The sequence below is a fragment of the Narcine bancroftii genome, chromosome 1, assembly GCF_036971445.1.
Source record: "Narcine bancroftii isolate sNarBan1 chromosome 1, sNarBan1.hap1, whole genome shotgun sequence".
NCBI lineage: Eukaryota > Metazoa > Chordata > Chondrichthyes > Torpediniformes > Narcinidae > Narcine > Narcine bancroftii.
Window position 1 is genome coordinate 96,239,763 of NC_091469.1, and position 1,153,433 is coordinate 97,393,195.

Genomic DNA, 1,153,433 nt, shown 5'->3' on the forward strand with positions numbered 1-1,153,433 from the left:
TTCCAATAGGAAACTATTTCAATTCCGTGCTCCACTCCCACACAGGTATGTCTGTCCATTGCCTCATACACTGCCAAACCAAGGCCACCCGCAAATTGGAGGAATATCACCTAATATTCTGTCTGGGCTCTCTCCAACCAGATGGCATTAACATTGACTTCTCCAGTTTCCATTAAGCATCTCTTCTCTCTCTCTCTCTCTCTCTCTCTCTCTCTCTCTCTCTCTCTGGTTTTTGAAGAAGGGCTCAGGCCTAAAATATCAGATATATATCTTTTCCATAAAAAACACTGCGTGACCTACTGAGTTTCTCCAACACTTATGTGTATTAAGCATAACTGGAGTACATTATGTCTCCATCTTTCATCCACAGCCATTTGGATTAAAAGGCTGAATGCTTGTGAGCTGGATAGCACATGGCTGGATAGCACATTGAAGGATCAGAGGTGGAAAGGGTAAGCAAATTTAAGTTCTTGGGAGTCACTATCTCAGAGGATCTTTCCTGGACCAAACACAATGGCAAAATGAAGAAAGCACGTCAGTGCCTCCTCTACTTCCTCAGGAGTCTGAGGATGTTTGGTATGACATCAGAAATCCTGGCAAATTTCTACAGAGGTGTGGTGGAAAATGTGCTGACCAACTGCATCACAGTGTGGTATGGAAACACCAATACCCCTGAATGTAAAGCCCTCCAAAAAGTAATGGACACAGCCCAGGACATCACAGGCAAATCTTCCCCACTATTAAGTATATCTACAGGGAACACTGCTGTCGGACAGCAGCGCCAATCATCAAAGACCCACACCACCCAGCACATGCTCTATTCTTGCTGCTACCATCTGGAAAGAGGTATAAGTGCCACCAAATTCAGACCACCAGGTTCAGGAACAGCTTCTACCCCTCCACCATCAGACTCCTGAATGACAAACTCAATCAGAGACACATTTAAGGATGCTTACTTGTGCACTTTATTGATTTTCTTTTTATTCTTTCTGCATTTCACAGTCAGTTTGTTTACATTTGTTATCTGTTTACAGTTTTTTTATTTGTTTACATGCTTTATGCTGTTTATTTTTTGCACTACTGCCCTGCCCACAAGTAAAAGGAATCTCAGGGTTGTATGTGATGTCATGTATGTACTCTGACAATAAATCTAAATCTGAAATCTGGTGACTAGAAATGTTGGAGGGAGGGGACAGGTTGGCATGGGTGAAGGAGGAAACCCCTGGCCTCTGCTGTGTCAATCAGAGACTTCTATCCAGGGCAGTAGAGTGAGATAATTTGTTTATTGTGGTATAATGAAAAGGACAATTTTGCATGCTGTCCAGCAACTCAACTTATACTGAAGTACAACATGCAAAGCACGAACAAGTGCAGAGTTACAGAGAAAAATCAGTTAGAATGGAGCTAGGGAAACATTATTTAACTCATGTGAGCTCTGTTCAGGAGTCTAGTAACAATGGGAAAGAAACTGGTGTCAGTACTAATGGCTTAGGTAGAGGGAGATCAGTGGCTGAGGCCACAAGGATGGTTAATGTCAGGTTGGATTGCGATCTGCTCAGGAAGAAGCTTTGGAGGCCATACAAACTGGCCAGGATAATCAGCCACAATGGGGGAGCAGCCCAACAGGCCAAATGCCCTATCCCTGCTCCTACTAATTGTGGTCTGGAGGTGAGGAAATCCATGATCCAAATACACAGCGGGGTGTTAACTCCCTGATCTTGGAGTTTGCTGATCAGTTTTGAGGGGATGATGGTGTTAAATGCCGAACTATAGTCAATAAAGAGCATCCTGATGTAGGCATCCTTGCTGTCCAGGTGTTCTAGGGCTTTGTGTAGAGCCAATGAGATGGGATCTGGAAAGGATCCATGTCACCACTCAGACATGAGCTGATACGCTTCATTACCAGCCTTTCATCACTGTTGGTTGTCAGCACTACTGGTCAATTGTAATTAAAGCAGGTTACCACACTCTTCTTGGGCACCAATATGACTGACACCTGTTTGAAATAGGTGGGTACCATGGCCTGCTGTCGTGAGATATTGAAGATAACTGTGAATATCTTGGTAAGCTGGTCAGAACAGATCTGTAATACTCACCCAGGTATTCCATCCAGGCCGGATGCTTTCCTCGGGTTCACTATCCTGAAGACAGCACGCCTCAGATACGGACAGGACAGAATCATCAGTGGACATGGGGGTATGGAGGGGTGGTTTTACCTAGGTCTTCATGCTCCTGTACATCTACCTGAAGGTAGCAGTGAGAAGTGGTTTAGACTATGGTCACTGGAGTCTGTTTGATGTTAGCTAACCAGTACTAGGAACTAAACCTCCCCAAAGTCTTGCAGCCAGGTCAAAGGAGGAAACCTTGCCTTCTGGCTGATAGCATTTACTGCTGCTTTCTGGCCCATCTCTTATAGGAAATGGATGGAAGAGCTCTTTCTGTCTGTCTGTCTGTCTTCCTATTATAACCAAGGTAAAAACGTATCGAGGGTGTACAGCCACAGACTCTTGGGCTGAAATGGCCTGTCACCATGCTATATGTCTAAATAAAAAAAATTAAATATCCAGAGCTCCCTAATTTTTTTAGAACGGGTCCAGGCTTTGAGCATGCACCTTTTCAGGTGTGGTCATGGAATCATGCACAAGAAAAGGTTATTTTTTTTTAATCTGGGGAAACCTCTGTCCCATAAGCTGCTGAACAATACAATAAGATCCATTGTAAATAAAGCAAGTACATGGTTCACTCTACAGCAGTGATTTTCAAACTTTTTCTTTCCACCCACAAAACACCTTAAAGTAATCCTTATGCCATAGTTGCTCTGTGATTAGTTAGGTGGTATGTGAGTGGAAAGAAAAAGTTGAAAACCACTGTTTTAATTATAGTTAATTGACTCGTTATGTGCACGATTTCATAACTCCAAAGGAAATGGGCCAATGACAATTTTTCTCAGGGCCGTATGACAACTAAATTGCAGAGTGTAAGATTGTAACCTCCTCCATTATAGATATAATACTGCATCCAAGTACCATTACAATCCAGACTCTATCAGGATTTCTGAGAGGGAAAACTGTCAATCCCAAATTTTCCACATTTCCCCTGTGAGGAAGTTGATGGGAATTTGGGGAGAATAAAATGGTCTAGGATCAGGATAAGAGTAAATGGATGCTTGATGGCTGATGTGAATGCAGTGAATACCTCAGTCTAACTAATCTACAAGGATGGAGTGGCCTATTTATTGTCATCTGATTGCACAAGAACAACCCAATGAAACAGTGTTCTGTAGTCTTCGGTGCAAAACACGCAGACACACAACCAGACATAAACACACATAGACGAACAATACATATGTACAAGTATTCAGATATACAAATAAATAAATAAATAGATAGATAGTGCTTCACGAAGCTGAGCATCTTAGATAATTAGTGTGAGCAGTTTCTTTAATCATTCACCATTCTCACAGTCCATGGGAGGAAGCTGTTTCTCAGCCTTGTGATGCTGGTCTGATACTCCTCTATCTCTTCTCTGACGGGAGCAGCTGAAAGATGCTGTGTGCAGGGTGGAAGGGGTTCTCAATGATTTTGTGTGCCCTCTTCAAGCAATGAACCCAAAAGATCATGTTGATAGGGGGTGGGAGGAGGATGGAGGCTCCAGTGATCCTCTCTGCCACTCTATAAGGCTGTGGATTGACCTCCGATTCACTTCTCTGCAGCAACCATACAACATTGTGATGCAGCCAATCAGGAAACTCTCAATAGAGTTCCTGCAGATTGTTGACATAATGGTGGCTGGTAGCCTTGCTCCCTTCATTCTTCTCAGAAAGTGCAGTCACTCTTGCACCTTCCTGACAAGTGAGGAGATTGTGTCCACGATAGGTCACTTGTAAGTGAACTCCAAGGAACTTGCAGCTCTTCACTCTCTCTACTATCCAGTTGATGGCGTTTAATGGAGGGTGGTTATTCCTGGTGCTCCTGAATTTCATGATCATCTTCTATGTCTTGTCCACATTGAGACGCAGGTTGATACTCTTACACCATACACAGGATTTTCCACCTCTTCTCAGCAGTGCGACTCATCATTGTTGCTGATGAGGCCAATTACATTATGTTATCTGCAAACTTGATGACACTATTGGAGCTAGATCTGGATGAGTTTTGGGTCAGTCGTGTGAACAGGAATGGCTGAGCACACAGACCTGAGGTGTGTTGGTGCTCAACATGACGGTGCTCGACATTCTGCTAGTGACTCAATCAAACTGTGGTCTTTCCATAAGGAAGTCCAGAATGTAGTTATAAAGAGGGGTGTTCAGTCCCAACGAGGATACTTCTCCACCACCCTCTGGGAATTATTTTATTAAATGCCGAACTGAAGTTGATTAACAGCAGCCTGGCATAAGAGGTGTTGTTCTCCAGGTTGGTCAGGGCAGAGTGAAGGGACAAAGCATTCTCGTGGCTTGTAGTTTAGTATATAGAACGCTATTTTTTTAAAAGTCACCCAAGTGATGTAATCTAATTTTTCACGTGTTGATGGTCAGGCAGCTTGATCTCACACACACTTCCTGGCGTTTGCTTTATTCCAAGGGTAGCAGCTCCCCCTACAGCTACAAGATCTGTAGAGAACAATATTTACTTCAGCATGAGAGCTAAGAATTGTGCAGTAAGAATCATTTGTAATTCGGGATGAGACTAATGTCAAGTACATAAAGACATAAATCTTTTACCTTTTTTTAATATTATCGGGGTTTTTTTTCTTCCTAATGACCTGTTATATGTTGTGTTTCATTTGCCTTGGAATCTGCAGCAAATAAGGCTTTCATTGCATCTCTACATTGTAATTTTCATGAAAACATTGAGACCATTTTCCGCATATCTACTTACCCTTTATATATGATTCAATTTAATTTTAATTTGGTTGAAGGCCCATGTTATCACTGACTCAATCAAAATGACCATGATCAATAATTTCTAAAGAGCACTGGCAGCTTCGTTGGGGCAGAGGAAGTTGAAATAAAATCAGGTAGTGGTATATACAATTGAAGCCCCTTCTTCAGTTGTATATATCTTTCCCTCCTATGTGCGCTGTGAGACCAGCTGAGTTCCTCTAGCATTTCCGTGTTTTCATTCATGTATACAATTATGAAAGGCGTTCAGTGTGATGGTAGAACACATCGATCCATTGTGTCAAAGACATTTCAAAACTCATTGCCCAGTGAACTCTGTAAATTTAATCAGTTTCTCTCTCCAAAGATGTGGCCTGAAAATTTCCGACATGTGTTTCTCCATTTTTTTAGCTACAGCCGATGGATCACTCGGTCGGTAAGATGCATCTCTAAGTAAAAGTCTTTGATCTGAAACATTAATCTGTTTATCTTTCCACAGTTGCCTCACTTGTTGAGAATTCCTGACATTTTCACTTTGTGGGTCTACCCAGACACAGATGTTGGTTGTAATTTGCTGGAATGACTAGCATGTTTCTAAATACTATTGTAGTGCATCCATCAAATCTGTGTATCGCCTTTTTCATCCAATTCAGTTTTAGAATTGTCGTAAATGTCAGACAGAGCCACTGTGGTGGAGGGTACACCTAAGACCCTAGCCATATCTGTACATGAGTAACAATTGAGCAGCATCTCCAGCATCTGAAGGTAATATTGGGGTTTCTGCACTAGTGCGGAGAAAGGGTAATGGTGAACTGTGATTTTGAATGACTGCTGTCTTTGTGGTAGTACTCACACAGTTTCAGCCATATCCCAAGGCTCAACTATTCTTTCATTCCTTGATATAAAACAGAAGATGTTGTAACTTGGAGCAGTCTGATTAAATAATTTTAAATTTAGACATATAGCACAGTAACAAGCTCTTCTATCTCATGACCCCACAATGCCCAAAAACCCCAATTTACCTAAAACCCCCTAACGTTTTTAACCATGAGAGTACCCAGAGATTTGGAGATCAAACACACTCTGGATTTGAACGCAGGGTCCCTGGTGCTGTAATAGTGTTTCGCTAACCACTACACTAACTGTGCCACTCGAATTATGGCCACTATTAATTGATGCACACTGCAGCGCTGGTGTGTTAACTAGCCCTCCCAGTGGTGTGCAGAATGGCAGCGAGAGATGCTAAAGACATTCAAAAGTTTCTCACATGTTATTGATTTCATCATCAAACCCAAAGTTCCAACATACACAACACCCAAAAACAAGTCCACTCTTGCCCACTGCCATCCTGATGTCTCCTCACCCTTTGCCAAACATAATCAATATCTAGACCACAAATTTGAATTTCCATCATTCTCCTGCTAGTTCCCTTACAAACGCAAGGAGCATCCATTAGGCATTGTACACATGCAAGGAAGCAGCATGTGTGGTGCACTGGAAGTCCAGAGATAGAAAAGAACAGCTCAGCTTTTTAGCCAGTAATGGGGAAGAGGAGGGGCCAGGCTCAATTGATCCTATTTCCTGATCCCCTCCTCACCAGAGGACAACAGCTATTGCCAAGTGGTGGAACATCTTCACACATCCTGCCCATTCAGATAACCAAGAAGTTCCTTGGAGCTTCCAGTTTCTATTGTTTTAAGACACTGACAGTAAATTATAGAAGTGAAGCATGTTGTATTACATTGTAATACGTATTGATTTCAGATTTATTATCAAACTACATACATAACATCAGATACAATCCTGAGATTCTTAAATCTTGAGCAGTTAAAATTGAAGAACATTGTCAACAAATTATTTAAAACAAATAAATAAACTAGTTGCAGGAGAAGGCAATTAAGCCTTTCAAGCCTGCAACATCATTCAATACGATTATGGCTGATCATACGACTTCAGTCCCTTAATCCTGGCTTCTCTCTATATCCCTCGATCCCCCCAACTCACAACCTTCAATAAACTTTAGGCAATTAAACAGAGAAGTCTGCAGACACTCTAGTTTTAGTGCAATATACAAAAGTGCTGTTGAAACTCAGCAGTTCATCTTTGGCTTGGCTTCACGGACGAAGATTTAAGGAGGGGGTAAAATGTCCATGTCAGCTGCAGGCTCGTTGGTGGCTGACAAGTCTGATGTGGGACAGGCAGACACGGTTGCAGCGGTTGCAGGGGAAAATTGGTTGGTTGAGGTTGGGTGTTGGGTTTTTCCTCCTTTGCCTTTTGTCAGTGAGGTGGGCTCTGCGGTCTTCTTCAAAGGAGGTTGCTGCCCGCCAAACTGTGAGGCGCCAAGATGCACGGTTTGAGGCAATATCAGCCCACTGGCGGTGGTCAATGTGGCAGGCACCAAGAGATTTCTTTAGGCAGTCCTTGTACCTTTTCTTTGGTGCACCTCTGTCACGGTGGCCAGTGCAGAGCACGCCATATAACACGATCTTGGGAAGGCGATGGTCCTCCATTCTGGAGACGTGACCCACCCAGCGCAGCTGGATCTTCAGCAGCATGGACTCGATGCTGTCGACCTCTGCCATCTCGAGTACTTCGACGTTAGGGATGAAAGCGCTCCAATGAATGTTGAGGATGGAGCGGAGACAACGCTGGTGGAAGCGTTCTAGGAGCCGTAGGTGATGCCGGTAGAGGACCCATGATTCGGAGCCGAACAGGAGTGTGGGTATGACAACGGCTCAGTATACGCTTATCTTTGTGAGGTTTTTCAGTTGGTTGTTTTTCCAGACTCTTTTGTGTAGTCTTCCAAAGGCGCTATTTGCCTTGGCGAGTCTGTTGTCTATCTCGTTGTCGATCCTTGCATCTGATGAAATGGTGCAGCCGAGATAGGTAAACTGGTTGACCGTTTTGAGTTTTGTGTGCCCGATGGAGATGTGGGGGGGCTGGTAGTCATGGTGGGGAGCTGGCTGATAGAGGACCTCAGTTTTCTTCAGGCTGACTTCCAGGCCAAACATTTTGGCAGTTTCCGCAAAACAGGACGTCAAGCGCTGAAGAGCTGGCTCTGAATGGGCAACTAAAGCGGCATCGTCTGCAAAGAGTAGTTCACGGACAAGTTTCTCTTGTGTCTTGGTGTGAGCTTGCAGGCGCCTCAGATTGAAGAGACTGCCATCCGTGCGGTACCGGATGTAAACAGTGTCTTCATTGTTGAGGTCTTTCATGGCTTGGTTCAGCATCATGCTGAAGAAGATTGAAAAGAGGGTTGGTGCGAGAACACAGTCTTGCTTCACGCCATTGTTAATGGAGAAGGGTTCAGAGAGCTCATTGCTGTATCTGACCCGACCTTGTTGGTTTTCGTGCAGTTGGATAATCATGTTGAGGAACTTTGGGGGACATCCGATGCGTTCTAGTATTTGCCAAAGCCCTTTCCTGCTCACGGTGTCAAAGGCTTTGGTGAGGTCAACAAAGGTGATGTAGAGTCCTTTGTTTTGTTCTCTGCACTTTTCTTGGAGCTGTCTGAGGGCAAAGATCATGTCAGTAGTTCCTCTGTTTGCACAAAAGCCGCACTGTAATTCTCGGAGAATATTCTCGGCGACACTAGGTATTATTCTATTTGGGAGAATCCTAGCGAAGATTTTGCCTGCAATGGAGAGCAGCGTGATTCCCCTGTAGTTTGAGCAGTCTGATTTCTCGCCTTTGTTTTTGTACAGGGTGATGATGGTGGCATCACGAAGGTCCTGAGGCAGTTTTCCTTGGTCCCAACAAAGCTTGAAAAACTCATGCAGTTTGACATGCAGAGTTTTGCCGCCAGCCTTCCAGACCTCTGGGGGGATTCCATCCATACCTGCTGCTTTGCCACTTTTCAGTTGTTCGATTGCCTTATATGTATCATCCTGGGTGAGGACCTCATCCAGCTCTAGCCTTAGGGGCTGTTGAGGGAGCTGGAGCAGGGCAGAATCTTGGACTGAGCGGTTGGCACTGAAAAGAGATTGGAAGTGTTCTGACCATCGGTTGAGGATGGAGATCTTGTCGCTGAGGAGGACTTTGCCGTCTGAGCTACGCAGCGGGCTTTGGACTTGGGGTGAGGGGCCGTACACAGCCTTTAGAGCCTCGTAGAAACCCCTGAAGTCGCCAATGTCCGCGCTGAGCTGGATTCACTTGGCGAGGCTAGTCCACCACTCATTTTGGATCTCCTGGAGTTTGCGCTAAAGATGGCTGCATGCGCGACGGAAGGCTTGTTTCTTCTCTGGACAGGACGGCTTTGTAAGGTGAGCCTAGTGGGCAGCTCGCTTCTTTGCCAGCAGCTCCTGGATTTCCTGGCTATTTTCGTCAAACCAGTCCTTGTTTTTCCTGGAGGAGAAGCCCAGCACCTCTTCAGTGGATTGCAGTATGGTAGTCTTCAACTGATCCCAGAGGGTTTCAGGGGACGGGTCCTTGAGGCGGATTGCATCGTCGAGCTTTGCTTTGAAGTTTGCCTGGAAGTTTCCTCTCGCTTCGTCTGACTGCAGGTTTCCAACATTGAACCTCTTTCTGGGGGCTTTACTGTTCCTGGGTTTTGGCTTGAAGTGAAGGTTGAGCTTGCAGCGAAACAGCCGGTGGTCAGTGTGGCATTCCGCGCTGGGCATGACCCTGGTGTGGAGCACATCTCGTTTGTCACTTTCTCGCACCAGGATGTAGTCCAGGAGGTGCCAGTGTCTGGATCGGGGATGCATCCAGGTAGTCTTAAGGCTGTCCCTCTGCTGAAAAAGGGTGTTTGTAATGACAAGCCGCTGTTCTGCGCAGAGCTCCAACAGGAGGCGCCCATTGTCGTTGCACTTGCCGACGCCATGCTTGCCCAGGATTCCTGGCCAGGTTTCTGAGTCTTTGCCGACGCGAGCGTTGAAGTCGCCAAGGATGACAACCTTTTCAGCTGTAGGGGTGCGTTGGATGAGGTTGCGCAGGTCAGTGTAGAACTTGTCCTTTTCTGCTGTTCCACCTGGAGGGTTGGAGCATAGACACTGATGAGGGTGATGCAACACTTGTTTTGAAGGGGGAGTTGCATGGACATGATTCGGTCCGAGTGGCCTGTCGGGAGGTTTTCGAGTTTGGAGGCAATGGAGTTCTTGACAATGAAGCCTACACCAGATAGGCGTCATTCATCCGAAGGCTTGCCAGACCAGTAGAGTGTGTAGCCCGCGCCGCGTTCTTGGAGGCTGCCTACATCTGTCAGGCGGACTTCACTGAGAACGGCTATGTCGATCTCAAGTCTGAGGAGTTCATGTGCAATGAGGGCAGACCGACATTCAGGTCGGTGGCTGTCAGCCTTGTCTAGCATGGTTCTGATGTTCCAGCATACTAGCTTGAGTTTGTGAGCATCTTTTGAGGGGGAGGACATGGAGGGGGAGGACGTGGAGGTGGAGGACGTGGACCTGTCCTCGGGCCTGCGCAAAGGAGCTTTTAGGTGGAGTGCAGTGCGCGCAGTACTGGCCCCACCCTTTACACCCATGGTTCGTGTGCAGTTCATACTTAGGAAGCAAAAGTATATAACCAATGTTTCAGGCCTGAGCTCTTCATCAAAGGTAAAAAAGGGCTTGACAAAGGGCTCAGGTCTGAAACGTTAGTTATTTAACTTTGCTTCCTATGAATGCTGCATGACCTGCTGAATTTCTCTAGCACCTTTGTGTACTGCACATTAGCTTTGTCCCGATTCCTGAATTAAACATTTAATACTCAACTCCCATCTTAAACATTGGAGCACTGCACTGAAGAAATCTTTGGAAATTTAAGGCATCCCATTTCATCATAAGTGAATGTTATCTTAACAAACTAGCTTCATTAGTCCTACGTCTAAAGCAAAGTAATTCATCAAAGTATATATTTTTTTGCATTGTTATATGCTACAATTAAGAATAAAGGACAAAATTAGAACACGAACAGGAGTTGGAGAATTGCCATTTCTAGCTTGCTCTTCCATTCAATAAGATCATTATTGATCTGGCCATGAACTCAGCTCCTCCTACCTATTTTATCCACATAACCCTTTATTCCCAATTTTGCAAAATTTTGCGTAACTGCCTTAAATATATTTATTGAGGCAGCCTTCTGCTGCTTCATTGAGCAGAGAATCCCATAGACTCACTGCTCTCTGGGTAAAGTATTCCTTATCATCTCCGTCCTAAAAGCGATGACAAGTCGCCAAGGATGACAACCTTGTCGGCTGTAGGGGTGCGTTGGATGAGGTTGCGCAGGTCAGTGTAGAACTTGTCCTTTTCTGCTGGTTCTGCCTGGAGGGTTGGAGCATAGACACTGATGAGGGTGATGCAACGCTTGTTTTGAAGGGGGAGTCGCATGGATTTTAGTGAGGCTTTTAACAACGTTCTACGTGATAGGACTAGAAAATTGTAAGCTATGGGGATACAAATAACCATGGATGCTTGGAGGTCAATGACTCGTGGCATTCCACAGGGATCTGTTCTGCAATCCCTGCTCTTTCTTAGTTTTACGAATGACTTGGATGAAGAGGTGGAGGGGTGGGTCAGCAAGTTGAATTACAGTTTGGGTGATGTAGGGCAGAAGGTTGTTGTCGGTTACCACAGGATGCAGAGTTGTACAGAGAAGTGGCAGAAGAAGTTCAAACCGTATAAACGTGGCAATGCACTTCAGAAGACCAACTTGAAGGTGGTGTGTGGTTAATGGCAGGATTCTTAATGGTGTGAAGAAACAGAGAGGTCTTGGGATCCAGATCATTCAACGTCGCCTGGCAAGTTAATGGAGGGGTTAAGAAGACATATGGTATATTCACTGGTGATTGACTTCAAGAGCTCTATAAAACTCTGGATAGATCACCCTTGCATTCAGTTCTTGTCACCTTAATTTAGGAAGGATGCAGATGTTTTGAGAGGTGCAGAGATTTAGCAGAATGTTACTTGGATCAGAGAACATGTAAAGTAACACTGACAGAGCTAGACCTTTTCTCTTTAAACTGACAGAGACTTAACAAGATTAAGAAGGGCTCAGATAGAATGGACAGAAGGCATCTTTTTCCTGGGATGACAATAGCAAATACCAGAGGATATCTGATTAAGTGAGTGGAGGAAAGTTTAGGGAACATGTCAGTGGTTTTTTTTCCCAGAGAGTGATAGGTGCCGGAAGTACATTGCTGGGGATGATACAATAGGGACTTCAAAAGACTCTTAGCTAGGCTTATGGATAAAAGAAAAATAGAGGATTATGGGTGCAAGGTAGGGAAAAATCAGATTGTGGTGGTGTAGATTTGCATAGGTTAGCACAACATGGTGGGTTACTATATACTGTACAACATATTTGTGTATATGTATCATTTATCAGTATGTGTATTATGCCTGAATGTATGGTTGTATTGGTTCTGCACTGTGGACAGGAGAATGCTTTTTCATCCAGTTGTACTGTTACAATTGGATGATAAATAAACAAACTTGAATGTGAACTGAACTGTGCTGTAATATTCTACGTTCCATTTAATCTTGAGATAACGTCCCTAAGTTCCAGTCCAAGTCTTGGAAAAATAATTTGGTCTCTTTACATTTTAGAAGTCCTTTAATAAAAATGTTAGCCTTGGTTCAGAGCAAGCATTCGTTTCTGACTCACTCGTGTTGTCAATTCAAGTGCTCCCTCCAAAGACTCGAGCATGCCATTTATGCTGGATTGCAAGAATATTATATAATTGGTGAGGTTTTAATCCAAGCCTGCAACTTCAGAAATCTTCACTGAACCAAAATCACTGAAGTAGATTGGCATGGTAAAAATGTATTAGCAATCTTTGAATTTCATTGGGATAAATTTGGATTTTTCTTCAATTTTTAAAATGTAATTTTTAAAACATCATGGGAACAAGCCATTTTGGATCATGAGTCCATGCCAATTAAACTACATCCCTGGTATTCTTTGAACGGTGGGAGGAAACCGGAGCCCCCAGGAAAAACCCAGCAGACTCGGGGTGGACATACAAACTCCTTACAGACCGCGCAGGATTTGAACCCAAGTTCCAACTGCTATGCCAACCGTGCTGCCCCATAATTCATTGTTAATGCCAGTGAACCTACAATAGGGAGCTGTTCACATCTGGATGCCTATGTTAAATACATGTGGGAATATCAAATGCTGGATTTGCTTAAAAAAAGGTTTCTTCAAAGGTCCTTGTAATGGAAGATTCTAACCTGTTTTTTTAAACTTGCAGCTCTGGGTATCTGCAAGGCTGCGAACCTGCTTGTGTTTTAGAATCAGCAGACATAAGCTAAATTCCACCAAGGGGCCAGAGATGCTGTTATCTGATGAAAGGACATCTGTGTACCAAGAACATTTAATCTTCCTTCTTGTTTTGGTCACAGACTGTCAGAGGCCTAGCCTTGATGCAAAATAAACCATTGTATTCAAAGTGATAAGCTGAAAATTATGTTATTCGTTAGAAGCCTAGCATGCTAGCTTGCTTGCTTATCTTTCTTGCTGTGCTGGGAATAGGTGCTTGGGTAAGCAGTTTTTGGGTAATATAAGCCATGGTCCCGCTGCTGAAGTTTCAGACTCTCCGAGAGGTGGCAACATCTCTCAGCAAGAAGAAGAACTGGAGTCCAGCCAACGTCCCGGTCAGGGGAGGTGGAGAAGCTGCTACCGGCGCCCTGACAACCTACTACAAGTGTGCAGTCATTGCCTCTTTTCGGCAGTTGGGACCAGTCCAAGCGTTGATAAGTATAGTTGGGAAGGGCTTGCATAATGTAGTGTGAAATCAGCTTTTGAATTTGTAATAAACATTTGTATAATCTGAACTGCTCTCGGTGTGTGTGTCTATTTTCTTTCGGTAGCTCAAACACTGACCAATCTAAAACGAACAAAATGAGAGGTATAAGTTTACCCAAGACAGTCCTTGTAATATTCACTTAAAATATTTTGTGTGACTGATCACATGACATCCAAACTCTATTCCTGTTTTCCCGACATAGCCCTTGATCCCTTTAGCTATAAGCATCACATCCAACTCTGTTTTGAATATATCTAATGAACTAGCCTCAGCAATTTTCTATGGTTGGGAGTTCCACAAGTTCACAACTCTGAATGAAGAAGTTTCTCCCATCTCAGTCATAACTGGCTTACTCCTTATCCTTAGATTGTGAGCCTTGTTCTGGACTTCCCAATTTTGGAGCATTCTTCCTTCATCAAACCTACCTCATCCTGTCAGTCTCATTGAGATCCCCTCTCATTCTTCTAAATTCTAGAGTATAACCCTAGTCTCTCCAGTCTTTCTTCGTTCGTCAGTCCTGCCATCCCAGGAATCAGTCTGGTAAACATTTTGCCGCACTCTCTCAGTACCAAGAATGTCCTTGCTCAGATTAGGAGACCAAAACTGTACACAATAGACAGGGTGTGGCCTCACCAAGGCCTTGTATAATCACAGCAAGATAACAAATTTTCAAGCATTAATTTCTGTACTTTTAAATTAAATGAGCATTTTTGCTGCTAATATTTCAGACAATATATTCCAGGTTCCCTTCTATATTTGGGTGAATATTTCTCCTTCCAATCCCTGCTAATCTATTGCTTTTACATTTTATAGACAATCACAAATATATGATTAATCCATTTTCTCCTGTTCCTCAGAGGTAAAGGTTGGTCATAGCCAATTTTACCAAGGCTGGACAATAGGGGACTTGGATGTGAATGAGGGCTGGCCATTCAGCCCATCCATAAGACCATAAGATATAGGAGCAGAAATAGGCTATTCAGCCTATTGAGTCTGCCTCCCCCCTCATTTAATCATGAGCTGATCCATTATCCCACTCAGCCCCATTGCCTGGCCTTATCCCCATAACCTTTGATGCCTTGGCTAATAAAGAAGCTATCAATCTCGGCCGTAAATACACCCAATAATTTTTAAAAATTTAACATACAGCACTGTAAAAGGCCTTTTCAACCCATGTGTTGGTGCTGCCAATATTGCACCCCTAGTACATATCGAACGTTGGGAGCAAACTGGACCTCCCGGGGAAAACCCAAGCAGACACGGGAAGAATGTTCGTACTCCTTACAGACAGCACAGGATTCGAACCCTGGTCCCGTTTGCTGGTGCTGTAAGGATGTTGTGTTAACCACAACATCAACCATGTGCCTGATTTGGCCTCCACTATCACTTATGGCACAAATTCCATTAATTTACATATGAGCCTGTCCAGCCTTTGAGTAAAATCATGGTGGATCTGATTGTAAACCTAACATCTTGATAGCCTTTCAACCTTTTGTTATCTAGTACCTCTGTTCAAAGATTCTGTTTTCATCACCCTTTGATAAAGAGAGTTCCAAAGGCATGATGGAAGAAGTAATTTCACATCATCTCTATCTTAAGAGAACGACCCCTTTTCTATTACACAGTGATCGCATGTTTTCTGTTCTTCTCTGAGTAGAAGGGATATGGTTCGGGAGCTTGGGTTGAGATTTTATATACTAGACTAATGACCCACCAACAACTACAGTTGCATTGGGCAGTTAAGTGATCTGAAGCAGGTCATCTTATTGAAAGCAGAGAGTGCCCACTGGAGTGATATAATCTTTTAAATCAGAAGCGGAAGATCTAACAGGAGAGTGTATTTCTCTGCAGAAACCCATCTGTCCATCTAGGTTTGAGACTGTTTGCCACAATTGAGCTCATTATTTAAAGTTCAAAGTTCCTTTTATTGTCATGTAATAAATACAAAAAATCTAATATACATAATGTATGTCAACTTTTTGTTTGCCGTTAAGGCTTTCTCAGCTGGAGGACTCTTCCATTGTATCTGTACATAGACAAAAAACTCAAGCTGCAAAGGGCACAGAGCTCAAAACCCTATGCATCTGCTATCGTTTCCTCCTATAACTACCCAATTGTTGTACAAAATCAATCTGGACACGTTTCACATTTCAGAATTACTTCTGGTCACGCCGAGGCTTGTGCCCTGTGATGGTTCTGGTTATCGGTACAGTTTCGTCCTGCTTATGAGTTCCTTTCACACTCCCTTTGCTGGAGACGTGATGCGCTTTTGGTTTTTTCCCTGGGATCTGTTCCTTACGAGTTTCTAGTTGGGTTCCAGACTTCTGGATCCGCTCTGAGAAGTTGGATACTTCTCTGGCTAAAGACGAAGAAACTGATTGGCTTCTGCGGGCTGGGGAGTAAAGACATCTGTAAACAGAGCAACACAAAGAAAGAAATGGAAGTGAAAATGCAGCTAAGTGCACAAAAACTTTGACATTTTCAGATGATGTTCCATGTTCCATCAGCATGTGTTCATTCAATCATAAATCTTGAAAGAGCATTGCAAGGCACCAAAGATATTGTGAGGCACCAGACCTTGTTTGCACACGATTGCGATCAGGGATTACCATATAACCATAACCATATAACCACTTACAGCACAGAACAGGCCAGTTCGGCCCTACTAGTCCATGCCGTAGCAAATCCCCACCCTCCTAGTCCCACTGACCAGCACCCGGTCCATACCCCTCTAGTCCCCTCCTATCCATGTAACGATCCAGTCTTTCCTTAAATGTAACCAATGATCCCGCCTCGATCATGTCTGCCGGAAGCTCATTCCACATCCCTACGACCCTCTGCATAAAGAAATTTCCCCTCATGTTCCCCTTATAATTTTCCCCCTTCAATCTTAAACCATGTCCTCTAGTTTGAATCTCCCCCTTTCTTAATTGAAAAAGCCTATCTACATTTACTCTGTCTGTCCCTTTTAAAGTCTTAAACACCTCTATCAAGTCCCCTCTCAATCTTCTACGCTCCAGAGAAAAAAGCCCCAGTCTGCACAACCTTTCCCTGTAACTCAGACCCTGAAATCCTGTCAACATTCTTGTGAACCTTCTCTGGACTCTCTCTATTTTGTTTATATCTTTCCACAATTACAAAGCTTCATTATACCTTAAGTTGAGTAACCACTCCATCCACAATACACACACTTGCATATAGTGCACAGAGATGTTGTTAGTCTCAGTGGGATACTGAATTCATACCACTGTGGGCTATTTCATACAGTGAGAGTCATACTTGGGAGACTGGCCTGAATAGCAGACATCATGAAGTTAAAAAGCTCACCAGTTCCTGTAGATTTGACATGGGTGAAATTGGGAGGGATGCTGGGATGACATTGACTGCAATTTCACCATTATTGCTGAGATTGGGTGCCGAGTTTGTAACCAAAGGAAGCACTTTAATAGAAGGCCCCGCTGGTCAGAGGAAAAGGCTGCAATGACGATAGAAACCCTGATGAAATAGACTCATAGCACCTCCTCATTCGTCCAGATACTTCCTGAGGAGGCTAATGAGGGCAAGGCTACTGGCCTCCATCCTGACAAACCTTTTATAGGAGCACAAGTGAGAGGGTCCTATCTGGTTCCATCATTGTGTGGTTTGGAAGCTGCAAAGCATCAGATTAGAAGTCGACACAGAGGATTATTAAAATATCTGAGAGGATCACCGAGGTCTCCCTTTCCTCTATAAATAACATTTCATGGGAGTGCACTCAAGAAATCATAGAAGACCCTTTCCATTCAGCACACAGTATCTTCAACCCACTACCATCAAGAAGGTACAGAAGCATCAAAATCAGGACTGCCAGGCTGGGGAATAGCTTCTTACCACAGTCTGTGAGATGCATGAACAGTATTCTGTAACTGGGTAAATAATCCAAAATATTTATTTATATATGTTGATCAATTATGTGATCATTATATACTGTGTATTGTGTGTGATTTATGCATGCACCATGGTCTTAAGAGATGCTGTTCCATCAGGTTGTAAATGTACAATCAGATGATAATAAATTTCAGTAAAACATGTTAGTCTGCAAGCACTGGGACTGAAGTAAAAACATGACGCTAGAGAAATTCACCAGGTGAAACAGTGCATTTTGTATAGCAAAGTTGAACTTGCACTTGATATTGTGTTCATCTTCCTGTGTCCGAACAGCAATGCCTCCAGAGGCAATGTTTTTCAAGACCAGTGGTCACTGTGATTGGTCAGTTGGACAGGTATAGACTCAGTCTAACTCAGTGGTTCTCAACCTTTTCCTTCCTACTCACATACCACTTTAAGCATTCCCTATGCCATCCATCGGTGCTCTGTGATTAGTAAGGGATTGCTTAAGGTGGGATGTGAGTGGGAAGGGAAGGTTGAGAACCACTGCTCTAGACCCAATTGTTACTGAAATATTTTTCTTGAGAAAATTTGTCATTGCCCCATTTCCTTTGGAGTTATGAAACGGTGCACATAACGAGTCAATTAGGTATGATTAAAACAGTGATTTTCAAACTTTTTCTTTCCACCCACATCCCACCTTAAGCAATCCCTTACTAATCACAGGGCACCTATGGCACAAGAGTGGAAAGCAAAGGTTGAGCACCACTGGGTTAGAGGGATGTGACCAAATGCAAGCAAATTGTTCAGCACACACAAGTTGGGCTGAAGGGCCTATTTCCATGCTGATGCATTCCATGATTTTTCCCCTAAACTTTCCTCCCTTCACATCTCTACAAAATGAAGGGAGCAAAGTTTAGGGGAGACATCAAGAATAAGTTTACTCAGAAAGTTGTGGGAGCCTGGAGTGCCTTGTCAGGGAAGGTGGTGGAGGTTGAAATATTGGGGGAATTTAAGAGACTTTTAGACATGGATGAAAGAAAAATAGAGGGTTGCGGGGTTGGAAGGGTTTAGATTTTTTTTTGGTAGACATAACATCAAGTACAATATCAAGGGCTGAAGTGCCTGTACTGGCATATAATGTTTTATGTATGTTCTATGATTCTCTAACATTGTTTTGCAACAGGGTTCCACATAACTGCTCATCAACAAGAACAAAAAATTGACAAGGCTCCTTCACCATCCAAAGAGTGTTTGGCATTTGTAGGACGAGACTGAATGTTAATGTCAATGCCATTCATTCACTCTAAACCAAAGTTCTTCAGATGTTAATGGTGGAAAAGGAACCTGAATCCTCTGGTTATCGATTCCCCTACTCCATTAGAACACAAGACATAAGAGCAGAAATAAGCCTATTCAGCCCATCAAATCTCCCCACCATTTAATCATGATCCATTTTCTCTCTCAGCGCCACTGCCCGGCCTTATCCCCATAATACATGCATTGTACATGAACTCTCTCCTTAATGAGTGGCCTGGCGAAGTGGTAACTGTCAGGGGAGAGAAGAAAAATGCCTGGAAAATGGAGAGAACACCTGTGACTAGCCCTCTCAGCAACAGGTATATTGTGTTGGATGCTGTTAAGGGAGATGACCCGACAGAAGCTGACCACAGTGACCAGATCGCTGGCACGGTGGTACAAAAGGTAAGGAGGAATGCAGTGGTCATTGGGGACTCCATTGTCAGAGGTACAGACAAGAGATTCTGTGAGCCAGATAGGTATACCCGCATGGTGTGCTGCCTCCCTGCTGCAAGGGAACGGGATATCTCAAATCGGGTCCAGAGTATTCTGAAAGGAGAGGGCGAGCAGCCTGATGTCCTGATACATGTGGGTCCCAATGACATAGATAGAAAGAGGGAGGAGGTATTGAAAAAGGATTACAGCGAGCAAGGACAGAAGCTAAGAAACAGGACCGCCAGGGTGGTGATCTCTGGATTGCTACCTGTGCCAAGTGCAACTGAGGACAAAAATGGAAGGTGAAGACAAATGAATGTGTGGCTGAGGGGCTGGTGTAAAAGACAGGGTTTTGGCTTCTTGGACCATTGGGATCTCTTTTGGGGAAGGCATGACCTTTACAAGAAGGATGGGTTACACCTAAACCCAAAAGGGGTCAATATATTGGCAGCTAGGTTTGGTACAGCCGTCAGATGCAGTTTAAACTAATTTGGCAGGGTGATGGGAACCTGTATGATGGGGCAAAGGACAGGAAAGATAAAATAGGAAAAGTTGGGTTAGGCAGTGAAAGTAAAAAATCAGAAAGAGCAAGGAGGGTGAAAAATGCAAATCTGAAGGTTTTATATCTTAATGCAAGAAGCATTCGGAACAAGGTAGATGAATTGGCTGTGGAAAATGAAACAAACAAATACGATTTGATTGGGATTACAGAAACATGGCTGCAAGGTGGGCAAGCCTGGGAACTTAACGTCCCAGGGTATACAATATTTAGGAGGGATCGGCAAGAAAGAAAAGGAGGTGGGGTAGCATTGATGGTGAGAGAAGGGACCGACACAATTGACAGGAAGGATATTAACTCAGAAGATGCGGAATCTATATGGGTAGAAATGAGGAATAGCAAGGGAAGGAAAACGTTAGTGGGGGTGGTATATAGGCCTCCAAATAGTAACGTAGAGATGAGGGAAGGCATAAAAAGAGAAATTAGAGAAGCGTGCAATAAGGGAACAGCTGTCATCATTGGAGTCTTTAATTTACATATAGATTGGACTAGCCAAATTAGTAAAATTACTGAGGAGGAGGAATTCCTTGAATGTTTACGGAACAGTTATCTAGATCAATATGTCGAGGAACCAACTCGGGAGCAGGCCATTTTAGACTGGGTATTATGCAATGAAAAGGGGCTAATCAGCAATCTTGTTGTACGAGGCCCTTTGGGTAGGAGCGATCACAATATGATCGAATTCTCACTCGACATGGAGAATGAAGAAATTAAAACCGAGTCTAAGATCCTGAATTTAAATAAAGGGAATTATGATGCTATGAGATGGGAGTTGAGTAAGATTGATTGGGTGGTGTTTATGGGGGGGGGGGGGGGTGGTTGACGGTAGATAGACAATGGAAAGCATTCAAAGATCTAAAGGAAGAATTGCAGAAATTGTTTATACTGGTTTGGCATAAAAATAAACCAAAAAAGGTGACTCAACGTGGATAACAAGGGAAATTAGAGACAGCATTAGCTCCAAAGAGAGAGCATATCAATTGGCAAAAAAAAGTACCAAGTCCGAAGACTGGGAACAGTTCAAGATACAGCAAAGGAGGAGAAAGGGATTAATCAAGAGAGCAAAAATAAATTATGAAAGTAAGCTTGCGGCAAACATAAAAACCAACTGCAAAAGCTTTTATAGATATGTCAAGAGGAAAAGATTGGTGAAATCCAGAGTAGGTCCTTTGCAGTCGGAATCAGGGGAATATATAATGGGGAATAAGGAAATGGCAGACCAATTAAATTCTTACTTTAGTTCTGTTTTCACAAGAGAGGATACAAATAACCTCCCAAGGATGTTGGGAAACATAGAGACTAATGCAAGGGAGGAGCTGAAAGAAATCAGTATCTCCAAGGACATGGTATTGGGGAAATTGAAGGGATTGAAGGCCAATAAATCCCAAGGGCCTGATAATCTACATCCTAGGGTACTTAAAGAAGTGGACATTCAGATAGTAGATGCTTTAAGAATTATTTTCCAGAACTCGTTAGACTCAGGATCAGTACCCATGGATTGGAGGGTAGCTAATGTTACCCCACTATTTTAAAAGGGGGTAGAGAAAAAGCGGGGAATTATAAGCCAGTGAGCCTTACATCAGTAGTGGGCAAAATGATGAAATCCATTATTAAGGATGTAATAGTGGAGCATATGACTGGCAGAGAAGGGATCGGACAGAGTCAACATGGATTTACAAAAGGTAAATCGTGCTTGACAAATCTATTGGAATTCTTTGAGATAGTAACAGGTTAAATAGATGGGGGAGAGCCAGTGGATGTGGTGTACCTGGATTTCCAAAAGGCCTTCGATAAGGTCCCACATAAATGACTGGCATGCAAAATCAAGGCTCATGGGATTGGGGGCAAGGTATTGATGTGGATTGAGAAATGGCTGGCAGATAGATGACAGAGAGTTGGGATAAATGGCTCATTTTCTGAGTGGCAGGCGGTGACCAGAGAGGTGCCACAGGGATCTGTACTGGGACCCCAGCTGTTCACAATTTACATTAATGATCTAGATGAGGGCATTGGATGTAATATCTCCAAATTTGCAGACGACACTAAACTATGAGGGGTTGTGTGCACTGAAGAGGAGGTCAGGAAGCTCCAGTGTGATTTGGATAAATTGGGGGACTGAGCAGATACATGGCAAATGCACTACAATGTGGATAAAGGTGAGGTTATCCACTTTGGTAATACAAATCGAAGGGCAGATTACTATTTGAATGGCAATAGATTGGGAGATGGGGAAGTGCAAAGAGACCTAGGGGTTCTTATGCACCAGTCACTGAAGGCGAGCATGCAGGTACAGCAGGCGGTTAAAAAGGCAAATGGTATGTTGGCCTTCATATCAAGAGGGTTTGAGTATAGGAATAAGGATACCTTACTGCAGCTGTACAGAGCCTTGGTGAGACCACACCTGGAGTATTGTGTGCAGTTTTGGTCACCTTATCTAAGGAAGGATGTTCTTGCAATGGAGGGAGGGCAAAGGTGATTCACCAGGCTGATACCTGGAATGGCAAGAATGACTTATGAGGAAAGATTGCGCAAATTGGGATTGTACTCACTGGAGTTTAGAAGATTGAGAGGGGATCTCATAGAGATATATAAAATGCTGGCAGGACTGGACAGAATGGATGCGGAAGGGATGTTTCCAATGGGGGAGTCCAGAACCCGGTGCCATGGTTTGAGGATAATAGACAAACCATTTAGAACAGAGATGAGGAGGAATTTCTTTACCCAGAGGGAGGTGAATCTGTGGAATTCATTGCCACAGAGAGCAGTAGAGGCAGGTTCATTGAATATATTTAAGAGGGAATTAGATATATTTCTTCAGTATAAAGGAATTAGGGGTTACGGAGAGAAGGCGGGGATGGGGTACTGAACTTTAAGATCAGCCATGATCTCATTGAATGGCGGAGCAGGCTTGAAGGGCCAAATGACCTACTCCTGCTCCTATCTTCCATGTTTCTATGTTTCTATGTAATATCTGATGCCCTGGCTAATCAAGAGCCTATCAATCTCTGCCTTAAATGAACCCAATGACTTGGCCTCCACAACCACCTGTGGCAATAAAATCCACAGATTTACCATCCTCTTGATCAATTCTTGAAATGCAATAAACATTGGGATACCTTGTTGTATTGATGTATTCATCCTTTGCTGTCTTCTTTATTACTGGCTTACTCTCACACTTTCCCTCACTGGTGATGGCACTAACAGTGCAGATGTATTCAGTGTTTGCTGTCAGGCGCCTCGCAGTGAAGCAGCGGTCGGCTCCCAGGTACACCACCTTTCCGTTCATGCAGAGTTCAAAGTTGAACAAGCGCCCCAGTGGCACCTCCGGCATTACCCAGGTGATAAACATCTCATTGCGCCCTAGAACACTGACGGTCAGTCGCCCGGGAGCGTGGTCACCAGGCTTGGCAGTGCTTGCGGTCAGAGTCGACCTCTTGCCCTTTCTTTTGCTCGTGCAGGCACATAAGTGGAACTTGTAGGACCTGGAGGGCATGAGTCCACTCACTATGCAGCTCTGTTCTGAAGTTGATTTAATGACTGTGTCACCTCTGTACACCATGTAACACTTAATGGCACCATTGGGCTCTGCAGGGGGAGACCAGGCCAGCTTCAGCTGTGTAGGAGTGCAGACAATCACCCGAAAGTCCCGCGGACAACTTGGCACAGACTCTTCAACAGTAACCATGGTAACATCACTGTACAGCCCATCATCGCCCTCGGTGGAAATATGAAGCTTGAAAGCATGGTCCTTTCTCACTTTTATGTCTGTGAGGATGTAGCTGCAATCTGGACCTTTATACAGTAACCCATCTCCATCGTACAAGCTGAAATTAGATCAAAATGGAATCAAAGTCAACTAGATTTTCAGCAAAGTCAATCTTACATTCAGTCAGCCACATTGTAGAACAATTCTAGAGGAATTACTCTCATTAGGATTTATGCTCAGAATAATATCCATTCTGTATGGACACCCTCACTGGTGTTGGGTTATTTCGTCTCTGCTGAGGAAGTAGCCATCAGTGGTACTGCAAATAACCTCAGCCTCTCTTGGTCAAATGGATTACCAGGAAGCATGTCAGCTATGTTCTGACTGTTTATTTTCTTATCTCTGAATTGGACTTCCATGGTGGAAGACCAACACATCACACAGAAGTAAACCCAACTCTCGAGGAGCAAATGACCAGAGCCACTTAAATGCACATCAGCCAGGAGATTTTAAAGTAAAATCACATACGGGATTGGTATGCCAGATAAGTGAATTTCCTGGTTGCTTGAGACTGCGTGTTGCGTGATTGGAGAATTAATGGAGAGGCATGCCAATTTTAAACGTCTGTATTTTTTACTCATTTATTTTCACGATTTTTTTTTGCCAGTTGCTTGAGGCTGACTGTTGCTTGAATTCTGGATAACAGGGGTTATACTATATTTGGATTTTGAGATTTTTTTTTAAACACTTACAGCTACCGTGTAATAATCAATACAATGTAAAAGTCGATCCCCTTATTTTTGGCCCAAAAATCTGGTATTTTTCATACATTAAAAGTCAATACCTCTATTTTTGGCCTCAGCTGCCCACTCATGCAAGCTCCGACCGCAGACTCCCGTCTAGGCCCTGGCAGACCTCCCATCTGAGCTCCTGAGAGTGAACCCTCACCTCGGCTGCCCGCCAATTCCAAACTCCCAACACACGACCGTGGACCCTCGCATCTGCTGCCTGCCCATCCAAGCTCCCGACAACCCGACTCTTGCCTAAGCCCTGGCCACCCATCCATTCAAGCTCTCCAAAAGATGAAGGTACTTACCATGGTCAAAAGTCGTATGTGTGTAATAATAAATTTTACCCTAAAAATTGGTCCACAAAATTTGACTATTACACAGTACTTCAAAGGAAGGCAAAACAAAATGAATTACTCATGTTGATTCACGAAAAATTGCCCAGATTGATGAACTTTCAAAACATATGTGAAACATCAAAGTCTGCAGATGCCGTGATTGTAGTAAAAACACAGAAATGCTGGAGGAGCTCAGCAAGACTTGCAGCGTCCATAAGAGGTAACGATATATAACCAACATTTTGGGGCTGAGCCCTTCTACCTTGAAGAAGGATTCAGGCCAGAAACATTGGTTATATATATTTACCTCCTATGGAAGCTGCAAGTCCTGCTGAGCTCCTCCAGCATTTCTGTGTTTTTGTACTGGAACATCTGACTGTCCTCAAAACTAATTGGTTCAACACCTTCACTAGCCCTGAGGCAGAAACTCTTGAGTACAGAAGATACTGAGGTCTTTAGATAAGAAATTTTTCTTAATTTCATTGGTGATATCCAATTATATTTTACTATAATTTATAACATGTAAGAAGCTGATTCTGACCATTGAAACACTTGCTGCCCAATTTCACCCAATTAACCTACCGTATGTTTTGAAAGGTGGGAGGAAACCAGAGCACCCGAAGAAACCCCACACAGGGCACAAGGAGAACGTACAAGCTCCTTACAGACTGTGCCGTATTCAAACTGTGGCTGCCGGCGCTGTACTAGCAGTGTGCTAACCACTACGCTAACCGTGTGGCCAAGCCAAAAAAAAATTGTTCACAGTCAGACTTATTTTTGAATAAAGGTGACTCTTTTCAGACAGATGGGGCAGCACGGTTGGTGTAACGGTTAGCGCAACGCCTTTTACAGCGTCAGCGATTGGGACCAGGGTTCGAATCCCAGCTATAAGTAGTTTGTACATTCTCCCCATATCTTCATGGGCTTTCTCCGGAGACTCCAGTTTCCTCCCACCATTCGAAACATACCGGAGATGTAGGTTAATTGGGTGTAGATTGGGCAGCATGGACTCATGAGCCAAAATGGCCTGTTACCGTATTGTATGTCTAAGTTATTTTTTTTTTAAACAGTTTTTAAACATAATAGATCTGTGCAGTTTCATTAGTGAATACAGAAAACTCAGACAGATGATACTTTGCAAATTGTATCATGACTAACTGTTAACACTTTTGTGTTCCCAGGAAGGAAGACAGTTGCATGAAGATCTCCATTAAGAAAAATGGTGTTTTGTCATTGGGAAGAGATAACTGTTAAAACATGCTGTACTGGAATTACTCACCATGGTTACCATTTTTTGGACTGTGGTGAAAAAGCTGAATCTTCCATTTAATTCATTAGACCTTGTGGAAGAGCTTCCCAAACAAGCTTAACAATCCCCATAACAACATTTCCAATGATACCACAAATCTTGCAACATCTTCCCTCAGGCAGTGTGGGTTTCAGCTGTCTGGGCTGTGTCCTCAGCAAATTCCCACAGAACTTGCTTTTTTAGTTTCTTAAGGGATCTCAAAGCTTTCATTTCAACTGTACAATTTTCCTCAACTTTTACAGCTGTTAAGGTGATATTATATTTCTTATATCATAACATTGGATCAAATTGAAGGTACTGCACTGACTGAGAAGCACTTTCAGGAAGTTCTAAAATCACATTAGTTAACAAATGCAAGTTTCTGTTTTTTTACAAAAAAATGATACAGCATGTTAGGACCCCTCCTGGCCCATGGAATTCGTGCCACCCATTTTCTCTTTCAACCCCAAGGGTAGAAGGAAACCCAAGCACTCTGGCGGAAAACCCACGTAGATCACATACAAACTCCATACAGCCAGCATAAGATTCAAACCTGGGTGGTGGTGCTGCAATAGTGTGGCACTAACCATTATCATACTATTATTAATTTGACTGGTGATGCGATTTCAAGATTCCAGCTGAGGAACACAGAAAAATGCAAAAGGTGCAAATGTTGGAATCTTAAGAAGATTAAAGAATTGTTGGAGGAACTCAGCAGGTCAGATAGCACCCGTGGATTGAAATGGTCAGCTGACACTTCAGCTCTGAACTTTTTACCAAGACTGAGATAAAACGGGTAAAATTACATGCATAAAGGGTGAAAGAAGCAGGGGGGAAGGACTCAGAGGTGTGTGTGTGTGTGAGAGAGAGAGAGAGAGAGAGAGAGAGAGAGAAGAAAAATTAAGTGCAGGAATAGGCAGGGATGGAAACAGTAGATTCGGATAATTTTAAAATAACCTAATAACCTAAAATTAGAAAAATCAATATTCATACCATTGTTTCAGGTTGTCGAGGAGGAAAATGATGTGTTGTTCCTCAAGTTTATTTGGGGAAGTTTATATTTTTTAGGGAAAATTACAACAGAATTGTAGTGCACATTGATTAGTCACTGTCAATGAGCAGGTCAGAACTAAATTTAATCCATCAAGTACAATTAAAAAGATATATCTTCTTTCTTCTTCTTTGGCTTGGCTTCGCGGACGAAGATTTATGGAGGGGGTAAATGTCCACGTCAGCTGCAGGCTCGTTTGTCCGATGCGGGACAGGCAGACACGGTTGCAGCGGTTGCAGGGGAAAATTGGTTGGTTGGGGTTGGGTGTTGGGTTTTTCCTACTTTGCCTTTTGTCAGTGAGGTGGGCTCTGCGGTCTTCTTCAAAGGAGGTTGCTGCTGGCCAAACTGTGAGGCGCCAAGATGCACGGTTTGAGGCGATATCAGCCCACTGGCGGTGGTCAATGTGGCAGGCACCAAGAGATTTCTTTAGGCAGTCCTTGTACCTTTTCTTTGGTGCACCTCTGTCACGGTGGCCAGTGGAGAGCTCGCCATATAACACGATCTTGGGAAGGCCAGTGGAGAGCTCGCCATATAACACGATCTTGGGAAGGCGATGGTCCTCCATTCTGGAGACGTGACCCACCCAGCGTAGCTGGATCTTCAGCAGCATGGACTCGATGCTGTCGACCTCTGCCATCTCGAGTACTTCGATGTTAGGGATGAAAGCGCTCCAATGAATGTTGAGGATGGAGCGGCGACATCGCTGGTGGAAGCGTTCTAGGAGCCGTAGGTGATGCCGGTAGAGGACTTATGATTCGGAGCCGAACAGGAGTGTGGGTATGACAACGGCTCTGTATACACTTATCTTATATATCACATTACAAAAGTACATGAACTTTTCTTTTGTTCTTCACCCATATAATCATAGAGCTGCAAATACATGTATCACAATTTTATATTGATTCACTAATTAAGTATTCATTGAGCCTCAGCACCTAGGACTATGAAAATTGGTTTAAACCAGTGGTTCTCAATCTTTTTCTTTGCACTTCCATACTACTTTAAGTAATCCCTATGCCATCGGTGCTCTGTGATTAGTAGGGGATTGCTTCAGGTGGGATGTGAGTGGGAAGGGAAGGTTGAGAACCACTGCTCTCGACCCAATTGTTACTGAAATATTTTGCTTGAGGAAAATTGTCATTGGTCCATTTCCTTTGGAGTTATGAAATGGTGCACATAACAAGTCAATTAGGTACAATTAAAACAGTTGTCAAACTTTCCTTCCTACTCACATACCACCTTAAACAATCCCTTACTAATCACAGACCATCGATGACCTAGGGAATACTTAAAATGGTATGGGAGTGGAAAGAAAAAGGTTGAGAACCACTGATTCAAACTCATTCAGTCACACAACACAGAAACAACCCTTCAACCCATTGTCCAAAATGACCACTTAAAATCCAAATGGATTAATCCTATACTAATCCCAGTTTATTTTCCCTACATTCCTATCAACTGCCCACACTCACTGACACAACTAAAGCTACTTATTCTGGCCAATTAAGCTACCGACCCAAACATCACTGGGATTGTTAGAATTACAAATACAAATAAGACATTAGTCATTTCTCTTTCATGTGCACGAATTGTTTGGGAACAAATTCTGGAGCTACAGGTAACCTAATTGTAAATTGGTCAGCTGCGAGGTGCGTACTCACCTGTACATCACCTCCAGTCCACTGTCAGGGACGTGTTCGTTCCAGCTGATTCGCATTGAACTGGTGTTCAGGGCATCTACACGAGGAGGAGAAGGCTTGGAGAGAGGCCGCAGTTTTTTCAAGGTGAAGTCCACTTCCTCCAGCAGATCCTTGCCAGCGGTAGGAGAACAAGCCATTGTCTGTACAAGTTGGGTAGAATGAAAAGTAGGATTCAGAATTCTGGCAGGGTTACTTTACTCGCTGCAAACTGATGAATACAAATTTGGAATCAACCAAACATTAATGCAAACTATATTACTGGCAACGCATTTTGATAATTTCTTACTATGACAGCAATGTTTACCCCTGCCTCTCTTTACCACATCCAATAAAACATAACTTTACAATCATTGAACCCTGTTTGCACAGTATGCTGCCCTTCAGAATACTGGCATTTAATGTTTGATCATTCTTACCCATGTACACCATCTCCCCCCCTCCAATTCTACTTCACCTCCTTTGCACATCTCTCAGGGCCTAACCCTAGCCCACACATGGCCATTCTGAGGAATCACTGAGTGCAGTTAATATACAAAAGTGCTGGAGAAACTCAGCAGGTCCCGAAGCATCTAAAAGAAGTAAATATATATTGTCGCGTACTTACCTGTGTCAGGAGTGGTGCCGGTTACCGCTGATAACGTATCCAGCATGAGTAGCAGTGAGCATGCGTGACTCAGTTCAGAAGGCTGTATACATTGTGATGGATCTCGGATGCAAGAGGAGGAGATTGCGAGTGTTGAGATCACCCATGTGGCGGAGAGCCAAAGGAAAGGTCAGAGGGATTTGGCTGAGTGATGTTTTGTGAGAAGAAGAATTCATTGTTGTGTCTGAGGAAGAGAGTCAACTCCATTTTGTACTGAAGAACAAGTGAGTAAATTACAGTAACTACAGTGGTAACCCCATGGGACCCTCTAGATAAAAATGAAAAGAGATGAGGATAAACCCTTTACAGGAGTAGTTGGAGAGCTCAAGCTGGATGTCCCCCTTTTTTTCTATTAATAATGCACCAGGGTGGTTCACAATCGTCAAGGCACATTTCTCCGCCCTCAGTGTGACAAGTCAGAAGATGAGATACAGTTTACTTGTGGCTCATATTCCAAAGTAGATTGCCTGTGAGAGGAGGATGTTCTAGTTAATCCAGATGATAACCTCCCATATGAGATCTTTAAGGCTGCTATTCTACAGCATACTCAGCAGTCTCAGGAGGCCGGTATTGCCGAGTTGCTAGCTGATGACAGCCTAAGGGATAGGAAGCTGTTTGAGGGTAGCTGTGGCTATTATGAAAGCAGATATTTCTCTAATGTTTACCTCGTGGCGATCAAGGACACTTGGTGAGTGTCTTTTGCGCGTCCGTCCTTAACAAGTTGGCAGATCGTGCCGATCTTGTTATGTCCATGACCTCTGCAGTAGAGAGAGAAGCATTAGCTACTCCCCCCAGTTAGCTGGAACAACTGCTTACTGCACCTTATCAATCGAAGATAATGGAATTGGAGCAGCAAATAGTAGCACTGACTATGCAGGTCCAGGCTTTGAACAAACAACAGATTTGCTCCCGTCATCCTGGTTGGAATCATTCTGGTCATGGACCTGGTAGAGGTGACGAATGGCGTATTTGTTGAAGCACCAGAAATTTGGTCCTGCAACCACCCTGTGACTTCTACACAGGGTAGCCGGGAAATGATCAGGCCCAGCCATAGAGGCAATTGCTTCCCATGGGCAGGCTCTTCAGCCGCCATCTCTTCCTCAAAGATCATTTCTCGGGTGTTCAATTGCTTGTCAATTCTGGTGCAGAAATTTCTGTGGTCCCTCCAAACCCTGAAGAGCATGCAGACATCCAAAATATGTCATGTGTTCAGTCAGCCGTGAATGATTCTCATATTCAAACATTTCGTCAGAGGTCACTCTCGCTGGATTTCAGTCTCAATGAACCATTTCGGTGAGGTTTCACGATTGCAAATGTGGCAAATTTCATTTTGGGTGCAGATTTTCTGTCACATTTTCACTGCTGGTAGATTTAAAGAATTGTTGCATTGTGGACTGTAGCACTTGTATGCAAGTGAGCTGCATTTGTCGTCCCTCCAATGTCATCACCCACCTGACGAGCCTCCAACCTGGTTCAAGCCCTTTCCGGGCATTGCTCAAGCATTTCCCTCTCCTAGTGACCCCATCATATCACCATACAGACATTAAACATGCAGTAATCCACCACATAGAGATTTGGGTCCTCTGGCTGCAGCGTGGGCTTGTAGAATCATCTTAAAATTGTGAAAGTAGAATTCATCCACATGCAGGAGCTGGGGATAGTCTGTAGATCTGACAGCTGCTGGGCATTGTTATTGCATATGATTCCAAAGAAGTCTCCTGGGGATTGGTCGCCTTCTGGTGATTTCCGTGCACTAAACAATTGCACCGTACCTGACCATTACAATATTCCCAATTGACAAGATTTCTCTGCGAACCTGCATGGCCAATTGATTATGGAATGCATTACCTGGTCTCATGTTAAATGAGATGTTAGATTATAGGCAAATCCTGCTTTCCGTGTCAATGGTCTAAAGTCTCCAGATACATGAAATCCAGACTGGAGGATTTTGCTATTTTGGTTCCTGGTCATCAAGTGCACCTTGAGTTGGTTGGCCCACTGTCTCCATTTGCTCATGTGTTAGGACTGGGCTGCCACCTTGGCATTCGGGTCCACAGGCCAGCAGCCCACTATTGCGTTCGATTAGCAAACCCACCATAGCCGCAGTCTTCCAGGAGTACCTGAAGTGCTACTTTTGAAGCCAACCAAAGCATCCCAAACCAAAACTCTGCTCGGCGAAAGATGTTACATGCTCGAAGTGCAGAAAGAAGGGGAACTACACGAAGATATGTCAATCGCAGCCACCTGCCAATCCCAGCACCGCCATGTGCGCAGCATGGGAGCCACCATCCTGGAAGCCATTAGCTTCCAGAGACAACCATGCCACGAGCTGCCATCTTGGGCACCACCAACTTCTGGGAATAACCACATTGCTGTTTGGGCATGCCCATTATGCTCCCTGACCATAAATCAACACGGGCCATACTACAAACCGACACTAGCCTCTGTGATACTGGACCAGAACAGCCCACATCCACTCTCCTGGTCTATGTTGGAATCTCAATCAATGATCAGGTGACAAGATGCCTGAGAGTTTAATCCACCCCGCTATGGTGCAGCACTACTCCCTTAAAGAAAAGCCAGTAAACTATTAAGTCACCCTGGCCTCAAAAACCACTCAACCAAAATCCACAGCCTTACAGGAACTTTAAACTCTTTATCATGCCACAGGCCTGTGCACCAGTGCTGCTGGGGTTGGATTTCTAGTGCCACCTCAAGAGTGTTACAATGGAATACACGATCCCCTCCTCCCTCATAGTCAGCAACCTGCAGTTTGTTAGCATGCAGCCCCCTCCACCACTCCCTTCCCCTGCCAGCCCAACCGATACGCAGTCTCTCCACTACCAACCTCATCCCCAACTGTCAGCCAGTCGCTACAAAAAGCAAGCGATACAGGACATTTATTAAAACAGAGGCCTGGAGACTCCTGGATGAGGGGATCATTGAGCCCATGGAGAGCCCAGGTGGGGGTGGTCAAGGTTGGGAGTAAACACAGGATGGTGATCAATTATAGCCAGGCTATTAACCGCTATACACAGCTGGATGCATATCCCCTGCCTCGTATTGCGGAGGTCAATCAAATTGCCCAATATCATATCTTTTCAACGACAGACCTGAAATCTGCCTATCACCAGCTCCCCAAAGGCAAAAGTAAACACAAATGCTGGAAAGCTAAACAAAATGTTGGGACTATTCAGTGGATTTGCTGGAATCTATATATGATTTTACATGATTGGACATTACCCCTCCATAAATCTTCGTCTGCGAAGCCAAGCCAAAGAAAAGAATATGATTTTACATCTTGAATTATTTTGCTTTCTCAATTGCTCACAGTTCCACTATTGCAATCTCACTGGCTCTTCATTCAGCCCTGGATCAACTGGACAACAGCAATATCTACAGTGGTGCTTTTTCATTAATCATAGCTCATCTTTCATCCTCTCAATACTGATCAACAAGTTTCAAAACTTGGGCCTCTGCACCTCTCTCTGCAACTGGATCGTTGACTTCCTCAACGGAAGACCACAGTCAGTGAGATTTGGTAACAATGTCTCCTCCTCACTGACAATCAACGCAGGCATACCTCAAGGAGGTGTGCCTAGCCCACCGTGCTACTCGCTCGATACCCATGATTGTGTGGCAAGGCACAATTCAAATGCCATCCACAAATTTGCTGATGACACCATGGTTGTTGGCAAAGTGACAGAAGGCAATAAGGAAGTGAACAGGAGTGAGATAGATCAGCTAGTTAAATGGTGTAATAACAATAACCTTGCAATGTCATCAAAATTTAGGAACTGATTGTGAACTTCAGGAAGGGGAATACAGGAGAATACAAACCTATCCTTATCGAGAGGTCAACATTGGAGAGTACAAGAAGCTTCAGATTCTGGGGGTCAACATCTGAAGACCAATCCTGGGACCATCCTGTCAATGCAATTATGAAGAAGGCAAAGCAGCAGCTATACTTTGTTAAGAGTTTGAGGAGATTTGGTATGTCACCAAAGACATTTTGGAAATTTCTACTGGTGTATGATAGAGAGCATGTTGACTGGTTGCATGGAGTATACCCTATGTCTAGTATGGAGGTGCCAATGCACAGGACAGGAACAGATTGCAGTTGAATATAAACTTGGCCAGCACCATCATAGACATTAGTCTTCCCTTCATTAATGGCATCTTTAAGAGGCAATGTCTCAAGGAAGCAGCATCTTTCATTAAGGATCCTCATCCCCCAGCCAATGCCCTATTCTCACTGCTACCATCAGGAAGGAGGTTCAGGAGCCTAAAAACAGACACTCAACATCACAAAAACAGTTTCTTCCCTCAGCCATCAGATTTCTGAACAGACAATGAACCTATGGACAGTACTTCACCTTTTTTTGATACTTATTTTTTGCCATTAACTTCAAAGTAATTATGGAAAAGGCTAGGTCTGGGCCCAGAGATGAGGTTTTTGAGTGGGGAAAATCTAGATTTGAGGAGATGCGAAAGGATTTACAAGGGGTGGATTGGGACAATTTGTTTTCTGGGAAGGACGTAATAGAGAAATGGAGGGTCTTTTAAAGGAGGGATTTTAAGGGCTCAAAATCTTTATATACCTGTTAGGTTGAAAGGTAAGGTCAAAAGTTTGAGAGAGCCATGGTTCTCAAGGGATATTGGAAACATGGTTTGAAAAAAGAGGGATTACTACAATAAATATAAGAAACAGGGAAAAAAGGAGATGTTTGGGTACTATATTGAATGTAAAAAGAATCTTACGAAATAAATTAGAAAAGCTAAAAGAAGGTATGAAGTGGCTATAGCAAGCAGGGTGAAAATAAATCCAAAGGATTTCTTCAAATATGTAAATAGCAAAAGGAAAGTGAGAAATAAAATTGGTCAAATAGAGAATCAGAAAGGACAAAAGTGTGTGGACCCAAAAGAGATTTGGTATGTCACCAAAAGGAAGGTCTTGAACAATTTCTTTTCCTCACTATTTACTGAGGAGAAAGATATTGAACTGTGCAGGGTAAAGGAAGCGAAGGGGGTATATAGAGAGACTATAGTGATTAAGAAAGAGGTAATACTGGAGCTTTTGAAACATATAAATGTGGTTAAATCTCCAGGTCCTGACAGGATTTTCCCAAGGTCCTTGAGAGAAGGTAGTGAGGAAATAGCAGAGGCTCTGGCACTGATTTTTCAAAAGTCATTAGAGACGGGAATAGTGCCGAAGGATTGGCGTGTTGCGCATGTGGTTCCTTTGTTTAAAAAAGGTTCGAGGAGCAAGCCTAGCAATTATCGGCCTGTAAGTTTGATGCCTGTGGTAGGTAAACAGATGGAAAGTGTTCTTATATATAGGGTCTGATCAGGGACACTCAACACGGATTTGTGCATGGAAAGTCATGTTTGACCACTCTTTTTGAATTTTTTGAAGAGGTGACTAGAAATGTTGATGAGGGTAGAGCAGTGGATGTTGTCTATATGGACTTCAGTAAGGCCTTTGATAAGGTTCCACATGGGAGGTTAGTTAGGAAGGCTGAGTCCCTGGGTATTAATTTGGAGATAGTCAAATGGATTCAATAGTGGCTGGAAGGAAGGTGCCAGAGAATAGTAGTAAATAATTGTTTGTCAGGATGGAGGCCGGTGACAAGTGGTGTACCTTAGGGTTCGGTATTGGGACTGTTGCTGTTTGTCAAATATATTAATGATCTGGAAGATGGGGTGGTAAATTGGATTAGTAAATATGCAGATGATACTAAAATAGGAGGAATTGTGGATTATGAAGAGGGTTTTCAAAGATTGCAAGGGATTTAAACTGCTTAGAGGAGTGGGCAGAAAGATGGCAGATGGAGTTTAATGCTGATAAGTGTAAGGTGCTTCATTTTGGAAAGAATAATCAAAGCAAGACATATGTGGTAAATGGGAGGGCATTGATGAATGCAGTGGAGCAGAACGATCTAGGAATAACAGTACATTGTTCCCTGAAGGTAGGAGCGCATGTGGATAGGGTGGTGAAGAAGTATGCTTGCCTATATAAATCAATGCATAGAATATAGGGGTTGGGAAGTAATGATGAAACTGTACATGGCATTGGTGAGGCCAAATTGGGAGTACTGTGTGCATTTCTGGTCACCGATTTATAGGAATGATATTAACAAGATAGAGACAGTGCAGAGAAGATATACAAAAATGTTGCCTGGGTTCCAGCATCTGGAATACAAGGAAAGATTGAGCAAATTAGGTCTTTATGCCTTGGAATGTAGAAGGCTGATAGAGGTGTTTAAGATAATGAGAGGGATGCATAGAGTTGATGTGGAAAGGCTTTTCCCATTGAGAGTAGGAGAGATGGATACAAGATGTCATGGGTTGAGACTTGACGGGCAAAGGTTTAGAAGTAACATGAGGGGGAACTTCTTTACTCAGAGAGTGATTACTGTGTGGAATGGGCTTCCGGGAAAGGTGGTGGAGGGAGGGTCAATTTTGTCATTTAAGAAAGAGTTGGATAACTATATGGATGGGAGGGGGATGAAGGGATATGGGCAGAATTTTGCTAAGTGGGATTAGAGGAGGGTACTTGGATCAGTGAGGACGAGAAGGGCCAAATTGGCCTATTTCCATGCTGTAATTGTTATATGGTTATTTACAAAATTGTGATTTACAGTAATTTTTCCACACTGCTACTGCAAAACATTAAATTTCGTGACATGCTCATGACAATAAACCTGATTCTGATTTTGATTTTTTTGGCTAAATTTGCCTCCTTGTCTGTTCACATTCATCTCTATTTACATCTCATACAGTCAGATCAGCTCTGATAAACAACCCTCTGTCACTCTCTCACAGCCAGCACCACCTGAACTTGTGTCAGTCTCTCCTGATCTTCATCCTATGAGTTAGTTCATTTGCTCTCTCCACCCTTCTCTGCAATCAAATATGTCTGATTTCTGGCTTTGTTCGGTTCCGATGTAAGATATTCAATTTGAAACATTAGCTCGCTCTCTCCTTCTCTCTGAGGGTGCAGCCTTACCTACTGTGTGTCTCCAGCATGTTCTGGCTTATTTCCAAGGCTTACACATCTTCACAGCTATAAAGGCATAAACTGCAGGAAACTCAGCAAGACGAGCAGTGCTTGTGGAATGACAAACAAATGTTAGAGATTCATTTCAAAGTCCATATTTTGATTTTCATGATCTCGCCACTTCTGAGTGAGCTGAACATTCCTCCAAATCATTGTGCAGCAGAATTTTTAAATGGCCTTTGACGTTTGACTGTCTCTAGAAGCTTTCACTTTCTCACACTTGATTACTGTGAAATCTGTGTCATCACCTACCTTTAACAGGGTTGAAATTTTGGGGTGTTCTCTCAGCTTGATAACTCCTTTTGGATGACTTCCTAACATTCTTAATGTCCTGTGAATGTAGAAGCAGAAACATTCCTCACAAAGTGGCTACTGGCAAATACAAAACACATGCTGGCTTTATGGGTAACAGTACATTCTCCATTGAGTAGAAGTCATGGGGCCCGAAGGTTTATGAGTATGGTCTTCATTTTGTGGAGGATAAATTTAATCTGCAAACAATGTCAAAGAGACTCCAGCCAGAAGATAACAATTCCAGCACAAAATGCAAAGAAGGGCTGAAGCGTTGGGTTTCCCCAATTCAAGCCCCAGATTGTACTCACATCCCACTCAGGAGATTGCTGAGTTTACTTTCATGAGTTTACTTTCATATACATTGTTCGATATACAAATGCACCGAAATTCCTACTTGCAACAGTCAAACAGGTACTTTAATCAAAATAAAATAGTATCATATTTAATTTAATTAAGAAGTGAGAATAAATGTGAAAGATAGATATAATTATTCAGTTATCCTTGTGCAAAAAAAAAATGTTACAGCAATGCAGATAATACTTTTGTGCTATTGGAGCTTTCCATCATTAGTATAACAAGTGGAGGTTCAAGACCCTGATAGCTGTTGCAAAGAAACTGTTCTCAAACTTTGAAATGCTAGTCTTAAGGCTTCCATACCTTCTGCCCAAAGGAAGTAACATCTACTTTCCATTCTAATTTATTGAAAGGTAACAGATATGTTGAACAAAAATTTCAAATCAATTTTTAAAAAAATTACAACATGGTAGAAGCCAACTCTGGCTATTAAAACCGGTGACACCCATTTGCACCCAATTAATCTGCAACCCCGTACATTTTGGAGGGTGGGAAGAACAAGAGCACCTGGAGAAAACCCATGCAAGTTACTGGGTGAACATACAAACTCCTTACAAACAACACTAGATTTAAACTCAGGCTGCTGGCACTGTAATAGCTAACTGCTGTGCTAAATGTGCCGCTAATACCCATTTGGATGGCTACATTGAAGTGATGTTTACATTATTCTTTCTGGGCACAAGAATTACTCAAGATCCCATGTATTTGCTTTTCCTGATTACAGAAATCTATTAGGGCACTGGCTATTCTTTAGTGTCCACTAAACTTGTAGACTATGTTAAAATACAAAATATACTGATAAAGGCTGAGGTTTACAATTCCTTCTGCATCACAAAATGTGTGACAGGCCAACATCATATAAGGTGCCCTCATACATGGAGTAAGCAGATTGCAGTCAAAGAGCTCACACCATTCTGTGGACTGCTGGAGTCTAGTACAAGACTGGCTGAATGGATACCAGGTATTGGAACTGGAGTGCGAGAGGAAGCTAAGGGAACTAAAGGCTTCCTGATTGTGTTGAAGGTTTGGATCTGGAGCTCGGGTTGCTAATGGTTTGGACTGAAGTCTGTGTGGCTGTGGGAGTGCTGGAGGTGAATCCATGGACACTCAGTGACTCTGAGGGTCCCCCTTTGCTTTTCTTTCTCTGGCTGTAAGGGGAAGTGGGCAATTTCTGCTGATGGCGAATATTTGTCTGCCTTATGGCAAACCAAATGCAATTTTCCCCCAATAGTACATGTTTTATTGCATGACAAAGGAGTCTTGAATCACCATCTGTACTCCAGTTATCTTGTCCCCAGTCAGTAGAAGAGTCATAGATCCTAGCCCTCTACTGTGGCAAGGGTAGCCCATTTCATTAGTGAACCACACAGTCAAAGGAAATGGGAAGAGTAGGCCATTTAGACCCTTGAGCCTATGATTCTGGCTGATCAACTTTGCCCTCAATTCCCCCTCTAGGGCAGTTCCTCATGAACCACAATTCCTTGATCTTTCAAATGTTTATTGAACTCCACCTTAAATACCTCAAACGATCTTGTCGCCATGACTCTCTGGAATTCCAGAGGTTCACAGAGAAAAAAAAATTCTCTGCTCCTGTTGTAAATGGCCAGCCCCTTATTTTGAAATTATGGCGTCTTCTTTGTGACTCCCAACTATTGGAAACATCTCGACATCTATCCTGTTGAGCCCAATAAAATCTCACAGATTTAAATACAGTCATCCCTCATTCTTCTAAATATCAAGGACTAAAAAGGGTGGAAGTGATTTTAAAAGATGCTTGATGTTACATTCTGGGTATGTAGCCTCCAAAGTAGCCTCCACGTGTATGACCTTCATTGGAAAAGGACCCTAGTTTGAGCTACATATTTGAGATCATGGTTAGAACATGTAAACTTGAGGAACAACACACCATATTCTTCCTGAACAGCCTTAAACCTAATGGCATGAACATCGATTTTAGATAATCCTCTCCCCAATCTGATTTACTGTTCCCATCTCTTCTTTCAGGTCTCGTGTACTTTTTTTTCTCTCTCTCTCCATCCCCTTCTCTCCCTCTAATCTTTCTCTCCACACACCTCTTCCAAATGGCTTCTCCCTCTGTCCCTTCACCTCTCACATCTTCTGATCTATTACTTCTGAGCCCCTCTCCTAGTTTATTTCCTCATTTACATTTGTAATTTCACCTATGCTATATTAGTCTTGACAGAAGGTTCAGACTCGAAACATTGATTGGCCATTTCTACTGACATATGCCATCTGACCTGCTGAGTTCCTCCAGCAATTCTTTTCTATGGAAAAGGAGCAAAATGCCTGAACACTTGCTTTCACTGAGGCAAAGGAGGGGCACAGCTGGCAGAGCAACAGCCTCTATTCCAGCCACACAAATTTGACCTTAAACTTGGGTGTTGTCTGTGTGGAGTTTGCACATTCATTCTGCCATGATCACCACATTCTCCATAGCTGCTACCTGAAGACATGATGATTGCTGGGTAGTGTGTGTGTGTGTGTGTGTGTGTGTGTGTGTGTGTGTGTGTGTGTGTGTGTGTGTGTGTGTGTGATGATTGCTGGGTAGTGTGTGTGTGTGTGTGTGTGTGTGTGTTTATGTGTGTGTGGGGGGAGTGGGAGAATTGATAGGAGAATATAACAGGATTATTTTAAGGTCATGTATGATGGTTCACTCGATGGGCTGCGTGCTGAATGACTCTACAATTATCTTCCAGTGAACAATTATCTTCAATTATCTACAATTATCTACAATTATCTTCCAGTGAACAATTTACTCCTACGTCATTTGCATATCCTTACATGGCAGCAAACCAGGCTGACTCCTGCTCCTGGGATTCCAGTAAAATGCACAAGGTGTTTAATATTTCAGGAAAGATGGGGTTCAGCAGAATATGGGAGTGGCCGTCCTTGTCAGCCGCCAGACAGCTTAGTGCAAAGCAGGCATTCTTGCTTTCTCCGGTGTCTCCGTGTAACATCATTTTCTCCAGTGCCACAACCTAAACAAGAAGAGCACAGCTGATCAGAAACAGCTTACAATGAGGGTGAATATCAGAGCAACTTCCCCTAGTCCAAAGCTTATCCTGCCTCACTCTATTCGCAAACTTAACACCAGCAGCGTGAGCTTCAAAGCCAAAGCCAGATTCTGATAGGATTAAATAGATGCAGAAGTATGATGAAAATACCCAGTAAGTCAGTAAGTATCTGTGGCAAGTTATCCAGAAGATTAGCCAAACAGGTCAGTCTGGATACTGCTCTCAGCAAAGGAATTCCCATATGTTTGCTCCTGGAGGGTCATCGGACCAGTCAGGTCAAAAGTCATTTCTTCACGTCAATCAAGGTTAGATCCACCCACAAGTGAGGCTACCACGCAATTAGTTCTCCTCAATCACATCTGGACTGACTCTTCCAGACACTTTTGGTCCTCACAGGTCACATGGGTGCACTTGGGCTGGCCCCTCCAGTCGGCTGCAGCATAAAGCCATCAATTCTAAAGGGGTCTGGTCCAGGTTGTGAGCTGTGAGTGATGCTGGAGAACCAGTTGTGAGGTGTATGCTAGTACAGGGTGGAGGCTATTCGTGGCATCCACTTGGGGGAGACTGTAGTGTTTTAGATTGTAAGCAAACTTGCATTTTTTACTCAGTGTGCCTTCCTGTTAGTTGGGGGCGGGGGGGGGGGGGGGGGGGGGGAACACGTACTGTTTGTTTAACCCTCGTGTTATAATTAGGAGTTGCGATTTGCAGTGATTTATCAGGAGGTGCGATTATTAGTGATTAACCAGTGTCCAATATGTATGATTCGTGTGTAGTTGCCTTGTATATGTGAGTATGTTCCCTGTTGTGAATTACCTTGCGTGTAAATAAAGACCACTGTTTGTTGATAAACCGTGTCCAGGGTTTGTTACTCTTTTAACCCATCGAACCTATTCTCCCCATCAAATAGAGAGAGAAGCATAGACTCAAAGAAAAATGCGTGCTCTAATGACAAGTTATTGAGTTGAAATGATGGTCTCTAGACATCCAATTGCTCCCAATTAAGTAGTAAATTGGGCTCAAGGGATTATACAAGACAATTTCAATCAAGCACACAATATCTTCAACCCACTACCATCAAGAAGGAGGTACTGAAGCATCAAAGGATTGCCAAGGTTGGGAATAGCTTCTTCCCACAGCCTGTGAGACGGATGAACGTATCCTTTAACCATGAAAATCACCCCAAATATTTATACTGTATACATTTATTTTAATTATTTATGAGATCATTATGTACAGTGTTTTGTTTGTTTTTGTGTTGTGCACCTTGGTCTGGAGAGATGCTGTTTTGTCAGGTTGTACATGTCCAGTCAGATGATAATTAACTTGTAAGCTTAAAAGTACTCAAAGTTAGGTAGGCTCACTGTGCGTCAGGATGAACTGAGTGATAGCAACCATTTCATCTGTCACCGCCACCGCATTGCATCACTGGATTTCACAATGTCTGGTGTGCAATGAATCACAGAGACAAACTCCCCACCATTAAGAACCCATTCTTAGTGGGAGTCCCCAGGATGACAGAGAATTTACCACAGTTATCCTAAACAAGAACAGAATTCCCATTCATTTAGATTGAAAAGAGAAAGACAAGTTCAGCTATCCTTTACTTTTTTTCAAGTTTGTATTGTTTATTAGAGATTTGAGATATTTTCTTTTACTTCCCCCAAAAATTTTATATTTAAGATGATTAAAATCACTTTGATATTGCTCTGAATAGGAGGCCTTTTAAAACTGTATCAAAGCGAAGATATCTTTGCCAGCAGGTGAAAATCCATCTCCTTCAGCTTTGCCTCCTGGGGATGCAGAGGTAGGCCTGCATTCCCAGGGACTACCAGGGGTTTTCAGTTGGGGATGGGCCTCAGCCACAAGATACCCAAGGCCTTGCTCCTCCTCTCTACTCAACACCTGGGAATGCAGCGACTGCTTATCAGTCCACTGCCTCCGGACTAGGATGCAGAGAAGATGTACAAATCAGTCCCTTCAGGTTCTACTCTCCCTCCGCAGATGCTGCCTGACCTGATGAGTAATCCCACGATCTTCAACTTTTATCTCACCTTCTCAGAATTCGAACAAAACGTCCCTTAATTTTTGTAATTTCAGTTTTTAGGTTTTTAATTGTAAATGTGGGTGAATAAGAGAGTAAGGCATTACAATAGAATATAAGTGATAATCCTTTAAAAGAAAGAAGTACAATAACACTTCTATGAATACACATCTGGTCAGAACTTACCACTGTAAATTGCCTCAGGTTTGAAGCTGATTGGGCAGAATATGGGGTTTGAATGGGATGATGGGTCTGGAGCAAAAGAAAATCTGCCTTAAGGAACTCAGCGGGTCGAACAGTACCTGAGGACGATAAAGAATGGTTGCTGTTTCAGGTTGGACCCCTTCATCAGGAGTTTTTTTTTAAATGGTTGGTGATAGAAATTATTTAGGTGTTATGTGTTAAATTATATGGATATATGAGGCATTAATATGAGAACCAGTCTTATTCCAATGCATATTAAAGCAATAATTAGTTTTGAAATTAAAAGGACAGATTTGTAACAAATAATCATGTCCAGACACATAGAGGGGAGGCCATTTTAACATGAGACAATGGAGTGTCAATTGGCTTATATCATACCAAGCTTCGGACACATTCAGACAAGGTACCTTGTTCCATTGTAACTGAGAACATCAAGATTCAGACCTGTGACAGTATATAGATATGCTTTTTGGAGATAAATTGGGGCAGGTTTGTTACTGTAGGTCACATAGAAACACTTTAAAACAGATCTTATTTGAAATACTAGAGCTCTGCTAATGCTAGACATGTCAGCGCCTCAGAGTCTTTGTTGGAGCTTTGAAGCATGCTCAAGAGACTTCACTAGTGGATTGTTGTTTACAAAAAGGCAACAGATGAAAGAACTTGTCGGAGCCACAGATTGTCTGGAGGGGAACGTGCTGTTCTAGGAGGGTCATGTGGTTTTGCAAGCAGAGGGAGTCAAACAGGCTTTCTCTCAGAGAGAGAGAGATACAGAGATCAGTTCTACAGTGATAGTCAGCAGCAGCAGCTGGGACTGAAACAGGACAAGCTGGAAAGCTTATGGAAAACCCCATTTGAAAGACGGTTTATAAGTGCTTAGTTCAGCCTAGTCAGAGCCCTTGTGTTTCATGCAAGAGGAGAGGACTGGCTGTCTAATGTTTCACTTGAAATAAGAGAAACGAAAAGGAACTCTGTGGTGACCTGAAAGAAAGAGGTTATCATCTGGAGAACCCGGAGGTGGTAAGTTTTATCAGCAAGACACTGAAGTCGCTGATTTTAAAAGGAATCAGTTGTGGGCATCCAGCATACAATAAATCTCTCTCTGAAAACCGACAAGAACCTTCCTGAGCAGTAACCATTTACCTTTCAAGCATCAAAGTCTGGTGAACTTTATAAATGTTAAATTCTGTGCACAGTACAAGAATTGCCTACAACCAGTGAACTTCAAGGAATGAGAGGTGAGATTGGATTGTGAATCAAATAACTTTTCTGAACTTACACAAACATTACATACATGTGTGGTTAGAATTAGAAGGGGGTTAAGTTAGATTAATTAAGTCAATAATAAGTTAAACTGTGAATCTGTTTTCATGTTTAAAAATAATTAAAAACACCTTTTGTTTAAGTAACCATTTGTCTTGGTGAATATCTATTGCTGCTGGGTTTTGGGTCCTCTGGGCTCATAACAGACCAGAGAAACACAAAAGCTGCAGATCCTGGGATCTGGAGAAAACAAGGAACTACTGGTGGAGCATGGAATATTACTCCACAGTACTGGCCTTTCAACCCATAATGACCTATCCACAACAATCTATTTTTTTTTCTCCCCTGTCACACTCATTATCCATTATTTTTCTTACTCAGCAGATCAGACAGCATTTTGGTGTTGAAATAGTCAGTCAATATTTTTGAGTTGGGACCTTTTATTAAGACAAAGATGAAAAGGTAAAATTATATATATAAAGGGGAAAAGAAGGTGGGAGAAGGGCCAGTGGTGTTGGGGTACAGGACAGCAGGTGTGGGAGGTGGAGAGAATGATAGAGAGCATGAGGAAGGTGGGAGGAGAAAAAAATAAGAGAAAAAGAAAAAAAGTAGAGACAAGAGAGGGTAAAGACGAGCGTGGGTTTCCTCCGGGTGCTCTGGCTTCCTCCCTCCTTCCAAAGACATCCGGGATTAGTTGGTTAATTGGTCACAGGGATGTAACTTGGCAGCGCGGGCTCATGGACCAAAAGGGCCTGTTACCATGCTCTTACTCTAAAAATATAAAACTCTGTACATTGGCAATTTTGCTCTATCAATATTTGGGATGCTTGTGTACCCAGATACACACACAACACTTGGGTGTCTGGATTCTCTGCTTTTAGAAACTTTTAGACCAACCAGGTGAATTGTTCTGTCCCAACAAAGGTGTTTGAACATTCAGAGGTATTTTGTTCACAGAGTGTGCTGCCATTGTAAAGGTATAATTGAAAGGAAACATTTTTCAGGCTAAAATATTGAGGTAAACAGTGACATTGTAGTTATGGAAACTGCATAGAATCACCTGCTGTTATCTTTGTTCCTGAAAGTATAAAAACTTAATATATTCTTAGTTTGAGGACTCCACTGAGAGTCTCAAAACTGCATGCTTGAATGTCATGCACAACAATGACCTTTTACCAGCTTCAGTCTCCACATCAGATGGCCTGGACTGAGTCAGCCAAAGGCCTTGTCCCTGTAACTAAAAACACTTGCATTCTTCACTGAATAACCAGTTTACTCCCAAGTGTCACGAGTTTGGGGACAGGTGAATGGGAGAAATCCCAAATCTGGAGACACATAGAATGCAGAAGATGGAATTTGAACCTTAACACAATCTGCTTGAGAACCTCAGCAGATCGAGCAGCATGAAGCAGACTTGATAAGGGGTTCCAACCTAAAACATTGACCTCCTCCCAATACTGCTCATTCAGCTGGGATCTTCCAGCAGGATCTATTTACTTTAAAATCCCAAATCTGTATCTCAGCCTTGCTGTCAACTTCCAAGCCGAGCTCCTACAATGGGCTGCACCTAATGTCCAAAGATAGACAACAATGTCAATTTCTCCTCCAGTTAAACTTGGAAATGTGCCCACTGAGCCTGCACCAGATTAAACCTCACAGAGCAAGAAGTCCTTCTTATGAATGGAAAGAACCGCTGTAAGGAAGAAGGATAAAGCATTTGTTTTGGTGTTGTGAAAATTTTGCATGAGTGTTTTCAGTCTCAGACACAGAGAGGGTTGCCATGTGGTAACAGGCCCTTCAGCCCAACAAACCAGAGCCAGTCATCAAGCTCCAATTCACTTTAATCCTAAATTAATCCCAGTTTGGCACGGTTGGTGTAGCGGTTAGCGCAGAGCCTTTACAGCACCAGCATTGGGACTGGACCCGAGTTCAAACACTGCGCTGTCTGTACATTCTCCCCGTATCTGCGTGCATTTTCTCTGGGGGGCTCTGGTTTCCTTCCACCATTCAAAATGTACTGGGGATGTAAGGTTAATGGGATGTAAATTGGGTGGCACAAAATGGCCTGTTACTCTGCTATATGTCTAAATTAAAATAATTAAATTTAAATGTACTGTCCCATCATTCCCCTCAATTCTCCCAGTCCCTATGACTCATCCACACACTATTGATTATTGACTATGGCCAATCAACTTTTTATTTAAAACTTGTAATTATTTGTATTCTTTAATATTTATTACAGTAAAACCCCTGCAATCTGGTACCCATGGGGATTGGTAAATGCCAGATAATTGTATTTTCTGGTTGCTTGAGGCTTACTCTTACAATGTCTAACTAATACACCTGCATTAAGAATAAACAGTTTAAAAGACAAAAATACTATTCTGCACTTACACTGAACAAACTTTATTTGCATGAATATATAAACCTTAAAGAATATTACTTCAATTTTAATCACATTCTTTGAAAACAGTTAACCGTCGCTGTATCTGCAGGTTCCTCCCCATCCACGGAGCAACCCAAAAGACATTAATAAATAACTGACACCCCTCCCCACTCTCCACCATTTACAAATAAAGCCTCTGACTGGGGCAACTCTTACTAAGCAGGGATAAGGAGACATTTCAAAAGAGTCTCCTCCAACGGCGAGCGGCATCAACCAGTTCTTCAACCTGGACGACGCCATTATCATTTCATACAATTTTCATTAAACAGCTGCTATGAGCAAAGCATGACCAAGGCTCTCTGCTGGCTGAATATTTGCTCCCATCTTCACTAAAGTTTATGTGTAACTTCAGAGAACATTTACTGTTACAATTTTGAACACATATTTTTACCTATTATTTCATTCTTAATTTTTTTTTTAATTTATTATCCTCGATTTTTTTGCCAGTTCCACTTCAGACTCCTATGCCTCCTTCCCAATGTTAGTAGAGTGAAGAGGGCATGGCCTCATGGTAAGGGCCCTTAAGCTTAGAGGCTGCTTTCTTAAGACACCACCTCTTGTTAATGTACTCGATGGAGAGGAGACTGATGCTAGTGATAGCGCAGGCTGAGTTCATGACTCTCTGTAGTGTTTTTTCCAATCCTGTGCATTGGCATCTCCATACCGGACAGTGATGCAACCCATCAGAATACTCTCCATGGTACACTTGTACAAATTTGTAAGAGTCTTTGATGACATACCAAATCTCCTCAAATTCCTCACAAAGCATAGCCGCTAGTGAGCCTTCGTGATTGAATTGACTTGGAGGCCACAGGATGGATCCTTAGAGATGATGAACTTCAAGCACTTAATCCAAGGGTCCCCAAACATTTTAGACCATCGACTCTTTCATGGAACCCTTGATCCCTCATAGACTCCCAGACATGTGCAATAAATAGATAAATAATAATTACATAGATGTGCATTTTCCATATGCATTAGTGAGGGAAATTGCATATCATACGAATGCTGTCCGAACCTCCTAGCAAAAACCCAAACATTGTTACAACACACCCCAATTGCAAAGTAACAAATCTGTAAATTAAGCAAACAATTGATTACAATAACTGCAAAAAAAACCTTTGTTTCTGGCCAGGAAGATGCCAAACATAGCTGGCTCCAAGACTTCAGTATCGGCAATGGTGACTCCATTCTTAATATAGGGTGCGGTGCCATCCACATTGAAGAAGTTGTCTTGGGCTTCCAGGCAGGAGTGGGGACATAGGGCACTCGCCAGGAGCGGGAATGTCAGGCTTCCAGGCAGCAGAGGGAACCTTGGCCTCAACAATTCTTTCAGCCACAAAGGTTCAATTGACCCCCTCTCCCCCCCTCCACCACCGGCATTTATTGACCCCCTGGCATTTTTCAATCCCTTGGTTAGTCCCATTGACCCCCAGGGGTAGATATCCACCACTTTGGAGACCCCTATCTTAACCCTTTCCACTGCTGACCCTCGATGAGGACTGGTTCGTGTTCTCCTATATCCTCTTCCTGATGTCCATAATCAACTTCTTAGTTCTGTTGACATTGAGTGCAAGGTTGTTGCTGTGACACCACTCAACTAGCTGATCCATCTCCCTCCTGTATGCTTCTTCATTGCCATCTGTGATTCTATTGAATCATGAGTAAAAATCAATTCAAGATTGCAAATAAAAGCAAAAGTCTTTGCATTGTCCCATTAACTCGTTTCATCCCTCTTGCTCCATTGAAAAACTTCTCCCTTCTGTTCCCATTCTCTTTACTTGCCTCTATATGTGCTTGAAGGTGGTCACTCAAGTCCTGTTAAATGCCCTTTCAGCTGAAACGGCTGAATCTTTCCTCACTGAGCACTGCCAGTTTTTTCTGAAACTACTTTAGCTGGTAAGCTGCAGCCAGCAACTGACTCACCATAGCTGGAGCTTCCTCCATATCCAGGATCCACTTGCGACCAATATCCAAATGACAGAGACGTCCAAGAGCAAAAGCTGCGCTCATTCCACAGCCTGCAATGGCAAATGAGAGAGAGTTATACATATCCAATGGGGCAAATCAGAAATCACACCAGAGAAACTGCAGCATACTGTTGCAGGGCACCCTATTGTCATTGAATGTAGCATCAGTGATCAGGGATGGTACAATGGTTACGGCTACTGACTACAACTCCAAACAGCGCAGGTTCCGTCCTGATCCATGGCACTGACGTGGAATTTTTACATTCTCTCTGTAGCACCATGGATTTTCCTGGAGTATTCCAGTTCCACATCCAAAAGACATGCTGGTAGATTAATTATCTGCTGTTTGTCCAGATCAATGGTAAAAAGATGGAAAAGGGAAGTTAATGTGTATACGCAGGAGAGAATAACTCGCAATGCAGACAAAATCAGGAGAAGGAAAAGGATTACTCTCCATCAGACATTGGAGCAGAAGTAGGCCATTTGGCCCATCAAGTCTGCTCTGCAATTCCATCATGACTTGATCCATTCTCCCACTCTCCCGCCTTTTCCCCATAACCTTTGATACCCTGACTATTCAGACACCTCTCAACCTCTGCCTTTAACATATCCCAATGACCTGGCCTCCACAGCCACCCATAGCAGCAAGTTCCATAGGTTCACCACTCACTGGGTGAAAACATTCCTCCGTATCTCTGTTTTAAATGCACATCCTTCAATCCTGAAGTTGTTCCCTCTTGTTCTTGATTCCCCTCCCATGGGAAACAACTTCCTTTCAACATTCAGAATGCTTCCAATGGGGACTCTTTTTTTCCTTCTGAACCCCAAGCGCCATTAAACATTCCTCATATACTAATCCCTTCATTCCAGGAATCATTGTTGTAAATCTTCTCTGAACCCTCTCTGATGTCAGCACATCGTTTCCTAATAAGAAGCCCACAACTGTACCCTGTATCCAAAGCCAGAATGGATCTGATGATTTAAATGGCTTCCTTCTGTGATTTTGGCTGTGATCCTTCTGCAGTAAGTACAAGGAGTGAATCAAGTGCAGTGCTACAGAATGTGTGCTTTATGTGTTCTTCAGCATATTGAGGAAAATCAGTTGCCTGGGCTCAGAGCCAGTTCTAGGGGTGTCAGGGTGTGGGGGCAGGGGAGGGAAAGAGAGGGTCTGAGCTGCAAGTATTAAAGAGGGCTTACCCATCACTATCCAGGGCCCAGTCCAGCTATAGATAGAGGCCGTTCACGTCTCTGAGAATGATGACCTGGTGGGTGGAATACCTATCAGTGCATCGGGACGTGGGGTGGGGGGTGGGGTGGTATTCTTTTGGTCATCATTGGATTGATTCCTGATAGTTGGGGAATTCACTACTGAAGGAATGGGGTGAGGTTGGGACTATTGAGTGAGGTCAGTCACAAATCAGTGAGGAGGGAGGATGGGTGAACATTAAGGGTTCAGGAATCAGGGGCCAGGGGTATTTGGAAACCCAGTGCCAAGGGCAGGAGAAGGAAAGTTTTTAAAACCAAAACTCCATCTCTTGAGCTCAGGACATTCTGATTTATCGATCTACCCTCTTACTTCTCAACGGTGTTGTAGTTTTGAACAATGTCACTTCAGTTTATACGTGTCTGTCAACACCTGTCTCACAAAAGGCACAAATGCTCGAACAAATTAAGAAATATTTGCTGAGTCATTTGAACTCTGAATGCACTGGACAAATCCAACCAACTTTCACAGATAATCTTCAGACGCATCCATCCCAAGACCTTCAATCTCACTGTGACGTCACAGCAGAATGATCTGACAAGTTGACCATGTTGTTTGTTACACTGACTGACCTTGTTGTTACACAATGTAAAGCACAGCTCTGAAAGAGCAAAATAAATACACCGGATAATGAAGATTTTGGCACTCCTGAACACTTTTGGGTGTAGTTTATGGATTTGGGGCAGCTGATCGCAACAACTGTGATACATTGTTACATTTGTGGCGAGTATATGTTTAAGGCTCAAAGACACAGCACAATTGCTCTTACTAAGAAAGCCTGTGAGCTCTACTTCAGTTGTAAAATTGGTGACCAAGACAAACCCTGGGCTCATCACATTTGTTGTACAACTTGTCCAGTCAACTTGAGAACTTGGCTCAGTTGAACTAACTTAATGTTAGCATCATTATGTGATTAAACATGCTCAATTCAATAAAAGTTCATTTAATGTTTCTACAACTCCCTATATGATACAACAAATCTGAAAGTATTTTTGTGTTCAGTTTGAAGTTGTCTATCATAATTCCTTTTTTCAGAAAGCAAACTTTGGAAAACATTTGTTGTCCAGTGATATATCATATATTTTGGTGGATAAGATTACCTTCAGATAAGACAGGACCTCAATTTCAGACTGAATTTCATGTTTTTAGCTCATATCGGTTGTATAACACAACCTGCCAATTTTCTGCTCAATGCCTCAGAGCAGCTGCAAGGAATGTGCCGGAGACTGGTGTCCGGGCCTCCCAGCAACAACCCAAACTTTTTTACAACACCCCAATCGTCAAGTAACAAATCTGTAAATTAAGCAAGCAAGTGATTAAAATAACAGCAAAAAACATCTTTGCTTCTGGCTGGGAAGATGCCAAATGGAGCTGCAGTATCGTCCACATCGAAGAAGTTGCCTCAGGCTCCCAGGCAGGAGTGGGGACCTCGGTTCTACAATTTTTTTTACAATTGTAAATTGTAAAATATCTGGGTTGGTTATGGTGGGGAGGTGGTCAGGGAGGTGGGGAGGTGTCGGGGACCGGTGGTGGGGAGGTGTCGGACCAGCGATGGGGAGGTGTCATGGACTAGTGGCAATGGTGGGGAGGTGTTGTGAACTGGTGGTGGGTAGGTGTCGGTGACCGGAGGCATCATTGAAGAGGTTGTCAGGGACCGCCGGTGGGGAGATGTCGGGGACCGGCAGCAGTGGGACGGTATCATTGACCAGCAGCGGTAGTGGAGAGGTGGTCAGGACCGGTCTGCTTTTCCGGTCAGAATTGTATCTAGCCTATAAGACGATCCCTTTTTGGGGGGTGATTTTTTGGATGCTTCAAGGGTCTCTTATCCGCCGAAATATACGGTAATTTGATTGATTTCACACCTAAATGGTAAGAAAGGGGATTTGGAGAAAAAAACCCTGATTCCTTCACTTTCAATTTAACATCAATACCTATTGTGAATTATCCTTTGAATTACCCTGAATCACACAAACTCCTCCCTCCTCTCCATGGATTCCATTTACACTTCCCACTGTCTTGGAAAAGCAGCTAACATATTCAAAGGCTCATCCCTCCCAGATCACACTCTTTTCATCCTCTTCCTGAAGAGAAGAAGATTCACAACTGTGTGATCAAACACCACTAAATTCAAGGTCAGTTTCTCTCCTGCTGTTATCAGACTCGTGAATGAACCTCAAATGAGTAAAATAAAGTTGACTCTGCTCTGTACTAATGAATCTCTCTTTGTACCTCTAACTGCACTCAATACTGTTTATCCTGTTGCAACTATATATGTGTTGACTAGCTGGACTGCTCGTCAAACAAATATTCTCACTGTACCACAGTACACATGACACGAAACAAAATTGAAACTCCTAAAAAAATATTGATCTTGAAAAGAGCAAGTGATTACAAGTTCATTTCACTTAAAGGAAAAGATGATCTGGTGACCAGAATATAAAAACTTAACATTGACTCACAAAACAATCGACCTCAAAAGGTTTACCGAGTATCATTAAATCCTTCAGTCCATTCCTCTCTCTCTCACTCTCTCTCTCTCTCTTTCTTAGCCACTCTGAAGTGACCACATCTACCTCAGACAAGGTAAAATGACACAAGGGATCTGTCAGTTCAGCTAGGACCACTTAGAGCATCAATGGAATCCACTTTATTTCAACAAAACTGCTTGTTATTCCGGGGATGTAAAAGGACAACAGCCGTTTTTTTAATTCTGTTGAAGAGTGTCCTCTTAATCCCCTTTCCCTCCAGCTAAACTTGCTCTATAAAATCCCAAGAGATCACAAGCTTTCCTGGTGGGGAGTCTGAAACCGTTTGGTCAGCAGTCTTCAATGGCGACTTTTGCATCTCTCGCCAATCCCAGCCTGGCTGTAGCGATCACCACGTCCTACGCTGACACTGATTTCCCCTGCTTCACAACATCATCTTGCCCAGTGAAATATGTCACCAGCTCCTGCAACTTTATTTCAATCAAAGTATTGACTCTCAACCCCTCTCACTATATTTCCTGGGAGCGCATGTACCAGATGCCTTCACCACCTACCATTTGACAAAACATCAAGACTGACCAAACTATAGGACCAAGAGAATGTTGCATTGTCAGAGCTTTTGGACAAGTCATTGAACCACAATCCTTGTCTACATGCTCAAATAGACCTCAAGGAATTGATGGCGTTGTTTTGAACAAGATGTTCAATGAGGTGTCCCCAGTGTCCTGTCCAAAATTTAATCATTAATCCAGATCACCAATCCAGTTACTTGCCCATTGCTGTGCATGGGAGCTTGCTCTAATTAAACATTATTTAAACACTGGCAATACATCATCATTGATAGTAGATTAGCGTAGAGGCTAGTGCCATGCTGTAACAGTGCCAGCAACCTGGGTTCAAATCCAGCACAGTCCGTAAGGAGTTTGTACTTTCTCCCCATGTCTACATGGGTTTCATCCAGGTGCTCCAGTTTCCTCGCACAGTTGAAAAAACATGCAGGGGTTGTAGGTGCATTTGGGGGGCATGGGCTCGTGGGCTAGAAGGGCCTGTTATCATGCTGTCTGTCTAAATTTAAAAAAAATTAGATTGCTTTTGGACATACTGGTACACAATTAAAGATTGTCAATGCAATTTTCTTCTTCCTAATATTGTGGTTGTCTTTTATTTAAAACTGCCACCAATTCTTCACATCCAAAGGTCTAAAATGTGCCGTCACCTTCCAATATCCCAAACCTCGATGTGAATCCTCCCACCTTTGCCCCTGGACCACGTACTTCGGATCTTGCCAAAGTCATTGATAACACTAATATTCCTAGCCCTCTTCACCCACGCTGCAAATGGCCACCCAGCCTCCTGCAAATCCAGCTGGATGGGATTCCATTGATGCAGTTCCAACCTCATCTATCCTGTCATAACCAGGGAACTACCTTTTCTTCCCATTGCTATATTTTAGCTTTGCCTCCTTTCCTGGCTCCACCTTCATCCTGGTGTTATCGTATTTCAACATGGAAACTCTGCCACATTTCCCATAAACATAGTTTCCAGCATTACGCTAACTACCCCAGTTCCATCTCTCCACCACCTCTCACCTCTCCTAATCCTTTGAAGCTTGAATCTTATTATCTGCAAATCTATTTATTGTCTCTTTTTAATTTGATTAAATTTACTAAAGTAGTTTTAAAAAAAAACAAAATATCTGGTCAGCTGCAGCAAGTACAAACAGCGGGGCATAAGTACGTTTGTAGAGTGGATTGTGGAGGGTCATGTAACCCCTCCATCTGGAATCTGGTGGGAATGCAGAGGGGCATGTAGCTTCTCTGTCTGGTACCTGGGGGTGTTGGGGGGGGGGTGGGAAACAAGTGTCCTCTCCATCTGGAATCTGAACGGAAGTCACATCACCTGCCAATCAAGGTCATGCCTTGCCCACATGGCAGCGAACATCAGGTCATTGGCCTCTTTCATTGGCTTATCGATACCTTGTCCAGACCCTTCAGCTGTTAATACTATGAAGACCACCACACATGAGCCATCTTCCTTTTTCTCTTCTGGGATGAACCTTTGCTCCACTCTAGGTTGGGAATAGTGGGCAACGTTGGAGGATCATTGGTAAGGTGTGCGCAAGCAAAAGGTTGGGAGCTGTAGTATTGTGTGCTAAGTGTCCCTAGTTTAGTTAGATAAGAGTCATACCTCCCAGGGATATCAAAGGGTGGCAGGTATCAAATGAGATAACTATTGATTGTAAAACCTTCTACCCATGAATGGTTGCGAATGTATTGTTTAATCTGGCGAGAGTGTGTATGGATGTATTTTTTACCTGTGTTGCAAATCCCCTCATGTAAATAAAGCACGACTGTTTAATCAGCTGCGTTCAGACTCGTTACCCATCAAACCAGTTTCACACACACATTGTAATATCATGATCCTCCTTTTGCAACGAGATATTTATGTTCTTTTTAATTAATTTAATGACTAAGGTTCCAATGAACTAGGATAGAGCATCTCAAAGACTGTTCTGATTGAAGAAATTTATCCTCATTTCAATCTGATGTGGAAAAGACAGCTGCTCACCTGCATTGTCCACGCGCAGGGATGCGACCAGCTTGTTGATGGTGTGTCGGCATTGAGGATGTTCCAGGAGCTTCCTGCAGCCAGATTCGCAGATCGTGAACCTGGCCAGCACCAGAGCTGCATTGCTGGCTATCCAGTCATTCACACTGTCCAACAGTGCTGTGACGTGTTCCACCATCTCCTCAATATGCGAACCATTCAGTATCCATTGTCGGCCTTCAACAGTCTCAGCCTGAGACAAAGGAAAGCCGTGGATATCATTAACATTTCAACGGCACAGTTTTTTTTTTCATTTGCAGCATTTAACTGTCATTTGACTACCTCATTGCTGAATTTTCCAAATTTGGAATCCACCACACCATTCCGAACTTCCGACAGACAGAACCAGAGTTCAGCTTTGCTATCTGCATCTCAGGAAGGAGATAGATTGCTGATTACACAGTTGGAGAAGGGGTTTGAAGGCAAAAGAGACTGCCGACAGTGTAATCTGGAGCAAAAAAAAATTAGATGGAGGAACTTAGTGGGTCAGCCAACATCTGTAGTGAGAGGGATGGTCCTGATGCAGAGTCTTGAGCTGAAACATCAGCTCTCTCTTTCCCTTCGCAGATGCTGCCTAATCCATTGAGTTCCTCCAGCAGTTTACTTTGTGCTAGAGAAGATGTTTGTTGGTACAATTATGATTTGCTTAGCCCACTGCACTAAATCCATAATTGTGTGGTCAGACACAATTCCAGTTCTGTCTACAAATATGCTGATGACACCACCGTTGTCAGCTGAATGAGGAAGCAGACAGGAGGGAGGTGGATCAGCTAATTGAGTTATGTCACAACATAAAACTTGCACTCTGTGTTAGCAAAACCAAGGAGATGATTGTGGGCCACGGGAGAAAATCAGGAGAACACGAACCAGTCCTCACAGAGGGGTCAGGAGTGGAGAGAGTGAAGAACTCCAAAATCCTGGGTCTCAACATCTCTGAGGATCTGTCCTGTCGCATCCATGTTGATGCAATCGTGCAGAAAGTTTGCCAGTGGCTATACTTTGTGAGGAGTTTGAGGAGATTCAGTACGTCACTGAAGACTCTCAAAAACTCCTACAAGTGTACCATGGGGAGCATTCTGGCTGGTGGCATCACACCCAGATATGGAGGTGCCAACACTCAGGACAAAAGAAAACTCCAGAGGCTTATTAACTCGACCTGTGACATCATGGGCTCTAGTCTTCACTCGAAGAGGAAGTGTCTTTAAAAAAGCAGCCTCGATCCTCAAGGAACCCCACCACCCTGGCCATACCCTCCTCACTCCACCATCAGGAAAAATGTACGGGAGTCTGAAGATGAGCCCTCAGCAGCATAAGGACAGTTTCTTTCCCTCTGCTATCAAATTCCTGAATGAACGATGAGCCACAAACACTGCCTTATTTGAGTTTTTCTTACACTATTTCTTATTTATTTTGTACGGTGTTATTAAATGTTTGCACTGTGTTGCTGCAACAACTAATTTCGTGACATGTTCCTGACAAAGATTTCAAGCAATTAAAAAAAATTTGGACACAAGGGCAGGTTACGTAGACTTCATTTGTATTCCACTGAGTAATGAACTTGATTCTTGGGCATCAAACAAGAAAGTCTGCAGATGTTGGGGTCACGTGCAATGCACAAATGTGCTGGAAAAACTCAGCAGGTCACTCAGCATCCACAGTAAATAAAAGGCAATCAACGTTTCGGTTTTCTTGGGTAATTTCACTGAGCGGCACACAGTGATCAGTGGATTTCAGAGAATTTTTTGAAAGTAACAATTTCCTCTGGTGGGCAAGTAACACAAATTAATATCCTGCACAAGCTCAAACGGGGGGGGGGGGTCTAATATAAGGATTGCATGGCTTGATGTTGCTATCAAAATGATTCTTTATTGAAAGATCAGGCCAAGAAGGCTGTGTATATACATTTATTAGCAAAGGTAATTATGTGCTTTGAGTGAGAAACAGACTATCAGATCTTCTGATGGTGGCTCACCACCATTCCATTATTTTATCATATGCTGATTCCAATGGTCATTAAGTATTACATGATGCTTTCTCACTTTTGTTTCAATGTAGCAGATAGCATAATGCTAATACAGCCTTGTAAGCTTCAAATCAAGCGCAGTCTGTAAGGCGTTTGTATGTTCACCCCATGTCTGCGTGGATTTCCTCTGGGTGCTCCGGTTTCCTCCCAACCTTCAAAGTGTAGGTTAATTGCGGGGCACAAGCTCATAGGTCAGAAGGGCCTGTTACCATGCTGCATGTCCAAAAGAAAAATAATTAAATTATAAGGCTTTGAATCACACCTGAAGAAGTGCCTGGGCCCAAAATGTTGGTTACCCTTTCTTTACCCATAGATGCTGTGCGACCTACTAAGTTTCTCCAGCACTTTTGTATGTTGCTTTGAATTGGTGAAAATCTTAACAGTGATCTTTAGGCGGCAGAATCTCCAGTGCCTCAATTTGAGGAGCATTCTCAAGCAAAGAAACAATTTAATTAATATCGGGCTTTTCACATCCCCTTTGGGATATCAGTAACAACATGCTTTCAAAGTGTTGTTACCGGTGTAATAAGATGGATGGCTGCCAATCTATGTGCAGCAAAGTCCTACAAATGTCAATGTGATAAAAGTCAGATAATGAGAACCCGGAGAGACTCAATGGGTCAGGCGGCATCCTCCGATTAAAAAATGAAAAACAATAGTCTGCAGACATTCTAATTGTAGTAACAGAAATACTGCAGCAACTCAGCACGTCTCGTAGCATCCTTGGAAGTAAAAGATATATCCATAGAGAGAAATGTTTTGGGTCAGGACCCTTTATCAAGACATATGTTCTTCCCACTTTGAATTCATTTGCCCAATCTCCCAACCTACGACTAACTGGTTGCAGAACTCTGATACCCTCATCACGACGTGCAATTTGTTTTGTTCGCCTCACTTGGATTTTAGAGAACATTATGGCCATGCTTCTTCTCTTCCTCTTACCACTGCGCCGAGGACGCCGGCAGCATTCATCACTGCTTCGTCATCCGTCCACGTTAACATGGCATTCAGGTTGCCAAGCAGATTGCCACACTCCAACAGCTGGGTCTGTGCCATTGTCAGCAAGTGTTGTGCGCCCATCTCATGTCCTGCAACCGTGCCCAGTACGTACGCCACATTACTGCACAAGCTGCAAATAAAGAGTTCGAGTGAATAACACATCAAAAGCTAATTAACCGATAGCACAGAGCGCCTTGGTTAGTGTTGCAGTCGGCAGAATACTATTACAGCGCCAGCTATCCAAATTAGAATTCATTGCTGACTGTAAGAAGTTCATACATTCTCCCCATGACCTGCATAGGTATCCTCCAGGTGCTCTGGTATCCTCCCATATTCAAAAGATATTCGGGGAGAGTTTAGAAGGTTGAATGGTCTCTTGGTTGTATTTAGCTAGTGCTGATTGGAAGGGCCTGTTATAGTGCTGTATCTCTCAATTAAAAGTACAAGGACAGCACAGTTGGCTTAGTGGTTAGCACAACACCTTTACAGCTCCAGTGATTGGCACCGGGGTTCGAATCCTGCATTGTCTGTAAGGAATTGATACGTTCTCTCCATGTCTGCGTGCGTTTATCCCCCAGGAACTCCGGTTTCCTCCCATCATTCAAAACACACTAGGGGTATAGGTTAATTGGGTGTAAATTAGGTGGCATGGGCTCGTGGGTTGAAGTGGCCTGTTACTGAGTTGTCTGTCGATATGTTAAAAAAAATAAAGAGCGTTATTTGAAGCAAAAATCAATTCTAAAAAAACATATAACAGCAATACTAGGTATTAAATCACTAATAAATATCATTTTTATTTAAAAAATTTTGAATTTTAAATTTAGACAGACAGCACAGTAGCAGGTCCTTCTGGGCCACCAGTGAAACAAGAAAGTCTACAGACTCAGTGATTGCGGTTAATAATACAAAAGTGCTGGAGAAACTCAGTAGGTCCCACAGCATCCACAGGAGGCAAAAATATATCACCAATAATTCTGGCCTTGAAGAAGGGATCAAGCCTGTGGACCTGCAGGACCTGCCAAATCCCTCCAGTACTTTGGTGGGTCAAGCTTTCGTTCAAGCCTTCGAAGCACTGTGCCACTTTCACTTGGTCTGGTCTCACTTGTGCGAAGTTCCATGCACTTTCCCCATGGCTGCCATATCAAACTCTGATATCAACCAAATCCAGAAAAGCTGGGAACTCTCTCAAAGAGGTTATGTGCAATTTTGTGGTTGCAAATATTATTTTATGAATACTGAAATTGAATGTGGAGAAAGTCATTATAACTCCTGTCCTGAGGGAATGGTTTTAATAATAAAATAAAGACTCAAATTATGTACTTGCCAGTAACTTTGATGAAGGGAAAGAGCAGCTCCTTGTCTTTGAAATGTGTAGGGTTCAAGCAGTTCATACACACAGAGGAATGTGAAATAAATAACAATAATTAGCCTTTGAGAGGCTGGAAGTACTTGAATCACCAGCTTTGAGATTTATATATATTTTTAGAAGGAGTTAATGGAAAGAAAATGCTCAGATTAAATATCAGAATATAAATCTCTTGGCTCTTACTTACACTTCACCATGTGATCAATATAAACGAGTATACTCAGTGTCAATGAAGTCCGTGAAATGATGGAAAAGTGAATCAGGTGTTTTTGTATCTGTCCATGTTGATTCCATTAATATTCCGGAAAAAGAAATGTGTTGAAAGAAAAAAAACTCGACAAAAAATTAGCTTAAGTAATGGCCTACAGCCAAGTCTGGTGCTTCACATTGACAGAGTAAATATAAATATGCTTGTCATATTATATTTCAAGATATTTACTTGAATTTTGGAATGACATTTAGTAACTGATTGGTTTGGTGAAAAGTGAAGTTGAAAAGCCTCAAATCTTACATAAAAATAAGTTTCCAGAAGCTCAGTGAGACATGAACTTGACTTCAGCTATGACCATATTCCATCTTAGATATCGGAGGAAAAATGAAGGGTGTAAATGAAGGCCAATAACAATCTTCCCTCCCACTTATATCCACCTATGACCTGTATCCTGTGGTCCTGAACTCTTCCCACTGCCCTTCTCCCCATCATTTATTCAGGCGCCTGCCTATCTTGATGAAAGGCTCAAGCCCAAAACATTGGTTATGCATCTTTGCCCTAAAGAACTTTGTGTGACCTGCTGAGCTTTTCCAGCACTTTTGTGTATTAAACTACAATCACAGCATCTGCAGACTTGTTAGAATAGATGAGAGGGCATGCTATGATGGGGATATTGGGATTTTGCAACATAATATAGACAGGCTGAGTTGATCGGGTAAGAACTTGGCAAATGGAGTTTAAGTTAAAGGATAAACAATAAAATCTGCATATGCTGGAATCGAGTGCAAAACACTTGGGGCAATATCCTACGGATGTTGTATGACCTGTTGAGAACCTCCAGCATGTTTGTGCATTGCAAACAAGAGTTTAATGTGGGGAAAGAGGAGGTCAGTACATTGCTGAAGCATGCAAGCTATTAATGGAGAAAAAATACAGAGGGATCAGAAATACTTCAAAGATAGAAGCAGCGTGGTTAGGATGCAGGCAGCATCTTGGCCTTTCTTACATGAAGGTTGGGGTTTTGAAACGGGTAAGTATTGTTGCAACTACCATTGGAGGCAGTCTAAAAGACTAACTGATGCGCCATCAATGAAGTTATGTAAAACTGATAGGCTTTTATTCACAATAGAATGAAGGCACGTCCATGCTGGTCGACTGTCCTGAACTGGGGAGGGGCTGTAGAACAGTCATTCAGAAGTCTGAGAAAGGAGCTTCAGGTACATTTGGCCAATGGGTCCAGACAGATAAATAGACAAGCAGTGGTTTACCTCATTCACTTCTTGTTTTTAAAAAGAGTCCAGCGAGCGGTCTGATTTGCCGCTGCGATCATCAAAGCACCGGCTGGGACTGCGACACAGTGATGGGGTCCTAGACAATCCGGGACACACTGCATGCAGTCGTTAGCATTGGTTTGGTGGATGCGTGGCAATGAGTCAGGCATGCCATCCACTGGGGCAACATGTCATGGCCCTGGTGCATCATGGGTGGTGAAAGGAGAAGGGGTTGCGGGGTGATCAGTATTCGTCTCCAGAGTCCCGGAGGTATCCTCGTGCCCATCATAGGCGTATTGGGGTTGGTGTGGAAGAGGTGGACCCTTTCAATCAGGGAGTCAAACTTATGGCTCCTCACATGCTTCCCAGAGTAGGACCAGCCCTGGGGATGTCAGCAGGTTGGCAGCATGGTCCCTGTTGCAGATTTCCTGGGGAAGGAAAACATTCTTTCATGTGGAGTGGCACTGGTTTCAGTGTATAGGAGTGATCTGATCGAGTGGAGTGCCTCAGTGAGGACCTCTTGCCAGTGGGAGACTGGAAAGCCTCTAGACCATAGGGCTAGAAGAATGGCCTTTCAGATGTAGTGTTCTCTCTTTCCACCTGCCTTTTCCTACATGGGTTGTAGCTGGAGTTCTGCTTGTGACGATGCCTCTGGTCAGCAGGTACTGGCACAGTTTGTCACTCATAAAGGAAGGTCCCGGTAGCTATGGATATAGCAGGGAAACCAAATCTGGGTGAAGAGACTGTGTAGGGCCTTGATGACTGTGGCAGTAGTCATGTCCGGGCAGGGGATGGTGAACAGAAAATGCAAGTTCGTTTCAATTATGTTGAGGAAGTACACGTTGTGGTCTGAGGAGGGGAGGGGTCCTTTGAAATCAATACTCAGGTGTTCAAAGGGGTGGGTGGCCTTTATCAGCTGCGCTCTATCTAGTCAATAGAATGTGATTTACACTCTGCGCAGACTTGGCAGATTTTGGACATCGTCCTGATCTCCTCAATGGAGTAAGGCAGATTGTGGGCTTTGATGAAGTGGAATTATCTGGAGATCATTGTGGAGGGCTTGCAAGTGGTCTATCTGTGCGCGGGCTCAAGTTTCTATAGGATAGAGCATCTGAGGGCTGGTAAAAGATATCATAATTGTAGGTGGAAATTTCAATTCTCCACCTTATTATCTTGTTGGTTTTGATTTTATCTCACTGCTGGTTGTTGAACATGAAAGCAACTGCACATTGGTCAGTCAGCAAAGTAAATTGTTTGTCGGCCAGATAGTGTCTCCAGTGCCACCCCGCCTTAACAATGGCTTGAGCCTCCTCGACAGAGGAGTGCCGAATTTCGGGGTCCTGAATGTGCGGGAAAAGAAGATGACGGGTCTGCCTGCCTGATTAAATGTGGCAGCCAGAGTGAAGTCAGATGCTTTACTCTTCAACTGGAATGGGGCGGATTCAACCACGGCTGCATTATAGCCTTGGCAACATCTGCCTTAATGTGGCTGAAAGCTGGATGGGGCCTCACTGATTTTAACAAAAGAGATGGATTTAACGAGGGGACAGGCCTTGTCCACATAGTTGGGGACCCACTGGGCATAGTCCAGACACCTTTTCAGGGCTTTGAAGCTGTGGGGAAGGTGGAATTCCAAAAGCAAATGCATACGGTCGGGGTTGGGGCCAATGACTCCGTTCTCCATGACACAACCAAGGATGGCAAGTCGGGTTGTGCAAAACATGCATTTAACCTTATTGTACATGAGGTTAAGGAGTCTAGCAATCTGGAGAAATTTAAGAAGGTTAGCATCATGGTCCTGCAGGTCATGGGCATAGATGGTGACACTGTCCAGATACGGGAACGTGGCTTGAAGCTCATATTGGTCCACCATGCGGTCCATCTCCTGCTGGAAGACTGAGATACCATTGGTGAAGGGGATTATCAGGGAGTGGTAGAGGTGGCCATCTGCCTCAAAACCAGTACATTGGTAATCCTCCAGGGAGGATGGGGAGCTGGTGGTATGCTCACGTTAGGTCGATAGTGGAAAATACCCGATATTGCACAAATTGATTCACCATATTGGATATGCGGGGGAGAAGGTATGTGTCCAGCTGTATATATCTATTAATGGTTTGACGGTAGTCAATGACCATTCTGCTTTTCTCCTCATTCACCACCACCACTTGTGCTTTCTAAGGGCCGTTGCTGACTTCAATGACCCCCCTTCGTTGGGTAACCATTGCATCTCCACACTAATGAAGGCCCTGTCCCCTGCACAGTCCTGCCTACCTTTGGTGGTGATGAATTGACAGACGGGATGAGATTAGCAAACAGCAGTGAAGGTGTGATCTTGAGGTTGGAGAGTCCACAGGTCATACACAGTGGGCAATGATCAGGTTCAGATTGTTGGTTGGGAGCAGATGGGAAGGGGGGCATAGGGGTAACTGCCAGTGAAGCACAGTGGGTGGTTTAAAAACTGCTGAGGGGACGATGGGGCCTGTTGTACTCCATCATCACACTTTTAAGGTGGCAGTGAAAGTCCAGCTCGAGAGCTGTGACGTCACTAGGAGTTGGAAGTCTTTGTAGTCCATGGCCCGCACAGTCAGGGTCACTACGCAGTAGCCATGGACAATGGCTATATGGGACTTTGAGGCCAAGGAGACTTTGTGGCTTCCTGGCTTTATCACGAGGGAGTAGCACTGCACCATGTTGGGGTGGATGAAGTTCTCCATGCTCCTACAATCGAACAGCAACTCATCACATGGCCATTTACCTGAATGTCCATCATCACTCTGATGAGCTGGTGGAGACTACCTTGTTCCAGTGTGATGGAGGCCAGTGTTGGGCCGCTATTTATCAATGCAGCAGAGAGTTTGTGCATTTGGTTGCAAGATGGTGACGTCCAAGATGGTGGACCCCACGGTTCACACATGGCACTGCTGGATCCTGAAGATGGTGTTCAGGATGGCAGCCCCCATGGCTCTCACATGGCGCTGCTGGGTCTGAAAGATGGTATCTATGATGGAGGCCCCCACACCCTGCACGTGGTGCTAATGGGTAGAGGTGGTTTGGATTTACACACCTTCGCGTCGTGTCCTTTCTTCCCGCAGCTCGAGCAAATCGCATCTTTTGTTGGGAACATTTCCTCGGATGCTTGCCCAGGCCGCAGAAATAGCACTTCGGGTGCTCTCGGAGTACAGCGGCCATAGTCGGGTCGCTGGCAGGACATGGTGTTAGTAGTGTTAGGTGCTCGTGGAATATTGCTGCCATGGTTGGATCACTGGCGGGATGTGATGGTGACAGCACATCCCAAGATGGCGGCGCCCAGGGCATCCACAAGGCAGCTGTGTTGTCAGCCAAGTAGGCCTCCATGTTCTGGAGGGGCACTTCCAGCGAGCCTGCCGGAATGATCCCACCCCCCAACAAGTTGAGCTCACCCTGCTCTAATAGTCTCTGATGGATTTAATTGGACCTGATGCCTGAGACATAGGCTTCTCTCATCAGGTCCTCAATGTTCTCCGCAGCCATCATGGCCTGACATTCTCAGACCTGTCCGAGGGTTTGCAGGGCCCAGTGGTACTGAGCTCTTGATTCTCCTAGTCGCAGTTTTCGGGTAGCCAGGAGGTGTCTTGTGTAGACCTCGTTTACCTTCCTAAGGTACAAGATATCCATAACCTCCAGATACGATGAGGCATTCCTGATCATTGAGTACACCAGGGGTCCAACCCTGGAGTGCAGTACCTGGAGCTTATCCTTCCTTGATTGAATTATGACAGATGATGCCTGCAGGAACGCTTCGAAGCAACGCAGCCAGAGTTCAGGTGATTGAGGGTCATGTTCCAACTTCTCCGGCTTCAGGACCTGCTCCTTTATAAAAAATTATTGTGAATAAAATTGATGCACCATCAATAACTCCAAAAGACTGGAAGTTATGTAAAACTGACAGGCTTTTATTCACAATAGAACGGAGGTACTTCCATGCTGGTCAACTGTACTAAACTGGGGACAGGGCTGTGGAACAATCACCTTTATTCCAGAGTCTGTGGAAGGGGCCACTGGTACAGTCAGCCAATGGGTGTGCCCAGACAGTTAAATATACACACAGTGGTTTACCACACTAACTCTTGGGATAAGAAGGTTGCCCTCTAACCAGCTATTCACAAAGCTAGATCTGCAGTATATGCTTTGGAGTTTATAACAATGAGGAGGCGATCTTTACAAAATCCTGAGAGAGCACGATTCCACGAATGGGCGAATCTCAAGCAGAGTCAAAGTCGCGAAGGGAGCATTTTACGGGATCCATGGAGTGAGTGTTCAAAGAGAGACTATTATTTGGAGAGGACCTCTTCCTGATGGATAGCACCAGTACAATGGACCAAAGAGGACCTTGGTACTGCTTTATTCTGCCATACTGGGGAAAATAAAACAAGCAATGTACATTTAGTAAGAATAAACAAGGATAGAGGGAATCAGGAGGCTTTGAATGAGTACACCTCACCTATTCTGTGGTCAAGGCTAGTCAGTGAATAATTGAAAAGGCAACCTACATACCTCATGCCCTTAAGTAAAAGAGCAGAATATGGATAAACACAAGTCACAGGCAGCAGACCTCAGCCATGTAGAACTATACAGCTGTTATATCTCATGAGAAGAAAACAGAAAAACAAAGCAAAACAAATGTGAAAGGTTAGATGTTAGAAAAGGTGTGAACTGGTGAGGTGTTACATTCTTGTGAGAGGTAAATAAAAGGTTAGCTCAGGTTATGATGAATTCAGTCAAGCAGATCACGCAGACAAAATATTATTTTAGCTAATTAGGCCATTACAACAAGGGACAAGGTTTAAATAAATAGAGAATATAGAAACAATTTTTAATTAGCCCCTTCAATTCTTCGACTATACTTGGTTATTAATATTATGTAAATTAGTGTAGGTTTCCCATACACATTTTGTAGTAGATACAATAGCTCCAAGCAAATCATTATTAGATTCAAAACCAAACCCTTCACTGTGTTTGCCAGTCTAATGCTGACTGTGACCGACACTTGTATTTAAGGCAGAATATGAATTTGGTCTTGAAACCCATCACACTTCTGATTAGCAATGAACACACAAAGGATTCTGAACCGAGGACCTGGTTTCTATTTGCACCATTTTGCAAACACGTTTGGACCTGGCTTGCACAAACAAATTGACCAGCTCCTGTTCAGACAAAAGAACCTGTGTTTCCACAGTTACCAAAGTCAACAAACTCCAATGTATCTGTCCAACAGAGAGAAGACTGTGTGAGTACAATTGACCTCAGCTTGTTTGTCATTGTGACAAGGAAAGCACACAAATGCTGTGTCAGAAAGAAGATTGGGAGTATGTGGGTTGCGCAAACATAACCCTTTCATGTCTCAGACTGTCAGAGCTGGCTTTGCCTTGCTTTGCCAATGATGTTCCATAGATGCACCGGTACACAAGGAATGTAGGGTGGCAAGATTTGCATAGCGGTTAGCGCAATGCTATTACAGCACCGGTGACACAGGTTCGAATCCAAAGCTGTCTATAAGGAGTTTGTACATTCCTCCCGTATTTGCATGGGTTTTTCCTGGGTGCTCTGGTTTCCTCCCACCATCCAAAATTTAAGGGGTTGCAGGTAATTTGGATGGCACGGGTTTAAATGGTCGGAATCGACTTCTACCGTGCTGTGAATAAAATGTAAACAATTTAATTTAAAATATTTATTTTTGAGAGGAATAGTAAAGCTCCAAATTAAAATTAGTGTTGGACAAATAGACTTGCAAGTTGGCAAGTTTGAAGTCAACGCACTTTCTGTAGCCAACTCCTGTCTGCAGGTCAGCTTGTCCCCTTCTTTGATGACTGAAGGAAGAAACACACAGGTCAGAGACAAGACGGAGGACAGATGCTGCCACGTCTGGCATCCCACAACATTAGATTCCCCACTCAGGCCAACGGCACTGCACTGGTGGGCTGAGAGCAGCCAGATGTCCTGCACATCTGGGCCATCAGCTTTGCAGCAGGGAGGATTGGTGTATCCTGTCCAAGATGTATGAAGGCATTATTTTTCTGCTTTTAGTATTTTGCTATTGTCACAAGACAATTATTAATTAAATTTGATATTTTCTTAAAATTATTGGATCAGACAACCAATGGGAAGGGCATTATTTTCTTAAAATTATTGGAACACTTTTTAAATGGCCTCTAATCATGAAAGAGACTCTCAGGGTCTTAAGAGTGTGGAAAAAGGCCCTTCAGCCCATCAAGTCAGCACCAACCTTCAAGCCTCCATTTACAGAAAACCCATTTCATTATTCCGACATTCACATCAATGGTCTACAGTGTTTGGGGGCGGGGGGTGGGGGGGAGAAGGATCCCAACACTTAACGACACATCAGAGGCAATTTAAGTATCGTACAGAGACCAAAAAAGCACACACTTTTCCATGTTCAGAATGATGCATATTTCTGCTTAACCTTTGGGAGGAAGTAGATTCTCTTGGCAAAAACCTACCCAGTCACAGGGAGAACAGGCAAACTCCCACACAGACAGCACCCGAGGTCAGCATTGAACCCAGATCACTGGACCTGAGGCAACAGTTCTACCACTTTTCCACCACGAGTGTGAGGTGGAAACACCTAAAGCCAGCTCAAACACTGAAGTGCATTCCATTGCATAAGGCAGGTCTCGGTTTGAAGGGTCAGCTATTGTGCCCCTGCCTGTGCGGGTCTGGTCAGTGCAAGCAGGCACCTCAAGCAGCCAGTGGAATGCAGGACGATCTGGCCCATTAAATCACAATCAGCCTGAAGAGAGTATGGAGAAGTTACAATGTCAGGTCTCTCTGACCCCTGCTGCTGATTTACTTCTTCAAACAATTCCCATCACTAACCTCAGTTCCCCTTGCATCAAATGTTTGGTGTCATTTATCCTTCGTCTATTTATCTATCTCACCTTTATTGCACATACATTAGCGAAAACATCTGAGCACCTTCATAAAAATTAAAGAATTCCATTTAAGTCAGCCTTAGAACCTTCTTGCTTTTTTTGACACAGGAGGTCCTTCAGCCCACTTGACCCATGCCAGTTCTCAGCAAACCAACCCCATTTCCTCTCCTCATAAATCGGCAGTTCATTCTCTCCCACATCATCAACATCCCTTTGGTTTTTGTTGCGGACTTACCCCCAGGGGCAATTTACAGTTACTAATTAACCTACCAGCACTCTCTTGGAGTGTGGGAGGAAACACAGGGGAAACCTACACAGTAATAGGGAGAACATGAAAATTCCACAAAAAGAGTATCAGGTTAGTGGCACAGATAGCGTAGCAGTTCGAATCCTGCAAAGGAGTTTGTGAGTTCTCCCTGTGTCTGCGTGGGTTTCCTCAGGGTGCTCCAGTTTCCTCCCACTCTTCAAAATATATCAGCATTGTAGATCATTTGGCATGTCAGACAACCAATGGGAAGGGCATTGAGGTGGGGTGATTGGTAGGCTGAAGCTCAAGTGATGAAACTTCCCAAAAGATGTTCCAATGCTGCTGGTATCCGAGAAAGGAAAATCTCTGATGAAAGACTCAAAATCACTTGGCCAACTTTGGGAAGCTTTAAGTATTACCCTTTTGCGAAACCCAGATCAAAACATTCAATTTTAAGCAGATAAGATCAGTAATAAATCTTTAGGTATGGCACATGCTATTCCTTTTGCATCTCTTTATGTGATCATTTTGAACAGTGGCTTTGTGTGGTGTGCTTGCTTCTAAACAATAGCCCTTTATCCACTGGCATCCCGGGAGAGGAAGCCATTTGTGCTGTTTCCACTGGACCACTTCTAACTGGAACACTGTCTGCTTTTCTACTGAACACATTCATCCCCAGGTATCAGAGAATCTATCTTCGAATGGAATGGGTGGAAGTTGTCCTTTTTCAACTGGTTAAATCAACACATTGATGTCAGCTGAAGCTGGGGATATGAGAATCTCCAGCGTGATTTAATGTCATTTGACACCAGCACGCTGATATTTTTTCTTTTCCACTGGACCCTGTCCCAGTTAATTCCCCGTTAATTCTTGGGACAAGGTGCCACTGGAAAGGGGCTCATGTGAGCTTCAAAATAGAGATAAATGTAAGCTGCTTTTTCCAATGAGGTTATGAGGTAAAAACTAGAGGACAGTGGTTAAGAGTGAAAGGGGAAAGTTTAAAGGGAATATTAGGAAGAACTTCATGCTGAGAGTAGTGTGGAACAAGCTCCCAGCTGAATTGGTAAATGCAGGCTCAATTTTGACATTTAAGAAAAATTTGGACAGGTACATGGATGGGAGGGGAATGGAGGGATATGGGCTGGGTGCAAGTCAGTGGGACTAAGCAAAATAATAGTTCATCACAGACTAGAGGGGCCAAAGGGTCCATTTCTGTGCTGTAGTGTTCTATGGTTCTAAACCTCTATTGTATACAGATGTATTCATGAAGGCATTATGTAACTTTGTGTGGATTCTTTCACAAGGCTAGCAGATCTTGCTGTGAAACGAGGGTTACAGCCCAAGAAGCAATTGGAAATGAATTCAAAACAATAAAGAAATATGCATCATTCTGAACGTGGAAAAGTGTGTGCTTTTTTGGTCTCTGTACGATACTGGAACCTCAGAGATTCATAAACCACAAAAAATGATTTGTTTATTTCCACAGCTTCTCAATTGGTTTTGAAACAGTACTTTAAAAATATCAGTGTAGAGTTTGGAACCAGCATAGTGTATTAGATGAATACCCAGGTTGAAATATTTCATGGTGGAGTTTTATCCCAGGTTGTTATGGCAAACAACGAAAGAGCCTGCTGAGGCTCTGGATTAGACTTTTAAATCTTCACAGGTCACGTGCAAAGTGCCGGGTAAATATAGTCCATGTTTTCAAGAAGAATGACAGGTAAATGACAAATTCATGAGCCCTACATCAGGAGTAGGGTTCACTTGAAAAAGGAGAGACTAAATAGCTTTCCTAGCTACAGGAAAAATATCAGTTCGATTGAAAGAGTGCAGAGAAAATTTACTGGTATATGAATATTGCCGGGACTTGAAGAGTTGAGTTGAATAGGTTAGGAGTTTATTACCTGGAATGTCAGAGAATAAGAGGAGATTTGATAGAGGTTTGTAAATTTATAAGGGGTATTGATTGCTAGGCTAAATACAAGCAGACTTTTTTCACTGAGGTTGAGTGAGACAAGAACTAGCAGACATGGGTTGAGTATAAAAGGTGAAAGGTTTAAAGGGAATATTAGGGGGGAATTTCTTCACTCAGAGGATGGTGAGAGTGCGGAATGAGCTAGCAGTAGAAGTGATGGATGCAGATTCGATTTTGACATTTAGAAGAACACACTGGTATACTATTCAATGCTTGCTCTAAACACACTGGGAACCCATTCCCTGCTCCCTCTAAATGCACGGGGATCCCATTCCCTACTCCCTCTAAATGCACGGGGATCCTATTTCCTACTCCCTCTAATGTACCGGAACCCCCTTCCAATGCTCCATGTAAACACCCCCGGATCCCAAGCCCTGCTCCCTCTGAACGCACGGGGATCTCATTCCCATGTTCCCTCTAAACACACTGTGATCCCATTCCCTGTTCCCTCCAAACACCCCAGGACCCCATTCTCTGCTCCTTCTAATGCAATGATTTGTACCTTTTTTCTTTCCACTCACATACCACTTTAAGTATTCCCTATGCCATAGGTGCTCTGTGATTAGTAAGGGATTGCTTAAGCTGATATGTGGGGGGGAAAGAAAAAGTTTCAAAACCACTGTTTTAATCGTACCTATTTGTCTCGTTATGTGCACGGTTTCATAACTCCAAAGGAAATGGGCCAATGACAATTTTTCTCATGCAAAATATTTCAGTAACAATTGAATCTAGAGCAGTGATTCTCAACCATCCCTTCTCACTCACATACCACTTTAAGTAATCCCTTACTAATCACAGAGCATTGATGGGATCAGGATTACTTAAAGTGGTAAGTGAGTGGAAAGAAAAAGGTTGAGAACCACTGCTCTAAACACATCAGGATCCCATTCCCTGTTCCCTCTAAACACACCATGACCCCATTCCTACTCCCTCTATACTTTCCCTACTCCTTCTAAACACATCAGGACCCCATTCCCTGCTCCCCAAACACTCCGGGACCCCATTCCATACTCCCTCTAAACATATCATGACTCCATTCCCAATCTCCCTCCAAACACGTCAGGACCCTATTCCAATGCTCCCTCTAGACGCACCAGGATCCCATCCCCTGCTCCCTCTAAACACACGGGATCCCTTTCCAACACTCCCTCTAACACCCCAGAATCCCATGCCTTGCTCCTTCTACATACACTAGGATCCCATTCCCTGCTCCCTCTATACACACTGGGACCCCATTCCCTACTCCCTCTAAGTACACCGTGACATCATTCCCTACTCCCTCTAGACATATCATGACTCCATTCCCAACTTGGAGGAATGAGAAGTGAGATTGGACTGTGAATCAAAGAACTTTTCTAAACTTAAACACACATTACATACACGTGCGCTTAGAATTAGAAGGCAGTTAAGTTAGGTTAGTTAAGTTAATAGTGATAAGATAAAGTTTGATTCTGTTTTCATGTTGAAAGATAATTAAAAGCAACTTTTGTTTAAGTAACCATTTGTCTTGGTGAATATCTATTGCTGCTGGGTTTTGGGGTCCTCTGGGGTCATAACAACTGCAACATGATCTCTTTACTTTTATATTTGTATTGATTTACCCTTTCTCATTGAACAAAAGAACACTTCTAAATATCCATTTTTATGCACTCCATGACTTTTCATTTGTATTATTTCTAATAACTTGGTTTTCCCAGTCTTTATGCACATTGAAGTCCTTGTGATTATTGCATAATGCTGGCTCATTGTCCTTTGTGATTTGTTTAAAATTTACATTGGGCCCATCATTATCACTTCGGATTGGGGCAGATTCATTCTGTGACTTAGAGGCAAGTCAGGCAACACAAGAGACAGTAGATGTTTGAGTATGGAGCAACAATCTACTAGTAGAAGAGTGTAGGAACTCATTAATGGGAGAAAAAGAATCGCCATGTGAAGGGCTCCGACCTGAAACATCGACCATCCTCTTTCTGCCACTGAGTTCCTCCAGCAGTTTGCTTTATATACTGTGAGATCATATATTTAGATGCTCTTTAGCTCTATTCTCTTTAAAGGTTTAGAAGAATGTTAGCTGACCGAAGTGAAAGAATCAGGTAGACAACTTGATTGCCACTGGTGAGCCTTTATAAATGCTGTTAAACTCCATGACCCCCAAGGCTCATTTTCCATCATGACATGCTGTGGTACTGAGGGCCATGTCTCCTCCATTTTAATTCAGAAATGCATCCTATCCCAATGAAGGAACTCGTTTTTAATATCCACCTCACTCCTGTGCTCATGTTCACCAAAATTCTAGACCCTCTTTAGTATTATTTTAACTCACTTCCCTCAAATTTCAACTCCTTTCCACCAACTAGTGGTTGGTGCATTGTGTCATTTGTGTGAAGGATCTGGAGTGCATATAACCTTTTGACTTTATCCACAAACAGGCCTTCTCTGAGAAAAAGAGAGAACTAGTTTCTGTAGTCATGGTAAGCTGACCGCTTGTTGAACCCCCATTTTGAAGACGGATTGTGAGTTCTGAGTTCAGCCTGATAAAAACCCTTGTGGTCCCTACAAGAGGAAATGAAAAACAAAAGGAACTCTGTGGTGACCTGAAGAAGAAGAGGTTATCATTTGGAAAACCCTGATGGGGAAAGCTTCTTCAGCAAGACACTGAAGTGGCTGATCAGAGGGAATCAGTTCGTATGTGTCTAATGAGCAACACATCTCTCTCTGAAACTGACAAGAACCTTCCTGAGCGGTAACCATTTAAGCATCAGAGCTTGGTGAAAATGCATAAATGTTAAATTCTGTGCACAGTATAAGAATTGCCTGATACCAGTGAACTTGGAGGAGTGAGAAGTGAGAATCAAAGAACTTTTCTGAACATTACAAACATATGCACTTAGAAATGGAAAGGGGTTAAGTTAATAGTAATAAGTTAAAGCTTGATCCTGTTTTATGTTTAAAGAAAATTAAAGGTAACTTTTGTTTCAGTAACCATTTGTCTTGGTGAATTTCTATTGCTTCTGGGTTTTGGGGTCCTCTGGGCCCGTAACAGATGAAACATGCTAAATTCAATAAAAGTTAATTTAATGTTTCTCCAACTTCCTAGTGATACAGCAAATCTGAAATGATCTTTGTGTTCATCTGAAGTTGTTTTTCAACATCCCTTTTTTTTCCAGGAAGCCAATCTTTTGAAGAAAAAGGGTCCAATGCAGTGCACCGTCTGGTTCCAGCTCTTTATTTGACAGCGTGCAACAAGCAGCACGACCAGTGTACGTCTACATTAATAGACGTGCGTTTATTAACCATCTCTTAACTGCTCCGCCGCTTAATCGCCTGCTTTGTGTGCATTTCAGATAGTTTCCCTGCACGTTTCTTAGCCGCCCCGGTGCAAGAAGTTTCAACCGGGACGCTCCGTTCAATGAATGGCGAGGTCAGGGGACGGTTGAGAATGTCCTGTCCCCCTTGCGGGAGGTGAAGAGGTGTGAAGGGCACAGAGTCGCTGACTGGCCAACTCACTCACCGCGTCTCTCCCGAGTCCAGGAAATCACAGAGGGTCAGCAGGAGCTGCTGGCTGCTGGGATCCCCCAGCAGGGATCGTACCGCTTTCTCCCGGCGCCGCTGCAGATCCAGCACCAGGTTCGCCACCGTCTGCCGCACCCGCTTACGGTCCGCACACAGCAACTGGGAAAGGTGGTCGCTCCCGTCCCACATCCCGGCGCCCTGGTCTGGGGAGACCAGCGTCAAGGTGCACGGGCCACTCCGTCTCAACCTCCACGGCTTTCGGCCGGCTATCAGAACACGCCCCTGGCCGTCCCAGCCAGCGGGGGAGCTACCCTTCCCACCCTCAACTCTGAACCACGCTGAATAAACTCCACCAACCCTGCACTCTCCAACAAAGTGATGCATTGTTTGCATTGCAGTAAATATCGACCTTACTTGGCTCCTATTCCGTAAGACATGGGAAGCTATTCGGCCCATCAAATCCGCCCGTCCTATAATCATGAGCTGAACCGTTCTCCCATTCAGCCCACTCTCTCCCCCGCCCGCCTCCTTCCAGTATTGCCAGATGTCCAAAAATCTTATAGCACAGCCAGTCACAAAATCTAGCCCAAAATTGAAATTTCAATGTTCCATTAATTATGGAATATTCTCTACAAAGTCTTGCATTATATGTAGACAAATTGACAAAAAAAATAGTGTCTAATAAAAATGGGATATTTAAAAAATCTTAAACAAGGCAATAAAAATCTAGAAAACTAAGTTGTCCTGTTCATTATTGTCCTAACATTTAATGGTGTTGGCTGAAAACTGTTACAGCAGAAATTGTTTTTGGATACTGGTGATCAATAATCAGGAAAGTCTGATATTGTAAAACGATCAGGCTTTTATTAACTAAAGACAGGAACAATCACCAACTGGTCAAAGCAAAGAGAAAGGGGAACATGTAAGGGACTATGGGTAGGATCGTTCTCGGGAGGCGTGTCCAGCCAGCAGCAGCCAATCATGGCATAACAGTGGTTTACCACATTCACCCTTCCTTTTTAAGAAGAGTCCTGTGGGGTGAGAAAAAAGAAGGTAGAACAATGATACATCTATACATTTTACAGATTAAATCTATCAGGGAGTCTCCTCTGCCACAGCGAATGATGTGGCAATGGCTGGGATGTTGCCGTAGCGTCTTGAGCAGCTTGTGGTGTGGATCTCTTAACCGTTTGTCGCGGGGTGGGGTGGTGGGGGAGTGTGGAGCTAGTACATCGTTGGCAACAACAGTGGCCTGGGGTAGGGGGTGCTCCCCTAAAGTTGAAGTTGCAGGGCGGAGGGGTTGTCTGTTAAAAGTCAATGGTGGTAGAGGAGGCCCCTGATGGAGCAAGGTCTCGGATCGAGAGTTATATGTGGGCAGATGGGGACGGAGTCGGAAGGTGAGCCCACCCTTCAGCACAACACCCCACCAATGAATCCCAGTTCACTCCATTCACCCTTATGGTCTGTGAATGAGAATGAGCTCTGTGGCTCGCAGGGCACCTGAGGCAACAGTCTGTATGGATTCATTATCTGAGTCTGATGGGTACTCCTGTGCCCGAGATGGTTGCCCTTGGCGCCAAGATGGGTGGTCTCGACCCCTTGAAGAATCGTAATCCTGGAAAGATGTGCAAGGACTGCCAGCACTGCATGCAGAAGATAGCATTTGGTGTGCAGACTAAAATGGCAGCCCACAGGAATCGTACATGGTCTCTCTGAAGATCAGGGAATGGCGAATGTCCACACCCGGTGCTGCTAGACATCACAGATGGTTTGGACCAGCAAATTTTGGTGTAATTCCCCTTTATATGGCACCTGGAGCACATTGCATCCTTGGCAGGGCAGCATTTCCCTGGATGCTGACCCTGCCCACAAAAGTAGCACCATGAAGATATCCCCTGCAATGGCAGCCGAGATCAGATCGCTAGAGTAGTGGGACGATACAGGGAACCAGTCACTCACAGGGTGGAACGATGCCACATCCCAGGATAGCAGTGCCTGCAGCACCCAAGCAGTCAAATAGTCATCTGAGATCTGGAGGGCCACCCCCAATATCTCTGTAAGTTCAACCGCCATTGGCAGATTGAGAACTTTTTGCTCCAATAACTATTGCTGTGTGTACCCGGAGCGGACACCAACCACATACATGTATCTGATGAGGTCGTCTGTATTCTGAGCGGCCAAAACAGCTTTACAGTCACACGCCCTACACAGGATCCGGAGGGCACGCAGGTACTCAGTGCTCGACTCACAAAGTCACTGTTTTCTGGTGGCCTGAAGATGCCTGGCATAGACCTCATTAACCTTCCTGCGATACTGGGCCTTGACGGTCTCCATAGCTGGTTGGTACGAGCTGGCGACACTGATCAATGGGAACACTTGGGGCCAGACACGTGAGAGGAGTAGTCTCAGTTGGTCAGCGTCCATGGTTATGGCATACACGGCCTCTGCCAAGACATTTTTGAAGCAGCGTAGCCACACTTCAAATATGTTCGGGCCGTCCAGCAACTGGGGTCGATGTTAAGTTTCTCAGGTTTCTTGTACTGTTCCATGGTTTTTTTTGAAAATTTTAGTTAATAAAATTGATGTTCATCAATAATCATAAAAACTGATATTGTGAAGCTATCAACCTTTTATTAACTAAAGACAGGAACAACCATGAACATCATCGACTGATCGAAGATGATTGGCTTGATTGTTGATACTGAACATGTATTAACAATAGCTGGTCCAGGGTCGGTGCTAAGGGGAGCATTCAAGGCCATTGCCACCCATAAACGAGGTATTACAACTCCCCCTCTCCACCCAATCCTGTGTATTTGTAGCTGTTATCTTTTTTATTCAAGGGAAGGTGCTGATCTTCCCGTTTATCTCTGGCTGGGAATGTAATTTGATGGTGCTTATAAGGTGTCTATATGAGTGCATGTCTGCCACTGATGCCTTCACATACATGGTCACTTTGCGGAACTAACATTGCGCTTGATCCAAATTGCTGGTGCCTCGGCCTTGAGCTGCGCTCTCCAGCTTGACACATCTCTGACTCTGAGATCCCACGCCATGCTCACATGCAGGTGGACATTCTCAGGGTTATCCCCCATCACCATCTGTGGATAATTCCCTGGATTCCACCCCCCCCCCCACCCCACTCCCCACTGGAGCTGCCTCCATCCAACCGCTCCAGGTGCTTGCCAATGCTCCTTAATAATTTCCTGATCTGGTCACCTCGGAACAAAGCCTGGATCTTCACCACAGCCAGCACTAGGCCAGTGATTTCTCACCAAACTTGGTGACCTCTCCAAGCCACTTGGACGATGGTGGTGGCTCTGGTTCTCTCCCAATGCTGCCACCTGGTTCATAGGCAGTCATCAATGTGATTCAAAAGACCATCCCTGAAGCCAGCGGTTCTGATTCTAGGCCTGCAGAGCAGTGCAAGGACAAGTGCTTCCTGTTCATATACTCCTGTGGCAGGGGAACCTGGTTGATGTTGTCTGTTTCAGCATTGTGACAGCCTCAGACCTGGGCAGAGAGATGCAAAGCTTGTCCAGCACAGAGGTATTGTAACCTCCTACCCTGCAACCCCACCCACTGAGTGTCATGTTATGCCCATCCCCCCCACCCCCTCGGTTTCCCTAATGTCCCCACCAAGATTTGTTCTGGCACTGGCCCTGAGCAGGTCTTATCACCTGTTCTATAAGTTCTTCAAGCAATTTAATTGAACTACATTTTTCAAGCTCGAACAGTTTATTCATTCTGGCCAGTTGCTTTAGTAAAGGCCCTAGAAATACAAGATACATCTTGTTTTCCAGTGCACAGTACATCTGAAACAGTAGCTCTGCATTGTAATTCCTTTTCTGTATCGTTTACCAGTTGAAAGTAAAACTTTAGTTCTTCATACTGGTCCAAAATGCATTGTTCCAGCCTCTACCAAAATCATACCCAGAAGAATTGTCACAACTTTACACATCTGAGAACTGTAGAAACGAACCATGATGCAGAGTTGTTTCTCTGTTGTTATATCGGTACTTTTATCAATGATAAGCGAGTATGGTGCGTCGTTTAAATCCTGTGATAAATCTTCCTGAATCGATGGACTGAGAACATGTTTAATCAAAGAAGTGCATTTTGTTCGATGGACTGCCAAGTCTTTCCCAGATATACTTCAAACTAATTCCCCCAGATGATCCACTAAATTACTTTATGGATGACCCCACAATGTTTTCAAACATAACTTTAAAACAGAGTATAAACTTTGCACTATAGTACAAATCAATATTCAAGATCGCCAAATTTTGTTTGATTGTTAACATTTCATAAAATTTGCAATTGCACTGCTCTCTTTTATTGACTTGTATGAATTGTCAGCATCTAATTGTCATCATGGACGACCGCACCAAAATCTGCAAACGCCCTTAAAAGCATCCCAAAATCATTGGGCGTGGAAAAACTGGCAACCTTGCCACCTTCTTTCCATAACCTTTGATGCCCTGGGTAATCAAGAACATTTCAATCTCTTCCTTAAATATACCCAATGACTTGACCTTCACAACTGCCTTTGCAACAAATTCCACAGGTTTACCACTCTGGATGAAGAAATTCCTCCGCATCTCTGTTCTAAGTGGACGCCCTTATCCTGAAGATGTGCCCTCTTTTCCTAGACTCTCCCACCATGGGAAACAACCTTTCTACATCTATTCTCTCCAGTCAAAAATTAAAGGTTTAGCACTTTAAATTAAAGAACCCACTACTGATTGAAAGCTGGTGTTTCACAGAGATTTGTTCAGAGCTATTGAATCAATAGAACAGAAAAATGCTGCTCTGGCCATGCTATAATAATCATGTACCCTCAATTACCACATCCTTCTAGAGTCTAGACCTTGGCAATTTGAGTGCTTGTCAAGATGTTTCTTACATGTTGTGAGAGTCTCTGCCTCTGTCAACCCCTTGGGCAGAAGGTTCCATATTCCAGTTTCCCTTCTGTGTGCAAAACGTTGCCTGTCAGATCTCTTCTGAACCTACTTCTTATTTTATCATCTTGTTTTAAACACCCCTACTCAGGGAACAGATTTCTATTACAGTAGAACTGGTATCCGGCACCTATGAGGATGGGTAGATGCCAGATAAGTGATTTTCCCAGTTGCTTGTAATTGCGTGTTGCATGATTGGAGAGCTAACGGGAAATTGCGCCAATTTTAAACCTGTTTTTTTCGACAATTTATTTTTGCTAGTTACTTGAGGCCATTGGTTGCTTGAATTCCAGATGACAGGTATCTACCTTGTCCAATCCCATCACAGTTTTGTACATCTCTATCCACTCCTGGGCAAACAAATCCAAATTTCTCCCTATAATTGACATGCTCAAATCATGAAAACATCCTGGCGAATCTCCTATGCCTTCTCTCCAGTGCGATCTCACGTGCAATGCCCAGAACTGCAGACAACTGCAACCAAACCAATCATTTCCCCATGGCAGATGAGACTACATTGTAAACTCCAAATATAGTGCACTAGATTGATAGAGGTGCAAGTGAACCATTGCTTCACTTGAAAATTTTGGGTACTTGGATGGTGGGAAGGGGTAAAAAAGAGGCATGGAAAAGTACAGTGAGAAAGGGTGATGTGGTGGAGATGGGTGAGTGGACCGGAGGCTATAGAGAGAAATCCCTCGGAAATTACTCCTGCATGGGTGACTACCATTCAGTTCGCAGAAATGACGCTGAGCTCCCAGTTTTGCCTTTTCTTTTCATTCTCTACCCCAATCCCACTCTGACCTTTAATCTATTTTGTTGCAAGCATGCCCAACGTTATTTCAAGGGACACACAGGAGACTGGAGAAACACAACTGATTGAGCAGCATCAGTGGGAGAAAAATATTTCAAGATTCTTTTATTCTAATGTAATAAAACAGAAAATGTAATATGTAATGTAATAAATCTATTCTAGTCTGCTGTAAGACAAAGAGTCGCCATTAGAATTAGAATTAGAAAGAGAAGCAAAAGAAAGTCCTGCCAGAGTCACTGGGCATCCGTGGATTCACCTCCAGTGCTCCAGCAGTGTCTGCAGCCACACAGACCCCTGTTCCTTCCATTGGCAACCCGAGTTCCAGATCCAAATCTATGATACAATCAGGAACCCTTCAAGTGTCGAAGACCCTTCAGGAGCCCTTCTTGCCCTCAGCACCCTCTCGAATGCCATTTCCGATAACTGGTTCTGACAAGGGAATTTAGAGCCAGCGTGGGTCCTTTGACCGCAAGCCACCTGCAACCTGTGTGATTTTTTTTCAGCCGCTGAGCCCATTCGCTGGTCCTCTGCCATGTTCACCCGTCCTGAAGGGTTGTCTCCTTGGCTTTTCCTTCTCAGTGGGGGTGTTCCTTCTCGGTGGGGGTGCTCCTCCCCATTTCTAGTGCCCTGTGCCAGAATTCCTGATGTATCAGTTTAGAAAATTTTATCAAGACACAGTTTCAATGGACACAATCTCCTATCCAGGATACCTTACAGCATTTGGAATTCAACACTAATTTCAACAATATCAGGCAAATGGCACATATTCTCTCTCCAGTTGGTCGCTGGATATTTTGACTTAATTATGTTCCTTTGTTTCCTTTCTCTCTCCAGCTGTCTGAGTAACTATTACATCTGCTTTTATAGATGACCATAAGTCAATTTTCAAATTAAGAGTCTAACAGGAAAGGTCCCTGTTGTGGAAATTAACTTAAAGACAGAGACTTCAAGATTCGCCCAAAGAGTTTATTATCATGTTATGATGGAGAATCTGCTGTAGCCTTTTCCACCATCAGAACTGTAAATTTCAGGAGTTTCAGAATTTATATTCATACAGGGAAACAGGCAAGCTGGTGTGACTCTCTCTTACAGTCCCCCATTCAGTGACCAATAAATCTTTCAATAGATGTATCAATTAATCTTTGAGCACAGCTTAATAATTCTCTGTATTCTGCACTGTTGGATCCAGGAGTTACTCCAGACATCTTCTCCTTCTTGTTTCCAGAGACCTGATACCTTGTTTTATTTGAACTTTTGGCACTCTGCATATCACTTGAGGTTGCATTCAACTAGCACCAGCGATTTTAAACTCAGCCTGCTTCTAAAAGGAACAGCTCACACCATCCGATACTCTAATATTTACTAAACAATATTTATTTATTTTATACATGTCTATATTTGTTCTGCCTATGTTTTCTTTGTCTGTATGTGTGATATGTCTGGTAGTATGCCTGAATGTTTTGCACCGAGGACTGGAGAACACTATTTCATCAGCTTGCATTTGTGCAATCGGATGATAATAAACAAACGTCAAATGGTCAAGTATCCCATCATATGCTAATTTTAACCATTTCTACCACAATCTCTTCAACCTATAAGGTCTATGCCAAGCATGATATCAAATTAAACCATATCTTTTCTGCCTGAACATAATCCCTGTCCCTCTATTACCTGTACAGTTATGCGTCTATCTAGTCCAGGTGTTAAAGCCGCGCTTCCTGTCAAGGTACAAGATGTACAGCAGAAACACAAACTACAAAACACAGATTTTATTGAGTCACACCAGCAGGAATGAGCAGCATTAGAGGTAGGTAGATAAGGTCACCTCACTAATACTGTTGAACCTCATTCAAAGAGTCCAGTCGAGGGTACAATATTTATGGGCCATTCTCACATACAAATTAGAGAGTTATCTCTTTGAAAGTATTGTTACCAGTTAGGGCACTGCAGTCAGTATTTGCACATTTCTAAAGACAGGAAAATGGATTTTTAATTAAAAGATGTGAATTTGTAACATATACAATGGAAGCAGTCTGGAAGCTGCCTTAGTTTCGGTCATTCATTAACACTTGCAAATGCCAGCCTGTTTGACAAGTTGGCAAGGCAGTTAGCGTGTTTGTGTTAAAGATATTATGTATTCTAGAGTTTGAGGGTACTGTGTTTACTTTGAGATGATCAGGGAAGAAGAGATTATCACTTCTAATTTCCTGTCTGGAATATTCCTTGGCTTAAAATTTGTCACTTCCTTTCAGCCTGTTCTCTGGAAGCCTGTGACTTTATTTCTGTAACAGAAGAAAGTCTGTGCTGGTTTTCTCATTGATATTTCTATTGCTATAAACACAAACTTCTATGGTACCTCCTTTTTATCACAATTATAATAACAAAAAAAGGTCGATGGAGAAAACTTGGACAGCATGGTAGCTAGGAGCATTTTTTTTAATCCATTGCCAAAGCCTTGTACAAATGAATAGATGTAGCAGTCAGACATTTCGCACCAATTTTATATAAGTGTTGGCCACTACCAATTGCTCCAATAATTACAAAGACAAAGACTGAGGGGAACGATAGGCTTTATTGTACATAAGACTTGTGCTGGCCTGGATCCAATTTAGGGAAGTGCAGTGAAAGGAGAGGTGGTTCCACCTTTATGGCTTAGGCCCCAGGGGAGGAGTCCAGGGGAGAGTGTCATCAGGGGGCCGGCCAGCCCGTGCCTTTACCGGCCAATGACTATATACAATCCATACAACTACAGTAAGTCCTGTATCTCTCTTTTTGCATATGGTTTACCCATTTGGTGATGTTGTCAGAGCTCTACGTACAGCAGCCTTGACCTATAATTTTACAGGACTCTCCATGACCAGACAGAATAAAATCAGGGTCTATTGTCAAAAAAAGTCTTAGATTACTCAAATATTTTCTCATGTTATCGCTTAATAATAATATATCCATCCCCACTGGCGGTGTGGGCTTTGCTCCCCAATGTGTCTGAATTGGCTGTCCAGATAGCCCCGACTTAGCCTGCAGTGTCACTTGCATTTTAAATAATGCTAGGGGTGGCACCTTTAGCCAATTTTAGCTCTGTTTCATCAGTCAATATTGCCAGTTTAATTTTTTTAATGTTCTATTTGCATATTCCACTATTCCTTCTGTTTGATGGAAATAGTGGAAATGTTGCAGGATCACCAATTTCTGATACAATTATTTATCTTAATTACAAAGTGAGGACCATTATCTGAGTTCAGTAGCTCAGGGAATTATTTCTCTTAACAAATTTTAAACTAATTGTCAAAGCAGGATCGGGGCGGTCCCGATCTGGGCAGGAGCAAGAGGGAGGCGGCGGCCCCGGCCTCGGTCGAGTGAGGCAGGCGGAGGCCCCGGTCCAGGCAGAAAGTTGGAGGCGGCGGCCCCGGTCCGGGCACAGGGAGAGCAGCGGCGGCCCCGGTCCGGGCTGAGGGTAGGCGGCGGCGGCCCCGATCTGGGCAGGAGCAAGGGGGAGACGGCGGCCCCGGCCTCGGTCGAGTGAGGCAGGCGGAGGCCCCGGTCCGGGCAGAGAGTTGGAGGCGGTGGCCCCAGTCAGGGCACAGGGAGAGCAGCGGGGGCCTCGGCCCTGGTCCGGGCAGTATGGACCGACCTAGGAGGGGAGACAGACCCCTCCAGCCCGGGTAAGAAACCTGCATAGGAGAAGGCCACTCTGATATAAAACCTACGACCCAAGGACCTCGCTGCCACGTCCCAGCTTGCTTGGCCACAGCACACGAACCATGGGTGTAAAGGGTGGGGCCAGTACTGCGCGCACTGCACTCCACCTAAAAGCTCCTTTGCGCAGGCCCGAGGACAGGTCCACGTCCTCCCCCTCAAAAGATGCTCACAAACTCAAGCTAGCATGCTGGAACATCAGAACCATGCCAGACAAGGCTGACAGCCACCGACCTGAACGTCGGTCTGCCCTCATTGCACATGAACTCCTCAGACTTGGCATCGACATAGCCGCTCTCAGTGAAGTCCGCCTGGCAGATGTAGGCAGCCTCCAAGAACGCTGCGCGGGCTACACACTCTACTGGTCAGGCAAGCCTTCGGATGAATGACGCCTATCTGGTGTAGGCTTCATGGTCAAGAACTTCATTGCCTCCAAACTCGAAAACCTTCCGACAGGCCACTCGGACCGAATCATGTCCATGCGACTCCCCCTTCAAAACAAGCGTCGCATCACCCTCATCAGTGTCTATGCTCGAACCTTCCAGGCGGAACCAGCAGAAAAGGACAAGTTCTACACTGATCTGCGCAACCTCATCCAATGCACCCCTACAGCCGACAAGGTTGTCATCCTTGGCAACTTCAATGCTCGCGTTGGCAAAGACTCATAAACCTGGCCAGGAATCCTGGGCAAGCACGGCGTCGGCAAGTGCAACGACAATGGGCGCCTCCTGTTGGAGCTCTGCGCAGAACAGCGGCTTGTCATTACAAACACCCTTTTTCAGCAGAGGGACAGCCTGAAGACTACCTGGATGCATCCCCGATCCAAACACTGGCACCTCCTGGACTACATCCTGGTGCGAGAAAGTGACAAACGAGATGTGCTCCACACCAGGGTCATGCCCAGCGTGGAATGCCACACTGACCACCGGCTGGTTCGCTGCAAGCTCAACCTTCACTTCAAGCCAAAGCACAGGAACAGTAAAGCCCCCAGAAAGAGGTTCAATGTTGGAAACCTGCAGTCAGACGAAGCGAGAGGAAACTTCCAGGCAAACCTCAAAGCAAAGCTCGACGATGCAATCCGCCTCACGGACCCGTCCCCTGAAACCCTCTGGGATCAGTTGAAGACTACCATACTGCAATCCACTGAAGAGGTACTGGGATTCTCCTCCAGGAAAAACAAGGACTGGTTCGACGAAAACAGCCAGGAAATCCAGGAGCTGCTGGCAAAGAAGCGAGCTGCCCACCAGGCTCACCTTACAAAGCCGTCCTGTCCAGAGAAGAAACAAGCCTTCCGTCGCGCATGCAGCCATCTTCAGCGCAAACTCCGGGAGATCCAAAATGAGTGGTGGACTAGCCTCGCCATGCGAACCCAGCTCAGTGCAGACATTGGCGACTTCAGGGGTTTCTACGAGGCTCTAAAGGCTGTGTACGGCCCCTCACCCCAAGTCCAAAGCCCGCTGCGCAGCTCAGATGGCAAAGTCCTCCTCAGCGACAAGATCTCCATCCTCAACCGATGGTCAGAACACTTCCAATCTCTTTTCAGTGCCAACCGCTCAGTCCAAGATTCCGCCCTGCTCCAGCTCCCTCAACAGCCCCTAAGGCTAGAGCTGGATGAGGTCCTCACCCAGGATGAGACATATAAGGCAATCGAACAACTGAAAAGTGGCAAAGCAGCAGGTATGGATGGAATCCCCCCCAGAGGTCTGGAAAGCTGGCGGCAAAACTCTGCATGTCAAACTGCATGAGTTTTTCAAGCTTTGTTGGGACCAAGGAAAACTGCCTCAGGATCTTCGTGATGCCACCATCATCACCCTGTACAAAAACAAAGGCAAGAAATCAGACTGCTCAAACTACAGGGGAATCACGCTGCTCTCCATTGCAGGCAAAATCTTCGCTAGGATTCCCCTAAATAGAATAATACCTAGTGTCGCCGAAAATATTCTCCCAGAATCACAGTGCGGCTTTCGCGCAAACAGAGGAACTACTGACATGGTCTTTGCCCTCAGACAGCTCCAAGAAAAATGCAGAGAACAAAACAAAGGACTCTACATCACCTTTGTTGACCTCACCAAAGCCTTTGACACCGTGAGCAGGAAAGGGCTCTGGCAAATACTAGAGCGCATCGGATGCCCCCCAAAGTTCCTCAACATGATTATCCAACTGCACGAAAACCAACAAGGTCGGGTCAGATACAGCAATGAGCTCTCTGAACCCTTCTCCATTAAAAATGGCATGAAGCAAGGCTGTGTTCTCGCACCAACCCTCTTTTCAATCTTCTTCAGCATGATGCTGAACCAAGCCATGAAAGACCCCAACAATGAAGACGCTGTTTACATCCGGTACCGCACGGATGGCAGTCTCTTCAATCTGAGGCGCCTGCAAGCTCACACCAAGACACAAGAGAAACTTGTCCGTGAACTACTCTTTGCAGACGATGCCGCTTTAGTTGCCCATTCAGAGCCAGCTCTTCAGCACTTGACGTCCTGTTTTGCAGAAACTGCCAAAATGTTTGGCCTGGAGGTCAGCCTGAAGAAAACTGAGGTCCTCCATCAGCCAGCTCCCCACCATGACTACCAGCCCCCCCACATCTCCATCGGGCACACAAAACTCAAAACGGTCAACCAGTTTACCTATCTCGGCTGCACCATTTCATCAGATGCAAGGATCGACAATGAGATAGACAACAGACTCGCCAAGACAAATAGCGCCTTTGGATGACTACACAAAAGAGTCTGGAAAAACAACCAACTGAAAAACCTCACAAAGATAAGCGTATACAGAGCCGTTGTCATACCCACACTCCTGTTCGGCTCCGAATCATGGGTCCTCTACCGGCATCACCTACGGCTCCTAGAACGCTTCCACCAGCGTTGTCTCCGCTCCATCCTCAACATTCATTGGAGCGCTTTCATCCCTAACGTCGAAGTACTCGAGATGGCAGAGGTCGACAGCATCAACTCCACGCTGCTGAAGATCCAGCTGCGCTGGGTGGGTCACATCTCCAGAATGGAGGACCATCGCCTTCCCAAGATCGTGTTATATGGCGAGCTCTCCACTGGCCACCATGACAGAGGTGCACCAAAGAAAAGGTACAAGGACTGCCTAAAGAAATCTCTTGGTGCCTGCCACATTGACCACCGCCAGTGGGCTGATATCGCCTCAAACCGTGCATCTTGGCGCCTCACAGTTTGGCGGGCAGCAACCTCCTTTGAAGAAGACCGCAGAGCCCACCTCACTGACAAAAGGCAAAGGAGGAAAAACCCAACACCCAACCCCAACCAACCAATTTTCCCCTGCATCCGCTGCAACCGTGTCTGCCTGTCCCGCATCAGACTTGTCAGCCACCAACGAGCCTGCAGCTGACGTGGACATTTTACCCCCTCCATAAATCTTCGTCCGCGAAGCCAAGCCAAAGAAAGAAGATTATCTTAAAAATCAAAGCAGCATCATTTTAACAATCAAAGCCACAATATTTACAGCAATGCACTTGGGATAATTTAGTAAACTCAGATTATAAACACAAAATATGGGTAATTATAAAGACAAAAAAATGGCCTCACGGCAAGAAGAACTTGTCTGATGGCATGGTGTCCCTTTACTGACATTGCTTTATTGGCATGAAGCATTTCTTTGTTTTTTCCATCTGCTTCATTAAAATTTTAGATCACACCATGTCTGTAGCGAGGTATTTACAGTAATGTTTATCATCTCTCCTTGCCAATGTGGGTGTAATTGTTCACATAATCAATTAACAAACCCCTTTCACACTTGCAAGTGATCTCAGGAATTAACAGCTAATCGGCCTTTATAGTGTCAAGTGTGAAAGCAAATCAGATCAACGCCGGCGTCAGATGATGTTATCTCACGTCAGGGATTAACGACCTCGACCCTAAGTACAATCCCTAGCGCCTGCAGACACTGGCATTGCAACCAGCTAGGTGTAGAATTGGAAATTCGATTGTGGGATTGAAATTACCCAAGTTTTTGTGTGAGTGCAGGAACGTGAAAGAAGAAAAGATTAAAATGAAGGAATAAACTTTGCCATGGGAAAGTCGCAGCGGGAGTGTGTGTGTGAGAGAGAGAGAGAGAGAGAGAGAGAGAGAGAGAGAGAGAAAGGAAATAAATAGCAAAAGCAGACAATTTTTTAACAGTGTGGGAAAGTTGGTAGTGCTATAGTGCACAAATTATACATCATGGGAGAGTTGGTAGCTTTTTCCCATGATCTTTATAAATTGTGCGCAATAGCACTACCAACTTTCTCACACTGTTTAAAAATTATCCGCTATTGCTATTTATTGCTGGCACTTTTCCACAGTTCCTTATAAAGGTTTATATAGGTCAGCACAACAACAGGAGCTGAAGAGCTCATACTGTGCTGTACATAAAGCTTAATTATGTTATAATTCAGGATAATCAATTTTGTTCAAATTTAAAATCATAATACATTGATCATGGTTTAGGGCACATCATTGATGTCACCAATAGAAGGTAGAACAGTCCTAACCCCCAGGATTGGCTCCTTGCAACTGTGAAAGCATTCAGTGTCCCAGTTAGAAGTGGACAGCGTGAAAAACCAAATCCCCATTCCTATCCCAGGACACTGAATGGCCAATTTAACGTAAAAGAGGCTAAAGATATCAGGTACTGTATACATGTTTGGCCAGCTAGCATAATTCATAACTGAGTATCGGGGGCACAACTCCTCTATTCCCATTGATGTTTCTCAATGGCAAAGACAACCCTCTACTGTAAGAACGCAGCTTTCAGTTTTGTTCAAAAACTTGCTGTCTGCCTGTTTACTTGACCCTGTTGGTGAGCAGCTGCATTTCAATGGAATAGAAATATTCAGGCTTTCCTTGTTCTCTTTTAATTTAACCATTTATTGATTGAATTATTGTCATGGTTTGCAGGAACACTAGTTTAACTCATAATTGAGTTTAAAGAGTCCTCAAGAAAATTGGAGTGTTTTTGCCAAAAACAAAGGTAGTTTGAAAGAGAATATTTTGAGTTGAAAAGGTAGCAGTAAAAATGTACACTGCAGTAAGCATTTTGAAACAGTTTTCTCAACAAATGTCATGTCACAAACATATGGCTCAATCCTAACCCTTTCTTAATGTCCCTTTTTTGGGTATAATTTGCCTTTAAATCTGAAATTTTTAAAAAAGAACCAAATTTAAGTTGTCCTCAATGGTGGCCAGTCAGAAGACGGGTTGTTGTTCCTTCGATTTACAGGTGTCCTTTTTCACTTCTAAAAATCATTTAACGTGAGAGCATTTAAGACCACAGAGTTGTTATTTACTCCATGCTGGTATTTTTAGTCCATTAGAGCAGCTTCCAACCATGCATCTTTTCACATTACACATCCTTCTATAGTTATCATTCTTGCGGTTTAGCTCACTTTCTCATAAAGGTATTCATAGAATAGCACAGCACAGGAATAGTCTTTTCAACTCCATGTCTGTGCCAGACCCAGTGTGCAAATCAAACTAAAGCTCTGTTGTTTAAACGTCCCTCTTCATATGCATTTGGCTCTCTAGAAGCCTCTTAAATGTTGTTATTGTATCTGTTCCCACCATTGCTGATAGCGGACCGTTCTAGGCACCTCCTATTCTCCGCATGAAAGTTAATATCCTTCACATCCACTTTAAACTTTTTGTCCTGTATATTTTCTTACTATGAGCCTGGCAATTCACCTCAACTTCTTCATATTTTAAAACTATTTATCCAGAAAATGGTTCTATTGAATTTCTTACTCAATTTATTTGTGATCGCTTGTTTCTTATCAACTTAAAATACCTTTAATTTTACTTGTTTTCCATACACCATCCTGACTTTATTAACCACTAGACCATTTCAGATCGGGGCTCCCCTTGGAGTCCGGCTAAGAGGCAGATCCAAAATCTTGAACTTACCATTCAGACAGCAGCCCAAAAAAGGCTGCTCCAGCATCCCATTTAAAGGAGATGCACCTCGTAGCGCCCTCCGGATCCCCGTGGAGGTGGGCCAAATGGTGCCGTAGCGCCACCCGTCATCAATACGCGGCAGAGCAATGGCCATCTTCCCTACCCATAACCCTCCACGCAGCTGAAACCGCTCTATGGTTCCCAGAACAGTTCCAGCTGCATGGGGGATTATGGGTTGGGAAGATAACCATTACTCTGCTCCGTTTTGAGCTACAGAGAGTGGCCCCGAAGGCCGAAGCAGCCCGGTGTTGCTGTCCCAGCCCGCACCGGCTGCCCCCTGATGGTCCCCGCTGCCACAACTGCCCTGAGGACTCCCCACCGCCCCTGACTTGGAAGGAGAGTGGTAAATGGGGAGATGGATCGTGGGGCTGATCAGCCCGGCCCGAAACAGCTGCCTAGCACAGCTGCCAATTCAGATTAATCGGCAGAGGGCTGCGCTGCGGAGATGATCCCTTTCGGAGGGGTGTTGGATTATGTGGCTCGGAGACCACCTCTGCACATTGAGAGAGGTAGGTCATTATGCGTTTTGGCAGAGTTTCTCCGTCTTTACATCCTGACTTTTGGGCTATCTGAAATGGCCTACTGACAAGTAGTTCCTTAGTTAATCTCCCGAGGTAAAAGCTCCATAGCCTGACTAAACGTTAAGCAGTAAATCTTCCCACTGTCATGATTTTAAGTAATTAGCCAAGATCGTCTGCACCTATTCAAGAAGGAGTTCATTTGAAAAAGAGTTTTAAGGTGGTTAATCTTCTGAAAGCAATATATGACTTTTATTTAAATGGGAAATGGTGCTTCCCTTCTCACATGATGAAGTAATGTGTGAAAAATGTGCGCTGATAAATTACTTCTTTTCTTTTTAATGCCTATATTTTTTCAAGTATTTTAAGAACTGCTCATTGCTAGCCGGCTTTTGTCAATAATATGTTTTGTTTTTGAATAGTGTCAGTAGAAATTTATGGTGAGCTCAGTGAGAATGAAACAGCACTTAAAATGCTCTTAGAACGACAAAGGAGTAAGTCAGTTGGGGAGGGATATCTTTCTCAAAGATAGGGGTCTGAGTTTGAGAAATATTCAGAACTTTATATATTTTAACCCAGTTGCAATCTGTTCCCGTTGATTTTTAAAAAAATCATTCACAGCTGTATTTTACCATGTTATAAATTGGAAATGATAACTTATGGTTTCATATTCTGTACTTGGTGCTGGTCTTTTCCTTATTTACATTTTCACTATTTGTGGCCTTTAAATATCCCATTTAATGCAATGCCTTCTACAGGGCTTGTCTTTTGACACTTGGAAGCCTCCACTTAGCACCTTCTATCTTGAGAAAAATTTAATGTGTATCTTTTTTGGACGAGCTTTTACTGTTTCTGCTGTGGCCCGGACCCTACATCATCCCCCTCTTTTTCCTCATTGGTATTGGAGCTGTGGGAGTTAGGATCTGTCTTTGAATTGATAGTTTGGGGTAAGAGGTTGAGGTGGTGCCTATTGGGAATCTAATAATTCCTCCTCCTCATTGTCATAAATAAATAGATTTACTATGCCTGACAGAGTTGGCCCTTTCAAACTGCCATGAAAAATGCGGTTAACGGCCCTGTTATGCAGCAGTTAGAAAGGGTCTGACCCAGTCAACCTCAGAGGTAGTCAGGGAACCCAGTTAAACTTATCTAGGTCACGTCCACAGGCAATTTGAAAATGAAACCTGCTTATTCTGGTGATGCCAGCGCTTGCATGCGTGCATCACCAGGCAGCCAGCATCCAAACATCCGGCGGTACTTCCGGTGAGTACGTGATGCATCTTTACCCCACCTTTGCCCCAGTAATCTACCCAGGTGCTGCAGTTTAAAAGAGGTTAATGTTATCTAATATATCATTTTGATTTTTTCCATTACTTTATTAATTATTAAGCACATTTGTCTCTTTTCCTTATCCCTTTTCTGTTGCTATTTATCATGTCAGTTGCACTCTGATTCTAAAACCTGCCAGGTTTTTCATGCCCATTTTGACTGCTGTGTCTCTGCTGTTAGCCTCATTTCTCCAATTTTTTTTTCTCATCCCACTCTTTGTTAGCCTCCTCTTTCCAATCTTAAATTCTTTTTTCCATTTTTTTCCATTTATTAGAGATATCTTTTTCCCATGTTATTTTTTCTGCCCTTGGCAATAGTACCAGTATTCCATATCCATCCTGTTGGCCATGCTTAATTTCCTAGTGTCTTAGTTAAAACTGCTGACAGGACGTGGTATTGATTACCATGATTAGGATTGATGTAGGGTCACTATAGACACTTTTATCAATAATCTGTCCCATTTCCCAGCCTTATTTCTAAATTATCCCAGACAATATTTCCTTGTGGCAAGGTGTACCAAATCTGACTGTGTCATCTGCCAACTGACTTGGGGACTGAGCAGGAGTAATTTTGACCATGCTACCGAAGTATCCTGAATCAAGTATCGTAATTTAATATTGTGAAACACCTTTTGTCCAACTAGTTTAAACCTGTGGTTCTCAACCTTTTTCTTTCCACTCACATACCATTTTAAGTAATCCCAAACCATTGGTGCTCTGTGATTAGTAAAGGATTGCTTAAGGTGGTTTGTGAGTGGGAAGGAAGGTTGAGAACTTCTGCTCTAGACCAAATTGATACTGAAACATTTTGCTTGAGAAAAATTGTCATTTGCGCATTTCCTTTGCAGTTATGAAACCATGCACATAATGAGTCAATTAGGTATGATTAAAACAGTGATTTTCAAACTTTTTCTTCCCACCCACAATGCCTTATGGTTTGCTCACAGAGATGTGCACCGCTACACTTTGATTAGAACTGTTATTTGAATTTTGCGTGCGCCCCTTTAAGGCCAACAGGAGTTCCACATTAATCAGAGTGTGGCGGTGCACATCTCTGTGAGCGAACCGGCCCTGTTTGGACCGCCGTGCTGGCGGCGCAGCTGCAGAAGATGGCGCCATCAGGGCTTTCTCACTGCCGCATGGCTTAGGCCAATCCTTGCACCGCAGGCCACGTGATGATGTCACCGCTACATGGGACAGAACTCCTGTTGGCCTTAAAGGGACGCACGTGAAATTCAAATAACAGTTCTACTGGAAACCCCACCAAGTTCAGTGGTGTGTTTTCTGCATTGTAGCAGCTGCTACATTGGTGACCCCGATGAGCCCAGACATTATCTGGTCTCCAATCATGGACTCATTGGTGATCAGCGCCGTCTCAGTGAAGCTCCCTCCCTTCTGGACCCACCCACCAGCCCCACTTGTGGTTTGGGCAGGTGGAGGCACAGTTTCGACTCCGGTAGATCACCACGGACTCCACCATGTTCTACCACGTGGTGAGTGTCCTTGATGAAGAAATGGCAGCCAGAGTGGACAACCTGATCCATGATCCTCCCGAGGAGGGCAAGTACATCACCCTCAAAACCCTCCTCCTCAGCTCTCCTTCGGGCTCTCCTGTTGGCAGCGCGTGGCCAGGCTGATGCATCTTGATGGCCTGGGGGACAGCGCCCCGTCCGCGTTGATGCATGAGATGCTCGCACTGGCAGAAGGTCACAAATACTGCCTGATTTTTGAGCAAGCCTTCCTCGAACAAATGCTGGAGGACCTCCAGCTCCTGCTAGCAGATGAGGACTTCTAAGACCCCAGGAATGTTGCAGCCTGCGCCGACGTGCTGTGGCGGATGAAGAGAAAGAATGAAGCCACTATGAACCAAGTCGCCCACCCTGCACCCAGCTGACCACAGCCTGCCCTTAGACAAAAGACCAAAGAGCACCAGTCGACCTGGCGCTTCTATCACCAATGTTGGGGAGAACAAGCTTGCAAATGCCACACATCCTGCTCATACCAAGGAAACAACCGGGCCAGCCATCACTGATGGCTGCAATGGCTGGCCACATGAACACCCTCCTACACGTGGTGGACAAGACCAATGGTCAGCATTTCCTGGTAGACACCGGAGCAGAGTTGAGCGTGCTGTCCCCAACCGCCCTTGAGACCCACACGAGAGCATGAGGCCCAATCCTGCTTGGCACTTGAACAGCTCAAAAGGAAAACCTCCAAGTCTTGTCTGCAGAGCTCGTCTATGGTGCACCGCTGTCGCTGCCAGGGGAGTTTCTCTGAGCAGACGCCGAGCCGGGAGGTGAGACCACGATGCACCTCGCAGACCTCCACGGCAAGCTCCCCTTGTTAACACCCACACCGCCAACCCACCACAGCAGACACCGTGCAAACATCCCTGAAGAGCTGGACTCAGCGGAGTTCGTGTTTGTCCGGTGAGGTCCATACCCAGCCCCCCTGTAGTGCCGGTACGAGGGCCCGTACAAAGTCCTCCAGTGATCTGGAAAAGCCTTTACTCTGGACACATTGGGGTCAGGGAGGAACTTTTCACTGTCAACCAGCTAAAGCTGACATACGTGGACTTGAGCCAGCCTGTGCAGATGGCACATCCCAAACAGAGGGGCTTACCGCCCAAGTGGGGGAGACACGTAAGCCGGTTTTGGGGGACTTGTGTGGCGGCACACATCTCTGTGAGTGAACTGGCCCCATTTGTACCGCCGCACTGGTGGGGCAGCTACAGAAGATGGCACCATCAGAGCTTTCTCACTGCCTCGTGGCTTAGGCCACTGCTCGCGCCGCAGGCCATGTGATGATGTAATCACTGTGCAGGGCAGAACTCCCGTTGGACTTGAAGGGGCGCATGCAAAATTCAAATAAACAGTTCTACTGGAAACCCCAGAAAGTCTAGTGATGATTTTTGTGTGTAGCAGCCGCCACAAGAGCACCTATGATGTAGGGAATATTTAAAGTGGTGAGTGGAAAGAACTACTGGTTTAAATAGACCAGGTTAATGCCTCAACCGACTGCTCAATACGATACTCAAGTGTCAGAACGTAGCCTCCCACTTACCAGCCTTTGAGATATTTGTGTGATCCAAACCTTCGCCTGTGGTATTTCTCGTGAAGACATATCTTTGTTTTCTGTGCATTGACTTAGTGCAGTTGGCAGGACAGGCTACATACTGACTTATTGTTTGCGTATTGACTTTGTCGTCTAAGTACTGCGGGCAGGCTGTCGGCGAACTGACTTTGTTCGGCTGGCAGGACTGGGCCAATGGTTAGGTTTCATCATTTTGCAAGGCCAAATTGTTTTAAAATTAACCACAACCTGCTGTCCAATTAATACCCAAGTATAAGTGACACCCTTCCTATCCCTGCAACTGGCAGAACTGTCTCCTCAATTTGCTGGCTACAGGATATGCAATATAAAGCACGTATATGATTTTACAAGTTCTCTCACAACTCAACCATTACTATTGTGTGAGGCAAACTTTCTGCAGCAGTATTGTGAAGGCATATCTTTTTCATCTGCGTACTGACATTGTGCAGTTGGCAGGACAGGCTTATGGAAGCACCCTGTGGTCAATGGTTAGATATCATAATCAACCTAATTGTTTTTAAATTGATGAGGTAGATGCTGCAACCTGCTGTCCACTTGATACCTAAGTATAAGAGACAACCTTCAGCATATACTCACAGATGGCACAACAGTTTCCTCCTTCTCTCAAAACTCTACCATTAACATCACAATTCTTCTTAGCAGTCTGTCTTGGGGTTTGAGTGTGATTCTTGTGTTTCAGCAGGGAACCAGATCAACCTCGTATGAGGGATCACAATGCTCCCCTAGATCAGTGAGGTTTGGGGTCAAGGGTCCCGAAGCTGCACTTTGACTCCGTCCAATGCTCCAGTGTCCTTGTGGCTGCTTACAGCATATGTGGTGATCTTCCCAGCAAGAAATTGCTGACTACACCAATGTTAAAGCCGCACTTCCTGTCAAGGTATAAAATGTACAGCAGAACCACGAAGTACAAAACACAGATTTTATTGGGTCACGCCAGCAGGAATGAGCATTATTAGAGGCAGATAGACAAGGACACCTCACTAATACTGTGGAACCTCATTCAAAGAATCCAGTTGAGGGGTACAATATTTAAAGACCATTCTTGCATGCAAATTAGAGAGTTATCTCTTTGAAAGTATTGTTCCAAGTTAAGGCATTAGAGTCAGTATTTGTACATTTCTAAACACAAGAAAATGGTTGCCATAGATTGGCTTTTTACATGTACATGTTACAATTAAAAGATGTGAATTTGTAGCACATACAATGGAAGCTGCTTGCAATATACAGTGCCTTAGTCTCAGTCATTCATTAACTCTGTGCAACTTGTCCGTGAACTACTCTTTGCATACGATGCCGCTTTAGTTGCCCATTTAGAGCCAGCTCTCCAGCGCATGACGTCCTGTGTTGCGGTAACTGCCAAAATGTTTGGCCTGGAAGTCAGCCTGAAGAAAACTGAGGTCTCCATCAGCCAGCTCCCCACCATGACTACCAGCCCCCCCACATCTCCATCGGGCACACAGAACTCAAAACGGTCAACCAGTTTACCTACCTCGGGTGCACCATTTCATCTGATGCAAGGATCGACAAAGAGATAGACAACAGACTCACCAAGGCAAATAGCGCCTTTGGAAGACTACACAAAAGAGTCTGGAAAAACAATCACCTGAAGAAACACACAAAGATCAGCGTGTACAGAGCCGTTGTCATACCCACGCTCCTGTTCGGCTCCGAATCATGGGTCCTCTACCGGCATCACCTACGGCTCCTAGAACGCTTCCATCAGCGCTGTCTCCGCTCCATCCTCAACATTCATTGGAATGACTTCATCACCAACATCGAAGTACTTGAGCTGGCAGAGTCCGCAAGCATCGAATCCACACTGCTGAAGACCCAACTGTGCTGGGTGGGTCACGTTTCCAGAATGGAGGACCATCACCTTCCCAAGATCGTGTTATATGGCGAGCTCTCCACTGGCCACCGAGACAGAGGTGCACCAAAGAAGAGGTACAAGGACTGCTTAAAGAAATCTCTTGATGCCTGCCACATTGACCACCGCTAGTGGGCTGATATCGCCTCCAACCGTGCGTCTTGGCGCCTCACAGTTTAGCGGGCTGCAACCTCCTTTGAAGAGGACTGCAGAGCCCACCTCACTGACAAAAGACAAAGGAGGAAAAACCCAACACCCAACCCCAACCAACCAATTTTCCCTTGCAACCTCTGCAATCGTGTCTGCCTGTCCCGCATCGGACTTGTCAGTCACCAACAAGCCTGCAGCAGATGTGGACATACCCCTCCATAAATCTTAGTCCGCGAAGCCAAGCCAAAGAAAGTCTCAGTCATTCATTAACACTTGCAAATACTAGCCTGTTTGACAAGTAGGAGTTAGTTGGCAAGGCATTTAGTGTCTTTGTGTTACAGACATTATATATTCTAGAGCCTGGCGGTACTGCGATTTCTTTGAGATGATCTGGGCAGAAGAGATCATTGATCCTAATTTCCTGTCTGGAATGTTGCTTGGCTTTAAATTTGTCACTTCCTTCCAGACTGTACTCTGGAAGCCTGTAACTTTATTTCTGTTATAGAGGAAAATCAATGCTGGTTTTCTCATAATTGATATTTCTAGAAAGGCTATAAACACAAACTTCTACGCAGGGGTCGCCAAACTTGCTTAGCGTAAGAGCCACATACAATAAATTTCAGATCTTTGAGAGTTGCAAGACATGAAAAAAATATTATATGAACATTTTTTACTCTTACATGCACATTTTATTACAAAAGTTTTATATAAATATTAAGAAATACATATACATAATAATATTTATTCATGTACATAGTTTTTAAGCTACTAATTTGAATTATGTTCAATGATCATAAAGTACATATATACATTCCAAATATTTTGTTTATATTGGAAAGTCCGCATTCGAGGTGTTGGGAGGCCGGATGGGTGGGCAGCCGGCTTGGACCTGGTGTTAAGTCCGCTTTCAAGGCGTCAGGTGCTCTGGAGGGTGGGGGGGGCTGGATAATACTAACCCTCCACTAATTTTACTGCCCTCAACATAGCCACACATGCCAAAATCATGCGATCGCAAGCCATGCCCACCAACACTACCTTTGCAAGCACCGGCTCATACAATTCCTATCTCAGCCAACATACTTCCACGAGCCACACATTATAGGCCAAAGAGCTGCATATGGCTCACTGTCCGCGATTTGGCCTTCCCTAATCTATTCAATCTAAAAGCATCTTAAATGTTCCTATTGTACCTGCTTCCACCACTACTCTTGGCAGCATACTTCCAGGCACTTGTCAGTCTCTGTGTAAGATGAGTTTCCTGCCCATAAACTTTAAACTTTTCCAAATATGGATTTTGTCCACAAGTCAGAACTTACACAAAAATCACTCAATATACAAACCATAACAGCATTAAAAGCATGAGATATATTTGAAAGAGCAATTACTAAAAGTGGAGAGAGAATGGAAAGCTGGTTCTGAAGTTCATAGAAACAAATGTACATCATTCTTCTGAATTTTAAATTTAAATTTATTTATTACCTAATACAAAGTGCAGTGAGAAGGGTTCCTCTGTGGGTTAGCTCCAACATTAAAATTCAAATTTATTGTCAGAGTAAATGCCAGGCATCACATACAATCCTGAGATTTTTTTCCTGTGCGCCAGGCAGAATTTCAAATTACCATTAACTGTAAACTGTATTCAAGAAGAAAGAAATGTAAACAAATTGAATATACAAATACAGAAATATTAAATAATAAATAATGAGCAAAGTAAGAATCCATAAATGAATCTCCGAGTGTTGTTCAGGTTCATGTGGGCCCCTAATGCAAATATCCCCTCTGGAAGATCATTCCATTCTGCCACCACTCTCTGAGTGAAGAAGCATCCTCTAACTTTTCTCCTAAAGTTTTGCCCCCTTACCCTTAACTTATGCCCTCTTGTTCCAACCTCCCCTGCCCTCAGGGGAAAGAGTCTACTCATGTCTAGTCTATCTATTCCCTTCATAATTTTAAATACCTCTATCAAATCCCCTCTCAACTGTTTACATTCCAATGAATAAAGGCCCAATCTCCTTAATCTTTCTTTGTACTCTAGATGTTGTAAGCCAGACAACATCCTTGTAAATCTTCTCTGCACCCTCTCCACCTTATTTATATCCTTCCTATAATTTGGAGACCAGAACTGAACACAATACTCCAAACCTGACCTCACCATTGCCTTACTCAGTTGCAGCATCACTTCCCAGCTCCTATACTCTACACTATGATTTATGAAGGCCAGCATACCATATGCCTTCTTAACTACCCTGTCTACATGGGAATTACCACCTTCAAGGAACTCTGTACCATAACCCCAAGATCCCTCTGTTCCTCTGCATACCTCAATGCCCTCCCCTTATCTGCATATGTCCTATTCTGGTTAATTTTTCCGAAATGCAGCACCTCGCACTTGTCTACATTAAATTCCATCTGCCATCTTTCAGCCCACATTTCCAAACAAACCAAATCCTTCTGTAATCCAAGAAAACCTACCTCACTATCCACCACTGCCCTTATTTTCATATTGTCTGCATATTTGCTTACCCAGTTAACCACCCACTCCTTCAAATCATTACTATAAATGATAAACAACAGGGGACCCAGTACTGATCCCTGAGGCACACCACTCGTCACAGGCTTCCATCGTGACAGACAGTTGTCCACCATGACTCTCTGCTATCTATCTTCCAGTGACCTCTGAACCCATCTCACTATCTCTCTATTAATCCCTAGTGACTGAATCTTCCTTACTAACCTTACATGTGGAACCTTAACAAAAGCCTTACTAAAATCCAAATAGATCACATCATCCGCCCTATCTCCATCCACTTTTCTTGTCACCTCTTCAAAAAACTCAACAAGATTTGTATATTTCCTTCACAAACCCATGCTGGGTGCCCCTGATCAATCCCTGCCTATCCAGATATTTGTACATACTATCTCTAAGAATACCCTCCATTACTTTCCCCACCACTGAAGTCAAACTTACTGGCCGATAATTACTTGGCCTGCACCTTGTGCCTTTTTTAAACAACGGAACCATGTTTGCAACTCACCAATCCTGCGGCACCACACACTCCTCCAATGATCGTTGAAAAATCACTGTCAGAGCCCCCACTATTTGCTCCCTGACCTCCCTTAACGTCCTGGGGAAAATCCCATCAGGACCAGGAGACTCATCCATCTTTATTGACCCTAGAAGCTCCAAAACCCTCTCTTTACTAATCCCTATCCTTTCCATAACTAAGCCATTTGCCTCACTAATCTCACATAGTCCAATGCCCCTTTCTCTCGTGAATACAGATGAGAATAAATTGTTCAATATCTCCCCTATCTCATACGGTTCCTTACATAGACCACCGTTTCCATTTTCCAGTGGAACACTCTATCCTTAACCCTCCTTTTACTATTTACGAATCTGTAAATACCCTTAGGATTCACTTTCACCTTATTAGCTATGGATACCTCATACCTTCTTTTGGCCTTTCTAATTTCCCTCTTAAGGTTCTTTCTGCAATCTAAGTAACGATCATACATCTCATCAATCTTTTGTTTCTTCTACTTAGTATAGGCCTCCCTCTTATCCCGAACTAAATTCCGAATTTTCCTAGAAAACCATGGCTCCCTTGAATTTTTCGGCTAGACTGGAACGTGAAGATCCTGTACTTTAAATTCCCTCCAATTTTCCTCTACATCCTTTCTGGCAAAAAGATCAGCTCACACAACTCTCTGCAAATCCCTTCTCATTTCTTCAAATCTGGCCTTCCCCCACTCGAAGACCTTCGACTTGGGACCCAACCTATCCCTTTCCTGAATTAAGCTAAAGCTAATGGACCCATGATCACTGGATCCAAATTTCTCCCCAATGCTCACCTCCGTCAACTGCCCTATTTCATTCCCTAACAACAGATCTAACACTGCTCCCCCTCTAGTGGACATCTCTAGATACTGCTGCAGAAAACAGTCCTGAACACATTGTATAAACTCTAAGCCATCCTGCCCTCTTACTGACAGTGTTTCCCAATCTATGTTAGGAAAATTGAAATCCCCAACCAACACCACCCTATTCCTACTGCACATTGCAGCTACCTCCTTGCATATTTGCTCTTCTCGTTCCCTCTCCCCATTTGGCGGCCTATAATATACCCTATAATAGTAACCTCACCCTTCTTATTTTTTAGTTCTACCCACCCTGCCTCCCTCGATGAGCCCTTCCCTGTAATATCTTCCCTGACAATTAATACCACACCTCCCCCTCTTATTCCACCAATTCTGTCACAGCTAAAGCAGCAAAATCCTGGAATATTTAACTCCCAGTCACAACCCTCCTTGAACCATGTCTCACTAATGGCCGCAACATCATAACACCACGTGTCAATCCACACCTTTAGCTCAACGACCTTCCTTACAGCACTCCTTGCATTGAAATAAATACATCTCAGAGATCTCCTGCATCCTACCTTCTGCCTATCACCCTCTCTACCATTCTCACAATTGTCATTATAGCATCTATTCATTACTTCCTGCCATTCCACCCCCAAATTATGTGAATATGCCATTTTTCCTTTGCCTACAAACTCTCTCTCTGCTGTCCTCCCTTATTTGAACCCCTGTCCCCAACCACACTAATTTAAAACTCCCCTGGCAGCCCTAGAAAATGCCCCTGCCAGGAGAATGGGCCCTTTGGGATTCAGATGTAACCCACTGTTACGGTATAGGTCCCATCTCCCCCAAAAAAAGGTCCCAGTGGTCCAAGAACTTGAATCCCTGTCTCTTAGTCAGCCCCTTTAGCCACGTATTTAACCTCCACCTGATTCTATTCCTGCCCTCACTGTCATGTGGCACAGGAAGCAATCCAGAGATTAGACCCTTAGTGGTCCTTCTTCTAAGCTCCCTACCTAACTCCCTATATTCATTCTGCAGGACCACTTCCTCCTTCCTTCCAACATCATTGGTACCAACATGTACCATGACCTCAAGCTCTTTACCCTCCCCTTTTAGGATGTTCTGGACATGCTTTGTTACATCCTGGACCCTGGCACCAGGGAGGCAAACCACCATCCCGTTTTCTTTATCGTGTCCACAAAAACATCTATCAGTCCCCCTGACCATCAAATCCCCTATAACTATTTCCCTTTTCCTCCTATCCCTACCTTTCTGGGCTACAGAGGTTGACTCAAAACCTCTGCCTTCCTTAGTCTGACTATCCCCCTCCCCAGTACTCAATGTAGAGTACCGATTGCTGAGGATTTCAGACTCAGGTGCTTTCTCTTGAACCAGACCCCTCCCTTTCCTCCTCCTAGCGGTAACCCACTGTTCCTCCTCCCGTGGCCCTGGTGTGACCACCTGATTGTGACTCTTGTCTATAATGGTCTCAGTCTCCCTCACCAGAGAGAGGTCATCGAGCTGCAGCTCAAGTTCCCGACTCAACCCCTTAGACTCTGCAGCTCAGCACATTTTGTACACACGTGGATGTCCAGGAGATGAGAAGATTCCATGACTTCCCACATGTGACCCTGAGAGCAGAAAACTGCCCTCACACTCATCCTGCCTACTTCTCCTCTCACCTTACAAAAGTAATAAATAAACAGATGTATAGTGTATTAAATTAAATATAACCATCTTACCTTTAGTCCAGACACACTCATCCTCAACCTCTGCTCGCCTAAGCCTCTCGAGCCAAAGTCTCAAAGACCCACTCCTTCACTATGCCATTCACTCACTGGGCTGCTCCTCACTTGCCGCTGTCCTATACTTACCCTCCTTTTATTGGCCCTTGACCAATTAACCCCCTCACTCTCTCCAAGCTCCTCATCCTCCTCCTCCAGATAATCGCCCGAACTTCAGTCGCCGCCTCCTCTGACTCTCAGCTCGAACCAAGTAGGCCCAAGCCCCAGTAAGCCCTGGAATTTAACAGCTTACCTGCCCATCACTCTCTCCAAGCTCCTCCTCCAGATAATTGCCCAAACTCCAGTTGGCGCCTCCTCCGACTCTCAGCTCAGCTGTGGGTACTGTGTTGTGTGGGGAATGAACACTACAACTTTTCCCTGTTGGTCATGCCCCAGCTCTGCGTGCCGATCTCCTGGGCCTCGACTTCCAAAGTCAGTTCAGGAGTGTGATGATAGTGTTCGGGGGCCCACAACAGCCACCCCCCCCTCACAGCCCCCCAGCACCAGTCTGTAGCCTCACCACCCTTTGGTGTCCCTTCATCATCATGCTAACCTAATGCCGGACTGCAGACCCATAGCCACCAAAAGTAGGCACCACAGCACCAAGGATATGGCGTTCATCCAGGTTGAGGTCCAACGACTCCTGTCAGAGGGGATCATTGCCCCTAGCTCCATTTCCTGGAGACCCCAAGTCTTGGTGGTCGGGGGTGGGAGCAAGCCCTGGATGGTCATAGATTACAGTCAACCATCAACTGCTTCACCCAGTTGGATGCATACCACACCTGGATATCCTCCCTGGATAGCCGACACAGACAATAAGGTCGCCCAATACCAGATCTTTTCGACCATTGACCTCAAGTTGGCATATCATCAGCTCCCCCTCTGCCTGGGAGACCATATGGCAAGCTCTTCCACTTCCTCGGGGTCCCCTTCGGCGTCGCAAACGGTGTCTCCGCATTCCAAAGGGTGATGGATCGATGGTAGACGAGCACAACCTGGCAGCAACGTTCCTTATTTAGTCAATGTCACCATCTGCGGTCATAACCAGCAGGGCCACAATGCAATCTTCACAAAATTCTTGTGTATGGCAAAGTCCCTTAATCTGACCTATAAAAAGGACAAATGTGTCTTTAACACAATTCGCCCTGCCATACTTGGATGCTTCATGGCACCTAGTGTCATTGGCCCAGACCCCGACTGCAGTTGACCCCTGATGGAGCTCCCTGTCCCAAACACCCTGAAGGTGCTGAAGAGGTGCCTGGGGCTATTTTTGTATTATGCACAATGGGTGCCCAACTATGCCGATAAAGTCCATCCCCTGATAAAGTCCACAACATTTCTGTTATCAGTGGAAGCTCAAGCTGCTTTCCACCGGATCAGAGGTAGCATCACAAAACCCAAGCTGCTTCCAGCGTGAATCCATCCCTTTTCAGGTGGAGAGTGATGCCTCTGTCTCCGCACTGGCCTCCACACCCAACCAGGCAGGCAGGCCGGTAGCATTTTTTCCCTGCACCCTTCACGGCCCCGAGATGTGGCACTCCTTTGTCGAGAAGGAGGCGCAGGCGATCACTGAGGCAGTGCACCATTGGCGCAACTACCTAGCTGGTAAAAGGTTTACCCTGTTGACAGACCAACCTTCATGTTCAACACAACACTGAGGGGTAAAATAAAAAATGACAAGATCCTTAGGTGGAGGTTTGAGCTTTCCACCTACAACTACGGCATCTTGTACCGGCCAGGTAAGCTCAATGACCCTCCAGATGCCTTTTTCCCAGGGTCATGCGCCAGTGTGGATCTCAACCGCCTCCATGCCCTCCATAATGACCTCTGTCACCCCGGAGTTACAAAATTGTTCCATTTCATTAAGACTCAGAACCTTCCATACTCCATTGAGGATGTCGGGTCCATGACTAGATGTTGCCGGGTCTGAGCCGAATGCAAGCCACAATTCTTCCAACTTGGTGAGGCATTCCACATAAAGGCCACACGCCCTTTTGAACAACAGTGTCGATTTCAAGGGCTCCCTACCCTCGTCTGATAAGAATATCTATTTTCTTATCATTATAGATGAGTACTCCAGGTTCCCTTTTGCCATCCCCTGGTTGGATATGACCTTGGGGATGGTAGTTCATGAGTGAGGATCTGTGGCAGTACTTCCTGGTCAGAGGCATAGCCACCAGCAGGACCACCAGCTACAATTCCAGAGGTAATGGCCAGGTACACAGAGAGAGAACACCACAATTTGGAAAACCGTGCTCTTAGCCCTCAGATCCAGAAACTTGCCATAATCCCACTGGCAAAACGTGTTGCCAGAAGCTCTGCATGCCATCCGATCACCCCATGCACCGCCACGAATACTATCCCGCATGAACGTATGTTTGCCTTCCCTAGGAAGTCGGTGAATGGGTCCTTGATGCCCCCCTGGTTGGCGACCCCAGGACCAGTCCTGCTACGGAAACATGTGAGGGACCATAGAACAGATCCGCTGGTTGAAGAGGTGCACCTCATACATGCTAACCCTCAGTACGCTTTCGTGTGGTACCCTGATGGCCATGAGGACACAGTATCCGTCTGGGACCTGGTGTGTGCCGAAACTACCTCATCAGCCCTGGACCTCCCTATTTTTCACATCTCACCCCGTTGGGATTCATTGCTGGGGACCGAGTTGGCCGGTACACCCCACCTAGAACACACTCCGACAGTGCCAACCCCTGTCAAGGCACTGAATCCTTCCCCTTCTCATACTTTTTTCAGTCAGCTCCCCGGCACAGACAGTCTCTTCCCCACACATGCAGACGGCCACTCCTCCTCCGGACAGCCGACCGGCAGCACAGCAGACTATCTCGCCGGTCCCACAGGCGAAGGAGGACGCCGGCGTGGCTGGACCTCTAGCATTGAGTGTTTGTCGGGGGTGGGGGGGGGGGGTGGATTCTGTTTGAAAAGGAGAGGTGAATGCACTGATATGTTTTCCTCCATTGTATGGACCCTATCAGTTACTGTATATATGAGGGTGGCCCTACTAATGACTCACCCCTTAAGTCTCTTCCCCTTTTGCCCTGGCCATAAAGGTCGCATCATCTCCTCGTTTCTGGCAGTCCTGGATCTGGGCCAGCCAAAGTTTTTTGAGCATTAAAGCCTATTTTTCCTGTAGCCTGTGACTCTGTGGTTATTGATAGAGCCTATCATCCCCCATGTCTCCTCCCCTTTTGTCCTGGCCATAAAGGTCGAGCTACCTCCCCCTTTCCAGCATTCCTGGACCTGGATCCGGGCCAGTCTAAGTCTTGTGTATCTTAAAGCCTATCATTCCCTCAGTTCTTGACTCTGTGGGTTATGGATAGAGCCTATCACGGCCATTGCTCTGCCCTGTATTTATGACGGGTGGTGCTACAGCTCCGGAGAGCGCTAAGAGGAGTTGCTCAACATGCTCCTCCAGGTGAAGGCCTGGCATGAAAGGCCCTTTAGACTGCAGGCTTCCACCGAAAAGTAGTAGGGGTCTGTGGTGATATGTTTCCTCCATTGAGTTTTCATTGTCGGTTGTATAGATGGAGCTGGCCCGCCCACAGAGGACACGTACTCTATGACTCCTGCCCTGTAGTCCTGGGCCATAAAGGTCGAGCCACCTTTCCCTTGCCACCATTCCTATCCTGGGATCCGGGCCAGCAAGGTTCTTCTGTGTATTAAAGCCTATCGTTTCCTCAGCTTGTCTCTGGTTACTGGTACAGTGTCCTGCAGGAATTGGCCATGTCAAGGCAAATTTCCTTGATTGTGCCTTTACATGTCTAAAAAACCCTATTTGTCTCCTGCAGATGCTGACAAGACCCGCATTTCGATGTGTTTCCTACAATCTCAGCTTCTGTTTCACTCTTAATAGAAACCGTTCCCGTCTGCAGTACTCCAAATACACCAGATGGAGCTGTGAAGAAAAACACTGCACGGTGAAATCCTCCCTCAGTTTGCTTCCTCCTTGGCGTTTGAGGACCATTTTGACAGATCGCTGAAGCTGAACCCACTGCTTGCGAGCCATTCGGCCGCCCGGCGCGGTGACAGGGACGCAGAGCCGCTGGTGCAGCGCAGGGACTCCGCAGCGTCAGGGACCCGCAGTCGCCGGTTTGCTGGGACGGTGAGTAACAGAGGGGCAGTCAATTCCCGCTGGAGAACAAAAATCGGTGCTGTGGAATTTAATTGCACCGTGTTTACAGTGAGACCCCGTCATTTGTAATCATCTGTCCGCTTATGTTATCCTTGTGCCTGCAACCTGCTCTCAACTACAGTTCCATTATGCATTACTTTCCGCGTGGCAGAAGTTTGCATCCCCAAGCCTGATCATTCGTGATACTCACTTCCAGCGTTATAAACGCAATGGCACTGTTTCCAACAAGAGGGGACCCCCGCCCCATCTCCTCCCACCAGTCACTACAAACTCACCCAATATTGGCAACATTCAGATAATCCTCCACCATTCTTCAATCAGCCCGGCACTTTTTTTTTAAATCTGATCGCCCTTGAAAGCCCGAATTGACTCTCCTTCTGCATGCAACCTGTCCGGACAGTCACCTTTCTGTTACCTTGCCCCCGTTTCCCTTTCCCAACCCCACCTCTTTGACCCAGGTTTTTCTGGCTTACTGTGAAACTTTAGATTTATGATGCTTCCAGGAAGTGTATTAGGATGTTATACTCATCGTTAAAGTGCCGTTTAAATGTTTGTTATTGGATTTAATGAAATTGTCAACCACTCGCAATATGTACCACGTCAACGCTCTTTCACCATTTACCAATAATCTACTGACATCTGCAATGACCTTCTATATTTTGCATCATCTCTAAGCTTGAACGTTATCCTCTGGAGCCTGGGGTGAACAGCACAGTACAAGTCCTTCAGCCCATGATGTGCCAACTTATGTAAACCTCTTCTGCAATATAGTTTTCCTACCTCACACTCTTAACGCTGTTTATCTTACATCCATGTGCCTATCTAAGAGCCTCCTAAATGTCTCCGTGATATTTGCTATTCTGAGGAAAAGGTGCTGGCTGCCCACCCTATCTAAGCTACTGATAATAGTATCTACCTCTATTAAGTCACTTTGTAAAAACTGAATAAAACAGTCTGCTCTACAGGTACTTTATCCCTTTCTACAGGCCTACATCCAGTCAGGAAGATATTTGATCTCCTCCAGTCTCTGCCTCAGCTAAATTTGGCCCCAAATTATCACCATTTTTCTGAGTAAATCTGTTTTACAGCACTTCATCAAACTTCATTTATTACAGAGTTTACTGTATTCATTACCTAGTGCCACTGCATTTATTATTCTAGCATTACATTATTGTAACAGCATATTCTTTTGTTTGGAATCATGTGTTATTTTTGGAGGAATAGAACTTAACCAGGTCTTTTGGCCCATTGTAGAATCATTCAGCCCGAAAGAATTATTACAGAACAGAACCAGGCCTTTTGGCCCATCATATCCATGCTAACCATCAAGCACCCATCAATACCAATCTAATTTGTCTGCATTTAATCCATAGCCTCTCTGCCCTGCAATTCACTTTGAGTGAATACCTGCCTCCACCTCCTTCACTGGTAGTGAATTCCAGATTGAATCCTCAGATTCCCTCTTCCCGCTCACCTTAAACTGAATTCTCCAGTTATAAACATCCTTCACTGTAGAGATGTGTCTATTAGCAAACCTCATAATTGTGTCATTCGCAGAATCACAGACAGCAATGAGGAAGCGTACAGGACTGAGATAGATCAGGTAGTTAGTGGCGTCACAACATTGCACTCAACATTAGCAAAACTAAGAACTGATTGTGGATTCTTGAGGGTAAAATCAGGAGAAGGGTGAACAGTGGAAAAGGTAAGGAACTTTAAGCTTCTGACTGTCAACATCTCAGAAGATCTCTCCTGGGTCAATTTAATCAAAAAGAAGACTCACTAACAGTTATACTTTGAGGAGATTGAGAAGATTTGGTATGTCACCAAAAAGTCTTGCAAATTTCCACAGATGTACTGTGGAGAGCATTCTGATTGGTTGCATCACTGTCTGGTATGGAGGTGCCAATGCACAGGACAGGAAAAAAAACTACACAGCCAGCACCATCATGGGCATAGTCTTTAGTCCATCAATGGCATCTACAAGTGGTGATGTCTTAAGAATGCAGCCTCTATCCTCAATAACCTCCACCACCCAGGCCATGTCTTCTTCATACTGCTACCATAAGGAAGGGGTACAGGAGCCTGAAGACCAGCACCCAGTGACACAAGGACATCGTCTTCCACTTTATCAGCTTCTAAATGGACAATAACCACAGACTCTACCTCACTTTCTCTTATTTTTGCACTAATTTATTTATTTTTAAATGTAATCTATAGCAATGTTTGCGCTTTCTTTCTTTGGCTTGGCTTCGCGGACGAAGATTTATGGAGGGGGTAAATGTCCATGTCAGCTGCAGGCTCGTTTGTGGCTGACAAGTCCGATGCGGGACAGGCAGACAGGGTTGCAGCGGTTGCAGGGGAAAATTGGTTGGTTGGGGTTGGGTGTTGGGTTTTTCCTCCTTTGCCTTTTGTCAGTGAGGTTCATGAGAATAAATTCTGATTCTATGTCAATCACTATCAGGACCCCTCAGCCTCTTCCATTCAAAGGAAAACAAATCCAGAGTGACAATTCTCTTCTTGTTCCTTAAATGCTCCACCTCAGGCAACGTTCAGGTAAATTTCCTCTGCACCCTCCCCTACATCATCATATTCTTCCTCTAGTATGGTGAGCAGAACTGTGTACAGTTTTCCAGTTACAGCCTAAAAAATGTTTTGTAAAGTTGTACCATAGTCCTCATGCCCTTATATTCCCCAGCTAATGGAACCAAGTATCCCATATGTCCTCTACATCGCTTCATCTATTTGTGCTAGTACTTTTAACAGTCTATGGGTTTGAACACCATTCCACTGTTACTCTCTGCTCACTGGGGCCCCACCATTCATGGTGTATGTCCTATCTGACCTTGCAAAATGCATCACATTAACTGGAATTAAATTCCATCTGCAATTGCTCTGCCCCAATTTACCAGCTGATCAAAATCATTCTGTAACCTCCTCACTATCAAAAACAAGGCCAATTTTAATGCGATCTGCAACCTTACTCATCATCTATCCTACATTTACATCTAAGTAGTAAGATATATAATGAAATTGTGAGTGTTTTGGGCAGAGTTCCAATCACCAAACCAATCCAGCACCTTTACCCTCAGAAACCTGTTATCATTGCTAATGGTCTATTTCTATCGGTCCTTTCCTTTACAACATTCCATGAGTGCTCAGTGATGTTATTTTATCAGTACTTATTCCATCATTTCCTTGTTGTTGCTACTGCAGTAGCATCTCTTCTGTATCGCAGGATGCACTGTGCCTTAATGTCTCAGTGTGGCTGTCTTGTTCTTTGACATGTCTACAAAGTCTTTTCTCTGTGTACTCAGCTGCTGGAAGATGGATAATCAGGAGTGCCTTCCTTCTGTTGGATCGTTCCATATCCACAGACTCCCTCAGAGCCAACAGGGATACCTTTGTTATACCTGCCCTGGCCCACAAAGTTTCAATCTCTGGTAAGACCACAAAACAAGGTTATGAGAGTCAAAGGAATTGTCATGTTACATATTCTGTACCTAGTCATCATTTGCATGTTCTACAATGCAGTGTAACTCTGGAATCTGTTTCTCTTCTGCTACCACTAACAACTTAGAACCATAGAACATTACAGCACAGAAAACAGACTCTCTGGCCTTTCTAGTCTGCACTGAACTATTATTCTGCCAGTCCCCCTGACCTGCACCCATTCCACATCCATCCATAGCCCTCCCAACTTTGTACCTGTCCATTTTTTTTTCTTAAATGTTAAAATTGAGCCTGCATTCACCACTTCAGCTGGCAACACATTCCACATACCCACTACTCCTGAAGAAGAAAATCTCCCAAGTGTTCCCTATAAACGTCTACCCAAGCTCCGAGACTCAATCTCAGTGATTCCAAGGTGCAGAAAGCTGATAGTGCTGGAGAGCACAGAAGAGGGAAGGTTGCATGGGTTAGTTATCGATAAATTAAAGTCCATCAGGGCATCTAATAAGATGAGGCTGAGGCAGGCATTATTACAGCATTTCAAACATTTAGACAGGTACCTGAATAGGAGAGACTTAGAGGGACATGGACCAAATTCAGGCAAATGGTGATAGCTTTGATAGACAGTTTGGTCGGCAAGGACAAATTGGACAAAGTGCCCATTTCCTTTCTTTATGGCTCTATGACAGATCTGATTGTAAGCTCATCATCACATTCCTGTTAACCCACAGTTACCTTTCATGCCCTTACTCATCTTGTTAATGATGATTTCGACCTCTATTTAATAATATTCAGATCAAATCAGATACTAATAATTGTCAAGTTATAAAACAAATATAAATTATACGAAATTGCCTTTCATCTGCTATAAGCCAAACAAAGATTTGCCATTACCATTGCCCAGCGCCCTTACGTTTAGAGAAAAAGTAGCAAAAGTCACCGAGTGTCCATGAATTCACCTCCAGTGCTCCCACAGCCTCTGCAGCCACACAAGACCCCTGTTCAGTTCAAACCATCAGCAACCTGAGCCCAGATCCAAATTCCAACATGATGAGGAAGCCTTCAGCACCCAGGGCCCTTCAAGATTCCTCTTGCCCTCAGCACCTCTCGAATCCAGGTTTTCGTGAGCCAGTCTCCAGCAGCCCACAGCCTGTGTTAGTTCCTTGCCCTCAAGGACCCTATTTCCACAGCCCATAGAAGTTCCCAAAAACATCACCTTTATAGAGAAAATATGTTGCTTCTCTGACATAAACACTGACACTCTAGTTCTGGATTCTACCCTGTCAAGACCCCTCAGCATTTTATGTTTCAATTGTCCGCTCTCATCCTCTAAACTCCAGCAGATCCTACCTTGAACTGGCCACCCATTCCTCACAACACTCTTCCCATTTTAGGTATTAATCAAGCAAACCTTCTCTGAGCTATTTATGAGACATGAACAAATCTCTTCAATTGAGGTCACAGTACTGTATACAGTACTCCAGACCTGGTCTCACCAAAGTACTATATATACAGAAGTATAACCATTGACAAACAAGTCAATGCAGTAGTAAAAGCTCTTTCCAGCTCCACACGATTGCCAAAATCAAATCATTGCTGTCACTGAAAGACCTCGAGAAAGTTATCCATGCTCTCATTTCCTCCCGTTTAGACTACTCCAATTCTCTATATACGGAAATAAGTCAGTCGTCATTATCCTGTTTGCATCATGTGCAGAATGTTGCAGCAAGGTTCCAAGAAGAGGAACTGTATAACTCCTATTTCCACTGGCTGCCAGTATGGCTTAGAATTGATTTTAAAGTTCTCCAATCCTTAATGGACTAGCCCCCTCTTAACTCACCATCTCCTAACTCCCTACTCCACTTCAAGATCCCTCAGTTCGGCGAATTCAGCACGCTTGGTTGTTCTGCGCTCAAATCGCAAATTCATGAGATTGCACCTTCACTGTTGCAGCCCCCAAACCGTGGAACAGCATTCCTCCCTCCATCAAGTCAGCCCCTTCCTTTAATTCACTTAAATCCAGGTTGAAGTTGTATTTTTATTCGCCAGCGTTTTGAGGTGACTGTGATTGTTACCATGTTGTATGTACAATTTTGAACCTCAGGTTCTTCTTTTATACCACACTTTAAATAGCTTCTTAAGTTAAGATGTAAATTATGATCTGTACAACACTTTGGTCAATGTGAGTTGTTTTAAATAAACAAAACTAAACTAAACTAACCTCCCTACTTTTATATTCAATTCATGCCCCAATAATCAATAACATTGTGTAAATTTTCCAATGACCTATTACAGGCCAGTGATTCAAGTTCATATTCGGCACCGACTGTAAGGAGATTGCACATTCGCTCATGGATTTCCTCCAGATGCTCTAGTTTCCTCTCACCTTTCAAAAGTTAACTGGTATATTTGAGTGGCATGGGCTCGTGAGCTAGAAGGGCTTGTGGCTGTGCTGTATGTCTAATTTTTAAAAATTAATTCTACATACCAACCTTTTACAAATCATGCACCAGGACAGTCAGATTCCTCTGTCTCAGAGCTCCACATCTCTCAACAATTAGGTTATATGCTTTTTTTTTAATTTTTCTGAACAAAGTGGACAATTTCCATCTGCCAAATCTTTTGCATTCTCTTAAATTATCTGCAGTTGTTAAATCTTCTTTGCAATTTACTTTCCTACCTATTTTATGTTATCAGCGAACAACAACTATGCTTTTACTACCTTATCCAAGTCATTTGTACATTTCAGTATTTAAAAAGTTGAAGACCCAACACACATCTCTGCAGCACATTTCTGCCAACCTCAAAAGGGTCTATTTATGCCAACTCCTTGCTTCCTGTTCCCTGTCAATGTTACCTTCCACACCATGAACTTGTGATATCCTCAATAATCTTTAACATCATACCTGATTTATCATGTTCCTTTTGGGCATCTTAGACATCCACCATTTCTCTTCACAAAAAAACTCCATTAATTGGTATCCTTTACCGAGACTATTGACTGCCTGATTAAATTGAATTTTTCCAATTGATTTATTTAATGTGTTTGATACTATGATGGGTGATTGGCTAACTGGCATGTGGTTTTAGTTTCCCTCCCTTTGTGAATAGACACACAGAAAATAGGTGCAGCAGAATGCCATTTAGCCCTTTGAGTCTGCTCCACCATTCTATACAATCATGGCTGATAATGCATCCTCAGTACTTTATTCCTGTTTTCTCTCCACATCTCTTGCTCCCTTTAGCTGTAAGGACCACATCCAATTACCTGATGAATTGGCTTCAACAACTTTCTGTGGCAGGTTCACAATTGTCAGAATGAAGAAGTTTCTCAGTCCTAAATGGCTTGTCCCTCATCCTTAGACTGTGGTCTCTTATTCTGGATTTCCCCAACATCAGGAACATTCTTCCAGCATCCAACCTGTCTATTCTTGTCAGAATGTTATATGACTCCATGAGATCCTTCCTTATTCAAAGTTCCAATGAATATGACCCAAGTCTATCCATACATCATATATCAGTCCTGCCATCCCAGGAGTCAGTCTGGTGAACCTTTGCTGCACCCCTCTATAACAAGAATGTCCTTCCTCAGATTAGGAGACCAAAGCCAAACACAGTACTCAAGGTATGGCCTCACCAAGGCCTTTTACGTGTTAAGTCCTCCCTACATCTATATTCAAAACCTCTCACAGTAAAAGCAGCACGCCATTTGCTTTCCACTTCACCAGCTGTTCCTGCATTTCAAAGACTGATGCAGCATTACACCCAGGGCTTGTTGGATCTCCCTTTTTCCCCAATTTGTCACTATTTCTTGGCCAACACAATTAGCACAATACTGATTCAGCATCTACAACCTGGACTCAAATCTGCGGTCTAAAAAGTTTGTACATTCTCGCCGTGTCTGCAAGAGTTTATCCAGGGGATTTGGTTTCCTCCCATGTTTTAACGACGTACAGGGTTGGTAGGCTAATTGGGTGTATTTTGACAGCACAGACTTGTGGGCCAGAAGGGCCTGTTGCTGTGCTGTGTCTCTAGATTAAATTAAAATGTAAAAAAATATATAATATTCCTGTTATTGCCACCACAAAGAGGATAACCTCACATTTATCTCCATTATGTTGTGTCTGCCATGTATTTGACTACTTTGTCCAAGTGACCTTTCACCCACTTGAAATATTCCTCACATCTCCATATATAAGGGAGTTACAATCACTGGTTTCCAATCTCATAGAACTTTCTGTTCTATGAGAAAATTGAAACCAACAAGCCCATATTAAAACGAATGTCCCTCTACTACGTTTTTCCATTGGTCCCAATTCTACTGTTACCAATGTAAATTATTAACAGGTTTTCTGCAAGTATTGACTGCTCACATGTTTGTAAAGGTCAGTAGCTATCCCACTTTGCTTTCTAAGCTCTTGTTTGCTTCTAATACTTCCTCCCCTCCCAATTTACTCTCTTTTCAATCTCTCCTTCATTCACTTCTTTATCAATAGGGTTGTGCAGGAAATTAGAGTTGGCGAAATCCAAAAAGTAGCTAGGAGAGAGCTGCTCCTGTCATCATAGAATTGTCAGGGTACAATTGAGACTCATTCAGCCAATAAATCCACTTCAGCTCTTGAAGAATCACCTTTCTCTCACCCATCTGCTGGAACGTCTGTGACAGTTTCCTATCTCCAGTTGTGTCCAGCCACTGATAATTGTATTTGGTGAATTTTAAATTATACTTTTAAGGTATTTGAAGGAGATTCTGTACAACTAAAAAATGGTACTTTAAGATAGGCCCTAAATGAGGACTTTGTTTTGAAGGGATTCCATGGCCTTCCACTCTACCTCCAAATCTGTTGCTTCATTTCACTTTTACACACAAGACTCTGGAAGATTAACTGCTGATTACAACTATGCATCTTTCTTTTTCAGTGTTACTAATGTTGTGGAGGTTTGGAGCACAGATTTCAGCCAGCAAAAACTGGAGGCGCATGTAAGTGGCAAAGGCTAATTGTCCTAATGTCAGAGGGCTATGAAGGAAGCCTTAAGTAAGTGCTAATCTGCTACTCACTGCTGGCCTTGTATTTGACAATGGTGCTCTTTTAACATAACCTCGCAATAACCGCAATTCCTGTTGTCAAATTTCGCGGTTTTACTCTTGTCTTAAGATTGCCTTGCAATTCTGTACACATTAGCACTCTGTATATCAAACAAATACTCAAAAGTGCTGGAGAAACTCAACAGGTCCTGCAGCATCCAAAGGAGGCAAAGATGCATATACAACGTTTCAGGCCTGAGCTCTTTGTCAAGGTGTGAGCAAAACCCAGACAGGCGCCTAAATAAAATAGGTTGGGGAAGGGGAAGGAGCATTGCCCAACAAGCCTGAGGCCATATGTCAGTGGTTCACAACCTTTTTCTTTCCACTTACATACCACCGACATACACTATAAACCACTATGTTCGCCTCCGCAGACAGAGCACAGCAGTCTTCATCAGTTAGACCAATGCTTCTCAGCCTTTTTCTTTCCACTCACACATCACTTTAAGTATTCCCTATGCCTTAAGTGTTCTGTGATTAATAATGGATTGCTTAAGGAGGTATCTGAGTGGAAATAAAAGTTTGAAAACCACTGTTTTAATCATACTTAATTGACTTGTTATGTGCACAGTTTCATAGCTCCAAAGTTAATGGGCTAATGACAATTTTTCTCATCCAAAATATTTCAGTAACAATTGGGTCTGAAGCAGTGATTCTCAATCTTCCCACCTCACATACCACCTTAAGCAATGGTAATTGATTGGGGGAGAGGGTGGTAGCTCTGAATGCAGAACTAGAGGCAGTAGGATAGGGAAAGAGAGTGAAACAGGGGATGGAGATCTGGAAGAAAAGAGACATAGGGATGGTGAACAAGAAGATTGGGGTGGGGGGGGGGTGGAGGGGGCAAACAGAAACCAGAGAAGTTGATGTTAATACCATCCAGTTGGAGGTGTTGTTTTTGGGTGGGTTCAGTTGGGCAGTTCATAAGACAATGGGCATGGGAATGGGGCAGGGAATTGAAATGGGTGGCCACTGGGAGATGTAAAAACACAAAATTCTGGAGAAACTCAGCTGGTCAAACGGTGTCCTTTATATAGCAAAGGTTAAAAATACATAACCGACATTTCAGGCTTCAGCCTTTCATGTAAGAATGTCGGCAGGCATCTGAACAAAAGTATGGGGGGGGTGGCAAAGGCAGAAGATGATTGGTGGAGAAGGGAAGGAGGGGACAGCAGTGATCAGGGGAAGGAGGGATGGCTGGGTAGGTTGGGGGGGACTTGAAAAACTGAAAATGGGGAGGGGAAAGAAAAGGCGAGCAGGTTAGCAGAAAGCAGAGAAGTCAATGTTAATGCCATCTGGCTGGAAAGTGCCCAAACAGAAAATAAGGTGTTGTTCCTACAATCTGTGGGTGGTAGGTCATAAGTCCATGAGCAGAGATATGAGTATGGGAGTGTGACTCAGAATTGATATGATTGGCTATTGGGAGGTCACTGTTGTAGCAGAGGGAGTGGAGGTACTCCCATTCTGCGACCAGTCTCTCCAATGTAGAGAAGGCTACAAAGGAAGCACCCGATGCAGTAAATCAGCCATATGGATGTACAAGTGAAGTGTTGCTTCACTTGAAAAGCCTGTAAGGAGCCCTGGACTGTGGTGAGGGAGGAGGTGAGGGTGCAGGTTTGGCACCTCCTGCGGCCACAGGGGAAGGTGATAGGTTGGTGGGAAGAGATAAGTGCATGAGAAAATCACAGAAGGAAAGGTCCCTGTGGAAGGCAGAGAGGGGAGGTGAAGGAAAAATGTGTCTGGTGGTGGGATCCTGCAGTAAGTGTCAGAAACTCTGGAGGATAATGTGTTGGATCCAAATACTGGTGGCATGGTAGGTCAGGATGAAGGGGATTCCATGTTTGTTGTGTCTGAGAGCAGAGGTGGCTAGGGAAGATGAGTGGGAAATGGAGGAGATGCAGGTGAGGGATGAGTTGATAATGGTGGAGAGGAAGCCACGTTTGTGGAAGAAGGCAGAGATTTTGGAAGATCTGAACTGGAAGACGAAGATGGAGAAATTGATGGAAGGGGATGGAATCCTTGCAGGGGGCAGGGTGTGAGGAATTGTAGTCCAGGTAGTTGTGGGAGTTGGATGGTTTGTAGTATATGTCGGTGGAAAGCTTGTCTCCCGAGATGGAGACAGAGAATCCAGGAAGGGGAGAGTGTTGTTGGAGGTCAGGTGAGCTTGAGATTGGGGTGGAAATTGGCCAATTTGGATGAAGATGACAAGCTCATCATAGGTGCATGAGGCAGCCCCGATGTAGTCATCGATTTACCGGAGGAAGATTTGAGGCTTGCAGCATGGATTATTCTACAAAGCCCACAAATGGGCAGGCTTAGCTGAGACCCATGTGGGTACCCATGGCTACTCCCTTAAATTGGAGGAAGTGAGATGAGTTAAAGGAGAAGTTATTTGATGTTCTGCCAGGCAGAGGAGGGTGGTGGTAGAGGGTGACTAATCGGATCTTTGGCCCAGGAAGAATCAGTGCTTTCAGGCATTCTGTGTGAGGGATGAAGGTATAAAGGGATTGAATATCCATCGTGAAGATGTGGTCTGGTTCAGGGAATAGGGGAAGAGGTAGAGGGCATGTGATATATTGTAGATGTAGGAGAGAGATTGGACCGAGGAGAAAAAATAGAGTCAGGTAGGATGAAACTAGTTTGGTGGGGCAGGAGCAGGAAGAAACAATGCATCTACCTAGATGATTGGGTATCTTGGGTAGAAGGTCGAAATGTGCAATGTAGGGATGGGAGACAATAAGGTTAGTGGCCATGGGAGGGGGGTGACCAGAGGTGATGAGGTTGGAGATGGTGTTAGAGACAGTGGCTTCTTGAGCTGTGGTGGGGTCCTGTGGGAGGGGTAGATAGGAGGAGGTGTCTGAGAGCTATCAACTGGCCTCGACAAGGTTGAGGTCAGTGCGCCAGGCCAAAACAGCACCACTCTTATCTGAGGGTTTGATGGTGAGGTTGTGATTGTCGTGGAGAAAGTGGAGGGTAGAGCTTTCAGATGAGGTGAGGTTGGAATATGAGAAAGGGATGGTAAAGTTGAGACAGTTGATATTTCGGCGGCAGTTGGAAATAAAATGTCCAGAGTGGGCAGCTGGCCAGTGCAAAGTATCCAGGAGGATGAAGAAGGCTTGAAGTGGGAGAAAAGGTTGGGTGGGGGGAGGGTGGAGAGACACGGTCATGGAAGTGAGCACGGAAGTGGAGGCGACGGAAGAGCTCAGCATCTTTTAGGTGTGCATGGAGGGGACGAAGATGAAGCCTCTACTGAGGACTGAGTGCACCATCTCAGAGAGAGGTAGAGCGGGAATTGGTGATGGGGGGAGGTGGGGGGGTGGGTCGGGGAAGTCCGAGGGTGGAGATGGAAGGTGGGGGAGATTGGGAGATCCCAACCATCGCAGCAGCAGAGCGAAGATGCTCAACAAAGTAATTTCCCAGTCTGCTCAATGCAAATGAGGAAACAACAGGAGCACAGGATGCAGTACATGACCTGCAGATTCACATGTGAGGAGTTGCTTCTCTTGGAAGGGTTGTTTGGGGCCCCAAATAGTGGTGAGGGAGGAGGTGTGGCCATATGTGTAGCATTTTCTGTGGTTACAGGGGTAGGTACCAAGGGGGAAACCGGTGGAAAGGGATGAGTGGTCTATGCTCCTCGCCTACCTTTTCTTCCCTCCTCCCCCTACCTTTTTATTCAGGTGCCTGCCTGCTTTTTGCTCAAACCTTGGCAAAGGAATTAGGCCTAAAACATTAGTTATACATCTTTGCCTCCTTTGGTCACTGCAGGACCTGCTAAGTTTCTCCAGGACTTTTGTGTATTAACTACAATCACAGCATATGCAGACTTTCTTGTTTCACTCTGTAAATCAAGGCCACATCCATGACACGGCCTAAAAGGGTAGCTTTCCATAAAGCAACTAACTGCAGTTAACATGGGCATAAATGCAGATAGATCAAAAGTCATGCCTCTCTTACAGTCACGAGGTACAGAAGTACTGCTACTGGACTCAAAATGACAAAGAGAAACATGCAAGCTGCAAATGCTGGAATCTTGAGTGAGTCTTGTGAAAAAGAGGTCTTGACAAAGAATTTAAACCTGAATCATTGACGGACCACTTCTACCCATGCGTGCTGTCTGAGTTCCTCCAACAATTCTTTGTCTGCTGGTAACCCAAAAGGCTTGCTCCAGAACCCTGATGATTTGCCAAAGAAACAACTTACTTACTACAACATGAAATAGTGCACAGCTAACAGCAAAGCAACTCCGTCATCCCACTGCCCCTATGTCCCTGTACACCTCCTCATTTTATCTTACAAGCCTATCAATACAGCTTTTATTTGTTTTACTCTAAATCTTACTGCAATGGAGCCAGTCTCAATGGCTAATCAACCTACCAGTGTGTGGTTGGGAACTAGGAGTACCTGGAGTAGAACATGCAAACTCCAGAGAGGCAGCACCGAAGGTCAAGATCAAACCCAGATGCAGCAGCGCTACCCGCTGCTACCAACATGCTACCCATCTGGGGAATTTGAATTAAATTAATTCACTACAGCTAGAATAAAATGGTTGTAAAAATAGCATGGTTTCGGGCACACTCTGTGGTCTCAACTATTCTGCCATTGGGGCAGGGTTCAAAAGAAAGCAGAATAGGAGGCCTGTGTAGGGTTGGTATAGTGTGTTCTGCATCTCACCCTCCCATCAGCCTACCTCGTGATCTCCCTTTAGTGACATGGCAGGGAGAAGCAAACCACAATTCTAAACTCTTGGAAAATCCATTTGTTTCACTAAATGTCCTTTTAGGATAAAACAGGCAATCTGACCTGTGTGTGACTCTGAACACAAAATAACATAGTTGACATCTATCCATCCAGTGAGTCACTTGGCCCATGAATTTAGAGATGAGGTCAGATCCAGTGACAATCACGCATACAGAATTAATCCTCTGTAAATGATGCCTATTTCCAAATCACTTCTTCTGACTTGCCTACCTCCAATACCAATTCTAATTATCAATGCACCACAAGAAATAGTGAGCACAGATAGTGGAAAATGATGTAGTGCCATTCTCCGATAACTGGCCCCTGCTGTGACTCAGGTGATCTTGGCATGGGCACACCCTGTGGTCTCAACGATTCTGCCAATGGGGCTTGCCTCAAAAGAAAGCAGAATGAGGTGGGCCAGTGGGGTACATACGTGTGGGCTTGGTACAATGTGACCTTCATCTCACCTTCCCACAAGCTGTCTCATGATCCATTTCTCTCTCTAGTGACCTGATAGGGTACGGCAACCTGCAAGTCAGTGTGGGGTGGTGGGGACAGAGCACAATCTGTATTCAAGTTAATGCAATGGACAGTTGAGATTCTCACTTTTGACTAAAAGTATATTATTCTCTTAGCTCGGTATGCTTTACTCACCCTTGGAGTTTCTATCACTCAACATATTTCTTCGGGGCTTGGCTGATGTTGCAACCTGCAACTTTTAAAGTGCTTCTCTTGGATGATGCCATGCTTAATTATTTTGCCTCAACAACATACAAGCTCAATGGTCAATTCACCTTCACTGTGGTGTAATTATTGAGCCTTCTGTGGTTAAGGTCCAAAAAAAAAGTTTTATCTTTCTTTTACAGATGTCTGCGCATGGGCTGACAACATCTAAAGAATATCACACTCGAATAAGGTGCATACTCATTGCTCCAAAGGGAAAAGGAAGATAGCTAGCAATCAGGAAAGGATGCAGTCCACTCATCTCCATGAATTTGTCTTGTAAATTAGTTAAATCCAAGCTGGGTGGATGTGAGTTTGTTATTAGTGATACAGTGATGCAACAGAAACAAATTTCACTGATATAATAGTCAAGTCAAATTTAAAGCAAGGTTCTAACTTTGATGACAGAGTTTAATGGATCATTTGATCTGTATTTCTTGACTCTACATTCCTGATACCCATCAAAGATTCATCAAGCTCAAAAGCTCTTGTTCTCCCAGTTCCCACAGCTTTCTAGGGGAGAGGGCTGCAGATTTTCAAAACCGAGAGAGGAATGTTGGTAGGTTTAGAGTCAGGGATCAGGATTCTCAAGGGTTTGTATATTTCAGCATGGTTTGACTGGCTAAAAATTCTAAGTGACACATCAACATTATTGTATCCACGAAGGGTCCCTTTCTAGCCTTTGTTTCATTGCCAGAAGTATTTGCATGTTTCTGTCATTCATGGGAAATGCACATCCTGAAATGGGCATTTATGCCCATGTTAACTGCAGTCAGTTGCTTTACGGAAAGCTACCCTTTTAGGCCATGTCGTGGATATGGCCTTGATTTACAGAGTGAAACAAGAAAGTCTGCATACACTGTGATTGTAGTTAATACACAAAAGTCCTGGAGAAACTTAGCAGGTCCTGCAGTGTCCAAAGGAAGCAAAGATGTATAACCAATGTTTTAGGCCTAAAGATCATGCAGAATTTGGCATTTTTGAGACATCCTGTAATTTTGGGAGAAAAATCATTGGGGAACTGAAGGGCATTTCCATGAGAGTCACATCAGTGAGAAAAATCAAGCATGCCATTGCAAATCATTAAACTGCATCGTTCTTCAGATCTGTGAAGGTGAGTGTTGGGCACTACAAATCCCGTTGCACTAACTCTTCCTGCCATTCTCACAGAGAAGCTTTCAGGAAGGCTGCAGTCAGCCTCACCATTCTGGACCACACAATTATCCTCAAACTTAGCCAGGATAACTTGGGCCTAACATTTGACCTCTACAAGTTGCCCATTTCTGAGGCGAAAAGGGAGCTCCAGTCCGTGATGTTTCAATTGGTGGATCAAGTTCATGATCTTCAAAAGCAGATAAAAGGTACCTGGATGTGGTGTGGGTGGGAAATGGGAGGTTTCCTCATTGTGGAGAAGGGGATAGAAAAAAAGAAAGCTCTAAACACTCTTGTATTTGGGGAAGTGGAGTGGAGGTGGAAGAGATTCTTTTGGTCAGTATATTAGCCCCTTGGCATTATAAACATGAAAGAAAATGCACATATATTTTTCAGCTATGTAGTAAAATCCCTGTTAAGTGGAATTCAAGCAAGCGGCAAAAAAATTGCAGAAAATAAATAGGTAAAAAATACAGAAGTTTAAAATTGGTGCACCAAGCAACTGGTAAATTCACTTATCTGGTGACGAATAGCAAGGGTTTTGGTGTATTTTTCCTAATAAGCATATGATGATCAGGAATGAGGTTTCTCCACTGAATTTCTCATGTTTACTGTAGTTACCTAAGCTGTAGATTTTAATTCCCGTTCATGTCTTTTTTCACATTGAAAAGATGTTAGGGGACAGCTTTTCTTGGATTTGTCCCTCACTTGTAACATGACAGGTCTAAAGAACTCGACCCTACATTTTTTACTTTCACAAATTCTGCTGTCCAACAGGATGAAAGGAAGGATTTACATTTCTTAAGCATTTTCAAAATCATGTGGTATTCCAATCAGCTAAAGGACCAGAGCCACTGCTGGGTTAAGTCATTATTGCTCACTGGTGACTTACTGGTTTTCCTAGAACTATCAATATGAATATGGCTCAGAGCCCATAGAATGATAGAACATTACAGCACAGAACGTTCCAATGAATAAAGTCCCAGTCTCCTTAATCTCTCCCTGTAAGCCAGACAACATCCTTGTAAACCTTCTCTGCACCCTCTCCACCTTATCTATATCCTTTCTATAATTTGGAGACCAGAACTGAGCACAGTACTCCAAATCTGGCCTCACCAAAGCCTTAAACAGCCGCAGCATCGCTTCCCAGCTCCTATACTCTATACTATGATTTATGAAGGCCAGCATACCATATGCCTTCTTAACTACCCTTGTCTACATGGGAATCCACCTTCAATGAACTCTGTACCTTAACCCTCAGGTCCCTTTTTTCTTCAGTATTCACTAAGGAAAAGAATTTTGAGTCAGATGAAATGAAGAAATATAAGAATTAATAAGGAGGTAGTGTTGGCTATATTAAAAAAAGATCAAGCTGAATAAATATCCAGATCCTGGCAAAATATTCCCTAGGACCCTGAGGGAGGTTAGTGAACAAATAGTGGGGGCATTGACAGAAATATTTAAAATGTCACTGGATGCAGGGGAAGTGCCAGAGGACTGGAGGGTGGCTCATGTTGTTCCGCTGTTCTAAAAAGGATCCAAAAGTAAACCTGATAATTATAGGCCTGTAAGTCTGACATCAGTGGTGGGTAAATTAATAGAAAGTGTTCTTAGAGATTATATATACAACTATTTTGAAAAACAAAGATTGATTTGGAGTAGTCAGCATGGTTTTGTACACATGGTAGGTCATGTCTAACAAATCTTACAGTTTTTCGAGGACGTTACTAAAAAGGTTGATGAGGGGAAGTCAGTGGATGTTGTCTATTTGGACTTTAGTAAGGCTTTTGATTAGGTTCTCCATAAAATGTTAGTAAGGAAGGTGGGAGCATTAGGTATTAATGATGAAGTAATGAAATGGATTCAGCAACGGTTGGATGGGAGATGCCAGAGTGTAGTGGTGGAAAATTGTTTGTTGAATTGGAGGTCAGTATCGAGTGCTTCAGGGATCATTACAGGGTCCACTGCTGTTGTCATATGCATTAATGATCTAGATGATAGGATGGCAAATTGGATTAGTAAATTTGCAGATGATATAAAAGTTGGTGGTATTGTGGACAGTGAAGAAGATTATCAAAGCTTACAGGGTAATATAGGACAGTTAGAAAAGTGGGCTGAAAGATGGCAGATGGAGTTTAATACTGATAAATGTGAGGTGCTACATTTTGGCAGGATTAATCAAAATAGGACATACACATTAAATGGTAGACAATTGAAGAGTGCAATGGAACAAAGGGATTTAGGAGTCATGGAACATAATTCTCTGAAAGTTGAATCGCATGTGGTTAGGGTGGTGAAGAAGGCATTTAGTATGTTGGCTTTCATAAATCAGAATATAGAACACAGGATGTTATGTTGAAATTGTATAAGGCATTGGTGAGGCCAAATTTGGAATATTGTGTGCAGTTTTGGTCACCAAATTACAGGAAGGATATAAACAGTATAGAGAGAGTGCAGAGGAGATTTACAAGAATGTTGCCAGTGTTTCAGGGTTTGAGTTACAATGTTATGTGCCCAGAGGACCCCAAAACCCAGCAGCAATAGAAATTCACCAAGACAGATGATTACTTTAACAAAAGTTGTTTTTAATTATCTTTAAACATGAAAACAGGATTAAACTTTAACTTATCACCATTAACTTAACCTAACTTAACTGCCTTCTAATTCTAAGCACACGTGTATGTAATGTGCATATGAGTTCAAAAAAAAGTTCTGATTCACAGTCCAATCTCACTTCTTATTCCTCCAAGTTCACTGGTATCAGGAAATTCTTATATTGTGCACAGAATTTAACATTTATGAATCTTAACCAGGCTTTGGTGCTTGAAAAGTAAATGGTTACCATTTAGGAAGGTTCTTGTCAATTTTCAGGGAGAGATTCATTGCTCATTGGACACCCACAACTGATTCCTTCAGATCAGCCATTCCTGTGTCTTGCTGAAGAATCTTGCCCTATCAGGGATTTCCAGATGGTAATCTCTTTCTTTAAGATCATCACAGGGTTCATTTTTGTTTCCCTTATTTCAAGTGAAACATTTTGCAGCCAGTCCTTTCCTCTTGTATGGACTACAAGGGTTTTGGCCAGGTTGAGCTAAGAACTCACAACCTGGCTTCATAATGGGGTTTTTCCACAAGCTTGCCAGCTTGACCTGTTCCAGTCCCATCTGCTGCTGCTGAACTATAGATCTGAATTCTCTCTCCCTCTCTCACACACAGTGAAAACCACATGACTCTCTTAGAACAGGCAACTACACTCAGACAGACTGTGGCTTGGGACCTAATCTTCTGAGATCATTCATCTGTTGCTTTCCAAAACAATAATCCATTACTCCACAGCATGTCCAATTAACATGTACCTACTTGTGAAGTCCATATAGGTATTCTTCAATGTTTGTGTAAAGGCACTCGGAGCCTGAACTGTCTGGCTTGAGCAGAGCTACAGCATTTTGAATAAGATCTGTTTTGAAGTGTTTGTATCTGTATGTCATGAAAACTAAAAACCCCGCCACTGATAATCTCATTTAAAACATATCTATATACAATATGGATTGAGCAGGCTGGGTCTTTATTCCCTGGAGCGTAGAAGGTTGAAGGGTGATTTAATAGAGGTATTCAAAATTATAAGGGGGATGGATAGAGTCAATGTGGATAGGCTTTTTCCATTGAGAGTGGGGGAGATTCAAACAAGAGGGCATGGATTGAGTGTAAGAGGGGAAAAGTTTAAGGGAAGCATAAGGGGAAATTTCTTCATTCAGAGGGTGGTGGGGTATGGAATGAACCTCCGACAGTGGTGGTAGAAGCGAGATCATTGTGAATATTCAAGGAAAGGTAAGATAGGTATATGAACGGGAGAGGTGTGGAGGATTATGGGCCAAATGTGGGTCAGTGGTACTAGGTGGGAGAAGATATTTGTCATGGACTAGTAGGGCCAAACTGGCCTGTTTCTTTGCTTAAAATGGTTATATATTGTCAAGTTTCATGGTACCCTCCTCGAAAAACTCTATAAGATTGGTTAAACACAACCTACCACACACAAAGCCATGTTGACTATCCATAATCTGTCAATGGCTCTCCAAATATCCAATCTCTTAGAGCACCTTCCAATAATTTACCTACTACTGGTGTCAAGCTCAGCGGCCTATAATTTCCAGGGTTACTTTTGGAGCCTTTTTTAAACAACAGAACAACATGACCTACCCTCCAATAAACCAGCACCACACCCGTGGCTGAGGACATTTTAAACATTTCTGCCAGAGCCCATGCAATTTCTACACTAGTCTCTCTCAAGTTCTGAGGGAATATCTTGTCAGGCCCTAGGGATTTAGCCACCCTTATTTGCTTTAAGACAGCAAGCACTTCCTCTTCTTTAATCTGTATAAGGTTCCGTGATGTCACTGTTTGTTTTCCTTACTTTTCATGACTCTGTGCCCCTTTCCTGAGTGAACCCTGATGAAAAAAAAATTTAAGACCTCTCCCATCTCTTTTGGCTCCATACAAAGCCAACCACTCTGATCTTCATGGGGTCCAATTTTGTCACTTATTATCCTTTTGTTCTTAATATACCTGTCGAAACCCTTAAGGTTTTCCTTCACATTGCCTGGCAAAGCAACCTTGTCTTTTTTTTTTAACCCTTCCTGAGTTCTTTCTTTAAGTTTTTCTTGCATTTTTTAATGCTCCTTAATTCCCTCATTTGCTCCATGTCGCCTACACCTATAATACGCCTCTTTCTTCTTCCGAGCCAGATCCCCAATATCTCTCAAAAACCAAGGTTCCCTATGCCTTCTAACCTTGCCTTTTATCCCGACAGGAATATACAAAGTCAACTCTCAAAATTTCACCTTTGAAGGCCCTCCACTTACTTCGCACATCCTTGCCTGAAAACAATTTATTCCAATCCACGCTTTCTAGATCTTTTCTCATTTCCTCAAAATTAGTCATTCTCCAATGTAGAATCTCAACCCAAGGCCCAGACTTAACTTTCTGCATAATTAACTTGAAACTAATAGCATTATGATGACTGGATCCAAAATGTTTCCCTACACATACTTCTGTCACCTGCCCTGTCTCGTTCACTGATAGGAGATCCAGTATTGCACTCCTTCCTATTGGTTCTCCTATATATTGATTTAGAAAACTTTCCTGAACATATTTGACAAACTCCAAGCCACCCTGCCCTTTTACAGTATGGAAATTCCAGTCAATTATATGGAAAATTAAAATCTCCTACTAGGTTTCCTTCACCTGTCTGCTATCTCTCTACAAATTTGCTCCTCCAATTCTTGTTCAGTATTGGGCAGTCTATAACACAACCCCATGAGTGTGGTCATACTTTTCCCATTGCTCAGCTCCACCCATATAGCCTCAGTAGATGAGCCCTTTGATCTCTCCTGCCTGAGCACAGCTGTGATATTTTCCCTGACAAGCAATGGCACTCCTCCCCCTTTCATCCTCCCCATCCCCTGCCCACCCCATTCTATCGTGTCTAAAGCAATGGAAGCCTGGAACTTTGTGCTGCCAATACTGCCCCTCCTACAACCAAGTTTTACTAATGTCGTAATTCCATATTCCAATCCATGCTCTAAGCTCATCTGCCTTTCCTACAATACTCCTTGCATTGAAATAGATGAACCTGAGAACATTTCCACCACATTCAACCCGTTGACTTAACGGTGCATGCAATTTTAACATCGCCTTTTCCCTCCTCCACTGCTTTATCTGTTGTGGCATTCTGATTCCCTCCTCCTGCAAATCTAGTTTAAACCCACAAGGGCACACTTGCAAACTTTCCCTCAAGGATATTAGTCCGCTTCCAGTTCAGATGCAAACCATCCCATTGGAACAGGTCTGCCTTCCTTGGAAGAGAGCCCAATGATCCAGAAACCTGAAGCCTGAAGCCCTCCCTCCTGCATCATGTCTTTAGCCATGTGTTAAGCTGCATTATCCACCTATTTCTAACCTTACTAGTATGTAGTAGGGGTAGCAATCCTGAAATCATTCCCTATCCTTCAACCTAGCATCTAACTCCATTAACTCTCCTTGCAGGACCTCCTCACCCTTCCTACCCACTTAATTGGTCCCTACATGGATCACGACATCATTCTGCTCACCCTCCCTCCTGAGAATGCCATGAACTCATTCTGAGATATCTCAGTCCCTGGCACCAGGGAGGCAACATACCATTCAGGATACTAGATCTCTTCCCCAGAACCTATCTGTCCAGCTAACTATGGAATCCCCTATCACTGTCTATTCTCCTCCCTTCCTTTCTTAGCCAAAGGACTAGAGTCCATCCCAGAGATCTGATCTCCGAAGCTTGTCCCTGGCAGGTCCTCCCCTTCAACAGATTCCAAAATGCTATACTTGTTATTGAGGGGATCGGCCACAGGAGTGCCCTGCACTGCCTGCCTGATCCCTTTCCCTCTCCTGACTGTCACCCATCTACCCTCCTCCTGCCTCGTAGGTGTGATAGCATTCCTGTAACTCCTGCCTATCACCCCTTCTGTCTCCCAAATGATCCCTAGTTAATCTAACTCCAGCTCCAATTCGTTGTCTTGTCAGGAGCTGCAGCTGGATGCACTTCTCACAGATGAAGTCACGGATTCAGCTGCCTTCCCTGATGACCAGCATTTTTCAAGAGGAGCATTCCCCCAATCAAAAATGGTGTGGCCCTACAAGGGAACAGGGCCTCGTGCTATGTAATCCCAGAACAATCCCTATCCATGAAGCAGCAGTAAACGACATTAGCATTTAGTTCAGCCATGCTGCTCCAACTGAACCCACTGTCAAACATCCTTTGAATGTTTCTGAAAAAATATTATTGAAAATAATTATTAAAATATTAAAGAATAGAAATTATGATAATATGTAAACTCTAAAAAACACTTTAAAACAAAACATTTATTTAAGAATTTATTGTCATACACATTGTACAAAGTACATATGGGCCAAATATTTTACTTGCTGCAGCCAAACAGATACTTCATAAGAAAAAAACAGCTGCAATAATATACCTCAAATTACATTGAAAATTTAAGCAAAGTCAATTCATCAAAAATATCTAAATTTCCTTGATCCTCTTAATTAAATTCATGGATTTTGAAGCTATACCAGATCTAACCCAGTGAAAGAATTCATACCATCATCATGTTCTTCCAACCAACTCCATGAAGCAGGACACCCCTCAAGGAAAAGCAATAACCGATTGATGTTCCCTAGAAATCCCAAACCTGAACATATTTGTGAATAGGAAAGGCTTGTAAGGATAAAGATCAAATGCTCACAAACAGGACTATTGCAGAATGCCGACTTGGTTGGCAAGAAGGAGTTGGATCTATGACTCCATGAATAGGTGAAACTTATTGTAAGGAATTTCAGGAGGCTCATTGTGAAACTACCTGATATATCCTGTCAGGTTCCAGTTCAATACTCTGAATACTCTGTCATTATAAGACATGTCGTAACTCCTTTCTGGGTGGTTGCTCCCATCTGATAGGCTTCTCTCCATTTGTGCAACACTCTCTCAGTGTGGCAAAGAACATGAGTGGGAGTTGGACAGTCAGCTTTTGAAGCCTACATTACAAGTCATGGCTGATCCAGTCTTGACCTCCAGACCACTTTCCTGCTCTATCCCAATCCCCTCTATTCCATAACCATAGAACGGTACAGCACTGAAAATAGGCCAATCGGCCATTCTAGTGTGTGCCATCCACCACTCCGCTAGTCCCATTGACCTGCTCCTATTCCATAACCCTCCAGACTTCTCCCATCCATGTAGCTATCCAATCTATTCTTAAAACTCAAGATCGAGCCTGCATTCACCGAATAAGATGGCAGCCCATTCTACTCTCCCACCATGCTCCGAGTGCCCATTCCCCTGTGGTTTTGGTTTCTTCCAAACTTCAGCTGAATATGTTCAATGATTCTTACTCCACAAACCCCTAGATGTATATTTCCAAAGACACACACCCCCACCTCTACCCCTGCACCAAGAGACTTAAATGGGCAATTCCTCATTCTGAAATTATACCCAGTACATTATTCCCTGGATACTCCCACTAGAGGAAACATCCTTGCAGCATCCACTACATGAATTCCCCTCAGGATCTTACAATTCAATAACATCACCTCTCTTTCTTCCAAAGTCCTATCAGTTTATTCCCATCCTGCTAAGTCTTTCTTTGTATGATAACCCCTTCATTCCTGAAATCAACCAAACACCTTTGATGTTGCCACTAACGTAACTATATCATTCCTCAAATATGGAAAGTAAAATATACAGAATATTCCCAAGTGTGGTCTCACCAGCTCCCTGTAGGGCATAAAATGTTCCTTTTATTATATTCTATATCCAGTGTTCAATTAGCTTTAAATAGTCTCATACAAATTTTGTTTGTCAGGTACTGGGAATCATCTAGGTTTGGATATAACTTTCTAACCATCACCATCAATTTGCTTTATCATTCTTCCCTCAAAAGAGATTAATACCAGACTTTGCCTTACTGTCCTCCATTTCCCAACTTCTTGACCCACTCGCTAAACCTGTCAATAACCCTTCAAAAACTTTTCATGACTTCCTCTGAACTTGCTAAGCCACCTCCCTTTATGTCAAAAGGCAAACTGCTGGAGGTACTCAGCATGGAGGGAAATGAAGGGTCAACATTTTGGGTCAAAAAGCAGTCGTGAAGCAGGATTTTCACCCGAAGAATCTACTGCCCATTACCGTTGGTAGATGCAGCCCGACTTGCACAGTTCCCCCAGCAATTTGCATTTTGCTCTAGATTCCAGCATCCACAGTCTCTTGTACCTCTATATCGTCAGAGAATATGGTGAGATTCGGTCCCTTCATCCAAGTCATTAAATAGGTTGTGAATATTTGTGGACCCAGTGGACCTAGAAATGATGCCTGTCACATTCCATTGTTGATCAATCTGAGTATGACCATTAGTCCTAATTTTACATTTTCTACTAGTTCACCTCTCCCCATTCATGTGGATAGATACAGAAAAATTCCTTTAATCCAGCATTGCTCTGGAGATTGGCTTTGGTGGGCAAATGGATTTTCCCCAAACCATGTGATGTATTATTAATGCCACTTCATGTTTAATTCAGTTTTTATTTAAATGTTGCAGTAGGATAAATTATGGAGTGAGCTGTAGCTTTAAAAGGAGCGCAGGAATCGAGTCCATGTTGAGGCTAATCAAAGCACTCAACCCCAGCATTTGCAGATGCTCTTGTCTGAATTTACTTTTTCCCTGCAGCCTTTGAAGAAAGCAGTAGCTTAAACCTGGGGACGATGATGCAGAAAACACAAAGGATGCACCTAACAAGTGAGATAAGTCAAGGTGGAAGTCGCTTCACTGATCTTGATCAAGCCTACTCACTTCCAGACTGTTTTTCTATTCTCTTCACAACATAGGCCATTTGCCCATCAGTCTTGATCTGGCTCCCAGAGTAATGCCAACAAATCTCTTTCCCCTTTTTGTTTTAATTTTAAATTTAAATTAAATTTAGGCATACAGCATGGTAATAGGCTGTTCGGACACACGAGCCTGTGCTGTCAAGATACACAAATTACCTACAAACCCCGGTACTTTTTGAATGGTAGGAGAAATCTGGAGCACCCAGAGGAACATATAAACTTTTTGCAGGCAGCACTGGATTTGAACCTGGGTTGCGGTGTTATAGTAACGTTGCACTAACTGAGCTGCAGAAGGTTTTTATATGACCTATTTACACTTTTGTGTGTATTAACACTCCCTTATTCTTCTAAAAAAAGTCCAATATTAAGGGGATTTACTGTGGCCAATTACCCTACCAGCAAGAAAATCCTTGGGAGATGGGAGGAAACCCATTCCAAGATTAAGACAGAATGCAAGCTCCATACCGCCTCCACATCAGGATTGAACATGAGTCTTTGGAGTCATGAGACAGAGCACTACGTGATGAGCCACCCACCCGTGGTCTTCCCATTTAACGTTGCCTGTGAAAATGCAGCATTCCCTCAATCATGTGGTCAACCCAAAGCACTCCTAACACACACCTACACCGATACAAAATGATCAAGTTGCACCTGAACGAGAACAGGTCCAGTATCCTGACCGACATGTTTGAAAATGCTGTTAGGTAGAACATAGAACACTACAGCACAGTACAGCCCTTTGGCCCTTGATGTGCTGAGGTAGCATTTAAAATAATTTGGTAAAGGACCAAGCTGCAATTTCAGTTGAGAAAATTTAGTCAAATATAGGGCAGCACTGGTAACGTAACGGTTAGCGACCTGAGTTCAAATCCGCCGCTCTCTGTAAGGAATTCTCCCTGTGTCTGTGAGGATTTCCTCTGGGTGCTCTGGTTTCCTCCTACATTCCAAAGGCATTCAGGGTTGGTGGGGTCATTAGGTTTATTTGGGTGGCATGGGCTTGTGGACTGGAAGACCCTGTTATCGTGCCGTATCTCTAAAATTTAAAAAAATAAAACAATTAAATATAGAAGCCAAACTAATTGCAGTCCATTTGGCAGAGTAGACACAGCTGTAATAAAATACCTGGGAGGAATGCAAGGCTAAATTTATTTATGGGTTTATTTAAAGCAAATAACCTAACTGACATAAGGCACATAAAGTCAGAATGTTGATCAGCATGTGATTGCCTTCACAGAAGCATAGTTTAAAGAAATCCTGAATTGGTAACTCAACAGTCCAAGGTACAATGTAAAAGAGAAGGTGGCATTGTAATATTGATTAAGGAATCCATAAACACAGTAAAGAGAGTAATTATCTAGAAGGCTCATCAAATTAGGTGTTTGGGTTGAGCTAGGGAACATAAAGGAGCAGCTATTCTGCTGGTACTATCTGACAAGTCTCCAAACAGTTAGCAGGAGGCATTAGATGAGATATGTAGATAAGTCATCTAGATGCCTCTAGATCCTAGACCTATAGTTGTAGAGAACTTCATCCCTTCCCTATGCTCTGGCAGCCAGAACTATACTCGATACTCCCAATTGCATCCTAACCAATGTTTTATGCAGCTGTAACTAGATCTCCCAAATCTTGCGTACAATGCCTTGCCTACGAAGGCAAGCACATTGAATGTCCTATCCACCAACATAGCCATAATGAGTGAACCATAGATTCCCCCCCCCCCCCTCAGGTCTCTTGTATATCTGCACTCCCCTGTCACTTACTGTACATCTCCTGCTTGCATTGAATCCTCCCAAATGCATCACCTTACACTTGTCTGATCTCATCTGTATTCACTAAGGAGAAGGATATTATAGTTTGACAATTTAGGGAAGAGGAACAGTGAAATTCGAGAGCATGTTACAGTTAAAAAGGAGATATTTGACGATAAGCAGACTTAAGAGAGAAGATTGCTAGGACACAGTTTGTTACAATTGACTGGAGGACTTTATTCAAGAAGAGCAAGAGAGATAAGGATAATTGCAGGCCTGTGAGTCTAATGTCAGTGGTAGGGAACTTATTGCAAAATAGTCTAGGAGACAGGATTACTCTCCACTTGGAAAGGGAGGATTAATCAAAAATGATCAGCAAGGCTTTGTCAGATCCTGTCTGAACAGTGTGATTGAGTAAAGGTACTGGTGAGGGCTGTGCTGTTTATCCACGTGGATTCCAGTAAGCCCTTGACAAGGTCCTGCAGGGAAAAGTGGCCCAAAAGGTCCAAGACAAGTTGGCAAATTGGATCTGAAATTGGCTTGGTTACATGAGATAGAATGCAGTGGTGGGAGATTTCTATTGTGATTGGAAGCTTCCAACTGCTATTGTGCCAGAGGGATTGGCTGTTTCTTAAATACATTAGGAATTTGGATATGAATGTTGAAGCTGTGATCAGTAGGATGGCAGGTGATGGAAAAGTTGATGGTGTTTTTGACAGGAAGATAGTCAGGCTACAGGATTGATTGGTTGATAAGGTGGGCAAAGCAATGACCCACGGAATTTAACTCTGAGAAGTGCAAAGTGATGAACTTTGGAGGATTAATAAAGATAGAGCACACACAATGAATGGTAGGTCCCCTGGGAGTAGAGGAACAGAGAACCCTTGCTGTTTAAGTATCTCTGAAGGTGCAGCACAGGTCAATAGAAGGCATGCAGGATTCTTGCCTTCAGTAAATGGGACAGGCAAGGAACATACAATTGGAAGGATTATTGAAACACTTTTTAATGATGGATGGCCAAAACTAGATTGTTGAGTGAAGTTCTGGTCACCATCCTATAGGAAGGATATGATTGTGCTGGAGACAGTGCAAAGTAGAATCACAAGGACACTTCTGGGGGTGGGGAAAGAGGGGTAGTGGATCATCTGTGAAAGGGAGACTGGATAGCCTGAGTTGGCTTTCTCTTAGAGTGGAGAGGCTGAGGGTGAACCCTCAGAAATACAAATAGGTAGGAAGGAACAATTACTCATAGCATGGTGAGCTAAAGCTAGAGGATGGAAGTAAAACAGGGAGATCCAAGAAAGAGCTTTCTAGCTCAGAATAGTGGGTATCTGGAACAGATTGCCTTGTTGGGGGGTGGAGCAGGTACTTTAATGGTATTGAACAGGTATATGATGTGCACTTGATATTATGGACCAACTGCTTGAATGCCTCCTCTGGTACACAAACAGAAGACTGCAGTGCAGGAATAGGCCATCTGGTCCCTCCAACCTGCCCCACTATTCTGTATAATGATGGGTCATTTTTCTCAATCCTCTTCTGTACCACTTTCCCATCTCCTCTTTAAATACTCCCGGTGATCTAACCTGTCCAGAGCAGTTCAGAGATTCATCAGGTACAGAATCACACTCTCACTAGCACACATGCAACTGCACACGCAACCTCATACCTGCGCAATCACACACACAACCACACACACACACACACAACCACATGCACAATTACACACGCAAACACACATACATACAATTACACATACAATCAGACACACGCGACTACTCACGCGCAGATTTCCCACTTTAATTGTCTTCTCTGCCTCTGAACAGACTATGACTACAAGATGAAGAACAGTGAGTCTGGATTTTTGCCAGTGACAAAGAAGAGATTTGCAGGAGAATCTCTGATAAATCCAGGCAGAAAGAGGTATCCAATTAGCTTTTTTTAATCGCAGGTTTTACCATCATTCAGATCAAAGTAGTATGAGGACAACAGATTCCTCAGTAGATTAACACAGGGTAATGAGGTGGACTGGAGTGTCTTGAGGTGAGAATTCCAGACATGAGAGTGGGCAGCAGATGGAACACTTGCTGATGGTACAATGAGGGAAGGGAAGCAAGATCAAAACTGAGGGAGGCCAGCAGAAAGTTGCAGAGGAGGCAGATGGGAAAACCATGTATCCTTTTGGTCCAAAAATGCAGCTACAAATGTTCTGCTCCTAAAAGAGCACGGGCTTAGAATGTCTTTCCTTTAGATCCTATAAACACTTACAGCACAGAACAGGCCAGTTCGGCCCTACTAGTCCATGCCTTAACAAAGCCCCACCCTCCTAGTCCCACTGACCAGCACCCGGCCCATACCCCTCTAGTCCCCTCCTATCCATGTAACGATCCAGTCTTTCCTTAAATGTCACCAATGATCCCGCCTCGACCACGTCTGCCAGAAGCTCATTCCACATCCCTACCATCCTTTGCGTAAAGAAATTTCCCCTCATGTTCCCCTTATAATTTTCCCCCTTCAATCTTAAACCATGCCCTCTAGTTTGAATCTCCCCCACTCTTAATTGAAAAACCCTATCCACGTTTACTCTGTCTGTCCCTTTTAAAATCTTAAACACCTCTATCAAGTCCCCTCTCAATCTTCTACGCTCCAAAGAAAAAAGTCCTAGTCTGCACAACCTTTCTCTGGATCTCAAACCTTGAAATTCTGTCAACATTCTCGTGAACCTTCTCTGCACTCTCTCTATTTTGTTTATATCTTTCCTATAATTTGGTGACCAAAACTGTACACAGTACTCCAAATTTGGCCTCACCAATGCCTTGTACAATTTCATCATACCCTCCCTACTCTTGAATTCAATACTCCGATTTATGAAGGCCAACATTCCAAATGCCTTCTTCACCACACCATCTACCTGAGTATCAGCCTTGAGGGTACTATTTACCATAACTCCAAAACCCTTTGTTGCTCTGCACATCTCAATAGCCTACCATTTAATGCATATGACCTATTTTGATTTGCCTTTCCAAAATGTAACACCCACACTTATCTGTATTAAATTCCATCAGCCATTTCTCAGCCCACAGCTCCAGCCTTCCTAAATCACCTTTTAATCTACAGTAATCTTCCTCACTGTCCACAACACCACCAATCTTTGTATCATCCGCAAACTTGCTTATCCAATTCTCCACCCCTACTTCCAGATTGTTAATATATATAACAAACAATAGTGGACCCAGGACCGATCCCTGAGGAACTCCACTGGTCACCGGCCTCCCATTGGACAAACAATTTTCTACCACTACTCTCTGACACCTCCCATCCAACCATTGCTGAATCCATTTCACTACCTCCTTATTTATACCTAATGCCTCTACCTTTTTTCCTAACCTCCTGTGGGGAACTTTGTCAAAAGCTTTACTAAAGTCTAAATAGACAACATCCATAACTTTCCCTTCATCAACCTTTTTTGTAACCCCCTTGAAAAACTCAATCAGGTTTGTCAAGCATGATCTACCCCTGACAAAACCATGCTGATTACTCCCTATCAATCCCTGTACCTCCAAATATTTGTAAATACCATCCCTCAGAACACTTTCCATCAACTTGCCCACCACAGACGTCAGACTCACGGGCCTATAATTCCCAGGTTTACATTTGGACCCCTTCTTAAACAGCAGAACCACATGCGCCACCCTCCAATCCTTTGGCACTACCCCCATGGCCAATGACATCCTAAATATCTCTGTTAATGGCCCCACTATCTGTCCACAAGCCTCCCTGAGTGTCCTTGGGAATATTTTGTCCGGTCCTGGATATTTATCCACCTTTATCTTTTTCAACACAGCCATCACTACCTCCTCGGTTATCCTTATATGCTTCATGACCTCCCCACTATTTTTCTTTACTTCAACTGGTTCAATATTATTTTCCCTAGTGAATACCGAGGCAAAGAAATCATTCAAAATTTCCCCCATTTCCTCTGACTTCTCACTCAGCCTACCCTCGCTATCTACAAGGGGTCCAATTTTATCCCTCAGTAATCTTTTACTTTTAATGTACCTATAATGTATCCTGTGCTGATATAGAGGAGAATGGACATCAGTTCAGGGCTGCATCGTATTCTAAGTTTGCAGCAAAGAATGACAGGAGTAGGTTGTCAATAAACGGGCTATGGCATAATCATTCCCCTCACTGGGGTTCTGTGTCACTCTAAACTACCACTTTGGGCTGGCCCATGTTTTCATTACATTTTGCCTGTTTCTGGCTCCTGTTGGGCCTTGTTTCTTCTCCTCTGGTGGGTTTCTGCATTGTCCAATGTCTGGCTGGGTCTGCTGAGGGGTTTAGGGCTTGTGTGTGGTTCTCGATTGGTTATTTGGGGGGGGTTTAGGATAAGGTTGGGTCTGGGTTAGGGTGTCCCTGTGATCCCTTATGTGTGTGTGTCCTGGTCTGGGGAGTCTGCATTCCCCAGTGTCTGGATGGGTCTGTTGTGGGGTTTTCGGGCTTTGGTGTTTGCTTGTGGGTTGTCATTTGAGAATGAGAGCAAGAGTTTACTGTCAGTGGCTGGCATTTGGGGATGCAAGCTTTCCATTTTCATTCATGGTACTTTTTTTGCAGAAACTGGATTATTAATGTATAAACAAATGATTCTCTGTTATCAGATTTCTTATACATGTCCTTTAGAACTGTCCCTTTATGTGTTGTTCCTGCCCCAAACATCTTCTAGTTCTTTGTAGCTTGCATTTGCAAGGACGTAAATCCATTGATGCTTGGTGCAAATACAGATACATTGTACTCTCTGAAGAATAAATGCAAACTATCACTTTTTTCCTTCAGAACCAAGACTCCCACTGGGGTGAGCTTTGAAGACAACAGTCTTGATGAAAACAGCAAATGACGCTTCCCTTTGCTTTCAACATGAACCGGATTCAGAATGAATAGGATGGCGATATTTGCTATGATGCGTACTCTCCCATAACTTAATCTTGTTATTGAATACAATTATCTTAATTTTAAAAGAAATGCTGTCTGGGGTTGTTTTATAATACATAAATTATTAAAGTATTTTAAATTAAAGATTGAAAGAAAGGTAGAATTATTGTATCCAAGTGTGTAGTTAATCTGTTCATATCTGTATATGGTCTCATGCACTGCCAGACTAGACTGAGACCACCTGCAAATTGGAGGAACAACATCTCATCATCGGTCTGGGCACTCTCCAACCAGATGGCATTAACACTAACTTCTCTGGTTTCTGTTAAACCATCCCCCTTCCTCTTCTTCCCCCCTGTCACCTTTACCCCATTGTGCTCTCTCTCTCTCTCTCTCTTTCTCTCTCTCCCCCTTTCCCTCTCCCTCTCCTTCTCTGTCTCTCTCACACATTCACACCTCTTTACTTCTGTCTCCTTTCACAGAGCCAAAATCAATCTCACTTTTCCTCTTATCCAATTAACATATTTTGTTGGTCTGAGCTCCTTCCCCTGCCAGTCTTCTGTCTTTATTCTGATACCTTCTTGTTATTTGCTTATACCTTGAAGAAGGGCTCAGGTCTGAAACATCGGTAATATATCTTTACATCCTCTGGGCACTGCATTTCTGTGTGTTTGTGCTACAATCACAGATGACTGCAGACTTTCACATTTCACTGAGATTCACACAGGAGTTTAAGGTAAAGTTTCTCAATAGTGACAAATGGGAGGTATCAAATAATGGGTGACAGAGCAGGAATGGATGGGGTAAGAGGGAGTGGTAGGAGTCAAGTTATGGAGTGAGGATTGGAGGACAGCAAGGGATGGGACAAGTTATGGAGTGAAGATTGAAAAAGTACAGGGAATAGTACAGGTACAGGTTATGGAGTGAGGATTGGAAGAGAGCAAGGGATGGGACAAGTTATGGAGTGAAGATTGAAGAAGCACAGGGAATAGTACAGGTACAGGTTATGGAGTGAGGATTGGAGGAGAGCAGGGAATGGGCCAAGTTATGGAGTGAGGATTAGAGAGCATAGAATGAGGAAAGTTATGGAGTGAAGATTGGAGGAAAGGTAGGAATGGGACAAGTTATGGAGTGAGAATTGGAGTAGAGCAGGGAATGGGGCAAGTTATGGAGTGAGGATTGGAGAGCATGGAATGAGGAAAGTTATGGAGTGAGGATTGGAGAGCATGGAATGAGGAAAGATGGAGTGAGGATTGGAGGAGCGCAGAAAGTGTGATGAGAATGATGAGGGTTTAACTCAGAAATTCAGCTGGAATAACACAAGTAAAACCCAGAGGGAATTCTAAAGCAATGCAGGATGATGGCAACATTCTCATCTTCATTTTAGAAATGTAGCTATAATGTAGTGAGTCTTTAGGCATTAGCATTGGACACCATGATCATATCAGCTATTCAAACTTTTGAAATGGCTTTTTGTAGGCTGCAGGTTTGGACTCCTGCAATTTCTCTCTGAAATTTGAAAGAATTCTTTTCTCTTTATCTCTGCAATGGGCTTCTGATTCTGACAGCCTCAGTTTATCCTTTGGGTATGAGCTTGTGAAGTAATTGGGTATTAATTAGGCAGATTCATAAAATCCTTCCATGGTATAAAACCCACAGTTTTGAGGCTCAAACTGTCGTGACACTCTCTTGAACTGTCTAAAACCGCGAAAAATAACCAAGAATGATGAATGCCAACTGTTGAAGTTTGCTTCTACTGATGACATTCTTCCATTGATGATCTAATAGGATATTTGATTATCTGAAAGTTATAAATACAAGGTTTTCATGTGCCAAGATGGTGGTCTGACTTTATAAAAATCACCAATTTACTTTTCAATGGATTAAATCATTTATTATAATGATTGATGCCTCAAAGAGGAACAAAGGAAACCAAAATAAGGCATTTCTTATTGCAATTCTGGAAAGAAAATGGACAAGTTCATGGATAGGATGGGTTTAGAGGGATATGGAAGCAACACAAGCAGGTGGGACTAGTGTGTGTGGGACAATTTGGATGGCATGGGCTGTTTTCATGCTGTGCGGCTCTATGACTCTTCCATTACGTTACTGTAGAACGAAGGAAGCCCAGCATTGTCCTGTCCTGTTCCCAAATACCTGGCGTCATATTCTACATTCTCCACAATGGTGTGCAACATGTGATGCTCAGCAAGCAGATTTTGGAAAATACCAGGCTGTGTTGATGCACCAATCCTCTTCAGAATCTTCCTCACTCTCACTTCCAACAACAAGCTTCCTATTGGAGTGAACCTAATCTTCAGGGCAAATAGGAAATGGCTGAATTTTCAATAGGTTTCACCCCAGAATGAAGGTCAGACAAAGCTCATTCATTGCACAAGGTGACATTTCAAAACAATCTATGGATGGCGGTCTGCTTAGGAAGATGTTGATTCCCATCAACATCTATATGTAGCCCCTCCACAAACTGCTGCCTCCCCCACACTCTCCAAACTACACATTCCAGCGTGCATGGTCTCACAATGCCACACATTCAAGTGCACAGTCTCACAACCTCACACCATCCAGCACGTAGTCTCCTAATGCCTCACATTCCAGTACACAGACTCAGAGCACTACACCCTCCAGCGCAGTCTCCCAACGCCACACCCTCCGGTGTATACAGACCCCCAACACCACACCCACCAGTGCACACAGCCTCCCAACGCCACACTCTCCAGTACATAATCGCGTAACCCCACTCCCTCCACTGCACGCAGTCTCCCAATGCCACAACCTCTAGCTTGCACAGTATCAAACACCACACCATCCAGAGCATGCAGTCTTCCAGCACCACACCTTAAAGTGCAGGGACTCCCAATGCCATTTCCTCTAGTGCTCTTTCCTGATGCTACACTCTCCAGCATACTCAGACTCCCATCACACGATCTAGCCCGCTGCCTCCCAATGCCACACCCTCGAATACGCAATCTTACAACTCCACTCCCTTCAGTGCACGCAGTCTCCCAGCGCTACACCCACCAGTGCACACAGACTCCCAACTCCACATCCTCCAGTGCGCAGTCTCGCAATGCCACCCCATCCAGCATGCAGTCTCCCTACACCACATCCTCCATGATGCAGAGCCTCCCAATGCCACACTCTCCAAAATTCAACACCTGACCAGCCAATGTAAACTCTCCTGACACTACGCCTTCTGATATACAGCCAACCCCAACCTCTCTGATGTGCAGCTAGTTTTCCAACCCCTCCAAATAATAACTGACCTCTTGAACACACTCCTGTTGTTATGTACAGTGGTTTCCTGCCCCTATCCCATCAAGGTCATCTGTTCTCCAAGTTGTAGAGCGCGTCGAAAGAACCAAAGGCTTGATGATCCAAACCAAGGCTTTTATTAACTAAAGGACTGGAGCATATCATAAGTAGGTTGACCAGTCCAGAATGACCTGGTCTGGCTAGGAGCAATCCTTTAAGACCTGCCAGTAGGTGTGGCTACACTCTCAGCCAATCACAGTCATCCTACACTGCCATCTGTACATATACACATTGGTGATAGAATCTGTACTATCACACAGGCCACAGCCCCTCTAGTGTGCAGAGGTTTCCTGATGTATCGTCCTGTCCCCCAACTGCACCCCTCCTGCTCCATCACCTGCTCCATCTGTACATCATCCCTTTCCATCCAGCTATCACATACTGACCTCCCAACCCTCTTTTATACAGCCTGCTACCCACCCCACCACCACTCCCACCTCTTCTTTTTCAGCCCTGGAGCAGGTTTTCCACAAAATGTCATCTGTCCATTTCCCTCCATAGAAACTGCCTGATTAGCTGAATTCCTCTATAGTTTGCTTTCAATCCTGACAAACCCTTTTGTTGTACGGTTGATTCCCAATCTATCTGCATCCCTTCCCCAAACAGGATAAGCCTCTCGGCTCCCCCTCCTCATGTGAAGTCCAGCTCACCAATCTCTCTCCTCCTGACCCAAGTACCACTCATTGTCCATGGCAGTTGCCAATGGTTTGGTCATGCTCAAGAGAATGAATGTATGCAACATACATTTTAATTGGAAGAACAATATTTGTGTCTGTGCAGAATTTCACAATTGGCATTTGCAATACAGTGCAATTTCTTGGCATACAGCAGCACAAATTGTTAAAGACAAGTTTTATGCAATAAAACTCCATAATTCAGTACGCACAGGACTTGAGTAGTGTGGGACAGGCAGATTTCAGCTGACAAGGTTACAGACAAATTCAGTGAAAAAGCACATCGAGTTTACACTGACCATCAACCAAATGTGAACAATATCTCAACATTATTCCCATTTTCAGACTCCTCACTTTCTCCCCATTCCTTCTACACCCTGTCACTCACCAATATGTTGGTGAGAATTTAAAGTAGCCATTTAACCTCCATACCCACATGTCCTCGGGATGGGGAAGAAACCAGAGCACCCACGTAAAAACTCCACACCAACAGCACATGCGATGAGGACTGAACCCAGAACCTGCGCCAAATGGACATGGTTACAATTAATGTTCCAACACAGGTTGATGTCTATAAAATACATGGCGTGTATCACACTATAGTGTGATACAATTTCCATTGAAACCCACCAAGTTTCAAGGAGGCATGGTGAATTGAATGAGAAGGTGGGTACTGGGATCCTGGTGAATTTAAACGGTGTGCAGAAACCAGAAGTTTCAAAGTGCAATTACCATCCACCATCCTGTTGATTTCCTACAGGAGCTCTATTGAGAGCATCTTGCCTGGCTGCATAAGGTTGCAGTAGAGTTTTGGATCTAAGGTCAATCCACAGGACCATGAGAGTGGGAGAGAGGATTACTAGGGTCTCCCTTTCCATCCCAACTTCCCATTGACGTGATCTACTGGGATCATTGTCTGAAGAGGGCTGGCAAAATCATTAGGATCTCTACCACCTCACACAAAGCATCTTCCAGCTATCTCTGTGCTTGCACGCTTTTACACTGAGGACCAAAGAACATCATTTAGTCCAGTTGTACTTTACAACAGTTTGATAACAATGAACTTGAACTTGAACTAGAGACTCTGTATGTCGGAGGGAGTGCAGGAACTGTGTCCCAATTTGTTAAGGCGAGTACCTGGTGAGTTAGAATGGAATCATAGGGATATGTTCTTGACAATAACTTTCTGAGGAAATCAGAACAATCAGACAGCGGATCTTCAGACCTTTACTCTCTTTACAAGTTCTTTTAAAAGTTGGGTACAAAATTTCAACCTCTTTATATTTAAATCATCTTCTGAATTAAAGCACACAAATTCACTGAGAGAGTCCCAATAGGTGCAAATGCAATAGCAATGATTGGAACTGTACATCATGCCATTCAGTGGTGGATTAACCATTAGGCTGAGTAGGCTGAAGCTTAGGGGACCCGAGCCTCTAGGCTTCAGCCTACTCAGTAAAGGGTATCCTGCTCTCGGTTAATCGTTTCACATTTACTTACAAGACTATGCGGGTGGCGGGTGATGTGGGCCAGAGTCAGAGTCGCGCCGTTGCCGGGGTGATGTGCACGGTGGTTTCTGGGAGCTGGCAGTAGCGGCATGAAGATTTGTGGCATGTGCGATCCTCCATCATCCCAAAAAATCTATTAGATTTTTAACATCCAATTCGGTCGGAGAGATGTCAAAAATCTAATCGTTTGGTGGGAACGTGGAGGATGATTGGAGAGTGGGAGTTGAATTAAAGCAGCTTTCCCAGAGCACCCGGAGGCAGTGTCCTCACCGCCGTTGAGTCCCAGAGTCTCTTCCAGTGGCTCGCACTCTGCTGACATGTAGGGGCTGAACTTACTCCGGCACTTGACTTGCTTTGATCTTAATCCAGAGCACGTTCGGAGTATTAGTCACACCCCCTACCCCCACCGTGTCAGCAAAGTGCGAGCTGCTGGAATAGATCCCGGGGCTCAGTGGCAATGTGCCGCTCGGTGTCGCAGTCCAGGCTCCAGGAGCTGTAGCAGATCCAGAATTGGCCGCTTGATTTTGGGGATGAGTTCCTGCTCAAGTTTCTTAGAGCCCATGACTTTGATGTCAACCTGGCACTGATGGAAGGATTGTTGAAACGGATAAACCAAGGGGGGCGGGGGTGGGAACAACCATCCACATGATGGAAGAAAACTCGGAAAAATGTATGTATGGCTCGCAGTCCAACCTTTCCATGGTTCACTGGCTCCGTGGGCCTGGAAGTGGGGTAAAAGCAAAGTATGAATGGAAAACATTTCAGGAAGCAGTGAAGGCAGGGTGGCTGGCTGGTACAAGCCATGGGGTGAGGGTGGGGTGGGTTGTGCAGCAGAGTTAAACAGGGACTAGACATACTGGCCCAAATGCAGCCCTGTGTTAGAGCCCGGCGATGAGGTCCCCACCAGTGGACGGCACCAAGACACCCCACAACCACCCTAACTCCTTTCCGTCTCCTCTTCATGAACCCCTCTCCACCGGGTTATTGCCACCCGGCCCATCAATTCTATCCTGCCATCACTGAGCACAGCACATGCACATACCCAGTGGATAAATGAGGGGAGAGCATCACATGGTGGGGGGGTGGGGGCAAGGTCAGGGAACCTTTCTAAAACTCAGCCTAAGGTCCCGGATGGTAGTTAATCTGCTATTGATGCTATGTAGTATAAATGTATAATAAATTACAATTTGTTACAGTGGAAACAAGTGGTTCATATATTTCTGCCATGGCAAAGCAGTTAAAAAATAATCAGAAGATTCACACAGGTGCAGAAACCAATACCAATTCATCTGAACCCACTTTATGCTTTTTAACAGGAAGCAAAATATTCAGTGTGTTATCCGTGAATAATACAGATGTACATTGGTTCCTGGGGTTAATGCTGAACAACTGCCAAGATGTGTTATTGTTCACATGTGCTGGGCAGCTGCAGGCAGGTTTTTAACCTCTATTACACTAACAGCAATGGCCCTTTCAACCGTCCGTTGGAGAAGAAAACAGACTGTTGTTCTCAACGACACGGGCAGCACGCCAACCCTCTGAGGTCAACCATGAAGCCTGCTTGTTGTGCGCACAGACCAGATAAACAAAAGGTACCTCTTTTCACCTCTGAGTGGTGAGACAAATGGATGGACAGACACGTTGGATTGGGGCGATGAGTGGGAGATGGGAGTCCAAAACCAAGATCATTCCAGCTCAATTATCGATTCCTCGTTCGTTTGGTATGTGTGCATTTGGAATCTGAGCTTCAAGTTCAAGTTTATGATATACAACCAGACAAAACAGCTTTTCTCAGAATCACAGTGAACACACTTAATACACAGCACATAATAATCAGATATATACATCAAAATAGAATACAAAATAAATACATATAAATGTTTTGGAATATTTTGTAGTAAGTGACTATATTGTTAGTTTGTAAAGATGTCTAGTTTGAAATTTGCAACTTTTAATGTTCAGGGGTTGAATAATCTGATTAAGCAAAAGCGAATTTGGGCTTATATCAAGAAAATGAAAATTGATACTGCTTTTTTACAAGAAACACATTTGACAGAAAAAGAACATTTGAAATTGAAGAGAGATTGGGTTGGGCATATGTTTTTTTCTTCATTTAATTCTAAGGCAAGGAGTGTAGCAACTTTAATTCATAAGAATTTGCCTTTTGAATTACAGACTATGGAAGGGAATGCTGGAAGAGTTTTAAAGGTGAATTGTAAAGTTTTTACTGAATTTTGGACTTTGCTTAATATTTATGCACCTAATGTGGATGATGAGTGTTTTATTTTGAATGTTTTTTGTTATTAAATCAAGCTAATGAAAATATTTTAGTTGGGGGAGATTTTAATTGTGTCTTGCATCCTTTGTTGGACAGATCCCCAAAAAGTATAAAGAAATCAAAGATGGTGATACAAATTGGGGCCTTGATGAAGGATTTAAATTTAGTGGATATTTGGAGAAGGGTTAATCCTACAGAGAAGGATTTTTCTTTATATTCATCTCGACATGATTCATTTTCTAGAATAGATTTTTTTTTAGTATCGGCACACTTACAAGGAAGGGTATCACAGGCAGAATATAAAAGTAGGGTTATATCAGATCATTCTTTATTATTTTTTTCTTATTTAAGTTCAGAAGTGGTACGTTCATCTTATAGATGGAGATTTAATACAATGTTGTTGAAAAAAACAGTTTGTTATTTCTGTTAAAGAACAGATTACTTTTTTCTTTTCTGAAAATGCTAATTCAGTAAAAAGTAATTTTGTGTTATGGGATGTGTTAAAAGCTTATTTAAGAGGACAGATTATTAGTTATACCACTAAATTTAAAAAAAGTATATGGTTGAAAGCTTTGAATTAGAAAAGCAAATTGATGAATTGGAGAAGGAATTTCAGAAGGAAGTGACAGAAGATTTAAAAAAAGTGGCTTTGACTAAATTGAAATTACATTATAATACGTTGCAGACTTATCAATTTGAATGTTTAATTAATCAATCTAAGCAGCGATATTATGAGTTGGATGAGAGGTTACATAAAGTACTTGCATAGCAATTAAAGAAGGAACAGGTTTCACAGGTTATTAATGCTGTAAAAAAGAATTCAACAGTCACCTATAAACCTCAGGAAATTAATGACCAGTTCTCTTCATTTTATAAAAAATTATATACTTCTGAGGGGAAACAGAATAATGGTTTTATTGATTCTTTTTTATCTAAGTTAACGTTATCAGCATTAGAAAAGGAGGATGTTACAGATTTAGAAGCTCCATTTACAGAATTAGAGATTAAGGTGGCTATGTTGGAAATGCCCAATGGAAAGTCACCAGGTGATGAAGGGTTTTCGGTGGAATTTTATAAAACATTTTATGAAGATTTATCTTCAGTGTTTGGGGAGGTATTACAACAAGTGACTGAACATTATGAGTTGCCAGAATCTTGTTCTAGTGCTTTAATTACTGTAATCCTGAAAAAAGATAGAGATCCATTGAAAGTGTCTTCATATAGACCTATTTCTTTATTGAATGTTGATTATAAAATAATAGCAAAAATGCTAGCAAATCGACCTGTTAAGTATTTATCTAATTTGATACATGTTGATCAAACAGGTTTTATTAAAAATATAAATGCTTCAGATAATATTCTTTGATTGATTAGTTTAGTCAATGCAGCAGCCCAACCAAAAAAAAGCCTTTGATAGGGTCAAATGGGATTTTTTTATTTAAAATACTGGAGAAGTTTAAATTTGGTCCTTTTTTTATTGGTTGGGTTAAAGCTTTATATATGAACAAATGGTCAAGTTTCATTATTGTTTAAATTGACACGTTCAACTCGACAACATTGACCATTGTCACCAGCCCTGTTTGCATTGGCTATTGAACCGTTAGCTCAAACAATAAGGCAGAATGAACAGATAAGGGGGATGAGAGTTATAGATGAAGAGTATAAGATTAATTTTTCTGCAGATGATGTTTTGATATATTTAACAAAACCAGAACAATCATTGCCATGTTTATTACATTATGGAACATTATCTGGATATAAAGTTAATTGGGCTAAAAGTAAAATTTTACCAGTTGGAGAAGGAGATTATTCAGTGTATAAAAATATTATAAAATTGAAATGGTCTGATAAAATTAAATATTTAGGAATAATTGTAAATACTGAGTATCAATCTTTATATAAGTTAAATTACATTCCATTATTAAAAAAAGATAAAGCAGATCTAATTAAGTGGAAAGATCTTCTGTTAACTTTAATTGGTCGAGTTAATTGTATTAAGATGAATATTTTTCCTCGTATTCAATATTTATTTCAATCAATACTGTGTTCTCTTTCAAATAGTTTTTTTTCAGGATTTAAATAAAGTTACGAGAGAATTTTTATGGGGAGGTAAACTACCACGGGTACCATTAAATAAACTCACTTGGGAAAAAAAATGCTTTGGAATAATTTATTTGTTCCTTTACAAGAGATCCAGGATGCAGTTATAATTTAATCATATACTGCATTTATAATCATATATTATGGTATACTGTGTCTTATCATTGAGGGGTGCAGCAAGAATTAGGCCATGTGGCCCATGAAGTCCATGTCAACCATTAACCACCCATTTACACTATTCTGTATTAATACTATTTTTTACTCTCCCCACATACTCATCGACTCCATTAAATAGATGTAACCTCTTGAAAATGAAAAGAGAAAATTAATACAATATCGATATCTATATTATATTTTTTAAAAATTCTCCTCATATCCTCGCAAACAAACTGATATTCTACCCCTCACCTACTCACTGGGGTCAATTAAGTAACCAACACTTCTTTATAATGTGGGAGGGAACCCGAACACCTGGAGAAAACCCACATAGTCACAGGAAACATGCAAGGTCCATACAGGCAGCTTCTCTGGTCAGGGTTGAGCCAGGGTTTCAGGTACTGTAGCTCTAATAGTAAGAATGAGTTTATTGTCAATTTCAGTACACAATGTACACATGCACTAAAGTTCTTATTTTGTGTAGCCAAACAAGTAGTTTGCAAAGAAAGACAGGAGCGAGCAGTCAGCATTGGAGTGGTAAGGCTTTGGCGAGAACAGGTAAGAGGCAAGGGATAGTAGGAGTTCATGTAAGAAAGGGCCACACTTTTCAAGGACCATAAAAGGATTCAGCAGGTAGGCACAGGTTTTATACTCAAATATTTTGTTCCTCTAGTCATAAACAGTGAGAATGGCAGCCAAGGCAGGGTCATCAAGGAAGCCAGCAGTATCCCTGACAACTTCATCAGTGAGAAGTGCATCCATATTCAGCTCCTGACAAGCTGAGTTAAGGAATTGGAGTTGGAATTGGCTGAACTCTGGATCATTCGGGAGGTAGAGGGGGAGCTAGACAGGAGTTACAGGGACACTATTACACCTAGGAAGCAGGAGAAGGGTAGATGGGTGACAGTCAGGAGAGGGAAAGAGAATTGGCAGGGAGTGCAGGGCACCCATGTGACCATTCCCCTCAATAAAAAGTATACCATTTTAAATAATGTTGGGGAGAACATCCTATCAGGCACAAGCCACAGTGATCAGGTCTCTGGGTTGGAATCTGTCTTGTGGTGAAGAAGGGAATGGAGGAGGAGGCAAGCTCTAGTGATAGCGGATTCCATAGTTAGGGGGACAGATAAGAGGTTCTGTGGAAGAGATCGAGTATCCTGTTGTCTCCCTGGTGCCAGGGTCCAAGATATCTCAGATCGAATTCATGGCATTCTGAGGAGGGAGGGTGAGCAACCAACTGTAATGGTCCATGTAGGGTCCAATGATATGGGTAGGGAAAATAAGGAGGTCCTGCAAGGAGAGTTTAGGGAGTTACACACTAGGTTGAAGGACAGGATCTCCAGGGTGATGATTTCAGGATTGCTACCTGTGTCACATGTTAGTGAGGTTAGAAATAGGACAATAATGCAGTTTAACACGAGGCTGAAGACATGGTGCAGATGGTAGGGGATCATGTTTCTGGACCATTGGGCTCTCTTCATGGGAAGGTGGGACCTATTTTGATGGGACAGTTTGCATCTGAACTGGAGTGGGACTACTATCCCTTCCTTACAGGAAGGTTTACTAGTATTTCTCCAGTGAGTTTAAACAAGATTTTCAGGGGGTTGGAACCAATGTGCCAGAGAAGATGGAGGAGTGGACAACGAAAAGGCAATATGAAAATTGCATACACCATTAGAAGTTAATGGATTGTATGTGGTAGAAATTTTCTAAAGTGCATCTATATCAATACAAGGAGTATTGTAGGGAAGGCAGATGAACTTAGAGCAAGGATTAGCACATGGAATTATGACATCGTGGCCATTTATGAAATTTGGTTGCAAGAGGGGCAGGACTGGCAGCTCAATGTTTCAGGCTTCCATTGCTTTAGACATGATAGAATGTGGGGGACGAAAGGGGGAAGAATGGCATTGCTTGTCAGGGAAAATATTGTATCTGTGTTCAGGAAGGACAGACCAGAGGGCCCCTCTACATAGGTTATATGGGTGGAGCTGAGGAATGGGAACAGTTGACCACTCTCATGGGGTAGTGTTATAGACTGCCCAATAATAAATGAGAATTGGAACAGCAAATCTGTAGAGAGATAGCAGTTAGCAGACCACTATAGGAAATACAAGCTTGTGATAGTAGGAGATTTTAATTTTCCAAATATTGACTGGGACTCCCATACTGTAAAAGGGCTGGATCGTTTGGAGTTTGCCAAATGTGTTCAGCAAAGTTTTCTAAAGTTTTCTAAATCAATATGGATTTAGAAACCCATTACGTGAAAGGGCTGGATGGGTTGGAGTTTGTACAATGTGTGCAGGATAGCTTTTTACATCAATGCGTGGAGGTACCAACTAGAGAGGGAGCTGTGTTGGATTTACTGTTGGGGAATGAGATGGGTCAGGTGACAGAGGTATGTGTGGGGGAGCACTTCAGGTCCAGTGATCATGGTGCCATTAGCTTCAAGGTAATTTTGGAAAAGGATAGGTCTGGGCCCAGAGTTGAGGTTTTTGAGTGGGGAAAAGCTAGATTTGAGGAAATCCAAAAGGAGAAGGGATGGATTGGGACAATTTGTTTTCTGGGAAGGATGTAATAGTGAAATTGAGGTCTTTTAAAGGAGAGGTTTTAAGAGTTCAAAATCTTTATAAACCTGTTAGGTTGAAAGGTCAGGTTAAAAGTTTGAGTGAGCCATGGTTCTCAAGGGATATTGGAAACTTGGTTCGAAAAAAGAGGGAGTACTACAATAAATATAAGAAACAGGGAAAAAAGGAGATGTTTGGGTACTATATTGAATGTAAAAAGAATCTTAAGAAAGAAATTAGAAAAGCTGAAAGAAGGTATGAAGTGGCTATAGCAAACAGAGTGAAAATAAATCCAAAGGGTTTCTACAAATATGTAAATAGCAAAAGAAAAGTGAGAGATAAAATTGGTCCAATAGAAAATCAGAAAGGACAAATGTGTGTGGAGCCAAAAGAGATGGGGGAGATCTTGCACAATTTCTTCTCCTCAGCATTTACTGAGGAGAAGGATATTGAACTGTGAAGTGTAAAGGAAGAAAAGGGGATATATATGGAGACTATAATGATTAAGAAAGAGGTAGTACTGGAGCTTTTGAAACATATAAATGTGGATAAGTCTCCAGGTCCTGACAGGATTTTCCCCAGGACCTTGAGAGAAGTTAGTGAGGAAATAGTGGAGGCTCTGGCAGTGATTTTTCAAATGTCATTAGAGACAGGTATAGTGCAGGAGGATTGGCGTGTTGCGTATGTGGTTCCTTTGTTTAAAAAGGGTTTGTGTAGCAAGCCTAGCAATTATCGACCTGTAAGTTTGATCTCTGTGGTAGGTAAATTGATGGAAAGCATTCTTAGAGATAGTATATATAAGTATATGGAGGGACAGGGTCTTATCAGTGACACTCAACATGGATTTGTGCATGGAAAGTCGTGTTTAACCAATCTTGTTGAATTTTTTGAAGAGGTGACTAGGAATGTTGATGAGGAATGGATGTTGTCTATATGGACTTCAGTAAGGCCTTCGATAAGGTTCCACATGGGAGGTTAGTTAGGAAGGCTAAGTCCTTGGGTATTAATTTGAAGATTATCAAATGGATTCAACAGTAGCTGGATGAAAGGTGCCAGAGAGTAGTAGTAGATCATTATTTGTCAGGATGGAGGCTGGTGACAAGTGGTGTACCTCAGGATTTGGTATTGGGACCTTTGCTGTTTGTCATTTATATTGATGATCTGGAGGATGGGGCGGTAAATTGGATTAGTAAATATGCAAATGATACTAAAATAGGGGGAATTGTGGATGATGAAGAGGGGTTTCAAAGAGGGATTTAAACTGCTTAGAGGAGTGGGCAGAAAGATGGGAGATGGAGCTTAATGCAGATAAGTGTGAGGTGCTTTATTTTGGAAAGAATAATCAAAGCAAGACATATGTGGTAAATGGGAGGGCATTGAAGAACGCAGTGGAGCAGAAAGATTTAGGAATAACGGTGCATTGTTCCCTGAAGGTAGGAGTGCATGTGGATAGGGTGGTGAAGAAGGCCTTTAGCATACTTGCCTATATAAATCAGTGCATAGAATATAGGAGTTGGGAAGTAATGATGAAACTGTACAAGGCAGTGGTGAGGTCAAATTTAGAGTACTGTGTGCAGTTCTAGTCACTGATTTATAGGAAGGATATTAACAAGATATAGAGTGCAGAGAAGATTTACAAAATGTTGCCTGGGTTTCAGCATCTGAAATACAAGGAAAGATTGAGTAAATTAGGTCTTTATTCCTTGAAACGTAGAAGGCTGAGAGGGGATTTGATAGAGGTGTTTAAGATAATGAGAGGGATAGATAGAGTTGATGTGGAAAGGCTTTTCACGTTGAGAGTAGGAGAGATGGATACAAAAGTCATGGGTTGAGAGTTGACAAGCAAAGGTTTAGGAGTAACATGAGGGGGAACTTCTTTACTCAGAGAGTGGTTACTGTGTGAAATGGACTTCCGTGAAAGGTGGTGGAGTCAAGGTCAATTTTGTCATTTAGGAAAGAGTTGGATAAGTATATGGATGGGAGGGGGATGGAGGGATATGGGCAGATTGCTGGTAAGCGGGATTAGAGGAGGGTACTTGGATCAGCGCGGACTAGAAGGGCCAAATTGGCCTGTTTCTGTGCTGTAATTGTTATATGGTTATATGGTTATACTATATAGAGGTACCAACTAGAGAGAGTGCAATACTGGATCGCCTTTTAGAGAACGAGACAGGACAGGTTTCAAGAGTATGTGTAGGGTAATATTTTAAATCCAGTGATCATAATATCATTAATTTTATTAATTATGAAGAAGTGTAGGTCTGGACCTCGAGTTGAGATTCTAAATTGGAGAAAGGCTAGTTTTGAGGAATTTAGAAAGGATCAGTTGTTTTCAGGCAAGGATATGCGAGGTAAGTGGAGGATCTTCAAAGATGAAATTTTGAGAGTACAGAGTTTGTATGTTCCTGTCAGGATTAAAGACAAGGTTAGCAGGCATAGGAACCTTGGGATTGAGGGAGATTGGGGATCTGGTTTGGAAGAAGAGAGGTGTACAGCAGGTACAGGGAATGGGGAGCAAATGAAGTACTTGTGGCATATAAAATTGCAAGAAAAACCTCAAGGAAGAAATCAGGAAGGCTAAAAAAAAAAGACATGAGATTGCTTTGGGAAACAATGTGAAATAGAATCCTTCGTTTCTATAGGTATATTAAGAGCAAAAGGATTGTAAGGGTCAAAAAATTAGTTGCTTGAAGCTCTGAGTAGTCAGCCAAAAGAGATAGGGCAGATCTTAAATATGTTTTTCCCCATCAGTATTCACTCAGGAAACAGACACAGAGTGGTGAGAAGTAAGGAAACCAAGCAGTGAGGCCACGGAACTTTATACAGATTAAAGAGGAGGAAGTGCTTGCTGTCTTAAAGCAAATAATGGTGGATAAATCCCCAGGGCCTGACATTTCCTCAGACATTGAAGGGAGGCTAATGTGGAAATTGTAGGGGCTCTGGCAGAAATATTTAAAAAGTTTTTAGCCACATATATATATATATATATATATATATAAAAGGCTTTAAAAGTAACCATGGAAATTATGGGTCACTGAGTCTGACATTACTGCGGCCGGATGTCCAGTTTTAGGCTGGCCAGTTTGGCTTTTGACTACTTTATCCTCTGTCTGGTGCCACCTCGAGCTGGATGCTAATTTGTCCTCCATTTGGAAGTGTTGAGCCAATACACAATAAGGGGAAGAAACCACAGAAAGGGCAAGGATGGGGGCACTTACCTGTTAAATGCAGCACCCTGGGGTTTCTTCTGGTTGGTGCATGTGCAATGGGATTGGAATATTGGTGCTAGGTGCTGGGTAAGTTTACTGAGCCAGTTGGCACGTGTGCGGTGGGCCAAAAAACAGGGGATCTAGTACGGTCGGCTTCAATGTCGAGTGGTGTCGTGGCAGGCTTTGAAGGAGGGTGAGTGAGGCTCCATATTCATTTCTTTCAGTTCTTTATTCATTCTGTATGAATGCATGTATTGTATGAAATATGCAGAATTATAAATTATTGAAAAGGCCTCTTGCAGAAAATCGTTGATTTATTTTGAAATAGGTTTTTGCTGGATTTATATAGGCAAAAAAAATGTTCACGTTAGAATTTTTATTTAATAAAATAACTAAGGTGATCATCTGTTTTCATTTGTTGTTTTTGTAATACGGTTTTGTAGCAGCCCGCATCTTGGGCCAACACAGGAAATGGCCTTCAAATGCAGCGATCGGCAAAGCATAATGAGGGCTTAAATGACCATATCCATAGGCTGCTGGCAGAATGATGAAACTGGCCAATCACTGCTGGTAGGTCTCAGGGGGCCCAATTGGGGCCCAGGCATCCATGGTAACAAATCAGCAGAAGGCCCGCTCAAGCCACGCTCCAGTGGTGACGTGACTGAGCTGGCTATAAAAGGCAGACCTGCCACTGAATAAACTCAGTGACAAATACACTCTACTGGTGGGTGTGTCTTTCTTCTGCGGATTAGAGCTACAGCCTTAGGCCTATTATCAAGAGCAATAACCTAGCTGTAGCAGTAGCAACCTTGCTACAGTGGTGACCCCGACTGGTCCAAATGGCACTTTGGACCCAAAGATGGAAGAGCAACTTGTGATCAATGCTGTAGTGTTGGAGGGGGCGTAGAAAGATGGCGTAAGGTAAAGACGTAGGAGTTATCTCTCCTCAGCTGTAAAGTTTAAAACCCAAAAAACCCAAATTTAAAGTCTTGATAAATGTTTAAAAACTTTATGGAAATAGTGTTTGTGATATGAGAAGAAAAGTGGTGAAAAGAGGAAAAGTCCAGCAATCAAAAAAACTGTATTTTTAAAGAGTTGGAAGATTCTGAAAATTTTAGGCCTACCAAAAATTTGGAGCCTCGACATCAATTGCAGATGGACCCGAAGACTCAATGACCTTCTTCATTAAGACTGAATATGGCAGCGGCGTCCTCTATGTGTGGACTTGAACAAGATGGTGCTGTTGTGACGTCCCTGACGTCACTCCAGGATGTTTATGTTTTAGATGTAGAGAGCAAAAGGGTACTTTGAGGTTTTTGAGAGATTTGTTCAAAATAGATATCCAATTGGATCCAATGATGTGTTTATTAGGTTATATTAATGTACCATTTGTAGAGTTACGAATGTTTAAACTTTTTAATATTAGGGTTAGCAATAGTGAGAAAATGTTTAGCTGTTACATGGAAAAATTATGTACAATTGAATTTGCGAAGATGGCATAATGAATTACAGTCATGTTTATATTTAGAAAAAATAACATATAATCTAAGAAATATTATTTTTTTGTTGATATGTGGGGTTTATATTTGAAATATGTCTATAGAAATTAAGTAAATGTTGTAAAGTTGGCACACCAATTGGGGAATATTTAATACCTTTTTTAAGGCTCTGGGGGAGGAGGTTGGGTTTTTTCTGGTTTTGTTTTTTTGTGTTTATTAAGGGGGAGGGGGTGTAGCTTATAGTTATTTTTTATATATATATAATTGATTTTTTTCTGTAATTTGAAATTATTAAATAAAATTTTCAAAACAAAATGCTGTATTGTTGAAGCTGCCTGGATTCTGGACACCGCAACCATGGCAGTTCGCCATTCAACCATTCTCCACTGACGGCACGCGCTACTATCACGTGGTCACTGCCCTTGATTAGGACACCACAGCCTACATCATTGACTTCCTCCTGCAGCATCCGGAACAAGGAAGGTGTGTGGCCATTGTAATTGATAAATATTGGGAGGAATTTGGTAAGATTAGTAGATTATATACATACACACATTTTAAAACAGATATTATTTGAAAGAATTAAGAAGTCATATTCAAGAACATGGCAAAAATTATGGAGAATTTTAAGAACATTTCACAAGTAGGTGCTAATTGAAATGATGGCATGAAATGAATAGACCATTGTTTGGAGGAGACAAACTGGCTGTTTAAAAGTAGCTACAGTGTGCTCACAGAAAGGTCACTCCTGGGTTTTGTTTATCTAAGACAACTGCTTGACCAAGAGAGGAGAACTCCTGTGGTTTGCTGAAGAAGGTAGGGTTTTTTGCAAGTGAGAGAGTCACATGGGCTTTCTGGCAGTTGGAGAGAAAGAAAGAGAGAGAAGACCAAGTTCAACAAGCTCTTTCAGCCAGTGTGTGTGTGACACTGAAAGCAGCTGAACAGTGCAAGCCAGGAAAAACTGGTTGGAAAGATAAAGTTCCCGATCAGTGGATGGATAGAAGTGCTATCTGTCTGATGTTTCTCTTGGAATAAGAGGAACATAAAGGAACTCTGTGGTAGTCTGAAAGAGGTTACCATCTGAAGAACCCTGATGGGGCAAGTTTCATCAACGAGATATTGAGGTGATTAATGGTGGTACCTCATCCTGGAATAACAAATCTCTCTCTGCAAACCCTACAAGAACTTTCCTGAGCAGCAAACATTTACCTTTCAAGCACCAAAGTCTGGTGAACTTTATACATGTTAAATTCTGTGCACAGTATAAGAAATGCCTGCATCCAGAGAACTTGGAAGAATGAGAAATGAGATTGAACTGTGAACCAAAGAACTTTCTTAAATTTACACACACATTACATACACATGTACTTAGAATTAAAAGGGGTTAATATGGGTTAGTTAAATATAGAGATAAGTTAAAGTTTGATTCTATTTTCATGTTTCAAGTTAATTAAAAACAACTTTTTTTAAAATAACTACTTGTCTTGGTGAATGTCTATTGCTGCTGGGTTTTGGGGTCCTTTGAGCTTGTAACACCATCAAAAAGCTGCTAACCTGCACTTTCATGCTCTCAAAGCGCAAGCGCGCTGCATGACTGTTGCATGTCAACTGTTTGGGGGATGGGGCCCCTTCCGCCCTCATGAGTGACATGCTGGCTCTCAACAATGGCCACACATCCTGCCTGCTGTTCCAGCAGATCTTCCTGGAGAGGCTGCCCAAGGACATCTGGCTGCACATCGTGGAGGAGGACTTTGATGACCCCAGGAATGTGGCTCCCTGACTGCACCTCCTATGGGCAGCAATGAGGGATGTCTGCACTTCACTTGAGCAAGTGACAGCACCGCATCAACATCACCCAGCCAGGAAGACCACTGACCGAATGTCCAACCGACCACCCAAATGCCATGCCCCACTGGTGAGCAGTACTATTTCTATCACTGACAGTAGGTTCCTAGGCCCGTCGATGCTGCTCCCCCTGCGCATTTCAGGGAAATGCTTAGGCCGGTTGTAGTTAATGGCTGCAACCGGCCAACTGCATAACCTTCTACATATTCAAGACTCCCTGTCGGGCTGACATTTCTTGGTGGACACTGGGGCACAAAAGAGCGTCATTCCCCCAACCAGCCTGGAAGCCCACTCTGGCAAAGTGGGCTGGGAGTTCTGAGCAGCAAACAGCTCTAACATCTAAGCATTCAACACATGCACCATTCCCCTATGCTTCAGGGATAGACAATTCACTTGGTGGCGGCTGTGAAACAACCATTACTTGGTGCAGATTTCCTGCGGGACAACTAACTCCTGATTGATTGTACTGTATGCACATGGCCAGTTGGTAACCATCCAGACATTGCCCCCCCCACCACAAGTGAGTTATTGTGCCCCCACCCGAGCACCAGCATCTCTCGCATGATCATGTGATATAAGTAAGCCCCCAATGAAAGAGTTTTTGAACACCAGTTTGTGCCTTACCCCCCCCCCCACATTTACCCTAATTTCACCCCCCCCCCATTAGACTTGTTTTGTCACTGACCCCACAAATCCTCCTTTTTGGAAATTTGAAAATGGCCACCCTAGATGTCAGTAGTAGGAAAATTGGAAGGTTATCTAAGAGATCAGATATACAATTATTTGGATAGTCAGAAACTGATTAGGGATAGTCAACAAGGCTTTGTCTGTGGTAGGTCATGTTTAGCCAATATTGTATTTTTGAGGAGGTTGATGATGGAAAGGTTATGATAGTTGTCTCTTTGGCCTTTGACAAGGTCCCACATAGGAGGTTAGTCAGGAATGTTCAGACACTAGATATTCATGGTGAGGTAGTGAACTGGACTTGACAATGGCTGGACAAGAGAAGCCAAAGACTAGTGGTGGTTGATTGCTACTCAGACTGGATGCCAGTGACCAGTGGTGTGCCTCAGGGATGTTGCATTTTGGAAGGACAAACCTAGAAAAGACCTACATGGTGACTGGTAGGGGAGTTAGGAGTGTGAAGGAACAGAGGAACTTGGGAAGACAGATGAATAATTCCCTGAAAATTTTGTCACAGGTGGATAGGGTTGTAAAGAGTTTTTGGCATATCGGCTTTAATAAGCATTGAGTATAGGAGTTGAGATGTTGTGTTAAAGTTGTATAAGACATTGGTGAAGTCAAATTTGGGGTATTGTTTGAGGTTTTGGTCACCTAACTACAGGAAAGATATCAATAAGTTCGAAAGAGTGCAGAGAAGATTTACTAGGATGTTGCCTGGACTTTAGGAACTGAGTTACAGGGTATGGTTAAACAACTTCAATACTATTCCTCATTTAAAAAATAGGTAATAAATACAAACATAGACAATTAATAAACATTCACAGTTACCACAGTGCAAACAAAAAGTGGGGTTAAAATAATGCAGACTGTTCTTTCTGTGGAGTCTGAGCAATCCATAATTAGTGTAGCAAGAGGAAGATCAAGCTTGATAGCCTTTGCTTTTTGTTTAAAAAAAGAAATCCCTCTTGTAGTCAGTGGCAGTGAAGAGCATGACCACACTTCTGGCCACATCCAACAACATGAACGCCTCATTCACCAGCAATTTTTAGCACTCTAAATGCTGGGCAATACTTTCCAGTCATATTAAGGTGGCTAGAATCTCACATAATGTTAGTGTGGTACAACTGAACATTAAGATGATCCTCATCCATTGAAGACTGCCTCAGAAAGGCAGCCAACATCATAAATGACCCTTATCACCCTGGACAACCTCTTCTCACTGCTACCATCAAGAAGCTACAGAGGACTGTAGTCCAGCATCAGTGTTCCCTCTAATTTTAATAATCAGTGTGCAAAAATCTTTTGTGCAATTTTTTTTCTCTGCGACAAAGTATGCATGTGCAAATGTAAAACTGAAATTGTTTCAAGATCATTTTGGCAAACCTATCTCTCAAGGCTAATAAAACGATGTTTTAAAATCATACAAGTATGATTACATTCTGCAAAGTAACATATTTAGTTAACATCTTATGCTATACTTTGAACTACTTTATTTTTGTGTGCTGGATGCAAAATGTGTGTGCACATGTACACGTGCACAGCTTAGAGGGAACAGGGCCCAGCACCTCTAGATTTAGAAACAGTGTTTTTCCAAGGGATAACAGCCCACTGAATCTCTCCTAAATACGCTTATCAACTACTCTTACACTACAAAAAGGACCATAGTAGGTCCAAAAATCCAGATGCCAGAAATCTGGACCACACAGGAATTCAAACTTTTCAAAATCTCAAACCTTTTAAATTTAGCAGGCCTTTGTGTGTGTGCATGCGTAAGCACCACAGATGCACAGTTACTTTATCATTCCTTAAAATGACTCATTTTGATAAATGGAGCATGCAGTATTTGCTAATGAATAAACTATCAAAATTTACCTATTCATCTCTTCTTTATTCCTTGTTAAATTTGAATTTTTAAAGTAATGCCAAGAATCACGCCAGGTCACGCCAGGGCCACGGGAGGATGAAAGGTGGGTAACTGTTAGGAGAGGGACAAAAGAACGTAAGGTGCCAGAGACGAGCCCTGTGAATGTAACCCTCAGCAATAAGTACGCCTCTTTGAGCACTGTTGAGGGGGACATCAAGGTTGGGGGGAGTGACAGTGGCTGTGCCTCCGGCACGAGGTCGGCCCCTGTAGCTCAGAAAGAGAGGGAAAGGAAGAGGAGGGCAATTGTGGGACGGATAGGGGATTCTGCGGACGCAGCAAGGAGAACCGGATGGTGGTTTGCCTCCCTGGTGCCAGGGTCCGAGATGTTGCTGCTCGTGTCCCAGATATCCTAAAGTGGGAGGGACAGGAGCCAGAGGTCGTGGTACATGTAGGGAGAATTAGAGAAGAGGTCCTAAAAAGTGAGTACAGGCAGTTAGGTAGGGAGTTAAAAAGAAGGACCGCAAAGGGGGTAATCTCTGGATTACTCCCTGTGCCACGTGACAGTGTGAATAGAAATAGAATGAGGTGGAGGATTAACACATGGCTGAAGGGGTGGAGTAAGGGGCAGGGTTTTAAGTTTCTGGATAACTGGGACCTTTTTTGGGGGAGATGTGACCTGTACAGTAAGGACGGGTTACACTTAAATCCCAGGGGGACCAGAATCCTGGCAGAGGTATTTGCTAGGGCTACTCAGGATCCTTTAAACTAGAATGGTTGGGGGGAGGGAACAAAATAGTACAGAGCAGTAAGGAGAAGGTTAGAATGCAAACAATGAAAGTTTGTAGTAAGTATTTGAATATGGATGGGCAGGTGATAGAGAAGGGAAATGCTCTGGAAGAAGATGAAGGGCAATTGTCAGGAAAAGTAAATAATGTTGTTCTTAAAGATGAGGGAAAACAGGGATTAAAAAATGGGAAATCCCTGAAATTCATATATTTTAATGCCAGGCGTATTGTAAAAAAGGTGGATGAGCTGAAGGTGTGGATTGATACTTGGAAGTATGATGTGGTAGCGATTAGTGAGACACGGTTGCAGGAGGGATGTGATTGGCAACTGAATATCCCTGGGTTTCGTTGTTTTAGGTGTGATAGAGTCGGAGGGGCAAGAGGAGGTGGGGTTGCATTGCTTGTCAGGGAAAATATTACAGCGGTGCCTAGGAAGGATAGATTAGAGGGCACATCCACGGAGGCTATTTGGGTGGAACTGAGGAGTAGGAAAGGAGAGGTTACACTTGTAGGGGTATATTATAGACCACCCGGAGGGGACTGAGACCTAGAGGAGCAAATCTGTAGGGAGATAGTAGATATTTGTGATAAGCACAGGGTTGTAATTATGGGAGATTTTAATTTTCCACATATAGATTGGGAAACACATTCTGTGAAAGGAATGGATGGGTTAGAGTTTGTGAAATGTGTGCAAGATAGTTTTTTACAACAATATGTAGAGGTGCCGACCAGAGAAGGAGCAGTGTTAGATCTACTGTTGGCAAATGGGATGGGTCAAGTGATGGAGGTTAGTGTTGGCGAGCACTTCGGGTCCAGTGATCATAATGCCATCAGCTTCAATGTCATTATGGAAAGAGAGAAATCAGGGCCAAGGATTGAGGTTTTTGATTGGGGAAAAGCTAGATTTGAGGAGATGCGAAAGGACTTGCAGGGTGTGCATTGGGACAATTTGTTTTATGGGCAGGATGTAGTAGAGAGATGGAAGTCTTTTAAAGATCAGATTTTGAGAGTGCAAAAGCTTTATGTTCCTGTTAGGTTAAAAGGAGGGGCAAAAGGTTTGAGAGAGCCGTGGTTTTCAAGGAATATTGGAAACTTGGTTCGAAGAAAAAGGGAGGCGTACATTAGATATAAGAAGCATGGAGTTAAGGAGATGTTTGAAAGATACATTGAATGTAAGAGGAATCTTAAGAGAGGAATTAGGAAAGCTAAAAGAAGGTACGAGAAAACTATGGCAAGCAGGGTGAAAACTAATCCAAAAGAGTTCTACAAATATGTTAATGGTAAGAGGAAAGCTAGAGACAAAATTGGTCCCTTAGAAAATCAGAGTGGAAAACTGTGTGTGGAACCTAGAGAAATGGGGGAGATATTGAACAGTTTCTTTTCTTCGGTATTCACTAAGGAGAAGGATATTGGGAGATGTGGGATAAAAAAAGCAAATTGGGTAAATATGGGGAATATAGAGATTACAAAAGGTGTAGTTTTAAGGCTTTTGAAGAATATAAAGGTGGATAAGTCTCCGGGACCAGACGGGATCTTCCCCAGGACATTGAGAGAAGTGAAGGAGGAAATAGCAGAGGCTCTGGCGGTAATTTTTCAAATGTCATTAGATATGGGGATAGTGCCGGAGGATTGGCGCATTGCGCATGTGGTTCCGTTATTTAAAAAGGGTTCAAGGAGGAAGCCTGGCAACTATCGGCCTGTAAGTTTGACGTCTGTGGTAGGTAAATTAATGGAGAAAATTCTTAGAGATAGTACTTATAAACATCTGGATAGACAGGGTCTGATCAGGAGCACTCAACATGGATTTGTGGGAGGAAGGTCATGTTTGACCAATCTGATTGAATTTTTTGAAGAGGTGACTAGGAATGTGGATGAGGGTAGCGCAGTGGATGTTGTCTATATGGACTTCAGTAAGGCCTTCGATAAGGTACCACATGGAAGGTTAGTTAGGAAGGTGCAGTCTTTAGGTATAAATTTTGAGATAGTCAAATGGATTGAACATTGGCTGAAAGGGAGAGGCCAGAGAGTGGTAGTGGATAATTGTCTGTCAGGTTGGAGGCCGGTGACCAGTGGTGTGCCTCAAGGATCTGTATTGGGCCCATTGTTGTTCGTTATATACATTAATGATCTAGACGATGGGGTGGTGAATTGGATTAGTAAATATGCAGACGATACTAAGATAGGTGGAATAGTGGATAATGAAGAAGGTTTTCAAGGATTGCAGAGGGATTTGGGCTGCTTAGAAAAGTGGGCTGAAAAATGGCAGATGGAATTTAATGCTGATAAGTGTGAGGTGCTTCATTTTGGTAAGAAGAATCAGAATAGGACATATGTGGTAAATGGGAGAGCATTGAGGAATACAGAAGAGCAGAAAGATTTAGGAGTGACGGTACATCGTTCCCTGAAGGTAGAAACTCACATGAATAGGGTGGTGAAGAAGGCTTTTAGTATGCTGGCCTTTATCAATCATTGCATGGAATATAGGAGTTGGGAGGTGATGTTGAGATTGTATAAGACGTTGGTGCGGCCTAATTTGGAGTTCTGTGTGCAGTTCTGGTCACCTAATTATAGGAAGGATATAAACAGAGTGGAGAGAGTGCAGAGAAGGTTTACCAGAATGTTGCCTGGGTTTAAGCATCTGGAGTATGGGGAGAGATTGGACAGATTGGGTCTTTATTCTTTGGAGCGTAGAAGGTTGAGAGGGGATTTGATAGAAGTATTTAAGATTATGAAAGGGATAGACAGAATGGATGTGGATAGACTATTTCCGTTAAGAGGAGGAAAGTTTAAAACAAGAGGACATGAGTTAAGAATTAAGGGGCAGAGGTTTAGAGGTAACATGAGGGGGAACTTCTTTACTCAGAGAGTGGTAGCTGTGTGGAATGATCTTCCGGGAGAAATAGTGGCGGCGGAGTCAATTGTATTATTTAAGAAAAGGTTGGACAGGTATATGGATGAGAGGAAGATGGAGGGTTATGGGCATTGTGCAGGGAGGTGGGATTAGAAAGGGGTGTTTGGTTCGGTGCGGACTAGAAGGGCCTAATGGCCTGTTTCCGTGCTGTAATTGTTATGTTATGTTATGTTATGTTAATCCGAAAATCCAGACCGACACAAACCCTGAGCAGTCCGGACTTTGGGACTCCAACTTTCCTGCACATTTTTATTTTAAAAAGATTTGTTTGGCTGCAGCAAGTAAGAATTTCAATGCAAATGTACATTGTGTATGACAATAAACTCATCAGTCACTCAAATCCTATAGGTTCGATGAAATATTGAGTGAAAGGTTGCCTGCTATCAGCAAACTGGCACTTAATGAACAGTAAAACAAATGCAACAGAAAAACATGGAATTTATTGAGGATGTTTGTATATATGGACCAGCAATTCCACAGCAATAATCCAGATCAGTACAGCAGGAGCAGGTATGACCTGTGTAAAATGATCTCCCAGGCGAAGTTGAGATTCCAGATGAAAATGGAAACAACAAGGGGCCGAAATTCCATAATCTGCCACAAAACCAAATCTAGTGAAGTAGCAGACAGCAAAGCTTCTCTCCCAGAGGAACTCAATGCTTTCTACACCCACTTTGATGACAGTAACAGTGAAGAACCACCCCTTTGCACCCCCAAGTCCCCTGATGTTCCCATCCTGTCCGTATTGGAGGATGATGTGCATGCAGCCTTAATGAGAGTGAATCCAAGGAAACCATTCAGGCTAGATGGAGTACCTGACCGAGTAATAAAAATATGTGCTGACCAACTTATATCTCATTCCAGCAGGGTGTGGTACCACCTGTTTCAAACAGGCGTCAATCATACCCGTTCTCAAGAAGAGAGTAGTGACCTGCCTTAATGACTGTTGACCACTAGGCAGTAAAGGTGCATTCATCAAGATTCTCTTTATTGACTACATTTCAGTACTTAACACCATCTTCTCCTTGAAATCGATCAGCTAACTCCAAGATCTGGGACTCAACACTCCACTGTGTAATTGGATCATAGATTTCCTCGCCTCTAGACCACAATCACTGAAGATTAGTAAGAACCTCTCCTCCACAATTTCCACCATAGGACTGTGTTCATAGCCCCCTGCTCGACTGACTTTACACCTACGACTGTGTGGTTTGGTACGGCAATAATGCCATCGACAAATTTGCTGACAATACCACAAGAGTGGGTTGTATAAAGGAAGGGGATGAGTCAGCACGCAGGAGAGAGATTGAAAACGAGGCTGAATGGTGCACCAACAACAACCTTGCACTCAATGTCACCAAAACTAAGGAGCTGATTGTTGACTTCAGTAAAGGAAAGTCAGAGTTATACAATCCAATGATCATTGGGAAATCAGAGGTGGAGAGGGTGAGCAAATTTAAGTTCCTGGGAGTCATTACCTCAGAGGATCTTTCCTGGACCCATCACATTAATGGCATCATGAAGAAAACACATCAGCACCTCTACTTCCTCAGAATTTTGTGGAAGTACGACACCAGAAATCCTGACAAATTTCTACAGATATGTGGTGGAAAGTGTGCTAACCAGCAACATCATGGTCCAATGTGGAGACACCGTTACCCCTGAGTGTAAAATCCTCAAAAGGGTAGTGAACACAGCCCAGGATATAATAGGGTAAAATCCATGATCGAGAACATCTACAGGGAACGTTGCCGTTGGAGAGCAGAAGCAATCATCAAACCACCCAGCACATGCTCTGTTTTCACTGCTGCAATCAGAAAAGCGGTGTCACAAGACTCGCACCACCAGGTTCATGATCAGCAGCTACCCCTCCACAACAAACTCAATCAGGGTCCCATTTAAGGACTCTCCTTGTGCACTTTATTGATTTTTTAAATTCTCTCTGTATTGCACAGTCAGTTGGTTTACATTCATTATCTGTTTACAGTTCTTTATTTGTTTACATGTATATGCTGGGTATAGTTTTGTTGCACTACCAATTGGTGGTGCCTCAGCCACAGGAAAAAGAAATCTCAGGGTTGTATGTGATGTCATGTATGTACTCGGACAATAAATGTGAAATCGGAATAAATCTGCAATCTGAATTTCACAAATCAATAGTCCATAAAATACAGTGCAAAGCTACTTAAATACAAGATATTCCAGGCAATCAAAATAATATCATTAGATCCAAAGCAATTTGAGCATAATTTATGATTCACAAAGAGGGGGATCCACGCATTGATTATGGCCCAATTTTAACTGCCGTGGTGTTGATGGGAGAGGTTCTTTCATTGTTCCAGTCTTTGTAGTGAAGGTAATCCCACAATACTGTCAAGTAGTGTAGTCCAGAATTAGTACCAAAGAGGAGGAAATATGACAGGAAGTGGAACTTGGAGCTGGTAATGTTCCAATATGACTGCTGCCAATGTTCATTCACGTAGCAATTGGAGGTTTGAGAAATGCAGTCAAGGAGTTTAAGGAAATGTCCCATTCAACCAGCACGTGGTCATACACCCAAGTTTGTCTTGCACTTACAGCTTCTCAAAGACAACAGTACAGACTATGCATTCTCCCCTGGATCTGCATCACCGACATCAATCAGTGCATCTCCACACCATTGTTGAAATCAGCTTCCGTTAAATAGGCTGGGGATTGTGACTGGAGCCTTTATCGTTCTTACAGCTTGGGAAAATAACTCGCAAGCAGAAATCAAGAGAACCAATGTGGCGTCTTAATATTAATGAGCATTTCCCATAGAATGCACTTGCAGGAAAAGAAACTAAATGAATATGCCCCAGTGTTACTAATAGAAGCCCTGCTTGTAAATTGATCAATGGGAATTAATTCAATTGTGTAAATAGCTTATTTTTGGCAAACCTGCTTATATTAAATATATCAACTCAGAGACCAAATAGAGGAAACACTATGCAAGAGATTTAATCTCAAAGGGTAGCAAATTTCAAATATTAAATGACCTAATTAGCAGCATATATTCTGGGTACGACCAAATGCTGGCAAATAAGACAAGTACAGATAGATATTGGAAGGGATATCTGTACAGAAAGACCATGACTCTATTCATGTGCAACTTGGAGTTTAGTTTAATGGTGCTGGTTTATACTTTGCTGGTTACCAATATGCATGTTCCAATGCTTCAAATGAGTACTGTTTAACCAAGTAGTACAATGGAATTATCCTCTTTTAACCAATTTTGGATCAGGAAAAAGTTTTTAAAAACTTTAAGTTTAAAAGGTAGAACTCATAAAGAATGCAGCTCTATTTGAGAGTTTACAAAGAAACAGTATATTGTTGGAGTAATGTTTAATAATGACCAATGTTCATTTATCAACCTTTTTGATTTTCATAACTACCATCTAATGGAATACCCTCCCTCCCAATTGTTAAGGGAGAGAACAAGTCAGGAGGCAAGAAATGACAGGACTCTCCTTCCATAAGAAAGACACCATCTTGTAAGATGGTACCATAAAAGTAGCATTGATGTCAGTGACAAGGATCCTGGGATTGTGAAAAGGTGTATAAACCTTTATTACCTTTTATTAATAAATGGCCTTTTTGTTCCCCCAAGAGACCTTAATGATTCTGATTGGATGGTGGCATTTTTCCATCAACTATTATTAGAATTGTCCCCATTTTCAATCATTGTAAATGTACCATTTAGTCCATTAGATCCATTCTAGCCATCTGAATCAGACATTCCAGTGCTTGCTCTGTTGCACTGCAGGCAAGGGCTTTTCAAATTCTCAAATGTTCTCTTTGGAAATGTAATGAATGTTTCTCCCTCCATCACTCTTACGGGCAGGGAATTCCAGATGCTAGAACTATGGAACATTACAGCACAGAAAGTAACCCCTTCAAGTCTGTATTAAGCTTTTATTCTGCCCAATCCCACTGACCTACACCAATTTCATATCCCTCCATACCCCTCCGATTCTTGTACATGGCTTGAGCTCAAGCCGCCCAATTACACCCAATTAACCTATACCCCCAGTATGTTTTGAATGGTGGGAGGAAACTGGAGCCCCTGGAGGAAACCCACACAGACACAGGGAAAATTTACAGATAGTACAGGATTCAAACTCCGGTCCTAGTCGCTAGTGCTAGCCCTGTTACAGCATTGTGCTAACTGCGATACCAACTGTACTGCCCATTTGTTACACCTCTACAAATCCATCACCTCACATTTCTCTGGATTATTCTTCATTTGACACTTTTCTGCCATTCACATCCTCCTGTGGGCTCAAGTTTTCTCCTCCTTCGTTAACTGTACAGCTGACCTTTGGCTTTAATGCTTATGAAGAGAATGAGTAAAACAACTTTGACATCCTTCATAGAATTGGTTATTGAGAATATATTGTTCTCCCAGCAGAAGAGGATTAAGCAGCAGGACCCAAGTCTCAAACTGTAATAGAAAAGGTTAAGAATTTTACTTCTGATGTTAATTTCTTGTAATTATGTTTCACCAGAACCCAATTTAAATAATATAGTAAAATCCCTGGTATCTGGTATGTATGGCGACTGGTACATGACAGATAAGTGAATTTTCCGGTTGCTTAAGATTGCACATTGCATAGATTGGCTAACTAAAGGTGAGGGACACCAATTTTAAACATTTTTTAAACCTATTTATTTTCCTCGATGTTTTGCTTAACAGGGGTTTTACTGTGCATTAATGAGACAGAGGTGCACCAAAGAAGAGGTACAAGGACTGCCTAAAGAAAGCTCTTGATGCCTGCCACATTGACCACCGCCAGTGGGCTGATATCGCCTCAAACCGTGCATCTTGGCGCCTCACAGTTTGGCGGGCAGCAACCTGCTTTGAAGAAGACTGCAGAGCCCACCTCACTGTCAAAAGACAAAGGAGGAAAAACCCAACACCCAACCCCAACCAACCAATTTTCCCTTGCAACCCTGCAACCGTGTCTGCCTGTCCTGCATCGGACTTGTCAGCCACAAACGAGCCTGCAGCTGACGTGGACATTACCCCTCCATAAATCTTCGTCCGCGAAGCCAAGCCAAAGAAAGAAAGAATATTTAAACATACAGAACACTAAAAAAAAGTATAAAGCTGATTATGGAGTTAATTATTCAGCATATTGTAGAATGTGTCCTTGATCTTTTTTGGAGGGTCTTTATAGTGTAATCAACTTCCAGTTTGTCCCCATCATTGCAATTCAATGAGTATAATTAGGATTTCACCAACAAAAGCAAAATGCAAATTATTCAAATTTGAACTCAGATTAAACTTCTTTTATATCATTTTACAGCAGGCAGAAGTCAATTTTGTGCAATATTAAATGTTCTGTAGTATTACATAACAATAAAGAAATTTTGAATCTTGCATTCTGTGAATCTAATTCACCCAAGTTTGTTTCACTTCCATTAATCTGCCTCTGTATTGGAACATTAATAATTTTTTTTTTAAATGTTTTGTTGATTCTTTATGAATGCACAGCTTTCTTTATCCTTAAAAGATGACTTTCTGATCTTAATTAGCATCTCCACTTTTCTCAGTCACATCAATCACATCTGCATTTCTTCCATCAAATATAGGTTTATATTTTTTTTTAAGTCACATCTTTGGAAGGTACAGGTATTAATTAGAGAGAATTAACTTGCATTTTGCAAAGATGTCTGCCTATAGTTAATTTTAGATCTTTCAAAGTGTCACCTTAAAAGCACACCAAATAACAAGAGATAATTTTGCTTAAGATTCCATGAAATAATTATTGCTTGTAGTTGAGATAAATAGCAGAGTTTACAATACCTATACTCAACCAACCCACTCATTCATGAGATTGCATCATTACAGACCTACAGGTACTGGCCATTCAAACAAGGCATTGCTTCATTTTGGGGATCTGGATTTTCAACAAGCCAGAGTGCCCCTTTAAGAATGGAAGCTTAAAAAAACACAATATCCAGGGAGAACAGTGAGATGTGTGAGTGAGAATGCTGCATTGCTCAAAAGTTCGATAGTTCTACTCATCAGGATAATTAAAAGAGACTCATGGCAGGAGATTACCTCTGATCCACCTCTAGAAACCTATGTTGTTTTAACAACATTTTTGTATGCCAGTTTAATTTCCTCTTCATTGGGGCAAGTATTCACAAACTCTTCACACTTTTCTGCATTTTTCAGATAGTTCCACAGGCCTGTGAGTTCCCTCGGGATGGTGAAGTTTCGGTAGTGCTTACATACGACCTGTTGAGAAATCAAGAAAATTGTGGTTCCATCAGCAAAACTGCACATGTGAACACTATGACCATATGTCAGGTAGTCTTGCCTTCCAATAGCATACAGCCCAAAAGTAACATCACACTCAAACAACTCTAAGTAAATGGATCAACAGATAGTACATAATGCAAACAAGCCTGAAGATGGTTTTATAGAGTCATCAGACTAAACCTGCTTCTCTCCACATGCCATCAGTCCCAGGCAGAGTTACTTTAAATCACTTTCCCCAATGACTCTTTTCAGCTATTACATCAAATCCTTTGGCATCTGAAGAAAATCACCCTTTAATAACACTGGAAAAAAATTTTGTTCCCCCTAAAAATTTGCTTCCTGAACAATAAAAATGGGGATTATGATAGACAACTTTAACCTGAATACAAAGATCATTTCAGATTTGCTGTATCATACAGGAATTTGGAGAAACATTACATTAACTTTAATAAGATTTACTTCAGAGTACCTCTGAGCCAAGCTCTCAAGCTAACTGCACATGTTGCATAACAAACATGAGTAGCCCAGTGTTTGTCTTGGTTACCAATTTAACAATGAAGTAGAGCTCACAGGCTTTCTTAATAAGTGGAGTCGTGCTGCGTCTTTGAGGCTGAGACATATTGTGGTGGTACACCACTGGCTTACTGCAGGGGGCAATCTCTGTACCTGCAGAAGAGCATGGGGACAAGGCAACATCTGGCCGGCTGTCAATCAGCCGAACTGAATGGACCAAGCCCCGGTCGAGTGTCAATCACCCTCCGGGATACAAGTCTGAGCTGGACCTTCGAAGACACTCTCAGAGTTTACAGTAGCTCTATCACAGCTGGCTCTGTGGAAGTTTATGTTGAATAAAACCTGCTGTTCAGTCTTTTGGTTTTGTGTGTTTGCCTCTGTCCAACAGCACTCCACAATTTATTCAACATAAATTCTTAAAACTGCTATGGAAAAGCTCCTGAGTGCCAAGAGCCTCAAAATCGACCCACGCCACCCAAAAGCACAAACATGCTTCCAGATCTGGAAGCACACGGTCAAAGCGATCATCGAGGCTCACGCCAACGACATCCTGGACTCCGATCGAAAGAGGCTAGTCTTACTCCGATCAAACCTTGGTCCCCGAGCTTTCCAGGCACTGGGTACTTGACACCCTCAAGACCATGTATAAGCCTCCCTCGAATGTGGTCTTTGCAAAGTATCTCCTGAGTATCCGAGCCCAACAACCCGGGGAGACGGCCGAGTCTTACCTGGGAGCCATGTGTGAGTTGGCTGACCTTGTCTGGCTGAACCCGGGGTAAGTGAAAGGAAGGTTGAGAGGCTGATCAGAGACGCCTACATCCAAGGGCCACCAGGCAGAAGCTGCTGGAAGAAAATATCTACTCTCTGGCCAAAACAGTGGAGGTAGTTTGAACCCTGGAGACAGTAGCCCTGCACACCGAAGCCTTCAATTCCAGGCTTCCTCAGGCCTCCTTGTGGTCAGCACATTCAGCTACTGTGGCCCTGGATCAAGCTGGGGAAGAAAACTTCATTGTTCCAGGCACGCAGTGGCGCTATAAGTACTGTGGGTTTCGGTGTGGGTCTGATCATCAATCGCACCAAACTGCCCGGCCAAAAACCAGTATTGCTGAAGATGCGGCAAGAAAGGCCATTTCGCGAAGGTATGCCTCTCAAAGCCAGCTGGCAGCTCAGCAGCCCTCTACAATCTTCCCCCCTCCCTCACAGCCCATGCCATGTGCAATTGACAGGCCACGCCATTGCTCCCGCAGCCACTTCCGGCCTCCCCAGCCCCGGCGACACAACTTCCGGTCTCGCAAGCAATGATCGCAGTGTGCACACCATGCAGCCGGCCCCGCCCTCGCTCTGGCCAATGCCACACACACTGAAGACTACAACGACGGCACTTCCGGTCTACAGAATGACATCACTTCTGCTGGCCGTGGTGACGTCACCCTCCCCGACAGCCAGCAACATGATGTGACCTCCCCAGCACAGCAGGGGAAGAAGGCCGGCCATGCCTCACCCCCCCACACAGCACCGCCATCTTGGGCCAGACATGTGCGGACGCCGCCGTCATTGAGGTCCCCCCTGGCCTCCAGTGATGATGACGTGGTCAATACGGGCACTGACCAGGCCGCCCTACTAATGCACCCCACGCCTCTGGACACCACTAACCACCACACGCCGCACCCCATGACTACAGAGAGCACCACCGGCCGACACTCACCTCTCACAATGTCTGCAGTGGACTCTGATGACCACAACTCGCCTCCACAATCGGGAAACAACTACTCGGATCCAGAGATGTTCCTAGCAGCCACCACATTGACCAGCGGCATTCCCCTCAACCACGGGTGCTCCATGAAGGACGTTAAAATCAATGGACAGGTAACAAAGTGCTTAATCGAGAGTGGCAGCACTGAGAGTTTCATTCATCCAAGTGTGGCCCACTCACTAAAGCTAAAAATTCACCCCACCACCTTCTCTATCGCCTTCGCCGCCAAGGACTAGACTATCAATACCCTTGGGTACTGCTCAGCCGATCTGACTGTGGGGGTGGGGAGATATACACTGGGTTCAGGCTCCTGGTCATGCCCAAACTCTGTGCCCCAGTCCTCCTGGGCTTAGAATTCCAATGCCACCTGCAGACCATCACCCTCACCTTCAGGGGGCCACTACCTCCACTCACGCTCCACATCGCACCGTCCAACCAGCACCAGCCCACCTGCAGCCTCTCGACACTGCGCATCATTCTTCCCACACTCTTCTCATACCTTACGCCAGACTGCAAGCTGATAGCCACCAGAAGTAGGTGCTATTGTGCCGCAGGCAGAGACTTCATCAGGGCGGAGGTGCTGCGGCTTCAGGTGGAAGGTGTCATAGAGCCCAGCAACAGCCCTTGGAGAGCCCAAGTCCTAGTGGTCAAAGGTGGAATCAAGCTGTGGATGGTCATGGACTACAGCCAGACCATCAACCGGTACATCTAGACACCTACCCCCTACCAAGGATAGCTGACATGGTCAAAGAGATAGCCCGTTACTGGGTCTTCTCCACAACTGACCTGAAGTCGGCCTATCACCAACTCCCCATCCACCCATGGGACAAGCCCTATACCGCCTTCAAGGCAGACGGGCACCTGTACCAGTTCTGCCAAGTTCCGTTTGGGGTTTCTGTCTTCCAGCAGGAGATGGATCGAATGGTAGACTGGCACAAGCTAAAGGTGATTTTCATGTACCTGGATAATGTCACCATGTGCGGCCACGACCAGTGGGATAACGATGCCAACCTGGAGAAAATTCTCCAAACTGCCGAGGAGATGAACCTCACGTACAACAAAGAGAAGTGCATGTTCAGCACCACCTGCCTCGCCATCCTGGGGTACATCATTGCACATGGTGTCATCTGCCCAGATACAGAATGGATGCACCCATTAATGGAGCTGCCCTACCCCCCCCCCCCCCCCCCATGCTCAAAGCCTCTGCAGGTGCCTTGGCTTATTCTATTCCCAGTGGGTTCCCCGCTTCTTGGATAAGGTCCGCCCACTGGCCCAGGCCACAACATTTCCTCTCCCACCTAAGGAGCAGGCAGCATTCATGCACATCAGGCAGGACGTCACACACGCCACAATGCAGGCCGTGGATGAGGACTCCCTCTTTCAGGTGGAGAGCGATGCCTTTGTTGTAGCCCTCGCCGCAACCCTCAACCAAGGGGTGTGCCCAGTCATCTTCTCCAGGACCCTCCACGACTCCGAGCTAGGGCACTCCACCATTGAAAAGGAGCCCCAGGCGATTGTGGAAGTGGTACGCCACTGGTACCACTACCTGGCCGGCAGGAGGTTCACCCTCCTTCGTGACCAGTGGCGTTCATGTTCAACACCACACACAGGGGCAAGATTAAGAACGACAAGATATTGTGCTGGAGATTAAAGCTGGTAACATATAGCTACAACATCCAGTATCGTCCTGGGAAGTTTAACGACTTCCCTGGCGCCCTCTCCTGGACCTGCGCATCACTCCACGACAACCAGCTGCAGGCACTGCATGAGTCCCTCTGCCACCCAGGCAGCACCCATTTATACCATTTTATCATGTCCAAGAACCTCCCATACATTATCAGGGACGTCAAGACCATGACTGAGGCATGCCGGGTCTGCGAGGAATGCAAACCTCGCTTTTTTTGCCCACTCCAGGCTCATGTTGTGAAGGCCACTCGGCCCTTCGATTGCCTTGGCATGGATTTCAAGGGGCCCCTGCCTTCCACGAATTGCAACATCTATTTCCTCACGGTCATAGACGAGTACTCCCGCTTCCTTTTTGCCTTCCTTGCCCTGACACCTCCATCATCAGGGCACTGACACAGATCTTCACCATGTTTGGCTACCCCGCATTTATCCACAGCAATGGGGTGGGGGGGGTCTAACTTCATGAGTGAGGAACTACGCCAGTACCTGTCATCAAGGGTCATCGCAACTCGTCGCACCACTAGTTTCATCCCAAGAGGTAATGGGCAAGTGGAATGCAAAAACAGGGTGATCTGAAAGGCAGTTCTTCTGGCCCTTAAGTCAAAAGGGTGGGCCGTAGAATACTGGCAGGATGCTCTTCCTGAGGCACTCCATGCCATTCGGTCACTTCTGTGCACGGCTACCAACAAGAACCCCCACGAACATCTTTTTTCATTCCCCAGATCATTGGCGATGGGAACGTCCCTCCTGGCAAGGTTCGCATCCCTGAGACCTGTGTTCCTGCTGTGGACGCACAAGGCCGAACCCCTGGTCGAGCAGGTATTCCTCCTACACGCGAACCACAACTATGCCTACGTTAGGTTCGGCAGCGGCAGGGAGGACACCGACTCAACCAGGGACCTGGCACTGGCATCAGCACCCACCACAACACCGCATCCTCCAGCCCAGGACCCCGCTGGCCTGACACTCTCCTGACAGCATTCAAGACCTCCTTGGTGCCCAAGGATATTCTACAACCGTGGGGGACGAAACCTCCCCCCACCGCCCCCCCTGCCCATCTGATGCGATACATACAACTTAACCCTGGCTCCCCCCCCGGCTACCTCTCTGCGCTGCACCACGCCAGCCACTCCGGCCCCTGCCTTCAGCCCCCCACACCCCGACCGACCAGTGACCAGGAGCCAGTCCTGCAACAGTCGCTGAGACTCCGCTGACTGCCAGACTGTCTTAATCTGTAAATATTGTGAATATGTTTGGGGCTTTACTGCAACCACCCCCCCCCACTCCCACTCTGGTCAATTTTAAAGAAGGGGATGAATCCCTTCTGCAGGGGGCAACCTCTGTACCTGCAGAAGAGCATGGAGCAGCTGGCTCTGTGGAAATTTACGTCAAAGAAAGCCTGTTGTACAGTCTTTCGGTTTTGTGTGTTTGCTTCTGACCGACAGCACACCACACATATACTTGCCAGAGTTGTAACAAAATATATCACAGTTGTTGTGATATCACCGAGATATTTCTACACTTTTGAATCTTCCTGAAGATAATAAATGCCTTTGCCTGATGAAAATGTTCATCAACATGCATTCAATCTATATCAATGTAATGCATAGCATATGTGAGCTGCTTTTATAAAGGCTGTACCCTCTCTTATCTGGTGCTCTGTGGTACAGAAACTCCTATGGCCTGGCACGTTTGAATCTGCTGCCGTTAATACAAATTCCTTACAGACAGCGCAGGACTCAAACCCCGGTCCCAATCACTGGCACTGTAAAGGCATTGCGCTAACCACTGCACAAACCATGCTGCCCCACGGTATTATTTCCTGTTTTATGCTTTGTTCTGCCATTGATATGTTTATATAGGTGGTTCCCTTAGCAGTCATTTTCGGTTTTCCAAGTTCAAGTCCAAGTTCCAACATCGCCAAATTAAACAGGTACAACTTGTAGTCTGATTGCATCTAACCTGAATAAGCATGCCCAGGCCCAAGACATTATTTGCATAGCCCTGGCACTGAGTGCGTGTCCAGGCATGCTTGAACTGGCCAAAACAGCTTTATTTGTGGGCAATATACCAGTTTATTTAAAATATGACAGGAAATCACAAAATGGGTTAAATCTAAACAATGGTGCATGATAGGAAAATTAAGGTGATTTTTGTGATCAGCAGTCCAAAAATCTATAAAATACACCCAAAACACCCACAATCCAGTGTAATCTAGAGTCAATATGCAAGCCCATTTTGTGGAAACCCACGCAATATTAACTCAGGTTTTGCAGGGAAACACCAGCACCATCAGGATTTCTACAAGTGCATGTGCGAGTGTTAACTTTCTAAACTTGCTAATTGGTGATCCACTCAGATGTTGGACTCCCCAGATTCTGCAGGGGCATGAGGGGTGGGGGTGGGGTGGTGAGGGGAAGTTCCATTCAGACTGATGAAGTACAGGTTCTTCTCCAGTGATCGTGCTGAAGAGAGGGAAGAGGAGACTTGCCTGGATTGGAAATCTTTTAGTTAGGCTGAGATAATTTTAGTTAGGCTGAGACCCTAATTTTCCCTGGAGCGAAGGAAGATGTGTATAACATCATGAATGATATTGATAGGTAGATGGTCAAGGTCTTTCTGGTATGCTAGCGGCATCGAAAGCAAAAAGAGCATTGGGGTCATAAATGGAGAAGGGAAGGGGTTTGAAAGGGGATTTGAAGGGAAAGTGTTGGTCCCTAATCTTTGCACTTGTCTTTTGTTGTTGATTTCCCCTAGTTCAAACTTGTTGCCAGAAGCTAGCTGCAACAGTTAAGGGGTAACTCTGCAGGGTGATAGGATAAGCTGTGATGAAATTTTGGCAAAGGGAAGAGAGACAGGATGAGCTCCATCCACAAGCTATTGCACTGTGCAGCCAACGAACAGGCCCTTTGGCCCATTGTATCCCTGTCATCTACATTTTATTCTTCCCACATTCCACCATTCTACTACATACCAGGGTGAATTTGCAGTGGCCAAGTAACCTGCCAATTTCTTGTTTTGTGGGAGGAAACCAGAGTTCCCAGGGAAAATGGAGTCACATGGAAAAATATGTAAACTCTACATGACATTACCAGAGGTCAGGGTTGAAACCTGGTCACTGGAGATGTGAGGCATTAACTTTCTGACATGCCACTGTGCTCCCTTCATATCAGCTGGCTGAACCCATCTCTGCATTTGTCAGCTATTAATAGCTCATGTTTCTAAAGATTATAGTCAAGGTAATGACTGCAAATTCCATGTCAATAAAATAGACAGTGCTCTCCATTGTCTCAGTCTGGAACATCAGCCTCTAATCCAACCCAAGGAATGGTTGGATGATAAGCGTTTATCCCAGAGAAGATATACTCAATGTTAAGGTCCAAGTCTTAACTCTCACTCACCTGAACAATGTAGAGTTTAGGTAGGAGGTTGCAGTCTGCCAGCGTCAGCTCATTTCCATCCAAGAATAACCTCTTTGAAGGGTGGGTGCTATCCTCATCCGGCAGAGGCGTGTTCAGATATTGATCCAGCTCCAAGAGTGCTTTCAGGAACATCCTCTCAAAATCTGAGCACAGAAATTCATCAGTTCAGAGCCCCCAGCTGATTGCCACTGCTCTTATCAACAGTGAGGGCAGATAAAGAGAGGAGCTAGCCAGGATTCTGACCAGATACTAGCTCAACAAAATGGCAATGGGGTGTTACCCGCCCTTCCCCCCACCCTCCCCACCAGGAAATAGGGAGAATACTCTGAAAGAGTAATCTGCAATTTGGAAACAGAACCTAAATGAATTGATTGGATACTTAATCAGCAGATTGAGAAAATATATAGTTAGCAGCAGAAAGAGAAAGGCGAGGCCGGTTTCTTGAGAAGGACAAAATGTCAACAAACCAACAAAGGGCAGGTCAGAGGATCTGATGGATGGGTCCAATTATTCTATTACCAACTGTTAATGATTTTGATGGAGAAAAGTGGAACCACTGGGGTGAATTGATGAATTTTACCATCCATGGCATCAGCAAAGTAGCTTGTGTAACTTTCAAGGTGAAAGAAAACTGTATTGTGGTCCTCCGTTGAGAAGTCTATGGGTGTAGGAGGTTGTAGAGGTGGACCTCTGATAGCTGCTTCCAAAGGTGGCAAGCACACTGGTATGGCCAAAATTGTGTACTGGTAAGAACGAAGTCAGAAGCAATGCTTCAAATTTTAAACATGCCATCATACAGTTCACAAAATTAGACTAGAAAGAAATTAGAGTTACTTGTACTAACTACCGTTTTACCTTCATCTACTTCAAGAGTTCGAAATGAAAATGCCAACCTCGGTGTGTGGCCTGAATGGGTTGATTCTACACCTGTGCTTGAGGTGCAGTTAATTGCAAATAAGTTTGCACTGAAGTCTTCAAAATTTGCTCACTCATAGCCCTTGCTCTCAAATCCTTTATTATACCAAAATTGGGTAAATTAGGGTGGTACAGTTGGCGAAGCAATACCTTTACAGCACCAGCGATAGGGACTAGACCAGGGTTCGTATCCCGCGCTGGCTGTAAGGAGTTTGTATGTTCTCCCCATGTCTGCATGGGTTTTCTCCAGGGGCTCTGGTTTCCTCCCACCATTCAAAATGTACAGGGGTATGGGTTAATGGGGTGTAAATTGGACGGCAAGGACTCGTGGGCCAAAATAGCCTGTAACTGTTCTGTATTCTAAATGTAAAATGTATTTAAAAAAAAATAATGCTGATTTCTATCCATACAGCTACTCTCCTATAGGAACTGTTATTTTTCTTTTGGGTCAAATGCCTTCCTTCTGTGTTGTTATCAGGAGATACAGTCCAAACAACCTAGCGTTAATTAGCATCCCAATGTCACAGCTGAGTGACCAGATAATAAACTCACTTCCATTTTTCTGAAGTGGATTTTTAATGTAAGCTGAAAATTTTTGGAAGACATTATTGCCTGCAGTCCTGGACTCCTTGTATCTCACATCCAGTTTAGGGTACCTGATGTGAATAAAGACATAAACATAAATTAAATGCCGCACTCAGTATTTCTGAATGACAGGACCAAGAGCTAGAGGTCACATAAGTCCATTCCACCTTCATTGACCATGCCTGATCTGCTCTTTGATTTCAACTCCACTATTTTTCCTCCCATTTTCCATAACCCTGATTCATCTACATTGGTCTTTTTTGAACATACTCAAACATTTAATATTTGTACTTCTCCAATGATATAGGATTTTCAAGATTCTGGGCTCCAGGGAGAAGGAATTCTTTATCATCATGGTCCCAAGAGATTCATCTAACACTGTGTCTCATTAAATTAATGCGTCCCCATTAATATCACATCACCTTCATGTCCAGTCGGACACTTATGTATTTCAATGAGATTGCTTATCTCTATATTACAAGATTACATTTCATTCTGCTATATTGCAGAGAGCACAAGGCCAATTGGCAGAATATTTCTTCAAAATATAACCCTCTCTCGTCCTAAAAAGCAATCCACTGAATCTTTATTGTAGGAGACCATAGAAAAATATTGCAAGAGCATTCTCCAAATGTTATCTTATCAATTCCCTGTATACTATACCAAGTCTTTCCTATCCCTGCATTTCATCCTTCCTTGCAGGGTCAAAGTTCCACTTGCCTTCCTAATTTGTCGCTGTAACAGCAATTCTTGTACGAGCTTACCGAGAGGTTTAAAGCAGCATCTCACACCCGTTAAGTAACATTCTGCTCTTCAGTTCTTCCTACAAGTGCAAATGACCTCCTATTCCATTTTTATATCCCATTTGCTATCTTCTTGTCACTCATTTCAGTTGTCTGCATCTCATTGGAGTTTCTCTGATCTTTGTTTAATGAGTAAATTTGGACCTGATTAATGATCATTGATATGTTGGGCCCTCTATTTGTTACAGCATGCCAGTCACAAAAAGCTCGGTTTATTCCCATTCTATTCCTTCTGTCAGTTAGCCAAATTTCTTTCTTTGCTAATATACTGTCCCCAACACAAGCCCTGACCTTATGCAGTGATCTTTTTCTGGCAAATTACTAAAAGCCATTTCAAATCTCAAATCATTACTTACTTCCCCTTTTATCCACTCTGCTCTTCCCTGAAAGAATTCTGCAAATTTTAAGACAAACTCCCTTTTGTTAAGGCACATCAACTCTGCCTATTAATGTATTCATTCCAAAAATGATAATCTCCTTAACAATACACTCCAGTATTTTCATGACCAGTGTTAAACTAACTGGCCTTGTTTTTTTTTTGTTTCCTCTCCCATCCACAACAGTGGAGATTCATTTGCTTCAGTATCAAAGATAAGTAACAAAACCTGCATAACCTGAGCATCATAAAAATGCACCTGTGAGGTCTGGTTTCTGGTGCCTGTTGAGAACCTGAAATTGAGCATCAGAACATTGAATAGTATTTCACGTATCAGCATCCATATTTCAACGAGTGCTCCCACTGTCAGTTATAGAGAACCATTCTAAAGCAGAGAATGATTAAACAATAAAAGTATTTATTGGAATGTAACACTTTTGCCTCAGGCTGTGCAACTTGAACAACAAGTTGAGACATAATGGAACGTTTTTTTAATACAACTAAATGTCAGAAGACAGGTGTTCACTGTCAAATCAAAGGAATTTGAGGATAGATTAAAGAGAAACAAACATTATTTTGAGATGTTGAAAACTAATTGGGGATGAGACAGAGTGGACAGAGAGAAGCTGTTTGTACCCAGGAGGGTCAGAGCATGTCCCAAGAAAAGTGAGAAAATATGATCAATTTCTTTAAAAGGGTGTGATACGTGATGTTGTTTATGAATTTTATTTAAGCAAAGAGATTAGAAGAAGTCAGCAGGTCAGGAAGCCTCCATGGAGAGAAGTGTCCAGACAATGTTTTGGGTCAGATCCCCCTTGTTCACTCAACATTCCAGCATTTGCAATTGTGTATTTGTTACTTTGAGGCCAATAGGATTGTATCATGTAACTGACGACACTCTGGGTGCAAAAATGTTCACACAGTGTGCGAGGAACAGTCGGCCATAAGCACAATTACACTATTTCAGCTTAAAGGGCCTTGCACATCAATCTGTGTGCTCTATAATCGGCCTCAATGGTGGTGAAGAACTAAGAGAGGTCACTATGGAATTTCCTGCCAATGGAAGCAGTCAAGGCTACCTCAGTAAACATATTAATGATTGGATAAAATTTTGCTAGTAGGGGAATTAAAAGATATGGGGGGAAAACAGGTAGGTGGAGATGAGCCTATCATCAGATTAGCCATGCTCTTATTGAATAGCAGAGCAGACTCAATGGGCTGGATGGCCTCCCTTTGCTTCTATTTCTTATGTTCTTATGACACAAGCTTTACACTCAGTAAGTAGTTCAGATGTGTATTATCCTCCCAAAAGTGGAATCTGATTCAAAAACAATTCCCAAATTTAAAAACCAAGACACACCTGCAAAGGAATGACAGAAAGAACAGAGGGGTAAATGAATAAGTGGATCCAAGTCTGCATGGGCCTCTGTAATAACCAAATGTGGAGAGATGGTGTCATCAATTGTATAAGAGACTACAGACAAGGGTGGGAAAGAGTACCAGCAGAGAATATTTGGGAGGCACATTGGTGCAGCTAGAAGAGATGCTGTTTCGTGGCTCCAGTGACCCAGGCTTCTGACTGCGTGGAGTTTTCACGTTCTGTGACAGTGCAGGGTTTTTCTTCCTGCACACCCCTTCCCCCCACCCCCCACCACTCCCCCCGCAGATGTTCTGGTTTCTCCCCACATCTCAAAAAGCACGTGGATTGATAGCTTTGTGAATTTCCCCGAGTATGTGGGTGAGAGACAAACTCTGGGGGTGGGGGGGGGGGGGGTGGGGGAAGGTATTGAAATAGTACATTAGATTAGGCTTGCAGCAAATGGGAAAGTACAGGCTAAGTGACTACCTGACTCTGATAGGAGCTATGTTGGTGCTGTGCTGGGGTAGTAACCAGTAAACAGTATCAAACAAAGAGTTCCGAGTATAATATGTTCAAATTAAGAATCATACAATGTGTTAAAGAACTTGAAAGGAAGGTTAGAAATGGAGGGTGTCTTGAAACATGGAAGGGTCAAGGGTACAAGCTTTGCGGAGATGGATGATGGGCAGAAAGAGTAGAACAAAGCACATGAAGAGACAGCTATTAATAAGTTCATTTTAATACTTAAATCAAATATCATTGTACATCACAAATGACAAATATGATTGCTGGTCAAACAGATCAAATGTAATCGTACTTACTTGGGTGGAGCGAGTATCTCCTCTAGAAATTCCTCAATTTTGTTGTTATCTGTCTTGACCTCACCGTTGTAGATAAGAAGGGGAAGTTGACTTCCTGGAGCAATCTCTTTCATCACCTCCGGGTTCCTTCAAGAAAGATAATTCAATGGCAGCAAACAAAAGGAATGGGGCGATGGCCAAAGTTCAGCTAGGACGGCACGGTTGGCGTAGTGTCTAGCGCAACACCTTCACATCACCAGCGATAACGACCGGGGTTCGAATCCCACGCTGTCTGCAAGGAGTTTGTACATGTTTCCCTGTGTCTGCGTAGGTTTTCCCCGGGGGTTCTGGTTTCCTCCTAGTGTTCGAAATGTGCTGGGGCTGTACATCAATTGGGTGTAAATTGGACGGCATGGACATGGGCTGAAATGGCTTGTTACTGTGCTGTATGTCTAAATTTAAAAAATTATTGTTGGAGTTCATACATGATATCACATACAACCCAGAGATTCATTTCCCTGCAGGCGTGGGAGAATTACCACTTATTGATAGTCCAAAAAAACTCAAGAGGATCTGTATACATGAAAATAAATGTAAACAAACTGACTGTGCAATATCCAGAGAAAATAAAAGTGCAAAAGTAAGGGTCCTTATGTGAGTCTCTGATTGAGTTTGTTGTTGAGGAGTCTGATGGTGGAGGGGTAGCAGCTGTTCCTGAACCTGGTGGTATGAGTCTTGTGGCACCTATACCTCTCTCATGATGGTAGCAGAGCTCGTGCTGGGTGGTTTGGATCCTTGATGATTACTGCTGCTCTCCAGTGGTAGTGTTCCATGTAGGATGGGTTTTGCCTGTAATGTCTTGGGCTATACCCATCAATCCCATCCTGCCCTGTATGTGTACAAGATCCCACAATATGAGGCAGGATGGAGTCACACTTAGGCCTGCATTCCAAGGCTGACTCCTGCTACTATTTTGCAGGATTTTATGTATCCATTGTTCTGATGAAACCTATCATAGGACTTCAGTGCCTAGCTCAATCCCGTTGTCAGCCATTGTCATCTATCCTCATCAACGCAGCCTGCTGTTTCTTTCCTCCTTCTGCACTTGATGTGTTCCCCCTTCAATGTACCTTCACAAATTCCCTCATCCTCTTGCTTCAAAGACAACTACAACTCTTCCTACCAACAGCTATCGGACTCATTAACCTTCCCATCTACCCTAAACTACTCCAACACCAACAAAAGATCTGTCTGCATTATTGAAACATCATTTTGTTTTTACACTAAATAAATATTTTTGTCTCATGATGCATTATGGTAATTTAATTTAGACCATTGTTGGCAACATATCTTCAAGGTTACAGAACATAATATTACACAACATTTCCTTTAGTTTGCCATAAGGCAGACTAAGAGTCACCATTAGTATTGCCCGACACTTCTTACAGTAAGAGAAAAAGAAGCAAAAGATCACTGAGTGCCTGTGGATTCACCTCTATCGCTCCCGCAGCCTCTGCAGTTGCACAGACCCCTGTTCGATCTAGTCGCTACCCAAAGTCCAAATCCAAACCTCCAGTGTGATCAGGGAGGGAGCCGTTGCCCTCAGTGCCCTCTCAAATCCTAGTACTGATACCTGGTTTACAGGAGCCAGTCTCCAGCAACCTGCAGCCTGTGTGGATCCTTCAGCCAATGAGTCCCTTACTGGCCTGCGACAGTGGTCACAGTCCTTTTGGGTCATCTTCCAGGCTTCTCTTTTTCAACAGGGGAGTTTCTCCATTTCTGGTGCTCCCACAGAGCCTGCAAACCCTTGTGGTTCACTGTCGAGGATAGGTGCCCCTATCTTGGGCACAGCCCCTGCAGTTTCAGGATTTAAGAGTTCAGTGTTGTATTTACTTCCTCCGGGGCAACATTTTTTTTTTCACATAATTGGTGACCATTTTATATTTACAACCACTAGTTTTGCTCTGTCCACAATTATTCCATCACAATCTCAAACATGAAGAACAGAAAATGCTGGAACTATGAGCAGATCAGGGAGAAGAGAAAAGAGTTAATGTTTCTGGTTGGACCCTTCATCAAAGACAACCTGAATATTGGGGAACATAAAACCAGAGTGCACAAGTTCAGAGTTGGAAACAAGAAGCTTAGAGGAACTGGAGAGCAATCTTTCTCGCCCCCCCCCCCCACACCTCAGAGGATGGTTGGAATCTGCACTGCACTGGTGTTGGGATTATGGAGGCAAGTATTCTTCAAACATTTAAGTGCTATTAAATTGCTGAAGCAGAGAAGATACTGGTAAATGTAGTGCAGGCGAGTATGATGGGATGAAGAATCTGCTTCCAAACTGCAGGACTCTTGGATTCTATCCATGCCAGGCAGTCTCAATCAGAATGAACTGCTCTACCCTTAACCATTCATTTCAATTTCAGAGAGCCACTCCTCCAATATCGGTGCGACAGGTGCATTCTCACACTTGCTGTCGTTGTCTCGTGAATTAGCTCCACATTTTATTCGAGATGCTTTGAAATTATGAGTTGACTGCTGCCTTCTACCATGCCTCCTTGCAGTCACGAGGCCCTCCACACTTTCCATCTCATGCAGTAGAGAGATTCAGAGTTCAGATTTATTGTCAGGGATACATACATGACATCACATACAACCCTGAGATTCTTTTTCACGAGGGTGAGCCAGAATTACCATTTACTGGTGGTGGAAAAAACTGTACACAACGTACACATATATATAAATAAAGAACTGTAAACAGATAATGAAATGTAAACAAACTGCGCAAGATAGAAAGAATAAAAATAATTATATAAAGTGCACAAGTAAGAGTCTTAAATGAGTCCCTGATTGAGTCTGTTGTTGAGGAGTCTAATGATGCAGGTGTAGATGCCATTCCTGAACCTGGTGGTGCAAGTCTTGTGGCTCCTATATCTGTAGAGGAGGATGGGACTGAAGCAGAAATGAAAAGGACAAAAAAAATTTGATTTTTGAAAAACTTTCCAAAGAGGTTCTGATTCATTTTCTTGTCTCATGCAGAGTCATTTGGTGGGAGAGTGGCAATTTCCAACTACTGAGGAAAAACATCAATACAGAATAAACAAAAAATTGCTGGAGGAACTCAAGAGGTCAGGCAGTGTCCGTGGGTAGAAATGATCAGTCAACGATTTGGGAATTGGTCAATAATGACTAATACAGTAAAACCCCTGGTGTCTGCAATTCAAGCAACCAGCAGCATCAAACAATTGGCTAAGAAAAAGAGGAAAATAAATTTTAAACATTAAAATATGTAAAAATAAAATAATTGGTTAAAAAACTACTTAAGTTTAAAATTGTAAAAGTAAGTGCTCTCTCAAGTAGCACATAAACCTTTGATGAAGATGGGAGCAAATATTCAGCCAGCGGAGGGAGTGCCTTGGTCGCGCTTTGCTCATAGCAGCTGTTAGAATCTTCTTTCTTTGGCTTGGCTTCGCAGATGAAGATTTATGGAGGGGTAATGTCCACGTCAGCAGCAGGCTCGTTTGTGGCTGACAAGTCCGAGGCAGGACAGGCAGACACGGTTGCAGCAGTTGCAAGGGAAAATTGGTTGGTTGGGGTTGGGTGTTGGGTTTTTCCTCCTTTGTCTTTTGTCAGTGAGGTGGGCTCTGTGGTCTTCTTCAAAGGAGGTTGCTGACCGCCAAACTGTGAGGCGCCAAGATGCATGGTTTGAGGCAATATCAGCCCACTGGCGGTGGTCAATGTGGCAGGCACCAAGAGATTTCTTTATGCAGTCCTTGTACCTCTTCTTTGGTGCACCTCTGTCACGGTGGCCAGTAGAGAGCTCGCCATAGAACACGATCTTGGGAAGGCGATGGTCCTCCATTCTGGAGACATGACCCACCCAGCGCAGTTGGATCTTCAGCAGCGTGTAAAGTTGTGTGAAACAGCAATGGCGTAGCTCAGGATGAAGAGCTGGTTGGGGTGACTCTCTTGAAGTGTCCCTTTATCCTTGCTTAGTAAGAGTCGCCCCGGTCAGACGCTTTATCTGTAAATGGTGGTTGTGGGTGGGGGGTGGGGGGGCACTTTTAGTTATTTATAATGTTAGTGTTTGCCTTTCAGGGAGCTCCATGGATGGGGAGCAACCTGCAAACACAGTGACAGTTAAGTGTTTTCAAAGAATGTGACTAAAACTAAAGTTAAATGTTTTAAGGTTTATATATTCATGCAAATGAAGTTTGTTCAGTGCAAGTATTTTTGTCTTTTAAATTTTTTATTCTTAATGCAGGTTAGGCCTTGTAAGAGCAAGTCTCAAGCAACCAGAAAATATCCTTATCCAGCATTGAACAATCCCCGAAGGTGCCATTCCAGGGATTTTACTGTATACATCTTCTAATGATGTCACAGAAGAAAAACATAAAAAAACCTTAAAAATGCATCTAACTGTCCTATATTTATATTTAACTGTCCTATATTTATATTTAACTGCTCTTTATTGAATATTTCAAAATTTTAGCTCTAATCGTCTTTGTTATTTCAGTCCTCGTTTTTTCTATCTGCAGATCAGTTTACTCAAAGTCAGCCAGAGTCCCCAGCTCAATTTGTTCCCTCCTCCTGAGGATCTATAGATAACACCCTTGTAACTAGCTCCTCTGGTGCTATTTTGAAGGCTCAAACTGTGTAAATGATGCTTCCTCTCTCTTCGAACTACCATGCAACGCAATAGGCAGCCACTTTATGCAAGTAGTCTGGAAACCGATTGTGGCATTTATATAATGTACTACAAAGAGGTGCAAAATATGGTGCCACTTAGATAAACAACAGGCCACACATTAATACCCTTGGCCATTATGGAGATAAAGTCATAGGCATCACAGACTGATTGAATAAAGGCTTGATATTTATAGAGCACCAGACTCTTCAACCGCCACAACATTGAAGCACTTTAATGTTTTCTTTTATTGATTTTCTAAATGCTCTTAAAACTTTTTTTTAAATTCAGGGGTGTTTTGGATATATAGAAGAGGGCTGAGTGGTTTCAATGTTCCCCCCCCCCCCAGGTAAGTGCCAATCCTTCATGATCAAAATGGATTTACACAAGTAGGAAAGAAGAATAGGAGCAGGATTCATCCACCTGGCCCTTCAAGCCCATCCTACCATTCAGTGCAATCATCTATGTTGGCCCCACCTCTTCTTCTGTGCCAATGCTCCCCATGACCCAACCCTCTGTTCCTTGGTCCATCTCCAAACCCACATTAAAAAAATTCCATTGACCTAGCTCACTCCACCCTCCAGGGCACAGAGTCCCAGAAATTAGTTTGCAATCAATGAAATTATTCTTTGAATATTTTTCTATGTCAAATTGGATTGGTATGGTCAGATGGCAAAATACAGGTGGGTCAAAATTTCACACCTACCCCTTAGGATATTGAATGTTAAAATATCTGCTCATTTCATTCATTGACATTGCAATGGGTGGCTAAATGAGAGAGCTGCTGTGATGTTTGTTACATATGTGGCGAGAGAGATGGCAAAGCCCAGGACCAGAATTGGGAATGGCAAGAGGGAAAATCTTTAAAGGAAGTATGTGAAGCAGAGTTTTTAAAAAAAAACAAAGAGTAGTAGGTGCCTAGAATGTACTGCCTGGGGAGGATGTAGAAACAGATGGCATTTAAACAGAGGCACAGGTAGAAAGGTAATGAAAGGGATTCTGATCACATGTGGAGGAAAGGATTTGTTTAATTTGGCAACGTGGTTGCCGCTGATGTGGAAGACCACAGCATCTGTTCTTGTGCTGCACTTTTCTAATGATGTATAACACAGTGTCGAAATGTGTCAGGAGCAATGACATTGATGAGGGCAAGTTGGACAAGCAGATGCAAGTGTGGCATGTGGCAAAAAACAGGATCAAGGCCAGGATGGGAGTGCAGAGCACAATTGCTGACTGGTCACGTCGGAAGAGGCAGATGCAGGAGGTGGCCAAGGGAAGCATTCTGGTCTGAGAATGCCATGATCATTTTTGAGACTTGGGATCTGGTTCCCTGATGTTGTGCAAGCAATGTGATTCATCAATTCAAGGAGCTATACAATGCAGAAACATGAACTCATCCATGTTAATCATGATGCCTATCCAAATGAATCCAATTTGCCAGTGATTGTCCCATATCCCTCTAACCCAGAGGTGGCCAAACTACATCACAGGCAAACTGCAGCCCATTGCCTATTTATAATGGACTGGAGTGAATTTTAAAAATAAAATGGAATACGGCCCATTAAAACATAGACTCTAACAATAAATTGCACTGTATGTTCATTGCACTTCTTAATTTCAACAATAGATGTCACTGTCCTTTTGAACAACTACGAGACCAATTGGTTCAATGTAACTAATCAATGAAAAAGTTTTCCTCATGTAAAAAAGAAGTTTAACTCAGTTCATTAAACGTGGTGGACCAAAAAATACAGAAAATAGCAAGGGAGTGCCAAAAATTTCAGATGCTATGTGAAAATTAATACTTTTTTCACAGAAGTCAAAGGGAAGTGTTTTTGTTTGATTAGCAAGGAATCTGTTACAACATCCCAGCTCTGAAAACCTGAGCTCCAGGACTGCCTGCCCCATGAGACAATTTGTCCGGCTATGGATACTCTGCCAGCATCCACCTGGCAATGTGGAGTATTGCACAAATAGGCCTGGTTTGCAAAAGAAAAATCAGATCAATTCCAATCAAGGCTAATTACTGTAAAAACACTGAAAGGCTGGAGGAGGTAAATTTATGTAACCAACATTTTTGGTGTGAGCTCTCCTTCAAGGTATGTTTGAGGAAGGGCTTGGGCCCGAAATGTTGGTTATATATCTTTACCTCCTATGGACGCTACCGAAGCTACTGAGTTTCTCCGGCATTTCTGTGTTTTTATCTACAATTGCAGCATCTGCAGATTTTTGTATTTCACTTCAGGCTAATTACTGCCCAATCAATCAAATTTTAATTAACAACTAAACAAAAAGAAAGTTTTGTCCATAGTCCAATTCTGATGCAATTCTGAGCCAGCAGTCTGAACTCCAGTGGTGAGGTGAGGCAAGGATAGAGTACTCCCCATCTAGCAGTACTTGTACTCTGCAAGAGGCAACATCAAGAACTCCTGGTAAAACTGAAGTAAATGGCGTCATGGGGGGGAAAAAAATACATGCCCAAGGCAAAGGAAGATGGTTGTGGTTTTTGGAGTATAATTATCCTACAAGACATAGTAACAAAATTATGCCATTCAGCTCATCAGGTCTTCTCTGCCATTCTCATTATGGCTGATTTTTTTTTCCCTCCTTCAACTTCATTCTCCTTTGAAGCCCTAACTGATCAACCTCTGCTTTAAATCTACCCAATAATTTGGCCTCCACAGCTAATTCACCACTCTCTGGCTGAGGAAATTCCTTGTCATCTCTGATCTAAAGGACATCCTTTAATTCTGAGACTGTGGCTTCTGGTCCTAGATTCTCCCATTGCTAGAGACATACTTCATTTCCACTCAATCCAGGCCTTTCAATTATCAATTATCACAGTCTAGAACACTCCTGTTGGGAGTTCTTCAAGGCAGTTTCCTTGCTTCCACGGTCTTTAGCTGCTTCAATTAGTTATTTTACCAGAAAGTCAGAAGTTCCATAATGACTGCATGATGTGGGGGAGAGGCAAGATGGCATAGAGGCTAGACGTGTAATCTCAACCTCTCTGGCCAGACTTTTAAGAACCCGTTTTTAATTCTTTGTTTTCAAGTTTAAACTTTTTAAAAACTTAGTTTAAAGTATTAAGGAACTGTTATGGCCACTAATGGTAAAAAAATTAAACCTCAAGTGCAGAAGAAACTACATTTTCGGAGTGTTGAAAATTTAGGGTCTGAACAGCCTGCTACAGCTTCAGGTTTAATTTCTTCCATGCCTAGATTGCCTGTGAGAGCTGGAAAAAAAATGACTACTACTCACCAGGAGAAGGATATCGCTGGAATTACTCATTCTCAGGAGGAAGGTGTGTGTTCCCAAGAAGTGGATCCTGATTCTGGCAGCCTGCCAACTCTAACAGAGGGAGCACGCAGGAAAATGATTCTATTGTTTGAAACCACTCAGGCAGTTCTCCAACCTGAAGAGCTCGGTCTTATCCATGAGTTCTTGAAACAACAGCGAGTTGTGGGGGGAGACCAGCATCAATCTCCTGAGGAGTTCAGGGTGCCGTTGCTGGGAGTTCAGACTCGCAGTAAGACTGTTAAAATACCTGCTGTTAAGCTGCAGCAGGAGCTGCAGTTACCTGGTTCTGTCACTATGTTAAAGAAAGCAGGGTTGAGTCTTACTGAATTACAATTTAATCTGTTAAATACTGTCACTCAGCCGATAATGCAAGAGTTGTCTCATATGAAATATGAGGTCAGAATTCACTACAGTTAATGCATGTGTGGAAGCATTTTCTGAAGATTTTTAAAAAATTCAGTCTGCTTTTTTGGAATGTAAACAGCAAGTGGCCTCTAATACAGAAAAAGTGATGGAGGTAGAAAAATCTGTTAAAGAATTGCAAGAACGTGAGAAGGAGTTAGAGAGGAAAGTAAACTATTTGGAGAATCAAAACAGAAGGAATAATGTGAAGATTGTTGGTTTGCCGGAAGGTATGAAAGAACAAGATCCTCTTCATTTTTTTACAGAATGGATCCCACAAATATTGGGGCAAGAATTTTTCTTTGGAGGCTTGGTATTGGAAAGAGCTCATAGAGCCTTAAGAAGAAGACCTCTGCCTGGTCAATCACCGAGATTATTTGGACAGAGAAACAATACTTCGTCTAGCAGTGCAAAATGCGAGACAACGACAAGCTCCGTTAATGATTCAGAATAGTAGAGTTTTTTTCTATCCCGATTTGAGTCAAGAGGTTATTCAGCGTTGGCGTCGCTTTAATCCAGTTAAAGAAGTTTTGTGGCGTAAAGGCTATAAGTCTACTTTTCGCTATCCGGCAGTGTTGAAGGTGTTTTGTGGAGACTTTCAATCTCGGTTTTTTGAAAATGAGCGTGAAGCAATGATTTTTGCTGATTCGTTGCCAGATGTAAGAGGACAAAGACATAGTCCACCATTGTCTCCTAAAGAAAAATCTGGTTGTTCTGGAAATGGAAGAAATGGGAGAAATGGGAGAAATGGGAATGGAAAGAGTCTAACTTCTCTTGAAATGGGGTCGCCGAGTTGGAATCTCTTGGATGAATAGAAGAACTTTCTTATTCTTACTTTATTTTTATGTCATTACGATATCTTGTTGTTATTCTTTGTTTGGCTGGGGAGGGAGAGATTTGCTCTATGTTCTATTAGTCATCAGCCACTGGTGGGTGATCCACACCCAAGTTTGGTTTAGGGATTATTACCTTTTGGTAGTTTTTTTTTAACTTTATCTTTTTTTCTATTTTTTTTCATTTTCATTTTATTTAGTCTTTAATTTGTGGTTTCTTTTTCTCCTATTGGAGGGCCTATTTACGTTGATTTGAGTTTTTATATATCCATATTATTAGTTCTTAGTAATATTAGTAGATATGTCAAAGTTGAGGTTTGCTACTTTTAATGTTCGAGGTTTAAACAGCACGATTAAGCGTAAATGCATTTTGGCGTATATTAATAAAATGAAAATTGATGTCGCTTTTTTACAAGAAACACATCTGAATGTCAAGGAAAGTATGAAATTAAAGAGGGATTGGGTAGGGCATGTATACTTTACTTAATATTTATGCCACAAATGAAGATGATGAAACATTTATTTCTGATGCATTTTTATATCTGGGTCAGGCTAATGAGAATGTTTTAGTAAAGGTCTGGGATTAGATAAATTTCAACTTGCTTTTGTATATTTAGCATTATATGTAGTGAAAAAATGTATTGCTAGTACGTGGAAAGATACGAATATGATTGATATTAATAGATGGCATAATGAGATGAAATATTGTTTAATAATGGAAAAAATCACATATGTTTTGCATGATGACTATAGTTCTTTTATTAATAAGTGGTTGTTATATTCAGAATATTTACATTTTGATTTACATTGATTAGATCTTAATATGTATGTTTAATTTTTCTTTATTTTTTTTCTCTTTATGGCTCTTCTTAGGAGAGTTGGCTGAAGGGGGGGGTTTCTTTGTTTTTCTCTTTCACTTTTTCTTTTTTCTTTCTTTTTTTATATATATATAAAATATATCATTCATGCTTAGTTTATTGTTATATATGTTACTTATTATCTGTATTTTGAATGAATAAATAAAGTTTTTTTAAAAATGACAGCATGACATTCACATCTCCCTGCTTATATGCTCAACTTGCTGCGACTGGAATGGGCTATTTATTTAAAGTTTGGAGAAAATTTGGACTAGGAGAGGTAATTATTAATTGAGTTAAAGCTCCATATTATGAGCATAAAGTGAAAGTAATCACTAATAGTCAAATCTGACCGGTGTTCCAACTGTCCAGATCTAGTCGATAAGGTTGTCCATTATCTCCAGCCATTTTCGTCCTGGCTATTGAACTATTAGCAGAATCTATCCACCAAGATCCAGACATAAAAGGTTTCAGGGTTAACCAGGTATCTGTTTAGGAAAAGGGGAAATGCAGAGAGACTTGGGTGTTGCTGTGCATCAGTCGTTGAAAGTGGGGGTGCAGGTGCAACAGGTGGTGAGGAAGGTGAATGGTATGTTGGCGTTGATAGCAAGAGGATTTGAGTACAGGAGTACAGAGATCCTGCTGCAGCTGTACAGAGCCTTGGAGAGACCACACCTGGAGTACTGCATGCAGTTTTGGTCTCCTAATTTGAGGAAGGACAACTCACCATGGAGGAGTTGCAGAGAAGATTCACTAGACTGATACTAGAGATGGAAGGACTTGCATATGAAGAAAGGTTGGATAGACTAGGCTTCTATTCTCTGGAAGTTAGAAGATTGAGGGGGGATCTTATAGAAACATATAAAATTCTTAAGGGATTAGACAGACTAGACACAGGTAGATTGTTTCCAATGCTGGGAAAAACCAGAACCAGGGGTCACAGTTTAAGGATAAGGGAGAAGTTTTTTAGGACTGAGATGAGGAAAAATTTATTCTCTCAGAGGGTGGTCGATCTGTGGAATTCTTTGTCACAGTAAGTAGTTGAGGCCAGTTTCTTGTCAATATTTAAGAGTAGGTTAGATTTGGCCCTTGTGGCTAAGGGGATCAAGGGGTATGGGGAGAAGACAGGAACCGGGTACTGATCAGCCATGGTCATATTGAATCGTGTAGGTTTGAAGAGCCAAATGGCCTACTCCTGCACCTATTTTCTATGTTTCTATTTGCTGACAATGCTCTAATATATCTGACAGATGCAGCGAGTTCATTACAAAAATTGTAGTCTATTGGAATTTTTTGGGCTATAAATTTAATTGAGATAAAAGCGAAGTATGCCACTTAAGGTTGGGAACTATGGTCATGTTAAAAGAGACTCTCAATTTAAGTGGCTGCTTAATGGGATGAAATATTCAGTTATTAAGATAGATAATAACTTACAGAATATATATAAATTGAATTATATTGCCTTGCTTCAGAAAATGTTGAAGTTCTCAAGACTTTTCTTTCCACTCACATAACTCTAAGTAATCCCTATACCATCATTGCTCCATGATTAGTAAGGGATTTCTTAAGGTGGACTGTGAGTGGGAAGGGAAGGTTGAGGATCACTGCTCTAGACCCAATTGTTACAGAAATATTTTGCTTGACAAAAATTGTCATTGGCCCATTTCCTCTTGGAATTCTGAAAATGTGCACATAATGAGTCAATTAGGTTCAATTAAAAGTGGTTTTCTAATCTAATTCTTTCCACCCACATCCCACCTTAAGCAATCCCTTACTAATCATAGAGCACCTATGGCATTGGGAATAGTTAAAGTGTTATGTGAGTGGAAAGAAAACGGTTGAGAACCACTGATTTAAATAAATGGATAACACTTCCAATTACTTTGATTGAAAGGGTCAAATGTATAAAAATGAATACATTGCCTAAATTACAAAATCATTTCCAAAACTTACCTGTTTTAGTACCACAACAATTCTATCAGAACTTAAATAAATATACTAGGAAGTTTCTGTGGAAGGGTAAGTTTCCCAGAGTCTCTATTGATAAATTAGCCTGGTATTATGAACTGGGAGGATTAAAGCTCCCAGACTTTTAAAAAAATATTATTGGGCAACCCAAATGAAGTTTGTCACCTCCCTCTTTGACAGAAGCGACAAGACATCCTGGGTAAATTTGGAACTGCAGATGATTTGTAAGAAGATAGCATAAAATTTTATATATAAATGGAATTCTAAATTGCTATTTGGTCCTAAGGAAGCTCCCTTACTGAAACATTACAATTTGGAATAAACACAATGGACAAATTGGTGTTGGGGGAGGCCTCTCACCTGAAACACCCTGAGCTCAAAATAAATTAATTCTATTAGCAATTGATAATAAAATTCTAGAAACTTGGTCTCAGAGTGGGATCAAATATAATCGAAGATTGTTTTGAGCAGAGAAAATTTATGACATTTGAACAAATCAGGAATAAATGGAGTTTTAAATATATCCTTTTTTCTGCTGTCTTCAGTTAAGATCCTATTTAAAGGATAAATTAAGTCCAGCACTGACCTTACGTCAATGTACTGAAATAGAGACTTTAGTTTGAAAGGGAATCACAAAGAAATTTACCTCAAAAATGTATTTCTTACTTCAGGCAAAAGCCCCTAATCAATGGCTAGATAAATCCAGAGGGAGATGGAAATCAGATTTGGGTGTAGAAATTGATCTATTTTACTGGTCTGACTTGGGTCAGGTCATCACGAACAATACAATTATTGTAATGTATAGGCTGGCGCAATATAATTTTTTTGCATCAGCTGTACCTTACTCAGCAAAAATTAAATAAATTGAAATAGGAATTAACCAATTTATGCTTTCAATGTGGTCAAGGATATAGGACCTTTTTGCATTCAACTTGATCATGCCCTAAGGTGAGAGCCTTCTGGGAAGAAATCTCCTGAAACAAATGACCAGAATTCAATATCCTCAGGTGCCACAATTATTTTTATTGGGGCAATTACCAGATATAAGACCTAAAAAAAATGTCAGTTGAAATTTGTTAAACCCGCTTTAGTGGTGGCCAGGAAATGCATAGCCATTACTTGGAAATCTGATTCCCAACTGAGTCTGACCCACTGAAAGTCAGAAATGCATCATTGTGTTCCACTGGAGAATATTACTTACAACCTCAGAAATTGTTACAACATATCTTTAAGAATATGGAACCTGTATTTAAGATTTGCAGGGATTAACCTTTGATGATTCCCCCCACCGCCAGTCTCCAGTACCACTATCTTTCGTATCCCTAGTGATGTCTATGTCAAGACATTTATCCCTTAAGGGAGGAAGTAAGATCTGGATGAATCATGTAACATTTCATCTGTATGTAATTAATACTTGTGGAAAATAGATGATTTTGTCACATTATATGGGAGAATTACCTTCTTGTCTTCTTTTCCTTTTCTTTTGTGGAGGAGGGTCTCTCTTTTTTTCTGTTTCCTACTTTTCTTTTAAGGGTCGGCATGGTGTGTAATTTTGTATTTAGAAACAATAGGGGAGAATTTGGTAATTGTGATAATGTGTTGATCCTTCCTTCTTTGTACATCAACATGTAGTTCGGTTTCGGTACGTTATTGCATATATCTATAATGTTTCTTTGATTTGTTTGTTTTGTAACTTCATGTTGATTGAAAATTAAATAAACAAAGGGGAAAATTGGTCGTAACTTTCCAGTCTCCACCACCATCCCTGGCAAGTCATTCCAGGCACCCACAACTCTATTATAAAAAACTTACCCCTGATGTCTCCCCTAAGCTTTCTTTCCTTCACTTTAGACAGATGTCCTCTAGTGTTCGCTACTCCTGGCCTGGGGAAAAAGCGTTGGGTATCTACCTTATCTCTACCTTATCTTGTAGCCTTCTATTAAGTCACCACTCAACCTGCCACACTCCAAAGAAAAAAGTCCAACTCTGCTAACCTTTCCTCATAAGACTTATTTTCCAATTCAGACAACATCCTGGTAAATTTCCTCTGCACCCTCTTCAGAGCTTCCACATCCTTCTAACTGTATAATGAGGTGATCAAAACTGCATTTTGCTAATTTAGCTTTTACTTGTTTGTCAGTATGTTTATTTACCTGTGTAGCTGCAGAAACCAGTTCTTTTGCTTCTGAATATTGTATTTGTATACATGAAAATAAAACCCTCATCATCAATTCCTCAGTAAATGAAGCAGTGCACTTGGCAAAGCTTCAAGTGTAAGGAACAATCACAAAATTGTTGGGAAATGACCATTCACTAAGCACAGACCAGCCACAAATACTGCAGCCAGAGTCTGGGTATCCTGCAGCAAATTACTTCCATGTTCTACAAGGCATGCTAAGAACTTCCTGGAAGATTGGTGGCCAAAGGACTCAAATCAAGCTGCAGGAGGCTGATGGCTGAAGGATTCACTCCAGGCTTCAGGCTGCTCCAGACTGGCTATTGGGAACCAGTAATGGGACCAGGATACCAAAGGGTGCTCAGTTCAAGAAGGGCTCTCAGAGGACCACCGATGCTTGAAAGCTTCCTGATCTTACTGGAGGTTCAGAACTGGGAGCTCACATACATTGATGGATTGAACAGCGGGTCATGCAGCTGCAGAGATTGAGGAGGGCTAGAGGCAAATCCACGGGCACTCAATGTCTCTGAAAGGATTTGCTTTTGTTTTTCATTCTCTCATTGATGGGAGCATTAGGCAAAGCTAATAGCAACTTCTTTGCCTTCACTGCAAGCAAAAGTTAATAAATTTTGTAGATTATCACGTCCATAAAGGAATCTCTCAATTACTAACCATGCACCTGACAAAGTGCAAGACCAATGGAAACTTGGCATCATTCAGGACAAAACAGCCCACTTTAGTAGCACCCCATTAATTTCTCTACATATTCATTCCCTAGACATTGCAGTGTGCACTATTTACAAAATGCATTGCAGTTACTCACCTGGACTAACTGATCACATTTCCCAAATATGTAACCTTTACCACTGGAAAAATAAGGACATCAGGCACACTTGAAAACCATCAAATTGCTCACCCTCCTTACTATCACATGCCCCTTGTTCCCACTGGGTCTAAATTCTGGAAGTCCCTGTCCAATGCCACCAGTTGTGAAGGACTGTAGCTCTTCGAGAAAGTGGAGGGAGATGGGGTGGGGGGAGGTGAAAAATACAAGTTTGGTCCATAACACCCAGAAAATGGAAAGAAAAAGGTGAGCGGTTTCCATGAAGGGCTCACGGCAATTATACTGTGAGCACATCCTTTTCTCTCAGACCAATACCCAATTCCCTGAAGCAACACTTACCTCTTCATATCAACTGTGTTGATGGTGAAATTCACTTTCTTTAACCAGAGGATCATGAACAGGCGCTGGGAGAACGGACAGTTCCCTATGCTCTCACCATCATCACTGGCCTGCACACAAAGAACAGATTCAAAGTCGAAGGGAATGAATGCCAGAGTTTTCATCACTCTATTAGTACCCAGCAAAATGCGATCACTTCAACAATTAAAAAAAAAAGCAGCTTTGATTTGATGATTTGGTCACTCTCTCCTATGTCAGATACACAAGCCCTTTAAGTAGGTGTTGAATCATGAAGCTACAATCCAAATCACCAGAAATGCCAAGAGGATTTGACATTTAAATAAAATATCAGACATGTTTTCTGTGAGGCAATTGTTCAACAAAATAAATCGCTTGTGTTGAAATCAGAATCAGAATTTATTGTTATGAAATCCGGTGTTTTGTGGCATCCTCACAGTGCAAAGATACATATTATAATCATCTTACAACATTACTATAAAAAATAAAATCATTGCAACACTTACAGTGCATGAAAAGTAAGGCCGTGTCTTTGGTTCGTTGATCGTTCAGGAATCTGATGACAGCGGGGATGAAGCTGCCCTTATGTTGCTGAGTGCTCAGTTTTAGGCTATCTTTTTCCTGATGGTAGCAGAGTGAAGAGGGCCTGGGTGGTGGGGGTCTTGGAGGATAAAGGATGCTTTTTTAAGACACCGTCTCATGGAGATGTCCTTGATGGAGTGACATCTGGTGCCTGTAATAGTCGCAGGCCAAGTTAACAATCCTTTGGAGTTTATTCTTGTCCTGAGAGTTGGAGATACCAGGCAGTGATGCAGCCAGACAGAATGCTCTCCATAGTAGAAGTTTACGAGAGTCGTCGGTGACATACCGGATCTCCTCAGACGCCTCACAAACTATAGCCGCTGGTGAGCCTTCTTTGTGATTGCATCAACGTGGAGGCTCCAGGACGGATCCTCGGAGATGTTGACACATGGTTATTGTCGTGACACCATTCAATGAGCTGATCTATCTCCCTCCTGTACACTTCCTCATTGCCATTTGAGATTCTGCTGACAACTGTGGTGTCATCGGCAAACCTGTATATGGCATTGGATTTGTGCCTGCCCACACAGTCGTGGGTATATAACAAGTAGAGCAGTGGGCTAAGCACGGATCATTGGGGTGCACCTGTGTTGATGGTCAGTGAGGAGGAGACGTTGTTTCCAATCCATACGGACTGAGGTTGTCCGAAGAGAAAGTTAAGGATCCAGTTGCAGAGGTGGGTACAGAGGTCTAGGGTTTGAAACTTCTTGAACAGCACTGAGGGCATAATGGTATTGAAGGCCGAACTGTAGTCTATGAAGAGAAGCTGCATGTATAAATTGTTGTTTTTGAGGTGATCCAGAGCTGAGTGGAGAGCCAGTGATATTGATCTGCCATGGAGTGATTATGACGATAGGAGAATTGCAGTGGGTCATGATCTTTACTTACATAAATGTTAATTCTGGCCATGATCAGCCTCTCAAAGCATTTCATCACAGTAGAAGTTAGTGCAACTGGTCAGAAGTCGTTGAGGGAGTCCATGCTATTCTTCTTGGGTACTGAGATAATTGATGCCCTTTTGAAGCTGGTGGGAACCTCTGACTGCAGCAATGAGAGGTTAAAAATGTCTGTGAACACTCAGGCTAGTTGGTTGCCGCAGATTTTCAATACTCAGCCAGGTACACCGTCAGCGCCTGACACCTTGCAAGGGTTCACTCTCTTGAATATCACAGGGTCCTCAGCCTTCTCAGGGATTCTAGTAGGCACTGTTTAGTTCTTCTTCTCAAAATGGGCATAGAAGGTGTTCAGCTCATCGGGTAGTGAAACATCGCAGCCATCTATAGTGTTTGTCTTCACTTTGTAGGCTGTAGTAGCCTGCACTCCCTGCCATAGTTGGCGTGTATCTGTCTCCGTCTCCAGCTTCCTCCGGAATTGCCACTTTGCCTCAGAGATGGCCTCCCCCAGGTCGTAACTGCACTTCTTGCAAATATCTCGATCCCTGGCCTTGTTCTCACCCTCAGCAGGTGGCGGAATCTCTGATTCATCCAGGGCTTCTGGTTGTGGAAGACCCGGTATTTGCTATCATCTATGCAGGTCTTCATGAAGACGGTGACACCTGTGGCTTATTCATTCAAATCTATGGTTGAGTTCTTGAATGTGTTCCAGTCCCGCTGACACTCCTCAGGATCAGCAGGAGATGTGAGAACAAGACAAACCAAATGGTGCATCGAGCAGAATTTTAAAAATGCCACGGCAAACGTCTTGCTTTGAAGTGAGAATAACCCTTTGACAAAAGTATTTGTATATTGCCTAACACATTTTTAAAATAACACATTTTCAAAATATCTCACATTGTTGTAGTGCCAGTGAATTACTTATGAAATGTCTTTTCACATTGAACAAGGGAATGCAATAACAATGATGTCTCAATTAAAATGTGTGTTTTATAGTCCATCTGATTCAATTTTTATCATTAAAACTTTACAAATGTGTCTTTCTTCTTCTAAACTGCATTGTTGGAAGAAAGCTTCTGATTTACAGATGGTCTTACTTTAATTCTGGGTTTTTTTTAAAAATAGATTCCAAAATTAACAGATTTCAGTCCACAAACAGATGCTGCTCTTTTTGATGGCAATGAAACCTTTTCCTCAACAAACTTAGATTCCTCAGACAAATTGACAAACACCGTTGGAAAGTTGGAGAGAGTAGACTGGGAAAGTTGCAGTGGGCTGAATAATAAATATACATATTATTTAGGGACCTGGATTCAAGTACTGTATATCTAAAAGACATCCTAAACGGTAAAGATTCTGATCCAAATTCTCCTACCCTTTTTAAACCTTGGAAGATCCTGCTCCATACCCTTCTTCCTTTGTGCCCCTCTTTAAAGACTCATCATTATCATCTTACTATCTTTGCTGGACTAATCTCGGTAAGTGGTCTAAATGTGGATATTCTCCATACACTGTGCTCTGGCTGGAGAACTGGAGACTCTGCCTCTCATACTCCCCCTAACCTTCCATATCACTGCCATACTTTTCTGATGAAATAAATGCACTGAATTCAGAGTGCAGCACTAACAGCCAGTGATCCAAGAGAAGTTTTCAATGAAAAATAAAGTCCTGATACACCGGACTTTAAATCAAGGAGGAAGGGAAGTGCATCCAGAAAGAGGAATACCAGTCAATTTTATGCAAGTACTCTGGGTTTGTTTTTATTGATTACAAGATGGCAGGACATCCCACGACATCTTGACAGATGATGTCTAGGCCAATGGAGATGATGGTGGTGGAGATGTCGCACTGAGCACAGATGGTGAAGGTGTAGGGGTGTCAACTTCGGGAGTCACTGGGAAGGTACAGAGTCTCTGCTCAGACTGGGCCAAGACATCAGGATTTAACATTTTAGTTTATAGTTCCTTTACAGAAATAGGTCACAATACCTGGGGAATGGGATATTAATTAACTGTGCACTCAAGTCCAAAGTTCCGGCACAGGGCGGCATGGGTGGCTTAGTGGTTACTGCAATGCCATTAAAGTGCCAGCGATCAGGACTGGGGTTCAAATCCCATGCAGTCTGGTCTGCGTGGGTTTTCCCCAGGGGCTCCAGTTTCCCTCAACATATGAAATGCACTGAGGTCACAGGTTAATTGGATATAATTGGGCGACACAGGCTCGCTGGCCAAAATAGTGTGTAACCATGCTTTATGTCTGAATTTAAATTTTAAAAATATTAAAATTAATAAAATTAAAAATCAAGAATTTGTAAGGAACAAGTTGTACAGATAAACAGAGACTCTAATCTGAACTGAAGCAATCTAGAAACAATTTTGGTTCACAGTTTTCTGGCCCTGATGAAACATTTCCAAAACTTGGCACACCCATGTTCATGCACAAATTAACATGCCTGACACACATTAGAGCGCATTTGCCGGATTGATGAGAAACCTTGGGGAATTACCATGACCGTGTGTTCGTGGCATAGCTAATCAGATTCACCCTCCAATGCAGGCAGATATACGAGTTTCTGGGGAAATAACTACAACCCTTGTTGCTCATTCACACACAAAAACAGGTGCATATTGTACAGCTTTGGGCATGTGATGGGGTTTGTATTATGTCATGTTTGTATGTCCTGCACTCACTAGCATCACATTTCAGTGCCAATTATTATGTTATGTAACTCTCAACACTGCTTTGAAAAGCCAGAAACCACAAAAAATCTCCATCTTAGACAATAGGTAGGGTACCCAAATGAACCAGTGAGAATAAATAATAGAAGAGTAGGAAGTGGCGTGCTGTCGGTCAGAAGCAAACACACAAAACCAAAAGACTGTACAATAAACTTTATTTGACATAAACTTCCACAGAGCCAGCTGTGAAGAGAGCTGCTGTAAACTCTAAGAGTGTCTTTGAAGGGACAGCTCAGGCTTATATCCCGGAGGGTGATTGAAACTTGACAGGGTGAGGCTTGGTCTATTCAGGTTGGCTGATTGACAGCCGGCCAGGTGTTGTCTTGTCCCCAAGCTCTTCTGCAGGTACAGAGGTTGCCCCCTGCAGTAAGCCAGTGGTGTACCACCACATTCACCCCCTTCTTTAAAATTGTCCTGGGAGCAGGGTGGGGGGGGGGGAAAGAGGTTGCAGTAAATAGCCCCAAAACATATATACACAGTATTTACAGATTGAGACGGTGCAGCAGCCGTCAGAGTCTCTGCGATCGTTGCAGGACTGGCTCCTGGTCACTGGGTCAGTGAGTGTGTGCGGGGGCTGGGGGCAGTGGCTGGCGTGGCGCAGTGCGGAAGAGTGGCTGGGGGGCTGGGGTTAAGGCGTGTGTGTCGCATCGGATGGGCGGGGGGGAAGCGGGTTCGTCCACCATGGTTGTAGTAAGTCCTTAGTGCCCAAGGAGGTCTTGAGTGCTGCATAGCTATCCAGGGCGGGGGTGTGTGTCAGACTGGTGTGGCTCTGGGGTGGAGGATGCTGTCCTGTGATGGGTGCTCCTGCTGATGCCAGGTCCCTGGTTGAGACGGTGTCCTCCCTGCCACTGCCGAACCTAACGTAGGCGTAATTGTGGTTCGTATTAGGAGAAACATCTGCTCGACTAAGGGTTCAGCCTTGTCTGCCCGCATGTATCTACACAGGAGCACCAGTCTTGGGGACACAAGCCATGCTGGGAGAGATGTTCCTGTCACCGATCTCCTGGGGAATGAAAACAGGCATTCATGACGGGTCTCTTTGGTAGCCGTGTACAGGAGTAACCGAATGGCATGGAGCACCTCGGGAAGAGTGTCCTGCCAGTATTTTACAGTTCACCCCTTTGACTTAAGGGCCAGGTGAACTGCCTTCCAGATCACCTCGTTTTTGCGTTCCACTTACCCATTACTTCTTGGGTTGTAACTAGTCGTGCAACTAGTCGTGATGCCCCTTGTTGTCAGGTACTGCCGTAGTTCCTCAATCATGAAGCTAGAACCCCGGTCACTGTGGATAAATGCGGGGTAGCCAAACATGGTGAAGATCTCTGTCAGTGCCCTGTTGACGGTGGCCACAAAGGTGTCTGGGCAAAGGATAGCAAAAGGGAAGCGGGAGTACTCATCTATAATTGTGAGGTAATAGGCGTTCCTATTTGTGGAAAGCAGGTGTCCCTTGAGTGGCCTTCATGACATGAGCCTAGGGTGGGCGGAAAAAGTGAGGTTTGCATTCTGTGCAGACCCGGCACACCTCGGTAATGATCCTGACATCCCTGATGATGTATGGGAGGTTCTGGGACTTGATAAAATGGTATAAATGGGTGATGCCTGGGTGGCAGAGGGACTCGTGCAGTGCCTACAAGCTGGTTGTTGTGGAGCGACATTGGGGGAGTCATTAAACTTCCCAGAACAATACTGAATGTTGTAGCTATATGTTGCCAGCTCAACTCTCCAGCGCAAGATCTTGTCATTCTTTATCTTGCCCTTGTGTGTGCTGTTGAACATAAACACCACTGCCCACTAGTCGGTGAGGAGGGTGAACCTCCTGCCAGCCAGGTAGTGGCGCCAGTGGTGTATCGCTTCCACCATCCTTTTCAATGGTGGAGTGCCCTAGTTCGGAGTCATGGAGGGTCCTGGAGAAGAAAGCGACTGGGCGCACCCCTTGGTTGAGGGTAGCGGTGAGGGCTACAACGGAAGCATCGCTCTCCACCTGGAAGGGGTGTCCTCGTCCAAAGCATTCATTGTGACGTGTGTGATGTCCTGCTTGATGAGCATGAATGCCGCCTGCGCCTTGGGTGGGAGCAGAAATGTTGTGGCCTGGGCCAGTAGGCGGACCTTGTCCGAGAAGCAGGGCACCCACTATGAATAGTAAGAGTATAAGCCAAGGCATCTGCAGAGGCTTTGAGCATTGGGGGGAAGGGGCATCTTCATTAATGGGTGCATCCGTTCTGGATCTGGGCCGATGACACCATGTGCCACGAAGTACCCCAGGATGGCGAGGCGGGTGGTGCTGAACATGCACTTCTCTTTGTTGTACGTAAGGTTCAGCTCCTCAGCCGTCTGGAGAAATTTCTCCAGGTTGGCATCGTGGACCCGCTGGTCATGGCCGCACAAGGTGACATTATCCAGGTACGTGAAAATCGCATTTAGCTTGTGCCGGTCTACCATTTGATCCATCTCCTGCTGGAAGACAGGGACCCCATTCATGACTCCAAACGGAACTCAGCAGAACTGGTACAGGCGCCCGTCCACCTTGAAGGTCGCATAGGGCTTGTCCTGTGGGTGGATGGGGAGTTGGTGATAGGCTGGCTTCAGGTAAATTGAGGAGAAGACCCAGTAATGGGCTATCTTTGTGACCATGTCGTCTATCCTCGGTAGGGGGTAGGCGTTCCAGCTGGGTTTACCGGTTGATGGTCTGGCTGTAGTCTATGACCATCCTCGGCTTGCTTCCCCCTTTGACCAGTAGGGCTCTCCAAGAGCTGTTGCTGGACTCTATGACACCTTTCACCAGAAGCAGCCGCACCTCCGTCCTGATTAAGTCTCTGTCTGCAGCGCAATAGCGCCTACTTCTGGTGGCCATTGGCTTGCAGTCTGGTGTAAGGTATGAGAAGAGCACGGGTGGGATAATGCACGGCGTTGAGGGGCTACAGGTTGGCCGGTGCTGGTTGGACAGTGCACTGTGGAGTGTGAGTGGAGATAGTGGCCCCCTGAAGGTGAGGGTGACACTCTGCAGATGGCATTGGAATTCTAAGCCCAGAAGGACTGGGGCACAGAGTTTGAGCATGACCTGGTGTATGTCTCCACCCACCCCCCACTTCCACCCCCCCACAGTCAGATCGGCCGAGCAGTGCCCGAGGGTATTGATAGTCCAGTCTTTGGCAGCGAAGGCGATAGAGAAGGTGGTGGGGTGGATTTTTAGCTTTAGTGAGAGGGCTGTCAGTGAGGGCGATGTTATCATGGCCGGCGGAAGTGACTACATTCCGTAGACCGGACGTCGTGTCATTGTAGTCTCCGAGAGGCAGCACTGGTGAGAGCAAGGGCTGCTCCGGGCACAAGGCACGTACGCGGCAATAATTGCTGGCGAGGCCAGAAGTTGGGCCACTGGGGCTGGGGAGTCTGGAAGTGGCTGTGGGGGCGATGGTGTCGCCCGATAATCACATGTGGCGGGGACTGTGAGGTGGGGGTGGGGTGGGAGGTCGAAGAGGACCGCTGAGCTCCTGGCTGGCTTTGAGACACATACTTTGGTGAAGTGGCCTTTCTTGCCACATCTCAAGCAATACTCTTGCAGTGCTTCCAGGTAAGACTCAGCCGTCTCCCCAGGTAGTTGGGCTCGGATACTCAGGAGGTACCTTGCAAAGACCACGTTCATTGGAGGTTTATACATGGTCTCGAGGGTGTTCATCTCTTTCAAGTATCCTGTGCAGTCTTTGAGTGCCTGGAAGGCTCAGGGACCCAGCTTTGATTGGAGTAAGATTAGCCTCTTTCGATTGGAGTCCAGGATGTCATTGGCGTGAGCCTTGATGATCGCTTCGACCGTGTGCTTCCAGATCTCGAAGCATGTTTGTGCTTCCAGGTGGAATGGGTCAATTTTGAGGCTCCGGCACTCAGGAGCTTTTCCATAGCAGTTTTAAGAATTTATGTCGAATAAATTGTGGTGCGCTCTCAGCTCTCTTTAGGAGAGCCAAAGAAAAAAAAAACTAAAATATAAACTGAAATATATTTACTAAAATCTATTCAAAGTAATTTTAAATGTAAATATTCTGAATACAAAGACCACTTATTAAGAAAAAAAGAATAATTATCATGTAAAACATACATGATTTTTTCAATTTCCAAACAAGTTTTCATCTCATTATGCCATCTATTAATATCAATCACATTAGCATTTTTCCATGTACTTGCTATACATTTTTTTGCTACAGATAAAGCTAAATATACAAAAGCAATCTGAAATTTATCTAATTCCAAATCTTTCAAAGGCTTCAACTTACCCAACAAAAATATTGTCAGGTCTAAAAGTATTTTAATCTTATACAAATGTTCCAAAAACAATTGAATTGCTTTCCAAAAAGATTGTATATGTACACATAACCAAACAGCATGAAAAAAAGTTCCAACCGAATTACCACATCTAAAACAAGAGTCTGATTCACTAAAACCATTTTTTTTTTTCACTTTTCAGGTGTTAAATACAATTGATGTAAAAAATTGTAATTAACCATTGCATAATGAACATTTATCAATCTAGTAACACTATTATGACAAATATCTAACCAGTCATCCTCAGAAAAAATAAAATTAATATCCTTTTCCCATTTAATCTTGGATCTATCCCATCCCTTTTTTCCACACTGTCCTGTAATATTTGGTACATCAATGAAATATATCCCTTCTTTGGTAAAATCACAAGAAAAGATTAAAATTTAGTCAATTTAGGTAAAGTCATATCTCTACCAAATATTTGTTTTACTAAGGATCGAAGTTGATAATAAACAAATAAAGAATTCGCATTAACACCAAAATCTTCCCTCATTTGATTAAAGGATAAAAATTTACCTTCTTTGAAACAATCCCCCAAATTTTTTATACCTTTAGATTTCCAATGTAATAAACATTGATTATGCATTGAAAAAGGAATAAATTGATTATTATATAATGGTGTTAAAGTCAATAATTTACCCTTAGAACCTTTCATTCTATTTTTCCTCATCCATAACTTCATTAAATGCTTTAGTATAGGCACATTATATTGTTGTAATAAATTTAAATTCCACCAAAACAAAAATTGATATATTTCAAAATCAAAAATATTCGCCATCTCAATTTTAGCCCAACTAGGGGGCCATTCCAAATCCATTAAAGAACTAATAAATTTAAGTTGAGCTGCCTCATAATAATTTTGAAAATGTGGTAAATGTAATCCCTCTAATGCATATTTCCAAGTTAACTTATTCAAAGCTACTCTCAGAAATTTACCCTTCCATAAAAATTCCCTAACCATTTTATTTAAATCTTGGAAGAAATTCTTATTAAGTAAACATGGAATTGACTGAAACAAATATTGTATACATGGAAAAATATTCATTTCAATTGTATTTATATTTCCAATTAAATTTATAGGAAGATCCTTCCACTTAATCAAATCAGCTTTGATCTTTTTTATTAATGGTACATAATTTAATTTATATAAAGATTGATAATCAACATTCACATTTATACCCAAATATTTAATTCGATCAGTCCACTTCAAATTATTAATATTCTTATAATCTGAATAATCTCCTTAACCTATCTGTAAAATTTCACTTTTTTCCCAGTTAACTTTATATCCAGACAAAGATCCATATTGCATTAAACACTCCTTCAAGTGTAAAAGTGACTGAGCTGGGTTTGTCAAATACACCAGTACATCGTCAGCAAATAGATTAATTTTATACTCCTCATCTAAAACTCTCATACTTTGTATCTGTGTATTTTGTTGTATCAGCAAAAGGTTCAATTACTAACGCAAACAAAGCTGGAGACAAAGGACAACCTTGTCAAGTTGAACAAGTCAATTTAAAAGGTTCTGAGATCTGACCATTTGTCAATACCCTGACTATTGGTTTATTATATAAAGCTTTAATTCAACCAATAAAAGAAGGACCAAACTTAAATTTCTTTAAAACTTTAAATAAAAGTTCCATTCAACTCTATCAAAAGCCTTTTCTGCATCAAGAGATATCACCAGCGGATGGTCAGGGCACTATCGATATTTATTGATCAAAGTAATCACGCCAAGAATATTATCAGAAGCATATCTATTCTTTATGAAACCTGTTTGATCAACATGTATCAACTTAGGTAAAAATTTAGCCATTCAATTTGCTAATACTTTAGCTATTATTTTATAGTCTACATTTAACAAAGTATATTGCTAAATGTAGACTATATGAAGACACCTTCAACAGATCTCTATCCTTCTTAGGAATTACAATAATTAAGGCACTAGAGCATGATTCAGGTAAATCATAATGTTCATTAATCTGTTGTACCACATCTCCAGACACTGTAGATAAATCATCATAAAATACCTCATAAAATTCAACCGAAAACCCATCATCACCAGGTGATTTTCCATTCGGCATTTCCAACACAGCCAATTTAATTTCTAAATGAGTAAAAGGAGCCTCCAGCTCCAATATATCTTCTTCTTCTAATACCGGTAATTTCAATATCGATAAAAATGAGTCAATCGATCCACTCTCTTGTTTTTCCTCAGAAGTATATAATTTCTTATAAAATGAATAAAACTCATCATTAATCTCACGAGGTTTGTAAGTAACAGTCGAATTTTGTCTGACTGCATTAATAACCCTTGATACCTGTTCTTTCTTTAACTGCCATGCATATGTACCTTATGCGCTTTCTCACCCCATTCATAATACCATTGTTTAGATCTATTAATCAAGCATTCAAATTGATAAGATTGCAATGTATTGTATTTCAATTTCAATCAAGACAACTCTATCTTCTGATTTTCTGTCACATCTCTCTGAAATTCCTTTTCTAATTCATCAATCTGTTTCTCTAATTCGAGGCACTCGGTCAAGTAATTCTTTTTAACCTTAGAGGTATAACTAATTATTTCACCTCTCAAGTAAGCTTTCATAGCATCCCACACTATAAATTTACTCTGAACGGAATTAACATTCCCTTCCAAGAAGAAATTGATTTGTTTTTTAAAAAAGTCAATAAATTCCACTTTTTTTAACAACATCATATTAAATCTCCAACAAGAAGCTGCACTAACTTTTTCAGAACTTTCGTAAGTAAAATACAACAAAGAATGATCCGAAATTACCCGACTTTTATATTCTGCTTGTAATAGTTTCCCCTGTAAATGTGCCGATACTAAAAAAAAAAATTCTAGAAAAAGATTCATGTCTAAATGAATAAAAAGAGAAATCCTTCTCTTTTGGGTTGAGGCATCGCCAAATGTCCACTAAATTAAAATTTTTTATCAAAGCTCGAATTTGAATTGCCATTTTGGATTTTTTTAACGTTTTTTGGAGATTTATCTAATAAAGGTTCCAAAACACAGTTAAAATCTCCTCCAACCAGAACATTTTTATCAGCTTGTCTGTCCCAGAATCAAAAATGTATCTGAAATAAATGCTTCATCATCCACATTCGGTGCATAAATGTTGAGTAAAGTCCAAAATTCATTAAAAATCTTACAATTCAATTTATGAATATGTCCTGCATTCATTCCCATTGATTGTAGTTCAAAAGATAAATTTTTATGTATCAAAATTGCTACTCCCTTAGCTTTAGAGTTAAATGAAGAAAAAAAACATGTCCAACCCAGTCCCTCTTCAATTTCATACTTTCTTTTTCATTCGAATGTGTCTCCTGTAAAAAAGCAATATCAATTTTCATCTTTTTGATATATGTCAAAACTCTCTTACACTTGATCGGGTTGTTTAATCCCTGAATATTAAAAGTAGCAAATTTCAAATTTGACATATCTAATACAATTACTAAATACCAAAAATAATCACAAAATTAATAATAACAAAGAAAGAAAAAAAAGAAAATTTTTATATATAGGACCCCCAAATTAAAATAATATTCGTTAATAAGAAAAATTAAAAAAAAACAATAAAAAACAAAAAAATATCTACCAAAAGGTAGTAACTCCCTAAAAAAACTGGGTGTGGATTACCCACTAGTGACTGATGACTGCCAAAGAAATTAGTGCAATCCCCTCCTCCCCAGCCAGCCAATCAAAAATATTAACATATTACAAAAAAAATCAGCCTTGAGATTCCAGTCCAGATGGTGAACTCATTTCAAGAGTAGATGAACTCTTTCCATTCCTGTTCTTTCCACTTCTGCCATTTTTCCCCATTTCCAAGACCGTTAGAATTTTTTTTACGAGATAATGGTGGACTTCTTCTTTGTCCTCTGACATCTGGTAACGAATTAGCAAAAACCATTGCTTCATGCTCAGTCTCAAAGAATTGAGACTGATAGTTTCCATAAAATACTTTCATCACAGCAGGGTAACGAAAAGCAAATTTGTAACCTTTAAGCCATAAAATATCTTTAACTGGATTAAATTCACGTTGGCGTCTGATGACATCTTGACTCAAATCTGGGTAGAAGAAAACTCTACTATTCTGAACCATCATTGGAGCTTGACTTTGTCTTGTATTTTGAACTGCAAGTTGAAGAATTGTCTCTCTATCCAAACAGTTCAAACAACAAACTATCACAGATCTTGGGGGCTGACCAGGTAAGGGTGTTCTTCTTAAAGCTCTATGTGCTCTTTCCAAAACCAATCCATCAGGAAAAAACTCTTCCCTTAACATCTGGGGAATCCAATTTTTAAAAATTTGACAGGATCTTGATCTTCTATACCTTCTGGCAAACCCACAATTTTCACATTATTTCTTCTGCTTTGATTTTCCAAATAGTCTATTTTTTTGTGAATTCTCTTTCCCGGGCTCCTAAATCTTTAACTGATTTTTCCACCTTTATTATTGTTTCTGTATTGGATTGTACCTGTTGTTTACATTCAGAAAAGGAAGTTTCACATTTTTTTTAAGTTTTCCCAATTTTCTTTAGCTTCTGCCTTAACCACAGTTAGGTCTGAACTCATCTCAGTATTCATTTGAACCAGCTGGTTCAATTGACCAGTAATGACATCCAAATAAGAAGCAATACCTTCAAACATCATATAAACAGGCTGAGATGCAATTTGAAATGCAGGATCCGGTTCCGTAATTTATAACTCACTTTCTTCCAGCTCTTCTTCCATTTCTGTGCAGTGGTAGAGTAAGGTAAGTCCTCTTCTAGTTATACTTCAAAAGGCAGGATTCTAGTTGTTTTGCTGCGAGTTTGGACACCCATCGATGACCCCCTAACTTCCTCAGGGGGTCGTTGCTGCACTCCCCCCACAGATAATTTTTTTAATAAAATTACGGAATCCTCCGTAATTAGCAGTGCTACTCAAGCCCACAGTCACTATAGACTGCATGTCTACTGTCACAGTCCTCTTCCTCCAGACTCCATCTCTTCCAACGGGGTTATTCTTTGTAACAAGCTTTCAGGCTTGAGCCCAACTTCTCGGGGGCATGCGTCTTCCTCCGCAAAACGGGTCAAACCAGCGCCATCTTGAGACTGGTGAGTAGCTGTTACCTTAACTTTTGTCCCCACCTTACAAACCTCATGAGATTAATGATGAGTTTTATTCATTTTATAAAAGAATGAAGTCGAATCCGAGGTTGTTTCAAGTTGTTTAGGCCCCAATTCTTCTGCACTTCGAAACTGTATTTTCTTTTGTAACTGAGACTTAGTTTTTTTTTTACATTAGCAGCCATAATGGCTCACCAAAATATCAAACTAAAAATTAAAATTTTAAAATTAAAAATAAAGGGTTAAAAAACGGGTACTTAAAAGTCTGACCAGAAAGGACAGGGATTACACGTCTAGTCTCTACACCATCTCGCCACGCCCCCCTAGCTGTTGTAAACTCTGAAAGTGTCTTCGAAGGGCCGGCTCAGCCTTATATCCTGGAGGGTGATTGACAGCCGACCGGGTAGGGGTTGGTCCATTCAGCTTGGTCCAGTTGGCTTATGTTGTCTTTTCCCCATGTTCTTCTGCAGGTACAGAGGTTGACCCCTGCAGTAGGCCAGTGGTGTACCACCACATAGGAAAGTCTGAAAATGCAGAAGGTCCATTTGCCAAGTTAACACAAGATATAAGAATCAACCATCTTGCCTGTCGAGCCTGATCTGCCATTCAATAAAATCATGGCTGATCTGCTATGGACTTAGCTCAGCCTTTTCATTTTATCCTCCAGAAAACTCAATTCCCCAATTATGCAAAAGTCTGTTTAAGTGCGTCTTGATTACATGGTACTTGGTAAATGGGTAGCACAGTTGGCATAGTGGATAGCGCAAAGCCTTTGCAGTGCCAGCGATTGAGACCAGAGTTCAAATCTCGCGGTGTCTGAAAGGAGTTTGTAGATTCTCCCCACGTCTGCGTGGGTTTTCCCCGGGGGTTCCAGTTTCCTCCCACCATTCAAAATGTACAAGGGTTGTAGGTTAATTGGGTGCAAATTGGGCAGCACAGACACGTGGGCCGAAATGGCTAAAAATGTCATTTAATAAGGCAGCCTCTGCATCTTCGTTGGACAGAATGCCACAGATTCACTACTCTGGGAAAAGCAGCCCCTTCTCATCTCTGTCCTAAGTCTACACCCCTGAATCTTGAAGCTGAGTCCCCTACTTCTAGTCTCACCTACCACTGTAAACAATTGTCCTGCCTCTATCTTATCGACCTCTTTTCTAATTTCATACATTTCCACAAGATTTCCCCCCTCCCCTCATCCTTCCCAATTCCAGCAGGTATAACTGCAGGCAACTTAAATATGTGCTCAAGTCTTGTATTTTATCCAATGCCACAGCAGGAAGTTAAAACCAAAAATAGATACAGTAAGACAGACACTTTGATGGGATGAAGTTAGAATCAATTACTTTTCCCCCTATTTTCATTGGAACATACCCAACAATAAAAATGTCATAAATCTTGTGCTGGTGTCAGAGCTCAGAAAATGTATTCAATAGCTAATAAGATGATGATTGCCCATACACACATGTACAATGTATAGATGCACTAGAACAACAGCCAAACGGGCATGCAAGATACACTAACTACAATAATATAAATTCAATTACTACAAAATGCCTAGAGAAAAAAATAATTAAGTATAAAAGAATAAATAAACCTTCACAGTTAGTTAGTGCAAGAAAAGGGCAATATCTCAGCAGTGCACAGTACTACTCATTAAGAATATCACAGTTCTTTAATGAAGCCCTACTCAACTACTGTTGTTAGAGAGCAACAGGAATCAAGGATCCACACCACCCAGCACACTCTCTATTCTCACTGCTGCTGTATCAGAAAAGAGGTCTTGGTGCCACAAGATTTGTACCACCAGGTTCAAGAACATTGACGCAAAATCAACTAATCCCTTTCACAATAGATAACCTTTCCTTTAGAAAATGGGAGAGAAAAGTGATTAAAAGAATAGAAAATTGTTTTTTGGGGAAATAATTTATTATCATTTGAACAAATGAAGTACAAATATGGAATAACTAATGGTAGATGTTTGCATACCACCAACTGAAAACCTACTTAAAGGACAAATTGGGAAGCTGACTAAGATTATCAGAAGGAAGCAGCTTTGAATATGTGATTACAGACACAATGATATTTAAAAGATTTATAACAAACATGTACATCAAGCTGCAAGAGAAAGAAAATTATGAAATAAGCTAAATGTGGGAACAAGATCGAAACATAAAGGTAAAAAATGAAATATGGGAAAAGCTATGATATGAAACTATGAGAAATATAATAAATACGAGGTTACGCATGACACAATATAATTGGTTACACAGGCTATACACCACGCACCAAAAGTTAAATAAATGAGACCCAACAGTATCAGACAGATGTTTTCGCTGTAAGAAGGAAATGGGAACAACAGTACATGCAATTTGGGCGTGAGAAAGTGAAAAAGTTTGGGGAAGATCTAAATCAGGTACTAAATAAAATCACAAAAAGCAACATACCAAAAAATCCACAGATCTTTCTTCTAAGTAATATAAGAAGTAAGGAATTAGGCCTCAAACTGGATGAAGCGCAAAAAAAATTTATTATGATAGTCTTAACTGCAGCAAAAAAATGTATAATGTCAACTTGGAAATCAGAAGAGAGCCTGAGAGTACAGCAATGGTGCATGGAAATAAATAAATGTATTCCATTGGAAAAAAATAACATGTAATTTAAAAAATAAAGTCACATTATTTGAACAAATTTGGGACCCGTACGTGGAACACAACAGAGAGGGCCTTCCGCGGACCTCCACGCCCTAAAATGATAGAATGAGATTTACTGTGTGTAACAGTAGTGACACAATTTTCTTGTTTATTTTCATTGTGTGATGACATTGTTTAATGGGTTTATTGTATTGTATATGTTGAACATTTAATGGGTTTGGAGGGGGGTGGGAAGGAGGGAGGGAAGGGTAGGGGAAAAGGGGGAGAAAATGACATTGTGTATATTCAAGAGGGAAATGTTTGTGTGTATTTTGATTAATATGGTTCATAGTGTGAAAAATTTAAAAAAATTTAAAAAGAACAGCTGCTACCCCTCCATCATCAGACTCCTCAACAACAGGCTCAGAAACTCATTTAAGGACTCTTACTTGTGCAATTTATTGATTCTCTCTTTTAATCTCTATGTATTGTACAGTTCGTTTACATTTATCTGTTTTCAGTTCTTTGTTTACCAGTTTACACTGTGTACATTTTTTTTTGCACTACCAATTCTTGCGTGCCCTTAGGAAAAATTATCTCAGAGTTTTATGTGTTATCATGTATGTACTCTGACAATAAATCTGAAATATGCAAAAAAATAATCAACTTTTTTTTTTGACTATGGTTCCCTTGGGTCTCAGCTTAAAATTTATGGGCCCCCTTCCCTGTCTCAAGTTTAGTTGGTTACTTCTGTACTTCTCTCCTACCGACTACATAAAAACCATAATAAATATTTTATGATTTCAGTCCATAGCCCCCATAAATGTGCTGTGGCCACCTAGGGAAGCCATAGAGCCCCTGTTGAGAAAAGCTGCTTTAATGCAAACAGTTGATATCTACATACTTCTTTAACAGGGAAGCTTCTTATCATTGGCAACCTATGCCCAAAAAAATCCATTCAATTAATGGCGATTATACCCAGTGTCCGAGAGATGCACAGATTTAATTCATCAAAGGAAGGTATTAAATATTTAGGAATACATACAGATATCAATTTAAAGAATTTATATAAATTGAATTATTTATCTTTACTTAAAAAGATGGAAGAAGATTTTTAAAAATGGATAAATTTACCTAAAAATTTAGTTGGTAGGGTGAATTGTATAAAGATGAATGTATTTTTAAGGATGCAATATCTTTTTCAGTTGTTACCAATATTAATACCTCAAAACTTTTTTCAGGAATTAAATAAACAAATGAGGACATTTCTTCAGAAAGGTAAAATGGCAAGAGTTTCTATAGAGAAGTTAACTTGGAAATATGAATTAGGAGGACTTTCATTATTATCGAGCAGCATAGATATTTCTTTATTTGAAAATGTAGAACTGGCATAGGCTAATACAGAATTGAATAAAATAGGAGAAAATAAATCAGAGGAATTTATATGGAAGTGAGAATCAAAATTGTAGGTTGCTGAAAAAGACACACCACTATTGAAGCATTCTCTCGATGTTTGGAATAAAATGAATCAGGCATTGATTCATCCTCTTTTAGTCTTCTCAAGAGATAAATCAGTTCTTAAATAGATGGTATCATAAAGAAATTGCTAACGTAGAAGACAGCTATGAGGGAGGACAATTAATGTTGTTTGAACAATTGAGGAACAAATAGGATATACCAAGTACTACTCTTTTTATGTTATTTTCAATTAAGGACATATTTGAGAGATAAAATAGGCCCAGCAATGTTTTTGTCTAATTGTGCTGAGGTAGAACTTCTTATTAGAAGTGAGAATGTCAAAAAAAATTATTTCTTTGATATATTCATTATTGCAAGAATAAACTCCTAAATTAGGATTGTATAGATCTAGGAAGAGATGGGAAACAGACTTAAATATTATGACCCATCAACAAATTTGGGAAAATTTATGTAGAGCATGACTAATTCTATTAATGTAGGGTATAGATTAGTTCAATATAATTTTTTACATTTCACACCACAGAAGTTGAATAAATTGAAATCAGATTAATCAGATCAATGTTTTATATGTGGTGAGGATATATTCAACACGGTCTTGTCCAAATGTGAGACCCTTGTGGGTGTCTATAAGTAATTGTCTACAAGTTACAGGGGTTGTTTTTCTGTTAAATTCTGATCTGTTTTTATTAGGAAATATTGAAGGTGCAAATCCGAAATTTAAATTGTAAATTTATCAAATGAAATTTGTTAAATTAGCATGAGCGGTTGCAAGAAAATGTATTGAAATCATTTAGAAATCAGATATATCCTTAACATTGCCAAGGTGGCATGCTGGAAAAAAAAATACTTAAAATTTAAGAAATATTCTATGTTTTTACAAATTTGGTGCCCATTTACTCAAATATTAGGATTAAATTTTTAGTGATATCCTTTTTATCCATCTGATCCTGCAGAATCCTCCTCTATAATTTTTGTTAGAACTGATGAGTTAAGCTGCAGAACATCTCTCTCTCTGAATCCAAGATTCTTTGTTAAATGTTTATTTGTTTTCATAAACTTTATACTTCAATTTTTTTTTTTCTTTGGGTGGGAGGTTGGGTGGGAGGGAGGGATTTTGAGATGGATTGAAAACCATTGTGTATGTAATCAATTTGTTCTTTATGATATCTGTACATTATAATAATTGTAGTTACTGCATGTATGGTGTATTAAATAAAATATATTTTTTAAAGTTTACAGAGCATCCATAGCAGTAATTACAGGATGGGAGGGCTTGTTTTGGTTTCAGGTGCACCCCGTGATGTTATAGGATGTCCCTAAAGCAAGGCTGGTTAACCACCCACCCTCATCTCTTTTGGGCCAGCATAGTTGAAGGATGTGTTTGAGGGCCACAAATGACCAAGCATGCAAGCGGAAAATTATTCTGACTTAGAATCTGATCATTGGATGGCATCTGGGCCCCAAAGAACAAGAAACTCCAAACCCACATCAACACCACATGACAGACTGGTCCTGAAGGTTCAATTGCAAGGTGAGTGAGCCAACTGGATACAAAATCTTTTCATTAGGAGAAGGTAGTTTTCCCCACTCTGGAGGCCTGTGACAAGCAATGTGCCACATGGATCAGTGCTGGTTGTTGATTATTTATGGTAACTATCTTTTTTTTTATTTTTTTATTTTTCACACTGTGAACCATATCAACCAAAATACATACAAACATCTCCCTCTTAAATATATACAGTGGCATTTTCTCCCCTTTTTTCCCCCCTACCTTCCCTCCCCCCCCCTTCCCACCCTCTCCAAAATCAATAAACATTCAACATATACAGTACAATAAAACCATTAAACAATGTCATCACACAATGAAAATCAACATGAAAATTGTGTCATCTACTTTTACACACTGGGTCAGTTCATTTCGTCTTCTTCTCATTCTATCATTTTAGGGCGTGGAGGTCCGTAGTAGGCCCTCTCTGTTGTGTTCCACGTACGGGTCCCAAATTTGTTCAAATAATGTGACTTTATTTTTTAAATTACATGTTATTTTTTTCCACTGGAATACATTTATTCATTTCTATGTACCATTGCTGTACTCTCAGGCTCTCTTCTGATTTCCAAGTTGACATTATACATTTTTTTGCTGCATCTAAGGCTATCATAATAAATCTTTTTTGCGCTTCATCCAGTTTGAGGCCTAATTCTTTACTTCTTATATTACTTAGAAGAAAGATCTGTGGATTTTTTGGTATGTTGCTTTTTGTGATTTTATTCAATATCTGATTTAGATCTTCCCAAAATTATTAATAAAAGAATTACATAAGAAATTGAAGGAATTTGGAGAAATGTCGGGGTACAAGATCAACGCAAATAAAAGTGAAGCGATGCCAATGAATAATGCGGATTACACAAAGTTTAAAAAATAATCACCATTTAAATGACAAACACAAGCAATCCAATACCTGGGTATTAGTCTAGATAATAATCTAGGCCATCTAAACAAATTAAATTATCAGCCATTAATGAAGAAATTACAAGATGACTTAGAACATTGGAAAGATTTATGGTAACAATCTTGATGTGAACACAGACAGCATGATTAGCAAGCTGCACATCACATTAAAGTTTGTGGTATGGTGGACGATGAGGAAGATCATCCAAGATTACAATGGGACCTTGATCAACAGTCATTGGGCAAGGAGTGGCTGTTTAATTCAGATACATGCACAGAGTTACATTTTGACAAGTCAAACCAGGGCAAGACTTGCACAATGAATTGCATGGCTCTGGAGAACATTGTAAAATAAAGAGACATAGTTTCCTGAAAGTGTTAACACGCATAGACAGGGTAGTGAAGAAGTCATTTGGCACACTTACCTTCATTGGTCAGAGGTTGGTTGGGACCTCACCTGACAGCTGTACAAGTCATAAGAAGCGGAGGAGTTGACTGCACAATGATATACAAATCCATGAGGGGTACAGAGGACGTGAATGGTGACAGACTTCCCCCCCACCCCCCCCCCCCCCGGTAAGAAGTTTAAAACTAGAAGGAAAAGTTTACAATGAGGGAGTAAAATTTAATTAGAGCCAAATGGATAACTTCATCAGCACAAAGGGTGGTGCTCAGATGGAATGAGATGCCAGAGGAAGTGGTAGAATTAAAAGACATTTGGAAAGGTGCTTGGATAGGAAAGGGTTTAAGGATTATAGGCTAAGCATAGGCAAATGGGACCAGCTCAGATAGACAGCATGTATTGCTCTAGGACTTTATTGATCAAAACAATGTTGTCTGGTTAGAACATGTGCAAGTTATCTTATGACACAGTTGAGGCAAAGATGCATCAAAAGGTACTTCAACATGCACAATGAGAAACAAGTTATAATGACAAATAGACAAGCAGCCTTAACACAGGCACAGTGCACTTGTGCTGAATGCCTCTCTGTACTCTTCTAGGCATCAAACCACTCTCAGAACCACATTGGAAATGTAATCATTCATAGGGCTTTTTTTTGTTTCAAATGGAGAAGTACAGCCCAAATTCAAATATTCAGCCAAAGCACACTGACAGGGACGATTGTACCTAGGTCTGCTTTACATTCGTTTCTTGGAATCTAAAGAATGACTCCAAGTAACAATGTTATCGCAATCCAACCACAGAAAGCTGTTCTGATGCTGAGAAATGGTGTCACTCAGCACTGTGAGGGGCACTGAACAAAGTGGCGACTCTCTGTCTGGCATTACAGTAGACAAAAGTTAAAGAATTTTATGTATGTTACATTCTAAATGTTGTATTACGTGACAATAATGGAATCTTTACCTTTAATTATTGTCACATGCAGCATGACCTATTCTTTCTAGTATTTTGGGTTCACTGGAGAAGTCTTCACTCTGCAATTGCGCAAAATCATACAGAACATTAGGAAACTAACTCCCCAGGCTGGTTCACTGTCAGATGTGCCCTCAGTATTATGTGCTACTTCTCATCTACATAGTGAAATCCTTAAAAACACTCTGCTGTTTTCAAAAGTTGTAGATTCCTTCCAATTCAGGAGACCAGGAAGAGAGTAGAGGGTGCAGAGCAAAAAAAAACAATAAACGGCTTCCATGGTCACTGCAATATGTATTTTTTCATTCAACTAAAACCTCAAAAAAAGGAACATCTGGACTTCAAGTTTAAGTTTACTTATCACTAAATACTCCACTAAAAAGGGTTCTTCTGTGAGCAGATGAAGAGGTGATCTCTAACATTCATACAGCCATGTAAAGAGCACAACTGCAGAGTATAGTACAGCAATGAAGGACAAAGATTTATTAGCACTGAATAAGGGCAACAAGGTAGCCCAGTTATGGCACTCATTTAGCAGCCTGATGGTAGCAGGAGAAAACTTTAAATCAAGTGGTGTGTTTTGTTGCAAATCTCTCTAAAGCTCTCCAGTTCCACTGAGTCTTCTCGACATGCTGTTTTTTGGTTCCAGATTTCAGCATCTGCAATCTTTTATTTTGCCAAATATTCACAATAGTAATCCATAAACTATTTACAAAGAACACTGTTCAAAGTCTTCTCACATCCTTTCAATCATGTCTGTCCATTTCCATCAATGCACATTATTACGTTCATTCTCTATTTAGCACCATTGCCACCACTGTGGTTTCTTATAGTTTCTTCCCCTTCTGTTATTTGAGAGAGTCAACTTCTCAATGCCCATTCTGCATCAATCTTTTTGTTCACTTTTGGACATCTCCACACACCAGAAGTCTGGCAAGTTCACAGTCTGACCTAACCCCCAGTAGATGATCTACCAACAGCAGTTGATGTTCAACTCAATAAGACAAACATCAGAACTCATCTTCTCTGTTTATGCTCCCTGGCTCTATTTCATATTTTCCTCATTACATCTGTTGAAGGTAGAATTGTTCTCTTTGGTCTTATTGGCCTTTTCAATTGCAAGGGACACACAGGAGTAAAAATGAACTTTGTTCCATTTCAGTGGCGATGAGATATGTTGAGAAGAGGAATTGTTCACCTGATGGCCTGAATAATTTGTCATGTATCACTAGATGGTTCTCAATAAACTTTAAATAAATAAAAATTATACAGGGTGTCGTGCTAACAGAGGGCTCAGAGAATCTTTAAGGACACTTACTATCTAGCCCGCAGCATCTTTAAGACACTAACTTCAAGGAAGAGGTGCAAGAGCATAAAAACTCAGACTGCCAGGCTGGGAAACAGCTTCTTCCCACAGGCAGTGATACTGTTGAACAACCCTAGAGCCCCGTAAATAATTCTTATATATTTTTGATCATAGACATAGAAGATAGGAGCAGGAGTAGGTCATTCGACCCTTCGAGGCTGCTCTGCCATTCAATGAGATCATGGCTGATCTTAAAGTTCAGTACCCCGTCCCCACACAATACCCCAAATTTGGCCTCACCAATGTCTTAACATAACATAGAATGTATGTATATACCTTGTTTGTGTGTGAAGAGAGAGTGTATGTGTGTGTAGACTGTGATCCAGAGTTACGCTGTTTCATTGAGTTGTACACGTACACGTCGGCAGAGGTCGACAGCATCGAGTCCACGCTGCTGAAGATCCAGCTGCGCTGGATGGGTCACGTCTCCAGAATGGAGGACCATCGCCTTCCCAAGATCGTGTTATATGGCGAGCTCTCCACTGGCCACCGTGACAGAGGTGCACCAAAGAAAAGGTACAAGGACTGCCTAAAGAAATCTCTTGGTGCCTGCCACATTGACCACCGCCAGTGGGCTGATAACGCCTCAAACCGTGCATCTTGGCGCCTCACAGTTTGGCGGGCAGCAACCTCCTTTGAAGAAGACCGCAGAGCCCACCTCACTGACAAAAGGCAAAGGAGGAAAAACCCAACACCCAACCCCAACCAACCAATTTTCCCTTGCAACCGCTGCAATCGTGTCTGCCTGTCCCGCATCGGACTTGTCAGCCACAAACGAGCCTGCAGCTGACATGGACTTTTTACCCCCTCCATAAATCTTCGTCCGCGAAGCCATGCCAAAGAAAGAACACGTACAATCAGATGACAATAAACTTGAACAACATGAAGTTTTTGGAGCAAATAACAGCAAGAGCAGGGGTCATACTGATAACCACAAGCCAAACACATGGTGCTCATTCTAAATATCATTCTAAAGTCAATGGGCCATGAAATCAAGATCTCATGAAAACCACTTGAATATAATAAGCTTCTTTTTCAGTATAAACATTTTACCAAACATGTTTATTATTCCGGACTCCATACCCAACCATATTCACATTATTCATTCCTTAGCTAGAATAGTAAGTTCTAAAATAAAAGACTGACACTGCAGATTGAAACAGAAAATGCTCGTCTTATCTGGCAGCGTCTGTGATGGGAGTTGACAATTAAGGTCAATGATCATGAAATATATTAACCGATGGTCTCCTCAGAGGAGATTGAATCTCAATCTACAGATCTCTTATTTACAAACACAACCCACCTGAAACAAACTTCTCACTATGTCTTGCTTATCTTTACCCCTATAGATATCAAAACCAGGCAGAATCTCAATAGATGGGGGGGGCGGGGGTGGGGGGGGGGCGGGGGTGGGGGGGGGGGGAACAAAGGGAAAGGGCTGGTATTAGCCTGATGAGGGGACAGAAATTCATCCAATTAAATACTACAAACTGTAAATATACAGAACAAATAAAGGCAGATTTGAAATCACCTTGAGACCAGTTCTAAATTGATCAATTTCAATATTATTTTATATGACACACTACTTTAAAATCTGGGCGACGTCTATTGGTGCTGAGATAAAATCTGGACAATAAAGAGAGAGAAAGCCGAAAAGGCTGTGCTCTTTTAAGAACAACATTACCCCACGGGGAACACTTTGACAAGAATGTTTTACAAAAAGTTAGGGCTGACAATTTAACTAGGACACTTGAAACAAAATATTGTTTTCCAGGGCGGGTCGGAAAACACACCTGCGAGAGAAAACGAGAAAGGTTTGGATGAGAAGAGAGTGTCTCTAAATCTTTGGCTCCTCTGCCCCAACTCGGAGTTTCAATTCCAAAGTGAACAGAATTGCTCTTCCAGGGCTCAAAATGAAATCCAAGACCAATAATGGTTGAGAGTTACTCGCTGCTATTTTATCCCCCAGACCATAGGCTCAAATCCTGTCCGAACAGGGGTGATCGGGGCGCCTCAGCAGGTAGCACAGATGCAGCCACCTTACCTTGATGAAGAGCTCGATCTTGGGTTCCTCGGCCATCCTCCCCCTTGTGCAAGCCGGACACCTCTGCTGCTTCAAACGTTTCCCCAACACCACTCGCGGCTTTCAGAGAAGAGAGAGAGAGAAAATAAATGAAGGACTGCAGCTGAGAAAGGCTCCCTGCAGTTCACCTGTTGTGTCAGTAAAATTGTACCCGCTCCTCTCTGCTGGATACAGTCTGGAGAAGCAGCTGGAACCTCCCTCCGGTGTCAACTCACCAATGCCTTTTTGACTGTGCTGTGTGTCGAACGATGCCACCCAGAAATAGAGTGGGAGTGACGGGCGATAATTGGATACATCTCCTCCTCCCAAGTTGCGGTGATCGTTCGTGCTAGACTTCACGCTAAATGACTTCTGCTTTCATTTCAGTGCAGCGCAAAGAAGGGTTTGTGCACGGGATAAGATCCCAGATTCATGAAGAGACAAGAGTCTGCAAGCTCCAACCTGTAGGGATGGATTTTGGGCCAAACACATGAAAGTGGGTCGAGCTTGATTAGAATGGACATCATATTTGTATATAAAGAAAATATGAAGTTTCTGCTGCAACACTAGAAAGCCCAGAGACTAGCCCAGAATGCCAATTTAGTCATCATGGATGAGTTGGGCCGAAGGGCCTGTTCCATGCAGTAAGGGTCTGTTCCATGAGTCCAGAACTGAAAAGTTCTAAGTTGTAGAGTGGAGAGAACAAGGGGAAAGACTGTGAGAGGGTGGGGAATCAAGAGCAGTGGATGACTTCGACTGGTGTCAACTGAAAGAAGGCTTGTTAATGGGATTGTTGTGGGTGATGAATCTCAGATGCAGGAGGAGGAGAGTGAAAGTGTCAGGATCGCCCATGTGGCAGTGAACCTTCAGAGGAGCTTAGCTGGGTGGTGTTTGGGGAGTTGAAGAATGCAGGGAATAATAAAGAAAAGTCGACTTCATGGTGGGCTGAAAGAAACGAGTGAGTGTATTCTTTATTTGTTTATATGCTGTGGTAAATCTGTTCCATTACAAGCGGTGATTCCGTGAGTTCACAGCACCTTCTAATTTAAAATGGATAGTGATGAGAATAAACCCCCTGCAGGAGCAGTTGGGGAGGTCAAACTAAATATTCCCCCCCCATTTTTATTAATAATGCACCAGCATGGTTCATGACCTTGAAGAACATTTCTCTGCCCTCAGTATGACGAGTCGGAAGGCAAAGTATGGTTTACTTGTGGAGCATCTTTCAGAGCAGATTTCCTATGAGGTGGAGGATGTCTTAGTGGATCCGGATTGTTATCTCCCATACTACATGCTTCAGGCGGCTATTCTGTGGCGTACTCAGCTATCTGGGGAGACTCGTATTGCCCAATTACTAGCTTATTTCAGCCAAGGTGATAAGCAATCATCACAGGTGTTGAGGAGGTGACACAGGCTAGCTGGAACAGACACTGTTGAAGGCGGTTTTTGGAAACAGAGACTTGTTTGATGTTTACCTCATCATTTTCAAGAATATTTGGAGAGTGTCTTTTGAATGTCTACCCTCAATCAGTTGGTGGATCATGCCAACCTCATTATGTCCATGACCTTACATTGAAGATAGAAGGATTGGCTTCTTTCCCTAGTCAACAGAAAAAAATGGAACTGGAACAACTGCACTTTGCAAAGCATCAGCACCATATTAATCGAGTTGGAGCAGCAAATGGCAGCACTGACTACGCTGGTCCAGGCTTTGGGCACATAACAGAGTTCCTTCCATCGATCTGGTTGGAATCGTGGTAGTAGAGGAGACAAACGCTGTTGAAAGCATTGAAGATTTGGTGTTGCTGCCTGGTCCTGTCAGGCACTTTGAAACTTCTACAAATGTCAGCTGGGAAATGACCAGGTCCGGCAGTAGAGGTAACTACTGCTCAGGGGCATGTCAGCCACCATCTTTTCCTCAAAGACCATCTCTCAGGTGTTCAATTTCTTGTCAATTCCAGTGCAGAGATTTCAGTTGTCCCTCTAACCACAGAGGAATGCAGGCACACAGACATGTGTCCTTTCAACCGCAAATGACTCTCAAATTCAAACATATGGTCAGAGGTCACTCACTTTGGATTTTGGTCTCAAAAAATCTTTTTGGTGGGTTTTCACTGTTGCAAATGTAGCAAATTCCATTTTGAGAGCAGCTTTATTTTCAGATTTTTCTTTGTTGGTGGATTTGATAGGAGGCCATTCCTATCACTGGACCTTTCATGGATCATTGGATTCCATCTTTCAGTGTTCTGGTCACCACCAATGGATCAACCATTCTAGACAACATTGTTCTGAGTTCTCACTGATCTTCTCGGCAATAACCATATTTGTTCTATGGCTTACCTTATGCAGGCCAATGTCCTCAATGTGCGTTTCCACCAACAATTAAAGGTAGCATTGACAGCAGGTGGTGATGGTGATGCATCTACATGAAGCAAACATTTGTCCATGGTTCTCCTTGAAGCGTGTACTGCTGTTAAGGCAGATCTTGGATGTTTAATGTAGTATATGACACTACATTAACCTTGCCAGGCGAGTTTGTGAATCCGAGTCCAGGCACAACACTCTATGATCCAGCTAGTCATGTTGATTGTCTTCGGGAAAACATGAGATTATGCCAATCTACTCCTACACATGCAGTCTATGTGCCGAATGATTTACTTGAGTTCCTCCGGCATGAGGCTGTTTGCAAACCACTTCAACTTATTTATGATGGTCCTTTTCAGGTCTTACAATGCCATTTGAAGACATGGTTTCCATCGACAGGTTGAAGCCAGCATATATTGTCGGCCAATGTTCTGCGTCAGGACCAGAGTCAGAGGATCAGTCGCACCCTTGCCAGTCAGACCATGCATCGGCTGTCTTGCATGGCTTTCCAGACTGTTACGTAGTGGGACAACTCCAATCAGTCACTTCCTTGCATGGCTCAGAAGCTGAGGGTGGTAGGGGGGGGGGGGGGTGGGTGGGGGGCAGGGCTGTTGTGGTCACGTACATGTGATGTATCTCAGATGCAGGAAGAGGAGAGTGAGTGTCAAGATCACTCAAGTGGCAGTGACTCAATGAGAACATCAGAGGAGTTTAGCTGGGTGGGGTTTGGTGAGTTGAAGAATGCAATGTTGTGCCTAGTGAATTAAAAAAATGCAAGTCAACTACATGCTGTGCTGAAAGAAACAAGTGAATGTGTTCTTTATTTGTAAGCTGTGGTAAATCTGTGCTGTTACAGTCTCTGATCTGAGTAGAAAGAGGAGCAAAAGAAAAAAATGCTGGAAATGTGAGGTGCAGAAACACAGAGGTTGCTGGAAATCTGAAGTATAGAGGAAAGCAAGAAAGAACAATAGGTGAGGCAGCATCTGTGGAGAGAAAAAATTCATGGTCATTATCATCCGACTGCACATATACAACCAGACAAAACAGTGTTTCTCTGGGCCACGATGCACACACAAACAGCCAGCATTTAATAATCACAGATATACAGGAAGGTATAATATACAATAAATATGTACAAATATTTCAGAATAACTTCTCATTTTCATGCAAGAGACCCAAGGTTTCAGGATACCATTTGTCAATTGCGGGTAGAAGTAATTTTCCAGACTGCCAATCCTGATTTTGATGCTCCTGTACCTTGTCCCCAATGGCAGGACATCATAAATATCATGTGATGGATGGTAGGGATCCCCAATAATTCTTTGAGCCCTGTTTAAGCCAAAGTCCTGGTGAATGTCATCAATAGAGGAAAGGGAGATCCCAGTGATCCTCTCAGCCGTTTTCAAGATTCACTCTATTGGCTTCAAGCCAGATGCTTTGCAGCTACCATAGCACACAATGGTGCAGCCTGACAGGGCATCAATTGTGTTCTAGTAAAATGTTAAGAACATTTGCACCACAGTACAGACCTTTCGGCCCACAATGATGTGGCGACCCATATTTACCTATCAAAAAGAGCTAAACCCTCCCTTCCTTTCATCCATGTCCCTCTCTAAGGGTCTCTTAAATGCTCCTATTGTTCCAGCCTTGACCACCATCCCTGGCAATGCATTCCAAACATCCACAACTCTCTGTGTAAAAAAAAATACTTACCCCTGATGTCTCCCCTAAATTTCCTCCTTCACTTTGTACAGAAATCCTCTGGTTGTTGCTACTCCCACCCTGGGAAAAGGTGATGACTGTCTACTCATAGTCTTGTAGACCTCCATAAGGTTGCCTCTCATCCTTCTTCACTTAAGGAGAAAGGCCATAACTCTGCTAACTTTGCCTCATGGACAGATACTCCAATCCAGGCAACATCCTGGTAAATTTCCCCTGCTCCCTCTCCATGTGTTCCATATCTTCTCTGTAATGAGGTAAACTGGACTGAAATAATAATCTAAATGTGGTCTCAACAGAGATTTATAAAGTTGCAACAATACCTCATGAGTCCTGAACTCAATCCCCTGATTAATGGCCCAGTATCCCATAGGCCTTCTTAACTATCCTATCAAACTGTGTGGTGCTCTTGAGAGATCCATGGATTTTGATCTCAAAGTCCCTCTGTTCCTCCACACTACCTTTAAGTTTGACCTTCCAAAATGCATCACTTACCTCTTATGTTGTCAAGATAACTGGATTACCTCAAAAATTGCCAAAAATGGAAAAGGATCCACAACTTAGAAATTAAGCCAATTAGTAAAACCAAGCCAATTTGGAAGTTTTGAATGAGATCCCCTTTTGTTATCTACTTGCCTTTCTCTTTCCCCCAAGAGTTACGTCTGCCAGAAAGAACTGGTGCAGCCTCAGCCTTTGGCCATTGATTTGAATTGCGGTGTGAAGGACAGACACGTGTTTGAGGAAGGACAGGGTTTGGAAATCATTCAAGATTTGAAGTTCAAGATTCCTTTATTGCCATGCAATAATGCAGCTGTAATATTGCATGAAATTTGCTTTAGTCTGTCATAAGGCAGACAGATTCACCATCAGCAGGAACTGTCTGGCACTTCTTACAGTCAGAGAAAGAGAAGCAAAGGAAATTCCCCCCATAGTCATTGACTGTCTTTGGATTCATTTCCAGCACTCCTGCAACCTTTGCAGACAAACAGACTCCAGTCCAAACCATTGGCAACCTGAGCTCCAAGATCTGAACCTCTGACACAATCAGGAAACCTTCAGCATCCTTGGCACTCTCTTATATCCCTGTTTTGATACCTGGTACCTCTTCAGCCAGTCTCCAGCAATGTGCAGCCCGGTATGAGTCCTTTGACCATAGTTATCAGCAGCCTGCATGGGTACCTCACCTCGAGTCACCAACAGCTCCTCACTGGTCCCCCACCATGGTGACCGTCCTGTCGGTAGTCTCCTCTGCTTCTCCTTTGCATAAGGCGGGTTAGTTCTCCCTGTTTTATGGTGCCCTGCAACAGCCTGCTGATTCCCTGGAGCCTGCAACTACTCGAGGCCTCTGCCAGCACAGGCGCCGCCATCTTGGGCCCAGACCCTGTGGTCACAGGATTTTAAAATAAACTACCATCAGTTCCTTTAACAGGCCATTTAAAGCCTGAACAGAGCTGTCAGTAGTTGGACTGAGCAGTAGAACCCTGCAGAGGAGTGTTGTGTCTCTACTCCCTGCTCTCCGCACCAGTGGTAGCACTGTCATTTTTTTCACTGGCTTGTCCCTGCAACCAGAATTTGCCACAGAAAATGTTAACCCCAGCAACATCAGAGGACTAATCCAGTTGGTGCACCACATCTGTGTTTTACCTGTCATGTGGATTTTTCATCTTTTATAAATGAACGCACGAGATATTTTCAGCCTTGAAGCTCTTGGCTGAATGGCACATTCTCTGCACTGAAGGAAACACTAAGCAAGGTGCCACTGATGGAGATGGCCAATGGGAAGAAACTATTGACCTGCAATTCTCCAGGTGTCACGGACAATGAGCCAGATGTTCAGCTGACCAGTAGTGAGGGTTGGTCTGCTGATCTAGTACAGCCCAATTGGGTGCACTCCTCTAAGGGAAGTCCTGGATCACAGCAGACTTGCAAGGCTCAAGGGAGGACTGGCCTTTGCTGAATCCTTGACTCTATCCTTGGAGGCCATGAAGAGACTGGAGAAAGTGAGGACGATGAGGATGGAGCCGAGAAGGGCTGGAGAAAGTCAGGAATGGGGAAGGATAGGGGACGATGCAGATGGGGAGGGATGCAGAGAGGAGAGATAGGGAATGGCAAGGTAAATGGAGATGGAAGGGGCTGGGTGAGGCTGGAATGAGGGGATGGGGCAGGTATCTGGGAGGGATGGGATAATGGAGATAGAGATTGATATGGAGGCTGGTGATGGGATGAGGTGGGGAAGATGGAAGGGGATGGGGAGCTGAAGATGGGAAGGAGTAGGCAAGGCTTAAGGATTGGAAGCAAATTGAGATTGGGAATAGTTTTAGATTGGGAGGGCTGAGGGAGGTGAGATTGAGATGGCTGAAGAGTGATTGATCTGTCTAAAGCCTGTGGAGCAATATAGAATAACCCCCTCTTGGACCCTTTTCAGAGTATCTCTGTTGTGGTCTCATGTCCCACTAGTCTGCAGTTACTACCCTCTGTTGGGAACAGTGCAAAAGGTCCTCAGTGTTCAATTCTGCTAACTAATGCCTTGGACATCTGAGATTCTCCCAGCAGATAAATCATTTCCTGTTTGATGCTCTATATCAGGATTTTTGTTGTTATTTAGCATGGGAGGACAACCATTTGAGGTAAGATCTGCTGAGGTTGACAACCCCACAGTGCTGGTACCGTGCCACAGCTAGTAGAACCCACAGCACCTGAGACCTGGGTTCAATCCTAACCTCAACTGTTGTCTACGTGGAATTTGCACCTTCTCGCCGTAACAACTTGTGATACCTCCCACATCCCTACGACTTGTCAGTTAATTGGCCATTGCAAATTGTCTCAATGGTATTGGTGAAAGGTAGAACCCAGGGGAAGGGGTGTTGATGGAAATGTGGGGAGAATAAATAACGATGGGCAACACATTTTGCCAAAAGGTTTGCTGTTGAGGAGTCATTCTTCATCTACTCAAAAGTAACCAGAGTGAGAGAAACATTACCCAGAGATCCAAACAATCCTTTGAGGTGAAGCAGCATCTTGCTTGCACCTCCTTTTCACAGAATCCTCTCCTTTGTATCAGAGAAATCAAAAGTGGAGTTAGTGAGTGCTTATCAGAACGCATTTGTTTTGTCTGCAAGAGTGACCCAGAGCTTCCCATCACTTTTCACTTTAAGATCTCTGTCACACTCCCGATCTGGGCTCCTTGATTGTCCCAAAGTAACCCAATGGACAGTGCCCTTACCTGCTGTCTGGACCAACTGCAGTCACTGCAAAGTAATACTGAACTTATCAGTAAAAACACAGCAGGTCAAACAAGGTACTTTATAAAGCAAAGATAAAGATACATTACCACTGTTTCAAGCTTGAGCCCTTCATCAAGGTATGATTAAAATATAGGCGCCCGAACGAAATGGTGGGGGTGGGGTGGCAGGGGGAGGAGCACAGTCCCACAGGCAGGAGGATAAGAGAAGGAGGGCACAACGGAAAACAGAGGGAGGAGGGAAGGACATGGAGAGGTGGAGGAAAGGAGACAGAAGCATAAGGAGAGAGAGGGAGTGGTCTCGCAGAAATCAGAGAGGCCAGTGGGCCAGAGTACAACAGCACCACCCTTGTCTGCAAGCTTGGCAGTGAGGTTGGGATTTGTGCAGATAGAGTGGAGGGCATAGTGCTGAGGGGAGTAATGAAGTTGAGATGGTTGATGTCTCGGCAGGTATTGGAAATATAAAGGCCCAGAGCAGGCAGCTGGCTGGGACGAGCTGTCCTAGAGGAGGAAGAACACCAAAACGTAGGTTATTTGTCTTTCTTTGCTATTTAAAGTATGCTATGTGACCTGTTGAGTTTCTCCAGCACTGTGCTTTTATTTCAATCGTTGCATCTGCAGACTTTCATGCTTTACTCCTCTCTTGAACTTATCAGTTTCAGTTAACCAGCCTTTCCTCTTTGTGCTAGAATTGGTAAGTTCCAATCATCCATTGGTAAAATTAACTAATTGTTTCATCCTCAAATGATGTGCGCTGATATCTGCTGAGTATTTCCAACATTCTCTTTTATTCCAGAAACTGCTCGTCCTGCATCTTGGCTGCATTATTTTCCCTTATCTAACTGCTCTCATTCATCTTGTTCTGTTTATGCTGCTCAGATATAATTAACCATGAATGTCTCTCTAAAACTGAGATTTCCTCTGTCCTTTCCAGCCCTTCCTCTTTCTGTAACATCAAAATCCATTTTTCTCTTTCAATTATCTTCTATTCCAATGAAGGGTCATTAATCTGGAACATGAAGATTGTTTTTCTCTCGTTACAGATGCCTGAGCTATGAGGTGCCTCTGGAATTGTGTTCTAAATTTCTGCCAAGAATATTCAGTGTTTGTGCTCTCTGATAGACACAGAAACTTCCAGAAACTGGCAGCACCTTCCACAGATGTGAAGCCACACCTATAGCCAAAAGATATAGGGTGGGAGAGAACTCCATCCCAACCTAGTGCTATGTGGTGAAACCAGTTGTTCCAGCAGGAAGTTCAAATGTAGTAGTCACAAACTGAATAATATTTTAATTTCAGGGCAGATGATAAAAACATTTGGCTAAAATTTTGTTTCATTTTTCACAGTTCCATGTAGATTGTGATGAGCAGTAACAATCTTTTTTAGGAACATTCATTAAAATGCATGTAACATGGAAAGATACTTAGTAAGGCAATACGGTTAGCATAGTGGTTAGAACCAGTGACCAGGGTTAAAATCTGGCAGTCTCTGTAAGGAGTTTGTACATTCTCCCCATGACTGTATGAGTATCCTCAGGGTGCTCTGGTTTCCTCCCACCCTTCAAAATCGAATGGGGTTTGTAAGTTAATTGCTGTATTTGGGTGGTATGGAAACAAGATGAAGGCAAACAGTAAAGTTTACTTCCTGCTGGCTGCCACCTTAATTTTCCATCGCTCTCCTCTCTCCTGTCGGTCCGTGGCCCATGTTCTTTTCTAACGAGGCCCAATGCAAATTTAAAGAAGTCTTCTTCCTCCTGAGCACATTGCACTCTTCTGGACAGAGTACCATATTCACAGATACTGCTTGATCCACAGGTCCAGCAGTTTTCCCTTTTGCTCCAAATTTCAGCGTCTGCAGTCTTTTGTGCCCTAATTCATTGTTCTCATTTAGTTCCAAGAGTCACAGTTAGTTGGAGGGGGTGTTAGTCTTGTTGAGTGCTAAAGACTACCCAGCAGATTGGAAATCACACAGCTAGTTTGCTATTACCTTGCCAAAGACCAAATTTATGCTCACCCAAAGCAAAATTGCTGAAACACTTGGATACAAAATATATACACAGCAGTTCAGGATGCTTCTGTGGAGAGAGGAACAGAGCTACAGTTTTGGGTTGATGGCCTTTCATTAAAACCAGGGGAAAAAATAGAAACCAAAAAAAATTTAAAGTTGCAGATAATGTTCAGGGAAGTTCGGTGGGGGGGGGGGGGGGGGTGGAGAGAGCAAGAGGGATGGTTGTGGTAGGGCAGAAGAGATGGTGTGACACAAGGGGTGGTGCAAACTAAATGTGGGTTGTTGAGCTGAGTGAAAAGAAAAGGAACTTCCAGTTATCAGATTGTTTTTCCCTTGTGTCTTCTCTTGTCTCTTGCTGTTTTAATCTTCCCATGTCATGACTTGTGTGGTGATACAACCGCTACACTGGCTGCATTCCTACCAGCCTACTGCAGGGGCGAATCACTGTACCTGCAGGTAGGCAACCTGGCAGGCTGGCCCCACCTGCTAGCTGTCAATCACTGGCCCATATGAAGACTGGAGATGGCCCCTTTGGGAGCAGTTAGACACATGGAGCCAGGAGTGTAGTGAGACCTGGTGTGTACAAGTTTAAGCTAATTAAAGCCTGTTTTACAATCTGTGGACTTTGCATCTGTAGTGCACTATCAGTAACCACCAAGACTGGGCTGAGGGAACGATATGCTTTAATATACAGAAGAACCGTGCTGGCCTAGGTTTGGGAATGGCGGGAAGGGGGAGGTGGTTTAACCTTTAAGGCCCAAGACCACGGGGGAGGAGTCATAGGGTATGAGTCATCAGTGGGCAGGCCAGCTCCATATATACAGTAGTATACTGTGGGTCCTGGTGTGAGTCAGACAGGTGGTCCTGAAAGAACTGCCCCACGAGGAACTCGAATTGCTCCTGTTGTGGCAAGAAAGGCTACTTCACTAATGTGTGCCTCTCCAAACCCATCGACAGTGCTGCAGTCCTCTGCGACCAACTGAGAGCCCATCTCAACCCTTTGGGCATCTCCACAAGCAAATGATGGGCAGTGCCATTACTCTGCCCGCCACTTCCACCCACACCGATGACATCACTTCCGGCCCGGTCGTCCAACCACACCGACGCTGCTATACAGGCACCACTATCTCTCATCGTCAAACTTCATCCCGCACCGATGATGTCACTTCCGTCCAGGACCACGCTGATGCCATGTGTGTCTCCTGGGCACCGCCATTATGGGCCAGCCAACCCCTATCCATCCCACCCAACTCGCTCAGCTCGCCAACCAGACCATGTGGTCAACACATGCGCATACAAAACCGTGCACTCATCGCACCCCACAATCCTAAAGACACACTCTGGCAGCTACTCGCTACAGCTGTCAGGGAGCAGTGGCTCAGACCCCCGAGGTGGTCCTAGTGTCCACCATGCTAATAAGGGACATTCCCTATGGACTCGGGTGCTCGACGATGGACATCGCTGTCAACGGGAAGGTAATAAAATGCCTGTTTGATAGACGTAGTATTCAGAGCTTTGTGCACCTGAAGGTATGCTGAAACTCAAAGTCCACCCAGCGAACTTTGCTATCGCTTTCGCATCCCAGGACCACTCCATCACGGTACTGGGGTGCTGCACAGTGAACTTGATAGTGGGGGAGGAATATCAAGGGTTCAGGCTCCTGGTCATTCCCAAGCTCTGTGCCCCGGTTATCCTGGGACTAGACTTCCATTGTCACCTCCGCAGCCTCACCCTTGCCTTCGGTGGCCAAATCCCCCAACTCACCATCCACAGCACAAAGTCCAGTGACCACCCCAGTCCACCTGTGGGCTCTCCACCCTACGGGTACCCTCTCCATCACTCTTCAACTACCTGACTTTGGACTGCAAGCCTATAGCGGCCAAGAGCAGGCACCTCTGTGCAGCCGACAGGGCCTTTATCAAGGCTGAGGTGAGACGAATTCTGGTGGAAGGAGTTATAGAGCCCAGGTCCTTCAGTCCCAACCCAGAATGCATGCGCCCCGTTCCCCACATGCTTAAGGCCCTCCTCAGGTGCCTAGGATTCTTCTCTTACTACTCCTAGTGGGTCCCCCACCTCTAGGACAAGGTCCACCCACTGGCCCAAGCCACCACTTTTCCCTTCCCCGCTGAGGCTCAAACCACCTACTCCTGCATCATATAGGACATCACCAATGTCATGATGCATGCCGTGGACAAGACCACCCCATTCCAGGTGGAGTGCAATGCCTCTGACTTTGCCCTCACTGCCATCCTCAACCAAGGGGGCAGACATGTGGCCTTTTTCTCCAGTACCCTCCATGGTTCAGAGCTTGGGTACTCCACCATCATAAAGGAAGCCCAAGCGATCATGGAAGCAGTCCGCCACTGGTGCCACTACCTGGCAGGGAGGAGGTTTACTCTTCTTACCGTCCAGTGCACAGTGTCATTCATGTTCAGCACCACCCACAGAGGCAAGATCAAAAACGACAAGATCTTGTGCTGGAGAGTCGAGCTGGCCACATTCAGCTATGACATCCATTATAGGCTGGGGAAGCTCAACGACTCCCCCAGTGCCCTGTCCCTGACCTGTGCCAGTGTGTAGTCTGAACAGCTTCAGGCCCTGCACGACACCCGGGCATCACATGCCTGTACCACTTCATTAAGTCCTGGAACTTCCCCTTCACTGTCCAAGAAGTCCGGACCATGACTAAGTCCTGCAGGATCTGTGCAGAGTGCAAATTGTGCTTCTTCCGCCCACCACAGGCCCATTTAGTAAAGGCCACTTTGCCCTTTGAGCGACTCAGCATCGATTTCAAGGGACCACTGCCTTCCACGAATAAGAACATCTATTTCCTCTCGGTCATAGACGAATATTCCCGTTTTCCCTTCACCTTCCCTTGACACAGGCTCCGTTGTCAAGGCACTGGCACAGATCTTAATTGTGTTCAAATACCCGGCATTCATCCACAGTTACTGGGGGTCCAGCTTCATGAGTGAGGAGCTGCACCTGTACCTGGTGATGCAAGGCATCGCATCTAGATGCATGACTAGCTACAAGCCAGGGGCAACAGGAATGTTGAAAGTAAGAACGGGATGATCTGGAAAGCAGTCCTCCTAATCCTGAGGTTGAAAGGATGGTCCATCAACTATTGGTAAGAGGCCCTACCCAAGGCACTCTACGATATACGGTCACGCTTGTGCACAACTACCAATCAGACTCCTCACAAACGCCTTTTCTCCTTTCCTAGAAAATTGGCAACTGGCGTCTCCCTGCCAGCATGGCTGATGTCTCCAGGACCAGTGCTCCTCCGCAAACACAGGAAGACCCACAAATCTGACCCCACTGGTTGAGCAGGTGCACATCCTCCATGCAAACCAAAATTATGCCTACGTCAGGTACCCCAATAGATGTGAGGACACCATCTTGATCAGAGATATGGCACCAGCAGGGGCCCAGCCTCCCAATCCTGAGCACCCCTGGCTATCCAGGATCCCCCAAGACCTCACACCCTCTCTCCACCTCTCCAGGAGGCCCCATTCCCCGTGAGCCCACTCCACACCTACACCTCCACACAGGTAGACACCTGCACTCTGCCAGACCAGACCCAGCTGACCATCTGGCATCCATGCCCCTACCGACCATTGAGATGTCCTGTGATGGTTCCAGAGGCATAGATGACTGCAGGACCACCTGAATTTCCAGATACTACTTGGTACCAGGAACACCACACCCTCTCCTCCCCTCCCACCCCACCAAGGACTCATTTTAAGAAGGGGGTGAACGTGGTGATACAACCATTACACTGGCTGCACTCCTACCAGCCTACTGTACCTGCAGGTAGGCAACCTGGGAGGCTGGCCCCAACTGCCTGCTGACAATCGCAGGCCCGTATAAAGACTCGAGTCGGCCCCTTTTGGAGCAGTCAGACACGTGGACCCAGGAATGTACTGAGACCTGGTATGTACAAGTTTAAGTTTGAACAGTCTGTGGACTGTGCATCAGAATTAATCATGCAACCTTGCCTAAGGTTAAGTGAAGGGACATGTGACGTGCCATCTCAAGTCTTGGTGCCTGCTCTGATGCAGATTTCACTGTTCCTCCCAATCCCTCTGGCCAGATTGGAGTCAAACAGGAAAATTTACAGATACTGGAGCCGAGTGCATCATACAGAAGCGTTGCAGAAACTCAGCAAGTCACAACATTTATCTCCTAATGTCCATCAAAAAGATTGTCTCATTTAATTGTGTGAGAGAATGAGAATTGTGTTTTCACACATTGGCTAGTACATTACCCCTACTGCAATATTGATGATGTTCAGCCCTTATCTCCACAGATTCGTGATGCAGGCTTTGCATCCATCTCAATTGTTTTTGAACCAGTCTCTGAATTCTGAGGCCTTGCCCCCAGAACACTTGAGTGGAACCAAATCCATGAGGATTTATAAAGAGCTCTTGATAGATGTCATTGTGTAAATTTTTTTTTTAAAAAGACATGAAAGTATGAACAACACACTGAGATATTACTAATAATAAAAACATCAAAATAAAATGAACAATTCAAACAAAATCTGAGTTTATCTCATTTTTTCCGAATCTTCAAGTTAGAACTCCCCCCTCAAATGAATAAATACCAATCTTAAATTTAAATTTAGACATACAGGATCTTTTGGGCCACGATCCCGTTCTGCATAATTACACCCAATTAACCTACAAACCCCATACATTTTGAAGGGTGGGATGAAACCAGAGCACCCAGAGGAACCCCACTCTGACCTGGGGAGAATCCACACACACAACTTACAGACAGCGCTGGATTCAAACCCCAGTTGCTGGGCTGTAACAGCATTCTGCTAACTGCTACGCTAACCGTGCTGATCTGACGGCAAATTTGGCTGTAGAGGTAAATCTCAAGGGAAATGATGGGGACCTCCAGATGGATAAAACTGCTCTCTGGCTCCCCATGAAAGCTAGGTCCATCTTTAAGGAGCAAAGTGTTTTCTTTAATTTTCAGGCTTATTGATACCATGGTTAATATTTGGAGCCAACTTAACAAGTGACCTACTTTGGACACATAACACCTCCTCAGTTGTCAGGAAGGCGTAACAGAGCCTGCACTTCATGAGAAGACAGAAGCAGTCAAGGCTGCCAGCCATCATGTCACTTTCTAAAGGAGGCCCATAGAGAGCATATTGGCCATCTACATCACAGTGTGGTACTGTTGCTGCAGAGAAATGGATTGGAGTTCAATCCAGACCATAAGAGCGGCAGAGAGGACTACTGGATCCTCCCCCCCCCACCCCATCCACATGATCTACTGTGATCCTTGTCTGAAGAGGGCACGTAAAGTCATTGAGGATCCCTTCCATCTTGCACACAGCATTTTTCAGCTCCCCCCATTGGGAAAGAGATACAGGAGAGCCAGCTCCACCAGCTTCCACCCATGGACAGTCAGAATGCTGGACGACCAAAGGAACTGCTCTGAAATTCTCAAATTTTTGAAGCAATATTAATTTGTATATATGAATACTGCATATGTCTGTATGCGGGTTATGTCTGGTTGTGTGACTGCGTGTTTTGCAACGAAGACCAGAGAACGCTGTTTTGTTGCAATGAGATGACAATAAATTTGACTCAATTAAGTTCGAGTCTTCATCATTGGATCAAGGAGGTGCAGAGCCAGGTTAGTCTGGAATTTGACTGATCATCAGTGACCAGTGAATGGATTTTTTTAATATATCATACACTGTAAATAAATCTAAGTATTTCATGTCACTGAACAATCACATCAAATGTGATGAAAACTTGTTACTTTTATAAAACAGTGGCTTGATTGAAGCTTTCTATGGCAAGATTGAAATAGAAGTTTGCAATTACACTGGAGAGAGTGCAGAGTAGATCAGTATAGAAGAACATAAGAATGGGGGCAGAAGTACATCATCTGTTCCATCAATCAATAAGAATGCGGGTATTAATTGGTGTCTAAGCCAGGCAGAGTGAGCTGCCCCAATTACTATTGCCCAGTAGCACTCACATCTACTGTGAAGAAATTCTTTGTGAGGTTGGTCATGGCCAGAATTAACACGACCATTGCAATTCACCTACCAGTAAAATCATTCCACCACAGACACAATATCACTGGCTCTCCTCTCAGCTCTGGATCACCTTGAAAACAGCAACTTGTATATATGTGTATAAAATGGTTGTTCTTCATCTATTACAGCTCAGCTTTCAACACCATTATTCCCTCAGTGCTGGACAAAGTTCCAAACCCTGAGCCTTTGCACCCACCTCTGTAAATGGATCCTTGACTTCATCAGAAGACCACAGTCAATAAGAATTGTAAATAACATCTCAACACAGGTACACCTCAAGGATGTGTGCTTAGTTCACTGCTCTACTCACTCTACACCCAAGTCTGTGTGGCTTGGCAGAATTCAAATACAATCTACAAATTTGTTATGACAGTTGTTGGCAGCGTCATAGATGGTAATGAAGAAGTGTACAGGAGGGAGATTGATCATCTTATTGAGTGGTGTCACAAGCTTCTACTCAATATTAGCAAAACCAAAGGGATGATTGTGGACTTCAGGAGAAATATCAAGAGAACATGAACCAATCCTCATCAAGGGGTCAGTAGTGGAGAATATCAAGAACTTCAAATTCCTGGGTGTCAATATCTCAGAGGGTCTGTCCTGGAGCTTCCATGTCGATGCAATCATGAAGAAGGTGCGCCAGTAGCTGTACTTTGTGAGGTGTTTGAGCAGATTTGGTACATCACCGAAAACTCTCCTAAGCTTCTACAGGTGTACCGCACAGAGCAATTTGGCTGGTTGCTTCAATGTCTGGTACAGAGGTGTCAACGTTTAGCACAAGAAAACATCACTGGAGCGTTGGGAACTTGGCCTGCGACATTGCAGGCACCAGACTTCACTCCATCGAGGAATCTACAAGAGGGCGTGTCTTAAGAAAGTAGCCTCAATCCTCAAGGAGCCCCCCACCACCCAGGCCATACCCTCTTCACTCTGTTACCATCAAGAAAAAGCTACAGGAGCCTTTAGATGAGAATTCAGTGGCACAGGCCCAGCTTATTCCCTTCTGCCATCAGATTTCTGAACGAACAATGAACGAACAGCCTTTCTTGCACTATTTTTATTTATTTTTGTAAGGGGATTTTTAAAAATGTTTACACTGTGATGCTGCCGCAAAATGAATTTGATGATATATTCATGACAATAAATTATGCTTCTAAAATCCTGATTCTGATTTGGCTGTGGACTCAGCCCCACTTATCTACCCGTTCCCTGTAACCATTTATTTCCCTATATTCAGAAATCTATGTCTGAAATACCTTCAATGAAGAGCGCCTCTACTATTTAATAAAGCAAAGGATTCCATAGGTTCACTACACTCTAAGAAGCAGTCCTTCCTCATCTCAGTCTTAAATCCACTCCCCTGAATCTTGAGGCTATGCACCCTAGTTCTAATCTCAACCACCAGTGGAAACAACCTCCACCTTATCTATTCCTTTCATAATTTTCATGTTTCTCAACGTCAATGAGTATGGTCCCAGCTACTTAATCTCTCCTCATGAACTAACCCCCTAATTTCTGGAATCAACCTGGTGAACCTCCTCTGCACTGCTTCCAAAGCCACAATATCCTTTGTCAATTAAGGTAGGTAAGTCTCCTGGTCCTGATGGGATTTTCCAAGAACCTTAAGGGAGGTCAGGGAGGAAATAGCAGAGGCTCTGAAGGTAATTTTTCAATGGTCACTGGAGGAGGGTGCAGTGCCGTGGGATTGGCGGGTTGCAAATGTGGTTCCATTGTTTAAAAGGGGCGCAAGGTGTAGGCCAAGCAATTATTGACCAGTAATTTTGACATGGGTGGTGGGGAAACTAATGGAAGGAATTCTTAGGGATAATATGTATAAATATCTGGAAAGGCAGGGATTGATCAGGGACACCCAACATGTGTTTGTGAGGGGAAAGTCGTGTTTGATGAATAACCATATAACCATATAACCACTTACAGCACAGAACAGGCCAGTTCGGCCCTACTACTCCATGCCATAACAAATCCCCACCCTCCTAGTCCCATTGACCAGCACCCGGTCCATACCCCTCCAGTCCTCTCCTCTCCATGTAACTATCCAGTCTATCCTTAAATGTAACCAATGATCCTGCCTCAACTACATCAGCCGGAAGCTCATTCCACATCCCTACCACCCTTTGCGTAAAGAAATTTCCCCTCATGATCCCCTTATAATTCTCCCCCTTCAACCTTAAACCATGTCCTCTAGTTTGAATCTCCCCCACTCTTAATTGAAAAAGCCTATCCACATTTACTCTGTCTGTCCCTTTTAAAATCTTAAACACCTCTATCAAGTCTCCCCTCAATCATCTACGCTCCAGAGAAAAAAGCCCTAGTCTGCACAACCTTTCCCTGTAACTTAAACCTTGAAATTCTGTCAACATTCTCGTGAACCTTCTCTGCACTCTCTCTATTTTGTTTATATCTTTCCTATAATTTGGTGACCAAAACTGTACACAGTACTCCAAATTTGGCCTCACCAATGCCTTGTACAATTTCATCATAACCTCCCTACTCTTGAATTCAATACTCCGATTTATGAAGGCCAACATTCCAAATGCCTTCTTCACCACACCATCTACCTGAGTATCAGCCTTGAGGGTACTATTTACCATCACTCCTAAATCCCTTTGTTGCTCTGCACATCTCAATAGCCTACCATTTAATGCATATGAGCTATTTAGATTTGCCTTTCCAAAATGAAAAACCTCACACTTATCTGTATTAAATTCCATCAGTCATTTCTCAGCCCACACCTCCAGCCTTCCTAAATCACCTTTTAATCTACGGCAATCTTCCTCACTGTCCACAACACCACCAATCTTTGTATCATCCACAAACTTGGTTACCCAACTCTCCACCCCTACTTCCAGATCGTTAATATATATAACAAAAAATAGTGGACCCAGGACCGATCCCTGAGGAACTCCACTAGTCACCGGCCTCCAATTGGACAAACAATTTTCTACCACTACTCTCTGACACCTCTCATCCAACCATTTCTGAATCCATTTCACTACCTCCTTATTTATACCTAATGCCTCCACCTTTTTTCCTAACCTCTTGTGGGGAACTTTGTCAAAAGCTTTACTAAAGTCTAAATAGACAACATCCACAGCTTTCCCTTCATCAACCTTTCTTGTAACCCCCTCGAAAAACTCAATCAGATTTGTCAAGCATGATCTACCCCTGACAAAACCATGCTGATTACTCTCTATCAATCCCTGTACCTCCAAATATTTGTAAATACCTTCCCTCAGAACACTTTCCATCAACCTGCCCACCACAGACGTCAGACTCACGGGCCTATAATTCCCAGGTTTACATTTGGACCTTTTCTTAAACAGTGGAACCACATGCACCACCTTCCAATCCTTTGGCACTACCCCCGTGGCCAGTGACATCCTAAATATCTCTGTTAATGGCCCCACTATCTGTCCACAAGCCTCCCTGAGTGTCCTTGGGAATATTTTGTCTGGTCCCGGAGATTTATCCACCTTTATCTTTTTCAACACAGCCATCACTACCTCCTCGGTTATCCTTATATGCTTCATGACCTCCCCACTATTTTTCTTTACTTCAACTGGTTCAATATTTTTTTCCCTAGTGAATACCGAGGCAAAGAAATCATTCAAAATTTCCCTCTAAAACTAACCGAAAACTAACAGTTATGATCACTAGACCCAAGTTGTTCTCCAACATTAATGTCCCATACCTGACCTAGCTCGTTCCCTAACAGGAGATCCAGTATTACACCGTCCTCGTCTTGTTGAGTGTTTTGAAGAGGTAACCAGAAAGGTTGATGAAAGTAGAACAGTTGATGTGGTCTATTTGGATTTTAGTAAGGCTTTTGATAAGGTTCCACATGAAAGGTTAGTGAGAAAGGTTCAGTCTCTAGGGATAGAGATAGTCAGATGGGTTCAACGGTGGCTGAAAGATAGGCATCAGAGAGTCATGGTGGATAACCGTCTGTCAGGATGGAGGCCAGTGACAAACGGTGTACCTCAGGGATCAGTGTTGGGTCCTTTGTTGTTCGTCATTTATATTAACGATTTGGATGATGGGGTGGAACAATACCAAAATAGGGGGAGTTTTGAATAGTGATGTGGGTTTTCATGGACTACAGAAGGATTTGGACAGTCTGGAACGGTGGGCTGAAATGTGGCAGATGGAGTTTAATGTAGATAAGTGTGAGGTACTTCATTTTGGGAGGAATAACCAAAATAGATTGTATGCAGTGAAGGGGAGGGCATTGAGGAATGCAGAGGAACAGAAGGATCTTGAAATAACGGTTCAGAATTCCTTGAAAGTGGATTCCCATGTAGATAGGGTAGTGAAGAAGGCTTTTGTATCCTGGCCTTTATAAATCATAGCATAGAGTATAGGAGCTGGGTGGGTGGTGATGTTGAGACTGCTTAAGGCATTGGTGAAGCCAGGTTTGGAGTATTGTGTGCAGTTTTGGTCTCCAAATGAAATAAGGTTGAGAGGGTGCAAAGACGGTTTATGAAAATGTTGCCTGGATTGCAGTATTTTGAATACGGAGAAAGACTGAGTAGACTGGGACTTTATTCCTTGGAGTGTAGAAGGTTGAGAAGGGATTTGATAGATGTATTTAAAATTATGAAGGGAATAGATAGATGTGAATAGGCTCTTTCCTGAGGATAGGGTAGATTGGTACAAGGGGTCATAAGTTAAGGGTTGGGGGAAAAACTTTAGGAGTAATATAAGAGGATGCTTCTTCACTCAGAGAGTGGTGGCTGAGAGGAATGATCTACCGAAAGAGGTAGTTGCAGCAGGGTCAATTCTGTCATTTAAGAGGAGGCTAGATGAGTACATGAATGTGAGGGGGTTAGAGGGTTATGGACAAGGGAGTGGATAGTTGGAACTAGTGGAGTTCCACATAGATCAGGGTGGACTAGAAGGGCCGATATGGCCTGTTTCCATACTGTAAATTGTTATATGGTTATAAGGAGACCAGAACTGTAACCAATACTCCAGGAAATTCTTCAGGAGTTTAGAGCAGATGGATAACATTGGCACAATATACAATTTCTCCAATTTAATTAGCACCCTTGTGCTTAGGAAGATCTAGGATAGTGAATCCCAAAGTGGGCACCTTTGCTTTGATCCAAGGGGGTGGTGAGAAAAAAGATGCTCTGAATCTTCAGTCTTGTTATTATTCACTTTGCTGCAAAGTTTAATGAAGAAGCCAGTGCAGTAATTTTCTGGCCAGAATTGGGGTGGCAGTAGTGAGCAAAATAAATGGCGACAAGGCATTCTCACAAGAGCTCGTCTCGGTGGCCATCATGTTATATTAGTGTTACTAACCCCTATCTCAGCACTGCCACCCCCCCTCTCAATGCCGCTACCACCCCCCGCGCCGCCACTAAACCCCCCGCCTCAGCACCACCACTAAACCCCCTCTCAGCACAGCCACCACTCCACTCAGCGCCACCACCAGCCCCTCTCAGTGCTGCAAATAACCCCCTTTCAGCGCCGCCACCACCCCCTCTCAGCGCCACCACCACCCCCTCTCAACTATGCTTCCACAGCCCCCCCACAGTGCTGCCACTAACCCGATGAGCTCTTCCACCACCCTCCTTCAGCGCCACCACTAACCTCCTCTAGTGCCACCACTACCCCCCTCAGTGCCACCACTAACCTCCCACCCTGCATTGTGCCGCCACTATCCCCCCACCCCGGTCAACACCACCACTAACCCTCCCACGTTGCTCAGTGATGCCACTATCCCCCTCAATGCCTCCAGTAAACCCCCCTCCCATGCTCTGTTGTATGGGGGGAGGGTGCTCGGTGTGTGGCCTGGAGGCCAATTAGGATTGGCAGCATGAAAATGTTTGGGAACCACTGATCTAGGATATTCGTCAAAATTATATTATTCTTAGAGCATAGGAAGTGGCTGTGCACTCAATCAAGTCGATGCCAGTTCTCAGATCAATGCTATCCCCCTTTTTTACTGTCATCCATTCCTTGTCAAATGTCCATCAATGCTTCCCAAATCTCCTACCACCCAACTGTATCATCAAACACCCAATTGTTACTTATGGTGGTCAATTAGCCTGCCAACCTGCATATCTTTGGAGTGTGGGGTGAAACAGAAGGATTACACAGTCACAGGGAAAACGTGAGCACGCCACATAGGCTGCATTGAAGGTTTGCAACAAACCCTGGTGTCTGTAATTGGAAGGCCGAAGGACGATCTGCTTCGTCGCTGTGGTTTGGAGCTTTGGTGACTCGAGTATTACATTTAACTTTTGTGGTAGACACATTGCAAGGCATCCTTAGTATAGGTCTGATAAACTTTCCTACAATTTGCAAGAGACTGGCGATGATCTGGTGTGACATCAACTGATAGGTGAGAAATATGTTGGGCAGGAGATTACAGAATGTGGCAGTAGACTCTCCTACTTTCACTGCAGGTTCATAGGTGGGAATACCATCTGCCACTGTCTATCTCACTTTGCTTGTGGAAAGATATGCTATTCCTTGATATTTTGTATGGAATTGGGGGAAAAGTTAATCAATAAAGCTCTTGGAGATATTGGATAGGATTAATAGGGTGAGCAGCTACTTCTGAATAATAAAATATATTCTTTGTCCATGTAGATCTATCAAATTGAAAAGCCAAAAGCTCTACAGAAGAGTTTTATACAACAAAACAAATATTTATTTAGCCAGCAGGATGTTCTGTCATAGGCCTGAATGAAAACTCTTACAACAATGTTGGGTGCTTCTAACCCATAAACAAGACACTCAGAAATGTGCAGATATGACACCATTTAACATGCCCACTTCTCTCGCAAACAAGCACCTCAAATATTCCATTGACACACAAATTAACCTCTGCTGAAAGCTGAGCTCAACACAGGCCAGATGCAACTTTTTTGCAAAAATATACATGAATGTTGCAAACTCAATGTCTTGGAAAGGTGCCAAGACTTGGGGGGGGGAAAAAAAATCAATGGAAGCCTTTTAAAAATAAGGTCTTGAAAAGTGGTGATCTTTAGGTCAGGAGATTTTTCTGGGGATTTTGTAATTGGTGTTGAAGGGTTAAGAGGGAGGCCAAAGTTTTGAATGGGCGTTTGTTCAGACTAGCAATGAAGCTCCAGACCATTAAGATGACTATTAATACCATTGAATTGCTTATGTACTAATCCTATTTTACAGTATCTTATGATAGCCACTGCAACAGACTTGTATCATTTATACCTCCTGCTACATTGGAATGGAGTGGGACAAACCAGCCCTCTTTAAAAACCTACTGAAACTAACTGTTACGTAGCTAGTTAGTGTGGTAAGTTCACCATTTTGGGTGTGTCAGACATTAAGAAAATAATCGGGAACAAATGAGCGAGAATTTTTGATTTCATTTTTTTTTTCTTGGCAAGTGTGAAACCCACTGCAGGAAAGTGACCTTGAAGGCTTTCTGTTATTTGGAGTGTTGACTTTGAACATTCCCCTGCTTTTCCCAGCTCTACTTAATGACATTACTGTGTGAATATCCCGGTTGACAATACCACTAAATAATGTAATTGTCCAACACAATTGTTGGAAATGCAGCAGCCAACTTTGCCGCAGTAAGCTGCAAATTAAGAGCAGCATCACATTCATGGTCTGTCCCTCAGGATAACCCGGTCCAAGATTCATCAATACCTGCGGAAAATACATATGCTGAATTAAATGATTATGCTTCTCTCGATTTTTCAAAAGGAATCTCAATCTCTGTTCTCCTCACCGTGCAGTTTTTAGTTTTGCACAATCCATACAACCCATTGTGTCTCATACCTTGTTTGAGCTAAGCTTCTTAGGATAATTTCTCGGAAAAAAGTGCAGCGTTCTAAAAATTGTGATCACCAGTATTTAAGTGTGTTGGGTCAAAGATGGGATTAAAATGTTTCAAGGCACAATGCATGGACATAATTCAAGCAGTTTACATTTAACAGTGTTCACATCAATTGATGAATTCTTCAATGAAGTGAAAATTAAAATTCAGAACAAATCCAAAATGAAGACAAATATGACATATTTAAATCTTGTTATTTTCATTCTCCATTTAAATACAAGGTCAGAATTAACAAGGCTGATTAAAAAAAAATTCTAACAATCTTCAAATTACTTCCCTTACCTTTCATTTTTATTGCCCTGATTAATATGAAGATGTGCCAAAAGACATAAAAAATATCAACAAAGCTGCCACCATGGCCCAAAACCTTCATCATAATTCCAAAGCTCTAACTGAGCAGAAGAAATGACTTTGAAAACAAATGAATAAACTGTTCTGTGGAAATACGAAGATTAATTACCCTTCCTTCTCTGTTCACTTTACTGAGTAGGTACACAGCTTGAGTTTAATGTCCAGTTGGATACTCAACCAGGTCAACAGGCAAACACCTCAGCTCACTTTATCTCAGCCTTCAATTCAGTTGAAGTGCCAACTACAATGTTACTTTGACATTATGGACACTATTGGAAATACATTTCAATTGCAAGGTGAAAAATATACAGAGATGAGACATTCCATTTCAGATGTGAGTTATATCTCAATGCTTCCTATTTAGAATCTTTATAATAATCTGCTGCTTCAACACCACCCATTCACCTCTAATTACATCAGGGTCAAGGTTGCATTGGGTTGCTCATACTTACTTTAAATAGAGCACCTTCAAGAGAAGCTGTGACAATAAGCTTAAGTTTGGATGTTGTGAGTGCTGCAGCTTAGCGTAAACACTCAAGAGTGCAAACATCAGGCACATTTCAGATTGAATAGAATGCATTTGTTCAAAGGAAAAACTATCAACTCGTCAAATGGTTCCTTACATTTAAGTCTTGGCTCAGAATGTGCTTTGGCATTGCCCACCAGTATTCGGCTGCAGTGCTTCTTGATTCCACCTTGCTTCCAATTCAGCTGCCAAGGGTGGGTTTAAATTCAGATGTAATAAATAGGTGAAAGATTTTAAGAAAGTTAGATGAATTTTGCATGTTATTTACTTTGTGCTTAAATCTGGCAAGTACTTGTATGGGATGCAATAAACAACTCTATGCTAGTTCAGATACAAAGTCAAGAATAAATAACCAAAATTAAAAATAAAGGGGTTGAAGTTTGACCTTGGTCATAAACCCAATAGCTTTGAACATCAGAATCAAAGCCCAATGCTTGCAATCTATTCCAGCCTGTTTAACACATGTTCAAGGATGAATTTATCCCTTATAAGTGTTTTTACAGCCCATACTAGAGACAGTAAGCCAAAACCATCCTGGGAACATGGTACCTGACCCTGTGTAGTTCTCTGTATTCTACAGAACTGAACAGGGCAGTTGGAATTGAATTTTTTCATCCCACATTCAAATAAGCCAAATGGTCATTATAATATTGAATAGATCACTCAAGTCCAAATAAGGCAATTTGTCTTTAAAGTGATGCTAACATATGAATGTCCACCCCTTACCCTGTGAATGTCCACCTCTTACAATGGGGTAATGACCTGGAGGAGTGACCGTGCTTCCTAAAGAGGATAGGTCAATGCAGTGCACGGATACAGTCTTGACCATAACAATGAGTTTGCCTTGGTTTCATCAATGAAGATGTGGGTGGGCCTTAAAAGCAACAATGAATAATCATAATGGATTTAGTCAGAAGACAAGAATATGTTGCTGTAAGAATATAGTTTTTAAAAATAGAATCTCATTTTCATTCTTAGGATTCTGCCCAAGCAATAATAATCCAAAAAATCCTGATGTGTCCAATTCTGGAGTTGAACGTCCTAATCAGCTTGTCTAACATGAGCTAACCACCCGCTGCACTCTGTCCGAAAAGCAATGGTGGTGGTTACTTTAAATTAAAGTGTTTATGTTAAACAGGGTAGCATTAAAAACCTTTCAGTTAGTTGGTGGGGTAGGGGGCAGTCAGGAGAAGGAGTGTAGTGGAATCCCAACCCCCCCCCTCTCATTTTTAATCTCTGCAGTTCAGAAGCCAAGGATGCACTGACTAAATTCATGCACGTGTTGCTTTGGCAAGGGTCATATATCTGAGTGTTTACCATACTTTTGTATTTGAAAATAAAGATTCTAAATGCTTTGCTCATCATTTCTGCATTGCTCTTTAAATTTTTGAAAATATTCAAGTGCACAACAGACAGGTATTATACACCATATTAACAGTACATTAAAATAAAACAACTCTGCATTAAATAAAATCTAACAGACTCATGTTTATTGGAGAAAGACTTCGCCAACACTTTCTTAGGAAAAAAGGCATGGGTAACAAAAGCACACATGCCAACTGATCTGCATTCCCTGCTGATCGGTGGATTTAATGTCTTCATCTGAAGTGGTTTAGCTCAAAGGAATAATCGTTCATAGATTCAGTCACCTCCATTCCTTATTCCCAGCACTGCCTTTGATAGTGCTGGGATGATGCACAGTTCTTAGATCGCCGTGTACAAGGTCTTCAGAGATGGACTTCTTTGGGGAGGGTGGGGGAAGGAACATCACCCTCTCAGCACAAAGTGTCCGTGTTGAATGAAAGCTGAGCCTAACAAAGAGAAAAGCAGAGGACAGAAATCAAGAACCAGGCATTAAAACTACACTTCCTAGCAAAATGAATCAATGGGAGGAAAGGTTCAGGTGATCCATCAAATCTACCCCACACTATGTTCTCATGGTACACACAAGAGGCATGCATTCATCCTACATCATCCATGCCTGATCCAAGCAGAAATCTCAGCCCTCCTTTCCATATTTCCTTGTTCCCACACAATGTATTCTCTTTCACCTGTCCATCAAATCCAGCTTAAATATTTTGGTGCCTACCAAGACTAAGAGGTCATTTATAGAAGCCAATTCACCCATCCCCATGTAGGAAACAAGAATATCCAAAGGAAATGAAAGATCCTGTCTTGGATCAATGTTTCTACAAGCTTTCCTATCAGAGGTTAAACTGACTGATCTGGCGTTACTGGGTTTATCATTGCTCCCATTTTGTTTGAACAAAGAAATAACAAGTGTTACTTTCTGGAACCAAAGAGCATTGAAGGATTATGGCCAGTAACCCCTGCAATTCTCTTCACTCAGAAGGCAAAGCAACAGGACCTGCTGTGAACAACAGAATCTTCTGATAGCAACGTGATCCGCTGTTAGCAGTGGGATCGGCTGTGACCAAAGGGACCTTCTGTTAGTAGTGGGACCTGCTGTTTGCAACCAAACCATAAGACACATAGGAGCAGAAACAGGCTACTCAGCCAATCAAGTCTGCCTGTCATTCAATCATGAGCTGAACTATTTTCCTACTGAGTCCCACTGCCCAACCTTCTCCCTATAACCTTTGATGACATGACTAAACAAGAGCCTGTCAATTTCTCAATCAATCTCAGCAGGGACCTTCTGTTAGCAGTGGGATCTGGTGTTAACAGTGGGACCTGCTATTAGCAATGGTACCTGCTGTTACCAGTGGGATCTGGTGTTAACAGTGGGACCTGGTGTTAGCAGTGGGACCTGCTGTTAAAGTGATATCATTGCTGGATCAGAGGTAGAGAGGGTGAGCAAATTTAAGTTCTTGAGAGTCACTATCTTGGAGGATCTTTACTGGACCAAACACATTAATAACGTCATGAAGAAAGTACGTCAGCGCCTCCACTTCCTCAGGAGTTTGCAGAGGTCTGGTATGACATCAGAAACCCTGGCAAATTTCTACAGAGGTTTGATGGAAAGTATGGTTTGGTATGGGGACAGCAATACCCCTGAGCGTAAAGCCCTCCAAAAGGTGGTGGACACAGCCAGGAGATAACAGGCAAAATCCTCCCCACCATCGAGAACATCTACAGGGAATGCTGCTGTCGGAGAGCAGCAACAAATGTCAAGGTTCCAAATCACCAAGCACACACTTTGTTCTCATTACTACCATCAGGAAAGAGGTATAGTTGCCTTAAGACTCGCGCCATCAGGTTCAGGGACAACGGCTACCCCTCCACCATCAGACTCCTCAACTGCAAACTCAATCAGGAGTCAGTCTTATGTGCATTTTATTGATTTTTTTTTTCTCTCTGTATTCCACAGTTTATTTACATTTTTTAAACTTATTTACATGTGCATGTTGAATCACTTTGTTTTTGCACTTCCAATAAGTAGTATTTCTGCCTCACCCACAGGAAAAATAATTTCAGGGTTGCATGTGACGTCAAGTATGTACTCTTGACAATAATTCTGAAAATCCGAAGCAAATTTTTAACATCTGTTCATTTATAGGAAGTGAAAATTGCAGGCTCTATCAGTATTTATTGTCCAACTCTAATTGATCCTGATCTGTGATGAGAGGAGGAGTCATTGGGTGGGTTTGAATTCACATATAAACTAGACAAATGGGCAGGCTTGCTCTCGAGAATGTCATTTGTGTCCAAGAAAGGTTTGTGAAACAATGCTGTAGTTTCATAACTAGCCAACCTAGCATTTTCCTTTACCAGAATTCAAATTAACCCAATAGCTTGAATTGAAATTCTCTAGCTGCTGAGGCAGGATTCCAAGATATATTTCTGTATTGAAGGTCCAAATCACTAGCTGGTCATTCACAAATTATAAATTAACTGCGACTTCATCCCAGAAAGGAAAGAATGTGGATCCATGGCACTGCTTTACCAGTGCTCTGGGGATATTATTTTTCCCAGAATAGATCACATTCACAATCACTTCCAGGTTTCAATGCACCAAGTGAGGAATTCCAACTGCACATCCTTTGTCAGCCATCCTCATGACCTTAACCCTATTTTCATTGATATAGAACCATATCACATTACAGCACAGGAACAGGCCTCTTCGGCCCTTCTAGACTGTGCCAAACCATTTTTTTTTGCCTAGTCTCACTGACCTGCACCCAATCCATAGTCCTCCATACCTCTCCCATCCATGTATCTATCCAAATTCTTATTAAATGTTAAAATTTAGCCCACATTCACCACTTCAGCTATCAACTCATTCCACCCTCCCACTATTGTCTGTAAGAAAGATATCCCTCACGTTCCACCTAACCTTTCCCCTTTCACTCTTGACCCATGTCCTCTGGTTTGTATCTCACCTACCCTGAGTGGAAAAATACCTATCTACATTTACTCCATCTATCCCCCTCATAATTTTAAATACTTCTATCAAATCTCCCCTCATTCTTCTATGCTCAAGGAAATAAAGTCCTAACCTGTTTAACCTTTTCCTGTAACTCAGTTCCTGAAGTCCGGGCAACACCCTAGTAAATCTTCTCTGCACTCTTTCTATCTTATTGATATCTTTCCTGTAGGTAGGTGACCGAAACTGCACAATAGTTCAAATTTGGTCTCACCATTGTTTTAAATAACTTTAACATAATACCCCAACTCCTGTACTCAGTGCTTTGATTTATGAAGGCCAATATGCCAAAAGATCTCTTTACAACCCTATCCACCTGTGATGTCACTTACAGTGAATTATGTATCTGTATTCCCAGATCCCTCTGTTCTATCAAACTCCTCAGTGCCCTACCATTTATTGTGTATGTCCTTTCTTTGTTTGTCCTTCCAAAATGCAGCACCTCACACTTGTCTGCATTAAATTCCATCTGCTAGTTTTCAGCCCATTTTTCCATCTGGTCCAGATGCCTCTGCAAGCTTTGAAAAACCTTCATCGCTGTGCACAACACCTCCTGTCTTAGTGTCATGTGCAAACTTGCTTATCCAATTTACACATTATCATCCAGATCATTGATATAAATGACAAACAATAATGGTCTCAGCACTGATCCCTGAGGCACACCACTAGTCACAGACCTCCAATCTGAGAAGCAATCATCCACACTACTATTTGGCTTCTCTCATCCAGCCATTGTTGAATCCAGTTCATTATTTCACCATGAATGCCCAGCATCTGAACCTTCTTGACTAATCTCCTATGTGGGACCTTGTCAAAGGCCTTACTAAAGACCATGTAGACAACATCCACAGCCTTCATCAACTCTCCTGGTAATCTCCTTGAAAAACTCTATAAGATTGGTTGAACATGACCTACCATGTACAAATTGCATGTTGACTATCCCTAATCGATCCATGGCTATTGAAAAATAATTGTACATCCGATCTCTTAGAACACCTTCCAATAATTTAACTACTACTAATGACAGGCTCACGGGCCTATAATTTCCAGGGTTACTTTTGACATAATGTTATTTCATTCGTTACATGCTGGAATAATACGTCTGGGATTATACTCACTAGAATTCAGAAGAATGAGAGGAGATCTGATATAAAAATATAAAATTATGAAAGGGATGGATAAGATAGAGGGATGAAAATTGTTTTCACTTGTAGGTGAGACCAGAACTAGGGGACACAGACTCAAGATTCAGAGGAGTAGATTTAAGATGGAGATGAGGAAAAACTGTTTTTCCCAGAGAGTAGTAAATCTGTGGAATTCTCTGTCCAGGAAAATAATTGAGGCGACTTCATTAAACATATTTAAAGTTCAGTTAGATATATTTTTAAATAAAAAAGGAATGAAGGAATATGGGGAAAAGGTGGAGTTGAGTCAATGATCAGATCAGCCATGATCTTATTGAATGGTGGAGCAGGCTCGATGGGACGGATGGCCGACTCCTGCTCCTATTCCTTGTGATAACATGGTCTTAGCCTGCACTGTTGTTAAATGGGAAATCTGTTCAAGAAGGAAACTTTCTACCAACATCCTCAGCACACCCTCCCTTCTACATTACTTGACCTTCTGACCCCCTCCCTCTACAGATGATGTATCGAGAGGATCCTATGCAACTGCAACACCACCTGGTTTGGAAGCTGTACCACCTCAGAACTCAAGATCCTGAAGAGGATAGTGAAGTCAGCGGAAAAGATCAATGGAGCTCTTCCTACCACAAAGGACATTCACAACACACGATGCAGGCGAAGGATTCCACACACCCCTCAAGTAAACTGCTCTTCCCTCTGCCATCTGGTAGAAGGTACTGCAGCACTCAGGCCCATACATCCAGATTTGGCATCAGTGGACAACTAATGTATAAGTCTTAATATTTTAATGTGTTTAACTTCTATTCTAACTTATATTTATGTAAATATGCTCCGTTGTTCTGGAGAAATGCTATCTCATCTTTACCGTGCGAGCAAGGAATGAACGATAAATAAAGGTGACTTGATGCTGTGTTCTTGCTGCTACCATCAGAAAAGAGGTACAGGTTCAGGAACAGCATCTACCTCTCAACCATTAGACTCCTCAACAACCATCTCAATCAGAGACTCTTGCATTTTATTGATTTTTCTCTGCAGTCAGTTTGTTTACATTTATTTATTTGTTTACAACAATAAGTGGTGATTCTGTCTCGCCTGCAGGGGAAAAAAATCTCAGTGTTGTTTATGATGTATGTATATACTCTGACAATAATCTGAACTTGTAATCTTAGTTCCATTGCTACAGTGCCAGTCCTTTGAGAGCCCCTTCACCATGGATAGAGAGGGTGCTCTCCATGTTCCTTTCCCCTTCATCACAATGCCTGAATACTCCATCCACTCTGATTTCCACTGATTTTTCCAACACGTTCTTAGGGAAATGGGCTATGAGAACATTCAGTATTGGTCTATGGTTCCTATGGAAGGAAACCCTGATGGACATCTTTGCCTGACTATGGATGCTTGAGAGAACTTTACTGGAGTACTTACACGCTCCTCCTCAAAGCTGATTAGCCCTTCGTCGTCACTCTCTAATTCTTCGGGTTCATCAATGGTCAGAGCTTGTAGTTCTGTTGGGGTGCCCCTTGGCCGCAGAAGGCTAAGAATGCGCTTGACGGGTGAGTGCATGCTCCCAGTGCTGACTGTTTCCTGCTGCTCCAGGTTGTCACTCTGCTTCTTTGCAAAGTTTACAAATACCTGCAACAATGAGAAGAGACAGAGGGGCCCTCAACAACATCAACAAACATTCCCAGAGGTGCATCTTGCAGATGCCATCTGCTGCAGAAACTGTAGCTTACAGGGAATAGAGTCATGGAATTATACAGGATGAAAACAAGTCCACAGAGATAGTCAGGGCCCCTGGACCAAAGAGATAGTCCAATGGGTAAGGATAAAGGAATGGAAGAGTGATCATGTTGCTGGAGGTTCCAAAGAGTCAGCTGGAATTGGCAGATCAGATGCAGGAGTATCAGGGTTCTAGTAGTGGTGGATTGCAACTCTTCCAATGTTGACTGAGATTTCCTTACTACAATCGGGTGAAATTTGTTGAGTGTGTCCAAGAAAGATTTTTTTCGAGACATTATGCAACAAGCGCTACTGAGGACAGGGTCGTTCTCTGGGTGCGGAAAGATTGATTTGATTAACATGCAACAGGACCTGGTGAAAGTATTTTGGGACCAGATGCTTGAGGGTTAAACAGCAGCTGAGAAGTGGGTGAGTTTAGAACATAAATGTATCGAGGGCACTGAAAAACTGCTTGAGTCGCTTTTTTGTTACCTAAATTAATCAGAATTATTTATTGCCTGCTGTCAACTAATTTTTAAATATTATTTTAAAATGGTTAATTTATGACAATTATTAAAGCTTACATGCATAGTTGAACAAAACATCAAAGAATTTCTAGGTACAGATGGGAACTTACTACATTATTTTGAATGGTAAATTTTAAAGAATGCCATTTTACTTATTTAATATACAGCTCGCCAGAAGGCCCTTCCAGCCCATGAAGCATTTGCTGCCCAATTAACCTATGAACCTTTTACATTTTACATGTAAAAAACATTTTACATTTTTGGAGGATGGGAAGACACCCAGAGAAAACACACAGGGAGAACGTACATACACTTTAGACAGCAACGGATTCGAACTGACATCGCTGGTGCTGTAACAGTGTTGGAGTAACCATTACACTACTCTGCTGCCCATTTGCTATTGCTTAAAGCATGTGCCAACAATGCCCACAAAAGAGTTGGTGCCAGGGTTTTTTTGTGTTCTTTTTGCGGTCTAATTTCTTCATTCTTGTACCATGAATATTGCGGACTTATTTCGGAGAATGTTAAATGCGCGACTGGTTATGGTGAAATTATCATTGCCCTTCTTATGCTTCACGGGTTACTCACATTGTCCAGTGTCGTTTGACTGACAGAATAATCTTCTATTCCCAGCACATCAACGACTTGTTCCATCTTACTGAAAACATGAGCCAGTGAGATGTTTTCTGACTTCAGCTGGTATTGAACTTTTGTATGGTGTTTCTCCTAGAATGAAATAGAATTGAATTGTTTATTGTCATGTACTGAAATGCATTAACAATCTTTCTGTTTCTTGCTATCCAGGCAAGTCAACCTATCCTTCAATATGACAGGTAGGGAAAAATAAAACAGAAGTGCAGAGTATAGATTTAGAGCAGTAGTTCTCAACCTTTTTCTTTCCACTCATACCCCTTTAAGTATGCCCCATGGAATAGGTGCTCAGTGATTAGTAAGGGATTGCTTAAGGTGGTATGTGGGTGGGAAGAAAAAGTTTGAAAACCACTGTTTTAATTTCACTCAATTGACTCATTATGTGCACAGTTTCATAACTCTAAAGGAAATTGGCCAATGACAATTTTCTTCTCAAGCAAAATATTTCAGTAATAATTGGGTCTAGAGCAGGGATTCCCAACCTTCCCTTCCTACTCACATCCCACCTTAAGCAATCCCTTACTAATCACAGAGCACCGATGGCATAGGGATTACTTAAAGTGTTATGTGAGTGGAAAGAAAAAGGTTGAGAACCACTGGTTTAAAGAGAAAAAAAATCAATTAAAACAGTGTAAGGGCAGAATCATTTCATTAAAGTAAAAAATACAGGAGTACTGGAGGAAATCAGCTGGTCTCGCAGCATCCAAAGGGGGTAAAAAATATATTACTGGCGTACTTCAACGTAGAAGCAAAGAACAGGAAGGCATCAGAAAAAAACTGAAGAATGGCAAGGGAAGGTGTTATTTGGAGATGGTAAGAGGAAAGGGAAGAAATTATTTTGGCTCTGTGAAAGGAGACAGAGGGAAAAGAGAAGAGAGAGAGAGCACACTAGGGAAAAGGCAGCAGAGGGAAAAAAGATGGGGGGAGTGAGCATCATTTCATTAACAAGGCCCTTCAACTCTCTGATAATGGCAGGAAAGATACAGTCCTTGAATCTGATGGGCCATGTTTTCAAACTTGTGGATCTTCTGCCCGATAGAATGAGGGAGGAGATAGTGTAACCAGGGAGGGGTGGGACTTTTATTGTGCTGGCTGCTTTCCCAGGGTGGTGGGAAGTGCAGAAGGAGTTGTTGGAGGGGAGGTTGGTCCACATGATAGTCTGAGAAACTCTCTGTAATTCCTTGTGACCTTGGGCAGAGCAGTTCCTGTACCAAGCTGTGACACATCTAAAAAACCGGCACATTCCAGAATTGCAATACTCTGATAGGAACTTTACCAAATTGTCTTGACTGTAGCAGTGCAATAAATGGGAACAATTCACCACAAATAAATGTGGTTTTGTTCCTCCCTGGGACACATTCATCTTTCATTCCCTTGACTTCCTATTTTACATTCCAGTGATAATTGTGCTTCCATTCTACATTGTAATGATAACAATTTCTAGTCTATATTATTAGTGAATATTAAGGAACTCATGGCACTCGCGTGAACCAGCATCCTGGCTAATTCTGATCCTTAACCAACATCAATGACAGCGGCACGGTTAGCGAGTCGGTTAGCGCAATGCTGTTACAGTGCCAGAGACTGGTATTCAAATCAGGTGCTATCATTAAGGAGTTTGTACATTCCCCCAAGTCTGCATGGGTTTCCTCTGGGTGCTCTGGTTTCCTCCCATCGTTCAAATCATACAGGGGTTGTAGGTCAATTGAGTGTAATTAGGCAACTCGGGCTTGTGGGCAAAAGAGCCTATTATCATGCTGTATGTCTAACTTTAAATGTGGCTGCTCATTTTTCTACTAAAGTATTTTGTTGGCCAGGAAGTTTGAATCTTGTGGAAGGTGCTATGTTAAATGCAAATTTTTCTCAACTGCACACACAGTGGAGATGGAAGGTGACCACTTTTCCTGATTACAAAATAAGGCATCTGTATCATAAATGACCATTGAGCAATGCAAAATTGATCAATGATCCTAAAGAAAGATTCCTCCATCATTTCTGCTAGCTGCAGCTAGACCCCATCACCAGGCATGTCAACCCCACCCCATCACTTCACCAAGAGAATGCTTCCTCAATGTCACCCTTGCTGATTCCTCGTCCTCCCCTGCCTCTCCATGACCCCTGATACATTCCCCTGCAGCTCTTGCTCTCACACCTCCTCCCTCACCTTCATCCAGAGACTCAAGTAGCCCTCCCAGGTGAGGGAAAGATTCACGTGCCCCTCCTCCCACCTCATCAACTACATTCTGTGCTCGTGGTGTGACCTCCTCTACATTGGTGAGACCAAGTGTAGACTTGGGGGCCGTTTTGCACTCTATCCTCAATAATCATCCTGAACTTCCTGTTTCATGCCATTCCAACACCCCCTCCCTTCCCACTCCCTGTTCCATTCCCACTCTAATCTGTCCTTCATTGCCAGAATGAGACCCACTGCAAACTAACTGAACAGCACCTTATATATTGCCTGGGCAATCTACTGTCTAATGAGTCAAAGTTTAAAGATTCCTTTATTGTCATGTAATAAAACAGGAGTAAAATAGTTTTAGTCTGCTGTAGGGGAGACAGATTTGCATCAGCTGAATGTCTGAGGATTCGCCTCCAGAGCTCCCGCAGTCATACAGACTCCATTCTAAACCATCAGCAACCCTAGCTCCAGATCCAAACTTATGACATGATCAAAACGCCTTTGGTGTTCTCGGCATGGTCTTGACTCCTGGTCTTGTTAACTGGTACCTCCTTCAGCCAATCTCGAGCCAGAAGTGCGAGTCCAGTGACTGCAGTCGCCAGCAACCTTGAGTCACCAACAGGCCACCGCCTGTGTGTACTGCAGCCTCAGAGCCTTTTGTTGGCCTGCTGCTGTGGTCACTGTCTCATAGGGTTGTCTCCTCTGCTTCTCCTTTTCACCCTGAGGAGGCACACTGTGTCTCCACTCCCTGCAGACCCGCATTAGTGGCAGGGCTACTGTTGCAGCAGTTCCATACAGACTTTAAACAACCTGTTAAAGCTCCTTTTCATCTCCCTATTCTCATCTCTCTCATTTTATCCTGCCTACATTTCTCTGGATTCTACCCACTCCTCCACTTTTCTTAGTGTTTACCCTTTCCTTACAGCTGATCTCCAACAGGTCTCTTTATACCATGACTACCACCTTCACATCAGATTCTAATACTGGCAGCCTCAATCTCTACCTATCATCCTGATCAAACCCTGTGCAATTTATCTTCCATCTTGCCACTCTCCCCCACCTGCCCATCAATCAGCTCTGACCATTATTATTCATCCATCCCTAGTTCACCAATCCCCACAGTCCCCTGCCTAAGTATCCCATCCTGTCCATATTACACCAGCTATCCCCTTTCAGTACTCTCGGATTGATTAAGGGTTCTGGCCTGAAATATGGACAATTATTTTTCCTTCACTGACGTAGCTTGACCTGCTGGGTTTCTCCAGCAGATGGTTTGTTGATGCAGAGTTCGGCATTTGCAGGTCCTCCTGGTCTTAATGATAGCTGTTAAAAACGTTGAAAGGCATGCTTCTAATTGTTATGACCAAGATGATATAGAGGCCAACTACAACCGTGAATATGTCAACAACCCAACTGACTTGGCATCTCAAATCAGTTCACAGGAGAGATATCATTCAAAATATGTCAAGTCAGAGGAGCACAGTCTTGATCAAAGATAAAGGTTTTAAGGACTGTCTGTAGAGACAGAGAGATCAGTCATGTTGCAGCTGTGTAAAACTTTGGAAAGGCTGCGCTTGGAGTGGTGTGTGCAATTCTGGTTGCTCCATTACAGAGAGAATGTGGAGGCTTTGGAAAGGATTGAGAGGTGATTTTCCAGGATGCTGCAAGAATTAGAGGGTATGAGATATTGGCAGCTCAGAGGAGATCTGGTAGAAGATAATGAGATTATGAGAGGCATAGATAATCACAATCTTTTCCCCAGAGTAATAATGTCAAGAGACCATGTACTTCAAGTGTAGAAACTGTGTCACAGAGCGAAATGAAGAATGAGAAAATGATCAGATATAGTTGAGTCGAAGTTTAGTAAAAGTCGTTTACTCAAACAGTCACACGCAGCTTTTAAAATACCCGCATGATCCAAATGACATAATCGCATTGCAATGTCATGATGTCACTTAGAACCTCCCAAGCTGGTTTGATTAAGCCTCCAGTGAGCCGCTAATTGCACCCCCCCCCCAACCCCACTCCTAGAACAGGCGATAGGAGGCTAAACCTCTGGTGCCATTACTGTCCACTGTCGTCTGCGGCTTCACATTGGGGGTTGTGGCAAGGGCCAATCAAGGTCAAGATGAATGGGCTTTCGTCAGTCGATCATAAATGTCTCTGGATGCCCCCTAATTTCCAGTACAAAGAAGGGGCCCTCCTAAGGCCTCTATGCACAAACACAAACTCACAATCCCGGAGTTCCTTTGGGATGAAGGGTGTCATTATTCCATGCCTTGACGTGGGAACTGGGGCAATCTCGGTGACACCTCCTGTCCATGTGCTGTGGGCACAAACTCCCCAGGTACAATGAGCAAGGCTCCATAAACTAACTCGGCCGATGAGGAATAAGATGCCGTTCTTATTCCCAGAAGGATCCAGGACAGCTCATCTGCCCAATCAGGTCCCAGCAGTCGCAACAAAACATCCCAGAATGTGGAGGTAAACTGTGGGCCTCTGTCGGAGGTGATGTGTGTGGGTAGGCCAAAGCAAGATACCCAGACAGAAATAAAAGCTCTGGCACATGAATCAGTCGATGAGTCTGTCATTGGAACACCTCTAGCCACCAAGTGAATCTGCTGATGACCGTTCACAAGTACCTAGACCCTTGTGACACCGGAAGCAGGCCGACAGAGTCGACGTTCACATGGTCGAATCTGTGCTGTGGTGGCTGGAAAGGCTGAAGCGGCTCCTTCATGTGTCTTTGCACTTTTGCAGATTGGCAGTCTGTTCACGTCTTCGCCCAGTATGTGACCTGCATTTTGAGTTCATGCCATACAAGCTTGTCAGGTATCAGGCAGACTATCACTCGACTGGAGAGGTGGGACAGTCCATGAATGGCAACGAAAATACAACATCTCCACGCATCAGGGATGATAGAGCGAGGCTGATCTGTGGAAATGTTGCACAGGAGAGTGGTACCTTGCGCCCCAAAGGCTACATCCTCGAGTTGCAGGCTCGTGACAGCAGTTCTATAGGCCGGGAGTTTGTCATCCTGGTGTTGACCTTTGGCGAGCGCCATGTAGTCTACACCCGGAAAGAGGGCACATACTGCTTGAACAGAGGAACAGGACAGGGCATCAGGCATCACACTACTATTACCGGAGATATGTTTAATCCTGGTTGAAAACTCGGATACATAAGGTTGGTGGTGTTACTGGCGGGCTGATCAGGGATCTGATGCCTTCGCGAAGGTGAGCATTAGTGGTTTGTGGTCAGTAAGAACCGTGAAGTCCCTGCCTTCCAAAAAATAGTGGAAATGTCTGACTGCTAGGTACAGTGCCAGCAGTTCCCTATTGAATGCGCTGTATTTCGTTTCCGGAGCATGGGAGTGCCTACTAAAAAACACAAGAGGCTTCCATTGTCCATTGGGTGTACTGTTCCAAGTCCCCGCCTACTGCTGCATCAGACATGTCTATTGTCAAGGTGGTTGGTGCATCCATTTGTGGATGGATCAGCAATGTGCCTTTGCTAAAGTGTCTTTGGTCGGCTGGAATGCTACCATCGTCTCCTTTGTCCACTCGAGTTCTTTGGCACTGCTGGACATGAGGTCAAAGAGGGATTTCATAACATGAGCTGCAGAGGGTAGAAAGTGACGATAGAAATTGACTATCCCTACAAATTCTTGGAGTTGTTTGATGGCATCGGGCCTCGTGAATTTGAAGATGGGTTCCACCTTGTTAGGCAATGGAACAACATCCCTGGCTGCTGATCTGATGTCCCAAGAACTTGAGAGAAGACTGCCTGAATTTGGACTTGGAAGGGTTCACAGTTAGCCCAAACTCCTGTAGGAGGCTGCAGAGTAAACACAGATGCTGCAGGTGCTCTTTGTTGGAGTGCTGGTGATGAGTATGTCATCAAAGTATATGATAAGGAAATCCATGCCATGCCCACTGTGTCCATTAGTCACTGGAATTTTTGTGCAGCATTTTTGAGCCCAGAAGGCATTCTCAAAAATTCAAAGAGGCTGAATGGTTTTATGATGGAGGTCTTGGGCACATACTCCGGGTTTACAGGTATTTGAAAGGGCACCAAGTCAACTTTAGAAAATATCCTGGCCCCATGAAGATTAGCTGTAAAGTCCTGTATATGGGGAACAAGGTGGCAGTCTGCAGTGGTAGAGATGTTGAGACGCCTGTAATCCCTGCATGGTCTCCTGCCTCCCATGATTTTGGGCACCATATGTAGCGGGGAAGCCCACAGGCTGTCAGACCTGAGAATGAATCCAAGTTCCTCCATTTTGTGGAACTCTTGTTTTGCAAGCCGCAACCTCAGGTGGCAGGCGTCGGGCTCAGGTGTGTAGCGGAGGTCTTTGGGTGAGGATGTAGTGTGCGATGCCATGTTTGGGTGTGACAGTGGAGAACTGGGGAGTGACAATGTCCCAAAACCCCACAAGTTTGGCGAATTCATTGTTCGAGTACTCCACCACATTATTATTGCGGGGCAAGTAGTCCCAAACTACTGCTTTCTTATTGTGAAATACATGTTTAATTCCCTTATCAAAATGTTACATTTAAATCTTGCATTTGTGGTAGAACTGTGAGAGAATGGGAAGGAGGCAAGATATTCCAGACGCCTTCTCATCACAACTTATGATGGTTACGTTGTTGAACTCTCATCCAAAGGTCAATATTATTGATCTGCACAAACAAGTTGGAAACTTCTCATTGGAAATTTAACTTCAAAATCATTCAATCAACTTGGAATGTAATACAGCTAGCAATGATCATAAAATTATGAGATTACTGTAAAAACCTGTTATTCGCCAGTGCTTTTCAAGCACAGAAACTTGGTGTCCTCATCCAGTTTTGTCTATATATGAATCAAGACCAATCAATATGATTGACTGTTGACAGCCTCCTAAGTTCAGGTACAATCAGGGATGGACAAGGTCTTGCCAGTGTTGACAATGTCTCATGAAGGAATAAAGTTAAGAATATCATAGAACATGGAACACTACAGGTCCTTTGCCCCACAATGCTGTGCTGACCAATATAAATGTACTCCAATACAATCTAACTCTTTTCTACTTATACACCCCTCTATTTTTCTTACATCCACATGCCTATCTAACAGACTTTTAAATGTCCCCATTGCATCTGCTTCCATCACCATCTCCAGCAATGCATTGCAGGCTCCCACCACTCACTGTGTATATAAAAAAAAGCTTTGCACCTCTGACATCTCCCTGAAACTTACCTCCACTCACCTGAAACAGATGTCCACTGATGTATGAACTTATACAGGTACAATAAAATCCAAGCTCTGATGGTGAATTTTCATTGCTTTCAAGCTCTAGAACAGGCTTATACTTTCTGTTTAAATCTGCCAAATGTATTGTGTTCAAAACATTTATGAACACAAAATGATTCACTCCAAATGTACACCTTGAAGTCAGCAAGTCATTGCTTCAGGGTCCTCACTTTAAACTTGAGCACTGGTTCTAAGCTACCATTTCACAGAAGCTAGTGTATTGTTGGAAATGCAGTGAGGCTATAACCTGACATATCAATTGAAAATAAAATATCCTACAGTATTATTTAAAGAGAATGCCTGGGCAAAAATGTATCCAATAACATCAATTCAATATAAATGTTTGGACGGGCATTATTCACTTTGGGGTAAATGTAAAGACACTGCTCTTAGAAATGACCAGAACATTTTTGGTAAGAAAGCAAGAGAACCCCAACCTTTGACCTCAAAAGCTCAAACTGAAGAACAGTTTTATTCAGTGTAGAGCCATCAACATTCAGGGATAATGCAGTACAACTCCGATTATCCAAAATGGGTGGGATCGGCCTATGTTTTGAAAACAGCCCAGTAGCAACGGCAAATCACTTTTAACAGTGTTTATAAAACAACAAACAACAAGGGAAGGCTTTTTAAGCATTAAAATGTTTAATTTTCAGAAAAAAAATGCTGGCCACCGTTGATCACTGACAGCTCCCCACCGAGGCCCCGCTCATGCCGGGAGCCCAAGGTCCAGTGCTGCTACCGCCAGGAGCCTGAAGTCCCCGGTCAGTACAGCTCTGAAAAAAAATTGCATAAATGAGGATTTTGAATATCCTCGTTTATCCAAAATTTAAAAAGAATTAATTGAGGATTTTGGAGAATCCAATTTCAGATAATCAGACTTGTGCTATATTTGATGTTCAATTATTGCAAAAGGATTTAATGAGGTGGCAAGCCACTTATTTGGTGTAGCAGATCAAAGAGTTGAGGTTTTCCTTCCAAAGGATAGGAAGGTCACCTCGACGCATGTGCCACCTGTACTTTGACAGGATAATGCCAGAATGCCTTGCTCTTTGATTGACCCACGTGGACCTCAGGCACAATGACTGGACAAACCAGACTGTGGACCTCTGCTTAACTTTTACCTTTAAAACTGCTTCAGGAAAATTTCTATTGAAGAAACGGACAACTTCTTTCACATACAGGCTGGACTTTGTGCGGACAGTAATCATGTAGCCATCGCCAAACCTCGGAAAGAAACAGACACACACAAAAAAATATTATTCCACTTTGTTGAAAATGGCACAGAATTTGTTTTAGCAGCAGATAATGATCCCTTTAAGTTTGCAGCATTGTCTGCCATGTTTTACAAAACAATTGAGAGAATGTGGTATTGGCCTTAAACAGGGTTGCAGGGTCAGAACCTTGAATAATGACAAACTTTGCCAGTGGGTATAGAGTAAAACCTCTGGTATCCTGCACCTATGGGGATTGGTAGATGCTGGATAGTGAATTTTTGGTTTGAGATTGCATGTTGCATGACTGGCAAACTAACAGCGAGGGGTGGCAATTTTAAACATTCGTATTTTTTACCTATTTATTTTCCACTTTTTTTAACTGGTCGCATAAATTCCTGGTAACAGGGATTTAACTGTATCTTGAACCTATTCAAAGCTGAAATTGATACAGACATATTTGTAGCATACACGGGTCTGAAGAGAAAACATTTATTTAGATCCAGAGCCACATAGTTGTGTGGGAAGTTGTAACCAGTCTTCTCTTCCCAATAGCTCCCTCTGCTGCCCGGCTAGTATTTCTTCATGTTTTGCTTTTAACATTGCAATCATTTGCCAAACCAGTGTCTTACAATTTTTTAAACATTATTTACAACACGGTAGGAGCTAATTCCAGCCATTGAGACTCATGCTGCCCAGTTACAACCAATGAACCTTCAACCCCATACATTTTGGAGGATGAGAAAAAACTGGAGCATCTGAGGAAACCAGTCCTCATTTAGGGGTCAGCAGAGGAGGGGAGGGTTTAAGAACTTCAAATTTCTAGGTGTCAACTCCTCTGAAGATTTGTCCTGGGGCCTCCATGTTGATGCAATCATGAAGAAGGCTCACCAGTGGCTATACTTTGTGAGGGATTTGAGAAGAGTTGTCACCAAAGACTCTTGTATGTTTCTACAGATGTAATGTGGTGAGCATTCTGACTGGTTGCATCATTGTCTGGATGGAGGTGCCAATGCATAGGACAGGAAATGGCTACAGAGAGATTGCGAACTCAGCCAGCGCCATCATGGGCATTTGCCTTCACTCCGTTAAAGACATCTATTATCAAGGACCCTCACTGCCCTGGCCATGCTCTCTTCAAACTGCTACAATCAGGAAGGAGCCTGAAGACAAATACCCAATGACACAAAAACAGCTTCTTCCTCGCTGCCATTAGATTTCTGAAAGGACAATGAATCCCAGGCACTACCTTATCTTGTTCTCTTCTTTTGCACTAATTTATTTTTTTTTTAAATAGTGTAATTATGTAAATACAATTTATAGCAATTATTGCACCTGTAATGCACAATAACGCTACCTCAAAACAACGAATTACATGATAATACACCTGATTCTGAAATTCATGCAGGTCATGGGAGAACGTACAAACTCTTGACAGACAGCACCAGTTTCAAACCCGTGTTGCTGGTGGTTGTCCTAACCATGCCTCCCAACCTGGCTTCCATCTCTCACTAACTTCTCATTCTCTTGAAGCTGGCAGTTTCCACGAGGCTTTCCCCCCTCCACCCCACTACCCCCCCTCCAACTTTTCCTTTGACCTTCCTGCCTCTTCTCTATCATTTGTGCTTTTTCCCCCAAAATGACTATAACCCCTATCCCTCCCAAATGTTACCCTGCGACCCACTCACCATCTTTGACACCTTCTAAGTCATTCACCCATTGTGAGTGCTACTCCATCACTAACATCCCTCATTTCTCAAAGGAAATTTTGTTTTCAATACCCCAGTAACATCCTGTTTAAACTCTAATTGGTTGAAAACAATTGTGTAACAAGTTCGTTCTGTTGCCAGTTAATGAATCCAGTCACTGGGTCTAACCTCGAACTACCTAGCAGTTTATTCTCCACCACCCTCTAAATCATCTTTTCAGGAAGGAAGCCAACATCATAAAGGGCCCCCATCAACAAACTCCTGATGAAGGGCTCAGGCCTGAAACACTGGTCAACCTTTGCTTCCTGTGGATGCTGTGTGATCAGCTGAGTTTCCCCAGCACTTGTTCATTGCCTTTTTATTGCATCCTCATTTCCAAAATTCTAACCTCAATAAATGTGTTCAAAAGTTGATGCTGGGACTAGCACCCTGAACTAATCTTGACTCCCTCCTTTTCATTGATATTCAAGGATCTGCCACACACCTACCTTGGGATTAACCAATGAATTTAAAATCCAAGGTTGCACATGCTTGATCCCTTTTAGTCCATGTTCAACTGTAAATGTACTTGGTCACCACATTCCTATGACCCTTCCTTGAATACTAATTTTCTGCATTGCCCCTACCGTTCTCTGCCTCACTGTTGACAGAGTATTTGGCCCAAATTTCAGCATCTCTAACCCAACTCTGTTTTTTAAGAAATTCTGCAAAAATTCAAACCAATCTTCCTGAAACCTCTCCCAACTCTCCCACTTTCTTTCAGCACCGGTTAGGGTGGCACAGTTAGCATAATGGTTTGTGCAATGCAACTATTTGTGCCAGTGATCAAGGTTTGAATCCACACTGTCTGCAAGGAGTTTGTATGATCTTCCTGTGTTTGTGTGGGTTTCCTCCAGCCCTTCAAAAACATACAGGGGGTTCAGATTAATTGGTATGTTTGGGGGGGCATGGACTCATGGACAGCTTGTCTAAATTTAAATTTTAAATAAACAAATTTAAATCAGCAACTTTATACTGATCCTCAAAACACCTTAGTCTGTTTTCACCATTTGTGAAGTGTGTCTGCTATGCAGTTGGCTAAATCACAATGGAACCTTTTCCATAATCAGCTGTTCAGAAATACTCAGTTAAACAGGGCATGTCTTTCCACTGCCCTAAGAAAGACCGGGCACTTTTAAGTTGCCTTCTGCCTTGCTTCAGGAATGCAGCAAATATAAAAACTTCACCAATCCATCAACCATAGTTCTGCAAAAAATTGCTTGGATTACAGCCTGTGTGTGACTCTTCAGTGAGAGGCTAGGTAGGAGACACAGTGGAGCTGGTACTTTGTAGAATGGAGTTACCAGGGCCTGTCACAAAAGTGAACCATTAATCTACATGCTTTTGATTTGAAATCTCTTTTATCTGAGAAAAAAAAAACAACAAAAAAAAAATCAGGAAAGGAAAACAAAACTGCACGAATCAGCCTGCTTAGTGATGAGCGTGTGTGATCCGGGTTGGCGAGAACTGGAATGTGAAGTTACCGGTTTTTCAGGTGTTGAATGCTGCCGAGACACCTGAAACGCCCGTTCACCATGATTGCCAGCCTTGTGCACAGTGCCTCACACTCCTCCATGCTGCAGAGATAAAAGGAAGCAAATTAGCCACAGCAATCTCCTTTCAACTGCATGTTATAACATCGTCAATAAAGGAGGAGAAAATGTCATTATTTGGCTCATTTTACTTCCTCTTTTTATTGGCAGGAGAACAAAATAAGTGCTAAGTTTACATCTAATGCCTTTGCTCTGTTTGTATAATCTGCTGAGTTGGGGAGGGGTGGGGACAATGGGTGGGGCTTTAAACTCATGACAGTTCTCAAGAAGAATTTAATTCTACTTTTAATCACTTAACATCATTGACACTTTGAACACATTGGAGAATAGTTTCCACCCAGTCTACAAAAGGCCTCTATCGACGTACACTTCATTACCCTCCACACAGCTCTGCTCCTTTATATCACATATAGATGATGATATTTTCTTACAGCTCTACAGTTGAATTATTTAAAAAAAAACAATTAATTTTGAGTGTGGATGCTAAAATACTTTTCCATATATCACTTTCTTTCTGAATTTTAATTTGCTTTCAAAACATTACCACAAAATCTAAAATATAATTCACAATAAGCCTATTCATTTTTGTTTCAGAAAAGCTAGACATTGTACCTGCAAACATATTCCATTGCAAAATGTTTATACAAATTCCACCAGTGAGAAATAGAAGTGAAACATCTATTCAACTGTTCATACAAGTGGGAAGCAGGTCACTTGCCCACATCTAATTTTCTCAACATTCTCATATTTAATTTGCAGGGAAGGCCCAAAATCCTTTTCCCCTCAAGATGCCCCTTAAAATCTGCCTCCTTGTCCAAACTTTAGGACATCAGTCCTGATATCTTCTGAATGGCTCAGCTCTGAATTTGGTTAATAATTATCTTGTGAGGTGACTCAGATGTTAAGATTTTATATTGTTGAGTGAGCAATGTTGCTTTTTTAAAAAAACCCAGGGTGTTTATAGTCAACAGCACAGACTGCAAGCACAATTTAAATTTCAATTACACTCTGCACCTCTAGCAGTGAAGCCTTTTCTTTGAACGCAGCTAGACTGGTGTAAGCATTTTTTTTACATTGCGTCCCAAAAGTTAAGTAAATGGGACCCAACAGTATCAGACAGATTTTTCGCTGTAAGAAGGAAACAGGAACAACGGTACATGCAATTTGGGCATGTGAGAAAGTGGAAAAGTTTTGGGAAGATCTAAACCAGGTATTAAATAAAATCACAAAAAGCAACGTACCAAAAAAATCCAGAGATCTTTCTTCTAAGTAATATAAGAAGTAAAGAACTTGGACTCGATTTGGATGGAGCACAAAATAGATTTATTATGATAGCCTTAGCTGTAGCAAAAAAAATGTATTATGTCAACCTGGAAATAAGAAGATAGCCTGAGAATACATCAATGGTTCATAGAAATGAATAAATGTATTCCATTGGAAAAAATAACATATAATTTAAGAAATAACATCTCAGTATTCGAACTAATTTGGGAACCGTATATAGAACACAACAGAGAAGTCCTACCGCAGACCTCCACCGCCTAAAATGACAGAAGGAGAAGACGACGAAATGAACTGACCCAGTATGTTAAAGTAGAAGACACAATTTTCTTGTTTATTTTCATTGTGTGATGACATTGTTTAATGGGTTTGACGTATTGTATATGTTGAACGTTGAGTGAGTGGGGAGGGGGGGGGTGAAGGAGGGAGGGAAGGGAGGGGGAAAAAGGGGAGAAAATGACACTGTGTATATTCAAGAGGGAAAGTTTGTGTGTATTTTGGTCAATATGGTTCATAGTGTGAAAAATAAAAAAAAGGAAAAAAAAAAGAAATGGATGATACCTGAAAACCATGATCAGAGAAATGGCAGAATCATACACAACCACTATGTTTAAGAGGCATTTAGACAGACACAGCCGTGAACAGTGCTTTGAAAACAATGAATTTTGTAACTTGTTCATGAGAATAAATTCTGATTCTGATGAAGGATTCAGACCCCAAATATTGAGTATCCTTTTTCTCTCCACATTAGCTGCCTGGCTTATTAGGTATTTCTAGCATCTGAGGATTTTTTAATAAATTTTCACCGACTGGTAAATTTAAGATTAATTTAGACATGACACCCAGTCCTGCCCACCCTCCAAATATCATGAAAATCTGTGACATGCTGATATTAGCAGATCCTACTCTCCCTGTCATAATTAAAAGCTTTTAACCATTGTCCTAGTGTCTTCCACTAAGATTACTGAGTGTGTTCTAACCCATCAGGAGTATTGGCACATGGTATAGCATGGGATAGAAAGCATTCTTGGAATCCAACATTGTTTCTGGGATCCTAGGAACTTTTCTGAACTCAGTCCAACTACAATCAAGGACAGCTCTTGTTGAGTAACACACAATATGGTCTCTCAGCTAATAAATAAATTACAGAATCATCTCAAAAATCACACCAGACATCGGTTGGTAGTACTACCATTGACAGGGTAAGACAGTGTGGATTACCAAAGTCTGCTAATCTTTTCCTTCATTATCATTTCTACAACTTTCCCCACCACAAATGGTCCAAATGATTGATCTGGAATTACGTTAATCACTATACACTTTTGGTTTATTCAAACAGTATAGCATTTTACAGTCTGCAGGCACCATCCTTGAATCAATAGGTGTTTGAAAGATTATAATCAAGGCCTCTGCAATTTCTTCCTTTACTTCCTTCAATAACCTGGGATGGATCCCATCTGAACCATTTGACCAATCCATCCTACCACCACTGACTGTTATCAATATTTAGTCCATCCAGTTTCCAAACCACATCTGAACAGGAGCATAATCATGTCTGGCCAAGGTTTACCATTTAAATAACAAAACAAAACTGAACCATTTTCCCATCATTGTGTCGGGGAGCTGCCTCCTGCACAATATGACTACAGTGTGTTCTCTGTTTCAAAATAATTATCAGGACAAAATTGATTTATTTGTTGTCGAGAAATTTCCACCATGTTTAAGTTGTATATTAGTCAATAAATAATAGCAACTTTGTTTACAGTGATTGAAAACAATGGTTTTCCTTGAAAGAAGACATTGAAGGTAGAAGTGTCACCTGTGTGATGTCAGCACTACCGAGCGCCCCGTCTTGATGATGTCAAGAATCAGATTCCACAAAAATCTTCGTGCTTTGGGGTCCATTCCTGTTGTTGGTTCATCCTGCAAAGCCAACGTAATAATTAGGAGAGCACATGGTTTACACGTCAAGCTTCTCAACTATGTAAGGAATAGCAGCAGACTCAGCCTCCTGGTCCCATCGAACCTGCTCTGCTATTTAATAAGATCATGGCTGATCTGGCCATGGACTCAGCTCCACCTACCTGTCTCTTCCCCATGACGCTTAATTCCCTGACTATGTAAAAATATATCTATCTGTGCCTTAAATATATTTAACAAGACAGCCTCCTCTGCTTCCTTGGACAGAGAACTCCACAGATTAATTGAGGTAATGAGAGAAACTACAGATGCTGGAAAACTGGAACAAAAGAAATGTTGACCGTTGCCTTTCATGGATGTTGACCCACTAAGTTCCTCCAACATTTTGTGTGTGGCTTCACAAAGTCAGCACTCTCTGAGAAAAGCAGTTCTTCCTCATCTCAATTCTAAATCTACTCCCTCGAACCTTGAGGCAGTGTCCCCTTGTTCTAGTTTCACTCACCAATGGAAACAACTTTCCTGCCTCTAACACATTGAATGTGCCTTGCCATTACCAAAAATAAATAATTTTATACCCTGGCAAACAACAAAAAAGCCAGCAATGCAGACGATTCTTGACTATTCTGTAATCCAAACATAATTCATTGAAGTTGAGACAGTCCAAATCATTTGTAATTCTTACCAAGAAGATTAAAGAAGGATAGCCAATCAATGCAATGGCTGTGGAAAGCTTCCTTTTGTTACCACCACTATATGTTCCTGCAGGCTTGTCTGCATATTTGGTGAGCTCCAGTTTGTCCAGAGCCCAATTTATAACCTACATAGTAAATGGAAACAAGATTGTTGAATGAAAAAAAAAATTCTGATCAAGCAATGTCAATGACAAGCTATCCCTGTTCAGAAATGCATATTAAATAAACTTTTCAATTTCACTGGATTAAAGCCTCTCATTGTGCACCTGGCTAACATTTTCATTCCATGTACAAATGCTTGAGATATAGGTGGGTACAATATATTGGGAAACTGCCCGGAAAAGAAGGACAATAAATAAGCAACGGCAACAGTTAAATGATTATTTCATAGCTAAAACAACTAGCTATCCTTTCAATGCATAAAAATTCAACAGGGAGAATGGTCGACACATGACCAGTCACAGAGAATCAATGGGATCTCCTTCCCACCACCCCCACATTAGCATGATCTACTGGGATCTGTTGTCTGAAGGGGGGGAGGGGGGTGCGCAAATTCTTTGAGGGCACCTACTATCCTGCACACAGCATCTTTCAGCTACTGCCATCAGGAGACAGATGCAGGAGTATCAGGGCGAGCGTTACCAGGCTGCGAAAAACCTTCCTCCCATGTGCAGTGAGACTGCCGAATGACCAAAGGAACTGCTCACACTCACCATCCGAGACTCTCGTATTTACTGAACAATATTTATTTATTTTTATATATGTACTGCACATGTATCGCTTGTCTCTATCTGCTTTTATGACTGGTTGTGAGCTTGTATGCTTCTGCACTGAGGACAGGAAAATGCTGTTTGGTCAGATTACATTTGTGCAATCAGATGATAATAAACTTGATCAAGAACTGGGAATACTTGAGAATTCATCAAGTAACCCTAAGACACTGACAAAGGAAAATAAATAAGAAAACAAAAGGCCAAAGGAAGGGAATTAGGCCATTCATCTCATTGAGTCTGCCCTGCCATTTTAAATAAAAGTTTCAATGAATATATAAAAAGGAAATGAATAGCAAAGTTAATGTTGCTTCTGTGCTGAGTGCGAGTGGAGATATTATAATAAGGAATGAGGGCATTGCAGAGAATATAAAACAGATATTTTGTGTATGATTCCTCTGGAGCAGAGAACTCCTAGGATTCACCATCCCTAGGTCCAAATTTCATCCTCGAGACTGCAATCCCTGGTCCGAGACCACCCCTCCCCCCACCAAATCAACTGAAATGTCCTCAAACAATTCTTGAACAAGACAGTTGCAGAGATATTTTCATGGATCAGAATGAATAAAAACACGCATCACAGTCTCAAAATAGGACTTAGATGAGAAAGCATTCTGTCACTCAGACGGTGGTGAATCTTGGTATTCTCATCGTAAGAGGGGTGTGCAGGTTCAGTCACCAAGTGTATTCAAGGCAGAGATCAATAGGTGATTGGATACAAAAGGAATGAAGAGCATGGATTAATCAGGAAAGTGGTGCTGGGCCAAACAATCAGGCATAGTCTTATTGAAGAGTGCATCAGGCATAGGGGTTGAATGATAGATCGCTGTGTTCATTTTGTTTGTTCCTACATTTCACAACCCTCTCTGGCTGCAACTACATATCAGCACAAAATTCAAGGGCCATAATTCTTAGAAATGGGTGAGAGTAGGTTCATGCAGAGTAAAACCACAAATACAAACCTACTAGGTTGGCTGATTTTACTGCGATTATCATTATGAGCTATTCCACTGAGGTTGAGTAGGACATAAATAAAGGACATGGGTTAACAGTGAAAGGAGAAATGTTTAAAGGGAACATTGGTGGTACTTCTTCCCACAAAAAGAGGCGAGTGTGTGGGATGAGCTGCCAGCTGAAGTGGTGAATGCAGGCTCAATTTTCACATTGAAGAACAATTTGCACTGAATCGTGGATGGGAGGTGTATGGAAGGATATGGTCCAGGTGCCGTTCAAAGGGACTAGGCAGAATAATAAAAACACAAAGCTAGAGACACTCAGCGGGTCAAGCAGTGTCCTTTATATAGCAAAGGTAAAAATACATAACCAACATTTTGGGCTTCATCAAGGTATGGGAAAATGTCAGTAAGCGCCCAAACAAAAGAGTAGGTGGATGAGAAGGTGTGGTTGCAAGGTAGGAGAGGAGGGATGGCCAGTTGAAGAGAAGGAGAAGAACTGGAAAAGGGAAGGGGGAAGAGGAGGGCAGATTAGCAGAAACTGGAAAAGTCAATGTTATGCTATCTTGCTGGAGAGTGTCCAGATGGAAAATAAGCTGTTCCTCCAATTTGCGGGTGATCTTGGTGGGACAGTGCATAAGGCCATCGATAGACACGTGAGATTGGGAGTGTGACACAGAACTGAAATGGTTGGCTTCTGGGAGGTCTCTATTACTGTTGCAGTAGAGTGAAGATACTCAGCCAAGCGATCTCCCAATTTGCACCCAGTCTCTCTGATGTAGAGAAGACTACAAAAGGAGCACTGGATGCGCTAAATCAGTCCTGCAGATACACAAGAGAAGGGTTGCTTCACTTGAAAGGCCTGTTTGGGGCCCCGGACCGAGGTGAGGGAGGAGGTATGGGTGCAAGTGTTGCTCCTCGTAGCCACAGGAAAAGATGCCGGGAGGGTAGATTGGTGGGGATGGATGAGTGACTAAGGGTGTCATGGAGAGAGCTGTCCCTATGGAGGGGAGGAGAGGGGAAGATGTGTCTGGTGGTGGGATCCTGTTGTAAGTGTCGGAAATTCCAGAGGATAATGCATTGGATGCAGAGGCTGGTGGGTTGGTAGATGAGGATGGGGGTCGGGGTGGGGGGGTTCTATCTTTGTTGCGTCTCGGGGCAGAGGAGGCCAGGGCAGATGAGCGGAAAGTGGAGAAGATGAAAGTGAGGGCTGCATTGATGGTTGTGGAGGGGAAACCACATTTGTGGAAGAAGGCAGACATTTTGGAAGCTTTGGATTGGAAGACCTCACCTTGGGAATAGATACGGCGGAGATTTAAAAATTGCAAGAAGGGGATGGAATCCTTGCAGGGGACAGGGTGTGAGGAAATGCAGTCAAGATGGTTGTGGGAGAGAGGGAGTCACGTGATGGAGTAGTGGCCAGTCAGGGAACTCCAGCCCTCTCCGGAAAAGTTTAAAAAAATACACAAAACACAAAGGCACAAGCATAAAAATTAAAACAAAGTGAAAGTAAAGGTGGGAAGAAAATTGCAGCGAAGAAAGAAAAGTCGAAAGCAACGGGAAAAAGAGAAGAACGTCAGAAGAAGAGGATGAAGGCCTTACCTGTCCGAGGAGGCCCGCCGCGGAGAGAGAAGCCCGCTTCCTCAGGTCAGTGGAATTCCCGAGCTCAGGACTACAAAAATAGCTCACGGAGCCAAGTAAAAGTGCGCAACCGCGCATGAAAAAAAAAACACTGACGGGAGGGGGGACCAGCTGAGGAGTCGATCTCCACAGCTGAGAATGACAGCTGCAACACAACAAGAGGAAGAGAACATAGAAAAAAACGAGAACAAGAAAGAAGAGAGTAAAAAGAAAACAAGGAATCAACAGATGACCAACCCAGAGGAAGAAGAAGAAGAAGAAGATAGAGAAATGGAAGAAGGGAAAGGCAAGACAATGGATATATTTTTTTAAAGAATATATGGAATCAGTAAAAGAATGGCAATTGCAAGAATTTAGTGAAATAAAAAGAAGAATTAAAAGTGCAGAAGAAAAAATGAATAGATTAGAGATGGTCATGTCAGATATAAGAAAAAGAGTGGACAAGGTGGAAGAACGAGAAACAGCCGTAGAAATGGAAGTAGAGGACTTAAAAAAGAAATTAGAAGAATCTAATAAAAAAGTTAAAGAGACACAGGAGCTGTTAGCTCAGAAGATAGATATAACGGAAAATTATAATAGAAGAAATAATATAAAGATAGTGGGCCTTAAGGAAGATGAAGAAGGCAAGAATATGAGAGAATTTATAAAAGATTGGATCCCCAGGGTCCTAGGAAGACCAGAATTACAGGAAGAAATGGAAATAGATAGGGTGAATACTAGCCCTTAAACCACAGCCACAACAAAAACCAAGATCCATTTTAGTAAAATTCCTAAGATATACAACGAGAGAAAATATATTGGAGAAAGCAATGAAGAAAATAAGAGAAGACAAAAAGCCACTGGAATACAAAGGTCAAAATTTTTTTTTCTATCCAGACATAAGTTTTGAACTCCTGAAGAAGATAAAGGAGTTTAATACAGCAAAAGCGATCCTATGGAAAAAAGAATATAAATTTATGCTAAAGTACCCAGAGGTACTTAAAATAGTTATTCCAGGGCAGCAAAACAGACTATTCTCGGATCCGGAGGAAGCACGAAAATTTGCAGAACAACTACAAGACAGACAGAGAGATGAAGACATGTAACGAGAGCAAAAATGACCACGAACTATATGTATGTGTGTATATGGGTATATATATATATATATATATATATGTGTGTGTGTGTATGTATATATGTGTGTACATGAGTGTATCCGTATTTAAAGGAAAATATATAGAGTATAGATAAGAATTAATAAGGGAATGAAAGGGAAGAGAGGAAGTAAGGAGGGAATTAAGAGAGTGACCTTTGTTATATATGAAAATTGAAATCTTTTCTGGGGGGGCTGGGTGGGGAGGAGTTACGGTCACTGCTAAATCAGTTGACGCTTGCGAGTGAATTCGCAAATCCAAATGGAGAGGGGAGATGTGGTTGCCTGACAAGGGATAAAGGGCAACTCAGGAAGGGGAGGGGATAGTGGGGTTAAAGAAATTTTAGATAGGAGAATAAGGGAAATGTTTGATGTTTTTGAAATGTTGTCTTATAAAGTGTTCAAAACAAGAAAGCAGAAATGGATAAGAAGGAAAGGTGATGATGAGGAAACGGAAAGGAAAGATAAACAAAGTATGAAATGGCTACGTTGAACTATATGACTTTAAATATTAACGGAATACATAACCAAATCAAAAGGCAGAAACTGCTAAATTTACTGAAAAAAGAAAAAATTGATATAGCATTCGTGCAAGAAACACATTTAACTGAAATGGAGCACAAGAAATTAAAGAGAGATTGGGTAGGACATGTAACAGCAGCGTCATATAATTCAAAAGCTAGAGGAGTAGCTATATTAATCAGTAAAAATGTACCAATTAAAATAGAAGAGGAAATAATAGATCCAGCAGGGAGATATGTAATGATAAAATGTCAGATATATTCGGAGTTTTGGAATTTACTCAATGTATATTCACCTAACGAAGAAGATCAAAAATTTATGCAAGATATTTTTTTGAAGATAGCAGACACCCAAGGGAACATACTAATAGGAGGGGATTTCAACCTGAATTTGGATTCAAACATGGATAAAACTGGGAAAAAAATTAACAGAAAGAACAAAGTAACCAAATTTATAATTAAATCGATGCAAGAAATGCAACTTTTGGATATATGGAGGAAACAACACCCAAAGGAAAAGGAATATTCATATTATTCGGGTAGACATAAAACATACTCAAGAATAGACCTATTCCTGTTATCAGCTCGTATGCATGACAGAGTAAGAAAAACAGAATATAAAGCTAGAATATTATCGGACCACTCACCCCTGATATTGACAATAGAGTTAGAGGACATCCCTCCAAAAATGTATAGATGGAGATTAAACTCCATGCTACTTAAAAGGCAGGATTTCAGAGAATTCATCGAAAGAAAAATTAATATGTACTTTGAAATAAATACGGAATCAGTGAAAGATAAGTTTATACTATGGGACGCAATGAAAGCGTTCATCAGAGAGCAAATAATAAGTTATGTAACCAAGATGAAGAAGGACTACAATCAGGAAACAGAGCAGTTGGAAAGGGAAATAGTAAATATAGAAAAAGAATTAGCAATGAAGGAAGACACAACTAAAAGAAGAGAATTGGCAATATGAAACACTACAAACATATAAGGTGGAGAAGAACATAATGAAGACAAAACAGAAATATTATGAACTAGGAGAAAAAACGCACAAAATTCTAGCATGGCAGCTTAAGACAGAACAAACTAAGAGAATGGTATTGGCATCAAGGAAAAAAGACAAACAAATCACATATAATCCAACGGAGATTAATGAAAACTTCAGAGAATTCTACGAACAATTATACCAAACTGAAAATGAAGGGAAAAAAGACAAAATAGGTGAATTTTTAACTAAAATTGAACTACCAAAATTACAAATAGAGGAACAAAATAAATTAACGGAACCATTTGAAATAGTAGAAATACAAGAGATAATAAAAAAAACTACCAAATAATAAAACACCAGGAGAGGATGGATTCCCAATAGAATTCTATAAAACATTTAAAGATTTATTAATTCCTCCCCTCCTGGAAGTAATCAACCAGATTGATAAAACACAAAGCTTACCAGATTCATGCAAAACAGCAATAATTACAGTAATACCAAAGACAGGGAAAGATCCACTCGTACCAGCGTCATATAGACCAATATCTTTACTTAACACGGACTATAAGATAATAGCTAAACTATTAGCAAACAGATTAGCCGACTATGTACCAAAAATAGTAAATCTAGACCAAACTGGATTTATTAAAAAAAGACGAACAACAGACAATATTTGTAAATTTATTAACTTAATTCATGCAGTAGAAGGGAATAAAGCTCCAACAGTAGCAGTTGCTTTAGACGCAGAGAAGGCCTTTGACAGAGTAGAATGGAATTATTTATTCAAAGTATTACAAAAATTCAGTTTACCAGAGAAGTATATTAATTGGATTAAAGCATTATATAAGGGGCCATTGGCGAAAGTGACAGTAAATGGATATATATCAAAGCAATTTAACTTAAGCAGATCAACAAGGCAGGGATGCCCACTATCACCCTTATTGTTCGCGTTAGCTATAGAACCACTAGCAGAATTGATAAGAACAGAAAATAAAATAAAAGGGATAAAAATAAAAGACAAGGAATATAAAATCAGTTTATTTGCAGATGACGTTATAGTATACTTAACAGAACCAGAAATATCAATAAAAGAATTACATAAGAAATTGATGGAATATGGAGAAGTGTTGGGTTACAAGATTAATGCAAATAAAAGTGAAGCAATGCCAATGAATAATGCGGATTTCTCAAAATTTAAGAAAGAATCACCATTCAGATGGCAAATGCTAGCAATACGATACCTAGGTATACAAATAAATAAAAACCTCGGCCATCTATATAAACTCAATTATTATCCACTAATGAAAAAATTACAGGACGACTTAGAGCATTGGAAAGACTTACTACTAACACTAATAGGAAGGATAAACTGTATTAAAATGAACATTTTCCCAAGGATACAATACCTATTTCAGGCATTGCCAATACACTTGACGGAGAAATTCTTCCAGGAGTTAAAGAAAATAATAAGGAAATTTTTATGGAAAGGGGGGAAACCGAGGATAGCACTAGATAAATTAACAGAATGGTATTAACAAGGAGGCTTACAACTGCCAAATTTTAAAAATTATTATAGAGCCGCACAATTAAGATACCTATCAGATTTTTATCAAACAAGGGAAAAGCCAGATTGGACTAGATTAGAACTAGATAAAATAGGGGAGAAGATACTGGAACATATATTATATAAATGGGATGAAAAATTGGTACAACGTAGGAATTCTCCAGTATTATATCATCTGCTCAATATTTGGAAGAAGATTCATGTAGAAAGGAATAAAACAAATTACCAATTACCAAAACTAATACTGACGCAAATTCAGCTAATCCCTTTTACAATAGATAACCTTTCCTTTAGAGAATGGGAGAAAAAAGGGATCAAAAGAATAGAAAATTGCTTTTCAGGAAATAAATTACTATCCTTTGAACAAATGAAGGATAAATATAATATAACTCAAGATAGATTGTTTGCATACTACCAACTGAAATCCTACTTGAAGGACAAATTGGGAAGCAGTCTGAGGTTACCAGAGGGAAGTAATTTTGAATATGTGATTACAGACACAATGATAATCAAAAAATTTATAACAAATATGTATATTAAACTGCAAGAAAAGGAGAATGAGGAAACAAATGGTAAAACTAAACAAAAATGGGAACAAGACTTAAACATAAAGATAAAGAAGGAAACATGGGAGAAGTTATGCTCTGGAACTATGAGAAATACAATAAACACGAGGTTACGTATGATACAATATAACTGGATACACAGGCTATACATTACACCTCAAAAGTTAAATAAATGGGACCCAACAGTATCTGACAGATGTTTTCATTGTAAAAAGGAAATGGGAACAACAATTCATGCAATCTGGACGTGTGAGAAAGTGAAAAAATTTTGGGAAGATCTAAACCAGATATTAAATAAAATCACAGAAAGCAATATACCAAAAAAACCAGAGATCTTCCTCCTAAGTAACATAAAAAACAAAGAATTTGGACTTGATTTGGATGGTGCACAAAAAAGATTTGTTAGGATAGCCCTAGCTGTAGCAAAAAAATGTATTATGTCAGCCTGGAAATTAGAAGATAACTTGAGAATACAAATGAATAAATGTATTCCATTAGAAAAAATAACATATAACTTAAGAAATAATATTACAATATTTGAACAAATATGGGAGCCATACATGAAACACAATAGAGAAAACCTACCAGGGACATCTACCACCTAAAATGACAGAAGGAGAAAGAAATGAAAAGAATTGACTCAGTGGAATTTCTTGTTTATTTTTATTGAGTGACAACATTGTTTGATGGGTTTAATGTATCTTAGATTCTGTACTTTAAATGAATGGGAGGGGAGGTAGGGAGGGTGGGATGGGAAGGGGGGGGGGAGAAAACGACACTGTATATATTTGAAAAGAAAAATGTATGTATCTTGATCAATGTGGTTTATAGTGTGAAAAATAAAAAAATTTTTTAAAAAATATGGTTGTGGGAGTTAGAGGGTTTGTAATATATGTCAGTGGAAAGCTTGCCTCCTGAGATGGAAACAGAGAGATCCAGAAAAGGGAGAGTGTTGTCAGAGATGGATCAGGTGAGTTTGAGATCGGGCTGCAAATTGGCCACGAAGTGGATGAAGTTGACGAGCTTATCACGGGTACATGAGGCAGCCCCGATGTACAGTATTGCAGGAAGAATTGAGGGGTCTTACCTGTGTAGGCTTGCAGCATGGATTGCTCCACAAAGCCCACAAACAAGCAGGCATAGCTGGGTATCCATGGCTATACCTTTAATATGGAGTAAGCAAGAAGAGTTGAAGAAGAAGTTGTTTAAGGTGAGGACAAGTTTTTCCAGGTGGAGGAGGGTGGTGGTAGAAGGTCAGGTAGACTAGTTGGGTGTCTTGCCCAGAAAGAAGCAAAGTGCTTTAAGACCTTCTGTATGGGGGATGGAGGTATAAAGGGATTGGACATCCATCGTGAAGATGTGGCAGTTCGGTTCGGGGAAAGAGAAGTCATTGAAGAGATGGAGGGCATGTGAGATATCGCAGATTGGACTAGGGAGAAAAGATAAACTCAAAGTTGGATGAAACTAGTTCGGTGGGGCAAGGGCAGGCAGAAACAATGGGTGGTTGGGTTGGTGTATCTTAGGTAGGAGGTAGAAACTAGCAGTGTGGGGATGGGGGATAATGAGATTGGAAGCCCTGGTGGAGAGATGACCAGAGGTGATGAGGTTGGAGACAGTGGCTTGATGTGTCATGCTGGGGTTGTGTGGGAGGGGTAGATAGAAGGAAGGGTCTGAGAGCTGTCATCTGACCTCAGCAAAGTAGAGGTCAGTGCGCCAGGCCACAACAGCACCACTCTTATCGGCGAATTAGATGGTGAGTTTGGGATTGTTGCAGAGAGAGTGGAGGGCAGAGGATTCGGAAGGGGGAGGTGAAGTTGAAACAGTTGATGTCTTGGAGGCAATTGGAAATAAAAAGGTCCAAAGCTGGGCAGCTGGTCAGGATGTGGTGTCCCAATCTAGGCAGAATAATGGTTCGACGCAGACTAGAAGAGCCAAAGGGCCTGTTTCTGTGCTGTCGTCTTCTATGGTTCTAATTTACAAGCATGCAGGCATCTATTTTTACCATCCCAAAGGCACCAATTCTCACCAAGGCACATTGCCTTCTGCCCAACTCTCTGATGTGTCTGCTGGGTGGCAGTAATAAAACCCATAGGATTTAGAAGACCAGCATACTTCACATAAGGTGAAAGTCAATTCTAAATGCATCAAAATCAACTCCTAAAGGATATGAAAAGTCAAAGGAGGCAGTTTTCTTCCAATTACAATTTATTGTCAAAACATTGCTGTATTTAATGTAGAGGGACATTGATTTTGGATTTCCTTGATTGAGTATCTTTATAAAAAATATAAGCTTTAGGGAAACACTTGCACTGGAAGAACCTCACTGAAATCCTAAACAATTTGATGTAGAAAGAATTGTAGATAGGTACATGGATGAGAAAGGATTAAAGGGATATAGCCAAGTGCAGGCAAATAAGACTACCTTGGATTGGCATCTAGTTCGGCGTGGAGTAATGGGGCTGAAGAACCTGCATCCATGCTCTATGACTGCAAGTATGTTGGACCCAACATATTGAACAGGTCTTTCATTGGAATACATTTAAAGCAACACATTCTTGTGTGGAAAGTTGAAGTTAACTCGATTTGGTGGTGCAAATTCTATCAGCAACATTTTACATGAAATTCAGGTGCGTACCGGATCCTCCTCCCCATCCTTACCCTCTCTTCATCTTTCCAGGAGACTCCACGTAACCTGGTGTAGAGCTGCATGTGTTCCCGTGCAGTAAGCTCATCGAAGAGCGCATCAAATTGTGGGCAATAGCCAATACTCTGCTGGACCTTCAGCAGATCCTTGAGGATGCTGTGAAACAGATAATAGACAAGGAGATGAGTATCATACATTGTATGGCAGTAGACGAAATGAACTTAATATAGATTAAGGTCTGAATCAATGACAGAAAGCTTGGGGGACAATTTCCTTTCCATCCCATAACAAGCACCTGCCACCATGTACCTGTTTCCATTAACAAAGGCCTCCCCACCAGTCGTACTCTCGTCTCCAGTCAGCATCTTGAACGTCGTGGTCTTCCCAGCTCCATTCACTCCTAGTAAACCAAAGCATTCTCCTGGACGCACACCGGTACACAAGCGATCCACAGCCAAGATCCGGCCCATCCTCCGAGACTTGTACACCTGTAGGTTTATCAATTGTCACACTGAAATAGAACTATATGCACCTTGCCGAGACCTTACATTTCAGTGGGAAACAAACACATGCCACTGAGCTTTAACTGGGTATTTCTACACTGCAGAGGAATACTCAACACTTATATTTTCATTACCTGTTGTACTCAAGGATAGGTTGACTTACCTAAAAAGCACGCAAAACAAAATGGGGTCTGCAGGGTTGGTGCAAGGCCGTGGAGGAAAGATCTCTTGAAGAAACTGAGGTTAGTAACTAGTCTGGAGACAATGGCCTGATGATGGGGTCATGGCCTGGTGGTGGGGTCATGGGCCAGGGTGAGTAAGAGTGCTGGCATTGGATTTGTAAGGTGGAGCTCAATTTGGCCTTCAACAACAGCATCATTTTCTTTAAGGGTTTGACAATCCATTACGTATCTTTGAAATATCTATTCCAAGACAAAACTTCAGAATATGTATTTGGTTTCCAGAGGAAGACAGCATTGTTGTGGAGACCGGCTCATGAGTGACTGGAACAGTGCAAATTTTGACAGGAGAATATTGGAATTGGATTGGAAATCATAGTAGGCTTGTATCCACAAAACAGGCCCAAATAACCTTCCTCTGCACTTCAGAGCTGTATAATTAATTAGCATTTGCATGTAATAAAAGGCGCTATGAAAATGCAAAACTCTCTCTTTTATTTTAAGTGTTGCCAATTTTTTCTACCTTTGTCAGGTTCTGAATTTTAAGAACATCCGTGTCTGCATCTCCTCGCAGTACACGCCTCCTCTCATTCCCCACATCAATATCATCATCCTCTATTGGCTTGTTAGAAACTGGCAGGCGTCTGCAATGCAAAAGGAAGGGGGTTACACACGACCACATGGATTGGCATCAGATTTCAGATTTATGGTCAGAGAACATGCATGACATCAGATACCTTTTCTTGCGGGCAAGGCAGAATTACCACTTATTGGTAGAACAAAAAACCTGTTTTCAACATACATATGTACAAATGTAAACAAACTGACTGCAATACAGAGAGAAAAAAAATCAATGAAGTGCAAAAGTAAGAGTCCTTAAATGATTCCCTGACTGAGTTTGTTGTTGAGGAGTCTGAGGGTAGAGGGGTAAGCAGGCCATCGAGACTATTTCACTGGAGGCATCAAAACAAGTACAATTACAGTTCATCATCAAAGCACAGAATCAATCAAATCGAAGAGAAAGGATGAGATCACACTAACCCTAACCCTGTAAAAACACCTTTGAAGTCCATTTTTTTGCAATATCAGCCATCATCCCTCTGTGGGAACTGCCATGCCAATAAGTAGAATTTCCCTTCCTTGTACACAGTTTAAAGGAAATGTTGGGGCTGACTTTGCATCAACAACTTTGACCTGAACATGCCCTTTTATCCTGGATCTTTGGTGTATTTAAAAATTGATTCAAATTTACTAAGGTAAGATAATGTTAATTCCTTAGTTCAACAGATTCTGCAGGAAAAGGGAGACTTGAATATATAGGTGCATAAATCTCTGAAAATTCGTGGACACTTTGAGAGCAGAGTTTGAGCAAAGCGTGTGGGATTCTTAACTTGATGAAGCAAGGAGATTCTGCTGGATCTGTACAAAACAACATGTGTTGGGTTATTAGAGTATTGCATTCATCTCTGGTTATCACTCTGGGTAGGATGTCAACAAAGTTTCTGGGGTTGGGAGATATCAGATCAAGGTTAGATGAGTGAAGCTGGGGATTTTGGAGAAAAGGTGATCAAGATGAGGAATGAATGAGTCAGCAATCAAGATCAGATTCAGTTTCATTGTCATGAACATGCATCACAAAATTTGTTGTTGTGTGGCAGCAGTATTGTGCCAAACAGGTGTAAAACTGCAATAAATTACATTTCTGTATATACAATATTTAAAAATAAATTCTTAGTGCAAAAAGAGAGGAGAGGAAAAAAGGGAAGTCATATCTATAGGCTCATTGTCTGTTCAGAAATCTGATAGTGGAGGGAAAGAAGCTGCTTTCGTAACATTGCTTGTATGCACCTTCAGACTCGTACTTCCTTCCTGATGGGAGCAGTGAGGAAAGGGCATGGCTTGGAGGGTGAGGATCAGTGATGATAGAGGCTGCTTTCCTAAGACTTTCATTGTATCTGTACATTGTACTGATGTGTATGGCAATAAACTCATTTATTCATTGAAAAGCAAAGGGGAAAGAGATTTAATATAACTAGTAAAAGATGGAAAGAGGCCCTTTTAATCATAGAGAATGGTGATGACTGGCATGCAAGGGTGCTAGAAACAAAGTAAATCACATCTTTCAAAGAGAAATTGGATAGACTTTTGAGGAAAATAATCTGCAGAGGTACAGGGAAATGGCGAGTGAATGGGAATGAATGGATTGTTTTACAAGGAATCAGAATAGATTTAATGACCCAACTGGCTTCGACCTGTGTTGTAACAATTCTACAATTCTAATTCAGGATGTATCTGGTAAGATGACTAAGATTTCCTTATAAATATCCATTCCAGGAAAGAATTTCAGAATCCACATAATTGTGCCAAACAAGACCAGTGAGAAATATCAATGCTTCTGTTTTGTTTCTGTTTTGTATCAGGAGGCTGCATGATCTCTTCTGGTGAATTTAGTGAAATTTGTTTTCGTGATAACATAATGGAAGTCTTGCAACTTTCATGTGTACGATGATGGGAGAATAATGTTGTGTTTGTTCCATTTTAACTGATCACCCTGAAACAGTTGTAACAGTTTAATTGCTCTACTATGTATAGGTTGATCAGCTGGACTACTTGCAAAACAAACTCCCTCGCTGTACCTTGGCACATGTGACAATAGACTTGAACTTGATAGTTCCTATTTTTTCATTTCAATACCATAAAGCTTGAGAGTAATTCAACAACAGATACTATGATAGCTCTCTGATTTTCCCGAGTTTGAAAACTTAGATGGCTTTAGAAGATTGTTGGTGGAATGATATACAACACACTTACTGTGGCTTTCTGAAGAAATTGTACTGGCACATAATAGTGATGAAGAAGCCCACGAACCCTTCTATTGCCATTGCAACAAGCCCTCGTGTCACTATGTCCCATTCAAAGGGAGACTTCATCTTTCCAAATTGGCCTGGAGGGAAAATTGAGAGCTTTAGAGATAAACAACTTTGCATAATAAATAGTCTTCATAAAACCCAGCTGTGATTGCAAAGCAACAGGTGTGTGGAGACACAGTTCAAAACTACCAAGGTAACGACAGACCTACTGAGAAACAAATGATGAGGAGCTGGACAGACTCAACAAGGCAGGCAACATCATGGTGGGAAATAGACAGTATTACACTTATTGGGCAAGCGTGACTTTGATTGGACAAATAGTACCCTGATTGGTCAAGTATTACATTGATTGGTCAAAATCTTTCCATGTATTGATGAGATTGATTAACAGGCCAATACAGTAAAACACTTGGTATCCAGCACCTTTGTGGATTGGTAGATGCCAGATAAGTGTATTTTCTGGTTGCTTGAGACTTACTCTTACAATTCCTAACTAATACACCTGCATTAAGAATACATGGTTTAAAAGACAAAAATACTATACTGTATTTGCACTGAACAAACTTCACTTGCATACATACATAAACTTTAAAGCATTTTACTTTATTTTCAGTCATAGTCTTTGAAAACATTTAACTGTTGCTGCGTCTGCAGGTACCTCCTCCTCAATGGAGCAACCCGAAAGACAAACAATAACATCATAGATAATTAAATCTCCCCCCATCACTCCATCACATTTACTGATAAAGCCTCTGACAGGGGTGACTCTTACTAAGCAGGGATAAGGAGACACTTTAAGAGTCAAATCGATAGCGAGCAGCATCAACCAGTATGGCCAAGACACTCCGCTGGCTGAATATTTGCTCCCATCTTCACCAAATGTTTGTGTGTTACTTCAAAAAACATTTGCATTCACAATTTTATACTTAAGTATTTTTTACCTATTATTTTATTCTCATTGATTTAATTTTTTAAATTTTATTTTCCTCTTTCCTGCACAAAGAACTACCATTCGGGGTCAGTGTGGGAGAAATGAATTGCCATCAAGGCCAATGACCCAAGAGTTAAATGGAATCTGCTTTACACCATATTAATATTGGAATCTGACAAGTCTAAACAGATGGCTCTAAAAATGAGGTTTTCATGTACCTATAGGGAGAACCAAGATCTTGGGAGCACCAGGGTCTCCCTTTATCTATAAACAATATTTCACCACGAGCATTGCGGAAATAGATTTCAGATTTATTGTCAGAGTACACACATGACATCACAAGCAACCCTGAGATTCCTTTTCCTTGGGGTGAGGCAGAATTAGGAACGAAGATTTATTCAGAACCATTTAAATCAGCATCCATGACCCACTGGCATCAAAAAAGAGGTTCAGAAGTATCAAAATCAGAACTAAACTCTGGGAAATAGCTGCTTCCCATAGGCAGTGAGATTAAGTATCCTTCAACCGAGTAAATTATCCAAAAAATATTTACAATAGCTCTCAATTATGTCTTTATACATATATGTGAATATTATGTGCTGTCTGTTGTGTGTAGATGTCTGCAATGTGATCTGGAGAAACACAGTTTTGACTGTAATATGTACAGTCAAATGATAATTAACTTGAATTTACGGTTCAGTACTGTTGAGGATACATCTGATGATATGCCCTGTTTTACAATCAAGCATTGTTGTAACTTAAGAGATGCAAACTGTCACAGGTACACTTTACTGACATGTATTGTTGCAGGTACCCTTTATTGACATGTACTGTTGCAGGTATACTTTACTGACACATATTGCCGTGGATAAACTTTATTCACACGTACTGTCGTGTGTAAACTTTACTGATGCATGCTGCCGTGGGGACCCTTTACTGACACACACTGTCCAGGGTATACTTCACTGCTGTGTACTGTCAAGGGTACACTTTATAATCCAGACTGTCGTCGATACACTTGGCATGGCAATCTATGTTTGCTACACTTCATGAACTAGTACTATTTTTCCCCAGTCACTCTTTGCAATTGTCAGCAGTTTTTTTCTGGGCAAAAGTTGGATTTACCTATTTTTTCATAGTATTCATTGATGTATTCATTATAGGCCATTTCCATCAGTCCATGGCCCAGATTGTAGTTTGGGAAGATGAGGAAGCAGGATTTCAGGTAGCCATTTACAGCTTTCAGATCCTGTGATATGGAAAACAATGTTAAATTGCAAGGTTAACATAATTGCAAGGAAATTGCAAAGATTTTGTTTTAAATCACATCATAACTTTCAAGCAATAATAGCTCTCTGAATGTGATGGCATTTAAATAATTACAAACAAGTCCCAAAGTTAATGAAAGGCTCCTGTTCTGCGCTCACCAAAGGCACAGAATGGCCTTGTTGTCCAACCAACTCAGTTTAAGCTGACATGTCCCATGCAAAAGATCAGGAGGAGGGAATATAAGAAATTATCCTGCTGGAGTACTCACCTTATCATGTTCAAATAATTGAAGGAGGAATGTGGCCACTGTGGCTGTGATACCAATGAACAGGTTGATGACGATTAAGAACACGTATGCTGTGCTGGGAACCTCAAACCAGAAGGACGCCGGATACATGATTGGAGTGATTGACCAACTGTGGATCAAGAAGCAATAGATCAGACAGCAAGCCTATGCTCAGAAATATTAGAACTGCAGATGCGGTCAATAATGAGAAGCTGGAGGAGAGAGGGATTGCAGTCAGTACCTTGGAGCTGGCCAGGGAGCATTCATGGAGGCAAGTCTCCCAATGTAAGGGCAGAGAATCTCAGCCTTTACACTCAGGCTTTTTGACTGTATGAATGGGCTAAGTGGTAACAAAAGCTTCCAGAGCTGGAATCTGCTGTGAAGGTGACAGCAAGAGAGGTAAAGCAGGTACAATAACTACAATGAGTGTATTTTTTACACATGCAGGTGAATGTAGAATCAAGGAACAAAAATTCCAACTAGTGGGCAATATCTCACAGCAAAACCAGTCAAGTACAACTTTGTTTCTCAGCATATCAAGTGGAACCAATGCCTTCAAATTTAGTTTTATACTGTCAGTAATTTTAAACCTACATAAGTGCTTTTATTTTGCTGTTTCATAATTTGTCTCATAATATTGACTGTGGTTTTATGCCACTTATTAGTTTGATGTGGGAGGAATGTTAAAGACTTTTGACACATACAGGAAAAAGGCAAGGGATTTTGAAGCGACATAAGAATGCAAACTCAGGAGCAGGTTTAGATGTGGTTCCATTACATTAACATCTTTCCAGCGCACAACGCAGAGCACCCTGTAATTTCTAAGCATTTGTTTTTTTAATAGGAATAAAATCCCTGCCCTTTTTTTAAAAACACACATTTGAGGGACAAATTCTTCCACAAGCAATGAGCTGTCAAAGTGGTAGAGTTGTGCATAATTCCAATTTTTCCCTGCTCTATAAATAGGAATAAAACACAAAAGTCCACAGACACCGTGATTGAAGATAAAAATACAATACTGGAGAAACTCGGCAGGTCAAACAGTGCCTGCCTACATTTTCTCATACCTTGAGGAAAGGCTCAAGCCCAAGACATTGGTTATGAATCTTTATATTTGCTGTATACTGTTTGACCTGCTGGGTTTCTCCAGCATTGCGTTTTTAAATCGAGGAAAGAGTCTGCTTCCCGATCAATAAATCTACAAATCTATTAATGAATGCATTTTATTCTATTGTTGTTTTAATTGAATGAACCCAATGCATACAAAATAATATTAGTTTGCAGATGACACAACAGCAACAATGATGAACCACCCTACAGAGGAGCAAAATCTTGTGATATGGTGCGAGTAACAACCTTGCTCCAGTGAGACTGTTGAGTGACTGTTTAACTGCTAAAAACAAACTCTCCTAGACTCTACCAATTATTCAACAATATTTATTTATTTTTATGAAAGTGCTGTATATAAATTGCTTGTAGATATGTCTGCTATGGTTGTGTGTGCATATTTTTGCACTGAGGACAGAAACGTTGTTTTGTCTAGTTGTACAATCAGATGATACCTTGATGCTGCACTCAAGCCCGAAACATTGATTATGTATCTTTATCTTTGCTACATAAAGGACACTATTTGACCTGCTAAGTATCTCCAGCACTGTGTTTTTGCTTCAATCACGGTGTTTGCAGACTTTTGTGTTTTGTCACTTGAACTTGAACCACTGCTGGTCATTCTCAGGCAAAACAATGGTCACAGAATGCCTCAGGTCAGGGAGCAATAGTTTGACACCAACATCAATTATTTTCTTCTTCATGTTTGAGTTTGTGTACTGATGTACCACTGGCTGCTGTCAATTGCTAGAGGACTTATAGGGTTTGATCCCCAAATTCTGGACTGCATTGAAATCAGTGTCTCGGCAGTGACGATATTTAAAAATGTGCTAGATCGTGGATCACTGTTCTGGTATAATCAATAGCATATGTGTCAAAGGCTTTTTAACATCCTCCCCCCCCACATCTCACTTACAAGTCTCCATTGTATAAAACCACAGTAACTATTATGAGGCAAATTATGAAGCAGGACTGAAAGCATTAATTTAAGTTTAAAAATACTGACAATATAAAACTAAATTTTGGTTTGACTTTATTTGGTGAGAAACAAAGTTTTCCTTGACTGGTTTTTGCAGAACATATAAATAGTACACCATTGTGTCCATCTTTCTTCCCTTTTTCAAGGGGAGTTTTTCAACACATAAATATTCTTGTGACAGCAAGTGAAGTCAACCCCACTGCTTGCAAGAATTCCCAAGTGTTGATTGATTCCTACATTTCTCAACTTGGACATGTGCCAAGGCCATTTATAGGAAATTACTGTCTTCACAGATTGAAAATACTGTAAATACTGTCAATGCCTGGTGATATGTTCATACATCTTCCAATTGGGAGGTAATAATGGTCTCAGCTCCAGACAGTGATCTTAAGGAAGAATGGCAGAGGCAATTTAGTTCAGTTCGCGGTGAAGAAATCAAGCAACCTCCTTTACTCTCATCACACAGAGGGCCCGTTTTGGCCTATCAAGTTGATACCAGTGCTCAGAGCAATCCCATCGTAAAAGTTCCTTTGTAACCTGTTGTCTGCTACATGGCCATCAACTTCCCTTTGATTTATCTGCCACCCCTTCTACTCAGGGTAATTTTACAGTGGTCAATCAATCAGCATGACTTGGGGATGTAAGGGGTGGGAGAAACCAAAGCACTAGGAGGCAAGTGGGGCTAAACAGTTTAATGTTCCCTAACATCTCAGGAAGTCAGTTCAACAACAACCTAAATTAAATGCAGAACTCTAAATGAAACCTTCTGGTGAGAACACAAGAAAATGGGAATACTTGGCTCTTCCAAATGGCCCTGCCATTCAATGCTATCAAATCCCATCTGCTCCAATCCTCAACTCCTCCTCCGATGATATGACCACCACAAGGATGTTACCAGGATGAGAAGGCTTTAATTAGAGGCTGGATAGGCTAAGATACTAGTCCCTGCAGCAGAGGAGGATGAAGGATGCCCTTATCGAGAGATACAAAATCATGGGTGACATGGATAATGGTCACAGACTTTTCCCAAGGATAGGAGAATCTAGGAACAGGGGGGCAGAAGTTTAAAGTGGGAGGGGGGAAAGAGTTAAAAGAGACCTGAGGGGAGATATTTTTGCACAAGAGTGTGGTGCTGATATGGAAGGAATTTCTCAGCACAGCTGGTGCATAACAGTTAGCGCAACGCCATTTCAGCTTCAATGACTGGGACCAGGGTTCGAATCCCATGCAGTCTGTAAGGAGTTTGTACATTCTCCCCATGGTTGTGTGGGCTCCGGTTTCCTCCCTGGGAAATATACCAGGGATTGTAGGTTAATTGAGTGTAATTGGGTGGCACAGGCTCGAGGGTTGAAATGGTCTGCTACTGAGCTGTGTATCTAAATTTTTAAAAAATGAAGTGGTAGAGGATGGGAACAATTATCAGAATCATTAAAAAATGAAAGTCTGCAGATACTGTGATTATTGTTAAAACACAGAAATGCTGGAGGAACTCAGCCAGTCTTGCATAGTGGTAAGATATATATTACTGCTGTTTCGAGCCAAAACCTTTCCTCAAGGTGTGTGAGAAAAAAAAATTCTGGTGTCTGAATTAAAAGCTGGACGAAGAATGGAAGGGGGAGGAGTCCTCACCAGCAGACAAAAGGTGCTAATTGGATATGATAAGAGGAAAGGTGAGAATTGACTGGCTCTGTGCAAAAATCAGAGTCAGGTGTTACAGGTTATATATTATATTATATATAAATATACACACTGATCTTTGTGTGTTTCTTCAGGTGATTGTTTTTCCAGACTCTTTTGTGTAGTCTTCCAAAGGCACTATTTGCCTTGGTGAGTCTGTTGTCTATCTTTTTGTCGATCCTTGCATCAGATGAAATCCTTGCAGCCGAGGTAGGTAAACTGGTTGACTGTTTTGAGCTGTGTGAGCCCGATGGAGATGGGGGGGGGGGGCTGGTAGTCATAGTGGGGAGCTGGCTGATGGAGGACCTCAGTTTTCTTCAGGCTGACTTCCAGGCCAAACATTTTGGCAGTTTCCTCAAAACAGGACGTCATGGGCTGGAGAGCTGGCTCTGAATGGGCAACTAAAGCAGCATCGTCTGCAAAGAGTAGTTCACGGACAAGTTGCTTTTGTGTCTTGGTGTGAGCTTGCAGGTGCTTCAGATTGAAGAGACTGCCATCCGTGCGGTACCGGATGTAAACAGCATCTTCATTGTTGAGGTCTTTCATGGCTTGTTTCAGCATCATGCTGAAGAAGATAGTAAAGAGGGTTGGTGCGAGGACGTAGCCTTGCTTCACGCCGTTGTCAATAGAGAAGGGTTCGGAGAGCACATTTCTGTATCTGACCCGACCTTGTTGGTTTTCGTGCAGTTGCATAACCATGTTGAGGAACTTGGGGGGGGGCATCCGAGGCATTCTAGTATTTGCCAAAGCCCTTTCCTGCTCACGGTGTCAAAGGCTTTGGTGAGGTCAACAAAGGTAATGTAGAGTCCTTTGTTTTGTTCTCTGCTCTTTTCTTGGAGCTGTCTGAGGGCAAAGACCATGTCAGTAGATCCTCTGTTTGCGCGAAAGTCACACTGATTCTGGCAGGACATTTTTGGCGACACTAGGCATCACCTACGGCTCCTAGAATGCTTCCATCAGTGCTGTCTCCGCTACATCCTCAACATTCATTGGAATTACTTTATCACCAACATCAAAGTACTCAAGCTGGCAGAGTCCGCAAGCATCGAATCCATGCTGCTAAAGACCCAACTGCGCTGGGTGGGTCTCGTCTTCAGAATGGAGGACCATCGCCTTCCCAAGATCATGTAATATGGCGAGTTCTCCACTGGCCACCGAGACAGAGGTGCACCAAAGAACAGGTACAAGGACTGCTTAAAGAAATCTCTTGGTGCCTGCCACATTGACCACTGCCAGTGGGCTGATATCGCCTCCAACCATGCATCTTGGTGCCTCACAGTTCAGCGGGCTTCAACCACCTTTGAAGAAGACCACAGAGCCCACCTCACTGACAAAAGACAAAGGAGGAAAAACCCAACACCCAACCCAACCAACCAATTTTCCCTTGCAACCGCTGCAACCATGCCTGCCTGTCTCACATCGGACTTGTCAGTCACCAACAAGCCTGCAGCAGATGTGGACATACCCCTCCATAAATCTTCATCCACGAAGCCAAGCCAAAGAAAGAATATAAATATGTTTTTAAAAGAGATAGATTGTGGGGGGTTTAGTGTAGGTCACTTCACAGAGTAACACTTCACAAAAACCATCTCATTTAAAATGGAAGAACATTGCTGGAGCTAGACGTTGAGGTTCTGGGTGATTTTGCAGAGGCAATGGAACTGCTTTGGAAAGAACTTCAAAAGAAGGTGCAAATGGATAATGTCCACACTCAGAGGCTGATAAGATCTTTCAAAGATTGGGTTTGGAGCCCTGTAGGGTTTTGAGAAGCAGAGAGGGGGAAAAAAAAACAAACAGGATTCTTCTCAGAAATAGAGAGAAGTCAGTTCTACAATAGCCATTGAGGCAGCAAAATGGCAAGCTGGCAGGCTTGTTAAAACCCAATTTTGAAGATGGATTGTGAGTTCTGAATTCAGCCTGTTGAAAAACCCTTGTAGTCCTTACAAGAGGAAATGGCTGGCTAAAGTGTTTCTCCTGAAATAAGGGAAACAAGAGGAACACTGTAGTGAATTTATGGAATTCAGAGGGTGGTGAATTTATGGAATTCTCTGTCACAGGAAGTGATTGAGGCCAGTTCCAAAGCTATTTTTAAGAGAGGTAGATTTAGTACTTGTGACTAGGGGGATCAGGGGGTATGGAGAGAGAACTGGAACAGGATACTGAGTGGATGATCAGCCATGATCAAAATGAATGGTGGTGTAGGCTTGAAGGGCCAAATGGCCTACTCCTACACCTATTTTCTATGTTTTCTATGGCCTGGAAGAAGAGGTTATCATTTGAAAAACCCATGATGGGGCAAGTTTCTTTGGCAAGACTCTGAAGTGACTGATAGGAAGAAATCAGTTTGTGTGTGTCCAACGAGCAACAAATATCTCTCTGAAACCACAAGAACATTCCTGAGCAGTAACTATTTAACTTTAAGCACCAGAACCTGGTGAACATTCATAAATGTTAAATTCTGTGCACAGTATAAGAATTACCTGATACCGGTGAACTTGAAGAAATGAGAAATGAATGATTGGACTATTAAAGCAAAGAACTTTCCTGAACATATTCACATTACATACACGTGCACTTAGAATTAGAAGGGGGTTAAGTTAAGTTAATAGTAATAAAGTTTGATTCTGTTTTTATGTTTAAAGAAAATTAAAAGCAACTTTTGTTTAAGTAACCATTTGTCTTGGAGAATTTCTATTGCTGCTGGGTTTTGGGGTCCTCTGGGCTCATAACAAAGGTTTATTGTCATGGAATTCGTTATTCAGTAACAACAGGATTGTGCATAATAAGGTATAAAATTACTATAAATTACAATTTACAAAATTTTAAAAAATAACTAGTGTTAAGAGAGAGAGAAAAAATGAGGTGTTATCCATAGGTTCATTGTTTATTCAAAAAGTTCATAGCCAAGGGGAAGATGCTGTTTTTGTAAGGTTGAGACATTTGGACAGGTTTATAAGAACATAAGAAAGTAAGAAATAGGAGCAGGATAGGCCATTCGGCTCATTGAGCCTTTTCCACCATTCAATTAGATCAAGGCTGATCTGATGATACATCCCCACCTACCTGCTTTTTCTCCATATCCTTTAAATCCCCTACTATGTAAAAAAATCTATTCAACCCATTTATTGAGGTAGCCTCCACTGCTTCAATGGGCAGCAAACTCTGAAAATTCACCACCTGTGAATCTCTCGCTGGAGATGAAAATGTCCCCTGTTTCTTGTTTTGTGTAAAACTGCTTCAAACTGGGTTGTTCGGACAAACATTTAGGATAGTTAAAAAAAGTTGACAAAAAGAGATGTAGTTATGCGTTTAATTATTATCATTTCGAATATTTGAAGTTTTAAGAATAATGCAAAGAAGCATTTTGAAAAGGGAATTGGATATAACTGGAAAAAGAGGGAATTTGCAGTCTGATTGGAAAGAGCAGGAAAACAACAGTGTATCGAGGGGTCAGGGGAAACAAAATGGTCTAAATGACATTTTTTGTTTGTCTGGATACCATTAAGACTTTAGAGCTCTCTTAGGGAGTAGATGAGCACCAATAATTTACATGAATTTAAAAAAGATGCTAGATGAGCAAGAAATCTAATAGATTTAGATGATGATAGAAAATAGCTGAAATGGTGCATGGGTAGCAGCAGAGATTCCTCAGCCCAATGTCCCACTTCGGTGAGATTGAGAGATTTTTCTGGTTCAGAACTAATCAGCTGATCTCACCACACAGAATTCCGACAAATGGTCTGGGACTAAAAGTCAAAAAAGTCCAAATGTCGCTTAAAGATCTGAATGAATAATAGATTTTGTAATTTTCATTGTCTAACTTGTATCTCCCTTTTATTATTCACCAAGAGAAACGCTCTTGAAACTGGGTCTTTGATAATTGCTCTGGTGGCAGCAAATTTTTGTAGATCTTTACATAAAGCAGTCAAAATATGAAATCAAACATTCAAATTTTATAAGTTCTCTCAAGCAGTGAATATAACAGTAAAACCCATTATCAGAATTCAAGCAACTGGCAGCCTCAAGGAAACGGTGAAAATAATTCCAGTAAGTAAATAGGTAAAAAATACGAAAGTTTAAAATTGGCACGCCTCGCTGATGGTTCACTGATCATGGAACATGCAATTTCAGGGAGCTGGAAAATTCACTTATCCTGCATCTTCCAATCCTGATAGATGCCGGTTACCAGGAGCTTTACTGTAACTACAACAATTTTTTTTAAACTATCATTCTCTTCAGATCAGAAATTTGGAATAACTCTTAAAGAAGAAAAAAAACTTGCAAGCACTTAATCTTTCAGTGTCTTTTCAGTCAGTTTCTCTTTGACAATTGGAATTCATCAATACTGTTCGGGATTCATGAGTTATCACAGATAGTTTCTCTCTGCATCTCCTGAATTGATGTTGCATTTTCATCTGTGCAACAAGTCATGCAATCCCTCTCCAAAATTTAACCCTGCAATGGCCAGCTGACTATTTATGATGGAAGGCATTGCAAATGAGCAGAACCCTGCTCTTGTCAAATACTGGCATTGCACGCGTGCCAGGAGCAGTCACCACTGATCAACAGGAGAAGAAGCCTCCCATCTGCCGTGCACTTTACTGAAATTAGACAATGCAGCAAAATGCTGCATTTAGTCCTCACTAGCCATAAATTTGGCAATAAAATCAAATATGACAATATGATTCATAAGGTGATGGGCACTGCACTTTGAGTAGTTTTGTTGGTGTTTTGGGGTGTTGGGGGTGTGGCTTAGTTTCTTCATTAGATTGAAACTATTATCATCTGACTTACCCGTACAATAAAAAGAGAGAGAGGACTGCTGGAAAATTGGTGGGTGAGGTGTAGGCCGGCAGATCAAACACAAAGAGAATGATGATGCAACAGGTTGCTGGTACCAAGTAATTCAACTGGAGGGGGAGGAGGAGGAGACAAAATACAAATTAACAAATAACCCAACCTGTCCATGTTGTCCACCAGTAGAAAACAACAACCGCCTGAATTTAAAGTAAGGATGACTCATAATTTGATCGGCTTTTCTGAAAAATTGTACATTTACATTAATTTCTGTTTTTTTGTTGCATAATTCTTTTTGGAAACTTATTTCACTACTGTTACAGGCCTTCAAAAATGTGGATCATCTTAGAAACTCAACTACTGTGAATTGGATTTACTTCCAACATCCCATCTTCAAAGTATACACTGAATGCAAAAGTCTCAGAATTAAATCAACTCGCTCACTCGGTTGTCAAAGTCACCATATAAATAGCAAGTGTATTAATTGGAGGTAGATAATCACTGATTCGCCAAATAGCAGTAAGATTAACATTAATTCCTTATAAACTTAAATTTATTTAAATTTGACATACAGTACAGGCCCTGCCAGCCCAAGCTATACAATTACACCCAATTAAACTGCAACCCTTCTATGTTTTGAATGGTGGGAGGAAACCGGAGCACCTGGAAGAAACTCACGCAGACGCGGGGAGCACATACAAACTCCTCATAGACAGCGCCAGATTCGAACCCAGGATGCTCTCGCTGTAACAGTTTTGCCCTAATTGTGGTGCCCTTGCTAACCATGCCACCCTAATTGTTTTGTTGTTCATTTAAATAATAAGGATATCCCTGATCAGATCAGCTTGTGGAGAGTCATAAAAATCTTGCTGGCAAGTCAATGTCTGCACAGCTTGCTAAAGGACAATAAGATGGTTGGAAGGTGAATTGGGCGGGATGGGACTCATGGGTTGGAAGGCCCTTCTACTATGTCGTATCATTAAAATAAAATAATGTTACAATGTCATGGGGATCATGTGAGAGATTAGTACAGGAAAGAGTGGGTTTTGAATTGGATTGTTACAGTTTTACAGTTGCTTCAAATGGCTGAGGAGGCCAAGTAATTTGGCTATACTTAAAGCAGAGGTTACTCTGTATCAAAGGTTATGGGGAAAAGGTAGATAAATGGGGCTGATAGGAAAACGATGTCAGCCATGATTCGAATGGCAGAGAAGACTTGATGGGCTGAAGGGTCTACTTTTGCTCATACATCTTATGATCTGAAGTACAAGCACTGGAGCATTTGAGGCATTCAGGAGAAGATGGCCGTGGTGCATCCACAAAACAGAGTGTCACAGTTAGTGCAGCAGTTAGCACAGTGCTGTTGCAGTGCCAGCGACTGGGGTTCAAATCTGATGTTGTCTGAAAGGAATCTATGCGCTCTCCCCCATGTCTACGTAGGTTTCCTCTAGGTTCCTCCCACCATTCAAAATGCACTAGGTTGTAGGTTAATTGGGTGGCACAGCCTCATGGGGTGGAAGGGCCAGTTACCATGCTGTGTCTAAATTTAAAATCAATATTAATGGACAAGCAAAACTTTGTGTAGTTCAGAAACATGGGAATATTTTGAACAAGAAAGATGGTTCAAAGCAGGATGAACAGTCAAAGAATAATTTGTGGTTGAAGGTGATGAAACCAAGAGTAAATCAGTTCATTTTTCTGATAAGCCGCATATGAGGTCTTGCTGCTGTCTCTGCCAGAGTGCAGCAGCAGATGGAACTGCTGCCTCACAGTGACTTGTGCTTGTTTCTGATCCCTAGTGCACACGAGGTTGCCCAATCTCCCCATGACTGCTCTCCAAGTGTTCCAGTTTCCTCTCACATCCCAAAGGGGTGCTATGTAGTTGGACAAGTAGCTCCTGCAAATTTGCCGTCCGCGTCAGATGGAGAACTGGGAATGGAGTCAATGGGCATGTGATGGGGAAAGAGGTCAGGGAGGGGAACATGTAGAAGGAGAACGGGAGCTTGCATGAAATGAATTGCGATGAGAATCGCAAACACCGGCAGCGTGGTTAGCGTAGCAATTCGCTCAATGGTATTATGGCACCAGTGTCTAGAGTTCAAAACAAACGCCGCCTGTAAAGGGTTTGTATGTTCTCCACAGGATCATGTTCAAGGCAGGTTCCTAAAGTGGAATCCCTGCTGTTCGAAGTTGGTAATCCCAGCTAAGAATGAAATTTTGAGTCTGATATCAGCACACTGACCGACAATGTGCAATAAAACATTTGTTGCAACTTTCATGTCTTTGACACACCGGATAACGAATGATGAGACCTTAAGCTTAGTGTAAAAATGACTCCCCCAGCTGTGAAAGAACAGAGCCATTCTCACCATGTCCCAAACGTAGTTGGCCAGCCAGTAGATAACCGGGTCACATCCACTGACAAACTGCAGGTGTTTTGCTTTGGTTGATTTCTCTGCCACTAGAAACACCACAAAGCTGGCTGGGACAAAGGACATTGCTACAATGATGAAGATGGCAATGACCACGTCTGTGCCCTGGAGACTGAGAACAATTCAACAAACGGACAGAAATTAATTGTATATCTCAAGATTTGCAGCTCTATAAGATTCTGGTTAGGCCACACTTGTGAGAATTGCATTGAGTTCTGGCTGCCTCATTATAGGAAAGATGCAGATGTTTTAAAGAGGGTGGAGAGGAGATTTACCAGGATGTTGCCTGGATTGGAGAACATGACATATGAAGCAAGGGCTTTTCTCTTTGGAGTAAAGAAGAATGAGAGGTGATATTATCGAGGTATACAAGATTATGAGGGGCTTAGATAGGGTGGTCAGCCAACACGTTTTACCCTGGGGAGCAATATCAAATACCAGGGGGAATCTGTTTAAAATGAATGGAGGAAAGTTTCAGGGAGAAATCAGAGGTGGATGCCTGGAAAGCATTTCCAGGGATGGTGGAGGAGGGGGACATACAAAAGACCTTTAGAAGGGTATATGGATACAAGAAAAATAGAGGGATATGCATACACGTTTAATTGGGTCCATACAACATCGAAGGCTGAACAGCCCGTGGTATAATGTTCTATTATCACAGTTTAACAATCATTAGGAATATTGCTTTGAGCCCCTTCATGGTTGATAAGAGTCATCATACTTTTCCATGTTTATTTCTTTGGCAGTACTAATGTGAGCAAAAGTGCATTCCATAAATTAGATCAGTTTCCCCGTGAACTTAGGCTGCAGAAGAGAAAAATGGTCAGTTCTAAAACCAGAGGAAATGTCCTTTCCTCCTTCTATTAACAATGGCTCAAGTAAAATTATTTTTCACTGCCTTTGCCAACGTGAAGCTTAAACTACTTGGAAATTGCATTTCCCATCAATCCATGCAGCACACTGTCTAGAGTTAATCATTCAGTCTGAAGATTCAACATCTATGTGCGTCAGAAGATTTTCCAATACTTGGAAACTCAATACAGGTTGTCCCCGACTTATAACCATCCGCAAAAATGACCAAATTATTTTAAAAATAGATAAAAATACAAAATTTATGTGGTTTATAATAACATAACATAACATAATTACAGCACGGAAACAGGCCATTAGGCCCTTCTAGTTCGCACCGAACCAAACACCCCTTTCTAGTCCCACCTCCCTGCACAATGCCCATAACCCTCCATCTTCTTCTCATCCATATACCTGTCCAACCTTTTCTTAAATAATACAATTGACTCCGCCGCCACTATTTCTCCCGGAAGATCATTCCACACAGCTACCACTCTCTGAGTAAAGAAGTTTCCCCTCATGTTACCTCTAAACCTCTGCCCCTTAATTCTTAACTCATGTCCTCTTGTTTTAATCTTTCCTCCTCTTAACGGAAATAGTCTATCCACATCCATTCTGTCTATCCCTTTCATAATCTTAAATACTTCTATCAAATCCCCTCTCAACCTTCTACGCTCCAAAGAATAAAGACCCAATCTGTCCAATCTCTCCCCATACTCCAGATGCTTAAACCCAGGCAACATTCTGGTAAACCTTCTCTGCACTCTCTCCACTCTGTTTATATCCTTCCTATAAATAGGGATACAGGACATGTAAGAGCCAAAATGTGCGTACTTAACTTGATAGTTGGCGTTCCGTGGTCCTGTGGCTGGGCACGGCCATCTTGATTCCTGTGTGAATGTGCAAGTTTTCGGTAGGTGCATGTGAGGTGGGTTCATGTATTGAAGTTTGGTTGGCGCATGTGCGAGAGTTAAGGGAACAAATTCAATATCGTCAAGGTGCTCAACTCTCACGCATATGCCAACCAATCTCCAATATATGAACCCACCAAAGTCTGGCGCACTGTGCCAACTGAAGACTTGAGCATACACACAGAAATCAAGATGGCCATGGCATTCCCCAGGACCCCAGAATGCTGACTAATAAGGTAAGCATGGATCAGAATGTGTAAAGATTCGCTAAGGTTGATCAACAGTCATCGTCAAATCTATAAAGAAAACAAGATTTAATTTAAAAGTTTGCTTTAAGACTTCAGTACTCCACTCACACGGGCACAATTCTGACTCATGTCTATTCTGAGATATGACCGATTCTTCAGTCCCTATTACGGTCGTAAGTCGGGGACTACCTGTACTAACACATGCTTCTGGGAACTCCAGTGTCCTAATCTGCAAAATGATATAAGCTGGAAGGATGAAATTAGAACGTTCATGAATAAAATGTTTCCTCTGATGAGATCCCTCTCTCCCCATCATCTTGCAACTGAATACTGTGGAAAAAGAATTGACAAAAGTTGCTAAACTGGGGATGTCAAAACACTTAAGTGTTGCTTAATATTGGAATGTCGTAAGAATACTTTGCAGCCTTTTGATCTCTGAAAGTAGCAGTCCAGTCACTGTTGCCTTGCATCTGTCTCATATTGTATCACCTGGTCAATCTTGTAGTAATAAATACATAATTGCCTCATCGTCACCTCTGCCCGGCCATCAGATCAGCTTACTGGATGGGAGTTGGTGGAATAAAAAGAGCCATTTTACACTGGTACTCTCAGTTACCTTACAACATTTATTATTGCTTTGGCCATTGAGCAGAAAAGACTGGTCTTTTATTTTAACCTTTGTATCCATGGATCTGTCTCTCAATGATGAAAAAAAACCCAATCGAGATACCCCAACAATAAGGACATACAGCTCAAGAATTAAATATCAATTGATTCTTATTCTTACAGGTAATCGAGGGACAAACTGGCACTGGTCTTGTTCATTGGGTGGTTTGTCACTGTGATGCCTACAAGAGAAAACAAGTGTAGTGATTAAAAATAGTGCCATGAAATTTTTTGAAACATTAGTTGCACGTCATGTGATTAAAATAATTGCTAGCCCCACCTCAGAGTTAGTACAGTTCCTTGTCTTTGAGGACAAGTTCTGTTCCCAACACAGAAGCAGTGGGTGAGGCTGTAGCAGAGCAGGTTTGGTTCGTTTAGGTAGTTGTTACAAGTGACAAGAAACATCAACAAGTCAAACCTCTATAATCTAATGATAGACTGCTTTGCTAAAGATGACCTTTATACCTTTGGTGAAAACAATGTTGATCACAACCTCCAGCACCCCAAAGAACTTTACTGCTGTGGTACATCTAACCTGCACTGACGATCGTACAGGAATTTTCCGCACCTCTCCCATATAGACATTGATCACGTTCCCTAAATAGATTATCTGACCCTAAGTACTGACCAAAACTAAATCATGTCTGGTATGGAACAATTCTCCTCAAGACAATGCAAAATTTGCGATATAAAACAGGCTGCTCAATTTCATGGGTAGAGGTTCTTAACGAGCAACTATTGATCAAGATGCACTATCTTGTTACATTTAATTTGTTTATTGAATTTAGACAGACAACATGGTAACAGGCCCTTCTAGCCCATGAGCCCGTGCTGCCCAATTGCACACAATTCACCTACAACCCCAGCTTGCTTTTGGAAGGTGGGAGGAAATCAGAGTGCTCGGCGAAAACCCATGCAGAAACCAGGAGAACGTACAAACTCCTTTCAAACCCCGGTCACTGCATCAGCATTGCCCTAACCGCTATGCCTTTCACGTGCTAACCATTCCGTCTGTGTTGAAGGATATAATGTTGAGATCTTGAGAAACATTAAGTCTAACTGCAAGGTTTTACTCAAGAACCACACAGATTCACATTACATGAGACAGATGGCGTTTTGATCTTGCTGTGAATAATATTGTTTGCTGCATGAGTTTTTTCCTTCGGCCTTTTCTTCTCTCTCTATCCCCAACCCTGCATCAATACCTCCCTGTGGTCAGTCAATGATCCATAACACCAACTTGCTTATTCCTTCAACAGAGGCTGCTTGAACTTGGGGACACTGGAACGGAAGAGGGGTGGGGATGGGGGGTTGGGAGTCTAAGGCTGGGGGTAGAAGGGTAGATAGGCTGAAAAACTGTGGGAGAGGGCGATAGACTACCAGCAGTTATTGGGGAAGGCAAGAGTGCAGCATGGGGAGACAACAGGATCAGGAGTACAGAATGGAATAGGGATACCAGTGCCATTCAGTGTTAAAGAGAGGGAAATGTACACTGGTAATGACAGGTAGGAGGAGGGAAAATTGGAGATTAACGGATCAAGAAATGGGATTCTGAGGGAAATTAAGGAATAGAATTGAGAAGAGATATCACAAAGAGACTGTTACTGAGGAGAGTGAAGTGGAACTGGTGGCCAACTGGTGTCAATCCTCAGCCCACATTGAACAATGATGAAGGGAGATTCAGTGAGAGCAACATTGAGCATAAACAGCAAAACTTTCTTATTGGAGGAGTTCATAGCCTGGCACTTTTTTGGTGTGAATATTCCTTGCTATATATCAGTGTGTACCTGAACGTGCTCTACATAAACTCACTGATGGTTTCATTTGCTGATGAGTTGTAACCTAAAGCAAAACTTGTCCAAGTATTTGCAAACATTGGTATTTCCATCATTGATGTGGAAGGGACGTCACTGATAAAGAAGGTGCAGGCCTTGGGGACTGCCTTGAGGTGCTCTGACAATGAGGATCTGGGTCAGGGAGGTTGGGCATTGCAGTACATTCTGTAGCTTTGTCAGAGAGACATGATGCCATACTCAATCAAATGCTAAGCAAAAAAAAAAGAGAAGCTGGAGGGAAGTCAGCGTCCATGGTGAAAAACCATCAGGAAACATTCTGGGACTGAGCATTTGTCTCTCCAGGGATGCTGGCTGGCCCACTGAGTCATTTCAGCTTCTCGTCGTTTGCTCAAGGTTCCCATCTCTGCAGTTCTTGTCCTTTCTGATCCTTATCACCAAGGGTGCGTGATCTCGCCTCTGGGATCCGGTTCTTAGTCCACTTCATATCACTTTCATATCAGGTGTCAGGTCACTCATCTGAGTGCTACTGGTACCATGTAACCCTGTACTACCTGATGCATGGTTGGCGACTAAACCAAGTCCCCTACCAGGCTTGCCTGGTGTGGAGGGTGGCTAGACATTCTGCAGGATGAAAAACAAGGGCTGCCAAAGGGTGGACGAACCCTCTGGGAGGCTCAATGGCCATCTACCAAACAGGTGCCATCGATCAAACACGTGTCATAAAGCACGGAAAGGGCATCCCTTGCATCAAAGCTTGGTTTGGCCATTCACTGCCACAGAAATACCCCCCAGCCATCTTGGACCTCACTATGCCACTGGATCTGGGAGGGGATGTTAAGAGGGTGGGTCTGGACCTGTGCAACCGCTACTCACCTAAATGCATTCACTCACATACTGTTCCTTTCTGAGAAGTGGGGTATCCTCATATCAAACCCCACAAAATGACTGAAAGGAACCACAATCATCCTATCGGACGGATAGCTGGAAGATATCAGGTGGAGATCAGGAGTCAGGTGGTCTTGTCAAGCCTCAAATTAGATATCGATAAGTACATTGCTTATGAGTAACTGGTGCATGACCAGCACTGTCAGTGATACCCTCTCCCTCTCTACTCCCTGATGATTGAGAGGAGGGGGAAAATTAACTGGATTGATTTGATACTGTCTTAGGTGCGAAAATGATACACTTGGCCAATTTTCCACATTTTGAGGTAGACGCCAGTATAATATCTGTACTGAGCAAGCTTGAATGAATCTATAACTAGACCTGAAGCACAGGTCTTCAGTACTAGAAGCTGTGATGTTGTCCATTCCCATCACTTCTGGCAGAAATGACACTCTGTGACCTTCCTTGACACTAGGCAGAATGAGTCCAAAGGGCTGGAGACTGGCTTGTGTGATGAAGGAAAAGGCTTGTGGGGTTGGGATCTTAGGAGAAAGCAGAGATGACTCATCCATTCCACAGTTCTGGCTGAGGATGGCTACAATTGATGGCTACAAGTGCTCCCATGCTGGGCCTTGCTGCAGACAAGGACAAAGTTCTTCCCTGTTTCGTTGTTGTGAACTGACGGAGGACACATTGCTGTCTGCTGAGAGCTGAACAGTAGAGAACAGCATTGTGCAAGGCACATTGGTGCTTTGCCATATTGATTATGTGTGCCTCCAGCTCCCTCTCTCCCCCTTTGCACTCCTTAGTTTGACCTTCTGGATTGATGATAAAGACGAGACATATAACGGACTGTGAGGTGACTGATTGTGAAGGCATTCATTACTGCTGCAGATCATGATCTCGATCAAGAATGTCCAGTTTCCAGCTGTCAAACCTGTGCTGAGCCACCCCTGTTGCTCAATAATCTTGCAAACACCACATTATGGAGGTGTGAGCAGACAAATAAATTTTGGAGGAACTCAGCAGGTCAGGCAGCCTCCCTGGATTGAACTGGTCAGTCAACAGTTCGGATCTAGACCCTTATTGAGGATGGAGAACTTGATTCTTTATTTCACTTGGTTGAGTGTGAAATATTGAAGTCTCAATCTCAGGAGGACCAGGAACCGCCACCCTCCTCTACATGCTAATAACTCAGGATTAGAGAAAGTAGAAAGTACCAAGTTCTTTGGAGTCCACTTAAGAAGTGACCTATCCTGGACACATCACCTCACTTGTCAGGAGTTGCAACAGCGACTGCACTTGCTGAGGAGAATGAAGCGGGCAAGGCTACCAACCATCATCGTGTCACCTTCTACAGGAGCTCTATCAAGAGAGTCTGGCCATCTGCAGTGTGGTTTGGTACGGTTGCTGTTGAGCATTAGATTGGAGGACAATACATAGTACCATAAGAACAACACAGAGGATCACTGGGGTCTCCGTCACCACCCCCTGCATCGATGTGATCTATCAGGATCATTGCTTGAAGAGGGCAAGCAAAATCACCCCAGACACAGTATCTTTCAGCTACTCCATTTGGGAAAGAGCTACACCAGAACCACCAGGCTGTGAAACAGTTTCTTCCCACAGTTAGTGAGACTGGTGAATGATTGATGAACTGCTCACATTAACATTTTTTCCTGAACATTTTATTTATACTTTTTAAAAACTCAAACAGTGTCAACAATTGAGCCCGCAATCACCAATTCAGCTGTAAAAAAACACACTTACATTCTCTAATTATATGCAAGTTTCACCATCGAGTCCAATTTCCCCCTCCCATCCCCCCATTTCACAAATTACATACAAAGACAAAATTAAATAGACAATCACCTCAGAGAAAGAAAAAGCAGCAATAATTTAGCCCTTGTCCTTTATTCCTGTGACATTTATCAGTGACCCTTCATCTTTGTGACAAGTTAGGGACATAAGGACAGAATGTAAAACAGAACAATTACACTTAAAGAATTACTTTAAAAAATAAAAACAAATCCAAAGGAAAAACAGTAATCGTAGGATTTGTCAGGACCTCACTGTCGGTCTTCAGGTTTTTAAATTTTCTATCCAAAATTCTACTATTTATTTGCCAAGATTTATTTTTATTTTTATATATTAATATATATATATATATATATATATATATATATATATACTGCATATGTAGTGTTTGTCTGTAAGTGTGTTATGTCTGGTTATGTGCCTGCATGCTTTGCACCAAGGACAGAGAATGCTGCTTCGTCAGGATGTACTTGTGCAATCGGATGATAAGGATGATAAACTTGAACTTCAATGAAGTCATGCATTACATTTCATTGCCAGTTGATGGCAGTGTTTCACGATATTCTCTCTCTCCAACCACCCACCCCCACCCCCCCCCCCCACCCCCACCTCACCCCACAGTAGGGGAAGGCAATACAACTGAACATTTGATCAAGGAGTTCTGGACAAGGTCTGACTGAAACAAAGCTGATGGGTCGAAGGAAAAAATGGTGGATCACAAAGAAGCCGAACAGATGCACCTTTCTTATGGAATTCTTATTTTTTAACAGTTTACAAACCAGGAGGACAGAGTCTGCCCTTGGCCTCATCCAATTGAAAACTTGAGGAAGAACATCATATTCCTGCTGGACAGCCTTCAACCTAATGGCATGGAAACTGATTTTTCCAGTACCTCACCCCTATCTGGTTCCACCTCTCCTTTACTCACTCATGTACTTACTGTATTTCCTCCTCTCTCTAAACTTTCTTCCCACACCCTCTTCGTAGTGGCCTCTCCTTCTTTCTGACTCTCCAACTCTCACACCTATCTCATACTCCAGCACTTCTTGGCCATGCCCCAGCCTCCTTCCTATTCACTCTAAGTTATATCAACCCCTCTCACTTTGGTCTTGATAAAGGGTCCAGGCTCAAAACTAACTGATCAATTCTAGCCTGGATGCTGTCTGACCTGTTGAATTCCTCAAACAATTCTTTGATAGCTCAAGACATTTTAGACGTCAGTATATTGATATTTTACAGAAAGGCGAGAGGAAACAAAGCGTGAGCAAAGCACAAAGTGCTGGAGATGCTTTTGCGTGTTGCTCTAGTTTATCAGTATAGATCACTACAGCACAAAAAAAGGAACTTTGGCCTATCTAGTCTCTGCTGGACTATTATTCAGACTCTTCCAAATGGCTTGCACGCAGACCATAGCCCTCCCTACCCATTCCATGTCCAAATTATTCTTAAATGTCAAAATTGAGCCCACAATCACCAATTCAGCTGGCAGCTTTTTCCAACTCTCATCACTCTATGCGTGAAGAAGTTCCTCCTAATATTCACCTTTCATCCTAACCCATTTCCTCTTGTTCTTTCTCATGTGACCTGAGTGGAAAAAAACTTGCTTGCATTTTCTTTAACTATGGAATGAAACACGAAAGCCCGCAGATGCTGTAAATGTAGTAAAAACACACAAAGTGCTGGAGGAGCTCAGATGGTCTTGCAGCATCCATCAGAGGTAAAGACATATTACGAACAGTTCGGACCAAAATGTTGGTAATATTCCTTTACCTCCTATGGATTCTGTGTGACCGACTGAGTTTCTCCATCATTTTGGTGTGTGTTTTACTCTATCCATACTGCTCATAATTTTGTATACCTCTATCAAATCTCTCCTCATTCCTCTAGCCTCCAGGGAAAAAAAACCTAACCTGTTTAACATTTCCCTGTAACTCAGTTCTTCAAGTCCCTGCAACATCCTTGTAAATCTTCCCTGCACTCTTTCAATCTTATTGATATCTTTTCTGCAGTTTTTCTCATTTGACAAAAGAGCAAGGCTGTGCACTGGTAAACTGCTTCTCCTTGGAAAATGCCCAGAGTGCTCTGTCCATCTCATAGCATCTTACTATTTTTCTTTTAAATCTATGACAAAAATAGCAAATGGTACTTATACTCAGCAAAGTGGGGCTGCAACAGTGGGAAGAGAAACCCTGTTAACTTTTCAAGTCAAAGATGCTTGATCAGAACTGGAAAGGATAAAAGGCAAGTGACCTATCGTGGACACACAACTTCTCCTCACTTGTCTGGAAGCTGCACTTCCTGAGAAGGATGTAACAGGCAAGGCTACCAGCCACCATCATGTCAACTGTCTATAGGAGCTCTATCGAGAGACTCCTGGCCAGTTGCATCACAGTGTGGTCCAGTTGCTGCAGAGAAATGGAAAGGAGGTCAATCCACAGGTCCACAAGAGTGGCAGAGAGGATCGCTGGAGTCTCCCTCCCATCCATAGATGTGATCGACTGGGATCGTTCTCTGAAGAAGGTACACAAAATTATTGAAAACCCCTTCCACTCGGCACATAGCATCCTTCAGTTGCTCCCGTCAGAAAAGAGATACAAGAGTATCAGAGCCAGCACCATCAATCTGAGAAACAGCTTTATTTAATTGTGTGGTGCGCTGTAGGTCAGAAGCAAACACACAAAACCAAAAGACTGTACAACAGGCTTTATTTGACATAAACTTCCACAGAGCCAGATGTGAGGAGAACTGCTATAAACTCTGAGTGTCTTCGAAGGGCTGGCTCAGGCTTGTATCCCGGAGAGTGATTGACACCGGACCAGGTGGGGCTTGGTCTATTCAGGTCAGCTGATTGACAGCCAGCCAGGTGTTGCCTTGTCCCCATGCTCTTCTGCAGGTACAGGTTTCCCCCTGCAGTAGGCCAGTGGTGTACCACTACAAGTTGTATATATGAATACTTATTCGGCATATGTATTGTTTGCATGTGTGTTTTGTCAGGCTGTGTGTCTGCATGTTTTGCACCGAGGACTATAGAACACAAATTTGTTGGGTGGTACTTGTGCAATCAGATGATAATAGAATTAGCTTGATAAAGTTTGGAAAACTATAAGAAAATTTGGGGGGGCACTGTCTCTGTTAGGGTAAAACCTGGGGGATAAGCTGTAAACAAGGTTATATGGTCAGTAAAGGATGCACAAATAGCCAATAGATTCTAGATACAGCAAGCCCTCTATTTAGATTTAATTCAAACTCAGATCCCTGGAGCTAGTAAACAAATTCTACATTTTATTAGATCTGTTAATTTTGAATTATTCACACAACAAAGTGTGAGATTGTTAGGTCTGAGAAATTGCAATTCTACCACATCTTGTCCTGCAATATTTGATTACTGAACACATTATATTTAACTTAATTTGTTCATCACTAATATCAAATAGCATGAGAACATGAGACATGGACAAATGGGCCAGCCTGACCATTCCATCAGGACTTGGCTGAACTTTTACTTCACTTTCTTCGATTTCCTTAACATGCACGCATCAATTGATCCCTATCTCCAATACACTTGATGGCTGAACATCTGCAGCCCTCTTGGGGAGAGGATTTCAAAGGATCACTAGATTCTCCTCGAGCCAGGAAATATAGTGTGAAATTGGGCCCTTTGGCCCATTGAGTCTATACTGAACATCAAGTTCAGTGTATTATCATCTGATTGTACATAGTGACTTGTGGAGTTCTGCAGACATCTGTTCAGGGGCCCCTGTTCTTTGTGATTTCTATAAATGACCTGAATGAAGAAGTGGAGGGATGGGTTTGTAGCTTTGTGGATGATACGATACGAAGGCTGGAGGAGTTGAAGGTTATTGTAGGTTACAATAGATTTTGGACAGGATGCGGAGCTGGGCAGAAAAGTGGCAGATGGAGTTCAACTATGAGGTGATGCATTTTGGAAGATCAAATTTTAAGGCAGAGAACATGGCTAATGGTAGAATACATAACAGTACGGAAGAACAGAGGGACCTCGGGTCCAAATCTTAGATCTCTCAAGAATGCCTTGCAGATTGGTAGAATAATTAATGAGTGAATTTTTCAAATCTCCAAATTCACAGGACTTACTCTGTTTGTGAAGCTCAGCTAAATATTTGTCAAAACTCGTACAATGTTTCTGGTCACAGGAGAAAAACTTTAATCTCTCCAATGTGACATTTTTACTTGGGAAAAATTACTCAAATCTTGTCATTGGAGTGTCCAACGTGAAAGCTGCCTCATCAATTTGAAAACTGTTATAGATGTCCAAGGCATCTTCACCCATTACATGCAAAAATATAGACACTTTCTGTTTCCCAACAGTCTCTCCCACTCCACTAACCACTAAATAAATGTTGAAATACTGTTTGAAGTGTTTCCAATTATTGACTAGATTGCTGGTAAACTGCATCAGTGCTGGTTGACTTAACTTATCCATGACGGGAACTATTGTCCTTTCTTACTCTCTCAGACACTCTGACACCATGTTATGCTTGTTCTTTCAAGAAGAACGACTTTATGTGGGTTTAACACTTAACCAACTTTATTTTCAACCATCTGTTTCAACTATTCAACCGATTTCCCCCAACAATGCACACGACTTCTGTTGTATTCTAATTCTGGATTCTGCCAACTGTGCACATTGTGTGCTGGGAAATGTAGTTCTTATTTACACAATTCCCAGGGTGGGTGCTGCTGCCCTACAGTGGGTGGTGGAAAGATCCAAGGGGGTGGTGAGGAAAAGGGTGGGGGGGGGGGGGGTTGATCCGAACCTTTAGTCTAGTTATTATTGTCTGCTGCAAAGTTTAATGAGAAAACCAGTGCAGTAATTTTCTGGTCAGACTCAGGATGGCAGTAGTGAGCAAAATAAATAGCAACAAGGCATTCTCACGAGAGCTGGTCTCAGTGGCTGCTATGTCACCACCCCCCTCTCAGCGCCGCCACCACCACCCTCTCAGCGCTGCCACTACCCCCCTCTCAGCGCCACCGCCCCTCCCCCCACCCCGCTCAGCACTGCCACTGCCCTCCACCCTGCTCAGTGCCATCATTAACCATACCACTAGTTCAGCATCACCACTAACCCCCACCCCACCCCCGCGACATTATATGGGGAGGCATTTGGGATGTGACCTGGAGGCCAAGGGGTGGCAGCTGAGAAAGTTTGGGAACCACTTCTTCTCACAGCTTGTGGGAAGAAGTTATTCCCCAACCTGGCAACCTGATTTTGATGCTCCTCTGTCTTCTTTTTGATGGTAGCGTGTTTAAGATACTGTGTGCTGGATGGAAAGGGTCTTCTATAATTTCTTAAGCCCTATTTAGACCACTCTCCCTGTAAATGCTGTTGTCATTGGACAAAAGGGAAACCCCAGTGATCTGATCGGCTGCTTAATGATCTTCTGTATAGACTTCCAGTCTGATACTTTGCAGCTACCATACCACACAAAGATGCAGCCAGGCAAGATATTCTCAGTTGTGCCTCTATGAAAGGTTATCAAGATGGGGGTCAGAGGCCTTGCCCTTCTAAGCTTTCTGAGGACGTGTAGGCGCTGCTGCACCTTCCTGACTGATTAGGTGGTATTGTGAATCCAGGATAGGTTGCCCCATATATGTTCACCAAGGGACTTTGTGCTCTCCACTCTTTCCATTGAAGTGTAGTGGAGAACGATTGACCTTAATCCTCCTGAATTCCACAATCACCTCCTTTGAACTCAAGTTGTTCCTGCACGATTTTCAAAATCCTCTCTGTAACACAACACATCATTGTTGGTGATGAGGCCCAACTAATGTTGAATCATCCACAAATTTGATGAATCTGCTGGAATTGAATCTGCAGTGCAGTTGTGAGCAGCGTGAACAGAAGCAGGAGAAGCATACAGCACTGGCGACTGTGATCTTTCAGGCATGAGAGGGGCATTGAGTCCCAGCAAAGACAGTTTATCCACCAGCCTCTGAGGTAGGATTGTGCTGAACACCAAGATGAAGTAAATGTACAACAGCCAGGCACATGGAGGCATCATTCACTAAGTGCGTCAGGTTAGAGAGGAAGCTATTGCATCAAGAACCTGTCTTTACACAAATCCTACCTTAACCCACTCATTCCCACACTTTTCCATTAAATTCTCCTAGATTCTACCATTTGCTTACATGCAAGGGACAATTTACAGGGGCCTAGTAACTTATTTTGGGATGTGGGTGGATATCAGAGCACCTGGGAGGCTTCCCACGAATTTCTTCTCAACTCGGTCCCGAATCTTCGATCCCTCATCTCGAGATAGTGACTCCAGGTTCTTATTGCTCTGGCTAGGAGATGAAAGTGTCTTGCTATGATTTCAGCAAGACTTTATTTATAAGCAGCACCCTTAGTGTGTTGGTTAGGGAATACAGTGCTAGTGACCATCGCTGTCAGTAAGAAGTTTGTACGCTTTCTCCATGACCTGCATGGGTTTCCTCTGGGTGCTCCGGTTTCCTCCCATCTTTGAAAATGTATGGGGTTTGTAGATTAATTGGTCACATGGGTATACTTGGGTGGTGCAAGTAGGGCCTGCTACTGACTGTCTCTAAATCAAAAAACCTTACCATATCCTGCAGGGTTTCCCTTGCTCTTGGGTAGGTTAGCTCGCAAGATGGCATTGTTCAGCGTATTCAGATAGGTTGGCATGCTGTGATAACCTTTGTTGTTGTAAAAAGCCTGCAGAAATTAAAATGAAACATTGTCAGCATTGATCAAATGCTCACCTTTGTGCTATTTTAAAGCCAAATGGTAATTGGTTTCATGTTCCTTTTGAAAACCTAAGTATTGGCCTCTTGACAGCAGATAATGAGTTCTCAGAGAGGATGAACCAGTTCCAATAATCAGACATTTCCCAGATATGCAAGTGAATCAAAGTTCTTTCAGGCATCAAGAAAATAAATACTCAAGGATTACATTATTTTGTTACTTCAGGCCTGCAGTTCTCTACACCAAATGACAATTTTGTCAAGTACACTTGCAACATTTCAACTACATCATGACAAGATCATTTTTAGTTGATAAGTTGTTTTTAATTAAGTCTAAGAATGAAGGTACAGTTTCTCAAACCAATTTTATGTTCAGAGACAGAACTAATATTAGCTGAGCGCATCAAGCCCAAAATCAGACTCTACCAAGGCACAATGGTCACACAACAAAAAGGCAGAACAGGCTACGCACCATGAGCTGGTAACTGAGATTAATATTGATGGCCACTTGATGGTTTGCATGCACATGGTGGGCCAAAGGGTCTGCTTCTGTGCTGCTTGGCTTCATAACATTGAAAGAATGGAAAAAAAAAATCACACCAGCGTGGCTTCATCATTTTCACCTGAATGACAACAGGCTCCAGAAACCTACCCTTGAGCTATCCAATTCCATCCGCTGGGGCTAACCCAAGCATTCAACTGGTGTGTGAAATTTGGGTTCGTCTTGGACAGGTGCATGGACTGAGCAGGATACAGCTCAGTTCTCATTGGTTGATGATGCCCATTTGTGCACACAGAACATAGAGCAGTAGAGCCAGGAACAAGCCCTTCGGCCCACATGTCTGTGATGAGGATGACGTCCAAATCAAACTAAAACTCTGTTGCTTGCACTTGATAGTGTCATCCCTGTGGTTTTTGTAACTTTCCATGATTGATCGACACATCTGCTCCTTCATCTCCCAGTGGCTATTGGGAGGTTGGTAGTATAGCCCTACCAAAGAGATTCCACATTTTGAATCTCTACCCACATTGCGTCAGTCATTGAGCCCACCATTAGATACTCTCAGAGTACAGATGTCACTGTGTAGGAAGGCTAAGTTTCACCAACTGTCCTATGTTCTGCATATGCTAGACAAACCACATTTCCAATGTGTTACAAGTCCAGAGGACCCCAAACCCAGCAGCAATAGAAATTCACCAAGGCAAATGGTTACTTAAATAAAAGTTGCTTTTAATTTTCTTTAAACATGAAAACAGGATCAAACTTTAACTTATTACTTAACCCCCTTCTAATTCTAAGTGCACATATCTGAATGTGTGTATGTTCAGGAAAGTTCTTTAATTCACAATCCAATCTCACTTCTCACTCCTCCAAGTTCACCAGTGTCAGGCAATTCTTATACTGTGCTTGTTGGTTTCACAGAGATATTTGTTGCTTGTGGGACACACACAAACTGATTACCTCCAATCAGTCACTTCAGTGTCTTGCCAAAGAAGTTGCCCCATCATGGGTTTTCCAAATGATAACCTCTTCTTCCAGGTCATCACAGAGTTCCTCTTGTTTCCCTTATTTCAGGTGAAACACTTGGAGTAAGGACAAGGGTTTTCAACAGGCTGAACTCAGAACTCACATCCCGTCTTCAAAATGGGGTTTTAACAAGCCTGCCAGTTTGTCATTTTGCAGCCTCCAAAAGCTACTGTAGAACTCTCTCTCTCTCCCCTTGCTTGCAAAACCACATGACCCCTCTTAGAACAGCAAACTGCAACCAGACAGATTGATGGCATTGGAATCAGTTTGTGAACCTGGATATCTCTTGCTTTAAAGACAATAGTCCATTTACACCACAGCATCAGTCCAATTAACACCAGTCCCATAGGCATTCTTCAAAGTTTCTGTAAAGTCACTGTGGACGTGAAGCCTCTCTTTCAGCAAAGTTCTTGCATTTTAAATGAGATGTGTTTTGTTACTCTGTTTGTGAAGTGACCTACACTGAACCCCCAGAATCTCTTTTAAGGACATATTAAATATATAATATAAAATATAATATACCCTGTAACAAATGTGATTTCCACACCTGTCAAGCAAATCAAGGAATGGCATGAATTGTAATTGAATGTGCTACCTTTTTTCCTTGTAATCACAAGAGCTTGCCTCTCCCCAGTAAATGTCTCCTGAAACACTTTGCAGAGATCTACCCCAACCAACCAATTTTCCCCTGCAACCGCTGCAACCGTGTCTGCCTGTCCCGCATCGGACTTGTCAGCCACAAACGAGCCTGCAGCTGACGTGGACATTTACCCCCTCCATAAATCTTCGTCCGCGAAGCCAAGCAAAGACATCCACTAGTTTTAAGTCAAAGTTAAGAGTACAAAAATTCAATCTAGATTTTGCCATTTTGGGAACCCAGGCCTAAACTACAAAATAATTCAGGTTTATATCTGAAAACACACAAAATGCTGGTGTGCGTTGCTCCACTTTTCCAGTATTTGCAGTCCTTTTTGTGTGTCTTTATAATAGAATGGTTGCCTTGCTAAAATGATGGACAACCAACCAGGTGATGGGTATAAAATTATCATTCTTTCCTCCTACTCCCCATCCCCTTCACTCTCCAGAGAGCTACACATCCCCCATCACTTCAGCATTCCTCTCTTCTGCCCTCCCACCCATATCTGCTTATGACCTCTTGCCTGTTGGATAGTGCTCTTCCCCCTGCCCTTCCTCCCTCCTCTCCATTCCTGGCTCCTCCCCCACCCCTACCATTTTATTCAGACACTTGCCTGTTTTCACTCAGACATTAGCCCCTTTTTACTGGCACGGTGTCCCAGGAATTAACTGGGAATTTACTGGGACAGGATCCAGTGTAAAAGGAACACTGCGAATGGCAGTGTCAAATAATGCCATTTCATGCCAGGGATTAACCGCCCCTACCCCTACTTATATCCCAGGCATTTGCTAACTCCGGCGTGCTGAAAAGGGACAGCAGTGGGAAAGGGTCAGCAGAAAGTCACCTGTTTCCAATTGAAGGTAGAACACACCAATCCCCTGAGAGGAATTGTGTTCAGTGGAAAAGCAATTAGTGTCCCAGTTAAGGGAGGCCCAGTGGAAATGGGCTTTCTATTCCAATTCTGCACAGCCAATTAACTGGGATGCCAGAGGTAAAGGGGCTATTAATGAAGGGCTCAGGCCCAAAAATTTGGTTCCCTTTGCCTCCTACACATGCTGTATGACCAGCTGAGTTTCTCCAAGCATACAGTGTATTGCACTAAATGATCATTCTGGTCCTTTTCCCACTTAACTTCTAATGTTGCTGACAATTCTCCTGCAGTGCTTGCCATTACCAGTGTAAATGGGATCTGACAGATCCATGGTACAATTTTCTCAGTTATCCATTCGGCTCATCTGCTGAAGACTGATGCTGGAGTTCTGGGAAGCTTCTCTTAATTCCAATGAAAGGTGACAGCTGGTTTGTTAACATTTGATTTTGGTCATTTAGAAGCTTCATGATCATTCTAATTTTGTTCAGCCTCCTTAACAGCAACACTACAAAGCAATTTATGTGGTGAAATTGTGCATCAGATGACAGAACCTATTTAGAAGTGTCCTACAATTTGGAGCAAGTCGAGTGCAATGCGGTAAGATGGAACTCCGTCCTCAGAACACAGTGTTGGAGAACCAGCTACCACATGTAACAGGAGACTGTTTAGAGCCTAGTTCTGGTGAAATTTCAGCAAACTTGTACACAGTAGCCTTCTTGGGATTAATAGCATTTTGTGGGAGCATTTTCCATTTAAAAACAGCAAGCAGCAGGCCTTGAGGTTACGAAAAAGGGATTGGGCCTGAAATGGGCCTGAAATGTCGGCAATATTATTTCAGATTTAGATTTCAAGTTTGTTACCAGAGTACATGCATGACATCACATACAACCCTGAGATTATTTTTTTTTCCTGCGGGTGAGCTAGAATTACCATGTAGTGCAAAAAAAACTAAACCAATTATGTATACAAACTGACTGTGCAATATAGAGAGAAATGAAATCAATAAAGTGCAAAAAGTATGTCCCTAATTGAGTTTGTTGAGGAGTTTAATGGTGGAGGGGTAGCAGCTGTTCCTGAACCTGGCAGTGTGAGTCTTGTTGGACCTGTACCTCAGAGATAACAGATAGTGTGCTGGGTGGTGTGGGTCCTTGATGATTGCTGCTGCGTTCCCTGATGATGTTCCCTGTGGAAGAGGTATATCTTTACCTCCTATGGATGCTGCATTTTCTCCAGCATTTCTGTGTTTTGATAGGTTATGATCTGGTCTCTGTAGCATAGCATCATTCCTCATGGCACGGGTGAATATATTGTTCTCTTGGTGAAAAACTTTAGAATAATTTATCTTTCGCTAATATTTCTTAATGATCCTAGCTTCCATTTCTTATGACTTCAGATATGTCATGCATTATTGTGTTCTCTTCATCACAGCATAATTTCTGTATGTACCTCCTTCTTTCAATAAATATTTCTAGTTTCTCCAGCATAGATATGAATCTAGTTAACAGTCCTCTCCACTTCACTTCCTTAAAAATGTCCTTTGTTTCAAACTCCAGAGCTGAGACCTTGACTGTTGATAAGTGAGGCATTATAAGTATTCCTTATCCAACAGTAGCACAGTCAGGAGCAGAACGGTTAGTGTAGCAGAGGCTGCACGGTTAGTGCAATGCTCTTACAGTGCCAGCAACTCAGGTTCGAACCGGCACTGTCTGTAAGGAGTTTGTATGATCTCCCTGTGTCTGCCTGGATTTCCTCCAGGTGCTCCAGTTTCCTCCCACTCTTCAAAATGTACCGAGGTTGTAAGTCAATTGGGTGGCACGAGCTTATGGGTTGTAAGGGCCTGTTAATGTGCTGTATCTCTGGAAAAAAAAAGGCTAGCTGATACTTTCTCTCTTCATCGCAATTGCAATGATTCTTTGTGGCTCTGGGACTGGAGAACTTGAGGAAGGATGGGTTGGGACTTTTCAAATTGGAAACCAAGAGGCTAAAAGGCTGCCTTATGGAGTTATAGAAAGCCATGAGGGGCACTAACAAGGTGAATGGTCACAAGCATTTTCCCAGGATAAGGGAGACTAAGGCTGGAGGGAAAAAAACCTAAGGTGAGAGGGGGGAAATATTTAAATGGAACTTAATGGGCAGGTAGTGGGGATGTGGAACAACCTGCCATAGCAAGTGGTAGAGATAGGTGCAATCACAACATTTTGAAGATATGAGGACAGGAACCTACCTAGGATCAGAGGCAAATGCAGACAAATTGAGTAGGTCTGGTTGGCAACTTGTTCAGCATGGATGAGTTGGGCCAAAGGGCTTGTTTCTGTGCTAAGAATCTATGAATTCATCCACTAACTGGTGCAAACTATTGGAGAGGATTCTTAAGGATAGGATCTATGAGCATTTGGAAAAGTGCAGTCTACTCAAGGATAGTCAGCATGGCTCTATGAAGAGAAGGTCATGACTCACAAGCCCAATTGAGTTTTTTGAGGAGGTAACAAAATAGATTGATGAGGATAGGGTGGTAGATGTGGTCTACATGGATTTTAGTAAGGTATTTGACAAGGTACCCCTCGAGAGACTCGTTCTGAAAGTCATGAGGCATAGGATCCATGGAACCTTAGCTGTGTGGATAAAAAAATTATCTTGCTGGTAGAAAGCAGAGAGTAGCAGTGGGAGGAAGGTATTCTGCCTGGAGGTCAGTGACTAGTGGAGTCCCGTAAGGATCTGTTCTGGGACCCCTGATCTTTGTGATTTTTATAAATGGCCTGAATGAAGAGGTGGAAGGATGGGTCAGTAAGTTTGGGGATGACACGAAGGTTGGAGGAGATGTGGATGGAGCTGAAGGTTATCAAAGTTCCAAGAGGATATAGACAGGATGTAGAGTTGGGCAGAGAAATGGCAGACAAAGTTCAATCCAGATAAGTGTGAGGTAATGCATTTTACGAGGACAAACCAGAAGGCTGAGTACAGGGTTAATGGTTGGTTACTTAGAGTGTGAATGAATAGAGGGACCTTGGGGTCAAAATCCATGCATCCTTCAAGGTCGCTGCACAGGTTAATTGGATAGTTAAGATGCTGGGCATCATTAATAGGTGGAATGAGGTCAAGAGTAGAGAGGTCTACTCTACAAATCTCTGGTGAGTTCACAATTGGAGTATTGTGTTCAGTTCTGGCCACCTCATTATTGGAAGGATGAGGAAGCTATGGAGAGGGTGCAGAATTGATTTACCAAGATGTTACCTGAATTGGAAAATAAGTCTTAAGAGGTTAGTAGAGTTGGGCTTTTACTCTTTGGAGTGTAGAAGGATGAGGGGAGACTTAATAGAGGTCTACAAGATTATGAGAGGCATAGATAGGGTGGACAGCCAGTGCCTGTTTCCCAGGTCAGGAATAGTAAACACCGGTCGAGATATGTACAAAATGAAGGGAAGGAAGTTTAGGGGGGAGATAATCAGTGATAATTTTTTTTACTCAGAGTTGTGGGTGCCTGGAATGCCTTGCCATGGAGAGTGAAGGAGGTTGAAACATTAGGGGCATTTAAAAGACTTTTAGACAGGCACATGGATGGAAGAAAATTAGAGGGTTACAGGGTTGGGTAAGTTTAATACCCTTTTTTTAAGGAATATATGGGTTGACACAACATTGAGGGCTGAAGGGCCTGTTCTGTGCTGCAGTGATCTGTTTTTCTTTGAATTTTTTATTTAAATAAATTTTCAATCAACATGAAGTTACAAAACAAACAAAATCAAAGACATTACAGATATATACAATCAAATACTAAAACTAAACCACATGTTGGCAAACAAATTCTGCACTATTGTTTATAAATACAAAATTTATACACCATGCCGATCTGTAAAAGAAAAGTAGAAAACAGAAAAAAAGAGAAAAAATAATGAGAGAGACCCTTCTCCCCAAAGGAAAAAGACAAAGAAGAGGTCATTCTCCCAAATAATGTGACAAAATCATCCGTTTCCAAAAGTTTTAATTACATACAGATGAAACATTACATGATTCATCCAGATCTTACTTCCTCCCTTAAGGGATAAATGTCTTGACATAGACATCACTAGGGATACTGGAGATAATGGTATTGGAGATCAGAGGAGGGAATCATCAAGGGTTAACCATGGTATACCTTAAATATGGATTCCATATTCTTAAAAACATGTAACAATTTCTGAAGTTGTAAATAGTCTTCTCCAGTGGAACATATATGTGCATTTCTGACTTCCAGCAGGTCAGACTCAGTTGGGAATCAGATTTCCAAGTAATGGCTATGCATTTCCTGGCTACCACTGAAACAAGTTTAACAAATTTTAATTGATATTTCGACAGCCTCATTTTACGTCTTCTGTCTACTAATTTCCACAATAAAAACAATTCTGACACCTGAGGCTATTGAATTCTGGTCATTTGTTCCTGGAAATGTCTTGGCCCAAAATTTACAAATCCTGGTGTGTTTCCTCCATAGTGAAAATTTTTAACAGAGAACTGCAATGGTGAAGGTGCCCACGTATACTGACACCTGTGCTAGAGTTAACGAGGATCTGCAAGTGCTGATTTGTGTGTTGGCTCTGCCTGTGAAAATCAGTGTCATTAATGATAGGGCCTGGGCTTTTGATGACATCATCAGTGAGTTTTGGTGAGTATCTACCAGTTCCTACTGCCACATTGGTACTACCCTTGTGGCTTCAAACAGAAAAAAAAAGTGGCACGGTTAGCATTGAAATTAGTGCAATGCCTTTGCAGCGCCAGCAATAGGGACTGGGGTTCGAATCCTGTGCTGTCTGTAAATAGTGTAGGTTAATTGGGTGGTGTGGGCTTGTGGGCCAAAATGGCCTGTTACCGTGCATAAAGAAATAAAGTATAATATGGCAAACTACACAGCATAGTTTTTGGATTTCTAAACAGATTGAATGAGAGGAGCAAAGTGCAGAGGCTGAAGATTTGAAATTATAGCAGAAAATGCTGCATATGCTCAGAAGGTCAGGTGGCATCTGTGAAAAGTGAAACAGAGTTAACATTCCAGCTCAATGACCACTCATCAGAATGAGTGAAGCACAAAAGCCTGCAGACACTGTGATCAAAGTGAAAAACCCAGAAATGCTGAAGGACTCAGCCGGTCTCTCAGCATCCATAGGAGGTAAAGATGTATGACTGACGTTTTGGGCCTCAGTCCTTCTTTAAAATATCTTGAAGGCCTTCCTTCGAGGCTAAGGCCCAAAACACCGGTTATATATCTCTACCTCAGGGATGCTGAGAGATCTGCTGAGTTCCTGCAGTTTTGTGTTTTTACATTGATCAGAAGGATCGCATTTTATTCCCATCATTCTTTGGAAGGGACTCCAATGTGAAACAGCTTCTCCTTCCAGAGATGCTGCCTGGCCTGCTGAGTACAATTAAACCCTGGTATCCGGCACCTTTGGGGATTGGTAGATGCTGGATAAGTGTATTTTACGGTTGCTTGAGACCTACTCTTGCAATGCCTAACTAAAACTTATCCGCTGCCTTATAATCCACTGCTTTCTGCTCACCAGACAAGTTTATTGTACGGATACCATGACAAATCTTGAATCTGCTTAACCAGCCACTTTCCTCCATATTCATCTTCTTGTGGAACTCCTTATTTTAATTTTCCTTTATTTTATTGATTTTTTTTCCCAGTTGCTTGAATTCCAGATAACAGGGGCTTTAATATATTCATTTTCTGTGGTAGTTGAGGCATGTCAACTTCAACACAGATTGTGCGCAACAGTGGTGTGGCAAGTGGAACTGCTGCAGACAGATCCAAGCCTCTGAGGAAGAAAGGTGCTGGTGTATATTCTTGGCCAACGTGTCAACATGAATGGACCAGGACTCCTGGGGACTTAATGCAGTCTACTATCTCCACCTCAGTGCTGGTGATTTTCATGTTTAACACAGAAGAGCCTTCTGATGAATGATGGGAATAAAATGGTATTACTTCAGGATGAGTGGCAATGGGTACACAATAGTCGGTGTGGATTCAATGAGCTGAAAACCTGTTTCTCTGCTCTGTGGCTGTCTGACAGTCATCAATGTTGTAACATCTGACAATAATCAGAGAAAAGCAATTCTTTCCCTACCTGTGCAGTTCTTCTCACAGCGATCTTCCGCACCATTGGAGCTGCCTTCTTACTGAACGATGCTGGTATAGATTTGAGTACATTCCCAAATGTCAGTGCTCCATACCTGAGATTATGTAGAAGTAAAAAGTTTGTCATTCACTGAATGTGCAAGGGATTATTCTTATCTGTGGTAACTGTCAGTGAATATCGTTGATCTGCAGGAGCATAGTCCTCATTGTAAGTGAAGATTTAGCAGTGAAAATTATTGATTTATTTATAATTTAGACAACTTCATTGGTAGTGCTTTTTAACCACACTCTCATTCCTCTATCATTAAGTCACAGCGGTAGCTACTCTCCCAGATCAGCTGATCCTCAAGTAAAACTGCTCCAAATCAGTTGAAACACTGGCATCCAACCAACAATATGCAAAACTATCCAGATATGTCCTCGTCACACAAGTTCGGACAAACTCAGCAATTGTTACTTTCAAGGCAAGATGGTTCCTAGCAGAAAAATGTAATGAGTCCTTTGTAGCCTCACAATTTCTCTCTCTGATATGTCCATCAACTTCAATTTGAAGTTACAAGTTAATTAACTGATCACACATGGGAGGCAACTGGAAACCCAGAGGAGACCCATCCTGTTAACTGAACCTTTCCTCTGTAACATTAAACTCCTCACTTTGAATTTGTTTTTGTACTTCTGGTCATACTTAAATATGGGTTAGCAGGCCGGGATAGCACAAAAAAACTCCGTTTATCAGTCTGTTTTGGTAACCGTGGTATTAAACGAAAACCAATAACTTGCGAATGGATTCGCATTTTGTGTTTCACCAGAACCATTTGCCCTTAGTCCAAACTTTGACTGAAGAGCTGAATCGTGGGAGTAATCTGAATGAGTAGGGCATCAAAGAGCCCTGGTATTGAGGTCAATGGCAACATGGGGCATACACTCTATGGGCTGGTGCTTTGCCTCATCTTGGAAGTTAATCATCCCTTTAACTCAAAATTTGAGTTCCTCAGAACAGTATCCTTGACTTATCTCTGCACATCTGCTTCCTCAATGCCTTGCATCATTGGTCAGAATGAACCTCACACCAGTAAAAGTTGCTGATGCTTTTCAATGGTCAATTCCGTCCACAACTCATCAACGAATGATGCGCGCTCCAGGTGTGCATACAGCAAGATGCAGACAATATTCAAGCACAGGCTGGTAAGTGGCAAGTAACATGCATGCCACAAGGGTTCCAGGCAAATATTATTGCCAACACGGCAGTTCACTAGGTATTCAATGGCATTTTGATGGCAGAGCCTCTCACAGTGAAAAGTGTGGAAATCTATAGGTGCAGGTTGGAGACTGGGGATACCCCTCTTAACTCGCATCCTAAGCCTTCCCATCCAGGAAGGTCTTGAAATTAAACAAGATAATCTGCAGATGCTGGGGTTGAGCGCAATACACAAAAGTGCTGGAGAAACTCAGCAAGTCACGCAGCCTCTAGAGGAAGTAATACGATTCTTCAGGCATGGCATTCATTCTACAAACCTATGAAGTCTGAAGCGATCTGAAGTATGCAGAATGTATTCCGACACGTTGCGGCCTGTAATATCCACCAGAATGTCGCCCGTCACCACTTTCTTCTGCGGTGGGTGACCTCCAACTCCACTTGGGCAAGAGAAACCTGTCCCCTGCATTGAACAGCTGCATCTCACTGGCTCATGGATTGAGTGTCGAACGGAAGGAGATGACGTGAATGCATCTGGAAAATAAATCATTGAACAAAGTAACTGTCTGACTGAGTTGTGAGTACAAAGTTTCAGGACTTTGACATTTTCATAATAGGAATGCAGACTCCCTGATACCAGGGTGCCCCTTAGTTATCACATGGGTGGGAGGGAAAGTGGGGAGAGAGGGGAGAATGGTGGAGGGAGAGGGGAAGAGAGGGGAATGTGAGAGGGGGAGAGTGTGTGTGTGTGTGTGTGTGTGTGTGTGTGTGTGTGTGTGTGTGTGTGTGTGTGTGTGTGTGTGTGTGTGTGTGTGTGTGTGTGTGTGTGTGTGTGTGTGTGTGTGTGTGTGTGTGTGTGTGTGTGTGTGTGTGTGAGTAAAATCTTAAACACACATCCTGCAGATGCAGTCACTGTGGTTTTTGATCTGCATTTCACAATAAGTAAAGCAATGCATATTTGAGTAGGAAAAGTTTGCAAGGCTGCAGAAAAAATAGCTTGAGGGTAGACAAGTTGACCTTGGACATGTGGAGTTGATGGGCCAAGTGGCCTCTAATTGCACTTTAACCATTTTCTCTTAGGGGTTGCAGAAATAGAGAAGGGTTACGAGTCAGAATGGCTGATGCCACAGTTGAACACAAGCATAATTCATGGGACAAGCAGCATCAGCAGGCTCTGTGAATGGAAATGAGGCAAGTGCTTTGGATGTACTTGTTCCTGGAGGGTGAAAGACAGGAAGACAATTGGGAGATGCTGGATCATGCAAGACTATTGGTTTTCAGTACTTACAATAGCAGAGAATAGAAACACAAAAGATATACCTGACACAATAACTTTTAACATCAGTCCAAACAGATTCATGCCAAAAATGCTAATAGGGCGGCACAGTTAATGTGGTGATTAGTGCAACGCTATTACAGTGGCAGTGACCTGGGCTCAAATCTGTCTGCGAGGAGTTTCTATGTTCTCCTCATGATCATGTGGGTTTCCTCTGGTGCTCCAGTTTTCTACCACATTTGAAAAACATATGGTGTTTGTAGGTTAATTGTTGTATGGGTCGGACGGGCCTGACACTCTGCTGTACCTCTTGAAAAAACGGTTTGTGGATGACCATGAAAAATATAGTCATTTTTGTTACCCAATGCCATTTAACTTTTAAATATATTTAAACCATATATTTATAGTAACAATACTTGGGACATTATGCCATCTAGCCTAATTACCTTACAATTAAAATGCATGTAATTTTTGAATATTAAAATCCACACCACATTATTGAAAAGGTACAAAGAGGTACAAGGACTGCCTAAAGAAATCTCTTGGTGCCTGCCACATTGACCACTGCCAGTGGGCTGATATCGCCTCAAACCGTGCATCTTGGCGCCTCACAGTTCGGCGGGCAGCAACCTCCTTTGAAGAAGACCGCGGAGCCCACCTCATTGACAAAAGACAAAGGAGGAAAAACTCAACACCCAACCCCAACCAACTAATTTTCCCCTGCAACCGCTGCAACCGTGTCTGCCTGTCCCGCATCGGACTTGTCAGCCACAAACGAGCCTGCAGCTGACGTGGACATTTACCCCTCCATAAATCTTCGTCCGCGAAGCCAAGCCAAATAGAGAAGAGACTTACATAATAAATTAGATCTATTTGCATGATAGCTTGCTTTTTACATCAGTCTATTGACCTTCTAAACTTCCCATATAAAATTAATTATGTTGAAGACCTCATTCAACTCCTCGTCAAAAGTGCCAAAAGACAGCAACCAAAGGAATAGAATCGAAGACATTTTAGTTCCCTCAACAAGGTTAATGAACCCAAGATACACCCTGTTTAGATTAAGGTTTCTCGTAACTTCATCAACCTCTAAATGGATGCAGAAAATATTGCATGTGCTTGAAATCTGAAATAAAAGTAGGAAATATTCAGATCAGTCTTTTATTATTAAACTTTTGGTCTTGGTCAATATTTAGCCTTTATAAAAATCACTAATAGAAATTCAGTCGGTTTCACATTGCAATTTACTGAATCTCATTGAGGCAAATTGGCTGCCATGTTTTCAGCAGTACAGGACAACCCCAACCATAATAACTCATTATGACATGGACGAGGGCCATTCATCCCATTGGATCCATGCCAGTTCACAAGAGAGCAATTCCATCAGCCCTGTTCTCATCCCCGCACCCCCCACCTTCTTTCCCAGCAGTTTTGCAATTCTGTCACATTCTCCGTTGATCGTTCCATAATTTTTCCACACCAAGGGCAATTTACAGTAGCCATTTGATCTTCAAGCATGGATTTGAGATGTGGAAGAGTTCCAAATGGGAGAACATGCAAACTTCAGGCACGTAGTATTCGAGGTCAGGATCAAACCTGAATGTCTGGAGCTAAAAGGTGGGAATATTTCGTATCTCTACTGTTAACCTCTTTGGGTACCGATGTGAAAATTTAAAATATTTGCCCTAACGTGCCCGCACCCTGTTGCAGCTCAATTGTCAAGATGAACAGGAGGGGTCTGATCACCTTGGGTTTAACCTACAAGGATAGTTGTTGGGCTTATAAGTTTGATTTATTTTGCAGAATTGATCTATACATTCCTCATATATTACAAGCATACTTTGTGGGTCCAAAGTCATCCATTATCCTAATCTTTGTCCCTGCTGCTAGAGCACTGTCAAATGCAGTTATGTATTTCAATAAATCAATATCATGTTTCCACGAGCAGCTCAGATCAGGGGAAAACAGGAAAATGAATTTTGTTTTTGGATTAAAAAAACATAAATTTTAGGACCAAAATGCATGTACAAACTCCTGTGTGTCTCCAAAGATATCAAAGTTTCATTAAGATTATTACAAATAATGTTGGAAAGCATGAATTTTTGGTCATTTATTTGAAGATGTTTGATGGAAAGTCAGCAGACAGCAGTGGATACTAGTGAAGACAAACAGTTTGAATCTACACTAATGAGTTGTCAGTCAAGAACAGTACCTATCCTGTCTTAAAACATTTTCTGGATGTTAAATTACAACCATATTAAAGATAGATCTTCCTTCTTTAACCTTAAATCCAGAATGGTCTGCAAAACATCTCAAAAGGCACTACATGAGATTCAATGTCAATTTGAAATCAGTGCCTGATATTTGATGGGATGGAGTGAATTGAAGGAGAGTCAGAGTATTAGTGGTCTTACATGCAAGTACAAGGTAGCCTCGGGCAAGCTGTGAGCTTTTATTTTAACATTCCATCCTTTTTTAGCTCAGTAGTTTGATTTTTCACAATTAATGTCAATCCAGTCTTTACTCACAGCCCTGGAAACAATGCATGACACATTATTTCATTCCTCAACATCACAAGATCTGGAAGCTTACAATGGACCAGAAACACTATGTGTGTTCTCACATTTGGATCATATGCTGAGTGCAGGACAGATGCCAACTCAGGGCTCAGCCCTGCAATTGGACAGCTAAAGTCCCTGAAGGTCAGTTGTTAGAGAACAGGACAGTGGAGATCAAAAGGCAGCTTTGGGTAGTGAAGTGTGGATGGGAAATAGTGGAAGATGATCAGGGAGTGTTGAGGAAAAAATGGTGCTGGGGAGATAATGGTGGGAGAGAAATGGATAGGAGCCATAAAGATAATTGTGGGATCTGGGAAGTTGCTCAGTGGTGAGGTGGAGAGCATGAGATAAGCAACCTGTTTCTGTGCTGTTGTGTTCTAAGGTAAGAATGAACCAAAAGATGGGCCATTTCTCATGATAAAGGCAAAGAAAATGGCAGCACTGCTGGAGCTGATGTAATAGCAGCACATCTGCTAGTGTGGACCCAGAGGCACTGGGCAATACTAATGGTGACTCTTTGTCTGCCTTACAGTAGGCAGATGGCAATTTCATGTAATATTATATGTTCTATACTATATAATGACAAAAAAGGAAATTTGAATCTTGATAATAGGAGCTCTATGTGTTTTAAGGAATGGGGCCAATTCTAAATCAATCCAAAAATCAAAGATCCTTGAACTGAAAACACTTCAGGTCTACATAGTGTAAAACGGTTTTCAGTTTGATTTACCATGCAGGCCAGATTGGTGTTCTCTCCCTTACCCCAATGTTTCTCTCAGGCCCTAGAACAGAGCATGGCTGTGAGGAGTGTTGGGGTTACAATGTCCTCTCAGGCCACCATGAGTGTTGTGATAGTTGATGGACCAGCAGATCTCTCCTTTCTTCAGTTCCATATATTTAGAGGGTTATCCTTCCCAGGAATTACTTACACCTCAGCTTTAGCATGTAGTCTCTTGTGGATAAGAGCAAATGTCCCACTTTGTCAATCCTGTAGCTATGATGATCAAGTAAAACGTTATGCTCCAGATTTACACTTTCACCAGTGACTTAAAGCCGCATCATCTTATATTCTTCGGTACCTTTATATGGTCAATGTAGGCTTTGAATGTGTTGAGAAATGAAGAATATCTTGAGAAGCACTAGTGAAATGTGCTTTGCAATCTATTTTGATTGTTCCTCTGAAGATAACCCATCCTGACAACATCAAGAGAAGTGACCAGCCTTCCAGGACAACATACCTTTCATTGTAACGGGCGATGTCAAATTCCACATGCGTGTTCCTTCATCCGCTCCCATGTCAGGAAAATCTGATGGTGCCGGGGACGGGGGCAAAGGAACAAAATTGGAGAGTGGAAGTCCTTGTGTGAATGAGTCCAGGCACATCGAGTCAAAGTACTTGGATGCCAGCATCTTGGTCTCGCTGGTTGATAGATTCAGCGTCTGTACCAGCTGGTCTAACGTGCTGTTGTATGGGGTCTTCAGGACGCAGGTTGCTCCAATCCCCGAGGGTAGGTAGAAAGTGTTTGTCAGTTGTAGGGGGCTAGCATCAGGTGACAACTTTATCCTGCATTAGAATGAAGACAAGGTAACATTTAAGGTGACCTGCTTTATTCTAGATTTACTCTGCATTTGACAAAATTATAAATTTTCCCAAGCATGACTAGTGAGTGGCAGGGACCAATGAAGTACTGTATTTGGTTTGGGTTGTTTAAAATGACATGACATACTGAAATTTTATTTGGAAACTGGAGAAAATTCTGCAGGCTATTTTTTGGTGCTCAATAGACAAGAAGAATTCACGCAAGGGCTGATTGCCAGCTTTTCCGATATCTCGTTTCATGCTACGCCTCCGTGTACTGTATATGCCATTGTACAGGATGACTCTGTATTGGACAACCCCCAGAATTTTCATCTAAAAAAGTTTCGAGTAATACCCTTTGAATAAGACAAACCCCCACCCCACCCCCCACCAAATCTGTCCCTTACAGCTGACCAGTGGATGCTATTAAAAGCAAATCACAATATTTTAATAACAAATTACCATACAAATGTAATTTTTATTTGGATATTTTCAGCTAAACTACTGCCGGCTCCAGTAACAGGTCATTTAAAACCTGTATCAAGTGGACAGCAGTCAGACTGGGCAGATAGACCCCACAGGAGAGCGCTGAGACTTCGCAGGTAATTAATGGGGCATACGCAGGATTGCATTGGATACGGCGGGAAGATGGTGAAGGTGTTGCGACTTCGTCAAGGGAAAAATTTTAGATACTTTGTATAGATCGACACTGATTTTAAGGTGGAAATTTTAAGTTTCGTATCGTCCTATAAAACGGCATATACAGTATTTCTCATGACATAATAAAGATTGCTCTGGTGAGTAGAATTCAAAATACCTGTACTCATTTTGCTCTTCATTTGCATATGGTATAAAGTTTCCACGAGGCTGCGTGTAGTTGTGGTACTGGGATGGGGAAAGTATCAGTGGAGGCAGGTCACCTGAAAAGATGAAGCACATGACATAAAAGCTCCAGAGCTAACCACATTGTGATGGCTGGACTAAAAGCATCTTAACCAAGTGACCCTGTCAACACAAGGAGCCGTAATTCATATGACAATGTCAAGTACCTATTTCGGGCACCGAGAGAGCCACTGTCATTGCCACGCATACAAAGAATGCTGGGAGCAGGATCTGCGAGAAGATACTCTTGGTGTTGCGTTTGGCACAGTGGTAGCGCTTCACTATCAGTCCGTAGAACTGACACAGCTTCAGCCAGGAACCTTCCAGCTTGGTACTTCCTTGACCTTCCAAAACAAAGTTCTTCAGGTCTGGGTCTGATTCCGCTGTAAACAACAGATGGAAAACAAGAAACAAGAATCATTATCGATCATTCAGAAACCAAAGTTCAAGGGTTCTTTTCATAAAGAGAAGGAGCAAGCTCTCTTTCTCTACCCCTCCTCCCGCTCCCACCCCCTCTTTCTCCCTTTTATCAGACAGCTTCCCTCCTTACCCCTCTCCCCCGTCACTTCTCAGAGTCTTTCTATTCTACTCTCCCATTTATATTCACCTAAGACCTCTTACTTGTCAGACTGTCCTCCTCCCCTTCCCCTCCCTCTGTCTCTCTCCTCCATCCCTCTGTCTTCCTTCCTTCTCCTTTCAGAGAGCTACCTTACCAAACCTCCCTTCCCTCTCCCCATCACTTCTCAGCTTCCTTCTCTTCTACCCTCGTATCTGTATCCACCTATCGTCTCTTACCTGTTAGCCTGTGGTCCTCCCCCTTGTCCTTTCCTCCTTTATCCCCACCTCATTCAGGCTTCTACCTGTTTTTCCATATTCCAGATGTAGGGCTCAGGCCTGAAACATTCATTGCCCTTTACTTCCTATGGATGCTGCTGAGTTTCTTTGGCACCTTTGTGTCATCCTTCCCATTTGGCATTCATAATGTCTAAATGTGGGGAACCTCAATGATTTTAGCTTCACCCTACCATAGATGCCCTCTCAGTTCTTTCCATCTCTCTGCAACTTAAAGCATACTCGTCTTCTCACTTTTTCCAATTCCCAACATTGCCTGAAACGCTAACTCTCGTTCTCTAACCACAGATGTTGCCTGACCTCCTAAGTCTTATCTTGCTGAATATTGGCTGAAAAATATACAAGTTTTCTATTATTTTCTATCGAAGTGATTACCTGGCAATTTCCCACATCACACCAAATTAATCCATTCCCTTACCATCTGTATCCTTCTGCAGACCTCACACAATACACTTCCCCATGCAACATTTCATCAACGGTCCTTTAATAATGCGACTATTTAAAGGTTGCAAAGCTTCCAAACTATATCGAAGTGGTCAATATTCTGAACTAATTCCCACCCTAATCCAGCCTTCAATATAGCATTTCTACAGGAAGGAGGTATACTTTTTATACATGTTCTGCTCCTCAACGTGAGGCCTGTTATCAGGGGTCAATGGAAGTATACCAAGAGGGGATCCTACCACAGGGAGGGGGGGGGGGCATTACAATTATTTCCTTCCTAGCGAAGGAGACATGCTAACTGCTACTCCATTGTGAATGTCCCAGTGCGTTACCTGGTTTCAGAGCATTAATGTTCCAAGTGGAATCACAGAAGCACAGAAGCAGGCCAAACAAATACTGCTCTAGGTGTTCCTATTATTTCCTCACTGCTGGGTGATGATGCAAGGTGAACTGCAGGAAATGCTGCAGACCTTCACACAAACCCAACCTCTCCTCCATCAACTGTCTCTGAACCCCGCCACTGTCTCGAGAAAACGACCCAAGTTCAAAGTTCAGATTTATTGCCATAGTACAGACATAACATCACATACAAATCTGAGATTATTTTCCCCCTGCGGGCCAGGAAGAATTTCTACTTATCATTAATGCAAAACATTGTACCAAGAAAAGATGCACAAACAAAAGAGAGAAATTAAAACAAAGAAAGAAATGCAAAATCAAACTGTGCAATACAGAAAAAAAATTCCGTAAGAAATAATGTGAAGAGTAAGACTCCTTAAGTGAGTCTCTGATTGAGTTTGTTGCTTAGGAGTCTGATGGTGGGGTTCTGGAGCCTGTGGTAGAGGTCTTGTAGCAACTGTACCTCGTTCCTGATGGTAGCACCAAGATCAGAATATTTCCAGGGTTGGGTGGATAATTGCTGCTGCTCTCCGACAGCAACGTTCCATGTAGATTTTACAACATGTGAGAGGGCCTGTCCTACCCCAGACCATACTCTTTTCACCACCCTGCCATATGGCAGAAGATAAATGACTTTCAAATTAAGATGACATGAATAAAAATTGACAGCGCTGACGGATCTGCTGTATTGGATAGATGGAGAGTTGGGAGTGAAATCTCAGCACTCCCTTACAGGGTCCAACCATGTAGTCCAACGGCCATCAGCTCTGTACAGGCTTTAAATGGCCTGTTAAAGGAACTAATGGTGGATTATTTTAAAATTGTGCGACTAAGATGGCGGCGCCTATGAAGGGCAATAGTCATGAGGTGTTGCAGAGTCTGGGGAAGCGGAGGACTAGTGCAGGGCACCAGAAAACAGGGAGACCACCCCTAATTTGAGAAGGAGAATCAGAGGAGATGACCTGTAGGATGGTGACCTTGGCAAAGGACTGGTAAGGGGCTCTGAGACTGAAGAACACACAGGAGATGGCTGTTGATGACTTGAGGCGAGGATACGCACATAGGATGTGGGCTATAGGACTCACATCAGGCTGTGGACTACTGGAGAATGGCTCGAGACTGGCTGAAGTTGGACCAGGTATCAGAACCAGGACGTGAGAGTGTGCCGAGGGCTTTGAGTGCTTCTGATCATGCCAGAGGTGCAATTCTGGGGCTAGGGATGCTGATGGTCCGGATTGAAGGCTGTGTGGCTACCGAGGCTGTGGGAGCGCTTGAGGCAAATCCACTGACACTCATTGACCTGGGGAGGAGGACTCTCTTTTGCTTCTCTTTTTCTGTCTGTGAGGGGTGCTGGACAATTTTTGCTGATAGTGAATCTTTGTCTTACGGTAGAATAAAGGAAATTTCATGTAATATTACATTTTCTGTTTTATTATATGACAATAAAATAATCTTGAATCTTGACTTATTATCCTGACCTACACAAACCTCCAGGTTCCAGGACAGGTTCTTTCCTGTTGTTATCAGACTCACACTGGTAAAAGACAATGTCCTTGTATGTTTTTTCGACTATACACTTCTCTATATCCTCCATTGTTACTCCACATTTCTCTATGTTCTGCAGTATTCCATTTATTATTGCACTATTCGCTCCACTACATTTGTTTATTTGTTGTTATTGCATGACCTAGTGCATAAGTTAACTTGTCTGGATAGTACACAAGGACAGCTATTTGCTGTCGCTCAGTACATGTGACAATAAAACAATTTAACTCAATTCAGTTCTATTTTTGAAAACCTATAACATTTTTCTCCAATGCATAGCAGCCTGAGGTCATGCATCATTTTCATTCATGTCTAATTCATCTACTTGCAGAGTTGCAAAATTCACATCAAAGGCACTTTATCCAACATTAATATTCCCTTCACAGTGGCCTGGCCTGTTTCATCGCAATTACTCCATTGCACCTTCCCTCCTTCAAAATAGCCAGACTACAGTGTCAACTTTGTCAGGTCATGTCTCTCTTTCTCTCTTTGGCTTGGCTTCGCAGATGAAGATTTATGGAGAGGTAAATGTCCACGTCAGCTGCAGGCTCGTTTGTGGCTGACAAGTCCGATGCGGGACAGGCAGACACGGTTGCAGTGGTTGCAGGGGAAAATTGGTTGGTTGGGGTTGGGTGTTGGGTTTTTCCTCCTTTGTCTTTTGTCAGTGAGGTGGGCTCTGCAGTCTTCTTCAAAGGAGGTTGCTGCCCGCCGAACTGTGAGGCGCCAAGATGTACGGTTTGAGGCGATATCAGCCCATTGGCGGTGGTCAATGTGGCAGGCACCAAGAGATTTCTTTAGGCAGTCCTTGTACCTCTTCTTTGGTGCACCTCTGTCACGGGGGCCAGTGGAGAGCTTGCCATATAACACGATCTTGGGAAGGCGATGGTCCTCCATTCTGGAGACGTGACCTACCCAGCGCAGTTGGATCTTCAGCAGCGTGGATTCGATGCTGTCGGCCTCTGCCATCTCGAGTACTTCGATGTTAAGGATGAAGTCGCTCCAATGAATGTTGAGAATGGAGCAGAGACAACACTGGTGGAAGCGTTCTAGGAGCCGTAGGTGATGCCGGTAGAGGACCCAATCATGGGTCAGGTCATGTAACAGTAGGTAAAAGAACAGAATATTTGAAGAGAATGTAGTCCCTTGTTTAAAAAAAGGTAATAGGTAGAATCCTGGGAATTATGGACTGGCAAGTTGTTGGTGGGGTGATCAGACTATTACAGAGGATTCTTAAGGATAGGATCTATGAGCATTTGGAGAAGTACAGTCTACTCAGGGATAGTCAGGATGGCTTTGTGAAGGGAAGGTCATCCCTCATGAGCCTAATTGAATTTTTTGATGAAGTAACAAAAGAAATTGATGAGGGTCAGACAGTAGATACGGCCTACATGGCTTTTAGCAAGGCACTTGTGTTACAGAGTATATAGAAATGTTTTTGGGAGATAAATTGGGAAAGGTTTGTTAGAGTAGGTCACATGCAAACACTTTAAAACAGATCTTATTTGAAATACTGGAGCTATGCTAGACATAGTGGCTTCTCACACCTTTTTGCAAGAGCTTTGAAGAGTGTTCAAGAGAGTCACTAAGGGATTCTTGTTTACCCAAAAGCAACAGATGAAAGAGAATGCTGCCTCCACTATTGTCTGTAGGGGACTTGCTGTTGTAAGAGGGTCATGTGGTTTTGCAAACAGAGAGAGTCAAACAGGCTAACTCTCAGTCTCAGTGTGTGTATGAGAGAGACAGAGAGACAGAGAGAGAGAGAGAGAGAGAGATCACTTGTACAGTGTTGAACAGGACAAGCTGGCAAGAAGCCCAGTGCAAAAGATGGCCTAGTCACAGCTCTTGTGGTTCATGTAAGAGGAGAAGACTGCCTGTCTAATGTTTCACTTGGAATAAGAGAAACAAAAAGGAACTCTGTGGTGATCTAAAAGAAAGAGGTCATCATATGGAGAACCCTGATGGGGCAAGTTTTGTCAGCAAGACACTGAGGTGACTGATGGAAGTACATCAGTGGTGGAGATCCTGGAGTAATAAATCTCTTCTCTGAAAACCAACAAGAACTTTCCTGAGTGGTAACTATTTACCTTTCAAGCACCAAAGCCTGGTGAACTTTATACAAGTTAAATTCTGTGCACAGTATAAGAATTGCCAGAAATCAGTGAACTTGGAGGAATGAGAAGTGAGATTGGACTGTGAACCAAAGAATTTACACACACATTAAACACGTGTGCACTTAGAATTAGAAGGGGGCTAAGTTAGGTTAAGTGGGTAAATAGAGTTAAGTTAAAGTTTGATTCTATTTTCATGTTTAAAGATAAGTAAAAGCAACTTTGGTTGAAGAAACCATTTGTCTTGGTGAATATCTATTGCTGCCTGGTTTTGGGGGTCCTCTGGGCTTGTAACACTTCATAAGGTCCCCATGAGAGACTCGGTCAGAAAATCATGAGGCATGGGATCACTGGAACCTTGGTGGTTTGGATAAAAAATATTGGTTTTCAGGAAGAAGTAGTGGAAGGAAAGTATTCTGCCTGGAGGTCAGTAACTCGTGCAGTGCCACAACGATCTGTTCTGGGACCCCTGCTCTTTGTTATTTTTATAAATGACCTAGATGAAGAGGCAAAAGGATGGGTCAGTAGTTTGCAGATGACAGTAGGAGAAGAAACCCAGGCACCTTTTCAGAGTCTTGAGGCAGTGGGGAAGGGGGAGTTCCAAGAGAGGGTGGATGCAGTCAGGATTGGGGCCAATGACTCCATTCTCTAAGATGCAGCCAAGAATGCCAAGGTGAATTATGCGATACAGACATTGATCCTTATTGTATGTAATGTTAAGGAGTTTGGCGGCCTGGAGAAATTTTGGAGATTGGTGTCGTGATCCTGCATGTTGTGGCCACAAATGGTGACGGTGTCCAGATACAGGAATGTGCCATGCACCCTGTACTGGTCTACTATGTGGTCCATCTCCCGCTGGAGACCAAGACCCCATTGGTGACTCCAAAGGGAATCCTCAGGGAAGGCTATCTGCCTCAAAGAGAGTGTACTAGTGGTCCTCTGGGCGGATAGGAAGCTGGTAATATGCCGACTTTAAGTCGTTAGTGGAGATTACCCAATATTAAGCGATTTGATTTACCATGTTGGATATGCAGGGGAGAGGGTTCGCGTACGTGTCCAACTGTGAATACCTATTAATAATCTGACTGTAGTCGATGACCATTCTGTGTTTTGCCCCATTCTTTACTTGGGCTCTCCAGGGACTGGTTCTGGCTTCAATGATCCACTCATTCAGAATTCGCTGTACCTCTGACCTAATAAAGGCCCCGTCCCCGGAACTGTATGGCCTACATTTGGTGGCAATGGGTTTACAGTGGGGTGAGGTTAGCGAAGAGCGGTGAAGGGGTGATTCTGAGGGTTGAAAGGCTGCAGGTCATACGCGGTGGACAATCTGCGGGTTGCTGGCTGGAAACAATGAGAGGAGAGGCCGGGGGTTTTTCGTGAGTTGAGTGCAGTAGGCAATTTAAAAACTGCTGGTTGTAGACAGAGGAGGAGATGGGGGTGGGGGTTGGGCCCATCATACTCCTTCGTGACACTCTTAAAGTAGCATTGAAAGTCCAGCCCCAGCAGCATGGCTGCACAGAGCTGTGGCATCATGGGGAGTTTAAGGTCTTTGTAGTCTGTGCCCCATACAGTCAAAGTCACTATGCAGTCGCCGTGGACATCTGCCATTTGGAACTTTGAGGACAACAAGGCCTTTTGGTTTACTGGCCTTACTGTGAGGGGTGAATGAAGCTCTCTGTGCTCCTATTATCGAATAGACAGCTCATCACATGACTGTCTACCCTGGTCCAACATCCATCTGGTGAGATGGGGAGGGCTCCCCTGGTCTAGTGTGATGGAGGCCAGTGTTAAGTTTCTGTCATGCTCCGTAGATACAGTGGACTGTTTGGCAGTTTGGTTCCAAGATGGCAGCCCCCATGGACCACATGCAGCGCTACTGGGTTGGGAAGATGGCAGCATCCAAGATGGCAGACCCAGTGACCAAATATGATATTGCTGGGTTGAGGAGATGGCAGTGTCCAAAATGGTGGCCCCCATGGCCCACAGGCAGCGCTACTGGGTTGGGAAGATGGCAGCATCCAAGATGGCAGGCCCAATGACCAAATATGATATTGCCGGGTTGAGGAGATGGCAGTGTCCAAGATAGTGGCCCCACCGCCCACATGTGGTGCTGCTGGGTTTACAGGGTGACCCAGATTTACACACATCATCGTAGTGTCCTTTATTCCCACAGTTAGCGCAAACCACATCTTTAACCTGGCAGCATTTTCTCACGTGTCTTAGCAGGCCGCAAAAGTAGCACTTCAGGTGCTCATGGAGTGCAGCGGCTGTGGTCGGGTCACTGGTGGGAGGTGGCAGTGTGCTGCAGGTTTGCAGCCCTCCCACTTCCCAAGATGGTGGTGCCCGCATTAACCACAAGGCATGTCTGCTAGCTCGACCGCCTTCTGCAGATTAAGCTCACCTTGCTCTAACAGGCTTTAGGCTTCTTCAGGTGCATTCTCCACCATGAATGCACCTGCGGAAGCGGATTCAAACCTGTGGAATGGTCGTTCAGGTGGGAGCGCTGAAAGTGCAGCGCTGGCCATCTGAAAGGGACAGCTTCACAGGAGGTGTCTCAGAGGACACTCCGGCTCCTGTCCCTTTGGGCTGTCAGGGTTTGGATGGCTGGCTGCCAGAGGTTGGACAGCTGGTGCGGGATGTCCCCACACTGATCCCACTGCCCTGCTCTCTCCCCACAGCCCTATATCAGTCCTCACACTGTGGGGCGGCCGACATGGGCTGTCAGTGTGGGGATGACCCACGCGGGATGTCCCCACACTGATCCCACTGCCCCGCTCTCTCCCCACAGCCCTATTTTTTTAATATATTAACAGAATCAAGAGATCTGTGGCCAGAAAAGGAATTGACAGTGAGACAGATCGGATAAGAGGCAGAGAGTTCCCTCACTCTTCTTGTCTCTTCTAACATTCTCCCTGCTGTATCTATGGATGGAATGATTTTACTTGTATATCAACTATTGAACCTGCTCCTACTGCCCTTTCAGAGAAACCATGACATATTGCAGCTCTCTACATTAAATACTTCTCTCCACATGGCCTCAGATGTGCCTGACCAGAGGGAGGATATGGCAGGTGTGGGGAGGGCAACCTGAGCTTCTGCATTACAGTTGTCACGAGCAACTGACCAGAATGAGGTTCTTTTTTTTGGAATGCTCTGACAGCCTGCGCCAGCCACCCACCAGTGTGGGGACTGATATACTGCTGTGTGGAGAGAGCAGGGCAGCGGGATCAGTATGGGGACAGCCCACACCGGCTGCCCCAGTGCTGACAGCCCGCGCCAGCTGCCCATGCCTTATGTCCCACGCCAGGGGGCAGGGGCAGCTGGGAAGGGGTCTATCAGGCTCTCGCTAGCTGATTGTCATCCCTTAACAGCCGGGGAGACCTCAGTGCTCCGGCGATTATCCCTCCAGGAGGAGGGTTACAAAGTTCACCTCGCATGTGCTCCTCCTGCGTTTTCAAGTGGCCTCCTGACAGCCACATATGGGCATAATATGCGACTTTACATCGGGGCATTTTGGCCACCTGAAAGTGCCTTTTGGTGGATGTAGCTAGATGCCCCCAACATAGGCATCTCTGATCAGGTCCTCCATGTTCACCGCAGCCATCACTGCCTTGCAGTCGCAGGCCAGTCGAAGAGCTTGCTGAGCCCAAAGGCAGTCGGCACTCGACTCACCAGGTCACTGCTTACAGGTAGCCAACAGGTGCCTACAGTAGACCTCATTTACCTTCTTCCAGTACTGGCTTTTCAGTATATCCATAGCTGTTGGGAATGACTGGGTGTCCCTGATCATCGAGTATACCGGGGCCCGACCCGAGAATACAGTACTTGCAGCCTATCGACCTCTGATCAGACAAACAGCAGAGGAGGCCTACAGGAACACTTCAAAGCAACATAGCCAGTGTTCGAAGCTGTTGAACGTGTCTGTCGATTGTAGGTCGAGGTGCAGCTTCTCTGGCTTCAGGATCTGCTCCATTATCAAAAAATTGTTGTGAATAAAACTGATGCACCATCAATAACTTCAAAGGCTAGAAGTTGCAGAGAAACTGATAGGATTTTATTCATAACACAATGGAGGTATGTCCATGCTGGTCGAATGCCCGACTGAGGAAGGGGGCTGTGGCACAGGCGCCTTTATTCAGGGGTCAGTGAGAGGAGTCCCAGGCACAGACAGCAAGGGGTGTGTCCAAACGTAGATACAGTGGTGTATGGCACTGCCATAAACCAAGTAAGTTTTGCCCTGGTTCAATTCACCCAAATGTGAAACCTCGCACTTCCCCAAGTTAAACTGCAGCTCCCTTTCCTTAGACACATTCCCCATCTGATCCAGATCCTGTTGCAAACCCATGTCATCTTCTTCACTCTTCAAATTTTTGCTTCATCTTGTCACAAACATATCTTTTGTCCATATCATTTATGTACATTACTAAAAGCAAGGATCCAAATATTGAAACCTGAGGCACTCTCCTGGTCACAGTCCTATATGAAGAAACTGCCCTCCAAAAATACCCTCTGACTCTTACCAGCAAAGCAATTTTGCATCCATTTGGCTAGTTGACCTCCTATCCCTGGTGCCCGAACCTCCCATACCAACCTTCCATGTGGGACCTTATCAAACGCTTTATTCAAATTCATATAAATGATATCAGATGCCTTGCCCTTGTTTCCTTTGTCATGACATTACTTCCCACACAAAAATTTAAAATGCAGATAGATTCTACGTTTCAGAATTCTCATCAGTAGTTTCCCTACTATTGATATCAGACTAACAGTCTGTTGTTAGCCGGATTATCCTTACAACGGTTTACAATGTGACGGCACCACATTTGGCATCCTCCAGAAATTCTCTTGTCCTCAGCAAAGAGTTTAAAATGTCTGTCAAGGACTCTACAGTTTACATCCATCCTTCCGACAACCTCTCCTAACAGATATGCTCCAAACATCATTTACAACTTCCGACGTCAGTCTTTGACACAAGCCAGAATGGAAATGCCATCTCAAGTTTAAACAAAATGATGAGGTTGGAATTAGAAAAATGTGTTCCATTCGCGGTGAAATTTATAAAGTGAAACTCCACAGAAATGGTTTTTATAAATATAATGAGACATTTATAACACTGAGTATATTATACAAATGCCACCTCTGCAAATAAAGCCGCAGAGATAGATGTCAGCAGGCCAACTTTATACAATACATCACTGAACTGAAGAGTATTCTCCAAAGTGGACTATAAAAATGTATCAATACGTTTGGAGCCCATTTGTATTGTGACTGCTTAATTTGTATCTCAGCAGAGTCATTTATTTGCTTCATTTATGAAGTTGGAAGCTGCAGAACAGAGGTCTTGCAATTGAATAGGTTTCATTGGGAGCACTCCCAGAAAGGTCCCTTTACGCTACCGCTTTCTGAATTCTCTCCCCATGTATTTCTTTCTTTATTCCTTCTGCCAAAGTGCATACCATGCACTTCCCTGCATTCCATTTGCCCGTTCTCCCAACCTATCCAAGTTCCTCTGAAGACTCCCTGCTTGCTTAATGCTATCTGCTCCTCCACCCTTCCTCATTTGACCCACAAACTTGCCCACAAAGCCATCAATCCGTCATTGAAATCATTTATATGCAGTGTGTGAAGGAGCAGATCTAATATTGACCCCTTGCAGATCACCACAAGTCACCGCAGCCAGCCAGAAAAAGAAAACATTTATTCCACCTCTTTGCCTTCGTCCAGTCAGCTAATCTTCTGTTCATGCTAGCACCTTTCTCATAATACCATGGGCTCCTGTCTTGATTAGCAACTTCTCATGCAGCACCTTGTCCAAGGTCCTTATGAAAACCCAAGTGTATAACATCCATTGACTCACCTTTGCTTGCCTTGATTTTTACTTCTTTAAAGAACTCCAGCAGATCTATCAGGCAAAATCTCCCCTGACTTCAGCCTCTTTTTATCGTGTGCTTTCAAGTACTTTGAAACCTTGTCCTTAATAATGAATTTGAGAATATTGCTAACCACTGAAATTAGGGTAACCTCCCTACAATTTCTTGTCTTCTGCTTCTCTCCCTTGGAGTGGAGTGACATTTGCAATTTTCCAGTCCTCTGGAATAATTTCTGACTCCAACGATTCCTGAAAGATCATTATGAGTGCATTCATAATCTCTTCAGCTACTTCTTTCAGAAACCTAGGGTTTAGACCATCTGGTCCAGGTGGCATTCGATTTCTGCCCCTTTAGATTCCCAACTATCTTCTCCTTAGTAATGGCCCCCTGACTCTCTTGATTTTCTGGCACATCATTGATGAGTTCCACAATGAAGATTGATGTGAAATACCTATTCAGTTAATCTTCCATTACTACTTTTCCAGAATCATTTCCCAATGGTCTGATATCCACTCTTGTCTATCTTTCATTCTTTATAAATCTGAAAAAAAGTTTTAGTTTCCTCTTTTATATTATTGGTTAGCTTACTTTTATATTTCCTCTTTTCTCCTCCTTATTGCTTTTTTTTAATACCAGTTTCCTCCCATTTTCCAAAGACATAAGTGGTTGGTAGGTTAATTGGTCACAAGGGTATATTTGGGCAGTGCGGGCTTGTGGGCCAGAAGGACCTGTTACTGTACAGTCTTGGTAGCAAAACTAAGTTTAAAATTAAATTTAATAAATATTTAAAAACCTGGAAATAATCTGCAACAGGTACAGAGAAAGAAAAACGGACAAGACTTCAGGTTGATAACTTTTCATTCGTTGCTGACCTGAAATGTTTCTCCATTTATACTGCTTGACCTGTGCTTCCTACTTGTTTCTCAGAAATCCGATGACAGTGGGATAGATGAAAAAGCTAGATCATCCTCAATTCTCTGCTCATTAAATTGGGAAATGATCTTTGCATTCAACACTGTACCTAAAAGAACTTCATGATTCACAAACAAGCTCAACATGACTAAGATAAAATGTGTGCAAGGCTAGAGTAGCAAACTCAGCTTGCGCCATCATGGGCATTATTTTTCACTCCATTCAGGACATACAACAAGAGGCAGTGTCTCAATGGACTTTAGTAAGGGCTTTGTCAAGGTCTCACACAGGAGATTAGTCAGGAAGTTTCAGATGCTCGGTATTCACGATAAGGTAGTAAAATGGATCGATATTGGCTGGACAGGAGAAGCAAAAGAGTCGTGGTGGATGATTGTTTCTCAGACTAGAGGCCTGTGACTAGTGGTGTGTCTCAGGGATCGGAGCTGGGACCATTGTTTTTGTCATCTAGATCAATGATTTCGATGATAATGTGGTAAATTGGATAAGCAAATTTGCAGATTGGAGGTGTTATGGTTAGTGAAGAAGGTTTTCAAAGTTTGCAGAGAGGTCTGGACTAGCTAGAAAAATGGGCTGAAAAATAGCAGATGGAATTTAAAGCAGAGTAGTGCCAGATTTTGCATTTTGGAAGGGCAAACCAAGAAAGGACATACATGGTAAATTGTAGGGCACTGAGGAGTGCGGTAGAACAGGGGGATCTGGGAATACAGATACCAAATTCTCTGAAAATGGTGTCACAGGTAAATAGGGTTGTAAAGAGAACTTTTGCTATATTTGCATTCATAAATCAAAGTATCGAGTATAGGAGTTGGGATATTATGGTAAACTTGTATAAAACATTGGTGAGGCCAAATTTGGAATATTGTGTGCAGTTTTTGTTACCTAACTAGAGGAAAGATATCAATAAAATTGAAAGAATGCAGAGAAGATTTACTAGGAATGTTGTCCAGACTTCAGGAACTGAGTTGCAGGGCAAGGTTAAATAGGTTAGGACTATATTCCCTGTATTGTAGAAGAGTGAAGGAAGATTTAATAGAGATATTTAAAATTATGAGGTGGATAGACAGAGTAAATATAGGAAGGCTTTTTCCACTGAAGGTAGGTGAGATACAAACCAGAGGACATGGGTTAAGGGTGAAAAGGGAAAAGCTTAAAGGGAATATAAGGGGGAATTTCTTAGCACATAGAGTGTGAGAGTGTGGAATGAGCTGCCAGCTGAAGTGGTGAATGCAGGCTCAATTTTAACATTTAAGAAGAATTTAGACAAATACATGGATGGGAGAGGTATGGAGGGCTATCAACTTGGGGCAGGTGAGGGGGACTAAACAGAAAAATGGTTCAGCACAGTCTGGAATGGCCGAAGAGTCCTGCTTTTGTGCTGAAATTTTCTACGTTTCTATGGTTCTAAAGTGGCCTCTATCCTCAAGAACCATCACCTCCAAGGCCATGCCCACTTCTCACTGCTACCATCAGGAAGGAGGTACAGGAGCCTGAATACTCTCACCTAAGTGCAAATGCAGCTTCTTCCCCTCCGCCATCAGATTTCTGAATGGACTGTGAACCACAGGCACTAACTCACTTCCTCTTCTTTTTGCACTAATTTATTTATTTTTTAAAAATATAGTAATATTTACACCTATGAAGTTGCAGCAAAAAAAATGAACTCTGTGACATGCTTATGACAATAAATTCTGATTGTAATTTTTTTGCCTGCATCAAATTTGCTCACCTCCACTGTTAGCATTAATGTTTGTCCTTCATGGAGAAAGTGAGGGCATCGAGTAAGAGTTACCACCTTGCATTATACCTACTCTGAATGACACTCCTGCAAAAAGCGTGGGTGCAGTTTATCTTTATATCTAGGAGAAGTGATTTAAAGGAAACAAAAATGGATTAAGCTTACTCCTTCGTCTGTGAATATGGGTTACTGGAATCCTTTAAGCAGAACTCAAAGAGAGAATAATTTTCACTTTGTCATTTACCAGCTCCAGGAACACAACATACAGTCGATAGTTCCAGTTTTGAATATGGTTTTTCACATACCTTGAAAACTGAGGTTATCCTGGTCGGTCAGGTTATCGAAGAGAGGTGTGTAGTCTCCATAGAATTCAGAATAACCACCCATCTCATCCCCTCGGATAGAACCGACTGAAGAGGAGGAATGAACAGATGACTGGGACTGGCTGAGCGTGGCACAGGTGACCAAATTGCTCACATTCACTTTCACCTTGCGTGAACCCTCGTTTGGAGGGGTGTCTTTGTGGCGGCCATTTCTGCGGTCAGTCTGGGGAGTCTGCATTGCCTCCTTCCCTGAATCTTTGTCGTCTTTAAAAATAAAATGAAAAATAAATGCTGTGCATTTTGTGATAAGTCAAATACTTGCAACCTAACTTGAAGCTTTGTTGAGACTCTGAATGCATTTGCAACTTACCTTGCATCTGTGGAGGGAGGCATAAGTTAGATGGGGAGTGGTAAGAGTTGATAAGTTAATAGATGAACTACTAGTATTCTGAATAATTGATCCAGAGAAACAGGCTTAAATCCCACCATCATTTCTGGATGATTTAAAGTCAAATAATTAAATAAAAAAGAAATGGCATTTTTAAGTGGGAACTGACACCAAATATTTGGACTCAGGGGATCAGCTCATTGAATGGCATAATAACAACAACCTTGTGCTCAAAACCAAGGAGATTATTGTGGAATTCAGGAGGAAGTAAGGGGAATATGACCCAGTCCTCATCAAGGGCTTAGTAGCAGAGAGGGTCAAGAACTTCAAATTCCTAGGTGTCTACATCTCCAAGGATCTGTTCTGGAGCCTCCACGTTGATGCGATCACAAAGAAGGCTCATCAGTGGCTATACTTTATGAGGTATCCGATGAGGTTTGGTACGTCACCAAAGACTCTTGTAAACTTCTACAGGGGTACTGTGGAGAGCATTCTGGCTGAATAAATCGCTGCCTGGTATGGAGGTACCAACTGTCAAGACAAGAAAAACCTCCAGAGGGTTGTTAACTCAACCTGTGACATCACAGGCACCAGACTTCACTCCATCGAGGACATCTTCATAAGGCAGGTGTCTTAAAGAAGCAGCCTCTATCCTCAAAGACTCCCCACCACCCAGGCCACGCCTTCTTCAGTCTGTTACTATCGGGGAAGAGTTACAGGAGCCTAAAGACGAGCACTCAGCGGCACAAGGACAGCTTCTTCCCCGCTGCCATCAGATTCCTGAATAATCAATGATTCAAAGACACGGCCTTACTTTTCACACACCATTATTTTTATTATTTTATTTTATTTTCTATGGTGATGTCATAAGATGGTTAAAATATGTACGCTTGCACTATGATATGCAGCTGTAAAACACCAAATTTAGTGACTTGTTCATGACAATAAATCCTGATTCTGATTCAAGGAGAGCAGAAAAACACTTGGAATGGCAGGGATTAATTACCCATTGAATAGAACAGCAGACTCAATGGAAAGTCTAGCCTGATCCTGTATTTTATATGATTTGGTCAATTCCACTTCTGAATGATGGCACTGCTAACATTGTAGCATTCTCTCTGCATTGTACTTGCGTTAATGCATTAAGGATTGAACTCAAGTTTTCTGTCTCAGAGATGTGTGCATTGGTGGCACACAATGGATTTAGTGTGTGGCTTCACAATGTTCCTTGGAGGCCTCTCATAAGGAGGTAAAAACTGAGTCAATGATGAAGATCGGGCAGAGGCTTGCATGGGACAAGAAAGTCTGCCTTTCTTGCCACCCGCACTGAAGTTGCTGAATGCAGCCAGAAACGCGTGCCTCGCAACCACCAGACTTTGGCGGAGGAATAAGCCACAGTTTGCAGTCGATTTGCAATTCTTGTAACCCTGTAGATGCCCAGGAAATGATGGTTTTGAATTCTGCTGGAGAGCACCACACAATTCAAAGTCCCCAAGACCATGACTAGAATGCTGGTCATAATCATATGGCTGTGCTCACCTGACCACAGTGTGATTGAATCCCCTCATAAGAGCAATAACAGTGAGCAAGAATCACAGTTGGGACCATTCATTAGACCAGGAGCTGCATTGTTTCAGTCTCAGGTATCTTTGGAAAGCACCTTGTTAAAATTTCTCTCTTAATACAATCGATTATTGTGAAGTGCATTTGAAGCAGAGTTTGTTTCTTTACTTCTTCAACACAACAACACAATGAGAACGTCATGAGTCAGCAGAGATAAAAGTTAAGAACTAATGGTTAGCATTAGTTCTTCGATATCTACCTATGTCGCTGTTCTCCAAGGACTGATCTTCTTCAGAAACTTTCAGGAATACCTCCTCTAGTGTAGTGTCCATCAGACCAAAACTTGTCAAATTTAGGTCTTCCAGGTTCAAATCCAGGGCCTGCAATATGAAAATATAATTTAAATCCACCTGGTCTCACAATTCCTCCATTCTTTTGCCTAGGTTCTCACTCTCTAACTGCTGCCATTGACCAGATAGCCTTGTGTACCAATGGTCTCCTTGATTTTACCCTATCAGAGACATTTCTCTCTTCAGCTTAACAAGCATCTTTTTGCCTGCTGGAGGAATTCAGTGGGTCAAGCAGCTTCTGTGAAGGGGATAGTTTCTTTTTAAGGCTGGAATAGAGGGAAAGTGAGCATCAATATTTCAGGTTAAAAATCCTTCAACAAGATTGATGATGGAGAGGGAATTTAAATAGGATGAAAGTGAGGCAGGGGCAGGAGGGATTCATCTCCTTTCAAGTTCTGAAATGTTACCTCTGTTTTCCTTCTCACGGATGTGATCTGACCTGCTGAGTATTTCCTGCATTTTATGTTTGTATTTCATTCAACCTTGTCTCACATTTACCTTCTTTAATCCTTCAATCATGATCTAAAAGCCCATCAACTATTATTTACAAATATTATTTAATTGTAATTATAGGGAGTGGACAATATAACAGGCCATTACCTGGAAAAGTCTCTCAAAGGATCCCTTTTTCACAGCTTCCGATGGTAGAATGTAAGATATCTCTGTGTTTGTATCAGAGACCAGTATGGTAGACACCACGTACGTTTTGATAAACTGGGTGACCTTAGATTCCAAGCAGGCAGAACGAAGAGAAGGACTGAGCTCCTGTTCTGAATCTAAAAGATATAGAGTGCACAAACAAAATTCAAGACATTGCAAGCCTTCTATATAATCCTGACATAACAAGCCTTGTGCACAGTGGGAGTTACCTGACACTTTGACTTCTTTTTACACTTTCTCTTTCCAACTTTGTTAGTCATAACCACATTCCAATCAAAAAGGTGGAAAGTTATCAATTGCAGTAATTCTAAAAATGTTGTAACAGCACATTTTAAAAAGCCCTTGATTAAATTTTCAGCAGAGAATGTTTGTGGAAGGATTGAAGCAAAGGTCTTTGGTCTCTATTTGTTTTGTTGGACCAAATAATCAGGCTGTTCTTTCTCTGTTGATATACTGAGTGAATGGGGTGCAGAATTCTCCCAGACAGGCAGTGTAATCATCTTCCAAGGTTAGCGTAGCGGTTAGTGCAACACTATTACAGCACAAATGACCTGGGTTCAAATTTGGCCCCATCTGTAAGGAGTTTGTACATTCTCCTTGTGTCTGCGTGAGTTTCTTCCAAGTGCTCCAGTTTCCTCCCATCCTTCAAAATGTACAAGAGTTATAGGTTAATTGGGGTATTTGGGTGGGACAGGCTCATGAGCTGGAAGGGCCTGTTGCCATGCTATATATCTAAAAAAAAGTTGCATCTTATCTGTAAAGTAGTGCACCGGAGGGGAAAGATGCCTCGTGATTGGGACCTCTTCACTGATTGATGCCCCATGTGCAGGTATTTCTGCAGGGTCTGAATGTGAAGGGTCACAGCTTGGACATGGATATACATCAATAACGAACACCCTATCTCAATTACAAGTGTGGAATTGAGGCACAGGTGGTTCCTCTTGCTCATAATGGAAGTTATTCGAGAAGTCCAATTACTGCAGATGCTGGAAATCTAAAATAAAAATGAAAACTGCTGGAACGCTCAGCACATCAAGCGAATCTGCTGAAAGGAAAACAAAATTAATGGCTTGATAACAAATCTCGAAGATCCTTCTTCACAAATGGAAATAGGGAAGACAAGTTAATTTTAAGATACAGATAGGGTGGGTTGGGATTGGCAGTAGAAAGAGAAGGTCTTAAATAGGTTTGTCATTGGGATAGGGTGCTGATGGAATCAACTATCTGATAGGTTAGCAAGGGAAGTTAAAGACAGCAAAAGAGAAAGAATAGTGAGGGGGAGGAGAGGGAGGAGAAAGGAAGGAGGGTGAGGGGAAAGAGAGGGAGGGGAAGTGAGAGGAAGGGAATATGAGGGTGGGGAAAGGGAGGGAGAGGAATGTGAGGGAGGGGAAGGGAAGGAGAGGGAGGAGAAGAACAGGGAAGGGAAAGGAAGGAGGAAGTGAGGGAGTGAGAAAAGGCAGAGGGAGGGGAAAGCGAGAGAGAAAAAGGGAAAACAAGGGAGAGGAAAAGCAGAGGGGAGAAAAGTGTGGGAAAGGAAGAGGAAAGCAAGGAGAGGGAGGGGGAAAGCGAGGGAGGGGGAAAGCGAGGGAGGGGAAATCGAGGGAGGGGGAAAGCGAGGGAGGGGAAAGCGAAGGAGGGGGAAAGCGAGGGAGGGGGAAAGTGAGGGAGGGGGAAAGCGAGGAAGGGGGAAAGCGAGGGAGAATGAGGGGAAAGCAAGGGAGAAGGAGGGGAAAGCAAGGGAGAAACACACAAAGGAATGCACAAACTGAGATCAAAGAAATGCCCAGCATTAGAATTGATGGTAGAGAGAAATGAACAACCCACCATAGATGAATGACCTGCAGCAAAAATGGCCAGTTGTGAGAAGACCACAGAAACATGCCCTGTAACCCTCTAGGTCCCTGACAAGCAACAATTATCCATCCACACACATCCCATTTCCAGCAGTTCTGTGCCTTGGCAATATTGTGTAGCAAGAAAATTATGCTAAGGTGGTTGGCAAAGTGACAGTAACCACCAGTGTAGAATCATAGTTTAGCACGAGAAGAATTCAGCTACGAACCTAAATTTCGTGTGTCAAGTTGCTTCTTCACCACAGTCAACTTGTAGCCGTCCCCATAGGTGCTTTTGAGGAACAGGGGTGAACCGCAGCACTTCAACTTTCCATGCGAGATTATCGCAATCCGGTCACCAAGAAGATCCGCCTCATCCATGTAATGTGTAGATAGAAGGATCGTCCGCCCTGAAGTTATTGAGGAAAAAAGATAATCGATATTTACTAATGTATGCCATGAAACAAATAAGCAAGTTTCTCAACTCTTGAAAATCAAGATGTATTCAGAAAGATGAGTCGTCTACTGCATCCGGTGCTCCCGTTGTGCCATTCTCTACATTGGAGACTGGGAGATTGTTTCACTGAGCACCTTTGCTCTGATGACATCAATGACAGGGATCTTCAAAGGACCAACTATTTTAATTCTATGGCCCACTCCCATGCCAACATGTTCGTCAATGGCCTCATGCAATGCCAAACCAAGACCACCCGTAAATTGAAGGAGCAACATCCAATATTTCAACTGGGTGCTCTCCAACCAGATAGCAGTAACATCAACCTCTCTGATTTCTGCTGGACCATTCCATGTTCTTCCTCTGTCTTCTTTCCTCTAGGTCTCCACCCCCTTCCCTCTTCATTCACAGACTCATTCCCCACCCCCTGTTTAATGGTGTGCCCTCTTTCCCTTATCCACCTATTATCTCCTGCCTGTGGGTTTGTGCTCTTTATCCCCCACCCCCAGACCATTTTATTTAGATACCTGTCTACATTTAGCTCATACCTTGATGAAGGGCTCCAACCCGAAACATTGATTATGTATCTTTATCTAGGCTATAGAAAGTAAATTGTTTGACCTGCTTAGCTTCTCCATCATTGTATTAAGAAAGATTATGGGCCAACTAAAATTCTAATATTCTGAAGTTATCATAAGACTTCAGTTAAATTAATCTTGTGTCTCGAAGTACTACTCAGTGAGCTATGAAAGAAAGCGATGTACATTGTAGAGCTGAGTTCAAAACTGATTTATTCAGGCCTTTAACCTGTGCTTTTATACACTTCTGTTCCTGTTACTTGATCTGGATGTGATGTCATTGGATAGGAGAAAAACCCGTCCCATGTGCAGGCTTTTCCCTGCGCTTGTAGCAGTGTGTTTGCCTTTTTGGGAGCCAGTTTGCTTGCTGGTAAGTGGGTTGCCACACTTGCTGCCTTCTCGAAATGTACTTGATTTCAAATAAAACCAAGAAAAGTAGTAACATTTTTGAACGAAAGATATTCATACCAGTACCAGATCTGTTGAAAGCTACTTTCTGGGTAGGTTTGATGTCTTGTTGGGGTTGGTCCTTCAGTGAGCACTATTTTGATGAAAGATCTTTTCCACAGACGCTGCCTGATTTGCTGAGTGTTTCTGAATTTTATTTTAACAATACAGCACAGTAGAAGTTCCTTCCAGTCCATGAAACCCATGCCATCAAATCACACCCAATTAATATCCAACCCTGTATACTTTGAAGGGGGGGAACCAGAGCACCCAGAGAAAACCTAAGCAGGTCAAGGGGAGAATGTACAAATTCCTTAGAGATAGCACCAGATTTGAAACAAGGTCATGGGTGCTGTAAGAGCGTTGCACTATGCTAACTGTCCCACCCAGGCCTACCTCCATGTTCATCCATGATCTATATAGCTTCACAATCTAGCAAATATTTGCTTTTAAAATTCTTAGTCCAAAGCATCCAATGGGTTCACTTCTCCTTCATCTATCCTCCACAGTACCAATGCCAATTATATTTACGATTCTCCAATTCTAGCCCTGAGCGTCTCTCTAGTTTTCAATGTACACCAATGGTAACTCAGCCCCAGGTCCATAATGTACTGATTTAATTTTTATTTCTACCACTTTCATTTAAAATGATCCTGACAATTCAGCTCATTGATCAGGCATCCTAATGTCTAGCTCAGTATCATCCCAGTTAATAATACTCCAGTTGATTTTCTCCAAAAAAAAAGGCACAATACTCAATAATGCTGGCCTGCCAGGGGTCATCAATGTACTTTGTGGACAATGGAATTGTGTTGTACCATTGAAAACTACATACAGATCAACACTTTGCCTTCCACTGCTTGATAACTAGTCTACTTGGGTAGTTCTCTGGGGTTGAAGCATGGTTTGCATAGTGAGGGCCATGGTTAGCATAATAGCTTGTATGTTCTCCTCATGTCTGTATGTTTTGCCTCTGGGTGCTCCGGGTTCTTCCCACCCTTCAAAACATACAGGAGTTGTAGGTTAATTGGTGTATTTTGGGGACACAGACCGTGGGCTGGAAGGGTCTGTAACCATGGTACGTTGAAATTAAAAATTTAAAAAATGTTTCCACTTTGCTTCTGTAGATTCTGGGTTGACTGATGAGGCCAATGTACAAACAAGGGAGGTGGGATTGGCTGACGAGGCAGGTGGCCAGGTCAATAATGGCCAGAAGTGCTCTTTACACCATTTTTACAGTCTGGTTCTAATCCAAGAATTTAAACATTCTCTTAAACGCTTCTCCTCCAAGAATGCTGACTTTGGTAACAGCCAGGCAACTATTCTGAGCTCTGCCAGGGTAAGAGATTATCCCCAGTAACAAATCTTACTGTCCATCAATAACTGAGCACAGTCATAAGCTAAATCATTGAAATACCTTGCTTGTATTTCAGAATTAGGTCCCAGATAGCTCGACGAGCATACGGATCGACTCCTGCTGTAGGTTCATCCAAGATAACAGCTTTGGATCCTCCAACAAATGCAATGGCAACAGACAATTTGCGTTTCATTCCCCCAGATAATGTCTGTACCAGAGAGTGCCGCTTGTTAGACAACTCCAAGTCTTGGATCATCCTAAACAGAAACAATTAAGGATGAATGCCAAAAAAAGGATGTTTTAAGTCTAGAAAAGCACATGCCCATTTTACTTTTCATTTTAAAACAGATTTAAACAGAAGAAAGTTATGTTCTGCTTTTCTTTTTGGTAGATCTGTTTCCTTTCCACAGAAACTTGTTGAGGCCAGTTTGTTGGATGTACAGTAAGATCCATGTAATCCAGAATTCAAGCAACTTCAGGTAATCAGCAAAAGAAATATATGTATCAAACTGTATTTGTAACAGTTGCTTTAGCAGTTTCTAGGAAATATACAGCAATATCACGGAAGTCAGAAATAGATTTAGGTTTGGAAAGATGGCACGCAGAACTTCATAGTTGTGTACCATTAGAGAAAATTACTTATAATCTGTGAGATAAAAACCATGTCTTTTGGAAAGTGTGGTGCCCAGATTTACAAAATTTGGGTTTGTAAGTTTAGGCTCTCTGAAGACCTCACTTTTTGGTGTAAATGTTTTATTCTCTTGGCATTCTCCCGTTTTTCTTTGTTTTTCTTCTTCCTTTTTTTTTCTTAGGGGTTGGGCTGAGAGAGGAGGGTGGGGTGGGATTATATATACCATATGTATGATTTTTTGAAATAATTTTTGAAGTTGAATATAATGCAACTATTACTGTGGTTTAAAGATTTATAAATGAAATAATTTTTAAAAAGCCACAAAAGAAATTACACAAAATAAATGGGTAAAAATACGAAAATTTGAAATTGACGCACCTCACCATTAGTTCTTCAATCACACAACCTGTAATCTCAAGCAACTGGGACATTCATTTATTCTGACATCTATCAATTCCTGTAGGTGCCAGATACCATGGATTTTAGTGTATTTGAAAGGGTCTCTACTAGTTGAAAGAATAAATGGGGTGGACAGAAAGCGGGAATAGGGGACTGAAATAGTGATTATGTTGAATGGTGGAGCAGAATTGAAGGGCTGAATGGCCTTCTACTGCTCCCATTTCCTATTTTCCATGTTCCCATGTAAAACACTGCCCCACAGATATAAATGTTGACTATTGAAGATACAGAAAGTATGAAATAAAAATGGAATATGATATTAACAGTCAGTAATTGAGGGTGGATGGAAAAGAGAGTTACAATTAGACAATCAAACTCCTCTTTCCCTAAAAATGTTGTTATGAGTGATGATCCCATAGTAATTCAACTGGACTAGGGATAGAATCAAATGGCACCTCAAGGCCTAGCTGTCCAATGATATCTCAGCAGGACATGGAGTTGCAGGTTTGCATATTGTTGTTAAATGCGTCCAGCGCTGCAACGCATCCAATGTATAAACATTGAATAAAGGAAGTCTGATTCAAATGAGAAAACACAGTTAAATAGAGGGGAAAAAATAGCATGGTCTATCTCAGAATTTTCATTAATTCATAGCTGCAGACCTCTACTAGAAAGAAAGGACAGCAGGGGAATGAGAGCAACTGGATAGCCCACTTACTGTATACTGGCACAGAATCAATAGGTTGTATGTGCTTCTGTTCTATGAGGAAGTCATTGAATTGGGTACAGTTCAGAAAATAACACTTTTAAATAATCCATGGATGAGCAGACTCCGTGTTTTTTTCCCCAATTCCGCCTTTCCCCGCATTACATTTCCATTCAGGCAACTTCTCTTCCTCCCCACCCACCCCCCCCCCCCCCCCATCTTTTCCCTTGTTAGAAACATAATCTAATTTCAATGGACATATTAAGTTCGTCTCTTCCTTTTGGGGATATTCCCTATTCCTCTCCCACTTGCTCTGCTCATCAAAACCAACTGTTTTCCATCTTTCCCAGTCTGATGAAAGATGTTTAAACTGCAACATCGCCTCTCTTTCCACAGATACTGCCCGATCCAGTATTTTATGCTATTCTTATTTCCAGTATCTAGCATATATTTCATTTTCTCTTGCCCCTCTCAGCACAAATAGTTCCTGTCTGATGAATAACAGGTTTATGTGCAGTAAATGCCTAGATTCAAGCAGCATCCCATGAGTTAACTCTAGATTTAACTGTATCGAAGAAGCTTACTTGTCCATCTCTTTACGGATCTCATCTTCAGCCATTCCCTTTAAGCGAGAGTAAAACCAGAGGTGCTCCTCCACCGTCAGTTTGTCAAACAGCACATTGTGCTGTGGGCACATGCCCAAGTTTTTTCGGATTTCGTCCATTTCTGTTCGAATGTCATGCCCGTAAATGGTAGCTGAGCCCGCAGTGGGTGGAAACAGCCCTGTCAGAATGGACCTGAAAAAATGGAACACAAGGTAAGTTGCTCAATGTGAAAACCTTCAGAGGTCCAAATCCATACATCCCGTGCCAATTAATAGGATTTTTAAGAACACCTATGGAATGTTGGGCTCCATTAGTCGGGGAACTGAGTTCAAGAGTCGAGATGTCATGTTGCAACTCTACAAATCTCTGGTGAGTCCACACTTAGAATACTGTGTTCATTTCTGTTCACCTCATTACAGGAATGGTGTGGAAGCAGAGGAGAAATACTAAGATGTTGCCTGGATTGGAAAATAAGTCTTATGAGATGAGGTTAGCAGAGCTAGGGTTTTTCTCTTTGGAGCGAAGGATGGGAAGTGACTTAATAGATGTCTACAAGATTCTGAGAGGCATAGTTAAGGAAAGAAAGCCAGTGCCTTTTTCCAAAGGCAGGAGTAGCAAACACCAGAGGATATCTGTACAAAGTGAAAGGAGAAAAGTTAGAAGAGACATCAAGGGTAAGGTTTTTATGCAGAGAGTTGTGGGACACATTGGCAGGGGTGGTAGTAGAGGCTGAAATATTTGGAGCATTTAAAAGGCTCTTAGACAGGCAAATGAATGAAAGAAAAATAGAAGGTTGTGTAGGGAGGGTTTTGTTTTTTTATATTAGGAATATATAGGTTGGCACATTGAGGGCTGAAGGGCATGTACTGTGCTGCAGTGTTCTATGTATATTCTATGTTGTTCTATTCTCTGTCAGTGTTTGTCATATATGTTTTGCTTTAAACATCTGACTTAGTTCATCATCTCCTAGCCTTGCGGCATGGGAATAAGAAACCAAACCCAAACACCAGCCACACACAAACATGCAAGATAAGCTAAGCAGGTCACGCAGTATTCGCAGGAGGTAATCAACGTTTCAGGCCAAGGCCCTTCTTTACTCTGCCAGTGTTTGGAGGCTGTGTGATATTTTGAGCTTCTGGTCCAGCATATTCCTCTGTTGCATTTGACCTCAGCATCTGCATACCTTCTTGTTTAACGGGCCTCAGCACCCATTGAGACATCCACTGCAAAGTTTCTCAAAGTAAAGAAGTCCTGAAATCATCCTAACTACAATGCCTTTTCCAACTTAATTTGGAATGTTTATTTGCTGATTGTGGAGTAAGTTTGGATGCAAACTTTTACAGCTGTAATATTTTGCTGCAATTTTAGGAAATAAACAGGCAACATTCCATTGAGCGTGGAACTTACATTGTGGTGGTTTTCCCAGCACCATTGTGCCCCAGGAATGACACCACCTGGTTCTCATGCAAATTCAGGCTGAGTTTGTTCAAAGCTAACTTCTTTCCCGTCTTGTAGACTTTGGTCAGTTTATCGATGCACACAACCAAAGGTAAGTGGCTTGGTTCCTCTTCAATCCCTCGAGTCTCTTCTGTGAGGAGATTGGACAATAAATTACCAATCTGCATGTACAACTTGCAATAGCATCTGTTCTGATAAGTCAGACAATAAATTTCATAATTAGATTCTAATCAACAGTCTCTTATGAATGGCCATCTGCCAACCAATGTCATTTTCCCAAAGCAACTATTACCAGAGAAAATTAACAAAATATCAAGTAATTAAAATAATTGAACAGCAAAACCATTAAAACACAAGCAAATTATAAATTTGTACTGAGCTTCAGAGTCAAAGATGTGGCACAGAAACAGACCTTTTGACCAGTGATGACCATTGGCCATCCAACTTGCTATAATACTAAATTAATCCATCTATATACTCCCCATATTCTCATCAATAACCATCCCCCCTCCTAAAATGAGGTCACAAAGAGAACATGCAAACACGATGCAGATGACACCTGAGGACAAGATCAAAACTGCGTCTCTTGTGCTGTGATGCAGCTACCTTGAGTGTGTTTAGACCTATGGTGAGGTAATTATCTTGTATGTTCCTCTATTCTGTACCTCCTCCCAAACTTTACATTTCTACATCCCACTTTCACTACATGAGCTTCATAAACTTTGGGTACTCATATTCTCTCTCTTCCTTCTCTCCAGATTATCTCTCCTACTCAGATCCACTCTCCATCTCCTCCTCTCTTCCCAATTCTTCCCCTCCTCCACCAATGATTCTTGCTCTAACTCTCCCCCTCCTCTCATCTATTCTTACCCCTCCCTGGCCCAATAATCATCTCCCTGCAACCACCCCTCTATCCTTTCCATCTCTTCTCCCTCAGGTCCTTTCTCTGCCACCCTAGCACCTCAAACCCCAAGAGTTTCCCTTTTTCCCTCAGAACCCCATGCCACTGACCATGCCTTTCCAAGCTCCCCATTTTGAGCTCCCCATCTCTTTTCTTTATCTGTGTGCCCTGCTCCTGTCCAAGTTGGATTTATTTCCATTTATATTTAAGGCACCTATTTTATCATCATCTGACTGTATATACACCACCAGATGAAACAGTGTCTATAAGGACCACATTTCCTACACATCACATAATAAAACATACATACATAAAAATGTAAATTAAATATGCTTAAATATTGGGTAATAATTTACACAACATTAATAAAAGACCCAAGGTTACAAAATACCATTCATCAATTTCACAGCTGGCAGGAAGAAGCTATTTCCCAGCCTGGCAGTACTGATTTTGAGGTTGCTGTACCTCCTTACTGGATCCTTCAGCATCATCAACTCAGCTCTTACCCACATCTCCTCCATTTCCTGCTCATCTGCCTGGGCCCCCTCTGCCCCCAGATGTAACAAACACAGGATTCCCCTTGAACTTACTTATCACCCCACTAGCCTCTGCATCCAACACATTATCCTCTGTAGGTTCCGCCACCTACATCATGATCTCACTACTAGACACATCTTCCCCTCTCCACCTTCCATAGGGACCTTCCCCTCTGTGACACCCTCGTCCAGTCATCCCTCCCCATCAATCGCCTCTTGGTACCTTCCCCTGCAGGAAATGCCACACTTGCACCCAAACTTCCTCCCTCACCATTGTTCAGGGTACCAAACAGTCCCGCCAAATGAAATAACACTTCATTTGTGCATCCGGTGCTCCCTTTGTGGCTTTCCCTACATCGGAGAAACTGGACGCAGACTGGGAGTTTTCACTGAGCACCTTCTCTCTGTCCACATCAATGATAGAGATTTCCCAGTAGCCAACCACTTCAATACCCAGCCCACTTCCATGCTCACCTGTCTGTCCATGGCCTCATGTACGATCCCACCAAGACCACCCGTAAATTGGAGAAACAACACTTGATTTTCCTTCTGGGCACTCTCCAGCTGGATGGCATCAACATTTACTTCTCCGGTTTCTGCTAGCCTACTCTCCATTCTCCCTCCTTTCCCTTTCCCTTCTTCCCTCCTGTTTTACACCCCCTTCCCTCTCTATTCATGAGCCATTCCTTCTCCCCCTGCTTGCTGGTATTCCCTTCCACCCTTATCCACCTGTTACTTCTTGCCTTTGAGGACTGTGCTCCTCCCACTACCCTTTCAACCACACCCCCCCCCCCCGCTCCCCACCATTCTGTTCAAGGGCCTAGCTACATTTTGTTTATTCCTTGTTGAAGGGCTCAACACTGAAATGTTGGTTATATATCTTTATCTTTGGTACATAAAATACACTGATAGCCGAGTTTCTCCATCATTGTGTTTTTACTTTGAGCTCAATCATCTCCTTTGTCTTGTCCATGCTGAGATATTTTAAAAATTAGATATATAGGTACATCAAGGTAACTAGCCCCTCTGGCGCACAAGCATGTGTCACCCAATTACACCCAATTGATCTACAACCCCTGTACTTCTGAAGGATGGGAAGAAACCAGAGCACCCAGAGGAAACCACCCAAATGCCCAGGGAGAATGTACAAATAGACAGTGCCAGATTCGAACCTAGTGACACTGGCGCTGTAAAAGCCTTGTGCTAACTGCTACACTAACCATGCCGCACATTTTCCTTGTATAATCCATTCAGAATTCCAAAGATCTCGACCTCATCAACTCTATTTTCTTCCCTTTCGCTTACAATAATATTCCAATCTGCCATCCTTATTTGCACCTTCATATTTTCTATGCAACAATATCCATGGTACACTTGTGTTTAATTTATTGTGGATTTCCTTCCCAGTAAATCCCTGTTGAAACTTGGTTTTGTGGATTCTCCAAGCTCCAGAGTGAACTACCAATCTCTCCCATTACAATAAGGGCACAAGTATCAGCAGCTCATGTTACAGCAGTGAAGCACTTTAGCACATAGAGATAGAAGTGTTACCCAGTCTTCTGCTTTCCATTGCACAGGCCTGGTCATCCTCCATAATACTGAGCCTGCTATTTCGGGCCCACGGCCAGGACCATTCCCATGTCTCAATCCGCCCGTATCCCAACCAATAGGATTTCTGAAATGGAAAGTACCACGGTCTGGGGAGTCCGTACATTCCTGGGTACACAGGAGGGAAAAAAGTGATAAGTGACATGCCATATTCGCATGGTACGCTTAGAATCTCACAGACGGAGAACTGCTATTTCTTAGGAGCCTATTTGTGAACAAAGGGAATTTACAGTAAATTTTGCTCCTTGTTCTGCACAACCTTCTTTTCTTTTCTTCTTTCTTTCTTTGGCTTGGCTTCGCGGACGAATATTTATGGAGGGGTATGTCCACGTCAGCTGCAGGCTCGTTTGTGGCTGACAAGTCCGATGCGGGACAGGCAGACATGGTTGCAGCGGTTGTAAGGGAAAATTGGTTGGTGGGGTTTGGGTGTTGGGTTTTTCCTCCTTTGTCTTTTGTCAGTGAGGTGGGCTCTGCGGTCTTCTTCAAAGGAGGTTGCTGCCCGCCGAACTGTGAGGCGCCAAGATGCACGGTTGGAGGCGATATCAGTCCACTGGCGGTGGTCAATGTGGCAGGCACCAAGAGATTTCATTAAGCAGTCCTTGTACCTCTTCTTTGGTGCACCTCTGTCTCGGTGGCCAGTGGAGAGCTCGCCATAGAACACGATCTTGGGAAGGCGATGGTCCTCCATTCTGGAGACGTGACCCACCCAGCGCAGTTGGGTCTTCAGCAGCGTGGATTCGATGGTTGCGGACTCTGCCAGTTCGAGTACTTCGATGTTGGTGATGAAGTCATTCCAATGAATGTTGAGGATGGAGCGGAGACAGCGCTGATGGAAGCGTTCTACGAGCCGTAGGTGATGCCGGTAGAGGACCCATGATTCGGAGCTGAACAGGAGCGTGGGTGTGACAACGGCTCTGTACACGCTGATCTTTGTGTGTGTCTTCAGCTGATTGTTTTTCCAGACTCTTTTGTGCAGTCTTCCAAAGGCACTATTTGCCTTGGCGAGTCTGTTGTCTATCTCTTTGTCGATCCTTGCATCAGATGAAATGGTGCAGCCGAGGTAGGTAAACTGGTTGACTGTTTTGAGTTCAGTGTGCCCGATGGAGATGTGGAGGGGCTGGTGATCATGGTGGGGATCTGGCTGATGGAGGACCTCAGTTTTCTTCAGGCTGACTTCCAGGCCAAACATTTTGGCAGTTTCCGCAAAACAGGACGTCATGCGCTGGAGAGCTGGCTCTGAATGGACAACTAAGGCGGCATCGTCTGCAAAGAGTAGTTGACGGACAAGTTGCTCTTGTGTCTTGGTGTGAGCTTGCAGGCGCCTCAGATTGAAGAGACTGCCATCCGTGCGGTACCGGATGTAAACAGCGTCTTCATTGTTGAGGTCTTTATTGGCTTGTTTCAGAATAATGCTGAAAAAGATAGTAAAGAGGGTTGGTGCGAGGACGCAGCCTTGCTTCATGCCGTTGTCAATGGAGAAGGGTTTGGAGAGGTCATTGCTGTATCTGACCCGACCTTGTTGGTTTTCGTGCAGTTGGATGACCATGTTGAGGAACTTGGGTGGGTATCCGAAGAGCTCTAGTATTTTCCAAAGCCTTTTCCTGCTCACGATGTCAAATGCTTTGGTGAGGTCAACAAAGGTGACGTAGAGACCTTTGTTTTGTTCTCTGCTCTTTTCTTGGAGCTGTCTGAGGGCACAATACTACCACCACAAATCAATAAATTTTATGACACATATTCCTAACTATTAAGCTAATTTTGATTCTTCCGAAACACTTAAGATTCAATGTTGGATCACCAATGATCAATTATTTTGGAGGAAAAGTATATGCAAACGCAGAAATCAATGATTAAAAAAAATATTTTCCCACATGATAAAACCAACATTTTATTGACTTGATTTATATTCTACAAATCCAATCCAGAATAGTGGGGAAAACGCTCAGAATTCTGTGTGATAAAAAGACATCAAGTCAACCCAGCCATTCTAAATCAGTGAACCTCCGAACACAGTTAAAATAGTTTCTATTAGTGTGTCTGAAGTTGTTGAACTGATTGTCACCTGGTGATCATTCAGAGATGTCTGTTGTTATTTACCACAATGTATACTACAGGTACTGAAACGTTTCATTATTTTCAGCTTCTTGGATGAATATATTAATGATTAAACATGAATGTTAGCTGTAATGAATAAAATCATGAATTCCAGTGGGATTCTCCTGAGCATCCTTTTACAGCCTTATGAGCAGACAGAGGGATCTCAGTTCCATACAGAAGGCAGTGCGCTAAAGTTTAAGCATGGAATAGATGGTGGAGCCAGCACCTCTAACCACCTGACTCAAGGCAGGTGTGGTCCAACAGAGACAAAAGGATGTGGATCATTTCCTTCACAACTTTCAAAGATTAATATTTAGATTGGATTCATCCAAGCATTCTGCAACAGCAAACTGCAAGTTATTGTACAGTAAATTCCAAGGCACAAAGTGCATTGGTTATTTGATATCACAATTTACAAGCTCAAAGTAATGTATACCTGCAGTATACATTGTGATAAATAACAACAGACATCTCTGAATCTTTGAGGTGGTGTTAGGTAGTGAAAGGTGATCCTTGGTCAGAGTTGATGGGATTGGGCAGAGCATAGGTTAAAGGGAAAACAATTAATGGGGGAATGAGAAAGCATTGCTAACATAATAGGCTAAATGAGCACTCTGCATGTCAATATGAAATATGGGATGTGTGGCATTAGATTGAATTAATGAATCACATTCTGTATTAGATCCTCTTTGGATGAAAATATTTGGGAATCAAAAACAGGAGTGCCACCCCCCCCCCCCCCCCCACCCCCCCAGCTCACTGTTGAGAAGAAGAAGAAAAAGAGTCTACCCTACAGGACCGTGACCACTGCAGTGGACCAGCGAGGGACCCACACAGGCTGCGGGTGGATAATGGTTAGGGACCCCCATGGGTTGTGGGCTGCTGGAGACCAGCTCATGGGAACCAGGTTTTGAGGTTTGGATCTGGAGCTCAGGTTGCCAATGTTTTGAAATGGAGTCGGTTGTGGCAGTAGAGGCGACGGGAGCACTGGTCAGAAGTAAAGTGCATGGAAGAACCATTGCTTCACAGCACCAGAGACTCACCTCTGTTTAACTTTTTCTTATTGTAAGGGACACAGGTTATTGTCTGTTTCATTACATAACAATTAAAAAATCTTGAATCGAGAATATGCAGGAACAAAATTACCAATAGACCATATTTGGGGATGGATACCACTGTACAGGTTGGTTTGGCAGAAATGCCTTCATCCCAACAAAGCAAGCAATAAATACATAACAATCTTGAGAATGGAGCACTAGGCTGATATTCTGGTACACCACTGATGTCTGGCACTCTGAGAAGGATGTGATCTTGCTCAAGTGTTTTTATGCAGTAGGCTCACTTGATAGTGCAGCAGGAGTCAATCTACTGCTTTGGCTGAGAATTGTCACACATTCATCAAAGGTCATCTGGACCCAGCCAGCTGCATCGACTCCCCCAATCATTGGACATGATATATTACTTGTGGGTACTATGCCAGATGAAATGGCCTACTGCAATCAGAAGGTGAGCAGAAAGCTGGAGAAGGCACCAGGCAGCAATGGACTCTATCCCACACAACTACCTGATGGCTTGCCTATTGTCAGAGGCACTTGAATAGACTTTTATCAAATTTACCAAGAAATTAACCCTGATGGAAGACTATGGCCTAGATACATGCAGAATAAACCAGGATTGACTGAATGGAAGCAAATATTTGTGATGAAAAGAGTTAAATTCAGTAACGGATTTATCATTGTTGAAATGGGAGGACATTTGCAGATTTTAAGGAGAACGGAAAGCATGTCGTAGTGGATACATCGAAACAGTAGGGATTGGTAACCATTGAATGGTTAAGTAACAGAGGCAGTCCCACCTGGATGCACAGCCTCGATGTACCATGTGAGCACTCCATAGACAGTGGCATCAACAATCAACATGACCATAGAGAGAAGCAAGTTGAAGTCATCTCCTTCCACTGGCGACTGGCTGAATGTGCGCCATTGAATCCCAACTCCAGCCACCTCATAGAGAGCAAAATACTTTGAACCAAGGCCAAATGCAGTTGTAGACATGAGCGACTGTAAGTACAAAAGTTAACTTTAATGCTGAATACTTTACTGAGATCATTTGCAAGTTCAATTATACATTTGTGGATATCAAATGTAAAATATTTAAATACACATACACAACCAATTATAATTGATCTACAAAAAAAAACTCCCTTAAATCTTGGAGAAAGATTTACAGGGAATCTATTGAACACTTTTGTTATGGTTTTGAAAATGGATTGTTTTACCCTATGAGATGTGTAAGTTGGATTTCTGTGCATTACTGTGTGCTTTGACAGTCAGTCTGCATTCGAGTCTAAACCTTGTTTGTATCCAGATCCAAATTAAAATAAATTTCTAGCCCTGCATTGTGTTTAACTTTGCAATAGTCAGAGTAAAATTTGTACTCATTTTCACATATCCTTGATTTTTCATATATTCTTGAAGCAATGCTATTTTTGATTGGACAAAAGCCTTCATATTCACTGCCAGGATTTGGGAATCTAGTTGTACAAATAAAATTGATGTTGTATGTCACAAGGTTGATCATAATAAGAAACTCCTTGCTGAATTCCTTTCTTAGACTCAGTTTACAGTCCTTCCCTTTCTCAAGACAGATCAAAATAATGGATTTGAATATCTCACTGTGAAAGAAGGTTTCCAGTACATTAAGGAACAAGACAAATTTGCTGCAGTTCATGCATCTGAGTTGCAAGAAGTTAATATGCAGTTAATGAAAAAATGTGTCATTAAATCTGAAATCAGCTTGGATCACACCTCGACATAAAAAGTTGCCAGATTAATAGATGCATATTTTAAATAATTATTTTTGGGATTATATAAACAGACTTGCCTTAGGTGATGAGTTGGAAGTTGATGTCAAATCAGGGTTTAAATACTGTTAACAACAGTGTATATTTTTTCCACTTCGCCCCCCCCCCCCCCCACCCCCACCTGAATCTTGTAATTTCAAAACTTCCTTTGGAAAATGCTGTTTGATTCCCCTATTGGCAGTATATAGACAAAAGAAGCTTCTAACTGGCACACATAAACCCATTGGATCCTCCTAACGTATTAGTGAGGTTAGAAATGGGATGATAATGCAACTTAACATGTGGCTGAAGACATGGCATAGGAGGGAGGGCTTCAGGTTTCTGGATCACTAGGCTCCCTTCCAGGTAAGGTGGGACTTGTTCTGCCAGAATAGCTTGCACCTGAACTGGAAGGGGACTAATATCCTTGCAGAAAGGTTTGCTAGTGTTGCTCTGGGGGGGTTTAAGCTTGATTTGCAGGGGGATGGGAACCAGAGGGCCAGAGCAGAAAGTGAAGTCAATGTGGCTTTGTGTGTGGTAGGACATATGTAACTAATCTGATAGAGGTTTTCAAGGAGGTTACAAGGATCATTGATGAAAGAAAAGCTGTGCATGTTGTCTGGATGGACTTTAGTAAGGTCTTTGCAAGGTTCCACATGGGAGGTTAGTCAGGAAGGTTCAGATGCTTGGTATGTGAGGTCTCACCAGTGCCTTATAAATCCTCAACATCACATAGCCTTTATTGGGCTTTACTGTTATCCTTGTAAAGTCAATTCAGTATAACATTAGAAAAATAATTGACTTGTTTAATATCATACCGCAATACACTTCTCAAATGCTGTTATCCGATCATGAGCAACTTCTTCACGGATGGCCACATACATATAGGGCACGTAGCTGAGGAAATATATGATCCCACCACAAGCTGAAGCCAGCTTTGCCTTGGAGTAGACCACAGAGATCAGGAAACTGCAAAAGTTCAAAGAGGAAGTTAGGGCCATGGAAATGATGAGTTTACTTTTCTGGTGTTCCCCCCACCCCGGAGAGAATCAGCTCAATTTAATCCTGGCACCATTCAGAGAATGTTCAACATGTTGCCTGGCTTGATACTGATAAGTTCTATTCACTGGCACTTCATATATTTTTATTTGTGTGTGTGTGTGTGTTGAGCTAGATAGGAGAAAGAGACTGAGGAACAGTATATAAGGCTCCTATTACTTTATGCTAGCATGCTGTGTTTCAATCAATTTGTCCAACTACTTTTGCAGGACAAGTAATTATCAACATAATTTTAATGGCAGGAAAATGAACAAAAGTCACATTGAATTGAGGCTGAACCTCTCTTATTCAGCAATACCATGAGGAACTTGCAGACACAAGGGGCTGCAGTCAAATTGCCAAACTCTGGACTTGGATGGGATTACCGGTAAGCTTCCAATCACATCTTAATGAACTGTAAAGAAATGATTGAACAGCTGGGTCTGCTGAATGCTATAAGAATGAGCTTTGAAGGCCGCATCTTTGTGGGTGATAAATGGTCAAAATCAAATGTCATTGTGAATAGCTACCCACCACAAGGGTAGGAGGAAGTGCCCAGATCTGTGGCACAATCTGTGTCGTTGAGTGCGGGGGAGTGGGGTATGAGGGATATCAGAACAGATTTTTCTCTTCACGTCATTTGAATACTCCTATTAAAAAATGCACATGTAAGGGGATCATGTAAGGACAGGACTGTGGTAAAACATTATCCCGATCCAGAGCGAAATCCAGCTGATAGTTGCGGCATGTGCGTCGTTCTGGTAGCTGACATCTGAAATTACTTATCTCAAACTCTGCAGAATATGGAGGGGTTGAGAGGACATTTCTACCACAGTTTCAAAATAGTGAATGGATTTTACAGGATGCTCTCTCTCATTAGGCATCAAGACTAAATAAATCATATTTTATAAGTCATCAAAGGGCAGAGGCATGGGGATGTAAAAAATGGAGTTTGGATTTGGTTCAGCCTTGATGTAATTGAAAGTAGTGCAGACTTGTAAGTTAAACATCATGTTGTTGCTGTGAATGGCATATGGAAATGATGAATAATTCAGTTAATACCATTAGCTGAAGAAACCATGTATTGCTAACACTGAGCTGAATGCTGTGTCCCAGGAAATCAAATACCAATTTGTGAATTTAAAAAATTCTGTGCAACATTAGGCATTTAGAATGGATTATCATCAGCTTGGGAGACTGTGGAAGTATGACACGCTATGATGGAGATGCAATCCTTGAATCTGTAGAGTCTTTACTTCAAATTAACATACAGAAATTTAACTCACCAGAACATGATGGTTGCAATGGCATAGATAGTAAGGAAGAGCCATATTATGAAGGGATCGCTGTGCATTAGGACTTTGCCATACTTCAGGATAGCTGTCAGTGCAGTTACAGAAATAGAGAGCTGTACAAAGCCTGTGATGAACCAGGCCACCCAATGAACTGCATTGTTCAAACCCATCATCTTCATGACCTACAAGAGGCAGAATGCAATTGGGAGAGTCACCTTGGCTCATCTATAGACAATTCAACTTCTGGTATGCCAACTCCTTCCTGCCGATCAAAAAAAGAGCTCCTTCATCAAGATATTGACCAGCTGCATTGCATAATAGAGGACAGAGGTTAAGGGTGAAAGATGAAATGTTTAAAAGGAACATTTGTGGAGAACTTCTTCACGCAGGGAGTGGTGAGAGTGTGGAACAATTTGTCATCTTAAGTGAAGAATGTGTGCTTGATTTTGACATTTCAGAAATAATTGGACAGGTATGGGAGGGTATGGATTGGGTGCAGGTCAAGGTATGAGGCAGAATAACAATTTGGCATGTTTCTGCTTCGAATTCTTTCATTTTCATGTTTAAAGTTTGTGATTCTTTTTATTTGTCTGTTAATGATTGTAATACCCAGATAGTTTGTGGAGTATGTTGGTTGAGACGCAAGTACTGATCAGGTCTAGGGGGAAGAATTAAAGAGAGTTACAAAGTGTGTGACTCTTGTGCCCACATCTCCTCCCTCACCACTATTCAGGTCCCAACAGTCCTTCCAAGTGAAGCAACACTTCACCTGTGAATGAAGCTGCAGGGGTCATTTACTGCATCCAGTGCTCCCGCTGTGGCGTCCTCTACATCAGGGAGACTGGACGCAAATTGGGAGATCATTTCATTGAGCACCTTCTCTCTGTCTGCTGCAACAACAAGGATCTCCCATTGGCTAACTATTTAAATTCCAGACACCACTGCCATGCTAACATATCTATCATGTACTGCAAAATTGTGGCCACCTGCAAATTGGAGGAACACCTTATATTCCATCTTAAGCAATTTCTAACCAGATGGCATTAGTATCAACTTTTTCAATTTCTGTTAACCCTTCCCCCAGTCTCTATCTTTCTCAACCACTCTATCTCCTTTCCTCCTCTCCTATTAGAGAGCCATCTTTTCCTATCATTTCTTGGCTTCTTTCTCTCCTACCTTCCCACCTGTATCCATGTTACCTGTTAGTCTGCGCACCTCCCCTTTCCTCCCTCCTCCCACCATTTTATTCAGTTGTCCATCTGTTTTTTCCATATTGCCGAGGAAGGGACAATGCCTTTTACTTCCTATGGATGCCATATGACCTGCTGACTTTCTCCAGCACTTTTGTGTATTGCAGATTTTCTAGTTCAAGAATTAAAATGATCACTTGCATCCTTCAGAGAGAAGGTGGGATCTCAGTTTCATATTTGATTTAGAGATTACCTTTATGGTCAGGCACCTCTCTGTTTGCAATCTATTGGAGGTGTGGCAGGATGCACCAAAGGAAAACCCAGGCACAATACTGTTTGGGGCAACACAGCTTTATTCCACTCATATAAATATCTAGTTGGCTGCTAGCTGTGTTTACAGTGATCCCGGGGTAGGGGTGGGGGGGAGGGGCGAGAGAGAGAGAGAGAGAACATGGTTGGGACCTCAGCTTTATTCCATTGGCCCTTTGGGCCTGCCTGGTGGTCGGATGTCATTAGGCCGGGTGCCGCGTCTCTAGGCCACCTGTTGGCTGAGTGATGTACTGCAGCGAATTGTCACAGGATGGTCTATGCAAATTTCTAGAGTAGCATTTGAATTTTTTTGTATTTAGTATTGCAGCCAACAGTGCTGAAATTGAGACACAATATTCTGCAGATACTGTTAACAATGTGTTGGAGGGAAATCAGCAGGTCAGGCAGCATCTATGGAAGCAGAGAGATGGCTGACGACTGATGCTCGAATCCCGATGCTCGGTCACAACCCAAAACGTCGACCATCCCTCTGCATCCACAGATGCTACCTAACCCTCAGCAGTTCATTACATGCTTTAATGCTGCCTCTGAGCCACACTTGACTCAAATGCCATCAAAGGAAGTATTAGAGCAGAACTGTGGACAGGACAATCAGGTTGAGAATTTGCCTTTTCTATGAGCATCCCACTGGGTATTGAAAGAAATAAGCTAATCTTGCTGGTTGATCAGAGGTCATTACATCTCTTAAGTGATAGGTGGAATGGATTGCAAATGGAATACAGAATCTGAATACAGTTAAAACATTTTTTTTAAAATAACGTACACACTTGGTTAAGTCAAGTGAGAAGGCCTGCGACAGGGTGAACTTGAATCATAAGTAGGCAAAAGTGTAGCCATTACTTTGAAATAAAGTGAGGGCAAATCTATTAGAAAACATATTATAAGAATGTGAATGTTTGGCCAGCCATGATCTCATGATATGGAAGAGCAGGCTCGAAGTGCCAAGCAAAATTCCTGCTGATAATGTTCATATGACTAGAAACAATGTAGGATAGAACTGAAAACCAATTTAAAATGTTCTTTCTGACATATGAACACTTGAATTAAGATACGGTGGAGCATAAGCAAAAGCTTCAGGAATGAAGGATTTTTCATTTATGATTGGTAAGCTTGCAAGTGTGCACAGATTTAAACAGTAAGGTGTTAGGGAGGAGTTGCTGCAGAAGTGATAAAGAATGCAAAAACTTTTTGTGGTTTCTGACGTAGCTGTTGAATTGGGAAATGTACACTCTTCCACAAATGATCTCTTCTCGTCGTTACCATTGGGCAGAAGCAAAAGAAGCCTGAAGATCCGCCCTCAAGATTCAATAACAGTTCCTTTACAACAGTTATCAGGCTTTTGAAGCTCCCCTTGTTACCCTGTGAAGGGACTGCTCTCACACCACATAAAGGCTGTCTGCATTGCTAAGTCACTTTTTTTCCCTCAGATAACTGTAAATATTTATCATCTATCTGTTTTGTGTAATTATCCTTTTTAATTAAATTAAGCAATTTGGGTTTTTTTAGTTTTTTTTTGATAAAGTACCTCTTCAGCTGCAGCAAGTAAGAATTTCAGTGCGTATGTACATTGTACAAAGTATATGGTAATAAACACAATTTCAAATTAGATAATAAGGCAAAGGGAATTTGTGAGGTGGTACGTTCTTTCCATCAGTTATTTTGGGCTTCTCTGCAGTCTGGAAATGTGGAGTCAAAGTTCTTAAGCCACCCTAATACCTCCAGTCTGAGCTGCCAAGGCCTGGGATCCCCAAGAGTCAATGGGAATTCAGTATTACTTCAAGGACACTTCCGGCACATTCTTGAAATGTTTTCTTTGTTTGCTTGGCAATCCTATTCCATGGCAGAGATTGAGATGGGGCAGGTTGTATGATAGAGGGGTAATGTAATGGGTGGGGGATGCATTTTTAACATGGGAAGAAATAATACTGTTTTGAAGTGATATTTTGGGGAGATTGTCTCATTAAGCTCTATAGATGGAACTTAGAAACAAGAAGGGCATGACTACTTTAATGGGATTGTAAGAAAGGCCCTCAAATAGTCAACAGAATCTGGAAGAGACTTGTGGGGGTGTACCTGTAGAGAGTATTAGATAGTTTAAGTGAGTGGGCAAGGGATGATGGCAGATGGAGTAAAATGTTATTGAACATGCAGTCATTCACTTTGAAAGGAAGAAAAGTAGATCCAGTTATTACTTAAATGGTAAAAGTCTACAGCTTTGTGTCGTGTGGAGGGACTTGGGAGTGCTTGTGCATGAACTACAAAAGGCTGGGTCATAGGTGCAACAGGTAATCAAGAAATCAAATGGGATGTTGGCCTTCAGTGCTAAAAGGATTGAATTTAAGAGCAGGGTGGTTCTGACACAACTGTACAGGGAACTGGTGAGGCTGCATCTATGGGCAGTTCTGGTATATTTAATGGAGAAAGGATATACAGTAAAACCCATGTTATCCAGAATTCAAGCAACAAGCAACCTCAAGCAACAGTAAAAGATAAATAAATATTTTTAAAATAAGAATGAATAAATAAAAATTTAAAATTGTAAAAGTAAATGTTCTCTGAAGTAACATGTAAACCTTTGGTGAAGATGAGGGCAGATATTCAGCCAGCAGAGAGCCTTGGGAATGTTTTGATCATAGCAGCAGTTTGAATAAAGTTGTATTTGAATAAAATGTGTCACCCAGGATGAAGAGCTGGTTGATGCAGCTCACTGTTGGAGTGACTCTCTTAAAGTGTCTCCTTATCCCTCCATAGTAAGAGTGTTTATCTTTATTAGTATAATATTAAGTATATTAGTAAGGATTTGTATGCAAACTTTGTGGGGGGGGGGGGAGGTATTTAAAATTTTATTAACCATATAACCACTTACAGCACAGAACAGTCCAGTTCGGCCCTACTAGTCCATGCCGTAACAAATCCCCACCCTCCTAGTCCCACTGACCAGCACCTGGTCCATACCCCTCCAGTCCTCTCCTCTCCTCGTAACTATCCAGTCTTTCCTTAAATGTAACCAATGATCCTGCCTCAACCACGTCTGCCAGAAGCTCATTCCACATCCCTACCACCCTTTTCGTAAAGAAATTTCCCCTCATGTTCCCCTTATAATTTTCCCCCTTCAATCTTAAACCATGCCCTCTAGTTGGAATCTCCCCCACTCTTAATTGAAAAAGCCTATCCACATTTACTCTGTCTGTCCCTTTTAAAATCTTAAACACCTCTATCAAGTCCCCCCTCAATCTTCTACACTCCAGAGAAAAAAGCCCTAGTCTGCACAACCTTTCCCTGTAACTCAAACCTTGAAATCCTGTCAACATTCTCATGAATTTATTGTTCATCTTTCGGGCAGCTCTTTAGAGGGGAAGTAACCTGCAGATGCAGTGACAGTTAAATGTTTTTAGAGGAGGTGACTGAAAATAAAGTAAAATGCTTTAAGGTTTATATATTCATGCAAGTGAAGTTTGTTCAGTGTAAGTACAGTACAGATTTTTTTCTTTTAAACTGTTTATTCTTTATGGAGGTGTATTAGGCATTGTAAGAGTGTGCCTCAAGCAACCAGAAAACTCACTTCTCTGGCATCAACTAATCCCCGTAGGTGCCGTATACCAAGGGTTTTACTGTCCTGTCTTTGGAGGCAGTGCAGAGAAAGTTCACCAGCCTGTTTCCAGAGATGAGGGGGTTAGCCTTTGAGAATATATTGAGTCACCTGGAATTCAAAAGAATGTTTCTTACAGAAACATAAAATTAGAAAATGGATAGGTATAACAACTTAAACTATTTTTAAGTCAACTTCAACTTTTTTTTGCCTGCATCATTGTTGACAGAACATCTAGTGTTGTGTTCCATTGAATAAACGCATAAAAACTCACAAGGATGTTCCTGGAAATGGAGGGCTTGAGTGGAGGAATATAAAACTGCAGGTCATCGTTTTAAGGTGAGAGAGGGAAAGTTCATATGGATCTGAGGGGAAATACCTCTCACAGAGGGTGGTGGGTGGATGGAAAGGGTGGAGGCAGGGACAATTACAACTAAGTCATTTGGACAGAGAGGAGCAGTTCAGAGGGATATGGGCCAATCCCAAGCAAATGGAACTAGCTCAGGTAGATGACAAAGGTGGCATGGATGAGTTGGGCTGAAGGTCCTGTTTCTGTGTTGTATAACCCAATCACTCAAAGGCAAAAAGGACTTGTAGGTCCTAAAAGCGAACCAGAAAAGATCTTCACCCAACTTTTGTAAAACCTCACCTCTTTTAGCCGGTGTTCTTTCTCAGCGACAATGTGCTGAATCATCATGGCCACTGAGTACACCCATGATATAACCATGCAGAGAGGCATCATGTGCTCAATCACAAACAGAAAGCTAGACAAAAAAAGAGGAAAGAATATTTTTCATTGAAGCAACTATTTCTCAGACCAAAAGTAGTGACAGCTTTTAAATGAGTACAGTTAAATTAAATTGCACTTCCTTGGGCAAGGAACTGCTCACATGAGCCAATTCTGAGACTCTCACATTCATGAAACATTATTTACTTGTATATTTGAATACTTGTCCAGCATATGCAATGTTTGTCTGTATGTGTGTTATGTCTGGTTTTGTATTTGTGTGTTTTGCACCAAGGACTGGAAAACTCATTCGTCAGGTTGTACTTGTGCAATGAGATGACAATAAACTTGACTTGAAAAAAAAATTGCCAACAAACATTTTTACACAAAAAGTTCGGAGCAGATAGGAGTCATTTAGCCCCTCCACCACTTACGAAGTTGATTGCTGATATTCTGCCTCAATATCATTTTCCAGTATTTCCTGATTCCTTCATTCCCTAATGCCAACAATCTATCAATCTCTTAAATAAGCCCAATGACTGAGCCTCCACACAAATCCAGTGTAGAGCATTCTAAAGGTTCATTGCCCCGCGACTCTAAACGTCTCCTTCTCGCATACTTAAATAACTCAATGGTCATTCTGAAACTCCACTCCTGGTAAGAGATAACCCTGCTTGGAGAATTACTTTCCTGCATCTAGCCTTCCATGACTTGCAAGAATCTTGTAAGCTTCAATGATATCTCTCATTTTTATAAATTCCACTGGCTTCATCCCCAGCCTACTAAATCCTTCCTCAGAAAGCAAATCTGTCAGCCCAGGAAACGAACTTTGATTCATCGACTTCCTCCATGGTAATTTCACCGATTCTTAAAGAAAACCAAAACTATCTTCTACTCTCACTCTGTCATTTTTCCCAATTGTGGCTGCCAACATGCAGAAAGAAAACTGGATTTTCAAGCATTTTCAGGAAAATAACCGATTATATCAATTAATTAAATGCAAATTGATGCCTACTGTTGTCAGCCAATGGGTTGGAGGTTGGGTGGGACATTGTTTTTCTTAAACAAGACCTACAGCTGCCCATCTGCTGTGATGGCAGCACTATCACTGGTGCAGACCCGGGAGAGCAGAAAGTGGAGAATTAGTGCTGCTTCTCAGGGTTCAACTGCCCAGTTCAAATGCCGGTTGCCCCGTACAGCCTTTAAACACCCTGTTAAAGGACTCAATAGTGTTTGTAAGTAAAATCCTGCAACTCCGGAGGTCTGTGCCCGAGATGGTAGTGACCACAAGGGCTGCAGACTCCAGGGAACAGCGGACTGGTGCAAGGCACCAGAAATGGGGAGAAACACCCTGTTGAGAAGAAGAAGCAGAGGAGACTACCCTACGGATGGTGTCAAGAGTGCCAGACCAGCAAGGGGCTCAGCGGCTGAAGGACCCACACAGGCTGCAGGCAACTTGAGGTTGGAGGATGCGCACGGGCTGCAGGAGACTGACTTATTGGAACTAGGTATTGAAGGGTGATGATGGCAAAGGGCCTCAGTTGCTGAAGGCATCCTGATCATGTCGAAGGTTTGTATCTTGAGTTCGGGCTGACGGTGGATAGAACAGGGCTCTGTGCAGCGGCAGAAGCTGTACATTCAGGAGGAGAATCTATGGACTCTCTGTGACTCTGAAAGGGCTCTCTTTTGTTTCTCTTTCTCTCTTAATGCAAAGGGTGCCAAACAACACTCATACTGACTCTGCCTGCCTGCCTTACAGCAGGAAGAAGACAAATCTTGAATCACGTTAACATAACATCAGTATGCAAAAAAATCAACCTTGCATACTTCCATAACAGACATGGACCTTCAATCAGATAAGAGAGCAGTCCAGTGTTTCCATTGTCAATGGGTATTCTTAAATCCACACCCTTTGATTTTACAAACAGTTGTATATTCCTGACAGGGCTATATTTCCAACTCAGGAAGGGTGTAAGCAACACTGTCTGAATGAAGACAGAGCTGTAGTTATGATTAGCAATTGGTTTCACTGCACGTTGATACGGCTGCAAATTGTTCCTTGGGGTTGCATAAACTGTGTCATTTATTTAAATTGTACTGTTGGGAAGTTTCTATGATGAGTTGAAATTGGTTTCAAGAATTATTCAGCAGAAAAGCCAGCTGGTAATAAGCAAGAAGAATGTCTTCCTTCAATCCTTCTATGAGAACAAATCCCATCTTAGGAGACTTCTGTAAAAGCAGCTGATCTGTCAGATTTAATTTATTGTGCACACTCCAAAATCCAATGACACAAATTGTCTTTTTGCTTCCGATCTCTGCAAAGTCTAATCCTAGCATGAGAAACAATTCCATCCATGCAGCCAAGTGCAATGAGGGAGAAATGCACAGCACTGTATAACATCGTGAGCGACCGCGTACGTGCCACTCACATTTAATTTTTTTAAAAACTTGGTAACAGACCTTTTTGGCCCACAAGTCCGTGCCGCCCAATTACAAATAATTGACCTACTACCCCAGGTATGTTTTGAACAGTGGGAGCACCCAGAGGAAACCCACGCGGACATGGGGGAAAAGTACAAACTTCTTACAGACAGCGTGGGATTTGAACCCTGGATCCGATCACTGGCGCTATAACAGCATTGCACTAACTTCTATGTTAACTGGTCATGCAAAATCATCATCATCCCCCCAGAATTTGGCTTATATCTGCTGTGACTAATACTCAACAACTATGGTGTCAGCGCCTTATTAATGAGAGCCTTATATCCTGAGATAGCACTTCATCTTGGATGTTCAGTAAAGGAGGTAGTCATGCCATTTCTGCAGGTGTTAAATGGTTCCTAGAGTTCATCTAAATAATAAAGTAAGAAAAATATTTTTTTAATTAACTTTCTCTATCACTTCACCTACTTTTTCATTACTTATCTTTATTTCTCTGTTTTAATTGCCTCCTTTTTTCATCCTTAATTCTCTTGGGTTGGGGAGATGAACCATTGGTCCAGTTGGTCGTGTCGACTATTTCTCTGCCTCCACAGATGATACCTGACCCACTGAGTTCCTCCAGCAGTATGTTTTATGCTCCATTCTTTTTCCCCTTGACCTTTTATTAACCTGCATTTCCAGAAAATTGCAACAAGTTGCAACTGGAAGACGAGAAAAAAATCCAACTGGCGACACAGATGCTCAACAGTAACAAATTACTGGCCTCAGACTTAGAAAGAGTTAGCTGGGGTGTCAGCATCTCTGAGGATCAGTCCTAGAGCGTCCATGTTGATGCAATCACGAGGAAGGCTTGCCAGTGGTTATACTTTGTGGGGAGTTTAAGGGAATACGATATGTTATCAAAAACTCTCAAAAAACTTCGACAGATTGAAATGTACCGGGGATTGTAGGTTAAGTGGGTGTAAATTGGGTGGCTCGGACTCGTGGTACAAAATAGCCTGTTACCGTGCTGTATGTCTAAGTTTCAAATTTAAAAATGTACCGTGGAGAGCATTCTGGCTGGTTGCATCACTATCTGGTCCAGAGATGCCAACACTCAAGGCAAGAAAAAATTCCAGAGGGCTGTTGGTATCAGGAAGAAGGTACAGGAGCCTAAAGACAAGCACACAGTGGCACATGGACAGCTTTTTTCCCTCTGCCATCAGATTTCTGGGTGGGCCATGAACCATTGACACTGCCTTAATCTTTACCTTGCACTATTTTGTTTATTATGTAATGTGGTTTAAAAAGATGTTTACATTGTGATGCGGCCGCAAAACAACAAATTTTGTGACATGTTCATGACAATAAATTCTGATGCTGATTATTGACAGAAAAATAAGCTCCATAGTAAAAGGGAAAACATTCCCTTCAAAAAAAATAAGTTTGTTCTCAGCAAGATTAAAAATATATATTAAATACACTAATGAAAATGAACAAAAAGACATGCATTAGCAACAGATCAAGTTATTCACCCTCTCCAATATATCCCCAATTGTACCCTTACTTACTCATCCCTTGTGTAGCAGGGGTAGGGGAACATCTGGACATAGTTTCCAGGCTCCACCACATCATGACCCACAAATGTATTGATAATTGCCCGTTCCATCATATCTACAATGAGAGACAATCAGAGTACAACAACTTTAAAATAACATCATTCCACATTATCAGACAATTCAATGAAAGGCTTGGTGTCAATAGTAGTGGTCATTGGAATATTTCCTGGGATAATTACAGTAATGATGGAAAATGTATAAATGTTTCAATAAATCAAAATGTTAAATAAAATACAATTTGCTTTTATACAAAAATGTTGGCTCATATGTAATCATGCAATTTTTTTTGATGCACAGGGATCGGAAACTTGAAAATTTCATAAATACATTATGATATTTCAAAGGGTTAAGAAATCATAGCTACAACTTAAACCTTCTAAACAAGAGAGATCCCAACTATTCACCGTGTCAGGCGGGAAAAGTCTCTGGGGAAAACAAAATGGTTGTTAATCGTATAGGTGAGGTGTACATTAATGGAGAAAGTGAGTCAAGTTCCCAATTCCTCCTATAAAAATGCCAGTGTTTTGTCATTGTGCAGAGAAAGGATTGCAGTTTCAAGATCAAATAGCCAACTGTTGGGAGTGAGGATGTGAAACATTAGGGGATAAGAAGAAACTGAATGAATCTTGGAGAACGCGAGATGCCACAGGCTCAAAGGCAGAAAACTGGTCTAAGTGTTGGGAAATAGCATTCTCAGGAATTAGGAATGTTATTCCCAAGGAATTAATGTCACCACTTAACCCTGGAGTAGTTCACAAGTTTCACCAAGCAGCAAACTTGGGTTAAAAAAAAAACCCACCCACATTCATTCTCTATAGGTGCTGATAAAGTCATAATCTCAGAGTTACATAACAGACAAACAGGTCTGTTGGCCCACCACATTGATACTAATTCCACTTGTCCATGGTCTTCTCTTCAAGTGCCAGTTTCAATGCTTCCTAAACGTTGGCACAAGACCTGGATTCCAGAATCCATTAAACAGGGCATTCTGGACTCCCACTGCCCTCTGGATGAGAAACTTCATCTCCAGATCCCCTCTAAACTTCTTACCCCTATTGCTTTTCCCTCTAATTTCAGATACCTCATTTCTGATTATCTAAGTAACATGATCGAAGATGCAACAACAGCAGAAATCTTTTCGCGTTCAGGGTTAAAAATTCTCAATTACAAATAAACTTGGACCAAATCTCCACAACTTTGGGTCCAGCACCACAAGTCCCACAGGTTACAATGTTTTGTGAAGTCCAATAAGCATTATACACACAAGTACAAGGATCGTTTCTCTGTGAGGAGAGTGAAGTTGGCAGAGAAGCTGCCTCAGTGAGTGTACTGAGGTGACAGGAGATGACTTGTGAGAGAGACCAGGAGAGGAGTGGCAGATGGTGCTGAGATGATCAGGTGAGCTTGGTCAAGGTGATGACCCTCGAGGATATAAGAAGAAAGAGTAGAGGGGGGTAATCACGAACAATGCAGTGCCTCAGGACAGAAATGAAGTCAACCTGTTGTTTGATGACACTGTGCAGGCCCAATGATCTTTATTGGTATCTTGAGTTAAACAGATCCCAGTCTGTAGATGCTGGGTTTGTAATGCAATGCACAGAAATGCTGGAGAAACTTAGCAGATCACGCATGACCTGCTGAGTTTCTTCAGCAGTTCTGCGCATTACTCTATTGGTAGCTCATTGGACTCAGATTGAAAGACAGGTAGAGTGTATGCTTCACTATGAGTGATCAGGAATTTGATAATGTTCTTTTCCACAATGTACAAAAACAATGCATGCACAACATTCTCTCCTTGGATTTCGCAACGGTAACTACAACATATAACTGAAAATCTACACTGCATTTGAGAATGAGCAACTGCTTCAATTAAAGTGTTGATGTCCTCCGACCAAAACATGCCAAACTCATTAGTTACCCCATGAACAGCACTCTGGATAACTGATGCTGGCACATTTGCTTGGACCTACATGAACTTAGTAGGTCAAACAGAGTACTTTATTTAGCAAAGATAAAGATACAACACCAGCAAGGTATGAGCAAGGTAGCATACGTATTGCACCCTGCCCCTCTAGCACACTCCTCTATTTAATCACATTATATATTATGCAATGGAGGATATGACAACATCCTCAATTTTACATCCCCATCTTTGGCCAGTAATGCATCACTCTCTTGGTTATCATGTATCTATCACCAGCAAGGTATGAGCAAAATGTATGCAGATGCCTGAATAAAATGGTGGGGGGACGAGCACAGGCATGAGGTAATAGGTGGATAAGGAAGGGAGGGCACAACAGTAAATAGAGGGAGGGCACAACAGTAAATAGAGGGAGGGGGATGCTCTGTGAATGGAGAAGAAAGGGGATGGAAAGCCAGAGGAAAGGAGTCAGAGGGATGGGCAATCCACATATTACTCCCGCCTGTGGGCCTGTGCTCATCCCCTTAACCCTCCCTCCACTCCCACCATTTTGTTTGGGCGCCTGACTACATTTTGCTCATACCTTCATGATGGCCTCAACACTGAAATGTTGGTTATGTATCTTTACCTTTGCTAAATAAAATACATTCTTCGAGGTGCTGAATTTCCCCAACATTGTGTTTCTACATGAAACTGTGCGGTTCGAAGAGGATTCAGGAGCATTTGGACATTGATGGGAGGAGGGTTTCATTCCCTTTCCCGTGTCAGAAATTGAACAGGTGACACTTCATTGAAAAGCCGCACCCACATCTCAGCAGACCCACCTTGAATCCAGACAAACCCATAGAGGAAATAGAATCTGCCCCCAGTGTTGGGGCCTGGCCTCCAGTAGGCCCTGCGGATTTCGTTGGTCTTCTCTGTAAAGCTGGAGTTTTGGCGGATTTTCAACATGACATGAGGCGGGAGAGTGCCATCCTCCTTGGTCTGAAATATCACACCTGGAAGATGAAGCACAAGTGTCTTAACTTATTTTAAGCACTCTTTTATCTCAAAATTATGTTGCTTTTGCTCTGTACCACAGATTTCTCTGGAATTGTGCACTCTACACAATATTTTAACTGTGTTAACTAGTCAGACTGCTTGCAAAATTAACTTTATCACTCAATAATAAGAATAAGAATTTATTGTCATGAACATATCACTAAATAAATCAATAAACTTGAAGCCACTAACTCTCAAAATTGGAACAGACTGTCCTTACTTTAATATGAGGATACAATTAAAATAAATAGATCACATTATCTTGCAGGAAAAATGTATTTTAAAATTATTTTCCATGAATTTTCTGGATGGTTTTGTTGAATGATTTCAGCTATTGCTGTGATTATAAAATTCAGATCCAAATTCTCCTCAGTGCTCTGATATGTGGAGATGGTTGAAGCCAATGGACTTTTGAGAAATACTTTTACCGTCTAAGGCTAATAAAGGAGGAAACAGTGGTTTTTATTTTAATCACTCTTAGATGTTAAATAGCAATCATGTGTGCAACTGCTTAGGTATGCAATTATTTGGCACTAATGATCTCCATTCTTTTATAAAATTATTTTTGCTCGCCAGGCATTGTAAGTTGCACTGAAATCAAGAGCACCAAATGCATTTAAATTCTGCAAAAGAACATTACTGAGGAGGAAGATTGTTCCAAGCCATCTGTCAATTATTTCACACACACTCCATCCCAATGGCAGGGAAAATGAGGAGAATGCAAACCTGTCCTGATTGAGGGGTCAGCAGCGGAAAGGGATAAGAACTTGATAGTTCCTCTGTGTCAAGTTCTCTGAATACCTATCCTGGGGTCATGAAGAAGGCTTGCTAGTAGCAATATTTTTTGAGGAGTTGGGGGAGATTTTGTATGTCACCAAAGACTCTTGCAAATTTCTACAGATGTACCATGGAGAGCATTTTGACTGTATCACAGTCTGGTATTGGAGGTGCCAATGCACAGGACAGGAAAAGGCTACAAAAGTGTTGTTAACTTGGCTAGTGTGATCATGGGCATCAGCCTCACTCCATCTACAAGAGGTCGTGTCTGAAGAAAGCAGCCACCATCCTCAAGATCATTACCACACAGGCCATGCCCTCTTCACCCTGCCACCATAAGGAAGAAGATACTAGAGCCTGAAGAAGAACATTCAGTGGTGTAGAAACAGCTTCTACCTCTCTGCTGCCAGATTTCAGAATGGACAATGAACCACAGAGACTTCTTTCTCTTCTTTTGCTCTAATTTTTTTTTTTAATAGAATTTTACAGAAATATTTGCCCCTATAATGTTTCTGCAAAACAACAAATGTCATGACCTGTTCATGACAATAAATTCTGATTCTAACAGGTTCTAATCGATGAACCATCTTGATAATTCCCACTTCCATTACAATGTTCACATGGAGAGCTGATGGAAATAAATTTGAGAACCACATTTTAATGATTATATTATCTACTGGTATATGGAATTTATGTCATTTTCCCAAAGAGTCATCTTGATTTACCCCAGTTAAAATACTTAAAACCAACATCAGAGCATGTGTATTTCACCCTGCCCCTCTAGCACGCTCCTCTGTTTAATCACATTATATATTATGCAATAGAGGATATGACAACATCCTCAATTTTACATCCCCATCTTTGGCCAGTAATGCATCACTCTCTTGGTTATCATGTATCTATCAAACTCTCCTTTGAAATTATCCCAATGACGGGCTTCCATTGTCCTCTGGGGAAAAGTTTCACCACTCTCAGAAAGAAAGAAATAATTTAATCAGCATCTTAAATGGGTGACTCCTAATTATAAAAACTGACTTCCTCCTTGCTTATTCTTCTGCATGTCCATTTGGCCAAGCCCTTCTCAGGATTTTGCATGCATCTTAATTTTTTAATTTTTATTTACAAGATGGTTAAAGCTAATTCCACCCCTTGAGACCCATGCCATCCAATTACACCTATCATCCCATACAGTTTGGAGGGTGGGAGGAAACCAGAGCACTCAGGCAGGTCACGGAGAATGTGTGCAAAACTCCTTACAGACAGCACTGAATTCCAACCTGGGTTGCTTGGGCTGTAATAGTATTGCATTAACTGTGATGCTAACTGTGCCACCCTTTCAATCGTCTTACTTACTCTTTTAGATACCAGTGGATAAAGGCCTAGTCCAACCTTTCCTCAGAAGATAACCCACCTATTCCACGTCTGAGAATGGTTAACCCTTTTGAAACTTTTGTGAACTGATTCCAATACACTAACATCCTTTCTGAAACAACGAGACCGTCAATGCATAAACTAGGAAAAATAGAAGATCATGGGAATGAGAGAGGGAAGGATTCATTTGTTGTGGAGTATCCCGAAGGGTCTGCACCCTGCTGCAATGTTCTACGTTCTGTATTATCCCAGATATTGTCTCACTGATACCCAATGTAACTGAAGCATGATTCATCCTTTTGTATTCAATCCCCCTAGCAATAAACGATTACATTCTATCAGCTTTCCTAATTAATGGTTCTATTAACAAATTAGACTTTTGCCTTCGAACAGCAAGATCCTTCTCAGTTACACTCTGCTGGGCACAGGTCAACTATTGCATTCTCAATGCAATTTTTTTTTATATTTAAGACTAAGCCATAAGATTCCACAAGACTCACACTGTAAAATAAAAGCCTTGAAAACCATGAGATGCAAATTCAATCTTAAATCATCCTATTATCAAAACCCCTACAATATATATTGGACAGCTACCAAGTACGTGCTTCAAGTTGAATTCAACGGTACACTGGGATCAATTCCATCACTATCACTGTGTGAGATTGCAGTGATGAAGGTGGCAGATGGCATCTACACTCTGTTCACAATGGCCATCCAGTTGCTGCCATTCCATCTCCACTTCTCATCGAGACCTGGGCTTTCTCCACTGCCAGTCTGCAGCCAAATGGGGTGGACACAGAATTTTTCAATTTCAAGTCATGAGTCCCTTCTCTTCCTCCATACTACTTCCACACTTCCCCATCTACCTCTTTTTCTATCCCATTTCCCACTTACCCATACTCATTCTCATCCTTCTACCTCTTTGGATCCATCCTCTTCTACCCCCATTTCCTCACTAGTTTCTTCTGGTCTCTTTCCCCACCCCACTCCACCCTCAGTTCCATCTGGTTTCTCATTATACTACCATTGTCACCTTCTCTTCTAATCAGATTCCAGCATTCTCAGCCTAGGTCTAAAATCAGGGTGCCATGGTTAGTGTAGCAGTTAGCACAACACTGTAGCAGTGCCAGCAACACGGCACTGCCTGTAAGGAGTTTGTACCTTCTCCTCATGTCAGCATGTCTCCCCATTTAGACTGACTGCATTACAACATAAACATTGCAACATTAATAAAATACTTACTTGCAAATACTGTGACATTTTCCTGATATGCTTGGTTTAAGGTGTAGTTCACTATACTTTCCTCATTGGGGAAGCCCTTAAAAATGTCTACACTCACCTGCAGAAACAATGAACAGAATCATTAACGTATGGATAACGAGCTAATATCATGGTTACAACAGTCTTGTCCTCCTCTGGCTTAGACAAGTAGCAAATATCACTTGTCCTCAACCCATCCATCTCTTGACAAACATAGTACCATTCATCCACCCTCAGAGAAAGTGAAGATTGCACTGCCTTCTGAAGAGACACAGAGAAGTGGGCTAAGAAACGACCACACAGGGTAAGACAAGGGAAAAATACTGGAGGCGGGTGAAGAACCCACACAGGCTGTGGGCTGCTGTTGACTTGAGGTCAAAGGACTCACACCAGGCTGCGGGCTCCTGAGAACCTGGTATCAGAACTGGGATTCAAGAGGGTGCTGAGGGCAAGGAGGGCTCATGAAGGGCCCTGGGCACTGAAGGCTTCCTCATCGTGTCAGAAGTTTGGATCTGGAGCTCAGATTGCCGATGGCTTGAACTGAACTGCAGAGGCCTGAAGGACAATCCTCGGACACCCGGTGACTCTGGGGGACTCACTTTTGCTTCTCTTTCTCTGACTGCAAGGGGCAGTGGTGAATCTTTGTCTTATGGAGACTAAAGGCAATTTTGTGTAATACTGCATTACATTTCTGTAACATTACATGACAATAAATAGTATCTGATCTGTTTAATCTGTTAATTACAAGTGTCATTGCTGCCTGAAACAGGTTGCAATGCTGTTATTGGAATATGTGACCATGATATTCCACAAAACTTACCATTTAAAGATATACACAGTGAAGAACACCATCTCCAGCAAATTATTTGCCTTTTGGAGTCCCAGCTATAAACTGAACAACTTAAAACTTGTTCTTTATTTGTGACTTATGACAAACATCAATACCTTGCAAAATACACAAAAGTGCTGGAGAAACTCAGTAGGTCCCATGGCTTCCATAGGAGGCAAATATAGCCAACATTTCAGGCCAAGGTATGAGGAAAAAGCAGGCAGGTGCCTGAATAAAGATCTGGGTATGTAGAAGTGGAGGAAAGGAGAGAGATAGGGAAACAAGGGATGGGGAGCTGGTGAAAAAGAAATAACATATAGGAATCAAGAGAGATAGGGCCCAACAGAAACGGGAGAAGTCAATGTTCATGCCTTCTGGTTGGAGGCTGCAGACTTTCTTTCATGCTATACTTTGCATTTTCCCCAATGCCACTGAATAAACTTTATCACTCCTTTATCTATTCTGGTTCTAGACTTTTGCTGCAATTATTGCAATAATTAGATTAATCTTTTTGATTGTTTAGCAGACTCATCAATAGATAATGCTGTGAAATTCTCAGCATGTCAGGCAGCATCTGTGGATAGAAAAACATGGTTAACATTTCAGGTCAAAGGTCCATGATCAGAATTATAAGCCAAAATTAATATTAAGCTGCTGACAAGGTCAGGGAGGAATAAATAAATCAGGCAGAATATTCCTGTAACCATCTTGACAGATAAGTCTGGGAATCAAATGTTATTTTAATAGTTCTCTGTGCCACGAGTTCACCAGTGTAACCTACTGCTTGTCTACTGACCTTGGACATGAACTGAATCCAGCCACAAGCTGCATTGTCAATGGTATCCAGTTGCTGGAGCAGAGTGCTGGAATTTGGCATGGAAAAATTGCTGTTGATGAAATTCCTGATGATGTCACTGTCAGAGGCATTCAGCACTTCTGGACGGCGTTTCAAATCGGAGGTAAACTGTAACACAAAGAAAAATGATTGGTCGTTAGTGCATTTTATGCACCTGTGAAGCTGCAGCAAATAATACTTTTATTGCACCTGTGCATTGTACTGATGTATATGAAAATAAACTCATAAATTGAAGCAAAAGCAGTGATGTAACCATGTTCTATCAAATTTTAGAACCTACATTGGTTCCTCAATGAACAAGGAAGAAGTACAGGAGCATAAAATCTCAGACTACCATGAAGGGAAACAGCTTCTTCCTGCAGGTAATGCGACTGTTAAACATCCCTAGAAACCTGCAAAATGTTTTAATTTAATTTATAAATTAGTTTTGGCAGACAGCATAGTAACAGGCTCTTTCAGCGCATGAGCCCGTGCCGCCCAATTACACCCAATTGACCCACAACCCCAGTATGTTTTGAACAGTGGAACCCAGAGGAAAATCCATGCAGGGATAATGTACAAACGCCTTACTGTCAGTGCTGGATTCAAACCCTGGTCGGTGGCACTGTAACAGCATTGCGCTAACCACTACAATAAATGTGCTGCTGCTATATGTATAGATGTGTGTTTGTGTGTATATTTGTGTGTATTGTATCTGTACATATTATGTATGTATGTTTATTGTGCGCACACGTGTGTATATATCACACACACGCATACTATACACACACACACAAAGACAAACATATACTGTACACTCATATATATATACAACACACATTTTATATATATGTGTGTGCATGTTTTTATGTTGGATCACTATGTATTTAAGTTGTTAGTGTGTCGGTATACTGTGTACTATGGGCCACTGTTTCATTGGGTTGTATATGTACAGTACAGGTACAATCAAATGATAATAAACTGGAACTTGAACTCATTGTGGAGAATGCTAAAAAACTGGAACAAGCTTCCACAAACAGCAATTGATGCAAGTCTTCCCCACCACCTCAGCTGTTTTCTCTTCTACCCTCTACCCGGGTCTCTTACCTTTTTGCCTGTGCTCCTCCCTTTTTGCCATCCCCCACCCACCCTCTCCTCCTTCCTCCACCTTTTTATTCATATCTGCTTTTTTTCTTGCACCTCGATGAAGGGCCTAGGCCTGAAACATTGGTTAACCCCTACTTTCTATGGATGATGGGTGACCTTCTGCTAAGTTTCTCCAGCACATGTGTGTAAGAAGTCAACCATCATGCTGGGTCAAACACAATCTGCTAGATAAGATCAGTTGATGTTTCAGGTTGAAACTTTTTTTTTGCCTGTTCCTGATGCAGAGTTTGGAATTAAAAGCAAGACCATTCTTTGTCTCTCATGAATTGCTCCAGCAAATTGTGTTTGGCTTCAGATTCTAGAATCTGCCATCTGCTGTGTATCTCCAGTTCTGTGCAGTCTCAGTCTCACCAAGGCTGCAGCTTTAAAACTATGACATATACTGGCTGTGTTCCACTGTCCGACTTTCACCCGGTCACAAATAATATTTAGCATGGAGAAGCAAATTAGTGAATGCTACCAAACCAAAATAAAAACTATTTATCTTTCAATGGATTTGGAGTTCTCTGGCAAGGTCGTCGCTCACTGCCCATCCCAAAGTGCCATTGACAAGATGGTATCTAACCTCCCCAAACCACTGTGGACATTGTGCTAAACCTACCCTTCCATGGTTTTGTTAGATATAAATTCTAGAATCTCTAGAATGCTCTGGAGGAATGAATAATCAATGAACCAAAGACACTGCCTTACATTTTGAGAATTAAAAAAATTATTTATATGAACGTTTTCCCCCCTAAATGATGCTGCTGCAAACATTGAATTTCGTGACTTATTCATGACAACAAATTCCGATAAGCAATGCATTTCCCAATCAGGGAAGTGTACAACTTGGAGCAGATGGCGTTGCCATCTACCACCACCACTACAATTTTTCGAACGTACTGTTTTTTGATTTGGAGAGTGCTGTTGGAGTATCCTTGGCCAATAAATGTAGCACACCTTGTTGATGGCGCATTCTGCAGCCTTGCAGTGATGTCCTTTGAATAAGATCTGAAGCCTCCAACAACAACCATCATCTTCCACAATACCAAACATGACCAGCCAATGCAGAACAGCTTCAGTTTCATCATGGCTCCTTTATACCACACTTAAAATGCTTCAATGTCAAGGGAATGCATAATTAGAATGGAAATGAAAGTCACGGAGTCATACAGCACAGAAACAGGTCCTTTGGCCCAACTCATCCATGTTGACCAGGTTTTCAAACTGTTCTAGCCCCAGTTGCCTGCATTTTTCCCAAAAGCTTCTAAACCATTCCTTGCTATGCTCTTGTCTATACATCTTTTAAACAGTGTCATCATACTCTTCTCAACAGCTTCCTCTGGCAGCTCATCTGTGTGGATAAAAACTAAATCTTTCCTCTTTCTCTTTAACTTCTGCACTCCAGTTCTGGACACCTCTATCCTGAGAAAATGGTAATGAATTTCATCACATATATGCCCCTATCATTTTATAGACCTCTGTCAAGTCACAGCTCAGCCTCCCATACTCCATGGAAAATGGCCCCAGACTTCCCTCAAGCCCTTCAGTCTTGATAACATCCTGATGAATCTTCTCTGCACTCTTTCCAGTCAGGTGTCTAACAGGTCAACAAACTTTTCTCCCCTGTTGAATTTTATCCCCTCCCTAACCACCTCCAATTGAAACACAAAATATGCATTATTACCTACTAAATTACTTTTTACAAAAAGTTAAAGTTAGTCTCATTGGGATACAAATAATTGGCACTTTTAATAAGCAGAGATTTCTTGTATTCAGAAAGCCCAGTGGGGTTGAAAAGCTGCACAATTAAATGGTGAATATAGTGTTACGCATCATCCAGGAATTATGCGGCATCTGAAATCAAACATAATTGTGCAACATTGACAAACAGGAAGTAGCTGTTCAGTGAGACATTTTCTGGCACACAGATGAATCCCAAAAGACATCTTGAAGCAGAATTTTGATTCCAATTTCAATTCTCTGCTTCTGAACTTAATGAGGTCAATGATTAGTCTTGAGAAGAAGGGAAACATCCAACAGGGTATTAAATAGACTATTCAACCAGATCCACAGATGGTTTGAGTCTCGAGGATTTGCAGAATGTAGAACATTCCACTCATTCCTTTATGATACTTTAATGTAAAATGCAAAGATTTCATTAAGGCAGTTTACAAATTACTTTCCACAAAGCTTCTTTTAACAGCTTTTCCACTGACAGCTGCCACCCACCAAAAGGAAAGGAACTCCAAATCCCATTAGTAACTTGGAATGGACACATCTTGGTCTGCGCCATTATAAGCATGATTGCGTCAGACCAGATGCAGGTGACGGTATCAACTTGAGAGATGGAGGCACAGATTTTAGACCATATTTAGTAAGTAACCATTTATTATCTGAAATTCATTGGGGTGGTTAAGTGAAAGAAAGGTACAGTATTGTGGCGTGAATAAAAGCTCTCACGACTGGAAGGAGAACGTATGCTTTTATTAGGGTAGAGTCTTACAGTGGTCTTCAGAAGGGCTTGATGTTTAGGCGGGAAACCAGGGTTACATATGGGTAGATGGGAATGGAGCCAGCTATCAGTATAACACACCACCAGTGAATCTCAGTTCACTGCATTCACCCCTTCCTGCAGAATTTAGGGTCTGTGACTGAAGACAGAGAACATGGGCTCATAAAAAAAAGTTGAAAATATAGTTATTTACAAATTTAAGCTGTCTGGAGGTCTGGAGATCCTGGTGGAACACCTAAGCATGGGAGGGCCTTTGGTCTCCTGGTCCCCTTGTGGGGGAGTGGAGGGCAGGGTCTACAGGATCTACGGTGGAGGGGGATGCACTTTCCTCCTGAACCGATCCCCTGACTGGGAATGGTGAGAATGAGCTCCATAGCTCGTAGGGCATGAAGCATATAAGGATAACTGAGAAGGTATGTTGAAAAAGATAAAGGTGGATAAATCTCCGGGACCGGACAAAATATTCCCAAGGACACTCTGGGAGGCTTGTGGACAGATAGTGGGGCCATTAACAGAGATATTTAGGATGTCACTGGTCACGGGGGAAGTGCCAAAGGATTGGAGGGTGGCACATGTGGTTCCGCTGTTTAAGAAGGGTCCAAATGTAAACCTGGGAATTATAGGCCTGTGAGTCTGACGTCTGTGGTGGGTAAGTTAATGGAAAGTGTTCTGAGGGATGGTATTTACAAATATTTGGAGGTACAGGGATTGATAGGGAGTAATCAGCATTGTTTTGTCAGGGGTAGATCATGCTTGACAAACCTGATTGAGTTTTTCGATGGGGTTACAAAAACGGTTGATGAAGGGAAAGCTGTGGATGTTGTCTATTTAGACTTTAGTAAAGCTTTTGACAAAGTTCCCCACAGTAGGTTAGGAAAAAAGGTGGAGGCATTAGGTATAAATAAGGAGGTAGTGAAATGGATTCAGCAGTGGTTGGATGGGAGGTTTCAGAGAGTAGTGGTAGAAATTTGTTTGTCCAATTGGAGGCCAGTGACTAGTGGAGTTCCTCAGGGATCGGTCCTGGGTCCACTATTGTTTGTTATATATATTAACGATCTGGAAGTAGGGGTGGAGAATTGGATAAGCAAGTTTGCGGATGATACAAAGATTGGTGGTGTTGTGGACAGTGAGGAAGATTACCGTAGATTAAAAGGTGATTTAGGAAGGCTGGGATGTGGGCTGAGAAATGGCTGATGGAATTTAATACAGATAAATGTGAGGTGTTACATTTTGGAAAGGCAAATTTAAATAGGTCATATGCATTAAATGGTAGGCTATTGAGATGTGCAGAGCACAAAGGGATTTAGGAGTGATGGTAAATAGTACCCTCAAGGCTGATACTCAGGTAGATGGTGTGGTGAAGAAGGCATTTGGAATGTTGGCCTTCATAAATCGGAGTATTGAATTCAAGAGTAGGGAGGTTATGATGAAATTGTACAAGGCATTGGTGAGGCCAAATTTGGAGTACTGTGTACAGTTTTGGTCACCAAATTATTGGAAAGATATAAACAAAATAGAGAGAGTACAGAGAAGGTTCACGAGAATGTTGACAGGATTTCAAGGTTTGAGTTACAGGGAAAGGTTGTGCGGACTGGGGCTTTTTTCTCTGGAGTGTAGAAGATTGAGGGGGGGCTTGATAGAGGTGTTTAAGATTTTAAAAGGAACAAAAAGAGTAAATGTGGATAGGCATTTTCAATTAAGAGTGGGGGAGATTCAAACTAGAGGGCATGGTTTAAGATTGAAGGGGGAAAATTATAAGGGGAAAATGAGAGGAAATTTCTTTACGCAAAGGGTGGTAGGGATGTGGAATGAGCTTCCGGCAGACGTGGTTGAGGCGGGATCATTGGTTACATTTAAGGATAGACTGGATAGTTAGATGGAGAGGAGAGGACTGGAGGGGTATGGACCGGGTGCTGGTCAGTGGGACTAGGAGGGTGGGAATTTGTTACGGCATGGACTAGTAGGGCCGAACTGGCCTGTTCTGTGCTGTAAGTGGTTATATGGTTATATGGTAATATCCTCTGTTACAGTGGGTGTCAGGTCCCTGATGGAGATGGAGTCCTCCTTACCATCCGGATACTCTACATAGATGTACGTGGGATTGGCATAGAGCAGTTTCACCTTTTCCACCAGAGGGTCAGTCTTGCTTCTCCTCATGTGCTTCTTGAGAAGGTCTGGACCAGGAGTAGAGAGCCAGGTTGGGAGTGTAGTTCCCATTGCCAAACTTCTCTCAAAATTGAATAGGAGCTCGTGAGGAATACATTGGTCACTGTACATAGTAGTGACCAGATGGAATGGAACACCAAAAGAAAAACATCCTGCCACCGTGAGTCTAGAGACCTCTTGATTTGAGGACTAGTTTGACAGCCTTCCAGATCATGGTATTTTCCTTTTCAACCTGCCAGTTCCCCTAGGGGTTGTAGCTAGTAGTCCTGCTAGATGCGATTGTCCTTGACAACAGGTACAGCCATAGCTCTTTGCTCATAAAAGATGAGACCCGGTCACTATGTATATAGCCGGGATACCCAAACAGGGCGAAAATGGAATCTAGGATCTTTATGACTGACAAAGTGGATATGTCTGGACATGGGATGGTGAACAGGAAGCAGGGGTACTCATCAGTGACAGAAAGGAAGAAAGTGTTCCTGTTCATGGAGGGGAGAGATCCCTTAAAATAGACACTGAGCAGTTCAAAGGGCCTAGATGGCTTGATCAGGTGTGCCTTTGCGGGGCGGTAGAAGTGCAGCTTGCACTCCACGCAGACCTGGCAAGACCTGACGTCTTCCATGGAGTAGGGTAGATTGTGCCCCTTGACAAAATGAACCATACCGGTAACCCCTGGATGGCAGAGCTCATTATGTGGAGACTGCAACTGGTGGTGTGTGCAGAGGCACAGCTTCCTCTGGATAAGGCATCTGGAGGGTCATTAAGGGCTCCTAGCTGATAGGCAATGTCATAATTATAGGTGAAGAGCTTAATCCTCCACCTAGCAATCTTGTCATTTTTGATTTTGCCCCTTTTAACATTATTAAATATGAATGCGGCCAAGTGCTGGTCAGTGAGGAGCATAAATTTCCTACCAGCCAGGTTTCTACAATGGCTTGAGCCTCCTTTTCCACAGAGGGGTTTCAGAGCACATGGCCTTGCAATGTCTGAGAAAAAAAATGCAACCAGCCTGGTTGAGGGTAGTGGCCAGGGCCACGTTCAAAGCGCCTCTTTACACCTGAAAAGGTACTTTCTTGTCCACCGTGTGCATGGCAGCTTTTGCAATGTGTTCTCAAAGGTAGTTAAATGCTATTTGGGCTTCAGCCGAGAGGGGAAAAGAAGTGGCTTTTAAGAGACATCGAACCTTTATCAGCGAAATGAGGGATCCACTGGGTGTAATATGAGAAAAACTCCAGGCGTCTCCTCAAAGCCTTTGTGGTCCTAGGAATGTGGAACTCTAACAGGGGGTGCATCCTTTCAGAACCAATGATGCCATTGTCCACCACATAGCCAAAGATAGCCAGATGTTTAGTCCTGAACACATACTTGCTGCAGTTATAAGTGAGGTCAGGGCTTTCGCTGCATGGAGAAAGCTCTGAAAGTTAGTGTCATGGTCCTCCAAGGTATGGCCACAAATGGTGACATTATCAAGGTAGGGGAAGATAGCCTTCAACCCATATTCATCAACCATTCTGTCCATCTGCCTCTGGAAGATAGAAGCCCCGTTGGAAATGTCAAAAGAAACCCTCCGAATTGATAGAGAGGAACGTTAATCTCTATGGACAGTCCTTGGATTGGATTGGAAGCTGGTGATAAACAGCTTTCAGGTCAGTCGTCGAATAGACTTGATACTGCGCAATATCATTCACCATGTCCGCAATTCGAGGGAGGGGGGGGTAAGTGTCCAGGAGTGCGTACCGATTAACGGTTTGGCAATAGTCAATTACTAGCCTGGACTTGTTTTCCCTTTTTACCACCATGACTGGCCCTCTCCATGGGCTAGTGTTAGGTTTGATGATACCTTCAATGAGTAGACGTTGTGTCTCAGACTTTATGAAATCTCGGTCTGCTGTTCTGTACCTCCTGCTCTTGGTAGCAATTGGTTTGCAATCTGGGGACATATTTGGGAAGAGAGGTTGGGGGGGGGGGGGGTCAATATTCAGTGTGGAGAGGCTGCATATGGGTTCTGATTTTAGAAGCCCTCCATTCCGAACCATTACAAGGGGAGGGAATCAGAATACATCAAGGTCACACTTTTAAGGGGACACAGGAAGTCCAGACCCAACAGCACCGGAGCACACAATTCATCAAGTACATTCAGGCGAACTTTGAATAAATGGGAAGGGGGGGTGAGGGAGGGAGGGAAGGGAGGGGGGAAAAGGGGAGAAAATGACTCTGTATATATTCAAGAGAAAAATGTCTGTATGTATTTTGGTCAGTAAGCTTTATAGTGTGAAAAATTTTGAAATTTTTTTTTAAAAAGTACATACAGGCGTATCTTACTAAATTCCCCCTCCCCAATTGACAAATGTAATCTACAATGTTCTCGCATAAGAGTGGAGTGAGAATGAGACACAAGGAATATATGATAATTGGAAGGATACATCTTTAGGTTGTATTCTTGTAGTCTGTGAGTCTGTCGTCTGTAAAGCTTTTGGTAGTCTGTGTTGATTAGGCATTTAGTGGAATGTCCATTTATTTTAACAGTCACTATGGAGTTGCTAAGCTGGTGAGTTCTGTCCTGATCTAGAACCATTGAGGCTACGCCTCCAAAGACTCCGCACTCCTCACTCGAGTGGTCCCGACCATACTGGTTTTCCTGCTAGCAAGATGGCGTTGACCTTGTAGTGCGGCAAGATGGCTGCCCTCCTTCATCCTCTGATGATGATGGTGCCAAGTTTTTGTGGCAAGATGACCTCTGAGCCTTTTCATGCCGTTTTCTCTCAGCCACCCTCCTTCGGCACGTAGCACAGCAAGTGGGTTCAGGCGAATTAGGGGCTGATGGTTTTGGGCTGGAATTGAATCTGGGAGTGGTGCAGGCTGTGGGCTTCCCCTCACGCAGCAATCCCACACCCATTGTCCTTTCTTGCCACAGCTGAAGCAAACTGCGACATAAGCCAAGCAACGAGATCAGGGGTGCTGGCTCCTGCCGCAGAAAAAGCACTCCCTAGCACAGGAGCGCTCCCTAGCACTGGAAGCGGCAGCCGTTAGGGCAGGGGTTGCACAAGCAGCTGGTCCCTTAAAGGAGTCACCTGGGTGACCGAGTTCACTAGCTTTGAGGTCGTTGTTCTCAAGCTTGACCTGTTCCAGTGACTTGACCAGTTTAATGTGGCTAGCTAGGTCCTTCTTACCCGACTCAAGCAGTCGCTGCCTCATGTACCTCAAGCAGATCCCCACAACTGAAGTGCCCTAGATCTGTTCTTCCTCACGAACATAGCCCCTAGCTGCTTCGTACATGCCAGCATCCACAGATACAGCAGGTATCATCGATGGCCTCTCCTGGCCTTTGAGAACGTAGAGCGAGTCGGTGCCTCGATAGGATCTCATTTTGCGACTTCAGGTACCGAGCCTTGAAATCCTCTATAGCAGTGTCATATGTAGTGCAGTCCCTAATGACTGTGTTGTGGCAGCCCGCCATTGTGGAGATTAGGCCAGCACATTGCATAGCAGCAGACCTGAACAGAAATTGCTAAAGTGACTCCCAGGACAACGAACCAGTGGGGGTAGAAGCTGGGGCAGCATCAGACCAACAGCCCTAAAAAGGTGTTGGTCAAGCTGCCCAGCTAACTCAGCAGAAACAGGCTGGGGAAGAAGGGCATTCATATGCATGGATGTTCCTGCCCTCTACTGTTATCCATATGGGTGACTCAGTCAATCAACAAAAAAAAACGGTGGGAACTTGAACAGTATAAAAGCAGCCTTTCCACCCCTAATAAAGGAGTGAGCTTAACCTGCCACACTGTATATCTGTGTTTCTTTGAAGCGGCCGGCTACAGTGCATCCTTTCTTTCCTTCCCTCCAAACAAGTGGTGACCTCCTGAGTTCATCATTATGGAAGATGTCTCTGGTCACTTTCAGATAGACCTGGAAGTAGTCTAGTGAATTCTTCAGCTACGTCAGGGGACAGAGGGTCTAACAGCAGCATACCTGGCTTGAGTACCGCTTCCATTGTTAGGGAAGAAGCTAATAAAATTGTAGTGTGAATAAAAGCTCTCACGACTGGAGGGAGAACATACAGTTTTATTAGCTTATAACTGAAGGTAGGGTCTTACAGTGGTCTTCAGAGTTTAGGGACTTTAGGCTGTTGGTCTTTAGGGTTTAGGCAGGAAACCAGGGTTATATATGGGTAGATGGAGTAGGAGCTAGCCATCAGTATAACAAACCACCAGTGAATCTCAGTTCACTGCAAGTTTATTTGTGTAAAGAAGACCAATTAATTTCATACCAATACATGGAAATTCGTTAACATTAAAATCATATACTAGAATTGAACGAGACAAAATCCATTTGCATTCACAAAAGTGCATGGATTGTTGGCACCCGTTCCGGTTTGTCAGCACAAAGGTAGAGTCCTGGTGAGTCAAAGGGAGTGTGGGGACCAGGGTCATAGTGAATTAAAGAGAGTGTGTGGACTGTAGTCATGGTGAGTTAAAGGGAGTGTGGAGACTGGGGTCATGGTGAATTAAAGGGAGTGTTAGGGACGGGTCACGGTGAGTGAAAATGAGTGTTGGGCACTGGGGCCACGGTGAGTGAAAGGGAGTGTTGGGGACTGGGGTCACAATGAGTGAAAAGGAGTGTTGGGGACTGGGGTCACAGTGAGTGAAAGGAAGAGTGGGGTCATGGTGGGTTAAAGGGAGTGTGGGGACTGGGGTTACAGTGAGTTAAAGAGAGTATGGGGATATCACTACCTGATGAGCCAAATACTGAAACATTCGGATTTCCAAACAATTGGATAGCAATCCATCTTAGTTTTTCAGCACCACCTCTGTAAGTAATATTCTGAAGTTAAACCAAGAAAACAATGTAACAAACAAGTTCGAAGGCTGATAAAATGCAGTTAGAATGACACAATTTATGGTATTAGTAGCAGTCATGTGTGATTGATTTTGTTGCTTTGCATTCTGGATTAAAGTTTGAGAACTCTTGACTTGATTCTACATTGCTGTTCAACTACATACCAGCTTAAACTTGAGTAGGATAGTAAGAATCACCCCTAGGAACCAAGGGCTGCCTCACAGGGTTTATTCAGAATGGATCTTCGAAGCATTTCAAATTACAAGCAACATGAAGTTCTATGGAGGGGCTAGCTATGAAATTATCATCCCAATCCACAAATGGTTAAAAAGAAAGCCTTGGAGATCAAAAATATCATTGTGACATGATATTGGGGTACATGTTCAAATAAATTATCCATCGTAATAGAAGGCTTGATTATTGAATGTTGAGGTAAAGTACTGAAGGATGCTGGGACCTTCTAGCTTGTTCCCCACAAAGATCTTGTTGCAGATCCAAGAGTGAAACAATTGAAGTAGTGAAGTTGGATGCAAATTTCACAAGGTTTTAGCTCCCAGGTTAATTATTTAATGCAGTATAAAATATTATTTTATTTTTAAAATCTTCCTGGAGCTTTGTACATTGAACTGTTTCAACTTAAAATATTCTAGTTTAAAATGTCTCTTTGGTGTGTGTTTATGAATGCAAACTTGGATCCTTTTAACTATTTTCACTTTTCTGTTGTTTTTATATAAAGATAGATCCATATTATGCAACTCTTTGTGACATGTGAATGGCGAACAGAGAATCATTCATTCTGCACAGATTATTGTTGGTGAACAAATTAATTTAATCCCCGAATACTGGGGATGAGTTTCAAATGGAATTTCCAGTAACAGAAGTGACTTGTCCTAATAGGTAATACAAATGTTTTTCTCGACAGCATAAAATTGCTGTCAACTCCAAGTCATTTTGATTAATGAAAGGATTACACTGGTCTATAGTCACGAGTTGGCAGAATTGTGGCAAGAAGGCAGTGAACCTTGTCTGCTATCCCCTCCTTATACAGCTGTTATAGAACACAGAACATTACAGCACAGTACAGGAGGCCTTTCCACCCATGATGCTGTGCTCACTGATATAAACCTAAAAAAAACTAAAGCCTCCCTTCCTCAAAACCCTTGAGTTTTTTTCATCCAGGTGCCTGTTGAAGAGTCTCTTAAATGCCCCTATTGTTTCAGCCTCCACTCCCACCCCTGGCAATGCATTCCAGGCCTCCACAATTCTCAGTGTAAAACATTTAACCATATAACCATATAACCGTTTACAGCGCGGAAACAGGCCATATCGGCCCTTCAAGTCCACACTGGTTCACTTGAACAACTCCACTAGTTCCCCCCCTCCCACTCACTGCCCATAACCCTCCAACCCCCTCATATCCATGTACACATCCAACCTTCCCCCTGACATCTCTCCTAATCTTTCCTCCCTTCACTTTGTACAGATGTCTTCTGCTGTTTGCTACTCTCACCCTGGGAAAAGGACTGTCTATCTTATCTATGCCTCTCATAACCTTGTAGACCTCTTTTACATCACCTCTCATCCTTCTACACTCCAAAGAGAAAAGCCCCAGCTCTGCTTACCTTGCTTCATAAAACAGATTAGCATCCTGGTAAATCTTCTCTGCACCCTCTCCATTACTTTCACATCATTCCTGTAATGAGGTGACCAGAACTGAATACAATATTATAGGTTTGGTCTCACCAGATTTATAGAGCTGCAGCATCATCTCACACTCCTGAACTTAATCCTTTGACTAATGAAGCCCAGCATACCATTGGACTTCTTAACTATCCTATCAACCTGTGCCACAACCTTAAGAGATCTATGGATTTGGACCCCAAGGTTCCTCTGTTCTTCCACATTATTAAGTATCCTACCATTAACAATGCACGCTGCCTTCAAGATTGACCTTCCAAAATACATTACCTCACACTTATCCGGATTGAACTCCATCTGCCACTTTTATGTCAAACTCTGCATCCTGTCTATACCCTGTTGTAACCTACACCAACCTTCAACACTATCCACAACTCCTCTAATCTTCATATCATCCATAAACTTACTGATCCATCTCTCTACACCTTTGTCCAGGTCATTTATAAAAATCACAAAAAGCAGGGGTCCCAGGACAGATCCTTGCAGAACTCCACTAGTCACTGACCTCCAGGCAGAATACTTACGGTCCACTACCGTTCTCAGCTATCTATAGGCAACCCAGTTATGAATCCACACAGCCAGAGTTCCATGTAAAGCACAACCTTCCCCTCACAAAGCCATGCTAACTGTCCCTGAGAAGACAGTACTTCTCTAAATGATCGTAAATCCTGTACTTAAGAATCCTTTCCAAATGTTTTCCCCCCACTGATGTAACACTCACCAGCCTATGATTCCATGGATTCTCCCTATTATCTTTTATTTAATTAGGGGACTACATCTGCCATTCTCAAATCCTCCAGCACCTAACCTCTGGCCAAGGAGGACATGTAGAACATTGTCAGAAATGATCAAGCTTACGATTGATCAAGTTATGAATAGATCAAATTTACGATTGGACATACTTGCTGTAGCCAGCTGATGCGATTTTGCAGCTTGCCTTCTTCCAGGAAAGTGCGGATTTCTGAGGAAATGTTCAACCACACTCTGGCATAATGCGTGACATTCCCAACAAAAGCAAACGTTTCATTAGCCTGGAGAGAAAAGTTGGACAAAAGCATTCAGATTAGTCACATTTTGAAGACCAAGTGGAACACTCGCTGACTTACAATTCTCAATTGCTGACATCCAAAATAATGATGAGCTCAAGGGCACCAAAAGGGTAGATTTGACAACACTACACTTGAAGACCAAGCACTTGCTCTGTTGGAGGGGAAGGACAGACAAGGACAGGAATTACACAGGGGTGTTCTGGCAGAATTTGATGATCAACTGTAAGTCTATCCATTCACCCAGATGGTGAAGAAATATAAAATAGATATGGTCACAAATATGTTACTGATAATAAAGCAACAGAATTATTGTGCTGTGACAATCCAAGATAAATGGCACAATTTCCATCAAATAACAGGTCCTCCGCTGTTCCCACTGTTCACTGTCAAAGGCATTATTACAAGTGCAAAAGTTCTTCATTTATCTGACCAAGATCGTCACAGCAACCCATTCATCTTTGAATTACTGTGGATTCTACTCGTCACAATGGTTTAGAAATGGAGAGCTTATAAGTAAAGGAGGCATGCATCTATACGAATTAGAAATTTAAATGTAAGACAACGGTGAGCAGTTAGCGCAAAGTTATTATAGCACCATCGACTCTCATTCAAATCTTCTGCTGTCTTCCCATATCTGCATGTGTTTCCTTCAGGTGCTCCAGTTTCATCCCACAATTCAGTAGGTCAGTAGTTTAATTGGTCACATAGGTGTAGTTATGCAGGCTCGTGGGCCATGTAACTGTGCGCTAAAATTACATTTTAAAAAATCTTTGCTTTGGCAGAGAAGTCTGAACACCGGAATAAAACATTTTATATACATGACATATGTTGTGTAGTTAAACCACTCTTTTGATTTTCTGGTCAAAATTTTTCTTCCTCTCATCAACATTGCTCTTTTCTGTTGATACTGGTTAAGTCAATGGAAAACATAACTTGGCACCGACACTTGCCTGTCAGAAGTGCCACCCGGCCTCTTGGTTTTTTGTGCTACTGTAGTTTTTGTGCGTGTTTAATGTGAAAGTTTTTAAATGCACCGTGTTCCTGCTTGCAAAATATCCCCCCCTTGGAAATTTATCAGTATGGATTGCATTATATTAAGACAAAGCATATGCGACTCCAAAATGATGACCACATTAATATGACATTTTACTTGTTCCAATTTATCTCCAACTCTTGTATGTACATTACTCTGAAGACAAGCCTGATCTCTAAACATACTGAAAACCTTCAGTGGAGTCCAGCTCACACTTGATCATCATGGCAAAACCAGTGAATGTGAGCTGACTATAATTGCCCCAGATTTCTAAAGTTTCCCTGCCCCTCCTCGGCACCATTTCCAGTTGTTGTGCAAAATTTAGGTAACGTTTGACTATTGCTGTGTGTAACAATTACAGCATTCCTGTTTCAAATTACTATCATATGGTGGCAACAAAAGAGGAAGAGATTGTACAGTGTCACTCAACACACAAGTTCTCATATCTTCCTGTCTGTGTTATTTGATTCTGTGTTGCAACTGAATACAATGTTGGAGGAGAAAGATAAAAAATGACACTGTGCAAATTTAGTGAGCTGGAGGGAAGATGCATTTCCACTGAAGAAAATTGTCCCTTATTTCAGAATTGATGTCCTTTGCTTTTCCTGAAAAACATTTAAGATAAGCACTTATTCATTGCTGGTAACCGAACTCGATATTCTATTCAGATTTTAACTTTTAAAGTTCCATGATCAGGGATTTTATCGTGCTGTCATCCAGTTTTAACAATGTCCCATGGAATGCCTTTTGCTGTATCCAACAATTAGTTTACAGCTTGCTGTTCCATACTTTTAACTGCAAATTTTTCCCTCTCCCCCTCCCCCACCAGAACCAAATGAGAATGGGGAGAAGTTGTGTGGGTGTTTGCAACTCAAGAATGAACTTTTGATCTCTTGATTCAGAGTAGATGTAGAAAAGTTGTTTCCCATGGTGGGAGAGTCTGGATTGAAGGGTGTCCACTGCAAATAGAGATGCAGAGGAATTTCTTCCATCAGAGAATGGTATATCTATGCAATTTTTTGCCATAGGCGATTGTGGAGGCCAGGTCATTGATTTGTTTTTAAGGCAGTCATTGATAGGTTCTTGATTAGCCATGGCCATCAAAGTTTATAGGGACAAGGCTGGGCAGTGGGGCTGAGTGGAAAAATGGATCAGCTCATGATTAAATGATGGGGCAGACTATGTGGGCTAAACAGTCTATTTCTGTTCATATTTTTTATGGTCTTAAAACAAAGGGACTATCAATGGATCAAAGATCTAATCTATTACTAAAATGTTTAAAGAGCTATTTCCACATTCCTTTGTGCATGGGCAATAACTGATATTCATCAACTTACTGATTAGAAAATTTGTTCTACAGGAACTGTGGACTGATTTTAATATGTTTTGTATATTTATTTCTAATTATTTATAATTCGCTTTCAGAGTTTCACAAGATCCATTTGTTGCTTTTCACAGACAACAGCCATGTTCTGTGGGTCTTTTGTTGACAGAATCCATCTGAATGGTATCCTAAATGGAAGAGAGGGATTGGGGTGAGGGAGAGGGTATCAAGAACAGAGCGCAATCAAACAAAACTAACATTTATAAAGCACCAGAGACATGTGTGGCTGCAGACACTGCAATTAGAGCAAAAGAAAAACAAAATAGATGTGGAACTCAGCAGGTTAGGCAGCATGAAGGGAAATGGAGTGTCGAGACCTTTTGTCAAAACTGAATTGGCTGAGAGAGGATGGTCAGTATTAAAAAAGGAGAAGGGAAGGGGTGCAGCATGGGCCAGGTAGGGGGGGGGTGTGATTAGGGTGGAGTTAGAAGACCCAGGCAAGTGAATGATGGTTGTAAGTGGACACAGAGACAAAAGGGGAAGATGGAGCAAGAGGGGGAGGACGAAGTTGCAGAGAGCTGCCATAGGGTAAGAAGTGGGAACACAAAAGCTGCAGGTTCTGGAACCTGAAAAGCAAGAAGCATAAGAACATATTAAATAGGAGAAGAAGCAGGCCATTCAGCCCATCAAGCCTGCTCCACCATTCAATATCTTGGCTGATCTGATGATAGGCTCATCTCCATCTACATGCCATTTCCCCCATTTCCCTTAATTCCCCTACGATGCAAAAATTTATCCAATCTTGTGTAAAGTATATTTACTGAAGTACCCTCCATGGCTAGAGAAATTCCATAGATTCACCACCCTCTGGGAAAAGCAGTTCCTCCTCATCTCTGTCCTAAATATACTACCCTAGATCTTGAGGTTATTCCCCCCCTCCCCTAGTTCTTGTCTCACCTACCAGTGGAAAAAATTTACTGACCTCTATCGTGTCTATTCCTTTAATAATTTTTTACATTTCTATAACATCCCCTCTCATTCTTCTGAATGCCAGCGAGTACAGCCCAAGATGATTCAATCTCTCCTCATGGGCTAACCCCTTCATCTCTGGAATCAACCTAGTAAACCTCCTCTGCACTGCCTCCAAGGCTAGTACATCCTTCCTCAAGGAAGGAGACCAGAACTGCACGTAGTACACCAAATGCAGCCTCACCCCATATCAAGTAAGGTGATATTGAGAATCATTTGGGGAGTGGTGAAAAGCTGATGCATACAGAGAGGGGAGTGTTTAATAACTGGATGGAACCAGGAGGGGGATGAAAATGGATGAATGGGGGCTTGGAAAATTGTCCAAAATGGGAGGATTGGAACACATCCCAATTCAATAAAGGCTGGTGTTTTTTTTTAAAGCCTCATGCTTTTGCATTGCCCAAAGTGTTTTATTGTTGAAAAGCAATGGACAACAGAAATTTGAAATAACACAGAAAATTTTGGTCGTGCAGCATCTATGGAGATAAAATCAGAATTAACCCTTCAGGCTGAAGGTTTCAACACCTCTGAAAAATGCTGCAGTTAACTGAAGGGAAATCAGCGACCAACAATTCACTAGCAAAGTCCTACATAGATTCAAAGAATAAATAAATCATTTTGAGGTGTTATTTGAGAGATATTTGAATTATTTGGGGCAGCACAGTTGTCGTTATGGTTAGTGCAACACGTTTACATCACCAGCAATCGGGACACAGGGTTCGAATACCCCGCTGTCTGTAAGGAGTTTGTACGTTCTCCCCTTGTCTGCGTGGGTTTTCCCCGGGGCTCCGATTTCCTCCCCCCATTCGAAATGTGCCAGGAGTGTAGACTAATTGGGTGTAAATTGAGTGGCAAGGACTCATGGGGCGAAATGGCTTAAGTACTTATGTATGATTGACTTGCTGGATAACACACAAAACAAAGCTCTTCCTTGTACTCTGTACGTGCAACAATAAATGTAATTTTGAAGTGAAGCAGACGCTAGGACTGTAGTGCAATACACAAAAGTGATAGAGAATTCAGCAGGTCAAGCAACATCTTACTTTCTCTGGATGATACATGACCTGCTGAGTTTCTCCAGCCCTTTTGTGTATTGCAGTGTAAAATTGAACGACTTTACAGCCAGTTCCTCTTAAGTTATCAAATCACTAAGCTATATTACAAAGATACTTCTGCAGTATTCTAGCTTGCAAAATGGTGCCAAAACTATATTGAACAGCAGCAAATGGTGTTGATGGCTTCACCACCTTTTGTGAAGCCTTGTCAGAAAGACAGCACATTGACAGTTGCTACACTGGACAGGCCACGTTACTTGTATGCCCAACTCCAAACACCTGAAACAAAAAGCCCATTCCAAGCTTTGTGGTGGAGCAGTTGGAGAAAATTCTTCAAGAATATTCTCAAACCCTCCTTTCATAAGAGCATCACTCCCACCGAGTCCAGATGATCTCTGGTATATGACCAAGTGAAGAAAGAGTGTTCAAAACAGTGCTGAAAAATTGTGAGGCCTTGTGCATTTACACATAAATATTAATTAGGATAGAATGTATGACTTTAAAATCTTAACTTCACAGTATCAGCATGTCCTCTTCCAGTGATGCACCCAGTTTCACCTGCAGAATGGACTTGAGTTCTACTCTGCATACAAAAGACTTAAGGCCATATTACAACATTAAAATCCTTAAAACATTTGAATTGCCAAAGTGCTTTCTTAGTTTTTACTTTTCTTCATTTCTTAATTTATGAACTCTGGTGCCTATCGAACAAAAATGCAAAGAATTAACCTGCACTGTATACTTTATTCAATATACTGCCTAACGAGTCTCAGTTAACTTGCTATTATTTGAATGCAACTGCTATAATTTATTCTAATCATATGAATAGGATTTTACAACAGGCATTAATCAAAACAGATGATATGTGATCCTTGAAATCAATGGAAATGCGATAATTACTTTTAACAGATCAGGATAACTATGAGTGACATAAAGAAACTCTGGTTTTAAAAACAAAATAAAAACCTTTAAAGGTACTGTGAAGATTCTGTTCTGAGGCACTGAAAGTGGAGATTTCCCCCACAAGGATGAGAGCAATGAGGGAGCTCACAAATGAGGGAGATTGAATTATCTGTTAACTCATAGGGAGACCAGCAAAATGTTAAAAGATAGGATCACTGACTTTGGCTCTTTGGCTCCACATTGTTGTTCATTGATCACGGTTAGCATAGACGTTAGGAATGGCATGGTTAGTGCAACACTCTTATGGCGCCAGCAACCTGGGTTTGAATGCAGCGCCGTCTGTAAGGATTTTATGTTCTCTCCATGACCGTGTGGGTTTCCTCTGGGAGCCCCAGATTCCTCCCATCCTTCAAAGACGTATGGGGTTTGTTGGTTAATTGGCATATTTGGGTGGCGCAGACTCGAGGACCGGAAGGGCCTGATACCATGTTGTATGTAAATTAATTAAAAAAACATATTTGAACATGATTTGGACAAGGGTAAGGGCACAATGATCCTGTCAATGCTAGCTGCCTAAATGTTCACTGCTGGACAGCCAGAGGTTGAGCAAGCAGAGAGCTGGATGGGATCAGTTCTTCAGGAGGAAACAACATAGAGGAAAAAAGAATAATGTTATTAAAATTAACTGAGTTTACCAGTTTTTGAGTTGTAAATTCCTGTGCAGATGATCTCCAATCCGATGCTGATAAATGCCTTGTAAAGAATAACTGCAACACTTGTGCCAACATCTCCTCACTCACCACTATTTAGGGTGGTACGGTTAATGTAGCAGTTAGTGCAGCGCTGTAACAGCACCAGCGCTCTCTGTAAAGAGTTTGTACTTTCTCCTCACGTCTGCAGGGGTTTCCTACTGGTGCTCAAGGTTTCCTCCCACCGTTCAAAAGCCTACTACATGTAGGTCAATTGGGTGCCATTGGCATGGTCTCGTGGTTGGAAAGGACCTGTTACAAGGCTGTATGTCTAAACTTAAATGCCATTGAGTAAATCATCTAGTTTCAACATGATTTTAAGTATGTCCACAGCAAAAGTATTGATGGTACCAAGCTTTTTCCATTGCACATTATGCCTTGAATATCCATGAATTTTTCACTGAAAGTGCTGTTGAAATTTTGAGTCCATTACATGTCTGTAAGATGCAAATCTGGATTTGTGGACTCAAAGGGTGATTTCAGGAAGTTTCCCAGCTGAACTGGGGAAACAAAGAGCAAGTTGCCTTCTGTTGAACAACTGTACTTGTGACATTAATGCCATCAGAAAATATAAATTTCCTTCAACCACATCTAACTGGAATAGCAATAGTGCAAAGGTAATAAACCAACAAGATAAAACATAGAATTCTAATGCAAAAAGAAAAGGAGGGGAAGGAAATGAGAAAATGAAAGATGCAACAAAAAAAAAGATAGGGAATAAAAGGGAATAAAAGGGAATAGGAAGGAATGAGCCAACTTATTCAGATCACAGCATCTCAGACATTCATGATGAATGGTCACAAATGAAATGAGCAAACCGAGTGAAGGCTAACGATATTTAACATACAGGAGTGCTGGAGAAACTCAGCAGGTAAAGCAGCATTCATAAGAAGCAAAGATGCATAACCAATGTTTCGAACCTGAGCCCTTTATCAAGGTACAGTGCAATTCCGATTCTCCAAAATCCTTTATTATCCAAATTTTTGAAAAAATTTTGGAAAAATGAGGATATCCGAAACAAATTAGAAATCCAAAATTTTTTTTTGGAGCTGAACTGACCTCACAAGTTGAAAAAAAAAACCACTCGATATGAAATTAGAATGATGGTTGTCCTTGTTTCAGGTAACTCCCTCCCCTCTTTACCTTCCCCTATTGACTTTATTCTTCAACTCTCCCTCTCAAACTGCGTGCCACTGTCTCCCAGCCACAAGCGGTCAGAGGAATCCCTTGACCCGGCATCATCAAGGAGAGCAACCTCCTGGCTGGAGCAGTGGCGTTGGACTCCCAGACAGCAGCGTGGATGTCAGGCTCCCGGGCAGGAGTGGGGACTACAGGCTCCCGGGCAGAAATGGGACTTCAGTGGGGAATTGTTGGTGATCGGCGGTGGTCATCAACTTTTTGGTGAGAATTAAACATTATTTTAATGGTTAAAAAGCCTTCCCTTGTTGTTTGTTGTTGTATAAACACTTTTACAAGTGATTTACTGTTGCTACTGGGCTGTTTTTAAAAAATGATCAGTTCTTTGAAAAAAGCATTTATCCGACATAGGCCCGGTCCCAACCATTTTGGATAATCATTGTTACTGTATTAGGAAAAAGCAGGTAGGGGCACCTGAATAAAGAAAGATAGGGGGAGGGGTAGGGGGACATGGGTTGTAGGGCAGAAGTGAAAAAAAGCCAGAGTGATGGGGGTGGGATAGCTCTCTGAATGGAGAGGGAAAGTGGTGAGGAGCTGAGGAAAGGAGATAGAGGGATAGGGAAAGAAAAAGGGACGGGGAGGGCATAACTTAAACCGAAGTCTATATTAATGCCACCTGGTTGGAGAGGGCCCAAGAGGAATATTACATGTTGTTAGCTCAATTTGTGAGTGGCCTCTGTTTGGCAGTGCATGAGGCAACTCATGGACAGACATATCAGTGTGGGAATAGGTCATGGAATTGGAGTGGAGTGTGGAATTGAAATGGTTGGCCACTGGGAAGACCCTATTATTGCAGACGACTGAGCATGTGCTCAACAAAACAATCTCCCAGTCTGCAGCTGGACTCTCAATGTGGATAAGGACACGAACAAAGCACCAGATGCAGCAGAATGATCCCTGAGTAGATGATCCCTGCAGATTCACGTGAAGGACTATTTGGGGCCCTGAATAGGTGTGAGGGAGGAGCTGTGGGCACAAATGTCGTATTTCCTGTGGTCACAGAGGTAGGTACCAAGGGGACAATTAATGGGAAGGGATGAGTAGACGAGGGTTCTGGGAGGGACTGGTCCCTGCGGAAGGTGGAGAGGGAAAGATATGTCTGGTGGTGGGATCACATTGTAGGTGGCGGAAATTGCTGAGGGTAATATTTTGGATGTGGAAGCTGGTGGGGAGGTAGTTGAGGACAAGATAAACTGTCCTTGTTGCATCTCGGGATAGAGGGGGCCTGGGCATATGTGTGGGAAATAGAGGAGATGCAGGTAAGGGCTGAGTTGATGGCAGTAGAGGGGAAGTTGCATTTTTTTGAAATTTTGGATGACCTGGAATTAAAGAACTTATCCTAGGAGCAGATATGACAGCGACAGAGGAAATGGGATGTTAAAGGAGGCTATTGAGGGTGAGAACAATTTCTGCCAGGTAGAGGAGGAGGGTGGTGGTGGAGGGAGATTGGTTGGGTCTGTTGTAGAGAAAGAAAAGGGCTTTGAGACCTTCAGTACGGGAGATGGAGGTGTATAGAGATTGGATGGCCATGGTGAAAATGAGGCTGTCAGGTTCAGGGAACTAGAAAGTTGTTGAAGTGATGCAGGGCATGTGAGGTTTTCCAGATGTAGATAGGGACAGACTGGACCAGGTGGGACAAAGTAGAGTGGAGGCAAGATAATACCAGTTTGGTTGGGCAGGAACGCACAGAAATAATGGGTCTACCAGAACAATTGGGTTGTGGATCTTGGGTAAGAGGTAGAACCAGGCAATGTGGGTTTGGAGACAATCTGGTTAGAGGCCATAGGAGAGAGATGAGTGGAAGTGATGAGGTCAGAGATGGTTCCTGAGACAGTGGCTTGATGTTTTTTGGTCAGGTCCTGCTCAAGGGGTGATGCCAAAGAGCTGACCTCAGCAAGTTTGAGGTTGGTATGTCAGACCACAACAGCACCACCCATCATTGTTTGCAGGTTTGATAATGATGTTCGGATTGATGTGGAGAGAGTGGAGGGCAGTGCATTCTGAGTGAGATTAAACAAAGTGAGGGGAGTAGTGAAGTTGAGACAATTGACGTCTCGGCAGCAGTTGGAAATATAAAGATCCAAAGTGGGCCAAAGGCTTAAAGCAGAAGAAGGGAACTTCAGAGGGGTTGGAGAATCCAGGTGGAAGAAATGGACACAAATACTCAGGATGACAGAGTTTGCCACTGTGACATGCACGGAACCTTTTGAGGTGTGGACGAAGGGGAGACGGTGAGGCCTCTACTGAGGAAAAAGTGCTCCATCTCCAAGAGGGGAAGGTTGGAAGTGAGAATAAAGAACTGACAGGGATTAGAGTGGGGGGGGGGGGGGGGTGCAGTAGAGAGGAGGATGTCAGGAGAAGAAAGGTGCAGGGGATCGGGGGGGAGGAGGTGAAGGTTTACGGAAGACAAAGGTGGGAGGTGGAGGGTTGGGGAGGTCAGAAGGCAGTAGAACAACACCTTCAGAGACAACCCCAAATGGAGGAATAACACCATAATTGGAAGCATCATTATTGACTTGTCTGGTTTCCATTAGTCCCCATTTTTGCCCCCCTCTTTCCTTATCCCTCTGTCTCATTTCCTGCAGCTCCCCACCTTCTTCCCTCTCCATTCAGAGAGCTATCCATTCTTCCCATCACCTCCCAGCTGTGCTCCTTCCCCTGCCCCTTGTTTCCTCCTCCCCACCATCTTGTTTTATTCAGGCGCCTGCTTGCTTTTGGCTCACACCTTGACAAAGGGCCCAGACTGTTAGGTCTGCTTTGTTCATGAATGAGTGAGTCAAACACCAGACTGAGTCGAAATCAAGGTTCTTTGTTCTTTATTGCCGGATTGTAACACTTGCAACTAACAGTGTTAGTTGGAGAAGGCGCATTCTGCCGTTATCAGCAAGTGGTGTTTTTTATATACCTTAGGATACGTACTTAGTAAATTATCATACCATGACATTGTCCAATGAATAAACTGTTGCTGTCCCTCTCTGCTAGCCTCCTGCACATCAATTTTTCATCCCCACTCTTATCTTGAGAGTACAAGGTCACAACTGCATCTTGTTATGGCCCAGCACTGGGTGACTCCCTCTACATTCCCAGCTCATGATGTTTTTACCTAACAAGACCCAAAACATTGGTGAAATCCCTTTGCTTCCTTTGGATGCTGTGTGACCTGCTGAGGTTCTCCACCACTTCCCTGCATCAAACTACAATCTCAGCATCCGCAGACTTTTTTGTTTAATTGAAGAGGCTACTTGTGCATTTCCATCTGGTATCATATTTATTGCTTGCCTTGAAAACTGCTGAGAAATTGAAAATAAGCATCTATGACAATGAGAACAAAATACTGAGGCAGGTTGAACCACAAAGAAAACAAAACATCCAGCATTCATTTATCTGACAGAAAGCAACTGATGCATACACTCTATTTACATACAGTAAATGGCAAGAAGGCTCCTACGCACTGTAAAATGCAACATTCACAGACAACAAACTATTTTATTTGTTTAAATTTAGTCACAGAGAGCATGGTAACAGACTCCTTTTGCCCATAAACCTGTGCTGCCCCATTACACCCAATTAACCTACAACCCCCGTTCGTTTGAAGGGTGGGAGGAAACCAGAGACCCCAGGGAAATATCCATGCAGACACGGGGAGAACATAGGATTCAAATCCCGGTCCCGATTGCTAATGCTTTAATCTATCCTGCTTCATATTGTGGGATCTTGTACACATATAGGGCAGGATAGGAATGATGGACATTACAGGCAAAATGTTCCCATCATCGAGAACATCTATAGGGAACAATGCCGTTGGAGAACCATCAAGGTTCCACACCACCCAACACGAGCTCTGTTCTTGCTACAACCATGAGGAAAGAGGTATAGGTGCCACCAGGTTCAGGAACAGCTGCTACCCCTCCATCATCAGACTCCTCAACAACATAATCAAGGACTAATTTAAGGACTCTTACTTTCGCACATTTTCATTTTTTTCTCTGTGCATTGCACAGTTTGTTTACATTTATTTGTTTGCATGTATATAGTCATCTTGAGTACAGTTTTTTGCACTACTTACCAGTAAGTAGCAATTCTTCCTCACCCACAGAAAAAAGAATCTCAGGGATGTATGTGATGTCACGCATATACTCCGACAATAAATTTTAAAATTTAGACATACAGCACAGTAACAGGCCATTTTGTCTGTGCCAGCCAATATATACCCAATTACCCTACACCCCGGCACGTTTTGAATGGTGGGAGAAAACCAGATCCCCTGGGGAAAATCCACACAGACATGTACAAACTTCTTACAGATGGTGCTGTAACAGTGTTGCACTAACCGCTACGTTAATTTATGTAACAATTATTCATTCTAACCTAGAAGTGTTTTATTTCTAAGGAAGTGTATGTGGATAGAAATTTACACACATAATTAGTTATTGCTGTTCAAAGTTCTGAACAGAAAGAAAGCAGCTACTTGAACCTGAGGCTAAATACAATTAGGAAAAGCCATTCAATACTATCCCAGTATCAAGACCCACTATCAAGATCCAACCTTCTCTCATTCAGCATCATTTCTAAGTGAGAGTTCCAAATTCTTTCCAGACTCATTCTGAATTGTCTGCAGTCAGTGAGCTGGTGTACAGAACTTGGCTGTGTCTCAGCCTGAGGTACATTCTCTCAGAGTCCTTTGCCCCAAGACGGGTGAGCCTTGAAGGGACAAGGGCACAACCTCTTGTAACTGATTACTGTGCAGATATGGTGAGACCCAAACAAGTATTGGGCCTTTGACCGCATGAGAATAAAAAATGGCACTGTAGGGGGAAGGGCATGAAGGCACAGGTTTTCAAATTCAGCCACACCCCAGGCACAGTATGTGATAGTACAGATCTATCACCAATGTACATAGTGTATATAGTTACTGTATCTAGACTGTGCTTACAGCGATTGGCTGAGAGCTAAGCCACGCCTATTGTCTGGGCCTTAAAGGGTTGTGTCCCTAGCCAGGTCGGATCATTCCGGACTGGTCGGCCACCTGTGAAGAGCTCCTGTCTTTTGCTAATAAAAGCCTTGGTTTGGATCAACAAGTCTTTGGTTCTTTCGACGAGCTCTACAATTTTATTAGCAAAAAGAATGTTTTTTGAAAGGGATGGAGCGTTTAACTTGGCCAGAAAAACTTGATATCGACCCACAGTCAGCTACAGCCTTCAAAGCCTTTAACTCCTGGCTGCTGAACTTTGAAAACTTCCTGAGACTCATTGAGGTGGAGGAGGATAACCAGCGTCTAACAGCATTGCTGTCTATGGTGTCCTTGAGAGTCTACGAGAACATCCAGGATGAGACCACTTACACCGCAGCCATAAAGGTACTGAAAGAACTGTATAATCAACCGGTGAACAGAGTTCATGCCCGGCTCGTGCTTGCTTCGAGGAAGCAACAGCCCGGCGAGTCCAGCAGGGCATATTTACAAGTAGTCAAGGCGTTGGGCAAGGACTGTAACTGTGTGGACAAAACTGCTGCCGAGATCACAAATGATCTCGTCCGGGATGCCTATGTGGCTGGGCTCTGATCGAACGAAGTGAGGCTGCGCTTGCTCGAGCAAGGGGTAGAAAAACTAGAGGTCATGGCCCGGATTGCAATCACAATGGAGGATGCAGCCTTAAAGTCCACCGAGCTCTCTAGGGACTGGACCCCTCGTTCTGATGTGAGTAGAGTGCCCTTCTACCCTACCACTGACGGCCTGTCGGCTGCTGCTACCCTGCCCCCTGCGAACACAAAATGTTATTTCTGCGGGAGGGACAAACACAGGTCCCAGTGACCAGCAAGAAAAGCCAGGTGCCAGAAGTGCCTTAAAAAGGGCCACTTTGCTGCAGTCTGTAGGTCCTCCCGGAAGTGGTGTTGTGGCGGCGTCGGCGGGTGAATGGTAAGTAGTGGGGTTTGTAGTTGCTCGCGATTGGCAGTGGGTAGGTCGTTGGTCGCGGCGGTCGGCCTGTAGCCTTCTTCTCCAGAACCCTCCAGCGTCCAGAGAGTAGACACTCCTCGGTCGAGAAGGAGGCCCAGGCCATAGTTGAAGCGGTGCGTCGTTGGAGACATTACCTCGCTGGGAGGCGCTTTACACTGTTGACTGATCAACGCGCGGTCTCCTTCATGTTCAGCACACCCAGCGTGGTAAGATAAAAAACGACAAAATCGCCAGATGGAGAATCGAACTCTCCACCTTTAACTATGACATCCTGTACCGGCCTGGTAAGCTCAACAACCCGCCTGACGCGCTCTCCAAGGGGACGTGCGCCAGCATACAGATGGACAGACTACAGAAACTCCATGAGGCGCTCTGTCATCCAGGGGTCACTAGGTTTGCCCACTTTGTCAAGGCGCGCAACCTACCCTACACAGTCAAGGAGATCCGCTCCATGACCCGAGCCTGTTCGGTGTGCGCTGAATGCAAGCCCCACTTCTTCCGTCCGGATAACTCCCATGTTATCAAATCCACCTGCCCCTTCGAGCATCTTAGCGTAGACTTTAAGGGGCCCCTACCGTCGACCAACCGTAATACCTACATCCTTATGGCCATCGACGAGTACTCCCGCTTCCCGTTCGCTGTGCCCTGCCCAGACACCACTGCCACCTCAGTGATACAGGCCCTTCACAGTATTTTCGCCATTTTCGGATACCCCAATTCCATCCACAGTGACAGGGGGTCCTCATTCATGAGCGCGGAGCTGCAACAGTACCTTCTGGAGTGTGGTATCGCTTTAAGCAGGACCACGAGCTATAACCCACGCGGTAACGGCCAGGTCGAGAGGGAGAATGCCACCATATGGAGAGCGGTTACACTGGCTCTCCGGTCTAAAGGTCTCCCCACCTCTCACTGGCAGGAGGTTCTCACTAGTGCCTTACACTCCATCCCCTCCCTCCTATGTACTGCAACAAATGCCACCCCCCACGAAAGGATGTTCCTTTTCCCGAGGAAATCCAAATCAGGAACCACTCTACCGGCATGGCTCACCGTCCCTGGCCCCATCCTTTTGTGACGCCACGTCCGGCACTCAAAGAATGACCCCTTGGTCGACCGAGTGACTCTACTCCACGTGAACCCACATTACACCTACGTTGAGTTCCCAGACGGGCGGGAGGACACTATTTCGGTGCGGGACCTAGCTCAGCACGCGGTAGTCCCAGCAAACCCCCCAACCCAACCTTCCCCAACTCTTTATTCCCCAGGCCCCGTGCCGCAACAGAAGGACCAACAGCACCCCAATGACCCGGGCCACCCTGCCAACAACACGACTGGGGAATTGAGCGACGGAGCAGTCGCACCTGACGAGCCCGCTGGCGACACCATCCCAGCGACCCCAATCCCGGCACCATGGCGGTCATGCCGGATGGTCAGACCCCCTGACCGCTACAGTCCTTGGCTTACCCCTTCCTTTCATTCTCTCCCTCGTTTTTTTTTGGTTTTTTTTTCCCAGGGTCCGTTCTCCAAGAAGGGGTGAATGTGATAGTACAGATCTATCACCAATGTACATAGTGTATATAGTTACTGTATCTAGACTGTGCTTACAGTGATTGGCTGAGAGCTAAGCCACGCCTATTGTCTGGGCCTTAAAGGGTTGTGTCCCTAGCCAGGTTGGATCATTCCGGACTGGTCGGCCACATGTGAAGAGCTCCTGTCTTTTGCTAATAAAAGCCTTGGTTTGGATCAACAAGTCTTTGGTTCTTTCGACGAGCCCTACACAGTACTTATATCAGGGTAGAAAAATATCTTGGTTCCATGAAACTCCAGTTCACTTTGTACTTCTTTAGCTCCTTGTGCTGCTTGGGCCAATATTTTCTCTCTCAGTTGATAACAAAAGCATTTTATCAATATAGACCTTGGTTTCTAATCTGGTAGAGGCCAAAGTATCAAAGCTCTATATGCCCTTCTAATTTCAATAATATCTTCAAATTTATTTGCTCCCAGGACCTCTGAAATTCATCAGTGAAAAATTCTTATCGGATCGTCACCTTCTTTGCTTTCTTTAAGAACAACAACTTTAATGTTATTTCTTCTCCTAAAGTTTTCTAATAAATCAACTTTTCCCCAAAGTAGTTTATTTTCAATAGCCCATGCATCAATCTCATTTTCCATTTTCACCATTCTATCCTGTACCTCCTCCATACCAGCCTCCACAGTTTTAACTCTTTCATCCACATTGTCCAATTTATTTTGCAGTTTATGTAGAATAGCAAAGTACTTATTCCTTGGTTTATCTGAAATTTTCACGTCTGCTCTCATCTCTCACAGTTCTTTTAATAGCTCAGCATTTGTGCAGTCTTCTTCCTGTAACATTTTAAGTTTCCTACCTTTATCTTTGGAAACTTTTATTTGCTTTGTTTCATCCTCTTCTTGATTGTCTTCCTCCTCTTCATCGCTGGCCTGTGATTCAGATAAATAAATTTCTTCTTGTTCTTGTTCTAAAAGTCGATATCTATTGGAGCCAGCAAAAACACTGCTGGCTCCTCCGACATCTTGGAATTCTTCTGGTTTGTGCGTGCGCATCTTCCTGCGCATGTGTAGTTCAGCGTTTTCTTCTTTGACGCCATCTTCCCAAAGAAGTGATTGTGATGGCATTGTGGAGCATCAGACAGCCCCCATAGGTTCCCAAGTCGTCTGGGTATAAGCTTTTACCCTAACTCCCGAATCCATTGAGACGGTAGGCCTTATTCTTGATCTTGTCGATGTTCTGTTCGTGATACCAACGGGCCAGCAACATTCTTTACTCTTTTAGGTTACATTCTTAGATCTTAAGCAGTTTTTTTTAAACAATTTTTGTTAAAGTACTTTGCTTATTTAGTACATTTTTTTGAAATATTTTATTTAAATTTCCATACATGCATTAATGTCCAAATACAGAAAAATATCCATCATACATCTCAAATCAATAATACGTTATTATATACCCTCCAAATCCCTCCTGCCCATTTCCCCAAATAATAACCCCAAAGATCAGAAAAACAAAAAGACTGATAAATTAAAAAAGGAGAAGGTTACTAAAATTTCAGTACATTCAGTCAACTTTTGCCTTTAAATTATTAATCATATGGTAATTCCAGGGAGTTGATAAGGTTCTCTGAGGTTCAGGGGATACCCTTCATAAAATAATACCTATAACATGCAAACATGGGCACCAGATTTTTTTTTTTAAATCATATTTATTTCTTAAATTATACGTAATCTTCTCAATAGGTATACAACTGTGTATTTTGTCCATTCCCATATGTGAATTTGATTTCCATGTCTCTGCTATACATTTTCTTGCAACTGCTAATGCAATTTTCACAAATTCCTTTTAAAACAAATTAAGTTTCACTTTTGGTCTTATCCCTGAAATAATTACCTAAAAAAATTTGTTCTTGAGGAGGTTTGACTCCTGTAAGCCATTCTAAAAATTCTCCTAATTCCATCCAAAATTGCCTCAATTTGGGACATGATCATGTGAAGTGTAAAAAGGTACATATCTCTTGATTATACCTGGAACATTAATCTGATAAATCTGATTTCAATCTATTTAGTTTCTGAGGGGTAAGATATAATTGATGTAAAAAATTATATGGAACCAATCTAACTGAGTCCATTGGTGTTTTCTGTGTGTAGCAGCCACTATGTTGGTGACCCCAATGAGCCCAGATGATATCTGGTCTCCAAAGATGGACTCTTCGGCAATCAGCGTCATCTCAGTGAAGCTCCCTCCCTTCTGGACCCACCAACCTCGTACGTGGTTCGGGAAGGCGGAGGCACAGTTTAGACTCTGGCAGATCACCTCAGACTCCACCATGTTCTACCACGTGGTGAATGACCACGATGAAGAAACTGCGGCCAGAGTGGATGACCTGATCCACGATCCCCCCCAAGGAGGGCAAATACATCACCCTCAAAACCCTTCTCCTCAGCACCTTTGGGTTCTCTGACATTTATTGTATTTGTTATACAACAATGATGCAATTCCAACCATTTTTTCTCGCCAATACTAATATTTAAATCTGTTTCCCATCTCTGTCTAGATCTATGAATTCCTTGTTTTCATATTCCCTTTTACAATAATGTGTACATAGCTGAAATAAACTTCTTAATAAATCTATTAGTAATCAAAATTTCTATTTCATTCCTTTCAAGTAATAATATTGTTGGTCCCAATTTATCTTATAAATATGCCTTTATTTGATAATAACAAAATATTGTATTATTTTGTATCCCATAATTATTTTTCAAATGATCAAAAAACATTAAATTTCTCCCTTCAAAACAGTCCACTGTTCTCCTAATTCCTCTGGAAAACCAAAGATTGAAAAGTCTATTATTCATTGTAAATGGAATAAGTCTATTTTGGATCAATGGCATTTTTTGGTATTGTGGTGGTGCACATCTCTGTGAGCGAACCGGCTCTGTTTGTACAGTCGCGCTGGTGGGGCAGCTGCAGAAGATGGCGCCGTCAGGGCTTTCTCACTGCCTTGTGGCTTAGGTCGCTGCTCACACCCCGGGCCACGTGATGACATCACCGCAAATAAACAGTTCTATTGGAAACCCCACTGCGTCCATTAGTGTTTTCTGTGTGTAGCAGCCACTCCGTTGGTGACCCTAATGAGCTCAGTTGATATCTGGTCTCCAAAGATGGACTCTTCGGCAATCAGCGTCATTTCAGTGAAGCTCCCTCCTTTCTGGACCCACCAACCTCGCACGTAGTTCGGGCAGGCAGAGGCACAGTTTAGACTCCAGCAGATCACCTCAGACTCCACCATGTTCTACCACGTGGTGAATGACCTCGATGAAGAAACTGTGGCCAGAGTGGACAACCTGATCCACGATCCCCCCAAGGAGGGTAAATACATCACCCTCAAAACCCTCCTCCTCAGCACCTTTGGGTTCTACTGTCGACAGCACACGGCCAGGCTGATGCACCTCGATGACCTGGGGGACAGAGCCCCGTCCGCATTGATGGATAAGATGCTCACACTGGCAGAGAGTCACAAGCCCTGTCTGATGTTTGAGCAAGCCTTCCTTGAACAAATGCCGGAGGATATCCAGCTCTTGCTAGCAGATGAGGACTTCTCAGACCCCAGGAAGGTCGTAGCCTGTGCCGACATTCCGTGGTGAACGAAGAGAGAGAATGAAGCCACTATGAACCAGGTCGCCTGTCCTGCACCCAGCCGACTACAGCCTGCCCCCAGACAGAAGATCTGGACACTGGAGCAGAGTTGAGCGTGCTACCTCCAACCGCCGTTGAGACCTGCAAGAGAGCACAGGGCCTGACCCTGCGGGCAGTGAATGGCACATATATTAAGACCTTCGGCACACAGACTGTTCAGGTAAACCTCGGGCAGGAGAAAAACCGTTGGAAATTCCTACTGGCCACCATGAGAACTGCATTGTTAGGGGCCAACTTCCTTCAGGCGTTCAGCCTGCTAGTCAACTTGAAGATCAAGAGGTTCGTGCATGCCCATACCTTTCAGACCCTTGGTCTCGAGCCATCTAACGCGCACAGGCCAGGGATAGCAACCGTCTGAATGCCCAAGGACGAGGACTCCCGTATCCTTGACGAGTTCCCCGCCATCTCTCAGCCACAGTTCACTGCCTCCATGCTGCAACATGGCATCCACCACTATATCGCTACACAGGGCCCCCTGCTCCATATCAAGGCCAGACGACTACCGCCCGAGAAGCTGTAGTTGGTGAAAGAGGAGTTCTCCTGCCTCCAGGAGCTTGGCATCATCTGCAGGTCAGACAACCCCTGGGCATCTCCCCTGCACATGGTCCCCAAGGCCTCTGGGGGTTGGCACCTGTGTGGGGACTAACGCCAGCTCAAAGATGCAACTACACCCGATCGCTACCCCATCCCGCCCATTCAAGACTTCATGGCCAACTTGCATGGCGCCAAGGTATTTTCCATGGTCAACTTAGTCAGGGGCTACCACCAGATTCCCGTACACCCCGATGACATTGGCAAGTCCGCCATCATCACTCTGATCGGCCTGTTTGAATTCCTTCGGATGCCATTTGTCCTGAAGAATGTGACCCAAACCTTCAAATGGCTCATGGACGTGGTGGGCAGAGACTTGGACTTTGTGTTCGTCAATCTTTTTTTTCTTTTTTTAATTTTTTCTTATTTTTCACACTATGAACCATATTAACAAAAATACACACAAACATTTCCCTCTTGAATATACACAGTGTCATTTTCTCCCCTATTTCCCCCCTCCCTTCCCTCCCTCCTTCCCACCCCCCATGTTCATCAATCTTGACAACATCCTCATCGCCAGTCAAGATCACGATGAGCATGACCCACCTCCACACACTGTTCACCCGCATGGCGGAATTAGGCCTCGCCGTCAACGTGGCCAAATGCCAATTCAAGAAAGAGTCACTACAGTTTTTGGGCCATATCATCACCGCAGATGGGGCAGCACCATCACAGGACAAGATCAGAACCATACAACAGTTCCCCAGGCCGGACACTCTCGAGGACCTGCAGGAGTTCACTGGGATGATCAACTGGTACCACTGCTTCATCCTGGGGGCTGCACGTTTAATGCACCCATTGTTCGCTTTGATTGCCTCTAACCAAAAGACATTCAAGTGGTCGAGAGAGGCCGAGACAGCCTTCACCTAGATCAAGGCCGCCCTCACGAGCACCACCCTGCTGGCCCACCTCCAACCTGACGCCCATACAGCACTCTCCGTGGATATATCCGCCATGGCCATCGGAGGTCAACGGGTAGTGGCGCACCCTGGTATTCTTCAGCCAGCACCTCTGACCACCTGAGTTGAAGTACAGTGCGTTCAACTGAGAACTCCTGGCCTTGTATGTCGCGATCAGGCACTTCTGCTACTTCCTGGAGCGCAGACTGTTCACCGCTTTCACAGAGCACAAACCACTCGCTCAGGCCCTTGCCATGGCTAAAGACCCCTGGTCAGCATGCCAGCAATGACATCTTTCCTATATCTTGGAGTTCACTACTGACATCCAACACCGGCCGGTGAGGACAATGTCTTTGCCAACGTGCTTTCCAAACCGACTATCCAAAACTTGTTCCCTGGCCTGAACTATGCCCAATTAGCTCAGGCCCAGAGGGACAATGAGGAGACACAGGCCTTCCGATCCACCATCAACGGCCTGTGCCTAGAGGACCTGAAGCTGCCGGGGAGCCACGACACGGTCCTGTGCAACATCTCCATAGGCTTGCCTCATCTGGTAGTGCCACCACAGTGAGCAGAAGGCATTCCAGGCGATCCACAACCTGGCTCATCCCTCGGTCAAGATGACAGTGTGCATGGTGGTGGAAAGCTTCGTCTGGCACGGGTTAAAGAAAAAAGTGGCCCAGATAGTGAGGAACTGCACACATTGCCAAGCATCTAAAGTTCAGCGCCATGTCATAGTCTTGATACAGCACTTCGACCCGCTGTCCAGAAGGTTCAACCATATCCACGGCAACATAGTGGGCCCCCTACCAATGTCCAGGGATGCCTGCTATCTCTTGACCATGGTCGACTGGATGAAGAGGTGGTCGAAATCCATCCCCCTCAGGGACACTTCCACTGAGTACTGCACGAGAGCCCTGCTCACGAACTGGGTCACACTTTTTGGCATCCCAGCCCACATTACTAGTGACAGGGGCGCCCAGTTTACCTCTGCCCTTTGGGTGCATCTGGTGAGCTGCTTAGGGATGCAGCTCCACCACACAATGTCCTATTATCCCCAAGCGAATGGACTCATGGAACATTTCCACTCTCATGGTGCGGCTGAGAGGACCCACTGGGCAGACGAGCTGCCGTGGGTCCTGTTTGGCATTCAAACGGCTCTGAAGGAAGACCTTCAGGTTTCATCTGCAGAGCTTGTCTACGGTGCACTGCTGTCGCTGCCAGGGGAGTTTCTCAGAGCAGACACCAGGCCAGAAGGTGAGACTCTAACATTTTAAATGGACCTCCACAGCAAACTCGCCTTGTTAACACCCCCCCACCACCAACCCACCACGGCAAGCACCCGGCGAACTTCCCCAAAGAGCTGGACTCAGTGGAGTTTGTTATCGTCCAGTGCGGCCCGCACTTGGCCCACCTGCACCGCCCGTACGAGTGCCTGTACAAGGTCCTCCAGCAATCCAGCAAAGCCTTTACTCTGGACATTGGGGGCAGGGAGGAACTTTTCACTGTCGGCCGGTTAAAGCCGGCGCACGTGGACTTGAGCCAACTCGTGCAAACGGCACAACCGAGCGGCCAACCACGTAAGCGGCGGGATGCGTAAGCTAGTTCTGGGAGGGGTTGGTGTGAGCAAACCAGCCCCGTTTGTACCGCCGCCCTGGTGGGGCAGCTGCAGAAGATGGCACCGTCAGGGCTTTCTCACTGCCTCATGACTTAGGCCACTGCTCGCACCCTGGGCCATGTGATGATGTCACTGCTGCGCAGGGCAGAACTCCCGTTGGCCTTAGAGGGGCACGCATGATATTCAAATAAACAGTTCTACTGGATATCCCACCGAGTCTAGTGGTGTTTTCTGTGTGTAGCAGCCGCAACAGTATCACATAATTCCTCATTCCCATTTCAACATCTACTTGTTCCATGTATTAAATGTTTCAACAAGTGGAGTATCCTTATCTCCAGTTATTAATCTTGTTTATATATAAAATCTTCAGATATTGTCTTCCCTATTTTACTGATCTCAAAAAAAAAGGAGAAATCTCATTTGTGCCACTTTATAATAATTTTTTTAAATTTGGAAGTTGTAAACCTCCCAATTCAAATTTCCATGTCAATTTTTCAAACAAAACCTTCGACATCTTGGCCTTCCAAAGAAACTTTCTTACACATTTATTCAATTCCTGAAAACATTTCTGTGGAATAAATATAGGCAATGTTTGAAAAAGATATTGTAACCTAGGAAAAATATTCTTTTTTTTTACAATTAACTCTTCCCAATAAAAGTTACAGGTAATTCCATCTTTTTTTAAAAAAAAGTCTTCATCAATTTTCTTATGTAAAGGCTTGTAATTCAATTTAAATATATTATTTAAGTTATTGTCTATTCGTATCCCTAAATATTTTATTCCATTCAGTGGCAATTTAAATTGGGTATCTCTTTTATATTGTCTATAATCACCCCCAGTAAGAGGCATAACTCACTTTTTTCTCAATTTACTTTATAACCAGATATTATTCCATATTCTTTTAATCTTGAATATAATTTGTGCAATGAGCTTTCCAGTTCCATCAATTAGATTATTACATCGTCTGCAAATAGATTAATCTTATATTCCTCTCTAATAACTCTAAAACCTTTAATATCAAAATCAGACCTAAACAATTCTTCCAATGGTTCTATTGCTAAAATAAATAAAGCTGTAGACTATGGACACCCTTATCTGTTGGATCTAGTTAATTGAAAAGAATCAGAAATTTGTCCATTTGTTATCACTTTGGCTTTTAGTCCATTATACAAGGCTTTAATCCAATTTTCAAATGTTTGTCCCAGTCAAAACTTTTCATGTTCTTTAAATTTTAAAAAATCCCATTCTAATCCATCAAAAGGTATTTCTACACTTATATCTCCTCTTTTCTCTGCCAAATGCATTATACTCAACAACCTAGTCACATTATCTGCTGAAATTCCTTTTTTAACAAATCTATTTGATCCATATTTATTAATTTTGTTAAGTATTTTCCCAAACTACTTACTGATATTTTTGCTAGTATTTTATAACAGCGTTTAGTAAAGAAATAAGGTCTTGATAAATGTGGCTTGAAAGGTTCTCTATTTTATTTTAATCACTTATTATTTCAGTTTTAAAAGATTCCGGTAAGGTATATGTTTTAGCTGCCTGCATAATACTTCAGTGAATGGAGGAATTAATAAATCCTTAAACTCTTTATAAAATTCAGGCAAGAAACCATCCCCTCCCAGAGACTTATTACTTTGTAAAGAACTCAGTGTGACAGGAACATCTAACTCTCTCTAATCATCCAAATTTAATTTAGGTAAATTAATTTTCGATTAAAAAAATTACCTATTTTATTATCATCATTAAAAGACTCCAATTGATACAACTTTAAAAAATTGTTTAAATTGTCATTAATTTCTTGAGGTTTATAAGAATTTAAAATAGAATAATTCTTAGTTGCAATAACATTTTCGATGCTTGTCTGACTTTAATTGCCATGCAAGAAACTTATGTGCTCTTTCACCTGATTCATAATATCTGTTTTATCACTTTCTCTATTCTGTATGTTTGTAAAGTATTATATTGAAACTTTCTGTTAATAAGAGATCGCCATTTATCCTCACTAACTTGCCTCCGTAAATCTTTTTCTAAATTCATTATCACTATCTCCATTTGTTCTACTTCTTTCATATTTGAATGTTTTTTGAATGTTTTATTTATAATAAGCACATGGATAAACACAGTTTTCATATTTCAAAGTATTATATAAAAAGAAAGATTAAATACATGTTAATTTTATATAAGGAAAAAAGAAAAAACCTTGAAAAAAATAATACACCCTCCCACCCCCTCCCAAAAGACCCCACAACCTACCCCCCCAAAAAAACTAAAACTACAAGAAAAATACACTAAAATACTTAGAAAAATGTAATGAATATACATATTAAGTTGGATTGCTCTTGGAAACAGTCGAAGATCTCAGATAAAAACATTTTCACAAAAAAAATTATAATTCATTGAGAGAAAACTTCATGGATCTGGAGGAATCAAAGCAATTATTTATAAATTGAATCCTAATGTTTGTGCATATGAGCTCCAAATCTGTAAAAAAGTAGAATATTTACCTCTCAAATTATGTATTTTTTTTTCTAATGGAATACAGCTTTGAATCTCCGTATGCCATCTTCCTAATATTAAAAAAAAATCTGATTTCCAAGTAACAGCAATATACTTTCTCAGAATTACCAGAGCTAATTTAACATATTTCAATTGAGAACCTGATAAATCTAATTTAGGAGCTGTATTTCCAAAATTCCCCATCAAGAATAATTCAGGATTTAATGGAAAAAAACCAGTAACTTGTTGCATATTAAGTTTTTTTTTCAAATTATTATCTAAGCATATCCCTAAATACTTAATTATATCATTAGGCCATCTAAATTGAATATCCCCTTGATACTGTGAATAATCACCTTGTAGTAATTCCATAACTTCACTTTAATCCTAATTAATTTTATAACCAGAAATTCCTCCATACTCTATCAATTGATCAAATCCTTCTTAATTTTAGAGGTATAACATTATTTGACCATGTAAATATGCCTTTATTGCATCCCATAAGGAAAATTTATTTGTAACCAAATTAGAGTTAGTCGCAAAGATTCTTGTTTGTCTTCTAATAAATTCACCAAAACTTTCCTTTATAGTAACATAAAATTAAACCTCCATCTATAAACCGCTTCATCTCTATCCACTATTGTTATTGCCAACAACAAAGGAGAATTATGAGATAGAATTCTTGGCATAATCTGCTTGCTGTATTCTGCCCTGAAACTGTGCAGATACAAAGAATAAGTCAATCCTAGAGTAGGAATCCTGCCTACTGGAATAAAAAGAATAGTCTCTTTCTCTAGGATGAAGTTTTCTCCAAAAATCTATCAAATTTACATTTTTCATCAATGACATTGTAGCTAAAGCTCTTGTTGATCTGTCTAAAATTGGATCTAAACAAATATTAAAGTCTCCATTTATTAGCATATGAGCATTTGCCATATTCAAAAAAGTTTCTTGCATAATTTTTTTAATCATTCGGTGCATATTTATTCGTAAGTGTCCAATACTCTGAAAAATTTGGCACTGTATCATAACATATCTTCCTGCAGGATCAGTAATTCCATCTATTAAAATAGCTACTCCCCTTTGCCTTTGAATTAAATGAAGTTGCAACACATCCTACCCAATCCTTTTTTTCTTAAACCTGTCCTTTTTCAATTAAATTAGTTTCTTGTAAAAAGCTATATCTACTTTCATTTTCTTAATGTGTGTTAAATATACTTTTCCTCTTCACCAGGCTATTAAGCTTATTAATATTAAAATTTAAAATATTCAGTACTTTACTCACTGGTATATTTTTATAACATCTATAAATGACATGTCCCCTTTATCTCTCTCGTCTCAACTCTTTGGTGTTTTAATTCTTTTATAAGTCCTGTATAAAGGCATTTACCTCTAACCAATCAAGATAAGAAAATTAAGTAAAGAAACAAAGTTAAATGATAAAATAAAACAGTTAATGTTAAAATAATACTCAACAACATTACCATTCTGTACTCTACGGGTAGTGGCCAAATCCATAAAAACACACAAGATTCAGTAAATGTCTGTTTATTTCTCTCCAGCTCCTCTGAATGTTATTACTTCAATTCACGAAAATTAGACAGATTAAAATCTTTTTAATCAATTCCTAATATTTCAAGAAGAATTTCAAACTCCTGCTTGCTCGGCTGCTCCCTGGTCAGCTTCTTGATGAATACTTTGTAAGACATCTGCATACTTTTGTGGACGTCCAGGACCTGTAAAAAAAACTTGTTCGCTCCTCCTTGGACAAAGATCTTGAGAGTCGTAGGATGGGGTAAGATGAATCTGTAACCTTTCTTCCACAAAATATTCTTTACCAGATTAAATTCTTTCCTTTTCTTCAATAATTCAAAACTAATATCAAGATAAAAGATCTCACTTCCATTATATTCCAATTTGGCTTGCCTTGCTGCAAGTTCTAACACTTTTTCTCTAACCTGGTAATGAAGAAATTTTATCAATATAAGCTGTGTTTTCAGATCTGGTGATGGCCGTGGTCTTAAAGAGTTATGTACCTTTTCTATTTCAATAGCTCCTTGAAACTCATCCTGATCAAAAATTCCTAGAATCCAATGTCAAAAAATTTATTAAGTTGCCCCCCTTCATCACCTTCTTTAAAACCAACAATTTTAATATTGTTTCCTCTCTTAAAGTTCTCTAATATGTCCACTTTCTCACACAATTGCTTATTAACAGCAGCAAGTGCATCAGATGAATTTTCCATTATCCATTCTGTCTTGAACTATCTATATCAAATTCCACATTTTTAACTCTCCCATCCACATCTTCAAATCTTTTTTTGCACTTTTTTCACGATATCATAATATTTCTTAGTTTTTTCATCTGAAATTTTAATATCCAATCTCACTTGTTTTTGCTTTTTCATTATGATTAATATTTCTGCATTTTTATTGGGATTTTAGTTTTACTACCTCCTTTAGCAGCAGCCCTTTCTTCTTCCTCCTCTTCTTTTCTTTTTCTTCTTCCTCTCCAACACTGGCTTGAAGTTCTGCTTAGTATTCACCTTCTGCAGACAGCAATTCAAACAAACTGCCTTCCTTAGTAATTTCTTCATATTCTTTCGATCAGCGCATATGAGGCTTTTCATGCATGTGCAGTGGCATGTCTTCTTCATCCTCATCTTCCCTCTATAGCCGCAGCTGCGATGGTGCTGCAGTTCGCTGTGTGGCCGTCTTAGGTGCTCTCATCACTCGATTAACCATATAATCAAATACCAGTTTATGGCATGGAAACAGGCCATCTCGACCAAGTCCACGCCAGTTTACTCAAACTTTCACCACAGTGCCCGGATCCATCTGCATGATAGGCCTTTCTTCTTGACCTTGCTGTCTTCTTTGTTGTGCTCCCAATGAGCCAGTGACATTTTTATCCTTTTTTTTGGGGACATCAGTAAAATGTTCTCTGTCTGTTTATGAATAGATTCAAAGAGTTTAATTTCAGTCTCTATTTTTATTTCATCCTTCTGCCTGTCTAAGGAGTCTCTTAAATGCCCCTAGTGCTTCAGCCTCCACTGCTATCCTTGGCAAGGCATTCCAGGCACTCACAACTCTCTGCGTAAAAACCTTACCCCTAAACTTCCCTCCCTTCACTTAGTACATATGTCCTCTGGTGGTTGCTATCTATTCCTTGTATGCTGTGATAGTACAGATTCTATCACCAATGTGTATATGTACAGATCGTAGTGTAGGATCACTGTGATTGGCTGAGAGCATAGCCACACCTACTGGCAGGTCTTAAAGGATTGCTCCTAGCCAGACCAGGTCATTCTAGACTGGTCGACCTACATGTGATATGTTCCAGTCTTTTAGTTAATAAAAGCCTTGGTTTGGATCAACAAGTCTTTGGTCCTTTTGATGCACTCTACATATGCCTCTCATAATCTTATAGACCTCTATCAAGTCTCCTCTCATCCTTCTACACTCCAAAGAGAAAAGTCCCAGCTCTGCTAACCTTGCCTCATAAGACTTGTTTTCCAATCCAGGCAACATCCTGGTAAATCTGCCCTACACCCTCTCTATAATATCTTTCCTATAATAAGATGACCAGAACTGAACATAATAAAGGTTTGTAGAATTGTAACATGACCTCCCTACTCCTGAACTCATTTCCCATATTAATAAGGCCCAGCATCCCATAGGCCTTCTTAACTATCCTATCAACCTGTGTGGATGAATGTTAGAAAAATAGAGAGTTATGGTTCTGAGGTAGGGAAGTGATAGACTGTGTGGGATAGGCTTAAATAGGTTGTCACAACATTGTGGATTTAAAACAGGACTTGTATTGGGCTATAATGTTCTCTGTCATTCTTGTGAACTGTGCACACCCTTTTATGCAGCACCACTAATATTGCTGGAACTTTCTGAAGAGACGTTCACCCAAGGATCCACCTGCTTCTCGGATGCTCATGGAGAGACCATGTCACTTTCTTTAATGACATCAGAATTATTAATCTAACAGCATTTCAGAGCCGCTGCAGGTGGAGCAGTAGGATGAAGGGTATGTTTCCATGCTGTATCTCACATGACTCCATTGGAAAATAAAATTGTTTGCAATCACATGGCTAATGGGATCTTGCTAGGTTGTGGGCTGCTGGAGATGTAGTCGAAGGACCCACATAGGAAGTGGGCTGCTGGCTTATGGGAACCAGTTATCGGAAATGGGATGATGAGGGCAAGAGCAGCTCCCAAAAGATATTGGACACTGAAAGCTTCCTGATCATATCGGACGGAAGTTTGGATCAGGAGCTCGGGTTGCCAATGGTTTGAACCGGAATCTATGAGGCTGCAGGAGCATTGGAGGTGAATCCATGAGCATTGAAGGGACTCCCTTTTGCTTCCCATTCTTTCATTACTGGGCAATGCTCACAGCGACTCTTTTTCTTGCCTTAACAGCAGTCGAAAGTTGAACTACATTGTATATATTACATTTTTGTATTGTTACATGACAATAAAAGGAACCTTGATCTTACATGTAAATTAAAATTTTAAATATTTTTTAAATTTAACTTTGAATTTTTGAAAATTTTATTTACTGCACAGTAGAAGCCAATTCGAGATATTTAAACCCATGCCACCCAATTACACCCAAATTAACCTATAACCCCATCCATTTTTTGAGGGTGGGTGGAATCTGGGGCACTTGGAGAAAACCCAAGCAGACACAAGGACAACACCAGAATAGAACTCAGCTTGCCCACAATGAAATAGTGTAGCGCTAACCACTACAGTAACTGTGGAACTTCTTTAAGAGATTTTTTTTCTTTCAATGCATTACCTTTTCCAGAATATTAATGGAATCAACAAGGACAGATGCAAAAACACCTGATTTCACTCTCCTATCATTTCACACGCACTTCACTGTATAGCGCGAATAAAAGCTCTCACGATTAGAGGGAGACAAATGCTTTTATTAGCATATAACTATGGGTAGGCTCTCACAGTCATCTTCAGAAGGGTTCTGGGTTTAGGCGGGAAACCAGGGTTATATGTGAGGAGATGGGGGTGGAGCCAGGAGGAGGGGCCAGCCATCAGCACAACACACTACCAGTGAATCCCAATTCACTGCACACTGACACCGAGTGCATTCATTTAGATTGATCACATGATGAAGTGTAAATAATGGCCAAGAGATTTATATTCTGATACTTAGTCCATCATTTCCTTTCTATTAACTCCTTCTAAAAAAAAAATCAATCTCAAAGCTGGTGATTCAAGTACTTCCAGCATCTCAAAGGCTAATTATAGTTATATATTTCACTTTTCTCTGTGCAAATGAACTGCTTGAACCCTACACAGCTCAAAGACAAGGAGCCGCTCTTTCCCTTCATCAAAGTAAGTTGAAAGTCTTTATTTTATTATTAAAGCCATTCCCTCAGGACAGGAGTTATAATGACTTTCTCCACATTCAATTCCAATCTTCATAAATATTTGCAACACTGAATGCCTCATAACTTCAAAGAGCTGTCTGTAAATTCGAATTTCCCCTGGTTGAATGTTGTAAATACTTCAGAGTAATTCTAAAAGAATAAAAGAGACCGGCACAGTAAGTATTATGGGGGGCTCTTGTGGGGTCACCTGATTAAAGTTACCTTGCCAGAGTTCCAGCTCCTGATAACACACAATGCAAATAAAACCTTCCTCCCATCAGCCCCAAATCTTTAAAAAGAAAATGTGTACAATTAAGCTTCAAATTTGCTTCAGTCATTGTGCATTCTAAGGTTTTAAATCCAGCGCTGTCTGTGAGGAGTTAGTACCTTCTTACCATGACTGAATAGGTTTCCTCCAAGTGTTCTAGTTTCCTCCACGTTCCAAAGATCTACAAGGTTTGTAAGGTTAATTGGTGTATTAGGGTGGCACGGGTCCTATTATTGTGTTCTAAATGAAATTATATATATTCTTAAAAGCACCATGTTGATGGAAGACGAATCAGAGGCAGTACTAATTCTGGCTTCAAAAATAAAGCTCAATCCTTCATCAAGGGATTCTACTTGTAAATGTTTTTCACTGTGACTCACCAGTTAGTGTTCTTACAGTCTAAAGCCGCTTTCAGATGGTCACAATACCCGACTGTAAAGTCACACATTATCCTCCTGTGCGGTTGTCAGGTGGCCATCTGAAATGGGAAGAACCAGCCAGGAGGTCTACTCACCCTACCCTTCTCTAGTAGGTATAATATCCTGCTCGGAGTATTCCCCATTGCAGCTGAAAGCAGCTCAGGCAAAGCTGCTAGCAGCTTTCAGGTGCCTAGCAGAGGCAGGCTGACTGTCAGCTGGCGTCCTGCTGACAGCTACCCTCCCCACTGCTGACACTTACACCCCCCCCCCCAACCCCCTGCTGCCTGACAGTCCCCTGGCTTGGGACTAAGGGGCTTACGCACGCACACAAAATCCCGCTAAATTTAAAAGGTGAGAGCTTTCGATATGTCAGGATTCTCGGAGACGGCCGCCCCAGCCCCATACTGCCCCCCCCTCCCCACCGCCGGCTGCCCAAGCCCCGACGGGGGCTTCAGCCAGCTGTCAGGCAGCGGGGAAGCAACCTGTCAGAGTAGCCGGTTTTCACTGCTAGACGGCCAGCAATCAGCTGGCATGTTTAGGTGTCAGGAAGCCATCCATTCTGTGGCCACATAAACGTGTAAGCTGAAATCCGCTAGCTGCACCTGCAGGCAAGTAATCTTCATTGGGACACCTAAAAGCGGCTTGTTCCTCTGCCTGGGTAGAGAAAGGATGTTAGTGTGCAGAAGATCAGCAAGTGTTGTAGGAACTCAGCAACATGATCAGAACTGATGCTAATTAGCATCCTGAGCTGCTCTGCCATTAAACAGGATTGTGGCTGATTATTTCACAGCCTCAATGCTGCTTTCCTGCTTTTCCCCTTCCTCTTGAGCCCCTCATGTTCAAACATCTGTCAAATGAGTGAAATGTGAAAGTCTGCAGACATTGTGACTGTAGTAAAATTACAGAAATGCTAGAGCATCTCAGCAGGTCTCACAGCATCCATAGGAAGTTAAGATATACAACCAACATTTAGGAACAAGCCTTCCTTCAAGGTGTGAGCAAAAAGCAGGCAGGCACCTGAATAAAAAGGCTGGGGAGGGGGAAGAAAGGGCAGGGTGGAGGAGCACAGGCCAACAGGCATAAGGGCAAGTGGCTGTGGAAGAGAATCTGGATGAGTACACAGTGTAGAACTTGGAAGCAGCAGGGAGTGCAAAGGTCAAGGGTTGAGAGAGACTCTCAGAGAACTCCCTTTGAAGAGGCTCAGAACTCCCCCTTCCCTTCTCCTCCAGCCTTTATATTCAGGCACTTGCCTGTGTTTTTGCTCATTCCTTGAAGGAGGGCTCAGCCCTGAAACGTTGGCATGTCTAAGGGTGGTATGTGATATCATGTATGTACTCTGACAATAAATCAGATCTCTGATCTGAACCTGATATGCTTACTTACATGGACGCTGTATGAACTGCTGAGTTCTTCCAGCATTTCTGTGTTTTTGCTTGTAGAGAATGGATGGATTCTGATGCCTTTTGGAATTTATTTGTTAGTCTTGGATATTAAAGTCAAACAACACAATTTTTTTCCCCAAATTAGCCTTAAATTTCTTTTCCATGAAATTGTATGACTGGAAAGAAAACACAAGCAACCCTCCCAACCACATGTTTTCCCCCTATTTAACACCAGTCCAATATTCAAGAAAAATTGAGGGAGAAAACCCCATAGTCTAATGGATAACTAGACGTGCACATTGGAGAAACAGCATGCATTGGCAGTCTCCAACTTGAAGGCATCATCATCAACCTCCAATTTCCAGTAACCTCTCCCCTTGTTTTCAAATACATCCCCCGCCCTGGCTTTCAAGATTCAAGATCCAAGATTCAATTTATTGTCATAGTAATAAAACACTGTCGTATTACATGAAATTTCTTTTTGCCTGCTGCAAGGCAGACAGATTCGCCTCCGGCAGGAATTGCATTAGTGCCTCTTACAGTCCTACAGTCAGACTTGCATTCAGAGAGAGAGAGAGAAACAGAAGAGAGTCCCCCCCGCCCCCCACCAGAGTCACTGAGTATCCGTAGATTTGCCTCCAGCACTTCTGCAGCCCTCGTAGCCACACAGAGTCCAGTCCAAATCACTGACACCCCGAGCTAAATGGTTAACAATTCTCATGCATAATCTAATGTTTCCATGTTTACAACCTTTCAATGAACAAATCAATGTTGCCTTGTATGTTATCGACATTTTTTTGCACAATAGCCTTTATAACTCATTTTACTTGAATTGCATTTGTCTTCAATGCTCTCAAGCCTTAAATTAATATCACAACTGTCATCATTTATGGCTAATAGTGGATTGGGCATTTAAAAATATAATATTTTACAATTATTGATCAAATGTGCTAAAAGACATTAGTATACCAAAGATCAATTTTCCTCCTCCCATTTCCGACACAGTGATGGACCATCCAGTATCCTCAGCACCTCCTAGCATCCTGGTTCCGATCACTGGTACCCCTCCACCCAGTTTGAGCCAGTCTCCTGCAGTCCTTGATTCCCCTGGCCCCATTCATTCTCTCTAGCTTTTATTTCTCCTCCCCCACCCTCTCTACCTGTCTGTCACTCACACCTTCCTTCTATGGCTCCCCACCTTTATCTCTTCATTAAATGATCTACTGCCATCCTATCAGAATATATCTTCCTTTGCCCTCTGCCTCACCTAGCTTCTTTATACCCAATTCCTTTCCTCCTATCCCCCCCTTCCCCCACCTGCCAGCCCATGTTCCTCCACATCTTTTTATTTGAGCTGCCACCCTCTTTCTTGCTGTTCCTGAAGAAAGGCTATGACTGGAAACATTCACTATCTATTGCCCTCCATGGTGCTGCCTGACCTGCTGAGTTCCTCCAGTGGGCTGCCACAGTTAGAAACAAGCAAGGTTTTAGTTAGACTGGGATTCATTGCAATAAGATCCTTGGAAACTAAACAAGCTTTCTGTCCTACTTCATGTTCATCCCCTAACTGAAGATTAATTTTGGTTAACATTTCTCATGCATAATATAATGTTTCCATGTTTACAACCTTTCAATGAACAAATCAATGTTATCGACATTTTTTTGCACAATAGCCTTTATAACTCATTTTACTTGTATTGAATTTGTCTTCAATGCTCTCAAACCTTAAATTAATATCACAACTGCCATCATTTATGGCTAATAGTGGATTGGGCATTTAAAAATATCATCTTTTACAATTATTGATCAAATGTGCTAAAACACATTAGGGTACCAAAGATCAATTTTCCTCCTCCCACTTCCCCGAGTCCCGTGTACAAGATCCCATAGTCCTCGCATTTGCTAGAATAATCTAATAACCAATGTACATTACTTGCCATCTCCCCTCAGCGTAACTTTCTCAAGGAGCAGGGCCAAAATGCCAGACTGGACGTTCCAGTAACTCTGCTTAGTCAGCTTGGTGTTGGAATCAATGAGATTCGCCGACATCCACCAAACATTCGCAAGCAGTAAATGCTAAACTAGGGATTACATGGCAGTCCATCTGGCTCAAGCTCAAGAAAAAAATTCCAGTTCATGTAGATCTCCAGACATCCCAAAACATGACATGGCACGGCCAATAAAACACTTCTGAGGGGTGGCATGGTCAGCAAAGCGGATAGCGCAATGCTATTACAGCACCAGCGACTGGGGTTCAAATCCTGTGCTGTCTGTAAGGAGTTTGCACATTCTCCCCATGTCTGCATGAGTTTCCTCTGGGTGCTCTGGTTTCCTCCTTCCATTCAAAATGTACCAGGGTCATAGGTCAATTGGCTGTAATTGGGGAGCACAGGCTCGTGGGCTGTGATGTATGCTTAAATGAAAAACAATTAAAACTGTATTTAAATTTAAGTATTGGAAATGTAGCAGTCAATAGGAATGCACCAAAGCCACAACAAGAGAACTGAATAACTGCCAGATTTTTTTGTTTTATTTTTGGTTGACTGGTTGTTTCAGCTACAAATCTCAGTCAGGACCACTGAGGTAAATTAACATGGGATCTTTACATTTAAATGAGAGTGTGAATGTACCTTGCCTTCTGACTTCATCCATCAGTGCTACACCATTGCAAATGCAGCGCCTCCTTTGTGTGGATCTTGTACACAGAACTCTGAGAATTGTGCAAATCCTCATTGTATAATTCAAAAGAAAAATCGAAGTCCTCTCCCTCATTGTGGGTCCACTAATTTCTCAGACTATTCCAAGAGGTCTTCTCTAACAATGGAGAGGATCTATTGATTGAATACCTGATGAAGGGCGCAGGCCCAATACGTTGGTTACCCTTTACTTTCTTTCAATGCTACATGAACTGCTGAGTTTCTCCAGTACCTTTGTGTATTGCATTAAGCCCCAGAATCTGCAGACTTCTTTCTATCTATTGAAACTCCTGAACCTCTTAGCTTTAAGAAAATATGGAACAGGCTTCTCCAATTTTCCTTCATTCCAAGGCAACATTTCATTCATCAGAACCATCGTTGCAGATAATAACAAGCCAAATAGCTCACCTCCATCTGAGCCATCAGATTACAGGATACGATGATTCAAATTTTCAAATGAAAGAAATCATTGATCCAATACACAGTATTTCATCATTCAGGGATTTAGGAGATTTCTAGCAGATTCATGGTTATAATTCATTGTTGCTGCTTTCTCACCTTTTCTATGACTTTGTCCACCTCCGTACCAACAGGTGAGTAAAGGATTTTGGGATTGGTGGTCATGAGGTGCACTAGTAGTCCTAGATTGCGTTGCTCCTTGCTGGTGAAGCCCAAGGAACTCATATTTCCCTGTTTCAATGCTTCAGGTTCTATTGTTCTGGAATTGAAAGAGTTAAAAAATCAGCAAGATGATATTTCACATATCAGGAGGATAGCAAAATACACTCTCACTGTAATATTTCAGATCTGATTTCTGGGGGACTCAGAAAAATCAGAGTGTTTTCTAACAGCAACCAGCAGCCCACATACCAACTGATCTTAACTTTTCTGTGTCCATTGAGGTAAACTTGCCAACAAGAATCACCTGAAACAAACTGGTGAGATGCTGTGCATGGCCTTCCCCAATGTAATCCATTTATTCAGATGGACTCCTGCTAGAAAACAGCCACACTGATTCCCCAATTTGCTGGTTGCCAAAGTTGAATGTTGACATTCAGGACATTCAAAACTTTTCAGAAATCATTCAAACAATTAAAATGTATGTTTTAAGTAAATCATCCAATAACATAAACATTGAATCAATTAATTTCAGCCACCAAAAGCAACTTCAACTTGTACAAATATAGCAAAATTCATGGTCATTCCCCCCTGCATCTCCTCCAGTCAAACCAGTAAAACATGAAAGGCTGAAGACTCTGTGATTACATTCAAAACACAGAAATGCTGGAGGAACTCAGCAGGTCTTATAGCTTCCATATTAGTGAAGTTTTGGGCCGAAGTCCTTCTTCAATGCATGAGCAAAAATGCAGGGAGGTGCCTGAATAAAGAGGCTGGGGGAGGAAAAAAGAAAGGGCAGGGGGAGTTCTGGAGTCTCTTCAAAGCTCAATGACCATGTTCTCAAGCCATGCACTCACCCATGTGTCCTTTTACCTGTTGGCCTGTGCTCCTCCCCCTGTACTGTCTTCCCTCCTTACCAAGCCTTTTTATTCACGTGCCTGTCTGCATTTTCCTCATACCTCCGAAATGTCAGTAATAGATCTTTACCTCTTATGGATTCTGCAAGACCTGCTGAGTTTCTCCAGCATTTCTGTCCAGTCAGACCAGGCACAGCTTATGTGGGTAGGTTCTTCAGCATAACTGCTGGTGAGGTCCCAATCTGCTGCTGGACTTTATGTGGAGTCAAATCTCAGACTGCAGCTAGGAGCAGCTCCTCTGTTGAGCTAGGATTCCTGAGTTCAGTGGGCGTCTCAAACATTTGGGCATTTATGTAAGCAAATGCCAACAAGTTGCATTTGGAACAGCTCAGCATTGCCCACCCCTGTATAGGCCCCAAGCCAATGCTTATCAGGATTTCTGATCATTGAAAGGTGTGGAGGGCAATTGATATCCAGCTGATTGGCAGCTGGATCACCAAAAAAGTGGACTCTGTAGCCCATATTACCTTGTCAGTTCTCATTTACAAACTTGGAGTAATACATTGCATCCTACAAATGGGTCACTCACAACCTTTTCTTTCGCTTGGGGAGGAGGAGAACACATCAAGGGGAACCAAGTAACGAATATGCAAGATGGCAAATCCACTTGTGGATTTGCACATAGGAAGTCTTTCTCAGCCACCTTCACCCCAGGTCCAAAGGGCTGCTCCCCCAATTGCACTAGATTTCATCCATCAAAAGAACACAATGGACATGATCTCTGCCATATGACAACACCACTAAAAACACAGGGAGCAGCACCATCTACTAAATGCAGCCTTTCTCGACCTTGCAGCCAATTCAGACTGACTGTGTAGAATCCTCAAACTTGAGTGCCCTCAGAAATCATGCAGTTACTTCATGATGATGAACGATTCTTCAAGTTCACATTTATTATCATCTGTTTGTACAAGTACCCTTTCTCCGGTTCTCAGCGCAAAAACACAACCAGACATAACGTGTATACAGATAAAAGATACATATGCAGTACATATATAAATATGTAAAAATGAATATTGTTTAAAAAAATAGTAGACTCGGGACTTAGGAGTGCTGGGGGGGGGAGGTGGGGATGTTTGTATGAGCCGCTCATCAGTCATTCAGCAGTCTCACTGCCCTTCAGAAGAGGCTGTTTCTCAGCACATATATCTCTTGCCTGACAGGAGTAGTTGATTCTGGTCAACAAGCAGACCACAGACTCAGTCTCAATCTATGATCATGAATACCTTGCTTCAACCTATCCCATTTCAAAGTTGCCCCTCACATTCAATAAAACTCCTGCTGGAGTAAACGAATTCAAAAGCCCTGACCTATGTCAACTCTGCCTCAAACCCCATATCATCCCGACCTTTATCACCAAGCTACAGCCAAGCTCCAAGTTATCACTGACTCCTTCACTACAATGTAGTCAGAGTTTCACAGCATTGAAACAGGCACCATGGGTCAACTTGTTCATGCCAACCAAGTTGTTTCACTAAGCTAGTCCCAATTGTAGCATTGTCCAAATCCCTCTAAACCTTTCATATCCATGTACCTATCTTTTAAAAATCAAATTATACCCACCTCTGACACTTCCTCTGGCAGTTTGTTCCACCATCATTTGAATACAAAATGTAACCCTCAGATTCCATTTAAATCTATCCTCTCACAACTCAAAACTATACCCCTTACTTTTAGATTTCCCTACCGTGGGAAAAAGACCCGTCCATTCACCTTATCTTGTCTATCATGATTTAATCAACCTCTATAACATCACCCACCAACATTCGACACTCCAGGGAGAAAGGGTCTAGCTTACACATCCTGTCATAATCTGAAGCCCTCCAGTCCCAGTAACATCCCCGTGAACCTTCTCTGCACCCTTTCCAACTTATTATACAAAAAAATGGATGCAACATTTGACTGTTTCAAATCTGCTTTCACTGCCAATGAAGCCTCTTAACTGTAAAGGCCTTGAAAATTGTGTCCTTGGACAATATGGGAATGGCCTCTGTGAGGGAAGCCACCAATAATATTTTAAACCTACTAATATAAAGCAAGCTGTTTTGGTCAGTCCAAAGCATGCATGAGCATCCACTCAGTGCAGATGCTATGCAAATGTTGTCTTAGGTAGGATGTTTAGGATAAATGCAGACAGGTTAGGATAAAAGCACATATTCTTCAGGCAATAGCTTAGTGAGTGTGCATCTCATAAGCTCAATGTAATGCACAGCATCTGTCTATGTGAGCTGCTTTTATCCTGACCTTGCCCAAGCGTCAATTTGTCTTCAGGAAGATTCAATGCAGCAGAATGTTCTCATCAGCTGCGATACATTCTGTTACATTTGTGGTGAATATACGCTTAAGGCTCAAAGATGCAGCATGACTGCAGTTATTAAGCCAGTGAGCTCTATTTTGGTTGTAAAATTGGTGACCAAGACAAACCATGGGCTCCTAACATTTGTTGTGCCACATGTGCAGTCAACCTGAGGGCTTAGCTCAGATGTACTCACAAGTGAATACCATTTGCAATCCCAATGATTTGGCGAGAACAGAAGGGTCATGCGATGGAGTGTTACTTCTGTCTGACTTATGTATCTGGCTTATTTTTACTGAAAATAAGAAATCAACTGAATACCCCAATCTGCCTTCAGCCATAAGATCAGTGTTGCATCACTACAGTTTGCCACTTCCAAAGTCACCAAGATGAGGTAGATGAAGATGCCACAATGCATGAACCAAATGTTGAACCGTTGATGCTTGGTTATCCTCAGTGGATAACACAGACAGAATTAAATGACCTGGACAGGGACTTAAGTTCATCAAAAGTAATAGCAGAACTACTTGGTCCAAGACTGCAAGGATGGAGTTTATTGTTTAGATATAGTTGAGAATTTTCTTGGCAACATCAGAGCACCAAGCGACATCAAGCTGAATGGCATCATGTTTGAAATACACAAAACCATTAATTGTAACAAGTCATTGAAAATTTATTTTCCACATTTGCACTTGGATCTCTTCCTGCTGATCTTGGTGCAGTGACAAGCATGGTGAAAAGTGTCACCAGGACATAGCAAGCATGGAAAAATGGTATCAGGGCAAGTGGAAACCATCAATGCTGGTCAACTATTGTTGAACACTGACATGAGAGGCATCAGATGCTGAGTACAAATGAAAATCAGCGGAATGTAGCGAGTGGTGCGGTGATTAAGGCACAATAGAAGATATCTGTGAGCTGAACCAACAGAACTGTTTAATGGAATCTTCACAATCATCTGACCTCTGAAGATGAGCCTCCCAGAGTTCTTTGTGCCCCCCCCCACCAGAACTCCTGATCCTACAGGGGTCTGCCACTATGGATGCTGGTTTGATAATTGAGTGCCGCAGTTCACAAAATAACACTCCCCCCCACCCCCACCCCCACCCCCAGAATCCGGAGGTGACCACCGCAGTCTCACCTATATGGCTAGAACAGGCCAGCGGATGCCACCCGTACCAGCTGATCTAGCTCTACATGTGCCAGCTTAAGGCGATCTACCAAAGTAGCATCTCCCGCCAATGTCTAAAACAAACATGGAACTGTCATTCCATACCACCTTGAAAGGACCTTCATATGGGCATTGCAATGGTGTCCTGTTCACATCCCTGCATAGGAATACATAAAGGCATTCCTTGAGATCAGGTGAAATGTATGAAGTCTTAGACCCATGCCAGGTGGCCGGGTTAGGCATCAGTGAACTCACCTTCTCCCTATGTGAGCACCGAAGAGAGAAATTCCTGCTGCCCAAGTGCTGTCAGAATGAAATTGCCCTGGACTCTTTAGGAGAGCTCCATAAACCAATTCTCCAGAGGGCGCAGCTAAATTTTCTTTCGGTGCAGTATGGATACCTAAATGTACCCAAGACAGTTCATCTATCCAAACTAGTCCCTTAAAATGTTCCATGGGAGCTGTTTTCATATGATGGTGAAAACATTCCACTAAGCCATTGGACTGGGAATGATAGGCCATTGATTGATGCAATTGCATGCCCAGCAACTGTGTGATTGTGGACCATGACCTGGATGTAACCTGAGCTCCTCTGTCAGAGGAGATATGCATGGGTAGTCCAAAACACACTATCCAATTGGTGAGGAAAGCTCTCGCACAAGATGAGGCATCAGAGAGTAGGACAACTTCTGGCCATCTCATGAACCTGTCTACTATTGTGAAGAGATGAGTAGTGCCCTTGTTCAGAGGCAATAGGCCAACGATATCCACGTGGATGTGCCCTGTGTGGGTGTAAAAACCTGTCATGGGGCTTTGGTGTGCGATGCTGAACTTTTGACATCTGGCACTGGATGCATGTTCTCACTCAAGCGTCGATTTGCTTGCACAGGCTGTGACATATGAATTTACCCGCCACAAGCCTAATCGAAGGGTGAGCCAAACTGTGTATGGCATCAAACTATGCATGATGTCACCACGGAGTAGGTACAATGGGCCTCGGTTGGCCGATGGATTCATCACAATGTAGGGAGGCATTTGCTGGACCAAAACTATGTCCTCCAATTTCAGTCTTGATATGGCAGGGCGATACGTGGCCATCACTTCATCTTCCTCCTGCCAAAGCCATGTAGTATATACTAGGACCAGGTGAATGGAGGGAAGCGATGATGATGATGTGAGATAGCGTGCCAGCGACTAGATTTTTCTTCCCGACGATGTGTTTTATTTTAGTTGTAAATTCTGTAATGTAGTAGAGTTATGATTGTTGTTTTGCTAACCATGGATCTGACATCTTGATGAAAGCTAAAGTCAACGGCTTATGATCCCCTGCTCTCTAGGAAATAGTGAAAATGTCATATGGCCAAGTAAGGGGCAAGAAGCTCCCTGTCAAAAGCACTGTACTTTTACTCTGGTGGTCTCAAATGATGACTAAAGAAAGCTAGGGGCTTCCCGATGCCATTGATGAGCTGCTCCAGGACCCCACCTACTGCAGTGCCTGACACATCCACCGTCAGAGCCGTTGGCACGTCAACTCTTGGGTGCACGAGCATAGTGGCTCTCGCTGGCGCTCCTTTGGCAGTCTCGAATACGGCCGCGGCCTCGTCATTCCATTTCAGTTCCGTGGGATGTCCAGACGAGTTTGAAAAGAGGCTGCCTAACTTTGGCTGCAGCTGGCACAAAACAATGGTAAAAGTTAATCACGCCAACAAACTCCTTCAGGGCTTTAATGGTAGAGGGTCTTGGAAATTTGCAAATGGCCTCGACCTTGGAAGGTAGTGGAACTGCTCTGCGCTGACTGATGTGGTGGCCAAGGAAATCAATTGATGTGAGGCCAAACTGGCTCTTGGCCAGGTTGATCGCTAACCTATCGTCATTTAGCCGCTGACATAGTTGACGGAGAAGGGCCCGGTGCTGCTGCAGCGAGTGGCTGGTGATAAAGATGTCGTCCAAATAAATAAATACGAAATCCAGGCCCCAGGTAACTATGCCTATTAGCATTAAAATGTCTGGGCCAAGTTTTTTTAAAATCGAAAGGCATACAGAGGAATTCAAGTAGCCCAAATGGGGTAATCAAGGCAGTCTTAGAAATGTCATCTAGGTGAACTGGGATCTGATGGTATCCATACACCAGATCAATTTTGGAGAAAATCCTAGCACTGTGAAGGATCGCAGAGAAATCCTATGTATATGGAGAACTTGGTAGCGATCTGCCACAGTGATGTAATTCAGATGTCAATAGTTCCCACAAGATCTCCACTCTCTACAGCCTTAAGTACCATATACATCAGTGATGCCCAAAGGGCTATCGGAGCGGCGAACAGTTCCCATTTCCTCTTCACAGGAGTTTAAATAAGTTGGCATGCGATCTCAATCACGCACCTCTGAAGTCACGCACCTCCAAAAGTTCTTTGTGCAACCCCCCCCCCCCCACCACCACAACCGGAACTCCTGATCCTGTGGGAGCCCACAACCACTGGTTTGATAATGCAGTGGTGCAGTTCGCCACAGGTAAAACATTTTTAGATCAGTTGAACTAATGCAATATGTCAGCATTATTATGCAATTAAACATGCTAAATTCAATAAAAGCCAATTTATTGTTTCTCCAACTTCTTACATCAGTGTTTCTCAACCTTTTTCTTTCCACTCACATACCACTTTAAGTAATCTCTATGCCATAAGTGCTCTATGATTAGTGAGGGATTGCTTAAGGTGGTATGTGAATGGAAAGAAAAAGGATGAGAATCAATGCCTACATGATACAGCAAATGTACAGCTTGAAGTTGTCTATCACAATCCCCAATTTCTTTTCAGGAAGCAAACTTTTTGAAAAAGTTTTTGAAGATATCAATGGGATCTTGTTCAATGAAGTTTATGGGATGGGAAATGGCATATGAAGTTTAATTCAGCTATGTGCAGGGTGTTACTTTGTGTGGGTAAAACCAGGGCCACGCTTGCACAGTAAATGGTAGGCCTTTGGGGAGTGTTGTAGAACAGACAGGGCTGTAAAGAAAATGTAATAGAAGTGATGAACAATCATGGACCAAGGACCAAACCCTGTGGATCTGGTAAACCAAACCTCCCCCATTACCTTCTGCCTCCTATCATCAGGCCAATTCTGTATCCAATTTAATTCATCGGTCAGGACAATGAGTACAGGAGTTGGGATGACATACTACAATTAAAATGACATTGATAAGGTCACGTTTTGAATACTTTGATGTTACAAACTAATAAACCTTTATTACTAATAACAAAGGAACAGCAATGGAAAATTCACCAATGGTAAATTTAAAATAATAATTTTAATAAAAAATTAATAACATAACATTTCTCACTTATCTCTAAACTTAACTTTAAATTTAACCCTACTGTGTGCAAATGTGAAATGTATGTGTGTATTAAAGTCCAAAACCATCACAGTTTAAAATTGATTCTGAAAAAGTCACTTTTAAAAGTCCAGTTTCAAATATCTTGTTGACTTCAGGGTCCTTTTAAAACCCAGTTCAGAAGTAATTATGAAGCATTTTAAACATTATATTTTCAGATCTCTTTCAACTCGCGATTCTCTTGATGAGCTGTCTTTTATAGAGATATTCTTCAAACAGAAGTGACCACTCTCTGGACACAAATGAGAAGTGGTCTTACTTATTTAAAAGCCACTTATGTTGTATCTCCTGTGAATAGGATAATACCAAGTCCTGTCTTTCCAGGAGGTCAAGTTTTTAGATCTTCTATCTTCAATTTTCTTTCACAATGAGGCGCACTCTTTATTTTCAAAAGAGCAGTCGGAAAGTGGTTTCCCTTTTGAAATCCTCTTATTTTCATTTTTTTTTAACTTTATTTAGTATTTTTTCAATAAAAATAAACAGACTTTTACAGAATAAGTAGTCTAATAATAAAACAGTAGAAAAAACCCATCCCCTCCCCCCTCCCACACCAGATCCCTAAAGGGAGGCATTAAAAATAAACAAAAACATTCAGTAATTTACAATATTACTAAATTCATATAAGGTGTCCACATCTTAACAAAAAAATCATAATTATTATGTAAATTATATGTAATTTTCTCCATATAGATACACGACTTCAACATATGATGCCATTGAACTACATTTAACTCCACTCCATCTTTCCAAGACGTAGCAACACATTTACGAGCAACTGTCAATGTTGGACAAATAAATGCTGTCTGAAACTTATCCAACCCCAAGTCCACTCACGGTGTAAAATAACCCAACCCCAAGTCCACTAATGGAGTAAAATAACCCAACCCCAAGTCCACTCACGGTGTAAAATAACCCAACCCCAAGTCCACTAATGGAGTAAAATAACCCAACCCCAAGTCCACTAATGGAGTAAAATAACCCAACCCCAAGTCCACTAATGGAGTAAAATAACCCAACCCCAAGTCCACTAATGGAGTAAAATAACCCAACCCCAAGTCCACTAATGGAGTAAAATAACCCAACCCCAAGTCCACTAATGGAGTAAAATAACCCAACCCCAAGTCCACTAATGGAGTAAAATAACCCAACCCCAAGTCCACTAATGGAGTAAAATAACCCAACCCCAAGTCCACTAATGGAGTAAAATAACCCAACCCCAAGTCCACTAATGGAGTAAAATAACCCAACCCCAAGTCCACTAATGGAGTAAAATAACCCAACCCCAAGTCCACTAATGGAGTAAAATAACCCAACCCCAAGTCCACTAATGGAGTAAAATAACCCAACCCCAAGTCCACTAATGGAGTAAAATCTTTGGCTTGGCTTCGCGTAAAAAGTCCACGTCAGCTGCAGGCTCGTTTGTGGCTGACAAGTCCGATGCGGGACAGGCATACACGATTGCAGCGGTTGCAAGGGAAAATTGGTTGGTTGGGGTTGGGTGTTGGGTTTTTCCTCCTTTGCCTTTTGTCAGTGAGGTGGGCTCTGCGGTCTTCTTCAAAGGAGGCTGCTGCCCGCCAAACTGTGAGGCGCCAAGATGCACGGTTTGAGGCGTTATCAGCCCACTGGCGGTGGTCAATGTGGCAGGCACCAAGAGATTTCTTTAGGCAGTCCTTGTACCTTTTCTTTGGTGCACCTCTGTCACGGTGGCCAGTGGAGAGCTCGCCATATAACACGATCTTGGGAAGGCGATGGTCCTCCATTCTGGAGACGTGACCCATCCAGCTCAGCTGGATCTTCAGCAGCGTGGACTCGATGCTGTCGACCTCTGCCATCTCGAGTACTTCGACGTTAGGGGTGTAAGCGCTCCAATGGATGTTGAGGATGGAGCGGAGACAACGCTGGTGGAAGCGTTCTAGGAGCCGTAGGTGGTGCCGGTAGAGGACCCATGATTCGGAGCCGAACAGGAGTGTGGGTATGACAACGGCTCTGTATACGCTTATCTTTGTGAGGTTTTTCAGTTGGTTGTTTTTCCAGACTCTTTTGTGTAGTCTTCCAAAGGCGCTATTTGCCTTGGCGAGTCTGTTGTCTATCTCATTGTCGATCCTTGCATCTGATGAAATGGTGCAGCCGAGATAGGTAAACTGGTTGACCGTTTTGAGTTTTGTGTGCCCGATGGAGATGTGGGGGGGCTGGTAGTCATGGTGGGGAGCTGGCTGATGGAGGACCTCAGTTTTCTTCAGGCTGACTTCCAGGCCAAACATTTTGGCAGTTTCCGCAAAGCAGGACGTCAAGCGCTGAAGAGCTGGCTCTGTATGGGCAACTAAAGCGGCATCATCTGCAAAGAGTAGTTCACGGACAAGTTTCTCTTGTGTCTTGGTATGAGCTTGCAGGCGCCTCAGATTGAAGAGACTGCCATCCGTGCGGTACCGGATGTAAACAGCGTCTTCATTGTTGGGGTCTTTCATGGCTTGGTTCAGCATCATGCTGAAGAAGATTGAAAAGAGGGTTGGTGCCAGAACACAGCCTTGCTTCACGCCATTGTTAATGGAGAAGGGTTCAGAGAGCTCATTGCTGTATCTGACCCGACCTTGTTGGTTTTCGTGCAGTTGGATAATCATGTTGAGGAACTTTGGGGGACATCCGATGCGCTCTAGTATTTGCCAAAGCCCTTACCTGCTCACGGTGTCGAAGGCTTTGGTGAGGTCAACAAAGGTGATGTAGAGTCCTTTGTTTTGTTCTCTGCACTTTTCTTGGAGCTGTCTGAGGGCAAAGACCATGTCAGTGGTTCCTCTGTTTGCGCGAAAGCCGCACTGTGATTCTGGGAGAATATTCTCGGCGACACTAGGTATTATTCTATTTAGTAGAATCCTAGCGAAGATTTTGCCTGCAATGGAGAGCAACGTGATTCCCCTGTAGTTTGAGCAGTCTGAATTCTCGCCTTTGTTTTTGTACAGGGTGATGATGGTGGCATCACGAAGATCCTGAGGCAGTTTACCTTGGTCCCAACAAAGCTTGAAAAACTCATGCAGTTTGGCATGCAGAGTTTTGCCGCCAGCCTTCCAGACTTCTGGGGGGATTCCATCCATACCTGCTGCTTTGCCACTTTTCAGTTGTTCGATTGCCTTATATGTCTCATCCAGGGTGGGAACCTCATCCAGCTCTAGCCTTAGGGGCTGTTGAGGGAGCTGGAGCAGGGCGGAATCTTGGACTGAGCGGTTGGCACTGAAAAGAGATTGGAAGTGTTCTGACCATCGGTTGAGGATGGAGATCTTGTCGCTGAGGAGGACTTTGCCGTCTGAGCTGCGCAGCGGGCTTTGGACTTGGGGTGAGGGGCCGTACACAGCCTTTAGAGCCTCGTAGAAACCCCTGAAGTCGCCAATGTCCGCGCTGAGCTGGGTTCGTTTGGCGAGGCTAGTCCACCACTCATTTTGGATCTCCCGGAGTTTGCGCTGAAGATGGCTGCATGCGCAACGGAAGGCTTGTTTCTTCTCTGGACAGGACGGCTTTGAGGCAGGCGGAGGCCCCGGTCCGGACAGGGAGTGGGAGGCAGCGGCCCCAGTCCGGGCACAGGGAGAGCAGTAGCGGCCCCGGCCCCGGTCCGGGCGAAGGGTAGACGGCGGCGGCCCCGATACGGGCAGGAGCAAGGGGGAGACGGCGGCCCCGGCCTCGGTCGAGTGAGGCAGGCGGAGGCCCCGGTCCAGACAGGGAGTGGGAGGCGGCGGCCCCAGTCCGGGCACAGGGAGAGCAGCAGCGGCCCCGGCCCCGGCGAAGGGTAGACGGCGGCGGCCCCGATCCGGGCAGGAGCAAGGGGGAGACGGCGGCCCCGGCCTCGGTCGAGTGGGGCAGGCGAATGGAGTAAAATAACCCAACCCCAAATCCCCTAACGGAGTAAAATAACCCAACCCCAAGTCCACTAATGGAGTAAAATAACCCAACCCCAAATCCCCTAATGGAGTAAAAATAACCCAACCCCAAGTCCACTAATGGAGTAAAATAACCCAACCCCAAATCCCCTAACGGAGTAAAATAACCCAACAAAAAAATTTTTGGATTTGAAGGAAATTGAATTTTAAACAAATTTTTAAGAAATTCCCTAATTTTAAACCAGAAAGGATGAACTTTATCACAAAACCAAACCGAATGTAGAAATGTTCCAACACATCATCCACACCTAAAACACAGATCTGAATTACTAATTCCATATATTTTCAATTTTTCAGGGGTTAAATATAACTGATGCAAAAAAAATATAATTAACCATACTATATCTTACATTAATTAATTTAGTCAACCCATCGTAACACATATTTTCCCAATCCACCTGACTGATCTCACAACTTAAATCATGTTCCCATTTAATCCTAGATGTATCTAAAAAAATTTTAACCATATATCTTGTAATAATGCATAAATTTCTGATATAAAATCTTTATCTAAAAAATATGAAACCATAAATTCAAATTTAGAAATTTTCATTTTTCTTCCAAAATTATCTTTCACTAATGCCCTAATTGAACAATAAACAGAGAATTCTCTAAAATTCCAAATTTCTCTTTAAACTAATTAAATGATAAAAATTGACCTTCTGCAAAGCAATCCTGCAATCTTTTTATTCCTTTAATCCACCAATCTTCTAAAACTCTATTATTCAATGAAAAAGGAATCCATTTATTTTGATATATTGGGGTTTGAACTGATAAACTACCTTTTGATCCTATTAATAAATTCATTTTAGTCCAAATTTCTAATAAATGTTTCAAAATTGGTACATTATATTTCTGTAGTAAGACAGTATTCCATATGAATACAAAATAATGGGGACCAGGTTCCAATATCACAGCCAATTCCACCCTCGCCCAACGAGGAGGGTTCGAAATATCTAACATACGATTAATAAATCTTAATTGAGCTGCTTCATAATAATTTTTAAAATTAGGTAATTGCAAACCTCCCAAAGCATACTGCCAGATCAATTTATGCATCACTACTCTTGCTAATTTTACTTTCCATAAAAATCCTTGAACTACTTTATTTAAATCTTGAAAAAATTATTTTGGAAGAGAACAAGGAATCGATTGAAACAAGTATTGAATTCACGGAAAAATATTCATCTTTATACAATTTACAGGAGGGCGTGGCCTGATGGCAAAGGAGGAAGAAATGTAATTCCATATTCCCACAGTTGGATTTTAAAAAATCTGAATTTAAATACTTGGAAAAGTTTTAAAGGTTGTTTTGGAGTTATCTGAATGTTTAAAACTGTAATGGCAGCTAATACAAAGAAATCAAAGACAGATTCAGAAGAAACTTCACTTTAAAAGTTTAGAAGAAGTGAGGCCTACTTATCAAATGGAATCCTTGGAGTCGACTGGACAGCCACCCAAGCAACAAAGGACTCCAGCCCGGCTGAGTATTACCCTGGCACCACCACAAGATGGTGGTGCTACCAATTTTTTCTTCATATGTCAGGAGCGCTGCAGAATCACTGGAGTTCACAACGGACCCGACGCGCAGTGCTGCTGCGGGTCCCGGCGGCATGGAGATTCGGGGCAGCATGTCGGAAGACGTGCATGCACGGACCTCTGTGTTGTGTGGCGGGTCTGGGAGTTACCGGATAAGGTCTGGGCTGTCGGTGAGGGTCAACGGTGTTCTCAACAAATTGGATCTGAACCTGTAGGGGTCCAGACCAGAAGCAAGGTTAAATCAAAGGCTGAATTAAAAGAATTGGAAGAAGAATCGTTGATTGTTGTTGAAGAGAAACAAGGTAGGCCTCAAGGAGAGGACACTAACTTTGAAGCTGTTTTTACTGTTTTGGAATCAATGGCACATCAAATGGGCAATACGTCAACACAAATATTTACTCAGATGGAACATGGATTTATGAATATAACTGAAAAAATGAATAATATTTCTGATGAAGTTTCTTCTCTTAAAAAGGACATTTTTCTGTTAAAGGCAATGTCAATAAATGTTTGAATTTGGTGGACACTTCAAGATAATTTTAAGAAAATTGAAGGTGCCTTTCAAGTTTGTAAGGACCAAGTGGAATGTAATAAAGAAAAAATAGAGAAAGTGGAAGATTCTTTCATTAGATGGGAGATTCAGAAGAAAGATTTATTGAAGAAGATAGACTCTCTGGAAAATCAAAGCCGTCGAAATAATGTTAAAATAGTGGGAATTCCTGAGGGAATCGAGGGTTCAGATTCAATAATTTTTTTTTAATGGATTCCTGAGGCATTGGGATTGGAGTTTTCACCAAGGGCTCATAGGGCTTTAAGGAGTAAACCATATCCAGGTCAACCACCACAAGTTGTTTTGATTCTGTCTAAAATATCAAGATAGAGAAGCTATTTTGAGAGTAGCAGTTCACAATGCACGTAGATATCAATCCCCATTGATGGCATAGGAAAATAAGGTTTTTTTTCTATCCAGATCTGAGTCAAGAAATTATTAGGAGATGTAAAGAGTTTAATTCTGCTAAAGAGGTGCTTTGGAGAAAGGGTTATAAATTTTCTTTTAGATATCCTGCAGTTTTGAAAAATTTTTATGGTAATTTTCAATCACAATTTTTTGAGAATGACTATGATGCTTTAATCTTTGCTAATTCTCTACCTGATAGGGCTGTTGAAAGGCACTCTTCACCAAAAAGGAGGATATCTGAGAAGAAGAATGGAAACGGGAATAGGAATCTGTAAAAGAGCTTGATTGATATTGATGATCTGGAGCAAGTTTTGGGATTAAAATCAATGGGGCTGTGAACTGATTTAGACTTATCATTTTATGAGTCCGATTGGGGGAAGAGAGGTCGCTGAAGCTTTCCGAAGTCGTCTGCCACCTGTGGGGGAGGGGGGGCGGGGATTTATTTCTGTCCACACCCAGCAAAGTGGGGAGTTACTACTTTGTAGTGCTGTTTTGTTTAGTGATCATTTATCAAGGGAAGCTTTAAGATTATTATTAGAAGAGATAGAAAGAAAGGGGGGCTTTTAAGGGGAGTTTTAAGGGTTTTTGTGAGTTAGTAGAAGGGATAGAAAGTTAAGGGTTTTATTTTGTATTTGTTGTTTGAGTTTTACTTTAATAATAATATCTAATATAAACTTTGCAATGTTTAGTGTTCAGGGTTTAAATAATCCGATTAAGAGAAAACGTGTTTTAGCTTATATAAAAAAGATGAAAGTTGACATTGCTTTTTTGCAGACGACTCATTTAACCAAAAAAGAACATTTGAAATTGAGGAGGGACTGGGTTGGACATGTATTTTCATCTTCCTTTAAATCAAAAGCAAGAGGAGTGGCAATTTTGATTCATAAGAAAATACCATTTGAACTTGTTTCTTTGTCAGAATCAGTTGGTCGTATTTTAATGATTAATTGTAAATTGTTTGCTCCATCAGCCAACTCTCCACCATGAAAACCAGCCCCACCACATCTCCGTCGGGCACACAAAACTCAAAACGGTCAACCAGTTTACCTATCTCGGCTGCACCATTTCATCGGATGCAAGGATCGACAACGAGATAGACAACAGACTCGCCAAGGCAAATAGCGCCTTTGGAAGACTACACAAAAGAGTCTGGAAAAACAACCAACTGAAAAACCTCACAAAGATTAGCGTATACAGAGCCATTGTCATATCCACACTCCTGTTCGGCTCCGAATCATGGGTCCTCTACCGGCATCACCTACGGCTCCTAGAACGCTTCCACCAGCGTTGTCTCCGCATCATTCTCAACATTCATTGGAGAGACTTCATCTCCAACATCGAAGTACTCGAGATGGCAGAGGCCGACAGCGTCGAATCCACGCTGCTGAAGATCCAACTGCGCTGGGTAGGTCACGTCTCCAGAATGGAGGACCATCGCCTTCCCAAGATGGCGAGCTCTCCACTGGCCACTGAGACAGAGGTGCACCAAAGAAGAGGAACAAGGTACAAGGACTGCCTAAAGAAATCTCTTGGTGCCTGCCACATTGACCACCGCTAGTGGGTTGATATCGCCTCAAACCGTGCATCTAGGTGCCTCACAATTCGGCGGGCAGCAACATCCTTTGAAGAAGACCGCAGAGCCCACCTCACTGACAAAAGACAAAGGAGGAAAAACCCAACACCCAAACCCAACCAACCAATTTTCCCTTGCAACCGTGTCTGCCTGTCCCGCATCGGACTTGTCAGCCACAAACGAGCCTGCAGCTGACGTGGACATTACCCCTCCATAAATCTTCGTCTGCGAAGCCAAGCCAAAGAAAGAAAGAAAGAAGAAGAAGATGCACCTAATGTTGATGATGAACAGTGTGTCTGAAGCTTTCTTAACTTTAGGTCAAGCTAAGGAGAATATTTTGATTGGGGGAGACTTCAATTGTGCGTTAGACCCATTATTGGATAAATTTCTGAAAGTTGTGAAAAAATCGAAAGCAGCAGTTCAATTGGTTTCCTTGATGAAAGATCTGAATTTGATAGAGGTCTGGAGAAGATTAAATCCTACGAAGAAAGATTATTCATTTTATTCTTCACGTCATGATTCATTTTCTAGGATTGACTTTTTTAAAAGCATCAGCACATTTGCAAGCATGTTTCACTCAAGCTGAATATAAGAGTAGGATAATTTCTGACCATTCTTTGCTGTTTATTTCTTGTGTGGGGCCGGAAGTTAATCAATCAATTTTTTGCTGGAGGTTTAATATAATGTTATTGAAAAAAACAGAATTTGTAAAATTTATTAAGGATCAAATTGCTATTTATTTATATTTGACTAAGAATACAGTCAGGAGTAATTTTATTGTATGGGATGCTTTAAAGGCATTTCTACATGGTCAAATCATTAGTTATGCGTCAAAGGAAAAGAAGAAATTTCTGGTAGAGTCTCAGTTGTTGGAAAAACAAATAGCAGAGTTGGAAAAGGAATTTCAGAGGAATTCTAAAGAGGTTAATAAGGCTATTTTGACAAAATTGAAGCTAAAATATAATATATTGCAAACTGAGCAATTTGAACATTTGATTCAAAGACCTAAGCAATGTCATTGCAAGTTAGGGGACATAGCACATAAAGTCTTGGCATGGCAATTGAACAAGCTTCAAGGATTATTAATGCTGTAAGGAAGGACAATTCAGTTACTTTTAAACCTTAAGAAATTAATGACCAATTTTGGTCATTTTATCAGAAATTATATGCTTCTGAGGGAGTGCGAGATGATGGTTCCATTGAAGCGTTTTTGTCAGAGTTAAATTTACCAATATTGAAGGAGGAGGATGTGAGAAAGTTGGATTCTCCTCTTACAGATTTAGAAATAAAGGATGTAATTCAACAAATGCCTAATGGGAAGTCACCAGGAGATGATGGGTTCACTGCTGAATTATATAAAGTTTTTTATGATGATCTGTCCTCTGTATTCATGGATGTTCTTAATAAGTTAACTCAGGAACAAGCTTTACCAGACTCATGTTTGAGTGCAATAATAACAGTTATACCTTTGAAGGTTTCTTCTTATCGACCAATTTCTTTATTAAATGTGGATTATAAAATAATAGTGAAATTATTAGCAAACAGATTAGCAAAGTATTTACCACAATTAGTTCATTCTGACCAGACTGGTTTTTATTAAAGATAGGTTTGCTTCTGATAATATTCTTAGAGTGATTTCATTGATCAATGGTTCACATCAATGCTTCACCCAACCTACCAATGGTAGCATCATTAGATGCTGAAAAAGCTTTTGATAGGGTCGAATGGAATTTTTTATTTAAAGTTTCTGAGAAATATAAATTTGGACCCTTATTTATTGGTTAGGTGAAGCCATTATATAATAATCCTGTAGCAAGGGTGGCGACAAATGGTCAAACTGCTTCCTTTTTTAAATTAACGCGTTCAACTCATCAAGGTTGTCCTTTGTTACCAGCCCTATTAGTGTTGGTCATTGAACCATTAGCTCAGGCTATCAGGCAGAATGAGAATATTACAGGTATAAGGATTGGACAGGATGAATACAAGATTAATTTATTTGCTGATGATGTTTTGATATATTTAACAAATCCAGATCAATCTTTAATTTATTTGCAAAATTTTTTAGAATTATATGGTAAATTATCTGGATATAAAGTGAATTGGGATAAAAGTGAAATACTACCAATTTCTGAAGGAAATTACAATCAATCTAGACAAATTAGTAAATTTTGATGGACTGATAAAATTAAGTACTTAGGGATATATATTGATGTAAATTTCCAATCATTGTATAATTTAAATTATGTACCATTAATAAGAAAGATTAAAGTGGATTTGATTAAATGGAAAGATTTTCCTTTAACTTTAATAGGTCGAGTAAATTGTATAAAGATGAATATTTTTCCGCGAATCCGCTTATTTTCTGTAGTCCCTTTTTAATTAGGAGTAACACATAATAGCACCTATTCTGGTTACTGTAATTCAACCTGGTCTTTCACAAGGTTCCAACTCCTGTGTGCGTGTCACAGGGCCTTGACTTCTGAAATTGATCAAAAAATTTCTCCAAATCATGTGACATTTGAGGTCAGTTCCAATTCTTGGAAACCACGTGACCATGTACTGGAATCTTTAACAGTTAGAAGCCCCTTTTCTACGAGCACCTTGTCCCAAGAATTGACTACCAATTCAATCAGCAGGCCAGCATCAAATGACATCAAACTATGCTGGGGATTGACGGCCTTGACTCCTACTCAAATCCCTGATGTCAGTTGACCCCAGCATGCCGCTTAAACCAGTGATTCCTTTTATCTGGGATCATCATGACCAGACACCTACTATTGTTCGGAATCTTCATCATCCATTCCACCAGCCATCCATCACACCCCTCTGCCCCCAGCCATCCATTGTCCCCCCATCCATTTGTCAGCCCATCCCCATCCAGCCATCCGCAGGTCAACCTGTTCCACCTCCCCCCCCCAAAACCGAGTGCTGCGGCTTTCAGACATTTCACTAGCTCATCAGGCAAGCCCTCAGATGCATCCATCTTCCCCAACCCCTACAACCTAACTCCGGGCTCAGCAGCACTGCACCCCTGCTGTTGTGTTGGGAGTTAGATGGGGGATGGGAGACAGACAGCGCTGCGCTGCCGGGGTATGCCAGAGTGCCAGCCTGAGGAGCTGTTGGAGCACCTGAAAGCCACCAGCACTTGGTTCCACTGCCCCAATGGCCCGGTTCTCCTGTACCTTGTGTCCAGGCCTTCTGTCCCACTTGGTTGCCGGATCCAGGTCACCCAATTGACTCTGACCTCCAATGCACTGGGAGAAGGGGAGAGGGGGGCCAATGGACAGAAGGACAGCCTGGGGGAGGGAGAGGGTTGATGGACGGCCGGGAGGGGTCAACAGACGGTCAGGGAGACAGACGGCAAAGATTCTGAATAATGGCAGGTATCCAGTCCCGACCATACCAGATAAAAGCATAGGCACATGAATTATTGAAGGTAGACTCTCTGATCCCTGGAGATGAGTTGTGTTCAGTGTAAAAGCAGTCAGTGTCCCGGTTATAGGTAGCCCAGTGGAAACAGCACAAAAGTCTTCCTATTCCAGGACACTGCACGGCCAATTAATTGGGATGCCAGTGGAAAAAGGGCCTTAGTTTCATTTCTGCAAAACTTCTTGCCTTTTCCAAAACCACTCCCTATCCATAACAACCTCGGTTCAAGAGGCTTAATTGCTTTTAAGAACCAAATCTCGTTCTTGAATTTCAATTAAGAATAATTCTGTTCTATTATGGCTCTGCTTTCCAGACCTGTCAACTCTGAGAATGAACTCTCTTCTCTGAGACCAATGGTTTTTTGTAAATGTGCTGTGACCTGTGTGTAACATTAACCTAAAAATTAATATTAATACAGATCTATTACATGTACAGTTCTAATCACCCTGCTTTCAGAAAGATGTCACTGAATTGGAAAGGGTGCATAAAAGATTCTCAATGATGTTACAGGGATTGAAGGGCTTGAATTATAGAAAGGGGCTGGAAAGGCTGCAGCTTTTTTCCATGGAGAATAGGAGACAGAAGGACAACCTCACAGAGGGCTACAAAATCATTTATAAGGTGAATAGTCAATCCTTTCCCTAGGGTAGGAATTTTGGAAACAAGAGGTTTAAGGTGATGGGGGGGAAAAAGATGAAATGGCAACTTTTTCCACAGAATTGTGGGTATATGGTACAATCTGCCAGTGGAAATGGTAGATACAGATACAAAGACAGTATTAAAAAGACATTTGGACAGGTGTGTGGTTAGGAAAGGGATGGAAGGATATGGGCTAGGTACAGCCAAAGGAAGTATTAGATGAACAATTTGGCCAGCATGGACAGGATGGGTTTCTGTGAATCTGCTGGGAAAAGCTCACAACAAGATGCCCTGCCCCAGTGCCGTATTTTTGGCAAAATAGTGGGTGTTCCAAGAGGGAGGAGTGTACAGAGAATTGTTGTGGATACACCAGCTTCCTTATTAAACTGACCCTTAAACCCCAAACCCACATATACACCAGAAGTCAGGGAGACCACTCTTGTTTGAGAAGGAGAAGCAGAGGAGATAATTCACAGGATAGTGTCAATGGCAGCAGATCACTGAAGGGTTCTGAGACTGAAGAACACAGAGGCAAGAAACCCACGCAGGCTGTGGGCTGCTGCCGACTGCAGTCAAGGGACTTGACCCAGGCTGCGGACTGCTGAACATTGGCTTGAAACTGGCTGAAGAGGTATCAGAAACAAGATGTTAAGGGCGCTGGAGGTTTCCTGATTGTGCCAGAGATGTGCATCTGGAGTTTGGGTTGCTGATGGTTTGGACTTAAGGCTGTGGAAGTGCTGAAGGCAAATCCATGGACATTCAGTGAGTCGGGGGTGGGGGACCTCTCTTTTTCTTCTCTTTCTTTGACCGTAAGGGATGCCAGGCAATTTGGCAATTTGTGCTGATGGCGAATCTTTGGCTGCCTTATGGTGGACTAAAGGAAATTTTGTGTAATATCACATTTTCCGTTTTATTACATAACAATAAAAGAATCGACTCCCTTCCAGGTCATCACATTATATACCCATGTCTTATCTTGGCCACAGAAATGCATCCTGGTTTTAAAGGCTCTGAGCTCCCAATACAAATTCAAGAATGACTAAGAGTCAGCTGGCCATTGAGAGGAAGAGAGTTTACAATGGGAGATAAAAATGCTAATAGATGCCATCCTTGTAAAATTAAGCTCAGTGTGTAAATTCATGACTAGTTCAGAAAGGCAACTTCCTTGAGAGTTGGATTCTGCTTGGACTTTGGTCAATGATGATACATAGCCTGGAATTCGCAATCTTCTCATTGCACAGGCTGGCCAATCCTAGCCTGCCACCAACAGACAAATTGGCCAATCCCAACCCACCATCAACAGTCAGGCCAGCCAATCCCAGTCCACTGTCAGCAGGCAGACCAGCCAATCCCAGTCCACTGTCAGCAGGCAGACCACTCAATCCCAGTCCACTGTCAGCAGGCAGACCACTCAATCCCAGTCCACTGTCAGCAGGCAGACCAGCCAATCTCAGTCCACTGTCAGCAGGCAGACCAGCCAATCCCAGTCCACTGTCAGCAGGCAGACCAGTCAATCCCAGTCCACTGTCAGCAGGCAGACCAGCCAATCCTAGTCCACTGTCAACAGGCAGACCAGCCAATCCTAGTCCTCTGTCAGCAGGCAGACCAGCCAATCCCAGTCCACTGTCAGCAGGCAGACCAGCCAATCCTAGTCCACTGTCAGCAGGCAGACCAGCCAATCCTAGTCCACTGTCAGCAGGCAGACCAGCCAATCCCAGTCCACTGTCAGCAGGCAGACCAGCCAATCCTAGTCCACTGTCAGCAGGCAGACCAGCCAATCCTAGTCCACTGTCAGCAGGCAGACCAGCCAATCTCAGTCCACTGTCAGCAGGCAAACCAGCCAATCCTAGTCCACTGTCGGCAGGCAGACCAGCCAATCCCAGTCCACTGTCAGCAGGCAGACTAGCCAATCCCAGTCCACTGTCAGCAGGCAGACCAGCCAATCCCATGTCACTATCAATAGACAAGCCAGCTAATTCCAGCCCATCATCAGTGAGTGACAGGTTTCAAAATCTCTTATTATTTTACAATTCCTCTTTAACTACTGTTCAGCTAGTTAATCTCCAACAACCAGTGAACAGTATGTGCTTAGCATTTCATTAAACAATACTCAAAATCCTTCATAATCCCAGGTAATGATTAATGAGCAGCTGGCCTATCCCAAACAACAACCTGTGGAAAGGCTGGCCAAACCCAGCCAGCAGTTAATGGAGCCTGGCCTAAGCCAACAAATGATGAATGAACCTCCTTGTCAGTACATTCATATCAAGGCATCTTAACCCCAATGGAAGTCTCACACGGTCTGCATGCTCAGTTGAAGCTACTAAGACAAGTGACAAGCCATGGAATCAGAGGGAACATCATCAGTCATCTGCTTCATACAATGCTGTCAGTTCAAAGAACAACTGTAACACAGATCATTGTTATACTATAAATGCACAGCATTTTTTTTAAATGGCAGCATGTAAGGTTGCAGTGGCCACTTTGGCTTCTCACAATGACAAAATGCCCAACCCACCTCATGCAGTCTATGATCGGGAAACATTTTTGAAACTAAGAAATACAAACCAGACTTTCCAAAGACAGTAATTAACTGCCTTTTTACTGTTTTATCTACCTTCGTGAACACAAAGAACACGGTATTGGGGGGGTCATTTTCATTGCGGCAGTTACCCGCCAAAGTAGGTAGTATCAGAGCTGATGCATTTTGCATCGGCTCCAGTATAAAAAGGTTTACCCACCTTCCCGGGATGCCAACAATGAAACGCAGCAGGTCCCGCCTTCTTTTGAACCAGAATGCTGGGTCCCTATGTAAAAGGTTGCACTAAACGGAATTTTCTTGGTTCATTGTGAATACTCCAATCAGAACTGACCTGGCTTTAAATACGGGATCGTTGACATGCCACATTAATGGCATCTCTGTGTAAAAGGGCCATCTGAGTACTTTTAACCTTCTGAAGAAGGGAACGCAGACTGCAGCAAACCACAGAGAGGTGACTGCAGGCCGTGGGCTGCTGGCGACTGCGGTCAAAGGACCCACATCAGGCTGCGGACTGCTGAAGACTGATTCAAGACTGGCTGAAGAGGTACCAGGTATTGGAACGGGGGTGCAAGAGGCTGCTGGAGGCTTCCAGATCATGACAGAGGAGTGCTTCTGCCACTGGGTTTGCCGATAGTTTGAACGGAAGGCTGCAGGAGCACTGGAGGAGAAGAAGCCATGGAAATTCATTGACACTGTAGGGACTCTCTTTTGCTTCATTTTCTCTCACCGTAAAGGGTGCAGGGCAATTTCTGCTGATAGAAAATCTTTCTCTGCCTTATGGTAGACTAAAGGAAATTTTGTGTAATATCACATTTTCTGTTTTATTGCATAACAGTGAAATAATCTTGAGCAGTCCTCCCTGGGGTATCAAGCACAAGGCTGCAGGCTGCAGCAGCAGTGATTGTGGATAAACTACATACTGAAGGAATAAAATTTCTTCCTATTTTTGGCCATCACCTCACTTAAATGATACAGTTTTGTGGCCACAGTTTGACCTCAATCATTCCTTTATCAGGGAAATCCTACTATGGTCTTGAAATCTATAGGTAGTTCCCTTTGATATTCTTTGGGGGTAAGAAATGGTGGCAGTGCCAGAGCTGCTGCAATGGGAGTATTGCTGCTGATGTGGACCCAGCGTGTAGGGGGAGCATTAACACACCACTTCCCAGTTCTACGGTGGATGGTGCCGCATGGGCTTTAAATGGCCTGCTAAAGGAGCTGACGGTGTTTCATTTAAAATCCTGTGATCGCAGGGCATGGGCCCAAGATGGTGGCTGGCGGGGGGGGGTTGCAGATTCTAGGGGAGCAGTGGATTTGCTCAGGGCACAGTAACCACTTCACATCATTCTCTTCATTAAAAAGGAAAGGTGGAAGAAACAATACTGAGGATGGCAACCATAGTGGCAGACCAGCAAGGTGCTCTGCAGCTGAAGGACACACATAGGCAGCGAGCTGTTGGTGACTTGAGGTTAAAGGACTCACCACGCGGTGGGAAACCGGCTCATGAGAACCAGGTATCAGACCTGGGATTCAAAAGGGTCCTGAGGGCAACAAGGGCTCCCAAAGGGACCTGGCATTGAAGGCTTCCTCATTGTGTCGAGGTTTGGATCTGGGCTCGAGTTGCCAAGGGTGTGAACAGAACTGAAGTCTTGTACTGCCGCAGTAGCACTGGAGGCGAATCCACGGACAATCAATGACTCTGAGGGGATACTCTTTTGTTTCTTTTTCTCTGACTGTAAGGGGTGCAAGGCAATGCTAATGGTGAATCTATGCCTGGCTTATGGCAGACAACAGGCAATTTTGTGTAATATTGCATTTCTGTTTTATTACATGATAATAAATAGTACCTGATCGGATCTGAATAAAATTCACACGGGTCACAAGGAAAATGTGCAAAAGACAGTGCTGGATTCAACCTGTGTCACTGGCAATGTAATCACGTTGTGTCAAAAGCTATGCAAACCATTGCCTCCTTAACATTCTCCAAAAAGCTGTTCCTAGGCTGAATATAAAGTCTTCACTCAAATATCTTCTTGCACTAAGCAAAGGCTGAACCGATATCACAACTTTCAATGGCTCTTTAGGAACTTAAGTGCTTATGAGGAGGAGAAAACATCCCCAGGTATTTCTACAAAGATGGGTAAAAACTGCACAAAATTATTGTAACTGCACAAAATGAATGAAACTGCTCACACTAACCATCCGAGACTTTCATACTAATTAATTTATTTATATAGGTAAAATACTTGTCTACAAACATACGGTTTGTCTGTATGTGTGTTTGCATCTGGTTGTGTGTTTGCGTGTTTTGCACCGAGGACCAGAGAACACTGTTTCCCTGGGTTGCACTTGTACAATCAGATGAAAGTAAACTTGACTTGATTAATTAACCCCCATTGCAAATATTTTGAGAATGTTATTGCCAGAGTGATGGTCTCTTCTCATCTGGGGAAGCTTCATGACAAAGATTTAAAAACAAGATGCCAAGCATATTAAACCCCTACAGCTTTCATCATTTCCTGACTTAAAGTTTCAAAAAAAAATACATTGTCTTTCTGTAATGGGCTTTTATTTTCATTTAAAAAATGTTGAAAATAGCAGATTTTCCCTCATCAGAACATAGGAGAGAGAATATCACTTTGATGTAGGATAAAAGGGCACTTGCAAGTCAGTGTAGACTTGGAGATTGATGAATTCTGTAGATGCAATAATGTGACTTGAAGCTAACTTTGAAGAGAATGATGTGAAGTGAAGTGCTAAATTGAGACTAAATAGTGAATGCAAAAGTCATCAGTCATTTACATTATCAATCTCACTAGGTTAAAAAGGAAATGGTATCGCAGCCAGAGTTGCTGTAACTGCTATGTTAGCCATGGTTTTCTTTCTCTAATTATTAGGGGCACCAGGACAATGCTCATGGCAACTCTTTGTCTTCAGGAGGCAAAAGTTGAAGCAGATCATGTATATTACATTTATTGTATTATTACATGACAATAAAAGGAACACTGATGATGCTTTGAAATTTTACCTGTTATTCCCACAGAGGATTGGTTGAAGACCAGCCCAGAGTTGGACAAAAGCTGAAAACTGAGTGTGAGGATTCTCCTTCTGGGCCTCCTCTCCCTCCTCCGCAGTGGTATTGGCAGTAAAGTTACTGTTCCAGCTGGTACTATTGGCTGCAGCTGGGGGGCTTTTGCCAACGCACGCTCCTTTTGGCAACAGCCTGGCAAGGCCAGACAAGGCATCCACATCCTTCAGAATCTTCTCCACCTCAATCAGGTCTTCAAGCAAGGCCCGAAGGTGATGTTGAACTGCCGTGCTGTTCACTTCATTCAACTTCAACTACACCGGGGAAATAATCACAGTGAGATCAGTTTTTATTTAATTATCAGTATGAAGAATGCTTACAAATCACAAGGATGAGCAATGAGTACTTCTACTTCCTCAGGAGTTTGCGGAGGTTTGGTACGAGATCGGAAACACTGGCAGATTTCTACAGATGTGTGATGGAAAGTGTGCTGCCACACAGCCAGATATGGGGACACCAATACCCTGAGTGGAATGCTCTGCAAAAAGTAGTGGACACAGCCCAAGACATCACAGGCAAAATCCTCCCCACCATCGAGAATATCTTTAGGGTACGGTGCCATCGGTGAGCAGCAGCAATGATTAAGGATCCACATTACCCAGCACATGCTCTGCTCTCACTGCTACCATCAGGAAAGAGGTGTAGGGGCCACAGACTCACAATGAGGGTCAGGAACAGCTAACCCTCCACCAACAGTCTCCAACAACCAACTCAATCAGAGACTCATTTAAGGACTCTTACTTTTGCACTTAATTAATTTTTTTTCTCTGTTTTGCACAATCAATTAGTCTACATTTTTTAGTTTGTTTATATGTGTATGTAACTTCTTGATTAGAGTTTTTTTTGCACTACCAATTCTGCCTGGCCCACAGGGTTGTATGTGATGTCATGCATGTACCCCAACAATAATTCTGAACTTTGAACTTTGACGTGACATGTCAGCATAAAAAAATCCCTCAGAATTTTCTTGTTTGCAAGTTCTCTAAACTTTAATTGTATGCCAGATTCCCACATACTCTGCGATTCACATTGCTCATCTCAGTCACCATTTAGAAATTGATGGAACAACATTCAGCTGGTCACAAATTCAGGAACTTCTGCCTCCACAGTGTGCTGCAATGAAGCTTGCACACAAACACAATTCTGACTTCGAACTCTGATGTAAAGCAAGATAAAGGGGAGTGAGGGGGGTGAAGGGAAAGAAAAATTACCGAGGATAACATAAAATATAAACGTGGCCCTTTATGAAAGCTAGTTTATCAAGAAAATGTACAGTGGTGATCTGCTCAGCAAAATAACAGCAAAGGACAGCTGCGATCATTTAAGGTTCAAGGCTCCTGCATTGTCTGTGGCACAAATACATTAAATTTGTTCATGCTTGTTTGCTCTGGCTCAGTACACCAAGAGAAAAAAAGCAAAAGAGAGTCCCGTCAGAGACAATTTGATGCACAGAATCATTTCCCAGTGACAATGATTTTCAATCTATTTTCACCAGTATAAACCATACCCCCATCCCATCAGAATCCCAGCCCTTAATTAAATCTGCCTTTAACCTTCTCTGATCATGTAACACAGCTTCCTGCAGTAGTTCCACCGAATTGAGAATCTACATTTCAAGAGTCACTGATAAATCGCCACTGTACCCCCTCCCCATGACCATGGCACCCTTCTTGAGGAGTATCAGCCAGGTTTGTGTAGAATACCCCAGCCAAACCAATGACAGTGAGAACTTCCAGTGCAACCTGGGAGAATTTGACCCCTGTTCCTCCATTGCTCCACATTCCCAATTTTGTCCAATAACATTGTCATTGCCTCAGGCAATTCTGTGTCTAGGATTACTTGTTTCCATTGTGGTTCTCTGGAGTCAAAAGAGGACCACCAAAGTGAGGTGTCTGACAGGAAGTCCAGGCAAAGGAACTTCTTCTGCCATTCGGACACAGCCTCTGAAGTCCCGATACATGGACTCGGGGATCTCAGTGAAATGCTGAAAGCTCTAACTGGGCCAGCATTCCCAAGTGTGGGTGGAGATATTCCACTCTCTCAGAAAGATTTTGAGAACTTTCTGTCTCTGTTCACCTAAAAAAAAATGGTGATGCTGCTGGAGCATTTGAAACTGCAGCCCTGCCACTGGTGAGGGCCTAGGAGAGTGGGGAGCAGAGATACAGCACAGCTACTGGCCGGCCCTGATGCCAATGGCTCCATACAAAGCTTTAAATGACCTGTTAAATGAGCTAATGATGCTTTTTTTTTTAAATCCTGCAACCACAGAGGTCAATGCCAAGATGGTTGTACCTATGGTGTACATCAAAGGAGCTGCAGAGTGCTTCAGGGCACCTGAAGACAGGAAAGCAGACTCATTGAGAAGGAGACGTATGTGAGATGACCCTACAGGAAAAGTTAACATGGCAGTGAACCAGTGAGAGGCTCAGTGGCTAAAGAATCCACACAGGCTGCGGGCTGCTAGCAACTTGCAGTCATAGGCTTATCATATGACTTGCAGTCATCATTTAGGACAGTACGGTTGGCATAGAAGTTAGTGCAATGCCTTTACAGCACTAACAATCAGGACCAGGGTTTGAATCCCATGCTCTCTGTAAGGAGTTTATATGATCTTCCTATGTCTGCTTGGGTTTTCCCCAGGGGCTCGTTTCCTCTCACCATTCAAAATCTACCAGGGGTGTATGTTAATTGGGTGTAAATTGGGCCACATGAACTCATGGGCCAAAATAGCCTGTTACCATGCTAAGTGTCTAAATCTAAATTTAAAAAAAATTATAGGCTGCAGGCTGCTGGAGCCTGGTTCATTGGAACCAAGTATCGGAACTGGCATTCCAGTGAGTGCTGAGGGCAAGAAGGGCTCCCGAAAGGCCTCAGCTACTGAAGGCTTCCTGATCGAGGCTTGGATCTGGAGCTCGGGTTGCCAATGGTTTGAACAGGAATCAGATTTCAGATTTATTGTCAGAATACATACAAAGCACATCAGCGCCTCTACTTCCTCAGGAGTTTGCGGAGGTTTGGTATGACATCAGAAACCCTGGCAAACTTTTACAGATCTGTGGTAGGAAGTGTGCTGACCAGCTGCATCATGGCCTGGTATAGTAACACCAATACCCCTGAGCGTAAAGGCCTTCAAAAGGTAGTGGATACAGTCAATACAGTCAAAGCCCTCTCACTATTGCGTATATCTACAGGGAATGCTGTCAAAGGGCAGCAGCAATCATCAAAGACCCTCACCACCCAGCACATGCTCACTGCTGCCATCAGGAAAGAAGTATAGGTGCCACAAGACTCACAAGTTCTTTTAAGAACTCTTACTTGTTCACTTTAGTGATTTTCTTATTTTATGAACTACCAGTTAGTGGTAATTCTGCTGCAAGCACAGGAAAAGGGATATCAGGATTATGTGATGTCATGTATGTACTGTGACAGATTATATCATATTTTTTATTGTATATAGATATGTTCTTGAAGGAGATATATTGTGGGGGTAGTGAAGGTAACAAACAAACACTTCACAAAATAGATCTCATTTAAAATGTCAGAGCTCAAGCCAGACAGTCCAGGCTCCAAATGCCTTTACAAAAACTTTGAAGAATGGCTATAGAGAATTCACAAGTAGGTATTAATTAGACATGCTATGGAGTAATGGATTATTGTTTTGAAAGCAACAGATGAACGGGCTCAGAAGTTTGGGTCCGGTGCCACAATCTATCTAGTTGCAGTTTGATGTTCTAAGAAGGTCATGTGGTTTGAGAGAGAGAGAGGGACAGAGAGAGAGAATTGGTTTCTGCAGTCATGGCAAGCTGGCAGCTTGCTGAAACGCCATTTTGAGAGTTTCACCTGAAATAAGGGAAACAAAAGGAACTCTGTGGTGACCTGCAGAAGAAGAGGTTATCATTTGGAAAACCCTGTTGGGGCAAGTTTCTTCAGCAAGACACTGAAGTGGCCAGTCGGAGGGAATCAGTTTGTACGTGTCCAATGAGCAACAAATCTCTCTTTGAAACCAACATGAACCTTCCTGAGCAGTAACCAATTTCCTTTAAGCACCAGAGTCTGGTGAAAATTCATTTCTGTGCACAGTATAAGAATTCACTGATACTAGTGAACTTGGAGGAGTGAGAAGTGAGATTGGGCTGTGAATCAAAGAACTTTCTTGAACTTATACACACATTACATACACGTACACTTAAAATTAGAAGGTGGTTAAGTTAAATTAATAGTAATAAGTTAAAGTTTGATCCTGTTTTTATGTTTAAAGAAAATTTAAAATGATTTTTTTTTAAGTAACTATTTGTCTTGGTGAATTTCTATTGCTGCTGGGTTTGGGGGTCCTCTGGGCCCATAACAGTACTCTGAAAATAAATCTGAAATCTACATGTAAAGAAATTTTTTAAATACTGCAACCTCTGCAACCTGCAGGAGCGCTGGAGTGTCTCTGAAGGGACTCTTTTTTTTGCTTCTCTTTCTCCTATTGTTAGTGGTGCTGGGCAATGCTCATGGTAACTCTCTGCCTTGCAGCAAACAAAAATTGATGTATGTCAAGTATATTACATGACAATAAAAGAACCTTGAACCTTCTCATCTTTGGTCTGTGACAGAGTTGGGTTGAGATCTGGCCAATGAATTCAACTGAGTGAGTGTAATTGTTGTCTCATATTCCAGAGATTAAAGTTGATTTGCTTATCCTGCCTGTTGATTTGGAGGATTTTTGTGGAGACAACATTGGTGACATATTTTCAATACTTCAAGGTGCAGATGGGGAGGTGAGGGGGGAGTTTATTGCTATGTGCATAAGTGGAATGTACAGATGCACTGAGATGTTTGCTTGCTGTAGGTGTACAGATAAACAAAAGATACAATCAAGTTAAATGAACTAGAGAGACACAGGAGATAGCAAATGCAAAAACCTGAAGCCAAACACTATCTGCTGAAGGAACGCAGTGGAGTGAGGAGACCTGATAATGCCCAACCCACTGAAACCCTTCGTTATTCTTGATGATGGGTTCTGGCCTGAAATGACCAACCATTCTTTTTCTCCCAGTGATACTGCTTGACTCACAGAGCCCCTTCAGTAGAATGTATTTCGCCATTAAGTTAACAGAATGAGCTATGAGAAGGGAATAAAACTAACAAATATAAATGTATAGGTAACCATCCTTTAAATAGCTTACAAAAGCATGAGAGGAATTGTTTGGATGAATGCACAGAGACTTTTGACAAGAGTAGGGGAATCAGGATCCAGAGGACAGTGGTTTATGGTGAGGGGCAATGGGGAAGGGATTAACAGAAACCAGAGGGATAACTTTTATTTTTACTCAGAGGCTGGTGGGTGTATGGCACGGGGTGCCAAAGGAAGTGGTTGAGGCAGGTACAACTGCAACAAATAAGAAACATTTAGACAGATAAATAGAATGTTGGGATTTGAGGGATATGGAGCAGACACAGGTAGGTGGGATGAATGTGGTTGGGACATTTTGGTCAACATGGGCAGGTTTGGCTGAACGACCGGTTTCCACTCTGATTCTAATAGTGTGGGCAGATATTTTGCTGGTCTCAGAGTATGGTCGTGATTAAGAATTGAACTGAAGACACTGCCTGAATCTGCATCATTTAAACCAAAGGCCTCCTGAGCTCCCACGTAGCAAATGGCACCTTGATGAACAAATAGGTCTATCTTCCAAGTAATTTGAATAAGCCAAAGAACTGCACAATGATGGACTTAACATTAAAGATAATAACTAACTACTAATAACTAACTACTTGATTCGCAATAGGAAAGGTAAAAATCAAAACTTACAACTCTCCCACAATAGGAATTGATTGGAATGAGTCAAGGTGGGAGAGGGAGGGGTTGTCCACAGCAAAAAAAAGTTTAAAAATTATATTTTACTGCAACTCACCTTCTCCACAATTTTCTGGATGTCCACCTGGCGTTTAAGTTCACGGGCGAGTTGCTGAAAGTGTTCCTTCCGCAGTTTGGCAGTGGTGTTACAGACAACACCTCGGTAATGGCTGAGCTGAACCGTTTTGGACGTAGGTATGGTCAGGATCTTCTGGAGGTCTTCCTTCTCATCATTACAGGTCAGGGATTCCAATACATTGGGCACAAATAGAATATTCTAGAAATCAAATAAAATGCTCCATTAATTAAGAGCAACCGAACCGAAATAATAAAATACAAAAACTTGTCAAAGAAACTCAAGTTCAAGTTTATTTTATATCCAGTTGTACTAGTGTAACTCAATGAAACTATGTTCTTCAGTCCACAGTGCAAGCGTGCATTTTCTTTCTTTGGCTTGGCTTCGCGGACGAAGATTTATGGAGGGGTAATGTCCACGTCTGCTGCAGGCTCGTTTGTGGCTGACAAGTCCGATGCGGGACAGGCAGACACGGTTGCAGCGGTCGCAAGGGAAAATTGGTTGGTTGGGGTTGGGTGTTGGGTTTTTCCTCCTTTGTCTTTTGTCAGTGAGGTGGGCTCTGCGGTCTTCTTCAAAGGAGGCTGCTGCCCGCTGAACTGTGAGGCGCCAAGATGCACAGTTTGAGGCAATATCAGCCCATTGGCGGTGGTCAATGTGGCAGACACCAAGAGATTTCTTTAGGCAGTCCTTGTACCTCTTCTTTGGTGCACCTCTGTCACGGTGGCCAGTGGAGAGCTCGCCATATAACACGATCTTGAGAAGGCGATGGTCCTCAACACACATACAAGTACAGTGCATAATATCTATTATTAAAAACAGTGGAGTTTTGGAGAGTTGTTTCAGTAGTCGTTCATCAGTCTCACTGCCTGTGAGAAGAAGCTGTTCCTCAGCCTAGTGGCTCCAGCTTTCGATTCAAAATTCAAGACACCTTTATTTGCATAAAATAAACACAGGCCAATATAATACAGAATTTGCTTTTGTCTGCCTTAAGGCAGATAGATTTGCAATCGCCAGAAATTGCTGGAAGTCAGGGAAAGAGAAGCAAAAGAGTCCTCTCGGAGTTACCAAGTGTCCATGGATTTGCCTCCTCAGCCACACAGACTTCAGTCCAAACCACTTCTGCATCACTTTCCCAACAGAAGTAGCTGGAAGGTGCTGTGTGTGGGGTGGTAGAGTCCTCACTGATTTTCCAAGTGCTCTTTAAACAATGATCCCAGGAAATCACATCGATTGGGACGAGGGAGACACCAATGATCCTCTTTCCTGCTTTTATGGTCCTGTAGATTGACCTCTGATCCAATGTTCTGCAGCTCTAGTGCCACACTGTGATGGAGCCGGCCAGGACGCTCTTGATAGAGCTCCTGTAGAAAGTGACATGATGGTGGCTGGTAGCCTAGTCCACTTTAATCTTCTCAGGCATGGCAGTATCTGTGCGCCTTCCGGACAAGTGAGGAGACAGGAGATGTTATGTGTCCAGGACGCACTTCTTAAGTGGACTCTAAGGAACTTTGTGCTCTCAACTTTCCCTACTACCGAGCTATTAATGTGTAGTGGAAAGTTTCAGGTTTGGATTCTTTGTCAGGAACCTGAAGAAGGGCTCAGGCCTAAAATATTGGTTTCTGTTTAAGAGAGATACCGTATATTTCAGCTTATAAGTCAACTGGCGTAAAAGTCGACCTCCTTTTTCAGCCTTATTTTAAAGGTTTTATGGTATATCCAACATTTTCTGGCTGCCTGAGGTGCCCTGTTGACCGGCATACAAGTCGACTCCAAAAGCTCGTGATGACTGAGATGGGACGGTTGACCAGCGTAAACGTCGACCCCCATAGATCGTGGAGATTGATCTGCTGGCCATTGACTGGAGGTGATTGCTATCATGGAGAGTCAAACGACAAAAATATGAAGCAAGTTTTAAGTTGAACATGATAGAAATGACCAAGAAAACCAACAACTGCACTACTGCAAGAAAATTTGATATATATGAGAAGTTGGTAAGAGTTTGGAGGAAGAAAGAAGAAACTTTAAGAAAAATACCAAAAAGGCAATTTCTTTGAGAAAAGGAATCACTCATTGGCCAAAGTTGGAAAATCACGTTGCAAAATGGGTACGTGAACAGAGGCAAGATTCCTACATAGTCATCTGAAATAAAATGAGAACATATGCACTGCAGTGGGCCAAGTCACATCCAGACCTCAGTGATGATTTTGAGGCTAGAGTAGGCTGGTGCAATCATTTCATGAACAGGAAAAATCTGGTATTATGTCAAAAAAAAACAAAAATTGCACAGAAACTACCAAAAGATCTTGATCATAAAGTTATAAGTTTTCACCTGTTTATTTTACTGAACCAGTAAAAACATTAATTTGCATTGGCAAATATCAGAAATATGGATGAAACCCCTCCATGAATTTCAATATGATAGGCAATAGGACAGTGGAATGGAAAGATGTTAAAACTGTGCAAACCCAAAATACAGGCCATGAAAGGTCCAGATTTACCATGGTATTCTTGTGCATGGCCGACACGACAAAGTTAAGAGTCACGGTCATCTTCAAATGCAAAATTAAACTGAAAATGAAATTCTCTGCAAGTATTTTTGTACATTTTCATGATAAAAGAATGTGTGGATGAAAATGGTGTAAAACTATGGATAGACAATGTGTGGAACAGGTGTTTTATGCAAAGAATTTGCTGGTCTGGGATATATTTCACAGCCACTTAACTGAGAACACTAAAAGTAGATTAGCACCAAATAATACTTACATGGTCGTTATCCCGGGTGGTTTGACGTCTATATTCCAACCTATCAATGTTTGCTTGAACAAACCATTCAAACACCATGTGCATGAGGAATGGAATACATGGATGTGGAGTGCAGAAAAGTAGTTTACAAACAGCAGGGCAATGCATGCTGCATCACTTGACGTGCTGTCTAACTTCATACACAAGGCATGGGACAAAATTAAAGTAGAGACTGTGATAAAATCATTTGAAAAGTGCAGTATCTCTTGTGCAATTGATGGCACGGAAGATGATTTATTGTGGGACACTGACGACGAAGCTGAAACCATCTCAGCTTCAGATGAAGATAGCGAGAATGATTTTGAAGAGTTATAAATGTGTTGTTGTTTTCAGACAATGAAGCGATTTTGAAGGGTTCTAATTCTGTTGTTGTTTTCAATAAAAATCTCAATGAAAATCTGTCACAGTTGGGTTTTTTTTAAGGGTCAAATTATATGCTGGATCAACATGGATTGGATTTTGAGCTGAATTTAAGGTCTCAAAAGTATATCCGGCATATAAGTCAATCACCATTTTTTGAGGGAGATTTTTGGGTTTCACAACTCGACTTATATTCCAAAATATATGGTAATGTACTTTTCATACACAGAATGGAAAGGAAGCCATGTCACCAAGCATTGATTCATCAAAATGTGGACATTAGTGAAAATACCTCTCCATGCAAAATTGTTGAGAACTAGGAACCTGACATGATGAGTACATGAGTTAATTAAGATCAGACTTTCATTGTACAACATTGCTGAGGCAAAGAAATTATCATTGCAGAATCAATATTTTCAGACCCATTCAGTTAAAGGATTATTCCTTCACTTCCCAAGTATGCTGATATGTCAAGGTAATCCACAGTCCATGGCTACACACTGTCAATGAAAACAAGCTCTGCAAGAGATATGCATGACTAAGTTATTGGGAGACAGCTGTTCAGAATCAGGCCTCCTTGCTGAAAAAGAACCAAGCTTCAGTGCAGTAAATGGATTAAAGTGAGTGGAACAAAGTTTAGGAGCGATCTCAGAGGCAAGTTTTATTTTAAACATAGAGAGGTGGGTACCTGGAGTGCATAGCCAGGGGTGGTGGTGGAGGCTGGTACAAAAGTGCACATGGATGTAAGAAAAAGTGTTATGGATGTGAGGTAGGGAAGGATTATATTGATATGGAGTAGGTTTACATAGGTTGGCATATCAAAAGATGTATGGGGTTCATGGGGTTAAAATGTATGGGGTCCGTGGGGTTAAAAATGTATGGGGTTCGTGGGATTAAAAATGTATGGGGTTAAAAATGTATGGGGTTAATAGAGTGGTTCAGGCTCGAGTTACCATATTGTATCACTAAGTTTTTAAAAAATGAAATCGTGGGCTGAAGGCCTGTACTGCGCTGTATTCTACATCATGGGATTCAACGCAAGTAAAGAACTGCTTTGTATTGATTTTGGTCATACCGACTGGTGGAGTTGAAATCTGTTCTGAGAGAAAACCTGAAGTATTGTATTTCATTAACATCCTCCAACTGGTTCAAGAGCAGGTCTTACCTGCTGAAGTTCATACACTGCAAGAGAATTTAAAATGTCATCCGCAATTATTTTAATCAGTTACCCAACGAACCATTACTGTTGATTATGTCTATATTTTACCAAGATGACACTCAAGACCGATGCCAGCGTTTAGGACTGCTTCAATCTTGGAACAGGACTTCTCTCAGAACAGTGTCACCAACTAACACTTGCATCAGCACCACAGACTGCCAACTTCTCTGGTTCTACAACATCAACTGGAAATGCCAAGATTCAGGGATTCCGAGAGAAGTTTACAGCAACAAATTTCACTTATGAAATAACTCTTAGCAAGTTAAATGGTCTCCAGAGCATGGCACCAGCATCAGAATTTATTGTCATGAACATTTTGCAAAGTTCGTTGTTTTACATCAGCATCACTGGGGCAAAATTGCTATAACTTACATTTTTTAAAAGTGCAAATGAAGTGAAAGTAAGATAGTGCCTGTACTTCATTGTGCATTCAGTAATCTGATGGCGCAGGGGAAGAAGCTATTTCTGTGGCGCTGGGTGTTCATCTTTAAGCTCCTGTACTGCCTTTGCGATGGTAGCAGTGTGAAGAGGGCATGGCCTGGGTGGAGAAAGTCCTTGAGGATAGAGGCTGATTTCTTGAGACACTGCCTTTTGTCTTTAATGCAGTGAAGAATAATACCCATGACGGTGCTGGCAGAGTTCACAATTCTCTGTAACCATTTCCTATCCTGTGCATTGGCACCTCCATTCCAGACAGTGATAGAAGCAGTCAGAATGATCTCCATGGTACACCTGTATAAACTTGCATGAGTCTTTGGAGATGCACCAAATCTCCTCAAACTCCTCCCAAAGTATAGCCACTGGTAAGCCTTCTTCATGATTGCATCGACATGGAGACCTCAGGTCAGATCTTCAGAGATATTGACATCCAGGAATTTGAAGTTCTTAACCCTTTCCATTATTGAACCCTTGATGAAGATGGTTCGTGTCCTCCTGAAGCCCACAATCAGCTCCTTACTTTTGCTTTCATTCCACCAGCATGTCATCATCCCAACCCACCGCAACAAGATAAATAGGAGCATCCTAAAGGTAGAAGGCAAAAATCAAGGAGCAAACTATTCAAACCCAGGAGTTCAGGTTTCAGAGCCAAAGAATGGCCATAATGAAAATCGTGGATGTGGAACAATCCCTTGTGGATCCAAGTTTCTGTGCTATAGGACTCATTCATTCTAATTTGCTCAGTGAACAGTCTAGTTGGCACTTAAAAGAAACTATTTAAAGCCATATTTCCCAGAAAATACAATGTTATTACATTGAGAAAAGGCAGGGTTAATAGCATATAAATTATGTGTATGTAAAATCAAGCAGTCATTTACAATCCTGTGGTGACTGAGCTTGATTGACAGTGGTTTCCCCCAATACGCTACATTATTTCCATATGAATGAAGTATCATAAATTCAATGCACTATAATTGGATGGCTGACAGGAAATAGTCACTGAATGATTCAGAGAAAAGTGGGACATATGAGGAAACCATTCTGCTGGCAGTTCTCACAGGTGTTCAATTGCAAGTAGCTTGGGCAAATGTAGGGACAATATTCCGCTATTGTTTGATCAGCTTTGTCAGAGGTCCTGCTCAATGCTGCGAAACAGCTATTATTACATAAACAGAGCTCAGAAAATATATTGCAAATATAGGTCAATGCTTGCGGAGGCATTTCATTCCATCACTGATATGTGTCCTAAACAAAAATGAACACACCTACTGATTATGCATGATATTTCACTGAAAAGCTCATCTTTGCTTTAATAATCATAAGTACCAAAGATATAATTACAAAACACAGTATCTGCCTTCGCTATTGGACAGCTTTCAATGGAACTTGTTTTGCAACAAGGCAGTTATTGATCATTGTCTCTGGGTAGCAGATTACATGTAGTAATTATCACCCAGTTGTACGAGTGGAAGGACAGTTGTATAACTTTCCTTTCCCTTCACCCATATCTCAATGTCAACCTATTCTCCTGGCACATCTATTACCATGTAATCACCTCCCCCATCTCACGTTGACAAATGTATTGAGGAAACCCACACAGACACAGGGACAATGTACAAACTCCTTAAAGACAGCGATGGATTCGAACTCCAGTTGCTGACGTTGCCATAACGTTGCACTAACCATTATAATAACTGTGCTGCCCTTTTGATAGTACAGATTCTATCACCAATGTGTATATGTACAGATGGTAGTGTAGGATGACTGTGATTGGCTGAGAATGTAGCCACACCTACTGGCAGGTCTTAAAGGAATGCTCCTCGCCAGACCAGGTCATTCTGGACTGGTTGACCTACATATGCTCCAGTCCTTTAGTTAATAAAAGCTTTGGTTTGAATCAACAAGTCTTTGGTTCTTTCGATGCACTCTACACCTTGTTCACCGCCACCATTCTGTCTGACAACATTCGACACAAAAGCTCTACTCCTACTCACTAGATTTGGGATGTCTGGATTCGAGAACATGTCATATGAAGCAGGATTGACAAAGTGTTGGCTTTTCTCTTTGGAGGAACAAAGGATTAGACAGGCATACAAGATTATGAGTGGCTAAGATTGGGTAGGCAGCCAGCATCTTTTTCCCCAGGTGACAATAGCAAATACTAGAAGGCATCTGTTTAAGGTGAGTGGAGCAAAGCTGAGGGCATACATCAGTGGTAAGTTTTTTTTTCCCAATTTCCCTTTTTTTTTACACAAAGAGTTGTGAATGCCTGGAATGCATTACCAGAGGTGGTGGCGTTGGCTGGTACAATAGGGACAACCAAAAGACTCTTAGATGGGCACATGGATGCAAGAAAAATAAAGGGTTATGGGTGTGAGGCAGGTAAAAATTAGATTGCTGTGATGTCAGTTTCCATAGCTCAGCACATCTACTAACATCCAGTTACCGTGCAGAATTTCACAGGAAATCATGTCGTTTATAGAACCTTTCATCATGCTTTATTAATCCCTGAATCTACCTCTGTCCATGTAAACGTCATTATTGTACAATGTCTCCTTTCTCAATTTTGCAGAGAGAACTATATGATTCACACTGTTTATAGAAGCTGCTAAAAGAGATTAAAATCAGTATACATAAAATATTTTAGTTTTCAACACATGAACTTTTACCATTGAATCAATTTTCCATTACATTACCTCCATCTCCCCAACAAGTCCCTCGGGATCATAGGCATCTGTGGAGTTACTGGACCCTGCTAGGCCCAAAGCTTGGGCCAATAGTTGAAGAAGTTTCTGTCTGTGCATCACTTTTTCTGGATCACTCAGTGCCTTGTGAATCAGTCCACCTTCTATCTTGCGCCAGCCTCCCAGAAGGTGTTCCTGAAACATAAAACATAATTCTACTGAATCTCTCTCCTTTACCCAAGTATTGCCAGCATTTTGGAAAGCTGTGAAATAAGCATGAACCCCCCCCGCCCCTCAGATTATTCAGTTACTCCCCATTCTTTGTCCTGGATAAGTGCATAAACTTGATAATAAAGAAGGGACTACTGTAAGAGGTACATACAGTACCTCTTGGGAATGAGTAAATTACTCAACGTGAAATATATTTCATAAATAAGATGGCCCAAAATAGTCACATCTTTTACTGTGCAATTCTATCCACAATCAAACATGGGCTACCATATTTCCATGCTTAATCCTTGCGGGATGTTATTTCCTTGCCAATCATGTACATTCCTTGATTAAAGGAGGGTTTTTTGTATTAATTTGTGTTAAATTATTATGCATTTTTACACATTGTACATAGACATGAGATCTCAGGACTCAAATCTTGCTGGTCCTCCACTCTGTGTTGGATTATCTGGGCCACAAGACCACCTATGTCAGGCCATGGTTCACTGACTACAGCTCGGCATTCAAAACCAGTAAAACTTCTGATTAAATGAATCGATCTGCAGCTCGGTTTGTCCCTCTACAACCGGTCCTTGTCTTCCACATTGGCACACCGTAATCAGTGTGAACTGGCAACATCACCTCCTCCTCGTTAACCACATTACAGGGGGGACCTCAATGATATGTGCTTAGTCCCATGCTCAATTCCCTGTACACTCATGAGTGCATAGTCAAGTTTCACTCAAAACTTGCTGAAAACACCCGCATTATTGGCCAAATAACTAGAAATGATGAGTCAGAATTCAGAAAGAAGATCGAGAATTTGGTTGGGTGCTGCCAGAATATGCTCTCAATGTCACCAAGACCAAAGACAAGTGAAACACACAATTCCCATGCTGATATGGCTGTCTATGGTCTCATGCACTGCCAGATCTTGTGACCATCTGCAATTTGGAGGAACAATCCCTCATCTTCTGTCTGGGCACCCTCTAACCAGATAGCTTTAACATCGACCTCCAGTTTCTTTTAGTAAACAGCCTCCACCCCCCTCCCATCTTCTCTCAATCTCTCTCTCTCAATCTCCCTCCATTTCTAGAGTGCAGGTGCTCAACAAAGCAGTCTGTACTTGGTCTTGCTGATGTGGATGCGGCCACATTGTTCAAGTTTATTATCCTCTGACTCCACATATATAACCCGATGAAACAGCATTTCTCTGGATAATAGTGTACACACATACACACAGTGTATAATTATACACATACATAAAGATGCAATTTAATAAGAGACTTGGATAAAGTGGACAGCTAATAAGTTACTCCTGGGGTGACAATAGCAAATACCAGAGGACATTTATTTAGGATGAATGGAGGAAAGTTTAGGGAATATGTCAGAGGTAAGTTTTTCTAAAGGTGCACAAGAGTAGTGGGTGCCTGGAATGCATTGCCAGGGCTGGTGGAGGAGTTTGGTAAAATAGGGACATTCAAAAGCATCTTGAACAGGTAAGTGGATGCAAGAAAATTAGTGATGTAAGGAAAAATTGTTGTCCAGTAGGTTTACATCACAACATTGTGGACCAAACCGCCTGTACTACGCCGTAATGTTCCATGTTCTAATTCCTCCTTCCTATTCCCCGACAAACAGTTGCTGCTTGACACAGAGTTCCTGGAGCAGTTAGCAATGCAAAATGTTTGTGCAAACGAGATTGCTTTAAATCCTGCTCCATGTCCCCAGTTCAATTATTAATACCGTTTTGTTAGCAAAACAACCCAACCTTTATTTTACCATTGCTTTCTTCAGAAAAAAAAGCTTGATTACAACTTCATAACTGACTACTGTATGAAATGAAATGAGTCTTTTGTTTATGTGCCCACACCATGGTAAAGACTCTCTCACCATCATAAGATGTAAGAAATAGGAGCAGGAGTAGGATTAGGCCATCCAGCCCATCAAGCCTGCTCCGCCATTCAATGAGATCATGGCTGATCTGATTTTAGGCTCATCTCCACCTGCCTGCCTTTACCCCATATCCCTTAATAGGTAAAACTCTATCCATCCTGGTCTATAATATATTTACTGAGGTAGCCTCCACTGGTTCAATGGCCACCAAATTCCATAGATTCACCACCCTCTGGGAAAAGCGGTTCCTCCTCATCAACATACTAAATCTACTACCCTGAATCCTGAGCTTATGTTCTCTAGTTCTAGTCTCCCCCACCAATGGGAACAATTTACCCAACTCAACTTTATCTATGCCTTTCATAATTTCATATGTGTCTATAAGATCCCCTCTCACTCTGCTAAATTCAAGTGTGAGAGTATATAGAAATGTTTTTGGGAGATAAATTGGGAAAGGTTTGTTAGAGTAGGTTACATATGAACATTTTAAAACAGATCTTATTTGAAATATTGGAGCTTTGCCCCATGCTAGACATATAGGGCCTCACAGCTTTTGCAGGAGCATTGAAAAGTACTCAAGTGACTTCACTAATGGATTGTTGTTTACAAAAGGCAACCGATGAAAGATCTTGCAGGAGCAGCAGATTGTCTAGAAGATAACTTGTTTTTCTAAGAGGGTCATGGGGTCATTTGGTTTTGCAAGCAGAGAGAGTCAAACAGGCTTCTCAGAGAGAGAGAGAGAGAAAGAGAGAGTGAGGGAGAGAGAGATAGATCAGTTCTGCAATGTTACAGCCAGCAGCTGGGACCGGAACAGGACAAGTTGGCAAGCTTATGGAAAATCCTATTTGAAAGATGGTCTGGTCAAAACCCTTGTGGTTCACAAAGAGGGGAAGACTGGGTCCTTTTTTTTTAAAAACTTTATTTATTTGTTCAAAAAACAAATAATATATGACATATACAGCAATTAAACATGAACATTTTTATATATATATAAAAAACAGAAAAGATCCTCCTAAGGAGAGCCATAAAAAAGAAAAAAGAAAGAATATTAAAAAGTCATATTAAAATCTAATCAATATAAATTGAAATGTAAATATTCTGAGTATAACAGCCACTTATTAATAAAAAAAGTATAATTATCATACAAAACGTAAGTAATTTTTTCCATTATTAAACAATTTTTCATCTCATTATGCCATCTATTAATATCAATCATATTTGTATCTTTCCACGTACTAGCAATAGATTTTTTCGCTACGGATAAAGCTAAATATACAAAAGCAAGTTGAAACTTATCTAATCCCAAGCCTTTCAGAGGTTGCAAACTACCCAATAAAATTACTGTTGAATCTAAAACTATTTTAATCTTATATAGATATTCTAAAAATGATTGAATTTTCTTCCAAAATGATTCTATATGTAGACATGACCAAATAGCATGAAAAAAGTTCCAACCGTATCACCACATCTAAAACACAAATCTGATTCATTAAAACCATATTTTTTTAATTTTTCAGATGTCAAATATAATTGATGTAAAAAATTGTAATTAATCATTGCATAACGTGCATTTATCAATCTAGTTACACTATCATAAATCTCTAACCAATCATCCTCAGAAAAAGCAAAACCAATATCCGCTTCCCATTTAATTTTAGATCTATCCATACCATCCTGTAATATTTAATACATAAATGAAATATAACCCTTCTCTGGTAACTTCATAAAAGAAGTCTAAAATTTAGTCATTTTAGGTAAAATCATATCTCTACCAAACATACATTTTACCAAAGATTGAATTTGATAATAAAGAAATAAATAATTCTTATCAATACCAAAATCTTCCCTCATCTGATTAAAAGATAAAAACTTACCCTCTTTAAAACAATCTCCCAAATTTTTCACACCTTTAAATCTCCAATGCAATAAACTTTGATTATGTATTGAAAAAGAAATAAGTTGATTATTATACAACGGAATCAAAGCCAATAATTTACCCCTAGAACCTATCATTTTATTTTTCTTTATCCATAACTTCATTAAATGTTTTAGTATAGGCACATTATATTGTTGTAACAAATTCATATTTCACCGCAACAAAAATTGATGTATTTCAAATTCAGAAACACTTGCTATCTCAATTTTAGCCCAACTAGGAGGCCGTACCAAATCCATCAATGAACTAATAAATTTAAGTTGGACTGCCTGATAATAATTTTGAAAATGTGGTAAACATAATTCCCCTAACTCATATTTCCAAGTTAATTTATTCAAAGCTACTCTCAAAAATTTACCCCTCCATAAAAACTCCCTACCCATTTTATTTAAATCTCGAAAAAAAATTTATCAAGTAAGTACAGAATAGATTGAAACAAATATTGTATATGCAGAAAGATTTTCATCTTAATTGTATTGATCCTTCCCATTAAATTAATAGGTAAATCTTTCCATTTAATGAAATCAGTTTTAATTTTTTCATTAACGGAGCATAATTTAATTAATATAAAGATTGATAATTAACATTCAAAATTATACCCAGTTATTTAATTCGATCAGTCCACTTCAATTAATAATATTCTTATAAACTGAATAATCTCATTCACTTACCGGTAATATTTCACATTTTTCCCAATTAACATTATATCCAGAAAGACATCCATATTGTATTAAACATTCCTTCAAGTGCAAAAGTGACTGAGCTGGATTTGTTAAATACACCAATACGTCATCAGCAAATAAATTAATTTTATACTCCTCATCTAAAACTTTCATACATTGTATCTGTGTATTTTGTCTTATCAGCTGTGCTAAAGGTTCAATCACTAACGCAAACAAAGCTGGTGATAAAGGACAACCTTAATGAGTTGATCGAGTTAACTTAAAAGATTCCGAAATCAAACGATTTGCCAATACTCTAGCTACCAGTTTACTATATAGAGCCCTAATCCAACCAATAAAAGAAGGACCAAACTTAAATTTCTCCAAAACTTTAAACAAAAAATTCCATTCAACTCTATCAAATGCTTTTTCTGCATCTAAGGATATCACCATCGGATGATCTAAAGATTGTCGAAATCTATTAATCAAACTAATCACTCGCAAAATATTATCTGAAGCATATCTATTCTTTATAAAACCTGCTTGATCAATATGAATCAACTTTGGTCAAAATTTAGCCAATCTATTCACTAATACTTTAGCTATTATTTTATAATCTACATTTAACAACAAAATTGGTCTGTATGAAGAATCCTTCAAAGGATCTCTATCTTTTTTAGGAATTACTGTAATTAAAGCACTAGAACAAGACTCAGGCAAATCATAGTGTTCTCCAACTTGACATAATACATCCCCAAATATTGTAGATAAAACATCATTAAAAAATTTATAAAGTTCAACCGAAAAAATATCATCACCAGGCGATTTACCATTTGGCATTTCCAGCATAGCCATTTTAATTTCTGAATCAGTAAATGGTTCTTCTAACTCTGGTATATCTCCATCCTCTAATATTTGTAAATTCAACTGTGATTAAAAAAAATCAATCGATCCAGTTTCCTGTTTTCCTTCAGATGTAAAAACTTTTTATAAAATGAATAAAATTCATCATTAATCTCACGAGGTTTATGTAATAAAAGAATTCCTTCTAACATTCCTTCTAATAGTCCTCGATATCTGTTCTTTCTTTAATTGCCATGCCGATACCTTGTGTGCTTTCTCTCCCCATTCCTAATACTGTTGTTTAGTCCTATTAATCACACATTCAAATTGATAAGATTGCAAGGTATTATATTTCAATTTTAGCCTAGATAATTCTATTTTCTGATCTTCTGTAGCATCTTTCTGAAATTCTTTTTCTAACTCATCGATCTGTTTTTCTAATTCAAGACTCTGATTTAATCAATTATTTTTTTAATTTTAGAAGTATAACTAATTATTTGTCCTCTCAAATAGGCTTTCATAGCATCCCATAATACAAACCTACTTTGTACAGATTTAGAATTTTTTTTTTTAAATTTTGTTTTTTCAAAAAATCAATAAATTCTGTATTTTTTAACAACATTGTATTAAATCTCCAACGATAAGCTATTTGAATTTTCTCAGAAGTTTCATATGTAAAATATAACAAAGAATTATCTGAAATCACCCTACTATTATATTCCGCTTGTTGTATTTTCCCTTGTAAATGTGCCGATACTAAAAAGAAGTCAATCCTTGAAAATGATTCATGTCTAGATGAATAAAAGGAAAAATCTTTCTCTGTCGGATTCTTTCTTTGGCTTGGCTTCGCGGACGAAGATTTATGGAGGGGGTAAAAAGTCCACGTCAGCTGCAGGCTCGTTTGTGGCTGACAAGTCCGATGCGGGACAGGCAGACACGATTGCAGCGGTTGCAGGGGAAAATTGGTTGGTTGGGGTTGGGTGTTGGGTTTTTCCTCCTTTGCCTTTTGTCAGTGAGGTGGGCTCTGCGGTCTTCTTCAAAGGAGGTTGCTGCCCGCCAAACTGTGAGGCGCCAAGATGCACGGTTTGAGGCGTTATCAGCCCACTGGCGGTGGTCAATGTGGCAGGCACCAAGAGATTTCTTTAGGCAGTCCTTGTACCTTTTCTTTGGTGCACCTCTGTCACGGTGGCCAGTGGAGAGCTCGCCATATAACACGATCTTGGGAAGGCGATGGTCCTCCATTCTGGAGACGTGACCCATCAGCGCAGCTGGATCTTCAGCAGCGTGGACTCGATGCTGTCGACCTCTGCCATCTCGAGTACTTCGACGTTAGGGATGTAAGCGCTCCAATGGATGTTGAGGATGGAGCGGAGACAACGCTGGTGGAAGCGTTCTAGGAGCCATAGGTGGTGCCGGTAGAGGACCCATGATACGGAGCCAAACAGGAGTGTGGGTATGACAACGGCTCTGTATACGCTTATCTTTGTGAGGTTTTTCAGTTGGTTGTTTTTCCAGACTCTTTTGTGTAGTCTTCCAAAGGCGCTATTTGCCTTGGCGAGTCTGTTGTCTATCTCATTGTCGATCCTTGCATCTGATGAAATGGTGCAGCCGAGATAGGTAAACTGGTTGACCGTTTTGAGTTTTGTGTGCCCGATGGAGATGTGGGGGGCTGGTAATCATGGTGGGGAGCTGGCTGATGGAGGACCTCAGTTTTCTTCAGGCTGACTTCCAGGCCAAACATTTTGGCAGTTTCCGCAAAGCAGGACGTCAAGCGCTGAAGAGCTGGCTCTGAATGGGCAACTAAAGCGGCATCGTCTGCAAAGAGTAGTTCACGGACAAGTTTCTCTTGTGTCTTGGTGTGAGCTTGCAGGCGCCTCAGATTGAAGAGACTGCCATCCGTGCGGTACCGGATGTAAACAGCGTCTTCATTGTTGGGGTCTTTCATGGCTTGGTTCAGCATCATGCTGAAGAAGATTGAAAAGAGGGTTGGTGCCAGAACACAGCCTTGCTTCACGCCATTGTTAATGGAGAAGGGTTCAGAGAGCTAATTGCTGTATCTGACCCGACCTTGTTGGTTTTCGTGCAGTTGGATAATCATGTTGAGGAACTTTGGGGGACATCCGATGCGCTCTAGTATTTGCCAAAGCCCTTTACGGTGTCGAAGGCTTTGGTGAGGTCAACAAAGGTGATGTAGAGTCCTTTGTTTTGTTCTCTGCATTTTTCTTGGAGCTGTCTGAGGGCAAAGACCATGTCAGTAGTTCCTCTGTTTGCGCGAAAGCCGCACTGTGATTCTGGGTGAATATTCTCGGCGACACTAGGTATTATTCTATTTAGTAGAATCCTAGCGAAGATTTTGCCTGCAATGGAGAGCAACGTGATTCCCCTGTAGTTTGAGCAGTCTGATTTCTCGCCTTTGTTTTTGTACAGGGTGATGATGGTGGCATCACGAAGATCCTGAGGCAGTTTACCTTGGTCCCAACAAAGCTTGAAAAACTCATGCAGTTTGGCATGCAGAGTTTTGCCGCCAGCCTTCCAGACTTCTGGGGGGGATTCCATCCATACCTGCTGCTTTGCCACTTTTCAGTTGTTCGATTGCCTTATATGTCTCATCCAGGGTGGGAACCTCATCCAGCTCTAGCCTTAGGGGCTGTTGAGGGAGCTGGAGCAGGGCGGAATCTTGGACTGAGCGGTTGGCACTGAAAAGAGATTGGAAGTGTTCTGACCATCGGTTGAGGATGGAGATCTTGTCGCTGAGGAGGACTTTGCCGTCTGAGCTGCGCAGCGGGCTTTGGACTTGGGGTGAGGGGCCGTACACAGCCTTTAGAGCCTCGTAGAAACCCCTGAAGTCGCCAATGTCCGCGCTGAGCTGGGTTCGTTTGGCGAGGCTAGTCCACCACTCATTTTGGATCTCCCGGAGTTTGCGCTGAAGATGGCTGCATGCGCGACGGAAGGCTTGTTTCTTCTCTGGACAGGACGGCTTTGTAAGGTGAGCCTGGTGGGCAGCTCGCTTCTTTGCCAGCAGCTCCTGGATTTCCTGGCTGTTTTCGTCCAACCAGTCCTTGTTTTTCCTGGAGGAGAAGCCCAGTACCTCTTCAGTGGATTGCAGTATGGTAGTCTTCAACTGATCCCAGAGGGTTTCAGGGGACGGGTCCGTGAGGCGGGTTGCATCGTCGAGCTTTGCTTTGAGGTTTGCCTGGAAGTTTCCTCTTGCTTCGTCTGACTGCAGGTTTCCAACATTGAACCTCTTTCTGGGGGCTTTATTGTTCCTGGGCTTTGGTTTGAAGTGAAGGTTGAGCTTGCAGCGAACCAGCCGGTGGTCAGTGTGGCATTCCGCGCTAGGCATGACCCTGGTGTGGAGCACATCTCGTTTGTCACTTTCTCGCACCAGGATGTAGTCCAGGAGGTGCCAGTGTTTGGATCGGGGATGCATCCAGGTGGTCTTAAGGCTGTCCCTCTGCTGAAAAAGGGTGTTTGTAATGACAAGCCGCTGTTCTGCGCAGAGCTCCAACAGGAGGCGCCCATTGTCGTTGCACTTGCCGACGCCATGCTTGCCCAGGATTCCTGGCCAGGTTTCTGAGTCTTTGCCGACACGAGCGTTGAAGTCGCCCAGGATGACAACCTTGTCGGCTGTAGGGGTGCGTTGGATGAGGTTGCGCAGGTCGGTGTAGAACTTGTCCTTTTCTGCTGGTTCCGCCTGGAGGGTTGGAGCATCGACACTGATGAGGGTGATGTGACGCTTGTTTTGAAGGGGGAGTCGCATGGACATGATTCGGTCCGAGAGGCCTGTCGGAAGGTTTTCGAGTTTGGAGGCAATGAAGCTCTTGACCATGAAGCCTACACCAGATAGGCATCGTTCATCCGAAGGCTTGCCAGACCAGTAGAGTGTGTAGCCCGCGCCGCGTTCTTGGAGGCTGCCTACATCTGCCAGGCGGACTTCACTGAGAGCGGCTATGTCGATGTCAAGTCTGAGGAGTTCATGTGCAATGAGGGCAGACCGACGTTCAGGTCGGTGGCTGTCAGCCTTGTCTAGCATGGTTCTGATGTTCCAGCATGCTAGCTTGAGTTTGTGAGCATCTTTTGAGGGGGAGGACGTGGAGGGGGAGGACGTGGAGGGGGAGGACGTGGAGGGGGAGGACGTGGAGGGGGAGGACGTGGAGGGGGAGGACGTGGAGGGGGAGGACGTGGACCTGTCCTCGGGCCTGCGCAAAGGAGCTTTTAGGTGGAGTGCAGTGCACGCAGTACTGGCCCCACCCTTTACACCCATGGTGTAAAGTCTTAATCTGTCGGATTAAGACTTCTCCAAATATCCACTAAATTAAGATCTTTCATCAACGCTTGGACCTGGATTGCCATCTTGGATTTTTTAACTTTCTTCGGAGATTTATCTAATAAAGGTTCCAAAATACAATTAAAATCACCACCAACTAAAATATTATCATTAGCTTGACCCAAACATAAAAATTCATCCAAAATAAATACTTCATCATCTGCATTTGGAGCATAAATATTAAGTAAAGTCCAAAATTCACTAAAAATCTTACAATTTAATTTAAGAATACATCCTGCCTTTTCCTCCACTGATTGTAATTCAAAAGATAAATTTTTATGTATCAAAATTGCTACACATTTAGCTCTCGAATTAAATGAAGAAAAATATACATGTCCAACCCAATCCCTTTTTAATTTCACACTTTCCTTCACATTCAAATGTGTTTCTTGTACAAAGGCAATATCAATTTTCATTTTCTTAATATACACCAAGACTCTCTTGTTTAATCGGACTATTTAATCCCTGAACATTAAAAGTAGCAAACCTCAACTTCGATATATCTACAATTATTACTAAATACCAATAATATCTTTATATAAAAACTCAAATCAACGTATATAGGCTCTCCAATAAAAGAAACACAAATTAAAAACTAAGAAAAAAGTTTTTAAAAAATAAATAAATAACCCCCCCCAATCCCCTAAACAAAAATTGGGTGTGGATCACCCACCAGTGGCTGATGACTAGTAAAGAACTTAGTGCAAATCTCCCCCTCCCCAGCCAAACAATCAGTAACATCCAAGTATCATAATAACAAAAGAAAAAATAAATTAAGAAAATTCTTCTTTTCATGCAAAAGACTCCAATCTCGAAGATCCCATTTCGGAAGGAGGTAGACTCTTTCCATTCCCATTGTTCCCATTTCTGCCATTTCTTCTGTTTCCAGAACTACCAGATTTTTCTTTCGGAGATAATGGTGGACTACGTCTTTGTCCTCTTATATCTGGCAATGAGTCAGCAAAAATCATTGCTTCACAATCAATTTCAAAAAAGCAAAATTGATAGTCTCCGTAAAAGACCTTCAACACTGCAGAGTAACGAAAAGTAGACATAACCTTTACGCCACAAGACTTCTTTAACTGGATTAAATCGACGTCGAAGTTGAATGACATCTTGACTCAGATCAGGATAAAAAAAGACTCTACTATTCTGAATCAATAATGGGGTTTGTCGTTGTCTCGCATTTTGTACTGCAAGTCGAAGTATTGCTTCTCTATCCAAATAACTCAGACATCGAATTATTACCGGTCTCGGGGGTTGACCAGCTGAGGGTGTTATTCTTAAAGCTCTATGGGCTCTTTCCAGTGCCAATCCCCCAGAGAAAAATTCTTGCCCTAATATTTGCCGAATCCAGTCTTTAAAGAAACGAAGAGGGTCTCGTCCTTCTATACATTCTGGCAAACCAACAATTTTCACATTATTCCTTCTGCTTTGATTTTCCAAATAATCTATTTTTCTTTCTAGCTCCTTCTCACTTTCTCCTAATTCTATGACTGATTTTTCCACCTTCAACACTTTTTCTGTCTTAGAAATCACTTGTTGTTTACAGTCCAAAAAAGCAGTCTGAATTTTTTTTAATTCTTCATAAGATGCATCCACACGTGTCTTAACCATATTTAATTTCGAACTTATACCAGCATTCATTTGAACCATCTCATTTATTAGAGATGTCAACATAGGTTGAATAACTGCATTCAATTGCATACATTGAAAATCAGTAAATCTCAACTCTGCTCTCTCTGACATAGTGGCAGAACAAGGTAACTGCAGCTCCTGCTGCAATTCAACAGAAGGCATTTTAAAAGTTTTACTGCGGGTCTGGACTCTCAGCGATGGCACCCCAACTTCTTCAGGGAGTCGCTGCTGGTCTCCCCCCGCATCTTGTTGTTTTCTCGTCCATTCGTGAAAAAAAACGATTTCTTCAGATTGTAATGCTGCCTGATGCATTTCCTTTTCAGCCTCCACAGGCGATCCTTGGGGTTTAGGCAATGAAGAAGTTGAGCCTGGGGCTTTTTCAAGTTGTCTAGGCCCCAGATCTTCAGAACTTCGAAAATGTATCTTCTTTTAAATATTTTTGAGATTTAGTTTTTTTTACCATTAGTGGCCATAATAATTCCTTAATACTTTAAATTAAAATTCAAAAAGTTTAAACTTGGAAACAAAGGGTTAAAAATGGGTATTTAAAAGTCTGGCCAGAGAGGTCGAGATTGCACATCTAGACTCTATGCCATCTTGCCACGCCCCCCCCAGAAGACTGGGTCCTTGATGGTTGGCTCAAACTAAGTGAGCCAAAGGACATGGTTTCTGTGCTGTTTGACATCTATGAATCTGTTTTATTATCATGTATTGCTGCAGAGAAATATCAGATAGATTAGTAGTTTTCAAGTCTCCATGTCTTGATAATCTCAATAATTAATTTCCATCTCTCGATCAGATCTCAATGAAATAAGTTAGCATCTCACTTTTCTTTCATTCTATGATATGCAACATGACTGGAGTAAAAGGGAGTAAAACGAGAAGACATGCAGACACTATGATTGAAGTAAAAACATTAAGCTGGAGAAATTTAGCAGGTCATAGAGAAAATCTCAGGGATCAAGCAGAGGAGTTGGAGAATCCTGGTACTGGAAGTGGGCACGGAGATCAGATGACAAAGAAGAGTTCCACATCGTGACATGCACGGAACTTTTTTTTATATCTACATAAAGTATATTTTGCTATATTAAGTACACTGTTTGACCTGCTGAGTTTCTCCAGCTTTTTGATTTTACTGGAGTAGAAGGGAAATGCCATGATTATCATGGGTTTTGTGCTCATTGGGGGTTGGAAGTAAAGCACGCCTCATTCCAAACACTTTGTGTTCCCAAATCAAGCCATTATCTGGTGCCAAGTAAAACTACCCTCAGTTTAGAGAACAATGAGAAGCTGGAGGGACTCAGTGAGTCAGGCAGGATCTATAGGGAGAAATGGTCAAAGTTTCTGGTCAGGACCTTTCATTGATGTTTCCCCTCCAGCTTCTCATTGTTTAGACTGGAAAATATCCAGCATTCTGACTTTGAAACATAATGATCAATTTTGAGGATAACCTAAGAGGAAAGCTGAAGGGCAATTAGAGCTACCCTTTTATTTTAACTGTCTCTGAATGTTTGTTTATATCAACATTTAACTCTTGGGATACCTCCAACAAACTCCTGCCTCTCAGCATATACTTCAAACACTCTCTCTGCACAGGGAAGTACTGTTCCAAGCAAAACAAATTTTGCTTCAAATAGTAGCGTCAGAGGAGGGGGATTTGCTTTTGCTGTGGGTTCAAAACTACATCAATTTAGAAACAAGTGCACAGGGTCAATTCATATGGAGTCCTTCTGGGCAGCAACAGAAGATAGTTTTTGCCAACAACCCAGATCCTCAAGCTAACATTCACATGAAAGGGTTCTTTTCTTGCATTGCCATTTGGCGTGCCTGTCTCTTGTTGGTAAAAGATGATGCTTCCACACTGTGTAAGTGGATTCTTGACTTTCTCACTGAAAGACCACAATCAGTATGAATTAGAAGCAACATCTCCTCCTCAATGATTACCAACACAGGCGCACTCCAAGGATGAGTGCTCAGTCCACTGCTCTACTCGTTAAACACCCATGACTGTGTGGCCAGGTGCAATTCCAATGCCATCTACAAGTTTGCCGATGACACCACAGTTGTCGGCAGAATCACAAACGGCAATGAGGAAGCGCATAGGAGGGAGATAGAGCAATTCTTAAAGTGGTGTCACAACAACAACCTTGCGCTCAACATTAGCAAAACTATGGGGATGATTGTGGACTTCAGGACTGAGTCATGGGAACACGATCCAGACTTCATTGAGGGCTCAGTAGTGGAGAGGATCAAGAACTTCAAATTCCTGGGTGTCAACATCTCCGAGGATCTGTCCTGGAGCCTCCTTGTTGATGCAATAGTGAAGAAGGCTCGCCAGCTGCTATACTTCATGAGGGGCTTGAAGAGGTTCGTTATGTCACCAAAGTCTCTCGTAAACTTCTACAGGTGTATTGTGGAGAGATGCCAAATCTCAGGCAAGGAAAAACTCCAGATAGTTATTAACTCAGCCTGTAACATCAGAGGCACTAGATTCCACTCCATCAAGGACATCCACATGAGGTGGTGTCTTAAAAAAGCAGCCTCTAACCTCAGAGACCCCAACCGCCCAGGCCATGCACTCTTCACTCTGCTTCCATTGAAAAAAAGCCTGAATAGGAGCACCCAGCAGCACAAGGGCAGCTTCTTCCCCGCTGCCATCAGATTCCTGAATAATCAATGAAGCAAAAGACACGGCCTTACTTTGTTTGCACTATTATTTTTTTTATATTTTATTCATGATATGATTGTTTTCATTATGATTCTGCTGCAAAACACCAAATTTCATGAGTTGTTCATAACAATAAATTCTGATTTTTTTGTCTTATTATTGCATTACCTGTTGTAATTAAGTGTGGGTTAACTTGCCTGGATAGCACATAAAACACATCTTGTCTGGATCGCACTTTTCACACATGTTGGTATACATGGCAATAAACAATTCAAATACAATCCCTTCCACTTTGCCAATCGTTTCACTTTAAATTTATTGAAAACAAATTCAGAATGGAGATACATGAATTTATAATCTGATGGAATTTGATTTTATTACAGGAATATGATATGCCAATACTGAAACATTTATTGAAGATTTGGATTAAAAAAAATAAAATTTTAGGGTCGAAAGACAATTTTAACTCCATTATACAATAATCGGCTTATTCCTTATTCAATGTGTAATTGTTATTTAAAGTTTAGGAATTCTAAAGGTATAAAGACAATACAGGACTGTTTTGTAGAGGGACAATTTCTTACTTTTATCCATTTGAGAGAACAATTTGAAATACCCTTAAATTCTTTATTTATGTATTATCAGCTTAGGGCTTTAGTAAAAGATAATTATGGTAGAGAGATGACTTTACCTACTTTGTTGAGATTTGAATCTTTGACTTCTACTATACCAAAGAAGGGTTATGTTTCAGTTATGTATAATTTATTACAGGACAATATAGATAAACCAGATAGGGAAAAATCTAAACTTAAATGGGAGACTGATTTAGTGTTTACTTTTCCTGAATATGATTGGGTGAACATATGTGTCAGGACAATGTAATTAAATTGACAAATGAAAGATATGGTATGGTCAATTATAACTTTTTACATCAATTGTATTTGACCCTGGAAAAGTTTTTTTAAAAAATATGGGTTTAGTAATTCAGATTATTGCCTTAGTTGTGCTTTATGTACTGGTACTTTTTGTTTATATATTGTTTGGACTTGTTTGGACCATTTTGGCAAGAAATTAAAATAGTTTGGGAAAAATTGTATAATTTTAAACGACCTTTGGATCCAATGATTTTTTTGTTGGGAGATTTGTATTCATTAAGGGGAATGGGTTTGGATAAAGTTCTAATTGCTTTTGTACGTTTGGTGTTATCAGTAGCGCGTAAATGCTTTGCTAGTACTTGGAAAGATGATGCAGAAATTAATATAATACGATGGCATAATGAATTGAAATCTTGTATTGTTATGGAAAAAAATTACTTATAATTTACATGATAATTATTCTTATTTTGTTGATAAGTGGTCTCCGTATTTGAAATATATGCAATTGGATGTATTTTGAACTGTTATTAACATTTTTTTATAAATATATATATATGATTTATATTTTTGGCTCCCCTTAAGGGAGCTAGCTGAAGGGGTGCGGGGGGAAGGGTTTTTTAAAAACTTTTTTATTTATTTATTTATTTATTATGTTTGTTGTGTTTTGCTTTTATATATAAATCTTTGTAGAATTACTTTGTTTGAATATTTAGACTGTATGTTATACTTTTTACTTATCTTTTAAATAAAGTTTAAAAAAAAAATAAATTCTGACTATTCTAAATTCGTGCCGCCCAACTACACCCAAGTAACCTCCCAACCCTGTTCATTTATGGAGGGTCGGAGACAGCCAGAGCCCCCAGGGAAAAGCCACACAGATCACTGAGAGAATGTACAAACTCCTTACAGGCAGCACTGGGTTTGAACCTGGGTCACTGGTGCTGTAATAGCATTGCACTAACCACTACTCTAACAGTTCCACTTAATAAATACCTCTTCAGAAAACATTTACTTATACAATAGACTCAGTACGAGAATTAAAAGCCATGGGGGAGGATTCGTGACAAACAACGCTGGGCACCAGGAGACCTTTATTTCCACTCACTGCTTCTTCCAAATGGTAACTCTGGCTAAAGGCTGACAGCATAGTGACCCAGCTGGAAGAGCCACTGGCTCACAGACTCAGAGAGCCCAGGTCAATCCTGACCCCAGGTGCTACCTGTATGTAGTTTGTGTGTTCACCCTGTGACTGCATAGGTTTCCTCCGGGTGCTCCAGTTCCCTCCATCATCACAAAGCCATGTGGGTATGGTTGATTAATTGGGCACTTTGAACTGCCTCTGATACAAAAGGGAGAGGTAAAACCTGGGGAGAGTTGATGAAGATGTGGGGAGAATGATAAGTGGATTCATGGAGGATTAGTGTCAATAGGGGTTGGTCAGCACAGATCCAATAGGCTGAAGGGCCTGTTTCTGCCTTGTACCCCTCTCTAATTTTATGACTAAGTAAGATGTATCAAACTCAACCGCTTTTGAAAACTATTCCTACAATTTTCACACCATTGCGAGCAAAAATAAATCCACCCTCACCATAGGTCAAATGGCTCATTTCTTATTAAGCTGATTTATTTTCATGATTACCTGAAATCTTATATTAACTTAGCACTGGCTGTAAATTAAGAATGAACGGTGACATATTATACTTAAAGTGGCTGATTGTCAAAAGCCTTATCAGCCAGACACCAGGAGTAAATGTGAATTAATGATGAACGTGAAATGGAAAATTAATGGCTGCTGCTGCCCCACTTTTAGCGCAGACACTCCAAGCAGCTGTAGGCAAACACAGCTGGTTCCATTTCATTTTAATCAAGAGCCTGATCAAAGCCACCTTGAACCTTTTTTGCGAAGGACTTAACAGTGATAAATAGCAGTGAACCTTAAAATAGGCTAAAATGCAGATGCTGGGATTAAGCAAAAATCAATGCGCAGGAGGAACTCAATGGGTCAACAGGAGAAAATTGACCATTCACCCACTCTTTCCCCCCCCACCCCAACCCATAGATGCTTCTTGACTTGCTGAGTTCAAAAGAGAAGGTCAAGAATGCTTCAGGGGCTGATGGACTCGTCTCAGAACCCTGGAGTGCAGGAGGAGGATGTACAAAATTGAGTGGTGTGGGAGAGGTGAACAGTCAGTATTTTCCCCAGGGTGGGAGAGTCACAAACTAAAGGGCGAGGGGGTAAAGATTTAATAAGGGGTCTGTGGTGCAATCTTTTCATCCTGTGCGTACAGATGTGCTGACAGAAGTGGTGGATGTGGGTGCAATTATGACATTAAAGTGACATTAGGAAAGGGTGAGAGGGAAACATGGCTAGCAGACACAAGTGGGACATATCTTGGAAGCCAACCTGGTTAATTTGGACGAGTTGGACCAAATGCCTGTTTTTATGCTGTACACCCGGCCTTCCACTCCAAGTCCAAGGGAAAGAATGCTGGAGCCTGACCCCACCTTCTCCAATACACAAATGTGCTGGAGAAACTCAGCAGGTCCATTGGAATGAAGAGTACCCAGCCCTTTGTCAGGCACCTCGTCCCTCAGCTTAAAGTCAGCCACAATTAGATCACGTAATACCCATCCTTGATTGGAAAAGTAAATGCAGGTAATCTCTTTTTAGAATAATTCCTTTTAATTGCAGGTACTCCCTGACATACGTCCTTGTTCCATTCTGGATGATTGGTCGTATCTCGGAATGGACATATGTCGGAATTACCCTACCTGTGATACTGAAGAGTAAAATGAACGATTTCATTCCATTCTCTATCTCTGAATACTTCTCATCCTCTCTGTAGCTGCGGACCCTATTGGCCTCTAAAATCTAATAATCAGAATATTGATCAACATAATCAGTAAAAAGCATAACAGGACATAAGAAGTTAAAATGTGGTGAAATATCTCAACATGGTGGTCACCAAGGCCAGCTCTCGTGAGAGGTTGGCAGCAATGGCCAACCCCTCGCCAGAGGCGTTATTTCCCATAGATAGGCCTGATTTTCACTGTAATTACGTTTTATATTTTTTCTTTATTTTTTAAAAATTTGGTCATATGTGCAGATGGACACAAGTTGCATAGGTCGCAAGTCAAGGAGTACCTGTAAGTATATATTTTTAATTTAGAGATACAGCACAGTAACATGTCCTTCCAGCCCACAAGCCTGCTCCTCCCAAATACACCCATGTGACCAATTCACCGACAAAGCCCTTATGTTTTGAAAAGTGGTAAGTAAGAAACCAGAGCAACTGGAGGAAACCCACATAGACACAGGGAAAATGTGCAAACTCCTTACAGACTGTGTCAGATTCAAACATGGGTCACTGGCGCTGAAATAGTGTTGTGCTAACTGCTATGCTAACCTGTTGTTAAAATTTGCAATTTAAAACTTTAATTATTTAGATCATTTTGAACAGTTTAAAGTGTCTCTGAACATTTAAAAAATAATTTAGAAGCCTTTGATCTGTCTGGGGCATGATGCCAGGATCTAGCAGTTAAGGCTGACACTGCCTGTGTTGCAGCTGTGGTGGGAAGGTTTGGACTCCTGGAGTTTTCTATGGAATGGCGTGGGAAGGCATGGTGACTGAGTACAGTCTAGAGAGAAATCTTTCCATTTGAATTGTGAGTGGCTGGGATTCTATGCACCAGAGCTGGAAGTCAGTTGAAATCTCAATTAAGATGTGGCTTCACATATCATCAAATACAGGTGCAGAAGGCCATTCAGCCCTTCAAGCCAGTACCGCAGTTCAAAATGATCATGTGACCTGCATTCTCTCCATTCTCCTTGATTCCTTTAGCCAAAAGGGCCATATTCAACTCACCATGAAACATAACTAATGAACTGGCCTCAATAACCTTCTGTGGTAAGCTGTTTGACAACTCTCTGAGTGAAGACATTTCTCCTCATCTCAGTTCTAAATAGTTTGCCCTTCTCCACAGGTGAATACTTAAACATTGAGGGAATCAAGAGGTACAGTGGGCACATGAAGTTGGCATTGAGGTTTGGCCTGAATTTATTGAGCAGAGGAGCTGATTCATGGGGGCATTTCACCATGCTTCTCTTATCCTTCTGCTCATAGATCCATGTTTGCCATTTTACAACAGGATAGTTTTCCGCAAGAAAAAATGTGTTGACACTCAGTCCACCAAGTTTTGAACTTTTGGGGAGAGGCTATACAAACGTTGAATTTTTTTTAAAGAAAGAGGAAAATGAACTGTCTAATTTTATATCACTCTTGAAACTATGTTACTTTCCACCCCTTATTTCCCTTTCTCTGCCTGACTAATCAATGAAATCACACTCTTTCTCGGTCCCTCAAGGTGACAGCATCCATTCACAAGTTTTGTGGTGAAGACTGTAGCGGTGAACCTCACGAATGCTGCGGTGAACTCCTGTTCATAACTTTTCACAAATTATTCACCACCCTAAGTCCAATGAGGTCCAGGTGACCCCTTCTGCTATAAATCAAGTCCATAATGAGCTAATGTTCAATGTAAATCACCGAGGTTACCGAAGTAGGTAGGCTGAAGATCACTTCACCCATAAGTTTCTCCCAATCGTTCACAAAAGAGTAAGCTGTGCTCAGCATCAAGTTGCACATGAATTAGGAAATGACCCAAACATCACAACTTTGAAATTTTTAAATCAGCTGTGAACAGCTTGGAAGGAACAGAAGCCATGAGACGATTGGGCACTTGAAGGGAATTAGGCCACCATAGCCATTGCAGCAAAAAATTCCACAGGTTCACCACTTTCTGGATCAAAAAAAGTTCCTCCTCATCTCTGTTTGAAAGGGATGTTTTTGGATTGTGAGGCTGTGCTCTCTGATCCCAGACCCACCCCCCCCCCCCCCACCCGCCCACCACCATAGGAAACATCTTCTTCACATCCACTCTATTTAGGCCTTTCAATATTTGATAGGTTTGAGACCCCACCCCCCTCATTCTTCTAAACTCCAACGAGTACTTCAATGGCATGAAGCCCCTCTCAAACTGAAGACAGCATTTTTTCTTTAAAAAAAAGCATAAAGTGTTTTTAGAATGCACTTTGGGTTGCAATTTATGAAAACTAAGGTTTGCCCAAAGAAAACAATGTATTCTTAAGAAGAAAAATGAGTGTTTGAGGGAATAATATTGGCCATCACTTCCTTTCATTCCTGAAAATTATACCCACCTTAAGAGGACAAAAGAGACATTAAATTAACGTTTCATTTCCTAAACAATGAGTTGTAAAAAGGGCTGAGTGAGAAAATTGTGTCCTCTGAAACTCTAAACTTGTACCTTGATCGAGTTCATCTTGCACTGTGTCATTAGTGAGTTTCCCCAGGCTTTACCCATTGTGATACAGCACAAAGCCCAGACTAAACCTATTATTTATTTTTTCAGCTCAGTAATTCTCAAGAGCAGTTTCTGAACAGCAGTTTGCCTGCTTTTCTACCTTCTGTTCTCAAAGAAGTACAATCAAATACCGTAGCTGAAAACTGGCCAACTTTGAACAGGTTTGGGATATGTTTTCAAACCTATGAATATGGGTTAAGGATGAAGGGCGAAATGTTTACTTCATGCAGAGAGCAGTGAGAGTGTGAAATGAGCTGCCAGGTGAACTGGTAAATGCGGGCTCAAGTTTGACATTTAAGAAAAAAAAATTAGATATGTACATGGATGGGAAGAGTATGGAGAACTATGGCCTGGGTGCAGATCAATGGGACAAGGCACAATAATAATTCGGCCCCAACTAGATGGGCCAAAGAGCCTGTTTCTGTATGTAGTGTTTTATGGTTCCAATCCATGTGACTATATCTGAATTTATTGAACTGAGGAATCTTCTTTTTCAGTGTGCTGCCTCGTCTTATTGAAACAACTTAAAATGTATGAAGTACCTTCCATATCTAAGCAAACGTTTAGGTGCTTTTCATTATGGAAAAAGGCCATTCTTCCCAATGAATTATTGGCATTTATACTTGAACAGATGGGTCTTTCTCTCATTAGAGCTTAGAAGATTAGAAGTTCTGAAGGTGATTGATGCTGAGACCATAGGTGATTTAAGAGGCATGGGTTTAGAATAAAGAGTCAGCCACACAAGATGATGAAGTCAAGGAGGAATTTCTATTCACAGATCATAAAGAATCTCAGGAATTCTCTATAACAGTGAGATTTGGAGACTTTCAATAAATATATTTAAGAACAAAATACTCAGGACTTTGGATAAGAACACTGTGGGACATGGTCGAAAAGTAGAGTTGAGTCAAGATGAAATTATTCTTGGTCTCATTAAATGGTGGCCCAGATTCAGCAGGTAGGAGGTCTATTCATGTTCCTGTATCTATTCTGTTGTGCTAATTCCATGTTATTCCTTTGCTGCACCTTCCGTGAAGTTTTAACCTTTACTAAACATCGTTTCAACCACCTTCTCCCGGAGAAAAATCTAGAAATGGGCAACCCAGAAATGTAAAAAAAAACAAGCATCTTGCTATTCATCCTAAATCTATTGTACTAAGGTGAAGATCTGCTCTTGGCCAGCCTGGAAACAGTCCGTTTCTATCAATTCCATCTAAGGTTTTCAGAATTTTAAACACCTCTGCAGTAATTTCAGCTGGGATATCATTTTCAAACACCACACATCAGGAGGAACTGTATCAAAGTAATTTGGAGGAGCACTGAATTCAGATGACCACAAAAGAGAAAACAAAATCCTTCCACACCAGAGAATAGAGAAAAAACACTGTTTGCATTTCAAGTTGATGACTATCCCCTTATCAAAATGTCAGTGACATAAAACATTAACTGTTTCATTCTTCATGGGTGCTGAATCTTTCCTGCGCACTTTTTAAAATTTAATTTCTTGCCTTTTTTCAATCCTTTCCCATCATATAATCAGTTAACCCAGATGGGTACTTTGTTCACATCACTACTTATTTAGGATTGAGAGCAGATGCTCCCATACAGCCAGCAACATCAGCATTCACTGGCTATCTGACCATTCAGAATTCCTGATGAATTAGTATCTCACACTCCAGATGTTTCCTAATTTCCTTTCACCGAGGCACTGGTTCTTGCGTTCCCCTCAATTCCCTAGGGCCTAATTTCCTGCACTCCCATTTAACTTACCATTCAGTGCTACTGTCCTGAAACATATGTGACTCACTGCATAACTTCAGTTAAAAGAGTGAAGTGAAAGCAAGTTGGACCTATAAAAGCTTCTGATTATTCAGAAGAGAATGGAGAGCACAAAGTTCCTTGGTGTGTGTGATAGTACAGATTCTATCACCAATGTGTATATGTACAGATTGTAGGTAGGATGACCGTGATTGGCTGAGAGCATAGCCACGCCTACTGGCAGGTCTTAAAGAGTTGCTCCTAGCCAGACCAGGTCATTCTGGATTAGTCGACCTACTTGTGATATGCTCCAGTCTTCTAGTTAATAAAAGCCTTGGTTTGGATCAACAGGCCTTTGATTCTTACGACGTGCTCTACAGTGTGCATATAAACGATGACCTATCCTGGACCAACGCCACCTCCTTATTAGTTAGAAAGGCACATCTGCGCCTATACTTCCTCAGGAGATTGAGGAGAGCAAGGTTACCGGCCCCGATAGTGACAACATTTTACAGGAGCATAATTGAGTGTCCTGTCTGGCTGCATCATTGTGTGGGACGGTAGCTGCAAAACATTGCACTGTAAGTCAATGCAGAGGATCTTCAGAGTGGCTGAGAAGATCACTGGGGTCTCCCTTTCCTCTATTGACAACATTTACTGGAAGTGTTACGTAAATGGGCCTCAAAGAATTATAAAGTCCCTTTCAATCCATCATACAGTAAGTATCTTTGACCCACTACCATCAAGAAGTAGATACACAACAAAATCAGGACTTCCAGGCTGGGAAATACTTTCTTCCCACAGGCTCTGAATTTGATGAACAGTACACTGTAACTGAGTAAATCATCCCAAAATATTTATCCAATAAAATCCCTGTTAACCGGAATTCAAGCAACCAGCAAATAATTGCAGAAAATAAATAGGTCATACACAAGTTTAAAATTGGCACATCCCACTGCTGTTCACCAATCTATGCAACCTGCAATCTCAACCAACCAGAAAATTCACTCAAATGTCATTTACTAATCCCCATAAGTGCCGGAGATCAGGGGCTTTATTGTATATATTTATTTTAAATTGCATCTCCATGTATATATGCTATTATTATGTTCCGTGTATTGTGTATATATGCATGCACCTTGACCTGGAGAAGCGCTGCTTCGTCATGTTATGCATGTATAGTTAGATGATAATAAACTTAAACTTGAATGATGATAAAGTAAAGCTAACAGTCTGGCATTAAATTCCAAAGTGTGCTGCATTAATGGAGTTTTACTGAATGTCAAATGGTGAGTAAATCTATTTTTGTTGCAACAATTATGCTCTGGGGTAGGAAATGAGAAGACTTTACCTCTAACCGCAGAAGTTTCTCCCCAGCACTAAATGCATCCCAATTCTCACTGTCCAGTTCACTGTCTGCAGCAGTTGGATAGGATCCAAAGCAGAGATGAAATACCTGGAAAACAAGGAGGACAAGGAAATACCATAAAATTATGCATATTCATATTGAATTTGGACTCAATAATAATTTTGTAGCATGAAAATATTTGTGTTCAGTTCTTTGACTAAGTAATGGGCAATCTTGTGTGCGTGAGGGAATTTCAGATGCAGACTTATTGTCAGAGCACATACATGACATCACATACAACCCTGAGATTATTTTCCTGTGAACGAGGCCAAATTACCACATCGGTAGTGCAAAAACAACTGTACACAACATACACACGTAAACAAATAAAGAACAGTAAACAGATAACAAATGTAAACAAACTGTGCAATACTGAAAGAATTAAAAACATCAATAAAGCGCACAAGTAAGAGTCCTTAAATGAGTCCCTGATTGAGTTTGTTGTTGAGGAGTCTGATGGTGGAGGGGTAGGAGCTGTTCCTGAACCTGGCAGTGTGAGTCTTGTGGGACCTGTATATCTTTCATGATGGTAGCAGTGAGAATAAATGTGTGCTGGGTGGTTGGATCCTATATGATTGCTGCTGCTCCCCAATGGCAGAATTCCCTGTAGATAGTGGGGAGTGTTTACCTTTCGGAGGGCTTTACGCTCAAGAATATTGGTGTCCCCATACCAAACCATGATGCAGCCGATCGGCACACTTTCCACCATGTCTCTGTAGAAATTTGCCAGGGTTTCTGGTGTCATACCAAACCTCCGCAAACTCTTGAGGAAGCAGAGGTGCTGACGTGCTTTCTTCATGATGCCATTAGTGTGTTGGGTCCAGAAAAAATCCTCGGAGATAGCGTCAACCAAGAACTTAGATTTGATCTCCTACCCACCAGCTCTTTCTCATCTAAGATTCCATTATCTACCATCATATCAACCTTATACAGGGCCTTGATCGAGCTCTAACATGAGCATCTTGGCCAGCTGCATCACATGTATGTTACGTTGCTGCAGAGAAATGAATCGGAGGTTAATCCATGGGACAATAACAGTGGCAGAAATGATCACTAGATTCTTCCTCCCCCTCATCGATGTTTTCTACCAGGATTATTGACTGAAGAGGGCATGCAAAATCATTGATTTTCACCCCACACACAGCATCTTTCAGATGCTCCAGTCAGGAAAGAGATACAAGAGTATCAGAGCCAGCACAATGAGGCGAAGAAACCATTTCTTCTTGGGGCAGTGAGAGTGCTGACCGAACAAAGTAATTGCTCACACTAACCATCCAAGACATTCATATTTATGAAACTTTATTTATTTCTATGAATGAATACTTAACCTGCATATGTATTGTTTGTCTGTATGTGTATAATGTCTGTGAGTCTACTTGTTTTGCATTGAGAATGTTGTTTCATCAGGTCCCACACACACACACACACATATGTATTGTTTGTCTGTATGTGTATAATGTCTGATTGTGTGTCTACTTGTTTTGCACTGAGAATGTTGTTTCATCAGGTCCCACACACACACACACACACACACACACACACACACACACACACACACACACACACACACACACCCCTCCCAAAACCACCGTTTCCCCTCCCCAACCTGGTGTCATCTGCCCATCGCCCACATGGCTCCTCCCACTGGCTTCCCTCTATTCTCCTCCTGCTGTATCTATCTGCTCACTATCCCTCCCTTTCTTGCTCCATTCATCCTTTCTTCTCAGATTCCATCCTCTGCTGCCCTGTGTTGTCTCCACATTACCTACTAGCTCTGCGGTGACCACCTTTCTGCCACACATTCCACCCCCCCCGCCCCCACCTCCACCTGTCCATCAATCCCTTCTCACATGGATCCTCCTGTAATGGATAAATATTGGGAGAATTTGGTAAGATTAGTGTGTTACATGCATACACACATTTTAAAACAGATCTTATTTGAAATATTAAAGAATTCATATTCAGTTACATTGCAGGATCTTTGGAGACTTTTATGCACATTTCAGAAGTAGGTGCTAATTGAAATGATGTTATGAAATGAATAGACCATGGTTTACAATTGGAGACAAGCTGGATGGTTGGATAACTACAAGGTTTCTGACATTTCTGCAAAGTGCTCACAGATAGGTCACTCCTGGGTTTTGTTTATCTAAGACAACAACTTGACCAAGAGAGGAGAACTCCTGTAGTTTGCTGAAGGTGGGGGTTTTGCAAATGAGAGAGTCACATGGGCTTTCTGGCAGTCTCAGTTGGAGAGAGAGAGAGAGAGAAAGAGAGGGAGAAAAGACAAGCCCTCTCAGCTAGTGTGTGTGTGTGTGACACTAAAGGAGCTTAATAGTGCAAGCCAGGAAGAGCTGGTTGGAAACAGAAAGTTCCAGAGCAGTGGATGGCTGGAAGTGCTCTCTGTCTGATGTTTCTCTTGGAAAAAGAACAGAAACCATATAACAGATTATGGTATGGAAACACGCCATCTCGGCCCTTCAAGTCCATGCCGGTTCACTCTGTGGTAGCCTGAAGAAAGAGGGTACCATCTGGAAAACCCTGATGGGGCAGGTTTCATCAGCAAGACATTAAGGTGACTAATGGTGGTACCTCAGTTGTGGAAATCCAGGAACAACAAATCTCTCTCTGCAATCCCTACAAGAACTTTCCTGAGCGGTAAACATTTACCTTTCAAGCACCAAAGCCTCGTGAACTTTATACATTTAAATTCTGTGCACAGTTTAAGAATTGCCTGCATCCAGAGAACTTGGAAGAAGGAGAAGTGAGATTGAATTGTGAACCAAAGAAATTTTCTTAAGTTTACACACACATTTCATACACGTGCACTTAGAATTTGAAGGGGGTTAATTTGGGTTAGTTAAGAATATAGATAAGTTCAAATTTGATTCGGTTTTCATGTTTAAATTTGGTTAAAAACAACTTCTGTTTCAAAAACAGCTTGTCTTGGTGAATGTCTATTGCTGCTGGGTTTTGGGGTCCATTGGGCTCGTAACACTCTTATCACTTGCCAGCTCCTGCTTCGATTCTCTCCCATACCTCTATCTTAGCCATCTCCCTTTTACACTTGGTCTTGACCCAAGCCTCCATAGATATTGCCTAACCAATTGAGTTCCTTCAGCTGGGTTCAGTTTGCTCTGACTCAATATTTTACATTATTCATTTATGTAATTTAAAAAAAAACTTTTGTGGTGAAAAAGCTGCAGTTAAAGAAATTGGAGCAATCATAGTTTTCTCTCTTGATTATATTGCACACTGATTGTGTTTGATTCATTATTTATTGTATGCTATCTTTATTCTGATTTATACCTTCCCTAACTTTTCAGTTGTGAACCATTATTCATTTTATGAACATATTATTTGTTAATCATTAGCCAACTGGATCTAGGAATCACTGTCCAATTGCAAGAGATGTGATTCAAGAAGTGTTTATAAATTCAATACATTTTTACTCAATTTCATGAGGGGAGTCCTGTAAAATGGGAAATAACTTCTTTGGTTTCTGTTAGACTCCCCACCCACCCACCTTCTCTCCCCTTCCCCTATCCTTCAAACATTCTCTCTCTCTTTCCCTTTCCCTGTCTCCTTTCCTCCAGTTCTGTATTCACAGAGCCACCACCCCTCTCATGTCCTAATATTCATGCCCCATTATGGCCTTTTGCCTGTTGGCCTGTGCCCTTTTTTCACTCCTCCACAACCCTCCCCCCCCCCCCCCAGCTCTTTATTCTAGTGCCTGCCTGCTTTTTGCTCTTACCTTGAAGATGAGCTCATGCCAGAAATGTTGGTAATACATCTTTACCTCCTAAGGACATTGCAAGACCTCCAGCATTTTTGTGTTTTTGTTATAAAAGTGATATGTTGTGAATTACAGAGAACTGGTGGAAAGTCATTCATAGTTTATTCAAATTATAAATAATTCCTTGCAAGATAAATCAAGATGCATGGTAATCCCAGGCTCAATGCCTGATCTTTCATGGTTCATTACTTTGATTAATGATTTTGACAGAATTATATCACCTTTAAACTGAAATGAAAGATTATATCAGGATTAGCAATAAAGAGAAGTCTAATTCAAGTTAATTTAATGTTTAGAGAATGAACTCATAAATGCGAAACATGATTTAGGAACGAGAAGAGGCTTGGGGTCAGGTAACTCAGAGAATTTCAATTAAATTCATTGGTGCCATTTGAAGTGTTGGAGCAAGAAGAGACACAAGATTGTCACTGGTCACTTACTGATCTGAAGTCATCACCTTGAAAGTAAATTGATTCTAAGTGTAGTTGGGCCACAAAGAACAGCAATAAAAAACTATAATGGGCCAGAACCATTGGTTATGTATCTTTACGTTCATTATATACAGCACACTGTGTGACCTGCTGAGTTTCTCAAGCACTGAGTTTTTACTTCAATCTTCTATTGGGTGTTTTATATTGAAATGGAATGGAGGAGGACTAGAAAGGACAAATGCATGCAAGATGCTTCGCAAAACATCAAGTCAGACCCAATTGTTCAGTGGTGCTATCCCATCAAAGCAGTCACCATTAAGCTGGCTAAGTATAAGTACTCCCCAATAAAAGATCTGTAGATAATCCCCAGATACATTGAGAGAACACAACAAAAGTTGCCTACAAAGTTTTACCCGAGGGTTACTCTCAAGCTCATGTCTGGAAATAGAGACTCTTCCAAATGCAGACAGCCTGCTTAAACATGACAATAAAGGACCTCTCTACCCCCCATCCCCCCCCCACACCTTCTCCAAAACTTCAAAGACCTTGAGATATTAGGCCATTCAGCACATTGTGTCTCCTCCCTCATTTGAATCATGGCTGATATATTCTCCTTTTCAGTCCCTTTTTCCTGCCTTTTCCTCATAATCTTTGATTCCTTTACTAATCAAGAAGCTATCAACCTCTGCTTTAAATATACCCAATGACTTGACCTCCAAATCTGTCTATGGCAGTTTCAAAAATTCACCAACTCCTGCTGAAGAAATTTCTCCTCATCTTTGTTCTATAGTTGACGTCCTTTTATTCTGAGTCTGTGCCCTCTGGCCATGGGCTCTTCTGGCACTAGAAACATTTTTTCCACATCCACTCTATCCAGCCCTTTCAATATTTGGCATGATTCAATGAGATTTCCCCCTCATTCTTCTAAACTTCAGTCAGTACAGCCCCAGAGCCATCAACCACACCTCATACATTAACCCTCTCATCCCCAGTCTCAAACCTTCTCTGGACCTTCCCCAATGCCAGGACAGCCTTCCTTAGTTATGGGGCCCAAAACTGCTCATAATATTTCAAATGAGTTCTGACCAATGCCTTGTAAAGCCTCAGCATTACATATCTGTAATTACATTCTCTTCCTCACAAGGTGAATGCTAGTATTGCACTTGCTTTCCTTACTACCAACTCAAATTAACTTTTTTGGAATCCTGCGGTGAGACTCCCAAGTCCCTTTGGCATTCTGCTTTCTGAATTCTCTCCACATTTTGAAAATAGTCTATGCCTTTATTCCTTCCACCAAAGTGCATGATTATATTCCATCTGCCATTTCTTTGCCCATTTTCCTTCACTGAAGACTATCAACTTTCTCACTACCTATCCCTTCACCTATCTTCATATCGTCTGCAAACTTGGCCACAAAAGCATCCATCATCTAAATCATTTATATACAATGTGAAAAGTAGCGGACCCAACACTGGACCCTTGTGGAATGCCACTGGTCACCAGCCAGAAAAGGCCTCTTTTATTCCCACTCTTTGCCTTCTGCCAGTCAGCCAATCTTCTAGCCATGCTCGTGCCTTTCCCGTAACACCATGCACTCCTGTCTTATTTAGCAGCCTGTGTCAAAGCCCTTTTGAAAATTCAAATGAACAGCATCCACTGACTCTCCTTTGTCTATCACCCTTGTTTCTTCCTTAAAAAATTCCAACTTTGAAGAATTTTGTCTTTAGAATTTCTGAAATTACAGAATGTAAAAAGACTACTGAGCAATGTTTAACTGATTAAGCACAAGTTTTGCCCTTTACTGGAAATCTGATACTTTCAAAGTGGAGAGCAGATCTCCCAGCAACCAATAGACCAAGAAAGGTGCAACCGCCAAGAGTTACACCCTATATACTAAGAGGCACCATTGATCCTTACAGCAGGCAATGACAATTATTAATGAAAGGACCCTGCTGCATAGAACCCTGAAGAAACAAAGACATTCTTATATGTTTTTAGAGTGCTTTTATAGGGATAAGTAGGAGGCTACTGGAATGAGATGGGAGAAGGAGAAAGATCAAGTGATAATATATCCAGCTCAATGAAGGACGTCAACCCTCAGCAAGAAACAGCATTCACAACTGATCAGTCTTCATTTCCTCTGCTCTTCGTGTAGATTCCTAATTTCCATATTTGCATTTATTTGTGTCATTAATTTTTCTTGAAAGAATATCGAAGGCTCATGGCACAGCTTTTAAAGAAAATCAGTCCCCAAGTGTAATGGGAAAAAACAGATGCAAGGTCATGAGGAAACCAGCACAGGACAATGTTTTCTTGGAGAGGGTGCACGAGTTCACTTGAGGCCAAGGGTACGAGCAAAAGCATGAGCAGTGACTTCGTGCTTTCTCAAGGGCTGCCCAGCAACAAATCAAACCGCTATTCTCATTCGTAAACACTGATGAGCCATAATTAAATAGTGTTCAAAGACCTTGTCCGTTTGATGCTTCAGTAAATAATTGCTGCAATTTTTGGAAGGAGCAGCATCAGTTTCTAGCTTGAAACTTGGATGAAAACTCAGAGCTGAGTAGTAGCGGCCATGTCAGAGCTGTGAGTGTACGTTGAATGAAAAGAATTGACAGTCCCTGTAGTGAAATGGCTGCCCCCAGAGCCACTCTTTATTCCATTAATATCACAAAAAAGTGCCCATGTCTTAAAATCAAATCTGGTCTTTTTCATACTTACCATATGCATTAACTTTAAGTAAGTGCTTTTGTAAAACTAAAATGCTGACTAGATTGGCTTCAAAAGTTAAACATCCTGGAAGCATTTCATGCAAGTACATTCATCATATAAATCCCAAGAGATAAGCTCAATATTTCAGTCCTAAAGCCCGTCCAGAAGTATGGCAGCACTTCCCACACCAAGCCTTGCAATAAAACTGACTCAAAACACCTTCAGGCAAATTGACAATTACAGAGTTTCCTTCACATTGCAACAAAGCAGTGACATTTTTCCTGATCTATAACCACTTTTGGGAACATAATTACATGATCAAATCATTTCTAAATCGCAACTCTGAAAATAATGGTTGGATTTTTTTTCCACAAAAACATCTGATGCCTATGAATTTCCAGTTCTCAGTCAAACACCACAACTTCTTGAATGCTCTTCAAAGAACATCCTGTCACACTAAATAATGTCAGCACAACAGACAGTGAAAATGCATGCTTGCAATCTAAACCATGGTACATGGTTCAGGAAGAATTTGTTACATTCCTGCAGGTCCCTTCACCTGTACAAAGATACCTCCTCAATGGTTCTGAAACTTCAGTCATCTAAAAGCAGTGGAGAGTACCACAATTCTCCACCTGAAAAATCCTCCAAATCCACGGATGGGATAAGGGAACAGTAGCTTCCTCACCCAAGCTAACATCTCTGACATTTAGTCACCTGTGTTAGACAGGCCATGTCAGTTGCATCTCTGACACCCAACTCCGATACCATCCCAAGCTCCGTCATTGGAAGAGGTTAGCTGAAACTCAAGAGCTAAAGATTCAAGGATGTTCTCACAGCTTCTGTGAAGAATTTAACTTCCTTGTCTGCTCGTAGGCTTTCCAGATCCATAATGGTTTGAGGGGCAGGAATTGCTGGCTTTGAAAACTTTGGACACAGCCAGCATAAACTCAGCAGAAATGGCAGAAAGAGAGCAACAACTCAAACGCCCCATCCACCAACCACCTCCTTCCCAATCGGAGTTAAAAATCTGCAAGTCCCAAGCATAAGAACCCACAAGACGAGAGAAGTAAGGCATCCTCAATCCTGAAAGACCAGCTCAGAAAGAGGAGGCTGAGTAAATTGTTAAGCAAAGCACGGACATCCAATGCATTTGCTACATTTGTATTCAAATTCATTTTCATTCAATTATGCAAGTATAACCCGACGAAACAGTGTTCTCCAGTCCATGGTGCAAAAACATTTAAACATATTCAGACATAGCCAGACAAATGATACATATGCAGTACATATATACATATATCAAGATAAATAAATATTGCTAAATAAATAGCAGAGCAAGTTGAGTGCTGGTGGAGGCTGGTACAAAAGGGGCATTCAAAAGACTCAGACACATGGATGTAAGAAAAATAGAGGATTATGGGTGTGAGATTGGGAAAAATTAAATTGTTATGAAGTAGGTTTCTATAGGTCGACACAACATCATGGGCGAAAGGGCCTGTACTGTGCTGTAGTGTTCTATGTTTTAAAAAATGCCTTGTTGCAAAATTGGACACTGCAGGTGCAGAGCAGAGAGCTGAACGAGGCAAAACAAGGATCTAAAAACAAAGAGAATATTCTGAACAACTTTCTCTGACACAGGGTGATTGAACAGCACAACTGAGATGAAAAGAGCAAGTTTATCACTGTATTTTGGCTGAAGTATGAAGAGAGAATTGTGAGGAACTGAGGCGAAGGAGTCACTGAGGAGAGAATTAAGGGAAGACCAAGGTTTCCTGGGTGAAATGGACAGGTAATGAAGATGGACTCCACAAATAATGAGAGTCTTAAGTCCCTGGAATGTGTAGCCTGGGAAAGTGGTGGAAACAGAGCAATGTTTTAGATGTATTTAGACACATACACAAACAGCAGGGAGCAGAGGGATAAAGACCATGTGCAGATAGATGGGATAAGATTGGCAACACTGTTGGCTCAAGCATGGTGGGCTCAAGGGCTTGTTCCTGTGATCTACTGATTAACATTAGCATATGCTCCTCTAAGCTTAACTGCCAACTTCTTGTTTATTTTTATACCCTTCTTCACAGAAAATGTGTCATGTAATTTGAATCAATTTCTACATTTGGCAGATTTTCTTTTGTTTTCTGCAGAACACAAATTGTATCATTTAACAGAAAGGTCACTGCACTATTTGGCTGTCACTTGTGAGCATTTTGATGTTACATTTGGTTGATAAGGAGAGTTGGAGAAGCAAGGAATAAATAAAATATAAAAATTTGTGTTGGCCAAGTAATATTTTGGTCTGTAAACTGGCAACCATTTCAGTTGACGTGGAAACTTTACAATTTACTTGCCTTCCAAAAGATAGAATTTTGTTTATTCATCATAAGTTTTGAAGGTTCCAGAGCATTCCTCACCAATGGAACAAATTAAGGGAGGTCTAAATTTGACCAATGAAATGCTTTTGAGATGTAGTGGCTGCTGTAACAGAGAGAAATCTGGGAGGGCAACCTGTCTGAAATGACAGCAAGATGAACAACTAATAGCAATTCAGGATAACACATTTTGGCAGGAAGAACAGAGGTCATTTATTTACAGTACGACTCCGATTATCCAAAATCAGATTCTCCAAAATCCTCATTCATCCAAATTTTTTTGGACCTGATCGTCAGGCTCCCGGCAGAGGCAGCAGCAGATCTTGGGCTCCTGGTGCCGGCAGCAGCGGTCCTCTGGCTCCTGGTGCCGGCAGCAGCAGATCTTGGGCTCCTGGTGCCGGCAGCAGCGGTCCTCCGGCTCCAGGCACCGGCAGCAGCGGTCCTCCGGCTCCTGGCGCCGGCAGCAGCGGTCCTCGGGATCCCAGCGGCAGTAGCAGCAGATCTCAGGCTCCTGGAGGCAGCAGGGACCTCAAGCTCCAGGGTAGGAGCAGGACCCTCAGGCTCCCAGCATGAGTGGGGCCTCGGTGGGGAAGTGTTGGTGATCAGTGGTGGCCAGTATTTTTTTGGTGAGAATTAAATATTATTTTAATGCTTAAAAAGCCTTCCCTTGTAGTTTGTTACTGTTTAAACCCTGTTACAATTGATATGCTGCTATTACTGGGCTGTTTTTAAAATTGACCGGCTCTCCGAAAAAAAAGTTTATCCAAAATGGGCCCGCTCCCGACCATTTCAGATAATTGGAGTTGTACTGTAGTTGTTGTATGTCCGAATGGATTGCTTCAACAAAGAGATCTTTCAACACCAATAGACCAATCCCTTAAAATTAAGTTGCATGTTACTAAACCCATTACAAAAAGTAAAGCAAGAACTATGACACATTCCAAAGAGTGATAGAATTGGGAAAAGTTATGATCAGCATATGAGAGGGGGCAGCATGGTTAGCGCAAAGCTAACACAACTCCAGTGACCCAGGTTCAAACCTTCCGCTATTTGTAAGGAGTCTGAACGTTCTCTCTATGTCTGAGTGGGTTTGCTCCAGTTGCCTCCAAAATTCCAAAGATGAATGGGGTTAGTAGGTTAATGAGTCACATGGGTGTAATTGGCTTGTGCTGGTCGGAAGGGCCTGATACTGTGCTGTAGAAAAACCCCTGGTATCCAGCACCTATGGGGTTGGTAGATGCCAGATAAGTGTATTTTCTGGTTGTTTGAGGCTTATTCTTATAATGCCTGATTAATACATCTGCATTAAGAATGAACAGTTTAAAAGACAAAGGGCAAAACTACTATACTGTACTCACACTCAACAAACTTCACTTGCATGAATATATAAACCTTACCGCATTTTAATTTGAGTTGTATTCTTCGAAAACATTTACAGGTTCCTCCCCCTCCATGGAGCCACCCAAAAAACAAACAATAACATTATAGATCATGAACAACCCTCCCCACTCCCAAATTTACAGATAAAGTCTCTGACCAGGGCAACTCTTACTGAGCAGGGATAGGAAGATACTTTATGAGAGTCACCCAAACAGTGAGTGGCATCAACAACTTTTTCATCCTAGGCAACACTCTTGCTGTTTCACACAACTTTATTCGAACAGCTGCTACAAGCAAAGCACAACCAAGGCTCTCCACTGGCTGAATATTTGCTCCCATCTTTCACCAAGTTTTGTGTTACTTCAGAAAATATTTACTTCTACAATTTTAAAGTTTTTTTTTAAAACCTATATTTTATTTTAATTTATTTTAATTTTTTATAAATTATTTTCCTCCATTTTCTTTTGCAGGTTGCTGGAGGCTGCGGGTTGTTTGAATTAACAACTCTCATTTGAATCAGGGTTTTATTTTCTCCCTAAGTTAAATATTGAACTCTAGCTGGGATGCTGCACGCTGTCCTGGTTGCCATGTTATACTATGAGGCAAAATTTTAATGGTTATACACATCAGAGAAGGATGAATCAACCAGGTCTATTTTCTCTGGAGAAGGGAAGGCTGAGAAGGTGACCTAATATAGGTCTTTAAAATTGTCAAGTGTTTTGAGAGAATGAATAGAAAAGAGAATGTCATAACGACTGTCAATTCAAGTTAGTCACCAAGAACTCCAAATGTAATTTCAGAAGAAACCTATTTACACAAATTGTAGAGAGACAAGGGAGTTCTCTCCCATTGAGAGTGGTTAAAGCAAAGCATCTAGGGGGGGGTGGCAGGATCACCAAATGAAGCAGAAAAAACGGCTAAAGCTGACATATTTAAAGAGGAAAGATAGGAGGAGGGAGGCCACAGCTGGTAGAGCTGCTACCTTACTCTTTCAGCAACCTGGGTTCAATCCAGGCACATTCCATCCCCCACAACCACCACCACCCTCCCCGTACCCTCCCCAGGGCTGTTTGTATGGTGTTTGCATGTTCTCCTTTTGAACACTGGGTCCTCCCCAAGCCCTCCCATTTCCTTCCACATCGCAAAGATGCACTTTCAGGCCAATTGACTGCCATAAATTCTCCATTGTGTGCAGGTGCATGGTGGAATCTGTAGGTAGTTCATGGGAATGTGGGATGAGAAACTGAGATTACTACAAGTGGATAGTCAATGTGCCAAAGAGTCCTTCTCTGTGACTTAATGGCTCAAGTGAGTTTATGCATACAATTGTTTGGGTGCCATGTATAACATGCAAACAATCTGATCTAGCTGAAGAATAAATTTTCAACATCTCATCATGAAATTGCCCTTTCCCTTTAATGCTCAAATTAGTCATTAATTCAACACCCCTCTGCAATACCAGCTGGGATCTTTGTTTAAGTTACTGGTCTGGAAACCTATATAGAGTACAACTCTGATAATCCAAAATTGGATTTTCTGAAATCCTCATTTATACAAAAACATTTTAAAATTTTGGATAAATGTGGATATCCAAAACAAATCAGAAATGCTCATTTATCCAAAATTTTTCAGAGCTGGAACTGACCAGGGACGTTGGGTTGCTGGCGACAGGAGAGGGTACCTCAGGCTCTCGAATAGGTGCAGGGCCTCGATGGGAAGGCGTTGGTGATCAGCGGCGGCCAGCATTTTTTTGGTGAGAATTAAACAATAATTTAATGCTTAAAAAGCCATAACTTGTTGTTTGTTGTATGTTACAAGCGATTTACTGTTTTTAAAAAATGACCAATTCTCTGAAGAAAAAAGTTTATCTGACATTGGTCATTTCAGATAATTGGAGTTGTACTCTATTAATGAAATTATTGGAACTTGTTGCAACACAGTTCAGAAATAAGCTGACAGGATGTGATTCACCAACCATAGGTTGACCACCATTAACATTCTACCTTCTGTGATATCCTTAGCCCATATCAAACTGCAACTTGATGCAATCAGAGGGTGGAGAAAATTATATACTTCACCTCCTTCTGAAAAGATATGAATTTTACATGGCCTCAACAGACCCAACCTTTCAAACTATAACAGGACTTTGAACTTCTGATATCCTCCATCTGCCCAATTCTGAAATGCATCAATGGCGGAGAGCATATTAAATACTGTAGTTTTTTTTCTTGTCTTGCCTTCCTTTGATTGTTACAGCTTCACTGAAATCAGTACATATCAATAACACCTGACCTTGGGCACTGATGATGCAGTTTAATTAAAATACTTTTTCATGTAGTCAATTATTAACAGAATTCTTACTAAATGAATAACATTAGAATATTATTGAACCTTCCTTCAGTGAAATCACAATTGCCCAAGGTACCATGGTATTGAATGCACCAACTTCTCAAATCAGTCACTGGTTTCTGGATCTACTGACCTAAATTCCATGCTGTTCCATCTTCCTCTGTGGCCCACCCAATCCACAAAAGGCAACAGACATGCTGGGCTCCATCACTGTGAATAGACTGTTCAATGAGAAGAACTGGGGTACTCGCTGCCCCCACGAACACTAATTCTCCTCTTACGCTTTGGACTAGTGCAAGCAGCTCTGTTTCTTCCCCCACAGAGAGCAGCTGTTCCTCTGATCATCAGTATAAGAATGGTGCTAACTTTTCATTGCCCTTCCCACACTTTCAATGGGCAGTTGATGAGCATTTAGTATCATATACTCAAGCCCATGTGCATATGCACTGAAATTCTTATTGCTGCTGCTATGAGGCACATAAAATGTACTGAAGAACAATAAGCATAAATCACCATTGCCCCATGAGAGAAAAAAGATAACAAATATAAATGCTAAGTAAGGTCTCCATACCACCACCTTCTCCTCCCCCCCAACCCCCATTGAGGTGATCGACCAGGATCGTTGTTTGAAAAAGATTGCATAATCGTTGAAGACCCCCTACAACCCCATCATCTTTCAGCTGCTCCCAGAGACAACACCACCAAGGCTGAGAAACAGCTTCTTTCCACGGGCAGCGAGATTGCTGAACAAATGAATGAACTGCTCATACTGACTTTCCGAGACTCTACTACTTATTTAATAATATTTATTTATTTTTATATATGTACAGATGTACTGCATATGTATCATAGGTCTGTATGCATGTTATGTCTGGTTGTGTGTCTGCAGGTTTTTACACCCAGGACCAGAAAATGCTGTTTCATCAGGTTGTACTTGAAGAATTGGATGATCATAAACTTGATTTAATAAATGCTGGTTTACCGGTAAGTTCTTGATGCAGGCATCGCCTATATCACAAATGTAACACCATTTTGATTGTATAAGGCTGATGTAACACTTCCAGGTGCTTCATCTGCATTGTTATTCAAAGATTAACTGTTTCAAATGTGGCAGACTAGAAAAGGCTTCCTCGCAGAGAACAATTTTAAGGAAGGAGGTAAAGGAGGCATGAGAGGTAGAAAAGAGGAGAGCTTCTGGCAGAGAATGCCAAAGTTCACATCCTTAGAAGTTAAATACAGCCTGCAGTGCTGAGCTCATTACTTTTAGTATTAGAACATAGAATCGACAGCACAGTACAGGCCCTTTGGCCCATAGAATTATGCTGACATAATAACCTAATCCAGCACCTGCCGAGTATTTCCCGACTGCATAACCCTCCATTTTTCTCAGTTCCATGTACCTATCTAATAGTCTCTTTAAAAGATACTATTGTACCTGCCTCCACCACCGTTGCCAGCAGCACCCACCACTCTGTGTGAACAGGTTACCTCTTCCACCCACCCCCGCTGCACTTACTCCCAAGCACATTAAAACTATGGCCCCTTTAGTGTTAGCCTCTTCAGCCTTGGGAAATAACTTCTGGCCGTTCATACGATCAATGCCTCTCACCATCCTACACACCGTCATCAGGTCGCCTTCATCCTCCATCACTCCAGTGAGAAAAGACCACATTCACTCCACCTATCCTCATGAAGCATGCTCTCTAATCCAGGATGTATCTTTGCACATACTGCAACATCTTATTGTGAAAGGTTATTTGCTGGAGGAGATTACAGATTCACAAAGATTTGAGAGAATAGAGGGATTTAAAAACAACAAAGAACATTTTAAATTTGGGAAGTTACTTCAATAAGTGCCACTGTGATAAATGAGGGAAGGATAATCGATGACTAGAACTTGACTTGCAGACTAGGGTGGCAGTTATAGGATGATGCTTTGAAGAAAACTGGACAGAAGAAGAGCCGTTAGAAGTCCAAAGACTTGGTCAAGTTCGGGCGACAGAAGCAGTAATGAGATTCGAGGAGACATATTTATAGGAAACTCAGCAGCTATCATTCCCCAATCTTGGAGCCAGCAGATTCAGAGCTGTTGGACGACTTGTCAGCAGAGTAGCATCCAAGCCTCAGGAAGCTGCAATCTAATTGCATGGTACTCCAGAGAATCAGTTTGCACTTTAGAGTTCCTCCCTTCCAGATACTGATCAAAACCAGAAGGGTTCATGGGTTTTCGGCCATGCCAAGAAGAGTCATGAAGTTGTTCAATGGTGTTTGAATTAAAGTAAAATTTTCATCATTTTAGCCTGGGAAGAATTAGTGGTTCAAAACCAGTAATAAGTAGCATGATGAACAAAATAAAAACCTGAATATACATCAGGAATTATGGTAACATTCTTCAATAGAATTGGGCCAATTAGCTTTTCTCATCTGTCAGTAAAGTGAAGGCCATGATATTTTATTCCTTTTAAATAAAAGGAGCATTAATTCATTAAAAGTCAATGTATTCCATTAGAAAAAATAACATATAATTTAAGAAATAATATTACAATATTTGAACAAATATGGGAGCCATACATGAAACACAATAGAGAAAACCTACCGGGGACATCTACCACCTAAAATGACAGAAGGAGAAGGGAATGAAAAGAATTGACTCAGTGGAAATTCTTGTTTGTTTTTATTGAGTGACAACATTGTTTGACGGGTTTAATGTATCTTAGATTCTGAACTTTAAATGAATGGTACGGAGGGTGGGATGGGAAGGGGGGGGGGGGTAGGAAACGACACTGTATATATTTAAAAAGGAAAATGCATGTATCTTGATCAATGTGGTTTATAGTGTGAAAAATAAAAAAAAATTAAAAAAAGTTAAGTTTGTTTGTCATCTGATTACACAAGTACAAATGACAAAGCAGCGTTGTCCAGTCCTCGGTGCAAAACACACAGACACACAGCACATATCATGGACAAGTATTCATATATACAAATAAATAAATAAATAGGCACTATTTAATTGATATGAGATTCTCGGATGGTGTGAGCAGTTCCTTTGGTCATTCAGTATTCTCACTGCCAGTGGGAAGAACCTGTGGTGCTGGCTCTGATACTCGTATATCTTTTTCCCAACAGGGGTGGGAAGAAGTCCTCAATGATTTTGCGCACCCTCTCCACACAACAATCACGGTAAATCACATCGATAAGGGAAAGGGAAACTCCAGTGGTCCTTTCTGCCGCTCTTAGGGACCTCTGATCCATTTCTCTGCAGCAACCGCACCACACTATGATGCAGCCGTGATGCATGTGACAGAATATAGATATGTTTTTGGGAGATACATTGGGGGTAGTTTTAGTGTAGGTCACATACAAACACTTTAAAACATATCTTATTTAAAATACTGGAGCTCTGCTCATGCTAGGCATGTCAAGGCCAACAGGCTTTGCAAAAGCTTTGGAGGGTGCCCAAGAGACTTTACTAATGGATTGATGTTTACAAAAAGGCAACAGATGAAAGAGCTTTTCGGAGCTGCATTCAGTCTGGAAGGGAACTTGCTGTTCTAGGAGGGTCATGTGGCTTTGCAAGCAGAGAGAGTCAAACAGGCTTTCTCTCTGTATGAAAGAGAGAGACGTGCACAGAGATCAGTTCTATAGTGTTACAGTCACCAACAGCAGCTGGAACTGGAACAGGACAAGCTGACAAGCTTGTGGAAAACTCCATTTTGGAAGATGGGTTGTGAGTGCTTAGTTCAGCCTGGTCACAGCCCTTGTGGTTCATGCAAGAGGAGAGGAGTGGCTGTCTAATGTTTCACTTGGAATAAAAGAAACAAAAAAGGAACTCTGTGGTGACCCAAATAAAGAGGTTATTATCTGGAGACCCCTGAGGGGGAAAGTTTCTTCAGCAAGAGACTCGAGTAGCTGGGTGTCCACCATACAAGAAATCTCTCTCTGAAAACTGACAAGAAACTTCCTGAGCAGTAACCATTTACCTTTCAAGCACCAAAGCCTGGTGAACTTTATAAATGTTAAATTCTGTGCATAGTATAAGAATTGCATGCAACCAGTGAACTAGGAGGAATGAGAAGTGAGATTGGACTGTGAATCAAAGAACTTTTCTGAACTTACACACATATTACGTACACATGCGCTTAGAATTAGAAAGGGGGTTAAGTTAGGTTAGTTAAGTCAATAGAGATAAGTTAAAGTTTTATTCTGTTTTCATGTTTAAAGATAATTAAAAGCAACTTTTGTTTAAATAACCATTTGTCTTGGTGCATATCTATTGCTGCTGGGTTTTGGAGTCCTCTGGGCTCGTAACATACATCACTTTGATCCAACATTCTAATATGAACCCCATTACTGGTTCCAACATAATGGCTAGTTATTCTATGACAGGTTTTCAAAAAAATGTCTCCAGTGCTGAAATAGAGCAGATTTATTCAGCATCTCCCAGATGATTTGAAGACTGAAGTTTACCTCACAATAAACAAGTTGTGGTGGCATGCTAAAAATAACTGAGGATAATTTGATGCTAAATCTGAGTTCAATAATGCCACTGAATATCTACCTTAGCGGGAAGGGACACTGAAATAATTTGGACACACAAGAGATTACAGATGCTGGAATTTGAAGCAAAAAAAAACTGTTGGAAGGACCCAGCAGAGCAGGCAACATCTGTGAAGGGAAAATGTCACCATTTTAGGTCGAGACCCTAAATCAGGAAATTATGTACATTTAGGTATGCAAACACCAGGTGGCATCCCTTTTAAAGCTAATGAGAACTGTCAATTCAGGGTTATCATCTGACTGTACAAAAACAAACCGACACAACAGCATTCTCCCATCTGGAATTCATGTTTTAGGTTTAATGTCAGAGTACATGCATGACATCACATACAACCCTGAGATTCGTTTTCCTGTAAGTGAAGCAGAAGTACCACTTATTGGTAGGGCAAAAAAAAACATGTCTTCAACCTACACATGAAAAGAAATACAGAAATGTAAACAAACTGACTGCAATTCAGAGAGAATAAAAAAAATCAATAAAGTACAAAAATAAAAGTCCTTAAATGAGTCCCTGATTGAGTTTGTGGTTGAGAGTCTGATGGTGGAGGGGTAGCAGCTGTTCCTGAACCTGGTGGTGCGAGTCTTGTGGCACCCATACCTCTTTTCTGATACAGCAGCAGCAAGAATAGAGAGCATGCTGGGTGGTGTGGATCACTGATAATTGCTGCTGCTCTCCGGCGGCAGCATTCCCCTAGATGTTCTCGATGGTGAGGAGAGTCTTGTAGTGTTGTCCTTGGCTGTGCCAACTACCTTATGCAGGGCTTTACACTCAGGGGTGTACTGATGTCCCCATATCAGCCGGTTGCCACACTTTCCACCACTCATCTGAAGAAATTTGCCAGGGTTTCCAATGTCATGCCAAATCTCTGCAAACTCCTGAGTAAGTAAAAGTGCTGTCATCCTTTTTTTACATATTGCCAGTTGTGTGTTGGGTCCAGGAAAGTGCCAAGGTAGTGACTCCTAAGAGGTTAAATTTGCTCTCCCTCTCCCTCGATGATCACTGGATTGTACACCTCTGGTTTTCCCTTCCTGAAGTCAACAACCAGCCCCATGGTTTTTCAGATATTGAGTACTCGGTACAAAACATGCAGACACACACCAGATAACTATCAAACTGAGCTCGAACATGCACAGCTCGCAGTGTTCTGAAAGTGGGAAAGGAAGAAAAGTGAGTCTTTTCTTCAAATTATGTCAATGAAGCAAGTTGACAGCGTCATCCCTCAGATAATGGACAATTGTTCATCGTCAACATAAGCACCCTTTGCAACCAATGTGGGCTTCACTCAAGTGCTAGAGGAACTCAGCAGGTCACACAGTTCAAATAGATGAGCCCATTAATGATGGAACTGTAATCTTTGGACACCGGAGCATGCAGGCAAAAGCCCAGTGCTAAAACCTGCAGCCACTTGTGTTACAGAAGAGTAAACAGCCCCTGTTCAACATAATTGACATGAGATCCTGAACAAAGTTCAAGCAAAATATGGACCAAAGGATTATGACCAGGATTCCCTATTTTTATTTTATTTAAAAGAACAACTCCACAGCAAGATGACAATATTGAAGAGCTGGAAAAGTAAACAAAATCTCCAGGCAATTCAGTTAAAAAAAATGGTCTTGTCAGTATGAGTACCAGAAGGGGGAAATAAGCCCATAAGTCATAGGCCATTTAGCCCATTGAGTCTGCCCCACTGATCCATTGTCTCACTTAGCCCCACTGCCAGGCCTTCTCCCCATAACCTTTGATGCACTGGCAAATGAAGAACCATTCAATCTTCGCCTTGCCTTCACAACCACCTGTGGCAACAAATTCCACAGATTTACCACCCTCTGGCTAAATAAATTCCTCTGCATCTCTGTTCTCAGTAGACGCTCTTCAATCCTGAAGTTGTGCCCTATTTCTGTAGACTCTCTCACCATGGGAAACAATTTTTCCACATCTACTCTGTCTCAGCCTTTCAATGATTCCCCCCATTCCCATTCTCAGGAACAGCATTCTCATCACCTGCATGTGAACCCCTAATAAGCCCATGTACAGCACCTGGATGGATGAGAAGACACAGTGTCCAACTGGGAACTCACTCAAGCAGGTGCCCAGGCAGAGGAGGTGCACCCAGAAGACCTCATTAATGACCAGCCAGTCCAATGTATCGTCCAGAGAAATTACCACTTGAACCCACCAACACTATCCCTCATGCCTCCGCCCCCACCACCCCTACAACCACAAACTGAACTCCCAACACCCCCACACCCCCCAGAATCCATTCGGACCAACACAGTTCAGCCCCCGGATATTCAGCCCGCCAGACAAGTCACTGTCCCACAGGAGCTGATAACGACACAATCGGTGCTGCGGCGAACACAGCAGTGGATAAAGCCACTGAATCTGGTTAATCTGTGAACTATGAAAGACTGCACAACCAGTAACGATGGACGCTGTCCCACCACCCTGCTGAACTTTATCAAAAAAGGGATGAATGTGGTGGAGCACAGTAGTGCAGGAGGTGACCTCACTCAACTGTACAGGCTGGCCTGCCTCCAACCCTGTATCTCCTCCCTGTAAGATTCCCAATAAAGGCTGATATTCCCAGTCTCCTCCCTCTTTACCAGCCTTGGATCCAGGTCAGCAGCATGTAACGACGTGCCTGAAGTTTCAGGTTATTAAAGCCTTTAATCACTTGCTTCAAGTCTGCTTGTGGTTATTGATCACACTACAGTTGCAATGTAGATTTCTGATACAGACTGTCACATTAGCAAAACCCACATGGAGCTGTTTGTGGGTGACCTGAGATATGAACAGTGGTTGCTATTAACTCTCAATGGAGAAACAATCCTTTCCGCCATTTATTTTCAAAGGTCAAAGTGGACGATCATACAAAATACTTGTTGCAGCGTTCCTCGTCATAAATAGACTTATTGGAATCTGTGTTGATTTTGCAAAGCCTCAAAGACCAATGTTTTGCAGAAGAAAATGGGAGATCTATCAGGAAAATTATAAAAGTGTCAAGATTATTGTGAAGATGTAAAAGTTATGCTCAAGGATTAAAGGTTATTATAAAGGTGTAAAGGTCATTCTAAAAGTGTAAAGCAAACAAAGAGTTACCTATTGCAGTTAAAAAATCCAAAATCAGGAAGTGCTTTCCAAACTAATCTGCAACATTATTCCTTCCCCAAACAGGAATATAACCAACAAACTCCCTTGAAAGACTTGGATGTTGTACCTGCTCATGAGAATGTAAATTAGAGGCAAGTGGGAAAACTTGGGGGGGGGGGGGGGGGGGGTGGGGAATCCTTCAGTTTAAGTTAACATGGAAAATGTCTGAATGCATGTACTTTCATGATCAAGGCTTTACAGAATTTTTTAAATTAAAGAATGTATTATTATGCTTTCCATTGTTCTCCCTGTTTAACCTTTGGCAACAAGTACTATTTTGTTTCTGAACCACTTTTATGTGTGAAAATGCAAAGTTAGCAACTCTTCAGTTGCTCTCCATTTACATAAGGGGAAGAGAATGAGAGCGAGGGAGGGGAGGATAAAGGGAAAGAAAAAGAGAGAGAATGAGGGAAGGTGAGAGAAAGAGGGAGATTCGAAAAAGGGAAATGGTTGTAGAAGAATGAGGGAAGATTTGGTACAGATAAATAAAATTATGATGGGTATAGAATAAATGCAAATAGGCTTTATTTTTCCACTGAGGTTAGGAGAGATTAAAAATGAGAGGACATGGTAAAGGGAAGAGTTTAAAGGGATCATTAGCGGGAACTTCTTCACACAGAGAGTGGTATGGAACGAGATGAAGAAAAAAAATAGGACAGGTACATGGATGGGAGGGGTATGGTCCAGGTGCAGGTCAGTGGGACTAGGCCGAATAATTTGGCACAAACTAGCATGTTTCTGTGCTGAGAGAAAGAGAAAGCATGTGCAAGTGAATGTGCTTTGAAGAAATTCACTCTTTTAAGCATTACATTTGTTTACTAAGGTTCCTAAAGATAGAAAACACAAGCTCAGATCTCACTAATCTTTCTCCTGCTTCAGGCATATGCTCTTTCATTTCTCATGCTTATTTCCTGCCCTCAGGCCATCGGCAATTATGTTTTAATCAATATTATTTGATCCACAATAGTATAATGAAATTTTGTTTTATCTTCTGTATCATTTTAGGAACTCTAGTTCCGGACACAAGATTCAAACATATTAAAACCTCAGGAAGCTTCAATATAAATTTTAGAAAACATATTGAGGCAGTTAGACAGTGGAGGGTTGGGGAGGAGAGAGTATGGGTATCTCAATCGTGGTTACATTAACAAGATAATTTCCCTACCCACCCTCTCCCCATAGGATCCTCATGATTTTCTAGTAGTTATATGATTTTTCTAAAGATTGCAAACTAAAAGATAAAATAAATTAAAAGGATTAAAGATGAAGCTTTTTCAGAGTTGTGGCTCTACCTATTGTTTGCATTCACAATGAGCTCAGAAAAAAAAAATGAATTTTAAATAAAGGACTTTATTCAACTTTGAGTAAAGGACTTTCTCAAAGACACAGGAGACTTCAGATGCTGGAATATGGAGTGCAAACAAACTGAAAGAGGAGCTCAGGAGGTTAAGCAGCATCTGAAGAGGCAGAGGAATGATTAACGTCTCAGGTTTCAATCAGAAATGTTGTACATCCCTCTGCCTGACCTACTGAGTTCCTCCAGCAGTGTTTTTTTTTGCTTCAAAGGATTTTTTTGACTGACCATGTAAAGAATGAAGAACTTGTAATAACAAATTAAAAGTTATAGAATGATGTTTTAAAAAGTTTCATATTGATCCCATTATAATTAAGAACTGTTTTTGTCTAATAGAAAGAAAATTAGTATCTAACCCTAGACTTGATTACAAATTCATAATGTCTAGCAGGTCCTCATTACCAGACTCACTTTTGGCCTTCCTAATGCTTTACTTGTGGTCTTTCCTGCATATTTTACATTATATACCTCCAGGGCCCTGTCTGATTTCAGCTTCCCAAACCTGAAATATGCTTCCTTCTTTTTGAGAAAAATCATCCTCTCTCACTCTATCCCAGGTTCATTTATCTTGCCATCCTGACCCTTCCTTCTTCTAGAAATATGTTGGTATTGCCCTCTTATCAGCTGGTCCTTAAATAACTCAGTTGTGGTCTTGCTCAACAACAACTGCTCCCAATTAACAACTCAGCTCTTGTCTAATGATGTCATTCATAATTTGCCCATCTCCAATTTAGTATTTTTCAACAAGGTTCAGGAATACCCTTGTTCACACCTATCTTGCAATTTAAGAAATTGTGATCACTATTCCCCAAAATGATCTCCCACTTAAATCCTGACCACCTGCTCAGGCTCATTTCCCAAGTATGTCTAATAATCAGGTCCAGTTGGCAAGTTTATTGTCATCTAATTGCAAATGTACAACCCAATGAAACAGCATTCTCTGGTCCTCATTTCAAACCACACAACCACACAACTGGACGTAACACACAAACAGACAAATAACATATATGCAGGACATGTATTTATATGTATAAATAAATAAATACATTTTATTTTGTGAACATGAGTCTTGGGTGGTTAGTGTGATGGTCGTTCACGATTCTCACTGCCCATGGGAAGAAGCTGTTTCTCAGCGTGGTGGTGCTGGAACTGATACTCCTGTATCTCTTCCTTGATGGAGCAGCTGAAAGATGCTGCCTGTGGGGTGGAGGGTCGTCAATGATTATGAGCATCCTCTTCACACAACGATGCTGGTAGATCATGTTGATGGGGTGGGGGGAGGGGGGAAGACTTCAGTGATTTTATTCACCTGCGCATTGGCAGCCAATCCATTTCTCTGTAATGGGCCCTTCCTTGGTTGGACTATCCACATGTATCCACAAAAACCCTCCGAAATGAACCACAAATTCTGCCCGATCTAAGCCTCTGAATGTCCCAGCCTCCCACAAAGACAACTCTGTTGATATTGCAGCTTTCCACAATCTGACTGCATATCTGTCCTTCTATCTCTTGGTGGCTCTTGGGAGGCCAATAGTAGAGAAGAGAAGCCAAGTTTATTGTTATCTGATTATACAAATACAACCCGACAAAACAGCATTCTCTGGTCCTCAGTGGAAAACATGCAGACAAGCTTCACATAGTATAGCCCTAATCCACATGAAGGAATGCACTCACTTCTGGCGAACCAACAATGAACTAACGTGCTCCAAGTTTTTACCTAAAGATACCAAAGAACTACCAGTCCTTTTAAAGAAACTTTCAAAACTGATTATGAACTGTAGAATATGTAACAGGAATCATTCACTCAAAAACAGCACTAAATCAAGGACAGAATTTACTCATTTGCTTTCCCTACAGAGTGCCCATGTCATAACTGTTCATAAAATTCCAGGTCCACAAGTAAATGTTCACAAAAGGAAGCATAATTTAAAAACTTGAGAAACAAAGTCCTTTTCTGGGTGATGAGGTTAGAGTGGCAGTATTACCACAACAGCAACCAGAGTTTGAATCCAGTGCTGTCTGTTAGGAGTTTGTCAATTCTCCCATGTTTGTGTGGGCTTCCTCCAACCTCCAAAAATGTTTGGGGTTGTAGATTAATTGGGTGTAATCGGAGAGCATGAGTGCCAATGGCCAAGCTTGGCTTCTGTCATGTGTAAATAATTGTTTTTTTTATTTAAAATTTTCCTCTCCGAATTGTGTAAATTATTGACAAGAACTAATTAAATGGTGAAATTCTTGGGTACTTATGAGGTTATGTAGACTCAGCAGTATGAACAATTGGTATCAATACTGGGTTTTATATTATGAAATGAGACAAAGGTGGCAAACTTGGGACAAGAGAATGTGGGCAGTAGAGAAGGGAACACATTCCATTCAGTTATTACCAGGGTGGGTTGTGCTCTGAGTCAGAGTTAAACATGAGTTGAAATTACAGTTGAGATTCAGAGCTATTAAGTCTATTTACAATACAGAAGCTATAAGACCAAAAACAGAGGAGAAGAAATAACCTGTTTAGCCCATCGAGTTTGCCCCACTATTCAGTCATGAACTTATCCATTTTCCCACTCAGCCCCACTGCCCAAGCTTCTCTCCAAAGCTTACATCCGTGCACATTTCTGTAACATTATATACAAAATAGCTTTTTGCAGCTTGTAATATATATTATACAGTAAAATCTCGGTTATCCAGAAGCGAAGCAACTGGAAAAAATAACTTGAAGAAATAAATGTAAAAAGTACAAAAGCTTCAAATTGGCACTCCTTCCGAAAGTAACTAGCAAATTCATTTATCCAGTCTCTATCAATTCCCCATAGATACCAGGGGTTTTACTGTATTTAGTGTTAGAAGTTTTTTTATTAGATTAGTAAAGCTAATGAAAGTATTTAAGAGTTTTGGGCTGTACTGGCAGTGACTAATTTTACCCCTCCCTAAAATGTTCTGGCTAAAATCTGATTAGGTGATAAAGAGTTACCAACAGAGGCTATTTCAACACTATTTATTGATCTGGTGATAATTTGTATTTGACAATATTGATGTCATCCCTTTAACCTTCTTTCCACTATTATTTCACAATGCTCTACACCACCCACTCAGTATATAAATAAATATAATTAAAGCATTTGGTTACCTGGAATAAAGATTATAAAAATATGCAAAGCCATTGCGCTAATGATGGTGTCACCAGACTAAACCTTTAAATGAGTCCAAAAAAGAACAGTCATAGAAGATAACAAAAAGATTCCATCAGAGGAGCATCTCACTTCACTACTCCCCTCATTCATTTCAATCTCAATCCATCGGAATGCCTGGCCCTCCACTCTCTCCACAGAGACATCAACAGTCTCGACTTCACTACTCCCCTCACTCATTCCAATCTCTCCCCACCTTGGAACACCTGGCCCACCACACTCTCTGCACTCTTCCTGGACACCTCACTCTGGCTTTCTGCCTGCTCTAGATCTTTATATTTCCAACTTCCACTGAGACATCAACTGTCTCAACTTCACCACTCCCCTCACTCATTCCAACCTCACCCCCTCAGAATGCCTAGCCCTCCACTCTCCGCATCTCCCTCCCATTCTTCCCTTTCCATCAGCCTTTTAATATAGGCATCTCCCTGCCTTTTACTCATACCTTGAGGAAGGGCTCAAGCCTGAAAAGTTGATTACGTATTTTTACCTCCTATGGACACTGCAAGGTCTGCTGAGTTCCTCCAGAATTTCTGTGATTTCACCACAATCACATCTGCAGACTTTCATGCTTCACTTCATTACTTGCCAGACCATCAGCCAATTTGTAACCTCCATTCGGTAAGGATTACGGATTGGCCAATAAGGGACAATGGTTCAACATCGTGTATATGTCTTCTATTACCCATCAACAGTGTGTTCCTTGTATCTTAGACAAGTGAACCAACCTCACATAGCAATACCAAGAGGAAGATGCAGCACACGATAAGTAAAGTTCTTTGCTCCAAGCAAAACAATACAAATATCTGGCTTTCATTCAAATATCACTTCAAAGCATGATTTTTTTTAAACTGCATTTGCTGGATTTCTGAAAACAAAAGCAGAAAATGTTGGAAACAGTCAGCAGATCACAAGAGAGAAAAACAAGGTTAACAAAGGGTCTTTCAGCTAAAACAGAAATGCTAGAATATTTATATATATAAGTGTTTGAGTTACCAACGTCTGATCTAATACATCCTTAAAAGAAGGAATCAGTAAATCTTTAAATTTATATAAAATTCAGGTGGGGTACCCTCTCCTGGGATTTATTACTTTGTAATGAGCCTAATGCTTCCCTCGCCTCCAATGGGGTGAAAGGGACATCCAGCTCAACTTCCTCTTTTAAAGATAGCATTAGCAGCCATGTGCGTGATAAGAAATCTTTATTGTATTATCATCTCTCGCTGTGACTCCCATTTATATAACTGAGAATAAAATTGTTTAAAAGCTTCATTAATTTCTTGAGATTTATAGGTAGTGCAACAGATTTGTGTTAACCTTTAATTTCATGTTAAATTATATTTCTCATATAGAAAAATGTCTTAGTAAAGTAAATTATGGAGTTAAAATATTGTATCTGCATTCTTAGTAAGTTAGTTGTGAACTGGTACAGGGTCACACACATACAGGTCACAGCACATTTACAAAGATCCATTGTTTCAGATAAGATAGTTCACTTTTCGAGTGGACGTATCTTGCAAAGACAGAGATAATGAATTTGAAGTAGGTCTTAATTATTCAAGAGCAATCGAGTTTTTGCTTTGTTAAAATCTGAAGTATCTAAGCACTCAATAAGAACTGCTGAAGCAAGCCACCAGTTTTAAACTAAACCATTGTAGGCCTCTTGAACAAAAGAAATTCATCTCAGAACCATATGACTAATATGAAACAGAAGTAAGGTCATCTTTCAGAGTTGTGTCGTCTACAAGATAGAAGTATTAAGATCACATGTTTACAAGAAACTGGGGATTGCAACTGTTTAAAATTTCAATAACCGATCATATGATTTTAAATAATTGGAACTGACCTCATTGATGATGTAAATGATCACATGATTTGGAGAAATATATTATCGAATTCAGACACATTTGATTCAGTTCAGTTTTGAGTTGACATAAGTCAAAACCCTGTGACACACAGGGCTTGAAACCTTGTTGAAGATAGGGTTGAGTTACATAGGTGCTGTTATGTGTGTTACTCCTGGAAAAGGGGGAACACAGAATCAGTGGCTCTTGAAATAAGGAAGACCACTTTGCTGTCTCTTTGGAGAAGAGGACAGAATTCTACTGGGTTTATTTTCGTACATTCACTTCATTTAACCCTTGTCTGGATTTGTGAATCATCATGGAATAAATAACCACATTCCTTGTCTCATGGAAAAGAGGGCAGAATTGTGAATAAATAGGCTTGAAAATATGATGTTTGAAAGCATTTTGTAATTATTTCTGAACTGAGAATTTAAGACCTTCAAGCAAAACTAAAATGATGCTGAAGTTTTAAAATTGACTTTTCAGAGTAGGACTTTAATACACACACACATTTATATTTTACATTTATGCATAGTTGGGTTAAATTTAGAATTAAGTTTAGAGATAAGAAAGAAATGTTATGATATTAATAGTTTAATAAAAAAAACTATTATTTTGAATTTACCATTGTCTGGTGAATTTTCCATTACTCTTCCTGTGTTAATGCTAACAAGATCCTCTTAGTCCCAAAAATAATTGTAAGGGTTGTTAGTTCATAACAGTAGTCACATTTGACTCTAAATTAATTGCATTAATTGTTCTTGAAACTTGCTCCGTTTTCAACTGCCAAGCGAGGCCCTTATGAACTCTTTCTTCTAACTCATAATATTGCTGCTTAGTTCTCATTATAGCTTTCTCTGTTCTATACGTTTGTAATTTATTATATTAGAATTTCTTATTTTTAAGTCTTCTATTCTTTTCCTCGAAGGCCTGTCTTTGCAAATCTTCTTGTAAACTTGTTAACTCTTTACGTAATTGATCCAATTCTTTCATATAATCATTCTTAATTTTGGAAGTGTAACATAATTTGTCCTCTTAAATCGGCTTTCATCATGTCCCTTAAAATAAATTTATCATTAACTGAATTACAATTAGTCTCAAAAAAATTTTTGAATTTGCTTTCTAACATAATCACAAAAATCTGGTCTTTTTAATAACATTGAGCTAAATCTTCATTTGTAAATTGATTGTTCTTTATCTAACATTGTAAGTTTAATTAATAAAGGTGAATTAACAGATAAAATTCTTGCTTCATAGTCAACTTGATAAATTCTACCTTGGAGATGGGCTGATATTAAAAATAAATCTATCCTTGAATAAGAATTGTGTCTGTTTGAATATAAAGGATAGTCTCACTCTCTTGGGTGAATTATTCTCCTTATGTCTATTAAGTTCATGTCCTTCATTAATTTCAAGGTGGCTTTCGCAGCCTTTGTTCTTTTTAATTATCTGTTTGATCTATCTAAAACTGGATCTTGACAAAAATTGAAATCCACAGCTATTAATATATTCTGATGTGCTGCTGCCAAAATTAAAAATGTTTCTTGTATAAATTTTTCATCATCTAATCAAAAGAGTAAAATTCTGAAATGATTTGACAATGTAATATAACATATTTTCCTACAGGGTCAATCACTACATTTTGTATCATAACTGGAAGAGTCTTCTTTTTCAGAATTGCTACTCCCCTTGCTTTTGAATTAAATGAAGAAGATGTGATATTTCCCATCCAGTCTCTTTTTAATTTGTGATGTTCTGTTTCAATTAAATTAGTTTGTTAAAAAAAAGCGACATCTTCATTCATTTTTTTAAATATTTGTTAATATTCTCTTCCTCTTCACAGGTCCATTTAGCCCAGTGATTCCTAACCTTCTTCTTTCCATTCACATACCACATTAAGTAGTCTCTATGCCTTCGGTGCTCTGTGATTAGTAAAGGATTGCTTAAGGTGGTATATGAGTGGGAAGGGAAGCTTGAGAATCACTGGTCTACACCCAATTGTTACTGAAATATTTTGCCTGAGAAAAATTGTCATTGGCCCATTTCCTTTAGAGTTATGAAACCATGCACATAATGAGTCAATGAGATACAATTAAAATGGTGGTTTTAAAACTTTTTTTTCCAACCACATAACACCTTAAGCAATCCCTGACTAATCACAAAACACCTATAGCCTAGCGAATACTTAATGTGGTAATGTGAATGGAAAGACAAAGGTTGAGAACCACTGGTTTAGCCCATTAACATTGAAAATATGAAAGCTCAATATGTTACTCATTGATATTTAAGTCCAAACCCAGTGACATTTCCCCTTCACCTCTCACCCAGCACCTCCTCATATATATAAATATTCATTGTCTACTGAGTTAAGGGTCATCCTCCTCGGCAATCCAGGTAGGAAAAAGAAAGAAAAATTATACATAATCAATTTAGTTTATAGCAATTAGGATATTGAACAATAGAAAGCAAAGAAAAATAACACAAATTCCCCCCCCCCCCCATTTAATGTTCTTTAAATAAAACACATAATTCCCCCCATTTTATGGGTTGTGGCATCAGCCACAAATACACAAAAGTTGATAGTAGTCAGTCCATAAATTCTCCAATACCCCTCCCCCCACAGATGTTTACCATTATCAATCTCATCTATGCAAAGAATTAAAAAATTTAAAACTGCTTTATATTGTGACAGATTATAGATATGTTTTTGGAAGATAAATGGGGCGGGTTTTTTAGTGTAGGTCACATACAAACATTTTAAAACAGAATTTATTTTAAAAAACTGGAGCTCTGCTCATGCTAGACAGGCCAGCACCAAGAGCCTTTGCAAAAGCTTTGGAGACTGCCCAAGAGACTTTACTAATCGATTGTTGTTTACAAAAAGGCAACAGATGAAAGAACTCATTAGAGCTGCAAGCTGTCTGGAGTGGAACTTACTATTCTAAGAAAGTCATGTGGTTTTGCAAGCAGAGAGAGAAAACCAGGCTTTTTCTCTGTGAGCGAGAAGATGGAGGGAGAATTCAGTTCTGCAGTGCTACAGTCAGCTGGTTCTGGAACAGGACAAGCTGGAAAGCTTGTGGAAAAACCCCATTTGGAAGACGGGTTGTGAGTGCTTAGTTCAGCCTGGTCAAAGCCCTTGTGGTTCATACAAGAGGAGAGGGCTGGCTGCCTAATATTTTACTTGAAATAAGGGAAACAAAAAGGAACTCTGTGGTGACCTGAAAGAAAGAGGTTATCATCTGGAAAACCCTGATGGGGCAAGTTTCTTCAGCAAGAAACTGAAGTGGCTGATTAAAAGGAATCCGTTGTGGGTGTCCAGTGAATAACAAATCTCTCTCTGAAAACTGACAAGAATCTTCCTGAGTGGTAACCTTTCAAGCACCAAAGCTTGGTGAACTTCATAAATGTTAAATTCTGTGCACAGTATAAGAATTTGGCTGCAACCAGTGAACTTGGAGGAATGAGAAGTGAGATTCGACTGAGAATCAATGAACTTTTCTAAACTTACACACACATTTCATACACATGCACTTAGGGGAAGGGGGTTAAGTTAGGTTAGTTAAGTTAATAGTGTTTAGATAAAGTTTGATCCTGTTTTCATGTTTAAAGATAATTAAAAGCAACTTTTAAGTAATCATTTGTCTTCGTGAATATCTATTGCTGCTGGGTTTTGGGGTCCTCTGGGCTCACAACAATATAAATAAAAGCATTTTCAAACTCCTTCTTGCTGATTAACTGGTAGTGTTTTATCAAATTCCTCTGCACATGCATGATCTGTAAAGAACGTTCTCAAAGGGGCAGGATGGTACAAAACAAATCTGTAGCCCTTTTTCCATAGCATGTTTCACCATTTTAAATTCTTTCCTTCTCTTCAGCAGTTCCAAACATATCGGGATAGAAAAAAATCTTGGTTCCATGAAATTCCAATGGATCTTGTCTACCTTTGGCACCTTGTGCTGTTAGAGCCAATATTTTCTTTCTGTCTTGATACTGAATACATCTTATCAGTATTGACCTTAGCTTCTGATCTGGTGGAAGCTGAGGTCTCAAGGCTCTATGCACCCTTTCAGTTACAATTTTTAAAAATTGGGTTTAAATGTATTTAGCACTATTTTCAACCAATTCCCAGGAGAGCCAGATTTCTACTTTCTGACTCTACCGCATCACGTGACGTCCGCCAACACAATTAGTTTTTGAGAGCAAATCAATTCAGCATTACATTTTTCCACAATTACGTGACCTGCCCATGATTCGGACAAGTATCCTCAACAGAATATACCGTCAGATGCAGGCAACCATTCAGAACTGGGACACTTTCTGCAGTGATTTATTTTCCAGTGGTTGGACATCATTGACAAAGGGCACCATATATTGGCAACTGAGGAGGTGAAGGTGAGCCACAAGGTTACTGCTGTAATCCTACTGAGTACAGAGTTCCATGCTTTACACCCAGTGACTAGGAAGAATTGCCAAATCTATTTCCAAGTCAAAGTGGTGAGTGACTCAGAGGAGAAACATGCAGGTGGGTGCTACGAGCCTGGAAGTCGTGGCAGAGATCACAGGTTTGTGTGGGGAGTTCTGTCAGAGGAGCTGAAGGGAGTTACAATCGTTGTGGATAGTAAAGATTGCAACCATCCTGGCTCAGTGGAGGAGAGAGTGAACATTGAAGATGGCGCTGGAATGCCCAAGCAAGCAGATAGCTTGGTCCTCAATTGAACACCCTCCACCTGTCTGGATGGTTTCAAACTTTGTGAGAGTGGTTTGTGCTTCACTCATCCAAGCAGGTGAAGGGTATTCCATCACCTGTGCCCTGGGGATGGCAAAAAATACGTTCTCATGGAAGGAGATGAGCGTCTTGCTCCGGAATACCCTGCCTCCGCCTGCACTGATAACCATGGCATTTAAATTAAATGTAAATTTTAAATTTAAACATACAGCACAGTAACAGGCCATTTTGGCCCACGAGCCAGTGCCACCCAATTAATCCCAATTGACCAGCACCCTCAATACATTTGGAACGGTGGGAGGAAACCGGAGCACCAGGAGAAAACACACGCAGACACCGGGAGGACGTACAAACTCCTTACAGACAGCACTGGATTCGTACCCCAGTCACCAGTGCTGCAACAGTCTTGTGTTAACCGCTAGGCTAACCATGTCACCCATTTGTATGGAGGGTGCAGTTGATCATCTGGTCAATGGGCCCCTCTTCCTCTACTACCACCACCAGGATGCTGAAGGGAGGAGACTTTACAAAGGTAATACCATTGAATAAAAAATGTCAGTGCTTGGATGTTCACTTGTTGGAGATAGCCATTGCCTGGCACTTCAGAAGCATCTGTGTTCTTTGCCACTTGCAAGCCCATTCCCAAATGTTGTCTGGATCTCATAATACACCGGTGTGAATTACTTCCCTCACTGAGGAGATGCAGATGGAACTGCACATTATACAATCATGAACAACCGTTCTGATGCTTGACCTTGTTTTGGAAGGAAGTAAGTTGATGGATGCATCAGTTCAAGCTGGTTGGGACTTTGGACACTGTCCTCACCTGCAGGGACGTCCTTTTACTAAGATAACTGATATTAAACAACCACACCTACCTTTCTTTGTGTGAACTATGGCTCCGATCGTCAACGTGCGATGCCACTGACTTCAAGTTTTCCAGGGCTCCCTGACAAAATCAAATTTTGCCTTGATGTCAAAGCTAGTCATGTTCACCTCACCTCCATGGACCACAGTTGTGATGGAGCAGAGCTGTTTCTGGGAAACCCGAACGAGACACCACTGAGCAGGTTACTGTCAAGTAGCAAGATTGGAAATGCCCAGTGGAATGATCCACCCTCTAGTTCATTCTATTTACTTCATTTCATAACAAGAATCAAATGAAAACACCAGATACAGCAAACACGGTTATACAACCCACCACTCCAGTTGTGCTGCAGAAGACCTGTACTCCAGAACTCATCATATCACCCCCAATTTGTTTCAGTGCTCCAGTGTTGCAACGTCACCATTCTGCCACCTCGCTTTCAGGGAGGCTTGGTCTTTCTCAGAATCAGAATTCGCTTTATCGTCATGAACAGGTCAAGAAATTTGGTGTCCTGTGGCAGCAACATTGTACATTACAGGTGCAAAATTACCATAAATTACAATTCTGTAAATACAAGATTTAAAAAATAAATATAGTGCAAAAAAGAAAAAAAGTGAGCAAGTGTCCATAGGTTATTTATCCATTCAGAAATCTGATGGTGATGGGGAAGAAGCTGTTTTTGTCATGTTAGGTATGTGTTTTCTGGCTCCTGTAACTCCTTGATGGTAGCTGTGAGAGGAGGGCATGGCCTGGGTGGAGATGGGCCTTAATGATAAAGGCTACTTTCCTGAGACACCACCTCTTAAAGATGTTTTTAATGGAGTGAAGAGTAATGCCCATGATGGCGCTGGCCAAAGTTTACAAGTCTGCTCCTGTTCTGTGCATCGGCACCTCCATTCCAGACAGCTGCGCAGCTAATCAGAATGATCTCCTCACTAAACCTGTATAAAATTTGCAAGAGTCTTTGGTGACATACCAAATATCCTCAAACTCCTAATTAACTATGGTCGCTGGCGTACCTTCTTCATGATTGCAATGACATGATGGTCCCAGGATAAATCTTCCGTGATGCTGACACCCACACCTACTGCCCCCTCGATGAGGACTGGTTTGTGCTCTCCTGGTTACCGAAGTCCATAATCAATTCCTTAGTGTTGTGAGACCACTATGATCTATTGACCGTCTCTGCTGACAACCATGGTAAATTTGTAAATGACATTTGAATTGTGCCTGCCAACACATCTTCTCCTCATTGAAGCAGGGATGCTCTCCTGACTTGCTTGTCGTGGTGGAGTGAGGGATATGTCAGGCCATGGAGAAGGTGTGATTCATCATCTGAGGTGGGATAATCAGGTTGGACACCAGTGCCAAGATACTTCTAAGGAGGACTCTGGAAGATTAACAGGGTTCAGGGTGACTTTGATGTGAATAAACCTGGCGCCTGGGTCAAGGATTAACTGATCAGTCCAGATTTACTTTTTTTCTGCTTCACTGCAGTACTTTAATATAGCAGATTAGCTTCACAGACCAGTTATGAAAGCAATTCAGAGTCAAACTGATACAGATCATACCAGGTGAAGTAAAGATGATAAAACCCCTCCCTCAAAGATCATTAAAATATGTAGCAGACTTATTATATAGCCTCCATAGAATTAATTCAGTAACAGAGTAGCTTTACATCATGTATTAAACTGAAATGATGATTCCAGTGAAAAGGTGAAATACGCTCATCATTTCACCTGACTTAATTCATTACCATAAATTATGCTATATTGCTCCACTACCTTGGCCAGCCTTGTAATTTTCAATGATGCACAACAAAAAAGGGAAAGATCATTATTTCTACTGCAGTAAACGAATGCCAGAGGAATGTATCCATGAAGAGGAACTGTGCATTGACCAATAAAAAGACTCTGATTTCAGGGGCTGACCTGATGAATGCAGAGGCTAATTTAAAACCTTGTAGACTTCCCTTGTGTTATTTTACACCATTTTATAGGGCAAATGTCTCCAACCATTCACTTTAAATAATTGAAGTGTATGGTTCACATATCGATAAGCAGAATTAGCTTAGTTTAACATAGATTCCAAGTCAAACCTCAAGGGCCCCCATCACCCTCGACACAACTTCTTCTCACTGATACATTCAGGAAGAAGGTACAGAAAGCTAAAGATCAGGACCTCAAGGCTCAAGAATAGATTTTTTTCCAATGCCTATCAGATTCCTGTACCTCCCTTATAACCCTCATCATAAACTACCCTTGCTCCATAAAAAGGCCTGTCTGCATCATTGCAATGCCTCTTTTTTCTTGTATTATGGTAACTATGAAAACTTTTCATAAATATTATATTTATTACTAATCCCCTATGTCTTTGGAATGTGGAAGGAAATGGAGCACCCAGAGGAAACCCACACAGGCACGGGGAGAACTTACAAACCCCTTACAGATAGCGCTGGATTCAAAGCTGGGTCGCTGGTGCAGTAGCAGCATCATGCTAACTGCTACACAAACCGTGCTGCATATTTCTTGTATGCTTACGAGTGCATGCAATCATAGTTTTCTATTGCACACCCCGTAACATCATAAAATGGTGGCTTTCAAAATAAAATGTTACTCGGACAAGAATTGTGTGGCACAATTTACAGAGGTGGGATATTATTTCTGACTAATACTTACACTTGAACCATCTTCACTATAACCAGATGATCCATCACCACATCACTGATGTGATGTTACTCAATAATGTCTTCATTTTTGTTTTATGATGTGAGTATTAAATGTGATAAATATTAGGACTGCTTTGAAGAAAGTGCTAAATAAGGCTGTAAAAAATGGCCATGAGACATCACGGGCAAAACCCTCCCCACCGTCGAGAACATCTACAAGAAAAGCTGCCAGCGGAGAGCTCCAGCAATCGTCAAGGATCCACACCACCCAGCATATGCACAGGTGCCACAAGACTCACACCACCAGGTTCAGGAACAGCTGCTACCTCTCACCCATAACTATCAGACTCCTCAAGGACAAACTCAATCGGGGAATCATTTAAGGATTCTTACTTTAGCACTTTATGTTTTATTTTCCTCTCTATATTACACAATCAGTTAGTTAATTTATTACATTGTACTTATTATCTCATTCCATGTGACAATTTAAAGTTTACTATTAGAAGATAGAACATTACAGCATAGTACAGGCCCTTCAGTCCACTATGTAAATCTACTCCAAATCAATTTAATTTTTCCCCACCTCACACCCATAACATTCTATTTATTTGTTTACATTTGTTTACATAAGTCAGTTTTATTTTGAACTGCCAATAAATAGTTATTCTACCTTTCCTGCAGGAAAAAGAATCTCAGGGTTTAATGTGATATTATGCATGTACTCTAACAATAAATCTAAAATCTGAATCTGAAGCAGCTCTGGCAAGGCAGTTGTTGCCGATGGCATTGTGTGTCAGAGAGTGAAGTAGTTGGGTAGGCCTGCAGTAACCTGGGGAGGCCTGCAGTAACCTGGGGAGGCCTGCAGTAACCTGGGGAGGCCTGCAGTAACCTGGGGAGGCCTGCAGTAACCTGGGGAGGCCTGCAGTAACCTGGGGAGGCCGGCAGTAACCTGGGGAGGCCGGCAGTAACCTGGGGAGGCCGGCAGTAACCTAGGGAGGCCGGCAGTAACCTGGGGAGGCCGGCAGTAACCTGGGGAGGCCTGCAGTAACCTGGGGAGGCCTGCAGTAACCTGGGGAGGCCTGCAGTAACCTGGGGAGGCCTGCAATAACCTGGGGAGGCCTGCAGTAACCTGGGGAGGCCTGCAGTAACCTGGGGAGGCCAATAATGACAGCAGATAGAAAGACCTACTGTCCACAGTAACCATTTATTGAGTCCACAGCAATAGCATGACACAAAACAACTTGCACTGTTCTGGCATCTTTAAAATAGTTTAACGAGCCAAAATCCATTAGAGCTGGCTCATTAGACTGACATTTCATTAAAGTGCACAAGAGATCAAAAGAATAGCATTATAAAAGAAAAGCTAAGATCAATTGATCAAGGCTGTGGAGGACACAGCTATAAAAGGTGAAGCAATAAGAACTGGAAGTGAACAGAGAAATTGCAGTTCAATGATTGTCAGACACACAAGTATCATATACAGCTGCACTGGAATTCTTGCTTGCTGCAGACAGGCATTTGGATTGCAGAATAAATGGCTTTGTGGCTAAGTTTGCAGATGATACAAAGATAGCTGGATGGGCAGGTCATGATGAGAAAACAGAAAGGCTGCAGGGAGACTTGGGTAAGCTCAGAAAATGGGAAAAGAAATGGCAAATAAAATACAATGTTGGAAAGTATATCCACTTTGGTAGAAGGAATAAAAAGCCAGACTATTAATTGAATGGGGATAAAATTAAAACTTCCAGGTAAATGAAATGTTGGCATTTCTATCAAAGGTGCAGGAGGAACTCAGCTGACCTTGCAGCGTCCATAGGAGATAAAGATATATTACCAATGTTTCGGCCCTGAGCCCCTCCTCAAGGTATGAGTGAAAACATACCAGGCAGACATGTGAATAAAGACTGAAGAATGGTATGGGGAGAAGTCCAGACTAACTGTCAAAAGATGTTAATCGGATATAAGGGGAAAGTTGAGAATTTATTTTGCCTCTATTAAAGGAGAGAGAGGGAAAAGGGAGGAAAGAGACACACAGACTGAGAGAGACAGACAGAGCTGAGGGAAAGGCAACAGGGGGAAGAAGGCAGGAGCGTTTAGCAGAAACTGGACAAGTGAATGTTAATGCCATCCAGTTGGAGGGTGCCCAGACAGAAGATGAGATGTTGTTCCTCCAATTTATGGGTGGTTTCAGTCTGGCAGTGTATGAGACCATGGACAGACATGTCTGCAAGGGAATGGAATGGGGAAATGAAATGGGAGATTCATACTATTGAGGTGGACAGAGCTGAGGTGTTCAACAAAGTGATCTCCCAATCTGTGCCCAGTCTCTTTGATATAGAGGAAGCATTGAATGCAGTATTTGACCCCTGTAGATGCACAAGTGAAATGTTGCTTCACTCGGAAGTCCTGAATGGTGGTGATGGAGAATGTATGGGTGCAAGTAGAGCATCTCTTGTGGTTGCAGGGGTGGATGCCGACAGGATGATTGGTGGGGAGGGAGGAGTGGACAAGGGAGGCATGTACAGTGCAGTCCCTGCAGAAGGTAGAGAGAGGAAAGGAGAAGGGAGGGTTTCCTCTAGTGCTCTAGTTTCCTTCCGCATTTCCAAGACATGCAGATCGGTGGGTTAACAGCTCACTGCTAATTGTCCCGAATGTGCGGGTGAGTGGTAGGATCTGGAGGAAATTGATAGGAATATGGGGAAAATAGCAGGATGATGTAAATGGTGTTTGATGGGTCAACATGCCTATTTCAGTGCTGACTCTCTCCAAGACTCTCAGCGACTAATAACTAGCTACCATGTAACTGAATAGCATCCTGAGTGCAAGATAAGAAAAACGGTCATTCTATCATCTGGTTACATTTCTTTTTCTTTCCTGTTTCTAAGGAACAGCAGTCTTAGTATATTTCTCCAATAGCTGAATCTTTTCAAACCATCACATTTCAATAAAATTAGAATCTTTATACACTGTTAGCATTTCCTCAAATAATCTTTGGATCCAGAAATGGCTGCACATAATTATATTAATTGTGCTTCAATGGCATATGTGTGGCAAAGATTGCCTAAATAATGTAGTTCAAATGCAATGATAGGATCAGGATGGATTCCTCAAACATTGTTTTTGAGTTCCAGTTTGTTACCATCTGATTATGTACGCAACCAGACGAATCATCATTTCTTGGGACCACAGTGCACAAACCTACGCACACACATACACAGCACATAATAATCACATCTTTACATCAATATATAAATATCCTGATGGGATAGTGTACCTTGTTGACTTTTTCTTATTCCCAAATAATTCCTGCAGCCAAAGTCATCTTGATAACCACAACTGGCTGTTCTTACCTCCTTTAAATTGACACTTGATCCCAATAGTAGTCCAGTCGTCTCATTTGACAGGGACAAGTTGCGAGTCAGGAAGTGTTGAAGTTCAGCACGGTCCTTGACAACTGATCCAAGAGTGAACCCTAAGGTGATCAGGGTCAGAAACAAAATAACTCAATGTTGAATGTAGCTGTGTGTAGGTTTAAAACAAGAACAAAATACACAAGAGTACAGTTTGTAACCAGAGGACACGATGAAGTGCTTAGAATTGTCTCATCGGATAAACTGCAACTCCAACACTGCAACAATCTTCAATGCTCTCCTGCACATTTGAAAGATGATAACCCAATTCACAGGAATATCAATGAAAACCTATATGATATTAAAAGAACTTCCAACAAAATTAATTTATAACACTTTATGTTGCACACACAATGTTTAGCATAGCAATTAATGCAATGCTATTACAGCACCAGCGACCCAGGATTGAATCCAGCACTGTCCGTAAAGAGTTTGTGTGTTCTCCCCATGTCCTGTAAAGGGTTTCCTCTTAGTGTTCTGGTTTATCACCACACTCCAAAACCATACAGGGTCTGTCACTTGATTGGTGTATTTGGGCACCACAAACTGGTAGGCTGAAAGGGCCTGTGGCCATGCTGTATCTCAAAATTAAATTTAAAAATTAAAATTAAAAAAGCTACGTTTGACAGTCAGTATCAGTGGAACAAAATCTCCTTCCCATCATGCCAAGGATATAACATGGTTTGTCACTGGCTTACAAAGAATATGCCTGGGAAAATACATTCAGAAGCTGGGAGGAACAAGTCAGAGTTGTAAATAATTATTTTCATTGGAGAACATGCCTATAAAATAAACCTGAATAACAATGAAAGAAATTCTGAAAGAATTTTGAAGTCTCAATGCTTCAAATATTTATTATTTACAATGAACTCATGTGGGTTTCTTTCTTGTGTTCTGGTTTGCATTCACTTTCCAAAGACTTGTTGGTTGGTAGGTTAATCAGCCCCTAATGTGTAGGGGAATGGTAGAATCAGACCAGAGTGAATGAGAGGAGATTTAATAGGGATTTACAAAATTATAAGGGGTATAGATAGGATAAATGCAAGCAGGGCTTTTCTCTGAGGATGGATAAGACATAGGTTAACTGTGAAAGGTGAATAGTTCAGGGAGAACATCAAATGTCCATAGATGTTGCATGCCCCACTGATTTTATCCAGCCCCTTTGAGTACTGCACTAGGGTAAGACTTAGAAGAGATCAGAAGGGTTCCTTTCTCATCCAAAAAGTGGAGAATATCTGGAACATTGTATCAGATTGTGGGGGAAGCAGAGTAGCTTACAGCATTTAACAAGTGTCGAGCTGGGTACAAACTGCCAAGACAGAGGAGACAAGAAACCAAGCACTGGAAGATGGGATGAATGTGAATAGATATCTACTGGTCAGTGTGGATATCATAGGCCAAAAGACCTGCTTCCATGTTCTACCATCTTATAACTCTGAATTCAGATACTTGTTAATAACTTAGCATGAAGAAATTGGAGGGCCAAAGACACTTATGAATCAAATTAATACTAGTAGAACATCTTCAGAAATTTACCTCCATAATATTAATAGAAATTAATTGGTTTGGGTGCTACCACATCTGATCAGATGAAATACAGTGATTATAAACATTTTACAATATTATGGACCATCACAAATGTGAAGGAAAAAAGAATCAATGCAGCAGAGAGGTGGTTTCTCAGAAGATTGCAATTCATATCATATACAGACAGGACAATAAATGAAGAAGTTCCTCAAAGAATGAAAACAAAAAGTACATTACTTAAAGGAATCAGAAAACAGCAATCAAAATTCTATGGACACATCATGTGAAGTGATACATTAGAACATTTGGTTACAACTTGAAAGCTGAAAGGAAAAGGAAGTAGAAGCAGACAGAGAATGAAAATAATAGATGGATTAACATCATGGTTAGAAAGAGGGGAGGCAACATCTTCAATTTGCAGGGTCAGAGGCTGTGATGGATGGAGAAACATGATCGCCCACACCAAACAGCATTCAGTAATGATGACAATAAACATTTTAAGTCTCAATTTTTGAAGAGGTGATCTGACACAGACAGCATGTGGGAGATGAAGGTGAAAAAGTAAATCAATTTGGATTTGGGGGTAAATAATTAGCCACAAGTATTTTTGAAGCGTTAATCTGCTGCGGAACAGGTGAAACTGCCTTCTGCCAATAAGAGTCCTTAATCAATATGTACTCACAATTTATTTGTAGTTTTATGTGCCTGTTGCTGGTTTCCAAGGGATGGACCCTATATAAGAATTCATTTAAAGTTTTAAAATTTAGACGTACAGCACAGCAAAGGGCCATTTTGGCTCACGAGTGTGTGTCGCCCAATAACACCCCATTAACCTACACCCTGGTACATTTCAAATAGTGGAAGGAAATCGGAGCCTCTGGGGAAAACCCACATAGACAACGGGATTACGTAAAAGCTCCTTACAGATAGCGCGAGATTCAAACCCCACTCCTGATTGCTGCTGTTTTAAAGGCATTGCGCTTACCACAGCGCCAGCTGTGCCGCTCATATTCATCATCACTATCCTTACCATAAGTGTGATTGAAGTGATTCTCCACTGAGCTTGGATCGTTGTTCATTGATTCTAGATGACGACGGAGTAATTCCAACTCTTCTTCAAGATCTGGCCGATCAGAATCAAACAGATTGCTCTCTTCCACCACATCGTTGATTCGCTCGAGCAACTGTGTGACCCTTGAAAGAAGCAGCATTCACAGTGAGCACATCATAATTAAAGGCCCTCAGTCATACATTTCTAAAGCAAAGAGGCAGGCTCTTCGGCCAAACTTTTCCATGCCAACTAAGCTAGTCCCCTTTGTCCACGTTTGCCCAAAACCCTTCCAAACCTTTCCACTTCACTAACAATGCTAAAACAACTGACTGCTTTGACCATTTCCTCTAGCAGTTTGTTCTATACACCTGCCATATTTTGTGTGAAGAAGGTGTCCCTTGGGTCCCTTTTAAACAATTCCCCTCTCACCTTAAATCTATGCCCACTAGTTTTAGATTAAACTATCATGGGGAACAGGCAATGACTCTTTACCCCTCAAGATTTTTTAAACTTCCCCCTCCCTTCTACGTTCCTGGGAGAAACGTTCCAGCCTATCTAACCTATCCTTATACTTCAAGCCTGCCAGTCCCACAGCAATCTTGCATCCTTTCCAGGTTAATTATACCTTTCCCATAGATGGGAGACTAAAATTATGCACCATATGCAAGTTCATTCTCACCAACATCTTGCACAATTGTAACATTTGATCATGAAATGAAAGAAAATCAGGAAAAAACAACTTCAATGCACAGTCACTCTCTGCCCAACTTCAAGAGCAGTTCCTTGGGAGTCCATTACATTGCTTCTATCTCTTCAGTCAAAGCAAAATAATTGTCATCCCATTTCACGTCTGAATGTTCAGCCACAAACTCCTAGGTCATTGCATTTCTAACACGGGAAACATGGAGAAGATATCAGTTCTGATAAGGTGCCAAGCAACTTTCCATCAATGCATCAATATATCGATCCACAACTGTTTTTTTAAAGTGAAAAAGAAAGCAGAGGATCAAGGCATTTTTAAATAGGAAGGGAGGGCAAGGATTTGCTTTCTCCATGCCAGGTAATAATGAACCACATTGGTGGTCTGAACAAAGGAACCTGGTGGCTGATGATGAAGGTGATCTGTGGATGAAAGAAGGTTGAGAACCATGGCTAGAGGTGCATGCAAGTAGGAACAGAGACAGAGATCCAACATTCACCACTGGGTAAAAGTCCACAGATAAATTGGTTGAAATCCTTTTTAATCCAGTGCTGGCTCTCCCCTCTTAAGAAGTTTCTAATTCAGTTGTATATTCACAAAAGTTTGTGGATGACACAAAATAGTCTGGTATTGTAGCCAGTTACCATCAATAGCAACAAGATCTTGATCAGTTGGGTAAATGGGCAAGAGAATGGTTCATGGTTCAAAATGCAGGTAAGGTTCTGGAGGAGACATTTTGGTTGGCATGGGCAAATTGAGTTGAAGGGCTTGTTTCCATGCTATATGACCCAATGGGACACTGTCAGGTGAGACCTGGCCTTGAGCAAGTGTAGAGAAAGTTAGAGGAACCTTTGCCCAGTGAGTTACCATAGACCGTACTTGCATTTCTCTAGTGACCAACAGTGATTCATAATTGATTCACTCACTCATTTTGTTTAAGTGCTAGATTCAATATCCCAGGTCTAGGAGTATCTAACCATGGAAATTTAAAATCTTTTAGATGAACTTACGTCGAGTTGGAATACTGCAAGAATCCAAATTCATCCCTCTGGCCATCGGGACACAGAGATTGCATCACAGGGAGTATCCCAGCAGATGTCAGCGGTGCAGCTGTGTAGAACGCTGAAGGAAACAGTAGCAGACAGACAGGAGCAAGGGAAACGGGGAAAGGAAAGGTACAGGTCAAAGAGCAGTTAAAGTGATAGCAGAGTAAGATTTTCCTCATGCAAGTAATAAATCCCACTAGAGGCCAAAAAGGACAGGTCAGAGGTCAAAAGGTCATTGTAGCTTTTGTCAACTCTACTATAGGATTGTTTTTGGGGGGGAGGGAACATGCAATGTTTTTGGCAGGCAAGGAACAAAGTTCATATTGGTGGATCCCAAGACTTCAGATGACAAATAATGATCAGGAATCTTTTGTCTGTTATTTCCTGCAGTGAGCAATGATTAGTTTTGCCCTGTTACACATCACATACTAATGATTGGTCAAATCAACTCTTGGTTAAAAATCTAGTGGAAGACTAAAAATTAATTTGATGATGCTAACTTTTGACAAGCTTCTACATCAATGAATAAAGGGAAACTTTAACAAGATGACACATCACTGCCCATTGAAGTCAATGGAGCAAAAATAATTATTCAGTTCATCCAGAGTTCCTGCAGTCTACTGCAGGAAACAATCCTAAGTCCTCCAACATCTTGGTGATGAATTGGAGTCAACCACCTCTCCTAATTCCATCAGGTACTTATAATAATCCCCTGATCCAGAAAGCCCTTGCCCTCTCCATGCCATGCAAAATAAACGTGAATGATCCCAGAACTAATCCTTCCAAAGGCCACTGTGGAGCACTTATTAGCATCAAAAATAAGAGGTTTGGATCATAGAAGAAAATAAATTTATTTCCAAGCTCAAAGATCTTGAGCCTATGGATTCCAAAACCAACACTGATGATGAGTAGAGTCTGCATTAAAAGATAAAGTGAAGTCAGCACGGGAATAGTGCGCTAAAGACCATTGCTCTTTTACAAAATAAAATAGCTGTGCTGAATGGGTTTGTAATTTCTCTAATTCTATGAGCATGGCAGATAACTCAAAGGTTGATGGAAAATTAAATTGGAGCTCCTTCATTTTGGGAAGTCTTGCTTTGCTTCATTCTTGACCAGATTGGGCTCTGATAATTGATCACACCAGAACTACAGTCAATGTGAAAATGTCACATCAAATGCTACAGTGCAAGTTTGAATCCACTGCATGGGAGTTAAAAGATCAAGGGCTAAAATAGATGCCATACAAAGGCAAAACCATCTTCTCTTTAGCAACAGCCATGGCATTGGCCCAACTGCAGCAAAGGACCGGTGCAGAATGGGAGGAAAGCTGCAAAACCTTCTGTATCCTGCACATTCTGACCAAACATACGCTTGTAGAACTCTTCAAAGTACCTATTTCTGACTGCTTACTTCAAGCCCCTGATGTGCAAATGAGGGGGTGCGAGCTGATGAGACGTCCCCCTATGTTTTCCTTCCCTAATGCATCACCACATGGCTGGAGGAGACTAAGACTTGGGACAAATCACCCCCTGTGGGAATCCTGACAAAATAATGTTCATTCCATTTGGAGTCAAATGAACAGGTGTGGACAAGGGCAAATGGACTTGAAACATTCACTGAGTGAAGATTTAGTCTGGGTCGGTTATTCCTTGTTATGTTCTGAGATCTCCATTGCCAACTCAAAAAAACCTTTCTGTGAAATTACTCACAGGATCTCAATTCTAGAAAATCTTTAGTAGTTTGTTCCAGTGATTTTCACATTAATTTCACCAAATGATGCTTTTGACCTCATAACTGCAAAGATTTGGAAAATTATATGCTATAATTCTCTTCACATTTTCATGGCCATTAGTAAGTATATTTAATGCACCACTAATTTTTTAGAAAACAAAGAATTAAATGGAAAAGATATTAATTGACAATTAGTGCAATCTGATTATCTACGTCCACTAAGCCACTACATCCCAGCACCTTGACACGGACAGAGACACAATCATTGGAAAAAAAAGAAACAAGGAAGTACACCAATACAGAAGACATTACAGAAGGAAGAAATTCTTACATGTCTCTGCCATTCAAAACTGCTGTATTCATTTTAGTTCTAATTATAGTATATTCAGACATTGTGAGGTTCTCAGGAGGAAGAGTAAGGAATATGAAAGGGGGTTATACACTATCATCTCATCAATCAAGAGAGTTTAATGAGATACTTTAAAGCGAAATTAATTTCCCAGGCAAAACAGAGTATTCAAAAGCTCATACGTAGTGATTGATTAAATCTTGCAAGTTTTTTCAAGCTCAGCAAGACCACCATAACCTTATTTCCCCAATGATGTCTGACCCATTTGTTTTGCTTAGGGATCAGATTGCATCTTTTAATCAAAAGATCCAAATAGTTATTTTGTTGATTGAAGACCATTGCTCCAAAGCTGGAGAAAAGCCTTGAATTATCTGAGAAGGTTAGAGAACCAAAGTTCCTTGAAGATCAGTCCTAAACCTTGTCCTGGGAAAGGGTGGATATGTGGCTGAACTCCTCCTGACTTTGAGAAATTCTTGAGCAGAGACCACGTCAGGTCAGTTATTATGATGAGCATGGCAGTCATTGCCGTGGAATCCAGTGGCTGAGTTTCACTAACATTTATGATGATGCAGATTCTTGGCTGGTTAGATCAACTGAAGGATCCTCAATTGCATTGATATTAATGTAAAAGGTGCTGATCATGAAGCCTAACTCGGGCATGCTTGGGACTTTGGTGGTGTAGGACTAGCAGATTTTCTAATGATTGGTCATCAGGTGCATTGCATGGACACAAAACAGCACAATACAAGCCCTTTGGCCCACAATGTTGTGCCGACGAATATAATTCTACTCAAATGGAGAGGAAAGGCAAAAAAGGAAGTTTCAGGCAATTTACAATTTTTGATTGAAATGTTATTTAATTATTTTGTGTTTTCTTGCATTTCTGGGTGCTTGTATTTTTAATTCTTCAAATAATTCTAAAGGTAATGAAGAATATATTTAACCATTCTGAATAATTTTGTGAAGGTAACACAAACCTTCAGAACACATGGCAACATCTTTAGCCTTGGGCCATGGCATAATCAGCTGTCAGGCATTTCTATGGGCTTCACATTCTAAGTCTAGGATCCCATGTTCCTGCTGGATCAGATCATAGTACCCCAGTGATCCAGCAAGAACACGGTGCCCTGGCTTGAGAATTAGAGCTGACACTTGGGACCACAAGTGTCAGCCCTAATTACACCACTTAATTTTAAACTATGGATTATATCTCAGGAGTTAAACAGCCAACACTGTGATTGTACTGCACTCCCCAGAAGCGCTGGAGAAACTCATCAAGACCCACATGATGCGTGACGTACTGAGTTTCTCCAGCACTTTTGTGAATTGCAGTATTATATCTCATGCACCACCATCACCATATGGGACTTAAAGTTACAGACCCAGACATACAATGTGTGCAATTGCTGACTGTAAAATCTTAAGGTACATGGACAATTTTGAGCTCAAGCCAAGTTTTTGCTGTGATGTTCACACTCAGAGATAAATCCCCAATGACTGAATATACTAGCGTAATCTTCATGTAAAAGTTATGAAGGTTATGTGGTTTGGAAGTGATGAAAATTCCACCATATCTGCAACATTCGCCATGTCATAGGATAACCCAATGGGACATGGCTTCAGATCAGAATTACTCTATACATCAGCAATTGATCAATGAGCTAAAATGGCCTCAAAACCAACACATGGATTTTGTGTTGCAGATCATTTAGTCCAGAGGTATTAATATTGTGCCAAAACCAACCTGTTGTCATTAACTGTTCTTTAAAAGGAACATAATCCTTTACCAAAACATCAAGATCTAGCATTAATGTTGATGCTTGCTGGCCTTCATGTTTCCTGATTAAATTTGAACATCTACCACATCAAAAACGACTTCCCTCACACCGATACTCCTTTCCACTCAAGCTTGGTTGCTAGTTTATTTTATGAGATTATTTTCCACAGTTGAATCCTGTGTTGAGAATTTTGGAAAAAATCTGCTTAATATAAAGCAAAATCGAATGGGTAAAAATTTGAAATGTGAACACTAAGCAATTTCCAAAGTATTTGTGAGGAGAGAAACAGAACTGAATTGTCATTTTTGAGAATTCTGATTTATTGTCAGAGTGCATACATGACATCACATACAGCCCTGAGATTCTTTTCTTTCTGTGAGCGAGGCAGAATTACCATTTATTGGTATTGCAAAAAACTTGTACTGAATGTACACATGTAAACAAATGGAAAAAAATCAATGGTGCAAAATTTAAGAATCCTTAAATGAGTCCCTGATTGAGTTTGTTGTTGAGGAGTCTGACAGTGAAGGGGTAGTTGTTCCTAAACCTAAAAGTGTGAGCCTTGTGGCATCTATACCTCGTTCTTGATGGTAGCAGTGAGAAAAGAGCGTGTACTGGGTGATGTGGATCATTGATAATTGCTGCTGCTCGCCGACGGCAGCTTTCCCTGATAGTGGGTGGAGAGTCTTTTGTCTGTGATGTCCTGGGCTATGTCCACTACCTTCTGTAATTTTTACTTGAAGAGAAATGTCTCTCCCCTTAATAAGAAATGTCAGGTTTTCTGAGGCAGGCACCTGGACTCTATTTGGCCTTTAAATTCAGTTGTTGCTGATTGGCGCTTCAACTGGGTAGACAGTGCTGCTCCCTCACAGCTTCAGTGACTCAGGTGAGATGCTGACCTCGGGTGCTATCTGTGCAGAGATGGCCCATTCTCCCCATGAGCACAAGGGTTTCCCCCAGAGCCCTGCCCTGGTTCCCTCTGATATCCCAAAGATGCCAGTAAATTAATATGTTGATGTGAATATCCCTCAGCTAGTTTGGGGTGGGGGGTGGGTGGGTTCTGGAAAATCTGGAAAAAAACTGGACATCTGAGAGAGAATGGGTGTCCAGGGGATAAGTAGGAAAGAAACTCATGGGATAGCTTTGAGATTTGGCTTAGATTTGATAGGCTAAATAGCCTCGCATGTTGATCAAGTTTATGTTCAAGTTCGATTTTAGAAGACCCTTTCAATCCAACACACAGAATCTTCAACCCACTACCATTAAGGTGGTGGTACAGGGTGATCAAAATCAGGACTATCAGGCTGTGAAATAGCTTCTTCTCACAAGTTGTGAGATTGATGAGCAGTATCCTTTAACCAATTAAATCATCCTAAAGATTTACGTGATCTTTGTGTCCTGTGTATTGTGTGTGCACCATGGTCTGTATACGTACACTCCGATGATAATAAATTGAAGATTATGTTTATTGTCACATGCACTGATGTTTAGGGGAAAGGTTTGTGCTATGTGTGATGCAGCAAATCTATCCATATATTAAGCAGACTGTACAGCAAAGTCAAGTAGAATCTGCTTGAACAGAGCAAGGGCAACATTATTTTACTGTTGTGAGGTTTATTTAGCAGCAGGAACCTGGTGGTTTCCCATTTTTAAATCTTCTTCCCAAAGGGAGGAAGGAGAAGAGAGGGTGGCCTGGTAGAATGAATCCTTTAGTATGTTGCCTGCTTTTCTGAGGCATTGGGAGGTGAATAGGAAGGGGAGGAACTTCCTGTGAGCCGCATTCGCATTTCACAACTGTAAGGAAGTACAATATCAGCAAATGTCAGACACAGCACAAAAGCTTTTAAAACATGATCACGTTATAAAAATGTAGCACCTTGACACGGTGAAAGCATCGTTGGATGTTTGGGCAGAGAATACTGGATAAAGTCTTGCTCATCACTCAGCTCACAGTCAGACTAGACAGCACAAGAGAACCCGGCTTTCCCTCTTTTAACTTTTAGTACTATTAATGACCTTAGGTTAATGTTCACTTTAAATTCTGAAGCATTATTTTGAGTAAAGTAAAATACATCTTGTGTTTGAGGAGTTGGCAGAACTAGCTGCTATATTTCACCATGCCTGAGGCTGCAGGTCAATCTGCATTGACAGAGAATGGAGAGGATTTCAAAATCAGCCTGAACTACTCTTTTGAGGTCACAAGGAGAACATGCAAACTCCACACAGTCAGCACCTGAGGTCAGGATAGAACCTGAGTCACTGAAGCTGTGAGGGAGTAGCACTGCCCACCCAGTTCAAGGTAGTTTTCCTGAAAGAATTTATGAGGTGCTACTCAGGGCAAAGCATCAAATAGAAGGGCAACTCTGAAGCTTTTCCTAGTTTGCCAGCTCTCGCCTTGGTCTGAAGTTTCCTTCAGAGCAGGTGACAGTGGGGTTCAGAATTAAACGGCACAGATAAAAGTCCCCTTCTACCCATCAAGTCAACACCAGCCACAAAGTCAATGTGCATTTTTTTATTTTCCCCACATTTCAATCAACTCCTGCCCTTGATTGGGTTAGCGTTTAAAATGAAGTTTTAATTTTTAAAAATTAAAACAAGGTCATGAGAAATTCGGCCTAGTCCACAGGATAAAAGAATCTCGGGGTTATATGTGATGTTATCTATGTAATCCTATAACTTTGAACCTTTAAATCAGCATTCCCAACAGCCAACGCCCCATGCCCCAAGGACTGGCCCACATCATTCCACCAGAACAATACTCTAATTTAACTAGAACTACAAATGTTGCAGGTCAGGTGGTTTTGTTCATCAGTCCCAGGTCTACACTAAACTGAAAAAGATAATCATTAAAGTAAACTTATTATTGTGTTATTCAGAGCACAAAGCAATGGAGAAAGCTGATCCACCTTCCCATGTGCTTTGTTTGGAATAAGAATGACCCAAACCAACAACTTACAGACTGTACATGCAGGATGGCAGCAAAGTCAAGCAGGTGATCAGGTGAAAAGAAAAGAATATTACAAAGAAAGAAAACACACAGCAAGAAAAGGAAAAAAGAAACAATATCAAAATGAATTCAAAACTCAGAAAATTCACCACAATATACTTTATACCAAACTCCAGAATGTGGGTGGGGTGAGAGCTGGGGGGTGGAGAGAGGGGGGGAATGTGGAAGTCCAATCATAGTCAGTCGAAAACCGTGCCAAGATCTTCAGTTGCCCACTTGAGATGCGGCGTTAGTAGGGAAAAGTGAACGATGACAGCATCATTTCTCACAGGCAAAAGGCTCATAACTCATGAGCCCTGCGAGCCTGGGTGAGTTATTCCATTTTGAGACACAAATGAATGAACAACTGCTCAACTCCAACTGCATTCTGTTCCGCAAGCATTAACGGGGAGATTGACATGGTGAACGGGACGCCTATGCTATTTTTTTTTTCTGCAGTGGTATCATTGCAATCTTCACAAGATGGCAATGGCAAGGCCCATGACATCATCATCCTACAACACTAATAGGCTTTAAGCTGAATGGTTGAACACTGCATGGAGCCCTCAAGATAATCAAAAAGGGAAACATGTTGACAATGCATCACCATATTCTCATTTAAAGATCAAGGGCACTGTGATATGGTTAACTGTAATGAAGTTGCATGCACTTCTCCAGACCATCACTCACTGGAGAAGACACTCATTATAGGAAGTATTCCATGTGGACATTGGGACCGAACACCCAAGGATCTTCACGTCACAAGCCACTTTTCTATTTGAAGATCAAATTAGTGAATAACTGCACACAAAAGGCACTAGAAGATGCATCCAACACCTCTCAATCTCTCTTCATAAGCTAAACCCCTCATCTCTGGAATCAACCTGATGAACTCCTCTGGACCGTCTCCAAAGTCTGTACCTTGTTCCTCAGGTAAGTAGACCAGAACTGCATGCAGTACTCCAGACGCAGCCTCACCAGTACAGTCGCAGCAAAATCTCCCTGTCCTTAAATTCAATCCATTTGGCAATGAAAACCAACATACCATTTGTCTTCTTGATCACTTATTGCACCTGCAAACCAACATATTGTGATTCATTCACAAGCACTCTCAAGTCCCTCCGCAATCTTTCACCATTGATCAAAATATTTTTTCCTTGAAAAATGGATGACCTCATTGTACTCCATCTACCAGACCCTTGCCCACTCACTTAACCCCTCGCTATCTCTCTGCAAACATTCTGCATCCTCTGCAATTTTCTTTACCATTTAATTTAGTGTTATTAGCAAATTTAGTCCCCTCTTCCAAATAATTAATGTATGGCATGAACAGTTGTGGGCCCAGCACTGTTCACCTCAGATTGCCAACAGGGAAACACCCATTTATCCTAACTCTCTCTTGGTTAACCGATCTTCTATCCATATTAACAGATTATCCCCAAATCCTGCAACATTTTATGGATTTTCCACTGCTCACCTTACATTTATGTATCCCATCAAAAAATTGGTTTCCTTCAAATACAGATGTTGAAATACAAAACCCACACTGAATCCCCCGAACCAGCTGTGCCAAAGAGGTGCCAAGTCTTCACGAGGTACTAGGGAAGCAACTGGGAAGAGCAGCTCAAACAGGGTGGCAGAAACTCCTCTGTCAATCATTCTCCCTGATCTCCATGGTACGTTGCTATTTTATACAGCAATATTGACAGATGAATTTATACTCGGAATGATTCCTGAAGTAATTGGCATTATTTCTGTCTTCCCTGCAGCCATACGTATTAAAACAGCACATTTTATCGAGTGTCAACTTTTGTGTTTTACTTCTTCACTTAATCTCATTGATGCTTGGGTACTATTCATTTAACATTCAATGATGCAATTCCTTCTAAAATTTGAAGTTAATGCTAATCGTCTGATCCTGCAATTAGAGTTTTGTGGAGACCTTTTTTAATTTTTTTTTAATTTACACGATCATGTTCAGCAACATATCAGGTCTACATGCATTGAATCCAAAGTTTGTGATAAGAACAAATACAGAGCAAATACAGAGCACTGCAGATAATTTAATGAGGAAATAAAGAGGAATAACCTACAGATATTTAATGCATTTATATTTAATGTGTACATATCCAGGAAAATAAATGGCACCACCAACATTTAACAAACTATCCACCCGCAGTACCTCAGATCAATAGCATTTCATCATTATAATTTAATGTTCCTGCATGGTTAATGATTACAAAATGCTGGTTGCTTTGGGATGAATGCTAACTCCTTAATCAAAATAACATTTCACCACCTACCTTGGAGTATTTGGCAACTGTAATTAAATTCAACATAAATGGTGTAAAAGAACAATTAAATTGTGGGAAATTCAACTTTGCTCCCAAACTGAAAGAAAGCATGATGTCTTTTTGCATTTTATGGTCATTTGATTTGCTCTCAGCACTGAAATCTTCTGAAGGGCATGACTTGTCATTCAATAATTTCAGCCTCAATAATTCCATTTTTTTTTTTTGCTGCTGTTGAACAGTGTGTTCTGTTCTGACACAACACTGTGGATATGTTCACAAACTGCGAATATGTTCACACACTATGAATATGTTCACACACTGCGGATACGTTCACACACTGCGGATACGTTCACACACTGTAGATATGTTCACACACTGCAGATACGTTCACACACTTCAGATACGTTCACACATTGCGGATATGTTCACACACTGTGGATATGTTCACACACTGTGGGTCTTTGCACCATGACAGTCGGATGATCGAAAACAATTTAAATTCAGGAAAAAAAACTGCCATTGAATTTTGTTTAGGCAATGCTGTCACAACTCTAATGCAGAAGATACAAAGTAAAACAAACCCAGTCAGACTGAAAGGCCTCTTTTCCTGCTGTCCTCCAAACAATTTCATTCAATTTTGTAAGTGGACAATAATTGTGGTTCTAAACAGGAAGGTCTGCAGATTCTAGTGCAATACACAAAAGTGCTGAATAAATTCAGCACGTCTTGCATGCAGCATCTATAGCATGGGTGGGCAATCTACAGCCCTCAAGCCAAATTTATCCAGCATGCAACCCAATGCCATGGATGCCATGAGACCAACTCAGTTCTAGCATCTCTGTGTGTTTTTAATATATCAACTTCTGCCTGCCATAAAGGCAACCAAAGAGTCACCATGAGCATTGGCCAATTCCCACAATAATAAGTGAAAGGGAAGCAAAATAGAGTCTCTCTCCCGCAGCTGGACTCCCATTCAATCCATTAGCAATCTGAGCTCCACATCTAAACCTCAGACATAGTCAGGAAGCTTTAAGTGCCCAAGGTCATTCAGAAGATATTCTTGGCCAATGGCAAAAGTTAAAAGTATTTACTGGAATATATGTTTCAAGGTGAGAATAGGCTCATGTGATGCCTCAAATCAGATGCCACTAAAAGAAAGGGCCTGTTTCTCAACTGTAAACTGCAGATAATTCCAGGTAACCTATCCCACATCCATAACAGCCTGGAGGGCTTGGAATGTGATTTTTATTTTCTTGGCAAAACTGAACATTGATTTTATGCATTAATTTAATAAAAATATTGTGACAGATTATATTTTATATTGTATATAGATATGTTTTAAAGGAGATCAATTGTGGCCGGTTTTTTAGTGTAGGTCACATATAAACTTCAAAACAGATCTCATTTAAAATGCCAGAGCTCTGCTCAAGCCAGACAGTCTACGCTCTGAGTGCCTTTGCAAAAACATTGAAGAATGCCTATAAGGACTTCACAAGTATGTGTTAATTGGACATATTGTTTTGGAAAGCAACAGATGAACTGAATCGGAAGATTGGGTCCAGTGCCACAGTCTGACTGAATGCAGTTTGCTGTTCTAAGAAGGCAATATTCTTTTCTCTGAGTGAGAGAGAGAGAGAGAATTCAGTTCTATAGTTCAGCAGCAGCAGCTGGGACTGGAACAGGACAAGCTGGCAAGCTTGTGGAAAAACCCCATTTTGAAGATGGGTTGTGATTTCTTAGTTCAACCTGTTCAAAGCCCCTTTGGTCCATACAGGAAGAGATGGCTGGCTGTATAATGTTTCACCTGAGATAAGGGAAACAGAAAAGGAACTCTGTGGTGACCTGAAAGAAAGAGTTTATCATCTGGAAAACCCTGATATAGCAAGTTTCTTCAGCAAAACTCTGAAGTGGCTGATTGGAAGGAATCAGTCTGTGTCCAGCGAACAATAAATCTTTCTCTGAAAACTGACAAGAACCTTCCTGAGCGATAATCATTTACCTTTCAAACACCAAAGCCTGGTGAAATTCATAAATGTTAAATTCTGGGCACAGTATAAGAATTGCCTAGTACCAGTGAACGTGGAGTGAAAAATGAGATTGGACTGTGAATCAAATAAATTTTCTGAACTTGTACACACATTACATACACGTGTGCCTAGAATTAGAAGGGGATTAAGTTAGGTTAAGTTAATAGTATTAAGTTAGAGTTTGATCTGTTTTCATGTTTAAAAATAATTAAAAGCAACTTTTTTTTCAGTAACCAATTGTCTTGGTGAATTTCTATTGCTCCTGGGTTTTGGGGTCCTCTGGGCCTGTCACAATAATGTGAACACAAGGTAATTTCTGCATGAAGACCAGAGTGTCATGGACTAGGGGATAATCAGCTGGGATTTGCAGAACAATAAAACCAATAATGCACATTCCAATGCTGTTCCTTCCATTGGCAGGTAGCCTTGGATTGGCAGTGCATGAGGCCATGGACAGACGGATCAGTGTGGAAATGCGGTGTAAAATTAAAATGTTTGGCCACTGGAAGGTACTTGCAGCTGGAGTGGTCAGAGTGAAGGTGTCTAAAGAAGCAAGCTCTCAATCTGCATCCAGTCGCCCTGATGTAGGGAGCACTAGAAGCAATCTGATTCGTTAATACTTAGTTCCACTGCAAAGTGTTAAATCATCAAAATTTAGCAGAGGTCAAGGGAAAAATATCTAATTTTTAAACATCTATTAATTTTTGTATCTTGGAACCTGGACTGGAAACTTTTCCATTTTGGACACCAAATATCACAAGATTATAAGATATAGGAGCAAAACTGGGCCCACTGGCTCATCGAGTCTGCTCCACCTTTCTAATCATGAGCTGATCCATCCACCCACTCAGCCCCATTCCCCAGCTTTCTCCCTGTCACCCTTGATTCCCTGACTAATCAAATACCTGTCAATCTTTGCCTTAAATATGCCCAACGACCTCACTTCCACACCCACCTTTGGCAACAGTTTCCACCGACTCATTACTCTCTGACTAAAGACATTTTTCCACATCTCTCATCCTGAAATTACGCCCTCTTATCCAAGAATCCCTCCGATGGGAAACATCCTTGCCACATCAACTCTGACCAGGCCTTTCAACATACAAAATGCCTCTATGGGGTCACCTTCATCCTTCTGTACTCCAACAAGTACAGTCCAAGAGCTGACAATTTCCTCATATACTAACCCTTTCATTACTGCAAGGTGTTATTTTTTGCTCCGGAATCCAGCATATGTCGTCTCTTGTGTTTCCTGTCTGTTTTACTTTACTCATTATCAAGTAAGACTATGACTTCTGATCTTTAGTGTTGAAATGTGTATGGAGGTCCATGAAGATGGGAGAGTTTGATCTGGAAAGTTCCTTTCCCACAAGTGCAGGGATGCTGTGGCATCAGTGGGTCTTTCACTCTTTACTTCCTCCATTCTACCATCCTCTTGTGAACGAGCATTGTTTTTCATGAGGGAACACACATCAGGAAATCCCAATCCTCATCATTCTTTATGGTGTATGTCAGTGATGTAACTCAAAGACTTTAACTCTCTTTATCTGCCCACCATAGGGCTGCTTTCCCCGTGTCAGCTCTCCATTAACTTGTGGCTTTGGTATTCCATCATCAGACAGGTCCCGCTGAGTGCATAGGTGAGTGGTGGTATCTGAGGGGAGCTGGTGCGCCAGAATGAAGAGTAAGGGAGAAGACGAAAAAAAGATTAGAGCAAGCGATTGGGTTGTGGTGCAGCAGTTAGTGCAACTGCCTCCAGTGATTGGGTTCAGCACCCTACTACCCCCCCTACCTCAGCTACTGCCTATATGGAGTTTTCCAATTCTCCCCAAGGCCATAGAGATTTCTACTGGGTGCTCCAAACCCCTCCCAATCCCGAGGTATGCAGGTTCATTAACTGGCTACCACATACGATCTTTTCAGGTAGGAAAGTGGCAAACAAATCAATAAAGATATTATGGAGTTAAAATATGTTGCAAGGGTACAGGGATACAGGTCATGGGCCTCATGAGATTGCTCTGCTGGGAGCTGAGAGTGTCCTGATGGGCTGAATGGCCTTCTACTCTTTTGGTCAAGTAAGTCTTCATCCCCAACTGAGGAAATTATGCATGGTGCAGTGAATTACAATCTTAGTTGTAGTTTGTAATATTACAACATTATACTGTGTGTAATATTTGTACTGAGGTTGGTTTTTTATTAATTTAAAATACAGTAAAACCCCTGGTATCTGGCACCTCTGGGGATTGATAGATGTCGGATAAGTGTATTTTCCAGTTGCTTGAGACTTACTGTTACAATGTCTAACTAATACATCGACATTAAGAATGAACAGTTTAAAAGACAAAAAATACTATACTGTACTTACATTGAACAAACTTCACTTTCATGAATATATAAATCTTAAAGTATTTTACTTTATTTTCAGTCACATTCTTTGAAAACGTATAACCATCGCTACATCTGCAGGTTCCTCCCTCTCCACAGAGCCGCCCGAATGACGAACAACATTATAGATAATTAACCTACCCTTCCCTCACGTTTACAGATAAACCCTCTGACAGGGATGACTCATGCTAAGCAGGGATAAGCAGACACTTTAAGAGAATCACCCCACTGTGAGCGGCATCAACCAGCTCTTCTTCCTGGGCAACACCATTGCTGTTTCACACAACTTTATTCAAACAGTTGCTACGACCAAGGCTGGATGAAATATTTACTCCCATCTCCACCAAAGTTTTATGTGTTACTTCAGAGAACATTTACTTTTACAATTTTTAAACCTATGCTTTTTAACCTATTATTCTATTCTTATTTATCTTAATTTTTAACATTCACTTCCTTTGCCAGTTGCTTGAAACCGCTGTTTGCTTGAATTCCAGATACCTGGGGTTTTATTGTATTGATAAAAATTCTTGAGAATGCAAATGGCTTAAAATCACGGTGCAGAATGTAGATAAAATGAAATTAAATGTTCAAAAGTGAAGTCATATTTTTGGTATCCCAATGAGAAATTTGAAGTTTTCATCAAAATTGATCAGCTCATGATTAAATGGCATGGAAGATTTGATGAGCTGAAGAGCCTATTTCTGCTCCAATGTCTCATGGTCTAAACTAGTGGTTCTCAACCTTTTTCTTTCCAGTCACATACCACTTTAAGTAATCCCTATGCCATAGATGCTCTGTGATGAATAAGGGATTGCTTAAGGTGGCATGTGGGTGGAAAGAAAAAGTTTGAAAACCACTGTTTTAATCGTACCTAATTGGCTCATTATGTGCACCATATCATAACTCCAAAGGAAATGGACCAATGACAATCTTTCTCAAGAAAAATATTTCAGTAATAATCGAGTCTAGAGCAGTGATTCTCAACTTTCCCTTCCCACTCACTTCCCACCTGAAGCAATCCCTTACTAATCACAGAGCACTGATGGCATAGGGATTATTTAAAGTGGTATGTGAGTGGAATGAAAAAGGTCGAGAACCACTGGTCTAAACACAAATGGATGAAATTCTGGATTGGAGTAAAGCATGCCCACTAAAACTGAGTTCTGAATCTCTTGTCACGAAAGTGATCAAAAAATTTGAGAACAAGTGATCATCTCTCCTTTGGAGCTGTGCAGAAGTTAGAACATCAACCCTCTGTCAACATTGCATATTCTGTACCCATCTTCAAAATGAATGTTACCTTGTGTAGAATACATCCTCTCACTGCTAATAAGCATGTCATTAATTCTCTCAGTGATTCGCTCTGATATTGGCTCTATTTTACACAGTATCAAATGTTTGAAGTGCATCTGAAGATGATCATCACTGAGGCAGTGAACTGGTTCATAGTCTCTGACTGGTTTGTGTAGTGATTAGCGCAACACTATTACAGCGTCAGCAACTCAGGACTAATCTGGCTCCATCTATAAGGAATTTGGATGTTCTCGCTGTGACTGTCTGGGTTTCCAACAGGTGTCTCCCACCCCTCAAAACATATAGTAGTTGCAGGTTAATTGGAGTATTTGTGGGCAGCACAGGCTCGTGGGTCAGAAGGGTTTGTTACCATGATGCATTAAACATTAAAAAAAGTTTAATTAAAAACCCAGAGGAGCTTTTAGCTCCAGTTTGGAAAATCAACAATTATATTAAATTATAGAAATGCTGGAGGAACTCAGCAGATCACACAGCATCCATAGGAAGTAAAGATATATGATGATGTTTCGGGCCTGAGTCCTGAGCTTATGAGTAAAAAGCAGGCAGGTCTCTGAATTAAAAGGCTGGGGAGAAGGAAAAAGTGGCAGGGGGAGGAGTACAGACCAACCAACAGACAATGGATGGAAAGAACAGGAGAGAGGAAAGGTAAGAAATAATAGGGAAAGGGGTGTTTGGCTTTGTGAATGCAGAGCTGGGGGAAAGGAGATAGAGATAGAGCTATAGGAAAAGAGACATAGGGATAGATGTTTATTTCCTACGGACGCTACAAGACCCGCTGAGTTCCTCCAGCATTTCTGTGTTTTTACTGCAATCACAATGTGTGGTGTGCAGATTTTTGTGTTTCAAATAATTGTTACCCAAGTACTATCACTGATTTGGGCACTGGAAATGGAAGCAAAACCAAAAACCAGACAGTCACCACTTTCAGACATCGACTCAAGTACACTTGGATATTTACCTCAAGAAGTTGCATCATAAACAAGCTAGGTGATTTAAGCGTTTACAGTCAAGATTAATTTGGTCTTCTGAACTGGTTTAAATTGTCCTAAGGCACAGAAAAGTTCTCTTCTATTGAGTCTAAGGTTTGCCCCCTCCCCCACCTGCCTCCCCCCAGTTCTTTGCTTATTTGGCAGGAATGCATGGTTGCAAGGTGCTGAAAAATATTTAGCCATAATGCTCTGGTCATCAAGTGTGTGAAATAGGCTTGATATGTCATTTGGTCTTTACCAATCTGTCACTTTTATCTGACCTATTGTTCACCCAAAAGATGTGAGTTGTATAAACACCTAATCAAAAAGCAATGACTGCCATTGTCTGCCATTGGGGGTGGTGTCATATGGACCCCAATATGTTATTGCATGTGGATAACCAGAATTAAAGGAAATATTGCTCCCTTAAAACTAGATGAAACCCAGGTTCACTCTTTGACTCTTTCTCTTTGGCTTGGCTTCGCGGACGAAGATTTATTGAGGGGTAATGTCCACGTCAGCTGCAGGCTCGTTTGTGGCTGACAAGTCCGATGCGGGACAGGCAGACACGGTTGCAGCGGTTGCAGGGGAAAATTGGTTGGTTGGGGTTGGGTGTTGGGTTTTTCCTCCTTTGTCTTTTGTCAGTGAGGTGGGCTCTGCGGTCTTCTTCAAAGGAGGTTGCTGCCCGCCGAACTGTGAGGCGCCAAGATGCACGGTTGGAGGCGATATCAGCCCATTGGTGGTGGTCAATGGGGCAGGCACCAAGAGATTTCTTTAGGCAGTCCTTGTACCTCTTCTTTGGTGCACCTCTGTCACGGTGGCCAGTGGAGAGCTCGCCATATAACACGATCTTGGGAAGGCGATGGTCCTCCATTCTGGAGACGTGACCCACCCAGCGCAGTTGGATCTTCAGCAGCGTGGATTCGATGCTGTCGGCCTCTGCCATCTTGAGTACTTCGATGTTAGGGATGAAGTCGCTCCAATGAATGTTGAGGATGGAGCGGAGACAACGCTGGTGGAAGCGTTCTAGGAGCCATAGGTGATGCCGGTAGAGGACCCATGATTCGGAGCCGAACAGGAGTGTGGGTATGACAATGGCTCTGTATACGCTAATCTTTGTGAGGTTTTTCAGTTGGTTGTTTTTCCAGACTCTTTTGTGTAGTCTTCCAAAGGCGCTATTTGCCTTGGCGAGTCTGTTGTCTATCTCGTTGTCGATCCTTGCATCCGATGAAATGGTGCTTTGACTACGAGATTAGGAACTAACTTCCGGGAGGTAACAGCTGACTGAAAGTGGGTTGACTGGTGGATCAACGTTTTGATGTTTGTATCTGTACATCGTGAAAATTGCAACAAACTCTATCCGCATCTTTAAGCAAAAAGTCTCATCGTGCATCTGAGAGTGTGTCGACACAGATATGACCAAAGCATGCTGTTATCACTTAGGTATATAAATGGTCTGATGGTCAGTAATGCTTAGACATTAAAAAAAAAACAATTCATCAATTAGTAAGGTGGTTGAAATATGTGGAACAGAATTTCTAGCTTAACCCAGTGCCATTTTAACATGACAATCTTCAGATGTCTCATCAAGGTTGATGATGCACTAATCTGATAGTTCCAGCTAATAATATTTCAAGGAGCGCATGGGTTCTCCCCATCCATGGTAAGATCAATTATAATTTCCTGACCTACTTGGGTTTATATTCCCATCAAATTCTGAAGCACCACTGAAAACTTTCCCAACCCAATTGGATATTACACACTGGGACTTCAATGGTCGATTATTTTCATTAAATGTGGTTCCAAATGTGATCAAATGATCCAAATACTGTACCTTCCTTGACAGGAATAGTCGGCTTCTTCTGACGAAGTCCCAGCAAAATGAAAAAGAGAACCAGTGGTATAAAGATCTCGAATGCCAGTACCCACTGTGAAAAACAAAAAGGAAAAAGGAATTTAATAGGAAAAGCTACTCCAAATTGGTCATTCCAAATTGCCGAGCTTTCACGTTGAGCTCTTCTTGATTGACTGATCATCAGATCACTCCCATTCTTTCCACTGAGGCAAAATGAAGATGAGTAACTCAAAGGCTATCCCCTCCCACCCAACCTCTTCCCTCCCAATAACATAGCTTTAGGAGGTTTCTCCACAGATACTGCCTAGCCTACTGAGTATATCTACACTTAAATTAGATATACAGCAAGGTAACAGGCCCTTCTAGCATGAGCCCGTGTCGCCAAATTAACATACAACCCCATACATTTTGAAAGGTGGGAGGAAACCGGAGCACCCGGAAAAAACCCATGTAAACATAAGGTGAACGTACAAACTCCTTGCAGTCAGGTTGCTGGTGCTGCGCTAATCACTACACTAAATGTCCCACCCTGTTTAAACCTTCTTTTATTTTTTCCATTCCAGTCAATGTGCATTATTTAATAGATTTACCATTCTACACATCCCTCCAATTCCAAAGACAAACAGACATTTGTTTAATACTCTAACCGTTACCCTATGAAGCAATGATCCCAGCGATTCAAATGTATTTAATAAGCTATGAAGGCCTCTTTGTACAAATGAAAGGGTACCAGTGATGTGAAATGTACAAGCAGCATATCTTCCCCTAAGGGTCCACGATGGCACCTGTTCGGCAACAGCCTCAAGGTGTGGCAGACTCCGGGAAAGCAGAGGACTGGCACAGGGCACCAGAAAATGGGGAGAAACCTTCCCCCTGTTTGAAAAGGAGCAGAGGAGATGACCCTATGGGATGGTAACCACAGCAGGGGATCAGCAAGGGAATCTGAGGCTGAAGAATACACAAGTGGAATACTGTTGGTGAAGCGAGGCGAGGAACCCACATTCGCTGTGGGCTGATGATGACTGCAGTCAAAGGACTTCACACAGTCTGTAGGCTTCTGGACTCTAGTTCAAAACTGTCTGAAGGGTACCAAGTAGTAGAACTGGGATATGAGAAGGTGAGGGGCCTCAGGTTCTGAAGGCTTCCTAATCGTGTTTGGTTTCAATTTGAAGCTCAGGTTGCCAATGGTTTGGACTGAAGTCTATGTGGCTGCAGAGGCTCCTGGAGCACTAAAGGTGAATCCATGGACACTCAGTGACTCTGGAGGGTCTCCCTTTTGCTTCTCTTTCTCTCTGACTGTAAGGAGTGCAGGGGAATTTCTGTTGGTGGCTAATCTTTGTCTGCCTTACTGTAGGCAAAATGAAATTGTGTGTAATATTATATTTTCAATTTTATCACATAACTACAAAAGAATCTTGAAACATCCCAATCCCAAAAATTCATGGACCAATTGAGATTGATTGGTTTGGCGTGGCAGCACCTGAGTGCTGAATTTAGACCTGCCTGTGTAGAGTTTGCACGTTCTTCCTGTGACCAGGTGTTCCAATTTCCTTCCACATGCCAAAGATTGTAAGTTGGCAGGTTAATTGGCCCCTGTAAATTGCTATTAGTGAGTGGGTGAGTATTAGAATGTGGAGGGAGCTGATGGGATTATGGGAAAAATACAATTGGGAATCACATAGGATTTGTGTAAATGGGCAGGAATGGATTCAAGGGGCCAAAGGGAGTGTTTCCATGCTGTATCTTTCTATTATTCCACATAAGTTTATTGATATTGAAAACTCTCTCTGTCAATCCTCATCCCAATCCAGGATCACAGAATCAACGCTTACAGCTCAAATTAGTGTTTGAAAAACAATTATTTGGCCTTTAGAATCACTTTCTGGGTGGGAGAGGGAGTTGGAGAAAATATCAAAATAATTTTGATAAATTGTACGGTTGCTTGAGAATGCACGTTGCATGGATTGGTGAACAATGCACGTCAATTTGAAACCTGTATTATTTACCTATTTATTTCCTGCAGTTTTTGCCTTGATGCTGGATAAGTGAATTTTGAGGCTGCCAGTTGCTTGAATTCTGAATTACATGGGTTTTATTTTTATTAGCAAGGCTAGGTTGCAACGGCAAGACTGTTTTCTCAATTCAGCAAGGATGAACACTTGTGGAGAGAGTCAAGAACAATGACAACATATGGTGCATTGCACAAGCTGTTGAGGTTCAAACTACCTGCTAATTTCCGGAGTAAAATGTGTGGCATACTAGGACATACTTTGTTTGGATGGAGTGCTATTCAATAATTCATTTTTGTCTGAATTATTTCACATTTTTTCCCCCATGCCTTTTGGTGGAGATATTTTCCAATGCTGCAAAGAGGTTTTGGTTGAACAGATTGGGGGAGGGACACTTACTGTTTGCAGCAATGTTGGAATCAACCTCCTAAATTTTCTCTGAACTGCTTCCAACACAATTATATCCCTTCTTAACTAAGCAGACCAAAAAGGATCAGAGCCACCCCTTGTACTGTTGTGGCAAGTCTATCCTCTGGCAATAATTTTCCTCTCACTGTCTCTGCATGGTCAGAATTAAAGAGATTTTTGTAGAGGAAAAAAACAAATTAGTACATCTATTCTTGTTCATTCCGGGGACATTTTTCCTTGGAGGACATTATCAGGAATTTGAAAATTTTAATTGGAGATATTTGAATGAATGAATGAATGAATAAATTAGATTTTATTGTCATAAACATGACATAAAATGTGTTGTTTTGTGGCAGCATTTCAGTGCAAATATTGCCATAAAATTACATGTAAAAAAAAATCAGTGCAAAAATTAGAGAAAATGAGGTCATGTCTGTGGTTCATTGTCCATTCAGAAATTTGATGGCAGAAAGGAAGAGGTTGATTTTGTTCCACTCAGTGTTCATTTTCAGGTTCCTGATAGTAGCAGAGTGAAGGAGGCATGGCCTGGGTGCTGTCCTTGAGGGTAGAGGCTACTTTCTTAAGAAAATGCCTGAACATTATATTCTAGAATTTTCTTGATTTTCTGAATATTGCAGTTGTGAAGACCAGGACATTCAACCCATCAAGCCCATGCTAGCTCATGAAACAATCCTTTCCTGTCACTAATGTTCATTGCAACCTATTTTCTTCAGGTTGCTCTTAATCTATCCCCTCTACAATTTAGGGCAATTTACAGTCACCAATTAAAACAGAGCCAGGTCTATCTCAGGCTCTGACACACCACCCCTCCCAACCTTACCCCCTATTCATTGGAGACATCTATGTGAGGTGCTCCCTCAAGAAAGCAACTAATGTCATAAAATACCCCTTCATCTAAATCACAACCTCTTCTCACTACTACCTTTGAGAAGAAGGTACAACAGCCTGAAGTCCAGCATTTCAAGAGTGGAGTACATATTATATGAAGCAAGGTGGCTTTTCTCTTTGGAGCAACTAAGGATGAGAGGTGACTTAATAGAAGTATGAAAGAATATGAGAGGAGAGATAGGGTGGACAACCAGCATCTTTCACCTTGGGCGACAATAACAAACGCCAGAGGACACCTGTTTAAGGTGAGTAGAGGAAAGTTTAGAAGAGATGTCAAAGCTAAATTTGTTACTCAGAAAGTGGTGGGTGCCTGGAATGGTTACCAGGGGTGATGGTGGAGGCTGGTACATTCATAACATTCAGAAGAAAAATGAAAGGTAATGGGTGGGATGTGGGGGAAAAATTAGATTGTCGTGAAGTAGTTTAAATGGATCAGCACACCGTTGTGGGCTGGAGGATCTGTACTGTGCTGTAATGTTCTATGTTCTAAGAACAGTTGCTTTGCAATATATATCAGATTTTGAAACCTCCCCTTGGTACACTAATCATGGACTGTCTGCACTATAGCACATCATTTTTCTGTATGAGAATTACTGTGAATATTTATTGTCTATCTTATGAGGCATTGTATCTTATCATTTTATTTGTTTACATAGTTTTTTTTTAATAAGTGCATTTTAGGCTGCAGCAAGTAAGAATTTTGGGCCTATTATACAACAGGTATGACAATAAACCAATCATTATCAAATACTAACCCCCATGCTTTGAGATCATGGGAGAAACACGAGGGATCCAGAAGAAACAGCATTCAATCAGCTGCGGGATCTGTGAGCCAGCAACTCTCTCAGCTGCCCTGCTGTGTCATCCAACATGTACAAGGAGGAAAATATAATTTTTCTTGTTTTAAAGCCGCTATCTTTATCCAAAGCCCCAGCCTCCAAGATTTTGCAGTGGCACAGACATATTTCTATTTATTGGTAGTGCAAAAAACTGTGCTCAAGATATATTTACAAAAGAGAGAAATGTAAATAGGGAAAATAAAAATTCAATAATAAATAAAAGTCCTTAAATGAATCACTGATTCAAGCCATGATGTATAGCAAGTCAATCCTGCCTGGGGTGGACGATTCCTGTAGACGTCCGCTGCTCAGTCATCCTTTGCCATAAGTTGCCTTCGGGTTATGTTTTGCACTGTTGGAGACTCAATTATCAAATTTAATTGTGACGAGCAATTGACAGCTCCATGATAAATGAATCATGAGCATGAAGAGGTTTGTTTATTTTTTAATTTGTTTGCGGAAGGTGGAATCACCAACTGCCCCGAAACTGAATATGCAGTTGAGAGACACCCACCTTGGTGGGTTCAGTCACACGAAGAATGGCGGGTGTAAGGATGGCAGATTTCCTGTCTGGAAGGTGTTAGAGAGCCCAATACACAAACGTGCTGGAGAAACTCAGCAGATCACACAGCATCCAGAGAAAAGTAAAAGGCGGCCAACAATTGGACTGGAGTCCTTCATGAGATATATTACGGGCCCATTCTGACACACTGGTTATCATTTACTTCCTCTGGATGTTGCGTGACATTCCTAGTTTCTCTGGCAAGTTTGTGAATTGCACTTCACCCCAGAATCTGCAAGTTGTTTTAAAACAAAGCTGTTGCTTCACAGTCACCATTACAAACACTGGTGTTTCCTTCCAAATTCTTGTAATTAATTAAAATTAAATTCCCCATTTGTGAGTCTGGATTTGAACATGTGCTCTTGAATCGATAGTGCAAGCTTCTGCTTCTTTTACGTGTATTTATCCCCCCCCCCCCCACAATGTTTTCCTACATTTCTTTTCCTTTAGCTCTCTAGCCCCTTTTGGAAAAAAAAAGCAAATGTAAAGGCGGATATTGTCCATCTTTACATTGCTTCACTTACCTTCATAAAAGCTCTGAGGACGGATTCAGCAGATGAACTCTGATCCATCTAGGGAGGTACACTCAGAGTGGAGTGACTCGCTCCACCCCCTCCATAAAGGTAATGCCACTGTAAAGCAGCTGCAAAGGGGTGGGCTGATGATGTCACGATAATGTCATCAGCCTGCGACCCAGCAGCATGAATTTTAAAGCGCTCAGTATGTTCAGATATTTATTACTCACATCAATCATATCTTTACTTTGTTCATTTTAGTGATGGTAAAAGTTTTTTGTTCTTTTGGGTGAGAGGAAATGTCTAATATTAATTTTTCACTTGCCGGCGTTTATGCATGACGTCACGGCGATGGGCGGCACAACTCGCCCCACCTCCCTCAGCTCTGGAAGACTATTCCCGACACTGCTCTAAGGAGGCAACACGAGATCAGCATTGTAGGTCTTCTCCATAAAAAGGTAAATTCACCTTTTTTTCATTGCGTCGGCTTTAATGTGGGGTTGCACCATAAAAAGGCCTATTCCCTCTCTTCCTTTTTCCCTTTGACCCCTTTCACAGAGCCAAAAACAACCCACTTCCCCAATCAATTTTCACCTTTCTTTATTCTTATTATATCCAATAAACAACTTTTGCCTATTGGTCTGTACTCCTCCTCCTCCTCCCATTCTTTCCTTTTCACTAGCCTTTTAATATAGGCACCTGCCTGCTCTTTACTCATACCTTGAGGAAGAGCTCAGATCTGAAATGTCAGTAATATATCTTTACCTCCTGTGGACACTGCAAGACCTGCTGAGTTCCTCCAGCATTTCTGTGTTTTTACTATCTAGATGATCAACCATTACAGTGAGGTAAACGTAAGAAGGGCCCTCTCTTTTTCCATCCTCTCGTCCTATCACATCCAAACATTCCATGCTCTTTGCTGCTTTGAAACCGAGCTACAGCCTTTTACTTGTCATATCAAATTGTAAATGCAGATCCATCACCAATAATCAGTAGGTATCAATAACTTCAGATGGTCAAAAGCACAAGTTATATGGCCAGAGTAAATGCTAAGCAATCTGTTGTCTCATACTTAAGGTGAACACAAAGTACAAGTTCAACTTTTCAATGCATTTCATGAAATCCTTATTGGAGTAACAGCATTTTAAATTCTTTTGTCTGATGCACCTTGCATTATGTTAAATTCAGGATGTTTAAGCTTGTGTAGAATATCTGCAAACAAGGGAAAAGCTCATTGTTTGCGATTGCAGCAGTGGGGTATTGAGTTCAAGAGTCGAGAGGTTATGCTGCAGCTCTACAAATCTCTGGTGAGATCACACTTAGAATATTGTGTTCAGTTCTGGTCACCTCATTACAGGAAGGATGTAGAAGCTAAGGAGAGGCTACAGATTTACCAGGATGTTGCCTGAATTGGAAAATAAATCTTATGAGACGAAGTTAGCAGAGCTGGCACTTTTTTCTTTGGAATGAAGAACGAGGAGAGGTGATTCAATAGAGGTCTACAAGTTTTTGAGAGGTAGACAGCCAGCATCTTTTTCCAACGGCAGGAGCAGCAAACATCAAAGGATACGTATACAAAGTAAAGGGGAGACATCAGGTTAAAAGTTTTTTTTTTACACATTGAGTTGTGGGTGCCTGGAATGCCTTGTCAGGGGTGGTGATAGAGGCTGAAGCATTAGAGGCATTTAAGAGACTCTTAGACAGGCACATGGATGAAAGAAAAATGGAGGGTTATGAGGTAGTAAGGGTTTAGTTTTTTTTTGTAAGAATATAAATGTAGGCATACCATCAAAGATCAAAGGGCCTGTGCTAGGCTGTCGTGTTCTATGTTCCATGACTATCACAATTTGATGCAACATTTCCCATTTTATTACATGAGAGTCTAGCTTACCTCTTATTCCCTAAAATCTGCCCCAAAGGGAAACCTCTTATTTCAACAAGATTGAGATGTTTTGCTTCCACATTTATGAAATGCCGAGAAAGTTGCTTCTAACAGACCTGCATCAACTTATTGCAGAGGTTTAAAATATTGCTGCTGGTGCATCTCTGCAGTTCAATATTTACGAAGTTCATGATCTCAGTTGGATCATTAGATCTGGTCTTCTTCCCAGAAGTATCATCCTTATTTATACTGATATTGATCAAGATGGCAGATTGACTGCAAACTCTTGACATCCAGAATAATTATGCATAGAGAGGGCAAGAATGTGATGTACGGAAACGTAGTCAGGATTGGAAATAATATCAGTCTGAGGAAAACTAGGACAGGCTGGAATAGGGAGAGCTGAAGGAAGACAGAATATAAGGAAAAAGACAGATTTAAAAGCAATAGGAAATTCCTGTTGACAGACGTGTCAAAACTCCTCAAACATACCTTTGTTGTTTGGTTTGAGGAGAGAACGAAGGGGATTTGGAAACACACAGCCTGAAAGAGTGAGACAGAGAGAAAGGTTTGTATCTGTCGCTGTCTCCAAGGAGTTAGTACGTCCTCCCTGTGTCAGTGTGGTTTTTCTCCAGGTGCACTGGTTTCCTCCCACACTTCAAATACGTACTGAATCAGTAGGTTAAGTGGTCACAATATGTAATTGAGTGGTGTGGGCCAGTTGACTGTATCTCTAGATAAAATTATTTAGGGGCCTGACAGAGTAGATGCTTCTGGCTGTGTGTCTAGAACCAGGGTTAACAATCTCAAAGTACGGGTTTGCCAATGCAAGGAATTTTGTCACCCAGAGTGGAGTAAATCTTTGGAACTCTCTACCCAAAGAGGCATTCAAGACAAAGGTCAACAAAATTTTGTAGTGCCCAAAGGTAAAATATCAGGAAGATTTGTTTGAATAGCATTGAATAGCAAGGCCTTGAATAACCCATTCTTGTTTTGATGTCTAAAGTTTTTTTTTTATTGCCAAGTAGCATGAAATCACGCTACACACAATCTTTAGGCACAAAACAACATTAGCAAACAGATTAGCTCGTGTTAAATCCATTACAATGTGTGCCATATCTACCTGCATCCTCTTACCTGTTGGCCTGTCCTCCTTCCCCTACCTACAGATCATCTGATTTTCGGCCCTACTGAAAAAAGGGCTCAGGCCCGAAACATCAACTGCCTTTTACTTCTGATTGATGTCACCTGACCTGCTGAATTTCTACAGCACTTTTGTCCCCTGATTCTCACACAACCTTTTGGCCACCAATGGTCTGCATGCACAGTATTTACTGAGATATAGGAGTTAAAAATCTTGGATTGCGGCGAGGTCTGTAGCACACATGAAGCCATCAGCACAACCTGAAATTTGACATCAAATAAATCATCAACTGAACCAGAAGGAAAAAATCATGGAATCCACTTCCAAAGACCTGTCAAAACTAACTGCAAATGGAGTAGACCACGTTTATGGAATAAGGCAACTTTAATTTGTAATGTCTCATATCATAATTAAAAATGCTCCAATTAAAATTCTTCTCCACTGAGCAGAAACTGTTGCATTTTTCATCATTATAATCCTTCAAGTTAATCAGTATAACAATTCCTACAAATCCCACATTTTTGTGAATGTGAAACATTCTTGCTTGATTGAAATAGCTAATGATTTGTCTAAAAATAAATGTGATTATCATTTTGGAGAGTGAATGACTGGAGTTCTGAGAACACCAAAGAAACCCAGAGCCGAGGATGCAAGTTCTCTGTCAAGATAGTTTGTTACACCCACTTGTTTTTCTTTGAATGGGCACAAGAACAAGTCAAGTTCAAATGCTCAAGTGAAGTAACCACTGAAAGATGAATCTTGCAATCCTGATATTAAGAAAGTTATCTTTAGTGACTGCAACAAGAGGGAGTCGTTACATACAGACTGAGCAAAGGAGCCATTCAGACTGGTTTTTGTGTAAAATATTTAAACATAAAAATATTTCCTGCTTTTCAATTCGTAATCTGGAGGGGAAAGGAGAAGGGGGTGGGGGAGAGAAAGGGGGAAAAGAGGGAAGAGGTGGAGGGGAAGGGAAGGGAGAGGAAAATGTCTCGATAAAGGGTCCAGACCCAAAAAGTTGACTGACGACCATTTCTACCTACAGATTTGCTGTTCCTCTTGCAATTTTTTTCTCTCTCTCTCTATTGCAGTTTGTTTACGTTTTGATTTGTTTACAATGTATATGTATCTTCACGAGTACAGTTTTTTTTTGCACTAAAAATAAGTGGTAAGACTGCCTTGCCCAGAGGAAAAAGAATCTCAGAGTTGTATGTGATGTCATGTATGTACTCTGACAATAAATCTGAACTTTGAAATCTTTGTCTACTCAAGATTCCAGCACATGCATCTTCAGTGGTATTCAACAGAATAGCACTTCGAAGAATTTACTCCTTTCACATTCTGAGCTCAGCACGACAATCTATCCCCAAGATGCACTCGTGCTTGGATAAACAGGCTACAAGGTAGGTAGTTAAAGTGAGGAGTGTAGGCCTGACCAGCACAAAAAGCTGTTGCATCATCAGAGTGTCTCTTCGTGGAAGAGACTGTCCTCAAAATGCCCCTTCATGAGCTGATATGAGCAGGGAATAGTAAACCTTCCATTCTCCAGAGCTGAGGGAAATGACTTTCAAAGAAAATTCACAGATTGTTATTTTGGTTGTAAAAAGAACTAATAGAGAGTAATGAGTCAAGTCCAAGTCACAATAAACTCCAGAATAACATGACTAGCATGAATTAAAGATCACACAAAATCTCTAGATTCAGCAAAACTGAGCACATAATTCAACACAGAGTGACCGTTTGTATAAATATTATATTTTTACTCTTTTGTGACGTATTTGCAGATGTTACCAAAATAGGTAGTGGGACGCGTGGTGCCGAGGACCCCGAAAGACTCAAGAGAGACTTGGTTAGATTAGGAAAAAGGGCAAGGAGGTGGCAGATGAAATACAATGATGGAAAGTATAGGGTCATGCATTTTGGTAGAAGAAATAGAAAAACAGATTATTATTTAGATGAGGAAAAAATTTAAAATTCCGAGGTGCAAAGAAACTTGGGATTCCTCATGCAGAACACTCTAAAGGTTAACCTCCAGATTGAGTTGGTGGTAAAGGTGGCAAATGCATTATTGGGATTCATTTCAAGAGGAATAACATACAAGAGCAGAGATGTAATGTGAGACTCTATAAAAGCACTGGTGAGACCTCACTTGGAGTACTGTATACAGTTTTGGAAAAGATGCACTAGCATTGGAGAGGGTTCAGAGAAGATTTACGAGAATGTTACTAGGAATGAAAAGGTTAGCAATACGAGGAATGATTGTCAGCTCTTGAACTGCGCTCAATGGAGTACAGAAGGATGAAGGGGGACCTCATAGAGGCATTTTGAATGCTGAAAGGCCTCGACAGAGTAGATATGGCAAGCATCTTTCCCATGCAAGGGAATTTTGGGACAAGATGGCACAACATCAGGATAAAAGAGCATCAATTTAAAACAGAGATGTGGAAATATTTCTTTCATCAGAGGATCGTGAGTCTGTGGACATTGGGTGTATTTAAGGTAGAGATTGATCGGTATTAGATTAGTCAGGGCATCAAGGATTACGGGATGCAGGCCAGGGAGTGGAGCTGAGTGAGTGGATGGATCACTGTATGATTAGAATGGCAGAGCAGACTCAATGGTCCAAGTTCTGCTCCTTTATCTTGTGATCTTGTAATACAAGTTTTATTTCAAGTCATCTTCATTTAGCTTTTAACCTCTTACAACAATAAAGTAGGCGCTTATTGAAAAAATGCAAATTACTCGAATGTCCACAAGGAATAAGGATGCCTAGAACCACATTTTGGGTCATCTCAGCAACAATGAGAATGTGCACCTGCAATTTGCTAATGCTGACATTACAACAGCCACAGCTTTGAACAAGAGCTCACAGAACATTTATTCCATTATTCATCCCTTGCTACCCTAGCCCTTCCTCTTTAAGAATGACGACATAATCGTGTGCAATGTGCTTCTGAAACGCAATGATTCCTCATCCTTTCAATGGTTGGGAACAACTGCAGACGAAACCAACTATGTCTTTATCAAGTGGAAACACTTTTTTGCAATAGAAGTTCAATTTCACATCATGTTCATTGAGGCTTTTGCATGGAGTAGTCTTGACAAGAAGTCCATCATGGGACTGTGTCTGCTGTGTTGAATTGTCACAATGGTGAGCACTCAAATAATTTATTTTTATTTATTTAAATTTATTTACTCCAACAATAAACGCAAACAGATTATTCAAGGGCCCCTAGCACTTTTGATTCACCAACACATCCCATCGAACTAATAAACCACAATGCACAATGCATAAAGAAGTGGGAGCGGTAAAGCAAAAATTATTGATCACAATAAGACTACCTCAGACCCCAACGCAGCTACAAAAGACCAATTCCTGGTGGCAGCAATCCACACCTGACAAGAAGGCCCTTGCCCTCACCTCACCATTACACCCTTCGTGATCCACCCCACCATTTCCTGCTTAAATACTCAGCCATAACCCCACCCTCAAAACCATCCAGTCCTGACCATGAGTGAAGCTATCAGGAGTCTCCAGTGCCTTCTAGCCTTTGTACTGCCAGTCAGGCCTTCCCTGTCGCCATCGGGTTTCAGTAACTTTGGCGGACTATTTAAGTGACTCAATGCCCTTGGAATTTACAGAGCTTCCATTTCCATGCAATCATGCGCCTCCTACCTCCTGTAAGGTCAATACATCCACCACACAGTTCTGCTGCTTAGTTTTACACTTTTCGTCCCTCTCCTTCAGCAAGCAGAATGAATGACTTCCCAGAGACGGAAATCCAGCATCTAGGCTCCAGAGAGTGGCAACACTTGAAACTCTGTCAAACTCATTCTGACACACGCCACAGGAACACTTTCCAACACCTTTTGCAGAGTCTGTTTTAAGTTCTGAGGCGAGGCAGGGTAACACTTGTACACCTCAGCAGCTAACCTGAGGGTCAATTCTTTGGTCTACAGTACACCCTTATTACCAAAGTTCAACTTCATTGTTAGAGTGCATACAAGACATCACATATTATCCTGAGATTCTTTTTCCTACAGGCCAGGTACAATTTCTACTTATCGGGAGTGTTTAAAAAAATTGACTAAAATAAACAGAAGTGAGAAATGTACACAAGGAAGCACAAACAAGCTGAGCTCTATAGAAAATAAATATTTAATAATAAATAATGTGCAAAGTAAGCGTCCTTTAATGAGTCTCTGATTAAGTTTGTTGTTTAGAATTCTGATGGTGGAGGGATAGGAACCGCTCCTGGACCTGGTGGTACAAGCCTTGTGTCACCTATACATCTTTTCTGATGGTAGCAGCAAGAATATAGTGCTAAAAAAGAGCAAAATGAGACTGTCTGTAGTTCATTATCCATTTTTAAACTCTTTACAAGTTATTTGTTTGGCTTCAGGCTCTTATACCACCTTCTTGATGGTAGCAGAGTAAAGAGAGCATGGCTTGGGTGGCTTTTTTAAGACACTGCCTCATGTAGATGTCCTTAATAGAGTGAAGTCTGATGCCTGTGATGTCACAGGCTGAGCTAACAACCCTCTGGAGTTTACTCTTGGCCTGAGAGTAGGCACCTCTGCACCAGATGGCGATGCAACCAGCCAGAATGCTCTCTCTGGTACACCTGTAGAACTTTTCATGACATACCCTCGTACATCTCCTCAAGCCCCTCAAAAAGTATGGTCCCGGGTGAGTTTTCTTCACATCAACATGGAGGACAGATACTCAGAGATGTTGACATCCAAGAATTTGAAGTTCTTGACCCTTTCCACTACTGAGCCCTCGATGAGGAATGGTGTTTTCCAGACTTCCTTCCATAATTTCTCTTTGGTTTTGCTAACAGTGAGTGCAAGGTTGTTGTCATTACACCATTCAACGAGCTGCTCTATCTCCCTCCTGTACTCCTCCTCATTGCTATTTGTGATTCTTCCGACAACAATGGTGTCATCGGCAAATTTGTGGATAGCAACAGAACTGTGCCTGGCCACACAGTAATGGGTGTATAATGAGTACAGCAGTGGGATATTCACACATCCTTGGGGTGTGCCTATGTTGATGATCAGTGAAGAGGAAACATTGTTTCCAGTTCATACTGACTGTGGTCTTCCGAAGAGGATCCAATTGTGGGGGGATACAGAGACTGAGAGTTTGGAGTTTCTTGACCAGCACTGAGTAAATAATGGCGTTGAAGGCTGAGCTGTAGTCTATAAAGAGCAGCTATATGTATGAGTTGCTGTTTACGAGGTGATCCAGAGCTGAGTGGAGAGCCAGTGACTTCAAGTAATGTTCCTCCAATTTACTGGTGGTCGTGGTGGGATAGTACACGAGGCTATGGACAGACATGTGAGTATGAGAGTGGGACATAGAACTAAAATTGTTGGCCACCAGGAGGTCACTGTCGCTGGTGCGGACAGAGCGAAGGTGCTAAGCGAAGCGATCTTCAAATCAGTGCCTAGTCTCTCCAATGTAGAGAAGGCCACAAAGGGAGCACCTGATGCAGTAAATCAATCCTACGGATACACAAGTGAAGTGTTGCTTCATTTGAAAGACCTGTTTGGTACCCTGGATTGTGGTGAGAGAGGTGTGGGCACAACTTTTGCACCTCCTGCAGCCCCAGGAGAAGGTGTGGTGGGGCAATTGGTATGGAGGGATAAGTCATGGAGGGGGCGGTGCCTATGGAAGGCAGACAGGAGAGGAGAGGGAAAGATGTGTCTTGTAATGGGATCCTGTTGCAAGTGCCAGAAATTCCAGAGGATAACATGTTGGATGCAGAGGCTGGTGGGGGGTAAGCACAAGTGGAATCCTGTGTTTGTTTTGTCTAGAGGCAGAGGGGGCCAGGGCAGATGAGCAGGAAATGGAGGAGATGAGAGTGAGGGCTGAATTTATGGTGGTGGAGGGGAAGAAGGTAGACATTTCGGAATATCTGGACTGGAAGACCTCATCTTGGGAACAGATGCAGCAGAGACAGAGAAATTGCGAGAAAGGAACAGCATCCATGCAGGGGACAGGGTGTGAGGAAGTGTAGTCAAGGTCGTGTGGGAGTTGGTTGTTTGTAACATATGTCACTAAACTCTTCCAGGAACACTTACTCCAATGCCATTCATCCAGAATGTAATAACTATATCCACAGTTATGCAGCAACCATTTAAACATATAACAAGTGTTGTCTAAATACATCCAGAAGGGTTAGATGTTAAAATGTAATAGCAAATGTCCTCTGACTTAAAGAGCCAGAACATTCAAGATTAGTTGTCCCAGTTTTGAAACATGTGTATTGACTCCTAATAGTTCTTAGACAATAGGTTATTGGTGCCCGAAAACCATTAGTGAAGATCTGATTTATGATATTCAACCATTTGCAAAGGAGATGAGAAAGGTTTTTTTTTCCTCAGTGTATCAGGAATCATTACAGGGGAATCATTCAACATATACAAAGACCAGGTTAGCAAATTTTTGGTCTTCAGGTATCAAATATCAAGGAAAATGCAGCTAATGCCAAAATCAAATCAGCCACTGCAAAACAGCAGAGCAAGTCCAAGGAGCAACGTGATCTATTTTCACTCCCATGTTCTTGCATTCATATATTACCATCTATAGATTAACAATTCACATTACAATACACAGCAAGAAAACTCATTTTTCTTCACTTGTATCACAACAATAATGAAGACATTCAGCCCCTGGTTTTCTGCTGGTTCACAAAGTACTGGCCCCATTAATTCCATTTCCCATACGCTTGCTTCTCTGCATCCCTGCAACCTCCAATGGAGACCAGTTATAAATATTGTATTTCACATTTAGAGCCTTGTTACTGCACTTCCACTCTTAAAGGAACAGCTTGTCAAAAAAGAAACTGCAGCATCCATTAATATTACATTTTGTCACAACAATTAATTACCTAAGCATTTTAAAACATAATTTAATGCCGCAGAGTAGTGCACCCGTTCATTTAATCCGATTACATGTACAATGGCAGAGCTCATGTCCACACCCTGATTTTCCACAAGAGCAGCTTAACTTTACACAGTAATAGGTTCTTCCAAAATAAGCCCTTCACAGCCCATTTCAAGTTCAAGTCTATTATCTGATTCTCCATATACATCCCGACAAAACAGCATTACTTTGAGGGTACTTTGTGTACCCTCAAAGTACACAATAGATGGAGCATAATGGCCACATAAATAATCAAAATAAATATATATAAATATTTGGGTTCATTTGCACAATTGCAGGGCACAGTTCATCACTCTCACAGCCTGTGGAAAGAAGCTGTTCCCTTGCCTGGATGCGCTTGTATCTCCTCCTTGATGGTAATGGGTAAAAGATACGGTGTGCTGGATGGAAAGGGTCTTGCAAAATTCCTTGAGTCCCACTGATACAGTGCACCCAGTAAATGTCATTGATAGAGGAAAGGGAAACCCCAGTGATCCTCTCAGCTGTTTCAATTATCCTCTGTATCGACTTCCAGTCCGATGCTTTGCAGCTACCATACCACACAATGATGAAGCCAGACAGGACACTCAATTTGCTCCTGTAAAAGGTTGTCAAGATGAGGGCCAGTAGCCTCATGTTGCCTGAAGCCTCTTCACACATTGAGCACAAAAGGTCTTTTCTAAAAGCATCTACAAGAAACAGGGCCCCAGAGATACAATCTGGGAAAACAAATCTCTTTGAAAATACATATTTGCATAAATGTTGATGTTGTGGAAAAAAAATTCTTTAGCACCAGCATATAGAAATATAGAACATGACAGGCTCTTTGGCCCTCTGCTGAACAATATTTCTACCTAGTCCCCCTGACCTGCATCCAGTCATTGGCCCTCCCATCCACGTACCTGTCCAAATTCTTCTTAAATGTTAAAATTGAGCCCCCATTCACCATTTTAGCTATCAGCTCGACCGACACTCCCATCACACTCTGTGAGAAGAAGATCCCCCCCCCCCCCCATGTTCCTTAAACTTTTCCCCTTTCAGCCTTTTCCCATGTACTCTGGCTTGTATCTCACCTACCCTCAGCAGAAAAACCCTACCACATGAATGAACAAAAACAAAAAATACACCTATATTTGGAGTCTGTATTGGGTGCTTTATTTTTTAAACTCACAGCAGCTCAATTTACAGCAGCTCATTAAGATTACAAGGCAGAAACATCCACTAATTTTAAAAAAAAACACCTCAATGGAAATGATCCAGATGATGAAAAGAAATTAATTGCTGGATACCTGTCGCGGCAGGGGTGAAAATCTTCATTTTCTCATTGCTGCCCAAGGAACCACCATCACAAAGGAAAGGCCAAGTTACCAAATGGACCTGAAGATATTTCATTCAATCAACTTGATACGCTCTATCTATGACTTCAAAGACTGAGAGGGAGACGATAGGCTTTAATACACTTTAGATTGTAGTTGGCCTGACTCCATGTGCTTGAATTAATGGATAGGGAGGAGGGAGGTCAACTTTTATGGCTAGGTCATAAAGGGAAGAGCTACTGGGGAGTGAGTCATCAGTGGGCGGGCCAGCCACTCATACACAGCAGTATATACATACAATTGCATTCATCCCCTCTTTAAAAAACAAAACCCTGCTCATGAACCCCAGATCACTATCAATATAGTTTGGGTACCTGAAAAGGGTGAATATGCTGTGGGGTGCCCTGATGACAGTGGCTGAGGCCATGTTGGGACAGGCGATGGAAATGAGAATCTGGAGAACTCGTTTATGACATTGAGGAAATAGATATCCATATTGGACAAGGGCAGTGGCTTTGATGAGGTACACCTTGTCGAGCTGGTAGAACTGCGATTTACATTCCACACAGACCCGGCAATGTCCGGTCAGAGATTTGATCTCCTCGATGGAGTATGGGAGGTTCCAGACTTATATGAAGTGAAACCATCTTGTGACTCCAGGGTAGCAGAGGTTGTTGTGGAAGGACTGAAGGTGGCTAAGATGAACACTGGTGCACGTCCCCCGAGAGTGTCGGTAGGGGTGGGGGGGGGGGGGGGGGGGGGGGGTTGTCATTGAGCTTGCCTGGCTGGTACAGGATATCATAGTTGTAGGTGGAGAGCTTGATTCTCCTCCTCATGATTTATTGTTCTTGATTTACCCAACAGTTTAGTGTTGAACATAAAGGCCACGGCTTGTTGGTCCGTCAGCAAGGTAAATCTTTTCCCGGCCAAGTAATGACGCACGTGGCGTACTACCTCAATGATCTCCTGTCCCTCCTTCTCGAAGGTGAAGTGTTATGTCTCGGGGCCATTGCCAAAAATGTCACTGGTCTGCCCGCCTGGTTGAGAGTGGCTGCCAGTGCGAAGTCGGAGGCATCGCTTTCCACTTGGAATGGGATGGATTCATCCACTGCATTCATGTTGGCTTTAGCGATGTCTCCTTTGATTTGATTGAACGCCGCCCAGATTTCTGCCAATAAGGGAAAGTTCAGGATCTTACCAGGCTTTATCGGCATAATTGGGCACACATTGGGCATAGTAAGAAAAGAATCCCAGGCACCATTTTAGCACCTCGAGGTTGTGAGGGATCGGGAGCTCCATGAGAGGACGCATGCGGTCGAAGTCGGGGGCAATGACACCATGTGCCATGATGCATCCAAAAAGGGTCAGGTGAGTAATGCTAAATACATTCTTCTCCTTGGTGTAAGTCAAATTGAAAGACTTAGCTGTGTGGAGGAATTTCACAAGGTTCGCGTCGTGGTCCTGCTGGTCATGGCCGCAGATGGTGACATTGTCAAGGTAGGGGAAAGTGGCCATTAATTTATGCCTGTCTACCATCCGATCCACCTCCCTCTGGAACACAGAAATGCCATTCTTAATTCCAAAGGACTCCCGGAGGAAGTGGTAGAGCCTGCCATCCGCTTAGAATGTGGTATATTGGCGGTCCGCTGGGCAAAAGGGGAGTTAGTGGTATGCCTACTTCAGGTCATTCATGGAGAACACCCTATATTGGATAATCTTATTGACTATTTGGCAATCCAGGGGAGGGGGTAAGCATTTAGCTGCGTGAATCAGTTGATTGTCTGGCTGTAGATGATCACCATATGGGGTTTACTCCCACCCCTGACCACCACGACTTGGACTCTCCAGGGCCTCAAACTGTAAACTATGATCCCGTCCATCAGGAGTCGCTCCACCTCGGACTCAGTACTATAGTGCCTGCTCTTTGTCATATTGGGTTTGCAGACTGGGGTCAGGTTCTCAAATAATGACAGAGTGGGGTATGCGGAGGGTGGAGAGGCTGCAGACGGGGACTGACTGCCAGGGTGGGGAAACTCTGTGAGTTGAGGGTTGTATACCGTTATGGGCAGTTGTGGTCCTCCAAACACCATCGTGACACTCCTGGACTGGCTATGGAAGTTGATGCCCAGGAGAATTGGCGCGAAGAGCTGTGGCATCACAAGCAAATTAAAGTTATCATATTGTTGCCCCCCCCCCCAGCACTGTTAACGATGCTACACAATATCCTCAGATCTTAGCAGATTGGTCCTTTGCAGCTATAGAGATGGTGCCGCTCATAGGTCTAACAGAGAGAGAGAGAGAGAGAGAGAGAGAGAGAGAGAGAGAGAATAAGAATTTCTGGGCAGTGTCCAGATGGATGAAGCTCTCTGTGCTCCCACTGTCAAACAAGCAATTTGTTCTTTTCCCGTTTACCTCAATCTCCATCATCGAGTGGGTGATCAGGTGAGGATTGCTTTGGTTCAGTATCTCAGAGGCCTGGATTGGATCGGTCCTTTCTGTCGGAGGGGGGGCCCGGACGGTAAGATGGTGGCCCCCATGTTGACCACGCAGTTGTACCGGGCAAGGAGGAGGAAGAAGGCGAAAGTGGCATCATCCAGGCGTTGGAAGGCAGAAGTGGCATCATCCAGGAAGGCGGAAGAGACATAGGATAAGATGGCGACTCCCAGGATGCACACGCAGACGAGCCATTCGGGACCGGAAGCAGCATCAGGCCGATGCCCCCCCCCCCCCACTTGCTCGGACAGGATTTGACTTACAAATGTGCTGGTAGTGTCCTTTCTTCCCGCATCCCAAACAGGTGGCTTCATTTGCCAGACAGAGTCATTGGGGGTGCTTTATCTGACCACAGTAGTGGCACTTCAGTGTCCGATTGCAGCTGCGGAGTCGTGGCCCACTTACACAGAGGCAAATGTGATGTTGAGTCCCAAAATGGGGTCGCGCGTGGCCTGTGAAAGGAGGGCCCGTTCTTACCGGCAGCAATCACCTTGGCGTTGCGCTGGGCAGTATCAAGAATCTTAGTGAGCTGAAATACTCCTCAAACAGTCACTGACAATGTAGTCAGACCTGGCCCTGGACATGCAGGCATCCCGGATCAACTCCTCCACACACTGGGCTGCAGGTACAAGGGTCGAAATAGTGCTCCAGCAGTCTCTCCCCAGGTCGTACAGGGCCCAAAGGAACTCATCCATGGACTCACCGGGTTGCTGTCTCCTCGAGGCCAGCATGTATTGTGAGTACACCTCGTGTACCCGGGGTCGGTAAAGGTTCACCCATGGCCTCTGAGTTGGTTGTGCAGTTCCTGATCGATTGGTATCCCACTCTTGCTTGCAGGACCTGGAGTCTCTTCTCATCTGAGTCTACCAGGCCTGTTGCAACTTCAAGAAAGTTTGAGAAACAGGTGATCCTCTGCTTGTACTGCTCGGCAGCTCCAGGCGCCTGTGGATCGATGTCTAGCCTGTTGGGTCTCAGCAGCTTGTCCATCCCATGTGAAAAATTAAAGTGGATTAAATTGATACACACTATCAATGAGTCCAGAGACTGAGAGGGAGACTATAGGCTTTAATACACTTTATAGATTGTAGCTGGCCTGACTCCATGCCCTCGAATGAATGGATAGAGAGGAGAGAGGTCGACCTTTACGGCCATGTCACAAGGGAGGAGCTACTGGGGAGCGAGTCATCAGTGGGTGGGCCAGCCACTCATACACAGCAGAATATACATATCACTACACAACATGTAGTTCCTCAACATGATTATCCAACTGCACGAAAACCAACAAGGTCGGGTCAGATACAGCAATGAGCTCTCTGAACCCTTCTCCATTAACAATGGCGTGAAGCAAGGCTGTGTTCTCGCACCAACCCTCTTTTCAATCTTCTTCAGCATGATGCTGAACCAAGCCATGAAAGACCCCAACAATGAAGACGCTGTTTACATCCGGTACCGCACGGATGGCAGTCTCTTCAATCTGAGGCGCCTGCAAGCTCACACCAAGACACAAGAGAAACTTGTCCGTGAACTACTCTTTGCAGATGATGCCGCTTTAGTTGCCCATTCAGAGCCAGCTCTTCAGCGCTTGACGTCCTGCTTTGCGGAAACTGCCAAAATGTTTGGCCTGGAAGTCAGCCTGAAGAAAACTGAGGTCCTCCATCAGCCAGCTCCCCACCATGACTACCAGCCCCCCCACATCTCCATCGGGCACACAAAACTCAAAACGGTCAACCAGTTTACCTATCTCGGCTGCACCATTTCATCAGATGCAAGGATCGACAATGAGATAGACAACAGACTCGCCAAGGCAAATAGCGCCTTTGGAAGACTACACAAAAGAGTCTGGAAAAACAACCAACTGAAAAACCTCACAAAGATAAGCGTATATAGAGCCGTTGTCATACCCACACTCCTGTTCGGCTCCGAATCATGGGTCCTCTACCGGCACCACCTACGGCTCCTAGAACGCTTCCACCAGCGTTGTCTCCGCTCCATCCTCAACATCCATTGGAGCGCTCACACCCCTAACGTCGTGGTACTCGAGATGGCAGAGGTCGACAGCATCGAGTCCACGCTGCTGAAGATCCAGCTGCGCTGGATGGGTCACGTCTCCAGAATGGAGGACCATCGCCTTCCCAAGATCGTATTATATGGCGAGCTCTCCACTGGCCACCGTGACAGAGGTGCACCAAAGAAAAGGTACAAGGACTGCCTAAAGAAATCTCTTGGTGCCTGCCACATTGACCACCGCCAGTGGGCTGATAACGCCTCAAACCGTGCATCTTGGCGCCTCACAGTTTGGCGGGCAGCAGCCTCCTTTGAAGAAGACCGCAGAGCCCACCTCACTGACAAAAGGCAAAGGAGGAAAAACCCAACACCCAACCCCAACCAACCAATTTTCCCTTGCAACCGCTGCAATCGTGTCTGCCTGTCCCGCATCGGACTGGTCAGCCACAAACGAGCCTGCAGCTGACGTGGACTTTTTACCCCCTCCATAAATCTTCGTCCGCGAAGCCAAGCCAAAGAAAAAAAAAAAAGACACAACATGCAACGAGCAGAGTTAAAGTTTACACCCCACACCCTTGTTGTTTGTCTGTTGTGAATTACAAGATCAGAGTAAAGATACACCACTGACTGACAATCTTGGTAAAGCCTAAACTTATCTCCCCCAATATCTACCTTCTCCAATGCTGAGTACCATTTTATTCACCTTTCATTGGCCCCGATTTCTGATGACCTTGGGTTGTAAATGTGATATAAATGGAAATTGTAGTAAACAAAAGTGCTGGAAAAAGTCACCAGCAACATCCAGAAGATGTAAAAGGTAGTCAACATTTCGGGCCCAATCCCTTCGTCGGGAAATGTTACTCCCACTGGTTGCTGCATGACCTGCTGAGTTTCTCCAGCACTTTGGTGTATGGCACTAGACTTCAGCAGATTTTCTTGTTTTCTGAGAAATCCAAATTCCCCTTCTATACTCAAGTGTGTTATTTATCAAACTAAAACCTCACCAGCAGACCACACAGGTGAGTGTACACAACACAAGGTCCTTTACATTGTACAATAAACATGGTGGTGATGCCGGAGCTACTGTTACATCATCACTACCATTGGTGTGGACCTAGGGAGAGTGGAAAGCACAGACGCAATGCTGCTCAGAAGGGTTCATCCTACCGGACAACTCTGAATTCTCCAACTTGGGGTAACTCATTCTTTCTTATTATTTTTTCAGAGCTATCAATTTCTGTCTATCATCCTTTCAGCTTTGTTTTTCAATGTGGTCAAGATTATGAGAGGCATTGATAGGGTGGACAGCCAGCACCTGTTTCCCAGGGCAGAATCAGCAAATACTAGAGGACATATGTACAAAGTGAAGGGAGAGAGGATAGGGGAGAAATCAGAGGTAAGTTTTTTTATTAAAAACACAAAGAATTGTGGGTGTCTGGAATGCCTTGCTGGTGATGGTGGTGGAGGCTGAAATATTGGGGGTATTTAAGAGATTCTTAGACATACACATGGATGAGAGGAAAATAGAGGGTTATGGGGTAAGGAGGTTTTAGTTTCGTTTTGGAAGGAATATATGGGTCGGCACATCGAGGGCTGAAGGGCTTGTACTGTGCTGCGTTATTCTATGTTCTTTGTACTAGTAGAGTCTGACCTGTTGGGCATAATCCCTCCCTTCCTATTAACACGCAGGGAAAAAGTTTAAAGAGATGCTAACTGGCAGTTCACTACATTTGGTCTCATCCTATCAAAAATATTCCCTTTGTTCCACCCACTTACCTTCCTTTTTTTGCTCCTTCTAATATTGAGAGCATCTCGAAAGTGAAACATTATTTGATGCTACCTGATGAGTGTTTCCAATACTCTGTATTTAGTTCAGATTTAAAATATCTGCTATTTTTTAGATTATTCTGTTTATTACCCAGTTATGGTCACCATACCTGGTGAAATTATACTTTTTGGTTTTCTGGGACAGGGCAGAAAGAATCACAATCCTTAGTGACCAAAATGCAAATCCTATTTTATTGTTTCTTTATTGTCTAATACACAAAATTAGTTTTCTTTTGATCACCCTGTAAAAGCACACAAATCGTCACTACTAGTCCAATACCCCTCCACCCCATCATCAAGGAGAGAATAAAAAGCAAGAGTCCCTTCAGAGACATCAAACATCTGTGGATCCTGCAACCTCTTCTAATGCCACCACCTCCTGCGACCCTGAGTCACCTTTCGCTGCATGGTCTGTGGCTGACAGTCAAGTCAATTGCTCTGAAGAGTAGACAACCACTGTGGATTGAGACATTGAGTCAATGAGTCTGATTTTGATCGCTGACTTGCTTCAATACTACCTCACCAATCTGTATTCAAGTCTCAATGAACAGAATCATGTGAGGACGTGAGCTTAAGCTTCAGGCATTTGTCTTGGAGCAATCCAAATACGGTCAGTAGCAAACACTAGATACAGGGTTACATAACGCACACCAAGTTCCAATTAACCTCTTTCTTGAATCATTCTTTGACTGTCACTGAATTTTCAGTAATGGCCCGAGATAGAACAACTAATGCTTTACTTAAGGAAATAACAGTAATGGAAGATCCAGAGAACCAACTTACTTTTTTTTTTAAATATACGTCTCAAACAGAAGACTCTCAAATGTAACAGTGTCCAAAATGTGAATGAACTTCAGTTTTCATCATCATTTCTGTAATAACTACTGTGAACAATTAATTAGTATGGGGATATACAATAATGTGCAGATCATATTATGCCTGAAAAACTAAGCTTATAACCCATTTTTATCCCAGCCAAGAAGTGCACTTAACTCCAATGAGCAACCAATTAACCAACCCAAATACATGCAGATGAAAAGTGAAATTTAAGTTGGTTTACATGAATATTCTACTGATCTGAGTGGAGAATCTGATCAGAAACACAGTGAATGCTCATCAATGAGCATGGAAACAACTACCATATAGATGCGTGTATTAGTCAATTTTGTGGACCAATTTTTAGGGTAAAATTTAGGGGGTCAACTATTACACGCATACTATTTTTGACCACAGCATGAACCTGCTTCGTTCGGGCCGTAGGGAGCTTGGATGGGTGGGCGAGTGGCAAGTCCGAGTTCGGGAAGTCAGGTGCTCAAATGCGAGGGCAGGCAGCCGGGGCCAAGGTGAGAGTCTCCAGTCAGCCCGTCGGGTGCTCAGGTGGATAGGCAGCCAGCGCCAAGGCGAGAGTCTATGCTCAGGGCATTGGGAACTTCGGAGGGCAGGCAGCTGGGGCTTAAAATAAGAAGGTGACTTTTACACTGTATCAACTATTACACGTATGCATAGAAAGAATAACTAAGAGAGAGAAATCTGCATATCAATTCCTTATTGTATCCTATGGTCTCAATAGGCCAGAATTTCTATTCCATGAGTCATGCTGGTGAGGGTATCCAATAGGGTTTCATCTATTTCAGAGACATCAAGACATCTCTTCCTAAACTATGGGAGACTGAATGGTATTTCACCGTCATACCATCTGGTAGATGAAAATAAATATTTGAATGTAGCATCAAGTAAAAAAAAGTACATCACATCGATCTGATAAAAACTAAGGAATCAAACAACTGCCTTCTACATCAGGAAAGCAAACTCCTTCCAACCCATTGCTTTGTTTGGCAATGCCAAAACTCCAGGGCTCTTGAATGAATTTTCTCCTGGGCATCGCAATAAGCCTACAGGGAGAATAATAACAGGAGCTTGTATAATACTGGCAGCTCATTGTTCTGGGGTAACCGACTGAGAGAGGTGGTTGCAGTAATAGTCAAAGAAAATATCACAGTAGTCTGTGGAGAAGATATTGCCAGAGAACTGTTGCATGAGGCAATGTGGGTGCAAATCAGGATAAGTAAGTAGGCAGCTTGATGGGTGTATACTACTGGCCACCCGTCACTGGAAGTCAAAAGGCCAAATATACAGAGAGATTGCTGACGTCTTTCAACAAAATAGTATGGCTGTTATTGTAGGTAACATCTCCAACATTGACTGTGAATGCCTGAGAACTTGGTAATTAGATGGGGTGAACTCAATTAAGTGTGTCCAGAAGAACTTTATCCATAGCAATATGTGGACAGATTTACCGGAGAAGGGGCACTGTTGAACCTTGTACTGGGAAATGAAGCTGGTCAAATATGTAGGTTATTGGGAGGGAACAATGTCCACAATTCTATTTGCTTTAAGACAGTCGTGGAAAAGAATGACTCCAATCCTCAAGTTAGAATCCTAAATTGGGCAAGGCCAATTTAGGAATGAGTTAGCAATAGTTGAATGGAAGTAAATGTTAGAGAGTAAGTGCTCAACTACCAAATAGGAGGTGTTTAAGAGGATGTTAAGGAAAGTCCTGGATGAACATTTTCCAAATGTAGTAAAGGGCAAGAATGGAAAGGTAAATGGACATGAGATGTAGAGCACAGATCAGAAATGCATATACTGTATTAGATATAGCCAGACAGGTTTGAGGGAATACCTTGAGGAATAAAAGTTATGTAGGAGCATGTGAAGCGGACCATAAGGAAAACTAAAGGAGGTTAGGAGATGGCTTTGCAGACAGTGGAAGGGAGAGTCCAAAAAAGATTTTATGTATATTCAGATCAAAAGGGTCATGAGGGAAAGAATAGTCCCCCTTCAAGATGAGGAGGAACATCTATTTGAAAATCCAGAGAAGATGGAGAAGATCTTAAATTAATATTTTGAGAATATGTTCACTGTGATGCAAGATAAGGAGGAAAGGGAAATATAGGGCAGGGCTGCAACAGTAATGAGTATGTGACAGTAGTTTTAGATCAAATCAAGATGGGTGCTTCTCCAAGTGCATCCAAGAATATTGGAGGAAGGAAATTGTTGGGGCTTTTTTACAGATGTTTTTAACTCATTGCTGCAGACAGAAGTTCCAGAAGTTAGCAAATGTGCATTATTCATTATTATTTATTTTCTGTATCTGCAGTTTGTTTATATTTCTTTCTTTTGTATACTTAACTTTTCTTGAGTAGTTTTTTGCATTACCAATAAGTGAAAGTATTCCTGGCCCTCAGAATAAAGAATCTCAGGGTAGTGTGTGATGTCATGCATGTACTCTGACAATAAATCTGTACTTGAACAGTGATGTTATTTTAAATGGGCTGTAAGAATATCCAGGTAACTATAGGCCCTTTGTCTGGCATGAGTGGTATGGAAATTGTTAGAGAGGTTTCTGAGGGATCATATCAACATATTAAGGAAGGGATTTGTGTGTGGGGAATTGTGGCTCATGAATCTGATAGAATTTTTGAAGAGATGACAAAGTGGGAAGATCAGGGCATGGCAGTTAGTGTTAGTTTTATGGATTTTAGCAAAGCATTTGACAAGGTATGATAATACTGAAGAGGAGGGCAACTGGATAAAAATAAAGTGGGCTTAGCGGTAAGAATCAGAGTGTTTATGGAAGGGCGTTCTTCAGATGGGAGGACTGTGGCCAGTGGAGTGCCTCAGAGTTCAGAACTAGGATCCTTGCTTTTCGTAACCTAATTTAGATAAGGATGTATGTGGCAAGGCAACTTGGCTGATGACACAGATATTGCCTGACTGGCAGAGTAACCCTGGCATTCGACTGGACATTCTCCAATCGGAAGGCATTGACTTCTCTGGTTTCTACCACAAGACCTTAAGACATAAGAGCAGAAATAGGCTATTCAGCCCATAAAGTCTGCCTCACCATTCAATCATGTGCTGATTCGTTTACCTACTCAGTCTCACTGCCTGGCATTCTCGCCATAACCTCTGATGCCCTGGCTAATCAAGAACCTCTCAATCTCTGCCTTAAATACACCCAATGACCTGGCATCCCCATCCACCTGTGGCAACAATTTCCAAATTTTACCACCCTCTGGCTGAAGAAATCCCTCTGCATCTCTGTTCTAAGTGGATGCCCTTTAATCCTGAAATTGTGCCCTCTAGCCCTAGACCAGTGGTTTTCAAACTTTTTCTTTCCACTCACATATCACCTTAAGTAATCCCTATGTTATAAATCCTCTGTGATTAGAAAGCGATTATTTAAGGTGGTATGTGAATGGGGAAAATGTTGAGAATCACTATTCTAGACCCAATTCTGAATGAAATATTTTGCTTGAGAAAGTGTTATTGGCCCATTTCCTTTGGAGTTATGAAACTGTGCACATAACAAGTCAATTAAGTACAATTAAAACAGTGGTTTTCAAACTTTTTCTTTCCACTCACATATCACCTTAAGTAATCCTTTATTAATCACAGAGCTCTTATAGCATCGGAATTACTTAAGGTGGTATATGAGTGGAAAGAAAAAGTTTGAAAACCACTGCTCTTGACTCTCCCACCATTGAAAACAATGTTTCTACATTTACTTTGTCCATCCCTTTCAATATTCAAAATGTTTCAATGAGATACAGTGTATTCCCTCATTTTACTAAATTCTAATGAACTGTTAAATGCTCCTTGTATAATAACCCTTTAATTCCTGAAATCATCGTAGTGAACCTCCTTTGAACTTTCTCCAACATCAGCAAATCCTTTTTTAAATGAGCCCAAAACTGCTCACAATATTCCAAGTGAGGTCTCAACAGTGCTTTATACAACCTCAACATCACATCCCTGATCTTGTATTCTATTCCTCTTGAAATGAATGCCTGCATTGTATTTGCCTTCTTCACCATCGTCTTAACCTGCGTCTACCTTCAGGCTATTCCCTTAGCATCTAGGTATTTTCAATTTTTTTCCCCCCATTTAAAAAAAAGTCTGGCAATTTTTTTTTCTACCAAAGTGGATGATCATACAGTTTCCGACATAATTCTTATGGCACTTCTCTGCCCATTCTCCTAATCTGTCTAAGTCCTCTGCAGCCTCCAAGATTCCTCTACACTAGTCTGCAAACTAATAAATCACTCCCCGGTCTCCATCTCCATTCATCCATCTGTCACCTTTCCTCTTGTTCTCCATCCCTTCCCTCTTCATTCCCAAAACCATCCCCCTCCCTGTTTGCTGTTGTGCCCTCCTTCCCGTATCCACCTCTTGCTTGTGGGACTGTGCTCCTTCCTTGCCCCTCCCCCATGCTGCTCCAACCCCCCCACTATTTTATTCAGGTGCCTGTCAACATTTTGTTCATACCTTGATGAAGGGTTCAAGCCTGAAATTTTGGCTATATGTCTTTCTCTTTGCTTTATGAAGTATGCTGTTTAACCTGCTGAGATTCTCCAGCAATGTGTTTTTACTTCAATCAGAGGGTCTGCAGACTTTCATGTTTTACTCTGCCCCATTATTTGCTATTTTTTTTAAATTCAGGCTTGCAGTTTTTTGTTGCTTTTCAAGAAGCAGCAGGCAGTCAAAAATGTACGCTGGTTAGAAATCCAAGTGGATTGAGGAAATCTTGTGTCTAGATTAGATGACTGGTCACAGCAGTGGAGGAAAGACAACTGCAAATAATACTTCATAACAATGTGACATTTCACAAGGGCTGATGTCCTGACGACTGCAATCCTCCTCTGAGCCATCACAGCAGGGGCATGCATGTCGAAGAGAGCAGCAAATTGGTGACACTGGCAAGCAAAACCTAAATAATGCATTTTAAAAGTGGAGAAAAAAAATCACCATTCAAAGTGATGACTTGCTGTCAGAAAATCAACCAGCCCCATCACTGCCAATTCAATTTCACAGGTGAGTGAACACTGCTTTGAGACTTTGAAAAAAAAAAGAAAAATCTCACCTCACATTGGACCTGGATGGGTCAGAACACAAACGTGCCGGAGAAAGCCAGCAAGTCACACAGCATCCATGAAAAGAAAAAGACAGATGATGTTTCGGCCTCCAAGCCCTTCTTCAGAAGTGCTCAGGCCCGAAACGTCATCTACCTTCTGTTTTTCATAGATGCAGTGTTAACTGCTTAGTTTCTACACTGGATCACTGAACATGAAATATTGTTCATATTTTCAAAAAAATTGATTAGATTATAGATTCAAAATCTTCTTTCAACTCCTAATCTATTAGAACACAAAAATAGAATGGTAACAGCCCCATGATGTATGTCATATGAAATTAAAACTCTTCTGCTGGCAGATGATCCATATTCTTCCATTCCCTGTATCTTCACCTGTCTTTCAAACTGCCTCTTAAACTCTAATATCATATCTGCTTCCACCACTACTTCTATCAGCCTATTCTAGGTACCTACTGCTTCTTAAAAAAATAAAAGCTGGCACTGCACATGCCCTTTAAACTTCTACCCCCCCCCCCCCCCCACCTCCTTTAAATGCTTGGCTTGGCTTCGCGGACGAAGATTTATGGAGGGGTAATGTCCACATCAGCTGCAGGCTCGTTTGTGGCTGACAAGTCTGATGCGGGACAGGCAGACACGGTTGCAGCGGTTGCAAGGGAAAATTGGTTGGTTGGGGTTGGGTGTTTGGTTTTTCCTCCTTTGTCTTTTGTCAGTGAGGTGGGCTCTGCGGTCTTCTTCAAAGGAGGTTGCTGCCCGCCGAACTGTGAGGTGCCAAGATGCACGGTTTGAGGCAATATCAGCCCACTGGCGATGGTCAATGTGGCAGGCACCAAGAGATTTCTTTAGGCAGTCCTTGTACCTCTTCTTTGGTGCACCTCTGTCTCAGTGGCCAGTGGAGAGCTCGCCATATAACACGATCTTGGGAAGGCGATGGTCCTCCATTCTGGAGACGTGACCTACCCAGCACAGTTGGATCTTCAGCAGCGTGGATTCGATGCTGTCGGCCTCTGCCATCTCGAGTACTTTGATGTTGATGATATCCTTTAAATGCACATCTTCCAGTATTTGTCATTTTTATCCCAAATAAAAAATTTACGATGTCTCTCATAATTTTAGAAACATCTCAAGTCATCCCTCAGTCTCCTGTGCTCCAGAGAAAACAACCCAAGTTTGCCCAACCTCTCCCCATAACCCAGACAGCATCCTGCTCAATCTCTTCTGTACCCTTTCCAAAATCTCCACAACATTCCTGTAATGGAGTAACCAGAATTGCAAACAAACTCACCAAGTGTGGCTTAGTCAAAGATTTAATTGTTGACACATTTCCTCCATACTCACACAACTCGATTTTTAAAATTTTTCAATTTCGACATACAGCAAGGTAACAGGGTCTTTCGGACAAACAGTGCCGGATTCCAACACCAGTTGCTGGCGCTGTTACAGTGTTGCACTAACCGCTACGCTAAATGTACTGCCCTTTAAATTCAGACATACAGCATGGCAACAGGCTCTTCAGGCCCACGAATCCATGCTGCCCAAAAACAAGCCCCATATCTTTTGAAGAGAGGGAAGAAACCTGAGCACCAAGAGGAAATCCATGCAAACACAGGGAGAAAGTACAAACTCCTTATGGACAGTGCTGGATTTGAACCAGGGATGCTGGCGCTGTAACAGCAAACACAGGAAGAAAGTACAAACTCCTTATGGACAGTGCTGGATTTGAACCAGGGATGCTGGCGCTGTAACAGCAAACACAGGGAGAATATACAAACTCCTTATGGACAGTGCTGGGTTTGAACCAGGGATGCTGGCGCTGTAACAGCAAACACAGGAAGAATGTACAAACTCCTTATGGACAGTGCTGGATTTGAACCAGGGATGCTGGCGCTGTAACAGCGTTGCACTGGCCACTACACTGACTGTGCTACCCCGACAAATTATGTCAAGAGTACCATATGCCTTTGTTACCACCCTACCTACTCATGGAGCCACTTCCAGGAAGCTACGGAGATGGAATCCATTAAAACAAATGCATAAAAATCGAGAATCCGTTCAATTGTTATGACATTTTCACGGAAGTTAGCAATGTTCCATACCAAGATGCAGGAGAGATTACAATGAAGAGAGTAGTACACTCATTGAGTACAGAAACTCATATCTGATCTTGCATATGACCAGGCAACCTCACAATTGGCAGGTGCTGTCCACGCTGAAATCTTTAAGTTGTAGGCTTTGGTAATTGGAATGAAACACAAAAGTCTGCAAACGTTGTGATTGTAGTCAAAACACAGAAACGGTGGAGGAACTCAACTGCAGAGCACAAACCTGAAATGTCAGTAATCTATCTTTACCGCCTAAGATGCTGGAAGACCAATTGAGTTCCTCCACCATTTCTGTGCTATGGGTGACTGGCAAAGGAGTAGAGACCATCAGGCAGGGACACATGGGACAGTTTTGAGGGGTTGAGTCAGCTATATCTTGTGTTCCTGATACATGTGCTGAATTTAGATGTTCTGGGTAGTATCCCAGATGGACTCCATGCATTTGAATACAGAGAAAACAAATCAGGGACAGGCAGACAAGTTAATTCATAGTTACCACAAATTAATTTTTAAAATGTCAAGGTTCTTGTGTTGAAGCAATCAGGCAAATGAACCAGATTCAAAGGCATTGGCACAAAATGTATCATGCTGACCTGCTGCTACTTTTGAATCTCTTTTGTAGTGCATTCCAGGTTCAATTCGGTTCATTTGATGAATTGGAATGAACTCACTTGAACTCAAGTGATCAGCTTCAGTCCTGGATGCATGGTGAGTCATTTCCAAGCTTCCATGTACTGCATGTGCTGCCTGTTCATCACAGTCAGATGGTTAGCATAATATTTTGCTGAGGGGAAGAGCTTGTGTCACTGTGATGGACAAGATGGACCAAGGTTTAAATGGTTCAGATGGACAATTTAAGTGAAATTAATCAGCCCTTTATTTTGACAAAAGATTCTTCACTCAACAGTTCCTGACTGTCGGAATTTTCTCACTCTGTTACAGCCATGACCGCTTCAAAAAGCTCCTATCTACTAATTGTCAGGAAGTGCACACAAAGAGAAAAATACCTCCATTAGAGATATTATTTCTAGTCATTGAGGTTCACAGAGGCCCCAAATTACAGAAGATGTGCAAGACTTGAATCACTGGGATAAACTTTACATTTTACCAAGCAGATGGTAGGAGACTTAGTTTATTTGTTGGGGCCATCAGCAAGCATTTATTGGCAGAGCAATTTTGTGCAAATGAATTCCAGTCAACCATGAAGCACATTTCACCCAGGAATCATAATCTTTATGTTGCAATAATCCAGCCACAATCACTTCATTTTCTGACACATCATTCCTTCTGGCACAATATTTTTTTCAATTATATTTTGGCATGTTCTCCCAATGGTTTAAATTTGAGCACATTTGCACGCTCTTCAAGTAGTTATAGTTTCAATGCACTTCTTTCATTTACTTATTTCAGAAGTTGGGCACTCCAGTCATACACATCTATCTTTTGTGCTTTGTTGAAATATCACCAGAGATGGGAGCAGTACACGGAAATAAAATCACATTTAAATCATTATTTTTTCATCAATGTGCCAAGACTTTGCCTTTAAAAAAGGAATTTTCAACATCTTAAGTGCTTAATTCTACATCAGAAATTATTTTCCTTGTAATCTCACGAGCAACCGATTAGCATCCGCTTTATGCTATTCAAAGTTATCTCTGCAGGAACAATCTATGCTTAAAAGGTTAAAATCAATGAGCTAATGTGAAAATTTCACATCCTAGGCTTTGTACTTTGTCCAAATCCCTGTGATCTCAAATCAGTCATCAGGAAATCAACATTTCATTGTTTTACCTTTCTCCCCACATGCACTGAAAAAAAAATTGCAAATAATAATCCAGGGACTCAACATTTTGGCTTCCGCTTTTGGTTAGCATAGCAGTTAGCACAAAACTATTACAGCGCCAGTGATGAGGACCAGGGTTTGAATCCTGTGTTGTCTGCCAACACGGATGCTTGACTGACCACAAAAATGAGCATTTACAATACAGAAAGACAAAGCCAGTGGTCTAAAGCTGGGTTTGTATTAGCACTGCTGTTGGCCAATATTCTTAATATAAATGCACAAGGATTGGGTGTCATATTCATTCATAAATCTCATTTCATTCAGGTCCTCATGCAGTGTGGATAGATACAATTCTCCTTCCTCCTCAGTATGCGAATGACATAAAACTATCTCATTTGAAGATCGGCAAATGACTGGTTGCTCCACAATCTGTACATCTTAATGCAAGATTTACAAACTTCCTACAGAATAATGCATGGGAGTGAGAAGGGGAGTTAAAATTTAGGTTTATTATTGTTGCTCTTTACTGACATACAGTGAAAATCTTTCTCTTGCATGCCTTTCTAAAAGGTGGCAAAGAGTTGTTACCCATTGGGGAGAAAGATCAGATAGTTGAATGGTGTCACAACAATAACCTTGCACTCAATGTTAGCAGAACAAAGATGCTGATTGAAAACTTCAGGAGGGGGAAATCAGCAGAAAACAAACCAGTCCTCATCAAGGGGTCAGCAGTTGAAAGGGTTAATACCTTAAAATTCTTGGGTGTCATCATCTCTGAAGATCTTTCCATGGGCAGAAGAAGGCTTGCCAGCTCTTATACTTCGTTAGGAGTTTGCTGAAATTTGGTATGTCACTAAAGAATCATGCAAATTTCTACAGGTGTACTATGAAGAGTATTGCATCACTGGTATAGAGGTGTTAATGCATAGGACAGGAAAAAACTACAGTGTGGCACCATCATGGACCTCAGTCTTCAATCCATTAAGGACATCTACAAGAGGTGGTGCCTTAAGAAAGCATCCTCTATCCTCAAGGACCCTCACCAACCAGGCCATGCCCTCTTCTCACTACTACCGGAAGGAGGTGCAGGAGCCTGAAGAGGAGCACTCCGCGGCACAAGGTCAGTTTCTTCCCCTCAGCTATCAGATTTCTGAATGGACAATGAACCTCAGACACTGCCTCATTTTATTTCTTTGTGCACCAATTTATTTATTTTTAAAATGCAACTTATAGCAATATTTTCACCTGTAATAATGCCACTAAACAATTAATTTCATGATATGTTCACGACAATAAATTCTAATTCTGATTCACCCTCCAACACTGCAAAAAAATAAAGGAGGCAAGAAAGTCTCTGCAGAGATAGGAAGCGGGTGAGTTCAATGCCGTCTCCTCCAAAGCAGCTGAGGTCAAGCAGTCTGTTCTCCCTCACATCTCCTCCATCTCCACTCCCAATTCCCAAAGCCACTGGAAGCAGTCAGTGCCAGTAGCCCAGCAAAAGGCCTGCACTCCATCCCCCCTCTTCAACCCCTTTGCACATATTGAGAATTTTCCTGAGTTGATTTGCTGGACAGCTTATAGGTTTCTCAGACTCCTGGAATCTTCTTGCTTCTGAAGGGCATTGGACGTACTTGTTTTCATGTTCTATCCCTCTCCTTCTGACTACTTCTCATCTTCCCATTTTTATCCCCTTCCAGCACCCCATGGTGTACTTTCATCCCCCTCCACCTCCTGCATGTATTTTAAGCTTGAATCAGTCACTGCAAATAAAGTACTGGAACTCCTCAAAACAGTTACCTTGTCAACCAACTGTGTCATTTTAACTTCCTTCCCAATCCCACATTGACCTGTCCGTCCTTGGTCTTCTCTGCTACTTCAGAGACCAAACAACAATTGGAAGAACACTCTGCTTGGGTAACTCTCAGCCCAACGTTGTGAGCACTGGCGCTCTTCTCCCACATACCTGCCAGCAGAGGTTACTTCTCCCTTTGTTCGCCTTTCCCATTCGCTCCTCCCCCCCGCCCCCCTCAAACAACTTGGCTCGATCTGCCCATCATCTCTCCAATCAGTTCCACCTCTCACTGGCCACCCTATATCCAATGCCCTCTCCCCCACTCTTCTCCATCTGACATTCATTGATTTCCAATCTGCTCTCGGTTATACTCCCTAGAGTATTGGAGCCTCACTGCAGTCAAGACAAACATCAGAAGCTAAGGTGTTCTAGAAGCAGGGATGAAGCAAACCATGATAACTGACTTGCACTAGTCACACACCTCACGACCCATCAGCTGAACACTCACATCAGCAATGAACCCAAAACATTGCCTCAAAGTGAACAGCAGTCCTGGAGCAGAAAAGGGGTGCTCCTTGAGAAAATAAGGAGAAATTGGGGTGAATTCAGCGGGTGAGGGAGCATCCACAGGTGGGAACAGTCAATGTTTCAGATTGGGCCCTTTTATTGAGACATCTTAGATGCATCTGCCTAAATTTCTATACTCTTTTCAAGGGCTCCGGCCCAAAACGTCAACTGCCATTTACCTCCTCTGGATCCTGCTGGATTTCTCCAGCACTTTTGTAGGTACTGCTGGGGATAGTGTTACAGAGTTAACAGTTTAGGCTGAAGTACTGCTCTGACAATGAAGTCCTGAAAATTGCTTATTTCCACAAACACACTTTGTGTTTCCAACATTTTGTTTTTATATCATAACAACTTGTTGCTCTTTCTTCAAGGTCAAGTTTATCATCATCTGGCTATAAATGCACATCGAGATGGAACATTTCTCTAGCACAGTGTACACACATACACACAGCATAATATAATTAAAATATTTTGGAATAATTTCATTAATAAGAGACACAAAGTTACAGGATACCATTCATCAATCTCACAGCCCAACGGAAGAGGCTATTTTCCAGATTGGAAGTCATTATTTTGATGTTCCTGTATCTTCCTCCCAACAGTAGTGGGTTACAGATCCTGTGTAATGGATTGTAGAGATCTTCAAAAATTCTTTAAGCCTTATTTGAGCAACACTCCTGGTGGAATGTGGTCATTAGAGGAACCCCAGTGGTCCACTTGGCTGTTTTAATTATCCTCTGTACTGACTTCCAGTCTGATGCTTTGCAGCTACTGTACCACACAAAGATACAGCCAGATAGGACACTCTCAATTTGCTCCTATAAAATTTCATCAAGATTTTGGTTGATGGTGGTGGTGGGGGGAGGGAGTGTGGTGGTAGCCTTACCCTCCTCAACCTTCTGAAGAAATGTACACGCTGTTGCTTAAACTGAGAATACCAATGCCATGTAAAACAAACATGAGAAAGGTTTTGCACACCTCCCAAAGCTAACTCTATATTAAAGACTAAAATAGCAACAGTCATTATCAGTTCTTGCAGTGAGTTCAACAATAATTTTAAACAGCAAAACTTTCATCTGAACAACAATTACAGCAGACTTTTTTTTTTAATTCGAACCACTTCAGCATCACTTCACCCCCCAACCAAAACTTTGTGGATTCAAGTCAATCAATTAGGGTCAATTCTGCCACGCCCACAGGAAAAAGAATCTCAGGGTTGTGTGTGGTGTCATATATGTACTCTGACAATAAATCTGAAATGCAAAGGTGATATTGTACTTTCCTATTGAAGTAGTTTTACCAAAATGTTCTGGTTCCAAATAAATTATATTAGTGGAGGCTGTTCAGGAAACCCATTATCTATTGGATCACTGAAGATAAAGATAAGGAATTTTTCAGAGACAAATATTGGTATTCTAGTATTGTTCAACAATGCCACTAAGACTGTGATTAACTTGCAATTATGCTTTTAATCCTATGATTAACTGCAATTTTGAATAAATCTTGCAATTGTCATCTTCCAAGGTTCTTGCTCATGTAAAATGCTTCAGCATAACGTTTTCAAGCATGTGATGTTGAGGCATTATAAGGCATGGTGAGACTTCACTTGGAGTGCTGTGAGCAGTTTTAAAAAGGATGTCCTGGCGTTAGAGAGTGTTCAGAATCACAAGGATGATTCTCGGATTGAAAGGGTTAACATATGAAGAACATTTGACGGCTCTTAGTCTGTACTTGTTGGAATTTAGAGGAATGAGGGGGATCTCACTGAAACATTTCAAATGTTGACAGGTATAGGCAGAGGAGATGTAAAAAGGTTGTTTTCCATGGTGAGAGAGTCTAGGACAAGAGAGTACAACTTCAGGATTGGGGTATCTAAGGAGATATTTCATTAGCCAGAGGGTGATGAATATGTGGAACTTGTTGCCACAGGCAGTTGTGAAGGCCACATCAATGGGTGTACTTAAGGCAAAGATTGATAGGGCATCAAAGGTTATGGGGAGAAGGCCAGGGAGTGGGAGAATTAATCATTTCAATCAATGGCAGGACAGTCTGCCATGGTCCTATGATGTTAAAGCATTCTACATAGGTAAGTTTTCCTTAATCACTTGTCACTTCCTCAGGATGTTTAAAAGTGCTTCAGTAATGATTATAAAACACGGATACCGTCTCCTTTCAGAAAAACAGCATTAAAGGCCATGCAAGATAAATGGTCTCTTGTTGTTGGTTCCAGGAGTGTTGAGCAAAACACCAGCAAACCTTGTCTTCTGACATGCGACCGATTGTTTATGGGTCAGACAAATAAATAGACTAAGTCTTGTATTAGATACATTATTCAATGGCTACCTGATGTGTCCACGTTTCACTCTTCAGTTCTGCACCCAAATCCATGGTCTTTCAATGAGCATACTGTCCAATTTAACTCCTCACTCCACAAAACACTCAACTTCGTAAATGTACTTGGCAAGTTATTAGGTGGTCTATCTTTTAATGCACATGCACATCATGATAATTAAGTATTGTGGGGACAAGGCCAGACCACCACTGTAACCTTCCATCCAAATTTGCCAATCTCACTCATGCTATCGCATGAGTTATAACAGATGGTGTTAATTGGCCAGTTGCCCAGATGTGGAATATATGATATCAGAGTACTTTCTTCCTTCATTTCTCAGTCTCAAGTTTAAGTTCATTATCATCTGACTGTACATACACAACCAGATGAAACAGTGTCTCGCCTAACCACAGCGTGCGTGTGCGTACACACTACATAATTTTCTTTCTTTGGCTTGGCTTCGCGGACGAAGATTTATGGAGGGGGTAAAAAGTCCACGTCAGCTGCAGGCTCGTTTGTGGCTGACAAGTCCGATGCGGGACAGGCAGACACGATTGCAGCGGTTGCAGGGGAAAATTGGTTGGTTGGGGTTGGGTGTTGGGTTTTTCCTCCTTTGCCTTTTGTCAGTGAGGTGGGCTCTGCGGTCTTCTTCAAAGGAGGTTGCTGCCCGCCAAACTGTGAGGCGCCAAGATGCACGGTTTGAGGCGTTATCAGCCCACTGGCGGTGGTCAATGTGGCAGGCACCAAGAGATTTCTTTAGGCGTGCGTACACACTACATAATAGTTATATTATAAAGATCTAATTTAAAATAAACAACTGAAATATTTTGGAATGTTTTACGCAGTTACAGGATACTGTTCATTGATCTAACAGCCTGTGGGAAGAAGCTATTTCTCAGCCTGGCAGTCCTGATATTGATGCTCCTGTACTTCCTTCCTGGTGGTAGTGGGTCAAAGATACTGGATGCTGGATGGAAAGGCTCCTCATTAATTCTTTGAGCCCTATTTAAGCAAGGCTCCTGGTGAAGGTCATCAATAGAGGAAAGGGGTCCCAGTGATCTTCTCATCTGTCTCTATTTAATGATGTAAAACTGTAGCTTAGTCATTTTCTTACCCACCACGTCTCAGTTCTGAGGAAGGAAAGTCCCCAATCTGGATAAGAGCATCGATATTACACTTTGCTTAAACTGGTTAAACAATTCTCCAATTCAGACCAACTATCAGGCTGAACCTCCGTTCATTGGCTCAAACCAAAATTCTAAAGCAAAGCACCACAGGAGTTACTACAATATCTCAAATTTTATAAGATGCACATATATATTTATTTTACACATTTTCATGCATTACAAAGTCAATGCAGGCACATAATGCTGACTATTCTCCTAATGCAGAATCAAACATTCCCCTCCTATTGCCAAGAAAAATCAAACCTTGGGTGTCTGCAGATTGTAGGAGAATCAATAACCAGAAGGTGAGGTGGGCGGGGGAAGAGATTTAGAAGGAAAGTAAGGGTTTTTGTGGGCTTTCCAACACAGAGGGTGCGTGGAACATTTTAGTCAACATGGGCAAATTTCCATGGTATATGACACGAAGAGCAAGCACTAATGACCATCACTGCAGCTGGTTTATCTCCTAACCACCTCTGTAACTGTCATTGTGGAAGTGTTAACACTAGAAAAAGCCATTGTTAACCCACTGTAACACAGAGGATTATCGATCAGGTCAGACAGGAAGCAGGTCAGGACAAAAGTCACTTTCCATGTGCTTGCAACCTCGAAGTCTGATAGTCACTTCCCCCTGCCAATCAAGGTAATCCACACATTAAAAAAATCACTTTCCAATTAGTCCTCCTTCTCACTTACATAGGTCTACCTGGACAAGCTCACTAGCCGGCTGCAGTACAAAACACAGCACGTGGGCAAGTTGACTCTTTTCTCGTTGGAATCATCCCTGAGCTCCACTCTAGGTTGCGAGCTGTGGCCAACACTGAAACACTAATTGCAAGGTGTGTGCCAGTGAAGGGTGGGGTCTATTTGTGACATGCACCTGGGAGAGACAATCATGTCTTGCCCATTGTAAGTTGTAGATGTTAATCAGTGTGCTGTGTGATGCACAATCAATAACCACAGGCAGACTTGAAGCGAATGATTAACAGCTTTAATAACCTGAAACAACAGGCACGTCTTCACCTACTGTTGGCCCCGTTCCAAGACTGGTATGGGGGGGGGGGGGGGGGGGGGGCCAGGGGGAAAGACTAGGGTGACTCACCCTTTATTGGGGAATTTATGGGGAGGAATTGCAGGGTCAGAAGTGGCCAGCCTGTACTGTATGCTATTATCATGCATGCCAAGTCGTGTTTCACCACACCGTGCCTTCCTGTCAGGGAAAGAGTGGCAGGTACTATTTGTTTAGACCCTCAAAATAACATCGGTATAGCTCAGCTCACTAGTATCAGAGTGTTACTGATTTGTATGCGGCTGTCTGTGCCTCCAACTCTGCATTTATGGCGTGTATAAATGAAGTTCATCGTTTAGTGCCAACAGGATTCCAGGACAGTCAGCAAGTCCAAATGCACAACGAATACCCATTTGCACTAATCTTGTCTTACCAAATTCCCTTTGACTCCCTCTGTCACACTCTGCCATGCTGAAGAGCTAAGAACCAGAATTCCATATAGAGAGTGTACCCACCACCACAGTTCAAGAAGCAACATGATTTGGGCACAGGCAGCAGTAATCCTGGGGTGAGCTAAATTCTGCCAAAACATTTTTTTCTCCAACTATGGATGCCAGCAATCCCACCTCCAAGTCAACATTCTAGCTTGATTCACTCAGGCAAGATGCCTTAAATACATCCGATGACTTGGCCTCCACAACTGCCCGTAGCAAAAAATATCACAGATTCTCCACCCTCTGGTGAAAGAAATGTCTCCACATCCCTGTTCTAAGGGGACACCCTTCAATCCTGAAGTTATGCCCTCTTGCCCTTGACTCTCCCACCATGGGAATTAACCTTTCTACATCTACTCTGACCTGCCTTTCAACAGTTAATCTCCAAATGATTCAACAAACTCTGGGTAAATGGCAAGATAGCCAGACTTGTATCCACGTCCATTTTAATTGCCCCTCTTTCCAAAGGAAGCCAGCTGGGTCACAAATACATTTCGGAAAAGTCAATGGATTTTGCTCTTCAAACTGCACCATGAATAGTCGATCAGAGAGCGGGAATCTAATTATTTGGTCCATGCTGCTCACTTTGTCATCCTTCTAAAATTTAGCAGCTGTTACCATGGGAACTGAGAAAGCAGAAGCATTCCCATCTACAAGAGCTTTGCTTACATTTTTCCTCTTCAACATTTGTTTTGCAGTTTAAAGATACGTATGAATCACCATCACAACATTCTGCTAAAATGTAAATACTTACAATAACCTTACAAAGATTACAGCCAAGTTCTATTTAGAATATTCCATTGATTTCTGAAAAGGAATAGCACATTTCCTCTCTGATCAATAACTTATATTCTGTGTATCAGTTAGAACATATACTGAGTTCAAGTGTTGTCCTTATTATCCCTTGGATATCAGCAACTGATAGAGACTGAGGCTGAGTTACATTGCTCTTAGTACTGGGTACAAATCTCTTTCAGCCACATCCATGCTTTTAACACTTGCAATGAGCAGCGCCCACTGGGTGGTTACCTTTGGCATCCTGTGGATGCTGCATGACCTGCTGAGTTTCCCCAGCACTTCTGTGCATTGCATTTGACCCTGGTATCTGCAAATGTTCTCATTTAACACCCTCTGGTTTGCTATCTTGTCAAATTAAGGGCACATGGGAGAAAGTACTGTTTCTCACATCATCAAAAGCATACTTCTCTGTATTGAAAGGTCCCAGTAATTGCACATGCAATCTATTCACACACAAAATTGCTTGTATCATGTATAAATGGAAGCAGGCATGCTTAGTATAGTTTGAAAGATGGTGCAAATAAACTGATTTCAATCTAGTAAAAATAAGTAGATGCCACAGAGCATATCAGGCATTCTACCACCTCAAAGAAGCAGTAGTGAGGGAATGAAAATAAAATTGCAGGACATAGTCTTCCTAAGCAGTTTCAAAAATTTCAGAAGCTGTAAATCCGAAATAAAAACTGAAAAGGGAAACTACTGGCCAGTTAAATAGCATCTGGGAAGGGAGAAAGGCTTTGGGTCAAAGGTTGCTGGGGCATTTTCTGTTTGTACATTCAGTATCAGTTTAATCTCTACACATTCAATGGAGGGAAAACCAGAGCAAAAAGAAACCTGAATAAATTTGGCACATCACCCGCATTCCTCAACAACTTGTACAAGTTCACCCTGTAGAGCACCCAATCAGGATGTATCTGCATGGGACGAGGACCGATCCTCCCGAGGTTGCAAGAACTGCAGAGGGTTGTGCACACAGCTCGGACCATCACGCTAATCCCCCTACCCTCCAACCACACTTCCAATTGCCTTGGAAAATAGCTAGAGTAAAATCTCTGTTATCCAGAATTCCAGCAAGTGGCAGCCTCAAACTCCCAAAAAAAACTCAGTAAAAAATTACAAAACTTTAAAACTGGCGCTCCTAGTGGTTAGTTCACCAATCACACAATACGCAATCTCAAGCAACCAGCGAATTCACTGGCATCTACCAATCCCCAAGGGTGCTGGATACCGGGAGTTTTACTGGAATATATCCAAAGATTCATCCCACCCTGGCCACCCCCTTCACCCTTCAAGTTCCAGTGATGGCAACATGGTTGGTGGAGGAGGCAAGGATGGACCTTGGACAACCTCCTCATCGGGTCCACCTTTCATCAGGAAGAAGAGTCAGGACTGCAAGACCCGGCACCACCAGGTTCAAGGACAGTTTCTTTTTGGATATTATCAGACGCCTCAATGATCCTCACAATCGTAAAAGGATGTTCCCTTTGCTCCACATCAACTGATCTCTCTCTGTAAATCTGCACTTTGTACTATGACTTACTTGCTGTAATATACATGGAATGTCAAGCTGGACATCCTCACAAAACAACCTTTACCACATCAGCCTGATGCATGTGACAATAAAGTTGAATAGCCGAGATTGGAAACTAAATGTATCAAAACACATCATTCCTTTTAATGAACAAGATTGGTCACTCATGGATTGTGCTTCGACTTCCTGTCTGTAAATTCTACCCTAATGCAGGATTTCTACAGCCTCCTGGAACCTGCAGATGAATCCGTGCACTGTTTGTGCATTCAGTGGCGCAAAGTACACTCTGTAAAATGGATCCATTCACCTTGCATCTGGCACAGTGCTTGTGCAGATGGGCATCTTATTCCAGCCACAGCAGCAAAATGTACCTCAGATCTGTGAGAAGAAAATGCAGTCAAGATCCAAGGCCACAATTTCTAACCAATAACTAATGATAAGAGATGGTCCTAAATGGGCTCCATAACACTCCTAACCCCACAGCTAATAGTCAGCTCCAAATTCACACTTCACAAAGATCCAAACCTATGTCTAAGACAAAGATTCATACAAGAATCTCGCTCACAGATGGAGAGTTCAAGTTTATTATCATTTGACTGTACATATATAACCAGGGAACTGTGTTGCTCAGCACCCAGTGCACATAATAATCATATTTATTTTATATTATATTTTTACGTATACATGTGTAAATCTTGCTTCATTTAAAAGAGATCCAAGGTTCCAGGATTTCAGCAATCTCACAGCCTGCAGGAAGAAGCTATTGTCAGAACTGATTCTGAGGCTCCTTTACTGGGAGGAAAGACAATGGGAAATGGGAAGAGCATGACTGATTTAATAGGCATCAATTGTGTAACAAAATAAATGAAAATGTCACTGCTTTTGGAATTGTTTTACAAAGGGTGTGAGGTTATAAATTAAAAATCTTTAATCCCTGGGACTGCAAGTCAAAAAATTCAAATTAAACTTTAAGAAAATTGCTCATTAAAACAGAAGACCACAGATAATGCCTTGCCAATTTTAAGTTTCTGTGAACTTGTTTCATCATTGTCCAAACCACACAGGAAGTTCTGAAAACCTATCCACTGAAATAGAGACTGTCTTTTCTTTGGCTTGGCTTCGCGGACGAAGATTTATGGAGGGGGTAAAAAGTCCACGTCAGCTGCAGGCTCGTTTGTGGCTGAAAAGTCCGATGCGGGACAGGCAGACACGATTGCAGCGGTTGCAGGGGAAAATTGGTTGGTTGGGGTTGGGTGTTGGGTTTTTCCTCCTTTGCCTTTTGTCAGTGAGGTGGGCTCTGCGGTCTTCTTCAAAGGAGGTTGCTGCCCGCCAAACTGTGAGGCGCCAAGATGCACGGTTTGAGGCGTTATCAGCCCACTGGCGGTGGTCAATGTGGCAGGCACTAAGAGATTTCTTTAGGCAGTCCTTGTACCTTTTCTTTGGTGCAACTCTGTCACGGTGGCCAGTGGAGAGCTCGCCATATAACACGATCTTGGGAAGGCGATGGTCCTCCATTCTGGAGACGTGACCCATCCAGCGCAGCTGGATCTTCAGCAGCGTGGACTCGATGCTGTCGACCTCTGCCATCTCGAGTACTTCGACGTTAGGGATGTAAGCGCTCCAATGGATGTTGAGGATGGAGCGGAGACAACGCTGGTGGAAGCGTTCTAGGAGCCGTAGGTGGTGCCGGTAGAGGACCCATGATTCGGAGCCGAACAGGAGTGTGGGTATGACAACGGCTCTGTATACGCTTATCTTTGTGAGGTTTTTCAGTTGGTTGTTTTTCCAGACTCTTTTGTGTAGTCTTCCAAAGGCGCTATTTGCCTTGGCGAGTCTGTTGTCTATCTCATTGTCGATCCTTGCATCTGATGAAATGGTGCAGCCGAGATAGGTAAACTGGTTGACCGTTTTGAGTTTTGTGTGCCCGATGGAGATGTGGGGGGGCTGGTAGTCATGGTGGGGAGCTGGCTGATGGAGGACCTCAGTTTTCTTCAGGCTGACTTCCAGGCCAAACATTTTGGCAGTTTCCGCAAAGCAGGACGTCAAGCGCTGAAGAGCTGGCTCTGAATGGGCAACTAAAGCGGCATCGTCTGCAAAGAGTAGTTCACGGACAAGTTTCTCTTGTGTCTTGGTGTGAGCTTGCAGGCGCCTCAGATTGAAGAGACTGCCATCCGTGCGGTACCGGATGTAAACAGCGTCTTCATTGTTGGGGTCTTTCATGGCTTGGTTCAGCATCATGCTGAAGAAGATTGAAAAGAGGGTTGGTGCGAGAACACAGCCTTGCTTCACGCCATTGTTAATGGAGAAGGGTTCAGAGAGCTCATTGCTGTATCTGACCCGACCTTGTTGGTTTTCGTGCAGTTGGATAATCATGTTGAGGAACTTTGGGGGACATCCGATGCGCTCTAGTATTTGCCAAAGCCCTTTCCTGCTCACGGTGTCGAAGGCTTTGGTGAGGTCAACAAAGGTGATGTAGAGTCCTTTGTTTTGTTCTCTGCACTTTTCTTGGAGCTGACTGAGGGCAAAGACCATGTCAGTGGTTCCTCTGTTTGCGCGAAAGCCGCACTGTGATTCTGGGAGAATATTCTCGGCGACACTAGGTATTATTCTATTTAGTAGAATCCTAGCGAAGATTTTGCCTGCAATGGAGAGCAACGTGATTCCCCTGTAGTTTGAGCAGTCTGATTTCTCGCCTTTGTTTTTGTACAGGGTGATGATGGTGGCATCACGGAGATCCTGAGGCAGTTTACCTTGGTCCCAACAAAGCTTGAAAAACTCATGCAGTTTGGCATGCAGAGTTTTGCCGCCAGCCTTCCAGACTTCTGGGGGGATTCCATCCATACCTGCTGCTTTGCCACTTTTCAGTTGTTCGATTGCCTTATATGTCTCATCCAGGGTGGGAACCTCATCCAGCTCTAGCCTTAGGGGCTATTGAGGGAGCTGGAGCAGGGCGGAATCTTGGACTGAGCGGTTGGCACTGAAAAGAGATTGGAAGTGTTCTGACCATCGGTTGAGGATGGAGATCTTGTCGCTGAGGAGGACTTTGCCGTCTGAGCTGCGCAGTGGGCTTTGGACTTGGGGTGAGGGGCCGTACACAGCCTTTAGAGCCTCGTAGAAACCCCTGAAGTCGCCAATGTCCGCGCTGAGCTGTGTTCGTTTGGCGAGGCTAGTCCACCACTCATTTTGGATCTCCCGGAGTTTGCGCTGAAGATGGCTGCATGCGCGACGGAAGGCTTGTTTCTTCTCTGGACAGGACGGCTTTGTAAGGTGAGCCTGGTGGGCAGCTCGCTTCTTTGCCAGCAGCTCCTGGATTTCCTGGCTGTTTTCGTCAAACTGTTTTCGTCAGAGACTGTAATAGCTGAATAAATGAACTCCAGAATCTCATTTATCCAAGGCAGAAGTTGTTGCTATAGCAAAATTTTAGATGAAATCCTGATTGTGTAATCAATAACAAAATTGGATATAAGCAACTGTGGCATCATAATTCCAAATGTGCGCATACACGCACATACACCACACAGAGATCCACACACTCATTTCTGTGGACACAATGCATGCTCAGCATGGCTTCAATACTGAAAAAAGAATACTACATATTTCTCGAAATTGCAGATAAAATTGAAAATGATAGATATTCAGGCAGAGGGGGAAAAATAATTGAGCTTTAATCGCGGATGAATGAACTGAAACGTTAACTCGGTTTCTCTCTGACCGACTGCTGAGTGTTCCTACTAGGTTCGGTTTTTACGTCTCCAGCATATAGCTGCTGTGCTCTTAAGGGATTTTATGTTGTGTTCATTACCATTTGTGTTGCATATAAAATGAATCTATTCATTGCTGGTCTATGCCGTGAAAAATGGAAGAGTCTTTCATTCTGTCTCAGCTTCCTTTCTCATTCCAATTTGAATGGGAAAAATTGCAACCATTATCTGAGCAGGGGAGAAAGTGGTTAAAAACAAGGGGGCATATATTTAAAACACCCTGTAAATGGTTGAAGGATTAGAGAGAAGATGGACTTCTTTTTATTCAAGCATAAATTCTGCAACTCACTGCCTCCAAGGGTGATGGAGGTAGAAATCCTGCTCAACTTTAAAACGTGAAACACAAAATCTGGCTATTAAAAAAACATGGAGCACAACAGCAAAGTACATGCTCTTTGGCCTACATGTTGTGCCAATCCATGTAAACATACTCTACAACAATCTAACCCTTCCCTACCTCACACCCAGTACCCTCTATTTTTCTCACATCCCTATGCCTATCCTTTTAAGGTCCATATTGTATCAGCCTCCACAACCACCCCTGGCAATGCATTCCAGGAACCCACCACTCTGCATTAAAAAAAAAGTTGCCTCTGACATCTCCATTAAATTTTCTTCCACTCACCTTAAACCGACGTCCAATTCTATTTGCTGTTGTCACCTTGGGAGAAAGGTACTGGCTGTCTAAACCAATGTCCTCTCATTCTATACTTACCAAACATCAGTGGGAAACTCATGCTTTCATTTTATCCTATCTGTACCCCCCATAATTTTCTATGCAAAAATCTCACCTCATTTTCCACATCTGATCCCAATAAGTATTGCAAATCAACAGTCAGAAATTATATGAACATGAATGCATTCAAGTATCATCTATTCCATTGGTGTCTGTCACGTGGAGGACCTTTCCCACTTTCTCATGCCCCCACACGTTCCAGTGATGGCAACATGGCTGGTGGAGGAGGCAAGGATGGACCTTGGATGACCTCCTCATAAAGTCCACACCAACTTCAACGTGATGTCACCTCCACATACATCTCCCCCTCCTCTCTTCCTTTCCTGCATTCCAAATAGCCCATAATTAGATAGGGGTAGGTGGAGTCAAAATCCAGATCAGATCTGAATTTGGGGGTTGAGTGGGGCAGGTCAGAGGAATCAGAAATCCAGTTCAATGCACAATGATTCCTTTACATCTCATAACAGTGAAGGAGAAGACTGTACTCAACTGGGACAACCTCATTTTCAATCCACAGTTACACCTGTATGATGTAGGAGAGTCTGCCATCACACCAAATATGAGACGTGGCATCGCCTTCTGGGGAGAATTACAGTGCAAAGTTATGGGGAGGTGGTGTTGGGAGAATGCAGGGAGAGGAGTTGGTGTCCGAATAGAGGGGAACAAATGGAGAGGAAGAGGAGAGGTGGAAGAGGAAGACATTTCTTGGAGGATGGACACTAATTACTGATGTATTGATACTGCATCTATGCTTTAAGTACAGTTCGTACCAGCATAGAAGTATTGCGTACAGTTCCCATTATATGGTTGTTATTTTATGCATTATCAAGGAGCAACATCAGCACATTACTGATGAAGTCACATTCTCCTTTAGGTCCAAGAACATTATCCAGGAAAGGTTTTAACATGGTACTGCAACATCAAACTTACAAGAACAAAGGATGATTGTTCTATTGGATCAAAAAATTGAACTTTCAAAACTGGCAAATAATAATAATGGTATTTAATATCAGCTTTTTTAAAAATTCAAACTTCATATTTATTGTCAGAGTACATACATGGCATTACATACAACCCTAAGTTTCATTTCCTGTTGGCGAGGCAGAATTAGCACTTATTGGTCATGTAAAAAACTGTACTCAACGAGATAAATATACATGTATATAAAGAAAGAAATGTAAACAAACTGTGCAATACAGAGAGAGAGAAAAATATAAAGTGCAATAGTAAGGTCCATAAATGAGACTCTAATTGAGTTTATTGTTGAGGGGTCTGATGGTGGAGGGGTAGCAGCTGTTCCTGAACCTGGTGGTGCGAGTCTTGTGGCACCTTTAGCTCTTTCTATCCTCTTTATAACCTCACAGTCCAGACAAACAGTAAATTAATTACTTTGTGAAACACGAGCACTGCTGCAATCAAGAAAACAGATTTCACACTCATCAAACTCCCTTCAGCTGAAATGTGGCAAATCACTACACCTCCTAAGTTCATGATGTGGTTGAGAGAGAAACATTAACCTTGCCACAGGAGTTCACTGTCTTCCACCTACTCCAAATAGTGTCAGGGAATCAATTGCATTTCCCCTATCAAGGCAAGTGGACCCCTGTCTGAACACTTCCTCTGAAATGGAATCACCTACAAACTAATAGCATTGTCTGCAGTCTTTGACCAGACTTTGTCCTCAAATCCCTGACATTGGAACTTCTGACTCAAGGTAAGAAATACTGCCAATTCAACCAGAACTGATCCCTAACTACATTTCAACAAAGAAGAATAAGTGGGTAGCACATGGGAAAACCTGAACATCTTGAAATCCACAGAGAGAGAGTAAACGTTTTGCTGGATGTGACACATGGAAAAGAATGCCAAGGAGATTCACAAGATGGTCCTTGTGATTAATCAGTTGTAGGTCTGGGTAAACATTTGACATTTTATGATATAAATGCACAAAATTTCAAGAGAAGCTCAGCAGATCCCACATCATCCATAGAAGGCAAAATATATAACTCCCATTTCAGAGCCTGAGGTCTCTCAGACCTAAACCATTGGTTATATGTCCTTGTCTCCTTTGTTCACTGCAGGACCTGCTGAGTTTCTCCAGCTTCCATGTGTAATCAGAATCAGATTTCATTGTCGTGAATATGTCAAAAAATACATTGTCTTGTGGCAGATTAGAGGTGCAAAATTGCTATAAATTACATTTTTTCAATAAATAAATGAGGACAAAGAAGAGAAAGTGAGGTAGTGTCTGTGGCTCATTGTCCATTCAAACATCTGACATCAGAGGGGGATAAGCTGTTTCTGTACCATTGGGTACTCGTCTTCAGGCTCCTGTACCTCCTTCCTGATGGTAGCAGTGTGAAGGGGCCATGGCCTGAGTGGTGAGGGTCCTGGAGGATAGAGACTGCTTTCTTGAGTCACCACCTCTTGTCAATGTCATTACTGGTGCGTGTGATGGCAGTGGCCAGTTCAGAACTCTCTGTAGTCTTTTCCTATCCTATGCAATGGCACCTCCATACCAGACAGAATGTTCTCCATGGTATTTATTACAATAACAGCATCTGCATACTTTCTTGTTTTTCTACATTCCAGGATTTGTTCATTTGGTACCCAAGATGAGGTGTGTGTGAGAGAACAGTTGACAAAATTCATGGAAATGTCTATATGCATTTATATGAGGTTAAGATATTATAGACCATGAATGATGAGATTTGAGGCAGCTGTGATGATCAGAGAGAGACGGGTTCAAACTAGTGAACCTTGAAGGTAGCAGCACAAATAGATAATATGTTTTGGAAGGCATATGGAATACTGTCTTCATTCATTGAAGCAATGAACACCATAGCAGGGAAGTTGTACTCCAAATGGGTCCCAGGTTTGAAAGCATTTCTGTCTGTGAGGAGTTTATACATTCTCCTTGTCAGTTTCCTCTGGGTGCTCCAAATACCTTCCACATTCCAAAGATGTAGGGGTGTGATAAGTTGATTGACAACATGGGTGTATTTGGGTGGTGTGAGCTCATTGGCAGGAAGGCTCTGTTACTATGCTGTATCTCTAAATTAGAAATAAAAACTTGATAAAATTTTGGTTAGGCTTCCACTGGAGTTCTGCATGCAGTTCTGGGCATCACACAAGAGGAGGGGAGTGTGCAGAGGAGATTCACTGCCAGTTGCCTGGGATGCACGGTGTCACTTCTGAGGAGAGGCTGGAGAATCCTGGTGCAGTAGAGGTTAAGAGGGAATGCAACTGAGATATACAACATGATGAGGGGTACATCAAGTAGAATGCAGGAAATCTTTCCCCATATCAGAGGATATAGATTTCAGATATGAGAGAAAAAGATCAAAGTGGCTATGAAAGGAATCTTCTCCATCAAGAGAACAAGTACGTGGAATGCTTTCCTTGAGAGAGTAGTTGAAGTGAGGCAGCTGTCAGCACTCAAAAATTCTTTAGACGAGCCATTCAAAGGCTAAGCAATTCAAGGTTATGATCTAAGTTCTGGGATTAATGCAGATGGGTGCCCACTGGTCGACATAGCCTCTTTCCTTGCTATAAATCTCTATATGCCACAGAATGGAAGAAAAGTAAAGTTAAAAGCTGCATAATTGCTCATCTGCAGTGATTCAATGGAGGAAATCAGATCAATATCAGCCCTGCATCCCAGTGTGGTATGGTGACTGTAGAGCATTGGATGGGAGGTCAATCCACAGGGCCATACGAATGGGAGAGAGGATCACTAGGGCCTCCCTCCACCACCATTTATCGATGTGATCTACTGGGATCGTTATCTGAAAAAGACTCTCAAAATCATTGAGGACCCTTTCCATGCCACTCACAGGATCTTTCAGCCACTCCCATTAGGAAAGAGATACAGGAGAATCAGAGGTAGAACCACCAGGCTGAGAAACAGCTTCTTACCATGGGCAGTGAGACTGCTGAACAACGAACGAATTGTTCACACAACCCTCCAAGACTACTATTTATTAAACAATTTCTATATAAACACATGCACACACACATATACTTCATCGATCATTTGTCTGTAAGTGTATTTTATCTATATATTTTCACACTTTTGCACTGAGGATGGAGAAAACAGTTTCTTTGGGTTGATAATAAACAAACTTGGGAAAGTGATGTCTGCTGAAACAGATCTATCATCTATGATAAACGTTGCTCTGGTAACAGCTTGGTTTAAATCCTGATCAAACCTATTTCTGCTTCCCAGAGCTGTGGACTTTGTAAGGAAGCCAATTGATTGCATTTGGCTGATATTAAATCAAAAAACAACTTGATGAATGCTACAAAAAAAAATGCTGTTTTGTTAAATCAATGCCAAATAATGTTTTTCATCTCCTTTCTGAAATATTTATATGCATTTATTTTAAATTATATCCTTACCTCTATACAGTATGTGATTCGTATATGCTGTGCGTTGTGTGCGAGTGTGTACACTGTGGTCCGGAGAAATGCTGCTTTGTCTGTGCAGTCAGGTAATAATAAACTTGAACTTGAGACATCTCAATTTTAAAATCTCTTCAATTGAGGCAGTGCATATTCCAATGACTGCAGCTCAACATACTACAGTTGCTTGAGAATGGATATTGCATGATTGGCGAACTACATATTTTTTACCTATTTATTTTCCTGGGTTTTTTTTGCCTTTTGTTGGTTGAGGGTGCCGGTTGCTTGAATTCCGGGTAACAGGGGTTTTTATTTTTAATGATTAGAAGAGGCCAACATGTCCATCAGCTACTCTATAAACTGATGTTGCCATTAGTTCCCAATTGTGCCTTCTATAATGAGTGGCAAGAAAAAGAGGGAAAATAACCAAAACAAAAAGGTTGAAGGAATATCCCTTTAATGATAAATTACAGTCATCTAAAGATATCAGTTTATAATTCACTCGAGATGAACATTACATTTTATTTTTAAATTAAATTATATCATCATTCTATTTGAATGCTGAACTCTAAGAGACCATTTGTCTTTGTGGTAACAATCCTAAAATGGCCAGAGAGTGCAAGGAACAATTGACGGGGGAGGGGGTGGTGCCAGGTAGCCAAGGCATCATATCTGAAGAGCTGAACCTGCAGTGTCCATGGCCATGGACACGTGATGGGTCAAACTCGACAAAAGATTGACCCAGGTAGGGGCAGAGGGAAGTGACCAGGGTGAGGTCTCTTGGATTTGGGCTCACCACAGGTGAGGTCATGACCAATGTTGGGAACTGATTGGAGTGTGGCGCTGCGGTTAAAACGGGGTCAGGCTTGCTCCTGATATAAGTCCTACTTGTTGCAATGTACCAATAAAGTGTTGCTGTAGAGGGAAATGGGACTAACTTGGTTTGTTAGGGCCTATTCCTGTGCTGTTGAACTCCATGACTGAATTGCATTGAACTAATATCTGGTCTCACAATTCACAGAACCCAAATATGCCAATTATCTTCCATGCATTCCTATTACATAGAATCCCAATTCACATTAGGTACATGGATTCATATCAGACAAAAACCTTCCAACAACCTTTTAGCAGAGTCTAACCAAGGCCCCAAGCTACCTATTGGGGTAGGCTGGGTATTGCAGCATTGTCGGAGGCCCTATTTTTCCCACTGAAGCCCCATCTGCTCCTACCATTGTGAAGAAGAATGGAAGCAGCTAGTTAAGAGCAGCAATAAATTTGTTTGATGGATGGCCAACACTGCTCTGTCACTTGTCATCACAAAAAACAGATATTTATTCATTTTTATTGATCCTTCCAACCAACAGATCAAACCATTTTCTTGTTTCTCCAGCACTTTTGAGTAAACTGTTTTCAGACATCAGACTAAAAAAGATGTACTAAACAGATTATGATCCCAGTAAATTATTTTTAGTGCAATAAAATAATCTATGTTTTAACCTTGTGTCTCTGTCGTATTTTATTTCAGCTTTGTACAATTCTCAAATTGCATATACTCAACTCAGAGAATAAAACTCTGCCATTAAACCTTGAAAAGTTAGCAAGATTCAACTAATTAAATGAAAACCATGTAGCTAATGCAAGAACAGAGGGCAATCAGTTGATAGCATGATAGAAATGTAAAATACGAGTGGAAATTATGAGCCAGTAAATCAGAAATATCTATTCCACCTTTAAAAAATTCACAGACAAAAAGAGGAATGGTTAGGGCAACACTGTTCCAGCACCAATGACCTGGGTTAAAATCCACCATTCTCTTTGGAGAGTATGTACGTTATCCCCGTAGGTTTCCTCGCAGTAATTAAGGGTCACATGGGTGTATTTGGATGGCATGGGCTCATGGGCTGGAAAGGCCTGTATCTCTAAATTAAAAACTAGGAAAATTTAAAAAAAATACTAATTCATAAACCTACTCAATTATGTGGATGGATTTTGTCCTATATATCTAAATTTTAATAAGATTTTGTGTGCCAGGCAGCAAACCTGGCCAGAAAACTGAGAATTAGTTCCCTGAAACTCAAGATCACACAAGTACAAAACCCACACAATATAAACAATTATAACAAAAGAAATCTGTGTACATAAACATGTCATCTATAGATAGATGGTGTAGAAATGCTGTGATGTTTCGCCAAAAGTTAATTGCTTTATGATAAGATTTATGTAATAATATATATATGGGTTTAATGAATTGGCTCTTTTTCCTCAGAAATTTTACAAATGCTCTGGATTTTGCTATCAGCATCTGCAGTATTGCGTGGGGTTCAAGTCTTCTTACTTGAGGAAGTATGTACTGGCTTTGGAGAGGAGCAGAGGAGGTTCACCAGGTTGATTCCAGAGTGAGTAGCCTTTGAGGAAAAATTAAATTGTCTGGGACTGTACTCACTTGAATTTACAAGAATGAGAAGGGATCTTATAAAATTATGAAATTAATTTTTATTAAGGTAGAGGTATAGCAAAGTATTATATACTGAGCTATGATAGACGTCAGTATATACATTGTGGAATCGCTGTACACATTGTGGAGTTGTATATGCTGTGGAGTCTAGTGCAAGACTAACACCACCTTGCATGCTAGGCTTATATACATCACTGCTTCTGTCACATGGACATGAAGTGACATCATTGGTGAAGTCATCAGCCCAGTTAAAAACCTATGTTGGTTGCAGGTCAATTTCCCACTTTTTCCACAGCACATCTGCCATTTTGGGAGCTGGTATGCTTGTTGCTAAGTGGGTCGCCACAGATCCGGCAATCCCTCTGTGGACCCCCAAAGTCTGCATATTTTTTGTTTGGGTAGCCTTCCTCTCCGCCAAGGCCTCGGAACCATGACTGGCCCATCCAGATCCAAATGGACAGGTTTGAGGTGGTCAATTGCAAAAGTTACCTCTTTACCTCCGATGTCTAAAATGTACGTCGAAGCATTGCATCTTAGTACCTCAAAGGGATGCTTATACAGACGCTGAGATGGTGTTCAGTGTGCTCCTTTCTGTTCAAAAATGTACTTGCACTTCTGCAAGTTGTGGGGTATATAGGACCTGGCCTGACCATGTCGAGATGTTGGTATGGGCACTAAAGAACCAAGCTTCTCGTGGAGCTTGCTGATGAGATACCCATATCATCCTTAGGTGCTGTTTGTGTAATCAAGAGTACCCATGGAAATTTGATAACCCAGTTAGGTCCCTGCAGATGTGTCATAAGGACCGATTTCAAATGCCTGTGGTGCAATTTAGTTCCAAGCAGGGTGGCCATTACTGATCATAGGCTTGACGTGAATTGGGCATCCCTGTCAGACGTGATGTGTGCTGGCAAACTGAAACATGTTATTCAGGGGGAAATGAGGGCCCTGGTACAGGTGTCGGTAGTCAGGTCTGCCAGTGGAACTGCCTCTGGCAACCACATGGCCTGATCCACTATAGTGAGAAAGAAATGGGATCCATGTGACACTGGCAGAGGGCTTACAATGTCCATGTGTGTGTGGTCAAAAGATTGTGGTGGGGCTTTTTTGTGTGGCTGGACTCTGGCTGTCTGGCAACGAGTTCATGTCTTCACCCAATTGCTGACCTGTTTTCGAAGGCCATGCCACACAAGTCTGTTGGCTACCATTTGGATGGTCGTTCTAATCAATGGATATGCCAACTCGTGTACTGCATCAAATATCTGCCACCTCCAGGCCACCAGAATGATTGAGCGAGGGTGACATATGTCACACAGAAGTTTGACCTCTCCCGGGCCGAATGAAATTTCTTGTAGCTGCAGATTTGAGTCTCCTGTTCTGTAACACAGATTTTCTTTGTCTGCCAGTTGTGCTTTCATGGGCACAACATAGTCCACTCTTTGGGCTAAGGTCTGCATGGATTGTATGGCCGAGCGAGACAGTACATCTGCCACTACATTGGCCTTTCCTAAGATGTGTTCAATGGCCATTGTGAACTCAGAAATATATCATAAATATCTCTGTTGACGTACCAACCATGGATCTGATACATTAGTAAAGGCAAATGTAAGCAGCTTGTGGTCCATAAAAGCCGTGGAATTCCTGCCTCCTAGAAAGTACCTGAAATGTCAACAATTCTCGATCAAAAGCACTGGACTTGAGTTCCAGTGGTCTTAGGTGCTTGCTAAAGAAAGCCAGTTATTTCCAATGCCCATTGATATACTGTTCAAGCACCCCTCCTACTGCTGTACTGGACGGATCCACTGTCGGGGCTGTTGGGACATCCGTTCTTGGGTGGACCAGCAATGCAGCATTAGCCAGTGCTTCCTTGGAGTTCTCGAGTGCTGCCGATGATTCTTCGTCCCAAATGACATCCCTTGCCTTGCCTGACACACGGGTGAAGAGGGGGAGCATGATGCAAGTCGCTGATGGTAGAAACCGGCGACAAAAGTTCACCATTCCAACTAACTCCTGGAGGCCTGTAATTGTGATGGCCTTAGCGAATGCCCAGATCACCTCAACCTTTGCCGGTAGTGGCTTTGCTCTGTTTGTTGATCCTATGACCCAGAAAGTCAATGGTTGCTAACCCGAATTGACGCTTGGCTAGGTTGATGGTCAACCCAAACTCATTCAAATGAGTGAAAAGCTTGTGCAGATGGGACAGATGTTCGTGACGACTGCAGCTAGCGATAAGTATGTCGTCTAGGTATATGAAGGTAAAGTTGAGATTGCATCCCATTCTGTCCATTAAATGTTGTAAAGTCTGCATGGCATTCTTGAGCCCAAAAGGCATCCTTCTGAATTCAAGAATGCCAAAGGTGTAATAATAACCGTTTTTGGAATGTTATCCAGGTGAACCAGGATCTGATGATACCCATGGACCAACCTTGGAAAAGATGAGGGCTCCCTGCAAGTTGGACACAAAGTCCTACAAATGCAGTACCAGGTAGCAATCTGATGCGGTAACCTCCATCAACCTGCAGGGACTCCATCTGCCTGCGGCCTTGGGTACCATGTGGAGTGGGGAGGCACAGGAGATATTGGACCATTGTACAATACCCAGGTCCTCCATTATTTCAAACTTTTCCTTGGCCAGACAAAGTTTATCTGGAGGGAGCCTGCGAGCTCGGGCATGTAGCAGTGGCCCTTCGGTTGGTATGTGGTGCTGCACCCCATGTTCTAGCATCACCGAAGTGAATTGTGGCATAATTATTGAGGGGAATTCTGCCACAACCTGACGAATACATTCTCCGAAAGAGTAACAGAGTCTAACTGTAGGGTTGGCAGCTTGGCCTCACCGAGGACAAAGGTCTGGAAAGTGTTGGTATAAACAAGCCTTCGTCCCTCCAGATCAACCAGCAGGCCATGTGCTCTGAGAAAATCAGCTCCCAGTAGTGGTTGTGCGAATGCAGGCCAATGTGAACATCCACATGAACTTAGTATCGCCAAACTGAAACGGGATTCTATGCGTGCCAAATATCTGGATGGTACTGCAGTTTGCAACTTTCAATGATGGCCCGGGTTTTCTGTTACATATGTCACACCCTGAAGGGGGGGGGGTGCTCACTGATCTCAGCTCCTGGATCCACCAAGAAATGCTGCTTGGAATGTCTATCCCAGACATATAAAAGGCTGTCTCGATGCCCAGCCACCACAGCCATTAGTGACAGTTGGCCCCCGGCGTTTCCCTAAAATGCACAGGGAGGTCAGCAGCAGTGAGCTCCTGCACTCCATCGTTGATGGTAGAAACACCAGTGGGTGCTGTCTTTGTCTCATTGTCCCTCGGCTGACTGGCAGTCTGACAACGGATTTGATCGACCCTGCCGCCGGTCTAATGTTGGAGTTGAACAGTCCTGCTGCTCTGAGTGGGATCTGGTGATCTGTCCTATGGATGTCACGTTTTCTTGTTTAGCCCGCCATAGAATGTCAGCATGGGCTGCGACTCTCCATGGTCACTGAAATCTTCATCAGCCAGCAGCACGTGGATATCTTCTGGCAACAGCTCCAAGAAAGTCTGCTCAAACATGAGGCAGAGCCGATGTATTCTCGCGAGTGCCAGCATTTTATTCATGAGCACAGAAGGGGTCTGTTTCCCAAGCCATCCAAGTGAAGTAAATGGGCCGCTCACTCATGTCGTGAGAAGCCAAAGGAATGGATGAGCAGATATACTTGCCCTCCTCTGGAGTTTGCTGCAGAAAAATCAGAAACTCGGCATGCTGTTTCTAGATCCAGAGCACTTACTGTATAGTAGTACCGCGTGGAACCAGATGTTATCCGTCACAAATAGAATTGGGCTTCTGCTTAGTCATACCACACACGTGGCTGGGAAGTCCAAAACTTTGGCAGCTTCAAAGCCACAGCATACATCAAAGAAAAAATTGCCATGTTGGGGCCAAATATCATTTTAAATAAGATAGAGGTGTAACAAAGTAATCTATATTGAGCTACTATAGACGCCGGAGTACACATTGTGGAATCACTGTACGTGTTGTCAACTTGATGTATATGCTGTTGAATCTAGTGCAAGACCAACACACCCAGACTTGCATGCTGAGCTTATATACATCACTGCTTCAGTCTCATAGACAGGAAGTGACATAATCAGTGATGTAATCAGCCCAGACAAAAACCTGTGTTGGATGCAAGTCCATTTCCCATGTTTTTCACAGCACGTCCGCCATTTTGGGAGCCGGTTCATTTGCTGTTAAGTAGGTTGCCACAGAGGTAGAGGACCCATGATTCGGAGCCGAACAGGAGTGTGGGTATGACAACGGCTCTGTATACGCTTATCTTTGTGAGGTTCCACCAGCGTTGTCTCCGCTCCATCCTCAACATCCATTGGAGCGCTCACACCCCTAACGTCGAGGTACTTGAGATGGCAGAGGTCGACAGCATCGAGTCCACGCTGCTGAAGATCCAGCTGCGCTGGATGGGTCACGTCTCCAGAATGGAGGACCATCGCCTTCCCAAGATCGTATTATATGGCGAGCTCTCCACTGGCCACCGTGACAGAGGTGCACCAAAGAAAAGGTACAAGGACTGCCTAAAGAAATCTCTTGGTGCCTGCCACATTGACCACCGCCAGTGGGCTGATAACGCCTCAAACCGTGCATCTTGGCGCCTCACAGTTTGGCGGGCAGCAGCCTCCTTTGAAGAAGACCGCAGAGCCCACCTCACTGACAAAAGGCAAAGGAGGAAAAACCCAACACCCAACCCCAACCAACCAATTTTCCCTTGCAACCGCTGCAATCGTGTCTGCCTGTCCCGCATCGGACTGGTCAGCCACAAACGAGCCTGCAGCTGACGTGGACTTTTTTACCCCCTCCATAAATCTTCGTCCGCGAAGCCAAGCCAAAGAAAGAAAAGAAAGAAAGGTTGCCACAGCAGAAAGTAAGTTGTTCCAATCCACTCAATACACAATCTCAAGCAAATTTCACTTACTTATCCAGCATCTATCAATCCCCACAGGTACTAGATACCAGAGGTTATACTGTATATAAAAGTAAATAAATATTTTTTAATAAATAGGTATGGTCTCAGAGGGTTTGTATGAGCAGTTCATTCAGTTGTTCAGCAGTCTCACTGCCTGTGGGAAGAAGCTGTTTCTCCACTTGATGATGCTGGCTCTGATACTCCTGGATCTCTTTCCCAACAGGAGCAGCTGAAAGATGTTGAGAGCAGCATGACAGGGGTCCCCAATGATTTTGAGGGAGATTCCAGTGATCCTCACTGCCACTCTCATGGTCTGCAGCAACTGTACCACACTGTGATGCAGCCAACCAGGATGCTCTTGATAGAGCTCTCATAGAAAGTCGACAGGATGGTGGCTGGGTAGCCTTGCCCACTCAGTCTTCTCAGGAAGTACAGTCACTATTGAGCCTTCCTGACAAGTGAGGAAATGTTGCATGTCCAGGATAAGTCACTCAAAGGTGTGCAGATTGGTCAGTTAATTGAACACTGCCCCAAGCGGAGGTGAGTGGTAGAATCCAGGGACAGCTGATGGAACAAAGGGAGAAGAATGTAACACAGAATGAAGAAAATGGATGGGCATTATACCAAGGCACCTGTTTCCTTGCTGAGTCTCTCATAGAACATTACCACACGGTACAGGCCCTTAGGCCCATGATGTTGTGACAACCTGTTATACCTACTAAAAATGAAATAGACCCTCCCTATCTGATAACCCTCTATGTTTCTTTGGGAGAAAACCAGAGCCCCTAGAAAATACCCACGCAGACACGGGGAGAATACAAACAGCGCAGGATTCGAACCCAGGTCCCGATTGCTGGCACTGTAACATCACTGCACCAACCGCTATGCCAACCTGGCCACCCAAGGTGCTGTCTCAATGATTCTTAGATTCTCTGGTTTTCACTTTCTATATTTCTTTCCAATTATGACAACTCTAAGAAAGAGACAGACAAGATACCAACTTTCCATTGTTTTCACTTCAAATCAGGATCCACCAATCCAAATGAAATAGTTTATTGTATTAAGGGTTAAACTCAACAATTCTTCTGTGCTAACAGAAAGCTATGTGCAACAGACAGCAAGTTGAAGAAACAGTACAGAAACAAACCATTTCCCTAATGTTTCAGAATACAGAACTGGGATACACACTTTAAAGGTTCACTCTAATGCCACTGCAACCACAATGAAACTTCCTTTGCAGGTCTAAAGCAGTGATACAGTCCAGGTCATCAGTATCTGAACAGTACAAGATAATAGCAAACTATTTATTCAAGACTGAAAGTCCCATTCATGGAATATCTCAGAGTTGAAAGCCCTGCAAAAGATAATGGACATAGCCCAGTACAACAAAGGCAAAACTTTCCCCACCATCGAGAAAATCTACAGGGAACGCCGCCATCAGAGAGCAGCAGCAATCATCAAGGATCTGTACCACCCAGGATATGCTCTGTTCTCGCTGCTGCCATTAGGAAAGTTACAAGGGCCACAAGACTCACGCCATCAGGTTCGGGAACAGTTGCTACCCCTCCACCATCAGACACTTCAATAGCAAACTCAATCAGGGACTCATTAAAGGACTCGTACTTTGCACATTATTTATTATGAATATTTATATTCTGTCTTGCAATGTTTGTTTGCATTTCCTTCTCTTTTACATTTCTCTCTTTTCTTGACCATAGTTTTTTTTTGCACTGCCTACAAGCAGAAATTCTGCCTGGCCCTCAGGAAAAAGAATCTCAAGGATGTATGTGATGTCATTTATGTACTATAACAATAAATCAGAACGGTGTTTTAAATATATCATTCCTTGATCATGCCCAGTACATTTTGTATGCCTGACAGGTTCTGATTGACATATGGGTTACTTGATGTTCACTGTTTACATGTGGACTGCTGCATTAACACCTCTTCCATTCAATGCACACTCAATCATTGCAATTAAATAATTATCTTATTAAGGGCTCACATTGAATCAACACATTTGCTCACAGGAGATCACAATTGCAGTATTGAATGACTCACTTGCTGGTAAATTTTCTGTCTTTCATCAAAACTAAATGCATCGTGTGGAGTATGAAACCTAGATGGTGACCTGTTGGGCTCTGAGTCAAAACCAGTCATGTGATGTTTGTTTACACAAACATAAAATGCTGGAGATTATTAACAGGTTGAGCACAGTTTTTGGGAATGAATAGTTCATATTTTGTGTCAATAACCTCTCATCACAAGTTGCAGAATGGTTGAGGTTGGATGAAGAGAACAGAGGGAATGTTTGTGATAAGATGGAGACAATGTGACAGAAATGCTATTGGTGCCCTCCAGGAAAGGATGAGGAATCTGCCAACCACAGCAGTTCTGTCTGGAGGTGTACACATTTCTGCTATGATTAGACACTTCATGCACCTCTTGACTTTGAGCATTGAACACCATATTTACCGACTCTACAAAATCAAAATTAATCATGTAATTATTACCTTGCTCTATGTAAATTGGCATCTATGTTTCCAACACTACATTCCAAAAATAGTTCTTTAGATGTGAAATTATCGTTCACACATACCTTTCACTGAATCATTTCTCTATTTTAATGCTTTGCTTTTCAAACTTCTCATCAGCTTTTGTACCATGACTGATGATTAAGTTTCTAACCATCTGCGAAAGGAAAAAACAAAACATTGACTACACCTCTTTCCCACCCTGCCTTCAGAATTTCTCCGTCTCTGCCACTTCTGCTTGCAGGATGAGGGTTTCTGTTCCAGGTCATCTGAGATATTTTCCTGATTCAAAAAACATGCTTCACCTCTACTGCCCCAAACTCACCCACATCTCCTCTACTTCCTGCGTACCAGTAAAAAACACAAAATCCTGGAGAAGCTCAGCAGGTCAAACAATGTCCTTTATGTAGCAAAAGTGGAAATATATACCCAATGTTTCAGGTTTGAGCCCTTCATCAAGATATGAGAGAATGCCCACAGGTATCCAAACAAAAGGTTAGTGAGGAAGGGGGGGATGGCAAAAGCAGGAGATGACAGGTGGATGAGAGGAAGGAGGGGACAGCAGCAATGTGAGGAGGAGGGATGGTTGGGTGGGTAAGGGGAAAGGGAGGGGAGAATTAGAAAGACAGGAAAGGAGGAGGGGAAAGAAAAGATGAGCAAGTTTGACAGAAAGCAGAGCAGTCAATGTTTGGTGGCCTGGACCACGGTGAGGGTGCAAGCGTTGCACTTCCTGCTGCCACAGGGCGGGACAATAAGTGTGGAGGGATGTGCATGAGGGAATCATGGAGGGAGCAGTCCCTACAGAAAGCTGAGAGATTTTTGATTTACTTCCCGCGTACCTGCCCTGCCCCCCTCCACTCCAAGACAAAAAGACAAGATTCCCCTTGTCCTCACCTACCACCCACCAGCCCCCACATCTCTCATTCTCTGTAATTTACACCACCAACGGTGTGATCCCTCCACCAGACACATCTTCCCCTCCCCTCTCTGCCTTTTGTAGGGTCTGTTTGTCCACTCATCCCTTCCCATCAATCAACCCTTTGGTACTTAACGCTATGAATGCAAGAAGTGCTATACTTGTGCCCACACCTCCCTCCCCCCATCACTATTCAGGGCTCCAAACAGTCCTTCCAAGTAAAGCAACATTTCATCGATATATTTGTAGGGGTCATTTACTGCATCTAGTGCTCTCAATGCAGCCTCCTCTACATCAGTGAGGCTACAGAGTGAGAGAATGCTTTGTTTGTTTTTTAAACTTTATTTATTTAAAGATTCATTAGAAACAACATACAATCCAATAAGAATAATTTTGTATAAGTATATTAAAAAAATTTTAAAACCCACCCCACCCTCCCACCCAATCAGCCAGCTCTCTTAAGGAGAGCCAAATATAAATGAAAAGAAAAACTGAAAGTATTTACAAAAAATGAAAGTATATCTAAATCCATATATTCCAAATAAGGAAACCACTTATTAACAAAAAAAAGAATAATTATCATGCAAATTATATGTAATTTTTTCGTTAATAATACAAGTTTTCAATTCATTCTGCCAGCGTATTATACTAATCTTTATATTATCTTTCCATGTACTAGCTACACATTTTCGTGCAACAGACACTAAACGTAAAATGCAATTTGAAACTTATCCAACCTTAATCCCCTTAAAGAAACCATATAACCCAATAAAAAAAATGGATGGATCTAACGGTAATTTAATATTGTATAATTTTTCCAAAACTAACCTAATTCCTTCCCAAAATGGTTGTACTTTAACACAAGACCAAACAGCATGTAAAAAAGTTCCAGTGCATAAGCCACATCTGAAACAAGAATCCAAGTTTCTAAAACCATATTTTTTCATTTTCTCCGGAGTTAAGTACAAATGATGTGAAAAATTATAATTAACCATTCCATATTGTACGTTCGTCAATTTAGTTACACTATCATAACACATATCCACCCAATTATCTTCCAGAAAAATAAAGGTTAAATCACTTTCCCATTTATGCTTTGACTTCTACTGTTCCGGTTTATCCATACTATCTTGTAACACTTGATACATAACTGAAATATAACCCTTCTTTGGTATAGAGGAAATCAAAGATTCAAATTTCGTCAATACAGGTAAAATCATCTCTTTACCATAAATATCTTTTACCAAAGCTCTAAGCTGGTAAAGAATTTTCAGATATATCAAATCATTCCCTCAATTGGTTAAAAGAAAGAAGTTGTCCTTCCTTAAAACAGTCCTGCAATGTTTTTATACCCTTATAGTCCCAACTTTTTAAATGATTATTGAACATTGAAAAAGGAATAAGCTGATTATTTATATAATGGAGTTAAAATTGATAATTTACCTTTTGATCCTAAAATCTTATTTCTTTTAGTCCATACCTTTAACAAATGTTTTAATATCGGTATATTACATTCCCGCAACAGATTCATATTTCATCGAAATGTAAACTGATGCACCTCAACTTCAGAAATACAAGCCATCTCCACTTTCACCCAACTTGGAGGTTGATCCATGTCCATCAACCTACTAACAAATTTCAACTGAGCTGCTTAGTGATAATTTTGAAAATGAGGTAACTGAAGTGCACCCAATGCATATTTCCATGTGAGTTTATACAATGCTACTCACAGTAATTTACCTTTCCATAAAAATTCCCTCACCATTTTATTTAAATCCTGGAAAAAACCCTTGGAAAGGAAACATGATATCGACTGAAATAAATATTGAATTCAGGGAAAAATATTCAGCTTAATACAGTTTACATGACCAATTAAGGTTAACAGAAGATCTTTCCATTTAATTAAATCCATTTTAATCTTTTTTTAATAAAGGAACATAATTTAACTTATATAAAGATTGATAATCAGCATTTACAATTACTGCTAAATATTTGAGTTTATCGGACCATTTTAATTTTATAATGCTTTTATATTCTGAATAGTCACCCTCTCCAACTGGCAAAATTTCACTCTTATCCCAGTTAACTTTATATCCAGAAAGTTCTCCAAATTGTAATAAACATTCCTGCAATTGTGACAATGACTGTTTTCGTTCTGTCAAATATATCAAGACATCATCTGCAAATAAATTAATCTTATATTCCTCATCCATAACTCTCATCCTTCTTATCTATTCATTCGGTTTTATCATCTTAGCTAATGGTTCAATAGCCAATGCAAACACGGATGGAGACAATGGATAACCTTGCCAAGTCAAACGCATCAATTTAAATGGTAAAGAAACTTGACCATTTGTCACCACCCTGGCAATTGGGTTTGTATATAAAGCTTTAACCCAACTAATAAAAAAAGGATCAAATTTAAACTTCTCTAACACCTTAAATAAAAAATCCCATTCAACCCTATCAAAGGCTTTTTCCGCATCTAGCGCAACCACCATTGGGTGGTTGGGCTGTTTTCGATATGCATTGACAAAAGTTATCAACCGAAGGATGTTATTTGATGCATTCCTATTCTTAATAAAACCTGTTTGATCAAAATGTATCAACTTAGGTAGGTTCTTAGCAAGCCAATTTGCTAACACTTTTGCTATAATTTTATAATCTACAATCAATAAAGAAACAGGTCTATACGAAGACACTTTCAACGGATCTCAATCTTTTTTCAGAATTACAGTGATTAAAGTGCTCGAACAAGATTCCGGTAACACCTGTTCTTCAGTTATTTGTTGTAATACATCCCCAAATACAGAAGATAAATCTTCATAAAAGAATTTATAAAATTCCACAGAAAATCCATCATCCCCTGGTGACTTTCCATTTGGCATCTCCTTTATAGCTTCCTTAATCTCAAAATCTATAAACGGAGATTCCAATTCCATAACATCTTCCTCCCCTAATACCGGTAATGTTAATTTGGATAAATAAGATTCAGTAAGACCATTGTCCCACTTCCCCTCAGAAGTATATAATTTTTGATGGAATGAATAAAACTGAATTAATTTCCTGAGGTTTGTAGGTAACTATTGAATTCTTTTTAACAGCATTAATAGTCTGCAATACCTGTTCCATTTTTAATTGCCAAGCAATTAAAAATCTTTCTCTAACTCAGCAATTCGTTTCTCCAACTCCAAACTATCTGCCATATATTGTTTCTTAACTTTCGTAGTATAACTGATAATCTGCCCTCTTAAATAAGCTTTCAAAGCATCCCTTAATACAAAACAACTATCAACAGAATTAACATTCTAAGCCAAGAACAAAGTAATCTGTTCTTTAACAAAAGTAACAAACTTTGTTTTTTTTCTTTCATAAAGGAGAATAAATGTAAAGCTAAATAAAGAGAATGCTTTGTTGAGCATCTTCACTATGTCTGCTGCAACAGCAAAGACCTTCTTGTGGCCAATCACTTCAATTCCACACAAAATTGCCACACTGATCTGTCGGTCCATGGCTTCGTGCACTGCCTAGTTGAGGTAATTGTCAAATTGGAGGAATAATGCCTTAGCTCAGCAGCGTCCAAACATACAGCATTAATATCAATCTCAAATTTCCATTAACCCCCTCCCCTGGTCTTTCTTTCCCTTGCCCCTCTATCTCACATCCTCCAGCTCCACACATCCTTCCCTTCCTTCTCCTATCACAGCAATATTTATTTCCTCTCCATTTACGAAAAATACGATCAAGGCAAGATGGAAGGAAAAATTATTAATAATCAGACTGGATAAAGAAAGAAAATTTGAGTTCAAAACAGCGCCTGAACTGAAACCAAATTCGTAATGAATTTTTGACTACAGAACTGCCTATTAATTTATTCTCCTTTACCAAAGAAAATAGAAGGGAAGCCCCAAGAAGTGTAGCCAGAGCAAATTTGTTAAAACCTTTTAACTCCATGGATATCCACTCTAGGCAGTCCAATTTATCTATGTATTGAATCCAGAAAATAATATATTTAATATTAATAGCCCAATAATAATGTCTCAGGTTAAGGCAAAGCAAAGTCCCATCTATTTTTGATTTTTATAAATGAGATTTATTCAACTTTGGGCTCTTGTTGTTCCAAACATATGAAAAGATAATAGATTCAACCAAGTAAAAAAATTTCTTTGGTATAAAAATCAGAAATGCCAGGAATAAATAAAAAATTTAGGCAGAACATTCATTTTGATGATGTTAATTCTACCAACCAGCGTCATAGAAAGGGGGGGACCTGTCTAAACAGAGGCCTGAAGTTTTCTTTGTAAAGATCTATAAATATCTTAGAAACTTTTTCCCGTAAATGATTCCCTCACTATTTTAAATGGAATATTATCAATAGATAGGAACAGAACCATCCAAGGGAAAAGTTCACTTCTGTGCAAATTAAGTTTGTAACCTGAAAAGTTACTAAAGTTTGATAATAAACTTAACATAGAAGGTAAGGAGCATTCTGGATGTGAGATACAGTACAACTCCAATTATCCAAAATGGGATTCTCCAAAATCCTCATTTATGCGGTTTTTTTTTTAATTTCAAATAAATGAGGATATTGGAAACAAATCAGAAATCTTCACTTATTTAAATGTTTTTTCGGAGCTGAATTGACCTCACAGGTTGAAAAAACATTCACCCGACATGAAATTAAAATGACAATTCTCCTCGTTTCAGGTGCTCCTTCCCCTCTCACTTTCCATTTCTTCTTTATCTACCTCTATTGACTTTACTCTCCAATTCTCCTCAAACTGCGTGCTTCTGTCTCCCAGCCGCAAGTGGTCGGAAGAATCACTTGTCCTGGTGTCATCAAGGATAGTGGCCTCCCAGATGGGAGCGGAGCCTCGGCTCAGTGGACACCTCCCCTCCTATCCTTTTCTCTCGCTCCCTCCCTCCTTGTCTCAATGGACACCAAGTCTAAATCCTCCCCTCAGCCTACTTCCCTGGTGTGCCTGTACAGTAGGCCTAGGGGAGGACTTGGAGTCAGGACTTGGGCAACATAAGCTCCAGTGACCTGGGAGACAGGAGCCCACCAACTCCCCAGTGAATGTTCCACTGGCACAGGAAGCCTCCCTGGGGATCAGTGGTAGTGGTGGGTTTGTGTCAGGGATTGGCAGCAGCGGTGGTCTTGGTGATCGGCAACAGCCAGCATTTTTTTGGTGAGAAACATTATTTTAATGCTTAAAAAGCCTTCCATTGCTATTTGTTGTTGTTTAAACATTTGATACAAGTGATTTGCTGTTGTTACTGTGCTGTTTTTAATAGATGACCAATTATCCAAAAAAATCGTTTATCCGATATAAGCCCCGTCCCGGCCATTTTGGATAATTGGACTTATACTGTGTATAATAACAAATCATCGGTATAAATTGAAACTTTATGATTTTTGTCCCCCCTTTGAATGCCTGAAATATTTACTGATCCCCAAAATGCAAAGCCAATGGTTCAAATACCAGGTCAAATAATAAAGTGGGCAAACTTGTCTCGTGTCACGAAACAATCTAAAGGTTCAGATCTTTGATTATTGGTAGATACTGAAGCCTGAGGGGATTGGTAGATCAATTTGATCCATGATATGAATTCTGGACCAAATTTAAATCTTTTCAAAAGTTCAAATAAATATTGCCACTCAACCCTGTCGAATGCTTTTTCCACGATTATGCAATCATACATTCAGTAATAAATCTTGTGTGGTCATTTTAGATAGTTAAAGGTAAAATATTCTCCAATCTCTTTGCCAGAACTTTTGTAAGGGTTTGAGCAAAGAGATTGGTCTATTGGAAGCAGGATCTTTATTTTTCTTAGGTAGCAACAAAATAGAAGTTTCATAAAAAATATCAGGAAGCATACCCTTGGACAAAGCATCTGATAAAACTGTTAAAAACTGAGGAACAATTAATTGAACAAATGATTTATAATATTCAACAAAGAAACAATTAGGGCCAGGAGCTTTTCATGATCGGAATGCTCCAACTGTTTTATAAATATCCTCTATTTTATGTTGTCAGTCAGGAGAGAGCTCTGGAAGTAACAAATCCTTCTGAAAATTGTCCACGTGGATATTATCAGGGGAGGACTCCGACATATATAAATTCTTGTCAAAAGCTTTAAAAGTATCATTTATTTCTTTACCTTTCACTGCTTTCAGATCAATAATTCACAGATTTCCTGAAACAACAGATTACTCTTTTTTTTAATTAATTATTCTGATGAAATTTCTAGCTTGACTGTCTGGGATGCATTTAAAACATTTATCAGAAGGCAGATTATTTCATATTCTGCCAAATTAAAGAAAAACAACAAATGCAGAATTAAATGTCTGAATGATAGGTTAAAGGAGATTGATAAGCAGTATACTTCAACTATGAATCCACGCTGCTGAAGACCCAACTGCGCTGGGTGGGTCACGTCTCCAGAATGGAGGACCTTCACCTTCCCAAGATCGTGTTATATGGTGAGCTCTCCACTGGCCACCGAGACAGAGGTGCACCAAGGAAGAGGTACAAGGACTGCTTCAAGAAATCTCTTGGTGCCTGCCACATTGACCACCGCCAATGGGCTGATCTCGTCTCCAACCGTGCATCTTGGTGCCTCACAGTTCGGCGGGCTGCAACCTCCTTTGAAGAAGACCGCAGAACCCATCTCACTGACAAAAGACAAAGGAGGAAAAACCCAACACCCAACCCCAACCAACCAATTTTCCCTTGCAACCGCTGCAACCGTGCCTGCCTGTCCCACATCGGACTTGTCAGTCGCCAACGAGCCTGCAGCAGACGTGGACATACCCCTCCATAAATCTTCATCCGCGAAGCCAAGCCAAAGAAAGAATCCTGACCGTTTTAGGGAAAGGGTAGAAAACAGGCCAGATACGACTTATTACTTGCTTATCCTCAGAAGTAAAAGTCTTTTTTTTATGTACATGGAGAAGAATCTGGGAAGGTACTGGCAAATCAATTAAAAACTGATTCAGTCAGGCAGCAAATTTCCAAAATTTGTAAGCAAGATGGGAATCTGACTGTGGACTATGCAGAGCAACATTTCCTTGTCCTCTGCCTTTTCTTCCATCACTTCTCAGCTCCTTTCTCTCAACCCTCCCACCAGTATCCACCTATTACCTCTTATCTGTTGGCCTGTGTTCCATCCCTTTCCCCAACCTTTTTATTCAGACATCTGCCTGATTTTACAGCACTTCTGAAGAAAGGCCCAAATCGTCCACTGTCTTCTTATGAATGTGACCTGCTGAGTTTCCCTAGCACTTTTGTTTACTGCACTGCACATCAGTATTTGCATATTTTCCCATTTACCTGTTTTTCTCAGCCCACTTGCATGTTATTTTTGTTGCTATATAGCATGCAGATGGTAATTTTGCACTATTAAGGAGGGGGTAGAGGTGGGAAAGGAAAATCTACACTGTCAGGAGGTTTCATTGCTTTGAAAAGTTGCCAATTTCTAGCAATGTTCATTACGAAACACTATTGAGCGTTTGGCTCCAACTTAAGATACAAGATGAGGGCCTTTTTTCTGATATGTTTCTATCTTTATTCCCAAACAATAAAATGAAGTGCACTTAGATGCTGAAGGTAACATCAAAAGGAAAATTTGCACACTGCCAGCAAGATCCTGCATCAATAGCATAGTCTTCTACCATATTCTTTTTTTATATATTTTATTTATGATTTTTCCAAACTCACAGTTCCAATAATTCACTCTACAATAATCACATTCAACAATTATTTTTACATTTCTTCTACTGAGTCTGGTTTTATTCCCCACCCCACAGCACAAAATAACTAAAAAAAAATTAACCATCATATTCCACCAAATTCTTAAAAGAATTAAAAAGGACAATTTGTTTGAGGGTTACCAGATCTACTGTGATCTGTAATATTTGTATATTGCAAACTTCAAATACCAAAGTAATTCTCAACATCAAATTTCTGACCCAGCGTCTGTTTAATTTTAAATTTAGACATTTAGCAAAGTAACAGGCCCCTTTGGCCCATGAGTCCGTGTAGCCCAATTTACATCCAGTTAACCTACACCCCCAGTACATTTTGAACAATAGGAGGAAACTGGAGCCATCAGAGAAAACCCATGCAGACACGGGGAGAACATACAAACTCCTTATAGATAGTGTAGGATACCCACCCTGAACCTGATCGCTGGCGCTGTAAAGGCGTTGTGCTAATCGCTACGCCAACTTTAAATTTACAAAATATCCAACAGCTGTCTGCATTTTTTAAATAACGCTATTTTGAATTGTTTATTGTCACATGTACCAAGACAAAGTGAGGAGATATGTTTTGCGTACTCTACAGGCAAGTCATCTTATACTTAAGTATGGCACGTAGGGCAATAATGAAACAAAAGTTGCAGAGTTTAGGGTAGATCAAAGAGTGCACGATATAATGTTACAAAAACAAAGTGTAGGGAATAGCAAAAAGTAACATTGAAAAAGTGCAAAGGTGTTGCCTTTTGTGAACAAGAGATTAATCTAAGGTGTCTGATAACAGCTAAACAGAAAAGGTCCCTAAATCTGGACGTTCATGTTTAAGCTTCTGTAGACTTTTGAGATACACAGATACACATGCTACCTTCCACATGATATCCCTGCATTTGCAATTGCAGAGAAATAAAAGCATGAATGATCTACATCTATGAAGCACCATTTTTAATGAAAAGCATAACTGAATGTTCTGTAATTGGGTCAGAGCTAGAAGCAGATTTTAAGGAGAATCTTCAAAGAAAGAGGGATTGATTTGCAGCCAAGTTTGGGGGAAGAGAATCCCAGAGGGTGAAACAGAAGTTGAGGGGTTGACTGCCAAAGAAAGGACAGAACTTAGTGGGGCCACACACAAATGTAAAATTGAAAGTGCATTTCCCATGGACATTGGTCGAGGATACGGAGGGCGAATGGGAGGTAGTATTCAAACATGAAATAAGATATACTTCTCTGTGCATTATTTGATTGACTTAAGCAGCAGCTACCAATAACTTTGTAAGGAGTTTCAGGAGATTTGGAATGTCACCAAAGACCTGTACATTTTTACAGATGGATAGCATTTTAACTGGTGGTATCACTGGTGCAGAGGTGCCAAGACACAGGACAGGAAACAGCAACAAAGTTGTGAACTTGGCCAGTGATATTATGGGTACAAGTCTTCCCTCCATCAAGGGAGAAAGCAGCCTCTATCCTCAAGAACTCACATCACCCAGGCCAAGCCTTCTTCACAATGCTACTATTAGGAGCCTGAAGACAAACACCCAGCAGCACAAAAACAGCTTCTTATCAGATTTCTGCCTGGACAATAAACTACAGACACTCTCACTTTTCTTGAGCATTAATTAATTTATTATTTTAATGTAATTTATAGCTATTTTGCACCTGTAATGCGGATACAAAGCAACAAATTTCGTGACTCATGGTAATAACAATAAATTCACATCCTGGTCAGGGACAACAGGAAGAGATGGAAGATGGGAACTAAACTCAACACTAAAATCATTCTTTTTTTATTATTTGAATTTTATTGAGTTCTTTAAAACAGTTTCCCTAAACCCTTGAGTCAGTTTTAAAGTTACGTAAATCATAAGTTACAAAACAAACTTATCCATAAAATAGAAACAAACATGGCAGCAAAAAATATCAATATAATAACTATATGTGTCTATTTAACCCTATAATAATAGAAAAAACTGCAATTCATTAAAATGCTTCACCACAATATCCACCACTATTTCTCCACCACCCTCCACCCCCTCCCCCAGGAAACCTAGATATTTGCCCCATTTTTGTGTAGAGATGTCCAATTTATCAAACTGCATTTAAACACTGCCACTTTGGCTATTGCTGAGGCCCACTCCTGAAATGATGGTTGCCCCCCCCCCACCAAATTCTTCCAATCTCGAAGTATAATTTGTCTTTCTACCATTGTACTTGTCTGAATCCAGTTTTGACAGTATTTCGCCCAAAATAACCCAAGTGCATCTCCCAAGATAAAGAGTCTAGGGCAAAAAGGAATTTGAATAGTTGAAACTTCTGGGACAAGACCAAAACACGTACTAAGTCCACTTTAATTGCCTCACAGCACCAGCATTCATGGGGTATTTTTCAACCCTTATCTATATAACCTTGCTGGAATCCAATAAAAATGGTACAGAATCTTAAACTGAATTAGGCGCATTTTCAGGTCTCGATATTATTTTGATTTTTTTTTTAATAATTCTTTTAACAACCAGAATCAAACACTGACACCATGTACTCAAAGAGCTTGACTAAATAGTCAGCTCTGGGTGGTTAAAACTGTGGCAGGCATTTCAACGCAATAACTTGTCATTGCACAAAGAGAAATTTGGGGAAAGAAAATACTGCAGATGTTGGAACTCTGAAATGATACAGATGCAAGTTCAGAAAACCCTGACCTTATCCCAATCACTTATATTCCCTTTCTCTATCCATTCCTCCACTTGTGTCACTGTCACCTAAATCCTTCCTCTTTCCCAGATCTGACAAACGATGCTTGTCTACCGCAGTTCCCTCTCCACAGATGCTGCCCAACCCACTCAGAATTTTCTGTTTTATATGAAGAGGGGTCACCACCTCCACCATTCTCAAGGGCAAAAGAAACAGGATTAAAATGCAGATCTTGCTGGCATCATCAAATCCTATGAACAAAAGACCATGTAATTACAAAATAAAGGTTAAAAGAATATTGGATACAAGGAAAAGGTGATGGAGGGAGGGGGTGCATTGTGATGCTGTAGGGTTTGGACTTAAGAACCTGACCCCCCTGGTAAACTACTAAAAAGGTACTGTAGTGATATACTGTAGGGGGAAATCTCTGTACCCGCAGAAAGACCTCCTAAGGGCTGACTCCACCTGGCCGGCTGTCAATTAGCTGACCCGAATATAGATCTGAGCCGGCCCCTCCTATGCCATTCACATGGGAGCCACTAAGACATGAACTGGTGTTCAGACTTTTACTGGAATAAAGTACAGTCTTTCGAGTTTTGTGTTTTCTTGCAGCTACCTCAGCGCAACACAAGTACTAACTAAGTAATGTTATAAACTAATTAAAATCTTTGAAGTACATTGAAACAACATTTTAAGAATGTCTCCGAAAAAAGAAAAAAAAAAACGGCTGCTACCTTACCGGGAGCCTGACGAGAAGACCAAAAGAGATCGGAAGCCTACTGGGAGCTAGCATTCGAGCTGCTCCCTGAGTGAGTGACCCTGCGGAGGAATCATCTGCCGACGTCGCTGCCCCGCAGCAGAGAGATGGTGTCGGGGAAGAACTCAGAAGTGAACTGCGCATGTGCAAAAAGCCAGGGCCTTCAGCAAGACCGTCAGAAGAAGTTGGGCTCATAAGGGGTTCAGAGCAACAAGAAGAGGAGACATTGAAAGAAGTTAAGACAGTTAAAAGAAAAAGTAAAGTAGAAGACATATCCAATATTGATTTACTAATAAAAAGAATTTCATGAATGAAGAGGGAAGTGAAAGGGGGAATAAATAAAGTCTTGGAGGCAGTTAATAAAATGAAGAGAAATTAGATATTAGATGGGAAAATGAAGAAAATGCAGGGAGAAATACAGCATGTTGATAATAGAGTGACAAGAGTAGAAGATGCCACTACTGCTTTAACTATGGAAAAATCAAAAGCTCCAGCAGAAAGTAGATATATTGGAGAATTTTAGTAGAAGAAATAATATTGAAATAGTGGGTCTTAAAGAAGGAGTGGAGGAACAAGACCCAATTGGCTTTATTCAGAAATAGATTCCTGGGGATGTGCAATTCCACCCTTCACCAGCTAGTTTTTTAAATAACCATTTTTAAAATTTATAAAAGTGATTAAAAGTAGTATTGGAATACTAGAGGACTACAATGACTACCTGTAATGGAAGATTCTAACCGTGTTTCTTACTTTTGCAGCCTTTGCTTCTGGAAGGCTGAGAACCTGCTTGTGTTTTAGAATCAACAGACATAAGCTAAATTCCACCGAGGGGCCAGAGATGCTGTTATCTGAAGAAAGGACATCTGTGTACCAAGAACATTTAATCTTCCTGCTTGTTTTGGTCACAGACTGTCAGAAGCCTAGCCTTGATGCAAAATAAACCATTGTATTCAAAGTGATAAGCTGAAAATTATGTTATTGGTTAGAAGCCTAGCATGCTAGCTTGCTTGCTTATCTTTCTTGCTGTGCTGGGAATAGGTGCTTGGGTAAGCAGTTTTTGGGTAATATAAGCCATGGTCCCGCTGCTAAAGTTTGAGACTCTCCGAGAGGTGGCAACATCTCTCAGCAAGAAGAAGAAGAACTTCTGGAGTCCAACCAACGTCCCGGTCAGGGGAGGTGGAGAAGCTGCTACCGGCGCCCTGACAACCTACTACAAGTGTGCAGTCGTTGCCTCGCTTCGGCAGTTGGGACCAGTCCAAGCGTTGATAAGTATAGTTGGGAAGGGCTTGCATATTGTAGTGTGAAATCAGCTTTTGAATTTGTAATAAACATTTGTATAATCTGAACTGCTCTCGGAGTGTGTGTCTATTTTCTTTCGGTAGCTGAAACACTGTGACCAATCTAAAATGAACAAAATGAGAGGTATAAGTTTACCCAAGACAATATCAATGTGAAAAAAACAAAAGCTCAATTACAGAAGAAACTACCTTACAAGAGTGTCGAAGAATTGCGGCTGTTCAGTTGAAACCACAGAGTCATCGGTGGGAATCCCCAAGGCTCAGAGGACTCCTGCCCAGTTAAGTATGATGCCGGCACCAATCCTGCCTCCGAAAGATGGTGTCGGCTTGACGACAAGCTCGGCTGGCGCTGAACCGGGCGGTCTGGCTGAAAGAGGGGCCCTCGAGCCCGCAATGCTGTCCGATGGGCCGGGGACGTGCAGTGTTGTGTCGGAGGACGCACCTGCGCAGTCGCTGGTCCTACCGGGCATGTGCGGTGCTTCGAGGGTTCGGGATTTATTAGAATGAATGTGGGCTGTGGGGGGGCCCGAGCGGCTGTTCGCTAACGAGCTCATTAACAGGCAGGGAATAAAAGATTTGTGTATGTCTGCAATAAACCAGTCTTGAGCTGTGTGTGTTTGCCTTTATTTAGTAGCATCTACCGTAGTAGCTGCTACAATATAATAATTGAATATCACTTAAATTTAAATTATTATTGTTTTATATAATTACTTATTAATTAATCATTATTAATGATTAATTAATAAACTCCAATATAAAACCTACGACCCAAGGACCTCGCTGCCACGTCCCAGCTTGCTTGGCCACGGCACACGAACCATGGGTGTAAAGGGTGGGGCCAGTACTGCGCGCACTGCACTCCACCTAAAGGCTCCTTTGCGCAGGCCCGAGGACTGGTCCACGTCCTCCCCCTCCAGATGTATGGAAAAAAATTTAAATAAATTATTTTTAAAAATAAAGGAAAAAATAACTGTTGGCTTTCCAATTGACACAGAAAGGAGATACAGATTTCAGAACAGGCTCAGACTAGAGGGGATGTGTGTGGCAGCTCCAATCACAATACCAAACCTCCAAGAATACACACAACCAGTTGGCAAACCGTAACTTGCCCCCACAACCAAACACCATCAGAGTCAATGAGGAAGAAATGGTGTAACAATGATTGTAGGTTTTGAAATGGAATATACTGATAATACTTAAACTTAGTCAGTACAGTCAGAGAAAGGGATAGAGAGGGGTGCAGTAAACTGTGGGTTTAAGGGTTTATTTCCACAATGCATCTCTCTCTTTCTCTGAAAAGTCATCAGCAATGGTCATAAAGGATATTTGAAACAAACATAATTAGCTTCCAAAGACTTCACACCACATTATACTTCTCTTCCCTCAAGTAATAGTTATGGAATTATAATAAATCACACCATAAATCAGACCACAACAAGTGCACAAAAGTTTTTTTTAATTTTTTTTTCCATTTAGACATACAGCAGAGTAAAAGGCCCTTTTGGCACAGGGGTCTGAGCCACCCAATTAGACCCAATTAACCCACAACCCCCATTCGCTTTTGAAGGGGAGGACGAATCTGGAGCACCCAGAGGAAACCCACACAGACATAGGGAGAGCAGTCAAACTCCTTGCAGATACTGCTGGATTTGAACTTGGGTCACTGGCACTGTAACAGCATTGTTGCCACCCTAATAATTTTCCTCAAAATAAAATTCAGCAAAGATTCAACCTTTTTTAAGGCAGAGAAGGACCTTTTGGTGATGAATAAAGTCAAACAATCAGTAAAGTTAAACAAGAAAGTCTGCAGAAGCTGTTTACAGAAAAATGCTGGATAAATTCAGCAAGTCACGCAGATTTCTTTATGTAGCAAAGATAAAGATACATACCAATGTTTTAGGCCCAAGCCCTCTCATCAAGGTATAAGCTAAAGACAATCGTCAAGTTTAAAGTTTCAGGATTTCATTTCAAACGATAAATGACACCAGTGTTCTTCCATTAGCACAATACTGCAACAATTCCAACAAATCATTCCATGCACTCAAGAGATGTGTGTTGCTAAACTGCTTCATTTAACTTGTCATTGAATATGTCTCAATGCTTTGTGGCAGGAGTGGCTTCAGGAATTAATACAAGCTTTCAGACAAATGGCCTGTCCAACTTTAAAAGGATTCAATCAATGCCCAATTACACAAACAAGTGGTTCCTCTCTCACAATGATTGGATCCATCAGCTGGATGGAGCTTTAATTATACATTTTGTCACATTCAGACTTCGCTGTGAAGAAGATGGGCACTGCTGCCATGGACTCCTTCAGTTCTGATCCACATAGTAGCTCAGCAGTGGCTCAGCGAGTAGAGTTGCTGGCATTTGCTCAAGTCAATCGGGCTCTGATGACTTTGGGTGCTCTCTGTGTGGAGTGAGCACGTTCTCTCTCTGACTGATGGGTTTCTCTCACATCCAAAGACATGTAGGGTCAGATTTCATATTTATTGTCAGAGTACATACATGACATTCACATACAACCCTGAGATCCTTTTTTTCTGTGGGCACAACAGAACTACAACTAATTGGTAGTGCAAAAAAAACTGTACACGGCATAAACATGTAAACAAAGAATTGTAAACAGGTAATAAATGTGAACAAACTGACTGTGCAATACAGAGAAAACAAAAAGAAAATCAATAAAGAGCAACGGTAAGAGTCCTTAAATGAGTCTGATTAAGTTTGTTGTTGAGGAGTCTGATGGTGGAGAAGTAGCAGCTGTTCCTGAACCTGGTGGAGTGAGTCTTGTGGCACCTATGCCTCTGTCTTGATGGCAGCAGCAAGAACAGAGCATGTGCTGGGTAGTGTGGGTCTTTGATGATTGCTGCTGCCCTCTAACATCAGTGTTCCCTTAGATGTACTCAGTAGTGGGGAGGGTTTTGCCTGTGATAACAGCATCTATTATAAATTGGAATAATTTGATTTATACTGGGAAAAATGTTTTAACTACTTAATAGTTCATAGGCCTGACCTTATTCTTGCAAATCAATGATTATGTTCTTTAAAAAAAACTCCCTACTTCTACATAGTTTTCTTCTTTTTCTTCTTCTCTTTATAAGTCTATACATCAGAGATATATTATGTGGAAAATCATGGCAAATATTCATAAATCAAGATTAAAATGGGACACTGATTTTAAATAGAAAGATAGATGAAAATGATTGGAGGAATTTATGTAAACATTATATGACTAAGGTTATTAATGCCAGGTATAGACTAATACAATATAATTTTTTGCATCAATTATATTTAACCCCTCAAAAACTAACAAGATTTAATTTAATATCTTTAGATTTATGTTTTAGCTGTGGTTGTTTTCTTCATTTGATTGCATCTGTCCTAAAGTTAAGACCTTCTGGATATGTTAAATTATTCTTGGAAAAAAATATTAAAAGTTAAATTCCCATTTGGCCCAATGTTGTTTTTAATTAGGAGATATTAATATTATTAGTTTAAAATTAAGATTAACTATGTATCAAGTTGAATTTTTATGTTTAGCTATTATGTGGAAATCTGATTTAGTGTTGGGAATGCAAAGATGGCATATTGAAATGAAATCTTGTTTCCCTCTTGAAAAGATTATGTATAATTTACAGGATAAATATAATTTATTTATGAAAGTATGAAGCCCATACTTGCAAATTGTTGGTTTGAAGATTTGAACTCTCAATCCGTTCTGGTAATGATTCTTGGTATCATAGCTGCAACGCTGAATTTTATTTACATATTCATTTTTTTTTTAACATTTACATATATATTTATATGTATGTGTATGTATATATATATATATATAGATATATATATATATCTATATATATATAGTTGTATAATTGATTATCTTATTTTCTTAGTGGGTATTGAGGGTGTGGGATGTGGGGGAGTAATGGGGAGGGAGAGGGAGAGGGTAGTTGGGGGGATTGTTTTTTTTTACATATATATTGTCCATATATTTTTCTGTATATGAATTTTATTAGAATTAGATGTGCTTGTGCTTTTAAATTTTTTAAATAAAGTATTCAAAAGAGATACATCTTATGGAAATGTTTGTTTAGACCTCAATAAAAAATAACTTTTAAAAACTTACATTTAATGCAGTGGACAGTGTAGGTGTGGAGATTTGGAGACAGAGCGGTTGACTTTTTTGTTCTTCTGAGTTTTCTGACGCTGTTCACTCTAACCTGTGTGCGATTTGTGTGTGTGCGCACACTTGCACAAGTGGGTGCACAGCCCTCCCATTTCTGCACATGCATACGAAGGATGTCCTCCATTTTGGACATTTGGAAATGGCCACCCTATCGAGGCCACCAGAGACCTGCACTGACTCAGCACATTTTTTGCAGTACAGCCAACTGTAAGACTTTAATATTATTCATTTCCTCTTCTTCCTTTACTATTATATACAGTAAAACCCTTGGCATGCAGAATTCAAGCAACTAACACACTCAAGAAAATAGCAAAAAAATGGAAAATAAATCTTAAAAATTAAAATATTTAAGAATAAAATAATAAGTAAAAAATACAAACATTTATAATTGTAAAAGTAAATGTTCTCTGAAGTAACACAGAAACCTTCGGTGAAGATGTGAGCAAATATTCACCCAGCAGAGTTGCCTTGTTTGTGCTTTGCTCATAGGAGCTGTATGAATAAAATTTTAATAAAGCTGTATTTGAATAAAATGGCATCATGCAGGATGAAGAGCTTGTTGCTGCCCTCGCTGTTGGGGTGACTCTCATAAAGTGTCTCCTTATCCCTGCTCAATAAGAGTCTCCCCGGTCAGAGGCTTTATCTGTAAACATGGGGGAGGGAAGGCTAATTATCTATAATATCTTTTGGGCAGCTCTGTGGTGGGGGAGGAATCTGCAGATGTAGCAATGGTTAAATGTTTTCAAAGAATGTGATTGAACATAATGTAAAATGCTTTAAGGTTTACATATTCATGCAAGTGAAGTTTTTTTCAGTGTAAGTAGATTATTGTATTTTTGATTTTTAAACTGTTTATTCTTAATGCAGATGAATTAGTTAGGCATTGTAAGAGTAAGTCTCAAGCAACTAGTCACTTATCCAGCATCTACCAATCCCCAAAGGTGTTGGATACCAGGGGTTTAGCTGAATTTTCTTATGCGTTATTATGTGTGTACATTTCATGCACATGGAAAGTGCAGTAAATGAGATTGGAGTGCATCTATGACAATAAACTTCATTCATTGACCTGTGTCTACCTGTACTGGATGTGCTGAGACTATATTCTCACACTGGATAATGAAGTCTCGCCAGTCAGAGATTCTGCCATCGTAATGTCCAGGGACAGGCATCTGAACGAAGGCAAAGCTGTCACTGCATTCAGAGACATCTAAAAAATATTCATTTTAAATGCTTTCAATGCTTTGTTTATTTCATTAAAACACTAAAATAGTTTTTAAAAAATTATTTTTTTAATGCTTCTCTTCACCTTTGCCTTCTTGTGAACAGGTGAATACACCCACTTACATTATTTGGGGTTAGAATTCTATACTGAACCTGTTCACATGTGAAAATTCAGAACTTAGCTCAATTTGAATGACAGAACATTGCAGAGATTCAGCTCAATAGTTTAATAACACTGAACCAATTCAATTACTGCTTACAGTTAAAGTAAACTTGCAGTTTTCTTTAATGGTTAACAAGTTCCACAGACCAGGCAACCACATTCTGTGAGAAGCTAGGTTTATTGCATACCTGTGGCTTCTTAAAAATGAGGTTGGCCAGAATATTAGCATCCTTTTAACAGGAACCTTTTGCATCATGCAGTGTAGGAGGTGCTTGTAAGGCAGAAAGCTCAGCACAACTGAACAGCTGTTATCCAGGAAGATATAGTATGGTTTAACCTTAGCATTTGCAAAACTGAGAACCCTAAAGGATTTCAGCGTTGAAAGAAGAAAGCACTGAGAATATGCCATATGGCAGTTTTTTTTTTAATTATTAATATTTTAAAATAATTTAAAAAGCACTGTAATTTATACAGCATGATTTAAATCAGTCCAGTGTCCTTAAGACCTTCAGAGTTGGAGGTTGAATCAATACAAGTGTAGTGGTCAAATGACATCCAGCAACATCCTATGAGATGCTCTGTTAATCTGCAGCCAAGTTAAATTTCTTCATGTTAGCTGATCAATAAATAGAGGCAAGGAAACTCCCTTGTTCTTCTCTATTCTTGCAAATTTCTGCCGATGTACTGTGGAGAGCATTCTGAGGAGTTGCATCACTGCCTGGTATGGAGGTGACAATACACAGGATAGGAAGAGGCTACAGAGAGTTGTGAACTCAGCCAGCACATCATGGGCATCAATCCTCACTTCATCAAGGACATCTACAACATGTCCTGATTGCTACCATTAGGAAGGATGTAGAGGAGTACGAAGATGAACACCCAACAGTGCAAAAGCAGCTTTTTCCCCTCTGCCACCAGATTTCTGAATGAACCACAGAGGCTACTTCACTTTCTCTTCTTTTGCATGAATTTATTTACTTATAAATATATACTTTAGGGCAATTTCATGATGCATGTTCTTGGCAATAAATTCTGATTCTGGGAGTACTGCACTTGAACCAAGAACATTTAGAGCCTGAAGCATTAATAAACAAGGAGTGTTAAACAGGACTACTGCCTCCCCTTGCATCCCAATGCAGTGAGATAACTAGCTGAAAGCTTCATCCAAAATTTCTATCTGCACCATGGTAACTTGGGAGTCATCAGAGCATTTAATATAAATAAATTAATAATTCCACCATTTTGGTGCTTGTCCCATATTATCCCATGGAATGATTTCAAGGCTTGTGTCTACATTTTGACTACTGCTAGCCCCTAAATCATTCCTCGCTGTACAATGATGCTGTACAAAGACACAGATCAATTAATATTTCAGTCTGTACCCCAGAGGGCTCTGTTCCAGGAGTCTATTCCTAAATGCTTTGACTGAAAAAATAAAAAAATCATTCAAAATGTCTTTCACTTTAATATGAAAATCGGAAAATATTTATTTCACTGCACAGCTAAGTTGTCCTTGTTCTCCTGCATTCACTCTGAAGTAGCATCATCCCCTGAAAAATGACACAGATAAATGCATTGCCTGCAGTTTTATGAAACAAGATGAAAGCGTTTATAGCTTGTTTTTGACTGGAATTAACTATCCTTCATTCTCAATGCCAGTACAATGCTGTGTCATTATCTTGCAGGAGCTTCAGGCAAATTAATGATCTCTGGCCACACTTCCATGTCAAGTAAAGAGCTGGACTTGTTTTAGTGATTGAATTATAGGACAAAGGCAAGCAGCAAAAGCTACTGACACAAGAAAATATGCAACTGGCAAAAGCTACCACTCAGTAAGATGACGTGGCTGAAAATCAATTGTGCCAACGTGCCCGGTTTTTTGCACTTTTCCAGTAGAATCCCACCAGATATAAAACCTAGGAATTGCTGAATGAAAAGAGAGCAAGTTTTCTTAGAGGGTTTGTCATCCATTAAAGATATTAGCCCAAAAGGACAAAGCATGAAAAGCCCAAGGTTTACACACAAATTACATCCCTTGCAATTGATCATACAGCTATAGACTAACCAATAAGTAACATTGGATCTGAACTAAAACTGGAGTCTGCCTCAGAACTGCAATGTCAGCATTCAGGTGCACTCTCTTTTTCCCCCAGCAAAGCTTCCACGCCTGTTGATGCCATTTAGCTGAGATTGTACACACTAACATATTAATGAGGCTAAATATATTACACTGGTATTTCTATAGAATTCTCTCAGTATTCCAACCCAGTAATTAGAACTGCAGAGATCATCACACTTTATTTGGTTAGTCCTCAACAATAAACCTTCTGTATACATTTACAAATATGTAATACTCCTTCGAACACCACAAGTTATAAATTCAAAATGCAATCCAAAGAAATTGCTCAAGTTTAGCACGATCATTGCATACGGTTAGTCCTCAATGACAAAGTGGAAATAAGGAAAATAAATCTTTGGGAACTGCCCAGCTCAGGATAGGAAGAAGCTATAGAAGGCAGTGAATGGAGCTCAGGACACAACACAACTGACTAACAGGACACAACACAACTGACTAACAGGATATAGCACCAGCGACTGGGGTTCAAATCCAGCGCCGTCTCCACAGGTTTCACCCGGATGCTCTGGTTTCCTCCCATCCTTCAAAAACGTATGGGGATTGTAGGTTAATTGGTGTATTTGGGGGCACTGGCTCGTGGACCGAAAGGGTCCAAGCTGTTTGTCACAAATTTACATTTTTTTAAATGTAAATTTTAAATTTTAAACTAGACATATTAGATGGACAGTGATTGCTGTTCAATACATGTCAACCTTGCAATAAATTCTTAAATAAAAAGGAAATAAAAAGCAAGTTGAAGAGCAGATAATTAAAGGTGGAAGTGGAGATAAAAGAAAATGGTTGAAAAAGACAATAAAGATTCAAGAAGTTTGCATCACACAGGGGTAATGCTCAAGTTGTGATGAGAGAATAGTAAAACCCCTACTATCCAGCACCTATGGGGATTTGTAGATGCAGATAAGTGCATTTTCCACTTGCTTGAGACTCATTTTTACAATGCCTAATATACCTGTATTAAGAATAAAGAGTTTAAAAGACAAATATACTAGACTGTACTCACATTAAACAAACTTCACTGGTATTAATATATAAACCTTAAAGCATTTTACTTTATTTTTAGTCACATTCTTTGAAAACATTTAACCATTGCAGCATCTGCAGGTTCCTCCCCCTCCACAGAGCTGCCTGAAAGAGAACATTAGTTATAGATAATTAACTCTCCCCTCCCCACCCCTTCCAACCATTTACAAATCAAGCTTCTGAAAGGGGCGACTCTGCAAAGCAGGGATTAGAAAAACCCCAAGCGGCATCAATCAGCTAATCTCTTTTACAATAGATAATCTTTCCTTTAGAGAATGGGAGAGAAAAGGAATTAAAAGAATAGAAAATTGTGTTTTGGGAAATAATTTATTAACATTTGAACAAATGAAGTACAAATATGGAATAACTCATGGTACAATGTTTGGATACCATCAACTACTTGATGGTATGAAAGCCTACTTAAAGGATAAATTGGGAAATAGACTGAGATTACCAGAAGGAAGCAGTTTTGAATACGTGATTACAGAAACAATGATAATAAAAAGATTTATAACGAACATGTACATCAAACTGCAAGAGAAGGAAAATGATGAAATAAGCTATAAACCCAAACAAATGTGGGAACAAGATCTAAACATAAAGATAAAAAATGAAATATGGGAAAAGCTATGCTCCGAAACTATGAGAAATATAATAAATACAAGGTTACACATGATACAATATAATTGGTTACACAGGTTATACACTGCGCCCCAAAAGTTAAATAAATGAGACCCAACAGTATCAGACAGATGTTTTCGCTGTAAGAAGGAAACGGGAACAACAGTACACGTAATTTGGACATATGAGAAAATAAAAAAGTTTTGGGAAGATCTAAATCAGGTATTCAATAAAATCACAAAAGCAACATACCAAAAAATTCAGAGATCTTTCTTCTAAGTAATATAAGAAGTAAAGAATTAGGCCTCAAACTGGATGAAGCTCAAAAAAGATTTTTTATGATAGCCTTATCTTTAGCAAACAAATGTAAAATGTCAACTTGGAAATCAGAAGAGAGCCTGAGAGTACAGCAATGGTACATGGAAATGAATAAATGTATTCCACTGGAAAAAAATAACATATAATTTAAAAAATAAAGTCACATTATTTGAACAAATTTGGGAACCATACATAGAGGGCTTGCCTCGGACCTCCACCCCCTAAAATGATAAGAAGACAAAATGACTTGATCCAGTGTGTAAAAGTAGATGACACAATTTTCTTGTTTATTTTCATTGTGTGATGAGATTGTTTAATGGTTTTATTATATTGTATATGTTGAGTGTTTAATGGGTTTGGAGGGGGGTGGGAAGGGGGGAGGAAAGGTAGGGGGGGGAAAAGGGGAGAAAATCCCACTGTGTATATTTAAGAGGGAAATGTTTGTATATATTTTGATTGATATATGTTTCACAGTGTGAAAAATAATTTTTTTTTAAAAACCAGCTCTTCATCCTGGGTGATGCCATTTTATTAAAACATAACTTTATGCAAACAGCTGCTACGAGCAAAACACAACCAAGGAACTCCTCTGGCTGAATTCATCAAAGGTTTATGTGTTACTTAGGAGAACATTTACTTTTACAAATTTAAACTTTTGTATTTAACCTATTCTTATTTATATTAATTTTTTAAATGTATTTTCTTTGATTTTTTTCCACTGGTTACTTCTGGAATTCTGGATGCCAGGAGTTTTGCTGTGTTGAATGAAGTTCTAGCCAGTCAGTTGTGGGAAGGATATCACAGCTATAGGATGTTGAGCTATGATTCCAGATGGTTGTACAAAGAAAGGGTTAAATTAATGAAGAAAAGCTCCAAATAGGGGGTTAAATTAATCATGAGGAGCTCCATATGAAATGGCAGCACTTTACAGAAAAATAAAAGGCTTTAAGAATGAGGTTTTTGTTTTCTCCCAAAGATAAATGGAGTTCAACAGCAAAAGATTGAGTACAGTGAATGAAGATGGCACAAATGTAGAAAAATGCAACAAGTTAACTGTGCCATAGTTGGCTACATATTTTGCTGGAAAGATGAGGAAGGATCAGTGATTGGGTGAACATTGCAGTGGAAAGTTCAGGATAAGAGCCTAATGAGGCAATGTGCTGACAGCCAGCCCATCTGTGATGTCCTTTCAATCAGATTCCTGTCATGATGGGACATTGAGGTTAAAGGGATGTATTTATCCAGTTCACTCAGCTGAGAATGAAAGTTTGATGTAGGAAATGCATGCCTCATCACTTAATGCAATCTTTCCAGGGGAGAGTGTTATTTCACGTAAGACAAGGGGAAAGTTGCATTTTCATTCACCATGCAGTCATTTCCTTTCATTTTTCAGGAAGATCATGTGGACATTACCAGTTGTGACATCTACAGGCCTTTTAAAGAAGGTTGCCTCACATATGTCAAATATGGGAAGCACTTAGTTTGTGAGATTCACATGTTAAACAGTGAATATTGTGACAGAAGTGTATAGAGTATGTAAATATGTTTTTAGGAGATAAATTGGGAAAGGATTGCTAGTGTAGGTCACATACAAACACTTTAAAACAGATCTTATTTGAAATACTGGAGCTCTGCCCCAATGCAAGAGCTTTGAAGAGTGCTCAAGAGACTTAACTAACAGATTGTTGTTTACCAAAGGCAACAGATGAAAGAGCATGCTGGATCCACTGCTGTCTAGAAGAGAGCTTGCTGTTTTAAGAGAGTCATGTGGTTTTGCAAGCAGAGAGAGTCACACAGGCATTTTCCCTAAGAGAGACACACACATGCAAAGATCACTTGACAGTGTTCAGCCAGCAGTAGCTCGGACTGGAACAGGACAAGCTGGCAAGGCCGTTTGGAAGATGGACTGGTCAAAACCCTTGTGGATCATACAAAAGGAGAGGACTGGCTGTTTAATGTTTCATTTGGAATAAGGGAAACAAAAAGGAACTTTGTGGTGACCTGAAAGAAAGAGGTTATCATCTGGAGAACCCTGAAGGGGCAAGTTTCGTCAGCAAGACACTGGAGTGGCTGATGGAAGTACATCAGTTGTGGATGTGCTGGAACAACAAATCTCTCTCTGAAAACCAAGAACCACCTTCCTGAGTGGTAACCATTTATCTTTCAAGCACCAAAGCCTGGTGAACTTTATAAATGTTAAATTCTGTGCTCAGTATAAGAATTGCCTGCAACCAGTGAAATTGGAGGAATGAGAAATTAGATTGGACTGTGAACCAAAGAACTTATCTGAACTTTCGCACACATTACATATATGTGCACTTAGAATTAGTAGAGGGTTAAGTTAGGTTAAGTAAGTTAGTGATAAGTTAAAGTTTGATTCTATTTTCACGTTTAAAGATAATTAAAAGCAACTTTTGTTTAAGTAATCATTTGCCTTGGTGAATACCTATTGCTGCTGGATTTTGGGGTCCATTGGGCTTGTAACAACATATTTTGTTGGGTTCTTCATTTTATAATTCCTCCATTTGCACTGTACCAATGTTCATTTATAATGCATACAGATTTACAATGTTCAGTAGATGTCGCGTACTCCCACATACAGTAAAACTCCTATGGGGATTGGGAGAAGCTGGATATATGAATTTTCATGTTGCATGACTGGCAAACTAACAGCACCAATTTCAAATTTCTGTATATTTTACCTATTTATTTTCCGCAATTTTTTTGCCAGTTGCGGAGGTTGCCTGTTACTTGAGTTCCAGGTAGAGCTTTTACTGTGTGCACACCTTTACAGGAGGTTATTGTCATTCCCATGTCCACAATCACAATTGCACTGAAATTCTTCTAGCTTCATTATTCTACCTGCATTCTAGCATCTTTATACAGTCCTACACCCATTCGCAATAAGTCAGGTAACCTGCATCTGCTCTCTCCAAGTTTCATGAAGCATGTTTTCCGAGTTCCTTTGGGTACACAGGGTTTCTCATCAGCCTGTGCTTCAGGAAGTCAGGGAGAAAATGCCTTGCCAGCACCTGTGGAAAACCTGCTGGCAGCATGAGCATGCCATCTGCTTAATCTCAGTGGAACAGTCACAGAAGCTGTCACTCAGAATTTGGGGAGCCTTGACACCTGGGGAAGAGTATTTTAGGATATGCTTTTCTACTCAAAGCCTCCGAGGGATTGAGCATTCCAATACAGTCATAATCTTCAGTAATCACTATGAATGGCCTTGCTGATGTGCAGGATGTTCTTGCCCTTAGACACATTCCACACCTCCATTTCTTCCATGGTCCACAATCCAAGAAAGTCTGGAAACTCTCAGTTTTAAATTCCTGTTTTGTTCAAGTTCATTATCGTCTGGCTGTACATATGCAACCTCACAAAACTATCATGCGTACGCTCACAATACACAGCACATAATAATCACATAAAGCGTTATATATATTTTATGATGACTTATTCGGTTGTAGGATACCATTCATCAATCTCACAGCCTGAGGGAAGAAGCCATTTCCCAGCCTGGCAGTCCTGATTTTGATGCTCCTCTACCTCCTTCTTGATGGTATTGGGTCAAAGATATTGTGTGCTGGATGGAAAGGGTCCTCAATAATTTTTTGGGCCCTATTTAAGCAATGCTCCTGTACCACACAATTTCATTGTGCTCCTATAAAACATTGTCACGAAGGAGGCCGGTAGCCTTGCCCACCTCAACCTCCTTAGGAATTGTAGGTACTGCTGTGACTTCCTGACTAATGAAGTGTTGCGAGTCCCTGACATGTTATCCTTTAAATCCACACCAAGGAATACTGCGCTCTCCACTCTCCCCTCATCAGAATCATTGACGTGTAATGGACAGTGGTTAGCCTTCATCCTCCTGAAGTTCACCATCATCCCCTCCAGTCTTCCACTTCTGTGTTTCAAACTGTGACCCACACATCATTTGATCGACCGGCAAGACGCAATGAAGGGAGGCCGAAAGCAACTTGTGGGGTAGAGCAAGGTTCGGTGCCTGACTCTCAATCACTTACAATGTCAATTGTAAATATGGTTAATTGAACCTCAAGCAAGGCTTGAAGTCTGTCGCTGACACTGAGAGGGCAAGGCTAAGTTGCGACGAGGATGAACAGGAAAAACCTGATTGATACAGCAAAACGTGAATAAATGTGAAGTTATCCATCAGGGTTGGAAAATGGAAAGGCAGTGCATGATGTAAATCATGTTAGATTGGGAGGTGTTGATGTTCAAAGGAACTTTGACATACTTGTCCACCTATCACTGAAAGTAAAAACAGGCAAAAAGTGTGTTGGCCTTTGCAGCAAGAGGATTTGAGCACAGGGGCAAGGAGGTCTTGCTACAATTACATTAGGCTGCAGTGAGATCACACTTGGAGCACTTTACATCTCCTTACCAGAGAAAAGCATACACTTGCAAGAGAACAAGTGCAACTAAGTTTTTCTGGACAACGGGTCTGCCACATAAATGGAGAGCAAATTGCAAGAGTTGGATTCGCTGGAGCCGAGGTCCCCCATCATTCTTCTTGGTGAAACTTGCAAAATTGTGAGCAGACTTGACAAGGTTGATGCCCTGGCTAGATGTCTGGAATAAGGAGAAGGTGGGGTCACAATCTCAGAATTATCTTCGCCCAGAGGACAATAAACCTGTGGAACTTGCTGCCACAGATGGTCGCAGACTCCAATTTGTTCAATATGCAGTAGCTAAGAGAACAGATGCATTTCTAAACTTGTCAGGCATTGATGGTTCAAGGAGAAAGTATAAATATGGCTTTGAGATAAATGATTGCCAACAAATCCTATTATATGGCATAGGAGCCTTCAATGGACAATTCACATCTACAGTTTCATGATGCACCACACTAGAACCGTGAACATGCAGATGACAAAAAAACATTAAGATCATGTTGATTTGTCTTTGGGTTTCTATGACTGCCAGTGCTTGAACTATCTGCCATGTCATCCAACAACACAGGAGCAGATAGGTTCACAATGCAACAAGAATTTATTTTACTGTAATTATTGCTCTAAACAATTAATTTATCATGAAAGTGTTTTATTTCTTTGCACAATATTAAATTCACTCTTGGGGTAGCTGAATCAGCAAAAGGGCTTTGTTTTTTCTCTTTAATTCCAAAAAGCTATTTGTACAAATGAGACAACTGTGTGAGAACTAAAGCCCAGCTGCCTGATTATTCCACACGTTTGTAGATTCAAATTAAGGCAGTGTTGATATCATATCAGACATTTAGCAACTGACAAAGATCCTATTCACACAATCCAAAATTCAGCCACTGTTACTGCTTGCTATGGTTATTGAAATGTACAGTGTTTAATGGAAGAGTTTGGCCATAGATGAATAAAACTAAAACAAACCTGAAGCCCAAAACACACATTTAGTAAATCTGTCACCTCAGAAAAAAAATGAACTGCTTTGCTGCTAAAGGTTTAAAATAAAGAACAGCAAAACTGCCGTCATTTCCAAGGCTCATAAGCTTTGGAAGATTCAACCTAACTTTCTATGTAGATTGGCCTTGGTGCTGCCAATAAGGTGGGCTAAAAGAAGACATGAAGTTGCTCTGGCAGACGAGGAGAAGGAAAATCCTATATGCTTCTACAGGTGAAATGAGAGCAAAAGGATAGTAAGGGACAAAATTGTTCCCCTTGAAGATCAGAGTGGTCGGCTTTGTAAGGAGCCAGAAGAGATGGGGGAAATCTTAAATGTTTTTTTTACATCTGTAGTTAGTCAGGAAACTGGAAGGTTCTAGCAAAGTGAGGAAAACAAGCAGTCAGGTCATAGAACTTGTAGGAGTGCTTCTGTCTTAAAGCAAATAAGGGTGGATAAATCCCCTTGGACCTTGAGGGAGGCTTGTGCAGAAATTGCATGGATCCTGGTAGATACTTTTAAAATGTCCTTTGCCATAGGCGAGGTACCGGATGATTGGAGAGTAGTTAATATTGTTTCATTTCAAAAGGGCTCCAAACGTAACCCAGGAAATTGCAGGGCGATAGCCTGACATCAATCATGGATAGGTAAATTTAGAATACCGTTTTGGTCACCTAAGCACAGGAAAGATAGCAATAAAATTGAAAGAGTGCAGAGAAGATTTACTGGGAAGTTGCCAGGACTTCAGAAACTGAGTTATAGGAAAAGATTAAACAGGTGAGGACTTTATTCAAGATCAAGATTCAATTTATTGTCATATAATAAAGACAGCATAATATGACATGGAATTTGTTTTCACCATCAGCAGAAATTGCCTGAAGCACCTCTTATGGTCAGAGAAAGAGAACCAAAAGAAGAGTACCCCCAGAGTCACTGGGTGTTCATGGATTTGCTTCCAGCACTTACACAGCCCCTGCAGCCATACAGTCCAAACCATCAGCAGCCCAAGCTCCAGATCAGAACCTCCGACATCATCAGGACCTCTTCAGCACCCTTTTGCATCTCAGTTCTGATCCCTTGTACCCCTCCGGCCAGTCTCAAACCAGTTTCTAGCAGTTCACAGCCCTATGTGAATCCCTCAACTGCAGTCGGAGATTTGATAGAGAGATACAAAATTATGATTGGTATAGACAGAGGAAATGGAAGTAGACTTTTTCCACTGTGATTTGGTGAGATATAAACCGGAGGACATGGGTTAAGGGTGAAAGGGAAGAAGTTTAGGGGGAACATGAGGAAGAACTTCACACAGAGAGCGGTGAGGATATGGAATGAGTTGCCAGCTGAAGTCATGAATGCAGGTTCAACTTTCAGATTTTATAAAAATTTGGACAGGTACATGGATGGGAGAGGTAGGAAAGGATATGGAATGCAAGCAGGTCAGTCAGACTTGGCACAGACTAGAAAGAAGGGCCAAAGGATTGGTTTCTGTGGTTCTATGAAATGTGGTTTCCCAAATAAACTCAAAGAAATACCATGCCCAGCTTTTGATCTCAGTGTGATTACAACTTCACTTATTTCAAATAAAATTGTTAAACTGCAAGTGCCAGCAGGATTTACAGGTGCTGCTGGGCCTGACAACACCACTTCAGTGACCAAATGGTTTCTTTGTCAGGTTGTCCACAACATCGTACAGCCTCGCTGGTTACACTATACCAGTGGTTCTAAACGTTTTTCTTCCCCACTCACATACCACTTTAAGTAATGCCTTACTAACCACAGGGAAGCTATGGCATCCTACGCCACATGGCATCCTATAACATAGGTGCTCAGTGGTTAATCATGGTTACTCAAGGTGGCATTTGAGTGGAAAAAAATGGTTGCCAATCATTCATCTGTACTGTCTCAACAATATGCTCTTTAGCATATTTTGACTGTTCACAAAACTTGCTTCCAAAACTTGCTTTCAAGTATTTGACAACAGATATTACTCCTACTGGCTGACATAGGCAATGAAGGCATCACAGGCAGCCACGGCAACTACACTAGAGGAAGTACAGAAGGTTCATCACCAAGATCTTATCTTCCCAAAGATCTGATGCAGACTTGTTTAAAAAGAAATGTCTTTAGAATTTGTACTTCACTATGACTGTCCCCTCACATCTAAAATTTCCATTGACTGTACAAATTCAAGTTTATTACCATCTGACTGTTGGTATTGTGACAGGCCCAGAGGACCCCAAAACCCAGCAGCAATTGAAATTCACCAAGACAAATAGTTACTTAAACAAAAGTTGCTTTTAATTATATTTAAGCATAAAATCAGGATCAAACTTTAACTTATTACTATTAACTTGACCCCCTTCTAATTCTAAGCACACATGCATGTAATGTATAAAGTTCAGAAAAGTTATTTGATTCACAGGCCAATCTCATTTCTCACTGCTCCAAGTTCACCAGTATCAGGCAATTCTTATACTGTACACAAAATTTAACATTTAAGAATTTTCACCAAGCTCTGGTGTTTAAAAGTAATTGGTCACCACTCAGGAAGGTTCTCGTTGGTTTCAGAGAGAGATTCGTTGCTCATTGGACACACACAAACTAATGCCCTCTGATCAGCCACTTCGGTGTCTTGCTGAAGAAAATTGCCCCATCAGGGTTTTCCAAATGATAACCTCTTCTTCTACAGGTCACCACAGAGTTCTTTTTGTTTCCCTTATTTCAGGTGAAACTCTCTAGCCACCCATTTCCTCTCATAAGGACCACGTGGGTTGATTCAACCAGTTAAACTCAGAACTCACAACCTGTCTTCAAAATGGGGTTTTAAACAAGCTGCCAGCTTGCCATGCTGCAGAAACCAGTTCTCTCTCTCTCTCTCTTTTAGAGAAAGCCTGTTTGCTCTCTCTCTCTCTCTCTCTCTCTCTCTGCTTGCAAAACCACATGACCTTCTTAGAACAGCAAACTGCATTCAGACAGTTTGCGGCATCGGACCCAAACTTCTAAGTCCATTCATCTGTCGCTTTCAAAACAATAATCCATTACTACATAGCATGACCAACTTGTGAAGTCTCTATAGGCATTCTTCAAAGTTTTTGCAAAGGCACTCAGAGCCCGGACTGTCTGGCTTGAGCAGAGCTCTGGCATTTTAAATGAGATCTGTTTTGTGAAGTGTTTGTTTGTGACCTACACTACCCCCACAATACATCTCCTTCAAAAACATATCTATATACAATATAAAATATAATATAATCCATCACATTATTCAACCAGATGAAAATATGTTCATTTGGACTATGGTCCACACACATATGTACACAATACACAGCACATAATAATCACATATATACTTACAAATGTAATTTAAAATGAATATTTATAAATATGTTAGGATGATTTATTCAGTTATAGGATACTATTCATCAATCTCACAGCCTGTGGGAAGAAGCCATTTCCTAGCTTTGCAGTCCTGATTTTGATGCAGGAGTACCACATTGATGGTAGTGAGTTAAAAATACTGTGTGCTGAGTGGAAAGAGTCCTCAATAATTCCGTGAGCCCTATTTAAGGTGAATATTGTCAATCGAAGTAAGGGAGAGCATGGTAATATTCTCAGCTACTTTGACAATCCTCTGCATTGACTTCCGGTCTGATGCTTTACAGCTACTATACACATACTGATGCAGCCAGACAGGATACTCTCTATGGTGCTCCAAGAGAGAGTCCAGCAGCCTTGCCCTCCTCAACCTCCTTAGGAAGTGTAAGCACTTGTTTTCCAGGATAGGTTGTTATACATCCTCCCATCCTCCTACTTAATGGCAAGATCTTTCTTGCTTTCAGCCTTGTAGTCTCAGTGACATGCTCAGCTACCTGTATGACCTCTGCCACATCTCAAATCATTGCTCACCAGTGAAATTGGAAAGTCACCCAAGCTCCATGCCCAAAGACAGAAGATTTAATCTTCCTGTTCACTGATAATACAGAAGTAAGCAGAACAAGTACAAGAAACTACAATAATTACAATCTTCTCCAAGGTGCAGGTAACCATGTGATATCAACTTCCTAACTGGAATTCCTGCCTACTGATTCCCGGACTTACCCTTTTCTTCATTCATACTCCCCATCAACCTGGCCAAGTCATTTGCTGATATCCTAAGAGAAATATTTCCTCCCAATTTCCCTGACTGTAGATCCATCACACGCCAGTGCTTGGAAGAGGAGTGTGGGTGCGTGCATGTGTCCATTTCCTTATGGCCCAGAATCCCCATTTGCTTACCTTAGTGCCAGACACAGAGCAATCTTGCTACAGATCAATGGAATATCCATCTCTGAAACCAACAGTGTCATTACACACACGAGAAACAAAACGCTATTTTGAAAATCTCATTTGTGCACATGATCTTAACAAGACTCTCTACAACAGCTAGTTTAATAGATGTGAAAAGTTGGAAAGGAATCCCTTGGCTTCTGCATCTTACCTTTTACAGGAATTTATTTCTATGTTTATTTGCCAGAAATTGAATTAACATTTGTACTTAAACAACAAAGTTTGCAGATGCTGGGGTCAATTGCAGTACACAAATTTGCTGAGGAAGCAGCAGGTCACACAGCATCCATAGGAAGTAAAGGGTAATCAAAGTTTCAGGCTTGGGCCCTTTGTCAGGTATGAGATATCTATATCACAGGTGTCACTAAGGGGATGTGGGGTGCAGACTGCACCGGGTGACAACATCAAAGGGGGTGACACCAAAATGACTGTCAAAATTTTTCTGCAATGTTTCAGTAGAAATTTATTATCTTTTATAAAAATATCCCTGTAGTTATAACAAAAACATTTTTTTGTAAGCCCAGCTTACATCTATCAATATACCCACCAGGACTAAACTGTATGCTAATTTACTTTTTGAACCTTCTTATGCGCTCTGGTCAGAGCTGTCATTATTACCCAATTGTAATGATGCTTCGGATCACATGGTTTCGTCTGCACGCGCTGTTGGTTTTGTTGCTGCTGTTATTTTATAGTCGTTGCTTTTGTCAAAATTTCTGGTGATTTAGTTTCAACATTGTGGTAATTAATATTTGTGAACCGATATTAATCATGTTTTTAAGAATGAAGTAATAATTAAAGGAAAAGAAGGAGAAAAATCAAAAAAGGTTTCCGCTCAGTTATTAATAATATTGTAATTCAATGTAGAAAGATTTTACAAAACAATTTTGTTGTTTTCATATAATCTAAGAAATATTACATATAAGCAATTTACAACTATATTTATCACATTATTCTATATTTTTACAACTTTTTTTTCAAATTTTGCTAATTTTTTAAAAATTGCAACTGGGTTGGGGGTTGGGGGGGGTGGTGAAGTGACACCATGAGTTACTACATTGGGTGGCACCAACCCTAGTGACACCACTGATCTATACTGCAATTCTAGTATGTGTGAGCTCATAAAAAATGTGACAACTGATAACAGAGATAAGTTGAAAATGGCTGATCTACAGTATACATAGAATATCTCATAAACTGTGCATAGAACCTTGGCCCTGCATTTTATCCACAGGGTTAATTCAAATTTTCTTATGACATTGGTCAATACAACTTTACTTTACCTATCCCACCACCTTTATTATGGACAGACAAGGATAGTGCCTGATCATGCTGGCGGGTCGTATCTTGAGTTCGGGTTGCCGATGGTTTGGACTGAAGTCTGTGTGACTACCGAGGCTGCAGGAGCGCTGGAGGCAAATCCATGGAAAGTCAGTGACTGGGGGGATTCTCTTTTGCTTCTCTCTGACTGAAAGGGGTGCTTGACAATTTTTGCTGATGCCAAATATGTCTGCCTTACTGCAGACTAAAGCATACATCATATAATATTACATGACAATAAAGGAATTTTGAATCTTATCAATCAGCTTGAATTCACAAATGCTAGTTGAAACTGGTCATATTATTCCCTAAGAAGGACTTTGTTAGTTCCTACATTACTTGCACCCCATACAACTTTAAGATTCTTCTTTTCAACCAACCTTACAGGTAGGTTTGCTAGTGCTGCTCCAGGGGTCTTTAAACTAGATGTCCAGGGGGGTGGGAACCAAAGTGATAGAGCAGATTATGGCAGATTTACAAAATTAAGAGGGTTATAGTGAAATATGGCAAGGGTCATGCGAGGACTACATGTAAAGACAGAAAGAAGAGCTTTGTACATGATAGAAATGATCTCAAATGCATATATTTTAATACAAGGAGTATTGTCGATAAGACAGATGAATTGAAGCCGTGGATTTGCACATGAGATTATGATGTTATTGCTATTAGTGAGACTTGGTTGCAGGAGGGGCAAGATGTTTCAGGCATGATTGGGGGGGGGGAGGATAAAAAGGGGGAAGAGTGGCATTGCTAGTCAGGGAAAATATCTCATCTGTGCTTAGACAAGAAAGCACTCTGGACTCGCCTACAGAGGCCATATGGGTGGAGCTAAGGAACGGAAATGGTGGGAGTAGAGTAATGGGCTTATATTATACTCCATGAAAATTGGAGGCACAAATGTGTCAGGGGATAGCAGATCATTGTTTAAAAAAAAACAGTAAGTTGTAGTAGATTTTAACTTTCTGCATATTGAATGGGACTTTCATGGTATAAAAGGACTGGATGGCTTGGAGTTTGTCAAATATATACAAGAAAGTTTTCTAAGTCAATATGTAGAGATACCAACAAGAAAGAATGCAATACTTGATCTCCTATTAGGGAAATTGGCAGGTCAGGTTGCAGAAGTCTGTGTAGCTGAGCATTTTGGGTCAAATCACCATAATGTTATTAGTTTCAAGTTAATTGTGGATAAGGATAGTCTGGTCCTCGAGTTTAGGTTCTAAATTGGAGAAGGCCAATTTTGTTGAAATGAGAAAGGATCTCAGAAGAGACGGATTGAAATAAGCTGTTTTCTGTCAAGGATGTGTCCGGCAAGTGAAAGGCATTCAAAGGCAAGATTTAGGGTGCATGTTCCTATCAGGATTAAAGGCAGCATTAACAGGCATAGGGAACCTTGGTTATCAAGGGATATTGGTGATATGATTAAGAAGAGAGACGTGTATAACCAATATATGCAACAAGGAGCAAATGAGGTACTTGCAGATTATAGAAAATGTAAGAGAATAATAAAGAAGGAAATCAGGAAGGGAAAAAGAAGGCATGAGAGTGCTTTGGCAGATAATGTGAAGGTAAACCTGAAGGCCTTCTATAAGTATATTAAGAGGATAACAAGGGACAAAATTGGTCCCCTAGAGGATCAGAGTGGTCAACTATGTGTGGAGCCTCACGAAATGGGGTGAGATCATAATTTTTTTTTGCATCAATATTTACGCAGGAAACTGGCATAGTACATACGGATGGAAGGGAAACATATAGAAGTGTTACAGAAATTATGGAGGAGGAGGAGGAGGAGGTGATTGCTTCCTTACAGTGAATAAAGGTAGACAAATCCCCTGAACCTTAAGGGAGACAAGTTTTGAAATTGCAGGGGCCCTGACAGATGTATTCAAAATATCCCTACCCATGGGAGAGGTTCCAAAGGATTGGAGAGTAGCTCATGTCGTCCCACTGCTTAAGAAAAGCTCCAACAGTAAACCAAGTAACTATAGGCCAGTGAGCCTGACATCAGAAGTAGGTATATTATTGGAAGGAGTTCTGAGAGATACGATATATAACCATTGGCTGATTAAGGACAGTCAGGATGGCTTTGTGCGTGGTAGGTCATGTTTACCAAATCTTGTAGAGTTTTTCGAGGTAATTATCAAGAAGGTGGATGAAGGAAAGGCTGTGGATGTTGCCTATGTGGACTTTAGTAAGGGCTTCAACAAGGTCCAACATGGGAGGTTAGTTCAGATGGTTAAGTCACTAGGATAACATAGAGAGGTTGTAAACTGGATTTGAAATTGTCTGTGTGGGAGAAAACGGACAGTGGTATTGATTTGTTGCTTCTTAGACTGGTGGCCTGTGATATGTGGTGTGCCTCAGGGATCTGTGTTGGGACCATTGTTGTTTGTTGTCTATATCAAGGATCTGGATAATAACATGGTAAATTGGATCAGCAAGTTTGCTGTTGACACAAAGATAGGAGGAGTAGTGGACAGTGAGGAAGATTTTCAAAGATTGCAAAGGGATCTGTACCAAATGGAAAAATGGGCCAGAAAATGGCATATGGAATTTAATGCCGACAAGTGTGAGGTGTTGTATTTTTGACGAGCAAATCAAGGAAGGGCATACACTTTAAATGGAATGACACTGAGGAGTATGGAAGAGCAAAGAGACCTGGGCATACAGGTACATTGTTCCCTGAAGGTGGTGTCACAGGTGGACAGAAAGCTTTTGCCATCTTGGCCTTTTGAGCATAGGAGTTGGGAAGTTATACAATACATTGGTGAGGTCACATTTGGAATAATGTGTGGAGTTCTGGTCACCTAGCTACAGAAAGTACATCAATAAAATTGAAAGAGTGCAGAAAAGATTTACTAAGATGTTGAGTTGAGTTACAGTAAAAGATTAAACAGGTAAGGACTTTATTCCTTAGAACAAAGAAGAATAAGAGGAAATTTGATAGAGGTTTACAAAATTAAGAGGGTTATAGACAGAGTAAATGCAAGCAGACTCTTTCCACCGAGATTAGGAGAGACAAAAACAAGAGGATATGGCTTTAGGGTGAAAGGGGAAAGGTTTAGGGGGGAACTTCTTCATTCAGAAAGTGGCGGGAGTGTGGAATGAGCTGCCATCTGATGTGGCAAGTGCAGACTCGATCTTGAGTTTTAAGAATAAATTGGATAGCTACATGGATGGGAGAGGTCTGGAGGGTTATGGAATGGGAGCAGGTTATTAGGACTAGCTGAACAATAGTCGGCACAGACAAGAATGGCCAAATAGCCTGTTTTCTGTGCTGTAGCGTTCTATGGTTCTTTTTCAAAATAATTGCATTACGAAACTGCAACATCTTTATTGCACTGTATTTTCTTGTTATCAAGCGCCAATGATCTTGAGTTTCATCCTGTGCTTATTATAACTGCCTTCCTTAAAATTTGAGAGCACAAGACATGTTTGTAAGTTGACAAGCAGAGTACTTGTTCTAACCATTATCAGGCTTTTGAACCTCACGTTATTATATCAACCACAGAAGGACTGCATACATAATCGCAATCACCTTTTTTTTGCATTTGTATAGCTGTGAATATTATCTATATTTTTGTCTATTTATTGTCTTTTTTAATTAAATTAAGCATATAGTGGTTATTTGAGTTTTTTGAGTTGTTTATAGGTTTTTCACCAAAGTACCAGTTCAACTGTAGCAAATAAGAATTGTGGTGCATATGTACATTATAAAATTTATACCCTGTACTACAATAAACTCATGATAATGGAGACGGTTGATAAAATCAAATGAAATAAAATCTCAGTGATTATTTAAACAACTATTAACTATGTCACACATCTTGTACACCCAACCAGGACTTCATATACAAGTGCATTGCAAGATCAAATGTCACTTTTTTTTCTCCCCAGAATTAATGCTCTCATTTAATTCACTAACTGCAACTCGAGCAACAGAAGCTAGCTCCTGCTCTGGTGATACAACGCAAGCCTCCATCTGGCTGACTAAAGGGAAAATGAAAAATCATTCACAGAACTGCGAGGGTCGCCCTCACAAAATATAACCATTTATTCTCACATGTACCAAGGTACAATAAAAATCTTTGCTACAACCACAACAGTAAAACTCAAGTGTTTGGTAGAACGCTACAGAAAATGAAATTCTACAGTACAGCAAAACCCCCGGTATCTGGAAAAAAAATTGTGGAAAATAAATACAAAAAATTAAAGTAAATAAGAATAGGTTTAAATATGCAATTTTAAAAGTGTAAAAGTAAATGTTCTCTGAAGTAACATTGGCGAAAATGGGAGTAAATATTCAGCCAGTGGAATGCCTTGGTCTTGCTTGGCTCGTAGCAGCAGTTTGAATAAAATTTGAATAAAGTTGTGTTTAAATAAAATGGTGTCACCCAGGATGAAGAGCGGTTGATGCCACTCACCATTCAGATGATGCTCAAATAGTCTTCTTATCCCTACTTAATAAGAGTCACCCGGTCAGAGGCTTTATCTGTAAACTTGGGGAAGGAGGGATTAATTATCTATAATGTTATTGTTTGTTTTGCAGGCAGCTCTGTGGAGGGAGAGGGTCCTGCAGATACAGCGGCGGTTAAATATTTTCAAAAAATGTGACTCAAAATAAAGTAAAATTCCTTTAAAGTTTATATATTCATGCAAGTAAAATTTGTTCAGTATAAATACAGTATTGTATCATTGTCTTTTAAACTATTTATTATTAATGCAGTGTAGCATTTGTGTGTGAGAGCAACGAAGAAACTGGTATCACAACTGCTTTAATTTAAGCCCCACTTCATTCCGCCCACAACGTCCCGATGCTTGCGTCCCAACGACGCAAGCGCGTACGCGACCTTCCTGCCTGGACCGGAAGAGAAGGACCAGTGACGCCATCCTTGCCGTGGCTGCCCCTCAGACTTCAGGTAACAAGCGAGGCTGGTTTGCCACTACAAGGATGTAGGTAGCCACACAACTTCCCTCCCCCAAACCGGAACCGATGCCTTTGGAATGCGTCGTGGGAGATAAGTGCTATTTTAGCAGCTGACCTCTACACACCGGTGGGGAAGAATGTACTGGCTGGGACGTCCACATGAGCTGGCTTTAAATGGTCTGGTGTGAATACCTCCTCTTTGCCCCCAATGTCAAGGGTGAACGTTGAAGTGTTTCTGTGCAGCACCCTGTATGGGCCCCTCATAAGTTCATTGAAGGGGAGTTCTGTGCGCGCCTCTGTGCACCAACATATTCACAGAAAGACAGGTTCAGGGGGGTAGTTGCAAGGCGGTTGACCATGTTGTGATGACGGGGGCGGTGTGATGGAGCCCAGTTTGTCACTTAGTTGCTCAAGGACGATGGCAGTGTCAGCATCGTGCATAGTTGCTGGGGTGAGGAATTGTCCAGGCACTACAATGGTCTCTCCATAGACTAGTTCGGCCAAGGAGGTCCTGAGGTTGTCCTTGGGGGCTGTGCAGATGTCCAGGAAAACCCAGGGTAGCTTGTCCACCCACATGGGCTTATCAAGGCATGTCATCAGCCCTGATTTGAGGTGGCAATGGAAACACTCCACTAGTCCATTGGCTTGAGTGTGGTAAGCTGTGGTTTGGTGCAGCTGGGTGCCCAGGAGCCTGGAGAGTTGTGTCCACAGGGCAGAGGTGAATTATGCTTCCCAGTCAGTCGTAACCTCTGCCGGGACACCGAAATGGGAGACCCAGGTAGAGAGGAAAGCCCTGGTGCAGGTTTCTATGAAGGCATCCAGGATGGGTATGACCACTGACCAGCGAGTGAATCTGTCCATCACTCTGGATAGGTAGCGGGATCCACGGGAGTCAGGCAGGGGTCTGACTATGTTTAGATGGATGTGTTGGAGTTTGTGCTTGATGTGCCGCTTGACCTTGTATGTCTGGCAGTCGATGCAGTTCTTCACTCACTCTGTGACCTGTTTGCCTAAGCCGTGCCAAATGAAATTCATGGATAGTAGCTGCACTGTTGTGTGAATGAAGGGGAGTGATAAGCTATAGATTAAGTTGATAATTGTTCTCCATTGGGTGGGGATGAGAGGACAAGGCTGGCCAGTGGAAACGTCGCAGAGGAGCATGATGCTGTCGGTGTGAAGCAGGAGGTCTTGGAGCTGCAGCCCCGTGATTGCCATTCTGAAACTGAGTGTCTTGGGGTTATTTCTGAGCCAGATCATGGAAGTCGATGCCCTGTGACAGGGTGTTGACTGTAGGCCTGTAAAGTGTGTCAACAACATGTTTTGCTTTCCGGAGAGGTGTTGGATAGCAGTGATGGATTCAGAGACATGGGACCAGTGCCTCTGTTGTCAGGCAGATAAAGGGTCAGAGGACTTTATGAAGGCAAAAGTAAGGGGTTTGTGGTTGGTGTAGACTATGAACAGGCACCCTTCCAGGAAGTAATGGAAGTGGCGGACAGCCAGGTAGTGGGCGAGTAGTTATCTGTCGAATGCGCTGTACTTCAATTCGGGCAGTCACAGGTGTCAACTGAAGAAAGCGAGGGGTTGCCATGAGTCATCAACGAACTGTTCCAGGAAAGCGCCAACGGCCATGCTGGAGCGTTGATGGTGCACGCTATCAGTGCATCCAACTGTGGGTGTACCAGCATCAAGTGTGGGCCAGAGTTTCTTTAGTCTGTTCGAACGCACTGTGAGCCTCCTCTGTCAATTGAAGCTCCTTCAATGAGCCAGACATTAATGTGAAGAGAGGGAACATAATCTTAACTGCTGCAGGGATGAACCTGTGGTAGAAATTCTCCGCTGCAGGGATGAACTTGTTGGAGAAATTCACCATGACCACCAATTCCTGAAGGCCCTGCAGTCTCATTGGTCCAGCAAACTTCTGGATAGCATTGACTTTCTGGTGAAGGGGTGGTGCAGTCTGGGGTGATCTTGTACCGCAGAAAGTCTATTTCTAATGGGATTTAAGAGAATTCTCTGTTTGTTTATTATCAAATTAGGGCATTAGTGAAAGATAATTTTGGAAGAGAAATGAAAATTTCTAAGTTAACTAAATTTGAATTTATGGTTTCATATTTTTCATTTTATATTAGAAATGTATGCATTATTACAAGATACAATGGTTAAAAAAAATTAGATACCATCTAGGATTAAATGGGAGCATGCTTTAAGTTGTGAGATCAGTCAGGTGGATTGGGCAAATAGGTGTTATGATGGGTTGACTAAATTAATTAATGTAAGATATAGTATGGTTAATTATAATTTTTTGCATCAGTTATATTTAACCCCAGAAAAATTGAAAAAATGTGGATTTAGTAATTCAGATCTGTGTTTTAGGTGTGGATTATGTGTTAGAACATTTCTACATTCCATTTGGTTTTGTGATAAAGTTCATCCTTTTCTGGTTTAAAATTAGGGAATTTCTTCAAAATTTGTTTAAAATTCAATTTCCTTCAGATCCAAAAATTTTTTTGTTAGTTTATTTTACTCCGTTAGTGGACTTGGGGTTGGATAAGTTTCAGACAGCGTTTATTCGTCTAACATTGACGAATACATAAGTGATTTGCTATGTCTTGGAAAGATGAAGAGAAGTCAAATGTAGTTCGATGGCATAATGAGTTGAAGTCGTGTATCTATATGGAGAAAATAACATAATTTACATAATAATTGAATTTTTTTTGTTAAGATGTGGACACCATATATGAAGAATATGAATTTAGTAATATTGTAAATTACTGAATGTTTTTGTTTATTTTTAATGCTTCCCTTTAGGGATCTGTTGTGGGAGAGGGGAGGAGATGGGTTTGTTTTATTGTTTTATTATTAGACTACTTATTCTGTAAAAGTCCATTTATTTTTATTTAAAAAATACTAAATAAAGTTTGAAAAAAAAGAGTCCATTTCTGTGAGGCCAAACTGGCACTTCTCTGGATTAACTGTGCAAGGCAAGTGAACAGCTAATGGAGAGGCGTGATGTGTTACGCAAACAAACTGCTGGCTACCAAGATGTCGTCGAGGTAGATGAAAAGGAAAGGCAAGCCTCTCCTGACCACATCCATGAGGGGCTGAGAAGTCTGTGCTGCATTTTTCAAACCAAATGGCATCTTTTAGACATCATCTGGGTATACAGGGATCTGATGGTATCCTCGGATTAGGTCGATTTTGGAGAAAAGCTTTGCACGGTGAAGATTCTCTGCAAAATCCTGGATATCGGGGATTGGGTAGCGATTTGATGTCGTTACATCGTTGAGACATCTGTAATCGCCACAGGGCTTCCAGCTGCCATTAGACTTAGGCACCAAGTGGAAGGGTAAGACCCATGGGCTATCAGAATGACAGACGATGCCCAGCTCATCCATGCGTCTAAACTTTTCCTTGGCAAGGTTGAGTTTGTCTGGGGCCTGGCAGCAGGGCCGTGAATGCAATGGTGGACCAGTGGTAGCAATATGGTGTTGGATGCCATGTTTGGGCATGGCTGCCGTGAACTGTGGGTGCAGAATGGAGGGAAAGTCCGTGAGGAGTTGGCCATACTGGCCATGTTTGGTTTCCACAGAAGTGAGCTGGTGGACGGTTTGTTTGATCTGCCAAGGGGCACAATTTAGAAATTCTGAGCATGGACTAGTCGCTTGCCCTGGAGATCGACAAGTAGGGAGTGGGCCTGGAGGATATCTGCGCCGAGCAGGGGTTTGTCCACCAAAGCGAGGGTGAAAGACCACTGGAATGTGCTCTCGCCACAATGTACAGGAATCTGTCTTTTTCCAAAGGTTCGGTTGGTGGTGTTATTGGCAAACTGAAGGGAAGGACTGTGGGGTCTCATATGCATGTCGAGCTCCATAGGGGTCATGATGCTAATCTCCATTCCCGTGTCCACTAAAACTTGCGGCCTGAGATGCTGTACTAGACGTGGAGAAGGATATTTGGACGGCCAGCCACTGCAGCCACTAACGGCGGCTGGCCACATCGTTTCGCAGGAATAAACATGGCTGGCAGCATCTTGAGCGGATGTCCCCCAACGTTGGTGATAGAAACACCATTTGGGATCGGGTCTCTCCATCCTCTGATGGGATGGGGGCCTGCTCACATGGTGGGCTAGACTTGGGCATTGTCCTTGCTGGTGGCCACGAAACACGGTTGACGGAGTCTATGGCTTCACGTTTTGAAGGGTAGAGAAGGCTTTGAAACCCTTCTTCACTGTCCACACACATCCAACACTCGGGTATTTATGATTATATTTAGAATTATTTAAATGTACAAAGCTTTAATGAAGCTTGGCAGGGTAGACACAAGGAAGGCATTTCCCTTGGCAGTGATGTGCTGAACCAGAGTGGTCATTGTCTCGAAGTAGGGGGGCTGCTCCTTCAAACAGAAATATCTTTGCTCTGGGTGGTGAATCTTTAAGATGCTCCACACAAGAAAACTGGCAAGGCTCAGCCACCGAATAAAGTCAAGACCATAAGACATAGGAGCAGAAATAATACTCCAAGAAAGAGAGAAATGTAAACAAACTGGTTGTGAAAATGCAGAGGTGTTAATATTCAGTAATGGATAGTAAGAGTTCTTAAGTGAGAATCTAAATGAGTCTGTTGTTCAGGAGTCAGATAGTGGAGGGGTACCAACTATTCCTGAATGTCAAGAGTCTAAGGGAACCACAAATTGGCACTTAAGCTAACTTAAGACCATAAGACATAGGAGCAGAAATAGGCTATTCATCCCATCTAGCCTGCCCCACCATTCAATCACGAGCTGATCCATTTACCCACTCAGCCCCACTGCCTGGCCTTCTCCCCGCAACCGCTAATCAAGAATCTCTCCCTTAAATACACCCAGCACATGCAATCAAAACCACCTCATTCCACCCAACTAACTCCAACAGCCCTTTCAAATAAACCTTTGTCAACATGACTTCTTTCTAAAGAAATTCCTTTGTTCTGATTTCTAAGAATGCAAAGCATGTGCTCAGTTCACAGGGATACAACTGAAACCAGTTGTACCTGATCGACCCCATCAGTGACGGGGACCTGATGGGAGTCTGAAATAATTAGCCCAAAATTCTCGGAAATCCAATATGTTGTGCATTAAGCGTGTTAACCTAGAGAGAATTTTTATTTACATTGAGCTATGAAAACAGCATTAATACTGTTTGAATGAATAACCAATCCATTCTTTAAAAGAATCCTCAAATACACAAACGAAAACATTGCTGCGTGTGAAGTCGCAGCATGTAACCAGAACATTTCACGATCAATGAGAAACAGGGTTCAAAAATCACATTATGAAAGTACGTGGACGCTAGGCAAATGCAAGAAGGCAGTCCTGTTTCAAGCTGATATCATCTTTATTTAACGACACATGTTCACCCCCATTGGTACATAGTTCAGTTAGTTTAAACAAGTCATTGATGGAAATGTGTGGTGAATTCTCCAGTCAGCCAGTCAACTTGGCTGATCACTATGCTGAGAGACTCTACCTTCTCCCTTTCCCCATCCCCCCATTGATGTGATCTACTGAGATAGTTGTCTAAAGGGGTGCAAAATTGTTGAGGTCCCCTCTACCACCCTGTACACAGCATCTTCCAGCATCACCAGGCTGAGGAACAACTTCTTCTCACAGGCAGTGAGAATGTTGAATGATTCACACTAACCATCTGAGACTCTACTATTTACTAAACAATATCTATTTTTGTATACTTATACTTGTCCTGCGTATGATTTGTTTGTCTGTATGGGAGTTAGGACTTGTTGTGTCTGCAGGTTTCATCAGGTTCTACTTGAGCAATCATAAATGAACTTGATAGCTCAGGCATGGAGTAATACACAAATGTGCTGGAGAAACACAGCCGGTCACGTAGCATCCATAGGGAAGTAAAAGGTGACCAAAATTTCAGGCCCGAGCAAAAAAAAAAATCAGACAGGCGCCTGAATCAAAAGATCTGGGAGAGAGGAGGGAGGAAGGAGCAAGAGCGCAGGATTACAGCCAAGAGGTCATAGGTTAATGCAGGTGGGATGGGGAGGAGAGAAAACAGCTAAGAAGGGAAATGGGGAGATGGTAGCTCTCTGAGAAAAGGGGGAAGGGAAGGGGGTGGGGAGCCTGAGGAAAGGAGATCAGGTACCAATGTCAGGTGTCAGCAGTTGGCGTCAAGCAAGTCCCTTGAGAAGTCAAAGAGATGTGGGAATACAACTTAAGAGGGACATTATGAGGACAAAAAGGACACAAGATACCTCTGGCAGATAAAGGTAAAGGAGAACTTTTAGAGATTCCACAAGTTTGTTAAATTCAAAATGATAACTAGGAGGAGAACAGGCCCTACTTAAGGATTAGTATGGCCATCAATACCCTTTTTTCACTCTAGTAACCCACTAAATAGGAGAATAAATGGTCCAGGTTGCAAGACCTGGTGAGCTGTTCACACTGGACCATGAATTCCTCTGTTCATGTTGATATCTCGGATCTAAGGTGGGGCTCCATCTCCAGCAGTGATGTCCCAAATGACATATTACATACTCACAGGCCAGTGAAATCATAACAGGAATAAAGTGCATACACACACAATTCATGAAAGAAGATGGGAAAAAAGGCGCACAACTTAATAAGACATATGTGCGCAATGTAGAAAAGAGTGTGGGAAAATTATTGCAGTGGGCTTCAGACTGTTCAAACTTAAAACAAACCCACAGACTAGCTCCCTCACAATCTGGCAGATCTAGTGTCAAATCTATGTCCTTGAGCCTACATCCGACCCTCTCATAAAACGGGCCATCCTTCATGGTCTAACACTAACATTACGTGTCATATCATTTCAAATACGACACTAACACCTACACTAAACACCTTTGAAATACCATTGCACTGATATTAAAACTACCAGATTGACACAGGCATACAGCCATACGTCACTAATGGTCCCAGTTGAGTGGGTTGCCCGTTCACGTTGGAGCAGAGTTAACTCGGCCAGTCTCTGATACAACCCCTTCACACTGGCAGGAGACCTGCTTAATACCCACTAAACTGCCCAGTTCAACCCATGTCAAGTGGCAGTGTGAAAAGAAATGGTTGGTGCCAGAGGAAATGGGCGAGGCCCAAACGACCTCAGCTGGATTTACTGCAGAGGCAATAATGGAAGCAAAGGAATTAAGGGAAATGAACCATGATGTCTTGCAACCTATCCAAGTTACAAAAGAGAAGGTGCTGGTGATCTTGAAACATACTAAAGTGGATAAATCCTCAGGGCCTGACCAAGTGTATCCCAAGACATTGCTGGAAGCTGGGGAAGAAATGGCAGGACAATTGCATTATCTTTAGTTATGGGCGAGGTAGTGGGACTGGAGGGTGGCTAGTGTTCAGATTTCAGATTTATTAATAAAGTACATACATGACATCACATCACATACAACCCTGGGTTTTTTTTTCTTGCAGGCGAGGTAGAATTACCACTTATTGGTTATGCAGAAAATATTGTTCACAATGTAAACATATAAAGACGTAATGAAATGCAATATAGAGAGAGAGAATAAAAACTATAAAGTGCAAAAGTAAGAGTCCGTAAATGAGTCCCTGATTGAGTTGTCTGATGGAGGGGTAGCAGCTGTTCCTGAAACTGGTGGGGAGAAAATTCAATCCTCGGAGGTCCAAAGAGACCTGGGCGTCCTTGTACAGAGTAATCTAAAAGTTAATGCCCAGGTGGGATTGGTAGTGAAGAAGGCAAATGCGATGCTAGCATTCATTACAAGAGGTATAGTGTATAAGAGTAGAGAGGTGTTAATGAGACCCTATGGGGCACTGGTGAGACCCCTATATTAGAAAAGATATGATGTTACTGGAGAGAGAGTAGAGGAGATTTACCAGGATGATTCCTGGAATGCAGGGGCTGGCATATGGGAAGTGTTTGACAGCTCTTGGGTTGTATTTGTTGGAGTAAAGGAAAATGAGGAGGAATCTCATAGAGACATTTTGAATATTTAAAAGCTTTTGACAGAATGCAGTTCCCTTGATGGGTGAATCGAGGACAAGGAGTCATAGACTTAAAATTAGAAATTGTCCAATTAAAACAGAGAGAAGGAAGAACTTCTTTGGTCAGAGGGTGGTGGATCTGTTGAACTCACTGCCGCACAAAGCAGTGGAGGCCAGATCACTGGGAGTATTTAACAGGAAATGGAAAGTACCTCATTAGTAAGAGTATAAAGGGATATGGGGAAAAGGCTGGAAATTGGAACTAGATGTGAGCATGATTCACCTTAGTGTAAAGACATGGAACAGACTGAATGGGCCTAATGGCCTGCTTCTGCTCCTTTAACTTGTGAACTTGTGGCACCTATACCTCTTTCCTGATGGTAGCAACAAGGATAGAGCATGTGCTGGGAGGTGTGGATCCTTGATGGTTGCTGCTGTTCTCCGACAGCAGCATTCCCCATAGATGTTCTCGATGATGGGGAGGGTTTTGTTTGTGATGTCCTGGGACTGTGTTCAGTAGCTTTTACACTCAGGGGTATTGATGTTCCCACACCAGACATGATGCAGCCAGTCAGCACATGTTTCATCACACATCTGTAGAAATTTGCCAGGGTTTCCGATATCATAACAAACTCCTGTTGTGTCTCTATTTGAGAAAGGCTGAAGGAACAAGCCAGAGATCTACAGGCCGGAGAGCCCAACATCAATGCCCAGTCCTCCCCATTACTTTTTGGTACTGAATGAGGACATAATATTTCAGGGTCCTCCATCACTAAAATTTTAATGATTTCCTGATAACAGGTGATTTCCTGAAAATCCCACTGAAAAAAATATCCAAACTCTTGGACAGAGATTGATAGTTCACTTTTAATCAACTTACAATGGAAAATACTATATGCATGTAAAATCAATTGAGAAAAGAATCCCTCAAAATATTCAGAAGAGCTGCATGGAGATGGGAAAACTACAAATGTGGCAATGATGAAAAAAAGTCACATTTGCAAGGTGTGAACCCATCGACGCAACTCAGGTGTGGGTAAGGACATTACCTGAATTTCTGTCCTCAGTGCACCAGACTGTGCCTTTTAAACCCAGGTGACGTTCACATCTGCCTTTACTCTCTTATCCTCTGTTGCAGAATTATTGTTTTTGACCCTCCGATGACCATGCAAGCCAAAATAGCAAAGGACAACACCTCTACCTCCGAAGCACCTCCATCCCTACCTGCGACCTCCTGTGGTTCTGACATTGGCCTCATTAAAATGCACACAAGTGGAGTGAAAGCTAGTCATCCCGGATTCTCTGGTGAACATCTGAGCAATGAGATTACATCATCTATGTTGATAACAAGGTATGTGCAGACTTCTTAGAGCAGCTGTTCAAGTAATGAATAGTTGCAGCTGTTTGAGGCCCATTGTGCCTCAATTTCATCCCCTCTTACTAATATAATTGCAAGAAAGCTCTCGTGTACATACAGGTGGACTCTGTACCCTACGATTTTAGAATCAGAATTTATTGTCAGGAACATGTCACAGAATACTTTGTTTTGTGCCAGCATTACAGCTGCAAATTAAAATTACATTTTTTAAAAATTTAAAAAGAAGAGAAAGTGAGGTAGAGCCGGTGGTTCATTGTCCATTCAGAAATCTGATGGGAGAGGGGAAAGCAGCTGTTTTTTTGTGCCACTGGGTGTTCGTCTTCATGCTCCTGTATGCCTTCCTGAGAAAAGGGCATGGCCTGGGTGATGGGGGTCCTTGAGGATGGAGTGCGTGTATATGAAATCAGAATTAAAATGCAAAGATTAGAAGGAATTGTAATCTTCAGTTTGAAAGTCGAGAAAGGATTTGTCTCTGGCAATGTAGGTAATGCTACTGCTTTCACACATGCCAATAAACCAAATCTCAGAGTCATCTCACAAGTGATAATTACAGTGAACTTCAGGGTATCCCAGACACAGATGACACTTTGCAACTCCTGTGGTTGGAAGTGTCAGCTTGCCTGTGAGGCAATCTCTGGGAAATGCTTGCTTTCCCAAGTTCTTTCAGATTCTGACGCTGATTTTCTTGCAACATCATTTCCGCCGATGTTTTGGAGGTCAGACCAATACAAACAAAAGAATGAATTAAATGGTGATCAATCACCAGTCATCAGTACTTGTCACGCCCGATACAATCACACTTGCAGTCTCTCCAAAGTTGAAAGGCAAAATTCAGATTTATGGCCAGAGTACATACAGTGCCATCCATCTTTTTTCCCCTTTATTTGCCCCTGTGCTCCAAAGTTTAAAATTTGTAATTAAGCAATTCACATGTAATTAAAGTGCACATTCCAAATTTTATTCCAAGTTTTTTTCTGTACATTTTGGTTTAACCATCTAGAAATTACAGCACTTTTTATACATAGGCAAGTCAGTATAATGTTTTGGACATTTGACTTCACAGGTGTTTGAGAGTGCACAGGTATGTTTAATTGCTTCATTGGTGCAGGTATAAGAGAGCTAGTCTTGGTTCTGAGCTTTTTGGAGTGTGCCCATGAAAGTCAAAGAAGCCATTATGAGGCTGAAAAACAAGAATAAAACAGTAAGAGGCATCGCCAATCAAAATCAACAGTTTGGAACATCATTAAGAAGAAAGAGCGTACTGGTAAGTTCAGTAATCTCAAAGGGACTGGTATCCCAAGGAAGATCTCCATTGCTGATGACAGAAGAATTATCCTCATAATGAAGAAAAATCCCCAAACGCATGTTCACCAGATCAGAAACACTCTTCAGAAGGCAGACATCGATACATCAATGACTACTGTCAACAGAAGACTTAATGAAAAGAAATACAGACACTACACTGCAAGGTGGAAACCATGGCAAAGATGGTATGCTTTGGATCTTGGGCAGTTCCTTTCCACCTCCACACTTTGTTCTTGCCATCACTCTGATACAAGTTAATCTTGGACTCATCTGTCCACAAGACTTTTTTTCCAGAATTCTACAGACTCTTTTCAATATTTCTTGGCAAACTGTAATCTGGCCATCCTTTCTCTGGTTAACTAGTGGTTTACACCTTGCAAGGTAGCCTCTCTATTTCTGACCAGTGGTGAAAATGAGGAAAGGTCAAGGCAGCATTGAGGGCCTTCAGTTCCTTCAATAGGAGCACACTAAACCAGCAACAATGAGGAAGGACTGTGCCACTTCCCACAAAACACATCCCATCAAGCATCTCTTGTGGCAGTCTGCAGTCCCCACACTGGATTCTGAGATGGAAGAAAAGGAGAGGATGAAGGAGAGGGAAGGACACTAACTCCAAGAAACACCAGCAATTGATAAATGAGCTTGAGAATGACGAATTGCCACCATGACAACAACCAAAGCCACAGGACACGAGGTGAGATACATGGTTCTCGCTTCATCTTTGGCTGGAGAGGCTATGGTTATTCTCCCAAAATTAAAGGAACAACTAATGGGGGATAACATTATGAAATTATGAAGGGTCCCAGCGAAGTAAGTGCAACAAAGTTCTTCCTGCATGAAAGTAAAAAGGTGTTTGGCAGAAGATCTGAAAGTGACACAGGGAGAAACTGCTGCCTAGCACGGTGTTTACTGACATCCAGAACTGCTGGAAGACCATCAACTCGGCAAAAGACACCCTTTAGACTGTCTGAAACATTTCATCACACCGAGATGTCGGTGAGGAGATACTACCGACTAGCACAATGCAGGCTGCAGGAGTATGTACCGAGCCTTGGCACAGTGAACAAGGGCACTGTAGGGAAGGACCACAGTCTAGAGCCCTCCCATTACTAGGCATTGAAGGGAACTCTCTGAAACAGCGGAGGGAGGAGTAACAACAAGGTGCCACAGCAGAGCAAAATAGAAAACGAATGTAATAACATACATTAATAAAAATGTATCGATATGATACTAAGGACGTGAAAAGACTGAACAATTTCCTTTTATGACATGAATAAAGTTTATTTTGGGGGGAAAAAGAAAGAGTTTGGAATGTACTGCTGGGAGAATGAAATCATACAGATAGAAAGAGGCCATTTGCCCCAACCCATCCATGCTGACAAGTGAGCATCTTCCCATATTAATTCCATTGCCCAAAATGCAGTCAAAAGCTCTCCATGCCCAAGCTATTCAAGTTTTCATCCAGACACTGTCAGTGATCCAGCTTCAGCCATTCTCTCAGGCAGAAGATTCCAGGTACCTGGCACTCTCTGGGTGAAGAAGGTGCTATAAAGTTGGAACATAACTTCCCGACTTTTGCACTCTACGCTCAACAATCCATATGCCTCTGAGCCACCTTATCTACCTATATTGCCACATTCAAGACTTTATGGTCACTGTGTTCCTAAACATTCCATATTCTTATATGCCTGAGTGTTTCAAGTGCTGACCAACTCACAGTCTATGTCCTCACCTCAGCAATGCTCACAAAATGTATCACATTTGCCTGGATTGAACCCATTTCACTAATGCCAATATCTCTCTGTAACCTGAGGCTACCTTTCAGTCTCTCAAAAAACTGCCAATCTTCGTGTCATCTGTTACTTTTCACACCCATATCAAGTCATTCGCAGGGGTCCTCAGCACTGATCCTTGTGGGATATCACCAATCACAGGCATTCAATGGGAAAACACAGCTCCCTAGCATCACACTTTCTCTCCTGTTCCCAAGCCAATTTTAGATCCAGTTTGCCAACTTGTCATGGATCCTATGGGCTGTAACCTATTGAACCAGTCTCCTATGGAGGCCTTGGCAAAGGCTTTCTCCAGGTCCATGTAAATGACATCTACTGCCCTGCCCATATTGATAAATTTGTCTACCTCGTCAAAGAGTTCAATAAAAATGATCAGACAGGATTTATCCTTAACAAAGTCACATTGGCCATCTGTGATTAGATCCTGCTTTTCCGAGTTCAAAGTTCAAATTTATTATCAGAGCACATACATGACATTACAAACAACCCGGAGATTCCTATTCCTGCAGGCCAGTCAGAATTTATACTCACCAATAACTGTGCTCCAGAAAAAAGATACATATACAAAGGAGAGAAATGTAAACAAAGAAAGGAATGTAAACAAAATGACTGTGGAAGACAAAAAATATATATATTCAGTGTGACAGGTAATGCTATATTATATATTGTATATAGATATGTTTTTAAAGGAAATAAATTGTGGGTTATTTTTAGTATAGGTCACAAAAAAGATACAAATACTTAACACAGATTTCATTTAAAATGCCAGAGCTCTGCTCAAGCCAGACAGTCCAGCCTCCAAGTGCCTTTGCAAACACTTTGAAGAATTCCTATTAGGACTTCACAAGTAGGTGTTAATTGGACATATTGTTTTGGAAAGCAACAGATGAACTGAATCAGAAGATTGGGTCCAGTGCTGCAATCTGAGTGCAGATGGCTATTCTAAGGGTCATGTGGTTTTCTGAGAGAGAGAAAAGCTGGCAAGCTTGTGGAAGAACCCCATTTTGAAAACGGCTGGTTCAGCCTGGTAAAGACCTTGTGGTCCATACAAGAGGAGATAGCTGACTGTATAATGTTTTGCTTGAAATAAAGGAAATTAAAATGAACTCTGTGGTGGCTTGAAAGAAAGAGATTATCATCTGGAAAACCCTGAAGCGGCAAGTTTCTTTGGCAAGACACTGAAATGGCTGATCAGAAGGAATCGGTTTGTCTCTCTCTGAAAACCGACAAGAACCTTCCTGAGCAGTAACCATTTACCTTTTAAGCACCAAAGCCTGTGCACAGTACAAGAATTACCTGATCCAGTGAACTTGGAGGAGTGAGATGAATTAAAGAAATTTTCTGAACTTGTACACACATTACATTCATGTACGCTTAGAATTAAAAAGGGGATCAAGTTAGTTTAAGTTAATAGTAATAAGTTAAAGTTTGATCCTGTTTTCATGTTTAAAAATAATTAAAAGCAACCTTTGTTTAAGTAACCATTTATCTTGGTGAATTTCTATTGCTGCTGGGTTTTGGGATCCTCTGGGCCCATAACATTAGTAATAAATAAAATGCAAAGTAAGAGTCCTTAAATTAATCTCTCATCAAGTTTGTTGTTGAGGAGTCTGATGGTGGAGGAGTAACAACTATTCCTGAACCAGGTGGTGCAAGTCTTGTGACCCCAATACCTCTTTTCTGATGGCAGTAGCGAGAACAGAGCATGTCCTGGGTGATGTGGATCCTTGATGATTGCTGATGCTCTTCATAGATTTTCTCATGTAGATTTTTTCAATGGTGAGGAGCACTTTGCCTGTGAAGTATTAGGATGAGTCCACTGCTTTTTCGAGGGCTTTTCGCTCAGGGGTATTGTGCCCCCAAACCAGGCCATGATGCAGGCAGTCAGTGCACTTTCCACTACACATTTTTAGAAGTTTGCCAAGTTTTCCAATGTCATACCAAACCTCCACAAATTCCTTTTTTTTTTAAACTTTATTTAAAGATTTTATCACAGGAATAAAAAGAAAAATTACATTTAAAAAAAATATAAAATAAAGTAATATAATTACAATACAACATCAGTAACCTAACTTAATTCAAACTAATCCCCCCCCACATACAAGAACTAAAAAAAATTCTATATAAAAAAAACCACCCTTCCTCTCCCCCAAAATAAAGTTTGAAGAATTAGTAAAATTAATAATATTATATATTTAAAAAAGCACACACAAAGAAAAAAAGAATAACAAATAAAATAGTAAAAAAAAGATTTATCAAATCTAAAATATCACATCTAGGAACATACTTAAATCAAACTTAATTGCATATACTTAACAAATGGAGTCCACTTCAACTTATAAAAAGACATCTCATCTTGAATTGAAAAAGATATCCTTTCCATAATTAAACAAGACTTCATCTCTCCACAAATTCCTGAGGATGTAGAGGTGCTGACAGGTTTTCTTCACGACTTTAACATGTTGGGTTCAGGAAAGGTCCTCCAAGATAGTGGCTCCCAGAAATTTAAATTTGCTCATGCTCTCCATCTCTTATCCCCCAATGATAATTGGATGGTGCACATCTGGTTTTCATTCAATCACTTCCTCAGATTATTTTCAATGTCTTCCCCACCACTGGTATCAAGCTCAAAGTCCGTAGTTACCAGGCTTTTCCCTGCTGCTTTAATGTGGATTGTGGACGGTCATGTGGCCTCTCTGTCTGGAACCTGGTAGGGTGTGGATTTTGGTGGGGGGGTGGGCGTGTCATGTGGCCATTCCATCAGAAACCTGGTTGTGCAGGTCATATGACCTCTTCAGCTGGAGCCTTGTCAGAAGTCACCCAAGTCCCAATCAAGGTTCAGATCTGCCTACCTGTGAGGCTGATGCATGACTGGCCCTTGCAGTTGATGCGCGATTGGTCCTCCACATGCCAATCAATGGTTAGATTTGCCCGTCGGTAAAGCTGACACAAGATTGGTCCTCGTAGTTCAAGTGGTCAGGTTCTGCATTGAAAAAGCCAAGCACGTGCAGTCTCCCTATCTCTCGCTCTGTTCTTTCTGCTCCATGGAGACCATCAGTGAACTCCAGGTCGCAGGGCACAGGCAGCTCCAGAGGGCCCAAGGCCATGGACTCATCCCAGATCTTAAGCTGTGGGCAATCTGGAGACCAGGTTCATTTGATATACTTGTTAGTTACAATGAATTTGCTGTTTGTTATTGTGAAGTGCCTGCTAGAGATAGAGAGAGTTGGTGGGTACTGTGTGTTCAACTTTCACGTTACCAATCAGGAGTTGAGAATATTTAGCAGTAATTTATTTGTAGTAATTTGTGTATTATTGCTGTGTATGTGTTCATTAGCTGTGACTATTGCTGCACTCCAGGTTGCGAGCCACGGGCAGCTCCAGAGGGCTGAATGCAATGGGCCCAAGCAGCAGCAATTCTGGAACCAGGTTCATATGCATGTACTCATTTTGTTATGTGGTGTACCATGCCTGTGGTGGTGAAGAAGTTAAACCCTCATTTTTTGGTATACCGTATCTATATGCTGTGTACTTTAGTTTATCAGTATGTGCCCTTTTTGTGAATTCCTCTATGAGGAAATAAAGATCACTATTTGTTCATAACATGTGTCCAGCCTTGATTCTCTTTGAAGCCATCATACCTATTCTTGAACACAGCAACAGCCTTTCCCACTTTTCCAGCACTAGTATGTCACTCAGACGCAGATGCAATTGTCATGCTATAAAGAACACTAAATACACGTGGAGAAGGAAGGAATTGTATAAGATAGCATGGATGTGACAGTGAGTGGGAGCCCATGGGATACTATTATGTTGACCCAGTCCATTCTTGTATCCAAATAACCATCTCTTCCTGCAACTATTCTATGGATCAATTAGAATGGATAATACATTGGTTGTGAATGAACACCAAGATGTTCTAATTTTGAGAGGGGTATGGAGGGAGATGAACTGGGTGCAGGTCAGTAGGACTAGGCAGAAAAATACTTTGGCAGAATAGAAGGGCCTGTTTCTGTGCTGAGATGTTCTGTGGTCCTAAGGTACTCATGGCCTCTGATTTCATGCCAAGGGTTCATTCCTATTCCCAATTGCTTGGCATCACAATTTGTTCATTAGTAATAATGAGAACCACTCTGGCTAAAAACAGAACAGGTCAGCTAGTCAGCACTTTACTGAGCCTTCGTCAAGATTCATCACGATTTATGCTGCTGACATTAAGCTTGCAAATTCCTAACTTTGAGCAAATAATCTCATCCATTCTACGCCCACGTTATTTTTAAAATTCACCAACAGAGCTCAAAGACAGGAGGGACAATGAATATGCATCATTTTTGGGAAAATGTCCCACAGTCATCTTTGCATTCAAGTATTTGACAGGTCTTCCCCGATAAAATTAAGTTAAAATCAAGCAAAAAGATGATAACATTTATTTCTTTTAAACATGCAAGAAAATGTTGGTTTACTTTACTCTGCAAGGTCCCTCTTAAAAGATGTTAATTTTTCTTTTTTTTTGGTGGGGGGCACAGAAAGCAGCACTTCTTTTTCTCTCTGCACTCAGGAATGATCATTAGGAGCAACAATTTTCTCTTTCTGGGCTGTCAGTAATTGAATTGATGCTTAGCAGAGGACAGATGCAGATCAAAGCATGCCTTCATATCAGGACAATAAACTACTACTGTATTTAGAAAGAATTACAAGGTTTTTGCAAATGTCATTCAGTGCAGCTGCACCATTATTTCATCTAACCTCATTAAAATAATGTCTCATTCGATTGCGCTTAATGCAGTTCTTCTGCTTCTGAGACTTCGATTATCAACAGCAGGAATTTCAAGGAAGTGAAAAAATACCATTAGTACCATCTCCAATATCAAGGAGATGGGACTAATGATGGAGGAGATGACAAAGGTAAGTTGCCTGGAATGCATTGCCAAGGGTGGTGGTGGAAGCTGGTAAAATAGGGACATTCAAAAAACTTAAACAGGCACTTGGATGCAAGAAAAATAGAGGGTTGTGGGTGTGAAGTAGAGAAGGATTAGATTGTTGTGGAATATGTTTACATAGGTCGGCACAACATCATGGACTGAAGGGCCTGTACTGTGCTGTACTGGTCTACATTCTATGGTCTCTGACAAGGTAGAGCCCAACAACAGAATTCTCCCCTTGCCAGTATCCTCAGCATTTATGGCTAAATTAAGCTCTGACCACTCCAATAGACAGCCATGACACCCATATGACCAACACCAGTCTCCTGACAACCACTGCCTTGGAAAGAGTCTCAGTGGTTTATTGAAAAGCCAACCACAGGAGGACCAGAGCTCAGCTGCCCATCAAGGTAGATCAGGGTAATACAAAAAAAAGTCATAAATTTTTAACTTGTAAGACACAAACCTGCTGGAGACACTCAGCAGGTCATGCAGCATCCATAAAGGGTAACCAATGCTTCAGGTCTAGGTCCTTTCTCAGGTATGATACATTTGATAGAGGATATTCTCAAAGGCCCTGCTTGGATGAATTGCAGTTCTACACGCCAAGGTTCTATGTACTAACTTATTTTTGGTTTGATTGTGAATCATTTTGCTAATGAGAAGAAGGACTTTACTAAGAGCTCAATATAGCCCTAATGCCACAATATTCCTGACACTAACATCATTCAGAAAGATCAGACTACTCTTGTAACTTTGTGGGTGGGCATTAAATCTGGACTAATAATAAACTAAGCAGATACAACACTGAGTTAGCATAATGATTCATAATCAAAAACAAAAATTGATCAGTACTTCGAACCTCAGTGTTTAAAATTGCAATCCATGCAAACAAATAGCACAAGATGAATTATTAAGCCTCGAGTGACTGTTTAATGGTATTCCCTTCTTGAATGGATTTGATTGAAGAAAACAGTACATCTTCAAAATTCAATACATTAGCATTTGCAAACACATCAAGTCAAAACAAATTGTATAGTCTCCATCAGAAATATTGCTTTCCACCTGTCAACTATTGTTGGATATCTGTGATTTTGTGGGATCCGTGACAAGCAGGTGTACATTTTTATTCTTTCCACAAATAAATTCGATACAAGAATATATCAAAGAAGTCTAAGAGTGGTTTCTTTTGCCTTCCCACTCTTTCTGGAAGATTAAAAACTGACACAGCACAACTGAAAGGCAAGGTGGAGAATGGTAGCCAGACCCAGTGGAAGAAAAGTTCAGCAAAAAAAAACATATCTGCTAAAATCCTAATGACAATTACAAACAATGGATGGTACCACTCATTTCTGCACAAGGGAATCCTCTGAGTTCCATTCCAATTTTCCAAAACCCTATCATTGGCCCAATGCTTTACTGGTCACAGTCACCAGAATGCAACACCAACCGTGCACTACACAGTAGCCTTGCAAGAAGATGGCTAGTCACAGTCATTCCATCACCTTTAACTGTGACCAGCACGTCAGCTGCATTTCATCAACCATTTTGTTTACCGCCCACCCACCACCACCCCCCCCCTTACACTTTTGATCCTCTCAGTGTTTTATTTGAAAAGCCAACCACAGGTGAACCAGAGCTCAGCTGCCCATCAAGATAGATCACAGGGTAACACAAAAAGAGACATCAATTTTCAACCTGCAAAACACAAACATGCCGGAGACACTCAACATCCATAAAGGGTACCCAATGCTTCAGGTCTGGGCTCTTTCTCAGGAACGATACATCTGCGTATCGCACTCAACCCCCAGCATCTGCAGACTTTCGTGTTGAACTCCATTTTCAAGGTGACATGGAAAAACAGGAAAGAATGCTAATGGTAAATATAGCTAACTCTTCATTCCCATTCTATTTAACACAGTAAATAGATTTTATTTCCTTTCTATCTGCTGCAGCCTTCTACATCTTTTATTCCTCATTCACTCCCAGCATACATATTTGCAACTCCTTTCTCTATCTTGCTTAAAAGCAATGAACTGTGATCAATACATTAAATTTAGATATACAGTACAGTAATAGGTCATTTCAACCAAAGAGACTGTGCTGCATAATTACACCCAATTGACCTACACCCCTGGTACATTTTGAAGTATGGAAGGAAACCACATCACCCAGGGAAAACCCATGCATACACGGAAAGAATATACAAACTCCTTACAGACAGCACATGATGGGAACCCCAGCCATTGGCGCTGCAATAGTATTGCATTCAGGATAATTTATCACCAAGTGCACATATTTGTTTGATTGGGTAACTCTTCTCAATCAACTCTACACTCAAGCTAATAACTAAACAGAAGGTTTCCAGGAATGCCAATGTGTAAACACTAAGTGATTTATTCTTGTGGTCAAAATGAGAAATACGATGTGCATAGAAAGATGTGGAATCTGTCACTTGACATCAATCACCTGGATTAAAACCCCATCCGGGTCCTTTGTGGAAAGAACTGTGAACCCAATAAGAGGGCCCCTTGGGTATTATTTTTAAGAGGACACAAACCCAGAGCAATAAAATTATCCCAAGATTCAAATACAGTGACAAGCCAAAATAAAAAAGATGACTAGAGTCAGAAATCGAAATGTCATACAGATGCCACCAAAGATGACAAAGTGTGATGTGTTCTCAACCGTACCTGTCACTGCTATTCTTCCCTTGGGAGCCCAGACACCAAAAAAAAATCCATATCCCTGCAACAATTTCTATGCCTTAATAAGCACAATATATTCCTCACAATGACAGCCACATTACACAGAAAACACAGTAGTGGTGAAAATGTATTTGGACTGCAGCAATGAATGGACACATTTTGGCTCTACTTGATTTTGTATTCCATCATAGTTTTTTTAAAAATAAATAACAGCCCAGATAGTGAAGATCAATGGCAACCCAACAGTAACAAAATGGGCTTTGAAGCTGAGGATCCACTGCCATAATGTATGAATCAGGACCATGATAATTCATCCTTTCAGTCTGCTCCACCATTTGATTAACCTCAGAGGTTTAAAAATCCATTTGAGCCACAACCTAATTGTATTATAAGTGGTGGGGATTCCTCCTACTCCAGGTAACCTTCCTCTCACTTGTTTATCATCTATTTATCCAGTTCTTCCTTTGACTTATTCGTTAACTCAGATCCCACCACTCTTCAAAGAGGAACTCCAAAGATTTACAATTTCAGACAAAATAAAAATTGCCTCATCTATGTTAAACTTTTATCTAATTGACCAGTTGTTCTCGATTCTCCCAAAACAGGAAGCATCCTCTCGATAGATACCAAGTCAAGTCAGGATCTGAAACCGAAAGTCTGCAGACCATGTGAATGGAGTATAGTAAATACACAAAATTCATAGAGCAACTTAACAGGTCCCACACTGTCCAGAGGAGGCAAAGATATATAACCAATGTTTTGGGCCTGAGCCTATTAATTTCAATCAAGACCCTCTCACTTTTATATACTCTGAGCCTAACTTGTCCAACTTTTCCAACCTGACCAATCCAAATATTAGTCTAGGAAACTGTTTCTGAACTGCACCCAAAGCATTAAGATCCTTCCTCACTTAAGGAGGCCAATGCCAAGCACAGCACCAAAGATGCAGTCTCACCAATGTCACATAATGGAAACATAACTCCTCTCCTTTAAAGTTCAATTATCTTTGCAAAATTCAATCCCATTCTGTTCACTTTTCTGGACATTTGCAGGCCTGCATGGTAGTTTTGAATTTGCAATTATTCAAGATATTTATCCAGTTGTTTAACCCGTGACATCTCTTTGTAGCCTCCTAACATCCTCGCCACAACTTACTTTCCATCTTTCTTTGTGTCAACTGCAAAATTGGCAACCATAATCAGTGATCTCTTCCCTAAGCCACTTAATATTGGGTTGGGCTGAAGGTCTCATACTTTCTATGTGAAAGTGTTGTCTATATTTTGCTATGATTGATGGAGAGCGCCATGTTCTTTGGTATAAAATAAACCCAAAGAAGATTGGAATTGATGCAACGATATCAGTAGCAGAAGGAGAGGTTTTGCTGAGAGGAAGCTGTCATGATAATGAATATGCATGAGATGTATTCACCTGACCGGAAGTCACGTGGTATGAGAGAGAGAGAGAGCGCGAAATGGAGGAACAATGAAAGCTGGAGAATAAAGACACGGAGATGTTTAACTGGTAAAACTTGCGTTATTAGTGTTATTAACTTCACATTTCGGGCCACAAATAAGACATTGGCGACGAGGATTAAAACAACAACATTTTGGAACTTAAATGTGATAAGAATTTTGATCTTTGATTCGGTGACTTTGGGCTGAAAAAAGTTTCCTCATGGCAGGCGCAGAAACTAATTTTTTAACACTTCGAGGTGTTCCTCATTTTGACCCGACTGGTGATGCAAGCACTGTAAGTGTGAAGTGGAAGGCATGGCTGGAAGAATTTGAAGCCTACGCCGACAGTCTTGGCCTATTTCTCGATAGCGGTACAGTGGAACAAAAAGCGCAGAGAAGGGCGTTACTTCTTTTCACCGCAGGACCCGCAGTTCGGGAAACTTTTAAGACACTTTTGAATACAGGAAGGAAGGATGAATACCGGAAAGCGGTCGATGCATTGAATGCACACTAGGTGGTGACACCGAATGCTACATTTCAACGCCATTTGTTTCGGAGAACGAAACAAGAAGATGGACAAACAATTGCTCAGTACATGACGAGATTGCGCCAGCTGGCTGTTGGATGCAATTACATGGCAGCTGATTTGGACAACCAATTATTGGATCAAGTCGTGCAGCACTGCATATCAGACAAGCTCAGGAGACGTCTGCTGGAAAAAGGGAGTGAGTTGAAGCTCATCGATGCTTTAGCCATTGCTGCTGCATTAGAGGCTGTTGAGGGGCAATTTCATACCATGACCCTGAAGGACAACTCAAGCCAGCAAGTTAAGAGGCTATCGCATAACCAGCTAAGGTATACGTCGACACATGATGTGGAGTGTTATCGATGTGGAAACGGAGGTCATTTTGGAAAAGACCCATGCTGCCCAGCAAAAGGCAAAGTTTGCAGAAAGTGCGGAGGTAAAGACCACTTTGCAAAGAAGTGCAAAAGCAAGTCCAATGCAGACCAGAAGGGGAAGGGCACAGCTTCCAAAGGCAAAGCTTGGGGGAAAGGAAAGTATCCTGGAAAGAAAGACACTATTCGCCATATAGACGGTGACCCAGAAAGTGACAATGATGATGATGATGATAACCAGGATGGACAGAGATATTATCAATTTACATTGAATGATGTACATCATGAAAAGGTCCCAGTGATCATTGGTGGAATGACAGTTCAGGTCATTGTAGACTCAGGCAGTGACAGTAATGTGATTGATCGACATTTGTGGGAGAAATTGAAAAGGAAAAAGATCATCTGTACCTCAAGGAAGTGCTCCAAGAAACTGTATCCATATACAGCAACCAAGCCATTGCAGACCATTGGATGTTTTACTGCAACTGTTGAAGCTGGTGATAAGTACACCGAAGCAGAGTTTGTTGTCATAGACGAGAGGGGAGAATCATTGCTGAGTAGACGCACAGCGCAAGACCTGGCAATACTTCATATTGGAGCTCGTGTCAATTCAGTTCAGTCATACAAGGATATGAAGCAAGAATTCCCCGCAGTCTTCCAAGGAGTAGGAAAGCTGAAAGGTCGACAACTCAAGCTAGCGGTGGACTAAACAGTCAAACCCAAGGCGCAACCAGTGCGCAGAACTCCGTTTGGACTTTGTGGGAAAGTCGAAGCCAAAATTAAAGAGTTGATCGAGCAAGACATTATTGAACCTGTGGAACATTCGACACAATGGGTCAGCCCAGTAGTGATTGTGCCCAAACCAAATGGTGACATAAGACTGTGTGTTGATATGAGAATGGCCAATGAAGCTATAATTCGAGAACGACACCCTATACCAACAGTGGAGGAAATACTTCAAGAGTTAACTACCAGTAAGATATTCTCAAAAATTGATTTAAAATGGGGCTATCATCAATTAGAGCTGGACCCAGAATCCCGAGACGTAACAACATTCGTGACTCACTGTGGATTGTACCGATACAAAAGACTATCGTTCGGCATTAACGCAGCTTCTGAGATCTACCAGTATGAAATTCATTGAGTGATTCAAGGCATCCCTGGAGTTGCCAACATTTCTGACGACATCATAGTCCATGCACCCACCAAGGAGGAGCATGACAGACGGTTGAGGCGTGTACTATCTAGACTACAGGAGGCAGGCCTTACCGTGAATGGAAACAAGTGCCAGTTCGGTGTGTCAGAAATGGACTTCATGGGACACAAACTTACACGGCAGATGCACGTGCACCCCAGAACGCAACGGAGGTGAGGAGCTTCCTGGGATTGGTCAATTATTGCGCAAAGTTTATCCCTAATTTTGCTACAGTGGCAGAACCACTAAGGAAGCTAACCAGGAAAGGCGTACCATTTCATTTTGGATCGGAGCAGAAAAAAGCGTTCACAACGCTGAAGCAAAGTCTGATAGATGCTGATACTCTTGGATATTATGATCCGGCTGCACCAACCAAAGTCATAGCAGATGCTAGTCCTGTTGGTTTAGGAGCCGTGTTGGTCCAGATACATGATGTAGGACCAAGAATCATTGCCTACGCCAGCAGATCGTTGTCAGATGTGGAAAGAAGATATTCTCAGACAGAGAAAGAAGAACTCGGACTTGTATGGGCCTGTGAGAGGTTCCATGCATATTTGTATGGCATTGAGTTTGAACTCATCACAGATCATAAGCCATTAGAGGTGATCTATGCTGCTAGATCCAAACCGTGTGCCAGAATAGAGAGGTACTCCGACTCCAACCCTACAAGTACAAAGTAGTTCACATTGCTGGCAAAGCAAACATTGCTGATCCGCTGTCCAGATTGGTGAAGGATGGATGCCCACAATCCAAGTCAGAATTAGGGACGGAAGCAGAGAGCTTTGTACGCTTCGTAGCTATTCAGTCGGCACCGAAAGCTGTGACCACAAAGGAAGTCGAGAGAGAGTCCGAACATGACCCAGAACTCATGGAAGTGAGAAAATGTATCCAGAGTGGACAATGGGACAAGTGTACTCACAAGGCTTACATTCCCATTAGAGACGAACTTTGTTGCATCGGACAGTGTGTATTGAGAGGTTGTAGATTGGTGATACCACAGAGGTTGAGACCGAAGATCGTATCCTTAGCTCATGAAGGACATCTAGGTATTGTTGGTACCAAGCAAAACCTCAGGAGTAAAGTATGGTGCCCAGGTTGTGATAAAGACGCAGAGAAATTCGTCAAAACTTGCCATGGATGTCAAATCACAAGTAGGAGTAATCCTCCAGAGCCGATCCGGAGTACGCAACTTCCGACAGGACCGTGGATCGACGTAGCCGTTGATTTTCTTGGACCTTTACCGACTGGTGAATCAATCATGGTAGTGATAGATTACTACAGCAAATACTATGAGTACGTTGTGATGAGGTCCACGACCACAGAAAAAGCAATACAAGCATTAGCAGAGATCTTCGCGAGATATGGATTGCCTGTTACGCTATACTCTGACAATGGTCCACAATTCATTTCAGAGACATTTGCTGAATACATGAGGACCACAGGTATCCACCATCATAAAGTAACTCCGAAATGGCCGCAAGCCAACGGGGAAGTAGAGAGACAAAATCAGTCCATTGAAAAACGATTACGGATCGCTCACGCAGAAGGACAAAATTGGCGAGAAGCACTGCTATCTTATGTGGCTGTCTATCAGGCAACGCCCCATGCAACCACAGGAAGAAGTCCTGCAGAAGCATTTTTTGGGAGAAAAATCCGCACCAAAATGCCCGAAATAAAGGAAATCCGGGACGACCAGGAGATGAGGGACCACGATGCTGAAAAGAAAGGAGCAGCAAAGCTGTACACAGACTCGAGACGTGGAGCTAGGTACTCAGACATCAGGCCCGGAGATAATGTTCTGGTGAGGCATGAGAATGGTGGTAAGCTAGACACACCTTATTACCATCAACCCTACACTGTCGTATCCAGAAGTGGCAGTATGGTAACAGTCAAGTCTCCGACTGGAGTCCTGTACAAAAGAAATGTGTCAGGTGTAAAAAGGTACCAGTCCAGAGAGACATCGAGCGAGGAGGTTGAAAGTCCAATACGAGATGCTCAACCTGAGAGACCAGATGATGTTCCCGAGGCGGTTACCAGCATTCCTGATGAAGTGACTAGATTGCCAGAAGAACCCGAGGTTGTGGCAAGCAGTGTTTCCGACGCTGAGAGTGAACAACCGAGTAGCCACGATAGTGTCGCAGGAAGGCCGAAACGAGACAGGAAAGCGCCTAAACGATACGAAGACTTTGTGCCGTATTTCTAAGTGTGTGACAGTTGGATTGATAAAAGAACATTGGGACAGTGATCTAATCATATATCAAAGCGCGTGTATGAGTGCTGTATGTAGTACATTTTAGTTAGTTGATTTATTGTATTACAGTTAGTTACAACATGTTCATGTTACATTGTGTGTAGAAGGAGTTTGAATTTGTTTGTTTGTTGGACATTGTTTGTTGGTTCCGAGGGATATTGATAAGGTGACGGTGTTTACATTTCAATATTGAGGTGTAAAGTTTATTTCTGGTAAAAGGAGGGATGTCATGATAATGAATATGCATGAGATGTATTCACCTGACCGGAAGTCACGTGGTATGAGAGAGAGAGAGCGCGCGAAATGGAGGAACAATGAAAGCTGGAGAATAAAGACACGGAGATGTTTAACTGGTAAAACTTGCGTTATTAGTGTTATTAACTTCACATTTCGGGCCACAAATGTGACAGAAGCCATTGATTCTGATCTTGTTGGTGGGGCGGGGGGGCGGTGTTTGGAGCAAGGGGGAGTGATAGAGAGGAAAGGTTTGCCAATTAAGCTCAGCATCTCAGCATTCATGGATCATAAGCCAGTATGATCCGGGTGGCTTGGAAAAGATGAAGTATCTACTCTGATTTGAAAGTCAACATTGAATGTGAAGTACTTGATTACTGACAAGATTCTTAACAGTATGGGGGGGGGGGGGAAATCAGAGGGATTTTGGGGTCCTGGTCCCTTAAGGATACCAAGTTGATAGGGTGCTTATGAAGGCCAGCACACCATATGCCTTCTTAAGTCAGATGATTGACTTCAAGAGCTTCAATGTTTTAGCTCCATAAACCTTTAGTTGGACCATACTTGGAATATTGCATTCAGTTCTAGTCACCTCATGACAGGAAGGATGCAATATTTTGGAGAGGATGCAGAAATTTACCAGGATGTTGCCTGGTTTGGAAAATATGACTTATGGAGCAAGGTTAACAGAGCTAGGCCTTTTCTTTAAAGTGAAGGAGTATGAGAAGTGACTTAATAAAGGTATGCAAAATTATGATGAGCTTAATAGGGTGGACAGCCAACACTTTTTTCCTGGGTTGACAATATCAAATACTAGAGGATATCTGTTTTAGGCAAATTGAGGAAAATTCAGGGGTGATGTCAGAGGTAAATTATTTTGCAAAAAGTACAGATTGGTGATGTCTGGAATATGTTGTTGGGGTGGTGGGGATGGATTGGTGAAGGTTGGTGCAATTGGGACACTCAAAAGACTCAAAAGATAGGCACATGGGTGCAAGAAAAATAGAGGGCTATGGGTGTGAGGTTGGGAAGACTTAGGTTGTTGCGAAGTAGGTTTACATAGGTAGGCACAATATCATATGCTGAATGGCCTGTACTGTGCTGTCATGTTCTGTGTACATTGAAGAAAGATCACTTAAAGCTCCAAAGAAGACAACCACTACTTAGCATCACTGTCAAACACCTTACAACAGTACCTCAGTACATGAAGTAAGGTCAAATTCTTCTGAGGAACTGTGGCTTGAATCTCAGTGCAAGGTAAGTGTCAAACGCCCAACCTGCCTCACAAGTTTGTACTGTATCTTCTCCCAGCTTTGATCTTGAAGTGGTTCAGGGTTCTCCAAAGTCCCTCCATCTCTCGATTCCAGTGGCCAGAGATGAAATTTTGATGGTTTTACTCTACAAAATGTGAAATCACTCCTACCCATCCAAAAGCAAAAGCTGCTCTGATAAACTGAGCTGATCTTTGAAAAATTATATGGTTTCTTTCTGGGACTGCAGCAGATTTTCTATAAAAATACCAATTTCCCGGTAATAATTCGATGTTTGAATTATTTGGACAGAGAAGCAATACTTCGACTAGCAGTGCAAAATGCGAGACAACGACAAACTCCGTTATTGATTCAGAATAGCAGAGTTTTTTTTTATCCTGATTTGAGTCAAGAGGTCATCCAACGTCGACGTCGATTTAATCCAGTTAAAGAAGTTTTGTGGCGCTACCCGGCTGTTTTATGGAAGCTATCAATTCCGGTTTTTTGAGAATGATCGTGAAGCAATGATTTTTGCTGATTCATTGCTAGATTCATTGCCATTGTCTCCTAAAGAAAAATCTGGTTGTTCTGGAAACTGAAGAAATGGCAGAAATGGGAAAAATGGGAAAGAGTTCAACTTCTTCTGAAATGGGATCTTTGAGATTGAAATCTTTTGGATGAAAAGAAGAATTTTATTTTTCTTACTCTATTCTTTTTGTTATGATATTTTGATGTTATTCATTGTTTGGCTGGGGAGGAAGAGATTTGCTCTAAGTTTTTTACTAGTCATCACCCAATTTTTGTTTAGGGATTACTACCTTTTGGTAGGTTTTTTTTGGGGGGGATTTTCTTTTTATTTCTTTATTATTTTTTTTAATTTTCATTTTAGTTAGCTTTTAATTTGTGATTTTTTTTCCTATTGGAGGGCCTATATACATTGATTTGAGTTTTCATATAAAGATATTATTGGTATTTAGAAATAATAGTAGATATGTTGAAGTTCAGGTCTGCTATTTTTAATGTTCGAGGATTAAATTGTCCGATTAAGCATAAGCGAGTCTTGGCGTATATTAAGAAAATGAAAATTGATATTGGTTTTTTTACAAGAAACACATTTGAATGTGAAGGAAAGTATGAAATTAAAGAGGGACTGGGTTGGGCACGTATATTCTTCTTCATTTAATTCTAGGGATAAAGGCATAGCAATCTTGATACATAAAAATTTATCTTTTGAATTACAATCAATGGAGGAAAAGGCAGGATGTATTCTTAAATTAAATTGTAAGATTTTTAGTGAATTTTGGACTTTACTTAATATTTATGCCCCAAATACAGATAATGCAATATTTATTTCAGATGCATTTTTATGTTTCGGTCAGGCTAATGATAATATTTTAGTTGGCGGTGATTTTAATTGTGTTTTGGAACCTTTATTAGATAAATCTCCGAAGAAAGTTAAGAATACTAAGATGGCAGTTCAGGTTCAAGCGTTGATGAAAGATCTTAATTTAGTAGATATTTGGAGACATCTTAATCTGACAGAGAAAGATTTCTCCTTTTATTCATCTAGACATGAATCATTTTCAAGGATTGACTTCTTTTTAGTATCGGCACATTTACAAGGGAAAATACAACAAGCAGAATATAAAAGTAGGGTGATTTCAGATCATTCTTTGTTATATTTTACATATGCAACTTCTGAGAAAATTCAAGTGGCCTATCGTTGGAGGTTTAATACAATGTTGTTAAAAAAATATGGAATTTATTGATTTTTTTGAAAGAACAAATTAATTTTTTTTGAAAGAAAATTCTAATTCTGTTCAAAGTTCTAAAATAAAAAAAGAATCGATTAAATCAGAGTCTTGAATTAGAGAAACAGATTGATGAGTTAGAAAAGGAATTCCAGAAAGATGCTGAAAATAGAATTATCTAGGTTGAAATTGGAATATAATACTTTGCAATCTTTTCAATTTGAATGTGTGATTAATAGGACTAAACAATGGTATTATGAATGGGGAGAGAAAGCACATAAGGTATTGGCGTGGCAATTAAAGAAAGAACAGATTTCGAGGACTATTAATGCTGTTAGATGGAATTCTCTTATTACCTATAAATCTCGTGAGATTAATGATGAATTTTGTTCATTTTATAAAAAGTTATATACATCTGAAGGAAAACAAGAAACTGAATCGATTGATCTTTTTTTAATCACAGTTGAATTTACTGATATTAGAGGATGCAGATATACAGGAGTTAGAAGAACCATTTACTGATTCAGAAATTAAAATGTCTATGATGGATATGCCGAATGGTAAATCGCCTGGTGATGATGGATTTTCGGTTGAATTTTATAAAATTTTTATGATGATTTATCTACAGTGTTTTGGGGATGTATTACATCAAGTTGAAGAACATTATGAATTACCTGAGTCTTGTTCTAGTGCTTTAATTACAGTAATCCCAAAAAAAGATAGAGATCCTTTGAAAGTATCTTCATATTACTGGTATGTGAAGGAGATTATTCAGTTTATAAGAATATTATTAATTTTGGATGTAAATTATCAATCTTTATATAAATTAAATTATGTTCTGTTAATTAAAAAAATTAAAACTGATTTGATTAAATGGAAATATTTACCTATTAATTTATTGGGTAGGACAAATACAATTAAGATGAATATTTTTCTGCATATACAATATTTGTTTCAATCTATTCTGTACTTACTTGATAATTTTTTTTTCAAGACTTGAATAAAATGGTTAGGTAGTTTTTATGGAGAGGTAAATTTTTGAGAGTAGCTTTGAATAAATTAACTTGGAAATATGAGTTAGGGGGATTACGTTTACCACATTTTCAAAATTATTATGAAGCAGCCAAACTTAAATTTATTAGTTCATTTGGTACAGTCTCCTAGTTGGGCCAAAATCGAGATGGCAAATATTTCTGAATTTGAAGTACATCAATTTTTGTTTAGCTGGAATATAAATTTGTTACAACAATATAATGTGCCTATTCTAAAACATTTAATGAAGTTATGGATAAAGAAAAATAAAATGATAGGCTCTAGGGGTAAATTATCAGCTTTGACTCCGTTGTATAATAATCAACTTATTTCTTTTTCAATACATAATCGAAGTTTATTGCATTGGAGATTTAAAGGTATGAAAAAATTTGGGAGATTGTTTTAAAGAGGGTAAATTTTTATCTTTTAATCAGATGAGAGACAGTTTTGGTATTGATAAGAACTCTTTGTTTCTCTATTATCAAATTCGATCTTTGGTAAAATGTATGTTTGGTAGAGATTTTACCTAAAATGACTAAATTTGAGACTTTTCTTATGAAGGTACCAGAGAAGGGTCATATTTCATCTATGTATCAAATATTACAGGATGGTGTGGATAAAAGGGGTTGGGATAGATCTAAAAGTAAATGGGAAGTGGATATTGGTTTTATTTTTTCCGAGGATGATTGGTTAGATATCTGTTATGATAGTGTAACTAGATTGATAAATGCACGTTCTTTCTTTCTTTGGCTTGGCTTCGCGGACGAAGATTTATGGAGGGGGTAAAAAGTCCACGTCAGCTGCAGGCTCGTTTGTGGCTGACCAGTCCGATGCGGGACAGGCAGACACGATTGCAGCGGTTGCAAGGGAAAATTGGTTGGTTGGGGTTGGGTGTTGGGTTTTTCCTCCTTTGCCTTTTGTCAGTGAGGTGGGCTCTGCGGTCTTCTTCAAAGGAGGCTGCTGCCCGCCAAACTGTGAGGCGCCAAGATGCACGGTTTGAGGCGTTATCAGCCCACTGGCGGTGGTCACTGTGGCAGGCACCAAGAGATTTCTTTAGGCAGTCCTTGTACCTTTTCTTTGGTGCACCTCTGTCACGGTGGCCAGTGGAGAGCTCGCCATATAATACGATCTTGGGAAGGCGATGGTCCTCCATTCTGGAGACGTGACCCATCCAGCGCAGCTGGATCTTCAGCAGCGTGGACTCGATGCTGTCGACCTCTGCCATCTCGAGTACCTCGACGTTAGGGGTGTGAGCGCTCCAATGGATGTTGAGGATGGAGCGGAGACAACGCTGGTGGAAGCGTTCTAGGAGCCGTAGGTGGTGCCGGTAGAGGACCCATGATTCGGAGCCGAACAGGAGTGTGGGTATGACAACGGCTCTGTATACGCTTATCTTTGTGAGGTTTTCAGTTGGTTGTTTTTCCAGACTCTTTTGTGTAGTCTTCCAAAGGCGCTATTTGCCTTGGTGAGTCTGTTGTCTATCTCATTGTCGATCCTTGCATCTGATGAAATGGTGCAGCCGAGATAGGTAAACTGGTTGACCGTTTTGAGTTTTGTGTGCCCGATGGAGATGTGGGGGGGCTGGTAGTCATGGTGGGGAGCTGGCTGATGGAGGACCTCAGTTTTCTTCAGGCTGACTTCCAGGCCAAACATTTTGGCAGTTTCCGCAAAGCAGGACGTCAAGCGCTGAAGAGCTGGCTCTGAATGGGCAACTAAAGCGGCATCATCTGCAAAGAGTAGTTCACGGACAAGTTTCTCTTGTGTCCTGGTGTGAGCTTGCAGGCGCCTCAGATTGAAGAGACTGCCATCCGTGCGGTACCGGATGTAAACAGCGTCTTCATTGTTGGGGTCTTTCATGGCTTGGTTCAGCATCATGCTGAAGAAGATTGAAAAGAGGGTTGGTGCGAGAACACAGCCTTGCTTCACGCCATTGTTAATGGAGAAGGGTTCAGAGAGCTCATTGCTGTATCTGACCCGACCTTGTTGGTTTTCGTGCAGTTGGATAATCATGTTGAGGAATGATAAACTATAATTTTTTACATCAATTATACTTAACACCTGAAAAATTTTAAAAGTATGGTTTTCATGAATCAGATTTGTGTTTTAGATGTGGTAATACAGTTGGAACTTTTTTTTCATGCTGTTTGGTCATGTATACATATACAATCTTTTTGTAAGAAAATTCAATTGTTTTTAGAATACCTGTATAAAATTAAAATACTTTTAGATCCAACAGTATTTTTATTGGGTAGTTTGCAACCTCTGAAAGGCTTGGGATTAGATAAGTTTCAGTTTGATTTTGTATATTTTTTGCTAGTACGTGGAAAGATACAAATATGATTGATATTAATAGATGGCATGAGATGAGATATTGTTTAATAATGGAAAAAATTACATATATTTCATGTGATGATTATAATATTTTTATAAGTGGTTGTTATATTCAGAATATTTACATTTCAATTTACATTGATTAGATCTTAATTTTTCTTTAATATTTTTTCTTTCTTCTTACTTTATGGCTCTCCTTAGGAGAGTTAGCTGAAGTAGGGGGGGGGGTTCTTTTCTTTTTTTTTAACATTCATGTTTATGGTTAATTGTTGTATATGTCATATGCTATTTGTTTTTTGAATGAATACATAAAGTTTAAAAAAAAGAAAATACCAATTTCAAGCTAACTTCAGAAATCTTTCTCTTTGTAAAGAAATGCATGCAGGCCAAGAACTTGTCAAAAGACATGCAAGCCTGTCCCTAAGAGCGTGATTATTTTTGTAACATTTCCATCTGTTTTCATCAAATTTTCACCAAATTATTACAAGAAAATATCAAAGCAGGTATTTAGTGTTTCAAACAAAGTGGAAAACTCTCATCAAAAGGGACACTGTTAAAGATTTACAAATGTAGATGGTCAGTGAGGGATTTATTTCACCTCAGTTTCATTCCATGCCAGACTGTTTCTATTCCAGCCACACCCTTACAAGCAGGCATTTCTCAATGAAAGCAAGTTCAGTTCAGGGTCCATCTCTCTGGCTCTACACAAAGCCCTGGAACACCTGGACAGCAAAGATGCATATATCAGGATGCTCTTTATTGACTATAGCTTGGCATTCAACACCATCATCCCCTCAAAACTGATCAGCAAACTCCTAGATCTGGGATTCAACACCTCACTGTGTGAATGGATCTTGGATTTCCTCACCTACAGGCCACAATCACTGAGGATTGGTAAAAACATATCCTCCACAATTTCCATCAGTACTGGAGCACCGCAGAACAGCATTCTTAGGCCCCTGCTCTACCTGCTTTACATCTATGACTGTGTGGCTTGGTATAATAACAACACCATCTACAAATTCACTGATGATAACATGGTATTGGGTTGTATAAAAAGAGTCGATGAGTCAGCATACAGGAGTGAGAATGAAAACTTGGCCGAATGATGCACCAATAATATCCTCACATTCAATGTCACCAAAACCAAGAAGCTGATTGTTCACTTCAGGAAGGGAAAACCAAATGTGTTCAATCCAGCGATCACTGGGGAAATCAGAGGTGGAGAAGGTGAGCAAATTTAAGTTCATGGGAGTCACTATCTGGGAGGATCCTTCCTGGATCCAACATACTAATGGCATTGTGAAGAAAGCATGTCAGTGCCTTTACTTCCTCAGGAGTTTGTGGAGGTTTGGTTTGACTCAAGAAACCCTGGCAAATTTCTAAAAGGGTGCTGACTAGCTCCATCATGGTCTGGTGTGAGGACACCAATACCCCTGAGTGTAAAGCCCTGCAAAAGTAAGAGGACACAGCCCAGGGCATCATAGTTTAACCCCTTCCTCCAGCAAGAACATCTATGGAGAACACTGCTGTCGGAGAACAGCAGCAATCATCAAGGATCCACATTCCCCACCACATGCTCTGTTCTCTGTGCTACCATTAGGAAAGAGGTATAGGTGCAAAAGACTCACACCACCAGGTTCATAACATTCCTGTGGAGCACTGCCACAGGAAAGCTACGGCCATCAACCCAGTGTAGAAATGAAGAACGTTACAACGACAGAATAAGTGTGCAGCAATTTCACTTTATATAGTCAGTACAATTATACTATTGATGCGCAAAAAATTACCATCTTAAATAGAAGAAAAAGACTTCACTCTCTTCCGGCCTCTCATCACCCAGAAAATAAAACAAGCCCTGGGGGCTTTTCAATATTTAATATCCAGCAGAAGCAGTGAGTTATTGATTTTGTTTTCTCCCTCTAGAAGCAACATTCAAATCCACAACAGCTCCGGATGATATACAAAATGTTAAAAAACCTCCTTTATTTGCTGATTGCGAGGAATCCAATGAGGTTGGATGGTGTCAGTCCAATTTTTCCAGAGCTTGTGCTTTCACTACACAAACCTGGCAACCTGTCTCAGAAAGGCCATGACAACAGAATAGGGCAATAGGGCAATCTCACCAGAATACAATCTACACATTTACTTCCTTTGAAATTAGCTCTGAATAAACCCCAGATTATTTGTTGGAATTTAGGAGTATTTTTGGTGCAAAGAACATTCCAACACAGTACAGGCCCTTCAGCCCAAGACTCTGCAATACAGAAAATAAATATTCAATAATAAGTAATGTGCCAAAAAAAGAGTCCTTAAATGATTCTCTGACTGAGTTAGCGTTTCAGCATTTTCAGTGCGCTTATACGGTTGTGTGTATTGTATTGATGCTCAATCAATGTTCAAAGTTCAATGTTCAAATTCATTGTCAGAGTACATGCATGACATCATATACAACCCTGAGATTCTTTTCCCTGTGGGCCAGGCACAATTTCTATTTATCAGTCTCACACATTGTACTTGTGTGAATGACAATAAACCTACATCATTTGTCGGAAGTTGTTGCTAATTACACCAGTTTTAAGTGACCGCTCCCTAATCTTGTAACTGTCTCCTCATTCAAGATTCTCCCACTGGTGAAAACATCCCACCATCTGCCATGTCACACTCACTCAGAGTCTTTTACCTCGCCTTCATTCAAACTTGAAGCTTCATTCAACTTTGTCATGTCTACATTGAAACCATTTAGCAAAAAGGCTCCCATGCAGCTAATTTGATGATTTGTTATTTAAATGATGTTCGAAGTGCAAAACAATTTTGAACATAAGAATATGGGGGGTGGCGGAGAGATGGAGAGTCATGTAATGTCGAGGAGGAAGTAGGAGCAAATGAAAATAACAGAGCTCAGGGAAAACTAAATGAATCCGAGAAAAATAAATGGCCACAAAATATTAAATTTTTTTTTAAGTATCAGAATAAGCAAATAAACATTAAATAAATGGGGAAGAAGAATAAGAAGATGAATTCAAAAGAAATCCCAACTCCAGTATCCTGCGACGATCAAGAGCAGTGGCCTCCTGGCTGTGAAAATGGTGGAGCCTGCCCGAGATATCAGATGGCGAAGAAGAAGAGGACGGAGTCGCAACCCACCCCACAGGTGGATGGGCCACCAAGATTTTGAAGATACCGGGTTAAGCGCACTGACAGGCTTGAAAGAGAGCGCGGGCACCACCACAAAGGAGACAATGCCTGCACTACAAGGCGGGTGGGGGGGGGGAGAGGAAACAGGGTGGAGGGGAGGAGGGGGGAGGACACAGGGAAAGATGGAAGAGGTGAACAGAAAGTGGAGGTCGATGTTAATGCCATCCGGTTGGAGAGTGCCCAGAGGAATGTGAGGTGTTGTCTCTCCAAATTGCAGCCTCAGTCTGGCAGGCAAGCTTTGACGCACAGATCAGAGAGAACATGAAGCTACCTTGAGAAGTAAATTAGCAAAAGTGGTGTCTGCAAGCAGATCAGATTAGATGTCTATTGGTAGGATTGGCAACTGCTCAATCTTTGACATGCACAGGTAACTAATCTTCAAGATGGAAGGCTCAAAAGACAAAAAGGGGATTTCACTCCAACTTGATTGTAATTGCAAATTTGGAATCAAAGTTTCATCAACTTTGAAAGCACAGCTGCAATTAATGTTATAAAAGTTACTTCCAAATACAGCAAAGGCCACTGTTGTCTGGTATTCCAGCAACCAGAAGCCTCAAACAACAGGCAAAAAAAAATTACAGAAAATAAACATAAAAAATACAGAAGTTAGTTTGTCAATCACACAACACTTATATTATTAAAAATTGTTTATTAAAAATAATAAATTAAGTCAAAATTATGATTATTTGTTAATAGGCGATTCTTTGTATAATAACAATAAATCCCAAAATATTTGCTAAGGGAGCAATTTCCTGGGGTCGGGGGGGGTGGAAGTGTTTCTAAAATGTCAGGGGTTCGGACAGTGCTGCAACCCTGGGAGTTCAACACGAGGGGTTCAAGCAGTAGCAAATGATGGGTGGGGCAGGGAGCCGGGCCAGCGCCAAGTTGGGGGGCGTCAAGATGTCCAAAGGGCTACAAAAGACATTTTTTTAAATTGCCAAAATGTCTGTTGCCAAACTGCAGGTGCCAAAATGTCCAATTCTGACATCCAATCCCCATAAGTGCCTGTACCAGGGGTTTTACTGTAACCATGAATCCTTACATTGGATACAGGTTTCATTTCTGCTGCAAAATGGATGTGCCAAGGAACCAGCAAATACAGCAATTCTGCACATTTCAATTCACGAATAAAAATTAGGTTCAGCCACATGAAACAGTCTGAGAGGAAGCAAAGGGACCAAGTCTTCGTGCACTGTATTTGCTCACCAACACCACCACCACAGCCTGCTGAGTGCCCCACCCACCCAATAGCATCTGCCTTCTCACACACTCATAGCAAACAGCAGGCAAGATTAACAAAGCCAAGAAGTCCACCCAATGCACACCGACCACCAAACATCCATTTATGCTGATGCCAGTCTCTCCACATTCCATCAACCCTCCCAGATTATACCACTCACCTTTACACTTGGGCAAAGTAACCTGTCAACTGGCATGACCTTATGATATTGGAGCAACCGAGAAGACATTCAGGCAGTCACCAGGAGAATGTGTAAACTCCATACAATCAGTAGCGGAGGCCAGAACTGAGTCTGGTTCGACAGAGGATTTGGGCAGTAGTTCTACTAAATGTGCCGTATGACATCCCAATGGTGTTGGATAGAGAATATCTAAATCACAACCCCAGGATGTAAAGGAGGGTTTAGAAACTCAGGGCAAGGGAAACCACTTCTGGGAACCACATCAGTTGGTAAAACCTTTCAAGGGGATTATGTGCTTACATTTCCACAGGATTTTATTTCTATGTCCCAATCATTTTGGACCTGTAGAGTTGCAAAACATTAGTTGGTGAGAAAGGCATCGTTCAAATCGCACCCTGTAAACATCTGCACCAGCAATCCCTGCCACACCCCCACCACCACTTCCTCTGACCATACCACCACTACTGTTCATGCCAGGGTATTTCCAACCGCAAGCAATAACATACATCCGCACCAACACCAGTCAACAGCAAGCTGCCTCTTTTCCCTACTCACAGCCCTCATGGCCTTCATCCCCAGCCCTCCAGCACCTGTCCCTTTCACTGAGGAAAGAAGACTGAACCACTGATGCAATCATTGCAAGGACATTAGTACAGGAAGCTGAAGTAACTGAATGGTACTTCTTTGAGTAATCTTTTCTGTAGCTTTGAAACACTGTGGATGATTGGACTGTGCTAGACAGCTCCTATCAGTTTCTGGTGGGCAGCAAAACCCCAGGCTGAAAGAAATGCAGGTGAATGGAAGCTGCAAGTCATTTTCATTCATATAGTTAAATTCGCACATGGTAAAAATTCACCGCGTCATTGAGTATATTAAAGAAGGCACGGCAGGGTTAGCATAATGCTGTTCCAGCGTCAGCAATCCGGTACAAATCCAGTGCTGAATGCAAAGTGTTTGTACCTTCTCTGCGAGGGTTTCTTCCAGGTTCACCAGTTTCCACCCACCCTTCAAAGCATATCAAAATTATAGGTCAATTGGACAGCACCGGGTCATGGGTGGAAAGAGCCTGTACGTCTGAATGTCTAAATAAATTTCCTCGCACTCGTCCCATTAATGCTTTCTCCAAAAAAAAAGGTTTGGCAGTATTTTCACAGGACTGAGTTTCCACATTGCTTTGCTACATCGAAGGTCATTTCGCCCATCAAGTCTTTGTTGGCTCTCAAACTAATCCCATTATCTATCATGCCCAATTTTCTTCCTTACCTATTCCCCCATGTTCTCAGATACTCCCCCAAGCTCAATCGCTTGCCTACGTTTACCCAACAAACCACACATCTTGGGGATGTGGAAGGAAACCAGAACACCAGGAGGAAACCTACAAAGTCACAGGGAGAGCATGCAAACTCTAAAAAGAATCCCAAGCCAGGTCTGTTTCCATCTCTGAAATGAAGACAGCATTGGAGGAAAGGCAGGAATGGCCTCATTCTCTTTAGGTCATACTATTATGGTTAGAAAATATCCAATAGCTCGTGACATTTCCTTTTCCTCTCCAGGAAATGCATGTCCACCCAAAGGCAGGGGACAGTTAGTATTTGAATCAACCTCCATGTACTCCTCCTCTCAAGGTACAATCACTGATCCCGTTTGGCTCAATTGCCAAACACAACAGAGATTAGTGAGTGTTTTAGTAAGGTACTCCATTTCTGCAGACCAGAAACACCCAGGATTTTGCTCTTGGGAGTAGTTACTTAATTAAGCCATACTCTAGTAAACAGAGAGCAAATATTTTATTTTTAAAGTATCAGTAAGAAATCCAGAAATGAATGACCAATCTCATTTCTGTTACAGACTACTACATCCTGAAACACTCACACCAAAAGCCACAAAGCCGCCTGGCTTTGGGCTCACAACACACAGCTTGGTGAACATCGAATCAAGTATCAGCTGTGGGTAGAATTCACATGCCCAAGTCAGAAGCTCATAGGTTGAAAACAATCAACAGAAGATGGATCGTGCTCCACTGCAGAGCAAGTCTGCATGAGAGGTTAAACCACAGCGTTTCAAAGCAATGTAAACTACTCACACAAGCTCCTTGATGCTCTCTGCAAAGTTAGCCCCTCAACCAACACTCGTTGATTATCCCAGTGAAACTTGCAAAACATGATGCATGAGAATTACTGAATGCATTTCCTGTAATTATTTAATTAGAATTTTTAAAATTAATTTTAAATTACTGACACATCACCTACCCAAATACCCGCTAACTAATTAACCTACTAACCCTGCATGATTTTGAAATGTGAAAGAAAAGCAGAGTACCTAGAGGAAAACCATGCAGATGTGGGTTGAACATGCAAACTCCTTATAGACAACACTGGATTTGAACCCAGGTCACATGCGCTGCAATGGCATTGCACTACTCACTCCACAGCCATGCTACCATCCCAGACTTATAAGACAATTCATTTGTAACAAAATGAAAGATGAATGCCATGAGAGTTGTCTTACAGCATCAATCCACCTTGTCTGGGGAGAAGAGGTGGGGGGGGGGGGGGGAGAAAGGCAAAGTGCGAGTTAACCTGGAGAAAGTGCACCAGCTCGATATCTAGAATGAGGAAGTAGATATTTAAAGCAGGTTTTTGGGAAAGGGACATGGGTTCCTCGCTGAAACAATCCAAAACAAGTCCAGGCACAGGGAACCAAAAGTTAGCACCCGAACCGTCAGACCTTATTTCTTGGTGCAGGTCAACAGTTAAAAATTATCTGTGAATCTAAAATCGTGATGAAGCAAGAATTATCCTTCCCTCAAGAGTCTTCAAGCACATGCATTACATGGATCATTCATCAAGCAATGGGCTGCTTGAGCTCGCTTGCCTGCCACGTGTCCTTCGAGACCTGATCCTTTCTCCTTGCAGAACTGATGGCAAAACTTACACAAAGAATGAACAATTCAACAAAGCACTGATTATTCTTTGCCCAGTGATCAGAACCTTCAGTTAAGAAGAGTAACCACATGCCTGGTGCGCTGGGTGGGGGGCGGGGGAAGACTGCTGAGGACTGAAGAGAGGCGATGGAAAGTTGGAAGCGAGGTGTTACTGTCCCACACTCTCAGCAACCCAGGTTCAATCCTGATCTCCAGTGCTTTATCCATGGAGTTTATCTTTTCTTCTTGTGTTACCTCATGTGTTACCAACTGGATGCTCCATTTTCTCCCACAGAACAATGATGTGATGGCTGGTAGGTTAATTGGAAAGGATGTGATGGTTGGTAGGTCGATAGGTCAAAAGGTCGGGTCCATTGATAACTGTGAACTGCTCCTCGTGTAGATCAGTGGTTAGATGTGTGGGAGGTGTGGGAGAATAAAATGGAATTAATGTCAAATTAGTATTAATGGGTGCTTGAGGCTTGGCATTGGCACTGTGGGTCAAAGGGTCCATTCTACCATGTATGGCTCAAGGATACTGTGGCCATCCCACACCTGACAGTAAAGGCAGAAGAAAGCTTTGCAAAGGATCACAGAGAAAATAAGATGTACAGAGCAGAAAGAATGGGCTGATAGGCCTACTTCTGGTCCCATATCTATATCTTGTGAGACAGAAACTTTCATGATTGAGTAGGACTAGTTTCCACTCACGTTGTGAGGCAACTGATGACGAGCGAGTGAAACCTGCAGACTCTTCCACAGATGGACATGCGGTGCCTGGTAGGGTTGGTGTGTTGACTGTGAGGTAATAGCACCATTTCAGCCTTTTGTAAAGGGCTTCTCGTTATTTATTCAGCCCTTTTCACAGTAAAACTCCCCAGTATCTGACACCCATGTGGATTGGTAAATGCCCAATAAGTAAATTTGCCAGTTGCTTGAGATTGTGTGTGCATCGATTGGCAAACTGGCACTAGGGTGGGTGCCAATTTTGAACTTTTGTAATTTTTACCTATTTATTTTCCACAATTTTTTTTTTTTGCCAGTTGCTTGAGGCTGCAGGTTGATTGAATTCCAGATAATGAGCATTTTACTGTACTTACATCCACGAAGATCAGTAATAGGAATACAGTGCAAAAAGATCTCATAGTCAGATCACAGAACCAACAGTTGACGTTCAATTCTAATCCCATGGCACTGGGAAAACAGAGGGCAAGTTTCCTGGGAAACTTGACAAGGTGTACATCACCAAATCAAATTCTCTCCTTTTTTGCATTTAATGACCAACTCACAAAAGAAAATTCCATTGTGAATTTTCTCCCTTGACTGCACAGACATTTTCCTTTCATTTGCTTGGCCATCATTAATAAGCATGGTCCAACCTACAATTGCTATTATATGATGTATCATAAACCCACCCCTGCAGCAATGCTACTCCCATTTCATTGTTAATCAGCTCACATGCACCTGACAGTGATGAGAAGATTGTGCATCACTCGGATCTTGAAAGAGGATTTGAAAAATGCTTTTGGAATTAACACAGAATTTCACAGAGTAACAACCGCTGATAGTCAATGTTACAGGGTTGAATACCAAAAGCATTGACAAAAAAAAAATCACCTTTCAACAGCAAAGCAATGCCAGATTCCATCCTTCACACATCCAACAAATGGTAATTTACACCAACCGATCACCTGCAGAGAAAAACCAACAGACTGAGCACAAGACTATTTACTTTCTCACAGCAAGTTCATGAAATATCTCTGGAGTACAAAGCAGAAGCCAAACACTTTCCCAGAGATAAGGCACAGTACGACAGCTGACCAGCAATCCATTTACCAGTCCGTACAAGCCAACAGCTAATGGCAGACCAAACATCAGACTGCTCCATCAGTTGGCAGGACAAAAGGAAAGAGAGGGAGCACGAGAGAAAAAGAAAGCGACCGAAAAAGAAAGCAAGAGCAAAAAGGAGAACGGACTAAAGGAAACCGGAGAAGTCGATGTCCAGGGGGAACGCAGGTCGGGGGAGGGCATGTACTCGAGGGTCTGGGTGCCGAAGGGATTGCTGAAAAAATACAGAAATATTTAAAACGTGAGAGAAGAGTACAAGTGAGGGGCAGACTGAGAAAGTAATTCACAAATGCCTCTAATCATGTAACCAATAATGTCTTACATTTTACAACACCAGGGGAATTAAAATAAAACATTTAGCAGCTGTAGCTAAAATGTATTTGATCAAAACAAACACAATGTTCTCATTCAGTGAAGTGACTATTGGAAAATTTGTTTTCTTCCAGGTCGCAGTGATTTTCTTCTCATATTACAAGGATCAGTGATCTGAGACAGCAACTTCAAAGAACTTCAAATTCTTTGCATTGACAGGCAGTTCCTAGGTCCCCATTGCTGCCAGGAGCCCAGGGCCCCTGCTCCTGCCAGGAGTCTGACTTGTTTAAGACATTGTAGTGCATTTGGAAATGTTTCTTAAGTGTTTTACATGCACAGAAAGGTAAAATATATAATATATGCTATATACTAAAATTAACATTTGACTAAATGATGCTTAATAAACACTGTAGGTCCTTGTCCTGAATTAAATACAAATTCGAGTTAAAGACAGACCTAGGTCTAAGACTTAAGAACTTGTTTTTAACCCAGGGACTACCTGTATTCACTGCTCAGATACCTTTGCTATTTGAAAATGTCACATTAAGTATTGTCAAATCAATGCAATATATACTCTCAAATATATGAGTGAACCATCTTATTCTGTACTGTTTATCCTACCAAGACAATTCCAATATTGGCTGAATATGTTCACTTGGATGGAGACATAGACCATATAAAATATAGCTGCAATCCTTCTCCTCATATCTGTTCCCAAGATGATGTCTTCCAGTCTAGATCATTCAAAATATCTTCCTTCTTGGAAGCATGGCTTCCCCTCCATCACTATCAACTCAGCTCCTTAATTTCCCACTCATCTGCCCCACCCCCCAGCTGTAACAAAAGCAAGAGTTCCCAACCAGCCTGCATATCCAGCAATATCAACCTCTGTAATTTCCACCACTATCAACATGATCCCACCACCAGACATATCTTCCCCCTCTGCCTCTGTGGGGACCACTCCCTCTGTGACTCATCCACTCATCCCTTATTATCAGGTGTCCATGGGAAGTTCCACACTTGCACCCACATCACTATTCAGGCCCCTAAACAGTCCTTGCAAGTGAAGCAGTGCTTCACTTGTGTATCCACAGGATTCATCTACTGAATCTGGTACTCCCGTTGTGGCCTTCCCTACATCGGAGAGACTGGGCGCAGGCTGGGAACTCACTTCGCTGAGCACCATCGCTCTGTCCACATCAGTGACAGGAATCTCCCAGTGACCAACCATTTCAATTCTGCACCCCACTCCCAAGCTGACCTGCCTGTCCATGGCCTCATGTATAGTCAAACCAAGACTGCCCATAAATTGGAAAACCAACACCTAATTTTCCGTCTCAGCATTTTCAAGCTGGATGGCATTAGCATTGACTTCTCTGGTTTTTGCTAGCCTACTCCCTGTTCTTCCTCTCTCTTCTCCATCCCTCTATCTTCTTTCCTCCAGCTCTCCACCCCTTTCCCTTTCCATTCGTAGAGCCTTCCCCCCCCCCTTGTTTTCTGGTGTGCCCTTATCCACCTATGCCTGTGGGACTGTGCCCCTTCCACCATTTTGTTGGGTACATGCCTACATTTTGGCCATACTTTGATGAAGGGCTCGTCCAAAACATTGGTTATGCACCTTTACAAAACTCAAAACGGTCAACCAGTTTACCTATCTCGGCTGCACCATTTCATCAGATGCAAGGATCGACAATGAGATAGACAACAGACTCGCCAAGGCAAATAGCGCCTTTGGAAGACTACACAAAAGAGTCTGGAAAAACAACCAACTGAAAAACCTCACAAAGATAAGCGTATACAGAGCCGTTGTCATACCCACACTCCTGTTCGGCTCCGAATCATGGGTCCTCTACCAGCACCACCTACGGCTCCTAGAACGCTTCCACCAGCGTTGTCTCCGCTCCATCCTCAACATCCATTGGAGCGCTTACACCCCTAACGTCGAAGTACTCGAGATGGCAGAGGTCGACAGCATCGAGTCCACGCTGCTGAAGATCAAGCTGCGCTGGATGGGTCACGTCTCCAGAATGGAGGACCATCGCCTTCCCAAGATCGTGTTATATGGCAAGCTCTCCACTGGCCACCGTGACAGAGGTGCACCAAAGAAAAGGTACAAGGACTGCCTAAAGAAATCTCTTGGTGCCTGCCACATTGACCACCGCCAGTGGGCTGATAACGCCTCAAACCGTGCATCTTGGCGCCTCACAGTTTGGCGGGCAGCAACCTCCTTTGAAGAAGACCGCAGAGCCCACCTCACTGACAAAAGGCAAAGGAGGAAAAACCCAACACCCAACCCCAACCAACCAATTTTCCCTTGCAACCGCTGCAATCGTGTCTGCCTGTCCCGCATCGGACTTGTCAGCCACAAACGAGCCTGCAGCTGACGTGGACTTTTTACCCCCTCCATAAATCTTCGTCCGCGAAGCCAAGCCAAAGAATAAAGTACACTGTTTGACCTGCTGAGTTTCTCTAGCATTGGGGTTTTCATCTTCATTAACTCCCAGGAATTCAGGAGCCACAGTATTTGCCAGCTTGAGTCTTCTTCAGGAGCGAAGGAGTACCTAGCCTCCAAGTCAAATTACCTCCCTGCCCCATCATACATCTCCTGTGCTCTGGACCTCACTCATTCACAATCCACAGAATTGGAGTGGGTGAAAGTCACTGTGGACAGCCATGTATCACCAAAGAGAAATACACCACCACCAAATTGAACAGCACTTAATTCCCCCATGAGGATACTCTTCAAGTTATCATTGCCTACAGTTGCTGGAGCAATCATGAACTAATCAGTGCTTTCCCCATACATGTAGCTTGGTCCACCATTCAATGTAATAACAGCAAATCTGCTCCTGTTCCACATCACCCTAAAATCCCTGATCTTTTGAAACTGTATCTACTTCTTTAAATACTCTCTTCTCTATCCTCACAAGCTAGAGAATTGCAGAGTCTCATTACCTGTGTGGCTGTAACAAGCAAGAATTTTAGTGAATAGAACATTCCAGAACAGAACAGGCCCTTCAGCCCATGATGATGTGCTGGCCTTTGTATCCAACTCCACACCTATCAACCTCACATGTGACCCTCTACACATTGCACGTGTGTGAATGACCATAAACCTTCATGGTCTGTCAGAAGTTGTTGCTAATCTCATCAATTTTAAGTGATCGTCCCCTAATCTTGTAACTGTCCCTTTATTCAAGATTCTCCCACTGATGCAAGCATCCCACCATCTGCTGTGTCATACTCTCTCAGATTCTTTTGCCTTCCCTTCTTCCAAACTTCAAGCTTCATTCAACTTTGCCATGTCAAGATTGAAACTATTTAGCAAAAAGGCTCCCATGCAGTTAATTTGCTTTATCTGAATGATTTGTCATTTAAATGATGTTTGAAGTGCAAAACAATTTTGAACATAACTCGCAATGGCCTTTCAAACAAAAATGTTCATTTCCTCTCTGTTCATCAAAATCAACATAGCTTTCCCTCACCAAGGTCTTTAAATTCCACAAAGATCCAAGTGATAAGGGGAACAATTTCAGCTTATACTTTGCCTGCAAAAGAATGATACCCCATATAAACTAATTAATTCCTTTCCAAATCCATTCAATGAAGATAATTCTGTACAATTCCAGGCATTGCACAGAATTTTTTTCTCTTTCCCATCATCAGAGCTTTCAAAATGCAACTTGCACTCAAATGGAATTTAGTTTCAATCGAACCCAAAGCATTCCAAACCCAAGTGCTCTTATTTACAGAGTAATTGCCCTGCAGCTAAATGCAAGGCAAGCCTTGTACAAGCCTATTTTTAATAATGGGATCCCAAAACAAGAATAAAGATGGTGTGGAGTAATTGTTTAGGACTCTGGTAAAAATGGTACTGGAGGTACTCAGCAGGCCAAGCAGCGCTCTTTATAGCAAAGATGCATAATCAACATTTCAGGCCCAAGCCCTTCATCCAGGTCTGAGCAAAAAGCAGAAAGGAACCTGAATGCCCCTCCTCCAGTGGCACACATAGGTTCACAAGCAAGAGGTCATGGGTGAATATGCATGGGAGGGCAGGAGAAAAAAATCTGGGAAGTGATGGCTCTCTGAATAGAAGTAAGGAGAGAGAGAGAGAGAGAAAAAAAGAGGCAGAGAGACAACTGAAATTGGTGAAGTCAATGTCCATGGGATCTGGTTGAAGAGTGGCCAGGTGGAATATTAAGTGTTGTTCCTCCAATTTGCAGGTGCCCCCTGTTTGGCAGTGTAGTGGAAGGTTGATTGCTTTTGTTTCACTGCTTAAAAAAGAATGCAATTCCACTAGAAATGAAACAAAATAAATCATGGCACATTCTCAAAGCATCAAAGCATCCATTAACTGAATGGAACTGTTTTGCAAAACATCCCAAACTATTTCACAAACCTCCAGTACCACACAAAACAATTAGCATTTTTTTTTTAAAACACAGAAACTGGAATTATTCCGAAAAAAAATTAGCATACATACCTCCGGTGTGTTCTATTTGTTTATCGTTTGAGGCGTGATATATAGCCTGTGTAACCAATTATATTGTATCATGCGTAACCTCGTGTTTATTGTATTTCTCATAGTTCCAGAACATAGCTTTTCCCACATTTCATTTTTTATCTTTATGTTTAGATCTTGTTCCCACTTTTGTTTGGGTTTATAGCTTATTTCATCATTTTCTTTCTCATGCAGCTTGATTTACATGTTTGTTATAAATCTTTTAATTATCATTGTGTCTGTAATCACATATTCAAAACTGCTTCCTTCTGGTAACCTCAGTCTGCTTCCCAATTTGTCTTTTAAGTAGGTTTTCAGTTGGTGGTATGCAAACATTGTAAAGTGAGTTATTCCATATTTGTACTTCATTTGTTCAAATGATAATAAATTATTTCCCAAAAAACAATTTTCTATTCTTTTAATCCCTTTTCTCTCCCATTCTCTGAAGGAAAGGTTATCTATTGTGAAAGGGAGGAGTTGATTTTGCGTCAATAATAATTTTGGTAGTTGATAATTTGTTTTCTTTTCCTTTCTCCGTGAATCTTCTTCCAAATGTTGAGCAGATGGTGCAGTACTGGTGAACTTCTATATTGCACCAGTTTTTCATCCCACTTATAAAGTATATGTTCTGGTACCTTCTCCCCTATTTTATCTAGTTCTATCTTAGTCCAATCTTGTTTTTCCCTTGTTTGATAAAAAATCTGATAGATATTTTAATTGTGCTGCTCTATAATAATTCTTAAAGTTTGGTAGCTGCAAACCACCTTGTATGTACCATTCTGTTAATTTATCTAGCGCTATCCTCGGTTTCCCCCCTTTCCATAAAAATTTCCTTATTATTTTCTTTAGCTCACTGAAGAATTTCTCTGTTAAGGGAATTGGTAACGATTGAAATAGGTATTGTATCCTTGGGAAGATATTAATTTTAATGCAATTTATCCTTCCTATCAGTGTTAGTGGTAAATCTTTCCAATGTTCTAAGTCATCTTGTAATTTCTTCATTAATGGCTGATAATTTAATTTGTATAGATGGCCTAGATTATTATCTAGTCTAATACCTAGGTATTGGATTGCCTGTGTTTGCCATTTAAATGGTGATTTTGCTTCACTTTTATTTGCGTTCATCTTGTACCCCAATATTTCTCCATAGTCCTTCAATTTCTTATGTAATTCTTTTATTGATAATTCTGGTTCTGTTAAGTATACTATGATGTCATCTGCAAATAGACTGATTTTATATTCCTCTTTTATTTTTATCCCTTTTATTTTATCAGTTCTGCAAATGGTTCTATTGCTAAAGTGAACAGTGAGGGAAATGGTGGACATCCCTGCCTAGTTGACCTGCTTAATTTAAATTGGTTCGATATATATCTATTTACTGTCACCTTCGCCATTAGAGTCTTATATAATGCTTTAATCCAATTAATATATTTCTCTGGTAGGTTGAACCTCTGTAATACTTTGAATAAATAATTCCATTCTACCCTGTCAAAGGCTTTCTCTGCGTCTAAAGCAACAGCCACTGTTGGCTTCTTATTTCCTTGTACTGCATGGATTAAGTTAATGAACTTACAGATATTGTCCGTTGTTCGTCTTTTCTTAATAAATCCAATTTGATCTAGTTTTACTATTTTTGGTATACAGTCGGCCAATCAGTTTGCTAATAGTTTTGCTATTATCTTATAATCTGAGTTAAGTAGAGATGTTGGTCTATACGATGCTGGTGTTAGTGGATCTTTCCCCGTCTTTGGTATTACTGTAATTATTGCTGTTTTACATGAATCTGGCATGTTTTGTGTTTCTTCAATCTGGTTCATTACTTCCAGGAGAGGAGGTATTAGTAACTCTTTAAATGTTTTATAGAATTCAGGTGTTTTATTGTTCGGTAGCTTTTTTAATATATCTTCAAATGATTTTATCAATTTGTTTTGCTCCTCTTCTTACAATTTCAGTAGTTAAATTTTAGCTAGAAACTCATCTATTTTGTCTTCTTTTCCCTCCTTCTCAGCACTGTATAATTGCTCATAGAATTCCTTGATTTCATTGATCTCTGTTGGGTTATACGTAATTTGTTTGTCCTTTTTCCTTGATGCCAATACCATTCATTTAGTTTGTTCTGCTTTAAGCTGCCAAGCCAGTATTTTGTGCGTTTTTTCTCCTAGCTCGTAATACTTCTGCTTTATTTTCATTATGTTCAAATCCACCTTATACGTTTGTAGTGTTTTGTATTTTTTTTTCTGCCAGTTCTCTTCTTTTTGTTGCATCTTCCCTTGTTGCTAGTTCTTTTTCTGTACTTACTGTTTCCCTTTCCAGCTATTCTTTCTCCCGATTGTAGTCCCTCTTCCTCTTAGTTACATAACATTATCTGCCCTCTGATGAAGGCTTTCATTGCATCCCATAATATAAATTTGTTTTTCACTGATTCCGTATTTATTTCAAAGTACATTTTAATTTGGCGCTCAATAAATTCTCTAAAATCCTGTCTTTTGAGTTGCACGGAGTTTAATCTCCATCTATATGTTCTTGGTGGGATATCCTCCAGTTCTATTGCTAATAACAGGGTGAGTGATCAGATAACAATCTAGCTTAATATTCCATTTTCCTAACTCTCCCTTGGATATGGGCTGACAACAGGAACAGGTCAATCCTTGAGTATGTCTACTCGAATAATATGAGTATTCCTTCTACCTCCGGTGTGTCCTGATGTAGTCATTTACACAGGGGCATTTATATACAGCTTTCATGTGTTGAGGAGTTTGTCAGAGAGGAAATATCGTATTCATTAGGCCTGTTTCTTACGGAGTGGCTGCGGTCAAGTTACACTGCAGCCACTCCGTAAAAATGTATAGGGATATGAGTGGAAAAATTACAGGATGGAATTTGGATTATTTTTTTTTTACACTGCCTCGGGAGCAGAAATTTTCTGCTGTTCAGTGGCTGTGTAAAAGTACTTACGACCCAATTTCCTCCCTCATGATTCAAAATAATGATGAGGAGAAACTTCAATACCAGGAGGGAAGTGAATCCTGGATTTCTCAACCTCAAAGATCTTTGGAGGTGTTGTTGACGATATTCAAAATGAAGATTGATCAGGATCAATCAGAAGATTTTTTTTGGAATCAGAGGATTATGAGATTTGCAAAGGAAAGCAGCACTGAGGTAAAAGGTTCACCATGACCTTATTGAATAACAATACAAGCATGAGGATGTGAACATTCAGTTGTTGTTTCTATCACTTACAAATTTCTGTCCAAATTTTGTGGGCATCGAACCAGCAGAAGGAGAAATCAATCAGACTGGCAAGCTACAGAATGAGGAACTAAAGTGAGGGAGAAAAATTAAATTAAAAAAAAAATTAAACACATCTTTTAAATTTAGGCATGCAGCATGGTAATAGGCCCTTCTGGCCTATGAGCCCATGCCGCCCAATTACACCAGCAAGACCTCCAAGCCCAATGAGTTTTTAAAGGTTAGAAGGAAAGCAGAGCACCTGGAGGAAATGCACACTTATACAGGAAATACATACAACTTCCTTACAGATAACACCAGATAAGAACACAGGTCGGTGCTGTGCAAACCATGCCACTCTTAAAGATGAAATTTGTCCATTGACGTCTCCCTCTCAGTTTGCTTCTCCAGATAACTTGGATAAATCCTACTCTGTGGGGAATCTGCTTTCACCATAAACTGGCAAGTCAAATGCATGAAAGTAAAAGCAGCACCTGAATTGAGAGGGAATTAATCTGAAGCTCCTTCCCTTAAAACTGCACACTTTTGCGGCCAAGCGGAGAGGAAATTCTGTGAATGAGAAGTCCACAAATGTCTCATGCCATTTCCAAAATGCATGCAACATCATATTGTTTACCTTTCAGGTGCAGTTTAGAAACCTCGCTGATTAAATGTCAACCTTTGTAAACTTTATCATCCAAAGATAATTTTTTTAAAAAGTAACAAGTTGTCATCCAGCTCATCATAAGACTGAGACCACAACTAAAACATTGGCTGGACATTCAGGAAAGGACTGGTAAGTGGCAAATGGCAAATTCCATTCTCACCACAGAAGTGCACTACTTTACCAAGAGAAAGTCTAACCACCCACCTTTTAATCCTGGAACTCACTATTCATCAGAAACTGAACTGACCCATTCCAATGGTCAGAGACTAGCTTTCCTGCTGTGAGAAACCTGATGTTCCATTTCCATCAGGTCACTGATACAAGTTACTATCTGTGCTTGCCAGGATGAAGACATACAGAGGTTTCAGTGTGCCTTATACAAAGCATACACTATGATTAATGGCCTCCGCTACTCCACAACTCCTTTACCACCAAGATCAACAAGGGTTAATTATGGATGGTCAATCACTGCTGGTCTTGTCAATAACACTCAGACCCCCAAAAACTGAATTTTAAAAGATTAAATATCATTCTGCAGATGCTGGGAATCTGTAATAAATTGGGAATGGTAGAAATACTCAGAATATTTTGCATTCTCTGAGTCTATGTACTGAGAAACAAGAGTGGACAGGACTAACTGATGAAAGATTGCTGATCTGAAACATTAGCTGCAGATTTTGCTTGACCCATGCTGGAGTGATACAAAGGACCAATATCACTCATGAAGTCAGCAAGTGATGAGATGGAGAAGCAAAACCGACAGCAGAACATAAAACAGGTGAAATGAAAGCAAGAAGGTACTTTATTCATGGTTGCCTGTCCCCTTTGACAGAGTCAAGCCTTGCACCCCACACATTGGGCAATGTGTGAGTGTGCTTGTAGAGAGCTATTCAGAAAACTAGATGCAGATAGGACATTAAACCTAAAGAAATATTAAAATTTCATGACATTACTCTGTGGAATAATACCCTGAAGGATTTTTTTTGCGTTCTCATATATAATAGACCTCTGTGCTGAGTCTCTGAAGGTTGCAGTAGAATTTCTGCACCAAAATAAAGAGCTTATTCAGAGAGAGAGTGCTGATGACAGAAATCTGCATGAACACAGCACATTCTACAAAATGTAATTAATGGCTTACTAACTTTATAATCCATTCATATGCAGCAAGAGACAAACAAATCCAATGATCCAGCATTCAGATAGTATATGATTTGTTTGAAAAGGAAAAGTGAGGGTTGTGCAATTAAAGACTGGCTGATCTTTTTCAAAACAACTGGAGGATGGTGAAGGAGGGAGTTGGGGGATGAGGAAAAGAGAAACAGGCCCTTTGGTCCATCATGTCAATGCTGACCATTGTGCACCGATCCCATTCTATCCTCTCCACTGATTCTGCGACTCTCATGAACACAAGGGGTCAATTTGATGACCAGCCCATAGACTCTGAGGAAAATTAGGAAACTAGAGCACCTTGTGTTTGCAGCAGAAGTCCACAAAGTGAACCCAAGATGTCAGGGATTGACTTTTACTTGATGAAGCTGTGAGGCAGGAGCTTTAGTAGATTTGCTATGTCGCCAAAGATGCTTGCCATATCATGGAGTGCATTACTGACTGGTTGCATTGCATCACTGTCTAGTATGGATGTCCCACTGCACAGGAGAGGAAAAGACAATAGAGTTGTCAACTCAGCCAGCACCATCATGGGCATCAGTCTTCACTCCATCAAGAACACCTTTAAGAGGTGGTGTCTCAAGAAAGCAGCCTCCATCATCAAGGACCCTCACCATCCAGGCCCTACCATCTTCACACAGCTACTATCAAGAAAGAGCAAAAGGAATCTGAATACTGTTACCCATTGGCACAAAAACAGATACTTCCCCTCTGCCATCAGATTTTTAAAAAAGGCAATGAAATGAACATTATCTCACTTTTGCACTAATTTTTTTTAAAAATGTAATTTATAGCAAATTTTTCACCCATAATGCTGCCGCAAAACAACAAATTTTGTGACATGCTCAAAAAAATAAATTCTGATTCTGTTCTGTCAATCAGTCTTTATTAACTGTGCCACCTTGCCACATGCGTAAATACATGCTGTAACCAATGCAAATGTATGCATGAGTAAAACATGGAAGTCTGCAGACACTGTAATTGAAGTAAAAACACAATGCTGGAGAAACTCAGCAGATCAAACAGTGTTCTTTATATAGCAAAGATGAAGATACGTAACAAATCTTTCGGACTTTTTCCCTTCGTCAAGGTATTGATAAAATGTAGGCAGGTAACCAAACAAAATAGTGGGAGGGATGGGCAAGGGGGAGCACAGTCCCAGAGGCAGGAGGTAATAGGTGGATAAGGGAGGGAGAGCACACCAAAAAACAAGGGGAGATCATTTCTCTCCAGCATTTTATGTTTTTACTTCAACCACAGTGTCTACAGATTTTTGTGATTTACAGCAAGGGGAGGGTGATGGCTCTGTAATTGGAGAGGGGAGGGGTGTGGAGCTGGAGGAAAGACAGAGAGATGGAAAAGAGAGAGGAAAAACAGGGCTAGCAGAAACCGGAGAAGTCTACGTTAATGCCATGCAGCTGGAGAGTGCCCAAGACAGAAAATAAGGTGTGGCTCCTCCAATTTATGGGTGAGCTTGGTTTGACAGAATGAGACCACAGACAGATATACCATCGCGGGAGTGGGGCGCAGAATTGAAGTGGTTGGTTACTGGGAGATCACGGTCACTGATGCAGACAGAGAGAAGGTGCTCAGTGAGGTTATCTCTCAGCCTGTGTCAAGTCTCTCCTACACAGAGAAGGCCATAACAAGAGAACCAGATGCAGTAGATGACTCCCGTGCATATTACAAGTGAAGTGAAATGTATGCTTACAATGTGTACATAAAGGCCATACTAATAATTGAAGTAAGTTCTTTGATTAAACTATCTAGTCTTCAAGAAATGAGTCATCACCCTATATATACTGAAAGGTAGAAATGCAGTGAAGGTACTTATCAGGGAAACAGAAAATGATTGCTTCATGATCGCAGTACTTTACAGGAACTGTTGAATTTTCTACAGCAAAGTTGCTGCTCTAAATAAGCAAAAAAGTAAGTCAAAATGCAGAAAGAAATCTCTCACACACATTGAAAGAATTGATCACATTGGACAACAATTTTTTCTAAAGGTTTTGCTCCCTGGAAAAACTTTGGGGGTTATGATACACAACTTCAAGCTGAACACAAAAGATAATTTCAAGTGTGTTGTATCACAATAGGAAGTTGGAGAAAGATTAAATTAACTTTTATTGAATTTAGCATTAAGCGTATACTCAACACAAATGTTATAGAATGAGACATTTCTGCTATATTAATTCTTCCTGAAGACAATAAATGCTATTATTAAGTACAGTCTCTGGGCTATTGCCTGAAGAACATTTGCATCAACATGCGTTCAATCAAGAATCAATGTAGTGCACAGCATCTGTATATGTGAGCTGCTTTTTATAGCCTGTCTGCATTTATCCTGACTAAGCATTCTCAGGCCTAAGACAACCTGCATTGAGTACATGCCCAGGCATGCTTGGACTGAGCAAAACAGCTTGCTTTGTAGGCAATATATTAGTCATCTTAAAATATGACAGGAAAACACAAAATAGGTTATATCTAGAAAATGGCACAGGATAGGAAAATATTAAGGTGATTTTCATGATTAATACCCCAAAATCCATAAAATACACCCAAAAGTGTTCAGGAAGCAAAATCCTCATTGTCCAGTGTCATCAACATTTAGGTATTGGATGACCTATATGTATTGGGAAGAACACAAGGGAGGTAAACCAGTACCTTGAAAAAGGCCTCAGGCCCAAAGCACCAGTTATATACAATAAAACCCTTGGTATCTGGCACCAATGGCAATTCGTTGATGCCGGATACATGAATTTGTCTGTTGCTTGAGATGGGCAAACTGACCACAAGGGGGAACCCATTTTAAACCTTCATATTTTTATCTATTTATTTTCCATGATTTTTTTCCCCAGGTTGCTTGAATTCCAGATAATGGGGATTTTATTGTATCTTTGCCTCCTATGGAGACTGCGAGATCTGTTGGGTTCCTCCAGCATTTCTGTGTTTTTACTAAAATCGCAGTGTCTACAGACTTTTGGGTTTCACTCCAGTGATGCAGATTGCACTGAATGTCCAAATATGTTCATGGCTCCCACCTGGGACTAGAACCCGGGAAATACTGACAAAGTTTTAAGACCTTTCAAATAAGCTCAGGGGAAGAACAGAGAATAAAAAGCAAAAAGCAGCATTTGTATGAAGCATCAGAGACTTCGATAAAGGGACCCGTCCCAAAATATTGACTGACCATTTCTACCTATGGATGCTGCCCGACCCCGAATCCCTCCACCTACTCATTATTACCTATGAAAAACCTGTTTGATTCACTCGTCTATATCAAAACACCAGGTTTGGTGAAGCAGCCAGCAGGTCAAAATAAAAATGCTCTCTCTGGTATCCATGTTGTTAATCACGAAGGACCGCAGACGCTGTGATTGAAATTTCATACACAAAAGTGCTGGAGAAACTCAGCAGATTATGCAGTGTTCATAGGAAGAAAATATATATTTTAACCAACATTTCAGGCTGGCCCCTTCATCAAGGTATGACCAAATAAGCAAGCAGGTGCCAAATTAAAAGGTGAGGGGAGAAGGGAAGAAGGGGCAGGGGGAGTACAGGGCTAAGGACAAGAGGTCATCGTTGGATATTGGTTGGAGGGCAGAAAAGGAAAAAAAGCTGAGGTGAGGGGGGAAGGAGTAGCTCTCTGAATGGAGAGGGAAAGGTGTGGGAAACTGGAGGAAAAGCGATAGAATGAAAGTGAGACACAGGGGTTGCACCAACGGAAACTGGATAAGTTGGTGTTAATGTCATCTGGGGGAGGGGAGGGGAAGAGTGCCCAAAACGAATATTAAGTGTTGTTCCTTTAATTTGCGGGTGGCCTCAACTGGGCATGCACGAGGCCAATGGACAGACAATGGTCAACGTTGAGATGGTTGGTCACTGGGAGGTTCCCGCTATTGCAGCAGAGCGAAGGTGCTCAATGAATCCATCTCCCAATCTGTGTCTAGAGGAGGCCACAACAGGAGTAGATGACCCTTGCAAATTCACAAGTGTTGTTTCACTTAGAAGGACTGTTTGGGGCCCCGAATGGTGGTGAGCAAGGAGGTGTGGGCACAAGTGTAGCATTTCCTGACATCACAGCAGTAAGTATGAAAGGGGGAATTACTGGGAAGGGATGAATGGTTGAGGGAGTCAGAGAGGAAGTGGTCCCTAAAGAAAGTGAAGAGGGGAGGAGAGTGGAACATGTGTCTGGTGGTGGGATGTTGTTGTAAGTGGCAGAAATTGAGAAGGATAATACAGTAAAACCCCTGGTATCCAGGAATTCAAGCAACCAGCAAAAAAAGGTGAAATAAATTTTTTAAAACTAAAAATAAAATAGTAGGTAAAAAGTACACATTTAAAATTGTAAAATGTTCTCTGAAGTAACACCTTTGGTGAAAATGGGAGCAAATATTCAGCCAGTGGAGTGCCTTAGTTGTGTTTTGCTCATAGCAGCTCTTTCAGTAAAGTTGTGTTTGAATTAAAGAGCATCGCTCTTGATGAAGAGCTGCTTGATGCCATTCACCATTGTGGTGACTCACTTAAAGTGTCTCCTTATCCCTCTTAGTAAGAGTCGCCCCAGTCAGAGGCTTCATCTGTAAACCTGGAGAGTGGGGGTTAATTATCTGTAATGTTATTGTTCGTTGTTCAGGTGGCTCTGTGGAGGGGGAGGAACCTGCAGATGCAGCGACGGTTAAATATTTTCAAAGAATGTGACTGAAAAATAAAGTAAAATGCTTTAAGGTTTATATATTCATGCAAGTGAAGTTTGGTCAGTGTAAGTACAGTATCATATTGTTGTCTTTTAAACTGTTTATTCTTAATGCAGGTGTATTAATCAAGACATAGTAAGAATATATCTCAATCAAGCGAAAAGTACACTTATCCAGCATCTACCATTCCCCATAGGTGTCGGATATTAAGGGTTTTATGCTGGATGCAACAGGTGGTGGGTGATTGGTGAGGACAAGGGGAATCCTGTCAGTGAGCGAAGGCCCAGATGAAAGTAATCTATGTCACTGACCAGGCAGATTCAATAGTAGGTTTCTTTGCTTACTTCCGTCATAGCCCTTATTAGAAGGAATTATAACAGAATATGCAATATTACCAAGGACACTGTACAAAATACTTTGCCTGAGTCGAGCCATGTGCAAACAATGGGAAAACTTGTTATGAAATGAATATTTTTTTTTTTCTATTTCAGTGTTATTTTTAACAAACTCCACAATCCAGAGATCTCAGCATAAAATCCAACATGACACTCCACTGCAGGTTTGAAGGAGTGCAACAATATCAGGGATGCTGTGCTTTTTGTGAGGAATTAAAATGAGTCTGCTCTCAAGCGTCCATGACACACTTCGACATTTGGTATCTTTATATCCCAGTGCAGTAGCCATTTAAATAATTGAATCAGCATCACTGAGACAAAAAAAACAGACCTGGTCACTGGCTCAGACCTGAAACTTTGGCAGCTTCAGGACTTGCTGAGTTTCTCCAGCACATTAGGGTGTTGCGCTTGACCCCAGCATCTGCAGATGTTCTTGTTTATGACCTGGTCCCTAATCTCAATGCTGTGCATGGAAACGTTCTAAGGTGATGACTTTATTTCCTGCATGATAAAAGGTATTGCCGTTTTAAACTACAATTCGCTTTGAAATACCTTGGGTCATCACAAAGTTGAAAGAAACTATAAGTATGCCTGCTTTGCAAAGTACTTGTACCAGCACAATTGTTCCACCAATAGTGCAGGACAGAATCTAGGAATGTCAACAACATATTGAACTCTTGAGTAGGATTCTCAACACAAAATGGGACATGGGAGTAGATGAGATATAGACTGAAAAAGAAATGACATTAAGTGCATCAGAGTGATGGGTGCACACATACTCAAATGCAGGTGAACATGCATCACTTGGCACAGCACGAGGTACTGGAAATACATTTTAGGACGAATTGATATTTGCATACCTGTCTCCATCAGGATTTCTAAAGCAGCTGGAACAGTAAAATACAACGCTGTGTTTTCCAAAATATAACCAAGATGTTCGATTTCACTCCAATTAGAATCATTCACACAGGGGATAAGACATCTTGGAATAAACAAATGCGCTGAATAAATTCAGCAAGTCTCCTAACATCCATTGGAAGTAAAGGGTAGCCACTTTGCAGGCCTGAGATGGGACTGCTTCATAGGCTGCCAGAATTAATTATGTAACTATTGGACACAAAATGGCAATTGCTTACTAATCCAAATAAAAATGCTTATAGGATTCCAAAGCAAACTAGTATCATGTACACTCCTTGGTTCTGATTTGGCCACACAGAAAGCAGTATTTTGTCGATTGAGGCAACAACTAAGATGAGGGAAGTAAAAATGATTCTAGAAAACATAACGTCCAGTGAGAAGGTAAGAATTAAGAAGGAAACAAATACCTATAGTGGGGTGAAAAACATGCATGTTTTACCATATAAGCATGAACTTGGAAGTCAAAGTCTAAAGGGATAAAAAATGAAAACTCTTGCACAAAGAGTTTAAAAAGCCATTTGTTCACAAAAAAGGCAGTAAATGTTGCATTTCAAAGGACTTTTGGGGTGGAAATAGAGCTGCAATATTAATCAGTCTTTATTGATAGAGGGTTAAATCTTGCTTTAATTGCAGAGAGGCCAAACCTGGAGTGTGGCATGTAACATTTTTTCAAAGGAATGCCATGGTTGGTGTTTGATCTAGCAGCACAATGTGGTCCATACAGATGGTCTGAGACAGTGTTCCAGCCAGAAGAATCAAAGCAATGTCATTGAAACAGAGGGCAGACAGCAAGAGATTGTTTTCCATGGCTGGACAATCATGGGCAGGGTCAACCCCAGAAAAAAAGAACAGTTGTACAAAAGAGTTGCAGAAAATTACTTTTCACTGAGGACTAGGGATATTCAGGAGGACCCAGACAACCACCCTCCTCCACGTACACATCAATAACTCTAGAGTGGAGAGCACCAAGTGACCTATCATGAGCACACAACATCTACTCGCTTGTTAGGGAGGCAAAACACTGACTACAGTTGCTGAGAAGACTGAAGTGGGCCAGGCTACCACCCGCAAACATTGTCAATCTTTTACAGAAGCTCTATTGAAAGCATCCTGGCCAGCTGCATCACAGTGTGGTACAGTTGCTGCAAAGAAATGGATTGGAGGTCAATCTACAGGACCATAAGAGTAGGAAAGAGAATCACTGGTGTCTCTCTCTGTCCCTCTCCCCCACCCCCCCCCCCCCAAAATTGATGTGATCTACCAGGATCATTGTCTGAAGAGGGCACGCTAAATCATCAAGGACCTTTTCCATCCTGCACACAGCATATTTCAGCTGCCCCCGTTGTGAAAGAGAATTAGGAGTATACTAGTCAGCATCGCCTTCCTACAGGCAGTGAGAGTGCTGATCAACCAAAGGAACTCCTCACACTAACCATCCGAGATTCTGGTATTTATAAAACATATTTATTTATCATTTATACTTGTTCTGCATATTTATTGTTTGCCTGTATATGTGTTATGTCTGACTGTCTGCGTGTTTTGCACCAAGGACTGGAGAATGTTGCTTTGTCGGGTTGTACTTGTACAATCAGATGACAATAAACTTGACTACCATTAAGTGGATTCGTGACCTGTGAACAATGCATTACTGAAATTGGGGCAAGAGTGGGAGAATGGAGCTTGGGAAGACCTGAGCAATTTTTCTGAATGGCCAAACTAACTCTTAGGAATGATGTATTTGATCCCCACTCGCAATGAAAACAGAACACATCAGAGAGACTCCAAAAGCAGCCTGTATTTTTGGGAAAAGAGGCAGAGTTAATGTTTCAGATCAAAAACTTATTAAAAACTCTGTTTCTCTATCCTCAAATGCTGAATGACACTGAGTATTTCCATCATGGGTGGCACGGTTGTTTTTGCGGTTAGTGCAACGCCATTACAGCATCAGCGATGGGGACTGGGGTTCGAATCTGGCACAGTCTGTAAGGAGTTTGTACATTCTCCCATGGGATTTCCTCCAGGGGCTCCAGATTCCTATCACTGTTCGAAATGTACCGGGGGTTGAAGGTTAATTGAGTGTAAATTGGGTGGCAGGGACTCGTGGGCCAAAATGACCAGTTATCGTGCTGTTGGACTACATTTATAAATTTTTAAAACTTTATTTCATGTTTCCACCACTTGAAATTTGTTTTCATTTTAATTTCCAAGACCTGTTCCCGTTTTTATATAATCATGATGTATTTACAATTAAATTAGAAAATACCACATTACAGCATTGTTAATACATTATAAATATCTTCTCACAGTTGAATTTAGACCTATACAATTTTTAAAAATCAATTATCACCATTACACATGATTTTGAACAATGAATATTACAGCCATGTTCAGGCCCTTCAGCTCACGATGATGTGCCAGCCTATATAAATCTACTCCACAAAAAAAATTTCCCTAGTTCATACCATAGCCCTCTATTTTTGCCATATCCATGAGACTATCTAAATGTCTTGATTCAACCAACCTCCACCATCACTCCCGTAAAAGCATTCCAGGCACCCATTATTCGCTGTGTAAAAAAATTTAGCTCTGACATTTCCCCTAAACTTTCCAGCAATCATCTTAAAGTAGATGTCCTCAGGTAGTTGTGGCTATCGCCCCAGAACAAAAGGTGCTGGCTGTCGCCCTATAGCGAAGTCTCTCATGAGTTTATTTACCTACATTATATCGCCTCCCATCCTTCATTCCTCCTAAGACAAAAGCCCTAGCTCTATCAACCTTGCTTCATAAGACATGTTCCCCAATCCAAGCAACCTCCTGGTAAATCTCTCCACCCCCTCCAATGCATCTACATCCTTCCTGCAATGAGGTAACCAGAACTGAGCACAATATAAAATAGCATTCTGTTAACTGTGTAGCAGTCACTCAGAGCTCATCTCCACCATCTTGCACTTGACAGGAGTTTGAAAAGCTTCTTAGAATTGGAAGGACCCAATATTTTGTTCTTCTGCAATAACCAAGGGCACATGGATAAAAAGGATCAAGCAGGCAAAGTTGTATTCATCAAGCTAAAGAGATGCCAAAGGGAAAAATCTTTACCATCTCCACAGGCCTTGAGAACTCTCGGCTCATCAGGAAGAGCAATAACGTGAGTGGAGGCTATGGAGGCCCCATTATCTTTCTATCACTTTGAAAGGCAACCAGAATGTTGTCTTGGTCAATATTAAGGTCTCATTCAACACCTAAATAAAAAGATTTCAGGTTATTATCACATTGTGTTTCATGTTACCGTGTTGTGTGAAAATTGGCTGCTGCATTTCACCAACAGCAAGGATAATTTTACTTAACAAAGAAATGCTCAATTGGCTGTAAACTACTTTGGAAAGTCCAGAGATTGCAAATACAAGGCCATTATTTATTTTTCTCTCTGTAATTCTCATACATTATAGCAGATAACTGCATATGTTGATATACAATCTTGAGGCACACAGGAGCCACAATCCATCAGAGCTAGATCCCCAGGCTCTACTTGTTATACACCTATGACTGTGTGGCACAGTACAAAAACAAAACCACGTACAAATTCACTGATGATACCATGGTAGTGTGTTGGTTAAAAAGGGGCAATTGTCAGCACACAGGAGGGAGATTAAAAACTTGGCTGAATGGTGCACCAACAACGTCACCATATCCAAGGAGATAATTATTGACTTCAGGAAGAGAAAACTAGAGGTGCATGATCCAGTGATCATTGAGGGATCATAGATGGAGAGGGTGAGCAAATTCAAGTTCTTGGGAGTCACTATCTTAGAAGATCTTTCCTGGACCCAACACACAAATGGCATCGTGAAGAAAGCACGTCAGTGACTCAGCTTCCTCAGGAGTTTGTGGAGGATTGGTATGACATCGGAAGCGCTGGCAAATTTCTACAGATGTGTGGTGGAAAGGGTGCTGACCGGCTGCATGGACACAGTCGAAGACATCATAGGTAAGCCCTCCCCATTGAGAACATCTACAGGGAACTCTGCCATCGGAGAGCAACAGCAATCATCAAGGACCCATTCCACTCAGCATGCACTCTGTTCTCGCTGCTACCATTAGTAGAGAGCCACAGACTTGTACCACCGGGTTCAGGAAGGAACAATTGCTACCCCTCCACCATCAGACTCCTAAGCAACAAACAATCAGAGACTCATTCAAGGATTCTTACTTTTGTACTGTATTGATTTTTTTTCCTCTCTGCATTGCACAGTTTGTTTACATTTCTTGATTTGTTTACATGTAAATTTATATTCTTGAGTACAGTTTTTTTGCACTACGAGTCAGTAGTCATTCTGCCTCACCCACAGGAAAAAGGTGAAGGGTTGTAGGTGAAGTCATGCAGGTAGTCTGACAATAAATGTGAAGAGGGCAGGGTGAGAGGGATGGGATAGGGCCCCCGTGTGGTATTGGTGAGCGACTTGCAGAATGCCACTCGAAGAGAGGAGGAAAGAAAGAACAAATTCAGCAAAAGACTTCAATAAAACTGGAGGCAGACTCAAGATTACAGATGCTTGAATTTGAGACCAAACACAATCTGCTGGAGGAACTCAGCACATTGAGCAGGAGCATTGGGAGCAAATGAGTGGTCGATGTTTTAAGCCGAAACTCTTTAACAAGATTGGGAATGTGTAAAGGAAATGTTAGCGTAAAGATTCTCCCTTTTCCTTGGGATCACCATCAGGTTCCACAGGGAAACAGAGGCAAGAAGAGATGACGGATGGAGCAAAAAAACTGAAGGAACTCAGTGCGTGAGGCAGCATTTCTGGAGGGAAATGAAGAGTTGACACTTTGGATCAAGACTCTTCACCTGGACTGAGTGCGGAGAGCAAAGACGGCCAGTGTAAAGGGGAAAAGGGGTGAGGTGAGACAGCAGCCCAGGAGGTGTCAAAGAACATCAGAAATCAGAGAGGGAGAGATACACAAGAGATTGCAGGTGAAGGATAAATGATCCACTGGCTGATTGTCATCCATTCCACAAGCTGAACCTCATTACATCTTCATACAGCAAAGAAATAAACCCGGACCCCAGAGCCCATATAAGCACACACCTACATTAATCCCATTAGAATCTAGCCATATTCCAATTGATTCAGATTCTACCACTCAGCAACATACAAGGGGCAATTCAGAGCGGCCAATTAATCAGCCAATGCACGTGTCTTTGGGATATAGGGCGACACCGGAGCATCTGGAAGAAACCCACGCAGTCACAGGGAGGAACACCACACAGACAAGACCAAAGGTCAGGATCACTGGAGTCTCCCTCCCCCATCACTGTGATCTTCTGGGATCGTTGTCTGAAGAGGGCGTGCAAACTCATCGAGAACCCCTTCCACCCAGCCAGGAAAGAGATACAGGAGTATCAGAGCCAGCACCAGCAGGAACAGCTTCTTCCCACGGGCTGTAAGAATGGTGAATGACCAAAGGAACCGCTCACACTAACCACCTGAGATTCTACTAGATATGAAACAATATTTATTTATATATTTATATATTATGAATATTTGTCCTGCATATGTATTGTTTGTCTGTAGGTATGTTAAGTCTGGTGTATGTCTGCATGTTTTGCATCAAGGACCGGGGAACACTATTTCTTCAGGTTGTTCTCGTGCATTCAGGTCACAATAAACTTGACTACCTTTGATGTGTGCCAATTGATTTTTCTCTCTCTCTCTGTAACTCCACTTATTTCCTGTTCTACGCAAGGGATGTCGAACTGGGCTGCTATCAAAACAAACCATCTCACTGCACCCTGGCACAAGTAGCAGTTAACTTCAAATGGTTGATGAAGCTGGACCACAGCACACTACCAGCTACCATGCCTTCGATCAGGTGATCTGACACTCCAGAGGTATCAGCCTGCATTTCATGCCAATACCCTGGAGCTGGTCTTACATTTTCAACCTTCTCCTCGAATGCAACAGTGCTTCCAACTCAGTTTTCAGTTAACTCTAGTGTTGTCAAGCTTTAGCAATAATGTGCTGCAAGAGAGTAATAATTTAGTTCACAACAGCTTTAAGCTTTCCCATGATTACATCAAAGCAACCTGCGACATTAAATAAAAACAACAAAGGCAGGTCACGTGGCTTCTGCAGATTACCCATAGTTCAAGATTCATGGCAAAAAGAATCTCAAGGAAATTTGGTGTCCACGTGCAAATTCATGACAAATTCAAGGTTCATTTCATTGTCATGTAATTCAACTGTTGTCTACCATAAAGCAGAGTCACCATGAGCATTGCCCGACACCCCTAACAATAGGAAAAAGAGAAGCAAAAGAGAGTCCATTCAGAGACACTGAGTGCCCGTGGATTGGCCTCCATTGCTCCTACAACCTCTGCAGCTGCACACACTCCATTGGCAGCCAACCCTCCGACACCATCAGGAAGTCTTCAATGCCTGCGGCCCTTTGGGATCCCTTCTTGCCCTCAGCACCCTCTTGAATCCCAGTTCTGATAGTTGGTTACCATGTGCAGTCTCCAGCAGCCCATAGCCTGTGTGGATCCTTTGACAAATTGAAGAGATACAAAGGATAGCAGAAAAAGACTGATGGGATTGCTCATTCAGGAGCTTGCCTGAACCCAAATGAACTCCTTCTCCTTCATTCTGAAGTACAAATTGAATGCTTACAACTGAACTCTTAAACCACAAACTCTACTCAGCTTGATTTATTATCTTCAAATCTACATTTACAAAGTGGTTTAGTCCTGTCGCTCCATCCTCAATTTAGACTATTAAGGAGACTTCAAGCAACAGCAAGCTTCCTTTTATTGTCACATAATAATGTATAAAAATCTAATACTCATGATGCAATTCAACTTTTGTCTACCTAAGGCAAAGAGTTGTGATGAACATTGCCCGCTGCCCCTAACAATAGGAGAAAGCGAACCAAAATAGTGTCCCTTCATAGAACACTACAGGTCCTTCATCCCTCGATGTTGTACCGACCCATATATTCCTTAAAAAAAGTACTAAACCCTCCCTACCCTGTAACCTTCTATTTTTATTCCACCCATGTGCCTGTCTAAGAGTCTCTTTAATGTCTCTAATATTTCAGCCTTCACCACCATCCCTGGCAAGAAATTCCAGGCACCCACAACTCTCTGCGTAAAAAGCTTACCCTGATGTTTCCCCTGAACCTCCCTCCCTTCACTTTGTATACATGTCCTCTGGTGTTTGCTATTCCTGCACTGGGAAACAGGCACTGTCTGTCCACCAAATCTATGCCTCTCATAATCTTGTACACCTCTATTAAGTCTCCTCTCATCCTTCTATGCTCCAAAGAGAAAAATCCTAGCTCTGCTAACCTTGCCTCTAAAGACTTATTTTCTAAACCTGGTGATATCCCAATAATCTCCTCTGCATTTTCTCCATAGCATCCATATCCTTCCTATAATGAGGTGACCAGAACTGAACACAGTACTCTAATGTGGTGTCACCAGAGATTTGTAGGGTTGAAACACGACCTCTTTACCCTTGAACTCAATCCCCCTATTAATGAATCCCAGCATCCCACAGCCCTTCTTAACTATCCTATCAACCTTGAGGGAAGCATAGATTTGGACCCCATGGTCCCTCTGTTCATCCACACTCTTTAATAACTGACCATCAGCCCTGTTCTCAGCCTTCTGGTTTGTTCTTCTAAAATGCATCATCACACATATCCAGATTAAACTCCATTTGCCACTTTTCCGCCCAACCATGCATTCTGACTATGCCCTCTTGTAACCTTTGACAACCTTCAGCTCCATCCACAACTCCTCCAACCTTCATATCATCTACAAACTTACTGACCCATCCATCTGTGCCTTCATCTAGGTCACTTATAAAAATCACAAAGAGCAGGGGTCCCAGAACAGATCCTCGCAACACTCCACTAGTCACCAACTTCCAGGCAGAATACTTTCCTTCCACTACTACACTCTGCTTTCTACCTGGAAGCCAATTTTTTTTAAAATCAACATAGCCAATGTTCCATGGATCCTATGTCTCATGACTTTCTGAAGGAATCTCTCACGGGGAGCCTTATCAACTGCCTTACTAAAATCCATATAGACATCTACCACCTTACCCTCATCAATTTCTTTTGTTACTTGCTCAAAAAATTCAATTAGGCTGTGAGACATTACCTTCCCTTCACAAAGCCATGCTGACTATCTCTGAGTAGACTGTACTTCACCAAATGTTCACAGATCCTATCCTTAAGAATCCTCTCCAATAGTTTACCCACACCACTGACATCAGACTACCTATGGTCTATAATTTGCAGGATTCTCCATATTATCTTTATTTTTAAACAAGGGGACTGCATTTGCCATTCTCCAATCCTCCGGCCAAAGAGGACTCAAAGTTCCTAACTACTGCTCCAACTATCTCTTCCCTCACTTCCTACAGCAACCTCGGGTATATCGTGTCCAGCCCAGGGGACTTATCAGTCTAGATGTTTTTAAAATCCAACTCATCCTCTTCCTTAATCTCCACATTATCTAGCACACAAGCCTGTTCTATTCCCACCCCACCCCACCCTGTTCAAGGTCCTTTTTCTCTTGTGAATACTGAAGCAAGGTATTAATTTAGGACCTCCCCAACCTCCTCCGCCTCCAGGAGCACATTGCCTTCTTTATCTTTTAGCAGCCCCACCTTCACTTTCGTCATCCTTTTGTTCTTCACGTTCACATAGAACGCCTTGGTGTTCCTTAAGCCTACATGCCAGAGCCTTCTCGTGTCCCTTTGAGCTCTCCGAAGTCCTTTCTTAAGCTCCTTCCTGGCTACCATATTCTTCTCTTGAGCCCCTCCTGTTTCCTATATCCAACATATGCTTCCTTCTTCCCCTTGACGAGCTGCCTCACCTGCTTTGATAACCATGGTTCCCTTTTCCTACCATCTTTCCTGGTCCTGGTGGGACAAACATATTCCAATAAAACACAGCCAATAGGCAAAGCCTGTTCATATCATTCCAATGTTCTTTCAAAGAAAGATGTGAAATTTGTAAGAACTAACTTCTCCCCTGATTCTCTTCAGCTAGTATTTTGAAGGACAGTGTTTTGGTGCTAGAGGAGAGGGGGAGATCATTTCTGTAACACTTTGGCACAACCTCTGGACATCCCAAACACGACAGCCAAAAATAAAGGCACCATTTAAAATGTTACAGCTAATTAGTGCAAACTCATTTGGATTCAGCACAAAGAGTGATGATCTTGTGTTAATCTCCTCTGGGGTTTTTTTTTGTGTGTGGTTGAAGGCTAAACATCAGGCTCGATATTGGACAGGAAGAATATTTGAGAGAGCAGCATTCTGAAGCATTACACTCAAATGCCAGCGCTGATTATGTGCTCAAATTTTTATATCCCTCTGACCCAGAGGTGAATTTTCTATCAACTGAGTCAGAGCCGATATGGTGTCAATCATAAAACAGAGCAAGTTACGTGACAACTTTAAACTGAGCCTGTGTATTGATTGGAATCATTAAAATAAAATGAAGAAAATTGAAATCTGAACAACTTATTTGTCAACAAATACTCCTAGATATGGTTTTTCGATCCAGGATGATGGTGAATACTGAGTGCCTTCTCTTTCATGCAGAAATTTCCCTGGAATCTACCAAAAATCCATCTCTCCTCCTACTCTATTTCCAGCATCCCGAAGTAAACTCAAAGACAAATAGCTTTGGGTTCACGTCTTGGAAATAACTTGAAATGTAGTCGGGTAAATGTAGATGGATTTCCTTTTGTTTTTCAAGAGAAATAGTGTGGGTGCTGATAGAGACCGATTCACTGGGACACACGCGTGCACAAACAGTCCAGGTTCATCGACTGGGAGCCGAGTCTCCTGAAAGGTTCCTGTGTAATTGAGAATTAATTCATAGTTAACTTCAAGGCAGAAACCTGAAAAGGCTCCCGCGGCCAATGCTGGGTCTAGTTACGAACCACCCCTGTATCATTTGGAGCCAGAACTGACCATTGAAATCCTTTCAAGAAAAACAAAATTGCAAACGTTTCAATGCAGAATGAGCGTCGCAAAAAACCAAAATAACAACTCTATTTTGTTCCGGGCTCGGAATTCCCTGCTGCAATGTAACAACAGTATCTGATTCAGGCCCAATGTAACAGACAGAACTTCAAGGCAAATCCTAACTCCTCGCACTGGACTTGAAGCAGACGAAAGCGTCGACCTCCTTAAAGAATGCCCATGCTGTCATGACAAACCCCCAGCAGCCTCCAATGCTCAAGGAAGCTGAAAGCACTGGGACAAGTGGTTGGCTGCGGGGGGGGGGGGGGGGGGGAGATTCTCGCCGCTTTCGCTCGATGTTGGCTGACGCTCGCTCGCTCACTCACCGGGCTCCGGCGTTTCAGGCTGATGTTCTTCCACAGCAAGAGGTGCAGCTGGTGCAGGAAGCCCATGGCTGCTGCCCGACTTCTCTGGACGGGCTGAGAAAGGAAGCACAGCACCCCGCCCCCTCCCGGCGTCTCGGATTGACAGCGGCGGCCCGGGGTGCGCGTCCGTCCCCGGAGGGGGTGGCTAATGGACAGCTTGGGGTCTGGGAGGGGGAGAAGCAGGGAGGAGCAACCAAACCCTGGCTTGGAGCGCGGCGACAGCTCCCCTCGCGCGCGCTCCCTCCCTCCGTGCGGGTGCGTGCGCGTGCCCGAGCGCACGCGCCGGATCCGCAGCTCCGTGAGGTCCCACTTTCTGGCTGAGCTGGGAGGAGAGGGGCGATTTCGATCCATCTTTGGGAGAGTGGGCTTCAACTGCCTTCTGGGAGGGGTGCGGGGAGAATCGTTTAAGCCCCATGACCTTTCCTCAGATTTGGGGGAAAATTGGAGACAAAGGTGCTTGAACTGGTCGTGGACCTGACGCCCACCCAGTTCCTTCCCATACTCGACCCGTTTTACCAGCACCACCATACGGTCAAGGGTGTTGATCAAGTGGTTAAGGGTCTCCTCGACGTGGGAGAGACTGGGTGCAGACTGGGAGATCGTGTCCTGGAGCATCTCGGCTCTGTCCACCACAATAGCGTGGACCTCCCAGTGGCCACCCATTTCAATTCCCCATGTCTGTCCATGGTCTCATGCACTGCCAGACTGAGATCACCTGCAAAGTGGAGGAACAACACCTCATATTCCATCTGGGCACCCTCCAACTGGAAGGCATTAACATCGACTTCTCTGGTTTCTGTTACCCCCGACCCTTCCCCCAGCTTGCACTCTCTCTCTATCTCTCTTTCAGTTTCCCTCTGTCTCCTGTCACAGAACTAAAATCAATGCTTACCTCACCTCTTATCCTATGCAATTAATTTTATTGGTTTGGACGCCTCTCCCTGCCAGTCTTCAGTCTTTATTCTGACACCTTTTTGTTCATTGCTGATTCCTAAAAAGGGCTGAGGCCCAAAACGTTGGTCCTATATCTTTACCTCCTATGGATGCTATGAGACCAGCTGAGTTCCTTCAGCATTTCTGTGTATTTTTACTACAATCGCAGCATCTTCAGGCTTTTATGTTTCATTCACAAATGTGTTGATGTCCAAATCTAATGAGACTAGACAGAGTAGATGGGGAGGGTACAGAACCAAGGCTCACAGTTACTGTACAAGGGGCTATGCCCTTGAGAACCAAGATCAGGAGAAATGTCTTCAACCAAATAAAGTATAGTTATAGAGATATGGAGAAAGTGGAAACAGGTTACAGAGAACAAGAGAACACACCTTAATGATATTGTTTATTATCATAGCCAGTGTACAAAGTACATAAACAGGAAAGTCTGCAGATGCTGGAGAAACTCAGCAGGTCACATGGCATTCAAGGGAACCAAAGAATCACAACCAATGTTTTGGACCTTTGACCTTCGGCAAGGTATGAGCAAAATGCAGATAGGCACCTGAATAAAATGGTAGGGGAAGGGGTTAAGACAGGAGCATAACCCCACGGGCAACAGGTCATAGGTGGATATGGGTGGGAGGGCAGTAAAGAAAAAAAGCTGGGAAGTGACAGGGAAGGGGATAGCTCTGAATGGAGAGGGAAGGAGATGGGAGCTGAAGAAAAGGAGACAGAGGGATAGGGAAAGAGAGAGATGGGAGAGTCACTGTTAATGTCAATTAGTTGGAGAATGCCAGGTGGAATATTAGATGTGGCTCCTTCATTTTGCAGGTGGTCTCAGTTTTTTTATTGTATGAGGTCATAAACAGACATGCTGATGTGGGAATGGGATAGAGCGAAGGTATTCAGCGAAGCAAACTCCCAGCCTGTGTCCAGTCTTTTCAATGTAGAGGAGACCATAATGCAAACACTGGATGCAGTACATGACCCGTGCAGATTCATAAATGAAGTGTTGCTTCACTTGGAAGGATAAATGTAAATATGCACTGCAATTCTTCCTTGCTACAGCCAAACAGGTACTTGGTTTTAAAAAAAAAAGCATAATAACTTACTGAATTGAATTAAAAATAAACTATAAATAGATAATAAATATTCAGTTATCCGAGTGCAAAAAAGTGTCTTTGTAATACTGCAGACAGTACTTTTGTGGTGTTGGAACAGTCCATGATTAGTAATAACAAGGGGAAGATCAGAGTTTAATAGCTGTTGGAAAGAAAATGTATTTGAAACTAAAGATGATGAATTTCAGGCTTCTGTACCTTCTGCCTGAAAGTAGCAGTGAAAAGATGTTGTGACCAAGGTGATGGGTGTCCTTTATGATGCGGTTTGACTTCTTGAGGCAGCACTTCACAATGACGTCTTCAATGGGTGGGAGGTTGGGGCCTGGGATGGACCTGGCTATGTTTGCTACCTTCTGCAGTCTACTGCATTCTTGGGCACTCAAATTATGAAACCAGGCTGTGATGAAACCAATCAGTTTACTTTCCACTGTGTGCCTGTAGAAGTTTGATAGAGCATTCACTGTCATGCCAAATTTCATCAGACTCCTTAGAGTTGATGTGCCTTCTTCATGATTGCCTCAATTTGCCAGCAACGTCTTCTGAAATATGAACTCCCAGGAACTTGAGGGTTCTAATCCTCTTCATCCCATCGATGCTGACAGGTGCATGTTCCCTCAGCCTCTCCTTCCTAAAATCAACAATCAGCTCTTTGGTCTAGGTTGTTATTCTGGCACCACCAGCCAGATACCCTGTATTCTGACCAATTGTTTTCAGTTTTTCTGCCAACAACTGTGGTATCGTCTGCAAATTTATAGATTGAGTTGAAGCTGAACATGGCTATGCAGTTGTGAGTGTACAGTGAAAAGAACAGGGGGTTAAGCACACAGCTTAGGGGTGCCTCTGTGTTGATGGTCAGAGAGGTGGAGATGATGTTGTTGATCCACACTGCCAACGAGGAAATCAAGGATCGAGATGCAGAGGGACAGAGTCCCAAATCCTTTAGTTTGGTCATGAGTTTTGCAGTGTGATGGTGTTGAACACTGAGCTGTAGTCCATGAACAGCACGTTCTCCTGTGATCTAGATGACCTAATGCAGAGAGGAGGCTGTGATGATATGGATACCTGCCATTTCATCCCTTGGCCACAGGGTGTCACCTATTGAATACTTCTGACCTTCCCGGCTAGAGTTAGGTTTCTTGGTTGATTAAAGTTCCACTTCAATCTCGCACTCTACTTGGTTGATGAGTCGCTACAGAGGCATCTTGCACTGACCTGTTGTGCTGACAGATGTATTGAAGTGGCTCCAGGTCCTTCCTGAGATAAGAATTGATCTGCTCCATAACCAACTTCTCAAAGCACTTCATCACAGTAGACGTTAGTGCCACGGGACAGTAGTCATTGAGACACATCACCTTGCTCTTGGGTACTGGTTTGATGGATGCCTTTTTAAAGAAGGTGGGGACCTCTGTATGGAGTAGAGAGAGGTTGAAAATGTCCACAAAAGTTACAACCAGTTGATTTGCACAGGTTTTGGAGATGTTATAGCTACACCATCTTGACCAGATGCCTTTTGAGGATTCATCCTCCTGAAGGTTCTGTTCACATCAACCTCAGAAACTTGGAGCATCGTGCTACTACCACAGCTGTCCAGTGACCTATGCCTGTACTGGTGAATTCTACGACTCTATGACTACTACCCCAAGGCTCTAACACCCATCTTCATGAAGTGCTTCAAGAGATGAGTCCTGGCTCCAACCTCCCAAACAACCACAACACACAACAATTCGCCTACCATCAAAACAGGACAATGGCAGGTGCTATCACCCTGGCCCTATGCTCTGCCCTGAAACCCCTGGATAACAAGGACCTAAGTCAGACTCCTACTTATTGAATGTAACTAGGCCTACAATGCCTTAATCCCAAGCAAACTCATGTCCAAACTCTTGGTCATAGGTCATAGTATCCCCCTCTGCAACTGGATCCCTCACTTCTTAACATGTGATAACACATCTGCTATGATAACACCGGGGCCCTGCAAGATCGCATGCTCAAACTGTTCTGCACTCCCAATGCACTCATGACTGTCTGGCCAAACACTGCTCTAATGCATCACTTGTTTGCAGATGACACTGTCCTTCAAACACTGATGAGACAGAGTACATAATGGAGATGGAGCATCTAGTGTCAGGACAACAACTCTTCCCTCAATGAGAACAAAACAATTGACTTTAGGAAGTGGGCTGGAGCACACATTCCAGGGCAAATCAATAGAGAATAGTGGAATTGGTCAAGCTTTTGGTTTTTGTGTGAAAATATCACCAACAATTTGGTCTGGCCCAACAACATTGATGATATGGCCAAGAAAGTACAGCATCACCTCTCCTTCGTTCAAAGCCTAAAGATATTCAGTGTGACCACATTGTGTCTTACCAATTTTTATAGATACACCATAGAAAGTATCCTGTCTGGTATGGGAACTGCTCTGCCCATGACCACAAGAAACTGCAGAGAGCTGTGACCCTGGGTCACATTCTCTTCTCCAGCAACTCCATACTCCCAGTCTCTGGGGCTCATGTGAATGGAACTTTCAGATACATGAGTTTGAAAGCATGCACCATCAGATTCAAGCATGTTTTCTTCCGCACTGTTACCAGACAATTGAACAGCCCTCTCATTAGTATAATAATAATGCTTCAGCACAGTTTTAACTGAACTTTTTCTCTGTGACACTACACTCTGCACTTTTATTTTACACTATCTGTCATACTTCATTATAAGTTAACTTGCCTGGATAGCACACAAAACAAAGCTTTTTAACTGTATCTCGGTACGTGTGGCAATATTCAATTCAAACTGTATGAAGCAAAACTGCAGATGCCGAGAAACTGATATAAAAATGTCAATGTGTTGTTCATTGACCACAGTCCAAAAGAAGGATCTTTGACCTGAACCTCTGTTTCTTATTGCAATGACACTGCCTGGCTTACTGAATATTTCCAGTATATTATGGGTTTATTACTTAAAATTAATAACAAATCATCATCATTTTGAATTGTAGGGTCCACTAGCCCCCTCCTATTTTCTACATTTCAAAGATAGAAGTGTGAATTTACATACATATGGAGATTTATGTGCTTTCATACATAAATGACAAATCTTCTCCCTTCAGCAACACTGAAGGGGATGATTTGGCCCATTAAGTCAATGCTGTTTTTCAGAGAGGAATCCTATTTGTTCACTCCCTCTGTCCTCACTTCCACATGCTCCTGCAACCTATTCTCTCCCGTGCATTCCCATTAACAACTCTCTGATTCATTTTGCCATCAACCTTGACAAAGAGATAATTTACAGTTACCATATAATAAGTCTTTGGGATGTGGGAGGAAACTGAAGCACAAGGAGAAATTTACATGGGTCATAGAGATTACGGGCCCCTTCACACAGATGGCACCTGAGCTCAGGATTGAAACCAGCTCCCTGGATGTACAAGTTAAATAAGGGATCATAAGTAATGAAAATAGAGATACATTCAACATTGCCTGCTGTCCCACAAATTTATGAAATGCTGAACAGTTTAAAGAGTGAAGCCATTCTTCGGAAAATAACCCATTTAAATTCAAATTTTCTCCCTTTCAGATGTTGGTGAGCAGCTAATTTTCCATTTTCTTCTCTGGCATCATCCACTGGTGCTTTGACAAGACTTCAACCCAATATATTAAACAGAGGTAGATAAGTTCTTGATTAGTAAAGATGTCAAAGTTTAAATGGAAAAGACAGGAGAATGGGGTTGAGGGAAAAACACATCATCCATGTTGGTGCAGACTCAATGGGCTGAATGGCCTCATTCAGCTCCCAAGTCATGGTCTTATTATGTAAAAGCACAACGTTGGTGAAACACAGTGGATCAAACAGCTTACTTTAAAGAGCAAAGATAATGATACATAACCAACATTTCAGGCCTGAGCCATTGATTGAGCAGAATGTAGGCAGGCGCCTGAATAAAATGATGGGGGAGGGGGGGAAAGGATGGATAAAAGAGGAGCACAATCCAAAAAGCAAGGGTAATAGGTGGAAAAGGGAGGGAAGGCACAACAGCAAAGAGGAGGGATGGCTCTGTGAATGAAGAGGGAAGGGATGGAAGAAAGAAGACAGAGGGATAGGGAAAAGAGGGAGAATGGGATGCAGGCTATCAGAAACCAGTGAAGTTGATGTTAATGCCATCCGGTTGGAAAGTACCCAGTCAGAATATTAGGTGCTGTTCCTCCAGTTTACGGAATTGGCAGTGCATGCCATGAACAGACATGTCAGTGCGGGAGTAACCTTGTTGAAGGGCTCAATCAGGCCCAAAACATTAGTTTTGTATCTTCATCCTTGCTATATAAAGTACGCTGTTTGACCTGCCAAGTTTCTCCCCCAATGTGTTTTTACTTCAACCGCGGTGTCTACAGACTTTGGTATTTTATTTCATGGTCTTATTATTTCTATTTATCTTCCTATTGATGTGGTTGACCTACTGAATACTTCCACCATTTCCTGTTTTTATTTTAGATTCCAGCATCTGGGGCTTTACTTATTTTCACTCTTTTCCTATTTACTTTATCTGGAACTGCTATTTGGGACAAAGCTTCATGTGAGGCTGATGTGATGGGATTTCAGATTTGAGATTTTAGATTTATTGTCAGAGTGCATACATGACATCACATAGAACCCTGCAATTTCTTTTTCCTGTGGGTGTGGTAGTGTAAATATTAACTGCACACAGCACAACTGAACATGTAAACAATCAAGAGAACTGTAAACAGATAACGAATGCAATCAAACTAATTGTGTTATACAGGGAGAGCAAAAAAAATGTCATTAAAGTGCATAAATAAGAGTCTTAAATGACTCCCTGATTGAGTTTGTTGTTGAGGAGCCTGATGGTAGTGGGGTAGCAGCTGTTCCTGAACTTGGTGGTGTGAGTCTTGTGGGACCTGTACCTCTTTCCTAACGGCAGCAGCGAGAACAGACCGTGTGCTGGGTGGTGTGAATCTTTGATGATTGCTGCTGCCCAACGACGGCAACATTCCTTGTAGATGTACTCAATAGTGGGGAGGGTTTTTCTTGTAATGCCTGGGCTGTGTTCACTACCTTTTGGAGGCCATTACACTCAAGGGTATTGGTGTTCCCATACCAGACCGTGATGTAGCTGGTAAGTACACTTTCCACCACACATCTGTGTGTGTGGAATATGGACACATAGAAATTTAGGAGCAGGAATAGACCATTCAGCCATTTGAGACTGTTCAAAAATTCAATATAATTATAGATGATTTTCCAAATTCAGAATCAAGATCCTCCTTTCTCCCTATAGTCCTGATATCTTTGGCCATTGGTACTATATCTAACCTTGAATGTATTTAATGATTTCACCTCAATTTACTTCTATGGCACAGAATCCTATTCTGTGATATATTGTTCTATGATTTTATGGTTCTATTCACCAATCTTTGAATGAAGCAACTTCTTTTCTTTGAAGTCCTAACTACCTTACCTCCTGTCATCAGGCTCTCTCCTCCCCCCCCCCCCCCCCCACCCAACCTGGTTATGGATATTCTCACCATCCGGATCATCTTCACTGTCCAGTTGCATCAGGATTTGTACGTTTTTCCATCATTCTTCAAAATTACAGTGAATATAATCCTGGTCTTCTAAATCACCCTTCGGTCATCGTTCCTACTTTCCCAGAAATTAGTCTGGTGCACTTTCTCCACAGCAAGAACACCCTTCCTCAGATCAGAGACCAAAACTGCCCACAATAAAAGTTGGGTCTCACCAATGTTCTGTACAATTCCAGAAAGGACATACTTGTTCCTGGGCTCAATTTCTCTTGCAATGAAAGACAATGTTCCATTAGCTTCCTGCAACATCTGTTCCACCAGTACACTTACTTTTACCAATCAATACACAAGTACCTTTAGGTTTCACTGCACTAACCCTTTTCTTCATCTCTCAACTTTCAGATCTACCATTCTGTTTTTGGTCCAATGTTTATAACATTACATTCACCCACATTAAACTGCATGTAGCTTGGACTTTATTACTCATCCAAATTAGACAGGAGTCACTTTGCATCCTTCAAACTCATGATCATTTACAAATTTAGATAAAGTCCCTGTAATCAGGAATTGAAGCAACTGACAGCCTCAAGCAACCAGCCAAAAAAAAATTGCAGAAAATAAAAAGGTAAAAAATATGTAAGTTTATAATTGATGCATCTCAACATTAGTTCACCAATCATGCTACACACAATCACAAGCAATGGAAAATTCACTTATCTGGCATCTACCAATATCCAAAAATGCCAGATACCAGGGGTTTTTCTGCACTTAATTCCTCCCTCATCAAAATCATTTAAATATATTGTGAATGGCTGGGGTCCAATTACTGAACCTTGTGGTACCCAACTAGCCATTACAGGCCCTCAGGAAATGACCAGTTTATTCCGACTCTTGGCCAACAACTCTCTATACGTTACTCCCAAATCTCATGTGCTTTCATTTTCCATACTAATCCCTTTTGTAATCCAGCATACCAAATCCACTCGTTCTCCTCCTTCTGCTCTACCAGTCCCATCCTCAAGAAATTCCAGTAAATTTATCAAACGATATCTCATTTTTGTGAATCCATGCTGGCTTTGACCAGTTTTTTTCCATATTTTCCCCAGTTTTGTTTTTTACATTTTTATTAACAAACCTTTAGCATTTTCTCCACTGGCATTATGAAGCTAACTGATCTCTAATTCCCTGTTTTGTGGCAGCATGGTTGGCGTAGCAGTTAGTGCAACACCTTTACAGTGCCAGCTATCGGGACATGGGTTCGAATCCCGTGCTGTCTGTAAGGAGTTTGTACATTCTCCCTGTGTCTGTGTGGGTTTTTCCCAAAGGTGTCTGGTTTCCTCCCACCATTAAAAAGGTATCGGGGGGGGGGGGGGGGGGGGTGTAGGTTAATTAGGTGTAAATTGGGTGGCACGGACTCGTGGGCCAAGATAGCCTGTTACCATGCTTTTGGTCTAAATTTAATTTCAATTTTAAATTAGGGGTGTTTTCTGATTTACCCTCCAATCCATGAGAAATTATCCACCATTGGAATGTTTAAAAATGACTACCAATGCATCCATTATTTCTAGAAGAGTTCTTTTAAGCACTCTGGAATGTGTACTCCAAAGTCTGCAAGTAGCAAGCAAATGATGGATATTGATAGAATAAACGCAAGCAGGCTTTTTTTGACTGAACATATGGGTTAATGGTCAAGGGGGAAAAGTTTAAAGGGAACACTAGAGAGAGTGGTGGAGTATGGAACAAGCTACCAGTGGTCTGGATGAAAGTCAGTGGGACTAAGAAGGAAAATAGTTTGGCACAGACTAGAAGGGCCGAAGGCTTTTCTCTAATGTAGTGTTCTATAGTTCGCAATGAATGCATGGGAGGCACTGTTTCAGCCCAGCCATTAACCTTAATGGTGTCCAATTTAAGATGATATCCTTTGACTCAAATGGGCTTTGCTTACTTCCAGAATTTGACAGCCTTTTGATCAGTTTGTGGGAGGAAGGGAAATTTGGGCTGACTGAATCAAATCACTGCTTGATTTGAGAAAGGATATCCTTTGACCCAAATGAGTCAAACCCTACCAGAATTTTGTTATAAAACATAGGAGCAGAAATAGGCTATTCATCCCATTGAATCTATCCATCATTTAATCATGATTTGATCTATTTTCCCATTTAACCCCACTGCTCTCACTTCTACCTAGAATCTATGATGTGCTGGATAACCACTACCTCACTTGTCTGCATTTACAGTCAGTGAAACAGTCATCACTTTCCTGAGGTTTAGAAATCTGTCATGGTTGATGACCTCATACTGCATTGCCAAAAATTTTAATCAATTTGGTTTAAAATGAGAAGAGCAAAATATTTATTGAATGTCTGCAATTGCTCTTTTTTACATGTAAAATCAAATGAGAAAGATTTACATGCAGGTAAATTTGATATAAATTTACTATTGAACATAAGAAATAGGTGCAGGAGTAGGCCATCTGGCCCATCAAGTCTGCTTCACCATTGAATGAGATCATGGCTGATCAGGCCAAGGATTCAGCTCCACTGATCTGACTGTTTCCCATAACCCTTACTATCCAAAAATCTCTATCTTAAATATATTTAGTGAGACAGTCTCTTCTGATTTATTGAGAAGAGAATTCTGCAGATGCTTTTCTCTCTGGGAGAAGCAGTTTCTCCTCACCTCTATCCGAAATCAGCTCATCTAGATCTAGAGGTGATGTAAAAACACCAAAATGTTGGAGAATCTCAGTTGGTCAGTGTCTGTTATGTAGCAAAAGTAAAAATACATAACCTAGGTTTCAGGCTTCATCAAGGTATGAGAGAATGCCAGCAGGCATCCGAACAAAAGAATGGTGGGGGTGGGGGGGAGGCAAAGACAGGAGATGATAGGTGGAGAAGGGACAGAGGGGACAGCAGTGATTAGGAGGAGGAGGGATGGCTGGGTGGGTGGAGGGGAAGGAAGGGGGAGAATTGGAAAAAACTGAAAAGGGGGAGGAGAAAAAAGGAGAGAAGGTTAGTAGAAAGCAGAGAAGTCGATGTTAATGCCATCTGGCTAGAGAGTGCCCAGACGAAAAATAAGGTTTTGTTCCTCCACTCTGTGGGTGGTCAGGGTGGGATAGTACATAAGGTCATGAGCAGACGGGAGGGTGACTCAGAATTGAAATGGTTGGCTATTGGGTGGTCTCTGTTGTAGTGAAGGGAGCGGAGGTGGTAAGCAAAACAAACTCCCAATCTGCGACCGGTCTCTCTGATGTAGAGAACGCCTCAAAGGGATGGAGTAAATCAGTCCTGTGGATATACAAGAGAAGTGTTGCTTCACTTGAATAGTTTGTTTGGGGCCCCAGATCATAGTGAGGAAGGAAGTGTTGGCGCATGTGTTGTACCTCCTGTGGGCACAGAGGCAGGTGCTGGGGGTGAGGGGGGTGGTGCGATTGATGGGAATGGATGAGTGCATGAGGGTATCACAGAGGGAGAGGTCCCTACGGAAGGCAGAGAGGGGAGGAAAGAGAAAAAATGTGTCTGGTGGTGGGATCCTGTAGTAAGTGGCAGAAATTCCAGCAGATAATGTGTTGGATGTGGAGGCTGGTAGGGTGATAGATCAGGATGAGGGGGAATTCTATGTTTGTTGCATATGGTGGGGGGTAGAGGGGCCCAGGGCAGATGAGCAGGAAATGGAGCGCTGAGTTGGTGGTGGTGGAGGGGAAGCCACATTTGTGGAAGAAGGCAGACATTTCGGAAGATCTGGACTGGAAGACCTCATCTTGAGAACAGATGTGGCAGAGATGGAATCCTTTCAGGGGACAGGGTATGAGGAAATGTAGTCAAGGTAGTTGTGGGAGTGAGGGGATTTGTACAAACCCAGTAGCATGGGAGTGCAGACAAGGCACCCGAAGTGTTTGTAAACTGTACCTCCAATGGTCAAAGTCATCGTAGAGGACCCGTAGACATCTGTCATATGGGATTTGGACATGAATGATATCTTATAGCTGACTTGCCGCATTTTGAGCGATAAGTGCTTAGCGGTATTGGGGTGAATAAAGCTTTCCGTGTTCCCACTATCAAACAGATTCTTACTCGTCTGTTTACCTGGACATTCATCATGGACCTGGTGAGTTCATATGATCCCTCTTGGTTCAGGATGACGGAGGCCAATATGGACTCACTGTCTGAGTCCGATGAGGGCCTGAGTTCCCAAGATGGACGCCCTCGCTGTTCCCCCGCAGTGCTGTCGGCTCGAGAAGATGGGGCCAGATGCGCAGACTAAGATGGCAGCCCTGTGACTCACACGTGCCTCTGGCCACACTGTCTTAGGTGGTGGCTGTCTACACGTGATGCTGCTAGGTTTTGCGGGTGGGTTAGACTGGCAGATTTTTATGTAATGTCTCCTTTTCTCGCATCTAGTGCATACCACCTTCTTGGCAGGGCAGCGTTTCCTCAGGTGCTTGCCCTGCCCACAGAAATAAAATTTGGGGTGATCACCCACCATAGCTGCTGGGGACAGGTCACTAGAGGAGTGGAATGATGAGAAATGGTCCTCCGACCCAAAATTTTAGTGCCCACAGTGGCCAAGAGGTGACCAAGTAGTCATCCAAATTTTGGAGGGCCACCTCCAGCATCTCTGTTAAATCAACCACGTTTTGCAGGCCAAGTACCTTCTGCTCCAGGAGTCACCAGATACGGGCCACATAGGCATCCGGTTGAGGTCCTCTGTGTTCTGGGTGGCCATCATGGCTTTGCAGTTGCATGCCCTGCAGAGGGCCCATTGGTACTCAACCCTCAACTCGCTGGTCGCTGCCTCCTGTTGGCCAGGAGGTGCCGAGCATAGACCTCGTTCGCCCTTCTGCGATACTGGATCTTCGGTGTACCCATGGCCTCTGCATACAATTTGGCATCATTGATCATTGAGAAAACCAGCAGTCTGACTCGTGAGAAGAGGAGTCTCAGTTTGTCCTCATCTGTGTTAATGTTTGCAGACACCATCAGAATGCCTTCAAAGCAACATAGCCAGAGTTCAAACATGTTCAGGGTGTCAGAGGATCGAAGGTCTATGTTGAGTCTCTCTAGTTTCAAATATTGCTCCATTTTCTTTGAATAATTATAGTCAGTAAAATTGATGTACCATCAATTACTACAAAGACTGAGGTTGTGAAACTGATAGGCTTTTATTGACAGTAAACTGGAGCAGCAACCAACCTCTTCGACTGATCATGGCAGAAATACTGGGGAGCATGCAAGGGGTAATGAGTAGGATCGGTCTCAGGAGGAGTGTCCAGCTGCAGTAGCCAATCATAGTATAACAGTAGTTTACCACACCTCCACAGTTACAGCTGATCTTCTCTGCTCTTAAATTCAATCCCCCGGCAATCAAGGCACATGCCCCATTTGCCTTCTCCATTTCCTGATGCAACTGCACTCTAACTTTTTGTGATGTTTTCTGCAATGATTTTTTTGAAATAGGAAGGAATATGACAACTGCTTTGTGTACTCTCCAGTCCCACCACCAACTCAAGAAGGAAAACATTCAAATGATTTGTTTTTTGGTGTCATTGAGGGATATATTTTCAAGATCACTTTCAATTATTGCTTTTGCATGGGCATTCCAGATTTACCTAAATGTCAAAGCAGGAAGGTTTCCTCCCCTGAAGGCCCAGACAGTGATTGATACCAGAAACATGCTGCCTGAGGAGATGGTTGAGGCAGGTACTCTCTCAACAGTTAAGAAATATCTGAATATTTCTGGTATGAGACAGTGAAGGCTACAGACCAAATGCTGGGAAATGAGATTATTACAAAGAGGGACTTGATGTTTCTGGCCTGACCCCCTTCCTGGAAGGAAAAAAACACAGAAATATCAGGCATAGCTCAGTCTTTGAAACAGGATGGGGAGGAAGTGTCACACGCAATACTTTCTTACTTAGCAATAAGCTGGAAAATAAAAACTGGGAAAGGCTGGAAACACACAGGAAGTCAGGCAGCATCTGAGGAAAAAGAAACAGAGGTAATGCTTCATTTTGAAATGTTAATTCCTTTTCTCCCTCCACAAATGCATGAGCTTTCATCATTCTAGTTTTTCTGTCCTCCATGAGGAGAAAATATTTACACTGAGTCAAGATGGAAACAAATAAAACGCATTTTAGTCCAGAGATGAAAGTTGTTAAAGGAGGGTTGGGAATTTATAATTCACTTTCAGCATTATTCAGCTCGCATTTTTTAAGGTAGATACTGCCCTAAAGCAGTTTACATAATCAGTCAGAATGCAAATTGAATTGAAGAAGTATATTCAAAGGTTGTCAGAGATGGGGATGCTTTAAAAATGCCTTCATGGGGAATAGGTTGGTGTGCAGGTTTGCAGAGAGAATTTTAGAGTGTAGGATCTCACCAGCTCAAATACAAAGAGAAAATACAAGGGATCTTTGCTTTCAACAACAGATGTTCGAGGCTTGCGGCTGGCATTCATGTTAATTGAAACTTATGTTATAATGACTTTCCTCAGCAGATAATGCAGAACCTAATAGTGGAATAGCACAGAAACAGATCCCTCAGCCCAACAAATCATTACACATCAAGCTCCCATTTACTCTCATCCTGTACCAATCCCATTTTATTCTCTGCACATCAATCTACCCCATGTTCCATACCTGACTTGCACACTCAGGGCCAATCAACCTACCAACCTGCACGTTTCTGAGCGGGGAGGAAAGCAGAGCATCACGATGGGAAGATGCAATTACAGATGGGCAGCACCAGGGGTCAGGATTGAACCTGCTTTGCTGCAACTCTGAGACAACAGCTCCAGAGTTGCGCCTTGTGCAGTCCTGCTCCAAAATGGGAGTACAAGCCCACCACAATGAGCACAGCCTGCATCATACCCTTATAAGAACAAGAGCAGGAGTCGGCCTGCTCCATTGTTCAAAAAGATCATGACTGATTTGGCCAGGGACTTGAATCTACTTATTACCTGTTCCCCACAATCCTTAATTCTCCTATTCATCAAAGATCTATTCATGTTTTAAATACATTTGATGAGGCAGTCTCTACTGCTTCTTAGGACAGAAAATTCTATTGATTCCCTACTCTCTGAGAAAAGCAGTCCCTCCTCATCTCCATCTTAAATCGACATCCCCAAATATTCAGGCTATGTTCCCTAGTTCTAGTCTCACTTGCCAGTGGAATCAACCTTTCTGCTTCCATTTTGATTGCTACTTTCGATATTTTATATGCTTCTAAACTCCAATGAGTTTGTCCCAGGCTGGTCAATCTCGCCTCATAAGAAAACTCCTTTTTTTCTGGAATCAACCTGGTGAACTTCCTTCACACTGCCTTGAAAGCCAGTATATCCTTTCTCAAGTAAGAAGACCAGAACCATGTTTGAAGTAGCAAAAACACCTAAATGCTGGAGAGAATCAGTCGGTCTCGTAGCATCCATAGGAGGTAAAGATAGATTACTAATGTATCAGGCCTGAGCCTTTCTTCAAGATGAGTCTGTGTGAAAGGCTGGGGATAAAAGGGAAGAATGGGAGGGGGAGGAGTACAGACCAACAAACCAAAGATGTTAATTGGATATAGTAAGAGGAAATTTCAGAATTGATGTTGGCTCTGTGAAAGGAGACAGAGGAAAAAGGGAAGAGAGAGAGAGAGAGAGAGAGAGAGAGGGAGGGAGGGAGAAGGGGAGAAGGAGACATAGGGGGGAGCAGGTGCAGTCTAATGGAAACCAGAGAAATTGATGTTAATGCCATCTGGTTGGAGGATGCCCAGACAGAATACAAGGTATTGTTCCTCCAAATTTGTGCAGGTGGTCTCAGACTGCCAATGCATGAGACCATGGGCAGACATGTCAGCGAGGGATTGGGGCAGGTAATTTAAATGGGTAGTAACTGGGAGATCCATGCTATTTCAGCGGACAGAGCTGAGGTGATTAATGATGTGATCTCCCAGTCTGCGTCCAGTCTCTCCAATGTAGAGGCCAGAAAGATTTTCTATGAATCTTGTTACTACAATCATCGTGTCTTCAGATTTTCACTCTATATTTGAAGTACACTGTGAGCAGCCCTAATTTTTTTTAAACTTTATTTAAAAGATCTTTTAAAAAAAAAGAACATACAGTCCAATAACAAAAAGAAATCAATTTTGTATTAAGTATGAAAAAGAAAACTAAAATGTCACCCCACCCACCCACCCCATCAGCCAGCTCTCTTAAGGAGAACCAAAGATATGATTTTAAAAAACTGAAAATATTTACAATAAATCAAAGTATATCTAAATACATATACAATTGTCATGCAAGTTATATGTAATTTTTTCCATAATAATACAAGTTTTCAATTAATTATGCCAGCGCACTATATTAATCTCTATATTATCTTTCCAAGTACTAGCTACAAACAACACTAAGCATACAAATGCAACTTGAAACTCATCCAACCCTAATCCCCTCAAAGAGACCATATTACCCAATAAAAAAATCAATGGGTCTAATGGTAATTTAATGTTATATAATTTTTTCCAAAACTAACCTAATTCCTTTCCAAAATGGTTGTACTTTAACACAAGACCAAACAGCATGTAAAAAAGTTCCAGTACATAAACCACATCTAAAACAAGAATCCGAATTACTAAAACCATATTTTTTCAATTTCTCCGGAATTAAATATAACTGATGTAGATAATTATAATTAACCATTCCATATCTTACTTTTGTCAATTTAGTTACACTATCATAACACATATCCTCCCAATTATCTTCTGGAAAAATATACGTTAAATCATTTTCCCATTTAAGCCTAGATTTCTCCCATTCTGGTTTATCCATATTATCTTGTAACACTTGATACATAATTGAAATATAACCCTTCTTCAGTATAGAGGAAATCAAAGATTCAAATTTCATCAATACAGGTAAATTTATCTCTTAATCATAATTATCTTTTACCAAAGCTCTAAGTTGGTAGTACACAAACAAAGAATTTACAGATATATCAAATCGTTCCCTCAATTGATTAAAAGAAAGAAACTGTCCTTCCTCAAAACAATCCTGCATTATCTTTATACCCTTAGAATCCCAACCCTTTAAATAATTATTAAACATTGAAAAAGGAATAAGATGGTTATTATATAATGGAGTTAAAATTGATAATTTACCTTTCAATCCTAAAACCATATTTCTTTTAGTCCAGACCTTTAACAAATGTTTTAATACCAGCATATTACATTCACGCAGCAAATTCATATTCCATCGAAATATAAATTGATGTACCTCAACTTCAGAAATACAAGCCATCTCCACTTTAGCCCAACTTGGGGGTTGATCAAAGTCCATCAATCTACTAACAAATTTCAACTGAGCTGCTTCGTAATAATTTTGAAAATGAGGTAACTGAAGTCCACCTAATGCATGTTTCCATGTGAGTTTATACAATGCTACTCGATGTAATTTACCTTTCCATAAAAACTCCCTCACCACTTTATTTAAATCCTGAAAAAAAAACCCTTTGAAAGGAAACATGGCTGAAACAAATATTGAATTGAGGAAAAATATTCATTTTTATACAATTTACCTGACCAATTAAGGTTAATGGAAGATCTTTCCATTTAATTCAATCTGCTTTAATCCTTTTTAATAAAGGAACATAATTTAATTTATATAAATATTGATAATCAGCATTTACAATTACTTCTAAATACTTAATTTTATGATATTTTTATATTCTGAATAATCACCTTCTCCAACTGGCAAGATTTCACTCTTATCCCAATTAACGTTATATCCAGATAGCTCTCCAAATTGCAAAAGGCATTCTTGCAACTGTGACAATGACTGTTTTGATTCTGTCAAATATATCACATCATCTGCAAATAAATTAATCTTATTTTCATAACCTTCATCACTCTTATCTTATCATTCTGTATTATTGTCTGAGCTAACAGTTCAATAGCCAATGCAAACAAGGATGGTGACAATGGACAACCTTGTTGAGTCGAACGTGTCAATTTAAATGGCAAAGAAACTTGACCATTTTTCACCACCCTGGCAATTGGGTTTGTATATAAAGCTTTAATTCAACCAATAAAAAAGGACCAAATTTAAACTTCTCTAACACCTTAAATAAAAAATCCCATTCAACCCTATCAAAGGCTTTTTCTACATCCAGCACAATCACCATTGGGTGGTTGGGCTCTTTACGATATGGATTGACCAATGTTATCAACTGAAGAATATTATTTGATGCATTCCTATTCTTAATAAAACCTATTTGATGAATATGTATCAACATAGGTATGTGCTTAGCAAGCCAATTTGCTAACACTTTTGCTATAATTTTATAATCTACATTTAATAAAGAAATAGGTCTATATGAAGACACTTTCAACAGGTCTCTATCTTTTTTTGGAATTACAGTAATTAAGGCACTCGAACAAGTTTCCGATAATACCTATTCTTCAGTTATTTGTTGTAATACGTCCCCAAATATAGAAGATAAATCTTCATAAAAGATTTTATAAAATTCCACAAAAAATCCATCATCCCCTGGTGACTTTGCATTTGGCATCTCCTGTATAGCTTCTTTAATCTCAAAATTTGTAAACAGAGATTCCAATTCCATAACATCTTCCTCCCCTAATACCAGTAACATTAATTTGGATAAATAAGATTCAATAAGACCATTGTCCTGCTTCCCCTCAGAAGTATATAATTTTTGATAGAATTAATAAAACTGGTCATTAATTTCCTGAGGTTTGTAGGTAACTATTGAATTCTTTTTAACAGCATTAATAGTCCACAATACCTGTTCCATTTTTAATTGCCACGCAAGTACCTTATGTGCCCTCTCGCCCAATTCATAATAACGCTGTTTAGATTGATTAATTAAATGCTCAAATTGATAAGTTTGTAATGTATTATAACATAGTTTCAAATTTGCTAAAGCAGCTTTTTTATCTTCCATCACATCTTTCTGAAAATCTTTCTCTAACTCAACACTAAACTTTCTCCCATATATTGTTTCTTAACTTTCGTAGTATAACTAATAATCTGCCCTCTCAAATAAGCTTTCAAAGCATCCCATAGTACAAAATGACTATCTACAGAATTAACATTCTCAGCCAAAAAACAAAGTAATCTGTTCTTTAACAAAAGTAACAAACTCTGTTTTTTTCAATTACATTGTATTAAACCTCCATCTGTAAGATGAACTTACCACTTCGTAGCTTACACAAGAAAAGAGCAATAAAGAATGATCCGATATAACCATACTTTTATATTCAGCCTGTAATACTCCACCATGTAAATGTGCCGATACCAAAAAAATCTATTCTGGAAAATGAATCATGTCGAGATGAATAAAAAGAGAAATCTTTCTCCATAGGATTAACTCTTCTCCAAATATCCACCAAATTTAAATCTTTCATCAAGGACCCAATTTGTATTGCCATCTTTGATTTCCTTATACTTTTCAGAGATCTATCCAATAAAGGATCCAAAACGCAATTAAAATCTCCCCTGACTAGAATATTTTCATTCGCTTGATTTAACAACAAAAAAGGTTCTTGAAATAAATTGTTCATCATCTATTTTAGGTGCATAAACATGAAGCAAAGTCCAAGATTCAGCAAATATTTTACAGTTCACCCTCAAAACTCTCCCAGCATTTCCATCCAACAATTCTAATTCAAATGACAAACTCTTATGAATTAAAATCACTACGCTCCTTGCCTTAGAATTAAAAGAAGAGGAAACACATGACCAACCTAATCTCTCTTCAATTTCAAGTGTTCTTTTTCAGTCAAATATGTTTCTTGCAAAAAAGCAATATCAACTTTCATTTTCTTATATAGGCCAATACTCACTTCCGCTTAATTGTGCTATTCAATCCTTGAACATTAAAGGTTGCAAATTTCAAATTAGACATTCCTACAAACTAGTAATATATTCACACACTACAAAATATCACTCCCCTTATAAATCCTTAAAATCGTAAACCCTCCCCATAGAAAATGTCAAATTGAAAAAAAAAGAAAAATCACCCCTAAAAATATCACCCAAAGTTAGTAATACCCTAAAAATCTGGGTGTGGTAAAGCCCACTAGCAGCAGATGACTATCAAAGATTTCAGTGCCATCCACCACCCCCCCCCCCCAATACATTGTTTAATTAAACACAATCGAATATAGTAAGTATATTCAACTCAATGATTCCAGCCCCAATGATTGTTCTGGATCTTCAATATCAAGAAGACTTTGTGTCAGTTCTTCTTTCTTTCCATGATTCCCATTCCCATTCCCATTTGCCCTTCTTTTAGGTGACAATGATGGTGACCGACCATTTCCTCGTAAATCTAGCAACGAATTAGCAAAATTTAATGCATCATGATCATTTTCAAAAAATTGGAATTGAAAATTTCCATAAAAAACTTTCAACACCCCAGGATAACAAAAAGCAAATTTATAACCCTTCCACCACAATACTTCTTTAGCTGAATTAAATTCCCGACATCGTCTAATAATTTCTTGACTCAAGTCCGATTGAGTTTGTCGCGCCTTCTGCAGCGCAAGTCGTAATATCATTTCTCTATCTTGGTATTTCAAACAATGAATTAAAACCATCCGCGGTGACTGTCCTGGAAATGGCTTCTTCCTCAATGTTCCATGTGCTCAATCCAACTCCAGACCTTCTGGAAAAAACTTCTTGCCCAACACCTCAGGGATCCATTTCTTAAAAAATTTTATCGGGTCAGAATCTTCAATATCTTCTGGAAGACCCACTATTTTTACATTATTCCTCCGACTTTGATTTTCCAATTAATCAATCTTCTTCAATAATTCCTTTTTATGAATCCTCCAGTCCACAAAAGAATCCTCCACTTTTTCCATTTTGTCCCTATTACGTTCCACTTGATTTTTACATTTAAAAAAAAGCTGCTTCAATTTTTTTTGAAATTTTGTTGTACAGTGTCTACTGATTTTATACATCTATTAAGATCACTTTTAACTACAGTCATATCTTGCTTCATATTGTCATTTCTTCACACATAGTACTCTTTTTAGTTTTCACTTCCGAAAATCCTTGAGTCATCTGCTTCGACATATTCTCCATTTGGTAAGCAATCCCTTCCAAAACAGAATCCAGTCCAGATTCCATCACCTCCCTTTGAGGCCCACCTTCTCTAGTCTCATCCCCTATTTCTTCCTGTGTACATTCCAGTAAAGTTAAATCCTTTTCTTCTTCAACCACATCTGGTCCTTTTCCAGTGCTGCGGGTCTGGACACCCGACGACGGCGCACCAACCTCGTCAGGCTGCCGACGCTCAGGTTCCCCCACAGCCCACACCTTTTCCAGTAATTCACGCAACCTCAGACCACCGCGCATGCCCGGTAGAACCATCGATCGCGCAGTTGCATCCTCTGATGCTACACTGCGCGACCCCAGACCACTAGGCAACATCACGGGCTTGAGGGCTCCTCTCTTGGTTGGTCCACCCATGCGCCCGACTTCACAGGCATGCAAGTCAGCGCCAGCTGAGCTTATCGTCGAGCCAGTGCCATCTTGCGGATGCAGGATCGGCACCGGCATAATTCTTAGCCGTGCAGGACTCCTTCAGAGGCCTAGGGCTCCCATCAACAACTCCGTGGTTTCAACTTAATAGGTAGGCCTCAATTCTTCAACACTTTTATAAGGTAATTTCTTCTGTAATTGAGCTTTCACATTAGTAGCCATTGCAATCCTTCACTATTCCAAAAACTGTAAATACTACTTTTAACCACTTTTATAAATTTTTAAATTGGGTATTTAAATATCTAGCTGGGGGAAGGTGGAATTGCATGTCTGTCTTCTACACCATCTTGCCACGCCTCGCTCCATGAGCAGCCCTAAATGTGACTCAACAAAACTCATACTTGTAGAAAAGTGGTACCCACAGTGCAAGTAATTAATTTGGCCTGATAATCTGTTGGCCTGAAAGTGTCTCTGAGTTACTGGAGACTTCAGAGTAAGTCTCAAGATCCCCCACTTACCAGATCCAGAAGGCACAACAGATCAGAACTGGATGATCATCAGATATTCAGGAACCATACAGGGAGTTATGAAAATATAGTCAGATGAGACTCATGAAGAGTTTCAAATGCTATGACAATGAAAAGTCTTGAAAGGCCCTGAGCCACTGTAGGTCATTTAGGATAAAGATCACTGATGAACTACATTTAATTCATGATAGAATGACTAAAGGCTCATAAGTGGATTGAGCATGAAAGGTAGAATAGGGAAATGTTGGATGATCATGTTCGAATGCCTCGAAGGCATAGATGAGGTTCTTGACTAATTCAGATTAGCTTTATATCAAATCAGGTCACCAATTACCCCAATGAACATATTGTCAATCAGCTGTTTTTCTCGACTACCTACACTTCTCCGCCCCCTCCCCCACAAATAATGAGTGTCTTTCACGTAATGGCATTTCTCCCAGATTTCAAAAGCAGATAATGGGGGACAAAGGTGGGGGACATTTACTCCAGGGGTAATGGATAGTGAAAGGTGTTGGAAACTTGGTAGACTCATGTTGAACACCATGGTTACAAACGGTCCTGCCCAAACTGAGGCATTTGGAAGAAAGGTATGGAATTAGTGACAAAGGACAAGGAGGATGTGACAGGGAGCAAAAACTTACTCATTTCTATGCACATGGTGAGTTGGTACACATTTAGAAGTGGATTGCTGATAAGCATTTTGCAACTATAGAGGCAGGGAAGAGTGTAACGATCGATGTTACCACCAAGAAGCTGGAAGGTAACCAATATCTTCAGATGATGTTGCGAGTAGACAATGTACAGATTAGAAGTAAACAAGGGGTCAATAATTGCCACTTGGAGATATTCATGTTCACCAGTGAAAAGAAAGGAAGAAAAGCATTTGCAGTTGTATATGAGTGGAACCAAGCAAAGGCAGTCCACGGACATACACAATGGAGAAGAAGATTTGGAGGAGGGCATTGTGGTCAACCATAAGGTAGGTTGTAGTCTGGTCTCTTACCAGAATGAGAGAGAAGGTACAATATTGTTTAAGTTACAAAAAATATCTAATTTTGACTTTGATTATTTTGTTTTTGTGAGCTTGAATGTGAACAACAGCAGAATGAAAAGAAATTCCTGCATTTATATTTTACCCTTCATAATTTCAGGCCATTCCAATAACCTCAACAGGCTTTGAAGTAGTCTTGGGTCACTATTGTAATGTGGCCAATAGGATCATCAACTTAGAGACTGAAATATCTTACAAATGCTGATACATTGAGAACTCGAGGAAGGGCAGCACAGTTAGCGTAGAGATTAGCGCAACACTTGTACAGCCAGCGATTGGGGGTTAAATCCAGTGAGTCCTGTAAAGAGTTTGTATGTTCACCATGTGACCTGTGTGGGTTTTCTCTGGGTGGTCCAGTTTCCTCCCACCCTCCAAAACGTATGAGGTTGTAATTGGGCGGTACAAGTTTCATGGGTCGGAAGGGCCTTCTACCGTGCTGTATTGTTAAAAAAAAATTAATTAAAATTAAATTAAAGGAACTACCTTGATCTATTTTGAAAGAGTATAGTGGCGTTTTTCTATCCAGCTGAGAAGGCAGTTAGGGACTATATGGAATTATGGGAAACAGGCACCAAACCTGAAGGAGATCTTGGAAAGACTGAGATCAGTGATGGGCTTCCGTGAGTGAATAAAGGGCCATGGAGGAAGATTATGATAGGTACAGTTTTGAAAGGGAGTACTCCATATTTTATGTAATAGAAATGAGCATTACATCTAACGCAGTGGTTTTCAAACTTTTTCTTTCCACTCACATACCACCTGAAGAAATCTCTATGCCATTGGGGCTCAGTAATTAGTAAGGGATTACTTTGGCTGGTATGTGAATGAAAAGAATAAGTATGAAAACCACTGATCTAATGCAAAGCAATTTACATCTTAAACATACTGCCATAATGTACAGGCCTCTTTTGTGTAATGATTTAACATATGCAGTGAGCCTCTCCTTTTTCACAGTATTGCCACCTTTTTCTTCTATAAACCTTCTAATTCCAAAGATCAACATTGACATAGAAACATCATGACAATAAAAGCAAGATAAGATAAATCTGTATCACATATATGCTTGGATGGAAATTACAAAATTCTTCTTCATTACTTTTGAAGGCCCAAGGAAGTTTCTCCAAGGGGATAAAAAAAAAGGAGTTGTTTATTTAAACATACTTTGTGGGTGAAATGGCGCTATAGAACATCGAATTCCGAAGCTCTGAAACAAGCCCTTCACTACAATTGAGACTCTTGGTGCAATACACCAAAAATAGGAGAGGAACTTCTTCAGGGTAGGCACACCTCGAAGAGACTTGACTCTGGTGTCTGCAGTCATTCTTGTTTAGTTCTCTTGTCTTGGTGTTCCACTTATCACTTTTCTAATACCTCAGTGTGCCAAGGCCAGATTTCACATACACATGTGTTTTTTATAACATGCTTTCCACCTCACTCTTCAGCCATTCACAACATTATTCATGTATTTGCATTTTACTGAAGTGTATTTACAGGTCATGGTCATTGGCTGTTCAGAATTGATGTTGGCTCTGTGAAAGGAGACAGAGGTAAAATGGAAGAGAGAAAGAGAGAGAGAGAGAGAGAGAGAGAGAGAGAGAGAGAGAGGAGACATGGGTGGGAGCAGGTGCAATCTAATGGAAACCAGAATATCAGAGCTAGCACCACCAGGCTGAAGAACAGCTTCTTCCCACGGGCAATGAGAATGCTGAACGACCAAAGGAACTGCTCACGCTAACTATCCAAGATCTCATATTTATGAAACAATATTTATTTATTTATGTATATAAATACATGTCCTACTTATGTATTGTTTGTCATTATGTGTGTTATGTTTGGTTATGTGCTTTCATGTTTTGAACTGAGGACTGGAGAATATAGTTTTATCGTGTTGTTCTTATGGAATCTTGACTTGACTTGAAATGCAAGCAATTCTTGTTAAATACTATAGAGATCATGTACAGTCCAGAATCAGGTCTTGCAGATGCACCTTGCAATATACAGAAGTAATGAAGAAACTCACCAATGTCCATGGGACATAAAAGGCAATTAATATTGATAGGGTTCCCCTTGTTCTCACCTACCACTCCACCAGCCTCCAAATAAAATGTTTAACTTCCTTCGACCCAACCTGTCTGTACTGACCTTCTGGCACCCCATTTACACTGATCCCAGTTCATTCTTACCTTCATGTTAGCTGCCCACAGTTTCTGCTGCTCAAGTTAAAGTTTATTGTCCCAGGATGCAGTGATGAAGTCTCTTCATGTCCAGCTTGACATCTAGCAAATACCATAGCAAGTATGACACAGAAGTTCAGGGTGACAGAGAGTGGTCAGTTTGTGCAGAGCACAGGCAACGTCATTTTCCCAGTGAGAAGATAAATTTGGAGTCTGATAACAGAGGAAAGAAACTGTCCCTGAATCTGGTGGTTGGTGATCTCATACTCGTGAACTTATTTCCTGACAGGAGAGGGTGAGTGTAGAGAGTGTATCTGTGTGGATGTCAAAGTGAAAGTCAAAGTTCAGATCTTTTGTCATAGTACATACATGACATCATATACAACCTTGAGATTTTTTTTTTGTCTTGTGGGCCTGGCAAAATTACCTCCTTCTTGATGGTAGTGGGTTGAAGATACTGTGCACTGGCTGGAAAGTGTCTTCTATAATTCCTTGAGCCCTATTCAGACAGCACTCCCAGTAAAAGTCGGCAATAGAGGAAAGAGACCCCAGTGATCCTCTCGGCTGCTTTAATGATTCTCTGTACAAACCTTCAGTCTAATGCTTTGCAGCTACCATACCACACAATGATGCAGCCAGACATAACACTCTCAATTGAGCTCCTGTAAAAGGTTGTCAAGATGGGGGCCGATAGCATTGCTCTCCTCAGTCTTCTTAGGAACAGTAATCACTGCTCTGCTTTTCTAACTAATGACAAAGTGCTGTGAATCCATTACAGCTTGTCCCTTATATGCGAGCCAAGGAACTTTGTGCTCTCCCCTCTTTTCATGACAGAACTGTTGATGTGACGTGAAGAATGGTTGACCTTCATCCTCATGAAGAATATGATTATCTCCTTTGTCTTGTTGAGACTCAGGTTGTTGATCTTGCACCATTTTATGATTCACGGCACCCACTGCTCTCTGGGTTAATAAAATTTACCAAGACATCACCTCTAAACTTCCACTCAATTTAAACAGATGCCCTCTGGTATATGTTATTGTTACTCTGGGGAAAAAGAGTTGGCTGTCCACCCTATTTAAGCCTCCCATAATCTTAACACCTCTATTTAGTCACCTCTCATCCCTCGTTTCTCCAGAGAAAGCCCTGGCTCTGTCAACATTGCTTCATAAGAGATGTTCTCCAATCCAGGTTACATCCTGGTACCCTCTCCAAAGCATCTAAATCCTTCCCATAATGAGGTGATCAGGACTAAATGCCGTCTAATGCAAGATAATGTCACTGAAATCTTGAAAAATGGTCACAGGGGAAGTTCTAGAAGGTGATTGGTTCCCACGTATAGCTTACCTGATGCAGTGATTTCATGAGAGGGAGCAAATGAACTGATAAGAATAAGAGTTGGGAGCAGAGCCTCAGATATCAAATATCTGTAGACAAACCTCAATCTGCTGAAGCAACCGTGCCACACCACGACATGCCGCTAAAAATAATTTAAACACAAATATGCTATTTACCTCACCTCACTAAATTATTTGAAGTAGATCTTACAGATTTCAAACAAATAAATGGAATGCCACGAGCTTCAAGAAATTTTAAAGATAGGGGTTCAGAAAACTGAGTGTGGCTTCTTTGGAAAAAAAATGAACTTGAGTGACTTTTTATCTTTGTAGCGTAATGAAAATAGTTGCGGGAGAAGGCCATTTGGCCCTTCAAACCTGCTCCCCCATTCAACGCAATCATGGTTGATAAGGATGTTGATACAGATGATGTGATGGAAGTTTGAAATAGCAACAAACATTTCAGAAAGATAAGTCAAACAAGTAAAATCAGCCAGAAGTAACTGAATATAATAGGTTAATGCAGGAAGAGATTGTTAATAAAGAAAGCCCCCAGAAACTCAATGTAATTGGGTTCAAGAAACAATCAGGTATGGTGCAGAAGAGTAAAAGAATTAATAGAGAGCATTAAATGATGGGAAAATTAAGTTGTTCAATGAAATAGGGATGAACTAATCAACTCTGATGGAGAATTGTTACATTATGATCTGGTCTGATGCAGAAAAACAGAATATGAAAGTTCAACCTTCAATTAGAAATGGTCACACATTTTGCACATGGAATTAGAAATAATTTTCAAATGATTCACGAAATTCTGAGAACCTTTGAAGTCATTTACTCTGGTAGAAATAGTGACCAGTCACTCAGTGATTCTGAAGAGACTCTCTTTTGCTTCTCTTTCTCTGCATTACATATATGTATGTACAGTGAATTGGTGCCCTGAAATTCTTACTTGCTGCACCCACACAGATACACCAACTACAATAATATTAATAGTAGTGGGAGGCACAGTTAGCGCAGCAGGGGTGGGACGGTTAGCGTAGCAGTTAGCGCAACGCTGATACAGTGCCAGTGACCAGGGTTCAAATCTGGTGCTTGTCTGTATGGAGTTTGAATGTTATCTTAATTTTTCCAACAGGCATTTTTTCAGATATTAACAAATTTGACAATTTGTTTAGTCTAAGCTTTTGGATTTTCTGCAAATTTCTAAAACTGAGATTTTTGATCTGTTTTTTGATATACGGTTTTATTTTCCTGGTGAATTAACAGCATGTATTTATATTAATTTATTGGACTTCAATTTAGTCCCCATAGTTGGGATCAAATGAGACTTGAACATAACATTCTCAGATGAACATTGATAATCTACTCTCAGCTTGATTAATGATTCCTCATTTTGTGCAAGACACTGTTTATTACAATTAAAGGTGGTACACAGAACTCATATGTCCAAACTTAAATTATCTAATTTCTATGCAAATGTTAATCCATTTTGTGAGAAATGTAAAAAGTTTTGTAGTTTTTAGTTTTTTTTTCTTTTTTTCCTTATTATTTTATCAAATTATTTCAATAAATGGTTTTGACACAATGCCTACATTATTTCTATCAATAGTTCAAGATACTACAAATAACTATTGATGTAGTTTTATATATTATTTTCTCTGTGTGTGTTTACTTGTGTACAAATGAATCACAGTGTATTTGGCAATTTTTTAAAAATTCAATAAAAAATATTTAAAAGAGAAAAAACATTATCCCTGTGTCTACGTGCCCCGGGTGTTCCAATTTCCTCCTACCCTTCCAAACATACCACGGGTGTAGGTCAATGGGTGTAATTGGGCAGCATGGGCTCGTGGACTGAAAGAACCTGTAACCCTGCTGTATGTCTAAATTTACAATGTACCAAGACAAAAAAGGCATAATAAATATAACAAATATATAAAAGATATATAAATATTCACAGTTGTAGTTAACACATAAAAAGTGATATTTTTCATAGAGCAGACAGATCTTTTGGTGGGTTAAGGGAATGTGGGGAGGTTCAAGAGCCCGATAGATATTGGAAAAAAACTATTCTTGAACCTAGAAGTGCTGGTATTCAGGCTTCTCTGTCTTCTACCTGAAGGTAGCAGTGAGGAATGCCCTGGTAGACTCATCGTCCTAATGCCTTTTGACTTGTCTGCCATCAGTGTGAAGAGGGGGTGCATGATGCATGCTGGTGCCGGTATGAAACTGTGATAAAAGTTTATCATACAGATGAATTCCTGTAGCCCTTTTATTGTGTGTGGCTTAGCGAAGTGCCAAACTGCCTCAACCTTCTCGGGGAGGGGTGTGGTCCCATGTCTGTTTATTTGGTGTCCCAGGAAGTCAGTGGTGTCCAGGCTGAATTAGCACTTTGTGGGGTTGATGGACAACCCAAACTCACTCAAGCGGGTGCACAGTTGTCTCAGGTGGGCAGCGTGGCTTTGCAGCTGGTGATGAGGATATCATCCAAATAGATGAACGCAAATAGGAGGTTTCGGCCCACTGCGTCCATCAGCTGCTGGAAACTTTGTACCATGTTCTTTAGACCAAAGGGCATACGGAGAAATTCAAACAATCCAAAGGGGGTTATGAATGCAGTCTTGGGGATATTCTGAGAGTGAACTAGGATTTGGTGGTACCCCCAGATGAGGTCCACCTTGCAAAACACCCATGCCCCATGCACGTTGGCAGCAAAGTTTTGGATGTGGGTCATGGGATATCTGTCGGGCGTGATGGCCTTGTTGAGATGACGGTAATCGCCACATGGTCTCCAACCAACCCCCTGCCGATTTGGGCACCATGTCCAGGAACTATCAGAGTACCATACAATCCCCAGCTCCTCCATTTTATTAAACTTCTCCTTCACCAGCTTTTCAGGAGGGAGTTGGCATGCCCTGGCATGGAGCAGGGCCCCTCAGTCAGTATTTGGTGCCTTACCCTGTGTTTTGGCTCGGCAATGTAGAACTGTGGCGCCGCTATTGAGGAAAACTCCGGCAGGATGTGGGTGAATTCATTGTCTGAGAGTGTTATGGAGTCCAATTGGGGGATGGGTAGCTTAGCTTCCCCCAGAGGCAGTGTCTGAAAAGTTTTGGTGTGCACCAAGGTCGACAAGCCAGCAGTGGACCCGAAGAAAGTCGGACCCCAGGAGCAGTTGTGCCACTGCCGCAAGGGTGAAGGTCCAAGCAGCTGTTGCCAAACCGAAGGGGAATGGTGCAGGTCCAAAAAATCCAAATGGAGTAGCTGTTGGCTGCCTTCAGTGCTGGGCCCTGCTTGCCGTTACCGATGTTGAGGCCTGTGGGGGGTAGGATGCAGTGTCAACCAGGAAGCACCTGCCCAGAGTCCCAGATATGGAGGAGGCTATCACGTGGGCTAACCACCGCACCCATCAACAGCGGTGGACCAGGGTGTTTCCCAGAAACCCACAAGGTGAGTGGCATTGTCCCTTCGCTATTGATAGTAGCATAGTTGTCCTGAGGCATTAACTTGCTTCTCTGCTGGTCTTGGCCTCGCAGGCAGCTGTTTGTGGGGCTTGCTGATGTGGTCTACGATGGCACTGGTATCCTTCTTTGCTCTCTAAAGCATGTCAACCCGAACTGCAACCCTCCGAGGGATGCTAAAGTCCTTGTCCGTGAGCAGCTGGTCCAGGAAGATCTGCTTGAAGAGCAGGCAAATTTGTGATCCTTGGTTAGAGCAAGCATCTTGCTCATTTGGGTGGGCGAGACCCTATCCTCCAATCCATCTGTGTGCAGCAATTGGCTGGTGAGCTCGAATTGGGAGATCCCGAAAGTGAGGGTTAACAGCTCTTTGAGGGTTATGTATTTGCCTTGCTTCAGAGGCTCCCATAGGAAATCTACGACCTTTGCCACGATGTCATGATCGAGGGCGCTCATGACGTAGAAGTAGCAGGTGTCATCGACAACGATATGTCAAAGTTGGAACTGAGCCTTGGCCTGCTCAAACCACATGTTAGGAGCCTGAGAGAGACCCTGTGGATGGTCGCTAACTCCGCTCAATCCGTCATCTTCGGGTGCAACTGCCAGTTGGACCTGTCGGGGTCACTAATGTCGCATTCACGCTATGCAAGAGTGGAGAAGAATGACACACAAACTAAAGCCTTGGAAAATGAGACTGGTTTATTGCTCTGGCCACCGTGCTTATATGGGCCCCAGGCGCTGACGTTAGAGCCTCACATCATCGGAGTGCCAGCCTGGGATTGGCTGGTGTTCCCACCAGAGTTGCTCATCTTCTCACCAAGCGGAGGTCATGTGGGACAATGGCCAGTGTCACCCCCAGGTCCCCACAGTCGCTGCGTTCATCACCCATTTTGCAGGCCCATCCGTGTCTCCGTGTGCGGGCCGCTACAAGTTAACAATTCCAACTCAAGGCTTTTCTTTGTCGAATAGATCTCCTATTTTAATGGAATTATTCTTGCCACTGTTGAAAAATGCGAAAAGAAATTGATAGATTCCTCAATTAGCAGATTGAAAGACTGCACTAAGATCAGCAGGGAAGGAGTCCAAATGTGAATGCAGAAAATTATTTTATTTTTTTAATGACATGTTGCATTTCATGGTTTTGTATGCCCGAAGTAGACTTAAAATATGACACGAAATGACAAGAAAAGTTATATCTAAAAAGCGAACATGATACGAAAGTTTTAAGGTGATTTTCGTGATCAGCTGCCCAAAATCCATAAAATACACCCAAAAATGTTCAGGAAGCAAAATCTTTATTGTCCAGTGTTGTTTAAGAAAAAATTCAAACCACAAAGCCTTGTAGCTGATCTTTTGGTCATGTGGTATATCAATTACGAATATGAAGAACAGAAACAAATACCGTAAATATTCGTGTATAATGCGCTCCGTGTAATAATGCGATCCCGCTTGATTTGAGGGGAAAAAGAGGGAAAGTTTTATTCCCGTGTATAATATGACCCCCCCTCCCTTCACCCACCCGAGTCACACTGCCATCTCTCACGACCCCCCTTCCCCTCACCCCCCTGAGTCGCGCTGCTGTCTCTCTAGCTGCTCACCTGGCCACCCGAGTCGCACTGCCGACTACCGCTTGCCCGCCCAGCCGCCCAAGTTGCACTGTGAGTTGCAGAAAAAATTTTTTTTAATTTTACTCTCATGTATAATGTGACACTTCCCCCCCACCCCTATTTTTGAGGGGATAAAGGGGGAAACATTTTTCACATTATACTCGAATATTTATGGTAGGTGAGACAAAGAGAGACTGAGTTAGCATTCAATGATGTGAGGTGAAGGAAGTGCCAAGATTTGGAGGAATGCCAAGTGCATGGTAAGTTACAGGAATGAAGAACAGAAGTAGGAAGAGATGGGTAGATGCAGATCTAACTTGAAACTGAGCAGATTAAAACCGCCGCTTTGATAGAGGCAATGAAGAGTATTGGGTATAAGGGTAAAGATGTGGGGTGCAGAATTTGGGTGATCATTTCACAAAGGTCTTGAAAGATAATTAAACATAAAAACTCGGCTGATGGAATCTTTTTGTGATCGTAGATATCACTTGTCAGGCAGAATCCATGGAGAGAGATAGTCAATCAATGTTTCGGGCCGGGACCCTTCATCGAGATTGATTCAGGCTTGATCAAGGGTCATAATGTGAAACAATAACTGACCATCTCACTCTTTGGATTCAGCCTGACGCACTGAGTCCCTCCAACTTCTGATTAGCCAGTAAATATGTACATGGGTGGAAAATAACATTGGAGCAAGATAGATTTTTGTGAAATGCTAACTTGACTGAACAAGGAACAGAATGCATTGCTGGACATTCCCTGTGTTGGGAAGTGATGGCAGTGGCATCCTGATGGACAATGAAGAGGGTAATCAACTGCACCCACGAGTGAAGGTTCAGAATCAGAATCAGGTTTATTGTCATGAACGTGTGTCATGAAATTTGTTGTTTTGTGGCAGTAGTATTATGCAGGACATGGTGCAAAACTACTATAATTTACAATTCTGTAAATACAAGATTTAAAAATATAAATAATTAGCACAAAAACGAGAAAAAGTGAAGTAGTGTCCATAGGTTTGTTGTCCATTCAGAAATCTGGTGGTGGAGGGAAAGAAGCAGTCTTTATAATGTTGAGTGTGTATCTTCAGGCTCCTGTACCTCCTTCCTGAAGGTAGCATAAAGAAAAGGGCATGTACGTTGAGGTGTTTTTTTTAGATTAAATTTAAATTTAGACATACAGCACGGTAACAGGCCCTTTTAGCTTATGAGCCCGTGTCACTCAATTACACCCAATTGACCGATACACCAGTAGGTTTTAAACAGTGGGAGGAAACCCGAGCACCCAGAGGAAACCCACGCAGACAAGGGGGAAATGTACAAACTCCTGACGGAGAGCACTGGATTTGAACACTGGTCCCGGTCCCTGGCGCTAGCCACTACGCTAATTGCGCTGCCCCAAAATAAAGGACATTGCTCTCACTGTCGTGCAGTATACTGATTAGAAATTTATTTTAATTTCTGTCTATTTCCTTTGTAACTATTCCCCTGAAGGACTGTGACTTTTAGGCAGTGTTAAGACAGATCAGAGTAAAATGAGCTCCACTCAGTGGCTAAAATAATGAACTGCAACATTATTCAGCATAATCAAACTGAAAAGAGCTTATAAAACCATGCGTTAGGAGTAGAATTAAACCCTTTAGCCTTTCTAGTCTACTCCATCATTCAAATCATGGCTGAGGCTGATTGTTGTTCCACTCAATCTCATTCTCCTGACTTCCCCCCATAACCTTTGACACCCTTCATGATCAAGAACCTATAAACCTCCACTAAATATCTACCCAATGACTTGGCCTCCACAGCCGCCTGTGGCAATTAATTCCACAGATTCATCACTCACTGGCTAAAGAAACTGAATCTCTGTTCTAAAGGGATATCCTTTTATTCTGAGGCAAGGCCCTCTGGTCATAGACTCTCCCACTACTGGAAACATCTCCACTCCACTCTATCCAGCACCTTCGAATGTTTCAAGGAGATACCTCCTCATCCTTCTAAGCTCCAGTGATTACAGGCTCAGAGACATCAATCCCTCTTTGAATGTTTATCCTTGTAGTGATATGATTGTATGTGCTGGCTGGCCCTTCCTCCGGGTGTCCTTCTACCTTGGCTCCTCCCTTAGTCCTACCCATGTGACCCTGGGCCATAAAGGTTGAATCCCCTCTCCTTCCTGCTAGCCTTGGACACGGGACAGCAGTCTCTAGTACAATAAAGCCTATTGTTTCCATCAGTCTTTGTCCGAGTCATTATTGGGGCTACTGATAGCACCCAACAATTTATTGTACTAGATTTTGGAGATCTCCGGTAATGGAGAAATTGCTGCGCCCAGAACAGCTAGAAGTTGACCCCAAAGTCCGAGCTGCTTTGGTGTTCTTCGAGTAGTGGATGAACTGCTTCAACAACTTCCTCAACGCTGCTGCTGAGGTGGTCGACTCCGACGAGAAGAAGTTGAAAATCCTTCAGACACGAGTTGGCCAGAGGGCCTTCCTGAACATCCAAGGCAGTGCGTCCTACAACGAGGCGATGGCTGAGCTATGGGCGCTGTACGAGCCTAAAGTGAATGTGACATACTCCCGTTACCTGCTGGTGTCCAGAAAACAACAGCCTGGTGAGTCCACTGAAGAGTTCGTCCAGTCCCTGGTCACACTGGAAAAAGACTGTTTGGGGGAACCCATGGCCACAATATCCCTAATCCAGTGCGTAGAAGAACTGATTCAAGATGCCTGCATGTGGGGTCTTGAGGTCTCCTCAAGGAGAACCCGCTTCCACTCAAAATGGCTATTGGCTTAATCAGAACTTTAAACTCAGCCCAGTGCCACGTGGTGTCGATCGCAGGCAGAAGCGGGCCATCTCCGATTCTTCCACCACGAGGGCCTTTGGCCTGGGATTCTGTATAAGGTGCTACCAACCCGACCATGGCTGCAATCACACCGACGAGATCGTTGAGATGTAACTTCTGATGGCAGTCCAAGCATTTGCGATGCCTCTGCCCCATGAGATGGGCTACGTATTCGGTCTGTGGAAAGAGGGGCCATTACCAGAAAGTCTACAGGTCTCGACCACAGTCCAGGAGCAGCGCAGCATGTGTTCCTGAGGAGCTTCTGGTGCTGACAACATGCGCGGTAAGGGGAGCGCCATCTTGTCGGCCATCGCTCCCAACCTCAGCACCTCGGCCCAGCGCCCCGATAACGTCACTTCCAACTGCCACGACTCCACTTCCACCTTCTTCCTCATCAAACACTATGTGGTCAACATGGAGGTTGACCTTGGGAAGGCCTCCCTGCCAACAACAACGATGAAGGGATGCCTATCCTGGCATCGGTCACCCTGAATCAAGCCAGCCCTCACCAGATCTCAAATTCCATAATGCGGATCGAGGTAAATGGGCATAAAACAAACTGTCTTTTCGATAATGGCAGAATGGAAAGCTTCCTGCACCCCGACATGGTCTAGAGACTCTCCCTCCCGGTCCGACCCATGATCGGGACGATTTCAATGGCTGCAAGGTACCAACAGACCAGTATCTGGGGGTATTGTGTAGCATCGGTTATGGTGGGGGGGGGGAGTGTTATAATGATTTTGTATTGTTAATTATGCCTCGCCTCTGTGGGCCAATTCTCCTGGGCCTTGATTTTCAGAGTCAATTCAGAAGTGTGACAATGGTGTTCGGGGACCCCCAACAACCGCTGACCATCCACAGCCACCAGTCCCCGGCACCATCCTGTGGTCTCAATACCCATTCTCCGGCACTATCCTGCAACCTCACCACACTATGGGTGCACCACCCATCACTGTTTGCGAACCTCACCCCGGATTGCAAACGAATCACGACCAAGAATAGGCGCTATAGTTCGGAGGACATGCAGTTCATCCTCAACGACTCCTGGCAGAGGAGATCATAGCCCCTAGCACCAGTCCCTGGAGGGCGCAGGTCCTCATGGTCAGAGGTGCGGGCAAGCCCCAGATGGTAATTGATTATAGTCAGACCTTCAACCGCTTCACCCAGTTGGACGCGTACCCGCTTCCCCCTTTAGCCGACTTGGTCAATAAGGTCACTAAGTACAGGATTTTTTTGACCATTGACCTCAAGTTGGCCTTCCATCAACTCCACCTCCGTCCAGCCGATCGAATATATACAGGCTTTGAGGGAGATGGGAAGCTCTTTCACTTCCTGCAGATGCCTTTCGGGGTTACTAACGATGTTTCTGCCTTTCAGAGAATGAGGGACCCGATGGTGGAGGAACTCGGGCTGATGGCAACGTTCCCCTACCTCAAAAATGTCACCATCTGCGGCCATGACCAGAAGGACCACGACTTGAACCTCGCAAAGTTCTTGCGTACGGCCAAGTCCCACAACTTGACATACAACAAGGACAAATGCGTGTTCAACACGGAGCGCCTGGCCCTTCTTGGATGCGTTGTGGCACATGGTGTCATTGCCCCCAACCCAGACCACATGCGACCCCTCATGGAGCTCCCTGTCCCAAACTCCCTGAAGGTGCTTAAGAGGTGCCTGGGGCTGTTCTCATACTATGCTCAATGGGTGCCCAGCTATGCCGATAAGGCCTACCCACTAATTCGTACGACCACCTTCCCATTATCGGCAGAGGCCCAGGCTGCTTTTGAACAAATTAGAGGAGACATTGCTAAGGCCACGATGAATGCTGTGGATGAATCTGTCCCCTTTCAGGTGGAGAGCAATGCCTCTGATGTCGCAATGGCCACCACATTAAACTAGGCAGGCAGGCCGGTAGCATTTCTTCCCGCACCCTGGATGGTCCCGAACTCCGGCACTCCTCCATCGAGAAGGAGGCTCAAGCTATCGTTGAGGCAGTGCACCACTGGCGACACTACCTGGCCGGTAAAAGATTTACCCTGTTGACTGACTAGAGGACAGTGGCCTTCAAGTTCAGTGCCAAACACAGGGTAAAATCAAGAACGACAAGATTCTGAGGTGGAGGATCGAATTGTCTACCTACAACTATGACATCTTGTACCGGACGGGTAAGCTCAATGACCCCCCCGGATGCCCTATCCTGAGGAACGTGCGGCAACACGCATCTCGGCTGTCTCCAGATCCTGCATGACCACCGATGTCACCCCGGAGTCACGAGGTTGTACCATTTTGTCAAGACTCGAAACCTCCCGTACTCCGTAGAGGATGTCCGGTCCACGACCAGATGCTGCCATATCTGGCTGAGTGTAAGCCCCAGTTCTACCGGCAAGAGAAGGCACACCTCATCAAGGCCACCCTCCCTTTCGAACGACTCAGTGTCAATTTCAAAGGTCCCCTTCCAACCACAAATAGGAACGCCTACTTCCTGACAGAAGTGGACGAATTCTCCAGGTTCCCCTTTGCAATCCCTTGTCCAGATATGATCTCGGCTACAGTCATCAAGGCCCTAAGCAGTATCTTAACTATGTTCGGTACCTCGACTACATCTATAGTGACCAGGAGATCTTGTTCATGAGTGAGGAGCTGCAGCAGTACTTTTTGGCCAGAAGCATAGCCACCCGCAGGTCTACCAGCTATAATCCCAGAGGTAATGGCCAGGTGGAAATGGAAAACGGCACCATCTGGAAAGCAACACTCCTGGCCCTCTAAAAAATCTAAACATTTGTCAGTATCCTGCTAGCAGGACATCTTGCCTGAAGCCCTCCACGCCATCCGGTCTTTACTATACACCACTACTAACACCACCCTGCATGAACGCCTCTTTGCTTTTCCTAGGAGATTGGCGAATGGTTCCTCCATCCTTCCCTGGCTGACCACCCCAAGGCCGGTTCTGCTTCAAAAGCACATAAGACGGACCCACTGGTTGAAGCGGTGCACCTCATACATACAAACCCCTCAATACGCATTTGTGAGGTACCCGGATGGCCACGAGGATACTGTGCCAATACGAGACCTGGCAAGGGCTGGAGATTCTGAGACCACCTGCCAGCTACTGACCATGCCACGGACTCTATTGTGCTGCATCAGAGCATGACCCTGGAGCCTGAGCTGCCTGGCTTGCAGCCGGATGTCCAAGCATCTACCCCCCATGCAGCAGCTGAGGACCTCCCAGCACTCCGGGAGTCCACCGCTGACACCCCTCTTCAGAGAGTCCCTGCAGTGGATGCTCCCCTGTCGGTCCCCTCCCCAGAGGAGCACCATACGGATACGCCAGTCCTAAGGCAGTCCAGCAGACAGAGAAGGCCGCCTGAGCGGCTTAACCTCTAGCTGTTGGGGGTGGGCATCTGTTGTGCTTTGTACTACTGCTGTTGTGTTACTGTATTGTTGCTGTTACTATGGTTGTTGTATCATCCCCGGTTGTTGATTGTTTTCCAGTGGGTTCCATTTTTTTTAAATGGGATGAATGTAGTGATATGATTGTATGTGCTGGCTGGCCCTTCCTCCGGGTATCCATCTACCTTGGCTCCTCACTTAGGAGGGACCCCAGGCCATAAAGGTCGAGTACCCTCTCCTTCCTCTCCCTCTCCTTCCTGCTCATTCCTAGCCTTGAACCCAGGCCAGAAGTCCCTGTACAATAAAGCCTATCGTTCCCCTCAGTCTTTGTCCGTGTCATTATTGGGGCTACTGATAGCGCCCAACAATCATCCCTGGGATCATTCTTGTAAACCTCCTCTGGGCTCTCTCCAATGCCAACATATCCCACCTTAGATAGGGGCAAAAAACTGCTTTTAATATTCCAAATGTGCTCTGACCAATGCCTTGTAATGCCTCAGCAATACATCTTTGCTTTGATATTGTAATCCTCTTGAAATTAATTCTAACATTGCATTTGCCTTCCTTCGTGCAGAGTACAACCTGCAAGTTAACCTTTAGGGGATCCTGCACTAAGACCCCCAAGTCCCTTTGGACCTCAGGTTTCTGAATGCTCTCCCTATTTAGAAAATACTCTCCATCTTTATTCCTTCTACCAAAGTGCATGACCGTACTCTTCCCTGTGCTAACTTCTATCTGCCACTCCTTTGCCAATTCTTGCAACCTGTTCAAGTCACTCTGTAGGCTCCCTGCTTCCTCAATACAACTTCCCCTCCACTTACCTTCATATCATCCACCAACTTGGTCACAAAGCTATCAATTCCATCATCCAAATCATTTATATATGGCGAAAAAAGTAACGGACCCACACTGACCCTCGCAAAACACCAGCAAGCCCCCAGGTAAGGCCCCTTTATTGCCACTTTTTGCCTACTGCAAATCTCCTCCTGTCTGTGCTACTACCTTTCTCATAACGCCGTGGGTTCCTCTCTTGTTTAGCATCGTCATGTGCATGCTGTGGCAAAGGTCTTCTGAAAGGAAATATCTCTACACTCTCGTGAGTGAAACACAAAAGTCTAAAGATGCTGTAATTGTAGTAAAAACACATCAAAATGCTGGAGAAACTCAGCCAGTATTTTTCAGAGTACATAGGATTTGACAAAGATATATTGCCAACATTTCAGCCCTGAGCCCTTCTTCAAGGAATAAGCAAAGAGTAGGTTTTGACAAAGATATATTGCCAATGTTTCGGGCTCTCCTTTGTCTGTCCAGCTCATTGCTTTCTCAAAGAACTCTAACAGACATGTCAGACAAGATCTTCCCTGAGGGAAACCATGGCTGACTTCCATGCTTGTAGTGTACTTCCAAGTAATCTCAAATCTCATCCTTAATAATGGACTCTAAAATTTTTCGAACAACTGAAGTTATGCAGATCCAGAAGCATGAGAATACACAGCACCAGATTCAGTTTATTTCCGATTGTCATCAGACTTATGAATGAACCTTACCAGGAAAATTATGCTCTGCACTAACTTATGCACTGCTGGACTATGTAGTGGGATGTCTAGTTGGACTGCTCTCAAATCAAACTTTCTCGCTGACAAAAGAACTAATTCTTATTGTCACAAGAGCTCCAGAAAACTGTGAAATTTCCAGCCATATAAATTAGATAGTTAAATTTGAAAAGAAGTATTCAACTGAAATTGCTTTTAACTCAAAACAGATAATTAATTCTTAATGCCAGAGGGCTGAATTTTAAGGATCAATCAGAGGATGTTCAGCTTTGAAAGGATGCAGTCATATAAAATCATAAACAATCTGAAGCAAATTTGAAACATTACAATGGGAATAGTTTTGATACATTAGGTTAGCTTGGTTTCAAAGAGGAATCATGTAGTAAATGTTTTCTCTTAAAGGATATAAAATTGAAACGTTAGAAATAACATGAACAAATATAGCTGACATTTATATATTAATAGTGTGAATTTTTTAAAAAACTTTAATGATACAGCATGGTACAGGCCTTTCCAGGCATGAGCCATCGCTGTCCAAATATACCCATGTGACCAATTAACCTCTAATCCCTGTACGTATTGCATTTTCATAATAAAAATGTACAAAAATACCACAAAATGTTAAATCTTTTGTAAGACCATAAGGAATAAGATATAGGAGCAGAATTAGGCCATTTGGCCCATTGAGTCCACTCCACCATTCCATCATAAGCTGATTCACTCAGCCCCACTCCCTGCTTTCTCCCCATAACCTTTGATACCCTGATTATTCAGATACCTATCAATCTATGCCTTAACTACACCCAATGACCTGGCCTTCATAACTGCCTGTGGCAGCATATTCCAGAGATTCGTCACTCTCTGGCCAACGAAATTCCTCCATATCTCTGTTTTAAAAGGGCACCCTTCAATTCTGAAGTTGTTCCCTCATGTCCTTGACTCCCCTACCATGGGAAACAACTTTGCCACATCTACTGTGATAGACCTATCAACATTCAAAATGCTTGTATGAGGTCCCCCCTCATTCTTCTGAGCTCCAAGGAGTACAGTCCAAGAGCCATCAAATGTTTCTTGTATGATAATCGCTTCTTACTAGGAATCATTCTTATAACTCTTCTCTGAACCTTCTCCAAAAAGAAAATCTTTTCTCAAATAAGGAGCCCAAAACTGTACTCTGTACTCCAAGTGAGGCCTCATCAGTGCCTTATAAGATCAAAGTTGCTTGCCCTATCATTCCTGGTCGCATCACGAATCTTGTTTGGAAACCCTGAATGCCCAGGAATGCAGAAGTGGTAAACTTAGCCAGGTCCATCATGGACACTGACCTCCTATCCCCTACAGACATCTATGTGAGGCGCTGCCTCAAGAAGGATGCCAAGATCAAGAAGATCTCCATCACCCTGGGCACAACTTTTTCTCATTGCTACCATCAAACAATAGACCCAGAACTAAAAGTCTAGCACCTCTAGGTTCAAGAACCAGTTTTCTCCCAGTTATCAGGCTCTTGAACCTCCCTATACATCCTGAACCCTAACCATAAGCCACTCCAGGACCACTAAATGACCTGTCTGCACTGCTGAACTATCACTTTTATTCATGAACTAACTGTATTTGTGAATATTTATTTGTATATCCTATTATATTCTTTCTTTTGTCTTGCCATATTGTGGCAATTTAATGCTCTTGTAGTTGGTGGATCTTACATACAAGAGTGCCTGCAGAAAAGAAGAGTATTGGTGCAACTATACATTGTACTTAAGTATATGACAATCAACTCTCATCTCATCATCCCACCCAGGTTAATGATACCATTTTCACAACATCTTCTTCCTAGTATTAATACTAGAAAAGGACCTTCAGAAGCATGCCTCTGCAGATAAGCTAAGCCAATTAATTAATAAAAAGCTCCAATACAATACATTACAAACTTACAGAACTGAAAAAAAACGATTACAAGTACGAAACAGAGGTATTATGAATTAGGGGAACGTGCACAGAAAGTACTTTCATGGCAATTGAAATCTAAACAGGCTTTAAGAACGATTAACGCAATCAAAAATGACTCCAACACTGTGACTTATAAGCCTCAATAAATAAATGAAACTTTTAAGAACTTTTATTCAAAATTGTATGGTTCAGAATCTTTAAAAAGTTGACGATAAAATAAATAGCTATTTATTGAGTATAAATTTACCCACATTAAGTTTGGAAGAACAGACAGAACTAAGTGCACAATTCACATAATTAAAAGTAAAACAAGCATAAGTTCATTACAAAGTAACAAATCGCTGTGGGAAGTTGGATTTCCACCTGAGTTTTATAAAGAATTAAAAGAGGGGAAAGAAAGTGTATCACTATGACTTGGATATCAGATGTGTATTTAGGTATGGAAAGATGGCATTCAGAGATACAAAGCTGCATTCCCTTAGAGAAAATTACTTACAATTTAAGAAGTAAATATTCACTCATTGTGCAGATTTGGAGCACGAATCTGCAAAGGTTAGGAATAAATAAGTAAAAAATGTACCTCTGGCCTCCAAAGTCCTGTATTACTCCTCTTCCCTAAACGTGATCTATATAATCATTGTATGATACTAGTGTGAGAGCCAACCCTCTGTGCAAACCAGAACAACACTTTTCTTTTTTTTGGGGGGGGGGTAAGGGCTTAGGGGGAGGGGTTTAAACACTGTTTAATCACTGTATCTTAATTTTATTTAAGTATTGTTTATATAAATTGTATAATTACATGGTTGAAAACTTTAAATAAAATATGAAAAAAATCTTCATCCTCAACTTCCAAAAACTTGGCACACAAAACATTTGAAATGTGCAGGGAGAAGTCTGAAGGCAAAGGTTATTAAATTGCTCGCTACGAGAGTTATGGATGGAAAATCGTTGACCTGAAATGTTTACGTGGTTTTCCCCTCCAAGAATTCTATTGTTATTACAAAATATTGTGTTTGGTTTGGAAACCTGCAGGACTCTATACTGAGTACTCCAACTTTAGGAAAACTGTATCAGAACTGGCCTTCTCTGTTTGCTGTCATTTTGGCTCTTTTTTAAATTTTATTGGCCTTTTGGACATTTCTTCACATTCACAGCACCTGACACAGACAAGGAAAATCTAATCTACTCATAATTGCTTTTTAACTGCCAGATTAGGTCCTTCAATCTTACACTATCAGGGATGCCTTTGTTCTGTCCATTCTCCTCCTCTGTTACTGAAAATTAACGGCTCCTCACCTCAGGAGATTTGTGCTTCTTATTTCCTCTTGTATTCGTATGTGTGAGTTCTTAGACAACATATGGATAAAGGAAAAGGTTCTTTACTTTAAAGTTGATGTAAACACCAGCATGAGGCTGCAAGTCTCCATTACAGATCTTGCATACTGTCTCTTGCTCTGTGTGTCAGCCCCTGCTGGCAGCCAAGTATAATCAAGCAGGAAATATAATTAAGGCCTTGCTAGTGGCCATGCAAACGATCACTATCATTGCATCTCCCTTATGGTTGTGCAGGATCGCTTGCTTGATATTTCCAGCATATTGTACAGTTTGACACTTCATTTGTTATATCATTGTTGATTCTCGGCCAGTACATCACCTCTCGTGCTCTCACTTTTCAATTCCAAGATGTCCTCCATGGATCCTCTTTAGCATCTCTTTTCTCAGACACTTTGGGATAACACAGAGTAAGAGACAGTATGCAAGATCTGTAATGGAGACTTGCAGCCTCATGGTGGTGTTTACATCAACTTTAAAGTAAAGAACCTTTTCCTTCATCCATATGTTGTCTAAGAACTCACACATAGCGTTGCAGCCTAATCATCATTCTTTGTATTCTAAGTGGACATTCATTTAATGGCTTTTGGAACAATGCAATCAAGGACTTATGGTCACTCTCTACACTGATTGATTGTCCTGACACAAACTGATGAAACCTTTCACAGGCGGATGTGATGCTGAGCAGCTCCTGTTCAATTTGAGCGTTTTGCATCTCCGCGTCTATAATTGAGTGTCATGCATAGGCAATGAGTTGGCAGTCATCATACTTTTGCAGAAGAACTGCACCGAGCCCACAATGTGATGTGCCTGATGATATCTTGATGGATCTCGTTGGGTCATAAAACCTCAGAACTGGTTCCTCTGTGAGCAGTTTCCTTAGTTCGCTAACCTTTCTGTTAGTCTTCTCAATGGAGCCATCTTTTTTGAGAGGTTAGATATGAATTTACCCATATAGTTGACCATTCCATTACACATCTAAATGTCCTTTTTGCATTGTGGCCTTGGCATATTCCCAATGGTGGACATCTTTCTAGAATCTGGTCTGATTCCTTCACTGCCAATAATATCTCCTACAAATGTTATTTCTGTCACACCGAACTGGCATTTCTCTCTATTCAGCTTCAGGTTTGCTTTCCTTGTTGCTTCCAGCACTTTCCTTAGTCTCTTATCATGCTCCGGTCTAATGGTTCCCCATACTATGATGACATCCATTGAGGTATCAACTCTGTCCAGGTGCTCATAGACCATATGGATAGTTTTGTGATACACTTCAGGAGCGGAGGCAATTCCAAATGGTAACCTTAGGAATCAATATTTGCCAAATGGACTATTGAATGTGCACAATCTTGAACTTGCTTCATCTAATTTCACCTGCCAAAATCCTGATGATGCATCTAACTCGTTGAAAAACTTTGCATTTGCAAAGTGTGACATGATTTCTTCACGTGTCGGGAGCTTAAAGTATTCTCTCCTTATTGTTCTGTTTAGATCTCTTGGATCCAGGCAAATTCTAAGCTTTCCATTCTTTTTGTCCACAATGACAAGTGAACTCACCCACTCCGTTGGCCAGTCTATCTTCTGAATCACATTCCGGCTTTCCTTCCTGTCCAAATCTGCCTTTAGTTGATTTTTAAGAGGAAATTGAACTTTTCTGCGTGGATGAATTATTGGTAGTACACATTTATCCACTCTGATAATGTGTTCTCCTGGAAGGCATCCTAGACCCTGACATACTGGAGTCTCCTGCTCTGTGTCAGCTGCTGCTGGCAGCCAAGTATAATCAAATCAAGTCACATTCCATACATAAACGTTGCATCACAGGGCACCGTGAATTACTGAAGCTTTACTTGCAGCAACACCTGGGCATCTGTGGTCAGTGGCATGTTATAACTGAGGGTTTGGCTGAACCATTATTATTTGTGCAGTGAATATAGTTGGATGCCCCTGATCTCTGCTCCTGCTATGAATCCACAACTTCCCTGTGACCGTGCCTTCCCATGCACAATAAAGCTGGAAGAACTCTCTGTCAGGCAGGACCACCCTTCACACATTTGACACTGTTGACCAGCAACTGTGTGGATCATGAAAGATTTCTACCATAGCGCAATTTTGTTAAAGTGCCAGCGAACTGGGTTTGAACTGGCGCTGTCTGTAAGGATTTTGTACTTTCTCCCCTTGTCTGCATGGTTTCTTCCAGGTGCTATGATTTCCTCTTACCAAAAAAATCATACTGGGGTTGTTGGCCAATTGGCTGTAAATTGGGCAGTATGGGGTCGTGGGCCAGAAAGGCCTGTTACTGTGCTGTATGACTAAATTTTTTAAATCTCCGAGCACAAAGCAGCCTGCTTTCTGTGACGAACAATAACATTATAGATAATTAAACCCCTGTCGCCCAAGTTTACAAATAAAGCCTCTGACCAGGGTGACTTTTACTAAGCAGAGATAAGGATTCACTTTAAGAGAGCCATCCCAATGATGAGTGGCATCAACCGGCTCTTCATCCTGGGTGAAACCATTTTATTCAAACTCAACTTTATTCAAACAGCTGCTATGAACAAAGCACAACCAAGGCTCTCCACTGGCTAAATATTTGTTCCCATCTTCACCAAAGATTTGTGTGTTTCTTCAGAGAACATTTACTTTTACAATTTTAAACATACATATTTTTAACCTATAATTTTATTCTTATTTATTTTATTATTTTTTATTTATTTTCCTTGATTTTTTTTTGCTGGTTGCTTGAGGCTGTCATGTGTTTGAATTCTGGATACCAGGGTTTTTACTGTACTTTGTAGCTCAGCATCCAGAACTGAGTTCCGTGTTAAAGGACTGGATTGAGTGGAACATTGAATACTTTAATCAACAACATGAACAGATTTTGTTTATTTTATTGTATGTAAATCGTATTGTTGATTGTTACTTTAACTGCACAATTTGGATATAATGAGGTCTGGACTAACTCCTGAACTGCTGGTATAGTAAAACCCCTGGTGTCTGGCACCTATGGAGATTGCTAGATGCTGGATAAGTGAATTTCCCGGTTGCTTGAGATTGCATGTGACTTGGATTGATGAACTAACCACTAGGGGCATCAATTTTAAACTTTCGTATTTTTTACCTATTCATTTTGTCTATTGAGGCTTAAATTCTAGACAACAGGAATGTTACTGTATCATACTGATTTGCAGGGTAAGAATATTCTTGTTGGCTTCTGGTCTCTGGCGTCAACATGTTGTCTGATGCCATACTGAACATAAATGGCAAGGTTCTGTGAGGTGGTGTGACATTGGATGATGTAATACTACATACACCCTCCCCACCAAACAGCTGAATAAAACCAAAACACAAAGCTGGAGAAACTCAGCAGGTCAGACAGTGTACTTTAAATGGCAAAGATAAAGATACGTAACCAATGATTCTGGCTTGTGCCCTTCATCAAGGTATGAGCAAATTGCAGACAGGCACTCAAACAAAATGGTGAGGGGGAGGGGCAGGGGGACTAGGTGGATAAGGGAGGGAGAGCACACCAACAAACAGGGGGAAGGGGATGGCTCTGTGAATGGAGAAGGAAGGGGGTGGAGAGCTGGAGGAAAGAAGGCAGAGGGATGGGGAAGAGAGGAAGACGGGGGAGTGTGTTAGTAGAAACTGGAGAAGTCGATGAATTAAGTACTTAGGCAAACCAAGCCATGTCTTTCACTTGGCCTGATGTTAACCTATCATGAACTTCAGCACTTTGTGATATTCCTGGCAACAAAAACTTTCAAAAACTATTAAAAATGAATGAACCAATAACTAGGCATTATTAACTTAAAAACATAGTTTTAAACAAATAAAAACATTTGACAAGTGTAATTGATTCAAAAATATACAAATATTTGGGAGGCACTGTTAGTGTAGCAGTTAACGCAGAACTGTTACAGTGCGAGCAATCGAGACAGGGTTCAAATCCTGCACTGTCTGTAAGGAGTTTGTACGTTCCTCCCGTGGGTTTTCCCTAGAGGTTTCGGTTTCCTCACACCATTATGTGTGGAGGGAACATGGTCTCCCTGCCTGTCTGGAGTGTGTGTATTGCGGGTGGTCATGTGTCCTCACCGTCTGAAATTTATTCAGAAATCACATCACCTGTCAATCAAGTTGGACTCCGGCCATACATTGGTTCACATCTTGCCGTTGGCTGATTTTAATCACCTAGGGCCATTATTGGCTAGAAGCACCCTATATAATCACAAATGCACAGCACATTTTCTTACTCTGCCTCGTGGTCCAAGCCCCGGAAAATGCTCCATGCCAGGTAACTATTGTGGACATTACTGGAAGTGTCGCGAGTAAGGCATGAACTTCACTGAAGCTGAGCTGTAATCTTGTGATAGATGAATACTTGCAGAGAGCTGCACCCCCGTTGGTACAGGAAACCAGGTGTGTGTGTGTATAAGAGTCCCTGTTTGTAGTGTGTGTACTCAAGTGTGTGAGTGTTTCAAGTATAGATTACAATTGTCGGAGTCCAGCTTTGGTCTGAGGTGAATGTCCATGTCATTGTTTAAGTGAAATAGTAATTGAGTACCATTTAAAGTTCTCCCCTATTTGACTCCCATGAATTAATTAAAGTTATGTGAGATTATAACACTTGCATCCAGACTCGTCTCTCTCTGAACCCACTGAAACTGATACTTTTCCTAACAAGACATGGGGGTTGTAGATTAATTGAGTATAATTGGGTTGCATGGGCACTTAGGCCGAATAGGCCTATTACTGCGCTGTATGTCTAAATTTAAATTTAGACCGAGCAGCTATCCCTCTCCATCACATTTCATCTTGGAGAATGGTAAGTTTATTTATTTTCTTACTATACTTTTTTATCTATCAGGTATTGCAAACTGTACATGCCGATTAGGGTTCCGCCATTTCCAAGTGCTCCCCAAAAGGGTTCCATGAGCTATAAGGTTTGGGAAACCCTGCTCTAGAATTGCACTTTGCAATGAAAGGAGTGTATTTTTTTGTTCCTTTTTTAGAATGTAGAACAGTGCAGCTGATGGACGACGGGCTCTTCTATCCATGGATATGATGCCAAATTAAACTAAAACTCAGCTACATGCACATGAACCATATCCCTCTTTTCCCGGCACACCTTAAGATATAGGAGTGGAATTAGGCCATTTGGGCCATCAAGTTTTCCGTATCATTCCGTGATGGCTGATTTAACTATCATTTTCAGCTCCTTTCTCCTGTATTCTCTTGTACCCCTCATTTTGCACATCGTCCATATCTCTCTATTCATGTGTTTGACTTAGAAGCCTCTTAAATGCCACTATTGTATTGGCTTCCACCACTACTCCTGGCAGCCAGTTCTAGGCACCCACCACTCTCTGTGTAAGAGATTTGACGCACACACCTCATTTAAACTTCCTCCCCCTCACCTTAAATACATGTCCTCGAATGTGTGACATATTTATCCTCGGGAAAAGGTTTTGACTGTCCACCCTATCAAAGCTGCTCATAATCTTATAAACTTCTATCATTTAGTGAGAATTTCCCCTGATGTTTTGTCATCAATTTCCCATCTTCAGCAGATGAAAAAATGATTTGATTGGACTGTTTAGAATGCTTAAAAATTTGTTAGGTGAGGTACTGAGATGCCATTTCCATTGATGGGTGAGTGGAGTGGAGCAGATGGTCTTGTTAATTCCCGACCTCTGGAGAATCTGGGTGGAGTTTGTATGTTCTGTCTGTGAGCTACTGGGGTCCCTCAAGATGCTCCATTTTCCTCCCCAGATAAAAATGTACAGGTTGGTTAGTTATTGGTCCCTGAAAATTGTCACTGGTCTGCAGGTGATCGTTTGTACCTGAGAGTTAATCAGAATGTTAAAAGAATAAAATAGGATTTTTGTGAATGGGTATGTAATATTGATTCATAAGGGACTACCTTCCCCTCCCCTCCCCCTTCACCCTGGACATAACCTCATCTTGCTGCTACTTTTGGGAAGAAGGTCCAGCACCACGAGGTTCAAGATTGGTTGGTTTGTGCTACCACTGTGTCCTTCTCTACCTTGGAGACACTGGATGCAGACTGGGAGATGGCTTTGCTGAGCACCTTCGCTCTGTATGCATCAATGACAAGGATCTCCCAGTGGCCAATCATTTCAATTCTGCACCCAACTCCCATGCTGACATGACTGTCCATGGCCTCATGTCCTGTCAAACCAAGACCACCTGTAAACTGGAGGAGAAACACCTAATATTCCATCTGCGCACTCTTCAACCAGATGGCATTAACTTTGAATTCTCTGTTTTCTGCTAACCTGCACCCCATTCTCCCTCCCTTCCTCCATCTCTCCACGTTCTTCCCACGCCTTTCACAGAGCCATCCCTCCTCCCATTGTTTGCTGGTGTGCCCTCCCTCCCTTATCCAAATATTACCTCCTGCATGTGGGAATGTACCACTTCCCCACCATTCCTCCACCCGACCCTTCAGTTCGGGCACTTGGCTACATTTTGCTTGATGAAAGGTGCAAGCCCAAAATGATGGCTATGTATCTTTATATTTGCTATGTAAAGTACACTGTTTGAACTGCTGAGTTTCTCCAGCATTGTGTTCTTTCTTCAATCAAGATGACTCCAGATTTTCAGATTTTATCTTTCCAAAGAATATCTGGCTCTTGAACCTCTGCTAGTTCCCCTAACCATAAACGACTCCCTCCAACACCACAAAAAAGGTCTGTCTGCACAATTGCAGCACCACTTTTCTTCATGTACTATAATAACTGCATTTTTATTCTCTAAGGCTCTTTTTTATTTTCTCTTTTTCGATTAATTTAATCTTTACTTTTGTTTTTTTAACATGTTTGCTGCAGCAATTTAGAAATTTGGTGCATATGTACATTGTACAATGTATAGTGTATGTCAATAAACTCAATGGTCAGTTTTGGAGCAGAGCAAGAACTCAGAAGCCTCCAAACTTCAGTCGTTAGTGGCCTTCTCTTGGATAACAAGTTAGGCATCAACACCATCCATCCCAGTAAACTGCTCAGGCAGAGGCAAATATTTCTAAGAGGTCAACCAAAGACCTTCTGATTCTAGACCACTTTTTAAATTTTAATGTTGGGCATACACCCTCTGGCCCATGAACCCGTGTCATTCAATTACAACCAATTGACCTACAACCATTCCCCCCACCCCCCTCTGCTGTACGCTTTGAAGGGTGGGAGGAAACTGTGGAGCATCCGAAGGAAACACACAGAAGCATAAGGAGAATGTACAAACTCCTTGCAGACAGTGTCAGGTTTGTACCCCAGTCTTGGCACTGTAACAATGTTGCAATAACCGCTACACTAACTGGCCACCCTAAATTCTTAACCTCAACCACCATCACCAAGAAGATATTACCCACATTGTGCACACCCTGGGTGTACTAGTCACCTTGTTAGAGCAGAGCACACTAAGAATTCACAAATCTTTGGGATAATATGCAGATACAAAAGGCACTATCTAAATGCACGTTCTTTGATGAATAATGGTCTTAAAATTCAGAATAATCCGATCATCAGGAGTGCAATATTTTATACCCACTTCACAGATGCAAGACACTTTTCAATGAACTTCATATTAATTTTTAAATTTTAATTTAAACTTAAATTAGAAATGTAATTGTGTTTTAGAATTCCATCATTTATGGAAGTTGCACCAATATGAGAATAACAAACTCAAACCATCGACTTGTTAAGAGGGCATCGGGTTCTTTACGTTCGATGAACAAACATTATTCAGCTGATCCACTATTTGCCATATGGCGGAGTCATCTAAAATGGCCTTTAAAACAAAATGTTTCCTGAAACCAGATTTTTGATATGCTTATCAGTCAGAGGTTCTGAAAAGACAAAATTTGGAAAGAACTGATATCTTCTCAATGAATTGTTTAAGCTGATTATCTATCACTATTCAGAGCTTGGCAAGCCTCCCATTGAAAAAAATCAAATGCATGTTATATGTTAAAGGATTGCGTGGGATTTTCTCCTCACTACCTGCCCCCTCCACCTATCTTTGTATCATCTGTTAATTTAGCCACAAGCCATTTAATCCACAACCCACAACCCATGTGGAATACCACTGGTAACCAGTAGCCAATCAGAAGAGGATCCCATTATGCCCACTCAGTTTCTTGCCAATCAACCAATGGTCTACCCATCTTTCCTGTAATTCTCTCTAAATATTTTTGAGACAAACAGCATGTTAACAAACCCTTTTGGCCCATGATCCCATGCCGCCCAAATACTCAATTTAACCTACAACACCTGTACATATTGAAGGGTGGGAGGAAACTGTAGCACCTGGAGGAAACCTACTTAGACACTGGGAAAATGTACAAACTCCTTACAGTCACTGGCGCTGTAATAACATTGCACTAACGTTACGCTAGTTCAAGTATCTAAATCAGGTTTCAGATTTATTGTCAGAGTACATGCATGACATCACATACAACCCTGAGATTCCTTTTACTTGTGAGCGCAGCAGAATTACCACTAATTGGTAGTGCAAAAAAATTAACCGCACTAAAATTCACTAAAAATCTATTGCTGGTTCAAAACATTGTCTCTATTTGAAGGGCTCAAAGAATCCTTAAGAGTAATCTCTCACAGCAGCACAGGAAAGGTTCGAGCAAAATGAATCCATTCAACCTTTTAGCCCTGTCTTGTAATTCATTACAGTCACAGAGGTGATCTACTTGATCAAAAGGAGTTATGGAAGGAACTCAGCAGGTCAGTCAGCATCTGGGGAAGGTGAGGGAGAGTCAGTGTTTTGAGATACAAGCCTTCATTGAGACATTGACTCTTCTGTTCCCTCCACAGATGCTGCTTTACCCACTGAGGGTGGCATGATTAGCGAATGGCATGCACAGTTAGCGTAGTGGTTAGGGCAATGTTGTTACGGCACCAGAGACCGGGGTTTGAATCCAGCGTTGTCTGTAATGAGTTTGTGTTCTTCCTGTATCTGTGTGGATTTCCTCTGGGTGCTTCGGTTTCATCCCACCCTCAAAAAAACTTACAGGTCAATTAGGTGCAATTGGACCAGAAGGGCTATTACCATTCTGTACATCTAAATTTAACATTTAAATTTCGTCCAGCAAATCATTTTTTGCTCCAGGTTCCAGCATTTGCAATCTTGTGTCTCCAATTTACACCACAGATCAGTTTTACAGTTTCGGCTCCATATCTCTTGTGATAAATCTCGTTCTCTCAGCATTGAAATTGTTAATTTTCTAATATCCAATGTATTATTTGAAGAAAATGATAAATCTTCACAAACCACTTTGCTTCCAAAATGCATAGCTCTCATAGTAAACATAACTTTCAAGGATTCTGAGTGTATGGCAGAGAATGTGATCATTTTTATTCTTCAAGACAGTTTTCCCAAGTGCCCAATATAAAGGTCAGCTCTTACTAGAAACTCGAAAGAGCACAACATACATAATAAATGTGAAAGGTCCCTGTGCAGTCTGACTAAGTTCTGAGGCTTCCTGATTCAATTACAGTTTTGTTTAATTGGCAAGTAATATACATCTATCAATTCTACCGTGAACAGAAAAGTCTACAGATGCTGTCCGTGATTGTAGTGCAATGCACAAAGGTGCTGGAAAAACTTGGTGGGGCATGTAGGATCCATAGGAAGCAAACATACATAACCAACATTGTGGGCCTAAGCCCTTCATCAAGAAATGGGCAAAAAGCAGGAAGGTACTCAAATACCCCAACCAACCAATTTTCCCCTGCAACCGCTGCAACCGTGTCTGCCTGTCCCGCATTGGACTTGTCAGCCACAAACGAGCCTGCAGCTGACGTGGACATTTTACCCCCTTCATAAATCTTCGTCCGCGAAGCCAAGCCAAAGACTCAAATACGAAGAAAGGGGCAGGAGAGAAGACGGGTCAGGGGGAGGAGCACAGGCCAACAGGCAAGGGGTCATAAGTGGACACAAGTGGGTGGCCTGAAGTGGCTTCTTGCCTGCTGGCCTGTGCTCCTCCCCCAAGCTTTTTATTCAGGCGTCTGCCTGCTTTCTGCTCAAACCTTGATGAAGGCATGAAATGCTGGTTGTATACCTTTGTTTCCTCTGGATGCTGCATGACCTGCTGAATATCTCCAGCAGTTTTGTCTATTGCAATCATTTCAACTGCTTGGGCCACATCAGCAGTCATTACGACACAACTATGTTTGGATCCATCTTGGCTTGATTGTTTCTGATATAATAAAGAGACCAAAAATTCTAAAGATGGGACTTTTTTTGCTGATGAGGGCAACTACTGTTGTGTCATCTACAAACTTGATGACACTAATGGATCTAGAGCTGGTGATTCAGTCGTGGGACAGTAGCGTGAACAGCAGTTCAGCGTGATGGTGCTCAACATTTACTACCAACCCAGATGGACTATAGCCTTTCTGTTGAGAAGTCCAGACTCCAAGGATGTTGAGTCCCAGCAAAGATTGCTTGGGGAATTTTCATATTAAATGCCGTTCTTGTCAATGAAGAGCAGCATGCCTTATGATGCATCATTCTCCAGGTGGGCCAGAACAGAGTAAAATTACATGGCTATAGCATCATCTGTAGAATGGTTTCTTCTGTAGGTGAATTGAAATAGGTGCCGTATCTCAGAGATATCCTTTGATGTGTTCCACCACCAGACGCTCGAAGCATTTCATAATGGTGGAGGTATGTACTGCAGGGCAGTAATCATTGAAACTTGTTATTGTCGCTCTCTCGGGATCTGCAATGATGGTAGCTGTCTTGAACCTTGTGTAAATGATGGGATGATTCATGAGGTGTTGAAGATGTCCGTGAAGACCTCCATCAATTGGTCTGTGTAGTGTGACAGATTATGTTGAATTTTATATTGTATATAGATATGTTTCAAAGGAGATAAATTGTGGCAGGTTTTTAGTGTAGGTCACATACAAACACTTCAAAACAGATCTCATTTAAAATACTGGAGCTCTGCTCAAGCCAAATAGGGCGGCTTTGAGTGCGTTCACAAAAAATTTGAAGAGTGCCCGAGGAACTTCATTAATGGACTGTTGTTTTGAAAAACAACAGATGGAAAATCTCAGAGGATTAGGTTCCAAGCCACAGGCTGAGTGCATTTTGGTATTCTGAGAGGTTCATGTGGTTTTACAAGCAGAGAGAAAAAAACTGGCTTCTCTCTGAGAGAGAGAGAGAGAGAGAGAGAGAGAGAGTGAGCGAGAGAGATAGAGAGAGAGAGAGAGAGAGAGAGAGAGAGAGAGAGAGTGAATCCAGTTCTATAGTTCCACAGTTCAGCAGCAGCAGTGGGGACTAGAACAGGACAAGCTGGAAATCTTGTGGAAAAACCCCATTTTGAAGACAAGTTGTGAGTACTTTGTTCAGCCTGGTCAAAGCCCTTGAGGTTCATACAAGAGGAGACATTCATGTGGCTGATTAGAAGGAATCAGTTTGTGTCCAGTGAATAACAAATCTCTCTCTGAAAACCAACAAGAACCTTCCTGAGCGGTAACCATTACCTTTCAAGCATCAAAGCCTGAAATTCATAAATGTTGAATTCTGTTCACAGTATAAGAATTGCCTGATACTGGCAAACTTGGAGGAGTGAGAAGTGAGATTGGACATTTCTGAACTTATATATACCCATTACATACAGGTTTGCTTAGAATTAGAAGTGGGTTAAGTTAGGTTAAGTAAGTTAATAGTATTAAGCTAGAGTTTGATCCTGTTTTCATGTTTATAGAACATTAAAAGCAGCTTTTGTTTAAGTAACCATTTGTCTTGGTGAATATCTACTGCTGTTGGGTTTTGGGGTCCTCTGGGCCCATAACAGTAGTCCTGTATCTGACCAAGATTGTGGTCTGGTCCTGCCACCTTGTGTTGGTTGGGATGCCTTGGCTGTGGTTATGCAGGCGACCCATTCATCAGACGGATACAGGGCTTTCCCTAGCGTCGTTCTGTTCCTCTCATTAAATCATGCATAGAAGGTGTTTAGTCTCTCTGGAAGAGAGATGTCATTGTCCTTAATTCGCAATATTGACTTGTGATCTGTTGTAGCCTTGATACCATTGCCACATCCGCCTCATGTCATTGGTGTCACATCACTATCTGTGGGTCATCTGTGTGTACCCCCACTTTGCCTTCTGGATTGCATGGGAAAGTTCAGCCCTGGACAATCTTAATCCATCCAATTATTTCATCTTGTATTCATATATGTGAGTTCTTAGACAACACATGGATAAAGGTATTATCCACATTAAAGGTATTATAAACAGCACCATGAGGCATGCAAGCCTCCATTACAAATCTCGCATACTGTGTATCAGCCCCCTGCTGGCAGCCAAGTCTAATCAAACAGAACCTATAAATCAAGGCCTTGCTAGTGGCCATGCAAACATGATCAGTATCATTACATCTCCCTTTCTTAAAACAAAAGTAACTTACTTTTAGCTAACATGATTTCTTTGTATAACTCTGCAATTTTAACTTTAACACTAGGAATTTACATTTTCATTATTATCAATATTGTTAACATTTTTAAACTTGCTTTGTGTGTTCACACTTACATACACTAAAACCTGAAGAATGAATAAAATAGCACTACTTCATTCTATACCAGGAGTCTTTAAGTTTCCTCTAAGAGTCTCTAAGGAGGATTCACATGTCTTGACAATCTCCTAATTGATTGTCCTTGAATCTGAGTTGTTGCCTCAGATGACATCTTCTCAGCTGTGTATTCAGGTTGTTCAACAGAATCCATCTTTCCATCTACTGTGGCTGGTCCCATTTGAAGGTCTTGACGATTTCTTTGTAGAACAGCGCCTTCGTCTGTTTGAATGGTATCTTCCACTGTCTTTTGCTTTGTTCATCAGTCTTTTCACTGTCTGTGCTGATTTTTCCACTAGACCATTGGACTGTGGAAAATGAGGATTTGACGTGGTGTGTACAATGTCCCACTCTTCGTCAAACGGACAGAACTTTAAATTGCAAAACTGGGGTACATTGTCTGTGAAGACCTCGCTTTCCATGCCATGTCTGGAGAATATTGCTTTCATACTTGCTATTACAGCATCTACAGTGGTGGTGTTCAGTTTACATACCTCTGGATAAAAGGAGTAATATTCTGTGATTAAAAGATAGTCCTTTCTTTGACATTCAAATAGACCTTCTGGTGAGGTCTATGAGGTGCTGGGTGTGGCGTTAGTGGTTCTGCAGGATTGCTTGCTTGATATTTCCAGCATATTGTACAGATGGATATTTCAGTTGTTGTATCATTATTGATTCTTGGCCAGTACATCACCTCTCGTGCTCTTTTCTTACACTTTTCCATTCCAAGATGTCCTCCGTGGATCCTTTTTAGCATCTCTTTTCTCAGACTCTTTGGGATAAGGATTTTACTTCCTTTGTAGATGATGTCTTCAACCACTGATAGTTCTGCCCTGAAGTTCCAGTATTCTGAAACGTCAAGTGAGCAGTCCTGCTTCATGTTGGGCCACCCATCCAAGATATTTTTTCTCAGTTGTCTCAGTGTTTCATCTTTGTTTGTGACAAACAAAGCTTCTTTTTTGCATCTGATATGGACAGTGCACTTGTAATCATGTCCACGAAGGCATTCACGTCTTCATCCATTTTGGTGTTTGCGGGCTCTCTCGTGTCAACAGCTCTAGACAACGTGTCTGCTGCGTACATAAGTTTACTCGTAAGCTACATTCAGTGTATAGTGTTGCAGCCTAATCATCATTCTTTGTATTCTAAGTGGACATTCCTTTAAAGGCTTTTGGAACAATGCAATCAAGGGCTGATGGTCAGTCTCTGCACTGATTGCTTGTCCTGACACAAACTGATGAACTCTTTCACAGGTGCATGTGATGCTGAGTAGCTCCTTTTCAATTTGATTGACCATTATAGGTGGCTGCCTCCATGAAATAGCTCCAGTGGATGCTCTCAAATCAGTCTTGTAGCACTGCTCAGACACTATAGGACTGCTGTGATTATAATAAAAATACAAAATTTCTGGAGGAGCTGATGCGTTCATAGGAGGATACCAAAATCGACAGATGCTGTGACACTTTCCATTAGGCACCCTCCCACATATGTCTCTCCCATTTCCCTATCCCTCTGTCTCCTCTCCTTCGGCCCTGCATTCATAGAGCCACCCCCTTTCCCAGATCAATTCTCACCTTTCCTCTCCTGTCCTCTTATCCATGTCCAATTACGGCCTTTTTGCTTGTTGGCCTGTGCTCCTCCCCCTGCCCTTTCTTCCCTCTCCCCCAGCACCTGCCTGTTTTTTGCTCATACGTTGAAGGAGGGTTCAGGCCAAACCCGTTGTTTAAATATCTTTGCCTCCTATGGACACTGTGACATGTTGAGTTTCTCTAGTAATTCCATGTTTTTATAAAAAGACTGGCACTCCTGTTAATCAGTGGCAAGTTCGTGGTCATCAGGTGTGAGATGCTCTTAGAGCTGCTGCAGTTGATGTGAGTGTTGGTCACATCCTGTTTTCACTTGGCGGTTACCTCAGCCACCTTCTGTTTCCTCTGAGGATCTTTGATGGAGCATGTCTAATGGGCCACTGTGCAAATCTCAATATTGGGAAAAGGAAATCCAACATTGTCTTTGAGGGACCGACCCCCTTTGTGTGGAACTGCACGGAACTGTATGTGGAACTAAACTGTGCCACCACAAAGAGCTTCTATGTACTGAAGTTCTACCTGTCTCTCATGCTGCAAAGGATGGGCCTCTCCTTGATACCACACCATGTCGCATTCAGTTGGATCTTGCATTATGACCTGTCCTTTCTGAAAAAGCTCTTTCAGGAAAACACCTCTGATTACCTCCATCAGGCCACATAGAACATCTGCAGACACTGCCAAAAAAGGTCACCATGGATCCTGTTGGAATGTTTTCCAAGCAGAATGTCAAACCATTTTGCAGAATCCCTCATCACCAGAGCTTACTAACAAGTGACAGGAGCTCACTTGGCTGGCAGAGGGAGGGGTCCTCCTTGCCCAATCCTTCCTGCACAGTCCCAGTCTGATCTGCAGTGCACACCTGCCCCTCAGATGGCTGCAGTGAAGCTGCAACTAATGCCCACCTCCTTGTGGCCTGTGGATTTGTGAATAAGGTCTGGAGAAGGGTACAAGCTGTCTTGCCTCATTGTGTAACAGAGAATTCTCTGATCTTTCGGCTTTTCCAAGGGATACAAACAGAGATAAGCATCAAACAATGCTACAAGATCAATAACATGAGATGCCAGTGAGGGAATCTACAGATGTACGTGCTGAGAGTGTGTGAGGAAGGATTTCTCCTTCATCACTGAGACACAGGGGAACGAAGCTTTCTTTGTCACTTTACACTTGAGGTTTGCCTTGTCCAAGGAGGTTATGAGAGTGGAAATGCTGCTTTAAAGTCATATGGTGCCAATATTACCAATTTATGGAACCAATAACACTGTGAATGGATTAGACTGAATGAGAGTGTAAATGTAATTCGCTGTTTTGTATTTCTTGTATTTTTTTCTTGACTGCTGGAGTATAGCTCAAGAGATCAAGGTTTCAGAAATGAGATTCAAGAGGTTGCTGAGAGCAAGAAGGGCTCTGAAGGCTTCCTCATCACATCGGAGGTTTGGATCTGGGCTCCGGTTGCCGATGGCTTGAACTGAACTGGAATCTTGTGCAGCTGCAGAGGCTGCAGGAGTGCAGGAAGCAAATTCATGGACACTCAGTGACTCTGAAGAGACTCTCTTCTGCTTCTCTCTCTCTGACTGTAAGGGATGCTGGGCAATGCTAATGGTGAACCTTTGTCTACTTTATGGCAGACTAAAATAAATTTTATGTAATATTACATTTCCCTTTCATTACATGACAATAAATAGAATCTAATATGTGATCTGTGAGAAAGACAGTTTGTATTGTATGAAAAGGTATGTATGGAAATACAGGAATCAATAATAAATATCAATTGTGAACATCATCCTTTATGAAAACCATGAAAATGCTGATTTATGTCAAGGGATTTCATGGTGGGATTACCATCAGATAGTTTCTTTGTAGTCTTGTGTTAGTTCTTCAGATTCACTTACTCCCTTACGGTTTCACACCTAATCATTTTGCATGTTTCTAAACCAACTAGATACCGTTGTTTTATAAATCTGGATTCTTTATTCGCCCCTTGCTCACATCAGCTGCTATCGTCTTCTGCTACACCATGCTGCCCTCTGAAATTAACTGCGGTTTCTCTTTCATCTTTCTCTTTGCTGCATTTGATTGATAGCTATTGCAAAACTCAATGACCTATGTCAGCTGGAGGAGTCTAAATGACAAATAAAAATGATTAAACTTGCAGACTCCACAAAAGACAAATTCTGCTCAAAAGCCAAGGAGCTCATTTTGAAAGCATTTTTGTTTATATTTTCTTCCAAATGTCAGAGGATAAATTCAATGCATTCAATGTTCCAAAATAAAACCCATATCCACTTTTAATGCTTCAACTAAATAATTCAAGGCACTTAGCTTTAGTGTATTCAGGACATGAGGATAATTTTCATTCCTCTGAAAGGCACTTTTCTTGAAATTGGATCCAATTGCTCTGGAGAGAGTGCAGAGGAGATTCACCAGGATGTTGCCTGGATTTGACATTAGATATGGAGAGGGATTAATAGGCTGGATGGCCACCCTGCTATAGGAAGACTATCAATAAGTTGGAGATGGATGCAGAGGAGATTCAGTCGGATGTTGCCTGGATTGGATGTTAGTTATGGGGAGGGATTAATAGGCTGGACTTGGTCACCCTTTTATGGGAAGGATATCAACAATTTGGAGAGGGGTGCAGACTAGATTTACCAGGATGATGCTGGGTCTGGAGGGCCAGAGAAAGGTTATATAGGCTGTGGCTTTAGATCACGGGGAGAGTTTATTGAGGTTTATTGAAACATGAGGGGCATGGATATTGTGAATGTTCTCACTTATACCCAGGTGGAGGATTCTAGAACTAGAGGTTTAAGGTGAGAGGAAAGAGATTTAAGAAAGGACAACTCAATTCAGAGGCTAGACGAAACTATAGAACCAACTACAATTACATTGGTCAAATGTTATGTGGACAGGAAGGGTTTATAAGAATGTGGACCAAATACAGGAAAATGGGACCTGCTCAGAATGGCAGCCTAGTCAGCAAGGATGAGGTGGGCCGAAGGGCTGTTTTGTGCTGGATGACTCAATGTCTTGTTTTCCTGTAGCAAAGGAAACTGAGAAGTAAACTGATATCAGATTCATGGATAGACTATCACGTCAAAATCTTTTTCCTATTGTCAGGCATCAAAAGAACAAGAGAGTTTTATGATGAGAGTTAGTTCAAAGGAAATCTGAGAGGTGAGTTTTTTTTTTACACAGAATGGTTGATATCTGGGACAAGCCATAGTAAGATAAAGTCCTTGTGAGGGCAAATGGGATGTGTGGATGGGCAGTTCAAGTTCAAGCTCATTATCATCCGATAGTACAAGTGCAACCCAATGACACAGCATTCTCTGGCCCTCGGTGCAACACATACAAGCTCACATACAAATGATACATATGTACAGTACGTATATAAGAATAATAAAATAAATAAATATTGTTGAATAAAGAGTAGACTTGGAGGGTTTGTATGAGCAGTCCATCGGTTGATCAGCGGTCAACAGAAAGGCCAGCATGGACACAGTGGGCCAAAGGGCCCAGTTCTCTGCTGTACAACTCTATGACTCTAAGAATGTTACATCCAGAAAAGTTGTTTAAAAAGCTTCTGAAAGTCTAATTTTAAATGCCAATTTCCTAATCATCTGGAAATCAATGTCAGTGCATCTAACCCAGCCAATCAGTTTTATGTAAATTTATGCAGGATGCCGGTGGTTCAAATTTTTCACTAGTCCTCATTTGAGATTGAAAGTGTGGTGATAATGAACTAATGGTTTACTTGGCATCTATCACTTTATTCCCATTCACTCTAGGGGTATCAATTTAAAAGTAAATAGTGGAATGAATAGAAATCTGCTTCCCAGTCTGCAAAGAGGAGAAGAGACCAGGTTCACTTCTTCGATCACATCCAGATTCAATGCAATATTTAGACTGCTGACCTATCCTTCAAACACATATTCCTCAGGAAGACACAAAAGCACAGAGCGAAAAATTCCTGGGGTCAACTCAGAATGGCTCTAGTGGAATGGCTTCAAGTGATGTTCTATGGCCTGTAAAATTCCTTTAGGACTTTCGTGTAAGTCTAAAAGGTTGTGTTAACCCCATTAACTCCTCATAATATTAGGGAACAAGCAACTTATTTCCTACATTGAAAATAATGTGAACATGTTGGCACAGGAGTGAAAATTGAAATGGTTAGCCACTGGAAGATCCCTGTCAATGAACCCAAGCTGACATGTCTGTCCCCCCAACTCCCACATGTCTGTTCTACACTCCTGTACTGACATGTCTGTCCATGGCCTCATGTACTGTCAAACCAAGACCACCTGTGAATTGGAGGAGCAACACCTAATATTCCATTAGGACACTCTCCAACCCAGGGCTGGCACTACCATTAGGCCAACTAGGTAGCCACCTAGGTTGCAGGCCAGAGCGATTCCAACAGCTCCACCATCTCTGCATCATGAATAACGTGGTTCTGATTGACGTGCTATAAGCACACATGTTAGTCTGGTAAGGTGGAGGGAGGAAGTGGTTCAGCACATATCGAACGTCACATAAGTTAATGCGCCCATCACTCAGCCTGGTCAGCACCCCCCGCTCCACTCAGCCTTGTCAGCAACCCCCTGCACTTAGCCTTGCCTAGGGCGCAAAATAGCCTGGCACTGGTTTTGCTCCAACCGGATGGCATATTAACATCAACTTCTCTGGTTTCGGCTAAACCCACCCCCCTTCCCCATCCCTCTGTCTTCTATCTTCCAGCTTTCCAACCCTCCCCTCTCTATTGACAGAGCCATCTCCCCTCCCCCGTATGCTGGTGTGCCCTCCCTCCATTATCCACCTATTACCTCTTGCCTGTGGGACTCTGTTCCTCCCCCTGCCCCTCCCCTCAACCATTTTGTCCGAGTGCCTACCTAGATTTTTCTTATACCTTGATGAAAGACTCAAGCCCGAAATGTTGGTTATATATCTTTATATAAGTATACAGTTTGACCTGCTGAAATTTTCCAGCATTGTGTTTTTACTTCACTCACAGTGTCTGCAGACCTTTGTGTTTTACTTCAGCAGATTTGAATGTTCTATGGACATGTACCCCTGGATTTCTCAGTTCATCCACACTGCTCAAAATCCTACCACTAACATTGCATTATTCTGCCTTCAAATTTGACTTACCAAAATGAACCGCTTCACACTTTTCTAGGTTAAACACCTCACTTCTCAGGCCAGTTCTGCATCCTATCATTGTCCCTTTGTGACCTTTGTAACCCTCCAGACTAAACACAACACCACTAATTTGCCAACTTACTAACCCATCCAGGTAATTTACAAAGCTCACAAAGAGGAGGGTTCCAGAACAGATCCCTGCACAACACCACTGGTTACTGACCTCCATGCAGAATACAAACCACCCAGAGCCACGGGTTGTCTCTTTCTGGCAAGCCAATTGTATATCCAAAAAGCGAGGCCTTCTTGGATTCCATGCCTCATTACTTGCTGCATGTGCCTTGCTGAAATCTATATAACTACGTCCACTGCTCTACCTTCATCAATATTCTTTGTTACATCCTCAAAATATTCAATCAGGCCTGTGAGACACAACCCTCCCCTGACAAAGCCATTCTGACTATCCCAAATCATATCATGTCTCTCTGAATGGTTGTAAATCCTGTCTCTTGGGATCTCCTCCAACAGCTTACCCACCATTGAACAGATTGTTTTATTTGAAGGACCTTTGCACAAGGATAAAAATTGAATTCTGTACTGAGTTAACATATGTACGAAAGCATTCCTTGGGAAGTAATAAGAGTCCATTAAGCATGCGCTATCAAGCTTCATTTAATATGAAATTATATCAAGCTGCTTCACACAGGGTCTGCACACAGAGCATCAAATATCAAGATGAGTCACGTCGTTGAATTATCTTTCTGCATCCAAGATAACCCTAAATGGGTAACTCCCTCCCCATCATTTTATTTCATCATTCTAATGATATTCCCTCCCCTGTTATTGACTGCGATGTGGCCTCCCTTCATTTAAGTAATAGGCATTTGTCACCTTTGTGTTTCATTTGAGCTCTTGGAGGGGAGCAGGGGTCGGGTACAGAATGAAAAATATTCCACTGTTGTGCTAGAGAGTGCAAGTTTTGAAACCCCAGCAGGAGGATGTGGCCTTACCATTGCCCTTGGGAGAGTATGACAAGTTACGAGTTTGTGAAGCAATGAAGCATACTAAAGAGTGGAAATGATTATCAAAAGGACTGACTGCATTGGTTCTGGGAAATAAAAATAAGCAGGCTGCGAGATTAATCTCAGTGAGGTCCAGTTAATCCTTGTGGAGAAAATCTTAAATTGCAATCTCTTTCTACAAATACTTGTCAGTTTTCACTATGCCAAATGTTTGTCATTCAATGGCAGGTAACAGTTAAGTTTAATTGTCTAACTATTTTGAAATCCTGATGGTTTGGCATCTGTTTCATTGAATGTCGATGTCCATGATGCCTGTAATCCCCACAGTAAACTGGGACTTCAGCTCCCACACTCCATGAAATTCACAGGGGAAACTTTTCCAAACTCCCTTAAAGCTCACCAGATTCTGGTTATCACACACAGTCCATGCATTACATTACTGGGCACAAGTGAATTAAAAGCCTGTTGGCATAATGTTTGGAATAACAGCTAGTAGTCCAGAAAGTCTTCTGGTTCTCCACCACCAACATTCCGAACTATGCTTTGAGATAACACTTGAGATCAAAAATTTATTGAATATGTTGAAGGACAAAGCAACAGTAGTCTTCTTGTGAAGAAAATTCCAACTTTTCTCTAGATAAAGTAAATGCCTTCTCATCTATGTGGACCAGCCAACAAGAGGAAAGGCCATACTGGATCTAATTCTGGGTAATGAACCTGGTCAGGTTGTGGACTTCTCATTGGGGGAGTATTTTGGTGTGAGTGACCACAACTCCCTGAGCTTTAGCGTAGCTATGGATAAGGATAAAAACAGTCAAAATGGGAAAGTGTTTAATTGGGGAAGGGATAATTATGAGAGGATGAGGCAAGAACTAACGAGAGTAAATTGGAAACAGATGTTCAAGAGTGAAAGCACAGAACTAATGTGGAGGAAGTTTAGGGACCACTTATGCTGGGTTAAGGATAGGTTTGTACCACTGAGACAGGGAATAGATGGCTGGAAAAGGGAACCATGGTTGATGAAGCAGGTGAGGCAGCTGGTCAAGAGGAAGAAGGAAGCTTTTATTAGTTATAAGAAAGAGGAAACAGGAAGGGCTCATGTGAAGTATAGGTAGCCAAGAAGGATCTTAAGAAATTACTTAGGAGAGCTTGTAGGGTGTATGAAAAGCATATAGAATTAAGGAGAACCCCAAGGCATTCTATGTGTATATGAAGAAAAAAAGGATGATGAAAATGAAGGTGGGGTTGCTAAAGGATGTGCCTGGTGGCAGAAGAGGTTGGGAGGTCCTAAATGAATACTTTGCTTCAGTATTAACAAGAGAAAAGGCCCTTGATCAGGATGAGGTTGGAATAGAACAGGCTTGTGTACTGGACAATCTGCAGATTAAGAAAGAAGAAGTTTTGAATCTTAAAAACATCAAGATTGATGTCCCCCATGCTGGATACAATATATCCCAGGTTGCTGTGGGAAGTGAGGGAAGAGATAGCTGGGTCAACAACTATGATCTTTGAGTCCTCTTTGGCTGCAAAGGAGGTGCTGGAAGTTTGGAGAAAGGCAAATATAGTCCCCTTGTTTAAAAAAGCTAATAGAGAGAATCCTGGGAATTATAAACAGGTGATGTGCAAATTATTGAAGAAGATTCTTAAGGATAGGATCTATGAGATCTATGATCTATGAGCATTTGGAGAAGTACAGTCTACTCAAAGATAGTCAGAATGGCTTTGAGAATGGAAGGTCATGCCTCACGAGCCTAACTGAAATTTTTTGAGGTGGTAACAAAAGTCATTGGTGAGGGTTGGATGGCAGATGTGGTCCATATGATATTTGACAAGGACCCCAAGAGAGATTCATTCAGAAAGTCATGAGACATGGGATCCATGGAACCTTGGCTGTGTGGATAAAAATGAGCTTGCAGGTAGAAAGCAGAGAGTAGTAGTGAAAGGTCAGTGACTAGTGGATACCACAAGGATCTTTTCTGGGTCCCTGTTCTTTGTGATTTTTATAAATAACCTGGATTAAGAGGTGGAAGGATGGGTCAGTAAGTTTGCAGATGACACCAAGGTTGGAGGAGTTGTGGATGGAGCTGAAGGTTGTCGAAGGTTGCAAGTGGATGTAGTCAGGATACAGAGTTGGGTGGAGAAGTGGCAGATGGAGCTCAATCAGGATAAGTGTGAGGTGATCCATTTTGGAAGGACAAACCGGAAGACTGAGTACAGGGTTAATGGTTGGTTACTTATGATTGTGGATCCTTACATCCCTCAAGGTTGATAAGATAGTTAAGAAAGCCTATGGATTGCTGGGATTCATTAATGGGGGATTGTGTTTAAGAGTAGAGAGGTCATGTTGAAACTCTACAAATCTCTGATGAGACCATATAGTGTTCACTTCTGGTCACTTCATTATAAAGAACATAGAAACTATGGAGAGAATGTAGAGAAGATTTACCAGGATGTTACCTGGATTGTAAACAAAGTCTTATGAGGCAAGATTAGCAGAGCTGGGACCTTAATCTTTCGACCATAGAAGGATGAGAGGAGACTTAACAGAGGTGTACAAGATTATGAGAGGCATAGACAAGGTGGACAGCTAGTGCCTGTTTCCCAGGGCAGGAATAGCAAACGCCAGAGGACATGTGTACAAAGTGAATTGATGGAAGTTTAGGGGAAACTTCAGGGCTAAGTATTTCATGCAGAGAGTTGTGGGTGCCCGGAATGCCTGGACAGGGATGGTGGTGGAGGCTGAAGCATTAGGGGCATTTAAAAGACTCCTTGACAGGCACATGAATAGAAGAAAAATAGAGGGTTATGGGTTAGGGAGGGTTTAGTACATTTTTTTAAGGAATTTATGGGTCGCCACAACATCAAGGGCTGAAGGGCCTGTACTGTGCTGTAGTGTTTAATGTTCTATGTTCTATCTCATTCCTGAATGAGTGACACCTTATTGAAACTGGGACCCTCAGTTCTTGATGGAAGTTTTTTTTATATGACGGAGACAGGAATTGAAAGGAATAGAATCATTGCAGGAGAATTTGGATGAAAAAGAGTAGTTGTGGTAGGTTTTTAGGTTGATTGGTTCTTGACATCCTTGCATTAGCCCTGTTAAATCCTTTAATGAAATCACCTCTCCTGACCTCTATGGAGTATAGTCATAGAATTTTAAAAGCATGGAAATAGGCCCTTCAGCCCAATTTATTCATGCCAGCCAAGATGTCCAAATTGGCCGATGTCCCTCTATGTCTTTTAGATGCCACAACTCTACCATTGCCTCTGACATATGCCACCATATGCTCACCACCCCATTTTAGAAGAAGATCCCATTTAAATCTTTCCCCTCTCACCTTAAATCTGTGCACCCATTTCCTGGGGGAAAATAAATTAAGATTTTAATTTTATAACTCTCCGTAAGGTGTCCTCTCAGCTTTCTAGACTTTTCCAGGGAGAGAAGTCCCAGACTGTCCAATCTCCCCTATAATTCAAACTCACCACCTCTGATAATGTTCTTATGAATCTTTTCTGCATCTTTTTCAGCTTGGTGATACCTTTCATATGATGTCTTGACCGAAACTGTGCACAATCTCGCCAATGTCCTGCACAATTCTAACATGACATCCTTAGTCCCATACTCACTGCCCTGACTGCTGAAGGTAAGCGTGTCAAGTGCCTACGTCACAATCCTGTCTACCTGTATCACCACTTTCATGGAACAATACACCCGGACCCCGAGGTCTCTGTTCTCTAGGACAGAGTTGAGAGCTATACTCTTTACTGCACAAGTCCTGACCTGGTTTAACCTACACCTTACGATCAAACTAATCTGTCCTTAGAAGATAAAACCCCTATCCCACAAATGAAGCTGATGGACTTTTAAAACATAGCCATGAAGTCCAGACGTGAAAAGACTAGTTCAGGTGCAGTCTCAAAAGAAATCTGTAAAATTGCCAAAATGTATCTTTACTCTTGTCCTCTAAGCTGCTTGCTGTATCTGCATTTCAATTTCTATTTATGTACAAGGACGTCCAGAAGTTTTTAAGCAAAATTAAAGCATGAGATCAAACAAAATGCACAAGAAGCAATGAAATGTCCAAAGAATGTGATTGAATAACAAAAGGACTAACATCCAAATTGTCTTGGTTCTGGTCCTTTAAAAAATACAAATTGTCAGATCAATCTCAATGAGGTTTCGTTGATTCTTGTGGCGAACAATTTGAATTACAAACAATTTCATTTTGCTATTTATCACTCTCTCAGCATACAAAATACATTAAAACCTCTGGTATACGGCACCTAAGGGGAATTATTAGATGTCGGATAAGTGAATTTTCCAGTTGCTTGAGATTATATGTTTCATGATTGGCGAACTAACAGAGAGGTGCACAAATTTTAAACTTCCCTATTTTTCACATTTATTTTCCGCAATTTTTTTTCTGGGTGGTTTGAATTCTGGATAATGGGGGTTTGACTGTATATTTAAACTTTTTTAAATCAAACAGAATACTATATTCCATCCACTATGTTCCCAATCACTTTGCCTTTCCAGATCCCTCTGAAGCCTTTGCATCCTCCCCATAATCCACACCATTACAAGCCTCATGTTTTTGGCTCTAGCATCTGCAGTCTTTAATGTCAGCCATCAACAAATTTGGGTATATTACCATGATTCCCCAACTCACATCACTAGGCAAATGGACAAATTCACAAACTTAAAATTAAGCAGTATAAATGTATATAACATAGGATATTGAACATATCCTATATAACAGCGTAGCACAGGCCCATTGGCCTATGATGTTGTGCTGATCTACTCAACAAGCTGATTAATGTACCATCATTAATCATAAAAGGATGATATTGTAAAACTATCAGGCTTTTATTAACTATAGACTGGAACAACTCTCAACCTCATTGACTGATCGAGGCAGAGTGGAATGGGAAGCATGCAAGTGATTATGAGTAGGATTGACTCTAGGAGGTGTGTCCAGCCGGCAGCAGCCAATCATGACATAACAGTGGTTTACCATATTCACCCATCCTTTTTAAGAAGAGTCCTGTGAGGTGAGAAAAAAGGAGAAGGTAAAACAACTCCTCACATCTACATTTTACAGGTTAAGTCTATCGGGGTTCCACTCTGTCACAGCGAATGATGTGGCAATGGTTGGGGCCGCACCATAGTGTCCTCAGCAGCTTGCGAGGTGGACCTGTTAACCATTTGTCATAGGGTGGGTTCATGTGGGGTGGTGGGGGAGTGTGGAGTTGGTACATCGTTGGTGACAACAGTGGCCTGAGGTAGGTCAATCAAATGTAATTGGGAAACACAGGTTTCATGGGCTAAAAGAGCCTTCTACAGTGCTGTATCGATAAAAATATAATAATACAAATGAATTTGTTTGTGATAAGATTATCTGTCTTTAGCGTAAAAATGCACAAATGCTGGAGAAACTCAGCAGGTCAAACAGTGCCTTTATGTAGCAAAGGTAAAGATACAGAACCAACGTTTCAGGCTTGAGGCCTTCATCAAAGTATGGGGGAACATGAGAGATATCCGAACAAAAGGGAGAAGGGAGGAGGGGTGTGGCGAGGGTGGGAGATGATAGGTGGAGGGGGAGAGGACTGCTGGAAGGGAGGGGAAGAGTCTAGGCTAGGTGGAGAGAGAAAGGAAGTAGGAACTGGAATAATTAGTTAAGGTGGGGTTGGGGGGTTGGGAAAAAAAGGCAAGCTGATTAGTGGAATGCAGTGAACTCAACGTTCATGCCCTGGGGTTGGAGGGTGCCAAGACAAAAAATGAGGTGTTGATCCTCCAATCTGCGGGTGGTCAGGGTGGGGTAGTGTGAAAGGCCGTGGACAGACATGTGAGCTTGAGAGTGTGACTCAGAATTGAAACGGTTGGCTATGGGGAGGTTGTTTTTGTTGTTGTTGTTGAGAGGAGGTACTGGACGAAGCGATCTTCTAATCTGCAACCAGTCTCTCTGATGTAGAAAAAGCCACAGAAGGTGCACCGGATGTAGTAAATGAGTTCTTTGGAGGTACAGGTGAAGTGTTGTTTCACCTGAAAGGTCTGTTTGGGATCTTGGACCATGGTGAGGGAGGAGGTGTGGGTGAAGGTATTACACCTCCTACAACCACAGTGGAAAGTGCCAACGGGCAATGGGTGGGGAGGGAAGAGTGCACAAGGGAGTCATGGAGGGGAGGAGAAGCAAAATTGGTGATGGGGTCCTGTAATAAGTACCGGAAATTCTGGCAGATAATGTGTTGGATGTGGAGGCTGGTGGGGTGGTAGGTGAGCATGAAGGGGAGTCTGTATTTACAGTTTCTAGGTGTGGATGGGCTAGGGCAGATAAGCAGGAAATAGAGGAGATGCGCATGAGGGCTGAGTTAATCATGGTGGAGAGGAAGCTATGTTTGTGGAAGAAGGCAAACATTTCAGAGGCAGTCAACAGCTCTCAGACACTTCCTCCTATCAACCCCTCCACAGGACCCCACCATCACCCATCAAGCCACACTCTCCAACACCATCTCTCACTTCATCAACTCTGGGAACCTCTCCTGCACGGGCTCCTCCCCCCCCACCTCACGGCTACCAACCTCATTGTCTCCCATCCTCGCACCACCTGTTTCTACCTTCTACCCAAGATAAGTAAACCTAACCATCTGGGTAGTCCCATTGTCTCTGCTTGCTCTTGCCCCACAGAACTAATTTCATCCTACCTTGATTCCATCTTTTCTCCCCTAGTTCAATCCCTCCCCACCTACATCCATGACACTTCCACACCCTCCACCTCCTCTAAGACCTCAGATTTCCCAAACTGGACCACCTCATCTTCACAATGGATGTCCAATCCCTTTACACCTCCATTCCCCACACAGAAGCACTTCACTTTTTTCTGGACCTCAGACCGGAGCAGTCACCTTCCACCACCACCCTTCTCTAGCTGGCAGAACTTGTCCTCACTCTTGACAATTTTTTCCTTCAACTCATCCCATTACTTCCAGATTAAAGGAGTAGCCACCAGGGCGGCCTCATGGACCTGTGATGAGCTCATCAATTTCATCAATTTCATGGCCAATTTCCACCCTGATCTCAAACTCACCTGATCCATCTCTGATAACACTCTTCCTTTCCTGGATTTCTCTGTCTCCATCTCAGGAGATAGACTCTCCACTGACATTCATTACAAACCCTCTCACTCCCACAACTACCTGGACTACAAGTCCTCACACCCTGTACCCTGCAAGGACTCCATCCCCTTATCTCAATTTCTCCGTCTCCGCTGCATCTGCTCCCAAGGTGAGGTCTTCAGGTCAGTGCAACAAGGCTACAACAGCACCATCCTTGTCTACGGGTATGGCGAAGGGAAAATGGGAGTATTCATCGACAATGGTAAGGAAATAGACATTTGGTTGGAGGAGGGGAGGAATCTCTTGAAATTAATGCTGAAGCACTCAAAGGGGAGGGTAGCCTTAATCAGATGTACTTTGTCCAGTCAATAGAATTGGGGTTTGCATTTGGCGCAGACCTGACAGTTTTTAGTCATCTGAAAACTTCCTGAACGGAGTATGGTAGATACAGAGATTCGATAAAATGGAAAAAATTAGTAACTCTGGGGTGGCAAAGGTCATTGTGGAGAGCCTGCAGACTTTCCAATTGAATACTAGTACAGGTTCCTTGGGAAAGAGTGTCCATTAAGTTTGTCAGGCCAGTAGAGAATGTCATAGTTTTAAGTTGACTCTCCACCTGAGGTTCTTATCATTCTTGATTCTTCCCCTATAGTTGTTATTAAACATGAATACTACAGCTCGCTGATCTGTGAAGAGGGTGATCCATTTCCCTGTGAAATAGTGACTCCAGTGGTGTACAGCCTCCACGATGGTCTGGACTTCCTTCTCGACAGAGGAGTGGTGAACTTCAGGGCCTTGGAGGGTTCGTGAGAAAAAGGCGACAGATCTGCGCACTTGGTTGAATGTGGGCAGCCAAGGCAAAGGCAGATGTATTGCTTTCCACTTGGAATGGTGTGGACTCATCTCTGGCATGGATGGATGCTTTGACAATGTTGCCTTTGATACTATGGAATGTTGCTTTGGCTTCTAAGGAAATGTAGTAGTTTTGACCAATGGGTGAATCTTGTCAGCACAGATGGGGACCCATTGAGTGTAGTGTAAGAAAAACTTGAGGCATCGCTTCAGAGGTTTGAGGCTATGTGGGAGGGGTAGTTCTATCAGCGGGCACATGTGCTCCAGGTTGGGCTCAATGACACCATTCTTGACCATGCAGCCAAGTATGGCTAGCTGAGTGGTCTAGAATACACATTTATCCTTGTTATAAGTGAGGTTCATGCATTTAGCTGCCTGAAGAAACTTGCATTGTGATCCTGCAGGTCATGGCCACAGATAGAAATGTTATCTAAATTTGGGAAGGTGGCCTGTGGATTGTAGCAGTCCACCATGCAGTCCATCTCCCGTTGGAAAATGGAGACCCCATTTGTGATGCTGAAAGGGACTCGGAGGAAGTGGCCATCTGTCTCAAATGCTGTATACTGGTGGTCCTCTGGGCAGAATGGAAGCTGGTGATAGGCCAACTTCAGGTCAATCATGGAGAATACCTGATATTATGCAATGTAGTTGACCATATCAGATAGGTGAGGAAGGGGTTAAGCATAGAGGTATGTATATAGGTTGATGGTCTGGCTGTAGTCTATGTCCATCCTATTTTTATCCCAAATCTTCACCACTACTACCTGGGCCCTCCATAGCTCTTGGAGGGCCCAGGTAGTAGTGGTGAAGATTTAGGATAAAAATAGGGTGGACATAGACCCGTACATCGATGATACCCTCGTCCAATAAGCGCTGAACCTCCGCTCTGTCAGCCGCACAGTATTGTCTTCTCCTGGTGGACACCGGCTTGTAATCGGGAGTGAAGTTGGTGAATTGCGTGCAGTGAACTGGAATTCACTCTCTATGTATTGTTCAGATGCCGGCTCCTCCCTGGCTCCACCCTCACCTACCTCAATATAAACCCTGATTTTACCACCTTACCTCAGATTCACCTGAGGACTATTGTGTCTACCGGCCATTGATTGTAAACTATTAAAAACATTTTTCTTCTCCTCACTTGTCTCTGAGTGCATTCAGTTGCGTTACAATTTTAATAGCTTAACTTTGAAGCAGGATAGAAGCCCTTTTGAAGCCAGGCATGCTCCAGGTTGACCCTCCGTTCCCTGAAGGCCCGGAGGAATTCACCTACTGGCTGGTGCTTCCTGTCCTACCAGATGGCCACACAAGACATCTTCATCTCAGTCTCTGGAGATCGGCCCTTCTCTATTGAGTTAACCCTAAAGGGTACGCTGTCATCAGAGACTGTGCTACCTACGAGTCGGCTATAGATGGCTTGAGGGCCCGCTACATGAGGCCCCAGAATGATGAGCTGATGAGGCACTGACTCTCTCTACATCAGCAGTGTCCGGTGTTAGGTCTGCTTTGTTCATGAATGAGTGAGACAAACACCAGGCTGAGTCGAAATCAGGGTTCTTTGTTCTTTATTACCGGATTGTAACACTTGCGACTAACAAAGTTAGTCGGAGAATGCATTCTGCCGTTATCAGCAAAATGGTGATTTTTTATACCCTTGGATACATGCTTAGAACATCATCATATCATTACTTGTCCAATGACTAAAACTGTTGCTATCCTTTCCCTGCTAGCTTCCTGCCTCTCAATCCATCAATGTCTCTCTTATCTTGTAAGTACAAGGATGCATTCTGTTACTCCTTAGTACTGGGTGACTCCTTCTCCGGTCCCATCTCATGATGTTTTACCTAACAGGAGTACAAGGACACCTCCCCTTCTTGTTACTGCCCTGTACAGGGTAACTCCCTACACATTCCCATCTCATGATGTTTTACCTTACAATCCCTCCTTTGTCCTCTTTAGAGGACAATCTCGCCCTGACTATGCTACCACCGCGTTACATTAGTTCGCCTATTATTGCCAAGCTCTATACGGGTTCTGTTCACAGGGCAGTTCGGCTGGTGGGCGAGGGCTCCCCCAACCCTCCTTTGCGTACACCCCCCATCCGTCACCCCGATCCCATTGCCCGTTTACAAGTTTCATCCCATTTGCCCCCAAGCAAAAAACTAGCTAACCCCCCGTACATTAGTAAATTCCCAAGTTAACATATGGTCTACAATCTAATTCATAATACTTGTTCTACAATCTGATTAATAATGTTTGTGTTACAATCAATGTTATAATATTTAGGTTACAAGCAAGGTTAAAATTATATGTGTAACAATCTAATTCACAATCCCTCCTTCCCATCACATTCCCCTTCGGACTCCAGATCGATCTCAGCAACTTTCTCCGCCTCCTGTAATGTGAGATAGTCTTGCTCCACAGCCTGCACAGCTTGATATTTCGGAGGCAGTTCATCACGGTCAGCAAAGGCTTTCTCTATGGTCCTCGTGACCAGCGTTCGAATGCATGGAATACAACAACAGCCACAAGTGATAAAAATTGATACAGAAATGAACAAACCCAGCAAAAGTTGTCCTAACAATGTGCTCCATCTCCCAAACACTCCCTGTAACCAGGATAAAACAGGATTGGAGACTCCAGACTGGGCTTTTAATTCTTTCGCCAATGCCCTAAGTTTCGTTAACCCCTTAGTGAGTGATCCATCTGGCCCTGTGTTATTAGAGATAGAAGTGCAGCATAGATCTCCAAACATAGCACACACTCCACCTTTCTCTGCCAGGACCATATCAATCGCTATCCTATTCTGAAGTGTCATAAGGGAAGTTTCTGACAGTTGTTGATGTATTGCCTCAACAACGTCCCTGGTCAAATTTGCAAGGCGCTGGACATTATAGTGAATAAGGTTGATCCTATTAATATTCTTATTTACAGTGATGGGAAATATTGCACTAAAAACAGGAAAGCTTTCAAACCCAGCTGCAATCTCATCGGCTAATTTAAATTCGTCCGGAATATTCCGGGCTTGGCCAATGGCATCAATCCATACCCCATCAGGGTTCCTTCCTCCCGGCCCCAAGAGTCCAACACTCCTCCTTTTTCTCCACAGCCAACTCTCTGTGTGGCGCAATTCTAGGGAATCCTCGTCTCCCTCCTGCATTTTGACAATCAGCACTGGCGCATTAAGGGTTACTAGAGCACACCGACCATCCCAGTTAGCGGGGAGCCAGTTGTACAGCACTCTTCCTCCACAAAACTCATCTGTGTAGTCATTCAATCTGCTACAAGTCTCCTTAGTTTCAGATTCATTTTTTTTGTTATGGGACCTCAAAATCATCCCCTGTATATGTTCATGATAACCAGTAACCTGTTTGGCTGCCCTGTCAGGCACCCATGTGGCATTTTCCCTGCTAATAGTAGGTCGTCTACATACTGAATCAGTGTAACATCTTCCGGGAGCTTTAATTTCATTAGGATTTCGCTAAGGGCCTGATTGAACAGTCCTGGACTGTCCTTATAACCCTGAGGTAATCTAGTGTATGTGTACCGATGTGCTTGGTAAGTGAAAGTTAACCAGTCTTGCCATTCCTCAGCTAAATTCAAGCAGAAGAATGCGTTTGCCAGATCAATGACAGTATAGTATTCGTGCTCCGGACTCAGAGCCCTAAGTGCTACATATGGGTCTGGGACTGGTCTCCCGATGGTCTTGGTAGCCAAGTTAATCTCCCGGAGGTCGTGTACCATCCTCCAGTCTTTTCTACCCGGTTTGGGAACAGGCATGATGGGCGTGTACCACATACTGTCAGGTGCCGCCCTTAAAACCCCTGACTCCATTAACCCTTCTATCGTTCCTTTAATACCCTCCTCCTGACTGGGCGACAAGCGGTATTGTTTTCTCCATATTGGTTTCTGCCCGGGGTTGGCCAATTCTAGAAATACCTCTCCTTTTATTACTCCCACATCATAGGGCCCCGTTGTCCATATATGTGGACTCAGATTAGAAAGATATTTGTCTGAGTCTCTGTGATCAATATTTTCTCCTTCTATGGCTCGGTCTCTTTCTACTTTCTCATTCACTACCTGGTCCCATGCTTCAATATTCAGTCTGACAAATTTTCCTCCCTCCGAGGTGGAATATCCCGGGATTTCTGTCTGCCTGTATTCACACCCTATCGCTTCCTTTACCATCGGACCCAGCTGTCGAGCGTGATGATCTTTGTCAATACCCAAGGTCACATGAGGCACACTTTCTACTCCTAAGCAGAACCACTCCATTTGTTCTTCTGTCATGACAACCATAGCAGCTATTCCCTCCTTACCTACAAAGATAAATGGACAATGTATCGTTTCTGTCTTCCCTTCTTTTAGAGAGTCCCACCTCTCCTCATATTCCTGGTCCGGGTGGATGGTGTAGTTTAATGTAACATGCATAGGATCTAGTGGATAATGGTAATCCCCATACCGAGGAATACTGGCCCTCCACTCAAAAAACTGTTTAATCAGCCCTGGGCCTGGTTCATCATACAGTAGCCGACTCCAGAAAATACTTCTGAAGCGTTAGATGGGGTCATTACTATAAACTGTCCTCCCCTTCTTATTGTATCCCCTGGGTATGTTAACCGAAGGCCCTTCTCAGAACATTGTATGGTTATTCCTAGTTTGGTAAGAATGTCCCTTGCTAATAAATTAATGGGGCAACTTGGCACAACCAGGACAGGCGTTTTAACCCTTTGTCGTCCAAATGTCATGTCGATGTTATCTGTATAGGGCTGTGTTTCCCTTATTCCGGAGAATCCTATTGTAGATAATGTTTTGCCCGAAAATGTGCTCCCTGGGGGTTTTTTAATCACTGTCGTAACTGCTGCCCCTGTGTCAACCATAAATTCAATTTTTTCTCCATTTACCGTCCCCCAAATTTTTGGTGGCTCCCAGGGAGGCGTGATTTTTGATTCTCCAGGGCACCTTCAATAATCAAATTCAGCACTTTCCTCAATATAGTCATTACACTGAGGTGCCTGGACTTGTTGATCACTCTGCCACCCCCCGATTCTCTGGGGCCCATCAATATGTCCACCCCTACCCCTTGCTTGTCCTCTTAAGTTTCCTCCTCTTCCCCGATAGCCTCTAATAGAGGGTAATCTTTTTCCCCTTGCTCTCCCAGCCTCCGGACAGTTCCGCTGGTAGTGTCCAGGATTTTGGCAGTACCAGCATACTGCATGTTCCCCTCTATACATTGTACCTAGCTGTCTTTCCCAACCATTTCTTACTTGGGGTCCCGGATTTATCACTGGCCCCATGACCTGTGGGACTATCTGTTGGGCCGCTAATTTAACCCCTATATGTTCTATGGCTCTCACCAATTTATCGGTTGTTTTGTCCACCTCCTTCTGGGACGCACTTTCTGACTTAGCATGCTCTGATTGACGATGTCGTTTGATTGCATGTGTCAGGTGTCTTTTCCACAAATCCTCTGACATTGTCTCTAATCCCACAATGTCCCTTAATTTTGCTTGAACCATAGCAGGTAGTCCGTTTATTATCCCATTACGAAAGTGAGCCCTTCCTAAGGGGCTGTGGTCGGGTCTTTCTCCAGTCCCTGTTTCCCATAAGTCCCATGCTCGAGTGAAATACTCGTGTGCAGTCTCTCCTTCCTTTAGTTGAAGGGTTACCAAGGCATCCAAACTATAGGGTGTAGGAAATGTTTCTCTAAGTGCTTCCCAAAATTTATTCCGAAGTGGGTTAAATTCTATTTCATCCCCCAATTTACTGCTTCTTACAATTCTCTCTATTTGCTTCAGGGCCCCTTCTGCCTTTAATTTTATCATGATAGTTCTGACATCTGCGAGTGCTAATTGTTCTTGGCAGGTTTCTCGCTCAAAACAAGAAATCCATGGACTAGCCCCATTACTCAACGGAGGTAGTTTTTTCATTAAACTCTCTAAGTCCATTCGTGACCAGGGTACATATTTTTGAGTTCCCCGTCCCGTAATCAGTAATGGGCATTGATATCTCAATTTTGGGGATTTCTGCTCCTTCTTTACTCTTGGCATGCATTTATTTATCCCACCTTGTTCTGACTCTTCTTCGTCACTGTCACTGTCCCTATCAGCTTCCAATGTCTCAGGGTCAAAGGTATATTGGTCACGTTCATCTCTAAGATAATCTTTTCGGCCATAGTTTAGTTGTTTCACATCTTTCTCTTTTGTTCTAACTATGTCCAGGTAGGCATGTCTATTTTTCTCCCTCCCGAGTCTTTTCCTTTTACTTTCCTCCCATGGTGGATCGTATCTCGTTTCCTCATCTGTACTACACTTTTCGTCCTTTACTCCTATTACCATTCCTTCAGCTTTAATTTCTCCTGACAGTGTTGTAGTTATCTTTTCCACTTCCTTAAATACACCTACCATTAATTCTTTTTGATCCTCACTGATCTGCCCCAGCACATTAATATCTCTGTTTAAGTTTTTAATGTTATCCTGAACCTTTTTCATGTTCCATTTCTGTATCTCTAACTCCTTTTCTATTTTCTTGGACTCCAGAGGGGTCTCTACATCTATTACTCCCCCTTCTATTTTTATTAAAGGGGCCTGTACCTCGTCTGATGTGTCCCTATTCCCGTGGTTCTTGTCACACCCCAGTGTCTCAATATCTGAATATAAGGGACGTGACTCCAGTGTCCCATCTGGGGTGCCAGAGAGAGAGAGAGAGAGAGAGAGAGAGAGAGAGAGAGCATAGCGAGAGAAAGAGATAGAGAGGCAGATACACAGAGCACAAGGGATAGAGAGAGAAAATGCCTTGCACTGGCCCCACTGGGAGAAAAGTCTTCAGATTAACACTTTCGTTTCAAAGGTTTTAAAAGGTTCTCATCCTGTGATCACTGGTCTGGATCAGATTGGGTCTCCCACCACTGGGAACTATCACTCCTTCCTTCCCTCCCAGCTCGAGTGAGCTACACGTCAGCCCACAATGTCTGCCCTGATCCCGCAATGGTGGGGGTGCGGGAAAAAGGGAGGGAGAGAGGATAAAACAGGATCCCATTTGATGCGGAGCTGGAATTGTGGGCACAAAATTAAAACCAAATTGTATTTCTCTGCCCTGCCCAACCTGGGGATTTCAGGGCAGCACCGCCACAGATTGGGATTGGGAGGGGGAGTGGGTGAGAGAGGAGGGGGGGGAGAAGAGAGAGAGGGGGAGAGAAGAGAGAGGGGGGAGGGTGAAAGGAGGGAGGGAGAGAGCAAACCCGGACACTTCGTGGCTGGAAACTGGAAACAGGCACTTTTCCTTTCCCTTCTGTGTTTTGTTTCTTCCAGCTTATCTAAGACACTACGTTTTAAAATTTTTTTTTTTCTCTCACCTGTCAGGAACATCTCAGTGCCCCCGGGTAACCAACCCCTCTTCCTCCAGCGGTCTACACATTTTCGGAGCATTTTTTGTTTTTCCAATGCCGCATTACTGGTATTTCGCTCTTCTAATTCCTGATTAATTTCCTTAATAACTTGGTCAAAAGTCTTAGCAGGCAACTGTACAGCCATAGCTGCGGGACCGCTTTCTAATGCCTGTTTTAATTTAGGTTTTTGTCTGTTTAGGGGATCTATGTCAACGAAAATTGCTTTTAAAAATGTCCCCTTGCAAGCTGGATGACTAATATCTTTTAAAAGAACAGTCTCGAAGTCTTGTCCTCCAATTGACTTCAGACTGTCCTGTATACTCTGATTGCTCGTTTTCCACTCTCTGTTTCCCCAAAGGGGTCTGAAAGTTAAATTACAACTAGAAAACCAAATATTTGGGCTATACTTTTGTCCTGTTTCCCTGTACCAATCTATGAATTTACGTAACTTTATCTCCTTGGTGATGTTGGGAATACCCTCATTTAACTTATCAAAAGTATTTCGAATAAACTGGGTGTCTCTTAGGAGTTTGTCAACTTTTTCATTAATATCTCCTACCTGATCCGGACACAGCTGTCGCAGCCTTCTGTCGTCGTTCTTGTTCACCAGGCAGGCGTCCCTGAGTACTTTTTTTGTTGTCTCAAGGTCTCTAGTGTCTGCTGTGGTATTCCACCACGGCGAATTGGGGAAATAAATTCTTAACTTCTCAAGTGTACAGACATTATCATACCTACCGGACATTTATAAGTCAGTCTCTCAGATACAATTGAGGCCAATAAGCCTGAACCTTTGTTTTCTTTCAAAGCCCAACCTTCACGTGGGAGATTTCTCCTCTTAATAACCAGTTTAGGGCAGAAAACTCAGGTCCTCAATTGTTTATAGACCACCTTCTCACTCTATTGGACTTTGCAACGACACAATAAAGACTTTTAAACTCTAGTAGTTTCTTGCGAAGCACTTAATAAATGTCATTCAAACACCTTAAGGACTTTTATCTTGTCTGTAATCACTTACGTGTTACAATCCTGGCATGCGACCTTCAATTGTGGTCGTCTAATTTGTCCGATCTCCAGTTCTTACTGACAATCATAAAGATTTTAAAAAAAAGAGAATTTTGTTAAAACAGGCTTCTCTGGACCTTTTTATCAGCCGGCTGAGATGATTGTCAGAAAAAACAGAAACCGTCGTCCAGTGTTCACTCACCCATCACGTCGGGGTCACCAAATTGTTAGGTCTGCTTTGTTCATGAATGAGTGAGACAAACACCAGGCTGAGTCGAAATCAGGGTTCTTTGTTCTTTATTACCGGATTGTAACACTTGCGACTAACAAAGTTAGTCGGAGAATGCATTCTGCCGTTATCAGCAAAATGGTGATTTTTTATACCCTTGGATACATGCTTAGAACATCATCATATCATTACTTGTCCAATGACTAAAACTGTTGCTATCCTTTCCCTGCTAGCTTCCTGCCTCTCAATCCATCAATGTCTCTCTTATCTTGTAAGTACAAGGATGCATTCTGTTACTCCTTAGTACTGGGTGACTCCTTCTCCGGTCCCATCTCATGATGTTTTACCTAACAGGAGTACAAGGACACCTCCCCTTCTTATTACTGCCCTGTACAGGGTAACTCCCTACACATTCCCATCTCATGATGTTTTACCTTACACCGGGTGAGTCACTGGATGACTATATTCTTGAACTGTGGGCCCTGACCAGAAAGTGCCACTATGAAGTCTCCTCTGCCCGGGTGAGAGAGGAGGAACAAATCTGGGACATCCTCGTGGCAGGACTGAGGCAGCAACTGTTGGAGTTGGAAAAAAAGACTTGGTCAGCACCCATGAGCTGGCTAAAGTGCTCGAGCAAGCCCAAATGGGAGCTGACGACCTCACAGGTGAAAGCGGTGCCCTTTCAAAGAACCAGATCATTGGGGTATCTGTGACCCCCAAAGCCCTAGTGCCTATGGCTGCAGCTACGTACGACTGGGGATGCCTCTTCTGTGGATAAGCACAGCACCCCTGCGTCTGACGACCCACGAAGGACTGCTTGTGTTCAGGATGCAGTAATCCAGGGCACTGGGTGAAGGCCTGTTGGGCTAAATGGATCCCAAAGAGGGTGACTGCATGTGCAACCTCTGAATCATCACGCGGCCTGTGCCCAAGTCCTGAAGGACTGGCCCCCTCATTTCCATGCTGTTCGCTGCCAGAACCTTCTTGCAGCGCCTTGTGGTGGGACCTGCCACTGGAAGTAAAGCATCGCGGGAAGCCATGGCGACCATCTTGCCACACCTTGAGGTCAGCACCTCCTAGTCCATCGTCAGATCGAGATGGAGGGCAGCCATCTTGCTACGCCTTGTGATTGACACCACCTTGTCTGCCTGTGGGCCAAAAGGAGAGAGTCGATATTAGCATGGGGAGCAACGGGGTTTCTGGAGTCCTGGCATCGGTCATCCTGGATCAGGCAATACCTCACCAATTGAATAACTAGACAATGGAGGGGTGAGTAAACAGGCATTTGACTGATTGCTTAGTAGACATTGGCTCCACGGAGAGCTTTATAAACTCTGCGATGGCTCTGTGGTACAACTTAAGCGCGTACCCGATGGACTATCGTATTTTCCTAGCTTCGCACTCGCCCTCTGCAATGATCCAGGGATATTGCATAGTATATCTAACTGTAAAAGGGAGAGAATTTTGTAAGTTCCGAATGTATGCACTGAAGGATTCATGTGCTCCTGTGTTGCTGGGCCTGGACTTCCTTTGTCACTTTAAAAGCATGACCATGTAGTATTCTGGCCCTCTTCCTCCAATCATGGTGTGGAATGGAAGGTCCCAAAAGCTGGACACCACATGCGGTCTCTCCACACTAAATATTAATCCCCCCCCCCCACTGTTTCTGAACCTGACTCCCGATTTCAAACCAATAGCGACAAAGACGAGGCAATACAGTGTGGGGGATTGTGAATTTATCAGAACTGAGACACAGGAGCTACTCAAAGAAAGCATCATTATACCTAACAACAGCCCATGGAGAGCCCAGGTGGAAGTCATGAAAGGGGAAGAAAAGTCCAAGCTAGTGATTGACTACAGCCAAACAATTAATGGTTTCACACTCCTAGACGCGAACCTCCTCCCTCAAATTTCAGACATGGTAAACTAAATTGTGCAGAACCGGGTCTATTCGACCATTGACCTGAAAACTGCATACAATCAGTAACAAATCCATTCTGAGGTCTGCCCCTACACAGCATTTGAGGCAGACAGATGGCTCTATCAGTTCCAGAGGGTTCCTTTTGTTATCACCAATGGGGATCTCTGTCTTCCAGAAACAGATAGACAAAATGGTTGACAAGTATGGGTTGAAGGCCACCTTTCCTTATCTTGACAATGTCACCATTTGTGGACACTCTCTGGAAGATCATGACATGAACCCCCAGAGGTTTCTCCACACAGCCAAGGCCCTGAACCTTACATTCAACTCCAGTAAATGCGTGTTCTGGACTAAATGTTTGGTGATTCTGGGCTATGTAGTGGAGAATGGTGTCATTGTCCCTGATCGAATGCACCCCCTGTTAGACTCCCTGATCCTGAGGACCATGAAAGCCTTAAGGAGGCGTCTGGGCTTCTTCTCCTACTACACCCAGTGGGACCCTCACTACGTGGCCTAGGTGGCTTTCGACTATGTTTGGAGCTACATCGCAAAGGCCACCTAGGTATCACTTGCATGGCTCATTTCGTCATGGCACACAACCTGTCCTACTCCATTGAGAACATCAGGGAGATGACTGGGCCCTGCCATGTCTGTGCGGAGTGCAAGCCTCACTTCTACCGCTCAACAAAACACATCTGATAAAGGCTTTCCACCCCTTCGAATGACTCAGTGTTGATTTCCAGGGTCCCCTCCCTTCCACCAATAGAAACATGTACTTTGTCGATGAGTATTCACATTTTCCATTTGACATCCCCTACCCAGACATGATCATCCATGGTCATCAGGGACTTGCACTCTATTTTTGCCTTGTTCAGGTATCCCAGCTATATCCATAGTGACCGGGGCTCATCATTTATGAGCGAAGAACTACACCAGTACTTGCTTGTAAGGGGCATCGCATCAAGAAGGACGACTTGCTACAATCCCTGGGGGAATGAACAAGTTGAAAAAGACAATGTGACTCTATGAAAGGCTCTCCATTCCAGACTCAACACTGGCAAGAAGTCCTACCCACCACGCTCCTCTCCATAAGGTCGGTCCTCTGCATGGAAACCAATGCAACTCCTCATGAGGTTATCTTCATGTTACAGAGGGAATCCATGCCTGGGACTACTCTCCCGGCTTGGCTGAAGGCACGTGAGGACGAGCAAGGCAGACCCCCCTGATTGAGAGGGTGCACCTGCTGCACGCCAATCCAATGTATGCCTAGGTGTCATACCCTGATGGCAGAGAGGACTCCGTCTTGATCAAAGAACTGGCACCCGCAGAACTGAGAATCCAATGCCTCAAGTGTGCCAGGAACTACCAAGTACCCCACTCAGGGTCCCGGAGGACACTTCTTGGGAAGAGGACCAATCCACCCCATGACCTAAGCCGGAGCACTCAAGGCCTACTGATCCTGTACCACAGTGGGGTCCAGGAAGTTTAGGAAGCCCAAAGTCCTCCAGTATTGTGGTGCTCGACCAGAATTACCAGACCCCATGACAGACTTTACTTGTAAAGTTTTGTAAAGTATTGTTTTTTTGAATGAATGATCTCTGTTTTTCACCCACAGGCTCAATTTTGAAGGAAGGGATGAATGCAGTGAATTGGAATTCACTGTCTATGTATTGTTCAAATGGCTGGCTCCTCCCTTGGCTCCACCCTCACCTACTCCAATATAAACCCTAGTTTTCCTGCCTTTACCTCAGATTCACCTGAGGACTATTGTGTCTACCAGCCATTGATCGTAAACTATTAAAAGTGTGTTTGTACTCCTCACTTGTCTAATGTTACACAGTGGAATGGGGTCAACCTTGAGGGGGTTGAGAGACCACATATCGCCTGCAGGGAGCCGTTTGAACTGTTTGTTGTAGACAGGAGGGGGGAGAAGGGCCCATCAAATTGCAGAGTGACTTTCTGAAGTTGGCACTGGAAACCCAGTACCATTTGCAAAGGGGCACAGATTTGTGGCAAAACAAGCAGTCTGAACTGTTTGTACACTACACCTTCAACAGTCAGGGTCAGTACACAGAACCCCAGAGTGTCTTGTAATGAGCCCAAAGGATCCCAAAACCCAGCAGCAATAGATATTCACCAAGACAAGTAGTTACTTAAATAAAAGTTGTTTTTAATTATCTTTAAATATGAAAACAGAATCAAACTTTAACTTATCTCTATTAACTTAACTATCCTTAACACCCCTTCTAATTCTAAGCGCACATGAATGTAATGTGTTTGTAAGTTCACAAAAGTTATTTGGTTCACAATTCAATCTCATTTCTCATTCTTCCAAGTCCTCTGGTTGCAGGCAATTCTTATACTGTGCACAGAATTTAACATGCATAAAATTCACCAGGCTTTGGTTCTTGAAATGTAAATGTTTACCGCTCAGCAAGGTTCTTTGGAGGTTTGCAGAGAGAGAGAGAGAGAGAGAGAGATTTGTTGTTCCAGGATTTTCACAACTGAGGAGCCACCATTAGACACCTCAATGTCTCACTGATGAAACCTGCCCTATCAGGGTTCTCCAGATGATAATCTCTTTCTTTCAGGCTATCACAGAGTTCCTTTCTGTTCCCCTTATTTCAAGAGAAACATCAGACAGATAGCACTTCCAGCCATCTGCCACTCTGGAGCTTTCTGTTTCAGTTCCAACAAGCTGGCTTCAGCTGTGACTGTTCAGTCTTTCAGTGTCACACACACTCTGCCCGAGAGAACTTGTTACACTCTTCCCCCCCCTCTCTCTCTCTCTCTCTCTCTCTCTCTAACTGCTAGAAAGCCCATGTGACTCTCTCACTTGCCACAAAACCCCCCACCTTCTCCAGCAAACAATAGGAGTTAGTCTATTGCTCCCATCCATTGTCTTAGGTAAACAAACTTCTCAGGAGTGACCTTTCTGTGAGCCCTTTTCAGAAAGGTCAGAAGCTTTCTAAAAATGTTCAACACAGATGACCTGTCTCTAGTTGAATCATTTGATGGCATCATTTCAATTAACACCTACTTGTGAAATGTGCATAGCATTCTCCATAGTTTCTGTAATATAACCGAATATGAATTCTTCAGTATTTCAAATAAGATCTGTTTTAAAATGTGTGTATGTATGTAACCTACTCTAATTTTACCAATTTTTCTCCCAAATATATGTATATGACACCTCCCCTCCTTTAAAGGAATTTTAACTCGAGTTAAAATTCAGTAATAACTAAATTGTCTTTAAAATCACTAAAGATATAACAATTCACAATATATATTAACATGTTATAATAAAGTAACAATGATACGAGCATTTTTATACATGATCACTTTTAATATCTTGACAAACAATCTGCTATAATATTATTTTAACCTCTGATATGAACAATTTGCAAATTATATCCTTGAAATATCAAACTCCAGTTTAACAATCTTCTGTTCTTGTACTTCATTTTATTCAAAACCACCAGAGGATTTTAGTCAGTAAATATCACAATTGGTTCCTGTAAGGTACTGAGATATACATCAAAATTCTGCAAACACGATAGACAACAGTTCTTTTTCAATAGTGGAATGGTTCCTTTGATGAACATTGAATTTTTTTGAAAAGTAGGAAACTGGATGGTCAATTTCATTATGTTTTTGCAATAAAACTGACCCTGCTGCTCCCTCACTAGTGTCCACTGCTACAGAAAAAGGTTTATCAAAAATCAAGAGATTTTAACACAGGATAATGTCATAGCATATCCTTTAAATTTTCTAAAACTGCCTGACACTCGTTAGCCCATACAAATTTCTCCCCTTTCTTCAAAAGGTTGGTTAAAGGAAGAGCAACCTCAGGAAAATTTCTGCAAAATTTCCTATAATATCCTGCCATTTCTAAAAACCTTCTCATTTCTTTCTTGGAAATTGGAAACTCAGAAATTGCATTCACTTTTGCTTGAATAGGTACAACTTTGCCATGACCAATTACCTGACCCAAGTATGAAACAGTGGCATTTGCAAATTCACTCTTTGCTAAGTTAAAAGTTAAGTTTGCTTTGGAGATTGCACAAATTGGGATTGTACTCGCTGGAGTTTAGAAGATTGAGAGGGGATCTCATAGAGACATATAAAATTCTGGCAGGACTGGACAGAATGGATGCAGATGGGATGTTTCCAATGATGGGAAAATCCAGAACCCGGGGGCCATGGTTTGAGGATAATAGGCAAACCATTTAGGACCGAGATGAGGAGGAATTTCTTTACCCAGAGGGTGGTGAATCTGTGGAATTCATTGCCACAGAGGGCAGTAGAGGCAGGTTCATTAAATATATTTAAGAGGGAATTAGATCTATTTCTTCAGTATAAGGGTATTAAAGGTTACGGAGAGAAGGCGGGGACGGGGTACTGAACGTTAAGATCAGCCATGATCTCGTTGAATGGCAGAGCAGGCTCGAAGGGTCGAATGACCTACTCCTGCTCCTATCTTCTATGTTTCTATGATAATCTTGAAAACAATTTGTCTAATTCCCTCAAATGTTCTTCCCATGTGTCACTTTTTGTGACCAAGTCATCAATATAAGCATCTGTATGTGTTAACCCCTGGATTACCAAATTAATCATCCTTTGAAATGTTGCAGGGGCATTTTTCATGCCAAAAGGTAACACATTATACTCATATAAATGGATGGAGTAACAAAAGTTGAAATATTCCTTCCTCTCTCAGTTAAAGGCACACACCAGTAACCCTTCAACAAATCCAATTTAGTAAGAAATTTAGCTTTTCCAATTTCATCAACATTCTTGGAATAGGATAAGCATCTGTTTTAGTTACTGCATTAACCTTCCTGTAATCTGTACAAAACCTAACAGTTCCATCTGGTTTCGGTACCAGAATACAAGGAGAACTCCAATCTGAGTTTGAAGGTCTAATAATATAATTTATCAACATATATTCCACCTCCTGATCCATGAATTTCCCTTTCTGAATGTTTATTCTGTATGGGTGTTGTTTAATGGGACTTGCTTCTCTGACATCCTCATCATGATAAATCACTGATGTCCTTTTTGGAATGTCAGGAAACAGATTTGTGTACTTTAAAATTAATTCCTTCAACTGCATCTGTTCTTGTGACTTAAGATGGACTAACTTTTCCTCCAAATTTTCCAAAATTGTTGAGTTAGACAGGCACACAGGAACCATGGTTTCTTTAAGGTTACCCTCACAAGATTTTGATTCCATAATCTTATGATCCACCATTCCTCCACTCTGTCAACAGCCAACACCTCTGATACAGATTGTTCTCCACTACCATTATCCTCATAATAAGGTTTCAACATATTTATGTGAGAAACCTGAGTTTTATTCCTTCTAACTGGAGTGTTAACAACACCATTCAATTTTGATTTAACTGTGTACAGACCAGAAAATCTAGTTTTCAAAGGATTGTCATGTGTTGGAAACAAAATCAAAACTTTACTTCCTATCTTAAAATTCCTCACTTGAGCTTTCCTGTCAAATAAACGCTTTATTTACCCTAAGCCATTTATAAATTCTCTTGAGCCAAAGTCCCCACTTTTTGTAGCCTATCCTTAACTTTAGAAACATAATCCAGCAAGTCCATCTGCACATCCTCATTAACCCACTGTTCTTTTATCAACATCAAAGGGCCTCTAACCTGATGTCCAAACACAAAAATTTCAAAAGGGCTGAAATCTAATGACTCCTGCACAGCCTCCCTTGCTGAAAATAACCAATAAATGAATACCTTCATCCCAATCTTTTCCATTCACCAGACAATAAATTCTCATCATATTTTTAAGAGTAGAAAGAAATCTTTCCAAAGCTCCCTGAGTTTCAGTATGGTACGCAGATGAAATGATCTGTTTTATTCTCAACTAATAAATTAACTTTTGAAACAGCCCAGACATAAAGTTAGATCCTTGATCACTCTGGATCTCTTTAGGTAGTCCTAAAACTGTGAAAAATCTTTCCAGAGCCTTTACCACCATTTTGGCTTTAATATTTCTTAATGGTATAGTTTCTGGAAATATTAATGCTGTACACATAATTGTTGTTAACAAGTAATGATTTTTGGCAAGAGACCTACACAATCCACAATAACCCTAGTGAAAGGTTCCCCATCCACAGGAAAAGGATGTAATGGAGCCACTGGAGGATCCTGGTTAGGTTTCCCCACAACCTGACAAAAATGACATGTCTGGCACCAATTTACAACATCCTTCCTCAAATCAGGCCAGAAAAATTGTTTCAAAATCTTATTCATGGTTTTCTTTACACCAAGATGACGTCCTAAAGGTTTACTGTGGGGTAAATTTAAAGTTTCATTCCAGTAATTTCTAGGAACAACTACCTGATGAATCACCCCACACTCTTCATTAACAGAACTATCAAGAGGTCTCCATTTTCTCATCAACAATTCACTCTTTAAGTAATAGCCACAAGCCATTTCTTTAATCTCCTGTTCAGTTACTGCTTTATCTGCTAAGTTAACAAGACTTGTATCTGCTCTCTGCAGCCGAATCAACTCTTTCCTTGACAAAGAGAAATCCTTACTCTCACAATTACCCTGTTCTTTCAAAACCATTTCAGAAGCACCTGGCAAATCTCTGACAACTGGATCTTCTTCATCTCTCAATAATTTCTTAGACATCGACCTTGTTACTGCACACACAGGATATATCACACAATTCTCTTCCACCTTATCTTTCCTAGGCTTACTAGTTAATCTCAAAACTGACCCAATTTTATCCTCTGCCAAATCATTCCTTAATAAAATTGAGAACCCCCCTGCATGGGTAACTTTGAAATTACTCCTACCACAACAGGTCCTTTAACTAACTCTGAATTTAGCACTATTTTGTGAAGAGATATCGATTCCACCTCACCTCCAACACCTTTAATCAAAGTTGTCTCCCCTGTGTCACTTCTTTGATCCAGAGATAAAATTCCCTGCACTAACAGTGATTGTGCAGAACCAGTATCCCTAAAAATTTTAACTGGAACCTGTGATTCTCCCTCCTTTACTGAAACAAAACCATCTGATACAAAAGGTTTGAAAACATCCATGACACCCTTATCAGATTTAGAACATTTGCTCTACCCAAATTCAACTGTTTGAATACATGCTTCTGGTAAAACCTTCTTTTCTCTTTTGTTTTTCAATACTAGACAATTCGTAATAACATGATTGGGTTTCTTACAAAAATGACATACAAATCCAGAAGTTCTGTCCTTTCCAACCTTCTCTCCAGACTTAATTTCAGGATTACTATCCTGCTCCATATTAATCCTCTGAACAGGCTTATTACTCTGTTCCACATTAACTTTCTGAAAATGCCTACCACTTTGAGATGTCTTTATGAATCAATGCAAATTCGTCTGCTAACCTAGCTGTTTGATGCCACGTAGCCACATCTCTCTCATCCAGGTATAATTTAATCTCCTTTGGGACACACCTTTTAATTTCCTCAATTAACATCAATTCTCTCAATCCATCAAAATCATTATTTATTCCTTTTGAGGCACACCTCCAGTCAAACCATACAGATTTCTTCAGAGCAAATCCACATAAGATTAATTCCATGTTTTTATCAAACTCCTAAATTTTTGTCAATATGCTTCGAGAACCAACTCATAAGCTTTTAATACTGCTTGTTTAACAGTATCATAATTTTCCACTCTAGTCAAGCTAGAGTATGCAATTTGTGCTTTTCCCTTCAATACACTTTAGAGCATTAAAGAGCATTTTTCTTTTGGCCATTTTGAGCTCTCAGCAACCTTTTGAAAAAGCTGAAAATAGGTATGTATATCTCCCTCATCAAAACGAGGCACTAGATTGACCTCTCTACTCACCAAAACCTCTCCCCAGGAGTTACAGCTTCAGTTCTCTTTCTTTCCTCCCTCTCAATTTTCATCCTCTCTAATTGATACTGTCTTTCAGCCAACTCTAACTCAGATCTCCTCTGTTTCTCAGCCTCTTCTCTTTGTCTTTCAGCTTGACCTGCCTCAAATTGTTGTCTTTGCAACTCAAAATTATGTTTCTCTCTTTCCTTTGCACCCTCAATTTTTCCAATTCCAATTGCAACTCACCAGATCTATCCTCTGGAAAAGCTTCTAAGTATTTCTGAACAAATTTACCCTCACCTATATAATATTTCACTATAATCCTCTGAATTTGTACTTTCCTCGTCCAAAGTTTAATTCAATCAGTTTTAATGCCTACCATCAGTTCCACTTTTGTCTTGCTCTTCAGCACTGCCAGGTGATGGTTCTGACAAAAAAATTATCAATAACCATTGCTGTTGTTTCTTTCTCAATATAACAATGTAACAATACATTCAAAGAAATGTTATCCAATTTGTATGCAGGAAAATGTCTTAAATATTACACCATATGACTGTGTTCTTTGAATGAGACTAGTCTTAATGAGGTGACCTTGTCTACCCAACACTACAGACTGCTCATTCCCGCTAGCGTTATTCGAATAAAGTCTGTTTGAATTGTACTGTGTGGCTTGGTTGCACATTTGTACCTTGACAGGAACTTGACTATCACAATGCCTGGCATAGACTTTATTAACCTTCCTGAGGATCTCCATAGCTGCTTGGTTCGAGATGGTGTCGCTGATCAACCGGAACACTTGGGGCCCAACACGTGAGTTGGGTAGTCTCAGTCAGTTAGCATCCATGGTGATGGCATCTGCGGCCACCACCAAGCAATTTTCAAAGCAGCATAGCCAAAGTTTGAACATGTTCGGGGCTTCTCAGGTTTCAGTTTCTGTTCCATTCCTTTTTTTTTTAACTTTTAGTTAATAAAATTGATTTACCATCAAATACCTGGCTTTTATTAACTAAAGGTTGGAACAACCATCAACCTCATTGACTGATCGAAGGAAGGAGAAAGAGGCTGTGGGTAGGATCGGTCTTAGGAGGTGTAGCTAGCCGACAGCAGCCAATCATGGCACAACAGTGGTTTACCACACTGATGCAATCACAAAGAAGGCTCACCAGTGGCTAAGGAGATTCAGCATGTCACTGAATACTTTCGTAAACTTCTGCAGGTGTACTGTGGAGAGCATTCTGGTTAGGAGGAGCCAACTCTCAGGACAAAAATAAATTCCAGAGTGTTGTTAACTAGGCCTGAGACATCACAGGCACCAGACTTCATTCCATCGAGGATATCTACATGAGGTGGTGTATTAAAAGGCAGACTCTATCCTCAAAGACTCCCACCACCCAGGTCATGCCCTCTTCATTCTGCTGCTATCAGGGAAAAGTTACTGGAGCCTGAAAACGAGCACTCAATGACACAAGGACAACTTCTTCCCCTCTGCCATCAGATTCCTGAATAATCAACAAACCAAAAACTCTGTCTTATTTTTTGTGCACCATAATTGTTTTTTTTACATTAATGTTGTAAGATGGTTATAATGTGAAGGTTCACACTGACACTGCCACAAAACATCGCATTTCATGACCTGTTCATGACAATAAATTCTGATTCTGAATCTAAAGGCTATGCAAAATTACCTGATGCATTTTATCACAGGAAGTGGAACTTAGTTCTAGGTCTGTAATCTACTTGATTGTACTGTGACAGATTATGTTATATTTTATATTGAATATAGATAGGTTTTAAAGGAGATAAATTGGGACAGGTTTTTAGTGTAGGTCACATACAAACACTTCAAAACAGATCTCATTTAAAATACTGGAGCTTTGCTCAAACTAGACAGGCCTTTGAAAAAATTTGAAGAGTGTCTCCAGGGACTTCACTAATGGATTGTTGTTTTGAAAAGCAACAGATGACAAAACTCGGAGGATTAGGTTTGGAGCCACAGGCTGTCTTGAGTACAGTTTGCTGTTCTAAGAGGGTCATGTGGTTTTGGAAGCAGAGAGAGAAAAAACAGAGAGAGAGAGAGAGAGAGTGAGAGAGAGAGAGAGAGAGAGAGAGATAATTCAGTTGAGCAGCAGCTGCTGGGACTGGAACATGACAAGCTGGCAAGCTCATGGAAAAACCTCATTTTAAAGATGAGTTGTGAGTTCTTAGTTCAGCCTGGTAAAACCCTTGTGGTCCATACAAGAGGAGAGGATTGGCTTCCTATTATTTCACTTGAAATAAAGGAAACAAAAAGGAACTCGGTGGTGACCTGAAAGAAAGAGGTTATCATCTGGAAAACCCAGATGGGGCAAGTTTCTTCAATAAGTCACTGAAGTGACTGGTTACAAGGAATCAGTTTGTGTCCAGCGAACAACGAATCTCTCACTGAAAACTGATAAGATCCTTCCTGAGCAGTAACCATTTACCTTTCAAGCACCAAAGCCTGGTGAAATTCATAAATGTTAAATTCTGTGCACAGTATAAGAATTGCCTGCAACCAGTGAACCTGGAGGAATGAGAAATGAGATTAGACTGTGAATCAAGGAACTTTTGTGAACTGACATACACATTACATACATGTATGCTTAGAATTAGAAGGGGGTTAAGTTAGGTTAAGTAAAAATAATAAGATAATGTTTGATCCTATTTTCATTTTTAAAGATAATTAAAAACAACTTTTGTTGAAGTAACCATTTATCTTAGTGAATACCTATTACTGCTGGGTTTTTGTGAACTCTGGGCTCATAACATTTTGGGGATTCATCCTTTTGGATTGAAAATTGGAGTTTTTGGATCTTAAACTTTTGGAGTTTAAAAAAAATTATTAGTTAATTGGTTTTTCCAAGCTAATTTAAAGCTCGTGTGTGTGTGGAAAACAGCAGCGATGGATATTAATGCATTTTTGTTACATCCATCACCTGCAGAGCAAGAGATCTTACAACATCATAATAGATGGTTATTTCTAAAGCATGAAAGCTGACTGAAGTCAAGCATTGGATGAGAAAATTGCAAATACAGAGCATTATACTGAAATATTATATAGGTGAGGGAAAATTTGTTCATAAAGACAGATAAGATTCTGGAGGATAGATCTTTTGATTTGCAGTTAGAGTTGGAGAAAATGAGTGTGTTGGAGTCTGAAAAACAGAGGAAATATGAAGCAGTGGAAACTGAAAAATGAAGGATATATGAGGCAGTGGAAACTGAAAGGTGGAACAAGGAAATTGAAAGGGACAGACAGTTTCAATTATAGAAGTTAAGAATTGAGATGGAGGGAGGTAAGAGAATTGAGGCTGTAACTCCTGGGGAGAGGCTTTTGGCTAATAGAGAGGAAAATCTAGTTCCTCCTTTTGATGAGGGAGATTTAGATACATGTTTTCAACTTTTTGAAAAGGTTGCTGAGAGCTCCAGATGGCCAAGGGAAAAATACATTCTTATGCTCCTAAGTGTATTGAAGTAAAAAGCACAAATTGCATACAGACGACAGAGCAAGTGGCAAATTATGATACTGTTAAACAAGCAGTATTGAAAGCTTATGAGTTGGCTCCAGAAGCATATAGACAAAAATTTAGGAGTTTGATGAAAACATGGAACCAATCTTATATGGATTTTGCTCTGGAAAAATCTGTATGTTTTGACCATTGGTGCATCTCAAAAGGAATAAATAATGATTTTGACAGATTGAGAGAATTGAGGAAATCAAAAGGTGTGTCCTGTCACATTTGTGGCCCGAAATGTGAAGTTAATAAAACATTAAACACAAGTTTTATCAGGTAAACTTCTCAGTGGCTTTTATTTTCCCGTTTCCTTTGTTCTCCTGCTTGTGTTCTTATCTCTCTCTCTCTCATACCACGTGACTTCTGGTACATCTCATACATATTCATTATCATGACATCCCTCCTTTAATCAGAAATAAACTTTACCTTCATTTACCAATATCCCTCGGAAACTTACAAACATCGTAACTAATGGCAATACTATAACTCAACTACATAAAATTTACTTCCTACAGCACTCATACATGCACTTTATGATATAAGATTAAAATACTGTCCCAAAGTTCTTATTAAAACTATGGCACAAAGTCTTGGTATCGTTTGGGCGGTTTCCGGTTTCGTTTCGGCCTGCCTGCGATATTGTCGTCGCTTCTCGGTTGTTCATTCTCGGCGTCGGAAATACTGCTCACCACGGCTTCGGGTGTTTCTGGCGCTCTAGTCACTTCATCAGGAGTGCTGGTAACTGCCTCTGGAACATCATCAGGTCTCTCAGTTTCAGCATCTCGTATTGGCCTTTCAACCTCGTCGCTCGATGTATCTCTGGACTGGTACCTTTTTACACCTGATACATTTCTCTTATACAGGACTCCAGTCGGAGACTTGACTGTCACCATACTGCCACTTCTGGATACGACAGTATAGGGTTGATGGTAATAAGGTGTGTCTAGCTTACCACCAGTTTCATGCCTCACTAGAACATTATCTCCTGGCATGATGTCTGAGTACTTGGCTCCACGTTTCGAATCTGTGTACAGCTTTGCTGCACCTTTCTTTTCAGTATCGTGGTCCCTCATCTCCTGGTCGTCTCGGATTTCCTTTATTTCTGGCATTTTTGTGTGGATTTTTCTCCCAAAAAATGCTTCTGCAGGACTTTTTCCAGTGGTTGCATGAGACGTTGCTCGATAGACAGCCACATAAGATAGCAATGCTTCTCGCCAATTTTGTCCTTCTGCATGTGCAATCCTCAATCGTTTTTCAATGGATTGATTTTGTCTCTCTACTTCTCCGTTGGCTTGCGGCCATTTCGGAGTTACTTTATGATGGTGGATACCTGTGGTCCTCATGTATTCCGTAAATGTCTCTGAAATGAATTGTGGACCATTGTCAGAGTATAATGTAACAGGTAATCCATATCTTGCGAATATCTCTGCTAACGCTTGTATTGTTTTTTCAGTGGTTGTGGACTTCAACACCACGTACTCATAGTATCTGCTGTAGTAATCTATCACTACCATAATTGATTCACCCGTCGGTAAAGGTCAAAGGAAATCAACAGCTACGTCGATCCATGGTCCTGTCGGGAGTTGCGTACTCCAGATCGGTTCTGGCGGATTACTCCTACTTGTGATTTGACATCCGTGACAAGTTTTAACAAATTTCTCTGCGTCCTTATCACAACCTGGCCACCATACCTTGGTCCTGAGGTTTTGCTTGGTACCAACAATACCTAGGTGTCCTTCATGCGCTAAGGATACGATCTTCGGTCTCAATCTTTGTGGTATCACCAATCTGCAACATCTCAATACACATTGTCCGATGCAACAAAGTTCGTCTCTAATGGGAATGTAAGCCTTGTGAGTACACTTGTCCCATTGTCCACTCTGTATGCATTCTCTTACTTCCATGAGTTCTGGATCACGTTCGGATTCTCTCTCGACCTCCTTCGTAGTCACAGCTTTCGGTGTCAACTGAATAGCTACGAAGCATACAAAGCTCTTTGTTTCTGTTCCCAATTCTGACTTAGATTGTGGACCACCATCCTTCACCAATCTGGACAGCGGATCTGCAATGTTTGTTTTCCCTGCAATGTGGATTACTTTATATTTGTAGGGTTGTAGTCTGAGTACCCATTTCTCTATTCTGGCACATGGTTTGGATCTAGGTGCATAGATCACCTCTAATGGCTTATGATCTGTGATGAGTTCAAATTCAATGCCGTATAAATATGCATGGAACCTCTCACAGGCCCATACAAGTCCGAGTGCTTCTTTCTCTCTCTGAGAGTATCTTCTCTCCACATCTGATAATGATCTGCTGGAATAGGCAATGATTCTTGGTCCTCCATCATGCATCTGGACCAACACGGCTCCTAAACCAACTGGGCTGGCATCCGCTATGACTTTGGTTGATGCCGCCGGATCGTAATATCCAAGAGTTTTTGCATCTGTCAGGCTTTGCTTCAGCGCTGTGAACGCTTTCTTCTGCTCAGATCCAAAATGAAAGGGTACACCTTTCCTGGTTAGTTTCCTTAGTGGTTCTGCCACTGTAGCAAAATTAGGAATAAACTTTGCACAAAAATTGACCAATCCCAGGAAACTCCTCACCTCTGTTGCGTTCTGAGGTGCACGTGCCTCTGCAATAGCTTTCACCTTGGCCTCTGCAGGGTTTAGTCCTTCCCGTGTAAGTCTGTGTCCCATGAAGTCCATTTCCGACACACCGAACTGGCACTTGTTTCCATTCACGGTAAGGCCTGCCTCCTGTAGTCTGGATAGTACATGCCTCAACCGTTTGTCATGCTCTTCCTTCGTTGGTGCATGGACTATGATGTCGTCAGAAATGTTGGCAACTCCAGGAATGCCTTGAATCACTCGATGGATTTCATACTGGTAGATCTCCGAAACTGCATTAATTCCAAATGATAGTCTCTTGTAACGATACAATCCACAGTGAGTCACAAATGTTGTCACATCTCGGGAACCTGGATCCAGCTCTAATTGATGATAGCCCCATTTCAGATCAATTTTTGAGAATACCTTGCTGGTAGTTAGTTCTTGAAGTATTTCCTCCACTGTTGGTATAGGGTGTCGTTCTCTAATTATAGCTTCATTGGCCATTCTCATGTCAACACATAGTCTTATGTCACCCCTTGGTTTGGGCACAATCACTACGGGACTAACCCATTGTGTCGAATGTTCCACCGATTCTATAATGTCTTGTTCGATCAATTCTTTAATTTTGGCTTCGACTTTCCAACGAAGTCCAAACGGAGTTCGGCGCATTGGTTGTGCCTTGGGTTTGACCGTTTCATCTACCGCTAGCTTCAATTGTCGACCTTTCAGCTTTCCTACTCCTTGGAAGACTGCGGGGAATTCTTGCTTCATATCCTCGTATGACTTAATTGAATTGACACAAGCTCCAATATGAAGTGTTGCCAGGTCTTGCGCTGTGCTTCTACTCAGCAATGGATCTCCCCTCTCTTCTATGACCATAAACTCTGCTTCGGTGTACTTATCTCCAGCTTCATCAGTTGCAGTAAAACATCCAATGGTCTGCAATGGCTTGGTTGCTGTGCATGGATACAGTTTCTTGGAACACTTCTTTGAGGTACAGATGATCTTTTTCTTTTTCAACTTCTCCCATAAATGTCGATCAATCACATTACTGTCTCTGCCTGAGTCTACAATGACCTGCACTGTCACTCCACCAATGATCACTGGGACCTTCTCATGATGTCCTTCATTCAACGTAAATTGGTAACAACTCTGTTCCTCCTGGGTATCATCATCGTCACCGTCTATCTGGCGAATGGTATCTTTCTTTCCAGGATACTTTCCTTTCCCCCAGGCTTTGCCTTTGGAAGTTGTACTCTTCCTCTTCTGGTCTGCATTGTACTTGCTTTTGCACTTCTTTGCAAAGTGGTCCTTACCTCCACACTTTCTGCAAACTTTGCCTTTGGCTGGGCAATATGGGTCTTTTCCAAAGTGACCTCGGTTTCCACATCGATAACACTCCACGTCATGTGTCGACGTATATCTTGGCTGATTATGGCGATGTGAGAGCCTCTTAATTTGCTGGCTTGAGTTGTCTTTCAGGGTCATGGTATGAAATTGCCCTTCAACAGCCTCTAATGCAGCAGCAATGGTTAAAGCATCGGTGAGTTCCAACTCACTCCCTCTTTCCAGTAGATGTCTTCTGAGTTTATCTGATCTGCAGTGCTGTACGACTTGACCCAATAATTGGTTGTCCAAATCAGCTGGCATGTAATTGCATCCAACAGCTAGCTGGCATAGTCTCGTCACATACTGAGCAATTGTCTGGCCATCTTCTTGTCTCGTTCTCCGAAACAAATGGCGTTGAAATGTAGCATTCGGTATCACTACATAGTGTGCATTTAATGCATCTACCGCTTTCCAGTACTCATCCTTTCTTCCAGTATTCAAAAGTGTCTTAAATGTTTCCCGAACTGAGGGTCCTGTAGTGAAAAGAAGTAACGCCCTCCTCTGCGCTTTTTGTTCAACCGTACCGGTATCTAGAAATAGGCCACGACTGTCGGTGTAGGATTCAAATTCTTCCAGCCATGCCTTCCACTTCACACTTACAGTGCTTGCATCACCCGTTGGGTCAAAATGAGCAATTCCACTATGTGTTAGAAAGTCACCGTCTGCCCCAGCCATGAGGAAATATTCCAGCCCCAAAAGTACTGAGACAAAGAGAAAATTCTTATCACATTGAAGTTGTCTGTAATCCTCTGTAATCTTGTTTAGTCTTTAATTTTCTTCAAGCTTCTTTCATCCTCGTCGCCAATGTCACATTTATGGCCCGAAATGTGAAGTTAATAAAACATCAAACACAAGTTTTATCAGGTAAACTTCTCAGTGGCTTTTATTTTCCCATTTCCTTTGTTCTCCTGCTTGTGTTCTTATCTCTCTCTCTCATACCACGTGACTTCCGGTACATCTCATACATATTCATTATCATGACACCAATCATACCATAACAGTGGTTTACCACACTGTCAATGGCCGCATCTTGGTGTATTTCATTCTACCCATACTCTGGTGCCGTTGAGTCCTTCCTGTATTGTGGTCATCAGAACTGGGCATGGAATTCCAGCTCTGATCTAACCAATGACGAGCTGAGCTCACGACATGAAGGGCATGATAGTGATTCAAGACAACACACCTGACTATGTGTAACTGTAAATCAATGAAGATTTACATTGCCAATCTCCTGTAATAATTTTAATTGGTTTCCCTTCCATGACAGATAAGACCATAATCATAGGAGTGGAATTAGGCCATTCAGCTCATTGAGTCTGTCCTGCCATTCCATTATGGCTGATTTACTATCCTTTTCAACCCCATTCTCCCGCCTTCTCCCTGTAATCCTTGATTCCCTCCAAATCAAGGACCTGTTGACCTCTATCTTAAATCAACCCAATGACTTGGCCCCCACAGCCGTCCATGGCAACAAGTTCCATAAATTCACCACCCTCTGGGTAAAGAAATTCCTCCATTTCTTTTCTAAAGAAAAATTTTTGTATTCTGAGATTCCCCCACCATAGGAAACATCTTCTCCATGTCCACTCCATCCAGGCCTTTCAGTATTTGATAGGTTTTAATGAGATTTCCCCCTCATCCTTCTAAACTCCACAAGTACAGTACCAGAGCCATCAAACTCTTGAAAGAGAACAAAGACTGCAGGAAGCTGGCAATGGTGTTGATGGGAAAACATGTTGATACGCCAGATGTGTTTTCATTGAAAGCTGTAGATAAAATCTTGATGAGTGGAACAATCACTGTTATGTTTACAAGAAACCCAGTTCTTCTTTACTGTGAGGTCACCTGCTCTAACATTGCCTTTGGTTGAATATTGATTTTCTGAAGCATTTCAGGATATTTTGTTCCTATAAAATTTTTTGTAAAGGAAGATGCTACTACTGTTATATCAACATGATAGAACTCCCAGAGGAAAGGAATGTATGATGTGGGAAGGAACTACTCTTTTGAAATGAATATTCTGCTCAAGGAGATGATGCAGAGGAAAGAACCAGCTTAAGGATGTGAGAGCTAATAGAATATAGGAAGTAAAGCTTGTATGAATGAAATAAGGAATACTGGACTGGACTAGAGGAAGTTAAGTAAGTGCTGTGTAGGGATGAATTCCGATAAGAGTGTGAGGAAGGGTTATGCAAGTATAATAGAATAAGGGTCTTATAGTGATAGAAAGAATTAGCAAGTTCTGATATAGAATTAGTAAGTCCTGGGGGTTGAGATGTGTGAATAAGGACAATGACGTGATGGGACCCAAACCCATGGTCTTTCAAGTTTACAGAAACTGCACGTAGGCAGACAGAATTACCAAATGCCAAACCAATCCAGGAGGCAGAAGAATGTTAGGGAGTGGGAGGGTACCTCTTCTTTGGCTTGGCTTCGCGGACGAAGATTTATGGAGGGGGTAAAAAGTCCACGTCAGCTGCAGGCTCGTTTGTGGCTGACAAGTCCGATGCGGGACAGGCAGACACGATTGCAGCGGTTGCAGGGGAAAATTGGTTGGTTGGGGTTGGGTGTTGGATTTTTCCTCCTTTGCCTTTTGTCAGTGAGGTGGGCTCTGCGGTCTTCTTCAAAGGAGGTTGCTGCCCGCCAAACTGTGAGGCGCCAAGATGCACGGTTTGAGGCGTTATCAGCCCACTGGCGGTGGTCAATGTGGCAGGCACCAAGAGATTTCTTTAGGCAGTCCTTGTACCTTTTCTTTGGTGCACCTCTGTCACGGTGGCCAGTGGAGAGCTCACCATATAACACGATCTTGGGAAGGCGATGGTCCTCCATTCTGGAGACGTGACCCACCCAGCGCAGCTGGATCTTCAGCAGCGTGGACTCGATGCTGTCGACCTCTGCCATCTCGAGTACTTTGACGTTAGGGATGTAAGCGCTCCAATGGATGTTGAGGATGGAGCGGAGACAACGCTGATGGAAGCGTTCTAGGAGCCGTAGGTGGTGCCGGTAGAGGACCCATGATTCGGAGCCGAACAGGAGTGTGGGTATGACAACGGCTCTGTATACGCTTATCTTTGTGAGGTTTTTCAGTTGGTTGTTTTTCCAGACTCTTTTGTGTAGTCTTCCAAAGGCGCTATTTGCCTTGGCGAGTCTGTTGTCTATCTCATTGTCGATCCTTGCATCTGATGAAATGGTGCAGCCGAGATAGGTAAACTGGTTGACCGTTTTGAGTTTTGTGTGCCCGATGGAGATGTGGGGGGGCTGGTAGTCATGGTGGGGAGCTGGCTGATGGAGGACCTCAGTTTTCTTCAGGCTGACTTCCAGGCCAAACATTTTGGCAGTTTCCGCAAAGCAGGACGTCAAGCGCTGAAAAGCTGGCTCTGAATGGGCAACTAAAGAGGCATCGTCTGCAAAGAGTAGTTCACGGACAAGTTTCTCTTGTGTCTTGGTGTGAGCTTGCAGGCGCCTCACTGAAATGAACTGTATAAAAGTTGGGTGAGCCCCAGTATGTGTGTGTATTCCCAGGGTAAGGGGAAGCACCCAACTTTGCACTGTTGTACAATAAATGTTCTTTGTTCTCAATTTTTGTCTCGAGCAAAATCTGTGAAGGTACTTCTGTTTCTCACAAGGACAAACCAAAATAAAACACGTAAGTCTGCAGACACCATGGTTGAAGTAAAAACACAATACTGGAGAAACTCAGCAATGTCCTTTATAAAGCAAAGGTAAAAATACATAACCAACCTTTCGGGGTTGGGCCCTTCATCAAGGAATGAAAAATGTAGGCAGACGTCCGAACAATAGAGTTGGGGGGGAGGGGGAGAGGGAGGGGGTCCGATCAAAAGAAGTCGGGGAGTAGTTAAAGGATGCTGTTTGACCTGCTGAGTTTCTACAGCATTGTGTTTTTACTTAAGGATGAACCATTCCTGGGGGCATGCCACGTGATGACGTGGGGCGAGATTTGGAATCCTTTCTCTCTCCATAAAAGTTTCAAAAAAGAGTTCAAAGTGATTAAAAGAAAATAGAAAGAAAAGCTGTTGGAAGGCCTATAGAACAACTCAGAATTCCACCTAAGAAGGATAAAACAATTACTATCTTTCAAGAACTTTAACAAGAAAAGGAAGCAGATAAAGAAGAGAGGCCTACTTTGAAGAAGGATCCTGGAACTGTCCGAAAGGTAGGAGCCCCGGTGGACAAGCCTGGAGCTGGGGAGACCTTGGACATCGCTGTGCAGGGTCTCCCCCAACAATGACTGCCTGCCATAGGAGAAGAAGTGACTCTGCATAGTAGTGAGGAGTCGTGCCTGAGCAGACACAGAATAAAATGGAGGCAATTTTTAAAACGGTTCAAGAGCCTCCAGCTCCAGCAATAAAGAAGATCAGGAAGAAGAGGAAACCTATGTAGAACAAAGAGTCTTGACTAAAAAACAAGAGAAAACAAAAAAGATGTATATCTACGACAGAAATGAAGAAATATATGGATATTTTTCAGCAATCTCTGGTGCATTTGACAATGGAAGTTAAAAATGTAATGGAAGTATAATTGAAAATAAGGGTTATACAAAAAAGGTGGAAAAAATATTGTCGCAAATAGATAAAATATTTGAAGTGCTGGAAGAAAACATTAAAGGGAATGAATTTGAAATTCAAAATGTTGAAGAACAAGTAAAAATCTCCAATTAGAAGTCGCCACCACAAAAGATCAACTAATTCAAAAAATTGATATGTTAGAAAATTCCAGTAGAAGAAATAATTTAAATATTGTTGGACTTAAAGAAGGCGATGAAGAGATTTTTGCATTGTTGGATACCACAATCTTTGGGGGGGTAGCTGAATTTCAAGGAGATATCAAGATTGAAAGAGCCCATTGAGCATTACAACCAAAACTGCAGACAGATCAAAAACCATATTCAATACTGATCAAGTTACTTTGTTATGAAGTGAGGGAAAAGATCCTGTAACTGGCGGTGAAACAAGCAAAAGAGAGACAATCTCCATTAATTTATAATGGAAATAAGATCTTCTTTTATCCTGATATAAGTTTGATTTGTTGAAAAAAGGAAAAGAATTCAATGCTTTAAAAATGTGTTATGGAAAAAAGGTTATACTATGGCGGTACGCCATTAGGGAGGCGAACCAGTCTGCTTATCATGCATGCAGCGGGCAGCCAGCCAAAATGGTGCCATCGGGGGTTTCCTCCCGACCTTGTCACTTGGCTCAGAAGCCCACCTTGGGGACCCACATGATGCCCTGGTGACGTCGGGGTCTCCCAGCGCGGTTCTCAGCCAGGTCCGGGCTGGGAGTTTTAGACCAGCCAGGCAGCCTGCAATAAATCAGTTTTGCTCACTGAACTCAACCCGTCTGGTTGTGCGATCCTTCAGTTAGCAGTGTAGCTGCCACTACAATACTTTGGTTTTAAGGTATGCGCCAGTACTGAAGATTTTTGTTCTTAAAGGAAAAAAATAGATTTTGTTTTTCGGAACCCAATGAAGCAAAAGTTTTTGCCTGAGAAAGAGAGATGAGAAACTGGGTGATGCTTGAAATAAGAGAGGATGTAGAAAGATTTCAGCTGAGGATATAAAGTAAAAAAGATATGTTTTGAGAGAGAGAGAGAGAGAGAGAGAGAGAGAGAGAGAGAGAGAGAGAGAGAGAGAGAGAGAGAGAGAGAGAGAGAGAGAGTATTAGAGTATTAGGGAGGAAATTTCTTACCCGGTAGATCTATGAAAAACTGAAATTGGTAATTGGAAGAGATTGAATAGATTGGAGCCAATGAAAGACAGTATAATATTTCAGGGGAGTTAGTTGGGAGCATGAGCCTGGCCTCTGCAAAGTCATGAAAGCAGGTGTAGTTTTGATTATAACTCCTATAGATCAGGGAAGTAAGGACATATTACTAACAATATGCGCCTTTGGTTGGGGGGGGCGGGGGTTCTATCCTTTTCTTTTTTTTTCTTACTAATATACCTAAATATAATAATTATATTATGAATTATATTGTTAGCATTTTGAATGAAAGGGGAATGGAGGTGGACAGATGGACAGTTAGTAGATTATATGGAAGACTAGGTGGCTGATAAATTGAATTTTATTAGTCTTAATATTAATGGGATACAAAATCAAATAAAGCAGAAAAAAATTATTACTAAATATGAAAAAACTTATAGTGGACATAGCTTTTCTACAGGAAACATATTTGACAGAAGAGGAAAATTAAAAATTAGAAAGTGACTGGGCAGGGACTGTAATTAGTGTCATCATTTAACTCTAAGGCTAGAGGTACAACAATATTGATAAATAAAAAATTTACTAGTTAAAATACTGGATACTAGTATAGATGTAGCTGGAAGGGCGATTTTAATTTTGCTTTAGACCCTAAATTAGATAGGTCGAGAGATAAAGTGTTGAAAAATAAAGTAGTAAAAATTGTAAGAGATTTAATGAAAGATATGGACCTAATGGATATTTGGAGGAAAATTAATCCAAATGAAAGGGATTATTCTTTTTACTCTTTTTGATATAAAACATATTCACGAATAGATATGTTTCTAATTTCTACGCAGTTTCAACATAGAGTACAGAAGGTAGAATATCAAGCATGAGCTTTATCGGATCATCCACCTCTAATTTTGTCAATTTTGTTGGAAGAAGAGCAAAAGATAGGTTATAGATGGAGGTTAAATACAACTTTATTGAAGATGCAACAGATAATTTTTTTTTGTTATAAAGATTCAGTTATGAGTAAGTTTATATTATGGGACTCTATGAAGGCATAATTAAGAGGTCAAATAATAAGCTATAGTTCTAAAGTGAAGAGATTATATGAAAGAAGTAGATCAGTTAGATAAAGAAATAATGAAATTGGAGAAGGAAATTCAAGTGCAAAAAGATGTGAAGAGAAAATTGTTAGAGTCAAACAAATTAAAATTTAATTCAATACAGACTGGAGAGGGATATAATGAGATTGAGACAAAAATACTATGAGTTGGGTAAATGGGCTCGTAAAGGTTTAGTATGGCAATTAAAAGGAATAAATTTCTAGAACAATAACTGCAACTAAGAAACCTACAGATCAGATTACTTATAAAACACAGAAAATAAATGATAATTTTAAAGAATGTTATGCTAAACTTTATCATTCAGAATCTATGAAAGATAATAATAAAATAAAAGATTATTTGAGACAAGTTAAACTGCCTGTGTTAAAGGAAGTTAAGGTTGTCTGAAAATTTTTCGGAAATCAAAGTTTATGAGACCCTAATGTCTTTACAGAATAATAAGGCACCGGGTGAAAATGGTTTTCCACCAGAATTTTATAAAGAGTTTAAGGAGTTATTAATGCTTGTATTAATTGAGGATTTAGACCAAATGAAAAAGGTACATGATTTACCAGAATAATTTAAAACAGCATTAATAACAGTGATTCCAAAGAAAGGGAAAGATTGTTTACAACCTTATTCATATAGACCTATATCATTATTAAATACAGATTATAAAATGGCAGCAAAATTATTAGCCAATAGGTTAGCTGACTTTTTGCCAAAGTTTATTATTAGGAAAAGTTATTAAGATAAAGATACAAAAGGATACAAGAATTTTTTTACTTGGAGATATATATGAAAAGGATGTACAACTGAAATTGGATAAATGTCAAGAAAAATGTTTAAATATAGCAATAGTGGTTGCAAAGAAATGTATGGTGATAACATGGAAAGTTGATAATGAAATATTATTAAGTAGGTGGCACAGTGAAATGCAAAATTATAAATCTTTAGAAAAAATTACATATACTTAAAAAATTAAGTTGAATTTTTATAGTATTTGGAAGCCATATATGGATTTTATGAATGAATTTCCATCCACCTCTTCCATCTTATCCACCCCTCTCAAATAGAAATTAATAATAATAATTAATGTGTGTATATATGTGTGTGTGTGTGTGTGTGTGTGTGTGTGTGTGTGTGTGTGTGTGTGTGTGTGTATATATATATATATCTATGTGTGTGTGTGTGTGTGTATATATATATGTGTGTGTGTGTATATATATATCTATGTGTGTGTGTGTTTGTGTGTGTGTGTGTGTGTGTGTGAATATTATATATATATATATATATATATATATATATACATATTTTTAATATATATACATATTATATGTATATATATTTAATGCTATTGTATATGTAGTAGTAGGTTTTTCTTTCTTTTCTCTCATATTTTTGGGATGGAGAGGGGTCGGGGAGAAAATTTTAAAGTTCTTTTTTTGTATCACTATGCATGATCAAATGATTAATATTGTATTCATTGAATTTTTTTTGTTTTTTATTTATACAAATGATTAATAAACTTTTCCAAAAAAAAAGGATGAACCATTCCTGCAAAAGTAAAGACACAGGATGCATGAATGGAAGGGTTAAAGAGAGTGAATGCAGTGGGAATGAGTGTAAATGCACAAAGTTTGCTTTCCAGTATTGGAAGGAACTGCTGGATTCAGTGTATCAGCTACTATAGCATGAAGGACAATCCACATTCCACTCTCAGGGAAGAGACAAAGAGGGCAGTACAGTTGGCATAGCGTTTAGCACAATGCTGTTACAGCGCCAATGATCTGGACTGGGGTTTGAATCCCACACTGTCTGTAAGGAGTAGGAACATTCTCCTCGTGTCTGTGTGGGTTTTCCCTGGGGTTTCCAGTTTCCTCCCACCATTCAAAATGTATCTGGGGTCTAGGTTAATTGGGTGTAATTGAGCAGCCTGGACTCGAAAGGGCATGTTACCATGTTGTATGTCTAAATTTTTAAAAAAAGATCAGTGATGTTCACTGTACAAAAAGAGGACATTTTTCCATCATGTACGTATCAAGTAGGCGATGATTTGAGGTCAATCCAAATGTTGGTTCCTCAAGTGGGCGGCACATTATAGCGCAAGCAACTCCGGTTTGCATCCAGCGCTGTCTGTGAGGAGTTGGCACATTCTTCCTGTGTCTGCGTGGGTTTCCTCCAGGTCTACCCGTTTCCTCCCACCCTTCAAAATATACAAGGTTTTTAGGTTCATTGGTGTAACTGGGGTAACAGGCTCATGGGCTGGAAAGCCCTGTTATGTCCTGAATGCCTAATATTTTTTTTAATGTAAAGTTCAGTTAAAATAGAAACATTTGGTGTTTCTCCTCCATTCATCACCCAGGCAGTGAGTTTTAGGCACAAGTCACTTTTGGAATGAAATCATTCTTTCTCAAACCCCCCCAACCTTTTTACCCATTAAGTTATATCTATAGCCCACAGGTCACTCATCTCTCTGCCAAGGGAATAAAGTGATTCCTATTCATTGTCTCCATATCGCTTACAATTATGGACATGTTCATTATGTCTCCTGTCTGCCTCCATTGTTCCTTTCAAAGTTGTTTAGTCCCTAGTTTTGTCAGATACCTCCATTACTAGTCTCATGCCCAGTAGCTCGTAAATTTAGTGAATGGGATATTTTATTTATGTATTCGAGTTTCCAGATCTGGCGATTACTGACAAGGTCAGCATTCATTTCCCATCCTTAATTGCCCCTGAGATTGTGGTGAGATGTTGTCTCACTCATTCTGTGCACTCAGCCATATCTTGATGTCGGTGGAAATTATAGACATTTGTAAAGTCATGAGGGGCAGAGGTATGTAAATGCTCAGAACCTTCGTTACACTAATCAGGGGCTGCTCCAACAACACAGAAGGATTCTCTGCATTATTACAAAGGCACTTTTGTTGCTCTAGGTCAAGGATAACTGTGAATATTTATTATATTTCTATTTTTTGTATTTATTGCCAATTTTTAATTCAATTAAAAACCATTCTATTTTTTTTTACAATGTACCTGTTCAGCTGCAGCAAGTAAGAATTTCAATGCAAGTGTACGTTGTACAATGTATATGAAATGGCACAGTTAGTGCAGTGATTAGTGCAACCCTATTATAGGGCCAGCGAACCTGGATCGAATCTGGTGCTGTCTGTAAGGAGCTTGTACATTCTCCCCATTTCTGCATGTGTTTCCTCCGGGTGCTCCAGTTTCTTCCCACCCTTCAAAATGTACGGGGGTTGTAGGTGAATTGGGACATTAGGGCGGCATGGGCTTGTGGGTCAGAAGGGCCTGTTACCGTGCTGTATGTCTATATTTTAAAAAAAATCAATTTAAAAATTCATTATCAATATCTTTTTCTGCAGTGTAAGGGAATTTGAATTGAGAGGTCATGGATTTTAGATGAAAAGGGTGCAGTGGCCAGCGAACCGAGTCGTGACATGTCTCACAAAATGGCCAGCCAACGAGGCAATTGCAAGGGCCCTGCAAGGACCAACAGCCATCTTCCTACGCAGGGCTGGCGCTAGGAATTGCAGGACCCAATTACAAAATTGATAGCAGGGCCTCTACTCTACAAAAGTCAAAATTGATGTTTTATATTTCATGTAGTATGCCAGTCTTAGCCAAAAAGCATTAAATAATTGATATACTAAATACTGAAAGACAATATGAAAGTTTTAATTTTTTAATACAAGTTAAGACAATTACAGACAAACTGTTTATGCAGGTCTTTTAGAAACAGACTTTTCTGGCTTTTTTATTTAAAAATCTTTCAAAATAATTTCAAAGTCAATGGTTTTAGTAATGTCATTTTCAAGAGATAGCATCGCCAAATTGTTTAGTCTCTCTTGTGAAATTGTTGAATGTAAGTATGTTTTAATCAGTTTTAGTTTTGAAAAACTTCTTTCGCCCGATGCGACTGTTACGGGCATTGTTAAGTAAATTCTCAAAGCAATAAAAACATTAGGAAATGCTGTGAATCGATTGTTTACTACCAGGTATTCAAACAGAGCTTGAGGCTTAACGACACTGAAGGGAAGAAAAGTTTTCAAGAGCTTCAAGTTCTTCACCCAACAGATAACCAGCCACATCTTTAGTTGTTTCAGTAACTACCCCTCCATCAGTGCTCTGTTTTAGTATGGTGTCAGTTAAAGCTGCATGTTTCCTTATTTCTGTCTTTTGTAAGGTCTGAAAGTTATTTAAAAATCCAAATAATTTTACATGGCTTTTAAGCTGCTTAAATCTAGACTCTAAAGATTGAATAGCTTTGTCTAGCACTAAGCTGAAGCATTGAACTCTGTGCTTCTTTTGGATCATCTAAAGCTTGATTTTTTGCCTCATATGAAAACATTCTCTTCCTTCTACATAGTTTTTTTTCTTGAAATTGTCTAAACTCCAAATTCAACAACTTCAGCCAATTCATTTGCGCTTATTAGGACACCATTAAAACTGCCCTCTCTATAAATTCTTAGCCATGATAATAGTTTTTCAAATGGCTCCATGCCTTCAAAAATGTCCTTTGTTTACATAGTTAACTTTAAAAAGAACTTCATGCCAAAATATCAAAGAAACTAAAAATTTGTAGTCTTTTAGCTGGTTTGCTAAAAATTCAGCTTTTGCTTTTACCTTGGGCTCATCTGTTATCTCTGATATTTCCACAAGTGTATCATATACTTCTCCAACCTGATAATGAATAGCTTTAACACTATCAATCTGACACTCCCACCTTGTGTTGCCCAAGGGTTTCACTGATAACTCAGGTACATGTTTGTTAAAAACTGTCCACCTCTTAGTTGATGCAGAGAATAATATGTAGATCCTTTGCAAGATCCCAAAAAATGTTATAGCATCTGAACAACACTTGGCTACATCTCCGAGTGAAAGGTTATAATTGTGACATGCACAGGGTACAAAGAAATCTCTTGAATTATCCTTCAACAGTCGTGCTTGTACTCCAGATGTGTGATCTTTTGTGTTGCTACCGTTGTTATAACCTTGGCTTCGAATGTCTTTCACCTCTAAATTTAATTCCTTCAGTGTGTTTAATAATGTTTAATATAAAGCTTCTCCTGTGCTGCTTTCAACTTGCATAAACTTTATGAAATGTTTATAAACACCTGAAGGAGCCAAGTTACCATCAGACACATAGCTGATCGTTAGAGACATTTGCTCTTGGTAACTCATATCAGGTATGCAGTCTAAAATTATGGCATAGTTCTTAGCTGCTTTTACGCGTTTCAGTATCTCATTCAAAACAGCTGTAGCCATAATGTCTAGTAGTTCATTCTGAATATCTTTTCCTAAATAGTGATTATGAATTTTGTGGGTTTGACTTTTCGCAAATGTTTTTCAAGAACAGGGTCGAACTTTCCAAACAGCTCAACAAGACCTAAAAAGTTCCCATTGTGTACACTCTCATTACCAGCTGTTTCCTCTGTTCCTCTAAATGCTAGATTTCTCTCAGCAAGAAACTGTGCTATTGCTACTAGCCTTTTGAATACTTGCTGCCAGTGCTTTGCATGTTCATTGACGATTATTTCAAGTTCTTTGTCAATTGTCTGTCCACTACAAAGTCTTTGGTGTAACTCCCAGAAACTCCAGGTGACTTCCAAATGGTTTTTAGAATTTTCGTGCTCACACAACCTTGTATGAAGATCAGACCAGTTGTTGAATCCACTTGATGATAATCCACTGGTTGTGTTCTTACTAAAAAGTTTACAATAAAAGCAATAAATTCTATCAGCTGACTGAGAGTATATAATCCAAGGTCTTTCAACACACTCCCCATTTGGAAGTTTCCTCTTACAGTGAAACTTTGAAAAACACAATCCCTTTTCATTTCGTGGAAAGTTGTTCACTGGAATAGAAGGACCTTTCATTGTTAAATAATCTCTTACATTTTTATTTATATATGCTGGCCAGTTGGCTGGGTAATCATAAATGTTAATTACAACTGTACTCATGGATGATCCATCATTGCGTGATGTTTGGGCTTGGTCTTTTTCAGCTATAAGTGGACTTTCCGCTTTGGCACTGTCTTCTAGTATATTGAGATCGTCTTCAATTTGATTCACAGCGTTATCCTTTTCTAACTTGTTATCAATTTCATCATTGTATTCATCAACTGTAATTGGACTCAAGGCTGTATTGTCATTTTCTGAATTGTTTTTGTTTTCTTCATCCTCAATACATGGGCATTTCAAAGATGGAGTGACAAGGAATTTTGTGATAGCACCTCTATATTTTTCATTTTCACCTACCTTAGTCTTGGCCAATGCTCGTTTCTGGTTGCCGCTTAAATACTTATGCCCTTTGTTTCTATCTCTGCTTGTGCTTGCCATGTAAAATGACATACAAATTTTAAGCTGCTAATTCTCTGGACTATATTTTTAAGGTAAAAAAGGTAAAAGAAGTATATTTTAAAATATTTAGACTTAAAAATTACACAAAAACGACGTTACCAATTTGTTATAAAATTGGACTCGACATCCCTGATAACATGTCTACGTGGTTCCAACAGTGGAACAATGTTGTCATCGTCATTGGTACAACATAAGAAACCAACGCCAATCCCATGTAATTTTGCTCGTTAGCTTTATGTTGTTCCAACGTCAGCTGCTGACCTTGGAACAACGCACCCAACTCTGAACTTGTGAACGCCACCGAACAGCAAAACAAGTGACCGATTCTAGATTTGTTGAATGACGACAACTTCGAATAAGGTAAGAGTTGCCTTTTTTTTAGTAATGGTTAGGTTAGTTAGGTTAGGTTATGTTAGTTAAGGTTACATTCCAGAACTGGGGGACGCACTTTAATTTTGACGTTTTTTTAGCTGATGTTCTAGTCAAATGTCTAGCGCTAGTTTGTTGCTAGATATTTGGCTAGAAAATCAGCAGAAAAACTGATGCGTGCAACGGATGAAATTCTCCCCCGAAGAAAACAATTTCCGCATGGTCAAGCTAAACTGCACCTGTTCCAAATCACCAAAAACATGAAATAGGCTATATTAAGCCCTGGCAGTGCAATAGCATAGTTAGTAACTGTAGCCTAGTACTATTTTGATACTAAATCAAACCACCGCAAAATTATGAACCAATGACAGGCAGCCTTGCTAAGAATATATGGATCTTGTAAAGATGAATAACCCCAAGATATACAGTACATGCCCCTACAGTTGAATAACCTTGTAAACCAGCTCATTAAGATGTAGGCTATAACCCCCACAGTGACCTAGCCTAGTAAAGATCAACTTAAACTAACCTAACTTTGGAGTTATTCATCTTTACAAGACCCAAATATCCTCACCAATTCCATCTATAATTGCTAACATTATCAGAAATTCTACACTTAGGCCCAGGCTATTTACGTTCAGGCTAACTGCTTAAGCCTAGACTATAGGCTAGGCCCTAGGCTAGCATGACGCTATCTCAATCTCATATTAAAGTACAAGTTTTCTTATTGATTAACCTATAGCCTGTTTTGATCTTGATAATAATAAGAGAAGCTTCATCAGCTCCGAAATACATCTAACTTACTGGGTCAAATGAATACAAAACATGAAATTTTTGGCTAGGGAGACAAAGGAGGCCTATAGCCAGTAGTTTAATCGAAGACATATTTCCTAAAAATATTTCACTGAGATAATACGATCAATTAAGGGCAATAACTTCGTGAGTTCACTGACTAATCCCTCAGTTTATAAGGCCTATAGTATTATTATTTTCTTACCAGATTAAGAAGTCCGTCACAGTGTTCTCTGCTCAAGGCCTGGGCTCAAACACATGCGCGGGGCCCCCTTGAGGCGCAGGGCCCAATTTGATCAAATCTGGCAAATAGGCTTAAAACCAGCCCTAAGTCTGAGAAAAGTGATGCTAAAAAGTATCCACGGAGGACATCTTGGAATGGAAAAGTGTAAGAAAAGAGCACGAAAGGTGATATACTGGCCAAGAATCAACAATGATATAATGACTGAAGTGTCCATCTGTACAATATGCTGGAAATATCAAGCAAGCAATCCTGCAGAACCACTAAAGCCACACCCAGCACCTCATAGACCTTACCAGAAGGTCTATTTGAATGTTAAGGAAAGGACTGTCTTTTAATCACAGAATATTACTCCTTTTATCCAGAGGTGTGTAAATTGAACACCACCACTGCAGATGCTGTAATAGCAAGTATGAAAGCAATATTCTCCAGACATGGCATGGAAAGCGAGGTCTTCACAGACAATATACCCCAGTTTTGCAATTTAAAGTTCTGTCCATTTGACGAAGAGTGGGACATTGTACACACCACATCAAATCCTCATTTTCCACAGTCCAATGGTCTAGTGGAAAAATCAGTACAAACAGTGAAAAGACTGATGAACAAAGCAAAAGACAGTGGAAGATACCATTCAAACAAACGAAGGCGCTGTTCTACAAAGAAATCGTCAAGACCTTCAAATGGGACCAGCCACAGTAGATGGAAAGACAGATACTGTTGAACAACCTGAATACATAGCTGAGAAGATGTCATCTGAGGCAACAACTCAGATTCAAGGTCAATCAATTAGGAGATTGTCAAGACATGTGAATCCTCCTTAGAGACTCTTAGAGCAAACATAAAGACTAGTGGTATAGAATGAAATAGTGCTATCTTATTCATACTTTTTAAAAAAAATTTATTTTATTTTTCACACTATAAACCATACTGACCAAAATGCACACAGACATTTTTTCTCTTGAATATATACAGTGTCATTTTCTCCCCTTTTTCCACCCACCCTTCCCTCCCTTCCTCACCCCCCCTCCCCATTTATTCAAAGTTCAATCTATATGATACATAAAACCCGTTAAACAATGTCGTCACTCAATAAAAATAAACAAGAAATTTGTGTCTTACTTTTACATACTGGGTCAGTTCATTTCATCTTCTTCTTCTGTCATTTTAGGTGGTGGAGGTCCGCGGTAGCACTTCTTTGTTGTGTTCAAATACTGTGATGTTATTTCTTAAATTATATGTTATTTTTTCTAATGGAATACATTTATTTATTTCTATGTACCATTGCTGTATTCTCAGGTTGTCTTCTAATTCCCAGGTTGACATAATACATTTTTTTGCTACAGCTAGGGCTATCATAATAAATCTTTTTTGTGCTCCATCCAAATCGAGTCCAAGTTCTTTACTTCTTATATTACTTAGAAGAAAGATCTCTTGGTTTTTTGGTATGTTGCTTTTTGTGGTTTTATTTAATACCTGGTTTAGATCTTCCCAAAACTTTTCCACTTTCTCACATGCCCAAATTTGGTAACCTCAGACTGTTTCCCAACTTGTCCTTCAAGTAGGTTTTCAGTTGGTGGTATTCAACATTGTATCATGAGTTATATTTGTCCTTAATTTGTTCAAAAGATAATAATTTATTTCCCGAAAAACAATTTTCTATTCTTTTGATCCCTTTTCTCTCCCATTCTCTGAAGGAAAGGTTATCTATTGTGAAAGGGATTAGTTGATTTTGTGCCAATATTAATTTTGGTAGTTGATAATTTATTTTATTCCATTCTATGTGAATCTTCTTCCAAATGTTGAGCAGATGGTGCAGTACTGGTGAATTCCTATGTTGCACCAATTTTTCATCCCACTTATATAGTATATGTTCAGGTATCTTCTCCCCTATTTTATCTAGCTCTAATCAGGTCCAATCAGGTTTTTCCCTTCTTTGATAAAAATCTGATAGGTATCTTAATTGTGCTGCCCTATAATAATTCTTAACGTATGGTAGTTGTAAGCCTCCTAGTTTGTACCATTCTGTTAATTTATCTAGTGATATCCTTGGTTTCCCCCCTTTCCATAAGAATTTCCTTATTATTTTCTTTAGCTCCTTGAAGAATTTCTCTGTTAGGTGAATTGGTAATGATTGAAATAGGCATTGTATCCTTGGGAAGATGTTCATTTTAATACCGTTTATCCTTCCTATCAGTGTTAATGGTAAGTCTTTCCAGTGCTCTAAGTCGTCTTGTAATTTCTTCATTGATGGCTGATAATTTAGTTTGTATAGATGGCCGAGATTATTATCTAGTTGTATACCTAGCTATTGAATTGCTTGTGTTTGCCATCTAAATGGTGATTCTTTCTTAAACTTTCTGAAATCCGCATTATTCATTGGCATTGCTTCACTTTTATTTGCATTGATCTTGTACCCCAATACTTCTCCATATTCCTTCAATTTCTTATGTAATTCTTTTATTGATATTTCTGGTTCTGTTAAGTATATTATAACGTCATCTGCAAATAGACTGATTTTATATTCCTTCTCTTTTATTTTTATCCCTCTTATTTTATTTTCTGTTCTTATCAGTTCTGCCAGTGGTTCTATAGCTAATGCGAATGAACTGTGAAGGAGATAGTGGACATCCCTGCCTTGTTGATCTGCTTAATTTAAATTGGTTTGATATATATCCATTTACTGTCACTTTCACCAATGGTCCCTTATATAATGCTTTAATCCAATTAATATATTTCTCTGGTAGGTTGAACCTCTGTAGTACTTTGAATAAATAATTCCATACTACTCTGTCAAAGGCTTTCTCTGTGTCTAAAGCAACCACCACTATTGGAGTTTTGTTTCCTTGGACTGCATGGATTAAGTTAATGAATTTACAGATATTGTCCATTGTTCTTCTTTTCTTAATAAATCCAGTTTGATCTAGTTTTACTATTTTTGGTACATAGTCCGCCAATCTGTTTCTTAATAGTTTAGCTATTATCTTATAATCTGTGTTAAGTAGAGATATTGGTCTATACGATGCTGATGTTAGTGGATCTTTCCCCGTCTTTGGTATTACTGTAAATATTACTGTTTTGCATGAATCTGGTATATTTTGTGTTTTTTCAATTTGGTTCATTACTTCCAGGAGAGGAGGAATTAATAAGTCTTTAAATGTTTTATAGAATTCTATTGGGAGTCCATCCTCACCTGGCATTTTATTGTTTGGTAGTTATTTTTAATATCTCCTGTATTTCTTCTATTTCAAATGGTTTTATTAATTTATTTGCTCCTCTGTTTGCAATTTTGGTAGTTCAATTTTTGTTAGAAATTCATCTATTTTGTCTTCTTTCCCTTCGTTTTCAGTTTGATATAGTTGTTCGTAGAATTCCCTGAAGTTTTCGTTGATCTCCGTTGGGTTATATGCAATTTGTTTCTCCTTTTTCCTTGATGTCAATACAGTTCTTTTAGTTTGTTCTGTCTTAAGTTGTCACGCTAGTATTTTCTGCATTTTTTTCTCCTAGTACATAATACTTCTGTTTTGTCTTCATTATGTCCTTCTCCACCTTATATATTTGTAGTGTTCCATTTTTTTTTTGTCTGTCAATTCTCTTCTTTTATTTGTATCTTCCTTTATTGCTAATTCTTTTTCTGTATTTGTTATTTCCCTTTCCAACTGTTCTATTTCCTGATTGTAGTCCTTCTTCATCTTAGTTACATAACTTATTATCTGCCCTCTGATGAATGCTTTCATTCCGTCCCATAGTATAAACTTATCTTTCACTGATTCCATATTTATTTCAAAGTACATTTTAATTTGTCACTCAATTAATTCTCTAAAATCCTGTTTTTTAAGTAGCATGGAGTTTAATCTCCATCTATACATTCTCGGTCAGGTGTCCTGCAACTCTATTGCCAATAACAGGGGTGAGTGATCCGATAACAATCTAGCTTTATATTCCATTTTCCTAACTCTTCCTTGAATGTGGGCTGATAACAGGAATAGGTCTATCCTTGAGTATGTTTTATGTCTATCCAAATAAAATGAATATTCCTTTTCCTTTGGGTGTTGTTTCCTGCATATATCCAAAAGTTGCATTTCCTGCATTGATTTAATTATAAATTTGGTTACTTTGTTCTTTCTGTTAGTCTTTTTTCCAGTTTTGTCCATGTTTGAGTCCAAATTAAGGTTAAAATCCCCTCCTATTAGTATATTCCCCTGCGTATCTGCGATCTTCAAAAAGATATCTTGCATAAATTTTTGATCTTCTTCATTAGGTGCGTATGCATTGAGTAAATTCCAAAATTCTGAATATATCTGACATTTTATCATTACATACCTCCCTGCTGGATCTATTATTTCCTCTTCTATTTTGATTGGTACATTTTTATTGATTAATATAGCTACTCCTCTGGCTTTTGAATTATATGATGCTGCCGTTACGTGCCCTATCCAAGCTCTCTTCATTTTCTTGTGTTCCACTTCAGTTAGATGTGTTTCTTGCACGAATGCTATGTCAATTTTTTCTTCCTTTGGTAAATTTAACAGCTTCTTCCTTTTGATTTGGTTATGTATTCCATTAATATTTAAAGTCATATAGTTCAACATGGCCATTTCATATTTTGTTTACCTTTCCTTTCCGTTTCCTCATCACCACCTTCCCTTCTTATCCATTTCTGTTTTCTTTTTTTGAACACATTGTAAGACAACATTTCTAAAACATAAAATATTTCCACTATTCCCATATCTAAAATTCCTTTAACCCCAATAGTTCCTCCCCTCTCTGAGTTACCCTTTGTTCCTTGTCAGGCAACCACATATCCCCTCTCCATTTAGATTGAGAACCCGCTCGCAAACGCCAACTAATTTCGCAGTGACTGTTATTCTTCCCCATCCAGCCCCCCCAGAAAAGAATTTAATCTTCACATATAACAAAGATCACTCTCTTAATTCCCTCCTTACTTACTTTCTTCCCTTTCTTTCCCTTCTTAGTTCTTACTTATACTTTATATCTTATTCATTCTTCAGGTTTTAGTGTATGTAAGTGTGAACACACAAAACAAGTTTAAAAAATGTTAACAATATTGATAATAATGAAAATGTAAATTCCTAGTGTTAAAGTTAAAATTGCAGAGTTATACAAAGAAATCATGTTAGTTAAAATTAAGCGACTTTTGTTTTAAGAAAGGGAGATGTAATGATACTGATCATGTTTGCATGGCCACTAGCAAGGCCTTGATTTATAGGTTCTGTTTGATTAGACTTGGCTGCCAGCAAGAGGCTGATACACAGTATGCGAGATTTGTAATGGAGGCTTGCTTGTCTCATGGTGCTGTTTACAATACCTTTATTGTAAAGAACCTTTTCCTTTATCCATGGGTTGTCTAAGAACTCACATATATGAATACAAGATGAAATAATTGGATGGATTAAGATTCGCCAGGGCTGAACTTTCCCATGCAATCCAGAAGGCAAAGTGGGGGTACACAGAGATGACCCACAGATAGTGGTGTGACACCAATGGCATGAGGCGCATGTGGCAAGGGGATCAAGGCTACAACAGATCACAAGTCAACCTTGCAAATTAAGGACAATGACATCTCCCTTCCAGAGAGACTAAACACCTTCTATGCATGACTTAATGAGAGGAACAGAACAATGCCAGGGAAAGCCCTGTATCCCTCTGATGAATGGGTCGCCTGCATAACCACAGCCGAGGTGAGGAATACCCTTTCCAAGGCACCCCAACCCACACAAGGTGGGCAGGACCAGACCAGAATCTTGGTCAGGTACTGAAGGACTACTGTTATGGGCCCAGAGGATGCCAAAACCCAGCAGCAGTAGATATTCATCAAGACAAATGGTTACTTAAACAAAAGCTGCTTTTAATGTTCTATAAACATGAAAACAGGACCAAACTCTAGCTTAATACTATTAACTTACTTAACCTAACTTAATCCCCTTCTAATTCTAAGCAAACATGTATGTAATGTGTATATAAATTCAGAAAAGTCCAATCTCACTTCTCACTCCTCCAAGTTCACCAGTATCAGGCAATTTTATACTGTGCACAGAATTTAACATTTATGAATTTCATCAGGCTTTGGTGCTTGAAAGGTAAATGGTTACCGCTCAGGAAGGTTCTTGTTGGTTTTCAGAGAGAGATTTGTTGGACACAAACTGATTCAGTGTCTTGCTGAAGAAACTTGCCCTATCAGGGTTTTCCAGATGATAACCTCTTTCTTTCAGGTCACCAGAGTTCCTTTTTGATTCCCTTATTTCAAGTGAAAAATTAGGCAGTCTGTCCTCTCCTCTTGTATGAACCACAAGGGCTTTGACCAGGCTGAACAAAGTACTCACAACTTGTCTTCAAAATGGGGTTTTTCCACAAGCTTTCCAGCTTGTCCTGTTCTAGTCTCCACTGCTGCTGCTGAACTGTGGAACTATAGAACTGGATTCACTCTCTCTCTCTCTCTCTCTCTCTCTACCTCTCTCTATCTCTCTCTCTCTCTCTCTCTCTCTCTCTCTCTCTCACTCTCTCACTCTATCTCTCTCTCTCAGAGAGAAGCCAGTTTTTTTCTCTCTGCTTGTAAAATCACATGAACCTCTCAGAAAACCAAAATGCACTCAGCCTGTGGCTCAGAACCTAATCCTCTGAGATTTTCCATCTGTTGCTTTTAAAAACAACAATCCATTAATGAAGTTCCTTGGGCACTCTTCAAATTTTTTGTGAAGGCACTCAGAGCCGCCCTATTTGGCTTGAGCAGAGCTCCAGTATTTTAAATGAGATCTGTTTTGAAGTGTTTGTATGTGACCTACACTAAAAACCTGCCACAATTTATCTCCTTTGAAACATATCTATATACAATATAAAATTCAACATAATCTGTCACACTACACAGACCAATTGATGGAGGTCTTCACGGACATCTTCAACACCTCATGAATCATCCCATCATTTACACAAGGTTCAAGACAGCTACCATCATCGCAGATCCCGAGAGAGCGACAATAACAAGTTTCAATGATTACTGCCCTGCAGTACATACCTCCACCATTATGAAATGCTTCGAGCGTCTGGTGGTGGAACACATCAAAGCATATCTCTCAGAGATACGGCACCTATTTCAATTCACCTACAGAAGAAACCATTCCACAGATGATGCTATAGCCATGTAATTTTACTCTGTTCTGGCCCACCTGGAGAATGATGCCTCATAAGGCATGCTGCTCTTCATTGACCAGATCGGTATTTAATATGAAAATTCCCCAAGCAATCTTTGCTGGGACTCAACATCCTTGGAGTCTGGACTTCCCAACAGAAAGGCTATAGTCCATCTGGGTTGGTAGCAAATGTTGAGCACCATCACGCTGAACTGCTGTTCACGCTACTGTCCCACGACTGAATCACCAGCTCTAGATTCATTAGTGTCATCAAGTTTGTAGATGACACAACAGTAGTTGCCCTCATCAGCAAAAAAGTCCCATCTTTAGAATTTTTGGTCTCTATTATATCAGAAACAATCAAGCCAAGATGGATCCAAACATAGTTGTGTCGTAATGACTGCTGATGTGGCCCAAGCAGTTGAAATGATTGCAATAGACAAAACTGCTGGAGATATTCAGCAGGTCATGCAGCATCCAGATAAAACAAAGGTATACAACCAGCATTTCATGCCTTCATCAAGGTTTGAGCAGAAAGCAGGCAGACGCCTGAATAAAAAGCTTGGGGGAGGAGCACAGGCCAGCAGGCAAGAAGCCACTTCAGGCCACCCACTTGTGTCCACTTATGACCCCTTGCCTGTTGGCCTGTGCTCCTCCCCCTGACCCTTCTTCCCTCCTGCCCCTACCTTCGTATTTGAGTACCTTCCCGCTTTCTGCCCATTTCTTGATGAAGGGCTTAAGCCCACAATGTTGGTTATGTATGTTTGCTTCCTATGGATCCTACATGCCCCACCAATTTTTTCCAGCACCTTTGTGCATTGCACTACAATCACGGACAGCATCTGTAGACTTTTCTGTTCACGGTAGAATTGATAGATGTATATTACTTGCCAATTAAACAAAACTGTAATTGAATCAGGAAGCCTCAGAACTTAGTCAGACTGCACAGGGACCTTTCACATTTATTATGTATGTTGTGCTCTTTCGAGTTTCTAGTAAGAGCTGACCTTTATATTGGGCACTTGGGAAAACTGTCTGGAAGAATAAAAATGATCACATTCTCTGCCATACACTCAGAATCCTTGAAAGTTATGTTTACCATGAGATCTATGCATTTTGGAAGCAAAGTGGTTTGTGAAGATTTATCATTTTCTTCAAATAATACATTGGATATTATAAAATTAACAATTTCAATGCTGAGAGAACGAGATTTATCACAAGAGATATGGAGCCGAAACTGTAAAACTGATCTGTGGTGTAAATTGGAGACACAAGATTGCAAATGCTGGAACCTGGAGCAAAAAATGATTTGCTGGACGAAATTTAAAAGTTAAATTTAGATGTACAGAATGGTAATAGCCCTTCTGGTCCAATTGCACCTAATTGACCTGTAAGTTTTTTTGAGGGTGGGATGAAACCGGAGCACCCAGAGGAAATCCACACAGATACAGGAAGAACACACAAACTCATTACAGACAACGCTGGATTCAAACCCCGGTCTCTGGTGCCGTAACAACATTGCCCTAACCACTACGCTAACTGTGCATGCCATTCGCTAATCATGCCACCCTCAGTGGGTAAAGCAGCATCTGTGGAGGGAACAGAAGAGTCAATGTCTCAATGAAGGCTTGTATCTCAAAACACTGACTCTCCCTCACCTTCCCCAGATGCTGACTGACCTGCTGAGTTCCTTCCATAACTCCTTTTGATCAAGTAGATCACCTCTGTGACTGTAATGAATTACAAGACAGGGCTAAAAGGTTGAATGGATTCATTTTGCTCGAACCTTTCCTGTGCTGCTGTGAGAGATTACTCTTAAGGATTCTTTGAGCCCTTCAAATAGAGACAATGTTTTGAACCAGCAATAGATTTTTAGTGATTTTTAGTGCTTTTTAGTGCGGTTAATTTTTTTGCACTACCAATTAGTGGTAATTCTGCTGCGCTCACAAGAAAGTAATCTCAGGGTTGTATGTGATGTCATGCATGTACTCTGACAATAAATCTGAAACCTGATTTAGATACTTGAACTAGCGTAACGTTAGTGCAATGTTATTACAGCGCCAGTGACTGTAAGGAGTTTGTACATTTTCCCAGTGTCTAAGTAGGTTTCCTCCAGGTGCTACAGTTTCCTCCCACCCTTCAATATGTACAGGTGTTGTAGGTTAAATTGAGTATTTGGGCGGCATGGGATCATGGGCCAAAAGGGTTTGTTAACATGCTGTTTGTCTCAAAAATATTTAGAGAGAATTACAGGAAAGATGGGTAGACCATTGGTTGATTGGCAAGAAACTGAGTGGGCATAATGGGATCCTCTTCTGATTGGCTACTGGTTACCAGTGATATTCCACATGGGTTGTGGGTTGTGGATTAAATGGCTTGTGGCTAAATTAACAGATGATACAAAGATAGGTGGAGGGGGCAGGTAGTGAGGAGAAAATCCCACGCAATCCTTTAACATATAACATGCATTTGATTTTTTTCAATGGGAGGCTTGCCAAGCTCTGAATAGTGATAGATAATCAGCTTAAACAATTCATTGAGAAGATATCAGTTCTTTCCAAATTTTGTCTTTTCAGAACCTCTGACTGATAAGCATATCAAAAATCTGGTTTCAGGAAACATTTTGTTTTAAAGGCCATTTTAGATGACCCCGCCATATGGCAAATAGTGGATCAGCTGAATAATGTTTGTTCATCGAACGTAAAAAACCGATGCCCTCTTAACAAATCGATGGTTTGAGTTTGTTATTCTCATATTGGTGCAACTACCATAAATGATGGAATTCTAAAACACAATTACATTTCTAATTTAAGTTTAAATTAAAATTTATGAAGTTCATTGAAAAGTGTCTTGCATCTGTGAAGTGGCTATAAAATATTGCACTCCTGATGATCGGATTATTCTGAATTTTAAGACCATTATTCATCAAAGAACGGGCATTTAGATAGTGCCTTTTGTATCTGCATATTATCCCAAAGATTTGTGAATTTTTAGTGTGCTCTGCTCTAACAAGGTGACTAGTACACCCAGGGTGTGCACAATGTGGGTAATATCTTCTTGGTGATGGTGGTTGAGGTTAAGAATTTAGGGTGGCCAGTTATGTAGCGGTTATTGCAACATTGTTACAGCGCCAAGACTGGGGTACAAACCTGACACTGTCTGCAAGGAGTTTGTACATTCTCCTTATGCCTCTGTGTGTTTCCTTCGGATGCTCCACAGTTTCCTCCTACCCTTCAAAGCGTACAATTGGTTGTAATTGAATGACACGGGTTCATGGGCCAGAAGCGACATTTACAGTGGTGTATGCCCAACTTTAAAATTTAAAAAGTGGTCTAGAATCAGAAGGTCTTTGAAATATTTGCATCTGCCTGAGCCATTTACTCGGATGGATGGTGTTGTTATCCAAGAGAAGGCCACTAACAACTGAAGTTTGGGGGCTTCTGAGTTCTTGCTCTGCTCCAAAACTGACCATTGAGTTTATTGACATACACTATACATTGTACAATGTACATATGCACCAAATTTCTAAATTGCTGCAGCAAACATGTTAAAAAAACAAAAGTAAAGATTAAATTAATCGAAAAAGAGAAAATAAAAAAGAGCCTTAGAGAATAAAAATGCACAGTTATTATAGTACATGAAGAAAAGTGGTGCTGCAATTGTGCAGACAGACCTTTTTTGTGGTGTTGGAGGGAGTCGTTTATGGTTAGGGGAACTAGCAGAGGTTCAAGAGCCAGATATTCTTTGGAAAGATAAAACCTAAAAGTCTGCAGACATCTTGATTGAAGAAAGAACACAATGCTGGAGAAACTCAGCAGTTCAAACAGTGTACTTTACATAGCAAATATAAAGATACATAACCAACATTTTGGGCTTGCACCTTTCATCAAGCAAAATGTAGCCAAGTGCCCGAACCGAAGGGTCGGGTGGAGGAATGGTGGGAAAGTGGTACATTCCCACATGCAGGAGGTAATATTTGGATAAGGGAGGGAGGGCACACCAGCAAACAGTGGGAGGAGGGATGGCTCTGTGAAAGGAGTGGGAAGAGGGTGGGGAACTGGAGGAAAGAAGACAATGAGGAAGGGAGGGAGATTGGGGTGCAGGTTTGCAGAAAATGGAGAATTCAAAGTTCATGCCATCTGGTTAGAGAGAGCCCAGATGGAATATTAGGTGTCTCTCCTCCAGTTTACAGGTGGTCTTGGTTTGACAGGACATGAGGCCATGGACAGTCATGTCAGCATGGGAGTTGGGTGCAGAATTGAAATGATTGGCCACTGGGAGATCCCTGTCATTGATTCATACAGAGCGAAGGTGCTCAGCAAAGCGATCTCTCAGTCTGCATCCAGGTGTGTCTCCAATGTAGAGAAGGACACAGTGGGAGCACAAACCAACCAATCTTGAACCTCATGGTGCTGGACCTTCTTCCCAAAAGTAGCAGCAAGAAGAGGTTATGTCCAGGGTGAAGGGGGAGGGGAGGGGAAGGTGGTCCCTTATGAATCAATATTACATACCCATTCACAAAAATCCTATTTTATTCTTTTAACATTCTGATTAACTCTCAGGTACAAACGATCACCTGCAGACCAGTGACAATTTTCAGGGACCAATTAACTAACCAACCTGTACATTTTTATCTGGGGAGGAAAATGGAGCATCTTGGGGGACCCCAGTAGCTCACAGACAGAACATACAAACTCCACCCAGATGCTCCAGAGGTCGGGAACGAACACGACCAGCTGCTCCACTCCACTCACCCATCAATGGAAATGGCATCTCAGTACCTCACCTAACAAATTTCATTCATTCGTTTTTAATAGTTTTTGAAAGTTTTTGTTGCCATAAATATCACAAAGTGCTGAAGTTCATGAAAGAATAACATCAGGCCAAGTGAAAGACATGGCTTGGTTTGCCTAAGTACTTAATTCATCGACTTCTCCAGTTTCTACTAACACACTCCCCCGTCTTCCTCTCTTCCCCATCCCTCTGCCTTCTTTCCTCCAGCTCTCCACCCCCTTCCTTCTCCATTCACAGAGCCATCCCCTTCCCCCTGTTTGTTGGTGTGCTCTCCCTCCCTTATCCACCTAGTCCCCCTGCCCCTCCCCCTCACCATTTTGATTGAGTGCCTGTCTGCAATTTGCTCATACCTTGATGAAGGGCACAAGCCAGAATCATTGTTTACGTATCTTTATCTTTGCCATTTAAAGTACACTGTCTGACCTGCTGAGTTTCTCCAGCTTTGTGTTTTGGTTTTATTCAGCTGTTTGGTGGGGAGGGTGTATGTAGTATTACATCATCCAATGTCACACCACCTCACAGAACCTTGCCATTTATGTTCAGTATGGCATCAGTCAACATGTTGACGCCAGAGACCAGAAGCCAACAAGAATATTCTTACCCTGCAAATCAGTATGATACAGTAACATTCCTGTTGTCTAGAATTTAAGCCTCAATAGACAAAATGAATAGGTAAAAAATACGAAAGTTTAAAATTGATGCCCCTAGTGGTTAGTTCATCAATCCAAGTCACATGCAATCTCAAGCAACCAGGAAATTCACTTATCCAGCATCTAGCAATCCCCATAGGTGCCAGACACCAGGGGTTTTACTATACCAGCAGTTCAGGAGTTAGTCCAGACCTCATTATATCCAAATTGTGCAGTTAAAGTAACAATCAACAATACGATTTACATACAATAAAATAAACAAAATCTGTTCATGTTGTTGATTAAAGTATTCAATGTTCCACTCAATCCAGTCCTTTAACACGGAACTCAGTTCTGGATGCTGAGCTACAAAGTACAGTAAAAACCCTGGTATCCAGAATTCAAACACATGACAGCCTCAAGCAACCAGCAAAAAAAAATCAAGGAAAATAAATAAAAAATAATAAAATAAATAAGAATAAAATTATAGGTTAAAAATATGTATGTTTAAAATTGTAAAAGTAAATGTTCTCTGAAGTTCTCTGAAGAAACTCACAAATGTTTGGTGAAGATGGGAGCAAATATTTAGCCAGTGGAGAGCCTTGCTCGTGCTTTGCTCATAGCAGATGTTTGAATAAATTTGAGTTTGAATAAAATGGCTTCACCCAGGATGAAGAGCCGGTTGATGCCATTCGTCATTTGGATGGCTCTCTTAAAGTGAATCCTTATCTCTGCTTAGTAAAAGTCACCCTGGTCTGAGGATTTATTTGTAAACTTGGGCGACAGGGGTTTAATTATCTATAATTTTAGAGTTTGTCACAGAAAGTATGCCGCTTTGTTCTCGGAGATTTAAAAAATTTAGTCATACAGTACAGTAACAGGCCTTTCTGGTCCACGACCCGATACTGCCCAATTTACAGCCAATTGGCCTACAACCCCGGTATGATTTTTTGGTAAAAGGATACCAAGAGCACCAGGAAGAAACCACACAGACAAGGGGAGAAAGTTCAAAATCCTTACAGACAGCACCAGTTCAAACCCAGTTCGCTGGCACTTTAACAGAGTTGCGCTATGGTAGAAATCTTTCATGGTCCACACAGTTGCTGGCCAACAGTGTCAAGTGTGTGAAGGGTGGTCCTACCTGACAGAGAGTTCTTCCAGCTTTATTGTGAATGGGAAGGCACGGCCACAGGGAAGTTGTGGATCTATAGCAGGAGCAGAGATCAGGGGCATCCAACTATATTCACTGCACAAATAATAATGGTTTAGTCAAACCCTCAGTTATAACATGCCACTGACCACAGATGCCCAGGTGTTGCTGCAAGTAAAGCTTCAGTAATTCACGGTGCCCTGTGATGCAACGTTTACGTATGGAATGTGACTTGGGATCACCATCCTGGAACTATCACGAGTATTATCACTCCCAGTTCTCACATATCACTAAATTTTTAATGGTGCAGTAAGACAACATTAGGTCTGGCCTGACAACATCAGTTTTACAAGCCTGATCTCATAATCTAGAAGAAAATTAACATTGCAGAATTTAAAGTTTAAAAAATATATAGTTTCTGTTCATCTCTTTTATGTTATGATCTCATATGTGTGTGCAACCTTTATCTCACATGCTGTACAATTTACATGTAACACACATTTCCTGTATTTTTGCTTCATATTTTGATGTTTACTGATGATTTGTCTGTTTCATCTTGTATTCAAATGTGTGTTGTCTTAGACAACAGATGAATGAAGGAAAAGGTTCTTTAAAGTTGTTGTAAACAGCACCATGAGGCTGCAAGCCTCCATTAAAGATCTAACATACTGAAGTCTCCTGCTCTGTGTCAGCCCCTGCAGGCAGCCAATTCTAATCAAACAGGAACTATAATTAACGCATCGCTAGTTGCATTGCAACCACGATCACTATCATTGCATTTAAAACAAAAGTAGCTTACTTTTAACAAGCATGTTTTCTTTGTTTAATTCAACAATTTTAACTTTAACACCAGGAATTTACATTTTCATTATTATCAACATTGTTAACATTTTTTAAACTTGTTTTGTGTGTTCACATTTACATACACTAAAACTTGAAGAGCAAATAAGATAGGACTACTTCATTTTACAACAGGAGTCTTTAAATTTGCTCAATGAGTCTCTGAGGAGGATTCACATGTCTTGACGATCTCCTGATTGATTGTCCTTGAATCTGAGTTGTTGCCTTTATGGCCCGGGGTCACATGGGTAGGACTAAGGGAGGAGCCAAGGTAGAAGGACACCCAGAGCAAGGGCCAGCCAGCACATACAATCATATCACTACATTCACCTCCCTCTAAAAAAAATGGAACCCAATGGAAAACAATCAACAACCGGGGATGATACAACAACCATAGTAACAGCAACAATACAGTAACACAACAGCAGCACTACAAAGCACAGCAGATGCCTACCCCCAACAGCTAGAGGTTAAGCCGCTCAGGCACCCTTCTCTGGTCTGCTGAACTGCCTTAGGACCAGCATGTCCAAACGGTGCTCCTCTGGGGAGGGGATCGACAGGGGAGCATCCACTGCAGGGACTGTCTGAAAAGGGGTGTCAGCGGTAGACTCCTGGAGTGCTGGGAGGTCTTCCGCTGCTGCATGGGGGGGGGGGGGGGTAGATGCCTGGACATCTGGCTGCATTTAGACAGCTTAATTGTAAGTCTTATGTCCATAATGTTTTCCAACAGGAACAACTCAGAATGCTGCGGTAATTATTTCCCTATGATTTTTTCCTAGGACTTGACCTAATTCCACTCAAAAGGGCCTCACCTTGGAACATGCCCAGGTTGCATGCACAAAGGTTCCTGTCTCAATGCCGCATCTAAAACATTGATCTGATAATTGTGGTTTAGATCTGTTCAATTTTTGTGGTGTAAGGTACAGCTGGTGCAGTATTTTGTATTGCACCAGCCTTTTCTGCGCATTGATGGTTGCAGGCACAGATTGTACCAGCACTATTCGTAAGTCTGACTCCTATAATGATAGAGATCATGGTTTCAAGCCAACTAGCAATGCCTTACTGTATGATGAGACTTGGCTGCCACCAAGGGCTGCACATAGAGAAGTATGCAGTATCTGTAATGGAGGCTTGCAGCCTCATGTGCTGTTTACAACAACTTTAAAGAAAAGAACCTTTTCCTTCATCCATGTGTTGTCTAAGAACTCACACATACAAATATAAGATGAAACATGGTGTCAGAAGTGGGATGAAGGAAATTAGAAGGAAATACTTTAAAAGGTAACATCTAAAGCCAGCAACAGATCAGTGAAGAGAAGCTAACACAGAGAAAAATGGATGGATTACATCCAACAGTGAAACTTCAGCTGACAGGTAATGTGGCTGAAAATTGGAACAGATTTAAACAACGTTTTGGATCATATTTAGTGGCAGTCGGAGCTGACGAGAAAAGTGATAAAGTGAAAGCGTCAGTTTTCTTACATGTCATGGGTGATGAAGCCCTGGAGGTGTATAATAACTTCATATTTGCTGCTGAAGGAGACAAAATGAAACTGGAAAAAATAATGGAACAGTTTGAGGCATACTGTATACTGAAACGTAACTTGATGTTTGAGAGGCACAGATTTTTCACACGTGTACAGAAAACAGAAGAAAGTATTGATCAGTATGATGACTGATTTGAGAAACAGAAGCAAAACATGTGAATTTGGTGGACTGACTGACTCGCTGATAAAAGACAGACTTGTGTGTAGTATTCCAGATAATAGTCTAAGGGAAAGACAGCAAAGAGAGCAAAATCTAGACCTAGAAAAAAAGCCATAGTACTCTGTAGGGCTACAGAAACTGTAAAAACGCAGGAAAAAGAGCTGTTCAGTGAAACTAGCTGCAACATGGATGCAGTGAGCAAGAACAGACATAAACTGTTTAACAAAAAGCACGCCAAAGTGGAAAGAGCAGTATGGCCAGTAAACAAAAATGAAAGGGACAATCGAAAGCCATGTTGTCGATGAGGTACATTACACCAACCAAAAAAGTATCCAGCATATGGTAAAACATGAAATATGTGCAACAAAAGCAACCATTATGCCTGTTGCAGTCGGAACCAAGTGCAATAAAGCAAAGTTCATGCAGTAGATGAAAAGGAGATAGAGGAATTCTATGTAGATGTTGTGACTGAAAACAAGAAAGAAAAGAAAGACTGGATGTTGAGATTAAAAGTGAATGATATATTCATTTCAGTTAAATTGGGTACTGGAACACAAATTAATGTAATATCTATCAGAGACTGATTTTAAGAAAATTAAACCTAGACCAAAGATGTATGGAACAAAAGTGAAAGTGACAGGATATTCAGGTACCGATATACCAGTGCAAGGAGAATTCATGGTCAAAATGATACACAAGGACAAAAAGCACATGCTAGCATTCATAATGGTACCAAATGATGTACAGGCCATACTAGGTTTAAAAGCCTGTGAGAAACTGAACCAGGTAAATAGAGGCCTCATGGTAGAAAGCGAAGGAGAGACAGTCTATGATGAACTCATGAAAGAGTACAATGACCTATTTCAGGGTCTAGAATGCCTTCCAGGAGAACACACAATCAGAGTGGATAAACGTGTGCCACCGAAAAGTTCCATTTGAGCTTCAAAAGCAACTAAAAGCAGAGTTGGAGAGGATGGCAAACCTGAATGTGATTCAGAAGATAGATGAGCCAATAGAATGGTAATGTTACGGGCCCAGATGACCCCCAAACCTAGCAGCAATAGATATTCACCAAGACAAATGGTTGCTTAAACAAAAGTTGCTTTAATTATCTTTAAACATGAAAACAGAATCACATTTTAGCTTATCACTATTGACCTAACTAACCTATCTTAACCCCCTTCTAACTCTAAGCATGCGTGTGTGTAAGTTCAGAAAAGTTCTTTGGTTCACAGTCCAATCTCGCTTCTCATTCCTCCAAGTTCACTGGTTGCAAGCAATTCTTAAACTGTGCACAGAATTTAACATTCATAAAATTCATCAGACTTTGGTGCTTGAAAGGTTACTGCTCAGGAAGGTTCTTGTCAGTTTTAAGAGAGAGGTTTGTTGTATGATGGACACCCAGCCACTTCAGTGTGCCCCCCTCAGAGTTCTCCAGATGATAACCACTTTCTATCAGGTCACCACAGAGTTCCTTTTATTTTTCTTTTTTCAAGTGAAACATTAGACAGCCAGTCCTCTCCTCTTCATGAATCACAAGGGCTTTGACCAGGCTGAACTAACAATTCATAACCCATCTTTCACATAGGGTTTTCCACAAGCTTGCCAGCTTGTCCTGTTCCAGTCCCAGCTGCTGTTGCTAACTGTATCATTGTAGAACTGATGTGTGTGTGTGTCTCTCTCTCTCTCTCTCATACACACACACACACACACACACACACACACACACACACACACACACACACACGCACACACACACACATGCGCACACGCACACACACACACACACAAACAAACACACGCACACGCACACACACACACACACAAACAAACACACACACACACACACACACACACACACACACACACACACACACACAGAAAGCCTGTTTGTCTCTCTCTGCTTGCAAAACCACGTGACCCTCTTAGAACAGCAATTTACCCTCCAGAGTCTAGGGTAAAGCATTTCTGGTTACAGGTTAAAAATATTTTAGAGAAAATATTAAAAGTTAAACTCCCACGGAATCTGATGCTCTTTTTGTTGGGTAATATTAGGTGGTTGGTATTAAATTATGATTAACTATGTATCAAACTGAATTTTTATGATTGGCTTTAGCTGTTTCTAGGAAACGCAACATGGATGCATTACTTGAAAATCAGATATGGATTTAGGAATGGAGAGGTGGCATGCTGAATTACATTGATGAATTACACTTGAGAAAATAGCATAAATCACATAATAAATATTTTTTACTTGAAAATATGGAGCCCATATTTACAATGTGTTAGGTTGAAGGTGTAAGAGCCAATTGAAGGCCTGTCCCACTGTTAAACCTTAACTCCATTATTATATGTATTGAATTAATATTTTTTATTGACATTCTCCTTATTTCTTTTCTTTTATATTAGTTAGGATTAGTGGGTGGGGGTGGGGAGAGCAGGAGGTGGGAAGGATGAGGGTTTTTTTTGTTTTCTTTTTCATATATATACCACGTGTTTTTTTATATGTAGACTTTGTTATCAATATGTATGTATGTATGGATGTGGTTTTTAAATTATTAAATAAAATGTTAAAAAAAGAATAGATTTTTTTTAATAACAAGTTAATTACTGACTTTACATTCTGCTTGCCATGATGAGATTTAGACCCTTTTATTCTATTAGTCCAAATTTGTGGATTACAAATTCAGCAATTTGATGACAAATTCCTGATAACTTTATGGTTTGTGTACAGGATGGCAAGGTTAGCATAGAAGTTAGTGCAGCACTTTTACAGCACCAATTACCCAGATTTGAATCCATCACTGTCTGTAAAGAGTTTATACCTTTACCTGTGTCTGGGTGGGTTTATTCCGCATACTCCAGTTTCCTCCCAAGTTCCAAAAACCTACAGGATTAGCAGATTAATTGGTCACACCGGTGTATTTGGGTACTGAGGGTTTATGGGCCAGAAGGGCCTGTTACCACACTGCATCTCTAAATTAAGATTAAAAATAAAATAAAATTAAAACATATTGATTACAGGAAGAAAAGGGGTCTAAACTGTTTTTGGAAATTCATAGTTGTGATATCTAGAGAAAACAAAAACAGTAAATGAAGTGGATGTGAGTGTTGAGTTCAACAAATAGAAAAGACAGGAAGATGGAAGAGCTTTGTTGAGCACTTGTAGCTCAAGAACACTATGAGTGAAAGGTTCAGCGTAGTGGTTAAAAGAGAGAGAGAAAATAATGTTCAGATGAAGACTAATCTTATCTTTGCTCTGTTCTAACTGATCATTCTTTTTCATTTTGCACTTTTTTTAAACTCTGTAGGGGTTGGCTAGCTTGCAAAACAACTCACTGCACCAATACACTTGAAGACAGGGGCCTTTCTATGTCTCAGACTCTGACAGAAAATAAGTAGAACATTTGTTTTACAATTCTCGGAAGCAAGCAATTCAGATTTAAAGAATTGTTTATGTGAATGCTTCCCTGTGTCAGTAAACTGAGGATGGCAGACTGTAATCTCAGTGTATTTTGATAGTTAGTTTTGCCAAACTGTTTATTACTTAAAATAAATTCAGGGGACAAAGCATTTGGGACTTTCTGCCTGTATTTGACCAAGTTCAGTGACAGGAATTCTACTAATGAATGTTTACATTACTTTTCCACTTTTCCTTCATCTGATCAATGACTTTCCCGAAACTGAGCAATTGTGATTCTCATGGTAGTTCCCAGATTAAACTCATTTTGTGAAACCAGGAAACATTGTGGGAAGAAGACTGGTCACATCAATCATGGCTGCTGTTAATGAATCTATGGCAGCCAGAAGATTCTTTGGAGTTTTTACATTTATTTTTGGAAAAGCCAATATTTATTGCCATCCTTGTGAAGATGTTGATGACCTGCCTTTTTGAAGAGTTGTAATATCCTTGATGAAAGCTGCTGCAGAGATGCTAAGTGGAAAGTTACAGGATTTAGAACTAGTTCCAATGAAGGATTTGCAATATAAACCACAAGTCAAGGTGGTGCTGCCTTTGACCTTCTCACCGGTAGATAACATGGGTTCAGGAGGTACTGTTTGAGTGCCACAATGGAACTGTCGCTTCTGGAATAGTGGTTTCCTGGGGGTTTATCTTGCTGTGTGCAATATTTGCAAGTGCTAAACTAATAAGGAAGTTAATGAAGGGGTGTAAAAGGCCCCTCTAGAACAGTCATATTTTGAGATTAGAACAACTCTGAATAGCAAATAGAGTCATGTGGGCTGGTGGTGGAGGCCGATATAATAGGAACATTTTAAAGGCTCAAGGGTGAAAGAAAAGCAGAAGGTTAGGGGCTGTGAGGAAAGGAAGGGGAGACTGATGTGGAGTTGGTCGACATTGTGGGTCTAGTGGGCCATACTGCATTGCACCATGAAGAGGGGCATGTCTGACACTGGTGCCCAACTCAATACGTTCGAGGAGCATCAATGTGTATTGAAGGTTGGAGGCCTGGAAGTGGGATTGTTACAAAGGATGCCAACTTCAGCAGGATGTCAAATCACAAGGAATTATTCCAGAACCTGAGGAGAGGAGATCTACAGCCATAGATGTGGTCAATGTGGAGGTATGGAGTGCAGGTGAGTTGATGGGTTGTGCGGATGGTGAGAGGGGGAGCATGGGTAAAGTGGGGAGAGTGTGTTCGGGGAGATGTGGAGCGCAGCTGGGGAGGTGGGTCTCGTGGAGAGAGAGAGAGGAAGGGGCAAGTGAGGGTGGGGAGGATGGGACCATGGTCGGGAAGCAGGGGCAGGGAGGGGGCAGCGCATTGGGGAGGTGTGGAGCACGGGCGGGTAGGTGGGTCACATGGGGAGAGAGAAAGCACGGGCGGGGAGGAAGGGAGTGGGAAGGGGAGAGCGTGGGCGGGGAGGTGGGTAGCATGGACAGGGAGGGAGGGATGCAGGAGCGGAGCACGGGTCTGGAGGTAGGGAGCGTGTGCAGTGAGGAAGGGAACATGGACAGGGAGGTTTAGAGCATAGGTGGAGAGGTACAGAGTATGGGTGGGGAGGATGGGTGCACAGGTGGGGATGAGGATGTGCAGGTGGGGGATATATGTGCACGGGCAGGGCTCTGGGTGTGTGGGCCTACTATTTGTGGGTTGCTTCGGCTTGACAGTGCATCAAGCCGTGGACATTCATGTTGATGCGTGAAGTCTCCCTCTTTCTTTGTTCCTCTCTCTCCTCTCCTTCAACTTGTCACCCCCTTCCCTCTCCATTCAGGGAATTTCCACCTCCCCATCACCTCAGCTTTTTTTCTCTTCTGCCCTCTGCCCCATAACCACCTACAATCTATTTCCTCTTGGTCTGTGCTCCTCCTTCCCTTCTCCCCCCACATTTTGTTCAGTCATCTGCTTGTTCATTGCTTGTCAAGGGGCTCAGGCCCAAAATGCTTGATACCCTTTACTTCCTATAGATGCTGTATGGCCTGCTGAATTTCTCAGGACTTTTATGCATTGTACATAAGGTAATGGACTGTGTGCTGGGAAGCAGGATTCATTTGGATGGGTTTTTGATAGTCAAATAGATTGCCCTCAGACAGCTCCAAGAAAAGTGCAGAGAACAAAACAAAGGACTCTACATCACCTTTGTTGACCTCACCAAAGCCTTCGACACCGTGAGCAGGAAAGGGCTTTGGCAAATACAAGAGCGCCTCGGATGCCCCCCAAAGTTCCTCAACATGGTTATCCAACTGCACGAAAACCAACAAGGTCGGGTCAGATACAGCAATGAGCTCTCTGAACCCTTCTCCATTAACAATGGCGTGAAGCAAGGCTGTGTTCTCGCACCAACCCTCTTTTCAATCTTCTTTAGCATGATGCTGAAACAAGCCATGAAAGACCTCAACAATGAAGACGCTGTTTACATCCGGTACCGCACGGATGGCAGTCTCTTCAATCTGAGGCGCCTGCAAGCTCACACCAAGACACAAGAGCAACTTGTCCGTCAACTACTCTTTGCAGACGATGCCGCTTTAGTTGCCCATTCAGAGCCAGCTCTTCAGCGCTTGATGTCCTGTTTTGCGGAAACTGCCAAAATGTTTGGCCTGGAAGTCAGCCTGAAGAAAACTGAGGTCCTCTATCAGCCAGCTCCCCACCATGACTACCAGCCCCCCCACATCTCCATCGGGCACACAAAACCAGTTTACCTATCTCGGCTGCACCATTTCATCGAAAGCAAGGATCGACAACGAGATAGACAACAAACTCGCCAAGGCAAATAGCGCCTTTGGAAGACTACACAAAAGAATCTGGAAAAACAACCAACTGAAAAACCTCACAAAGATTAGCGTATACAGAGCCGTTGTCATACTCACACTCCTGTTCGGCTCCGAATCATGGATCCTCTACCAGCATCACCTACGGCTCCTAGAACGCTTCCACCAGCGTTGTCTCCGCTCCATCCTCAACATTCATTGGAGCGACTTCATCTCCAACATCAAAGTACTCGAGACAGCAGAGGCCGACAGCATCGAATCCACGCTGCTGAAGATCCAACTGCGCTGGGTGGGTCACGTCTCCAGAATGGAGGACCATCGCCTTCCCAAGATCGTGTTATATGGTGAGCTCTCCACTGGCCACCGTGACAGAGGTGCACCAAAGAAGAGGTACAAGGACTGCCTAAAGAAATCTCTTGGTGCCTGCCACAATGACCACCGCCAGTGGGCTGATATCGCCTCAAACCGTGCATCTTGGCACCTCACAGTTCGGCGGGCAGCAACCTCCTTTGAAGAAGACCGCAGAGCCCACCTCACTGACAAAAGACAAAGGAGGAAAAACCCAACACCCAACCCCAACCAACCAATTTTCCCTTGCAACCGCTGCAACCGTGTCTGCCTGTCCCGCATAGGACTTGTCAGCCACAAATGAGCCTGCAGCTGACGTGGACATTACCCCTCCATAAATCTTCATCCGCGAAGCCAAGCCAAAGAAAAGATATATTGGGCTGAACGGCTTGTATCTTTGCTATACGACTCTTTGTCTCTATTTACTATTCAAAGTTGTTCTAATCTCAAAATATGACTGTTCTCAAGGGGCCTTTTACACCCTTTCATTAACTTCCTTATTAGTTTAGCACTTGCAAATATGGCACACAGCAAGATAAACCCTCTTAAGTGTGTTTAACCCAGACAGAACATAGAACATTACAGCGCAGTAGAAGCCTTTCAGCCCTCAATGTTGTGCTGACCCATATATTCCTTAAAAATAAATCCCCAGGGCCTGACAAGATATTCCCTTGGAACTTGAGGGAGGCTAGAGTAGAAATTGCAGGGGTTCTGGCAGAAATATTTAAAATGTCCTTAGCCATGGGTGTGATGCCAGAGAATCGGAAATTACAGGCTGATGAGTCTGACGTCAGAAGTAGCTAACAAGTCCTTTTTCCACTGGCACCCTGTCCTTGGAATTAACTGGGAATTTACTGGGACAGGGTCCAGTAGAAAAGGAACATTGTCCGAATGCCAGTGTCAAATGACGGCATCTCACAGCGGGGATTAACTGCCTCTACCCCTACTCATATCCCTGCCATTTGCTGACACCAGCATGCTGATAAAACCAGGGGTAAAGTGACAGCAGAAAGTCACCTATTTCCAGTTGAAGATAAAACACTCCAATCCCCTGGGATGAATGTGTTCAGTGAAAAAGCAATTAGTGTCCAGTAAAGGGTGGCCCAGTGGAAACAGCACAAAGGGCTTCCTATCTTGAAACACCACACAGCCAATTAACTGGGATTCAAGTGCAAAAGTGTTCTAAGAGATTGGATATACAATTATTTGAATAGCCAGATCCTGATTAGAAATAGTCAGTATGGCTTTGTGCATGGAATGTCATGTTTAACCAATCTTTCGAGTTTTTTAAGGAGGTTACCAGGAAAATTGATGAAGGAAAGGCTGTGGATGTTGTCTACATGGTCTTTAGTAAGGCCTTTGACAAGGTCCCACATGAGAGATTAGTCAGGAAGTTTCAGACACTAGGTATTCATGGTGAAGTATAAATCTCTGGTGAGACTATACTTAGAGTATTGTGTTCTGTTATGGTCCCTTCATTATAGGAAGGATGTGGAAGCTATGGAGAGGGTGCAGAGGAGATTTACCAGTATGTTGCCTGGATTTGAAAATGTCTCATGAGACAAAGTTAGCAAGGCCGGGGCTTTTCTCTTTGGAGCATAGAAGGATGAGAGGAGACTTGATAGAGGTATACAAGATTATGAGAGGTATAGATAGGGTGGACAGCCAGCACCTGCTTCCCAGGACTGGATCAGCGAACACCAGAGGACATATGTACAAAGTGATGGGAGGGAGGTTTAGGGGAGACATCAGGGGTAAGTTTTTTTACACAGATAGATGTGGGTGTCGTGAATGTCTTGCCTGGGATGGTGGTGGAGAATGAAACATTAGGGGAATTTTATGAGGCTCTTAGACAGACTTATGGATGAAAGAAAAATAGAGGGTTATAGGGTAGGGAGGGTTTAGTACTTTATTTTAGGAAGGAATATATGTCGGCACAACATCAAGGGCCCAAGGGCCTGTACAGTGCTCTATTGTTCTAAGTAGTGAACTGGATTCGACAATGGCTGGACAAGAGAAGACAGACAGTGGTGGTGGAAGATTTCTTCTCAGACTGGAGGCCTATGACGAGTGGTATGCCTCAGGGATCAATGCTGGGACCATTGTTGTTTGTTATCTATATCAATGATCTGAATGACAGTCATATTGGAGGTGGTGTGGACAGCGAGGAAGGTTTTCAAATCCTGCAGAAGGATCTGGAGCAGCTGGAAAAATGGGCTGAAAATGGCAGATGGAATTTAATGGAGACAAATGTGAGGTGTCGCATTTTGGAAGGCCCTTACATCAGCACTAGTGGCCCATATAAGCAGAGCTCCCAGTGCAATAAATCAGTCTTCATCTTCAACTCCTTGTGTGTGTGTCTTCCTTCCACACTCGTCAAAGTGTGTACATGACATTGGTGACCTCAACAGGTCCAACCAGCAGATGAACCCAAAGATGGTGGATCAAGCGGAGCCAGCGACCAGTCACACGGTCTCACTCAGGCTTCCGTCATTCTGGGTGTTGCAGTCTCATGTGTGGTTCAAGCAGCTTCACCACATCACTGTCGACGTTACTTCTATGTCATGAGTGCCCTCGATCAGGATACTGTGGCAAAGGTCATAGATTTCCTAAGGCAGCCTCTAGAGAAGGCAAATACGCAGCCCTCAAAGAGCTGTAACCTGCTCTCAGGCTTTCCTGGCACGAGCGCATCACCCAATTGCTGCACATGGATGGACTGGGGGACAGGGTCCAAACCGCACTAATGAGCAAAATATTTGCATTAACTGAGGGCCACAAGCCTTGCCTGCTCTTCAAGCAGATCTTCCTGGAGCAGCTTCCTGAGGATATACAGCTCTTGCTCATAGCCAAGGACTTCAGCAACCTTCAGAGGATTGCCAACCGGGTGCACATGCTCTGGAGAGTGAAGAAGGACACCAACAGCGCTGTGGCAGACCACATCAGCAAGCCCCACGAACAGTCCCCGGCAGGATCAAGGCCAGCGGAGAGACAAGTGAACACCCTGGGACAACTATGCTACATTTATCAGAGATGGGGTGAGGAGGCCCATCGACACCGCCTACTCTGAAGGTTTTCGGGAAACGCCCTGGCCACCATCGTTCATGGCTGTGGTGGTTGGCCCACTTAATAGCCTCTCCATGTCTGGGACTCCTTGTCAGACAGTGTTTCCTGATTAACACAGGCATCGAAATAAGCAGCCTACTCCCTGCAAGACTCGACACTGCAGCAGCAAACAAGACCCAGCATTGAGGGCAGCCAACAACTCCTGCATTCAACTTTTAGGACCAACACCATCCCCTCTCGTTTCAGCAAAAGCCACCCTTCATAGACCTTTACCCTCGCAGCAGTGGTGTATTCGCTCCTGGGGGCTGACTTCCTTCGGGCCCACTGCTTGCTGGTTGACTTCAAAGGATGGTGCTTGGTGAACACCAGAACCTTTCAGACTCTACCTCTAGGGGAAGCCAAGCTACCCGCCTCCCACCTGAAATCCATAACATTCTCGGACAATGAATTCGCCGCATCCTGCAGCGTTCCCCTCGATAGTGGTGCCACTGTCCTCCACGGCTGAGCCAAAGCATGGGGTAAGGTACCACTTACTGACCAAGGGGCCCCCACCCATGCCAGGGCACGACGAATACCTCCTGAAAAGCTCAGCCTGGTGAAGGAGGAGTTTAAGAAAATGGAGGAGCTTGATATTGTGCAGTGCTCCGACAGATGGTGCACAAATCAGCAGGGGGTTGGAGACCATGTGATGACGACTGCTACCTCAATGAGGCCACTGCGGCCGACAGGTATCCTGTGCCACACATCAAGACTTTACCACTAACCTACACGGGGCATGGGTGTTCTGCAAGGTGGACCTTAACCGCAGGTACCACCAAATTCCAGTTCACCTCCAGGATATCCCTAAGACTGCAATCATGGCCCTGTTTGGTTTGTTCGAATTTTTCCACATGACCTTTAGTCTAAAAAACGTGGCACAAACTTCCCAGCAGCTCATAGATGCAGTGGACCAGGACATCCCATGTGTGTTCATCTATTTGGACGATATCCTCATGCCAGCCACAAAAGCGGCAAAAACCATGCCGCCCACCTGAGGCAACTGTGCACCCAGCTCAGTGAGTTTGGGCTGACCATCAACCCCACTAAGTGCCAGTTCTGTCTGGACACCAACTTCCTGGGGCACAAGATTAACAGGCACGGGCCCACACCCCTCCCTGAGAAGGTTGAGGCGGTCTGACACTTCACTAAGCTACGCATGGTGAAAGGGCTGCAGGAGTTCGCCGGTATGCTAAACTTTTACCACAGGTTCAACCAGCAATGGCATGCATCATGCACCCACTCTTTGCGCTGATGACCAGCAAGGCAAAAGACATTGCATGGGATGAGTAATCCTCCAGGGCATTCCAGAATGCCAAAGATGAGCTGGCCATTGCCACCCTCTTTGTCTACCCCAGACCGGAGGCACCTATCGCTCTAACCATTGATGCTAGAACAACTCATCGAGGGCCAGTGTCAAGCCCTGGCCTTTTTCAGCAGGCTCCTCTGCCCCCCAGAGTGTAAATACAGCGCTTTCAACCAGGAGATGTTATTGCTGTACCTAGCGTTAGACATTTCTGTTATTTTTTGGAAGGCCAGCAAATCATGGTGTTCACTGACCACAACCCACTGATTTTTGCCTTCCATAAGGTATTGGACCCATAGTTGGCCAGACAACAGAGACACTTGTCCTATGGGAAAAACAACATGGTAGCTGATGCTCTGCTCCACCCTGCAATCGAGTCGATACATGCCCTATCCCAATGGGTTGATTATGTGGCTCTCACCAAAGGGCAGCAGCAGGACCCTGAGATCTTTGTTTACAGGACAGCTGTCTCTGGTCTCAGGGCAGAGGACGTCCTGGTCGGCTCAGGTAACCTGACAGTGCTGTGTGACATTTCTACCGGCAGCCCCTGCCCCATCGTCTCGACTGCATGGAAACGTCAGGTTTTCCAGGCTATCCACAACCTGGCACACCCCGCCATCCATGCCATGGTCAAACTGGTGGCCAACAAGTTTGTCTAGCATGGCCTCCATATACATGTCAGCCAGTGGGCCAAGGCCAGCATGAATTGACAGTCCTCCAAAATGCAGGTTCACACCAGATTGTCCACAAAGACTTTTGAGCCGGCATGGGGCAGGTTCAGCCATGAGCACATTGACTTAATGGGGCCGTTACCAGTTTCCCGTGGGGGGCGAGATACCTCTTGACCACTCCCTGAGCTGGCCGGAGGTGGATCCACTGGCTGATACCACCACAGAAACCTGCATCAAGGCACTCGTTGACACATGGGTGTCCTGATTTAGAGTCCCAGACCAACTCACCTCAAACTGGGGACACAATTTATCTCCGGACTCTGGGTGGCACTGGCTAATTTTCTGGGGCCACAGCTCCACTGTACCACAGCTTATCACCCTCAGGCCAACAGGTTGCTGGAGTGTTTCCACAGGCACCTCAAGGCAGCCTTAATAGCTCTGCTCAAGGGTCCCAACTGAGTGGACAAACTGCCTTGAGTCCTGTTGGGAATCCGTACCACAGCTCGGTGGTGGAGATTATCTATGGTGCACCTTTGAACATCCCCGGGGAATTTCTGGCCCCTGATTAAAAACCCGGAAGACACCACAGTGACCTTCGAAAACCTGTAATGAATACTGAGGTCTTTGGTCCTGCAGCAACCCCCATCGCATTGTCATCCCAAGTTTAGCATCCTGAAGGACCTAAAGGCTTGCCAGTACATGTTCGTGAGTAGGAGCGCACACAGACCACCATTACACAACCCTAGGAGGGGGCCCTACAAGGTCATTAGAGATAATGGTTCCTCCTTTGTCCTTGACATTGGTGGTAAGGAGGAAACTTTTACTGTCGATCACCTGAAATACCACCATATCTAGACTGTAATAAGCCAGTCTCCACTCTGCCCCTGCAATGCAGGGGCAGGCCACCAAAGGCTATGGATAATGGCCCAGTCACCAGTTCTCAGGGGGAGGGTTGTGTGGCATCCTGCACACAGAGATGCGAATTGGCCCGCAAAATGGCTGACGAACAAGGCCACTGCACAGACCTGGGGGTGACATCAGCCATCATCCCAGGTGACCTTTGCAGAGTGGGAAGACGGGGAACTCTGGCGGGAACACAGGCCAACCCGAGGTCAGTGCTCCGATGACGTGGGGCCGCGACGTCAGCACCAGGGACCCATATAAGCAGAGCTGCCAGTGCAATAAATCAGTCTTCGACTTCGACTCCCCGTGTATGTCTCTTCCTTCCACATTCATCGTAGTGCCATATACTACAAGATCATATTTATCTGCAAAGCTCTCAGATGGAGTTAACGTCTGCCTTTGGGTCTGCCTCTCTGAGTGCTTAGCTTTGTCCCTTTGCCAACCTCTTTCAATTCCAGAAAAATATAGGTGTGATGAAGAAGTTGGCATATGATACCAGAATTGGACATGTAATTGATAGTGAGGAATATTTACTATTCAGTGATACCCAACCTGGTCCAAAAATAAATTATTCAGAAATCTTGGGAAACAAGATCTATTGTGTATTTTGAAGCTGTTTTGGATTGCACATTAGAAATTCACCTTGCCCCTATCAGGTGAATTTGCTTTATTCCCCTCTATTCAGTCTTAGCCAGAGAAGAACAGGAATTAGAACTACACACACACACACACACACACACACACACACACACACACACACACACACACACACACACACACACACACACACACACACGCACTCTCTCTCTCTCTCTCTCTCTCTCTCTCTCTCTCTCTCTCTCTCTCTGCTGGAGAAACTCAGTGGGACAAGCAGTGTCAGTGGGAGAAAAGAATGGTCAGCATTTTATGTCCAGAGTCCCTCATCAAGATCCTCAGTGTTGATGAAGGGTTCCAGGCCAAAACTTTGACAGTTCTTTCACTCCCTTTGGTGCTGCTTGACTCGCTGAGTTCAAGTTCAAATTTATTATCATCTGACTGTATTTTTGCAACCTGATGAAGCAGCTTTTCTATGTACCACAGTGCACATACTGTGCATAAAAATCACATACAGTAAAATTCCTGTTGTCCAGAATTCAAGAAACTGGCAGCCTCATGCAACCGGCCAAAAAAAATGCAGAAAATAAATAAGTAAAAAATACAAAAGTTTAGCCCCTAGCAATTATATCACCAATCATGCCACAAGCAACTGGAAAATTCACTTATCCAACATCTACCAATCCCTATAGGTTGCAGCTCCTGGGGTTTTATTGTATATACATAAAGATAATCTATATATATATATATATATATATATATATATATATAATATTACAAGATTGTTTTCGCTCCAGATTCCAGCATTCTGCAGTCTCCTGCATGTTGTCAGAACAACAAGGACTGCGTCTCCTACTTTTGGCACATCCAGTGATGCATCTTCGACGTTTTCTCATTTCCTAGTTACTTGAATTTGGCAACCAAAAACTCAACCCTTTCATGAGTGAAGAGGTGCCACCATAATTCACTGCTGCCTGAGGAGACATTTCCTCTACCTAAACAATTGAAAGTCCAAAGTGATTGTTTCCGTGATAACCAACTGCTCCACTTTTCCTGACAATTGTCTGAGGTTGAAATGAAGTGCCAGCATCTTTAAGGGAAATTTCTCAGGATGGCGGGAAGTCTTTGGAATTCTGTAACCTCAAGAAATGCATGTGCTCGATTGTTTTTTTTTAATTTTTTATTTTTCACACTATAAACCATACTGACCAAAATACATACAGACATTTTTCTCTTGAATATATACAGTGTCATTTTCTCCCCTTTTCCCCCTCCCTTCCCTTCCTCCCTCACCCCCTTCCCATTTATTCCAAGTTCAATCTATAAGATACATTAAACCCGTTAAACAAAGTCATCACTTAATAAAAATAAACAAGAAATTTTTGTCTTTTACTTTTATAGACTGAGTCAGTTCATTTCGATGTCTCCTTCTGTCATTTTAGGTGGTGGAGGTCCGTGGTAGGATTTCTCTATTGTGTTTCAAGTATGGTTCCCATATTTGTTCGAATATCGTGATGTTATTTCTTAAATTATATGTTTTTTTTTCTAATGGAATACATTTATTTATTTCTATGTACCATTGCTGTATTCTCAAGTTGTCTTCTAATTTCCAGGTTGACATAATACATTTTTTTGCTACAGCTAAGGCTATCATAATAAATCTTTTTTGTACTCCATCCAAATCGAGTCCAAGTTCTTTACTTCTTATATTACTTAGAAGAAAGATCTCTTGGTTTTTTGGTATGTTGCTTTTTTGTGATTTTATTTAATACCTGGTTTAGATCTTCCCAAAACTTTTTCACTTTCTCACATGCCCAAATTGCATGTACTGTTGTTCCCGTTTCCTTCTTACAGCGAAAACATCTATCTGATACTGTTGGATCCCATTTATTTAACTTTTGGGTGTGATGTATAGTCTGTGTAACCAATTATATTGTATCATGCTTAACATCATGTTTATTGTATTTCTCATAGTTCCGGAGCATAGCTTTTCCCATGTTTCATTCTTTATCTTTATGTTTAGATCTTGTTCCCATTTTTGTTTAGGTTTACAGTTTGTTTCCTCGTTCTCCTTTTCTTGCAGTTTGATGTATATGTTTGTGATAACTTTTTTAATTATCATTGTGTCTGTAATCACATATTCAAAATTGCTTCCTTCTGGTAACCTCAGACTGTTTCCCAATTTGTCCTTCAAGTAGGTTTTCAGTTGGTGGTATTCAACATTGTATCATGTGTTATATTTGTCCTTAATTTGTTCAAAAGATAATAATTTATTTTCCGAAAAACAATTTTCTATTCTTTTGATCCCTTTTCTCTCCCATTCTCTGAAGGAAAGGTTATCTATTGTGAAAGGGATTAGTTGATTTTGTGTCAATATTAATTTTGGTAGTTGATAATTTATTTTATTCCTTTCTACGTGAATCTTCTTCCAAATGTTGAGCTGATGGTGCAGTACTGGTGAATTCCTATGTTGCACCAATTTTTCATCCCACTTATATAGTATATGTTCAGGTATCTTCTCCCCTATTTTATCTAGCTCTAATCTGGTCCGATTTGGTTTTTTCCCTTGTTTGATAAAAATCTGATAGGTATCTTAATTGTGCTGCTCTATAATAGTTCTTAGAGTTTGGTAGTTGTAAGCCTCCTAGTTTGTACCATTCTATTAATTTATCTAGTGCTATCCTTGGTTTCCCCCCTTTCCATAAGAATTTCCTTATTATTTTCTTTAGCTCCTTGAAGAATTTCTCTGTTAGGTGAATTGGTAATGATTGAAATAGGTATTGTATCCTTGGGAAGATGTTCATTTAAATACCGTTTATCCTTCCTATCAGTGTTAGTGGTAAGTTTTTCCAGTGCTCTAAGTCGTCTTGTAATTTCTTCATTAATGGCTGATAATTTAGTTTATATAGATGGCCGAGATTATTATTTAGTTGTATACCTAGGTATCGAATTGCTTGTGTTTGCCATCTAAATGGTGATTCTTTCTTAAACTTTGTGTAATCTGCATTATTCATTGGCATTGCTTCACTTTTATTTGCTTTGATCTTGTACCCCGATACTTCTCCATATTCCTTCAATTTCTTATGTAATTCTTTTATTGATATTTCTGGTTCTGTTAAGTACATTATAACATCATCTGCAAATAGACTGATTTTATATTCCTTCTCTTTTATTTTTATCCCTCGTATTTTATCTTCTGTTCTTATCAGTTCTGCCAGTGGTTCTATAGCTAACGCGAATGAATAGTGAAGGAGATAGTGGACATCCCTGCCTTGTTGATCTGCTTAATTTAAATTGGTTTGATATATATCCATTTACTGTCACTTTTGCCAATGGTCCCTTATATAATGCTTTAATCCAATTAATATATTTCTCTGGTAGGTTGAATTTTTGTAGTTCTTTGAATAAATCTTCGTCCACAAAGCCAAGCCAAAGAAAGAAAGAAAGAAAGAAGTTTTTTTAATATCTCCTGTATTTCTTCTATTTCAAATGGTTTTATTAATTTATTTTGCTCCTCTGTTTGCAATTTCGGTAGTTCAATTTTTGTTAGAAATTCATCTATTTTGTCTTCTTTCCCTTCGTTTTCAGTTTGATATAGTTGTTCGTAGCATTCCCTGAAGTTTTCGTTGATCTCCATTGGGTTATATGTAATTTGTTTGTCCTTTTTCCTTGATGCCAGTAACGTTCTTTTAGTTTGTTCTGTCTTAAGCTGCCACACTAGTATTTTGTGCATTTTTTCTCCTAGCTCATAAATTCCTCTTCTGTTTTGTCTTCATTATGTTCTTCTCCACCTTATATGTTTGTAGTATTTCAGATTTTATTTTCTTGTCTGTCAATTCTCTTCTTTTAGTTGTATCTTCCTTTATTGCTAATTCTTTTTCTGTATTTGTTATTTCCCTTTCCAACTGTTCTATTTCCCGATTGTAGTCCTTCTTCATCTTAGTTACATAACTCATTATCTGTCCTCTGATGAATGCTTTCATTGCGTCTCATAGTATAAACTTATCTTTCACTGATTCCATATTTATTCAAAGAACATTTTAATTTGTCGCTCAATTAATTCTCTAAAATCCTGTCTTTTAAGTAGCATGGAGTTTAAGCTCCATCTAAGCATTCTCAGTGGGATGTCCCCCATCTCTGTTGCCGATAACAGGGGTGAGTGATCTGATGACAATCTAGCTTTATATTCCATTTTCTTAACTCTTCCTTGAATGTGGGCTGATAATAGGAATAGGTCTATCCTTGAGTATGTTTTTTGTCTACCCATATATCCGAAAGTTGTATTTCCTGCATCGATTTAATTATAAATTTGGTTACTTTGTCCTTTCTGTTAGTCTTTTTTCCAGTTTTATCCATGTTTGAGTCCAAATTAAGGTTAAAGTCCCCTCCTATCAGTATATTCCCTTGTGTATCTGCGATCTTCAAAAAGATATCTTGCATAAATTTTTGATCTTCTTCATTAGGTGCGTATGCATTGAATAAATTCCAAAATTCTGAATATATCTGACATTTTATCATTACATACCTCCCTGCTGGATCTATTATTTCCTCTTCTATTTTGATTTGTATTTTTTTATTGATTAATATAGCTACTCCTCTGGCTTTTGAATTATATGATGCTGCTGTTACATGTCCTATCCAATCTCTCTTTAATTTCTTGTGTTCCACTTCAGTTAGATGTGTTTCTTGCACAAATGCTATATCAATTTTTTCTTTCTTCAGTAAATTTAACAGCTTCTTCCTTTTGATTTGGTCATGTATTCTGTTAATATTTAAAGTCATATAGTTCAACATGGCCATTTCATACTTTGTTTACCTCTCATTTCTGCTTCCTCATCACCACCTTCCCTCCTTATCCATTTCTGTTTTCTTTTTTTGAACACACTGTAAGACAACATTTCTAAAACATAAAATATTTCCATATCTAAAATTCCTTTAACCCCAGTAGTCCCTCCCCTCTCTGAGTTGCCCTTTGTCCCTTGTCGGGCAACCACATCTCCCCTCTCCATTTGGATTGTGAACCCGCTCGTAAGCGTCAATTGATTTCGCAGTGACTGTTATTCTTCTCCATCCAGCCCCTCCAGAAAAGATTTTAATCTTCACATATAACAAAACTCACTCTCTTAATTCCTTCCTTATTTCCTTTCTTCCCTTTCTTTCCCTTCTTAGTTCTTACTTATACTTTATTCTTCTTCTTTATATATAGTTTGTGGTCATTTTTGTTCTTGTTACATCTCTTCATCTCTCTGTCTGTTTTGTAGGTGTTCTGCAAATTTTTGTGCTTTTTCCAGATCCAAGAAATGTTTGCTTTGCTGCCCCAGGATAACTATTTTAAGCACCGCTGGATATTTTAACATAAATTTATAACCTTTTTTCCATAGGGTCGATTTTGCTGCATTAAACTCCTTCCTCTTCTTCAGGAGTTCAAAACTTATGTCTGGGTAGAAAAAAAAATTTTGACCCTTGTATTCCAGTGGTTTTTTTATCTTCTCTTATTTTTTTCATTGCCTTCTTCAATATATTTTCTCTTGTCATATATCTTAGGAATTTTACTTGAATGGATCTTGGTTTTTGTTGTGGTTGTGGTTTAGGGGCTAATGTTCTGTGTGCCCTTTCTATTTCCATTTCTTCCTGTAATTCTGGTCTTCCTAGGACCCTGGGGATCCATTCTTTTATAAATTCTCTCATATTCTTGCCTTCTTCATCTTCCTTAAGGCCCACTATCTTTATATTGTTTCTCCTATTATAGTTTTCCGTTATATCTATCTTCTGAGCTAACAGCGCTTGTGTCTCTTTAACTTTTTTATCAGATTCTTCTAATTTCTTTTTTAAGTCATCTACTTCCATTTCTATGGCTGTTTCTCGTTCTTCCACCTTGTCCACTCTTTTTCCTATATCTGACATGATCACCTCTAATCTATTCACTTTTTCTTCTGTACCTTTTATTCTTTTTATTTCACTGAATTCTTGTGACTGCCATTCTTTTACTGTTTCCATATATTCTTTAAAAAAAAATATATCCATGTACTTGCCCTTCCCTTCATCTTCCATTTCTCTGTGTTCTTCCTCTTCTTCTTCTGAGTCCACTCCAGGATCTGTGTCCTTTACCTCTGTCTCTTCTGGTTTTCTTGTTGGGTTGTTTGTTTTATTTTGTTTGGTATTTTTATTAAAGGTGTCTTGGTGTTGGTCGTCTTCCTCTGGGTTGGTCATTTGCTGTTTTTCTGATTTCCTATTTTTATTCTCTTCCTTCGTTTTCCTGTTGAGAGCCTTGCTGTTGTGTTATTCTTGTCTGTTTAAGCTGTGGAGATTTACATCTCAGCCAGTTCCCCCTCCCGTCGGTGTTGTTTTTGTCTTGTGCATTGCGCATGCGCGAGGATTCGCACTTTTGTTTGGCTCCGTGAGCCATCTTTGTAGTCCTGCGCTCAGGGTTTCCACTGACCTCAGGGAGCGGGCTTCTCTCTCCACGGCAGGCCTGCTCATACAGGTAACACCTTCACCTTTCTCTTCCAACGTCTTTCCTTCTTTTCTTCCTGTTGTTTTTGGTTTTTCTTTCTTTGCTGCCATTTTCTTCACACTTTTATTTTTAATTTGTTATGGTTTCTGTGTTTGTGGCTTTGCTTTTTCTTTACTTTTTTTTACTTTTCTGGAGAGGGCTGGTATTTTCTTACCGGTCACTACTCCATCACGTGACTTCCTCCATGTGCTCTATTGTTGAGGACATTCAAGGCTGGGATTGGGTGATAGACAATCAGAACAATGAGTAATAATGGGATCCAGAAGAAATATGTTTTTAAGATAAAGAAGCAGACATAGGATTGAATGTTGGATCAAACTTAAAGGGGGTTCACTGGAGGTAAACAAGAAAAGCAGTGGAAAGGGTTAAGACTTCAAATTCCTGGGATCAACATCTCTAAAGATCGGACCTGGGGACTCCATGTCAATCCAATTACAAAGAAGGCACCCAGACTCTACAGGTGGATTGTGGAGAGCATTCTGACTGGTTGCATCACTGTCTGGCATGGAGGTGTCAATGCACAGGAAAGGAAAAGACCACAGAGAGTTGTTAACTTGGCCATCAGTCTTCATTGAGATGTCTACAATAGGTGGTGTCTTAAATTAGCCTCTATCCTCAGGAACCCTTGCTACCGCACCTTGACTGTTGCCATCAGGAAGGAGGTGCAGGAGCCTGAAGTCAAACACTCAATGTACAAAAACAGCTTCTTTCCCTCTGCCATCAAATTTCTGAATGGACAATAAACCACAGACACTCTCTCACTTTTCCTTCTTTTTCCACTAATTTGCTTATTTTCAAAATGTAATTTATAGCAATATTTGCACCTGTGATACTGCTGGAAAGTAACAAATTTTGTGACATGTTCATAACAATAAATTCTGATTCTGAGAGCTCCAGGGACTTGTAGTTTGGTGCCAGGACAATGCCCTCTCCTTCAATGTCAACAAAGACTAAGGAGATGTTCAGAAACATTCTGAGGAGGGGGAGAGTTCACTCCCCAGTCCTCATCAATGGTGCTAAGGTGGAGATTGTAGACAGCTTAACGTTCTGATTCTAAAATCTGCAAATGCGGGATCAAAGATACTTCATAAAAATGTTCAAAACTCAGCAGGTTTATTTCATAAGAAATAAAAAAAACAGTCAATGTTTCGGGCCTGAATTAAGATGTTAGGGTGACATGGTTAGTGTGGCAGTTAACGCAATGCTGTCTGTAAGGGTTTTGTATGTTCTCCCCATTTCTGCGTGGGTTTTGTTGGTGGCTCCGGTTCCCCCCCCCACCCTCCAAAACATAGTGGGGGGTGGTTGTAGGTCAATTGGGTGTAATTGGGTGGCACAATCTCATGGGCTGGAAGGACATAATTCCAATTAAATTTAGAAATTGCAGCTTGCTCTCATTAATGTAGAACAGAAGAAATCATTGTCCTGAGAAAATCAACCATACACCCTCCTCCAGTCTGACAAAGGTTCACCAGTAACCGTGATCCTCACTTTGTTACTTGCTACTTGCTAGAGAAAGAAAAGCAAAAGAGAGCCCTTACCCCCGCCCCCCCCCCCCCACCTCCAGAGTCGCTGTGTCCATGGATTCACCTCCAGTGCTCCCACAGTCTCCGAAGCCACACAGACTTCAGTCCAAACCATCAGCAACCCAAGCTCCAGATGCACATTTCTGATGCGATCAGGAAGGGTCCAGTGCCCTCTCGTATCTGAGTTCTAATACCTGGTATCTCTGAGCCAGTCTCCAGCAGTGTGCAGCCTGGTGCGAGTCCTTTGACCACAGTTTCCAGCAGCCCGCAGCATATGTGGTTTCTTCACCTCAAGTCACCGATAGCCTGGGTATTCTTCAACCGCAGAGCTCATTCTCCCAGAATTTCAGCTGGTACTTTCTTCAAGATCCCAGGAGGCATCCCATCAAGTACTGTTAATTTACAAACTTTAATTTTATATCTCTTGCTAGCAACATGAATAAATCCAGTGTCTCAATTGCCTCTGTTCACCATTACCTAGAAATCACCCTCATCACTGGTGAATCCTGATTCAAAGTGCTTACATCAGACTACAATCTTCACTGGCAAGGTTCTATTTTTGTCTTTTATTGGCAACATGGCTCCATGCTCACTGTTTATACCCTTGTAGAAGAGCAAGAGTAGCTCCTGAATGGCCTCAGGTAGTGGCTTCCTGATCGTGTCCAAGGATTGAATCAAACTGGAATCTTTGCGGCTGCAAGGCTGTGGGGGCACTGTAGGTGAATCCATGGACACACACTGAAGGGACTCTCTTTTGCTTCTCATTCTCTCGTACAGTAAGGGGCACCAAGCGACACTAATGACACTTCTTTGTCTGCCATACAGCAAGCAGAAGGCAATTTTGTGTAATATTACATGATTACATGACAATAAATGAATCTTAAATCTTGAACATGATAGGATATCATTCCGTGGGCCAAATCTGGTCTCACCAAAACTGGCCTTCCTCCAATTAATTACTGTATATTTTAGCGTATAAGTCGAGTCTTGAAACCCTCAAAAATCTCTCAAAAAATGGGTCACACAATGCCTCTATATAGCAAAAGTGAAGGTACATCACCAATGTTTCAGGCTTGAGGCCTTCACCTTGCTGAGTTTCTCCAGCATTTGTGTGTTTTTTCATTTAACCATGGTGTCAACAGAATCCTGTGTTTTAACTCTCAAAAAATGTGTCAAATTAAACGCCAGATATACTTTTGAGACCTTAAATTCAACTCAAAAAAACACTGGATGCCGATTTGGTGTATAAATCGACCCTTGAAAACTGATTCAACGTTTAAGTCGACCCTTGAAAAACCAAAAAAAAGCCAACTACAACAAATTTCAATTGAAATTTTTATTGGAAAAAACACACACATTTAGAATCCTTCAAATCCACTATCATCATCTGAGGCAAAGATGGTGGCAAACACGTCCATACTCTCTGTAAAATGCTTTACACAGTCATCATATAGGTCCAAGTCTGTATCTGACGAGGCAGTCAGTGTCCCACAATGAATCATCTTCCATACCATCAATTGCACAAGAGATACCACACTTTTTAAATGATTTTATTACAGCCTCTATTTTCACTTTATCCCATGCCTTGAACACTGTCGCACAGCATATCAAGTGATGCAGCATGTGTTTCCCCACCTTTTGTTAACGATTTTTCTGCACTCGACATCCATGTATTCCATTCTTCTTTGCTTGTTCAAGCAAACATCAAGAGGTTGCAAACCATCCGGGATAAGTATTATTTAGTGCTAATCTACTTTTAGTTTTCTCAGTTAAGTGGCTACAAAACATATCCCAGACCAGCAAACTCCATTCTTTGAGTAAACTTTCTGGCCCCCTGTTTCACACATTGTCTATCACACATTTACACTATTTTCATCCACAAAAATGCACAAAAATACCTGCTGGGAATTTTATTTCAGCTTTAAGTTTACGCTTGAAAATTACCATGGGTCTTAACTTTGTCCCGCCAGCCATGCACAATAACACCATGGTAAACCTGATCCTTTCATGGTCTGTGTTTCTGGTTTGCACAGTTTTAACAACTTTCATTCCACTGTTCTGTTGTCTATCATGTCAAAATTCATGGAGGTTTCATCCATGTTTCTGATATTTGCCAATGCAAACTGGTTTTTCTACCAGTTTCATAATGATCTGGTGAAAACTTACAACTTTATGATCAAGATCTTTTGGTAGTTTCTGAGAAATTTTGGGTTTTTATTGTCATAATACAAGATTTTTCCTGTTCATGAAATGTTTTCACCAGCCAAATGTAGCTTCAAAATCTTTATTGTGTTCTGGATGCGACTTTGCTTATTTCAGTGCAATCTCTTGATTCCTTCTTAACTTTAACAGCAGTCTCAAGTGGTTGCAGAGGACTGGTGGAGGGCTCCAGAAAGTGGGGAGACCATCCTCTATTTGAGAATGAGAAGCAGAGGAGATGACCCGTGGGAAGATTACCACAGCGGCAGACCAATGAGGAGTTCTGAGGCTGAAAAACACACAGGCTGCAGGCAGTTGGCAATTTGAGGTGAAGAACCCACTCAGTCTGCAGGCTGCTGGTGACTGGTCAAGGGTCTCGCACTAGGCTGCAAACTACTGGAGACTGGCTGAAGGGGTATCATATATCAGAACTGAGATGTGAGAGGGTGCCAAGGGAGCTTCATAATTACGTCAGAGGTTTGGGTCTGGAGCTCAGTCACCGATGGTTTGGAATAAAGTCTGTGTGGCTACAAAGGCTGCGTGAGTGCTGGAGTCAAAGCCATTGACACTCAGTGACTCCATTTCTTTACTTTCTCTGACTAAAGGACACTGCACAATTTCTGCTGATTGTGAATTTTTGTCTGTCTTACAGTAGACTAAAGGAAATTTTGTGTAATATTACATTTTCTGCTTTATTGCATGACAATAGCATAACCTTGAATCTTTAAGCAAACAAATTCTGTCTTTGATTCCCCTCCGCCATTCTCCCTCCACCACACTGCAATTCATTCTAATCAATATTTCTCCCCCTCCTCCTTCTTTCTTTATTCTTCCTGAACCCTACTTCGAGGAATACAGGAATAATTGATGCCATACTATTTTCTGAATAACAATTTCTGGGATGAACATAAATATCCCACATCAGAAAACTTGAGGAATCATACCCATGTCCTGATCAAGATTTAATTCTCAAATAACCTCTTAAAAACACAGATGATCTGTTCACTTAGGATTCTTTCAACGGAATATTCCAACATTGGTTATGTGGTGATATGTAATTACACCACTAGGTCACCAGGGGTCATCCCGGTGACCTTGTATATAAAGCAGTCCAGAGCTACGGTCTTGCCTTCCAGGTTTGTCTTGCAGAGAGTCAAGACATATTTGTTTATTAAAGATGTCTTATACTCGCACTGCTGTTGTGGTTATTGTCAGTACAGTTTAATAAACTAATATGATAGCTACTAGGATGGAAGCTGCTTCTGCTCCAACGCGCATTCCCGACCACCTGGAGACTCTTCCTGAGGAATGGAATCAGGGGATAACTAGCACGCATGTGCTTCTGAGGACAGAGACGGCGAGGAACTGCTGTACTGGAATCATGGAGGAATGCAGGAAGACCACAGAAGTATGATAGGGCAGGTAAGAAACAGCCAAGAGCCCTGCCTGCCCATGGGTTCGCCGGTACAGGTGCCGCCGACCCTAAACCCCAGTCCGATCAGAAAGATGCCACTTACAAGTGCGGGTGAAAGGATCTCCACAAATCATGCTCCCGATCGCCACATATGTACAGAATTCCCAACCACTCCAGAACCAGGGAAAGCAGATACCGCTACCATCACTCCCCCAGCAGCAGATTCCCCAGTATCATGGAGACTGATGCTACCGCTGGGATCCCCCCTAAGCCCGCTACAAATGTCCCAAAGCCAGAGACTCAGCCAACAGCCCCAAACACCCAGGTTACTCCTCCAGCAGACACAAGCCCCACAGAGGCTCTAACAGCAGCTCCCAGTACCCAGGGTCCGCCCTTGCTACACCTAAGGGACCAGAGACTGCGGCCTAGCCATTTGCTGCAACCAGACAGGCTGGAGCTCGACCCCAGAAATCCCGGAGCCAGCACGTACTTTGGGCACTGGCAGAGATGCTTTCTGAATTACGTGGAGGGTGCTAAGGCATCGGATAAAGAGCTATTAATGCTGCTGTTAGCGCAGCTGGGAGACCATCCTTACTCCCTTATACAGGATGCCAGGTCATACCAAGAGGCAATGAGCACTTTACAGAGGCATTACAGTAAGGGGCATAGTCGTTTTAGATTGGTCACAGTGTTTGAGCTTCTGAAAGAAAACAGAGACACTTGCCGAGAGCACTTCAGTTTATACAAATCTTTATTACAAAATCTTAAGCTGATTTCAAACTATAATATGCAAGCCCTTCCCAATTATACTTATCAACGCCTGGACTGGTCCCAACTGCCGAAGCGAGGCAACAACCACACACTTGTAGTAGGTTGTTGGGGCACCGGTAGCAGCTTCTCCACCTCCCCCGACCGGGACGTTGGTTGGACTCTAGAAGTTCTTCTTCTTGCTAAGAGATGTTTCCACCCCTCAGAGAGTCTCCCACTTCAGCAGCAGGACCATGGCTTATATTACCCAAAAATTGCTTACTCAAGAACCTAGTCCCTGCGCAAAAAAAGATAACTGAGCACGCCTAGGCTTCTATCAAATACCACAACTTTCTAGCTTATCACTTTGAATACAATGATTTACTTAGCTTCAAGGTCTCGCCTGACAGTCTGCGACCAACAATCCCATCAATCTCAAAATTCAGCAACTGGCTAACAAGCAGGAAGATAAAATGTTCTTGGTACCAGATATCTTTTTGTCAGATAACTGCATCTCCGGGCCCCATGGTGGAATTTAGCTTATGCCTGCTGATTCTAACATTATTCTCAAAGTACGTTACTGATACTCAGCCTTGCATAAGCAAAAGCATGGTTTAAATCCTCCATTACATTCCACCCCTTAGTCCCAGTCTGTCACTTACAAGACCTAACAAGCATTCGATTACAGAAGGAGCGAAAAAGAGAAACCAAAACTACAACAAACACAAAATTAAGCAATAATGCGAGCAACCAATGGAGAATAGTGTGGCCAAATCCCCCAAATGTACCAGTTAACCATGAAAAAGGATTCCAACCAAGCCTCAAATTATCCTTGTGGGCCACAATACCCAGATGCTGAAGCTCACAAACAGATTTTGAAACATGCTGAACAATATCAGATATATTAGTGGATACATCGGGCCGTGTCCCCCATGGGCAACTCCCTCGGAATGTCCTCGACATTACAAATCCAATTGCTGGCATCAAAGTAGCTGTTAAGCCAGATCAGCAGGAGCACAAGACGGAGGACCTGGAACAAAGAAGCCTGACATATGTCACTCACGATGCAATAAGCGTTCAGTATTTAAACAAACTAAACCATCTTGTCCCTCAATAGCTACCCACCGAGTGTTACCCTGGACAGGTGTCACTATTTCCCCTTTTACAGGAGGGCCACTACCTGGTGGTACCACCCATAGCTTTTGTCCGGCATTCTCTAGCTCGGGAATGGGGGGAAATGACTGTTTTTCCTCTGGAATAGGCTGTAGTTCAGAAGTGTGAAGAAATCGGTGGAAAGGTGTACCTCCCTTTAAAGGGCAATGATTCAAATTGTCGACTCCCTGCTGCAGCACATGGCACCACCCCTTCAGGGTCCCCAGTAAATAGTAAAACAAGATCAAACTGGATTTATTAAGAAAAATCGAACAGCGGATAATGTCTGAAAATTTATTAGTTTAATTCATGCAGTTCAAGGAAATAAAGTACCAACAGTGGCTGTTGCTCTAGACGCAGAAAAAGCCTTTGACAGGGTAGAATGGAATTATTTATTCAAAGTATTACAGAGATTCAACCTACCAGAAAAATATATTAATTGGATTAAAGCATTATATAATGGACCATTGGCGAAGGTGAAAGTAAATGGATATGTATCGAACCAATTTAAATTAAGTAGGTCAATTAGGCAGGGATGCCCACTATCTCCCTCACTGTTCGCTTTAGCAATAGAACCATTGGCAGAACTGATAAGAACAGAAAATAAAATAAATGTTAAAAATAAAGGAGAAGGAGTATAAAATCAGTTTATTTGCCGATAACATCATAGTATACTTAACAGAACCAGAAATATCAATAAAAGAACTACATAAGAAATTGAAGGAATATAGAGAAATATTGGGATGCAAGATCAACGCAAATAAAAGTGAAGCAATGCCAATGAATCATGCAGATTATACAGAATTTTAAAAAGAATCACCATTTAAATGGCAAACACAAGCAATCCGATACCTAGGTATTAGAATAGATAATAATTTAAGACACGTATACAAATTAAATTGTCAGCCTTTAATGAAGAAATTACAGGAAGACTTGGAACATTGGAAAGAATTGCCACTAACATTGATAGAGAGGGTAGATTGCATTAAAATGAATGTCTTCCCAAGGATACAATACTTATTTCAATCATTACCAATTCCCTTAACAGAGAATTCTTCAATGAACTAAAGAGAATAATAAGGAAATTCTTATGGAAAGGGGGGAAACCGAGGATAGTGTTAGATAAATTAACAGAGTGGTACAAACAAGGTGGTTTGCAGTTACCAAAGTTTAAAAATTATTATAGAGCAGCACAATTAAGGTATTTATCAGATTTTTACCAGACAAGCGAAAGACTAGACTGGACTAAGATAGAACTAGATAAAATAGGGGAGAATGTACGAGAACATATACTTTATAAGCGGGATGTACAGCTGGTACAATATAAAAGCTCATCAGTACTGCATCATTTACTCAATATATGGAAGAAGATTCACTTAGAAAGGAAAAAAAACAAATTACCAACTACCAAAATTATTATTGACACAAAATCAACTAATCCCTTTTACAATAGATAATCTTTCCTTTAGAGAATGGGAGAGAAAAGGAATTAAAAGAATAGAAAATTGTTTTTTGGGAAATAATTTATTAACATTTGAACAAATGAAGTACAAATATGAAATAATTCATCGTACAATGTTTGCATACCATCAACTGAAAACCTACTTAAAGGACAAATTGGGAAACAGACTGAGATTACCAGAAGGAAGCAGCTTTGAATATGTGATTACAGACACAATGATAATAAAAAGATTTATAATGAACATGTACATCAAGCTGCAAGAGAAGGAAAATAATGAAATAAGCTATAAACCTAAACAAAAGTGTGAAAAAGATTTAAACATAAAGATAAAAAATGAAATATAGGAAAATTTAAAAACATTGGTTTATTTTAAAATATGCAAATAAAATTTAACCCTTACTGGGTAATTTGCTTTTAAAATATTGTGAATTAGTATATTCAATTAGCCTAGCAGCATCACTCCACTCCAGCAGTAAGTGCCAGACTTGGGGAAGTCTTAAATAGCGAGGATAGCTCAAAACCGACATTTTAGGTGGAATTTTAGGCTCTATCTTATACAGAGTTGTCTTCTATGCCACCATCTATGGTACTTCAAACAGTACTGTAAATTGTATGAATGGGGTTCTTCCGATAGAGTGGAGCTCTCTCTCATGGTAATCAGCTGGATGGGAATTAATTTTCTTTGACTAGAAAACAGTGCTTAAGTAGTTTGTTTTAATGATTTTGACAAATAAACATCAACTAGATAATTCCCATTCTCTGTTTACAAATCATGAAGCAGGATCTTTAACAAATCACAAGGCTTTGATTTAAAGTTGAAGTTCAACTTTATTATCATCTGACTGTACATATACAAATCATTTAAAGAGCATTTCAGCGCCCGTGCACAGACACACACTGCATAATAACCACATGTATACACATAGATATAATTTAAAATATATAAATATTTTGTGATATTAGATGAAAAATAACACTTTTCCAGCAAAGCACCCCTTGCATATTCCATCATAGAGCCAGCATAGAAAATCTGAGGGGAAAAAATTCAGATGCTGGAAACCTGATATAAAAACAGAAACCCATGGGAAAACATAACAACCTTCTTTGAAAAGTGAAACATCAACCCCAGAGATTTCTCTCAGCCGCTTCCTGTTGGTTTCAGTGTGGAAGTTAATTTCTCCAATGAGGAACGAGTAAGGTTCACAAGTCACTGGGAGACTTTAAAACAAGCATTTCCACTCATGCCATGGACTTCGGCTAGACAAAGCATCTTGCTGTTTCCTCGTGCTCAACAGAAGGTAAATCCATCCATGTGAAATATCCTCTCAACTCATCTGACAAACTCTGATAATTTATACACAAAGAGATGTTTAGTCAGAAGGTGTTTATTTTCATTGCCATTGAGATGGTGCCTTGTCTATTTATTTAGCCTGATTATTTAATGTTAAATTATAAACTGTAAAGTCCTCTCACTATTGAAGGAGTCTGAAAAGTTGCTTTTAAGTTATTTCTCTCTCAAAGTGAAATTCAAGAACGTCTTTATTTGCACTTCTCTTATTTACAGACAGGATTCATTTGAAATGACATTCTACCCATCTGGAGAATGAGGCTATCGTAGACAAGAGCTACAGGCAGGTGGTCATACAGGGGCCACGGGAGGAGGGGTGGTGGGCTACCGTTAGGAGGAGGAAAGGGAGGGGTCAGGTTCATGTGCAAGCACCCGAGTCTGTAATCTTCAGAAATCGGTACTGCACCTTGAGTACTGAGGAGGGGGATAGTCAGAATATGGTGGGCAGAGGTGTGGTGTCATCCTCTGTGACCCAGAAAGGTAGGGATAAAAGGAAAAGAGTGATAGTTATAGGGGATTCAATGGTTAGGAGGACAGACAGAGGTTTTTGTGGACGCGATAAGGAAAACTGGATGGTGGTTTGCCTCCCTGATGCCAGGGTCCGGGATGCGACTATACACATTCAGAACATCCTAAAAGGGGAGGGTAAAGAGCCTGAGGTTGTGGTACATGTTGGTACCAATGATGTTGGAAGGAAGGAGGAAGTGGTCCTGCAGAATGAGTATAGGGAGTTGGGTAGGGAGCTTAAAAGGAGGACCACTAAGGGGGTAATCTCTGGATTGCTTCCTGTGCCACATGACAGTGAGGGCAGAAATAGTATTAGGTGGAGGTTAAATGCGTAGCTAAAAGGGTGGAGTAAGAGACAGGGTTTCAAGTTCTTGGACCACTGGGACCTTTTTTGGGGAAAATGGGACCTATACCATAATGATAGGTTACATCTTAATCCCAGAGGGACCAGACTCCTGGCGGGGACATTTGCTAGGGCTGTCAAGGGGGGAGGGTTTAAACTAGTATGGTTGGGGACAGGGTTTCAAGTACAGCAGGACAGCAGGGTGAGAATTGGTAGGCTAAGGAAAGAAACAAATTTGAATAATTTGAGGGATGAAAAGCAGGAAATAGTAAAAAGATGTTGTAGTGAAAATTGTGAGTACGGAAGAGAGGAGGATATGCAGAAGGTAGGATGTAGGAGATCCCTGAGATGTATTTATATTAATGCGAGGAACATAGTAAGGAAGCTGGATGAGCAAAAGGTGCGGATTGACATGGGGCATTATGATGTTGTGGCCATTAGCGAAACGTTGGAAAAAAGGTTATGACTGGCAGTTCAATATTCCAGGATTTCGCTGCTTTAGATGTGACTGAGTTGGTGGATTAAGAGGGGGAGGTGTGGCATTACTTGTCAGGGAGGATATTACAGCAGTGCTGAGGCAAGGTAGACTGGAGGGCTCGTCAAGGGAGGCAGTGTGGGTAGAGCTGAAAAATAAGAAAGGTGAGGTTACTATTATGGGGGTATATTATAGGCCTCCAAATGGGGAAAGGGAACTAGAAGAGTAGATGTGCAAGGAAATAGGTGAGATGTGCAGGAGAAATAGGATGGTGTTCATTGGGGATTTCAATTTTTCAAACATAGATTGGGAAATGCAGTCAGTAAAAGGGCAGGATGGATTAGGATTTATGCATTGTGTTCAGGTTTGCTTTTTGCAGCAATATGTTGAGATGCCAACTAGAGGGGGAGCGGTGTTAGATCTGTTGTTTGGGAATGCAATGGGGCAGGTGACAGAGGTAAGCGTTGGAGAGAACTTCAGATCCAGTGATCATAGGTCCATTAGCTTTAGCTTAATAATGGAAAGGGATAGGTTGGGTCTGAGGTTGAAGGTCTTTGAGTGGGGGAAGGCCAGATTTGGAGAAATGAGAAGGGATTTGCAGAGAGTTGTGTGGGCTGGTCTTTTTACTGGAAAGGATATAGAGGAAATTTGGGGGGCATTTAGGGGTGAAATTTTGAGAGTACAGGATCTTTATGTTCCAGTCAGGCCGAAGGGGAAGAATAAAGGTTCGAGGGAGCCGTGGTTTTCTGGTGAAATTAAAAAGTTGGTTCTGGACAAGAGGGAGGCCTATACCAAATATAAAAAACATGGGATTGAGGAGATGTATGGTCGTTACTTAGATTGCAGGAAGAACCTTAAGAGGGAAATTAAAAAGGCAAAAAGAAGGTATGAGGAGTCCATAGCTAATAGGGTGAAGGTGAATCCTAACAGATACGTGAACAGTAAAAGGAGGGTTAAGGATAGAATAGATCCACTGGATGATGGGACCAGTAAACTATGTTAGGAACCGTATGAGATGGGAGAAATATTGAACAATTTTTTCTCGTCCATATTCACGAGGGAAAGGGACATTGGGCTATACGAGATCAGGGAGGCAAAGGGTTTAGTTACGGAAAGGTTAGGGATTAGTAAAATGAGAGTTTTGGAGCTTCTAGGGTCAATTAAGGTGGATAAGTCTCCTGGTCCTGATGGGATTTTTCCCAGGACTTTAAGGGAGGTCAGGGAACAAATAGCAGGGGCACTGACAGTGATTTTTCAAAGATCACTGGAGGAGGGGGTGGTACCACAGGATTGGAGGATTGTAAATGTTGTTCCATTGTTCAAAAAAGGCAGTAGGTGTAGGCCAAGTAATTATCAGCCAGTAAGTTTGACTTCGGTGGTCGGGAAGGTTATGAAGGGTATTCTTCAAGATAGTATACACGGATATCTGGATGGGCAGGGATTGATTAGGGGCACCCAGCATGGGTTTGTAAAAGGAAAGTCATGTTTGACGAACCTTGCTGAGTTTTTTGAGGAAGTGACAAAAAAGGTAGATGAAGGTAGAGCAGTGGATGTGATCTATTTGGATTTTAGTAAAGTTTTTGATAAAGTTCCGCATGGAAGGTTAATAAGGAAGGTTCAGTCACTAGGAATTAGTAGAGAGATTGTGACATGGGTTCAGAGGTGGCTGGGAGATAGACAGCAGAGAGTCATGATGGACAACTGTATGTCAGGTTGGAAGCCTGAGACAAGCGGGGTGCCTCAGGGATCAGTCGGAGCTGGGTCCCTTGTTGTTTATCATTTATATTAATGATTTATAGGAGGGTGTGGTTAACTGGGTAAGCAAATATACAGATGATATGAAAATAGGGGGAGTGGTGGATAGTGAGGTAGATTTTCTTAGATTACAAAAGGATTTAGTTTGTTTGGAAGAGTGGGCTGAAAGATGGCAGATGGAATTCAATGTAGACAAGTGTGAGGTGTTGCATTTCGGTAAAAATAACCAGAATAGGACATATACAATTAAGGGGAAGGCATTGAGGCACGCAGAGGAGCAAAGGGACCTGGGGGCCTGGGGGTTATGGTACTGAGTTCACTGAAGGTGGATTCCCATGTAGACAGGGTGGTTAAAAAGGCATATGGTATGCTGGCCTTCATAAATCATAGTATAGAGTATTGGAGCTGGGAGGTGATGCTGCAGCTGTTTAAGGCATTGGTGAGGCCAAGTTTAGAGTACTGTGCTCAGTTCTGGTCTCCAAATTATAGAAAGGATATAGATAAGGTGGAGAGGGTGCAGAGAAGGTTTACAAGGATGTTGCCTGGCTTACACCATCCGGATTACAAGGAGAGACTGGGACTTTATTCATTGGAATGTAGACGACTGAGAGGGGACTTGATAGAGGTATTTAAAATAATGAAAGAAATAGACTAGACATAAACGGACTCTTTCCCCTGAGGGCAGGGAAGGTTGGAACAAGAGGCCATGAGTTAAGGGTAAGGGGGCAACACTTTAGGAGAAATATTAGAGGTGGCTTTTTCACTCAGCGATTGAAGGCAGAATGGAATGAACTTCCGAATGAGATAGTTGCGTTAGGGTCCCTTCTGTCATTTAAGAGAAGGTTGGATGTGTACATGGAGGTGAAGGGGTCGGAGGGTTAATGGTGGTGAGTAAGAGGTTTGAGTTAGTGGAGTTTTTCAAGTGAACTGGTGCGGACTCGAAAGGCCGACATGGACTGTTTCCGTTCTGTAAATGGTTATATGGTTATATGGACCACACACTCCGCTGGAGTCCTTGCTTTTGAGAATTTAGTTCAATCACCTTGTGGACCACATGATATTCTCCAAGAAGTAAGTCTGCTCAGAAACAGTTGTGACAGAGTATAGATATGTTTTTGGGAGATAAACTGGAAAAGGTTTGTAGAGTAGGTTACATGCAAACACTTTAAAATAGGTCTTATTTGAAATACTGGAGCTCTGTCTAGCTAGCATGGGGCAGAGCTTCAGTTTTTCAAATAAGATCTGTTTTAAAGTGTTTGCATGTAACCTACTCTAACAAACCTTTTCTAGTTTATCTCCCAAAAACATATCTATATACTCTGTCACACCGTGCAGCTTTTTTTATTCCTTTCTTACAGCAGTGTCAAATACTTTGAAGGTGAATCACCAGCTTCATAGATGTCAGCTGTGACTCAGTGGATGTATTCTTATCAAATTCTAGTGTTGGAACCCTGTGAAGAAAACCCACATTGGCACGAAAACAAGAACAAAATGTGGTGCTAAAAATTTAGCAGATCAGACCTTATTAAATTTTAAATGTAGACAGACAGCATGGCAACAGGCCCTTCTGGCCCATGATCCAGTGGTGCCAAAATACCCCAATTAACCCACAACCCAAGTTGGAGAGTGGGTGGAAACTTGAGAGCCCGGAAGAAACCCATGCCGACACAGGGTGAACGTACAAACTCCTGACAGACAGCGCCAGATTCAAAGCCATGTTGCCAGCGCTGTAACACCATTACGCTAACCACTACATTAACCATGCCGCCCTACATTGGAGAGGAATGTTTCTCTTTCCAAAAAAGCTGTCAGACTGAGTTTTTCCCATCATTTTCTGTTTTTATTTTAGATCCTCAGGATCTGAACTTATTTTTCCCCAATGTTCTAGTTGGAATATTCTTGGGGCACTTTTCTAGAAAAATGTTATTTTTCTGCTCAGAGTTTAAATCAAAACCATGCTTTTGTTAAAGATTATGCTTCATTATTTGTGGGAGAGAATTATGATTTTCTAGCTGATGCTTATTCAACAAAAAAGCATTTTTTTTTAAATTATGAATCTTTATCATTTGCTGACTGTGCAATAGAAATCATGTTTCAAATGTTCCTCATTGGCATCTCAAAACGAACACATCCAATACAACAATTCCAAATGGTGGTGAATGCAAAACAAATGGGACCAAATATATAAGCTTTCTATGGGCGCTGCGTGACCTGCTGAGTTCTGCAGCACTTCTGTGATTTCCACTACTATCACAGCGTCTGCAGACCTTCCTGTTTAACTTGGAACAAATACAAACCCTGCAATAGAAATTTAACGTCCTATATTTACCAGAGGTAAAACACAAAATTCTGCAGATACTGTAATTGGAGAAAAAACACAATGCTGGAGAAACTCAGCAGGTCAGACAGTGTACATTCTACAGCAAAGATAAATATGCCTAGCCAACGTTTTGGGCTTGAGCCCTTCATCAAGTTATGAGCAAAATGTCAGCAGGCGCCGGGGAGGTGGGGGTGGTGAGGGCTAGGGGGAGGAGCAGAGTCCAACAGGCAGAAGGTGATAGGTGGATAAAGGAGGGAGGGCAAACAGTAGAAGTGGAGGATGGCTCTGTGAATGGAGTGGGAAAAGGGAATTCAATAGAGGTATTGGCCATATCATAAAACAGTGGCTAATGTAAATATAGCCTTGTGATGCACTGCAGCAACAATAAGCAGACACAAACTCAAAGACTGTACAACAGGCTTTATTTGGCTAAAAGTCTCTGCTACAGTAGTGGTTGTGATGGTGGCTCCGAGTGACTACCCAGGAGAGGCTGGCTCAGGACAATACCCCGGTCGGGTGATTGACAGCCGGCCAGGTGGGGTTAGCCTCTAGGGGTCTATTCAGGTCAGCTGATTGACAGTCGGCCAGGTGTCGAATGTCCTTCAGTGGTCTTCCTACAGGTACAGACTTCACCCCCTGCAGTAGGATAGTGGTGTATCACCACAAGCCTATTTGTTGAAAACACCCACAAATTCAGACCTATCTCCCATTGTAAAACCAAAATAGGTGCCAAGCAACCTAGTCCTCCATGATTACAAATGTGAACAGTAAGGTTATTGCTGAAATTCTGCAAAGCATCTCTCTCCATGACAGTGCCATTGACTTAACCATCGTTCTGTAATTGCAACCCTTATGATTTCAACACGCTCGATTTCCTCTTTGAGCAACATGCCAAGATATTTCTGGAATCGCAGTCAGTACCTCAGTCTTGGTCAATGTGTAGCTCCAACAAGCTGCTGAAGGGATTGGTACAAGTATCTGGGAAGCTAGGGTCCATCTTGAAGCAGCAAATGCAGTAGGCAATGTCCATTTTGTCTCCTGCTCTTTTCATTGCAGGCATGTAAAACACTCTGCCTCCCCACGAGCAGTCAGTGAAGATAAAAAATACAACAGGAGGCTTCAGCAGAAAGCTCATATTGCTGAACAAAACTATTTCCCAGCCCTACAGTCCTTGCTTTCAATTCCACAAGCCTGCCTGTAGAATTGAAAGTATACTATTCTCTGCGGAGTATTTCGGAAAAAAAAGTTCATTTAGTGAATCCCAAGAGAAATCCAACTACCACCTTTTCCATTCAACACCCTCCAATTTCTCCTGTTGCTTCTGTTAGAGCAGGCGGAAACATTTGTGGCTAAGGAAGCCATTCAGCCCATCGATCTATGCTAGACAAAAGAGGTGGTACTTTCCTTGACTTCTTTCTGATCATTTGATTTACTGTTCTGCCCAAGACTGCAGGAAACTGCAGTTCAGACCCTCACACAAACCAATCTTTCCTCTATCGTCTCTACATTTCACTGCCTTAGAATAGCAGCCAAAGTATTAAAAGACTCACCCCATCCCGGCCACACACTCTACACCACCCCCCCCCCCCAACCCATCAGGAAGATTCAGACGGGGAGATCATACACCATCAGAACAAAGACTAGTTTCCACTGTAATGGAATATATATTTGGGAGATAATTGGTAAAATTAGAGTAGGTTACATACATACACACATTTTAATCAGATCTTATTTGAAATACTGAAGAATTCAGTAACATTACAGAATCTATGGAAAATCCTATGCACATTTCACAAGTTGGTGCTAATTGAAATGATGTCATCAAATTAATCGACTGGAGAAAGGTCGTCTGTGCTGAACATTTTTACAAGGCTTCTGGCCTTTCTGCAAGGTGTTCACTCAAAGGTTAATGAGAAGTTTTGTTTACCTAAGGCAACAGATGGGAGCAAAAGATTAACTCCTATTGTTTGCTGGAGAAGGTGGGGATTTTGTGGCAAGTGAGAGAGTCACATGGGCTTTCTAGCAGTTAGAAAGAGAGAGAGAGAGAGCGAGAAGGGTGAAACAAGTTCTCTCGGGCAGGGTGTGTGTGATACTGAGAAACTGAGCAGTCACAGCTGAAGCCAGATTGTTGGAACTGAAACAGAAAGCTCCAGAGCAGCGGATGCTGGAAGTACTATCTGTCTGATGTTTCTCTTGGAATAAGGGGAACAGAAAGGAACTCTGTGGTAGCCTGAAAAAAAGACGTTATCATCGGGAGAAGCCTGATGGGGAAAGTTTCATCAGCAAGATATTGAGGTGATTAATGGTGGTACCTCAGTTGTGGAAATCCTCGAACAACAAATCTCTCTCTACAAACCTCCAAAGAACCTTGCTGAGCAATAAACATTTACCTTTTAAGAACCAAAGCCTGGTGAACTTTATACATGTTAAATTCTGTGCACAGTATAAGAATTGCCTGCAACTAAGAGAACTTGGAAGAATGAGCAGTGAGATTGAATTGTGAACCAAAGAACTTTTGTGAACTTACAAACACATTACATACACGTGCACTTAGAATTAGAAGTGGGGTTAAGGTTAGTTAAGTTAATAGAGATAAGTTAAAGTTTGATTCTGTTTTCATGTTTAAAGATAATTAAAAACAACTTTTGTTTAAGTAACCATTTGTCATGCTGAATATCTATTGCTGCTGGGTTCTGGGGTTCTTTGGACTCATAGCACCACCCATAATCATACTTCTGAACAAAGCTCACACCTGTAAATGTACTCACTGATCTCTCTTTATCACTCTGCAGTGTGCTTACTGCTATACTACGATGGGTTAACTAGCTAGGCTGCTTGAGTGCAAGCATAAACTACTTCAACACCACCAAAAAGCACTATTGCAATGTCATTTTATTCTCTACCTTTTGTATTCATTATCTCCTTTTAACTTAATTTAGTGATTGTCATTTGTGCATGAAAAACACTGTCACATATATTGAGATTGTGAAAGACTTTGTTTTTCATGCTACCCAGTCAAGTCAACCCATCCTTAAGTACCTCCAATAGCCCGAATGAAACAAAAGTGCAGATAATTAATTGTATTACAGAGAAAAAAGTGCAGTTAAAATGGTGCAAGGGCAGCATAATTGGACTGATGAGAGGTCTAATTTTGCCAATGAAATTAATTCTCTGGCCTCAACCTATTCAGGTGGTACAGTTACTACCATGGTTAGGCCTATGCTATTACAGTGTCAGGAATCAGTGATCGAATCCAGAGTTGTCTGTAAGGAGTTTGTAGGTTCTCCCCGTGTAAGCATGGGTTTCTTCCTGGTGACCCAGTGTCATCCCACCCTTCAAAAATGTGAGTTTTTTAGGTTAATTGGTGTATTTAGGGGACACAGGCTCAAAGGCCGGAATGGCCTGTTACCATGCTGCATTTTTTTAATAAAAATTTACTTATCTCTTTGCCACAGGAAATGGATCTTCTCCGTCCACCGTATTTAGGGTTCATAAAATTTTCATTCACCACATTTAAATCACCACTCAACTCAATTTGATCTGTAGAAAATAACCCTCCCTATTCAGTCTTTGGTCATGCCCTAGGTTCTGTCCCTGGCTACATCCATTTAAATTGGCATGGTGGAGCAGGGTGAGCAACAAGGGTACAGCCAATACCTCCTGCAACCTGGGTTGAGCTCTCACCTCTGGTCCTGTTTGGGTGGAGCTGCCATGTTCTGTCTGTGACCACATGGGGATTTCTCCAAGGTGCTCCAGTTTATCTCACTCGCAAAGATGGGCAGATTAATCAGCCACTGCAAATTGCCTTGTTGTGCGACTGAGTGGTGGAAAGTAGGGGGAGTGTGTGGGATGTAGGGTGCAGGGATAATGGGATTGATCTGGAAAACTGGCATTGAACCGTCTTCTGTACAAATGCCAATACTTTCTAACTGGAGGATGCCAATTGGAGGTGTACACATTGGGAGCATTTGCCATTTGATATGGTTCTACCATGATGTCCTTGCACTTGTATGCCTCAAAAGCCAAGGGGAAGTTTCTCTTATGAAGTCAAGTCAAGTTTATTAGAACATAGAACACTACAGCACAGCACAGGCCCTTCAGCCCTCGATGTTGTGCCGATCCATGTAATTCTTTTTTAAAAAGTACTAAACCCTCCCTACCCCATAACCCTTTATTTTTCTTTCATCCATGTGCCTGTCTAAAAGTCTCTTAAATGCCCCTAATGTTTCAGCCTCCACCATCATCCCTGGCAAGGCATTCCAGGCACCCACAACTCTCTGCATAAAAAACACACCCCTGATATCTCCCCTAAACTTCCCTCCCTTCACTTTGTATATATGTCCTCTGGTGTTTGTAGATCCTTCCTTGGGAAACACGTGCTAGCTATCCACCCTATCTATGCCTTTCATAATCTTGTAGACCTCTGTTGAGTCTCCTTTCATCCTTTTACACTCCAAAGAGAAAAGTCCCAGCTCTGCTAACCTTGCCTCATAAGACTTATTTTCCAATCCAGGACACATCCTGGTAAATTTCTTCTCCATAGTTTCCATATTCTTCCCATAACGAGATACCAGAACTGAACACAATACTCTGTGATCTCAGCAGAGATTTGTAGAGTTGCAACATGAACTGAACTACTCCTGTGTGCAATCACCTATTAATAAAGTCCAGCATTCCATCAGCCTTGAGGGATGTCTGGATTTGCACCTCAAGGTCCCTCTGTTCATCCACACTCTTAAGTATCGACCATTAACCCTGTACTCAGCCTTATGGATTGTCCTTCCAAAATCCATCACTTCACACTTATCCGGATTGAACTCCATCCACCACTTCTCCACCCAGGTCTGCATCCTGTCTATATGCACTTATAATCTTTGACAACCTTTATCTCTATCCACTACTCTTCCAACCTTCGTGTCATGTGCAAACTTACTGACCCATCCATCCCCCTCTTCATCCAGGTCATTTATAAAATTCACAAAGAGCAGGGGTCCCAGAACAGGTTTCCACTTGTCACTGATCTCCAGACAGAATACTTCCCTTCCACTACTACTCTCTGCTTTCAACCTGCAAGCCAATTTTTTTTATCCACACATTGAATAAATGGTCACCAAACTTCTTCAAATTTAAAAAATGTATCAAATGTCTGACTCCTAATTTTCTCCAACCTTAAACATGACATGACAGCAGAGAGCCATTGAAGTAGAGTAGGTGGGTTAGGGTCCTCCTCAGATGGTTAGTGCAAGCAGTTCCTTTGGTTCTTCAGCATTCTCAATACCCGTGGGAAGAAGCTGTTCCTCAGCCTGGTGGTGCTGGCTCTGATACTCCTGTATCTCCTTCCTGATAGGAGTTGTTGATAAATGCTCTGTGCAAGGTGGAAGGGATTCTCAATGATTTTGTGTCCCCTCTTCAGAAAATGATCCCAGTGGATCATGTCGATGGTGGAGGAAGGAGACTCCAGTGATGTCTCTGCCACTCTCATGGTCCTTGATCTCATTGATCTTCAATCCATTTGTCTGCACCCATTATACGACACTGTTATGAATCCAGGCAGGACACTCTCAATAGAGGTCCTGTAGAAGGTTGACATGATAGTAGCCAGTAACCTTTCCCACTTCAGTCTTCTCAGGAAGTGGAGTTGCTGTTGTGACTTCCTGATAAGTGAGGAGATGTTTAGTGTCCATGCTAGGTCAGTAGTTAAGTGAACTTCAAAGAACTTGATGCTCTCCACTTTCTCCACTACAGTTGTTGAAGTGTAGTGGAGGTTGGTTATTCCTGGTCTTCCTGAAGTCCATGATCATCTCCTTCATCTTGTCCACATTGAGACTCAGGTTGTTTATCTTGAGCTTTATCGTGAGATTTTTTACTTCTTTTTTAGTGCAACTCGTCATTGTTGATGAGGCCAACTCTTGTTGTGACATCTGCAAACTTGATGACACTGTTGGAGCTGGATCTGGTGATACAGGTGTGTGGCAGTAAAGTGAACAGGAGCGAGTGATTAGAAAACCTATGCTTTCTTAATCACCTTATCTGCCTGTATTGCAATTTAGGGTCTTCTTTCATCCAGAAGAATCAGAATCAAGATTTATTGTCATCAACATGTCACAAAATTATTTATTTTGTAATAGCATCATAGTGCAAAGATTTCTATAAACCACCTTACAAAATAAATGAAATAGTTCCATAAAAATAAATAGACAAAGTGAGGTAGAGTCTGTGATTCATTGTTCATTCAGAAATCTGATGGCAGAAGGGAAGAAGCTGTCCCTATGCTGCTGAGTGCTAGTGTTCAGGCTCTTGTACCTTTATCCCAATAGTAGCAGAGTGAAGAGGGCATGGCCTGGGTGGTGAGGGTTCTTGAGGATAGAGGCTGCTTTCTGGTAGAAGTCCTCGTTGGTGCCCAAGATGTTCCAAGCCGAATTAACAACCCTCTGGAGTTTTTTCCTATCCTGCCTCCTGAGCATTGGCATCTCCATACCAGACAGTGATGTAACCAGACAGAATGCTCTCCACGGAACACCTATGAAAGTTTTCAAGAGTCTTTGGTGACATACCGAATCTCCTCAAACTCCTAAAAAAGTATAGCCGCTGACGAGCCTTCTTCATGATTGCAGATCCTCGGAGATGTTGACACCCAGAAATTTGAAGTAGTACAAAAGGCAGTAGATGGTCAGTTCAGCAATGGAGAGAGGGACTGGGATGGTGTGTTCAAACACTTAGAGTAAGAATTAAACTTTATACCTTCTCACAAAAGCATAAAAATGCAGGTGATACCAGAAGTTTCCCATTTAAGACTTTTATAGCTTTGTTACTTGATAATAAAATGCGCTTATACCCAATAATAAATATGAATGTCTAGTTCACAAATCAGAGCCACTTGATTTCTGCTTTATTAAGTTAATTTAATTCAATAAATTAATTAATCAAATGAATTAAATTATTTAATCAAATTAAAATTGTTTTAATACTTTAAAAGAAATGATGGACAAAAATAAGCTGATGTAAGATTGGACATGTTTATGCAGAGGATAGTTATATTGTTCATTAACTAGAAATAATTCAATTCACCTATAGAAGAAACTATTCCACAGATGATTCTATTGCCTTGTCACTTCACTCCATCCTGACTCACCTGGAGAACAATGCCTCATATGCCAGGCTGTCCATTGTCTTCAGCTTGGGGTTTAACATAATCATTCCCCAGAAGCAAGTGCAGAAGCTGTCCTTACTGGGACTCAACATCTCTCTCTGTAACTGAATCCTGGATTTCCTAATAGAAAGACCACAGTCTGTCCAGGTCGGTAGCAGAGTGTTGAGCACCATCATGCTGAGGACTGAGTCACCTGAAGGCTATGTTCTCAGCCCACTCCTGTTCACACTACTGACCCACAACTGCATCGCCAGATCCATCTCCAACAGTGTTATCAGGTTTGCAGATGACATAACCACAGTTCACCTCATAACCACAGCGATGAGTTGCATTGCAGAGAAGAGGTGGATAATCTTTCTTTTCAATTTTTTTTATTGCTTTTTATAATAATAATGAAGAAAGGGGTATAAAGATTAAAACCTTGTGTTTTTGATTCTGAGTTAATTTTGTGCCTGTCTCTTCAAGAGAACTATTATTTATAGTGTTACCATAGTGATTAAGATGTAATATGTCATTATATTGGCCCAGGCTAACCACTTGCTTCTCTTTCTACAAGAGGTGAAGGAAGCTTGAGCACGAGAAATTTTTCTTTGAAATTTTGCATCTTGTTAAGCTATGGTATCTCTTTAAGTATTTTTATCTCTATATATTTTTAAATCTTTATACAGTAAATGCTTTGTTATTCATCATTATAAAAGAGTTGTGCAAGATGTCTTTGTTCTAACAAGTAATTAAAACAACATAAAGTAATAGCCATGGGGTATGATTTAGTGAATTAATGAGATCTAAATTTGGGATATCGCAGCTCATGCTTTGGAAGATGATAGTCTGAAATTAGGATGTATAAGAAAAAGGGAAGTGTTGTTTATATTTTGATTCAAATAAAAATTAAACTTTGAATTTTGTTCAAAAGAAAGGCTTGTAAAATTTGTCTAAAAGAATTAACAACTTAATTTAAAGCCAAGAGACATCCATGCTGCAACAATAGAATATTCCAGAAGTGTTGGGAATCTTCTGTGAATTGCACAGTTTAAAATTGTGTCAAAGTCTGGCGAGACAGTTTGCATCCTTGAAAGGATAAGCCACAGCTCTGGTAGCTGAATTGGCAGGAAGTCCATAAAGTGTTCTTGTAAACATTAAGATAATGTTAGAAAGCTTGCATGAAGAACCACAGACAAGTATCCAGCAGCAAAACTCTTAAAGGGGCCAAGTAAGATACAAAATTAATTTACAGTTCCCAGGAACCAGAAAAAGCAAGGTTGCAGTGCGAAAAACCCAGGATGGATAAGAAGAAGTCCATCGGGCTAAAGGCCTTGAGCAAACAGATCCATTCAAAGAACTGTTTGATCGTGAGTTGAGCCAGCAAGGTAGACCGACAACGATTGACAGGAGGTTAGAGCAGTAACCAAAGAAAAAACGGATTCAACTAGCAAGCAAGATGAAGACTTTGTCAAGTCACTGCAGGCCTCATTAACTGATTTAAATGAGTGAAACTCCAACAGATTAATGTGTTGCAAAGTCCCTTTGGTGCTATACCAAGCAAAATGCAGAAGATAGAGACTCAAGGTTATAAATGCAGGAAGATCTTCAAAGACATCTAGAGCAAGTACAGTTTTGCATGCTTCAAGCATATCACCTATGCATGCTAAGGCACAAGCAGACTTGGCTACTGTCTGTGCACAACAACAGTGGTTGGAGAAAATATATGCTTTAGAGGATAAGGAGCTTCAAATTAAGAAAAAGAAACTGAAGCGAATAGCTGAGGTCGAGAAACAGCAATTGGAGAAAGAAGAGCAACTTGAAAGGTTACAAATGACTAGTGAAGAAAAAAATAGATTATTGAATAGAGAAAAGAAAAGATGAGAGCTTGAGGAACAATGTGCTATGAATATGGCCAAAGTGAAAGCATTAGCTCAGACTTCTGCTAGATTTGTCATTCAAAGTGACATACACAAAGGGCTAGCACCTAACCTTCCAGCAGATCCATGAGTAACGCAGCCACAAGAAAAATATATACTTGAGCAAGGAGCCACGGGTATCGCTGCTAGTGCTCCAATGACCAGTCCTATGGAAATAGCTAGCAACATTCAATCTCTCCAGAGCACACAATATAGGGATCTTCCTGAAAGGTGGGTATTTCAAAAAAATTCAACCATGCGAGTTGATCATACCCAAGGACCAAAGTCTCTTCATGTGGCTGGATTTCAACCAATGCCATCACTTACAACCAAAGGATTCCCACCAATGCTATCACTTACACGTCAAGGTCCTACACCTATGGCACAAGTTCAAGATCCGTTTTCTCCATTCTCTTCAAGACAACCAGTCACAAGCCACGGTGGACACGACAATATAATAACACATAGCAAAACAAAAGGAAATCATTGCTATGTTAGTGCAGCTACAAGGTTTATACAGTTTACCTAAGAAGGAAATTCCAGTTTTTAACGGAGATCCATTACAATATCTGACGTTCATGAAATCTTTTGAACATCATATTGAAAGTAATACAAAAAATGCTAAAGATCGTCTGTATTACCTGGAACAGTACACTGGAGGACAACTGAAGGAACTTGTCAAAGTTGCTAATATCCAGAACAAGATTTTAAAAGCGCAAAAGAATTATTACATCATCATTATGGCAATGAACATAAAATCTCAAGGGCCCACATAGACAAGATTCTTTCTTGGTCAGCAATAAAATAGAGAGCACATGCACTCTTTCTGAGAGGATGTTGTAATGCAATGAGAAGTAGTGTACATTTGCAAGAGCTGAAATTTCTTGCTAATTTGATTATTATGAACAAATTGCCTTATAAGCTGAAGGATTTATGGAGAACCAAAGTTTCAGAGCTTAAGATGCTTCCCAGAAGAGATGCCACTTTTGAGAATGTTGTACAATTTTTGGAATGGCATGTACATATTAAAACTGCATCAGTATTTGGAAATATTAAGGATATTTCAATAGTTCCAAAAGATGTAAAGAAGTCATATTCTCAACAGGAACAAAAGGGAAGTACCTTTGTTACTGCTGTGTCAGATACAAGCACAGGAAAGAACAAAGAAACAAAGTAAAAGAAGATCATACTGTTCAGGAAAACTGTTTGTATTGCAAAGATAAGCATGCTTTAGAAAGATGTTCAGTATTGGAGAAAAGGTTGTATGATGAGAAATTAACCTTTTTAAAGAAGAATGGATTATGTTTTGGCTCCTTGTGTAAAGGACACATCTGTTGTGATATATTTAGTTTAAAGCATCCCAAGTTACTGCACACTCAATGAAGTAAAGTTGAATCTGAGACTAAAGAGACAGTCAGAGAGGGTATTTTAGCTTTGGTTCAAAGAGTCTCACTGGGGCCAGTGACAATGCTCTCTCAATAGTTCCTGTGCAGGTTAAAGCTAAAAAAGGGAGCTTCATACTGAAGACCTAGCATTTCTTGATCCAGGAAGTACCACATCATTGTGTGCTGTTGAATTAATCATGCAAAAAGATTACAGATCTTATTGAAGTCAATGAACAATGAAATGAACTTTGAAACTAATATAGTTTCAGTTTTATAAACTGCTGGATCGGATAGCAATGAATGTTACTATCTTCCAAGTGAATATACTCAGAAGACTATGCCCGTGAATAAGGAGAATATTCCATATCAGAATGATATCAAAGAGTGGGCCCATCTAAAGGATGTTGGCTTACCTAAGATTGATGCCAAGATGGAGATGTGAATTGGATTAGATGTACCAAAAGCTCTCCCCCGAACTTCTAGAAGTAATGAGTCAAAATGATGGATCTTATGCTGTGAGAACATTGTTTGGATGGACGATTAACAGACTATTAGGAGGAAAAGCGAATAATGATCAGGAGATGTGATGTTGAACTTGTGAATGTGTCAATAGAATTTCAGATGTGAAACTTAATGATCTGTGGGAACAACAGTTTAAAATTGATTTCCATTAATGTCTCACAGATATTCAAGAACCTTCAAAGGAGGACAAGCAGTTTCTGGATTTAGTTTCAAATTCTATTAAACATGTTGATGGTAATTACTGTATAGCATTATCTTCGAAGAAAAGAGAAATTTGTATGCCAGACCACAAAATAATTACAGAACAGCGTATGCTGAAGTTAAAGAAAATTCAAGAGAAACTTTTCCTTTCATTTGAAATATACCAATGTCATGAAGGACATGATAGCCAAGGGTTATGTAGAAAAGATATCAGAAGATATCTTGGAACATAAAGATGGTTTAAAAAAATGCTATTTGCCTAATCATGGAGTTATACATCCATAAAAGAATAAACTTGCATGTTGTTTGATTGTGTAGCAACATTTTAAGGAGTTTCATTGAATTCTCAACTTCTACAAACTCCAGACTTAAACAATACTTTAATAGACATTCTGTTAAGATTTTGTAAAGAGGCTATTTTAATTGCTGCAGATATTGAACCGATATTTCATCAGATAAAAGTACCATCAGAAGATTGTAGTTTTGTTTATGATTATTATGGTGGCCTAACGGAGATTACAGTAAAGACATGATTGAATACAGAATGAGAGTTCATCTATTTGGAGCAACTTCATCACTGAGTTGTGAAAAAATTTTGCTCTCAGAAAATGTGCTCAAGATAATGAAGAGCAATTTAATTCTCAAACTATAAACATCATCAGAAATAATTTCTATGTGGATGATTGTTTTACTTCAGTGGTTTCAGAATAAGAAGCCATAGATCTTTATCAAGAGTTAAAAAAAGACTATTGGTTTCTTCCTTTCGAAATGGATTAGCAACAGGCGAGATATGTTGGCTGTTATTCCTGAGGCAAAGGAGATAAAACATCTTGATTTGGATTGTGACGTTCTACCTGTCGAAAGAATTCTAGGACTGCCATGCTGTGTTCAATATGATATTTTCAAATACAAAATTTGAAAGAATAGCCTTTAACAAGAAGAGGTATTCTTTCAATTGTAAGTTTAATATATGATCCTTTGGCACTAGTAGTATTAATAGCCAAGAAAATTCTGCAAGAATTGTACAGAAGAAAATTTGGATAGGATGAAGCTATACCAGAATCCATTGCACAAGATTGGGTCAATTGGACTAAGAATCTTAAAATGTTAGAAAGTTTTGAAGTCAACAGATGTTTTAAACCCACAGATTTTGGAATTGCCATATTTGCTCAATTACACCATTTTGTTGATGTAAGCGAAGGTGCTTTTGGTACTGTCAGTTATTTACTACTACAAAATAACCAAGAGCGAGTACAATGTGGATTTGTAGTGGCTCCATTAAAACCAGTCACCATACCTTGAATGGAATTGACTGCCACTACTATGGTGATCAAAATGGACACCATGTTAAGAAGAGAATTACAGATGGAGTTAGCAAACTCTATGTTTTGGACTAAGGGTACATCAGTCCTTAAATACATTAATAACAAAACCACAAGGTTTTGTAATTTTCTGACTGACAGAGTTAATGAAATCAAAACGGTTTCTGTCTTCATCCAGTGCAAAAAAAGAACACATCTGAGCAGCTTAACCTGAGGGTTACATATATTTGTAGTTTTTGGTTCATGCCATCAATCAAAAAACAAAGGTAAGACTGCATCCCATCTGGAAGAGTGAGTGAGTGCATCTAATCATATTAAAAACATTTACATCAAATGAAAATAAGACATAAAAGGTCACCATGTATCTCCAAATTTCACCGATGAATTAAATACATGATACCTAATTTTTTCCAAACTTGAAGAAGACATAATATGAGAGAACTATTGAAACACTGTTGGAGGTCTCTAGACATTCCGTTTGAATAAGACGGCTCTTCTAGTCCACAATGTAGAGTAGTCCACAACCTGTTGTGCAGATACATAAAAACTCCCTATTTCTGGTTCAATAACCCCCCCCCACAAAGAGCAGTTATTGGACTGGGTCATAGCTCCACCTGAAATACAGTTGAAAAGATATTTTAAAATTATTTCCAATAGATTTCCAAGGATGGACAAGACCAAAACATATGTGTTCTGACAAAGACTGCATCACCAGATCCTATTCCAACATGTCATCAAGTTTGCAGATAACACAACAGTAGTTGGCCTGATTTGCAACAATGATGAGTCGCACTACAGAGAAGAGGTGGAAAATCTTGTAAAATGGTGACCTGAGCCTTAATGTGGACAAAAAGAAAAGGATGATCATGGACTTCAGGAGGACCAGGAATAACTATCCTCCACTACACATCAATAACTCGGTAGTGGAGATCACCAAGTCCCTTGGAGTTCACTTAACTAGTGACCTATCATGGACACTCAACATCTCCTCACTTATCAGCAAGGCGCAACAGTGACTGCACTTCCTGAGAAGACTGAAGTGGGAAAGGCTACTGGCCACCATATGTCAACCTTCTATAGGAGCTCTAGTGAAAGTGTCCTGACGGGTTGCATCACAGTGTGGTTCAGTTTCTGCAGAGAAATGGATTGGAGGTCAATACACAGGTCCATAAAAATGGCAGAGAGGATCACTGGAGTCTCTCTCCCCCTCCCCTCCCCCATTGAGGTAATTTACCAGGATCGTTGTCTGAAGAGGGTGTGCAAAAATCATTGAGGACCATTTCCACACTGCACACAGCATCTTTCCATTGCTCCCATTGGGGAAGAGATAGAGGAACAGCTTCTTCCCATGGACAATGAAAATGCTAAACAACCAAAGGAACTGCTCACGCTAACCATTCGAGACTCATATTCAGGAAGCAAAATCTATTTATTTATTTATAGGTGAAATACTTGTCTTGCATACAGAAAAGTAAAGAGAATCCCTTCGGAGTCACCGGGTATCCATAGATTCACCTACAAATTTTCTGTAGCCTCTGCAGTCTCAGAGAGAAGTCCATACCATCACCTATCCAAGCTCCAGATCCAAACTAACGTGATCAGGAAGCCTTCAGTGGCCTCAGCAGTCTCTCGCATCCAAGTTCCAATACCTGGTACCCCTTCAGCCAGTCTCAAGCCAGTCCATAGTCTGGTGTGAGTCTTTGGACCGCAGTAGACAGCAGCCCGCAGCCTATGTGGGTTTGAATCACCATCAGGCCCGCTGTCTGTGTATTCTACAGCCGCAGAGCCCCTCATTGGCCTACAGCCTGGTCTCCACCCCATAGGGTTATTTCCACTGCTTCTCTTTCTCAAACAGGGGGTGGTCTCCTGCTTACTACTCCCCTGCACCAGTCCCCTATCATGTATTTCCACTTAAGACTTCTTATGACTTGCTATTTGGTTTTGCCAGTGACATTAGGGTCTCTGCTCCCCACCTCATCATCTGTACCCCTCACATCATGGGCAATGCAGTACATATCGAACCTATCCACATAGTCATATCAATTTTCCGTTTCTTTACATTCTCCAAATTGTCCTTCTGCCATTTTAACTACTTATTATTCAGTAACAAGTAAATCCAGAATTTATTCTCACTTTTGGTCATCCTATTCTCAAGTTTCTTCCCTTTTCCATTCTTTCTGCTGCCGAGCATATGCTTTCGTTCCTTTTCTTTCACTCAATTTTCACCTCTGCCGTCCTTCCCTTTCTGAAATCCTGTAGGTCCCATCATCCAGAGTTTATCCTTGTCGCCATTTTGTTGTGTATTTCTCCTTTGGAAATAACATCACTGGAGAGGAGCTGTAAGCTCGTCTTTCTTTATTCGAACCTGGCGCCACTCTGAACCTCTGCCGACAACGCACTGTGTGTCTGATGTCATGTGTGCATGGGCGTTCCAATAGCATCCCCTGTTTTGCCAGAGATTGTAACCCTTCAAAACTGCTGGGGAACACAGGCGCTGCCATGTTGGTCACAGATCCCGTGGTCACAGAATTTTAAAATGACCACCATTGGCTACTTTAACAGGCTGTCTAAAGTCTGTGCAGAACCGTCAGCAGTAGAACCCTGCGAAGGAGCGATGTGTCCCCTCTCTCCACTGATTCGCACCAGTGGCAGCGCTGCCATTTTGACAGGGAATAGAAAGCTATTTATTCATGCAATTTGGGTGAGAGGGAGCTAAACAAGAAAATCTGCAGATGTTGGGATCGAGTGCAATACACAAAAGTGCTGGAGAAGCTCAGCAGGCCACGCAGCATCTGCATGAAATAAAAGGCAACCAACTTTTCGGGCCTGAGCCCTTTGTCAGGAATTATGAAAAGTAGGTAGCTACCCAAATGAAAAGTGTTGTGAAAGGGAACTGTTTTCACCGTCTACCTCTTGAGGGTGGAAAAATAGTCTCATCTTTCAGGAAGTTGAAAATAAGCACTTCAAAGTCAATGGAAAAAAAAATCTCTCACAAATATCTTTCAAAATGTAATCTCTGCAGCATTTCACCCCACCCCTGCCCTCCTGGATAACAGCAACACCACACCCTCCCACCCTCTGTACCAATAGGTAGGAGACAAGAGAAAGGAATAATGGATATCAGATCTAATCAGATAAACTGTCACAGCTTTAAACAAAACAGAAAAACATCCTTGGGTGGTGATCTGCCCATCTTTAACTAAAGTTCAAAACAAGGCTACTTCTGAATGTTCTCTGCACAGAAGCAAACTCTACTTACCTCAAGTTAAATATTTTAGGTACTGGAAATTCAGTGTAAACCCAAAATTGTGGAATGTCCTGGGTGGGAGAGGCAGGACCTGTGAGGAAGGACAGGATTAGACTCCAGATGAGAAGTGGATTTTGAGATCAGACAATTAAGTTGCAGTGAAAAGGAAGGATGGTTGGGGGGGGGGGGGGGAGAAAGGGGGAGATTTATGTTTCTGTGGGGTATATGGAGCAGCTCTTGTTTCAGTCCTACTCCAACCTCACCCACACCCAAAACCTTGATAATGACACACATCCCCTCCTCCCAGCTCCTTGATTATGGCACACCTCAACTCCTGCCTTGCACAGAGCGGGAAGGTTACAGAGGCCTGGTCTCACTTACACATCCTCCAACTCTGCTTCTTCACTTCAACTAGTCTCCGTCTCAGGTGAAATTAGTGACCAACACAAAGCTGGCAAACTCCCACATATACCTTGACTGCATTTCTTTATTTGCTTCCTCAAGGTGATCCATTCCCCTTCCTTCACTGCTTCTGTCAGACATTTCCCAATCTAGTCATTCAAAGATTCCTTAATTGGGACTAACTCTCTGCCTTGGTTACCCGTCTCCTCCAGTGACTCTCCTCCATTTCCTGGATTATTCAGCTTGAAAACTCTCTCTTCCCACTCAGAATATGAGAAATCCTTGAGTAAACAAAAATAGCAACTCAATGGAGTCATCATCAATGGAAAGAAATGGTCAGAAAACATTTCAGGTCAGGTTCCTTTATCAAATTCCAGTACTCACCGAGACACTAGGGCCAATTTGCAGCCAATGAGCCCAACACTGGCATGTAGGAAGGAATCATTTGGTGACTGGCAGAAAATGCAAGCTCTTCACAGTCGAGACCTGGAATTAGGATTGAATCCAGGTCTCTGGCACTGTGAAGTAGCAGCTCCGCTCATGTGAACAGGAAGAATGGGAGGAGATGGTGGCCAATGTTAAAAGCTCTCTCTCAAAAAGGTCACGGGTGGTGATGGGGTGAATATGATGACAATCCATGCTACTGGGCGGTGAAGCAAGCCAAACAGTAGAAGGCCTTTATGAGAGGAGGTCGGACAGCAATTCAGCAGAAATAGTGCAACAAGAGAACTGAAAGAATTCCTGTGGATGTAAATTGTAATACAATATCCTGAGATGTGGGCTTGCAGAGAAAATGACACAAGGCTTACACTTTTAGGGTCATCGCAGGTTACCAAATGGATTCTTTCAGAGTCAGGGGTGAGCAGTATCTTGGTGATAGTACATCACCAAGGTGTTGCATCTGTGACAGAGAATATAGATATGCTTTTGAGAGATAAATTGAGGCAAGGTTTGTTAGTGTAGGTCACATACCAACACTTTAAAACAATCTTATTTAAAATACTGGAGCTCTGCTCATGCCAGACATGTCAGGCCAAGAGCCTTTGCAAAAGCTTTGGAGAGTGCCCAAGAGACTTCATTAATGGATTGTTGTTTACAAAAAGGCAACAGATGAAAGAGCTTGTCAGAGCTGCAGATTGTCTGGAAGGAAACTTGCTGTTCTAAGAGGGTCATGAGATTTTGCAAGAGTAAAACAGGCTTTCTCTCTGTGTGGGGGAGAGAGAGAGAGACGCAGAGAGATCACTTCTACAGTGTTACAGCCAGCAACAGCAGCTGGGACTGGAACAGGGCAAGCTGGCAAGCTTGTGGAAAACCCAATTTGGAAGACAGGTTGTGAGTGCTTAGTTCAGCCTGGTCAAAGCCCTTGTTCTCCATGCAAGAGGAGAGGACTGGCTGTCTAATGTCTCACTTGGAAGAAGTGAAACAAAAAGGAACTCTGTGGTGACCTGAAAGAAAGAGGTTATCATCTGGAGAGCCTAAGGGGGCAAGTTTTGTCAGCAAGACACTGAAGTGGCTGATGGAAGTAAATCAGTTGGGGATGTCCTGAAACAACAAATCTCTCTGAAAACCGACAAGAACCTTCCTGAGCAGTAACCATTTACCTTTCAAGCACCAAAGCCTGGTGAAGTTTACAAATGTTAAATTCTGTGCACAGTAGAAGAATTGCCCGCAACCAGTGAATGAATGAGAAGTGAAATTGGACAATGAACCAAAGAACTTTTATGAACTTACACACACATTACTGTGACAGAGTATCTAGAGGTGGTTTGGGAGGAATTGTTAGAGCAGCTTGCACACATACATTTTAAAACAAAGAATTTTTGCAGGACTTTTGCAGAGGAGCAACAAAGTAGCAACATTCAACAGCTTGCCTGGGAGATCATGTGATTTTTGCAGGCAGGCCAGAAGAGTTTTGCTCTCAGAGAGGGAGGGTGTGAAACAGAGAGAGAAGGAGACACAGAAATCAGTTCCAGAAGGACAACCTGGCAAACTTTGGAAGACTACCTGGTCAAAGGAGAAGACTGGTGGTGTGAAAGGTGACCTGAAAGAAAGAGAGTCATCTGGAGAACCCTGAAGGGGGAAAGTTTCGTCAGCAAGACTGATTGAGATTAAATCAGTTTCAGATGTCCTGGAAACGGAATCTCTCTCTGAAAACCAGCAAGAACCCTCCTGAGTCATAACCATTTGTCTGTTAAGCACCAAAGCCTGGTGAACTTTGTTAACGCTAACTTTTGTGCACAGTACAAGAATTGCCTGCAACCAGTGAGATTGGACTGTGATCCAAAGAAATTTTCTAATCTTAAATATACATTACACACACCTGGGTTTAGTATTAGTGGGGGGGGGAAATTAAGTAGGTTACGTAGGTTAAGTAAGTAGGTTAAGTAATCTTAAAGTTTAATTCTGTTTTCTTATTCAATTATAATTAAAAGCTACGTTTGTTTAAGTAATCCTGTGTTGTGGTGCATATTTTTTGGGGTCCTCTGGTCTCCGTAACATTACATATATGTGCGCTTAGAATTAGAAGGGGGTTAGTTAAGTCAAAGGTGATAACTTAAAGTGTGATTCTGTTTTCCTCTGTTCTAACTGATCTCCCTCCATCACTCTGCACTGTGTGTTTTTAGCTGTTGTACTTCATTTGGTTTGACTAGCTGGACTGTCTGCCAAATAAACTTTCTCGCTATTCCTTGGCACACATGACAATAAGCTTGAACTTGATTATGGGAGCAATGAAAGTAACACAATATAGTCAGAGTGCCACAAGATAAGGAAAAATGTCAAACCAGCTTTGAAAGGAAACAACTTTGTGACTTCAAAGGTGGCAGCGCCAAAGTCTAAAGCAGAAAGAGAGCTCAAGATGCAGGTCAGAGACTGAACAGAGGCACATGGATGAAAAAGGCTGATGCAGGTGAGTGTCTGCTGTCCAGTAATGGACTAAACACAAGGTCCAATTGTAACCACAGCAGAGTTCTCACATCCTTCATCAAGTTCATGATATCTGAATGTACTTTGCCAACACAAAAATTTTGATCCAGATAGTGTATTAAAAATCCTCATTTACATTGAGGCAGCAATTTTCAGTAGGCTGAGACAAGTTGTGTGGAGGCCTTCAATGTAGAAGTTATACCCAGGAATCCCCGGTGTTTCATGCAAATATTTCAGGGATATGAGGTGCAGTTTGCGGTGGAGAGGTCAGAGAGCAAAGAGACCAAGGGATGGAGTGAATTCATAGCTGGTTGAATTTACAGATGTTTATTAATGTAAGCAATTAAGCGATTGTGTAACTTCATATAGCTTCATTTAATTGCATGGGCTCATTTCCGTTCACAAGGGGAAGCAAAGCAACACATGTACAGGAAATATTCAACAAATAGATAATATCACTTGGTACAAATCTTTATCTTTTCTAATTCCCAGCCACTGCTGTTTAGTTCAGTGCCACTGGATCGATAAAGGGTGTTCTGTTCATAGCTCCCCTCTGCCTATTTACTAATGCAAGCATGAAGGAACTCAGAGACACCAAGGTTGAAATCAGGACCAGGAGGTGCGTCTAGTTTATTTTAATTTCTTCTCAGACATGCTCCTAATGATCCACACATGATCAAATACCTCATGTGACATGTCTATTTATGTTTAAAGAGGCTCCTCAAGTTAAGGAGTGGTTCTGTCCTGAGAACTGTTGGAGACAAAGTAGAAAGAGTACATTGAGGCTGCATGATCAGTCATTTGTAAATATCGCTTGGTGGTACAGGTCTGAGGGGCTGAATGGCCTACTTCTGCATTTATTTACTATGAGTCCATATTAAGAACGTTGGAAATAAACAATTTTGCCAAAAAAGGAAAGTGGAATCATTAGTCTCAACAGCCCTTGGGGACTGATTTACAAAGAGTTGATGGGGAAAGTCAATGGAAGAGGTAGGAGTTATTGCCATCAAATAAACAGCACCAAACCGTTCTGCAAATGCAGCCTAGCTGGAGATGATGGGGTAGCAAAGAAAATTAATGGGGGGTTTCATAAAACAAGTGCATTATAATGAGAGGTGGTTTGGGGATTGTGACACTTGATGGTGCTGGAGGATAGTTGGGAGAAGGTATTAGCTTTTTTGTGAGCAATGTTTTAATTTAAAAATGATTTTGTTTAATTTTAATTTAATTTTAGAGAGAGAACACGGTAACAGGCCATGCTGGCCCACAAGCACATGCTGTCCAAATGCATCAATTAACCTACAACCCCTATATATTTTAGAGGGTGTGAGGAAACCAATGCATGAGGAATCCCTCACAGAGAAGGTGAGAACATACAAACTCCTTACAGACAAGTGTCGGATTCGAGCTCGCATTGCTGGTACTGTTATAACCGTGCAATCATTTTGTGATGAAGAGATTTAATTATTGTACCACAGAGCAGCATCTGGAGCGATTTGTGTAAATTTAGATTTCCATGTGTCACCTCTTCCTTTACCCATGAACGACATAAATGACAAGAATAGAATTGTTACCAGGACCTGGTGTTTGATAAAAAAATGATCAATATCTGACAACATCAAACTGTGTGTTAAGCCTGGAAGGCTGCATTGTAGCTTAGGCAACGCTTAATTAATGCTCCTTGAGCTCCTATTTCTCTCTGGTTCTAGAGGCTAGGAATAGCCTTCCACTCATGTTAACATCATGAGAGAGCTGAAACATGCCTAGGGCACAAATGTAATTAGACACACAAAGATTGGAGAGGAGGAGAGGACCCCTGGTGAAATCCTCTCAGGATAGCTCCAAAGTGCATGAAGAATTGCTACAATCAAATGTGATGAAGCTATAAAGGTCAGGTGAAATTAGGAGCACATTTAAGACCTGCCAGCATTAAAAAACAAGCCATGTTAGTCAAATTTCCTGGTAGAAATATTGGTACATATAGAAAAAGGAAATGTATGTTGCAAACAATTATTTTCAAAATATATGTTGCAAGGTGGCAGGAACAGGGTGTTGATAAAATGATAGTAAATTGAAGATGGCAGGTCAGGCAAGGAGCTGGTTCCTGGAAGAAATTGGTTATCATTGTTAGTGGATATTCTTTAGATTCTGCACAATGTACACATGCACTGAACTTCTTGCTTGCTGCAGCCAAACAAGCACTTTTGTAAGAAAACAATCGTGTTAATTAAATTACCCAAGTACAGAAAGCAATAACAAATATAAAAGAGATAAATAAGTATTCGCAGTTACCCCACTCTTCACTGGTAGCAAGGTTGTCCTCGTGGTTAGCACAACACTATTGAAGTGTTAGTCAGCTGGGTTCAAATCCAGCACTGTGTAAGAAATTTGAATGTTCTCCCCATGTCTGCGTGGGTTTCCTCCGGGTGCTCCAGTTTCCTCCCACCCTTCAATACATGCGGGGGTCGTAGGTTAATTTGGATATTTGGGCAGCCGGGGCTGTTACTATGCTGCATGTCCAAATTTTAAACATTTAAAATTTAACATTTTCATTACCCCAACCAAAAGCTTATATTAGGAACACTTTTGTTAATATGAATTAGGATTAGACATCTAAAAGGTGTGCTAAAATGGTAGAGATACAGTGGGACAAAGATCACATTTAAGATTCAGGTTGTTTCCTCACATATGCCTTAGTCCTCCTCACGGGGGCAGAAGTGACCTGTATGAGAGAGGCACTTTGCTCTGGAATTGGAGGGGGACCAATATCCTGCCAGGGAGATTTGCTAGTTCTATTCAGAAGGGTTGGCAGGAAGAAGCGGGTCCCAGAGCAGAGATGAGGCAGGCGAGAAGCTGGGGGCTAATAGCGCACTCAAAAAGTAAGTTTGGAGGACAGGGCAAGAACACAGCAAAGAGAAAAGAAATACCAGTGGCTAAAACTGCATTCCTTTCAATGCTAGAGGCCTGACAGGCAAGGCAGAGATTGTGGATTGGCTTGCAAGACTAAGATATTATAAGAGTTGGCAGAAGATTTAATACATCGCTGTTACAGCACAAGTGACTGGGGTACAAATCTGGTGTGTTCTGTAAGGAGTTTGTACGTTCTCCCCGTGTCTACGTGGGCTTCCTCTGGGTGCTCTGGTTTCCTCCTGCCATTCAAAAAAGAACAAATCAGATAAAAACATAGGTCAATTGGGTGTAATTGGGCAGCACGGGCACGTGAGCCGAAAGGGCCTGTTACTGTGCTGTATGTCCAAATTTAACATTTAAACTGTAACAGAAACATGAGGAGAGAAGGGCAAGCCTGGAAGCTTAATGATAATCAGGTTTAAAATAGTTATGGAGAAAGTTAAGTCTGGTCCACATTTAAGGTCTTAAATTGGGACAAGGCTGATCTTTGGGCAATTAGATATGACCCAGAGGTTGATTAGGAGAGGATGTTTGCAGGAGAGGGGAGCGCTGGAAAGTGGGAGGCTTTTAAAAGTGAGACCACAAGAGTTCAGTCACAGTACGTTGCTGTTAGGGAAAGGCTGGAAAGCTTGGGGAACACTTGATGACCAGAGATGTTGAGGGGCATGGATAAAGCTGGACTCAAAAACCTTAATTGATTGCTGAGGCCTTTTTCCTAAAGAGCTGCTGCCCTCCAAAACTTGGCCCACTGACTCCACCTCTTCACAGCCAAGAGGAGTAAAGCACAACAGTCTGCAGACGCTGATTGAAATAAAAACACAATGCTGGAGAAACTCTGCAGATCAAACAAGTATACTTCATAGAGCAAAGATAAAGATACATAATCAATATTTCTGGCTTTATGAGGGGTTCAAGTCTGAAACATTGGTTATACATCTTTATCTTTGCTACACTAGAAGTAAAAAAATCCAGACTTGCACGGCAGTTAGATTAGTCAAGATTCTCAGGAGTTAAAATTCAAATTTAAGGAGGTATAAAGAAGAGATGAACAAGTAAATTTTGATTAATTTATTCTTTAGCAAATAAAGAATACTCCAATTATCAAAACGAGCAGTTTTAAAGAAAAAGAAAAATACCACTGTGCATCTGCGGCATTTACACCTGCAGGGACGCAAACAAAAGCCAGCTAACTTTAAAAAGTTTGAGAGCTTTGAGAAAGTCCAGATTCTCAGGTGGTCCAGATTTCAAGTTTCCAAATTTTTGGACTTTTACTCTATATAAAATACACGGTTTGATCTACTGAGTTTTTCCAGTATTATCTTTTTAAACAAAGTCTTAAGTGGCCCACTCACAAAAATGGGACTGCACTTCTTTTTATCGGCTGCTCGTAATTAACTAATTATTAACTAGCAATTTGCAGATGTGTCTCTTCTCGGGTGCTGGTTAATGAAACACATCAACAAGTCTCAAGGTCCTCCTCGTTTTTTTCTCTGACTCCTGTCGCTTGGTCAGTTAAACACACCGGCAATCTAATTTTCCAAGTGATGCAAAGCAAGTCAGAAATGTTGGTCCACTCACGGAGAAATCCGTTTTTAAACTGTAGAGCACTGTAAAAACATCGTGCCTTTGAACCTCTGGATGGAGAGCACTGGGCTTTGACATGTGAACCAATTGCTTTTGTTTTTCAAACTACAGTGAAAACCCTGGTATCCGGAATTCAAACAACCAGCCAAAATAAAGAAAATAAGAATAAATTAACAAGTAAAACTATTAAAATTGTAAAACTATATGTTCTCTGAAGTAACACATAAATTTTGGGTGAAGGTGGGAGCAAATATTCAGCCTCCAAAGTATCTTGATCATGCTTTGCAGTTTGAATAAAGAAGAGCTGATTGATGCCACTCACCTTTGGGGTGACTCTCTTAAAGAGTCTCCTTATCCCTGCTTAGTAAGAGTTGCCCCAGTCAGTGGCTTTATCCATAAATGGGGGGGGGGGGGGGGGGTGGGTGTTAATTATCTATAATTGCTCATCCTTTTCTGTGGCTCCAAGGAGGGGGGGAGGAACCTGCAGATGCAGCGATAGTTAAATGTTTTCAAAAAATGTGACTGAAAATAAAGTCAAATGCTTTAAAGTTTTATATATTCATTCAAGTCAAGTAAAAGTAAAGTAGAAGTAATTTTGCCTTTTGCCTTTTAAAAACTTTATTTTTAATGTAGTTGTATTAGTTAGGAATTGTAAGAATAAGTTTTAAGCAACCAGAAAATACATTTATTTGGCATCTACCAATCCTCATAGGTGCTGGATACCAGGAGTTTTAACATATATAATTTCTTTCTCCACAGACTTAGCTTAGTGCAGTTCACTGATAACCCATCCTTGGAAGTCATGCACTCCCATATTTCCACATTGCCACACATTAGATTGGGGAACTAGCATAGGTGTCAAGTTGCGAAGTCACTGTAAAAGAGGAAGTTGCTCTGGGACTGAAGCTGCTGCTCTTACTGGGATGAAAATATGAAGAGGTCATTCCGTTTGTGACTGATCTGAATGATTTTCTGCTGTTGGTCCCAGCCCAGCCCACATCGAGAGCCAACGGTGAACCATTCTGCCTGACCACCCAGCACAGTTGTTATCACAATTTAATGAGCTAAGGCAGTGGTTTTCAAACTCTTTTTTTCCACTCTTATACCACTTTAAGTAATCCCTATGTCATAGCTGCTCTGTGATTAGTAAGAGATTACTTAAGGTGGTACGTGACTAAGCTAAGCTAAGAGGGGTTGTGTGCACGGAAGAGGGGGTCAGGAAGCTCCAGTGTGATTTGGATAAATTGAGGGACTGGGCAGATACATGGCAAATGCACTACAATGTGGATAAATGTGAGGTTATCCACTTTGGTAATACAAACCGGAGGGCAGATTACTATTTGAATGGCAATAGATTAAGGGATGGGGAAGTGCAGAGAGACCTAGGGGTACTTGTACACCATTCTCTGAAGGCGAGCATGCAGATACAGCAAGCGGTTAAAAAGGCAAATGGTATGTTGGCCTTCATATCAAGAGGGTTTGAGTATAGGAACAAGGATACCTTACTGCAGCTGTACAGGGCCTTGGTGAGACCCCACCTGGAGAATTGTGTGCAGTTTTGGTCACCTGATCTAAGGAAGGATGTTCTTGCAATGGAGGGAGTACAGAGGCGATTCACCAGTCTGATAGCTGGAATGGCAAGAATGACTTATGAGGAAAGATTGCGCAAATTGGGATTGTACTCGCTGGAGTTTAGAAGATTGAGAGGGGATCTCATAGAGACATATAAAATTCTGGCAGGACTGGACAGAATGGATGCAGATGGGATGTTTCCAATGATGGGAAAATCCAGAACCCGGGGCCATGGTTTGAGGATAATAGGCAAACCATTTTGGACTGAGATGAGGAGGAATTTCTTTACCCAGAGGGTGGTGAATCTGTGGAATTCATTGCCACAGAGGGCAGTAGAGGCAGGTTCATTAAATATATTTAAGAGGGAATTAGATATATTTCTTCAGTATAAGGGTATTAAAGGTTACGGAGAGAAGGCGGGGACGGGGTACTGAACGTTAAGATCAGCCATGATCTCGTTGAATGGCGGAGCAGGCTCGAAGGGTCGAATGACCTACTCCTGCTCCTATCTTCTATGTGAGTAGAAAGAAAAAGTTTGAAAACCACTGAGCTAAAGGGTTTTGTTCTCCACTCTCATCTATGGATCTCTGCCACTGATGGTGAATTGAACAGGGTTCAATTAGTCTTATTGTCAGAAGTAATGGTGTAGAATGAAGTGGTGCAATCATCTTGGCTCTCCTACCATTGGGGAAAGGAACTCTGATGGAAAGTAACCCCAATCCAGTCTCATACATACCAGAAAAGACTTAAGGCAGTGGTCTCTCACAGGACTGAAATATCTTACACAAAGAAAGATGTAGCATGGGGGAGGGGGGGTCACGCAAGTCCCGATGACTTTACATTTCATCTGGAGGAAGTGAGTGGAGATAGAGAAGTTGTTCAATGCAAGAATAAGTTCAGACTGATGAATGAGTGTGTGGATGATGGGAACTGGTTGGGCCTCAATTCAAGGAGGAGGAGAGTACTCTTAGGCCACCCAGATGGAAGACAGAGGTGTAGAGTAGCCATTCTCAATCCTTTTCTGGCTATGGTCTGTGGTGTGCTGTTAGACAGAATCAGACACACACAAGGTAAAGACTGTACAACAGGCTTTAATCCACAAAGACTTCCACAGAGCTGGGCTGGCTGTAGCTGCAGTAACTCTGAGAGACTTTGGAGGCCAGCGCAGGATTATATCCCGGAGGGTGATTGACACCCGACTGGGTGGGGCTTCATCCATTCAGGTCGACTGATTGACAGCCAGCCAGGTGTAGTCCTGTCCCCTTTACTCTCCTGCAGGTACAGAGGTTGCCCCCTGCAGTAGGCCAGCAGTACACTTCTGCACTTACAGAGGTTGCCCCCTGCAATAGGCTGGTGGTGTACCACCACATGGTCCCAGTAGGACTCAGCTCAAAGTTTATGGGCCACCTTCCTTGTGAACAGTCAAGTTTTGGTTTCTTCTATATTTTTCTCCTACCAACTACAAAAAAAAACCTAAAATATATTTATGTCACCTGGAGCTGTCAGGCTGGCAAGAATGGCTGGTTTCGGGGGCTTTGAAGGCCATTTGGGATAAGGAAATAAGAAAATTGGCAAAGTGGAAAATGGAAAAGATGTTGGACATCAGAATCAGAAGCAAAATTAGAATTTATTGTCATGAACATGTCACAAAATTTGTTATTACAGGTAAAAAATTTGCTCTAAATTAAATTTTTTCAATAAATAAGTGCAAAAGAAGAGAAAGAAATGTAGTGTTTGTGGTTTATTTCCCATTCAGAAATCTGATGACAGAGGAGTAAAAGCTCCTTTTGTACCATTGGATGTCTGTCTTCAGGCCCCAGTACCTCCTTCCTGATGGTAGCAGTGAGAAGAGGGCATGGCCTGGATGGTGAGGGTCCTTGAGGATAGAGGATGCTTTCGTGAGACACCACCTCTTGTAGATTTCCTTAGTGGAGTGAACACTGGTGCCCATGATGGCACTGGCCGAGTTCACAACTCTCTGTGGTCTTTTTCTGTCCTGGGCAGGGGCTCTTCAACATTTAATTTATCATGTACCAAGGAAAGTGAGAAAGTTCATTTTTGAACAATCTAACGAGTCAACCTAAACATAGTACAGCAGTTTAAAACACTGTATGGCATTAGAGAGAGAGAGATCAGTTAAAACAGAGCAACTGCAACATTACTTTACTCATGTGAGGTTCACTCAGGCATCTCATAACAGCGAAAATGCCACTGTCCTTGGATCTGGTGTTACGTGGTCCCACAATGAATTTTCTCCCCAAGAGGGAGGAGGGTGAAGAGAGTACGAATGGAGTGGGATGAGTTCTTTTCTAAATATGTTGGCTGCTTTTCTGAGGTTGTAGGAGGTAGAGATAGAGGCAATGGAAGGGAGGAGGGGGGAGGGTTTGCACCCAAAGATGCACTCACAGCTCTCTGCAGTTTCCTGCAGTCTTGGGAAAAGCAGTGGGGGGAAAGGATGAAGTTAACCTCGGAAGGAATCAGTTCAGTGAGGCAAGGGAAGGTTGAAGCAATGAGTCTTCATAGATAGTCCTGCCTGGAGATGTTGGATGAGGTAGAATCAGGCAGGGTCAGGACAAAGTCGGAAGCTCCAGAGGGATGATTTCTGACAGAGACGTGATCTATCTTCGCAGATAGAATCATGTTCCAGATTGAGGTAGAAGAATATGTGTGAGAGCTGAGGTTTTGTCTTGACAAGCAGAAATCAGTTCATCAAACCACAAAGGCAGCTCACTGTTGGTGGATTTTACGATAATATCAGGTTTGTCGTCTCTATTTCCCATTTGAAACTAAAGGTGTTCAAACTGAAATATTAACCATTCTCAGGTTTAAATTCATTGCCTTTTGCACTGATAGAGGATATTTTGTGAGCAGACTGATTCAATGTCACATGCATGAAATGTCAAATAAGACACAGGAAAGAGGTGCAGAGTTACAGAGAAAGATCAAATGGCACAGGGGTTCATTAAAGAGTCTGATGATGGCAAGAGAATTTGTTCTTGAATCTTATTCCACCTGATCAAATGGCCTATATTTTTTATATATATACAATTTTCCAATAATATGTCACCTGATTTCAAGGGAAGTCCATCCACCTGCTACAATGTAAGTCAACCGGATGGCATAACATCGACTTTTCAGGTTTCTGCTAGCCCACTCCCCGTTCTCCATCTCTTCCCCTTCCTTCTGTTTTCTTTCTTCCCACTCCCCACCCCCTCCCTCCTCCATTCACACAGCCATCTCCCCTCCCCCTATTTGCTGGTGGGCCCTCCCTCCCTTGTCTACCTATTACCTCCTGCTGTGGAACTGTGCTCCTCCCCTTGCTCCTCCCCTTGCCCCTTCCCCCACCACCTGCCCACATTTTGCTAATATTGTTTGCAACTGTGCTTTGCAATGAAGAGGCTCGAAGCCAGTAGTTTAAAAACAACCTGAAACTTTATTAAAGAAATACAAATGCCATATACCTCAGTAGAGTCTGAAGGAGCTCCTACTCCTGGCCAGCACTGCTGGTCCTGCGCCTGCGCAATGTGCGGGCCCAAGTATGGTGGCCCCCAAGGCGACTCTAACAGGGCAAGAACAGCCAATTGTAGCGGCTGTCTACACATTCATTGATGAAAGGCTCAGTCCTGAAATGTTGGTTATGTATCCTTTTCTCTGCTATATAAAGTTCACTGTCTGACCTGCTGAGTTTCTCCAGTATAACCATGAAAAGAGTTTCATAGATTAAGAAAACCATAGCTTTAGTAGCTGGCAGTGATTAAACTCCCTGACATTGATCACTTCGTGGACAACCTACCTTATCCTTGCAGCAGTCACACCTTCACATGATGTGACTTCTCTCGAGCATTGAATGATTACGTGACCAGAGTAGAATGCAATGCACCAATTATTCAAAAATCCCTAGTCCCCAGCTGAAACAAGAGATTTTAATAAATAACATTTGTCATAAGAGCAAGGACTAAGGAAATTTACTAACTACACATTGATACTAATAAATCAACTTAGTGTTTGAAGTAGCACAATCAGTGGATGCATGCAGTCTGGATCGGGCCCAATGACACCGTTCTTGACCACGCAGCCAAGTATGATTAGCCATGCTGCCTGGAATACACACTTATCCTCATTGTAAGTAAGGTTCATGCATTTTGCTCTCCAGAGGAACTTGTGGAAGTTCGCATCTTGATCCTGCAGGTCATGGCTGCAGATAGGTATGTGAAAGTGGCCTGTAGATCGTAGGGGTCCACCATGCAGGGTCTATCCCCTGTTGGAAGATGGAGACCTCGTTTGTGATCCCGAAAGGGACCCAGATGAAGAGGTAGAGGTGACCATCCGCCTCGAATGCCGTATACTGGCAGTCCTCTGGGCAGATCGGGATCTGGTGATACGCCAACTTCAGTTCAATCGTGGAGAATACCCGTTATTGTGCAATCTGGTTAATTATATCGGATATATGAGGAAGAGGGTAAGCATCGAGTTTCGTGTGTCAGTTGATGGTCTGGCTGTAGTCTATGGCCATCTTATTCTTATCCCCATTCTTTACCACGACCACCTAAGCCCTCCAAGGGCTATTACTAGCCTTGATGATGCCCTCACCCAATAAGGGTTGAACCTCTGCCACAAAATACCGTCTACTCCTTGTGGCCATCGGCTTGCAATTGCAGGTGAGGTTGGCGAACAGTCAGGAGGTGGGGGTCAACCTTAAGGGTTGAGAGACCACATGTCCCCTGCAGGGGACTGTCTGTGAACTGTTTGTTGCAGACGGTGATGGGGGGAGCGGTCCATCAAATTGCAGAGTGACTTTCTGAAGTTGGCACTGGAAATCCAGCCCCAGTAGCAAGGGGGCAGAGAGTTGTGACATAACGAGCAGTCTGAAGTGTTTGTATGCTACACTTCCAACAGTCAGGGTCACCAAGCAGGACCCAAGGGTGGATGCTGTGTATGATTTGGATGCGAGTGATATCCTATGCTTGGTGGGTCATACTTTAAGGGACAGTCTTTTCATGGTATCAGGGTGGATAAAGCTTTCTGTACTTCTGCTATCAAATAAACAGTTGATATCACACCCAATTACCAGGACGTCCATCATAGACTAGAAATTTTGTGCAATGCCTCCAGGTTCAGGGTGATGGTGGTCAATATGGATTCATTGTCCAAATCATATGGGTGCTCACACACCCAAGATGGCCAGCCTCAACCCCTCGACTCCTATGCCTGGGAAGATGGCATTTGGCATGCAGTCCAAAATGGCGACCTCCATGATTCACACTTGGCATCACTGGTGTGCAGGGAAAATAATGCTGATCACGCTGCCCGGAGTGGCGTCTGTCCGCACGTGGTGCTGCTAGACTTTGCAGATGGTTTGGATTGGCGAACTGTGGTGTAATGCCCTTTATCCTGCACCTGGAGCACACTGCATCCTTGGCAAGGCAGAATTTCCTCAGATGTTGAGCCTGCCCACAGAAGTAGCACTTGAAGAGATCTCCCACAACAGCAGCCGAGGTCAGATCACTAGAGTTATGGGACGGTGTAGGGGACCAGTCACTCACAGGGTGGGACGATGCCCTGTCCTAGGATAGCAGCGCCCATGATGACCAAGCAGCCGAGTAGTCATCTGAATTTTGGAGAGCCACCTCCAGTGTCTCTGTAAGTTCAACCGCCCTTTGAAGATTGAGAACTTTTTGTTCCAATAGCCATTGCCATATGTACCCAGAGCGGATATCAGCCACCTCTGATGAGGTCCTCTGCATCTTGGGCAGCTGATATGGCCTTATAGTCACTCACCCTTCACACGATCCGGAGGCCCTGCAGGTACTTGGCGCTCGACTCACCAGGTCACTGTGTCTGATAGCCAGGAGATGTCTGCCATAGACTTCATTAACCTTCCTACGATACTGGGCCTTGAGGATCTCCATAACTGCTTGGTGCAAGCTGGCGTCGCTGATCATTGGCCACACGAGGCATGACACGTGAGAGGAGTCTCAGTCAGTTACCATCCGTGGTGATGGCATCCACGGCCACCTCCTTGGTGGCCAAGGAGGGAGATCCCATTGACCCCAAGGGTCAATGTCAATCTTCTCAGGTTTCAGGTACTGTTCCATGCTTTTTTTTTAAGTTTTTCGTTAATAAAATTGATTTACCATCAATAATTATTAAAAGGCTAAAGTTATGAAACTATCAGGCTTTTACTAACTAAAGACTAGAACAATCATCAACCTAATTGAGTGATCGAAGCAAAGAGAAAGGGGAACATGCAAGGGGCTGTGGGTAAGATCGGTCTCAGGAGGCGTGTCCAGGCGGCAGCAGCCAATCATGGCACAACAGTGGTTTACCACAATAATGCTGTCATAAGAGCAAGGGCCAAGGAAATTTACTGACTACACATTGATGCTAACAAATCACCTTTGTTTTTTCTTTTTGACCTATTTTCTAGTGGGCTTGTTGGTCCTACTGAACCACCACAGTTCCCCACAATGACAGCAGCCAAATCAGTTGCAGACTGTTCCCTTTCAGATGGTCAGACTGCTAATGGCCAACTCTAGCTCTGGAGGGGTGATGGGAACTCATTGAAATGATGAGCTGAAGCTCAATTTAGCCCCTACTACCATTATGCCACCTGCTTTGACAGAGAACCAACAGCAGATGGGGAAATAAATTCCCTGGAAATTGTGGGACTTACACATTCATGGGGATGAAGGTAGACCATTCTCCACTGCACATCAATCGCCTGTTATTGTGGACAGTACAAAGTTCCTTGATGTGCATATAAATGGACAACCTATCCTGTACCCACAAGACCTCCTCATTAGACAGGAAGGTGCAGCATTATTTATACTTCCCGATGAGGGCAAGGCTACTGAACCCCCCTCTTCCCCACCACCCCCCCCCCCCACCTTTTACATGAGCACGTTTAAGAGTGTCCTGTCTGGCTGCTTCGATGTGTGGAATGGTAGCTGGAAATCATCTGACTGGAAGTCAATACAGAAAATCATCAGAACGGCTGAGATCACTGGGATCTCCCTTTCCTCTGTTGATGACATTCACTTAGATCATGACTTAAATAAGGCTCAAAGAAACATTGAGGATCCCTACCATCCATCACATAAGATCAGTGACCCACTACCATCAGAAAGAAGGTACAGAAGCATCAAATTCAGGGCTGCCAGGCTGAAAAATAGCTTGATGTTTGATGAATAGCAATGTGATTGATGAACAGTTTCATGCAACCTTGAGTCTCTTATAAATTAAATTGAGGTAATTATTCCAGAATATTTATATGCACACACACATATGTATACCATCTCTACTATTGGGAAAAAGATACAGGAGCCCAAAGCTGAGCATTCAGTAGCACAAGGACAGCTCAAAGGTGATTTGTTAGCATCAATGTGTAGTCAGTAAATTTCCTTGGTCCTTGCTCTTATGACAGCATTATTGTGGTAATCCACTGTTGTGCCATGAATTGCTGCTACTGGCTGGACATGAGACCGATCCTACCCACAGCCTCTTGCATGTTCCCCTTTCTCTTTGCTTTGATCAGTCAATTAGGTTGATGGTTGTTCTAGTCTTTAGTTAGTAAAAGCCTGATAGTTTCACAACTTTAGCCTTTTAGTAATTATTGATGGTAAATCAATTTTATTAACTAAAAACTTTTTAAAAAAAGCATGGAACTCTACCTGAAACCTGAGAAGATTGACATCAGATTCCTGAATGAACAAAGAACCATAGACCCTACCTTACTCTGCATTTTTCTTTTTTCTTGCACTATTTTTATTTATTTTGTAAGGTGGCTTATATAAATATTTGTACTTTGATGCAAATATTGTGACATGGTCATGACAATAAATTCTGATCTGATTCTTTGTTTATGACGGTACAAGTCCTGAATCTGACGTTTCTGCAAAATGCCGTGTAAAAGGTATCTTAAATTAGTGCCAGTGAGTCACGATCCCATGATACCACAGCACAACAACTTCAAAGGAAAAGAAAGAGACGTTGCCACTCCTAGATAACCATCTGAAGTTTTGTTTGCTTTATATAGTAAAAGCAAAGTCAGACGAGCTGGTGCCGGAAGGCCAGTAGACCTGTTTCACAGTGGGTTTGCCACACTTGTCATAGTTAACAGGGTGACTGGCAAATTCCACCTTCAGCATTGCAGAGGGGTGCACTACAAAGGGCTATGACAAGTATGGAAAACCATAGGAAAAATAAAGGAGAAGGAGCATGATCATTCGACAAGACAGTGATATATCTGATTTTTGACCTCCACTCCACTTTCCTGCCTGATCTCAAATCAGCATGACCTCAGTAAATGCTTGCAAAGCCATGTAGCCTACTCCTGTTCTCAACTCCTATGTTTGGTCCTTTTCTGAGCGTTGTCTCTGTTGTAATGTAGCTGCTAATTTGTGCACAGCAAACTCTAACAAACATCAGGATTGATACTGGATGTAGTGTAAACTCTTCCAGATGTTTGTCACAGTGCAATCTTAACACGAAGGTGTCTAAGAATTCAGTTAATGCTAACAGTACAGCACTCCCTCATCTTTGCAATGATGAATGAGACGGTATTGAGAGTGCTCAAGATTAGTGAGACTTGAACACATGACTTAACCATACCAGCAGTGTGAGTATAAGACAGCTTTAATAAATTAATATGTACACTAAGAGGTCTTGTCTCTCTGCAAGACGAACCTGGAAGACTAGACTGTAGCTCTGGACTGCTTTATATACAAGATCACCAGGATGACCCCTGGTGACCTAGTGGTGTAATTACATATTACCACATTCACCCCCACCTTAAAAAATTGTTATTCCCCCCCATCCTCCTTCCCTTGTTTGTAAGTTCATGTCCAAAATTTTTCATGGCTCAGTAGTGGTATAGGGGTGGGGAGTGCGGTCTGCCTTTCGGCCTTTCTTTTTGGAGGTGTGAGAGTGGGAAGTACTGGTTGGTCATGTGGCCGTGTGGGCTGGGGATCCTCTTGTATGGAATTAGGTCCTGCCATCAAGTCTAGGGTGGTGATATTTTGTGCGGCAGGCGTACCCAGGGTCCTGATTTCCAGGGTGGGTGATATAGTCCTCTGGGGTGACTTGATGGACGACTGTTCTAGTGACTGCTGCTGCGCTCCTTGTTGATCCGTAGACATTTGTGTTTCCTTCGAGTTCACACACCTGGTCGGCGCGAGATCCCTGGTGGCCACCGAATGTTCTCTTCCATCTGGGAATGTGACGAAGGCTGACTGAGGGCTCGCGTGCCTCAACTCCACTTGATCCACCAGCGGGTCTGCTTTGTGGTGTCTGCAGTGCTTCCAGAGGAGAACAGACCCCAGTGTTATCATCCATTGAGGCAGCACTGTGACCATCATGGCTTTTCTTGTGAAAGAAATTATATGTTCATATGGGGTCATGTTAGTGGCAGTACACAACAAAGAACGTATAGAGTGTAGGGCTTCTGGCAACACTTCTTGCCATCTAGCAACAGGCAGATCTTTTGCTTTTAAAGTCAAGAGGACCATTTTCCAGATAGTGGCATTTTCCCTTTTGACTTGTCCATTCCCCCTGGGATTGTAACTTGTAGTGCGGTTGGTAGCAATCCCTCTCTCATGCAGGTATCGCTGTACTTCTGCACTCATGCATGCAGCACCCCTGTCTGTGTGTATGTAGTTCGGGTACCCAAATATGCTGAAGATGGGTTGGAGGCATTTTATAACCGTGGCTGCTGATACATCAGAACACGGGATTGCGAAGGGGAAACGGGAATATTCATCTATTACGTTTAGGAAATAGACATTTCTATTATTGGACGGGAGCAGGCCTTTAAAATCGAGACTGAGGCGCTCAAAAGGTTTGGTAGCTTTTATCAGGGTGGCTTTGTCTGGCTGGTAAAATTGCGGTTTGTATTCTGCACAGATGGGGCAGCTCTTGTTCACTGACCTCACTTCCTCTACCGAAAATGGGAGGTTTTGGGTTTTAATGAAGTGAAACAGTCTAGCGACCCCCGAGTGGCTCAGCTCATTGTGCAAGCTCTACAACTGGGATATGTGGTTAAGGATGGCACAAGTGCCTCTGGACAGCACTTACGGTACCTCCTTGAGTCTCCTGGGGCAGTATAGAATGTCGTAGTTAAATGTGGACAATTCTATCCGCCAGTGCAGGATTTTGTCGTTCTTAATTCTCCCCCTTTTCTGGCTATCAAATATAAAAGCCGTGGACCATTGGTCCATGATGAGGGTGAAGTGTTTGCACCCCAGATAATGCCACCAGTGTCTTACTGCTTCCACAATGGCTAGGGCCTCCTTCTCTACTGCTGAGTGTCCTACCTCTGACCCCCATAGGGTTCGCAAGAAAAAAGCCATCGGTCGTCCATTTTGGTTTCGGGTGGCTGCCAGAGCCACATCGGATGCATCCATTTCTACTTGAAACAGAATCGACTCATCTATGGACCACATGATAGCTTTAGCGATGTGGTCCTTAATGTCCCTGAATGCTCTGGTGGTTGCTGGACACAGTGGGAAAACTGAAGCTTTTATAAGTGGGCTCGCAGTCGGCGTTTTTGGGGACCATTGGGCGTAGTAAGCGAACAGCCCCAAACACCTTTTTAGTGCTTTTAGCGTGTGTGGCACTGGGAGGTCTAGGAGAGGATGCATACGGACTGGGTCTGGGCTGATTTCCTCATTCTGCACTATGTAGCCCAGGATTGGCAACTTCCTGACACTAAAGATGCATTTGTCCCTGTTGTATGTTAGGTTCCTTTCCTCGGCTGCCTGGAAGAAGCATTTTAAATTCATGTTATGATCCTCCTGAGTGTGGCCACAGATTGTCACGTTGTCTAAGTAGGGGAACACCGCTTTCAGTTGGGACTCATATACTATTTGGTCCATTTCTCTCTGAAACAGGGACACTCCATTGGTGACACTGAGGGGGAGTCGCAGAAATTGATACAGCCTGCTTTCTGCCTCAAATGCCGTGTAAATCCGATCGCTGTTTCTAATGGGCAGTTGGTGGTATGCTGCCTTCAGGTCTATGGTGGAGAACACCTTATACTGCGCAATGTTGTTGACCACGTCTGCTATGCGTGGAAGGGAGTAGGCATCTGGTTGTGTAAATTTGTTGATTGTCTGGCTGTAATCCACTACCATGCGCAGTTTTTCTCCTGACTTTACTACAACCACATGGGCTCTCCAGGGGCTGGTGCTCTGCTCTATGATGCCCTCCTGTAGTAGCCTGCGGACCTCTGTCCTAATGAAGGCTCTGTCCCTCAGGCTGTACCTCCTGCTCTTTGTGGCTAATGGTGTGCATTCTGGGGTCAGGTGTGTGAACAGTGGAGGGGGTTCTATGTTCAGGACAGACAGGCTGCAATGTTGTTTCTTCGTAAGACGTAGTTGGGGGTGAGGCCCGTTATGCACAATTGTAATGCTTTCTAACTGGCACTGAAAATCTAACCCCAATAGTATCAGGGCACAGAAGTGAGGGAGTACTAGTAATTTGAACCCTTCATATTTTGTGGTCTGGATTTCTAGAGTTACCCTGCAAAACTGTTTCACCTCAGCCGCAAGGCTGCTGGCTGCTAACAGGATCCGGTGCTCATTTGGGCATGTGGGGAGGGCAAGGCGGTTGACTAACCCATGGCCAATAAAACTTTCAGTGCTTCCACTATCTATTAAGAAATTTACCATCACATCATTAATTTTGATGCACACAGTGGCATCAGATAAATTGTGTGGACTCACCTGATTCATGCGTAGTCTGGCGTGTCCTACCATCCGATAGTACTCGGCATCATATTCATCTCCTGAAGACTGTGTCCTCTGCTCCGTAGCATTTGTCCAAGATGGCCGTCTGCATATGGCATTCTCCTTCTTCAGTTTGTCTATGGAGAAAGAGCTTTCCTGCTTCTCATTAGCATGAGAATGGGCCTTGGCTGTAGCCTCGGGGCTTCTGCAGACTTTTGCATGATGTCCACAGTTTTCCACAGTTGGAACAGACATTTTCTCTGGCAGGGCTGAGGGCTCTGGGGTGCTTTCTTTGTCCACAGGAAAAGCCCTTGGGACCCTCAAGGTGCTGCTGCTGCTGTGGATTCCTGTGAGGCAGCATACTTTTCTTTTCGTGGGGGTAGAGAGTCCAGCAGTGTGACGTTTGTCCCAGCCCCAGGGTCCTCCTCCAATTCTTTCCTGGTGCTTTCTAAAGCTTCTGCAATAGTCTCTGTGTCATCTAGCCCCACCATTCCTTTCTCTAGCAATCAATGTCTTGTCTCAGTGGACCATATGCCCGCAACAATTCTGTCCCTAATAAGGTCCTCCGCATACTCCTGAGCTGATACTGCTTTAAAGTTACAGCCTCTTGCCAGGTCTTTCAAAGAGAGTATAAAGTCTCTGGCAGACTCCCCTACTTGTTGTGACCTGGTCATGAGCCTGTACCGGGAGTGGAGTTCACTATGCCCCTTACTGTAATGCCTCTGTAAAGTGCTCATTGCCTCTTGGTAGGACCTGGCATCCTGTATAAGGGAGTAAGGGTGGTCTCCCAGCTGCGCTAACAGCAGCATTAATAGCTCTTTATCCGATGCCTCAGCACCCTCCACATAATTTTGAAAGCATCTCTGCCAGTGGCCGAAGAGTGTGCCAGCTCCGGGATTTCTGGGGTTGAGCTCCAGCCTGTCTGGTCGCAGCACATGGCTAAGCCACATTCTCTGGTCCCTTACATAATGTGGGGGAACCCCAGGGGTCGTTCCCGGTCTCCATAAGGTCTCTGGATCTAGGTGTAGCAAGGGCGGACTCTGGGGTACTGGGAGCTTCTGGTAGAGCCTCTGTGGGGCTTGTGTCTGCTGGAGGAGTAACCTGGGTGCTATGGGCTGTTGGCTGAGTCTCTGGCTTTGGGATGTTTGCAGCGGGCTTAGGGGGGAATCCCAGCGGTAGTGTCATATCTTTGTGGTACTGGGGAAACTGCTGCTGGGGGAGTGACAGTAGTGGTGTCTGCTTTCCTTGGCTCTGGAATGGTTAAGAATTCTGCACATAGGTGGCAATTGGGAGATCTTTCCACCCGCGCTTGTAGTGGCCCCTTTCTGATCGGAGCAGGGTTTAGTGTCGGTGGCTCCTGTACCAGCAAACCCTCGGGCAGGCAAGGCTCTTGGCCATTTCTTACCTGCCCTAGTGTACTTCTGTGGTCTTCCCCACGATTCCAGTATAGTGGTCCCTCACCATCTCTGTCCTCGGATGCACATACGTGCTGGTTGTCCCCGGATTCCATTCCTCAGGAAGAGTCTCCAGGTAGTTGGGAATGTGCATTGGAGCAGAAGCAGCTTCCATCCTAGTAGCTATGATATTAGTTTATTAAATTGTACTGACAATAACCACATCAGCAGTGCGAGTATAAGACAGTTCTAATAAACTTTTTCTTTGGCTTGGCTTCGCGGACAAAGATTTATGGAGGGGGTAAATGTCCACGTCAGCTGCAGGCTCGTTTGTGGCTGACAAGTCCGATGCGGGACAGGCAGACACGGTTGCAGCAGTTGCAGGGGAAAATTGGTTGGTTGGGGTTGGGTGTTGGGTTTTTCCTCCTTTGCCTTTTGTCAGTGAGGTGGGCTCTGTGGTCTTCTTCAAAGGAGGTTGCTGCCCGCCAAACTGTGAGGCGCCAAGATGCACGGTTTGAGGCGATATCAGCCCACTGGCGGTGGTCAATGTGGCAGGCACCAAGAGATTTCTTTAGGCAGTCCTTGTACCTTTTCTTTGGTGCACCTCTGTCACGGTGGCCAGTGGAGAGCTCACCATATAACACGATCTTGGGAAGGCGATGGTCCTCCATTCTGGAGACGTGACCCACCCAGCGCAGCTGGATCTTCAGCAGCGTGGACTCGATGCTGTCGACCTCTGCCATCTCGAGTACTTCGACGTTAGGGATGAAAGCGCTCCAATGAATGTTGAGGATGGAGCGGAGACAACGCTGGTGGAAGTGTTCTAGGAGCCGTAGGTGATGCCGGTAGAGGACCAATGATTCGGAGCCGAACAGGAGTGTGGGTATGACAACGGCTCTGTATACGCTTATCTTTGTGAGGTTTTTCAGTTGGTTGTTTTTCCAGACTCTTTTGTGTAGTCTTCCAAAGGCGCTATTTGCCTTGGCGAGTCTGTTGTCTACCTCGTTGTCGATCCTTGCATCTGATGAAATGGTGCAGCCGAGATAGGTAAACTGGTTGACCGTGAACTACTCTTTGCAGACGATGCCGCTTTAGTTGCCCATTCAGAGCCAGCTCTTCAGTGCTTGACGTCCTGTTTTGCGGAAACTGCCAAAATCTTTGGCCTGGAAGTCAGCCTGAAGAAAACTGAGGTCCTCCATCAGCCAGCTCCCTACCATGACTACCAGCCCCCCCACATCTCCATCAGGCACACAAAACTCAAAACGGTCAACCAGTTTACCTATCTCGGCTGCACCATAATAAACTAATATGTACACTAAGAGGTCTTGTCTCTCTGCAAGATGAACCTGGAAGGCTAGACTGTAGCTCTGGACTGCTTTATATACAAGGTCACCGGGATGACCCCTGGTGACCAAGTGGTGTAATTACATATCACCACACCACTCCTGTTCGGCTCCGAATCATGGGTCATCTACCGGCACCACCTACGGCTCCTAGAACGCTTCCACCAGCGTTGTCTCCGCTCCATCCTCAACATCCATTGGAGCGCTTACACCCCTAACGTTGAAGTACTCGAGATGGCAGAGGTCGAGAGCATCGAGTCCACGCTGCTGAAGATCCAGCTGCGCTGGATGGGTCACGTCTCCAGAATGGAGGACCATCGCCTTCCCAAGATCCTGTTATATGGCGAGCTCTCCACTGGCCACCGTGACAGAGGTGCACCAAAGAAAAGGTACAAGGACTGCCTAAAGAAATCTCTTGGTGCCTGCCACATTGACCACCGCCAGTGGGCTGATAACGCCTCAAACCGTGCATCTTGGCGCCTCACAGTTTGGCGGGCAGCAACCTCCTTTGAAGAAGACCGCAGAGCCCACCTCACTGACAAAAGGCAAAGGAGGAAAAACCCAACACCCAACCCCAACCAACCAATTTTCCCTTGCAACCGCTGCAATCGTGTCTGCCTGTCCCGCATCGGACTTGTCAGCCACAAACGAGCCTGCAGCTGACGTGGACTTTTTACCCCCTCCATAAATCTTCGTCTGCGAAGCCAAGCCAAAGAAGAGAACACCAGGTATCCAAACTGAGATGCGAGGGGGTTCTGAAGGCGCTGAAGGGCTCCTGACCATGTCAGAGGTTTGGATCTGGAGCTCGGGTTGCCAATCGTTTGGACTGGACTCTATGTGGGTGCAGAGATTGTGGAAGTGCTGAAAGTGAATCTATGGATACTCGGTGACTCTGGGGGGGACTCTCTTTTGCTTCTCTTTCTCTGACTGTAAGAGGCACTTCAGGCAATTTCTGCTGATGGTGAATCTCTTTGCCTTACGGCAGGCAAAAGTAATTTCATGTAATATGACACTGTTTTATTACAATGACAACTGAATCTTGAATCTTGAAAGAATTGCCTTTACTGTTACCTGGTGCCCCTTACAATGCAAGAGAAAGAGAAGCGAAAGAGAGTCCCTTCAGAGTCATGGAGTGTCCATGGATTACTCAGTTAAAGATTGAAGATAAAAAAACTACAGATGGAGGAAATCTAAAAGAACACCACAAAATACTGAGGACTCTCAGCAGGTCAGACGGTGAATGTGGAGAGAGAACAACAGTTAACATTTAAACTGATGGCTCTCCTTCAGAAGTGTACAAGCAAGGGTGCTTTAGGTGGCAGAAGAGGAGTGAAGTATTCAGACCGACATTGCCATGGTAACAATTACTTCTGTTGGCAGCAGAAAGAGAGTGACAAACAAAATAATATGCTGCAATTGTGAGAGGAAACTGGAAATCTGCCACAAAAGGGAATGCTAATATGTGCACAGAAAATCGGGCAGTATATGTGACGAGAGAAAATTTGAATTAGTGTTTGAAATCAGCCATGATCGTATTGGATGAAGTAGATTTAAAGGGGTGTATGCCTTATTTATGCTCATAATTTAAGCATTCATACGTTCAAAGGGCCAGTATTATTATTTATCACTTACGTTCCGTTTTCATTGCGAAACCTTGCAATCATTCTCAACTGGTTTAAAAGCTAGACTTTTTAAATTCCACAATGTGACTGTTTTTGCAGAGTGTCATTGCTTCAAAAGCATTTTATGTTAATCTTTCTGACCGCCTTGAACTATATGCAAACTATGCAAATACAGCTGTTTCCTCTTGTAACCTAAAATGTTGATGAGTGCTTGGCATCTTCAAAGGCTGGGCAGGGCACAGTAAGTTAACCACCATCTCCCTCTGTTCCTACAGAGGCTGTTCACAGGTCGCTCACAGTTCGCAGATGTCTGTACGAAGGCATCCACAAAGTTTCATTCATTGCTTCTTCTCAGTCACTGGAAATCCAACACATGGCTATCCTCTTCCGACAAATGCAGAAGAGCACATTGATCATGGCAATCATATTTGTGGCTGGAATTTGCATACTCTTCCCGAACAATTTTAGACAAATAATCAAACCAGTGAGAAGTTACTGCCATGATCCTCTGGTTGTGTTGGTGTGGAACTGGCCGTTTCTCCCAAAATCCACTGCGGGAGCCAACGTTTGCTGGGATTTATATGCTATCCAGAACTGCATTCTTACCTGCAACAGGTCCATGTTTGATCGTGCAAATGTGGTAGCATTTCACCACAGGGAGATCCAAATTAACATCTCCAACTTGCCTCGTGAGACAAGACCTCCCAACCAGAAGTGGCTGTGGGTATCTCTGGAATCACCCTCGAACACCAAAGGGATTCGTCAACTCAATGGTCTCTTCAACTGGACTATGACTTATCGTAGAGATTCTGACATCTTCATCCCTTATGGGAGTCTGACGAAAGTCAACCAACACACTAATTTTTCTATTCCAAAGAAATCTTTTCTCTCGACATGGGTTATTAGCAATTACCACAAAAACTCTTGGAGGGCAAAAGTGCATTTTAATCTATCTAAGTACATGAAAATTGACGTTTATGGAAAGTCAGTCAAAAAATATCTTAACAAGATACATTTATTGCCAAGGATATCAAAATACGCCTTCTACCTAGCATTTGAAAACTCTGTACACAAAGACTACATTACAGAGAAGCTCTGGAGAAATTCTTTCATGGCTGGTTCTGTCCCTGTGGTTCTTGGACCTCCAAGAGCCAACTATGAAGAGTTTGTTCCTGCTGACTCCTTCATCCATGTGAATGACTTTCCTTCTGAACAAGAGCTGGCCTGCTTCCTGAAGGATCTCTGGCAGAACAGGACCCGATACGAGCAGTATTTCAACTGGAGGAAACAGTACACAGTTAAGATGCACACAGACTGGACAGAAAGGTTTTGTACCATTTGCACTAAGTTTCATAGCCTTCCACAGTCAAAAATATATAATAATTTACATGACTGGTTTCATGATTGAGGATTATTTTTAATATACCTCAATTTAGTATTTTTTAAATGTATTTGTTTCATTATCAATAGAAATTAAATACTAAATTCAAGGAATAGAGATTATAGAATCATTTCTGTTCTGAAATGTCATGTTATTTTGATATTTTACTGAAATAGAGATTTCTCTCAATTGTTTCTTTGCAATTAATACAAACTTGCAGAGATTTACGAATAAAGGTATTTGAATATTTTCATGAATGAGGGAAAGTTATGTAATTTGGATGAAGTAATCTGGTGCAGGAAGGTCAAACAGCCTCCTGCTGCGTATTTCCATATTAAACCTGCAAAATGCTGGTGTTTCACATTCAGCTGGTGCAATGGAACAGCTGGTAAGGGTGCCTCCTCACAGATTCAGAGACCAGGGATCAGTCCTGACCTCAGGCACTGTTGGTGTGAAGTTTGCGCCATCTCCCTGTGACTGCCTGGGTTTCCCCAGTTTGCTCCTGCATCCCCAGGAGATGTAGGTCATCAGGTTACTTAGTCATCATCGAATTTCCCCTGAGGACAGGCAAGTGAGGAATCTGTCAGGGGGAGGAGGGTGCAGATTATAAGATTAGTGTAAGATTAATGTAATTTTTTTTATGATCATCACAGACTTGATGGGCCAAATGGCCTTGTCCTGTGGTGTATGACTCTGTGATTTGATCAGTAGCTGAAGAAATTGTTTTGGATGGAGACCTTTCCAAAGAACCTTTTTTTTCTCACAGCAACTGCTTGGATAGTTGGTTGGTCAGTTTACCTCAGTAGAATTTAAGTGTCAATGCCTCAGTATTGTTACGAGCCCAGAGGACCCCAAAACCCAGCAGCAATAGATATTCACCAAGACAAATGGTTACTTAAACAAAAGTTGCTTTTAATTATCTTTAAACATGAAAACAGAATCAAATTTTATCTTATCATGATTAACTTAACTAACCTAACTTAACCCCCTTCTCATTCTAAGCGCACGTGTATCTAACGTGTGTGTAAGTTTGGAAAAATTATTTGATTCACAGTCCAATCTCACTTCTCATTCCTCCAAGTTTATTGGTTGCAGGCAATTCTTATACTGTGCATAGAATTTAACATTTATGAAGTTCACCAGGCTTTTTGATGCTTGAAAGATAAATGGTTACTGCTCAGAAAGGTTCTGTCGGTTTTCAGAGAGAGATTTGTTGTACACTGGACACCCACAACTGATTCTTTTTTAATCAGCCACTTCAGTGTCTTGTCAAAGAAACTTGTTCTTTCAGTGCTTTCCAGATGATAACATCTTTCTTTCAGGTCACCACAGACTTCCTTTTTGTTTCTCTTATTTCAAGTGAAACATTAAACAGCCAGTCCTCTCCTCTTGCATGAATCTCAAGGGCTGTGACCAGGCTGAACTAAGCACTCACAACCCATCTTCAAAATGGGGATTTTCCACAAGCTTGCCAGCTTTTCCTGTTCTAGTCCCCGCTGTTGCTACTGATTGTAAAACTGCAGAACTGATCTCTCTCTCTCAGAGAAAAAGCCTGTTTGACTCTCTTTGCTTGCAAAAAACCAGACACTCCAGACAGCCTGCTGGGGTCCGAACCTAAACCTCCAATCTCTTTCATCTGTTGCTTTACAAAACAATCCATCAGTGAAGTCTCATGAGTGCTCCCCAAAGTTTTTTCAAAGGCCCCCCCACCCCCCCCCCCCCACGCAGGAGCCACCCTGTCTGGCTTGAGCAGAGCTCCAGTATTTTAAATGAGATCTGTTTTGAAGTGTTTGTATGTGAAAAAACCTGCCCCAATTTATCTCCCAAAAACATATCTATATACAATACAAACACAAAATCTGTCACAGTATCTCAATTTTGAACAATATGCAGATACCTTTATGCTAAAGTGCATATGGGCTCTGAACGCGAGTGGGATGAAGGTAAGGACAATTCTCATCATGCCAGTCCCCCAATAGCCACAGGAGAGCAACTCCACAGCTAGCACTCATGAAAAACCTCACTCATGAGAGTTTGGGGATAAAACCAGACCACCCCCCCCCCCAAAAGAATTAGCATATGTAGGAGGAATAGACAAGGAAAGAGGCCACAACTGAAAGTGAACGATTCTGTTTGGTGGAATAGTTGAGGGGCCAAGCGAGTAAAAGAAACCTGTCATAAAAATTCAAGATTCAAGATTATTTTATTGTCATGTAGTAAACCATAAAATGTAATATAACCAGATTCATTAACAGCAAAAATTGCCCAGCGCGCCTTACAGCCAGAGTAAGAGAGTCTCCCCAGGGACTCTGAATGCCAAAGGCTTTACCTCGAGCACTCCGCTGCCTCCACAGCCACACAACTTTCAATCCATGTCATTGGCAACCCGAGCTCCAGATGCACACCTCTGACATGATCAGGAAGCCTCCAGCACCCTCCCACATCCCACTTTCGACACCTGATACCCCCTTCAGCCATTTTTTAGCCAGTCTGGTGCTAGTCCTTTGACCGCAGTCACCAGCAGCCCACATTCTGCATGGGTAGCTCGCCTCGAAAAATCTTTCTTACTCCTCACAAATAAAATCACAGGATATAATATTAATATGTTGAGGACTTAATGAGGATATATTCAAAATGGCACCATTAATATCTAACTTTAGCGGAGGAATTCAGCAACGTGATTTTGGATGTTTTCAATCTGCTAAACAAGTCACAGTATAGTTAGCATAGCGGTTACCACCAAGCTATTACAGTGTGCCAATAACCCTGGTTCAAATTCAGCACGCTCTGTAAGGAGTTTGTACGTTCTCTCTGTGACTGCATGGATTTCTTCTGGGTGCTCTGGTTTCCTCCCACGTTCCGGAGATGTACAGGGTTTGTAGGTTAATTGGTCATATGGGTGTATTTGGGCAGAATGGGCCAGAAGAGCCTGTTTTTCTGCTGCATCATTAAAATTAATGAAAAATTAATTTTCTTCTGTAAACATACAGGTTGTTAGGCACTTGCCTCAGAGAAAAGAAAACAAAAGACGGTATCATGGCCTCATCCAGAGTGAAAGATACAAAGAAGAGTAGATTTGGTTGACTATTTCACTCGTGATTCAAGGTTTTCAACTGTAGAGAACACAATGGGAATCAGTACATTGTATGCAAGGTGTTCAATCTGACATCTTGGTCAAGGGGGAGGCAGGCATTGCAGCACTTCGCCCATGGCCTTCGATCGACACAAGAACTACAGGTGCTAGAGCTTGAGTGAACAAAGAAGGCCTGGAGAGACTCAGTGGGTCAGGCAGCATCTACGGAGAGAGATGGTCCAACAATCTATTGGCCAGGATGTTTTTGAGGGTCCCAACCTGAGACTTTTCTCTCCTTGGACCCTGCCTGACCCACCGAGTCCCTCTAGCTTCTCATTGTACACCAGGGCTTTCTCTGCACAGGTGCTTCAAGAGCATATTTTAAATGGCATCCTAGGCACTGTCACCAGGTACTCCACACTCACTGGGTGAAAAAAATGGGTCGCCCTCGAAGCTCCTCCAAATCTCTGCCTTCAGTTTAAAACTATGACCTCTCGTATTTATCTCCCCCAATCTAAGTGGAAAAAGCCTACTCACGTCCACTTTGTCTATACCTCTCAAAATCTGTAAACCTCTATCATATCTCCCCTCTTCTTCTTCGCTCCAAGGTATAAAGTCCTAACCTGTTTAAACTTTCCCTGTAACTCAACTCCTGAAGACCCAGCAACATCCTAGTAAATCTCTGCACTCTTTCAATCTTATTGATATGCTTCCTGTAGTTAAGCACCCAAAACTGCACATAATATTCCAAATTTGGCCTCACCAATGTCTTAAACAACTTCAACATAACATCCCATCTCCTATATTCAATTAATTGATTTATAAAGGCTAATGGACCAAAAGCTTTCTTTACAACCCTGTCCACTTTTGACGCCACCTTCAGGTAATAATGTATTTGTATTCCCAAATCTCTCTGCTCCTCCGCATCTATTAGTGTACACCTTGCCGTTGGCTGATTTAAATTCCTTTGTACTTGGTCTTGGGCAATTAGCCTTTGTAATCAACTTGACTTTGCTGGCACTGAACCATTTTACCCCGCAAATGACCTGGGCTGGACCCTCCAGCCCTCCTGTATCTGGTCATTATGCAATGAGCCATTGGCCCCCTGTTACGTACCTAATCTCATTTATTTACACTTATCTAAAAATGACTAAATTTATCTACACTTATCTAACTTAACACCCAACTATGTGTGAATATACTGGTGTGCGTGTGTGGAATACCCTAAGCCACTACAGCTAAAGGCTCAATTCTCAAAGGACAGTTCCAAGTTCAGTTTCAGAAAATCCCAATGTTGACATGTAGGCTTGAAATTCATGCAACACGCAGGCTTTAGGTGGATGATTCATGCAGGGCTTAGGTGGATGAAACACCTAGGCTTTAAACGAAATTAGCAATTCCTGAAGTGGGTGGAAGAAACCGAGGCAGTTTATGACTCAAGGAACCCTTGTTGAGGTACTTCCAACAAAATGTCCTTTTTGGATGAGTGCCAACCAAACCTCCCCTCTTCTTTGGTGTAGTGATGCTCATAAAGCTTCCATGGCCATTTTTGTGGGTCAGCTGAACTCAAGTGACTCTTATTCTGGTCACTATCCAAGTGCAGATTTCTTCTGCAAGTAGAACCCTTTTTGAGGGTCAGTTGAATAAAAAGATACCTACACTCTTTTGGTCAACAAACAGGAGGAAATCAAACAGATCTCCACACCCATTAGTGCACACCTTGCTGTTAGCTAATTTAAATTCCTTTGTACTTAGCCTTGGGCCATTAGCCTTTTTTTTCCAAAATTTTATTTATTGATCATGATTAAAATTAATAATATATACAGCTTAAAAACACAAAACACATACATGATATTTTTATGTAAATAATAACCCCTACAACTCCCCACCCCCACCCTAACCCACCCACCCCCCTCTAATCTACCTCCAAAAGAAAGAAAGAGGAGATCACATAACATAAAATTCGTCAATTAGTTACCATGGTTCGGAACAACACCACTAATGTATGGAAAGGAGATTTAATAATTCAACCCCATATAATCCAAAGATGGGCTCCAAGTTTTAACAAAAAGGGAATAATTATTGCATAAATTATGTTATTTTTTCCAATGGAATACAAGATTTTATTTCCAAATGCCATCTCTGAATATTCAAATTAGTCTAATTTTTTCAAGTAATTGCCAAACATTTTCTAGTCACAGCTAAAGCCATTCTGAAAAAAGCAATTTGAAATTTATTTTATTTGAACTCTAAACTCAATCTTTTAATATAACCCAACAAAAATACTAAAGGATCTAGTGAAACCTTCAATTTAAAAATAGCTTCTAAAGGTTCCTTCAATCTATTCCAAAAGGGTTTCACCATCTCACATAACCAAGTAGAATGTAAAAAGGAGCTGACTTCCTTATGACAACATAAATCTGAAGAAATAAAGTTATATTTCCTTAATTTCTCCAGAGTTAAATATAATTGATGAATAAAATTATAATGAGCCAATCGATACCTTACATTTACAATTTTAGTCATACTATCCTTAGATAAATTCATCCAATCTTTCTGAGAAATAAATATCACTAAATCTTTTTCCCATTTTAATCTAGATTTATGAACATTCGGCTTAAGCATTTTATTCTGTAATAAAGCATACATTTCAGATATGAATCCTTTCTTGCCACCATCAGTAAGTAAAATTTCAAACTTAGATCATCTAGGTAACTGTAAAGTTCGTCCAAAATTATCCAACAATAAGGCTTTGACTAGATAATAAGTAAAAAGAGTATTCGAAGATATATCATATTTCTCCTTAATTCTTTGAAAAGAAATAAAATATCCTGCTTCATAACAATCTTGCACCAATTCAATATCCTTTTCGACTTAACCTTGCTGGCACCGAAATTGGACCTCTGTAAATTACCTGGACTGGGACCTCTTGCCCTCCTATACTTGGCTGTTGTAATTGATCAGTCCATGCTGGCACCAAGCCATTGGCCTTGGTAAAACAGAAAAAACTACTGTAAACCACATGGACCTTTTGCTGAGAACTGCAACCTAATTCCATTTATGGTCACTGACTTCATTCGAAACAAAATATATAGGCTTCTAGATTCTGAAGGAAATAAGTGTAACAGTAAAACTGTAATTTGGCATGCTTGGAATTTTGGTATGATGAACTTGTCCATTTTTCAACCATTGTATGTCATTCCAATTCATCCACAATTCTTCAGATCTTCAGGAGTTGTATGGAACCTGGCAAGTCCAAGAAAGCATGGGAAAAAGAACCCAGAGAATATCAAGGAAGGGTAGAAATGAGACCCCAGATAGTTACACGAGAATGTGAGAATCAGAACCAAATGAACTTCAAGCGATCATAAGAGACAATGGTCCTGCAAGTTTGAAAGGAGTTTGGGAACTGGAGCCCTGGTGTGTTAAATGAAGCATGGAACCAGATTCTCTTGTGTATTAAACAGGAACATGTGAATCAGGGCTTCGCTGAATTAAAACAAATCAGAACTGGGGCTGCAGTGTGTTTGAGAGAGCTGGCAAACTGGTGCCACAGGGAGTTTGAGGGAGAGCAGGAACCACTCTCAATGTGTTAAAGGAAACTGGGTTCTCAGTATGTTCATGGGAATTAGGCTCTGACTGATAAAGGGAATCTGAGAATCAGGGCCCTGTGGTTTTAAGTGAACTGGGAACCCACGGTGTACAGCCACAGCATCCTGGGTTTGAATCTGCCACTGTCTGTAAGGAATTTGTACATTGTCCCCATGTCTGCATGGGTTTCCTCTGGGTGTCCAGTTTCCTCCCACTCTTCAAAACGTACAGGGGTTGTAGGTTAATAGGGTGTAATTGGGTGGAATGGGCTCATGAGCCAGAAGGGCCTGATCCTACCCTATATTTACAGTATGTCTAAAATCATCATCCAGTGAGCCAGATCTCAGAGCATACAATTAGATAGTGCATTAATGGGACCATATGTAAAATGGCACTGAGGCAGGAGATCAAACATTATTTTGCTGAACAGCAGAATATACTCAATAGATCAAATTGTCTACTGGTCCATTTTTCTTATACGAATGTCCATCCAGGAGAGTTCCTATCTGTTATCCTACCTTGGGCAGCAGCACAAATGATTGGGAGGGACAAGGAAAGGTGATATGAAGGAAAGGAAGTGGACACGAACTATGTTCTATGCTATCCCCCTTGATGCTTGAGCTCAAGACACACCATTGGTGTACAGTTTACACCCCTCTGCTCTACTTCATATGAACTTGGCAAGCTCTTCTTGCTTCATGTCACCCCCCCCCCCCCAGTCCATCGTCATTACCATAACAACACCAGGAAAAGATGGAGAAAAAGATGAGAAGCTGTTTGATCTACACAAACAATGAGCATGCCACGACAGGCATTGCTGAAGAGAACACTAATCAGGATGCACAGCGAGGCAGTGTTCGACCCTGGATAGACCCTACATGTACATTCTTTCATTGCAGTGACAAGCAAGCCATTCCAGAATCCAATTAATAATTTTTGATCAATGTGGTACAATCCTGACCACCTCCTACTGAAACCACTCAGCAAGCATAAATGACTCTCAGAATTGATCTTAAAATTGTCATTCCTGTGGTCACCAGTAACTCTCCCTTTAGTTCCCATTTTTAGCCAGGAATTGAAACATCTAGAATCAGAATCAGAATTTATTTCCATGAATATGTGTCACGAAATTTGTTGTTTTTTTAAATTTTTTTTATTTTTCACACTATGAACCATACTGACCAAAATACACACAAACATTTCCCTCTTGAATATACACAGTGTTATTTTCTCCCCTTTTCACCCCTCCCTTCCCTCCCTCCTTCATCCCCCCTCTCCACCCACTCAACATTCAACATGTATGATACATTAAACCCATTAAACAACGTCATCACACAATGAAAATAAACAAGAAATTTGTGTCATCTACTTTTACATACTGGGTCAGTTCATTTCATCTTCTTCTTCTGTCATTTTAGGTGGTGGAGGTCCGCGGTAGCACTTCTCTGTTGTGTTCAAATACTGTGATGTTATTTCTTAAATTATATGTTATTTTTTCCAATGGAATACATTTATTCATTTCTATGAACCATTGATGTATTCTCAGGCTATCTTCTAATTTCCAGGTTGACATAATACATTTTTTTGCTACAGCTAATGCTATCATAATAAATCTATTTTGTGCTCCATCCAAATCGAGTCCAAGTTCTTTACTTCTTATATTACTTAGAAGAAAGATCTCTGGACTTTTTGGTATGTTGCTTTTTGTGATTTTATTTAATACCTGATTTAGATCTTCCCAAAACTTTTCCACTTTCTCACATGCCCAAATTGCATGTACCGTTGTTCCTGTTTCCTTCTTACAGCGAAAACATCTGTCTGATACTGTTGGGACCCATTTATTTAACTTTTGAGGCGTGGTGTATAGCCTGTGTAACCAATTATATTGTATCATGCGTAACCTCGTGTTTATTGTATTTCTCATAGTTCCGGAGCATAGCTTTTCCCATGTTTCATTCTTTATCTTTATGTTTAGATCTTGTTCCCATTTTTGTTTGGGTTTACAGCTTATTTCCTCATTCTCTTTCTCTTGCAATTTGATGTACATGTTTGTTATAAATCTTTTAATTATCATTGTGTCTGTAATCATATATTCAAAATTGCTTCCTTCTGGTAACCTCAGCCTGCTTCCCAATTTGTCCTTCAAGTAGGTTTTCAGTTGGTGGTATGCAAACATTGTAGCATGAGTTATACCATATTGTACTTCATTTGTTCAAAAAATAATAATTTATTTCCCAAAAAACAATTTTCTATTCTTTTGATCCCTTTTCTCTCCCATTCTCTAAAGGAAGGGTTATCTATTGTGAAAGAGATTAGTTGATTTTGTGTCAATATTAATTTTGGTAGTTGATAATTTGTTTTATTCCTTTCTATGTGAATCTTCTTCCAAATGTTGAGCAGATGGTGCAGTACTGGTGAATTCCTATGTTGCACCAGCTTTTTATCCCACTTATATAGTATATGTTCAGGTATCTTCTCCCCTATTTTATCTAGCTCTAATCTGATCCAATCTGGTTTTTCTCTTGTTTGATAAAAATCTGATAGGTATCTTAATTGTGCTGCTCTATAATAATTCTTAAAGTTTGGTAGCTGTAAGCCTCCTTGTTTGTACCATTCTGTTAATTTATCTAGCACTATCCTCAGTTTCCCCCCTTTCCATAAGAATTTCCTTATTTTCTTTAGCTCCTTGAAGAATTTCTCTGTTAGGTGAATTGGTAACAATTGGAATAGGTATTGTATCCTTGGGAAGATATTCATTTTAATGCACTTTACCCTTCCTATCAGTGTAGTGGTAAATCTTTCCAATGTTCTAAGTCATCTTGTAATTTCTTCATTAATGGCTGATAATTTAGTTTGTATAAATGCCCTAGATTATTATCTAGTTGTATACCTAGGTATCGAATTGCTTGTGTTTGCCATCTAAATGGTGATTCTTTCTTAAACTTTGTGAAATCAACATTATTCATTGGCATTGCTTCACTTTTATTTGCGTTGATCTTATACCCCGATACTTCTCCATATTCCTTCAATTTCTTATCTTATGTAATTCTTTTATTGATATTTCTGGTTCTGTTAAGTATACTATGACATCATCTGCAAATAGACTGATTTTATATTCCTTCTCTTTCATTTTTATCCCTCTTATTTTATTTTCTGTTCTTATCAGTTCTGCCAGTGGTTCTAAGGCTAACACGAACAGTGAGGGAGATAGTGGACATCCCTGCCTAGTTGACCTGCTTAATTTAAATTGGTTTGATATATATCCATTTACTGTCACCTTCGCCAATCGTCCCTTACATAATGCTTTAATCCAATTAATATATTTCTCTGGTAGGTTGAACTTCTGTAGTACTTTGAATAAATAATTCCATTCTACTCTGTCAAAGGCCTTCTCTACATCTAAAGCAACCGCCACTGTTGGCATCTTGTTTCCTTGTACTGCATGGATTAAGTTAATGAACTTACAGATATTGTCCGTTGTTCTTCTTTTCTTAATAAATCCAGTTTGATCTAGTTATACTATTTTTGGTACACAGTCGGCCAATCTGTTTGCTAATAGTTTAGCTATTATCTTATAATCTGTGTTAAGTAGACACATTGGTCTATATAATGCTGGTGTTAGTGGATCTTTCCCCATCTTTGGTATTACTGTAATTATTGCTGTTTTGCATGAATCTGGCATGTTTTGTGTTTCTTCAATCTGGTTCATTACTTCCAGGAGAGGAGGAATTAATTAGTCTTTAAATGTTTTGTAGAATTCTATTGGGAGTCTGTCCTCTCCCGGCGTTTTATTGTTCGGTAGTTTTTTTAATATATCCTGTATTTCCTCTATTTCAAATGATTTTATTAATTAATTTTGCTCCTCTTCTTGCAATTTCTGTAGTTCAATTTTAGCTAGAAACTCATCTATTTTGTCTTCTTTCCCTTCGTTCTCAGTTCGATATAATTGCTTGTAGAATTCCTTGAAGTTTTCATTGATCTCCATTGAGTTATATGTAATTTGTTTGTCCTTTTTCCTTGATGCCAATGCCGTTCTTTTAGTTTGTTCTGTCTTAAATGGCCAAGCTAGTATTTTGTGCATTTTTTCTCCTAGCTCATAATACTTCTGTTTTGTCTTCATTATGTTCTTCTCCACTTTGTATGTTTGTAGTGTTTCATATTTTATTTTTTTGTCTGCCAGTTCTCTTCTTTTTGTTGTATCTTCCCTTGTTGCTAATTCTTTTTCTGTACTTGCTATTTCCCTTTCCAGCTGTTCTATTTCCCGATTGTAGTCCTTCTTCATCTTAGTTACATAACTTGCTCTCTGATGAACGCTTTCATTGCATCCCATAGTATAAATTTATCTTTCACTGATTCCGTATTTATTTCAAAGTACATTTTAATTTGCGCTAATTAATTCTCTAAAATCCTGTCTTTTATGTAGCATGGAGTTTAATCTCCATCTATACGTTCTCGGTGGGATGTCCTCCAGTTCTATTGCTAATAACAGGGGTGAGTGATCCGATAACAATCTAGCTTTATATTCCGTTTTTCTAACTCTCCCTTGGATGTGGGCTGACAACAGGAACAGGTCTATCCTTGAGTATGTTTTGTGTCTTCCCGAATAATATGAGTATTCTTTCTCATTTGGGTGTTGTCTCCTCCATATATCCAAAAGTTGCATTTCCTGCATCGATTTAAACATAAATTTGGTTACTTTGTTCTTTCTGCTCGTCTTTTGTCCAGTTTTGTCCATCTTTGAGTCCAAATTAAGGTTAAAGTCCCCTCCTATCAGTAATCCTGCGTATCTTCACTCTTCAAAAAGATATCTTGCATAAATTTTTGATCCTCTTCATTAGGTGCATATACATTGAGCAAATTCTGGAACTTCAGAATATATCTGACACTTTATCATTTCATACCTCCCTGCTGGATCTATTATTTCCTCCTCTATTTTGAATGGTACATTTCTATTGATTAATATAGCTACACCTCTGGCTTTTGAATTATATGAGGCTGCTGTTACGTGCCCTACCCAGTCTCTCCTTAATTTCTTGTGTTCCACTTCAGTTAGATGTGTTTCCTGCACGAATGCTATATCAATTTTTTCTTTCTTCAGTAAATTTAACAGCCTCTTCCTTTTGATTTGGTTATGTATTCCGTTAATATTTATTGTCATATAGTTCAACATGGAACATAAAATATTTCCACTATTCCCACATCTAAAATTCCCTTAACCCCAAATGTCCCCCCCCCCCATGAGTGGCCCCTTGTCCCTTGCCGGGCAACCACATCTCCCCTCTCCATTTGGATTGCGAACCTGCTCGCAAGCGTCAACTGATTTCACAGTGACTGTTATTCTCTCCCACCCAGCCCCCTCTAGAAAATACTTTTATCTTCACATATAAAAAAGCTCACTCTCTTAATTCCCCCTTTACTTCCTTTGTTCCCTTTCTTCCCCTTCTTAGTTCTTACTTATACATTATTTTTCTTCTTTATATGAAGTTTGTCGTCATTCTTGTTCTTGTTACATCTCTTCATGTCTCTGTCTATTTTGCAGGCATTCTGGAAATTCTTGTGCTTTCTCCGGATCCGAGAACAGTCTGCTTTCCTGCCCTGGGATAACTATTTTAAGCACCGCTGGATATCTTAACATAAATTTATAGCCTTTCTTCCATAGGATCAATTTTGGTGTGTTAAACTCCTTCCTCTTCTTCAGGAGCTCAAAACTTATGTCTGGGTAGAAAAAAAATTTTTGACCTTTGTATTCCAGTGGCTTTTTGTCTTCTCTCATTTTTTTCATTGCCTTCTCCAATATATTTTCTCTTGTCGTATATCTCAGGAATTTTACTAGAATGGATCTTGTTTTTTTGTTGTGGCTGTGGTTTTGGGGCTAATGTTCTGTGTGCCCTTTCTATTTCTATTCCTTCCTGTATTTCTGGCATTCCTAGGACCCTGGGGATCCATTCTTTTATAAATTCTTTCATATCTTTAACTTCTTCATCTTCCTTACAGCCCACTATCTTTATATTGTTTCTCCTATTATAGTTTTCCATTATATCCATCTTCTGAGCTAACAACTCCTGTGTTTCTTTAACTTTTTAATCAGTTTCTTCCAATTTTCTTTTTAAGTCGTCCACTTCCATTTCTATGTCTGTTACTCGTTCTTCCACCTTGTCTACTCTTTTCTCTATTTCTGTCTAATCTACTCACTTTTTCTTCTGTACCTTTTATTCTTCTTTTTATTTCATTAAATTCTCGTGTCTGCCATTCTTTTACTGCTTCCATATATTCTTGAAAAGATTTTTTATCTATGTACAGTCCATTCCCTTTATCATCTATTTCTCTGTGCAGAGCTTGATGTTCTCCTTCTTCTTCTGTGTCTGCTCTAGGGTTTGTGTCTTCTTCTTCTCTTCCTTGTATCTGTGTCTCTTCTGACTTTCTTGTTGGGTTGTTTGTCTCAGTTTGTTGGGTTTTTTTTATTATGGTGTCTTGATGTTGGTCCTCTTCTTCTGGGCTGTGTCTCTGATTTCCTTTTTTCATTCTCCTCCCTCCCATTCCCATTATTTTCTGTATCTTCCCGCTGGGAGCCCTACTGTTGGGTATTTCTCAGCTAGTCCCCCCTCCCGTCGATGTTGTCTTTGTTATGCGCACCGCGCATGCGCGGTTACACACCTCTGTTTGGCTCTGTGAGCCATCTTTGTAGTCCTGTGTTCAGTGGATCATGACCCTGCGGGGTTTCCACTGCTCCTCTTTCCATGGTGGGACCTTGCTTCTTCGTGCAGGTAAGGCCTTCACCTTTCTCTTCCGGCGTCTTTCCTTCTTCCTTTCTTCCCGTTGTTTTTGGCTTTTCTTTCTTTGGTGCCATTTCCTCCACACCTTTATTTTTTATTTGTAGTGGTTTGTGTGTCTGGGGCTTTGCCTTTTCTTTACTTTTTTCCTTCTTTTCTGGAGAGGGCTGGTATTCTCCTACCGGCCACTACTCCATCACATGTCTCCTTCCGAAATTTGTTGTTTTATGGCAGCATGACAGGTGCAAATATTACTATAAATTATATTTTTTAATGAATAAATTAGTTAAAGAAGAAGAGAAAAAATGAGGTTGAGTCTGTGGTTCATTGTCCATTCAGAAATCTGATGGCAGAGGGGAAGAAACTATTTTTGTAACATTGGGTGTTCACAGAATTTAATCAAGTGTTTGTCATTAATATCTAACCTTGTAAAAAAACATTCAAATGCCATCCTCATTGTAAACACTGCCTTCACTTTTCAAGTTCAGTTCCTGTTGCAAATTCTTTTCATGGCATTGCCAGGCTGGGGGTAGGAGCTGGTATATTCAAAAGACTTTTAGATGGGCATGTGGATGTAAGAACAATAGGCCTATGGGTTCAAGGTTCCAAGGTTCCTTTTATTTTCACATTTAAAATGTAACAAACATGATATACTCTGATTTCTGCCTGCTGTAAGGCAGACAGAGTTTCCATTAGTATCGCCTGGAACCCCTTACAGTACAAGAGAGAATGAAGAAAAAGAGAGTCCCCTCAGAGACACTGAGTGTCCATTGCTTCATCTCCTGCGCTCCCACCGCCTCTGCAGTTGCAGACTCCTGTTTGATTCATTAGCAACTTGAGCTCCAGGTCCAAATCTCTGACATGACCAGGAAGCCCTGAGCACCCAAGGCCCTTTGGGAGCCCTTCCTGCCCTCAGCACCCTCTCAAATCCCAGCTCCGATACCTAGTTCTCATAAGCCAGTGTCCAGGAGTCTGCAGCCTCTGGGAGTCCCTCAGCTGTTGAGCCCCTTGCTGATCGGTTACTGTGGTTACCTTCCCTTCGGTGTCATTCAGCAGCTGAAACTCTTGGTCTGATGCCGTGGTCACCCTAAAGAATCATCTCCTCTTCTTCTCAACAGAGGGTGTTCTCCCCTTATGGTGCCCTGCACTGGTCCGCTGCTCCCCGCAGTCTACAATCCCTCGTGACCACTGCCTGGCGCAGGTGGCCACCATCTTGCACACAGACCTCGTGGTTGCAGGATTGCATGGGTGTAAGGTGGGAAAATTTAGATTGTGTGTGGAGTAAGTTTACATGGGTTGTAATTTCCAATGACACGAGTGCAAGTGGTTGTTGTTGCACTTGCTCAATGCATGTGCTCAATGGCCACTCAAGTGAAATCACAGCTGAACTTCCAACATTCACCACATCAGACTGCATGACTGGAGGCCTGATGTGACAGTCTGACAGCCATACTTAGGTCATAGAGCTACCCTCGAGCCTCCGCAAGACAAGCAGGACACTGGATCTGAGTAACTCTGTGCCTCAAATGGATATCTAGCTCTACCCTTTTCAGTGACATCAATTTCCGGAGTGTCAAGTTCTAAAGCAATCACTGTCTGTGGTGGTACACCACCAGCCTACTGCAAGGGGCAACCTATGTACCTGCAGAAGTGTAAGGGGACAGGACAACACCTGGCCGGCTGCCAATCAGTCGGCCTGAATGGATCAAGCACCACCCAGTCGGTTGTCAATCATCCTCCGAGCTATAACTGTTGTTCAGTTTTTACCTTGTGTGTGTCTGATTCTGTCTAACAGTGCACCACAATTTAATCCACAAAATTTTCCCACGGCTGCCATGGAAAAACTCCTGTGTGCAGGGAGCCTCGAGGTTGACCCACTCCACCCGGAAGCCCAGACACGCTTCGAGATCTGGCAGCACATGGTTGAGGCAATCATCAAGGCACACGAGGGCGACATCCTGGACTCCGATCGGAAGAGGTTGGTCCTACTCCAGTCAAAGCTGGGTCCCTGAGCCTTCCAGGTAACCAAAGGCTTCACCACGTACAAGAGCGCAATGGAAACTCTTGAGAACTTGTACAAGCCCCTCATGAATGTGGTCTGTGCAAAGTACCTCCTCAACACCCGAGCCCAGCAACCCGGGGAGACGGCTGAGTCTTACCTGGGACACTTGCGAGAGTTGGCCCAACCGTGTCTGGCTGAACCCAGGGTAGGTATAGAGGAGGCTGAGAGCCTGGTCCGGGACGCATTCATCCGAGGGCTATGCTCGAGGGCCATCCGGCAGAAGCTGCTGGAGGACAACATCTATGCCCTAACCAGGACTGTGGAAGTGGGCCAAACCCTGGAATCAGCAGCCCTGCACATTGAAGCCTTCAATTCCGGTTTTCCCCAAGCTCCCTCATGGCTCTCTCACACTGCAGCTGCAGCCCCAGGCCGAGCTGGTGAGGAGAACGTCACTGCGGCAGGCCGCGCCCCTGTAAGTACTTTGAGTCCTGGTGCGGGTCAGATCGATGATCACGCCAAAACTACCCAGCTAGGAATCTGTATTGTTCCTGATGTGGCAAGAAAGGCCACTTTGCAAAAGTGTGCCTCTCTAAACCTGCCGGCAGCTCAGCAGCCCTCTATGATCTCCCTACCTCCCCCGTGGAACCCCCACATGCTCGTGCCGGATAGCGCCACTGTCCCCGCGATGACTTCCGTCTTCCCTGACTTCAACCACATAACATCCGGCCCCGCCAGCAACCGTCGCAGCGTGTGCCCCGAGCATCTGCACCAGCCCTCACCCTCGCTGCTTGCTGAGAACTACAGCGACATCACTTCCGGCTCATGGCATGATGTCACTTCTGACTTACATAATGACGTCACTGCCACCGGCCATGATGACGTCGCTTCCCCCAACGCAGCGGACACGGCTGGGGAAGAAGGCCAGCCACACAGTGGATCCCCTCTTGCCGCCGCCATCTTGGGCCAGCCAGCACCCAACACGGAGGGCCCCCGACGATGTTGAGAAAGACGTGGTCAACACGGGTGATGACCAGGCCGCTCTACCGATGCTCCTCACGCCTCCGGAGGCCATCGTCTACCGCATGCTGCACCTCGTGACCAATGTCGACGTGGTCAACATGAGCGATGACCAGGTCACCCTATCAACACTCCTCATCCCTCCGGGTAGCGACGACTCTGACTCCAAGATGGTCTTGGCCACCACCACGCTGACCAGGGACATTCCCCACGATCTTGGGCACTCGATGATGGATGTGCAAGTCAACGGGCAGGTAACAAAGTGCCTGTTGGACAGTGGCAGTACCGAGAGTTTCGTTCACCCAAGTGTAGCCCACTCCCTAAGGTTAAAGGTCCACCCCACCAACTGCTCGATCGCCCTCGCCATCAAGGATAAGACTGTTGGTACCCTCAGCCACTGCTCAGTCGATATAACAGTGGGAGGGGAGACTTACACAGGATTCAGGCTCCTGGTCATGCTCAAACTCTGCGTCCCACTCCTCCTGGGCCTGGATTTCCAGTGCCTCCTGCAGAGCGTCACCCTTGCCTTTGGGGGACCCCAACCTCCACTTACATTGCACAGCACGCCAACCTACCAGCCACGGCCAACCTGCGGCCTCTCCACAGTGCACATCACCACACTGGCGCTCTTCCCACATCTTGCACTAGGCTGCAAGCTGATCACCACCAGAAGTAGGCGCTACTGCGCTGTGGACAGGGACTTCATCAAGACGGAGGTGCAGCGTCTCCTGGCAGAAGGCATTATAGAGCTCAGTAATAGCCCTTGGAGAGCCTAAGTCCTGGTGGTCAAAGGGGGAAGTAAGCCGAAGATGGTCATGGATTACAGCCAGACCATTAATCAGTACACGCAGCTGGCTGCCTACCCCCTGCCGAGGATCGCCGACATGGTCAATGAGATTGCCCACTACCAGGTTTTCTCCACGATTGACCTGAAGTCGGCGTATCACCAAATCCCAATCCACCCGAAGGACAAGCCTTACACCGCCTTTGAGGCCGGGTTCCTTTTGGGGTCACGAATGGGGTCTCCGTCTTCCAGCGGGAGATGTATCGCATGGTAGACCGGCATAAGCTGAAGGCGACGTTCCCATATCTGGATAACATCACGATCTGCGGCTGTGAGCAGCAGGACCACGATGCTAACCTGGAAAAATTCCTCCAGACGGCCGCGGAGCTGAACCCACTTACAACATGTGTTCAGCACCACCTGCCTCGCCATCCTGGGGTACATCATGGCCCATGAGGTCGTCAGCCCAGATGTGCCCATTAATGGAGTTGGCTCTCCCCCCCACGCTAAAGGCCCTCCACCGGTGCCTGGGCCTGTTCTCTTATTACTCGCAGTGGGTCCCTCACTTCTCGGACAAGGTCCGCCCACTGCCCCAAGCCACAACTTTTCCCCTCCCACCTGAGGCGCAGGCAGCCTTCACCCGCATCAGGCAAGACCTCATGGATGCCATGATGCAGGCTGTGGATGAGGACTTCCCCTTCCAGGTGGAGAGCGATGCCTCCGAGGTGGCCCTCACTGCTACCCTCAACCAAGGGGGGCACCCTGTCACCTTCTTTTCCAGGACCCTCCACCATTGAAAAGGAGGCCCAGGCGATTGTGGAAGCAGACCGCCACTAGCGCCACTACCTGGTCGGCAGGAGATTCACGCTCCTCACAGACCAGCGAGCCATGGCGTTCATGTTTAACACTAACCACAAGAGCAAGATAAAGAATGACAAGATCCTGAGCTGGAGAGTCAAGCTGGCAACCTACAGCTATGACATCCAGTACCACCCCGGGAAGTTTAACGACTCCCCTGATGCCCTCTCTCGCACCTGCGCGTCTATGCATGATGACAGGTTGCAGGCATTGCATGAGTCCCGCTGACATCTGGGCATAACCCAGTTGTACCATTTCGTTAAGTCCAGAAATATGCCGTACACCATCAGGGATGTCAGGGACATGACCGAGGCCTGTCGGGTCTGTGCGGAGTGTAAACCCCGCTTCTTCCACCGCCCCCCCCCCCCCCACCCCCAGGCCCACATTGTAAAGGCTACTCGGCCTTTTGGGCATCTCGGCCTTCCACGAACTGAAACGTCTACTTCCTCACAGTAGTGGATGAATACTCATGTTTCCCTTTCGCCATCCCTTATCCGGACACCTCCATGGCCACCGTCATCAGGGCCCTGGGGCAGATCTTCACCATGTTTGGCTACCCCATCTTTATCCACAGCGACCGGGGGTCTAGTTTCATGAGCGATGAGCTGCGCCAGTACCTGATGGTGAGGGGTATCGCGACCAGTCGCACGACAAGCTATAACCCAAGAGGAAGCGGGCAAGTGGAACGTGAGAATGGGGTGGTCTGGTAGGCAGTCCTCCTGGCTCTCAGGTCAAAAGGGTGGGCCATTGAATTCTGGCTGGACGCCCTGCCCGAGGCATTCCATGCCATTCAGTCACTGCTGTGCACAGCTACCAACGAGACCCCTTACGAACGTCTCTTCTCATTCCCCAGTAGGTCGGCGACTGGAATGTCACTCCCAGCATGGCTCATGTCCCCAGGACCGGTGCTTCTGTGTAAGTATGTAAGGACACACAAGGCCGAAGCCCTGGTAGAGCAGGTGTTCCTCCTTCATGCAAACCATAGCTACGCTTACATTAGGTTCAGCAGTGGCAGGGAGGACACCGTCTCAACCAGGGACCTGGCACCAGCAGGAGCACCCACCACATCACACCACCCTCCAACCCAGGACGACACTGACCGGGCAATCACCCTCTGGGATTATAAGTCTGTTGTTCAGTTTTTACCTTGTGTGTGTCTATCAGTGCACCACACTGCCTATTTTCAAAAGGCACCCCAGCCTATTGGTGGGCCCTCTGACTATGGGATGTGACTCATTGTGGTGTCTCTTCACTTCTGCACAATTTCTGAGAAACCATTAACCATTGGCATGTGGCATCTCACTGGTGTAAGCCATCTGCATGAAGCTCTATGGCGGACAAGTAACGACATTATGTAAGACTCCTTAACACAGTCTAGGTAACTTCACACTGCTTCCTGACACAGCCCCTCCAGTGAGGCTCACTGCCCTCTCCTTCAGAGGAACAGACTAGTATCCCAAAAACGGTTCATCACACTGCTGCAGCACTGGACCACAGTGGGTGACTTACATCATATACTTCAACAGTAATCTTATAATTTGAAGCAAAAGCTGCTTCAAACAAAACACACACACACACACACATACACACAGAATCACACACACATGCACATACACACACACGTGCGCGCACACACACATACACACAGAATCATACACACATGCACATACACACGCACACACACACGCGCACACACATACACGCACACATACACACACGCACATACATACACAAACATACACAGACACATACACACAGAATCACACACACACACACACACACACACACACACATATGCACGCGAGAGAGACACAGAAATAAGTATACACTCAGAGACAGGAACTCTGCTTCTACAATACTCTCAGTAAAGGTGCAAAGCCCTATTTCTTGTCCCACAGCAGAAGCCTCCCATCCCTGGTTAGAAATGTGCATGGGATGTGTATTCAGACTTCACGCACACCCAGCAGCAGGGTGAAAAACGACGTGGGAGAGAAAGACGAAGAGGCACGTAAGGGAGAGGGTGTAGCGTGAATAAAAGCTCTCACAACTGGAAGGAGAACAAACGCTTTTATTAGCTTATAACTAAAAGAAAGGGTTTCACAGTAGTCTTCAGAAAGGTTCTGGGTTTAGGTGGGAAACAGATGGGGGGGGGGGGCAGCCATCAGCACAACACACTACCAGGGAATCCCAGTTCACTGCATTCACCCTTTCCTGCAGAATATAGGGTCTGTGAATGAAGACAGAGAACATGGGTTCAGAGAAGAAAAAAAGTTTTAAAAAATACAGTTATTTAAAAATTTACAGATTTAAGTGATCTGGGGCCTCTGGAGATCCTGGTGGAGCACCTAAGTACTGGGAGGCCTTGGACTCCTTGGGTCTCCTAGTCCCCTTGTGAGGGAGAAGAGGCAGGCTGGGTCTCCAGCTCATTGGTGGAGGGGGATTCACTTTCCTCCAGAACTGGATCCCTGAGCCCTTGACTGGGTAGCAAGAATGAGCTCCGTGACTCGCAGGGCACTTGAGGCAATGGACCCTCTGTACTGGTGGGTGCCAGGTCCTTGATGGAGACACTGTCCTCCCTGCCATCCAGGTACTCCACATAGGCGTACATGAGATTAGCATGAAGCAGGTTCACCCTTTCCACCAGGGGGTCGGTCTTGATTCTCCTCACATGCTTCCTGAGGACGGGACCAGGAGTGGTGAGCCAGGTTGAGAGTGTAGTTCCTGATGTCAACCTTCTTTAGAAATTGAATAGGAGTTCGTGAGGGGTAGCGTTGGTCATTGTAATAGTAGCGACTGGATGGAATGGAGCGGCATAGGAAGGACTTCCTGCCAGTGTGAGTCTGGAAAGCCTTTTGACTTCAAGGCCAGTTTGACAGCCTTCCAGACTGTGGCATTCTTCTTTTCAACCTACCCATTCCCCCGGGGGTTGTAGCTAGTAGTCCTGCTGGATGCAATGGCCCTCACCAGCAGGTACTGACATAGCTCAATACTCATAAAGGATGAGCCCCGGACTCTATGAATATAGCTGGGATACCCGAGGAGGGAGAAAATGGAATCGAGGGCCTTTATGACTGATGAAGTGGACATGGGATGGCGAATGGAAAGCGGGAGTTCATGGCGTTGTAATGACCGAGAAAAAAATGCAACTAACCTGCCTGCCTGGTTGAAGGTCCCGGCCAGGGTTACATCCGAAGCATTGCTTTCCACTTGGAAAGGTACATTCTCATCCACCACGTGCATGGCGGCTTTTGTAATGTGATTCCGGAGGTAGTTAGAAACCATTTGGGCTTCAGCCAAGAGGGGGAAATTAGTGGCTTTTAAGAGAGAATGAACCTTATCAGCGTATTGAGGGATCCACTGGGCAAAATATGAGAAAAACCCCAAGCATCTCCTCAAAGCCTTTGTGGTCCTGGGAATGGGGAGCTCTAACAGGGAGCACATCCTATCGGGATCAGGGCCAATTATGTCATTCTCCACCAAGAAGCCAAGGGTAGCCAGACGTTTAGTTCTAAACACGCCCTTGTTTGAGTTATGTGAAGTTCAGGGCTCTCGCCGCATGGAGAAAACTCTGGAGGTTGGCATCATGGTCTTCCAAGGTATGGCCACAGATGGTGTCGTTATCGAGGTAGGGGAAGGTAGCTTCAACCCATACTCAACCACCATCCTGTCAATCTGTCTCTGGAAGATAGAAACCCCATTAGTGATACCAAAAGGGACCCTCCGGAATTGATAGAGACGATCGTTATCCTCAATGCCATTTATGGACGGTCCTCGGAACAGATTGGCAGCTGACGATAGGCAGCTTTCCAGTCGATGATTGAAAAGGCCCGATACTGCGCAATATCATTCACCGTGTCTGAAATTCGAGGGAGCGGGAAACCAGGGTTATATGTGAGCAGATGGGGGTGGAGCTGGGAGGCGAAAGATAGATATAGGCAGGGGTGGAAACACGCAGAGCATCAGGGAGAAGCAAACAGCAAGGAATGAGAGAGACAGGCATACCAGCAAGGGAATCTTGCAAGATCAGGTACATCTTTTGATACTGGTCAACAGTTTGGGGGATATCTTCCTTGAGGACCATACCAGCGAGTAGTTGTAAGCTATTTGCATAGCTTCCTTGCAGACAATCCTCCCATCCTGCAAGTAAATATAGAACAAAAAAATCTCTGGAGCTTCCTCTCACTAAATCTGGAAGTGCAATCCCCGAAGTAAAAAAATAGCCACAGCAGTCTCCAAGTAATCAGCACTCTCCTGTAGTATGAAATGATAAGGGCCACATGTGTTCTCAAGATGTAGGAGTAGAAAGAGGCCATTCAGCCCATCAAGTCTGCTCCATCATTCAAATCATGGCAATGTATTTTTCCTCTCAACCCCATTCTTTAACCTTCTCCATATAACTTTTAACTCTCTTGCTAATCACGAACCTATCAACCTCTAAATGCACTTGGCCTACAGCTATGTGAACTTTTCAGTATCCTGAGGTATCACACTGAGATCCCCTTGTTTAGAACTTTCTAAAATTGAAACAATTCAAGAAAAATGCAAAGTTTTAACATTGAGGAACAGGTGTAGATCCATTTTCATGTTTAAACATTGGGCAGTTCCATGCCTCTGGAGTAATGATCCTCTGCTACATTGTTCTTACATGTCCACAAGAGGAAAATAGAGATGCTCTTGACTGAAGCTGAGATTCCATTACGCACAAGAAGATTAACAGGCCAACGAGATCTCCTGTCCTGGCTTCATTTAACTCAAGAGATTAATGAAGTAGTCACGTACAGGATTCACAAAGTTAATTTCCACAAAAATAAAATGCTGGGAATGTCTAACAGGTTAGGCAGCATTTGTGGAAAGGGAAACTATATACAGTTTAGTTACGTGACTCTTTAATCACAGTTTGAGAGCTTATCAAGGTCTTTAGTACGAAAAGTTAATTCTCATCCCATTGCACAAATACAACCCGACAAATCAGCGTTCTCCATTCCTTGGTGCAAAAACATTCAAAAGCACACACACACATGGAGACAAGTGATACATATACAGTATATATATAGATATAAAAATAAATAAATATTGTTAAATAAATGGTAGAGCTTTGGAGGGTTCGTGTGAGCTGTTCATTCAGTCGTTCAGCAGTCTCACTGCCCATGGAAAGAAGTTGTTTCTCAGCCTGTTTAGGTGCTAGTTCTGACACTCCCATATTTCTTTCTCGACAGGAAATTTTATTTCTCTTTCCACTGATGCTAACTGACCTGCTGAGATTTTTCCAGCAAGTTACTATTTTATTTCAGATTTCCAGCATCTCTAATTTGAGGATGAATGGTCAATTTCCACATGGTCAAAACATTGGTCATGATTCAACAAGATGTCAACGAAATAGAAAACTCATTACTTTAATTATTTGTTCAGAAAAAAACATCTTGCTGATCAAGAGAGAAGAACTAAACATCCCTCATGAAGCCAGTCTGTACGAAAATACCAACAGAAACATTTGTGGTTTATAATGAATGAAAATAAAGTTATGGCAGCCAACATTGTGGCTTCACACCTAATGCAAACAAATATTTGATCAACATTTCTGTGCTTTATATCATTTATTCTCAACTTTGAGGTGTATTCACGGTGGTTAACTGAAATATGTTTTCTTTCTCTGAATTGTAGGACATTGCCACATCAAAAAAGTCAGGAAGATGTTGATAATTATACATTATTTTTTACATGATAGATTCTGTTCTCCCTTCTGCTTCATTACTATGTTGGGATCAATCCAACTGAGTCCCATAACGTTAACAGCCATTTCTAGTTTTCTACATGGCAGATCAAGCTGCATTGTCCATTTCACCCACTTGATCACCTGGCTGAATAGCATTGACACTGTGGGGGCGTGAATTTCTCACTGGTTATATGTCCGTATATCCTCTCAACAACAAACTCAATCAGGGGCTCATTTAAGAACTATTTTTCAGTTTTTTTTTCCTCTCTCAGTATTTCAGTTTGGTTAGATTTATTTAAATTTTAAATTTAGGCATACAGCACAGTAACAAGCCATTTCGGCCCGAGTCCATGCCACCAATTTACCTACACCCTCGGTCCATTTCAAACAGTGGGATGAAACCAGAGGCCCTGGGGGAAATCCACGCAAACACAGAGAGAATGTACCGAATCGCTGGTGTTGTAAAAGAGTTGTGCTAACCGCTGCACCAACTGTGCCACCCTTGTTTACATGTATTTGTTGAAATGTTTGTTGTGTACAGTTTTATTCACACTAGCAATAAGTAGTAATTCTGCCTCGCCCTGCAGGAAAAAGAATCTCAGACTTTTTGTGATGTTATGTACTCTGACAATGAATCTGAAATCAGAATGTGTTTGCATATCCTTTCACCGAGGGCCAAAGAATGCAGTTTCATCCAGTTGTAGGGAGATCAAGTCAAGTTTATTGTCATTTGATTGCACGAGTACAGTGATCTCTGGTCCTTGGTGCAAAACTCGCAGACACACAACCAGATATTGTGATAGTACAGACCTATCACCAATGTATATAGTTACAGTATCTAGCGTATGTAATGACTGGCTTACAGCGATTGGCTGAGAGCTTAGCCACACCTACTGTCTGGACCTTAAAGAGTTGTGTCCCAAGCCAGGTCGGATCATTCCAGACTGGTCGGCCACCTGTGAAGAGCTCCTGTCTTTTGCTAATAAAAGCCTTGGTTTGAATTAACAAGTCTTTGGTTCTTTCGACGAGCTCTACAGATATAACACACATACTGACGAACAATACATATGCAGGACAAGTATTCAGATAAATAAATAAATAGATATAGTTTCATGAACATGAGTGTCTCAGTTAGTTAGTGCAAGCAGTTCCTTTGGTCGTTGCTCGGGAATCCTAATCAGAGTGACCCACAGTCACCAGGAGGGGGTGTGCCACGGGAGCCATCCATTAAATAAAGGACGCACAAGATTGCCTTGTGACTTGAAGACACAAGCTTATGTAAATACTATAGTTTACGCCATTTTGTGTAAATAGTCTATGTCTTGAGAATTGAAGTAAAGAGCACAGTGTTTTGGGAAACCTCTGTGTCTGTCGTTTCATTACTCTGGATAACCAAGAGTAGGAGTTCAGTTCCTCATTTAACATTTCTGGCCATGGTTACAACAGTCGTTCAGCATTCTGACTGCCCACGGGATGAAGAAGAAGATAATATTAATGAACTTTTTAAATCCTTATCTAACCATCACTTTTATTCATTTTAATTATCAATTCTGTTCTCTGAACCACATAGCACAAGTGATCCAAATTTAGATCTCATTAAATATGACAACTTCAGTCCCCAGACAATGCCCTGTCTGCATCATTTCCGACAAAGCAACAAATCATTCATATCCAAATTTAATTTGGAAAAAATGAACATTTTATCTTGTTCCTCAGATGTCTTCCCTGCAATGATCAAAAAATAATAACTTTTTGCAGCAGTTGTGGACATTTGCATCCACTTTCAAACCTGCAGTACAGCACAGGGACAGGCCCTTTGGCCCATTATGTCTGTGGTGACCAAGATGGTCAATTTAAATTAATCCCATCTACCTGCACATGGTTCATTCCCTCCCTGTTCATGTCGCTGCTTTAATGCCTCTTAAACATTTTTGTCTTATCTGCTTCCACCACTTCCCTATGTGTGGCAGCATGTTCCAGGCACCTAGTAGGTGCCTTATAAATTTCTCCGCCCCCCCCCCCCTTACCTTAGAGCTATGACTTCTAGTATTTAATATTTCCAAGTTGAGGAGTGACCATCTACCATATCAATGCCTCTTGTACTTCTATCAGGTCTCTCCTAAACTTCCAATGCTCATTTATATTTTCTACCCGTGTATGACCGTACACTTTCTGACATATTTCATTCACCACTTCTCTGCCCATTCTCCTAACCTGTTAAAAGTCCTTCTGCTGCCTCTGTGTTTTCTTGACCTTACCTCCTCCTCCATCTACCTTCTCAGAGATGTACTATCAGAGATTCATGCAAACTCCTTTTGAATTACTTGGGCAAATCCAGCATACCATGGTTCTAGTTTAGAAGAGCATGGAGATATGCTGAACATTCCTCCCTCCCTCCACCACCAGATGAAACTTCTACTGTTCTGTCGAAGTATTACTGGAGACCCTTGATGTATGCAGAATACCTGCTACAGGTGGCAAAGAAAAATGTAATTCAGTGGAAATAACATCACTATTAGCTGTTCTTGGGTCATGTACAGTACAACATCCTATTTTGAGGAATAGAGCTCCATACTTCTTCTGTTACTCATTCCACTATATAAAATTCCGTAAGAAATTTAAATCAAGAAATCCAATATTCAACTAGTGAAGAAAAATTTGAATTGCTCAGAGACAAAAATAATGTTTTGTAGTTTTTTGAGTTTCCTCCTGTCCTGGAGAGAATGCTGCAGGATGCACGATCAATTACACAAAGACTGAAGTTGCTGAAACTGAAGGCTTTTATTTGCAAGAGATGGACAGTATCCCTGTGTTGGTCGCTCACACTGAACTGGACATGAACTGAGGGCAGGCTTGTGGCATGACGGCCTTTATGGGGAAGAAAGGGGAGGAGTCATGAGCCAGCCAGTGAGACCAGCGTTAACCAGGAAAGATCAAGTAATTTACATATGACAAATATGTACAATAGTGGTTTCACCACACTGCAACAGGCAGTAAATGTTATCATCTGCCATGCAGTTGTTCAGAGATCCTGATGGTTCAGTCTAGTGTCTTACTTATCTGAATTTCTTGCTCTCCCTTTCTCTCTCTCACTTGAAACACCATAAGCCCCAGTTCCCACCCTCTGAGTAAATTCACCGGGACCCCAGATCCCACATGCCCTTCAAAATTATTAAAGATCCTGTTCCTTTTAAATTCTAGGGTCTCCATTTTGTTATTCCCTTCAAATTCATAGAGCATGGCCCAGTGCCCTTCATCCCACATGTCTCTGATGAACATGTCCAAATCAAACTAAAATTCTACAGCTTGCACTATTTGTCCCTCCATTCCTTTCACATTCATACACCGGTTTTAAAGCCTCAAACACAACTGTAGTATCTGCCTCCACCACTACCCAGGCAGCCCATTCCAGACACCCATCACGCTCCATGTCAAATATTTACCCCATGTGTCTCTCTTAAACTAGCTCCTCCATCACCTTCATTGGGAGTGCAGAATTAATTCTAATTAAATCAATGCAACACAAGTCAGCAGGAAGGTTCTCTGATGTGAACCTTTGTGTGGTTTCCTCAAGCCTGCATGGGTTTCCTCACACCCTTCAAAAACAGGGTTAATTCATGTATTTGGGTGGCACAAGCTCATGGGCCAGAAGGGCCTGTAACTGAATGTCCACATTTTTAAAAATATTAAAATATGTTTATCCTGTAAAGGCACATAGAGTTGCTATTAATACAATGCCACTTTCAAGACAAAAAGAGCAAAACAAGAGTTCCTTTAGAGACGCCAGATCCCCATGGATCTTGCTGCCTCCTCTGTTGCAGCTGCCTCCTGCTCCCCCTCCTAACTTCCGTAGTTGCGCGGCCTCCAGTCTGTTCCGAGGTGAACCTAAGTTCCAGGTATACGAGTCCCACCACCTCGGCTCCTGGTTCCCAACCTCCCAAGCAAATAGGAAGGCATTAGCACCTGTGACCCTTCAGGAGCCCTGCTCGCCATCTGCACCCTCATGAATCCTTGGCCTGACTCCTGCATCCACCTGGTGTGAAGCTTTCAGCTGCTGTACTTCCCTACTCTGTTGGATCCAGTCTGGAGGTCAGTGCTGGGGATGTTAGCTTTAGAGACATTAATCTCCTGACACTTACAGTGGTTTTGGCCAGGGGCAACGTTAACAATACATCTCCAGCTGCTATCAAACTCCTGAATGAACCCCAAAACAATAAAATTATTCTACTTTTGCTCATTTGATCTCTCTGTAATTCTGCACTTTTGTACTGAGTCTTGCTTTTTGGACTTTGCATGGGATGTCGATTCATCTGCTTGCAAACCAACCTCTATCACTGCATTTTTGATAGGTGACAATAAACTTGAACTTTCTAGATTTCCACAAGGTCAGTGGTATCTCTCCAGTGTTTCAGTGGTGTGTTCTGGATTAGTTCCTTCACCTGAGAAGCAAATCTCATATTTAGCATTCCACGATTGACTTACTTCCCTAAAAATTCCAATTAAAGGCAAAGCTTACTGCAGCCTTCCTCAAGTCCACATTTGCTGAGAAGATAAGTGGCTACAGCTGTAAGGACTAAGGTGATTGAAACTCAAATAACCCAAGCCCTTCCTCTCTCAAATACATCTGGTGCCCACTTTATTTTATGATCTGCCAATGTGATGGTAAATTGGCAGTGACTAAGTTTGCAACCCAAACTGCCACTGAGAGATGTCTCTCATTGCACTTTTTTTCAAACTACCGATTCTTCTGTTTTTAAGTACATGTCTTGAAGATATCCTGTGCAAAGCACCTGCTTCTTGTAAAAACACACAAATGCTAGAGGAACTCAGCTGGTCTTAGAGCATAAAGATATTACCAAAGTTCTGGGCATGAGCCATTCTTCAAGGAACAGTAAAATCCCTGTTATCCAGAAGTCAAGCAACCAGCAGTCTGTGTCTTGTGCCCTGATCCTAAAAGAACATAATATTCAATCAAATCCCTGTTATCCAGAAGTCAAGCAACCAGCAGTCTGTGTCTTGTGCCCTGATCCTAAAAGAACATAATATTCAATCAAATTTTCTTCTAAGTGGATAAAACACAGAGCAAATCGATTTCCCTATTATTGAGTGTTAAGTGCTTACAAATCAATGAAAGAACAACAGCTATGCAACTGATCCTGTGATAATCGATTCTAGAATCCAACATCTTAAAAAGGGGTCCTGACATTGAAATTGAAAACTAAACACTGAAAAAATTCATGCATCCTCTGTACAAAGACAATCTGTTATCTGTTCCTGTTTCAGATCTGGGATCCTGCATCAGAAGAGTTGAAGATTCTGACTTGTAATACTATTTCTTCCCCCCACCACCCCCCCTGCACCCACCCCACCCAGATGCTGCCTGACCTGCTGAATTTTTCCAGCATTTTCTGTCATTTCAGATTTCTACTCTCAGCAGGTTTGATTTTTTGAGTTTCAACTAACATGATAAAATAATGGCTGAGCTGATGGGGCTGATGTAACAGCAGAGCAGTCACTGTTGCAGACCTGGGAGAACGGGGACACAGAACAGTCCCAAAAGGTTCAGCTGCCCTGTACTAATGCCAACAATTCCATACAGGTGTTAAACTGCTGGTGAAAGGAGCAATGTTGTAAGTAAAATCCTGCAACTGCTAGGTCTGTGCCCAAAATTGTGCCACCTGTGCTTTGCAGAAGGGTAGCAGTCCAAGGGAACGGTTGACTGGCTCATAGCACTAGAAACAGGGAGAACAACCCCCCCCCCCCCACCCCACCCCCTTGAGAAGGTGACCAGGTATCAGAACCGGAATTCAAGAGGGTGCTGAGGAACTCCCAAAGGTCTCGGGCACTGAAGGCTTCCTGATCATGTTGGGAGGTTTAGATCTGGAGCTCAGGTTGCCGATGGATCGAACAGGGGATTGTGCAGCTGCAGAGGCTGTGGGAGCAAAGAGGTGGACTTGTCTGAAGTTCCAGTGCAATACCAAGAGGAATTATGATGAATCTTCGAAAACTCTGTTCAAAGATAAAGGAACTATGATGACTGTCTAACAGGATTGAAAAGAAATACCCAAACTCGACCTTAGCAAGGGAACGATTGATACATTTTCCATTGTCTTATTGAGTAGAATGTGGCTTCAGTACCATTAGTGATTTTCTAAAGCCAAGAAAAACCGAATATGTGTTTGAAATGGTTGACATATTGAAGTAGTTGAATATGAAATATTTGTTCCAGTGCATTCCTGACCTTAATTGCATTGAAATATATTTGCAGTAAATGAATTAAAACTTTTGAATATAGAACTTTTTCCAGTAATGGTGGGGCATGCATTTTTTTGAAAATTTAACGTGGGGCCCAAGGCAAAAAAGGCTGAGAGCCATTGGTCTAGGCCCTTTAATTGAGGAAAAAATTGAAACTGTAAAAGGTGGATATTCTCCACCCTCACGTCACTGAGCCTACCTGCATAAATGCTCTGTGCGCAGCTCCAAGCTGCCAAATGCGATCCTTCCTCAGCCTGGTTGTAGAGGTGGAGCAGAACACTCTGCCTCGCTCCAAAAAAAAAATGTACTGTTGCTGCAACCAGTTGTCTTGGGGCAGGTTGATGATGTCGTGATGACACCATCAGCCAATCAGCCACCGACCCTGGAGTAAGAGTAACACCACACAAGTGCTGGAGGTTAGAGTCCTTCGGTGTGCTGGAGCAGGAATGCCAGGCAGATTAAGGATCAATGGCCATCTTAATTACCCCATGCAGCTGGAACTGCTGTTTTTTCGAGCGGTTCCAGTTACATAGGGGTTTATGGGTAACAAAGACTGCCATTGCTCACCACATATGTATGTCGTCATTTTGATGGTGCAATAGCACCAGTCGCCCCTACATCCAGAGGATGCGACGAGGTGCCACTCTTCATAAAAGCGACACTGCAGCAGCCTTTTAGGCCTTATCTATAAAAAGTGTATTTTTCTCCGCCAATGGAGCCAGCCTCGAAGCAGTGCCCCTCCATAAAAACTAGAGTTTCAAGCATTTTCCTGACTATTGACGGCTAATTGGCCTATTGTCCACAATATTTTTTTTTAAAAGCAGTGGTGTGACATTTACCATCTATGGGGTGGGAGTGACTGCTGCCAGGCAGCGGGGAGTGTGCCTGTCAGGTCGTGTGGCGGGGGGGCTGTTAGGCAGCAGGGAGTTGGGTCGCCATCTGAAAGAGTCATCAGCCTGCCCCCAGGCAGCCACTTACAGCAGTTGCACATTCAGGTGCCTCAGCAGAAACCGGCAGTCCACTGATTATCCCTCCCCAAGGAGGGTTGGTGTCAGTGCCTTAGAGGCACTTCTGGAGCTTTCAGGTGAGTAGGTCTTTAGCCACGTGGGGGGAGAATGTGGCTTTACAATGGAGTGTTCCGGCTACCTGAAAAGGCCTACTGAGAAGCTGAAGGGATGCAGCAGGCCATGTAGTATCTATGGAAATTATCAATATACTGAAGGGCTGGAGAAACTTAACAGATCCTGCAGCGCAAAGTGGAGGCAAAGGTTTACAAGCTTCAGCCCTGAGCCCTTTGTCAAGGATGAGCAAAAAGCAGACAGCTGCCTGAATAAAGGTTCTGGGGAGGAGGGAAGAAAGGGCAGGGGGAAGAGTGCAGTCTATAGCCAAGAGGCCATGGATAGAATGGATAATAGGATGGGAGATTTGGTCAGGGCAAGGGTAGCTCTGAATGCAGAGCTAGAGGAAAGAGGAAAGGGAAAGGCAGAGACGACGGGAGGAGAACTGGATGAAACGAGACATTAACAGGGAACTTTTTAAAGATTCAAAAAAAAAGGTCCAGCTCTGAATTACTGACTGCCCATTTCTCTCCACGGACACTGCCTGAAAGCACACAAGGCCCTGATGAGAATGCACGTTGAAGTCCCGTTTTCAAATTTAATTAAAGTTAAAAGGAAAATAAAACATGGCTGTGGGGACAGAGCAGGAGAATTTCAAGCAGTTGATAATGGAAGAATTGAAATGCCTTATGATGAAACACAGGTCGCTACAGAAACTGTTTTACCAAGACTGCAATAAACTGCAGTGGTTAACACAGCTCAGGTCACACAAACCAACCTCCTCTCCATTGACTCCATCTACACCTCTCGTTGCCTTGGGAAAACCATAAGATTCATCTTGGTCACACTCCCATGATCCATTTACTTGAAACACAAACCTCCAGGCTCCACAGCAGTTTATTTCAGTTATCAGACATTTGAATGGATTTCACACTGGCAAATGATACCTTTGCACTGATTGTTACACCTGTACTCCCCTATTGGACTTTTTTTTTAAAAATACATACAACATGGTATCAAACCCTTCTACCCCACCATGTCCAAATACATCCAATTAACCTACAAATTTTGTGCATCTTTGGAATGTGGGTGGAAACCCATGCAGTCGCAGGGAGCACATGCGAGCTTGTTACAGACGTTGCCAGATTCAAACCCAGGTCATTACCATTGTAATAGTGTTACGCTAACTATGCCAATTTCTACACAACTCCCTGCACAGTAGACATTTGCTACAATTGTACTGCCTGTTCTATAAGCTGACTTGCCTGAATAACATGCAAATAAAGCTTATTGTATTTCAGTGGCATATCAATTTAAAAATGTGATTCTGTGTAACTTGTAATTGTAAGCTAATACAAAAAAAATTGAGACTTGCAATTAATTGGATTTTTGCAGCAGTAAGGTCATCCGCATCCTGTCAGAACCAAGCAAAATGCCAGTTACTGACTACCCCATGAAAACCACCCACAACTCATTCGTTTCACTACCTATTTCAAACAAAAAACAGGAAACATCTACAAAATTGACCACTTCCTGAATTAAAATGAAAACAAGAAAATGGAGACATAACTAAATTGTGAACAAGTCTGACCCCCTTCACCCTAATGAAAAAAATTATAGAGCCAATAAAAGGACTTTTAACGATGCTTCATTAGATTGATTCTGGGAAGGAACTAATTTGAAATACAAAGTCTCTCTCCCCTAATGGTAAGAATTTGTTGCCCTGTTTACAAAAAGCAATGAAAAACCAATGAATTGAAATGATCACTGCTACAGATGGGGACAGTTCATTCATGGACAACTTGTACAACTAAATGTTGCAGATTTCTTCCTCTGCAGACCAGAGAGACTTAAAGGTTAAGATGCTGTTGGTGGTGAACAGTCAAATGATTTGGTGTCATACTAAATGTAAACTGGAGAAACATTTCACCCCTCCTGGGCCATCCACAACTAAATGGTACGGACATTGAAATCCCCAACCAGGCAATCTGCACTCTGTTCATTTCTGTTTCCTCTGATCCTTCCAGTTGCTCACACATATCACACCACTTCCTCCCACCTGGTTCCATCTGCCTACCCCGCTTCCCATCTGACTACCATTCCTTCCTTTTCTGGTTCCTCATCTCCTCCTTCCTGTCACTACTTCCACCCTTCCCTCTCCCACCTGCCCATCAACCTGGATCCACACCAGTTCCTACCTCACTTTTCCCCCCCACCCCCCCCAAACTAGATCTCCTTTACACTCCTAATCCTGATGCTGTGCCTCGACCTAAACATTGGCTACCCCCTTTCCCTCCACAGGTGCCACCGGAAGTGGCGAGTTCCTCCAGCAGCTCATTTTTGCAAAGAATCTGGGTAACTTCTCGCTGATGTAAATACACCCAGACTGCGGACCCATCCCCCCAAAAAAGTTCATTACTTATTGGCCAGTTCAACAAGCCACAGTGATCTAACAAGACAACCATTCAGATATCAGGTTGATGGCACGAGAGACAGGGGTTTCCAGCAACACACTGATGGGCGGGGGAGCAAGCGGCGGGGAGGTAACATTAGGTTTTGCACATTGCAATTCTCATGTGGTTTTGATGTTGGAAAACTGGCACGCAGCTATGAAAAAGAGAACAGGCCCTTCTCCCCATGTCTGCTCCAAACACGATGCTCAAATTGAACCAAATCTCTGCAGCTTGCACTGAGAGAACATTACAACACAGAACAGGCACTTCATACCCCAATCTCTCTTCTCTTTGGCTTGGCTTCACGGACGAAGATTTATGGAGGGGTATGTCCACGTCTGCTGCAGGCTCGTTGGTGACTGACAAGTCCGATGCGGGACAGGCAGGCACGGTTGCAGCGGTTGCAAGTGAGAATTGGTTGGTTGGGGTTGGGTGTTGGGTTTTTCCTCCTTTGTCTTTTGTCAGTGAGGTGGGCTCTGCGGTCTTCTTCAAAGGAGGTTGCTGCCCGCTGAAATGTGAGGCGCCAAGATGCACGGTTGGAGGCGATATCAGCCCACTGGCAGTGGTCAAGTTGGCAGGCACCAAGAGATTTCTTTAAACAGTCCTTGTACCTCTTCTTTGGTGCACCTCTGTCTCGGTGGCCAGTGGAGAGCTCGCCATATAACACGATCTTGGGAAGGTGATGGTCCTCCATTCTGGAGACGTGACCCACCCAGCACAGTTGGGTCTTTAGCAGCGTGGATTCAATGCTTGCAGACTCTGCCAGCTCGAGTACTTCGAAGTTGGTGATGAAGTCACTCCAATGAATGTTGATGGAGCAGAGTCAGCACTGAAGGAAGTGTTCTAGGAGCCATAGGTGATGTCGGTAGAGGACCCATGATTCAGAGCCGAACAGGAGCGTGGGTATGACAACGGCTCTGTACACGCTGATCTTTGTGTGTTTCTTCAGGTGGTTGTTTTTCCAGACTCTTTTGTGTAGTCTTTCAAAGGCGCTATTTGCCTTGGCGAGTCTGTTGTCTATCTCGTTGTCGATCCTTGCATCAGATGAAATGGTGCAGCCAAGGTAGGTAAACTGGTTGACCATTTTGAGTTCTGTGTGCCTGATGGAGATGTGGGGGGGATGGTAGTCATGGTGGGGAGCTGTCTGATAGAGGACCTCAGTTTTCTAATACCTAGTGTCGCCGAAAATGTCCTCCCAGAATCACAATGTGGCTTTCGCACAAACAGAGGAACGACTGATATGGTCTTTGCCCTCAGACAGCTCCAAGAAAAGTGCAGAGAACAAAACAAAGGACTCTACATCACCTTTGTTGACCTCACCAAAGCCTTCGACACCGTGAGTAGAAAAGGGCTTTGGCAAATACTAGAGCGCCTCGGATGCCCCCCAAAGTTCCTCAACATGGTTATCCAACTGCACGAAAACCAACAAGGTCGGGTCAGATACAGCCATGAGCTCGCCGAACCCTTCTCCATTGACAATGCCGTGAAGCAAGGCTGCGTCCTCGCACCAACCCTCTTTACTATCTTCTTCAGAATGAACTGAAACAAGCCATGAAAGACCTCAACAACGAAGACGCTCTTTACATCCGGTACCTCACAGATGGCAGTCTCTTCAATCTGAGGCGCCTGCAAGATCACACCAAGACACAAGAGCAACTTGTCCGTGAACTACTCTTTGCAGACAATGCCACTTTAGTTGCCCATTCAGAGCCAGCTCTTCAGCGCATGACGTCCTGTTTTGTGGAAACTGCCAAAATGTTTGGCCTGGAAGTCAGCCTGAAGATACCTCAATATCAACCACCTATATCCACCTACTTCCACAACAATCTAATTCTTCCCTACTTCACACCCATAACAGCCTATTTTTCTTAGATCCCTTTGCCCAAGGGCCCTCTGAATGTCTCCATTGTACCAAAGGGAAGCCACAAAAACTCAAGGTGGTCAGACAGAATCCATGGAGGGAAATAGGAACATGTTTCAAGTCAGGTATTCTTTCAAGAGAAAGGTAGGTAGCAGAAATAGCAAGCACAAAAAAGGAGAGGAAAGCCTGGGTAGGGAGAGATGGGTAAAAGGTGGGAGCCAATTTGTCCCCAAATCAGCACCACAAAGCAATTCTTCTCTTCTAACAAAGGCAGGGGCTGAAGACTGTCAAAGTGGCACCACCTGCTGTCCAAACCAAGTAGCTGGGACTAAAAAATTCTTCAGCAAAAGAATTCCCAATGTGCCAAACTGCAGCCTCAGTATCTACCTCAACAACTCTTGGATGATCTGGAATGCCCAAGAGGACATCCTGCTGCTGCTCCAAAATATGCTCTCCTCTGGAACAGCTAGGATCACTGCACCTTCCTTTAAAGGGTCACCACTGCCCAGAGTATCACTCCCAGCTCACAATCTTATAAGGTCCATTTCAAAGGGGCTCAAGGACACAGAATTCGTCAGTGTCAGTGGCTTTCAATGGTTTGGTTTGGATACTCGCATACAAGACTTTTCCCACCTCCCTCATCACTCTGCCAGAGGGGGTCTCTCCTCACACCCTTCACCCTCTGCCACTTGGGGTTCCCCTACCCAGAGGGCAGTGACTGCAGGGGAACATCAGTGAGGGGCTCAGATGCTGAAAAATATGCAGGTGGCGGGGGAGCTGTAGGTGACCCAAGGCAAGCAACCCACATAGGATGGGGACTGCTGTCAAAAGGCTTGCATCAGGCTGTGGACTAATGGAGACCACCTCAAAACAGGCTGAGGGATACTGCGATGCTGGAGTGTCAGAAGTGTGTATCTGGAGCTCAGGCCCCTCATGATTTAAATGGAAAACTGTGTGGCAGTGGGAATGCTGGAGGCAAAGCCATGAACATTCAACAACCCTTTCGCTTTTCTTTTTCTGGCTATAAGGGATGATGGCCAATTCCAGCATCTCTCCCACAGCGGATTGAAGGAAATTTCATGTAATAAAACAGGATATGTGATATTACATAATCTTGAACATTGATGCTCTCTCTCACCACCCCCCCCCCACCCCACAAGACTGGTCTACCCTTCTCCCCTTCAGCCATTAAACTGGCCCCACCCCTCCGCTCCAAAGAATCCTCCACTGCAGAGGCCTTGACAGTGAGGGCTTTGCTCCCCATGCTTTCCCAGCCTTATCTGGGTATCATATCTCTGTGCAAAAGAACACAAGGACAAGAAATATGTATTAAAAAATGCACTCCAGGAGCAGAGTTAATATTTTTTTAAATATACACAGGGCAATGTACCTGGCATTTTATTACATTTTCATATGACGAGACAATTTGTCCTATTATCTCCATGCATTTCGATTGATCTGATTTCTCCCAATATCACTCTGCAGATTGTCCCACTACATTCCCCTCCCCCACTCTCTCAGCAAGCAATTTTGTGGCCAATTAACCCATACATCTTCAGTACATGGGTGCAAACTGGAATTCCCAGAAAAAGCCCTTGAAGATATGCAAACTCCACACCAATAACAGTCAGGATTGAATCCACAACTGGTACTGTAAAACAGCTTCACATGGCATCAACATTCATTGTCCACTCCTGGCTGCCCTTAAGCTGATGCCAGGCCTTCTGCCTTGTATGAAGATGTTCACACAGGGCTGCCAACTCCCATCCTTCATGCTGATCTATTTGTTTGTACTTGGTCACCATGACAATATGGATGCAAGCTACATCTCATCAGTGCTAGAGCAGGCACATCAGTGTCCATGCCTCCCCTTTGTCCATCTACACTAATCCCCATCTGCCCACATTAGGTCCATAGGCCACTGTGTAAATGGCTCAGTAATTTTATGCTATTGCATCTTCTCTGGCAAATTGCTCCAGATACCAACCAGTAAATACCTGCCCCACAGATTCCCCTCAAAATTCCTTCCTTACATATTAAACATGCCTTTTTGATACTTTAACGTGGGAGGGAGAAACAAGAATACCTACACCTCCCATCAGCCTCGAATTCTGTTTTAGCTCATTTTTTGGTCTGTGACAGGATGCAGAAATTGAAGCTCCTGGTCCCAATGCACCCATTGTTCAGAACCAGACGCAAGACCATGTGCCCCTTTGTGCATACATTGCACTTTAATTAGTTCTTCATCTTTCTTTATTGCCATTCCTCTATCAGTCTTCAACAGCATCCAGAAGAACAAAGGAACATCTTACAATATTATGACAGGTATAGACAGAGTGAATGGTTTGGGGTACATTAGTACAGAGTGGTGAGTGTGGAACGAGCTTTCATCTGGTGAGGTGAATGCAGGATCAATCTAGAGTTTTAAGAATAAATTTGATAGATACATGGGTGGGAGTGATCTGCAGGGTTATGGAATGGGACCTGGACAATAGGACGAACAAATAGCCAGCACAGACAAGAGCTGAATGGGCTGTTTTCTATGTTGTATCATTCTATGGTTCTTATCTCAACTGAATGGCCAACCTTTCATTTTAAGAACAATCACTGGTTCTAGACATCCTAACCAGGAGATAAATATCTCTGGATTTCCCCTATAAAGGGCTATGAATGTTGAATGATTCAAAACCTTTTCTAAATGCAAAGGTACAGACCCAATTTACCACACTCTGCGGACATTGATGCCATCCAAACTCAATAGGCATATAGAGACTAGCCCATGGGAACTGGAATTCGAGAGGATGCTGGGGGAAAGAAAGGCCTTGGGGTTTTCAAATAAGAGTGTATCCAAGGGATAAATTTGGCCCAACAATGTTTTTACCAAATTGAAATGATATGGAGACTCGGATTGAAAAGGGAAATATAAATAAATTTACTTCAACAATGTATCACTTACTTCAAATGGGAACCCCCCCCCCCCACCCCAAAATAAGGGGTTCACAAGTCCAGGCAGAGATGGGAATCAGACTTAAATGCAAGAATAAATGAGGAAGCCTGGTCTGAACTATGTTAACTAATACAAGTACAAGATATAAATTAGTACAATATAATTTTTTCCCCATCAATTGCATCTCACACCAGAAATTATCAGACTGACGTTTTAATTGTGGCGAAGAGGAAGGAACTTTTTTTTTTAAATTCACCCTGGTTATGTTCTAAAGTGAGACCTTTTTGAGTCGATCTAGGAAATTTCTTAGAGCAGATTGCAGGCATTAAATTTGCACAAAACCCAGAATTATTCTTATTGGGTAATATTACAGGTTTAAGATCCAAATTAAAACTATCTAAACATCAACTAGAATGTTAAAATTGTGTTGGCCATAGCTGGAAAATGTATAGCAGTTGCATGGAAGTCTGATTCAGAAGTATGGCACGCTGGAGCAGAGTCACAGAGTTGTATTCCCCTCGAGAAAATCACCTACAGCATTTTACAAGTTTGGCATCCATATTTACAATTTTCAGATGTGTTCTGCCCAAACCTCGAGACCTGCGCTAATCTGCTCCAAATTAAATAGAAGATCAATTTATGATGTGGGGAGTGTGTAGCATTTTCAGGAACCCATTCTGCTTTTGCCTTTTCTTGTATCTACTCTTCTTTGAGCTTTTTTCTTGGGTGGGTGAGCAAATACTGGATTTACATTTGTATTTGTAATTTTTTTTAAAATTTTGTACATGGTCAGAAATGTTAAAACTTTTTTTTTAAAAAGGAAGAGCCTCAGGCACCAAAGGCTTCCTGATCATAATCTGAAGTTTGAATCTGGATCTCAGGTGGCCAATGGATTGAACTGGATTCTGAGTGTGGATTTGCCTCCAGCACTCCTGCAGCCTCTCAGAGGGTCTCTGGTAGGACACTGCTTTTCCTTCTTTTGTTTGAGGTGCCCGGCAATGCTCATGGCCACTCTTAAGCTTGCCTTATGCAGACAAAAAGTTGTGAAGTAAATCTTGTAGATTACATTGATGTGACAAAAAATATTGAGCCATCCCAGAAATTAGAAGAATGTCCCTGCACACCTATTACAAATACTGCATTGTGGTCTGATCTCCCTATTTATTGCTCCAGGTGCCCTCACAAGAGCACATATAATTTGGAGCAAGAGGTCTCATGACCTGCATCTAAAGCAAGGACCAATACACTGGAAGAAGACTGGAAAAAGCTTTTATTGCTGGTCAACATTTTGCCCATCTTGCATTGACTCATTCCCATACAACAGAGGCCCATTCGTGCCCTGAATTTAAATTATAAAGACAGCACAGTTACAGGCCCTTTAGGCCCTTGAGCCTGTGCCACTCAATTAACCTCCAACCTGGAAAATTTTGAAAGGTGGGAGGAAACCTGAGCACCCGGAGGAACCCCATGCAGATACAGGAAGAACAAACACCTTGCAGACAGCACCAGATTCAAACCCTGGTCCTAGTCACTGGCACTGTAACAGCATTGCACTCACCGCAACATAACTAGGCCACCCACATTCACCACCAGTGACTAAGTGGAGCCTCCCAAAGTGGTCTGCCACCAGGTCTCATAGGAGACCACTGTTGGAGGGGGATGTTGCATTGTATAGAGTGTCTAAGGTGCTGAGCACTTACAGCCACTGCGTACACATGGTGAGGCAGAGCTCCTCATACAAGGCGATGGGCCTTGCACCCCATCATGAATGGGCTCAAAGGAACAGTCATCCATTTACAACCTTGTACAGATGACACAGGATCAGAATGACAAACCAACAGGCAGGAAGATACCTTTATAAACAACCAAGAACCAATTTAAAAAGGCCACATGAAGGATGGATGAGCAAATGTATGACTGAAAACTCTAGTTTTAAATATAGCAAGGGAACAGGTCCTTTAGGCCCAAGAGCCCACGTCACCCAATTGGTCTTCAGCTCCAGTAAACTGAAGTGTGGGAGGAAGCCTGAGCATCCAGAGGTAACCCACACAAAAACATGGAGAACGTAGAAACTCCTTATACAGTGCTAAATTCTAACCTGGGTGACTGGTGCTGCAACAATACTGCTCGTGCCACCAGGAGCCAAGTAAAAATCCTTGCATTGATCATCTTACTTCACATGGCTATTGAGTGGCCTGCTGAGTTTCTCCAGCACTTGTGCATTGTCCCCAGCATCTGCAACTTTTCTTGTTCAACTCCTCATTAACCAGTGCAATGATTACACACCTTCAGCATAATCAAGACTAGACTGCCATCATATGGTGACTGGGAGCCTTTAAACTGAAGCAGACTGGTTAGGTTAAAATTTTATTCTCAGATATAGCAAACATCTAGAGTCAAAGGTCAAGGTCAGTTGATATAGTTATTGCACAAAGTAAATATGGTACTTAATCAATAAATGTAGTTTCCATTTCTAGTTCCTTTTACACACAAATAAATTGTACACTTGCAATGTTTTCTTTTACAATTGCAGGCAGACTTAATCCAGCATTTTTCAATTGTTAAGAAATACCAAGAGGTCTGGTCCCAGAGCTGCAAGGGACTCAGCCACTAGAGGGCAGAGCCTATCCAGGTGGCAGCTAATGATCTGCAGAAGATTTGCTTCTGCTAAAATTCTGAGCGGGTTCTGTTTCCAGCAGCAGTGTTCTCAGAAATCCAAGACAGAGTGTTTTTTTTCTGGTATTAAATGCAACCGGCTTCACAGAAGATACACAAACCTTATCCAAGTTGATATTGTGTGTACAGGTTACGAACAAGGTAGAGAAACCGATGTTGATGGATGTACTGGAGAAAAGCTGGGACTTAATTTGTTCTGGGTGTTAGTTTGGAAGCAAAAAGGCACCAAAAAAATTGATGCAACACATGAAATATGACAGTTCAGAGCATATAATAATGACTCCATGAAGGAACTCAACATCCAGGTTTGTAGAAATGCAATTTGCAGACAATGGCAAGATAGGACATAAATGGAGAAATTAACACGGGAGGAGAGGCAAGCAACTTTGCAACAAATTGAACATTTTTCATAGCAGGGCTCCAAAACAGCTTCTCAGGTGCAAAGATGAATAGAAAGTTGGGCCCTCTCCTTAGTTGCGGAAGTAAAACCTCAGCTATACAACCTTGTTCAATGTACATCTGGAGCTCTCTACCTCAAGATGGCTACAAGGTCCTTAGAGAATTAAATGGATATATTTACTTATGAGGTATAAATGTCTAAAATGTTAAGACAAGCATTTAAAGGAAAGAATCCCAATTGGAGAAAGAGCCAGATTAATAAAAACAATTGAAGAGAATACAAGTGGAAATACGGAATGTTCCAGAAGATTTGTGGGGATTGAAAAGGCACGGTCAAATCAAAAAACAATGGACAAAATTAATGAATGGCAAGAGTTGAATGGGGAGGGGCAAAACACCTTGCCTGAGGTGGACCTCTGACCCATCGTGCAATTCCTCTGCCACCTTGTGATTGAGCCTTGACCACCAACTAAGTTGTCCATCTTTGCAACGTTTAACACAAGGATGTTTTAAATTCTGGGTAATATCCAGTGTTTCAAGTACTTTAAATAGCAAGGGAACATTCTCACCAAGACCACTGGTAACATCTCATTGAGATGGCGCAACTGTGCCCCTTCCCTTTCCTCCATTTCTCGCATTTGGGAGCAATTTTATCAGCCACAAGGTTTCAACTGCATTATGTTAACCTCAATGTCCTTAAATCCTTGCAGCTCAAAGTGGGCATGGAACTCCACTCACTGGTTAGTTTAATGCCAAATCATTCAAAACAGTAAAATAGCCAATTGGCCACTTAAAAATAGCTCATTACACAATTTGACAATACGTTAGTTATACTCGCTGATCTCAGTAACTTTCAAGAAAGGAGCCCGCCTGCTACCATGCAAGCTTCCTTCCTTGCAGATTTGCCCAATGTGCACCCAGTGAATACTTCTCTTCTCTCCCCCCCCCCCCCCACTTCTCTGTGTAATGCTGACCCTACCTCTCCAGCATACCTTGCACCCACCACTTGACTCACTTTCCAGTGTTCAGTTTTCAACCCCATTGTCAGTGTTGTTCCAGGCTGGTCTCCTCCCTTGGTTACAGGATTTAATTCACCCCCTCGACACCATTTCCACCTCAGTGATAAAACTCCAACCTCAGACGGAAAACAAGAGGGAGAAGGCCACAACTTAAGGCACAAGATAGAAGAGACTTGTTATGCTCTCAGACATCCCCTCCAGTCACCAAGTGCAAACTGAACCAGAATTTATTGAATCTTCCCACTTCTACATCAACACCACAAATGCAAATATATTGCAGATGCCAGAAGGGTGAGATTTAAAAGATGCACAAGACACAGGTCATACAGCTTCTGTGGAAAGAGAAACAGAGTTAACAGGTGTCATGGTGTCAAGGAAGATGCATCAACTTTGCCCAACAGTTCAGGGTGAAAGGTTGTTCAGTCCAATAAAATGTATCTCCCAAAAAAAAACAATCAAGATCCCTCGGCTGTTGGAGATCCTCGGACCTATGCTTCACTTCCTGACTGATCCATTCACCAAAAGTTTCAGAACACATCTGCCCATTGTAATTCAGTCAATAAATTGAATTCAGAAGAGTTAAAATAAATCCATGTTCTTTTTCCACTTGCCTCATTTTGCAGGCCTCACTCTGGTTAACATTACAAGTCTCCATTCCACTCCCTGCTCTTTTGTCCCATGCCCTTGATGGATTGATTTCAGCCACTGCAGAGTTTCAAAGAGTCACCAAAAACCCTTAAGAATTGAAAGAGGCTTCTCCAAACTTCTATTCAGCAACAACTGTCCTGTCCAGGCAGTGGCCCCAAGGCACCTAATGACAAAAGAAGCTTCACTGGAACTGGTCAAAAACATGAATGATCAATGGATTGCCATGGTATTAAAATGCAGACCATTTCCTCAGCTAGTCTGAGTGTTTACAATTACTATTCCACTGGGACACTGATGTTGAGGTTACATTTCCCTTGCCTGGATTACTGGATTGATTTGAATCCCATTTGGCAACTTTAAGCAGCATTATTAACCAACATTAAATTCAGATGGATTTCCACAACTAAATTAGAAAGGAAAACTTAAGGCAAACTCTCAGTACAATAAGTTAGACAATGCCCATTAAATATTTCTACATAAAATGTCGAAGAGAAAGGGAAGATTTTAAAACCACAAAGTGACCAACATTGAAATTCAGCAGCAGGCAAATTCCCCATCAACTTTTCTTAGACCCAAGAGAGTTAGAGACAAAGGCACATTCTACTGAAGGGCATCATTATAATCAATTGTCCTCGCAAACAGATCAACAGCATGCCATCTTCTAGCTGTTGTGATTGGCCATGGAGACAGCAGGATGCAATGGCTGGGGGAAGGGTGACATATACATGGGAGGTGGTACCACAGCTGCACCATATCCATGGGTTACAGAGGGATCAGACATCAGAGCACCAGGAGAGAGGTGAATTGGGCTCCCTTCATGCATCTGTAAATCATTCTCTTCCATACTAGGGAGGATCATCCTCTTTCCCTTCTGTCTTCTGTTACAAAACCAAACTCTGATCACCTACCAGAGGAAGAGAAAGTTATCGTCAGCCACTCATCACTGCCAAATTGCAATTAACCCACCCACTTCATCTCATGACAATACCCAAAAACATTCTGAATTACCATTCTCTTCTAATTCATCTCCACCTGATGGAAGCAACAGTTAAGAGAAGTGGCCCCTCAAAGAAACTATTAAACTAAACAACAAAGATTTTACTTCTTGAACACTCTTGGGTGCATTTTATGGATTTTGGTCTGATCAGTAAAAATGTTCTTAACAAGTACATTTTTGGGAATTGCTGTCATATTTTAAGTCTACTTCAAGCATACAAAGCCATGAAGTGCAACATGTAATTGAAAATTCATTTCCGGCATTCACACTTGAAAGGCTTCACCAGGACATTGAAAAGTGGAGAAGCAAAAGTCACTGTAAATGTGTGGAAAAGAAAAAGTGTATATCATGGCTATTGTGATTTATGGTGTGAAAAATAAAAAATTTATAAAAAAAAAGAAAAGTGGAGAAGCGGTATCTGGACAAATGGAATCCATCAAGAGGAATCAGATGCTGAGTACAAACGAAAATCAGCCGCAAAACATTTTTAAGTCAGTTGAACTAATGAATGTGTCAGCATCATTATGTGAATAAACATGCTAAATTCAATAAAATTTAACATTTCTCCAACTTCCTACATGATACAGGAAATCTGAAATCATCTCTGGGGTTCAGCTTGAAGTCGTCTACCATAATCCCCAATTTTCCTTCAGGGAGCAAATCTTTTGAAAAAATTGTTGTCTAGTGTTATTAGTTGAGGGTGTAGTGAAAGGTGGAGTGGCATTGCAAGTGTAATGGGAGTTCTTGGGAAAATTTGAGAATTCATTTGGTTTTACATATTACTTGTATTCCATCAGTAATATTTGTCTTCAGCATGTCACCATAGATGACCTATAACAGTGGTTAGAAACACTGGACTACACTAATGATCTGACCGGCATCTTATAAATAAATGCAAATAAAATACGAGCATGCACATTGAGAATTGGCCATGTAAAGCCACTCTGAGTGTCCTTCGAGTTAATGGTTGATCTAACTAGACCAATCCCAGGCATTCCAAAGGCTCAGCCCAAGAAATTTCAACAGATCTTTAAATTAAACAGGTAGCTTTTTGAAAAGCACTAGCTTCTAGTTCAATTTTCCCACAAGAGAAAATGTCCTCTTTATAATCAGCCACATCAAGACCCCACTTGGGATCCTGCATTGATCAATCAAGTCCCTCTCTAAACTCCAACAGATACAATCCAACCCCAGCATTTCCTTAGACAGAGAGGTATGGGTCTTCTAAATGTACTCCTAATGTGTTTATAACCACCTTGGAATTAAAGTTAACACAGACAACCCCTCAATGCTCCAGTCATCCACATGAAGAAACTCTTTAAATAAACAGTTTCAAAGTTTTGGTTCATGATTTATGAATTCTGCAAGGATGAATTTCTATTATCCATACTGCCACAATGCTGGGTCATTTGCACTTTAGACAGTCCTCCTGGGATGGTTTTATCGATGCCAAACACAAATGAGGAATATTCCCTTCAAATTTTTTATTGTTCCATTTACAAAAATATAGCCTTGTTTTCTTTCCAAATAACTTGCACATCAACCTTTTGCCAATCCATCAGAGTTCAGGAATCATTATCAAATTTTTTATTTTGTCAAGAAAAATTGAAAACAATGACCAGTTTCAAATTTCTCAGTGTTTTCCATTTGTTAGATACAGTAAAATCCCTGGGGATTAGTAGATGCTGGATAAGTGAATTTTCTTGCTGCTTTGAGATTGCATGTTGCACGATTGGCAAACAAACCACAAAAGGACACCAATTTTAAGCTTCATTTTTTTCTAATCTACTTTTTTTTTCTGCAATTTTCTTTGCCAGTTGCTTGAATTCTGGATAACAGGGGTTTACTGTACTTGGCCATTCATTTAATCCATCATACCTTTGCAGCTTCCTGTGTCCTTTTAATAATTTACTTTACAGATTATGGGTCTTTAAATTTACCAACCACAACTTCAAGTGATCAGAAATTTTATATTTAAGATTTGCCTCTCCTTGGGGCACAAGAGGCAGTGTGATGACCATTTAGATTGACAAAGGATGAGAAGTGACTTAGAGGTATAAAAGGTTGATTGGGTGGACAGCCAGCAGCTTTTTCCTGGGGCAACAAACTGGAGTAGAGGAAATTTTAAAGGGCATGGCAGAGGCAAGTTTTTTTTAAATATACTCACAGTGGTGGGTGTCTGGAATGCATTGCCAGGGATGATAGTGGAGGCTGGTGCAATAGGGCCACCCAAAAGACTCTTCGATGCAAGAAAAAGTGTTATGGGTGCGAGGGAGGGAAACGGAGTAGGTTATTTTATAGAGTAGGTTTCTATAGGTCAGCAGAACAATGGGCTGAAGGCTTATACTGTGGTGCAATGTTCTAGAATATTCTGGCAGCAAGCTTTTCTCCAGAGGGAAAAGGCTTAAGGTGACAGGGGAAAATTTTAAAGGGGCCCAAAGGGCATGATAGAATCGAAGCACAATTCAGCACTGGAGTCCATTCAAGCCTGCGTCTGTGCTGGCTCACAGGAATGCATCTTCACATGTGCAAGGGTTACAATCCCACCACCACCACAAGCCAGTTTCCCATGAACCAGCCAATTGGTCCTTGAGACTAATGTCATCACCCAAACAATGAACCTTTATTTTTCACAGTATTGTTTTTGCTGCACAAAGTCCAGATTTTCCACAACATTCAACAACTAATTCAGCTTTAGAATGACTTCTTCAAACAAAGGAACACCTTGGCAAAATGAATGAACAGATTGTAAAACTTTTAACACTGTCATTGTTATCTGCTGGCAAAACAATCCCTGGCTCTGATCTTCATTCAACTTAGAGGCAAACTCCCACAATGACTTGTAAATTATCCCTCCACATCATTCCTTGCCCACCCCCACAACAAAAGATCTAGTTAACATCACCCCCTTCAACCTATTGCTCTGGATCCAGTCATGGGTCTTCACCACCCCTGTCTATCCACAGTGCTTCATTCCTCAAGCCTTCCCCATCATCCACCTACTGCAAATTAGTGGCATTAGCAGCAGAATCAAATCGACCTTGTAGTTTCCATGCAGATTCTTCCAGATATAAGCCACCCTCCAAGTGAAAAAGCTGCCCCTCCAGTCTCTCTCCCCTAAAACCCAAGACTTTCTCCAGTGCCAAAAATCAACTTTGGAGGAAAGGAACATAGGAAGTAGGAACAGGAGTAGGCCAAAAAAAATTAGATCATGGCTGATCTAATTTAATGACCTAACTCCACCTACCTGCCTTCTCCCCATATCCCCTAATTCCTCAATCATGTAAAAATTTATCTAACCAAATTTTAAATATGTTTAATGAGGCAGCCTCAACCACTTCCCTGGTTAGAGAATTCCAAACATTATTACTCTCTGGGAAAAACTATTTTTCCTCATTTCTGTCCTAAATCTACTCCCCTGAATCTTGAGACTGTGTCCTCTCGTTTTAGTTTCCCCAGCCAGCTCAAAAAACTTTCCTACATCTATCCCATCCATAAGCTTCATAATCCTATATGTTTCTATAAGATCTCCTCTCATTCTTCTGAACTCGAGTGAATACAATCCTAGACGATTTAATCTTTCATCATAAGTCAACCCCTTCATCCCAGGGATCAACCTAGTAAACCTCCACTGGACTGTCTCCAAAGCCAGTATAACCTTCCTTAAATATGGAGACCAGAACTGGACACAGTACTCCAGGTGCGGTCATACCCTTCTCATTACAGTAAAACCCCTGGTATCTTTGGTAATTGCCGGATAAGTGAATATTCCAGTTGCTGGACATTGCCTGTTGCATGATTGGCAAATCAATGGTTATGCATGCCAATTTTACACTTCTCTATTATTTATTTATTTTCTACTAATTTTGGCCAGTTGCTTGAATTCAGAATACAAATTTTACTTTATTTAATATATTTCCATAAAAAAAGATACATTTCCTCAGCCTCAAGTGGGATGCCTGGAGTTGGGAGAATGTATCAGTATGGATAGAGGATTGGTTAACCAACAGAAGGCAGAGTTGGGACAAATGGGTTCTTTTCTGGTGACAATCAGGGTCCACAACTGCTCACAGTAAACATCAACAATTTGGAAGAGGGCACCAAGCTGCGTATACAAGCTTGCTGATGACATCAAAATGAGTGGAAAAGCAAATTGCACAGAGGACGTGGAGAGGCTGTAGAGTATCAATAGGCTAAGTGAGAAGACAAGGATCTGACAGATGGAGTTCAATGGGAGGTCATCCACTAGGGAAAGAAAAGATGGTCAGGTCATTAATTGAATAGGGAAAGATTGCAGCAGCCATTACGCAGAGGGACTTGGGAGTGCTCGTGGATGAGTCACAAAAGGAGAGTTTGCAGGTGCAGCAGATAATAAAGGCAGCAAATGGATTGCTGGTTTTCATTGCTGGAGGGATTGAATTTAAAAGTTGGGAGGAGGTTCTGCTCCAACTGCGCAGGGTTAGTTCTAGCCTCCTTGCTCAAGAAAGGTTTCAGTGACTGTGTTGCCGGCGGTGCAGTGGAGACTCACCAGGCTGATTCCAGAGATGAGGAGTTAGCCTATGAGAAATTGAGCTACGTGTAACGGTTCTTCTTCTGAAATTCAAAAAATGAGGGGGCCTTAAACAAAATTATGAAAGGAATTCTTTGAAGAAGCAGGCTCAATAAAGGAGATGAAGTGGAGTGGCCTATTTGGATTTTCAGAAGGCCTATGACAAGATGCTGCACACGAGGCTACTATGGCAGCACGGTTGGTATAGCAGTTAACACAATGCCCTTACAGCACCAGCTATAGGGACTGGGGTTCAAATCCCACATGATCGGTAACAAGTTTGTACATTCTCTCCATGTCTGCATGGGTTTTCCCAGGGAGATCCCAGTTTCCTCCCACCTTTCAAAACATACGTTAATTGGGTGCAAAAAAATGTGCAGCATGGACTTGCGGGCCAGAATGGCCTGTTAACATGCTGCATGTCTAAATTCTAAAAGCATTTAATTTAAAATTAACAAGACTCTCCACGGTATAACAGGAAATATACTAATGTGGTGGAGCATTAGCTGATTGGCAGGAAGCAGAGTGTCTGTCTAGTCGACCTGCCAGTGGGTAGTGGTGATCCATGGCGGGTGGGGGGGGGGCGTCAGTATTGGGGCCACTTCTCTATTTAGATTATGGAATGAATGGCTTTGTGGACAAGTTTGCCGATGATAAAAAAGAGGAAGAGCAGATATTGATGAGGAAATAGGGAGGCTGCAGTTAAGAATGAGCAAAAGTGGCAAATGAAATGCAATGTCAAAGCATTATCAGAATTTAGTCATGAAATTCACGTGATTTGCAGCAACATCATCGTACAAACATTCACATTATAACCATCTTGCAACATCAAAAAAATTAAAAGTGCACGAAAAATAAAGCACATCTTGAGTTCACTGATCATTCAGGAATCTTTAGGCTCCTGTACATCCTTCCCGATGGTAGCAGAGTGAAGAGAGCATGGCCTGGGTAGTGGGAGGTCTTTGAGGAGAGGGGCTTTTTTTTTTAAAAAAAAAGACTCCGCCTCATGTAGATGTCCTCAATAGAGTGAAGTCTAGTGCCTTTTATGTGGCAGGCCAAGATAACCATCTTCTGGAGTTTTTATTTGTCCTGAGATTTGGTGCCTCCAGACCAGAGTGATGTACCCAGCCAAAATACTCTGCATGGTACAGCTGTACAAGGGCCTTGGTGAGACCACATCTGGAGTACTTCATGCAGTTTTGGTCTCCTTGTCAGAGGAAGGACATCCTCACCATGGAGGGGGTGCAGAGAAGATTCACTAGACTGATACCAGGGATGGAAGGACTTGCATATGAAGAAAAGTTGGATAGATTAGGCTTGTATTCTTTGGAATCTAGAAGATTGGGGGGGATCCTATAGAAACTTATTAATTCTTAAGGGTTTAGACAGACTAGACGCAGGAAGGTTGTTTCCAATGCTGGAAAAACTAGAACCAGGGTTCACAGTTTAAGGATAAGGGGGTAGATTTTAGGACTGAGATAAGGAAAAAATTCTTCTCATGGAGGGTGGTAGATCTGTGGAATTCTTTGCCACAAATAGTTGTTGAGGCCAGTTCCTTGTCAATATTTAAGAGTAAGTTAGATTTGGCCCTTGTGTGGCTAATGGGATCAAGGGGTATGGGGAAGGCAGGAACCGGGTACTAATCAGCCATGATCATATTGAATGGCAGTGTAGGCTTGAAGGGCCAAATGGCGTACTCCTGCACCAATGTTTCATGATTGCATCAATAGAAGCTTCAGGACAGATCCTCTTGAGATGTCAACACCCAGGAATTTGAAGTTCTTGACCCTCTCCGCTACGGAGCCCTTGATGAGGAATGGAACATGTTCCCGACTCCCTCCTGAAGTCCACAATCCCTTTGGTTTCTACCAAGTCATGCACTTTGGTAAAACAAATAGGCAGACTATTTTATAAATAGGGAGAAAATTGAAAATACCCAGATGCAAAGTGATCTGAAGTCTTTGTGCAGGATCGTCTGAAGATGAACTTGCAGGTTGAGTCATTAGTGAATGATTTCAAGGGGAATAGAATGCAAGAGCAGGGATGTGATTTTGAGGCACTGGAGACTTCACTTGGAGTAAATGTGAGCAGTTTTGGGCTCCTCTTTTAAGAAAGGATATGCTTGACAGAGGGTTCAGAGGAGGTTTGCAGGGATAATTTTGGGAATGAAAGGATCATCACAAGGTGAGCGTTAAGACAGCTCTTTGCCTGTACTCGTTGGAACTTAGGAGAGTGAGGGAGAATCTCTGAAGCATTTCCAAATTTTGAAAGACATGGACAAAGTAGATGTAGAAAGGTTGTTTCCAATGGTGAGAGAGCCCAGCCTCTAAATAAAGGCCAAGTTAAATAGATTTTAGCATAGCAGGGGAACTACAGGTTATGGGGGAAAGGCAGGTAGGTAAGCCAAGTTTGCAGCCACATCAGCCATGATCTTATCGAATAGCAGAGCAGGGTCAACAGGTCAGATGACAGACTCCTGGTTCCATTTCTTGTCCATCATGAGATCTTAACTTTTATTCCCAATTAAATCTCAAACCATATTTGCAATCTTAAAAAAATCCCAGTCACATTTTAAAAACAAAATCAGGCACCTCTTTGCCTAGTTGGAGGTCTTCTGCAATCTGGGAGATTTCATCACTGGTGGGCTTGGGGCATTTCATGAAGTAGGACTCCAGATTAGTCTTAACTCCATTCTCAATGCTGGTCCTCCTCTTGCGTTTCCTTGACTGATCCAGAACCTGCTCCACATTACAAACCTTGGAGGTTAAAGTGGGGGTTGGGAAGGGGAAAAAAAAGGGATTCAAAACCAAGTACATAAAGAATTCATGAACCAACTTCCAAAACAGCAGTTTCTTTTCTGAATTCTTCCTGTATACTGGCAAGAATTCATTATATATTTTTCAATTTCCTAATTTCAAGTACAAGAATAAACTGTTATTACTATTAATAACCAAAATTCCAATTCTGGTGCTGAATGTAATTGAAAGATGCAACATAGCTCCCATCACTGGGGCCTGTTCAGAAGTATTTAACAGAAGAGGTGCTCAAATATCTGCTTTCAAGCATCATTTAGCTAATGGGAGACAGATTAGAATAGGGGTATCAGACTGGGACATTTATACACAGGAGTGTCTCACACAGAAGACTATTGATGCAGCCATATGATCTGACGCATTGTGTGAAGTTTATCACCTTTGGGAGCATGTGGGTTATCCAGGCACCCTAGTTACCACCCACATCTGAAATTAACCTTGGTAGGTTAATTAGCCATTGTAAATTCTTTGAGTGATAGAATATGCAAGAATTAAAATGGGGGCAGTGTCATTGGGTCAGCATGAAATAAATAGGCCAAAAGGCTCATTTCTATGTTCTACGATTCATCCAGTTATCAGGGAAGCTTTGAACTGGAGGGAAAACTGCATTGAAATGGAGTGCACGACAATCTACCAATCACCAACCCTCCCCTGGATCAAGTTCCCTGCCAGAATTGGTGGAGCAAGTGATCTGCCCAATGCAAGCTCCTCAGGAACAGCAAGCAGCTGTACAGTTGTGCACACAATTACATGATGGGATTCATAGCACCTACCTCAGGCAGGGTGCCATTGTTTTCTGTGTCATTCAGCCAACGCTGGAGTATTGGCTTCAGTTTGCACATGTTTTTAAAGCTCAGCTGCAACGCTTCAAATCTGCAGATTGTGGTCTGGCTGAACATCTTGCCTGAAACACAAGAGGGAGATTTTCAATGAACATGACAGGTCCAAACCAAACAAACTCTCAGGGTTAGCATTGGAAGAACATTTGTGGATATAGAAGGATGAGGGGGACCTCAGGTTTTCAAATGCTGAAAGGCTTGAACAGTAGATGTAGCAAGGTTGGGGAGGAGTTCAGGACAAGGCAGAACCTCAGGATAAAAGAGCATCAATTTAAAACGATAGAGGGATTATTTCTTTAATGGTTAACAGTCTGCAGAACTTGTTGCCACAGGCAGCTGTGGAAGCAAGATCGACGGGTGTATTTAAGGCAGATATTGACAGGTATTTGATTAGTCAGGACATCAAGGGTTATGAGGAGAAAGCCAGGGAATGAGCCTGAGAGAGTGAGGATGGATCAGTTCACAATTAGCACAGCAGATTCATCTGCTCATACATACATCTTGTGATCTTTCTCTCCAACCCCCCCCCCCACAAAAACCACCACTGAAGTCCATGCAACAATTGCCATTGGATGTTGAAAGGCTTACAATAACATTGGAAAACCAGACTTGTGAAAGTACAGACCAACTTGCAGGCTCTGGCTGATGCACTGAACCTGCAATGCTCCAGAAGCCTGGGATTTTGATGACAGTAACCACCCACCCCCACCGACTGTCATTATTTTTTTTTTTAAAAAGCAACCCATTCCTTCCATTTCAAATTTTAATCTGACTTGCCACTTTCACCATGGATCAAATGTCAACTTACAATTTTTTTTGGCCGTCAAATTCCTTGCTAAATTTCACCCAGCCCATAAAAAACATTGATCGTCATCGGATTGCAAGAACACTTGAAACAATGTTTGAAGCAACGCTCTTCAAAACGTGCAGACATAACACAATACATATTTAGGACAACTATTCATATATACAAATAAATAATATTTCCGAATCAGAATTTATAGTCATGAAATTCATTGTTTGGCAGCATCACAGAGCAAACGTTCATATTAGAACCATCTTATGCAATTACTATAAAGAGTGCATGAAAAGTAAGGCATTGCCCATGGTTCATCGATTGATTATTCATAAAAACAAGTCGGAGTGTCAGATGATTAGTGCGAGTAATTCCTTTGGTCGTTCGGAATTCTTGCTGCTTGTGGAAAGAAGCTGCTTCTCAGCCTGGTGGTGCTAGTTCTGATACTCCTGTACCTCTCTCAGCAGGAAGATGTTGTAAGTGGGGTGGAAGGGGCCCCTCAATGATTTTGCATGCTCTCTTCTGACAACAATCCTGGTAGATCAGATCAAGGGGTGGAGGGGGAGGGAGACTCCAATAATCCTCTCTGCTCTCTTTTATGGACCTGTGGATTGCCCTCCAATTCACTTCTCTGCACAACCGTACCACACTGAGATGCAGCTGGCCAGGTCGCTCACTAGAGCTCCTTTAGAAGGTTGACATGATGGTAGCCGCCAGCCTTCTCTGGAAGTGCTGCCACTGTTGCACCTTCCTGACAAATGAGAAGACAATAAGTCTCTAAGTCAACTTCAAGGAATTTTGTGCTCTCCACTACAGTTGTTGATGTGCCGTGGAGGGTGGTTGATCCTAGTCCTCCTGGAGTCCACGGTCATCTCTTTTGTCTTGACCACGTTAAGATTCAGGTTACTCTCGCACCATACCACAGCTTTCCACCTCCTCTGTAGTGCAACTCAGTGTTGCTGACGAGCCCAACTTCTGTTGTGTCTTCTCAAACTTGACAAGATTGAAGCTGAAAATGTGATGCCCTCTCACTTTGGTCATTCACAAGTTGGCCAAACACTAAGCATTTTGAAATCATTACCAACAGCACTCAATTCAACATTGCTCCAAAACCCAATGTTATCCTTCAACTTGTTCACCCACCTCCAATTTAGACAGCAGTCACTCAGATTGTTCAACACTGTCTCTACTGGGATCACACCTATAGCAGATAAGGCAAGTGATATAGAGGGAAAATTGGGTTCAACCTTTTCACAGAAAAAAAAGTACAATTGAGGGCATATTATCCAATTTTAGGAGTATAGATATAGCCCCGCTTTAGGAGTGTTCCCATGAAACCTTTCATAAACCAAAATAGCATAACGCAAAGACTACTATTGAAGGTTATTTTGGTAAATTGAAAACCCATTCAAATCCTTTCATAAAGTGAACACAGGGTTCTTGTAAAAGTGAATTTTCGTAAAATGAATATTTGTAAAATACCTGTATTTAATAGTCTTCCCTTTCTTCCTCCTCCCCCCACCTCAAATTAAATATCTGTATTATTGCTTCCATCTTCTGGGAAGAGGTACAAGTATTAATTTAGAACAAGTACAAAGGCCTGAGTTTTAATCTCTAGCATGTTCCTATCTACAATATTTTCGGAGAAATTGTTAGTTTGCCTTAATTTGAACTTGCAATATTTTTAGTACAATCTTTGCAGCCCAGATATTTTGGGCAATGAAACCCGAGCAGACTCCCATTGATGAAGAGGTCTTGCTAGTTAGTCTCCATGCATTTCCTCAAGTATTATCCAACTTGGAGGAGTCACGTGATGGAGTAGTGGCCGGACGGTGAACTCCAGCCCTCTCCAGAAAAGTCGGGAAAAACAAAGGAAAACACAAAGGCACAGAAATAAAAGTTACAGAAAAGTGAGTATAAAGGTGGAAAGAAGATGGCGACAAAAAAAGAAAAATCGAAAGCAACGGTAAGAAGAGAGGAAGAGAAGACAAAGAAGGAAAAAGGTGAAGGCCTTACCTGTCCGAAGAGGCCCGCTGCGGAGAGAGAAACCCGCTCCCTCAGGTCGGTAAATAATGGACTACAAAAATGGCTCGCTGAGCCGAGTAAAAGTGCGCAACCGCGCATGCGCGATGCGAATGAAAAAAAACACACCGACGGGAGGGGGGACCAGCTGGGGAGTCGATCTCCACAGCCGGCAGCGACAGCTGCAGAACACCTGCAGCAAGAAGAGACCACAGAAGACAATAGAAACAAGAAAGAAGAGAAGGAAAGGGCACCAAAGAAACAACAGATGGCCAACCCAGAGGAAGAAGAAGAGGAAGAGGAAGAGTACAGTGAAATAGAAGAAGAAAAGAAAGGCAAGATAAAGGATATTAAAGGATACATGGAGTCATTTAAAGAATGGCAAACACAGGAATTTAAGGATTTAAGAAAAAGAATAAACAACACAGAAGAGAAAATGAATAAAATAGAGATGACCTTAACAGAAATGGGAAAGAAAATGGACAAGATGGAAGAGCGGGCAGTAGCAGCAGAAATGGAGGTAGAAGACTTAAAAAAGAAATTGGAAGAATCTAATAAAAAAACTAAAGAGACACAAGAACTACTAGCTCAAAAAATAGATACAATGGAAAACCATAACAGAAGAAATAACATAAAGATAGTGGGCCTTAAGGAAGATGAAGAAGGCAAGAATATGAGGGAGTTTATAAAAGAGTGGATCCCTAAGACCCTAGGATGTCCAGAACTACAGCAAGAAATGGAAATAGAAAGGGCACAGAGTATTGGCCTCTAAACCACAACCACAACAAAAACCAAGATCTATTGTAGTAAAATTCCTAAGATATACTACAAGAGAAAAGGTACTGGAGAAGACAATGGAAAAAGTAAGAGAGGGCAACAAACCACTGGAGTATAAAGGGCAAAAAATCTTCATTTATCCAGATATAAGTTTTGAACTCCTAAAGAAGAGAAAAGAGTTCAATACAGCAAAGGCGATTTTATGGAAGAAAGGGTATAAATTTATACTAAAGCATCCAGCGGTATTGAAAATATTTATTCCAGGACAACAAAACAGACTATTCTCGGATCCAGAAGAAGCACGAAAATTTGCAGAACAATTACAAAAATAGACTGAGGGAGGAAGACGGGTAATGAGAGTAAAAATGATCACGATTGATATGTAAGTGGGTAAAGACAAAAATAGACTGAGGGATGAAGACGGGTAATGAGAGTAAAAATGATCACGATTGATATGTATGCAGGTAAAGAGGTATAAGAGTGAATAGAGACAATGTGCATACGTGAATGTATCTGTACTTAGAGGAAAATATAGATAGTATAGACAAGAATTAATAAGGGAAGGTAATGGAATAGAGAGAATAAGGAGGGAATTAAGAGTGACCTTTGTGACATATGAAAAGTGAAATCTTTTCTGGGGGGGGCGGGGTGGGGGGAAATAGCGGTCACTGCAAAATCAGTTGACGCTTGCGAGTGGATTCGCAAATCCAAATGGAGAGGGGAGATGTGGTTGTCCGACAAGGGATAAAGGACAACTCAGGAGGGGAAGGGGAGATTGGGGATAAATAAGATAGAAATAGGAGAATAAGGAAAATGTTAGATGTTGCAGGAATGTTGTCTTATAAAGAGTTGAAAATAAGAAAACAGAAATGGAAAAGGAGGAAAGGTAATGATGGAAAAACGGAAAGAGAAGATAAACAAAATATAAAAGGGCTACGCTGAACTATATGACTTTAAATATTAATGGAATACATAACCAAATTAAAAGGAAGAAACTACTAAATTTAAATGAATAAATGTATTCCATTAGAAAAAATAACAGATAGGTTAAGAAATAATATTGAAATATTCGAACAAGTATAGGAGTCTTACATTAAATATAATAGCGAAAACCTACCGGGGACAAACAGTACCTAAGTTGATGGAAGGAGAAGGAAAGAAAAGAATGGACTCAGTAGAATTTCTGGTGTAATTTTGTTGAATGACAACATTGTCTGACTGGCTTAATGCAACCTAGATTGTATACCTAAAATGGATGAGAGGGGGGGGTGGGGGGGTGGTTTGGGAGGAAAGTGGGGGGGGGAGAAAAAGTCACTGTATATGTGTGAAAAAGAAATAGTGTATATCATGGCTAATGTGATTTATGGTGTGAAAAATAAAAAATTTAAAAAAAAACAAAAAAGAAAAAAATAACATATAGGTTAAGAAATAATATTGAAATATTCGAACAAGTATAGGAGCCTTACATTAAATACAATAGCGAAAACCTACCGGGGACAAACATTACCTAAGTTGATGGAAGGAGAAGGAAAGAAAAGAATGGACTCAGTAGAATTTCTGGTGTATTTTTGTTGAATGACATTGTCTGACTGGCTTAATGCAACCTAGATTGTATACCTAAAATGGATGAGAGGGGGGGGGGGTGGGGAGAAAAAGTCACTGTATATGTGTGAAAAAGAAATAGTGTACATCATGGCTAATGTGATTTATGGTGTGAAAAATAAAAAATTTAAAAAAAAAGTATTATCCAACTTTTCCTTCCCACCCCTGCTCAATATTCATCTCCCTCATGCTCTGGATTATGCAGGAGGGCCTTATCTGAAAATGTTCACAATCCAAATGCTCAGCTATTTTTATTTCCTTGACAATATCCCACTGCTCATTTGTCTTCAGTCATCTGCACAGGCCATTCAATCTAACTCACTGATGCTGACCCGTTATGTCATCTATGCTAATCTTATTTGCCTCCAACCCTCTACTCCTTTCCTAATGTCCAAGAAAACTACATGAAAATATACAAATGAAAACAATACAATTCTTTTTACATGGTGTCATATTACTATACAAGTTTTATTATCTTGCATTATAGCGTTAACCATTATACTACACAGCCCCACTGCCACTGAACCCCCCCCCCCCCACAGCGGTTACACCTTCAGTTGCTTGGGGCACTTCCCTCTAAGCTATGCGCATATGCGCATGCACACACATTGTTGCAAATTCAAGCACTAAAAGGAAATTAATGTGTACAAAAAAGGTTAGTTACCTAAAACATAGTAATAATTCTACTTATTGAAAATAATCTCTTAGCGCATCTCTTGTATTAAAACGTACTAATACAATATTAGCCATGAAAGACGAGTTGTGCCAAAATTATCTTGAAACAATTTCAAAAGTTTACATTTGCACAGGCATAGTAACCAGTCTCAGATTCTCAATACCCACCTGGCAGCAAAAGAGCTGTAGAACATTGAGCTGAAACCCCTCGAGGGTGCTGATAAACTGTTTCAGCTCGAAATGTCAAACATTCTTTTTTTCTCCCATTGATGTTGCTCAACCCAGCAAGTTCCTGCTGTAGTCTCCTGTGAGACTATATAAACTATATAATTATATTTGGCCTGCAAGATCATTTCAAAAATGTATTAGAGGTGGCCCGCTGGCCGCTGCGCCAGTATAGCGCATGCACAGTAATACAACAAATCCCAGAATGCATTGCCGTCAGCCTGCTAATCGCCCCCACCTCCTCTGTTTACGTTGCAGGGTCTCACCGTGGACTCTGGTTTTGGGGCCTGGCCAGTGTCAGGGGAAGCCAAGGCCGCTTCCCAGCGCCCGGAACCGGAGGCCTCGGGCCTGACCTCGCCAGGACTATTGCCCACTCCCCCTCGCTGCCGCAGGCCGATCCGCGACTCACGGTGACGGGGCCGCTGATCCGCCGAGATGCCACCCTGCAGCGAGAGCCGATGCCCCCCACTGTCGTTGTCCAACCCGATCGCCCGCAAACCCCGCCCTCCCGCACACAGGCCTGAGTATTATGAACTTTAATCTCAGAATAAAACGATCTTCCAATAGTTTCATGTCACAGTGATCAATATATTCCTGGTTAAAAATGGTCCTGCACCTGGATACAAGCTCATTAGGCATAAAACTTGAAAAGTGTGTAAATCAAAGGATATCTGTACCAATGGAAAAAGGGCATGGCAAATAACCCTGCTAGAGTTCATGCCCACAATCAGTCACCCATTTGATTGTTTCAGGAATCATGTTATTCTCCCACATTCTCAATAGCCCTCAGATTTTACTATTCGACAGCATACTAGCAACATTTGACAAATCCTCTATAGAGAAATATTATTTATTGAATATTTTATTTCTCATTTGTTAATGCTTCTGGAAAGAGTTTATCCAAAACTATTATTAAACACTTATTTTAATAAGAAAAAGTTTAACATTACTTATGTTGAAAGAAGAGAAAACATGCAGATGTTGTTGAAAATTTTCAATAAATATTTAGTTCGGCCCTCGACTTAGTCCAAGTTTTTAATTTTGGCCCTCCGTGAATTTGAGTTTGACACCCCTGCCTTAGACTGTGGTCCTTTCCCATCCCCAAAGAGCCTTTGCATTAACTGCATAGAGCTTCAATGCCTCTCTCAGCACACCAGGTAGCCTGGGATGTGCCAAAATGACACCTACCTCACTGGAGGACATTCAAGCTTCAGATAGATGAAAATGTTTTTGCCTGTCTTCCAACAGCTCTATATGCATCCAAATACCTTTCAAATATTCTAAATGAATCTCCCACCAACCCCCAAAGATCTTTTTTAAATTTCTCCCTCTCACCTTCCGCCCGTGTTATCTAGTCTCAAGACTTCCCAGCCAAGGAAAGATCACCTCCCCAATCTAGGCTTCCCAAATGATATAAAATTGTCAGGAGGTTTTTTTAAAAATTTGCAGATGCTGGAGGGAAAAAAAAATCAGATAACAAAGAATCCATAAGTAAAAGGCAGTTGACATATCAGCAAATTATAACTTGCCCCTCAGCTTCCAACATTCCGTTGAAAATAAAACCCAGCCCATCATAAGGCACAACTGCAGCATCCCTCCTACCATGTCCTAGATGCCCTGCAGCAACCAGAACTGCACACCATACTCCCAGTGCAGCCTGACCAATGTTTTGTACCGCAGCAACAAAGCATTCCAACTCACGCCGAATACCTCCACTGGCAAAGGTAGACATTCCAAATGGCTTCTTCATTACTCTAGCCAATTGCGTTACTTCTTTCAGGGAGACTTGTGCCACAAGGTGTTTCTGGACAGCAAATGCTGTTACAGCGCTAGTGACTGGGGTTCGAATCTGGTGCTGTCTGCAAGAAGTTTGAATGTTCTCCTGTGTCTGCATGGGTTTCCACTCACCCTTAAAAAAATACCAGGGGTTTAGATTTATTAGGTGCAATTGGGTGGCACAGATTTGTGGGCCAAGTGGGCCTGTTACTGTGTTGTATGTCCAAATCTAAAAGCCAAACTTGCGATGTCCTGTCACTTAATATACTTTGTTAGCATTTGACAACCCAAAATACATTGCCTTACATTTTAATTTTTATCTTCCACCACATCTCCAAATGATCTGCACCTCAATCATAATAACATTCACCATCCACAACTTGTCCAATGTACCTCAACAGAAAACTTGCACATCAGTTCATTTACATTCTCACCCAACTCATTCACAGTGGTTTTCAAATTGCCCCCTAAACTCACATTCCACCTTAAGCAATCCCTATGCAATAAGTGCTCTGTGATCAGTAAGGAATTGCTTATGGTGGTATGTGAGTGGGAAAGGAAGGTTGAGAACCACTGCTCTAGACCTAATTGTTAGCTAAATATTTTGCTTGAGAAAATTGTCATTGGCCCATTTCCTTTGGAGTTAAGAAACCATGCACATAACGAGTCAATTAAGTACAATTGAAACAGTGGTTTTCAAACTTTTTCTTTCCACCCACATAACACCTTAAGCAATCCCTTACTAATCACTTATGGCATATGGCTTACGGTGGAATGAGAGTTTAGGGGGGCAGTTTGAAAACCACTGATATACATGATAGCCCTCTGCACCATCCTAGCTTTACCCTACTGGATATTACCTTGCAGACAGGAAAATCCTCGATCACCATCTCTACCTCCTAGAGCCAAGCCCAACCTTGAATCCCATGTGCCCTGATTTTCTGGACTAGCCCAACTATGCTGCACTTTTTTTTTAAAGTTCATTAAATCTCATCCAGAGAAAACTGGCCTTGCCCGTTAAAACATTTCCTGCCATCTTTCATCCTTTCCCACAACCCTGAAATCTAGCCACATTCTAACAGCCCTTGCATAATTCTCCATTACCACCTCTTCTACACCCAGATTATGCCCTAAAGCATGTCCATACCACTTCCTCATTTTAGACTTGCTATGTATGCACTTATCAACACTGATCTTAAATGCATGAAGATCTCTGTACTCTGCATACGAATTCCACCTCAATGTAAATTAACATTGTTAAAGTACACCACCAATATTATCTAGTTATTTTCACTCCTTTCTGAAGCTTCTGGATACTTGCCTTTATTTTTGACAAGGGTTGTTTCACCCACACCCCCTCCAGTTCAATTCCCCACTTGTATTTTTTCCCTTTCGCTTATGTCCATCCACACCTCCTCCCCAACTCTCCTGCTACTCATCTACAGGCCATTTTTAACCAGCCAATTAACCCTCCAACCAGCAAGTCTTTGGAACAGGAGCTGATGACCTTTGATCCATAGTCCAAATTTATTTGTCCTATAACCCTCAGCTGCTCCAACATATACTAGTCGCCCCACTAAACTGTGCATGTGGATTAAACATCCCTCAGTAAAGGAAACAACTGTGGCTATACAAATGCCACCTGTTCCTTCGGGGTTGAACCAGGCAGCGAAATGACTGCATTAACGCAGAATGTTCACTGAAGTCTCTCCACCTCATTATAACCAGGATTTGATCATCAACCAAATCACTTTCTGCCCCTGGAAAAATAACTCACCCTGGTGCTCCCAGAACACACTTCACCCAGATGAACCAGAGACCACCTGTACATCAGTAGCCAGTTATCCTGCTCTTGGTCCCAGGCCCCTCACCCACCAGAGAATGTTGAGCCAGATGACCATCAAGGCAAACCTTTTGAAGTGCCATTGAGCCCCCCCCCCCCCCCACCGTGATGTTCAAAAAGGCACAAAGCCAGATGTCAGTGTATACGATGCTGCGACGTTTTTTCATCGGAATCCAGCTGCAAGACTCATTTAGCACAAAGCAAATTTTGTTCACTTGGAAATGGGATTTACCTCACATACTCATAGTTCAAAACACACCTTAGAGTGCAGAGAAATAAAAGCGGGAGATCTAGAACAAAGGCAGTTGAGGTAAATACACAATTGCTTCTGCTGAGAAAAATTCAAGATGCTGTATTCGACAAATTTATGTCTGCAGTTTTGCAACAAAAATAATTGTTACTGATCATTTTTAAAACTCCTGAACTATTTGAAGAATTATTTAAAAGCAACCAAGTTTAAAAGACTGCTTGCAGCACTCCAAGCTCCTGTCTGAAATATTTATATTTATCTTGTTAAGTAGTTTGTTCTACTGGTGCTAAGATTGAGAGCACAACTCCTTGAGATGATGCCTTCCTATAGGCATCAACAACTATGTCACCCAATATCAAAACGCTTTCAAACAACAAAATCATGATGTTTGGGGCATTTTCAGATTTGAAGATGCCTTCCCCAATCTGAAATGCATCATCATATTTATCCCATAAATTTATTTAAACTGTTTATTTATTTAATTTAGGGTAGCATCAGTGCAATTTCAACCACTCGGCACTTTCAAGCAGGAAAAACACCCGACTGTAAAGGCGGAGGTTCTTCACCCTTGCGTCTAAAAACTTACCTCTCTGAATCCACCGTGAACAGCTTCGAGTCTCCGATTCCAACCTTTCTCAGGGAAGGATAATCAGCAGAACACTGTGCTCCACCACCTGAACTGAATGTACAACTGCTGCAATCAACTGGTTAGGGGAAGGCTGATGATGCCGTCAGCCGGCGACCCATCTCCCCACTCACCCTTCTCCCTGCATGACCCCCTCAAGGCAGGGGAGGCAGTTGGGGGTGGCCATTGCGAGCTGTGGCAGCCTCACTGGGCTACGTTTGGCCTTCTCTGCAGAACTGTTCTGGGAAACAGAGCAATTCTAGCTGCATGGGGGAAATTATGGGTAGGGAAGATGGCCACTGCTCTGCCACATATTTATGATGGGTGGTGCTAGGGCACCATTCGCCCACCTCCATTGGATCCAGGGGGCACTATGAGGTGACTCTCGACATGAATGCAATGCTGGAGTAGGCTTTTAGGGCTGCTGTCTGAAAGGCAAGTTTTAAGTTTTCGATCCGCTCTTGTAGCCGGCCTCCAGGCAGAGGCCTGACAATGAAGTGGCCTAGTGACTCACCATCCAGCCTATGCATGATAAAGGTTGCCCCACCCTGCTTTGGAAAGAAGCCTCATTGTCATAGGCAGACCATACAAGTTGCTCAAAGACAGGTCACTATTGAGATAAAAACACAAGTGCTGGAGAAACTCTGGGTCTGTCTTGCAGCACACATGAGATTAAGATATAAAGGAACAACCAATATTTTGCCTAAAACATCGGATGGACATTGTAAGACCTGCCAAGTTCCTCCAGCAATTTTGTTTTTTAACTACAATCACAGCAGGTGTGTGTCAGAGTATATGTTTTGGGAGATAAAGTGGGGCAGATCACATACAAACACTTCAAACTGCTCATGCTAGACATGTCAGCACCAGCCTTTGAAAGAGCTTTGGAGAGTGCCCAAGAGACATCACTAATGGATTGTTGTTTACAAAAAGGTAAACTTGTCAGAGCCGCAGACTGTCTGGAGTCGAACTTGCTGTTCTGGGAGGAACATGTGGTTTTGCAAGCAAAGAGTAAAACAGCTTTCTCTCACAGAGAGAGAGAGAGAGAGAGAGAGAGATCAGTTCTACAGTTTTACAGTCAGCAGCAGCAGCAGCTGGGACTGGAACAGGACAAGCTGGCAAGCTTATGGAAACCCCCATTTGGAAAACAGGTTGTGAGTGCTTAGTTCAGCATGGTCAAAGCCCTTGTGGTTCATACAAGAGGAGAGGACTGGCTATCTAATGTTTCACTTGAAATGAGGAAAAAAGGAACTCTGTGGTGACCTGAAAAAGAGGTTATCATCTGGAGAACCCTGAGGGGGCAAGTTTCATCGACAAGACATTGAAGTAGCTGATCAGAAGGAATCACTTGTGGGTGTCCATTGAACAAAGCTCTCTGAATACCGACTGTTAAGAACCCTCCTGAGCGGTAACCATTTACCCTTCAAGCACCAAAGCCTGGACAACTTTATAAATGTTAAATTCTAGAATTGCCTGCAACCAGTGAACTTGGAGAAGTGAGATTGGACTGTGAATCAAAGAACTTTTCTGAACTTACACACACATTATATACACGTGCACTTAAGAATTAGAAGGGGGGGGATACGTTAGTCAATAGTGATAAGTTAAAGTGTGATTCTGTTCTCATGTTTAAAGATAATTAAAAGCAACTTTTAAATAATCATTTGTCTTGGTCAATATCTATTACTGCTGGGTTTTGGGGTCCTCTGGGCTCGTAACATGTGGACTTTTGTTTCGCTCAGAGGTCAGGATTGAACCTAGGTCATTGGAATCAAGGCACAACCTGCTTCACTAACATCGAGCCCCAATCTGCAATCATTAATACTCATTTTTAATTCCTCAAACGAGAGTTGAGGCATATTATCAGCATATCCACCAACCAACTAATCTTGTACTGTTATTATTACCTGCTTCCCTTTTAACTTCCTTCTGCCTGAAAACCATTATAAAACCATTATTTTCCGTTAAGCAGAAAAATCCACAGATGCTGTGGTTGTAGGTACAAGACAAAATTGCTGAAGAAACTCAGCAGGACATGCAGCATCTGTAAGAAGTAACAGTCAACCAATATGTCAGGCCTGCCTGCTTTATGTTCACACCTTGACGAAGAACTCACACCCAAAACACGGGTCATATTCTTTTGCTTCCTGCCCACTAAGCTCTGTTGGTGATGAGCACAATGTTATATTCCCACATTGTGTACTGAACAATGTGGATCACTCCCTCATTTTTTTTGGTACAAGCAAATCTGTGGCCCATTTCCCTCACTTCAGAACTAACAGGCACATTGATCATTTCTGAATCTTGTTTTCTTTCTATATCATTTAATTTTATTCATCTACCCATCAATCACAGTCTATTTTTCTCTCAACTCCCAGTCAAGGTCTCAGCCACCTCCGAACCCTTCTGTGCCGCACTACCCCATGGCCCTCAACACCCACAAGTCTCTTGTTAAATTATCCAGGCCTCCCCAAATCTCAGGTGGCAGAGAATTCCACTAAGTTCCCACTCTATATGAAGAAATGCCTGCAATTCCAAATCATCTTTTGCTTGTGTTGCTATGGTGAGCCCCCCCCCCCCACCTCATTCTAGTGTCCTCAGTCTAGAGGAACATCTTCCCTGTTGAGCCCTATAAAAGTTATTTTAAAAGTTTAATGAGGTAATTTAATTTATCCTTTGACTAGAGAACCAAAGCTTCAACTACTCCAATGACTAAGTTAAAACAATCAACAAGGGGCATTTGCTTGCACACCTCATTCAAGTGCACTGGAAAAAATGTGCCTAAAAGGGGAAATACACATTTCTCCAATGCTCACAGGAGTAAAATGCAAGAACAGCATTCTCCCCTGTGCAGAGTATCTGCCTGCCAAAGATGTGCCTCTTAATGACTCAATTATATTGACAAACAGGAAACATTTACCCAAGTCCAACTTTGCCCATCACCCTGGTTACCATTGCTACCATCAGGTACCGAATGTTGAAGACAAGCACCTGAGAACCCAGAACAGTTTCTATCAGCTCTGGAGCTTCTTGTTACAGTAATCATGGACTGCTCCAACTCCACAAAAGGACTGTCTGAAGTATGCCTATTCCCCAGCCCCCTGCCTCACGCTATAACTTTTGCATTTATTGTCTAATTTGAGGGATACCATCATTATGAAGGATCAGTCCAGCTGTAGCAAAAAATTCCATGTGCATGTATGTATAATGGACATGACAAACTCATTATCATTACTTTATGCACTGATCTTTACCAGCTAATCCCAGGAAGAATCAGAGAAAAGCAGCCATTTAATATGATCACTGGCTAAGAATAAATCTCATGCACAAACTTCAATATCCATAACAATGGCATTCAATGGTTTAATCTCATTGCTGCATGCATACCCCTTTCAACTTCTTCCAGTAAAGGGTAGACATATCCATAATGAAACAGTTGATATGAACTGACATGCAAGTACACCTTTCTATTGGTGTTGCAGGATCTCCACTCTTTATGGCAAGTCATTCATGTGACAGCAGCCACAGACTGAATGTGCAGATGTCCATTTCTCTCAAAAACGTTTACTTGAGCATCCAAGAAATTCAAGGATTCAGAAGGAAAAATAGGTAGGTTACAAACAATAAGCAAGCATTTTAGAAAGGTGTCCAGGAGAAATCAACCAGGCTTTAGTTTAGGAAACTGCTTTCAACCAAACTGTTTTTTAAAAAAACAATAAATAAGATGTATTGCTATGGGGACAATACAGACCAAGACAATAAATACAACAATGGAGAGTTAGCACATGCTCAAAGAGTTGGCATTAGAGCAAGACCAACATCAGCCGATAGGACAAGATAGGTGACAAAAAATTCAATAGAAAGAGACCAAGTCCCCATCATGCACTATCAGTTAAATCTACATCAGCATTGCTGCACAACTAACTGCTGTCTGAAGCCTTGTAAATGGAGTTCCTCCAAATTTTCTGCATACCATTCACTCCATTTACAATCTTTCCAAAGAGCTTTACAGCCAATTAAAATACTCATGAAGCATTGACAGACAAATTGGTTTCATTTGGAATTCTCTGCCCCTGAGGGCAAGAAGCTAGACCTGCAGATAGATCAAGGTGGAGAAAGATCATTATTTGAAGGTAGAGGAATTGAGGATTTATGGGGAACTGTCATAGAAGAGGAGTTAAGCCATCAGATATCAGCCATGATCATATTGAATACTTGCTTAAGTTTAAATGGCCTGGTTACCTTCTTGTGTACAAAGTCCCAAATGCAGCAGATTAATCATTCATCTCCCAACCAACACCCAATATCCTGATATCAAGGAGCACTGGAAGAATGACTGTATTGTATCCATCTTCCATTCAAACCCATGGTTTACCTTTAACCTTGTCATCACACAGCACCTTCTAGAATCAACTCAAATACTTAATTCTTTAACTTTTGTCTGCCTTAAGGCAGACTGTCACCACTTTGTCCAGCACCCCTCACAGAAACCTATAGCACCTGGTGTTCCTATGCAGTGTCCCCTCCCAAGAACTGACCAGTCCTGAGCCCGCTTAGCTTCGGAGAACAGACTCTCCACCCATTAGGTGCTTTGAGACGAGACCACAGTCCTTGAACCCAGATAGCAAGAATGTGACTGAACCATTGAGTCTACATTTTCGAAGCTGAACTTCTTTGGAAGAGGACTTGGTTTGAAAATCCAAAGGACAGGTTGGGAATGGGTAAGAAATCCAAAGAAGTTGTTAGAGGGAGAAAACACCAAGATGAAAAATGGGCTCAAGGGACAGTTCAAGCAAAACAGCAACAGGAGCGTTGTACTGCAGCTTAAACAGTCACCACCTCATCTCCTGTTACAAGGGTTCAATCTTGACCTCAGGTGCTTTGTGAAGTTTCCATATTCAGAGTAGCATTTGCCCTCACGCTCTGATTTCCTCCCACATACATGACATTGATAGCATAGTCACTAAATTACTGCTTGTGTAGTCAACTAGTAGAACTAGGAATATTAATGGAAGTGGATGCTTGATCATCAACATGGACTCAGTGGGCTGAAGGCCCACAATTCCATGCTATGGGATAACTCAATGCTATGATAGCTACCAGGATCTTTAAGCTAGTTAGAGAGCCAAGCTTTGGTGTTAAAGGGTAAATGGGCAGAAGGCTCATCTTATAAGCAGGTTCACTGAAATATAGAATGAGTACAATGTCAGTAGAATAACACCTCAGGCAGAGAAAATAGATAACAGCACATTAATCCAAACTTGTCTGGGTGGAGGAAGAGCAAATGAATGCAAAATATTATTAATTCATGCAACTATTCAACAAAAAAAAAAAACAATTTGGGAGACATATCCATATTAAAACCACCCTCCCCCCTATTTCTCAGATGCACATTTGAGCCACCATGGCACCAATTCAGAAAAAGAATTTCAAAGAGCAGACTGCATCCAAATAGTCAGCTCATCTCAGTGAATCGCAATTGTGCATAAGCTAAAGGAGACCATCAGTTTTTTTTAATTTAGACACAGCACGGTAACAGGCCATTTTGCCCCGAGTCCATGCCGCCCAATTTACACCCAGTTGACCTTCACCCCTCATACATTTCAAATGATGAAAGAAAACTTAGCGAAAACCCACATAGACACATGGGATATTGCTGGCGTTGTGCTAACTGCTCCACCAACCATGCTTCCCACTGTTCTGAGGGACAGAGGTAGTACCCAGATTCAACAAAAGTATTTGATTTTTTTTTAAAGTCCCTTTGCAGTCTTCATAAGGAATTTTGAACTACAGTACATCTGCCATTATCCAAAATGGTCAGGACTGGGCCTATGTTGAATAAACATTTATTCAGAGAACTGGTCATTTTTTTTTAAACCAGTAGCAAGAGCAAATCACTTGTTTAAGTAACAAGGGAAGGCTTTTTAAGCATTGAAATAATATTTAATGTTGCCAATCACCGATCGACACTTCCCAACCACAGCCGATCCCCAACATGCACACAATGCTGCTGATCCCCAGGGAGGTTTCCCAGGCTGGTGGAACACTCACTAGTGAGTCATCAGACCTCTTGACTCCAAATCCTCCCCGCTAGAGGGAGGGTTTGGAGTCAGTGTTGGGGAGTTATGTTGTGCTGAGGAGGGAGGGAGGGAAGGGGATGCAACCGAGTCAGAGGTCCCGCTCCTGTCCGGAAGGCCATTCTCCTTTATGATGGCAGGACAAGGGATTCATTCGACCGCTTGCGGCTGGGAGACAGTGACAATAGTTTGAAAGGGAGAGTTGGAGAGAAAATTCAATAGGGATAGGTAAAGAAGAAATGGAACTAGTAAGGGAGGGAATTACCTGAAGAGGACAATCATTGTGCAAATTTCATGTCGAGTGAAATTTTTTTTATATAAACCAAAATTGTGAGATCAGTTTAACTCAAAAAATTTTGGATAAATGAGGATTTCAGAGAACCCAATTTGGGAGATTTGGAGTTGTACTGTACTTCGGCCAAAATTCCTCCCTCAAATAATCTCACCAGCATTTGCCTGTACATGGGTTTACAATGAAATGCACTGGCAGCCATTTGGCCCTTGTGCTAGTTCATGTGTCAAAATTATCCAGCCACAGCTCTTTTGGCTACACCAAGCTTGTCCCTGCCATGCTTCAAAGTGCTTTCTTTGAAAACTTTTGATTCAGTGGATTATCCAAAATCATTGTCCATTAACTAAAATCATTCTCCCTTGGTTGCAATTTAAAAATATTGTCAAATCCTCGCATCACCCTCACAGCATTTATTGGCCATGGAGACAATGTAGGTGAGCGATCTACTTGAACCCTGCAGTTCCCCTGGTGAAGGTGGTCCCAATGTGCCAGGATTTCAGCCCTGCTTCAAAGGCAGCCCAATAATACATTTCTACATCAGGACAGTGTGCAATTAGATTAGTGTGACAGAATATAGATGTGTTTTTAGGAGATAAATTGGAAAAGGTTTGTTAGAGTAGGTTATATACAAACACTTTAAAACCGATCTTATTTCTAAAATACTAGAGTTCTCCTCATGCTAGGTATATTGGCTCCACAGGTTTTTCAAGAGCTTTGAAGAGTGCTCAAGAGACTTCACTAATGGATTGTTGTTTGTAACACATGAAACATCTTGTCGGATCCACCTTCTGTCTGGAGTAGAGCTTGCTGATCTAGGAGAGTCATGTGGTTTTGCAAGCAGAGAGAGTCAAACATTCTTTCTCCAAGAGAGAAACAGAGATCATTCTAGTGTTATAGCCAGCAGAGGCAGCTGGGACTGGAACAGGAATCCCCATTTGGAAGTTGGCCTGGTCAAAGCCCTTGTGGTTCATGCAAGAGGAGAGAACTGGCTGTCTAATGTTTCACTTGGAATAGGAGAAACAAAAAGGGTCTGATGCCCTGAAAGATAAAGAAAGAGGTCATCATCTGGAGAACCCTAAGGGGGCAAGTTTTGTCAGCAAGATACTTAGGTGGCTGATGGAAGTACACCAGCGAACAACAAATCTCTCTGAAAACCTACAAGCCTTCCTGAGTGGCAACCATTTGTAAACTTTATAAATGTTACTGGTGAACTTTATACATTCTGTGCACAGTAGAAGAATTGCCTGCAACCAGTGAACTTGAAGGAATGAGAAGTGAGATTGGACTGTGAACCAAAGAACTTTTCTGAACTTACACACACACACATTGCATATGCGTACGCATAGAATTAGAAGGGGATTAAGTTAGGTTAGTCAAGCTAAAATGTGATTCTGTTTTCATGTTTAAAGATAATTAAAAGCAACATTTGTTTAAGTAACAATTTGTCTATTGCTGCTTGGTTTATGGGTCCTCTGGGCTCATAACATTAGAACTGTTGTAGAGGCTGTGGAGTGATCAAGGCCTGGAGTCCTTGGCCTTACAAATAGTAGAGGACATGGGGAGAGGTGCTGTCAGTGTAGCCAACATAGAATGGCAAAGCATTCTGTAGATGGTGCACACTCCATCCACCACATGCATCGATATAAAGGAAGTGAATGTTTAGAGAAGTGGATGGATAATCAGGTATTTGACACTCATGAAGATGCCAAGCAGCATGCAAATGGTGATCAACACTTGATCAGGTCAAAGCCATGTAGCCCTATCATGGCTAGTCATGAGTGGTGTGGACAATTAAACAGCTCACGAGGGTTCAATCAGAACAGTGTTTCAGCCTTATTTTAAATCACTCACATGCCAGGACCACCATTGTCAAGGATGGGAATGGGATGCCCCTGTGAGTTGTCTGATTGACCACACCACTCATGACCAGCCATGATAGGGCTACAAGGTTTTGATCTGATCCCGTGTTAAGATTACTGTTAGCATGCTGTTTAGGAGGCAGGCACCACATTCTCATCGATGCCAGATGCTGCTCCCAACATACTCTTCTGCACTTCCCATGGAAATAAGTTGGATCTGCTGCCTCTGGGAGATATGTGCATGGCCACGAGGTTACTGATTGTGTGATAGACACTTCTGCAGATAGTCCAACACTGCTTCATTGCCAAGCCTCCACAACAGTGGTTCCTAACCTTTTTCTTTCCACTCACATACCACTTTAAGTATTCCCTATGCCATAGGTGCTCTGTGATTAGTAAGGGATTGCTTAAGGTGGTATGTGAATAGAAAGAAAGGTTAAAAACCATTGTTTTCATTGTACCCAATTGACTCATTAGATGCACGGTTTCATAACTCCAAAGGAAATGGGCCAGTGACAAATTGTCTTGGTTTGTAGGTTAATTTGATGCAATTGGGTGGCCTGGGCTCATAGGCCAATAGGACCTGTTCCCATGCTGTATGTCTAAATTTAAATTACCTGACCATGTGTGAGATAAGAACTACATCATCTACGTTCTATGTTCTAGGAAACTCACAGTTTAAGCGGGAGGTTTGAGCTAGTGGAGTTGTTCTAGTGAACCGGTGCGGACTCGAAAGGCCAACATGACCTGTTTCCACTCCGTAAATGGTTATATAGTTAAAACATTTCAGTAACAATTGGGTCTAGAGCAGTGATTCTCAACCTTCCCTTCCCACTCACATACCACCTTAAGCAATCCCTTAATCACAAAACACCAATAACATTGGGATTACTTAACGTGGTATGAGAGTGGAAAAAGGTTGGGAACCACTGCTCTACAAGGACTGTCCTGTGTTTTCTGGTCATCAGACACACGTGCATCAGTAGACTGGCGAGGAAATGTCAAACTAGTTTATCTCACGTGGTTCATTCACTGCCAGCTGCAGGTCAATTCTGGCATCAATGTTCTTCAGAACATCTTACAAAAGTAAAAACATTGGAGGAACTGAGGACACAGCATCCATCCATTGAACAATAAGATATAAAAACCAATGCTCTGCGCCTGAGCCCTTAGTTTATCACTTCTCTCTGATACTACAAAGTTACACTTGAAGTCCCCACCAGACTGGCTCCAGAATGCAAACAAGTCAGTGGAGTTTTGTACTATGTTATCTGTGGATATGGAAGAGAACACTGGATGGCAAGTCTGAATAAAAAGGATGGACTTTGAAAACAGATGGATAGTGTGGAGGTTGGTATTCTGTGGAAAGGTAGTTAGCAAGTTTAGTGAAACCAAGTGGGTTTGGGTTGGAGGAATTGCTGTTTAGCCGAGCAAACAAATTCATGACCAGCAATTTCACAGAATTACTTTGAAAACACATGGAAGTTGGTGCAAGATACAGACTGGGAGACATTTACATCAAGGAGATAATTAAGTGAGCCACTGGGAAACAGCAACAAGAATGGGACTGAAAATGGAATAGAACAGGGGTGCAGTACTAATGCGAGGGGCCTGGAGCAGCCCCATGCGAGGGGCCTGGAGCAGCCCCATGCGAGGGGCCTGGAGCAGCCCCATGCGAGGGGCCTGGAGCAGCCCCATGCGAGGGGCCTGGAGCAGCCCCATGCGAGGGGCCTGGAGCAGCCCCATGCGAGGGGCCTGGAGCAGCCCCATGCGAGGGGCCTGGAGCAGCCCCATGCGAGGGGCCTGGAGCAGCCCCATGCGAGGGGCCTGGAGCAGCCCCATGCGAGGGGCCTGGAGCAGCCCCATGCGAGGGGCCTGGAGCAGCCCCATGCGAGGGGCCTGGAGCAGCCCCATGCGAGGGGCCTGGAGCAGCCCCATGCGAGGGGCCTGGAGCAGCCCCATGCGAGGGGCCTGGAGCAGCCCCATGCGAGGGGCCTGGAGCAGCCCCATGCGAGGGGCCTGGAGCAGCCCCATGCGAGGGGCCTGGAGCAGCCCCATGCGAGGGGCCTGGAGCAGCCCCATGCGAGGGGCCTGGAGCAGCCCCATGCGAGGGGCCTGGAGCAGCCCCATGCGAGGGGCCTGGAGCAGCCCCATGCGAGGGGCCTGGAGCAGCCCCATGCGAGGGGCCTGGAGCAGCCCCATGCGAGGGGCCTGGAGCAGCCCCATGCGAGGGGCCTGGAGCAGCCCCATGCGAGGGGCCTGGAGCAGCCCCATGCGAGGGGCCTGGAGCAGCCCCATGCGAGGGGCCTGGAGCAGCCCCATGCGAGGGGCCTGGAGCAGCCCCATGCGAGGGGCCTGGAGCAGCCCCATGCGAGGGGCCTGGAGCAGCCCCATGCGAGGGGCCTGGAGCAGCCCCATGCGAGGGGCCTGGAGCAGCCCCATGCGAGGGGCCTGGAGCAGCCCCATGCGAGGGGCCTGGAGCAGCCCCATGCGAGGGGCCTGGAGCAGCCCCATGCGAGGGGCCTGGAGCAGCCCCATGCGAGGGGCCTGGAGCAGCCCCATGCGAGGGGCCTGGAGCAGCCCCATGCGAGGGGCCTGGAGCAGCCCCATGCGAGGGGCCTGGAGCAGCCCCATGCGAGGGGCCTGGAGCAGCCCCATGCGAGGGGCCTGGAGCAGCCCCATGCGAGGGGCCTGGAGCAGCCCCATGCGAGGGGCCTGGAGCAGCCCCATGCGAGGGGCCTGGAGCAGCCCCATGCGAGGGGCCTGGAGCAGCCCCATGCGAGGGGCCTGGAGCAGCCCCATGCGAGGGGCCTGGAGCAGCCCCATGCGAGGGGCCTGGAGCAGCCCCATGCGAGGGGCCTGGAGCAGCCCCATGCGAGGGGCCTGGAGCAGCCCCATGCGAGGGGCCTGGAGCAGCCCCATGCGAGGGGCCTGGAGCAGCCCCATGCGAGGGGCCTGGAGCAGCCCCATGCGAGGGGCCTGGAGCAGCCCCATGCGAGGGGCCTGGAGCAGCCCCATGCGAGGGGCCTGGAGCAGCCCCATGCGAGGGGCCTGGAGCAGCCCCATGCGAGGGGCCTGGAGCAGCCCCATGCGAGGGGCCTGGAGCAGCCCCATGCGAGGGGCCTGGAGCAGCCCCATGCGAGGGGCCTGGAGCAGCCCCATGCGAGGGGCCTGGAGCAGCCCCATGCGAGGGGCCTGGAGCAGCCCCATGCGAGGGGCCTGGAGCAGCCCCATGCGAGGGGCCTGGAGCAGCCCCATGCGAGGGGCCTGGAGCAGCCCCATGCGAGGGGCCTGGAGCAGCCCCATGCGAGGGGCCTGGAGCAGCCCCATGCGAGGGGCCTGGAGCAGCCCCATGCGAGGGGCCTGGAGCAGCCCCATGCGAGGGGCCTGGAGCAGCCCCATGCGAGGGGCCTGGAGCAGCCCCATGCGAGGGGCCTGGAGCAGCCCCATGCGAGGGGCCTGGAGCAGCCCCATGCGAGGGGCCTGGAGCAGCCCCATGCGAGGGGCCTGGAGCAGCCCCATGCGAGGGGCCTGGAGCAGCCCCATGCGAGGGGCCTGGAGCAGCCCCATGCGAGGGGCCTGGAGCAGCCCCATGCGAGGGGCCTGGAGCAGCCCTTTAGCAGTAATGAACCCTGGAATGAAGTGAATCAAGAAAGACTACAGATACATGGCAAACAAACCAAAAACCTTGATGTTTACAACACTGCAGAAATATCTGTATTCAAAGGGAGTTAACTGATCAAACTAATATTTTCCTGAAATAAATCTTCAGAATTCACCGAGTTGAATTGTCGCTCCAGCTTCATCCATCTTAAAGTCTTTAGATTTATGGAATACACGTGACCCCCAACTCCAACTAATCACTATCCTAAATTAAAGCATGGAAGACTAAACAAAACTTTTACTTGGGAAAATAGCTCAACAATTGCTCCATGCAAACTTTATTGATAATGCACAGTACACTTATAGAACAAGAGACACATTTTGACAATGGCCTATTCACCTACCATAGAGGTTACCCAAAGCCAATCCAACATCAGCCTGAGTGAAGCCAAGTGTAATCCTCTTGCATTTCAGCTCTTTGGCAAACTGTTCCATTTTCTCTTTGGTGGGATATTCCTTCGAACACAAAAGGGGGAAAAGGTGGTGAAAGCGAAAATACAGCAGATGCTGGAAATCTCAAACTCAGAAAATCTTGAACATGACTAATGGAGAGACAATGTCTCAACCGTTTCCCCCTCCCTCCTCACAAATGCTGCCCGACCCATGCATTCTCAGTAATCCTTTGACTGAATGGAGCAAACCAATTTTTTTTTTTTAATTAGAATTTGCAAGTTAGACAGCCCAGGTACAAAACCAAAATGCCTCATTATCTGAAATAAAAGTGTCTTTAGGTCACCAAATAGCTCAAAATTCATTTTAAACATTTAATAGGACCCACATAATGTGCCATCAACATTGATTGCACTGCCCAATGCAACCAAAAATACCACACACCATAATGTCCACAAATGAAATGCACAGAAACTGAGAGCACTAAGTTTTTAAACAATGTTACAGTGGAAACAATAGGTACAGTGGTCCATTCAGTCCTTCTGACTATTCGGCCATTTTATAAAGGTCATGGTTGATACAACTCAACACCATTTTCTTGGACCTTCCCTTCAATGTCCAGAAATCCACACCAGTTTTGAATGCATTTCCAATCTCCCCACTTCTCTGCAGCTCCAGGATTCGCCACTCTTTCAGTGGAAAGGCGGCTCGTATTCCGCACACCCCCAACATGCAAGGGTCACAGAGGAGGAAAATCTCACGTGTTCTTCACGCAACCAGGTCAATCCTGAATACATTCCCCCACCAAAACCACCTACTGTTGGCCGAAGGAACAAGACCCCAAGCAAAGAGTGGAGTTAAAGAAGGGGAGAGGGTTACTCCGAGCTACCTCCTCGCTGTCGCTGGACTGTCCTTCCTCACTGGTTGTACCGGTAGACCCCGTGTTGGACGGGGCAGGCTGGCTACTGTCGCTCTGCTGCGGAGGACTGGGGTACATCTGCGGAGTGGACGGAAAGCTGCCGAAGCCCGGGTACGAGTGGCCAGAGCCACCGGGCGGGTTGGCGGCAGCGGCGGCCCCCGGGACAGGCTGCCAGAAGCCGACGCTGCTCCACCGGTGGCCGTAGGAAGGTGCCGGCGTGTTGTACCTCGCCTCTTGGGGGAAGCCGACGTCGCTTTCCTTCTCCGTCTTGATCTCGGAGCGGCTGAGCAAGGCGGAGGTGGCGGCCAACTGCGGAGGGTGCTGGCTTTGCGGCCAATGGACTGGTCCCGGCGGCTCGGCGGGAGGCAGCTGGTACCAGTAACCGGGGTGCGACACTGCCGCGGGCTCGCCCGCTGGAGGCTCGCAGTGGCCGTGCTCGCTTTTCCGAGGTGCGAATGGAAACAGATACTGAGGCGAGATACCATTGTAGCCAGGCTTGTAGAACTGGCCACTCACGTCTTGCAAAACCCCAGTGGGGAAAGGCAACAGGGCAGGTCTGTCCGGAGAATGGGCTGCCCCGTTCACGTTGGCTCCTTGCCCAGGACTCATTGATTGTCCAGACATCCTTCCCCAACACGCTCACACGAGCAGTCTAGGCAGGCCCATCATTGCAGTGGTCAACCCACCACCACCACCTTCAGCTCATTGACCTGGGAGGCTTGGCTGAGCCACCTGATTGGGTCAATGTGTTAAGTGGAGCCCAGCTTATTGGCGCTAGGGTGGGAGGTGTAAATGAACTTGATGGCCTGGACTGCATCGTGATTGACATTCTACTCAACAATAGAGGCAACGTTTTGTGGCTTGGGGTTCTGGGCTCCTGCGTACAGACAGGTTCAATAAATTCGCCACATTTGAAAGGTGCCAATTGAGTGACTCCTCTCGCTCGTCTTTGGGCAGAAACCCAGCAATTTGTCACCCCCCCCCCCCCCCCACCTTTTTCAGAGTGGCGATTAACGTGGGCAGTTGATTATAAACACAACGCCTGTGCAGAAAGGAATGATACATTTGTGATCTAACATTTCAAGTGTTCATCCCTCCACCCCCAGCGACCTACAAGATCTTTTGGTGATTATTTTATTGAGCTGAACCCCCCCCCCCCCCCATGTTAAACCTGCCTAAGGATCTACTTCCACGAGGACCAAAGACCTTTCTTTGGAAATAGTAAATAGATGCTGGTATTGTGGTGTTTTATTTATTGGCGGCATGTCAGCGGGAACAGTGGGACAGATACCCGCAGTGCGTCCAGGACAATGAATGAAAGGCGCCGCTTGGCCATTGTGCGCGCTTCCAACTCCGAGGTGGCGTTAATCCGCTGCACTGGAGCCCAGGAAAGAATGGGAACTCCCGGTGTTTCACTTCCGAAGAACAGCTCGCCCCCAGTGCAGAACTTCACATCAGTCACCACAAAACAGCTCGGGGGGGAAAACAACTTCAAACTCGCCCGCGGGCTGGATGCGCACAGTGGCTCACTGAGCTTCGCCACCCCGAAATAGTCCTCCTCGGGTTCTTTAACGACCACACCAAGGAACAGCATGAAATGCACCGGTTATTTGGGGAAAGATAAGGGAACCCATGTAATAAACAAGGCGCGTCTTACTTAAATAACCTGATAATCCATCTCATTTTTTTTTGATCCAAGACTTCACTCATTGAGCAACGTGAAACATGAGAGACCTTGGTTTCTCTTTCTTCAACCACCCCCCCCCCCCTCCCCCGCCCTGCAAGTCTGGAGAATTCAGTCAACATTGTTGTCTCCTATTTATCGCCTTTTGTCTCCGAAACTGAGTTTCACTTTTTCACTTTGACGTTGAAGGATTTGCGTTCACCTTAACATAGAAATTTGTACGTTCAATTTAGTTCTTCATATTGCCTCAATGGAAAACTAGTTTTTTGTTACAATTTTGATGCATAGAGAAAAAAAAGTCCCAAAATAAATGAGCAGGTTTCAAGTCGAGAGTTATCTTTCAACCAGACCACTCACTAAAACAGATTATCTGTTCTCATTATCTCATTGCTGTTAGTGGGACTTGCTGTGTGCAGATTGGCTGTCGTGATTGCCGACGGTACAGTGGTGACTCCACACCCAAAGTATTTAATTATTTTGTGATGAGGTCTATTTGGTCATCTGTGATAGCACACATTTTGTTGTGATAGTTTTATAGTACTCCAGTGAGTGCTTAACTGTGTTATACATCTTGTACATTAGAAATTATGGGTAATTTGGAATACTTTAAGAACGTAAGGAATAGCAGCAAAATAGGCCAATCAGTTCTACTCCACGGTTCATCAAAATAATGGATGCAGGTTCCCCTAACTTTGGGCAAAGTGACTTCCTCATCTCAGACCTAACTACTTTGCCCCCCGCCCCCCACCTCCAGTATTGTGAGATTCCCACCTTAAGTTTCCATGCAGGATGCAATCCAGCAAGTTGTACACAGCAAGATGGTCATGACAAAGGACTGTAGAAGGACTGTAGAAGCATGGATAGAGAAGTGGCAAATGAAATATGTCAGAAAGAGTACAGTCATGCCCTTTGGTTAAAAAAAAAACAGACTTTTCTTTAACATGGAGAGAGACTTGAAAGTATCCAGATGCAAAGAGACCTGGGAGTGCTCGTGCAGGATACCCTAAAGGTAAACTTGCATGATGAAATGGTGCTAAAGAAAGAAAGCAAATGGAATGCTGGTATTAATTTCAAGAGGTATAGAATATAAGAGTAGGGATTTGATGTTTGGATTTTATAAGGCATTGGTGAGACCTCCCGTGGGGTATTGTGAGCAGTTTTAGGCTCCTCATTTAAGAATGGATGTGCTGACATGGCACAGATTCAAAAGAGGTTCACTAGGATGTTTCCAGGAATGAAAGGGTTATCTTATGAGGAGTATTTGAAAGTTCTTGGTCTGTATTCCTTGGAATTTAGGAGAATGAGGGAGGATCTCATTGAAACATTTTGAATGTTGAGAGACATGAAGAGAATGGATGTAGAAAGGTTGTTTCCCATGGTGGGAGAGTCTAGGACAAGAGAGCACAACTTCAAGATTGAAGAGTGTCCCCTTAGATCAGAGATGCTGAGAAAGTTCTTCATCCAGAGAATGCCCTACTCTGTTGAATTTGTTACCACAGGTGGTTGTAGAGGCCAAGTCATTGGGCATATTTAAGACAGAGATTGATAAGTTCTTGGTTAGCAAGGGAATCAAAGGTCATGGAGAGACTCCGTCAGAGAGAAATGCATCCAGTTGCAGCTCTTGACACGCCGAGTTAAGGAATTGAAGCTGAAGTTGGATGAACTGCTGATCATTCGGGAGGCAGAATGGGTGATAAGACATCAGTTACAAGGACACTATTACACCTAGGAGGCAGGTGAAGGGTAGACGGGTGACAGGAGAGGGAAAGGGAACAGGCAGGCAGTTCAGGGCACCCCTGTGGTTGTTCCCCTCAATAGCAAGTATAACATTTTGGATACTGTTGGTATACTGATACTGTACTGAGGTACAACCTTCCAGAGACAAGCCACAGCAATCAGGTCGCTGGCACGAAGTATCTTCCTGTGGCTAAGACGGATAGGTCTGGGCTTCATGTTGAGATTCTAAATTAGAGAAAGGCTAATTTGAGGAAATGAGAAAGTATCTAGAATGTGTGCATGTTTTCCAGCAAGGATGTGGGAGGTAATGGCATTCAAAGATGCCATTTTGACATTACAGAGTTTGTATGTTCCTGTCAGGATTAAAGACAAATTGGCAAGCTTTGGGACCTTGTTTTTCAAGGGATATTGGGGATCGGGTTCGAAAGCAAAAGAGAGGTGTATAGAGAGTATAGGCAATATGGAGCAAATGAGGTACTTGAGGAGTATAAAAAAATGCAAGAAAAACCTCAAGAAAGAAATCAGGGAGGCTGAAAGAAGACATAAGGTTGCTTTGCCAGACAATTTGTGTGAAGGAAAATCCTAAGAGCAAATTGATAGTAAGGGACAAAATTGGTCCCCTTGAAGATGTGGGAGGTTGGCTTTGTATGGAGTCAAAAGAGATTGGGGAGATTTATTTTCATCAGGAAACTGGCACAGAGTCCTAGGAAATGAGGGAAAACAAGCAGTGAGGTCATGCAAACTAAACAGATTAAAGAGGAAGAAGTGCTTGCTGTCTTAAAGCAAATAAGGGTGGATAAATCCCCAGGGCCTGACAAGATATTCCCTTAGACCTTGCAGGGGCTCTGGCAGTAATATTTAAAATGTCCTTAGTCACGGGTGTGGTTCCAGAGGATTGGAGGGTAGTTCATGTTGTACCGTTGTTTCAAAAAATCTTCAAAATAACCCTGAAAATTATAGGCTGATGAGCCTGATATCAATAGTAGCTATATTATTAGAAGGTGATCTAAAAGAAGGGATATACTCATGGCAAACCGGCCCTTCTTGTGTCGCCACTCGGTGGGGCAGCCATGGGGAAATGGCGTCATCAGAGGTTTCTCTCTGACTCCAGCATCCCTTCCAGCGCGGACCCTGGACAGTGATTATGATGTCACAATGCACCAGGTGACTGAGCTCATGCTGCCCTTATAGGGGCGGGCTGAATTGGAATAAAAACAATCGTTAATGACCCTCTACGTGGTGGCTGTGTTCTTCTACTGCTCACACCGCCACAATGGAGACTCCGACGAGCCCAGACTTTTTTCTGGACTCAAAACACCATGGATTCAGCAGAGGTTAACGCTGTCTCCATCAAGCTTCCCCCCCTTTTGGAGAACCCACCGACTGAGAACGTGGTTTGGGTAGGCGGAAGCACAATTTCAATTCTGCAACATCTCCTCAGATGCCACGATGTTCTATCATGTCATGAGCGCTCTGGACCAAGATATGGCAGTGAGGGTGGTCGACAATATCCACCACCCCCTGACTACGGGCAAATACACCCATAGTACACTGCTTGGAACTTTCAGGCTAACTCCCCAGCAACGGGCTTCCAGGCTCCTTCACCTAGATGGGCTTGGGGACCGTAGTCAGTCGGCGCTGATGGAAGAAATGCTGGCCCTGGCGGAAGACCACAACCTTGTTTTCTCTTCTACCAGATAATCCTGGAACAGATGCCAGAGGACATCCAGCAGATGAAGACTTCTCGAACCCGAGGAGAGCAGCGGCCCATGCGGATGCCCTCTGGTACACTAAGAGGGAGAACGAGGAAGCCCTCAACCAGTTGGTATGACCAGGAGCCAGCCAACTGCAAGCTGCTCCCAAGACCAAGCCAGAGGAGGGCCAGTCGACCTGGTGTTTCTACCACCAGTGCTGGGGAGCACAAGCCCGTAAGTGCCGCCAGTCATGTGGGTTTCAGGGAAATGACCAGACCAGCCGCCGTTGATGACTGTGATGGCTGGCCACACTAACAGCCTCTTTCATGTGACAGGCAGATCCACCAGCCGCCGATTCCTGGTGGACATAGGGGCTGAGCTCACTGTCCTTCCCCCCCCCCCCACCCCACAGCATTAGAGACTTGCACCTGGTCTCGAGGTCCAACCCTTCTGGCGGCCAATGGCTCCCCCATCACGACTTACGGCATCCGCAGGGCACAGGATCCAGATTGGGAAGGAGAGGTTCCACTGGAGGTTCATCCTAGCCTCCGTGGGCACCGCACTGTTAGGGGCCGAGTACCTCAGAGCTCACGACTGGTTAACATGAAGGACAAAAGGCTGGTCAATGCCCAAACATTCCATTCCATTCGACTGGACACAGCAGAAGCCTGCATGCCCAAAATCACCGCTGTAGTCGCCACCAAGGATGAGTTCGACGAGATCCTCCACGAATTCCCCGCCATCATAGAGCCACGTTTCAACACCATCCTGGCCCAGGATGGGAGTCTTCCACCACATCGCCACACAGGGCACCCCGCTGCACACGAGACCCAGACGGCTACCACCTGAGAAGCTCCGGCAGGCAAAGGAAAAATTCTCCAAGCTCCAGGAACTGGGAATTGTCTAGCGCTTGGACAGTGCCTGGGCATCGCCGCTCCATAAGGTCCCAAAATCAATCGGGGGCTGGAGACTGTATGGGGACTACCATCGGTTGAAAAACGCAACCACCCCCGACAGATACCTGGTGCCCCACATACAGGACGTCTCCGCCAACCTCCACGGTGCACGGATTTTCTCTAAAGTGAACCTCATGCAGGGATACCATCAGATCCCGTTGGATCCAGACAACGTGGGTAAGACGCCATTATCAGCCCTTTCGGTCTCTTCGAGTTCCTGCATATGCCCTTTGGTCTAAAGAACACGGCCCAAACATTCCAACGCCTCATGGATGCTGTTGAAAAACACCTGGACTTTGTGTTCATTTACCTGGATGATATTCTCATTGCCAGTCGCAACCACGACGAACACAAAGCCCGCCTCCGCACACTCTTTGCCCGGCTGGCGGACTTTGGCCTCACGGTCAATGCAACCAAATGCTAGTTCGGCAAGGAGTCCCTCCAGTTCCTGGGGCACACCATTTCGGCGGTTGGGGTTGCGCCGGCACCGGAGAAGACAGCGGCTGTTCAACGATTCCCCAAACTCTCCACCCTGAAAGGCCTCCAAGAGTTCACAGGGATGGTGAATTTTTACCATCGTTTCATCCCCGGAGCCACGCACACCATGTGCCCATTGTTTGCGCTCATGGCCACCAAAGAAAAGACTTTATCGTGGTCAGAGAAGGTGGATAGGGCTTTCATCATGACAAAGGATGCTCTAGCCAGTGCCACGCTGCTGGTTCACCCGCGGTCAGAGGCGCAGACAGCGCTCTCCATGGACGCCTCAGCTACAGCAGTTCTGGAACAGTGGCTCGATGGACAATGGCACCCACTGGCCTTTTTCAGCAAGCAGCTGCGCCCGCCGGAGCTCATATACAGTGCCTTCAACCGGGAGTTCCTGGTGCTCTATTTAGCCATCCGCCATTTCCACTACTTTCTCGAGGGCAGGCCGTTCACAGCCTTTCCGGATCACAAGCCCCTCACTCAACCACTGGAGATGGCCAAGGATCTGTGGTCCACCAGACAGCAGCGTCATCTCTCGTATGTGTCTGAGTTCACGATTGACATCTGACACAGGGCCGGCAGGGACAATGTAGTGGCGGATACACTCTCCCGTCCAGCTATCAACAGTCTCGTGCCCGGCCTGAATTACGAGCAATTTGCTCAGGCACAGAAGAACGATGCGAAGGCGCAGGCCTTGCGGACCGCCATCTCAGGCCTCAGACTCAAGGATGCCTGGGTGTCCAGCAGCCCAGACACATTGTTCTGCGACGTCGCAACAGGCACGCCGCGCCCGGTGGTCTCACCACACAGGAGGGCGAATATCTTCAGTCTGATCCATGACAACCGTGCGGTTGGTCGCGGAGCGGTTTGTGTGGCATGGGCTGAAGAAGGAGGTAGAGGAACTGGCCAGGAACTGTACCAGGTGCCAGGCCTCCAAGGTCCAGCGAAACACATGAGCCCCCATCCAGAACTTCGACCCAGTGGTTCGCAGATTCCAACACATCCACGTTGATGTCATCGGGCCCCTGCTGGTGTCCAAGGAGGCTCGTTACCTCCTCACGGTGGTGGATCGGGCCACAAGGTGGCCGGAGTCCATCCCAATTAAGGAGGCCTGCGCAGAGACGTGCACCAGGACTCTGGTCAGCCAATGGATCGCTCGTTTCGGAGTCCCAGCGCATATCACTAGCGACAGAGGGGCATCCCATCTGTACTTATCACAGCCGGTGCAGACGGCTGCGCCCAAGTGCCGGGACCAGCCGCCAAAGCGACAGGATGCATAGCCAGTTTTGGAGGGGCTTGTGTAGCAGCGCACATCCTCATGGCGAACCGGCCCCACTTGTATCGCCATGTGGCGGGGCAGCCATGGGGAAATGGCGTCGTCAGAGGTTTCTCTCTGACTCCAGCATCCCTTCCAGGGTGCATCCTGGGCAGCGATTATGATGTCACAATGCACCAGGTGACTGAGCTCATGCTGCCCTTAAAGGGACGTGCTGAATTGGAATAAAAAGAATCTTTAACGACCCTCAACGTGATGGCTATGTTTCTTCCACTGCTCACACCGCCACAATACAATTATTTGGATAGCCTAAAACTGATTAGGAATAGTCAATATGGCTTTGGCAATGATAGGTCATGTTTAACCAATCTTGAGGAGTTTTTTTTCAGGAGGTTACCAGGAAAGTTGACGAAGAAAAGGCTGTAGGTATTGTTTACGTGGACTTTAGTATGGCCTTTGATAAGGTTCTGAATGGGACGTTAGTCGGGAAGGTTCAGACACTAGGTATTCATGGTGAAGTAGTGAACTGGATTCGACAATGGCTGGATGGGAGAAGCCTGAGAATAGTGGTGAATGATTCCTTCTCAGACTGGAGTCCTGTGCCTCAGGATTCAGTGCTGGAACCATTGTTGTTTGTCATCAATGATCTGGATGATAATGTTGTCAATTGGATCAGCAGGTTTGCACATGACACTAAGATTAGGGGCATTGTGGACAGCGAAGATGGTTTTCAAAGCTTGCAGAGGGATCTGGAGTAGCTGGAAAATAGCAGATAGGAAGGAGTCACGTGATGGAGTAGTGGCCGGACGGAGAACTCCAGCCCTCTCCAGAAAAGTCGGGAAAAACAAAGGAAAACACAAAGGCACAGAAATAAAAGTTACAGAAAAGTGAGTATAAAGGTGGAAAGAAGATGGTGACAAAAAAAGAAAAATCGAAAGCAACGGTAAGAAGAGAGGAAGAGAAGACAAAGGAGGAAAAAGGTGAAGGCCTTACCTGTCCGAAGAGGCCCGCTGCGGAGAGAGAAACCCGCTCCCTCAGGTCGGTAAATAATGGACTACAAAAATGGCTCGCTGAGCCGAGTAAAAGTGCGCAACCGCGCATGCGCGATGCGAATGAAAAAAAACACACCGACGGGAGGGGGGACCAGCTGGGGAGTCGATCTCCACAGCCGGCAGCGACAGCTGCAGAACACCTGCAGCAAGAAGAGACCACAGAAGACAATAGAAACAAGAAAGAAGAGAAGGAAAGGGCACCAAAGAAACAACAGATGGCCAACCCAGAGGAAGAAGAAGAGGAAGAGGAAGAGTACAGTGAAATAGAAGAAGAAAAGAAAGGCAAGATAAAGGATATTAAAGGATACATGGAGTCATTTAAAGAATGGCAAACACAGGAATTTAAGGATTTAAGAAAAAGAATAAACAACACAGAAGAGAAAATGAATAAAATAGAGATGACCTTAACAGAAATGGGAAAGAAAATGGACAAGATGGAAGAGCGGGCAGTAGCAGCAGAAATGGAGGTAGAAGACTTAAAAAAGAAATTGGAGGAATCTAATAAAAAAACTAAAGAGACACAAGAACTACTAGCTCAAAAAATAGATACAATGGAAAATTATAACAGAAAAAATAACATAAAGATAGTGGGCCTTAAGGAAGATGAAGAAGGCAAGAATATGAGGGAGTTTATAAAAGAGTGGATCCCTAAGACCCTAGGATGTCCAGAACTACAGCAAGAAATGGAAATAGAAAGGGCACATAGAGTATTGGCCTCTAAACCACAATCACAACAAAAACCAAGATCTATTGTAGTAAAATTCCTAAGATATACTACAAGAGAAAAGGTACTGGAGAAGACAATGGAAAAAGTAAGAGAGGGCAACAAACCACTGGAGTATAAAGGGCAAAAAATCTTCATTTATCCAGATATAAGTTTTGAACTCCTAAAGAAGAGAAAAGAGTTCAATACAGCAAAGGCGATTTTATGGAAGAAAGGGTATAAATTTATACTAAAGCATCCAGCGGTATTGAAAATATTTATTCCAGGACAACAAAACAGACTATTCTCGGATCCAGAAGAAGCACGAAAATTTGCAGAACAATTACAAAAATAGACTGAGGGAGGAAGACGGGTAATGAGAGTTAAAATGATCACGATTGATATGTATGTGGGTAAAGACAAAAATAGACTGAGGGATGAAGACGGGTAATGAGATTAAAATGATCACGATTGATATGTATGCGGGTAAAGAGGTATAAGAGTGAATAGAGACAATGTGCATACGTGAATGTATCTGTACTTAGAGGAAAATATAGATAGTATAGACAAGAATTAATAAGGGAAGGTAATGGAATAGAGAGAATAAGGAGGGAATTAAAAGAGTGACCTTTGTGACATATGAAAAGTGAAATCTTTTCTGGGGGGGGCGGGGTGAGGGGAAATAGTGGTCACTGCAAAATCAGTTGACGCTTGCGAGTGGATTCGCAAATCCAAATGGAGAGGGGAGATGTGGTTGTCCGACAAGGGATAAAGGACAACTCAGGAGGGGAAGGGGAGATTGGGGATAAATAAGATAGAAATAGGAGAATAAGGAAAATGTTGGATGTTGTCTTATAAAGAGTTGAAAATAAGAAAACAGAAATGGAAAAGGAGGAAAGGTAATGATGGAAAAACGGAAAGAGAAGATAAACAAAATATAAAAGGGCTACGCTGAACTATATGACTTTAAATATTAATGGAATACATAACCAAATTAAAAGGAAGAAACTACTAAATTTAAATGAATAAATGTATTCCATTAGAAAAAATAACAGATAGGTTAAGAAATAATATTGAAATATTCGAACAAGTATAGGAGCCTTACATTAAATACAATAGCGAAAACCTACCGGGGACAAACATTACCTAAGTTGATGGAAGGAGAAGGAAAGAAAAGAATGGACTCAGTAGAATTTCTGGTGTATTTTTGTTGAATGACAAGATTGTCTGACTGGCTTAATGCAACCTAGATTGTATACCTAAAATGGATGAGAGGGGGGGTGGGGGGGTGGCTTGGGAGGAGAGGGAGGGGGGAGAAAAAGTCACTGTATATGTGTGAAAAAGAAATAGTGTATATCATGGCTAATGTGATTTATGGTGTGAAAAATAAAAAATTTTAAAAAAAAAGAAAGAAAATAGCAGATGGAATTTAATGCAGACAAGTGTGAGGTGTTGCATTCTGGAAGGACAAATCAAGAGAAGGCAACACAGTGAATGGTAGGGCACTGAGGAGGGTGATAGAACAGAGCAATCTGGGAATACAGATACATAATTCCCTGAAAGTGGCATCAGAGGTGGATAGGGTTGCAATGAGAGCTTTTGGCATATTGGCCTTCATAAATCATATTGAGTTCAAGAGTTTGGATGTTACAGTAAAGTTGTATCAGACATTAGTGAGGCCAAATTTGGAATATGTGTAGTTTTGGTCACCTAACTACAGGAAAAATATCAATAATATAGAGAGAATGCAGAAAAGATTTATTAGGATTTTGCCCTGACTTTTCACTGGAACATAGATGAATGGGGGGAGATTTGATAGATGTATTTAAAATTATGAGGGGGATAGGCAGAGTAAATGTAGATCTTATTTTTTTCCATTCAGGATAGATGAGATACAAATCAGAGAACATGGGTTAACAGTGAAAGGGGAAAAGTTTGAGAGATACATGAGGGGGAACATCTTTACACATAGAGTGTGGGAGTGTGGAATGAGCTGCCAGCTGAGGTGGTGATTGCAGCCTTAATTTTAACATTGAAGAAGAAATTGGACAGGTATAAGGATGGGAGAGTTATGGAGGGCAATGAACTGTGTGCAAGTCAATGGGACGAGGCAAAAAAAATGGTTGGCACAGACTAGAAGGGCTGTAGTGGCCTGTTCCTCTGCTGTAATTGTCCATGTCTCTATAGTTCATAGGCTAGGCAGTGGGGCTGAATAGGAAATGGATGAGCTCAGGATTAAATGGCAGGTAGACTCAATGGAAAGAGATACAGGATCATCAGAAACCAGTACCACCAGGCTGAGGAACCATTCTAAACTCTCATTTGCACAGAATGATATTTATGTATTTATTTTCAGAGATAAAATGGTTATCCTGCATATGTATTATTTGTCTTTATGTGTGTTATATCTGGTTGTGTGTCTGAATGAGACCAGAGAACACTGTTTCATCAGGTTGTACTTGTACAATCACATGATAAGAAATTTGACGACTTCATTTGACTTAAAGACTTGAATAGCTTATTTCTGTTCCTATGCCTTATGGCCTTATGATCAGTTCTTTTAGTGAAAAAGGACCATGGATAAAGTAAGTGCTCACAGTCATTTTCCCGAGGTGTAGGAATCTAGAACTATTTGTAAGGTGACAGGGGAGAGATTTAAGAGGGATCTGAGATGCAACATTTTCATCCAGAGGGTAGTTTGTACAGAGGCAGGAACAATTCAAGGGTTACTTTTATTGTCAGATCTTAGATTTATTGTCAGAGTACATACATGACATCACATACAACCCTAAGGTTCTTTTTCCGCATCCAAGCAGTATTTTATTTATCGGTACTCAAGAAAAGATAGGTATACAAAAGAGAGAGAGGTAAACAAAGAAAGAAATGTAAACAAACTGGATGTGCAATACAGAAAATAAATTTCAATAATAAATAATGTGCACAATAAGACTCCTTAAATGAATCTGATGGTGGGGGGTAGCAACTGTTCCTGAACCTCGTGGTGTGAGCCTTATGGCACCTATTTCTTTTTCCTGATGGCAGCAGCGAGAACAGAGCTTGTCCTGTGTGGATCCTTGATGACTGCTGCTACCCTCCAACAGTTATGTCCATGTAGATTTTCTCAATGGAGGGGAGGGTTTTACCTGTAATGTAGTGGGATGTGTCAACTGCCTTCTGCAGAGCTTTACACTTGAGGTATTGGGGCCCCCATACCTGACCATTATGCTGCCAGTCAGCACAATTTCCATGACACCTCAGTAGAAGTTAGCCAAGGTTCTTGATGTCATTCCAAACCTCCGCAAACTCCAGACAAAATAGACGTGTGTTCTTTGCAATGACATTTGTGTGAGAGATCCAGGAAAGATCCTCCGAGATAGTGACTCCCAGGGATTTAAATTTGTTCACTCTCTTCCACCTCTGATCCCCCTGGATCATACACCTCTGGCTTCCCTTCCTGAAGTCCACAATCAGTTCCTTGGTTTTGTTGACATTGAATGGTCAGTAGTAAGTGCACCATTCAGCCAAGTTTTCAATGTCCATCATCTATGCTGACTCATTTCCCCTTTTTATACAGCCCTCTACCAAGGTATCATGAGCAAATTTGTAGATAGTGTTATTGTTCTATGGAGCCACACAGTCAAAGGTGTATAGTGATGAGATTAGGATCCTAAGAACGCAGCCCTGTAGTGCTCCGGTACTGATGGAGATTGTGGAGGAGATGTTCTTACCAATCCTCACTAATTGTGGTCTGGAGGTGAGGAAATCCAGGATCCAATTACACAATGGGGTTTTGAGCCCCAAGTCTTGGAGTTTGCTGATTAGTTTTGAGGGGGTGATGGTGTTGAATGCCAAACTTTAGTCAATAAAGAGCAATCTGATGTGTGCGTGTTTGCTGTCCAATTGTCTCAGGGCTTTAGTAGAGTCAGTGAGATGGCACCTGCTGTTGATAGGCAAATTGGAATGGATCCATGTTGCGGCTCAGATATGAGTTGATATGTTTCAACACCAGCCTCTCAAAGCATTTCATCACTGTGCGTATCATTTAGGCAGATTAACACATTGTTCTTGGGCACAGGTCATAAAATAAGATAGTAGATCCCCTATTATTCAGAATTCAAGCAATCATCAGCCCCAAACAACTGGCAAAAGAATCAAGGAAAAAAAAAACATTTTTTTAGATATTTATAAGTTAGGCATTTTGTTCAGTTTAAACTTTCTAATTTTCCTCACATCTTGGAAAAAGATATTATTGATATATTCTTTGATTTTCAGTTCTCCAAGAGGGGATTAATATCAATTATTTATAATGTTATTAGATTTTAGAGCAGCCTCAATGACTGGGATTAAGAATGATTGCTAACACAGTTTGAACATATCTTTTTCAGACCAACCACTTTTTAAAAATATTTTACTTTTCATAGACTCATCAAACATTATAATCTTTTTTAACATTCATGTAACATACAGAGTCTATCCCCACCCCACCCATCCCCTGTACAACTGAAAGTACCATCAATTAAAGTACCCCAATAGCAAAGCGAAAAACAACCTATATATTTCCCCTTCCTCATTTCTCCCTCCTATTTTCTTTACCCTACCCCCCCCCCCCCCCCCGGCACCAATAACCAAGCTATTGGGGCTAAAACTCCTGCCATTTTGAGATGTGCCTATCACTTGTATCTCCCTCCCTTTCCTTGAGCTCCCCATATTCATTCTTACTTCTAATATACATTCATCTTTACACATTAACATTATGAAAGACAAGCACATATCCCCCTCATATCCTTATTTACAGTCCATCCTTCCCCTGATTCCCTCTTTCCACCTTATTTACATTTTCATTTAATCCAGAAGAAGTGGCAGGGTTCTTACAAAATCCATTGCCTCTCTTGGATCCTTAAAAAACTTTCTTTCCCCTGCCGTCTTTACAATCATCAGCACTGCTGGGTGAAAGAGGGTAAACTCATTTCCTTTTTGTTTAAAGCTCTTTTTAACTGAGTCAAATTCCCTCCTGCATTTCAATAGCACCAAGCTTATGTCCAGGTAGAATAAAACCTCCTCTTATATTTCACCAGACACCCCACTCCCCCCCCACACAGCCTTCGCACCCACTGCTTCTGCCCATAAAGTCCTCTCCCTATCCTGTGGTAGTGAAGGAGACTTACCAGGATAGAGCGTGGCCGTTGGTTTGGCCCCAGGCAGGGGGGCTATTCTTAGATTATTTCAAATTTGTTCCCTCCCCAGTGTATCTGGGATCCACTTTTTCAGGAACTTCACCATGTCTCTTCCCTCCTTACCCCCACAATTTTAACCTGCTGATGTTCTCGAAGGTACTTATCTTCTCCCACATCTTTACCCTATCCCTTTCCGTGCATCCATTTGGCTCCCTCTTTTATCCATCTTTCTTCCACTCTCTCTCTCAGTTCTCTCTTCTGTTTCAGATACCCTTTCTGCCAGGTTCTCCAACCTTTCTTTGATTGCTCCCTGCCCTGCCAGCAATGTCTTCAAAGTTCTTTTCTCTGGGAAAAGGGCATCAGGCCCTCTGCCCCCTTTATCTGTCTTTCGCCTCCCTGTAATGTCCTTCTTTCACTCCCTCATTTCTTCCTCTTCCTCCTCCTCCACCTCGCTTTCCAACTCCAGACTATCCACAAAATCCCTCTGGCCAAGCTGCTCCTGGAATCTTCCAGGCCTGAATCCGCAAACACCCTCTGACACCTTGGACCCGACCTCTTCGCACCCACCAGTTGGAGCAGCCTTACCAGTTAAGTCCTTGTCTTCAACTTTACTCTACTTTTTGTCCAGCACGCAGGGTCTTTCTATCCATCACTGACTCTATCTTTTTTCCAACTTTAGTTAAAATTTTCAAAAAAAACATACAAAATACATAATATAAAAAACAAAAACAAACTACAGCTACCCCTCCCCCCTCCCCACCCACCCTCAGCATACCCGCAAGGGAAGCATACAAAGAACAATAAAAAAACTTAACTTTAAGATATTACTAAACCCATACAATTCAAATAAGACGACCACATCTTAATAAAAAAATCATAATTATCATTCAAATTGTATGTTATTTTCTCCATATAAATACAAGATTTCAACTCATTATTGCCAATGAATTATATTCACCTCAACCTCAACCTTCCATGAGGAGTCACGCGATGGAGTAGTGGCCGGACGGTGAACTCCAGCCCTCTCCAGAAAAGTCGGGAAAAACAAGAGAAAACACAAAGGCACAGAAATAAAAGTTACAGAAAAGTGAGTATAAAGGTGGAAAGAAGATGGCGACAAAAAAAGAAAAGTCGAAAGCAACGGTAAGAAGAGAGGAAGAGAAGACAAAGGAGGGAAAAGGTGAAGGCCTTACCTGTCCGAAGAGGCCCGCTGCGGAGAGAGAAACCCGCTCCCTCAGGTCGGTAAATAATGGACTACAAAAATGGCTCGCAGAGCCGAACAAAAGTGCGCAACCGCGCATGCGCGAAGTTTCGCGCATGCGCGATGCGAATGAAAAAAAACACACCGACGGGAGGGGGGACCAGCTGGGGAGTCGATCTCCACAGCCGGCAACGACAGCTGCAGAACACCTGCAGCAAGAAGAGACCACAGAAGACAATAGAAACAAGATAGAAGAGGAGGAAAGGGCACCAAAGAAACAACAGATGGTCAACCCAGAGGAAGAAGAAGAGGAAGAGTACGGTGAAATAGAAGAAGAAAAGAGAGGCAAGGTAAAGGATATACTTGCTCTTATTAGAGGATACATGGAATCATTTAAAGAATGGCAAACACAGGAATTTAAGGATTTAAGAAAAAGAATAAACAACACAGAGGAGAAAATAATTAAAATGGAGATGACCTTAACAGAAATGGGAAAAAAAATGGACAAGATGGAAGAGCGGGCAGTAGCAGCAGAAATGGAGGTAGAAGACTTAAAAAAGAAATTGGAGAAATCTAATAAAAAAACTAAAGAGACACAAGAACTACTAGCTCAAAAAATAGATACAATGGAAAACCATAACAGAAGAAATAACATAAAGATAGTGGGCCTTAAGGAAGATGAAGAAGGCAAGAATATGAGGGAGTTTATAAAAGAGTGGATCCCTAAGACCCTAGGATGTCCAGAACTACAGCATGAAATGGAAATAGAAAGGGCACATAGAGTATTGGCCTCTAAACCACAACCACAACAAAAACCAAGATCTATTGTAGTAAAATTCCTAAGATATACTACAAGAGAAAAGGTACTGGAGAAGACAATGGAAAAAGTAAGAGAGGGCAACAAACCACTGGAGTATAAAGGGCAAAAAATCTTCATTTATCCAGATATAAGTTTTGAACTCCTAAAGAAGAGAAAAGAGTTCAATACAGCAAAGGCGATTTTATGGAAGAAAGGGTATAAATTTATACTAAAGCATCCAGCGGTATTGAAAATATTTATTCCAGGACAACAAAACAGACTATTCTCGGATCCAGAAGAAGCACGAAAATTTGCAGAACAATTACAAAAATAGACTGAGGGAGGAAGACGGGTAATGAGAGTTAAAATGATCACGACTGATATGTATGTGGGTAAAGACAAAAATAGACTGAGGGATGAAGACGGGTAATGAGAGTAAAAATGATCACGATTGATATGTATGCAGGTAAAGAGGTATAAGAGTGAATAGAGACAATGAGCATACATGAATGTATCTGTACTTAGAGGAAAATATAGATAGTATAGACAAGAATTAATAAGGGAAGGTAATGGAATAGAGAGAATAAGGAGGGAATTAAAAGAGGGACCTTTGTGACATATGAAAAGTGAAATCTTTTCTGGGGGAGGCGGGGTGGGGGGAAATAGCGGTCACTGCAAAATCAGTTGACGCTTGCGAGTGGATTCGCAAATCCAAATGGAGAGGGGAGATGTGGTTGTCCGACAAGGGATAAAGGACAACTCAGGAGGTGAAGGGGAGATTGGGGATAAATAAGATAGAAATAGGAGAATAAGAAAAATGTTAGATGTTGTAGGAATGTTGTCTTATAAAGAGTTGAAAATAAGAAAACAGAAATGGAAAAGGAGGAAAGGTAATGATGGAAAAACGGAAAGAGAAGATAAACAAAATATAAAAGGGCTACGCTGAACTATATGTCTTTAAATATTAATGGAATACATAACCAAATTAAAAGGAAGAAACTACCAAATTTAAATGAATAAATGTATTCCATTAGAAAAAATAACATATTGGTTAAGAAATAACATTGAAATATTCGAACAAGTATAGGAGCCTTACATTAAATACAATAGCGAAAACCTACCGGGGACAAACATTACCTAAGTTGATGGAAGGAGAAGGAAAGAAAAGAATGGACTCAGTAGAATTTCTGGTGTAATTTTGTTGAATGACAACATTGTCTGACTGGCTTAATGCAACCTAGATTGTATACCTAAAATGGATGAGAGGGGGGGGTGGGGGGGTGGTTTGGGAGGAAAGGGGGGGGGGGGGGAGAAAAAGTCACTGTATATGTGTGAAAAGAAATAGTGTATATCATGGCTAATGTGATTTATGGTGTGAAAAATAAAAAAAAAAAAAAGAAACAACAGATGGTCAACTCAGAGGAAGAAGAAGAGGAAGAGTATGGTGAAATAGAAGAAGAAAAGAGAGGCAAGGTAAAGGATATACTTGCTCTTATTAGAGGATACATGGAATCATTTAAAGAATGGCAAACACAGGAATTTAAGGATTTAAGAAAAAGAATAAACAACACAGAGGAGAAAATAATTAAAATGGAGATGACCTTAACAGAAATGGGAAAAAAAATGGACAAGATGGAAGAGCGGGCAGTAGCAGCAGAAATGGAGGTAGAAGACTTAAAAAAGAAATTGGAGAAATCTAATAAAAAAACTAAAGAGACACAAGAACTACTAGCTCAAAAAATAGATACAATGGAAAACCATAACAGAAGAAATAACATAAAGATAGTGGGCCTTAAGGAAGATGAAGAAGGCAAGAATATGAGGGAGTTTATAAAAGAGTGGATCCCTAAGACCCTAGGATGTCCAGAACTACAGCATGAAATGGAAATAGAAAGGGCACATAGAGTATTGGCCTCTAAACCACAACCACAACAAAAACCAAGATCTATTGTAGTAAAATTCCTAAGATATACTACAAGAGAAAAGGTACTGGAGAAGACAATGGAAAAAGTAAGAGAGGGCAACAAACCACTGGAGTATAAAGGGCAAAAAATCTTCATTTATCCAGATATAAGTTTTGAACTCCTAAAGAAGAGAAAAGAGTTCAATACAGCAAAGGCGATTTTATGGAAGAAAGGGTATAAATTTATACTAAAGCATCCAGCGGTATTGAAAATATTTATTCCAGGACAGCAAAACAGACTATTCTCGGATCCAGAAGAAGCACGAAAATTTGCAGAACAATTACAAAAATAGACTGAGGGAGGAAGACGGGTAATGAGAGTTAAAATGATCACGACTGATATGTATGTGGGTAAAGACAAAAATAGACTGAGGGAAGAAGACGGGTAATGAGAGTAAAAATGATCACGATTGATATGTATGCAGGTAAAGAGGTATAAGAGTGAATAGAGACAATGAGCATACATGAATGTATCTGTACTTAGAGGAAAATATAGATAGTATAGACAAGAATTAATAAGGGAAGGTAATGGAATAGAGAGAATAAGGAGGGAATTAAAAGAGGGACCTTTGTGACATATGAAAAGTGAAATCTTTTCTGGGGGAGGCGGGGTGGGGGGAAATAGCGGTCACTGCACAATCAGTTGACGCTTGCGAGTGGATTCGCAAATCCAAATGGAGAGGGGAGATGTGGTTGTCCGACAAGGGATAAAGGACAACTCAGGAGGTGAAGGGGAGATTGGGGATAAATAAGATAGAAATAGGAGAATAAGGAAAATGTTAGATGTTGTAGGAATGTTGTCTTATGAAGAGTTGAAAATAAGAAAACAGAAATGGAAAAGGAGGAAAGGTAATGATGGAAAAACGGAAAGAGAAGATAAACAAAATATAAAAGGGCTACGCTGAACTATATGTCTTTAAATATTAATGGAATACATAACCAAATTAAAAGGAAGAAACTACCAAATTTAAATGAATAAATGTATTCCATTAGAAAAAAAAATAACATATTGGTTAAGAAATAATATTGAAATATTCGAACAAGTATAGGAGCCTTACATTAAATACAATAGCGAAAACCTACCGGGGACAAACATTACCTAAGTTGATAGAAGGAGAAGGAAAGAAAAGAATGGACTCAGTAGAATTTCTGGTGTAATTTTGTTGAATGACAACATTGTCTGACTGGATTAATGCAACCTAGATTGTATACCTAAAATGGATGAGAGGGGGGGGTGGGGGGGTGGTTTGGGAGGAAAGGGGGGGGGGGGGAGAAAAAGTCACTGTATATGTGTGAAAAGAAATAGTGTATATCATGGCTAATGTGATTTATGGTGTGAAAAATAAAAAAATTTAAAAAAAAAAACAAAAAAAAAACAAAAAACAAAAAAAAAACCTCAACCTTCCATGAAACAGCCACGCATTTACGTGCTACCACCAGTGCTAGACGAAGAAAAGCTGTCTGAAACTTATCCAACCCCAAATCAGAAAGTAGTGCAGACTACCTTGACTTGGCTCCCCCAACCTTGGGTCCCCAACTCTCCCATGCCCAACAGTGCTCCCAATGTCACCCACATCTCCATTCTCCTTGGATCAGACCTCACGAACTTGGGTCCCCAAATCTCCAGCGCCTAACAGCACTTCTGTCACAGCCTGCGTTGCCGTCAGTTTTTCCTCGGCTCGGTTCCTTCGACCTCGTGTCCCTGAACGTCTGCACTTGACAGTGCTCTGACCGCCACCCGCATCGCTGTCGACTCGGCCTCGGCTCAGCTGCTGCGACCTTGGGTCTCCGCAACTCCCGACAACATTCTTGTTGCTTTGATCACATCCTTCCTCCGGCCCCCTGGAGATCCAACCTTATTGGGCCATCCTGCCTTTCCCTCGGGAAGCTTTGAGGTTCCGTTATCATTGCTACCACTACCGACATCCTGCTAGGCCCCGGGTTGGCCTCTCCACCTCCACCATGTAGTGAGTTTCTTCCTCTATCCTGTCTCTTCAATCTTTTTCCCATCTTCCTTTTCCTTTCCCTTCTCACTCTTTCTTCTAATTTTATTCTTGTTTGTCTTCCTTTTTTTGGAGTTCTTTTTATTTTAGGAATCTTCTTGTACCTATCCTTTATTCTATTTTCCTCAGGGAGATCTTGGGTCACCCTAGAAGTCCCTCACCGCTATCTTGAATCTCCTGGTTTTCCACTTTTAACTTGATTAATGAATCATTCATTTTGTGCACAACATAGTTTGTTGGAAATTAAGGTGGTGCATATGGTACATATGTCCAAAGTCAAATTATCTAATTTTTACTCGAATGATCCTCCACCATGCAGTAAATGTAAAATCTTTGAAGCTTCATTGATTCATATGTTTTGGGAATGCCCTAATTTAGAAAAAATTTGGCAATATGTTTTTCAAAGCTTATTAAAGATTTAAAAATCAAATTAGAACCATACTGTGGCATCTGCTAACGGCAGCGCTACCAAAATAAGAGACATCGTCAAAGCACGAGGTGAATCAGTAACTGAACTTTATTTTGAATTCATCGCACTGCTCGAGGAGACCACCCACTTCCTGTGAGGGGCGCGCTGTCCTTCGGAAGTGACGTCAGCGCATCGCGGTGTCACTCCCCATCCAGTGGCATGCAATACGGAAGCGGCGCTGTCACCGAGGCAACGTGTGTCGGCAAGCACAGGCTTCTCCTCGGAAGGTAAGGAAGGCCCGTGCCATCCTGTGTTAGATGACTGGGCCTGTCTAACTGCACAGTCACTTGGCCCACTACACCAAAACCACCCCCCCTCCCCACCAGAATCATTGCCACCCTTTAAGAAAGTCACCTTATTGTATTTGGGCAGGCAGGCTCTGTGTCTGACCTGGGAATCCGGGGCAGGCTAGTTTGAGTCCAGAGGTACTGCCTTGAGGTGGTCAGTGGTAAACCTGTCCTGCCGCCTACCAATGTCCAAGGTGAAAACAACACTGTTGTACTGCAACACCTTGAATGGGCCTTCGTAGAAGCATTGCAGGGGTGTCCCTTGCTGACCTTTCTACACAAAAACGAATTTGGTGGACTGCAGGATCACCGGTACATGGCAGGATGGAGAGCCATCTCAAGAAGATGCCTGATGTTTCTGTTTACCCGTTTGTTCCCTCAATCGCTGGAGGACATCAGGAGCCCTGGGTTGTGGGTCAGAAGGGTTGAAGTGAATGTCCCCTGGCATGGTAAGCGGGGAGCCGTACACCATTTCGGTGGACAATGCTGGTAGGTCTTTTGGTGCTGTGTCAATTCCTAGCAGCATCCATGGGAGTTTGTCCATCCAATTCGGGCCTTGTAGTCGAGCTTTCAGGCTGCTTTCAGGTGGCTGTGAAAATGTTTGATGAGGCTGTTTTCCTGAGGATTGTAGGTCGTGATGTGGTGTAACTGGCTGCAGCAGAACTTGGGTAGGTTGGCCCAGAGCAAGGACATGAACTGGGCCCCTCGGTCCAAGGTGATGTGGGTCCGGACGCCGAAGTGTCGACCCAAAGGGCCAAGAAAGCTCTGGCCTCTGTGTTGCATGTGGGCAGGGGTATCACTTCCGGCCAACAGGTAAAATATCACATACCTTGGCTCAGGGGGAGCAGGCCGATGACGTCCACGTGCCCATAGTAAAAATGGTGCTGTGCCAGGTCGAAATTCTGGAGTGGGGCCTTGATGTGTCTTTGGTGTGCTGGTAGTCCAAACAAATCTTAGTCCACAGGGTTACATCACGGCGGATCCATGCCACACATACTTGTCAGACAGCAGGCGGACTGTGGACCTTATTGAAGGAGGTGACAGGCTGTGTATTTGGTTGAACACCCGCCGTCACCAGTTGCAGGTAGGATGGGTCTGGGGAAACCTGTGGACATGTCGCACAGTAAAGTTGGGTTCGCTGGTGAAGGGCAGACATCACTAACCTTCAGGCTGGTGATGGCGGTCCAGTAGGCCTGGACGTCCACATCCTCTGCTTTGTCTTTGGCTAGCTGAGCAACATCGAGCCCTCCTGAGGTAGCCGAACAGGAGTGTGGGTATAACAACGGCTCTGTATACGCTAATCTTTGTGAGGTTTTTCAGTTGGTTGTTTTTCCAGACTCTTTTGTGTAGATTAGCGTATAAAGAGCCATTGTCATACCCACACTCCTGTTCGGCTCCGAATCATGGGTCCTCTACCGGCATCACCTACGGCTCCTAGAACGCTTCCACCAGCGTTGTCTCTGCTCCATCCTCAACATTCATTGGAGCGACTTCATCCCTAACATCGAAGTACTCGAGATGGCAGAGGCCGACAGCATCGAATCCACGCTGCTGAAGATCCAACTGCGCTGGGTAGGTCACGTCTCCAGAATGGAGGACCATCACCTTCCCAAGATCGTGCTATATGGCGAGCTCTCCACTGGCCACCATGACAGAGGTGCACCAAAGAAGAGGTATAAGGACTGCCTAAAGAAATCTCTTGGTGCCTGCCACATTGACCACTGCCAGTGGGCTGATATTGCCTCAAACCGTGCATCTTGGCGCCTCACAGTTCGGTGGGCAGCAACCTCCTTTGAAGAAGACCACAGAGCCCACCTCACTGACAAAAGACAAAGGAGGAAAAACCCAACACCCAACCCCAACCAACCAATTTTCCCCTGCAACCGCTGCAACCGTGTCTGCCTGTCCCGCATCGGACTTGTCAGCCATAAACGAGCCTGCAGCTGACGTGGACATTTACCCCTCCATAAATCTTCATCTGCGAAGCCAAGCCAAAGAGAAAGTGATATTGATAGAATTTGATGTTTTAAAGAACGAAGTTAAATAAACAATTATGGATAGTTTTCTGATTTACATTATATGTTTAATATGTGATATGTACATGATATGACCAGTTGTCTGTTATATTAGATGATTTTGTATGTAGGATTTATCTGCTGAACTCAATAAAAAATATTTTAAAAAGGGAAAATAAATTGGTTAAAAAATGTGAAGGATTAAAATTGGTGTGCCTTGCCATCATCTCACCAAATCACACAACACGCAACCTCAAGCAACTGGAAAATACACTTATCTGGCATCCACCAATCTCCATAGGTGCCGGATACCAGGGGTTTTACTGTACATAAAAATGTAATATACCTTTAAAGAAAATGAGTTGCCATGAGCATTGCCTGGGATCCAGAAAAATAAGTGAAAGAGGACAAAAGAGAGTCTCTTCAGAGACACTGAATGACCGTGGATTCGCCTCCAGTACTCCGGCAGCTTTTGCAGACTCCTCCTTGGACCATTGGCAACCTGAACTCCTAAAAGATCAGGAATCAGGAAGCCTTCAAAGCCTGAGCCTTCTGGGAGCACTTCTTGCCCTCAGCACCCTCTCATATCCTGGTTCCAATACCTGGTTCCTGTACCCCATGAGACAATCTACAGCAGCCTGCAGACTGTGTGTGTCCTGTGACCACAAGTTGTGAACCACCCTTTTGACATTCAAAAGACTTTTGGATAGATTTATGAACAAGAAGGATTGAGAAGGATATGGACCAAATGCAGGCAATTGGGACCAGTACAGAATGCCAACTTGTTGTGCAATTTGAATCTACGAACAACATCCTGAACAACCAGCTGCTCTCATGTCCTGGTTTAAGGAGGAGATTGAGAGAAACAGATGTAACAGCAAAACAATAGGCCGCCATGTTTATGTGTTGGGTGAATACAACATTCAGGTCAGCTGCAAACTTCACGACTGAACATAAAAGATGTATGGTGTGAGAAGGTTCATTGGTTATACGAGTGCTGGCCAGCACATACTTACAGGCAGGAAGGGTCTGTTAGAACCATAGAACACAGAAATAGGCCCCTTCGGGGCTCCTCCAGCTTCCTGAATTCCTCCTTAGCCAGCTGGAGCTTCTCTGGAGGAAGGCGTCTTGCCCTTGTGTGGAGCGGCGGGCTCTGGGTCAGCATGTGGGGGCATCACCGTGGTGAATTGGGGGGTGAGCACCACAGGGAACTCAGCCAGGACTCTGGTGTACTCGTTGACAGATCTTAGTATGGAGTCAAAGTGGAGTGCTGGGAGCCTGGTATTTTTGAGGGGGAAGGTTTGAAAAATCTTGGCGTGGACCAATCTCCTTCCCTTGAGGTTCACTAGCAAGCTGTGGGGGTGTAGCAAGTCTGCCCTGAGGAGCAGCAGTTCCACTGTGGCCAGCATGAACACCCATGAGAAGAGGCTGCCTCCCAACTGCAGTTGGACCTTGCGGGTACCATAGGTCTGAATTTGTTGTTGGCAGCCCTCAGCATAGGGCCCAACTGCCTGTTACTGGTGTCCTGTCCCGATGGGGGAAGGACGCTGACCTCTGCTTCTGTATCCTCGAGGAAGCGTCATTTCGACTGGCGGTCCAAAACATACTGGAGGCTGTCTTGGTGGCCAGTTGTTGTGGCCATTAGTGATGGTTGGCCCTGGTGTTTCCCTGAAATGTGCATGGCGGCCTGAACCGGCGGGCTTAGGCACCCCATCTGGTGGTAGAAACACCACTGGTTGTTTGGATCACCTTGTCTGGATAGCTCTACATGGGTCTCACTGCAGGGTTTATAGTGATGAGCTACACGGATGCCGAGCACTCTCTCTTCTGTTTCCACAGAACATCCACTCTTGCTGTAACTTTCTGGGGTTTGCTGAAATCTGTGTCAGCCAGGAGCAGTTGGATGTCCTCGGGCAGTTGCTCCAGGAATGCCTGCTCAAACATGCTGCAGGGTTCATGTTTGACCAAGAGGGCCAGCATCTCATTCATGAGGGCTGATTGGGGCCCTGGCCCCTAGCCTGTCTGGGTGAAGCAGACGTGCCCCTCTCTCACACCACAAGAGCCTAAATTTCTCGATAAGCAAGCCCTTGAAGGAAGTGTATGCACCTTCTGATGGGGGCTCCTTGATGAAATTGGCCACCCGGCCTGCTGTGTCTTGGTCCAGGGCACTCACCACGTAGTAGTGGATTCTGCTGTGATCTGCCAGATCTGGAATTGTGCCTCAGCCTGGTCAAACCACACCCATTATCAATTCGTCCAGAAGGTCAGCAGCTTGAGAGCAACCGCGTTGACTGCTGCCTCTTCAATCATCACTGGGTTTAGATGCCGTCTAAACTGTTGGGGTCTCCAGAAGTAGCCGCGCACTACTCAAGAGAAGACACACACACAGTGTAGTGTAGTCAGGTTAAGCTCTGAGTTTTATTATGGTTCATGCCCGACTTTTATACTTGCACTGTTTCCTGTTGGCTGCGCAGCAAGGCCAGTGCCATTTTGGGGTCACTGGCCTTTAATCTGTCCTTGCTGTTCATCTGCCAGTTCGTTTGTTGGGACCAGTGTCGCTGATGGCCTTTGGTTGCGCTCGCTGACTGGAGCGCCGGCTCGATTGCCGCAGTGGCAGGCTGTCATAGGGTATCTAAAACTTATCTTTAACTGTGCCTACCTGCTAATACTATGTTGTGTCTCAAAATTAAATGAAAATTAAATTATATTAAAAATCTGCTAATGCTGGAAAGTAGACAATGCTACCAACTCCTGATCTGTCCCTAATTTACCCCTCTTTAGTTGGGTCCACTATTCCACGCCTCACTTCCTGTTGTTAGTGGCTATCTCTCCTCTATCCCTTCAGTCCAAACCATGGGCTTGACCTGAGACGTTGATTGTCCGTTTCCCTTCTCACATGCTGCTCGACTTGCTGAGTTCCTCCAGCATTTGGTTTCTCACTCAAGATTCCAGCGTCTGCAATCTCTGACAAAGAGTCTTCAATCTAACCGTTAACTTCTTCTTTCCATACATGCTGCTTGGCCTATTGAGTGTTTCTGACATTGTGCCATTTAAGTTGAGGAAAAAGTTGCAGGAGAGAGGAGAGAAGTGATGTTCACAACCACAAACAGATTAGAAACATGAGAGAAACATTAAAACTACAGATGCTGAAATCTTCAGCAAACAGAAGGGCCAAGCTGGTCAGGCAGCATCCATGGGTAGAAATTGTCAGCCAACATTGTGAGTCTGAACCCTTAATTAAGGAAGAAAAGGTAATATTACGTGTATAAAGGGGGAAAGATATGGGGGGAGTGGGTAACGGGTTATAGGGATAGGAGAGAAGGTATGAGATGCAGAGACAGGGAGAGGGAGACCACTAGGAACATCGAACCTTATATCACAAGCACACAATATTTTGCTGACCTATGATAATCTGCTCCACAACCATCCAATCATTCCCACCTCACTCCCATGGCCCTTTTTTTTTTATACATCCATGTACTATAAGTGTTTTGAATATCCCTAACATCAGGCTCCACTATCACCCAGGCAATGCATTCGAGGCACCCACCACTCTCTGTGTTAAAAAGTTACCTCTGACATTTCCCCTAAAACATTCCTCCACTCCACTTAAACAGATGTCCTCTGGTGTTTGGATTTGTCGCTACAGTGATGCATTAGAATGGACTCTGCTTCTTGTCTTGATAGAGGCACTGGGATAGAGGCATTGGACTAGAAGTGTATCTTTGCATGCCTTTACAGAGCAAAGGTGAACAATTTTGGTTTATTTTATCTATTTGACAATAAATGGAATCTTGAATCTTAAATCTATCATCAATTGCACTGAACAACAAATATTTTCAAAAGGTTGGCTTCCTGAAAAAAAATTGGGGATTATGATAGACAACTTCAAGCTGAACACAAAGATCATTTCAGATTTGTTGTATCACATAGGAAGTTGGAGAAATAGTAAATAAACATTTATTGTATTTAGCATGTTTAATTGCCTCTGAGCTCTCAGGTTAACTGTACATGTTGCACAACAAATGTGAGGACCCCAGGGATTATCTTGGCTTTCAATTTTACAACCAAAGTAGAGCTTATAGGATTTCTTAATAAGAGTGGTCATTCTGCGTCTTTGACCACAAATGCTCCATCACCACAAATGTAACAGAATGTTGCAGCTGTTGTGACATTGATGAGACACTTCTACTGCATTGAATCTTCCCGAAGAAAATAAATGCTATTGTGAAGTACACTCACTGTGCTATTGCCAACATGCATTCAATTTATATCAATGTAATGCACAGCATCTGTATATGTGAGCTGCTTTTTATAGCCAGTCAGTATCTATCCTCAGTAAGCCTCAGGCCTTAGACAACATTTGTGTAGCACCTAAACTGAGAGCATGCCCAGGCATGCTTGGACTGACCAAAACAGCTTACTTTGTGGGCAATATATTAGTAGACTTAAAATATGGCAGGAAATCACAAAATAGGTTATTTCTAAAAAAAAATTGCTATGCGATAGGAACATTTTAAGGTGATTTTCCTGATCAGCATTCCAAAACTCATAAAATACATCCAAAGGTATTCAGGAAGAAAAATCTTTATTGTCCAGTGTTACCAGAACTACCTTTCAAGATTTGAGGGAACTGATTCATTTTAACTTTTTCTAATTTTAGAGATACAGCACAGTGACAGGCCCTACCTCCCACGAGCCTGTGCCACCTAAATACTCCAATTAATCTACAAGATCCATACATTTTTGGAGGATTGAAGGAAACCAGAGCCCCTAGAGGAAACCCATGCAACAGGGGAAGAATGAACAAACTCTTTACACACAGTACTGGGTGCCTAGGTTGCTGACGTTGTAATAATTTTGCACTAATTGCTATGCCATCCGTGCCACCCATTACATTATCCACGGACTGCTCCAACACCACAAACGGATAGCCTCCTCTGTAGGTATCACCTTTTTATTTTCTTAAACTCTGCTAAGTGTGAATATTTATTATCCATATAATGTTTCTTATCTCTTTTTAATTTAAATGTAACATAATATTATCACATAATATGACATTTAGAATGAAACATACATGAAATTCTTTAACTTTGTCTATCAGAAGGAAGACAGAGAGGCACCACTTTGTCAAGTGCCCCTCACAGAAATGAGGCCCAAGTATGGAATGAACTCACGACCCCTGGTTTACAAAACCAATGTTCTAACTGTTTAGCTATAATTTAATGTATACTATTGTAATTGTTTCTCTGTGAAGAACCTGTCCAGCTGCGGCAAGTCCGAATTTTGTTTCATATGTATATTGTGCAACATATATGACAGTAAACTCATTATCATTCTCAACTGGCCCGCCACCATCTAATCATCTCTGAACACCCTTACTCTCCTGAGATGCTCTCCCCTCACAAAAGTTTGTTTACATTCGAGTGGGGCTCACTGGGGTTGGGGGGGGGGGGGTGAAGGTGCCTGATTGAGGGAGACAAGAGCATAGATTTGGTTGGTCGCAAGAACCTTTCCTCATAACAGGGGAGCCCTAACCCAGTAGGCATAGGTTGGAGATTTGATTTGGGAGGCTTGGAGAAGACTCAAAGAAGAATTTCTTTCACCCCAATGGATGGTTGGAATCTGCAACATTCTCCCCTGAGGGGATGAGGGAGACAGAGTTTCTCACAACATTCAGGAAATACCTGGTCAAGCACTTGAAACAATGCTTTGAATCAGTAGAGATAAATCAGCGACATACAAGGGTACTTAATGGTCGGCATAGATGTGATGTACTGAATGGCCTGTTTCTGTGCTGGCTGACTCAATGTATCTAATTTCCTTATTGAATAGAATAAGTCTGAGACCTGGTTTACTGTTGAATATCCCAGCGAAGGAGTGACAAACAAAATCTTCACCCGCCTACCACAGTGTACCTGATCAACAGCAGGTTCTGTCCAATATCTGGACATTTGTGGTTCTGCAAACAAAGAGAAGCTGGAGGAACTCAACAGGACAGGTAGCAGCTACAGATAGAAATGGTTAATGGTTTAGGTTGAGACACTTTATTGTGGTCAAATTCCCCAATTTTTCCTTTTTTGGCCTTAATTCTCAGGCCCGAATTTGCTTTTGTTTGTTTTTAAATAATTTCATTTAAATCAGTGGTTCTCATCCTTTTTCTTTCCACTGTCATACCATTTTAAGTATTCCTTTTGCCATCGGTGCTCTGTGATTAGTAATGGATTGCTTAAGATGGTATGTGGGTGGGAAGGGAAAATTGAGAGTTTTCTTTAAAAAATTGTCATTGCCCCATTTCCTTTGGAGTTATGAAACCATGAACAACACAAGTCAATTAGGTATGATTAAAACAGTGGTTTTCAAACTTTTTCTTTCCACCCACATACCACCTTAAGCAATCCCTTACTAATCACAGAGCACCTATGGCTCAGGAATACTTAAAATGGTATGAGAGTGGAAAGAAAAAGGGTTGAGAACCACTGATCTAAAATATCCACAAAATAAGGCAAAATTCAAATGTCTGTGGTGCATTCTATTGCCTGTGTTGGCCAACAGTCTGGGAAGGTTTCCAGTGAGCCAGCAGGCAATACTGTCTCCCTAGGGGCAATATAGCATGGAATGTCCTGGAGAGAGGGTCATTACCTCCAATGAATCAGGCCTAGGAGCAGACCAATGAGGTCTCCTCCTCAACTTTGTACCTCTTGCCTTTGGAGATTGAAGCAATTGAGGATTGTTGATTGACATGGGGTGGGGAGAAAACAAATGATGAGCGGAGAAAGAAGTTAAAAAAGTCAACAGCCAACATTCCAACCTCAAGCAAGACTAGACAAGATGTGAAAGCATACAGCTTTCACAGGGGTTATGTAGTGTCTCCCTGCATCAAGAATGGAGCATTGTTATACCACAGGGATGTTTAGCCTGCCTGAGGGCAGACAGGAAGGGAATAATCTGACTGTGTTTTCTTCAGTGTCTCAGCATTTTGGACACAGAACCCAGCAGAGAGAAATGATGGGCGTGCCCCTCAGTCAACAGGAGTCAATCCAGGTTAGGCACTCCTGGCATTGCCAGGGACACCGAGGGCCTCGTGTCACCTTTGCATCCGTTGACATATGTTGGCCGATGAGAGCTCAGTACATTCCTAAACAAGCTGAATTCCCAAGAGATCGGGCAGTGGGAAAATAATTTGGGAAGCAGAAGTCCTCTCCTCTGTGTTAGGCAGCAACTCCAGCCAGACTGCACCATTCTTTAAAATAAAAAAAACCACTTTATTTATAAATAAATCTATTTACTTTTTGTATTTATTGCCTCTTTTTAATTCAATTTAGTTTGCTCTTGTAGTTGTTGTAGTTTATTTTTACAAAGAACCTTTTCAATTGCAGCAAGTAAGCATTTTGGTGTGAATGTACACATCGGACTTGTCAGCCACAAACGAGCCTGCAGCTGACGTGGACTTTTTACCCCCTCCATAAATCTTCGTCCGCGAAGCCAAGCCAAAGAAAGAAAACATTACACAATGCCCAGTAACAGGACTTGAGACTTGTTATCATGAACTTATTTTCATGCAATTGGTGACACGTCTTTTCCTATATTCAATGTACCTTCAATTCAATACATTCTCTTATAATGAACCAAAGCCATTCAGATTTCTTCAAAGAATACACAGGACCCAGACCCTCTCAGTGGCAGGATCTTTCCCTAGAGAGGCTTTCAGCTATTTTTCCATTTAACAAAGGTAGTTCATTCAGTGATGATAAGAAATCACATTAATACTGTTGCAGTACTTCCAGATGCGCACTATTTACGGGTTCAAGTTATAACATGGTCATCACTGTCCAGAACACACTTGAGCCTAGGTGGAACCCAAAGGTCCTGGAAATTCCCCATTGTACCCATGAAACCTGCATGCTCCTTTTCCAGGGACACACAAGCATGAATGTAACCCTAGAAAAGAGCAGGCAGTCAGCCTGGGCTGAACCCTTGACTGTCTGCTGCCAGGACCCAGGGATGACTTGACCAGGCCCAGGAGCAAGCTATCTGGGAGATCCAACAAGGGACCCATCCCCAACTTCTCCTTCTTCCCCAGGTGACCGAAGATCAGGAGCATGGGACTGAAAAGTGATCATAACTTGATGAGCAGCCCATTTGCAGACCCTTTCTGCTGGGTGCACTAAGCCTCAGCTTGTTCTCCTAGAGCCTGGAACAGTTCAGTTGGCAGCGCTAATTTCTGGCCAATGAAGGGGACACTGGATGGAATAAAGGGGGTCCATGAGATCGTCTCACATTTTTTTTCCCCTTTCAGATTCCAGCATCTTCTATGCCCTTTGTCTTCGCCGATGGAGATCTTCTTACATGGGAAGACTGACAGGTTTCAGGCTGATGGAACCTGATGATCTCCAGCATGCAGTCTAGAGGGAATGGGCAAGATCCAGATGAAGTCCCCTGTGTGGTCTGGTGCCAAGATCTCCCCTCCCCTATGATCTCCCTTCCTGAGATGGGTATGGTACCAATGCCCACACTGCGCTTCTGATGGACTGCAAGTTTTCAAACATATTTTCATTTAGCCAACTGGAGAGAGTAATGAATTTTATCATCAATGTCTTTTTTTTTAAATCAAGTATAGACCCTATTCACAATAAGCCTGAGCCTCAACTTGGACAAGACTAAAGAGGTGATTGTGGCCTTCAGGAGGACCAGAGACAATCACCCTCCACTATACATTAATAGCTCAGTAACGGAGAGAGTAGAGACCACCAAATTCCTTGGCGTCCACTTAAGAAATGACCTATCCTGGACACAAAATATCTCCTCAGGAAGGCTTAACAGCAACTTCACGACCTGAGAAAAATGAAGTAAGCAAAGCTACAGGGAACCATTGAGTCATCTTTCTACAGGAGCTCTATTGAGAGTGTCCTGTCCAGCTACATCACAGTGTGACATGGCTGCTGTAGAGCATCAGAGCAGAGGTCAATCCACAGGACCAGAACTGCAGTAGAGAGGATCACTGAGATTTCCCCCTCCCCATCAATGGGATTTATCAGGATTGTTGTCCAAAGAGGGTTCGTAAAATCAGTGAGGACCCCTACCAGCCCTCACACAGCATCTTCCAGCTACAGTACTCCTGTTGGGGAAAAGATACAGGAGTTCATCAGGCTGAGAAACAACTTCTTCTCATGGGCATTGAAAATGCTGAACAAATGATGAATTGTTCATACAAACTCTGCAATATATTTAACAATTATATTGATTTATTTTAACATTTGTCTATATGTACTATGCATATGTATCATTTTTCTTTTTATGCATTATGCCTGCAAGTGTGTTTGCAGTGTGTTGGATCGAGGACCGGAGAATGCTATTTTGTTGGGTTGTACTTGCACAATCTGATTGGATGATAAATAAACTTGAATTGGAAGTTGAACTAAAATATTTACAAAAAGAAAACCATTCAAATTCTCTTTGCACCCTTCATGTCATGTCCATACATTCCCATCACTGTACATTCTGTTACACACTCTCCAATCACCCCATTGCCACCACTGAGGCACCATGTCTTTATTCCCCTTTCTGTTATTTGAGAGGCTTCCCCTCATCTCAGCCTCTCAATGCCTGGTAATGGAAGGAGTCTAGTCCTTCCCCAGAGCACCTTTGCATTGGCTGCACCAAGCTTCACTGAGTCCCTCATCATCGACATCTCCCTCTGCTGAATCTGGAAAATGATTAAATTCTCAGTAGTTGGGCACTGCAAGCAACACCCCTAAGACTTATGGGAATCTTTGGCACAACATTGATCAAAATCTCGATTCTCTCTGTGGATGGAAGCATAGGCAGGTCCACAAGGAACATTGGAAGGAGTGCATTGTCTCCCAAACAACCCACCCTCTATACCAAGAACCTTCTGTCCCAAAACTCAATTGATATCTCTGAAACGTCACTCATTCTTTTTCTCCCACAGTGGATTGCTCCAACAGGTCTTTTGCTCCTATTTCCATCATCTGTAGTCTCTTGTGTGGACTTCCTGCCCCATCTGTGTGTCCCATAGTCAACCCTAGACACTCTCGAGCCCAAGCTATTGCTGAAATAGAAATATTTGATAATAGAACATTAATTACTCCTGTGGAGACAGAACCAACAGTGGATGGTCCACTTTGAAAGGCACCATGCAGGTTTATTACATACATAGTTATTGAGCACAGAGAAATGTGGAAATGTCTAGCTTCCCCAGTTCTCAAGTCCACATCTACCATCAATTATCTCATTTGTTTAATCTCCTCACATTCCCATCGATTCCCCCAGATTCTCCAACTCACCTATACATGAGGAGTAATTTATAGCAACCAATTAACCCTCTGACCTGCATATTTTTGGGATGTGGGAATAAACCCAACAAGGTCTCAAGGAGAACATGCAAACTCCACACACAGTACCTGATGTCGCAATTGAGCCCTGGTCTCTGATACTGCGAGACAGTCGCTCTATTAGCTGCACTACTGTGCCACATAATTTAAGGGAAATACCAGAACTTGTCGAAAATCATTGGAATTAGATGGGGTGAGGCAAACTGGGAGGCTGAGACCGTCGAAGGAGAGGGAGAATGATTTTCTCCAAAAATAAACTTTATTCACAATAAATCATTTACAAAAACGGTTGCAGTCTTTTCACATCAATAGTGTCAAACCTATACTTTTTCATCAATGTGCATTATTAAATAAGTTCTCTAATTACAACCTTGCCACCATTGTGACAATTTGTCATTACTTTCCCCTCTGTTGTTTGAGAGGGTTCCCCTTGGTCTCAGACTCAATGCCCAGTAATGGGAGAACTCTAAATTGTGGTCCTTCCCCATGTTGACTGCACCAAGTCTCAGTGCATCCCTCAGCACATTCTCCTGCACTCTGGAATGTGTCAGTAGGCACCGACATCTCCATGTGCCGAAAGACCAACTGGTTTTGGACAGACCAATTTGCATTTGGATGTCTGTTTCTGCATTCTCCCTTGGAACAACCCATAATCATGGTGTGGGGATGAACCTTCTCCATATCTTTCTGCAAAGAGGTGGGGGATTGTCTCCACTCCACTGCAGTCATCTCAGGGAATCCGTGCATTTTGGGTGATGTTCTTGTTGTAAGGTAAGGATCTGACTGGAAGAGCTCCTCTCATCACCAGCCAGGCCAAGTCCTTGTGCTTATTTGTGAGTACTGGCAATGAGGCATTTTGCCAGATGACATCTCTTTGTCTCAGTATTTGCAAGATGTTCCATGCAGACCACTGCCTAATGGACTTGTGGTCAAAGCTGTTGGTCTGGAAAAACTTTTCCACAAAGGATAGGCGACATGGCAGAGTCCAGCTGAATGGGACATTGCACGTTAATGGGGCCAGGCCCGTCTTTCACGACACCTGGGACAGGTAGAACTTCAGCACATAGCGGCACTGTGCCCTCATATTTTGGTTCCACTACCCTGCTGATGCAGCCACCGACACATGAAGGTGGAGATCAGGATGACCCACGACGTGATGGAGTAGTGGGCGGACGGTGAACTCCAGCCCTCTCCAGAAAAGTCGGGAAAAACAAAGGAAAACACAAAGGCACAGAAATAAAAGTTACAGAAAAGTGAGTATAAAGGTGGAAAGAAGATGGCGACAAAAAAAGAAAAATCGAAAGCAACGGTAAGAAGAGAGGAAGAGAAGACAAAGGAGGAAAAAGGTGAAGGCCTTACCTGTCCGAAGAGGCCCGCTGCGGAGAGAGAAACCCGCTCCCTCAGGTCGGTAAATAATGGACTACAAAAATGGCTCGCTGAGCCGAGTAAAAGTGCGCAACCGCGCATGCGCGATGCGAATGAAAAAAAACACACCGACGGGAGGGGGGACCAGCTGGGGAGTCGATCTCCACAGCCGGCAACGACAGCTGCAGAACACCTGCAGCAAGAAGAGACCACAGAAGACAATAGAAACAAGAAAGAAGAGGAGGAAAGGGCACCAAAGAAACAACAGATGGTCAACCCAGAGGAAGAAGAAGAGGAAGAGGAAGAGTACGGTGAAATAGAAGAAGAAAAGAAAGGCAAGATAAAGGATATACTTGCTCTTATTAAAGGATACATGGAGCCATTTAAAGAATGGCAAACACAGGAATTTAAGGATTTAAGAAAAAGAATAAACAACACAGAAGAGAAAATAAATAAAATGGAGATGACCTTAACAGAAATGGGAAAAAAAATGGACAAGATGGAAGAGCGGGCAGTAGCAGCAGAAATGGAGGTAGAAGACTTAAAAAAGAAATTGGAGAAATCTAATAAAAAAACTAAAGAGACACAAGAACTACTAGCTCAAAAAATAGATACAATGGAAAATTATAACAGAAGAAATAACATAAAGATAGTGGGCCTTAAGGAAGATGAAGAAGGCAAGAATATGAGGGAGTTTATAAAAGAGTGGATCCCTAAGACCCTAGGATGTCCAGAACTACAGCAAGAAATGGAAATAGGGCACATAGAGTATTGGCCTCTAAACCACAACCACAACAAAAACCAAGATCTATTGTAGTAAAATTCCTAAGATATACTACAAGAGAAAAGGTACTGGAGAAGACAATGGAAAAAGTAAGAGAGGGCAACAAACCACTGGAGTATAAAGGGCAAAAAATCTTCATTTATCCAGATATAAGTTTTGAACTCCTAAAGAAGAGAAAAGAGTTCAATACAGCAAAGGCGATTTTATGGAAGAAAGGGTATAAATTTATACTAAAGCATCCAGCGGTATTGAAAATATTTATTCCAGGACAACAAAACAGACTATTCTCGGATCCAGAAGAAGCACGAAAATTTGCAGAACAATTACAAAAATAGACTGAGGGAGGAAGACGGGTAATGAGAGTTAAAATGATCACGATTGATATGTATGTGGGTAAAGACAAAAATAGACTGAGGGATGAAGACGGGTAATGAGAGTAAAAATGATCACGATTGATATGTATGTGGGTAAAGACAAAAATAGACTGAGGGATGAAGACGGGTAATGAGAGTAAAAATGATCACGATTGATATGTATGCGGGTAAAGAGGTATAAGAGTGAATAGAGACAATGTGCATACGTGAATGTATCTGTACTTAGAGGAAAATATAGATAGTATAGACAAGAATTAATAAGGGAAGGTAATGGAATAGAGAGAATAAGGAGGGAATTAAAAGAGTGACCTTTGTGACATATGAAAAGTGAAATCTTTTCTGGGGGGGGCGGGGTGAGGGGAAATAGCGGTCACTGCAAAATCAGTTGACGCTTGCGAGTGGATTCGCAAATCCAAATGGAGAGGGGAGATGTGGTTGTCCGACAAGGGATAAAGGACAACTCAGGAGGGGAAGGGGAGATTGGGGATAAATAAGATAGAAATAGGAGAATAAGGAAAATGTTGGATGTTGTAGGAATGTTGTCTTATAAAGAGTTGAAAATAAGAAAACAGAAATGGAAAAGGAGGAAAGGTAATGATGGAAAAACGGAAAGAGAAGATAAACAAAATATAAAAGGGCTACGCTGAACTATATGACTTTAAATATTAATGGAATACATAACCAAATTAAAAGGAAGAAACTACTAAATTTAAATGAATAAATGTATTCCATTAGAAAAAATAACAGATAGGTTAAGAAATAATATTGAAATATTCGAACAAGTATAGGAGCCTTACATTAAATACAATAGCGAAAACCTACCGGGGACAAACATTACCTAAGTTGATGGAAGGAGAAGGAAAGAAAAGAATGGACTCAGTAGAATTTCTGGTGTATTTTTGTTGAATGACAAGATTGTCTGACTGGCTTAATGCAACCTAGATTGTATACCTAAAATGGATGAGAGGGGGTGGTGGGGGGGTGGCTTGGGAGGAGGGGGGGTGGGGAGAAAAAGTCACTGTATATGTGTGAAAAAGAAATAGTGTATATCATGGCTAATGTGATTTATGGTGTGAAAAATAAAAAATTTAAAAAAAAAGGTGGAGATCAGGATGAGGTGGATGTTGGGTAAGCCCTTGCCCTGTTGTCTGGCAATGTACATGGCACTCTTCAGACCCTTTCCATCTTGGATCCCTATATAAACTGGAAGACCTCTCTGGTGGACTGAGGTGTGGGGGATAGGTATCTGCGCTCCATACCAAGAGCACATTGCAGCTGATGACAAAGTTCTTCTCTGTTATGGAGAGGGAGCACCGCATCCACAGACCCAATTGCACAATTTCTATGACAGTGGCACCTTATTATTACTACCCACTCTGTGTTTGAGGGGCTTGTAGGAATGTAGGAATGAGTTGGATTCAAAGGATGCTGGTTTAATCCCTAGTTCCTTCCTCCTTTGAGTCTGGCCAAATAGATGTGTGAGTTTCACTGCAGAGTTTGGGTTGAACAGTGGTGCCGTTAATGGAGCTAGCATCACAGTCCCACCAATTCAGATCACTCCCGCTCCCAGGTGCTGTCTATGTGGAGTTTGCATGTTTTCCCTGTGATCACCAGGGTTTGTCCCACTTCATAAACACATGGCAGTGGTTGGTTAATTGACAACTGCAAATTCCCCCGCTGCTGTGTCGGTGAATGAGGATTATTCTATTGGGAAGGTGCGGGGAGCAGGATTAATGTCACTGGCTGATTGATGGTCGATGTGTTCTCGTTGGGTTGAAAGGTCTGTTTCCATGTTGTTTCTCTCTCTTTCTTTGACTCAATGTTGCAATCTTCATTTGGGAACATGTCATTATGTCATCTCACTGAAAGGTTCACATTGTCAGGGGGCAGGGTATATATTCACAAAGTTGCTGTCACTCACATGCTAATTAGAAGACTATTTCTTCTTCCTGAAACCAAGCAAACAGTGAAGACAGGTTAAAGGGCTCAACCAATTACTGGGGTGTTCCTTGGGCTCAATCTGCCCACCTGAAAGAGCCTGGTCAAACTTACAACCCCTGGTGGAATAAAAATCGTAGCATACCATAATGAAAAAGCAAGGTCATTGTTGCGAATAATTAGAACCATAAAACATTACAGCACAGAAACAGGCTTCTTCTGCCCTTCTAGTCCATGCCGAACCATTTTTGTTTGGATGATCTTTCTGCTGTCAACATCCTTCCCGTCGCACCAGAAAGTCATTTTTATGTTGTTGACTTAATCAATGTTAATTTCCAACATTGCTAACAGCTTATTCTTCTAATGAGGCTATTATGTGTGACACCTGCATTGCTTAAAATATGCATTCAGTACATATTCATTGGTGTCTGGTCTTCAGCTCTCTCTCATGTGCAAGCAGACACCAGGCATATTCCTTTAATGAGAGACCTGTTCTAGCAACCTCAACAAGACCATAAAATGGGTTAGTGTAGGACGGGTAACTCAATGAATGGTTAGCAGACAGTCAATTGAAGGGGCTGCGTCTGTGACCCTGTACATGCTGCATTTTATTTTGAGATGCTCTGAGGCTTGGCATAGCCTACATGGGGGAACTGTGGGGAAGGACCATAGTCTAGAGTCTTTCAGTCACTGGGCATTGAGGGGCTGAGTCGGAAGGAGAGCTCCTTAAACTGGGGGAGGTGGGGGTGGGGGGGATGGTGTAATGACAAGATACCACAGTGGAGGCAATGATGTAAATAGAAAAAGGATGTACTAAAGATGGGAATGTATGGACATGGCACGCTTGAGTATGAAGAATCATTTTCTTTTCTGCAAATAATTTATTTGTGAATAAAATTTATTTTTGGAGAAAAAAACATTTTTCTGCATTAGAGAGAGTGTTGGTTCCCAAATTGTTGTCAAGTTCTTGGCTCCTGGAGCACAAAAGCTAAAGCACAGCAAGATTCATGACTACCTGCTGGGAGACACTGAAACTCGTGCTGGAAATGTGACAGTGTGGGTTCTCCCAACCAAGAGCTGGGCTCATGTCATGACCCATTGAGCTTATTGCTATGGAATTCTTGTGAATGAAAAATTGATGCCATGTTTGACAAAATGTAAAATATTTGTCAGTAATTGTATCAATTGTGTGGTGCATTAAAAGTTTATAGCGCCAGCGACCTGTGTTTGAATTGGTGCTGTCTGTAAGGAGTTTGGACATTCTCCCTCTGTCCACTTGGCTTTCCTCTGGGTGCTCCGGTTTCCTCCCACTCTCTAAAACATATGGAGTTTGCAGGTTAATTGGGGTATTTGGATGTCACAGGTTTGTGGGCCTGAAGAACCAGTTATTGTGCTGTATGTCTAACTTCAAAAAAAAAATGAATAAAGCAAAAAAAAAAAGAATTGCTTCCCGTCAAGTATACCAAGAAACTATCCAGGCTAGTCAATTTCTACATAGTACCGCAAGTCGTAGTGATTAGCGCAATGCCTTTACAACGCCAGGGATCGGGACTGGGGTTCAAATCCTGCACCGTCTGTAAGGAGTTTATATATTCTCCCCGAGTCTGTGTGCGTTTTCTCCTGGGGTTCTAGTTTCCTCCCACTGTTCAAAATGTACTGGGGGTATAGGTTAATGGGGCATAAATTGGGCTGCATGGACTCATGGGCTAAAATGGTCTTTTACCATGAAATATGTCTAAATTTAAAAATAAGGAATAAAAACTAATGCAATAAAATAGAAGTGCAGAATATCATGTTGAAGAGCAAATTACAGTTACATGAGGCTTCATCTTAAACTAATGGGAGGTATTTCTGGAGTCTCAGAATGAAATAAACTGCCCTGAATCTGGAGGTGCATGTTTCCAAACTCGTGCTTCAGGAGCAAGAGTTGGCTGGGATGAAGGAAGGGGTTGCATCAGGCCGTCTCAGTTCCAAATAAAGGAAATAAATCTCTGACCAGATCCCCACTCAAGACTGAGATTCTCTGACTCTCTCTCTAGCACCCCACTCCCCTTTACTGCCTATACCTGTGAAGGGGACCCCTATAAATACATCCATAAGATGCAGGATCAGAATTAGGCTATTTGGCCCATTGAGTCTGTTCTGCCAATCAAATTATGGTTAATATATTTCTCTCCTTCAACCCTAATCTCCTGCCTTCCCATAATCTTTTACACCTTTACCTATTAAGAACCTCTCTTTTAAATACACCCAACAATTTGGCCTCCACAGCCACTTGTGACAATATATTCCATAGATTCACCACTCCCGGCAGAAGAAATTTCTCCTCATTCTATTGTGAAGGGACGGATGAGGAGAATGTGTCCACTGGTCCTAGATGTCCCCATTACTGAAAAAAGGTCTTGAAAAGAGAAGAACCTATCCTCGGCTCATGCCTATGGTTTTTGAAGAGCCAGGCAATATTCCAAGTCCAGAGGGAGCCACGAGACAGAATATGTGATACTCTGCCTGAAATTTCATGTTCCAGTGGAACAAGATGTTCGTAAGTGAATGGTGCTGGCCGGCACATTCCTGGCTGCAGGGGTAGGACGAAGTGAAGCATGGTGCTACCAACACAAAGGATCTGTTGGGATGTAGCACATGCTCTAGCCCTGCCACCTGTGGACACTGAGCAACTTCTTGAACACTTCTTGGTTTAAACAGGAAACGTGAGTGGAATTGATACATGAAAATGTATGAGAATGTATTGCTTTGACAGAGGAAGGAATGTAATGAAAGCCATATCTAGATTGTATTCTATGTGAATAAAAATAATTTTTCAAATAAAACAATTTTTTTTTTCAAAATAATTTGGATGGCCTTTTACCAACTTCAAGTGAACTCAGGCAAAGAGTAGAGGGTAGGTTCTCATCTTTTCAGGACCTTTTTTCAGTTCAGCATGATCAGCTTTTTTGTGACTGAAGAAATGGTCAGGCCATCACCAACCTTTCATCAGCAGATTCCTCCATTCCATGGCATCAGGCCTGTGGTAGAAATACATGGAAGACATTTTGCAAGTGATGTCAGATATGTTTTTTTTCAACATAACCACTGCGTTCTGGAAAATTATTCCCAAGTTTCCAGAACACATTCTGGGTAAAAAGATTGGAATGGAAATGAGAGACTCATTCCCATTCCAAAGTTTGCCTCCTAGATCCCTAGTAAATTTTCCAGAATCAATGGGCTAATGAATAGCAAGTCCCGTCCCTTTAATTACCACACTTCCAATATGTTGTCTAAACTCGCATAAGGAAATGGAGATTTCGAGTTCCGGAAGGTAGAAAAAAAAATGTAAATTCTATGTAAAAAAACATGAGTCATAGGACAGGAACAGGTCTTTTCAGCCCTCCAACGCCCGGTCAAAAATGTGCTTGGACTCAGTCTCTATCACTCTCCTGAGAAATGGGCAAATGAAATATAATGTTGGAAAGTGTACAGTCATGCACTTTGGTTGTATAAAAGGACAAGCTTTTTTTAAATACCCAATTGCCAGGAGTCCTCATGCAGGACAGCCTGAAGGAAAACTTGCAGGTGGAGACGATGGTGAAAAAGGCAAATTTAGAAGATGCTGGTGAGATTTCACTTGGAGTACTGTGGGGAGTTTTAGGCTCCTCGTTTAAAAAAAGATTTGTTGAAGTTGGAGAGGATTCAAAGGAGATTCACTCAGATGATTCTGGGAATGAAAGGCTTATCATATAAGAAGCATTTGACAGCTCTTGGTCTGTATTCGTTGGAATGTAGGAGAATGGGGGAGGGGGTGTGGGGGATCCCACTGAAACACTTCCAATGCTGAAAGACATGGACAAGGTAGATGTTGAAAGGTTGTTTCCTATGGTGGGAGAGTCTAGGACAAGAGGTACAACTTAGAACAGAGATGTGGAGGAATTTCTTTGGCCAGAAGGTGGTAAATCGGTTAAGTTTGTTGGCACAGGCAGTTGTGGAGGCCAGGTCAATGGATGTATTTAAGACAGAGATTGATAGATTTTTGATTAGCCAGGTTATGGGGAGAAGGCCGAGCTGTGGGGCTGAGTGGGAAAATGGCTAAGCTCATGATTAAATAGCTGGGGCAGAATCAATGGGCTAAATACCTTACTTCTAGTCTTCTGTTTTTTGGTCCTACTTCCTTATCCAGTTAACTGTCCAAATGACTTTTATACATTGTAATTGTATCTACATCTATCATGTCCTCTGGAAGCCCATTTAAGACATTCATCAATCTCTGTGTAGAAGATTTACCCCTCAGATTGCCTTTAAATTTCTCCCCTTTTACCATAAACCTATGGCTTTGAGTTCTTGACTCCCCTGGCCTGAGATTCGACCTATCTACATTCCTCATAAATGTACAAACCATTGGAAGGTCACCTTCATTGTTCCTGTAAGAATAAACCCAGCCAATTCAATCACTCCATGAGATAATTGTCATACAGATGGTACTCATGCACCAAAATTCTTAATGGCTGCAAATGGCCAAGTACTTAAAAAACTATAAAAGTGAAGTAATAGAATTAAATTAAATGGGACACATTAGATAGGTATGTAATAACTACAACTCTCCATTCTATCCTGGTGAATTCCTTCTACTAGTTGATGAGGAGTCCGTAATAATGGGGGTGGGAATTGAGGTGTTTCATTTGTTCAGAGGATGCAGGTGATGCTGATATTGATCTTCCACCTTTAATTATTCCTTATGTCAAGTGGCTTGTTGGACCACATCTGAGGGGGCTTAGTCAACTACATCACTATGGGACTGGAGTTACTTGATGCCAGAGAATAACCTTTCCTTAAGGTTATTACTGAGCTCGATGGGTTTTTCCTGATGGACCACATGAAGAAAATCCAGGACTTAGAATTCATGATATTCTATAACCTGGTCCTTCGGCCCATCTTGTCTGCTGGCAATTTTCTCTGCACCCAATGGTGGGCCAACTCTCCATTTCCATTCTGCCAACTGCTAATCCAGCCCCATCCTGAGCAATGAATCTATCCCCCACCCCCAGCAGTTGACTACTGACCCTCTTCCAATTCCTCATCCTTGTGAATGCCATTGTCCGCTCCTTGCCATCCAGATTTACATGACCGAGGGGCGTGGCAAAGTTCATCAGGGAGAAGGACATAATTGAAGGAATGTAACAGAGGCTCTCACTAGACTGGTCCTGCGATGCTGGGACTGTTTCACCAGGAGGAATCAGGCTATGTCAATATTTTACTAGGGTTTACGAGAATGGGGTGGGGGGTGTCAAATTCTGCCTGATCCTATTGACCTTCATCCAGACCATACCCCTCCTTCTGTTTGACGGTAATGGTTGCATATTCACTTATTGCTTTTTTAAGGAAATTAGATAAAAATAGGAATTAAAAACAAGGGACAAGCTGGACTGCTTTGCAAAAGCACACAGCCACGATGTCCTAAGTGACCTATCTCAGTCATATGTTCCCTCATCATGTGCTTAGGTGATTGGAACGGGATATAAATCTTTGACTGCCTGACAGAGGGAAGAGTTACAGTTTTCACAGAGGAGCAAATGGAGCACAAATAAAGTGAGGGGTAAGCAGCGTAAACTGGCTGGAGCTTACTTCTTTCTGCAGCATCCACGCATTGGTTTAACCAGTGTCCCACGGTTTGTTTCAGTTATTAACATTCCAGCACACTTGTAAATGATTCAAGATTCCTTTATTGTCAAGAAATAGTACAGAACACTTAATATTACATAAAATTGACTTTGACATAGACGCCATTAGTGTAGCCCAGTGCTCCTTGCAGTCAGAGAGAGAGAAGCAAAAGAGAATCCCTTCAGTCACTGTATCCATGGGTTCGTTTCTAGCCCCTCTGCAGCTGCTCAGACTCCTGTTCAATGCATCAGCAATCTAAGCTCCAGATCCAAACCTCCAACACGATTAGGGAGCCCTTGCCCTCAGCACATTCTCGAATCTTGGCTCCAATACCTGGTTTCCATGAGCCAGTCTGCAGTCTGTGGGTCCCATAGCTGCTGAGCACCCCGCTGGTCCATTGCCACGGGTCACTGTACTGGAGGGTCCTTCAGCTGTTGAATCCCTCACTGGTTTGTTGCTGTGATCACCATTCTATAGGGTCATATCCTCTGCCTCTCCTTCTCAACAGGGCATTCTCGTTGTTTCTAATGCTCTGTGCTCCCTGGAATTGGCATCCCCTCACGGTGGCTGCTGTGCACAGACATCGCCATCTTGGGCACAGGCCTGTGCCCAACTTTAGTTTAAAAACATCGTCCGATCCTCTAACCAGCAGTTTAATGCCTGTACAGAACTGTCAGCGTTAGGACTTGGCTGTTGAACCCTTGGCACTATTTCTCTGCTCGCCAGAGTCCACACCAACAGCAGCTGTAATAGAAACTCTGGCAGCAACTCCTCTTTTTTTTAAATAAATATACTTTCCACAGATTTCTACAGGGTTCCTTTGGCCTGGACATCTGGCGTGTGCCACATGTGCCCATCAATAGACAGATCTTTCATGCCTATAATTGTGAACATTCAGTCAAAAGTTGACCCAGTTGGGGAGTTTTAGCTGAAGAACTGCCTCAATACAATGATCAAATCTAATGCCTTGTTATACAGGATCCCTGCAGGGAAAACATTCATCTTGAATTAAGAAAGTCCTGAGTGTGTGAAGCATCCTGAGGCTATTGTTAAAGGCTATCCAGAGATTTTGTTTGCAATGTGGCTACTCTACTGCATAGTTTTGTAGCATGCAGAATATATAATTCAGTGCGAGGTTTATTTTTCCACAGGGAAAGGATAGATCTGCTGTTCTTCGGGCTTGATGTGCAATTTATGTCCTCAACCACTGCCAAAGCTGCACCACTGGCTGATTAAACCACACACAAGTTTTATTTCAGAAACCTGTGCGGGGACTTAGAGGAGAACTTCACTTTAGTTATTGGAGGTTAATAGTCGGTGTTTGGAGTGGCAACAGAACTGGAGTGATCCTCACCAAGATGGGGGTCTATCCGGCTCAGAGTCAATTGTACGATACTGAAATGGGCTTTTTGGCCCATCATGTCCTTTACCTGAAATGTTGATCATTCTCTCCTACTGATGCCGTTCCTCTAGCAGGTTGTTCATTGCTCCAGATTTCATCACCTGCAGTCTCTCATATTTCTCCAAACTGATCTCTTGGCCTTTCTATAAGCATTCAGTCTGTACTGTTCCAAGCCTTACTTTATTTAATGCCACTTAAAGATGGTGATTGCACCTAACTTTACCTCTGTATTCTGGCAGATATTAACCATTGGCTTGTAAAAAAAACTTTCCCCTTAAACTGCCACACTCCCTGGCCTCCAGAAATATTTTTTTCCCTGGTGCCAGAGTTTTTCACACTATCTATCCCCTGTGGTAGTCTCTTCAAACCATTCACACCTCCCCTGGATCCATTCATTGTCTTTATTCTTGTCCCATTACCACCTTCTTTTAGCCTTGTCCCTTTTGTCATTAATCCCTTTTCTCTTCCCTTTTGTTTCCTCCTGACTCTTGGCTCTGTCTTTACTTAAAGCTCTGCTCTCACATGAAAAGAGAATTCTCACCTCCCAGAATTAGTTTTTGCAACATGGCGTCCCTGGCAAGTCTGACATGTACAACCCAGATGGGACATTTCTGCAGTGAAACACAAATAGTCGAGGCTGGCATCTTGAGTAGGCAGTGAACTACTGGAGAAACTCAGTGGGTCAGGAAGCATCTGTGGGCAGAATGGTCTGTCAATGATTTGAATCTCAATAAAGGGCCCCAACCCAAAACGTCTCTACCTATGGATACGGCCTTTCCCACTGGGTCACTGAAGTTTCTCATAGAATGTTTCTATAGATGACACGCAGCCCCACAAAATCCATCACAGTCTATATAAAGATGGAGTGGCTGACGGAGCCGCTATAGTGGCAGCATGGCCTCTGGAGTGGACTCATGGGGACCGAGGGAGCGGAGACGCAGTGGTCCCACAGGGTTCAGCCACCCCGTCGATTGCCATCGGTTCCGAACGGGCTTTGAACGGCCTGTTGACGGAGCTGACTGGGGTTTTTATTTTCTATCCCGCGACCGCAGGTCTGTGCCCAAGATGATGGTGCCTATAATCGGCAGCAACCACGAGGGGCTGCAGATTTCGGGGAAGCAGAGGACTGGAGCAGGGCACCAGAGGACAGGAAGTTCAGCTTCCCCCCCACCACCCCAGTCTGAGAGGGAGAATGGGAGGAGACAACCAGCAGGGACGGTGACCAGGGTGGGGGACTAGTGAGGGGGCTCTGAGGCTGAGGGGTCAGTGCACGTGGTGGGCCGCTGGAGACTCGAAGCAAGGAACCCACGGAAGCTGTCGGCTGCTGGGAATGCTGTCGGGAGACTCACACCAGGCTGTGGACTGCTGGAGACTGGCTTGAACTGGCTGGAGGGGTACCAGGTATTGGAACCAGGATGTGACGAGGTGCTGAGAACGCTGAAGGGTTCCTGACTGTGTCAGAGGTTTGGATCTGAAGCTCGAGTTGCCAATGGTTTGGACTGCAGGGGCTGCAGGAGTGCTGGAGGCAAATCTACAGACACTCAGTGACTCTGGGGGACTCTCTTATGCTTCTCTCTCTCTGACTGTAAGTCTGACTGCAAGAACTGTAAGAGGCACTTCGGCAATCCCTGCCAGTGGCGAATCTGTCTGCCTTGCAGCAGGTAGAGAAAAAAATCGTGTAATACGACAGTGTTTTGCTACTATGATAATAAATTGAATCTTGAATTTCATCCCTCCAATGAGTATGATCTTCACTGTGCATCTCTATTGCAGAAAAACAAAGAGCAGTCCTAGCCTTTCTCAGCATCGCAAATGACTTTGATTCTATAAACTGACAGATTTTGGTGTGACCACTTAATGTGCCATTTCATTACATGCAAACTGTGATCCTGACCAACAGGGAAACCCCAAAACCCAATGCAAGGGCAGTCAGCAACCCTGCAAGGCTCTATTGTCCTACCTTCTACTTATTTTTTCCTTGCTGGGGTTCTGTACCTCAGTTTGAATTATTTTAAAGATACAGCACAGTAACAAGCCCTTCTGGCTCAAGGGCCCACACAGCCCAAATACATCCATGAGATCAATTAACCTTCAAACCCCGTATGTGGAAGGAAACTGGAGCTGACTTTAACTACTAATCTCATTTTGTTTGCTGTTAACTGTACAACTCCGAGACTGTAGTTCCCAAATTGGCTTTATCAGCACCCTCAGAGCCCACAGGAATGGGAACAAATCATCCCTGATGCCAAGGGACTGTCTAATAAAAAAAAGACTCAATCATACTTCCAATACACTTCCCATTGGAGCAAAGCTGACCTTTTCAATGAATGAGAAACTGATTAACATCCCTAGACTTTGCTCTGGAAACAAGATTGCCCAGCTGTTGTCAGTTTTGTGCAATGATGTTGTTGTACAAACTCTTTTGGAGGTCAGACTCTAAGTCATTGATTCCATGACAAGTTTCTATGTGATAAAGGCCAAATAGCCCATTGTACCTGTGCTAGATGATGCATATTCTCTGACCAGAGAACTAAGTTACATGGTATCTTTACATCCATGGAGGGGGAAGGTTTACTCTACTAAAGGTGAGTTGAATTAATGGTTAGTGCAATGCTGTTACAGCACCAGTGATCTGGTTTCAAATCCAGAGCTATCTGTAAGACTTTATATATTCTTCCTATGTCTGCGCAGGTTTATTCCAGATGCTTTGGTTTCCTCCCACCATTCAAAACGTATAGGATTTGCAGGTTACTTGGGTGTTTCTGGGGAGCATGGGTTCATGGGCCAAAAGGGTGTTACCATCCTGTATGTCTAAATTTAAAATAAAAAAATAATTACTTTGTATTATATTTTCAGGTGTGAGATTATTATGTGCTTTGTAAGAAATTTATTGTTTGTGTATGCATGTGCACTGTGGTCCAGAGAAATGCTGTTTCATCTGGTTGTACATGAACAGTCAGATGATAATAAACCTGAACTCGTGCAACAGATGTATTGAGAGTCAACTGCTACAAAGTTCAATAGTATGAAGCCCAAGTCAGCATAGTTGATTAAGCCTTTGTTTTGTGCATTTCGTACATGTACAGTTAAATAAAAGTAGATCTATACTGCGTGGCCCTTCCAACCATGTCTATCAATACCATAGCCCTTCCTTCTCCCTATACCTAAGATGCTTTACCTGTTATTAAATGCATTCAACAACTTGGTCTCCATTTTTGGCAAAGGAAAATTCCACAGGTTCATCACTTTAAGATACTTAATGGCTTATTCTATATCCTGAGACAGGTCCCTAGTTCAAGACATCTTTCCCCACCTGCAGCCAGGGAAAAGTCCTCCGACCGTGGAGGTTGTCAGAAACATAGAGAATAGGTGCAGGAGTAGGCAATTTGGCCCTTCAAGCTTACACCACCATTCATTTTCATCATGGCTGATGGTTTACTCTGGGTCTACACAGAATTTGACACCCCTGCACCCCATTCTCGTAAACCCTAGTAAAATATTGACATAGCCTGATTCCTCCTGGTGAAACAGTCCCAGCATCGCAGGACCAGTCTGGCGAGAGCCTCTGTTACATTCCTTCAATTATGTCCTTCTCCCTGAATAACTTTGCAACACCCCTCGGTCATGTAAATCTGGATGGCAAGGAGCGGACGATGGCATTCACAAGGATGAGGAAATGGAAGAGGGTCAGTAGTCAACTGCTGGGGGTGGGGGATAGATTCATTGCTCAGGATGGGGCTGGGTTAGCAGCTGGCAGAATGGAAGTGGAGAGTGGGCCCACCATTTGGTGCAGAGAAAATTGCCAGCAGGCCATGAGTAGGTAAAGAAGCAAGGGTGGGAAGATTTCAATGGGTGGGAGATTAGGCACTTTTACAGAGCCACTGAAGAGCAGAAAATTTCCGCTGGCAGTGTAAAAATGTCTAATTTATTATGTAAATTCCATCCCGTAATTTTTCCACTGGGACCCCTACACATTTTTATGGAGCTGCTGCAGTGTAAAATGACTGCAGAGACTCTATAAGAAACAGACCTAATAAATACGACATTCCTCCTCTGACAAACTCTGTAACACTGGAAGGCTGTGTAAAATCCCATAAAAGTGCCCCAGTGTAAATGACCATATTGGAATACATCAGAGTTAATTAAGTATGTCAATTTTTTTTCCAGAATAATTCTGAAGTTTCTGCGTAAAAATGCCAATAGATAACTGGAAGAAGACACCACACCCATGGAGATGTACACAGAGAACCTAGAAAAGCAGGAGTCACAAGACTAAGAAAAACGACTTCTGCGTGCGGAGCCTGTATTCAATCAGATCCCACAAACTAAATTTGAAGATCCTGAGAACAGAATGCTTTGACTTTCAATAATTACCACAGAAAACAAAACAGCATTTCAACAAATCAATTTATTTTCACAAAAAAATACAATTTACCATGTGCAAGAACAGATATTTGAAAAGATAGTTTGGCAGAAAGAAATTGTATTGATACAACCGAAATACACTTCAACGGGTAATTAATGCATGAGTAGCACGAGACATGTCTAGACCAGAACACTGGAATGTTAGAGGTCACCACAGTCTCTGTGGCCAATCACATGATGAAAGAAGAAACTGTAAGAATATTGAACATCTGATCCAAAGCATTCACCTAACGCAAACATCACCCACCTGTACTCTGGATGCACTTCATTCTATGCAATGAGCTGTACAGTTTACAACTTAAATAATTTCCTACATAACCGCTACAAAACAAGCTTCCTTCAAAAATGAAATAGTAACAGCAGCCAGCACATTAAATTGCACATTCACTTTTTAAATAAAAGCATATTTCTGCTCACGAGTTACAGTAGGATGGAAACTACAACCCAACAATTTAAATATCAGCATTAAAATTAATCAATGGAGCTGGCTTACAATTAATGTCCCTTCACATGGAAAGCAGTCATTTCCAGGTAACTTTAGCATTTATTAATTTCTGTTTCTGCAAGGTTGCTGTTTTATTGAAGTGTTTCTAACTCATTGTAAAGATTCTGGAAACCAAAGCTGCTATGTTTCATATATTAAAAAGAACACCACATAAAGACATAAAAGGTGCTGATTCGTGCATTAGAGATTTGCTGGCCTAGAACTTCAACCAGCAGATTATTTTTATGTATTTGGTTACATTCAAATGTGTCAACACCATCTGAAAATTAAAGGGAAGGCAAATTGGGTGGAAGTGCTCACAAGGAGTTGCTGGAGGAACTCAGCAGGCCAGACATCCATTGGTAGAAATGGTCAACATTTTGGGTTGGGACCTTTTATAAGGTAAATTGGTTACATTACATTGTATAATGGGGGAAAAAGCTGGGGGAAGGGGCAAGAGAGTATAAATTTCAATTAAATTTTAAATTTAGACATTTAGCATAGTAACAGACCCTTTTAGCCCACGAGACTGTGCTGCCCAATTACACCCAACTGACCTTCAATCCTTGTACATTTTGAAGGTTGGGAGGAAACGGAGCACCTGGAGAAACCCACACAGACCTGGGGAGGAGGTACAAATCCTTACAGTGACAGATTCGAACCCTGGTGCTGTAACAGCGTTGTGCTAACTACTACCCTAACTACACCATCCTTTACATTTGGATGTATAGGACAGAATATCACTTCTTTTTACCTTGGTCTCAATAAAGAGTTCTGACCCAAACTGTTACCTCACCATTTCTACCTATGGATTCAACTCGACCCTGTGAGTTCCTCTACTATTTCCTCAAGACTCCAGCATCTATCGCCTTTGAGTTTCTAAATCAAATTTAAATATTTGGAGAAATTTGCAACAGGAGGGAAACATATCCAATTCTGCAACTATTTAAAAGAGCAGCCCCAAGTATGATCAGGTGATAAGATCGCTTCCTGTACTGTACAAGTTCATGCACCTCCAAGAGAGAGCTGAGAGCTCAAATATTAACTACTTTTTTTTCCATCTTAGATGCTAATAATATCAGCTGTGCAGTTCCATCATTTTTTTTTTACAGTAAAATTCCTGGTATCCAGCACCTAGGAGAATTGGTAGATTCAGGAAAAGTTAATTTTCCTGCTGCTTGAAACAGTGTGTGGCATGATTGGTGAACTAACGATGAGGTGCATCCATTTTAAACTTCTCTATTTTTTACCTATATATTTCTGCATTTTTTTTTTGTTGATTGCTTGAATTCCGGATAACAGGGGTTTTACTCTCAAATTTTACTTTCAAATTCACAAGACAGAAGTAGTTGCTCAGCAGTTGTTGAGTTTAAATAATCTAGTGGCAGCAGTTAGGCTATCAGTTTAGTAGGTGGCTTTTTTTTTCTTTGTAGTACAAATGGTTTAATTACCTGGGGGGGCTTGAACTAATTTACTGAATTCTGACTGTGTCAGTGGGACCAATGGAGTGTGCGTTATACAAAAATGTCCACAAATAATTCAGATATTATTAAACAATCTAAAGTAGAGGGTATTAATCATTTTTCTTTTAAACTCTAAAATAAAGGCTTTGCAAAACTTCTCCAGATAGAAAGTATGTCAAATTTCACCTAGTTTAAACTAGGTTTTAGTTTGTAAATACATCCTGCATCGGACTTGTCAGCCACAAACGAGCCTGCAGCTGACGTGGACATTACCCCTCCATAAATCTTCGTCTGCGAAGCCAAGCCAAAGAAAGACATCCACATAAATTACTTATTTAGATTAAAATTTGTTCAAACCAATTTACACAATGTATTTCTTTCATTTGGATTTTTGTTAAAATTGCCCCTACATTCACACAACTTGATCATTCTGAGGCATTTACCTGGATACTGTACAAAGGTAACATTTTCCCTGTGTTTTAGATGCTGCACAATTGAGGGATATCACGTTCATATTTCATGGATGCCGAATTTCAGCTGGGGGGAATGGGATTTTAATTAGGGAGGGTGGATCTTTACAGCCCCAACAAAACTATTTAAAAAAAATACCGGTTTGCAAACTGATTGCTTGCTGACAGTCTTGGAGTGGGTTAAGATTAAAAAAAAACTTATTTCTTTGATGGTGGCAAGGCTACACATTGTCCATTCGTGGTCACTGAGAGGTGGTGGTTAGTTTACCTCTTTGACGAGCAACATTTCCCCTTCCCATCCTAATCCTGATCAAGAGCTTCAACCCAAAATATTGACTGTCTATTTCTCTCCATAGATCCTGCATGACCTGTTGAGTCCCTCCAGCTTCTTAATGTTTGCATATGAGCATGTGATTTGCCCGACTACTTGCAAGGATAATGAGTGTCAACCCTCCGAGAGCAGACAAAAGTAACCTGTTGGACAGAGCAGGTGGAAATGGCTTGCAGAGAGTTTATAGCAGCCTATTGTTCTTTTCTCTGTTCTTACTCCACAAATTACAAGCTTGGTTGAATTCTGTGTGTTGCTGTGTTTGAACTCAGAATTTTGAGGCTGAAAATTTGGGCCTGTTTCTGTGCTGTAGTGTTCTAATGACAACAACCTCTGTCATGTGGACAAATTAGATTTTCACCAGTAGTCAAAGGTCGAAAAATGGAGCTCCATGATTTTTTGTGAAACCAAGGTCTGTTTTGTATCATTATCAGCATTTGCTCAGCATTACTCATTCAGCTCACAGGCAAATATTCAAAATAGTTCTTTTTGCTCTGAAGAAAATGCTGCACGCAAATGACATTGAGAGGTAGGAACGAGTAAGATGCAAGTGTGGCAAATCTTGTGGAAGACTTCTACCACATCCACTTTGGAGGCAACAAAGAATTGGCCTTCAACTGTTGGTTAACATTTAGTGTATGCAAGTTGAAGAGGCTGAGGTGTTCATTGTATTCCAGCAGCCCTCAGTAAATTTACCCCCAAAATTAGAGCCTTTTTTTTAAATGGGTCGCATGAAAACTTAGAAAACTTTGTGTGAGAAACAATTCCTAAAATGAATGTTCATCTGTGTGGGCACTGATAATTTGCCCACAATGAGTATTTCATTCATAGTTAGGGACAGCTGATAGATAACATGCCACATTCTGATGAAATAAAAATTTACTGATGTGTTGAATAGCATCTGAGGTTTTAGTCTATACTTCTGTGAACTCTTCCAATAGAGTACAGTATAAAAGAGTGAAATATTCATTTGTCTCCTTTAATAATCCCGCGAGAAGCCTTTCCAACAACCTCAACACTAAGAATTGCTGCAGCAGTAAACCACACATAGTGCTATTACAAGTCTGCAGATACTCGAATCTGGACCAACAATTGGCTGGAGGAACTTTGTGGGTTGAGCAGCATCAATGCCAGGGGTGGGGGGGGGGGGTGGGGAGGAATAGTTGACATTAGGACAGAGAGTGGCAAGGGAAGAGGTCCAATGTGATGGTCATTCTGAGGAAAGGTGTGTAAATAGAAATGATTGGGGCGGGGTTGAGGGCAAAGAGATGGAGTTGGGAGATAGAGGCAGGGGAGTGAAAGATGGTAAAGGGGAAGGTGATTATGAAGGTGGAGACAGCTGCTGAAGGGTGTTAAATGGGAACACAAAAGAATCTGGCGCTGGAATCTGATAAGAAAGATGATAATATAAATCATTAAGGGAGAGGCAAATGACAGATGGAATGATGGGGGCAGGGATCCAGAATGTTGGCAGTTGGTGAATGGAATCAGGAAGAGGGGGCCAAAATGAGTGAGGGGGAGTAGAGGGTTCAAATGGAAAGTGAACCTAAATTGAGAAGAACACAGGTGATGAGGGTTATGTGAAATTGTAACATTAGATGTTCATTCTATTGGCATGCATCTGGGAACTTGAGATACTTCCCTTCTGAGTCATCACTTTCTGATCAGCTTGAGCAGGTCCCTATTGTGGACAACTAAAACTATTGCTGAAAGCAACAACTAAATCAGCTGCATTGGCAACTAAGCACGAGTTTGTATTGCACAGAAGTTCCACACAGGATAAAATTGAGGTGCAGAAGATTTGGGCAGCATCTGTGGAAATGAAGGGATGGTAAGTGCATGCAGGGTCTCAGTCTGAAATGACGACCATCTCTCTGCTGCCACGGGTACAGTCTGACAAGCTGAATGATTGGTTATCCCTTTAATGTAGTTCCTTCCATCGCTCTCCAGTTCATCACATGCTTTTCAGAAGCAAGAAGATTCCAGGGATCAAGAGTCTCTCAAACTGGCAAGCAAACCAGTTCAAGAAAGATAATGGCAAGTATTTAACCGCGTGTTTTGAGGCAGTAGCACAGATATAAAATTAAGGAGGCAGCAATCAATACACAACTTACTATACCACCGGGATGAAGGTTGGGATTGGGCCTCATTTTCCTTAACAGTCAACGAAAGGAGGTGGAATCAATGGAAATACAGAGTCCTTTGGTGCACAGTTGAAAGATCTCTTGAAGTGTATAGTCCAGAGAGATAGCAGATCATCTAGCTACTGGTCTGTTGATGATGTAGAGATGAATCATCAAAAAGTGGATTCTTGACCTCCATCTCTCCTGTCTGTGACATAAAAAGAAGCACATAAATTGTCACGCACAGTAGGAAGATGCTGAAGAAGTAGACATTCTGTTAAAACCTATCTGATGCTATTCACTTTGAGACTCTCCTGCTTACCTGAAAAGATCTAATTTTCAGAAGTGAGGGAGAGTGGGAAAGGGGAGAGAAAAAGAGGTGGAAGGTGGGCAAGGGTGGGGGGAGGGAAGGCTGAGGGGGGGGGATTGAGGGTGAGGGTGGGGATAGGTGAGGATGGGTGAAATCAAAAGGGAGGGGCCGAGGGGGAGGGCAAGGGCAAGGAGAGGGAAGAGCAAGGGGGGTGGCAGTGAGGGGAGTCAAGGGAGGGGGGGCGACAGTGAGGGGGAAGGGGTGGACAAGGGTGAGGGGGTGAGTGAGGGGGAAGGGGGTGAGGTCGAGAGGGGGCAAGGCCAAGTGGGAGGCGAGGGCTGAGGGTGGATGGGGTGTGAGGGAGGTTGGAGAGGGGATGTAGGGTGTGGAGGGGAGCGGAGGCAGGCTGGAGAAGGGGTGTAGAAGCAGGAGAGGGGGAGAGAAAGGGAGGGTAACAGGGAAGAGGAGTAGGTGTGCAAGAAAGGGGAAAGGGGAGAGGGGAAGGGGGCTGTGAATAGGTTTGAATGTGACAGGAACTGGCTGCTGATTCACAAGCCCTGCTGTTTAAAGAAGACTGCATGTTAATAGGCTTGTAAAGATGTAATAACATGGCTAATATCTGTTCTCTTTGCCTGGCTGTGAGAAGTATTAACATATGAAAAGCTCTGTGGCCCTCCCTCCTCTGCATTGTCTTCATAGCACTTTATTCCCAATTCCCAACAAGTAGCAATAGCACTGTGAGTGGCAGAAGCTTCATAATGATGCAATTTACTTGTAAAACAAACATCAAGAACTACCAAGTCACATGCAACTTTTCACTCCCTATCAACCTTCACTTACTGTCAAATTTCATTCTTTTCCCCTCATCTAAAAGTGTTTTCCCTGTTGGACTGAAGTTCAATTCCTCTTGAGTACACATGGATATTTTTCTTTTGCAGCCTTGAAAAAAATCTGTCAGTCTACTCAACTGCAAAAGGCATAATTCATCACTGGCTAACAACCACAGACAGGGGTGAGAGTACTTTCAGTTTGTGTGTCCACCATGGATTAGTTGGTAGCAGTCCTACTTCTGAGCTCTGCATTAAAAGTATAATTTGGAAGATTGGAGACCAAATTTTTGACTGACATTGACTTTGTGTTCGTGCGTAGACAGCCCCAGGAATGCCACTGCAATGGCGTATGATGGCCCTTTCCGCGTGATCAAAAAGGATGGGGCTGTGTACACTTAGACATTGGGGGACATTCTCAACTGTACTATAGACAGACTCAAACCAGTACATGTGGACCCTACTATCCCTATTCACTGCCCCGAACCCAGGAGACGAGAGTGTCAGCCTAAGGCGCGCGCAGCCAGTCATCTCTTTTGGGCAACGATTTTGGAGGGGGGGGTGATTTAGTGAGCCGAGCAGCTGCATAGCAGCTGAACCGTCATCCGTGTGGCTTGTCGAGCAGCTGCGCAGCGCCTTGGGCCTGGTCGCAGCGCACTGAGGAGATGAATACTCCCCTTCAAGATGGCGTGGGCTCCCGTTTACTTTACTTTAAGACACGTGCCCTGCCGGTGAGTTATAGGCATGGAGTGATGTCACTTCTGGTCCCGGGTGTCTGGAATTTAAAAGAGGAGGTAAATTTAAATAAAGGGGCTTTTGCTGACTAACATTGTGTCTGGTGAATTCATTTAGTAGCTCTACTGGAGTAGTTGCTACAGTCTTAGGTTCCTCCTAGAGGATGTTACCTTTCTACTTTGGAAAAGAAGCAGATTCTCCTTCAGCTGTGTGCAAATTGGCCATAGTGTTTTCTAGATTACTGGCGAATACACTTCAAAAAGTACTTTGTGATCTATGAAGCATAATAGGACTGAGGATATGTAGGTCGCTACACAAGCGCAGCACGGTTAGTGAAGCGGCAGCGGGTTTTGTTTCCTCTGGGTACTTTGGTTTCCTCCCACTCTTCAAAATGCACTGGGGCTGTAGGTCAATTGGGTGTATTTGGAAAGCAAGGGCTCATGGGCCTAAAGGGCCTGTTACTGTGCTGTATGTCTAAATTTAAAATTGAAAGCTACTTTTCTTTTTTTTCCCCCAGCTGTAGTGAAGGTATTAAGAAAAAAAAATTTGCAAGTGTAAAGTACTTTACCTTGTCATAGAACATTTACAAACTATGGCAAAACCTCTGGTATTCAGCACCTAAGGGGATTAGTAGATGCCGGAAAAGTGAGTTTTCCAGTTGCTTGAGATTGTGTGTTGCGTGATTGGCAAACTGGTGAGGCGCGCCAACTCTAAACTTCTGTATTTTTAAAATATATTTATTTTCCGCAATTTTTTTTGCCAACAGCTTGAAGCTGCCGATTGCTTGAATTCCAGATAACAAAGGTTTTTCTGTATCTAACCAGCAAGCATACCATTCACATTAATTCTACACTTGCCCCTTTTATTCTCCCCTTTTCCCATCAACTCACACCAGATTCTACCTCTCATGTACATACACCAGGGGCATGGTACAGTGGCCAATTAATCTGCCATCTTTGGCATGTGGGAGAAAACTAGACAATCTGGCAAAAACCCACAGTCACAGGGAGAGCATGCAAACGCCACACCAACAGCATCCGAGTTCAGGATTAAATCTGGAAAATTGGAGCTGTAAAGCAGTGGCTCAACCAACTATCCCACCAGATGCTCCTTGGGATTCAAAGGGTTTACTTCCCAATCCAGCTACTGCTGCCTGGACAAATGCATCAGCCAACTGGGCAAATGGTGAGCGGAGGAATGATTATGTGATCAGATGTGTTCTCAGCTCTTCTCTGAATAATAGGAGTGATTGGCATCCAGTGATATAATCTCCGATTCAGAATGAACACTATGAAATGAAGATGATTGCTAAATTGTCAAATAAAACAAACCTGCTGCCAACAACCTTAATTTCCTGTCCTCTGCACCTCAGTTCTACCTGACGATGAGAGTTAGCTTCAGTGCTGAGTGTATAAAATACAAAAAAGCAGCAACATTTTTGAAAAAAGGTTATTGACAGCCATTGGAATAAAGTAAAAAAGAATATTCTTGCCCTAATAAGAGTTTAGTTTTGATGACTGTGATAGAATTTTAAATGTCCAGGGTTCAGAAAAAGTTGGAATCAAAAATTCTAGAGTGAGATCATGGAGAAGCAGACAGATGAAAAGTTAGATGGATTGGTCTAAAGAGAGCCAAAATAGATGATAACTGCAGGAGTGCAGACCTGCTGGAACTCAGCTGAGCACTGCTCTGGGACCTCTGTAAAAAAAAAAGGCAAAATAAACAAGTGGGGAATTTTAACAGCAGCCACACATTAAATATCAGGAATTTTACGCAAGTGGGTGTTGAGGAGAATGGGTGGTGGTTGGGGTAGACTGGGAGGGGAAAAATACCACTAATAAGTGGGAACGTGCAGAATTGGAAGTTGGCGCAGAGTGTCACACAGAAGGTAGCAAAAAGACAGAGTGAGAGGGAGGCAAGAGGAGAAGAGACAATATAAAATAGAGCAGAATTCTTAACATGGGGCACAGCAAGAGAGAGCAGCGTTTTTACCCACAATGCAAAGTGGTGCAGAAACCATTCCATCTCGCTTGCCTTAAAAAGAATACATGAACTGCAACTAAGCCACGTGATCTTCCGTAATGATGTCATCAAGCACAGTGCCCACCCACTCATCCCTGCTCCCCATCTTCCACCAATGTTCGATTTTGGAAACCTGTCCCTCTCTCAGACCCACCTCTAGGCTAATCACCACCATGTGTCTCATTCTCCCTGCTGGATTCGGCAATGAAACCTGTCATTCACGCTCTCTCGCTCCTCCATGCTGGGCACACTGTTGGGGAAGGGGACCACACTTCTTTTGCAAAGTAAAAACACGAAAATGGTGGAGGAACTCAGCAGGTCTTGCAGCAGCCACATGAGGTAAAGAATCTTAATTATCACTATATTTTTGTGGAGCACTGGAATTCATATATTTCTTTCATCTTGGTTTAGTGCTTGACATTAAAAGAAGCCCTATATACACCCAATTTGTATACCTGCTCATTTCACAGGCCCTATTTATGTAATTAACATACACAAATTGGTGTGATATATAGAGAGAGGATATAGGAAATGGCATGCATTTTGTCAGCTTCAGCACCTAAAAAATTAGCACTGCATCCCTGGATGGCTGGAAGCCTATTTCTGCATTGTAACAGTTTAATGATTAGCTTGTTACTTACAGGAGCTAGGCCTGGGCACTCGTACACAGTGAAATCACCATCTTCATTTTCTCCTTCAGATTCTGTTGCTGAATCCGGCACTTTGGATTCATCTTTATTTCTGCATCGCAAAAGTATAGTGATGAAGGGACAATATCTGACATTTACTGCTTTTAACAGTCGTTTACCCCACTCCCAACTGTACAGCAGAGATCTTGACAAAATTATTCAGCTTGCTATTTTGTAATATTAGCATGGTTTGAAGCAAGATAATTTAGTAGCATACGTTGGGTTGTAATGATGTAGAATGAAAGCCCCAGATAATAAATAAAAAGGAGAAATATCCTTTCTGAAGTCCCTTTCCACCCATAGCACACCATTTGCCGCCTACAAGTTTTCTTAGTGCTGGGTCCCTCCCGATTGTCACCTTTTGGACAAAATTCATGATTTGATTTGAATTGAAGCAGCAAATTCAAACCATTCAGTTCAAAATCATAGTTAAAATGACTAAAACATTCTATGCACTTCAATGTTCCTAACCAAGAGGATTTTGTGGTCAACAATCCCACTTTTGAACTGATCAACATTCCTCCAATAAACTTTTTTTTCTAATTGTATGAAACACACCATCAGTAATTGAATACTCACTTTTCCATTGATAACATCTGCTGCTTCTGATGTTGGTAATGGTACATCTGAGCACTATGAGCCAGCTTGTTGTCACCATTCTGAACAAAGATACAAATGTGCAGATGCTGCATTAAATATTTTGAGCATCTATTGTAAGGGACCACACATTGTATTTATAATGTGTTAATTTTTTAGGCTGAAACCCTTCATCAAGACCAGAATCCAGCATCTGTAATCTCCTGTGTGTTTTTATTTGTAACTCAATTAGTTTTACAAGAGAAATGGTGATCATTGTCCTATTAATTCACTATCAAAGTGAAATATTAAAAAAACAATCTGGTAGTAGGAGAGGAGTAGAATGCTTCAATAATGGCATTATGTGCTTCGGGATTAAAGTGGTTGGTAAACTAATTGAGGTGAAATTAAATGAAACATAAATTCAGGATTAGAGTTCAGGAGTGAAGAGAAATACAAGTTGAATTATTTACCTTTACTTAATAAAATTAAGAATGATTTAAATAGATGGAATGATTTACCTATAACTTTAGTAGGTAGAGTTAATTGTATTAAAATGAATATTTTTCTAAGAGTTCAGTATTTATTTCAGTCAATTCCTTGGATCTGTCAAAAAAAAGGATTAAAATTCAAGTATTAGGAAGTTCTTGTGGAAAGGGAAAATGGTGAGAGTTTGTTTGGAAAAATTGACTTGGAGGCAGTGAGTCAGCACCTGGTGTCGTGTGAGAGGAGTTAATTGGGGTTAATTGGTAAGGGCTAAATAAAAGGAGTAGAAAGGGAGGAAGCGGCCAGTGAGTGAGTGGCCCAGTGAAGGAGTGGGGACTTGGGACTTTGGCTCAAAGGACTTCAGTGAGCAGGAGCTCCTTGTGTGGAAAGGTATCTTTGAAATAACATATTTATAGTAAGAAAGGAGTAAATGGAGTCAGTTGGGGTAGTTAAATGCTCCAGTTGTGGAATGTGGGAAATCAGAGACAGCACAGCTGTTTCTGATGACTACACCTGCAAAAGGTGCATCCAATTGCATATAATGAGTGACCATGTTAGGGAGCTAGAGCTGCAATTGGATGAACTGAGGATCATAAGGGAAGCAGAGGCAGTGATAGAGAAGAGTTTCAGGGAGACAGTCACCCCTAGAAGGCAGAAATTGGGTGACTGTGAGGAACGGAGGGAGAGTGCCTGTGCAGAGTACCCCTGTGGAAGTGCCACTCAGCAACATGTATTTGGCATTGGATACTGCTGGGGGGAACAGCCTAAAGGGGATGAGTCATGGGGTCAGGTCTCTGGCACAGGGGCTGCCCCTGAGGTTCAGAAGGGAAGGAGGGATAAGATCAGGATACTTGTAGTTGGGGACTCATTAGTCAGAGGGACAGATAGAAGGTTTGTGGGACGAGATCGGGGATCCAGGTTGGTCTATTGCCTCCCTGGTGCCAGGGTCAGGGATATCTCTGATCGAGTTCATAGCATTCTGCAAGGGGAAGGAGAACAGCCAGAAGTTGTGGTCCATGTGGGGACCAATGACTTAGTTAGAAGTGGGGATGAGGTCCTGAAACAGGATTATGTGGAATTAGGTAGGAAGTTAAAAAACAGGACCTCCAAGGTAGTAATCTCTGGATTGCTGCCGGTGCCACGTGCTAGTGAGGGTAGAAATAGGAGGATATGGAGGATGAATGTGTGGTTAAAGAGATGGTGCAGGGGGCAAGGGATAAGATTTCTGGATCATTGGGATCTCTTCTGGGGAAGGTCGGACCTGTACAAAAGGGACGGACTCCACTTGAACTGGAGGGGGACCAATGTGCTGCCAAGCAGATTTGCTAGAGCTGTGGGGAAAGGTTTAAACTAGTTTGGCAGGGGGGAGGGAAACAGAGTGTGAGTGCAGTGTCAAGGAAGCATAGCCACCTAGGAATAATAATGATAACAAAAGTAGGATGAAGATTAGGGTAAAAGGTAGAAAAGAGAATATAGGTGAGGGTCATTCTCTGAAATGGATATATTTTAATGAAAGAAGCATAGTGAACAAGGTAGATGAGCTTAGAGCATGGACAGATACTTGGGGGTCATGATATTGTGGCAATTAGCGAGACCTAGCTACAGGAGGGGCAGGACTGGCAACTTAATATTCCAGGATACATTTGTTTTAGATGTGATAGAGCAGGGGGTAAAAAAGGGGGAGGAGTTGCTCTGCTTGTTAAGGAGGACATTACTGCCGTGAGGTGGAAGAATGGTCTGGAGGGATCGTCCAGTGAGGCTGTTTCGGTGGAATTGAGGGGTGAAGGAGGCATGAGGGTGCTAATAGGGGTGTATTACAGACCACCAAATTGGCCAAGAAAATTAGAGGAACAAATTTGTAGGGAGATGACGTATAACATATATGCGTGAGAATCATAAGGTAGTGATCATGGGAGATTTTAACTTCCCTCACATTGATTGGGATACCCATACAGTTAGAGGGCTGGATGGGCTAGAGTTCATTAAATGTGTTCAAGATTTTTTTCTAAATCAATTAGTAGAAGAACCGACTAGATTTCCTATTAGGGAATGAACTAGGTCAGGTATCGGACATTAATGTTGGAGAACAAATTGGGTCTAGTGATCATAACTCTGTTAGTTTTCGGGTAGTTTTAGGGAAGAGCAAGGAGGGGCCTAAAGTTGACGTTCTGGATTGGAGAAGAGCAAATTTCAAAGGAATAAGAAGGGATTTGGGGAGTATTGAGTGGGACAGGATATTTTCAGGTAAGGATGTAAATGAAAAATGGAGGATATTCAAAAAAGAAATTTTGAGGGTACAGAGTAGATATGTTTCAGTGAGGATCAAAGGAAAGGCTGGAAGTCATAGGGAGACTTGGTTTTTGAGGAATATTAGAAATTTGGTTAGGAGAAAAAGGGAGGTGTACAAGAGGTATAAAGAGCAGAGAGCTGAGAGTTTGAAGGAGGACTACAAGGAGTGTAGAAGGAATCTTAAGAAAGAAATTAGAAAGGCCAAAAAAAGGCACGAAGAGGCTTTGGCAGACAGTAAAAATAAATCCAAAGGGTTTCCATAGGTACATTAAAAGTAAAAGATTAATGAGGGATAAAATTGGACTCCTTGTAGATAGCGAGAGTAGGCTGAATGAGAAGTCAGAGGAAATGGGGGAAATTTTGAATGATTTCTTTGCCTCAGTATTCACTAGGGAAAAAAAATATTGAACCAGTTGAAGTAAAGGAAAATAATGGGGAGGTCATGAAGCATATAAGGATAACCGAGGAGGTAGTGATGGCTGTGTTGAAAAAGATAAAGGTGGATAAATTCCGGGACCGGACAAAATATTTCCAAGGACACTCAGGGAGGCTTGTGGACAGATAGTGGGGCCATTAACAGAGATATTTAGGATGTCACTGGTCACAGGGGTAGTGCCAAAGGATTGGAGGGTGGCGCATGTGGTTCCGCTGTTTAAGAAAGGGTCCAAATGTAAACCTGGGAATTATAGACCTGTGAGTCTGACGTCTGTGGTGGGTAAGTCTTTTTTTTAATTTTATTTTTCACACCATAAATCACAATAGCCATGATATACACTTTTTCTTTTTCACACATTTACAGTGACTTTTTCTTCCCCCCCCCCCCTCCTCCCAAGCCACCCCCCCACTCCCCCCTCTCATCCATTTTAGGTATACAATCTAGGTTGCATTAATTCAGTCAGACAATGTTGTCATTCAACAAAAATACACCAGAAATTCTACTGAGTCCATTCTTTTCTTTTCTTCTCCTTCCATCAACTTAGGTAATGTTTGTTCCCGGTAGGTTTTCGCTATTGTATTTAATGTAAGGCTCCCATACTTGTTCGAATATTTCAATATTATTTCTTAAACTATATGTTATTTTTTCTAATGGAATACATTTATTCATTTCTATATACCATTGTTGTATTTTCAAATTATCTTCCAATTTCCAGGTTGACATAATACATTTTTTTGCTACGGCTAGGGCTATCTTAACAAATCTTTTTTGTGCATCTTCCAAGTCAATTCCAAATTCTTTATTTTTTATGTTACTTAGGAGAAAGATCTCTGGATTCTTTGGTATATTGTTTTCTGTTATTTTATTTAATATCTGATTGAGATCATCCCAAAATTTTTCTACTCTCTCACATGTCCAGATTGCATGAATTGTTGTTCCCCTTTCTTTTTTACATCGAAAACATCTATCAGATACTGTTGGGTCCCATTTATTTAACTTTTGCGGTGTAATGTATAGTCTGTGTAACCAATTATATTGTATCATACGCAGCCTCGTATTTATTGTATTTCTCATCGTTCCAGAACATAATTTCTTTCATGTTTCCTTTTTTATCTTTATATTTAAATCTTGTTCCCATTTTTGTTTAGTTTTACCATTTGTTTCCTCATTCTCCTTTTCTTGCAGTTTAATATACATATTTGTTATAAATCTTTTGATTAACATTGTATCTGTAATCACATATTCAAGGTTACTTCCCTCTGGTAAACTCAAATTGCTTCCTGATTTATCTTTCAAGTAGGATCTCAGTTGGTAATATGCCAGTGCTGTATCTCCAGTTATATTGTACTTATCTCTCATTTGTTCAAAGGATAAGAATCTACTTCCTGAAAAACAATTTTCTATTCTTTTAATCCCTTTTTTCCCCCATTTTCTAAAGGAAAGGTTGTCTATTGTAAAAGGGAGTAGCTTATTTTGCGTCAATATTAGTTTTGGTATTTGATAATTTGTTTTATTTCTTTCTACATGAATCTTCTTCCATATATTGAGGAGATGGTGTAATACTGGAGAAGTTCTATGTTGTACCAATTTTTCGTCCCATTTATATAATATGTGTTCAGGTATCTTTTCCCCTATTTTATCTAATTCTAGTCTCGTCCAGTCTGGTTTTTCCCTTGTTTGATAAAAATCTGATAGGTACCTTAATTGTGCGGCTCTATAATAATTTTTGAAGTTTGGCAATTGTAAGCCTCCTTGTTTATACCATTCTGTTAATTTATCTAGTGCTATCCTCGGTTTCCCCCCCTCCATAAAAATCTCCTTATTATTTTCTTTAACTCTTTGAAGAATTTTTCTGTCAGTTGTATTGGCAATGCCTGAAATAAGTATAGTATCCTTGGAAAAATGTTCATTTTAATACAGTTTATCCTTCCTATCAGTGTTAGTGGTAGCTCTTTCCAATGCTCTAAATCGTCCTGTAATTTTTTCATTAGTGGATTGTAATTGAGTTTATATAATTGGCCTAGATTTTTGTTTATTTGCACACCTAGGTATCTTATTGCCTGCATTTGCCATCTGAATGGGGATTCCTCCTTAAATTTTGAGAAATCCGCGTTATTCATAGGCATTGCTTCACTTTTATTTACGTTTATCTTGTATCCCGACACTTCTCCATATTCCTTCAATTTCTTGTATAGTTCTTTTATTGATAGTTCTGGTTCTGTTAAGTACACTATCACATCATCCGCAAATAGACTGATTTTATATTCCCTGTCTTTTATTTTTATTCCTTTTATATTATTATCTATTCTTATCGATTCTGCTAGTGGTTCTATAGCTAGCGCAAACAATAGTGGTGATAGTGGGCATCCCTGCCGCGTTGACCTGCTTAAGTTAAATTGCTTTGATACATGTCCATTTACTGTCACTTTCGCTAACGGTCCCTTATATAATGCTTTAATCCAATTAATATACTTCTCCGGTAAACTGAATTTTTGCAATACTTTGAACAAGTAATTCCATTCTACTCTGTCGAAGGCCTTCTCTGCGTCTAAAGCAACTGCTACTGCCGGTGCTTTATTTCCTTCTACTGCATGAATTAAGTTAATAAATTTACAAATATTGTCTGTTGTGCGTCTTTTTTTGATAAATCCAGTTTGGTCTAAATTTACCATTTTCGGTACCTGTTCTGCTAATCTGTTTGCTAATAGTTTAGCTATTATCTTATAATCTGTGTTTAGCAGAGATATTGGTCTATATGACGCTGGTGAGAGTGGAGCTTTCCCTTGTTTTAGTATCACTGTAATTATTGCTGTTTTACATGAATCTGGTAAGTTTTGTGTCTCATCAATCTGGTTGATTACATCCAGGAGGGGCGGTATTATTAGATCTTTAAATGTTTTGTAGAATTCTATTGGGAGTCCATCCTCTCCTGGTGTCTTATTATTTGGTAAATTTTTTATTATCTCTTGTATTTCTACTGTTCCAAATGGTTCTGTTAATTTATTTTGTTCCTCTATTTGTAGTTTTGGTAGTTCAATTTTAGTCAAAAATTCATCTATTTTCCCTTCTTTCCCTTCGTTTTCAGTTCGGTATAATTGTTCATAGAATTCTCTGAAGTTTTCCTTAATTTCTTTTGGATTATATGTAATTTGTTTGTCTTTTTTCCTTGTTGCCAATACCATTTTCTTAGTTTGCTCTGTCTTAAGCTGCCATGCTAAGATTTTGTGTGTTTTTTCACCTAGTTCATAATATTTCTGTTTTGTCTTCATTATATTCTTCTCCACCTTATATGTTTGTAATGTTTCATATTTTATTTTTTTATCCGCCAATTCTCTTCTTTTGGTTGTATCTTCCTTTATTGCTAATTTTTTTTCTATGTTTATTATTTCCCTTTCCAACTGCTCTGTTTCCTGATTATAGTCCTTCTTCATCTTGGTTGCATAACTTATTATTTGTCCTCTAATGAATGCTTTCATTGCGTCCCATAGTATAAACTTATCTTCCACTGATTCCGTATTTACTTCAAAGTACATTTTTAATTGTTTTTCAATAAATTCTCTAAAATCCTGTCTTTTAAGTAGCATGGGGTTTAATCTCCATCTATACATTCTTGGAGGGATGTCCTCTAGCTTTACTGTCAGTATTAAGGGTGAATGGTCCGATAGCATTCTCGCTTTATATTCTGTTTTTCTTACTCTATCCTGCATACTAGCTGATAACAAAAATAGGTCTATTCTTGAGTATGTTTTATGTCTAGTCGAGTAGTATGAGTATTCCTTTTCTTTTGGGTTTTGTTTCCTCCATATGTCCACAAGTTTCATTTCTTGCATTGATTTAATTATAAATTTGGTTACTTTGTTCTTCCTGTTAATTTTTTTCCCTGTTTTATCCATATTTGGATCCAAATTCAGATTGAAATCCCCTCCTATTAGTATGTTCCCTTGCGTATTAGCTACCTTCAAAAAGATATCTTGCATAAACTTTTGATCTTCTTCGTTAGGTGAATATATATTAAGTAGATTCCAAAGCTCCGAATATATCTGACATTTTATCATAACATATCTCCCTGCTGGATCTATTATTTCCTCTTCTATTTTAAATGGCACATTTTTGCTAATTAATATAGCCACTCCTCTTGCTTTTGAATTATACGATGCTGCTGTTACATGTCCTACCCAATCTCTCTTTAATTTCTTGTGCTCCAATTCAGTTAAGTGTGTTTCTTGGACAAATGCTATATCTATTTTTTCCTTTTTCAGTAAATTTAGTAGTTTCTTCCTTTTAATTTGGTTATGTATTCCATTAATATTTAAAGTCATATAGTTCAGCGTAGCCATTTTATATTTTGTTTATCTTCTCTTTCTGTTTTTCCATCATTACCTTTCCTCCTTTTCCATTTCTGTTTTCTTATTTTCAACTCTTTACCAGACAACATTCCTACAACATCCAACATTTTCCTTATTCTCCTATTTCTATCTTCTTTATCCCCAATCTCCCCTTCCCCTCCTGAGTTGTCCTTTATCCCTTGTCGGACAACCACATCTCCCCTCTCCATTTGGATTTGCGAATCCACTCGCAAGCGTCAACTGATTTTTGTGGTGGGTAAGTTGATGGAAAGTGTTCTGAGGGATGGTATTTACAAATATTTGGAGGTACAGGGATTGATAGGGAGTAATCAGCATGGTTTTGTCAGGGGTAGGTCACGCTTGACAAACCTGATTGAGTTTTTCGAGGGGGTTACAAAAAAGGTTGATGAAGGGAAAGCTGTGGATGTTGTCTATTTAGACTTTAGTAAAGCTTTTGACAAAGTTCCCCACAGGAGGTTAGGAAAAAAGGTGGAGGCATTAGGTATAAATAAGGAGGTAGTGAAATGGATTCAGCAATGGTTGGATGGGAGGTGTCAGAGAGTAGTGGTAGAAAATTGTTTGTCCAATTGGAGGCCGGTGACTAGCGGAGTTCCTCAGGGATCAGTCCTGGGTCCACTATTGTTTGTTATATATATTAACGATCTGGAAGTAGGGGTGGAGAATTGGATAAGCAAGTTTGCGGATGATACAAAGATTGGTGGTGTTGTGGACAGTGAGGAAGATTATCGTAGATTAACAGGTGATTTAGGAAGGCTGGAAGTGTGGGCTGAGAAATGGCTGATGGAATTTAATACAGTTAAGTGTGAGGTGTTACATTTTGGAAAGGCAAATCTAAATAGGTCATATGCATTGAATGGTAGGCTATTGAGATGTGCAGAGCAACAAAGAGATTTAGGAATGATGGTAAATAGTACCCTCAAGGCTGATACTCAGGTAGATGGTGTGGTGAAGAAGGCATTTGGAATGTTGGCCTTCATAAATCGGAGTATTGAATTCAAGAGTAGGGAGGTTATGATGAAATTGTACAAGGTTATGATGAAATTGTACACAGCCATCACTACCTCCTCGGTTATCCTTATATGCTTCATGACCTCCCCACTATTTTTCTTTACTTCAACTGATTCAATATTTTTTTCCCTAGTGAATACCGAGGCAAAGAAATCATTCAAAATTTCCCCCATTTCCTCTGACTTCTCACTCAGCCTACCCTCGCTATCTACAAGGGGTCCAATTTTATCCCTCAGTAATCTTTTACTTTTAATGTACCTATGGAAACCCTTTGATAAAATACCTTTGTATCAAAATATACTTCTCCCTTTTTGGTGAGGCCAAATTTGGAGTACTGTGTACAGTTTTGGTCACCAAATTATAGGAAAGATATAAACAAAATAGAGAGAGTGCAGAGAAGGTTCACGAGAATGTTGACAGGATTTCAGGGCCTGAGTTACAGGGAAAGGTTGTGCAGACTGCGGCTTTTTTTCTCTGGAGCGTAGAAGATTGAGAGGGGACTTGATAGAGGTGTTTAAGATTCTAAAAGGGACAGACAGAGTAAATGTGGATAGGCTTTTTCAATTAAGGAAGGGGGAGATTCAAACTAGAGGACATGGTTTAAGATTGAAGGGGGAAAATTATACGGGGAACATGAGGGGAAATTTCTTTACGCAGAGGGTGGTGGGGATGTGGAATGAGCTTCCGGCAGACGTGGTCGAGGCGGGATCATTGGTTACATTTATGGAAAGACTGGATCGTTACATGGATAGGAGGGGACTAGAGGGGTATGGACCGGGTGCTGGTTAGTGGGACTAGGAGGGTGGGGATTTGCTACGGTATGGACTAGTAGAGCCGAACTGGCCTGTTCTGTGCTATAAGTGGTTATATGGTAATTAGAATTAGGAGGTTTGCAACTTCCCAATTTGAAGAATTATTATAGAGCAGCTCAACTTAAATTGATCAATGGGATGTTTAATTTAGATAAATTTACAAGTTGGGTTAAAATAGAATCTAGTAAAATAGAAGATTTTATGCAAGACTTTATTTATAAATGGAATTCAAATTTGTTAATAGGAATTGGAGATATGCCTATTTTGAGACATTTGATTGAATTATGGAATAAAATAAACTGAGATAGGTTGAAAAGATTTTGTAGCTCATAAAATACCTTTCTATCAAAATAGACTTCTCCCTTTTTCTATGAAAAATCAATATTTGGAATCAAATGGGAATTAAGAAAGTAGAGGATTGTTTTCAAGTTAATACATTTATTACTTTTCAATGAATGAAATAGAAATTTAATGTCCCAAATAATACTCTTCTTTGTTATTATCAAGTTAGGGCTTTCTTGGTTGATAAGTTAGGTCATAATTTAATATTACCTAGGCAGAATGAATTAGAAATATTGATAAGTAAAGGGAGTATAAATAAGTTTATTTCAGAGATGCATAGATTACTTCAAAAAGTTGCTGCCAAATTAGGAATTCATAAATCAAGATTAAGATAGTAGGTTGATTTAAATAGATGAAAATGATTGGAAAAAATTATGTAAAGAGTGTATGATGAATATTATTAATGTTAGATATAGATAAGTTCAATATAATTTTTGACATCAATTATATTTATCACCTCAAAAATTAATTAAGTTGAATTTAACATTGTCTGATTTATGTTTTAGATGTGGCCAGGAAGTTGGTTCTTTTTTTCACTCTATTTGGGAGTGTTCTAGCGTAAAGCCTTTCTGCTTACAGGTTAAACATTTTTTGGAGAAAATACTAAAAGTTAAACTCCCGCAGGATCTGATGTTATTTTTGTTGGGTAATATTAAAGTATTAAATTATGATTAACTATGTATCAAATTGAATTGTTATGATTGGCTTTAGCTGTTTCTGGGAAATGTATAGCAATTACTTGGAAATCAGATATGAATTTAGGGATGGAGAGGTGGCATGCTGATTCATGTATCCATTTAAGAAAATAACATAATTTCCGTAATAAATATTTTTCTTGAAGTATGGAGCCCATATTTACAACATGTTGGTTTGAAGGTCCGTCCCGCTGGTAACCCTTAACTCTATTATATATTGAATTAATAACTTTTATTGACATTCTCCTTGTTTCTTTTCTTTTTCTTTTATTAGTTAGGATTAGTGAGTGGGGGTGGGGAGTATGGGAGGGTGGGAAGGATGAGGATTTTTTTTGTTTTGTATACACCTCATGTATTTTTTCTAAGAATACGAATGTGGTTTTAAAATTATTAAATAAAATGTAAAAGAAAAAGGAGTGAAGAGAAATAAAAATATTTTAGTGACATTAAATATTTGCTGTTGCATGTGAAAGAAGGATTGTTTACAGAGTTGATTCTTTCTGGTACCATTAAAGAAAACTTGCATTTCCATTATACCATGCTAATTTTTTTCCCCATGTGGTTTTCATAGACCTAATCACTTTTCAGTTTAATAAAAACGGGAAAACTTGGAAAGTTTATTAACACGTGAGGGAAAAAACAGTGTTAAAATTTCAGATTAATTGAACATGTTTCATTTTAGGTATAGAGTGCCCCTTTGAACTTACCATGGATTTCTCATTTTGGGCAGTGGAACCAGTTATGCCGTAGCCTACATAATCGGCTTTCTGAGTTAACTTCACCTCTCTCTGTAACCTAGGATGAATATAAATTAATTAAAAACTATTTTATTTGAGCTGTGTTATATTTTATGATGTTAAATTATCAAAGGCAAGAATATACAACATGATGTTCAAACCAAACTTAAACTCTGCTGCTTGCACATGACAGATATCCCTCCATTCTCTTCGTATTTCTGAGTCTAGAAGCTCTTTGAACAATACCATTGTATCTGCTTCCATCATTACCCCTGGCAGCCCATTCCAGGCACAGTATAAAATATTTTCCCTGCACATCTCCCTTAAACTTCCTCCCCTTCACCTTAAACCACTTTCCTCTAGTGTGTGACACTTCTACCCTGCGGAAAAGATTTTGCCTCCCGAGCCAATAAATGCCTTTCATGGTTTTAGAAACCTCACTCAGGTTACCCTGCAGCCTCCTACACTCCAGAGAAAACAATCCAAGTTTGTCCAACCTGTCCCCATAGCTCATGCCCTCCAAACTAGGAAATATCCTTGTAAATCCCTCTGTACCCTTTCTAAAGCTTCCACATTCTTTCTGTAATGGGTGACCAGAATAGCACATTGTGTTCCAAATGCAGCCTAACAAAAAATTTGTTTGCTGACACATGACCACTTTACTTTTACATTCAATGCCCTGCCCAATGATGCCAAACACACTATATGGTTTCTTCAACACTATATCTACTTGCATGACCAATTTCAATGAACTGTGGACCTGGATCCTCAAAATCCTCTGCACATCAAAACTTAAGAATCCTACCATTAACTATGTTTGACCTCCCAAGTTTCAAAACCTCATTGTTGGATTTAACTCCATCTGCCATATCTGTATTGATAGATAATCCTCTATGCTGTCCACAACTCCACCAATCTTTCTATTGTCTGCAAATTTACCGTCCCACCCATCCAGTGCCAGATTAAAATATTGCAGAGCCTATAGCATAAATTTTAAAGGGGCCCTAAATTGTGCCAGCTGGCACATGCACTGTCCTAAATAGTGCCGGCTGGCGCATACGCAGTGAGGGGGGGAGAGAAGCACTTGCAGTGAAATTACTCCCCTCCCCTGTTAAAACAAAATTTACTTGTGGTGGCTGGCAGCTGGCTCAATGCAGGAGCATTGGCCACTTTGTTACCCATAATCTTTCACGAAGCTGGAACCGCTCTGCATTTCCCTGGCGCTGACACTGGCAGATCGATTCCAGGTGCATAGGGAATTATGGGTAACAAAGATGGCCATTGCTTTCGCATTGAACCGTCTCCGCAAGCTGCCAGGGCAGCCCCAAAGTGGCCCGATCAGATGCAAGAGCAGTGCTCTGGTGAACTCCGGCAGCACTGCACCCCTGTAACCCTAAGGTTAGCGATTTTAGCCAATTATCACCTTTAAACATGGTTATTAACACAGACTATCAATGTAATATCTCATAAAGATGAAAAGGAAAATGTTTAAGTTCATAATTCATAGTACTGTCGTAAACGTGAGGGCCCTTTAAAATGCAGGGCCAGTAGCATATGCCACTTTTGCTATTATGTTATTCTGGTCCAGCACCCATGTATCTTTTCATCCAAGTCATTGTTGTATATCATGAACAACAGGGGTCCCACTGTAGTGGCACTATGGCAGCACTACAACTCCCCGAAGGCATTGAATGCGTATCGGGCATGTGATTTGGGCTTTTAAAAGGTTGCACGCATTCTGAACAGAAAATCTGTTTGATTCACTGAAGAAACACCTTGTGTGGTTATTTCATCGTGTCCACTGCGATTGGTGGTCCCAATGAGTCCAAAAACATATTTTTGGATAAACATGGACTCTGCAGCCATCACTGTGAAGCTGCCACCTTACTGGACAGCTGAGCCTGAACTATGGTTCCAGCAGGCTGTACCACAATTTCAACTTCGCAAAGTCGAGTTGGACACCAGTCATTATTACCATCTCGTCAGTGCCCTGGATCAGGCCGTTGCTAAGCAGGTCTGTGACTTCCTACAGGATCCACCACATTCCAACAAATATGACGCACTTTTATTGTGGGTATATGGTATGTCCGGTAGGGAAAGAGCAGCCAAACTTTTACACCTCGATGGGTTGGGAGATCATGCCCCTTCAGAACTATTGGATAAAATGCTGTTCCTGGCATCTGGTGAAAGTTTCAATCTGTTATTTCAGCAGCTTATTTTTAGAGCGAATACCAGACGATTTTAGGTTTGTTATCCACGTGTTCATTCAAAGACCCACGAGCTGCAGCAAAAGAAGCAGACATTGTATGGCTGGCTTAAAAAAAAAGCAAGCAAAAACAAGTCTGCGCAACCAACCCCTCCATTCTTGACCCCATGTAACACTCTAGTGCTCTTAACACACCACTTACTACAAACGAACAACACCTCAAAATGGACAAGCAGCCTGTGGACACCTCATCTTGGTGTTATCACAAGCGTTGAGGAGTAAATGACTGCAAGTGTTTGTAGGAAAAACTAAGACCAACCACCAGTAAGGGCTGCAGTGGTTGGCGAAAAAACTGCAAGCCTATTGTATGTATGGGACCAACTGTCCCAGCGAAAATTTCTGGTGGACACGGGTTCAGAAGTTGGTGTATTTCCACCCACTGGTTTTGACACATGCCATCCTACCCTGGACCTGCAACTACGAGCAGTTAACAGTTCCAACATTCTGATCTTTGGCACTACGAAGATGAATGTCAAGTTTGAGAATCATCTTTACACTTGGCCATTCATTATAGCGGCAGTATACTGACCTTTGCTTGGTGCAGATTTTCTTCGGGTTCATTCATTCCTCGTCGACTTAAAAGGGCATTGGCTAATAGACGGGGACTAATTTTCAGGCCATTCCTCTGGCAGACGCCTATACCCTTGTTCTGCACCTCCAAACATTAAGAAGACCAGTGGATGATTTTTCTAAGCTGTTGGAAGATTTCCCTGAAATTACTATACAATTTTCCACCTCCATTGCAAAGCACGGTGTTACTCACCACATTTGTACAAGGGCCCACCTATCCATGTGAAAGCGTGTCACTTGCCACCAGAGAAACTGCGTTTAGCTAAGGATGAGTTTGCCAAGATGGAGGAACTAGCCATAATTCATAGGTCTGACTGCCCCTGGTCATTCCCATTACACATGGTCCCAAAACACAATGGAGGTTGGCGACCATGTGGAGGTTACAGGCGGCTTAACGATGCCACCATTTCGGATCATTATCTGATACCTCATATTCAAGATTTCTTGGATAATTTGCATGGAGCAAAAATAGCATGGCTATCACCAAGTTCCAGTAGAGCCGGAAGACATTCGAAAAATAGCAATAATTATCCCGTTTGGATTGTGCGAATTTTTACGGATGCCATTTGGATTAAAGAATGCCACTCAATCATTTCAACAGGTGAAGGATGCTTTAGGACGTGGGATGACCAATGTCTTCATTTACCTTGATGGCATTTTAGTGTCCAGTGGGACCAAGGAGGAATATTTGGAACATCTTCGTACACTTTTTAACCACCTTCAAGAATTTGGACTGACAATCAATCCAGATAAATGTGTTTTTGGACAAGAAATGATTGATGTTTTTGGGCATTGAATTACTCCGGAGGGTGTGACCCTGCTATCGTCCAAAACCAAATACTCAAAACCTGCTATGGTTAAAAGTCTACAGAAATTCTTAGGAATGATGAATTTTTATCATCAGTTTCTTTCTTTCAGGAGCAGTTCAGATTATGAAGCCTCTTTCTGATTTATTGTCCAGTAACACAAAAACTATCCATTGAACTGAAGAATTAAATGCCTTCTTGAAGACAAAAGAATTGCTGACTCATGCCATTATGCTCAGCTACCCAGTTTTAAATGCAACCACCGCCCTTTCCACAGATGCTTCCAATATGGCCATAGGAGGTGCATTTCATCAATAAGTCAACAGGCAATGGAAACCATTAGCATTCTTCAGCTGTCACCTTTGTGAAGCAGAGAAGAAATACGGTGTTTTTAATAAGGAGCTTTTGGCCATTTACCTGTCTATTTGACACTTCCATTATTTTTTGGAGGGCAGAGAATTTAATATGTACACCAACCACAAGCTCTTAACATTTGCTTTTTCCAAGGTCACAGAGCCCTGGTCAGGGCAACAACAACAGCAATTATCATTAATTTCAACATTTTCCACAAAAATACTACATATTTCTGGAAAAGACAATGTAGTAGCTGATGCACTGTCCCGTTCTACTCCTCTCGAGGTTTCATCCATAGATCAACATATTGACTACACAGTTTTGGCTGCGGCCCAAGAACATGACCATGAGATGAATGCTTATTGGACTGCAATCCTGAACCTGCAATTGAAAAGATGTCCAGTTTGGACTTAATGGCAAACTACTCCTCTGTATTACATCAACGGGACACCCACGCCCAGTTGTTCTGACATCATGGAACAAGTATTTGACTTTGTGCATGGTCGCTCACATCCATCAATTCGATTGACTATTTGTATGGTTTCTGGCTGGTTTGTGTGGTGTGGTCTTTTAAAAAAGACGTTACACAAATGGCGAGGTCATGAACTGCCTGACAGAAAGCAAAAATTCAGCAACATATTAAGGCACCACTGCAGTCCTTTCCAGCAGTTACTCATCGTTTTGCCCACGTCCACGTGGGACATTGTTGATCCACTTCCTGTTTCAAGAGGATACCATTATCTTTTTACAGTAATAGACAGGTTTATTTGATGGCCATCTACCATGCCTATGGTAGATGCTACTACAGACACTTGACCTTGAGTGCTCCTCAGTTCCTGGGTGACTCGTTTTGGTTTACAGGCACATTTTACTTCGGATAGAGGACCACAATTTACTTCCTTGCTGTGGATGGCCTTGTCTCGCTTACTTGGTACAACAATTCATCATACAAATGCTTATCATCCCCAGGCTAATGGAATGGTGGAAAGATTTCATCAACATCTCAAGTTGGCCTTGATGGCTTGGTTAGAGGGCCCGAACTGGGCTGATGAGCTGCCTTGGGTATTACTGGGCATTAGAACAACTCCAAAGGAGGACCTCCAAGCTTCAACTGCCAAGCTTGTGTATGGCGTACCATTGATGGTCCCCCAGGAGAGTTCATCCCCTACCATTCCAACTCATATGATGATTCTTAGGAACTGTTAACCAGGCTAAGGGAGACCGTAGGAAAATTGACCTCTACACCACCATCTTCGCATGGAGAATGCTCTTCCTTTGTGCCCGAAGATCTCAAAAACTGCAAATATGTTTTCATCTGTAGGGGAACAATTGGTCAACCTTTCCAGAAGCCTTATGAAGGACCTTATAAGATACTCAGACAAACTAGGTCGACCTGTATTTTGGACATTGGAGAGAAGCCAGAGTCTTTCAATATTGACAGGCTTAAATCAGCTAATGTGGACAAAGTCTTCCCCACTGCAGCTGCCAATAGTCCATCGCAGAGGTTGACCACCAAAAAGAAAGACAAATCTTTCTGCTGATTCTGGCTGGGGGGTGGGGTGCACTAATGGCGGCACTACTACTCCCAGAAAGCATCAAACCGGCTATGTGACATCAGTGCGTAATGATGTCAATGCATGTCAGGCACGTGATTCAGGCTTTTAAAAGGTTGCGCATGTTCTGAACAGAAAATCCATTTGCTTCACTGAAGAAACACCTTGTGTGGTTATTTCATCATGTTTACTGCGATTCCAGTGGCCACACCATCATTGATGTTTGTGGAACACCAATGATCAGAGGCCTCCAGTCTGAATTAACTGCTTTCCACCACAACACTGTTTTCTATTATCCAGCCAATTCCATATCCAAACTATTAACTCACCATGGATCCCACGCATTTGCACTTTCTGAATCAACTGTCTATGAGTGACCTAGGCAAAAGCCTTACCAAAGTCCATGTGGGCACCATTCACTGCCCCAACCTCATTTACCACCTTTGTTCTTTCAAAAAACATAATCAAATTGGCAAGACATGGCCTATCCTCACAAAGTAATGTTGACTTTCCAAATGTGCCTAAATCCTGTGCCTGAGTATCCTTTCAAATGGTTTTTCATTCCACAGATGTGAGGCATAAGGGTCTATAAGTTTCTGGATTATTTATTTTTCTTTTCTTGAACTAAAATACATTAGTCATTCTCTAGTTGTCTGGAATCTCTCCTGCTACTGCTGAGATTGCCAGCTTTCTCTTCACTTGCCTCTTTTAACAACTGGGGATAATTCCCTTCAGGCCCACCTTAATGTTCCTCAGAAGACCCACCTCTTTCTTCATCTCAAAATGTACTAATACACAAGCATTCATATTATGCTTTTTCCCACTGTCCTTGGTAAATATTGATGCAAAATACCCGTTTTGCACCTTTCCCATTTCCTAGGACTCCAAGCACTTTCTCTCATTTTCTCTGGAATGCTCTTTTCTTCTTCCTAGTCATGTTTTTAATCCAAGCATAAAATGCCTCAGATTTTTCTTTAATCATGCTCACCAAGGAAATTTTATGGTCCCTTTTGGCCTTCCAAATGCCTTGCTGAAACTCTTTCCTACAGCCTTTACATTCCACCAGGACCCTGTTTGCTTGTGGATTCCTGAGCCTTCCATATTCCTGCCTCCCTTCTTTTCTTGACTATTTTCATGTTCTCATTCATCATCCAAGTCTTTCTGACCTGATCTTCCTTTTTTCACAGTGGAACAAACCTGTCCTGGACTCCCATACCTGTTGTGGGCTTGCTGACTGGAGCTCCCAACAAACTCTTTCTAGCTTATCCCATATGCTATCATAATTTGCACTTGCCCAAATTAGTATATTTCCACCAGGGTCAAACTTATCCTTGACAATAACTATATTGAAAGTTTAGGAAGATTGATCTTTTTTCCAAACTTTATTTAAAAGATAATAAAAACATAACATACAATCTAATAAAGAGCAACAATTAATTTTACAGAAATTTATATATTTAAAAAAACAATCCAACAAAACAAAACAAAAAAAAAACCATCCCACCCACCCACCCCATCAGCCAGCTCCCTTAAGGGGAGACAAAAATATGAATTATATAAGAAAAATATTATAAGTATTAATAACAATTCAAAATATATCTAAATGCATATATTCCAAATATGGAAGCTATTTATCAACAAAGAAAGAATAATTATCATGTAAATTCTAAGTAATTTTTTTCCATAACAGTACAAGCTTTCAATTCATTATGCCAGCATGCAATATTAATCTCTGTAGTATCTTTCCAGGTACTAGCTACACATTTACACACTACTGATAGCACTAAACGTACAAAAGCAATTTGAATTTTATCTGGCCCCATTCCTCTCAGAGAAGCCATATCACCCAATAAAAAAAATCGTTGGATCTAATGGTAATTTAAAGTTATGTAATTTTTCCAAAACTCTCTTAATTCCTTGCCAAAATGATTTAACTTTAACACAAGACCAAACAGCATGTATAAAAGTTCCAGTACATAAACCACATCTAAAACAAGAATCCAAATTAATAAACCCATATTTTTTCAATTTCTCCGGGGTCAAATATAATTGATGTAAAAAGTTAAATTTAACCATTCCATATCTTACATTAGTCAATTTAATTACATTATCCTGACATATATCCACCCAATCATCTTCAGGGAAAATAAATGCTAAGTCAGTTTCCCATTTAAGTTTAGATTTTGCCCAATCCGGTTTATCCATATTATCCTGTAATAAATGGTACATAACCAAAATATAACCCTTCTTTGGTACAGAGGAAATCAAAGATTCAAATCTTTCCCTCAATTGATTAAAAGAAAGAAATTGTCCCTCTTCAAAACAATCCTGTATTGTCTTTATACCTTTAAAATCCCAACTCTTTAAATAATTATTAAACATTGAAAAAGGAATAAGCTGATTATTATACAATGGAGTTAAAATTGATAATTTATCTTTTGATCCCAAAACCATATTTCTTTTAATCCAAATCTTTAACAAATGTTTCAATACTGGGATATTATGTTCCTGTAATAAATTTGAATTCCAACAAAATATAAATTGATGTACCTCAGCCTCAGAAATACACGCCATTTCCACCCTGGCCCAGCTAGGAGGTTGATCTAAATCCATCAATCTACTAATAAATTTCAACTGGGCTGCTTCATAATAATTTTGAAAATTTGGTAACTGAAGTCCACCCAACGCGTATTTCCAAGTAAGTTTATGCAATATCACTTGAGCTAATTTTCCCGTTCATAAAAACTCCTGCATTGCCTTATTCAAATCCTTAAAAAAAACCCTTTGAAAGTAAACAAGGTAATAATGACTGAAATAAATATTGAAATTTGGGGAAAATATTCATTTTAATACAATTGACCCAGCCAATCAAAGTTAATGGAAGATCTTTCCATTTAATCAAATCCATTTTAATATAGGCACATAATTTAACTGATACAATGATTGATAGTTAGCATCTACACACACACCCAAATATTTAATTTTATTTGTCCACTTTAATTTCATAATAATTTTAAATTCAGAATAATCTCCTATTCCTACTGGTAAAATTTCACTCCTATTCCAATTAACTTTATATCCGGATAATTCTCCAAATTTCGACACTCTTGTAACTGCTTCAACGACCGTTTAAGTTCCGTCAAATATATCAAAACATCATCTGCAAATAAATTAAGCTTATAATTCTTCATTCATAACCTTCATCCCTCTAATTTCATAGTTTTGCCTTATAGTTTGAGCCAACAGTTCAATAGCCAACGCAAATAAGGCTGGTGACAATGGGCAGCCCTGCCGAGTTGAACTTAAATGGTAAAGAAACCTGTCCATTTGTCACCACCCTGGCAATCGGGTTTGTATATAAAGCTTTAACCCAACCAATAAAAAAGGGCTGAATTTAAACTTTTCTAACACCTTAAATAAAAAATCCCATTCAATCCTATCAGAAGCCTTTTCTGCATCTAGTGCAGTTAGGTTGATTTCAGTATGCATTCACCAAAGTAATTAAACAAAGAATATTATCTGATGCATTTCTATTTTTAATAAAACCTGTTTGATCAGTATGTATCAACTTAGGTAGATACTTAGCAAGTCTATTAGCTAATACTTTAGCTATAATTTTATAATCTACATTTAATAGGGAAATAGACCTATATCGAGTCCACGCTGCTGAAGATCCAGCTGCGCTGGATGGGTCACGTCTCCAGAATGGAGGACCATCGCCTTCCCAAGATCGTGTTATATGGCGAGCTCTCCACTGGCCACCGTGACAGAGGTGCACCAAAGAAAAGGTACAAGGACTGCCTAAAGAAATCTCTTGGTGCCTGCCACATTGACCACCGCCAGTGGGCTGATAACGCCTCAAACCGTGCATCTTGGCGCCTCACAGTTTGGCGGGCAGCAACCTCCTTTGAAGAAGACCGCAAAGCCCACCTCACTGACAAAAGGCAAAGGAGGAAAAACCCAACACCCAACCCCAACCAACCAATTTTCCCCTGCAACCGCTGCAATCGTGTCTGCCTGTCCCACATCGGACTTGTCAGCCACAAACGAGCCTGCAGCTGACGTGGACTTTTTACCCCCTCCATAAATCTTCGTCCGCGAAGCCAAGCCAAAGAAGAGACCTATATAAAAACACTTTTAATGGATCTCTATCTTTTTGTGGGATAACGGTTATTAAAGCACATAAACAAGATTCCAGTAGTGTCTGATCCTCAAAAACTTGTTTTAACATATCTCCAAATACATTAGATAAATCATCATAAAAAATTTTATTCCACAGAAAATCCATCATCCCCTGGAGACTTTCTATTTGGCATTTCCTGTATAGCTTCCTTAATTTCAAAATCTGTAAATGGAGATTCCAATTCCTGAACATCTTTCTCTTCTAATACCGGTAACATTAATTTAGATAAATAAGATTCAATAGAATCATTGACCTGCTTTCCCTCAGAAGTATATAATTTTTGATAAAATTAATAAAACTGGTTATTAATTTCCTGAGGCTTATAGGTAATTATTGAATTCTGTTTAACAGCATTAATAGTCCGAGATGCCTGTTCAGTTTTCAGTTGCCAAGCAAGTACCTTATGAGCTCTCTCTCTCAACTCATAATAACGTTGTTTAGATCGATTAATTAAGTGCTCAAACTGAAAAGTTTGTAATGTATTATAATGTAATTTCAACTTCGCTAAGGCAGCTTTTTTGTCTTCTGTCACATCTTTCTGAAAATCTTTCTCTAACTCAACAATCTGTTTTCTCCACCTTAAACTTTCTGCCATATATTGTTTCTTAACTTTCGTAGAATAACTAATGATCTGCCCTCTCAAATAAGCTTTGAAAATGTCCCATAATACAAAATGACAATCCACAGAATTAACATTCTCAGTCAAAAATAAAGACATATGTTCTTTAATAAAAGTAACAAACTGTTTTTTTTCAGTAACATTGTATTAAACTCCATCTGTATGATGAACGCACTACTTCCGAACCTTCACAAGAAAAGAATAATAATGAATGGTCTGATATAACTCTACTTTTATATTCAGCTTGCAATACTCTATCCTGTTAGTGTGAGGATACAAAAAAAAATCTATTCTAGAAAACGAATCATGTCGTGAAGAATAAAAAGAAAAATCTTTCTCTGTAGGATTAACCTTTCTCCAAATATCTACCAGATTTAAATCTTTCATCACTTGAAGATTTAAATCTTCTAATAATCTCTTGGCTCAAATTGGCATAAAAAAACAGTTATTTTGAACCATCAACAGAGATTGATTTTGCCGTGCTTTCTGTACCGCCATTCGTAAGATCATCTCTCTATCTTGATATTTCATACAACGAACCAGAACCGCTCTCGGTGTTTGTCCTGAAAGTGGTTTCTTCCTCAACGCTCTATGATCTCGATCCAATTCCAAACCTTGAGGGAAAAACTCCTTGCCCGATACTTCAGGAATCCAGTGATTAAAATTTTTTATTGGATCAGAACCTTCAATATCCTCTGGAAGAGCAACTATCTTCATATTATTCCTCCGGCTTTGATTTTCCAATGAATCAATCTTCTCTCATAAATCCCTTCTTTGAATCCCCCAGTCTACAAAGGAATCCTCCACTTCTTCCATTTTTTCCCTATTACATTCCACATGATTTCGACATTCAGAGAAAGCTGTTTCAATTTTAAAAGAATTATCTTGTACCGTAACAAAATATTTTATACATCTGTTAATATCACTTTTAACTACAGTCATTTCTTGTTTCATAGTTGTCATTTCATCACACAAAGTATTCATTTTTGTTTTCACCTCCATAAATCCTTGGGTCATTTGAGTTGACATTTGTTTTGACATATTCTCCAATGGACAAGCAATCCCTTCCAAAACAGTGAACACTGAGTCCAGTCCAAGATCCATAACCATCTTTTGAGGCCTACCTTCTCTAACTTCAGACTCCTCCTCCTGAGTAGATTCCAGCAAGGTAAGTTCCTCTTCCTCCTCGGGCACAATAGATCCTTTACCTGTGCGGCTGTGGGTTTGGATACCTGACGGCGGCACACCGTCCTCATCGGGCCGCCGCCGCCACTCGGGCTCCCCCACAACCCACACCTTTTCCAAAAGTTCACGCACCCGGGAGGCACCGCACATGCCCAGCAAAACCGCTGAACGCGTAGGTGCATCTTCCAACGCTACACTGCGCATCCCTGAACTACCAGGCAATGTTGCAGGCTCACGGGATCCTCTGTCGGTTGGGCCGCCTGCGTGTGTGGGATCAGGTGCACGCGGGTCGGCAATGGCCGAGCTTACCAATGTGCCAGCGCCATCTTGCGACTGCAGGGTCGGTGCCGTTGTCAAACTCAAACGGGCAGGAGTTCTTGGAGGTTTGGAGGCTCCCAATGACGACTCCGTGGATTCAACTGGGCAGGTAGGCCTCAAGTCTTCTACACATTTATAAGGTAGTTTTTTCTGAAGTTGAGCTTTAGATTTAAAAGCCATATTCAGTCACTCTTGTTCAGAAAGTTATAAATACTATTTTTAACCACTTTTGTAATTTTAAAAATTGGGTACTTAAGAATCCAGCTGGGGAAATGTGGAATTACATGTCTTTCTTCTACGCCATCTTGCCACGCCCTCAGAAGATTGATCTTTGTTGCCTAAATATTCCCTTGCTAAAATGCTGATCACCTGGCTGGGCTCATTTGCAAATACAAGGACTAGTGTGTCCCTTTTCCTGATTGGGTTATCCTCACGCTGCTTCAAGAAACTCTCCTGGATGCAAAGAAAAAAAATTCTGTCCCATCTAAGTCATTGCCACTAAGGAAGTCCCAGTCAATATTTGGGAAATGAAAGTTTCCCACTACAGCAAACCTGTTGCTTTTGCAAATTTCTGTCTTCATATCTGTTCTTCCACTTCCCAGTGGCTAATGGGATACTTGAAGTATAGCCCTATCAGAGTGGTTGCACCTTATTTCCTATCTCCATCAACAATGCCTCATCAGTTGTGTCTGCTATTAAGTCTTGAGTGCAGCCGCGACACTCTCCCTGACGAGCAATGCTATGCCTCCACCTCTTTTCCCTCCTTCCCAATCCTGCCTAAAACATGAAACATTGAGCTGCCAATTCAGTCTCTCTTGCAGCTAAATCTTGATAATGGCCACAACATCATAATTCCAAGCACCAATCCAAGCTCTAAGTTCACCTGACTTACCTATAATAGTCCTCACATTAAAAAGAAACACACTTCAGTCCATCTTCAGTCTCACTCTGACCGTTCATCCATCCCTTCCTGTCCTTGCTATCAAGCTTGCTTGCCGAGATCTGCCATCTCCTCAACCCATCCACTTGCTGTCCTGCTGCTCAGGTTCCCAGAGCCCTGCCACTCAAGTTTAATTCCTCCCCAGTAGCGCCTGCAAACCTGCTGTGAGGATATTAATTTCTTCTCCAGTTCAGGTGTAACCTATCCTTCCTGCACAGTTCCCAGATTCAATGGAAGAGAGCCCATTGATCCAAATATCTGAATTCCTCCCTCCTTAGCCATGCATTAAACTATAATATTTTCCAGGCTCTTGTTTCACCAGCACATGACACATACCTCCAGGAGCTTTTTATTTTCTGGTTAGGCATAGCGTTTGGGTGGCATTTAATACTTCACTCCTAATTATTAAAGGTGACTCCAGCTGGGAAATGTGCCTTTGAATAATCTTAGATTTTGCACTATGGATAGCAACTCATGACATTAGCTGGCAAATGGACGATAACATCCTGGTATAGCCTTGCACCGTGTGGAGAGTGGTGATCAAACCTCTAACAGTGCTTACAGTAACACCAATTGTTCTTAGTTTCTGTATGCAGTGGTCAAGCTCGCACCTGAGTATGGCTCACTCAAGTATTTTGCTACATTTTCACAAAAAATGCTTGTAAATTATCACTAAATTTGGCCTGCAGGGAGAATGCATTAGATATTTATTTTACCACCCCATTCCCATTGACTTTGAATGCATTTTCTTTGGCTAACATGGATCTTATTGAGAATTTTCCAAACAGTTGTGAGGAGACAGTGATTGCCCTCAGGCACACACTGCTGGCTACAAATGCGTGCTTTCAGTTACAAAGGGGCCCCAGGGAGCTCAGGGTAGAAGCATAAGCATTCCACCATCTATACTTCCAGCCAGCTCTGGAGAGCTGCAAATGAGGCCCTAAACAAGTCCAATTTACAAGAAGGCAATTGGATTTTTGAGATGTCTTATGTACAAATTGGTCCTTTATTGATCTCTGGCATTAACTTCTAAAATAAAGATGACAAAACAATTCAATGAATTTTTAACTACTATTGAATGATTGCAAGAAATTTGTCTCAAACTCCTATTCAGAAGCTTACTTTATACAATTACCACTTTACATGATCTGACAAAGATTTGCTTTGTTAGATGAAGGTCAGACCAAATAAGCCCTTGACAAGTATAAAGGTCACAGGAAAAAACTTAAACAAGGAATTTGAGGGCTTAAAGGAGTCATGAAAAGTATTTAGCAAATAGGATGGGGTATCCTAAGTAATTTGTACACATGTCAGGAGCAAGAAGGAAAGGAGAGGCATGCTCAAGGACAAAGGTGGGAATTATGCGCAGAGCCGGAGGAAAAGGCTAAGGTCTTTAATGAATGCTTTGCATCCGCATTCACTCAGAAAGAGGACATGGATAATGGTGAGATTAAGGATGGTGGGTGTGTTGATATTCTACAGCATGTCAAATTTAAGGAAGAAGGGTTAGTTGTCTTGGAAAACACAAAGGTGGATGTCCCCAGGGCCTGATGAGATCTATCCCAGAATGCTGAGAGAAAAATTGCTGCAGCATTGGCAAAAATCTTTCTATTCTCTTTAGCCATGGGCGATGTGCCGGAAGACTGGAGAATAAGGTAATGTTAAGAAGGGTTATAAGGTGATTTAACGTATGTTATATCTCAAGAGGATTGGGAGGTTATGTGTCATGAAGGCGTAACTAAATTGACTAATGTAAGATATGGTTTGGTTAATTATAATTTTTTTTCATCAGATATATTTGACTCCTGAGAAATTGAAAAAAATATGGATTCAGTAATTCGGATTCTTGTTTTAGATGTGGGTTAAGTACTGGAACCTTTTTGCACGCAGTTTGGTCTTGTGATAAGGTACAACCATTTTGGGAAAAAGTTAGGTTGGTTTTGGAGAAATTATTTGAAATAAAATTACCATTAGATCCAGTGATTTTTTTTGTTGGGTTACACTGTTTCTTTGACTGGACAGGGATTGGATAAGTTTCAAATTGCATTTGTTTGTTTGGTGTTATCTGTGGCACGAAAATGTGTAGCAATTATTTGGAAAGATAACGTAGAGATTGGCATAATGAAGTAAGATCTTGCATATATAAATATATATTTCTTTCTTCTTTGGCTTGGCTTTGCAGACGAAGATTAATGGAGGGATAATGTCCACGTCAGCTGCAGGCTCGTTTGTGGCTGACAAGTCCGATGCGAAACGGGCAGACACGGTTGCAGCGGTTGCAAGGGAAAATTGGTAGGTTGGGGTTGGGTGTTGGGTTTTTCCTCCTTTGTCTTTTGTCAGTGAGGTGGGCTCTGTGGTCTTCTTCAAAGGAGGTTGCTGCCCGCCGAACTGTGAGGCGCCAATATGCACGGTTTGAGGCGATATCAGCCCACTGGCGGTGGTCAATGTGGCAGGCACCAAGAGATTTCTTTAGGCAGTCCTTGTACCTCTTCCTTGGTGCACCTCTGTCTCGGTGGCCAGTGGAGAGCTCGCCACAGAACACGATCTTGGGAAGGCGATGGACTTCCATTCTGGAGACGTGACCTACCCAGCTCAGTTGGATCTTCAGCAGTGTGGATTCGATGCTGTCGGCCTCTGCCATCTCGAGTACTTCGATGTTGGTGATGAAGTCGCTCCAATGAATGTTGAGGATGGAGCGGAGACAACGCTGGTGGAAGCATTCTAGGAGCCGTAGGTGATGCCGGTAGAGGACTCATGATTCAGAGCCGAATAGGAGTGTGGGTATGACAACGGTTCTGTATACGCTAATCTTTGTGAGGTTTCTCAGATGGTTGTTTTTCCAGACTCTTCTGTGTAGTCTTCCAAAGGCGCTATTTGCCTTGGCGAGTCTGTTGTCTATCTCGTTGTTGATCCTTGCATCCGATGAAATGGTGCAGCCGAGATAAGTAAACTAGTTGACCGTTTTGAGTTTTGTGTGCCCGATGGAGATGTGGGGGGGCTGGTAGTCATGGTGGGGAGCTGGCTGATGGAGGACCTCAGTTTTCTTCAGGCTGACTTCCAGGCCAAACATTTGGCAGTTTCCGCAAAACAGGATGTCAAGCGCTGAAGAGCTGGCTCTGAATGGGCAACTAAAGCGGCATCATCTGCAAAGAGTAGTTCACGGACAAGTTGCTCTTGTGTCTTGGTGTGAGCTTGCAGGCGCCTCAGATTGAAGAGACTGCCATCCGTGCGGTACCGGATGTAAACAGCGTCTTCATTGTTGAGGTCTTTCATGGCTTGTTTCAGCATCATGCTGAAGAAGATTGAAAAGAGGGTTGGTGCGAGAACGCAGCCTTGCTTCACGCAATTGTTAATGGAGAAGGGTTCAGAGAGCTCAATGCTGTATCTGACCCGACTTTGTTGGTTTTCGTGCAGTTGGATAACCATGTTGAGGAACTTTGGGGGGCATCCGAGGCGCTCTAGTATTTGCCAAAGCCCTTTTCTACTCACGGTGTCGAAGGCTTTGGTGAGGTCAACAAAGGTGATGTAGAGTCCTTTGTTTTGTTCTCTGCACTTTTCTTGGAGCTGTCTGAGGGCAAAGACCATGTCAGTAGTTCCTCTGTTTGCACGAAAGCCACACTGTGATTCTGGGAGAACATTCTCGGCGACACTAGGTATTATTCTATTTAGGAGAATCCTAGCGAATATTTTGCCTGCAATGGAGAGCAGCGTGATTCCCCTGTAGTTTGAGCAGTCTGATTTATCGCCTTTGTTTTTGTACAGGGTGATGATGATGGCATCACGAAGGTTCTGAGCAGCTTTTCTTGGTCCCAGCAGAGCTTGAAAAACTCATGCAGTTTGGCATGCAGAGTTTTGCCGCCAGCCTTCCAGACCTCTGGGGGGGGGGGGGGAATTCCATCCATACCTGCTGCTTTGCCACTTTTCAGTTGTTCAATTGCCTTATATGTCTCTTCCCGGGTGAGGATCTCATCCAGCTCTAGCCTTAAGGGCTGTTGAGGGAGCTGGAGTAGGGCGGATTCTTGGACTGAGCGGTTGGCACTGAAAAGAGATTGGAAGTGTTCTGACCATCGGTTGAGGATGGAGATCTTGTCGCTGAGGAGGACTTTGCCGTCTGAGCTGCGCAGTGGGCTTTGGACTTGGAGTGAGGTGCCGTACACAGCCTTTCGAGCCTTGTAAAAACCCCTGAAGTCGCCAATGTCCGCGCTGAGCTGGGTTCGTTTGGCGAGGCTAATCCACCACTCATTTTGGATCTCCCGGAGTTTGCGCTGAAGATGGCTGCATGCGCAACGGAAGGCTCGTTTCTTCTCCGGCCAGGACGACTTTGCAAGGTGAGCCTGGTGGGCAGCTCGCTTCTTTGCCAGCAGCTCCTGGATTTCCTGGTTGTTTTCGTCAAACCAGTCCTTGTTTTTCCTGGAGGAGAAGTCCAGTATCTCTTCAGTGGTTTGCAGTATGGCAGTCTTCAGCTGATCCCAGAGGGTTTCAGGGGACGAGTCTGTGAGGCGGATTGCATCCTCGAGCTTTGCTTTGAGGTTTGCCTGGAAGTTTCCTCTCACTTCGTCTGACTGCAAGTTTCCAACATTGAACCTCTTTCTGGGGGCTTTACTGTTCCTCGACTTTGGCTTGAAGTGAAGGTTGAACTTGCAGCGAACAAGCCGGTGGTCAGTGTGCCATTCCGCGCTGGGCATAACCCTGGTGTGGAGCACATCTTGTTTGTCTCTTTCTCACACCAGGACGTAGTCCAGGAGGTGCCAGTGTTTGGATCGGGGATGCATCCAGGTAGTCTTCAGGCTGTCCCTCTGCTGAAAAAGGGTGTTTGTAACGACAAGCCGCTGTTCTGTGCAGAGCTCCACCACGAGGCGCCCGTTGTCATTGCACTTGCCGACACCATGCTTGCCCAGGATAAATATAAATATATATATATGGAGAAAATAACATACAATTTACATGATAATTACTTTTTTTTGTTAAAATGTGGTCATTTATTTAGAATATATGGGTTTGGAAATATCTTAAAATATTGTATATGTTTTTTTTTTGGCTCCCCTTACGGGGGCTGGCGGAGGGGGAGGGAGAGAGGGGGTGTTTATTATATTATATAAAAAAAAGTTTTTCTGTTGTTATTGATTTTACGTTGTTTTAAATGTTTTTAAATAAAGTTTAAAAAAAAGAAGGGTTATAATGGAAAAAAAATCACAGGAAACTATAGGCCAGGAGAAAATTCTTAAGGACATGATTGGAAAAGCATGGACTTAAGGATAAGAGGTACAGAGTATGCTTGCCTTCATCAGTGGAGGCATTGAGAATAAAGTTGGCAAAGAGTGTTGCAGCTGTATAGGTCCGGATTTGCTATATTTGGAATATTATTAGAGAAAAGATATGGAGCCCTTGGAGAGTGTGAAGTAGAGGTTCACCAGAAATTTACCTGGATTAGGGTTGTATGAAGTTGGATTTTTTTCTTTGGACATTTAAGGCTGAGGGAAGGCCCAGTGGAAGTACATGAAATTATGAGAAGCATAGATAGTCTTTATCCCAGTGCAGAAATGTCAGATACCAGGAGGGTATGGATTAAAAGGGTTAAAGTTTAAAGGAGATTTCCGAGAGTGATATGTGGCTGGAACCTACTACCAGAGGAAGTGGGAGAAGCAGATATGATAGCAATGTTTTAGAGGCATTTAGAATAGGCAGGGAATGGAGGGATATTGATTGTGTGCAGGCAGATGGGATTAGTTTAATTGGGTATCATGGTCAATGCAGACATTGTGGATTGAAGGACCTGTTCTTGTCACCCAGTTTGCATTGGGTCTCATCAATGAACAGGAGGCCACATGGTGTACACAAGTAGATTAGGTTGGATGATCTGCCTATAAAATTCTGCCTCACCTGGAAGATCTTTTTGTCTCCCTAAATGGAGGAAAGGGAGGAGATGCAGGTTTTGCACTTTTTGCATCTACAGTGATAAGTACCAAAGTCGGAGGGTGGGTGGGGAAGAAAGAGCAGACAAGAGAATCTTGACAAGAGAATCAAGTTCAGTTCTCAGTTGGCTCCTCTTTCAAGACTCAAAAAAGCCACATTTCTCCATTCCTTTTCATATTTCATTACTTACTGATCCTTAAAGCCTTTCCATGACTTTGCTTTTAATGACATTTCTTGCCATGGAGAAAAAGAGTAATATAACCCCATTCTTTTCTGAACTTCCACATACTTTTATTCATCCTTTAACAACAATTTGAGAAGGCTTACCTGCACCAGCAGATGCCAGCAATGATTAATCCTGAAGCACCTGCCACTGTACATACAATAATTAAAGCTGTGGAATAAATAAAAGAAATGTTTATTACTTTCTACATTCCTCTTGACAATTTCTACTTTTCCATCCAAGGTAAATGCAAAGATCTGGAGCTTTATTAACCTAAATTGATATTACATTCACTTTGAACAGATTCACTCACCAACTTGGGAGACAAGAGACAGATAGTTGTACAATAGATGAGAAGGTATGAGCTTATGCATTCTCTGGGGATAGAAGACCCACTAATTAGCATAATAATTATTTAGAAAGTGATCTATTTTGTTTTAACTTAGTGACTCTTTATTACCACAAGACTTAGTCAAACAAGTAAATGTACATGTATGAAACAATGTGCCTCAAGAACTCCACTACTGAAAGAACCTACCTCCATTTTGCATAGTCTCAGATCAAAACCAGAATGAGTTCAATCTCACTGCACAAGATGGTGCAAGGAGGGTGTCAAATGGCACACAACTTTGGTTAATCATACACAGGAGAATTGTGAACACAAGGAGGAAACTAAAATACAAGGAAGTGATAAATTTCATCCTAATGAGGCAAAGGTAAGAAATCTTTGTTTTGGAAGTAGCTATACATTCTCACTTTAATTCTCTTTTATTTAAAAAAAGTTCTCTTTTTGAAAATACACCAAAGTTTTTCAATAACACAATGGACAGCCCCAATCTAATCACCCACTGGATATCCAAAAATCACAATAGTAAAACTCTTTTAATGCCACATGTTCAAAATAATGGTCATACTGGATTAACAGACTTTCCAGACCATTTGATAATACCCCCATAAATATTCTAACATACTTTTAATTATATATATAAAAGTGCTGTAGAAACTCAGCAGGTCCCACTGCGACCATAGGACGCAAAAGGGATCTAACCAATATTTCAGGCCTGAGCCCTTCATCAAGGTATGAGTAAAAAGCAGGCAGGTGGCTGATTAAAAAAAAAGGGGAGAGAGGAGAAGAGGGAAGAAGGGACAACAGGACGGGAGGAGGATGGGCCAACAGGTTAGAAATCACAGTTGGATAAGGGTGGGAGAGCAGAAGAGAAAAAAAATAACCAATGTTTTGAGGGCTCAAGATATGAGCTTTTTGTTCATATCTTGATGAAGAGCTCAGGCCAGAAATGTTTGTTATATATCTTTACCTCCTATAAATGCTGCAGGAGCTGCAACGTTTCTCTAGCACTTTTGTGTATTTACTACAATCACACCTTCTGCAGATTTTCTTGTTTCATACTTAAAATATTTTTTTTTTAAAAGATGTCATCCAGTAAAACAAGTTTTGCAATGAACCAACTAAGTTTCAAGGGAGCACAGGAAACAAACCTGACATTTTTAAAGGGAGAGGGCGAGGCAGAATCAAGGTGGGTGAAAGAGAGAATGGGAACCGGGGCTTCGGCGTATGAAGCACCATTTGAGGAACTAAGGTTGCAATGTTTGAAAAGGAGCATGAACAATCACAATCCTGGCATGTGAAGTTGCGGGGGGGGGTATAAGAAACTGGAGCCACAATTTTGAACTATTGAAAATTTTGAGTCATTGGATATTGGAGTTTTACTTTAATTATATGCTGGAGAAAGCAGATTTATTTTAGATGGATGAAACACGGTACATTGTAGGTGAAAAGTACACTGATAAAAGAACACTTCCAAACCATTTCCCTTCAGTCCTTTAAAATAATCGAGCAATGACGTCAGCAGGTATCATCTGCTTTCTTTTTAAATCAGAAGCAGCGACATTCAGAGGTAAGCAGAGAGCTGTGCAGTGGTCATGGTCTCCTGCCAATGTATCGGATACTTTATTGATAATGGTGAGGGGGAAATGAAAATCTTAAGTTGTGACTTGTAATTTTAACTTTGGAAGCCATACTGAATGAGGTGCATTGTTTAAATCGACTTTTCCAGTACTAATACACTCATTAGCGAGCCCACTATAAATTTTATTTACCACATAGTTGAAACACATTCTGGCCATTTAAACCCATGCCGTCCAATTACACCCAAATTAACCTACAACCCCATACATTTTTGAAAGATGGGAGGAAACCAGAGCACCCGGGGAAAACCCACACTGACACGGGGAGAACGAACAAACTCCTTACAGACAGCACCGATTTAAACCGAGGTCACTGGTGCTGTAAAAGTGTTGGGCTAACTGCTAGACTAATGATGCTGCCCCATAGGAAATAACTTTTCATTTCAAAAATTGTATGCTGTTTATATTAGTAGCTGAATGATGCAGTCAGTCACTAATTGGTTGGTAAACAAGACAATCTGCAGATGCTAGGGTATGGTTCAGTACACAAAAGTTTTGGAGAAACTCAGCAAGTCATGCAGCATCCAGAGGAAGTAAAAGACAGACAACATTTCATGCCTGAGCCCACCTGAAGAAGGGATCAAGCCCAAAATGTCAACTGCTTTTTACTTCCTCTGGGATGCTGCATGACTTGCTGAGTTTCTCCAGCACTTTTGTTTACTGCACCATTTGGTTGGTACCTGCACTTCACCACAATTCAATGGCCTGCAATTAATAGGAGCATGAAGTATATGGTGATTGCTTAATATACCGTGTAGGTCTCATTATTAGGTTTGTACTTTGGTGCCAATGAAACTGCTTGCACAACCACATGTTGAAAATCTATAATGGATCATTGCACTTCAGATTTCAAGGCACAAAATGTCCAAATCCTTTTGTTACATTAGAGTGCTGACAGATTTATGGAAATTTTTAAAACACTTTTCCACTGGATTTTGTTTATCAAAATATATCAGTACTATTAAATTCAACAAAGGGACAACGTGAAAGTCAAGGAGGTAGAGTACTTTTGGTCCCACGGAATTTTGAAATTGAAAACCACAATTAAACCAACCTTTAATACATCAAAGTTGAATGGCCAGCATGGTGACACAGTGGTTGGTTCTGCTTGCTCAAAGTTCTCAGAAGAGGAAGTAATCAATCACATGAGAAAATGTGGACCAGAGTCATGAAGTCACACCTGGAGTTCATGACCATAGTTCATTACAGAGGTTGCAGAGCCCAAGGGCTAAGAGTGCTGTTGATTATTCTAACGAGTTCTTGGTTGTACTCTCGTGAACCTCACTAGTGCTTGTTGAAACCACAGATGAACCTCGTAAAAGGGTCATGTTCATTCCCTACAAATTGTGGTGAAAGTAATTTCAAATGTATTGCACAAAGATTCCAGGAGGAAGCTAATAGCAGAGCAAGGACGAGCAAGGACAGAGTAGGAATCCCAATTTTAAAAGCTGACCCTGTATATCTTGCTAGCAGAGGAATGAAAAGGATTCACAGCACCCAAGGACCTAGAAAACCACAAAGATCTATGAATTGTCACTAATGGGAATTGGTTAACAAGGTCAATGCGCATTCATAGCTGGAAAAGGTTTAATGGCCTTATGTTTATGTCACCACTACCCATGTTTATGCACAGGTTTTACCTCTGAACAATGACGTTATTTGCCTTGTGCACTACTCCATGTCAGTGCAATCAAGAACAAGGCTTGCCAGAGGGTATACTTTGTTAGGAGTTTGAGGAGATTTGGCAAGCCACCAAAGACTCATGAAAATTTCTGTAGGTGTACTGTGGAGTGTAATCTGACTGGTGCGGTATGGAGGTGCCAAAGCACAGGACGGGAAAATGCTAGAGTTGTGAACTTGGCCAATGCCATCATGGGCATCATTCTCCACTCCACTAAGGACAAATAAAAGAGGTGGTGTTTTAAGAAAGCAGCTTCTATCCTCAAAAGGACCCTCACTCCCCAGGCCATGCCCTCTTCACATTGCTACCATCAGGAAGGACTTACAGGAGCCTGAAGACACACACTCAATGGTACAAAAAGTTTCTTCCCCTCTGCTATCAGATTTCTGAATGGACAATGAATCATAGACTACTTCATTTTGTCTCTTCTTTTGCACAAATTTATATATTTTAAAAATGTAAATTATAGCAATTTTTAAACTGACAATACTCCCACAAAACAAGGAATTTTCTGATACATGTCATGACAATAAATTCTGATACCGATCTTTACACCCTTATCATTAACCAAAGATGAACCTTAATATGACTCATACTTAAATTTCTTAACCTCCATCTTATCAACAAAAAACACCAGAATACCCACACTTTTCTCATTACATGCATAATTTCTGCAGACTATTCTTTTGCACAGATGTTATATGGACACCTACAATTGCAGAAGTTATCTTCACTGGTCAACACAGTCTCCATTGACTAAGTGGCAAATATTTGAGTAGCAAATATAATAAAACCAGATCTAAAGCATTTTTCTCTTATTTTTCTTTCCCTGATCTACAAGCTGTGCTTAGTGCTCCTTGCCTTCCCTTTCCCCTCAATCCTCTCCTCTTTCAGATCATCAAGAATTATCCCATATCCAGGCTCAGTCTGCAGAGCAAGGAAAAAGTGAAAAGCTGACATCCTTTACCTAACCTAAGACTAGTGGCCACTAGATTTTTGGACCATGGATAGATCATGTTTCCTGTTGACATTAACAAAATTGATTATGTAGAGAGCAACTACTCAATTTAACAAACAGGGCCTCAAATAAACATCACATGAGGATGTAGGATAAATATCATGTAGAGCTTGATTAAGGGGACTTATTGTGCATGCAGAGCTCCAGTCAGATAATTGTACCAGGGCTATTCTAGCAACCCTCTTTTCAATCTTCTTCAGCATGATGCTGAACCAAGCCATGAAAGACCCCAACAATGAAGACGCTGTTTACATCCGGTACCGCACGGATGGCAGTCTCTTCAATCTGAGGCGCCTGCAAGCTCACACCAAGACACAAGAGAAACTTGTCCGTGAACTACTCTTTGCAGATGATGCCGCTTTAGTTGCCCATTCAGAGCCAGCTCTTCAGCGCTTGACGTCCTGCTTTGCGGAAACTGCCAAAATGTTTGGCCTGGAAGTCAGCCTGAAGAAAACTGAGGTCCTTCATCAGCCAGCTCCCCACCATGACTACCAGCCCCCCCACATCTCCATCGGGCACACAAAACTCAAAACGGTCAACCAGTTTACCTATCTCGGCTGCACCATTTCATCAGATGCAAGGATCGACAATGAGATAGACAACAGACTCGCCAAGGCAAATAGCGCCTTTGGAAGACTACACAAAAGAGTCTGGAAAAACAACCAACTGAAAAACCTCACAAAGATAAGCGTGTACAGAGCCGTTGTCATACCCACACTCCTGTTCGGCTCCGAATCATGGGTCCTCTACCGGCACCACCTACGGCTCCTAGAACGCTTCCACCAGCGTTGTCTCCGCTCCATCCTCAACATCCATTGGAGCGCTTACACCCCTAACGTCGAAGTACTCGAGATGGCAGAGGTCGACAGCATCGAGTCCACGCTGCTGAAGATCCAGCTGCGCTGGATGGGTCATGTCTCCAGAATGGAGGACCATCGCCTTCCCAAGATCGTGTTATATGGCGAGCTCTCCACTGGCCACCGTGACAGAGGTGCACCAAAGAAAAGGTACAAGGACTGCCTTAAGAAATCTCTTGGTGCCTGCCACATTGACCACCGCCAGTGGGCTGATAACGCCTCAAACCGTGCATCTTGGCGCCTCACAGTTTGGCGGGCAGCAACCTCCTTTGAAGAAGACCGCAGAGCCCACCTCACTGACAAAAGGCAAAGGAGGAAAAACCCAACACCCAACCCCAACCAACCAATTTTCCCTTGCAATCGCTGCAATCGTGTCTGCCTGTCCCGCATCGGACTTGTCAGCCACAAACGAGCCTGCAGCTGACGTGGACTTTTTACCCCCTCCAGAAATCTTCGTCCGCGAAGCCAAGCCAAAGAAGATTCTAGCAATAAAGGTCACAAGCCATCAATTCCACATGCTTCCTGAATCCACATCAGAATGCACTGTTCATTTTCCTCTTTTCTCTTTGGCTTGTCTTCGCGGACAAAGATTTATTCAGGGGTAATGTCCACGTCAGCTGCAGGCTCGTTTGTGGCTGACAAGTCCGATGCGAAACAGGCAGACACGGTTGCAGCGGTTGCAAGGGAAAATTGGTTGGTTGGGGTTGGGTGTTGGGTTTTTCCTCCTTTGTCTTTTGTCAGTGAGGTGGGCTCTGCAGTCTTCAAAGGAGGTTGCTGCCCGCCGAACTGTGAGGCGCCAAGATGCACGGTTTGAGGCGATATCAGCCCACTGGCAGTGGTCAATGTGGCAGGCACCAAGAGATTTCTTTAGGCATTCCTTGTACCTCTTCTTTGCTGCACCTCTGTCATGGTGGCCAGTGGAGAGCTCGCCATATAACACGATCTTGGGAAGGCGATGGTCCTCCATTTTGGAAACGTGACCTACCCAGCGCAGTTGGATCTTCAGCAGCGTGGATTCGATGCTGTCAGCCTCTGCCATCTCGAGTACTTCGATGTTAGGGATGAAGTCGCTCCAATGAATGTTGAGGTTGGAGCGGAGACAACGCTGGTGGAAGCGTTCTAGGAGCCGTAGGTGATGCCGGTAGAGGACCCATGATTTTGAGCCGAACAGGAGTGTGGGTATGACAACGGCTCTGTATACGCTTATCTTTGTGAGGTTTTTCAGTTGGTTGTTTTTCCAGACTCTTTTGTGTAGTCTTCCAAAGGCGCTATTTGCCTTGGCGAGTCTGTTGTCTATCTCGTTGTCGATCCTTGCATCCGATGAAATGGTGCAGCCGAGATAGGTAAACTGGTTGACCATTTTGAGTTTTGTGTGCCCGATGGAGATGAGGGTGGGGGGGGCTGGTAGTCATGGTGGGGAGCTGGCTGATGGACGACCTCAGTTTTCTTCAGGCTGACTTCCAGGCCAAACATTTTGGCAGTTTCCGCAAAACAGGACGTCAAGCACTGAAGAGCTGGCTCTGAATGGGCAACTAAAGCGGCATCGTCTGCAAAGAGTAGTTCACGGACAAGTTGCTCTTGTGTCTTGGTGTGAGCTTGCAGGCGCCTCAGATTGAAGAGACTGCCATCCGTGCAGTACCGGATGTAAACAGCGTCTTCATTTTTGAGGTCTTTCATGGCTTGTTTTAGCATCATGCTGAAGAAGATTGAAAAGAGGGTTGGTGTGAGACGTAGCCTTGCTTCACGCCATTGTTTTTTTAAAATTTTTTATTTTTCACACTATAAACCATATTGACCAAGATACAGACATTTTTCTTCTTAAATATATGCCTGTCCCGCATCGGACTTGTCAGCCACAAACGAGCCTGCAGCTGACGTGGACTTTTTACCCCCTCCATAAATCTTCGTCCGCGAAGCCAAGCCAAAGAAGAAGATATACAGTGTCGTTTTCTCCCCCTTTCCCCCCACCTTCCCTCCCTCCCTCACTCCCTTTCCCATTTATTTAAAGTTCAAACTATAAGATACATTAAACCCGTTAAACAATGTTGTCACTTAATAAAAATAAACAAGAAATTTTACTGAGTCAGTTCTTTTCATTATCTTCTTCTGTCATTTTAGGTGGTGGAAGTCCACGGTAGGATTTCTCTATTGTGTTTCATGTATGGCTCCCATATTTGTTCGAATATTGTAATATTATTTCTTAAATTATATGTTATTTTTTCTAATGGAATACACTTATTCATTTCTATATACCATTGTTGTATTCTCAAGTTATCTTCTAATTTCCAGGTGACATAATATATTTTTTTGCTACTGCTAGGGCTATCATAACAAATCTTTTTTGTGCTCCATCCAAATCGAGTCCAAATTCTTTGTTTCTTATATTACTTAGGAGGAAGATCTCTGGGTTTTTTGGTATATTGCTTTTTGTGATTTTATTTAATATCTGGTTTAGATCTTCCCAAAAATTTTTCACTTTCTCACATGTCCAAATTGCATGAATTGTTGTTCCTTTTTCCTTTTTACAGCAAAAACATCTGTCTGATACTGTTGGGTCCCATTTATTTAACTTTTGAGGTATGATGTATAGCCTGTGTATCCAGTTATATTGTATCATACGTAACCTCGTGTTTATTTTATTTCTCATAGTTCCGGAGCATAGCTTCTCCCATGTTTCATTCTTTATCTTTATGTTTAGATCTTGCTCCCATTTTTGTTTAGTTTTACCATTTGTTTCCTCGTTCTCCTTTTCTTGCAGTTTGATGTACATGTTTGTTATAAATTTTTAAATTATCATTGTGTCTGTAATCACATATTCAAAATTGCTTCCTTCTGGTAACCTCAGACTGTTTCTCAATTTGTCCTTCAAGTAGGTTTTCAGTTGGTAGTATGCAAACATTGTATCGTGAGTTATATTATATTTATCCTTCATTTGTTCAAAGGATAATAATTTATTTCCCGAAAAACAATTTTCTATTCTTTTGATCTCTTCTCTCCCATTCTCTAAAGGAAAGGATTAGCTGATTTTGCGTCAATATTAGTTTTGGTAGTTGGTAATTTGTTTTATTCCTTTCTACATGAATCTTTTTCCAAATGTTGAGCAGATGATGCAATACTGGTGAATTCCTACGTTGTACCAATTTTTCATCCCATTCATATAGTATATGTTCAGGTATCTTCTCCCCTATTTTATCTAATTCTAATCTGGTCCAATCTGGTTTTTCCCTTGTTTGATAAAAATCTGATAGGTATCTTAATTGTGCGGCTCTATAATAATTTTTAAAGTTTGGTAGTGTAAGCCTCCTTTGTTTGTACCATTCTGTTAATTTATCTAGTGCTATCCTTGGTTTCCCCCCTTTCCATAAAAATTTCCTTATTATTTTCTTTAACTCCTTGAGTTAGGCGTAGTGGTAATGACTGAAATAGGTATTGTATCCTTGGGAAAATGTTCATTTTAATACAGTTTATCCTTCCTATCAGTGTTTCCAATGCTCTAAGTCGTCTTGTAATTTTTTTCATTAATGGATGGTAATTGAGTTTATATAGATGGCCGAGGTTTATATTTATTTGTATACCTAGGTATCGCATTGCTTGTGTTTGCCATCTAAATGGCGATTCTTTCTTAAACTTTGAGAAATCCGCATTATTCATTGGCATTGCTTCACTTTTATTTGTGTTGATCTTGTACCCCGGCACTTCTCCACATTCCTTCAATTTCCTATGTAATTCTTTTCTTGATATTTCTGGTTCTGTTAAGTATATTATAATGTCATCTGCATATAGACTGATTTTATATTCCTTCTCTTTTATTTTTATCCCTTTTATTTTATTTTCTGTTCTTGTCAGTTCTGCTAGTGGTTCTATAGCTAACGCGAACAGTGAGGGAGATAGTGGACATCCCTGCCTTGTTGATCTGCTTAAGTTAAAATGTTTTGATATATATCCATTTACTGTCACTTTCGCCAATGGCCCCTTATATAATGCTTTAATCCCATTAATATATTTCTCTGGTAAGCTGAATTTTTGTAGTACTTTGAATAAATAATTCCATTCTACTACGTCAAAGGCCTTCTCTGCGTCTAAAGCAACCGCTACTGTTGTAGTTTTATTTCCTTCTATTGCATGAATTAAGTTAATAAATTTACAGATATTGTCTGTTGTTCGTCTTTTTTAAATAAATCCAGTTTGGTCTAGATTTACTATTTTTGGTACAGAGTCGGTTAATCTGTTTGCTAATAGTTTAGCTATTATCTTATAATCTGTGTTAAGTAAAGATATTGGTCTATATGACGCTGGTGCAAGTGGGTCTTTCCCTGTCTTTGGTATTACTGTAATTATTGCTGTTTTGCATGAACCTGGTATGCTTTGTGTTTTATCAATCTGGTTGATTACTTCCAGAAGGAGAGGAATTAATAAGTCTTTAAATGTTTTATAGAATTCTATTGGGAATCCATCCTCTCCTGGTGTTTTATTGTTCGGTGGTTTTTTTTATTATCTCCTGTAATTCTTCTATTTAAAATGGTTTTATTAATTTATTTTGCTCCTCTGTTTGTAATTTCGGTAGTTCAATTTTAGTTAGAAATTCATCTATTTTGTCTTCTTTCCCTTCGTTTTCAGTTAGATATAGTTGCTCGTAGATTTCCCTGAAGTTTTCATTGATCTCCGTTGGATTATATGTAATTTGCTTGTCCTTTTTCCTTAATGGCAATACCATTCTTTTCGTTTGTTCTGTCTTAAGCTGCCACGCTAGAATTTTGTGCGTTTTTTCTCCTAGTTCATAATATTTCTGTTTTGTCTTCATTATGTTATTCTCCACCTTATATGTTTGTAGTGTTTCATATTTTATTTTTTTATCTGCCAATTCTCTTCTTTTAGTTGTATCTTCCTTTATTGCTAATTCTTTTTCTGTATTTGTTATTTCCCTTTCCAACTGTTCTGTTTCCCGATTGTAGTCCTTCTTCATCTTAGTTACATAACTTATTATTTGCCCTCTGATGAACGCTTTCATTGCGTCCCATAGTATAAACTTATCTTTCACTGATTCCGTATTTATTTCAAAGTACATTTTAATTTGTCACTCAATGAATTCTCTAAAATCCTGTCTTTTAAGTAGCATGGAGTTTAATCTCCATCTATACATTCTTGGTGGGATGTCCTCTAGCTCTATTGCCAATAATAGGGGTGAGTGGTCCGATAATAGTCTAGCTTTATATTCCGTTTTCCTAACTCTCCCTTGAATGTGGGCTGATAACAAGAATAGGTCTATCCTTGAATATGTTTATGTCTGCCCGAATAATATGAATATTCCTTTTCCTTTGGGTGTTGTTTCCTCCATATATCCAAAAGTTGCATTTCTTGCATCGACTTAATTATAAATTTGGTTACTTTGTTCTTTCTGTTAGTTTTTTTTCCAGTTTTGTCCATGTTTGAATCCAAATTAAGGTTAAAATCCCCTCCTATTAGTATGTTCCCTTGCGTGTCTGCTATCTTCAAAAAGATATCCTGCATAAATTTTTGATCTTCTTCATTAGGTGAATATACATTGAGTAAATTCCAAAATTCTGAATATATCTGACATCTCCCTGCTGGATCTATTATTTCCTCTTCTATTTTGATTGGTACATTTTTATTGACTAATATAGCTACTCCTCTGGCTTTTGAATTATATGATGCTGCTGTTACATGTCCTATCCAATCTCTCTTTAATTTCTTGTGTTCCACTTCAGTTAGATGTGTTTCTTGTATGAATGCTATAACAGTTTCTTCCTTTTGATTTGGTTATATATTCCATTAATATTTAAAGTCATATAGTTCAATATAACCATTTCATACTTTGTTTATCTTTCCTTTCCGTTTCCTCATCACCACCTTCCCTTCTTATCCATTTCTGCTTTCTTTTTTTGAACACATTATAAGACAACATTTCTAAAACATAAAATATTTCCACTATTCTCATATCTAAAATTCCTTTAACCCCAATAGCCCCTCCCCTTCGTGAGTTGCCCTTTGTCCCTTGTCGGGCAACCACATCTCCCCTCTCCATTTGGATTTGCGAATTCACTCGCAAGCGTCAACTGATTTCGCAGTGACTGTAATTCTTCCCCACCCAGCCCCCCCACCAGAAAAGATTTTAATCTTCATATATAACAAAGGTCACTCTCTTAATTCCCTCCTTACTTCCTTTCTTCCCTTTCTTTCCCTTCTTAGATACATACACACATACATATATTTTGTTGTCATTTTTGTTCTTGTTACATCTCTTCATCTCTCTGTCTGTTTTGTAGTTGTTCTGCAAATTTTCGTGCTTCTTCCGGATCCGAGAATAGTCTGTTTTGCTGCCCCGGAATAACTATTTTAAGTACTGCTGGGTATTTTAACATAAATTTATAACCTTTTTTCCATACGGTCGTTTTTGCTGCATTAAACTCCTTCCTCTTCTTCAGGAGTTCAAAACTTATATCTGGATAGAAAAAAAAATTTTTGACCCTTGTATTCCAGTGGTTTTTTGTTTTCTCTTATTTTCTTCATTGCCTTCTCCAATATATTTTCTCTTGTTGTATATCTTAGGAATTTTACTAGAATGGATCTTGGTTTTTGTTGTGGTTGTGGTTTAGGGTCTAATGTTCTGTGTGCCCTTTCTATTTCCATTTCTTCCTGTAATTCTGGTCTTCCTAGGACCCTGGGGATCCATTCTTTTATAAATTCTTTCATATTTTTGCCTTCTTCATCTTCCTTAAGGCCCACTATCTTTATATTGTTTCTACTATTATAATTTTCCATTATATCTATCTTCTGAGCTAACAGCTCTTGTGTCTCTTTAACTTTTTTATCAGATTCTTCTAATTTCTTTTTTAAGTTATCTACTTCCATTTCTATGGCTGTTTCTCATTCTTCCACCTTGTCTACTCTTTTTCCTATATCTGTCATGATCATCTCTAATCTATTCACTTTTTCTTCTGCACTTTTTATTCTTCTTTTTATTTCACTGAATTCTTGTGACTGCCATTTTTTTACTGTTTCCATATATTCTTTAAAAAAAAATATATCCATGTACTTGCCCTTCCCTTCATCTTCCATTTCTCTGTGTTCTTCCTCTTCTTCTTCTGAGTCCACTCCAGGATCTGTGTTCTTTACCTCTGTCTCTTCTGGTTTTCTTGTTGGGTTGTTTGTTTTATTTTGTTGGGTATCTTTGGTCTTCTTATTTTTATTAGAAGTGTCTTGATGTTGGTCTTCTTCCTCTGGGTTAGTCATCTGTTGTTTTTTTAATTTCTTTTTACTCTCTTCTTTCTTGCTCTCGTTATTTTCTGTGTTTTCCTCTTGCTGTTGTGCTGTAGTTGTCAGTTTCAGCTGTGGAGATCGACTCCTCAGCTGGTCCCCCCTCCAGTCAGTGTTATTTTTGTCTTGCGCATCGCGCACTTTTGCTTGGCTCCGTGAGCCATTTTTGTAGTCCCGAGTTTGGGTCTTCGACTGACCTCAGGGAGCGGGCTTCTCTGTCCACGGCGGGCCTCCTCGTACAGGTAAGGCCTTCACCTTCTTCTTCCGACGTCTTTCCTTCTTCTTTTCTTCCCGTTGTTTTTGGCTTTTCTTTCTTCGCTGCCATTTTCTCCAAACTTTTACTTTCACTTCGTTTTGGTTTTTATGTTTGTGCCTTTGGTTTTTCTCTATCTTTTTTTAAACTTTTCTGGAGAGGGCTGGAGTTCCCCGACCGGACACTACTCCATCACGTGACTCCTCCCCCTTCACGCCATTGTTAATGGAGAAGGGTTCAGAGAGCTCATTGCTGAATCTGACCCGACCTTGTTGGTTTTCGTGCAGTTGGATAACCATGTTGAGGAACTTTGGGGGGCATCCGAGGCGCTCTAGTATTTACCAAAGCCCTTTCCTACTCACGGTGTCGAAGGCTTTGGTGAGGTCAACAAAGGTGATTTAGAGTCCTTTGTTTTGTTCTCTGCACTTTTCTTGGAGCTGTCTGAGGGCAAAGACCATGTCAGTAGTTCCTCTGTTTGCGCGAAAGCCGCACTGTGATTCTGGGAGAACATTCTCGGCGATACTAGGTATTATTCTATTTATGAGAATCCTAGCGAAGATTTTGCCTGCAATGGAGAGCAGCATGATTCCCCTGTAGTTTGAGCAGTCTGATTTCTCACCTTTGTTTTTGTACAGGGTGATGATGATGGCATCACGAAGGTTCTGAGGCAGCTTTCCTTGGTCCCAGCAGAGCTTGAAAAACTCATGCAGTTTGGCATGCAGAGTTTTGCCGCCAGCCTTCCAGACCTCTGGGGGGGATTCTAATTCCTAATTAGCACCTGATGCACCATAATCTTCTCTGCTTGTAATTTGTGAATTAACTGTAAGGACTTTGTAGAGATTCGGTGTGACATCGGAAACAGGCAAATTTCTACAGATGTGTGGTGGAAAGAGTGCTGACCAGCTGCATCATGGTCTTGTATGGGGACACCAATATTCCTGAGCATAAAGTTAGGGGACACAGCCAAGGACATCACAGGGAAAACCCTCCCCCCCCATCGAGAACATCTACAGGGAATGCTGCCATTGGAGTGCACCATCCACCACATGCTCCGTTCTTGCTGCTACCATAAGGAAAGAGGTATAGTTTCTACAAGAGTCACACCACCAGGTTCAGGAACAGCTGCTACCACTCCACCATCAGGCTCCTCAACAACAAACTCAATCAGGAACTCATTGAGGACTCTTACTTTATTTCTCTCTCCATTGACCAGTCATACGTATACAGGATGGGAGGAGGGAGGAGAGTGCGTGTTTGGAGTGTGATGCGTCCTTCAGTTTGTTGTTTCTCTTTCTGTCGTAATGGAAGATGTAGATGTGTATGTTTTAAAAAAAATTTTCACACTATGAACCATATTAATCAAAATACACACAAATGTTTCCCTCTTGAATATACACAGTGGCATTACCCCTTTTTTCCCCCCTCCCTTCCCTCCCTCCTTCCCACTCCAAACCCATTAAATGTTCAACATATACAATATAATGAACCCATTAAACAATGAAAACAAGAAAATTGTGTTATCAACTTTTACATACTGGATCAGGGCATTTCGTCTTCTTCTCATTCTATCATTTTATGAGGTAGAGGTCCATGGTAGACCCTCTCTGTTGCGTTCCATGTACAGTTCCCAAATTTGTTCAAATAATGTGACTTTATTTTTTAAGTTCTATGTTATTTTTCAGTTATTCATTTCTATGTACCTAGCCCAGAAGAAGAGGATCAACAACAAGAAGCCATGAAAAAAAACACCCAACAAACTGAGGCAAGCAGCTCAACAAGAAAGTCAGAAAAGACACAGATACAAGGAAGAGAAATAGAAGACACACACTCAAGAGCAGACACAGAAGAAGAAGACCAAGCTCTGCACAGAAGAATAGAAGGTAAAATGGATGGACAGTACATAGTTAAAATTTTTTTCAAGAACAAATGAAAGCATAAAAAGAATGGTTGACACTAGAATTTAGTGAAACGAAAAGAAAAATGAAAAGTACAGAAGAAAAAGTGAGTAGGATAGAGCTGGTCATAACAGAAATAGGGAAAAGATTAGAAAATGTGGAAGAACGAGAAATGGCTGTAGAAATGGAAGTGAATGACTTAAGAAGAAAATTGAAAGACAGTGACAAAAAAGTTAAAGAGTCACAGAGTTGTTAGCTCAGAAGATGGATATAATGGAAAACTATAGTAGGCGAAATAACATAAAGATAATGGGCCTAAAGGAAGATGAAGAAGGCACAAATATGAAAGAATTTATAAAAGAATGGATCCCAAAAGTCCTGGGAATGCCAGAAATACAGGAAGGAATGGAAATAGAGAAAATGTATTGGAGAAGGCAAGGAATAAAATTAGAGAAGACAAAAAACCATTGGAGTACAAGGATCAAAAATTTTTTTTTTATCCAGACAAAAGTTTTGAACTCCTAAAGAAGAGGAAGGAGTTTAACACAACAAAATCGATCCTATGGAAAAAAGGCTATAAATTTATGTTATGATATCTAGCTGTGCTTAAAATAGTTATCCTGGGCGAGCAAAACAGACTATTCTCGGATCCGGAGAAAGCACGAGAATTTGCAGAACGCCTGCAGGACAGAAAGAGAGATGAAGAGATGTAACAAGAATGAAGAATGACGACAAACTACATATATAGATGTAAAAATAATGTATAAGTTATAACTAAAGAAAAGGGAAGTAAGGGAGAGGGGGAAAAAAGAGAAGAAAAGAGGGTGAGCTTTGTTTTAATGTGAAGATAAAAGTCTTTTCTGGAGGGGGTTGGGTGGGAGAGAATAACAGTCACTGTGAAATCAGTTGACACTTGGGAGCGGGTTCGCAATCCGAATGGAGAGGGGAGTTGTGGTTGCCCAGCAAGGGACAAGGGGCGACTCAGGGGGGGGGGGGAATACTTGGGGTTAAGGGAATTTTAGATGTGGGAATGGTTGAAGTATTTTATGTTTTAGAAATGTTGTCATACATTGAGTCCAAAACATGAAAACTGAGAGATGAAAATGGGGAAAAGGGGAAAGGTGGTGGTGAGGAAGTGGAAATGAGGTGTAAACAGGGTATGAGATAGCCATGTTGAACTATATGACTATAAATATTAATGGAATACATAACCAAATCAAAAGGAAGAGGCTATTAAATTTACTGAAAAAAGAAAAAATAGATATAGCATTCGTGCAGGAAACACTGAAGTGGAACATAATAAATTGAGGAGAGACTGGGTAGGGCACGTAACGGCAGCATCATATAATTCAAAAGCTAGAGGTGTAGCTATATTAATCAATAAAAATGTACTAATCAAAATAGAGGAGGAAATAATAGATCTAGCAGGGAGGTATGTAATGATAAAGTGTCAGATATATTCTGAAATTCCAGAATTCTGGAATTTGTTCAATATATATGCACCTAATGAAGAGGATCAAAAGATTATGCAAGATATTTTTTTGAAGATTGTAGATACGCAGGGGAATATATTGATAGGAGGGGATTTTAACCTTAATTTGAACCCAAAGGTGGATAAAACTGGACAAAAGACTAGCAAAAATAACAAAGTTGCCAAATTTATGGTTAAATCAATGCAGGAAATGCAACTTTTGGGTATATGGAGGAGGTAGCACCCAAAGGAGAAGGAATACTCATATTATTCGAGTTGACATAAAACATACTCAAGGATTGACCTGTTCCTGTTGTCAGCCCATATCCAAGGGAGAGTTAGGAAAACGGAATACAAAGCTAGATTGTTATCTGATCATTCACCCCTGTTATTAGCAATAGAACTAGAGGACATCCCACCAAGAACATATATAAGGAGATTAAACTCCATGCTACTGAAAAGACAGGAATTTAGAGAATTTATTGAACGCCAAATTAAAATGTACTTTAAAATAAATACGGAATCAGTGAAAGACAAATTTATATTATGGGATGCAATGAAAGCCTTCATTAGAGGGCAGATAATAAGTTATGTAACTAAGATGAAAAAGGACTACAATCGGGAAATAGAACAGTTGGAAAGGGAAATAGTAAGTACAGAATACATGTGTATGTTGAGTACAGTTTTTTTTTGCACTACCAAGAAGTGGTTATTCTGCCTTGCCTGCATGGAAAAGAATCTCAGGGTTGTATGTGATGTCATGTATGTACTCTGACAATACATCTGAAATCTGAAGCAAATCAGCACTCATAGACACCCAAAAAAATCCATGCAGTTCAATTTATTTGGAATGGAACAGATACTTACTGAGCAGGATAGCATCCATGACAGGAGCAGGTGCTTTCTTTGGGTCCCCCTTTTTTGCTTCCACTTTAACAGGTGGATTTTGCGGTGCGTTTTTAGTCACATCTTTATTGAACAGTATGTCTGCACGAATTTCTCTTGATTCACCTTGTGTTTTCGCAGATTTCAGCCTTTCATCTGTTAATAGAGAGTGTCAATTTAGAAACAAATTTTTAACCAAAGATCATTTTTGTAATTTTAAGGACATGGCTGTGCAAAGAAAAGTTATGACTCCATAATATCACAGGGATGAGGAAGTAGAATGTTGTCTGCAATTTAAACACATTTAGCTCTCCTGTCTTTGGACTGTGAACTATCATTATAAAGGATGGATTTCTGCTAAGAACTGTGTAACATGGTGGAACAGCTCAATGCTGACTTGCCAAGGTCGACTTGTGGGGGGAGAGCGGGTGGGGGGGGGGAAACATTGAGATAAGAAAGAGAGAGATGTACTAATTTACTAATTGCTTGGAACTTTTGAAAATGAGGGAGAATCCATCTGTGAGGAAGAGAGTTCAGATTGGGAGCAGCCAAGAAGGATGCACAGAGGGCCCTTTCAAACTGCCATGTAAAATGGGATTAACCGGACGATTTGCCCGGTTAGTGCCCCAGTTACAGGGCAGTTAGAAAGGGTTCAACCCGGTCAGAATCCAACCAGGTCCCTGACCTACCTCAAAGGTAGTCAGGGAACTCAGTCAAACTTACCAAGCTTCTGTCCACAGGCAATTTGAACAGGAAAATGGCCAACCCGCTTATTCTGGTAACATCAATGCTTGTATGGGTGTGTGACTGGGCAGCCAGCATCTGAAACATCCAGCAGTACTTCTGGTGAGTGTGTGGTGCGTCATTGTGGGAGCGGGATCCCCATTAAATCGCGGGGTTGGTGATTTAATAGGTCAATCCTCCCGCAATTTAAAAGGTGCTTCACAATCGGGTCCCAGGAGGGCTACCCAGGTTCTGCAGTTTAAAAGGGGCTAGAGACAACACATTCCCTTGTGTTTGAGAACGGTTCTGGCTGACCCTCTTCTCAGGGGAAAGACTGAATTTGAGTGTGACTAAAAGGTCACTGAATCTTTCTGTGAGAGAGATTTTGGAGAGCTGAGTGAAAGGCACATACCACATAAAAGTGAGGTGGTTACAAACCATACTTTGAGAACCAAGGGAAGTCATCTGAGGAAGCCTGCAAAGGATTTGTAAGTTTACTGCAATGCCACATCAGTCATTTCTCTCTCTCTAATGTTCAATTTGATGACCTTTGTTTTCAGTTAAAGAACTGAACTTGGACATTGAACTTTGAAATTGAATTCTGTGGACTGTTTTGTGGCCTGACTTACTTGACTAGACTGACCTAGGATTTTTCCTTTTTTTGAATATTGGCACAGACTGTAATGGTCTGGGTTTTTCACATACACAATGTTTATCAATACATGATATCTGTATATTGGCTATAGATACTTAAAGTCGAGTTAATTTTGTTAAGACATTATATTGTTAATAGTTATTAATAAATATGGAGTTAAAATTTATAACTCATCTTCTGTTGTTGCTGGTTTGAGACGTAACAATGTGGGGGCTCATCCAAGGATACAACAAATTTGAGAGCTTAGAGGTCAATTAATTAGTGATCAGTCGTCTGAATCAAGCTGGAGCTTGGTGATTCATGAAATTCCAGTCTAGTCTTGGAAATACCTTTGGTAAAAATAATTAAAAGCTAGTGTGTGTGTGAAATCAACAGCAAAAAACCCGCAGCCATAGATATAGAGGGATTTTTGCCATTATCCTTGAGAATTTGAAAAAGGCTAAAAAGGACAAGTTGGTGACTGTTAGCAATTGCTTCAGTGGAACTAAGAATGAAAAAGGTGGAGAATGGGAGGAAATTGCAAAATACTACATAGAAGCAGGAAAGTTTGACAAAGAAGTGTTAGAGTAGCTTCCTAAGCGTAAAATTTCTAAGAAAATACAGTTGGAATTAAAGAGATTAGAATTGGAGGCAGTTGGGAATCAGAAGAGATTAGAATTGGAGGCAGTTGGGAATCAGAAGAGATTAGAATTGGATGTAGCCGAGAGACAAAAGAAATTGGACATAGAAATTATCATCAGAAGAATTATTCCACCATAGAGAAAGAGTTGTTAGCTCTTGTGTTGGTTCTACAACATTTTGATGTTTACATTGTACAGTTCAGAAACAGCTTATGGTGTTTCCCAGTGGTTTTCAAACTGCACCCTAAACTCACATTCCACCTCAAGCAGTCCCTATGCCACAAGTGCTCTGTGATTGATAAAGGATTCCTTAAGGTGGTATGTGAGTGGGAAGGGAAATTTGAGAACCACTGCTCTAGACCCAATTTGTTACTGAAATATTTTGCTTGAGACAAATTGTCAGTGACCCATTTCTTTTGGAGTTATGAAACCGTGCACAAGCCAATTAGGTACAATTAAAACAGTGTTTTTTAAACTAACTTTTTCTTTCCACTCACATATCATCTTAAGCAATCCCTTACTAATCACAGAGCACTTATGTCATAGGGATTGCTTAAGGGGGAATGTGAGCTTAGGAGCGCAGTTTGAAAAACACTGGTGTATGCTGATCATAATCCATTTTTGTATAAAATGAAGAATAAGAATAGATGCTTGTTAAATTGAAGCTTGATTTTACATGAGTATGATTTGATGATAACATATATTAAGGGAAAAGACAATGTGATTGCTGATTGTCTTTCTAGATGCTAAACTTTGTAAATTAAATTAGTTACTCTGTATGCTTGTAGATAAACACAATGTTATGCTTCATATTGTGGTTGTGATACCTTAATTAATTGCCAAAATTTTGTTCTTGCAGACCAAAAATTTCTTTGGGGTGGGAGGTATTATGGACCATGGATTGACCTTTTGGACTGAGGACTGTCATTATAAAGGATGGATTTCTGCTAAAAACTGTGTAACATGGTGGTACAGCTCAATGCTGACTTGCCAAGGTCAAGTTGATCAGAGAGAGAGAGGGAGGAGACATTGAGATGAGAGAGAGAGAGAGAGAGAAATGTATTAATTGTTTTGAACTTTTGAGAACCCACAGAGTTCGGTTTGGGAACAGTCAGGAAGGATGCACAGAGACACCACATTCTCTGGGTTTGAGAATGGCTCTGGCTGGCCCCCTTCTCAGGAGAAAGACTGAATTTGAGTGTGACTAAAAAGTCTTCACATCTTCTTGTGAGAGAGATTTTGGAGAGCTGTGTGAAAGGCACATGCCTCATAAAAGTGAGGTGGTTAAAAACCACACTTTGGGAATCAAAGGAAGTCATCTGAGAAAGCCTGGAAAGGATTTGTAAGTTTACTGTAATGCAACATCAGTCATTTCTCTCTCTCCAACTTTCAATTCAATGACCTTTGTTACAAGTTAAAGAACTGAACTTGGACATTGGCCGTGTTTCTACTGTGCGATAAAAATTCGGGGTAATGCGAGGTGATGCGCGGTGATGCGAGGTAACACCTTGAATTTTCCCTCAGTCGAAACACATCGGGTAGTGGCTGATGCGCGGTGATGCGAGGTGCTCCGTCGTCCACCTTTTGAGGTGGTCGATGCGCGGTGATGCGAGGGATGATTTTTCGGTAGAAACACAGCGAGTAACGAATTCGTGGTGCACCGGAAGTCTCGATTTTTCGCCCGCGCTTTTCAATTGATCATCGCATGCACGCACCGGCACAGCGCATTATCTTACTGCATATATATACTGCACAAGCTACCTACTAGCTAGCTATACTGCGTTCATATCGCCTCCACTGTTCTTTTGTGTATCGTTAAATTGGAGTAATTTCCCTGGACAAATATCAAGCTTGTCTGTCGCTATAATAACTTTTTCGTTTCTTCTTTGGAATATGTCAGACAGTATCAACTAGACATTTGATCTTCAGCGATTCTTGATCACAAAATGGCAGGAAATGATGAAGGGCATTTTGGATGGGAAAACAAAACGACCTGATATGTGACCTTAAAATACGCGACTTCCTGGTCACCTCGCCTCGCCCCGCATCACCGCGTATTTATCGCTCAGTAGAAACAGTTCGGGTAGTTGTAAAATACGTGGTGATATGGGGGACAAAAATTCGCGGTGATGTGAGGTGATACTAGGTGTCCCAGTAGAAACACGCACATTGAACTTTGAGATTGAATTCTGTGGACTGCTTTTTGGAGTGATTTACTTGACTGGACTGACCTGGGGTTTTGGGGATTTTTCTTTTTTTTTATTATTGGGCAGAGACTGTAATGGTCTGGGTTTTTCACAGACACAATGTTTATAAAAATATGATATTTGAATATTTGCTACAGATACTTGTTAAAGACATTATATTATTAATAGTTATTAATAAATAGAGTTAAAATTTATAACCCTTTTGAATTGCGTCTTCTGTTGTTGCTGGTTTGAGACGTAACACAGGAAACACAAGAAACAGGAGGAGTTGGCCATCTGGCTCCTTGAGCCTGCTCTGCTATTCATTAAAATAATGGTTGATCTCCATGGACTCAGCTCCACCTACTTGCCTTCCCTATAAGCCTCAATTCCTGACTAGGCACAAATTGATCAAACTGTAGCATAAAGATAATGAATGAAGCAGCAACTATAACTTCTTTGCTCAGAAAATTCCACAGATTTACTACTCTCTGGGAAAAGCATGTTTTCCTCATCATCTTAAATTTACTTCCCTGAATCTTGAGGCTGTGTCCCTTCATTCTAGTCTCTCCTTTCTCTTATGTCCTATTTATAATCTAATATATTTCTTCTGAATTTCAGCAAGTATAATCCAAGGCAATTTGATCCCTTGTCATGGACTTTTAAGCTTATTTGTGAACAAAATATCTAGTATAGTGACAATTTAACATTCATACACTTGTGTAAAACACACAACTGCAGAATATAGCATGGCAATGACAAGCAAGATCAATTACCACCAAGCAAGAGCAGCACGATAGCACTGCAATAGATTCAATTTTGAGCCTGATGGCTGTGAGGAAGAAACTGTCTTTAAGCCTGTTGGTGTGTGAAGTGCCAGTTGATGAAGTAGACAAAGACGATGTGGTCAAACAATAATCATGGCTTTTATTAGCAGAAACTCATGGTACAATAATGAAAGACAATAGGTGCATACACAGTTATACCCAAGGGTATAACAGTAGAGATAATGAACAGCCAATGTTAGTACCGCAAGGCTCGCCAGAGGGGAGACAGGCAGCTTGGCAGACATTCACCACCGTGTGTACTTTCACACTCAAGCCCTCTCCCTGGAGTGTGATGTGTCCTTCAGTTTGTTGCTTCTCTTTCTCTAGCATTGGAAGATGCAGATGGAATGCACGGAGGGAGTGAAGGTATGTTTGCTTGATGTTCCGAACTACATTCACCAGCTTTTGCAGTTTCTTCTGATCTTGAACAGAGCATCTCCCATACCACGATGTGCTGAATCTGGCAAGTATGCTTTCGGTGCTGTACCTATACAATATGTTGAGGGATAAGGTATGGTGGAACATGGTACTGTGGGCATGTCCGGGCATGTCTTCAAAGAGCTGGGTAGACTGGCCTGCCTTCTGTACCTGTAGCCCCTCCCCATAAGATCTCCTAATAAAGGCTGAGAGCCCTAGTCTCCTCTCTCATACCTGCCTTGGATGTGAACAAGCAGCATGTAGAGGTAGGTCTGGATTTTCTGATTAATAAATTGTAGTGTAATCATTGACCACTCGCAGACACGAAGCAAGTAGTCAAAGGCCCCCGCGGGGGTTGTAGTTGGTGATTCTGCTCATAGCTATGCCCCTGGAAATGAAGTATTGCCACAACTCCTTACTCATAAAGGCGGATCTCTGGTTGCTATGAACGTAAATGGGGTATCCAAACAGAATGAATACTGTGTGGAGTGCTTTAATGACCGTAGATGTGGTCACATCGGGGCAGGTGATGGAGAATGGGAAATGTGAGTACTCGTCCATGATGCTCAGGAAGTAGATGTTCTGATTCGTGGATGCCAGGGGTCCATGTTGCAACATTCAAAGGGGCGAGTGGCCTTGATGAGTTAGGGTCTCTGGTCTGTAAATTGCGGCTTGCATTCAGCACAGACTGGGCAATTGCGAGTCAGCTCCTTGACTTCCTCCACTGAGTAGGGGAGGTTATGGGCCCTCATAAAATGGTAGAGCCTTATAACCCCAGGGTGGCAGAAGCTATCATGGAGGGCATGGAGGCGATCAACTTGCACCCTAGAGCAGGATCCCCTGGACAGGGCATCGGGTGGCTCATTGAGCTTGGTCGGCCGATACAAGATCTCATAATCGTAGGTGGACAGCTCAATTCTCAACCTCATGATCTTGTCAATTTTGATTTTACCCCGATGTTTATTGTTAAATATAAAATCGACAGTTCCCTGGTCTGTCAGCAGGGTGAATGGTCTGCCAGTCAAGTAATGCCTCCAGTGGCGCACAGCCTCCACTATAGCTTGTTCCTCTTTCTCAATTACTTGGAGGGTGCGGGGAAAAAAATGCCACTGGCCTGCCTGCTTGGTTCAGTGTGGCAGCCAGATCGAAGTCGGAGGCATCACTTTCCACTTGAAATGGGACAGATTTATCAATGGCATATATCCCCGCCTTGGCAATCTTGCCCTTGATGCCCTCGAAAGCCTTACAGCCTCCACCGATGGGGGAAAGGTGGTGGTTTTCACCAGGGGAAGAGCCTTTTTAAAGGTTTGGGTTTTTTGGCAGAGGTAATTCCAGAAGGGGTTGCATGCACTCGGGGTCAGGGACAAAGTAACCAAGCTCCACCACATACCCCAGATTGCCAGCTGCTTGATGCTAAACACGCACCTTTTCTTATTGTATGTAGGTTGAGGGCCTTTGTGGTGGCCAAGAACCTCCGCAGGTTCTTGTCATGTTCCTTCTGGTCATGGTTGCAGGCGGTGACATTGTCCAGGTATGGCTATGTAGCCTTTAGTTTATTGTCATCCGCCATACGATCAATTTCCTTTTGGAACACCGACACCCCATTTGTGAGGCCGAATGGGACCCACAGGAAATGGTAGAGTCGGCCGTTGGCTTCAAATGCCATGTAAGCTAGTCTTTTGGGCGAATTGGGATTTGGTGATATGCCGATTTGAGGTCTATGGCAGAGAAAACCCTATACCTGGTGATCTCATTCACCCTAACAGCTATGCGGGGTAAAGGGTAGGCGTGCAGTAAGGTGAACCGGTTGATGGCCTGAATGTAGTCTATCACCATCTGGTACTTCTCCCGACTCTTCACCACCACTAATTGTGCCCTCCAGGGACTATTACTTGGTTCTATTATGCCCTCCTCCAGCAGCTGCTCAACCTCCATCTTAATGAATTCTCTGTCCCTGGGGCTGCATCGACTGCTTTTAGTGGCAACAGGTTTGCAGTCCGAGGTGAAGTTTTGGAACAACGGAGGTGGAGTGTCTCAGAGGGTGGCCGCACTACAGGTCAGGCGCTTGACCCAGTGTTTGAGCGTGTGATTGGGCCTGTTTGGGGGAATAGGTGGGGCCTCCCAGAACTTTTTATTACTGATGGTGAGGGTTGGCACTGGAAATCCAGCTCCAATATGATGGGTGCACAGAGGTGGGGCATCACCAGCAATTTGAAGTTCTTATATTTTGTCCCCCCTCCACCCCTCTTAGGGTCATGGTGCATCTTCCATGGATTTTCGCAGAAAGAGATTTGGAGACTAGTGATACCTTGCACTTGGCTGGGGACACGGTCAGGGAATATTTGGCCATGCCCGATTGGATGAATCTTGAACAGGCAGCCAGTGGTATGACCATTTACCTTGACGTCCATCATTGATCGCCCCAGCTGTTGTGGTCTACTATAGACCAGCACGATGGAAGCCAATATCAGTTTACCGTCCAAATCGCTGCTGCTTTGTGGTTGGGCCAGCTGCTGCCAAGATGACCACCCAGGATCATGAAGATAGCTGTCCTATGGATCGCATTCGGGGTGGGGGGGGGGGGGGCGGAGTCTGGAAGTGAAGCCGGATGTTATGTCCCTCCGTATCGTCGCACTCTGGCCCAGAAGTTCGGTTCTTGGCAACCAGAAATGATGGCAGAGTGGTCGGCCCAAGATGGTGACACAGGTTTTGGTCTGTATATGGCACTGCTATGGTGGGGCTTAGAGTAACATACCATGGCATAGTGAACTTACCTCCAGCAGTTCGAGCAGGTCGTACTAAAGGCTGGACAGTACCTTCGCAGGTGTTTGCTTCGGCTGCAGTAATTGCACCACGTGTAGTGGCAGTGGCAGTCAGGTGCCCCCAGTCCCAAAATGGCATCACCCATTCTCCCCACCTGGCGGCCGCGTGGCCTGCTGAGTAAGACTTCGCATTCTTTTGGGCAATCTCCATCGCTCGGGCCATCTGCATCACTTCCTGTAGGGACCAATCGTCTTTCTCCAGGAGTCGTTCCCTTATGTCTAGCCCGTAGTGGGTGAGCTCCTCCTGGTAGTCACATCCCAGCACCTGCAGTCTCGCCCCAGCTCCCACACACCCCTCACAAAATCGTGGACTGACTCATCCGGGCCATGGTGTCGGAAGCCCAGCTGGAAGCACGCATACATTTCACTCCTCAGGGCCCGTATTGCTGTTGGAGTAGGGCAATTGTCTCTTCGTATCTAGTTCAGTCATGAATTATTTGGTATGCTTGGTGGCCCACAGCTGCAAAGAGGAGGTTGTACCGATCACTATCGGCTGTGATTTCGTGGTGCCTCAGTTAGGCCTTCAAACAGTGTAGCCACATATCAAACTTTATGGAGGCCTCTGGTTCCTTTGGATCGATCTCCAGCTTCTCGAGTCAGATTGCCTTGTCCATGGCACTTTAAAATTCTGATGAATAAATTGTAGTGTGATCAATGTCCACTCGCAGACACAAAGGAAGAAGTCAAAGGCTTTATTAATCAGAAGACACAGACATGCTTCCACATGTTGCTGGCTCATGACCGAGGCAGGTATAAGGAGGAGATGAGGGCTCTCAGCCTTTATTAGGGAATCTTATGGGGAGGGGCTACAGGTACAGAAAGTGAGCCAGCCTGCCCAGCCCAGTGAGGTCATGCCCAGACATGCCTACAGTACCGTGTTCCACCACACAAGGAACACATGCCAAACTTCCTTAGACTTCAAAGAAGGTAGAGGCATTGGATTGAAGAAGGTAAAAGTAATTTACTGTTTTCATCCTTATTTCATGAAGGCACCATCTATCTTGATACATTTGATGGTCAAATATTTATTCGTAGGTAATTGCTGCCCACAATGTAATGTAATCATGCTTACACAGTCAATTACAGTCCTCAAATAAAGTTTCCCTTTCTCTTTTTCCCCTGTCTTTCGCTTCCTCCACTGGTTCCTTTTTCTGCTGCCTCACTCCAATCCAGCTACATTTCCTTGTTATGCTCTCAAATAAATCTTGCATTCCAATACCTCTGAATGGTTTAACTCCAGCAATTTTCACTCTATGCAGGAAACAACACATGATTGTTGTCCAGTTGTAGCAAGTAAGAATTTTGGAGCATATGTACTTGTGCCTTAAAAGTCTTGTTATGTTTTATATTTTTCCCTGATCTATGCAAGGTCATAGACCTGAAGTGTTAATTCTGTTTCTATCTGCAGGTGCTGCAGGCCTGTTGATGAGATTAAGCATCTTGTGTTGCATTTCAAATGTCCATCCTCTGTAGGGCTTTGCTTGTGGATTACAAGTCGCTACATTTAGCGATCAGAATGAGTTTTTGGGGGGAAAAAAATGACTGATGAAAGCTGTGACGCATGTGATTATAATGACTGCGAGCTTTGTACCTATGAAGAGGAATAAGAAAAGCACAGTAAAAGCAAGAGTTGGATACACACAAGATGCTGGGGCAGCTTTTGGTGTGAAGGAATAATGACAATGGAAAATTTGGGAATAAAATCATAATTTAAACAAACAAAGAATAGGGAACTTGAACATGGAAACAGTTAAGGTTGTTTATGTGCTGATTAGGACAGGAGCAGCAAAATTCAGGATAAGTAAGATGAAAATCAAAAAGCAGGTAAAACCCTCTTGCTCCTGCCTGCCTCTAACACAGAGATGTTTCTGCTTACCAGGACTGAGCTGACTGACAGCCACAGATCAAAGTACCACCAGTTTACAGTAGGTAATAGTGACCAGCAGAGAACCTGCCTGTTGCATTGGTGGAAACATAGGAACAAAACCCAGCAGGGGCCTTAAACAAAGGATACAAAGGGTTTTGAAGCCATTTATTTCACAATTAAGATTTTGCCTTCAGCCTTCTGATGTGCTGGGTGAACAGTGCACTTATTGACTACATTTGGTTGTGTATGATGACAATCAACTTTTTGGGCTAGGATAGATGCTATGTCATCAATATCACCATCAATATCTGGGGCTCCATGATGCTTCCCTGCAGGGAAAAAGAAACAATCTGAAAAGGCAGTAACCTGCAGTGGTTTAAATGAGAGCAAAGGAAAGATAACAGAAATTGATCTTTTGTAAAGTACTGAGATTACCTTGAGGGTAAATAGGCCCAATCCAATTAAATTCTACAAACTGCTCATGCTTTGAACTTTCAGTATAAACTCATTTAAATAGATAATTTTAAAAAAAGATAAAATGCCCGTGGGTCTTAATTTTAATTGAGACATACTGCATGGTAACAGGCATTTTGCCCATGCTGTCCATGCTGCCCAATTTACACCCCATTAACCTACACCCCCAGAATGTTTTGAATGGTGGGAGGAAACCAGAGCCCCCGGAGAAAACCCTCGCAGACACAGGGAGAACGTACAAACTTACAGACAGTGCAGGATTGAACCTTGGTCTGGTCCCAATCACTGGCTCTGTAAAGGTGTTGCACTATGCCCCAACCATGCTGAGCTGCAAATTCATTTATTTAAATAAATGCCCTATAAATTATTAAAATAACATTTTTTAATGTGAACTGTATTTAAAGCTTTTACTGAATGCAAAGACTTGCATAGCCATATTGATACGTGCAGGAATACATAGGTAGTGAATGGATTTTAACTGTAGCCACTAAAGCTAAAACAGTCCTGCTTAGAAATTTGATTCCATTACACTAATTTTTTTAGTACAAAAATGGAAGATTTCAGAAGCATTCAGCAGATCAGGTGGCCTCTGTGGAGAACAGAAAAGGTCAACATTTCAGATCATTATTACGCACATGAATATTTTTGCCACAAATAACATAGAACACGTACCGTAAGTTCATGTTGTTGAGCATTCCCAGAGTAACATGGTCTTCAAGCCACCATGCCAAACTGGAAGTTACTGAGGCACATTCACTCCACTTCTACCAGCCCCATGACCTTTGCATCTCTGCAGTCTGTCCTGATCTCCACCCCAAATTCTACTCCAAATTTTTCTACTCCAAATTTTTCTCCCCCCAGCAGATTTCCTGATTTTCAATCCACAGCCACACCCCTCCCCAATCTTCAGGTGTCTGATCTAAATTTATCCACCCCCCCAACCAAAACATTACACCAGTCCCCAGCACTCTCCTCTCACAGGGGCAGAATTATTGTCACTCAATCCCAAAGTTGTTGCATGAAACAAGCTATTTTCCTAGAATCTCCAGGTGATAGTGATTTATAAATGTAGTTAAAGAAAATAAATGATTTCAGTGCACCATCGCTTTCCCATCACCATCAACAAACCCCATCCACCCTCGCCTCCCAAGATAACTCAGTGAGGAGGGGTATGGTGGGCAGCTTTTCTTTACTGTAAAAGTGTGGTAGGTCAATATCCAAAATGTCTGATGGCCCACAACATGTGTCATTTCAACACATCCCAGAATTTCTAGGTATCAATGTCTTAACTCCAGATTATTCATGCACCTATTGTTCAGTTAACGTTTCTTTGGCTTATATTGTGATGGGAAAATGCAAAAAAAAAGATAAATCAACTAAGACTTCCACTCCACTCTGATATCTCGCACCTTTGTGAGAAAATAAGTGTTTATGGATATATTAACATGAGCAAGGTTGGGATGATGCTTTTCGGATTGAAAGGGTTGGAGGAAGGTTTTGTGTCTGGATCTCATTACATGTAGTTTTCATGCAGATCTAAGTCACTGTGGCAGGGGCAGACAGCACCCATTGAAAAAAGTACCTTGACATGAGTTTTCTTAGTCCTTTTTCTACTGGCATCCCAGTTAATTGGCAGTGCAGTCTCCCATGATAGGAAGCCATTTGTGCTGTTTCCAATGAACACATCTCATCCCCAGGTATCAAAGAGTTCTACCTGTGAATGGAATGAAATGGTTGGAAGTTTTCCTTTTACCACTGATTTAATCAGCATGCTGGTGTCAGCTGAAGCTGGGGATACAAGTAGGGGTAGAGGCCATCAATATCTGGTGTGATTTGATGCCTGCGTGGATTGTTTTCCTTTTCCACTGGACCCTTAACTGGTTAATTCCTCCTTAATTCCTGGCACAAGAGTCAGTGTCCCAGTTTAATGTGGCCCAGTGAAAACAGCACATCCTGGGGCAATGCACAGCCAATTAACTGGGATGCCAGTAGAAAAATGGCTACTGTAAGCTATTCAGTCAACTAACAAGTTGATGAGGCCACAAGGCAGCTGTGAGCAGCTATATTTTTAAAATTTGGCAGGAAGAAACTTCAGTTTCTAATTTGCAATCTTATTTCCAAACATCTAAGGGGGCCTCAGATATGCTGTAATTGTGATCATTTAAAGAAAGTAGACAAATCTGATTGCATCAACTACAAGGAAAATCACCACAAGGCCCCTCCTCAGCTGCTTGCTCCTACTGTAAACAGTGCAATTTCCATTCATTTTGAGTTGAATGCAATCTACAAATAAATCTTGGCAATGCATGGGAAATCCAGGGAGCAACATCACAAAGCAAGATCTTTTAAAATCTCTTTTTGACTCCATCCATTGAGGATCTGGAGTATCCTTCTCAAATTTGGCTGCCCTATACCACATGTTAGATGATGGCATGCAAGATGGCAGCAGACCCAGTCTCTGTGAAGGTTAACAATGAGCGAGCATTAGGAACTAAAGTAAACTATTCTCAGTTTTGCTCACCACTGCACCTCATCCCCAAATGACATGAACATAAATTTCTAGACAAATTGGAATCTATTCTGCAAAGTTTTCCCCACTGGAGAACATGTTATTCAAACCTTTAGACATGAACTGTAGTAGGGTTGTGTAAGCGTGCATCTTGGAGACAAAAACTCAAATTCATTGTCAACGTGTTTACTGAAATGTATGCAAAGATGGGCCTTTCACTAAACAAGGCAAAGATCCTTTTCATAACTCTGACAGACAATAGAAGGTCCATTAACAAAACCCTCCCCAGATTTCTGGAGCCATGCAAACAGATGTGTGTGACCAAAGTACAGATTTTGTCTCCACACATTCTCATCCCCATCCTCTTTTGTTCCATCCTCCTCCACTTCCAACTTCCCAGTGGATTCTTCCCATCTCTCCTTCAGTTCCATTTGATCTCTCATTATACCTCCATTCTAACCTTCACTACTCAACAGCTTTTTGTCATCTAAGGTAAAGAGAATCCTTAGATCAAGGACTCAAATCCAACACAAACCTCATGATCTGTTGGGGAGCAGTTATTTTTGCATTCCTGCAGACTTCTGAGATATGGATCGCCTACAAGGTGTCTCAACACACTAAATAGGTAGCACAAATGCGGTCTCCTCAAGATCATGAAAATGTACTGGCAGGATAATCAAACCAACATTAGGATGTTCTCCCAGGATGGAAGATCTAAATAACACTCAACTAGTATCAAATGCATACCTGCTCCCCAGACATCCAAAACCAACAATTGGCTCTGAGCTCTTTCATGGCAAGAGGTTATCAAAAAGACATAAGAAAACACTCAACGGTTTTTCAAAGCCTCCTTGAAAATCTGCACCATCCACGCCGGCTTAGAATTACAGTCATACAGTATGCAAAAGGATCCTTCCAGTCACCATCAAACACCCAATTATAGTAACTCCATTTTATTCTCCTCATGCACTGATCAAATCTTCCTAGATTCCACCACTCACTTACAGAGTAGAGGCAATTTTGAGGTCAAGAAACCGATTCACAGCATGCAAATTCTACGCAGATAAGAAAACAAGAAATTCTGTAGAGGCTGGGGTCTAGTGCGGCTCACAGAAATGCTGGAGCACTTTTTCTCCAACATTTTTGTAGACAGCACTGGAGCTCAGAATAGACCAGGATTGTGGGAACTGAGAGGCAGTAGCTGTACCAAAGTGGCAGCCAGTGGAAGTTCTAGCCCATGAATGCTCAAAATAGGGAAAGAGCTCTTAGGGTGGCACTGAGAAGTCACGTTCCCTCTGTTAGCTTTAAGCAGAAACTTAGCACAAGTGGAAGCAGCACAATTCCCACAGAAGTCATACTGGAAGCAAATCATCCTCGACCCAGACCTTGAATGGATTGTTGAAAAGAGAGAGTGAAGAGAAAGTCCATCAAGCATGAAATTGGGTGCAATAAAGGCAATGAGACTGGCTTCTGGTGTAGTTAAATAAAGCCATCAATATCACACAGCATTGAGCCTGGCCTATAACCCCCCCCACTCCACCCCCCAACAACTGAGTGCAGTTGCAAGTGAAGGCTGCAGGGAGTCTGGTAATCACAAATCACACACTCTATAGACAGGAGCAAAACAGGCCCAGTTCTAAGCAGGAGGGCATGACTAGAACTACAGGAGCTAGTACAAATGCAAATATGTTGCTTGCACAGTGTCAGGTTGCAATACCGAATGGGTCTGAAAGAAGACAGATGAGATTGATGACAAATTGCTTACTCCATAATCAAAAGCCAGTCGACCCCCCTCCCCCCAGTTCACAATGGGTAGCAGCTTTTTCTTATGATGTCTTTCTGGGTGAAACAAGCACACACCAGTATAGGCCTGGGGTGGAGCAGCAAGGGAATGATTTCGGATTGATTTAATCACACAGACAACACACAATGCCTGAGATAAGGTCTGCACTTTCCTGTTCGGCTAAACTCCATACTATTCAGTTTTTCTTATCTTGTCTTTATCATTAAATCACTGCCTTTTAAATACCCCAATGCCTTGCTGACAACTGAGACTCGGTGCCAAAATTGGGGCCTCGGGTAGCCACCATTAAGTGCAGATACTATTAGTTGGTCCTTAACAGGTTTATATTCCAGTACTGCTGCTGGGAAGTAACCCAACAGTGCCCTAACACAGCTGAAAGAAAATGAATCTCCAGGTTGTATGTGATGTCATGTATATACTCTTGACAATAAACTTAAAATTTGAACCACTGCCTCCAAACACAGATTCACCTAAGTGGCAGCACAGATATTCACCTCAGTTGGCAGCACAGATAAATTTCTGCATTTGGAGGCACTAGTGAAACTCTGCATGGCCAATAGGCAAGAGTTAATTGTTACATGGTAAATTACAGTCAGTTTGAAGCTCTGTGTGTAATACAGTACACTGAGGGTCCAAAGACTCTCAAAAACCTCTATAGCATTCTCTCTGGTTGCATCACTGTCTGGTATGGAGGTGCCAATGCTCAGGACAGGAAAAATCTCCAGAGGGTTGTTAACTCAGCCTGTGACATCACAGGTACCAGTCTTCACTCCATCATGAACATCTACAAGAGGTGGTGTCTTAAGAATGCAGCCTCTTTCCTCAAGGTCCCCCACCACCCAGGCCATGCCCGCTTCACTCTGCCTCCATTGGGAAAAAGGTACAGGAGCCTGAAGATGAGCACCCAGCACAAGGACAGTTTCTTCCCCACTGCCATCAGATTTCTTTTCTTTTTAAAATATTTTTATTAATTCAATTGAGAGAAATATTACATGTATATATTGTTTAGATATTAATTATATAGCTTTTATATAATGCAATACAGAATATGAATCATATATAAATGATACATTCTCTTATAGCATTCTCAAAAAGTGAAAAATCCTTATAATTTCATCTCATATTCTAAAACTGAGATATACTTTGTGATGATCTAAATGGACCAATCTCTTGAAGAAAAAAATTAACAAAGAACCACAGACACTACCTCACTTTGTCTTTTTTTTCTTGCACTTGTTTTTTTTAAAATTTATTTTGACATGTGATTTATATAAATATTTGCCCCATGACACACTGCTGCAAAACAACAAATTTTGTGACATGTTCATGACAATAAATTCTGATTCTGAACCAGCCTAGAGCCAGAGCCAGCACCAACAGGATTCGAGATCCCTCAACATTCAACCAGCACAGAGAACTGAAAAAGTCAGGAGCCTTGACTGCACAAAGAACAGGATGTGGAAGGAGCCATCCACAAGCACAGACCTACTTATGGACTCTTTAGACTGATTACAGAAATAGGTCTGTGGCAGAAATTGTAAGAGTGAGCTGATTGCATTTCAGTTTCAGCTTTTTCCCTCCAGGCCTTACTGAGCTAAATTCTTCACTGCAATGAAAAAATTAATAAATAAAAACTTTCCAGAAATAAAATCCCTCAGATGCATACTTAAGAACTGAAGTTGGCAGAGAGTGTGAGGTTGTCTGCTGCTTAGTGCAGATACATTCTCCATACCCAGTTCTTGTTATCTGGTGACTTAAATTTGCAGATCTGCATACTTGCAAGATCATCATGTTTTACTGGGGGTGTTGGTAAACAATAACGTGTTCTTCCAGAGTCCTCCCCTATGGTTCTAAAACAAAATCAATTTTCTGAGTTTCATTGGACGATGACATGGTTAAATCAGCTACAAATTTCAAAGAACCTGGAGTAAAGAGCTCTAACCATTATTTCCAGACGTGATAACTGGAAATTGGACCAGACATTTCTGAACCTGGAGTAAAGAGCTCTAACCATTATTTCCAGACGTGATAACTGGAAATTGGACCAGACATTTCTGAACCTGGAGTAAAGAGCTCTAACCATTATTTCCAGACGTGATAACTGGAAATTGGACCAGACATTTCTGAACCTGGAGTAAAGAGCTCTAACCATTATTTCCAGACGTGATAACTGGAAATTGGACCAGACATTTCTGAACCTGGAGTAAAGAGCTCTAACCATTATTTCCAGACGTGATAACTGGAAATTGGACCAGACATTTCTGAACCTGGAGTAAAGAGCTCTAACCATTATTTCCAGACGTGATAACTGGAAATTGGACCAGACATTTCTGAACCTGGAGTAAAGAGCTCTAACCATTATTTCCAGACGTGATAACTGGAAATTGGACCAGACATTTCTGAACCTGGAGTAAAGAGCTCTAACCATTATTTCCAGACGTGATAACTGGAAATTGGACCAGACATTTCTGAACCTGGAGTAAAGAGCTCTAACCATTATTTCCAGACGTGATAACTGGAAATTGGACCAGACATTTCTGAACCTGGAGTAAAGAGCTCTAACCATTATTTCCAGACGTGATAACTGGAAATTGGACCAGACATTTCTGAACCTGGAGTAAAGAGCTCTAACCATTATTTCCAGACGTGATAACTGGAAATTGGACCAGACATTTCTGAACCTGGAGTAAAGAGCTCTAACCATTATTTCCAGACGTGATAACTGGAAATTGGACCAGACATTTCTGAACCTGGAGTAAAGAGCTCTAACCATTATTTCCAGACGTGATAACTGGAAATTGGACCAGACATTTCTGAACCTGGAGTAAAGAGCTCTAACCATTATTTCCAGACGTGATAACTGGAAATTGGACCAGACATTTCTGAACCTGGAGTAAAGAGCTCTAACCATTATTTCCAGACGTGATAACTGGAAATTGGACCAGACATTTCTGAACCTGGAGTAAAGAGCTCTAACCATTATTTCCAGACGTGATAACTGGAAATTGGACCAGACATTTCTGAACCTGGAGTAAAGAGCTCTAACCATTATTTCCAGACGTGATAACTGGAAATTGGACCAGACATTTCTGCATATTATTCACTTTTGTGAGTCTGAATGTTTCCTGCAATTGATACAAGTATAATATTGTGACTCGGACAACAATATCCATTTGTACCCTCATCATCCCATCATTCTCAGTCCGCACAAAAACAATGGGCTGCTGAAATCCTCATTCCGAATTGACAATGTACAGTGTTCTACCTGAACCCTATTTTAGCTTATCCAGAGGTCTGTTGTTCTCTCTGGAACAAATATCCTTTTCCTGTGTTGATTGACCGACACCAGATCAAGGATAAGCCAGTTGGCTTGTTCTTAAAATTCTCATGCTGAAATCTCTCTATCTCTTCCATCCTGACAACTTTCTCAGATCTTCATGTTCTTCCAACACTTATGGTTTTTTACACAGCTACGACATAAGTGGAAATTTTTGAAAATTTCCCACAATGCCGGCTGTGTAAAAAGTTTGGAACGGGAATGAGCAAATCATTCCCTTTCTGAATTTTTTCCAGTGGCAGCCCTAGACATTTTTGCTGACTGCCGACAGTCTAAACTAAACTGCAGGTGGTCCACAACAATGGGCTAAATGAAAAGGACGATGTTGACGCTGTGACATGACTGACCATGACTGAGGCATTTTAGTGTAAACGCCCTTCCTATTTGAACGGCCATAATGGAGGGTAAATGTGAAAATAATCAACTGGAAATTATCACGACGGCTGTTTAAAAACCATAACTGTCTTCTTGCTCCACATCAAGTCTCTTTGCTCCATTATTGTCAGCCACAGTTTCAAATGTTCGACTCTTAAGCTCTAGAATTCTCTACTAGAACTTTACCATCATTCAGTGCTCTCTTCTCAAATAAGGTACCTGGTACTCCTTCAAATCTACTTCATTGATTCTTTTATCCATCATTTTTAAAAGCTCTTTAAGTGTCGCTATGTAGAATTTTGTTTGCTACTAAATGTCTTAAGACATAAATGTCATAAGCACCTTCATGCAATTTCTTGTACTGAAAGCACCTTATAGATATTGTCATGTTCTGTCATGGATCTTCAGTAGTTGTCAGAACATCCTTTCTGTGTACCACTGCAAACGTGACAATGTGAAACAATGGAGATGTTTTCAAGATCACTTTCCAGTGGGGTACAGCAAAACTCCAATTATCTGCTTTCTCGTTGTTTGCGATCTGCGCGCAGGGTGCTATTTCTCATACTCTCATCAAACTCACTGGCCTCATTTCCAGTGCTCTCTTAAACCTACAAGGGGCCCATTTTCTACACTCCTGTTAAACTAACTAGGTACCTAGAAAATTATTATGCTACTGTTCAACATCTTAAAAAGTAAAAAGTGAATTAAAAGTGTATTTAGGAATAACAGTAGTATCCAGAAGTCTGGAAAATCTCCCAGTCTGGCACCATGAGAGTCCCAAGCATGCCAGACTAAGTCTTACTGTAATCCCTGCAACATTTGAGCAGTTTCAACTGTATGCAGTTGCTTTTATGGATATATTTAACAGAAGCAAAGAGAAGTTTGGAATAGTTGCGACAGAAAATCTAGTTGCAAGGCAGTGTTTCAGATGCATATCAGAGCCATTCATGTTCAACCTTATCTCAGCTTCAAAAGGACTGAGTCACCTTCCCTCCCCCACATCCACTTGATGTAAACTCAAGTCAGAGGAAGATACCAAAGTCAAGCTACAAACAAGTAAATAGTGTTGGAAGTAAAGTGGGTTCGGAAGACAACTTTTCTTAAACCACTTCCAAAACCAGATATTGTATTGTGGATGTGAGTGAGAGTGTGATGAGCACAGGACAATTCTACTGATGGTCTCTAAAGAGTATTAGGAATTCTGTCCTTATCCAAACTGGTAGATGAGGCTTTGCTTTACTGGCTCAAGCGGGAAGACATTTAGTTATCATTCTCCTCCATTTTCTTTTTTCCCCCAGTGAAGTTTAAAGCTGACAGAGGTCAAAAAAAGGATGCAGTCCTTTTGACAATGCACATGAAAACTTGTGTTGAAAAGATCTGGGAACAATGGAGTGCTTTTGGCTTTAATCTGTATATTGCCCTTGAAGTGCTGCTTTGATCTTCTTGTGCTCTTGACGAAAAGATAGCGTTGTTAAAATAAATTCATTTAAAAAATCCATTCAAACACATTAAGTTATGTGGCAGCTCTCATATTTTGACCAGCAGATGCAAATATGATCTTCACCATATGATGGCAGTAAAGATCTACTTTTTTTTGAAGTTTTGCCAGTTTAGCTCCACAGAAAAAGAGAAAATGACCTTTGCGAACCTAGAGTTTTGGGTTTTCTAGAACAAGGCAAGCAAATTGACACACCATCAGGAAAATTAAAACCTTTTAAAACTCCATGGATTGCTTGTAAAATATGAAATGTTATAATATTGTTATGAGGCCAGAGGACCCTAAAACCCAGCAGCAATAGAAATTCACCAAGACAAATGGTTACTGAAACAAAAATTACTTCTAATTATCTTTAAACATGAAAACTGGATCAAACTTTAACTTATTACTAGTAACAATTTAACCCCCTTCTAATTCTAAGCTCATGTGTATATAATGTGTGTGCAAGTTGAGAAAAGTTCAGTGATTCACACAGTCCAATCTCACTTCTCACTCCTCCAAGTTCACCGTAACAGGCAATTGTTATACTGTGCACAGAATTTAACATTTATGAATTTCACCAGGCTTTGGTGCTTGAAAGGTAAATGGTTACCGCTCAGGAAGGTTCTTATTGGTTTTCAGAGAGAGATTTGTTGCTCATTCGACACCCACAACTGATTCCTTCAGATCAGCCACTTCAGTGTCTTGCCGAAGAAACTTGCCTCATCAGGATTTTCCAGATGATAACCTCTTTAGGACATTTCAGATAGCCCAAAAGTTGAGATGTGAAGATGGAGAAACTCTGCCAAAACACATAATCATCTACCTTTCTGAATGTGAGGAGATGGTCTCCGAGAGGGATAATCTCCGCAGTGCAGCTCTCCGCCAATCAATCTGAATGTACAGCCATGCCAAGTGGCTGTTTAGGATCAGGCTGATGATGCCGTCAGCCTGAGATCCACCTCCCCATTCACCCCTCTCCAAGTTGGGGGAGGCGGGAGCCCTCGGGGCAGTGGGAGCAGCAGGGACCCTCAGGGCAGCATGGACCGTCAGGGCAGTGGGAGCTGTCAGCTCCCACCTCCTTCAGATCTGGATGGCGCTACAAGGTGCCTCTGGATATGAATAGGACACTGGAACAGACTTTTAGAGCTGCTGTCTGAAAGGTAAGTTCCCATTTTTCCGTCCGCTCCATAGCCAGCCTCAAGGCGGAGACCCGACATGAAATGGCCTTTTCTTTCAGGTCACCACAGAATTCCTTTTAGTTTCACTTATTTCAAGTGAAACATTATACAGCCAGCTATCTTCTCTTGTTTGGACCACAAGGGCTTTGGCCAGGCTGAACTAAGAACTGACAACCTGTCTTCAAAATGGGGTTCCACAACCTTTCCAGCTTGTCATGTTCCAGTCCCAAGCCTCTGCTGCTGATATGTAGAACTGAATTCTATCTCTCACTCAGAGAAAATCACATGACCCTCTTAGAACTGCCAACTGCACTCAGACAGACTACGGCTCTGGACCTAATCTTCCGAGTGTTCATCCGTTGCTCTCCAAAACAATAATCCACTGCTCCACAGCATGTCCAATTAACACCTACTTGTGAAGTCCTTATGGGTATTCTTCAAAGTTTGTGCAAAGGCACCCTCTGGAGCTTAGACTGTCTGGCATTTTAAATGAAATCTGTTTAAAGTTTTGTATGTGACCTACACTAAAAAAACCTGGCACAATTTATCTCCTTTAAAACATATCTATATACAATTTAAAATATAACATAATCTGTCACAACATGCATGGAAAATTTAATCAATTCTGGGAATGGATTTGCTATTTGTCTCCATTTATCTTGCCTCCTTCCTTTGGCTTTCTGTATCGTGCTTGAATTGAGATGCGCGACTTGAACAATGAGAAATCTGTTTCGCTTGGAGCACTCTCAATAAACTTTTTGTTTACCTCGAGGCATTTACAGGGTAATGCCATGGGTAAAGGTGCTGGACTGTGTCTATATTCTAGCAGTGACCATCACTGGCTGTCAAATACATCATAATTTCCTAAAAAGAAATGGGAAGTTGCAGTAACATTGAAAGTTCACTTCTCCATTACTCCTTTCTGGCTTCAGATAACTAACTCCTTTGAAAGACAAAGGAGTACCAGTGCAGATTACAAATTCAGGATTTAGAGATGTCACGAAATTAGGACTTTCATGATACGGGAGGTAAGAATGCAAACTTAGTTTGAGCTTTGTTGCTTCCTTTACTTGTCTGAAGAAAAATGGGCTACTTATTTTAATCCAATTGTGCTTTTTTAATCTTTCCTTTGATATTTATTATCTCTTTTTCCATCGCATGGCACAGTATGGAGAAGTTTCAAATGAGATTCACTGGATGTTAGCAGGAATGAGAGGGTTATCATATGAAGAGCTTTTGACAGCTCTTGGCCTGTACTCATTGGAATTTAGGAGAATGAGGGGAGATCTCAATGAAACATTTCAAATGTTGAAAGACATGGACAGAGTAGATGTAGAAAGGTCAATTCCCATGGCAGGAGACCCGAGGACAAGAGGGCACAACTTAGGGATTGACAGGTGTCTCTTTAGCCAGAGGGTAGTCAATCTGTGGAATTTAATGGCATAGGTGGTTATGGAGGCCAAGTCCTTGGTGTGTTCAAGGCAGAGATTGATAGATTCTTGATTGGCCAGGGCATCAAAGCTTATAGGGAGAAAGCTGGGAAGTGGTGCTGAGCTCATTTCTGGTCCAATGTCTTATTGTTGTAACCTGTAAGGTTGTAATTTTGGTGCATCTGCACATTGCACTTATAGGAGGAAGAGAAGGGGAGAGTGGGAAGAGTGAAAGAGTTTAAAGTACATCAAGGTCCAGGACTTGCAATTTTTTGCTCAGCCTTACCTTTCACTTGTGTGTGTTCTACCTTTATTAGTACTTAAGAACATTATCTCACTCTTGGCAGGATTAAGTCCCATCTGACATTGCTCTGCACCCTATGTCTATTCTCCTATCACCAACAACAACCTTGCACTCAATGTCACCAAAACTAAGGAGCTGCTTGTTGATTTAATGAAAAGAAAGCCAGAGGGTATACAATTCAGTGGCCATTGGGTGATAAGAGGTATAGAGAGGGTGAGCAAATATAAATTCTTGGGAGTCACTATCTAGGATGATCTTTCCTAGACTCAACATACCAATGATGTCATGAAGAATGTTCATGAGTACCTCTACTTCCTTGTATGGAAACATCAATTCCCTTGACCATAAAGCACTCCAAAATGTAGTGGACTCAGCCTGGACATCACAGGAAAAACCTCCCCACTATGGAACACATCTACAGGGAACATTGCCATCGGAGAGCAGCAACCATCATCACAGACCTTCACCACCCAGCACACACTCTGTTCTCTCTCCTGCCATCAGGAAAGAGGTACAGGTGCCACAAGACTCACACCACCAGGTTCAGGAACAGCTGCTATCCCTCCACCATCAGACTCCTCAATGACCAACTCAAACAGAGACTCATTTAAGGATTCTTACTTAGCACTTTTTTAAAAAAACTTTATTTAAGATTTTATAACATGAATAACATATAGGATTACATTAAAAAAAATTAAGAATAAAATAATAAAATAACAATACAGTATCAGTAATCTAAATGAACTATACCCTCCCCAATAATTATTACACATTAATAACCCAACTCAAATTAGTCCAACCCCCCTTTCCCCCACCAAAATAAAGTGAAGAATTAATAAAGTTAATAATATATGTGAGAAAAAACCCACTTACAAAAAAAAAACAAAAACATAACCGATTAAAATACTAACAAAAAGAGAAGTAATTAATACTAAGATATCAGACTTAAAAAACATATTTAAATCAAACTTAAATGCATATATTTAACAAACAGAGTTAAGATGAAACATATATTTAACTCAAACTTAATATAAAAAATTAAAGTTAGTAACATTGTCTGTCAAAAATTCTTAAACAATAATCAATTCTTTAAAAAAATTGTAGCATGAGAATAAAAAGATGAAAAAAAACTTTCTCTATAGAGATAAACCTTCACCAAATATCAACTAACTTCACATCTATCATCATATTAGTCACATAAACCACCATCTTAAAACAAAATTCAAACCTCATTAAGCATTGTACAATTCAATTTTAGTACTCTTCCACCATTTTTCCCTTTTACTCTTGAATAATTATCCAATAAAAGCTCCAATACCACATTTAAATATCCCCAATCATTATGTTAAAATTCAGATATCCAAATAATAAAAACACATCTACAACGAAATCTATATCTTCAACAAATGGAGCATAAACCAAACAAAATTCAAGCCTCATTAAGAATTGTACAATTCGATTTATAACTTTCACCATTATTCCCTTCATTCTATAACTAAAATAGCAAAATAATATACACCAGAATTACCACTCCTTTCACCTTAAAGTTAAAGAAAAATATAAAAATAAACTTATCCATCCCATTCACATTTAAATTTCAAATATTCCTTATCTATTGAATGAACTTTACAAAAAAAACCACATCAATTTTTAGTTTTTTAAACAATCAAATATGCTTTTTGTTTATAACACAAAAAAAACCCCTTCACTCTTTAATCTAATAATACAAAAAAAAAGAAAAAAAAACGGGTAGGAGGTTAAAAATACCCCCTCCCGTCTAAACCGTGCAATGCGGTAACTCCCAAACAAAAAATGGGTTTATGAGATAACTCACACGTAGCAGATGACTTTCAGGAAATAGTGCCTATCCAGTTCTCTCCCCCAACTCTCACTTCATCTTAAACTAACATCATCATTATTTAATAACCCTTTTTTTAAAAAAAAACATTAGAAAAAAAAAGGACAACTCTTCTTTTAATCAGCTCCAACTGCCAAGTCACCACTACAACCATTCCTTCTTGGAGCACGGCTCTTTTCTTCCATCTCTTGTCTCCTTAGAGATCGCGGCGGACTACGTCTCTGTTGAAACTGAGTAATTGGTGGCTCTTGAGCAAATGCTATAGCTTCCTTTGGAGAATCAAAGAACTTTGGTTGGTAACCATCTTGAAAAACCTTCAAAACAGCTGGATATCTAAGGATTGCCTTATAACCTTTCTTCCACAACAACTCTTTAGCAGACTTGAATTCCCGTCGTTGGAACATAACTTCTTGACTCAAATCCGCATAGAAGAAAACTCGATTATTTTGAATCATCAAGGGTGATTTTCTCTGTTGTGCATTTCTAATAGCCACTCGTAAAATTATTTCTCTGTCGTAATAATTCAAGCAACGAACCAAAACAGGTCTTGGACTTTGACCTGAAATAGGTCTTCTACGCAAGGCTCTGTGAGCACGTTCCAGTATTATACCTTCCGGGAAATGTTCTTGACCCAGCACCTGCGGAATCCATTCAGTAAAAAATTTTCTTGGGTCTGGTCCCTCCATTCCTTCCGGCAAACCAATAATCTTTATATTGTTCCGTCTGGATTGGTTTTCCAAATAATCAATCTTTTTCACCAAATTTTTATTTTGAGTTTGTAAATCTTCGACCATTTTAGTCATATCTGAAACTTGATCTCGTATTTCGTCTATATCTTCTTCACACAAATTAAATTTATCTCTCACTTCAAGCTTAAAAGCTCCAAACTCAGCCATCTGTTGAGAATTTATTTCCATCAGAGTATTAAACCTAGTACCAAGTTCAGTCATAATCTTAGATAATCCCTGCATTGTATAAGATAATTTAGATTCAAGATTCACAAGAATCTTTTCAATTGGAAGAGATTCTGGCTCAACAGATTCCTGCTTCTTCTGCATAACCAAAGGGTCTTCTGTTGCTTCCTTCATTCTGGTTGCCTTCCTTGTAGTATAGCTGCGTGTGGAAACCCCAGCCACAGCCTCTCCAGCAGTGACTGGAGGACGCTGGCCGGGATTTTCCCCAGTCCATAATGTATTAATTTCTCCCAGTACATCAAGTTGTATAGGTTCTTTTATCTCAAGAGGTGCAGTTTGCAGTGCCACCGCTACAAGTGGTTCATTCATAACATTGCCGTCAGATGCTACTGCACATGTGCGAACCTGAGTAACTCTTTGTTCTAAAGGCTGTTTGGTGCCCTCTTTAGAGGGCTCTACTGATGTAACATTGATCTCTTCATCCGAAAGCTGTACCTCTCTCCTGGAATCCATTTCAGGCTGAGCCCCGGTGTCTTTCCTGTAGGTAGGCTCCAAAACTTGAACTTTTGGAAAATGTAGTTTTTTGATGATGTGTTGTCATTTTTTTTTGCTCTTTTCCACCAATTGTACCATCATAAGTTAAATTAATAGCACTGAAGTTATCTAAACTTTTAAAGAATTTTATCGGGCATTTCTAGACAAAACAATAAGATAGAGTCAGGAGAGGACTGGAAGGCATGTCTGATCCTTACGCCATATTGCCACGCCCCCCCTTACTTAGCACTTTATTGATTTTCTTTTTGTTCTCTGTATTGCACAGTTTGTTTATAGTTCTTTGTTTATGCTTTATGCTATGTACAGTTTATTTTTTGCACTTCCAATTAGTGGTAATTCTGCCATGCCTGCAGGAAAAAGGAATCTTGGGGTTGCATGTATGTACTCTAACAAGAAATCTGAAATATAACAAGACAGATTTTCACATCATCTGCAAACTTACTGATCATACATTGTGCATTCATATCCAAATCCTTACCACTGATGTTAAGATTCCCTGGCCTGTCATTAGCTGGCTCATCACTGCTGCCCTTCTTGAATAAAAGTGCAATATTTGCTGTTCTCCTTTCATTTAGAACTTCACCAAATGGCCAACAAAGATTTAAAATCAAGGCTCTAGCAATCTCCTCCCTGAGCCATCTGATCAAACCCTGGGGATTTATCCACACAAGGCTACTAAAGACATAAAAAAACCTCATCCTATTTAATGATCTTTGCCTAACAAAGATAAAGTAGCAGGATTTTCTAGTCAGCCATAAGCAACATCAGTTAATGCTACCTTCCGAATTAATTATAATCTATTTTGCAGAGATCTCAGCAGCTCAATGCAGGTAAGCTCAATGCAGCAATCTCTGCACTAAACTTGACTCCATATTTGAAATATAGCAATGGTAAGCACTCTCATGGGAATATCTAATAATGAAAACAGAATCAACAGTTGGGGATCCCATCAGATCAGTTGGGGATCCCATCCCATCAGTAAATGGCCTTCGGTGATATCTGTTTGTTACCCCATTAACTGAAAAGACACTTATAGGACACATTTGAGGCTTCTGGTTTTCTTCTGATCTGGTTGCAGACAAAGAGTTCCTGGAGGAACACAGCAGGTCAGACAGATAAGTGGTCAATCAACATTTCGGGTCATAACCCTTTATCAAGGCTAGTATAAAATCGGTGAAATGACATACATAAAGGGGGAAAGAAGCTAGAGGAGGGGCCCAGAGGTGTTGTGGTTTCCATATTGATATGGGAAAAATTATGTGAGGAATGGAGAAACAGGTAGAGAGAGAGAAAAAAAAACCTTTAGGATGGGGGCAGGGAAAAAATTTGAGAGAAAAAAAGTACACGAGTAGGTAAAAAGATGCGAACATTGGAATCAGATGGGGGATATCTGAAGGTTATCTAAAATTAGAGAAATCATTGTTCATGCCATTAAATTTAAGGCTGTCCAGGAGGAATACAATTAATGTCCTGTTCCTCAGGTTCACGTTGAGCCTCACCCTGAAAAAGGATAAGGTCAGACATATCATATTGTAGGAATGGTTGGCTGCAAAAAGTTGTTTAGACCCAACCACAGAGAATAAGTGCTTGGTGAAGCAGACACTCAATCTATGACTGGTGCTACCAACATAGAGGAGGCCACATTGGATACACCGTGCAGTAGATCAGGTTGGACAATGTGCATGTAAAGCTCTGCCTCACCGGAAGTCTGTTTGTGGTCCTAGATGGAGGTATGGAGGTGAGGGAAGAAATATGGGGACCAGTTTTGTAGTTAGAACAGAAAGTGCTTAAGGATGGATGGGGAGGGAAAAGTGGACTTGTGGTTCTTGGATAGACTCATCCCTATGAACTGTGGATAGGGGAAAATGTGGCTAGTACTGGCATTGCATTGAAGTTGGTAGAAGTATTGGAAAATAATGTGATGGATACAGAGGGTAATGAGGTGTAAAGTGGGAACCAGAGAAATTCTAATCTTGTTCTGCCTGGATGGAGGTGAGATAAGGGCAGAAGTATGAGAAATGGAGGAGATACAGTGTGGGCTCTATCAATAATAGTAAGGAGCAATCCATGTTTATCAAAGTCCTGGAATAGAAGGCCTCAACCAGGGAACAGATGCAGTAAAGGCAAGGAAATTGTGAGAAAGGAATGTAGGCCTTACAAGCAGGGAGTAGTGCTGTCAGTGCTCACCGGAGCACCACTCCGGCACCTCAGGGGATGGCTCCTGCATCTCAGGGGATGGCTCCAGCACCTCATTGTCGCTGTTTTGGGTGAGCTCTGACACCTAAAAAATTAGCACTGGACGGGATGGGTAGAGCTTTGCTTTTATGCTTTATTGGCAAACAGCAGGCAAAGGAGAGGTGATGTCATTTTGACATTTCTGAATGTCAGTATAAACTTGACCAATTCTTTTCATCACACACACACACACACACACACACACACACACACACACACACACACACACACACACACACACACACACACACACACACACACACACACACACTCCCTGCTGGAAGTCACAGTGAATTACAAAACAAAAGCCTACATCTCTTGGTGGACGTACTTCTGTGTGCTGCCTTTTAAACAGTGAACTCTAATGCTCAACCTGAGTACTACCACAAAAAAAATCAAAGCCAAATCAAAAGTGACGTGATGCACAAATAACGTGCAAAGTTTGTTTTCTTTTAGAGAGTATGAAGTAGTAGTCTACATAATGTGGTGATATACCACTAGCCTACTGCAGGGGGTGACCTGTGTACCTGCAGGAAGATCACTGGAGGACAGACCACACCTGGCTGGCTGTCAATCAGCCGACCTGAATGGATTAAGCCCCACCCAGTCGGCTGTTAATCATCCACTGGGATATAAGCCACATCCGGTCCCTCAAGGTCAGTCACTCGGAGATGCAGCTGAATACAGCAGAAGACTTTAAGTAAAATAAAGCCTGTTCAGTCTTTACGAATCTTGTGTTTGCTTACTGTTATCACAGGGCATCACACATTAGTTTTGAAATTACTGTGGTTTTCTATAATCCAAGCAAAAATTTGTCTGAACTGCCTGATTTGTTTCTGAGATTTCAGAGTTTTGGTAAACTTCATATGAATTATGTATTCATAATGTGACACTTATGACTAATCATAAGTGGTACCTCTTTCAAGCAGTAACAACAGCAAATTATTTTTAAATTTCAGGATATAAAAAATGTCATTTGTGCAAAATATTGAACACATATTATATCCATATTTTATGAATGAAATAAATGACACATTAACTCTCTAACCTTGAGCTAAATCATGCATTAGGGTGCTCCTGATCAGGATAGAGATGGATCCTCCACCAGCTACCCCACACAGACAATGATCTTACGTGTGAGCCTCACTCAGCGTTGTATGTGGATGAGACATCTGATTATCAGCAACATGACAATCAAAACCAACTCTGAACATGTTGAATCTCTAAGGCAGGGGTGTCAAACTCAAATTCACGAGGGCCAAAATTAAAACCTTGGACTAAGTCGAGGGCCGAACTAAATATTTATTGAAAATTTTCAACAACATCTGCATGTTTTCTCTTCTTTCAACATATGTAATGTTAAACTTTTTCTTATTAAAATAAATGTTTAATAATAGTTTTGGATAAACTCTTTCCAGAAGCATTAACAAATGAGAAATAAAATATTCAATAAATAATATTTCTCTATAGAGGATTTGTCAAATGTTGCTAGTGTGCTGTCGAATAGTAAAATCTGAGGGCTATTGAGAATGTGGGAGGGGGGGGGTGGCTTGGGAGGAGGGAGGGGGGGGAGAAAAAGTCACTGTAAATGTGTGAAAAAGAAAAAGTGTATATCATGGCTATTGTGATTTATGGTGTGAAAAATAAAAAAATAAAAAAAAAGAGAATGTGGGAGAATAACATGATTCCTGAAACAATCAAATGGGTGACTGATTGTGGGCATGAATTCTAGCAGGGTTATTTGCCATGCCCTTTTTCCATTGGTACAGATATCCTTTGATTTACACACTTTTCAAGTTTTATGCCTAATGAGCTTGTATCCAGGTGCAGGACCATTTTTAACCAGGAATATATTTGTCACTGTGACATGAAACTATTGGAAGATCGTTTTATCCTGAGATTAAAGTTCATAATACTTACTCAGGCCTGTGTGCGGGAGGGCGGGGTTTGCGGGCGATCGGGTTGGACAACGACAGTGCGGGGGCATCGGCTCTCGCTGCAGGGCGGCACCTCGGCGGATCAGCGGCCCCGTCACCGTGAATCGCGGATCGGCCTGCGGCAGGGAGGGGGAGTGGGCAACGGTACTGGCGAGGTCAGGCCCGAGGCCTCCGGTTCCGGGCGCTGGGAAGCGGCCTTGGCTTCCCCTGACACCGGCCAGGCCCCAAAACCAGAGTCCACGGTGAGACCCTGCAACGTAAACAGAGGAGGTGGGGGCGATTAGCAGGCTGACGCCAATGCATTCTGGGATTTGTTGTATTACTGTGCATGTGCTATACTGACGCAGCGGCCAGCGGGCCAACTCTAATATATATTTAATATGATCTTGCGGGCCAAATATAATTATATCACGGGCCAAATTTGGCCCGCGGGCCAGAGTTTGACATGTGTGCCCTATGCCATCGGAACTCTGTAATTAGTAAGGGATTGCTTAAGGTTGGATGTGAGTGGGAAGGAAAGGGTGAGAATCATTGCTCTAGACTCAATTGTTACTGAAATATTTTGCTTGAGAAAAATTGTCATTGGCCCATTTCCTTTAGCGTTCTGAAACCTGCACATGACGAGTTAATGAGGGATGATTAAAGCAGTGGTCTTCAAACTTTTTCTTCCCACCCACAGACCACCTTAAGCAATCCCTTACTAATCACAGAGCACCAATGGCACAGAGACGCGAGTGGAAAGAAAAAGGTTAAGAACTGTTGTATTGTGGTAACTCCACATCTGATTAGGTTAATTGTTAGGCAAGTGGTCAGAGAAGGACCCCCCCCCCACCCCAAGAAAGGCTTAAATCACAGGAACAAAATAAGCTGCCGTCTCACTGCTCCCAATCTTACACACAGTCCTGATGTGGAATGTGGGGTCGCAGCTCCACGTTCACCCGACTTCAGGTGCTGTCTGTGTGGAGTTTGTACGCTCTCACCTTGTCTTGGACCAACAGGTCGGTCGCCTGACGAAGGCACCCGAACCCCCCGTTGAAATGCCGGCGTCCGGGGCGGTGGAGGAATTGGCTGAGAATAGCGCGTTGCTCCCACCCCCCTCCCATGGTTGGAGAGGGATTAAACTGCGATCTCAAGGCGCCGGGCTCGTCTCCAACAAAAGGAGCGGGAGGCAGGGTCCGCCGCGCACGGAGCGAGGGGGAAGGCATCGCCAACGAGATGTTCGGTCCGGCGTCGCCGCTGAAGCGCAGACCCAGCGAGGATGGTCCCCAACTCCAGCCGCGTCTGTGTGTCCGGGAGCCGGGCGGGCTGAGTGCGGCGCTCCGATCCCCGGGATTCGTGACTCTGAGATCCCTCCACACCTCTGGCGTCTTCATTTTCACCTTCAGTGTGCATGCGCTATACTGGTGTGGCGGCCAGCGGGCCAACTCTAATATATATTTAATATGATCTTGCGGGCCAAATATAATTATATCGCGGGCCAAATAGTTTGACATGTATGCTCTAAGGCATACTAATTCTCACTGGATCTTGCTCAAAGAGTATAACCTCAGCTGGCTTCCTGTCTGAGATAATTACCTAAATCAGCCATTCTCAACTTTTTTTCTGCCTGTCCTCCCCTAGAACTCCACTCAAAGTTTATGGGTCCCCACCTCTGTAAAGAAGTCAAGTTTTGCTTTCATCTGTACTTCTACCAACTACATAAAAAGCATTAAAAATATTTATATGACTGAGGTGAAAAGAAAACAGGGCCTTCATTTAAATGTGCTGTGGCCCTGGGTGGTGAGGGGGGTGGGGCGCGGGGTGGTCATGGAGTCCTGTTGTGAATGGCAATGGCTGATCTAAAATGTGTGGAATCTTAATTGAGATCAGCTATTTCAGTAAATACCAATGTTTAGATGGCTCAACACTTTTCTGCAAGATATCTATCTTTCATGCCAGTTACTATTTTACTTTTTCAAACAAAAGTTTAATAACAACAGCTAAATGCACACAAAGACGACAGCAAGTATAGATCCATTGTAGATACCAGTCTGGAAGATTTGATGATTTGTAAGTGGTCTTATATTCTGACAAGATGGAAAGAGACAATATAAAAAGAAAGGAAGTATATAGTTGATTCACAGCAATCCCATGACTCCCTTAATATCCAATACTCTTATTGATTTCAGTGGCTGAACCTCCACAGCTATCTTTCGTAGACAATTCAAAAGAATGGCTATGCTCAGAGCAAAAACAATTCTTAGCTGTCTTGAATGGTTGACCCTTAATTTTGAGATGTTAATTGTGTAGTTATATGAAATCCCACAAGAATTTGTCGGTTTCAGTGCTCAATCTCCTAAATACCGTCACGGAATCACTTTAGTGAGCCCTTGAAGATTTAATTTATATTACATCTGTCTTAGGCAGGAAGATCACACCTGTATTTCAGTTTCAAACTCATAAGAGGCTTATATAACTGCACTAAAATATCTTGACTTTGTCTGTAATTAGATGAGGATGTTACAGGATAATAGTGCTGGAGACAAAATCTGGATTTGTAATTTAAGTAGGGTCACCTATTAATTTTAGATAGGTGGACACAAGGTGATAAGTTAGGTGAAGAGTTTCCAGTCTAGCCTTCCTTCCAGATTAGCTGGCTGACCTCAAGCGGACATAACCAAATTCAGTTCAAGTTGGGTGGGGATACCAGAGAAGTATAGGCCTCCTCCCCCATGTTATGATTACCACCACATAATACCTACTGGATGCAGGATTTACCGATTCACGTGACATTACCAGTCAAGTGAATTAATCATTTTCATTCACTGGCTCATTTCGACAAATGAATAGCGGTCTATAGGGAAGGCAGAGAGATGCTGATAAAACAAACTTAAGTCCTTCCTGATGTCATGGAAGAAAATTCTGTCATATCGAGAAGTGAAGCAAAAGGAGAAATGCCAGAACCAGTTGGTGACCCCAGTTGGGTATAGAACATTAAGGATCTTGATTGAAGGCTTGCTTGTCTTGACTGAAAGCAAAAGCCTATATTATAGAGATCACTAGCTTTTTCCCCTACGAAGAACAATGTTGAATGCTGAATTAACAGGTAAAGGTAATACTACATTTAGAATGTAACAGATATGAAATTATTTAACTTTTGTCTACCGTAGGGCAGACAGAGTCACTTTGTCCAGTGACTCTCACCGAAACCTACAGCACCCGATGTTCTTAGTTGGTCTTCCCTCTTAAGTGGATGTTTGAAATGAAATATTAAATAAAGGTCCAACTGACCAGACAGATGTAAAAGATCAGTTTTCTGCTGAAGTCTTAAGGCACTTTCAGATGGCCACAATACCCGACTGTAAAGCCGCACATTGTGCTCCTGTGTGGACGTCGGGTGGCCATCGGAAACTGGATTCCCCGGCTAGGAGGTCTACTTACCTATCCCTTTTCCAGTAGGTATAATATCCTGCTCAGAGTATTCCCCGTGGCAGCTGAAAGCAGCCGGGCTGCCAGGGTATGGGCTGATGACGTAATCAGCCATCGACTCTGGGTTTCATTGATTTTTTTTTTACCCATAGCACTGGCAGCATGAGTCAGGCAAGCAAGGGAGAGAATGGCAGCGCGAGTTGGGCGGGCGAGGGGGGAGAGACCGGCAGCACGAGTTGGAGGCACCGGCAACGCGAGTCGGGTGGGCGAGGGGGAAGAGACCAGCAGCGTAAGTCGAGTGGGCGAGGGGGGAGAGACCAGCAGCGCGAGTCGCAGGCACTGGTAGCACAAGTCGGAGGCACCAGCAGCGCAAGTCAGGTGGGTGAGGGGGAGAGACCGGAAGCGCGAGTCGGAGGCACCAGCAGCGCGAGTTGGGAGAAACCGGCAGCGTGAGTCGCAGGCTTCGGCAGCACAAGTCGCAGGCACCGGCAGCATGAGTCCAGCAGGTGAGGGGGGAGAGACTGGCAGCACGAGTCGGAGGCACCAGCAGCACAAGTCGGGTTGGCGAGGCGGAGAGACTGGCAGCGCGAGTCGGGTGGGTGGTAAACCGGCAGCGGGAGTCGGAGGCACCAGCAGCGCGAGTCAGGTGGGCGAGGGGGAGAGACCGGCAGCGCAGGTCGGAGGCACCAGCTGCACGAGTCGTAGGCACTGGCAGTGTGAGTCCAGCAGGCGAGGGGGGAGTGACCGGCAGCGTGAGTCGGGAGGGGCAGTAATCCAGCAGCGGGTGTCAGGCGGGCAGGAGTCATGCCTGAGTTGTTTGTCAGTCATGCTTTGACATGCCTTGATGCACTGTAAATGATGTCAAGGCAGCGTGGGCGGGACTAGGCCACAGTCCCGAGGAGTTGGCTATCGCTGGTAGACGGATATCCATCAGCTGGCACATTCAAGTGACAGACAGGCGTCCTCTCCGCGGCCTCCTGAACGTGCCAGCTGCACTCCCCCAGCCGCGACTGCCAGCGCATGATCTTCCCTGGAGCACCTGAAAGTGCCTTTAAATAGCATTTCCTTTTAGAACCAACTAGCTATTAAAAGGCCATTGTCTGTTCGCAGGAAGCTACGGAGTATAAATGTTCTGCAAAATCTCCCAATGCAAAATACTTTGAGATGTCTTGAAGCTGATAAATGCACTTGGAATTTTATAAGAACATATGTAGAATTAAAGACTTTATGGTAGTACTACCAGAAATAAACTAGTGACTAAAAATATAAGAAATAGAGGAATTATAAAGACCAGCAAAGAGAACAAAGATTTAGAATGGAGTATATTGGCAATCTTTTATTTCAACTAAGGTTCCTGGGAACTGAATCCAATTCCTATTGGCTGCACATCTACACTAAAAGCTGTTCACAATTTGGAACATGGATTCAGGGCAGAAAAAGCAACCAGCTTTGTGTTGTCAGCTTAGTTTCCTTAACCTTGTAACAGAATCATGGATTCAGATTCAGACTTCTGATGGGATTTGACTCAGCTGACAGACAATGGAAATGTGTTTTGGTAACTGAAAGAGAGGAAAAATTACTGTGCGGTGGCATGAAATTCAAATACTCCAAATATTAAAACACATTACAGAGCTCATTTCTGTTGCACCAATCCCACAAGTCAGTGTTGATAAGAGGTCCTGAAAGTGACCAAAGCTTTTTACTTCACAGCATAATTTTCACTTTCATAAAATTAAAAGAAAATCAGCAAACACACACATTGAATATGCTTTGGAAATGAACCTGTCCCGTATACTGTTGTGTTCCAACCATTTTATGTTCACCATCAATTTCAGAATTTCCATATTCTAGAATTTATTATTGAATGCTCATCAGGGAGAGGACCACCACTACAGGTACACGTCCAGGGAATGGAAAAGGAGGAGCAAGAATGATGTGACAGAAGTGTAGCCTGAATCACAGTGTTTAGACTGACTCAGAACCAGTACAGATAGGCATGGTTTTGTGTGTGCATTTCACAGTGAAAAAATCTGGCGCTCCTGTACAGCAAATAGGTCAAGGAAATCCCATATGCTGACGTCCTGGTGTGGGCAAATATGTGCAGTATACAGTACAGCTGAATCACAACAGCATGATAAAGGAACATTCATCCAATGGATAATGAGTGCGCTGTGAAATACATGACACCGAATACACCATATGATTCAGACAGAGTATGGAGACATCCATCTCACAGGAGGTTGAGTATCATCAAGAGTAATGATCTAATTAAGATGACTCATACTTCTGTGTGAGCTATCTTGAAATTATTGGGGTAGATGAATCTGGTTTTTGCTGTGACAATCAGAGCTTTACTAATTGTTAGCCAGTTGGACAAAGGCTCCAGTGCAAATAAATGGCTGTTCAATTAGATACCTCACTTTGCAAAACTATCAAGTTGTAGGCAGCTGTCTTAATGGTATTGTATGTCACTGTTGGCAGGGGTCTTGAAGTTCTGTTAGAAATGTCTCATCTGGGGCAATTGATCTGCTAGAGCCTCGGAGGTATTGTGGACTTTGAAAAATCCATCTTTACCCATGATATCGGCATTTCATTTCTTCTACCTATTTCTGTGCCTTTGAACCAGCTTTGCCCGTCCAGATAGAATGGAACAGTCATATCGAGACCTTGTTTTGAGTGTCCAGCATGGACATCTGCTTCCACAGAAGGAAGATAACCTTCCAGAACTTTGGATACAATAAAAGCATTATACAGCAATGGTTGGATGTTGAAGGCTATGAGGAAATCACAGACACTTGGAATGTAATTAACATATTTACTATCAATTTGTTTAATTTAAATGTCTATTTAATGATTGGGACACAGGATAGAGGCTTTATATTGAAGCCTCTAAATTTTCTTTCCATCTAATACTAAACACAGTGCTTTATATTAATGTGAAACTATGCTAACAATGAGCGGTAGTGTTAATTGAAATAGACTACAGCATTTAGAGCATTCCCTATCATAATTATAAAGACATCAAAATCACAAAAAAAAGCAGATGCTGGAAATCTGAAACAAGAGCAAAATGTTGGAAGTACTAAACAGGCCAGGCAGCAAACATGGACAAGGAAACTCTGGGGAACAGGTGATAAGCTTTTACCTTTTCTAAAAAAATAAATGCAATGTCCCTGCTTTGATGGTAGTTTTGTAGCTGAAGTCTCCAGAATGTTCACTGATTGAAGAGAAAGGGAGGGGTATGAAAGCAGAAAGAAGGTGGACCAGTGAGAACATTTTGTCTTCAGTAAATACACAAAAGTGCTGGAGAAACTTAAGCCCTATCAGGCCTGGAGAGTTGGTTATATATAACATATAACCATATAACAATTTATGGCATGGAAACAGGCCATCTTGGCCCTACAAGTTCACGCCGGTTCACTCAAACAACTCCGCTAGCTCCCCCCGCCTATTCTCCACCCATAACTCTCTAACCCCCTCTTATCCATGTATATATCCAGCCTCCTCTTAAATGAAAGAATTGACTCTGCCTCAACTATTTCCTCCGGAAGATTATTCCATTCAGCCACCACTCTCTGAGTGAAGAAGGATCCTCTAATCTTTCTCCTAAAATTTTGCCCCCTTACCCTCAACTTGTGTCCTCTTGTTTCAACCTCCCCTGCTCCCCATGAAGTGCCTTATACAATTCTCTTTTGAAGTAATTTATGAAATTGGGTTCCATCCAATAAAATAAAAACTGAGAATAGAATCGGCAGCCAAGGGAAGAGATAGGTTTTCAGCCATTTTCTTTCCATTCACATACCACTTTAACTATTACCTATGCCATAGGTTCTCTGTGATTAGTAAGGATCTTTGCCTTCTATGGATGCTGGTGTCTGCTGAGTTTCTCCTGCAATTTTGTGTATTTACTATAATCACAGCATCTTTCTTGTTTCACATTTTGTTTCCTATTGTTTGTGTTCAGGAGGTACACCATACTTAGATTAAAAACAAGTCTATCCTCACCCTTAACCTTTGTCACTAATGAGGCTTCTGTTGAAGAAGTACACAATAATTCACAGAATGTTAAAGCAGACTTTAAAATTCATTACTATAGAAACCAGGAATATTTTGAAGTTTAGCAATGTTATTCTATTCATTGAGATAGATTCCATATTATACCAGCTCATAGCTTACTCACAGCATCTATAACCATGAAAACAGAATATTTATATTGAATAATTCCTCTGAATTAATGATCATGAGTCACAGAAGTGCGTTACCACCACTGTCATTTTTGCACTCAAGCTTTTTCCTCAGAGAATGGTCAGAATAAAAACATAATAGCTGTGCCTCCACAGAATTGCAAAACCATTAATGGTCTTAATAAGGATGAGGTAGTACCTTTGTTTCTCTTACCTACAATAGTCATCTTTTCTTACGTGCAAGCAGCCAAATTGCAAATATGAAAAGGAAGGCCAATTACATTACCTTTAGAATTAGCGGATCCAATTAAACAATGAATAGCAAGAAGCATCAAACTGACAACATTTGGATTTTCTCGATTATATTTTAGAATGCTATTTAATCTTAAACATAGAACTGGTAATAATTTATTAAGACATCTTATTGGCTAAAATGTTATGGTGAAATTAATTCTGGCAATACTTCCATTGAGTCAGTTGACTTCAAATATGTCAAACCATCATAGTTGACTGAGAAGCAAAAGGATGCTGAATGGAAGTTCCCACATTCCTGGAAAGAATTTATTGTACCTGGAGCTGGATATCAATTACTTAAAGGATGATGTGACCAGGCTAATGCAAATCTAGTCCTAAAATTTTAATAAATCATTACCGTGGCATAATCATGAATCAAAGCTACCTTTGTTTACATAATTTTCCTGTTTAATAATCCCCAAACCAGCCACACTGATCTATTTTCCATTTGGAAACCACAAATAAAGGTGTTCCCAGTAATTGAGCAATTCTGCAATTATAAACAGTCTTAAAGTAGCTTGTTTAGTCCATTGGAGGGGAACAGAAGATTGCATAGTCTTTACCAAGGGCTCTTTTCAGACATTAAAAGTTGCAAGGAGCGCAAAGACCTTGAGCACACAATGAGAAGCTGGTAAACTCAGCAAGTAAAAAGCTTCATTTTACTTCACCAGAGTGTCTGTAGACTTTAGTGTCTTACTTTTCCTGTTTTACTTTTTAAGTAAAAAGCATTGATGAACAGAAATGAGGACTCGAAATGTTGACTGACCATTTCTACCCATGGATGTTATCTGATCTGATCTGAGTTCCTCTAGCTTCTCAATGTTTGCAGTAAAATTTGCAATGCTTTTTGAAGTTACAGCAACACCAACAGATCTCTTCGATTGCAATGGAATCTGGTTACAGAGTACGTTAAGAAAAAACTGTGGAATGATGGACCATTCCTGAGAGATGTCCCAAGATGCTCTTGGCATTTTAATTGCCCACTGACACTCATGGATGTGGGTTATTTCTGCACCCTCTCTGATAGCCTGGTTCGAAGTCAGTGAGCAAAACCAGAAAGAAACACACATAGCCATAATAGCAAAGAATTTATAGGTGCTGAAATAGTACTGGAATTCAGTGGAAATAGCAATTCGAGCAAAGCAAATAAGAAAATGCTGGAACAGCACATCAAGTCAGGTAGCATCAGTAGTGAGAGAAACAAGAGTCAACATTTCAGGACAATGATCCTTGATCAGAACTGGAAATATGAGAAAACAAACATTTTAAGTTGCAGAAAATGGAAAATATTGGGAAGTCTGGGGAAAAACTAGTTATTTTATTTGTAATTTGTTTCTTTTCTCTACTGGCTCTAACTGCCAGTAGATGAAGTTATGATTACCTTGCCCACTTTGGTCTTCACTCCATCACAGTAGTACCTCTGCTTCCTTACATCTTTACTCTCTCTCCCTTAAAATATGCCTGTTCCTCACTTTTCCAGTTCTAACCTTCACATTTCTATTTCCACAGATACTGCCTGACTTGCTGCCAGCTGCTCGAATTTCAGATTTATTCTCAGAGAACGTACATGACATCACATACAACCCTGAGATTCTTCTTCCTGTGGGCAAGGCAGATTACCACTTACTGGTTGTGCAAAAAATACTGTACTCAATGAATACATATAAACAAATAAATAAATGTAAACAAACTGACTGTGCAATACAGAGATTTTTTAAAAAATCAATAAGTGCACAAGTAAGAGTCCTTCAGTGATTGAGTTTGTTGTTGAGGAGTCTGATGGTCCTGTTTATGTTTTTTGTTTATGTTTCTGCATAATTTCAGTCATTGAGAATCAGTTTTTAAAGATAAAGAATGAGCAGTAAGCCTCCAGAGCAATTTCCAGCATTGTCCACGATTAAAATCAGAATGTAAGTGTCTCTTTAAAGAGTTTCAGAGCAAAGAGCATTTTGAATTTTCTTTTTGAGTAACCAACCACAGCTGTGGCTTGAAAAAAGTCTGACTGCGTATCATCTGGGCAATTCAGAAAAAATAAGATTATGAGAACAATGCCACTAAGTGTATAACAAACATGGAAAAAAAAAATCTCGAAACACTCAGCAGGACAAACAAAACCTTTGGAAAGAGAAATTGATTGAATGGTTCAGGTTGAAAAGTCAGTTTATCATTTGCTATTTTTGTTTTAGATTTCTATTATTGGCAGTATTTTATTATCATTAAGAACTAGTCCCAGGAACACGCAGAATTTAAATTTGACTCTATCGGATGTAGATTAGGACACAATTCTTAAGTTGATTAATAGCTCTTTGTTAGGCATCAGTCATTTTTTATTACTATTTAAGGTGGTCCACAGAGCACATATGACGAAGGTTAAATTGTCTCGCTTTTATTCTGATACAAGCCCCTGTTGTGACAGATGTAAGAGCAGAGAGGCATCATTAATTCATATGTTCTGGACTTGTCCTAGTCTAGAAACATACTGGAGAGATGTTTTCTGCACTTTGTCTACAATTTTTAATGTAGATTTGGTATCGTATCCTTTGGTACCTCCCTTTGTTACAATGGGAGGGAATGATTCTTCTTTGTCTCTGGTTCAGATTCGTGCTATCTCTTTCGTCTTTTTTTTGACAAGGTGTACGATTTTACTTAAATGGAAGGATGCTCTCCGCCTACTCATGATCAGTGGTCACGTGACATCATGTCCTGTTTGAATATGGGAAAGATTCATTAATAATTCAGATGTAAGATTTCACACGCTGAGGGGGTCATTTATGACTTGCTTTCTTATAATTTTACTTCAGTGTAATTGGATTGTCTGACTTGTGTCTTTTCCATGTTATTATTTTCCTTTTTTTTCCTATCTTTTCATTTTTTAAATTATTAGTTCCTTCTTTTATTTCTTTAAAAAATACTATCTGGACTACGAATTATGGATGTTTTACAATTTATGTTTATTTTTGATATAATGATTGTTTTATTAATTATGAGTAACTATTCATATTATCTCATTGTATTTTGTTATTATTTAAAGTTTTTTATTAAAATTGTTAAAAATATTTTAAAAAGGAAGAATGGGTTACAGATGTAATGAGTTCACTTTGCATCACATTGTATCTTGGGAGCCATTAACTAATATGATCAAAAACAAGCTGCTAAACACCAACATATCAGTTAAGAATAAGCAGTCATTGTTACTCTTAATAAAACAATAATTGGCAACAGATGCAGTGATCAAAATTCCCAAAATGACAACAAATATTGTACAGTGCAAGCACATTAAAGCTATTAGACAGGAATCTTTGGCTTGGCTTCGCGGACGAAGATTTATGGAGGGGTAAATGTCCACATCAGCTGCAGGCTCGTTGCTGACTGACAAGTCCGATGTGGGACAGGCAGACACGGTTGCAGCGGTTGCAGGGGAAAATTGGTTGGTTGGGGTTGGGTGCTGGGTTTTTCCTCCTTTGTCTTTTGTCAGTGAGGTGGGCTCTGCGGTCTTCTTCAAAGGAGGTTGCTGCCCGCCGAACTGTGAGGCGCCAAGATGCATGGTTGGAGGCGATATCAGCCCACTGGCGGTGATCAATGTGGCAGGCACCAAGAGATTTCTTTAGGCAGTCCTTGTACCTCTTCTTTGGTGCACCTCTGTCTCGGTGGCCAGTGCAGAGCTCGCCATAGAACACGATCTTGGGAAGGCGATGGTCCTCCATTCTGGAGACGTGACCCACCCAGCGCAGTTGGGTCTTCAGCAGCATGGATTCGATGCTTGCAGACAGGAATACCAATCTAACAAAAGTACATTTTGTATCGTTCCTGAAAAGTCCGTAAAACCAGCATGGACTTATAGAGGAGATGTACTGTATTGCACAAGCTGAAGTAATTGTGTACATGAGAATTGTAATGCACGGGGGTGGGGTGGGGGTGGGGGGGGGGTGCGGTGCGGTGGGTATCAACAATGTAATGGAAACATAGACAGGTCTTTAGTGTTACAGAAATTCTCCCTTATGGAATTTATAAGATCACTATCAACTTTCTTGTTTTTCTTGACACGTACAGATTGATGTGGTTTTTCATGACAGAAAATTGCAATATGGCTTATTTTCTGGCAAGGTAATTCTCAAATTAAGCCAAGATGGGCTCAAGATTTGCATTGTATAATAATGTCAGAGAAATGTGGGAGGCATGATTAGTGCAAAACATTTACAGCACCAGTGACCTGGTTTCAAATCCGGTGCTGTCTCTAAGGAGTTGTACGTTCTCCCCATGTTTGTAAGTGTATCCTCTGGGTGCTCCGGTTTCCACCCATTCTTCAAAAACATACGGGGGCTTGAGATCTTTTGGGTGTAATTGGGAGGCACGAGCTCATGGGCCGAAAGGGCCTGTTATTGTGCTGTATGTCTCAAACAAAGAAATGAAAAAAAAAGAAACTGGGGAATAAAAAAATATTCAGTGTGGTCATTTAGTAGTGTAGCAAAATAAGTACACAAGTCGTAGTTGAGTCAAGACCAACTGTTTTGCTCGAATCACGCATGCCTTTTAAACAACCCACTCCAGACAGCTTTCTGATGCTCAGCCTGGAAATGAAGTCATCCCTGCCGGCTGGCAGTGAGCCCAGTACCTCAGGTCTTCCTGACTCAAAACTCTGTGAGCTGGTTCGTTCCACAATGTGGCTCAGCCCGCCAAAGGACTCCCCCCATCTCCCCACCCTCCAATGAACCGGTGTCAGGAGGTGATGATCACATGTTTTTTTTTAAAACTTTATTTAAGATTTTATAACATGAATAACATATAGGATTACATTAAAAAAAATTAAGAATAAAATAATAAAATTACAATACAGTATCAGTAATCTAAATAAACTATACCCTCCCCAATAATTATTACACATTAATAACCCAACTCAAATTAGTCCAACCCCCCCTTTCCCCCAAAATAAAGAGTGAAGAATTAATAAAGTTAATAATATATGTGAGAAAAAACCCACTTACAAAAAAAAACAAAAACATAACCGATTAAAATACTAACAAAAATAAAAGTAGTTAATACTAAGATAACAGACTTAAAAAATATATTTAAATCAAACTTAAATGCATATATTTAACAAAAGGAGTTAAGATGAAACATATATTTAACTCAAACTTAATATAAAAAATTAAAGTTAGTAACATTATCTATCAAAAATTCTTAAACAATAATCAATTCTTAAAAAAAAATTGTAGCATGAAAAAAAAACTTACTCTATAGAGATAAACCTTCACCAAATATCAACTAACTTCACATCTATCATCATATTAGTCACATAAACCACCATCTTAAAACAAAATTCAAACCTCATTATGTATTGTACAATTCAATTTTAGTACTCTTCCACCACTTTTCCCTTTTACTCTTGAATAGTTATCCAATAAAAGCTCCAATACCACATTTA

General features: G+C 42.0%; 7 protein-coding genes and 2 long non-coding RNA genes across 14 annotated transcripts in view; 3 read left to right on the top strand and 6 right to left on the bottom strand.

Moving 5' to 3' along the window:
- Positions 1 to 15,549: 15,549 nt before the first annotated feature.
- LOC138740647 (uncharacterized) lies at positions 15,550 to 73,180 on the bottom strand. Its single transcript, XM_069893637.1, has 9 exons — positions 72,853 to 73,180; positions 57,286 to 57,472; positions 54,282 to 54,513; positions 47,920 to 48,014; positions 39,807 to 40,003; positions 36,609 to 36,687; positions 28,615 to 28,793; positions 22,899 to 23,606; positions 15,550 to 16,031 (listed from the first exon to the last, which is right to left on the bottom strand). The coding sequence occupies exons 1-9, from the start codon at positions 73,041 to 73,043 to the stop codon at positions 15,779 to 15,781; spliced, it is 2,121 nt and encodes a 706-aa protein (XP_069749738.1). The 5' UTR covers positions 73,044 to 73,180; the 3' UTR covers positions 15,550 to 15,778.
- A 31,675-nt stretch (positions 73,181 to 104,855) lies between these two features.
- On the top strand, positions 104,856 to 136,456 carry paxx (PAXX non-homologous end joining factor). The gene is made up of 8 exons (XM_069932917.1): positions 104,856 to 105,033; positions 108,381 to 108,506; positions 113,437 to 113,497; positions 119,209 to 119,258; positions 120,236 to 120,426; positions 129,475 to 129,543; positions 133,210 to 133,306; positions 136,217 to 136,456. Exons 2-8 carry the CDS (start codon positions 108,391 to 108,393, stop codon positions 136,275 to 136,277), a joined length of 645 nt encoding a protein of 214 aa, XP_069789018.1. The 5' UTR covers positions 104,856 to 105,033; positions 108,381 to 108,390; the 3' UTR covers positions 136,278 to 136,456.
- Positions 136,457 to 143,329: 6,873 nt separating this feature from the next.
- On the top strand, positions 143,330 to 167,170 carry LOC138761202 (uncharacterized). Of its 2 annotated transcripts, XR_011356177.1 has the most exons (5): positions 143,330 to 143,548; positions 144,003 to 144,035; positions 153,968 to 154,119; positions 155,333 to 155,551; positions 166,440 to 167,170. It is a non-coding gene; the product is annotated as an uncharacterized lncRNA (long non-coding RNA). The 2 variants fall into 2 exon arrangements; XR_011356180.1 differs by lacking the exon at positions 144,003 to 144,035 and having other exon boundaries at positions 166,440 to 167,169.
- LOC138761194 (chloride intracellular channel protein 4-like) lies at positions 162,147 to 221,028 on the bottom strand. 2 transcript variants are annotated; one of them, XM_069932929.1, is made up of 8 exons: positions 220,918 to 221,028; positions 220,664 to 220,762; positions 195,637 to 195,746; positions 180,249 to 180,374; positions 176,856 to 176,959; positions 175,368 to 175,531; positions 167,811 to 167,990; positions 162,147 to 166,187 (listed from the first exon to the last, which is right to left on the bottom strand). In XM_069932929.1, the coding sequence occupies exons 1-7, from the start codon at positions 220,996 to 220,998 to the stop codon at positions 167,832 to 167,834; spliced, it is 843 nt and encodes a 280-aa protein (XP_069789030.1). In that variant the 5' UTR covers positions 220,999 to 221,028; the 3' UTR covers positions 162,147 to 166,187; positions 167,811 to 167,831. The 2 variants fall into 2 exon arrangements, with proteins under 2 accessions (XP_069789030.1, XP_069789038.1); XM_069932937.1 differs by lacking the exon at positions 162,147 to 166,187 and having other exon boundaries at positions 166,197 to 167,990; positions 220,854 to 220,926.
- Positions 221,029 to 242,742: 21,714 nt separating this feature from the next.
- abca2 (ATP-binding cassette, sub-family A (ABC1), member 2) lies at positions 242,743 to 721,617 on the bottom strand. Of its 4 annotated transcripts, none has more exons than XM_069932956.1 (49): positions 721,342 to 721,617; positions 552,930 to 553,023; positions 535,228 to 535,339; positions 533,497 to 533,660; positions 530,880 to 531,001; positions 492,074 to 492,178; positions 468,540 to 468,722; positions 461,007 to 461,225; positions 455,047 to 455,360; positions 429,585 to 429,744; positions 394,624 to 394,752; positions 381,325 to 381,492; positions 379,682 to 379,778; positions 376,075 to 376,248; positions 373,282 to 373,384; positions 369,212 to 369,326; positions 363,445 to 363,635; positions 361,939 to 362,089; positions 360,134 to 360,338; positions 356,125 to 356,289; positions 353,086 to 353,266; positions 351,658 to 351,870; positions 349,398 to 349,594; positions 346,732 to 346,911; positions 344,610 to 344,785; positions 343,919 to 344,039; positions 341,691 to 341,972; positions 327,664 to 327,879; positions 327,432 to 327,534; positions 326,274 to 326,599; positions 321,522 to 321,735; positions 319,996 to 320,101; positions 310,721 to 310,832; positions 299,743 to 299,803; positions 296,885 to 297,059; positions 294,513 to 294,628; positions 285,938 to 286,085; positions 285,526 to 285,649; positions 283,411 to 283,543; positions 281,123 to 281,243; positions 280,227 to 280,405; positions 279,932 to 280,073; positions 269,123 to 269,257; positions 268,340 to 268,443; positions 265,171 to 265,263; positions 261,849 to 261,951; positions 253,185 to 253,322; positions 251,776 to 251,982; positions 242,743 to 246,629 (listed from the first exon to the last, which is right to left on the bottom strand). In XM_069932956.1, the coding sequence occupies exons 1-49, from the start codon at positions 721,405 to 721,407 to the stop codon at positions 246,594 to 246,596; spliced, it is 7,479 nt and encodes a 2,492-aa protein (XP_069789057.1). In that variant the 5' UTR covers positions 721,408 to 721,617; the 3' UTR covers positions 242,743 to 246,593. The 4 variants fall into 4 exon arrangements, with proteins under 4 accessions (XP_069789057.1, XP_069789065.1, XP_069789075.1 ...); XM_069932964.1 differs by lacking the exon at positions 721,342 to 721,617 and adding an exon at positions 558,202 to 558,284; XM_069932974.1 differs by lacking the exons at positions 535,228 to 535,339; positions 721,342 to 721,617 and adding an exon at positions 569,442 to 569,635.
- Positions 721,618 to 903,199: 181,582 nt separating this feature from the next.
- Positions 903,200 to 926,371, top strand: LOC138761238 (alpha-(1,3)-fucosyltransferase 7). The gene is made up of 3 exons (XM_069933036.1): positions 903,200 to 903,357; positions 903,973 to 904,103; positions 925,162 to 926,371. Exon 3 carries the CDS (start codon positions 925,260 to 925,262, stop codon positions 926,292 to 926,294), a length of 1,035 nt encoding a protein of 344 aa, XP_069789137.1. The 5' UTR covers positions 903,200 to 903,357; positions 903,973 to 904,103; positions 925,162 to 925,259; the 3' UTR covers positions 926,295 to 926,371.
- A 40,632-nt stretch (positions 926,372 to 967,003) lies between these two features.
- On the bottom strand, positions 967,004 to 1,003,049 carry LOC138761232 (POU domain, class 5, transcription factor 3-like). The gene is made up of 5 exons (XM_069933023.1): positions 1,002,351 to 1,003,049; positions 1,001,416 to 1,001,527; positions 978,524 to 978,654; positions 977,529 to 977,693; positions 967,004 to 970,295 (listed from the first exon to the last, which is right to left on the bottom strand). Exons 1-5 carry the CDS (start codon positions 1,003,002 to 1,003,004, stop codon positions 970,053 to 970,055), a joined length of 1,305 nt encoding a protein of 434 aa, XP_069789124.1. The 5' UTR covers positions 1,003,005 to 1,003,049; the 3' UTR covers positions 967,004 to 970,052.
- A 49,083-nt stretch (positions 1,003,050 to 1,052,132) lies between these two features.
- Positions 1,052,133 to 1,153,433, bottom strand: part of LOC138761247 (neural proliferation differentiation and control protein 1-like) — a 294,084-nt gene continuing 192,783 nt past the window's right edge. The window contains exons 3-8 of the mRNA XM_069933064.1: positions 1,109,601 to 1,109,774; positions 1,092,402 to 1,092,468; positions 1,073,338 to 1,073,425; positions 1,062,199 to 1,062,278; positions 1,061,572 to 1,061,671; positions 1,052,133 to 1,057,244 (exon numbers count right to left, since the gene is read on the bottom strand). Coding sequence (XP_069789165.1) covers positions 1,057,173 to 1,057,244; positions 1,061,572 to 1,061,671; positions 1,062,199 to 1,062,278; positions 1,073,338 to 1,073,425; positions 1,092,402 to 1,092,468; positions 1,109,601 to 1,109,774 — 581 coding nt within the window. The 3' untranslated portion in view covers positions 1,052,133 to 1,057,172. The remainder of the gene's footprint in view (positions 1,057,245 to 1,061,571; positions 1,061,672 to 1,062,198; positions 1,062,279 to 1,073,337; positions 1,073,426 to 1,092,401; positions 1,092,469 to 1,109,600; positions 1,109,775 to 1,153,433) is intronic.
- The window catches only part of LOC138761250 (uncharacterized), a 46,476-nt gene continuing 12,924 nt past the window's right edge, over positions 1,119,882 to 1,153,433 (bottom strand). The window contains exon 2 of the long non-coding RNA XR_011356209.1: positions 1,119,882 to 1,120,064. This is a non-coding gene — a long non-coding RNA (uncharacterized lncRNA). The remainder of the gene's footprint in view (positions 1,120,065 to 1,153,433) is intronic.

Excerpts from the sequence above, each read along its gene's own strand:
- LOC138740647 (XM_069893637.1), bottom strand. The coding sequence starts at position 73,043 with ATGTGGGACGGGAGCGACCACCTTTCCCAGTTGCTGTGTGCGGACCGT. Across the intron at positions 48,015-54,281 it reads CCTGCGCGTGGACAATGCAG|GCTGTGGAATGAGCGCAGCT; the intron begins GTGAGCAGCTGT and ends TTGCCATTGCAG. Across the intron at positions 16,032-22,898 it reads GAATACATCAATACAACAAG|ATGTCTTTACTCCCCAGCCC; the intron begins GTATCCCAATGT and ends CTCTGTTTACAG.
- paxx (XM_069932917.1), top strand. The coding sequence starts at position 108,391 with ATGGATAATCAGGAGTGCCTTCCTTCTGTTGGATCGTTCCATATCCAC. Across the intron at positions 108,507-113,436 it reads CCACAAAGTTTCAATCTCTG|TGTTACTAATGTTGTGGAGG; the intron begins GTAAGACCACAA and ends TTTCTTTTTCAG. Across the intron at positions 120,427-129,474 it reads TCTTCAAAAGCAGATAAAAG|CCTTTGAAGAAAGCAGTAGC; the intron begins GTACCTGGATGT and ends TTTTCCCTGCAG.
- LOC138761194 (XM_069932929.1), bottom strand. The coding sequence starts at position 220,998 with ATGTATCCAATTATCGCCCGTCACTCCCACTCTATTTCTGGGTGGCAT. Across the intron at positions 176,960-180,248 it reads GAGATACTCGCTCCACCCAA|GTACCCTAAACTGGATGTGA; the intron begins GTAAGTACGATT and ends TATTCACATCAG. Across the intron at positions 175,532-176,855 it reads TCCACTTCAGAAAAATGGAA|ATTTTGAGAGGATGTTCCTG; the intron begins GTGAGTTTATTA and ends TTCTGTGCTCAG.
- abca2 (XM_069932956.1), bottom strand. The coding sequence starts at position 721,407 with ATGGGCTTCCTGCACCAGCTGCACCTCTTGCTGTGGAAGAACATCAGC. Across the intron at positions 379,779-381,324 it reads GGATTCAGTTCATGTCCAAG|GTGAGTGTAGACATTTTTAA; the intron begins GTCAGTAGACAA and ends TTGTTTCTGCAG. Across the intron at positions 261,952-265,170 it reads ATTCAACACCTGAAAAACCG|GTTTGGCGATGGCTACATGA; the intron begins GTAACTTCACAT and ends TTTCTTTCCGAG.
- LOC138761238 (XM_069933036.1), top strand. The coding sequence starts at position 925,260 with ATGGCTATCCTCTTCCGACAAATGCAGAAGAGCACATTGATCATGGCA.
- LOC138761232 (XM_069933023.1), bottom strand. The coding sequence starts at position 1,003,004 with ATGTCTGGACAATCAATGAGTCCTGGGCAAGGAGCCAACGTGAACGGG. Across the intron at positions 978,655-1,001,415 it reads GGCTTTGGGTAACCTCTATG|GCAAGATGTTCAGCCAGACC; the intron begins GTAGGTGAATAG and ends CTTGTGTTTCAG. Across the intron at positions 977,694-978,523 it reads ACAATGGCACCCTGCCTGAG|GTTTGTAATGTGGAGCAGGT; the intron begins GTAGGTGCTATG and ends TTAACCTCCAAG.